The following is a 1,153,433-nucleotide window of genomic DNA, read 5'->3' as shown; positions in this document are numbered from 1 at the left end:
TTGGACCTATGGTCGATTGACAAATCATATCGAGATGACATCTTGGGCTCTCTTACTGTATGTAAAGCACAGGTTTGCAAGTGCCGGTCCTAGTATGCCGATTTCATTTTATATTATGCTTAATTTGTAGTCTTGCTTTTATCAAGATTAATTCCCTGTTCAGATATTTTGCCTTTAATGGTTAATTTGCAGCTGAACTTTGTATTTTTGTGATTGGTCACATGTATAGTCAATGTTTTGTATGATTCCTCTGGTTATCTGTGCAGGGAATCAAAAATGTATACCAGTTAATTTATTAAAGAATTTTATTATTACATAATAATTTTAACTTTTTTATTTGGTTATTTTATGTTTTTTCGCTAGTTCTTGTTGAATGTTGTAAGTTTTAAGGCACAACAGAAACGTTTAACTTAGTAATACCACAATGCACCATATGTAGTACATCTGCAAACTGCTTGTTCTGTGGTGATTGGCTGTTTGTTTGTTAGACAAAAAACAAGTTTTTCGTATAGCAAACCAATGCGAATAATGCCCATAATTCCTGCGTCACTGACGGGATTCGAACTCTGGTCTTTTCCATCTGGTGTGGGGGAGGACGGTATTTATGCCAACTATGTTACCCACAAGGACTTGGCTAGTGCAGCAAAAGCCTGTAGCTTCCTTGCACTATATGGCTGACACGTGTGGGCTGGCTTCGGTCCTGGAAATCTCAGGACCACAGCCACACTTGAGGTCAATTTTCCTATTATGCCAATACCACCTCAATTTGGTTGTGATCGTTGGTATCCTGTAAGTACGCAAGCTGCGAGTTCAAGTCTGTTTGCTGCCATAAGAAAACGTACGCTCATTGAAGTGTCGCCCCGGTATATCGACTGCCGCAAAATGGTTATAATGAAGTTAATTCCTCTGGCCACCACGGACTCTACTGAAGTATTAAAGGAAACTAATTTGCAAAAATGCATCTGATATCCTTAGTATAGACAAGTCAGGAACCTTACACTGTTCCTCCTTGACTCTGCCACCAAGGACTTTATGAAGTTCAATCCACCGAACAGAATCAGCAAATGATTCTCTCATTGACTTCTTTGACAACTCCCAATCACTGATGAACTCCATCCACAAGTTTGCCTCTTCTCTTACACTGCAAAGTGACTAGCTCTCATCTCATCTAATTATTGTAGTTTATTATTTGTTTTATTATTTTTCTATTCTCTAACTGATTAATTATTACTTGTTTTAGCGGTAACTTAACTTAATTTTGTGCCTCTTTTGTACATCCGATTTTAATGTTTGAATCAAATGTTTATCTTCCTGTTGGATGTGTTGTTCACTGTTCTGATCTCAGATATACTCTTACTCTTCATGGTTACCTATTGTGTATCTTGTTATTAATAAAAATAAATAAAAAAAAAAAGGCTGTTGCAAAGTGCGCAGTCAATTTTCGTTTTGTTGGATTTCATATTGAACAGGCCGTGGTTCGACACCATCCAATGTCGCATGCCGGAATGCTTTCTTTTTCGGAAGAGCACCAGTGTGATGACGTAGCCGCAAATTCCAATAAATACGATGACAGCTGGATATTCCCGAAGGTTTGGGGTGACCCCATGTTCACAGTTAGCTGGGATTAGAAACTATTTCTATAATTATTTAGCCAATAGTTTTATACTGAAACGCTTTAAGGGCCTTTGCCTGAAGACTGAGAAAATTAGAGAACGTACAAGTTAGTGCAAACGTAGCAAACTCTGAATTAGCAAAAGCATCGTTTTAGTTAAATCTCATATTGTGAATATCTTCACAACGAGTTGCCACGATATTGCACTACTTCAAATAAGTAACGCTTTACCAAAGGAGAAGACTATTGTTACTTGTTCTCGGTGGATATCACCACCCAGACGTTGGGGCTATTTGGCAGTTCTTCGGTGGGTGGGTAGGTACTCTGGCGATGCAATGATGACAAAGCAGTTATCCTCGTATCACCGAAGTACTAAAACGATGCCGCTTTTGCTAATTCAGAGTTTGCTGCGTTTGCACTAACTTGTACATTGTCCGTAGTTTTATTATTTATGGTCTTATTGAGGATGCGCATTCCACTCCGTCCACACAGATTTTCTGAAAGAAAGAAAGAAGAGACAAAGACTTTCTTGCAGAATAATTTATTTAGGAAAATATTCAGCCACTGTTGACACATAGCAGTCTGCACCACTTCCGTAGAGGGGGGAAATAATAAAACAACGCACCAGCAGGCAGTTGTGGACAATGAGCCAATAACACAAAAAACGTACACGCGGCATTGGCCACTTTTTGCCGAAAACAAGACAAAACTTCCCGTACAATGACAAACAAAATCTCTACTTAAAGAAATTTTCCCTCCATATTTTTGTCGAATGTTATCGAGATAAACACTTAAACTCTTTGTGGCTTCCAAGAGATTAAAACAATCTGCAGCATCACTTTTTGTTGATTTGGCTTAAATGAAGCGCAGCCTCCGTTCCTAATAATCCGAAAAGCGTAATGATTTTATTTCAAAATTCTCTTTTGGAAACCACAACATTGAATAGAAATATATAATATAATAATAATAATCAACATTACGAAAGCAAATTAACAATAACAGAGTGATTTCGTTTTTAATTCACACTGAATATACAAGCGTAAGCAGAGCTGCCAAGATTTAAACATGCAGTAACCCTTTGTTTCGATTTTCAACGAATTTTTAATTTTACCTTTTCAAGTTTGCAAACTGAATCGTATTTTAAGGAAGTTAACTGTCGCCAGATCCTTTTGGGTGACTGTCTTAAATTATTGCACGTGTGGAACAAGTGACATAATATTTACAGCTGAGATGAGTGACCGAGTTTCGTTATGAGATTTTCGAAAAAAAAAAAAAAAAAACTACTGCTCACTCGCCCGCTCCTCTTGACTTCGTACCTCGCAGCTTTTCTTTCTATTGCGTCCATGTCTAAGTGATTGAACAGATATTGCTTGCGGCGAGATTAACTAAAGAACTCTTCAGAGATAAATAAGCGTACGAAAGCGATCTCTTCTCAAGAATTTCTCGAAATGGGCACATCAAACTCGTCCGATGTCAGCACGTTATAATAATAAGCGAAAGATGGTAAAATAATAGCGTTTTCTGTAAGGCTGAGCGGCCTACAAAAGAAATAAAAGAATGTAATCACGGCAGGATGAATGAAGTTTCTCTAGACTAATACGCAAGTTTCTGTGGACTGTGAGCTCCAAGTTTTCCAAAGATGTCAATATAATATTAACACAGCCAACTTTTTATAATAAGGAGGTGATTTTTGCAAAGCATGTTGCTGTACGATTTAGATTAATGCCGCCGCAAAATCTGAAGCTCAAGGCTAAGAAAAAAAAAAAAAAAAAGAAACGTTATCGCTCGTTCCAGTGATGTACTTAACGTTTTAAAATAGCATCTCCTCCTCCGTAGGAAATGTAAGAAATGAAACAAATTTCTTGAAGGGTACACGACGCTCCTGGTGAAGAAATAAAGTACAAATTAACCAGTTTATTGAAACTGAAAAGCTCGAGCACCCACTACCTGCAATACATCGAGTAATCGGTTCCCCAATAACGTTTCAGACAGATCAATTTTGGTATCCGTAATCAGGTCTAATAAGGGAGGGAAGCGACCGTCTACCACTAAATTTAAAGAACAAATAGATTACAACCTTCCTTCGCATGTATTTCGATTCAAGTCTAATACACCAAGTACCTTCTTTCGTCTTCTCAATGTTCGGCACACGCGCAGTACAAAGTCCTGATACTTTTCACTTTTTCATAAAAAAATTATAATAAAATACGTATCATTTATTTTAATTAATTTTTTGTGAACGAACAAAACAATAGAAATTATGTACCTCGAAATATACTTTCTGTATGTTATTTATGAGATTATTTGGATATATGTAGTTCCTGTTATTGGGTATATCACGGTAACTGGCCTACCTCGCAACTTGCTGCAAAGACACTTGGTAGTATTACTTATACGCATGCGTATATACTCATTTTGTGTACACGTGTTTGTGGTCATAGGCAAGCAATGGTACAGCAGTTTAGTTAAGGGGAGGCGAAATTAGGTAAGGACTTAGGATAGAAATATGCACTCCTGCCCTCGTATAAGCTAACAGCCCAGAGTGGGAAAAGAATTAGTTGGAATAAAGTGAACTGTATACGAATGAAGAATACAAAGTTACTGCTCGAGTCATCTGCGCTAGTAACGGCCCTGGACATTGTACACTGTGGATCAGTAAACAGGTGCACGTATACAAATATAAAATACACACAATGGCCAAAAACAGTACGAACATTTGTATTATGACAGTCACTGACAGAAGAAATATAAATAAATGTGAACAGATACTAATAGGGGCAAAGAGAAAAACCGTGATGTGGAGTGATGACGTGTTCAGTATAAAGACTGCACTGTTCGACTGCGGTAAACTGAAGCCAGAATGGGGGAGGAAGCGTGATCTTTCAGACTTTGAAACGGGTGTTATCGTGGGTGCACGTTTGGCAGAAGCCACGATCCAAGAAACGGAAGATAGAACTGGTTTCTCAAAAGCATCCATCTCAAAGATTTCTAATGACTGCAAAGCAAGCGATTGTTTTTACATCTCAAAGTCGTAAACGTCACACAAAACCAATACCTCCAGATTGAAGCCCTTGTACTTACTCTAAAGAGGACTATACTTAAAAATTGGGCACGCAGGAATTAACATTTGAATTCAATCAGATCCAGAACCGCCCTTCTTCAACCCGTACCTTGCGGGGGGCAATTGAAGAAATTGGCTATTGGCAGTCGCCTGTCTATTCGAAAGCCTCTTGATTCAGAAAAAAAACAGAAAAATCCGCTTGCAATGGTGCCGAGAACATCGTGATTGGACAGCCGAACAGTGAAAGAAAGTAACGCGGTCAGACAAATCACGATACTTTGTTTCGGCACTGATGGCAGCAGAGTGTGGCGAGAACCTCAAGAAGTGATAGACCCTGCTTGACTTAAGACAAAACAAGTATCTGGAGATGGTATAGGGAATGCTTTGTTGGCTCGAACTGGGTCCGTTAATACTAGTGGAAGGTCAAATGTCATCATCCAGGGTGTACCTGAATTTTGTATCAGCCCCACTGCACCCTGCAATGTTACCTTATCCCGAAGCTAGTGGCCACTCTAATGGATGACAGTGCAAGAGCGCATCGTACAAGAATGGTTCGGAGGACATGACACGGATTTCCACCATTTTCCTTAACTCCCCCCCCCCTCCACATTCACCTGATCTCAATCCTATTGGAACGCGTGGGATGTGCTGGAGAGAGCTATTCTGCAAAGAAGTCCTTTTTCTTCTACTTCGTCCATAATTTGCTGGAAGAATGGTTATAATTTGTACAAAACAACAACACTATAGAATCCATAATCCGTACACCGCGGAATTCATTCTGTGCCGCGTACTTGCTGTTATCGGAAACAAAGGCGGCCCTGTTCGATACTGAACGAAGGTTCGTATTTTTTTGGCCAGTGTGTATAATCTTATTCTTTAATATATATAATCTTGCGCTTATAATTTACACTTATGGGTAGCTTTATGTACGCACACTTTAAATTATAGTTTATTTTCTGTTTGCTCGGTAATTATTTTCTTTGTACAACCAAATACTGAAGGTTGCGGAGCATTTCTTCGTTTTGTTTCATTAATCTGGATAAACTTGTGTTTAGCACGGAGTGCGGCGTTATTATATTTTATTTATTTATTATTTTTTTTGTGGTCACTCAACGTATCGCACATTGCGCCTTTTGGTTCGAAGAAGACATCGTGTATCGTATTTTTTTTAAAGCGAGCTCGTTCGTCATATTTCTTCGTGTACGGTCGTAACACGAAGGATGAAGAGCAATCATCTGTTCCTTAAAAACGAGTCTAAAATCTAAATCGTTTACTCAGAAAAAGATCAAAGTACAATAAGGGTAAGCGAAAGTGGTGAACCCGAGAATAGGCCAATATAGCGACGAAACTGTTCAATTAATTTAAAATAAGCGCCGTAAAGAAAATATGAGCGGAAGTGAAAGGCGAAGGTGCGCAACCAGTTCTGCTGCTTCGATAAACTGAAGGCTGCTTCACCGAACACTAACTTTACTTAGCGGTTCACTCCAAGAAGTGAATTTGAGGCCGTACCAGGGGCGAACCAAGGTATTTTCGAGCCTAAGACTAATTTTTCAGCGCCCTTTACTAGAGATATTGATATTTTTGCCTCATTGTTCTTGTTTTTGGCGCCCCGGGCAAGGGCCCTGCTAGCCCATACCTTAATCCAGCACTGCGACGTACCTTACTACGTCAATCTCTTCGTTCGGCGCATTTTATGCTGCCGAAGTCAATGTCAACCGTCTGACACTTAAATTAGCTAATTACTAGTAACAAACACGCTAAACTAGAACTGGTAAGTTTGCTTACATTTGTAAAACGACTTCACAAATATTAAATGGCGCGCGCAAAGTGGTGAAAGCCACTCGCATTATTTGGTTCGTACGCTTACTTGATTCTCTGAACTGAACTTTACATCCCGTGAAAGGAATTTGTCACTTCACCATCGTAACACTTTATTTAGTGTGGGAGGACAAATAAAGATTATTTATTTCATTTCTTCGAGCTGTTTCTCGCCTTCCGCAAGGTGGCCGCAAAGCATCGTTGTGCGCACACCTCCTTCCGACAATTTTGGCTTCAAATGACTACGCAGACTTGCCAGTAATATTGTCTCTTTTCACTCGTTTCTTCTGTCGCTTTGAGCAACGTTAAGAGAGAGTGAGTGAAAATACGTTGCCCCGCCAATGCGGCGCAGCGGGATGTTCGGTACCAAAAATTTAAAGATCGCGCGCACGAAACCGAAGGGAGTGTACGATAACACTAACATAACGTATACCTCTCCCTCTACTTAGCCATGGCAGTCGGTGAAAAAAGCGCAACACTTAGCCTGCAAACAAAATACTAATTAACCATATATATAAGATTTATTATTTACAATTTATCTTTACCATTATCCGAGTCCGTTGCTTGGGTCGTGTGCCATATTAAGTCTACAACAGTCGCAGGCTCAGAATCCTTACCTTCTTACTAAATACTCCTTCAATTCTTAGAAACCTCATTTAAATAATCCAACTTCGAAAACTACGTCCGCAGACCGACTCTCGTGCGTGTCGAGACGATAAATAACATCGGCGGTCATTAAAATGGCGTATTTTCAAGCGCTTTGAGCGACATCTGAATTTTCTGCTTCTCTTTTCGGAAACTCCAGTAAAAATAGTTAAAAATGCGCTCTAAAAATATATAAAAAAAAAGGAAGCTCATTTTAGCGCAAAGTTTACGTAATTAACATCCCAAATCCCGAAGAAATTACCCACTACTTTTATCGTATATTCATTAAATTATTTAATCAATATATGATAAAAATATTTAAATTATTAAATCGCATTTTGTTGGCATTTTTGGCACAGTCGTTGTACGGATAATCTCGATAATGTCAAATAATAAAAATAACGAAAGTTATTCTTTAGAGGTACTCTGCGCTGTTGAGACTCAGAGGCGTACTAAATTATTAAAGATATTTTCTTATCAAATATTAAACTATTACGGGCAATCTATCTTCACCATTCGAATCTACATTTATGCGTACAATAAAAATGGGAGTAAAATGGATTCTGAGCCCGGAGTATGTTTTTTGTTTTGTTTTCTAAATAAGATAAACATTTCAAAATTTTGATAATTAATTCTGAAGCGATTTGTTTAGAAAAATCAGCTGCTCCCTCTATCTGTATAAGAATTTGATTCGGCTGGGAACAGAGTTCCTATCACAGTCAAAGCACAGCAGCACGCTCAAAGTTAAAACACTCGAGATGAAGAAGAGAACGAAATCATTTACACGCGCAAATAAATGAGCTACAATTTCTATCACAACAAAACTGGCTCGGGGGAAATGCCCCGAACGAAACAAAATGAAGTAACTCCCATATGAGAACATTCACACAACGGCAATGACGGTGGAAAGATGTTCATTTAATTTGAATTAACCGCGTCATCCCTTAAAGTGACACTTACAGTTCACACACACGCACGAGGTAAATTAGACGAAACGAAATAGCACAAATATCCGAATAACTCGGGAGACCTGAATTCGTGTAGATGTCGCGTGCGAACCGATTGGTAACATGTTCGAATACATTATGAAAGTAGCGCACCAATTCTTCTCTCGGAAAGTACAAGGATACCTTCTGCACCTGTTCAAATCTCGGTTTAGACCGCTTGCAAAATCTCCCATCTGCGCAAACACTTCCGCATCACAGGACACTTCGTTCGTGACTCGGAAGGCAGGATTATCTTAATATAATCTTTAAAATCGCCCCACTCAGAACCTGATGTTTTGGAAAATAAGCACCCAGGCAGAGAAGTAGAAATCGGCAGCTTTTTTTTTGCTTTCTCCTTTTACAAATCATCCGAACGATAGGTTAGGCAAATACTTCTCAGTGTGGATTCTTCGTTTCTGGAAGAAAGGCCACTGTGATTAGAGATGGACTAACCATGCCATAAACGGTATGAAATTAAAAAAGAATGCTGCACGATAAGTACTGCGTGTTCGGTCTGAGGTTAAAAAGTTTCCTATAATACGGATTTAATGATAGTCATTCGTCCATCGTTCGTAAACTCAAGAAGTCTTGAAATCAAAAAGTCAAGAAATCGGTCTGACAACTTCATTGCAATTGCGAGTAAAACTGGAGTGTTCCAAAGAGTTCTGATATGTGAGACGAAATACTCTGAGTTCCACTGAGAAAAGTCGCCTTTACATGCATCAAATCTCTCAAAAATGTACCATACATTGTACAGAAGGGTACTCGATTCCAGTACGTTGCAATATCACACGACATCTGTGCTACTTAAAACAAACGCACGCGCGTGCGCGCGCGCACACACACACACACACACACACACACACACACACTTTAATGGCGAGAAACAAAGTGATGAAAGTCCCCAAAAAAAGGAAATTATTTCGGTTTTTTAACGCAGATAAATGAACAAGAAATGGAAATTCAGAAGACATGACCAGATGAAATGCGGCGATTTTGACGAGTGTTGTTCGTTTCTGAGGCAAGCATTACTTTAAGGGGAAAAAAAAAAGTGTTCGGTTAGGAAGAGGTCGAATCTAAAACTGCAGATACCTGTGCAGAACGCTACAGCCGCGCGAACTGTAATATTCTGCACACGAGACGTCCCTCCAAATAACTTTCAGCGTGCTGTGCGGAAAAAGGAGACATTCACAAAACATAAAAAGAGGTGCGGGTGAACACCACGCACCGATAATGGCTTCGGCATGACCCAGATAGAAACCTGCCGGGATGTAGACCACACTACGCGGCTGGACAGTTTCTGGGCCACTTTTTATGACTCTAGAGACGCCAATAAACTGTGATAGACGACCGAGTCTAGTATGGAAACTCCTTGGCCCCCGTCTCCGTACTCTTGGCTCGTCATCCTGTACTGCGTGGCACACTGGTTGCTGGCGGACTGCTCCAAGTAGCGCATGCTGCACGGATCGATCCGCCTGATGTGCGTGTGGACCGTGTCGTCGATCGAAGGCTGCTGACTGAAGTTAGCACCGCGATTCTCGCTGACACTGTCGCCGGCAGTCATATCACTAGTGCGGCGTGATCCTCTGACCTTTTCGGGCAGTTGGATTCGAAGGATGTCCTCGTGGATTCCGAAAATGTCATCGCAGGAAGTCACTGGCTCGGCACGCGAGCTCGGATTGGTCACACTGACACGATCCACCGCGCACTCGTGAGAAGCAGACCGTTCTGTTCCCCACGGACTTCGGGTGCACTCCCCGGCGTCTTCGTACGAGTACGCCTCGTGATAACACACAGCGTCTTCGTCATCGTCCTCTTCGTCCTCCTCATCGTCGTCCTCGTCCTCCTCTTCCTCCTGGATTTCCATCTCCAGCTTCTTGATGGTGTTCTCGATGAGCAGCACTCGCCAGAATTCGTCTCCGCTCTGCCGGGATCCCACGATGTCCCGTCTCCTCTCGATCTCCTTTATCTTCTCCTTGGATATCGCTAACACTTTCTCTCTCTCCGTCCTCCTCTCCGTGCTCTGCTTCCACAACTCCTTCTGCTGAAAAGTAATCAGAAAAGGATGCTCGACCCTGTCGTTGTGTCCATTTTCGGAACTGTCCGAACTGCTCGCTCTTCCCACGTGGTCATCATCGAGACGCTCGGCAGCCAGCAGATCGAGTTTCGTCCTCTTCCTCTCGCTTTCGTCGTCTTCTTCGCTCTCTTTCCGTCGTTTGTTCTTCGCCGTCGAACTTTCCACCACGCCTTGGTGACCTGACCCTAGAAAACAAAGAAAAAAAAGACGTCGAGTTAGTTTTGGAATGCACTCGCGAGCTCGCTAGCCTAACGACTGGGCGCGTACATTGACCTTGACGTTCGCGCCACGGAGACAGCTGTCTCCGGTCCCGACGGCTCGTGCCAGCAAGCGAGCGGTAGGAAACGTAAACAAGTCAGTGACAGATAAGGGTTAAAGGGCAGCGACGCAATATTTTCAGTTGGGTCTGAGACGGACAAAAATCGCGGTGACGTCAAGAACGACATCTAGTGGCGGGCAGCGGCGAAGAGTGAATGCCGAAAACAGATTTCACCTTTAACACGATTCAATTCCGCCGTACAATAATTAGTGTACCGCGCGGAGTTGAACTAACTCTCAGGAGCCGCCCTACATAAGATACAACACGCGTCCGCACGCCCTCATTTTATAACGATTTTAATTCTCGAGCTCAACTCGAGAACAAAATGAAAGCGAGTTTTAAATCGAAAAAAAAAAAAATGTTTTAAGTCTATTATGTGCCACTGATGCCCGTAGGGGCGTGTGTGTACAAAGGCATGTTCCGATGTATTGTGAATAGGAGAGAAAAAATACGAAACCGGTATGTGATTGGATTGTGCATCGCAAACAGGTACCAACAACGAACTGCTCCGATTTACGAATGAGAGAGAGAGAGAGAGAGTGAAATTTAAAAAAAATGTATCCACAATTTAGGCGGCTTAATATACATATAAAATTATACTTAAATATTATATATAAACATTTTTTAAATAATAGTGACTGTTTTATTAATGCGCTGTGAGCTAAGGAAAAATTAACGTAATATCGAAAGAACGCTTAAATACATAACCTAAACGTAAACGAAGGCGCAAATGATCTTATCGAGAAGCCAGAACAGTTCGTGGAAGCGCAAAGTATTTCGATGAGCCACGCGGTTCGGTGAAAAAGTTTTATTAAATTGTTTTATTTTAAAGTTGGTTACTTTCCCATTTTAAATTTCCTACGTCTATTTTCTTAATTTATTTCCCACGCGTATTAACATTTTCAGCGATTTTCTACGTTAACAGTCGTTATTTAACAAATCGACTTCACTCTCTGTGAACATATTCAAAGATGTGACCAACCAGAAATACACGCCCTCCGTTCAATTTTCGCTGTAGAGACAGGCCCTTTAGTTCGAATTTGAAACATCTGCAACAGTTTTTTTTTTTTTTTTTTTCAGAAACCAATTTGACAAGAACGGGTGCACAAGAACATCATTCGCCGAAGTGCAAGTCAGATCGTGGAAGCAGTAGACGCTCCACACCGGTGGATGAGGACATTTCTCGCATGCGGGCGAATAGTGGATTATACATTCGTCGAAGTTAAATAAATGAGATATTAAAAATGGATCTTAACCAGAATAAATAAATATCGATTAACTGGTCAATAGAAAATAGTAACAGTGTCGCTGTGACTGTTTTTTCTACTTTCTATTGGCCAATAACGTAACCCACACAAGGAGTTAAGAGCGGCAGAACAGCAGCAGCAGCGGTCTATCTTCTCTTTGTTTGGCATCGCTCTACAACAAACACAGGGCCTGTTGATTAAGTGAAGGGGCGGAGAGAGGGAAACACAAGATCAAGTGAAGAGATTCTGTCAACTAACGCGAACAGAAGGAGTCTCTTTTTTTCGTTTAGTGTTTCTCCGGTCAACTTTGTCCCAAACAGGAGGAGAGTGCCAGTTTGCGAATGACGCTAAAATCTGTAATAATTTACTTACTTACTTACTTACTATCAGTTTATTAACACAGGGTTCACCCTCTGTACAGCAAGTGGGCTAGGAGGGTGTACAGAAATTTAAAAATATACATTATACACTTTTGTACAAACTTTCTAATCTTTACAATATAATTATTGTATAATAATAACTATTAAATAGATATATACATTTGCTTAATGTATACTTAATGTATACTATATATACTTTGAAATAACATAGATCTTGATAATTGAAGAGTTAAATACATAGGTTGACTTCTTAATCAGCAACCAACATAACAGATTTATTTAAATTCATTACATTATTGCATTTAATTGTTCATATCATCAAATTTCTAATAAAAACTACTCGATTTTCACAGCAATCCTGGTGATTTAGTCCAGATCTGGTCTATAATTTGGCTTCTGTAGGTTTTGTTGACTTCAAACTTGATCGGATCAATGGAGAAGGTGTTGAAGTGTTCAATGTTGTTACATGGGAACATTCCTTTTAGGGAGTCCAAGTTTGATAGCTTCATCCTAAGTGGGGGATGGCTTCTATTTCTTCCTCTTTTCAGTGCAACGATATCTCCTATTGATGGAGCATCAATATGGCGAGTTAGCAGCTTGGTAAGCGTTGACAGATTTTTTTTAGAACAATGAGCTTCCAGGAGGTCATGCCTAGGTTGACTAGGAGAATGGATTTCGACATTGTGAAGGGGTTCCCTCCCAGACGGTTCAGCCACCGCAGAATCCAATACTCCATTGATAGAAATTTATTACATCGAGAGGTAGATGCAGAGGACCAGATTTCTGAGGCATATAGTGGTATAGGTATGAGACATCTATTAATGTATTGTCCAATCAGTCTGGTGTTCTGACAGCCTGAGAGCTCCTGGCGGATAGCCCAGAAAGCAGCATAGGTCTTCTTCTTTGCCTTTAGGAAGTGTTCCTTAAAATTTAAGTCTTCATCCCACGTTAGTCCCAGGTCAGTATGAGATGAGACTTTGGGGACTGACTCACAAATAACCGTATCTCGAATGTCATTCTTGACCTTCCTCTTTGTGATTGTCATGTGGGCTGACTTGGCATTGTTGAGTTGGAGTCCAGCGCGCTGTAAAAAGTCATTTAACTGTTGGATTTGCTTGGAGGTTTCATTATTAATTTTCTGTATCTGTTTGGGGTCTTTTGAATTGATAAAGAATTTTAGATCAGCGAAGAAACTAAAATTTGGATTGTTTGCGAGGAATGGTTCAAGTAGGATTGCAAAGAGGGTTGTCGACATCACCCCACCTTGAGGTACACCTCTCGTTGCATAGGTTGTTTTCTGGTGAGTTTCGTTGGTTATAATTAAGTATCTCCGCTGTAGTAAGGACTTCAGAATGCTGACAATTTGGTTAGATACTTTGAAATATTCTATTAAGATGCCTATAAGAGTAGGATTTAACCAAAGGAACTGAAATTCTCATAAGGCTGAGTCCGATTGAAATTAGCATAAGGCTAAGTGGAGATCTGGCGAAATGATGCCCACATTTCGGGTTTGCCCATCTAAGAATCAAATACTCAACCAATAGCAAATCCTTCGTGGAAGGTGGAACAGCTGCCCAACTGCCACCAGTCGGTCCGTTTTTGTAAGGTTGGTTTTAGGCGCATCGCCGACTTACTCCAAATTGTGCCGAATATAACATATCTGTAAATAGACATCGGAGCTGAAATGGCTCAATGCGTTCTACATCAATTAGTTAAGAAAAGGAAGAATTACCTCTATGATGTCTTGTAGAACACTTCTGTGCTGATACACCCCGTTGTTGAATCAACTATACAAATAGTTTACGTTTATTCAACACCCTCGCAGAGAAAATCAATGATCCAATGCACCACGGAATCGGAGGGCCGCGGACCCCAAATACATCCAATCACCAACCCTAATCTTTGAGTGAGAGAATACAATAAGTCCGTGCCTTGAAACCAAACATAATGAATCCATTATTTTACACTTTAAAAACAAATATTAAAACATAAAAACAGTACGAATCCTCTGAAACATAGGAAACAAAGAATTTTGTTACTTTCCTTGGGAAGTAACAAAATTTTCTTTCAAGCTCGTAAGCTACTCTATCATCGGGAATATAAATGGAACAGTTGTTTTTAATGTTGGTATCAAAGGTCTCAAATGTGCAGCACCAAGCACTCCTCCACACCACAACATCGCCGTGGCCAGTTTGCATCGGTGTCACTCAGTAGGATGAAATTTAATGAAAACGAGTCCGTGGACTCGCTTTCATCAAATTTTGGTCTTACGATTACCGAACACAGCGACTTCAGACATGGAAACATTTTCCCAAACCCTCCAGTGTACAGTTTTGGTGTTCCTGAGCCCGCTGTTACTGGTTGAATACTGTATGGTTTTTTTTTTTTTTTTTCCTCTCTTTTTTGATGTGAAAACATCTATGTATCTATGGAGGCACTGGAGTAAAACCAATTGGTAACGAAATTTTCTTACGCAAATGACGCCACTTCCTATTAGGTGGTTCTTAGATTTTAAAGGACATCACTTCCTAAATGGCGTTAACGATGCTAACTCAGTCACTAACAACGTTGATTCGGTAGAGTAAGCAGCGGGAAGTAATATTATGCAAGAATAAAAGCTTCGAAGTCACCAAAAAGCCTCTCGTGTCGAAAAGGAATGAGTTCGAAAACAGAGAAAAAAAAAAAAAAAAAATGCAGAGTTTAATAAAAAGAATCTCTATGGAGCACAAGTTAAGAAAGTCAGCTCATGCCGATCTAGGAGTGACGTGGGACGAGGGCCTTACCTTCCAAAGGCACTTTCAGAGCACTACATCAAAAACTCTTGCTGCCATTTGGGCTGTAAGACAGGAAATAACTGGGATTCGAAACCAGCAGCTACTGACCCAATATATCCAAAGATGTATCGTTCCTGTATCCTTATATGCTTCGACAATTTGGTCCTCTGCTCCAAATACTTATATCAGGAAATTTCTCAGCCTGGAATATTGGTTGCTCAGGTGGTTAAATAGGATTGCCGGGAAGCCCTTCTCAATTTCGAAATCCATACTGTACGCAAACTTGAACAGAGCTCCGTGGATTCAGATGATCACAATACGTAACATCTGCACTCTAGCATTTTCTGACTGGGAGTTTAGATGCCCCTCAAACTGAAAATCTTGTAGTTAGGCCCCGCCCTGGATCCCGCTTCCACAACCCTCATAGTCTCCGAAGCGCTCTCAATAAAACGGACGGATTAAGGCAAATGTTTCCTGCCAATACTCTGGAGCTCTTTAGGGACTTCAAAATAGACCCGGACAGGTACTGCCATGAGAAAACTTAGAGGAAGCACATTGCAGCGGATCTGTATACGAAACTAGAAATATGATGAAGAATGTAATTCAAGAAAAAGACTTCAAGTACCCTCAAACTCATAAAAATTTGAAATGAACGATTGAGAATGTGTTCAAAAGACTCTTATAGGACTGAGGGTATTCCTTTTTGTTCAACAGAATGACAATCAGGATCAGTTGATAGTGTAAATGACGATGTCATTTTTCTATGTACGTATAATATTTTGTAATTTTGTAATTCTTCTATGAATGTATGATTTCTGTATCTGTGTAATTTTTCCTGTATGCAATAAAGAGTTCTTCTTATTATTATTTCTGATATTTTATTCTATGTTACACTCTAATAAGTTTAGTTGGATGTATGTATGTATGAGCCATCCTCCTAGATAATTTCTGTACAGGGGTGTTTGGTAAATAAACTGATGGTAATAATAATAGTCGTTACGACTATGAAGGCTTGTCGAGTATCTCAAAAATTATTCCATTCCATTATTTTCGAAGAGCAACGGTTTCGTTTATCCTGCTATTTCATCTCATCTGCCTCGATTGTATTTAGTGACAGAGGGGCTCATATCACTTCTTTAAAGAAAATCGCATTCATTCGGAATCATATTATATCGATTTACTTCGAGCTGGTATTACTCGGCCAAAAGTCTTTCTGAAACGAGAACCTCCTCAAAAATTGCATTTAATCCCTTCAATCCTTTTGTGTTTAGCGTTTTAGTGAAACGTGGACATTCAATTCATCACGGAAGAAGATTCGTGCGCTGTCGTCGAATACGTAAATAAGACCAATCGCGGGATTAGCAAAATCTACAACCTAAAATTTTTGAATTTATGAACGAGTATCCTGAGTTCGGCATCGTTGAAATTACAAGAAAATTAAGCATTCACACGCTCAAGTCTGTCCAGTTTACTAGTCACGAGGCTGCTTCGTCAACCGATGTCCGAGATTTCAGTTGTTGTAACTTATATACACGCCGGCCCGAGCTACGGACGATCGCTTGGGGCGCGTGACATTGGGGGTGTCGAAGTTTTGAGATGACGCATATGCTTCGCGAAAGGGGGAAAACGATTTAATATGACAATTAAAACATTATAAAAATTCTGGTTGTCTTTTTTGTGTTTACTTTTTCTGTTTAACTTTTCTATAGCAAAAATAAAAATATTTACTCAATAAAAACAACTTTTTTCTATTACTCCTACGCCCCCCTTCCCCTGGAAGGGGCGTAGGAATGCCTCCCCGCCCGGGGCGCAAACATACCTCGGGGCGATCCTGCTTATATGTGGTCTATCGAGCGATAGTGCAATAGAAATTCGATCAAAGAACTCGAACAAGAAAACACGGATGAAATTCTACCGACATTTGGAAAGAGAACTGGTTTGATAAGTACGAGAAAAGGGTGACGAGGTACAAGTTCAAATGGGCCGGAATTGGTAACGACATCTTTCATCTTCCACCGGTAAGTAGCGCGCTCATGCCCTCTACTTACTCTACAGAATCAAATTACTGACCGTATTTACGTCATTTAGGAAGTGACTTGAAATACGTCATTTCCATTTCGCGTTTTTATCAAAGATGTTTTCACATAAAATATCTTTCTTGCGTACAGGGTGCACATGGGCCTTTTTCTTTTCTTTTTTTTTTGATACCTCATTAAAAAAATATTATGTTACTTCCATACAAACATTTGCAGCACTGTTCAGAAAACTTCATATCTGACTACACAATTACCCTCAGATCCTTTTCATTCTCCACTACCCTGAGTGTACTACCACCCAGTTGATACGGTATTCTGGGGTTACTCATATGCAGTACTTCACATTTGTCAACTTCAGTTGCCACCTCTCAACCCATCTGCTCAGAGGTGGCACCTCTCAGCCCATCTGCTCAACTTTTCCAGTTCCTGTTGCAGTAGCGCACCATCATTAGTGTAATTAGCAACCCTGCCAACCTTCGTATCGTCTGCAAACTTAGACATTAATCCTGATATACCTCAATATATTAAAGTAACAACGCTTAATTTTCAGCACTCGCCTCTTGACAAATCCGGTTGGATTTGATGAGATGATAGAAGACACATAGTTAATAAGAATGAGATTCTTATTAACTATGTGTTAATAAGAATCGTCAAGAAGTGAATGCTGAAAATTAAGCGGTGTTACTATAATATATTTAGTCATTATAACACAGCACATAAGGAGTCCTTAAACGTACAGTCACCCTGTTATACCTTTATCAATATCATTGATAAATACCGAAAACAACAATTGGCCCAACACCGAACCTGGAGGACTCAACTAATAACATTAGTCCATGAAGAGCAGTGTCTATTGATAACCACTCCCTGTCTTCTCCCAATCAACCATCCCTTAATGCCATGCTCCAGTTTGTACAGTAGTCTTCCACGTGCCACGGTATCAAAAGCTTTCCTAAATCCAAGTAAATGATATCAAAAATATTCTTTGCATCCGGTTACTTTGTCACCACATCATAGTATCCAATGAAATTTGTCAGGCAAGACTTCCCCTTACCAAACCCATGCTGTGTCTGAACTATAACTGCAGTCTTGTCTAGATGATCCTGCATCGCTTCCTTAACCAGTGAATCCATTATTTTCCCTGGAACAGAAGTCAAACTAACAGGTCTGTAATTACTCGTGTTACCCTCTGATCCCTCTTTGTGAATTGGGGACACATTTGCACATCTCCAGTCCATGGGTATCTCCCTAGAAAGCAAGGAAGCTTTCATAATTATGGCCAAGTGTTTGCTTACTTCCTTTAATATAACTGGACAGATCCCGTCCACCCGATGCGCCTTCTTTATTAGCATTAGTAGAGGCATACAATGCAAGAAAGTAAACTTATGCAACATCAACCAAAAAAAAAAAACCTCCCATTTCATCCCTCCATTCGTTCCAAATGCCTGTACAGCTCAGCCTTGAATTTATTGTGACTATTAGTTTCCACAACAAAAGCCTGTTCCACCAATCAACTACCCGCGAGCTAAGGGAAAATTCGTGCACATCTATTCTACAACTATCTTTCCTCAATTTTAAACTATGTTCCCTCAGGTCCTTAGTCTGAGCAAGACAAATAATCCCATCAGCATTCAGCTTGCTCAACCCATTCAAGGCCTTATACACCTCAATCAGATCACCTCGCAGGTGCCTACTCTCCAAGCGCTGCAATTTGCAGAACTTAAGCCTTTCTTGGTAAGAGCACCCCTTGTTCCCCTCACCAATCTTGTTGCGCTTCTTTGTACTCGTTCTAGCAACTCTACATCCTTCCTAAAATGAGGCCTCCAAACCTGTACGCAGTACTCTAGGTGTGGCCTGATCATTGCCTTGTATAACAGAATTATCATCTCCCTGTCCCTGCTAGCAAAATTCCTATATATCATTGACAAGAATCCGTGACCTGCCCTGGCAGCCCGTCTGCATTGTTCAGCGAACTTCATATAAGGCTGCACAATTACCCCAAGGTCTTTTTCACTTTCCATTTCCCTGAGTGTAGTATCCTACCTAGTTGGTACGTTTCTCTTCGGTTATTGCTACCCATATGCAGTACTTTGCATTTGTCAATGTTAAACTCCAGTTGCCACTTCTCAACCCATTTTCCCAACTTATCTAGATCCCATTGGAGTAGCATACTGTCATTACTACAGTTAACAACCCTGCCAACCTTTGTATCATCTGCAAACTTCGACACTAAGCCTGATATACCTTCATCAATATCATTTATAAATATACAAAACAACAGTGGACCCAACACCGAACCCTGTAAGACTCCACTAATAACATTAGTCCACGAAGAGCAGCACCCATTGATTACCACTCTCTATCTTCTCCCACTTAACCACCCCTTTATCCATTGTAGCAGCTTACCCTTGATGCTATACCTCTCCAATTTGTACAGCAGTCTTCCATGTGCAACAGTATCAAAAGCTTTCCTGAAATCCAAATATATGATATCAAAATTATTTTTGGAATTCACTTCCTTTGTGACCATGTCATAGTATCCAATCAAATTGGTCAGACAAGACCTCCCTTTAACAAACCTATGCTGTGTCTTAACTATTACTGCAGTCTTGTCTAGATGATCCTGTAATGCTTCTTTAACCAGTGATTCCATTATTTTCCCTGGAATACAAGTTAAACTAACAGGTCAGTAGTTATTTGTCACCTTTTGAAGCTCCTTTTTGAATTGGTGATACATTTGCACACCTCCAGTCCATGGGGACCTCCGCTGAGTCCAACGAAGCTCTCATAATTATGCCTAAGAGTTTGCTTACTTCCTTTGCTGCCTCCTTTAATATAACTGGATAGATCCCGTCCACCCCAGGTGCCTTCCTTATATTGAACTTCAGTAATTTCTCCTCCACTTTGATCTCAGTTAATACAAAATCACTTAGCTCCCTGTTAGCGTTTGATAAACGATAACAGGCACTCCTGGCACTCCCCTCATTGAATAACTCCTCATGTGTGAATGTAGATGCAGAATACTCATTCAGTTTATCAGCTACCTGAGCAGGATCATCAATAGTCAACATGACCATCTATGTTAAGTGGTCCAATCTGATTCATCCCTTTCCTTCTAGAGTTTACATAAGCAAAGAACTCCCTGCGGTTTTCCTTTGCATCCTTTGCCAAAGATTTCTCATAAACTGCGTTCGCCTGCTTAACCTCCTTTCTGACTTGATTACAGACTAGTTTATACCTGCCATAGGCTTCTGTATCGCCTGATACTTTATATGCATCCCATACATTCTTCTTCTCTGCCATATACATCTGACATCCATTTAGGCCTACACCTTGAACAGTATTTCTTAGTTGGAATGAAAAGCCTAGTAGCCTCCAAAATTAAGTCCCTGAAGGCTCCCCATTTAGAATTCAGTGTTGGTAACATCATCAGATGATCCCACTGTACAGAATTAAAAAACTGTCTGAGACCTCTGTAGTCACATTTATGAAAGCAAAAGCGCTTCCCTTTAGCCTTGATGGTAGTTACATCTTTAAGTAATTCTCACATCAATAAATTGTGATCACTGTCGCCCAGTGGTTCCTTTATCTGCAGATTCTTAATGCATGAAGACTCACTACTGATAATCAGATCAAGAGTATTACTCCCTCAATTTGCCTCTCGAACATCCTTCTGTAGAAAACAGTCATCCAATAAATCTACAAAAGTCTTGCTAGTGTGCGAGTGACCAACCCACAAGTTCCAGTCAACATTGGAAAGTTAAAATCTCCCATTATAAGACATTTACTGATTTACTGACTGATTTACTGGCCCACTCAATTTCTCTGCACAATTGCTCATTATACTCATCAGATTCATTAGGCCTATAACACACACCTATTATCACTTTTCCTTTCCCAGTGCTTATTTCACGCCAAACAGACTCAACAATGCATTGTCCACCAACATCAACTGGAAGCACTTCCTTAGATTTTGTGTTTCTTAACTAACAAGCATAACCCCTCCACCCTTCCTATCCTATCCTTCCTATACACATAGTACTCCCCAAATTCCAACTCAGCACTGCCTATATCTGTGTGACACCACGTCTCTGACGTCCCAACAATATGTGCCTTTGATGTTTTGACCAACACCTCAAATTCATCAATTTTATTTACTATACTTCTAGCATTGGTGTACATGCAAGTATACATGCACCTGTTCTTTCCCTTGGTTACACTAACACAGCCCATTTATTTATTTGTTCCACTATGACTCCCAGCAGTCCTGGAAATCTCCATTGCCTTGCTTTCCAGGCTGCTGCTCATTCTAACAGAAGCAGTGCAAGAATCACTTTTACCTCTGCCAGCGGCTGCAGTTAATCTATTAGTCCGTGTATCCCCTCCCCAGGCTAGCAGTTTTCCGACCCACCTAACTCTGCCTCGATAGCATCAGCAAATATTCTTGCACCCTTTCTATTTAAGTGTATCCCATTCCTGTAGAAGCAGTCTCTCCTGTTAACAAGTACAGACCAGGCTGAAAAAAAAATTCTACCCCTTGAGCCTTGCACAATCTTTCCAGGGCAGAATTGATGAGACAAGGCTCTCATAATAAACAGTACTCCCTCCTCTCCTCTCTGGGCAGAATTTCAAACACTTTCACATTGAACCCTAGCTCGCGACATATTTTGAACATTGACTTGTACCTGTTAATCCGTCCCAGAGACACCATCGTTACCAATAAAACATTTTAGTTATTCGTTCCAAGACCTCGGAAGGTGAAATTTTCACTATATAACTAAACTATTTATCTCTCTAATAGGTCAATTTTATAATGGAAATTATATTAGTTACCAATTCAAATGATTAAAACGCAGTAACCTTTCTTCGATATCAAATGTTTCCGTTATAAGAATCAATTTTGACGCCTTTGTGATATTTTTCTAAAGCGCATTTCTGGAAGCCACTAACCCTAAAACAGAAACAATTTGCACTTTCCGGTTTATTCGGCTTTTCCGTTACTGCAAGAAATTATAAAAGAGTATTGAATTTGTGAAAATATTGATAGCTGAAATTGTAGGGTTTTTACGATATTATGGTGAAATGTGTTTCCCCTTTACTGAAATCTTCAATCTTATAAAAAACATAAATAAATTTTCAGAATCTTCTCTTCATTTATTTTAAGCTTCGTAAACTTGTTACTCCACGCGAACGTGTTAGTCGCAATTTGTGTGCCGTTAAAAAATGCTTATGCATGATATCGTGAAATTTATAAAAAAAAAAAAAAAAAAAAAAGAGATTATCTTGGAAACAAACGCCTCTTGAAGCATTTCTGAAGAAGACGACTCCTTGTGCAACAAACCAACAACGAGTGATCAACGAGTATGCATTTAGTCGATGATGATGAAGAATAAACATCCTTTAACATTTGTAAGTCATAAATAATTTCTTTAAATTATAATTTGCTTGATTTTACAGGCTGTTTTCATTTCTTTGGATAAACAATCATTATTTAAACAAACCAATAAGTTAACTAATTTCTTTGTTGAGAACGTAACCCCTGTTTTTAGCATTATGACTATGCAAAAATAATTCCCGCTTTACGATCAACTCGTAAAGTCGGGAATTACCTGTACTGCTTTCTAGAATCTCCCACTTATTCGATTGTGGTCTGTACATTTCCAGTAACTATCTTCATAAACTTCAAATATTAATGAAATACCTCTTACACTTCACGTTCTGTTTGTATCCTCCGGTATGTAAGCTTACAGGAGCTAAGTGTGAGAAGTAATAAAAAGTGAATAATAACAACCATAAACTGATGAAGCTGCTGGAAAAGAAGAAAAATGGTGGGGATATATCATAGAAATTATCAGATGTTGTTATATGGTTTTAGGAGCATCGGCGACTCAGGCCATAATGCCCCGTGTATACTGTTTTTAAATTGGCTGTGTTCTGTGGGCGATTTTCTGTTTTTGTTGGACGAAAAAAACTTCTTTTTTTTTTAGGAGAAAAACCCCAATACCCTCGCCTGAGACCGACTAACTCGGCCGCGTTGTGAAAAAGCCCGATAAAAATTCCTCGCGTCATCGACAGGTCTTTTCCACCCGATGTGGGGAGAACGACGATCCTAACAACTGTGCACGAGGACATAGCAGGTGATACAGATGCCTCCAGTAGATACAGTATGCTTTCAAGTTACAAAGGAGGTTAGGCAAGCTGAGCTAGGTTGTGACAGGTCTCTGGCAAAGAAAAGCAGCAAACACTTCTTTGGTTGTATTAGTCGTAGAAGGAAGGGTGAAATCACATTGGCTCACTTAAATATAAAATAAATATTCAGTTTATATTCTGGGACAACCACATAATTATTATTATCCAACAGCGTGGATGTAATTTGTCTATCAGAAATATGGCTCGAACCTGACCAGGAGTCAACAGCCTGTGCTCTGCACAGGCTGTTGACTGTGCTCTGCACGCTGGATATTCATCGTTTTTCACATCAAGATCTCAATCCAGAGGCGGCGGCGTTGCCATCTTCGTCAAAGGTTCCAACATGAAATTTGTGCACGTCTCATCTAGCAACTCGTCATTTTATGAAGCAATACTAGTGACTGTGAAGTTTAATGCCTGTTTAATCGATTTAGCGGCAATCTACATCCCTCCCCTTGTTCCAGATATTGCAACGATTGACGATGCTACCGGCTGGATAATGAGTTAGTTACACCCCCTTTGCTACTGACATTCTCTGTGGCGATTTTAACCTTCCACCGCATCTGAGCCCTTCTTCTTCGACGGCTAATGAACAATCTCTGTCCATTAAAGTTTACGATTATCAAAGAGAAGCCAACGAAAGGCACTAATCGTGTCGACCTCATTCTATGTTCTGGCGGAGTCGACATTCCGCCAGAAACGTCCTTCAAATCGGATCACGACCCAAGTGCATTACTTCTTGTACTGTCTATGCCCAGCTTCAATTGCAATAATACTGTGGAAAAGAAAACAAAAAAAAAAAAAAAAAAAAAGAGTACACATTTTTTCTCCAAATTTTCTTGGTCCCAAAAAGTGCGTCGAGGCAGCACAGTGTATTCCATGGCATGTGCTTGATAGAGGTGACCCAATCCCCGCAGTTGACCCAATCACAAGATGGATAAATACAGTCACTCTATGCGTCAGCCAAAACCGTACGCATTTCTCTAAGGACTAGAGCTTGGTGGACCAAAGATTTAGCGCGCAGTTTCCACAATAAGCAGTACCTTCACGGGCAATGGAAAATCCCTGACACAACCCAAGATCGGATCCTATGTTCCAGAGCAAGAGCTATTTTCAACAGACCCAAGGCATCGGCCATAAAGAGATACACCGATGCTACCAGACACCGTGTCATTAATCCTATTGATCTTGATCTAAATAACTGGATGGGCTGCATTTCCAGATTCAAAGCCAATTCCGCTTCTGCAGAAATTCCTCTCCAAAACTCTCAATTTGCTCCTACTGATGAACTCTCCATCACAAGACAGCAACTGATAAATGCTATAAACTCCCTATGTCCATCTACTACAGTAGGCGGAGATAAAATACCTCATTTCATAATTAAGTGCCTTAGCCCCTACATCCTAGATGCATTGCTCTCAATCTATCGGTTCTTTCCACAAAAAAAAAAAAAAAAAAAAAAAACAGACACAGAACACGCGTGGAGAGGACTCAAGGAGAACCTCGCCCAGGAACCTGCTTACTACTAATCATCTAAAACCTGCGATCGCAAGAATAACCCCATGGAGCTGCGGATCTTCCCATGATGAAGAGAACCACAGCCATAGCTAACAGACCAACAATGGACTTGACCAGTGTTCATAGCTGAGGAAAAATATGGCTATCAATGACAGAGAAGACCAACGAAGATAGAGAAACTCCAAGTTGCTGCCTCAACGGAGCCATATTGGCTCTATGCTCTGCACTCTCTTGTGGAGTGCAATTCTTTTACTCCCACTCCCGGCAGGGGAGAGAGGTGACGGCTTGCTGTCGCCTCTCTTCCCTGCCACACCATTTCTTCCGTCTGGTGGGGCATGGGCATGCCTCACTGAAAAATTGGGGGTCACCTACCCTATCGACCCTCTTCTTCCTATTTCACCCCCCAGCCTTCACTCTTCCCTCCCAGCACTTTTTCTTGCACAGCGTATAGCCCTACACGTCCAAATTTAAAACACACCAAAAAATTTCGCCCAACCTTTTAGGCACTTTAGAAACAGGCTTTCAGCGTCAAACCCCATATTAGTGCTTTAATGTAAGTGATTTAAAATCAACCGCGGTCGTTCCAATTTTATTTTAGGTCCTAGCCACTAAAATCCCAGGAAAGTAAGTGGCAGGACCTGCCAGAGTACAATTGACTCAATTGTAACACCCGGCTAGTCTCCACGTGGCGAGGTATGGGCAACGTCTGGTCCCATTAGGGGCCTGGCGGCCAATAAGCCGGATAAACAATGGGCACAACATATAACACTACTCATGACCCACACACTTCTAAATCTCTGGCTTTGACAGGGTACTGTCACCGATACATAGAACATTCGCAGAGATGGGAGAAATCCCAGGAGCCGCTAGACCCACAATACCTCATACCTCATACTCGAGACTGATAGTACAGTAACATAAATCGCATAAGACAGAGAGAATTCCTGGAAAAGAAAACTGTGAAAGAAAAGAAAATGAATGGAAAAGAAAGGAATAAAGAAAAGAAGGAAAAAAGAAGAAAAGAGAATCAACGGAGAAAAGAAAAAAATAAAAAAAAAAGGGGGGGGGGGGACAGGGATTGCCTCATGAGTGTCCCAATCTGAATCAAGTGGACAAGAATAGAGACAACAAACAACAAACTGCAGCCTAGCTCCCAAAGCCTCACGGCAGCCCGAAGAGGGCACCCTAGCCCCTTCACCTTTAAACCCTACTCCCCCGGGGAGACGATTCTCTCGTCCCCCCCTCATTTCCACTCTGGTGGGGCATGGCATGCCACACTGAAACTTGGGGCTGTCTTCACTATTGGCTCCATATTTCTGTCTTCCTCCCCCCAGTCTTCAGCCTTCCCACCCTCTCTATCTTCACGCTAGCGAAGTCCCACGCACCTAAATTTAAATACATCCAAAATATCTTCACCCACGTTCTGGCCCAACTCAAGCGACGTCAACCCCACGATTGACGTTTGTATGTGTATGCACGTTGTGTGTACATATATGCATGTGTGTATATATGTACTTGTATGCACACATATATGCACCCAACTCAAGTGACGTCAACCCCACGATTAACGTTGGCACATGTATGCACGTTGTGTGTGCATATATGTGCTTGTATACATGCATATATGCATGCAATGTAAATACATTTTTTTTTTCTTATTATCATTTTATTTATTTATCTTTTTATTATTATTTTATTTCTTTATTTATTTTATTTTATTTTATTTATTTATTTTTTTTAGGTCCTAGCCACTGAAATCTCAGGAAATTAGGTGGCAGGACCTGCCAGAGTAACTTAAGTCTACTGGGTTCCTGGTCTGCCTCCACGGGGCTAAGGTGGGGCAACGTTGGGCCTCAGCAGGGGTCCAGCGGCTAAACGACCAGATGAACAACGGTACACAGCACTACACATATACAATATCCATACACTTTTAAATCTCTGGCATTTCCAGTGAACTGGTACACCCACAATGAAAACTACACGGAGATGGAGCAAACCCCTGGTGCCGTCTGACACTAAATACACATTACACCTTACTAGTTTTCCCTGCTCAATGGAATGAATACTCTGTGAGTCTACTGCCTAAGGTTCAAGCGGCAACAAGGCCAAAAGATTTCAGAGACCAATCTTAACTTCTTTCACCCTCCTCAAACTCCTTCCAGCATTAAACAAACAACTGATGCCACAGGAAACCGAAACAGTTCCACTTCGCAGTCGCATTTAGATCCACCATAACAAACCTCATGGCGGCAAAGAAATCTTCAAGCCTTCGAAACTAAATCCGGATTAGCTATTGTGTACGCCGATATTGAAGCTGCTTTTGACAGCTCAGACATCACAGCCCTTCTCAGCCTTCTGCAATTCTTCTTCAGGATAAATGGAGATCTACTAGCTTTCTTCACCGCTTTATTCAGGAATAGAAGTGTCCACCTCATAATGAAGAAGACCCACATTTCAAGGAAAATCAATGCAGGAGTCTCACAAGGTGGCGTCCTGTCTGGCCTCCTTTTTTCAGCCATTCTAATTCTATTCATGTGTCCCCGTGACGATATTCTAATCGCTGATAATATAAAGTTCCTTACCTTAATCCCACCGTCTGAAACCTAACGGCAATTACACCTTCAATCATAGAGAACTTGATCGCTCTTTCAACTTACTTGAAGATGTTTGGATTAAATCTTAACCCTTCAAAATGTGCAATAATGATTTACTCATTCAAACAGCAACCAACGGTAATTCAACCATCAGTTTCTGGTACTCTCATCGCAGTGGTTACCTACCATAAGGACCTCGGTGTCAATTTTGATCCGAAGCAACACTTACTTCATTCCAACGATGCCGCAACCAATACCGTACCAGATATCTTCAAACCACTGTTTATCCGGTTATTTTACATGTTGCTGAAATTTGGGCATCTGCGTCGCCCTCACTTCAAAAACCGGTGTTCGCGTGTGAATACTGGACCCTCAAATGGGCCACAAATAAGCGTCGCCAACCCTCTCAATCGAGAACCACGGATATGGCTGAGTAGCTAAAAGGTAATTGACAGCGGGCGTTTAATGACTACAGTAATTGCGGCAATAAAGAAGTAATTTTAATGGTTTTTTTTTTTTTTTTTTCTTTTAAATAACCCTCTGAACAGCGTGCGGGCTAAACGGGTGGAAAAATAGCAATAGTATTCGCGGCTTCCTTGCAATAGTATTTGCAAGGAAGCCACAGGCTTTTGCTGCAGTGGCAAAAGAAAAAACCAAAGCAGATAAGAAAAGGCAAATTATACGCTTCCCTCCTCACGCAGGTAAGAATCCAGTTGACCTCTGAATTTATTGAAACTGTCAGCCTCAACTACCTGCGAGGGCAACTTTATTCAGCTATCGACGACTCGCTAACTAAAAGAAACCTCCCACAATCTAATCTAAGCCTCAACCCCCTATAGTTTGAATTACGACCCCTAGTCAAAGGGGTTCTTAGAAAATATAATATATACCGTGACATAATTGATTTACTGATTAATTGATGACATAATTGATATAATATATACCGTGGCATAATCGTTAAGGAATTGGATAAATTGGACTTTTGACAGGAGAGTTCCAGAAATGGAAAGTGAACGTCGCTGGATCCTCGGATTAAGCGAGAATACGCGGCGGCTTCGTTCTCGCTAACATCCCCCACGCGCGTTTACAGTGGCTCACTTGAGGCGCCGATTAAGGTTTTCCCGGATTGCTTTTTTCTTATTTTCGGATCCTTTGAACGATTTCGAGCAAAAGTTGATGACGAGCGGATGTCCTCTTTTAAGGACACAAACGGGGATGTTGCTGTACACGTCGGCACTAATCGCACGGAGATCTGCGGACTTACTTAATGTCGTAAAGCGGGGTGCGCTGTATTGTACAGCTACGCGCGTGGTTTGAAATGCGGTATTTTTGAACGTTTAACATTCATTTTGTTGCGGTTCATATTTTCAATTTTGTTGATACTTGAAAAAAGAAAAAAACTTGTAAAGCGGGAACTGCCTGTAATTGTATTCGCCATGCCCTTCCCCAGGCTAATAACTGGACTGTCAAAGAATTGTTACCCGCTTATATTAATTACAGCGGAAAGGATAAATCGGTGCCCCAACTGTTACTCACACGTGCCTGCACTGCACTGCGATGGCACCCGAATACGAGTGGCGCTTCGAGGCTGATTACAAAACAGGGAGCGAACACCACGTTGCGAGGGGCTGCGGCGAAGTGAAAACAATTACGTTTATAAATTATTACTTAATCAAATATTAACTAACTGATAACGAGATTATTTATTTTTCGCTTTTGTTAATCGCCGAAAATGAAAAAAAATTAAGTTAATTTGAGAAATAAAATTCGAACTCGTCTGAAGTGTAACGCATTGCGTGTAATTGCTCGATCTCGCGACGTTTTCAATTGGTTTGTGAGGGTCTATCGAAGTGCGCCGAGTGTTTTAATCATTTGCGGGAGGCACGCAACATCGTTGAATTTCATTCGTAAGTGGAGGATGGCTAGTGCAAGTTCCTTTACAAACATCCCGGAATCTCCTCCTTTCTTTTTCATCCTTCGAAGCTAAGATCGTTCCACGCCCGGAATCGAACCTACGCAAAAACGACAGGAAATTTTATGACTGTTTTCAAACTGTGGCCAAGTAATCTCTCTAAGGCAAGGATTGCATCGTTTCATTTTCCCCTAAAACTGGGATTTTTCTCCAGAAAACACTCGAACTGACCGTGAAATAAAAGAAATTCGTGAACACAGCTGTCTTCTCGACAATTCAAATCAACTCCATTTTGATCTTCTTTGGCTTAAAATCTTTACCTTTTTCTAATAAATTTAAGTGCTCGCAATGTCCACTGGCTTCACCTTTCTAAAAACAGTTTCACAGATCCATCTGGTGAAGATCATGAAGCTTTTTCTGTTAGCAAAGATCAACACTACTGTCCAACCAAAATCTCGATCTTTTCATCAAAAGCAACCTTACTAAGTACACAGCTAATGCTCGCTCGCTCGCTCTCACTCTCATGTTCAGCCTCCTTACAAGAATGCGACATGAGATCACCTGAGACATTTCTATTATTGTTTTCCTTGAGTGGTTTATAGTATTAAATCTTTCAGTCTTAATACTCAGGTTGTGTCGATGAAATTATCCTTATAGAGACGAAATCCTTTATTACGCATTGTACCCTAAAATTCTCATTCTTTATCGAAATCTTGGTTTCCAATAGATATGCTAGTTGTCTTCAAGATAAAAATGTTGCATATCGCACCTGGCTCGTATCGAAATCTCCAGGTTCATTTTCTGCCACCAAAGATAGTAACGATTGAAATGCAATTATTAATCAGTCCAAACCAGATTTTGAACAGGCAAAAGTTTAAAAATTTGCTTCTTATCCAAAGAATAATCGAGCATTCTGGTCTCTTGCCAAAGCTATTGGCTGGAAGTGGGAGTATAGAAGTTTCGCACTTCTCTACTCCCACTTCTGTAAAAACCTGATGGTTTCATTGCACCTCAGCTAAATATAAAGCCGATTTACTAGCATCTACTTTTCTTCTAACGGTTCTATTTATGATTTTGATAAACCACCTCCTACCATTCCCAATACAACAACTCAGTGCCTCCTGCAGTCTTTCGTTAAAAGGATGTCACAAGAATTTTGAAGAGTTTTAGAACTAGCAATAGCAAATGATGCAAGAAAGCTAACTTACACAACATCGGCCAAAAGAAAAACACTTCCAATTTCTTTCCTCCAATAGTTTTGTCTAGGTCTTCCTTGAATTTATTTAAGCTATCAACTTCCACAACGACAAAAGTTTGTTCCAGCATTCAACCACTCGCAGGCTAAAGACAAATTTACGCATATCTATTCTACAACCGTCTTTCATCAATTTGAATTTATATCCCCCCCCCCCCCAGTACGTAATTTGAGCAAGAAGCAGAATCCCAACAGCATTGTGCCTCAACAAACCATTTAAAGCCCTAAACACCACAATCATATCATCTCGTAGGAATCTAGTCTCCAAACGCTGCAATATGCACAAGTGAAGCCTTTCTTAGTAAGAGCAACGTTTTGTTCCCCCTCACCAATCTCGTTGCCTTTCTCTTTACTTGTTCAAGCAGCTGGACATCCTTCCTAATATGAGGCCTGCAGACCTGAATGCAGTACCCAAAGTTACCATTGCTTCAAAGGCAGATACTGAAAACATCAAAGGCAGATATTGTGGGGATTTCAGAGACGTGGTTTCACACAGATATAAGGAATGCAGAACTGGAATTTGGGGAGTACAACGTCTACAGAAAGGATAGACAGGATAGGAAGGGAGGAGGGGTTATGCTATTAGTTAAGAAACACATAAAATCCAAGGAAGTGAAGCCAGTCGACATCGCTGGACAGTGCAGTGTCGAGTCAGTTTGGTGTGACATAACCATTGGGAGATCAAAATTGAGAGTAGGAGTGTGCTATAGTCCTAATGACTCTGATGAGTATAATAAGAAACTGTACAGGGAAATAGAGTGGGCCACTCTATTTCCCTGTATCACAGAGTGTTATAATGGGGGATTTTAATTTCCCAGATATTGACTGGAATTTGGGGGCTGGTCACTCACACACTAGCAAGGCCTTTGTAGATTTATTGGATGATTGTTTTCTACATCAGCATGTTCGGGAGGCAACTAGAGGGAGTAATACTCTTGATTTGATTATCAGTAGTGATACTTCATGCATTAAGAATCTGCAGATAAATGAACCACTAAGTGGCAGTGATCACTGTGTGCTGAAGTGGGATTTACTCAAAGAGGTAACTACAATTAGGGGTAAAGGGAAGGGGTATTCCTTTCGTAAAGGCGACTACGATGGTCTGAGACAGTATTTAAATTCTATACCGTGGAATCAAATGATGATGGTACTAAAGTTCAATTCTAAATGGGAAGCATTCAAAGAACTTATCTTGGAAGCTACTAGGCTTTACATACCAACTAAGAAATATTGTTCAAGGTTTAGGCCAAAATGGATGTCAGATGAACTAATGAGGCATATGGCAGAGAAGAAAAATGCATGGGATACTTACAAATTAACACGTGACACAGAAACCTATGGCAGATACAAGTTGATCTGTAACCAAGTTACAAAGGAGGTCAGGCAGGCGAAGGCAGATTACGACAAATCTTTGGCGAGGGATGCAAAGAAAAACAGCAAAGAGTTCTTTACTTATGTAAACTCTAGAAGGAAGGGGATGAATTAGATTGGTCCACTTGATATTGATGGGTCAACTGTTGATGATCCTGCTCAGGTAGCTAACAAACTAAATGAATATTTTGCATCGACATTCACACATGAGGAGTTATTCAGCGAGGTGAATGCCAGAGGTGTATTCAACTCTGGCAGTAAGCTATAGAATCTTGTAATAACTGAGAGTAAAGTGCAGGAGAAATTGTTGAAGATAAATACGCTCAACTGCCAATTGTCACTGAAACCAAGGTACTTGGAGTGATTATTGACCACAAACTCAGCTTTCTCCCACATCTTGTTAATCTACGAAACAAAGTTAAGAGATTCTCAGGAACCATCATACGCATCTCTAAGAATGATTGGGGACTCTCCAAAAGGTCCCTACGGTTGTATTACAATGCAGTATTTTTACCAATTGTGACCTATGCAGCCGGAGCCTGGTTCCATCGGGTAACTCTTGTAAAGATGCGAGACAAGCTTGGAACCATCCAGAGGTCAATGTTAATGGCAATCTGCCGAGTGTGTAGAACGGTCTCCACTCCTGCCATTCAGGTCATTGCGGGAGCACTTCCGCTCGATCTACATGTCATTTTCCGAGGGTTGTGCTTCCGAATTACGAGAAATATCCCAACAAGGATCCTCGACATTGAGGTTAATCTGGATGCTGGCCCCAAGGCTGAGATGACGCGGTGCTACAACAAGCTCTTCAACATTTGGCAAACTCGATGGCATAATTCAACACGGGGCATTGTCACAAAAAGATTCCTACCTGATGTAACCTACACTGCTACTAAATCTGTATAGTCTTGGTTCACCCCTTCACTAGAAACATCATACCTAATTACCGGACACGGATCCATGAATGAAAAATTACACCATCTGGGTCTCCACCCAACAGATCTCTGCCATTGTGGAGCCAAAGAGAACTGGTGGCATGTACTGTTCGAGTGCATTACGTATGCTGATCTGAGACACAACCTTGTCAGCTGTACACAGATCTCTGGCGAGCATCTTGAGCTCTTCCTACAGAACCCTAACAACCTCCCTGCACTGCAAACCTACTCAGCTAAAGTCTTTAAGCGCAGACGAAGGATTAACAGGCCCCCAGTGGCAAACATCGAGGACCCAGCAGTGAACTGAAACCAACCATGTATTTCCCCCCCCATCCTGCTACATGGGCTGTGGAGCTTGTTTCTGCGGCCTGTGTTCAGGAAGGAAAACACCATCTCTCTCTCTCTCTCTCTCTCTTCCCCCCCCTTTATTTTTTATTTATTTTATTTTATTTTTATTTTTTTATTTTATTTTATTTATTTTATTTTTTTATTTATTAATTATTATTATTTTTTATTTATTTATTATTTTATTATTATTATTATCATTTTTTTTTATTATTTTTTTTTTATTTATTTATTTTATTTTTTTTTTTCGCGTTCTACAATCAGTCACATGGTTTTTTTTTTTTTTTTTCCCTTTTGCACCACGGGAAAATCTAAATATATATATATATTATTTTTTATTTATTTATTTTTATTTATTTATTTTTTTTCTCTCTCTCTCCTCTGGAGTGGGCCCCTAGAGGAATCTGGCCCACCTTTTGGCAACATCAGGTGGATCAGAGTGTCGTATTGAGACAGTACGTGTTTAGCTGGGACTGGCCCACCTTCCCGTGGTGTGGACGAGTACCCAGAATCATCTGTCCAGGTGACTGATGCTTCTGGGTAGCCAAGCGGCCAGAACAGAACAACAGAACACACAAACCGACGTCACACACATATCTGGCCCATTTGTAGAGATACTGATCTTCACAGAGATACGAGGCGGAGTTGAACTAACGTTCTAGGAGCCGCCCCTTACAAAAACACATGTCCACACATGAAGATAAATACAAGAAAGGCACCTGGGGTGGATGGGATCCATCCAGTTATATTAAAGGAGGCAAAGGAAGTAAACAAACCCTTAGCCATAATTATGAGAGCTTCCTTGGACTCAGGGGAGGTACCCACAGACTGGAGATGTGCAAATGTGACCCCAATTCACAAAGGACGATCAAAGGGCGACGCAAGTAATTATAGACCTGTTAGTTTAACTTCTGTTCCCGGAAAATTAATGGAGGCACTGGTTAAAGAAGCACTGCAGGATCATCTAGACAAGACTTCAGTTATAGCTCAGACACAGCATGGTTTTGTTAAGGGGAAGTCTTGCCTGACCAATTTGATTGAATACTATGATGCAGTCACAAAAGAACTGGATGCAGGGAATAACTTTGATATTATATACTTGGATCTTAGAAAGGCTTTTGATACTGTTGCACATGGAAGACTGCTACACAAATTGGAGCAGTGTGACATTGGAGGCAAATTGCTGCTATGGATAAAGGGATAGTTGAGGGAGAGAAGACAGTGGTAATCAATGGACACTACTCATCGTGGATTAATGTTATTAATGGAGTCCCTCAGGGTTTAGTATTGGGTCCATTACTGTTTTCTGTATTTATAAATGATATTGATGATGGTATATCAAGCTTAATGTCCAAGTTTGCAGACGATACGAAGGTTGGCAGGGTTGTCAAGGACACTACTGACACAATGCTACTGCAACAGGATCTGGAAAGGTTGAGCAGATTGGCTGAGAGGTGGCAAATGAAGTTTAACATTGACAAATGTAAAGTACTACATATGGGAAACAGCAACCCCAGAGCAACGTATCAACTCTGTGGTACTACACTGACAGTGGTAGAGAATGAAAGGGACCTGGGGGTGGTTGTGCAGACAGATATGAAGTTTTCTGAGAGTGCAGATGGGCTGCAAGAGTAGCTCATGGTGTATTGTCGTGATATATAGGAATTTTTCTAGCAGAGATAAGGAGGTGATTATTCCCTTGTATAAGTCAATGGTAAGGCCACACCTAGAGTACTGTATACAGGTCTGGAGGCCTCATTTCAAGAAGGATGTAGAGCTGCTGGAACGAGTACAGAGAAGGGCAACAAGATTAGTGAATGGGACAAAGGGGTGTTCTTAGGAAGAAAGGCTTAAATTTTGTAAATTACAGTGTCTGGAGACTAGGCACCAGCGAGGTGATCTGATAGAGGTGTATAAAGCCTTGAATGGTTTGAGCATGCTCAATGCTGATGGGATTCTTCCTCTTGCTCAGAATAATCTATTTAGATATTGTTGGATTATTTTGTTATAGGTTTTCCTGTAACTGTTTGATTTTAATAATATTATAGATATAATTTTTTAAAGTTACTTTCATTGATATTTATTTAATTTTATAATGGTAGTTACGAGATCTGCCTTAAACACGTCACAGGGTATCGTGACTCACACGGAAATAGCAGATGGCGATTTACGGGTGAGTCATGATTTAATCCGTTGTGGAACCTGTGGAATGTTTTCCAAGGTCGACCTGGTGACTAATCCTAGCTCACCTGGGGATTCTTTTCTTTGTGATCGATGTAAGGAGTGCACCGATCTTAAATTACAATTTGGTGCACTGAGGGAACAATTTGAGTCCCTGAAAAAACGAGTGCTTGCCCTCGAAAATAATGCATCTGGGAGCTCGTCAGGGACTCAAAACTCCAGCAGTCTACCAAGTGATGCACACCCGATTCGAGCCTCAAAACAGAAAAACCAAGTGCAAACTACTCTGGTTAAAAAGGACATTGTATTATTAGGAGACTCCATTGTCAGGGAAACGGGGAATATTTTTTGTAATAAAGATAGGTGGAGGAGAACCAGGGTATGTCTGCCGGGAGCAACTATTGATGATGTCACCAACAGACTGTCAGATTTTAAAGGGGGTAAAGAAAATATTATTATTCATGTGGGGACAAACGATATTAAACGTACACGATCTGACGATTTGTTGGAAAAATACAGAACCATGCTGAGGAAATGTCGCGAGCTTGGCCATAATGTCTATGTGTCTGCAATTCTGCCCAGACACGATAGGAGGGATTATATGTTAAGAGCCTTGTGGATTAACTCAAGACTTGAAGGAATCTGCAAGGCTTTAGGGGGTAAATTTCTATCAGCATGGCCCACACTTGTAGGTAGAAGGAATTTGTTTTGTAGAGACGGGATACACTTAAACAAAGGTGGTGCAAAAGTTTTTGCCAGTATTATTGAGGATACCTTAAAGGTTCAGGGAAACTGCTAGTTAGGGGGGATGTGGGTAATACTGACACGCGTTTATCTGATAATATTGGTCAAAGTAACTCTTGCACATACCTCAAGAGTTCTTATCTGTTACCCCAACTGGACGTATTATCTAGATGTTCTGGGGGCACAAACGTTTCACGTGGGCGGGTAGCTAATGCCAGGGAAGAGAGCCTAAAAAACTTCAAGGGTTGTGTTAGGGTTGTTAAATATACAAGAACAGTAAATCTTAATTGTTTATACAGTAACGTTAGAAGTGTCGTCAATAAAATGAGCGAATTCGAACTGCTGGTTACAACAAGTAACGCGGACATAATAGGGCTTACAGAGACGTGGTGCCACCCGGAAATTGGGGATGATGAGTTTCAGTACGGCTTGTATAATGTATTTAGGAAGGATAGGTTAGATAGAAGGGGTGGTGGGGTAATGCTTCTTATCAGAAGCAGCCTGAGTGCGACGATAGCTTTCCCGGATTCAGACGTTTCACATGCTAGTATAGAGTCTGTATGGTGTGAGATAGTTGGAAACAAAGGTATAATGCGAGTAGGAGTAATCTACAGACCAGGTGATTGTGAAGATTATGACAAAAGCCTCTACATGCAAATGGAATGGGCAAGTAAGCGTCAATGCGTTATTATGGGTGATTTCAATCTGCCTCTAATTGATTGGAGTAAATGGGAAGGAAACTCGACATGGGGAACAAAATTTTTAAATCAACTAGATGACTGTTATTTGTATCAACATGTCAGGGAAAATACTAGAGAAAAGAATATCCTAGACCTCATCATCACACATGAATCAGATGACATAACAGGGCTGACAGTAGAGGAACCAGTAGCAGGAAGTGATCACGGAGTTCTACGGTGGATGATGACGAGAGAGGTAGCAGAAGTAAAAGGCAAAGGAATGGGTTTTAATTTCAGAAAAGGAAATTACGATGCCTTAAGGTACTACATGGCCTCTATTAACTGGGTAGATATCGCGCAGAGAATGAATACGATTGAACTGTGGTACGCTTTTAAAATATTAATCACAGATGCCTTGAATGCGTATATACCATTAAAAAAATACTCCACGAGGAGGGTTCCAAGTTGGATGACTAGTGAAGTTGCCGCATTACTTGAGCAGAAAAAGGTGGCATGGAAAGGTTACAGAACAATAAAAAGTACTGAAGCCTATAACAGCTACAAGGTGATGTGTAATAGAGCCACAGAAAAGGTTCGACAGGCAAAGGCAGTTTATGAGAAATCACTAGCAAACAGAGCAAAGAGGGGGGATAAAGAATTCTTCACATATATAAATGCCAAGAAGAGCAGGACAAACCAGATCGGACCTTTATGTAAGGGAAAGGGGATAGTAATAAATACACCAGCTGCCGTTGCAGATGAACTCAACAGTTATTTTGCATCGATATTTACAAATGAAAAGCCTTTTGTGGCAAAGGGAAATTGTGGGAGCGAAGTTAAAAAATATGTAATTAATGATATTGAAATTTCGCAAGATTATTTAATGAAAAAACTTTCGAGCCTACAGACCAGTAAGGCTCCTGGAGTTGATGGAATATACCCTATAATCTTAAGAGAGGCGGCAAGCGAGTGCATTGAACCATTGAGGCTAATTATGCGAGCATCATTAGACTCTGGGGAGATTCCCTTGGATTGGAAAAGTGCAAATGTATCTCCCATACATAAGGGTGGCTCTAAAAGTGAAGTTGGAAATTATCGACCTGTCAGTCTGACTTCAGTAGTAGGGAAAATCATGGAGGCAATGATCAAGGGTGGAATTCAGGATCATTTGGATCGAAGTGAAATTCTCAAGGATACTCAGCATGGTTTCGTAAAGGGAAAATCATGTTTAACAAATCTGGTTCGCTATTTCGAAAGGGTCACTCACGAGCTGGATTTAGGGAATAATTTCGACATTGTTTATTTAGATTTCAGCAAAGCTTTTGACTCAGTCCCACATGAGCGGTTGCTTTATAAGCTGGAACAGGTTGGAATCACTGGGAAAATCCTTAGATGGATAGAAGGATGGCTTCAGGGCAGGAGGCAGAGGGTTGTGATAAATGGCTATTCCTCAGATTGGGTTGATGTAAGAAGTGGGGTTCCCCAAGGATCAGTATTAGGACCACTGTTGTTTTTAATTTTCATAAACGACATTGATGAAGGGATAGAGGGCGTGATGTCTAAATTTGCAGATGATGTTAAAATTGGGAGAGTAGTTAATGATCACTGTCAAGCTGAGCTTCTTCAGAGAGACCTAGATAGACTTCAGGAATGGTCAGAAAAATGGCAGCTGTGCTTTAATCCAACAAAGTGTAAGGTATTACACCTGGGAAACAGTAATCCCAAAAAAACTTATTCACTTGGTGGAGTTCAACTAAAGCCAGTACTGGAGGAAAGGGACTTGGGTGTTACGATACGGTCAGACATGAAATTCTCTGAGCATTGTAAACAGGTTGCAAGGAAGGCCCATGGTGTCCTATCAATGATCTATCGAACTTTTGCAAGTAGAGATAGGGACGTGATAATCCCATTATATAAGGCTTATGTTAGACCACACTTGGAATACTGTGTTCAAGTATGGAGACCGCACCTGAAGAAAGACATCGAGCTTCTTGAAAGGGTGCAAAGAAGGGTAACTCGCCTGGTGAGATCGGCAAAAGGGCGTCCTTATGAAGAAAGACTTCGAATATGTGGGTTGCAGAGTTTGGAAACTAGACACCTTAGAGGAGATTTGATTGAGGTGTTTAAGGCTCTGAGAGGCATCAGTAAAATGAATGAGGACAAAATTTTCAAGATTATAAATGATGCTAGAACTAGGGGACATAAATTCAAGTTACTGGGGGAAATGTTTAGATTGGATTGCAGGAAGTTCTATTTTAGCCAGCGAGTTATAAATTACTGGAATAAGTTGCCTTCATGGGTGGTAGAGGCCGAGAGTTTGGGGAAATTCAAAGGTCATCTGGATAGTACTTTCGGGTAAGGGAAGCACATAGGATGATAGGTTTAATTTCCTTTTTATTTATTTTTTATTTTATTAATTATTATTATTTAGTTATTTATTTTTATTTTTTTGTTTTTATCATTGTTTTGGTCGGATTTATTTTTTTTTATTTATTTTTTATTTTTTTTTTTGGCTGGTGCAGCATAAGCCATAGGCTTTCTTGCACCATGCGGCCGTTACTAATACTAATACTAATAATCACCTGAGAGGGTATAAATTCAAATTGAGGAAGGACAGATGTAGGATAGACGTGAGGAAATTTGCCTTTAGTCAGCGGGTGGTTGGTTGGTGGAACAGACTTCCATCCCTTGTGGTGGAGGTTGATAGCCTAAATAAGTTTAAGGCTCAGCTGGACAGGTATTTCGAACGAACAGAGGGGTGAAGTGGAAGTGGTTATTTTTTATTTATTTATTTATTTTTTTTTTTTTTTGGCTGATGCTGCATAAGCTTGCTTTCTTGCATCAAATGCATCTACTAATGCTAATGCCAAGTAAAATTTAGGCATTTTTAACCACATTATGGAACCACTGTTCCCTGGTACTGCTGTTCGTACCATTCACACTTTTAAGGAACCTATTAAAGACAGATATCGAGAACCCCTCCAGGGTAATCTTCAGCATGAGGAATGGAACACTTTTGGTTTTTCGATCTGTATGTCGGATACAAATTATCACCTTTCCATCCTCTCTTTCAATCGTCCAGTTTGTTAAATTTTAAGGTGTTGAACCGGGTTAATGGCTACCCTTCCACCATCTCGAGATCAATCATGTATGCTAACCTTGGAATCAGTTGTTCATTTCCGTCTAACACTCTCCAAACGTACAACACCCTGAAGATTGATCCCCACAAGTTCTGTGATGAGAAAGCGTATAGATCTGAGAAGATACAGGACATGTACCACCGCATAGAACTGTAGAAGTTTCCTGATTATCTCCTTCAGGATGGAATCTTCCATGAACTCTACTTTGCTGAAGAATTAATTTGTTGTAAATTATTTGTTTGTATGTAAAATAAATAAATAAATTTTCTGTTTATACTCCGGGACGACTAAACGGTCAGAGGAGTTCACAAGATAGACAGAATACAAGAAGCAGCACCGTATTCAGTAGTCAACGGCTTGAAACCCGGTCACTCAAGGCACGTGTACTTATGCACCCGCGCGCCTGACCACTAGGCTACGGCGGCCTTTAGTTGTTCATATTACGCGATATGTATGCATTTATGTCTGTACCTTTTGCTGTGTCACTGTATATATGTGTACGTGCTTGATTTGCTCGCATTACATGTTTTTTGTTGTATTATTTTATGTTATGCGTAATTTATGTACGACTTCTATGTCTGCTCTCTAAGTTATAATGTAAAATGTATAGAGGCACACTCCTAGCTGAAGGCTGTTCAGGGGTGAAGCACACACCTGAACAGCCTTCAGGTGTTCAGGTGTGTGCTTAAATTGAAATAAATTGAATAAATTGAAAATAATAATAATAAATACAGATCTCGAAAAGTGCTGCAGTGTCCGTAAGAAAATAAAAATTGCAACAAGGAATGCACCGAAGGCAGAGCAATTTTTCATTAAGAAAAGCATTTAAGAATAAAAAATTATTACGGAATACGCCTCCCAATAAAATAAAATAAGCGTGACTCGATTATTAAGGGTTGTTCGACGGCTTTTTGGATAAGACGCCTCCAGTTTTATTTTTGGGAAGATCAAAATCAAACCTTGTCCGACTGCTTAAACTTCCTGCCTTTCTTTTCTGTTTGCTGGACGAAAACCCCGAGTTTCCAGAAGAAAACCCATGGTACCTTTTCCTGAGGCCGACTAAGTCGGTCACGTTGTGAAAATGGCCCATAAAAATTCCTCCCGTCATCGACGAGACTGGAACTCGTGGGGAGGACGGCGATTCTACCAACTGTACTACCCAGGAGAGCTCAGAGTTTGGAGCCTCAGTCGTCTATTTTCTCGTTGGCTCTAATGATTCATTTTTATTGTTCATTTTCAAAATGAACTCTCTGCTTGATAGCACGCACGCACAATATATTTCTCTCCTCTGAATCCAGTCACTCTTTTGAAGAGTAGCTTGATTAGAGTTCCTCAGCTCGAAGAAGTTGGAGTTACTGGTAAGATCCTACGTTGGATCGCAGACCAGTAAAAGATCGGAGACAGAAGGTTAAATGGTCAGTCTTCGGGATCTTCGATCGATTGCATATATGGTCGGAAATATCAAAAAGTCAGTTTAGTGCGCTTCTGAAAGCAAGGTTATGCATATCGGGAAAAGAAATCCTAGAGTCAGGTATAAGCTAGGGGAGAGTAGCTAAAGTAAGCCAAGGAGAGAAAAAAGGGTTAGGTATTACGATTCAGTCGCATTACTTCTATACGTCCCGGTAGCAATACAGATATATACATAAAAGATTGCTGTGCAGGTTGGAGCAATGTGGCATTAAGGTCAAGTTACGCGATTCATAAAGGAATACAGTAGTTGAGTAGGAGAAGGAGAGTGGTTATTAATGAACACTGCTATTAAGCAGATGGAATAAGAAGTGGCAATTGAAGTTTAATATCGACAAAGGCATGGTACTTCATACGGGGGAATCAGTAATCCGAGGTTAACGTACCAACTGTGTATTTGGTACTACACTCAGTGATGGAACATGAAAAATACCAGTGGGATAATTGTGCAGTCCAACGTGAAGTCGACTGAGCAGCGAAGACAGGCTGCTACGGCAGATTAACATTAGTAGAGGCATACGATGCATGAAAGCAAGCTTGTGCAGCATCAGCCAGAAAAAAAAAAGGGGGGGGGGGAAATAAAAGGAAAAAAAGAAACCTCCCATTTCACCCCTCCATTTGTTCCAAATGCCTGTCCAGCTCAACCTTAAATTTATTTAGGCTATCAACTTCTGCCATCAAGCATTTATTTAGGCTATCAAATCTGTTCCACCAATCAACTATCCACCGCTGGATAAAGGCAAATTTCCATATATCTATTCTACAACTGTCTTTCCTCAATTTGAATTTATGCCCCCTCAGGTTCTTAATCTGAGCAAGCGAAATTATCCCGTCAGCACTGAGCCTCCTCAAACCATTAAAGGCCGTATACACCTCGATCAGATCACCTCTCAGGTGCCTACTCTCCAGGCACTGCAATTTGCAGACCTTAAGCCTTTCTTGGTAAGAGCACTTCATTGTTCCCCTCACCAATCTTGTTGCCCTTCTCTGTACTCGTTCCAGCATCTCTACATCCTTCTTGAAATGAGGCCTCCAGACCTGTACACAGTACTCAAGGTGTGTCCTGACCATTGCCTTGTATAACGGGATAATCACCTCCCTGTTCTTGCTAGCAAAATTCCTATATATCATTGAAAAGACTGCGTGACCTGCCCTGGCAGCCCGTCTCCACTGCTCAGCGAACTTCATATTTGACTGCACAAGGTCTTTTTCACTTTCTTTATCAGGTCTTTTTCTCTTTCTACTTCCCTGAATGTAGTTCCACACAGTTGGTAGTGAACGCCCCACACAATCTAAATTCCACAACTGAAAATCAATTTCGCCCACCATTTATTTTGACCTCCTAGCGCTTCCTCCTCAACGTGTTCACATTTTTTTTTTTTTTTTTTAGGTCCTAGCCACGGAAATCTCAGGAAATCAGGTGGCAGGACCTGCCAGAGTGAACTATATTCTAGTGGATACCTGGTCTGCCTCCACGGGGCGAAAGTGGGGCAACGTCGGGCCTCAGTAGAGGTCTGGCGGCTAAATGACCAGATGAACAACGGTACAAGGCATCACACATATACAAAGTCTATACACTTTTAAATCTCTGGCTTTTCCAGTAAACTGGTTCACCTACAATGTAAACTACGCGGAGATGGGGGAAACCCCTGGTGCCGTTTGACCCTAAACACACTTTACACTTTACAGTTGGTACGTTTCTCTTCGGTTAGAGAGAGAGAAAATCTTTATTGCAACCAAATGAATACAGTGTACATATAGATTTCAGTGAAGTTGCAATTGTCCCGTCACGGCCAACGGCCAGGGACTCTTGCTACCCATATGCAGTATTTTGCGTCTGTCAATGTTACACTTCAGTTGCCACGTCTCAGCCCATTTGCCCAACTTTTCTATATCGAGTTGGAGTAGCATACTGTCTTTACTGGCGTTAACAACCCTGCCAACCTTTGTATCACCTGCAAACTTCGACACTAAGCCTGATATACCTTCATCAATATCATTTATAAATATACAAAACAACAATGGGTCCAACACCGAACACTGGGGAACTCCACTGATAACATTAGTCCACGAAGAGCAGTGCCCACTGATTACCACTCTCTGTCGTCTCCCGCTCAACCATCCCTTTATCCATTGCAGCAACTTACCCTTAATGCCATATCTCTCCAATTTGTACAGTAGCCTTCCATGTGCAAAAGTATCAAAGGCTTTCCTGAATCCAAGTACTCTATATGATATCAAACTTATTTTTCGAATTCACTTCCTTTGTGACCACATCATAGTATCCAATCGAATTGGTCAGATAAGACCTCCCTTTAACAAACCCATGCTGTCTTAACTACACTGGTGTGCAAAACTTAGGGAACCAGTCAGGTTTTCACCTATAGCTTCTCACAATAATGGCCTGGATATGGGGAAAAGCATACCAAAGGAACCCCTTGAGGTACAGAAATGATGAAGGAAGCGACACCGACTCAACAACAACGGAAACGAAATGGCGCAGAGGGACTTTATTCAAAAATGGCAACACAGCTGTTTGTTTGTTTGTTATTTGGAGCATTAGCAACAAAGGCCATATTGCTCCGAGATATGCGGTGGTCATCCCTGACCTTTCCGCATCCTCCGTATTTAGTGGTGACGGGCTCGAACCCCGGTCTAATCAAGAAGCGTGTGCTACGCACTGCTGCTCCTTCCCACCTGGCTACGGAGGCGCCTTGGCAACACAGCATTGGCTGCCATGATACAGATGAATCACTGCCAAAGATGGAACAAAGGGAAGATGTGGTCCTCAGTAGGAGATATGGCCACCTCTAATGTCGATGCAGGCTTTGCACCGTCTGTCCATACTAAGAACAATGTTCTTGATAAGTTCTTAAGGTAACATGGTCCATTCCTCTGTGAGCGCCATCTTCAGCTGGTGAAGATTTTCTGGTGGGTGTAGCCAGGCTTCTCCCCAAGAGCGTCCCGTATGTGTTTGATGGGATTTAGATCGTCGTAACGGGCAGGCCTATCCATATGAACGATGTCCTCATTTTCCAAAAGCATATCACAGCTGCAGTGCGATGGGGTGTGGCGTTATCATCCATAAACACGAACCCGGGGTCAATGGCATCTCGGAACAGAGGGGGAAGGATTACCTCAGTACAGTAGTGTGCACCGGTTACAGAACCGCCTTCCAGTAACTGGGGTTGTGTATGTTCATCCAAGATAACGCCTCGACCGCCATATCGATCGCTTTCAGTGATGTTTGCGGGGTGATACCGCGTGCCAGCCTCTCGACAGATTAGCTGACTTCCAGAATCGCTGCTGACACTGAATCTACTCTCATCAGTAATGAGTACCTTACCCCATTGCCCTGTTGTTCAGTCCTTGTGTTTGATGCACCACTGTAAACGGTGTCTCCGATGGGCAGGTATTAAAGGGACACAGCCCACTGGCCGTTGGGCAAACAGTTCACTTTGTGAAGTCGCCTGGCAACAGTAAACCGCAATATCCTGCTTCCTGTGCAGCTGGTTTGCAATGGATCCCGCTGTCTGGTGTCGGTCCCTCCTGGGCTGTGGGAGTATATAGCGGCGGTCATCATTGGGCGTTGTTTTTCGTGGACGAACACCACTGGTCCTTCGAACAGCTGTACCTGTCGTTCTGAAGGCCGACTACGCACGTGAGATGATGCTATGGGCGATACCGAAATCTGCAGCCACACTCTTCGCACTTCGAGCTTCCCAAATTATTCGACCCACCCCGGGTAAAGTGATCCAGATATTGTCTAGAGGCCATTTCGTTGTCTGTAGCACTGTATGAAACCAATGGAACGTCTGTAACAATCGTGCTCACCATTCGGTAATTTGCACCTAACTGCTGAACTGCTGCTTTTATCTGTTTATGTGAGCCCTCTCATAACGATTCAAATTTTTGCACGTGCACCAGCTTTCTACTGAACGGCCACAGTTATGCAAATCGCCACAGGCTGTTTCGTTTAATTTTGCGGTTGTAACCTTTAGAAATAGTGTTGGTCCTTAAGTTTTGCACACCAGCGTATTACTGCAGTCTTGTCTAGATGATCCTGCAATGCTTCTTTAACCAGTGATTCCATTATTTTTCCAGGAACACAAGTTAAACTAACAGATCTGTAGTTATTTGTGTCGCCTTTCGAGCCCCTTTTGTGAATTGGTGATACATTTGCACACCTCCAGCCAATGGGGACCTCCCCTGAGTCCAAGGAAGCTCTCATAATTATGGCTAAGGGTTGGCATCCTTCCTTTGCTACCTCCTTTAACTGGATAGATCCTGCCTACCGCAAATGCCTTTCTTATGTTTAACTTCAGCAATTTCTCCTCCACTTTTCTCTCAGTTATTACAAAATCACTTAGCTCCCTGTTAGAGTTTGATAAACTTCTAACACTCCCCTCATTGAATAACTCCTCATGTGTGAGTGTAGATGCGAAATACTCATTCAGTTTATCAGCTACCTGACCTGATAAACATCAATAGTCAACCCATCTATGTTAAGTGGTCGAATGTGATTCATCCCTTTCCTTCTAGAGTTTACATAAGTAAAGAAAACTTGCTGTTTTTCTTTGCATCCTTTGAATAAGATTTCTCGTAAGATTTCGCCTGCCTAACCTCCTATGTGACTTGATTATAGACTAGCTTATATCTGCCATAGGCTTCTGTGTCAACTGACACTTTATATGTATCCCACACATTTTTCTTCTCTGCCACGAGCATCAATTCATCTCACATCTATTTAGGCCTAAACATTGAACAGTATTTCTTAGTTGGAATGAAAAACCTAGTAGCTTCCAAAATTAAGTCCCAGAAGGCTTCCCATTTAGAAATCAACGTTGGCAACATCATCAGTTGGTCCCACTGTACAGAATTTAAAAACAGTTTGAGACCCCTGTAGTCACCTTTACAAAAGGAAAAGCCCTTCCCTTTAGCCTTCATGGTTATTATATATCTTTAAGTAATTCCCATATCAATACATTGTGATCACTGTGGTTCCTTTATCGGCAGATTCTTAATGCATGAATAATCACTACTGATAATCAGATCAAGAGTATTACTTTCTCTGGTTGCCTCTCGAACATGCTGCTGCAGAAAACAATCATCCAATAAATCGAAAAAAAGTCTTGATAGTGTGCGAGTGACCAACCCACAAATTCCAGTCAATATCTGGAAAGTTAAAATTCCCCATTATAAGACATTCTGATTTAATGGCCCACTATTTCTCAGCACAATTACTCATTATACTCATCAGGCCTATAACACACACCTACTTTCATTTTACCTCTCCCAGTGCTGATGTCACACCAAACGGACTCAACACTGCATTGTCCACCAACATCAATTGGATGCACTTCTCTAAAGTTTATGTTTCTTAACTAATAGCATAACCCCTCCTCCCTTCCTGTCTATTCTTTCTGTACACATTGTACTCCCCAAATTCCAATTCTGCATTCTTTATATCTGAGTGACACACCACGACTCTGATATCCCAACAATATCTGCCTTTGATGTCTTGACCAGCACTTCAAGCTCATCAAATTTATTAACTACACTCCTAGCTTTGGTGTACATGCACCTGTTCTTACTCTTAGTTACCCTAACACAGCCCATTTATTTATTTGTTCCACTATGACTCCCAGCAGTCCTGGAAATCCCCATTGCCTTGCTTTCCAGGCTGCTGCTCATTCTAACAGAAGCAGTGCAAGAATCACTTTCACCTCTGCCTGCAGCCACTGTTAATCTATTAGTCCGTGTATCCCCCCAAGCTAGCAGTTTTCCGACACCCCAAACTCTGTCTCGATAGCATCAGCAAATATTCTTTCTCCCTTCCTATTTAAGTGTATCCCATCCCTGTAGAAGCAGTCTCTCCTGTTAACAAGCACAAACCAGAGTGAGAAAAATTCTACCCCTTGAGCCTTGCTCAATCTCTCCAGGGCCAAATTGATCGACAAGGCTCTCATCATATACTCACTCCTATTGTGTCTGGGCAGAATTGCAGACAATTTCACATTCAACCCTAACTCGCGACTTTTTTTCAACATTGACCTGTACTTCTTGAGTAAATCTGCAGATCTCTTACTCTTAATGTCATAAGATAATATCTTCTCTACAACGTGATCAACTTTTGCCCCTGGCAGACATGCCCTGGTCCTGTTCCACCTATCCTTCTTGCATAGTATATTCCCCGTCTTCCTGACAATAGAGTCACCAAGCCTGATGTAGCCGAGTGGTCAGGAGCAAGAGTGCATAGCACGCGTTCCTTGAGGGGACCGGGCTTCAAGCCCGTGACTACTAAATACGATAAATATTTGTATTGATGATTTACTGTAAACTCTACTGATTTGGTTGTCGTGCCGGAGTATAATCATAAAATTAATAATAACTAGTTCGTGTGGGACCAGCGCATTCTGCCTTAGAGGTTGCCTCTGTGTTGCCTGATGCACAGGAGTGAGCTCTGCAGTTGAGCTGGGCAGATGAGAGCTTGATGGGCCCCTCATATTAATTTCTTCGAGGCATTTACCGTACACCTCAAGCTCTCATAGACGTCCATCAGAACGCTCAGTTGGCGCCTAATTTCTTGACACTTAGTGCACACACAAAGGCATCCTCCTTGGCTAGATCATGTCCTGTTTTAGAAAGTCGGCAAACATTTCACATTTCGCACATTTTTTGAGTATGTGATGCGTTGGAGAATCGGCCCCTTTCGTTTCTCCCCCGAGTCAAAGCACTCTCGCTAGTCTGTGATCTTTGCTTTGCAGCTCTAGTCTGGGTCAAGATTTCCGTTTAAATACAATTTAATTAACGATGAAATTTAATAAGATTAGTAATATTTTTGATTAACTGATAATAAGCTTGATTAACTGATAATTTGGTTTTTTGCTGATGCTACATAAACTTGCTTTCTTGCATCACATGCCTCTACTACTATATACAAGAATTGGGCAACAAGGACAAGGTGGTTATCCAGTTATATAAGGCAGTGGTCAGGCCTCATCTTGAGTACTGAATACACGTCTGGAAGCCTCTTTTTAGGAAAGAAGGCAAGTCTACAAAAGCCCTTTCTAAGGTCGAGAATAAGATACGTATAATATTCTAGCAGTCACCGACCGAACGGAGAATTTGAAAAAAATTTAAAGAAATTTGAAGGAGATAAATGAAGTCCGTCCTTATATAAAGAGAACGATGGTTGGAGAAAGAAATGTAACAAGATTTCTGTTCCAAGTTTTGGAACACCAACTTGGAAAACCAACCTGTGAGTTGATCTGATCGAGGTGGATTGAGGTAGTGCAATGGATTGAGCGTAGTGCAATGTTGACGGGATCCTATCTCTTTCTCGATCTACACGCATGAGAAAATCATAAATTCCAACTGAGAAAAGATGATTGCAGGATGGAAGAAACTCTGCATTTTCAGCAAGCTAGCTAATTGTTGCAAATCTGGTATTGAAGTGGATAATTGAAATCAGTTTAAGAAACAATTGGCAAAAATTATTAGAAGGATGGATAAATGATTTTGGTTTGGCAGGTTTTTTTTTTTTTTTTTTGCTAATTCTGCATAAGCTTGCTTTGTTGCATCAATTACTGCAACCATTACAAAATATTCAGTTCGTTCTCAAACTCTTTTCCCTTTTAGGTTAACTTCTTCCACTCACTGGGAATCCTATCCATCATTCCAGTTGATGACAGCACACGATTTTCCATGTTCCAATTTGCAAATCGTTAGTCCCATGCAAACAGCCTTAACTTCTCGAATAAGATGGAGATCTAGAATTACCATTTAACTTCTTAAACGCCATCCTCAGATAATTCTCGAATCAGGCGAAGAAAGTACAGCACCTTCCACAACTCAAGCCTTTCTTATTACTCGCAAAAAGAAAGTATATTACTTCTATGGTTATTTTCGATTAGGATTATGACTTTATTAGGATTACCCCGGCTTCTAATAAATAATCACACATTACAGAAACACTGCGTTTGCCTCAAGGTCCCTGTAGGTGGTGGAGTGGTAATATTCACCGTCCAATCCCCTGTGAAAATGCCAGAGTTCGAATCCCGTCAATGATGTGACGAAAATTTATGGTGAGAGTGAACGGGTTTTTTTTTTCCCACCCTGAATTCTGAATTTTTCGTCCAACAAACAGAAACCTCGACGGCAGAATAGACGCAATTTACAGACAATACAAGACGATTCATAATTTTAGATGCTTTGGACCTTAATGCACAAACAAAATTTGCCAAAAAAAAAGATTTTCTCTTCCGTTTTCGCGTTTAATTTCTTCTAAACAACTAATGCACGCTATACAAATCGCAAATCGGCCCTACCATGGAATATTGTTCCCACACCTGGGGGAGTACCCCCAAACCCTCTCTGACTTCTAGATTCCATTCAAAAGAGGGCAGTTAGGTTAATTAATGACTCCTCTTAAACAAAGCCTTTCCACCACTTTTTATCTCTCAGATGTTCAGTTTCTGCCGCATGCTTTTTCCAAACCATTCCGAATATGCGCCGCAATCAGTCAGCATCCATTTACAGTTCAACTTCACAGTAGCCACTTTTCTTCTTCCTCATTTATTCCTTCAACTTCCGTTTTCTGGAACAACCTTCCTTCACACGTATTTCCTGAAAATTACAGTGTACAGAAGTTCAAGTCCAATGTCAACAAATATCTTCTTTCGTCTTCTCGACCTTCAACAAACGCACCGTTCATAAAGAACACTAAAAATGCCTCACAGTTACTTAGAAGAGATTGTATTGGTTGGAGAGCACGATTTAAAGAGAATGATTATTGCTATCTAAATATTGTCACGATTTGACAAAGTTATGGGCACTGAATTTTGAATTTAATGTATAGTATTATACATTAGTCCACGGAAGGTGGATTGGTAGGCATTAAGAGATTCCAACCGTAGTTACACGTAATTGATTAAGAAGTATTTTTCTTTCATTCATTCATTTTAATTGGAGGAAAAAAAATATTTATTTTTTGGTAAAGTAAATGAAGAAAGAAAGTATCATTTATTAGTAATCAGTGACCTTCGTGTAAATATCCTGGCTGTATTTTGACAGTCTCAATTTCTCGTGAGATTAGTATCAGCAATATAGTGCAAGGAAGCCACAGGTTGTGTTGCACTACCAGCAAAGAAAAAAAAAAAAAAGCAGATAAGAAAACACAAATTATGCGCCTCCCTCCTCACGTGGGTAATTATCCAGATGGCGTTTCGATTTCTTCAAACTATTAGCCCTCAACCACCTGCGAAGGCAACCTGTTCCGGCAATCAACGACTGGCTGGCTAAAAGAAAACTTTGTACAATCTAATCGAGTCTAAACGTCTTTCCCGAAATTTGAATTTACGGTCCCAATTTCTGGGATTCTCTGTAAGAGTGAAAATTCCGCCTTCATTCATTTTACTTACCCCTTGATCGCTTTAGAAACCTCAATCAGATCCCCTCGAAAGTTTCCAATCTCCGTGGAGCGCATAATCGAAGTCTTTCCTCGCGCAATCACCCTTTTGCCAATCTCATCGTGCGAGTTGCCTCTCTTTGTGTCCACCGTTTTTCCAAAATGTACACATTTCTGAAGGAAATAACCGTCAACTTTTGAATCTTTTAAACGTACCGAGGATTAAAGTCCCAGTCAGGTTTCATTGTGGGCCTTGACGGGAGTTGTCTCAAAAATAAACTATCACGGAAGGAGTCCTACCCGTAATGAGTGCATAAAGAGATAATAAAAGAGTGACAGAATGAGAAAAGTATAAGAAAATAATAATAATTGGTTACGGGCGTGAAGTCATCCATACATAACTTAACCAGAGAGACTTCAGTTTGTGAGGGGCAGTGTTTGGAAAGCCAGGAATCTGCAGGTAACGTGATCGAGGTGTTCAAATCCTTCAAAGGGTTCAGTAAAGTAGATGCTGCTGCACCTTTCCACGGGGAACAAAAATGTAAATTGAGGGGGGATAATTGTGGAAGAAATGTTCGAAGTTTTCCTTTACTCAAAGAACGACCGACCGTCGGAAGAAACACCCGCCTCCTCTTGTAGAGGTCACAGTTTTATCTAAGTTTTAAGATGGGATGGGGGATTAATTGAATGGGTAAATTAAGGGAGGACAGGTAACGCTCTTTTTTTTTTTTTTTTTTTTTTTTGAGACAGGAGCTTCCTTCCTTGTGTCACTTTGCCAATATTACTCAACCGCCTCCGCCCAATTCTTTGCAGATCAACAAACTTGACAACGTCCTTACGGCTGCACCGCTTGAACATACCCCCCCCCCAAAAAAAAGTGATTCGATTTGAATGTTGTTCATTGAATTTAATAAATATATAAATTATCTTTATTGCTTCTAAGTACGGTACAAGCAGTAGGAACGATAAAATGTTCTTGTTTATACTCCGGCACGACCACCAGGTCAGTGGAACTTACAATAAATCATCGATACAAATGTTAATCGTATTTAGCAGTCACGGGTTTGAACCCCGGTCCATTCAAAGAGCGCGTGCTACTGCACTCACGCTCCTGACCACTCGGCTACGTCAAGCCTAAATAATCATCACGGCAACAAGGCCACGAGTTTGACATTAAGGAGGGAAAATGATTGAAAATAAAAGGAGAAGTAACATAAGAAATTTAAGTTACACAAAAGCAACATTAAAAAAGGAAACTATAAAGAGGCAAAAAATATGAATATCGTAGCACAAAACAAGACTGCGAAGTGGAACTGTTTCGGTTTCTGTAGCATGAGCCGTTGGCTTAATGATGGAAGAGCACCTTTTCTAGGAGTTTGAGGCCAGTGGAAGATAGAGATTGGTCTGAAATCTTTTGGGCTTGTTGGCACTTGAACTTTAGGCAGTGGAATCACAGAGTATTCATTCCATTGGGTAGAGAATAAAAAAAAAAGGTAAAGTGTAGCCATTATCAACCCACTGCAGGATGGAAGCCTCCTCAACAATTCATGCTGAGGGAAATGGACCATAATCTGCCACGCTGGTCCAGTGTGGGTTGGCAGATCGACCGTATTCAGCAGTCAGGGACTTGAACCCCGGTCTACTCAAAGAGCGTGTACTACTGCACTCCCGCTCCTGACCACTCGGCTAGGGAGGCCGCCTATTTGGGCAGGGAATACTCATGTGGAAAGAACTCAGTAGATTTTTTTTTGTTCCAGCAAGCTTTCTCGGCAACTCCGTAACCAGTTTACATTGCTGTACCACTGAACAACGTTACTCAACCATCACTGCCCAATTCTTTGCAGATAACAAAATTTACAACATCCTCTACGAGGGAATCTCAGATAAATGTATATTACCTCAGATTCCCACGTAGAGGACGTTGTCAACTTTGTTCTCAACAGAGTTGTAGATTGAGAACATCCAGGATGTAGGGGCTAAGGCACTTAATGATGAAATGAGTTATCCTATCTCGTCCTGCCGTACTGGATGGAAGCAAGGGGTTTATAGCATTTATAAGTTGCTGAACGTGTACATACCTTGGTGTACTGTCTGCCTCACAACTATGTACATACTCATATCTATTGAATGGTTAATGCTACGTTTTTGTTATCTTTTATACTGTACAAATTTTTATACTGTACAAATTTTTATATTACCCCATATCATTGTCAAGCCCCTGGCCTCCTGTCTGACGCGGGCACATTATTGTATCTGTATCTTTACTGTACAATAAAGATTTTCTTCTTCTTCTGTCTGGTCATAGAAACGATGGAGCGTCATCAGTAGATGCAAGCTCAGAGGGGAATTGGTTTTGGATCTTGGAATGCGGTCCATCCAGTTACCTGGATACAGATTTCAATTAATGACGCTGTGTCTGGAAAAGTACGCCGGTATTCCTTTAGACAAGGTAGCATTGGTGGAACCCTTTATGGCTGATTAGGGCATACAATAACGAGATTCCGGGATCCCGGTCTCTTTTTTTTTTTTTTATTCAAATCCCGATATTGATACAAAAATACCGGTTTTTCAGTACTAATTAAAAAAAATAATTATGCATGAATTATTCACATAAAGGTTATAAAATCAACAACAATAAATGATTAATACTGTTGAATTTGCATATGAGGGACTGTTATCCAAATGCAACGGAAACCTGAAAACGTCATGAAACTGTAAGACATAAAATCTTACAAATATATTTCTCTTAGTGCATAGAGTGCGTGTGTGGAATTAAAGCACTTAAGGATAAAGAAAACATCATTACGGAAATATTTCCATTAGTGGCAGTAGGCCTGCTAGTGCAATTAGGGATTGTGGTGAACAATGGCATGGTGGGTGCGGAAGGGTTAAAATTAAAAGCTTCTGAACAATAGTTTAATCCCTCTATTACACCGCTACTTGAGAATGCCACACTTAGGGCATTTTGGGAAAGGGTGAAGGTATAGAGCAGTTCAAAGGTATTGTGAATAGGTGATCTTGAGGTAGAAGATGAAAGCGTTTCGTTCCGTTGTCTGGGAAAAATATTCTGTGTTTTTCACCAAAGGAAGAAAAGTGAGTTTAAAGAATAACACATGTTTGGGTCAGGTTTAAATTAGACAGGGAGGGATACGTAAATGCGTACAAACTCCGGAGGGGTTTGCACGTAAAAGCTTGCGTATAAAAAAGTAGTACAATGGGCGATTGTGACTTGAAATCAACTGAATAAATAAATAAATGAGAAGGAAATAAATAAGGTGCTCGCACCAAAAGAGGGGTTTGTGGTTGTTGTTCGGAGGGGTTGCAGACTTCCAGTGGTAGTTCTGGGTTCAGTTCGGGTCCAGTCCTGGGAGTGTCCAGCTATACAGCGAAGGGCTGTACTGGCTTCTACTACTGCTGTGGTCAGTTCCTTCAGTATTAACAGAGAACTGTTCTCGAAATCCCGAAATAATACAGTACTGGAAGAGCAGCAGAGATGCCGAGTTGAACAAGAAGAGAAACATCACCACACTCCATGGAAGGAACCCGCACAAAGAAATCCCACAGCGAAAAAGAAGGAAGGCAAGTCCTCTGAACTGTTGTGTTGGAAATGGTACTTAGATAAAGTGGGAGATTATTTTAGTGTAAGGTTGAAGTTGAAGAAACACGGAAATGTTTAGTATTGAGTTGGTTTATTGTTTGAGGTTGTAAAGAAAATTGATATTGCTAAATTAAGATAGATTACATGGAATTGTTAGCATTAAGTTAGCAACTTATGGATTGCCGTTGTGAAGAGAATTGGTATTAATGATTAAGAGAAATATGAGGAAGTGATTAAGATTGAATTAGTTTAGTGTTTGAAGCTTTAGAGAGAATTGGGATTGATAATTGAGAGAAATTTTATGGAAATGATAGCAGGTAATAACAGATTAAATGAGAAAAATGAATAGATTAGATGTAAATGAACACCAGTTATGTATTGTAAGTAGATTTGTATGATAAATGGCTTTTGTTTTGTATTTGTGTCATCGTTCTTGAGAAACTGAAGCTCACATACAATATATATACTCGTGTGTCTGTGTTATATGGGACTATTCCTCAGCTCCTGGAAATTCTCATTTTTTAACTCAGTCAGGTAGCTTGTGGGCCTTAGCGCTTGAGGGGAGCTGCTGTAAGAAAATCATAGCAGTGACCATTGACGGCAATACTAAGTAAAGTACAGGGAAATAATCCCCAACAACTTAGATTTGGTTCCCTCACCAAGCTTAACCGTCAGTCCCTTTCTTTCGTTAATATGGATATAGCGCCATAAAAAGTCAAAAAGGAAATATTTTTAAATTTGATAAAAAGGAAATAAGATTTTCTGAAGATGAGGGAATAAGGTAAACTGCAACTCGTCTACGACTATCTCAGTACAATAGCACCAACCAGCACAGAATCCAAAAGGACGTTTTCTGCCGCTAATTAAATATGTACCAAAATTAGATCCAGTTTAAACCATAACACTATTGAGTTACTTAAAAGCTCACTTCATTCGGACAGGTAGGGTGGATGCTGATTTTTTGGTTTTAAGAATAACTATGTTTAATAATTTTTGCTAGAATATTTATTATTGTAATAAAAGTTTGATTTAAAACGTGAATTCAAGTAATTCCTTGTTTTTTTCTTATTTTATTGCACCTAATTGTCATCAAAATTTATTGCGAAAAATGTTTTTTTTTTTTTTGGAATACCGGTATCCCGGTTTCGTAAATTAAAAATACCGAAATACCGGTATTAAGATTTTTATCGGTATTGTGAGCCCCATTGGCCGATGGGGCTCACAATATTAGTCGATTAAAAATAGGTCTTTCTCTTGAATACAGGATCCGATCTTTGATTATGCCAGAGATTTTCCACTGCTTGTGAAGGTACTGCTTATTGTGAAAACTGCAAACCGAATCTTTGGTCCACCGTGACATGGAATACACTGTACTGCCTAGAAGCACTTATTGGGATCAAGAAAAGTCGGAGAAAATATGACATTCTTCACAGTATTATAGCAATCGAAACTAAGCATAGGCAGTAAAAGAAGTGATGCAATTGGGTCGTGATCTGATTTAAAGGCCGTTTCTGGTGGAATTTCGACTCTGAAAATGCCCGAACGCAGATTCTTGTCGAGACAATTAGCATCTACTAAGTTGGCTCCTTACTGACAACTGTAAAATTTAATGGAAAGAAAATGAACATTAGTCGCTGGAGGAGAGGGTTCAGATGCCGCGGAAGGTTAAAATTGCCGCAGAGAAGATGAGTAGCAGAGAGAGAGGACTGGCCATTTGGATGCAACGGATATGAATGCCCGACTATCGCAAACCACTTTAAAGGAGGAGTAATTCGACGTTTCCTTGAGTAAATTTTCGATACTTCGGTATTCAGTTCTTGACTCATGGCCGCCTCAATTTGCTCAGCTCTTACCAGTGTCTACAGTAGGTAAATAAAAAGTTCTGTGACGGGGGGCGGGAAGCTTGTCCATTGGTTTCAGAATAGTGGAAGTGCCAATCCTAATCTTAAATTTTCCCTTGATATAGCAGAGTGACTCTTAATTTGAGATGGAGACCTGCAAGTATGAAGGTTCTGATTAGCTATCGACTGAAGAGATGAGACAGGGCGGGTAGCGGCGATTTTAGCTCAAGTAGTTTGTTCATGACAAGTGAGCGATGGCTGCATGGATTTTTCAGAATCACGTTGTTGCATAGAATTTTGTCTAAGAAGTAAAGATGTTGCTTGACAGAGTACTTTTAGACGGCAGCACAGAGGGTAAAACCGATGTCAATTTTAGAGGTAGGTTGCTAATTTGTGGATCGCCCGTCTGTTCAGCTACATAACAGATTCATGACTGGGACTTCGCTGACTGCTAAATGAGGGAAATGAAGTTCATCTGAAAGGTGATTGACTCCCTGAGTATTTTGACGACATTCAAATTCAATGATTGTGACAGGTCAAAATATCTAGCTCTGTTGATTGGGCGGTGAATTAAATGTTGGTTCTGTTAACTGATTCATTTTGTTTGGGAGACATGAGTTTTGAAACAACCGGCTTTGATTTGCATATTGATCAGTAAGAACTGACATCAGTTTATCAATTAACACAGGTAAGAAATTGCTTCATAAGTCATCTGAAACAGACTGGGTTTTCTTGCGAATGGACCCCGTATCACTTGACCCTTCAAGTTTTCGAACCCAAAAGGAGCACAAGCTGGGGGTGCTTTCAAACACCGGTTTCAGCAAAGGAATGCTTCTCTTCGAAATTGACTCATTCAGGATTTATGGCTTTGTGTTATACTGCGTGGATGGCGAGGCAGTTGACAATATTTCTAGCAACGAGATACCAGATTGGATTGCATTTGTAGTGATCCGGGCTCGGGATATAACCAATTTGTCATTGGCACACGACGGTTCCAACAAGCGTTGAGAAGAAAAAAATTCTCACCCTGGAAAGCACCGGTGTTTTGGAACTCATTAATATGGGTGCTCGTCATGACAGTTGCTGAGAGTATCTGCAAAGAGGTCAAGTCGGCATTATAATTATTATTCTGGCGACAGAAGTTTATTGAACACGTTAGTGTTCAATAAACTTCTGTTATTGAACAGAAGCTTCAATGACCGTAGCCTAGTGGTCAGGCGCGCGGGTGCATAAGTACACGTTCCTTGAGTGACCGGGGTTCAAGCCCGTGACTACTGAATACGGTGCTGTTTCTTGTATTCTGTCTATCTTGTGAACTCCTCTGACCGTTTGGTCGTCCCGGAGTATAAACAGAAAATTTATTTTATTTAATGGTGCTGCGTTCAGATAGACTGCTATTAAATGTGTCCACCTCTTGTGGTTTAATTCCCATTCCGTGCACAAAATTTTAAAGCACGTTTCTTCTTAGAACCGCTAATCAAATTATACATTGTGGTAACTTGTTCGCTGAGTTTTTCTTTCCGTTCTTTTCTGCGATCATTGAGTTTGCCGAGGAGTTAATATCTTCGGAACTTGCTGTTTTAAAAGGTCCTGGTTTGTAATTACCCGATCAAGTTTATTTTTTAACTCACTTTTTTTCGGATTTTGAGTCTATGATTTGTGTTACTTCGCTTATTGTTCTTATTAACTAACAGCAGGATGTCTGTATAACTCGCGTCCTGTACGTTGATTTTGGGGGAAAGGATTTCTATCTCTGATTCCTCAAAACGCAATAGAATGAGTCTGCTACGAATAATCCGAAATATCATTCCACGCAGCAAATCCCGTTTAATCGTAGAATGTGAATTATGAATCAAACGGCCGGTATAGTTGAGTGTAATTTAACGAAGGTATAATTTAAAATCATCGAAAAAATCATTCAGAGGAATGTAGAGAAAGATTACTGGTGTTGATGGCCTCCAACCTCCAAGATGGAGATGGTTCATAAAGAAGATAATTTAAAAGAAAATATCATGTATAACTTGAAATTTGAAAGAAAAAAAAAATCTGAAATAATCGATCCTCAGATTTCACAATACTGGGGAGTTCACCTTTGAAATTTCTCGATTCTTTTGAATTTCGAGAAAATAAATCTGCTTTTGCCCGCAGCTTGCGAGTCCCACCAAGATCATCTTGGTGCGGCCAGCCGGGGGAAATTGTGCTCACCACTTCTGTTCGCGCGGATGAACTTTAATTTGCACGCAGCGGATACCAGCGAATGATTGAAAGAACTCCTTCTCTGGACAGCGGACAACTGCCACAGTCAATTCGGCAAAATAAGTGTCCTTCGTGAAATAGTCTGAGATTCAACGAATTAAATTTTAACCTCCACACAATCGCTTATTGCAATAGTCTCCCTCTCACCTCCTATCTTTCCTCTGTCCGCCCACTCTTTTTCTTTCTTTTGCTCACTTCCTTCAATTGTTTGCCGGGTCTTTTGATACGATTAACGCCGTTGCGACTTAAGCGGAAAGGAAGCCCCACTTCATTTATAACAACCTCGTTACTTAAACTCTTCCTCTACCCTTCCGTGCGCAGAGGCAGTTGTGACTTCCAGTCGGCTACGCGGTCCCATTTCCTGTAAAATGTAAGGTGCCTAGAGTTTTGTTCTTTTACTCACTCTCTCACTCTCCTGGTCTTTTCTTCGTTGCATTCAGCTTCAACAAACGCATTTCGCAATCAGTCGAACAACGTGTTCGACACAAAAAGAGATGAGTGATGGTTTGGATCTTTTTGGAATGGCCCCCGTATCACCTGACCTTTAAGTTCTCGACCCCAAAAGGCACACATGCTGCGCCTGCATTCAAACACTGGTTTCAGAAACGGGATTAAATGTTCCACGGATTTAACCAATTTGTTCGGTGATGAGGGGTTCAACGTAAGAACTAATTGGTAGTAACCTTCTTCCCCCATCTTTTCTTTGTCCCATTCAAATGACCATTAAGCTCAATTAACTCCAGTCACAGTGAAATTGGAACAGGCAACTCACCTATATTATTTATCTGAGAAGACTAGATGGGTGTGCTCAAGCAAGGAAGAAACGGATTTTAAAAAAAATAACTTTTCTCCTTAGTTTACTGGAAGTATTGCAGATAGCAGCTGAGAGGTAGAGAAAGCTGGCACATCGCCCAAGACCGGTTTCCTTTATTATGTGTTGATAAAAGTGTGCTACGAAGGTCCTTGAGGAAATGGTCAGTGGCGGGTATTCCCACACGAGTGGAAAATCGAACTTGCGGCCAGGAATCGCCCACTTTGTTTGCATCATCGAACATGACGCTGCTGAGGTAATCAACTCATTCGCGGCGAGTGAAAACTGCTCCTTTCTCCGTATGAAATTCAGAAAGAGAAGACAGGATTGTCCCATTTAAGTGACCATTAAGCTCTACCTTCAACAAGCCACGATTTATTTCCGACAAAATAACATAAGCGACAGGTACCTATGAAACGGACTGAAGTGCGCTTCAGCATCATGAATTTATGAGGAACAGTTCGGGCTGATTCTGGAGCGGATTCGTTACTTATTTTTTTAAGTTATTGTCGGTGGCATTATAAAGTGCGATTAAATCTACATGAAAATCAAATAGAAATATTGTACGATTATTTCTCCATTGGACTCTACGAATCAGTGTGTGACGTCTCCTTGTACGCAACTTTTCCCATTGCGATAAGGAACACTGAGCAATCAACATTTTTTCATCGGCAGCCGCACTCCTCAAATAAAAGGATTAATTTGGGTATTTACACTTTAAAGTTCAAGAAGTCAGTTATTAGCAAAAAAAAAATTGAAAGTACAGAGTTCAAGCAGCACTCAACTCACTACGATTGGAGTTTCGTAGTAACGTCGATAATGACTATTTCTCGCCATTTAAGTCCACTTTTCCTCGCTTTGATAAAAAAAAAAAAAAAACCCGAAATAATAAATGAATATAAACTATATTTATGTGATAAATGACCGTGTACCAATTATTCAAAAATTAACTACTACCATATTGTCCTCCACCTATCCATGCTCAAGCATGCTCTTCTGTTTGGTTGCCGCAAGGAAACGTGATCAAAAGAGAGACTACGTTAGTAGACGCGCGTTAACCGCGGCTGAAGCCGCATGACTGATAAATCCGGTGATGTTCTTGTAATATCTATCTATCTCTCTCGCGCTCTCTCTTTCTCCCTCTCTCGTGAACCAATCTTACCTAACGCGGTCATCGTGGAGTATAAACAGAAAAAATATGCTTTAGAAATGTGTCAGGGGAAAGAGCCCCCTCTTTGTGGACTCAGAAAAACATACAAATCACGTCATCATTCCTTGGTCGTGTTCCTCACTCGTATCCCAGTTGGTTATGTAGGACACGTTCGTGCATTGCTCTTCCATAATTTTGTTTACTTCTGACAATTTCCAGAATAAACTAAGCAACGATGAATCGTAAAATTTGAGAATATCTCCTTTGTCTTCCACACACGTGACTGTCATGTTTATTCCAGAAATCCTACTTGCGTCCGCCATTAATTTTGGTTGCTATTTCTGAGATATGGCAGTCAAGCCAAAGTGGACCACATTTTCAGTTATCTCCACCTCTAAAGGTATAAGTACCCAGTACTTCAGTAAAAATATTTTGTGTGTGTGTGGCTGAGACTAAATGAACAAATATATATTTTAAAAAATGACATATTTCGCGTGTGAATTATGCTGTCAGCTACAATTTTTCAAATCGCCTATTCAACAAGTACTGTACGGGTCACGCACAGACAATACAATCTTTTAAAATTGTATTGTCTGTGCGTGACATTTTAAAATTGTGACTTCAAAATCTGTTTGTGACAATAACCTCACAATTGGTCGCATTTTAAATTAACCGGTTTCTGAATTTTCTTTCGCTCAATACAGTATTCTAGAGAGAATCCACAAACACTTCTTGTAATTTCCAGTTCACTACATTAATTATGGTTAAGTATTGGGGATTAACTGAAGGATGCGCTGCCAGTTTGTTAACGAGTGGTCCACTCGCGAAGGGTCAACTCCGGTTAAACGAATTCGTTAAATTTTATTATTCTATTTTTTTAAAAAACAAGGGCCGTGATAATCCCCAAAAAATGAACGAGGGGCTTACGTATGTCCCCTCCAGCACCTCTTCAGTTAACCTGCCCACATATCTTCCTCAATAAGTTAATTTACCACGGGTTCAAAAGCAGCTCTCATTTTAATTCTTGAGCAAGTGTCCGTGTCAATATAAAATAATATCTTTCTCCCAATTATCGCTTTTGGGGCGTTAAATTCGCCTTTTGGAACATTCTAACGCAAAACCCATTGAAACGATGATTTTGAGGTAGACAACACATTTTATTACTTTCATATCAACTGCATACTTGTCTATCTAATGAGTACAACCCAAGTTAAAATGGACTTTATTCTCACAAATGTCTTCTTTACTAGGTTAGTTTTGTCAGCCAAGCTAAAATGTTTTTTTTTTTTAATATTTAAATGAGTTTTAGTAATTTTAAATAATTTTAAAAATAAAATAAAAACTTTGTAAGGTTTTATTTTATTTCATTTATGACATGAACTGAAAGAAAAAAATCGAGGCGAATTTTATGAAAATTTAAACGAAATACTGTTTTTTGAAATGCTTCAAGCTTTCATTTTCCTTTTAATTAAAACGTAACAAATTTTCATAACCTGAGTTTTCACCCCGTTCTTTATTAAGAAATAAAAGTTAAAGAAATATCTTAGAAATAGTTTCTTTCTGCAGTTTTATTTTGATTGCAATAAAGATATTACATATTCGTAATTTCGCTGAAGGGGGCGCGTGATTTTTGAAAACCATACTCGAAGACATTACGATTTATAACGCAGGATATTATGAATTTATTAAAGTTTACGCTTAAACGTGAAATAATGAACTTAATGTTTGTTCGGCAAAAACAGTCGAATTATTTCTGAGCCCAACAGGGTAGCAAAACATGCTCAAACGCGACGGGGAAATCGGGCCCTAACAGCAAAGAGGTTGGCTGAAGGACACCTCGACCTTGGAACTCTATGGTTGGCACGACCGGACAAGCACTTCATCGTCCGAATTTCAATAGTGGAGGAAAGTCCCGTTTTAAAGAACCCAAGTTTTGATGTACAACGAACGTTTAGAAATTTGGTGGGGGTATAGCAACCTTGTCTCTCACGCTATACATGTATTTGGATAATTTTACAAATGAACTAAAAATTCAAGGGAGAACCTCGTGTCTATTCGAAGTAACACTTAATGTATGTAAACAGAATTTTTTTTTTTTTTTTTTTTTCTTATTAACAAACCACGATTGCTTTTGCCAAAATATAAATTATTATATTTTCCCCTTCAATTAAACTTCATCCAAACGTGACTGCTTTTATTTTTTGTGCTTTTTATTCGTTCAATATGGAGTTGTTCAAATACTGACGATGTTTTGAAATGTGGTTACATTTTCCAGGACATGAAAGCACTTTTCTCATTTGATAAGTAAAGTAAATACTTTGTGTTATAGCATCGAAAACAAATTCAACGAAATAATCACTTATTCCACCTTTTTCTGTTTGTGCATTCGTTAATTAATTCCGTTGTTGTTAATATTGGGGCTAAAGCTAATAAATCAAACGGCAGTCCCTAAAGAAGCCATTAATTGAATCTTGTCTTAATATTGCAATTAGGAAGGATGCTGACACCATAAGATCCTTTAACGAAACCAAAGAATAAAACTATAATCGTTTATGGGGAAAAAATATTAATAAAATTAAAGTTTCGTTAAATTATTTGAAATCTTGTCTTTACCTGACATAATCGCCTCGCGATTTGTAAAACACAATAAATATGAATTTGTAAAAGTTTATACGCAGGAGCTGAAATCTTAACGATAATATACCATCTAATGTTATTAACAGATATGGGGGGAAAAGAAATTGTGGAGACGGACTGATCAGACATCGAGATCATTCGTTGGCTAATATTAACTTTTCAATTAGAAACATTCTCGGGTAAAATTTTACATAAGACATTTTGTAATCGAGGAATTTGTTAATTTTGTTTTATTTTTAAGTTTTAATTCGCCTCTTTTATTTGCAGTTATTTTATTTTTTTTTTTCTATTTTTTTTTGAATGGGAAATTTGTGGTTGAGTAATTAATTTGATATTTTCTAATTAATTAGATAACTCGTTGACAAGGATTTCTATTCCTTAACAAGTTTAAAATGTAATACATTTTGGATAACAGCCAATAAATTGTTATACGCTGTTATTATTTCCTTCGGCGAATTATGTTTAGAATTAAAAATATATATACATATTAAAAATTTCTTATAATTTTGTAAAATTAACTTACTGATAAGGATATTATTTCCTTAACACTTTGGATTTTTATAACTCTTTTTTTGTAAGCCATCCACAAATATTGCGCTGTATTATATTTCTATATTCTGTTTGTTTTGATATGTTATAATACGTTATGAAAGCCGTTCTTGAATATTGACGACGCTGGTCGACCTACAGTTTTAATCTAATAAAGTCATTAAATTGTGGTTAATTAACCACAATTTAATGAATTCATTTTGAAATACGAAATTCAATACATAATTCACGCCATTTGCGCAAATGACATTGTAAATAAGGATATTATAAAGTTAAATGAATAACGTAATGAATTGAAAAAAAATTTTATGAGGTTACGATTTTTATATCCTCACTTTTATAACCTCATCGGCAATCTGCGATTCACAAGCAAGTGATTGATGTGAATCGATCAAGAATCCAACCCAGTAAAGTAAAATAACTGCTTTGCATATTTGTTAAGAATTACACGTGTGTGTGTGTGTGTGTGTGTGTGTCAGATTTCTTAAACTGCAGTTTAGGAGAATCTAAACAGTCGACTTCACAATTTTTTTTTGGAATATACTGTTAAGTTCTCTTTAGGCTTAACTAAAGTAGCTGATTATGATACGAATGAACACAATCGCAGCAATCTGTGCTATTAAATCTTTTATTTTCATTTTTCCTGCATTTAATAGTAATGAAAGTGTGGAAAGTAATATTTATTAACAAATAACTGATTTACTTAAAATTGTAATAATCATATAAATAACAACTGGAGTTTATACGCGGATTGTTCTTCTAAATGTTCTGTAAAATAATGAAAATTCATTAAATGAAATAGAAACAAAAAAAAAAACCACTGATATAAACGGTACGGAAGTTTACCATTTTTTTCCCCAGTAATTAGCGAAGGCATGAATAGCCGGAAGTCACGTCACGACGAAGTGAGCTGTTTTGTGTCCCAGGAAACGACGATAATGGAACTGTGACACACTTTACACGAAACATTTCGTCACTTTGGTTGGTTACGAGCGCGCTCTTCTCACCTTCTGCGACAATTAATTAAAGAAATAGTAAACATTTTAAAGCACTTTACTGAATTAGAAAACATTTTGGAACACGGTGGCACCACTGCATTCGATAACTTCGTAAATCTTAACTTCTGTAAATGTGCCCCCTAGTGTGCACTGCGCTAACTAGCGTATTTCGGGTTAAATAATTGGAAATATTTTATTATGGATTTGGTTATTTTGTACATTCAGGAAATCTCGTCGAAGATTATTGTCGAAACTGCTTCCAACTCGGTGGGGTGAAGACTAGGGCTCTTCAAATTCGGCATTTTTTCCGAATGAAATGTTTCGAAAGCATTTAAAGGTCACCCGATTACGAAGATCAAAAGTTAAAAGGAAAACTAATAATTAATTAATTACGATTTAATGTATTAAACAATTTGGCACTCGTGAACTCCATTCTGGCTGCACTAACGATCACCGAACTAGGGTTGTCTACGTGGGTTAGAAGACTCGAGGCGAAGATGGAAGGGCATTTTAAGGCCGAAAAATAGTCGCCAAGTCGCCATCTAAATCCAGCACGGATGACATTGACACTGCCAAAAACAAACAAAAATGCGTGACCTAACGAGCCAACCCCTGCCATTTCAGTAAATCGAGTGACACACACACGCAGAACGACAGCACGCTTGAAAAGGAAGAAAAAGCAAACGACACTAACTTACCTGCAATCGTCCCGTAGCTGGACAGGTAATCAAAGGAAGGCCAGCAATTGGAATCAAAGGATGCAGACACCATCTCGAAGTCCACTGACTCCCCCTCGAAACCACACGGCATCGTACTGTTGGAGTTTGCCGTAGCGGCGAACGCAGAGGTGGCGTTGTTGGAGATCCGACCGAGGTTGTTAGCGTGGTAGGTCGGGATCACCAGGGTCATATCTTTTCACACACTTTCTGGATCGGTGGGCAGAGAGATATCTCGTATCCATAAGTCGGGCGAAACTCTCACATCCGCACGAGCACACGCGCAATAACCAACGCACGCGCCACGGACATCGTCCCGACGCGCTACTCCACCAGTGCGACTAACGCTCGACGCCGCAGCTGCACAACAATGCCAGGTGGAGAACGCGCTCTGAAGCCGCCACGAGCGATCGACTGCAGCGCCCTCACCAGGAATTAGCCTCAAGTATAAGCTCGTCCTTATTTCACCTCTCTACACGTACATATCTGAGCCCATGGCCTGGAACGTCATTCCTGCAAACCGGACACCAGGAAAAAAAAAAAAAGGTACCGGTTTCCAGGGCTGCGAAATTTTCTCTTCCTTACGAAACAGATCCTGACCCACATGACTGCTTTTGTTTCTCGCTTGGAAACTGCGTATGACAAAGTAAAACCAAGCTTGCCACTTTTACTGGACTTTGGGGGTTTAAGGAGACATCGAAAACAGAACCGCGTTCGCCCGTTCACACCCGCTGTGGATCTCCCAAGCAGTAAGGAAAAGAAAGCCCCCGTTTTCTTTTCCTCCTTGTAAGCTTTTTCATAAGACGAAGTTTATTTTTCTTTCTCTCTGTCTTCGTGTTTTACACTGCGTTTTGCAGTAATTCCTCTTTCTTCACACTGCCCTGGCGATTGCTGCCCAGGATTCGAACCCAGAACTGGAGGCCTGGGTTCGAATCCCATCTAGACCCAGGAGCAACTTTAATATGCGCGTTTTGCAATGTCATTCGGTTTATTTATATAGAGAGAGAGTTCTGGGGCTTTTTCATTTTTCAGAAAGCAGATTTTTCATCCACAAAACGACCTTGCTGTTTCGCATAGAATACTTCTTGGAGTTGCTTCCGTCCTTAATTTGAACCACTCAACCCTTTCACCACGCGTTCTTTATCTGCATGCGTTTGCTTCGTGGGTCGCGTGTATAAGGCGTTATCTAGTGCCTCGTAAGTTTCAAATCAGCTCGCACTTTTCACAGTAAACGCGCAATTTACTCGCACCAAGCAGCGGCAATTCTGGCGAGGTACGCACAATGGTGTCAGAGACTTGGTGGTCATTTGAACCGAGTAAACGCCGTACAAGCTCAGCTGGAACGTGCATTTGACGCCAAAGAAAAATATGCAGTAAGATTTTAGGGCACAGATGCGTACAAAATATTGTTTGTAAGCGGGAAATTCTCTCAGAGGCCCGGGTTCGAATCCCATTTCGAGGAGAAACTTTCTTTTATAGAGATATTTCACACCGTGGCCAACTTATTCATTCTCGGGCTGGATGTCACGTGACATTTTTTTAGAAAATCGATATTTGGAGTTTTTATCCAGCAAATCGACCACGCGCCTTCACCATTTGATATTACCTTGGGGAACTGTTTGTAAAAAATATTTTTGAGTTAACTTCGGTGGGTTAGGGGGTGGGGGAGATAGTGCTGTCCTTCTAATATTCCTGACGTGCGTACACAAAAGAAAAACTGAGATTACGAAAGCCTTTCTGAAATGTTGCGTTTCCAACGTTTTGGAGTAATAAGACTTTACAAGTCTACAAGTCTGCAAGTCCCTTACGGACTGGCAGACTCGCTGCACCTACAAGAAATAGCAAAGTATTAGACGTCTCTATTGAAAGCTGCGAGGAGAGGAGAGGAGGGATGCAGCTTTCAATAGAGATTGTTATTCTTATCCTATTTTGGTTGAAGCAGCAAAAGCCTCCCTCGCAATATCTGGACGAGCACGTCATATCGGATGTGTGGCCAACTAAAAACAGCCCGCCAATAAGGTCGACCCTGGTCATCGGTTAAATTTAACTTCGCTTTTCAACCAGTCGGCGCAGAAATTTAACCTTGTGACGAAGTGGCGATTTTATTGTCTGTCCCGGTGCCGATCAGAGATGTGAGAGTCAATCGCTCTCTCTAATTCCGTAAGTCGTCCTCCCGCCCCACCTCTGCGTGCATTTAAACAAGCGTCGCTGTAGACAAATTGTTGTGCTGCCTCGTGAGAGATTGCAAACGCCGATTTGCGTTTGACACTGTGTCTTCTTCCTCGCAGCTCCGACTGCTGACCTACTTAAGACGGAGAAACCGAAGTGAGAAAGCCCCTCGTCAGATAACTCCGCGTTGGCTCCGTCACTGCAGGCCAAACAATCCTGTTTAAGGGTCGGGGTCAGCTGGTAACGGCGACGTGTTCCCTTGACCCTATTCCGCCGAAGTACCTGTAAGGAAGGGGATGACAGAAAGAGGGTAATGTCGTGAGCCCCGCCCGGCGACGAACGGTTTTCGCAGCATCCGCAGAGTGCTTCGGTTTCCGTAGCCAACCCATCACTTCCGGGGTAGGTTTGACGATTTTAAATGTCAGCAGCCACCCGCGACGTCTTCGGCAGAAAACGCAGCGTTTGGTGGTCCTTTTTCACGCGGCGTCGCATCTCCGAACTCGTTGTCACGGCAACAGTGACGATTAGCACGTGGGCGCAGGCCATCCCCCGCGGAACGTACGAATTCGCGGTCAGATTAATTCGCGAGGATCTTACGTAACGCGTCCCGATATACCTACGGGAAGCCCGCTAAATACAGTATCGAACGTCCGGCGGATTGTACGAACAGCGCCGGATTTGCATATGAGCTAAACGAGCTACAGCCGAGGGCCTCACATTACAAGGGGCCTCGCTCCATCTTAAAAAACCTTTTTTAATATTGTCACGGGTGAACTGTCAGAGAGAAGGGCCTGGTACGTTATAGCTTACAACACGTTTAAATCCGGCCCTGCCAACGAATTAGGAAGGTTCCCCCGAAGCGGTTGGTAGCAACCCGCGAGTACTTGACTGAATAAGCGCGTGACCTGTTGGAGTGAGTAGTTTGCCTTTTCCCCCAATGTAAGCGGGAAAATATTTGAAAGCTGGCCGAGAAGGTTTGAAGGGCGAAAAGTAATAAATAGAAGTAGGCGAACACGTACCTAAATTGTTCGTTCATTTTACTACGCACGTGTGGAATGCTACAGCGTGTCTACTGAACCCACGTCTCCCCTCCGCCATGTTTTTGACTTATTGAAAGTTAAACAGTTTTTATCAAACGCCCCATTAAAATATTACAACGAATGTTGTTTGTGAATAATGAGCAGTGAACGTCGAAAGGCTTCTGCTGACCTCTTCTCTCATTCCTTCCAAGTTCCGGCGAACTTCAATTTTAATTTTCAAGTCGCTTCAATTTCTGCGCAGTCGTAAACGCCTCGTTCCTCTCGTTGTCTCTCCCCCCTCCCCCTGTTTAGCGCGAGCTTCGTTCTTTTGGAGCCGTTTCGGATTCTTTCGTTTTCCTTCGAATGCAACTTCGAGAAGGCCGCGGCATCCCTCCCGAAAGTCATCCTTCGGAGACGTGATGATGCCGAGTGCGGGGGAAGCGTTCACGGTGGGATTCAAATGGCACTGCGTGGGAGTTCGTTGGACGTGGGAGAGCGACACGGTGCACACTTCGCCCTGACGGTGGTGCCATTTCGGTGACGTCATCGTTCATTTAGTGCGAAGGAAAAGGACGCCGCTCATAACGCTGTTACAGAGAGGGGGGGGTGAACTACGTTTCGGAGATTTTGTTTTCGTCTTCGGGTTCACAGGGCCTGCGTAAGAAGCGAGAGGAGGAATGGGTTCCTCGCTGTAAATCAGACTTCTGCGTACGTGGGCCTGACGTCACGAAGACGCCTTCGCACTCTGCTCCATCGACAAATAAATAATCGCCTTCCCCTTAGTGCGCATACAATAGTAGTATAGCATAACCCCCCAATGGGAGGGGTGAGTCACACCACATCGGAAGCGTCTCTCGTGTCCTTTGCCTCGACGATACAAAAGTTCATTCGGAAGTTTCTGCATTTTGGAATGTTTTCGGGCGACCTCGTGCGATCACAGAAATGACGTGGAATGAATTCGCGTCAGGCATTTCGGGAAACCCGGATTTCACAAGCAGCGGGCACGAGTGGGCAGTAATTGGGGAGGCTTTTCCCTTTCGGTTGAAGCGTTGCTTGTATCACGCCGGGATCCGAAAGTGGCTGCAAATGAAAGAACGACTGTGGAAGGATTTGGCTCTCGTTGATCGCGAGCTGAGCGTCGTGTACTGTTGCACGAACGGAACCTTTTATTTTCCCTCCATTTTTATTCCCCACCTTTGCCTCGTTGGGGTGTTTTCAGGCGACGGCGGCCATGTTTGGGAGTTTCATTTACGAGTCGAAGCTGTTCGTGATGCTGCAACGAATCTCATCTAAAAGCAACTCTCCGCATATTTCTTCAATCCTTCCTCAGTTTACGCGAGCTCTCCCCTTCTGTCGAATAAACGCAAATTGGAGAAGAAGCGCTTAAACGTAGCCAAAATAAACAAATAATCCGCGGATAAAACGTTAAACATAAAACGCAAATAAAATCAATATTTAAAAACTTTAGTCTCCATTTATAAATATTATTAAAGTTGTCAAATGAATCCAATTTTAGTTCCCCGCGTAATCTCAGTCCTCTCGATCAACATTAACCCAAGTAGTTGCATTTGGCGTTTTGTGGTTCCGTTTTCTATCGGGGAAAGGAGGGGTGGCTTCGTTTCCTGTAATTTGCGGGATTGCAGTTTACGAGGTTAAAAATATTAAAACGGTTAATAACTAAACCTGTGGATAAAAGAGAATTTGTTGCACCCACTCTCCAGCCACCCTTCTTCAATTTAAGTGATTTCGACCCAATTCTAAAAATTAAGCCGATGTCGCAAACGAACGAAATTTCGAATAAAACCTCGTCCTTCGAATATCGGCGAAGTGTACGGACCAGCTGGGGTGGACGGGATTTTCTCATCTGGTCTCGAGGAAGTCCTAATTAGTTCCGAGAGGGAAGGCGAAGCGCATTAGCGGCAACTCGCCGAGAACTGGAGGGTGAACGGCCAAAATGCTGCGTTTTAAACTGCTCCGTTATTACCCGCTTTGCACGAGGGGTTTCCCAACCCCAGCGCCGATTTGCGTTATTTATCGACGCCGTTTGCCGTCCTATTCTCCGCCGAAGCGGAGGGGAGGGAGGAAAAGAGCGCGTTCTTTCCGCCGCTTGTTTGTTGCCGATACACCCTCCGTCGCCGGCATGAGTTCAGCAGCTATCGATCAGCTACGAACGTTGTAACGAGCCGCTGGCGCGTGTCTATGAGCCGCCTTTCTTTGCTGCTTTTAGTTTTCGACGCGAAAAATTCCTGCAGACATTCGAATTCGCGGGAGGGGGAAAACGAGCGAGCTCCTCAAGGAGGGTGAACAGTAGGGGGTGGAGGTGGCGCCCCGGTTGGATTCGTTCAGTTTTCTCGTTCTTACAAAGCCATAAAAATAGATGGCTGCTGAAAACATGTTCTCTCTCTCTCTCTCTCTCTTCTTTTCCTCACGAGCTCCAAAATAGGCGAAACAGGGCAGAGAAGAACGCTTCCGTGAGAGAAAGCGGCAAAGAGGAGTTGTCTGCATCCTCAAGCGATAGGAGGTCTCCTTCGTGCTCTTTGTTGCCCACCTTGTTTCTTCCAATAAGACCTGAATCGGGGTGGAAGGCTTTTTCCCCGCTGGACGACCAAGAGGCACACAACTGCGCCCCATTCCAAGAATCTCTCGCATGAACGGTTCATTGAGGATCGTACTTCTTTATCGGACGACAGGTTAAAAAAATAAATTATCTCAGCCCCACCAACATCTCTCGAACGCGCTCTACATGACTCCCACTTCAAACCGTTGCGCGGTTTTGTCAAAATCGAAACGTCCCCTCTCTTCGACGAGCACCAATCTCGCTTTCATTTTGCTACCGAATCTCTGCAAGTCGCACGAGTCCAGTCGTCAGCTTTTTTGCCGAATTGTGAGGCAGGGCCTGGGCACAACATTCTCAGTCCATAGTTGACATTCGGGACTGTCAGAGTTCATTTGAACTTTGGATGTTAAATTGCGAACGTTTGCTGAAGCGTTAGCCGAAGTACACAAAGGTTATCGATTCAACCTCCGTTGCTCAAATTTTTCATTCTTCTCTCGAAGTCATAAATAAATAAATAAAGCACGTTTATTGTAGAAGTACATAGTGCCCGTCACGGTAGCAATGCCCGAGGTTACAAAGGCTGGATTAGTAGGACATTATTGGGGACTAGCAATGTCAAGGGAAGAGGACATAACTATGAGAGTGATCGGTTACAATCATTAATTTATTACAATCACCAGGAATTTATTGTATCAACCAAGAAGCTGGCTGATGCGGCTTCGTGATTGCATCAGCCAGCGTAGCCGCATCTCATTGATCCACTAAGAAGGATGTTAGTCTTCTTATCTTTAGCATTGCCAGTAAGAATGCGCAGCTTAAAGGAAACCCATCTAAATGACCAATATTCTGCTGCATAGATTCGCGTTACATTGGTTGGAGCAGCCCATGCCTGGGTTTCAACAGCATTAAGGAATACCGAATACGAGACAGAATGTACGATGTTACCAGTTCGGGATCGTGGACATTAGTCAGTTGGTCGTTTATTAACCACCGGACCCGATCCACTTTGACCCGAAGCGGGTTCAATATAATAAATAAATATGATCTTTATTGTAAGGTTCCTAGGTACACGCAGGCATCCAACCTTTACAAACCCTCACGGCACTAAGCCAGGGGTGAACAAGCGGCAGAGATATCATCTCGCTGGAAATTTAATAAACAAATAACATACAGAGATTGAATTTAGTTAAAAATAAAATAGAACAATAATATATCAAATTAAAATAAACTAAAATAACAGTTTTCTTGCATTCAAGTTTCCTGAAATTCTTGTCGAGCCAGAGCGATCTCACGTCAGTTGATATGATGCCTAAAGGTCAGTTGTGGTCAAACGTTAACCCTAGTTCGCAGTGCTTCTTTAGAAGAAGAAGAAGAACTCTTTATTGCATACAAAACGCACATGCCGTACGCAATACCCTTCACGGCTACAAGCCAGGGGTTTACAGTAAAGGCTAATACAAGGCTACAAAGTCTAACACAATATTACAGTAAAGGCTAATAAACTGTAATAAACAAGGATGAGATAGGAGAAAAAACAATATTATTACTAATTATACAAGTGTAGGAAAGCAAATGAAAAATTTACATATGAACAGATATCCACAACAGTATGTAATCATGTTAAATTATTCTCCAGGGAGCAGTCCTGTTAAAACAGTGCTGGAGTCATCTGGGCAGGCGCAGAAAGTTGGAACAATCTAGTGAGGGATCCATGGGAGTGATGGACAGGTCCTTGGGAGCAGGTTATAATGTCCTGTGACGCGGTCCTGAGAAGGAAATGGATGGAGTAAGGTTAGGAATGGGGATGGTGCCGATTGAAATTTGCAGTTGAGACGTATTGTGCTCGAGGGGAAAAAATCATCTGCGCTGATTGGGAAGGGTTCATACTTTGAATCGCTTTAAATACTTTTCTATTTCCGAATGGTGAAGGTGCTGATTTGGTTGAGATCGGCCCGTGGCTCTGTCTGTCGTCGTGGCCATTTCGATTTCATCGGCGTAGCGACTGACATCTTGCCTATTGAGAGTGAAGGGGACACTGCGAACAGGATTTCGATAGCGCGCCACCTCAATGATTTTACGGAATCAGAAAACAAAACACGTGTTTGGACAGAAGTAAGTGCAAGCCATGTCGCTTTTAAGACGTTCGCTTAAACTTTTAATAGTATTTGAATTTCGATCGGAAAGAGGGCTCCGTGTTCCCACGCGACATGACTTTCATCCATCGGCTCGTGAAAACGGCGTTGTTCCCAAAAGTTTGCGCCTTCTTGGTCTCATTAAAGGCGCTACCTCCGCTTTCAATTCTGAGGCTGCTGCTACTGCGGGGGGGCCCTCTTCAGGCGACTCATTTTGCCTGTCGTTTACTGTCGCGTCATCATTTGGTGTCCGCCCCTGAAATATCATTCTACCTGCTCGAACGTATTGGATCAAATTTATTGGTTTCCTTTGTTTCAAGAAACGCATCGAGTTCCACCAAAGAGATTACAACGCTCTGCGCATCGGGTTTCCTTTAATTCCTCTCAATTAACGACGTGATGTTCAGTCTTGGCGTTTCATTTGTAATTCCGTTCGCAGTTTTATGGCGCCCTCCTAACCCTTAATCCTTGGTACGTTCCTCGAGCACATTCCCGCCATCGATGCACGTTCTGGTTGCCCCTTCTTGGAACGAACTATTCACGTGCGAGTCCGGTGTGTTCGTGGAACTACTATATTTATATTTGGTACGACAAATAAAGACTTTCTTTCTAGTTAATCTGCGCAGGGTCGGTTATTTTTCTCCCTCTTGTGTTCCGTTAAGACTAACGAAAGGTATTTCGCGCGTCAATTTTACCTCATTATCCATACGTCATTATATGGATTATCCATACGTCGTTTTATATTGAAACTATACATATTTGCATATTGTACGTTCACGTGAATTCTTATTTCTGAATTCGGACAAACTCTCTTTAATCACGCATTGTTCCAAACAACTGCAACCAATCAGAGAAAGGACAAACTGCGCACATCTTCACGGTGGCTCCCCACGCAGTGAGGGCCATCCATATCACGCTCGCCAAACTGTGTAAATCATTATTTATCCTACCAAATATAAAATATACGACAGAAGGCAAAATACAGAAGAAAAGCTGGAATATAAACTGCATTACTCATCACTACATTTCTATGCAGAGTCCTGGCAACAGTAAAACAAAAGTTCATCTTAACATCGCACCCACTGAAACGACTTGTTCGAGACGACTTGTACACTTGTTCAATTGCGTACACGCAGTTCTTGACAGAAATGCACAAGTAGGCACAACTTGGCATTTACTTGCCAAGTGGTTGTGACCCTTTGCTCAACCGTGACTCTTTGCTCTCGTGGCTACGCAGCTATATTACGCATCGTTCCTCGAGCGTTATCATCAATCAAGTGAACTCAGACTGTTTAACACCAATAAGTGGAGTACCTCAAGGCTCTCCCCCTTAGGTCCTCTTCTTTTCATTGTTTTCGTAAATGATTTTCCTTCGTTCATCTACACCTCCAATATTCAAGTTGTTCTCTATGCAGATGATCTTAAGATCTACTCAGCAGTGAAGGAGATTACCGATTCTCAACAGCTTCAATGTGCTCTCAATAAATTCTCTCTGTGGCTATCTCTGAATGGCTTGTCTGCTAACCCCTCGAAGTGCCAATCTCTTTCTCATCCGGCAGATCTCCACAACTAATAAATACGGAGTCATCATCATCAGCCATTTTCAATCCACTGCAGGATGAAGGCCTCTCCAGCAACTTTCCAGTTCCCTCTGTTTTGAACACTGGCCATCCATTTGCTACCCACAAACTTATGAATTTCGTCTATCCATCTCCGCCTTTGTCTTCCAGGTTTTCTTCTAGCTCCTCTTGGATACCATTCTGTTATTTTCTTTGTCTATCTGTCATCATGTCTTCGAGCTATGTGTCCTGCCCAAGACCATTTTAGTTCTTTAGTTTTGATAAGAATGTCTTTTACTTGAGTTTGCTGCTTAATCCGTGTGTTTCTCTTCTTATCTAACATTCTGATTCCCAATATAATTTGTTCCATTCTTCGCTGTGTAGTTCTCAGCGAATGGAAGACACAGTTCGCTGTGTCTTCCATTCTTTTGGTGAGTGCCCAAGTTTCACTTCCATAACTCATGGTGGGGAATATACATTGGTTCATTATCTTATGTTTCAGAGAAATTGGGATATTGTTCCTCAGTATGTGACTATATTTCCTGAATGCTATCCATCCAAAATTTATTCTTCCCTTGACTTCCAGCCATTTATCATTATTACAGCCAGTGACTTGTCCCAAATAAGTATATGACTCCACCTTTTCAATTACTGCTCCTTCAATCATTATTTCCCTTTCTGTGGCATACTTGTTCATCATTACTTTTTTTTTTTATTATTATTATTATTATCTGTTTATTTCCATAAGGAAATAAACAGATAATAATAATTATTGTTTTAGCCATATTCATCTTCAGTCCGAAATCCTTACTAACTCTGCATAACTCATTAAGATTTTCCTCTAATTCTTTGGGATCATGGTTTATGACCACAATGCCATCTGCAAATCGTAAATGGTTTAGGTACTCTCCGTTCACATTGACTCCTTTCTGCGACCAGTCTAATCTTCTGAAAGCTTCCTCAAGGGCAGCAGTAAACAGCTTCGGAGATATTGTGTCTCCTTGTCGAACTCCTTTCTCGATTTTAAATTTGCTACTGTCTTTGTCTAGTCTAATAAAGGATGTAGCACTCTCATATATTTTCTTCAAAATCATAATATATGGGGTATCAATGCCTTGTCTTTCCAGTGCCCGAAACATTGCCTGATGCTGTATGGAGTCAAATGCCTTTTCATAATCCACAAATGCCACGCATAATGGTGTTTTATATTCATTTGCTTTCTCCATTAGCTGTGATATTACGTGAAGGTGATCCATAGTTGAGAATCCTGTCCTAAAGCCAGCTTGCTCTTTCGGTTGATTCTCATCAACTTTTCTTTCTAATCTGTTAGTAATGACCCTTGTGAACAACTTGTAGATGTGGGATAGCATGCTCATTGGTGTATAATTTCCAATTTCTGATTTATCTCCTTTCTTATGCAGCAAAACTATGATTGCATTATCCCACTGCTTAGGCGTCACACCTTTTCTAATGCACTTTGTGAAGAGCCTTGCCAGTTTCTGTGTTATGTCTCTTCCTCCCAATTTTAACAACTCTACAGTAACTTCAGCTTCTCCCCTGGGCTTTCCGATTCTTCATTTTCTTCAATGCATGTTCTACCTTATCAGGAAGAATATCGGGTATGTCGCATGTGTTGCTACTTTGCAATCCATCTTCCCCACTGCTGGTTGGTATCATTCCCTCGCTCCTTGTATAATTGTCTATATTAGTCTTCTGCTATTTGAATTATGCCTTCCCTGCTGTTTATAAGTACACCATCGCTATTCTTCAGTTTCAGTGTCATTTGTCTTTCTGTATTACTGCTCATGGCTGCTGATTTAAATCCTTTGTTTTCCCTTAATGCTTGTTCTACTTTTCTTGTGTTAAATCTTCTTATGTCCTCTCTGAGTCTCTTTCTAATGGCTTTCCATAACTCAGTATACTCAATTTTCTCCGTGTCAGTGTTTTTCTTGCTTTTCATTTGTCGTCTTCGGTTCATCATGACAAGTGTTTCTTGACTAATTTGTTCTTCTAAATACGGAGTACACTACACTAACTCTGTAATCATCGAAAGGTGTGACCAAGTTAACGACTTGGGATTCTCTTCTCCAGCAGTGCTAAATTCGATGCTCATGTCCTTAAAATCACCAGCAAAGCATTCAAAACACTGGGATTCATCAAACGGAACACATACAAGTTCAAAAGCTACAGATATGCGGTTATCCTCTATAAAACTATTGTTCTGCCAATCCTTGAATTCAGTTCACCCATCTGTAATCCTCACACAAAGACTTTAACTAACAAAATTGAAGCAGTCCAAAAAAATTTTGACCGTTACCTTACGTACCGCAATCCTCTATTCTATCAGCTGTGTGATTACTTTCATCTGAAGCCTCTGTGCACTAGAAGAGGTACTGCTGACATCACCCTTCTAGCCAAAGTACTCATTGGGACTTATGAAGCATCTGATATCCTCAGTAAATTCAACTTCGCTGCTCCTTGTAGACAAGTCAGGAACCTTACACCGTTTCGCCTTGACTCTGTCACCCGGACTTTAGAAGTTCAGTCCACTGACCAGAATCAGCAAATGACTCTCTCATTGACTTCTTTGAAAACTCCCAATCATTGATGAACTCCATCCAGAACTTTTTGCCTCTTCTCTTAAACTGCAAACTGACTAGCTCTCATTAATTTATTATTTATTTTACCGGTAACTTAACTCAATGCAATCCTCTTTTGTACATATGATTTTAATGTTTGAATCTATATCGATGTTTATCTTCCTGTTGGATCTCTTATTATTGTTATTGTGTTCATTGTTCTGATCTCAGATACACTCTTCATGGTTACCTGTTGTGTATCTTGTTATTAATACAAATAAAAAATTTAAAAATAAATAAAAAAAACAGTAGCGAACCACACTTCTGTTTGTTTCCTATATTTCGGATCTTCTATGAACCTTAATAGGTCAATTCCGATGTGTGCTAGGCACTGAATTGATTCTAACACACTGGCGTTGGTCTTCATTCACAAGGATTTGGTGCCTCTTAATGTAGATGGTGGGATGTGCCACTCACAAAGCTGCCAGAAGCATGGTGATGATATCGTGCCAGTCATCATTTTGATTGTGGTTATTAATCGTTTCCATGCAATGATGTCTAGTAAACGCTGCTGTTTAAACTGTCCAGAAAGCTAAGTGGTCCTTAAATGTTCAGGGAGATGGTGTTTATGGTTTGCCCACTTCAGCAGCCAGAATTCACTCGTATATATTCTCCTAATGTGGGTAGGGGTGTCTGAAGCCCACAATTCGACTCAATCCGAATACACTGTGGTTCTTAAATATCGTGCCGTTGTTTTAGTCTGTTTCACGTGCAAGAAGTGCTGTTTGGTTGCCCAACGTAAGTAGTTCATTTACTTTACAATCAGGTCAATATGAGACTTGAACGTAAGTTTAGTATCGAATGTTACTCCCAGATCTGCGTCTCAGCAACTGGGATAGGTTTGCCATTAAGTTTCGGGGGTACAAGCGTAGGCGATTTTTTGAGCGAGTACACCATGATTACAGTCTTCTGTGAATTTAGGGCCAAGCCAAATTTATCCAAGTACACAGATAAGTTCAGAAGCTTATGATTAATCTGGTCACACAATGAGCTATTTGTCATGGATGGGTGTTAGGATCTTAATATCGTCTGCATAAGTGCATACATCATCCCTACCCTTGCAGAACGGAATCATCATGGCGGTAAAGAGGAGTACAGATAAGCCTCCGCCTTGTGGAACTCCTGCATGGAGTTGGCATTGGAGGATCTGATTGTCTGTTTGGTAATAAATGGACCGACAAGTAAGTAGGGCCTGTAGGAACTTCAGCAAATTTCCTTTTATTTAGAAGGCGTGTTCGAGCAGATGAAGTAAGGCATGTCAACCAGACTATGGAAGGCTGCTTTTATATCGGCATATATTATTGCAACTTCATTTCCGGCTTGGAAAGCATTTAGTATCGTGGTTTGAACTGTGAAGAGGTTAGTAATTGTTGATCTTGTAGTTATTGAATAATGAATTTGTTGAGGCTGCCCCGGCCAGTATCTGATTCGACAACTTTGGTAATAGAGCTTTCTCCAGTACTTTTAACAGGGTAAATGCAGTAGATATAGGCCTATAGTGCACCAGGAGGTTAGGCTTTGTAATTTTCGGCATTGGAATTACAGCGTACTTATTCCAGTTCTCAGGGAAAACTCGGCACGCAAGGACAGAGCTATAAATTGCATGGAGTGGTTCAATTAGGTAAGGGCTGAGACACTTTACAATGAAGTGGGGGACTCCATCAACTCCAGCTATCTTAATTGCCCTGAGGCAGTTAATACTCTGTATTAGTGCTTCTTTAGTGATAAGAACAGACTCCACCTCACTGTCAACTAATTGATCCCACTCAAACTCCCTGACTTGAGACTCATGATATATGCTGGAGAAGCTGCTGATGTGGTCCACCCACGCTTCTTTATCAAGGCCCTGATTTGTGTCACTTTTATGTGGACACACTTTCGAAATGTGTCCGTCATGTAGCAGCTCATTGCTCTAGATATTTCTCTATTAAGTATTGCTCTGGCCCTCGAGTAGTTAATTCTATTTTGTGTGTCATTAGACAGTTTCCATTCTCTGTGCAGAGTTTGCTTTAGTTTAAACAATGCAGTTAGGCTAGAGTTCCACCAGGTTTTCGATTTTGATGATATCCTTACTATTTCGAAAGCCGCAAATTCTGTAATAGAGTTGATCCAACTGGTTAAGAGAGTTGTTGCAAATAAGGCATCACATTTGGGTAGACATTCCTAGGGTACAGCTGGCAGCAAATAAGCATTTATTTGGGTCCAAAAAGGCTGGCGAAATGACAAGCTTGCTCTTAATTTTTTCCTTGAAGTCCATATGCAGTATCATTATGAGCATTCCAATTGGACTATGATCAGATGGAAAGGACATTTCGGGGAGTACATCAATTACACATTTATGAGAAGACATAATTAGGTAAAGTCTATTTTCACCTCTTGTAGGTTGGTCGTTGATAAAAGAGATGGAGCATGGCTGTAGTATATTTAACACAGTGTCCAGCAGGTTATTGAGTTGCGGTGGAAGGTTGAAATCTTCACATACTATATGGGTGGCTGACACGTGTAATTTGTTGAGAAGCCAGTCTACTACATTATTTATCATTTCAAGACTAGGGACAGGTGGAATGTAAACGATTGCTATATCTAAGAGTACTGTGTGGACTTTTAAAGTGACAAGTAATGCCTCATAAAGTTCTGAATCCCAGTAGGCGACTGAGATGATTTGAATTGCTATGTCACGCACAAACAGGGCTACTCCTCCCCCCCTCGTTATAAATCCGGATTTGAAGTAGGTCTTGTATCCAGAAGTGTCAACAGCGACTAGAGAATCTTTATGTGGCTGGAGCCAGGTCTCGGTAAGACAGATAACATCAGCAGACCGTGACAAGAGCATTTGTTCTAGTGTGTCCAACTTGTTCGTTATGCTCCGAACATTCTGATAAAAAATCTTCCCCATGGATAATGGTTTTATCTATATCCTAGTAGGTATTCTACATGGTATAGTCTTGCTTTGTATCATGTGTCGGGTAGTGACTATTGCAGGAATTTGATTGACATCTGACTGGCGATCTGGTGGAGGTTCATTATCCTGTGTAACTGACGGGACGCATATGTTCTGTGATGGCCTAGTTTCCTTCCTTTAGCGTCATACTTGTGAGTTTGTGCTCTGCTGTTCTGCAGGTCCTTGCTGGAGTCTTACCACTAGACATGCACGTCATCTTCAAAGGACTATGCTATCGTCTAAAGCACCGAGTTCCTGGCGAGATTCTCGGCATCTCATGCAACCTAACTGTTAACATCAAAGACGAGAAACGGAGAATTTGGAATGAACTTAACAGTGGGTGGCAATCACGATGGGATTCCAGTACTACTGTTCACGTCACCCGCTCTTTTGTTCCTGCAGTTACCTTTCCTCTCAACAAGAACGTCCGCCAATAGTTTTCTCCCAGTCTACAACATCAGCACGGCTCAATCAACTCCAAACTATTTCAATTTGGCTTGTCTGACACCAATCTCTGCTTGTGTGGTGCTGAGGAAACCTGGATGCACATTCTGTATCGCTGCAGCCACGACAAATCTACACAAAAAGCTGCTGTCAGCAAGTTCTCTGAAGGAAATGAAGTGGCGCTGACTGAAAATTCTCAATCGTTCTGAGCGCTACAGAATTCTGCTCAGCTGTTTTCACCAAAAGAAAGCAACTCTTCTTAAGTCTTTCAACATATCAACAACAAGGAACCAACCCAACACCTGCAATGTCTATCGATATGTCTTAAAACTGATATCGCCTGCCATCTACCTTTTTTTTTTTTTTTTTTTTTTTAGCTGGTACCCCAATTTGGGCAGCTGTGGATACAGCTAGCACCCACTGGTATAGCTCTACCACAAGTGGGTGCGGTTTTCGTTCTTCCTAGGACAGAAAATGACTGCTGTCTTGTGGTTGCTGTGCCACAATTTATACTTCTGATTAGTTGCGTGATGTGATTTTCTGTGTGAACACGTTACATGTTCATTACACTTATGACATTGTAATTAACACGATTCTATGTATATCATTGTATATGTATGTATGAAAATAGCGGATTTGCCAGTTTCTGGCTAGGGGCCGCTTGTTGTTGTTTTTTTTTTTTTTTTTTTTTTGTTAATAAAGAAGAAGTTGTGAATTTGTGGTTGACTTACCGGAAAATACATAGCGAGGTGGTTTTAATCTCGGATGGCCGTTGTGATAAAATGACCTGATGAAAGCTCCCACTGGCCAGGAGGTGGCGGCAACGTCATTAATATCTTTTTCATCACACTCAATTTTGAAGGACGCATATGTGGCTGCCCTCTTCTGTAGGGTTATATTCATGAGTCGTAGGCATTCAGACACAATTCCGTCTGGAGTAGTCTGAGGGTTAACTCGAGAAACGAAGATGGCTTTAGGTTTTTGGATGGGTCTTGTGATCGTGAGATTTATTCGAGAGGAAACTGATGCACCTGACAATCTATAGCAGTTGTTATTGGTAGGGTATTGTGTACCAGCTGCCGAGACGGAATTGTATCGGCTGTACCCTCTACGACCATATGAGTAGGAAGGGACGGGAGGTCTTTGAGCAAATTTTCTTTTGGAGGCATCATTTCTGTTCCCATATGATTTGCTATTCAGTCTATTTGGCATAAGGCTGTTGAGACAGTGTATAGCATTCTGAATTGGCGAGCAATCCGGCAGACTGGTATATGAAGTATTAGCTCCTTGATATGGCAACGTCTTCATTAAGGCAATTTGCCACTGGATTATTTGTTGTGGATCTGTCGATGCATTTTCCCATATGTGTTAAGTGGTCTCTCTGAAACTCGGTTGGTCGGTTTATGTTGAGATATCTGGCCTCAGGACCTACCGTATTAGGGTTATTTAATGTTGGAAAAAAGTAGGCCGTCCACTTTGCGGTCGATTATTTGTGTGCTCCCCTTTAATCCACAATTTTAAGTAGTTGTAGTTCACCTAGGAACGTCATCAAAAGACTGTGTGGATTAGGAAAGACTCGCTCGTCAGCTACTAATTTTTCCACAGAAGACTTTCCAACAGATAAACTTTTATTATTTTTTTTTTATATTAGTCACTCGCCCACTGCTTTGTCTTTGCCCTCCTTATGAACATACCACAATAACCAGACACCAAGCCTATGGATATAATGAAGGTCAGAACCAGGTCGTCACCCCTCAGGAAGCTTATCCCAACAATAGCAGTTGTCCCCCACCCTCGCCTGCCTCCGGCAAGACAGGGAGTAAACAAATACAATCCTTCCGCTGAACAGTATCTGCTGCATAACACAATCGGATTCTAAGTACTGTACTCAAAATTCATCACTTACAATGTTGAAGTTGCTCTCTATGCAGATGATCTTAAGACCTACTCAGCAGTGAAGGAGATAACCGATTCTCAACAGCTTCAATGCACTCTCAATAAATCCTCCCTCTGTGGCTATCTCTGAATTGTTTGTCTGCTAACCCCTCGAAGTGCAAAGTACTGTAATCTCTTTCTCATCCGGCAGATCTGCACAACAAATAAACACGGAGTACACTATTAACTCTTGGATTCTCTTCTCCAGCAGTGCTAAATTCGATGCCCATTGTCTTAAAATCACCAGCAAAGCATTCAAAACACTGGGATTCATCAAACGGAACACATACAAGTTCAAAAACTACAGAGATGCGGTTATCCTTTATAAAACTATTGTTCTGCCAAACCTGTAATTCAGCTCACCCATCTGGAATCCTCACACAAAGACTTTAACTAACAAAATTGAAGAAGTCCAAAAAAAAATTTGTCCGTTACCTTACGTTCCATAATCCTCTATTTTATCACTCACTCAGTGTACTATGAATCGCTCTGTGATTACGATTACTTTCATCTCAGGCCTCTGTGCACTAGAAGAGTTATTGCCGACATCACCCATCTAGCCAAAGTATATGACGCATCTGATATCCTCACTAAAATCAACTTCAATGCTCCTTGTAGACAAGTCAGGAACCTTACACTGTTCCTCCTTGACTCTGCCACCACGGACTTTATGAAGTTCAGTCCACCGAACAGAATCATCAAATGACTCTCTCATTGACTTCTTTGACAACTCCCAATCCCTGATGAACTCCATGCACAAGTTTGCCTCATCTCTTCAAATGCAAAATGACTAGCTGTCATCTAATAATAAAACACATAATAATAATTTATTATTATTATGTGATTTATTATTTTTCTATTCTCTAACTGATTAATTATTACTTGTTTTACCGGTAACTTAACTTAATGCAATCCTCTTTTGTACATATGATTTTAATATTTGAATCTATATTTGAATCTATGTCTGAATCTATATCAATGTTTATCTTCCTGTTGGATCTCTTATTATTGGTGTTCATTGTTCTGATCTCAGATATACTGTTAATGGTTACTTGTTGTGTATCTTGTTATTAATAGAAAAAAATATAAAATTCAATAGGATAATAAAATAAGAAAATGCAGGACGAACGACACACTCAGCATCCAACCACGCGTGCCATCTGTCAATTAAATAAGGAAGCTGATTTAACTTGTTGTCGATGCAACCTGAAAATTTGTAGCTCTTGTCGAACCCGCTCACAAAAGAAATTAAATAAGCAAAGAAGACGCGCATGAATCTTTGAAGCATGTAGAAGCCATACCTCTACTATTCACAACGCAGATATTCCTACAGAGGATACAAAGATTGAAGAAAATCTTTGTATCATAACTCCAACACAACACAGGTATATCTTGAAGAAACACAACAGGAAACTTTGTCTAACATTGATGTTAGCGAAGCGATAACTGCAACTGAAGAGGAACTAGTAGCAGACCCAGAATCAGCCACATCAAGCCTTGAACATCTCACTCAAGAAGAAAACTTAACACCTCAAGTAACCATCTCACAGGTCCACGCGGTCCAAAAATTTCGCAACCTTATCACTGAAATTTTAGAAACATATAACCTACAGTTGACTAGACAGAACAACGTGGATCGGGCTGTAGATAATAATACTGCATCCAATCTAATCATGATATCCTAATAGAAGAGATGCACTCGCTTGGGAGCAGAACCAACGGATACTGATAGAAATCTACCAACTAAAATCACAGTTAGTAAACATTGAGACCCACTTAGTTTTGGAATCTCAGTACCTTCGAAACTTTCTTAAATCTGCTGAACGCCTCAGGAGTCAACATAACGAAACCATACCGACATAACGTCTCAAGTTGTGTTTGAGATAACAGAACTGAACCAGGATCTTAATGCGTACATCCCCAAGTGGGACCCTTTTCAACCAACAGGACGCTGCAACTCACCTGACGCCATTAGAACAGAAATGCCAGTCCCCTCATACCATTTTTCTGAGGATATCCAACACTGAGTACTAGAGAATCAATCCAAACACACACCCCAGTGAATCACATCTCATTATTATTATCTTTATTTTCTCCTAAGAGACACCCGCTTACAGCTATTAACCAGGGGGTGTACATTCATATATATACAAATATAAGTTATATACATAATTATCTACTTATAATTTATACATATCATTGTCTTAAAAAAATATACAAATTATACATTGCCTAATTAATGATATTCTACATATCATTGCCTTATTTTACATGACAGGCAGATAGAAAGAGAGCACAAGCATAATTTACAATTTTACAAAGAATTAGAGAATGTCCACATCTACAGCACTATTTACAGAGAGATAACAGAAATAAGACAACAGAGATAAGACGTATAATGTAAACATAACAGGAGCAAAAACAGTCCCGACCAGTTCGTTCTTCGTTTCCTGCATTCTCTTTTGTTTCCCTCAGTCGGCATCACTCAACATTTATAGGTGGAGTAATGCATTCTGAAACATTTCAGTCCTGGACCTCTTCTCTGAGCAAAGCCTTTCTGGGTCTGCTTGAAGATCGTTGTACATCTTAATGGTGTTAGAAGAAAAAAAATCGCCGAAGGCTTCCCAGATGCGTGAGCGCGCTACTGAGTGGAGGGGATGGTGTCCTATTCGCCCTTCGCCCACCTTTGCGTCATGCGGGGCCGAGTCAGCAGGTGGTCAGTTTTCGGCGAGTCGACTCTCCCGGTCAGTAGTTTTGCAAGAGTGAGGATGTTCTTGGTGATAATTATGTGAGACCAAGGCGTGACATCCAAGTTGGCATATAAAATCGCTCTTGAGATTGTAAATGGCTGCGTAGTGATCCTGTTTAACCATCTCGGCATCCAGTACTCTAAACCCAGGAAAGCCTCGATGGTAGCATCTGGGGCAGAAGACCAAATCTGAGATGCGTAGAGAGGGATGGGGATGACGCATCATTGTCAATCGCACTCCCAAGCGAGCAGCATTTCCCGGTGGAAGCATCCGGTGAACCGGCACAAGAGTAAAACCTAGCAGTTATCATCAGTCAAAGTACAAAATCACGAGGCTTTCAGAGCCAGTCTCCAGATAACCCCCAGAATAACAACCGGTCGCCCTCCCACCAAACAGACATATGCTAAGGTGCACCCGGAAAAGTACGACCGGTTAACCTCAGGGTTGGTAGTTAAACCTCCCTCTTCTCTTTGTCAAGCGGTCAGACCCGCAATCAGCTGATATGGTTCAATCAATTAACCCAGGCATCAACGTTCCTCATGGAAATGAATATTCACCAGATCATCGAAACGTCGTAGAGATCGACACTCACAACGCTTTTCTTCAATTTATAATATCACTGCTGTCCCAACGCGTGGGAAAATTTTCGTCTCAAGATTGAGCCCAGCTACAACGGGCAAAAACATCAAGATGATGTTGGCTAACGAGTTCGCAGCACAGGTAGAAGTGAAACCCAACTAAACAAGACGCCCCCGTTATACCTCATTTGCCGTCTTCTGTCCTCCAGATAAACAAAGTATAATTCTAGATCCCAAAATCTGAGATCTAGAACTGCCAGGAACCCTAGTACAACAATTCTTGAGAGAGTTCAAAGAGAAAATTTCTTCACCAACGAAATCAAACATTCGACATAGCAACTAACAGACCAGGAACACATGAACCCGAAATGCCTTCAGCTCAGTTGCTTCATCCAAAACGTCAGAAGTCTCACCAACAAACTAAATACATTTCAATCCCTGCTCCTCATGGAAGACTAGGAAATCATATTTTTTTTTTTATAAAAACCCCAAACACGAAAGGTATCAAAACCTATAGTACTTACTACCGTGCATGGGTTGAAGGAGAAGTATTAGTATTAGTAACGGCCGCATGGTGCAAGAAAGCCTATGGCTTATGCTGCACCAGCCAAAAAAAAAAAAAAAAATCCGAACAAAACAATGATAAAAACAAAAAAAAAATAAATAAATAAAATAAATAACTAAATAATAATAATTAATAAATAAAAAAAAAAAAAAAATATATATATATATATATATATAAATAAAATAAAATATAAATAAAAAGGAAATTAAACCTATCATCCTATGTGCTTCCCTTACCCGAAAGTACTATCCAGATGACCTTTGAATTTCCCCAAACTGTCGGCCTCTACCACCCATGAAGGCAACTTATTCCAATAATTTATAACTCGCTGGCTAAAATAGAACTTCCTGCAGTCCAATCTAAACATTTCCCCCCATAACTTGAATTTATGTCCCCTAGTTCTAGCATCATTTATAATCTTGAAAATTTTGTCCTCATTCATTTTACTGATGCCTCTCAGAGCCTTAAACACCTCAATCAAATCTCCTCTAAGGTGTCTAGTTTCCAAACTCTGCAACCCACATATTCGAAGTCTTTCTTCATAAGGACGCCCTTTTGCCGATCTCACCAGGCGAGTTACCCTTCTTTGCACCCTTTCAAGAAGCTCGATGTCTTTCTTTAGGTGCGGTCTCCATACTTGAACACAGTATTCCAAGTGTGGTCTAACATAGGCCTTATATAATGGGATTATCACGTCCCTATCTCTACTTGCAAAAGTTCGATATATCATCGATAGGACACCATGGGCCTTCCTTGCAACCTGTTTACAATGCTCAGAGAATTTCATATCTGCCGTATCGTAACACCCAAGTCCCTTTCCTCCAGTACTGGGTTTAGTTGAACTCCACCAAGTGAATAAGTTAGTTTTGGGATTACTGTTTCCCAGGTGTAATACCTTACACTTTGTTGGATTAAAGCACAGCTGCCATTTTTCTGACCATTCCTGAAGTGTATCTAGGTCTCTCTGAAGAAGCTCAGCTTAACAGTGATCATTAACTACTCTACCAATTTTAACATCATCTGCAAATTTAGACATCACGCCCTCTATCCCTTCATCAATGTCGTTTATAAAAATTAAAAACAACAGTAGTCCTAATACTGAACCTTGGGGAACCCCACTTCTTAAACAACCCAATCTGAGGAATAGCCATTTATCACAACCCTCTGCCTCCTGCCCTGAAGCCATCCTGCTGTCCATCTAAGGATTTTCCCAGTGATTCCAACCTGTTCCAGTTTATGAAGCAACCGCTCATGTGGGACTGAGTCAAAAGCTTTGCTGAAATCTAAATAAACAATGTCGAAATTATTCCCTAAATCCAGCTCGTGAGTGACCCTTTCGAAATAGCGAACCAGATTTGTTAAACATGATTTTCCCTTTACAAAACCATGCTGAGTATCCTTGAGAATTTCAATTCGATCCAAATTATCCTGAATTCCACCCTTGATCATTGCCTCCATGATTTTCCCTACTACTGAAGTCAGACTGACAGGCCGATAATTTCCAACTTCACTTTTAGAGCCATCCTTATGTATGGGAGATACATTTGCACTCATCCAATCCAAGGGAATCTATCCAGAGTCTAGTGATGCTCGCATAATTAGCCTCAATGGTTTAATGCACTTGCTTGCCGCCTCCCTTAAGATTATAGGGTATATTCCATCAACTCCAGGAGCCTTACTGGCCGGTAGGCTCGAAAGTTTTTTCATTAAATAATCTTGCGAAATTTCAATATCATTAATTACATATTTTTCTCACCTTTGCTCCCACAATTTCCCATTGCCACAAAAGGCTTTTCATTTGTAAATATCGATGCAAAGTAACTGTTGAGTTCATCTGCAACGGCAGCTGGTGTATTTATTACTATCCCCTTTCCCTTACATAAAGGTCCGATCTGGTTTGTCCTGCTCTTCTTGGCATTTATATATGTGAAGAAATCTTTATCCCCCCTCTTTGCTCTGTTTGCTAGTGATTTCTCATAACCTGCCTTTGCCTGTCGAACCTTTTCTGTGGCTCTATTACAGATCACCTTGTAGCTGTTATAGGCTTCAGTACTTTTTATTGCTCTGTAACCTTTCCATGCCACCTTTTTCTGCTCAAGTAATGTGGCAACTTCACTATTCATCCAACTTGGAACCCTCCTCGTGGAGTATTTTTTTAATGGTATATACGCATTCAAGGCATCTGTGATTAGTTTTAAAAGCGTACCACAGTTCAATCGTATTCATTCTCTGCGCGATATCTACCCAGTTAATAGAGGCCATGTAGTACCTTAAGGCATCGTAATTTCCTTTCCTGAAATTAAAACCCATTCCTTTGCCTTTTACTTCTGCGACCTCGCTCGTCATCATCATCCACCGTAGAACTCCATGATCACTTCCTGCTACTGGTTCCTCTACTGTCAGCCCTGTTATGTCATCTGATTCATGTATGATGATGAGGTCTAGGATATTCTTTTCTCTAGTACTTTCCCTGACATGTTGATACAAATAACAGTCATCTAGTTGATTTAAAAATTTTGTTCCCCATGTCGAGTTTCCTTCCCATTTACTCCAATCAATTAGAGGCAAATTGAAATCACCCATAATAAGGCATCGACGCTTACTTGCCCATTCATTTGCATGTAGAGGCTTTTGTCATAATCTTCACAATCACCTGGTCTGTAGATTACACCTACTCGCATTATACCTTTGTTTCCAACTATCTCACACCATACAGACTCTATACTAGCATGTGAAATGTCTGAATCCGGGAAAGCTATCGTCGCACTCAGGCTGCTTCTGATAAGAAGCATTACCCCACCACCCCTTCTATCTACTCCATGGGGGGGGGATGCCGGAAACTTTGCTCTAGAGACTAAACATGGGTTTCACCACTTCAAGCCTCCAATAAGCAAAGTGGTGGTATTTCACCGGTTGATGAAAGTCATCTACCACCTGAAATGAATTACAAACCCATGGTTACCCAAGAGCAATCACCTAGATACACTCACATAGCCCAGAATTCCAGAGACGTCAGAAGAAGAGGAGGTGGAGTCGCCCTGGTCTTCAGAGAACATTTTCAACCCACTAAAACTAAAACCAGCCAAACATCTAACTTTGAATCTCTTTCCACAGTGTTATCGTTCAAGGATACCCAGATTCAAGTCTGTGTAATATATTTTCCCCCAGATCATACTGAAGATTCAAGAGTGGAGTTACACAACTGGATAGCCACAAACTTGGAAACAAGCCTCAAAACCATAGTGACCGGTGACTTCAACATGCCTACACCACGCCATGAAGAAACCAGGAAAGAAGTGGACGCCATATTTGTTTCCCTGGGCCTCGTGCAAATTATTACGAGCCCAACCAGAGGGAATAGCACACTCGACCTCGTATTCCATAATCTTGACAGCATCTCTATGATCTCCTCTTCTTTTAAATTCTACTCCGAGCACAATCCTATCACGTGTGAAATCGCCTTACAAAAAAATCACAATCATCACTTGCCCAGAAAAGAAAACCAACCGGAGAGAGAACTAACCTTTTCTACAAAATTCCTGAAACCAGAAATCATCCTGAGACGTCTCAGAGAATTCAACTGGACACAACTGTTTACTGGCCCTCCTGACGTAGCCCTAATCCACCTAGCCGAAGAGCTTTATGGAATAGCCAAAGAGGGAGCTTCAAAAGAAATACGCATCACCTCCAGAACCTCTGTATGGTTTAACCAAACAATCAAGCAAACTTTCCTCCAGAAGCAGAAGGCTTACAGACGAGGGAGAAAATCAGCTGACGCCGAAAATTTCAGCGCCTATAAAAAGGCAAGGGCTCTCTTCTTAAGGCAAAAACGGCATGTCTACAACCAATTTGCCCTGGATAAACTGAAAAGACCTAAAAGACTCCAGCAACAAAGCCACTAGCAAATCACTATGAAGGAAGAAATATTTAAAGAATAGACAGAGCTCACTTTTCAACAGACCGACCAGTCACATACTCCACTCCCTGTTACACTTTTTGACCCTCCCTGCAAACCTCCAATATCACTCCTAACCATAACCCGAAGCCGTGTGATGGAGATCTTCAAAAAACTTCCACTGAAAGCTGTAGTGGGTCCCGACCGGTTTCCTCTGTTTATAATCAAAATCTGTAGTTCATATAAACTGAATGATCACTGAATTATGACCACCTACCTAATACTTCGTACGTCCTCCTTTTGCCCTCAGTACAGCAGCTATCCGACGAGGCATTGATTCAACATGATATCTGAAGCGTTCGAGAGGTATGGGCAGCCAAGCTGTGCGCAATGCGGTCAGCAATGCAGGTATGGAGGTCATTGGTATATCCAAACGCCTGATATGCCTTCCCATAGTGTTCCAGAAGTGCTCATGGGATTGATATCGGGGGAGTTCGGAGGCCAATCGATATGCTGCAAGTCAGAACTGTGTTCCTCAAACCATTCCTGCACATCAACTGCCCGATGGCTCGGCACATTGTCATCTTGGAAGACACCAATGCCATTCGGGAAAAAGTGTAACATACTGAGTTGTACACAGTCAGCAAGCAGTTGACAATAGCGGAAACCACTGATACGTTGTTCCACATGCACCAGGGGTCCAAGTTCCTGCCAGTAAAATATGCCCCACAGGCCACACCATAAAACCGCCTCCACCTGCCTGCACTTTTGATACCATGCATGATGGATCAAGAGCCTCATGTTGTTGATGCCAAATCCGTACACGACCATCCACGGTGTGTAGTAAATAACGTGACTCATCCGACCAGCACACCTTCTTCCAGTCTTCTAACGTCCAACTTGCATGTTCTTTGCACCAGGCGAGTCTTTTACGCCGATGAACCTTGGTTAGGAGAGGATGCCGTAGGGGTCGTCTGCTGGTGTAGCCCATACGTGCGACGCATGGTCATGCCAGATATTGTTCCGGGTTGGACCATGTTGTATTTGGGTAGTGAACTCTTCAACAGGTCTGCGCCTGGTCGCTTGTACGAGTCGTAGTACCCGGCGCTCACCTCTAACATCAACCTTTCGCTGACCGTTGGAGTTTTGCCGTCGGTTCGTTTTTTGACCATTTTGATGCCAGTCGTGGTACATTTTAACTACGGCGGCTCTCGAACACCCCACCAGTTCAGCCGTTTGGGAAATCGAGGCACCAGCTCTCTGAGCATCCACAATCTGTCCTTTATCAAAGTCCGATGAATCCTTCCTTTTACCCATCACGTTCCGAATTTTACTACCTACTGAACCACTGACACCTTATCTATGCTACGTAGGTCGACTAACTGCACACTCACCTACCTCACTTGGTGAACGTATCGCATTCAGTTTTCATAGGGATGGTGTTTATAATTCAGTGATCACTAAATCCTAGAAAGTGGAGAGATTTCAAATATCTGAAACACATACTTTGTTCGTCCAGTCCCTAAATGCAAGGAACCCAAGCGGCCTCAAGATTTCAGGCCTATTGCCATCGGCTGTGGGTTCCTCAAGATATTTGAAAAAGCAATCCAGCCCACCATTGCAGACCACTGTTTCAATCACAGGCCTCCGTACCTCCACACTGTGATTAAGGGGAGATCTACTAACAGCAACCTCCTAGACACCCTTACCAGAATCCAGAAAGCCCTCAAAAACAGGATGCAGCTTGATGTTATTTTCTTTGACATAAAAGCGGCCTATGACAAAATAGGCATAACAGCTCTAATCACCATTCTCCAGCAGTACTTTAACATCACTGGAAGGACTCTCAGTATCATTAAATCAATCCTGGAGCATAGACATCTCATCATCTCACATCCCAGATTTCGGACAACTTGCATTACTAATACGGGTGTCCCAAAAGGGGGAGTCCTATAATCAACCCTATTTGCCGCAGCTCTAGAGCCTTTCCTGGCATCCCAAACTGACTTCCAATCATACGCTGATGACCTCAAACTTTACATCGCATCTTCTGACCAAACTCAGGTTCTTAGCACTACCTTGTAGTCAAGTAAAACTATCCATAACCTCCAACAATATCTGGCTTCCATCGGACTACAGATTAATCAAGCAAAGACAGCTCAAATGTCTTTCACTTGGAAGAATTCACGCAATGATATCAATCTTACTATCAATGGATCACCCATTCAAAACGTTAAAGCACACAAGGATCTCGGATTAGTGTGGGATGAGGGGCTGACGTTGCCGGTTCACCTCCCGAACACAAAAACCAAAATGTTCTCCGCTATGTGGGCGATCCGCCAGGAACTAACGGGAATACACAATGCTGACGGTAAAAAATTACGTCGTCTGATGCCTCCGTCCCATTCCTCTTTATGCAGCAACTATTTGGTCCTCTCCCTTACAACAACTTCAGCAAGTTCCTCGGCCTGGAATACTGGCTGAACTGGCGGACGGACAACCAATACACCATTTCTAGGGCCCAGCCCTACATAAATGTGGAAGTCACCCCCATGGAAACAACAGATTGTGGCAGCAAACCTTCTTACACTTGCCAGACTAAACACAGGACGAATCGACAGCCCCGACATCACTGCTCTAATAAAAACTCCCCACATTGCCGGAATAAATCAAATGGACCCAAGGCTGAGGTTGTTGAAACTGATTCCCACTCAGAATCAGTTTGAACAACCTGAAAGGTTTGAGACGCATGTTCCCAGGAAACACGGTAGATTTGATGAACAATCTAGCCATCGACCTCGATAGATTCTGCGAGCAGCATACATACAGACGTCAGAAGCTAAAGGACACATATGCAAACGTACACTTATGAGACGCCACCAGAAGACAATTGACACGACAATGCTTCCCATGACAAAGTTGAATGAAAATAAAGCGAAGTCGTCCCCTCTGCTGGCATCTATTAGTCCAAAGACGCCTGGCCGTGAGCCCTAAGACAGTCAATATTGAAGAGATACCACGGGAACAACCTGTGAAGGACTGCCTCAATCTTTTATATTTTTGTACATAATCGGGACACTTCGGTAAGGTGTATTGATGTCATGCGGCACCAGGGGTTTCCCCCATCTCCGCGTTGCTTTCATTGTGGGTGTACCAGCTTGCTGGGAATGCCAGAGATTTAAAAGTGTGTGGGTATTGTTCATGTGTAATGTCCTGTACCGTTGTTCATCTGGTCATTTAGCCGCTGGGCCCCTGTTGGAGCCCAACGTTGCCCCACTTTCGCCCCGTGGAGGCAGACCAGGAACCCAGTAGACTTAGTTACTCTGGCAGGTCCTGCCGCTTAGTTTCCTGAGATTTCGGCGGCTAGGACCTTAAAAAAAAAATCATAATATGTATGTACAGTATATGCACATGTATATACTCATTTCACTTGTCTGCATACACCATATGTTGTATGCCTATACACCCCGCTGAGGGTTTGATATTACATAGATGGATAGCCGAGACTGGGCGAAGATTATTTTGAGTGTTGTTAAATTTAGTGTGTGGGGCGTTCGCATTGTATATAGATAGAGTAGGAGGGGGGACAGAAGACTGGGGGGGTAAAGATAGAAATATGGGAGAGATAGAGAAGATGCCCCCAGTTGGTCAGTGTGGCATGCCCATGCCTCACCAGAGAGGAAAGGGGGAAGGGGGTTCGGCGAGGGGAGACAAGGAGTCTCTACCCCGCCGTGGTAGGGTTGGAAAGGAATCGAGTCAGGTGCTCGATTCTGGTCCCCAACGAGTCTTGATGGCAGTGAAGCTTGTTTGTTTGTTTGGTTGGTTTTATTGGCGCATTAGCTACTAAGGCTATAATGTGCCGCAGTGAAGCTGCATGGTTCAGGTCCATGTGGTCCTTTCGCAGATTCAGGGTTCAGTCAGTCGCGGAATTGTAGGCCATGTCCTTTTATTCTCATTGGAGGTATGGAATTTGTTGTGGGAATAGTAGATTGTCCCATTTAGTTTCCAGTTGTGTTGTTATTTGCTTGTTGGGCTAGTGTGGCTCGGCGTCTGTTAAACAGTTTCCGTGCAAATTCGGTGAATGCCATGTATGGTCCTTTATCGTCCAGAATGAATTGCTCCTGGTCCTTGGGTGAATGTTGTAGTCTTGTCACCAGCTGGCAGCGGATGTCGTCGTATTGGTGGCAGTCATACATTAGATGCGACCAAGTTTCTGGAATGCCACAAGTGCAATTTGGATTTTCAATTATTCCCAGAGTTGTTAGTTTGGCGTTTAAGGCACCATGTCCTGTGAGTAGGTACGTCACAAACAGACCAGGTGCGTACCAGGTTGGTAATTTAGGTTGGAATCTATGTATATTTGGAAAGAATTTATTTGTTATCCGACCTTTAATGGAGACATCCCATCGTGCCTGCCACGCCTGCAGCAAGTGGGTCTGGAGTCTTCTTTTTTCCGCAATGCGGTTATTTCCTGGATCTCCGTTGAAGTCAAGGTGGGTACAAGCATTGCCTTTAGCGAGCTCATGGAGGATGCCTCTCCTCACCACCTCTAGGTCTAAGGGGAGGGTTCCTGCGATGACTTGCAGAGCGTGTGTGCTCACTGTGCTGCAGGCACGAGTAGCAGTGAGTAGCATGATTCTATGTATGGAATCAAGTATTCTTAGGTTTGCAGCTGTGCTGGCCTTTTTGTACCAGGCACCAGCTGCGTACGTTGCGATTGGTAAGAAGGCTGCTTTATAATAAAACATCATCGTTCTCTGTTTCAATCCCCAGTCTCTTCGGGCAATTCTGTTTATTAAGGCAGTGCAGTTTCTTATTTTTCTTCTTACGTAGTTTAGGTGCGGTTTGAAGGATAAGCGGGTATCTAAGATGACGCCCAAATATTTGAGCTCTGTGCTGAGCCTTATTGTTCTAGTGCCAATTTTAATTTGGGGTGGTCTGTGGATGTTCAGTGTTCCCTTTAAGAGTATGGAGTTGGTCTTCGTCGGTGAGATTTGTAGTAAATGGTGTGTAGCCCAGCCTTGGAGAATTTGCACAGCGCGGTTTGCCAGTATTTCCAGTTGTGCCCTGGAATTAGGTTCTATTGTTAAGATGAGGTCGTCCGCGAAGGCTTGTGAGCGGACTCCTTCCAGATCCTTGTTTAGAAACTGGTCCATCAGAAGATTCCACATTGTTGGTCCAAGTACTGACCGCTGTGGGCACCCTCTATATATTTTTCTTTCTATTTCTTTGTAGGGAGCTTTTATCTTGATTGCTCTGTCGGTGAGATAGCTTTTAAGCACATTGAAGAGGTTGCCAGGAACCCCTGCCTCCCGGAGCCGACCCAGGACGCTCGGCCACTATAGGGTGTCGAACGCCCCGGAAAAATCAATTGAGATAGCTAGCACGTATTTTTTCTCAGATTCTTGTGCTTGGGCAATTAGGTTTTGGAGTGCATCTACTGTGGATCGACCTGGTTTGAATCCGTACTGGTTTGGTGAAGATAGGTTTGCCTGTTGGTAGTGGTGATTTATTCTGGATAACAGTAGCCTTTCAAAAAGTTTACTGTGAGTAGTGTGATCGGTCTGTAGGAGGATGGCTGTTCTGGTGGTTTGTTTGGATTCTTAATTATTAGTTTAACATTGGCCATTTTCCAATCTTGCGGGTATGCTCCCACTGTGAGGCATAGGTTAAAGAGCTGCAGCAAGAGTTCCGGTTCTATTTCTACGACTTTTTTGATTATTTGCGGCTCCAGGAGGTCTGGACCTGGGCATTTTTTCGCTGCTATACGTGAAGCCGCCAGGATGAGCTCATCCGTAGTGAATCGCGGTTCTGCATTATCTGTTCTGTACTTATCATTTTCCCTACAGGTCTGGATCTGCTCCTCCGTTTGTGGGTCTTTGTGGGGATGAAAGGTGACATCTAATATATTGTTTATTGATGCCTCCCAGGAACAGGTTTCTTCTCCTTGGGGCGTGGTGGTTGTAAGCATTTCACCTCTGGGGAGCTTTTTTGTGACAACCTTGTACACAACACCCCAGGGGTCAGTGTTCCCTGAGTTTGCTACTAGTCTCTCCCAGGTTTCCTTTTTATTTTTTCTTATGAGGGCGGTATAAGCATTTCGTGCTTCTCTATACAGAATTCTGAGCGCGTCCACCTCCTGCTCAGGCCAAGTTCTTCTTGCCTTTTGGAAGTTTGTCCTTTTGGTCTGGACGTCCTTGCGAAGCTTTTAAAGTTCTTGGTTCTACCAAGGTACAGCACCAGGTTTGGGCCGTCTCCGTTTGATTGAGGTGTTTGCAGCCACTTTTATAATTTCGGTGATGGTCTTCTGGAGTTCATCAGGGTTCTCAGCTGTGTTGATTTCTTGCATCTTTCTGTTTTTGTTGTCTGTGAGGGTTTTTCTGGAACAGGTCCCAGTTTGCAGTTTGCAATGCATAGCGTTGGGGCATTCTTTCTGCTGGCGGTTGTCGATTTAGGTTCCTGTTGAGTTGGAATGTCAGGGCCCTATGGTCTGAAGTGGTCCAGGCATCCTGGACCATCCAGTCTGTGATGTTTCCTGCTATGTTTCGAGTGGCAAGAGAGACATCTATTGTAGCCTCCCAACGGAGGTTGCAAAAAGTTGGCAGCTGGTTTGGTTTATTGAGGACTACGATAGATAAACTCGTAATAAATTCCTCCAGTCTCTGGCCATTCCTAGTACCTTGCCTGTCGGGGGTATGGCTGTGCCAGGCTGGTGATCTACAATTTGCATCCATTCCGATGATAATTCTTTCCACACTTCGGTATTGCACAACTTTCAGGTATGTAAATTAATAAACAATCTTAAGTTCTGTACCTTTGGGGTTAAGCATACGTGTGGTCTATGTAACCGCGGGACACGTGTCCCTGTATTAACCTATGAATGTAAATTCCCCCCCCCCCCCCTCCCAGCTTACTGCTGTCCAGGGGGTGGCTCTTGAGCAAAGAAATCAACAGATTTAATAAATGAATGTTATTCACACATCAGTCACTCGATGCAGAGGTGTTAGACTCTCTGTTCCATGACATGAATTGCTCTCGCTAAATTTATCCTCATGACGTATTGATAGATTAGAATGCTACCAATTCTGAGTTTCAATTTCTAGCGAAGGAATTATACGGTTGATAACACTGGTTGGATCTGGATCTGGTTGAACAGAACTCGTCATGCGTTGATGGTCTCGGGTGCCTTTAGTATCGTGACCATTACGTGACTTCGCGCTTGGTGGATACGATACGCGTCAATTGACCCTGGGGGTGTTCGCCATCGCACCGTGATTGTCGTAATCTTCACACAGAGTTTTAATAATTTGGCTTTGACCAGAGTCATTAGTTGACTGTCTACAGTGTCCATTAAGAGATACCTTATTTCGTTCGAGATGAGTTCTAGTTTTTGGTCGTCTAGGCGGAGGAACGTGGTGTAATCTGCTCGTTGGTACTCAGCTTTTTCTTTGGTCCCTGGGCAAGGTTCCGCAGCCGAGTTTGATATTTCATTCGGGGCGTGTAGACTCGCGCTGTTATTTATTTGGTTGTATTCATTTAAATTTCCACTTCCAATAGTATTTCCACTGTTAGAAGCAGTATCAGTTGTTCAATTTTCCCGGAAGTTTGGGAAACTGTAAGCCCCTGGCTTTATGGCCGTGAAGGGTAATAAAGATTATCTCTCTCTCTCTCTCTCTCTCTCTCTCTCTCTCTCTCTCTCTCTCTCTCTCTCTCTCTCTTTCTCTCTCTCTCTCTGTCAGTCCGGGTTTCATTATAATGTTGGCTGACATACACAATACTATCACTGGATTAAATTAAATACAAAGATTAAATACTGTACACAAGGTAACCTCAACAGATTGATGTAAACACAGATGATACTTTGAAATGTCATAGTACAACTCAGAGAGAGTTGTTCAGTTGTACGGCTGTGTGTCTTTGTTGCTCCGGTTAATCAGTTAAATTAACAGAATTATGCTCAGGTTTATATGATGATTTTATGTTGGTGTATTCCTAATTTGATGCTGAACAAGAGGATATCCATTGTGTGGCGACCTGGACATCCAGGTATTTATTATTTATAGTTTTCTTATACTGCAAAATTTGCTGTTTTGCTACTCACGGCTGACCAGAGATACCTATCGCTTCCGGCTACAGGTCAAGGTCAGGCAAATGCGCTGTGGGTTTGTACTTGCGGTCAAGTGACCATGGCAACACACGTCGTTTACTGCCTCCTAGCAATTATCCACGCCTCGGACAAGCGGATTTCTACATCCAACAGTAACAAGTCTAGCCAACTAAAATAAGCCGTAATTTTTGACTTATTTTGTATCTGATCGGTAAACGTATCACTTGGAATACGATACGTAGTTAAGGCAACTACTAAACACAATTGTAAACTCTTTTCCAGCCCACTACTCGTAATCCTTTTATATGCGCCTAAAATCTGAAAATGCCTTTAAAGCAAGATCACCCAAATAATGAACTGTGTAATTTGTGGAATTGTTCCGGACGTAGCTATAAAATGTACTTCCTGTCTCAAGACATACGGAAGCGAATGTCTCGCGTTGGACCTAAAGAGGCTCGGAAAGCAGCGACGGAAAGTTTGGCAGTGTCCCCCCTGTAAGGGAGAAAATTATATGCATTCACTCGGAACAACTGGTGAAACTTTTAACGACGTTAACCAAATTTCGGAATCACCTGAGCACAGGACCCAACCCGAACCTGAGGTAGACACGGAAAAATTGACATCGCCAGATGCACATGTGGAATTGACACCCGACTCATTACAGGAAGAACAAAATGACCATTCAGATCTCATCATGCAAAAATCTAGTAGCTCCCAACAGGATAACACCCTATCAACAGAGATCTCCGCAATAATTAATCAAACATCACTCGAACACAGTCCACTCCTGGTCTCGCTCCTCACAAATATTGAGACAACTCTATGTATAAAGCTGTCGCCAATTCATAATATCCTCGCAGACCTACTGCTAGAAAACAAGCGACTACGAGAACACAATGAATGCATACACAGAACATTGGAGGTGTTGCGGAAAAATTTTGAGGACCTGAAGCAATCGGTTTGTGATCTTGCTGTTCAAACTAACCATCATGAGCAGCAGCCTCCGGACGAACACTTTCACGCGAAACCGAGAGCTCCTACCCAAACCACCCCATCTTTATTACCACTTGACCCCTCTCCAGCCCCCATTCTTACAACATGTGAGTCTGAAGTTGTGTGCCCTGAACGTAGCACTAGACCAGTATATATTGAAATCACAGCAGATGCCAACGGATACTCAGGAAATACTGCCTCACAGAAGACCCAAAGAATTCATCAGGAGCAGAATCGGCCAAATCGCACCTATTCGCGATCACAAAACTCACATATGGGGTCCTCGCGCTCAAAACCGGATAATGCTTTGGCTGCTGAAGTACATCGCAATTGTAGTTCCGCTTCAAACAACGTGAGAGGTAACCATTATGCAGGGACTACGATTGCATCTAATGTAAAGACCCATAGAGACACTACAACGTATGCAATGATTGCAAGCCAACGAACAAAAGAACAAACACTGACCCGTAATCCAACTGTTAAGGAACTGAGCCCCAATCTTAAAGTTATTGGAACCAATTTGCACTTCAGCAAGATGCAAATTGCGAACACTGGAATGATGAGCAAGCGGATCCGTAATGTCTTCATTAGTAGGCTCTCCCCTGCTACCACAGCTGATGATGTGGAACACCTTCTTGCTGCTTTCAAAATGAATGGTAGAGTCACCAAGCTATCCACAAAATATCCCACCTACGCCTCCTTTAAGATCGATGTGGCTGATGCAGATTTTGAAGCACTCTTCAATCCTGAAATCTGGCCTGCTGGAGCTCTTGTTATGCCATATCTCGGGCATAAAGGGCAGCGATATAGAAGTAATGGAAAGGACTCCCACCAATGGTACCCTGATTCATAGCAATCCCAGATCTCGTTACCGCAACTAGAACCACAGACACGGAACACCAATATGCCGATCCCTGTGCTCATCAGTCCTAGACACACCCCGCTGAATCGAGTCGTGCGATGTCAGAGACCACCTGTCCATATCAAAGTACCTACAGTACCTGCCTGCACCATATTTTATCAGAATGTGCGTAGTCTTAGGAACAAGCTTGACACTATGGAGCAAATTCTGCTCCCCGGATATTTTGACCTGCTCGCCATCACCGAAACCTGGCTCAATGACGATGAAGAATTCCTAGCAGCAGCTGCCCCAGCTGATTATGGGGTCGTATTCACATCTCGGATTGCACGCAAGGGTGGAGGCGTCGCAATATTTTACAAGAAATCCACTTTCAAGCTATTGGATAATAAATCCAGTAACTCCCCTAACTATGAAGCAATCCTCGTTACGTTAAGATACAACTTCGTGACGTTTGACCTCTGTGTGGTGTACATACCTCCAACGCCTTCCCCGCAAATCATCCTTGAAGTTTCCAACTGGATAATCAATCAGCTGCATCCCACAGCCTCTCACGTAGTTTGTGGTGATTTCAATTTACCTCCTCAGCTATCTAATATGAAAAAGGATCTTCTGGCACACTTGAGATGTGCTGATCTACAACTTATTAATGAAGCTCCAACCAGGGGGAATAACCTCTTAGATCTAGTTCTAGCCTCTATCCCTTGCACCCTTGATTACATTGCAGAAACGTCATTCGACTCTGATCATGTCCCAATACATGTGACTGCATATCTGCCAGCCCCCAAATTAGAAACCAGAAGGACAACAAAAAAGGTTGACATCACTAGCCCCAACTTACTTGACGTAGATAAGTGCATCAGAGCCGCCTCTCTCATTCCCTGGGTGGCCTTAGAGACTTGTGACCCAGAAATAGCTGTGAACATTCTCACAAACTGGATCAACACGGTTGCCAAATATGCCGCCTCTAAAAAAATCACAATCAGTCCATATACAAGACTTTGGTGGAATTCAGAACTCAAAATGAGTTTCCAGCTGAAGCAACAGCTCCATCGCACATGGAAACAGTCGCAAAATGTCAATGATCGCATCGTTTATTCTAGGGCACGGGCTCAATTTAATCGCATGAAATCTGAGGCAATCAAATTATACGTTAACCGAGATCTGGCTAAAGGAAAAATTCCATACAAGAAAGTGAACCTTCATTTTCCTCTGCAATTTGATCCTGAATTGTGGCTCGATTTCGTCACAAGATTTAATCGTAATCCTATCAAAAACTCAGATCTGGCTCTACTAACAGAGCCCACCCAGCAAGAAGTGTTGAGCACCATTCAGATCACAAAACAACAGCTGATCGTCGCCATCAATTCTCTACCTGCCTCGTCAACCGCTGGTGATGATGGAGTTCCCCAATTCATGCTCAAATGCCTAAGTCCGTACATTATTCAGCCACTTTTAATTATTTTCAACCAGTTACTCTCGAACCAGATTTTCCCACAGCAATGGGAAAACTATCTTATCAAACCTTTAGCCAAAGTTCAGTCGCCATCGAAACCTAAACATTTCCGACCCATCTCCAACTCCTCCAGCCTGCTGAAGCTCCTGGAGAAGACCTTACTCCCGATCCTCACCAAGCAGATCATGCCCAGTAATCCAGCCCAAATTCACTACTCCCTTCCAAACAGATCAACGATCACAAATCTGCTAGCCACAACGAATACTATCTTGTCAGCATTCGAGAAAAGGCACGAACTAGCTGTGACTTACTTAGACATTGAGGCTGCATTTGATGCCGTCCAAGTAAACCAACTACTCACTCTCCTGGAATGCCACTTCCAGATCACAGGGAACATATTATGCTTTCTCTCCTCTCTTCTGAATAACAGAGTTATAAAGCTTCATACAGGAGATCGCACCCTTACTAGATCCGTCACCGCAGGAGTCCCACAAGGAGGGGTCCTTTCCGGCCTTCTGTTCTCATCTATTATCTTCCCACTGGTTGCACATTCTCGATGTCTACTGAGCTATGCAGATGATATCAAGATACTGACTCCCATCATCCCTGGTCAAGACCTTGATCTGGTAAAAACGGAAATTAACAACACTCTCACTGCAGTCACATCTTACCTCTGCCAGTTCGGGCTCAAGATCAATCGTGCTAAGTCCGAATTCATGGTGTATTCATTGAAGCAAACTCCTTCTTCTCTCCAGCCTTCGGTCGGCAACATCCTCATCCCAATTGCATCCAGCCATCGTGATCTGGGCGTTGTATTCGACTCCAAACTTCGATTCAACGCCCACATAGACATGCTCCTCACACGTGCTTCAAGACTCCGGTGGATAGCAAAACAGCATCTCCTTCATATCAGAGATAAAAAGACAACCGTGAGGTACATAAGAGCAATCATCTTTCCACCTTTACTCTATGCTGCTGAAATTTGGGCGTCAGCGGCACCATCAATAAAGAAACCACTCTTTGCCACAGAATTCTGGCTCCTAAAGTGGGCCAACAGGAAGCACAACCTTCCAGCTCTGATTCACACCACGCAGCTTGCCAACTCTCTCGGGATTCCACGGCTTCCCACCTTAGTCGAAGACCAACGCCTCCTAGCAACAGTCAAGATGATAACAGGCATAATCGCAACACCTTCATTCTGGGATACCTGTGGCTGGAGGATCCCCCCTGCTGCCCTTAGGGCCAATCCCGAGCTCTACTCGCATTCAGCGCGACTCCATCTCTCGGACAGGTTCCTTCCTCAGCAGATGTTCAAGCAAACCCAGGCACTTGACGCCGACCTGAACAAATTCGCTATTGACCGGACTTACAGGAAAAAAATTATGTCTAGTAGGACTAATCTGCATTGACATGTGTACCTTGCATCTGTTCCTGTCTGATTGAGCTGGTGCTCTTATCTCGATGTTAAGTCAGCTCAATCAGACCTAACTCTCGTAAGGAGTTCTCTCCTTTGTATAAAATATGTTTTCTTTTGTAAAATTACCTGTTTTTGTAAATTAATTGTTCTATTTTCCAGGAAGTTTCGGGAAGTTGTACAAATGTAAACCCCTGGCTTTTTGGCCGTGAAGGGCATTAAAGATTATCTCTCTCTCTCTAAACAATGAAAGTAATCTTATGCATATTAACATAAAAAAAAAAACATAAAAAAAAAACAAGTTCAAAGAAAATAATTAAGGATAACTGTACCATTCAACCTACAAAACTTTGCACAAGCATTTTAGCCCAGAAGCAGGCACAAACCTTATAAACAGTTGAGGTTAAATCCAGTAAGTCCTGCATTCATTAAGGTGTAAGTATATTGTTGTCATGCGGCACCAGGGGTTTCCCCCATCTCCGCGTTGCTTTCTTTGTGGGTGTACCAGTTTCCTGGGAATGCCAGAGGTTTAAAAGTGTGTGGGTACTGTACCTGTGTAATGTCGTGTACAGTTGTTCATTTGGTCATTTGGCCGCTGGAGCTCAGCGTGCCCCACCTTCGCCCCGTGGAGGCAGACCAGGAAACACCAGTAGACAAAGATTCACTCTGGCAGGTCCTGCCGCTTAATTTCCTGAGATTTCGGCGGCTAGGACCTTAAAAAAATAAATAAAAAAAACTTATGTACACATACACATATACACAACAGTGATACATAATACAAATACGCATCCATGCAGTCGTAATTACTTTCGATGTTTTTGCATACAGCACGTGTGCATGCATTCATATGGCAGGAGCAGTGCGTAGGATAATTAGGCCCAGACTGGGCGAAGATTATTTTTGGGCTAGATTAAATTTAGTGTGTAGGGCGCTCGCGGCGTGTATAGGTAGAGTGGGGGAGGGGAGGAAGAAGGTTGGGGGAAAAGGCAGAAGTATGGGGGACACAGAAGAGAATCCCCCAGGTGGTCAGTGAGGCATGCCCATGCCTCACCACTCACCAGAAGGAAAGGTGGGGTAGCAGGGGGGCGAGGCACTGCTCGTCTCGTCCTCCTGCCAGGAAGGGGTATTAAAGGAGAGCCAGGCTAGTGCTTGGCTCTAGTAGTCATTAGTCCTGCAGTCATTAGTAGCAAAGTCACAGTCAATCACCAATAACAAAGTCACAGTCAGTTAACAGCCATCCGAGCAAAGGAGCACAGGAATTTTCATCGCCAAATTGAGTTGTAGTTGTAGGACACTTGTAGAGTTTCAAAAAAAAAAAAAAAAAAAAACAACAGAAAGTCCAGAATTGTAGATCTTGTTAAGAAAATGGACGTCATTGCAGTGAAGATGAAGAGTCTTGAGCTGAATTTGAAATATTCGCATGTGCAGTCATTGCAGAAAGGATTGCGAGCCTTTTATTGAAGGTTGCCTTGGCAAAATTCTGAAGAGCGCGGTAACTCGTGGCATGTGATACAAAATTAGGTTCCAATATTGATGAAAAGTTGGGAATTGCATTCTGCAAAATTACTCGAAATTCATTTTTTTAAGGGACAAGAGTACAACACGTGCTGCCAATCTTTGCCATTGACATTAGCATCGTAATTCCCATTCACGGGAATCCCGATATCAAAGTTCATTTCAGACATTTAAGGGTAGAAACGGCAGGCTGTGTTCGCCGGCTCTTTTGTCATTCTCATTTATGTCCGTGTGTTTTCTCCGGCATCAGGTCGTCTATTTTACGAGCTAATAGTACGTCGCCATACGTAGAATTTTCGACCCTGGGTGGCACCTCACGTGCAGGTTCAATTTCGTTGACAGCTACCGAGTTCGATGAGTTGTTGCGAGGCTGCGGGACTGACAAAACTGTTGCCAGCGTTGGGTACCGAAAGAGGCTTCGCTTTATCTCTGTCAGTGGGGTTATTAGGTTGCGTTTCCTTTCCTTACGCTTCCGTCCTTTTATTTGGTGGTACCTTCTTTAGAACAGGTGTTTTGCAAGCTTGGCACAGGTACGATCATCGCTTAGAAGTTGACAATTGGCATTCTTCCGGGTAGAACTTCGCATATTTGAACTCCGACAGATTTTACTGCACTGAACTTTGAATTTGCAGCTTTCAACTGACTTTTCCGTTAAGCTCAGAAGAGGAGTTACTTTCAAGACGATTCGCTACGGGGACTTTCAGCAGATTTAATTGCAGACTTCAGACCGCTGGCCCTAGGGAGGAGGCCATTAGGGAATTTAACGCGCTTAATGACGAAGGGATTTAATCGGGCCTATTGTGTGGCAACTTTGACCCGGTGGGGTTTCTACTTACGCAGTTCGGCCCTACTCGGGAATTCCGTAGTTACGAATGCGACCAAAAAATGACAATAAAAATTTACCTGTCGTGGACAGTTGTACGACAGCTCCATCGTAAATGGGTCGCAAACACTAAACGGAGTGGCCGCACGGTGGACCTACGTGAGGCTAGTGAGTCTTCGACGCTCCCAGAAACACAGCGAGCTTAGTCGATCATATCTCGAGCAGTTTGGTCTCACCAACAAAGAATTCACTATGGACACCTGGTCCAGTTCAGGCATGTACAACCCGCAGGCAGAAACAACTAAACAGCACACACGTGCTGCACAAACACAGCACTACCCTCGTTCCTTGTACTTGACGCAGTTCTGTATCGTCACATTGAATCGCGGAGGAGTTGAACTAACGTTCGGGAGCCCCCCCCCACACACAGAAGCTAATCCACGTCCAACTCTCTTAATTCCTTCCAAGTTAATTGTTCTTTGGAGATCTTCCGTGCAATGTGTTCCTCAACTTCCATCTGCCTGATGGAAGTTGAGGAACCGAAACTGGTGTCAAAGTCCCTCAGAAAAATACTCGGATGTTCTCCACATCCATTATATTGTATTTTGGTTATCCATAAATATTAGTTTAAGTTTTGTATTTAAATTTAAATTAATATTTATCCATTAGCGTGTCAGATATAAGCAAACTTACAACTGCCCACTGGTCAGGTACAGAAGTCTTCGAATTGTCGTAATCCAGTTGTTCGTTGAGTTGTTCGTCTTTCTAGACTTGGACCCTCCACTAAATCTGAAGATCTTATTAACCTAATTAAAGAAGAATATGGTTTCGGAGTAGATGTCCGTTCTCTGAAGACACGATGTCCCGCCTACTCATCTTTTATAATAACATGCCTTCCATCACAAACAGAAAAAGTGTTGAATCTAAGATCCCTTTTATCAGGGGCTCTAGTAAAACGCTTCACGGACAGACCATCAAGGGAGTCCAAAATCTCCTCTCCACCGGCATAGCAATCAGATACCCTGCTATCTACACATACTACGTTCTCCTCTCGTCATAGAATCCCCAGATCCCAACTGTTCAGTGTTTACCTTCAGAATTGCAGGAGTATAATTAGCAACCTAAACCACTTCAGAGCAATCCAAGGCTCACATATTTACGACATTTACCTGCTCACTGAAACCTGGCTCTCCATTGATATTGATGATCAGGAGATTATAGATGGACAATATACAATCCATAGAAAGGACAGAGGATCTCGTGGAGGCGGAGTAGCTATTATACATTCTAACCATATACTCTGTGAAACTGCATCAAATTTCACAAATATTGAATCAGTATACTGCCTTCTTCATCTTGGCAAGTTAAAGGTTTTAATAGTATTGCTTTATTTTCCACCTCCCTTAACTAATATAGACCTCCAGTACTTAGAAAGCTCGCTGGAATCAATCTTCCCACTAATTCAATCTGCCGACATAGCAATGGTTTTGGGTGACTTTAACTGTCAAATGGCCAATTTAGAATCTTCTTCTCCATCACTGCAGACTAGGGCTCTCTTTAATATGCTTCACAGCTATGGTCTGGAACAAATTTGCAACTTTCCAACCAGAGAAAATGCCTACCTCGACCTAATATTTTCCTCTACTCATATAGATGTTCACACCGACAACCCCATATTTCACTCGGATCATTCACCAATTACTTTTGACATCACAGTGACTTCTCATAACTTCAAATGCAGCTCCCGTACTCCTCGATTCAATTTCAGAAAGGCTGACTGGCCTCTGCTCAACCTAGCTCTAAGAAACGTAGACAAGCAGCTCGCTGACGCTATGGATGACATCGATGTGCTCACCAACAACCTGATTAACTGTGTCCATTCAGTTATATCTGACATTGTTCCTCAATCCCATCTTACCGCACGCTCTACCTACCCGCACTGGTATAATAGTGAACTAATACGTAAAATTAAATCCAAAGAATTCTACAGAAACAAATATAAGCAAACAGGTGACAGTCAATACTATGAAATATTCAGCCAACTCCGCAAAGAAGTGAAAACTCTCATATTAAACTCCTACAACATGTATACAGAGTCAGTTCAGGATAGTCTGCTTACTCACAGAGATATCAAACCATTCTGGAATTTCATGAAGCATAAGAACATAACCAGTAGAAAGTTACAACTCCGAAACGCAGATGGAATTCTCTTATCTGACGAATTCAGTATTGCTCAAGAGTTTGCCAAACACTTTTCTAGAATTCAAACAAATGATACATTGAGACCTGCCTCATTTCCTGACTTCACACCTGTTAAAGATGATATCCTCATTAATCTCTTTATCACTGATGAAGATTTAAACTCGGCATTAAAAAGCATGAAAAATGAATATACTAGAGGCCCAGATGACATTCCAGGCCTATTTTGGAAAAGGACTGTCACTACATTGAAACCCCTCATACTGCGGATCTTCAACCTGTCTCTCAGGCTGGGGAAGTATCCTAATCACTTTAAGCAGGTCAATATAGTTCCTATTTTCAAAAAAGGTGATAAAAATGACGTATGCGATTACAGACCCATAACCTTGCAAAACAGCCTGGCTAAACTCTTCGACACAGCAGTGCACAAACATCTCTTCGAATTCTTCAAGCCTTTTATCGATCAGAATCAACATGGTTTCTGCAGTGGCAAGTCAGTAGTCACAAATTTACTTCCTTTCTGGCAATACACCTCTGAAGCTCTTGATAACCACCTACAAGTTGATGCAGTCTACACAGACATATCTAAGGCATTTGATAAAGTCCCGCACGAACAACTTCTGGAAAAACTTAAACTATATGATATCCGTGACCCTTTGCTCTCATGGGTACGCAGCTATATTACGCATCGTTCCTTGAGCGTTATCATCGATCAAGTGAACTCAGACTGTTTTATACCACTAAGCGGAGTACCACAAGGCTCTCCCTTAGGTCCTCTTCTCTTCATTGTTTTCGTAAATGATCTTCCTTCTTTCATCTACACCTCCAATGTTCAAGTTGCTCTCTATGCAGATGATCTTAAGATCTACTCAGCAGTGAAGGAGACTACCGATTCTCAACAGCTTCAATGTGCTCTCAATAAATTCTCTCTGTGGCTATCTCTGAATGGCTTGTCTGCTAACCCCTCGAAGTGCAAAGTAATCTCTTTCTCATCTTGCAGATCTCCACAACTAATGAATACGGAGTATAGTATTAACTCTGTGATCATCTAAAGGTGTGACCAAGTTAACGACTTAGGGATTCTCTTTTCCAGCAGTGCTAAATTCGATGCCCATGTCCTTAAAATCACCAGCAAAGCATTCAAAACACTGGGATTCATCAAACGGAACACATACAAGTTCAAAAACTACAGATATGCGGTTATCCTTTATAAAACTATTGTACTGCCAATCCTTGAATTCAGTTCACCCATCTGGAATCCTCACACAAAGACTTTAACTAACAAAATTGAAGCAGTCCAAAAAAACTTTGTCCGTTACCTTACGTACCGCAATCCTCTATTCTATCACTCACTCAGTGTATTATGAATCGCTGTGTGATTACTTTCATCTAAGGCCTCTGTGCACTAGAAGAGTCACTGCTGACATCGCCCTCGTAGCCAAAGTAATCACTGGAATTTACGAAGCATCTGATATTCTGAGTAAAATAAACTTCAATGCTCCTTGTAGACAAGTCAGGAACCTTACACCGTTTCGCCTTGACTCTGCCAACACGGACTTTATGAAGTTCAGTCCACTGAACAGAATCAGCAAATGACTCTCTCATTGAGGTCTTTGACAACTCCCAATCACTGATGAACTCCATCCACAAGTTTGCCTCTTCTCTTAAACTGCAAAGTGACTAGCTCACATCTAATTATTGTAGTTTATTATTATTTGTTATATTATTTTTCTATTCTCCAACGGATTAATTATTACTTGTTTTACCGGTAACTTAACTTAATACAATCCTCTTTTGTAAATATGCTTTTATTGTTTGAATCTATATCAATGTTTATCGTCCTGTAGGATTTCACATTATTGTTATTATGTTTATTGATCTGATTTCAGATACTCTTTCAATGGTTACCTGTTGTGTATCTTGCTATTAATAAAATAAAATAAAATAAAATAAATAAAAAATTAATTTCGATGCGACCCCGTACCCCCCCCCCAACTCTGGCCAAGTAGTTGGTCATTCTTCCGGGTCGGTGTAATTTCTTTGACGAGTAACTAACAAACCGATATTTATTCTCTCCTTTGTGGTATCGGCAGTTTTTCGAGGAACGCTCTGATGGGGGCCAGTCAAACTCGTCTCGCCCCTGCAGCACTTTCAGAAGGTTTCCGATTACATTGCTGGACATATTTGTAAATGTTGTTGCGCGTAGTGCAGAACCCAAGTCGGTGATAGAAATTCAGACTTTCCAGAACAGGCGATGCAAAAGGACTCGAATCCGAGGCAACGGGGGAAAATGAACTCTACAGCTCGGACACTTCTGTACCTGACCAGTGAGCAGTTAGAAGTTTGCTTATACCCGACACACTAAGGGATAAATATCAATTTAAATTTAAATACAAAACTTAAACTAATATTTATGGATAACCAAAATACAATATAATGGAACCGAACACGAACAGACACGAATATCACTTAACAGAACTCTTCTGTCTGCGATGTACAAGGCCCCCCCCCCCCCGCGGGAGATCCAGGAGGAGAACGACCAACTAAGGAAGCGAAATATTAAAATTATTACGAGTCAAAAAAGTATTGGAGGAAAAATTAAATACAGTACTGGCGCAATTACAATTAATAGATAGAAGAAATGACAAACACATGCAGTATTCACTATAAAGAAACAGCAAAAAATTGGGCAATAACCAATGATGCGGACGTGGTGAAGACAGAACAACATAAACGTATACAGAGTGATATAGAAGGAAAAATAAGGAATGATAGGAGTGATATCTTACATAACGAGGGTGGCGAGACACTTAAGTGACGAAAACAGTATCAGTAGCCGAAATATCCACCGAGAAAAACATCATGTCTAAGCCAGGAACAAGAACAGACCCTGTCAAAATCCCCCCCCCTACCAAACCAGAATCCAAAGACGGCGGAAATAGATATTGGGGCCCTTCCCCCGAAGTCACTGCAGGAAAACGCGTCAAGTGAATCTGCCGCGTGGATGCCTTCCCACACACACACACACAGCAAACCACTTTACACAGCAATCCTGTAGGCTAAAAGCATCAAAAACATCAAAAAACATCACAAAGCAATGATGAGCACAACAGAGCTGACACCGCAACGAAACGTTCGTTAGGACGCAGTCAGAGACTATCGGGCAGAATCAACATAACCTCTGTACAACTCAGAAGAAAAATATTTATCAATCAGCTTAACTGACGAAAAAGAATCTAACCGGATAGTTTTTTCCTGCAGAATGTAAGAAGTATTTTGAATAAGCTGCACACGCTACAAAGCTTATTGCTTAATTCGGAGAATGATTGCATGTGTTTAGCGCCAAAACAACAGGTACCTCGATGCCCTTGCGCACTCCTCCGGTTACTATTGCCTAGCAAATGGAAGAGAAAATAAAAGAGGAGGCGGGGTAATGATTCTGTTTACAAATGGATTCTCGATAGTCAGGAATACGGATCGCAACCGGAAAATTTCGAGGCTATCATTACCACTTTTGGTTCAGAAATGAAGAGATTTCAATTATGTTTAATATATCTACCCCCCCAGAGCATACTAAAGAAAACAGAGCGGAGCTTTTTACGTGGCTTGTCTCAAACCTGAGCGCGAATACAGATACAATCTTATTGGGGAACCTCAATGTACCACTACCAAAACATCGGGAGGCGAAAAGTGAATTGGGTGGTACAATGCCAGCCTTAAATATGAACCAATTGAAAACACCAACAACGAGAGGAACTCAGTGCCTGGACTCGATTTACTACAACACTCCAGATATAAGGTTGAAGGAGAACATTATGAAATTCGCGTCAGATCACCGACCACTCACATTTGAAGCCACATTAAGAAGACAACGAGACATCCGACAATCTGGTCCGCATTTGAAAAGTATAACAAAGATAATCTTCTCAACAAAATATATCAAAAATAACGTAATTCTAAAACACCTGATCGAATATAACTGGCAAAACCTATACTTTTTGAGTAGTGAGGACGCCTTAACAGCACTCTCGCAATCACTTTTACATATAGCGCAAGAAGGAGCATCTAAGGTAGCAAAAGTGTCAGATGGAGCAAACCCCTGGTTCAGCCCTCAACTAAAAGTAATTTTTAAAAATAAACAAAAACTGTACAGGAAATGGAAAAGAACAGCAATCCAGAGGATCACATCCGATACAAGCGTGAAAGAGCACTTTGAAGTGATTATTAAAAAAAGGCAAAAGATTTGCCAACAAAAAAAGCTACATGTATAAAATGACTGAGAAGACCTTTAAGGATTGAGCTGAAGCCAAGTTCGAAATACCCCTGAAGGAAATTCAAGTTAATCGTGAAGAAAACAATAACAAGATGCACGCTGTAATCAACAAGATTAATCAAATTGTGAGTAACAACGAAGAATTGAAGGAAATCAGTATCAGCAGAGACAACTTAAAAAGAGCAATCAACAGTCTCCCAAATAAAGCAACAGTTGGGCCAGATAAATTCCCACTATTTATGATTCAAATCTGTAGTTCTTTCATCGTCGATATATTATTACATCTATTCCAGATGAATGAATGAAGAGGATTTCCCGAAGCACCGGAAAAGCTACTACGTAAAACCTATCCCCAAAATAAAAATCCCTAAATCTGTAAAAGACTTCAGACCATCGCTGTTGGATGCTCTTTGCAAAAAATCTTCTAAAAAACAATCGTGGACATCATCATCCAACATTGCTTCAAACACAGACCTGAATACCTGCACTCAGTACTTCCTATGAGATCGACCATCACCAACCTCATGGGGACACTACTAAGGACCCAGCAAACGCTAAATAACAAGCAGCAACTGGATGTTGTTTTTCTAGATGTGGCAGCCGTATTCGACAACATATCCATCCCAGCTCTAACAGTTATTCCGAGGGACTACTTCCTCATTACGGGAAACGCCCTCCATTTTTTAACGAACACTTCTGCGCAGACAAATCACAATAACAAACGGGAATGTGTAAGCTACGTACCAAGTCGATAAAGGAATCCCACAAGGCGGCGTATTGTCCGCCACACTCTTTGCCATAGCCCTCGAACCCTTCTTAGCTCAAAACAGGAAGCAATTCATCACATATGAGGACGATATGAAATTTTTTATTACCTCAGAAGACCAGAAATCTGCCAACTACTGCAACCAAGTGGCCAACGCCAAAATAAAAGAACTACAAAAATACCTCGACTCTATCCGGATACACCTATGTAGAAATGACTTTCACAAATAAAATAAATCGAAACAAAATAAGAATATTCGTGAACGACATCTTCGTCCAAAAGGTTCAGTCACACGTTGATCTTGGACTCAAGTGGGACGAAGGACTGAACTTCCTTCCGCACTATGCTTACATCCGTAGGAAAACATACGCGGCGCTTTGGACAACCAGGCAGGAGCTGACCGGTATTAGAAACCCCAATTTAATGATTCAGCATATCAATAGATGTGTTATCCCTATTCCTCTATAGGCGTCAGAAATCTGGTCTTCAGCTCCCGAAAGCACTATCAAGATTTTCTAGGAATAGAATACTGGCTCTTGAGATGGTTGAACAGAATTTCAGCTAAGTCTTTTACCACCTGGAGATATGGATAAGCTAGAGATGGCAATCTGGAGCTTGAAATTGATCTTCAAGTATGCAGGGCTAAAGATATTCAAGAAACTCCGAAGGAATATGCAACTGTGGTAAAGGAAAAAGGTGCTAACAAGCCATCATCACTACAAAAAATGGGAAACATAAGAGTAGTGAAGACATGAAGAAAGACCTAATTAAAAAATTAAGACCAGTATTGCAGGAAGTTATTATTATTATTATCATCAATTTATTTCTCTTATGAGAACACCCGGTTACAGCCACAGGCTAGAGGGTGAACATACATATACAACTATGTTACAAAACATACATCTATGTTACAGTTATGAAATACATAATATCTGATTTATAATTATCTGGAATATAGAATATTTCAGTTATTAATTACTTACTACCGTAAACTGGTAAGAACTTAATACCATGACAATTGAAGCATACCTTTTGCTTAAACAGACACAAGTGATAGTTTCACCGTATTTACACAAACACAAATATTTACAGCCAAACAACGTACAGCATTTGTAACCACAGGAATGACTGCGATACAGTAGAAAAAAAAAAAAAAAAAAAAAAAATTGAAAGTTCAAATTTCCAGCAGTCGTCTTCTTCTGTGGGATTAGAGTTGTGTAGGTAGGACAATCCTGACATCTATTTCTTGATGAGGTCGGGTTTCCTAAATCCCAGTGGCTTGTGTCTGGCCGAACAAGGTGCTGGAACTGTATCCTTAATTACATCTGTATTTGCAAGTAAGAGTTTCTGAGAACTTCCTTTCTGTAGGATTTGCAATTGCAGAGCTTTTCAGGATTGATATTTAGGTTGTTGAATAGCTGGATGGTGTTTGCTGGAAAGAATCTTCCGAGGCTATCTAACTGCGTAAATGCCGATTTCAGTTGTGGTTTCTTTTCTGCAACTCTTCTTGGTTTTTCGCCGGGTATTTTTATCCACTCTCGGGCTTTCGGTGCGTCCAGTCGTCCCGTTAAAAGCTGAGCGAGGGTCATTATGTTCCTTGACGTTATTGTTTGTCTCCAGGGTGTGACCTCTAAATTGGAGTATAGTATAGCTCTTGAGATGGTAAAAGGTTTAGCTGAAATTCTGTTCAGCCATCTCAAGAGCCAGTATTCGAGTCCTAGAAAGGCTTTGATACTGCATTCGGGAGCTGAAGACCAGATTTGTGCCGCGTATAGGGGAATAGGAGTAACACATCTGTTGATGTATTGCTTCATCAGACCGGGGTCTCTAATACCGGTGAGCTCCTGCCTGGTTGCCCAAAGCGCCGCGTATGTTTTGTTACGGATGTATGCGAAGTGCGGGCGGAAGGTCAGGCCTTCGTCCCACTTGAGACCAAGATCAATGTGTGACTGTGCCTTTTGGACGAGGATGCCGTTCACAAATATTGCCATTTTGTTTGGCTTTATTTTATTTGTGAAAGTCATTTGTGCCGTCTTTTTTTCGTTCAACTGCAGCCCGATACAATCTAGATACTCTTGAAGTTCTTTTATTCTAGTATTAGCCACTTGGTTGTGGTAGTCAGCTGATTTCTGATCTCCTGAGGTAATAAAAAATTTTATATCATCGGCGTATGTGATGAAGTGCTTCTTGTTCTGGGCTAAGAAGGGTTCGAGGGCTATGGCAAAAAGTGTGGCAGACAATACTCCGCCTTGCGGGACACCTTTATCAACCTCATACGTTGCGCACATGTTTTCGTTTGTCACCGCAATTTGTCTGCGCCAAAGAGTGCTCTTTAATAAATGGAGGGCATTTCCTGTAATGTGGAAGTAGTCCCGCAGAATGACTATGAGAGCTGGGATGGATATGTTAGAGTGAGGAATCTTAAGGCTGTGCGGGACAAGAAGGTTGTGATTGAAGTACAGTCGGAAAAAGATATTGAGGCGATTACAAAATGCTCGAAGTTTAAAGAATTAAAGTTGTGTGTCGATAAGATCAAGAAGCAGAATCCAAAGGTTTTGATTTAAGACGTGGAACAGGAAGTGGACAAGAAAGAGTTACTGGAACAATTGTGGCTAAAGAATTTAAAAGATTATGGGATAGACCATGGTCTATTTCGAGAAAGTTCAATAGTGATTTCAGTTAATAAAGCTAAGAACAAGAATTTAAATAACTGGATACTTCAGGTTGTTGGTCCTGTACATAAGCAGTTGATAAATGCAGAAAGAGTTTTTGTACATTGGTCTGCCTCTCGGGTTCGTGATGTTACTGATATTATGATACAATGTTACAGATGTATGGCTTTTGGTCATATCGCAAAATTTTGTAAAAATGAGTACAAGAAAGCGATGGATTTAAATCAGAAGTGTACTGATTATGATTGAAACTGATGGTATTGGTCAAACTGTCGATGATGTACACGAATGTATCATTTTGAGGGTGCTGTGACTAGTGTCATGGGCTTGACAGGGTATGGCTTTAATGTGTTGATGTGTTGGGGAGAGATCCAGTATGAGACTTGGATCTTTTATAGTCAGACAGTTAAGAAATTGTATAATAAAGTTTTTAGTATTTTAGCCTTCTGAACGAGTAGAGGTCTTCCTCCTCGAGGAAGGGACGGGAACTGAAGCCACATCAGATACTAGCCTATCTTCATGTGAGACAGGATAAAGACCGATTAAAACTGTAAAGTCATTTAAACAACAGAAAAGTTTTAAAAGATGTTCTGGCTTGAATTACTATTGCAGTGATGATATATCACTAGATTTTTAATGAATGTTAAGATACAAAAATTAATTAGACTTTTGTGCATATTGGCATTTTTGCCTAGGTGGCACACCTAGGCAAAACCTATGATGATTCCTCTATACGCGTCACAAATCTGGTCTTCAGCTCCCGAAAGCACTATCGAGGCTTTTCTAGGAATAGAATACTGGCTCTTGAGATGGCTGAACAGAATTTCATCTACGACTTTTACCATCTCAAGAGGAATACCATACTCCAATTTAGAAGTCACTCCCTGGAAACAAACGATCACACAAAGAATATAATGGAACTTGCTCAGATCTTAACGGGACGGCTGGATTCACCGAAAGCCCGACAGTGGATAATCAACCCACGAGAAAAACAAAGACGAGTTGCAGGTGAGGAACAGCAACTCAAGCCCGCATTTACACAGTCTGGGAAGATTCTTTGCAGCAAACAGTCTAAAGCTGTTTAATACCCTAAAAATCAACCCTGAAAAACTCTTCACAAGCAAAACATGCAGAAAAGAAGTTCTCGAAAACTGCTACCTGCAGATACAGATGTAAGAAAAAATAAACAGCACTAAGAACCTCCATACAGTAGCTGAGAGGAATCCCGAACTCATCTGGAAACACTCTCCTGGATATGTCTTACCTACTTCCACAGAAAAAACAGTAAAAATGAACTTTTTACGCTTTTACTCTGTATTATATTGTTTTCTGTTCTGCTGCGAATATCCGTGCTAATGTAAATATGGTGATGTTGCGCTTTAAATGCGGTAGTATAAAATTTTAATCGTTTATTTATTAAGTAAGTCTTAAGCAGATTACAAGTTATTAATGTATCGAATAATTCTGATAATAATCAGTATTGTATAATTTAGTAACGAGTGTTACATATAATGTAAAATTGTGTATAATATTATTCTCTGTTGCATAACAGAACACCCCCTAATCAGTGGCTGCAACCGGGTGTCGCTTGGGAGAAATAAAGATGATAATAATAAATTAAGTAGAAATTCCGCGTAACTTTAATAGGACTGTAACCTCGATGGCGAAAGGGACCGCCGCTGACTGGAATCACAGCTCCGACACGAGTGGCAAGGAAACGAGAAGTGGCAAAGAATCGAGAGGGTGATCAAATGTGATGCGAGGAAGAGGACCCCCGTTAGAGTGAAAAACAACTGTCCTGGACTCGTGGAGTGACGAAAATTTGCTGAAGAACTCGCTGCTCCAGTTCTGACCACAAATGCTGAATGGGATTCAGATCTCGGATTGGGATTGGTAACACAGGCGCTTGCAATCAAGTCGGAACTGTTGCGAAATCTTTCTCGAGTTACTCACGTTTTGGGGGAGGCGCGTGGTTGCATTTTCACCTTCAAAATTTTATTATTATTAAATCCGTTTCTTATTATAGCAATCGATTTGACCCCTTTTACACAGCCGACCGACCGACCGACCGGCTAGAAGGGTGACAAAAATGCAAGAATTTTTCCAATACAATATTTACAAAACATGTTTACAGTATTTACAAAAATGCGAATCATTTACAGTATTATTTCCAGAATGTAATTATCGACAAAATTAGAAGAGGAAATTATTCACACTATTGTATAAAAGTGATTCCCTTCTATTTATAAAGTTCAAGTTCCTACCTTCTTTCTAGTTCAAGCTTCTTCTTCTTCTATAGTTGAAGTATTCAGAGGCTCTTCACTGTCCACTGCTTGCTTTCGGAGTATTTCACAGGATGGTCAATCAATTGGTTGTTTGGGGAAAATTCTTCACTTTTGCATATAATTTAGATATGTTTGTAATTGTACTACGGATCGCCCTCCGTGTAAGGTAGGAGTGTGTGTGTGAGTGTGTGTGTGTGTACTACGTCGAGGTGGTCCCTAGGCATTCACCCATCTCCACCTAGATCGCATTCATTTAACAGATCAACTGTAAAATGGCCTGACATCATCGTGTAAGGGTGCACCCCATATTTATTGGCTCAATAAAGATTTTTTATTTTTTATTAAAAATAAAGGCGAAACCCAGAACATAAGTTCAAATCCGCCTAACAACTCTCAACTGAGTATCATAAAATAAATAAAAGAATATAAAAATATAAAAAATTAAATTAATTAAAAAAAAACGCATAAAATTTCCAGCAGCAACTCATCCATGTCTAAAACAATTGTGTCAATCAAGAACTTTAACATCAAAAACAGACTTTTAAACTCTTAAGTATTGTCCGGAACTTCTTGGTGAAACGAACCTTTTTGTCCAATTTTATCTTCGGACTTGATTGATTTGGGGCAGAACCGGGTTCGCCCCCAGAATAAACCTCTTCCTTCGAGAAAACACTTCTTTTGCAAAGGCCTGGAGTTCCGCAAGATTACTTGCTGTTTCAATTAGTTGTTCCGCTGCAGTTGGGGAGAATCCCTGGACGTTATTCCTCAGCTTTTCTCTGGATTCATTATATATTGTGCGGTCGAAGAGTATGTGGGACCAGTTCTCCTTCGCTCCACGGAAACCAAGGTCAGACTCTGAAACAATTTGTCATTGAGGGCCCATGTCCTGTGACTGGATAGGAGGTTCCCATCGTGAGAATAAACCATTTCGTAACAGATTTTGCCATGGCAAAAGTAACATCCGGTATGAAGTTTTTCGTGACTAGTCCCTTGTTGGTTGTGTCTCATCGCGTCTGCCATATATGAAGCAGCTCATTATAGCAGCGCAGCTTCTCTCTTTTCACGTCCGTGTCTAAGTTAAGTTGGATGTCTAGGATTGCTGCAGGAATCCTCTCCGTATTCTGTAGCATAGTCCCCTATAAACTACAAAGAGATCCAGTGGAAGAACCCCTGCAATAAATTGTGTTGCTGCTGTGGAGACTGTTCTGCAGATCCGATGGGTGGCCAGGAGAAGTCCCCGTTGGACAGAGTTCAGCTTCTCTTTAATTTTACACTTAATTGCCCGGTAAAACCACGCCCCTTCAGCGAACGTGACTATAGGGAGGAACACCGCCTTGTAGTAAAGGAGTATTGTGCGCTTGGAGAGCCCCCAGTCACTCCTGGACATCATGACTATTGAGGATGTCCAGGAGTGACTGGACATCCTGACTATTGAGGCTGAGAAATTTCTTACTTTTATGTTCACATTCTGAAGGTGAGGGAGGAAAGTAAGTCTATGGTCAATGATGACCCCTAGGACTCGGGTTTGGGTCACAAGAGGTAACTGCATGCCTTGGATTTTAACTTGGGGAGGCCTTCGAAGGTCGAGTTCGGCTCCAAAGATCATCATATTGGTTTTTGTTCGATTGATTCGGAGCTTATTGGTTTGAGTCAGTCGGCAAGGTCGTCAAGAACGTGGTTTGCAGTGGTCTCAAAGGTTCGCCGAGAGCGGCCCGAGAAGATGATGGTGAGATCGTCTGCGAATGCAATGATCTTGGTACTGTCGAAGCTGCTGCGAAGCCAGTCCTGAAGAATCAGGTTCCAGATTAGGGGGTCCAATACGGAGCCCTGTGGGCATCCTCTGTAAATTGGTGGCGTTAGTTGTCTATGTCTTCCCTGTACCGTAACGGTTCTGTCGGTGAAGTAGTTCCTGATTAACCAGTAGAGCTGGTGCTCTTATCTCGATGTTAAGCCAGCTCAATCAGATTAACTCTCGTAAGGAGTTCTCTCCTTTGTATTATAATGTTTTCTTTGTAAAATTACCTTTTGTAAATAATTGTTCAATTTTCCCGGAAGTTTGGGAAACTGTAAGCCCCTGGCTTTATGGCCGTGAAGGGTAATAAAGATTATCTCTCTCTCTCTCTCTCTCTCTCTCTAGAGCTGTGGTGAGCAATCAGCAGAGCGCAGCCTCTCAAGAGCGCTCTCCCACCATACCCGGTCAAAGGCCCCTCAAAGTTTATAAAGACGGCCAGTTCGTACTTGGCCCTGGAAGTTTCCAGATGGAGTATTATTTCTGACAGTGCATCCTCACAGGAGCGACCTTGTGTGAATCCATATTGCGAAGGAGAGATAAGTCCTTTGTATTGAAATATGCTTGCAATTTTTATCGCTATGAGTCGTTCCAGAATTTTACCAAGGTTGGGTAAGAGAACAATGGGGCGGTGTGCCCGAGGTTCTGTTGGTGGTTTGTTAGGCTTCGGAATGAGTCGGAGAAGAGCAACTTTCCAGGGCTCAGGGAAGAGAGATTCTCTAAGGCAGCGGTTAAAAAGGAGAAGTAGGTGCTCTGGTTTCAGTTTGAACACCCTTTGTATGAATACTCAACAAGATCAATGCCACGGCATTTATTCAGGTATTCTGTTCATTGCTGTCTCCAGTTCTATGTATTAGACAGTGAAGCACGTGCACGAGTTTGGTTAACGTTATGGCGGCAATTGTCTTTCGGGAAAGACAGCGATGTAATTATTTACCCGCGCATTTGTAGTGACGTAATTGTCCACCCTCTTCTCCCATTGGCTCAAATAAATGTCACTAGGAGGAAACTTTTTTTGTATAGAGAGATAATTAATGGCGCTTTGCTCCAATTTATATAATAGCCTTTCGTGGCGAACCGCATGGCACCAGCGCGCGTTCTCAAATATCTAAAAATAAATTTCTAAAAATGTTTTCTTCTTTTTCAATATTGTACATCGCTTTTCGCCATTTTTAAAAATTTCTAACTGGAAAAAGTTTTTTTTCTGGATTTCTAATAAGCACGTGCAGGATTTTTCTAAGCGATAAAACATTGCTCGAAACGTTAGAATTACCGAAAGTAAAAAGAGGAGTAGCGTGTCGAGGTAAAATAAAGGGTTAAATTTTTTTTGTCAAAAGACCCGAGCAGGGGTTAGTTTAGGGTTCAGGGGTTAGTTTAGGTATCACTTCGTTCAATTTCTTTTGTCCAAAGACCCGAGCGAAATATAGAGGGAAAAACTGCGTCAATGTGCATTTGATCACTGGGACCCACAGTAATGGAAACACCTGAAACCCTTTCCTCCACCACCCTCCTCGGACGACTCTTCATTCTTCACAACGTCAGTTAGGTTAGCCTTTTGCTTGCCCAAATGGCTAATTGCGAATTAATTAACGAATTACTTTTAATTTCTTTTTTTTTTTTTTCTTAATAAGAAGAGGTAACCATTGGGAGTGTACGTGAGGGCAGAACAATGGACACAGTTCATAACAATAACAAGAGATCCAAGAGGAAGATAAAAACATTGATTCAAACATTAAAATCAAAGGTACAAAGTTACCGGTAAAACAATTAATTAATTAATATTGTAAATAATTGCAATTCTTCCATTTTTGTACACCCTTCTAGCGGGTTGGTCGGCTGTGCAAAAGGGGTGAACGCAAACACTTGCTGCAATAATAAACGCATTTAATAAATAAATAATTCGTTAACGTTGCTCACATCGGTAGGGTTTATGAAATTTCAGTTCATTCGTTGCTCGCACACCCTGAGGGTCTTCAGTCAACACTTTTGCAACCAAGAAAGACTCCCTCATTTCTACGGTTCTTCCTCTCCAGCGATTCAATGTGGGTGGGCTTCTGTTCCGGGTGTATTTCTGTTTACGTTTCCAACCCTGATTAGCACGTGGGGATAACTACCCCCTCCCTTAAAAACATTGAATTTTCCATTTGTGGCACGCGAACTGCGAGTAACCGCATTCAGCGCGGTTCTCAAGCTTAACACCTACTTGATAGACATAGCAACAGTATATATTCCACCGGGCCCAAACAGTGATATCATTGAAGATGTGATCCACTGGCTGGAGCATGGTTTCACAGAGCGACCAATTGCAAAATCAAACAGAAGCTTAACTCCATCCAGAGAAGCATTATTCTTGCTACCCATCGTGCTTGTAGAACTGTGTCAACTGCAGCATTGCAAGTAATATCTGGAAACATCCCCCTGGATCTATTCCTTATCTATAGAGGACTTGCCTACCGTCTGAAGAAAAGAATCCCAACTGAAATACTGGAATTTGAACTCAACCTGGACAGTGATACCAAACAGGAAAGAGCTCGTTGCTATAACGAGCTAATCAATTACTGGCAGACAAGATGGGACACGACCACAAAAGGCATTGTTACGAAAAAATTTATACCGGATGTCACATTCGCAACCAGCAAAGCGGTCAACAAGTGGTTCTCAATCAGCATGGAAACATCCTTTCTGGTCACTGGACATGGATCTCTCAACCAGAAACTCCACCAACTAGGTCTGCTAAATACTGACCTCTGTTTCTGTGGGTCTGTCGAGAGTTGGGAACATCTACTATTTGAATGCGCTATCTACGAGGACCATAGACAACAACTCCAGGCAGCAATTTTGGGATTTTCTCCTGACCAAGTAGAACTCCTTGTCCATTCCAAAAGGAACTTAGGTGCACTACAGCACTTTGCGGCAGACGTATTCAAGCGTAGGAGGAGGATCATCCTAGAAGCTTCTGCAATTCAATAACTAGTTATTTATTTTTATTATTTTTTTTTTTTACTCTCTCTCTCTTCTTCTCATAATCAGCTAGCACTAGTAGCCCTAGCACTCTCCTGATAGCCTTTTCCTATCCACCCCGTGTGGGATAATTTGAAAAAAAAAAAAAAAAAAAACCCTCTTTCTTTTCTTTCTTATTTATTTGTTATTTTTTTCCCCTTTAACATCATTCTGCTTGCTGACATCCTGGCTCTATTCCTTTCCTTGACCAGGTTGTGGGATTTAAATCTTTTTTTTTTTTTTTTCGCGTTCTGACTTGGGCTGGGGCTCCCCAGACCAGGAAAGCTCCTCTCTCACACTAATTTTTTATTTTTTTTTTATTTTTTTTATTATTATTATTATTTATTTATTTATTTGTTTGCGTTGTTGTTCTAGCTATCCATCCTGGACTGGGACTTTCCTGGGCCGGAACAGTCCTTCTCCTCTTTACTCCTTCCCTCTCTTCATCTTATACAAGTTTTTCTTTCTTCTTTTAACATCATTCTGCTTGCTGACATCCTGGCTCTATTCCTTTCCTTGACCAGGTTGTGGGGTTTAAATCTTTTTTTTTTTTTTTTTTTTTTTTTTTTCGCGTTCTGACCTGGGCTGGGGCTCCCCAGACCAGGAAAGCTCCTCTCTCACACTAATTTTTTTTTTTTTTTTTTTATTATTATTATTATTTATTTATTTATTTATTTATTTGTTTGCGTTGTTGTTCTAGCTATCCATCCTGGACTGGGACTTTCCTGGGCCGGAACAGTCCTTCTCCTCTTTACTCCTTCCCTCTCTTCATCTTATACAAGTTTTTCTTTCTTCCCTGGGAACTCTTCCCCAGGGAGGAGGGCGTGCAGATAGTAGGGGAGGCCTTGCCCTTCTTCTGCTAGGGACGAGTACCTGGAGGAATCGTCCAGGTGCTCACTCCTTCCAGGTAGCCAATAGGCCAAAACACAACATCACGCTACAGAACACACACACATAAGCTCACAAACACAGTTTTTCTTTCCTATCACTTTCTCCCGTGCGGGATGAAAAGCTTTTTTTTTTTTTTTTTTTTTTTTTCTTTTTCCCTCTCTCCCCTTCCTTTTCATCTATCTTCATCCAATCTGGGATATTCCTGTGTGGATTCGGTTTGGAAAAAAAAAAAAAAAAAAAAAAAATATTATTTATTTTTATAAGACACACACCGGCCTTACCCTTACAGAGTCTATAAAAACTGAACAGAGCAACGAGGCGGAGATGAACTTCTGTTCTAGGAGCCGCCCATACAAAAGCACAAAAATAATAAATAAAATAAAAAAATCCACTGGCTGGTAAATCACCTCCCAGCCTCCGCTAAGCACATTGTTTGTGGCGATTTCAATCTTCCACCTACTCTCGCACATCTTAGTAGGACACTCGTTAGCAGTATGGATTCACTGGGTATCAGCCTTCTCAACTGACACCCCACGAGAGAACCCAATCTCTTAGATTTGGTATTCTCCTCAGCACCATGCGACCTCGAAGACAACCCTCACAACCTCTTTCAATTCGATCCCGAACCCATTGGCATACTCCTGCACTTAGCCGCACTTAACTTCAATATTCAAGACCCAAAAAAGAAAAAAGATATAATATCCCCCAAATTCATTGATCCACCACGATGTCTCGAAGCCGCATTCTCCATCCCTTGGGGAAGTTCTCAACAATTGCGATCTCCAGCTGGCTGTGGACCTCGTAACCAGGTGGATCCAAACCATTGCCAGTTACGGAGCGACAAAGACCGTCTGCATCACTCCCCGTTCAAGAGCTTGGTGGACGCCTCCACTGAACAAAACCTTCCAAGAAAAATAAAATCTGCATAAGAGATGAAAGAAAGAATCAGGTGCTGTACAAGATCGGATTGCCTTCTCCGGAGCAAGGGCAGTGTTCAACAACCAGAAATCATCTGCAATCAAAAAACATCTAAAAGCAACCCTTCGAAAAGGCAAACCATTTTTATAACTCTCGGCACACAGGAATTCCTAAAACACTGGATCTTGAACTGTGGATGGACATGTGTGGACATGTGTATATATGTAAGGGCGGCTTCTAGAACGTTTGTTCAACTCCGCCTCGTATCTCTGTGAAGAACAGAATCACTACAAATGGGCCAGAATGTGAGTGACGTACGTTTGTCTGTATTCTATGTGTGTTCTCTTGTTGTGTCTGGCCGCTTGGCTACCCAGAAGCATCAGTCACCTGGACAGATGATTCTGGGTACTCGTCCACACCATGGGAAGGTGGGCCAGTTCCAATAAAACACGTACCATCTTGAAAGAAACTCTGACCCACCTGGTGTTGTCAGAAGGTGGGCCAGGAACCTCTGGGGGTCCATTCCAGAGGGAAGAGAGGAGGAAAAAAAAAAAAAAAAAACAGTGGTTTAGGTTGTAAAATAAAAAAATCATAATAATAAAAAATAAATAAATAAATAAAAATAGAATAAAAAAAATAATAAAAAAAGCTAGTGGTGCATGCAGGTAATATATTATAATAAAGGTAATACACTGTAATATATTATAATAATAAAGTGATATATTTATGTATGAGAAATAAGAAATCAAAATAAATAAAATAAAATAAAAATTGATAGTATGGCAAATTTAACAAAAAAAAACCGAACTAAAAAAAAAATGATAAAATGATATATAATAATAAAATAAAATAAAATAAAATAATAATAATAAAATAAAATTAAATAAAAATAATAAAAATTAAAATAAAAATAAATAAAATAAACAATACAAAAATATATAGAAAAAAAAATTTGAATTTAGCCTTCCCCTTCACAAGTGTGAAATGTAGAATTGTTTGTCTGGTTTTGGTTGGTATTGGCATACATGGTCTTTCGCCGGGTAAAAATGCCAGATGCAAAGGCCTGCAGGGAGGAAAGATTGTCTGGAGTGTGGATTAGTTGATCCACATTGGTTGGGGAGAAGTTCAGAATGTCTCTCCGAAGTTGAGCTCTCAGATCCTCGTACAAGTCACAGTCAAAAAGAAGGTAATATAATACCAGTTTTCCTTGGCTCCACAAAAGAGAAGCCCCAGTTGGTACAGCTTTTCATTCAGGGAGCCGTGGCCGGTCACCAAGAAGGACGTTTCAAGGCTGAGATAGAACCAGGATCTTGCAGTTTTGGTCATCGCAAATTTTACCTCGGGGAGGAATCTTTTGGTTACTGTGCCTTGTGGCGACGTATTCCACCTGGTTTTCCAGATGTTCACCAGTTCGCTGTAACATCTTGTTTTTTCCCACTTCTCATCTGCAGTGAGATTAAGCTCAATACCCAGAATACAGGTTGGTATTTTCTTTCTGATTCTGAAGCAGAGCCCTCGGAAGATCGTAAACAAATCAAGCGGGAGAGTTCCCGCAATTACCTGAATAGCTGCCGTCGAGACAGTCCTGCATATACGGTGGGTGGGTGGCCAGGATCATTCCTCTTTGAATGGAGTTCAGTTTGTTTCTCATTTTTATAATAACTGCATGGTGGAACCACCCACCGGCAGCATAAGTTACAATGGGTAGGAATACTGCTTTGTAGTATAGCGATAACGTTCTCTTAGACAAACCCCAATCACTTCGAGAGACTCCGAGAATGGTGGCAGAAAAACCTTTAACTTTGGTGCTGAGGTGTTGGAGGTGTGGGAAGAAGCAGAGTTTGTGGTCAATAGTGACCCCTAAGACCCTTGCTTGCGTAACTAAAGGCAGTTGCACACCAGAGATCTTTATTTGCGGGGGTGTCCACAGGTCAAGTTTGTTCTTGGATTTAGGATTTAGCTGGATTTATGTGGAGCTTGTTTAACCTGGTCCAGATGGAGAGATTGGACAAAACATGCTGAGCATTAGCTTCCAGAGCAGAGCGTGAGTTTCCAGACACGATGATGGTGAGATCGTCCCCAAATGCTACAATTTTTGGGTTGTCAAAGGAGTTACCAAGCCAATTTTGGAGAACCATGTTCCAGGGGCCCAAGGACAGAGCCCTGAGGACAACCCCGGTAGACAGACCTTGTGATCTGAAGAAGTTTTGATTTTACTACTACAGAGCGCTCTAGAAAGTAGTTCTGGAACAGATTGTACAAATTGGAAGGGCATCTGGCGGCACGGAGACGTTCAAGGGCACTTTCCCACCATACAGTGTCAAAGGCTCCTTCGAAGTCGACAAAAATAGCCAATTCATATTTGGAGGTTGAGTTCTCCAGGTGCAGGACCAGATCAAATAGGGCCTCTTCGCAGGAATGACCTGGTGTGAAGTCATAAAGTAAAGTGAAGTGTAAGTGTTTTCAGTGTCTAACGGCACCAGGGGTTTCCCCCATCTCCGCGTTGCTTTTATTGTGGGTGTACCAGTTCACTGGGAAGGCCAGAGATTTAAAAGTGTATGGATTATGGAAGTGTGGTGTTTTGTACCGTTGTTCCTCTGGCCATTTAGCCGCTGGACCTCTTCTGAGGCCCAACGTTGCCCCACTTACGCCCCGTGGAGGCAGACCAGGTACCCGATAGTCTTTAGTTCACTCTGGCAGGTCCTGCCACCTAATTTCCTGAGATTTCAGTGGCTAGGACCTTAAAAAAAAAAAAAAAAAAAAAAATTTTTTTTTTTTTTTTTTTAACACATATATGTGTGATATCTCTCGATTGCATAGGGTGATGTCGCTTGAATAAGGATAGACCGAAATATGGGCGTAAGTTAATTTGGTTTCATTGAATTTGTGTGTGGGGGGAATTCGCTTGTGTAAAGATAGAGGAGGGGGGCAGAATGAAGACTGGGGGGTTAAAGGAGGAAGGATAAGGCCAATAGAGTAGGAGGCCTCAATTTGGTGTCAGCAGGGCATGCCCATGCCCTGCCAGAAGGAAGAATGGGGGTGGCGTGGAGGGGAGGAAACAGTATGACCGTCTCCTCCCCCCTTGCCGGGGTGGGATAGAAAGGGCCGGACAAGGGAGCCGCCACAGGTCGCCAATATGGCGTGTGTGCAGCCTGGCTGCAGAGTGGTGGCTAAGCCAGCAGGTTCAGGACAGCATCACAACACTGGCCCCACCAGGAGGTACATCCAGGGACAAGGTCTCTACCGACTTGTTCACAGATCGGTTGAATGCCGGCGTTGGTCATGGGATCAAGGTCTCATCCAGTTTGGTCGTGGTCATGGTCCTTCTATTTCCATTTTGGGTGGTCATTGTTGGTATGTGGTCACTTTCACTGTTTGTTCTGTTATCTGGGAGTCGATGCAGTGTTGTCACTCCTGCATATGGTGATTCTCACATTCTAGGATAGTTCGTTGGGTAAATTACATGCGCTGTCGGTCCAGCTGACAGGGTGTTCGTGTTTGATTGCAATGTTCGTGGAAGCAAAGTCCCGTCCGATATCGTGGTACTTTGATCTTTCTGGCACAGTCGACAAAGTAATGGCACTCATGAGAGCAGAGTCTCGTCCGATGAGTTGTAGTTGTAGTCAGGTCCTGCATCAAGCCTGGAGAGGTTGGGTCATTGCCCTTAGCCGGGTAAACAGCTCATGTGCAAAGCACGAGAGGGCCTTGTAGTGCTCCTCCTCATGTAATATAAGGTGCTCCCGTTCCTTCGGATTAAAGCGTATCTTTGTGATGAAATGACATCTGATGTCCTCAAAGAGGGTACAATCGTGCATTAGGTGTGACCATGTTTGGTTTTCTCCGCAATGGCATAATGGGGAATCCCTGATGCCGAAAGTTGACAGCTTGGCATTAAAAGAGCCGTGCCCTGTTAGAAGAAAGGTGGTGTAGAGCCCCGGTGAGAACCAGTTTGGCTGTTCGGGATACACTTGGGTAATGTCCGGGATGAACTTCCGGGTTATCTCACCTTTAGTTGAGTCCGCCCATCGGGACTGCCAGGTTTGTTGAAGATATTTGGTACCAGTTCATACTGGGATGGGGAGATTAAATCCTGTGAAAGGAACAAGGTGGTAACTCTGTGGACCATTGGCTGCTATAATATTTTTCCAAGATTAGCCAGTAGTGCAATAGTCCTGAAGAACCGTGGTTCAGTTGAAGGCTTATTTGGTTTTTTAATGAGCCGGAGCAATGCCTCTTTCCAACACTTAGGGAACTGGCTGTCTCGTAGACACTTGTTAAACAGAAGAAAAAGGTGTGATGGTCTTAATTTGTAGAACCTGAGGATGAAGACATTCAATAAGGTCCATGCCCGGACATTTCCTGGGATTGATTTTTTTCAGTATTGCATCCATCTTTAGCATGGTAAAGGGGTCAGCTAAGGACTGAGAATAGTAATCAGCATTTTGTGCTCGAAGATCAGCATGTTCGGGAAGGTCTTCCAAGGGGTCATCAGTTGGAAAAAGATTGTCCAGAATGAGATTGACCGAGTCGTGCCAATTAGTTGATTCATTCCTTCCTACGACCACAGACCCTAAGATGTCTGAGGTAAAAGTTTTACCCCTTGTAATTTTGTAGAAGAGTCCCTTGTAATTTTGTAGAAGAGCCTCCAAGAGCAGGTCCTGGGAGTGAATGTCTTCTTCTTGGCTGATTTGTATGAGGCTTTAGTTAAGGATTGCTGAATTCGGTGGCCAATGCAGTGTTAGGGTGGTTCATCATGGAAAGTGGGAAGTCATGCTCAATTGATCCATCCAAGGCTGCCCAGTTGATTTTGTGGAGAAACGGACAAAGTCAGGCATTCTGGAATGAGAGGGACAGATGGAACTGGCAGGAGCAACAAGAAATAGGATGACCTATGATCACCAGTCATTGAAAGTGGTCCAGTCAGTGATCTGGGACCTCAGGTCATTGGTGGTGATAGTAATATCTATGTTAGATTGTCCAGTAGAACTGCAGTATGTGGAGAGTTGGTTAAGTTGATTGTGGACTGCCAGATTGCGGGTAAGAATAAGGTCCTCCAGGAGAAGCCCATGAGGATCTGAGGAAGAGCTGTACCAGAATTGGGATTTTTCATTGACATCCGAGGTTATAAATATTGATTTAGAACCCAAAAGGTCCAAAGCAAACTCAAGGTAGTTGAGAGATTCTTCTATGTCCTTGGAAGGTGGACAGTAGAGTGAAATTAGATAAAACATAGATGAGGCATGGGTGATTTGAACACAGGTTGCAAACTTATTGCAAAGGCCGTGGATGACTAAGACTGGCTGTTGAGGATCACAATACAGGTCTTTGGGTCATCGAGGGTAGGCTGAATTACCCGAGTGTGTATGGAGAATCCCGTGACTTCAAATCAGTTACCAAGTTTCATCCTGGAGGCATAGGGTTCCTGGATTGATATTATATCTATAGAGTGCTCCTCCGCTGCAGGTTGGATCTCATCAGCGACAGTCCGGCGTCTGTGACCATTGATCTGCATGACTTTAAGTTTGACACTATGGCTATTGCTGGTGAGACTGTGGATTTGTGGATTGGAAGGAGAGGAACTGCTCTGTACAGGTAGGGGCTATGGTTGAAAGGTTTGGGGGTTATTCATTGGCAGTCCTTAGTCTTACTTGTTCTAATGCTTGCTGGTATTCAGGACAGGCTACATCCCGCACCGAGTGCATATGTTCGCGGGTTCTTCTCTTGCAGTTCACGCAGCTAGGATTCTCATCCCTGTTTGGACATTCTGCATGAACGTGGCCACTACGGGTGCAGTATCCACACGTAGGGGATGAGTGCGTACAGTGCTGGGATGTATGTCCATATCCAAGACACAAAAAGCATTTAGTCACCACGGTGAACGGGCGGAACTTGTGAGAACTACACCCAAGAAAGATCCTGTCAAGTGACATGATTATTCTGAAGATTCTAGGTGATAGTGTAATGACGTGGTGAGCTGCACAACTGGAATTAGCTTTGATTGTGAACCTGAGGTTGGTATCCTGTTTTATTTCCTGAAGGGTGACTCCATGGTCAGCAAGTTTTTGTAGAACAAGTCCTCAAGGATCTCATCTTTGGTAGCACTTGTGGGAAGATCATACACCAGTATAGATGGAATGGTGCGCTTGGGGGATTCACAGTGACTTCAGCAGAGTGAAATGGGCTGGCAGCTGCGATGTTCCTTGGTGGTGGTTTCAAGAAGAACTCTCCGGTTCCTAATTGCTCTCAATGACTTGATCGTAACTGTCTTGAAGTTGTACTTTAGCTTATTCTGTACTATTTCTTTCACCTCTCCACTAATCTTCAGTTCTGACTGTTCAGATGCATGGACCAGACGAAGATGCTGAGGTTTTTGAGTGTCAGCTCTGGCTAGTTGTGAGAGGTGGGACAGTCCTTGAGGTGATGTAGCAGATGCGGTCTTGGCTGCCGAGGCATAGAATCTGAGTGGTAGTTCTTTATTCTGTGAGGGGGCTTCCAGTGCAGGATGAGTTGTGGTTGGAGGGATCTTGGATACGGTATCACGCACCCTTTCAAGGATGCTTGTCTGGGACCTGAGCTCTTCATTAACTGTCCGGAGCTTTTCATTATCAATCAGGAGAGCTGCGGAGATAGTCTCCAGTCTAGCCCACAGTTCCTGCACAGTATTTGCTGCCCACCTAGTTAATCTGTTATTGTCGTGCTTTAGGAATGCCACTAAATTTTTATGCAGCGTAGAGATTACTTGATGAAGGGATGAGGATTCAGCAGAAGCAGGGACAACCGGGGCAGAGGAGCCAGGAACAGCAAGCCTGTTCGAGGATGGGAGCCCTGATGCAATAGTCCGCTCAAGGGCAGAGAATGACAGAGTAGCTTTTGGAACTGATGTGGGTGATGGAGCTGAGGTAGCCAGATTCGACGAAGCAGAGGAAGAGACTGCAGGATGAGCTGGAGTAAGAGAAACAGGGGTAGCTGGTTGGATGGATGAAGGTAAAGCAGGTTGTGCAGAAGGGGGAGCAGGAGAAGCGTGGGCAAGCGATTCCAAGATGGCTGAAGTCAAGTTTAGCTGCAATTGATTACGAAAATTTTTATTTTTATTTCTCAGAGCAAACTAAACTAAAATTACAATTAATTAGCTTTCGGCTGAGTGGACAGCCTTCTTCAGATAGAAAAAAAAAAAAAAAAAAAAAGGCTGAAGAAGGCTGTCCACTCAGCCGAAGCTAATTGATTGTAATTTTAGTTTAGTTTGCTCTGAGAAATAAAAATAAAAATTTTCGTAGTATGAATCCAGAGCACGTAGGCCTCTTTCATTATACTGCAATTGATTGTTCAGGATCAACAGAGGGTGATCTGCCATTATCATCAACTGGGGGAGGATTGTTAGTGGAGCAAAGTGGACGGACCCTGGATCTCTTTTTACTCTTCTTTTTCCGAGATCGGTGTTTGCCTTAAGAGGGAGGAGGTTAGTTGGATCCGAGTCCTCACCAGCGGAGGAGCTAGATTCGTCGCGGGAACTCATGTCGGATATGCGTTATCTGTCGTTATGTGCTGAGAGCAGTCTACTGATATAACAGGCAATCTCCTGAAACGGATCTACTGAAGAAAATCACACTCTACCGAAAATTGTAATTCCAACTATTGCCACCAGGGAGCAAGACAGGCAGTGGAGGAATTTGCATAGGATGTTCCACAGTGGCACGTGACACATGGTGACGTCATAGTCAATTAAGAGGATACGAAAATCACACTATCAAGTTCAGCGGAATATATAACTATAAGGACCACGTGATCAAGAATTAAATTCGCATATCGATAAAATCATTAATAAATACTGTGACGTCATACGCAATGATTAATAACGAGATTAATAAAGAACGTCGAATTAGAAATGGAATTAATCCAAATGTGAGCAGCTGTGTCCAACTTTCGGAGGCAAAGGCCAATAGCGGAGTGGCAACGTGTACCACGTGACCTGACGCAGAAAACGAAGACTTTTATTCGGCAGGTCGGAGAGCAGCAAAGACTGCCACAACGGAAAATATTTGAACGATGCAAAAATAAAAACAATTCATTATAATGCTGCAGCAAAACTTTCAGAATTTAACTTCTTCTAAAATAAAATAATGCGGGCCATTATTTTATGCGGGCCTGACTCTCGTTCATTGAGCCGTGATCGGGAACGATGCGGACATGTAAAGAAGAAAACTTAGGCATCGCTATGGACCGCCAGACAGGAACTGGTAGGTATCAGGAACCCTGATACCTACCAGTAAAACAACCCTGATACCTACCTGACCTTGTAAAACAATATATTTTAAGATGCGTCATCCCCATCCCTCTCTACTCAGATAGGATCCTATCTCCATCAATTTGGACTACTTATTAATCCTGCAAAATCAGCCCAAATTGTCTTTTCGTTGAAGCACCAACCCACTGAAGTCCAAACTTCTCTAAATGGCATTCTCCTTCCAGTGGTAAATATACGTAAGGAATTGGGAGTAGTTTTCGATTGCAAACTGACCTTCAACCCCCACATTGACAAGCTCCTAAGAAAATTCTGCAAAATGCGGTGGATTACCAAACAACAACTACTGTACGTTAGGGATCTGGATGTGACTCGGCGGTACGTATACACCTCTATATACTGGATGGTGTTATACGCCTCAGAAATATGGGCATCTGCAGCCCCCACGAATATCAAGCGTGTGTACTCCTCCGAATACTGGCTCCTTCGTTGGATCACACATAAACATCATCGTCCACCCCAGCAAAGAACAACGGCACTGATCTTTGCCCGACTGCCAAATCTTTTAATGGAAAGACGCCTCACCCTAACTGCCAAAATGACCACTGGAATAATCTCGGAGCCAAACATGTTGGAACTGTGCAGCTGGAGAATCCCTCAACCCGGACTGAGGTCAGCTCCAACACTAATAGCCAACCATAATAGACTAGCCCTTAGCGACCGCTTTGTCCCCAAGCAGATGCTTATCACAGTCCAAGCAATCGAAGGCGACCTCTAAAGATTTGTCAAGGATCGCAAATACCGGAGAGAGACCTAAACTCAACCAGGTAAAGTGGGCAGTATAATGAATTTAAAAAGGATGTCTGTATAATATTGTATATAATGTCAAGAATCCTGTATAATATCTTTATGAATATATTGTGAATAATTTAACTGAAACTTATTATATTGTTGGCCCTGAAGAATGAACCCGAACTTCGATGTGGGTCACGACCTCAAGGCCTTTGTCCACCAGCCAATGTGAAACTCCTGGCATTCCTGCCGTGAAGAATACATTGTATGCATCCTTTTGTACACAATAAAGATTATATTTATTTATTCTCTTGAGCAGACGAGCGATTCCCAGTCACGTGGGATGGACCTCTGTTCCCCGCTCAACGAGTTACCTTTCCTCTGCCCACACCGCGGACGAGTGTCGCAATGTTCGCACTTTCCTCACGAAAACACTTCCGCCGCGGGATTTTTTTTTCCCGCTCGGTGGTGCCAACTGAAGCGGAGAAAACGCGGGGGCGACCAATTTCCATCAATCCGCCCGCACACGGTAGCGGATAATTCATTCGCTGACGCTGCCACGCTTTCTTCGCACCAGTGAGCGCGTGCTGCCGAATGTCTCTGCTCGAAAAGCAATTACGACTTCGGAAGACCGGCTAACTCCGCTCTATGCGCAAAATACCCGAAAAATAATCCGAGGAGAAAATCTTGACAACTGCCGCATCGCCCGGAGAGCTCTTTCCAAAGTCGACTGGTGCGCAACCTGGCGCAATTAATTAATTACAACATTTCGATTTATTTTGTAATACTGTTGGTCGGCGTTTCGAATGTGGACATGCTTTGTCGTAACGTCAGTTCAACTCTGCCTCGTATCTCTGTGAAAAGCAGAATCAACTGAAAAAGGGCCATTACGTGAGTAGTGAGGTTTGTGTGTCCTGCCCACTTGGCTACCCAGAAGTACCAGTCACCTGGACAGATGATTCTGGGTACCCGTCCACGCCACGGGAAGGTGGGCCAGTCCCAATTATGCTCGTAGTGTGTCAATTCGAGACTCTGACCCACATGATGTTGCCAAAAGATGGGCCAGATTCCTGTAGGGGCCCGCTCCAGAGAAGAAAAAAAAAATCCCGTGGTTTCAAAAAACAATAAATAAAAAAAATAAATAAAATAAAATAAAGTAAAAAGAAAATAAATATGATTTTATCGTAAGGTGCAAAGGTATACGCAGTACCCTGACTTTTGAAAACCCTTCACGGCAGTAAGCCAGGGGCAGAGATATCATCCCCCTCGAAATATAATAAATAAATAATGGAGCAGATTATATTTCCATAAAAATTAATAAAATAAAATAAAATAAAATACATCAAATTAAAATATCCCTCGATCGTTGTGGAACACGTGCAAGTCAAAAATATACGTTGCGTTGGGGGCTACTCAAATCATAGCCAGGGTGGCCGAGCGGTTAAGGCGCCAGACCCTGCCAAAATCTAAAAAAAAAAATGGGAACAGGCAGATTAGAAGTGTAAACCCTTGATAATATTCCGCGTGCCACAGCTAGACCTTGCGGAATGGTAAAGCTACCACTTTGTCCAATCCACAACGATCTTAGTAGCCTACGAAGATTCTTCTCGTGAAATACAGTAAAAACAGTTAACTGTGTGCAGATAGATGCAGAAAATAAAGATAATAATAATAATGTCCCGAGGGAGAAAGAGAGCTTTGTACTGACTTGAAGCAGGGAAGGTGACTTCAAGTAGAATTTCTTTGTTGTGATTGTGCCAAGGGAGGACGTGTCCCGCCGAGTCTGCCAAATGTTCAATAGTTCATTATACACGCGAGTGTTCTCTACGTTTGGACTCGCCTCAAGATTGAGCTCAATTCGAGTAACGTAGATGGGATTTTCTATCTACTCCGAAAAATCAGTCCGCTGAAGGTCACAAACAGGTCTAAAGGGAAAATACTCCAGCTATGATCTGCAGAGCTGGGGTGGAAACTGTTCTTCAGACTCTATTCATAGCTAAAATAAATCGTTGTATTGAGCCCAGTTTTTCCCTCATCTTCACCAGCCCGACACGATGGAACAAGGCGCCGGCCGCGCAGCTTAAATTGAGAGAAAGCTTTATAGAAAAGAAGAAGGGAGCTCCTGGATAATCCCAATTCATTTCTTGTGACTCTAATAATATGTATATCCAGAGATATTTTGGATTTTGTTGCAGAGGTGGACTAGGTGGTGCAGGAAGTTTAGTTTCGACTCGATGATCACTCCTGGTACTTTGGCTTCTGTTACTATTGAGAGCCGGATATCGGAGATTTGACTCGTGGTGGTCTTCGAAGGTCTAGTTTATTTTTACACAGCATCACCTGTGTGTTAGCTGGGTTGATACGTAGTTTGCTTAAGGCTGCCCAGGAGGAGAAGTCGGTCAAGACACGGTTTGCATTGTCTTTTATTTCTTTGCGGGAACATCTGGACACCACAATTGTATGGTCGTCCGCAAAAGCTATAATTTTGGTCTTTATGAAGGATCGGGAGAGCCAGTCACGGAGGACCATGTTCCACACCAGGAAGTCAAGAACTGACCGCCGTGGCACCCCCGATTTGTGGGCCTGGTGACTCGCTGAAACTTGATTTCAACGTTATTGTTCTCTCCGAGAAGTAGCTGTGGAAGAGTTGGTAGAGTTGAAGTAAAAGTGTAAAGTGTATTCGTGTCAAACGGCACCACGGGTTTTCCCCCATCTCCGCGTTGTATACATTGTCATGTGAAACAGAACACTGTTGAAGCCAGAGATTTAAAAGTGTATGGATTTTGTACATGTGTACTGTCGTGTACCGTTGTTCATCTGGTCATTTAGCCGCTGGACCCCTACTGAGGCCCAACGTTGCCCACACTCGGCCCCGTGGAGACAGACCAGGTACACCAGTATTACAATTATTTACTCTGGCAGGCCCTGCCACCTAATTTCCTGAGATTTCAGTGGCAAGGGCCTATGAAAAAAAAAAAAAAAAAAAAAAATGGGATAGACACTAGAGGGGTTTAGGTAAGGCCGAGATAGGTTTTAAATGAAGGTTAGGTTGAATTTTCCACATTGAAGTTTAGCAGCTTGCAGTGGGACATTCACGATCGGTTGATAAAGGTATAGTGGGGGAAGACTGAAGATTGGGGGGAACAGGTATGGGAACGAAAGAGAAGGCGGTCCCAGGAGTGTCAGTGGAGCAAGCCCCACCAGGGAGAAAGGGGGGGGGGGGGGGGCAGGGGAGGGGATGAGACAGAGGCCTATCTCTTCCCCTTCCCTGCCTAGGGATGGGGTTTTAAAAGTGAATTGAGAAAAGGTGCCCAGTTCAGAACACCAGGCGACGTGCTGCAGCAGAGTTGCTGTGGTCATGTGGTCCAGTCGTTGCGTCGCACATGGGAGAAAGAGTCCCGTCCAGAGAGAGATCATTGTCTAGTAGGAGTCCGCATATATGGTGTCGGATCGTCTATCATTTGCGATGGATGTTCAATCCTAGGAGAGAGGGAGAGTGAGGTCCCACCAAAACGGCCATAGTCTGGTTCAGTTTGGATGCTCATGTGCAGGGAGCCCTGGGCTAACGGCGTGCATTATTGATTGCAATTTGTGTTCTCCTTCTTGCAAATAAGTCTTGTGCAAATTTGGCGAGCGCACTATATTCATCGAAGCTGTCCAGGAGATGGTGTTGCCGGTCCTGAGGTAAGTAAGTTATTCTGGTGATTAGGATTCCATGTAGGTCGTCGTACAGTGGACATTGGTGCATCAAATGCTGCCAGCTCTCGCGTTCCCCACATGGACAATGTGGGTCCTCCACAAGCCGAAAGGCTGCAAGTTTTTCATTGAAAGGTCCGTGACCCGTCAGGAGGTAAGTGGAGTGCAGTTCTGGGTGGAGCCAAGGCGGTGATTTAGGGTACTTCAAAAAGTGTTTCCGGGCCACGTGAACGTACAGTGAACGAGGCAAATCACGAAGACGGTTTTCAAGAGCGCGAACAGACCGCAGGAATCCTAATGGAGTTTGTAATCGCCGAATCCGATTTTTATTATCTGAAATAGCGACGTTTGACTCGCGCCGATCACGATTACGATGACGTCGAGTTCTTTATTGAATGTCCTCTTTCGGTAGACTTTTTTTAATGCAAAGTTTCTTTTCTAATGCGAAGATACTTCTTATCTCCCGGACAGCTGCTTCCACCTGCGAAGCAACTTAGGCTGAGGTGAATTCCACGCGCGTGAATTCACCTCAGCCTAAGTTGCTTCGGCGCTTAACACCTAACGTCGGACAGCGTTACTCAGACGTCAGTTCCTTTTAACCTTTCAAACTGCTTCAAGAGTAAAGCGAACTCAACTCACGGCTAAAAAGAAGTTCGATTTCCTTAAGAAAATTGTCTGAGTGGGTAGCACAGTGGTATCGTCGCCGTCCTCCCCACACCGGGTGGAAAAGGCCCGGGTTCGAATCCCGCCGATGACGCCAGGAACTTTAGTGGGCTTTTTTCACTCCGTCGCTGAGTTAGCTGGTCTCAGGCATAAATAGCAAGGTTTTTTCCCTCAGAAACTGAGGTTTTTTCGTCCAGCAAAACAGGCAAATCGACCAGAAAACACACGCAATTTACAGACACGGATACGGGTCAATGTAATCATTTACGGGTAATCGTAATATAGTAATTTTTTTTTTTTCCTTTAGAAAATTGCCTGAAAATTTAGTTTTCAGTTTTCTCTGTCGCTTTGTAGTCTCTTTATGGATTAGAAAATATTTGTTGATGTTGGTAATTCTGTTTGGGTGAAACTTTTGGCGAGTAAGAAATCTGTCTTATGGGAACTCGGCTTACCAGAATGGTTGACCCCTTCCAGCTGGTCCTGTTCCGGCCCACTCTATAAAATGCGCTGTATAAGGTCAAGAAATCAATGGATAAGTACGCAGCTGGAATATTTTTGTACTGCAAAGACGTCTTTGACTCGTTATGGTGGAAGAGCATAATGAGAAGAATACGTCAGCTTGAGGGCCCTTAATTTTCATAAACTGCGCGTAATTACTTTGCCAATAGGAAAGTTACCGTTAAAAACATAACTAGGGGAGCTCCGCAAGGTTGTTGCGTGTGGGATTTTGCATTGTACGAATTACTAGAACAGGATCAGGATCAGGATGACAATGGTGACGTATCTGTTGGAAATGAAGTAGAAAGAAAGCAGCGGCGGATTTAAATACTTTATGAGAATGGGTTTCAACTCATACGTTATACATTTCTCCCACAACGTCACAGTGATTCTGCCGAAGGGTTCTTCGAGTTCAAGGAGACTTCCCACCATAAGATCGAAAGGGCTGGTTATCGGCTTTGTCTCTGAAGTTAAGTATCTTGGCATCGTCCTGTACGAGATGAAAGGAAACTAACACGTGGCAACTTAAAAAAAACTGATTGGGGTATAAAACGAAAGGCTCTGAACCGTTTATAGAAGTGTGTTTTTATACAATTGTCCTTATGCATGTGGGTTTGGCCTTCCACCATTTAATGGTGGACGGACAATTAATAGCTGCACGGAGATCTGCCCTCTGAGGTATGACCAGAAAACTTTTCTTACAAGCGATTCCAGGGCCGGAGCCGACAGATTTAGTTGTAATGAAAAAGTGCTTAATAAATTGTCTAATCTGAGATTGTCCAATCTGAAACGAGACGTATAATCGAGGAGATGTTAAAAAAGAGAGAGGAGGCCACGATTTGAGAAGGGCAGTTGGCAAGCATGGTGGAATGAGTCCGACAAGAGTCGACTTACTTATGCCACGATAAGTGATGTGACAACGATGGAAAGAATTAGGAATTGGCCCGGTTTGGATGTGTATCAGATAATGGTCTCGGGGTCCTAAAGGACTTAAAGTTAGGCAGCAATTAAATAAAGATCTTGTTGAGGATTTGAACTGCATTTGTGACACCCTGTAACTAGTGAGACGCTATGAACTGTACGAGGATCTCAGGGCGAATCTATTCTGAAAGGGGTAATTTCTCTTTCTCTCTCTCTCTCTAGTTGACCTGCCGAGGCTTTTTGAAACTTCAGAATTGTTGAATTTTTGAGCTTTTATAAAACAGAAGTTTTTTTTTTTTAATATCCATTTACGAGATTTTATTTATACGCGGATTTATTGCGTGCAATTTTCAAATATTGATCGGAAGTTGTAAAAGCTGATTTGGGAGAGAAATTGAAATGTGGCTTAACGTGAGATATATTGAAAATTTTAGACGCGTTAGATGGCAGGGGGGGTTACCTTCACCGGATCAGGAAGCAATGAGGACTAAGTGGCCAATTTTAAATAGGGTTTTTATTATTGCGTCCTCGAGCTTTAAAATTTTAATACAATGGCGATGTTCTGGCCCACTAACCGTTAGCACAAATTTTGTTGATTGGAACAGCCCGGACTCAGTTCGGTTTATCTAATCGCAAACCAAATGCCGATCCAAGAGATTCAGATCAATCCCGTTGGCGCCTTTCCAAATAAAAACACTCCCTTCCTTCACAAACGTCTCTTTTTCCATTGTCCCTGGTTTTCCACAAAAACCACCGAAGTCGTTTCTGCTGTTGTTGTTCTGATTTTGGTCCAAAGCACTTAAGGCCGCGAGGTGTCAGCGTGTTATAGCTGTAAATTGCATATATTGTTTGAGCAATCTGCCCCTTTGCCGGATGAAAAACCTCAGTTTCTAGATGGGACTCGTGTCCAGACCTCTTCCATGGATGTGGAAAGAACTCCTCTGAGCTGCGAATACCGCGAATCAATATCTTCATCTTCGCGCCTCAGAAAATTCCCTTAAAAACGAATCCTTTTAACTCCCCACCCCCATCTCCGCCATCCTCGCTTCTTCGGTGGAGACGCCAAATTCTCCACCGAGGAACCGCCATAACTGCGGAACGTGGCTCGAATGTGGTTCGAGCCACATTCCGCAGTTATGGCGGTTCCAATAGTTCCGTCAGATAACGTCATTAATCTGTCGCGGCTCTAGTAGCAACGAAATTGGCACGTGCTGCGAAACAATCAACAGGAAACCCCCGGTCGTTGTAAAGGAAAAATTGCGCGCTTTCCCCGCCGCATAAAAACAAAGAGAATCGAACCCCGCATCTTCCCCCCCCCGGCGTATTTTGCAATAAATCCCCGTGATGAAGTTTGCAGAAGGTAAACACGAAGCTCGCGGCATCCAACAGGCTAACGAGCGTGTTTTGTGCGTGTGTTTGTGTGTATGCGCCCGTGCGGAGCGAGGATATCGTCTTCCATCGACCGAGTGCTGCGCTGCACGACGCTTTGTGTAGGTGTGGGTGGGTGTGCGCCGAGATGTTCTAATTTGTAACTCGTGGGTGGGCGTTCGATTTCTTTCATCCGACGATGACGCCCCAGTGGCTCAGCCTCTCCACGCCGGGCGTTAATCTTTGGGGCGCGTGTGGGATCAATCAGAACGGCCGAAGCACATTTCTGAAGAATTGGTGGACGGTCTGGCGGAAGAGATCGAACGGAGATTCCCGGAGTCCTCTTCAACCGGTGCAAATTGGACCGGCATCCGTCTAATATTGAGAACACTAGGAGTTTCTTTCTTCAGGTAACCATAGTTCCCCCACCCCCCAGTAAGCCCCTGGTCTTTACTCTTATCTGCTTACCTGCAGGGTGTGGTTCCCTAAATGCGAAATCGTGTCAACTTGGACTCACACGAGGAATCCAAATGTGGTACTGACGAGGATTCCGCGCACGTTCTTCATGGCTGCCCCAATTGCAACCCAACCCCTACAGAAGTGCATTAATAACCAAAACAGAACCACTGTTACGTGCTGCAGATGAGCAACTCCTAATCACAGAAAAGACTCACCACAAGGCCTAGTCAGGCTTTGCCCAGAAGCTTTTTGAGATAACGAAATTATTACTATCCAGACAGTGGCCGTTCCCGAACTCAGACTATCAAGACGCTGACCGTGACAACCCCCAACCAAATTTTACAAGCTAGTTAGGATGACCGATGACCCTGGCCTGTCAGAATAAATTCCCTGGCCTAGGTTAGAATATGAGAAGTGTTGATGGAGAGAATGTGCGTGCGTTGGAATGAGGGTGTTTGATAATGAATGTGCGTTGTGTGGGGAGGTAGGAGTGGATGAGTGCATAACTGACAATGTTTATACACTGGCGTGCAAAATTTAAGGACTAGTCAGGTTTTCACCTGTAGCTTCTCATAGGAGTGGCCTGGATATGGGAAAAGCATACCAAAGGAACCTCGTGAGGTACAGAAATGATGAAAGAAACAACAACGGGAACAAAACAGTACAGAGGGACTTTATTCAAAAATGGCAACATAGCACTGGCTGACATGATACAGATGCATCACTGTCAAAGATGGAACAAAGGGAAGAGGTGGTCCTCAGTAGGAGGAGATATGGCCACCCCTAATGTCGACGCACCGCCTGTCCATACGTAGAACAATGTTGTTGATAAATTCTTGCGGTAAAATCGTCAACCATTCCTCTGTCAGCGCCATCTTCAACATTTTCTGGTTAGTGTGGACGTGCCGCTAGGCGTCTCCCCTTACGTTTTGCACACCAGTGTACAAATGTGAATATTCTAACAGGAGATGTCTTCGATGTAGTGTCACCGTTAGCGCGAATACAGTTTGTGTGGGTGCACGCCCACAATCCAAAGTGCGATGTCCACATAACACTTTGGAGTGTGGATGTGCGAATGCGAGTAAAGACAAAGTTGAATCGTCTAATTGGAGCTCGCTATCACGGCGGCGTGGGATCAACGATGTGAGCAAACGAAAGGTTAATCCACTTGGAGCTCTCTGTTATAGCCGCATAGTGGACGTTCGCTTTTGATCAAATGAACGGTGTGCCTGGGGGAGGGTCTCTGTCCAACTGAAGCTACACGTGTTAATGAACATTTATTGGTGTTAAACTGTGATAATCTAAGCGCTGAACAGTTTGCCGGGGCTGTAACTTCTGGGTTATTCAGGACATCCGAAAATATCTACGACTAGCAAGAAAAGTTATTATTATTATTGCTCTTATATTATTTCTCTCTGATTGGGGAATCCACTCCGTGATGGATACTGCTACCAAGTACTCCTACCAAGTACTTGGGAGCAGTGCCGGTTGTAATTCTGGTGTTGCTGTTGGTCGAGAAACTCTCTGACTATCCTACAGGTGTTCAGGATTGCAACTTTCTGGAGTTCCTTGTAGGTGTTCGCTGGGACACCTATTGCTGCTAGGCTGTTATGTAGGGTCTTTGGTACCATACCGGTGGTTGACACGATGATCGGGATGGTCGATACTTCTTGCATACGCCACATCTCTTTGATCTACTGTCTTAGGTTTGTGTACGTCCTAATTTTTTCCCCATGGGTTTTCTGGACATTGCTAGTGTTGGGCACCGCTATGTCAATCAGGTAGGTATCCTTTTCCACCTTGGTCACAAGGGTTATGTCCGGTCTGCTGTGCGGGATTGTCCTAGCCGTTATTATGGCGCGGTAGGTTGGAGTCTCTAGTACTGCCTGGGGTTCGTACTTGTAGTATGGTACACTTTCTTCAGTTAACTGGTATTTCCTCGCTAACTTCTAATGTATTATCCTGGCTACCTGGTCGTGCCCATGAGTGTACTCAGTCTGGGTGATCCCCTTGCATCCCGCGGTGATGTGTTGTTATATAGTTGCTGAGGCCAGGTGGCATCGTGGACATGTGTTATCTAACACTCCGGGCTCCTTTGCGATGTATAGATTCTGGTGTTGATTACCTGGTTTTTGATGGTCAGCATGAATCCTTCTGTCTCGGGGAAGAGTGTCCCGCTTGTGAGCCATGCATTGGAAGCAGTGTTATCGATGTGATCTTGATGGAGATCACATCGATAACAGCATACGAGCTCCTGGCGGATAGCTCAGAATGCAGCATAGGTCTTCTTCTTTGTCTTCAGGAAGCGATCTTTGAAATTTAAATCTTCATCCCACGTTAACCCTAGGTCAGTATGCGATGATTCTTTTGGAATCGTCTCGCCATTAACTACAACTCGGATGTCATTCCTGAACTTCCTCTTCGTAATTGTCATGTTGGCTGACTTCGCATCGTTTAGTTGGAGCCCAGTCCAGCTAGATGTAAATAATCTATTAATTGTTGAATTTGATTGGAGGTTTGATTATTAATTTCTTGAAGGTTTGATTATTAATTTCTTGAATCTGTTTGGGGTCTTTTGTAATAATAATGAGGTGGTAGATGACTTTCATCAACCGGTGAAATACCATCACTTTGCTTATTGGAGGCTTGAAGTGGTGAAACCCATGTTTAGTCTCTAGAGCAAAGTTTCTGGCATCCCCCCCCCATACTTCTCCTTCAACCCATGCACGGAAGTACTATAGGTTTTGATACCTTTCGTGTTTGGGGTTTTCATAAAAAAAGAAATTTAAATCATCGGCGAAGGAGCAGAAATTTGGATGTGCAGCAAGGAATGGTTCAAGAAGAATTGCAAAGAGGGTGTAAAGTGTGTTCAGGGTCTAACGGCACCAGGGGTTTCCCCCATCTCCGCTTAGTATACCTTCTCGTGTGTTACAGTACGCTGTAAAGGCCAGAGACAGCGTGTGGATTTTGTATATGTGTAGTGTTCATCTGACCATTTAGCCGTAGGGCCTAGGGTTGAAAAAAAAAAAAAAAGAGCAGCGCGCGATTTTCGAGGGTAAGACATTAATGAGGTTAGAAGCCAAACAGATTTTTTTTTTTTTTTTATGTAAACCCCAAACACGAGAGGTATTAGAACCTATAGTACTTGGTACCGTGCTTGGGTTGGAGATTGAGAAGACGAAAGAAGATATTTGTTGACATTGGACTTGAACTTCTGTAGATTGTAATTTTCAGGAAATACGTATGAAGGAAGGTTGTTCCAGAAAACGGCAGTTGAATGAATAAATGAGGAAGATGAAAAGTTGGTTCTGTGTGTTTGAAGTTGGACAGTAAATGGATGTTGGCGGCATGTTCGGACTGTTTTGAAAGAGGGAGCGAAATTATAGAAGCCAATTCAGAAGAACAGTGTCCATGGAAGTATCTGTAGAAGAGGCATGCAGCAGAAACAGTACGTCTATGAGACAGCGAGTGGAGAGACTCTATTAGAGATGAGTCATTAATTAACTTAATAGTCCTCTTCTGAATGGAATCTAGTAGTGTGAGAAAGGTTTTCGGGGTACTAACCCAGACGTGGGAACAATATTCCACGGCAGGGCGGATTTGCGATTTATACAGAGTGAGCAGCTGTGTGGAAGAAAATTAACGAAGAGAATGGAAGAGAAAACCAAGTTTTTTAGATGCAGAGGAAGCAATATTTGTAATGTGCTTGTGCCAAGAGAGATTAGAAGTCAGGGTAATCCCCAAAAGAGATTTTTTTTTTCTTGAGATACGGAAGAAGGCTGTCCTGAGGATAATCCTGCAAGGACCGGAGAAGCTGACGGATAGACCGACTTCATATCGTCCTATTCTTACCCATCCTTTGTAAGATGCATGAACGTCTAATAATAGCGAGGTTCAGGAAAAGATATGATGAACGAAATTTAGCATCAGACCATCAGTATGTCTACAAAAAAGGACGATTTACCGAGCATATTATAAGTATACTTATGAGTTTAGTAGAAAATTATGAGGGGCGGTATGTTCTTGGTCTATTTGTGGACTTTAAAGGTGCATTCGATTTCCTGGCTAGAGCTGCCCTTTGTCCCAGAAACCTTCATAAGGTCTTGCGAGGTTACTTCTCTAGAAGGAGTGTTCTGATGAGGTCCAGCTTGATGAAGGGGACTGAGATAGCGGAGCGTGGCTGCCCACAGGTTTCGATACTCGGACCTTATGTGTGATCTGAGTATCGATAACAGTGATAATTTTTGATCGCTGGTCACGGATCTCTAAATTCAAAATGAATTCAATTCGGCCTTGTGAATTCACATCTTTGTTTTGCGGGTCCGAGGAAACTTAGCTGGCGTGATTTATCGTGTCTCTAAATACAATGACCAAAGATCAACGATAAAATCTTATTATTATAATTTTGCTGAGGGAAGTGAAACCATTCTCGTGGAAAATTAAGAAATTTTTTAGACATTCCAAAGATTTGCACGTTAGAAGTATTTACAAAAAGAAAACAGATGTTGGTAAGTTCACCCCCTGCTTCTCCTCCGATTGTCGGACCTCTGGCAAACACACCTGCGTCTTGTGCAGCTATCTTTATTTTATTAAATCTGTTTATTGCTCTGCCGAAGAGCCACCCCCCTGGACAGCTTCCTGCTGTCCAGGGGGAGGTGATATTTACATACAAAGGTTAAGACAGGGACATGTGTCCGGCGGTTACATGGGGCACATGTATGTTTAACCCGAAAGGTACAGAACTGACAGTGTTTATTATTTTACATAATTGGAAGAATTAAAGGATATTATTTTCTCAAAATTGCTATAAATTACAAAAGCATGAGAGAAATGTAGAAATAGAGAAATGAGGCAGTCCTTCACCTGTTGTTGCACGTGGTATCTCTTCAATCTTGACTGTATAGTGCTCACAGTCAGGCGTCTTTTGAATTTTTGTAGATTCTAAGAGAGAGATGACCAGTGATGCCTTCACTTTATTTTCCTTTTCACCTATCTTTAACGGAATGCATTGTGCTGGCATTTTCCTTCTGGTGGCGTCTCATAAGTGTACGTTTGCATAAGTGTCCTTTAGCTTCTGACGTCTGTATGAATGCTGCTCGCAGAATCTATCCAGGTCGATGGCTAGATTGTTCATCAAATCTACCGTGTTTCCTGGGAACATGCGTCTCAATCCTTTGAGGTTGTTCAAGCTGATTGTGAGTGGGAGCCTTGGGTCCATTTGATTCCTTCCGGAGGAGTTTTTATTGAATCAGTAATTTCAGGGGCGTCGAGTCGTCTTGTGATTAGTCTGGCAAGTGTTAGAAGGTTTGCTGCCACAATCTGTTGTTTCCATGGGGTGACTTCCAGATTTATGTAGAACTGAGCCCTAGAAATGGTGTATTGGTTGCCAGTCCGCCAGTTGAGCCATTTCAGGAGCCAGTATTCCAGGCTGAGGAACTTGTTGAAGTTTGTTGTGTGAGCAGAGGGCCAAATTGTTGCGGCATAGAGAGGAATGGGATGGACACATCGGACAACATATTTCTTTACCAGGTCGGCGTCATGAATTCCCGTTAGTTCCTGGCGGATCGCCCACATAGCGGATTACATTTTGATTTTTGTGTCCAGGAGGTGCGCCTGAATGTCTACCCCTCATCCCATACCAATCTGAGATCCTTGTGTGTTTTAACTTTATGAATTGGTGATCCATTGATGGTAAGATTAATGTCATTGCGTGACTTCTTCCAGGTGAAGGACATTTCAGCTGTCTTTGCTTGATTAATCTGTAGTCCGATGGAAGCCAAATATTGTTGGAGGTTATGTATGGTTTTACTTGCCTGCAAGGTAGTGCTAAGAACCTGATTTTGGTCAGAAGATGCGATGTAAAGTTTCAGGTCATCAGCGTATGATTGGAAGTCAATTTGGGATGCCAGGAAGGACTCCAGCGCTGCGGCAAATAGGGTTGGTGATGATAGGACTCCCCCTTGTGGGACACCCCTATTAGTAATGCAAGTTGTCCGAAATCTGCGATGTGAGATGATGAGATGTCTATGCTCGAGGATTGCTTTAATAGACTGAGAGTCCTTCCAGTGATGTTAAAGTACTGCTGGAGAATGGTGATTAGAGCTGTTATGTCTATTTTGTCATAGGCCGCTGTTATGTCAAGGAAAATAATATCAAACTGTGTCCTGTTGTTGAGGGCTTTCTGGATTCTAGTAAGGATGTCTAGGAGGTTGCTGTTAGTAGATCTTCCCTTAATCACAGTGTGGAGGTACGGAGGCCTGTGATTGAAACAGTGGTCTGCAATGGTGGGCTGGATTGTTTTTTCAAATATCTTTAGGAACACACAGCCGATGGCAATAGGCCTGAAATCTTGAGGCCGCTTGGGTTCCTTGCATTTAGGGACTGGCCGAACAAAGTACGTGTTCCAGATATTTGGAATCTGTCCACTTTCTAAGATTTTATTGAAAATATGGACTAGTAGGTCTATAACATATGTACTGCAGATTTTGATTAGAAACAAGAGGAAACCGGTCGGGACCCACAACAGCTTTCAGTGGAAATTTTTTGACGATCTCCTTCAGATGGTTTCGGGTTATGGTTATGAGTGATATTGGAGGTTTGCAGGGAGGGCCAAAAAATGTAAAAGGGAGTGGAGTATGCGACTGGTCGGTCTGTTGAAAAGTGAGCTCAGTCCAATCTTTAAATATTTCTTCCTTCATAGTGATTTGCTAGTGGCTTTGTTGCTGGAGTCTTTTAGATCTTCTCAGCTTATCCAGGGCAAATTATTTGCAGACATTTCGTTTTTGTCTTAAGAAGAGAGCCCTTGCCTTTTTATAGGCGCTGAAATTTTCGGCGTCAGCTGATTTTCTCCATCGTCTGTAAGCCTTCTGCTTCTGGAGGAAAGTTTGCTTGATTGTTTGGTTAAACCATACAGAGGTTCTGGAGGTGATGCGTATTTCTTTTGAAGCTCCCTCTTTGGCTATTCCATAAAGCTCTTCGGCTAGGTGGATTAGGGCTACGTCAGGAGGGCCAGTAAACAGTTGTGTCCAGTTGAATTCTCTGAGACGTCTGAGGATGATTTATGGTTTCAGGAATTTAGTAGAAAAGGTTAGTTCTCTCTCAGGTTGGTTTTCTTTTCTGGGCAAGTGATGATTGTGATTTTTTTGTAAGGCGATTTCACACGTGATAGGATTGTGGTCGGAGTAGAATTTAAAAGAGGAGGTGATCATAGAGATGCTGTGAAGATTATTGAATAGGGGTTCGAGTGTGCTATTACCTCTGTTTGGGCTCGTAATAATTTGCACGAGGCCCAGGGAAACAAATATGGCGTACAATTCTTTCCTGGTTTCTTCATGGCGTGGTGTAGGCATGTTTAAATCACCGGTCACTATGGTTTTGAGGTTTGTTTCTAAGTTTGTAGCTATCCAGTTGTGTAGCTCCACTCTTGAATCTTCAGTATGATCTGGAGGAAAATATATTACACAGACTTGAATCTGGGTGTCATTGAACGATAACACTGTGGAAAGAGATTCAAAGTTAGATGTTTGGCTGGTTTTAGTTTTAGTGGGTTGAAAATGTTCCCTGAACACCACTGCGACTCCACCTCCTCTTCTGGTGTCTCTGGAATTCTCTAGAGATCTATACTTTGTTGGCTGCGTGAGGGTATCTAGGTGATTGCTCTTGGGTAACCATGTTTCTGTGATACATATAATTTCATATTCTTCCATGAGGAGCAGGGATTGAAGTGTGTTTAGTTTGTTGGTGAGACTTCTGACGTTTTGGATGAAACAACTGAGCTGAAGGCATTTCGGGTTCTCATTTTATCTCTTAAACTTCCGACCACTACTTTATTTCAACTGTTCCACAGACTTCTTGCAAATGTTGAAACACATCCATCTTGCGTATACTGAAATGTAGGATTCGCACTGATTTGGAAATGTACGTTGAACTTGAAACCGTGGAAGAAATCTGACACTTGATTTAGGCTCTTGAATTCCAGTGAGACTGGTACTTACGAATTCTCCATCCCTATCATAAAAATTACGAATAGAGCTGACAGGACGCACCCGGATAGAACTTGCTGGGGGGGGGGGTTATCTTTTCTCGGAACAATTGATTTGAAAGTATCCCCGTGGTCGATCAACGAGAGGACGCACCTGAAAATAGGAGTACCCGATTGAGCTCGCGTAAAACTTGAGGTAACCAAATTTGTATTTTTTTATAAGGACGTTTCCAGAATTACTGAAAAGAAGGATCGCTGATAGCGCACTATCCTGTGGGATTCCTCTCGTGACGGCGAAGGTTCCATCGAGGTTGTTGTGGAGAAGTAACGGATGTCTTGAAAGAACAATTGACCCCAAAATTTGTAATATGGCATCTAACCAATTGAAGTAGTGCGTGACTATGTTGAAAAGAACTGGCAGATATGCCGTCCACGTGTCGATTTTATGTCCAGGAAGATGGGGTCAGTCTCTGATCTGTTGTTGAGAGTCTAGTAGCCTAGTGTCAGGCGCGCCGATGCATAAGTACACGTGAGTTGAGTGACCGGGGTTCAAGCCCGTGACTGCTGAATTCGGTGCTGTTTCTTGTATTCTGTCTATCTTGTTAACTCCTCTGACTGTTTGGTCGTCCCGGAGTATAAACAGAAAATTTAATTTTTTTTTTTTTTTTTTATTTGGTAGTTGTTGGCGCATCGGCTTCTGTGGCCATATTGCACCTCCCAAGGTTTTTGCAGTACTTTGATCCAAGCCCGAGGCGGGAATCGAACCCGCGACCTTTGGGTTGCCGGGCAGGTACTTTACCCACTCGGCTAGCCCGGTCGGCTTGAGAAAATTTAATGTTCTCTCTGAAGAGGGCTATTAGAAGGTTGATAGTCGTTGATCTTTTGTGGATGTCGGTATGTGGATATGATCGTTGTATGTTGTTGTTGTTGTTGTAGTAGGGATTACGAACATATTAACATTAGCATTAGCAGAGGCATATGATGCAAGAAAGCAAGCTTATTCAGCATCAGCCAAAAAAAAAAAAAAAAAAAAAAAACACAACCACTACTCCCATTTCACCCCTCCGTTCGTTCGAAATACCTGTCCAGTTGAGCCTTAAATTTGTTTAGGCTATCAACTTCAACAACAAGTGATAGAAGTCTATTCCACAAACCAACTGCCCGCTGGCCAAAGGCAAATTTCCGCACATCTATCCGACATCCGTCCTTCCTCAATTTTAATTTATGCCCTCTCAGGCGATTATTCTGAGCAAGAGGAAGAATTCCATCGGCATTGAGCATGCTCAAGCCATTCAAAGCCTTATACACCTCTATCAGATCACCTCGGCGATGCCTAGTCTCCAGACTCCGTAATTTGCAAAACGTAAGCCTTTCTTCGTAAGAGCAACCCTTTGTTCCATTCACTAATCTTGTTGCCCTTCTCTGTACCCGTTCCAGCAGCTCTACATCCTTCTTGAAATGAGGCCTCCAGACCTGTATACAGTACTCAAGATGTGGCCTAACCATTGCCTTATACAAGGGAATAATCACCTCCTTATCCCTGCTGGAAAAATTCCTGTATATCATTGACAATACTCCATGAGCTACTCTTGCAGCCCGTCTGCACTGCTCAGAGAACTTCATATCTGCCTGCACAACCACCCCCAAGTCCCTTTCATTCTCTACCACTGTCAGTGTAGTACCACAGAGTTGATACGTTGCTCTGGGGTTGCTGTTTCCCATGTGTAGTACTTTACATTTGTCAATGTTAAACTTCATTTGCCACCTCTCAGCCCATCTGCTCAACCTATCCAGATCCTGTTGCAGCAGGATAGCATCACTAGTGTCCTTAACAACCCTGCCAACCTTTGTATCGTCTGCAAACTTGGACATTAAGCTGAATATACCATTATCAATATCATTTATAAATACAGAAAACAACAATGAACCCAACACTGAATCCTGAGGAACTCCACTAATAACATTAGTCCAGGTTGAGCAGTGTCCATTGATTACCACTCTCTGTCTTCTCCCCCTCAACCACCCCTTTATCCATAACAGCAATTTGCCTCCAATGTCACACTGCTCCAATTTGTGCAGCAGTCTTCCATGTGCAACAGTATCAAAAGCCTTTCTAAGATCCAAATATATAATATCAAAGTTCTTCGCTGCATCCAGTTCTTTTGTGACTACATCATAGTATCCAATCAAATTGGTCAGACAAGACCTGCCCTTAACAAAACCATGCTGTGTCTGAGCTATAACTGAATTCTTCTCTAGATGATCCTGCAGTGCTTCTTTAACCAGTGCCTCCATTTATTTTCCTGGAATCGAAGTTAAACTAACAGGTCTATAATTACTTGTGTCAGCCTTTGATCCTCCTTTGTGAATTGGGGTTACATTTGCACATCTCCAGTCTATAGGTACCTCCCCTGAGTCCAAAGAAGCTCTCATAATTATGGCTAGGGGTTTGCTTACTTCCTTTGCTGCCTCCTTTAATATAACTGGATAGATCCCATCCACCCCAGGTGCCTTTTTTATGTTTATCCTCAACAATTTCTCCTCCACTCACCTCTCAGTTATTAGAAAATCACCTAGCTCACTGCCAATGTTTACTTCACCTACGACATTCCCCTTCCTGAATAACTCCTCATGTGTGAATGTAGATGCAAAATACTCGTTTAGATTGTTAGCCACCTGAGCAGGATCCTCAACTGTTGAACCATCAACATCCAGTGGACCAATCTGATTCATCCCTTTCCTTCTTGAGTTTAAATAGGTAAAGAACTCTTTTCTGTTTTTCTTTGCATCCTTTGCCAAGGATTTCTCATAATCTGCCTTTGCCTGCCTAATCTCCTTTGTGACTTGGTTACAGACCAACTTATATCTATCATAGGCTTCCACGTCACCCATTAATTTGTATGTATCCCATGCATTTTTCTTCTCTGCCATATGTCTCATTAGTTCATCTGACAACCATTTAGGCCTGAACCTTGAACAATATTTCTTGGTTGGTATGTAAAGCCTGGTAGCTTCCAAGATTAGTTCCTTGAATGCTTCCCATTTTGAATTTGCTGTTGGTAACATCATCAGTTGGTCCCACTGTATAGAATTTAAATACTGTCTCAGACCAGCATAGTCTCCTTTACGAAAGCAAAAACCCTTCCCTTTACCTCTGATGGTAGTTACCTCCTTGAGTAAATCCCACTTCAGCACACTGTGATCACTGCCACCTAGTGGTTCATTTATTTGCAGATTCTTAATGCATGAAGAATCACTACTGATAATCAAATCAAGAGTATTCCTCCCTCTAGTTGCCTCCCGAACATGCTGATGTAGAAAACAATCATCCAATAAATCCACAAAAGCCCTGCTAGTGTGTGAGTGACCAGCCCCCAAATTCCAGTCAATATCTGGGAAATTAAAATCCCCCATTATAAGACTCTCTGATTTACTGGCCCAGTCTATTTCTCCGAACAGTTTCTTATTATACTCATCAGAGTCATTAGGCCTATAGCACACTCCTACCTCAATTTTGATCTCCCAATGCTTATGTCACACCAAACTGACTCGACACTGCACTGTCCAGCGATGTCAACTGGCTTCACTTCCTTGGATTTTATGTGTTTCTTAACGATTAGCATAACCCCTCCTCCCTTCGTATCCTGTCTATCCTTTCTGTAGACGTTGTACTCCCCAAATTGCATTTCTGCATCCCTTATATCTGTGTGACACCACGTCTCTGATATCCCAACAATATCTGCCTTTGATGTTTCGAGCAATACCTCAAATTCATCAAATTTATTTACTAAACTCCTAGCATTGGTGTACACGCAAGTATACCTGCACCTGTTTCTATTCTTAGCTACCCTAACACAACCCATGTGTTTACTTGTACCGCAATGGCTCCCAGCAGTCTCTGAAATACCATGCATCTTGTTTTTCAGGCTGCTGCTCATTCTAATAGAAGCAGTGCAAGAATCACTTCCACCTCTGCCAGCGGCTACTGTTAATCTATTAGTCTTTGTCTCCCCCCAAGCTAGCAGTTTTCCGACCCACCTAACACTGCCTCGATAGCATCAGCAAATATTCTTGCACCCTTTCTATTTAAGTGTATCCCATCCCTGTAGAAGCAATCTCTCCTGTTAACAAGTACAGTCCAGGCTGAAAAAAATTCTACCCCTTGAGCCTTGCACAATCTTTCCAGGGCCGAATTGATCGACAAGGCTGTCATCATATACTGCCTTTTATCGTGTCTGGGCAGAATTGCAGACACTTTCAAATTCAACCGTAATTCTCGGCTTTTGTTCAACAGTGACCTGTACTTGTTATGTAATTCTGCCGGTCTGCTACTCTTAATATCTTATCAACTAAGGCCATATTATATAACCGACTAAGGCCATATTGCTCTTTGTAAATCATTGGGTCTGTAAATTGCGTCTGTTCTGTGGTCGATTTTCTGTTTGCGGGGCGGAAAACCGCAGTTTCCAGCAGCAGTGGTAGCACACGTTTCTTGATTAGAGTGAGGTTCGAGCCCGTGCGTAACAAATACGGAGGATGCGGAAAGGTCAGGGATGACCACCGCATATCCCCGGAGCAATATGGCCTTCGTTGCTAATGCTCCTAAAAACCAAATAACAAACAGCAGTTTCCAGAACACAAATCGGGCTGCCCTCGCCTGACATTCGAATCTGAATACTCGGGTCTGTGGCCGAAGTAGTTCTGGACTCTTTCTTTCTGGCTGAATCACTTTTGCCAATATTTCAAGTAGAGAACAGCTGATGGAGATTGGTCGCGGGTCACTTTGCTTCTCAATCTCCGCAAGAGGCTTCGTGTGAGAGGATCCCCCACTTCTGGGGACGACGCATTCTCCGAGTGTTGCAGGTTTGCTCGCGAATGACAATTCGGTCGAGTGGGTGGGAGAAGGGGTATCTGCGAACGTGTCAGTATCTATCGATGACGTGAACACGCCATTTTCTAAAGCGCCATCGCAATGCGCTGTACCCGATGTTGCGACTCAACCCTCGAAATTATCTCGGCTTCGTTCACGTCACAATCTGTATTCGTTCGTCTTCGTTTTTTCTTTCTTTCTCTCGCCGAGCGTTCTTGCTGGACGAAATCTGTCCAGTGGATGGCCTACAAGCGAAGCGTGCTGCGGGGTTTCCACACAACGCAGAATGACCTACTTTAGATACGTGCTTTGGGGCTAAATTGCGGTCCCACAGCGGCTTTGCGAAATACTTGCCCGCATGTGCGCGAGCTCCGGAGTAGGTTAAGAAACCGGTTGGAGTGTTGGCCGCGATAGAGAGAGAGAGAGAGAGAGAGAGAATGCACTTTCAGTTTTAAGAAAACGGGGCCGGCGAAGCCTACCCGTTTCGCTTCACTCCTCACCACAACAGCGAAAACTTTTTTTTTCTTTTTTTTTTGCGTGCAGTTTATGAAAATCTTTTTATCACGTGACGCTGGAACAAGTTTCTCGATCAACAGCAACTCCCCCCCCCTCCCAACCGCCCGTTTTCCAGAAGGCTTCGAATTTCCTTTCGCAATTTAAAGCCGCCAGGGAAGCGTTCAACAGGTTTTCGTCCTCAAAAAAACGTAAAATTTCGGCGGTCGAAACTCCAAAACCCTCCGCCCCTGCTTACGGTGGAAATGCATTTTGCTCACGTGGACGGTGCGGAATCCAACGTGAGACGTCCTTGGGACAACTCGCACGGGCGGTCGTGCAAGTGGGACACAACCTTGTCGGAAAATGTCTTCGCACGTCACGAGTCCCGCGGGGTTCCCAGCGATCGCTCCGAAAATACCCGATCCGCTCACAAGCGGCACTTTTCGTTTCGTAATATGTTTGCGCAGTCATCCGTCTGCACACTTTCGTATCCCCAGTGGTGACAACAACAACAACTGCGACAGACGAATGAGTTTCCCCTCTTAACAAAATGGCTGAATTCAAATAACAATCTCGTCCCAACTTCGGGTTCGCGATTATCTTTTATTTATTTATTTATTTAATTTTTTTTTTTTTTTGTCAAATAACTAATAACGGGACTGGAGATACATTGGTTGAAACCCCCTGGGCGGTTCCTTAGGTAAAACGAATGTCTCACGCTGTCATAATATAAAAATAAATGAAAACGATTTATTTAATATTTTTGCGTTTGATCCTTCGCCTTTGAACAGAGGTGTATTCAAGTACTGCGCGTTAACATTGCACAAGTAGAGGCATTGATGCAAGAAAGCAAGCGTATACAGCGTACAAAAATCAGTACCAGAAGTTTGTCCACTTCTTCCTTGAATTTATTTGAGCAACGACAGATGGAAGTTTGTTCCAGCAATCAACCACCCGCTGGTTAAAGGCAAATTTCCGCACATCTATCCTACAACTGTCTTTCCTCAATTTGAATTTAAGTCCCCTCAGGCGATTAATATCTGCAAAACGAATGCCATTAGCATTGAGCCAAGTCCGTTCAAGGCCTTCTACACCTCGATCAGATCGCATCGCAGGTGCCTAGTCTCCAGACGCTGCAATTTGAAGAAATTAAGTCTTTCTTGGAGAGAGCACCCCTTCGTTCCCCTCACCAATCTCGTTGCCCGTCTCTGTACACACTCAAACAATTCTACATCCTTCCTAAAATGAGGCCTCCAGACCTGTACGCAGTACTCAACTCGTGGTCTGACCATTGCCTTATACAAGGACTAGTGCAGCATAACCCATAGGCTCCCTAGCATCATGTGGCCATTGCTAAAACTGTACTAATACCAATAATCACCTCCTTTTTCAATACTAGCAAAATTCCTATTTACCATTAACAAAACTCCAAGACCTGCTCTGGCAGCCTATCTGCACTGCTCAGAGAACTTCGTATGTGACTGCACAATTATCCCCAGATCTTTTTCATTCTCCACTACCCTACGTGTAGTACTGCACAGTTGCTACAGTCCTCTGGGGTTAGTGCTACCTATATGCAGTATTTTGCATTTGTCAATGATATACTTCACTTGCCACTTCTCAGCCCATCTGCCCAACTTTTGTACATCCTGTTACAGTAGCATACTGTCATTAACCACCACTCCAACCTTTGTATCATTTGAAAACTTGAACATTAGGCCTGATATACCTTCAGTAATGTCACTGATAAATATAGAAAACAATGTACCCCACATCCAACCCTAGGGGACTCCACTAATAACATTAGTCCATGAAGAGTAATGTCCACTGATTACCACTCTGTGTCTTCTCACACTCAGCCACCCCTTTATGGTGGTTGAATGCGACAGTCTTTTGGACTACTACGTACGAGGCACGCATCTTATGTCACTTTCACTGTCTCAAACCCAACTGATCCCAACCAACGCTAATTTAGCTTGGATTCATGGCCATGAAATACCCTAATAAGCCTTTCGAAGACAAAATAGTTCGAGCGCTCCACAGAGGTCATAATAATAATCGTACATAGCAACTACAGAGTGCCTCATCCACAGTCGCATCAGTAACTACATTCATAATATAAGAGACATTGCAAACTACGTACACTTCAGTCTATCATGATGTGGTTACAAAGGAACTGGATGCAAAAAATAATTTTGATATCATATACTTGGATTTCAGGAAAGCTTTTGACACTGTTGTGCATGGAAGACTATTGTACAAATTGGAGCAGAATGGTACTAAGGGTAAGTTGCTGCAATGGAAAAAGGGATGGTTGAATGGAAGACGGCAGACAGTGGTAATAAATGGACTAATGTTATTAGTGGAGTCCCACAGGGTTCGGTGTTGGGTCCACTGTTGTTTTGTATATTTATCAATGATATTGATGAAGGTATATCAGGCTTAATATCGAAATTTGCAGATGATACAAAGGTTGGCAGGGTTGTTAATGACAGTAATGTCAGTGTGCTACTGCAACAGGATCTAGATAATTTGGGCAGATGGGCTAAGAAGTGGCAACTGAAGTTTAACCTTGACAAATGCAAAGTACTGCATATGGGTAGAAATAACCCCAGAGAAACGTACCAACTGTGTGGTACTACACTTAAGGTGGTAGAAAATGAAAAAGACCTGGGAGTAATTGTGCAGTCAGATATGAAGTTCTCTGAGCAATGCAGACAGGCTGCCAGGGCAGGTCATGGGTTTTGTCAATGATATATAGGAATTTTGCTAGCAGGGAAAAGGAGGTGATTATCCCTCTGTATAAGGCAATGGTCAGGCCACGCCTTGAGTACTGCGTACAGGTCTGGAGGCCTCATTTTAGGAAGGATGTAGATTTGCTTGAGCGTGTAAGAGAAGGGCAACAAGATTGGTGAGGGGAATGAAGGGATCCTTTTAACAAGAGAGGCTTAAATTCTGCAAATTGCAGTGGCTGGAGGCTAGGCACCTGCGCGGTGATTTCATTGATCTTACCAGCAATATTCTTCATTGAGGAAAAGCTATTGCCTCTCGAAATCGTGAACCGTGGATGAATTTCGTTCACACCTCTGGAAATGCTAACCTTGAGGACTTCTTTACAAGACTGTAAGAGGAAAAACCTCTGGTTCTAACATAATTGGCTCAATTGTGGCGGACTCCGTGGAAACACTGAACTGGCATGATTCTGCAAATGCAATCTTAGATGCTCTTTTTCCGTTGGATGAACCTACCTCAGACTTAGCTGTTCATTCTAAAATCCGATCAGACAATGAATTTTATGTGTCCTCAACAAGCACCGAACCTTTTACATTGGATGAACTGCAGGCTGCCTCGCATAAAGTTAATGTTCAGAAGGGCCCAGGACTAGATCTTGTAGAAAACATTTTTATTATCAGTCTTGAAATTAAAACCTTATGTTCTTCTGAACTTATTCAATAGATGCCTTCAGGAAGAAACTTTTCCGAAAATTTGGAAGGTCGCTCTAGTTAAGTTGATCAGAAACCGGATAAGCCTTCTGGAGCGGCTAGATCGTACAGGCCGATCGCTCTGCTGGCTAATTTGGGTAAATTGCTAGAGCGACTAATGGGCATTAGATTGAATACCCTACTGGTAGAACAGGATCTGCTTTCAACGAGTCAATATGGGTTCTGTCCCGGACGTTGCTGCGAGGATGCTCTTGTGGACTTTGTCTCTTCAGTTCAAAACTCGGTACATAAATATACCCTGGCCGTTTTCATCGACTTCGAGGGTGCCTTCGACTCCCTTTGGTGGGAGAGCGTCCTGGAGCGTCTGCGATCGGTTAGGTGCTCCAACCACCTTTACCTTTTAATCCGTAATTACTTTGCCAATAGAACCATAATAGTCAAGGCTAAACATAGCCAAGTATCAAGATCAGTATCTAGAGGGTGCCCACGGGGCTCTATATTGGGTCCTTTTACATGGAACATGGTGCTGCAGCAGTGGCTCTCCCGATCTTTCGATAACGTCAAAATAATAGCGTATGCAGATGATCTCACCATCTTGGTAAATGGTAACTCTAGGGCCGATCTTGAAACTACCGCAAATTTTGTTCTCCGGGATCTCTATGATTGGACTGTGGCCAATAAGCTTAAAATCAGCTTGTCAAAAACAGAGATGATGATTTTTGGATCAAAGTTAGATATCTCTCGTCCTCCGTTGGTCAAGATCAACAACATTCGTCTCCCCATAGTTAAGGAGTACAAGGTTCTAGGAGTGGTAATTGATTCCAGTCTCAATTTTATTCCTCACTTGACAAACTTATCATTTAAAATACGTAGATTTACTGGTGCAATTGTTAGGGTGTCCAGTGTTGAATGGGGGCTCTCCAGAAAAATCCGTAAATAAGCAGAGGATTGGAAGGAGTCGCTGAGAATAGGCGTGGCGAAATCGGGAGTAAGATGAAGGGAAAAGGGAGTGAAAGGGTGGCAGACACAGACAGAGTTGAGGTTTTTTGTCGATGTTTCTGAAGATAAATTAGTCAAACACACTTAGTTGAAGTTTTTGTCGTGTTTAAGAAATATGAGTTAGTAAGAGAGAAAATGGAGATTTTAGTTAGTGTTAGTGAAATGAGTAATTCTGTCAGAGTTGAGCAAGTTTTTTGACAAAGTTTAAGATGGTATAGTCAGTCAGTGTCAGTAAGTTGAGTAGTTGTAGTATAAGTTAGTGTTGGAGAGAAGAAAGGGGATCAAGTTAAGATGCAGCAGTTAGTCAGTCCGTCAGCCAGTAGCAGACAGAGTTTTTTTCAGTAAAGAGTTTTCAGAGTTCATTAAAGAGCAGAAGGCACCTAAAATAGTTGAGAAAGCAGAATACGGTGAAATTAGCTCATTGTAGGAGCCTGCACAATAATTGAGAAGGAATCAACTCCCGTGTTAATAAACAAGATGTCTGATGCCCAGGAGAAAATCGAAATGAATCGTTTTTAAGGAGTAAAGGTACTCGAAACCCAAGAAGCAAACCCGAAAACTCCTTTCGAACTCTCCAAAGTTTGTGAGATGCGTTCCAGATGGAATTGACCTGCTGTTCACTGCGAGAAAGACGAAGGACATACCGCAGAGCCCTCAAGATAACTAAGTAAGTGGCTAGTTACATAAGTATTCTCATACACTCCAAGAACTGTAGGAACCTCGAAATTTGATTAGCTGGACTTTTAAAAGATATACGATTTACTCAGTTGTAAGGGTAGGTTATTTTAGGATATGTGCTGAAGGACATTAGCCAGGGCAAGTTAATAGACATATAAATAATTTTGGAAGGGAATACATATGTATGAAATATTTGAAGTAATTGATGCCTTGTTTATAATTGCTTGATAGGCTACAATTAAATATGTTTTGGATGGGAATTAGAAGTGAGTGATACCTGTTAATAATCATTGTGATAAGTAAATGAATAAGTATTGAATTATGTAAGAAATAATAGGAAGAGAATTGAAATTTTGTTATTAATGGTTTTAATTGATGCATGATCAATATATGTAGGAAATAATAGAGAGGGATCAAGTTTTTGTTATTGATGGTTTTAAATGATGCAGGATTGAATGTATGCAGAAGGGAATTGAACGGGATTGGTATTTGTTATTAATGGTTTTAACTGATGCATGATTAAGATATACATATATAAGAAGATGAGACTAGATCATGTTTCAGTTCAATCATTTTGGTTTTGATGTATTTATGTAAATATGTACAATAAACTGAATTTTATGTATAACCTTTGTGTTCTTTTGTTGTTCCGAGTGCCAGCCTATCCGAAGGGAATTAAATACATCTAATTCCCTTCGGATAGGGAATTAAATACACCTAAGAGCTTTTCCCCTTGAACCTAAAATTTTCTGTGAAGTTAATAGTCAGCAGCGCAAGTGGGGAGTTATTCTAAAAGGGAACTAATAACAGGGATAGATAAAAATATATAAGAAAAAGGATATAATATAATATAAATAAAGAAAATAAAATAAATAAAAATCCCCACCCCCACAACTTCAAAGCAAAACTCGCCTCATTGCAGAGAACCATTTTGCGGTGTTTAGTTAAGGCATGCAGGACAGTCTCGACGCAAGCTCTGCAAGTACTAGCCGGAACATTACCTTTAGACTTGCAAGTTACTTATAGAGGCTTTTTATACAGACTGAAAAGGCAGATTGAGACCGAATTTCTTGGAATAACCATCGACCTCAAGAAGATGCTAAAAGAGAAAGAAGGAGACTGCGGAACGAGTTAGTTAACATCTGGCAGTCTCGATGGGATACAGCTCCCGTTGGTGCAACAACGAGAAAATTTATACCACAAGTTTCATTTCTCCTTGATAAGCGTGTTCGATTGTGGTTCTGCATGGACATATTCACGTCCTACCTGTTGACAGGACATGGATCGATGAACCAGAATCTTTAGGTTCAATTTATCACAAACAGACCTCTGTTCGTGTGGATCGCCAGAGAGTTGGGATCACATCTTGTTTCACTGCTGCCTGTATGACGATCTCAGACTTCCTCTTCATACACTTACCAATTTTCAACCAGGACAGGAGTTGTCTCTGCTTCAAAGCTCGGAGTCATATCTCATTCTTCAGGCTTTCGCTCAAGGCGTATTCCTTCGAAGGAGTTCTTCAGTGTCGACAGATCTCAACAGGATGGAGCATAATGGTCCTGCTGATGCATAGCTGGTTAGATCTCCTTTAATAATATATGAACTGAAATCCTCAAGAAGTGAAATTTTTCCTCGGCCTGCAGACAAAATGAAGTGCTTTCTTTCTCTTTTTAGTAGCATCACTTTCCTTCTTTTATGTATTTATTTATTATTTCTTTCTTTCTTTCTTTAGGAGCACCACTACTTGGTTATAATACACGTTAAATACACGTAGTGGTGCCACTACGTAGCACCACTACGTGTATTAAACGTACACGATCTGACGATTTGTTGGAAAAATACAGGATCATGCTGAGGAAATGTCGCGAGCTAGGCCATAATGTCTATGTGTTTGCAATTCTGCCCAGACACGATAGGAGGGATTATATGTTAAGAGCCTTGTGGATTAACTCAAGACTTGAAGGAATCTGCAAGGCTTTAGGGGGTAAATTTCTATCACCATGGCCCACAATTATAGGTAGAAGGAATTTGTTTTGTAGAGATGGGATACACTTAAACAAAGGTGGTGCAAAAGTTTTTGCCAGTATTATTGAGGATACCTTAAAGGTTCAGGGAAACTGCTAGTTAGGGGGATGTGGGTAATACTGACACGCGTTTATCTGATAATATTGGTCAATGTAACTCTTGCACATACCTTAAGAGTTCTTATCTGTTATCCCAACTGGACGTATTATCTAGATGTTCTGGGGGCAGAAACGTTTCACGTGAGCGGGTAGCTAATTGCCAGGGAAGAGAGCCTGAAAAACTTCAAGGGTTGTGTTAGGGTTGTTAAATATACAAGAACAGTAAATCTTAATTGTTTATACAGTAACGTTAGAAGAGTCGTCAATAAAATGAGCGAATTCGAACTGCTGGTTAAAACAAGTAACGCGGACATAATAGGGCTTACAGAGACGTGGTGCCACCCGGAAATTGGGGATGATGAGTTTCAGTACGGCTTGTATAATGTATTTAGGAAGGATAGAGTAGATAGAAGGGGTGGTGGGGTAATGCTTCTTATCAGAAGCAGCCTGAGTGCGACGATAGCTTTCCCGGATTCAGACATTTCACATGCTAGTATAGAGTCTGTATGGTGTGAGATAGTTGGAAACAAAGGTATAATGCGAGTAGGAGTAATCTACAGACCAGGTGATTGTGAAGACTATGACAAAAGCCTCTACATGCAAATGAATGGGCAAGTAAGCGTCAATGCCTTATTATGGGTGATTTCAATTTGCGTCTAATTGATTGGAGTAAATGGGAAGGAAACTCGACATGGGGAACAAAATTTTTAAATCAACTAGATGACTGTTATTTGTATCAACATGTCAGGGAAAAGAATACTAGAGAAAAGAATATCCTAGACATCATCATCACCACCCATGAACCAGATGACATAACAGGGCTGGCAGTAGAGGAACCAGTAGCAGGAAGCAGGATGATGATGAGAGAGATAATAGTAATTAAAGGCAAAGGAATGGGTTTTAATTTCAGAAAAGGAAATTACGATGCCTTAAGGTACTACATGGCCTCTATTAACTGGGTAGATATCCCGCAGAGAATGAATACAATTGAACTGTGGTACGCTTTTAAAACATTAATCACAGATGCCTTGAATGCGTATATACCATTAAAAAAATACTCCACGAGGAGGGTTCCAAGTTGGATGAATAGTGAAGTTGCCACATTACTTGAGCAGAAAAAGGTGGCATGGAAAGGTTACAGAGCAATAAAAAGTACTGAAGCCTATAACAGCTACAAGGTGATCTGTAATAGAGCCACAGAAAAGGTTCGACAGGCAAAGGCAGTTTATGAGAAATCATTAGCAAACAGAGCAAAGAGGGGGGATAAAGAATTCTTCACATATATAAATGCCAAGAAGAGCAGGACAAACCAGATCGGACCTTTACGTAAGGGAAAGGGGCTATTATTAAATACACCAGCTGCCGTTGCAGATGAACTCAACAGTTATTTTGCATCGATATTTACAAATGAAAAGCCTTTTGTGGCAATGGGAAATTGTGGGAGCGAAGTTAAAAAATATGTAATTAAAGATATTGAAATTTCGGAAGATTATTTAATGAAAAAACTTTCGAGCCTACAGAGCAGTAAGGCTCCTGGAGTTGATGGAATATACCCTATAATCTTAAGGGAGGCGGCAAGCAAGTGCATTAAACCATTGAGGCTAATTATGCGAGCATCACTAGACTCTGGGGAGATTCCCTTGGATTGGAAAAGTGCAAATGTATCTCCCATACATAAGGGTGGCTCTAAAAGTGAAGTTGGAAATTATCGACCTGTCAGTCTGAGTTCAGTAGTAGGGAAAATGATGGAGGCAACGATCAAGGGTGGAATTCAGGATCATTTGGATCGAATTGAAATTCTCAAGGATACTCAGCATGGTTTTGTAAAGGGAAAATCATGTTTAACAAATCTGGTTCGCTATTTCGAAAGGGTCACTCTCGAGCTAGATTTAGGGAATAATGTCGACATTGTTTATTTAGATTTCAGCAAAGCTTTTGACTCAGTCCCACATGAGCGGTTGCTTTATAAGATGGAACAGGTTGGAATCATGGGAAAATCCTTAGATGGATAGAAGGATGGCTTCAGGGCAGGAGGCAGAGGGTTGTGATAAATGGCTATTCCTCAGATTGGGTTGATGTAAGAAGTGGGGTTCCCCAAGGATCAGTATTAGGACCACTGTTGTTTTTAATTTTCATAAACGACATTGATGAAGGGATAGAGGGCGTGATGTCTAAATTTGCAGATGATGTTAAAATTGGGAGAGTAGTTAATGATCACTGTCAAGCTGAGCTTCTTCAGAGAGACCTAGATAGACTTCAGGAATGGTCAGAAAAAGTGGAGTTCAACTAAACCCAGTACTGGAGGAAAGAGACTTGGGTGTTACGATACGGTCAGACATGAAATTCTCTGAGCATTGTAAACAGGTTGCAAGGAAGGCCCATGGTGTCCTATCGATGATCTATCGAACTTTTGCAAGTAGAGATAGGGACGTGATAATCCCATTTTATAAGGCTTTTGTTGGACCACACTTGGAATACTGTGTTCAAGTATGGAGACCGCACCTAAAGAAAGACATCGAGCTTCTTGAAAGGGTGCAAAGACTCGCCTGGTGAGATCGGCAAAAGGGCGTCCTTATGAAGAAAGGCTTCGAATATGTGGGTTGCAGAGTTTGGAAACTAGACACCTTAGAGGAGATTTGATTGAGGTGTTTAAGGCTCTGAGAGGCATCAGCAAAATGAATAAGGACGAAATTTTCAAGATTATAAATGATGCTAGAACTAGGGGACATAAATCCAAGCTACGTGCCGGGGGGAGTTGTTTAGATTGGACTGCAGGAAGTTTTATTTTAGCCAGCGAGTTATAAATTACTGGAATAAGTTGCCTTCATGGGTGGTAGAGGCCGACAGTTTGGGGAAATTCAAAGGTCATCTGGATAGTACTTTCGGGTAAGGGAAGCGCATAGGATGATAGGTTTAATTTCTTTTTTTTTTTTAATTATTAATATTTAGTTATTTATTTTATTTTATTTTATTATTTTTTTTTTTATCATTGTTTTTTTCGGATTTTTTTTTTTTTTTTTTTTTTTTTTTTTTGGTATAAGTCATAGGCTTATGCCAAAAAAATGTGCAGCATAAGCCATAGGCTTTCTTGCACCATGCGGCCGTTACTAATACTTTCTTTTGTTTATTTATTAAATTACATTTTTTGAATTTAATATATTAAAAAAAGCACCACTTTTTTTTTTTTACTATTATTTGGCTTCTTCTTTTTCTTTTTTTTTAGCAGCATCACTACCTTTACTTATTTTTATTTATTATTTTTTTATACATGTTTAATTTTATTTTCTTCTGCTTCATTTTTATTCATTTCAGTTCCATATCCAGCACCATGGGTGATGTTTTTTTTTTTACCTCTGGAATGGGCCCTCAAGAGGATCCTGGCCTACCTTCTGACAACATCAGGTGGGTCAGAGTCTCTGTTGAGACAGTACAGTACGTGTTTAGCTGGGACTGGCCCACCTTCCTGTTGTGTGGACGAGTACCCAGAATCATCTGTCCAGGTGACTGATGCTTCTGGGTAGCCAAGTGGCCAGAACAGAACAACAGAACACACACAAACCGACGTCTCATACATATTGGGCGTCAGCGGCACCGTCAATAAAGAAACCACTCTTTACCACAAATTCTGGCTCCTAAAGTGGGCCAACAGGAAGCACAACCTTTCAGCTCTGATTCGTACCACGCAGCTTGCCAACTCTCTCGGGATTCCACGGCTTCCCACCTTAGTCGACGACCAACGCCTCCTAGCAACAGTCAAGATGATAACACGATAATGGCAACACCTTCATTCTGGGATACCTGTGGCTGGAGGATCCCCCCTGCTGCCCTTAGGGCCAATCCCGAGCTCTACTCGCATTCAGCGCGACTCCATCTCTCGGACAGGTTCCTCCCTCAGCAGATGTTCAAGCAAACCCGGGCACTTGACGCCGACCTGAACAAATTTGCTGTTGACCGGACTTATGACGAGTAGGACTAATCGGCAATGACTGATGTGTACCTTGCATCTGTTCCTGTCTGATTGAGCTGGTGCTCTTATCTCGATGTTAAGTCAGCTCAATCAGACTTAACTCTCGTAAGGAGTTCTCTCCTTTGTATTATAATATGTTTTCTGTGTAAAATTACCTTTTTGTAAATAATTGTTCAATTTTCCCGGAAGTTTGGGAAACTGTAAGCCCCTGGCTTTATGGCCGTGAAGGGTAATAAAGATTATCTCTCTCTCTCTCTCTCTCTCTCTCTCTCTCTCTCTCTCTCTCTCTCTCTCTCTCTCTCTCTCCATCTGGCCCATTTGTAGTGATACTGTTCTTCACAGAGATACGAGCCGGAGATAAACTCACTTTCTAGGAGCCGCCCTTTACAAAAACACATGTCCACATGTCCACCTGTTCCGCAGGACACGCTCAATTCGCCCACACAGGTGTGCGACGGCGTAATACCTTCCGCCGGCAGGTCCGCAATTCGCCCTATCGATCGAACTGTATCAGCTGATCGCTCAGTCACGCTGGAAACAGCTGGCCGCTTCTCACCGAGGCAACCTTCGCCATCGAGAACTGGAAAGTTCGGGGAACAGGGGGAGGGAGGGAATATCCGAACCTCCGATGTGGAGAGGTCGCACACTGTCGGACTTCGAGCGGAGAGACAGATCGCCATCGTAAACAATGCTCGTGCAGATTTTCGTCCCCCCCCCACTTCTCAGGACGCTTCGTTTCCGTTCGATACGAGCCGCCTTTGGTATTTCAGAAATGCCGTGGTAACGGTCTCCTTGGCAACGAAGTGGCACGCGACCAAGTTGCCGCGTTTTCATTCGGCAGTGTCGAACCCGAAAGAGGCGATTTGGGTGAACGATTCCGCCTCGTTGATGCGGCCGTAAATGCCAAGTGCCGCTTCGGAGTGGGGGTGTTCTGTTTGCGGGGGAAGTCGGGCCAAAATGGATCGCCGGGCAATGCAATAATTTTTGCAAAATTACGCGTCAGACGGCGGATGTGCGTTTCGTGTGCAGTTCTAGCGACAATCAATCGATTGCGGATCAGTCGTATTCTTTGTTCGTTGTTCCCACTCCGGAATGTTTGGCATCCCCGCTGAAATAATAAGAAGCATTCGAAGAAGAAGAAGAATCGAGTGAGGCAGTAATGGCGTCTGCAGTGTCAATGCTCGCGTAATTTGCCGATGAATTAAATTTTGAGACTTTGGGGAGACTGCGTGTCGCGTTTCGAATATTCACTCGCGATTTTGATTTTAAAAATCGGTTCTCTCACGGAGGTACATTTTAAGAGAACGCAAAGTTACATCACTTTTTTTTTAACTCACGAAGATTTTCCTTAACGTAGCTTTATTCCTGATTACACCTCGATTCCTGTTGTATTCATCCGCAGCTGTTTCCTGTTCGGGATTCATTTGGTCTTTAAGCAACCTTCGCCAAAAAAAGGGGGCCTTTTGAGTTATGTCCTGCAGTGAGGTGGGTAAGCGATGAAAACAGCGGTTTCACTAGTTGTCACTCGACCGGGTTCAATTTTTCTAAAACTCAGTCCTGTCATATCTCGCAGAAAGGATTCATCAGTTCCTATGCGGATCTTCGATAACACTATGATTTCTAGATGAGAGACATAATATATCTCTTTTGGGGATTACCCCTACTCCTAACCTCCCTTGGCACAAGCTCATTACAAACATTGCTCCTCTGCATCTAAAAATCGCCAATCCGCCCTATCATGTGAGACGGTGGTCCCAAAACCTCTTTCTGTCTCATAGACGTTCTGTTTCTGCTGCATGCCTCTTCTACAGATACTTCCATGGGCACTGTTCTTCTCAATTGGTTTCAATAATTCCCGCTCTCTCTTTCAAAACAGTCCGAAGCCAACATCCATTTACTGTCCAACTTCAAACCCACAGAACCAACTTTTCTTCTTCCTCATTCAACTGCTGTTTTCAGGAACAACCTTCCTTCATACGTATTTCCTGAAAATTACAGTCTGCAGAAGTTCAAGTGGAATGTCAACAAATATCTTCTTTCGTCTTCTCAACATCCAACCCAAGCACGGTACCAAGTACTATGGGTTCTAATACCTATCCCGTTTCGGGTTTTCATAAAAATAAAACAATAATAAAATAAATAAACACATAGATCTATTCAATTTGCCCCTGAAAAGCGAATATAATCTGCATTTTAGTGTACAAGGATTCCCATTTTCTGTATTTACGTGTATGTTTAATAAAATGCATCTCTTACTTTCATTCAGAAAGGTTTCCTCTCTCAATGTCCACCACAGTAACGTCTCCTCAGGCTCACTTTAGGATTGCGGAGACGTTAGCATACCTCCAATCTAGGAGGGGTAGGTGGATTCATCCCCACTCTCACGGTGATCTCATTAGCATTCCAAAGTGACGATGCACTCACGTGGGTCATCCGTAACACTGTATTGGTCTTACCACTTGTCGCTCGACTGGAGAGGCCTGGATTCAACTCCCATCTATGACTTGAAGAATTTATAAAGTCCTCTTCAATGGAGGCTGCACATAGCGAAAACGCACCTCTACAGACATAATACAACGGCGCAATGGCCTAAGTCGCTGATGCCTAAAATCCAACAATTGATAACTCATAACTGCCATCAATATGTTTTTTTTTTTTTTTTCTCGCATTCTACAATCAGTCCATGGCTGTTTTTTTTTTTTAAATTTATTTTATTTCTTTAATTATTATTATTATTATTTTATTTATTTAATTTATTTTATTTCTTTTATTCTTATTATTTTTTATTTATTTATTTATTTTTTATTTTTTTTTTTTTCTCTCTTCGCATTCTAAATCAGTCACATGGTTGGTTTTTTTTTTTGCGTTCTTCAGGGTTGCTGTCACTTTTTTTTTTTTTTTTTGCGTTTTACAGTGATATTATTATTTTATTATTATTATTATTTTTTATTTTTTTTTTTTTTCTTTTGCACCACGGGAAAATCTAAATAAATATATATGTTTTTTTTTTTTTTTTCTCTCCTCTGGAGTGGGCCCCTAGAGGAATCTGGCCCACCTTTTGGCAACATCAGGTGGATCAGAGTCTCATATTGAGACAGTACGTGATTAGCTGAGACTGGCCCACCTTCCCGTGGTGTGGACGAGTACCCAGAATCATCTGTCCAGGTGACTGATGCTTCTGGGTAGCCAAGTGGCCAGAACAAAACAACAGAACACACACATAATACACACAAACCGACGTCACACACATATCTGGCCCATTTGTAGTGATACTGTTCTTCACAGAGATACGAGGCGGAGTTGAACTAACGTTCTAGGAGCCGCCCATTACAAAAACACATGTCCACATGTCCACACATGCCATCAACACTTTGCCAATGTCTGGTAAAGCAACTTCTGGAGAAGGTAAAGTTCCCCAGTTTCTTCTTAAATGCCTCAGCTCTTTTATCAAAGATGTCCTTCTTAACGTGTATAATTGCATTCCGCTCAGTGGAGTGTACACACACCAGTTCCGAAGGTCAATGAACCAAATGCCATAAACCATTTTAGGCCAATTGCCAAATCCTGAGCACTACTGAAGCTCATAGAGAGAGAGAGAGAGAGAGAGAGAGAGAGAGAGAGAGAGAGAGAGAGAGAGAGAGAGAGAGAGAGAGAGAGTTTTACCCCCAATGTTAACCATCCACAGATGACAGATGCTACCACAAAGCCCTCCTCGGGTACATTATGCCCTGAAACGACGATCAACTGGTGTGTTCCAAGAAAATTCCGAGCTCGCAGTTGAAGCAGCTTTTGACACACTAAATATCTCTTAGCCTCCTCCACCTCTCTCAGAAATACTATCTAATCAAAGGCAACGTACTTCTTTCCTTCACATCTCTTCTGTCCAATAGAATCCTTAAAGTCGGGAAGTCCACGTTAATTCGAAAAGTAACCCTGCAGTCCCACAAAAATGTTGGGTATTTTCCAGCTTCCTCTCCACAACCATCCTCATCCCATTCATCACCAACAGATCAGACTACGCAGATGACATAAAAATTGTAACGGAAGTTCGCCAAACAGATAACCACCAACGAATCACTAAAGGCATCAATTTATAACTGCCACATCTCTCTCTCTCTCTCTCAATATTTGCTAAACTTTGAAATGCAAATAAATCCATCAAAATCGGCAGTTATGACCTTCTCACTGAAGCCAAAGAAGCCACATCTTCTAGCGATGCTAAACGGTTCTGTAATCCGGAGGGGAGTGATATTTGAAACAAAGCTGCAGTTGCACAGATATCTTGAATCCCTTCGTATCAAAATGTGTATATTGAGATGAACAGCCAAGTAGCATTTGCTTCACGTTCGAGACTGCGCAACTTCCATCAAATGCGTTTATAGGACGATTTGTCCCTCAGTCCTGTGTGTGCTTCAGAGATCTGGGCTTCCGCATCCACACTCCGACGAATATTGGATGATCAAGCGGCTGGCACGCAAACATAACCTCACAAATGACTTCCCACATTACAGCAGCTCTCAGTTACACCCCTATGAAATGCAAGGTTAAAGAAAGAAGACTGACCACCACCAACACCACTACTATACAATTTATTACAGGCTACATCGGCTCTCCTGATTTCTGGGACAACTGCTATTGGATGATCGACTTCAAATCTTCAGCGCCTCTCCCTTACTATTCGCAGCAACTGCAATGGTTCCACCAAGCTGACCGCTTCATTCCCACCGGCATGCTTCACACTGTCCAGAACCTGGATGCAGATCTCTGTCAATTTATATGTAACAAAAAGTACAGAAAAGATGTACTTATCTGTTTATTTCCTTATGGAAATAAACAGATAATAATAATAAAATAATGTGATTGCATTGTAGGGAAGAAGGTTGACGCCACTGATGAAACTGGAAAGTCCAGTTGTAAATTGTCATCGCGGTTACCTTTTATTAAATTTCCTATAAGTTTATGCCGCTTTTTTCCTTTGTAGTAATCTGTTTCGTCTCTGTAATTCATGTAATATTTTGACAAATTTCAGCAGAAGCCTGGATGGAGACTTAGGATCCTGGAGACTCTGGAATGGCCAGCTTTAACTATTCTGCCATTGTAGACAACTAGTAACAAATTTTTTCGTTTTAAAAATATTCCTTTATTTTTTGAATTATATTTAGATGTTCGTGAGGGTAGTGCAGTGATTACAACACTATTCTTCCTACTCCGTGGGGAGGACGCCTGAAAAGAATTGGATTCGAACCCTGTCAAAGACGCCAGGGATTTTTAAGAGCTTTTTCGCGGCGTCCTACGCTGGCGTGTCTTTCCAACGCTGGCGAGTAAAGGCTGAAACCTCCCAAATGTTCTGCACATATGGTGTAGTGGTAGTGGGACAATCCGAGGACAATCCTGCAACAGGTCGATGCAGTTCCTCGATGAAACGTCCCATCACCACTAAGGAGCAGCTCTTCAAATGAAACGAATCAAATGGATCAGACATCCTGTTTCATTTGATCCACTTTCCGCTTTACACCGCGCTGTTTGCGAAGGTTGGCGGTCTTGTCCTTATTATGAGTTTCCGAAAGATTTTCCAAATAATTTGAGGCTTAACGAGTCAAAATGGAGTCAACGTAGACTAGAAGCAAAGAAAGAAAATAAATACAACTGTCGATTTTAAGGGACTGCATTTTTATACGAAGTTAACAAATTATTGGGAAAGCTCCGTCAATACGGAGTGTCAGGGTCTGCAATTACTCATCGACGCAGCTTTCTGAAGAACGAAGGCAATCATCATTACAAATAATAGCGAGCCCTCTTCTTTGATTCGCTCTTATCCAGGAGTTCCTCGGGTCTAGGCCCGGGTCTAGTAAGCGCTGTCACCCATCCCACGTAGGACTATCAGCTTACGCCGATGACGTGCAGATCTGTACTTCCATTTCCCCTCTAAACCACAGTTAATTTTTGAAAGTCGGCAATGGTCGGCCCTTTTCCTCTACAAAATGTACGCATAAAAACATATCCTTCTTTGACTCGAGCAGATAATACATTATAAGACAGGATCTGCTTCCATTCTGTTCGAGGAAAGAGTCGGTAAGGAACCTCGAAGGCGAACTTCACTTCTCTGTTGATTTCGAATCTCATATAAAAATGCTACATAAGCGTTCTATTAATAGAAATGAAATTTCAAAGGGCCCGCACTTCACACACCTCGATTTCTTTCTCGCAGTATTTAAATTCAGTTTTTCGTTCCTGCTCAAATGACGATTACTTCCGAAATGACCAAACTTCTAAACTACAGAAAAGTCTGAGAACGGATCTTCACCCTCCGCTTACTCGTCACTATTAAAATGACAGCGGGTGAAATCAATACGCCAAGTTTTTGGCAGATTTGTAATTGGAAGAAGGGCCCTCCCTTCTTTATAGTCCGTGGGGTGGAGGCTCAGGAAGGGCCAAAGATTCCTGCCAATGGAGATGCTCCAAAACGTCCAAGAGATGGATGCTGACTGCAAGAAATTCATTGAGGACAAAGCCTACAGAAGACGGATCATCAGGGAGCAGCTCTCGTCTTCAATCGAGTGACTCTCACTGTTTTTCCTTCATTGGTTTGTTGATATTGTAAAAAAAAAAAAAAAAAAAAAAAAAATCTGTTTTCATGTGTTTACAACTTAATTTTTTGTTGTTATAGTTTTAGTTCGTTTCTCTGTTAAACCCCTAGCATTTTTGGTGTTATGGGGTTGCATCTCAAATACAGGCAAAATTTACTTATTTTCGCCGATTGCAATTAAAGATATAAATTTTTCGTCGTATTTCGATTCCACGTGACCAGTTGTGCATCTTCCGGATTGAGCAAGTTGGCTTCTGACGGAGTCTTCTGCTGCAGGTCGGCCGTAATCTGCTAGCGAAGAGCGCTTTCTCGAAGGGGAGGGATGGCGTGCGATCGCCCTCACTCGAAAGTGTTTTGCTATCGCCGCAAGTGCATTACCGACTTCCGCCGCGTCCTGTTGCGTCTCCAAGGTCAGTGTCGCCGCTGGCATATGTCCAACATTTCCATAAATCGCGCCGTATCGATTCTTCCAGCTGACAAGGCCGCCTTATCAATAGGCGAGCAGCGAGATGCGTGACCTTGACACTAACGCATTTCACGGACACGTGCAGTTTCTCGTTATCCCAGCTGTCACTATAGAAACCGCAAGTTTTCTCGGTGCTGCTCTCGAATCCACCTCGTTCCGTTCCTCTTTTCATACCGATTCGAGTGCAGCCAGAGAAGTTCGAGCGTGGCAGATCCGTCAGTCTGTTTCTCCGAAAACGAGCAAACGTCGCTTTAAAATTAAACATTAAATCACCCACTCGTATTTTATTTTATGCAGAAGACCCAGGGTCGGGGGAAGAATACTTTTCTACCGCACATATTTCGTGTATTTAGTGTTGGCAATAATAGCGTCATAAGATGCAAGAAAGCAAAGTTATTCAGCATCAACAAAAAAAAAAAAAAAAAAAAAAATTTCCATATCACCCATCCATTCAGTCCAACGGTTTGTCCAGTTCTTTCTTCAATCTGTTTAAACTGTCAACTTCCACATAACAGATGAAAGTTTGTTCCACCAATCAACCACCCGCTGGCTAAAGGCGAATTTCCGCAAATCGAACCTATAATTGTCTTTCCTCAATTTGAATTTATGTCCCCTCACGTTTGCAATCTGACCAAGAGGAAGAATCCCATCAACATTCAGCTTGCTCAACCCATTCAAGACCTTACGCACCTCAATCAGATCGCCTTGCAGGTGCCTAGTCTCCCGAGGCGGCAACTTTGCAGAACTTAAGCCTTTCTTCGTAAGAGCACCCCTTTGTTCCATTCACTAATCTTGTTGCCCTTCTCTGTACTCATTCTAGCAACTCTACATCCTTCCTAAAATGAGGCCTCCAGATCTGTATACAGTACTGAACATGTGCCTGTCCATTGCCTTATAAAAGGGAATAATCACCTCCTTTTCCTTGCTAGTGAAGTTCCTGTATATCATTGATAAAACTCTACAAGCTGTCTTGGCAGCCTGTCAGTACTGCTCAGAGAACTTCATATCCGACTGCACAATTACCCCCAGGTCTTTTTCATTACCCACCTCCCCGAGTGTTATACCACACAGTTGGCACATTACTCGGGACTACTGTCGATCTTATGCAGTACTTTACATTTGCCAATGTTAAACATTAGGTGCAACCTCTCAGCCCATCTGCTCAACTTTTCTTAGATCCTGTTGCAGCAGCGTAATACCATTAACAAGCCTGTCAACCTTTGTATCATCTAAACTAAATGACTACGTCATTTAGTTTAGATGAATGACAAACTAAATGACAAACTAAATGACGTAGAAACACAACTGCATGACTTCAAACAATTTGTTAGTGAAATGGGATTTCCAACAAGTCAACATTCACTAATAGAACCAACATTAAACCATCCTTACCCCAACAAACCTAAAGAGGATAGTATGCCCACTCTGGATAGTATGCCTGCTACCACTGAATTTCCACTCCATATGAATGTAGGAGAGAATGCAAACGAATGTAACGAACTTCAGAAAAAAACAAAAACATGCCAACAACAACTCGCTAAACAAAGTTCCTACTCCACTAGCCTGCCATGTCAGCGAAGACGTGAAACACCAGGTTCCCTAACTGAAGCATCATGTGCAAGAGGAATCATAGTCCGCACCCAGACCTCTGAAAGCCCTAAAACAAGCATAACGGATTCGACTTTAATTGAGTATCCCACATATGCGGAGACAGTCCAAATTCCCGTAGTCGAAAACCAAAGTAAAAAATTTAAGCATGTCCCATCTAAAGCTAATCTCTCTCTGCGAACTACTGATGTATCAGTTGATACGAACCTCCCATTGATTACTCAGGAAAGAAGACTGGCGGACATATACCATATATCAGCTGTTCGCACCAGAGAAAGGATCTTCGTATCCAGACTGGGCCCCGAGACAAGAACAGAGAGTATCAAAAGTCTCTTTTTAATGGAATATGGGTTTGAAGTGGACGTAAAGAAATTAAGAACGAAACACCCATGCTATGCCTCCTTCCTAGTGACATGCACATCTAACGCGACTAATACTGTCATGGACCAGAAGAATTGGCCTCCAGGAACACTGGTAAAGCCTTTTAAAGAAAGACGCCCCGTGAGGGCGCACAGACAAAACTCACAATCTAATCCAACGTAGCAACTAATGACTAGTTTGGAGACTGAATCGAAAACTATGCAATTGCGATATTTCCTACAAGATGTCAGGAGTTTATCTAATAAGCTCCACTCCCTCCAAACGCTTTTAACTCTAAGAGAAACTGATCTCATCTGTTTAACGGAGACCTGGCTGACAAATGAGCGACAAATTGATATACTTCTTAAAACTACCCCTTACAAAGGTATCGGAAACAGTAGAGGTATGGGAAGAGGAGGGGGCGTCCAAATATTCTTTCCAATCCAGTGGCAGGCGACTAGAGTTAAAATAAGCCAGTCTAACAACTTTGAAGCTTTGTGTGTAACGCTGATGAACCGACAAATGAAAATACAACTCTGTTTGGTTTACCTCCCTCCTGACCATTCCGAAGTTACACAGATTGAACTTCAGACCTGGTTAGTAACAAACTTAGCCCCTACTCAACAAACTGTTGTAGGTGGAGACTTCAATATGCCAGTCCCAAGACATGTAAAAGCTCTACAAGACTTAACGTTAACCTTGAATTCGTTATACCTTAGGAGACATATCACACCGCCAACGAGAAAAGGTCAAGCTTTAGACCTAGTATTCCACAACTTCCCCAACTGTAATAACATACCCAACCCCTTCACATTCTCATCAGATCACTCACCTATCCCCTGTACCTTCTCCATACCAACGTTATCGGAAAAGAAAATTAGAAATTACTATTCGGATACTCACTCTGATCTGATTTTTTCTCCAAAATTCCTGAAACCCGAAATAGTTATCAACCATCTCTCAACCATTAATTGGGATAATTTATCGTCGCTATCTGTTGAAGAAGCAATCCAGACCCTAGTTGAGTCACTGAGAGAACCCAGCGGTGGTTCCATTCGGATATGAAAATTGCCTTTAGAAGTAAGCAGAGGGCATATAGAAAATGGTTAAAATCGAGAAGCAGTACAGACCACGAAACCTTTAAAAGAGAGAGAGCTCGTTTCCTTCGCTTCAAGAGAGGAGCACATCAACAGTATATATTATCCCAAATTACAAAAACCAGGAGAATTTTCCCAAAGCGCAACAACCATCTCAACCTGGATGAAAAGGTATTTGAGGAGTGGACTCGCATTTCTTTCGATCATCAAGATCCGACCACTGAATTTTCGCCCCTACCTAGTGTAAACCAGAACAATCTTTCTGCCATGGATGATGTTATTATCACTAAGCAGCAGCTCATTGACGCCATAAATGGCCTGCCCAACAAAGCTATTAAGGGCCCTGACGGTATACCGCTGTTTATAGTTAAGGTGTGCTCTGTGTACATAGTGGATCTTCTCTTAAACATCTTCCAGAAGATTCTAAAGACAGGCACCATACCGGAAATCTGGAAATCTTATTATGTCAAACCTGTCCCTAAAATTGGAAATCCCAAGATACCTAAGGACTTCCGTCCAATCTCCATAGGATGCACATTATTAAAGATATTTGAAAAACTCATACACCCAGTGATTATTCAACACTGTTTTGCTCACCGACCATCCTACCTCCACACAGTCCTGCACTATAGGTCCACGACCTCTAATCTCCTCGATACTCTCTTCAGAGCACAAAAAGCCTTGAATGACAGAGCCCAACTAGACATAATCTTCTTCGATATCAAATCTGCCTTCGATACTGTCTCCATTCCTACACTTATACGCATCTTAATAGAATATTTCAAAGTATCTAACCAAATTGTCAGCATTCTGAAGTCCTTACTACAGCGGAGACACTTAATTATAACCAACGGAACTCACCAGAAAACAACTTATGCAACGAGCGGTGTACCTCAAGGTGGGGTGATGTCGACAACCCTCTTTGCAATCCTACTTGAACCATTCCTCGCAAAAAATCCAAATTTTAGTTCCTTCGCTGATGATCTAAAATTCTTTATCAATTCAAAAGACCCCAATCAGATACATGAAATTAACAATGAAACCTCCAAGCAAATCCAACAGTTAATTGACTTTTTACAGCGAGCTGGACTCCAACTCAACAATGCCAAGTCAGCGCACATTACAATCACAAAGAGGAAGGTCAAGAATGACATTCGAGTTATGGTTAATGGTGAGTCAGTCCCCAAAGTTTCATTTCATACTGACCTAGGACTAACGTGGGATGAAGACTTAAATTTCGAGAAACACTTCCTAAAGGCAAAGAAGAAGACCTATGCTGCTTTCTGGGCTATCCGCCAAGAGCTCGCAGGCTGTTACAACACCAGACTGATTGGACAATATATTAATAGATGTCTCACACCCATACCACTATATGCCTCAGAAATCTGGTCCTCTGCATCTACCTCTCGATGTAATAAATTTCTATCAATGGAATATTGGATTCTGCGGTGGCTGAACCGTCTGGGAGGGAACCCCTTCACAATCTCGAAATACATTCTCCTAGTCAACCTAGGCATGACCTCCTGGAAGCTAATTGTCCTCAAAAAAAATCTGTCAACGCTTACCAAGCTGCTAACTCGCCATATTGATGCCCCATCAATAAAAGATATCATCGCACCAACAAGAGGAAGAAATAGAAGCCATCCCCCACTTAGGATGAAGCTATCAAACTTGGGCTCCCTAAAAGGAATGTTCCCATGTAACACCATTGAACACTTCAACACCTTCTCCATTGATCCGATAAAGTTTGAAGTCAACAAAACGTACAGAAGCCAAATTATAGACCAAATCTGGACTAAATCACCAGGATTGCTGTGAAAATTGAGCAGTTTTTATTAGAAATTTGATGATATGACCAAATAAAATGCAATAATGTAATGAATAAATAAATCTGTTATGTTAGTTACTGATAAAGAAGTCAACCTATGTATTTAACTCTTCAATTATCAAGATCTATGTTAATTCAAAGGGAATGCATTTAGTAAATGTATATATCCATTTAATAGTTATTTATTATACAATAATTATATTGTAAAGAGCTGAAAATTTGTACAAAAGTGTATAACGTATATTTTATAATTTCTGTATACCCTTCTAGCCCACTTGCTGTACAGGGGGTGAACCTTGTGTTAATAAACTGATAGTAAATAAAAAATAAATAAAAATCTTTTTCATTACCCACCAGCTGTGCAAAACCTATTTGGAAAACCTATCCCCAAAATAAAAAACCCAAAATCTGAAAAAGACTTCAGACCAATCGCTGTCGGATGCTCTTTGCAAAAAATCTTTGAAAAAACAATCCTGCACACCATTAACGAGCATTGCTTTAAGCACAGGCCACAATACCTGCACTCAGTACTTCCACAGAGATCGACCATCACCAACCTCATGGGGACACTGCTAAGGATTCAGCAAGCACTAAACAGCAAGCAGCAGTTGGACGTAGTGTTTTTAGATGTGGCAGCCGCATACAATAACATATCCATCCCAGCTCTCATGGTCATTCTGCGGGACTACTTTCTCATTACGGGAAATGCCCTCCATTTTTTAAAGAACACCCTTCAGCGCAGACAAATTACGGTGACAAACGAAAAGATGTGTGCAACATATGAGGTTGATAAAGGTGTCCCGCAAGGTGGAGTCTTGTCTGCCACACTTTTTGCCATAGCCCTCGAACCCTTCTTAGCCCAGAACAAGAAGCACTTCATCACATACGCCGATGATATAAAATTTTTTATTACCTCAGGAGATCAGAAATCAGCTGACTACCACCCCCAAGTGGCTAATACTAAAATAAAAGAACTTCAAGATTGTATCGAGCTGCAGTTGAATGAAAAAAAGACTTTCACAAATAAAATAAAGCCAAACAAAATGGAAATATTTGTGAACGGCATCCTCGTCCAAAAGGCACAGACACACGTTGATCTTGGACTCAAGTGCGACGAAGGCCTGACCTTCCGCCCGCACTTCACATACATCCGTAACAAAACATACGCGGCGCTTTGGGCAACCATGCAGGAGCTCACCGGTATTAGAGACCCCGGTCTGATGAAGCAATACATCAACAGATGTGTTACTCCTATTCCCCTATACCTCAACCACTGCAGTAAACAACCATGCTGTGCAGACCAGCAGAATGTCTACACAACCACAGAAACCTTCCCAGGTGATGAACTGACACCAGGGTGAAACAACCAAGGAATTAAACCTCACAACTGAGCCTACCTGAAGTCACAATCTCTATGACTACCGACATATGTATCCACCTGACGTGACAATCTCATTCAATACATGAACATGACATGAATAAGGTAACTGGACCTGACCTGACCTGGAAGTGACCAACTAAAAAAAATAATAATAAAATAAACAAATAAATAAATGAAAATAATAAAAAAGAAATCACAGTGACAACCCGATTAGACAACCTCATGCCCATGCCCCACCAGAGGGAAAGGGGGACGGGAGGAGGAGGAAAAGACAGCGAGCCATCCTCCCCCCGCCAAGGAATAGGAGTGAAAAGGAGTGAAAGCAGGCTGGTCAAGGTTACCAGCCCAGATCGCCATATGGCTAGGTGGCAGCAATGTGCTCCAGTCATTTTTCTGAGCCCTTGCTTTGTAGTCTTGTTGTCTTGATCAGGTTGTCAAGTGCCTGTGCTGGATGAGTGCAAATTTAAATTAGCACTAAAATTATTGCCCACCCCATTAGGCCTCTAGAACTTGTCATTTTAGCGTACAACCCCATGGTAATTTCGGGGAACAAACCCCACAGACTATCTCGTAATAGCGATTTTGCAATTATGCCACCGCGATTATCTTTTTGTTTTTGTTTTATAGGACCCAGCCGCTGAAATCCCAGGAAATTAGGCGGCGGGACCTGCCAGAGTATAATAAATTTCAAGGTACACCTGGCCAGCCTCCTCGTTGGCATAGTACGGACAACGTCGGGTTCCATCAGGGGCTCGACGGCCAATAGGCCAGAAGAAAAATGGGGAGAACATACTACACAACACATGATCCACACACTTTTAAATCTCTGGTCTTGACAGAGTACTGTCCCTCGATGCAGCGAACACTCGCGAAGATGGGAGAAATTCCTGGTGCCGTTTGACCCTCAACATACTTTGTACTTTGTATTCCCCTATACGCGGCACAAATCTGGTCTTCAGCTCCCGAATGCAGTATCAAAGCGTTTCTAGGACTCTAATAGTGGCTCTTGAGATGGCTAAACAGAATTTCAGCTAATCCCCACTACCATCTCAAGAGCTATACTATACTCCAATTTAGAGGCCACTCCCTGGAGACAAATAATCACGTCAAGGAACATAATGACACTCGCTCAGCTTTTAACGGGACGACTGGATGCACCGAAAGCCCGAGAGTGGATAATCACCTCCACGAGAAAAACCAAGACGAGTTGCAGATAGGGAACCGCAACTGAAAGCGGCATTTACGCAGTTGGATAGCCTCGGAAGATTCTTTCCAGCAAACACCATCCAGCTATTCAACAACCTCAACATCAATCCTGAAAAGCTCTGCACTTGCAAATCCTACAGAAAGGAAGTTCTCAGAAACTCTTACTTGCAAATACAGATGTAAGGAAACAGTTTCGGCACCTTGTTCTGCCAAGCACGAACCACTTTCTTGATGAGGGCGAGCTTTAGGAAGCCCGACCTCATCAAGAAATAGATGTAAAGATATGTCCTACCCACTCCACTCTAATCCCCACAGAAGAACCCGACTGCAGGAAACAGTAAATTGAACTTTCAAATTTTTATTTTGCATTGCATTATATTGTATCGCGGTCCTCCCGGTTGTCACGTGGTTTCATATGCTGTACGCTGTTTGGCTGTAAATATTTGTGTTTATGTAAATATGGTGAAACTCCCACATGTGCCACATGTGTTTAAGCAGAAGGTATGCTTCAATTGTCACGGTATTAAGTTCTTACCAGTTTAAACTAGTTAAGCGGTAAAAGCCTTAGTGGGTAATTAATAACTGAAGTATTTTATATTCCAGATAAGATGTACTTATAAATCAGATAACATGTATTTTATAATTGTATTACATTTTGTAACATAGTTGTATATGTATCATCACCCCCTGGCCAGTGGCTGTAACCGGGTGTCTCCTAAGAGAAATAATCTGATGATAATAATAAATAATAATAATCTGCAAACTTGGACATTACACCTGATATACCTTCATCGATATCATTGATAAATACAGAAAACAACAGTGGACCCAACACCGAACCCTGTTAAGACTCCACTAATAACATTAGTCCACGAAGAGCAGCACCCATTGATTACCACCCTCTGTCTTCTCCCACTTAACCATCCTTTTATCCATTGTAGCAACTTACCCTTAATACCATTCTGCTCCAATTTGTACAATAGTCTTCCATGCGCAACAGTGTCAAAAGCTTTCCTGAAATCCAAATATATGATATCAAAATTATTTTTTGCATCCAGTTCGTTCGTGATCACATCGTAGTATCCTATCAAATTGGTCAGACAAGACTTCCCCTTAAGAGACCCATTAACTTAATCTTGTCTAAATGATCCTGCAGTGCTTCTGTAACCGGTGACCCCCATTATTTTCCTCTGAACAGAAGTGAAAGTAACAGATCTGTAATTATTCGTGTCACCCTTTGATCCCGCTTTGTGAATTGGGGATACATTCGAACTTTGCCGTCCATGGGGACCTCCCTTGAATCCAAGGATGCTCTTATAATTAAAGCGAAAGGTTTGCTTACTTCCTTTGCTGTTTCTTCTTCTTAGGATTTATTCCGTTTTCGCAACGGTTAACCTCAACTTAACATCAAAAAGTCATTCCTTTATTTTTTTACACTTTCTCGTATCTTCCCAATCTCCGTCTACCAGTTCTCTTCAATTCATAGCTGCTCTCACACCCTTTATCCACATTCTTCTTGATCTTCCTCTCTTTTTTTTTTTTTTTTTCACCCTGAAATTGAAACTTTTAAGACACTTCAATTAAAGATACCACAATTCAGATTATTCGTGCTCTAAAACATTTTCTTTCGTGTTTGGGAAAGATAATCAAAGACCGTTCTATTACTTATTCCTGTAATTTAAAAGAAATTTAGCACTTTCAACTTTTGTACTTTTCATTTTTCCAACAAGACATCTTGTAGGAAATGGAATTTACCATTGGGGGAAGGGGGGTTGCAAGTACTTTCCTAACTATTTGCGTCATAGGCAAGTAGTTAGCCTTGTCTATGGCGCAAAATGCGCGGCACCGACACTGTCTCTGTATCCCAACAATATCTGCCTTTGAAGTCATGACCAGCATACTAAATTTATCAAATTTATTAACTATATTAATAGCATTGGTGTACATGCAAGTATACATGCACCTGTTTTTACTGTTAGTTACCCTAACACAGCCCATGTACCGGTATTTACTTGTTGCACTATGACTCCCAGCAGTCCTGGAAATTCCCATTGCCTTGCTTTCAAGGTTGCTGCTCATTCTAACAGAAGCAGTGCAAGAATCACTTTCACCTCTGCCTGCAGCCACTGTTAATCTATTAGTCCGTGTATCCCCCCAATCTAGCAGTTTTCCAACCCATCTAACTCTGCCTGGATAGCATTAGCGAACATTCTTGCACCCTTTCTATTTAAGTGTATCCCATCCCTGTAGAAGCAGGGGTGGAATTTTTCTCCCAGACCAGGGTGAGAAAAATTCTACCCCTTGAGCCTTGCTCAATCTCTCCAGGGCCGAATTGATCGACAAGGCTCTCATCATATGTTCCCTCCTATCGTGTCTTGGCAGAATTGCAGACACTTTCACATTCAACCCTAACTGGCGACTTTTTTTTCAACATTGACCTGTTCTTGTTGAGTAAATCTGTAGATCTCTTATTCTTAATGTCATTAGTTCCAACGTGTACAATAACATCACCTTTTGTGCCCTTAAAAGATGATATATGCTTTACAACGTCATCAACTTTTGCCCTTGGCAGACATACCCTGGTCCTGTTCCACCTATTCTTTTTGCACAATATGTTCCCCCTTTCCCTGACAACAGAGTCACTTTTATAGGGTCACAATCGCGCTTGTGAACATTCAGAAAAACAGCGGACCTCCCCCCTCCCTCTGTCGTATTCCCCGGATCCTCCAAACGCCTTTGACTCCTTCGTTGCGGGTAAGTTCACTCGTGAGTAATTTTAATTGCGAGATTCTTGGTTTCTGTTAATAAATCTTTCGAGTTTTACGCTGCGTATTCAAATTAATGTTTGTTAACATTTTTTCGTATTGAACTCAGAAAGCTAAACAGGGTGTTGTTCGGTATTTAGCGGTACTACTCAGTTCCCTCGGCTTTTCATCACATATGACAGCCTTTCGACTGTTTATCTCTATTTTGGAAATGTCGACGCAGGCTGTGGACACGTGCGCATCGTGCACCGGTACGACGTACGTACGTGTAGATGGTTTCGATCACGCTTCTTATTATCGGTATGTTTTTGCCAACGAGCAGTGCATGTAGGGTTAACAGCCTTCTTAAGCCTGAAATAAAACTCAACGTGAAACTTTTACCAGTAGAGGGCGCATAGATAAATAAATAAATAAATAAATTTTCTGTTTATACTCCGGGACGACCAAACGGTCAGAGGAGTTTACAAGGTACACAGAATACAAGAAACAGCACCGTATTCAGCAGTCACGGGCTTGAACCCCGGTCACTCAAGGCACGTGTACTTATGCACCCGCGCGCCTGGCGACTTTGTTTCTAAATATATTTTTTATTCGACCGAACGGTAATTTGTGACGAAGCCGCTAGGTTTTCATCCGAAGGTCCCTTAAAGTACTGAAAAAATTATTCCCCTCCCTCGCCCCCTAACACAAAAATCGGTTCATTTTCTACTGTGCCGCGAATGACCCGATTTCAGATCAACTGCGTCCAATTCTTCCGACGGAAATTACGACATCGCTCCACCGATACCGCCAGTCAAGGACGTCCGTTACGTCATCAGATGAGTACAGCGGCTCCTTGGTGTGGGGTATGTGAGGATCCGAGGGGGTGAGCGCCGAGCATTTTGGACTAATCGGGTTTGCCTCGATATTTTTTCGGCACGAAGTCCACTTTCGTTCGTTTTAGATTCGTAACCTTTTTATTATTTGACGTAAAATACGGCGTTGCTTCATTTACATAAACGCACTCATTTCTTACAAATTTCCTAAATTTTAAATCAAAATTCGGGGACGGCCCCTAGGTGTCCAAGCCACAGGGGTTAGAGGTGTTCACAAAACAGAAACCACGGGAAATAATTTTATTTTGCGGGGCACCTGGATTGAATCACGTGACGAGTGTAACTCTTAAGTGATCGGCTACGTTGTTGCGGTATTAGTGTGTACACCGAGTGGACAGAAATCGTGGGATACCTACCTAGTAGCGGGTAGGCCCACCTTTCGGCCGGTTAAGGGCAGCACACGGAGGAGCATTGAGTCCACTAGTTCACGAAAGCGTTCCACAGGTATTTCCATCCACGCTTGTTGCATCGCAGTCCATATTTCGGTGGCATTCCCGGTGGAAGATCCAAAGCTCGAACGGACCTTTCCACAGCATCCAAAAGATGCTTCACAGGGTTCATGTCCTGTGAACGGGGAGAACATTCCATGGTGCTGAAATCTGCAAATATTCGAACCATGTTTTAGTCACCTCAGCTCTGTGGGGAGGCGTATAGTCCTGCTGGAAGAGTCCATTGTCCTTTGGGTGCAAGATGACCACGAGGGGATGCAGGTGGTCTTCAAGGATGGACACGTACCCTGGACTATTCAGAGATGCGTCTACCCGTACCAGAAGTCCCAGCGTGGGACAGTTGAACACGCTCCTGCAAATAAAAAACATGCCCAAATTGAAACCGCGCACGCAAACCCTTTCGGCTTAACCTTTTCACCCCCAAGAATATTCTTTTTTTTTTGTTTTTCTTACTTTTTTTTTTTTTGTTTTTCTTACTTTTTCTTTTTTTTTTTTTATAGGCCCTAGCCACTGAAATCTCCCGAAACTAGGTGGCAGGGCCTGCCAGAGTAAAAATTCGAACTACTGGGTACCCTGGCCTACTCCACGAGGCAAAGTGTGGACAACGTTGGGTCCAGCTTTCGGCGATTGATCATTTTGTCCCGTTAATTTTGTGGAGCACGTAGTGTGACGATTGATTCTCCTACTGACAGCTCAGAAGAACAACAACGACCGAGCCATCGGACAATGAACTGTTGACCTCGTCTCAACAATCGGAAATAGTACTAGCGCCGCTCGCGCACAAAAATATTTCAGTTCGGTGCCAGTTGCAAATATTCGGGGATGCGTTGGACTCGGTTTATTTTGTCCAGGAGTGTATTTGAAAGGGAAAGAGAGAGAGGGGGGGATGCGCACTTTGGTCCTCCCAAGAAGATTCCACAGCAGCTTATAAAAAAATAAAAAGGATCGCGTTCACCATTCAATGGTCGCATTTTAAAATAAATGAAAGAATTCTCAGTCCTTGTCTTTATTTGCATATTTCGCCAGAAAGCTTGCTTTTGGACGATTACACGCTAAACTGCAGGCGAATCCAGTGGATTCAACTCTCTTCTGGGAAAATGCGTACAACAGGATTAAAATCGTGCCACACGGCTTTTGTTTGAGGGAGAAATGTTTCCGTTGACCCCAAGAAGGAGTGAAAAACAAGCATCCGTTGAAAAGACTTGAATGAAACAATTCGGGAAGCTTCTCTTTGAAGCTCAGGCAATGCCATCGCCATCTGGTGGCAATTATTTCTTCGTAATAATTTTAGGGTTCTTTAAAGATAAGCTGGGGAACGTAGTAGCGGAACACCTGCAAATTCTACCCCCCCCGTGCGAATTTCGCGAACAGGTCCCCTGCGCACCTTAACAACCAATCCAACCAAGCTCCCGGGTGTCCTCCCTGACCTCCGATACCTCCGGTGACGACCGCTAGTTTCCCACTGATGACGGGAAAAGCGATTCTGTGAAATGAAATCGTAGCGGTCTTCAAACCGACCACGAAATCGCGTTTTCTTTTTGATGGCAGTCACCGTCCGTCCGTCCACCACCACATTAACAGTTCCGTAACTGCTTGGCGAGCAGTCGATGCCAAGACGGCACGGCATCCGATCACCGCGTGTGAAGTAGATCACACTTCTTGCGAGTCCTCCGCCGCGCTTTCGGTTATGTAGGCCACAACCACCGCCATCCCCCCCCGTGCCATTGACAGTGTGGATTCGGGAGGCCGACTGACTGCCGCCGACGACGACCAGGAGAAATTAAGCTCGCCGGGGATACAAGATGTAAATACCAGCGAGGTGGGGGGAGGGAGGAACAGAATGCACTCGTCGAAATGCGGCTGCGCGGCGATATGAGCTTGGCAGGGTTTATTAACCGATTCGGGCTGAACGAACCGCCAAAACACAGTGCAGCGCCACCTGGAGGCGTGTGTTTGTTGAATTCGGTGAATGCGGATCGAAGACGTGGCGCTCTCCGTGCGAGAGGTCGTCTGTCCAAAAAGAAACCGTCGGCAACGCGTTAAGTAGGTTACACGCTGGGACGTCAGGGTCCGGAGCGGATTTCTTTTCCGCACTACAGTTCGAATTCGGTCACCGACGGCTGGAGGTCAAACACCGGCAGAATCGAAGCGCCATTGACTTGTGGGAACTGCCGATCCCACTACTGCGTTTGTTTGTTTCCTTCTGCGCGCAGAGTTCACTGACACCGGGACGCTGCGTATAAAGAGAGTGCGCGCCTTCAAGGCGGCGTCGGCGGTAGCGTCGTCTTTGATCTCGGTCCGGCATCCCTCTTTGCTCTTCTCCTCCCTCCCTTCCAAGCGGGAATAGGCGGCTCCGAGCAGAAAGTTCACCGGAAATGAAATTGACATATTGGTCGCGGTTTCCGGGCGTAAATAAGCGGAGGGGGGGGGGAAAGAAGAAAGGGTGGAATGGTCTTCGTCGGCGGAGAAAGTTGGACACAGCACGAGCGCCAATTCACCGACACGAAGCTCGGAATGAAACAAACATACGACCGAATAAACAGCGCCATCGAACGGCGTGGGAGGGCGTTTGGAGTGCTGTTGTGGTGTCGCCTCTCCTTCTTCGGAAATCCGAGCGCAGCGGAAAGAGTTACGCTTGCAGTCAGCGAGGGGAGCACAAACGCACGTTGGAATCATCGCTTTGACAACGAAATATTGAACTAAAAAGAAGCATCCATAGACGAACTCTGCCACCAAACACATCATTATGTGGATGGCTAACAGATGGCGCTTTTATACGCTGAAATAAATGATTTTTTAAACGAATTCCTTGATTGGGTTCAGCGAAGGGACTTCTCAGTAGTAGAGGTATTTCTTGCACCCGTAAGAGAGAGAGAGAGAGAGAGAGAGAGAGAGAAACTGTGTTTCCCAGTTAGCTGACCTTCAAAGGTCCAGTGATTGTACGACTCAATGGCCAAAGAAAAATGTTAGCCACCCAGGCACTTCCTCCAATCCAATTTTAACCCCTGGCATGGTGCCGTGAAGGGTATTGTAGGGTCCTGGTACCTGCGTGTACCGGTGAACTGTACAATAAAGATCTTATTTATTTAATTCTTAGTTGGAGTTTACGCCCCCTGGTTCAACAGTCACCCTGAAAATTCCTCCGAGAATCATCTCGGAGCCTTACAACCCTCAATGAGACCATTCTTTTCTCTTTCACCAGCGACGTCTGAATTTTGCAGTTTCATCGTTGCTTAAAGGTCAACTCAAAACAATCTTCGGAGCTTTTCCTGGCGATGTGGCAACACACGACTGGAAGCTTCAAACAGAAGAACGCGGATTTTCTAGCGAGTTCTCTATTGGACCAGCCTTCATTTCTTCATTCATCCTCTCCGTGGCTTTTGTTTTATCTCTCCATCCCCGAGAGTCGCCTAGCTTAACCGTACAGTGCCCATCGCCCCGGGAACACTGACGACCTCAATTTTTCAAAAATATCCCTCACGACTCGGTCCAGTGTGAACTCGACAATTTGGTTTGAGATGTTCAAATGATTTTTGTACGAAAATTTTAAGGGGGACCGTCATCGGAGACCTCTTTCAAGGAAGAGAAAATCGGGTTTTCAACTTGTTTCGAATGCAATGGAGAGAATTTGCAGCGATGCAAATTTATGCGTCCGCCACTGTATCTCATACAAGTCAACGTTGCCGCTCGAACTCACTTCTACCGCTTCATCAGTTCAGTCGAGCACGGATGTTTAAAATTGCGTAATTTTTAACCAACAGAAATATGCACCCAGCAGACATTGCTGTCTCTAGGCGACGCTGTATTTCTCTATGAAATTGAAGAATTTTATTAATAGGGACACGATGGCCCAGTGGTTATGACACGGGACTAACGGACCCGGGGTCCAGTCCTCCCTTGGCGGAAGCGAAAATTTATCCATCGCGCCTGAAAACTGGCGTGAGAAAATAATAAATAAAATTCGTAATGATAATAATGAGAAAAATTTGCGAAAGTCGCTTCATCGGACCTACTTTACCAAGGCGAAAGTGACAACTGAGGTAGCTCTAGTGTAGCTCCGCATAACTAACACCGACCACTGGATGCAGGACAAAGCTAAACACGTTCATCCCCATAAGTTGATCACTGCGGTAGTTAGCATTAGCATTAGTAGAGGCATATGATGCAAGAAAGCAAGGTTATGCATCATCAACCAAAAAAAAAACACTTCCACTTCACCCCTCCGTTCGTTCGAAATACCTGTCCAGCTGAGCCTTAAACTTATTTAGGCTTTCAACTTCCACGACAAGGGATGGAAGTCTGTTCCACCAACCAACCACCCGCTGGCTAAAGGCAAATTTCCGCACGTCTATCCTACATCTGTCTTTCCTCAATTTAAATTTATGCCCTATCAGGTGATTATTCTGAGCAAGAGAAAGAATCCCATCAGCATTGAGCATGCTCAAACCATTCAAGGCTTTATACACCTATATCAGATCACCTCGCTGGTGCCTAGTCTCCAGACACTGTAATTTGCAAAACTTAAGCCTTTCTTCGTAAGAGCACCCCTTTGTTCCATTCACTAATCTTGTTGCCCTTCTCTGTACTCGTTCCAGCATCTCTACATCCTTCTTGAAATGAGGCCTCCAGACCTGTATACAATACTCAAGGTGTGGTCTGACCATTGCCTTGTACAAGGGAATAATCACCTCCTTATCCCTGCTAGAAAAATTCCGATATATCATTGACAATACACCATGAGCTACTCTTGCAGCCCGTCTGCACTGATCAGAAAACTTCATATCTGCCTGCACAACCAACCCCAGGTCCCTTTCATTCTCTACCACTGTCAGTGTAGTACCACAAAGTTGACACGTTACTCTGGAGTTACTGCTTCCCATATGTAGTATTTTACATTTGTCAATGTTAAACTTCATTTGCCACCTCTCAGCCCATCTGCTCAACCTTTCCAAATCCTGTTGCAGCAGCATAGTGTCAGTAGTGTCCTTAACAACCTGGCAACCTTCGTATTATCTGCAAACTTGGACATTAAGCTTGATATACCATCAATACCATTTATAAATACAGAAAACAATAATGGACCCAACACTGAACCCTGAGGGACTACACTAATAACATTAGTCCACGATGAGCAGTGTCCATTGATTACCACTCTCTGTCTTCTCCCCCTCAACCACCCCTTTATCCATAGCAGCAATTTGCCTCCAATGCCACACTGCTCCAATTTGTGCAGCAGTCTTACATGCGCAACAGTATCAAAAGCCTTTCTAAGATCCAAGTATATAATATCAAAGTTATTCCCTGCATCCAGTTCTTTTGTGACTGCATCATAGTATCCAATCAAATTGGTCAGGCAAGACTTCTCCTTAACAAAACCATGCTGTGTCTGAGCTATAACTGAAGTCTTGTCTAGATGATCCTGCAGTGCTTCTTTAACCAGTGCCTCCATTAATTTTCCTGGAACAGAAGTTAAACTCATAGGTCTATAATTACTTGTGTTGCCACAAGTAATCAAATCAAGTGCCTCCCGAACATGCTGATGTAGAAAACAATCATCGAATAAATCCACAAAAGCCTTGCTAGTGTGTGAGTGACCAGCTCCCAAATTTCAGTCAATATCTGAGAAATTAAAATCCCCCATTATAAGACTCTCTGATTTACTGGCCCACTCTATTTCCCTGTACAGTTTTTTATTAGGCCTATAGCACACTCCTACTCTCAATTTTGATTTCCCAATGCTTGTCACACGAAACTGGCTCGACACTGCACTGTCCAGCGATGTTGATTGGCTTCACTGCCTTGAATTTTATGTGTTTCTTAACTAATAGCATAACCCCTCCCCCTTCCTATCCTGTCTATCCTTTCTGTAGAAGTTGTACTCCCCAAATTCCAGTTCTGCATCCCTTATATTTGTGTGACACCACGTCTCTGATATCCCAACAATATCCGCCTTTGTTGCTTTGAGCAATACCTCAAATTCATCAAATTTATTTACCAAACCGCTAGCATTGGTGTACACGCAAGTATACATACAGCTGTTTCTATTCTTAGCTACCCTAACACAACCCATGTGTTTACTTGTACCGCAAATGAATCCCAGCAGTCTCTGAAATACCATGCATCTTGTTTTTCAGGCTTCTGCTCATTTCAATAGAAGCAGTGCAAGAATCACTTCCACCTCTGCCAGTGGCTACTGTCAATCTATTGGTCTTTGTCTCCCCCCAAGCTAGCAGTTTTCCGACGCACCTAACACTGCCTCGACAACATCAGCAAATATTCTTGCACCCTTTCTATTTAAGTGTATCCCATCCCTGTAGAAGCAGTCTCTCCTGCTAACAAGTACAGTCCAGGCTGAAAAAAATTTACCCCTTGAGCCTTGCACAATCTTTCCAGGGCCGAATTGTTCGACAAGGCTCTCATCATATACTCCCTCCTATCGTGTCTGGGCAGTATTGCAGACACTTTCAAATTCAACCCTAATTCACGGCTTTTTTTCAACAGTGACCTGTACTTGTTAAGTAATTATGCCGGTCTCCTACTCTTGATATCATTAGTTCCAACGTGTACAACTATATCACCTTTTGTGCCCTTAAAAGATGATATCCGCTCTACAACGTCATCAACCTTTGCCCCTGGCAGACATACCCTTGTCCTGTTCCACCTATCCTTTTTACAAAGCATGTTCCCCGTTTCCCTGACAATAGAGTCACCAACAATTACTAGTTCCTTTGGGACCAGTGCATTCTGCCTTGGGGGTTGCCGCTGTGTTGCGCGACGACCAAGTGCAAGCTCTGGCGTTGATGTGGGCAGCTGAGAGCTTGATGGGCCCCTAAATTTAGTTCCTTTGAGGGCATCCACCTTGTTCTTCAAGCTCTCATATAGGGCCATAACAACGCTGAGTTGTTGCCTGATTTCGATACACTCCTTGCATCGCGCACACACAAAGACATCTCCCATGGCAATATCATGTCCCGTATCTGAACGCTCCACAAACATCATGCAAGCAGTGCATTTTAAAAGGCTGTGATTCAGAAGGAACTCCCCCCCCCTCAGTTCTCCTCTGAGCCACATTACTGCTATTAGCTTGAGCCTTTTGCTTTGCTGCTCAGGTCTGAGTCACGATTTCTATTAATTTCAATAAAATTTCAATTTCAGTTCAAAATTATAACCATAAACTTGTATCCGAACATAGTTATAACGATGTATATATTTTTGAGTGTCGAGTATTAATTATCTACGAGTTCCCTTTATATAACTTCCGTATCAGTTATGTATTAATTAATTATGTTACGTTTGTAATCTAAGTCGTTATATGTATATACTTAAAAGTACAATTTAATTGACAACGAAGTTCAACAAGTTTAATAGATTCTACCGATCACCTGACAATAACCTATACTAACGCTATCTATGACAAGGGCAACAAGTTACGAACGGTAAATCTACGGACACTTAAGTGTTAAATTAACTTTCAAATCTCGCTGTCTCAATTCAGAATAAACTAACGATCCTTACTAGGTCTATAAGCTACTTACAGAAAATAATTTGATGTAAAAAAATATTCAATAAAGCGGCTAAAAAACTTCTCGTTCAGCGGAGTTGCAACTTGTAACACGTGGATTTGATACCCTTTCCGATTTAAAATAATGCCAATTATAATATGATTTAGCGGTACCCCCCTTGAAGGTACCAGTTCCGAAAAACGTGAAATATCACCAAAAAAAGGATTAAAAGAACTACTAAAAGCAAAACAAAATATCAAAATAATAGACTAACCATTATGCCCCATATCGACAGAGGATTACAATTACAAGGCCGAGTAAAGAATAAATACACCCGATTAATCAGAAAATCACAAAATTATGCTATACTACTAAATTTAAATCAAAAGTTTTAGAGAAACAATAATTTCAAATCAATAAATAAGAAAAATCCACTTAGCGGCTTTGAAGTTGTGGGAAACCACCGGTGGGGCCTCACCCTAAATACTATGCGGTACTTCTTCTATCCTTTCTGGCCAGGACTCAATTAATCCGAACATTTCAACCTTTGTCTTTGCGGGCCCACGAGGACGTTCCCCATACATTATTTTTCTGTGCACAGTGGCGGATTTAGCACTTCATAGGCCCCAGGCGCAATTCAATTTTGAGGCTCCCCCTCTAAATATTTTCGGTACCACTACAGTGTGCATTCTGCGCGCACATTTTTACTATAGCACGCGCTCTAGATTTGGTGTTGGGGTTTTAATCATTTTGGTTGCGCAGTTCTTTCATACATATTTTAACTAATGTTTAAATGAAAAAATGACACAACTACCATCCCTCCAAAATCTAACATTAATATATAAAATTAATACATAAAATCTAGCATTAATGATAATATGTATTCTACTTCAGATTCACTTAGTTCGTATACATATTTCATATAATATGTGGGGATATTCGCATAAGAGTTTACTAACTTCTCATCTTAAATTATAGTTTTATTCAGTAACGGTAATAAAGATGAGCGTAAAAATTTAAAATGAAACAATTTTATTATTATTATTATTTTTATTTATTTTTTTTTTTTTGAGATCTGAGAACCCCTCGATTTAAGAAACCCCAGGCGCGCGCCTCGTGCGCCTGTGCGGAAATCCGTCACTGTCTGTGCACCTTATGGATCTGCGAGACGAAGGTTATTTACAAGGGCTGGTTTTGTCTTCCTGCTCAAGAAAATACATTTGTGTCTTCTAAAAATAACTGTGAAGCACTGAGAGACTTTGCCCGTGAAGACCTCTCACGACTTCTTCAACCAATGAGGTGTCTTCACAAACAATCTGCATAACTGCGAGTGCAGTTGCAGCTTTGACTGAAAGTACTTTTGCACGTTTCGGACAATTATTGCAAAGAATTTCTTGTCAGCTAAACTTTTAAGATTTCTCTTTCATTCTATTATTGCAGCTTACCGATTTTCTTGATCACATGACTAGCACGGACTTCCTCTCTGTTCTCTGCATGCAACTTGTGATCACCTGCCTAATCCCTACTCGATTCAATTTATTTGCACTTTGTTAGGTCCACTCTGCTGCGTGGTTAATTTTAATTAATCAGTTGCGCCCAAGAGTCGCGTGGCTTTTCTATTTTACAATGTTGTCTAACTTCTCTTTCCTCTCCCCTTCTTTCGTCTATTTATTTATCTTTTTTTTTTTTTTTAATTATTTTTTTCTTTTGCTGATAATCGAGACGTGGTTTGTCATAACTACGGGATGGCTGGCGTTGTGGGAAGTTTTTTTTTAAATCTCTTTTATTATTTTTTAAATTATATTTATTTTATTTAATTCCCCCTGTTCCTCAGCACAGAGTTTTCCGTGTTTAGCACTCCAAAATCTATAAAGTAAACTAAATTTCATGCTCGTAACAAGATATGACCCAAAATTTGTTGTTCAGTGCTATCTCTGGCTTGAAGCACTTTTCTGTGTTCCTATTGTCGTCATTGGCAACTGTTGTTATTATTTTGGAACAACAGTTCCCCTCAAGGACTAATTTATGTCCGCAAGCTCCCTGACTTCCTTAAAAGATCAAATTTCCAGGAGATTAGAGATTTCCCCCTATAATATATTTATTTTACAGGGGGGAAATTGTGAGCTGTCAGTTTCTCGTGAGCAACAGCACAAGTATAAAAAAGTCATTTATTATGCAAAACTCCTTACAGGTATTCGTTTAGCTTTAATCTATTCCTTTTCCCCGTTTAATCCGTTAATACCCGTTGTCACTCCCATAAAATGTCTCTCAATGCCAATTCTGTCTGCGCAGCTGCAAACACTAAACTAATTGAATCTTAATCACTTCTTCATCTTTTAATCAGCAATATCAAATCTCTTCACAACAGCAATTCATAAGCTAAGTTAATACGTACTAACAGTTCCATCTCTCTCTTAATTTGACAATATCAATTTTCTTTACAACTTCAACCAATAAACCAACTCAGTACTAAACATTTCTCGTAACTTCAAGCTTACCCAAAAACAGGGGACGTGGGTAATCCGGCCCGCGGTCGTTTCCGCAATACACTATATATAATGAATGGCCCTGCAAAGAATACAGGATATATATCATGGAATTCCGTTTTGTAATTTTTATTATATTTACCATTATTAAATTGTTTTTAACATTTTGATCGCGCGGTTTGTGCCACATATCACGACACGAGTATGCAGCAGTGTTGCCAAACGGTAAGCAAGCATAGCTTCTGCTAGCACCACTGCTAAGCAGGCATAGACTTGTCCCAGTCAGTAATGCATCCCGGACTCTCGGCTCTGCACAATGCGATTGCGTTGCGTTTCGACGGAAAATATCCGCGAAGAATAATCGACTGATAAAAGTAAATAATTGTAGAGGATTTACCACGACATTTTTATGAAGGTATTTATTGAAACGACCACCACCAACCTCGGGGGAACACTACTAAGGATCCGGCAAGCACTAAATAACAGGCAACAAGTTAACCCCAGGGGCTCACATCTGGTGAGTATGGGCTTGGCAAACCCAGGGTCCTGAGCTGGATATCATCACTCTTCTCTTTCTTGGTGATTCCTCTCTCTCTCTCTCTCTCTCAGGGTAACTCAGGAATTTTTTTTTTTTTTTTGGCTGGTGCTGCATAAGCCTCAGGCTTCCTTGCACCATATGGCTAATAATAATAATAATAACTTAGATGTGGCAGCCGCATATGACAACATTTCTGTCCAAGCTCTCACAGTTACCTTGAGGGACTACTTCCTCATTACGGAAATACCCTCCATATTTTAAAGGAGTCCAACAGGGTGGTGTGCTGTCGGCCACATTTTTTCCCATAGCGCTAGAGCCCTTCTTAGCCCTAATCAGGAAACAATTCCTCACATATGCAGATGATATAATTTTTTTTTTTTTTTTTTGTTGCAGAAGATCAGGAATCAGCTTGTAACTAGACAGTTCCAGAATAGATGTGCGAAAATTTGCCTTCGGGTGGTTGATTGCTGGAACAAAATTCCATCGGTCATTGTGGAAGTTGATAGCTTAAATTCAAGGAGGAATTGGACAAAGTTTTGGAGTGAATGGATAGTTGAAATGTTTTTTTTTTTTTTTTTTTTTTGGCTGATTCCATATATGTTTGCTTTCTTCATTATTATATATTTCTACTAATGCTAATGCTATAATGGACTGACCAATGATTCATCCCCTTCTGTTGAGAGTTTGCCTAAGTAAAGCAGTCTTTTCTGGCTTTCTTTTTGCATCCTTTGCCAAGGATTTCTTGTAATCAGCAAATCTTGTAATGCATCAACAATCACTACTGATAATCAGATCAAGGGTATTACAGTATAACACAGTAATGAAGGATGCAAATTATAATTCTGACATCATATATTTAGATTTCAGGAAACTTTTGATGGTGCTGCACATAAAAGACTTGTACAAATTGGAGTGATGTGGCATTAAGGACAAGCTGCTGCTATGCATCAAGAGATGACTGGGTGGGAAAAGACAGTGAGTGGTTATTAATGGACACTGTCCTCCTTTGATTAATGTTATTATTGGAGTTTCTCAGAGTTCAGTGTTGCTCTGCCTCTCACTGTTTATGTTTATTAATGGCATTGATTAGTATCGAAGGCATATCAAGCCTACTGCCTAAGTTTGCACATAATCAAGATTTAGCAGGGTGTTTAATGATTGGAATCAACTTAGACTGGAATAAAACCTAGCAAAATTAGGCAGATGGGCTGAGAAATGACAATTGAGGATCAACATTACTAAATGCAAGGTACCTGCATATGGGCAGCAGTAATCCCAGAATAACATGCCAATTAGGTGGTAAAGTGTAAATTGTGTTGATGCCAAGGGTTTCCCCCACTCCACATTGCTTACATTGTGGGGTGTGCCAGTTCACTGGGAATGCCAGAGATTTAGAAGTGTGTAGGTATTGTATAAGTGTTGTGTCGTGTACCGTCTGGTCATTTAGCCGATGGACCCCTGCCGACACCCAACGTTGCCCCACTTTCGCCCCATGGAGGCAGACCAGGAACACCCAGTAGACTTGATTTACTCTGGCAGCTCCTGCCACACCTAGTTTCCTGAGTTTTCAGTGGCTAGGACCTTTAAAGAAAAAAGAAGAAGAGTAGTGTTTTTTATATACATATATATTTATGTATATATATAAATTGGTTTTCAATGTAACTCTTTAAAAGAAAAGTTTAAAGAGGTAAACAGTAGATGGTAAACAGTATATATATATGTGTGTGTGCAGATATTGTCAATTGAGTTGGGGATGGTCGCTTGAATTTAGAAAGGCTGAGCTGATGGGCGAAAGATAATTTTGACATATTTTGATTTATGTGTGTGGGGCTTACGCTTGCATCAAGGTAGAGAGGGAGGGGAGACTAAAGGCTGGTGGGAGTAAGGCAGAAGTATGGGGATGATAGAGTAGGCCAGTTGATCAGTGAGGCAAGCCCATGCCTCACCAGAGGGAAGAAGTGGGGGGAGAGGTAAAATGTGAAATCCCCTCTCACCCAAATAGAAAACAAAAGTCAGGCTAGAATGGCCGACTCAAATTTCCGTATGGTGCTGTCAGCAGGGTTTCCGGCTACAGGCAGCTGCTATCAATGGTTTGTCCATCCGGTGGATCTGGGTATTCTTCTTGTTGTATGCTTCCAGTGCAATGTGCATCCAATGGGATGATAGTTTTTTATTTTTTTATTTTTTTTTATGAAAACCCCAAACACGAAAGGTATCAAAACCTATAGTACTTAGTACCGTGCATGGGCTGAAGGAGAAGTATGGGGGGGATGCCGGAAACTTTGCTCTAGAGACTAAACATGGGTTTCACCACTTCAAGCCTCCAATAAGCAAAGTGGTGATATTTGCAGGTAATAACTCACAGTATCATCCAGGAGGTTCCGGTCATTCTTTACTGTCGTGGGTTCATTTAGAATTGTATGCCTGGAGAGGATCCCAGTCCTATCCAATGGCACAAACCAAATTCAGGTTTGTGCCATTGATTTAGGAGTACTTGTAGGGTGTATTATCCATTGTTGGCAGCTGCATTGTAGACTCCTTCTCATGAACAGTTTTTGCACAAATTCCATGAAGGACAAGTAGTCCTCCCTGGTGTGCAGCAGGTGCTGCTCCATTCTGCTATGCAAGTAAGTAATCCGAGTGATTAGGATGCTGCATAGGTCATCATAGAGCTGGCAGTCGTACATGAGGTGCTGCCAGCTCTCAAGCCCTCCACAGGTGTAAGTGAGGTCCTCTTGGATTCCAAGGAGAGATAGCTTTGCATTGATGACCCCATGGCCTGTTAGGAGATATGTTGTTTGTAGGCCAGGGGAGAACCAAGTGGCTGCTCCAGTTGATGAAAATCCTATGCTGTCCGGCCAGGGCTAAATCCAATTCAGTTTGACCGTGTCTCTTGATGGTATCAAGTATTTGGGAACAGGCAGTGTTCTAGGGGTCTCAGCTGGGTAAGGTGTGGCTCAAATTTCGCTGGTAGATTTCCTGTACTATCTGGTCCGGAGTCAAATCTTTTTGTATGTCATAGATTACGATCGCCGGTCCTTTCCTTATCAGTGCAGTAGCAATCAAGCCCATGTCAGGTATCTTAGTGTTGTGTATTATCTTTTCAGCTTCTTCTTTAGTTGCTGTTTCTATCAGGACTCCAGCATTCCTAGTCTTCCTGACCACTTTTATTTGCATTGTTTTAAGCTCGCCTTTGAGTTTAGCGATGACCTGCCCCTTTAATTCCTTGCCTGTCTCATTTTCAACTGGGGTTATTGTACGCAATACTATCAGGTTTGGCTGTTTCAGGAGAGTTTTCCTCTTGGGAGGGGGGTGCAGTGGTGCTACTGATCTGTTGTGCAGTTTCAGTGGCATTCTTCAGCGCTTGAACATATGTGGGCGTGCGCTGTGGCATTTGATTTGCCCCACATTCCTTGTACGCTTGTAGCTTAGCCATCACTCTTTCGCTGTAAAGGTAGGTTTCATTGAGGAGTGCTTCCATTTTGTTGAAGATGGTCACTATCTGGGAATGAATTCCAGTGGATACTCTGCACGGGTTGTCTTTAAATATGGATTCCAGTGCCATTTTAAGATACAGGGTTTTCATCTGGAGTGTACCCTCAAGCATAGTGGAATCCAGTGGTTGTTCCTCACTGGGGTTCTTTTGGGATATAGTGATATCCTGTGACTTCCGAACTTCAGTCTGGGAATGAGTTTCCCTCTCTGACTTGGGTACTGTTTGTTTGTGGCTTTTCCGCTCTGTTTGGGAGGCCGCTGGTCAGGTGTCCTCTATTTGGTCCATGATGATGGCGTTGTCATTCTGGGTCGGGGGATCCTTATTTTTGTTGGATTTCCCCTCCATTTCAATATGATCCAGATAACTGAGACAGTTTGGTTTATCGGGTAAGAAATGCTGTCTGCAGAAAAGCTGATTAAAATGAAGACAAATGATGCCTAACACAAGCCCGTGGCTGTATTAGAAAGCACACAGTATGCACTAGATGTTTTGGTACCCACTGATACCATATATACTTAATTTAAGACAATCTTTACCAAATGAAACTAGACAGCAGAGCATAAAAATCAACTGTTTACCAACTTCTGCCACCTAGCAGTACTTCCCAGTTTTATCTAAAACTTGGTATGACAACAAAATTTTGTTACAATGTAAGCCTAACACCATATATTTAACATTATGGCAACACAAGCCTATGCCATAAGTCAATTGAAACATATACAGAGTAATATCTCAGTTATCGCTGAACACACTAACACCAAATTTTCACAGTAGACTCACCATTACTTCACAATTAGCCATGATCTCTAATATCTGATGAAAACTTGGTATGTCGACAGAAATAAGGTCAAAGTACCACACAAAATTAAAAATCAGCATAAGGCAAAGCGCCACCTAGGTGGTAAAGTGTAAAGTGTATTTAGGGTCAGACGGCACCAGGGGTTTCCCCCATCTCCATGCCAATTAGGTGGTAAAGTGCAAAGTGTGTTAAGTGTCTAACGGCACCAGGTGTTTCCCCCATCTCCACGTTGCTTTCATTGTGAGTGTACCAGTTCACTGGGAAGGCCAGAGATTTAAAAGTGTGTGGATCATGTGAGTGTGTTATGTTATGTACCGTTGTTCTTCTGGCCATTTAGCTGCTGGACCCCAGCTGAGGCCCAATGTTGCTTGCACTTCGCCCCGTGGAGGCAGACCAGGTAACCACTAGTTTAAATTTACACTCTGGCACCAGGGGTTTCCCCCATCTCCATGCCAATTAGGTGGTACTGCACTCAAGGTCATGGAGAAAGAAAGCAATCTAGAAATAATTGTACAATTCAATGAAGTTTTCTGAGCAATGCAGACAGGTAGCCAAAAACACCTCATGGACTTCTGTGAATGATATACAGTAACTTTGCCACTATGGAGGTGATTACCACATTGAAGAATGCAGTTGTTAGGTTACTGAAGTGGTTAGGTTACAGAATTCCTCATGTGTGAATATAGATGCAAAATATTATTCAATTTGTCCACAACCTGAGCAGGGTCATCAAGTGGCCCAATGTGATTCAACCCCTGTCTTCTACTGTTAATATAAGTATAGATGTCTATGCTGTTTTCCTTGCAAGGTCTTCCACTTGGGGAATTGCAACCCCAAAATTACCAAAAAACAGTAGAGGAAGAAATATTTGAGAGTTACGATATAGTCAAACATGAAGTTCTCTGAGAGCGTGCACATGTGGCAAGGAAGGGTCCATGGTGGTCCATTGATAATTTATTGAACATTTGCTTGTAGAGGTAGGAAGGTCATAGTACCTCTGTATAAGGCAATTGTGAGATCACACTTGAAATATTGTGTCCGGGTGTGGGGGCTACATCTGAAAAAAGGCATCCAACTTTTCCAAAGATGGGCAACACACACAGATGGTGAGATCTGCAAAAATGTTAATTAAAAATGTTATAATAAACAAAAGGTAGCCAAAAACACCTCATGGACTTCTGTGTAAGATCAGTTAAAGCAATGTTAAACAAAGCAGAGGTGCATTAAGGGTTTCAGTAGCTGGGCATCAGCTCCTCCCAAAGAAACTTGATTACAACAGGGGAAAAAATTTTAGTAATTTTCTCTTGGTTGAGGCAGCGGCTATGGTCCTCCAACTCCCTCAAAGGAAATTTCTATGATGGTAGCATGGAACCTAAGCTGTGAGTAGTGAATTCCAGTGATGTTAATCCGGAGGACAAACAGCATCACTGAAAGATTCTCTCACTACACAGTGCTAGTCAAGGAGTCTTGTTTGGCAAAGCAACAAAATGCTTGAAGGATGATAATGTTTCTAAAATGTATGTACTAAGACCAGTTTGTCTGTTTGCAGAAACATGAAAAAATTATGGGAAATGCTTGGAGCTGTGGTTGGGGACAGTCTGTATATCCCTTCCTGACATTTAACTCAGTACTGTTATGGTAGAGTACTGAGTTAAATCCCCAAAAGCTTTAATAAGTTTCTTGCATCATTGAGACTCACTCAGACTTTTTGAAATTTGGCCAAATGACACAGCCACTGTCTGTACTATGAATGATAACAGAGGACTGTGTTTGTAAAAAAAATATTGCTTGGATAGGAGGAAATTGCAATGAGTATTTGAGTAGTGTATATGATCAGTGAAAGATTATTGAATCTGCACATTAAATAAATGCACAGCCTATTGTTAACTGTGGTTATTGCATATTGGCTGCCTTAAACAGTTGCAATGAAGATGAAAACTCCTGTGCCTGAGGAGGATATTTCAAATTATAAAAAGAAACTTTATTGAGGAATGGATTTTCATCAGCTCTCAAAAGAACTAAAATTCTGTACAAGAAATGTGCATCAATTAGAATTTTGCACAGCCTGCTATTGTGAGGTTCCTCTCTCCCTTCCTCCCAATCCACCACACCAGTGCCAAACAAGATTGCTGGGTGGCAGTGTGGTGTTATGATAAGTGAAAATTTGGAATTTTTTTTGGATCATTTGTAACTGATCCACAGAAACTGTCTCAAAAAAAAAAAAAAATCTCTATTCTTTTCTTTGAATATTCAAAATTGTGTAAAACTTGGGTATTAGTTATATAAAGTAAGACAACAAGAAATAAAAAATCACATTTTTCTTTTATTACAAAACTCACTCCAGAAACAGGTCACATATTACATTCATATTATTCATATTCATATTACAGCCTTACCCTTTCTCCTTTCCACAATAAACTAGTTTTTACAACTTACTATTGTTCTTTCTTATTTATTAAACTCAATTATAAGAAAGTAACTATTAAAAAATTGAATTATTTCCCACAAAGAACCAGTTTGCATCTGCCAACTGGAATTACTTCTATTATGATAAGATAATAATCCAAAATTTTAATTTTAAGCTCTACATGCTTATACATCTTTATATTATTACTCTTGGTTTGTGCTTTAGGGATTATCAGAAATATAAATAATTCTGAAATAATAAATATCAAAATATTTTACAACAGATAATATACACAAGACAATTGTGTTTTTTTGGTCTCTTTCAGATTTGTAACTTTCTGTATATAAGGAGCTGGAGGAAGAAAAATATTTTCTGATATTGGGACATAACATATACTAGCTTTATGTCAATATTCACATTGACAAACTTATCTAGGAGTGAACGTGTATATGTGCGTGGATATATACATAGGTGTAACCATATTCACTTGACTCAGAGATATAAATAAAACAATAAATGTGGTCTCCGAATATCTTGGGGCATATCAAAATATCTATTATTAAGCAGTAATTTTGATTACAGTTAATTCTGACACAATGCATTATCACTATTGAGTTGCAATTTGTTTTACACAATGAAATATAATCTGTTTTTAAATTAAAATTTTTTAATAATTAGAAATAACATGGCAAAACAAGCAGAAAATAAATTAAATATGCATTTTTTGTTATAAAAATCCCTTTTTATCCCTTCTCTGAGGTCACTCAGAATAAATATCTTTCTCTCATTGAGATGTTTATACACACTAATCAATATTCTTCTACAAGCATTTTTTGTAGTAAATTTTTAAGATAACACTTAAAGAACAGCGCATCTTTAAGTAATTTTGAAGAGGTAAATGCAGATAATTGCACATTGGTATTGATTCTTTTGATGTTGTCCTTTGTACCTACTGTAAAAATTTTTATCCCTTCTCTGAGGTCACTCAGAATAAATATCTTTCTCTCATTGAGATGTGAACTGCAATGCTGAAATTTTACTTCAAGAAATTATATGACTGACTGATAATTATAATTACAGCAATGCTGTATACTTCTTAATTTTTTTTTATAATTAATACCCTGCTGAAAGCTTCCTTGTCAAAAGAAAAGCTTGACAAGAAGCAAATTTAAATGAGCTATCAAATTTAAATGATGCATTAGGCAGATTCTGCTTCAGAATGATAACTGAGGAATTTCTGAACATACATGTGAACACTGCACTTAATTTATTCAAGCTGAGCTGAGTTACAACAAGGAACACATATCAAGCATTCAACAGGGTATTAGTGTATGCCCTATTTGTCATAAACTGTTTATATTCAATTGCACCAAGCTAATATTAAATTAAATATTATCACTGGTGTGAAATTTCTAAGATGAGTACTTAGAGTTCATATTCTATTCCCGTAATATTAAACAAAACTAACTCAAAAAATATCACAAAAAACTTATTAAAAACAGGATGCTCAGGACCTTTAAAAGCTGTATCTGCTGAATAAAAGTTTGGCAATAGGCTTATTGATAAACTCAAAAACCTCTCTTGTACAACTAATATAAAACCTAAAAGATATATAATTAGTAAAATTAAAAAAAAAAACAAAACAAAAAAAAAAACTATATCAATTATACTATTTCTGACATTTTATTCATCCCCAGAGAAACTGAGATTGAAGGTGACCTATGACATTGTATTTTTTTTTTGACCAGTATTGATTTATAATTCCAGTATGAATTTCTTTGACGATGGTGATCAGGACTTGGAGCAATGAAATGTCAGAACAATAATGCAAATTCAGATGTACCTTAACACAGTCTGTTATGCTCATTCCTTTCTGTATGTCTTGCCCAAGGAGCAATGGTTAACTGATTTCAATATAACTTTGAACCACTTTACTAGCCCTTAAACTATCCAGGGAAGTTTCAATAGCAGTAAAACAGTGATTTACAAGAAATTTTCTATTCAATGAAAGCAAAGTTGTGCATTAAATCTAAGTTATCAATATTAATGGATAATAAAGGAGAATTTTTAATATAGAGAAAAATCTTAGAAATAGGCCGTAGAAACTCAGTTCCTGAAATTTAGGGAATTTTACCTTTTTGCAAAATTTTTATAGCTGACCACTATAGAATATCACATATGAAGGTGCATTGCAAACTTACCCAAAATTTCTTTTTAAATCTTTTGTTTCTGTACAAAAAAAAATTAACTAGACTACACACATTGTGCACTTACAGATTAATTGGTACAGTCAAACTTCATATGCAAAATTTCTGTTATCCAAAATGATTACAAATAACAGAAGATTTCGTACAGAATATGTTGCATTTGTGCTATTATTGATTATTAATCACTCTTTTGTGACAAAAAGTAAATATGAAATAAAATATATGATCTCAAATAACTGAAATAAAAAAATAAATAAATATATAATAAAACTATCATTTGTACTTAGCAAACAGTGTTCAAAGTAATTTGAATTTGAACATCTCTCTTTATGAGTTGGTGATAAGTGATAAACCTGCATGCAAAGGAAACCAAATGATGGGATCCCTTCCCAGCCTTATGGCAGTAAGGGCCTTTGCAATACTGTTCAATGCATGCAATAAAAATATTCTTCCTCTCTCTCTCACATTTGAAAGATTTGAGGAATCATAACTTTTTTTTTTCAAATTATTATATGATAATAACTGTAAACATGAAGAAAATGCAGTCAACACAAGGATATCCAAGAAAAGAAAGGCACAATAAAACAATGATATACCAAAGACAAAATTCAATGCAATATCATTACAAGTAGGATTTATATGCAAATGGTTGTTTTTTTATTCATATGCTTTCCATGCCAAAATTTTACACATCTAAATCTCATCAGAAATTCAGAGGGCAACAGAGGCAAATATATCTTCCATATTTTATGTTATGTTGAAATTTATGAATTCTGAATAAACTAGAGGCAATATGATAAATGATATGAGTGGTCAATTTAGAGTGTGATAGACCACCATCATTCAGTTCTTTTCATAGGAAGAATGTTTCACAGGCACCAGTCCACCTTACATCAGTACAAAGAATACTTCAAATAACTAAGACTAAACCAGGCATGCATCTCATGAAAAGCTTATTTTATTCTTTGCAGAAACAAGCATGCATCTTGTGTAAAGCTTCTCAAAGAGTAGATTGCAAAAATGAATCACCAGAAAGCACAAGAAAAGGAGAGATTGTTTAGAAAATGTAAATAAATGGGTTCTATATAATGCGACTAAAATAAATTAGTATGTATTTCATCTGTTAATTTGAACCAGCAATGTCTAATTTCATATTTTATTCTATTCTGTGTCCAAGGTGCTTGAAACAGCAATTTAGATGAGATTATATCATATGAACTTACACCATGAAATCCCTTAACTGTTGTGCCACTTCCAACCTTCCATAAAGTGGGTGCCTCAATTGCTATACCCTCATCCCAGCACTTTATTGAAATCTATTAGGTGGACCCCAGCTAAAATTAGGGAACAGTATAATAAAGCAATTACAATTTAGACATCTCTTGGGGACATATCTGAATGTACAGCAGAGGAGAATGCACCTGGCTAATGAGTACAAAGAGATCTTTATTTTTTGCACCTGGACAAAATAAATTTTTTCATGAAACCAGTGCATACTGGCAAAGAGTTTCAGAAATTCTATTCTAGTGCATATCACAATTTTCTATTTTAGCATAAGAAAAATATTATTCATTCAAATGACAGTCAGCCCTGGTTTTACACAAAGATTAGTTCTCATTTCGTTTTTTTTTTTTTTTTTTTTTTTCAAAATTAATAAAGCTAGTATCAAATAAAAATGATGATTGTCACATTTTAAAAATCCACTTAAATACTATCACCTTTAAACAAGCAGCTAATTGAACTTGGAGAATGAATAATTTGTTATCAATTGCAACTAGTTTCCCAAAAGACAAACAACATATGGTCATACCCAAAGTGCCTTACAGAAATCCAGCTTTGCCATATAACTGGATGAGAATTAGTTTAACAATCTAACATTTATTTAATGAATATTTTAGTGATTAATTATTTGACTTAACAAATTGTTTAATCTGATTTACATGATCTTCCCATAACTAAATGTTCAAAGCCTAAAAGCATAGCCAAAAAGTCTTCCCATAACTAAAAGTTCAAAGCCTTTGAATGAAATTCAAAAGGACATAATTGAGTGACAGGCTATTGACATCATAAATTTTAGTAGGACAAGAAGCTTTGCATGACTGGACCACAGCAAGAAAGAACAGAACCTCTGTTTAGTTATAAATGGGTTTACATTCATTTTTACATAAAAGGCAAGAAAAGGGGTAAAGTACTTACACAAAGGCATTTTTCAGATGGTGATACCACTGTCTCAAGTTTTGATAATGTTACAGATAATGTTATATATTCATAATTTAATGCCTATACTCTGACAGCTACTCTGATGGCTTCTGCTGTCTCTTCAGATTCAGGCTCAGATTTATATATAGACAAATGCTTACAGCACTAAATAGATTATGTGCTTTTCCAAAACCTTGCCTAGACAAACCAAGAAGAAAGCAGTTGTTGTTGTTATGGTAATTTCTGGTGCAAGGGCTACCTCAATTACTTTGCCTCCCAAAGTAATTGAGGTTACATATGAAAACTGCCCATGGAGCAGTTAGAAACAGGCATACATCTGAATTTGTTTTGATGCAGTTGAGTAACGAAGGTTCTTGCAAATCTGAAAGGAAACTGAAAGAAGTGCAGTGGGCATTGTTGAACAAGCTACATTCAATGAGTATATGCTTTATTGTGAGCAATGTGAGCAATAAAGGATAATTACACTGAGGAGGATAATTACCTGTAAGCAGAAAGAGATGAAGGGAAAGCAGAAGTAACCTATGCTTAGGATTGGAATGTGCACCTATCATAATTTTGCCATCTGTGATTGTGTGTATTGACTTATTAATAATAAATCACCATATATGTAATTTTTAAAAAAAATATGCTCTATTATGTTTGTGCAGGAACAGTGAACACTGTCCGCAGGTGTCAAAATCTAGCCATGCTCAGGTGACCAGCAATCCCAATGGTGCCACCCTTAGGAATGCTGTGACAATTTAAATCACAAGGCGAGAGATGCTAAATGTAAATTACAATTCTCAGTTCAATCAAAAAAAAAGTTTTAGAAAGTTTTTTCCCTACCCTAAAGCATAATGCACAGTAATCAAAACAGATTTAGATTAACATTAGACAAACATGGTTGTCTACAAAGCTATTATAAAAAGAGAAACACGATTTACTACAAAACAAATAAATTCTATGATTAGGGTAAATTCTTAAGAAGATGTAATATATTTCTAGCTGTATCATAGGTCACCCCAATATTCAAATCTCATTATTTTACTTATTTTATAGTTTTATTTTATTTGAATATTGGGGTGTCTTGTGATACAGATATTGCACCTTCCTAAGAATTTACCCGGGGCCAGATTTAAACTTGTTGTGGCCCCAGGCTATAACATGTATGAGGCCCTTCCCCCTCCACCAAATAATAATAAATTTAAAAAAATTTAAATTGTAAATAAATAAAATGGGCTGTACAATTACAGAGGCTTGATAAGCATGTAATATGTATTATAAAGAGGCTACATTTTCACATATTCTTTATTACCTTATGTTAAATAAATAACAAAATTAAATAATATAATTAAAAATTATAATCTATAAATTACTTTTATGTATATCACAAAAATTATTCTTTACACATTCTTTGGTTTTGTAGAAAGAAAAATAGATAAAAATAGTAACAGATAAAAATTGGGTTAGAACGTTCTTGTTCTACCGTTTACTGTTGTCACTGTCGGAAAGCGAGCTGCTTGAAGTAGCAACTGATTAGCAGTGATAATCAAAAAGCATAAAAATTATTATAATTTTGTATAATGTTTATGGTTCACCCATGACAATATTAAAAGAGGGTTTTTTTAAGATGGGGTGATGCCCTTGTAATGTGAGGCTGTAACTTGTTTAGTTTATATATAAATGCCTAAGCTATAACCTGTTTAGCTTATATGTAACTCTGGCCCTGAATTTACCCTAATTGGAGCATTTAGTTGTATTGTAGTAAAGTGTTGATAATAGATTTACATTGTATATTTTTTTTTAGATATTGCAAGGAAATGACAAAGTCTTTACACTACAGAATATTTCATATTGTAATGCTATTGTTCCAAGTTGTATTCTGAGTAAAGAACACTTCGCCTTCAAAAAATACACAAGGAAGAGAAGAGAGGCCATCTCTCGTTTTGCCATTTAAATCATCACTGGGTTGTTAAGTGTGGTGATGTTATTTGTTGGCTACAGGGATAAATTTACACTGGTGGCTACTCCCAAGCAAAGATCAGATCCAGCCTTCATATTTTGTTGTTGTTGTTGGGGAGGTAACAGCATAAATAAACAAGGGAGATTCAATCTTGGAGGGGGGGAAATGGGCAACACATGAAATGGTTCTCTATAAATTATGAAAAAACATAATATACAAGGACATGCTTCAGGAATAATTTTGGGAGAGGGATCATTACCCTAACTATCTCCTTGCACCCAGATCCCTTAGGCACATAGATAGCCACCTTCCCTCCCTCCTTAACTTTCATGTGTCAATAAAATAATCAAAATGATGTGCAGCTATAGATACTAATAGATCACCTATAGATACTTGCCATGCAAACGCCAATTTGGATTTTAAAACATATTACTTCTCCCTTCTCTCTCTCTCTCTGTCAACAGGGCACAATTATCTGCCTAAATGGAATTTATTTTGTAATAACTGCATTACTTAGGAACCAACTGTAAAGTGTCTTTATTACTTTAAAATCAATTGTCTATCCACTCCATGTTTTTCACACAAGATCTGGGAAATATATTTCCCTAAAAAAGCAGTGCTGTTTTATTTGCAATGATGCACAGCAGCAGCATGAGGCAATATTATAATGTCAAGGACTGATCCTTTCTCTACCCTTTCTATAAAGAATTGTTATAAACCCTTTTAATGACTATGTATCATGCTTTAGGATAAGGCTGAAGCTTCATAAAATTATTTTCATTGGCTTTGATAATTCTATGTGGGAAGAGAATATTAATTACCTGATTAATGCATTAAGTACCAGACTAGTAAAATAAGAAACAAAATTAAATTTTAAAAAAATGTCAAAAGGTTTAGAGTTTTCTTTAAAAAAATTAACTTGTTTTCTAATTTCTTGTTGTTTTTTTAACTTAAGAGTACAATTTATAAACATATATATCAGAAATGAACATTTAGAGACATGAAAAATAAGATACCACCATAGAAAAACAAATCTTGTACATAGATATTTCCATACAATCAGCACCTTTATTAGCAGATAAACAAAATATAGTAATAATAATAAAATTTTCTTATAAATTTGTATAAAAATATTGAATTTGCACATGAGAATTATTTTGGAGTTTTATTCATTCAATGTTAATATTATGCAGGGATGTGGTGATTTCTGTGCAACATCCTTTTTGTGTACGATCCTGAACACCTTCTTAGAAACAAATTATATGACAAAAAAAAAAAAAAAAAAAATGCAAGAGACAAATGAGAAACTTTAACACACTAAAAGGAATGAAAACCTTTTAGTGTGTTAATCTATTATGTGTGTATGCTTTAAATGCACATATATTTTTTTCACCCACAGTTTCTATAAAGTGTAGCTATCAAAGTTATGTACATGGAGTGCATGCAGTAAATCTGGAAGAAAGAAAACTTTAGCTACCATTTAATAACTGCACTTAACACATATCCTGAAAAATTGTGAAAACTGCTAAAAAAACCCGTAAAACTGCTAAATTTAGGTTTTAGGTATTACTAGGACAAGCAGACTGGGAGTGTGAGCACACTAAACTGTACTGAGATTTTCTGTATAGTATTGACTAGATGTGTTACATTGCTTAAAATACAGTGGTCCACCGGGAAGTATTCTAGTGGGCTGTACCCTTTCCTGGATATGACGTCTACCCACTGATATGTTTTCATCTTTTTACACGTATATGGCATTTATTTTGAAAATAGCATTAACATTTAAAATTAGATATTTGAAATTAATTTTTGATGTTTTTTTTTTGGTTCACATACTACTTTGACAGGTTTTCCTGATTATACTAGGCACCATCAGTAAAATGCATTACAATAGATGTGAAATTTTTTATTTGACTATGCTTTTTTTTTGTTTATGATGGAACTGATTCATACATCTTGCAGAATGCATAAGTTGTTTCCTATGGATATATTATTCATTTCTCACACTGTACAGCACAATATGGAATTCATCTACCATTAGAACACTTTCTAATGGTAGATGTGCATGCACACATTTAAAAATATGGAGCTTTACACCATAGAATATATTAAAAATTAATTGATCAAGTGATTATTATATATTTAAATGTCCATTTGTTTGTAGTTTAATTATCCAGTATACAGAGAAAAAATTAGAAATAGTCTTGCATGCACATAGTATTTTATTATGGACAAGGGTAACAATCATTCTCAAAAACTCAAAAAATTCCCTAGAAATTTCGCAAACTTTCAAGTGCCTGTGACTATATTATGTCTCATGACCTACCCATATAAATGTGCTTATTACGGTAGAAATTACTCATAACAGTGTGGTCGTGGTAAAAAATAGTTTGATATAAAATAGTATTCAAACTATTTGGTCAATAGTTTCTTCAATCCAAGTTGAAATAGTTCATCACGCTGGTGCGTTGAGACAGTTGATACAAAAAAAAAAAAAGCCAGAAGGAGTGAATTTTTAGGAACTTGAGCAGGCCAGGGTTAGCATTGGAAAATATCTCTCTCACTCTCTCTCTCTCTCTCTCTCTCTCTCTCTCTCTCTCTCTCTCTCTCTCTCTCTCTCATTGATGATCGCTATCATATACATCTAATCAGAAGACTACAAACAGAAAACTAGTAGATAACTGTATCAAGAATGGTCATAGGCAATCCGCAAAAGCATTATACTATCAACAGTTTATCATTGTCTTATGGTTCATCATTGCAGAAGATGAGAATATATACCACCCCAACCCCCCCTCTAAAAAAAGAGGGGAAAAAATCAAATAACACCAAGCATGTTACAAAAAGAATAGGATATCAAATGGCAGGCACAAGTAAAATGGGGCAATGAGTCACATAATGAATTAATTAATGGAAAAACAGAACATTTCTGTAGTGCAAATCACACAAGGACAACTGTTCATTGAATTTCAAAGCTTATCTTTGAGGCAGTGGAGGCTAAATCAGTGCATTTAGTAGTTTATTGAGAATGGTTTGAGTCCATAGTTATGTTATACAAAGAGGACCAAAACTACTATACTGACAACAGTTATACTGACATTATTAAGAACATTCCATCATCCTTCAATACCACAAAACAAAAAGAGAAGCCTGGAAATTGGATGTGTTCAAACAAAACATGTCGACCAAGAAACCAGAAGAGGTTGTTGAACATGCTGCTATTAGCAAAAGTAATTATCACACTTAACTTAAGTGTATTAATTAATAGTTAATCATAAATGGAGCCAACCCACAAAGTAAACAACTCATTTAAATTCATGATTAGGGACAACATGCCATGTCACAAAGCAAAGAAAGTTATTAACTGCCATAAAATGATGAAATTATGTATTTGGAATGGTTGGCTACATCACCAGACTCAACCCAACAGAAAATATTTGGTAAAATTTCGATCATAAGCAGTCAAAACCATCATTGCATTTGGTCCAAATATTACAAGAGAAGAACAAAGTTTTGTAAGAAAACAAAGATAAATCTTTCTACAAAAATTTAATTAATTCTTTGATAAACAGAAAAGAAGTTGTCATCTCTGATTTATTTTAAACTTTTTTTTTTTGAGATAAGGTATTCCTTAAATGAAGCAAAGAAGAAAGAGCTTCCCGTTGACATGGTCTGAAGCTCTTTCTTCTTTGTGCAAAGATGACACTATTGTAATCTTCTAATCTTCTTGCCTGCAGATAAGGGGGTGCACTGTTGTCCTGGACAAGTCAGAGTATATTCGTAAAGCCCTCGCTCTATTACAGGATCGGGAGGTTTACGAAACTGTGAAAGCGTTGGAGAAGTCGGAATCTAAAGTTAATAAACTTGTACATTCTTGATTTTTAGCTAATAAGATTACCAAGAACATCCACTGGAAACTTCATGTGACAGGTTGTCGACTCACGCAGTTTTCTGGACTTCCAAAGATCCGTAAACCTGATATTCCTTTACAGCCCACTGTTTCTTGTTATCATACACCTATGTATGAACTTTCTAAATATGTTGCCAAGTTATTAGCACCCCTTGTTGGGAAAACTGTTTACACTGTTTCAGTACTACGCATTTTCTGCGTATTATTAAAGATTTTACTATTTCTGAGAGTGAGGTTATGGTCTCCTTTGATGTGGTTTCTTGTTCACTTCTGTTCCTGTACAACAGGCTACTGCCAGTGCGAGACGCTTTTTGAGCAGGGATGCCACATTGGGAGACAGAACCTCGCTCTCTACAGATGATATTTGTACCGCTCTCAATCTGTGTTTAATGGAGGGGGGTCATGATCATGTTCAATGACTCTCTGTTTTGCCAAATACAGGGCACAGATATGGGTGTTATGGGTAGCCCTATCTTGGCCAATATCGCCATGGAGGAACTTGAGAGTCAGATTTTCTTGAATTTACCTGTTCCTATCACTCTCTGCTGTGGCTATGTTTACAATATCTTCACCATTATCCCTCGGGGATCGGAATCTCGACTGCTACAATATCTCAATGTCACCTGTCATTAAGTTTACTATTGAACTAGACGTTGATAATACTCTTCCTTTTCTGGATGTATAAATCAATGCATGGATTTGCATTTAGTAACTTCTGTTTTTAGGAAGCCAATGTGCACAGGCCAATTTACCAATTATGGGTCTGTGCATGCCCCTGGTCATTTGCGTAGCACTGCTCACACTTTATTCTCCCACGCTTGGATGCACTCTAGTTCGAATGGTGACAGACAATTGGAGATTTCCAAAATTAGCGCGGAACTTTCAAATTGCAGTTATACACCTCATGTTCTAGACAGATGTGAGCTTCAGGCTCACGAATTTGTTATGCAATCTAACCCTCCTTGAGTTGCATTAATGAATTTATTTCTACTGCCTACATCCCCTATTATCCGGGCATATCGGAACATCTTGTTAGGATTTTGCATCTCCATCATATATGATGTGTGCAACTTCCAGGGAGGAAGTTACAGGCTATTATTTCTAAGGTGGAAACACCTGTTCCTCTTTTCCCACGGAGTAGTTCTGTATACCGCATTACGTGTCCGGATTGTGGGGGATGTTATGTAGGTGAGTCTGGCAGATGATTGAAAGACTGGATTTCTGAACATGACGTGGCTCTGCGAACTGCAAATTTTGAACGCTCTGCAGTTGCCGAGCATTATTGGGTTGAGCAGCACAATATTGATTCCCAACAGGATATTCAAATCGTCAACTATTCATGTGATTACTGCCAGCACTCATGGCTTGAGGCACTGCACATAGCTACCAATAATAATACTATGAATCGCACGAGGGGGGGGATGCACTTGCACCCTATTATGGAATGTACTGTATTGCAGTGCGATGAGCGCTGGCGATCATCACGTGTACGTAATTCTGTGCTACCGACACCAGACTCGTGATACATGATTATGCTCAGCTGACTTTTGCTGTTATAGCCAACAATATATATACTGGAGTGCACCATTCACCGACTAGCTGATGAAAAGGCGCTTTGTCTCGAAAGCTTCTGTGTATTTTAACACTTTTATAATATTGTATTTTAGTGTTTTTATCTTACTGTATTTTAATGCTTTTATTTTATTTTATAATTTATCTCTGTTTTAGTATTTTTTGTATATATTATTTATTTTAATAAATTTATTTTAACTATTAGTCCGTCGTCGCTAGAAACTTGCATGATATGCAACCCGAACTGAGAGGCTTGTTTTCCGATTGACCTTCTGTTAAAGTAAAATTATGCTATTCTGAAAAGCCAAATAAAAACTAGTGGCAGAAGCTATAAAGGCATCTTTCTAACCTTTGATCCAAGCAAGATGGATGTGCACATCCATCACATGGTTTTATCACTTTTAAATGAAACTTCCTCTTATAAGAAGTATCAATAGTGGAATCAGTGTTCAGAGACTAAGTGTTTCTGCAGGAAAGATTTAAAAATAATGAAATAATGTTTTTTCCCATCTACTTTGTGAGAGGTTCATGGATATAAACAGGAATGGCCAGCTTGTTGGTAAGTCCACCAGGTAGAATTGCATTTTATGCCTCATTTTTAAAATACATGCTAAATATATATGTACATGTATTGTGTTTGTACATACATATGTGTGTGTGTGTGCAGAGACTTAAAATTAGAAAAGTAATTTTAAGTCTCTGCACATCAGTCTTCTTTTCTTCTGTAACACAATCTAAATGCATTACCTCCTCCTGTAAAATGCAATCACAGTTGAATTTAAAACTAACACTATCTGGAATCACTTATTCTACTAGAAGCAGAGTGAAATATAATAAACAATAAAAGATAAAAGCTAATAGTTGGTATGGCCACTATAGTCCAAGGAGTTTGGACCATGGTGGCCATACCATAATAACCCTCTAGTTATTAATATCGTGTTTTCACAATTTAAGACTATTCTGAAAAACAATTCATGCATTCAGTTTTTTTGCTGTGATAAAAGTTCTGTATGCTGTTGATGCATATGCAGCATGTCACAGTTCCATCATAAATGAATGGTGACCTTGAACCATCATAGTCAAATTAATCTGCCTATTCATTTCCACACTTCCATGCCCAATACATTTCAGTGACTGAGCAATCTTTTCAGTTGTGGCACCGAAAATATACTGTTTTCACTTCCTAAAGCCTAAGAAAACTCATTTTATCTTATGCATTCAAAAATTTATTCATATATCTAAAAGAAAAAAAAGTTAACTAAATATTCTATATAATTATGCCTTTTCAATTAAACTATGAAAATTTCTTCACAATGTATCTAACATTACTGAAAATAATGCACTGTTATTCAATGCAGTTGGCATCCTAAACTTTATCTGCCATTCGTATGCCATATTTATGAATCTACAGATAGTAGATAAGTGCTGGACTGTACTTTAGAAAAAAATTTAGGCTTTTCTTGTCAGGGGTGATGCAGTGTATGCATGATGGAGGTAACAAATAATAAAAATTATAGGCTATTTATTAACAAGTTTAAATATCCCCTTTCTCAAAATATATAAAGTAAAACCCAAAAAATGTTTGTTAACTGCACATTTATTGGAAGAGCCCCAATTGTGTTCTGTCACGAGGTTACACAGAAGTCATAACATCCCTGCTGCTACAGCAGATTCAATTTACGATATGAAATCATCTTATCATAAACATTTATGCAAAACTGTGCTTCTATGGAAAATTACTATCATACATAGACACTCAGTCAGATTTCAGTATGTATGTGTGGCTTGTGGAAAATTTTTCAGCAAAAGCTTTACTCTCTAAACATAACATGCTCACATCAGATTTATACAGAATAATTTTTTGTGAGCATAACAAAGGAAACTCTTTGACAATGACAGCTAATCCCAAACTAGAGTACTTACACATTCTTAATTGATATGTACAAATTTATTCTGTGTAAGAAAATAGGCCGCTCTAATCAGCCAAGTGTTTCTGCTGTCTGGGTTACAGAATAGGCTCTATGAACTTTTTAGATGAGATTGTACAGAATGTGGAATGACTAGTCTGAATATTGGCATGATATAAAAGATGGGTTCAGTAAAGATTCAGAAATGGATGACATGATATATCCTGAGATATCTTATGCACTTAAACTAAATGTCAGTGCTTGGCCAACTACAAAATTATCCCTAAAAGAAGGGTACATAATTAATATATTTGTGTGTAAAAAAGAGCTAAGAAATTACTACTTTCAAGGGATTACATGCTAAATATACAGTTTTGTTTCTTCTCTCAGTAAAAAAACAAGTATACCCTTAAAATAAATAGGGCCTGTCTTAGTGCTTTTTGAGTTTTAGTTCCTCTGACATTATTAACAACAGCACAGCAAAACATCATACTAGCACAAGACAGTGTTGATTTGTTACAATGTTCCAATATGATTGTCACACAGTGACAACAGAGAGTCGACCTGAATTTAAAATGAAGGAAAGGTCGACAAGAGATTGCATTATTACATGGAACACACACACACACACACACATGCACCAGTCCAAATTTGAGCTATTTGTTGAAACTGGCGTGGAAAATTGACTCGAAGTACATTTTCTCACACCTCAAAAGTAGTTTTAAGTCCCTGCACATTACTCCACTTTCCTTCTGTAATACAAATTAAAAACTGCTTTAACTCCTCTTCCTCCTTTTGATATATCATTGCAATGGGGCATGGCACTGTAAGAAAGTTTTCACCGCCATAATTATGGAAGCACATCTCCATCTCTAGCATAATTACAAAGACAACAAATGGATGATAGTCACGTTGAATCACTTCCAGCTCTTTTTTTTGAATCTCCTCTCTGCAATCGTCCATCGGCTTCAGCAGCCATTTTAACAATGTCTGGTGAGTCAACACAACTGCTGAGCACAGGAACAAGGTTACTGCCAGCTGCACTACCAGTTATGCTAGCACTTGTTGCTGCTCTAATTTTGGCCCGAATCTTTTCCAGCCGACTGAGAGTGCTGTTTTGTGGAGAAGGTGGTACTGCAGGCAGTCGACCTAATGCATTCATGTAGTCAGCGATGAGCAAGGTAATTTCAAGAATCTACAAAGATAAACAAAAATAAAAGTCTGATTAAGTTAACAAGATTAATAATGTTATGTGAACTTACATGTATAAAATCTTATTTCTGAATTTTAATATTTCAATACAATAGTACACAGGTCAACCTTTAAGTGACAATAACAATGGCAATCCTGCATAGATTCATAATAATCTTAAATAATATGGATTCAACTAGGTGTGCATATGTGTTTCTGGTGATGTTATTCCATTCCTGTTTGAGAATGACTTTAAATCCATCAGATCCATGCTGAGGCCTATCTTGAATGTGTCCAGATGATCCTACACATTCCTAATGGGATTTATATCCAGTAATGAATGTTGGCTGATCTTGCTTGTTTTTTGTTTGTCTGGGGGTTTTATGGTTGCCCTTGCACCATAAAACCCCCAAACAAACAAAACAAGCAAGATCACATGGCCATAATGCACATAACTATGGTGAGGTTCAGTGTTCTGTTTTTTATCAATATGGATTGCGGTTGAAGTCTAGAGTGCGTTATAAAGTTGTATCTGTTTAAGAAAGGTAAGCATTTTATCCACGTGTGGCACATCTGCTAGGAGATGAGCTATACTCAAAGTGTTCATTGCTGAAAATAAGGCAAAGAGAGTTTGTCGCTCACTATTTTAAATGGGGCAATTGATGAGTATATGCTGGACTGTAAGATGGGTGTTGCAGTTTGTGCATGGTTGTGGGTCAGTGGCTGCAAGCAGATAAATATGTGTTAGGTGTGTGTGTGGCATATCCATAATCAGGCTAATACGACTTCTTCATGTTGGTTCTCACGTATACTAGATCTCTATGGTTTGAGATCTTTTTTTAAACCAAGTAGCTTGTTGTTGCCTTGACTCTACCAGATGTGTTGCTATTGTTCAAGACATATTTTCTTTATAATGTACTTGTAGTCAGATGCAGGTATTGTAAAGGACTGGTCTACAGAATCAGTAGCAGTTTAGCAGCTAGGTCAGCCCTGCTCATTTCCAGAAATTCCAGAGTAACCAAGGATCCAGCAAAAGAAAACTTGTTGCTTCTTCTGGTTTCACTTAGTCAGAGTATTCCAGATCTGTCTAAATAAGGGATTATCATTCTTCATATTCTGTTGTATAGCTTGGATAGCACTTATAGATTCTGTATATATACCACTGCAATATGGTTGTTGAGAGTGTGTAATTTAAGGCTATGTGGATAGCACAGAGTAGGGAGCGTCTAGGATATGATAAAGCTAGGAAATAGTGCTGCTGCTGAACCAACATGGTTGTCAGTTTTAAATCCATCTCTGTAGATTGGTGTGTACTGGCCGTGCTGGGATCTCAGTGTTGCATGTATTTGCAGTAGGTTCTGGTGGGACAAAGTGTTTCCCCCCCAGGCTGTGAATGAAAGGTCACACAGCAAAATATGACATGTCCAAGATGGGATTGTAGGAGAAGCAACAGGCTGTATCTTACTAAGGTCAATTTGACAGTCAGCCTGCAGTGAGCAAAGACATATCCCAGTTGGTGGATTTATAGATGGATAAGCCTGTAAAGGTTTTCCCATTTAGGGAAGAAAAGTCCATTTCAGGAGGTTTCATGTGTTTCAGCATATCAAGGAGGTTTCATGTGCTTTGGCATATAGGCCCTGAACCAGTGATGTACAGTATGCTCCCAGTGCAAGACGAAGAGCACCGTAAAGCATTAGGTCTAGCAAAGCTATATACAATGAAACTATTAGCATTAGCATTAGAAGAGGCATATGATGCAAAAAAGCAAGCTTATGCAGCATCAGCCAAAAAAAAAAAAAAGCTCCATTTCACCCCTCCTTTCGTTCCAAATACCTGTCCAGCTCAGCCTTAAATTTATGTAGGCTATCAACTTCCACAACAAAGGATTGAAGTCTGTTCCATCAACCAACTATCCACTGGCTAAAGGCAAACTTACGCACATCTATCCTACAACTGTCTTTCCTCAAATTGAATTTATGCTCTCTCAGGTGATTATTCTGAGCAAGAGGAAGAATCCCATCGGCATTCAGCATGCTCAAACTATTCAAGGCTTTATACACCTCAATCAGATCACCTCACAGGTGCCTAGTTTCTAGACACTGCAATTTGCAAAACTTAAACCTTTTTTCGTAAGAGCGACCCTTTGTTCCATTCACTAACCTTGTTGCTCTTCTCTGTACTCGTTCCAACAGCTCTACATCCTTCTTAAAACGAGGCCTCCAGACCATTGCCTTATACAAGGGGATAATCACCTCCTTATCCCTGCTAGAAAAATTCCTGTATATCATTGACAAGACACGATGAGCTACTCTTGCAGACCGTCTGCACTGCTCAGAAAACTTCATATCTGCCTGCACAATTACCCCCAGGTCCTTTTCATTCTCTACCACTGTAAGTGTAGTACCAGAGGGTTATACGTTACTCTGGGGTTACTGCTTCCCATATGTAGTACTTTACATTTGTCAATGTTAAACTTCATTTGCCAACTCTCAGCCCATCTGCTCAACCTTTCCAGATCCTGTTGCAGCAGCATACTGTCATTAGTGTCCTTAACAACCCTGCCAACCTTCATATCGTCTGCAGACTTGGACATTAAGCTTGGTATACCATCATCAATATCATTTATAAATACAGAAAACAATAATGGACCCAACACTGAACCCTGAGGGACTTCACTAATAACATTAGTCCACGATGAGCAGTGTCCATTGATTACACTCTCTGTCTTCTCCCACTGAACCATCCCTTTATCCACAGCAGCAATTTGCCTCCAATGCCACACTGCTCCAATTTGTTCAGCAGTCTTCCATGTGCAACAGTATCAAAAGCCTTTCTAAGATCCAAATATATGATATCAAAGTTATTCCCTACATCCAGTTCCTTTGTAACCACATCATAGTATCCAATCAAATTGGTTAGGCAAGACTTTCCCTTAATAAAACCATGCTGTGTCTGAGCTATAACTGAAGTCTTGTCTAGATGATCCTGCAGTGCTTCTTTAACCATTGCCTCCATTAATTTTCCTGGAACAGAAGTTAAACTCACAGGTCTATAATTACTTGTGTCACCCTTTGATCCTCCTTTGTGAATTGGTGTCACATTTGCACATCTCCAGTCCATAGGTATCTCCCCTGAATCCAAAGAAGCTCTCATAATTATGGCTAAGGGTTTGCTTACTTCCTCTGCTGTCTCCTTTAATATAACTGTATAGATCCCATTCACCACAGGTGTCTTTTTTACGTTTATCTTCAACAATTTCTCCTGCACTTTCCTCTGAGTTATTATAAAATCATCTAGCTCATTGCCATAGTTGAATTCACCTCTGGCAGTAGATACAAAATACTCATTTAGTTTGTTAGCCACTTGAGCAGGATCATTAACAGTTGAACCATCAATATCCAGTGGACCAATCTGATTCAACACTTTCCTTCTAGAGTTTACATAGCTAAACAATTCTTTGCTGTTTTCCTTTGCATCCTTTGCCAAAGATTTCTCATAATCTGCCTTTGCCTGCCTAATCTTCTTTGTGACTTAGTTACAGACCAGTTTATATCTATCATATGCTTCCATGTCGCCCATTAATTTTTATATATCACATGCATTTTTCTTCTATGCCATATTTGGCATTGGAGGCAAATTTGGCATTGGAGGCAAATTGCTGCTGTGGATAAAGGGGTGGCTGAGGGGGAGAACACAGAGAGTGGTAATCAATGGACACTGCTCGTCGTGGACTAATTTTATTAGTGGAGTCCCTCAACTTCCACGACAAGGGATGGAAGTCTATTCCACCAACCAACCACACGCTGGCTAAAGGCAAATTTCCTCACGTCTATCCTACATCTGTCTTTTCTCAATTTGAATTTATGCCCTCTCGGGTGATTATTCTGAGCAAGAGGAAGATTCCCATCAGCATTGAACATGCTCAAACCATTCAAGGCTTTATACACCTCTATCAGATCACCTCGCCAGTGCCTAGTCTCCAGACACTGTAATTTGCAAAACTTAAGCCTTTCTTCGTAAGGGCACCCCTTTGTTCCATTCACTAATCTTGTTGCCCTTCTCTGTACTCGTTCCAGCATCTCTACATCCTGCACAACCACCCCTAGGTCCTTTTCATTCTCTACCACTGTCAGTGTAGTACCACAGAGTTGATACGTTGCTCTGGGGTTGCTGTTTCCCATATGTAGTACTTTACATTTGTCAATGTTAAACTTCATTTGCCACCTCTCAGCCCATCTGCTCAACCTTTCCAGATCCTGTTGCAGTAGCGTAGTGTCAGTAGTGTCCTTGACAACCCTACCAACCTTCATATCGTCTGCAAACTTGCACATTAAGCTTGATATACCATCATCAATATCATTTATAAATACAGAAAACAATAATGGACCCAATACTGAACCCTGAGGGACTCCACTAATAACATTAGTCCACGATGAGCAGTGTCCATTGATTACACTCTCTGTCTTCTCCCCCTCAACCACCCCTTTATCATAGCAGCAATTTGCCTCCAATGCTACACTGCTCCAATTTGTGCAGCAGTCTTCCATGTGCAACAGTATCAAAAGCCTTTCTAAGAGCCAAGTATATAATATCAAAGTTATTCCCTACATCCAGTTCTTTTTGACTGCATCATAGTATCCAATCAAATTGGTCAGGCAAGACTTCCCCTTAACAAAACCATGCTGTGTCCAAGCTATAACTGAAGTCTTGTCTAGATGATCCTGCAGTGCTTCTTTAACCAGTGCCTCCATTAATTTTCCTGGAGCAGAAGTTAAACTCACAGGTCTATAATTACTTGTGTCGGCCTTTGATCCTCCTTTGTGAATTGGGGTCACATTTGCACATCTCCAGTCTGTGGGTACCTCCACTGAGTCCAAGGAAGCTCTCCTAATTATGGCTAAGGGTTTGCTTACTTCCTTTGCTGCCTCCTTCAATATAACTGGATAGATCCCATCCACCCCAGGTGCCTTTCTTGTGTTTATCTTCAACAATTTCTCCTCCACTTTGCTCTTAGTTATTACAAGATTCTCTAGCATACTGCCAGAGTTGAATACACCTCTGGCATTCCCCATGCTAAATAACTCCTCATGTGTGAATGTCGATGCAAAATATTCATTTAGTTTGTTAGCTACCTGAGCAGGATCATCAACAGTTGACACATCGATATCAAGTGGACCAATCTGATTCATCCCCTTCCTTCTAGAGTTTACATAAGTAAAGAACTCTTTGCTGTTTTAATTTGCATCCCTTGCCAAAGATTTCTCGTAATCTGCCTTTGCCTGCCTAACCTCCTTTGTAACTTGGTTATAGATCAACTTGTATCCATCATAGGCTTCTGTGTCACGTATTAATTTATATGTATCCCATGCATTTTTCTTCTCTGTCATATGTCTCATTAGTTCATCTGACATCCATTTAGGCCTAAACCTTGAACAGAATTTCTTGATTAGTATGTAAGGCCTAGTAGCTTCCAAGATAAGTTTGAATGCTTCCCATTTTGAATTTGAAGTTGGTAACATCTTCAGTTGGTCCCACTGTATAGAATTTAAATACTGTCTCAGACCATCATAGTCGCCTTTACAAAAGCAAAAACTCTTCCCTTTACCCCTGATGGTAGTTACTTCTTTGAGTAAATCCCACTTCAGCACACAGTGATCACTGCCACCTAGTGGTTCCTTTATCTGCAGATTCTTAATGCATGAAGAATCACTACTGATAATCAAATCAAGAGTATTACTCACTCTAGTTGCCTCCCGAACATGCTGATGTAGAAAACAATCATCCAAAAAATCCACAAAAGCCTTGCTAGTGTGTGAGTGACCAGCCCCCAAATTCCAGTCAATATCTGGGAAATTAAAATCCCCCATTATAAGACTCTCTGATTTACTGGCCCACTCTATTTCCCTGTACAGTTTCTTATGATACTCATCAGAGTCATTGTTGATGTTGTTGTTATTTGGTTTTTAGGAGCATTAGCAACTAAGGCCATATTGCTCCGGTGTGGTGGTCATTCCCTGACCTTTCTGCATGCTCTGTATTTGGTGGCGACGGGCTCGAACCCCGGTCTAATCAAGAAGCGTGTGCTACGCACTGCTGCTCCTTCCCACCTGGCTACGGAGGCGCCTATCAGAGTCATTAGGCCTATAGCACACTCCTACTCTCAATTTTGATCTCCCAATGCTTATGTCACACAAAACTGACTCGACACTGCACTGTCCAGCAATGTCGACTGGCTTCAGTTCCTTGGATTTTATGTATTTCTTAACTAATAGCATAACCCCTCCTCCCTTTCTACCCTGTCTATCCTTTCTGTAGACATTGTACTCCCCAAATTATAGTTCTGCATTCCTTATATCTGTGTGACACCACTTCTCTGAAATCGCCACAATATCTGCCTTTGATGTTTTGAGCAATACCTCAAATTCATCAAATTTATTTACTAAACTCCTAGCATTGGTGTACACGCAAGTATACTGCACCTGTTCTTTTTCTTAGCTACCCTATTACTGCACCTGTTCTTTTTCTTAGCTACCCTAACACAACCTATGTGTTTATTTGTATCCCAATGATTTCCAGCAGTCTCTGAAATATCCTGCATCTTATTTTCCAGGCTGCGGCTCATTCCAATAGAAGCAGTGCAAGAATCACTTTCACCTCTGCCAGTGGCTACTGTTAATCTATTAGTCCTTGTATCCCCCCAATCTAGCAGTTTTCCGACCCACCTAACACTGCCTCGATAGCATCAGCAAACATTCTTGCACCCTTTCTATTTAAGTGTATCCCATCCCTGTAGAAGCAGTCTCTCCTGTTAACAAGTACAGACCAGGCTGAAAAAAATTCTACCCCTTGAGCCTTGCACAATCCTTCCAGGGCCGAATTGATCGACAGGGCTCTCATCATATACTCCCTCCTATCATGTCTGGGCAGAATTGCAGACACTTTCAAATTGAACCCTAATTCACGGCTTTTTTTCAACAGTGACCTGTACTTGTTAAGTAATTCCGCCGGTCTCCTACTCTTAATATCATTAGTGCCAACGTGTACAACTATATCACCTTTTGTGCCCATAAAAGATGATATCCGCTCTACAACGTCATCAACCTTTGCCCCTGGCAGACATACCCTGGTCCTGTTCCACCTATCCTTTTTACAAAGCATGTTTCCCGTTTCCCTGACAATAGAGTCACCAACAACTACTATTTCCTTTGGGACTAGCACATTCTGCCTTGGGGACTGCCGCTGTGTTGTGTGATGACCAAGTGCAACTTGTGAAGTATGTGGAAATTCATTTTCAGAGTCAAGTCGTTTGAAAGTACACTTGTTAGTTCACACACAGGAGAAACCATTCTCTTGTGAAATATGTGGTAAGGCATTTTCACAATCAGGTCATTTGAAGAAACATCTGTTAGTTCACACTCAGGAAAAACCCTTCACTTGTGAAGTATGTGGGAAGGCATTTTCACAGTCATATTGTTTGAAACGGCATCTGTTAGTTCACACACAGGAAAAGCCATTCTGTTGTGAAACATGCGGTAAAGCTTTTTCATGTTCAAGTAATCTTAAAAAACATTTTCTAGTTCGCACTCAGGAAAAACCATTCTCTTGTGAAATATGTGGTAAGACATTTTCACAGTCAGGTAATTTGAAAAAGCATCTGTTAGTTCACACACAGGAAAAACCCTTCTTGTGCGGTAAGGCATTTTCACAGTCACATATATTGAAAATGCATCTGTTAGTTCACACACAGAAAAGAACATTCTCTTGTGAAATATATGGCAAAGCTTTTTCATTTTTAAGTAGTCTTGAAAGACATTTTCTAGTTCACACTCAGGGAAAACCCTTCACTTGTTAAGTATGTTGGAAGGCATTTTCACAGTCAGGTCATTTGAAAGAACATCTGTTAGTTCACACAAGAAAAACCATTGTGATGTGACATATGCTGTAAGGCATTTTCACGGTCAGATATATTGAAAAGCATCTGTTCACACAAAGGAAAGACCATTGTCTTGTGAAATATGCTGTAAGGTATTTTCACAGCCAGATATATTGAAAAAGCATTTGTTGGTTCACGCACAGGAAAGATCACTTCAAGTAATCTTAAAAGACATTTTCTAGTTGACACTCAGTTGTGAGTGTGAACTAGAAAATGAACTAGAACACCCTTCACTTGTGAAGTACGTGGGATGGCATTTTCACAGTCAGGTTATTTGAAAAAACTTCTATTAGTTCATTCCAAGGAGAAACCATTCATTTGTGACGTATGTGACAAGTGTGGAAATACAGTATATGACAAGACATTTTTAAGAATTTAATCTAAAATCAGATTTATTGGTTTATATACATGAGAAAATAATTTGTGAAATATGTAAAAGGTACCCAAAAAGTTGTCTATTACTCTACTTGTTATTAACCACATCTTAAAAAAAAATGTGACAATAAGGCAAAGTAAATTTGAAAATGGGCAAATCTGGTAATGCATGTGTTAGCAATAATGTTCAGTAATATTGCATCCATCCCAAGTGAAACTTGTCATAAGGCACCTTGAATGAATATTCATCTAAATAAATAAATATCTTTGTATTAGCCCCTCATTTTAGCATTATATGAGGTAATGCAGTTTGACACATACATTCACTCAAATGTTGCAGAAATATCTATGTATATTAATAGTTTTTAAAGGATACTTTTGTAATGAGAAATATACGCAAAAACTATTTTGGCATCAAAATATTTGAATTGAGATTTTCGTAATTGGGATACAGTGAAAGAAGTAATTAATTTCTTTCAAAAACATATTCTGAATATGTTTTCGAGAGAAATTCAAAAATATAGTCTCTGGTGAAATTTAGCAGTAAAAGATGATATTTTATTCTCCATTGGTTTTCCCAATCGTTGCAATGTTTAACTGGCATTTATCATATATTTTGTGTATGAGTCTTAAATGATTCACTTAGATCAACCAAGCTTACTCTTCTCTCCACCCTTTCCAACATATCTTCCTGAAATTTGGTTTCCAAATGTGCATGCAGTCAGATGTAGCCTAACCATTCCATTATACAATGAGGTATTCACCTTCTGTATAGTACAATTCCTACAAACGAGAAATTGTCCACACCTTCAGATCATCAGCATAGTACTAACGTTAGATATATGATGAAAGGCGGGATAACTTATTCACCACCAGCCAAATAAACAAATAAAAAAAAAAAAAAAAAAAACACTGTTTTCACATCCCTTCCAATAATTCGTACAAACATTTCTTTAATCTATTCAAACTGCCCACTTTCACAACACTAGGAAGAAGTTTATTCCACAAATTGATTACTCTTTGATCAAACATGAATTTCTGCAAAGTTGTTCAGCAACCATCCTTTTCCAGTTTATATTTATGCTTTCTTTAGTGTTTCATCCATGATAGGTAAAGATGCCATCACCATTTAATAGGCTTAACCCTTTTCAGGTCTTATATATTTAAATTTTAGGCAGCGAGTTATATATAACTGGAATGAGTTACCTACATGGGGTGTGTGTGTGCGTGCGTGCGTGTTATGGAGGTTTAATGGCACATAAGCTGCTGAGGCTATAGTGCGCCTTACCTACATGGGTGGTAGACACTAACAGTCTGGGGAAATTCAAAGGTCAGCTGGATAATTACCTAAGAGGAGGGAAATGCATAGGTTGTTGATTTCCTTATCTCTTAATTATTATTATTATTATTTTTTTTAATTTTCTTATTATTATTAATTTGTTTTTATTCTTATTATTTTATTTTATTTAATTTTTGTTATTTTATTTTACTATTATTTATTTATTTAATTTTTTTTTTGGCTGGTGCAGCATAAGCCATAGGCTTCCTTGCACCATGTGGCCATTTCTAATACTAATTGTTTTTCAAGATAAACTAATGTCTTGTATCATTGTTCATTTCTCCGGACAAATTTCTTCCACAACTTTTAACAAACAATGTTTAAAATTCACCATCACTGAACGGTTTACTTTCAAAAGCGATCGAATGTAAAAATTGATAACAGGCACGTACAGCAGATAAATTTCTTGACTGATATGTTTTCAGTATGTTTTGTTGTTTTCTTAATTATTTTTGAACACTTTTCTTTTCGAAGCACTCCTCTATGTTGATCATAAGATTTATGAATTTTTCTAGCAGGGATAAGGAGGTGATTATTCCCCTGTATAAGGCAATGGTCAGGCCACACCTTGAGTACTATATACAGGTCTGGAGGCCTCATTTTAAGAAGGATGTAGAGTTGCTGGAACGAGTACAGAGAAGGGCAACAAGATTAGTGAATGGAACAAAGGGTTGCTCTTACGAAGAAAGGCTTAAGTTTTGCAAATAACAGTGTCTGGAGACTAGGCACCGGCGAGGTGATCTAATGGTTTGAGCATGCTCAGTGCTGATGGGACTCTTCCTCTTGCTCAGAATAATCACCCGAGAGGGCATAAATTCAAATTGAGGAAAGACAGATGTAAGATAGATGTGCAGAAATTTGCCTTTAGCCAGCGGGTAGTTGGTTGGTGGAACAGACTTCCATCCCTTGTTGTGGAAGTTGATAGCCTAAATAAATTTAAGGCTCAGCTGGACAGGTATTTCGAACGAACAGAGGGGTGAAGTGGAAGTTTTTTTTTTTTTTTTTGGCTGATGCTGCATAAGCTTGCTTTCTTGCATCATATGCCTCTACTAATGCTAATGATTGGAATCAGTGTCGTTTTAAATTATATTCTTTAAAAATTCAACAGTCTCCTGACACACCAAATGTGGTAATCAATGAAGAAATAGTCTTCAGTCCACCTTGGATCAAAAACACGACACTCCAAATCAATTTTCCCCTTTTGGAACATTTTTAAGACTGATTTTTTTAATTCAATACAAATTAATAATTAATTCAATGCAAAGAACAAGCTCTATCAAAATACATAACTGTATTTAGCGTACTGCACTGAAACCACAACATGTTTGATACAGTTGAGCTGGATTCTTGCATGCCTGTGCAGTGGAGATCGGTACTGTTTTAGTACATGCAGTGGAGATCGGTACTGTTTTAGTACATGCAGTGGAGATCGATACTGTTTTAGTACATGCAGAGGAGAGCGATACTGTTTTAGTACATGCAGAGGAGAGCGATACTGTTTTAGTACATGCAGTGGAGATCAATACTGTTTTAGTTCACTTTTCGTGCAGGCCTTATAAAAAGTATTCGCAGGCCGGATCCGGCCCGCGGACTGGACACCGCTGTATTGTAGGATTCAATACTTTTCATTGCGCATTCATTCATAACTCATAACTCATTCATAATTTTATCTTTTTTCAGCTCTATAAAACTGACTAGCTGTGTATTCATCTATCTACAGCTGTGGACACTGTAAAACTGAAGTACAAAATTTCACTTTGACATCCATTTGCTTTATAACTATTGGTTACTTGCCAAAATTTTAATGAAGATATTAGAGATCACTGTCCATGCAACAATCTGATAATAAATGAGATGATCGGAAAAAGTTTTATATCATTGCCATGACTCATTTTTTCCAAGTAAGATCATTTATAGTCATTTAATGTACCATATAAAACATATTATTAGTAGAATTTTGCAAGGAAATATTTGTGCAACCAAAATTGATTTTCAAATTAAACAATATTTTAATGTTATCCATTTCATGCTCGAAGAATAATTATACAATAAAACTACTGGTGCCTGAGCAAACTGAATATATATTTAGTATTAAACAATATACATTTTCACATTATTCAGTTTATATTGCATAAATTACTATTTTACATCTTTCTATAATACCATAAATCTTTCAATAATATTAATTATTTCAATATTAATTTTGCATAATAATAATCAGAAATACCAATTAATGAAAGAAAGTATATTGTATGACAATTACAAACCTGACTGTACTAGAGACTCCAATCCACAAGTTGTACTGTGACAACACCATAGGGACGGAAAGATGATCCCTGCACAACAGACCAAACATTATCCTAACTGACAAGAAGGAAAAAACTACTTACCTGATAGACATAGGAATACCAATACTAGCAACCTCCAGAAAATGTATAAGAAAAAGATCAGAAGGTACACAGACTTTAGACAGGAAGTGTGTGTGTGTGTGTGTGTGTGTGTGTGTGTGTGTGTGTGTGTGTGTGTGTGTGTGTGTGTGTGTGTGTGTGTGTGTGTGTGTGTGTGTGTGTGTGTGTGTGTGTGAGAGAGAGAGAGAGAGAGATACGTGGCTGTGGAACAAGTAACAATCATTGTGTCCACCATTGGCATGGTGTCAAGATCCTACATAAGAACCAAGCAGCAATAGGCCTCCCACAGAACAGCTATAAGGAACTCCAAAAAGCTGCAATCCTGAATGTAGAATAGTCAGAGAGTTCCTCAACCAATAATAATAGCCGGACATAACCACCCCATGCACTTGGTACCAGTACCAATCATGGGATGAGAAGAAAAAAAAATAATACAGCATTTTTTTTATATTATTCTATTATTTTACTTACTTTAGGCTTTGGCATTGCAAATAATAATCTTTCAGTAATCTGACTGCCTGATCTAACACCCTCCATTTCTAATGGACACACAACCAACATAAAGTCATCTCGGCAGCCACCAAAGGTCATGACAGCAGAATATGGATAGCGGACCAAGCATTGCTATAAGAAAACAAAAATTAAGTTATATGATAAACATTGCTAAAACAAAAAAAGTTTAACAAAGTAAGATTTAAAACAAGAAACTTTTCCCCCATGAAGTATTTTAATTAGATTATTAGATAATTGGTATGGTTAGACCACAAACAATCCCAAACTAAATAAAATTAGTTACATTTCAGATTTCAGTGTTGAAATCCATCTTCAGGTATTGGCTCTAGGTTCTATAAAATTATGTGCTGATCGTTCCAAAAAGATATCCAACTGTCCTTTGTATAGGAGGCTAGGCAGATGAAGGCAGATTATGAGAAATCTTTGGCAAAGGATGCAAAGAAAAACAGCAAAGACTTCTTTACTTATATAAACTCTAGAAGGAAGGGGATGAATGAGATTGGCCCAGTTGATATTGATGGTTTGACTGTTGAGGATCCTGCTCAGGTAGTTGACAAACTGAATGAGTATTTTGCATCTACATTCACACATGAGAAGTTATTCAGGGAGGGGAATGCCAGAATTTTATCAAATTCCAGCAGGGAGCTAAATGATTTTGTAATAACTGAGAGCAAAGTGAAGGAGAAATTGTTGAAAAACATAAGAAAGGCACATGGGGTGGATGGAATGTATCTAGTTATATTAAAGGAGTCGGCAAAGGAAGTAAGCAAACCTAGGTACGAAGTTTGTGGTGATCCCTCCAAATCTGCCAATAGTGGAAGTGGCTATGGGCATCGAAAGAGCTGTGAGCAAATTACCAGTGGTCGTGGTTAATGAGATCCGTACAAGAACATCAGCAATTTTGAGTCAGGCTCAGGCAGCTTCCTCCAAGCTTAGCATTAGTCAGAGGAAGGTGCTTAAGGAGCTTAGACAAGACAATAGCATTGTGGTTTTGCATGTGGATAAAGGAAGGCCAACGGTGATCCTTGACAAAGAAGAGTATTGTAACAAAATCTTGGAACTTTTGAATGGTAGGGCGACATACAGCATTACTCGTAGGAATCCATTGATTGGATTGGAACAGCAGGTAAACAAGACTTTACAAGGTTGGTTGAAGGCTGAAAAGATTTCCAAAGATGTTTATTGGACACTGCATGCAATGAGATGCCAACCACCAAGGATCTACAGCCTACCAAAGATTCATAAGGCAGGGTTCCGCTTAGGCCGATTGTGTCGATATTGGTATTGGTATAGTTATTTCTGGCACAAAGGCTGCTTAGGCCATATTGTACCTATAAACGAGATGAAGATAACACAGTGTCTGTATGTGGGCCTATATGAGAGCTTGAAGGGCAGGGTGGATGCCCTCGAAGAAACTAAATTGAGGGGCCCATCAAGCTCTCAGCTGCCCACATCAACGCCAGAGCTTGCACTTGGGCATCGCGTGACACAGAGGCAACCCCCAAGGCAGAATGCGCTGGTCCCGAAGGAACTAGTAGTTGTTGGTGACTCTATTGTCAGGGAAACGGGGAACATGCTTTGTAAAAAAGATAGGTGGAACAGGACCAGGGTATGTCTGCCAGGGGCAAAGGTTGATGACGTTGTAGAGCGAATATCATCTTTTAAGGGCACAAAAGGTGATATAGTTGTACACGTTGGCACTAATAATATTAAGAGTAGGAGACCGGCAGAATTACTTAACAAGTACAGGTCACTGCTGAACAAAAGCCGTGAATTAGGGTTGAATTTGAAAGTGTCTGCAATTCTGCCCAGACACGATAGGAGGGAGTATATGATGAGAGCCTTGTCGATCAATTCGGCCCTGGAAAGATTGTGCAAGGCTCAAGGGGTAGAATTTTTTTCACCCTGGACTGTACTTGTTAACAGGAGAGATTGCTTCTACAGGGATGGGATACACTTAAATAGAAAGGGTGCAAGAATATTTGCTGATGCTATCCAGGCAGTGTTAGGTGGGTCGGAAAACTGCTAGCTTGGGGGGAGACAAAGACCAATAGATTGACAGTAGCCACTGGCAGAGGTGAAAGAGATTCTTGCACTGCTTCTATTAGAATGAGCAGAAGCCTGAAAAACAAGATGCATGGTATTTCAGAGACTGCTGGGAGCCACTGCGGTACAAGTAAACACATGGGTTGTGTTAGGGTAGCTAAGAATAGAAACAGGTGCAGGTATACTTGCGTGTACACCAATGCTAGGAGTTTAGTAAATAAATTTGATGAATTTGAGGTATTGCTCAAAACATCAAAGGCAGATATTGTTGGGATATCAGAGACGTGGTGTCACACAGATATAAGGGATGCAGAACTGCAATTTGGGGAGTACAACGTCTACAGAAAGGATAGACAGGATAGGAAGGGGAGAGGAGTTATGCTATTAGTTAAGAAACACATAAAAACCAAGGAAGTGAAGCCAGTCGACATCGCTGGACAGTGCAGTGTTGAGTCAGTTTGGTGTGACATAAGCATTGGGAGATCAAAATTGAGAGTAGGAGTGTGCTATAGGCCTAATGACTCTGATGAGTATAATAAGGAACTGTACAGGGAAATAGAGTGGGCCAGTAAATCAGAGAGTCTTATAATGGGAGATTTTAATTTCCCAGATATTGACTGGAATTTGGGGGCTGGTTACTCACGCACTAGCAGGGGCTTTTGTGGATTTATTGGATGATTGTTTTCTACATCATCATGTTCGGGAGGCAACTAGAGGGAGTAATACTCTTGATTTGATTATCAGCAGTGATTCTTCATGCATTAAGAATCTGCAGATAAATGAACCACTAGGTGGCAGTGATCACAGTGTGCTGAAGTGGGATTTACTCAAAGAGGTAACTACCATTAGGAGTGAAGGGAAGGGTTATTGCTTCCGTAAAGGCGACTACGATGGACTGAGACAGTATTTAAATTCTATACAGTGGGATGATGTTACCAACTGATGATGTTACCAACAGCAAATTCAAAATGGGAAGCATTCAAAGAACTTATCTTGGAAGCTACTAGGCTTTACATACCAACTAAGAAATATTGTTCAAGGTTTAGGCCAAAATGGATGTCAGATGAACTAATGAGGCATATGGCAGAGAAGAAAGATGCATGGGATACTTACAAATTAACACATGACACAGAAGCCTATGATAGATACAAGTTGATATGCAACCAAGTTACAAAGGAGGTTAGGCAGGCGAAGGCAGATTACGAGAAATCCTTGGCAAGGGATGCAAAGAAAAACAGCAAAGAGTTCTTTACTTATGTAAACTCTAGAAGGAAGGGGATGAATCAGATTGGTCCACTTGATATTGATGGGTCAACTGTTGATGATCCTGCTCAGGTAGCTAACAAACTAAATGAATATTTTGCATCGACATTCACACATGAAGAGTTATTCAGCAAGGGGAATGCCAGAGGTGTATTCAACTCTAGCAGTAAGCTTCAGAATCTTGAAATAACTGGGAGTAAGGAAGAAATTGTTATTTTCAAAAACCAGACAAAAGGAAGCAGACAATCCAAATGAATATATATATATATATTCATTTGTCTCACCCATCTCACCCATCCATCCCACTAAAAATTTTCTAGTTTATCCTTGAATTTATTTAAACTATTTTTTCCCCTTTTTCTGTTTTAATATTTCAAATTTTTTAATGGGATAACGTATATTAAGATCTTAAATCTTGTAAATTTTTAAATGGAATAGATTGGAATTGTTCAATGTAAAAACACAATTCTTTTTAAATATTCAACACCACTTCCACAACAGATGGAAGCCTGTTCCAACAATCAGCCACCTGCTGCTGAAGGCAAACTGAAGGCTAACATTCAGCTCATCCAATCAAATCAAGGCTTTAAACACCTCAATCAGATCAACACGCAGGTGCCTAGTCTCGAGACACTGCCATTTGCAGAACTGAAGCCTTTCTAGGTAAGAGCACTTTTTTGTTCCTTTCACCAGTCTGGTTGCCCTACTCTGCACCCATTCCAACAGATCTACATCCTTCCTAAAGTGAGGCCCCCATACAGTACTCAAGATGTGGCCTTACCGTGGCTTTCTACAATCACCTCCTTATCCCTGCTAGCAATGTTTCTGTACATGATGGACAAAACAGCATGAGCTGTCCTGGCAAAACGTCTGCACTGCTCAGAGAATTTCCTGTCTGACTGCACAATTACTCCCAGCTCTTTTTCATTCTTCACTATCTGAGTGTAGTACCACACAGTTAATAAGTTACTGTGGGGTTACTGCTACCCATGTGCAGTACCTTGCATTTGTCAATGTTAAACTTCAATTGCTATTTCTCAGCCCATCAACCCAATTTTCTCAGATCTTGTTGCAGTAGCTCACCCTAGTGACTGTCGTTAACCACCCTATCAACCTTTATATTCTCTGCAAACGTTTAAGCCTGATGCACCTTCATCAATATCATTGATAAATGATATCTTTTTGATTCATTTTGTTTTTGGTACTTTTCTTCTTAACTTCTCTCTCTCTCTCTCTCTCTCTCTCTCTCTCTCTCTCTCTCTCTCTCTCTCTCTCTCTCTCTCTCTCTCTCTCTCCCAACATCTTTTCATTCTTTCTTGTCATTACTTTCAATGTTGGTTGAATGATGCATCCCAGACAACTATATTTTCTTCCAAAATTAGTTCTAAAGGTCATTTCTACATCTTCCTTGTACTGTATCTTATTTCCATGATAAATTAATTTATAATTATTGTTTAGTAAATATAATGCAAGGCAGTCACAGGATTTTTCTGCACTGACCAAGAAAAAAAAACAAACAAGTAGATAAGAAAATACAAATTATTTGCTTCTCTCCTCACATAGGTAACTATCCAGTTGACCTTTGAAATTCTTCAAACTGCCAGCCTCAACTATCTTGATTGTTGGAACAAGGCAACCTGTTCCAACAATCACCGACTCGCTGGCTAAAAGAAAACTTCCTACAATCTAGCCTAAACCTCTTCCCATGTAATTTTAATTTATGCCCCTGAGTTCTGGAATTCTTTATAACAGTGAAAATTCCACCTTCATTCGTTTTACTAATCCCTCTAAGAGCCTTATAAACCTCAATCAGGTCACCTCTGAGGTGACTGGTTGCCAAGCTCTGTAGCTCACACAATCAGAGTCTTTCCTTGTATGGTCACCCTTTTGCTGATCTTACCATGCAAGTTGTCTGTCTTTGGACCCTTTGGACCTCGAGTTGCTCAATGCCTTTTTTCAGATGAGGTCTCCATACTTGAACACAGCATTGTAAATGTGGCCTTACAATTGCCTTATACAGTGGGGCTATGACCTCCATATCTCTTAAGTATAATTGTTTGATAAATCAATAGGATACTATGGGATTTTCTACATAGCAACCCCACCAAGTGTATATTTTATTCTGGGGTTGCTATTCCTAAAGAGCCTTGATGAATAGCAACCTTACATTTTACTTCATTAAAACATAGCTACCACTTTTTTGACAATTCTTGTGCCCTGTTCAAGTCATTCTGAAGGAATGCTGCTCGGTACTGATCATTAACTATGCTACTGATCTTTACATCATCTGAAAATTGTGACATTAAGCCTTCTATCCCATCATCAATGTTGTTTATGAAAATAAGAAATAACAGTGGTCCAAGAATTGATCCTTGGGGGCCCTACTTCTGACTTTACACCAATCTGAAGAATATCCATTAATCACAACTCTCTGCCTTCTGCCCTGCAGCTACCCAGCAATCCACCTTAGAATTTTTCCAGTAATCCTGACATGTTCCAGCTTATACACTAACCTCTAATAGGGGATTGAGTCAAATGCCTTGCTAAAATCCAAATTAGCATTAGCATTAGTAGAGGCATTTGATGCAAGAAAGCAAGCTTATGCAGCATCAGCCAAAAAAAAAAAAAAAAAAAAAAAACCACTTCCACTTCACCCCTCTGTTTGTTCAAAATACCTGTCCAGCTGAGCCTTAAACTTATTTAGGTTATCAACTTCCACGACAAGGGATGGAAGTCTGTTCCAAATATGTCAAAATGGTTTCTTACATTGAGCTCAGGAGTAACTGTGTAAAAATAGTTTACTAAGTTAGATGAACATGATGTTCCCTTACCAAAACCATGTTGTGTGTTATTCATAATGCCATATCTATCTAAATATCCTTTAATTGCACTCTTCATCTTCTTAGCTGAAGCTGCTTTGGGTTCTACATCCATCCTCTTGTTTTTCTGTGACACCTGTTATTCTGATATTAAATGATTAATGAACATTATTCATATGCATTTAGAGAAACAAATACCCATCATGGTATAGATGCCAGGTGTGGAAATAATTCTTATGTTAATTTAGTATATTCAGCACTGAGTATTCTGGTTGGGTGACAAACAGTGAAAACTTGGTTGACTGGGCAAATGTCCCAGCTGGTATGCATCCCAGTTGTTTTTTTTTCCTAACATGGTGATAATTTTTCACTCTATAAGTTATCTGATATGGTCAACCAGGTTCCATACTGGCACCAAAGATTCTGAAACCATAATGCCTTTTATTTGTTAACTAATTAAGTGATAATGATAAAAGGCTGTGAATGTCACGAATCATAATGATATTTGAATAGTACTTGAAAAGTAAAGTTGTGCGCATGCAATTTACTGTAGCACAAAAATGAGAAATTTATTTCTGGCATGAAGAGTTGGAACAACAGCCCACCATATGTTATGATATAAGCTGAAATGCCTGGCTTGTACTTGCCCAGTGCATACTTCTTTGAGAGTTCCATTAACCAAACAGCTTATATTGATAGAAAGTTGAGGTGTGATTTCAGTAAGAAGGGACATTGGCTAATTTTGCCATTAATATATGGGGAATTCTCAGCAAACAAGTAAACCGGCCTTGGTTTACAAATTTTACTAGTCCCTTTTCATTGGCCACCCCTCAAAGCCCATATAATAAATCTCCATGAAACATGACAAATTCACAGAAAGTGAATAAGTGGTATTATTTATAACAGTGCATTAGCATCTAAGGCCATATTGTGCTGTTTGTGTTATGTCTATGCAGGTGTATAGACATAACACAAACAGCACATGTGTTATGTCTATGCAGGTGTATGCATGTTCATGGGCTGATCTGCATGTTGTGTGGGCTGAAAATTCATGGGGGAAAAATTCTCCCTCCCATCTGAGATTCAGCTAACTGAAGAACATGACCTTGTTTCAGTTTCTCACTTGTGTTACCATTCAAGTGAGAAACTGAAACAGGCTGTTTGTGATACATTTTGCTATTACTCTAGAAATGTCACATAAAATCTTGCACTCTGTGTATGGAGTGGAGGTACATATTTTATGGGACTTTCTAAACACCCTTTACAATGGCAATGACTGGTCCCACAGGAACTAGTAGTTGTTGGTGACTCTATTGTCAAGGAAACAGGTAACATGCTTTGTAAAAAGGATAGGTGGAACAGGACCAGGGTATGTCTGCCAGGGGCAAAGTTTGATGACGTTGTAGAGCGGATATCATCTTTTAAGGGCACAAACGGTGATATAGTTGTACACGTTGGCACTAATGATATCAAGAGTAGTAGGAGACCGGCAGAATTACTTAACAAGTACAGGTCACTGTTGAAAAAAAGCTGTGAATTAGGGTTGAATTTGAAAATGTCTGCAATTCTGCCCAGACATGATAGGAGGGAGTATATAATGAGAGCCTTGTCGATCAATTCTGCCCTGGAAAGATTGTGCAAGGCTTGAGGGGTAGAATTTTTTTCAGCCTGGACTGTACTTGTTAACAAGAGAGACTGCTTCTACAGGGATGGGATACACTTAAATAGAAAGGGTGCAAGAATATTTGCTGATGCTATCCACGCAGTAGATTACCAGTAACCACTGGCAGAGGTGAAAGTGATTCTTGCACTGCTTCTATTGGAATGAGCAGAAGCCTGAAAAACAAGATGCAGGATATTTCAGAGACTGCTGGGAGTCATTGCGGTACAAGTAAACACATGGGTTGTGTTAGGGTAGCTAAGAATAGAAACAGGTGCATGTATATTTGCGTGTACACCAATTCTAGGAGTTTGGTAAATAAATTTGATGAATTTGAGGTATTGCTGAAAGCATCAAAGGCGGATATTGTTGGGATATCAGAGACGTGGTGTCACACAGATATAAGGAATGCAGAACTGGAATTTGGGGAGTACAACACCTACAGAAAGGATAGACAGGATAGGAAGGGAGGAGGGGTTATGCTATTAGTTAAGAAACACATAAAATCCAAGGAAGTCAAGCCAGTCGACTTCGCTGGACAGTGCAGTGTCAAGTCAGTTTGGTGTGACATAAGCATTGGGAGATCAAAATTGAGAGTAGGAGTGTGCTATAGGCCTAATGACCATGAAGAATATAATAAGAAACTGTACAGGGAAATAGAGTGGGCTAGTACATCAGAGAGTCTTATACTGGGGGATTTTCATTTCCAAGATACTGACTGGAATTTGTGGGTTGGTCACTCACACACTAGCAAGGCTTTTGTGGATTTATTGGATGATTGTTTTCTACATCAGCATGTTCGGGAGGCACTCTTGATTTGATTATCAGTAGTGATTCTTCATGCATTAAGAATCTGCAGATAAAGGAACCACTAGGTGGCAGTGATCACTGTGTGCTGAAGTGGGATTTACTCAAAGAGGTAACTACCATCAGGGGTAAAGGGAAGAGTTTTTGTTTTTGTAAAGGTGACTATGATGGTCTGAGACAGTATTTAAATTCTATACAGTGGGACCAACTGAAGATGTTACCAACTTCAAATTCAAAATGGGAAGCATTCAAACTTATCTTGGAAGCTACTAGGCCTTACATACTAACCAAGAAATTCTGTTCAAGGTTTAGGCCTAAATGGATGTCAGATGAACTAATGAGACATATGACAGAGAAGAAAAATGCATGGGATACATAAAAATTAATACGTGACACAGAAGCCTATGATAGATACAAGTTGATCTATAACCAAGTTACAAAGGAGGTTAGGCAGGCAAAGGCAGATTATGAGAAATCTTTGGCAAGGGATGCAAATTAAAACAGCAAAGAGTTCTTTACTTATGTAAACTCTAGAAGGAAGGGGATGAATCAGATTGGTCCACTTGATATCGATGTGTCAACTGTTGATGATCCTGCTTAGGTAGCTAACAAACTAAATGAATATTTTGCATCGACATTCACACATGAGAAGTTATTCAGCATGGGGAATGCCAGAGGTGTATTCAACTCTGGCAGTATGCTAGAGAATCTTGTAATAACTAAGAGCAAAGTGGAGGAGAAATTGTTGAAGATAAACACAAGAAAGGCACCTGGGGTGGATGGGATCTATCCAGTTATATTGAAGGAGGCAGCAAAGGAAGTAAGCAAACCCTTAGCCATAATTAGGAGAGCTTCCTTGGACTCAGGGGAGGTACCCACAGACTGGAGATGTGCAAATGTGACCCCAATTCACAAAGGAGGATCAAAGGCCGACACAAGTAATTATAGACCTGTGAGTTTAACTTCTTTTCCAGGAAAAGTAATGGAGGCACTGGTTAAAGAAGCACTGCAGGATCATCTAGACAAGACTTCAGTTATAGCTCGGACACAGCATGGTTTTGTTAAGGGGAAGTCTTGCCTGACCAATTTGATTGGATACTATGATGCAGTCACAAAAGAACTGGATGCAGGGAATAACTTTGATATTATATACTTGGATCTTAGAAAGGCTTTTGATACTGTTGCACATGGAAGACTGCTGCACAAATTGGAGCAGTGTAGCATTGGAGGCAAATTGCTGATATGGATAAAGGGGTGGTTGAGGGGGAGAAGACAGAGAGTGTAATCAATGGACACTGCTCATCGTGGACTAATGTTATTAGTGAAGTCTCTCAGGGTTCAGTGTTGGGTCCATTATTGTTTTCTGTATTTATAAATGATATTGATGATGGTATATCAAGCTTAATGTTCAAGTTTGCAGATGATACAAAGGTTGTTAGGGTTGTCAAGGACACTACCGACACTATGTTGCTGCAACAGGATCTGGAAAGGTTGAGCAGATGGGCTGAGAGGTGGCAAATCAATTTTAACATTGACAAATGTAAAGTACTACATATGGGAAACAGCAACCCCAGAGCAACATATCAACTCTGTGGTACCACACTGACAGTGGTAGAGAATGAAAAGGACCTGGGGGTAATTGTGCAGGCAGATATGAAGTTCTCTGAGCAGTGCAGACGGGCTGCAAGTGTAGCTCATGGTGTCTTGTCAATGATATACAGGAATTTTTCTAGTAGGGATAAGGAGGTGATTATTCCCTTGTATAAGGCAATGGTCAGGCCACACCTTGAGTACTGTATACAGGTCTGGAGGCCTCATTTCAAGAAGGATGTAGAGCTACAGAGAAGGGCAACAAGATTAGTGAATGGAACAAAGGGGTAGTCTTACGAAGAAAGGCTTAAGTTTTGCAAATTACAGTGTCTGGAGACAAGACACCAGCGAAGTGATCTGATATGTATAAAGCCTTGAATGGTTTGAGAATGCTCAATGCTGATGGGATTCTTCCTCTTGCACAGAATAATCACCTGAGAGGGCATAAATTCAAATTGAGGAAAGACAGATGTAGGATAGACGTGCAGAAATTTGCCTTTAGCCAGCGTGTGGTTGGTTGGTGGAACAGACTTCCATCCCTTGTCATGGAAGTTGATAGCCTAAATAAATCTAAGGCTCAGCTGGACAGGTATTTTGAACGAACGAAGGGATGAAGTGGAAGTGTGTTTTTTTTTTTTTTTTTTTTGGCTGATGCTGCATAAGCTTGCTTTCTTGCATCATATGCCTCTACTAATGCTAATGCTAATGACCACAAAATACTAAACAAAGAATATCAAGTATATCATTGTTTATAAAACTTACTTACCATAGTCACAAAGTCCAAGAGAGCTATGCTGTCTTCTGTCACTATTAACCACACAGTGGACTGGTCTCCTGTTTTCAGCTATTAACCACGACGGGAAGAGAAAAGGGAAAAGAAAAAAACAAAATTATAAAGTTCAAGAGCTCTCATAGCTTAAAACATCATGTTGATTAGTATTAGTATTAGTATTAGTATTAGTAACGGCCGTATGGTGCAAGAAAGCCTATGGCTTATGCTGCACCAGCCAAAAAAAAAAAAAAAAAAAAAAAAAAAATCCGAACAAAACAATGATAAAAAAAAAAATTAAATAAATAAATAATAATAATTAATAAATAAACAAAAATAATAAAATGAAATTAAAAATTAAATAAAAAGGAAATTAATCCTATCATCCTCTATGCGCTTCCCTTACCAGAAAGTACTATCCAGATGACCTTTGAATTTCCCCATACTGTCGGCCTCTACCACCCATGAAGGCAACTTATTCCAGTAATTTATAACTCGCTGGCTAAAATAAAACTTCCTGCAGTCCAATCTAAACATTTCCCCGCGTAACTTGAATTTATGTCCCCTAGTTCTAGCATCATTTATAATCTTGAAAATTTTGTCCTCATTCATTTTACTGATGCCTCTCAGAGCCTTAAACACCTCAATCAAATCTCCTCTAAGGTGTCTAGTTTCCAAACTCTGCAACCCACATATTCGAAGTCTTTCTTCATAAGGACGCCCTTTTGCCGATCTCACCAGGCGAGTTACCCTTCTTTGCACCCTTTCAAGAAGCTCGATGTCTTTCTTTAGGTGCGGTCTCCATACTTGAACACAGTATTCCAAGTGTGGTCTAACATAGGCCTTATATAATGGGATTATCACGTCCCTATCTCTACTTGCAAAAGTTCGATAGATCATCGATAGGACACCATGGGCCTTCCTTGCAACCTGTTTACAATGCTCAGAGAATTTCATGTCTGACCGTATCGTAACACCCAAGTCCCTTTCCTCCAGTACTGGGTTTAGTTGAACTCCACCAAGTGAATAAGTTATTTTGGGATTACTGTTTCCCAGGTGTAATACCTTACACTTTGTTGGATTAAAGCACAGCTGCCATTTTTCTGACCATTCTTGAAGTCTATCTAGGTCTCTCTGAAGAAGCTCAGCTTGACAGTGATCATTAACTACTCTACCAATTTTAACATCATCTGCAAATTTAGACATCACGCCCTCTATCCCTTCATCAATGTCGTTTATGAAAATTAAAAACAACAGTGGTCCTAATACTGATCCTTGGGGAACCCCACTTCTTACATCAACCCAATCTGAGGAATAGCCATTTATCACAACCCTCTGCCTCCTGCCCTGAAGCCATCCTTCTATCCATCTAAGGATTTTCCCAGTGATTCCAACCTGTTCCAGCTTATAAAGCAACCGCTCATGTGGGACTGAGTCAAAAGCTTTGCTGAAATCTAAATAAACAATGTCGAAATTATTCCCTAAATCCAGCTCGTGAGTGACCCTTTCGAAATAGCGAACCAGATTTGTTAAACATGATTTTCCCTTTACAAAACCATGCTGAGTATCCTTGAGAATTTCAATTCTATCCAAATGATCCTGAATTCCACCCTTGATCAATGCCTCCATGATTTTCCCTACTACTGAAGTCAGACTGACAGGTCGATAATTTCCCACTTCACTTTTAGAGCCACCCTTATGTATGGGAGATACATTTGCACTTTTCCAATCCAAGGGAATCTCCCCAGAGTCTAGTGATGCTCGCATAACCAGCCTCAGTGGTTCAATGCACTCGCTTGCCGCCTCTCTCAAGATTATAGGGTATATTCCATCAACTCCAGGAGCCTTACTAGTCTGTAGGCTTGAAAGTTTTTTCATTAAATAATCTTGCGAAATTTCAATATCATTAATTACATATTTTTTAACTTCGCTCCCACAATTTCCCATTACCACAAAAGGCTTTTCATTTGTAAATATCGATGCAAAATAACTGTTGAGTTCATCTGCAACGGCAGCTGGTGTATTTATTACTATCCCCTTTCCCTTACGTAAAGGTCCGATCTGGTTTGTCCTGCTCTTCTTGGCATTTATATATGTGAAGAATTCTTTATCCCCCCTCTTTGCTCTGTTTGCTAGTGATTTCTCATAAACTGCCTTTGCCTGTCGAACCTTTTCTGTGGCTCTATTACACACCACCTTGTAGCTGTTATAGGCTTCAGTACTTTTTATTGCTCTGTAACGTTTCCATGCCACCTTTTTCTGCTCAAGTAATGTGGCAACTTCACTATTCATCCAACTTGGAACCCTTCTCATGGAGTATTTTTTTAATGGTATATACGCATTCAAGGCATCTGTGATTAATGTTTTAAAAGCGTACCACAGTTCAATTGTATTCATTCTCTGCGCGATATCTACCCAGTTAATAAAGGCCATGTAGTACCTTAAGGCATCGTAATTTCCTTTTCTGAAATTAAAACCCATTCCTTTGCCTTTTACTTCTGCTACCTCTCTCGTCATCATCCACCGTAGAACTCCGTGATCACTTCCTGCTACTGGTTCCTCTACTGTCAGCCCTGTTATGTCATCTGATTCATGTGTGATGATGATGTCTAGGATATTCTTTTCTCTAGTACTTTCCCTGACATGTTGATACAAATAACAGTCATCTAGTTGATTTAAAAATTTTGTTCCCATGTCGAGTTTCCTTCCCATTTACTCCAATCAATTAGAGGCAAATTGAAATCACCCATAATAAGGCATTGACACTTACTTGCCCATTCCATTTGCATGTAGAGGCTTTTGTCATAGTCTTCACAATCACCTGGTCTGTAGATTACGCCTACTCGCATTGTACCTTTGTTTCCAACTATCTCACACCATACAGACTCTATACTAGCATGTGAAATGTCTGAATCTGGGAAAGCTATCGTCGCACTCAGGCTGCTTCTGATAAGAAGCATTACCCCACCACCCCTTCTATCTACTCTATCCTTCCTAAATACATTATACAAGCCGTACTGAAACTCATCATCCCCAATTTCCAGGTGGCACCACGTCTCCGTAAGCCCTATTATGTCCGCGATATTATTACATACAGTAGAACCCTGTTAATCCTGACCCCGATGATCCGGACTTTCTGTTAATCCAGACTGGATATTCAGTCAGGGGGAAAATTCTATCGAAAAAAAAAAAAATTTCTGTTCACTGAAATTTGGGAGGGGGTTTAAAATTTAAAACAATAAGAAAAATAAGCAATCGATAACAAAGAAAGCCACACGCACAAATTACAACTAACACGATACATGCAAGTGAGAACGGAGTAACACATTACGAAACTTAAAAAATAGAAATGAAGAGAACATTCTGAAAATTTATTTATGTTTTTGATATGATTGATGATTTCACGGAAGGGGAGTTGGCGCCTCCATAGCCAGGTGGGCAGGAGCAGTAGTGCGTAGCACATGCTTCTTGTTTAGACCGGGGTTCGAGCTCGTGAGCCACCAAATACGGAGGAGCGGAAAGGTCAGGGAATGACCACTGCATATCCCCGGAGCAATATGGCCTTAGTTGCTAATGCTCCTTAAAACCAAATAACAACAACAACGGAAGGGGAACCACATTTCACCATAATAACGTAAACACCCACAGAATTCCAGCTGACGGTATTATCAACAATTGAATAAGATCGTGTTTACTATTAGTTTATAATAAACTAACAGAAAAGCCTAATAAACAGGGGACTGCTAATTGTTTTATGGTTGTGACCTCCAGAAATCTGACCAGACCATTTAGTATTGTCGGAGACAATTGTAGGGTAATCTCGAGTGCTGGCCTATTCAGTTGACAGCTACCGTTGACCACACATACATGCGTTAATTTTGAAAGTGAGTTTCAAAATTAAAGCAAAAAAAACACTGAGGACTATTTCAAGCAAACTTCTCGAAAATGTTAGGTTAAACCCCTAACATTTTCGAGAAGTTTACATTATTGTTGTTATGTGCATTGCATCAGGCATCCACGTTACTAGTCATAGAATGCAATAAAGATAGATAAAATAGTTATCTGTTTTGTGTTGTAATATATATATATATATATTTTTGTGTTTAATTTTGTGTAATATAATGTTCTAGATCAAAACTTTATTGCTTTGTACAGTATTTTGTTTACTTACCATGTTGTTTTACTTTTTATAATTTTTACTTTAAAATATTGTTTTAATTTTAATATTTTAATATAAAAACCAATTTTTTCGTTAAAATTTTGTCATTTAGTAACTTTAAATAAAAACTGGTATGTTAAAGATAGCTTGTGGTTATTTCAGACTTTCACTAATCCGGACCGAGTGTGGTCCCGTATAATCTGGATTAACGGGGTTTTACTATAAGAAATTTAATTCTTGGAATTTAAAGCTTTTTTTTGTAGTAAGCATTAAGAAGCTTGAAAAGACATTAATTAAAATGGACTGATTAATTTCCTTTGTGTTTCTAAAACTCTGAATAAAAATGAAGCAAAAAAAAAAAAAAAAAATGTAGCTCAGTGGTTAGGAATGGTAGTACACATTTCAGCTGACCATGGTTTAATCCCATGTGACCATGCTGTATTCTTCTATTCTCTTAACTTAAATTCCTCTCTCCCTATGTGTCCATCCTGGAGTACAAACAGGGAATTTATTTTGAGGCTTCAGTATGGGGATAATACAGTCATGTTAAGTTGATAGTTGCTCAGGCTCACGTGATTGCTAAATATGGTAATGTTCTTATATTTTTTATCTTGTAAACTTCTCAGATCTTAGGTGGCCATCCTGGAGCATAATCAGAAATTTTATAGTAATAGCCTTTTTATGTAGGCCTGATATAGCCAAGTGAGTAGCACACACATTTCAGCCTTTTTTTTAATATTGCAGCAAAAGCCTCTGGCATCACATAACAATTACTAATGAAACTTAGTGAGGATATGCTTTTGTAAATGTTAGTATTAGTATGGCCAAATAATGCAAGGAAGCAGACTTTCTCTGCATTTAACCACACACACTATCCTAGTCATTAACTTTTCGCTCATTGTGAAAAAATGACTATCCAATTCTGTCTTGAATTTTACCACACTGAGAAGAAAGCAATTTATTCCAATGGTCAACAGCATACTACACAAGGGAAGTTTTATGAGATTCAGTATTCCAGTACTTACTATGCTTTTATATTTGTGTCTTCCCCCTCAGTTCTTGTCGCACCAGCTACCTCCCTTCTTTCATTTTGCTTAGTCTCAGAGATTTTCTAGCCTCAATCAGGTCTACCTCCCCTCCTCTTCCCAACATACCTAATTTCAAAATTTAGCAGTTCACATCTTCTAAGCTGTTCTCGATGTGGCGATGAATTAATGCTCAACACCCATATGGTCATCCTTCTTTGGACTTTCTAAAGAAGTTCAATGTCTTTTTTTTTTAAGGATAGACTCCAGACCTGCATATAAAATATTGTAAATGCAAGTAAATAAAGTCAAAGTTATTTCCTGCTTTGAACTGTTTTATGACTTTATCATAGTAACCTGATCGGTTACGCAAGACCATCCCCTTCACGACCAATGCTATTGAGGATGTGTATCACATTCTTAACCAGTCTCCCAGATCTTACTCATCATACAATTCAAATTTACTAGTCTAGTCGAGCCAACACTTCTTTACCTCCTTTATATTTCAGTGTTATCAACACAGATCTGGAGGCTGTCTGATTCATACCATTTTACATTTTCCTTCAACCCTCCCCTCCCCTCCCCTCCCCTTTCTGTTACTTCAGAGAGAAACCTGCTCTTCACAAGCATTCCAAAACTGCAAATCTAGTATGTTATGGAAAATTTTTAAAGTAAATTTATTCTTTTTTCCAACTGTACTCACAGGACCACAGTACTATAGTCAAAAAAATGATGAAACAAAAAAGATTTAACCTGACTGTTAATTGATACTATAGCAAAGTACTTACTTTAGCAGTAAATAATTTTCCACCACAATACGACCATTTGCGAGCACAATTGAGGTAGATACGGACACAGTCCACTACACTACGGCCTTTCAATCCCATCCATTTTTCATGAATTCCATCCAGTAACTGTCTGTAAAAGAAATTGTAATAAATATGATAATCAACATATATTAGTATTATTATCTGTGTTAGTTGCGGAAAATTACGCAGATTGATACAGCATCAGTCAACATAAAAAAAACCCTATCCACCTCATCTGTTCATTCCTTTTAATAACTTGAATAATTCTTCCTTAAATTTATTCAAGCTACCTACCACCACAACATTAGATATCCATCACCTTCTGGCTGAAAGCAAACTTTTGCACATCTATCCTGCAACCATCCTTCCTCAGTTTGAAATTATGTTCTCTTATGTGTAATGAGCAAAGAGGATGGATTCCACTGGCATTGAGCTTGCTCAATCCATTCAAAGCTTTAAATGCCTCACTTAGATCTCCTCAAAGGTGCCTAGTCTCCAGATCAGAACTAAAGCCTTTCCTAGTAAGGGTGCCCTTTTGTTCCCCTCATTAATCTTGTTGCTGTTCTCTGCACGAATTCCAGCAGATCCACATCCTTCCTAAAATGAGGCTTCCAGACCTGTATGCAGTGCTCAAGATGCAGCCTAACCATTGCCTTATAAAATGGGATTGGCTGGTTGGTTTGGGTAATTTACTGGAACTATGTGATAGTCAGAGCACTGAGGTGGAGATTTAGCTCGGAGCAGATAGGAGTGGGTAACATTAGTATGTCCTAATCTTAGCCTGCTAAGTGTAACTTCTTGTCTGTTGGGCCTTGTGCTGGTTTTCTGCTGTTGTAACAACGATTTTATCTGTAATAATTTATTACTGGCTTGCTCCTGCTATTTTTTTTTTTTTGCCACTGTCTTTTGGTGCTATTTTAGATTGTAAAATTATATTCTAGGTAATGTATTTTTATAGTTTTGTTGATCAGGCTTGCTTGGCCTGCCTGTTTATTACCATCTGTTCCTACATGTCTGGGAATAATAACAGAAACTTATGTTTTGATTTCGTTATGCTAGTTTTGTTAGCATGTTTTGAATTTTCCATACAGTCTGATGCATATTTCTGGTGATATTAGCATTACCAAAGCAACATGATGCAAGAAAGCAAGCTTATATAGTTTCAGCCAAAAAAAAAAAAAAAAAACCACACACCCTTCTCATTTCACCCATCCACTCGCTCCAAATGTTTGGCTAGTTCTGCATTGAATCTAGTTAAGCTATTAACTTCTGCAATGACATATGGACATTCGTTCCAGCAATCAACCACCCACTGGCTAAAGGCAAACTTCTGCACATCTATCCTACAACTGCCTTTCCTCAATTTCAATTTATGCCCTCTCAGGCAATTACTCTAAGCAAGAGGAAGAATCCCATCACCATTGAGCACACTCAAACCATTCAAGGCTTTGGCTTTATACACCTCAATCAGATCACCTTGCAGGTGCCGAGTCTCCAGACACTGTAATTTGCAAAATTTAAGCCTTTCTTCGTAAGAGCAACCCTTTGTTCCATTCACTAATCTTGTTGCCCTTCTTTGTACTTGTTCCAAAAGCTCTACATCCTTTTTAAAATAAGGCCTCCAAACCTGTAAACAGTACTCAAGGTGTGGCCTGACCATTGTCTTATACAAGGGGATAATAACCTCCTTATCCCTGCTAGAAAAATTCATTCCTGTATATCACTGACAAGACACCATGAGCTACTCTTGCAGACTATCTGCACTGCTCAGAAAACTTCATATCTGCCTGAACAATTACCCCCAGGTCCTTTTCACCCTCTACCACTGTCAGTTTAGTTCCACACAGTTGATATGTTACTCTGGGGTTACTGCTTCCCATATGCAGTACTTTACATTTGTCAATGTTAAACTTCAGTTTCCACCTCTCAGTCCACTTGCTCAACTTTTCTAGATACTGTTGCAGCAACGTACTGTCATTAGTGTCATTAACAACCCTCCCCACCTTCGTATTGTCTGCACACTTGGACATTAATTCTGATATACCATCATCAATATCATTAATAAATACAGAAAACAACAATGGATCCAGCATTGAACCCTGGGGAACACCACTAAAAACATTATTCCACGAAGAGCAGTGTCCATTGATTACCACTCTCTGTCTGCCCCAACTCAACCATCCCTTTATCCATAGCAGCAATTTGCCTCCAATGCCACACTGCTCCAATATATGCAGCAGTCTTCCATGTGCAACAGTATCAAAGGGGGCGTCTCCGTAGCCAGGTGGGAAGGAGCAGTAGTGCGTAGCACACACTTCCTTGATTAGACCAGGGTTCGAGCCTGTCACCACCAAATATGGAGGATGTGGAAAGGTCAGGGAATAACCACCGCATATTCCTGGAGCAATATGGCCTTAGTTGGTAATGCTCCTAAAAACCAAATAACAACAACAGTATCAAAGGCTTTTTTAAGATCCAAATATATGATATCAAAATTATTTTTTGCATCCAGTTCCTTTGTAACCACATCATGATATCCTATCAAATTTGTCAGACAAGACTTTCCCTTAACAAACTCATGCTGTGTTTGAATTATTGCTGCAGTCTTGTCTAGATGATCCTGCAATGCATCTTTAACCAGTGACTCCATTATTTTACCCGGAACAGAAGTTAAACTAACTGGTCTGTAATTACTCTTGTCACCCTTCGATCCCCCTTTGTGAATTGGGGATACATTTGCACATCTCCAGTCCGTGGGAACCTCCCCTGAGTCCAAGGATGCTCTCATAATTATGGCTAAGGGTTTGCTTAGTTGCTTTGCCACCTCCTTTAATATAACTGGATAGATCCCATCCACCCCAGGCCTTTCTTATGTTTAACTTCAACAATTTCTCCTCCACTTTGCTCTCAGTTATTACAAAATCATTAAGCACCCTGCTACAATTCAGATCTGGTTACTTGTTTCACAAAGATGCCCAGTAGTTGATGAAATCCCCAGCACCTTGCTTTCCAGGCTGCTGCCAATCTGTACTGCTTCCAATAATAGAAGCTGTGTAAGAATCACTTTCTTTCAAGAATCAGTTTCTGGTTTAGCATTAGCATTAGTAGAGGCATTGATGCAAGAAAGCAAGCTTATGCAGCATCAGCCAAAAAAAAAAAAAAAAACCACTTCCACTTCACCCCTCTGTTCGTTCGAAATACCTGTCCAGCTGAGCCTTAAACTTATTTAGGCTATCAACTTCCACGACAAGGAATGGAGGTCTGTTCCATCAACCAACCACCCGCTAGCTAAAGGCAAATTTGCAAACGTCTATCCTACATCTGTCTTTCCCCAATTTCAATTTATGCCCTCTCAGGTGATTATTCTGAGCAAGAGGAAGAATCCCATCAGCACTGAGCATGCTCAAACCATTCAAGGCTTTATACACCTCTATCAGATCACCTCGCTGGTGCCTAGTCTCCAGACTGCTAGCTTGGGGGGGATACAAAGACTAATAGATTAACAGTAGCCACTGGCAGAGGTGAAAGTGATTCTTGCACTGCTTCTATTGGAATGAGCAGAATCCTGGAAAACAAGATGCAGGATATTTCAGCGACTGCTGGGAGTCATTGCAGTACAAGTAAACACATGGGTTGTGTTGGGTAGCTAAGAATAGAAACAGGTGCATGTATATTTGCGTGTACACCAATGCTAGCAGTTTAGTAAATAAATTTGATGAATTTGAGGTATTGCTCAAAACATCAACGGCAGATATTGTTGGGATATCAGAGACGTGGTGTCACAAAGATATAAGGAATGCAGAACTGGAATTTGGGGAGTACAACATCTACAGAAAGGATAGACAAGATAGGAAGGGAGGAGGGGTTAGGCTATTAGTTAAGAAACACATAAAATCCAAGGAAGAGAAGCCAGTCGACATCGCTGGACAGTGCATTGTCGAGTCAGTTTGCTGTGACATAAGCATTGGGAGATCAAAATTGAGAGTAGGAGTGTGCTATAGGCCTAATGACTCTGATGAATATAATAAGAAACTGTACAGGAAAAGTAGAGTGGGCCAGTACATCAGAGAGTCTTATAATGGGGGATTTTAATTTCCCAGATATTGACTGGAATTTGTGGGTTGGTCACTCACACACTAGTAAGGCTTTTGTGGATTTATTGGATGATTGTTTTCTACATCAGCATGTTCGGGAGGCAACTAGAGGGAGTAATACTCTTGATTTGATTATCAGTAGTGATTCTTCATGCATTAAGAATCTGCAGATAAAGGAACCACTAGGTGGCAGTGATCACAGTGTGCTGAAGTGGGATTTACTCAAAGAGGTAACTACCATTAGGGGTAAAGGGAAGGGTTATTTCTTTCGTAAAGGCAACTACGATGGTCTGAGACAGTATTTAAATTCTATACAGTGGGACCAACTGATGATGTTACCAACAGCAAATTCAAAGTGGTAAGCTTTCAAAGAACTTATCTTGGAAGATACTAGGCTTTACATACCAACTAAGAAATATTGTTCAAGGTTTAGGACTAAATGGATGTCAGATGAACTAATGAGACATATGGCAGAGAAGAAAAATGCTTGGGATACATACAAATTGACATGTGGCACAGATGCCTATGATAGATACAAGTTGATATGTAACCAAGTTACAAAGGAGGTTAGGCAGGCGAAGGCAGATTACGAGAAATCTTTGGCAAGGGGTGCAAAGAAAAACAGCAAAGAGTTCTTTACTTATGTAAACTCTAGAAGGAAGGGGATGAATCAGATTGGTCCACTTGATATTGATGGGTCAACTGTTGATGATCCTGCTCAGGTAGCTAACAAACTAAATGAATATTTTGCATCGACATTCACACATGAGGAGTTATTCAGCGAGGGGAATGCCAGAGGTGTATTCAACTCTGGCAGTAATCTAGAGAATCTTGTAATAACTGAGAGTAAAGTGGAGGAGAAATTGTTAAAGATAAACACAGGCTGGAGATGTGCAAATGTGACCCAAATTCACAAAGGAGGATCAAAGGCTGACACAAGTAATTATAGACCTGTGAGTTTAACTTCTGTTCCAGGAAAATTAATGGAGGCACTGGTTAAAGAAGCACTGCAGGATCATCTAGACAAGACTTCAGTTATAGCTCGGACACAGCATGGTTTTGTTAAGGGAAAGTCTTGCCTAACCAATTTGATTGGATACTATGATGCAGTCACAAAAGAACTGGATGCAGGAAATAACTTTGATATTATATACTTGGATCTTAGAAAGGCTTTTGATACTGTTGCACATGGAAGACAGCTGCACAAATTGGAGCAGTGTGGCATTGTTTGTTGTTTGTTTGTTATTTGGTTTTTAGGAGCATTAGCAACTAAGGCCATATTGCTCCGGGATATGCGGTGGTTATTCTCCGTATTTGGTGATGACGGGCTCGAACTCCGGTCTAATCAAGAAGCGTGTGCTACGCACTGCTGCTCCTTCCCACCTGGCTACGGAGGAGCCAGTGTGGCATTGGATGGAAATTGCTGCTATGGATAAAGGGGTGGTTGAGGGGGAGAAGACAGAGTGGTAATCAATGGACACTGCTCATTGTGGACTAATGTTATTAGTGGAGTTCCTCAGGGTTCAGAGTTGGGTCCATTATTGTTTTCTGTATTTATAAATGATATTGATGATGGTATATCAAGCTTAATGTCCAAGTTTGCAGATGATACAAAGGTTGGCAGGGTTGTCAAGGACACTACTGACATTATGCTGCTGCTTCAGGATCTGGAAAGGTTGAGCAGATGGGCTGAGAGGTGGCAAATGAAGTTTAACATTGACAAATGTAAAGTACTACATATGGGAAACAGCAACCCCAGAGCAACATATCAACTCTGTGGTACTACACTGACAGTGGTAGAGAATGAAAAGGACCTGGGGTTAATTGTGCAGGCAGATATGAAGTTCTCTGAACAGTGCAGACGGGCTACAAGAGTAGCTCATGGTGTATTGTCAATGATATACAGGAATTTTTTTAGCAGGGATAAGGAGGTGATTATTCCCTTGTATAAGGCAATGGTCAGGCCACACCTAGAGTACTGTATACAGGTCTGGAGGCCTCATTTCAAGAAGTATGTAGAGCTGCTGGAACGAGTACAGAGAAGGGCAACAAGATTAGTGAATGGAACATAGGGGTGCTCTTACGAAGAAAGGCTTAAGTTTGGCACAAATTACAGTGTCTGTTTAGAAGGGCTGCAGACTTACTTAACAAGTACAGGACAATATTGGAATAAGTTGAGAGTTAAGATTAATTTTAAAAGTGTCTACAATTCTGCTAAAACATAATAGGCAGGAGTACATGATGAGAGCCCTCACAATCAATTCTGCCCTGGTGAGATTGTGCAAGACTCATGGGGTAGAATTTTTCTCTGTATGGCCTGTGCTTGTTAACAGTAGAGACTGATTCTACAAGGATAGGATATACTTAATTAACAATAGCCACTGGCAGAGGTGAAAGTGATTACTGCACAGCTTCTATTGGAAGTAGTGCAGATTGGCAGCAGTCTTGAAAGCAAGGTGCTGGGGATTTCATGGACTACTGGGCATCATTGTGAAACAAATACATGGGCTGTATCAGAGTAACTAAGAGTAAGAACAGGTGCGTGTATACTTGCATGCACACCTCAATGCTAGAAGCACAGTAAATAAATTTGATGAATTTGAAGAGCTAGTCAAGACATTAAGTGCAGACATTGTTGGGATATCAGAGATGTGATGACACTCAGATATTAGGAATGCAAAATTTTAGTATCAGGAATAAAATGTATATAGAAGGAACAGACAGGATGGGAAGGGAGAAGGGTTTATGCTCTTAGTTAAGAAGCACATAAAAACTAAGGCAGTGTATACAGTTGACAGGGTAGCCAGTGTCTTTGTCTTTGTTGTTTGGTTTTTAGGAGCATTAGCAACTAAGGCCATGTTGCTCAGGGAATATGCGGTGGTCATTTCCTGACCTTCCCGCATCCTCTGTATTTGGTGGTCACGGGCTCGAACCCCAGTCTGATCAAGAAGCATGTGCTATGCACTGCTGTTCCTGCCAACCTGACTACGGTGGCACCAAGGGTAGCCAGTGCAATGTTGAGGCAGTTTGGTGCGACATAAGCACCGCAAAAGCAAAAATGAGAGTAGGAGTGTGTTATACGCCTAATGATTAGTGAGTACAACAAACAACTGTAAAGAGAAACAGAGTGGGCCAGCAAATCAGAATGTCTTATAATGGGGATTTTAATTTTCCAGATAGTGACTGGAACTTGTGGGTTGGTCAGTCACAGATTAGCAAGACTTCTGTCGATTTACTGGATGACTGTTTTCTAAAACCGCATGTTAGAAAGGCAACAAGAGGAAGTAATACTCTTGACCTAATTATCAGCAGCGATTATTCATGCATTAAGAATCTGCAGATAAAAGAAACACCAGGTTCTTTTATCTGCAGATAAAAACATCTGATTATATCCAGTATTGATACATCCTACCCACACTTCATATTCACTGTCATAAAACCATTTGTAGGAAAAACATTTATAATCAACTCATATCAGAGTTTATAGTGTTTGAAAAATCACATCATCAGAAACAAGATTTCATCTCCTACAATATCACTTCCTTATGTATTTGCATCCCCATAACATATGCAATGGGAGTATTGTTTATTAAAAATAAAAAATAAAGTTAGATTTAAATTATATATCAAAATAGCCACTTAACTGATTTGCATCACTTACTTTTCTTCTTTTATATCTCTATACCTCTGTGGGTAGAACTTCTCTGCAGCCTGTTGAACATGATGCTGAGGATTAGCTGGCGGTACACCACTTCCTCTCACTTTCTCTCCATTATAATCACCAAACTCAATCTAAATTGAATTTAGAGTAATAACAGACAATAAATACAATATATTAAAATAGCAACTTTTTAAGTGTTACTAAATCTTTACATATAATTTAATCTTGTAGATAAAAATTATATGTACAGTACAGTACAACGCACTGAGAGTATAACCCTCAACAAACTGCATCATGTACAGCATTTTGCGATTTGTAACTGAGTTAATGAGGCTGAAAAAACATACAATGAATAATAATGTATAGTACAGTATTTATTCAAAACTAATTTAATCTAAATACGATACATAATTTAATTTATTCTATGATCAAATTAAATGGACTCTCCAAAATAAAATACCATTCACCATAGAGTAATAAAATCTGTGCCGTTCACTATACGATATGTAGTAAATTTGATAATTGAGAGCTATTAAATACTCGAAAATTCCTATATTCTATTATATTATAAATCAACAGGGATTACCTTTATTTTAGATATAGGAAGCTTCTTTTCCAACTCTCCTAGTCCAACTCGCTAATAATTCTTGAGGATGGCGATATCTATTTTGTAAACCAGGTGGGACATCTTCTCCACTGTCAGAACCGTAGTGTTCAGACCATGCAGTCTCAACAATGAGCGCTCATGACTGCTGTCTACAAACACCATACTTCTGGCAGCATGGAAACCATTACTTGGATTGGCATAAAATTAGATTTTTGAGGTCTAAATTGTTTAATAAATATGGACTGATTATTTCTTTTGGTCCTATAGCTGGACTTTAGAGTTAAATTTAGGGGTCTAATAAAATTGGATATGGGGGGGGGGATTATTCTCTACATTCCTTAAGTCGGACTAGAACTTTTCGGGCGTCATGTTCACAGGAACAGAGCAACTCACAATTGAAGCTTCCTATATCTAAAATAAAGGAAATCCCTGTTGATTTATGATATGTAGTAAGCGTGGGTAATTGTGATCAACGTTTGTGAAATGAATTTTAATTGTATTAAACGGCTATTCTAATAAGCAAAAATAGGAGAAATATTATCCACAGGCTATAAAAGTAAAGATAAAGAACACAAATTTGCACTTTACTTCCTCCATTTAACAAAATTAAATGATGTGTGAAAATCAGAAGAATATTTCCCACAGGTTAGTAAAATAAAATAAAAAATTATGCTTTAGTACATACAACCCCAGGGGCTCACATCTGGTGAGTATGGGCTTGGCACACCCAGAGTCCTCAGCTGGATATCATCATTCTTCTCTTTCTTCGTGATTCCCTTTTACTTCTGACTCTTGTTCTCTCTCTCTCTCTCTCTCTCTCTCTCTCTCTCTCTCTCTCTCTCTCTCTCTCTCTCAGGGTAATTCAGAATTTTTTTTTTTTTTTTTTTGTCTGGTGCAGCATAAGCCTCAAGCTTCCTTCCAACATATGGCTAATAATAATAATAATAACTTAATTAATAGTGTAACTAACTGATATTTCTGTTTACTGACTTTTTTTTTTTTTTTGGTCATAAAATTTAAAACAGTACGAAAATAAGCAATCAATCACAAAGAACACACAAATTGCAACTAACACGATATGTTTTTTTTTTTTTTTTTTATGTGAACCCCAAACACGAGAGGTATTAGAACCTATAGTACTTGGTGCCATGCTTGGGTTGGAGATTGAGAAGACGAAAGAAGATATTTGTTGACATTGGACTTGAACTTCTGTAGATTGTAATTTTCGGGAAATACATATGAAGGAAGGTTGTTCCAGAAAACGGCACTTGAATGAATAGCATTAGCATTAGTAGAGGCATTTGATGCAAGAAAGCAAGCTTATGCAGCATCAGCCAAAAAAAAAAAAAAAAAGAAACCACTTCCACTTCACCCCTCTGTTCGTTCAAAATACCTGTCCAGCTGACCCTTAAACTTATTTAGGCTATCAACTTCCATGACAAGGGATGGAAGTCTGTTCCACCAACCAACCACCCGCTGACTAAAGGCAAATTTCCGCACATCTATCCTACATCTGTCTTTCCTCAATTTGAATTTATGCCCTCTCAGGTGATTATTCTGAGCGAGAGGAAGAATCCCATCAGCATTGAGCATGCTCAAACCATTCAAGGCTTTATACACCTCTATCAGATCACCTCGCTGGTGCCTAGTCTCCAGACACTGTAATTTGCAAAACTTAAGCCTTTCTTCGTAAGAGCACCACTTTGTTCCATTCACTAATCTTGTTGCCCTTCTCTGTACTCGTTCCAGCAGCTCTACATCCTTCTTGAAATGAGGCCTCCAGACCTGTATACAGTACTCTAGGTGTGGCCTGACCATTGCCTTATACAAGAGAATAATCACCTCCTTATCCCTGCTAGAAAAATTCCTATATATCATTGACAATACACCATGAGCTACTCTTGCAGCCTGTCTGCACTGCTCAGAGAACTTCATATCTGCCTGCACAACCACCCCCAGGTCCCTTTCATTCTCTACCACTGTCAGTGTAGTACCACAGAGTTGATACGTTGCTCTGGGTAGTACTTTACATTTGTCAATGTTAAACTTCATTTGCCACCTCTCAGCCCATCTGCTCAACCTTTCCAGATCCTGTTGCAGCAGCATAGTGTCAGTAGTGTCCTTGACAACCCTGCCTACGTTTGTATCGTCTGCAAACTTCGACATTAAGCTTGATATACCATCATCAATATCATTTATGAATACAGAAAACAATAATGGACCCAACACTGAGCCCTGAGGGACTCCACTAATAACATTAGTCCACGACGAGCAGTGTCCATTGATTACCACTCTCTGTCTTCTCCCCCTCAGCCACCCCTTTATCCACAGCAGCAATTTGCCTCCAATGTCACACTGCTCCAATTTGTGCAGCAGTCTTCCATGTGCAACAGTATCAAAAGCCTTTCTAAGATCCAAGTATATAATATCAAAGTTATTCCATGCATCCAGTTCCTTTGTGACTGCATCATAATATCCAATCAAATTGGTCAGGCAAGACTTCCCCTTAACAAAACCATGCTGTGTCCGAGCTATAACTGAAGTCTTGTCTAAATGATCCTGCAGTGCTTCTTTAACTAGTGCCTCCATTAATTTTCCTGGAACAGAAGTTAAACTCACAGGTCTATAATAAATGAGGAAGATGAAAAGTTGGTTCTGTGGGTTTGAAGTTGGACAGTAAATGGATGTTGGCTGGTGGCAGCACGTGTTCGGACTGTTTTGAAAGAGAGAGCGCGAATTATAGAAGCCAATTCAGAAGAACAGTGCCCATGGAAGTATCTGTAGAAGAGGAATGCAGCAGAAACAGTACGTCTATGAGAAAGCGAGTGGAGAGACTCTGTTAGAGATGAATCATTAATTAACCTAACTGCCCTCTTCTGAATGGAATCAAGAAGCCTGAGTGTGCCAGTGAGATATGGAGTAACAACTTTATGAAACTCAAAAAATAGGAATGAAGAGAAGATTCTGAAAATTTATGTATGTTTTTTATATGATTGAAGATTTCAGTGAAGGAGAAGCACATTTCACCATAATAACATAAAATCCCAGAGAATTCCAGCTCTATCAGTATCATCGCAAATGCAATAAGATCAAGTTTACTACCTGTTATTAATAGATTGCACTAACAGAAAAGCCAAATAAACTGGAACCTGCTAGTTGTTTTTATTGTTTTATGGTAGTGAGCTCCAGAAATCTGCTTTACAAAAATATCATGAAGGCATTCAAAATTCATTCTTATAACCAATATAGAAACAGCTTTGTGCTTTGTATGTATCTGTGAGTTGTACGTAAGTAGGTGCCTGTATATGATATTAGAGTTATTTTTTGCATCTATCTAGTACCTTTGAAACTGCATCATAGTATCCAATAAAATTAGTCAGACAAGATTTCCCCTTAACAAACCCATGCTGACTGAGGTATAACTGCACTCCTGTCCAGATAGTCCTGTATTACTTCTTTAACTAGTGACTCCATTATTTTCCATGAACAGAAGTTAAGCTAACAAGTCTGTAATTATTCGTGTCATCCTATGATCCCCTTTTTGAATTGGGGATACATTAGCATTAGTAGAGGCATTAGCATTAGTCCAGTCGATAAGGACTTCCCCCAAATCAAAGGATGCCTCATAATTATGGATAAGGGTTTGCTTACCTCCTTTGCTCCATCCCTTTATATAACTGGGTAGAACCATTCCACCCCAGATGCTTTTCTTATATTTAACTTCAATTTCAATTCCATTTCCCTCTTAGTTATTGCAAAATCATTTAGTTTCCTGTTAAAATTTGATAAACTTCTGGCATCCATGTCTCTAAAGAATTTCTCATCCATGAATGCAGATGCAAAATACTTATTCAGTTTTCTGCAACCTGAGCAGGATCATCCACAGTTGAGCTATCAATATTAAGTGGACCAATATGATTATCACCTTCTTTACTTAATACACAGGTAAAGAATTTAATCTTTACTTTATATATAAGTAAATAAGTCTGCTGTTTTTCTTTTCATCTTTGCCAAATTTTTTCATAATCTGCTTAGCTTATCTAACCTTCTTTCTGACTTGATTATTCACTAGTTTATACATACCATAGGCTTGTATATGAGACGACAATTTATATGTATTCCATGTATTTTTCTTCTCTACCATTAGTCTCATTAGTTAATCTGACATCCATTTAGATCTAAGTCTTGCATGGTATTTCTCAGATGGTATGAATAGTCTAGTAGCTTCTATGATTACTTTTTCTTTATTATTATTTTTTATTAATAACAAGATACATAACAAGCAACCATTAACAGTGTATCTGAGACCAGAACAGTGAACAGAGTTGATAATAATAATAATAATGAATCCAACAATAAGATAAACATTGATATAGATTCAAAAAATTAAAATCATATGTACAAGTGGTATATAATATCGGTGTTTAGATACACCATAGACACTCTTAAAAAACTACAAAGTAGTTGTTGTGGGCATCATTTGCTCTTTCTCATATTGTGCTCTGCCTTCACGACGAGTTGCCATGATACTGCACTACCTCAAATAAATAACGCTTCACTAATAGAGAAGACTATTGTTACTTATTCTCAGTGAGTACCACCACCCAGACATGTTTCAAGGCTATTGGCCTATCATCAGTGGGTGGGCAGGTACCCTAGTATTGCAGACATGACTACCCAGTTGTGAAGTTAATCGCACAATATGAGAGATGCCAAAAGGTATACCTTTTGGCATCTCTGAAGGCAGAGCACAATATGAAGGCAGAAGGCATCGTGAAGGCAGAGCACAATATGAGAAATTGATAATTGATAATTGATAATTTATTTATCCCTATTTTGTGTTACAATTGTTGGGAGATAACAGCAAGAAGGGGGGGGAGAACACATAAGCCAGAGGCTTTTTAGGGGGTGTTCCCTTTGAAAAAGATAACAATAAAAACAGATACATCATGAATCGGACATGTTTCTACATTCCATTACAGAGACTACGTAAACCAACCACACATGTCGCGTGGTTAACAACAGTACATACTTATAATTACATTGTGAGTACTTTTACAATAACAAGTATGAAAGAAAAATGATGAAATAATTGCATAGAATGTTACAATTTATGACAGCTATTCCTTCAACTTGTTTACACAATTTCCAAACTGGTATGCATTGTGGAAAGTTCAGGAGTTGAGTGGAAGGTGATTTAGATCAGACATCCCTGGTGATGTGTTCAGTCAGGAGCTTCTTGAACTTGTTTAGTGAAATGGCATTTTTGATGTTTTCTGGAAGATTATTCCAGGTTTTTGCGCCTCTGTATTTTATATTTTTCTGGCCTATGGCTTTTCTAAAAAGCGGAACCTTCAGGTTCGCTTCATTTCTTAAATTATATCTTATTCCTTCTTCTTCTATTGTTATAAAAAAGGATCTGAAGAGAGGAGGAAAGTTCGGTGTTTTCAAAGCATTGTAGACAAAGACCGCTTCAGCTTTTTGTATCAGTTGGTAGATGCTTAAGAGTCTCGCTTCCTTATATCTCGAAGTCACCGATGCATTCCAGGGAAGGCCCAAAATTGAACGAACACATCGATTGACAATTGAATTGATTCTCGTAAGGTTATGTTGACTGGTCGTACCCCATGAGATGATTCCATATGTGAAGTGAGACTGTATTAAGGAAAGGAATACTAGTCTGAGAAGGGAAGGAGGTACCCAGGCAGAGGCTCGGGTGAGTATTCCTGCTAGTGACGAAGTTTTCTTTCGTAAGGTGATCATTTGTTTATCCCAACTCAGCTTGTCATCTAGCCAGATTCCTAGAAACTTGGTATCATTCACCCTTTCCAGTTGTTTTCCTTTGTATGTTATTTCGAAATCAATATTCAATGGTTTATTTTTTGTCCTAAACACCATATATTTGGATTTTTCTGGGTTTAGTATCAGCTGATTCTTTTGAAGCCAACTATGCATTTCAGAGAGCAGGGCAGAGATCTTGCTTTGAAGTTGGTGAGGGTCTTTATCAGTGATTAGAATGGAAATGTCATCAGCATACGCTACTAGGTGGGAAGATGGAAGATGAGAGAGAAATTCATTAATGTAAAGAACAAATAGGATCGGTCCGAGAAGTGAGCCTTGAGGTACTCCCCTAGAGAAATAAGAAATGTCTAAAAAAGACTGGTTTGTTTTAACGACAAATGGCCTATCACTAAGGTAGTCTTCAAGGAGAAGGTTAATTTTTCCTCTCAAGCCAAGATTGTTGAGCTTGTTGAGTAGGATATTATGATTTATGCAGTCAACAGCTTTTGATAGGTCTAGAAACAGTGCTATTGCATAGTGACCCTTTTCAAGACAGTCCGTGATCCTGGAGCAGAAGTCAACAATTGCCAGGTCAGTGGATCTTTTTGAACGATAAGCATACTGTTGTTGATGGATAAGCTGATTGACTTCCAGGAAGCCCATGAGTCTGCCGTGAAGAATTTTTTCGAATAATTTTGCAAAAACTGAGAGTAGAGCTATTGGACGAAAATTGTTGATAGAGTTACAATTTTTCCCCTTAGGAACAGGAACAATGACTGCTTTTTTGAATTGAGACGGGAATTTACCAGATTGAACGGAAAGATTGTAAATATACTTCAGTGGTGTTAGAATTGAGTTAAGGACCTTTTTCAGCAGAGCAGGAGATATTTCATCAAAGCCAGGGGCTCCCTTTTCTTTTAATTGATGTCCTGCTTCTAAAATCTCTTGATCTGAGAGCGGAGCGAGGAAAAAAGAGCTCCTCATTGAGTGCTTGACAGATTCTTTCGTTGCATTATCTCTAGAGTCAACTTCGTCTTTAAAAAGGTTATTCACGCTTGAGATAAAGTGATTACGGAATGCTGCGGCTTTTTCCTGGTCATCCGAAATGAGTACCTCGTTCTCAACTACATCTCCAACGTAGCTCTGTGGTTTCGTTTTTCTTCCAGGTAGTAGCTTGTCCAAGACTGCCCACTTTTCCTTGCTTGTAATGACGCCTTTAAGTTGGGAACTATAATATTTCCTTTTCTCCGACCTAATACTGTCGGTGACTTTGTTTCTGTACGTTGTGTATTTGTTTTTATCCTCCTCCTTTCCTGTTTCTCTAGCAATTCTTGCAAGTTTGTCCCTTTTCTTTAGTATGTTACAAATTTTGTTTGACATAAATGGGCATAATTTCCATCTTGGCCTAGTGGTCTTTTTATTCCCTGGGATCCTGATGTATGATGCGCATTTTTCGTAACTATTTAGGATATGCTCAAAGAAGAAGTTCAAATGAAGAAAGAGCAAATGATGCCCACAACAACTACTTTGTAGTTTTTTAAGAGTGTCTATGGTGTATCTAAACACCGATATTATATAGATATTAAACTTTTAAAGTATTATGCCAAGTGCATTTAATTATTTTAAGTACAAGTGGTATGCATTAAGTTAAGTTACTGGTAAAACAAATATGAAATAAATTAATTAAATGAATCCTTGAATGCTTTCTATTTAGAATTTACTGTTAGTCTGTTGGTAACACCATTAGTTGGTCCCACTGTATAGAATTTAAAAACTGTCTGAAGCCATCTTAGTCACCTTTACAAAAGCAAAAACCCTTCCCTTTACCCCTGATGGTAGTTACATCTCTGAGTAAATCCCACATCAGTACACTGTGATCACTGCCACCAGCAGAATTACTTAACAAGTACAGGTCACTGTTGAAAAAAAGCCGTGAAGTAGAGTTGAATTTGAAAGTGTCTGCAATTCTGCCCAGACACAATAGGAGGGAGTATATGATGAGAGCCTTGTCAATCAATTCGGTCCTGGAAAGATTGTGCAAGGCTCAAGGGGTAGAATTTTTTTCAGCCTGGACTGTACTTGTTAACAGGAGAGATTGCTTCTACAGGGATGGGATACACTTAAATAGAAAGGGTGCAAGAATATTTGCTGATGCTATCGAGGCAGTGTTAGGTGGGTCGGAAAACTGCTAGCTTGGGGGGAGACAAAGACTAATAGATTAACAGTAGCCACTGGCAGAGGTGAAAGAGATTCTTGCACTGCTTCTATTGGAATGAGCAGAAGCCTGAAAAACAAGATGCAGGATATTTCAGAGACTGCTGGAAGCCATTGAGGTACAAGTAAACACATGGGTTGTGTTAGGGTAGCTAAGAATAGAAACAGATGCATGTATACTTGCGTATACACCAATGCTAGGAGTTTAGTAAATAAATTTGATGAATTTGAGGTATTGCTCAAAACATCAAAGGCAGATATTGTGGGGATTTCAGAGACGTGGTGTCACACAGATATAAGGAATGCAGAACTGGAATTTGGGGAGTACAACGTCTACAGAAAGGATAGACAGGATAGGAAGGGAGGAGGGGTTATGCTATTAGTTAAGAAACACATAAAATCCAAGGAAGTGAAGCCAGTCGACATCGATGGACAGTGCAGTGTCCAGTCAGTTTGGTGTGACATAAGCATAGGTAAATCAAAATTGAGAGTAGGAGTGTGCTATAGGCCTAATGACTCTGATGAGTATAATAAGATACTGTATAGGGAAATAGAATGGGCCAGTAAATCAGAGAGTCTTGTAATGGGAGATTTTAATTTCCCAGATATTGACTGGAATTTGTGGGTTGGTCACTCACACACTAGCAAGGCTTTTGTGGATTTATTGGATGATTGTTTTCTACACCAGCATGTTCGGGAGGCAACTAGAGGGAGTAATACTCTTGATCTGATTATCAGTAGTGATTCTTCATGCATTAAGAATCTGCAGATAAAGGAACCACTAGGTGGCAGTGATCACACTGTGCTGAAGTGGGATCTACTCAAGGAGGTAACTACCATTAGAGGTAAAGGGAAGGGTTTTTGCTTTCGTAAAGGCGACTATGATGGTCTGAGACAGTATTTAAATTCTATACAGTGGGACCAACTGATGATGTTACCAACAGCAAATTCAAAATGGGAAACATTCAAGGAACTAATTTTGGAAGCTACCAGGCTTTATATACCAACCAAGAAATATTGTTCAAGATTCAGGCCTAAATGGTTGTCAGATGAACTAATGAGACATATGGCAGAGAAGAAAAATGCATGTGATACATACAAATTAATGGGTGACATGGAAGCCTATGATAGATATAAGTTGGTCTGTAACCAAGTCACAAAGGAGATTAGGCAGGCAAAGGCAGATTATGAGAAATCCTTGGCAAAGGATGCAAAGAAAAACAGAAAAGAGTTCTTTACCTATTTAAACTCAAGAAGGAAAGGGATGAATCAGATTGGTCCACTGGATGTTGATGGTTCAACAGTTGAGGATCCTGCTCAGGTGGCTAACAATTTAAACAAGTATTTTGCATCTACATTCACACATGAGGAGTTATTCAGGAAGGGGAATGTCGTAGGTGAAGTAAACATTGGCAGTGAGCTAGATGATTTTCTAATAACTGAGAGGAAAGTGGAGGAGAAATTGTTGAGGATAAACATAAAAAAGACACCCGGGGTGCATGTGATCTATCCAGTTATATTAAAGGAGGCAGCAAAGGAAGTAAGCAAATCCCTAGCCATAATTATGAGAGCTTCTTTGGACTCAGGGGAGGTACCGATAGACTGGAGATGTGCAAATGTAACCCCAATTCACAAAGGAGGATCAAAGGCTGACACAAGTAATTATAGACCTGTTAGTTTAACTTCGGTTCCAGGAAAATTAATGGAGGCACTGGTTAAAGAAGCACTGCAGGATCATCTAGACAAGAATTCAGTTATAGCTCAGACACAGCATGGTTTTGTTAAGGGCAGGTCTTGTATTCTTGTAGTCCTTCTCTGTACTTGTTCCAGCAGCTATACATCCTTCTTAAAATGAGGCCTCCAGACCTGTACACAGTACTCAAGGTGTCACCTGACCATTGCCTTATACAAGGGGATAATCACCTCCTTATCCCTACTAGAAAAATTCCTATATATCATTGACAAGACAATGTGAGCTACTCTTGCAGATCGTCTGCACTGCTCAGAAAATTTCATATCTGCCTGCAAAATTACCCCCAGGTCCTTTTCATTCTCTACCACTGTCAGTGTAGTACCACACAGTTGATATGTTACTCTGGGGTTACTGCTTCCCACATTGTCATTTGACAATGACTACATTTGTCATTGTTAAACTTCAGTTGCCACCTCTCAGCCCACCTGCTCAACGTTTTTAGATCCTGTTGCAGCAGCATCCTGTCATTAGTTTTGGTGGTACAATCATCTAAGTTGTGTCATCACTTTCTGCGAAGTGATGGTGCACTTTGCAGAAACCTTCTGGGCACATGAAGGTTTCCCGCTATTTATTGGTTGAATGCGTTTTCTGGCCTCCTGATAGGATATGTTCCGCTCTGTTTTTAGTTTTTGAATTTCTTTTTCGTCCTTCCACCTCTGGCATACTCTTGAGTAGGCGGGATGATCTCCTTAGCAATTTACACAGTTTGGTTTGGAAACTGAACATTCCTTGTTCTCGTGGTCCTTCGCACCACATCGAGCACAGGCAGGATTACCATGACAAGCTGTTTGTGAGTGGCTATATTTTTGACATCTAAAACACCTCAGTGGGTTTGGGATGTAAATCCTCACTGGGCAATTTAAGTAGCCTGCCTTGATGGAACTTGGAGGCTGTGCAGTATTGACAGCCATCACTCCTTGGTCTTTTCTCTTCAGAGACATGAAGAAGATCCCACTCTGAAATGGCACCTCGTGAAGAGTTCAGAGTTTTGTGGGGTGTTACACTCATCGGTATTCCCCCTATGGATGTCGCTTTCAAAATTCTTTCCGCTTGCTTTATGCTTGAAGCTTCAACTAAAAGATCGCCAGAACCCAGCTGTTTTATGGATTTTGGTGATCCTGCCAACCTTTCTAATCCTTTCTGGATTAAGAAGGGTGACATCTTCCTGATTGACTGCTCTCTGGTGGAATGGAGAATGAGGAAAAGCGATGTTACAGATGGTTACAAAATAGCCATTGGAATTCGGCTACACACGCCGGATTCCAGTGGCTCTTTTGACAGAATTAGTATCATTCTCATCTGATCGATTAGGTAGAGGCGTTGTTGGGCCCCAGAAGAAATAGGATTTAAAATACTCATAGGAGTAAAATAAAAATTTCAGATGCCCTAAGTACCTCACACACCACGGAGCCCTAAGAGGGGACGCCCACTCGTGAACTAGCAAGTACTGCGTACACGAATGGGATGCCAAGTTCCCTTAAGAGCACCATACCCATGTTTCCAATAAGCCTTGATCCAGTCCCAGGACCAAAAAGAGGGATTCTTATTGAAACGCAGTTGACCCTAGCAGTAAGAACCACCTGCCGATTGATCCCAGTCGGGCTGGTCTGGGACCACCTGTCTTGTCGAAGCAGGGGCTGAAGTGGTGTATCAAGGCTGGGCCCCTCAACTACCAGGATCTCCCTTTCCGAGTTTCCATAGGTCGAGGCATGCGGCTGCACACACTGGATTCCAATGATGTAACCCTGGAACCAAGGTATGGGGCGTTATATCCCAATGATGCTAATCTGGATGACCTGCAGCATCACTGGGAGGTCCCCTCACCATGTACAGGTGTCCACGTCAAGGGGCACAGAGAGCCATCTACTATCACTCACTGTGAGTGGTCTGAGAGAAAACTGGATACTCAAATTACAAAATATAGTTGGCAGTCAATAAGATGGAAGCTTATTTAGAAGGCCTTTATGCCAAACATAATTGAAAGCCTTTGAAATGTCAACAGCAAATGCTTAAATTTCACCAAACATTTCCACTGAATTTGCCCATATGTAACATAAGCCAGTATATCACCAATGGATTGACACTGACTGAATCCATATTGGCCATCATTGATTGGATGGAACGTTTCTAGATAGTTTAGGAGTTATCAATTAATGGATTTCTCCATTACTTTGGTAAGAGTAGAAGTAAGTGAAATGGGATGATAATTGGATGAGGGTAATTTGTCACCCTTTTTTAGAAACTGGTTCAATAAAACATTTTTTGTCCTTAATAGTGATTTCAACATGTTTTTCATAAATTGATTTTCCCACAATTAATTTTGTCTACAATAAGCGTTATACAAATAACCCATATAAACAAATAAAATGATTTAATGGTGGAAATTATACAGAAATTCTGCCCAACAGTTTATACTATTCTAAATTATATAAATGGACAATTACCTGAGCCATTAGTGTGGCTAATTCCAATGCCAATTCCCTGCTAAGAGGAAATCTTCCCTGCACTATCTCCTCATTAATTTGATAAGCTGTGAACAAGCGTTCTTTATCTGTTTCAGCTTTCAGAAGCTGTCTGAAGCATAACCTATAATGCAATTAAAAGAGGACATAATCTAAAATATGTATACACAGAGAAAAAAATATATCAAATAAAGTACAGTTTTAAGCTGATAAGCCTAGCTCAGCTAGCTGGTTTTATTTTTACTTTATTAAGAAAGGGTAAAGATTTTAAATGTTTGTTTAAATGGAATTAGAGACAGGCACACACATGCTACACATATTTCCTGGTCTAATTATATGGAAAAGAGCCACAACAGTTACATGTTTCTTGTGTAATACATGAGGAACATGTAACTGTTATGGTTACATATATTATATGTTCCTCCCTGTCCTCCTCAATAATTACATAGAACAGAAGCAGTGGAAGCAATAATATTTTCATAATTAAAAAAACTTTTAATTATGAAAAGTCATAATTAGTAGAGTTCTATGATGCAAGAAAGCAAGTTATATAGCATCAGCCAAAAAAAGAAAAAAAATGGGGGGAGGGGAAATGCCCTTCCTTTCACCCATCCATTCACTCCAAATGTTTGTCTAGTTCTGCCTTGAACTTATTTAGGTTGTTGACCTCCACTACAACAGATGAGAGTTTGTTCCAACTATCAATGACCTGCTGGCTAAAGGCAATTTTCTGCACATCTATTCTACAATTGTTCTTCCTCAATTTGAATTTATGTCCCCTCAGGTTGAGTAATCTAAGCAGCAGGAAGAATCCACTAGCATTGAGCTTGCTCAAACCATCCAAGGTCTTATACACCTCAATTAGATCGCCTCACAGGTGCTTAGTCTCCAGATGCTGAAATTTGCAGAACTTAAGCCTTTCTTGGTAACAGCAACCCTTTGTTCCACTCACCAATCTTGTTGCTCTTCTCTGTACTCATTCCAGGAGGTCTACATCCTTCCTAAAATGAGGCCTCCAGACCTGTATGCAGTACTCAAGGCATGGCCTGACAATGGGACAATCACTTCCTTATCTCTGCTAGCAAAATTCCTGTATATAATTGACAAGACACCATGATCTACTCTTGCGGCCTGTCTGCACTACTCAGAAAACTTCATATCTGACTACACAATTACCCCCAGGTCCTTTTCATTCTCCACTACCCTGAGTGTAGTACTGTATAGTTAGTACTTTACTTTGGGGTTACTGCACCCATATGCAGTACTTTACATTTGTAAATGTTAAACTTCAGTTGCCACCTCTCAGCCCATCTGCTCAACTTTTGCAGCAGGGTACTATCATTACTGTCTTTAACAATCCTGCCAACCTTCATATTGTCTGCAAAGTTAGACATACAGAAAACAACGATGGGCCCAACACCGAACCCTGGGGGACTCCACTAATAACATTAGTCCACAAAGAGCAATGTCCATTGATTACCACTCTCTGTCTTCTCCCACTCAACCATCCTTTTTTTCCATTGTAGCAACTTGCCCTTAATGCCATACATTATTATGTTATGACTAATAAACAAGAGTAATATAATTAATGAAGATAATAATTTAATCTAACTTGTAAAAATTGAAAAAAGAGATTGAGTTCACACACCTGTTCTTATACATAAGTTTAATCACCCTTGTATTCTCAAATTTCCCTAAATGCTTTTCCCTAAGTGCTTGTTCCCATCTTGAGATAACATCACATAGCTGAAAGTAACAAAAAACACATATCAGTACTCTAAAGGATATTTATAGATTAAACTTGCAATTATGATAAAATGCAAGTTATGCCTACTGAAACAAAAATATATCACTCCTTAATTATTTACCTTAGAAGAGCTCTGTAAACAATGTTCAATATCTTTTTCTATAGGATCATCACTGAACAAAGAAAAGCCTGACTGGTTGGTGTCTCTGATGCCTACTTCAGTATTTAAAGTCTGAATAAATTCTTCAACAGTCGTAGAACCATCAAAACCTACAACCTGAATATAAAAATAAAGGACTAAATATTATATTATATCAATACTAAAATTTGAAATTCATATGTGCATAAAGCAATTCAAGGATGGAATTTTATGATTTATGTAGCTCTTTAGTTGATGTCTAAGTTAATGCAAGTGCATCATTTCTATATGCAGCCAGCTACTAAGTAACTAGAAATTGGCATCATTAAGTACATCTCATATTGTAATACCTTCACAATGAGTTATCATGATATTGCACTACCTCGAATAGGTAATGCCTCACCAATGGAGAAGATTACTGTTACTTATTCTTGGTAGATACCACCATTCAGACAGCCCTATTTCAGAGCTTTTTGGCTCCTCTTCGGTAGGTGGTGCAATGTCATCATTGCATCACCAGGGTACCTGCCCACCCACTGATGAGGAGCCAACAAGCTCCGAAATAGTGCCATCTGGGTGGTGGTATCTGCTGAGAATAAGTAACAGTAGTCTTCTCCATTGGTGAAGCGTTATTTATTCGAGGTAGTGCAATATCATGGTAACTCGTTGTGAAGTATTCACAATATTAGATGTACTTAATGATGCCAATTCCTAGTTACTTAATAGTTAGCTGCATATAGAAATAATGTGCTTACACTAACTTACACGTCAATTAACTATTTTGCAACCTGAGACTTATTTTGCAACCTGACACTTTAGCCCTAAAGTGCTCTATGTAGCTCTTTAGTTATTAATTTGGTTTATATGAAATACATGGTTTATATGAAACTTGCAATATAATTTTTTAATGTTGGAATTAATGTAATCAGTTTATTAATTTCTATACATGTGCATAATTACAAAGCTATTTGTGGTTCCTTTTAACACTATTTCTATATAGTATAGTAAACTTTTGTTAATTCAAAGCTCAAGGGACCGAAAAATGCCCACTTTGATTTTAATGGATTCAAAATATCCATACATTTGCTGGTATTAATAATTATAACAAATTTTTAATAAAATACTCTTATCAATGCTGTGCAGAATTTTTCTAATTTTAATTTAAAAGGTAGTGCAATATCATGTATTAATCATTAATTCTTCTGTAGTAGACATTCATGAATAAATGGTTAATGCATTAATTCAGTTTATATGAAGTAATGCATTAATTCATATAAACTGTGCTGTGGAGAAATTTGAAAAATATCTTGCATGTGATAACAACATTTTTAAGTTCCATTTTTGCTACTATTACTAATCATACAGTTTGAGATAACAAGCTGTATTTTAAAATAATTTATGTTGTTTATTATGTACAATTGTACATACCTATTAAAAGAGTATCCATGTCATGTTTAAAATTGTAATCTGCAAAAAAAAAACAAAAAAAAAACTAGTGACATTTTTCCCTTTTTTTGTGTTATCATTCTCAGTAAACTTCATGACTAAGTGCAACCTGATCTAGCTAATTGATGACTATGACATCACTTTAGAACAGTCGAGAGTGATAAACAAAAAAAAAGTGTTTGAGTACAGCTGAAAACATGAATCTGGGGGGGGGGGGGAGAAACTAACTATTTAAAAAATGTTCCACCAGCATTTTTTCCCTTGTTACCAAATCATACCAAATCAAAGGCCGCCATAGCCGTGGTCAGGTGCGCGGGTGCATAAGTACACGTGCTTTGAGTGACCAAGGTTCAAGTCAGTGACTGCTGAATACGGTGCTGTTTCTTGTATTCTGTGTATCTTGTAAACTCCTGACCATTTGGTCATCCCAGAGTATAAACAGAAAATTTATTTTATTTATATGTTTGATTATAGTTGCAAATTTTTTTACCTTTGTTGCGTAGAATTAAATCTTTTTTTCTCCCCTTCCCCTTGTAAATAAGTTGCAACTTATGAAAAAGGGTAATCAAGGAAAATATCACATGCAACTATACACTAAAATAAATAAAGCATAAAAACGAAAGCCAATTTTCAGGACAGTAAACTATTTTGATTTGGCTTGCCAAAGTAGTAGTACATATTGCATATTGAATTCTAAACCCATTCTATGGTTCTCTTTCATAAATAGTGATCTAATTTATGCACACAAAAATAGATTTAATTCCACATAACTGAGGTAAATTTTCATAAATGTAATCAAACATATTTTTCAAGTTTTTCGCACATACCGGGCACTCTTTCTTTTCACTCTTAATTGCTGTAAGTGCCAAAAAAATGCCAAAGTGGTCAACAGTTCACTTAAGCACTCTATGACCAACTTACATAGTTTTTTCATGGATTACAAACAGTTAGTAGCAAATAACATCATAAAATATATGAAACTCCTTATTTTAAGAAGGTATGTACAATTATTCATAATAAACAACATAGTGGTTGTTTTAATATACAGCTCATACACATCATGCCGCATAATGACTATGAAAAAAAAAAAAAAAAAAAACCTCTGTGATCTTTATTATATGTGAAATTGAAAAAGATTTCACATACTTCATTGTAAATTCCTAACTTTCTAAATCCTCCAATGCAAAAGTATATTTTTCTGTGAGGTACATTCACTGTTTTTCCAGAACTTTTTCAGGTTTATAGGTTAGTTGGTCGATATAAGGGATTTCTAGCACAAAGGCCAAATTGTGCCTGTTACTATACATGATGGGTTTTAAAGGTGATCATACACTTGAATATTTTTTGGATATTTAAACAAATTAACTAAATCAGCTGTGTCTCCTAAAGAAGTCTCCAAGTTTCAAAGCTTGCACTTAGTGAAAGAGATTTAAAAGACGCAATCTTGGTAATGAGGATAGTCAGAAGAATGTTTAACAGTAAGTAGGGATTGACAGAAAGAACAAGTAGGAGGAACCTCACCTATTAATAAATGGAAGGAAATGGGTAAGATGTGTGTGATCCATATATATATATATTCTTGCAAGGACAGCGCCGACCGGGCTAGCCGGGTGAGTAGTAGTAGTAGTGGCATGTGATGCAAGAAAGCAAATGTATGAGCTTATGCAGCATCAGCCAAAAAAAAAATCACACCATTCCCTCCAAATGCCTGTCCAGTTCCTCCTTAAATTTATTCAACCTATCAACTTCCACAACAACAGATGGAAGTTTGCAATTAACCACCCGCTGGCTAAAGGCAAATTTCCGCACATCTATTCTACATCTGTCTTTTCTTAATTTGAATTTATGCCCCCTTTGGTTCGTAATCTGAACAAGTGGAAGGATCCCATCAGAATTCAGCGTGCTCAACCCATTCAAGGCCTTATATACCTCAATCAGATCACCGCACAGGTGCCTAGTCTCCAGCCACTGCAATTTGCAGAACTTAAGCCTCTCTTGGTAAGAGGATCCCTTCATTCCCCTCACCAATCTTGTTGCCCTTCTCTGTACACGCTCAAGTAAATCTACATCCTTCCTAAAATGAGGCCTCCAGACCTGTACGCAGTACTCAAGGTGTGGCCTGACCATTGCCTTATACAGAGGGATAATCACCTCCTTTTCCCTGCTAGCAAAATTCCTATATATCATTGACAAAACCCCATGACCTGCCCTGGCAGCCTGTCTACATTGCTCAGAGAACTTCATATCTGACTGCACAATTACTCCCAGGTCTTTTTCATTTTCTACCACCTTAAGTGTAGTACCACACAGTTGGTACGTTTCTCTGGGGTTACTTCTACCCATATGCAGTACTTTGCATTTGTCAAGGTTAAACTTCAGTTGCCACTTCTTAGCCCATCTGCCCAAATTATCTAAAGTGCCTACCTAGCAACCCAAAGGTCGCGGGTTCGATTCCCACCTTGGGCTTGGATCAAAGTACTGCAAAAACCCTGGGAGGTGCATTATGGCCACAGAAGCCTATGCGCCAACAACTACCAAAAAAAAAAAAAAAAAAAAGCAAGGACAGCCTCTTCTCTTCTCTTCTCTTCTCTTCTCTTCTCTTCTCTTCTCTTCTCTTCTCTCCTGTTCTTATAGAAACTGGACTGACAAAGTTATGGAGTTTGCTTGATTTGAAGAGGCTTACTATGGGTTTGTTCTTGTCATATTAATGTCCATTGTTCAAATTATTGGTCCTGCCAAATTATTGGTTTGTAGTCCTATGGTCCCAATGCAGATGATAAAATAGTGTCGAGGGAATTGCTCACAGCTTGATTGGGTCTTTCATTTCCCAGAATTCCAGCACATTCTGTAATCCAGCAAAATGTACCTGTTTTTCCATTTTCAGTAAGTTGTATTAGACGTGACTTGTTTCAAAATTGGGCACACAGAGGAAGTTTTATGTTTTAGAGAATTTATTGCACTCTGAGATTCAGTGTATTGATTATCTGCTTATTGCTAGGCATGTTCTTGAGCCATCTTGATCACAAAGCTCAGTGATGTAGATGCTGCAGTAGGTAGAGCCACTGCAGAACCTACAGATGTATCTGTTTTTCAACCATCAGTACATAAATGAATTGATGCATAGGGCTACATGGGCTGTAGCTGCTGGATATTTTGATATTTGTTAGCGAATCCCCTCCCAACTCCATTAGCAAAAATAATAGTCACAGAATGGTTTATACACAGACCATGGTGGCTGCACTGCTTCCATTTCCAGGTACTTATTTTGGAGGCAGACATTCCATTTTTTCATAAGCTCTTTCAGACTGATTCCTTTTGGCTTATTTTCATTAGGTTTATTCACATAGTTGTTTAGTTTGGCTCCACAGTTAAGGGTAAGCATCTTTCTCCTAAGTGCTAATGGAGGTTCATGTGTCTCTATACATAATCTATGGACAGTCGATGTTCATTATGCATCTAACATTATTCTAAGGGTATTACATTGAACTGGATTTCTACACCGAAATATAAATTCCTTGGATTTAGATACTGAAATATAAATTCCTTATTAGCATTAGCATTAGCTGAGGCATATGATGCAAGAAAGCAAACTTATACAGCATCAGCCAAATAAAAAAAAAAACACCTTCCCATTTCACCCATCCGGTCACTCCAAATGTTTGTCTAGTTCAGCCTTAAATTTATTTAAGCTATCAACTTCTACAATAACAGATGGAAATCTGTTCCAGCAATCAACTACCCGCTGGCTAAAGGCCAACTTCCACATATCTATTCTACAACTGTCTTTCCTCAATTTGAATCTATGTCCCCTCAGGTTCTTAATCTGAGCAAACGGAAATATCCCATCAGCATTGAGCCTGCTCAAACCATTCAAGGCCTTATACACCTCAATCAGATCACCTTGCAGGTGCCTAGTCTCCAGCTGCTGCAACTTGCAGAACTTAAGCCTTTCTCTGTAAGTGCACCCCCTTTGTTCCTCTCACCAATCTTGTTGCCCTTCTCTGTGCTCGTTCTAGCAACTCTACATCCTTTCTAAAACGGGGCCTCCAGACCTGTACACAGTACTCAAGGTGTGGCCCGACCATTGCCTTATACACAGGGATAATCACCTCCTTTTCTCTGCTAGCAAAATTCCTATATATCATTGACAAAACTCCATTGCCTGTTCTGGCAGCCCATCTGTGCTGCTCAGAGAACTTCATGACAGAGTCAGAGATGAAGTTCTGACTCAGTACAGACAGGCTGCCAGAGCAGTATGTTCAGTATGCATCTAATGTTATTCTAAGGGCATTACGTTGAACTGGATTTCTGCACTGAAATATAAATCCCTTGGATTTAGCCACTGAAATATAAATTCCTTATGAAGTCATATACTGCAGCACCATAGTCCAATCGGAATTAGATTATGGTTCGATACAGAAGAAGCAAGGTATAGAGATCAGCACCCTATGACATAGAAGAGAGTACTTTGAGGATACTCCTTTTTTTTTTTTTTTTAAATAAATAATTCATATATGCTATAGAATGACTTCCTAACCTCAGTTCTGGTTCCAGGTGCATTTTTTGCTTTTTTTGCAAAAATGTATAGCCATGGTCTTCTGTGGCAATAATCAGTAGCCATTATATAACATCCACAATTCCGTTTTATTAACTAATACCTGGAGTTGCCTTTCTGTGAAGATTTACTCCGGGGCTCACATCTGGTGAGTATTGGGCTTGGCACACCCAGGGTCATGAGTTGGATATCATCATTCTTCTCTTTCTTGGTGATTCCCCTCTCTCTCTCTCTCTCTCAGAGTAACTCAATTTTTTTTTCCTGGTTTGAGAACAGACACTCTGAAAACAGACTTGAAAGGTTAAAGGTCAATCTTGGAGAAAGCTCTGAAGTAATGATGGTAGATTGTCCAAAAGTCCAAGAGCATGATGGTTGGTTGGGTTTTATTGGCGCATTAGCAACTAAGGCTATAATACACCCAAGAGCATGAAGGTCTCAAAGGATACTAAATGAGATAAAAGACTTTCCCTATGTCGAGAGACAGACACTATGATTAAATGTTCGTTCTTGATGATTGAATTTTGTAGGTTTGCTTTAGATTTTTTCCAAATGCCAAATCGATAACTGTTCATCAAGTTTTGACTTGTAAAATGACCATTTATCATTTTCTCCAATATCTTACCTAAGCAGTTAGTAAGTGAGACTGGCATGTAGTTAAATGAATTTGGCTAATCCTTCCCAGGTTTGAGAATTAGCAGAATGGCTCAATGATGCCAGGAGCTAGAGTAATAGTGTTAAAAAAAAAAAATTGGCTTTAACATGTAGCAAACACCATGAGGAGCTGCAGTGTTGCCTGATTTATTTAATGATGCCTGAAGTTCCAACATTGTTAGAGGTTGGTGGTACAACAGAGTTCATTTTGTTCTGAAACTGATTTTATATTTCCAACTACTTTTTATCTTTTCAAAAAGATGGATCATATGCATGCACACACTGCAGACAGTTAAGAGAAGTAGTCTGAAAATATATTTGCTAGTCTTCTGGCAGGTTTATTTCCTGTGTTTCACATTATGAATAATGAGACGACTGATGGAAATTTTCCATTAAGCTGTCTAATTTTCTTGAAAATTATTCTGGTGTCCGTATCTTTGATGATGAAGGAAGCAAAAAGAATCCATGACTCTTTTTTGGCTAACTCTCTGATGAAGCAGGAATACACTTTCAGTTTCTTATACGTTATGAGATTAGCAGTGGTTGGGTATATACAAAACTGATTCCATGCTCTATTCTTCTTTTCTTTGTAGCATTACATGCATGATTTCACCAATTAGATAGTATTTGTGCATATTTTGTTTGAGATCTGTCGCATAGTTGTAGTAGTGGCTGCTAATATTTGTTTTGTAATGTGTTCAGTGGCATTTATATTATATACACTTGTGTTCAAAGAAAGTGCATCACCTAGGAATTTTACATGTCTGAAGATCCAAAATGTGCATACTGTAAGGCACAAAACATCCAGCACTTGCATTCCATCAGGGCCAGCAATTGTCCAATTTATCTAAAAGCAAAGAGTCTACACCAGCAAAAGATCAATTATGGAACCACACCATAAACAGCAAATTTCAAACAGAGTACAAAATAATGCACGAAGGGCAATTTCAGTTGCTGGCCAACTCTGCCACAAAGCAGAAGAAAATATAGACCTACTACTGATACAAGAACCCTCACCCATGCCAAAGAAGTTAAGGGATGCCCCACCACTTATAAGATTGTACAGTGCCAAGGCAACACCCCCCCCCCCCCCGGGCAGCTATATTGGTTCGCAATCCAGACTTCACTACAACCAAAATCACTCATTTCTGCCATTCCTGGGCCGCATGCGCCCACATTATTTGTCCCGTTGGTGAATTCTACTGGAGTATATGTATCCATATACTCCAGACCTGGGAATGACATCCTTCTGGTTATAAATTATCTCCAGAATCTAACTGCTGAACTACCGAATGCCAGGATACTTGTCAGCGCGAACATGAACCGTCACTCTCCCAGCTGGTATAGCCAAAGCCAGGAGCGAAGCGGATCCAGAAATGGACAACAACTTGAGGAATATCTCGCCAACAGCCCTTTCACAATATTAAATTGCCTAAACAACCTTGCCACCTACTCAAGCACACTCTGGGAGTCTACTATAGACATAATTCTGTCAACTAGATCACTCACTGGGCATATCTCAAACTGGACAGTGCAGGATGGCTGATCTACTTCCGACCACCGCACCATAACCTTCCAGATGACCAGAGCACTTGATTGTGGTACCCTTCCAAGAATACAACTCCAGGGATTCGCCATCACTAAAGCAGATTGGCCACTATTCCAAACTAGTATCACTGCCGCGGCCCAAGATTTCCATGCCCAACATCAACAGATCAGAGACCCCAACTAACATCAAAGGGCCGTAACAAGAATCATTACAAACGCAGCCTCCACAGCCATTCCAAGGAAAAAACCTCAGTCAAGAACTGTCCTGTGGTGGAACCAAGACCTGCAGAACCTTCAACAAGAGGTGAACGTGCCAATGTGTCCATAGGACACAACCAGAACCAGAGGTTGATGCCCTTAAGCAAAGCTACAGGGAAAAGAGGAACCAATACACAACATTGATACGGCAAAGGAAAAAACTAGCGTGGGAAAACCTAGTTTCAACAGTGGGAAATGATAAACCCTGGGTTTATCATTTCAAAATCACCACAAATAGATTCCCCAGGGGTGAAGTTATTCACTCCACCAAAACCCAACTAAATCAAACAACCACCAACTGGAGAGAATCCATAAACAACATCCTGAATACTGTTTTTCACCCAGCAGTAAATCTTTCAACACTGCAGCAGATCAAACTATGCAAAAGCAATGAAAACTACTTAACACTTCAGACTGAAAACCCTTCTCAGAACAGGACTTACACCTCGCCACCCATCTAACAAAAAATAGAAAGACTCGACCAATTAGAACCTGAAATCATAAAGAAAGCCATCGAATACATTCCACAGCTCTTCTTAAACCTGTTCAACCACTGTCTATGAGAAGGCTGCTTCCCGCTTGACTGGCGTACAGCGAGTGTCCAGCTAATCCTAAAAAAATCCGTCCAAAAGATAAGACATACCAAAATCTTATCATCCAATTGCCTTACTATCAGTCATAAGTAAAGTATTCAAAAATACATGTTGAAACAAAGAATTAAGAAGTATTACTCTGCAGAAAACCTATTTTCTGACAACCAATATGGCTTCAGGAAAGGCAGATCTACTATTCATGCCCTGGATCAAATTATAAATGCTGCCAACACCTGTGAACAAAAATATTTCCTTGTCATCTCTGTCGACTTTGCCGGGGTGTTCAACACCCTTTGATGGCCGAGCGTCCTGGCAAGGCTCAGAAGGGCAAATCTCCCTACAAATATCTTTAAATGCATTGCACAGTATCTCTCGCACAGGAAAATCACTGTGAGAGCCCCATATGCTCAAGTCACATGGCAGATGCACAGAGGCTGTCCACAAGGCTCAGCTCCGTATTATGGAACTTGACAAGTTTCTGCAAAAAGACCTAGGAAACGTTACATCTTTGGCTTATGATGATGACTTGGCCTTCATGCTTGCTGCAGGCAGCAGGACACAACTGGAAGCTTCTGGAAATAGAGTTCTCAAACCCTACAGGAATGGGCAACTGAACACAACCTGCAAATCTCTGCCGCTAAAACCTGCTCAGTCTTATTAAAGGGACATCTGCACCCAAACAGACCTCAGAAAAACTCATCCAGAAATGCCGGTCTGGTTTTCCCCAGGCCTACTGTCCTCATATCTACTCACTGGGCATGAAGCCATCAGAGGAAAGTTAATAACAATGGGATTAACAGACAACCCCCTATGCTTCTGCAGGCTCCCAGAGACCTGGGAGCACCTAATGTATACTTGCCCAATCTACGAAGACCTAAGATGTGTATTAATTACCAAAATATACTTTAATCCAAAGGACCAAGAGCATTACCTCTTGGAATCCAGCGAGACCTATAATGCTTTTATCAACTTCACACAGGAACTCTTCTACAGATGAAGGATCCTTCCACTGCCATAATCTTGGCTTATATTACCACTGTACATCAGAACTGAGGACAGAGCACAATCCCAACAGCGAATACCAACACAAAGGACTCTCCATATACGAGGACCCTAAAATGGGACCCCTGATCCATGAACGTCATATCGGAACAGACAAATGTCTACTGGTGTCTGATGTCAAGCAAGCAGGGATGGGCTCCCTCTGGTCCCTCCTCCAAAGACAAAAGAATAAACCATTTTAAAAATCAATATGAAACCAAAGATGGGACTTTGTCCCAAAGGAAGGCACAGACAGGACATCTCTGTTCCTGAAGGAACAAATGGCCCACTCCACCAACAAAAACTCCAGCAAAGGACTCAAGTACAGAATATTGTTTTTCCCACGGAATACAAGACTATCTCCGAACCTAACCTCACTACTATTGACTCTCTGACAAGACTCCCCAGTCTCCCCCCCCAATGGACAAGACCTTGGACATGGATTACTATGGTGGCCTTGATATATAGATGGCCTATTAGTGACTCTTAATCCGCTCTCCCTTGCATGGATCTTTCCTTCGAACTCCCCCAGGCAGGAGGAGAGATTTCTCTCTTCTCGCCTCCCCAAATTTTCACTCTGGTGGGGCTGGGCACATCCCACTGAGAAAAAAAAAAAAAAAAAAAACAATGGGGTCACCTTCACTATCGACCCCTTCTTCCTGCTTCATCCCCCTAGTCTTTAGTCTCCCCCCCCAATACTTTCTCTTACACAGCGTTCATCCCACATGAACGCTGTGTAAGAGAAAGTATTGGGACGAACGCTGTGTAAGAGAAAGTATTGGGAGGGTTCGTCCCACGCGTCCAAACTTAAATTACAATAAAATTTTGCCTGACCTTTTAGGCTCCTAGAACTTGTCCTTTCAGCGTACAACCCCACACAGCACTCTTTAATGGGGTATGGGCAATGTCGGCTCCCAATAGGGGCCCGGCAGCCAATAAACCAGAGGAATGATGGGCACAACATCTTACACAACCCACGACCCGCACACCCCGGGGGCTCACATCTGTGTGAGTATGGGCTTGGCACACCCAGGGTCCTGAGCTGGATATCACCATTCTTCTCTTTCTTGGTGATTTCCTTCTTATCTCTCTCTCTCTCTCTCTCTCTCTCTCTCTCTCTCTCTCTCTCTCTCTCTCTCAGGGTAACTCGGGAATTTTTTATTTTGCTGGTGCAGCATAAGCCACAGGCTTCCTTGCATCATATAGCTAATAATAATAATAATAATAATAATAATAATAATAATAATCTCTGGCTTGACAGTGTTCTGTTTCCGATACAATGTGCACACGCGGAGATGGGTGCCATTTGACCCGAATATACCTTATACCTAACCCCTTTTCACCATGGTATGTTACATTAATGACTAGCATCACAAATAGAAATATAAACAAAAGATATTTGTTAATAGTTAAGGCAAAGCTAAGTAATATTAGACAGGTGCTCTCAAGATATTCCAAAATGAGCATTTGCAACCTTTATATACAACAGTTTTGGTAAACATGACAATTATGACTGAAATGTTATCAGAAACCTTCAATTTGCTTCAGTTTATCATTTTATATGGAAAACAAAATGAAAAGTTCACCAGGTGCAAACTAATATTTAGTTGAACCGCCTCTGGCCCTGATGAAGATCAATTTCTGAATATAATCAACTGATAGTTTGTGGTTCCAAACATGAATTATGGCTTCCTGAAGTTCACAAAGGGTTTCTTTCTGGCAACTGCAGATTACACAAGACGCCAACAGTTCTCTATAGGATTCAGGTCCGGGCTGTTTCCTGGCCAGCTAACAGTTGTAATAGACCGTTTTTCCAACCATTTTTTCACCTGTAACAAATGTAAACACATTACTGTCAAATTAATGCAGAAATGAAACTAAAGTAACTACAGAAGTGCCTACTTACACTTTTCGCCCGATGACAAGTCATCCTGAAAGATGCAGTTACTTGGCAGGTTGAAATGGTCTCTAATGATTGGCAGCGATTTGCCTTCCAGTATAGCCAGGTATCCATTGGCATTTATGGAACCTTTTATAAACTGCAGGTGACCTACTCCAAGATACAAAATGCACCCCCATATCATTTGGCTGGTGAAGAATTGCATCGTAGACACCATACAGTCTGGATGGTATTCTTCACCATGTCTACGGTGAATTGTTTGTCTCCCATCAGAGCCACGCAGGTTGAATTTCTCCTCATCTGAGAAAATAACTGACTTCCACTGCTCAGGAATCCATTTGACATGCTCCTTACACCAAATTAATCAGGCCTTTTTCATTTTTTTTGTGCGAGGAGGGGCTACTTCTTAGGATGACAAGTCCATTTTTGAAGAGGAGTCTTCTTACTAAACTTGCTACCACTCCTCTTCCCATTTTCTTTCAGCTCAGATGAAGAAGCTTTACGGTTTTTAAGGCATAAGCACTTCAAAATGTGGTCCTGTTTTGGCATAGAGACTCGATTGCGGCATCCGGTTCTTTTTTTCCTATCAGCAGAACCAGTATTCTTGAGTTTGGAAAGAAATTTACTCACTGTCAGCTGATTACAAGACACTCTATAAGCAATATGAAGGGAAGAAGATCCTTCCTCAAGTAAAGTAACTCTTTCTTCGTGGCATCAACTGCAGATAACTCTCCATCCTGCAACTCCTGCAGAGCTTGCTTATATAGCTGAAATTAACAGTGATGCAATATTACGTCATCACCTATGCATGTCAATCTTATCTGATGCAATCTGTAAGAAATATTGCCATATACTTACGATATTCGGATGACAATTACAATTTTAAGGGGTGATGCACTTTCTTTGAACACCAGCATAGTTTGATGCTGAATAACTTGATCATCCACTGCAATATTAGAGCTGAATTTGATTGTCTCCATTAAACAATTTCCATTTAGTTCAGCTGTTTACTGGCAAAGATCTCACAATAGAAAGTTTACATATTATAGGGTAATGATTGCTGTTTAGTGGATTCAATATCTGGAAACAATATAGGGGAGCATATCAACAGATCAGTGGCTGAGGTTGGGCCAGTAGATTGAGTGCAATCCAGGGACATTTAGACAGATATTGCATTCTGAAGGATACACAAAATGGCTTTGTTAGGGGTAAATCATGCTTAATTAACTTAGTAGGCTATTTTGATACAGTTATTAATGAGCTGGATTTATGGAACAATTTCGATATAGGTTATTTGAATTTTAGCAAAGCATTTAACTTGATCCCTCAAGAGAGGTTACTGTATAAGCTTGGATAGGTTGGGATTACTGGTAAGATTCTAAGATGGTTAGATTTGAGGTTAGTTTCAGGTATTGGAGGCTTGAAGTGGTGGAACCCATGTTTAGTCTCCAGAGCTAAGTTCCAGTCAATACCTTCCCCATCTCTTCCATTATGCAGTATGATTGATGACTTTTGAGGTTATGATGAACATCGTGGCGAGAACATCTTCCTTACATTTTGAGGGTACAGCTCTAAAACAGTGTTCGCAGGCTGGTCGGAACCTATTGGTAACTCTGAAGGAGGTTTCCGGATCAGCTAGTGTATAATCTTGCTACCTCTACTCTGCCAGATAGTGACTGGAGGGAGTCCGAATAGTGTATGGGGGGGGGGGGCATTGTTGAAGCCACGTTAAATCAAGGATCTCGGTATATTCTTACCATGTGTAAGCCATATCCAAAAATTTCATTACTTCATACAGCATGTCAGACCCACTTTTTCTTACTATGAATACACCATGAATTGTCAAACTAATAGAGTAAGCTTATCTGCGAAAAGATCTAAACCTCCCAAACACTTCCTAATTCATTTCACAAATATACGTGGTCTCAATTCTAATCTCAACAATGTCCATTTCCACTTGCAGTCAGCCACACCCCATGTACTTTTTCTGACAGAATCTCAGTTATCGGTTGATTCAACTACTGCTCATCTCAGTTGCCCAAATTATTCGCTGTATGATTACTTTCAGCTCAAAGGTTGTACTTGTGTATATGTTCGTTCCAATATTCCCTGTCAGAGACTTGGTAATTTGGAATCTCCTCTCTTTGATCTTCTCTGGCTTAAAATCTCTCTACCTCATTGTGTCAAATTCATCTGTTGTCTCTACCGTTCTCCCAACTCCACTAATCACTTGGAGCTCTTTGACTTCCTCTCTTCGCAACTTCACCTAATCCAGTCCAACTTTCCTAACAGTGAGGTAATTTTCCTTGGTGATTTTAATGTACACAACTCCAGTTGGCTTCCGTTTTCAAGTCACACCAACCCTGCTGGTCGAGATGCTGAGGCTTACTAATGACCTTGCACAGATTGTTCATTTACCTACAAGAATACTGGACGATCGTAACTATACACCCAACACGCTTGACCTTTTTCTCACAAACAACCCTTGTAAGTACACGTTCGAAGTGAGAGGTCCTTTAGGCACCTCAGATCACAACTTGGTGATTGTCCCTTCTCCAATGGAGCCTTTATCTCATGGCTATTCCCAACCTCATATTGTTTGGCATTACGAGAATGCAAAATGGGATGACCTATGAGATTTCTCTTCTTCTTTTCCTTGGTCGGATTACAGTTTCAAAACTTCTGGTGTCACCGTTTGCTCAGATCATGTCAGTGAAATTATTCTTACAGAAATGGAATCCTTTATCCCACACTCCACTTTAAAATCTTGTCCTTTATCTAAACCTTGGTTTTTCAATAAATGTGCTAAGGCTGTTCAAGAGAAGAACGTTGCATATCGTAATTGGCTTGTTTCTAATTCTTCAGTTTCATTTTCTACCTACACCAAAGCTCGCGACAATTGTAAAGCAGTCATTAATCAGTCCAAACTAGAGTTTGAACAGACTAAGAGCAGAAAACTTGCTTCTTGCCCTAATGGTAGCCGAGCATTCTGGTCTCTTGCCAAAGCTATTGGCTGCATCTTTTGCCCATCTCTGCTCCCACCTCCGTCAAAACCAGATGGTTCGGTTGTCACTTCAGCCAAGGATAAAGCTGACCTGCTAGCATCCCACTTTTCTTCCAACTCATATATTAATGATCTTCGTAAAACACCTCCCACCATTCCCAACACGCTCCATTCAATGCCTCCTGTGGTCTTCTGTCAAAAGGACGTCAGAAGGATTTTGACGAATCTTGATGCTAAGAAAGCTCCAGGTCCTGATGGTATTTCTCCACTTGTTCTCAAAACCTGTGCTCCTGAACTTACTCCTGTACTTTGCCGCCTTTTTTCACTTTCTTATTCCATAGGTGTTTTTCCTTCTGCTTGGAAATTTGCTCATATCAGCCAGTTCCTAAAAAGGGTGACAAGTCCCTCCCATCCAATTATCGTCCCATTGCAATTTCTTCTACTCTTCCTAAAGTAATGTAGAAATCAATTAACAGTCAACTCTTAAACTACCTAGAAACCTTCAATCTGATCAACGATCGACAGTATGGATTCCATCAGTATCAATCCACTGGTGATATTCTGGCTTATATTACCCATTTATGGACTAATTCAATGGAAAAGTTTGGTGAAACACAAGCAGTTGCTCTTGACATCTCAAAGGCTTTTGATCGTGTTTGATCGTCTTCTAAACAAGCTTCCATCTTATGGTTTGCCAACTGTTTTTGCAATCGGTTATCCAGTTTTCTCTCTGATTGCTCACTGAGGGTGATGGTAGATAGCTCTCTGTCTTCTAACTTCTCCACTAATGCCGGTGTCCCCCAAGGTTCAGTTCTTTCCCCCACTCTTTTCCTCCTGTATATTAATTACCTTCTTTCATTGACTGGAAATCCTATCCATAGTTTTGCCGATGATAGCACATTGCATTCCACTTTCCATTTTGAGAAACCTTGCCCTGCTCAATCAGCTTCAACTTCTCGAAAATCTTCTACCAATTCCTTAAATGCCAATCTGTGGGTAATTCTCCAGTGGGGCAAAGACAACTTAGCTGTTTTCAATCCTTCTAAAACTCAGTCTTGTCTTATATCTCGCAAAAATGATTCTTCTGCTCCTATGCTTATCTTTGGTGGCACTCTGATTTCTAGGCAAAATGATATATCCCTTTTGGGGATTACCCTGACTTCCAAACTCTCTTGGCACAAGCTCATTACAAATATTTCTTCCTCTGCATCTAAAAACTTGGTTTTCTCTTTTGCTCTCAGCGTTACTTTTCTTCCAAACAGCTGTTCACTCTGTACAAATCGCAAATCCACCCTACCATGGAATATTGTTCCCGCATCTGGGGTGGTGCCCCAAAAACCTCTCTCAGGCTTCTTGATTCCATTCAGAAGAGGGCAGTTAGGTTAATTAATGATTCATCTCTAACAGAGTCTCTATACTCGCTGTCTCATAGATGTACTGTTTCTGCTGCATGCCTCTTCTACAGATATTTCCATGGGCACTGTTCTTCTGAATTGGCTTCTATAATTCCCACTCTCTCTCTCTCTCTCTCTCTCTCTTTCAAAACAGTACGATCATGTGCTGCCACCAGCCAACATCCATTTACTGTCCAACTTCAAACTCACAGAACCAACTTTTCATCTTCCTCATTTATTCATTCAACTGCCATTTTCTGGAACAACCTTCCTTCATACATATTTCCTGAAAATTACAGTTAACAGAAGTTCAAGTCCAATGTCAACAAATATCTTCTTTCGTCTTCTCAACCTCCAACCCAAGCACGGTACTAAGTACTATAGGTTCTAATACCTCTCGTGTTTGGGGTTTACATAAAAAAAAAAAAAAAAAAAAAAAGGTTGCTGGGTGGCTGCTGGGCAAAAGGTAGAAATTTGTGATTAATGGATATTCTTCAGGTTGGAGTAATGTCAGAGTGGATACCTCAAGGATTGATTCTTGGACCACTGTTTCTCATTTTCATAAATAACATCATTTCTCATTTTCATAAATAACATCACATTTTCAATCAAAGGGATTGAAAATGTGATGTCAAAATATGCAGGTGGCCTAAATTTGGGCAGAGTCGTTAATGATCAGTGCCAAACAGAGCTCCTTCAGGATAACTTGAATAGACTTCAAAGATGGTCTGAAAAGTAGCAGCTATGTTTTAATGCTGCTAAATGCAAGGTCTTACACTTGGAATAGCAACTCATAAATAAATTATACACTTAGTGGGGTTGAATTAAAAATGGTGGAGGAGGAGGGAAGCGATCTGGGAGTTATGATTTGGGCAGATATGAAGTTTTCTGAACAATGTAAACAGGCAGCCAGTTAAGCCTATGGTGTTCTATTGTTGATTTTTCAAACATTATCCTGTAGAGACAGGGAGGTCATAATCCCATCGCATAAGGCAATTGTGAGATTACATCTAGAATACTGTATTCAAGTATAGAGACTTCATCTCTAAGAATCATTGAGCTTCTTGAAATGGTTTTTAGGAGCATTAGTAACTAAGGCCATATTGCTCCGGGAATATGCGGTGGTCATTCCCTTGACCTTTCCGCATCCTCCGTATTTGGTGGTGATGGGCTCGAACCCCGGTCTAATCAAGAAGCGTGTGCTACGCACTGCTGCTCCTTCCCACCTGGCTACGGAGGCGCCTATGAGACTTTGTCTACAACTGTATAAATTATCAGATGACAGAGACGTCTACGATAGATATAAACTAGGATACAATCAAGTCGCAAAAGAGCTTAGGAAAGGAAAGACAGATTAAGAGATTTACCCCCAGGGGCTCACATCTGGTGAGTATGGGCTTGGAATACCCAGGGTCCTGAGGCTGGATATCATCATTCTTCTCTTTCTTGGTGATTCCTTTCTACTTCTCTCTCTCTCTCTCTCTCTCATGGTAATAGGGAATTTTTTTTTTTTTTTGGCCAGTGCAGCATAAGCCTCAGGCTTCCTTGCACCATATGGCTAATAATAATAATAATAATAATAATAATAATAAATGGTCCAAAGACAGGCAACTCGAATGGCGAGATCAGCAGAAGGATGATCATAGGACTTCGATTATGTGGGCTACAGAGGCTGGTAACCAGGCACCTCAGAGATGACCTGATTGAGGGTTATAAGGCTCCAAGAGGGATTAGTAAAATGAATGAAGGTGGAATTCTCACTGTTATAAAGAATTCCAGAACTAGAGGTCATAAATTCAAATTACAGGGCTTGAAGTTTAGATTAGATTGTAGGAAGTTTTCTTTTAGCCAGCAAGTCATTGATTGCTATAACAAGTTGCCCTCTCAGGTAGTTGAGGCTGACAGTTTGAACAAATTCAAAGGTCAACTGGATAGTTACCTGTGGGAGGAGGGAAGCAGTAGGGAAATAAACACAAGTATTGGGAGCCTATTTTTATCAGCACACGATTGTGTTTGTCAAAAAATTACTATTATATAGTCACAGTCTGCTATTTGTCTGGTGAGGTCCCCATAATGGATGATGTCCATTAAAGTCACCTAGCAGACAGAAAGACATTGTAAGTTGTAAGACAATATTATCAGTTCAGCGAGTGAGCACATTTGATTCAGTAGGATATGAGGGGTATCAAAAGGTTCATACCCTTACCTTGAAATAATATCCCTAGGAATGTGAAACTTCACAGGAACTTTAATCCTTTTCTATGCACTCTCCATGTATAGTAACACATTTTTCCCATCTATGGATCAGTTGTTTAATGCCTTGATCACAGAAAATAACCCCAGGGGCTCACATCTGGTGAGTATCACCAGATGTGAGTTCTGAGCTGGATATCATCATTCTTCTATTTCTTGGTGATTCCCTTCTACTTTTGACTTTCTTTCTCTCTCTCTCTCTCTCTCTCTCTCTCTCAGGATAACTTGGGAATTTTTTTTTTTTTTTTTTTTGGCTGGTGCAGCATAAGCCTAAGGCTTCCTTGCACTGATATTAGCTGATGATGATAATAATAAGTCCACACTTTTTGCCTGAAACCACGGTTCCACTCCATTGATGACTTCGTGAGATGAATCAAAGTGGCATCCATGCAATGGTTTTTTTCATTTCTCAAAACAAGGAGTTTGACAGTGCTAGGTCAGAGAATAGAGTGGGTGCTACAGTAGTTTGAAGCTGCACCAGGCAACAAAGTTGGTGGTGGCAATGGCCATGTGGGTAGGTGCATTGTTTGACAAAAGATGGACACTTTTGATTAACATTCCACGCCTTTTCACCTTCAAAACATCGTGTAACTTTTTTAAAAGATTTCTGTAGTATTCTCCAGTAAGTGTGGAATCACGAGGTAGGTAATCTGTCAGGATAACCCCTTTTCTGTCCCAAAACATGGACAACATCACCTTATTTGAGATGGAGTGGTCTTTGCCTTTTTGGGAGGTGGGGAGGAGGTGTGCTTCCACTGCTTTGACATGTCTTTAGTCTCTGATCATACTGGTATACCCAGCATTTGTCACCTACCAATCAAAAAAGTTCTCAACATCCACATTACACAAACCCAACAGTTGGCGAGAACACTGCATTTGACATTGTTTCTGCAAAGGCATCAGAAATCTTGGAACTCACTGTGCGGAGACCTTAGACATGTACAGATGGTCATGTAAAAATGCTGTTGGCAGACACATAACAAACATCCACTGCATTTGCAATGAAATGAATTGTCACACATCTGTCACTCAGCACCAGCTGCTCAACCTTTGCAACCGTCTCACTGTCTGTGGATGTTGATGGCCTTCCTTTTCTTGGATGATCAAAGGCTCTTGTACAACCACACTGGAACTCCTGTTTCCACTTTTTTACAGTGTCATAGGATGGACAATTCTGCCCATACACAGCTTTCATTTCTTTGTCAATTTCTTGCCCTGCAAATACAGGAATAAAATTTCACATGTTAGTTATTGAATATACACACATCATCATCATCATCAGCCATTTTCAATCCACTGCAGGATGAAGGCCTCTCCAGCAACTTTCCAGTTCCTTCTGTTTTGAGCACTGGCCATCCATTTACTACCCAAAAACTCATGAATTTCATCTCTCCATCTCCGCCTTTGTCTTCCAGGTTTTCTCCTAGCTCCTCTTGGGTACCATTCTATTATTTTCTTAGTCCATCTGTCATCATGTCTCCGAGCTATATGTCCTGCCCAAGACCAATTTAGTTCTTTAGTTTTGATAAGAATGTCCTTTACTTGAGTTTGCTGCCTAATCCATGTGTTTCTCTTCTTATCTAACAGTCTGGTTCCCAATATAATTCGTTCCATTCTTCACTGTGTAGTTCTCAGCTTCTCTTCCATTCTTTTGGGGAATGCCCAAGTTTCACTTCCATAAGTCATGGTGGGGAGTATACACTGGTTCATTATTTTACGTTTCAGACAAACTGGAATATTGCTCTTCAGTATGTGACTATATTTCCTGAATGCTATCCATCCAAAATTTATTCTTCTCTTGACTTCCAGCCATTTATCATTATTACAGCTAATAACTTGTCCCAGATAAGTATATGACTCCACCTTTTCAATTACTGCTACTTCAATCATTATATCCCTTTCTGTGGCACACTTATTCATCATTACTTTTGTTTTAGCCATATTCATCTTTAGTCCAAAATCCTTACTAACTGTGCATAACTGATTAAGATTTTCCTCTAATTCTTTGGGATTGTGGCTTATGACCACAATGTCATCTGCAAATTGTAAATGGTTTAGGTACTCTCCGTTCACATTGACTCCTTTCTGCAACCAGGGGACTCAACCTTGGACTCAGGGGAGGTACCCGCAGACTGGAGATGTGCAAATGTGACCCCAATTCACAAAGGAGGATCAAAGGCTGACACAAGCAATTATAGACTTGTGAGTTTAACTTCTGTTCCAGGAAAATTAATGGAGGCACTAGTTAAAGAAGCACTGCAGGATCATTTAGACAAGACTTCAGTTATATCTCGGACACAGCATGGTTTTGTTAAGGGGAAGTCTTGCCTGACCAATTTGATTGGATACTATGATGCAGTCACAAAGGAACTGGATGCAGGGAATAACTTTGATATTATATACTTGGATCTTAGAAAGGCTTTTGATACTGTTGCACATGGAAGACTGCTGCACAAATTGGAGCAGTGTGACATTGGAGGCAAATTGCTGCTGTGGATAAAGGGGAGAAGACAGAGTGGTAATCAATGGACACTGCTCGTCGTGGACTAATGTTATTAGTGGAGTCCCTCAGGGCTCAGTGTTGGGTCCATTATTGTTTTCTGTATTCATAAATAATATTGATGATGGTATATCAAGTTTAATGTCAAAGTTTGCAGACGATACAAAGGTAGGCAGGGTTGTCAAGGACACTACTGACACTATGCTGCTGCAACAGGATCTGGAAAGGTTGAGCAGATGGGCTGAGAGGTGGCAAATAAAGTTTAACATTGACAAATGTAAAGTACTACACATGGGAAACAGCAACCCCAGAGCAACGTATCAACTCTGTGGTACTACACTGACAGTGGTAGAGAATGAAAGGGACCTGGGGGTTGTTGTGCAGGCAGATATGAAGTTCTCTGAGCAGTGCAGATGGGCTGCAAGAGTAGCTCATGGTGTATTGTCAATGATATATAGGAATTTTTCTAGCAGGGATAAGGAGGTGATTATTCCCTTGTATAAGGCAATGGTCAGGCCACACCTAGAGTACTGTATACAGGTCTGGAGGCCTCATTTCAAGAAGGATGTAGAGCTGCTGGAACGAGTACAGAGAAGGGCAACAAGATTAGTGAATGGAACAAAGGGGTGCTCTTACGAAGAAAGGCTTAAGTTTTGCAAGTTACAGTGTCTGGAGACTAGGCGCCAGCGAGGTGATCTGATAGAGGTGTATAAAGCATTGAATGGTTTGAGCATGCTCAATGCTGATGGGATTCTTCCTCTCGCTCAGAATAATCACCTGAGAGGGCATAAATTCAAATTGAGGAAAGACAGATGTAGGATAGACGTGCAGAAATTTGCCTTTAGCCAGCGAGTGGTTGGTTGGTGGAACAGACTTCCATCCCTTGTCGTAGAAGTTGATAGCCTAAATAAGTTTAAGGCTCAGCTGGACAGGTATTTTGAACGAATAGAGGGGTGAAGTGGAAGTGGTTTTTTTTTTTTTTTTTTTTTTTGGCTGATGCTGCATAAGCTTGCTTTCTTGCATCAAATGCCTCTACTAATGCTAATGCTAATGCTTTCTGTATTTTCTTGGCAGTTTTCCAAAACTCTCAATCTTTGGAATAAGCTGGATGACTGCCTTTACAGTTTGGACACATTGGAGGTTGTTCTGTAGTTCACAGTGCAAGAAAGAAAGCTTATACAGCATCAGCAAAAAAAAAAAAAAAAAAAATCCATTTCACCTATCCATCCCCTTGATTAGTTTGTCTAGTTCTTCCTTGAATTTTTTTTAACTATCCACTTCCACAATCAACCTTGTTCCATAATCGCTTGTTCCAACAATCAACCACCCATTGGCTGAAGGCAAACTTCTGCATATCATTCTACAGCCATCCACATGGCTTTAGATCCACATTTGGAACACACTGACTCCCTCTCCTCTCTACAAATTATTTGAGCATGACCATATTTTTGGTACTTGAAGCACCTAATAGAGTTTGGAATGTTTGGTCATATGTGACAGTTGAGGTAATAAACTTACAAACTCACAAGTCTAAGTTTGTAAGTCCCAGTAAAGATTCAGTGTGTCTGTAATTTGTGGTTTCTATAAGATCTACAGAATGGAGTCTTTTTGCCATTTCAGATGATCCCACAACATTTTTAAAACATCAAGGCATCTCTGTATAAGAAATGGAGAGAGAGAGAGAGCTTATAAATTGGTTAGTTCAAAATTGGAGATTGAGAAAAGGTGAAGATTCCTCTTGGAATACTGCAATTCTTTTGAATTTTGGAAATTCATGTCATGGTCATTTTCAGAGTTAGAGCCTGAAAGCTCAAATGATTAAGGTTCATAATATTATTTCATAATATTAGTTCATGATTATATTTCTACTTCTTTTATCATACCCATATATTTTTGCTGTCTTAATTCTTATTTTTACCATTTTCCAGACTATTGGATTTCTCAAGAAGAAGAAAGCTTTTTATATTTCATTTATTTCACTGTTTTTAGCTATAATAGCATTTACATCTCCCTCCCTCCCTCCAATGTCTTCTGCCAATGCATATACTGTACACACACACACACACACACACACACACACACACACACACACACACACACACACACACACACACACACACACAAAGCTGAAGAAAGGAATATATTATTTTAGCTAAAAATGCCAACAGCTACACATATATAACTCAAGTCAGAAACAAGCACATCTGCCCTAATGAGAAAATTATTAAAATTAATAAGGAATTTATTTACAAATATAGACAAAAAACAAAATTCTAATTATAAACAGAATACACTGCATCGCATGTTGTCAAGGACTAACATAGTATTCATTTCAATATATCTAAACTATGATTGACAAAGCCAACTGTTTATGATTGTGATTTACCAGTTTAGTGAGACAAAGAAATAGGGTACTAGTTAGCGGTCTTTCAAAATTAACAGTTTACTGATAAAAAACACAGCTAGCTCTAAATAATTTACAGATAATAGTTTCCTTCTTTTAAAATTATCATATATGCACGCACGCACACGCACACGCACACACACACACACAATTTGGGAATTATACCCATTTCTTGGTAAAAATATTTCATAATATGAATTCAAAAAAAGAAGAGTCAACATGAAACTAAATTGATACAATCAAAGGAAGCTAATTGCTTTATTGCATGCATTTTATAGTAACTTTTTTCCAGAAAATTTAATTCTAATTCATTATTTTAGTTATATCTACCTGGTACGTTCCATTAAGAAAGTGAACAGGTATACTGTGTGGAAGAGAGTGATGGTATGGATTTTTGAGCAGAATACTTAGTACTTCCATGCGTGATGGGTGGCACTCCCTTCCTCCATTTGCCAGTGCTCTCTTAAGAGCTCGCTGACAGAAGATGAAGTATTTTCCTGCTTCTAACCTTGATTACATACAAATAGAATGCTGTCATGTTAAAATTCTATATAACCTTTATGCTTTGCTGTTGAAAAATTATTAATAGGTCAAATTAAAAAAAAAAAAAAAAACTCTTCAAACGATATGAGAATCTTCATGTGAAAAACAAAATTCATAAGTTTTGATAACATTGTATATATACAATCTTGTTGCCTGGACAATTTATTATGAACACTTACCTAATATTTGGCAGTACCTCCATGAGCAGCAATGCTAAAATACAATGTGCATATCTTCTGATTACATATGGGTCAAGTTTAGCTCATTTTACCATTAAGTTGGCTTGAAATTTAAGATGTGTGTGTCCTCAAATTGAAAGTTCCAAAATGTCCCAAACACTTTGAATAGAATTGAGATTAAGGGATTGCAGAGGCCATTGAAAATGATGAAAATCTACTTCATGTTCCACAAAACAATTCACATGCCTCCACCTCTATGAATGGTGGCATTATGATCCTGGAATATATCAAACCTGCTATGAAACAACTAAAGCATTAGCAAATACATCTGGTCATTCAGGATTTCCAAGTGAACTGATGCAGCCACACACAAGAATTAAAGTTCTCAGTTCATGTGTATGGCCAAGAGAAGGGTGACTGTAGGTTCTACACACTCCATATTCTTCAGATCATCAAATTTTCCTCAGATAATAATGCCACCATCACATATGATACACAAAAGCAAGCTTATACAGCATCAACCAAACCTCTTCTCATTTCAACCATCCATTTGCTCCAAACGTTTGTCCACTTCTTCATTGAATTTATTTAAGCTGTCAACTTCCACAAAAACTAATGGAAGTTTGTTCCAGCAATCAACCGGTGGCTAAAGGCAAATTTCTGCACATCTATTCTACAACTGTCTTTCCTAAACTTGAATCTATGTCCCCTCAGGTGTGCAAGCTGAGCAAGAGGAAGAATCACATCAGCATTGAGCTTGTTCAAATCATTCAAGGCCTCATACACCTCATCAGATCACCTTGCAGGTTCCTAGTCTCCAGATGCTGCAATTTGAGACTTTCTAAGTCTCATCAGTTCATCACTGTTTAAGCTGATAATTTCTTAGTAAGTATGAAAAACCTAGTAGCTTCTATGATTGCTTCAGTAAAGGCATTCCATTTTGAATTTGCTGTTTGTAACATCATGAGTTGATAACACTGCATAGAATTTCAAAACTGTCTCAGACCACTCTAGTTGCCTTTATAAAAGCATAGGTCCTTCCCTTTACCCTTGTCAGCAGTTACGTCTTTAAGTAATTTCCACATTTGTAAACTGTGATCACTGTCATTCAGTGGGTCTTTTACCTGCAGATTCTTAATGCATGAAGAATCACTGCTGATAACCAGGTCAAGAGTATTGCTTCCTCTTGTTGACCCTCTAATGTGCCACTATAGAAAACAGTCATGCAATATTTCCATAAAAGTCTTGCTAATGTGGGATTGATCTACCACAGGATCCAATGAATATCTAGAAAGTTAAAGTCTCCATTATAAGACATTAGCATTAGTAGAGGCATATGATGCAAGAAAGCAAGCTTATGCAGCATCAGCCAAAAAAAAAAAAAAAGCACTTCCATTTCACCCCTCCGTTCATTCGAAATACCTGTCCGGCTGAGCCTTAAATTTATTTAGGCTATCAACTTCCACAACAAGGGATTGAAGTCTGTTCCACCAACCAACTACCTGCTGGATAAAGGCAAATTTACGCACATGTATCCTACATCTGTCTTTTATCTGAATTTATGCCCTCTCAAGTGATTATTCTGAGCAAGAGGAAGAATCCCATCGGCATTGAGCATGCTCAAACCATTCAAGGCTTTATACACCTCTATCAGATCACCTCGCCGGTGCCGAGTCTCCAGAAACTGTAATTTGCAAAACTTAAGCCTTTCTTCGTAAGAGCAACCCTTTGTTCCATTCACTAATCTTGTTGCCCTTCTCTGTACTCGTTCCAGCAGCTCTACATACTTCTTGAAATAAGGCCTCCAGACCTGTATACAATACTCAAGGTGTGGCTTGACCATTGCCTTATACAAGAGAATAATCACCTCCTTATCCCTGCTAGAAAAATTCCTGTATATCATTGACAAGGCACCATGAGCTACTCTTGCAGCCCATCTGCACTGTTCAGAGAATTTCATATCTGCCTGCACAATTACCCCCAGGTCCTTTTCATTCTCTACCACTGTCAGTGTAGTACCACAGAGTTGATACGTTGCTCTGGGGTTGCTGTTACCCATACGTAGTACTTTACATTTGTCAATGTTAAACTTCATTTTCCACCTCTCAGCCCATCTGCTCAAACTTTCCAGATCCTGTTGCAGCAGCATAGCATCAGTAGTGTCCTTAACAACCCTGCCAACCTTTGTATCGTCTGCAAACTTGGACATTAAGCTTGATATATACCATCATCAATATTATTTATAAATACAGAAAACAATAATGGACCCAACACTGAACTCTGAGGGACTCCACTAATAACATTAGTCCATGATGAGCAGTGTCCATTGATTACCACTCTCTGTCTTCTCCCTCTCAACCACCCCTTTATCCATAGCAGCAATTTGCCTCCAATGCCACACTGCTCCAATTTGTGCAGCAGTCTTCCATGTGCAACAGTATCAAAAGCCTTTCTAAGATCCAAATATATAATATCAAAGATATTCCCTGAATCCAGTTGTTTTGTGACTGCATCATAGTATCCAGTCTAATTGGCCAGGCAAGACTTTCCCTTAACAAAACCATGCTGTGTCCGAGCTATAACTGAAGTCTTGTCTAGATGATCCTGCAGTGCTTCTTTAACCAGTAGGCGCCTCCGTAGCCAGGTGGGAAGGAGCAGCAGTGTGTAGCACACGCTTCTTGATTAGACCGGGGTTCGAGCCCATCACCACCAAATACGGAGGATGTGGAAAGGTCAGGGAATGACCACCGCATATCCCGGAGCAATATGGCCTTAGTTGCTAATGCTCCTATAAACCAAATAACAAATAACAATCTTTAACCAGTGCCTCCATTAATTTTGCTAGAACAGAAGTTAAACTCACAGGTCTATAATTACTTGTGTCAGCCTTTGATCCTCCTTTGTGAATTGGGGTCACATTTGCACATCTCCAGTCTATGGGTACCTCCCCTGAGTCCAAAGAAGCTCCCATAATTATGGCTAAGGGTTTGCTTACTTCCTTTGCTGCCTCCTTTAATATAACTGGATAGATCCCATCCACCCCAGGTGCCTTTCTTGTGTTTATCTTCAACAATTTCTCCTCCACTTTACTCTCAGTTATTATAAGATTCTTAGCTTACTGCCAGAGTTGAATACACCACTGGCATTCACCTCACTGAATAACTCCTCATGTGTGAATGTCGATGCAAAATATTCATTTAGTTTTTTAGCTACCTGAGCAGGATCATCAACAGTTGAACCATCGATATCAAGTGGACCAATCCGATTCATCCTCTTTCTTCTAGAGTTTACATAAGTAAAGAACTCTTTGCTGTTTTTCTTTGCATCCTTTGCCAAAGATTTCTCGTAATCTGCCTTCGCCTGCCTAACCTCCTTTGTGCTAAAGACATTATTCTTTAATAGCTTACTCTATATATGTGTGTCCCGTCGTTTGTTATATTTATCATTATCATTAAGTCTATGACATTTCTCTCATTTTGGTTTTCTCAATGCTTACATCACACCAAACTAACTAAAATTACTCTGGTCACTGGATGCCTTAGATTTGAGTCAGTTTTGTGTGACTAGCAGACTAGCTTTGGACCATATAAGCTAGTCTTTAATCAAGTCACAAAGAAGGTAAGACAAGTGAAGGCAGATTATGAGAAATCTTTGGCAAAGATGCAAAGACTTCGTTACTTATATAAACTCTAGATGGAAGGGGATAAATCAGATTGGTCCAATTCATATCTATTGTAGTAGTAGTAGTAGTAGTAGTGGCATGTGATGCAAGAAAGCAAATGTATGAGCTTATGCAGCATCAGCCAAAAAAAAAAAAAAAAAAATCACACCATTCCCTCCAAATGCCTGTCCAGTTCCTCCTTAAATTTATTCAACCTATCAACTTCCACAACGACAGATGGAAGTTTGTTCCAGCAATTAACCACCCGCTGGCTAAAGGCAAATTTCCGCATATCTATTCTACATCTGTCTTTTCTTAATTTGAATTTATGCCCCCTTAGGTTCGTAATCTGAACAAGTGGAAGGATCCCATCAGAATTCAGCGTGCTCAACCCATTCAAGGCCTTATATACCTCAATCAGATCACCGCACAGGTGCCTAGTCTCCAGCCACTGCAATTTGCAGAACTTAAGCCTCTCTTGGTAAGAGGATCCCTTCATTCCCCTCACCAATCTTGTTGCCCTTCTCTGTACACGCTCAAGTAAATATACATCCTTCCTAAAATGAGGCCTCCAGACCTGTAAGCAGTACTCAAGGCGTGGCCTGACCATTGCTTTATACAGAGGGATAATCACCTCCTTTTCCCTGCTAGCAAAATTCCTATATATCATTGACAAAACCCCATGACCTGCCCTGGCAGCCTGTCTACATTGCTCAGAGAACTTCATATCTGACTGCACAATTACTCCCAGGTCTTTTTCATTTTCTACCACCTTAAGTGTAGTACCACACAGTTGGTACGTTTCTCTGGGGTTACTTCTACCCATATGCAGTACTTTGCATTTGTCAAGGTTAAACTTCAGTTGCCACTTCTTAGCCCATCTGCCCAAATTATCTAGATCCTGTTGCAGTAGCACACTGCCATTACTGTCATTAACAACCCTGCCAACCTTTGTATCATCTGCAAACTTCGACATTAAGCCTGATATACCTTCATCAATATCATTGATAAATATACAAAACAACAGTGGACCTAACACCGAACCCTGTGGGACTCCACTAATAACATTAGTCCAAGAAGAGAAGCACCCATTGATTACCACCCTCTGTCTTCTCCCACTTAACCATCCTTTTATCCATTGTAGCAACTTACCCTTAATACCATTCTGCTTTGCAGTATGCAGTACTTTGCAGTACTTTGCATTTGTCAAGGTTAAACTTCAGTTGCCACTTCTTAGCCCATCTGCCCAAATTATCTAGATCCTGTTGCAGTAGCACACTGCCATTACTGTCATTAACAACCCTGCCAACCTTTGTATCATCTGCAAACTTCGACATTAAGCCTGATATACCTTCATCAATATCATTGATAAATATACAAAACAACAGTGGACCTAACACCGAACCCTGTGGGACTCCACTAATAACATTAGTCCAAGAAGAGAAGCACCCATTGATTACCACCCTCTGTCTTCTCCCACTTAACCATCCTTTTATCCATTGTAGCAACTTACCCTTAATACCATTCTGCTCCAATTTGTACAATAGTCTTCCATGCGCAACAGTGTCAAAAGCTTTCCTGAAATCCAAATATATGATATCAAAATTATTTTTTGCATCCAGTTCCTTTGTAACCACATCATAATATCCTATACACGCAGGTATACTTGCGTGTACACCAATGCTAGGAGTTTAGTAAATAAATTTGATGAATTTGAGGTATTGCTCAAAACATCAAAGGCAGATATTGTTGGGATATCAGAGACGTGGTGTCACACAGATATAAGGGATGCAGAAATGCAATTTGGGGAGTACAACGTCTACAGAAAGGATAGACAGGATAGGAAGGGGGGAGGGGTTATGCTATTAGTTAAGAAACACATAAAAACCAAGGAAGTGAAGCCAGTCGACATCGCTGGACAGTGCAGTGTTGAGTCAGTTTGGTGTGACATAAGCATTGGGGAGATCAAAATTGAGAGTAGGAGTGTGCTATAGGCCTAATGACTCTGATGAGTATAATAAGGAACTGTACAGGGAAATAGAGTGGGCCAGTAAATCAGAGAGTCTTATAATGGGAGATTTTAATTTCCCAGATATTGACTGGAATTTGGGGGCTGGTTACTCACACACTAGCAGGGCTTTTGTGGATTTATTGGATGATTGTTTTCTACATCAGCATGTTCGGGAGGCAACTAGAGGGAGTAATACTCTTGATTTGATTATCAGAAGTGATTCTTCATGCATTAAGAATCTGCAGATAAATGAACCACTAGATGGCAGTGATCACAGTGTGCTGAAGTGGGAGTTACTGAAAGAGGTAACTACCATTAGGGGTAAAGGGAAGGGTTATTGCTTCTGTAAAGGCGACTACGATGGACTGAGACAGTATTTAAATTCTATACAGTGGGACCAACTGATGATGTTACCAACAGCAAATTCATAATGGGAAGCATTCAAAGAACTTATCTTGGAAGCTACTAGGCTTTACATACCAACTAAGAAATATTGTTCAAGGTTTAGGCCAAAATGGATGTCAGATGAACTAATGAGGCATATGGCAGAGAAGAAAAATGCATGGGATACTTACAAATTAACACATGACACAGAAGCCTATGATAGATACAAGTTGATATGCAACCAAGTTACAAAGGAGGTTAGGCAGGCGAAGGCAGATTACGAGAAATCCTTGGCAAGGGATGCAAAGAAAAACAGCAAAGAGTTCTTTACTTATGTAAACTCTAGAAGGAAGGGGATGAATCAGATTGGTCCACTTGGTATTGATGGGTCAACTGTTGATGATCCTGCTCAGGTAGCTAACAAACTAAATGAATATTTTGCATCGACATTCACACATGAGGAGTTATTCAGCAAGGGGAATGCCAGAGGTATATTCAACTCTATCAGTAAGCTACAGAATCTTGAAATAACTGGGAGTAAAGTGGAGGAGAAACTGTTGAAGATAAACACAAGAAAGGCACCCGGGGTGGATGGGATCTATCCAGTTATATTAAAGGAGGCAGCAAAGGAAGTAAGCGAACCCTTAGCCATAATTATGAGAGCTTCCTTGGACTCAGGGGAGGTACCCATAGACTGGAAATGTGCAAATGTGACCCCAATTCACAAAGGAGGATCAAAGGCTGACACAAGTAATTATAGACCTGTGAGCTTAACTTCTGTTCCAGGAAAATTAATGGAGGCACTGGTTAAAGAAGCACTGCAGGATCATTTAGACAAGACTTCAGTTATAGCTCAGACACAGCATGGTTTTGTTAAGGGGAAGTCTTGCCTGACCAACTTGATTGGATACTATGATGCAGTCACAAAAGAACTGGATGCAGGGAATAACTTTGATATTATATACTTGGATCTTAGAAAGGCTTTTGATACTGTTGCACATGGAAGACTGCTACACAAATTGGAGCAGTGTGACATTGGAGGCAAATTGCTGCTATGGATAAAGGGGTGGTTGAGGGGGAGAAGACAGAGAGTGGTAATCAATGGACACTGCTCATCGTGGACTAATGTTATTAGTGGAGTCCCTCAGGGCTCAGTGTTGGGTCCATTATTGTTTTCTGTATTTATAAATGATATTGATGATGGTATATCAAGCTTAATGTCCAAGTTTGCAGATGATCAAAGGTTGGCAGGGTTGTCAAGGACACTACTGACACTATGCTGCTGCAACAGGATCTGGAAAGGTTGAGCAGATGGGCTGAGAGGTGGCAAATGAAGTTTAACATTGACAAATGTAAAGTACTACACATGGGAAAAAGCAACCCCAGAGCAACGTATCAACTCTGTGGTACTACACTGACAGTGGTAGGGAATGAAAGGGACTTGGGGGTGAGTGTGCAGGCAGATATGAAGTTCTCTGAGCAGTGCAGACGGGCTGCAAGAGTAGCTCATGGAGTATTGTCAATGATATACAGGAATTTTTCCAGCAGGGATAAGGAGGTGATTATTCCATTGTATAAGGCAATGGTCAGGCCACACCTAGAGTACTGTATACAGGTCTGGAGGCCTCATTTCAAGAAGGATGTAGAGCTGCTGGAACGAGTACAGAGAAGGGCAACAAGATTAGTGAATGGAACAAAGGGGTGCTCTTACGAAGAAAGGCTTAAGTTTTGCAAATTACAGTGTCTGGAGACTAGGCACCAGCGAGGTGATCTGATAGAGGTGTATAAAGCCTTGAATGGTTTAAGCATGCTCAATGCTGATGGGATTCTTCCTCTAGCTCAGAAAAATCACCTGAGAGGGCATAAATTCAAATTGAGGAAAGACAGATGTAGGATAGACGTGCGGAAATTTGCCTTTAGCCAGCGGGTGGTTGGTTGGTGGAACAGACTGCCATCCCGCCATCCCTTGTGGTGGAGGTTGACAGCCTAAATAAGTTTAAGGCTCAGCTGGACAGGTATTTTGAACGAACAGAGGGGTGAAGTGGAAGTGGGTTTTTTTTTTTTTTTTTTGGCTGATGCTGCATAAGCTTGCTTTCTTGCATCAAATGCCTCTACTAATGCTAATGCTAATGCTATCGAATTTGTCAGACAAGACTTTCCCTTAACAAACCCATGCTGTGTCTGAATTATTGCTGCAGTCTTGTCTAGATGATCCTGCAATGCATCTTTAACCAGCGACTCCATTATTTTACCCGGAACAGAAGTTAAACTAACTGGTCTGTAATTACTCGTGCCACCCTTCGATCCCCCTTTGTGAATTGGGGATACATTTGCACATCTCCAGTCCGTGGGAACCTCCCCTGAGTCCAAGGATGCTCTCATAATTATGGCTAAGGGTTTGCTTAGTTGCTTTGCCGCCTCCTTTAATATAACTGGATAGATCCCATCCACCCCAGGTGCTTTTCTTACGTTTAACTTCAACAATTTCTCTTCCACTTTGCTCTCAGTTATTACATGATCATTAAGCACCCTGCTACAATTTGATAACCTTCTGCCATTTTCAAACCTTAATAACTCCTCATGTGTGAATGTAGATGCAAAATACTCATTCAGTTTGTTTGCTATCTGAGCAGGATCATCAACAGTCAAACCATCGATGTCAAGTGGACCAATCAGATTCATCCCCTTCCTTTTAGAGTTTATATAAGTAAAGAAATCCTTGCTGTTTTTCTTAGCAACTTTTGCCAAGGATTTCTCGTAATCTGCCTTCGCCTGCCGAACCTCCTTTGTGACCTGATTACAGATTAACTTATATCTGCCATAGGCTTCTGAGTCGCTCGATAATTTATATGCATCCCATGCATTTTTCTTCTCTGTTACGAGTCTCATTAGTTCATTTGACAACCATTTAGGCCTAAACCTTGAACAATATTTCTTAATAGGTATGAAACTTTTAGTAGCTTCCACGATTAATTCCTTGAATGCTTCCCACTTAGAATTTACTGTTGGTAACATCGTCAGTTGATCCCACTGTACAGAATTTAAAAACTGTCGGAGACCACTGTACTCGCCTTTACAGAAGCAAAAACCCTTTCCTTTACCCCTGATGGTAATTAAATCTTTAAGTAAATCCCACATCAGTACACTGTGATCACTGCCATTGTTCGACTGTTGATGATCCTGCTCAGATAGCTGACAAACTGAATGAGTATTTTGCCTCTACAGTCACACATGAGGAATTCTGCAGGTAAGTGGAGGTCAGAAGTCTATCAAATTTTAACAGGGAGCTAAATAATTTTGTAATAACTGAGAACATAAGAAAGGCACATGGGGTGGTTAAACATAAGAAAGGCACATGGGGTGGACGGGTTCTATCCAATTATATTAAAGGAGGCAGCAAAGGAAGTAAGCAAACCCTTAGCCATAATTAAGAGAGCATCCTTGGATTCAGGGGTGATCCCCACATACTAGAGATGTGGAAATGTATACCCAGTTCACAGAGATTTTCAAAGGGTGACATGTATAATTACAGACCTGATAGTTTAACTTTTATTCAGGGAAAAATAACAGAGTTACTGGTTAAAGAAGTATTGCAGGATCATCTTAACAAGACTGCAGTTATAGTTCAGACAGCATGGGTTTGTTTATGTGGTCACGAAAGAACTGAATGGAAAAAAATAATTTTGATATCATATACTTGGATTTCCGGAAAGATTTTGATACTATAGCACATGGAAGACTGCTGAACAAATTGGAGCAGAATGGCATTATGCAGTATGGCATTTCCTGCATTAGTTTGCATGCAAATATGCATGGATCTGTTCTTATTCTTTCCCAAAATCTTCTTTTCCAGGCTGCTGCATGTTCCAATAGAAGCAGTGCAAGAATCGCTTTCACTGCTGCCTGTGGCTCTAGTTTATCTGTCTGTGTATTCCTCTCAAGATAGCAGTTTACCAACTTCCTCAACACTGCCTTGATAGGATCAGCAAATATTCTTGCACTCCTATTTAAGTGTATTCCATCACCATAAAAACCATCTTTCCTGTTAATTAGTATAGATTATAATGAGAGAAATTCCACCCCATGAGCCATGCACAGTCTTTACAGGGCCAGATTGTCCAACAAGGCTCTCAATACTGTCCGAGGGCAGATTGCCCAACAAGGCTCTCAATACTGTCCGAGGGCAGATTGCCCAACAAGGCTCTCGATATGTACTGTCTACTATTGCATCTGGGCAGAATTGCAGACATTTTCAAATTTAATCCTAACTCTTAACTGTTTCCCAACATTGACCTGTACTTGTTAAGTCCACTCATACTCTTAATATCATTAGTGCGAATGTGTACAACAATATCACTTTTTGTGCTCTGAAAAGACTATGTTTGTTCTAAAAATCATCTACTTTTATGTGAAAAAAGGCTTACACCATGGCACGTGCATGATATTCTGTATTTTTCCAATAACGGTCACAGTCACAACTGAAGAAGGGCATCCTCCGTCCAAAAGCTTTTGTGTTTATTACTTTTGTTTTTTGTTACTAACCTGTTTATTATACAAATTTTAACTCAACCCATTTATTTATCTGTTTTTCCCAGTGGTACAACATTGTTTCTCCAATCAACTACTTTTGTCCCAGCATACATACTCTTGTTCTATTCCACCTATCCTTTTTGCACTATATTTCCCATTTCCCTGACAACAGAATCACCAATAAGAACTACCTCCTGTGGCACCAGTACCTTCTGCCTTGGGAATTGCTGCTGTTGCCTGATACACAAGTATAAGCTCTGGCATTCACTTGGGCAGCTGAGAGCTTGAGCCTATTTTAATTCCTTTGAGGGCATCCTCCCTAATCTTCAAGCTCTCTTCACAAATGCCCATCAGAATCCCGAGTTTGTGTGTAATTTCTTTATTGTCTTTGCACCAAGCATACACAAAGACATCCCATTTGGCTGCATTGTGTCCTGTTCTATTCATCTGAAAACATTGCACAAGTAGCACATTTTGTAAGGCTCCTTCAGTTTGCTCCTGAGCCACAGAACTCTTGTACATGCATGCATGCATGCAACTACCTTTGCTGTTATTGTCTGAGGCATGATTTCTATTTAAAATCAACTTAATTACTACATTAACTGCAGTAATATGTATTACGCTATATCTTACATTCATATAATTTTAACTTAGTTACAGCCTTAGTAGAATAAAATTTCTTAGCTATAAACAAAAAAATATATACATATCAACATATGTGATTAGAACCTTCAAGCTACTTATTTACCACCATTAAAACCCTACACTTCTAACTTTCATGCACTATGCTACTAGTTACATAATTCAATATTCACACAAATTTGCTGAAGTCATTGAAATCACTGATACAAAAGCCCTATAAATATTAAGTGATAATTTAAAAAATTTCTACCTAAATTAAAAATAAGCTAATGAACATGACTAGGCCAATTAAATTATTTATTTGGCCTAGCCAATTAAATTATTTATTGAACACAATTTAATATGTTAATTAAGTCAAAAAAAATGGCAAAATTTTCTGAATAAACATCCATTTCCATGAGCTCAACTCTTCATCTGCACAGTTCATAACCTTGAACCAAAGGAAAGGCTTTCATTTTCCTTCAGATATGTATTAACTTCTATTAGAATAAGTAGCGACCTGGAGCAAGGGGCGTTGGGGGTTTCAGGTACGGATGGCAGTCATCGTGAAATAGGTGGGTATATGGGATGTGTTAGGGTAACTAGGAATAGGAATAGGAATAGGAGCATGTATGCTTCCATGTATACCAATGCTAGAAGTATAGTTAATAAATTTGATGAATTTGAAGTGTTGGTCAAGACATCAAAGGTGGATATTGTTGGGCTAGCAGAGACATGGTGTCACACATATATAAGGAATGCAGAACTGGAATTTGGGGAGTACAATGTGTACAGAAAGGATAGACAGGATATAAAGGGAGGAGGTGTTATGCAGTTAATTAAGAAAAACATAAAATCAAAAGAAGTGCATCCAGTTGATATAGATGAACAGTGCACTGTTGAGTCAGGTTGGTGTGACATAAGCACTGTGAAAGCAAAAATAAGAGTAGGAGTGTGTTATAGGCTTAATGACTCGAATGAGTACAATGAACAATTGTACAGAGAATTAGAGTGGGCTAGTAAATCAGAATGTCTTATAATGGGGGAATTTAACTTCCCAGATATTGACTGGAACTTGTGGGTTGGTCACTCACACACTGGTCAGACTTTTCTGGATTTATTGGATGATTGTTTTCTGCAGCAGCATGTTCGAGATGCAAAGAAAAACAGCAAGGATTTCTTTACTTATATAAACTCTAAAAGGAAGGGGATAAATCTGATTGGTCCACTTGACATCGATGGTTCGACTGTTGATGATCCTGCTCAGATAGCAAACAAACTGAATGAGTATTTTGCATCTACATTCACACATGAGGAATTATTAAGGTTTGAAAATGGCAGAAGGTTATCAAATTGTAGCAGGATACTTAATGATTTTGTAATAACTGAGAGCAAAGTGGAGGAGAAATTGTTAAAGTTAAACATAAGAAAAGCACCTGGGGTGGATGGGATCTATCCAGTTATATTAAAGGAGGCAGCAAAGCAACTAAGCAAACCCTTAGCCATAATTATGAGAGCATCTTTGGACTCAGGGAAGGTTCCCACGGACTGGAGATGTGCAAATGTATCCCCAATTCACAAAGGGGGATCGAAGGGTGACAAGAGTAATTACAGACCAATTAGTTGAACTTCTGTTCCTGGTAAAATAATGGAGTCACTGGTTAAAGATGCATTGCAGGATCATCTAGACAAGACTGCAGCAATAATTCAGACACAGCATGGGTTTGTTAAGGGAAAGTCTTGTCTGACAAATTTGATAGGATATTATGATGTGGTTACAAAGGAACTGGATGCAAAAAATAATTTTGATATCATATATTTGGATTTCAGGAAAGCTTTTGACACTGTTGCTCATGAAAGACTATTGTACAAATTGGAGCATAATGGTATTAAGGGTAAGTTGCTACAATGGATAAAAGGATGGTTAGTGGGAGAAGACAGAGGGTGGTAATCAATGGGTGCTGCTCTTCGTGGACTAATGTTATTAGTGGAGTCCCACAGGGTTCAGTGTTGGGTCCAGTATTGTTTTCTGTATTTATAAATGATATTGATAATGGTATATCAAGCTTAATGTCCAAGTTTGCAGACGATACTGCAACAGGATCTGGAAAGGTTGAGCAGATGGGCTGAGAGGTGGCAATTGCAGTTTAACATTGACAAATGTAAAGTGCTGAATATGGGAGCAGTAACCCCAGAGAAACGTACCAACAGTGTGGTACTACACTTAAGGTGGTAGAAAATGAAAAAGACCTGGGAGTAATTGTGCAGTCAGATATGAAGTTTTCTGAGCAATGCAGACAGGCTGCCAGGGTAGGTCATGGGGTTTTGTCAATGATATATAGGAATTTTGCTAGCAGGGGAAAGGAGGTGATTGTCCCTCTGTATAAGGCAATGGTCAGGCCACGCCTTGAGTACTGAGTATAGGTCTGGAGGCCTCATTTTAGGAAGGATGTATATTTACTTGAGCGTGTACAGAGAAGGGCAACAAGATTGGTGAGGGGAATGAAGGGATCCTCTTACCAAGAGAGGCTTAAGTTCTGCAAATTGCAGTGGCTGGAGACTAGGCACCTGCGTGGTGATCTGAGTGAGGTGTATAAGGCCTTGAATGGGTTGAGCATGCTGAATTCTGATGGGATCCTTCCACTTGTTCAGATTACGAACCTAAGGGGGCATAAATTCAAATTAAGAAAGGACAGATGTAGAACAGATGTGCAGAAAATTTCCTTTAGCCAGCTGGTGGTTAATTGCTAGAACAAACTTCCATCTGTCGTTGTAAGTTGATAGGTGGAATAAACTTAAGGAGGAACTGGACAGGCATTTGGAGGGAATGGTGTGATTTTTTTTTTTTTTGGCTGATGATGCATAAGTTCATACACTTGCTTTCTTGCATCACATGCCACTACTACTATGTCTCCCATAAGCAAAATCAAACTGGTCGATGCTTTTGCAGGGCCTTAATGTTGTCAGCACTTTGTCAGATTCCATGACAATTCCAATACAGAAATTTAGCCATTATTTGGGTTCAGTGAATCTGTCAGTGAGCATCTGAATTGCTGATGGTTTTTCTTTATCAGCCCTGGATTTATCTTTTTTTGGGACAGTATGGTTGCTATCCTGTGTCCATTTCTTTTTCACCAAGGTAACGTGTGTGGTCTAAGCACATACACCATACATGCACTGCTGCCAGCCTGAATCCTATCCATCAAACCATAAGAGTAGGAGCATGACATTGATATTGGTTGATTCTTACAGGTGAACTCACTAGTCAACTGATCCTGAGTGAGTCATCCCAGGACTAACTGTCTTTTCAAAGCAGGGACCAAAGTGGTGTGTTGAAGCTGGGTCCCTCAGCCACAAGGATTCCCCCTTTCCAAGTTTCCAATCGGTTGCAGTGCATGTCAAACACATTGGATTCCTACAGTGGTAGCCTGTGGATCCTAGTAATAGTAATTTGGAGAACCAGCAGCATCATTGGGAAATCCCCTCATCACATACTTGCCAATGTCAAGGGGAAAAAAATTGATAAAAAAACATTTAAAAACATTTATTATAAACTATTAACCATAGCAACAATTTGCGAAAGGTCAGGGAGAAGCTTTGAAAATGCTCTTGGCAGATCAAATAAGCAATTTGGAGAAGCAACCTTGGTGGGGAAAGAGGTTAAAGATTTGTTAAAGGTTATAAATTTGGTTAAAGTCTTTTTATAGTAATATTAAGTAAAAATTAATTAATTTACCATTGGTATCAGCCATATCTGCACCAGTCAATTTATAATAAGCAAAACAAAACTCAAGTAACAAAATTGGCAACCCCAAACCAGACTTGATTTTTGAAACTTTATATCTCTTGGATATAGGAAAAAATGCAATATCCTACCAGTTTCAAGTAGTATCAACTTGCAGCATGATGGACTACTGATATTTCTACTATAATAATAAATAATAAAATAATTCTGATTTATTCAATTTTATTCCCCTAGGATTATACTTACTTTGGATCAGCATTCCTTTGAATGAGTGTTCTGAGATACCACAGTGTTCTGTTCTTTGGCAAAAAAAGAGAAATTGCCAAAGCTAAAAGTTGGCATCCCTGAACAAAAGCAAATGGTGGAGGATTCAATTTATTCTCTATAGGTGGTGGCCTGTCGGGAGGACAGGTAGATGTAGGAGAAACTTTCTCTGAAGAAGATGTATCGCAAAGGAAAAGAGATTGTGTAGCACACAACAGAAGTTGCTACAGAGTGAAAAAAAAAAAAAAAAAATTAATGTTAACAATTACTAAATTTTTTAAAAATTCCACAAAAAAATTAAATTCACCATTAAATACAAATGAATTCTGCATTTCATAATCTATAAAAACAACCTTACTTAATTCAGTATACTTTTAGGTAAGATTTGAAGTACCTTGTGATGATTAAATTGGTAATGACTGTTTCTGAAAAGTGGATGCATCTAAGGCTGTTTGAGAAGGTGTGTTATGGACGTTAAGAGTTAGTATTAGGATTATACATTTAGTATAGTTAAATACATATGCAAAGTAGTCATTTTAATATACCCCCAGGTAAAGTAAAATTAGTACTTTGCATGTGATCAGAGAATGCCATGGAGGGTGGTTATAAATGCCAAAAATAAGATCCCGGTTTAATGTTCAGTATATTTATTCAGTAAATTTCCTTTCCGGTGATTAATTTTCAGTAAATTTCCTTTCCATGGTGTTTTTATTTATATCATTTCATTTGATTTTTCTGTCAAAAGAATCAAAGGATAATTAAAAAACCCCAGGGGATCACATCTGGTGAGTATGGGCTTGGCACATCCAGGGTCCTGAGCTGGATATCATCATTCTTTGTTCTTGGTGATTCCCTTCTGATGCTTGTTCTCTCTCTCTCTCTCTCTCTCTCTCTCTCTCTCTCTCTCTCTCTCTCTCTCTCTCTCAGGGTAATTCAGAATTTTTTTTTTTCAGCTATTGCAGCATAAGCCTCAGGCTTCCTTACACAATATGCTTATAATAATAATAAAAAGGAGAAAGAGGAGAGAAAAAAACACCTACATCTGGATTTGATCACATACATTTGTAGTAAAAACACACATGATTATCACCAATTTTAAACACACACACCAACCATTTATGACTGATTGAATAATGAAATAAAATAAAATAAAATGATAGAAAAGACTGTAAAATAATATTTGCAAAAAACTTTTAATTATTTACAAAAAACTAAACTATAACAAAAGTAAAAAAGTTAAAATGCATTAAAATATAAATATAAAAGCGATAAAAAGACGATAAAAAACACTACTAGAGCTTTCGGAGGTGTCTTCCTCCTTCCTCAGTAATAGTAAGACTTAAACGACATATCCTTAAATACCAGGTTCACGGCACACGTGGATGACCAGGCACATACTCAGCATTCCTTTCACTTGTACCAGAACCGGAAGTGGTCTGGACACGTGGAAAATTAAAACGTTTATCTCTTGTCAAAACCACCGCCTCAAAAAGGGGGTGAAGCCTAACTCCCCTGTCTCTGTTTATACTATTGTTACCAGAGGATCCAATCCACAGACTTTCCAGCCACTTGCGGTCCCAGAATCTATGCGCCCGGTCAAGGATGACAGCGTTGTCGGGGGGGAGATCTGGTGTTGTTTTTCTCAATAGTGCTCGGCAATGGCGGATTTATTGAGCTCTGCGGTCTGTATCGCTCGTGAATGTTCCCCCAGACGGTCCTTGAGACGCCGTCCTGTCTCCCCCACGTAACATTCTCCACAATCCGGGCATGTGATCTCATATACGATCCCACTACTAGAATCCCTAGTAATGGGGTCTTTGACCTGTGACACTACTGTGTGCAACCTCCGGCCCGGAAGCTGCACACAGCGTGTCTGAAAGTCGCGAAGCATCCTCGCAATGCGATCTGACAGGCCCGGATAGTAGGGAACATACACTGTGGTAAGCGGTACAGGCGGAACTACCCGATTGGGCTCTTCCTCTCTGTTGTATTCATCAATGACCCTCTGGGGGTAACCGCACCTCATAAGATCCGTCGTGATTTGCCTAATTTCCTTTAGGCAAATCAGCTTCCGGGCCGGAGGTTGCACACAGTAGTGTCACAGGTCAAAGACCCCATTACTAGGGATTCTAGTAGTGGGGTCGTATATGAGATCACATGCCCGGATTGTGGGGAATGTTACGTGGGGGAGACAGGACGGCGTCTCAAGGACCGTCTGGGGGAACATTCACGAGCGATACAGACCGCAGAGCTCAATAAATCCGCCATTGCCGAGCACTATTGAGAAAAACAACACCAGATCTCCCCCCCGACAATGCTGTCATCCTTGACCGGGCGCATAGATTCTGGGACCGCAAGTGGCTGGAAAGTCTGTGGATTGGATCCTCTGGTAACAATAGTATAAACAGAGACAGGGGAGTTAGGCTTCACCCCCTTTTTGAGGTGGTGGTTTTGACAAGAGATAAACGTTTTAATTTTCCACGTGTCCAGACCACTTCCGGTTCTGGTACAAGTGAAAGGAATGCTGAGTATGTGCCTGGTCATCCACGTGTGCCGTGAACCTGGTATTTAAGGATGTGTCGTTTAAGTCTTACTATTACTGAGGAAGGAGGAAGACACCTCCGAAAGCTCTAGTAGTGTTTTTATCGTCTTTTTATCACTTTTATATTTATATTTTAATGCATTTTAACTTTTTTACTTTTGTTATAGTTTAGTTTTTTGTAAATAATTAAAAGTTTTTTGCAAATATTATTTTACAGTCTTTTCTATCATTTTATTTTATTTTATTTCATTATTCAATCAGTCATAAATGGTTGGTGTGTGTGTTTAAAATTGGTGGTATGAATAATCCCAACCTCAGAGGCCTTATTGCAGACACATGATTATAATTATATAATTATTTATAAAATAATAAGAGAAGTTTACCTCAATATAAACACGTAGAACACTCTCGTATGATATTCTTTAGCAATTAAAATGAAAAAAAAAAATTCGGAAATCTTACATAATAGTAAAAAAAAATTAAAAATCAATTGAACACAATTAAAAATCAATCTAACACAATTGAAAATTAAATTAATTAAAAGAAATTTAACAAAAAAATGTAAAACAATTTTTCTTTCTGAAGCTTTTTGACCGTATGTTGTGATCACAGGAGCGAAAATTACCGAATAGGGGTGAGCATGAAACTTAAATAGGGATTATTTGTCTTTGTGCATGTGCTTTGAATCAGAGATTAGAAATGGCTGGCGAACATTAACAGAATTCTCATGTAATTTAATTTCAACAGTTTCTGCAATTAATAGTCTTGTATAATTACATTGGACACTAAGTATTTTGGCCTCATTAAATAAAAAAGTGTTTTTCATTAACGGCATGAAAGGCTAATTCTGATGCTGTTGAACGAGAAACACGAACTGAGGCTCCGTGTTGATTAAAATGAAAATTCAGAGGAAAACGGGTAGAACCTTGGTACAACGAGTTGCAATCACAGCAAGAAATGTTGTATACCAGATCATTTATTTGTTTGCAAACGAGGAAAGGACAGCGATTTCCCAGTATAGCATGTAGTTTCCGTATTGGCCTGGCACAGTTTTAAGTTTGGTATCTTTAAAGAATCTGTTAAGCTAACTATTTTTTAATATTATGATTGTTAGTTGAAGTCAACCAACTTCAACCAACAATTGTAATATTAAAAAATACTTTATTTCTGTCCCATATGTTGAACAGTGGCACAAACAGCTTAACAGATTCTTTAAAGATACCAAATTTAAAATTGTGGCCAGGCCAATATGGAAACTACACACTATACTGGGAAATCACTCAGTCCTTTCCTCATTCACAAACAAATGACCTGGTATACAACATTTCTTGCGGTGATTGTAACTTGTCGTACCAAGGTGCTACGCATTTTCCTCTGAATTTCTCGTTAATCAACATGAGGCCTCAGTTCGTGCTTTTCGTTCAACAGTGTCAGAATTAGCCTTTCATGCCGTTAACGAAAAACATACTTTTTTTTATTTAACGAGGCCAAAATACTTAATTATACCAGACTATTAATTGCAGAAACTGTCGAAATTAAATTACACGAGAATTCTGTTAATGTTCGCCAGCCATTTTCTAATTTCCGATTCATGGGCTTTTTATGCGCATGTGCAAAGACAAATAATCCCTATTTTAGTTTCATGCTTACCCCTATTTGGTAATTTTCATTCCTGTGATCACGACATACGGTCGAAAAGCATTGTCAGCTTCAGGAAGGAAAATCGTTTTGCATTTTTTCGTTAAATTTCTTTTAATTAATCTGTTTAATTAATTGCATTAGATTGATTTTTAATTGTGTTCAATTGATTTTTAATTATTTTTTACTGTTATGTAAGATTTTCAATTTTTTCATTATACAGAAGTGTTCTACATATTACATTGAGGTAAACTTCTCTATTATTTTACAAATATTGATATCAATGTAGAACATATTGAGCATTACAGCTCTGGTTCATATTATCAAATTATATAATACTTCTGTTATTGCCAAATGTTTATTAAATTGAAAGCAGATTTCCCCCCTCTGGGACTATTCTTATCACACATAGCTGAAAATTTTAATACAGTAGTTGTTCTGTATACGTATGTATGCTAAACAACAAAAAGCAAGTTTTATTTACCCTGACTTTATTGTTTCATACATTGTATATAGTTAGTAAAAGAAAATTTACTGACTATATAGCAGTACCTGGAAAAGTTTATGCAGGGTCAGAACTAAGAAGCTGAGGTTGAGATGCTAGTGAATCTTATCAACTCCTTAAAACCTCTTTAGTTTAGCCTTGCTTTTTTACAAGGTTATTGGTTTTTTTTTTTTTTTTTTTAGGAGCATTAGCAACTAAGGCCATATTGCTCCGGGGATATGCAGTGGTCATTCCCTGACCTTTCTGCATCCTCCGTATTTGATGGTCACGGGCTCGAACCCCGGTCTAATCAAGAAGCGTATGCTATGCACTGCCGCTCCTGCCCACCTGGCTACGGAGGCACCTTTTTTTTTTTTTTTTTTTTTTTCCAAGGTCTGACAAGTTTGTTTTCTGCACGCCATATTGCTCATGGGTGTGGGAAATAGACATACCAGAGTCTAACTTCTCTAAAGTTTTAGTTTCTACACAACAATCATGAACCCTTTTCTCTTTTCTTAGTGCCATGAGTACTTAATGGATGACAGCAAGCATATCCATAAACTGACTAGAATGCTTGCTGGTAGCTGTTGTGACACATGAGTTCTCAGTTTTCCCTATCTTGCAAGAACATTCAGAATACACTTTGGTGACCATAAAATTTGTTTTGACCATTAAATCAAGGGTTTACTGCATTCCCAAATTACATATCATACTCTGAGCTACACACTGTTGCTCTGTAGTCAAGTTTTGATCTTATTAAGGCTCTGTATAATTGTAACAAGGTACGTAACTCAATCAGCTCCTCACTTAGTTGCTGAGAGAACCCGAATAATGTTTAGCTTTTGCTGACAGGATGTTCTGTTTTTTTAATATGCTCTAAAAAGGTAAGTTTATGATCTAATGCGATTCCTAAGAACCCTATGCTGGGATGAACTGCTATTGGTTGGCCATTCAGTTGTAGTTCTGGATGTGGGTTAAGTTTACGTTGGTGGCAAAAATGGATGCACAACGTTTTATGCCCACGGAGTTGAAATCCATTAGTTTGTGTCCATGAACTGATCTTATTTATTGCCCCTTGTAACTGTCTTTCAACAGTATTCATGTTTTTTGCTGTTGTTATTTGGTTTTTAGGAGCATTAGCAACTAAGGCCATATTGCTCCCTGGATATGCTGTGGTCATTTTCTGACCTATCCGCATCCTCCGTATTTGCATGTTTTTTGCATGACACGAAATGCTAAGGTCATCTACAAATAGTGCTGTATCAATAGTGTTTGGAATTTGTTCGGCAATGGTATTTATTGCAATTATAAAAAGTGTAGTACTGAGAACAGAGCCTTGGAGGATTCCTTGTAAGAAAACTTGGGATAATGAAGTTTTAAAATGAACCAGAAATGTGCGTTTATACAGGCAGTTCTGAATGAAAATTGGGAGATGACCCTGAAGTCCATGGTGATATAATTCGCGGAGTATGCCTTACTTTCACATGGAATCGTAAGCTTTACTGATATAAAAACACACCATGACATGATATTCCGATCTAAGGAATGCATTTCGGATGGAGTTCTCTAGTGTTGATTGTTTTTTCGGATACCATATTGTGCAGAATGTAGGATATTAAAGTTTTCTAAGTACCATATCAGTCGACGTTTATCATCTTTACAATAATTTTGCAGAGGCAACTGGTCAAAACAATGGGTCTACAGCAAGTAGGGTTTGTTAGGTCTCTTCCTGGTTTAAGGAAGGTGAGGACTGTAGCAAGGTGCCATTGTTTAGGGAATGTATCTTCCGGGTAAAGTCTATTGAACAGATCAAGAAGTGACAGCAATGATTCAGTACTTAGTTCCTGTATCATCGAGTAGTGAATATTATCTGGTCCTACAACACTGCTTCTATATGTTGATAGAGCTCTACGCAGTTCGTGGAGAGTAAATGGTAGGTTGTATTCTTCATTCCCTTTAGACAAAAAGTTTAATTTTTGTTTTTCTGTATTTGTTTTAAATCTTCTGAAGGCTGGTGTGTAACTTTTTGTTGCTGATGCACAAAACTGGTTCCAAACATGGTTTTTTTCTCATTTCACTTTGGAACAATCTTCATTCCACCACTGGTTTTGGTGTAACTGCTTGCACTGGTCAGATTTTGGAATGGAAATTTTCCCCTAAGATGTTGGCAATTTGGGCAGGATCAGAAACATTCTGTTCCCCCATTCCATGATAGACACAGGAGTGATCTAGTGTTTACCACTCATTTTTTTGATTATTTTCCAGATTTTATTTGTAGGGGTGGCTTGATTGATGGTTGAAGTAAAGCAGATCCAAGTCACCTATTTATTACAGCATCTAATGTACCTTGCTCTTGCTCTGGCACATTTATACCGGATAAGATTAGCTGTAGTTGGACTGCGGTGAAAGGAATTCCAGGCTTTACTTTGCTCTTTTTTACCTGCATGGCATTCATTACTCCACCAGATTTTTGGGTGTATCAGCAATTTTGAAGAGGATTTTGGTATGTTTTTTTCTGCTGCATGTAATATTGTTTTTGTGACATATTCAACTGCTTCATCAGTTGTTGATTCTAGAATTATTTCTGTGTCAAATTTAGTTAGTTTTTTTATACCTCTGCCAATTTGCTTTATCAGTGAGCCACTGCGGAATTTTAGTAGGATTATAAGAGGGCTTATTCTCAGCTAGAGTTAAGGCCTGGTTATATGGAAATGAAAGATTAGTTGAAAAATTCAATTTTTCATGTTCTTGATTAGTTTTAATGTGTTGAAACGAGGTCACATAAGAGGAAGAGGCAAAAATATTATAGAAAGATTCTTTTAAAGCATTTGCAATGTTAGTAGAAGAGGATATATCTTGCCCATTCCATTGTATTATTGGAGACTGTAACAGTAGAAATTTTCCATTGAGAGCTTGTATTTTTTTCCAGATAATACGAGTGTCAGTATCTTTGTTAATAGTTGAGGTGAAGTTAATCCAAGAGTCACGTTTTGCTTTTTCTTAATTTGTCTTGCTATGGCTCTCAGTTTTTTGAAAACAAAAAGGTTGGCGGTAGTGTGGAATTTGCAAAACTGATTCCAAGCACAGAGGTTTTTTTCTTGTTTCATTTTGGAGAAATCTTCATTCCACCACTGCTTTTGGTGTACCCACTTGTGCTGGTTGGATTTTGGAATGGAAATTTTGGCTGCCAATAATATATGACTGGTAATGTGATTGGTTGTGTCATCAATATTTTGTTTCTCTACATACTGGTTGTCGAGTAGGACAGAAGTGGAGTAGATTTTCCAGTCTGCTTTATGAAAATTCCAAGAAATACGGCCTTTAGGACAGGACATGACCTGTGTTTGAATTGAACTGATGATAGGAAAATGATCACTGTGGAATGGATCATTCAGCACTGACCATTCCATGCTTGAAAAAAGAAATGTTGAACACATGGATAAGTCTATAGCTGATGTATTACCTGTAGCTAAATGAACATGAGTTGGAGAGCCAGAATTTAGGAGAGTCAGGTTGTGATTATCCAGGAATGTTTCAATTAATTGGCTTCTCATATCAATGGAAGATCCCCACAATGGGCAGTGACTGTTGAAATCACCTGGTAAACAGACAGGAGGTGGTAGTTGCGTGATAAGATTGTCAAGTTGTCAAGTTCAGTCTGAGAGCAAGGATAATTCGGGGAGATATAAATGGATGCAAGGGTTAGCAATATTTCCATTCCCATCTGAACTGTTACAACTTCTAAGGAGGTGTGTAGTTGGAGACAGAGGTGTATTGCTAAAAAAAATAGTACCAGAACGCTTGCCGATTAACTATTTATTACAGCATCTAATTACAGCAACAAATAGTTACCTTTTTTCTTCATTTGCAAAAATAAATAAGTCAAAGATTAGAATATTTGTTCAGTATTTATTTATAACTATTAAATAAAAATTTCAAAAGTAAAAAACAAAGACAAAAAATTTAAATCACAAAAGAAAAAAAACAAAAATAAAAACTCCAAAATAATATAAAAAATACTGTTCAGAAGAATCATTGAAATTCTCATACAGGATCGATTATGTATTCTTGTGTAACTGCCCTTTTTGTTTGTTGGTCAACAGCAGAATGATGAGACCACAACCAAGTTTGGGCATAAAAATTTGGATTTCATATTTCTAATGGTGGGCCGTGTAGTTGAATAAACAACAAACATTTAGAAAAAAGTACCGGAACGTTGTTTCGGCCTGAATACACCACTGGTTGGAGATGTCTTGACAGTATGGTACTTTTGACAATAATAGCTACCCCTCCATGAGCAGGGGTAGCTATTATCCCTGTCTCACCTAAATATAATTTTTGAATTTCGGAGAAGTTTATGGTGATAAAAATGTTTCCAGTAAACATACACCTACTGCGTTAGTGTGTATGAGTAAATCATTCAAGTCATCTATATTATTACGTAATCCTCTATAGTTCCATTGTAGAAATTTATACATTGATTGGGTTTATTTGAGGAAGATTGAACTGACTGTGTTTTTCTGAGAAGGTTTCTGTCTGCCTAGATTTGATTTTTCTTTTCTGTGAAAGGTTAGGCATCCTGTGTCCATTGTATCATTGGCATGTAATTCTAGTACTGTGTCATCATTCTCTGATTGAACATCAATTTCCATGTTGTTATTGCGTGTTTTCATTTTCTTCTGATTTTCAACAACAGTTGATTTTATGGTTCCGGGCAAGGTTGAGATAGCATCAGCTGGGATACTGATTGGCACATTGCTTGTTTCATTGACTGTAGGTTTCTGATTATATGTTAACATAGTTTTCACCCAGGTGGCAAAGGAAATGGTCGGTCGGTTCTATAGTGACATCTGTTTGGGTTTTGCAGTTGATCAGCTGTTTCTGGTAACCAATGCATATGGCTAGGCATGGTTAGCATCACTTGCTTTCTTGCTTCGGGGTATGTGACTTTATGCTCCACTTTATATTTTTGGATTTTTTTGCCTGTTTTCCAAAGGTCACATGCTTTAGAAAATGTAAGATGGGTTCCTTTACAGTTTGGGCAGTGTAGGAGTGGAAGCTGTATAGTCTCCTTGGGAATGCTCCTTTGAACCACAAATAGGCCACACAGCATCACCTCGGCATGCTGTCTGAGAATGGCTGGCATTAAAGCAGCAAATGGGATTCAGGATGCAAGGCTGAATCTTGCAGTTTAAGTAACCTGCTTTAACAGAAGATGGATGAGTTGAAGTACTGAACGTCAAAATGATGGACCTAGTTGGTAGTAGGCTGCCATCTTTTTTGGTCATTATTCTCCATGCATGAGTCACTTTTTTATTCACAGAGCTCTTGTACTATTTCTTCTTCTGAGACAATTAGTAAGTCCCATTAGCTGATAATGCCTTTAGAGGTGTTTAGAGTATTATGGGGTGTAACCGACACCGGAATATTGTGAAATATTGTTAATTTTAACAATTTTTCTGAATGACTTGGAAACTTCAATTAGAAGGTCTCCAGATTGGTGACGTTTGACCATTTTAGCGGACCAACAACTGATTCTAAACATTTCCGTATTAGAAAAGGTGATAGCTTGCCGACAGGTTGCGCGGATAGTGAATGAATTATGAGAAATGGTAGCATATCTGTCATTGGTTTTTCCATCCGCAGTCTCTTTGAATGATTTGAGTCATGCTCTGAAACATTGTTATCAAGTCTGGAGCCTGTGGGCTCTAGCAGTGGATATGCATTGCAATCCACTGCTGCTCCTTTTAGCCCTAGAAGAGGGAATTCCTTCACCTAGGTTACCAGCCCTGCCACGTGGAGGCAGGAACAGCACCAACCAGTGACCAAGTGATCAGCAGAAGAGGAGAGCAGTATGTTGCTAGTGATAGCAGTAATGCTGCTAGCAGTGAAGCAGTGACAATGTTCTTATATGCAGTATGTTATATATATGTATATAAATTAGTAAGTTGTAAGAAGTTAAAAACAGCTGAAACTTTGTTGTCAGATAAAATGAATATGAATCTGTACGGTCAAATGCCTCAGAGATAAATCGGTATCACAAGCCTCACACATAGGAGAGCTTTGGCTCTCTCAAAAGAAATATGTCAGATGAATGAAGTATGCAGAGCCGAGCAGGAACAACTTCCTCTTTATGAATCCTGTGCAGACTAAATTAGACTGCTATGGTCCAGTTACAAGCTTGATCTGATGGTAATTTATTTGTATTCTGTCTATTCCATGGATCCTGCCATTGGCAGTGTATCTTGTTGAACTATTTGTCTGTAGTCTGTATTTATGTCTGTCATCATCATCATCATCAGCCATTTTCAATCCACTGCAGGATGAAGGCCTCTCCAGCAACTTTCCAGTTCCTTCTGTTTTGAGCACTGGCCATCCATTTACTACCTAAAAACTCACGAATTTCATCTATCCATCTCCGCCTTTGTCTTCCAGGTTTTCTTCTAGCTCCTCTTGGGTACCATTCTGTTATTTTCTTAGTCCATCTGTCATCATGTCTTCGAGCTATGTGTCCTGCCCAAGACCATTTTAGTTCTTTAGTTTTGATAAGAATGTTCTTTACTTGAGTTTGCTGCCTAATCCATGTGTTTCTCTTCTTATCTAACAGTCTGATTCCCAATATAATTCGTTCCATTCTTCGCTGTGTAGTTCTCAGCTTCTCTTCCATTCTTTTGGTGAGTGCCCAAGTTTCACTTCCATAAGTCATGGTGGGGAGTATACACTTGTTCATTATTTTACGTTTCAGACAAACTGGGATATTGCTCTTCAGTATGTGACTATATTTCCTGAATGCTATCCATCCAAAATTTATTCTTCTCTTGACTTCCAGCCATTTATCATTATTACAGCTAATAACTTGTCCCAGATAAGTATATGACTCCACCTTTTCAATTACTGCTCCTTCAATCATTATTTCCCTTTCCGTGGCATACTTGTTCATCATTACTTTTGTTTTAGCCATATTCATCTTTAGTCCAAAATCCTTACTAACTGTGAATAACTGATTAAGATTTTCCTCTAATTCTTTGGGATCGTGGCTTATAACCACAATGCCATCTGCAAATCGTAAATGGTTTAGGTACTCTCCGTTCACATTGACTCCTTTCTGCGACCAGTCTAATCTTCTGAAAGCTTCCTCAAGGGCAGCAGTAAACAGCTTCGGAGATATTGTGTCTCCTTGTTGAACTCCTTTCTCGATTTTAAATTTGCTACTGTCTTTGTCTAGTCTAATAAAGGAGGTAGCACTCTCATATATTTTCTTCAAAATCATAATATATGGGGTATCTATGCCTTGTCTTTCCAGTGCCCGAAACATTGCCTTATGCTGTATGAGTAAATCATTCAAGTCATCTATATTATTACGTAATCCTCTATAGTTCCATTGTAGAAATTTATACATTGATTGGGAGTCAAATGCCTTTTCATAATCCACAAATGCAAGGCATAATGGTGTTTTATATTCATTTGCTTTCTCCATTAGCTGTGATATTACGTGAAGGTGATCCATAGTTGAGAATCCTGTCCTAAAGCCAGCTTGCTCTTTCGGTTGATTCTCATCAAGTATTCTTTCTAATCTGTTAGTAATGACCCTTGTGAACAACTTGTAGTTGTGAGATAACAAGCTAATTGGTCTATAATTTCCAATTTCTGATTTATTTCCTTTCTTATGCAGCAAAACTATGACTGCATTATTCCACTGCTTAGGCGTCACGCCTTTTCTAATGCACTTTGTGAAGAGCCTTGCCAGTTTTTGTGTTATGTCTCTTCCTCCCAATTTTAACAACTCTACAGTAACTTCATCTTCCCCCGGGGCTTTCTGATTCTTCATTTTCTTCAATGCATGTTCTACCTCATCAAGAAGAATATCGGGTATGTCATATGTGTTGCTACTTTGCAATCCATCTTCCCCACTGCTGGTATCATTCCCTCGCTCCTTGTATAATTCTCTATAGTAGTCTTCTGCTATTTGAATTATGCCTTCTCTGCTGTTTATAAGTACACCATCGCTATTCTTCAGTTTCAGTTTCATTTGTCTTTCTGTATTACTGCTCATGGCTGCTGATTTAAATCCTTTGTTTTCCCTTAATGCTTGTTCTACTTTTCTTGTGTTAAATCTTCTTATGTCCTCTCTGAGTCTCTTTCTAATGGCTTTGCATAACTCAGTATATTCAATTTTCTCCCTGTCAGTGTTTTTCTTGCTCTTCATTTGTCGTCTTCGGTTCATCATGACAAGTGTTTCTTGACTAATTTTTTCTTCTTTGGATTTCTGTTTCCCTATAGGTTTCTTGGGCTTTATCACTTTCAGAAAGTTGTAATATTCCTCGTCAATATCTTAGTCCTGAGCAGTCTGCAGAAGCTCAAACTTGTTTTTAAGTTCCAGTACATACTGCTTTTTCTCCTCCTCTGTTATCTCAAAGACCTTTGTATTATTTACTCAAGTCAGTTTTTTCCTTTCCTTTCCTACATCTATATCAAGTGTACATCTTACCATTCTGTGATCACTTCCAACATTTACCTTATTCAGGACGGTAACATCATTCACAATATATCTTCTGTTAGTGAGGATGATGTCGATTTCATTAGTTGTTAATCCATTTGGACTCTTCCATGTCCACTTTCTGTTCACCCTTTTCTTGAAAAAAGTATTCATTACTGACAGTCCTTGAGATTCTGCAAATTCCACAAGTCTTTCACCTCTTTTATTTCTTTCACCAATTCCAAAGTTTCCTATAGTTCCTCTTTCTGTGCTTTTTGCCTTTTTCCAACCTTAGCATTGAAGTCCCCCATAATAATAGTGTAGTGGGTTTTCTGCTCATCTAGAAGACTCTCAATTTCGGTGTACATTTCTTCAACCTCTTCATCATCATGGCTCGATGTTGGTGCATAAATCATTATAATCTTTAGCTTCTACCTCTTAGAAATCTTGAGTATTAGCCTTGACACCCTTGGTGATGTACTTTTGAATTCCAAAATGTTGTTTTTAAAATCTTTATGGACCAGAAAGCCAACTCCACCTTCACTCCTTTCGCTGTTTCCATTGGTGTACAGCAGATTTCCACTTGATAAACTTATATGTGATTCATTTCTTCTTCTTGTTTCAGCCAAACCGATGATATTCCAATTCACATTTTCTAATTCCTTTTCCAGTTCTAATATCCTGTCTTCACCGATGAGTGATCGTACGTTATAACAGGCCAAGTTCAGTTTCCGTGCATGGCAGCCTGGTCGTACCCAGAGATTCTTGGCACCCTCTGCTTCCACTCTGATCCTCTCGCTGCCGTAAGAGGGAGAGTGAAAGCTGCTGGGGACTGAGGGCCATTTGTATTGTTGTGCCCTCATGCTGGAGGGTTTGGTCTTTTCCTCTTCACGCTGACCAAGCGTCTTGAAGAGAACCACTCTACACGTTCGTTGCCATCTAAGTGACATAACAGGGCTTACAATCGAGAAGGTGTGCATGAGTGGATTTTAGGGAGGCAGGCCAACCGGACTTATCCTAAATCTTCTGTAATAGAGAGATATTGGATCCATCAGTGTTTTAGGCTGAGTGTCTGACAACACACAGGACACCTGTTCTCCTTTATGTCTGTATAGGGGACTAACAGGCCATGATTATTAGTGGGAATTGCGATTTGGCTACAGTATCAGCCAAATCATTTCCCCTAATCCTAATGTGATAAGATATCCAAATAAAAAAATTCAGAGAGTTATAAATGGTACATATAAATTTGTCTGTAATCAAGTCACAAAGGAGGTTATGCAAGCTAAGGCAGATTATGAGAAGTCTCTGGCAAAGAATGCAAAGAAAAACAGCAAGGACTTCTATGCTTATATTAACAGTAGAAGGAAGAGATTGAATCACATTGGACCACTTGATGTCTATAGGTTAACTGTTGATGACACTGCTTAGGTTGCAGACAAATTGAATTGGCATTTTGCATTCTTCCTCTTGCTCAGAATAATCGCCTGAGAGGACATAAATTCAAATTGAGGAAAGACAGTTGTAGAACAGATGTGTGGAAGTTGCCTTTAGCCAGAGGGTGATTGATTGCTGGAACAAACTTCCATCTGTCATTGTAGAATCTGATAGCTTAAATAGATTCAAGGCAGAACTAGACAAACATTTGGAGTGAGTGGATGGGTGAAATGAGAAGGATGTGTGATTTTTTTTTTTTTTTTGGCAGATGCTATATAAGTTTGCTTTCTTGAATCATGTGCCTTTACTAATGCTAATGCTAAAGTTGTCATCAAACCATTGACATCACAGCAGGCAACAAGGTTGTTTTCACTTTTAAAATATGGAGTCAAAGCATTCTGCCTGCTCCTGTACATGGACACCTTGACATTTGGTTGCAGAAGATTCCACTGTTGGAGCCTTGATCCTAGAAGCTCTGCTTTATCTTTCGATAGATCTAGGTCTCAAATTAGATTACTTAGTTCACCTTAGTGATTCTGTGTGACTAACCTGGCGACTCAGGTTCTGGCACAAAATTAGGACCCAGTGATGTTGAAGGCCCAGGTTGACCATCATTCCTCACACTCTCCCCATTTCCATCAGACTCCAAAGTGTACTCTTCTGGAGGTTGTGGTGCAGGTAGACCATCCCCATGTGCCACTGGTCGGATAGCTGATGGAATGTTGGAGTTTTTCACAGTCCACTTCCTTTTTCTTGACATGCCATGCTGAAGAGGAGGAGGCACCATGCAGAAATAACAGTCACTTACATGAGTTGAAGGCCCCCTCCAAATCATTGGGAGGGCAAAAGGCATTGAACATCCTTTGTTATTCAACCATCCACGGAGATTTTCTGCTGGAACGAGTACAGAGATGGGCAACAAGATTAGTGAATGGAACAAAGGGGTGCTCTTATGAAGAAAGGCTTAAGTTTTGCAAGTTACAGTGTCTGGAGACTAGGCACCAGCGAGGTGATCTGATAGAGGTGTATAAAGCCTTGAATGGTTTGAACATGCTCAATGCTGATAGGATTCTTCCTCTCGCTCAGAATAATCACCTGAGAGGGCATAAATTCAAATTGAGGAAAGACAGATGTAGGATAGCGTGCGGAAATTTGCCTTTAGCCAGCAGGTGGTTAGTTGGTGGAACTGACTTCCATCCCGTGTTGTGGAAGTTGATAGCCTAAATAAGTTTTAGGCTCAGCTGGACAGGTATTTTGAACGAACAGAGGGGTGAAGTGGAAGTGGTTATTTTTTATTTATTTTTTTATTGTTTTTTTTGGCTGATGCTGCATAAGCTTGCTTTCTTGCATCAAATGCCTCTACTAATGCTAATGCTAATGCTAATTTACAGCACATGTGTTGCAGCAAATATGAGGTGCCCAGGGTTTTTCTTCATCCCCTACCTTACAGCCAAAATAATGATAGTAGGCTGTCTTCACAAGTGGAATCAATTGGCTTTTCTGAGTGCAAAATGTCACATCACGACACACATAAAAATTGTCAACACTGTTAACACATTTATATAGCATCCTGGCTTTTTACATAATTTTTGTTCATAAAACTGAAAAAAAAAAAAAAAAAAAGAAATGAACATCACTTGCAAGGTAAATGATACAGAAATAAAAAAAAAAAAAAAAAACCATGGTGTATTGGTTCCTGTTTTAGTGTTACCAACCTGTCTATTCTCTTAGACTCCAAAATTCCCTAGTATTCATCAATATTGCGCTAAATCATAAGAGGGGCTATATCATGGAACTGAGAACTAACTAAGAGTTTTAAATGTTATATTCATTTTTTCTCATGCTGAAATTAAGAAGAATTGACTATTTTCAAGCCAGAAACATTTTTGGTGTTGACCAGTGAATTATTGGAACAAACTACAACCATCTGCTGTTGTAAAAGTGGGTATTTTTAAAAATTTAAAGAAGAAATAGTTTTTTATTAGAGGGGATGGACAGAAGAGGGTAGTAGTTGTGGGTTTTTTTTTTGTTTTTTTTTTTTTATTTGCTGATGCTGTATAAGTTTGCTTCCTTTCATCACTTGCCATTTCTACTACTACTACTGCTACTACTACTACTACTAATAATAATAATAATAATATTCCCTATCTGTTCCTAATTCATTTCACAAATATACGTGGTCTCAATTCTAATCTCAACAATGTCCATTTCCACTTGCAGTCTGCCAAACCCCATGTACTTTTTCTGACAGAATTTCAGTTATCGGTTGATTCAACTACTGCTCATCTCAGATGTCCAAATTATTCGCTGTATGATTCCTTTCACCTCAAAGGTGGTACTTGTGCATATGTCCATTCTGATATTCCCTGTCAGAGACTTGGCAATTTGGAATCTCCTCTCTTTGATCTTCTCTGGCTTAAAATCTCTCTACCTCATTGTGTCAAATTCATCTGTTGTCTCTACCGTTCTCCCAACTCCACTAATCACTTGGAGCTCTTTGACTTACTCTCTTCGCAACTTCACCTAATCCAGTCCAACTTTGATAACAGTGAGGTAATTTTCCTTGGTGATTTTAATGTTCACAACTCCAGCTGGCTTCCGTTTTCTAGTCACACCGACCCAGGTCGTGATGCTGAGGCTTTTGCAATTACTAATGACCTAGCACAGATTGTTCATTTACCTACAAGAATACCAGACAATCCTAATCATACAGCCAATACGCTTGATCTTTTTCTCCCAAACAACCCTTCTAAGTACACGGTCGAAGTGAAAGCTCCTTTAGGCACTTCAGATCACAACTTGGTGATTGTCTCTTCTCCAATGGAACCTTTATCTCATGGCTATTCCTAACCTCGTGTTGTTTGGCATTACAAGAATGCAAAATGGGATGACCTGCGAGACTTCTTTTCTTCTTTTCCATGGTCGGATTACTGTTTCAAAACTTCTGATGTTAACGTTTGCTCAGATCATGTCAGTGAAATTATTCTTGCAGGAATGGAATCCTTTATCCCACACTCCACTTTAAAATCTCGTCCTTTATCTAAACCTTGGTTTTCCAATAAATGTGCTGAGGCTGTTCAAGAGAAGAATGTTGCATATCGTAATTGGCTTGTTTCTAATTCTTCAGTTTCATTTTCTGCCTACACCAAAGCTCACAACAGTTGTAAAGCAGTTATTAATCAGTCCAAACTAGAGTTTGAACAGGCTAAGAGTAGAAAACTTGCTTCTTGCCCTAATGGTAGCCGAGCATTCTGGTCTCTTGCCAAAGCTATTGGCCGCAACTTTTGCAAATCTCTGCTCCGACCTCTGTCCAAACCAGATGGTTCTGTTGTCACTTCAGCCAAGGATAAAGCTGACCTGCTAGCATCCCATTTTTCTTCCAGCTCATGTATTAATGATCTTGGTAAAACACCTCCCACCATTCCCAACACGCTCTATTCAATGCTATTCAATTCACTATTCAATTCAATTCACTCTATCCATCAAAAGGATATCAAAGGTGATGAATCTTGATGCTAAGAAAGCTCCAGGTCCCGATGGTATTTCTCCACTTGTTCTCAAAACCTGTGCTCCTGAACTTACTCCTATTCTTTGTCGCCTTTTTTCACTTTCTTATTCCAAACGTGTTTTTCCTTCTGCTTGGAAATTTGCTCATATCCAGCCAGTTCCTAAAAAGGGTGACAAATCCCTCCCATCCAATTATCATCCCATTGCAATTACTTCTACTCTTTCTAAAGTAATGGAGAAATCAATTAACTGCCAACTCTTAAACTTCCTAGAAACCTTCCGTCTGATCAACGATCGCCAGTATGGATTCCGTCAGTGTCGATCCACTGGTGATATTCTGGCTTATGTTACTCATTTATGGACTAATTCAATGGAAAGGTTCGGTGAAACCCAAGTAGTTGCTCTTGACATCTCAAAGGCTTTTGATCGTGTTTGATCGTCTTCTAAACAAGCTTCCATCTTATGGTTTGCCAACTGTTTTTAGTAATTGGTTATCCAGTTTTCTCTCTGATCGCTCACTGATGGTAATGGTAGATGGCTCTCTGTCTTCTAACTTCTCCACTAATGCCGGTGTCCCACAAGGTTCAGTTCTTTCCTCTTGTATATTAATGACCTTCTTCCATTGACTGGAAATCCTATCCATAGTTTTGCCGAATGATAGCACATTGCATTCCACTTTCCATTTTGAGAATCCTTGTCCTGCTCAATCAGCTTCAACTTCTCGAAAATCTGCTACCAATTTCTTAAATGCCGATCTTCAGGTAATTCTCCACTGGGGCAAAGACAACTTAGTTGATTTCAACCCTTCTAAAACTTAGTCTTGTCTTATATCTCGCAAAAAGGATTCTTCTGCCCCTATGCTTATCTTTAGTGATACTCCGATTTCTAGGCAAAATGATATATCTCTTTTGGGGATTACCCTGACTTCTAATCTCTCTTGGCACAAGCACATTACAAATATTGCTTCCTCTGCTTCTACAAAACTTGGTTTTCTCTTTCGCTCTCGGCGTTACTTTTCTTCCAAACAGCTGCTCACTCTGTATAAATTGCAAATCCGCCTTGCCATGGAATATTGTTCCCACATCTGGAGTGGTGCCCCCAAAACCTCTCTCAGGCTTCTTGGTTCCATTCAGAAGAGGGCAGTTAGGTTAATTAATGATTCATCTCTAACAGAGTCTCTCCACTCGCTTTCTCATAGACGTACTGTTTCTGCTGCATGCCTCTTCTACAGATACTTCCATGGGCACTGTTCTTCTGAATTGGCTTCTATAATTTCCGCTCTCTCTTTCAAAACAGTCCTAACACGTGCCGCCACCAGCCAACATCCATTTACTGTCCAACTTCAAACCCACAGAACCAACTTTTCATCTTCCTCATTTATTCATTCAACCGTGGTTTTCTGGAACAACCTTCCTTCATATGTATTTCCTGAAAATTACAATCTACAGAAGTTCAAGTCCAATGTCAACAATATCTTCTTTCGTCTTCTCAACCTCCAACCCAAGCACGGTACTAAGTACTGTAGGTTCTAATACCTGTCGTGTTTGGGGTTCACATAAAAAAAAAAAAAAAAATTGACTACTGTATGCATGCTATCTTATGCCACAAATTTCAAGTGATCAGCTTTTGCTATGTAAAGGATTGATGATGTTTATTCCCTTAGAATAAATGCCTGTAAATTCTATTCTTACACAAAAATAAATAAGAAATTAAACAGCAAAAGTGATTATTCCTCAAACTAGCTCTGTGTACAAGAAGAATAAGAAGAATTAGAAGCATTAGAAGCTGATTCCTAATATTAACAACAATAGAATTAAATTTACTCGTACCTGAACTCCTACCTTCTGGTGGGAGTGTCTGCAAGTTAGTTTCATAAGCTGGCAAAAAAGTTCATTCTGGAGTTCAGGAAGAATCAGGCACTGCTGCAAGGCATTCTGAGCCAGGGCTACATGGTAGTCAATCCCTGACGTGTCAAGTGGCACTGAGATAAACAGCTGGATGGACTAACAAAGAGAAAACAAGGAATTTTATTAATTTCTGTGATGAATTTTAAAAAATAATTATTTTATTATTTCATGTTTCAGGCATGAAGCAATATTGTACCAGAGGATCTGTTGTGATAATGGTTCTGCCACTTGTCACTTGTTTGGAGAGGTGCAGTTTGAATCCTGTCAGAGAATGGAAGAATTTTCAAAAGCCTCTTTGATTGTGCCTGTAGTTAGCTAATATCAAGTAAAGGGACTAGAGTTCTTCCTCATAAGTTATTCCAGATTTTTCAGGCTGCACTACATGCATACTGGCCTAGGATTATACAATTGTACTGACATAAAACTGCTAGCTTGGAGAGTTACACAGACTATAGATTAACAGTAACAACAGGCAGAGGGGAAAGTAATCCTTCAACTGCTTCTATTAGAAAGTGCAGCAGTCTGTGAAACAAGATGCTGGGAAATTCAGGACTTGCCTAGGGGCCCTTATGGAACAAACAAATACATGGGCTGTACTAGGGATAATAAGAGTAAAAACAATTGCAGATATACTTGTATGTACACTAATGACAGGAGCATAGTAAATAAGATTAGTGAATGGAACAAAGGGTTGCTCTTACGAAGAAAGGCTTAAGCTTTGCAAATTACAGTGTCTGGAGACTAGGCACCGGCGAGGTGATCTGATAGAGGTGTATAAAGCCTTGAATGGTTTGAGCATGCTCAATGCTGATGGGATTCTTCCTCTTGCTCAGAATAATCACCTGAGAGGGCATAAATTGAGGAAAGACAGATGTAGGATAGATGTCCGGAAATTTGTCTTTAGCCAGTGGGTAGTTGGTTGGTGGAACAGACTTCCATCCCTTGTTGTGGAAGTTGATAGCCTAAATAAATTTAAGGCTCAGCTGGACAGGTATTTCGAATGAATGGAGGGTTGAAATGGAAGTGTTTTTTTTTTTTTTTTTTCTGGCTGATGCTGCATAAGCTTGCTTTCTTGCATCATATGCCTCTACTAATGCTAATAAAATTTGAAGTACTCATTGTATCATCAAATAGGATGGCCAGTGCAACATTGAGTTTGGTGTGACATAAACAATCGTAAAATTAAAATGAGGGTAGGAATATTATAGGCTTAATGACTGTGATGAGCATAACAAACGATTGTACAGATATATAAAGTGGGCCAGTAAATCAGAATGTCTTATAATAGGGGAATTTAACATTCCAGATAATTACTGGACTTATGGGTTGGTCACTCACACACTAGCAAGACTTTTGTGGATTTATTGGATGATTGCTTGTAACAACAGCATCATGCCAGAGAGGCAATGAGAGAGAGCAAAACTCTTGATCTGATTATCAGCATTAACCTTTCATGCATTAAACTTCTCCAGATAAAAGACCTATTAGGTGGCAGTGATCACAATGTACTGATGTGAGATTTACTTAAAGGTGTAACTACTGTCAAAGGCAAGGGGAAAGGCTTTTGTTTTCATAAAGGTGACTATAGTGGCATCAGACAGTTTTTATATTCTATAAAGTAGGATCAACTGATGAATTTACCAAGAAGCAAGTTCTAAATTGGAAGTATTCTGGGATATTATTGTAGATGATACTAGGCTTTTTATAGCAACTAAGAGATACAGTTCAAGGCACAGACCTAAATGGATGTTGGATGAACTGATGATGGATGTTGGATGAGCTACTAGGCTTTACATACCAACTAAGAAATACTGTTCAAGGTTTAGGCCTAAATGGATGTCAGATGAACTAATGAGACATATGGCAGAGAAGAAATATGCATGGGATACATATAAATTAATTGGTGACATGGAAGCCTATGATAGATATAAGCTGGTCCGTAACCAAGTCACAAAAGGAGATTAGGCAGGCAAAGGCAGATTATGAGAAATCCTTGGCAAAGGATGCAAAGAAAAACAGAAAAGAGTTCTTTACCTATGTAAACTCTAGAAGGAAAGGGATGAATCAGATTGGTCCACTGGATATTGATGGTTCAACAGTTGATGATCCTGCTCAGATGGCTAACAAACTAAACGAGTATTTTGCACCTACATTCGCACATGAGGAGTTATCCAGCAAGGGGAATTCCAGAGGTGAAGTAAACTCTGGCAGTGAGCTAGATGATATTGTAATAACTGATAGGAAAGTGGAGGAGAAATTGTTGAGGATAAACATAAAAAAAAGGCACCTGGGGTGGATGGGATCTATCCAGTTATATTAAAGGAGGCAGCAAAGGAAGCAAGCAAACCCTTAGCCATAATTATGAGAGCTTCCTTGGACTCAGTGGAGGTCCCCATGGACTGGAGGTGTGCAAATGTATCACCAATTCACAAAGTGGGTTCAAAAGGTGACACAAGTAACTCTTTGTGTTAAAAGAGTTACAATTTAGAGCTTCTTTGGACTAAGGGGAGGTACCCATAGATTGGAAATGTGCAAATGTGACCCCAATTCACAAAGGAGGATCAAAGGCTGACACAAGTAATTATAGACCTGTGACTTGAACTTCTGTTCCAGGAAAATTAATGGAGGCACTGGTTAAAGAAGCACTGCAGGATCATCTAGACAAGACTTCAGTTATAGCTTGGACACAGCATGGTTTTCTTAAGAGAAAGTCTTGCCTGACCAATTTGATTGGATACTATGATCCAGTCACAAAAGAACTGGATTCAGGAAATAACTTTGATATTATATATTTGGATCTTAGAAAGGCTTTTGATACTGCTGCACATGGAAAACTGCTGCACAAATGGGAGCAGTGTGGCATTGGAGGCAAATTGCTGCTATGTTGTTTTCTGTATTTATAAATGATATTGATAATGGTTCATCAATATCATTTATATCAAGCTTCATGTCTAAGTTTGCAGCCGATACAAAGGTTGGTAGGTAGTTAAGGACACTTCTGACACTATGCTGCTGCAACAGGATCTGGAAAGGTTGAGCAGATGGGCTGAGAGGTGACAAATGTAAGTACTACATATGGGAAACAGTAACCCCAGAGCAACGTATCAACTCTGTGGTACTACACTGACAGTGGTAGAGAATGAAAAGGACCTGGGGGTAATTGTGCAGGCAGATATGAAGTTCTCTGAGTAGTGCAGACAGGTTGCAAGAGTAGTCCATGGTGTCTTGTCAATGATATACAGGAATTTTTCTAGCAGGGATAAGGAGGTGATTATTCCCTTGTATAAGGCAATGGTCAGGCCACACCTTGAGTACTGTATACAGGTCTAGAGGCTTCATTTCAAGAAGGATGTAGAGCTGCTGGAACGAGTAAAGAGAAGGGCAACAAGATTAGTAAATGGAACAAAGGGTTGCTCTTAAGAAGAAAGGCTTAAGTTTTACAAATTACAGTGTCTGGAGACTAGGCACCGGCGAGGTGATCTGATAGAGGTGTATAAAGCCTTGAATGGTTTGAGCATGATCAATGCCAATGGGATTCTTCCTCTCACTCAGAATAATCATCTGAGAGGGCATAAATTCAGATAAAAGACAGATGTAGGATAGATGTGCAGAAATTTGCCTTTATCCAGTGGGTAGTTGGTTGGCGGAACAGACTTCCATCCCTTGTTGTGGAAGTTGATAGCCTAAATAAATTTAAGGCTCAGCTGGACACGTATTTTGAACGAATGGAGGGGGTGAAATGGAAGTGTTTTTTTCTTTTTTTTTTTTTTTGGCTGATCTTGCATAAGCTTGTTTTCTTGCATCATATGCCTCTACTAATGCCCCCTCCTCCCTTCCTGTCCTGTCTATTCTTTCTTTACACATTGTAGTCCTCAAATTCCAGTTCTGCACTGCTTATGTCTGTGTGACACCATGTCTCTGATATCCCAACAATATCTGCCTTTGATGTCTTGCCTAGCACTTCAAGCTTATCGAATTTATTAAGTATACTCCTAGCATTGGTGTACATGCAAGTATACATGCACCTGTTTCTACTCTTAGTTATCCTAACACAGCCCATGTATTTATTTGTTCCAACTCATAGCAGTTCTGGAAATTCCCATTGCCTTGCTTTCCAGACTGCTGCTCAATTGCATTTCAACAGAAGTAGTGCAATAACCACTTTTAGCTCTGCCAGCGGCTACTGTTAATCTATGTCCGTGTATCCCCCAAGCTAGCAGTTTTCCGACCCACCTAACTCTGCCTCGATAGCATCAGCAAATATTCTTGCACCCTTTCTATTTAAGTGTATCCGATCCCTTTAGAAAAAGTCTGTTCTGTTAACAAGCACAGACCAGGCTGAGAAAAATCAACTCCTTCAGCATTGCAAAATCTCTCCAGGGCCAAATTGATTGAAAAGGCTCTCATCATATACTCCCTCCTATGATGCTAAGCAGAATTGCAGACACTTTCAAATTCAATCCTAACTCGCGGCTTTTTTTCAGCATTGTCTTGTACTTGTTAAGTAATTCTGCCGGTCTCCTACTCTTAATATTACTAGTGCCAATGTGTACAACAATATCACCCTTTGTGCCCTTAAAGGATTCTATCTACTCTACAACATCAACCTTTGCCCCTGGCTGAGACATACCCTGGTCCTGTTCCATCTATCCTTTTTGAACAATATGTTCCCTGTTTCCCTGACAATAGAGTCACCTACCACAACTAGTTCCTTTGGGACTAGCGCATTCTGCCTTGGGGGGTTGCCTCTGTGTTACGTGATGTTCAAGTGCGAGCTCTGGCATTGATGTGGGCAGCTGAGAGCTTGATGGGCCCCTCAATTTAAATCCTTCGAGGGCATCCACTCTGTCCTTCAAGCTCTCATATAAGCCCATAGCAATGCCGAGTTTGCGCCTGATTTCCTCGCACTCCTTACATCGCACACACACACACAAAGACATTCCCCTTGGCAATATCATGTCCCATTCCTGATTGCTCCACAAACATCAAACAAGCAGTGCATTTTGATAGACTGTGATTCAGAGGACAACCACCCCCCTCAGTTCACCCCTGAGCCACAGTACTTTCACTAGTTTGAGCCTTTTGCTTTGCTACTCTGGTCTGAGTCATGATTTCTATTAAAGTTCAATAAAATTCCAATACAAAATATAACCCTAAACCTATACCCCTATGCAGTTATAACACTATATATATATGTATTCCGGTATCGAATTTTATCTCAGAGTTACATTATATGACCTTTTATCCCCTGTCAACTTATATGTATTAATTTATGATGTTACATTTGTAATAACTAGGTCGCTATATTTATTTAGTTAAAATAGTACAATTCAATTGACAATGAAATTTAATATTGACAAATGCATGGTACTTCATATGGGGAGCAATAATCCCAGATTAATTTACCAGCTGTATGGTACCACTCTCAGGGTAGTGAAAATGAAAAAACTGGCGGTAATTGTGTAGTCTGATAAAAATGCTCTGAGCAGTGTAGATAGGTTGCCTGGACAGCTCTTGATGTTTTGTCAATAATATAGAAGAATTTTGCCAGCATGGATAAGGAGATAATTATCCCTTTGTATAATGCAATGGTTAGACCACATCTTGAGTCATGGATAGAGGTGTGGAAGCCTTATTTGCAGAATGATGTGGATCTGCTGGAACAAAAGGGTGCTCTTATTAGGAAAGGTTTCAGTTTTGCAAATTTTAGCATCTGGAGACTAGGCAACTGTGAGGAGATCTGATTGTGGTGTTTGTATCATTGATTGGATTGATAAGCTCAATTCTGATGAAATCATTCATAGTGGAGATAAATTATAAAATTTATCTCTAATATGAGTTAAAACAAATGCTCTCTCTCTCTCTCTCTCTCTCTCTCTCTCTCTCTCAGTTTTGGTAGTAATCACAATTGAAGTGAAGGACTTTTTTCTTCATAGACATATGACATTTAGAAAATTTCAGATTATTTAAAAAATTCCCTTACCTTAAAGAGCTTGACGGCTTCTGTTTGTAGCTGTTCGGACGGTAATGTAGTAAGTGGCTGGGTTATATTGTCTTTGGAATATAAGAGAAGTGGATGTCTCCATATCACGCTATCTGGAAAACAGTAACTTAAAGTATTCAGTATAGCCTAAAACAATTACAATAAAAACTGAATTTAAAAAGAGTATACAGTATACAGTTATTTTAATTTATCATGATTTTTTTTGAATCATTAAATTATGAGACACCAGAGCTCAATTTTCATTGAGCATAGATTTTACTAGAGATGTATGAGAAACATTTTTTTTTTCTTTTTTAGTTCCTTAGATTTTGTTCTGTGTCTAAACTAATACTGTATTGGTTATGGTGTGAGATTACATTTGTTTTATAGATAACAATGCTAATGACCATTGCCTTATATAAGGGGATAATCACCTCCTCATCCCTGCTAGAGCCGACCAGGCTAGCCAGGTGGGTAAAGTGCCTGCCTGGCAACCCAAAGGTCGCGGGTTCGAATCCCGCCTCGGGCTTGGATCAAAGTACTGCAAAAAACTTGGGATGTGCATTATGGCCACAGAAGCCGATGCGCCAACAACTACCAAAATAAAAAATCCCTGCTAGAAAAATTCCTTTATATCATTGACAAGACACCATGAGGTACTCTTGCAGACCATCTGCACTGCTCAGAAAACTTCATATTTACCTGCACAATTACCCCCAGATCCTTTTCACTCTCTACCACTGTCAGTGTAGTACCACACAGTTGATACATTACTCTGGGGTTTGTGCTTCCCATATGCAGTACAGTCAGTCCTCGTATAACACGTGTTTACATTACACGAATTCGATCATACATGATTTATAAATAGGGGAACGATGTCTCATATAACACGAACCGAATTTGCTTATGCACGATTCGAACGCGGAATCACCCCAACCGAACGCAACACGATAAGAATGAAGAGAAGATTCTGAAAATGTATTTATGTTTTTTATATCAGTGAAGGGGAAACACATTTCACCATAATAACGTAAAAACCCACACAATTCCAGCTATCGGTATTATCGCAAATGCAATTAGATGGAGTTTACTACCAGTTTATAACAGATTCCACTAGCAGGAACGCAACTGGAAATTGTTTTTATTGTTTTATGGTAGTAACCCCCAGAAATGTGCTTTAGTAAAATGTGAGGTGTTAATAGTGTATCTCTGCCCTTACGGTGTTGTTTATTCAGTTGCTACACGCGCGCAGCTTTGTTTATGTGAATCAAGCGTGCATCCTCGTTTTGCAATTGTGCTTTATTCCCTAAAAATGAGTAAAATACTTAAAAGGCGTGAAAAGGAAACGTCCTGGTGTGAAAAGGAAGACTGCAGATTCAGAGAGAAAAAGAAAAGCAATATCGATAAACAGGCGGACTGGGTCAAAAAATTCTTACCCGGGAAAATTTGTAGTGGGCTCATACTATGGTTTATGGACAAAATCACACCGACCTCCGGCCCACCGGGATTTCCCCGGTAAGTAAGGCTTATGGCCAGTCCGCCTCTGTCGATGGAGAAAAAATATGAAATTGTGAAACGCTTTGAGCGAAATGAAAGATATTGCACGTGCTACAGACCTAAATGAGGCAACTCCGAGAATTAGAAAGAATGCAGAGAAAATAAAAACAACTTTGATAGCAGGAACAACTCAAAGTGTAATTAAAATCCATTAGATTAAGACACAAGGAATTGGAAGAGATGGAACAGCTGTCATCTGTTTGGATAGAAAATCAAACAAAAAACAAGTTTCCTTATGATAGAAGCAAAAGCATTAGCAACATTTTATTGCGTAATAGTCGTAATAAAATACGTAAGTATTTTATTACGATAATTAATTGTGTTTGGTAATGGTTAGGTTAAAAATGTGTGTTCAATCTTGGGTGGTCGGCACCTAACCCTATTTTTCCCATAGAGCCTGTTGTTTATATTGCATGATTTTGCATTGCACGAGGGTTTCTAGGAACACAACTATCGTGCTATACGAAGACTGACTGTACTTTACATTTATCAATGTTAAACTTCAGTTGACACCTCTCAGCCCACGCAGATGGTAGATGACTCATCAACCAGTGCAATACCACCACTTTGCTTATTGGAGGCTTGAAGTGGTGAAACCCGTTTAGTCTCTAGAGCAAAGTTTCCGGCAAACCCCCCCATACTTCTCTTTCAACCTATGCACGGTACTAAGTACTATAGGTTTTGATACCTTTCGTGTTTGGGGTTTTCATAAAAAAAAAAAAAACCTGCTCAACTTTTCTAGATTTTACTAAAGATATTTTTTTTTTTTTTTTTTTTTTTAGTTCCTTAAATTTTGTTCTGTGTCTAAACTAATACTGTATTGGTTATGGTGTGAGATTACATCTGTTTTATAGATATAAAAAAGTTTGTAAAATAATAAGAGAAGTTTACTTCAATATAATATGTAGAACAGTTCCATATGATACTCTCCAGCAATTAAAATGAAAAAAATCGCAAATCTTACATTACAGTAAAAAGTAATTAAAAAACAATTGAACACAATTAGAAATCAAATGAACACAATTAGAAATCAATCTAATGCAATTAAAAATTAAATTAATTAAAAGAAATTTAACAAAAAAATTGCAAAAAATGATTTTTCTTCCTGAAGCTGCAACGCTTTTCAACCGTATGTCGTGATCACAGGAACAAAAATTACCAAATAGGGGTGAGCGGGACACTTAAATAGGGATTATTTGTCTTCGCGCATGCACGTAAAAGCCCACGAATCGGAGATTATAAATGGCCAGCGAACATTAACAGAATTCTCATGTAATTTAATTTCTGTCGAATGTTTGCCAGCCATTTCTAATCTATGATTCGTGGGCTTTTACGCACATGCATGAAGACAAATAATCCCTATTTAAGTGTCATGCTCACCCCTATTTGGTAATTTTCATTCCTGTGATCATGACATATGGTTGAAAACCGTTGTCAGCTTCAGGAAGGAAAATCATTTTTTGCAATTCGTTAAATTTCTTTTAATTAATTTAATTTTTAATTGTGTTCATTTGATTTCTAATTGTGTTCAATTGTTTTTGAATTATTTTTTAATTGTGTTCAATTGAGTTTTAATTATTTTTTATTTTTTACTGTAATGTAAGATTTGTGATTTTTTCGTTTTAATTTCTGGATTTTTGGTTTGTTTTTTTTTTTTTTTTTTTTAGGAGCATTAGCAACTAAGGCCATATTGCTCCGGGATATGCGGTTGTCATTCCCTGACCTTTCCACATCGTCCGTATTTTGTGGTGACGGGTTCGAACCCCGGTCTAATCAAGAAGTGTGTGCTACGCACTGCTGCTCCTTCCCACCTGGCTATGGAGGCACCTTTAATTTCTGGAGAGTATCATATGGAAGTGTTCGGTGTATTATATCAAGGTAAACTTCTCTTATTATTTTACAAATATTGATATCAACATAGATCATATTGAGCATTACAGCTCTGATTCATACTATCAAAGACATGAAAAAGATAAAAATCTTTGAATAGGGATCTCTAAAATTGTAAGATCAACCACAATAAGTTGCTTGGCATTAAACCACCAATAAGTAACACTCTTCCAATAAAGAAGTATAATGTTAATAATTGTTGTACCACTGATGTGCACTGTATCACTAATAAGTAAAACTTCTCCAATAAAGAAATATAATGCTTCATATAAGTGTGTGTAAATCCACTAGACAACTCATTTTGGTTGACCTTACAATTTTATAGATCACTGTTCAAAGCCTACATCTTTTTCATACCCAGATTATAAAACAGGGTTACAATCTCACTATAGCCAATAAGGTATTAATTACAGCCAAGTTTCAAGCATTTTATTCTTACTGATGCTTCACAACCTAACATTATCAATTTAAGTTACAAAAGACAGGACTATGACATAATTTTTTTATTTTATTGGAATCCAGTCATTATGAATGACTGGATTCCAATTATTCAATTTGCAGAACCAGAATAATTAGAATCTAAAGCAACAAAATTTATTAAACAATGCTATTAAAAAGCTTTTGTTAATTTACATGAAGATGGATTTTGTATTAATTTTATAAAAAGGTAAACTCAGTTTCACAAAATATCCTACTATCTACAACATTTTGATTTTGGTACTAGCATATTAGAGAAGCAACAAAAGGAAGAAATTTTGCTAGCAGGGAGAAGGAGGTGATTGTCCCTCTGTATAAGGCAATGATCAGGCCGCACTTTGAGTACTGTGTACAGGTCTAGAGGCCTCATTTTAGGAAGGGTGTCGATTTGCTTGAGCGTGTACAGAGAAGGGCAACAAGATTGGTGAGGGGGATGAAGGGATCCTCTTACCAAGAGAGGCTTAAGTTCTGCAAATTGCAGTGGCTGGAGACTAGGCACCTGCGTGGTGATCTGAGTGAGGTGTATAAGGCCTTGAATGGGTTGAGCATGCTGAATTCTGATGGGATCCTTCCACTTGTTCAGATTACAAACTTAAGGGGGCATAAATTCAAATTAAAAAAAGACAGATGTAGAATAGATGTGTGGAAATTTGTCTTTAGCCAGCAGGTGGTTAATTGCTGGAACAAACTTCCATCTGTCGTTGTGGAAGTTGATAGGTTAAATAAATTTAAGGAGGAACTGGACAGGCATTTGGAGGGAATGGTGTGATTTTTTTTTTTTTTTGGCTGATGCTGCATAAGCTCATACACTTGCTTTCTTGCATCACATGCCACTACAACTACTACTACTCTTGATCTGATTATCAGGCATTTCTTCATGCATTCAGAAACTGCAGATAAAAGACCCTCTGGGTGGCAGTGATCATATTGTGTTGATGTGGGATTTACTTAAGAGACATAACTACTGTCGAGAGTAATGGGCAAGGCTTTTGTTTTTGTAAAGGATACTATAGTGGTCTCAGATAATTTTGACATTCTATACATTGAGGCCATCTGATGATGTCACCAATAGTAAGTTCTAAATGGAAATCATTTAGAGAAGTAATTGTAGAAGTTGGTAGACTTTTCACATCAACTAAGAAAGTTGATGTGAAAGTAGATCTCAGATGAACTGGTGGGATTTGTGGCAGAGAAGAAACATGCATGGGATGCATATAAATTATCAGATGATACAAACTAGTCTGTAATCAAGCCACTAATCAGGTTAGGCAAGCTAAGGCAGATTATGAGACGTCTCCGGCAAAGAATACCACGAAAAGCAGAAAATACTTCTTTACTTATATTAACAGTAAAAGGAAGAGGTTGAATCACATTGGCCCACTTGATGTTGAGTGATTTAACTGTGGTCCTGCTCAGGTTGCTGACAAACTGAACAGGTATTTTACATATACATTCGAGCATGAAGAGTTCTTTAGGGAGGGGAATGCCAGAAGTTCATCAAAATCTAACAGGAAACTAAATGATTTTGTGATAACTGAGAGGAAAGTGGAAAAGAAACTGTTGAAGCTTAATATAAAAAAAAAGGTAACTGGGGTGGATGGGATCTTTTTTTCATTTTAGGAAGGATGTAGATCTGCTTGAACATGTGCTTGATCATTCGAGGTGATCCAATTGAGGTGTTTAAGGCTTGGCTTGGATTAATGGATTGAGAAAGCTCAATGCTGATGGGATTCTTCCATGTGAAATTGGGCAGTTTGAGTAAATTCAAGGAAGGACTAGATAAATTATTGGTGGGAAATAATAGGTGATATGGGAGATTTTTTAATTTCTTGCTGATGCTCTGTAAGCTAGCTTTCTTGCATCATGTGCCACTACTACTACTACTACTACTACTAATAATAATAATATTGGTATTTCTTAGTCTATCCCTGACATCCCCATATAGTTGTACGTCTTTTTCGTGGGGCTTTCCACTCATTGACAGTAAATGCCCACATGATTTCATTGATATGAAGAATATTTGTGATTTTTTAACTGTGTCATATAGTTTTATTTCTTGTACATTCTCAATTATGTCTCTCAAAATATATTTCTATCTTTTTATTTTTCAATTTCAATTTATCATATTTCTCTACTAATTGTATCAAAGGGCACCATTTGTTTCTTGAAGGATATAAATTTTTTACCTTCCAAGCCACCTTGTCATACTTTCATTGTTTAGCCACCATTGCTGTTCCTATAATGTTTGGATATGGCCAGATTAATACCACAGGATATAAATTTTATTTATATGATCGACTATTAATTACTGAACATATGTCTTCATTTCTGTTAAAATAAAGAATTCACATGAAGTATTCATGGATTTTCCATTTTTCAGTGGTGTTTTATTTATATCTACACTATAACTTTGTTTCTCTCTAATGCAATATCTATTTATATAGACTAATATTATTCATTATAACTAATCACTTATTATTTGAAAGATTTAGTTACATTGTTTAATTCAGTCATTTAAAAATAATTCCTGTTATGGCCTATCATTTCTTTCTCACAATGAGGTACTCAGTAGTCTATTTTATGCTTTGTTTGCAATGATTAATTTAGCATTATTAGTATAATGGGTCACAGCTTAAGATTGGAATCATTAAAGATGATATACGCTTAGCATAACTTTTCTTTTGTCTTATTCTGTTTGATTGGTAAATCATTCTTACTCTTTTTATAGCTTCATTTGACAATATTTGTAGCCTATCTAAATTAATTGCTGTTTGTAACTGTTCTTTTATGATTAGTATCTGTAAAGATGATGTACTCTTCATAACCATATCTCTTCCTTTGTGAATATTCAGTTTGATTAACCAATCATTTCATTTTTTATAGCTTCATTTCACGTTACTTGTATAGACTATCTGCAATTAATGCTATCCATTATGTATGTCTTGAATTTAAAATACACTGATGTTCAAAGATAGTGCATCGCCTAGGAATTTCACATTTCTAACTCTTTTTCGTGATGGTATGATACATTAATGACTAGCATCACAAATAGAAATATAAACAAAAGATATTTATTAATAGTTAAGGCAAAGCTAAGTAATATTTGACAGATGCTCTCAAAATATTCCAAAATGAGCTTTTGCAACCTTTATATACAAGTTTTGGTAAACACAACAATTATGGCTGAAATGTTATCAGAAGCCCTCAATTTGCTTCAGTTTATCATTTTAAATGGAAAAAAAAATGAAAAATTCACCAGGTGCAAACTAATATTTAGTTGAACTGCCTCTGGCCCTGATGACAGCAGCACACCGTCGAGGCATTAACAAGATCAATTTCTGAAGATAATCAACTGATAGTTCATGGTTCCAAATGTGAATTATAAAGTTCATGAAGGGACTTTGGTTTTTTTCTGGCAACTACAGATTCCACATGATGCCAACAGTTCTCTATATGATTCAGGTCCAGCCGGGCTGTTTCCTGGCCAGCTAAGAGTTGTAATGGACCGTTCTTTCAACCATTTTTTTCACTTGTAACAAACATAAACACATTACTGTCGAACCTCTAATGCAGAACCTCTAACTTACACTTTTCGCCCCCCGATGCCAATGAGCAGAGTTGTCTTGAAAGTTGCAGTTACTGGGCAGGTTGAAATGGTCTCTAATGGTTTGCAGCAATTTGCCTTCCAATATAGCTAGGTATCCTACGGCATTTACGGAACCTTTTATAAACTGCAGGCGACATACTCCACGATAAGAAATGCACCCCCAAATAATTTGCCTGGTAGGGAATTTCACTGTAGACACCATATAGTCTGGATGGTGTTCTTCACCACATCTACGGCAAATTGTTTGTCTCCCAACAGAGCCATGCAGGTTGAATTTCTTCTCATATGAGAAAATAACTGACTTCCACTGCTCAGGGATCCATTTGACATGCTCCTTACACCAAATTAATTGGGCCTTTTTCATTTTTTGTGTGAGGAGGGGCTTCTTAGGATGAAGAGTCCATTTTGGAAGCAGTCTTCTGACTGTTACTGCACTTACTACCACTCCTGTATGTTCTTTCCATTCTCTTTTCAGCTCAGACGAAGAAGCTTTATGGTTTTTAAGGCATAAGCACTTCAAAACGCGGTCCTGTTTTGGCACAGAGACTCGTTTGCATCCCATTCCTATCAGCAGAACCAATATTTTTGAGTTTGGAAAGAAATCTACTCACTGTCGACTGATTACACGACACTCTATAAGCAATATTAGCATTAGGAAAGGCATATGATGCAAGAAAGTAAGCTTATATAGCATCAGCCAAAAAAAAAAAACTTCTAATTTCACCCATCCATTCACTCCAAATGTTTTTCTAGGTTTGCCTTGAATATGATGGGAAGAACATCCTTCCTCATGCAAAGCAACACTAGCACTCTTTCTTTGTGATGTCAAAGGTACGTAACTCGCCATCCTGACATAAGCAAGGAATGACTGCAACTCTTGCAGAGCATGCTTATATAGCTAAAAGTAACAGCTGATGCAATACTACATCATCATCTATGCATGTCAATCTTATCTGATGCAATCTGTAAGAAATATTGCCATATACTTACGTTATTCGGATGACAATTACAATTTTATGGGGTGATGCACTTTCTTTGAACACCAGTATAATTTTATTACATTTCTCTTTACTACTTTTCATGTCTTAGCACTTTAGTTTCTTTTTTATATTTCTGTATAGAATTTCCTTGCTATTGCTGTATAGAATCACCTGCTATTATTCTTTATGGTTATTATTTTGTTTCTATGTGAATACTGCTTCATTGATATTATTGCAGTATCTTGTATTGCATTAACTTGTATTATCTTGTTTTCTTCTAACATTATTTTGAATTTTCTGAATTCTGAAGTATTCATTTATTTATATAATGTATAGCCAGTTTACTTTTTAAATACATGTTTGTTTTTCTATTTTACTTATAAAATAACCAAAACTTTCTAACCACACAAGAGTAATTAACTTTATTTTCAATAAATTTGTTTCTACCATGTAGAGCAGTATTTATATTCAGGTACTAAATTCTTTGGAAGTGTTTACTTTTGTCGAAGAGAACTGATGATGAATTTTAATTAATATATCACAACAAGTTCATATCATCTAATTTAAATTTAATGAAGTTTTACACTTTTGTTAAATGATGAATCCTGGGAGCCCCCCCTCCCCCACAACCTTATCTCCACCATATATATCAAGAATATAATACTTACTTTCATCTCCATCAACCTCCATTAACCTTGCAATGAGCTGTTCGTATTGAGTGCCAACTAAATTATCACCTGACGAAACTACTGTTAAGTGATACATCCATGCATCCTAAATAACCAGATACCAAAAAAAAAAAAAATAAGAAACTTATGTATGGTTTATGGATAATGAGGCATACCATTTAAATCTTGACACTTGAAACACACATATTTAATACTAACACTCTATTAATCATAAATATACATAAATCACGTGTGAAAGGTATAGTGTTGGAGATAATTAGCAAATAAATGTGAATAAAAGATTCTCTCTCTCTCTCTCTCTCTCTCTCTCTCTCTCTCTCTCTCTCTCGGTATTAGTACCTCTCATCTTCAGAACGCAAGAGCCGTTACATTAAATAATTAATTAATGATTGCTCACTTACAAACTCACTGCACTTCCTGTCACTCATATTCAGTTTGTGCTGTATGCCTTTTTCTATACATATTTTCACAGGCAATTTTCTACTGAATTAGCATCTCATCTAATTCCACCATATAAATATATAAGTATATAAATTACTGGCTAAAGAAGTCTATGGTAGATGATATAAACTAGTGTGTAATCAAGTCATAAAGGAGACCAAGCAAGCATAGGCAGATTATGAAAAATCTTTGGCAAAGGATGCAAAGAAAAACAGCAATGCCTTCTTTACTTATGCAAACTCTGGAAGGAAGGGGATAAATCAAATTAGACCAATTGATATTGATGGTTCAACTGATTTTCCTGCTCAGGTTTCTGGTAAACCAAGCAGGAAAATCAGTTTATCAGGGAGCTAAATGATTTTGAAATAACTGAGAGGAAAGTGGAAGAGAATTGTTGAAATTGAACATAAGAAAGGCACCTGGGGGATGGGATCTATCCAGTTATATTAAGGGAGACAGGGAAGGAAGTAAGAAAATTCTTTAGCCATAATTATGAGACCATCCCTGAATTTAGGGGAGCTCCCTGTGGACTGGAGATGTGCAAATGTATCCCCAATTCACAAAGGATGATCAAATGGTAACACAAGTAATTACAGACCAGTTAAGTTTAACTTCTGTCCCACGGAAAAATAATAGAGTCACTGGTAAAATAAGTAATGCAGGAGCATCTAGACAAGGCTGCAATTATACTTCATGGGTTTGCTAAGGGGGAAATCTAGTTTGACCAATTTTATTGTTTAGTATGATGTAGTCACAAAGGAACTGAATGCAGAACATAATTTTGATATCATATACTTGGATTTTAGGAAAGCTTTTGATACTGTTGCACAAATTGGAGTAGTGTGATATTAAGGGCAAGTTGCTGCTATGGATAAATGGATGGTTGAGTGTGAGAAGACAGAGTGGTAATCAATGGACATTGCTCTGTGTACTAATGTTATTAGTGAAGTCCTCCAGGGTTCAATTTTGGATGCAAAGTAGTAGTAGTGGCATGTGATGCAAGAAAGCAAGTGTATGAGCTTATGCAGCATCAGCCAAAAAAAAAAAAAAAAATTAAAAGTCAGGCAGATGGGCTGAGAAATGGCAATTGAAGTTTAAAATTGACAAATGCAAAGTACTCTGGGGTTACTGCATATGAGTTACAGTATCTCCAGAGTAACACACCAATTGTGTGGTACTACACTCAGGGTAATAAAAAATGAAAAACACCGGTTATTGTGCAGTAAGATTTTCTCTGAGCAATGCACACATTCTGCCAGAACAGTTTATTGGTTTGTTAGTGATTTTGCTAGCAGGGAGAAGGAGGTGATTATCCCATTGTAAAAGGCCACATCTTGAATACTGCATACAGGTCTGGATGCTTCATTTTAGGAAGGATGTGGAGATGCTGGAACAAGTACAGAGAAGGGCAACAAGATTTGCAGAACTGAAGCCAAGAAAGGCTTCAGTTCTGCAAATTGTATCATCTGAACAATATGCACCTGCAAGATGATCTGATTCAGGTGTTTAAGGCTTTGAATGGATTGAGCAAGCTCAATGCTGATAGGATTCTTCCTCTTGCTCAGACCTCACAAGTGGGGTGGCACAAATTCAAATTGAGGAAGAACAGTTGCAAAATAGATGTGAAGAAGATTGCCTTTAGCAGAGGGTGGTTGATTGCTGGGACAAACTTCTATCTATTGTTGTGTAAGTTGATAGTTTAAATAATGAATTCAAGGAAGAACTAGACAAACTATTGGAGGGAATAAATAGGTGAAATGGGAAGTGTCACATTTTTTTTTTTTTTTCGTCTGTAAAAATGTTTGGTGGCACCTACTAAATTTCAGACAGTAGTAATAAAATCAATTTGTCATGATTTTGCGACATGAAATGACATCATTTGACATCATTTCCATTTCATAATAAACAAAAGTGGAGTCAGGAGAAGAGATCAAGCAAAGGATCATGTTAGCATTACCATTAGTATGATGCAAGAAAGCAAGCTTATGCAGCATCAGCCAAAAAAACCCCTCCATTCATTCCAAATGCCTGTCCACCTCAGCCTTAAATTTATTTAGGCTACCAACTTCCACAACAAAAGATGGAAGTCTGTTCCACCAATCAACTACCCTCTGGCTAAAGGTAAGTTTTCGCATATCTATTCTACAACTGTCTTTCCTCAATTTGAAACTGTGCCCCCCCCTCAGATTCTAATCTGAGCAAGAGGAAGAATCCCATCAGCATTCAGCTAGCTCAACCCATTCAAGGCTTTATACACTGCAATCAGATCACCTTGCAGGTGCCTACTCTCCAGGTGCTACAATTTGCAGAACTTAAGCCTTTCTTGGTAAGAGCACCCCTTTATTCCCCTCACCAATCTTGTTGTCCTTCTTTGTACTCGTTCTAGCAACTCTATATCCTTCCTAAAATGAGGCCTCCAGACCTTTACACAGTACTCTAGGTGTGGCCTGACCATTGCCTTGTATAATGGGATAATCACCTGCTTGTCCCTGTTAGCAAAATTCCTATATATCATTGACAAGACTCCATGACCTGCCCTGGCAGTCCATCTGCACTGCTCAGCGAACTTCATATTTTACTGCACAATTACCCCAGGCATTTTTCACTTTCCACTTCCCTGAGTGTAGAAAACCATAGTTGGTACGTTTCTCTTTGGTTATTGCTACCCATATGCAGTACTTTGCATTTGTCAATGTTAAACTTCAGTTGCCACTTTTTAGCCCATTTGCCCAACTTATCTAGATCCAGTTGGAGTAGCATACTGTCTTTATTGTTGTTAATAACCCTGCTAACCTTTGTATCATCTTATTACTTGTTAACAGGAGAGACTGCTTCTACAGGGATGGGATACACTTAAATAGAAAGGGTGCAAGAATGTTTGCTGATGCTATCGAGGCAGTGTTAGGTGGGTCGGAAAACTGCTAGATTGGGGGGATACAAGGACTAATAGATTAACAGTAGCCACTGGCAGAGGAGAAAGTGATTCTTGCACTGCTTCTATTGGAATGAGCAGCAGCCTGGAAAACGAGATGCAGGATATTTCAGAGACTGCTGGGAGTCATTGCAGTACAAGTAAACACATGGGTTGTGTTAGGGTGTCTAAGAGGAAGAGCAGGTGCATGTATACTTGTGTGTACACCAATGCTAGGAGTTTAGTAAATAAATTTGATGAATTTGAGGTATTGCTCAAAACATCAAAGGCAGATATTGTTGGGATTTCAGAGACGTGGTGTCACACAGATATAAGGAATGCAGAACTGGAATTTGGGGAGTACAATGTCTACAGAAAGGACAGACAGGATAGGAAGGGAGGAGGGGTTATGCTATTAGTTAAGAAACACATAAAATCCAAGGAAGTGAAGCCAGTCGACATCGCTGGACAGTGCAGTGTCGAGTCAGTTTGGTGTGACATAAGCATTGGGAGATCAAAATTGAGAGTAGGAGTGTGCTATAGGCCTAATGACTCTGATGAGTATAATAAGAAACTGTACAGAGAAATAGAGTGGGCCAGTAAATCAGAGAGTCTTATAATGGGGGATTTTAATTTCCCAGATATTGACTGGAATTTGGGGGCTGGTCACTCACACACTAGCAAGGCTTTTGTGGATTTATTGGATGATTGTTTTCAACATCAGCATGTTCGAGAGGCAACTAGAGGGAGTAATACTCTTGATTTCATTATCAGTAGTGATTCTTCATGCATTAAGAATCTGCAGATAAATGAACCACTAGGTGGCAGTGATCACAGTGTTATGAAGTGGGAGTTACTCAAAGAGGTAACTACCATTAGGGGTAAAGGGAAGGGGTATTGCTTTCGTAAAGGCAACTACGATGGACTGAGACAGTATTTAAATTCTATACAATGCGATCAACTGATGATGTTACGAACAGCAAATTCAAAATGGGAAGCATTCAAAGAACTTATCTTGCAAGCTACTAGGCTTTACATACCAACTAAGTAATATTGTTCAAGGTTTAGGCCTAAATGGATGTCAGATGAACTAATGAGGCATATGGCAGAGAAGAAAAATGCATGGGATACATACAAATTAACACGTGACACAGAAGCCTATGATAGATACAAGTTGATCTGTAACCAAGTTACAAAGGAGGTTAGGCAGGCGAAGGCAGATTACGAGAGATCCTTGGCAAGGGATGCGAAGAAAAACAGCAAAGAGTTCTTTACTTATGTAAACTCTAGAAGGAAGGAGATGAATCAGATTGGTCCACTTGATATCGATGGCTCAACTGTTGATGACCCTGCTCAGGTAGCTAACAAACTAAATGAATATTTTGCATCGACATTCACACATGAGGAGTTATTCAGCAAGGGGAATGCCAGAGGTGTATTCAACTCTAGCAGTAAGCTAGAGAATCTTGTAATAACTGAGAGTAAAGTGGAGGAGAAATTGTTGAAGATAAACACAAGAAAGGCACCTGGGGTGGATGGGATCTATCCAGTTATATTAAAGGAGGCAGCAAAGGAAGTAAGCAAACCCTTAGCCATAATTATGAGAGCTTCCTTGGACTCAGGAGAAGTACCCATGGACTGGAGATGTGCAAATGTGACCCCCATTCACAAGGGAGGATCAAAGGCTGACACAAGTAATTATAGACCTGTGAGTTTAACTTCTGTTCCCGGAAAATTAATGGAGGCACTTGTAAAAGAAGCACTGCAGGATCATCTAGACAAGACTTCAGTTATAGCTCGGACACAGCATGGTTTTGTTAAGGGGAAGTCTTGCCTGACCAATTTGATTGGATACTATGATGCAGTCACAATAGAACTGGATGCAGGGAATAACTTTGATATTATATACTTTGATCTTAGAAAGGCTTTTGATACTGTTGCACATGGAAGACTGCTGCACAAATTAGAGCAGTGTGGCATTGGAGGCAAATTGCTGCTATGGATAAAGGGGTGGTTGAGGAGGAGAAAACAGAGAGTGGTAATCAATGGACACTGCTCATCGTGGACTAATGTTATTAGTGGAGTCCCTCAGGGTTCAGTATTGGGTCCATTATTGTTTTCTGTATTTATAAATGATATTGATGATGGGATATCAAGCTTAGTGTCCAAGTTTGCAGACGATACAAAGGTAGGCAGGGTTGTCAAGGACACTATGCTGCTGCAACAGGATCTGGAAAGGTTGAGCAGATGGGCTGAGAGGTGGCAAATGAAGTTTAACATTGACAAATGTAAAGTACTACATATGGGAAACAGCAACCCCAGAGCAACGTATCAACTCTGTGGTACTACACTGACAGTGGTAGAGAATGAAAGGAACCTGGGGGTGGTTTTGCAGGCAGATATGAAGTTCTCTGAGCAGTGCAGACGGGCTGCAAGAGTAGCTCATGGTGTATTGTCAATGATATATAGGAATTTTTCTAGTAGGGATAAGGAGGTGATTATTCCCTTGTATAAGGCAATGGTCAGGCCACACCTAGAGTACTGTATACAGGCCTGGAGGCCTCATTTCAAGAAGGATGTAGAGCTGCTGGAACGTGTATAGAGAAGGGCAACAAGGTTAGTGAATGGAACAAAGGGGTGCTCTTACGAAGAAAGGATTAAGTTTTGCGAATTACTGTGTCTGGAGACTAGGCACCAGCGAGGTGATCTGATAGAGGTGTAGAAAGCCTTGAATGGTTTGAGCATGCTCAATGCTGATGGGATTCTTCCTCTTTAGGTGATTATTCTCAGGTGATTATTCTGAGCATGCTCAGTATAATCACCTGAGAGGGCATAAATTGAAATTGAAGAAAGACAGATGTAGGACAGATGTGCGGAAATTTGCCTTTAGCCAGCGGGTGGTTGGTAGGTGGAACAGACTTCCATCCCTTGTCGTGGAAGTTGATAGCCTAAATAAGTTTAAGGCTCAGCTGGACAGGTATTTCGAACGAACAGAGGGGTGAAGTGGAAGTGGTTATTTTTTATTTATTTATTTTGCTTTATTTTTTTTTTTTGGCTGATGCTGCATAAGCTTGCTTTCTTGCATCAAATGCCTCTACTAATGCTAATGCTAATGCTAATCTGCAAACTTGGACATTAAACCTGATATACCTTCATCAATATCACTGATAAATACACAAAACAACAATGGGCCCAACACCAAACCCTGGGGGACCCCACTAATAACATTTGTCCACAAAGAGCAGTGTCCATTGATTACCACTGTCTGTCATCTCCCACTCAACCATCCCTTTATCTATTGTAGCAACTTACCCTTAATGCCATACCTCTTCAATTTGACTGTAGTGCAAATTGTACAAAGTCTTACATGTGCAACCGTATCAAAAGCTTTCCTGAAATCCAAGTATATGATATCAAAATTATTTTTCAGTTCCTTTGTGTCCACATCATAGTATTCAATCAAATTGGTCACACAAGACTTCCCTTTAACAAACCCATGCTGTCTTAACTATTACTGCAGTCTTGTCTAGATGATCCTGCAATGCTTCTTTAAGGAAGTTCTAGGAACATTTCGATTACAGTGATTCCATTATTTTCGCCGGAAAACAATTTAAACTAACAGGTAAAGAGTTACCTGTTAGTTTAAATTGTAACTCTTTTAATACAAAGAGTTATTTGTATCACCTTTTGAACCCACTTTGTGAATTGGTGATACATTTGCACACCTCCAGTCCATGGGGACCTCCACTGAGTCCAAGGAAGCTCTCATAATTATGGCTAAGGGTTTGCTTACTTCCTTTGCTGCCTCCTTTAATATAACTGGATAGATCCCATCCACCCCACGTGCCGTTTTTATGTTTAACTTCAACAATTTCTCCTCCACTTTGCTCTCAGTTATTACAAAATCAATTACAAAATGTTAGGTGATCTTAGATGTGATGACACAAAGGATCATGGGAGGTGATCTTACAGATTACCTACTAAATTTCGGACAGTAGTAAAATCAATTTGTCATGATTTTGTGACACGGAAATGACAAAATTTGACATCTTTTCCATTTCATAACAAAGAAAAACAGAGTAGGCAGAGGAGATCATGCAAAGGATCATTGGAGGTGATCTTGGATATGCTTAGAGCTGGCATAACACAGCTGGTGGCAGAAAAATGTTTATGATTAGGGATATACCACTTAGGTGGCTTTGAGCTAACCATTCACTGTATGCAGTGAATTACATTTCTGGCATTTTATTTTATTTATTTATTTATTATTGTTATTTTTTCTGTGATTAATAGCAGTGAAAAATAAATACAGTTATCTCCTTATCAATTAATTACTAATATAAGAATTATAGAACTATCACTGTATTGAACACTTTATAGAGCTAAGGTTTTACAGACTTTATAGAACACTTAATAAAACTCTATAGTTTTACATTCTCTAAACTTAGCCGTTGGGTATTATTGCAACTATATAATATTTATTACTCTTCTTCCATATACTTTTGTCTTTTAAAAAGAGACAAATTCATAATGAAGAATGACCTGTGTGTTAAAAATATGATAAGCATGATTGTCACATTCTAACAGGATTGGTTTATGATGTGAACACATCTTTGGCAGCACCTACTAAATTTTGGACTGTAGTAGAACCAATCTGTCACGATTTTGAGACAAGGAAATGATGTCATTCCGCATCGTCATTTATGGAAATGGAATGAAATGACTTCCTTCCAGATATTACTACCAAATCAAAGTTAGTGTGTTAGTGTCATTAGTCGATACGTGTACAGCGGAAATGACGTTATTTGACGTTATTTTAGGAAATGATCTACCAAATCAAGTTTGTGAGTTAGCATGATTGCAACAATACAAATACTTGTATTGTTGCAATCAGGATTGTAACATCATACGTATTCAACAAATGGGTAATTATGCTATCAACTTGGATTTCGTTAACCTCTTCCAAACATTGATTCGGCAGAGTAAGTAGCGAGCATGAGCATAAAACGTTACATTGTCCATAACTTCGGTTCCAGCTGTTCGATTTTAATATGGTTCTGATTTTCATAAAAGATGTTTTCACATAAAACATCTTTCATGCGTACACATGCGATTTATTATTATTTTTTTTTGCCGATGCTGTATAAACTTGCTTTCTTGCATCTTTTGGCACTGGTAATGCTAATTTCTTCCAAACCATTTAAACTTTCAATTGATTGACTGGTTGATTATATCAAATAGTCAAAATCAATTCAGAGTTGAAATTCAAATACAAACTAACTGAACTAACTTTCACTTCCACTCTTTTCTTGGCAACAACCTTCATTTCTCTGTATTTCCTGAAAATGACAATCTACAATATCTATAAAAATTCATAAGTTAATCCTTCAACTTATGGTACTAATAAATTAATATTTAGGTATTTTAGGTAATAATATCTTTCATGTTGGGATCTATTTAATTATATTTAGGACAAATCTAACTTGAGTTTGGAGAATTTATGGCAGGACATATACCATAAATATTAAGGTTCTTATATAACTTAGCTTCATTTTTAATATGCTGTAAATACTGAATCTGAATGCAGTTAACACTGCTTTTATTTATAGTAACCTTCACAATTGATTAACTATCAATTTGGTAATTGATAGTTAATTGATAAGCCACACTTCCGCTTATAAATATATTTTAACCAGAAGTGTTTTATATAAAAATAATGAGTGTCCATTTTCTACTTATATGTGCTGTGATAACCACAAAGTGCCAGAAGTGTTTGAAATGTACATTAATTGCGGGGATACAAGGACTAATAGATTAACAGTAGCCACTGGCAGAGGTGAAAGTGATTCTTCCTCTGCTTCTATTGGAATGAGCAGAAGCCTGGAAAACGAGATGCAGGATATTTCAGAGACTGCTGGGAGTCATTGCAGTACAAGTAAACACATGGGTTGTGTTAGGATAGCTAAGAAAAAGAACAGGTGCATGTATACTTGCATGTACACCAATGCTAGCAGTTTGGTACATAAATTTGATGAATTTGAGGTACTGCTCAAAGCATCAAAGGCAGATATTGTTGGGATATCAGAGACGTGGTGTCACACAGATATAAGGAATGCAGAACTGGAATTTGGGGAGTGCAATGTGTACAGAAAGGATAGACAGGATAGGAAAGGAGGAGGGGTTATGCTATTAGTTAAGAAACACATAAAATCCAAGGAAGTGAAGCCAGTCGACATCGCTGGACAGTGCAGTGTCGAGTCAGTTTGGTGTGACATAAGCATTGGGAGATCAAAATTGAGAGTTGGAGTGTGCTATAGGCCTCATGACTCTGATGAGTATAATAAGAAACTGTACAGGGAAATAGAGTGGGCCAGTAAATCAGAGGGTCTTATAATGGGAGATTTTAATTTCCCAGATATTGACTGGAATTTGTGGGTTGGTCATTCATACACTATCAAGGCTTTTGTGGATTTATTGGATGATTGTTTTCTACATCAGCATGTTCAGAAGGCAACTAGAGGGAGTAATACTCTTGATTTGATTTAGTGATTCTTCATGCATTAAGAATCTGCAGATAAAGGAACCACTAGGTAGCAGTGAACACAGTGTGCTGAAGTGGGATTTACTCAAAGAGGTAACTACTATCAAGGGTAAAGGGAAGGGTTTTTGCTTTCTAAAGGTGACTACAATGGTCTGAGACAGTATTTAAATTCTATACAGTGGGACCAAATGATGATGTTACCAACAGCAAATTCAAAATGGGAAGCATTCAAAGAATTTATCTTGGAAGCTACTAGGCTTTACATACCAACTAAGTAATATTGTTCAAGGTTTAGGCCTAAATGGATGTCAGATGAACTAATGAGACATATGGCAGAGAAGAAAAATGCTTGGGATACATGTAAATTAACACGTGACAGAGAAGCCTCTGATAGATATAAGTTGATCTGTAACCAAGTTACAAAGGAGGTTAGGCAGGCGAAGGCAGATTACGAGAAACCTTTGGCAAGGGATGAAAAGAAAAACAGCAAAGAGTTCTTTACTTATGTAAACTCTAGAAGGAAGGGGATGAATCAGATTGGTCCACTTGATATCGATGGGTCAACTGTTGATGATCCTGCTCAGGTAGCTAACAAACTGAATGAATATTTTGCATCGACATTCACACATGAGGAGTTATTCAGCGAGGGGAATGCCAGAGGTGTATTCAACTCTGGCAGTAAGCTAGATAATCTTGTAATAACTGAGAGTAAAGTGGAGGTGAAATTGTTGAAGATAAATACGAGAAAGGCACCTGGGGTGGATGGGATCTATCCAGTTATAATAAAGGAGGCAGCAAAGGAAGTAAGCAAACTTTAGCCATAATTATGAGAGCTTTCTTGGATTCAGGGGAGATACCCATAGACTGGAGATGTGCAAATGTGACCCCAATTCACAAAGGAGGATCAAAGGCTGACACAAGTAATTATAGACCTGTGAGTATAACTTCTGTTCCAGGAAAATTAGTGGAGGCACTGGTTAAAGAAGCACTGCAGGATCATCTAAACAAGACTTCAGTTATAGCTCGGACACAGCACGGTTTTGTTAAGGGGAAGTCTTGCCTGACCAATTTGATTGGATACTATGATGCAGTCACAAAAGAACTGGATGCAGGAAATAACTTTGATATTATATATTTGGATCTTAGAAAGGCTTTTGATACTGTTACACATGGGAGACTGCTGCACAAATTGGAGCAGTGTGGCATTGGGGGCAAATTGCTGCTATGGATAAAGGGGTGGTTGAGGGGGAGAAGACAGAGAGTGGAATCAATGGATACTGCTCATCGTGGACTAATGTTATCAGTGGGGGTCCCTCAGGGTTCAGTGTTGGGCCTATTATTGTTTTCTGTATTTATAAATAATACTGATGATGGTATATCAAGCTTAATGTCCAAGTTTGCAGACGATACAAAAGTTGGCAGGGTTGTTAAGGACACCATTGACGCTATGCTGCTGCAACAGGATCTGGAAAGGTTGAGCAGATGGGCTGAGAGGTGGGAAATGAAGTTTAACATTGACAAATGTAAAGTACAGTCTGTCCTCGTATAGCACGATAGTTGTGTTCCTAGAAACCCTCGTGCAATGCAAAATCGTGCAATATAAACAACAGGCCCTATGGGAAAAGTGGGGTTAGGTGCCGACCACCCAAGATTGAACACACATTTGGAACCAAAACATTACCAAACACAATAAATAATCGGGTAATTTTAATCGTTATAAAATACTTACGTATTTTATAACGATTAAAATACGTAATAAAAAATAATATTACGATATTTTTTTATTTTTATTATAATATAATAAATAAAAAATATTTATTTTTTTTTATTATTAATTTAAATAATAAAATTTATTAATAAAATAGTAAAAAAATTATTATATTAAATAAAATAGTCGTAATAAAATACTTACGTATTTTATTACGACTATCACGTAATAAAATATTGCTAATGCTTTTGCTTCTATCGTAAGCAAACTTGTTTTTTGTTTGATTTTCTATCCAAACAGATGACAGCCGTTCATCTCTTCCAATTCTTTGTGTCTTAATCTAATGGATTTTAATTACACTTTGTGTTGTTCCTGCTATGAAAGTTGTTTTTATTTTCTCTGCATTCTTTCTAATTCTCGGCGTTGCCTCATTTCGGTCTGTAGCACGTGCAATATCACATGGTGTTTCATTTTGCTCAAAGCGTTTCACAATTTCATATTTTTTTCTCTATCGACAGAGGCGGACTGGCCATAAGCCTTACCCGGGAAATCCCGGTGGGCCGGAGGCCGGTGTGATTTTGGCCATAAACCGTAGTATGAGGCCACTATAAATTTTCCCGGGTAAGAATTTTTGACCCAGTCCGCCTCTGTTTATCGATATTGCTTCTTTTTTTTTTTTCTCTCTGAATCTGCAGTGTCTTCGCCAGGACGCTTCCTTTTCACACCTTTTAAGTATTTTACTAATTTTTAGGGAATAAAGCACAATTACAAAACGAGGAGGCACGCTTGATACACATAAAAAACAAAGCTGCGCCTGTGTAGCAACTGAATAAACAACACCGTAAAGGCCGAGATACACTATTAACACCTCACATTTTACTAAAGCACATTTCTGGGGGTTACTACCATAAAACAATTTCCAGTTGCGTTTCTGCTAGTGGAATCTATTATAAACTGGTAGTAAACTCCATCTAATTGCATTTGCGATTATATCGATAGCTGGAATTGTGTTGGTTTTTACGTTATTATGGTGAAATGTGTTTCCCTTTCACTGATATAAAAAACAAATACATTTTCAGAATCTTCTCTTCATTCCTATCGTGTTGCGTTCGGTTGGAGTGATTCTGCGTTCGACTGCCATTTCTTGTAAACACAAAGGCGAATCGTGCATAAGCGAATTCGGTTCATGTTATATAAGATATCGTTCCCCTATTTATAAATCGTGTATGATCGAATTCGTGTAATGTAAACACGTGTTATACGAGGACCGACTGTACTACATATGGGAAACAGCAACCCCAGAGCAACATATCAACTCTATGGTACTACAATGACAGTGGTAGAGAATGAAAAGGACCTGGGGGTAATTGTGCAGGCAGATATGAAGTGCTCTGAGCAGTGCAGACGGGCTGCAAGAGTAGCTCATGGTGTCTTATCAATGATATACAGGAATTTTTCTAGCAGGGATAAGGAGGTGATTATTCCCTTGTATAAGGCAATGGTCAGGCCACACCACTGCCTTATACTCTGGAGGCCTCATTTCAAGAAGGATGTAGAGCTGCTGTAACGAGTACAGAGAAGGGCAACAAGGTTAGTGAATGGAACAAAGGGGGTTGCTCTTACGAAGAAAGTCTTAAGTTTTGCAAATTACAGTGTCTGGAGACTAGGCACTGGCGAGGTGATCTGATAGAGGTGTATAAAGCCTTGAATGGTTTGAGCATGCTCAATGCTGATGGGATTCTGCCTCTTGCTCTGAATAATCACCTGAGAGGGCATAAATTCAAATTGAGGAAAGACAGATGTACGATAGATGTACGGAAATTTGCCTTTAGCCAGCGGGTAGTTGGTTGGTGGAACAGACTTCCATACCTTATTGTGGAAGTTGATAGCCTAAATAAATTTAAGGCTCAGCTGGACAGGTATTTCGAACGAACGGAGGGGTGAAGTGGAAGGTTTTTTTTTTTTTTTTTTTCTGGCTGATGCTGCATAAGCTTGCTTTCTTGCATCATATGCTTCAACTAATGCTAATTTAGAAGCATTTTGCCATATTAGTGGCATTAAACATGTGGTGCACACGACTTGTACAGTTCTTGTACACTTGACTACTCAGAATGGTTAATGTGTCCTGAATACATTCTAGCTAAGGTTATCACTCTCAGAATGTATTCCGGTAAATGAAATCATGGGGAAATTAGCACAATGAAACTGTTTCCCTACTTGTAGATTTAACAGCTGTCTAGACTTCCACTACTGAAAGAATAAAGATCTGTCTGTTTGCTTATATACAGCAGATGGGATCTAAGAAATAGCAGCTGTCAAGATGGGCTGATATGACTCCCACTGCTGAGAACCAATGAATTCACACTTATCACTAATGACAACTTTCTGCATTCCAAATGCAGAAATTTGTCATTATTCAAATGCTGTAATGTGAATGAGTGCCACCATGCCCTTTTCAGATTCAGATTAGAATTATCTCAAGTATGGAAATTCTCCAACCTATTGTGGCCTAATGATTTACATGATCATTGGACAGTCTTCCTGGTAACTGGAATTTAGTATGGCAGAGTATTTTCATGCTATTAGGCTGTTGAACCTGGCCTGAGGTGAAATGGCCCATCACTGTATCTGAGAAAGAGACATTGACATTACTCCAGCACACCCAGAGGGCTACTGGAATAATGTCATCCTGGGAGAGAAATCCAGGACTAGAGAGGTGCTCTCCCACAATGGATGGGTTTCTGCATGCTCCACCTCAAGGTGTAGCATTTACTCAATCTCCCCCATGGGCATTGGCCCTCCACCTAGCATTTCCAGCACCCAGAGGGAGCTCCCAACCCAATGATAATTCATCTCAGGATCAAACAGGACCCTGCTAATAAAATTAGCTTTATTGGTTGGCCAAGTTTGCTAGGAGGAAGGAAATAGCATTTGCAGGTTCTGCACTATACTGTATGTGTCATGGGTCACAGAAGGGAAGGTCTTCAGTATAACCACTGGCAAGTAATCAATGGAATTGAACATAATTTCAATAGCCTTTATGTGAGCCATCTTTGGATGCTCACTCATTGCAGTACACATCGCAGCTTTCTATGTATGAAGACAGAGATAAATATTTATAGAGACTTAGCCTTCCCTCCAAGGTAAAATTTGTTTATTTATGAAAACATTTCCCAGCTACAGAAAATCAGGTTAAAATGCTAGCTTTATGTTAAAATACCTGCATTGTTGCTAATGTCACAGAATGATTGACAAAGTCCAATCATTCTGTGACAACCAAATCCTCTGTTTGCACCTTCACAATGGGGAAAAATCTGCAACCCAGTTCTAGCAAATTCAGTTATAGGTTATTGAATCTAGATTTTAGATTAATTCTTGTATTATGTCAAAATTATTTTAAAATATCCCCTGTGATGTTATGCTTAAAGAAATGGAAGAAAGCCCCCACATGTAAATTCAGCTGTTGATTCTAGTGTGTTTAGATAAATAATTTCTTTGTATTATATCAAAATCTTAAGATTTTCAATACAGTCTTCTGTGTTCTTTTAGCCCTTGTCTCATTTCCTAAATTGAAACACATCTACCTCCATAGCATTTAACAAATATTAATTAATTTGTTTTTTTAAAAAGTTCAATTTCTAGTTTATGTTGAAGAGATTTATTGATTATGTTTTTTAATAGCATTTAGGATTTGCATAAATTAACCTAGTTATGTGAAGTTTTTTTTTTTTTGAGAATTTTTTCAGCTGTATGCATGTTTTTAGTTATCTTCTATTACATCCTAATTACTCAATTTTAAGCTTTTCATCCAGAAATCCTCTTGGGGGAAAAAAATTACACCACAGGTAAAAAGAACAAAATTATAACATCCCATTGCTGCAGACAAAATACCTATAATTCATACCCCATTCATCTCCTACCCTCCCCCAAAGGTAGATGAGGGTGTAGGGTTGAGCAGTAATTGAACATTACCACTAATTCCAAAAAAAAAAAAAAAAAAATACATTTGCTCATCTGTAAGATACAAACAAAAAATAGTTAACTTCTCATAACTAGAGTAAATCAAAACAAAATGAAAGAATACTGTAATAACATTTAGAGAATATTGGTGGGGGAAAGGCATATCGGATTCCTAAAAGCTGTGTTTGGGAATCAGATACACCTTTTGGAATATTCTGATTTTATTCCCAAAAAAATTTTAAAAAGTTGCATTAACAGATATCATGTGAGCATTAAATTATTATTAACAAACAATAGTTTGAATAATATTTTTGTTTATATCAGTGAATGATTTAAAAAATGCTCTCAGCCAAAATCACATGTTCAATAAGCATGCAAAGAATGCATGTGCAAAATAAAAATGCATTCTTACCATTTCTTGCTTGCTTGCCATTAACAAGTAAGTTGGTCCCTGATGATTGGGGAAAATGCCAATTGTATACTCAGATTTTGACATGTCATTTTGATCCTCCTCATCACTGTCAGATACATGAACAACTTCCTCTACTCTGGCATCCCTCATATTAATTTGGCCTATCGGAGTCTAAACATGAAAATGATCACAGATTTTATTTTAAAGGAAAACAAATTTTACTAAAATTAATTTTGTAATTATTATAAATTAAAATATTTTAAAATCTTATAAATTAAAATATTTTAAAATCTTATAAATTAAAATATTTTAAAATCTTATAAAAAATATTTATTAAATAGTACTGAACATCTTGCAATAAACAATTATGGTCCTTGAGGCTGTCACAGACGTTCAGCTACGTCCAGCTGGGCTTGCTACCTGGGAGTCTAAAATGCTGATGGAACTGATATTCAGGTGACACTCCACTCATGCATACCTAATTTTGACAAAGTCCAATCATTCTGTGACAACCAAATCCTCTGTTTGCACCTTCACAATGGTTTGACTGTTAGTAACTGCAGGAATAAACTCCCATGTGCAAGTAAAGAAATATGGCATCTAGCATACTAGAGGTGACCACCCAGGTGCAAACCAACGTAAGCAGGGGTTGAGACACGGTGTGCACACCACATGGAGAATTTCCGCCCCTCTGTGTTACCAGGCAACGTTAGGTGGTAGATGACTCAAATCAACTCGTGCAATACCACCACTTTGATTATTCAAGACTTGAAGTGGTGAGCCCAAGTGACAAACAAGTGACAGTTATAATAAATGCTGGAAAGATCTGAATTATGCTTCTATGCTAGTGCTCAAAAGCAAATTTATAAAATGAAAATACATTTTTAAATATAAATAAAAACAGAATTAAATATACATCGCTTATGAAAAAAGACAATCTCTGCTTGACAATGTAAAATTGCATACAACCTGCAAATCAAGAAAACTAGATAAAAACATGCCTAAATCTTGAACAATATTTCTTAGTTGGAATGAAAAGCCTAGTAGCTTCCATGATTAATTTTTTGAATGCTTTGCATTTTGAATTAGGCTGTTGGTAACATCATCAGTTGGTCCCACTGTATAGAATTTAAATACTTTCTCAGACCACAGTAGTCACCTTTACGAAAGCAAACACACTTCCTTTTACCCTTGATAGCAGTTACCTTTTTGAGTAAATTTCACTTCAGCACATTGTGATCACTGACACCTAGTGATTCCTTTATCTGCAGATTTTTAAGGCATGAATAATCACTACTTATAATTAGATCAAGAATATTACTCCATCTTCTACTGCCTTCCAAACATGCTGCTGTAGAAAACAATCATCCAATTAATCCACAAAAACCTTGCTAGGGTGTATGTGACCAACCCACAAATTTCAGTCAATATCTGGGAAATTAAAATCCCCATTATAAGAATCTCTGATTTACTGGCCCACTCTATTTCTCTGTACAGTTGTTTATTATACTCATCAGAGTTATTAGGCCTATAGCACACTCCTACTCTCAATTTTGCTTTTCCAGTGCTTAGGTCAACACCAAACTGACTCGACACAGCACTGTCCAGCCATGTTAACTCGCTCTACTTCCTTGGATTTTATGTTTTTCTTAACTAATAGCATAACCCCTCCTCCCTTCTTATCCTGTCTATGCTTTCTGTACACATTGTACTCCCCAAATTCCAGTTCTGCATTCCTTATTTCTGTGTGACACCACGGGAAGAGGGAGTGGTGTACTCCCTCTTCCCGGGGATATGAATTAAATTAAATTAATTAATGTGACACCACGTCTCTGATGTCCCAACAATATCTGCCTTTGATGTTTGACCAAAACCTGAAATGCATCAAATTTATTTGCATTAGCATTAGTAGAGGCATATGATGCAAGAAAGCAAGCTTATGCAGCATCAGCCAAAAAAAAAAAAAAAAAAACACTTCCACTTCACCCCTCCGTTCGTTCGAAATACCTGTCCAGCTGAGCCTTAAATTTATTTAGACTATCAACTTCCACAACAAGGCATGGATATCTGTTCCACCAACCAACTACCCGCTGGTTAAAGGCAAATTTCGCACATCTATCCTACATCTGTATATCCTCAATCTGAATTTATGCTCTCTCAGATTATTCTGAGCAAGAGGAAGAATCCCATCGGCATTGAGTATGCATTGGTGTGACATAAGCAAGGGGAGATCAAAATTGAGAGTAGGAATGTGCTATAGGCCTGATGACTCTGATGAGTATAATAAGAAACTGTACAGGGAAATAGAGTGGGCCAGTAAATCAGAGAGTCTTATAATAAGGGATTTTAATTTCCCAGATATTGACTGGAATATGTGGGTTGGTCACTCACACACTAGCAAAGCTAGTGTGTGAGTGACCAACCAGCATGTTCGGGAGGCAGCTAGAGGGAGTAATACTCTTGATTTGATTATCAGTAGTGATTCTTCATGGATTAAGAATCTGCAGATAGAGGAATCACTAGTTGGCAGTGATCACAGTGTGCTGAAGTGGGATTTACTCAAAGGGGTAACTACCATCAGTGGTAAAGGGAAGGGTTATTGCTTTCATAAAGGCGACTACAGAGGTCTGGGACAGTATTTAAATTCTATACAGTGGGACCAACTGTATATGTTACCAACGGCAAATTCAAAATCGGAAGCATTCAAAGAACTTATCTTGGAAGCTACTAGGCTTTACATATCAAATAAGAAATATTGTTCAAGGATTAGGCCTAAATGGATGTGAGATGAACAAATGAGACATATGGCAGAGAAGAAAAAATGCATGGGAACATGTAAATTAACACGTGTTCTATGATAGATATAAGTTGATATCTATCAGAAGCCTATGATATATATAAGTTGATCTGTAACCAAGTTACAAAGGAGGCTAGGCAGGCGAAGGCAGATTACGAGAAATCTTTGGCATGGGATGCAAAGAAAAACAGCAAAGAGTTCTTTACATATGTAAACTCCAGAAGGAAGGGGATGAATCAGATTGTTCCACTTGATATCGATGGTTCAACTGTTGATGATCCTGCTCAGGTAGCTAACAAACTAAATGAATATTTTGCATCGACATTCACACATGAGGAGTTATTCAGTGAGGGGAATGCCAGAGGCGTACGCTCCTGAGTGCGTGCGATGCAAGGAGTGTAAGGAAATCAGGCGACAACTCAGCATTGTTATGGGCCTATATGAGAGCTTCAAGGACGGGGTGGATGCCCTCGAAGGATTAAGAGTGAGGGGCCCATCAAGCTCTCAGCTGCCCACACCAATTCCAGAGCTTGCACTTGCTCATCACGCAACTCAGCGGCAGCCCCCAAGGCAGAATGCGCTGGTCCCAAAGGAACTAGTAGTTGTTGGTGACTCTATTGTCAGGGAAACGGGAAACATGCTTTGTAAAAAGGATAGGTGGAACAGGACCAGGGTATGTCTGCCAGGGGCAAAGGTTGATGACGTTGTAGAGCGGATATCATCTTTTAAGGGCACAAAAGGTGATATAGTTGTACACGTTGGCACTAATGATATTAAGAGTAGGAGACCGGAGGAATTACTTAACAAGTACAGGTCACTGTTGAAAAAAAGCCGTGAATTAGGGTTGAATTTGAAAGTGTCTGCAATTCTGCCCAGACACGATAGGAGGGAGTATATGATGAGAGCTCTGTCGATCAATTCGGCCCTGGAAAGATTGTGCAAGGCTCAAGGGGTAGAATTTTTTTCAGCCTGGTCTGTACTTGTTAACAGGAGAGACTGCTTCTACAGGGATGGGATACACTTAAATAGAAAGAGTGCAAGAATGTTTGCTGATGCTATCGAGGCAGTGTTAGGTGGGTCGAAAACTGCTAGATTGGGGGGATACAAGGACTAATAGATTAACAGTAGCCACTGGCAGAGGTGAAAGTGATTCTTGCACTGCTTCTATTGGAATGAGCCGCAGCCTGGAACATAATATTTCAGAGGATATTTCAGAGACTGCTGGGAATCATTGGGGTACAAATAAACACATAGGTTGTGTTAGGGTAGCTAAGAAAAAGAACAGGTGCATGTATACTTGCGTGTACACCAATGCTAGGAGTTTAGTAAATAAATTTGATGAATTTGAGGTATTGCTCAAAACATCAAAGGCAGATATTGTGGCGATTTCAGAGACGTGGTGTCACACAGATATAAGGAATGCAGAACTGGAATTTGGGGAGTACAATGTCTACAGAAAGGATAGACAGGGTAGGAAGGGAGGAGGGGTTATGCTATTAGTTAAGAAATACATAAAATCCAAGGAAGTAAGCCAGTCGACATTGCTGGACAGTGCAGTGTCGAGTCAGTTTGTTGTGACATAAGCATTGGGAGATCAAAATTGAGAGTAGGAGTGTGCTATAGACCTAATGACTCTGATGAGTATAATAAGAAATTACAGGGAAATAGAGTGGGCCAGTAAATCAGAGAGTCTTATAATGGGGCATTTTAATTTCCCAGATAGTGACTGGAATTTGGGGGCTAGTCACTCACACACTAGCAAGGCTTTTGTGGATTTATTGGATGATTGTTTTCTACATCAGCATGTTCAGGAGGCAAATAGAGGGAGAAATACTCTTGATTTGATTATCAGTAGTGATTCTTCATGCATTAAGAATCTGCAGATAAATGAACCACTAGGTGGCAGTGATCACAGTGTGCTGAAGTGGGATTTACTCAAAGAGGTAACTACCATTAGGGGTAAAGGGAAGGGTTATTGCTTTCGTAAAGGCGACTACGATGGACTGAGACAGTATTTAAATTCTATACAGTGGGACCAACTGATGATGTTACCAACAGCAAATTCAAAATGGGAAGCATTCAAAGAACTTATCTTGGAAGCTACTAGGCTTTACATACCAACTAAGAAATATTGTTCAAGGTTTAGGCCTAAATGGATGTCAGATGAACTAATGAGACATATGGCAGAGAAGAAAAATGCATGGGATACATACAAATTAACTATATAATATCGTTGTAAATACACCGTAGTTAACCCATAGATTTGAGCTACGATTGTAGCGTAGAAGGCATCGTTTTATTTATATCTCATAATGTGGTTGCCTTCACAACAAGATAGCTACTATTGAATTATTTCAAATAAATAATGCTTCTCTAGTAGAGAAAACTACTGTTATTTATTTTCAGCGTACCACCACCCAGACGATCGTTTCGAAGCTTTTTGGCTTCGTGATCAGTGGGCGGGTAGGTAATACAACAAGCCATCTCAGTTACGAAGTTATATCCACATTATGAGAGATGCCAGAAGGGTGTGGTGGTAATGTATTTGGAAAATTAAATGCACTAGGCATAATCCTTATGGGTTTTGATAATTAACTATATAATATCGGTGTAAATACACCATAGAACCCGTAGATTTGAGCTACGATTGTAGCGTAGAAGGCATCGTTTTAATTGTATCTCATAATGTGGTTGCCTTCACAACAAGATAAGCTACTATTGAATTACTTCAAATATCATCAGTGGGCGGGTAGGTAATACAACAAGCCATCTCAGTTGAGGTCATCCCACTGATGACGAAGCCAAAAAGCTTCGAAACGATCGTCTGGGTGGTGGTACGCTGAAAATAAATAACAGTAGTCTTCTCTACTAGAGAAGCGTTATTTATTTGAAGTAATTCAATAGTAGCTATCTTGTTGTGAAGGCAACCACATTATGAGATACAATTAAAACTATGCCTTCTACGCTACAATCGTAGCTCAAATCTATGGGTTAACTATGGTGTATTTACACCGATATTATATAGTTAATTATCAAAACCCATAAGGATTATGCCTAGTGCATTTAATTTTCCAAATACAAATTAACACGTGACACTGAAGCCTATGATAGATACAAGTTGATCTGTAACCAAGTTACAAAGGAGGTTAGGCAGGCGAAGGCAGATTACGAGAAATCCTTGGCAAGGGATGCAAAGAAAAACAGCAAAGAGTTCCTTACTTATGTAAACTCTAGAAGGAAGGGGATGAATCAGATTGGTCCACTTGATATCGATGGGTCAACTGTTGATGATCCTGCTCAGGTAGCTAACAAACTGAATGAATATTCTGCATCGACATTCACACATGAGGAGTTATTCAGCGAGGGGAATGCCAGAGGTGTATTCAACTCTGGCAGTAAGCTAGAGAATCTTGTAATAACTGAGAGTAAAGTGGAGGAGAAATTGCTGAAGATAAACATAAAAAAGGCACCCGGGATGGATGGGATCTATCCAGTTATATTAAAGGAGGCAGCAAAGGAAGTAAGCAAACCGTTAGCCATAATTATGAGAGCTTCCTTGGACTCAGGAGAAGTACCCATGGACTGGAGATGTGCAAATGTGACCCTCATTCACAAAAGAGGATCAAAGGGCAACACAAGTAATTATAGACCTGTTAGTTTAACTTCTGTTCCTGGAAAATTAATGGAGGCACTGGTTAAAGAAGCACTGCAGGATCATCTAGACAAGACTTCAGTTATAGCTCAGACACAGCATGGTTTTGTTAAGGGGAAGTCTTGCCTGACCAATTTGATTGGATACTATGATGCAGTCACAAAAGAACTGGATGCAGGGAATAACTTTGATATTATATACTTGGATCTTAGAAAGGCTTTTGATACTGTTGCACATGGAAGACTGCTGCACAAATTGGAGCAGTGTGGCATTGGAGGCAAATTGCTGCTATGGATAAAGGGGGTGGTTGAGGGGGAGAAGACAGAGAGCGGTAATCAATGGACACTGCTCATCGTGGACTAATGTTATTAGTGGAGTCCCTCAGGGTTCAGTATTGGGTCCATTATTGTTTTCTGTATTTATAAATGATATTGATGATGGTATATGTCCAAGTTTGCAGATGATACAGGTTGGCAGGGTTGTCAAGGACACTACTGACACTATGCTACTGCAACAGGATCTGGAAAAGTTGAGCAGATGGGCTGAGAGGTGGCAAATGAAGTTTAACATTGACAAATGTAAAGTACTACATATGGGAAACAGCAACCCCAGAGCAACGTATCAACTCTGTGGTACTACACTGACAGTGGTAAAGAATGAAAGGGACCTGGGGGTGGTTGTGCAGGCAGATATGAAGTTTTCTGAGCAGTGCAGATGGGCTGCAAGAGTAGCTCATGGTGTATTGTCGATGATATATAGGAATTTTTCTAGCAGGGATAAGGAGGTGATTATTCCCTTGTATAAGGCAATGGTCTGACCCCACCTAGAGTACTGTATACAGGTCTGGAGGCCTCATTTCAAGAAGGATGTAGAGATGCTGGAACGAGTACAGAGAAGGGCAGCAAGATTAGTGAATGGAACAAAGGGGTGCTCTTACGAAGAAAGGCTTAAGTTTTGCAAATTACAGTGTCTGGAGACTAGGCACCGGCGAGGTGATCTGATAGAGGTGTATAAAGCCTTGAATGGTTTGAGCATGCTCAATGCTGATGGGATTCTTCCTCTTGCTCAGAATAATCACCTGAGAGGGCATAAATTCAAATTGAGAAAAGACAGATATAGGATAGACGTGAGGAAATTTGCCTTTAGCCAGCGGGTGTTTGGTTGGTGGAATAGACTTCCATCCCTTGTCGTGGAAGTTGATAGCCTAAATAAGTTTAAGGCTCAGCTGGACAGGTATTTCGAACAAACAGAGGGGTGAAGTGGAAGTGGTTATTTTTTTTTATTTATTAATTAATTAATTTTTTTTTTTTTTGGGCTGATGCTGCATAAGCTTGCTTTCTTGCATCAAATGCCTCTACTAATGCTAATGCTAGTTTCTCTTCCACTTTTGTCTCAGTTGTCGCAGAATCATTTAGTTCCTGTTAGAATTTGATAAACGTTTGGCATGTCCATCCATAAAAAATTGATGATATGTGAATGCAGATGTAAAAATACCAATTCATTATGTCAGTATCCTAAGCTGGACCATCAAGAGATAAGCCATTCATATCTAGCAGAACAATGACTCATTCCCTTCCTTGTCATATTTAAGTAAACAAAGAAAACATGCGTTTATATTAGCATTAGCAGAAGCATACGATGCAAGAAAGTAAGCTTATAGAACATTAGCAAAAAAAACAAATTCCCATTTCACCGTCCAGTCACTCCAAATGTTTGTCTAGTTCAGCCTTAAATTTATTTCAGCTATAAACTTCCACAATAACAGATGGAAGTTTGTTCCGGCAATCAACTGCCCGCTGGCTAAAGGCAAACCTCTGCACATCTATTCTACAACAGCCTTTCTTCAATTTCAGTTTATGCCCTCTCGGGTTTGTAATCTGAGCAAGAGGAATAATCTCATCAGCATTGAGCATGCTCAATCCATTCAAGGCCATGTACACCTCAATCAGATGCCTAGTCTCCAGAAGCTGCAATTTGCAGAACTTCAGCCTTTCTTCGTAAGGGCACCCCTTTGTTCCCATCACCAATCTTGTTGCCCATCTCTGCACTCATTCTAGCAATTCTACATCCTTCCTAAAATGAAGCCTCCAGACTTGTATGCAGTATTCAAAGTGTGGCCTCACCATTGCCTTATACAAACGTATAATCACCTCCCTGTCATTGACATAACTCCATGACTTGTTCTGGCAGTCCGTCTGCACTGCTCAGAGAACTTCATACCTGACTGTACAATTACCCCCAGGCTTTTTTCATTCTCCACCTCCCGGAGTGTAGTACCACACAGTTGGTACGTTTTTCTTGGATTGCTGCTACCCATATGCAGTACTTAAGTGCCTCCATAGCCTAGTGGGCAGGAGCAGCAGTGCATAGCACACGCTTCTTGATTAGACGTGGGTCCGAGCCCGTGACCACCAAATACGGAGGATGCAGAAAGGTCAGGGAATGACCACTGCATATCCCTGGAGCAATATGGCCTTAGTTGTTAATGCTCCTAAAAACCAAATAACAACAACAACAACAAGCAGTACTTTGCGTTTGTCAATATTAAACTTCAGTTGCCACCTCTCAGACCATCTACCTAACTTTTCTAGATCCTGTTGCAGTAGCATACTGTCTTTACTATCATTAACAACCCTGCCAATCTTTGTATCATCTGCAAACTTAGACAATAAGCCTGATATACATTCATCGATATCATTAATAAATACACAAACAAAAGTGGGCCCAGCACTGAACCCTGGGCAAATCCACTAATCACATTAGTCCACGTAGAGCAGTGTCCATTTATTACCCCTCTCTGCCATCTCTTACTCAACCATCCCTTTATCCATAGCAGCAACTTGCCCTTATTGCTACACTGCTCCAATCTGTGCAGTCTCCTATATGCAACAGTATGAAAAGCCTTCCTAATATCCAAGTATATGGTACTTGTGGTTGTCGCAGACATTTTCTCAAATATGCCAGACAAGCCGTACTTGCTACCTGGGAGTCTAAAATGCTGATGGAACTGATGGAAAGTCCGGTCGGTCTGTGATAGCCATATCTCCTGTTTACACCTTCGATGGTGGAACTGTTAGTAATCCTGGATATCAGTCCCATGTGCAAGCACACTGTGGGTAGCCACCCAGGTGTGAACCAATGTAAGCAGGGGTTGAGGTGTGGTGCCCACACCACATGGAGGAATGCCACCCCTCTGTGTTACCAGGCAATACTAGGTGGTAGATGACTCTCATTAACTGGTGCAATACCACCACATTGCTTAGTGGAGGCTTGAAGTGGTGGAACCCATGTTTAGTCTCCAGAGACCAGTTCTGGTCAAACCTTCCCCAGCTCTACTATCATGCTGAATGACTGATGTCTTTTGAGGTTATGATGGACATCATGGCGAGGTCCAAACTTCCTTACATTTCAAGGGTACAGCTCTAAAATGGTGTTCGCAGGCCAGCCGCTGGTTAGTACATTGGACTGAACCTATTGGTAACTCTCAAGGAGGCTTCAGCTAGTGTATAATCTTGCTACCTCTATTCTGCCAGATAATGACTGGAGGGAGTCATAGTAGTGTGTGGGGGGGGGCATTGTCAAGGCCACGTTATGTCAAGGATTTGGGTATATTCTTCCCATGTGTATGGGAAGAATATACCCAAATATGGCCAAAAATTTCATTACTTCATACAGCGTATCCCTCCCACTTGTCTTACTATTGAATACACCATGAATTGTCAAACTAATAGAGTAAGCTTATCTGCAAAAAGATCTAAACCTCCCAAACACTTCCTAGTCCATTTCACAAATATACATGGTCTCAATTCTAATCTCAACAATGTCCATTTCCACTTGAGTCTGCCAAACCCCATGTACTTTTTCTGACAGAATATCAGTTATCGGTTGATCCAACCACTGCTCATCTCAGTTGCCCAAATTATTCGCTATATGATTCCTTTAGTCTCAAAGGTGATACTTGTGCATATGTCCATTCTGACATTCCCTGTTAGAGACTTGGTAATTTGGAACTCCTCTTTTTGACCTTTTAAGGCTTAAAATCTCTCTACCTTATTCTGTCAAATTCATCTGTTATCTCTACCGTTCTCCCAACTCCACTAATCACTTGGAGCTCTTTGACTCTCTCCCTTTACAAATTTCCTAACAGTGAGGTAATTTTCCTTGGTGATTTTAATGTTCACAACTCCAGCTGGTTTCCATTCTCTACTCACACAAACCCATCTGGTCGGGATGCTGAGTATGTTGCATTTAATGACTAGCATCACAATTAGAAATATAAACAAAAGATATTTATTAATTTATTAAAGTTAAGGCAAAGCTAAGTAATATTTGACAAGTGCTCTCAAAATATTCTAAAATGAGCATTTGCAACCTTAAACAACAGTTTTGGTAAATACGACAATTTGGTGCTCTGGAAGAAATATGATCAGAAGTCCTCAATTTGCTTTAGTTTATCATTTTAAATTGAAAACAAAATGAAAAGTTCATCAGGTGCAAACTAATATTTGGTTGAGCCGCCTCTGGCCCTGATGACAACGGCATACCGTCGAGGCATTGACAAGATCAATTTCTGAAGAACTATCAACTGATAGTTCGTGGTTCCAAACACGAATTATGGCTTCCTGAAGTAGACGAAGGGGCCTTGGTTTCTTTCTGACAATTGCAGATTCCACACGATTCCAACAGTTCTTTATAGGATTCAGATCCGGGCTGTTTCCTGTCCAGCTAAGAGTTGTAATGGACTGTTCTTACAACTATTTTATCACCTGTATCAAATGCAAACACATTACCGTTGAACCTCTAATGCAGAAATGAAGCTAAAGTAAATACAGAAGTGCCTACTTTCACATTTTGCCTCCCCCCCATGACAAGGAGCAGAGTTGTCCTGAAAGATGCAGTTACTTGGCAGGTTGAAATGGTCTCTAATGGTTGGCAGCAATTTGCCTTCCAATATAGCCAGGTATCCATTGGCATTTACGGAACCTTTTATAAAGGGCAGGTGATCTACTCTGCAATACGAAATGCACCCCCATATCATTTGGCTAGTAGGGAATTTCACTGTAAACACCATACAGTCTGGATGGTATTCTTCACCATGTCTACGGCAAATTGTTTGTCTCCCAATAGAGCCATGCAGGTTGAATTAGCATTAGCATTAGTAGAGGCATTTGGTGCAAGAAAGCAAGCTTATGCAGCATCAGCCAAAAAAAAAAAAAAAAACCCACTTCACCCCTCTGTTCGTTCAAAATACCTGTCCAGCTGAGCCTTAAACTTATTTAGGCTATCAACCTCCACTACAAGGGATGGAAGTCTGTTCCACCAACCAACCACCCGCTGGCTAAAGGCAAATTTCCGCACGTCTATCCTACATCTGTCTTTCCTTAATTTGAATTTATGCCCTCTCAGGTGATTATTCTGAGCTAGAGGAAGAATCCCATCAGCATTGAGCATGCTCAAACCATTCAAGGCTTTATACACCTCTATCAGATCACCTCGCTGGTGCCTAGTCTCCAGCGAGGTGAATTTATTCTCATCCAAGAAAATAACTGACTTCCACTGCTCTGGGATCCATTTGGCATGCTCCTTGCACCAAATTAATCGGGCTTTTTTCATTTTTTGTGTGAGGAGGGGCTTCTTGGGACGAAGAGTCCATTTTAGAAGTGGTGTCTTCTGACTGTTACTGCACTTGCTACCACTCCTGTATGTTCTTTCCATTCTCTTTTCAGCTAAGACGAAGAAGCTTTACGGTTTTTAAGGCATAAGCACATAAAAACACGGTCCTGTTTTGGCGTACAGACTCGTTTGCGTTCAGTTCCTTTTTTCCCTATCAGCAGGACTAGTATTCTTGAGTTTGGAAAGAAATATACTCTCTGTCGACTGATTACAAGACATTCTATAAGCAATATGATGGGAAAAACATCCTTCCTCACGTAAAGCAACTGCATGTAATTTGGCATCCTGACACAATTCGGCGGGGTGAACAGAGGGGTGAAATGGGAGCATTTTATTATCTTTTGTTTTTTTGGCTGATGTTGCATAAGCTTGCTTTCATGCATCATATGCCTCTACTAATGTTAATGCTAACAAGCAAGGAATTACTGCAAACCTTGCAGAGCGTGCTTTTATAGCTGAAAGTAACAGCTGAAGCAATATTAAATCATTTCCTACACATGTCAATCTTATCTGATGCAATCTGTAAGAAATATTGCCATATACTTACATTATTCAGATGACAATTACAATTTTAAAGGATGAGGCACTTTTTTGAACACCAGTTTAAGTACAAGGTCGAAGTGAGTGGTCCTTTAGGCACCTCCGATCAGAACTTGGTGATTGTCTCTTCTCCAATGGAGCCTTTATCTCATGGCTATTTCTAACCTCGTGTTGTTTGGCATTACAAGAATGCAAAATGGGATGACCTGCGAGATTTCTTTTCTTCTTTTCCTTGGTCGATCACTGTTTCAAAACTTCTGAGCAAACTTTGACAAAATGTCAAAGTTTGCTCAAATTGTGTAAGTGAAATTATTTTTGTAGGAATGGAATCCTTTATCCCACAAGTGTAAGTGAAATTATTTTTGTAGGAATGGAATCCTTTATCCCACACCCCACTTTAAAATCTCTTCCTTTATCTAAACCTTGGTTTTCCAATAAATGTGCTAAGGCTGTTCAAGAGAAGAATGTTGCATATCGTAATTGGCTTGTTTCCCATTCTTCAGTTTCATTTTCTGCCTAGATCAAAGCTTGAAACAATTGTAAAGTAGTTATTAATCAGTCCAAACTAGATTTTGAACACATTAAGAGTAGAAAACTTGCTTCTTGCCCTAATGGTAGACGAGCATTCTGGTCTCTTGCCAAAGAAGGAACTGAATGGAGAGTACTGAGAATGGCAGGGGATGGTTTTCCAAGACTGTCAATACAAGAGTTAGAAGAAAAGTAGAATGCTAGTAAGTCAGCTTTATCTTTAGATGAGAGGGTAATGAGAACCGACAGACTTTACAAGTGGAAGTATAGATGGGCAAAACTTGTGGCCAATAGCTTTGGCAACATACCAGAATGCTTGACTATTGTTTAGATAAATAAGCAAGTTTTATATTCATAGGCTGTTCCAAATATAGTTTGGATTGATTTACTACTGCTTCACAATGCGAGCTGCAGTATACACAGGAAATGAAAGTGGAGATTTGAATGCAGGCCAATTGTAATACACATCATACTTATCTTGAACTGCTTTCACACATTTATTGAAAAGACAAGGTTTATACAAAGGAAAGGATTAAAGTAGAATGTAGAATAAAGGATTTCATCCTTAAAAGAATAATTTCACTCACATTTCTTTTAATGCCAAACTAGACAAGATTAAGAATAGCTGTGTGTGTGTGTGTGTGTGTGTGTGTGTGTGTGTGTGTGTGTGTGTGTGTGTGTGTGTGTGTGTGTGTGTGTGTGTGTGTGTGTGTGTGTGTGTGTGTGAATGAGAGAGAAGAGAGCTCAGAGGAATCAAAATTCCTGTATATCATTGACTTTACCATGTAGTGGGGGGGGGACTTCATCAACTCCAGCTGTCTTAGTTGCCCTGAGGGAGTTAATACTCTGTATTAGTGCTTCTTTAGTGATAAGAACAGACTCCATCTCATTGTCAACTAATTGATCCCACTCAAACTCCCTGACTTGAGACTCATGATATATGCTGGAGAATCCGCTGATGTGGTCCATCCACGCTTCTTTGTCAAGCCCCTGATTTGTGTCACTTATGTGTGCAACGAGGTAGCTTTCCCCTGTCAAGTGTGTCTTTCATGTAGCGGTTGATTGCTCTAGATTTTTCCCTATTAAATATTGCTCTGGCCCTCGAGTAGTTAATTCTATTTTGTGTGTCATTAGACAGTTTCCATTTTCTGTGCAGAGTTTGCTTTAGTTTAAACAATGCAGTTAGGCGAGTGTTCCACCAGGTTTTAGATTTTGATGACATCCTTACTACTTTGGAAGCCGCAAATTCTGTAATAGAGTTGATCCAACTGGTTAAGAGAGTTGTTGCAAATAAGGCATCACATTTGAGTAGACATTCCCACGGGATACAGCTGGCAGCAAATAAGCATTTATTTGGGTCCAGAAAGGCTGGCGAAGTGACAAGCTGACTCTTAATTTTTTCCTTGACATTGAAGTCCACATACGGTAGCATTAGGAGCATTGCAATTGGGCTATGATCGGATGGAAAGAACATTTCGGGGGGGTACATCAATTATACATTTACCAGAAGACAGAATTAGGTCAAGTCTATTTTCACCTCTTGTAGCTTGGTCATTGATGCAAGAAAGCAAGCTTATGCAGCATCAGCCAAAAAAAAAAAAAAAAAAAAAAAAAAAAAACCCACTTCCATTTCACCCCTCTGTTCGTTCAAAATACCTGTCCAGCTGAGCCTTAAACTTATTTAGGCTATCAACCTCCACGACAAGGGATGGAAGTCTGTTCCACCAACCAACCACCCGCTGGCTAAAGGCAAATTTCTGCACGTCTATCCTATATCTGTCTTTCCTCAATTTGAATTTATGCCCTCTCAGGTGATTATTCTGAGCTAGAGGAAGAATCCCATCAGCATTGAGCATGCTCAAACCATTCAAGGCTTTATACACCTCTATCAAGCTAATGGGAATGCTGTGGCCCAGGGGAGAACTGAGGGGGGCAGTTGTCCTCTGAATCACAGCCTTGTAAGATGCACTATTTGCTTGATGTTTGCGGAGCAGTCAAGTATGGGACATGATACTGCCATGGGGGATGTCTTTGTGTGTGTGCGATGCAAGGAGTGTAAGGAGATAAGGCGACAACTCAGCGTTGTTATGGGCCTATATGAGAGCTTGAAGGATAGGGTGGATGCCCTCGAAGGATTACAAGTGAGGGGCCCATCAAGCTCTCAGCTGCCCACACCAATGCCAGAGCTTGCACTTGGTCATCGCGGAACACAGCGGCAACCCCCAAGGCAGAATGCGCTGGTCCCAAAGGAACTAGTAGTTGTTGGTGACTCTATTGTCAGGGAAACGGGAAACATGCTTTGTAAAAAGGATAGGTGGAATAGGACCAGGGTATGTCTGCCAGGGGCAAAAGTTGATGACGTTGTAGAGCGGATATCATCTTTTAAGGGCACAAAAGGTGATATAGTTGTACACGTTGGCACTAATGACATTAAGAGTAGGAGACCGGCGGAATTACTTGACAAGTACAGGTCACTGATGAAAAAAAGCCGTGAATTAGGGTTGAAATTGAAAGTGTCTGCAATTCTGCCCAGACACGATAGGAGGGAGTATATGATGAGAGCCCTGTCAATCAATTCGGCCCTGGAAAGATTGTGCAGGGCTCAAGGGGTAGAATTTTTTTCAGCCTGGTCTGTACTTGTTAACAGGAGAGACTGCTTCTACAGGGATGGGACACACTTAAATAGAAAGGGTGCAAGAATGTTTGCTGATGCTATCGAGGCAATGTTAGGTGGGTCGGAAAACTGCTAGATTGGGGGGATACAAGGACTAATAGATTAACAGTAGCCACTGGCAGAGGTGAAAGTGATTCTTGCACTGCTTCTATTGGAATGAGCCGCAGCCTGGAAAATAAGATGCAGGATATTTCAGAGACTGCTGGGAATCATTGGGGTACAAGTAAACACATGGGTTGTGTTAGGGTAGCTAAGAAAAAGAACAGGTGCATATATACTTGTGTGTACACCAATGCTAGGAGTTTAGTAAATAAATTTGATGAATTTGAGGTATTGCTCAAAACATCAAAGGCAGATATTGTGGGGATTTCAGAGACGTGGTGTCACACAGATATAAGAAATGCAGAACTGGAATTTGGGGAGTAAAATGTCTACAGAAAGGATAGACAGGATAGGAAGGGAGGAGGGGTTATGCTATTAGTTAAAAAACACATAAAATCCAAGGAAGTGAAGCCAGTCGACATCGCTGGACAGTGCAGTGTCGAGTCAGTTTGGTGTGACATAAGCATTGGGAGATCAAAATTGAGAGTAGGAGTGTGCTATAGGCCTAATGACTCTGATGAGTATAATAAGAAACTGTTCGGAGAAATAGAGTGGGCCAGTAAATCAGAGAGTCTTATAATGGGGGATTTTAATTTCCCAGATATTGACTGGAATTTGGAGGCTGGTCACTCACACAGTAGCAAGGCTTTTGTGGATTTATTGGATGATTGTTTTCTACATCAGCATGTTCGGGAGGCAACTAGAGGGAGTAATACTCTTGATTTGATTATCAGTAGTGATTCTTCATGCATTAAGAATCTGCAGATAAATGAACCACTTGGTGGCAGTGATCACAGTGTGCTGAAGTGGGAGTTACTCAAAGAGGTAACTACCATTAGGGGTAAAGGGAAGGGGTATTGCTTTCGTAAAGGCGACTACAATGGACTGAGACAGTATTTAAATTCCTATACAGTGGGATCAACTGATGATATTGCCAACAGCAAATTCAAAATGGGAAGCATTCAAAGAACTTATTGTGGAAGCTACTAGGCTTTACATACCAACTAAGAAATATTGTTCAAGGTTTAGGCCTAAATGGTTGTCAGATGAACTAATGAGGCATATGGCAGAGAAGAAAAATGCATGGGATACATACAAATTAACACGTGACACGGATGCCTATGATAGATACAAGTTGATCTGTAACCAAGTTACAAAGGAGGTTAGGCAGGCGAAGGCAGATTACGAGAGATCCTTGGCAAGGGATGCGAAGAAAAACAGCAAAGAGTTCTTTACTTATGTAAACTCTAGAAGGAAGGGGATGAATCAGATTGGTCCACTTGAGATCGATGGGTCAACTGTTGATGACCCCTGCTCGGGTAGCTAACAAACTAAATGAATATTTTGCATCGACATTCACACATGAGGAGTTATTCAGCGAGGGGAATGCCAGAGGTGTATTCAACTCTAGCAGTAAGCTAGAGAATCTTGTAATAACTGAGAGCAAAGTGGAGGAGAAATTGTTGAAGATAAACACAAGAAAGGCACCTGGGGTGGATGGGATCTATCCAGTTATATTAAAGGAGGCAGCAAAGGAGGGTAAGCAAACCCTTAGCCATAATTATGAGAGCTTCCTTGGACTCAGGGGAGGTACCCATTGACTGGAGATGTGCAAATGTGACCCCAATTCACAAAGGGGGATCAAAGGCTGACACAAGTAATTATAGACCTGTGAGTTTAACTTCTGTTCCCGGAAAATTAATGGAGGCACTGGTGAAAGAAGCACTGCAGGATCATCTAGACAAGACTTCAGTTATAGCTAGGACACAGCATGGTTTTGTTAAGGGAAGTCTTGCCTGACCAATTTGATTGGATACTATGATGCAGTCACAAAAGAACTGGATGCAGGAATAACTTTGATATTATATACTTGGATCTTAGAAAGGCTTTTGATACTGTTGCACATGGAAGACTGCTGCACAAATTGGAGCAGTGTGGCATTGGAGGCAAGTTGCTGCTATGGATAAAGGGGTGGTTGAGGGGGAGAAGACAGAGAGTGGTAATCAATGGACACTGCTCATCGTGGACTAATGTTATTAGTGGAGTCCCTCAGGGTTCAGTATTGGGGCCTTTATTGTTTTCTGTATTTATAAATGATATTGATGAGTGGTATATCAGGCTTAATGTCCAAGTTTGCAGACGATACGAAGGTTGGCAGGGTTGTCAAGGACACTACTGACACTATGCTGCTGCAACAGGATTTGGAAAGGTTGGAGCAGATGGGCTTCGAGGTGGCAAATGAAGTTTAACATTGACAAATGTAAAGTACTACATATGGGAAACAGCAACCCCAGAGCAACGTATCAACTCTGTGGTACTACACTGACAGTGGTAGAGAATGAAAGGGACCTGGGGGTGGTGGTGCAGGCAGATATGAAGTTCTCTGAGCAGTGCAGACGAGCTGCAAGAGTAGGCTCATGGTGTATTGTCAATGATATATAGGAATTTTTCTAGCAGGGATAAGGAGGTGATTATTCCCTTGTATAAGGCAATGGTCAGGCCACACCTAGGAGTACTGTATACAGGCCTGGAGGCCTCATTTCAGGAAGGATGTAGAGCTGCTGGAACGAGTACAGAGAAGGGCAACTAGATTGGTGAATGGGACAAAGGGGTTCTCTTACGAAGAAAGGCTTAAGTTTTGCAAATTACAGTGTCTGGAAACTAGGCACCAGCGGGGTGATCTGATAGAGGTGTACAAAGCTGCTGAATGGTTTTGAGCATGCTCAATGCTGATGGGATTCTTCCTCTAGCTCAGAAAAATCACCTGAGAGGGCATAAATTCAAATTGAGGAAAGACAGATGTAGGAGATAGTTGCGGAAATTTGCCTTTAGCCAGCGGGTGGTTGGTGGGTGTGAACAGACTTCCATCCCTTGTCGTGGAAGTTGATAGCCTAAATAAGTTTAAGGCTCAGCTGGACAGGTATTTACGAACGAACAGAGGGGTGAAGTGGAAGTGGTTATTTTTATTTATTTATGTTACTTTTTTTTTTTTTTTTTTTTGGCTGATGCTGCATAAGCTTGCTTTCTTGCATCAAATGCCTCTACTAATTGCTAATGCTAATGCTATCAGATCACCTCGCTGGTGCCTAGTTTCCAGACACTGTAATTTGCAAAACTTAAGCCTTTCTTCATAAGAGCACCCCTTTGTTCCATTCACTAATCTTGTTGCCCTTCTCTGTACTCGTTCCAGCAGCTCTACATCCTTCTTGAAATGAGGCCTCCAGACCTGTATACAGTACTCTAGGTGTGGCCTGACCATTGCCTTATACAAGGAATAATCACCTCCTTATCCCTGCTGGAAAAATTCTGTATATCATTGACAATACTCCATGAGCTACTCTTGCAGCCCATCTGCACTGCTCAGAGAACTTCATATCTGCCTGCACAACCACACCCCAAGTCCCTTTCATTCTCTACCACTGTCAGTGTAGTACCACAGAGTTGATACGTTGCTCTGGGGTTGCTGTTTCCCATGTGTAGTACTTTACATTTGTCAATGTTTAAACTTCATTTGCACCTCTCAGCCCATCTGCTCAACCTTTCCAGATCCTGTTGCAGCAGCATAGTGTCAGTAGTGTCCTTGACAACCCTGCCAACCTTTGTATCGTCTGCAAACGTGGACATTAAGCTTGATATACCATCATCAATATCATTTATAAATACAGAAAACAATAATGGACCCTGAGGGACTCCACTAATAACATTAGTCCACGATGAGCAGTGTCCATTGATTACCTCTCTCTGTCTTCTCCCCCTCAACCACCCCTTTATCCATAGCAGCAATTTGACAATACACCATGAGCTGCTCTGGCAGACTGTCTGCACTGCTCAGAAAACTTCATATCTGACTACACAATTACCCCCGGTCCTTTTCATTCTCTACCACCCTGAGTATAGTACCACACAGTTAATATGTTACTCTGGAGTTACTGCTACCCATATGCAGTACTTTGCATTTGTCAATATTAAACTTCAGTCGCCACTTTGCAGCTAATCTACCTAACTTTTCTAGATCCTGTTACAGCACCATACTGTCTTTACTATCATTAACAACCCTGCCAACCTTTTATCATCTGCAAACTTGGACGGATGTTAAATCTGATATACCTTCATCGATATCATTGATAAATACACAAAACACCAATGGGGCCAGCAATGAACCCTGGGGGACTCCACTAATCACACTCATCCACATAGAGCAGTGTCCATTGATTGCCACTATCTGCCATCTCCCACTCAACTATCCCTTTATCCATAGCAGCACCTTTCCCTCAATGCCATACTGCTCCAATTTGTACAGAAGTCTTCCATGTGCAACAGTTTCAAAAGCCTTCCTAATATCCAAGTATATGACATCAAAATTATTCTTTGCATCCAGTTCCTATGAGACCACATCATAATATCCAATCAAATTGGTCAGACAAAACTTCCTCTTAACAAACCCATGCTGTGTCCGAACTATAACTGAAGTCTTGTCGAGATGATCCTGCATCACTTTTTTAACCAGTGACTCAATTATTTTCCCCGGAACAGAAGTTAAACTAACAGGTCTATAATTATTTGCATCACCCTTTGAACCCCCTTTGTGAATTGGGGATAGATTTGCACAACTCAAGTCCATGGGGACCTCCTCTGAATCTAAAGATGCTCTCATAATTAAGGCTAAAGGTTTGCTTATTTCCCCCGCTGCCTCCTTCAATATAACTCGATAGATTCCATCTACCCCAGGTGCCTTCCATATGTTTAACTTCAACAATTTCTCCTCCATTTTGCTCTCTGTTATTACAAAATCATTTAGCTCCCTGTTAAAGTTTCGTAAACTTTTGTCCTCTGCTTCCTTACAGAATTCCTCATGTGCGAATGTAGATGCAAAATATTCATTCAGTTTGTCAGATATTTGAGTAGGATCGTCAACATGGAAACCATCAACATCAAATGGACCAACTGATTCATCCCTTCCTTCTAGAGTTTACATAAGTAAAGAAGTCTTTGTTGTTTTCCTTTGCACACTTTGCCAAGGATTTCTCGTAATCAGCCTTCGCTTGGCTAACCTCCTTTGTGACTTGATTACAGACTAGCTTATATCTGCAAAGGGTTTCTGCATCACCTGGTAATTTATATGTATCCCATGCATATTTCTTCTCTGCTGCGAGCCTTATTAGTTCATTTCACATCCATTTAGACCTAAATCTTGAACAGTATTTCTTAGTTGGTATTAAAAGCCTAATGGCTTCCAAGATTAATTCCCTGAAGGCCACCCATTTAGAATTCACTATTTTTAACATCATCAGTTGATCCCATTGTATAGAATTTTATAGAATTTAAGAACTGCCTGAGACCACTGTAGTCACCTTTAAGAAAACAAAAACCCTTCCTTTACCCTTGATGGTAGTTACATCTTTAAGTAAATCCCACATCAATAGACTGTGATCACTGTCACCTAGTGGTTCCTTTATATGCAAATTCCTAATGTATGAGTCATCACTGCTGATAATCAGATCAAGAGTATTACCCCCTCTGGTTGTCCCTTGAACACGTTGCTGTAGAAAACAATCCTCCAACGCATTTCAACACATATATTAATATGTGTTGAATGAGCAAAAGCATATTCATACCTCCATTCTCTTCATTCATTCATTCCAGTTTAAAGAACACTCCTTCAAATGGTTATTGTAAATCACTTTCAAGTGTAATAAATTCAAAATGAAGCATTTTCAAATACATGTTTATAACTTTTTTCTTTTCCTTATTTTGATTCCTAAAATATGCCTGGATTTTTTTTACATACTTTAGCATTAGCATTAGCATTAGTAGAGGCATTTGATGCAAGAAAGCAAGCTTATGCAGCATCAGCCAAAAAAAAAAAAAAAAAAAAACCCACTTCCACTTCACCCCTCTGTTCGTTCAAAATACCTGTCCAGCTGAGCCTTAAACTTATTTAGGCTATCAACCTCCACCACATTTTGATAGTTCTTTACTTTTTGATAGTTCTTTAGCACATAAAGCCATACTGCATTATGTATTATATCTGAATGTAGCATATTTCATGGGATGATTAGCATATTGTACAGGCTGAATAACCTAAAATAACACATGGAAGAAAACCCCTACTCCCTCTACCCCAAATTGACTAATTAAACCTCAAATGAAGGATTCAAACTAAGACCTCTTGAAACAAGTGACAACTGGAAAATCACTGAACTTTCATAGAGGACATATATTTTTAAAATGCTTTGTATATGTATTGTGTAGAGATGTTTAAAAACTTAAGGTATCATGATATTATTTAGAGATGCTTAAAAACTTACGGTATCATTTGGTGTTTTAAAATAGAGGAACATTCGGCCTATTAACACACACCAGCATCTTCTTGAGTGACCATGTTTTACCTAAAAGACAAACAGAAAAAAAATCTTATTTTATACACAAGACAAATTTTGTCTCAAAACATATTAAGCAATCTCTGTTTAAGACTGGTAATAAAATGTTTAATAAAACTGAATAGCATTTTTTAGCATACAATTTAATTTAAATATTAATGCAACTCTAGTTTGTACTAATATATCAAACAATTCATCAAACAGAAAAAAAAATAATTATTTTAAATGATTACCTATCAACCTCAATCAAGAACTGTATTTTCAAATGGTTAACCCAAATGACTAACCTATCATGTCATTTGTAACATGGGAGATGTAATTCTGTGTGCTTGATGTAAAGAATGCAGCAATTTCAGGTCAAAATTTGGCATACTGGATGAGAATGATTTTCAGAAAAAGCAAGTAGGTGCTCTGGAAGATAAGAAACATGGGACTTGTCAGTTATTTAAGTATCCAGCACTATTCCATGTGATGCCCTCCTGAAATATAAGCCCCCAAGAATGAATGATCAGGAAGCAAAACTAAGTACGCTTCTTTAAAGTGAGGCACTCTTAATAGGGGGATTCAATTGTCAAGGAAATCAAGAACATTTTCTGCAATAAAGACAGATGGAATCAAACCAGAGTATGCCTCCCAGGGACAAAAAGTGATGATGCTACTAATCAGCTATCACTTCTTAAGGGAACTAAAGGGGACTATCATTATTCATGTGAGACCTGATGGCAAAAAAGCAAAAAAAAACTGATGTCTCAGTTGCAAAATATGAAGCCCTGCTAAGAATATGACACAACAGGAGGAATTTTACGTTTTATGATGACAACTTTGTCAATTAACTGGAGGTGTTAATTGGAAACATCTCTCTCGTTCCCTCTCCCTTCTTGCTACAAGTTTGGTTGACCTGCAGAGGGAAGAATGTTCTAAGGATGCAGTGTCTGCTTCTGAGATTGCAAATACGATTTACCAGGACACTTCAAGATTAAAAAAAAAAACAACCAGAAATCATAAAATTCATGTAATAAATAGAATAGGTATAAACAGATGTCTTGCAAGTCGTAAGTAAATAAGTGACAAGAAGCGGCATTATAAGTCATCATTGGGAGATTAGTGTACCTATTATCTTGCAACCCCAGCTGTCTTCACACCTCCCCACTCAAAAAAAAAAAAAAAAAAGAGACCAAATGCTTAGTTTGTTTTAGTGCATCGCATCAATTGTTGTGTTCCGTCGCACCGCAAAAGGACAAATTTTGTTTTATTATGTATGTCAGGAATGTCGGAATTTTTTTTTTTTTTTTATAGCAACTATTTTATTTTATTTTTTTTGTTTAGAAATCGCTAAAATGATGGGCAAACGCAAGAGTTGTGCTTTCAATTAAACAAAAACTTGAAACTATTCAAAAGTTTGAAAACAGTGCATCCATTAAATCTCTAAAGAACCATTATAATGTTGATGACCAAACCATATGCAACATTGTAAAAAATAAAGTGAAGCTATTAGATTTAAAATAGACCGTAAAAAATAAACGGGAAGCATCGTATTGGACATGCGAGTAGTGCGCAGTAAGTTTTTTCTGTTTTTATCTATCACCATACTTTTTACATATGTTGCTGAACATTTTTCGATACAATAAGTCCCCGACTTACATAACCTTGGACTTACGTTATGTTATTTATATTTTTTTATATGACTGAAGATTTCAGTGAAGGGGACACACATTTCACCATAATAAAGAAAAAACCACAGAATTCCAGCTATCGTTATTATCGCAAATGCAATAAGACTGAGTTTACTACCCGTTTTTAATTAGATGCACTAACAGATAAGCCCAATAACCTGGAAAGTGCAAATTGTTTTTACTGTTTTATAGTAGTGACCTCCAGAAATGTGTTTAGTAAAATGCGAGCTCGCATGGGGCGATAATAGTGAGTTTTTGCCTTAACCCTGTGAAGTTCTTTACAGAAAATTTAATTTTGACCGTTAACACAGTGCCAACTAGCAGTACTAGTAAATCTGTCTAGAAAAGAAAGCGATCGAGTTGGATCAGAAAATTAAAATAATAAGGATGTATGAAAATGGCCACACATTAACAAGTATCGTGTGGAATTCAGATTTGTCAGTGGCAATGGTGAACACAACAAAGGAGAAAGACAGAAAGCGGTGAAGTCATCGGCACCAATGAAGGCCAACTATAATAATAACCAAGACTACGAAATACATATCAGTTTTTGCAGTTCAATAACATGCGTTTTTTCTTCCTTTTATGTTTTCTTTTCTTATGTGCCACTCTGGCTACTTCACCGCTGTTCCCAAAAAAAGTTTTTAATTGAACAAATTAAAAATATATAACTATTTTTCTTCATTCTTCTGAAGATATTGTGTGTTTTTTTATTATTCTGGCATATCAGGGATATAGTATCAATATTTTATTAATCATTCCCGAGTTACTTAAACCTGGATAATCCTATTCCAAGATGCATAGAGCCTGCTCAGAATGAGATTTGAACTATCATCACAGAACCATCCTAGCAGCCTAATACCAGGTTACGATAACCAAGATGAACTTTATCATCTGACAATGGCAACAGAAAGACATCACCTCTAAACCAATAATAAACAGCTGGAGCAAGCACCACTACCCACAGCTCCCACATATATGGTTAGCATTTAGCATTAGCATTAGTAGAGGCATATGATGCAAGAAAGCAAGCTTATTCAGCATCAGCCAAAAAAAAAAGAAAAAAAAAAAAAAAAAAAAAAACAACCACTACTCCCATTTCACCCCTCAATTCGTTCGAAATACCTGTCCAGCTGAGCCTTAAATTTGTTTAGGCTATCAACTTCAACAACAAGCGATGGAAGTCTATTCCACAAACCAACTGCCCGCTGGCTAAAGGCGAATTTCCGCACATCTATCCGACATCCGTCCTTCCTCAATTTGAATTTATGCCCTCTCAGGTGATTATTCTGAGCAAGAGGAAGAATTCCATCGGCATTGAGCATGCTCAAGCCATTCAAAGCCTTGTACACCTCTATCAGATCACCTCGGCGATGCCTAGTCTCCAGGCTCTGTAATTTGCAAAACTTAAGCCTTTCTTCGTAAGAGCAACCCTTTGTTCCATTCACTAATCTTGTTGCCCTTCTCTGTACTCGTTCCAGCAGCTCTACATCCTTCTTGAAATGAGGCCTCCAGACCTGTATACAGTACTCAAGGTGTGGCCTGACCAATGCCTTATACAAGGGAATAATCACATCCCTGTCCCTGCTAGAAAAATTCCTGTATATCATTGACAAGACACCATGAGCTACTCTTGCAGCTCGTCTGCACTGCTCAGAGAACTTCATATCTGCCTGCACAATTACCCCCAGGTCCTTTTCATTCTCTACCACTGTCAGCGTAGTACCACAGAGTTGATACGTTGATCTGGGGTTACTGTTTCCCATATGTAGTACTTTACATTTGTCAATGTTAAACTTCATTTGCCACCTCTCAGCCCATCTGCTCAACCTTTCCAGATCCTGTTGCAGCAGCATAGTATCAGTAGTGTCCTTAACAACCCTGCCAACCTTTGTATCGTCTGCAAACTTGGACATTAAGCCTGATACACCATCATCAATATCATTTATAAATACAGAAAACAACAATGGACCCAACACTGAACCCTGAGGAACTCCACTAATAACATTAGTCCACGTTGAGCAGTGTCCATTGATTACCACTCTCTGTCTTCTGCCACTCAACCATCCCTTTATCCATAGCAGCAATTTGCCTCGAATGCCACACTTCTCCAATTTGTGCAGCAGTCTTCCATGCGCAACAGTATCAAAAGCCTTTCTAAGATCCAAATATATAATATCAAAGTTATTCCCTGCATCCAGTTCTTTTGTGACTACATCATAGTATCCAATCAAATTGGTCAGACAAGACCTGCCCTTAACAAACCCATGCTGTGTCTGAGCTATAACTGAATTCTTGTCCAGATGATCCTGCAGTGCTTCTTTAACCAGTGCCTCCATTAATTTTCCTGGAACCGAAGTTAAACTAACAGGTCTATAATTACTTGTGTCAGCCTTTGATCCTCCTTTGTGAATTGGGGTTACATTTGCACATCTCCAGTCCATGGGTACCTCCCCTGAGTCCAAAGAAGCTCTCATAATTATGGCTAGGGGTTTGCTTACTTCCTTTGCTGCCTCCTTTAATATAACTGGATAGATCCCATCCACCCCGGGTGCCTGTGCACGTGGTTGGCAGTGAAAAGACTCCTTTCACCGGACAACCTGTATTCAGGCTAATCCATCCAAGCAACCTTGCAGATCAACACTTCTGGAAAGTTCCTGAATATAGTAATCCCCATTATTGTTGTGATTAGAGATTAATGACACATGGGCCGATAAGGCCTAAATGGCTCTCTCTCTCTGTGATTCACTTGAAAATCAGATTATCTGCACCATGTCAATGTGAATTAAACGAAAAGTGTGTGGTTGAATATAAGGGACAATCAAACAGAAAATGCCTAATTGTAAGTTGACTGTCACAGGATGAACACTGGGGTGGATCTTCTCCCAGTAGGAGGAACAGATGGGCATGATGAGTGTGTCCAATTCTGAGTCTTACCAGTACCACTTCCTCTTGTGTGTTTTGTTGCACGCCTGAGAGCCACAGCTTTGGTTTTTGCTTTATCTGGTAAAATTTATTGTTGTTGTTACTTTTCCAGATTTGTGACCAGTTGTCTTAATTTGCTTTGCGAATAACAGGCTTATAATCAGTGTAAGGAATCTGAGGATGTTCTGGGACAGCTGGTTGAGGATGTTTAAGCTGCGAGGTCTGCACTCACTTTCATTTCCCGGAATGCCAGAATGGCCTGGGATCCAGCAAAAACTGATTGACTGATTGGACATGCTGCAGGAAAATAGCTGAGAATGAATGTGTTTCAAGGTAGGATGAGAAGTTCTTCCTTATGGCAGAAACAGCACTGAGGGAGTCAATGTAAATTATGGTAGTTGAGATAGAAAGTTCAATAACTAAGTGCTATTAAATCCTTAGCAAAGCTTATTATCTTAGTACTCACCTTGGAGATCCATATTGGTTAAGGTTAAAATTACATGAAAGGAAGGTAAAAAGAGAGTAAAACTGAAAGTTCCATTACATTAATAGATTAATTAATTTAAAACATATCCCTAGGAAGAGGGAGTGCACCACCTTTTCCTGGTTGTCATTTATAAAATTGTATGAAAATTCGAGTGTTGAAAAGCCACGAGCTAGACGTGAAGCTTTCAATGTCGTCATCATCAGTTGGTAAATGACATAAGTTGAGCGAAAATTTATAGTATCAAAGTACCCAGGGTGCATCGCATTAAACACGTGGGAATTTGATTCATTTGAGCTGCCATATTGGTGACAGATTCATAGGTAATCTGGTGTTTAGAATTTCGTATGATCTATTTTGGGGAAACCATTCTATGGCAAGGGCATCATACTGAAATATCTTATAATTCAATTTAAGTTTATTTAGTGTAATTGCATTATCTATTAATGGGTCATGATTAAAAGAGTATACATGTTGACTTAATTCAGTTCCTGGTTGGTCTGATTTGAAACTATTACAATGATAGTATGCTCTCGTATTGGCTGTTTTGGATGTTGCATATTTTGTGGTGGTACTACCTATGTAGCACGTGTTACATCCTTGTTGACAACTTACAAGGTATATTATATTGTTTATATCATGGATATTTATACATTTCCTTATATTTGCTATATACTCAGTTTATTACATGATGAAAAAATTAGTGTGATGTTTGTGCCTAAGAAGGTATTACAAAGTTGAGGTGCTAGTTATTATTATTATTATTATTTCTGCTCTTATATTATTTCTCCCTGATTGGGGGTTCCATCTCGTGATGGGTATTACTACCAAGTACACAGGGTGGTTGTTGTTATGTCTGATGTCACTGTTGGTCGAGGAACTCTCTGACAATCCTACAGGTGTTTAGGATTGCGACTTTCTGGAGTTCCTTGTAGGTGTTCACTGGGAGACCTATTGCTGCTAGGCTGTTATATAGGGTCTTTGGCACCATACCTGTGGTTGACACGATGATCGGGATGGTCGTTACTTGTTGCATATGCCACATCTCTTTGATCTCCTGTCTTAGGTTCGTGTACTTCCTGATTTTTTCCCCATGGGTTTTCTGCTGTTGTTGTTGTTGTTATTTGGTTTTCAGGAGCATAAGCAACAAAGGCCATATTGCTCCATGGATATGCGGTGGTCATTCCCTGACCTTGCTGCCTCCTCCGTATTTGGTGAATTACAGGCTCGAACCCTGGTCTAATCAAGAAGCGTGTGCTACACACTGCTGCTCCTGCCCACCTGGCTACGGAGGTGCCCTGGGGGGTTTTCTGCAGGTTGCCAGTGTTGGGTACTGCTATGTCAATCAGATAGGTAGCCTTTTCCTTCTTGTCCACAAGGGTTATGTCCGGTCTGTTGTGCGGGATTGTCCTATCCTTATTATGGCACGGTCCCAGTACAGCTTGTGGGTTGGGGTCTCTAGTACTGCCTGGGTTTGTACTTTTAGTACGGTACACTTTCTTCGATCAACTGGTATTTCCTTGCTAGCTTCAGATGTATTATCCTGTCTACCTGGTCGTGTCTATGAGTGTACTCAGTCTGGGTAATCCCACCTTGCATCCCACGGTGATGTGTTGGATCATTTCTGAGGCCAGGTGGCATCGTCAACATGTGTCATCTAACACTCCGGGCTCCTTGGCGATGTATTTTCTATAGTTCCTGGTGTTGATTATCTGGTCTTGGATGGTGAGCATGAATCCTTCAGTCTCGGGGAAGGATGTCCCGCTCATGAGCCATACATTGGAAGCAATTTTATCTATGTGACCTTGATAGAGATCATTGTAGTGTCTGCCATGGAGTGTCTTCTCTGCCCATCTTTCTAGCATCGTTTGTACCTCCTGGTTGGGGGGCTCTTTGCTTAGGTTGGGTGGGGTATACCGCTCGTCTGTCTTCCTTATGGCCTGGTGGAGTGCTGCTGTGTGTTTCTGGAAGTAATCCTTCAGGTTAACTATCACTGTCTTCTGTTGCTCAATGAGGTCTATCAGGCTCCTTCCTCCTCCTCCTTCTTCCCGGGCAATTGTCAGTCTCTCCACAGCAGCTCTCGGATGGTGTTGGCGGCTCTTGGTCATCATTGTCCTTGTCTTTCTCATGATATCCTCCAGCTCGGTGTTAATCCAATCTATGACCCCGAAGGATTGGGACTGCATAGGTGTTTATGGCTTTAACTGTGTTCCCTCCGTTCAGCTTTGCTTTCAGCAGGCTTCTGAGTCTCTGATGGTATTTTTCGGTCAGGCAGGTCTTAATTTCCTTGTGCTGTAACTGCTGAGCCTGCATTATCCCCAAGTATTTGTAGGCCTCTCCCTCTGCCATGGCTTCAATCTCTTTACCACTCTGCAGCTGGTAGTTTCGGTTGACTAATTTTCCCTGATGCAATCCATGGGTCTTGCATTTGTCTCGACCAAATTCCATCCTAATATCCTTGCTGAATTCTTCGGCGATCTGGAGTAGTTGCTGAAGGTGCTTCTCAGTTCCTGCGTAGAGCTTGATGTCAACCATATACATCAGGTGGGTGAGGGTGTACAGGTTCTTCTTTCCTTCTTTGAGGTTATATCCGTATTTGCTACTGTTCGCATGGTAGATAGCGGGTTAAGTGCTAGGCAGAACCACAATGGGCTCAGGGTATCTCTGAAAGATTCCTCTCTTTATGGGGATTGGCCTGGTTGTGATGTTTTTGACCTTAATCATGGTACTCCATTTCGCCATCGTTTCTCCTAGGATGTTTGTCACTATCAGATTGACTTTGTAGATTTTCAGAGCCTCTATTAGCCAGCTATGAGGCATGGAGTCGAAGACCTTGTGGTAATTGATGTAGGCTGTGTATATGTTGCGGCACTTCTTGTATGCTTGCTCCATAACTGCAGTATCTATGGTTAATTGCTCCTTGCATCCTTTGCTCAGTCGCTTGCATCCTTTCTGCAGTTCGACCATTATGCTCTGCCTCTCCAAGTGGTCTGTTATCTTCCTGGTTATGCAGCTGGTCAGGATCTTGTACATTGTTGGGAGGCAGGTGATTGGCCTATATTTCACCGGATTTCTTGTATCTTTATCTTTAGGCTTCAGTATTATTATTATTATTATTCCGCCGCCAGAGGGCTAAGAGTAAGGATGTTTGCAAATCTTTGGAGCAGAGTTAGTTTTAACACAAGACGTTTCGGATAATGCACTTGCACAAAATAAACAACAAAAGAAAGAATTTAACAACTTACAAATGGCAAAGATTTTCAATTTACTCTAAGAGCACTAATACAGTAGACATCCTTACTCTTAGCCCTCTAGCGGCGGAATAATAGAGGTGGTATGTCATGGCTGAAACAATGGGCATCATTATCAATGCTCATTGAAAGAAGCAACCTGTAAAGGGACGGCAGTAGAGGTGTATATCATGCAGGAAAGAAGAGAAGGAAGAAAAATGTGATATTTCCTACTCCACAGAAGAATATCATGATTTGCTGCATTCATCAACTGTTTTAAATAAAGACTTAGAGGTTACATAAAAGCAGGCGAACACCCTAAATATAGAGGACATACTAAGGAAGCTATCCAGTAAAATCCATTTGCTGGATTTACTAATATAAAAATTGTACCAATAAAGAAGCAAATGGAAGACCTGAAGACAGATGCAGAAGATATCAAGAAATCAATTTCATTTGTCTCAGATTCCTTTGACAAAATTGAAAAAAACCATAAGTAAACTGCAGGACTCAAATGCTGCAATCAGCAAAACAATTGTGGATCTGGAAGCTTCATTCAAGCAAAATGATATTAAGAGTAGGAGACCGGCAGAATTACTTAGCAAGTACAGGTCACTGTTGAAAAAAAGCCGTGAATTAGGGTTGAATTTGAAAGTGTCTACAATTCTGCCCAGACACCATAGGAGGGAGTATATGATGAGAGCCTAGTCAATCAATTCGGCCCTGGAAAGATTGTGAAAGGCTCAAGGGGTAGAATTTTTTTCAGCCTGGTCTGTACTTGTTAACTGGAGAGACTGCTTCTAAAGGGATGGGATACACTTAAATAGAAAGGATACAAGAATATTTGCTGATGCTATCGAAGCAGTGTTAGGTGGGTTGGAACACTGCTAGCGTGGAGGGATACAAGGACTAATAGATTAACAGTAGCAACTGGCAGAGGTGAAAGTGATTCTTGTGCTGCTTCTATTGGAATGAGCAGCAGCCAGGAAAACAAGATGCAGGATATTTCAGAGACCGCTGGGAGTCACTGTGGTACAAGTAAACACATTGGTTGTGTTAGGGTAGCTAAGAAAAAGAACAGATGCATGTATACTTGCGTGTACAGCAATGCTAGGAGATTGGTAAATAAATTTGATGAATTTGAGGTATTGTTCAAAGCATCAAAGGTGGATATTGTTGGGATTTCAGAGACGTTGTGTCACACAGATATAAGGAATGCAGAACTGGAATTTGGGAACTACAACGTCTACAGAAAGGACAGACAGGATAGGAAGGGAGGAGGGGTTAGGCTATTAGTTAAGAAACACATAAAATCCAAGGAAATGAAGCCAGTCGACATCACTGGACAGTGCAGTGTCGAGTCAGTTTGGTGTGACATAAGCATTGGGAGATCAAAATTGAGAGTAGGAGTGTGCTATAGGCCTAAAGACTCTGATGAGTATAATAAGAAACTGTACAGGGAAATAGAGTGGGCCAGTAAATCAGAGAGTCTTATAATGGGGGATTTTAATTTCCCAGATATTGACTGGAATTTGTGGGTTGGTCACTAACACACTAGCAAGGCTTTTGTGGATTTATTGGATGATTGTTTTCTACATCAGAATGTTCAGGAGGCAACTAGAGGGAGTAGTACTCTTGATTTGATTATCAGTAATGATTCTTCATGCATTAAGAATCTGCAGATAAAGGAACCACTAGGTGGTAGTGGTCACAGTGTGCTGAAGTGGGATTTACTCAAAGAGGTAACTACCATCAGGGGTAAAGGGAAGGGTTTTTGCTTTCGTAAAGGTTAGGATGTTGTGACTTAAAAACTGAGAGATTGAGTTTATTTTTTACAGAAATAAGGAAGTAATGACTGCTGTGTTGATCACGTGGCACTAACCATTCCACACTCAAATAGTTAGGATAACATACTGATAAATCTAATAGGATAATATACTGATAAATCTAAAGCAGAGGGAGCACCTGTGGGGTAATATATATATATAGGAAGACATGTAGCATCAGGTAAGAAGAACCTCTTAATGGGTTGTGGCCATTCATATCTCCCAAAAAAAGTAAAGGTGAAAGCTGAGATATTACACTGTCAAGATCAGGACAAGCAAGCAAAAAATTTGCAGAATATATATTGAGAGCAGGGTTAAAGTGATTCCAATGATGCATACCACCACTATTTCTAAGTTAGTTTGAAGAGGAATATGTCTGAATGGGAAATTGCATTTAAGAATTGTAACTCCCCCACAGCAGACGATTCTGTGCTTCTGTCAGGTTCTATACACAGTATAGTTTCTTACCTTAGGAAATATCCTGGTGTGTTTCCTGTTAGTTAAGTTTCCTGTAGAAAAATACTTACAGGATTATATATTTCAACTAAATCTGCTTAGCTCATCAATATTGCTGCGCAAGCTTCAGTCCACTGCATATATTCTGCATTACTTAGTTTAGACTTAGATGATTGATCTGACTGCTCCTTCCAGGAGGTAGAAGCAGTCAGATTATGTTGATCCTGTTTTGGCTTATCTTTCTTTGGGAATTATAGGTTGACCATCATTTGTCATCTTCTGTATGTATCACCAGTATTGCATCAGTTTCTCCTGCATGCATGCATGCATGCATGCTTGATCATCTATTTCCATTAGTGTAATTCAATTGTTTTGTTCTTGTAAAAACAGTGTGCTTTGGTTTTGTTAGTTTCTGTGGGCTGACTCTTTGTTGGGTGCTATAGTGATTGGGGTCACGGTTCCCTCTAAGCTGCGTGTGTGCACGGCCATGCACTGATTTCAATGAAGTTGCACAGGTGCTTTTACTTCCTGTGCATACCACCGACATAATAGATGGTGACAGGAGTATTAGTGGAAGAATGGATATAGGAAGGGGGGAATAGCTCATGCCATAAGATTCGCTATTGCATAACATGTTCCCACATCTTTTATTTACAAATACATAGTGCATAGTGAAAAATTATGTGTGTTGATTTTTATTTATACGAAAAAAATTATTACATTACGAATATATAAAGGACTGTAGTGGTTGTAGCTTATATTGGATGTTTTTAAGGTAAATGTATTGTTATAAAAATAATATAAATACCATATAATAGGGAAAGTCAGCATTTTTACATTCCATCCACTCAACCACACACATACACAGTATGTGTGTGGTTGTGGGGGTAGAGTATATAAGGAATGTATTGTAATCGTGAAAATTTTCAAAGTCGAGTTTTTTACATATTAATTTTTACTAATTAATACATAAAAATATGTGGGTGGAATGGCAGCGGATCTACTGATCCGGATTTTTTTTTTTATGTATAACCAAAAACGTTTAGTATTACTTAATATTTTATTAAAGACGGTAAAATATAAAAAATTAAACTTTTTTTAAAAATTTTTATAAACTATTTTAATAATGCACTAAAAATTTGTGATTTTTCCTAATATTTTATAACTTCATTTACAAAATACATAGAATTAATAAAGTTCTTTAATTTTCAGATAAAAAATATCCAAAAGAAAAACAGAAGACATAAATACTGTAAATTAAAAACTTGCAAAACATTTAAAAAGGATTGGCTTTTAAAACAAATTGATGCTGAAATTCCATCATCAAACAAAAAGCAAAGCCTTTTGTTTGAGATATTTTTCAATACAATGAAGAAAATGGTGTTGTCTTGTGTACTTTTTGTGCAGAAGCAAAAGTTACAGGAGAATTTAATACATAAAGAAAATAGGAAGAATGGAAACTAGATTATTTAAAACAGTATCTAAGTCAGAAGGTTACAGACACAGTTACCAAGTTATGTAATCTGAAAAAAGGTGGAATTTTAGTATTTTGACAGAAACTGTAGAAGTACGTAACATAAAAAAGGAAAGAAGTGAATGATTGAAATCAAATTGTGATACGGTTAAGGTTTTAATTAATGATGTGATATTAGCCGTAAAAGTTAATGCATCAGTGAACTCTGTACAAGACATTCATGAACACATGGAAAAGTTTATAGATATACCTAAAAATTGGAGAAGCAAAAATTATTCATTTGAATTTGTTGAATGTATAAATTCTGTTCTCATAAAAAATATCCTGAATGAAATAAGAGAATCTACTTTCCATATGTTAATTGTAGACAAAAACACTGATATTTCAGTACAAAAAGTATTAATTTTGTATTTTAAATTTCAAGTGAAAAATTAAACATATTACAAAACAGTATTTGGAGGTATTTTGAAGCTTACAAATTGAAAGCTTCAAAACATTTTAGAAAAAATAATTTTTTTACAACAAATATAATCTTGATATTCAAAAGATGGTAATTTTCACGTCAGATGGAGCAAGTGTTATGCTCGGAAGGAAAAATGGAGTAGCAGCAATTCTCAAAAAGGAAATATTACATCTATCTGAACAACATTGTGTTGCACACCGAGAAGGTTTAGGATTGGACGACGCATGGAAAAATGTATCTATTATGAAAGATATAGAGGTGTTGCTTAGAACTGTATACACAATGTTTAGCAGGTCTAGCATAAAAAAGGGAAAATTAGAAGAACTAGTCCAGGTTACAGAACACGATGTTGTGTTACGAGTGGTATAGATGCCACCTTTCTCTTTTGAATAAATTAAAACCTTTATTAATTGATAAAACCAATATTAGCCTGGTTTCCATTATTTCTGATATATATATTATTAATCGAGCACCTGTATTTTAATCAATAAACTGTTAATTCCATCAACAAGGACGGAAACCAGTAGAATCAAGCAAATATTATTCAAAATTAGAGTTTAAATATTAAGAACCTTAAGAAAAAGCCCACCCACTCGTAACTAGCATAGAAGAAGCCATGTAGATGTACATGCCACATAAACCTGGATTTGCATTCACAGTACACCAGTGGATTTCCGTTATAAGGTCAGGAAAGGGTCAAGAAAGACTATCTTCCCTTATAAACACGCAAGAGCTTCACAAGAATGGGATGACACCAGAGTGGGGTATAGAATGGGGAAAAGTTGTTTTCCCACATGTACAGCAAATACCGTGAGCTTTCTCTAAGTGTTTTTGGTGTTGAGTAACATTCTTGCTTGCCCAAAATGGTCAAGATTGTGCATGTGATGCACAGAGCCACAGTGGTAACTATACCAAAAGAGTCTTGATGTACCCCTGGTTTGATGGTCATGGAAATCTCTGGAGGATGGGGGGGGGGTGATGATTCCTTATCCATCACATGCTGTTCAGACACTTGGGATCTGACCCCGGACTTAGAACATCCAATGAGAGGGAGTAGTTGTCTAAACATAGAGAGCTACTCCTGGTTTAAAAAGAGGGCCTTAGTGGGACACCGGGGGGGGGGGGGGGGGGTTAGAGAGAAGGTTGTGTTAGGGAGCATTGTAAAGAAAGAGTTGTTGTTGGTAGTTGTGCGAGTGGTTGACAAGAGTTGGTCGGTCAGTCTTTTGGTAGTGTGTTAAATGTCGAAGTGAAAAGTGTGGTAAAGAATTAGCTAAGTGCCAGTGCCATTCCAGAGAATCAAGAAAGCAAGGAGGAAATGCCCGAGTGGAGAAGCCAGCCCAGAGAGTCAAGGAAGAAGATAAAAGAGGTAAGCAGAAAAGCTTTATTTTGTGTAAGATGTGTGTGTGAAAGGCAAACCTTTAAATGGACTAATAATGGAATAACTAAGTTTTAAAAGAAGATGATTCCTTCCTATGATTTACTATGTTAAGCATGATATGTATTATATGTTGCGGAACATAATTTTGAAGAATAGCATGGATATTAAATGGTTAATACAACAGTTTAATTATCCCATTTACTTAAATATTATATTGAGGGATAGGTTAAATGTAGAATGTTGATACTTAAGCAATGGCGATGGCCATATATATATATATATATATATATATGAGAGTTTTATATACTGTAAATTACTATGCTAATGGTATGACCCTTTGTAAAGGGATATAAAATAACCAAATGAATCATTGTAATACTTTGTATTGGTGGAATTCTTGTTTTGATAATGAAGTTTTAATCAGGAAGAGTTTAAGAGAATGTGAGTGATGTGTACATGTTTATTTTATATATTCAATAAATGTTTGTTATGTTGAAATTTTGCTTCATTGCTAAGCTCCTGATCACACCAGTAATCGCCAGACTTGAATAAGATCAAAATGATAAGGGTTATTGCATATTGATGAACTTAATTTCATTAAGTTCCTCAATATTTACACAATGCTAACAGGTTCAAACTGCGGCATTAGGAGAGGTGAGTTTCTCTCCTTTCTCCAATGTTGAGGGTATACGAGACCTGGTCCTAATCAAAACCACGAGATGAACACATTACGCTGAATCTACACCAAAGGTGCAAATTGGGAGTATCCCACTTTTCTTAAGTGTGAAGGCGTAATGCAAGTGCCACATCAGAAGGTCCAGGTAACACGTGTGGAGGACGGATCAGTTACCTAGAATATACACGATGAAAGGTGCCATAATTAGCCATGACTATAATTAATTTCCTTTTATTTAGCTTCAGCCTCTCCTCCCCTCAACATTTGGCACCGTGACTATTCTCTCTTCCCCCCCCCCCCCCACCAACAGTTGTATCTTTTGGACCATTAAATGAAGTCAGATGGTTATCCAGACATTTTGTAGTCGTTACTTTAGTAAAAAATTATGAAATATTAATCGAATATTGCAATGAGAAGGTTAACGAATGTAATGATCCTATTAGCAAATACTGTTTACAAATTTTGACAAATTCACAATATCATGTGGCATTAATACATATATACTCTCCTAATACATCATTGCACTCAATGATGTACAAATTAGGAGAGCTTGCATCACTTTGCAAATATCTACAAAAAAGTTGTTTAAACATTATTGATGCACATCAATATGTTAAAGCTAAAATAAACAAATTAAGAAGCCAATATCTTGGAAAAAATATTTTCTGGAGGGAAAATGTGAAAGAAGTATTATCAAAAATTCAAAGTGATGTTGACACTGCAGCTATAATTTGCTTTATCAAGTGTGTATGATCATTTAGATAACAGATTTCCTGATGATGAATTAAACAATTGGAAAGTATTTGATATTAATGCTATCACAAATGAGAGCAATGATTCTGACTTTGGGAAACTTAATGTGATATGCCTTTCAAAAAAAATATTCACGATTTATTACAAATAATGAAAGTGATATTATTTCTAAAATATCAGAAGAATATTCGGAATTAAAATTTATAATTGTCAAAAAAACTAAAACTGGAACATTTAAAACTTTCGGTGACACTTTAAATTTTGTACTTACAAATTTAGAGTTTTGTAACATATCCATTCTCTGTGATATTATGGGAATATTTCAAGTATCAAGTGCAGACTGCGAGCGAGGATTTAGCACTATGAATTCAATTCTCTGTATGGAAGCGTTTTTTTTTTTTTTTTTTTTTTTTGGCTGATGCTGCATAAGCTTGCTTTCTTGCATCATATATGCCTCTACTAATGCTAATTAAAACAAAAATTCAAAATAGAATATATGAAGATCATTTAAGTGACCATATGGGAATCAAATTACATTTAGCTAATGTAATGGTGAAAAATTAAATGTAGATGATGTCTACAGAGTATGGTCTTCTACAAAGAAGAGAAGAGAAAAATTCCAAGAAAAATAAATAACTAACTGTAAAGTGTAAATTTATTGTTAACATTTTTTTATTATTATGTATGTCCCTACTTATGATTAAAACAATTTGTAAAAATATTGCACATATTTAATCTTGTCTGAAAATTTTTTACTCAGGTGCATTTCTGCACCACACAGCTATAACAAAAATTAGAGGGAACATTGATTGGAGTATTAGTTTTCTTATTGGCATGTCTCAGCGTGTGTTTGTTTTTATGGGTGAAAACAGTGATGGAACCCAGGTGGTCAGAGATATGTTTGGGGCAAACAAGATATCTGTTTGAAAGGCAATTGGTTTGGAGCCTTTGACAATGGCTGCATACAAGCATTTTTTGGATTTTTTGAGAGAAGGTCGGATGATTTACTTTGTAGTTTGTGCACACAGCAGAGAAACAGTACACTCTGACTGGCTGTATTCTTTTGACCCACAAAGAGGAGAATTCGCATTGCCTTCACATTTAAGGTGGTAGATGACTTTCTTCAACCGGTGAAATACCACCACTTTGCTTATTGGAGGCTTGAAGTGGTGAAACCCATGTTTAGTCTCTAGAGCAAAGTTTCTGGCATCCCCCTCCCCCAATACTTCTCCTTCAACCCATGCACGGTACTAAGTACTATAGGTTTTGATACCTTTCGTGTTTGGGGTTTTCATAAAAAAAAAAAAAAAAAAAATGTCACTTCAGAATGGCCATATTTTTGTCATTACTAGTATCTGGTGGAGTTTGGTACATGAGGACAAATTCTACACAACAGATTATTATTATTATTATTAGCCACATGGTGCAAGGAAGGCTGAGGCTTATGCTGCACCAGCCAAAAAAAAAAATTTCTGAATTACCCTGAGAGAGAGAGAGAGAGAGAGAGAGAGAGAGAGAGCAAAACTCGAGTATACGAGTTTTGCTCTTGTATACTCTATGCTCTGTGTGGGTATTAAATTTCCATCCTTTTTGATTATAATTCATCTTGCATGTGTAACTTTCTGATCTTTAAACTGCTCAATTATTTTATCCTCTGAGAGATAATGGGACAGTCCACAAGTCCCACTCCATTACAATTCCTCTAGAGCTATTCAGGGTAGCATGAGGAGTAACTGAAAATGAGAGTCCACCAAAAGTTTTTTGCTTTAATAAATGCTCTGAATGCCTTGATTGAGATGTTTCTATTAGGAGAACCCTAGACTGAAGTTTTTTAACCATTTTTGAAAGGTACTGAGGTAGTAGCAGAGCCAACTACTGCCTCAATACTTTTCTGCACAAGAAAAAGAGAAATTTTTCTTAGTGGTAAACCCTGTGAACAAAGCCTGTGAAGACTCATGGTCCTTTTTGTTTATGATATCTTGGTGGAGTTACAAACAGATTGAACCTGCATTTTGAGAGGTGGCAATTTTGTCTCAAGATGTGATCAAAATGCTCTGGTGGAGAGAAGAGGCATGCCAACAAGGTGCATCCCTAATCTCCCCCCCCCAAAAAAAAACAAAACAAAAAAAATAATAATAAATAAATAGTATTGTCAATTTGGTTTGGATCAGACTATAAATGTAAATAATAAATGAGGCTTAAATGAAATGGTGGACATATTGTTTCAAAACGATGGATAAAATTACCACCCCGATGGTCCCTGAGCAACCCAATGAGGAGGCGTGCGTGCGTGCGTGCGTGTGTGTGTGTGTGTGTGTGTGTGTGTGTGTGTGTGTGTGTGTGTGTGTGTGTGTGTGTGTGTGGGTGGGTGGGTGTATGACAGTTTTTGGAATGTTTTCTGGTAAAAACCCAACTGTTAAGTTGTTACACAATCAGTTGAGGTCATGTAATCAAATTCTTCTACAAAGTAGTTTCAATATATTCTTATACAAAAATTGTAATATTTCATAATATATTCTTTAACAATACACTATAGTTAAAACAAAAATTTTTACAGCTGCTACTACCTTAGTAAGCCAACCTTCTATTGTGGGTTTGTTATCTTCTTTGCTAAGTAGTAGACGTGTAGCATTTCTCCTCAAAACATTTTGCAAAACTGGGGGGAAAAAAATAAAAATATATATATTTAAAAGAAAAAGGGCAAATAGAAGATGTATATTTTTACTGAAGCATTAAGAAATTCTGAAACACTAAAATTTAAAATGAAATAACTTATAACTGACACAAATTTGGAGGATAAGCTGGGGCTGTCATTTGGAAGACACCCATCCAGCTTTATATTTTCCCATTTGAATTCACAAATCCTACTTAAGAACCCTCAGAGGTGAAGTATAAAATCTATACTTAGATTCTTGGTTAACACTGTTTTAACTTGGTTAACTATGTTTGTATTAAAAATAAGGCATAACATGTAGGTTAGCGCAAAAGCATCATTTTAACGTAGCCATCTACTAAAGTAGTTAAATTAATTAATTAAATTGGCATCGTTTTGGTTATATCTCATATTGTGAATGCCTTCACAATGAGTTGCCATGGTATTGTACTACCTCAAATAAATAACACTTCACCAGTGGAGAAGACTACTGTTATTTATTCTCAGTGGATACCACCACCCAGATGGCACTGTTTCAAAGCATGTTGGCTTCTCTTCGGTGGGTGGGCAGGTACCCTGGCATTGCAATAGTGACAAGTTATGAAGTATAACTTCACAATAACCCCAGGGCCTTACATCTGGTGAGTATGGGCTTGGCACACCCAGGGTCCTGAGCTGGATATCATCATTCTTCTCTTTCTTGGTGATTCCTTTCTACTTCTCTCTCAGGGTAACTCGGAATTTTTTTTGGTCGGTGCAGCATAAGCCTCAGGCTTCCTTGCACCATATGGCTAATAATAATAATAATAATAATAATATGAGAGATGCCTGATGGTGTGCAGTGATATACACTATAAAATATTTAAGGGCAAAGGCCTCATGTTACAATGTAGAATGACTAACATGTAGGTTAGTGCAAAAGCATAATTTTAATGTAGCCATCTAACAAAGTAGTTAAATTAATTAATTAAATTGGCATCATTTTGGTTATATCTCATACTGTGAATGCCTTCACAGTATTGTACTAACTTGAATAAATAACACTTCACCAGTGGAGAATACTACTGTTTATTATTCTCAGTGGATACCACCACCCAGATGGCACCATTTCAAAGCTTGTTGGCTTCTCTTCAGTAGGTGGGCAGGTACCCTGGCATTGCAATAGCGACAACCCAGTTATGAAGTATAACTTAATGATATGTGAGATGCTCGACAGTGTGCAGTGATGGGGGTGGTCATATCCGCTGAGAATAAATAACAGTAGCCTTCTCCACTGGTGAAGTGTTATTTATTTGAGGTAGTACAATACCATGGCAACTCGTTGTGCAGGCATTCACAATATGAGATATAACCAAAACGATGATAATTTAATTAATTAATTTAACTACTTTGGTAGATTGCTACGTTAAAATTATGCTTTTGCACTAACCTACATGTTAGTCATTTTACCTCGTAGCATGAGGCCTTTGCCCTTAAATATTTTATAGTCTATATTACTGCACACCATCAGGCATCTCTCATATTGTGAAGTTATACTTCATAACTGGGTTGTCACTATTGCAACACCAGGGTACTTGCCCACCAACCGAAGAGAAGCCAACAAGCTTTGAAACGGTGCTGTTTGGGGTAGTGGTATCTGCTCAGATTAAATAACAGTAGTCTTTTTTTAGCATTAGTAGAGGCATATGATGCAAGAAAGCAAGCTTATGCAGCATCAACCAAAAAAAAAAAAAACTTCCACTTCACCCCTCCGTTCATTCGAAATACCTGTCCAGCTGAACCTTAAATTTATTTAGGCTATCAACCTCCACAACAAGGGATGGAAGTCTGTTCCACCAACCAACTACCCGCTGGCTAAAGGCAAATTTCCGCACATCTATCCTACATCTGTCTTTCCTTAATTTGAATTTATGCCCTCTCAGGTGATTGTTACAATTATTACAAACACCTCGTTATTTGTAAAATATGGGATATTGACTCCATATGATAAGAATACATGTGAATATGTGAGAATACATTCTTCACAAAGATGCTATGGAGATAGCTTTACTTCAGATTTAATACATTTGAAGAACTTGTCAAGTACTCAAATGCAAACAATGTATGTCTGTGCTTGTTAACAGGAGAGACTGCTTCTAAAGGGATGGGATACACTTAAATATATATATAATCTTTATTGTATAAAAAAGCAGTATATACAATACACCACTTGATGTCGATGGTTTAACTGTTGATTCTGCTCAGCTTGCACCTACATTCACACATCAGGAATTTAGGAATGGAAATGCCAGAAATATGTCAAATTCTGTGAGGGAACTCACAAATCTTGAATAATTTTGTGATAACTGAGAGAAAGTGGTAGAAAAATTGAACCCAGATGTAAAAAGGTACATGGGGCAAATGGGATTTTAAAGGAAAGGATGAGATCTTAAACATATTAAAGTAAGCAGCAAAGGAGGTAAGAAAACTCTTAGCCATAATTATGATAGCACTGTTGGATTCAGGGAAGGTCCCTATGGATCTTCCCTGAATCAATAGGTGACATGAGTAATTACTGACCTGTTAGCTTAACTTCCGTTCCATTGAAAATAATGGAGTTGCTACTTAAAAAGTAATGCAGGACCATCTAGAAAGGAATGCAGTCATACTGCAGTCACAGCATGGATTTGTTAAGTGACGATCTTGTCTGGCAAATCTGATTGGATACATGATACAGTAACAAAAGCAACTGGATGCAAAAAATAATTCTGATATCATATACACGTACTTGGATTTCAAGAAAACTAACAATACCATTGCACATAATGGCTGCTATACAAATTGGAGCAGCATGGCATTAAGGGCAAGTTACTCTCTGGAAAAAGAGATTGGAAAGAGAGAGAGAGATTATTAATGGATGCTGCTCTTCATGGACTAATGTTATTAGTGCTATCCCCCAGGGTTTGATTCTAGGTCCATTTTTGTTTTCTATATTTATTAATGATATTGATGAAGATAATATTAGACAATGTCTAAGTCTGCAGATGATACAAAGGTTGGCAGTGCAATTAATGACAGTGACAAGGTGATAGGGTGAGTAACAAGATCTATTGGATTTATAGTCAAGGTGGGGTACTTTCCGTTGACAGGATTGGTTGGTTGGTTTGGATTTTATTGGCACATTAGCAATTAAGGCGCCAAAACCATGTCATATATAAAAAATTTAAGCTTTCAGTGACCTAATTAATTTGGCCATCATGTCAAGATAAACAATAAAATAGGTATAAAAGAATAAAAGATATATATATATATCAATAAAAAAATAACAATAAAAATAACAAAAGGTAAATTTTAATTGTGAGTAAAAAGATTTACTGATTTTAGATTGCTAAAAACTGCAGACATGTGGTCATTGTCAGACAACATCTGACTGAGTATAAAAGGATAACTAAAAGTGGTAAAATATAAAACATGTTTGTGTCTATAACATGGACCCTATTAAAATATTCTGAATGCTTAAAACAGTGGCACAATTCTCACACACAGGAGAGTCATCTGCCCTCAGCAGAAATACACGCATAAGATGACTATGTCCTATGTGGAGGTGAGCTGGAAAAACTTCTTTCTGCTGTTCCTGTGCAGACTAGACTGCCACTAATGGATTACAGGCTTTATCTGACAGAGCTTGTTTATGACCTGCTCATGCCAAGATTGTTCTCATTGAGAGAGTAATGTAAGTTGTATTACCTGCCTGTAGCCTGTATAGGGAACTAACAGGCAATGAGCGTTGTGGGGTTCTGGTGATTAGTCCACAGCATCTCCCAGTTGATTTCCCTTGATCCCAATATGGCTTGGAATCCAGCAGAAATGAATGTCTAATGAACATTCAGACAAAGAGTGTAGCATCTGCTGGATCTGGGTCAGGAATGAATGAGGATTATACCTCATCCCTGATAAAGCCTGCAGTATATTTAGAGAGTCAGTGTATACCATATACCTTTGGTATGTGTGGTTTTTAATGTAGTCCAATGCTAACTCTATAGCATACAACTCAGCTGTATATATGCTGCATTCTTGTGGAATCTTCACAAATATAGTGTGATCTGGGAAGATGGCAGTAGATCTGACAGATGACTCTGACTTCAAGCCATCAGTAAAGACAGGCAAGAAGTCAGAGTAGTGGGCAGCATGGAGTTGTCGGTAGACAGAAGGTGGGGTGGTGGCCTTTCCCCAATTTTTGATGGAGAAGTTGCATGATGGTAAGCAACCATGCCAGGGTGGAAGTACAGCCACTCTCCGATTAACGTAAGGGTTGCGTTCTGCAGAACGCTACATAAGTCAAATTTTGCACTAGTCAGAATTTCCCTAAATAAGCATTTAGGAAAATTCTTCACTCGCAACTATGCAAACTGAATTTTATAGAAGAAAAAAAGAAATGTTCGATGAACATGTAGATAGAATTATTCATTTTTTTTATCTCATGCACAGGAAAATTTACAAAAGTTTAGAAAATTACAAAAATTTCCAAATTATAAAATTACAAAAAGAGAGAGGAGACAGGCATAACTTCAGCAAGTTTTACCTTTCTGGCATCATTACCAGAATTAAATTTCCAGAATTAAAAAAAAAACAAAACAAACAATGTATTATTGGGTTCACATTGTGACATTTTCACGATACCTCCATTTAAGGGTATCAAATACACGAGTTTACCGTTCATAGACAGCCGCCATAGTTACGTGAAAATTAATCAGTAAATCTATTAATCTTGTCGAACTTCATTGGCAATTAAATTGTTCTTTTAACTATATATATATATAACGACTTAGAGTACAAACGTAACAAATAATTAATACATACCTGATACTCGTTCGTGAATTCCCGCCATTTTTACACGATAGCATAAGCTTAGTGTAGTATAGTGCATAATATAATATTGTCAATTATTCAGTAAATCTATTAATCTTGATAAACTTTATTGTCAATTAAATTGTATTTTTAACTCTATAAATATATATAACGACTTAATCGTAACAAATAATTAATACATAGCTATAGTGGTACACGTGATACGGAAGTTGTATAAAGGGAACACTAGATACCGAAAAAAAAAAAAAAAAAAACAATATATATATCCATATATATATATATATATATATATATAATATAACTTAAGGATTTAATTTTTGTTTTAAATTTTATTGAATTACTTTGGAATCATGACTCTAACCAGAGCAGAAAAGCAAAAGGCTCAAGCTAATGGGAGTGCTGTGGTTCAGGGGAGAACTGAGGGGGCCAGTTGCCCTCTGAATCACAGTCTATTAAAATGCACTGTTTGCTTGATGTTTGCGGAGCAGTTGGGTACGGGACATGATACTGCCAAGGGGGATGTCTTTGTGTGTGCACGATGTAAGGAGTGCAAGGAAATCAGGCGACAACTCAGCGTTGTTATGGGCCTTTATGAGAGCTTGAAGGACAGGGTGGATGCCCTCGAAGGAAATAAATTGAGGGGCCCATCAAGCTCTCAGCTGCCCACATCAACGCCAGAGCTTGCACTTGGTCATCAGGCAACACAGAAGCAGCCCCCTAGGCAGAATGCGCTGGTCCCACAGGAACTAGTAGTTGTTGGTGACTCTATTGTCAGGGAAACGGGGAACATGCTTTGTAAAAAGGATAGGTGGAATAGGACCAGGGTATGTCTGCCAGGGGCAAAGGTTGATGACATTGTAGAGCGGATATCATCTTTTAAGGGCACAAAAGGTGATATAGTTGTACACGTTGGCACGAATGATATTAAGAGTAGGAGACCGGCGGAATTACTTAGCAAGTACAGGTCACTGCTGAAAAAAAGCCGTGAATTAGGGTTGAACTTGAAAGTGTCTGCAATTCTGCCCAGACACAATAGGAGGGAGTATATGATGAGAGCCTTGTCGATCAATTCGGCCCTGGAGGGATTGTGCAAGGCTCAAGGGGTAGAATTTTTTTCAGCCTGGACTGTACTTGTTAACAGGAGAGATTGCTTCTACAGGGATGGGATACACTTAAATAGAAAGGGTGCAAGAATTTTTGCTGATGCTGTCGAGGCAGTGTTAGGTGGGTCGGAAAACTGCTAGTTGGGGGGGATACAAGGACTAATAGATTAACAGTAGCCACTGGCAGAGGTGGAAGTGATTCTTGCACTGCTTCTATTGAAATGAGCAGAAGTCTGAAAAACAAGATGCAGGATATTTCAGAGACTGCTGGTAGTCATTGCGTTACAAGTAAACACATGGGTTGTGTTAGGGTAGCTAAGAATAGAAACAGGTGCATGTATACCTGCGTGTACACCAATGCTAGGAGTTTGGTAAATAAATTTGATGAATTTGAGGTATTGCTCAAAACATCAAAGGCAGATATTGTTGGGATATCAGAGACGTGGTGTCACACAGATATAAGTAATGCGGAACTGGAATTTGGGGAATACAATGTGTATAGAAAGGATAGACAGGACAGGAGGGGAGGAGGGGTTATGCTATTAATTAAGAAACACATAAAGTCCAAGGAAGTGAAGCCAGTCGACATCGATGGACAGGGCAGTGCCGAATCAGTTTGGTGTGACATAAGCATAGGGAAATCAAAATTGAGAGTAGGAGTGTGCTATAGGCCTAATGACTCTGATGAGTATAATAAGATATTGTACAGGGAAATAGAGTGGGCCAGTAAATCAGAGAGTCTTATAATGGGGGATTTTAATTTCCCAGATATTGACTGGAATTTGTGGGTTGGTCACTCGCACACTAGCAAGGCTTTTGTGGATTTATTGGATGATTGTTTTCTACACCAGCATGTTCGTGAGGCAACAAGAGGGAGCAATACTCTTGATCTGATTATCAGTAGTGACTCTTCATGCATTAAGAACCTGCAGATAAATGAACCACTAGGTGGCAGTGATCACAGTGTGTTGAAGTGGGATTTACTCAAGGAGGTAACTACCATCAGAGGTAAAGGGAAGGGTTTTTGTTTTCGTAAAGGCGACTATGATGGTCTGAGACAGTATTTAAATTCTATACAGTGGGACCAACTGATGATGTTACCAACAGCAAACTCAAAATGGGAAGCATTCAAGGAACTAATCTTGGAGGCTACCAGGCTTTACATACCAACTAAGAAATATTGTTCAAGGTTTAGGCCTAAATGGTTGTCAGATGAACTAATGAGACATGTGGCAGAGAAGAAAAATGCATGGGATACATATAAATTAATGGGTGACATGGAAGCCTATGATAGATATAAGTTGGTCTGTAACCAAGTCACAAAGGAGATTAGGCAGGCAAAGGCAGACTACGAAAAATCCTTGGCAAAGGATGCAAAGAAAAACAGAAAAGAGTTCTTTACATACTTGAACTCGAGAAGGAAAGGGATGAATCAGATTGGTCCACTGGATATTGATGGTTCAACAGTTGAGGATCCTGCTCAGGTGGCTAACAATCTAAACGAGTATTTTGCATCTACATTCACGCATGAGGAATTATTCAGGAAGGAGAATGATGTAGGTAAAGTAAACATTGGCAGTGAGCTGGATGATTTTGTAATAACTGAGAGGAAAGTGGAGGAGAGATTGTTGAGGATAAACATAAAAAAGGCACCTGGGGTGGATGGGATCTATCCAGTTATATTAAAGGAGGCAGCAAAGGAAGTATGCAAACCCCTAGCCATAATTATGAGAGCTTCTTTGGACTCAGGGGAGGTACCCATAGACTGGAGATGTGCAAATGTAACCCCAATTCACAAAGGAGGATCAAAGGCTGACACAAGTAATTATAGACCTGTTAGTTTAACTTCTGTTCCAGGTAAATTAATGGAGGCACTGGTTAAAGAAGCACTGCAGGATCATCTAGACAAGAATTCAGTTATAGCTCAGACGCAGCATGGTTTTGTTAAGGGCAGGTCTTGCCTGACCAATTTGATTGGATACTATGATGTAGTCACAAAAGAACTGGATGCAGGGAATAACTTTGATATTATATATTTGGATCTTAGAAAGGCTTTTGATACTGTTGCACATGGAAGACTGCTGCACAAATTGGAGCAGTGTGGCATTGGAGGCAAATTGCTGCTATGGATAAGGGGATGGTTGAGTGGCAGAAGACAGAGAGTGGTAATCAATGGACACTGCTCAACGTGGACTAATGTTATTAGTGGAGTTCCTCAAGGTTCAGTGTTGGGTCCGTTGTTGTTTTCGGTGTTTATGAATGATATTGATGATGGGATATCAAGTTTAATGTCCAAGTTTGCAGATGATACAAAGGTTGGCAGGGTCGTCAAGGACACTACTGACGCTATGCTGCTGCAACAGGATCTGGAAAGGTTGAACAGATGGGCTGAGAGGTGGCAAATGAAGTTTAACATTGACAAATGTAAAGTACTGCATATGGGAAACAGTAACCCCAGAGCAACGTATCAACTCTGCGGTACCACACTGACAGTGGTGGAGAATGAAAAGGACCTGGGGGTAATTGTGCAGGGAGATATGAAGTTCTCTGAGCAGTGCAGACGAGCTGCAAGAGTAGCTCATGGTGTCTTGTCAATGATATACAGGAATTTTTCTAGCAGGGATAAGGAGGTGATTATTCCCTTGTATAAGGCAATGGTTAGGCCACATCTTGAGTACTGTATACAGGTCTGGAGGCCTCATTTCAAGAAGGATGTAGAGCTGCTGGAACGGGTACAGAGAAGGGCAACAAGATTAGTAAATGGAACAAAGGGTTGCTCTTACGAAGAAAGGCTTAAGTTTTGCCAATTACAGAGTCTGGAGACTAGGCACCGGCGAGGTGATCTGATAGAGGTGTATAAGGCCTTGAATGGTTTGAGCATGCTCAATGCCAATGGGATTCTTCATCTTTCTCAGAATAATCACCTCAGAGGGCATAAATTCAAATTGAGGAAGGACGGATGTCGGATAGATGTGCGGAAATTTGCCTTTGGCCAGCGGGTGGTTGGTTGGTGGAACCGACTTCCATCACTTGTTGTTGAAGTTGATAGCCTAAACAAATTTAAAGCTCAACTGGACAGGTATTTCGAACGAACGGAGGGGTGAAATGGGAGAGGGTTTTTTTTTTTTTTTTTTTTTTTGGGCTGATGCTGAATAAGCTTGCTTTCTTGCATCGTATGCCTCTACTAATGCTAATGCTAATGCTAATGCTAATTTATTCCTATGGGATGCAAAATACATTTCCATGATTTTTGCACCGGCTGGCAATAACTTACATAAAGTCGAATTTCTGTAAGTCGGGGAGTTTCCATATTTGAGTTGGTGACTCAGCAACATTGTCTACTGCATGTCGAGCTCTCTGAGCAGCTCTTTGACATGGATACCAAAGGGAAGGTTGGCAGTCTGACAGGTATTATAAGGCGTTTCCTATTGTATCTCGAAAATGGATGTCCATGTAGGGTTGTCTGGCAGGGATTTCAATTTAAAGGTATATTTTAGAGACAACTGCTTTCGTCACAGGGACAGTGGCAATTCACCTGCTTCGACGTATAAACTCTGGACAGTGGAAGTTCTAAATGCCCCAGTAGCAATACGGATGGCTTGGTGGTGAACTGGCTCTAGCCACCATAGTACACTGTTTCTAGCTGATGTGTACACTTGGGACCCATAGTCTAATTTAGAGTGGGCAAATGCATGATTATTATTATTATTATTATTAGCCATATGGTGCAAGGAAGCCTGAGGCATATGCTGCACCAGCCAAAAAAAAAAATTCCCGAGTTACCCTGAGAGAGAGAGAGAGAGAGAGAGAGAGAGAGAGAGAGAGAGAGAGAAAATCAGAAGTAGAAAGGAATCACCAAGAAAGAGAAGAATGATGATATACAGCTCAGGACCCTGGGTGTGCCAAGCCCATACTCACCAGATGTGAGCCCCTGGGGTTAAAAAAAGGTGGAGTAAAGTGCAGTGGTCTGCACCCCATTTATTGGAAGAGAGAGCATGTAGGAGGTTCAATCTTCCTTGTGCACTTTGTCGCCAGTTGACGGATATGTGGTAAAAATGTCAACTTCTTATCGAATATGGGCCCCAAGAAATTTGTCTCGGGTGCTACTGAAATGATGTTTTGTCTGAGCTTGAGTTTTGGTTCAGGTGAAGATTCCGCTTGTGACAAAAATGGTCAGTGGCATGCTGTAATTGCCTTTCAATTACAATTTCAATTACTGCTACCCATATGCGTGCTGCATGTTGTTATTTGGTTTTTAGGAGCATTAGCAACTAAGGCCATATTGCTCCGGGATATGCGGTGGTCATTCCCTGACCTTTCCGCATCCTCCATATTTGGTGGTGACGTGCTCGAACCCCGGTCTAATCAAGAAGCACGTGCTACGCGCTGCTGCTCCTTCCCACCTGGCTACGGAGGCGCCTGCGTGCTGCATATGGGTAGCAGTAATCCCAGATTAACTTAGCAACTGTGTGGTACTACACTCAGGGTAATGGAAAATGAAAAAGACCTGGGGGTAATTGTGTAGTCAGATATGACGTTCTCTGAACAATGCAGACCAGCTTACAGGAGAGCTCCTGGGTGTTTTGTCAATGATATACAGGTACTTTGCTAGCAGGGATAAGGGAGTGATTATCTCCTTGTATAAGGTAATGGTTATGCCACATCTTGAGTACTGCATACAGGTCTGGAGGCCTCATTTTAGGAAGGATATTGATCTGCTAGAAAGGGTGCAGTAAGGGCAATGAGATTGATGAGATGAATAAAAGGGCTGTCTTACCAAGAAAGACTTCAGTTCTGCAAATTGCAACATTTGGAGGCTAGGCTCCTGCAAGGTTTATCGAATTAAGGTGTTTAAGGCTGGATCATAGGTATAGCGTAGCTTAATTTTCAGCACTCACCTCACAGTAAACCGCTTAGTTTGATGAAACTTATAATAGATACATAGTAGTTATAAAACTTTTAAATTCTGATTAGTAGCTATTCGTAACTTAAAGTAATTATGAATTTTAAAATTTTTTTAAAATTTTCTAAATTATGAGCTTTAAAAAATGTTAAAATTTGCCTAAGAAAGGAAAGTGCACATTCCATTCTATAGTAAAATCTTATTAAAATCATGTATTAAAATAAATTGAGATAAAAGCTAATAGTCGTGCATGAACGGCTTTCGAAACCGTGTTCAGTTGTTCAGTATGCTATATACTGGTTAAGTTCCCGAAATGCATTTCAGTGCATGTGGAAACTTTATATGTGCTAAATTCCAAATAGGGGAGAAGTTGATTGGAACCTTCATGTTTAATATGTTGAATGATGTGTGGTGCTTAAACCACTCAATGACAAGAGCCTCATTTTGAAGAATTTTATAATTGGAATTCAGTTTAACTACTGTAATAGCCGAATTGATGAGTGGGTTATGATTATGAGATTGAACATGTTGTGTTAATTCTGTACTCGATAAATTAGATTTGAAGCTATTAAAGTGGTAGTAGGCAGGTGTGTTAGAAATTTTTGAAGTCCCAAATTTAGCTGTTGTACTGCCAAAGTAACATGCTTGACAATCTGATTGACATCTAATCAAATATATAATGTTATTATAATCCTGTGTTGCATACTCATATGTTGTCCTGTATGAATTAAATTTAGAACCTAATTTATTATAAGATGTAAATATTAACTTGATATCTGTATTCTTAAAAATCTGTCCAAGTTGTCTAGCATATTGTTGATGGTATGGAAGGATGATAAGGGGTTTGTGTATCTTTTTCAAATGGTTATTAATGTTGTCAGCGTTATTAATACTATTTTTATTAGTTGTAATGGGTATTTCCTGTCAATAAATTTTTAGTGAGGTATTGCAATTCTGTGGATAGATCTGCTTGTGTGTGACTATATTTAATAGCATTATATATCTGATTATAAAGAACTGCTTTTTAGATGTATATAGCGTGGTGTGAGTAGTAATGTAAGAACGTACCTGTATGCATGTTATTTCTGTATATTTTGGTGCCTAAAATGTACCAATTTTATATAGTGAGATTCAGAAAATTAATTTTATTATTGATTTCTACTTCGAGGGTAAATTTGAGTCTCTCATGCATTGTATTAAATGTATTAAATAAAGTGTCAATAGTTATTTTATTACCTATTAAAAGGACGTCGGTCGTGTATCTCATCATACAATTTGATACCTAGAGGGAAAGGTTGAAGTATTTTTCTTCGATAGAAGTGAGGTAAATTTAAAACCTAATAAATTAGGTTCTAAATTTAATTCATACAGGACAACATATGAATATGCAACACAGGATTATAATAACATCATATATTTGATTAGATGTCAATCAGATTGTCATATTGGTAGGACAACAGCTAAATTTCGGCTTCAAAAATTTCTAACACACGTGCCTACTACCACTTTAATAGCTTCAAACCTAATTTATTGGGTACAGAATTAACACATGTTCAATATCATAATCATAACCCATTGCACATGTAATTATGTCTATAAAAATAAAAATAAATGTCTAAAAAAGTATCTGAAAAGACTTTTTATAGAAGGAAAGCCTCATTTTTTTTCTGATTGGAAAGCTGGCATCAGTACTCTTCCTTCACCCAAGACTACTTGAGTTGTACCTGAAGATATGGAGAATAGCAATCAGTCACCAGATAAATGCAATCAGTTGCTACCACTGCAAGTTTTGAATAAAACAAGTTCAAAATGCAGCAGCACAGTAAAATATCATTAATACAAACTTAGTTTAAACAAAGTATTCATTTATAAGAAGCACATACCATTCCTCTGTGAAAGGATAGGCTTTTCTATGTTTATTACAAAATTCAGTTAATATGTATTACAAAGTTTGTTTTCACCCTGTGAGAAATAAATATTGTTATTTTGTATGTTTAATACAAATCTTGTCCAATTATTTCCTCTATTATTGCCTCTGGCTACCTGGTTTCCTGCTTCCCAAAGGATGGCACTGACTTGTTAGAATTTACTTTTGTGTAAGCAAAATCAGTTTATGGTAGTACAAATAAGTGCACTCTGAAAAACATCATTGCAAAAGATGAGCTGTTAAATTAACAAAAGCATAAAAACAGTTTTTCTAAGTTGTTTACATACACTCCTTCACTCTCCATGGGATTAAGGTCAGTTCCACTTGTTAAGCCAGTTCAAAGAGTCTTTTGCTACGGTATAATTTATTTTTTGTGCCATTTTATCTGTGCTGATGTCTATTTTGGAACTTGTGTCTTTAAACTAATTTAAAGTTTGTGTATATTAAATCTCATCTAGCAGTGTTATGGTGAAAAATGTAAATAGATGGAAATAAGCCTGGAAATTAAACAAAAAATTATACAAGAGGATTAGTTGGCAAAGAAAAGGCTACAGACTGCTCATGTTCTGTACAGTTCATTCTTGAAAAATATGTGGGGAAGGATATTTTTAATCTTAGCATTAGCATTAGCATTAGTAGAGGCATTTGATGCAAGAAAGCAAGCTTATGCAGCATCAGCCAAAAAAAAAAAAAAACCCACTTCCACTTCACCCCTCTCTTCGTTCAAAATACCTGTCCAGCTGAGCCTTAAACTTATTTAGGCTATCAACCTCCACCACAAGGGATGGAAGTCTGTTCCACCAACCAACCACTCGCTGGCTAAAGGCAAATTTCCGCACGTCTATCCTACATCTGTCTTTCCTCAATTTGAATTTATGCCCTCTCAGGTGATTTTTCTGAGCTAGAGGAAGAATCCCATCAGCATTGAGCATGCTTAAACCATTCAAGGCTTTATACACCTCTATCAGATCACCTCGCTGGTGCCTAGTCTCCAGACACTGTAATTTGCAAAACTTAAGCCTTTTTTCGTAAGAGCACCCCTTTGTTCCATTCACTAATCTTGTTGCCCTTCTCTGTACTCGTTCCAGCAGCTCTACATCCTTCTTGAAATGAGGCCTCTAGACCTGTATACAGTACTCTAGGTGTGGCCTGACCATCGCCTTATACAATGGAATAATCACCTCCTTATCCCTGCTGGAAAAATTCCTGTATATCATTGACAATACTCCATGGGCTACTCTTGCAGCCCGTCTGCACTGCTCAGAGAACTTCATATCTGCCTGCACAACCACCCCCAAGTCCCTTTCATTCTCTACCACTGTCAGTGTAGTACCACAGAGTTGATACGTTGCTCTGGGGTTGCTGTTTCCCATGTGTAGTACATTACATCTGTCAATGTTAAACTTCATTTGCCACCTCTCAGCCCATCTGCTCAACCTTTCCAGATCCTGTTGCAGCAGCATAGTGTCAGTAGTGTCCTTGACAACCCTGCCAACCTTTGTATCGTCTGCAAACTTGGACATTAAGCCCGATATACCATCATCAATATCATTTATAAATACAGAAAACAATAATGGACCCAACACTGAGCCCTGAGGGACTCCACTAATAACATCAGTCCACGATGAGCAGTGTCCATTGATTACCACTCTCTGTCTTCTCCCCCTCAACCACCCCTTTATCCATAGCAGCAATTTGCCTCCAATGTCACACTGCTTCAATTTGTGTAGCAGTCTTCCATGTGCAACAGTATCAAAAGCCTTTCTAAGATCCAAGTATATAATATCAAAGTTATTCCCTGCATCCAGTTCTTTTGTGACTGCATCATAGTATCCAATCAAGTTGGTCAGGCAAGACTTCCCCTTAACAAAACCATGCTGTGTCTGAGCTATAACTGAAGTCTTGTCTAAATGATCCTGCAGTGCTTCTTTAACCAGTGCCTCCATTAATTTTCCTGGAACAGAAGTTAAGCTCACAGGTCTATAATTACTTGTGTCAGCCTTTGATCCTCCTTTGTGAATTGGGGTCACATTTGCACATTTCCAGTCTATGGGTACCTCCCCTGAGTCCAAGGAAGCTCTCATAATTATGGCTAAGGGTTTGCTTACTTCCTTTGCTGCCTCCTTTAATATCCACCCGGGGTGGATATTAAAGGAGGCACCCGGGGTGGATAGATCCCATCCACCCCGGGTGCCTTTCTTGTGTTTATCTTCAACAGTTTCTCCTCCACTTTACTCCCAGTTATTTCAAGATTCTGTAGCTTACTGCTAGAGTTGAATACACCTCTGGCATTCCACTCGCTGAATAACTCTTCATGTGTGAATGTCGATGCAAAATATTCATTTAGTTTGTTAGCTACCTGAGCAGGATCATCAACACTTGACCCATCAATATCAAGTGGACCAATCTGATTCATCCCCTTCCTTCTAGAGTTTACATAAGTAAAGAACTCTTTGCTGTTTTTCTTTGCATCCCTTGCCAAGGATTTCTCGTAATCTGCCTTCGCCTGCCTAACCTCCTTTGTAACTTGGTTGCATATCAACTTGTATCTATCATAGGCTTCTGTGTCATGTGTTAATTTGTATGTATCCCATGCATTTTTCTTCTCTGCCATATGCCTCATTGGTTCAACTGACATCCATTTTGGCCTAAACGTTGAACAATATTTCTTAGTTGGTATGTAAAGCCTAGTAGCTTCCAAGATAAGTTCTTTGAATGCTTCCCATTTTGAATTTGCTGTTGGTAACATCATCAGTTGGTCCCACTGTATAGAATTTAAATACTGTCTCAGTCCATCGTAGTCGCCTTTACGGAAGCAATATCCCTTCCCTTTACCCCTAATGGTAGTTACCTCTTTGAGTAAATCCCACTTCAGCACACTGTGATCACTGCCACCTAGTGGTTCATTTATCTGCAGATTCTTAATGCATGAAGAATCACTGTTGATAATCAAATCAAGAGTATTACTCCCTCTAGTTGCCTCCCGAACATGCTGATGTAGAAAACAATCATCCAATAAATCCACAAAAGCCCTGCTAGTGTGTGAGTAACCAGCCCCCAAATTCCAGTCAATATCTGGGAAATTAAAATCTCCCATTATAAGACACTCTGATTTACTGGCCCACTCTATTTCCCTGTACAGTTCCTTATTATACTCATCAGAGTCATTAGGCCTATAGCACACTCCTACTCTCAATTTTGATCTCCCAATGTTTATGTCACACCAAACTGACTCAACACTGCACTGTCCAGCGATGTTGACTGGCTTCACTTCCTTGGTTTTTATGTGTTTCTTAACTAATAGCATAACCCCTCCCCCCTTCCTATCCTCTCTATCCTTTCTGTAGACATTGTACCCCCCAAATTGCAGTTCTGCATCCGTTATATCTGTGTGACACCACGTCTCTGATATCCCAACAATATCTGCCTTCGATGTTTTGAGCAATACCTCAAATTCATCAAATTTATTTACTAAACTCCTAGCATTGGTGTACACGCAAGTATACCTGCACCTGTTTCTATTCTTAGCTACCCTAACACAACCCATGTGTTTACTTGTACCGCAATGGCTCCCAGCAGTCTCTGAAATACCATGCATCTTGTTTTTCAGGCTTCTGCTCATTCTAATAGAAGCAGTGCAAGAATCTCTTTCACCTCTGCCAGTGGCTACTGTCAATCTATTGGTCTTTGTCTCCCCCCAAGCTAGCAGTTTTCCGACCCACCTAACACTGCCTCGATAGCATCAGCAAATATTCTTGCACCCTTTCTATTTAAGTGTATCCCATCCCTGTAGAAGCAATCTCTCCTGTTAACAAGTACAGTCCAGGCTGAAAAAAATTCTACCCCTTGAGCCTTGCACAATCTTTCCAGGGCCGAATTGATCGACAAGGCTCTCATCATATACTCCCTCCTATCGTGTCTGGGCAGAATTGCAGACACTTTCAAATTCAATAAAATAAAATAAAATAAAATAAACTTATCTTGATGAGATAAGTTTATTTTATAATTTACTGCCAAACAAAATGATTTAACAAAAGCATAAAAACAGTTTTTCTAAGTTGTTTACATACACTCCTTCACTCTCCATGGGATTAAGGTCAGTTGCACTTGTTAAGCCACTTGTTAATATAATTTACTGCTAACACTAATGATATTAAGAGTAGGAGACCAGCGGAATTACTTAACAAGTACAGGTCACTGTTGAAAAAAAGCCGTGAAGTAGGGTTGAATTTGAAAGTGTCTGCAATTCTGCCCAGACACGATAGGAGGGAGTATATGATGAGAGCCTTGTCGATCAATTCGGCCCTGGAAAGATTGTGCAAGGCTCAAGGGGTAGAATTTTTTTCAGCCTGGACTGTACTTGTTAACAGGAGAGATTGCTTCTACAGGGATGGGATACACTTAAATAGAAAGGGTGCAAGAATATTTGCTGATGCTATCGAGGCAGTGTTAGGTGGGTCGGAAAACTGCTAGCTTGGGGGGAGACAAAGACCAATAGATTGACAGTAGCCACTGGCAGAGGTGAAAGAGATTCTTGCACTGCTTCTATTAGATTGAGCAGAAGCCTGAAAAACAAGATGCATGGTATTTCAGAGACTGCTGGGAGCCATTGCGGTACAAGTAAACACATGGGTTGTGTTAGGGTAGCTAAGAATAGAAACAGGTGCAGGTATACTTGCGTGTACACCAATGCTAGGAGTTTAGTAAAAAAATTTGATGAATTTGAGGTATTGCTCAAAACATCGAAGGCAGATATTGTTGGGATATCAGAGACGTGGTGTCACACAGATATAACGGATGCAGAACTGCAATTTGGGGGGTACAACGTCTACAGAAAGGATAGACAAGATAGGAAGGGAGGAGGGGTTATGCTATTAGTTAAGAAACACATAAAAACCAAGGAAGTGAAGCCAGTCGACATCGATGGACAGGGCAGTGTCGAGTCAGTTTGGTGTGACATAAGCATAGGTAAATCAAAATTGAGAGTAGGAGTGTGCTATAGGCCTAATGACTCTGATGAGTATAATAAGATACTGTACAGGGAAATAGAATGGGCCAGTAAATCAGAGAGCCTTATAATGGGGGATTTTAATTTCCCAGATATTGACAGGAATTTGTGGGTTGGTCACTCACACACTAGCAAGGCTTTTGTGGATTTATTGGATAATTGTTTTCTACACCAGCATGTTCGGGAGGCAACTAGAGGGAGTAATACTCTTGATTTGATTATCAGCAGTGATTCTTCATGCATTAAGAATCTGCAGATAAACGAACCACTAGCTGGCAGTGATCACAGTGTGCTGAAGTGGGATTTACTCAAAGAGGTAACTACCATTAGGGGTAAAGGGAAGGGTTTTTGCTTTCGTAAAGGCGACTATGATGGTCTGTTATGTTGTTTGTTATTTTGGTTTTTAGGAGCATTAGCAACTAAGGCCATATTGCTCCGGGATATGCGGTGGTCATTCCCTGACCTTTCTGCATCTTCCATATTTGGTGGTGACGGGCTCGAACCCCGGTCTAATCAAGAAGCGGGTGCTACGCACTGCTCTCCTTCCCACCTGGCTGCAGAGGCGCCAATGATGGTCTGAGACAGTATTTAAATTCTATACAGTGGGACCAACTGATGATGTTACCAACAGCAAATTCAAAATGGGAAGCATTCAAGGAACTAATCTTGGAAGCTACCAGGCTTTACATACCAACCAAGAAATATTGTTCAAGGTTCAGGCCTAAATGGTTGTCAGATGAACTAATGAGACATATGGCAGAGAAGAAAAATGCATGGGATACATACAAATTAATGGGTGACATGGAAGCCTATGATAGATATAAGTTGGTCTGTAACCAAGTCACAAAGGAGATTAGGCAGGGAAAGGCAGATTATGAGAAATCCTCGGCAAAGGATGCAAAGAAAAACAGAAAAGAGTTCTTTACCTATTTAAACTCAAGAAGAAAAGGGATGAATCAGATTGGTCCAGTGGATGTTGATGGTTCAACAGTTGAGGATCCTGCTCAGGTGGCTAACAATCAAACAAGTATTTTGCATCTACATTCACAATGAGGAGTTATTCAGGAAGGGGAATGTCGTAGGTGAAGTAAACATTGGCAGTGAGCTAGATGATTTTATAATATCTGAGAGGAAAGTGGAGGAGAAATTGTTGAGGGTAAACATAAAAAAGGCACCAGGGGTGGATGGGATCTATCCAGTTATATTAAAGGAGGCAGCAAGGGAAGTAAGCAAACCCCTAGCCATAATTATGAGTGCTTCTTTGGACTCAGGGGAGGTACCCATAGACTGGAGATGTGCAAACGTAACCCCAATTCACAAAGGAGGATCAAAGGCTGACACAAGTAATTATAGACCTGTTAGTTTAACTTCGGTTCCAGGAAAATTAATGGAGGCACTGGTTAAAGAAGCACTGCAGGATCAGCTAGACAAGAATTCAGTTATAGTTATAGTCTGTCTGAGTTATGTTATAGCTCAGACACAGCATGGTGTTGTTAAGGGCAGGTCTTGTCTGACCAATTTGATTGGATACTATGATGTAGTCACAAAAGAGCTGGATGCAGGGAATAACTTTGATATTATATATTTGGATCTTAGAAAGGCTTTTGATACTGTTGCGCATGGAAGACTGCTGCACAAATTGGAGCAGTGTGGCATTGGAGGCAAATTGCTGCTATGGATAAAGGGATGGTTGAGTGGCAGAAGACAGAGAGTGGTAATCAATGGACACTGCTCAACGTGGACTAATGTTATTAGTGGAGTTCTTCAGGGTTCAGTGTTGGGTCCATTGTTGTTTTCTGTATTTATAAATGATATTGATGATGGTATATCAAGCTTAATGTCCAAGTTTGCAGATGATACAAAGGTTGGCAGGGTTGTTAAGGACACTACTGATGCTATGCTACTGCAACAGGATCTGGAAGGGTTGAGCAGATGTGCTGAGAGGTGGCAAATGAAGTTTAACATTGACAAATGTAAAGTACTACATATGGGAAACAGTAACCCCAGATCAACGTATCAACTCTGTGGTACTACGCTGACAGTGGTAGAGAATGAAAAGGACCTGGGGGTAATTGTGCAGGCAGATATGAAGTTCTCTGAGCAGTGCAGACGAGCTGTAAAAGTAGATCATGGTGTCTTGTCAATGATATACAGGAATTTTTCTAGCAGGGATAGGGATGTTATTATTCCCTTGTATAAAGCATTGGTCAGGCCACACCTTGAGTACTGTATACAGGTCTGGAGGCCTCATTTCAAGAAGGATGTAGAGCTGCTGGAACGAGTACAGAGAAGGGCAACAAGATTAGTGAATGGAACAAAGGGTTGCTCTTACAAAGAAAAGCTTAAGTTTTGCAAATTACAGAGTCTGGAGACTAGGCATCGGCGAGGTGATCTGATAGAGGTGTATAAGGCTTTGAATGGCTTGAGCATGCTCAATGCCGGTGGGATTCTTCGTCTTGCTCAGAATAATCGCCTGAGAGGGCATAAATTCAAATTGAGGAAGGACAGATGTCGGATAGAGATGTGCGGAAATTTGCCTTTATCCAGCGGGCAGTGTGTTTGTGGAATAGACTTCCATCACTTGTTCTTGAAGTTGATAGCCTAAACAAATTTAAGGCTCAGCTGGACAGGTATTTCGAACGAACGGAGGGGTGAAATGGGAGTAGTGATTGTGTTTTTTTTTTTTTTTTTTTGGCTGATGCTGAATAAGCTTGCTTTCTTGCATCATATGCCTCTACTAATGCTAATGCTAATGCTAAAACATTTGCTGTTCGAAGAGAGTCTTGTCATGATGTAAAATTAAGTAAATGAATACTCACTGTTCTGCTACGTTGCACTTCAGATGGCAGTACAAAACTATGCCCACTTGTGATTGGTAAATTTTCCAACTAAGATATTTTAAAGAAGTTAACCAACTTCTCTACTTCTCTGTGATTGTGAGGCCAACAAAAGTGCTTGGCTTATGGTCAAAATTTTTCATTCTTGGTTATCAAAAGTGGACAGAAGAATGACTTCAGAAAAAAGGAACATTTTGATGATTCTAGATTGTTGTACAGCACATTCTGCCGACACCCTTAAGTTGACAAATATATGGCTGTTGTGTTTACCTCCCAATACTACCAGTTTTATGCAGCTACTGAATCAAGGCATTATTTATAACCTGAAGAGAGTACATAGAGCCTGCCTGATAAGGTACTTGATCCACAACATAGGAGAGAACAATTTGCAGCCAAATTGGAATGTCTTGGATGCTATCCATAATGTTGTTATTGCTTGGGACAATATTGCATCAAGTGTAATAATAAACTGCTTAAGAAAGAGTGGCTTTGGAGAGAGAATATCATTGAAAACATGGTCCAGCCGATGAATGTGATAGCAAAATTAAAGAATGGAGGAATTTGAAGGAGCATATGGATTTTGTTGGTGAATATGAAGAGTTTGTGAAGGTGGATGATGAAGTTGCTACTACAGCAATGCCCACACTAGAAGAGCTGCTGAGGGCCAAGCAAAAATGATGATATTTTTGTTATCAGCGACAGCAAAAGTGAAGAAACACACACTGCCATCTAAAAAAAAATGCCCAAAATGCATTGAGCATAACAGAGAATGTATTGGCCTGTAGTAATGTTAATAAAGAAACAATTATTGCATTTGATAATGTCTGTGCTAAAGTTAAAAATGCATATAGGACAAAAACTGTGAAACATTGGATTCTTTCTTTAAATTAATTAATTTATTAAAAAGTTTATGGTTTGTATGTCTCTTTTATATTAAGATTGTAATTCTTTTTACTGTGATACTAAAATATTGTATATATCAAAATATATACTGTACAATATTTTCATTTCCATTAATTGCTTTTCTTAGTTTATCTTACAAATAAAATGAAATCTTTAAAAAATGTGTTATTCCTATTACTGTTTTATTAAACAAGGCTTTTGTTTTTATTATTTTTTATTTTTATTATTTTATTTTAAATTTATTTTTGATATTATTATTAATTATTATTATTCTTTGATATATAGTTTGCACCAAAAAAAACCAAAACTGGTAAAATTTTGACACTTTTGGGGGACCTCACTACTACAAACCTTGTTATTACAAAATGTGAAAATTTAGGTCCCTTGAATTTTGTATTAACAAGATCCGATTGTATATCTTAATTGGAGACAAAAATTGAAGACATAATTGACAGACTTTTTTTTTTTTTTTTTTGCAATACATCAATCCATGCATAGTGATAGTAATGTCAATTTGAGCCCTCTACTTTGACACTTGTGTCTGCTGTCATACAAATAAATGCAACAAATTTTGGAATTCTGTAGTGCAAAAGTGATGCATCTCATTGTTTGTTTGTATGTTATTTGGTTTTTAGGAGCATTGGCAACTAAGGCCATATTGCTCCGGGATATGCGGTGGTCATTCCCTGACCTTTCCGCATCCTCCGTATTTGGTGGTGACAGGCTCGAACCCCGGTCTAATCAAGAAGCATGTGCTACGCACTGCTGCTCCTTCCCACCTGGCTACGGAGGCGCCGATGCATCTGATGATGATTCAATTTTGGTGGCCATTTAAGCCAGATTTCCTCCTCTGAAATTACCTCTTAAAGGAATGTCATTTATTACCCAAGTTAAGGAGTTAATAAAAATATGCTTTCAAAAATTGCAAAATGACAAGAATTCATATATCAATCTATATTACAGAGAAAATATTCATTTTTTTCTGAAAGAAAAGTTTTTTAATAAAATTTGTAGATTAAACAAATATTTTCTACCTTTGATCCATTCTTCCATTGCATTAATAGAGTCGGCTGTCAAATAATAAGTGCGTTTGCCAGTCGAAATCTAAAAAGTATAAAAAATAAACATATACCAATTTAACTAATATACTGCAGAAACTGAAAGTTAATTTTTAATGCATTAACTGTTATTGTTTTAACTATTTCCTAGAGGTCAGACTTTTTTAGCTGGAAAAATTTCATTAAATAGCAGTTTAATATGGTGAATAAAAATGTGGTTATATTATTAAATTAAACTTAGGAAATACTTGAACCACAAATTAAATAAAGGAAATTAATTAGTTCTGTGAATAGGGTTATAGGTAAGGCAGTTTCTATTCTGCTTCTACAGACCACACCATATGAAAACAAAAATGGCTGGGGTGCATTGAAACATCCACTGATTTCTTTTATGAAACCCAACACACAAAAGATATTAGACTCTACAGTACTTAGTATGCATGGGTTGCAAGTTGAGAAGACAGAAGAATATACTTGTTGACATTAGCCTTATTTCTGTAGATTGTAATTTTCAGGAAATTGGAAGGTTTTTCCAGAAGACAGATGTTGATGGGATAAATGGAGAAGAAGAAAAGCTGGTTCTGTGAGTTGGTTTAAAGTTCGACAATATATGGATGACAACTGGTTGTGGAATGTTTCCGGATTGATTTGGAACAGTGGAGGAATTACAGATGCCAATCCAGAAGAACAGTGTTCATGGAAGTATCTATAGAAAAGGCATGCAGCAGAAAAGAAACATCGATGAGACAGAGAATGGAGTGGAAGATTTTGTAACAGATGGTTCATTAAGTAACAACTGCCCTCTTCTGAATGGAGTCCAGAAGCCTGAGAGAGGTTATATGGACACTGCCCCAGATGTGGAAACAATATTCCATGGTAATGCAATTTGAAATTTGCACAAGGGGAATAGTTGTTTAGAAGAAAAGTAACATTGAGATCAAAAGAGAAAACCCATTTTTTAAAAGGGTAATAGAGATAGAGATATTCAATCTTGTCTAGAAATCTGAGCATCATCAAAGATAAGCATAGGAACAGAAGGATCCTTTTTGTGAGATATAAGACAGAACTGAGTTTTAGAAGCATTAAAATCAAGTAAGTATGAGAGCTTCCTTGGACTCAGGGGAGATACCCACAGACTGGAGATGTGCAAATGTGACCCCAATTCAAAAAGGAGGATCAAAGGCTGACACAAGTAATTATAGACCTGTGAGTTTTAACTTCTGTTTCAGGAAAATTAATGGAGGCACTGGTTAAAGAAGCACTGCAGGATTATCTAGACAAGACTTCAGTTATAGCTCGGACACAGCATAGTTTTGTTAAGGGGAAGTCTTGGCTGACCAATTTGATTGGATGCTATGAGGCAGTCACAAAAGAACTGGATGCAGGGAATAACTTTGATATTATATACTTGGATCTTAGAAAGGCTTTTGATACTGTTGCACATGGAAGACTGCTGCACAAATTGGAGCAGTGTGGCATTGGAGGCAAATTGCTGCTATGGATTAAGGGGAGAAGACAGAGAGTGGTAATCAATGGACACTGCTCATCATGGACTAATGTTATTAGTGAAGTCCCTCAGGGTTCAGTGTTGGGTCCATTATTGTTTTCTGTATTTATAAATAATATTGATGATGATATATCAAGCTTAATGTCCAAGTTTGCAGGTGATACAAAGGTTGGCAGGGTTGTTAAGGACACCACTGATGCTATGCTGCTGCAACAGGATCTGGAAAGGTTAGCAGATGGGCTGAGAGGTGGCAAATGAAGTTTAACATTGACAAATGTAAAGTACTACATATGGGAAACAGCAACCCCAGAGCAACATATCAACTCTGTGGTACTACACTGACAGTGATAGAGAATGAAAAGGAACTGGGAGTAATTGTGCAGGCAGATATGAAGTTCTCTGAGCAGTGCAGATGGGCTGCAAGAGTAGCTCGTGGTGTCTTATCAATGATATAAGGCGGAATTACTTAACAAGTACAGGTCACTGTTGAAAAAAAGCCGTGAATTATGGTTGAATTTGAAAGTGTCTGCAATTCTGCCCAGACATGATAGGAGGGAGTATATGATGAGAGCCCTGTCGATCAATTCGGCCCTGGAAAGATTGTGCAAAGCTCAAGGGGTAGAATTTTTTTCAGCCTGGTCTGTACTTGTTAACAGGAGAGACTGCTTCTACAGGGATGGGATACACTTAAATAGAAAGGGTGCAAGAATGTTTGCTCATGCTATCGAGGTAGTGTTAGGTGGGTCGGAAAACTGCTAGATTGGGGGGATACAAGGACTAATAGATTAACAGTAGCCACTGGCAGAGGTGAAAGTGATTCTTGCACTGCTTCTATTGGAATGAGCAGCAGCCTGGAAAATAAGATGCAGGATATTTCAGAGACTGCTGGGAATCATTGGGGTACAAGTAAACACATCTAGAATTTAAAACAAATACACCAACCGTTTAACTATAATGGTTTAATACTGAAAACTATAAAATGTACCAAACGATACTACACTGTAAAATAATATATGCGAAAAACTGATTTACAAAATAAAATATACGATAAAAATTTTAAAATATACAATAAAATATAAATAAAATATTTAAAATACAATAAAACACAATAAAATTAAAAGGGGAAAAACATTGACTGAAGCTTTCGGGGGCTTCTGCCTCCTTTCTCAACAACAATGATATTTAAGCAACACATCCTTAAGTAACAGGCTCACAGCACACGTGGCTGACATGCTGTCATCCTTGACCGGGCGCATAGGTTCTGGGACCGTACATGGCAGGAGAGTTTGTGGATAGAGGCTCGTCTGAGAACAATAGTATGAATAGGGACAGGGGTGTTCGATTTCACCCCCTGCTGGAAGCCGTGGTCCTGGCAAAAGACGAGCATTTTTTTTTTTCCACGCTCCCAAGCCGCTTCCGGTTCTGGATCATATAAAGAAATATTGAGCATGCGCCTGGTCAGCCACGTGTGCTGTGAGCCTGTTACTTAAGGATGTGTTGCTTAAACATCATTGTTGTTGAGAAAGGAGGTGGAAGCCCCCGAAAGCTTCAGTCAATGTTTTATCGCTTTTAATTTTATTGTATTTTAAATATTTTATTTAAATTTTATTGTATTTTAAATATTTTATTTATATTTTATTGTATATTTTAAAATTTTTGTCATATATTTTATTTTGTAAATCAGTTTTTTGCATATATTATTTTACAGTGTAGTATCGTTTGGTACATTTTACAGTTTTCAGTATTAAACCATTATAGTTAAACGGTTGGTGTATTTGTTTTAAATTCTAGATATGTATTACTCTCCCAACCTTAGAGGCTTTTTGAAGATACAAGTAAACACATGGGTTGTGTTAGGATAGCTAAGAAAAAGAACAGGTGCATGTATACTTGCGTGTACACCAATGCTAGGAGTTTAGTAAATAAATTTGATGAATTTGAGGTATTGCTCAAAACATCAAAGGCAGATATTGTTGGGATTTCAGAGATGTGGTGTCACACAGATATAAGGAATGCAGAACTGGAATTTGGGGAGTACAATGTCTACAGAAAGGATAGACAGGATAGGAAGGGAGGAGGGCAGTGGTAGGATTCAAATAATTTAACAACCGGTTCGCTGCCCTAATGACCGTTCTAAGTATAAAAAAACTATATACCAAAAGGTAGTTTATTATTTCATGCAGTTAATACTTAAATAAGAACAATAAAAGAGGTCCACAAAACTAGATTATGTTTTGTGGACCTCTATAAGAAAGAGTTTTAAAATATTAATGAAAAAATATTAAATAATACCTGACAAAAAACTAAAACTGTTATTTAAGATATTTCCATATTGCTTCTTGATTGGCGCCATCGCTTGCAATTTTCTTCGCTTTTATCCAAGCCTCATCGACTGAGTGATCTATCCTTAACCACTGTAGGAGTAGGATCCCATTCCTTTAGAGGTAGGCCAATTAGACTAATAGTCATTGTGTTTGATATATTAGAAACAGTTAGGCGACTTCTCTTCTCTGAACATATTATGTTTATCTTTGAAAAACCCCTTTCCACTTCTGCTGAACTTACAGCAATTGTTCTGACAATATTTTTAGCTCTTTGAACTTTCAGGAATTACATAATTCAGAATTTTTTAAAACGTTTTCTAAGAAATCTCGATAATCATTAATATCAATTTGGTAATTAAAAATGTCATTAAATACGAGCAATTGTTCTTCAGCTGCTTTCCATGAAACTAGTACTTCTTCAATATTCCAGTAATCTGGCTCCAAAAAATTGAAATTGTAATTTATTCCTCTCTTGAATTGGCTACAACTTGCTTTTAAATGTTCACAATCCATTAGTCTTTTTTTTTTTTTCAAATTCGTTACGATGTTTTCTAAAAGTCTTTCTCGAGGAAGCCCGAGACAAATCGATGATTTTCTACAAATTTTATATTTTTGAAGGTTTCTGAAGTAATTAATTCATCAAATTTTTTTCGTATGGAACCTTTTCCTTTCCAAGCATTTGAAATGCTTTAATAGATCTTATCATGAGTTTTTTAGCCTTTATTATGTCTATGTTTCTTGCTTGCAGTGCATTTGAAAGAAGAGAAATTTCGTTTAAAATATCAATCATCAATGCCAAATCAGTTATAAAATATATATTTTCAAGACGGGCAGCCATACCTAAGTACTTTTTATTTGAATAAAAATAGTGATGTAGCGCTGGATAAGCGCGCCACACAGCTAGGGTTGACCTTAAACTACAGGCAGCCCATCTTGGTCCCAAAACTCTACCAATCTTTATAATTTCAATTCCAAGTTGTTCGGATATTTTGGAAAGTTCAGTTTGGTTCTTATTGGATTGATGAAAAATAGTATATATCTTATCAATAAATATTTTAAAATGATTTACTTGCTTTGTTTCCTTTATCGAATCATCTAAAACAAGATGGAGGCGATGATTTAAACAGTGCCATATTATTATGTTTGGAAACTCTTTTGCAATCCTAGTGCTCACTCCAGATTTTCTCCCAAGCATAACGCTGGCACCATCGGAGCAAAATCCTATTAATTTTTTTTCTAGGTAGTTCTTAGTAAGCCCAACATTATTTAAACTTTCCATAACTGAAAAACATATTGTCTCTGAATATTGTTTTTCCAATTCAACTAGTTCAACGAAAATTGTTGGTGATGTAACTGAATCCAAGGCCAATTCTAATACAACAAATTCTGATTTTGGTTTCTTATTGAAAAAAGTATGTCAAACTCTGTTGCCTTTTCTTCCTTTTAAGGGCTACTGCAAAAAATTTTAAAAATGTTTTATTTTAATATATTATAGAGCAGGAGCGGATATGTGCCAATATATTTGAATATTTTTACTGGTTCTGTCCACGTGTGGTCATATCATAAACTTTTATAAACAAAGCACTATGCTTATACCATTGATAAACATCAGTCAGAACATACATTTTCTTCATTTTATTGATACTAAACGAAAATTTCTTGCTGAATTAATAAATGGCATAGAATACCAGGCACCCACTTTAGAGAGAACCCTGATCACAAGTGCCATTTTAACAACCGGTTCACCGAACTCAACAAAAAATTAGGTATCGGTTCTGCCGAACCGGGGCGAACCGGCTGAATCCCACCACTGGAGGAGGGGTTATGCTATTAGTTAAGAAATACATAAAATCCAAGAAAGTGAAGCCAGTTGACATCGCTGGACAGTGCAGTGTCGAATCAGTTTGGTGTGACATAAGCATTGGGAGATCAAAATTGAGAGTAGGAGTGTGCTATAGGCCTAATGACTCTGATGACTATAATAAGAAACTGTACAGGGAAATAGAGTGAGCCAGGAAATCAGAGAGTCTTATAATGGGGGATTTTAATTTCGAAGATATTGACTGGAATTTGGAGGCTGGTCACTCACACACTAGCAAGGCTTTTGTGAATTTATTGGATGATTGTTTTCTACATCAGCATGTTCGAGAGGCAACTAGAGGGAGTAATACTCTTGATTTGATTATCAGTAGTGATTCTTCATGCATTAAGAATCTGCAGATAAATGAACCACTAGGTGGCAGTGATCACAGTGTGCTGAAGTGGGATTTACTCAAAGAGGTAACTACCATTAGGGGTAAAGGGAAGGGTTATTGGTTTCGTAAATGCGACTACGATGGACTGAGACAGTATTTAAATTCTATACAGTGGGACCAACTGATGATATTACCAACAGCAAATTCAAAATGGGAAGCATTCAAAGAACTTATCTTGGAAGCTACTAGGCTTTACATACCAACTAAGAAATATTGTTCAAGGTTTAGGCCTAAATGGAGGCCAGATGAACTAATGAGACATATGGCAGAGAAGAAAAATGCATGGGATACATACAAATTAACACGTGACACAGAAGCCTATGATAGATACAAGTTGATCTGTAACCAAGTTACAAAGGAGGTTAGGCAGGCGAAGGCAGATTACGAGATATCTTTGGCAAGGGATGCAAAGAAAAACAGCAAAGAGTTCTTTACTTATGCAAACTCTAAAAGGAAGAGGATCAATCAGATTGGTCCACTTGATATCGATGGGTCAACTGTTGATGATCCTGCTCAGGTAGCTAACAAACTAAATGAATATTTTGCATTGACATTCACACATGAGGAGTTATTCAGCGAGGGGAATGCCAGAGGTGTATTCAACTCTGGCAGTAAGCTAGATAATCTTGTAATAACTGAGAGTAAAGTGGAGGCGAAATTGTTGAAGATAAACACAAGAAAGGCATCTGGGGTGGATGGGATCTATCCAGTTATATTAAAGGAGGCAGCAAAGGAAGTAAGCAAACCTTAGCCATAATTATGAGAGCTTCCTTGGACTCAGGGGAGGTACCCACAGACTGGAGATGTGCAAATGGGACCCAAATTCACAAAGGAGGATCAAAGTCTGACACAAGTAATTATAGACCTGTGAGTTTAACTTCTGTTCCGGGAAAATTAATGGAGGCACTGGTTAAAGAAGCACTGCAGGATCATCTAGACAAGACTTCAGTTATAGCTCGGACACAGCATGGTTTTGTCAAGGGGAAGTCTTGCCTGACCAATTTGATTGGATACTATGATGCAGTCACAAAAGAACTGGATGCAGGGAATAACTTTGATATTATATACTTGGATCTTAGAAAGGCTTTTGATACTGTTGCACATGGAAGACTGCTGCACAAATTGGAGCAGTGTGGCATTGGAGGCAAATTGCTGCTATGGATGAAGGGGTGGTTGAGGGGGAGAAGACAGAGAGTGGTAATCAATGGACACGGCTCATCGGGGACTAATGTTATTAGTGGAGTCCCTCAGGGTTCAGTATTGGGTCCGCTTTTCTTTTCTGTATTTATAAATGATATTGATGATGGTATATCAAACTTAATGTCCAAGTTTGCAGACGATACGAAGGTTGGCAGGGTTGTCAAGGACACTACTAACACTATGCTACTGCAACAGGATCTGGAAAGGTTGAGCAGATGGGCTGAGAGGTGGCAAATGAAGTTTAACATTGACAAATGTAAAGTACTACATATGGGAAACAGCAACCCCAGAGCAACGTATCAACTCTGTGGTACTACACTGACAGTGGTAGAGAATGAAAAGGACCTAGGGGTAGTTGTGCAGGCAGATATGAAGTTCTCTGAGCAGTGCAGACGGGCTGCAAGGGTAGCTCATGGTGTATTGTCAATGATATATAGGAATTTTTCTAGCAGGGATAAGGAGGTGATTATTCCCTTGTATAAAGCAATGGTCAGACCACACCTAGAGTACTGTATACAGGTCTGGAGGCCTCATTTCAAAAAGGATGTAGAGCTGCTGGAACGAGTACAGAGAAGGGCAACAAGGTTAGTGAATGGAACAAAGGGTTGCTCTTACAAAGAAAGGCTTAAGTTTTGCAAATTACAGTGTCTAGAGACTAGGCACCGGCGAGGTAATCTGATAGAGGTGTATAAAACTTTGAATGGTTTGAGCATGCTCAATGCTGATGGAATTCTGCCTCTTTCTCAGAATAATCACCTGAGAGGGCATTAATTCAAATTGAGGAAAGACAGATGTAGGATAGATGTCCGGATATTTGCCTTTAGCCAGCGGGTAGTTGGTTGGTGGAACAGACTTCCATCCCTTGTTGTGGAAGTTGATAGCCTAAATAAATTTAAGGCTCAGTTGGACAGGTATTTCGAACGAATGGAGGAGTGAAGTGGAAGTTTCTTTTTTTTTTTTTCTGGCTGATGCTGCTTAAGCTTGCTTTCTTGCATCATATGCCTCTACTAATGCTAATGCTATCATGAGAAATATTTTTGGATAGGATTTCAGTCAGTGGAAGGTCATTAATAAACAAGAGGAAAAGACATGAACTTTGGGGAACATTAGCAACAGTGGAGAAGTTGAAGTCAGAGCAGTAGGCACGAAAACTGGATACCCAATTGCAAAAAAATATTCGGCAATCCGTAAGACGAAGACCTTTATGCCAAACACAATCAAAAGCCTTAGAAAGGTCAAGAGCAACTTCAGTTTTGCCAAACCTTTCCACTGAATCCATTCACAGATAGATAACACAAGCCAATAGAGTGGATTAAACACTGAGAGAATCCATTTTGGTTCAGATAGCAGGTTTTGAGATAGTTTAGGAGTTGGCAATTAATGGATTCTCCATTACTTTGAAAAGATTAGAGGTAGTGCAATGGGATGATAATTGTATGGGGGGAAATTTTCATGATATGAGCAAATTTCCAAACAGAAGGAAGAACATCAGAGGAATAAGAAAGTGAAAAAAAGGTAACATAGAACAGAAGCAAGCTCAGGATTACAGGTTTTTAAAAAAAATGGAGAAATAACAACAGGACTGGAGCTTATTTGGTATCAAGATTATTCAAAATTATTGTGACATCATTTAGCTTGTTTGTTTGTTTGGTTTTGAGGAGCATTAGCAGCTAAGGCCATATTGCTCCGGGGATGTGCGGTGGTCAATCCCTGACCTTTCCGCATATTCTGTATTTAGTGATCACGGGCTCGAACCACTGTCTAATCAAGAAGTGTGTGCTACGAAATGCTGCTCCTGCCCACCTGGCTACGGAGGCGGCCAACGTCATTTAGCATTAGCATTACCATTAGTAGAGGCATATGATGCAAGAAAGCAAGCTTATACAACATCAGCCAAAAAAATATTCCATTTCACCCATTAATTCACTCCAAATGTTGGTATAATTCTGCCTTGAACTCATTTAAGCTGTCAACTTCTACAATGACAGATGGAAGTTTATTCCAGCACTCAACCACCCACTGGCTAAAGGCAAATTTCTGCACATCTATTCTACAATTGTTTTCCCTCAATTTGAATTTATGTCCCCTCAGACGATGAATCTCAGCAAGAGGCAGAATCCCATCAGCATTGAGCTTCTACACACCATTCTAGGTATTATACACCTCAATTAGATTCCCTTGGAGGTACCTAGTTTCCAGAAACTGCAATTTGCAGAGCTGAAGCCTTTCTTCATTAAGAGCAACCCTTTGTTCCATTCACCAATCTCGTTGCCCTTCTCTGTACTCGTTCCAGCAGCTCTACATCATTTCTAAAATGAGGCCTCCAGACCAGTATACAGTACTCAAGGTGTGGCCTGACCATTGTCTTATTAGCATTAGCATTAGTAGAGGTATTTGATGCAAGAAAGCAAGCTTATACAACATCAGCCAAAAGAAAAAAAAAAAAAAAACCACTTCCACTTCACTCCTCTGTTCGTTCGAAATACCTGTCCAGCTGAGCCTTAAACTTATTTAGGCTATCAACTTCCATGACAAGGGATGGAAGTCTGTTCCACCAACCAACCACCCGCTGGCTAAAGGCAAATTTCCACACGTCTATCCTAAATCTGTCTTTCTTCAATTTGAATTTATGCCCTCTCAGGTGATTATTCTGAGCAAGACGAAGAGTCCCATCAGCATTGAGCATGCTCAAACCATTCAAGACTTTATACACCCCTATCAGATCACTTCGCTGGTGCCTTGTCTCCAGACACTGTAATTTGCAAAACTTAAGCCTTTCTTCGTAAGAGCACCCTTTGTTCCATTCACTAATCTTGTTGCCCTTCTCGGTACTCGTTTCAGCAGCTCTACATTCTTCTTGAAATGAGGCCTCCAGACCTGTATACAGTACTGTAGGTGTGGTCTGACCATTGCCTTATACAAGGGAATAATCACCTCCTTATCCCTGCTAGAAAAATTCCTATATATCATTGACAATGCACCATGAGCTACTCTTGCAGCCCATCTGCACTGCTCAGAGAACTTCATATCTGCCTGCACAACCACCCCCAGGTCCCTTTCATTCTCTACCACTTTCAGTGTAGTACCACAGAGTTGATATGTTGCTCTGGGGTTGCTGTTTCCCATATGTAGTACTTTACATTTGTCAATGTTAAACTTCATTTGCCACCTCTCAGCCCATCTGCTCAACCTTTCCAGATCCTGTTGCAGTAGCATAGTGTCAGTAGTGTCCTTGACAACCCTGGCAACCTTCATATCGTCTGCAAACTTGGACATTAAGCTTGATATACCATCATCAATATCATTTATAAATACAGAAAACAATAATGGACCCAATACTGAACCCTGAGGGACTCCACTAATAACATTAGTCCACAATGAGCAGTGTCCATTGATTACCACTCTCTTGTCTTCTCCCCCTCAACCACCTCTTTATCCATAGCAGCAACTTGCCTCCAATGCCACACTGCTCCAATTTGTGCAGCAGTCTTCCATGTGCAACAGTATCAAAAGCCTTTCTAAGATTCAAGTATATAATATCAACGTTATTCCCTGCATCCAGTTCTTTTGTGACTGCATCATAGTATCCAATCAAATTGGTCAGGCAAGACTTCCCCTTAACAAAACTATGCTGTGTCCGAGCTATAACTGAAGTCTTGTCTAGATGATCCCGCAATGCTTCTTTAACCAGTGCCTCCATTAATTTTCCTGGAACAGAAGTTAAACTCACAGGTCTATAATTACTTGTGTCAGTCTTTGATCCTACTTTGTGAATTGGGGTCACATTTGCACATCTCCAGTCTGTGGGTACCTCCCCTGAGTCCAAGGAAGCTCTCATAATTATGGCTAGGGGTTTGCTTACTTCCCTTGCTGCCTCCTTTAATATAACTGGATAGATCCCATCCACCCGGGGTGCCTTTTTTATGTTAATCCTCAACAATTTCTCCTCCACTTTCCTCTCAGTTATTAGAAAATCATCTAGCTCACTGCCAATGTTTACTTCACCTACGACATTCCCCTTCCTGTGTGAATGTCGATGCAAAATATTCATTTAGTTTGTTAGCTACCTGAGCAGGATCATCAACAGTTGACCCATATATATCAAGTGGACCAATCTGATTCATTCCCTTCCTTCTAGAGTGTACATAAGTAAAGAACTCTTTGCTGTTTTGCTTTGCATCCCTTGCCAAAGATTTATCGTAATCTGCCTAACCTCCTTTGTAACTTGGTTACTGATCAACTTGTATCTATCGTAGGCTTCTGTGCCACATGTTAATTTATATGTATCCCATGCATTTTTATTCTCTGCCATATGTCTCATTAGTTCATTTGACATACATTTTGGCCTAAACCTTGAACAATATTTCTTAGTTGGTATGTAAAGCCTAGTAGCTTCCAAGATAAGTTCTTTGAATGCTTCCCATTTTGAATTTGCTGTTGGTAACATCATCAGTTGGTCCCACTGTATAGAATTTAAATACTGTCTCAGTCCATCATAGTCGGCTTTACGAAAGCAATAACCCTTCCCTTTATCCCTAATGGTAGTTACCTCTTTGAGTAAATCCCACTTCAGCACACTGTGATCGCTGTCACCTAGTGGTTCATTTATCTCTAGATTCTTAATGCACGAAGAATCACTACTTATACAAGGGGATAATCACCTCCTTATCAATGCTAGAAAAATTCCTGAATATCATTGACAAGACACCATGAGCTACTCTTGCAGACTGTCTGCACTACTCAGAAAACTTCATATTTGCCTTGTCTTGTATTTGCACAATTATTCCCAGGTCCTTTTCATTCTCTGCCACTATCAGTGTAGTACCACACAGTTGATACGTTATTCTGGGGTTACTGCTCCCATATTCAGCACTTTACATTTGTCAATGTTAAACTGCAATTGCCACCTCTCAGCCCATCTGCTCAATTTTCTAGCTCCTGTTTCAGCAGCGTATTGTCATTAACAACCCTACCAACCTTTGTATCATCTGCAAACTTGAACATTAAACCTGATATACCATCATCAATATCGTTAATAAATACAGAAAACAACAATGGACCCAACGCTGAACCCTGAGGAACTCCACTAATAACATTAGTCCATGAAGAGCTGTGTCCATTGATTACCACTCTCTGTTCTTCTCCCAGTTTATCTGTTTATCCATAGCAGAAATTTCCCTCCAATGTCACACTGCTCCAATTTGCAAAGCAGTCTTCCATGTGCAACATTATTAAAAGCCTTTCTAAGATCCAAATATATGATATCAAATTTATTCTTTGCATCCAATTTCTTACTGACCACATCATAGTATCCAATCAAATTTGTCAGACAAGACTTTCCTCCTTAACAAACCCATGCTGTGTCTGGATTACTGCTGCAGTCTTGTCTAGACATTCCTGCAATGTTTCTTTAACCAGTGACTCCATTAATTTCCCTGGAACAGAAGTTAAACTAACAGGTCTATAATTGCTTCTGTAACCCTTTGATCCTCCTTTGTGAATTGGGGTCACATTTGGACATCTTCAATGAATGGGTACCTCCCCTTAGTCCAAGGAAGTTCTGATAATTATGGCTAAGGGTTTGCTTACTTCCTTTGCTGCCACCTTTAATATAACTGGATAGATCCCATCCACCCAAAGGTGCCTTTCTTATGTTTATCTTCAACAATTTCTCCTCAACTTTGCTCTCAGTTATTACAAAATCACCTAGCTCACTGTCAGAGTTTAATTCACATCTGGCATTCCCCTCCCTCCCTGAATAATTCCTCATGTACATGCAAAATACTCATTTAGTTTGTTAGCTACATGAGCAGGATCATCAACAGTTGAACCATCAATATCAATTGGACCAATTTGATTCATCCCCTTCCTTCTAGAGTTTACAAAAGTAAAGAACTCTTTGCATCCTTTGCCAATGATTTCCCATAATCTGCCTTTGCCTGCCTAACCTCCTCTATGACTTGGTTACAGAGCAGCTTCTATCTATCATAGGCTTCTGTGTTACCTGTTTATTTATATGGTTCCCATGCATTTTTCTTCTCTGTAACATGTCTCTTTAGTTCATCTGACATCTATTTAGGCCTAAACCAGCTTGAACAATATTTCTTAATTGGTATAAAAAGCCTAATAGCTTTTACAAGGGGATAATCACCTCGTTATCCCTGCTAGAATAATTCCTGTATATCATTCACAAGACACCATGAGCTACTCTTGCAGACTGTCTGCACTTCATAACTGACTACACAATTACCCCCAGGTCCTTTTCATTCTCTACCACCCTGAGTGTAGTACTACGCAGTTGATATGTTGCTCTGGGGTTAATGCTACCCATATGCAGTACTTTACATTTGTCAATGTTAAACTTAAGTTGTCACCTCTCAGCCCATCTGCACAACTTTTCTATATCCTTTTGCAGTAGCATACTGTCATTACTGACATTAACAACCCTACCAACCTTTGTATCATCTGCAAACTTAAACATTAAGCCTGATATACCTTTATCAATATCATTAATAAATACAGAAAACAACAATGGATCCAACAGCGAACCCTGTGGGACACCACTAATAACATTAGTCCACATAGAGCAGTATCCATTGATTACCACTCTCTGTCTTCCCGCACTCAACCATCCCTTTATCCATAGAAGCAATTTGCCTCCATTGCCACACTGCTCCAATTTGTACAGCAGTCTTCCATTTCAAGAGCAATAAAAGCCTTCCTAATATCCAAATATATCAAAATTATTCTTTGCATCCAATTCCTTTGTGACCACATCATAGTATCCAATCAAATTGGTCAGGCAAGGCTTCCTCTTAACAAACCCCATGCTGTGTCCTAACTATAACTGAAGTCTTGTCTAGATGATCCTGCAGTGCTTCTTTAACCAGTGCCTCCATTAATTTCCCTGGAATAGAAGTTAAACTAACAGGTCTGTAATTACTTGTGTTGCCCTTTGATCCTCCTTTGTGAATTGGGCTCAAATTTGCACTTCTCCAGTCCATAGGTACCTCTCCTGAGTCCAATGAAGTTACAGCAGGCACTGAATGGAGAGTACTGGGAATGTCAGGAGATGATTTACCAAAAAATTGTCAATACAAGAGTCAGAAGAAAAGTAGGATGCTAGTAAGTCAGCTTTATCTTTAGATGAGAGGGGAATAAGAACCAACAGGCTTTACAGGAGGAAGTATAGATGGGAAAAAGTTGTGGCCAATAGCTTTGGCGACAGACCAGAATGCTTGACTATTGTTTAGACAAATAAGCAAGTTTTATATTCTCAGGCTGTTCAAAATATAGTTTGGATTGATTTACTACTGCTTCACAATTGTTGCGAGCTTCAGTATAGGCAGAAAATGAACATGGAGATTTGAATGCAGACCAATTGCAACACACAATATTCTTATCTTGAACAGCCTTAACACATTTATTGAAAAGACAAGGTTTATATAAAGGAAATGATTTTAATGTAGATTGTGGAATAAAGGATTTCATCCCTAAAAGAATAATTTCACTGACATGATAAGACTGAAATCAGATGATTTAAACAGTATACTGCATTCTAAGGAGAAGAAATTATCACCAATTTGTGAACCAAAGTACCTAAAGAACAAACAGCATTAAACAGCATTTTGATGTGTAATTTTGATGGTTGCTCATGACTAAAGGATCATTCTAGTGGGTAAAGTGAGTTTAACACTTAGAAGATCATCTTAATCATGTCTCTATATCTAAGAGTGCAGAAGGGATATTTTATGCACACTTACAGTTCAAATTCTTGGTTCAAATTTACAAGTTTTTCTTGACCTTTTTTTTTATTTTGAAATAGAGAGCAACTGAAGTAATCAGGGTAGTGATTTAGGTGCAGTCTGGTTTCTAAATCCACACACAAAGTAATAAACAGAAATCTCACATATAAAATAACAAGGTGAAGAATGGAATATACAGAAATTATAACTGTACATATTTTATACTATATATTTAGTAATAGATTAATATGCTGCAATGAATTTGAAGAAAATTATTGTAAAGCATTGTTTGGATCAGCAAAATACATAGCTCTGTACCTGCATGCTGGGTGATCAGCATGCAGGTATAGATTGTTTTGGATTATATCATGGGTAAGTTCATTTTGAGCCTTAGCTTTGATTTGTAATAAATTTTGCATGCTTCAACAGCTTGTAAAAGGCAAAAATTGACTGGCCTATGATAATTCCTAACCTATGAATTACTGGTATCTATTCAACAATAACAATGATAATAATTACCTCAAAGGTTGCAGCCCCCTCAACTCTATTAACTCGACACACATCATCAAGGACAATTTGGCCTTGGGGCTTCCTCCCAGTATCATTCTGAAATTAAATATATTTTTACAAAAAAATAAAAATATTTAGCTAATCTCTTTAAATGAATTCAATAAATTAAAAATAAAACAATTAAACTTAAATGGGCAGATAATATCAGCATTATATTTTAATTTAAAAATAGATTAATAGCTGGAAAATCAATTTCAGTTACCTGTGATTTATAATAACAGAGGGTTCCATTTTTTAAAACAAACCACCTTCTTCTCCATGTCTTAAATTTTCCACCTAATTTTGTCAAATAACCACTTTTCTCAAGTGATTCCTGCAAAAATAATTAAACAATAACAGTTTTAAATAGAATGTTTAAAAATGTGTTATAGTTAATAGTTATTTTTTAGTGCAAATTGTAATAGAAATGATATTTTTATAATAGCTGAAAAAAACTGCCTAACCTGAAAGCAATTTCTGTTTTTCCATTATGGATTTATCTGTTCAGGCTTAGCTTTCTATAGACAGTACATTGCAATTTAATGCATATAATATACAGTGTTATTTTTCCAGGGAAAATAATGGAGTCACTGGTTAAGGAAGTGATGCAAGATCATCTAGACAAGATTGCAGTTATAGTTCAGACACAGCATGGGTTTGTTAAGGGAAAGTCTTGTCTGACAAATTTATTGGTATCTAACAGATACCAATAAATTGGTAAGACAAGACTTGAATACATTGGATACATCATAGTATCCTTAACATTGGATACTATGATGTATCCAATGTTAAGGGGCAGTTGTTAAAGAAAACTGGATGCAAAAAATAATTTTGATATCATATACTTGGATTTTAGGAAAGCTTTTGTGGCACATGGAAGACTACTGTACAAATTGGAGCAATATGGCATTAAGGGTAAGTTGCTACAGTGGATAAAGGGATGGTTGAGTGGAAGAAGACAGAGATTGGTTATTAATGGACACTGCTCTTTGTGGACATGTTATTAGTGGAGTTCCTCAGAGTTCGGTGTTGGACCCATTGTTGTTTTCGGTATTTATCAATGATACTGATGAAGGTATATCAGGGTGAATATCTAAGTTTGCAGACAATATGAAGGTTGGCAGGGTTGTTAATGACAGTATGCTACTGCAACAGAATCTGGAAAAGTTGAGCAGATGGGTTGAGAGGTGGCAACTGAAGTTTAACATTGACAAATGTAAAGTACTGCATATAGGTAGCAGTAACCCCAGAGTAACATATCAAATGGGTGATACTACCCTCAAGGTAGTGGAAATGAAAAGGACCTGGGGGTAATTTTGCAGTCAGATATGAAGTTTTCTGAGCAGTGCAGACAGTCTACAAGAGAAGCTCGTGGTGTCTTGTCAATGATATACAGGAATTTTGCTAGCAGGCAAAAGGGAGTGATTGTCCCATTGTATAAGGCAATGGTCAGGCCACACCTTGAGTGCAGTATATAGGTCTGGAGGCCTCATTTTAGGAAGAATGTGGAGCTGTTGGAACAAGTACAGAGAAGGGCAATGAGATTGGTAAGTGGAACAAGGGGTTGCTGTTACCAAGAAAGGCTTAAAAGGCTTAAGAAAGGCAGCTTCTGGAGACTAGGAACCTGTGGTGTGATCTAATTATGGGTTATAAGGCCTTGAATGGTTTGAGCAAGCTCAGTGCTGATGGAATTCTTCCTCTTGTGCAGATTACTCACCCTAAGGGGGCATAAATTCGAATTGAGGAAAGACAGTTGTAGAATAGATATGTGGAAATTTGCCTTTAACTAGCAGGTGGTTGATAGTTGGAACAAACTTCCATCTGTTGTAGTGAAGGTCAATAACTTAAATAAGTTAAAGTCAGAACTAGATAAACTTTTGGAGTGAATGGATGGTGGTTTTTTTTTTTTTTTTTTGGCTGATGCTATATAAGCTTGCTTTCTTCCATCATATGCCCTGCTAATGCTAATGTACTCTTGATTAGGCTGAAGATCAACAATCTGCAAAGTTTCAAGTTAGGTTATAAATATTCTACTATCATATCCATGTTGCATTTCACTACACTATAGTTGCAATTGGGCTGTACTAGGGTTTGTGGGCGCCTCCATAGCCAGGTGGGAAGGAGCAGCAGTGCGTAGCACACGCTTCTTGATTAGACCGGGGTTCGAGCCCGTCACCACCAAATACGGAGGATGCGGAAAGGTTAGGGAATGACCACCGCATATCCCCAATCAATATGGCCTTAGTTGCTAATGCTCCTAAAAAACAAACAACAAAAACAGACAGTACTAGGGTTTACATCCTCTAGCAGAGAAACATAACTCTTTAAATATTGTGATTTCATGAAAATTATTGTTTGACTGCAGAGTTTGTATATAATTCTTGTACCCACTGGAAATGTATGGCTCTATTGCCTTAACCAAATATCCACCTCTAACCTTTTCTCCAGGTGTAATTAGAAACAATTCTGTTCTCTTGAATCTTTCCTCATTGATATTAGGACTATATCAATGGGGAAAGATTCAAAAAAAGCTCATAATTTCACTTATCTTAAACAATTTCACACTAAACACACCTCTTTTGAAATAATCAAATTACAGAGTACTTCTCTACTGGCCAACCTCCTGGAAATCAAATAAACATAATAAGCAACTTCATTTATAGATCAGAACTTGTTTATGGACAACTTAAAAAATAGTTGTCCATAAACAAGTTCATTCACCATGCTCTTTTTAGCAGGATAACTCTTGGCATTGTCTTCGGTCCACCTTCACTATTGGTGTACTTGTAGTACTGAAGTACCAATGTGTAGCTCTTTTCAAAAATGCTACAGCTGCCTAAATGCCTGAACTTTACTCCTGATGAATATCATTGCAAAATCAACTGATGCTTTCATCTAACTAGCATGCTGCCACCCCTCACAGATGACTCTCATCATACCTCATACTGCTGAAATGGTATTTCATCAGACCTTTGTCATATCCACTCTAAAATCATGAACACCACAATATCTTTGAATGAAGCAGCTAAAGTTTAGTCCTGGAACTTTCTAACTTCTCTTGTATGGATTAAACTCCTAATTTCTATAAAAGTTTCCTTGTTCTTATATATATAGGGTTGTTAAAATTAAAGTATCCCCATGTATAGGGCTCTAGAGGGAGTTATAAGGCTCATACTGAAGAGAAATTTGGACAACAGGTACAATAAACAATGTGATTGCCATTTATTTGAAAAAAAAAAAAAAATGTTACAAATTTGTCACAATATGGCACTGTGGCAATACAAATTACTTGCACAGTGCTACAATTGTTCAATGTGTCCTCCATTTTGGTCAACAACAGTTTCCATTTGGAGAACAGCATTTTCTACGAACATAACATGTCAACTGGAATAGCCAGCACATGATGTCTAATGCTGTCCTTCAGATCTGCCAGAGTTTGACATCCTTCCCAATACACCTGGTTCATCAAAAAACCCACAACCAGAAGTCGCATGGGGTGAGATCCGGTGATCGGGGTGGCCAAGATGTCTGGAAAGATGGCTGATGACTCGTTTGTCTATAAAGTGTTGCCTTAGCAATCTTTGGACACAACAGTGGATGTGGGATGGCGCATGAATATGGTATCCTGAAGGCACCCACGTTGTTGCAGCTCTGGTATTGTGAAATTTGCCAACATTTCATAATATCACTGTCCAGTGATGGAACAGGTGCGGGGTTCAGTCAGTGTTTCCTGTTCAAAAAAATATGACCCAATCATAAATGGGGCCTTAAATCCACACCACACTGTCACTTTTGGAGAATGCAACGGGACCTCTTTGATAACTCAAGGGTGCCCAAATGTGACAGTTGTGCATATTCACTTGTCCATTTAAGCAGAAGAAGGCTTCATCACTCCAAAGGATGTTCCATGGCCAAGTGATATCCACTGTCATTTGCGCCAGAAACTGAAGTGCATATGTGAAACCAATATCTGCATCACCATGCTTTAGCTGCTATAGCATGTGCATCTTGTAAGTATAGTACAACACCTGATGCATTACTAGCCTTACAGTGAAATATGGTATGTCTACTTCACGAGAAACAGCTAGCACACTTGCTGTTTGTTTGTTATTTGCTTTTTAGGAGCATTAGCAACTAAGGCCATATTGCTCCGGGATATGCGGGGGTCATTCCCTGACCTTTCCGCATCCTCCGTATTTGGTGGTGACGGGCTCGAACCCCGGTCTAATCAAGAAGCGTGTGCTACGCACTGCTGCTCCTTCCCACCTGGCTACGGAGGCGCCTAGCACACTTGCACTACCACATGGAGATTGACTTGATAAATCCACGACAGCCATAGCCCCATCTTCAACATGAGAGGAGTCCACTCATTTTCAACTTCTACCTGGTTGAACACCAAGATGTCCTGTCACTTCAAATTTTGCAATCATTTTGCAGACAGCACAAACAGTCATAGGTCCATGCCTTATGCACTTCTGATGCCAGAATTCTCTGATAGCTGCAGCTGCATTGTTGCTGTTCTGATAGTACAGCTTCACTAATAGTGCCTTTTCCTGCAACGTTGTTGGCATTGCTGCTGTAGTACAGGCAAACATCTACTGATGTTTGCCTGTAGATTTTGATTTTGAAGATATGTTTGCCTGTAGATATGATTTTGAAGACTGCTTTGCTTTTATACAGTACAGTAGAGTTTAGTAATCGTGCTGTGGCAATAACTTAAAAATTATGCAAATAATGTAAGTTATTTGCATAATCATAACTAAGATAGTTACGTGCCATACAGTGACAAATTTTGTAACTAATTTTTTTTTCCAATAAATGGCGAGCACATTCTTTATTGTACTTGTTGTCCAAATTTCACTTCAGTATGAGCCTTAGAACTCGCTCCAGAGCCCTCTACATAGGGATAATTTAATTTTAACAACCCTGTACTTCCTTATTATTCTTCCTTCTCCCTATGTATTTTTCTTTTCCCCCAACATCATGAAATGTGTACTCATACCAAGTGCATGAGGTGGTTATTATGTCTACAGGTAATTTTGACATTATCCTTAAATTTCTGTTCCACGAATATACTTCAATTAAAGAAGAAAAAAAAAAGGTTATACATATTAAGAGGATCCTTCTAAGGCAATCACTCTAAGGCTTTTGTAAAGGGTCTTAAAAAAAAAAAAAAAAAAAAGCTCCTTCCAATAGGTTGCTAGAGCCAACTAGTGAGGCCAAAACGGAGTATCAACATATATCATACATATATATATAATATATCACAATGCTGGTGAATGATATAATTAAAGTTGGAAGAACAACTCAAGACTGCATGAATAACAGGAAACCATTTGAACATTTTAATCAATAGCAACTATGAGGTACTACCCAGAAGTATAAGTATTATCCATATAGTGCAAGGAAGGATGGCCAGGGCTTCCTTGCACTATATAGCTGCAGAGGCAAAAAAAAAAAAAAAATAATAATAAACCACCTACTTGTCTCCCTCCTTGTGAAGGTATCTATCCAGCTGAATTTCACCAAGTTGTCAGCCTCAATCACATATACAACTTATTCCAATATTAACCCCAGGGGCTCACATCTGGTGAGTATAAAGTGAGTATCTGGTGAGTATGGGCTTGGCACACCCAGGGTCCTGAGCTGGATATTATCATTCTTCTTTCTTGGTGATCCCCCCCCCCCCACCTCTCTCTCTCTCTCTCTCAGGGTAAATTGGGAATTTTTTATTTTTTTTTGGCTGGTGCAGCATAAGCCTCAGACTTCCTTGCACCATATAGCTAATAATAATAATAATTAACACTCACCTGCTAAAAGAAATCTTCTGAAATCAAATCTAATTTGCATTTATGGCCCCAGAATTTCAATTTATGGCACCTAGTTCTGGAATCATTTATAAGAATAAAAATTTCACCCTTGATTTTATTTTCCCCTCTCAGATCCTCAATCAAATCTCCTCTAAGGCATCTAGTTTCCAAGCTCTTCAGCTCACATATTCAGTCTTTCCTCATATGGAAAGCAGGAACAAGATCCTCATGTTGTGCATCAACAGTCGCTTGATAGCTGTCACACCTTGAAATCTCATTCAAAGCAGATCACTTCTTCAGAGACATGAAAAAGTTTCCTCTCTGATATGAGACCACACAAAGAGTTCACAGTCTTTTTATGGGGGAAGTTATAATATTAGGTATTCCCCCTATCAATTGTGGCTTTCAGAATTGGCTGAACATGAGGCTTCAACTGAAAAATCTCCAGAATGCAGGCTTTTCACAGATTTTGGAGATACTGCCAACCCTTCTAATCCTTTCTGGATGAAGAAGAGCAACATATTCCTGATTGCATGCTCTCCAGTGGAATGGAGAATGAGGAAAAGGTGTCATCAGTGGCATATCCTCAGTTCTGGGTCTTTTTGTAGAGGTATTGTCAGTATCTTCTGATTGATTAGGTAGGGGCCTTGTTGGGGTCCCAGAAGAAGAGGGATTTATATTACTCATTAGAGTAAAATTGTTTCAGATTCCCTAAGTATCTTGTCTGCCACACAGGGGACTCCCATTTGTGAACTAGCAAATATTAAGTAGTGAATGGGATGGAGAATGAGGAGAAACATTTCCAATAATTTTTGACCTTGTCTTAGGACCAAAGGGAAGGAGACCTATTGGAATACAATTGACCCGAGCAGTAAGGACAATCAGTTAATTGATCTTAGTCAGACCAATCTAGGATATCTCAACTAGTCAAAGCAGTGGCCAAAGTGGTGGATGTAGAGCTGTTGGAACGAGTACAGAAGGGCAACAAGATTAGTGAATGGAACACAAAGGGCTGCTCTTATGAAGAAAGGCTTAAGTTTTGCAAATTACAGTGTCTGGAGACTAGGCACCTGCAAGGTGATCTGATTGAGGTGTATAAAGCTTTGAATGGTTTGAGCATGCTCAATGCTGATGGGATTCTTCCTCTTGCTCAGAATGATCACCTGAGAGGGCATAAATTCAAATTGAGGAAAGACGGTTGTAGGATAGATGTGCAGAAGTTTGCCTTTAGCCAGCAGGTAGTTGATTGCTGGAACAAACTTCCATCTGTCATTGTAGAAGTTGACAGCTTAAATAGATTCAAGGCAGAACTTGACAAACATTTCGAGCGAGTGGATGGGTGAAATAAGTTTTTTTGGCTGATGCTATATAAACTTGCTTTCTTGCATCACGTGCCTTTGCTAATGCTAATGCTATTAGGGCTTGCCCCCCCTCACCCACCAAGATCCCCCCTTTCCAAGTTTCCACAGATCGCAGTGCATAGCGGCACACAAAGGATTCCAACAATGTAATCCCAGAACCAAGGCACAGGCAAAATCTAATCTGGAAGGCCAACATCATTATTAGGAGGAGGGGGCTGTTGCAGAGGTAGCCTTATAATGGTTATGGTCATTAATGAGCAAAACAGGGTGTTGCATAAGTGTCTTCTGAAAAGCTCACTTACCCTATTCTTTCAATTTTTATATTCCTTAAGTGTGTATGGAGTGTCTCTTTGCAGAACTTTTTAAATAAGTTTTTGAAATTGTACTATATGCTTGTCAAGTCTATTATTATAGAATAGTGGTTTAATGCAAAAATTCCTCGGGCATAACTCTGTGGATGAACATGTAATTTTGTCAATTTCTGGCAGTGGTAATACATAATTTCTGTATGTTGCTCACCATTGGCCATATTTTTTGATTGCAGATAGATCATGGATGATTGAAGAACAACCTTCTTAAGAATGGGAATTGGATATGTCTGATGTCCTGCATTGATTGACATTTCAGAATAAAAAATACAGTGGATTCCAGTTATTTGGGCCACTGGTTAATCGGGGCAGCCATTTATTTGGGGCAAATCTTAAAAAACAGAACCCAATCGAGAAAATAGCCAGGGATTACTTTGCTTAATTGGGACAACATGCTGTTTAATCGGGGCAAGAGACCACAGCACTGGACATTACACTACAATTGTCTCCGACCATACCACGTGGTTCGGTTGGATTTCTGGAGGTCTCAACCATAAAACAAAAACAATTAGCAGTCATCTGTTTATTGGGCTTTTCTGTTAGTGCAATCTATCATAAATGGATAGGAAACTCGATCTCATTGAATTTGCGATAATACTGACAACTGGAATTCTGTGGGTTATTATGATGAAATGTGTTTACACTTCCATGGAATCTTCAATCATATAAAAAAAAAAGAATTTTCAGAATCTTCTCTTCATTGCTATTTTTAAAGCTTTGTAACTTGTTACTCCGTTCTCACTTGTGTGTATCATGTTACTTGCAATTTGTGTGTGCCATGTTCTTTGTTATTGATTGCTTCTCTTTTTACTGTTTTACATTTTAACCCCCAACCACAAATGTTAACTAGTTAGTATGTACATATTACAGTACATATTAATTCTTCCGATTATCACGTATATTCTTCCGATTATCACGTATTGTGTTTAATCTTTTAATTGGTAAGGTTTAATTTGTGCTTAATATATCTTTACTTTTATGGCCTATGGATAATATTCCTCCTATTTTTGCTAATTAGAATCGCTGTTTAATAGAATTAAAATTCAATCCACAAACGTGATCACAATGACCGGCACTTACTACACATCGTATAGTGAACGGTACTTTACTGTGGTGAGTCCATCGTAACGTGATTTGATTGTATAGTGAATCAATTGTAAAGTGGGGTCCATTGTATTTTTAACTACTGCAGTGGTCGCCAAAGTGGTCGACATAACATTGTTAGGGGTCGATTTGGGCTCAGGGGTCGATTGGGGGGTCGATAGAAAAATATAAGACATCATTTTACGGGCAATATTTAATTCGGATAACTTGGATTACCTCCATCCTAAATGACAATGCAATTAAGAGTGAATCGTGGGAACAGTGACATGGACAGGACCAGTAAGGTGGAGCAAGGTTATGAAAATAGTTAGAGGCCAAAATGATGTATTTACCAATAAACGGATGTCAGTGGTTCCCGCCCGGCCGGCACGGTAGGAGTGAGATTGCAACATGTGTGTGGTTGCTTATTTACTTATACTTACACATATTCGATCCAAGTCTCATTTTTGCACATCGACATACAAGTGAGCATTAATGTTCTAAAATTCATCAACATACATATTATAATTCAATCGTTATTCATTCACAAACTAAACTTCTCTATGTTGAAGAGTTGAGCAGGGCTGGTAGTTTTGTACATCCTATAGAAATATGTGAGTAGGTATATTATTTAGACTTATTACTTTCGCTTACTGACTTCAATTTGAATTATTTTGTTACAATCCAGTAACTCCACCTTGTTGCGGTGGGGGGGCTTGCGTGTCCCAATGACCCGGAGAGCTAAGTCGGCGGTAGCTTAGCTACTGGTAGGGCCTCCCAAGCTGGACAGGTCAAAGGGTAAGGGCCAGACTAAGAGAGATACCCCGGCTCTCCAGGTTGGGGGTTGCTGCAACGGGCTAGCTCCTCGTTCAGTGTATACACAAATGCTAAAAGACCTACAAGTGAAAATGGACTGCACTTTTGGAAACGACTCGGCAAACGGAAAAGGACTATGATTTTGGGATGCTGGAATATTCAAGGCCTTTCAACTAAAAGAAACTTTCTTTCGGATGAACTGCACAAATTCAAGTTAGACATCGTCGTGTTATCAGAGACAAAGAAAAAGGGATGTGGAGAGGAAATAATGGGAGAATACTACCATTTTTGGAGTGGAGTTGATAAGAGTGAAAGAGCAAGAGCAGGAGTTTCTATTGCTGTTAAAAAGAAATTGAGACACAACATCAAAAACTGGCAATTTATTAATGAAAGAATGATCTCATTGGAATTGAAAATATACAGGAGAGAAATATGTATTTTGGGAATATATGCCCCGACTAATGACACTGCCGATACCTTGAAGAATGAATTTTTTTTTTGGGAGGATCTGAGAGAACTAATAGAAAAAATTCCTAAGAACAAAGAGATATTTCTAATGGGAGATTTCAATGCAAGAGTAGGAACTGAACAAAATAGCAAAGTTATTGGAAGATTTGGAGAGAAAGAGAGGAATGACAATGGAGATAGACTATGCAATCTTTGTGAACAGTTCGACTTGAGAATAAACAACACATTTTTCCAACACAAGGATATCCATAAATATACTTGGTCACAGGAGGCAAGACAAATTAGATCAGTTATAGATTACATTATTTCAAAACATTCAGGGACATATGTATTGAAAGATGTCAGAGTTTATAGAGGAGCTGAATGTGGATCTGACCATTTTCTTGTTAAAACAACACTGAGGTGGAACTGGATTAAGAAAATATGTGTGGACAACCAACAATGCAGGGAAGGAGAAATGCTACAAGTGGATCAATTTAACATTGACCTACTCCAGGACGACAGCATTAGAAACAACTTCACCCAGACTGGATGCTGCAATTAACATAGAGATAAAAGGTAATACGGAAGAAATCTATGAATATTTAAAAAATACTGTTAAAAAAATAGCTCATGAAATCCTAGGCAAAAAGAAGAGCCAAGGACCAAAAAAGACCTGGATTACAGAGAAAGTAAGAGCTGCTGTAGAGGAAAAGAAACTTGCATATCAGAAATGGCTGGGTGATAGGAATGATGCATATAGGAACATTTATGTTGAAAAAAAGAAAATAGCCAATCAGTTGGTAGTAGAAGCGAAAAATGAAGAATGGGAAAGGAAATGCGCAACTATTAATAGCAAATTGGGCTTCAAGCAATCAGCGGAATCGTGGAAGGTCCTTAAAGACTTGAGAAAACAGAATAAACACAATGCTGGTTTGCAAAATTAATACCTTTGAAAGACTGGACGGAGTACTATGAAGGACTTTTAAAAGAAGACCGGGAAGAGTTCAAGACGATGGAGGATTTTGGTGTAGAAGACTCGGGCTTAAAAGTTTCTGTTAGGGAAGTGGAACTCCTGCTAAAGGAAGGAAAGAATGGCAAATCACCTGGACCTGGAGGAGTTTACATGGAACTTCTGAAATATGGAGGAAGAGGAGTGGCTGTTCTGATACAAAAACTGTTAAATAGTATACTGAGAGGAGAAGAAATACCGAAACAAATGATAACAGGATATATTACATCAATTTATAAGAAGGGCGATCGGAAAAGCTGTTCAAATTACAGAGGAATATGCGTCCTGAACCCGCTGTTAAAGATCCTTGGAAAATGGATCAGGAACCATTTAGAAGCCCAAATCGAGGTATCAGAAGAACAAAGTGGTTTTTCAGCTGGGAGGTCATGTATAGATCATATCTCAACAGTACGACAGATCCTTGAAAAATGCCAATCAAAAGGAAAAAAAATCTTTATGATTTTCATTGACCTTGAAAAGGCATATGACAGTGTTCCAAGAAAACTTATGGGAAGCACTGAAAGAGGCAAATATTGATGGACAACTGATTAACATTATTAAGGCAATTTACAGGAATAATAGATGCAGAATTAAAGTGGGATCAGCTTTGTCACCTGAATTCCATTACAAGGTTGTTGCAAGGTTGTTGCATGTCGCCAACACTTAAAAATTTATATTGACATCTGCCTAAGATCCTGGTCAAAAAAATGTAATAAAATGGGATTGCCGATTAATAAGAACACCTATATTCACAATTTACTTTTTGCAGATGATCAGGTGGTGATAGCACAAGACTTAGAAGATGCAAAGTATGCATGTCGTCAATTGTTTGAGGAATATAAACAATGGGGTCTAAAAATCAATTTTAGCAAGACTGAAATGTTGTCTTCAGGGCCAGGACACGTTCTAAATATTGCAGGTTTTAAAATCAAACAAGTCGATAAATTCAAATATCTGGGATCAATCTTACAAAGTGATGGATCATCCCAAGCAGAGAATCAATAAGAGAATTGCAGACGGCAGAAAGGCTATTGGCATGTTAAACTCCGTTCTGTGGAGCAAAAATATCCTAAATAAAACAAAGAAACTTATATTCCAAACGATTGTACAAAGTCTTCTATTGTATGGAGCGGAAACCTGGACATTGAATAGGTGAGCGGAAAACAAATTGCTCTCCACAGAAATGGATTTTTGGAGATGCTCAGCAGGAACTTCTAGAAGAGACAGAAAACGGAATGAAGACATAAGGGAAAAAATGGAAGTGAGAAAGACTATTATTGACACCATCAAAGAAAAGCATCTAACATGGTATGGACATGTAAAACGGATGCAAGAAAACAGATATCCAAAGGCTATCCTGGAATGGATATCTCCTGGAAGAAGGAGAAGAGGAAGACCTAGGAGGACATGGATGGATGGAGTATGGGAGTGCATGACAGCCCGAGGTTTAACCGACCAAGACACCTTGAACCGCACTTTATGGCGGAAAAAAATTCCTAACAAGAAATAACTTGTAGGCTGAGGAAACCCATTGTAAATGGAAACACTCCTCTTGAAGAAGAAGAAGACAACCCAGTAACCACAATGGCAGCTTCAGATTCTAAAAAGAAATGCAGACAATATTCGTTAGAATATTTTAAACGTGGGTTTATTGCTTCATTAATAAACGAAACGAGGCCTATGTGTCTTCTTTGTGAAAAAAAACTTTTAGTAACGATACAATGAAACTAGCAAAAATGAAAGATCATCTTCAAAGACTCCATCCCGATAAGAAAGATAAAGATCTTGACTTTTTTAAAGAACTGAAAGAGAAATACACACATCGACCAACCATAAAATCATTTATGAAAGCACCTGCAGAAGCTGACAATAAACAAGGATTAACAGCCTCCTACAACATTTCTTTTAATATAGCAAAAAAGAGAAAACCATACACAATTGCAAAGGACATTGTTATACCCGCAATCAAAGAAGTATTTGAAACCATAATGAAAAAAGATTCTGGCCCTGTGTAAAAATGCTTACCATTGAGTGCGAATACCGTGAAAAAGCGTATTGGCGAAATGGCTAAAGATGTAGAAAAAACTGTAGTATCAGAACTCAAAAATAGTAAGTTCTCCATCCAACTTGATGAATCTACATTCGATAGGTCTTCTATTTTTATGACTTATGTAAGATATTATAGTAAAACCAAACATCAAATTATTGATGAATTTTTATTTGCAAAATATCTTGAAAGTGGTGGAATGGGGTTGACAATTTTTCAGCGATTAGAGGAATATTTAAATAAGTATGATATTCCATTTAATAGAATTAAATGGAACTTAATATAACAGCAGTAGCCACAGATGGCGCACCTGCAATGGTGGGCCATTATCGAGGTTTTACTGCCTTTCTGAAAGAAAAAGTTCAAAGTGTACGTACTATTCATTGTGTGTTGCACTGAAACAATTTGGTGGCAAAAACTCTCAGTGACGAACTGCATGATACTCTAAGAGTGTATATTAAATCTATTAATCAAATTAGAGCTCATCCTCTTAAATCACTACTGTTTGCCAAAAAAATGAAGTATGAAACCAATTACTCTTGCACATAAGAGTAATTGGTATGAAACCAATTACTCTTGCATCTGAAGTAAGATGGTTGTCTAGACGTGCAAGTCTACAAAGATTTGTTGAGTTGTTCAACTCAACCCTAGAGTTTCTTACAGATGTTAATTTGTTTTTGAGTGATGAACTGAAGAGAAATAAGAATCATATTTTCTACTTGGCAGATTTATTTTCATCATTGTTATCATCATTGTTATCATCATTAGTTTCATCAATCATCGCTCAAAATTTGAGCGATGATTTTAAATTGCACTTAGCAGATTTTGAAAACATGCACATTCCAGATTGGATTATCACACCATTTTCTGCAGATATAAAAAATATCGAATGTAACTTACAAAATGAACTTATTGAATTGTCAGTTGATCTTGAAGCTAAGACGTTTTTTTTTTAAAAATAAGACTTTAAGTTACTTTTGGATGAATATAAATGTTGTAGAAAAATATCCAAAACTTTGTGAAGTGGTACTCCCCTTCTTGCTTGCATTTCCAAGCTCGTACATGGTTGAAGCTGAGTTCAGCCATGTTAATTCCATTTTAACAAAACAAAGAAATAAGCTAGATATAGAATTCTGTAGCGATTTAAGGCTGAAACTTACTAATTTTGAACCCAACATTTCTAATCTTGTCAAGAGTCATGAAGCACACCCTTCAACATTGACAACGTTAGTAAATTGTATACTAAGTTAAAAAAGTCTTATTTTCATATATATAAGGAAGATTGTATTATTGTTATTTTGTTATCTAAATTAAATTTTATATATTATTTATCCCTCCTATCAAATATGTAATGTTAAGAAGGACGTCAAAAACAAAAACGTATCCTTTTGATGTTAAGCCAATATAATAATATATTATACATACAGTAAACACTGTAACTATAAAATAAACAATCTAAAAACTCACATAAGCATCTTTTTTGCTTGTCCTATTATAATTAAGTAATAGTAAAATAGAGGGGGTCGATAAAAAGTCAAGAAACTCTTGAAGGGGGTCAACGGTCAAAGAAGTTTGGTGACCCCTGAACTACTGTATTTACATGAAACTTTGGATAATTGGGGCAGCTGCTTAATCGGGCCAAAATGCACTAGTCCCGATGTGTCCCAAATAACCAGAATCGACTGTATTATAAAACAAAACTTAACAAAGTAACTGTAATTTAAGAGATTATAAAATCAATAAAAATATACTGAATGATATTCTTCATGGGTTCATTCGTCAAATGCTATACATAGTTAATTTAAACAATACACTATGCTATTACATATAATTTTATTCTGTAAAGAATTTGCAACATTTGCAAGAAGTATTATATTATGAGATAAATTTAATGGAAAACATTCTTTACATGAATATGTAAATTATTTACATATTAATGTAAACAATGCAATTAAAAATAAATTTAATTTATTTTTAATTGCAGCAAATAATCATTTTCCCTTTTGTATCAACTGTGAGTGAAGTTTTGTAAGGGACTGGTCAATGCCAATCCCTTAATTTTATTCAAGGGGTTGACATAGATTCCAGAAATTAAAGGTTATTCCAAATTGCTACAGGATAAAGTTTAGTATTTTGCAATACCATATACTAAATTTGTTTGTTTGTTTGTTATTTGGTTTTTAGGAGCATTAGCAACTAAGGCCATATTGCTCCAGGGATATGCGGTGGTCATTCCCTGACCTTTCCACATCCTCCGTATTTGGTGGTCACGGGCTCGAATCCTGGTCTAATCGAGAAGCATGTGCTACACATTGCTGCTCCTGCCCACCTGGCTACGGAGGCGCCCATATACTAAGTAAATTAAATTTTATACATGGGTGCCTCCGTAGCCAGGTGGGCAGGAGCAGCAGTGTGTGTGTGTGTAGCACACGCTTCTCGATTAGACCAGGATTCGAGCCCATGACCACCAAATACGGAGGATGTGGAAAGGTCAGGGAATGACCACCGCATATCCCCGGAGCAATATGGCCTTAGTTGCTAATGTTCCTAAAAACCAAATAACAAACAAACTTAGTATATGGAGCCTAGAGTGCATTCTATGGTTCAATTTTAAATGCAAGTATATTATTACATTTTCAGTGCAATACATATAAAACAAAAATTAATTTAATAAGAATTTACATGAATCTATAATTATTTTATTTTCATTCCATATAACACACTGAGAAATGCTTGACATACCTTTTTTGAACTTTCTCTAGTAGGAAGGCTCCTAAGAGTGTGTGGATCCATTGAATCTATGCTAAGAGTATCTGTAGAAACTGCATCCGGAGGAATTGCATAATCATCAGAAAGAACAGATTCAACAGAAGTATCTAGAATGGAGAAAATTTATTTAAAGAGCTATAGTTATATGAATGAAAGATGTATTAACTTATTACAAAAACTGAAACATTTTTGTATTTCAGCATTTACAAGTTAGCCACACACAAAATTCAGAAATCTCCACTGTTTTAAGCAGTCATTAAATATTGTGTTATATTTATTTGTTTTAAAAAAATATATATATAATATCTAGACATTCCTAACTTACGATACATATATAATAATATTGCACAAGACTGCATAGCAGTAAGTGGGAAAATACAAGCAGCAATTACAGGCCTAATACAAGGTCTGTAGTTACATACAAGAGAATTTTTAAAATAGTAATAATCAAGTTAAAAAAAAAAAGGCAGAAGCACTGCTTTTGATCTCTCTACCCATTCTAAAGAAATATAGAATTAATCACAAGTAATAATAATAATCAGCAATATGTATAAAAAAATTAAATAATGAGAAATTAATATAACTACTTTATTTTTTAAATAAAGAAGTGTACTTGTAATGTTCAAAAGAATTACTTTGTATATTATGCAAATGCAGGTGTAGCACTTATAAATTAAGTACCTGTGAGGAGATTTGATTGATTTGTTTAAGGCTCTAAATGAAATGAGTAAACTAAATGCTGTGGGCATCCTTGTTCTTTTACACACACACACACACACACACACACACACACACACACACACACACACACACACACACACACACACACACACACACACACACACACACACACACACACAAGGGGGCATTCCTCCAAAGAACCTCACAACCATGTACTGAGATCATTATTGCTAGATGTATTGACAAACTAGAAAGATAATTCTTACTTCAACATAGCCATTTCTAATACCAAAGTTGCAGAGTCAAAAAACAAGTGGAGAAAATTAAGTTCTTTTGTTCAGCAAAGAAGTACTTTATTGCTGCATGTGACTATACGTAGTGGTAAAATACTACATGATGCACAAGTTCCGACTGAAAAATGATGTTCTTATAAATGCTGAGGCAGCACAAATTTCATGAATTGGCAGTGCACCATTTTTAAATTTCATTTTTTCCCCAGTTGAATCAAAACTTATTTCCAGTGGAATTTTTTTTCTCAATGTTTTGTTGGTATTGGGTTTAATGACACAAGGGCTACTAAGGCCAAATTGTGTCTGTTCATCGTTTATACACAAGAAGCATATCGTTATAGATGTTAAATTATATGCTTCTGTACAAGTCAATACGTTTTAGATACAATAAAAGTTCTTCAATATTTGCTTCATTTCCTAAGAAAAGAGATAAATCAGGTGATATATTCAATATGGAGAGTGACTGAAAAGTGTTTGACCGGATGGGTGAATATAAGGGACAATCAACTAGAAAATGACAGACCGTAAGTTGCATCTGAGAGGATGAGCACTGAGGTGGGTTTTCTCCCAGTAATAGGAAGAGATGAGTAAGATGAGTGTGTCCAATTCTGAGCCTTGTCAGTACCACTTCCTCTCATCTGTTTTGTTGGAAGCCAGAGAGCCACAGCTTTGGATCTTCTTTTATCTGGCAAAGTTTATTGTTGGTGTTATTTTTCCAGATCTGTACCCATTTATCTTAGCATGCCTTACATATGACAGACTTATAGTCAGTGTAAGGAACCTGAGGATGTTGTGAGAGAGCGGGTTGAAGATGTTTAGCGGCAAAGTCAGCACTTTCATTTCCCAGAATGCCAGAATGGACAGGAATCCAGCAAAGACTGATTGACTGATTGGACACACTGCAGGAGAATAGCTGGGAATGAATCTGTTTGAATGTAGGATGAGAAGAGGAGGAATTCTTCCTTATGGCAGAGACAGCACTGAGGGAGTCTGTGTAAATTATGGCAGATGAGATGGAAAGCTCAATAATCTTACTAAGCTCTAACTTAATGGCATCAATTCAGCTGTGAAGACGCTGCAAGCTAGGCTAGTATGGCTGAAACTGCACATAAAGGAAAAACTTCCGCAACACCTACCATACTGTCAGTTTTGAAACCATCTGTATAAATTTTACACGAATAGTAGTTTGTAGTAGTATGAGCTGAATGTAACTGTCTGATATTAGAGGGAGGTATAATATTTTCCCCTCACTGGAGAAAGTGTATATTTTGAGAGACAGACACATACGTCCAAGGTGGAACAGGTGCAGTTGAGTTTTGAAAAATTTCGTTTAAATTGACATTCCAACTCCGAACAATCTCTTTGATCCTGAGCGAGGCAGGTCTATTTTCATTTGGCTTGCTCCCATAGAATGATTCCCTCCGAGTATTATAAAGATACTTACAACTTGGGTGCAATGGTAGACTCTGGATCTTAGCAGCGTAGTGGTTGGTTGGTTGGTTTGTTTGTTGTTTAATGGCACAAGGGCTGCTGAAGCCATATTGTGCCCGATTCTATACCGTAGTGCAATTATCAGTTAAAATCTGTTAAACAATCCTGTCTGCTTTAAAAAAACAAAGAACTCAGCTAGATTTGCATTGTCTCCAATCAGATGAGATAATGTTAAAGGTTCTTGCAGATGAGAAAGCGATATGAAAATTGTGTTTCGATAATTATTATAATGTTACTATTGTGGATTATTGTGGACACAGAGCGAAATGGAAGCACAATAAATAAATGACAAGTTTAATATTAATTGAAAAACACATATATATTAAATTAGATACATATAAAAGCTTTCGGTTAGTTTGTTAAACTTCATCAGTCAAACTGACAGTTAAGAGTGTGGAACACAGGGCGTATACTGCCAGTCATGTATATGAACTGTGTGATGTGATGGTTAATTGTTGGATGTTGAAGCCTGTGGCTTTGACGCATGTGAACGTTGCCACCATTTGTCATTCATCAAATGGTTGCTTTGATGATTTGATGAATGACAAACGTTGGCAATGTTCGCATGCGTCACAGCCACAGGCTTCAACATCCAACAATTAACCATCACATCATGCAGTTCATATACATGACTGGCAGTACACGCCCTCATGTTCCACACTCTTAACTGTCAGTTTGACTGATGAAGTTTAACAAACTAACCGAAAGCTTTTGTATGTATCTAATTTAATATATGTGTTTTCCAATTAATATTAAACTTGTCATTATTTATTGTCTCCATTTCGCTCTCTGTCCGCAATAATCCACAATAGTAATAATGAATCCAGAGTGCACAGGCCTCTTTAATCATAATCACAATTATTATAATAGTTGCAATCTATTAGAATATGCTTTACCATAAGTGTAGACTGACAATATGCACAAATAGGTGGATCTACCCCACAAGTAGATAAATATGAGTTAGATAGTATGCCCAATATGTGTCCTAGCCAGGATCACCTAGCCAATTTGATCACATGCTTGATGGCCACAACTTAGGTTCCTGGGCGCCTCCGTAGCCAGGTGGGCAGGAGCAGTAGTGCGTAGCACCGATTCTTGATTAGACTGGGGTTCGAGCCTGTGACCACCAAATACGAAGGATGTGGAAAGGTCAGGGAATGACCACCGCATATCCCCGGAGCAATATGGCCTTAGTTGCTAATGCTCCTAAAAACCAAATAACAACAACAACAACTTAGGTTCCTGTTTAAATTGAAGCAGCTTATTGCCGCCCTGAACCTGCCAGATTTGCAACTATTGCTCTTCAAACAGGTTTTTTTTATGACTGATTTGTAGTCTGTATATGGCATTTGGTAGTTAGGAGAGCTTGCAGTGATTGGATGTTTAGCAGCTTGATCTGCACATTCATTTCCTTTGAGGCCTACATGACCTAGTATCCAACAGAAAGTGACTGATTGGTTAACAGCTTGTAATGCAATTATCTGTGATCTGATTTGCTTTAAGACTGGGTGGATTGGCTTGGATGGATTTTTCAATGATATTATTGCACTCAGAGAATCAGAGTAGGTCATAGTTTGCTTACTGGACAGATTAACCACGTAATCCAAAGCTATTTTAATTGCCCACAGTTCAGCAGAATAGATGCTGCATTCCTTTGGAAGGGACACAGAAAAAGAAAAGATAGAAGAAACTGCTGCTGCACCCACTGTCGTACCTGTTTTTGAGTCAGTCATCGGTATATATTTAAAAACACTGAGAATTTTTAGCTACCTGTGCAGCATGAAGTTTCCTGATGGTGAGATCTGCTGCTTGCTTTTTCCCCCATTGTTGGAATGAGAAATCACAGACCGGTGTATAATCAGACCACGGAGGGTCATGTGTGCTTGTTTCCTGAAAGATATTACCCATGTCTAAATTCCAGCATTGTGTTAACTGCAGCAACCTTATCCCAATTGGCTTGTTTTCATTAGGTTTGTTCTGATAAAAGGTGGTCCATTGGGGCTCAAATAAGTATGGCGAGATAGGATGAAAGGGAAGGCTCCATATTTTTGCTGCACAGTTGAGGAGCAACATTTTCCTCCGAAGATAAGAGTGGAGGTTCGTGTGCCTCTGTATATGTACTCTGTACAGGAGATTTTCTGAATGCTCCTAAAGCAGTTCTTAGAGCACTGTGATGAATAGTGTCTAGCCGAATTAGTGCACTTTTCCTGGCAGAGTCATAAATTGAAGCTCCATAATCCAAGTGAGATTGGATTAATACCCGATATAGCCTAAGCAGAGTGTATCGGTCAGCACCCCACATCAATGAAGATAGTACTATGAGGATATTTAATTTTTTCAAACATATGGTTCTCAGGTATGTGATGTGTTGAATGAAGTTTAATTTATTGTCCAGTATTAGGCCAAGAAATCTGATACTGTTGGATATTTTTAAGTTGTAATTCAGGTTCAGGGTGGATCTTACATTTTTTACAGAAATGAATACATTTGGATTTTTGTGCTGATAAGCGGTAGCCATTGCGAGGTAGATTTTTCTCTTCTGTTTTCTGGAACAACCTTTCCTTCACACATATTTCCTGAAAATTATATATCTACAGAAGTTCAAGTCTAATTCCAACAAATATCTTCTTTCCTCTACCCATCCTCCAACCCATGCATGGTACTAAGTACTATAGGTTCTAACACCTCTCATGTTTGGGGTTTTCATAAAAAAAAAAACATAAGTCACTTCACAAAATTACTGAATTTATATTTATAAAATTGCAAGAAAAGAAAATTACAAGGTATTTAAACCAATTACAGAAAATTAAAAATTTTACTACTAATCCGACTTCCTTCAATCTTAAATATAATTCAATGAAGCTAACTACCTTACTGATTATCAGTAGTGATTCTTCATGCATTAAGAATCTGCAGATAAAGGAACCACTAGGTGGCAGTGATCACAGTGTGCTGAAGTGGGATTTACTCAAAGCGGTAATTACCATCAGGGGTAAAGGGAAGAGTTTTTGCTTTTGCAAAGGTGACTACGGTGGTGTGAGACAGTATTTAAATTCTATATGGGGTGACCAACTGATGATGTTACCAACAGCAAATTCAAAATGGGAAGCATTCAAAGAATTGATCTTGGAAGCTACTAGGCTTTACATACCAACTAAGAAGTATTGTTCGAGGGTTAGGCCTAATTGGATGTCAGATGAACTAATGAGACATATGGCAGAGAAGAAAAATGCATGGGATACATATAAATTAATGGGTGACATGGAAGCCTTTGATAGATATAAGCTGATCTGTAACCAAATCACAAAGGAGATCAGGCAGGCAAAGGCAGATTATGAGACATCTTTGGCAAAGGATGCAGAGAAAAACAACAAAGAGTTCTTTACTTATGTAAACTATAGAAGGAAAGGGATGAATCAGACTGGTCCACTGGATTTTGATGGTTCAACTGTTAGTGATCCTGCTCAGATGGCTAAAAGGGGGCTGATATGGATTGGAATAAATGAATTCATCCTACACACAAAAAATAAAACTGAGTACAGGATGGGTAAAATAAATAAAATAAATGGGTAATACTCCCGCAAGCCAAACCAAGAAGGCTAAAAACTATGTGAATAGATTATATACATTAACATATAAAGTTAATGTATATAATCTAGAAATAAATAATTAACAAACAGCATGATTTGTCATTCAAGCCTCATAATTTTAAAATAAATAGCATGAAGTCCAATGATGCAATAAGAATTATTTTTATTTCTCCTAATTTTATAATTATATACGTTAATTAAAAAGTCTGTGCATAAATTATATACAGGTTTTAAATATTTCAAATTTCATCAAAAAGTAAATTATCTGTATGTTTGTTTATTATGTTTCTGTTGCAAAATACACGGCAATATGTGCAAGTTTTTTTTATTTTAAAAATCATAATCAAAATATACAGTATTGAACACAAGCATTAGAAATTGTAATTACTGCACTTACCTCTTTTTACAGATTTAGTTGGTGAAGAGCACCCCTGTTTTGCTGGTGATGGAGAGAGACTGTTGGTTTTCTTTCCTGGACTTCCAGTGGATAGGCTAGATTCTGTTTCTCCACTGGTTGTATGTGAAGAAGTTGTTGTTACTGTTACCCGAGTGTCTTCATTATCAGATGAATCTGATGATTCACCAGTAAATGGTACAGACCTTATTTGTGATGCTCTCTAAACATTAACAGTTTTTGTAATGAAATGAAATATCATGAAACAAACACAGTAACGCATATGCTCTGAACATTTTTTATAGCTATAAAATGAGATTGAATTAAATTTATATAAGAATTACTAATATAAGATGCACATTTTTTTTTCTTATAAAATTACCTAAAGTTTCTCTGAGCCTTATGGTCCTAAAGTATAATAGGAGCATGTTGCAATACAAATATATCACTGCTCGTACCTATTATATGTTAGTCCACAAGAAACATTGTCATATTTCATATAGATGTAATATACATTGCTCTACCATTAATGTCTGGATACCTGCACATACAAATTACCCTTATTTATAAGAAAATCAATAATGTGTGCTGAAACCTTTAGCTTTTATGCCTCTAGTCTCTAGTCTCCATGGAACATCCTCCACCAGTTTTTTTTTTTTTTTTTTTTTATAAATGTCTTCTGATATTTTCTGCCATTCAGCCTTCAAAGCAATGAACATTTCAGCTCTGCTTCTTGGGTAGTCTCTCATACGAATACACCCAATGATACAGTTCATCCCAGAGGTTCTCTTCTTGGGATAGAGGGCAGGGCGCTGAGCTGATCAGTCCAACTTTTTGATGCTTATGTCCTCAAACCAGTCTGGCAGGTAGCGTTCTGCAGGCATCCACCACACCCAGACAGAACCATTACATTGGTAGACCATGTACAATGATTCTTGGTCCAAGGCACAGCTTTCTATAGCGCAAGAATGGTGGGCCTTACACCAAGCTAGATGGCATTCGGCATTAGTCAAGGTTACCACTGTTGGCTGCCCAACAATGGCAACCCATATCATGCAGCATCCTGCACACTGTATTGATGACTATATGTCCCAATCATTTAACTCTTGCCTGCATGTGCAGTGACACCTGCAACCTGCATTCCAAGCAGATGATTCTTTGCAGGGCTCACCTGTCATATTCCGTAACCTTTAGAAGTTTTTTGGGTCATTTCATGACATTTTCAGCACCAATCCAGTTCCATTTGCAGTTTAAATCACCAAACATCAATTTTGCAGTCAGTAACATATGGTACACTATTATCATTCTGCGCTCAATGTCTATTAATGCTGTCATTCATGGACGCCTCCATAGCCAGGTGGGCAGGAGCAGCAGTGCGTGGCACACACTTCTTGATTAGACTGGGGTTCGAGCCCATGACCACCAAATACGGAGGATGCGGAAAGGTCAAGGAATGATCACCGCATATCCCCGGAGTAACATGGCCTTAGTTGCTAATGCTTCTAATAACAGTGAAAGTGCTGTCAATAATGGCATCTTGCATGCACAATTGTAATACTGTTTCGTTATTCCTTCAAGAATACTTATAGTAGTGCCTGATATGTGGGGGCTTGAGTAAGACGTTACCAACTATCAACAGAGTTGTGTCCGGATAGTGTAAATGGAAAATAAAAGTGGTACCAAGGAAGATCATTTAAGAAAATCTCATTCACATTGAATAAATGAAGAGTGCTGGATGTTTAATTTTATACTTCAGAAATACTAATCAGTGTGGTGTTGGAGGAAAATTGCTGCTATGGATAAAGGGATGGTTGAGTGGGAGAAGACAGAGGGTGGTAATCAACGGACACTGCTCTTTGTGGAATAATGTTATTAGTGGGACCCAACACTGAACCCTGAGTCCCTCAGGGTTCAGTGTTGTTTTCTGTATTTATAAATGATATTTATGATGGTATAGCAGGCTTAATGTCCAAGTTTGCAGACGATACGAAGATTGGCAGGGTTGTTAAGGACACTAATGACAGTATGCTGCTGCAACAGGATCTAAGAAAGTTGAGCAGATGAGCTGAGAATTGGCAAATGAAGTTTAATATTGACAAATGTAAAGTACTACATATGGAAAGCAGTAAACCCCCAGAGTAACATATCAACTCTGTGATACTACATTGACAGTGGTAGAGAGTGAAAAGGATCTAGGGTTGTTATTGTGCTGGCAAATATGAAGTTTTCTGAGCAGTGCAGACGGTCTGCAAGAGTAGCTCATGGTGTCTTGTCAATGATTTATAGGAATTTTTCTAGCAAGGATAAGGAGGTGATTATCCCCTTGTATAAGGCAATGGTCAGGCCACACCTTGAGTACTCTATACAGGTCTGGAGGCCTCATTTTAAAAAGGATGTAGAGGTGTTGGAACAAGTACAGAGAAGAGCAACAAGATTAGTGAATGGAATGAAAGGTTGCTCTTATGAGGAGAGGCTTATGTTTTGCAGATTACAGTGTCTGGAGACTAAGCACCTGCAAGGTGATCTGATTGAGGTGTATAAAGCCTTGAATGGTTTGAGCATGCTCAATGCTGATGGGATTCTTCCTCTTGCTCAGAATGATCACCTGAGAGGGCATAAATCAAATTGAGGAAAGAGAGTTGTAGGATAGATGTGCAGAAGTTTGCCTTTAGCCAGCAGAGAGTTGATTGGTTGAACAGACTTCCATCTTTTGTTGCTGAAGTTGATAGCCTAAATAAATTTAAGGCTGAGCCGAGGTATTTGGAACCAACCAGAGGGGTGAATTGGGAGTAGGGTTTTTTTTTTTTTTTTTTGGCCAATGCTGCATAAGTTTGGTTTATCGCATCGCATGCCTCTACTAATGCTAATAATAGATCCCATCTGGTCCGGCGGCACCATTATGAGCTGTTTTAATGGCATGCAAAAGTTTGGAATATTGTAGAGGTTTGTTATATGCTAGAATGTGGGCAGTTTGGAATTTAATAGAATGCTGTTCTCTACTGTTTTAATTCGCTGGAAAGATGTAGTATAAGCTGATGTTACTTTTGCTGATTTCAGCAAAAGTATTGCCCAAAACATTAGCTATATCTGAAGGACTAGATAAATCTCGCCCATTCCAGGAGAGGACTGGAGAAGGTATGGTTGGAAACTTACCAGAAAGCTGTCTAATTTTTTTCCAAATTATTTTGCTGTCAGTGTTTCTGTTAATTGTTGATGCAAAATGGATCCAGGATTCTTTTTGGCTTGCCTTTGTATGAAACATGCTTTTGCCCTTAATTTCTTATAATTTATCAGATTGGCTGTGATTGGATATTGCCAAAACAAATTCCAGGCTTTATTTTTTGCTTTTGTGCATTCCTCATTTAACCAATATTTTCAGTTATTGCAATATTTTGCAATAACCGAAACATTGCAATATTTTGCAATGTTTTCGGCCCGTGGGGGATTTGATAATGGTATTGTATCTTTGACCATATTTAGGAGATGTGACATCATGTAATCTGTCACATCATCAATAGGCTGGAGACGGATTTTTTTCTCATCAAAAGAGATTGACAACTGAAATTTTGCCCAGTTTGTTCAGGCAAATTTCCATTTCCTGCAGGGTTTAGTTAAAGAAGCCTATGTTATCAATGATAACATAGGGGCTCAAAGGGGCTTAGAGGGGAACAGGTATCCTCTGTGTTATCAGACACTCAGCCTAAAACACTGATGGATCCAATATCTCTCTATTACAGAAGATTTAGGAGAAGTCCAGTTGGCCTGCCTCCCTAAAATCCACTCATGCAGACCTTCTCGATGGTAAGCCCAGTTACGTCACTTAGGTGGCAACGAACGTGTAGAGTGGTTATCTTCAAGACGCCTGGTCAGCGTGAAGAGGAAAAGACCAAACCCTCCAGCACATGACAGCACGACAAAAGAAATGGCCCTCAGTCCCAAGCAGCTTTCACTCTCCCTCTTATGGCAGCGAGAGGATCAGAGTGGAAGCAGAGAGTGCTAAGAATCTCTGGGTACAACCAGGCTGCCATGCACGGAAACTGAAGTTGCCTGTTATAACGTAAGATCACTCATCGGTGAAGACAGGTTTAGCATTAGCATTAGTAGAGGCATTTGATGCAAGAAAGCAAGCTTATGCAGCATCAGCCAAAAAAAAAAAAAAAAAAAACCCACTTCCACTTCACCCCTCTGTTCATTCAAAATACCTGTCCAGCTGAGCCTTAAACTTATTTAGGCTATCAACCTCCACCGCAAGGGATGGAAGTCTGTTCCACCAACCAACCACCCGCTGGCTAAAGGCAAATTTCCGCACGTCTATCCTACATCTGTCTTTCCTCAATTTGAATTTATGCCCTCTCAGGTGATTTTTCTGAGCTAGAGGAAGAATCCCATCAGCATTGAGCATGCTTAAACCATTCAAGGCTTTATACACCTCTATCAGATCACCTCGCTGGTGCCTAGTCTCCAGACACTGTAATTTGCAAAACTTAAGCCTTTCTTCGTAAGAGCACCCCTTTGTTCCATTCACTAATCTTGTTGCCCTTCTCTGTACTCGTTCCAGCAGCTCTACATCCTTCTTGAAATGAGGCCTCCAGACCTGTATACAATACTCTAGGTGTGGCCTGACCAATGCTTTATACAAGGGAATAATAACATCCCTATCCCTGCTAGAAAAATTCCTGTATATCATTGACCATTGACAATACTCCATGAGCTACTCTTGCAGCCCGTCTGCACTGCTCAGAGAACTTCATATCTGCCTGCACAACCACCCCCAAGTCCCTTTCATTCTCTACCACTGTCAGTGTAGTACCACAGAATTGATACGTTGCTCTGGGGTTGCTCTGTTTCCCATGTGTAGTACTTTACATTTGTCAATGTTAAACTTAATTTGCCACCTCTCAGCCCATCTGCTCAACCTTTCCAGATCCTGTTGCAGCAGCATAGTGTCAGTAGTGTCCTTGACAACCCTGCCAACCTTTGTATCATCTGCAAACTTGGACATTAAGCTTGATATACCATCATCAATATCATTTATAAATACAGAAAACAATAATGGACCCAACACTGAGCCCTGAGGGACTCCACTAATAACATTAGTCCACAATGAGCAGTGTCCATTGATTACCACTCTCTGTCTTCTCCCCCTCAACCACCCCTTTATCCATAGCAGCAATTTGCCTCCAATGTCACACTGCTCCAATTTGTGTAGCAGTCTTCCATGTGCAACAGTATCAAAAGCCTTTCTAAGATTCAAGTATATAATATCAAAGTTATTCCCTGCATCCAGTTCTTTTGTGACTGCATCATAGTATCCAATCAAGTTGGTCAGGCAAGACTTCCCCTTAACAAAACCATGCTGTGTCTGAGCTATAACTGAAGTCTTGTCTAAATGATCCTGCAGTGCTTCTTTAACCAGTGCCTCCATTAATTTTCCTGGAACAGAAGTTAAGCTCACAGGTCTATAATTACTTGTGTCAGCCTTTGATCCTCCTTTGTGAATTGGGGTCACATTTACACATTTCCAGTTTATGGGTACCTCCCCTGTGTCCAAGGAAGCTCTCATAATTATGGCTAAGGGTTTGCTTACTTCCTTTGCTGCCTCCTTTAATATAACTGGATAGATCCCATCCACCCCGGGTGCCTTTCTTGTGTTTATCTTCAACAGTTTCTCCTCCACTTTACTCCCAGTTATTTCAAGATTCTGTACCTTACTGCTAGAGTTGAATACACCTCTGGCATTCCCCTTGCTGAATAACTCCTCATGTGTGAATGTCGATGCAAAATATTCATTTAGTTTGTTAGCTACCTGAGCAGGATCATCAACAGTTGACCCATCAATATCAAGTGGACCAATCTGATTCATCCCCTTCCTTCTAGAGTTTACATAAGTAAAGAACTCTTTGCTGTTTTTCTTTGCATCCCTTGCCAAGGATTTCTCGTAATCTGCCTTCGCCTGCCTAACCTCCTTTGTAACTTGGTTGCATATCAACTTGTATCTATCATAGGCTTCTGTGTCATGTGTTAATTTGTAAGTATCCCATGCATTTTTCTTCTCTGCCATATGCCTCATTAGTTCATCTGACATCCATTTTGGCCTAAACCTTGAACAATATTTCTTAGTTGGTATGTAAAGCCTAGTAGCTTCCAAGATAAGTTCTTTGAATGCTTCCCATTTTGAATTTGCTGTTGGTAACATCATCAGTTGGTCCCACTGTATAGAATTTAAATACGGTCTCAGTCCATCGTAGTCGCCTTTATGGAAGCAATAGCCCTTCCCTTTACCCCTAATGGTAGTTACCTCTTTGAGTAAATCCCACTTCAGCACACTGTGATCACTGCCACCTAGTGGTTCATTTATCTGCAGATTCTTAATGCATGAAGAATCACTGCTGATAATCAAATCAAGAGTATTACTCCCTCTAGTTGCCTCCCGAACAAGCTGATGTAGAAAACAATCATCCAATAAATCCACAAAAGCCCTGCTAGTGTGTGAGTAACCAGCCCCCAAATTCCAGTCAATGTCTGGGAAATTAAAATCTCCCATTATAAGACTCTCTGATTTACTGGCCCACTCTATTTCCCTGTACAGTTCCTTATTATACTCATCAGAGTCATTAGGCCTATAGCACACTCCTACTCTCAATTTTGATCTCCCAATGCTTATGTCACACCAAACTGACTCAACACTGCACTGTCCAGCGATGTCGACTGGCTTCACTTCCTTGGTTTTTATGTGTTTCTTAACTAATAGCATAACCCCTCCCCCCTTCCTATCGTGTCTATCCTTTCTGTAGACGTTGTACTCCCCAAATTGCAGTTCTCCATCCCTTATATCTGTGTGACACCACGTCTCTGATATCCCAACAATATCTGCCTTTGATGTTTTGAGCAATACCTCAAATTCATCAAATTTATTTACTAAACTCCTAGCATTGGTGTACACGCAAGTATACCTGCACCTGTTTCTATTCTTAGCTACCCTAACACAACCCATGTGTTTACTTGTACCGCAATGGCTCCCAGCAGTCTCTGAAATACCATGCATCTTGTTTTTCAGGCTTCTGCTCATTCTAATAGAAGCAGTGCAAGAATCTCTTTCACCTCTGCCAGTGGCTACTGTCAAACTATTGGTCTTTGTCTCCCCCCAAGCTAGCAGTTTTCCGACCCACCTAACACTGCCTCGATAGCATCAGCAAATATTCTTGCACCCTTTCTATTTAAGTGTATCCCATCCCTGTAGAAGCAATCTCTCCTGTTAACAAGTACAGTCCAGGTTGAAAAAAATTCTACCCCTTGAGCCTTGCACAATCTTTCCAGGGCCGAATTGATCGACAAGGCTCTCATCATATACTCCCTCCTATCATGTCTGGGCAGAATTGCAGATACTTTCAAATTCAACCCTAATTCTCGGGCTTTTGTTCAACAGTGACCTGTACTTGTTAAGTAATTCTGCCGGTCTCCTACTCTTAATATTATTAGTGCCAACGTGTACAACATATCACCTTTTGTGCCCTTAAAAGATGATATTCGCTCTACAACGTCATCAACCTTTGCCCCTGGCAGACATACCCTGGTCCTGTTCCACCTATCTTTTTTACAAAGCATGTTCCCCGTTTCCCTGACAATAGAGTCACTATTGTCAGGGAGACAATAGAGTCAGGATGTTAGAACTGGAAAAGGAATTAGAAAATGTGAATTGGAATATCATCGGTTTGGCTGAAACAAGAAGAAGAAATGAATCACATATAAGTTTATCAAGTGGAAATCTGCTGTACACCAATGGAAACAGCGAAAGGAGTGAAGGTGGAGTTGGCTTTCTGGTCCATAAAGATTTTAAAAACAACATTTTGGAATTCAAAAGTACATCACCAAGGGTGTCAAGACTAATACTCAAGATTTCTAAGAGGTACAAGCTAAAGATTATAATGATTTATGCACCAACATCGAGCCATGATGATGAAGAGGTTGAAGAAATGTACACCGAAATTGAGAGTCTTCTAGATGAGCAGAAAACCCACTACACTATTATTATGGGGGAATTCAATGCTAAAGTTGGAAAAAGGCAAAACAGCGCAGAAAGAGGAACTATAGGAAATTTTGGAATTGGTGAAAGAAATAAAAGAGGTGAAAGACTTGTGGAATTTGCAGAATCTCAAGGACTGTCAGTAATGAACACTTTTTTCAAGAAAAGGGTGAACAGAAAGTTGACATGGAAGAGTCCAAATGGATTAACTACTAATGAAATCAACTTCTTCCTCACTAACAGAAGATATATTGTGAATGACATTACTGTCCTGAATAGGGTAAATGTTGGAAGTGATCATAGAATGGTAAGATGTACACTTGATATAGATGTAGGAAAGGAAAGGAAAAAAACTGACTCGAGTAAATAATACAAAGGTCTTGGAGATAATAGAAGAGGAGAAAAAGCAGTATGTACTGCAACTTAAGAACAAGTTTGAGCTTCTGCAGACTGTTCAGGACCAAGATATTGATGAGGAATATTACAACTTTCTGAAAGTGATAAAGCCCAAGAAACCTATAGGGAAAAAGAAATCCAAAGAAGAAAAAATTAGTCAAGAAACACTTGTCATGATGAACCGAAGACGACAAATGAAAAGCAAGAAAAACACTGACAGGGAGAAAATTGAGTATACTGAGTTATGCAAAGCCATTAGAAAGAGACTCAGAGAGGACATAAAAAGATTTAACACAAGAAAAGTAGAACAAACATTAAGGGAAAACAAAGGATTTAAATCAGCAGCCATGAGCAGTAATACAGAAAGACAAATGATACTGAAACTGAAGAATAGCGATGGTGTACTTATAAACAGCAGAAGACTACTATAGAGAATTATACAAGGAGCAAGGGAATGATGCCAGCAGTGGGGAAGACGGATTGCAAAGTAGCAACACATACAACATACCCGATACTCTTCCTGATGAGGTAGAACTTGCATTGAAGAAAATGAAGAATCAGAAAGCCCCGGGGGAAGATGAAATTACTGTAGAGTTGTTAAAATTGGGAGGAAGAGACATAACATGGCAAGGCTCTTCACAAAGTGCATTAGAAAAGTTGTGACGCCTAAGCAGTGGAATAATGCAGTCATAGTTTTGCTGCATAAGAAAGGAGATAAATCAGAAATTGGAAATTATAGACCAATTAGCTTGTTATCCCACAACTACAAGTTGTTCACAAGGGTCATTACTAACAGATTAGAAAGAATACTTGATGAGAATCAACCGAAAGAGCAAGCTGGCTTTAGGACAGGATTCTCAACTATGGATCACCTTCACGTAATATCACAGCAAATGGAGAAAGAAAATGAATATAAAACACCATTATGCGTGGCATTTGTGGATTATGAAAAGGCATTTGACTCCATACAGCATAAGGCAATGTTTCGGGCACTGCAAAGACAAGGCATAAATACCCCATATATTATGATTTTGAAGAAAATATATGAGAGTAGCACTCTCATATATTTTCGACCGAAACATTGCCTTATGCTGTATGGAGTCAAATGCCTTTTCATAATCCACAAATGCCACGCATAATGGTGTTTTATATTCATTTTCTTTCTCCATTTGCTGTGATATTACGTGAAGGTGATCCATTATTAGACTAGACAAAGCCAGTAGGAAATTTAAAATGGAGAAAGGAGTTCGACAAGGAGACACAATATTTCCGAAGCTGTTTAGTGCTGCCCTTGCAGAAGCTTTCAGAAGATTAGACTGGTCGCAGAAAGGAGTCAATGTGAATGGAGAGTATCTAAACCATTTATGATTTGCAGATGACATTGTGGTCATAAGCCACAATCCCAAAGAATTAGAGGAAAATCTTAATCAGTTATGCACAGTTAGTAAGGATTTTGGACTAAAGATGAATATGGCTAAAACAAAAGTAATGATGAATAAGTATGCCACAGAAAGGGAAATAATGATTGAAGGAGCAGTAATTGAAAAGGTGGAGTCATATACTTATCTGGGACAAGTTATTAGCTGTAATAATGATAAATGGCTGGAAGTCAAGAGAAGAATAAATTTTGGATGGATAGCATTCAGGAAATATAGTCACATACTGAAGAGCAATATCCCAGTTTGTCTGAAACGTAAAATAATGAACCAATGTATACTCCGCACCATGACTTATGGAAGTGAAACCTGGGCACTCACCAAAAGAATGGAAGAGAAACTGAGAACTACACAGCGAAGAATGGAATGAATTATATTGGGAATCAGACTGTTAGATAAGAAGAGAAACACATGGATTAGGCAGCAAACTCAAGTATAGGACATTCTTATCAAAACTAAAGAACTAAAATGGTCTTGGGCAGGACACATAGCTCGAAGACATGATGACAGATGGACTAAGAAAATAACAGAATAGTATCCAAGAGGAGCTAGAAGAAAACCTGGAAGACAAAGGCGGAGATGGATAGATGAAATTCATGAGTTTGTGGGTAGTAAATGGATGGCTATTGCACAAAACAGAAGGAAATGGAAAGTTGCTGGAGAGGCCTTCATCCTGCAGTGGATTGAAAATGGCTGATGATGATGATGAAGATGATGTTATCAATACCTTGCATATGATCGGGAAGTGATCACTGCCCATAGGGTCATTTATAACATACCACTCTATGGTCAGGACCAGTACTGGAGAACAAATGGAGAGATCTATTGCTGAAGTATGTCCAGTTGGGAGCTGAATGTGAGTGTGTGCGCCAGTATTCAGTATGGCGAGGTTTAGTGCCTCTAAAATGCTTTCAATGAATCGACCCCATCTATCTAATTTAGTAGCGCCCCATAAAGGATGGTGCCTGTTAAAGTCCCCTAATATACAGAGAGGCGGAGGTATCTGTATGAAGAGGTCTTCAAGTTCTTTTAAACAATAAGTATAGTTTGGCTGTAAGTAGATTGAGACTAGCATTATTGCAATATGGAGAGTTATAAGAACAGCAACAGCTTCTATTTCAGTTTGAAGTGGGATATGCTTAGTTGGGATCTTTGAATTTATTACGATTGCAACACCACCGTGGGCAGCATTTGCTGTATTGTGATCTCTTCGATAAAAGCAATAGTTCTTTATCGAAGGAGAAATTTGAGACAAAAGCAACTGGAGAATACCGGTTAATTAGATCATGGATATCATCTATGTTGCAATTAAAGCCTCTGCAGTTCCATTGTACAATGTAGGCCATTATTTGTATTTAATTGATGGAGCTGTATCTGACTGCTTTTTGAAGGTGACTGGCTTATGACGTTCCAATTTTTGTTTGTCTTTTTTTAGGAAAACTGGCTGACCAGTGTCCATCTCTTCTTCTGCATGAATTTATAAAATTGGATCTTCCTGTATAGATGCTATCTGTGTCCATGGTTGTGTCCTGAATATTTTTCATCATATTTGAGTTTGTAATACATGGTGTGGTAGCACTCATTCGAGGAGGAGATGCCACTGGTATTGTCAGAGGAGTATTATTTGCTTGGTCTGAGAGTTTGGGTTGTTGTTTCCATACATTTGGTTGTTCCACAGAAAGGACAGTTCTAGCCCAATCAGAAATTGATTTATTAGTAGGAACTGTGACATCAGTTTGAGTAGAGACTGTTTGGTATTTTTTTACTGCATTAGCACAGGAAATATTTTTGTTCACAGTAGGTGTAACTAGTCTTCTCACTTCTTGGTAACTGACTTTGTTCTCAACTTTGTATTTTACTATTTTTTTCTCAGTTTTCCATTTTTCACACATTCTGGAATATGCAGGATGATCACCTTTGCAATTTGAACAGGTCATTTTTGTAGTTGTACAGTCACTTTGTATGTGATCTGAGGAACCACAGCTGGGGCAGACAGCAACTGCTCTGCATACAGTTTGTGAGTGGTTATTTGTTTTTTTTTTTTTTTTTTTTAGGAGCATTAGCAACTGAGGTCATATTGCTCCGGGGATATGCAGTGGTCATTCCCTGACCTTTCCGCATCCTCCGTATTTGGTGGTCGCGGGCTCGAACCCCGGTCTAATCAAGAAGCGTGTGCTATGCACTGCTGCTCCTGCCCACCTGGCTACAGAGGCACCTTGTGAGTGGCCATACTTTTGTCATTTCTAACATCTTAAAGGATTGGGAATGTATGGGCAGATGCGGCAAAGTAAACAACCTGCTTTTACAGAGGAGGGTAAGTTGGGCTTTGAATGTGAGAATAACATTTTTGGTAGGCATAAGTTGATTATCTTTTTTAGTCATTATACGATTTGCTTGAATTACATTTTGTCCCTGCAACCCTTGGGTTATTTCTTCCTCTGTGACATTTAAAAGGTCCCAACTGGATATGACACCCTAATATGAATTTAGGGCTTGCATGAGGAGATATTTTTACTGGAATGCCAGCAAAGTTTGTTAGCTATAAAAGTTTCTCCAAATACCTGTGGTTCATAGTTTTCACTAGCAGGTCTCCTGATTGCAATCTCTTGACAGTCTTAGGAGATCCTGCAATACCTTTCAGATGTTTTTGTATTACAAAGGGAGACAGTTTGCTCATTGGCTGACTAGTGAGGGAGTGGAAAATTAAAAATGGTGGGCAGGGTTTCTCCATCTGATTAGTCTTCTGTCTCTTTGGATGATCATTTCCTAAGTCGTGATTGGAGTCATGGTTAACGCAGGTGTCTGATCTGGAGCTCGGAGGCTCTAACGGTAGATAATAATTTTTATCCATAATGGCTTCTTTTGGCCCTGGGGGTTTCTCTTTACCACCGATGTTACTGGCTCCACCACGGGGAGGCAGGATCAGTGCCACTTTGTGGCCAAGCATAGGGTTAGTACGGTTAGTAAGGCTATCTAAATTAAAGAAAAAGGTGCTTTCCTTCTTCTAGGCTCTCTTCTTATTTCCTTTAAGAATTTAGAGCTACTTACCAGAAAATTTTAATAAGTGCAAGAGAAAACAAAGGAAAACTCAGTCAGTGGGAAGAAAAAAGCTCGATATATGCACAATAATCACTTGGTCACGGAAACGCTTGGCACCTGGGGCCAAATTAGTCTGTAATCAATTCAAAAAGGAGGTTAGGCAAACTAAGGCAGATTATGAGAAGTCTCTGGCAAAGAATGCACAGAAAAACAGCAAGGTCTTCTATGCTTATATTAACAGTAGATGGAAGAGGTTGTATTACATTGGTGGCAAGAGCCTTCATCAGGGGTGAAGTGGAAGAGGGTGACTGTGATAAATTTTAACACTATATTTTTAATGGTGTTAGTTCTTGTAAACTTGGCTTGCAACCCATTTTTATGGATATATTTTTAATTTGTTCGCTAATTTGGGGAACATAGGGAATGATAATGTACTTTTTTTTTCTTTTCCAGTTCTTTTTTAGATGCCTCATATGATTGATATAGATTGAGATATTTCTCTTTTGTTATTTTAATTATTTTCATTATCCGTAGGTACATTATTTTGCAGGTACCCATTTAATTCTAAATACCCTCATGAGCACAAAAGTAGGCAAAAGTACAAAAGTAGTTCTTAAAAGTTGAGAATGCTTAGAGCTTATAGACTATGTAAAGATCGAGTATTCAATAGAAAAATCAATAGAATTTACGAAATATTTAGCACAATGGGTACCCACAAAAACTCATAATAAAAAAAGAATTAAAACAACAAACGAGAAAGATCTCAACATACAGGCATCTAAACAAAGAACTGGAAAAAGAAACAGAGTAGAGTACATTACCATCCTCTATGACCCTACTTGAATTATTAGCACCATCCAGACACTGAAAACCATGACTAGCATAAGTCATCATAGCATTATTTGTTTCGGATGAATTTCAAACAAGTAACTTTTTTTTTTTTTTTTTCAGAGAAAAACTACAAGTAAGAAGTATCATAATACTTCTCATTCTTAATAATAATGCATTTTTCCACTGAACTAGAAACATGTGCAGATATCATTTTATTTGATATTTACATGGGCTGCTATGGCAATTAAAGAATTTCTCCATACTATTTTCATATGGAGTGATATTAAATTGCAATGATTAGATTACATTTTTTTTAAAGACCAAGTTAAACTCTCATGTTAAAAACCAGCTCTTGCTATTTTAAATATTAGGTTAGTGAAACACAGTAACTAGAAGACATTGGGATAAAATTAATGTAAGCACATTGAAATAGTTATCTAAAAAGAAAAATTAATATCATCCCTCTCCATTTTTCTGTATTGCTTTTTTGAAAATGGCTTCTGACAATTTTCTGCATGATTAGCTTCCAAATACCTGTGGAAATTATGAAATAATGATATTTTTCATAACTGTTTAGACTAGCCAGAAACAATGTTATTGTAACAGCAGACAGCATACGAAAAAATTGCTAACAAAACAAATGTCATTGATTAACTTGAAAGTACCCAAGACTCTTGCAGGCTTGAAATATCATTTCTATGTAAAAAATAGCTGTAAAACACATGAGCATGAACATCTGTGCTGCTAAAGGTTGAATATAATTAGCCTTTTGGGATGTGCATAGGACTATGCAAGTACTTGATCTCAGTTAATGTTTTACATCCTGACAGGCATCCAGCAGCTTTGTTTTGGTCAGTCTCAAACCATTGACATAGTTATATTTAATTATTTAAAACGTTTCACTGGAATAAAAAAAAAAAAAAAAAAAAAGACATTTAAAAGATATCCATATATATATATATATATGTTCTAGATATGATCGAATATGGTAGAGTAAAAATTTCCTAGATATGATAGAATATGGCAGAGTAAAAATTTATCGGATTGGCAATGAGGTAGCAGGTTGAGTGAGATTAGGTGCAGTCTGTGGAACTCTTTTTTACTCTACCATATTCTATCATATCTAGGAAATTTTTACTCTACCATATCAGTGCTGATCTGTATGTTAAAATTTACAAATAATTCTTCGCTTAATACATATATATATATATATATATATATACAGTGAAACTTCTCCTAACGGACACCTCTCGTTAACGGACATCTCTCTACAATGGACATTTTCAAATTCCCCAACTCACCTCCGTTGGTTTTAACGTGTTTGCAGCTTCTGTCTAGCGGACATTCTCTGTAACGGACGCGGACAGGCAATTTACACTGTTTCGTTTAGATTAGCACTTAATTTGATCTCCCCATAACGGACAGCGGGCGAGCTTACGGCTCTTTTTCTAGGAACTTTTCTTCCTCGTATTGCCTCAATCGTGTGTTTATTTTCTATTTCCGATTCTCTGAATTTTATCAAGGTTTACGTCGCGGTTCTAAACCCTTTTTCAAGAATTTTAAGGCACGTGTAAAACTTCTGACGAATTCTGTGTGTGCAGGGAGGTGGGGAATATGGTCGGCCTTTCGTCTTTTCAGTTTCAGTTTTCAGTTTTGTTCAGTGTCGTGTGAAGTGCACAGTGTCTTCTCGTAAACATTTAACTTACTCATTAATGCGTATAATCGGCAAAAAAATAGTGTTCGCAATCTCGCTGTAAAATTCAAAATCGGGAAGACGCAGGTAAACGGCATCCTAAAGAAAAAAATGAACTGCTCAAACAATTTTGGCAACACGTAAATGGTCAGGTTCAAAAATCATTCCCAGAAACTGTTGGACTTCAAATTTGTTGCGCACGTGCTAAAAAAAAAAAAATTCCCATTAATGGGCCTATTATTAGGGAAAAGGCTTTGGAGGTTGCGAAATCTATGGGAGTAAATGAGTTCAAAGCTTCTGTGGGATGGCTAGACAAGTTCAAAATTCGGCATAAAATTTCTTGGAACACTGTAAGTGGTGAAGGTGGATCTGTTGATACTGGGGTTGTAACAGAGTGGACCGTCAAATTGGAAGATTTATGTCGTGATTTTGAAGCTAAGGATATTTACAACTGTGACGAAACAGGGTTGTTTTTTTAAAGCTCTTCCTGAAAACACGAGTCTAAAAAACGAAAAGTGCCAGGGCGGAAAAATTTCTAAGGAATGCTTGACTGTACTATTGTGTACAAATATGCTGGGAGACTTTGAACAACCTCTTGTTATAGGAAACCCACAAAATCCTCGTTGTTTCAAGGGCATAAAGTTGAATCTTTTGGATGTTGACTGGAAGTCTAATAAAAAAATGTGGATGATACGAGATATCATGAGCGAATGGATAAGTCACTTTAACCAAAACATGATTCGTCAAAACATAAAAATTATTCTTTTCATTGATAATGCTGCATCTCACCCGCACATTGAATTGTGCAACATTCAAATCGTTTTTCTGCCACCAAACACATCTGCAGAGTGTCAGCCCTTGGATCAAGGGATAATAAAAAAATTTAAACTTCACTACAGAAAACGTGTTTTAAGACATCTCATTGCAAACATGAACGATGTAACATGTGCGAGTGACCTTGCAAAGAAAATCAGCATGCTAGATACGATTCAATGGATTTCCTTTTCAGTAAACACAATTAGAAAACAAACTGTTGTGAATTGTTTTGTAAAGTCTGGCTTCTCAAACGCAAAAATTGAAGTTGTGAACAGCAATGTGGAGCACCAAGAAGAACAAGAACTTCAACATCTATTGATAACGTACGATACTTCAGCTACAAGTGACCCTGGCTACAAAGATATAGACTCGAACCTCACTACAGAAGATGGTGCTCTAGATATCAACGACATTATCATCGATATTTTTCAAGAAGTTCCTCATGAGGATGAAGAAATGGAAGGAGGTCATTCTGTCGAAGAACATATTAATGACGAACCACCGATGAAAATAGAAGAAGCGCTCATACAAATCAATCGTTTAAAAATGTTTTTCGCCGCTGAAGAAGATACTGAAGGACTTTCGATGGTTTCTTCACTCCAAACAAATGTTGAAAACAAAATTATCAGCCGGAAGAAGGTGCAGAAGAAAATAAGTGATTACTGTATGTATTTTTCTTAAGATAAAGTCATAATATGCATAGCACAATTGTATGTATATTATTTACAAAAATATTGTGCAAAATATGTGTATAATTTAATTTAATTTTACATTAAACGTTTAACAATTTTTCTTTATCTCTTGTGTATGTAATTGTATATTATTTACAAAAATATTGTTCAAAATCTGTATATATTTTAATTTAATTTTACATTAAACGTTTAACAATTTTTCTTTCTTTCTTTTTTTTTTTATCCCTCAGACTTCTTGTTAGCGGACACTTCTCTCTAACGGACACATTTTCGTTCCCCATGGCTGTCCGTTAAAGGGAAGTTTCACTTGTATATATATATATTAAATCAATAACTGGTTTATCTCACTTGTACAAAAAGCCAACACATATGGAATAAATCAGTATGAGTTCAAATTAAGGAATAATTTCTGTTTACTACTTACCCCTTTCACAGTAGCATAAACAGGAATGCTGAGATCAGTGAAGGTACCATTTGCATATGTTTCATTTGATGGTTTGCTGTTATTGTTTGGAGAACCTGATATATAATGTTTTTAATTAAGCAATTGTACACAAGCAAAATAAATAAAAAAAAACAGGAACTAATTTGAACTATATGAAGTGTTAATATAAAGTAACAAGACTGAATAGAGATTATCTTGTGTTGTGCTGTGCACTGTTTTATGCTAATGTTAATAATGCCAACCATTAACATCAAGTTCTGCATGCAACTTGAACACAATTTGTTGAATAAAATTTATTGGGATGAAATAATGATTCAGACTAGCACAAAAGGTTTAAAGAAGATAAGGAAGATGTCCATAATTACGCACAAGACTGTTGCCCAATCACACACATGCACACAGACAACACCAATAAAAATGATGAAAAGTTTGAAGACCTGGTTTGTTCAGGTAGACAATTAATTATGAAAATAATGGATAAAGAATTAAATTAAAAACGAGAAACAGACTATCAAAATTTGAGTGCAAGGAAAGTAAAGAGCATGCCATATTGAGTGATAAACAGGAACAGTAAAGACCTGTTAGCTTAACTTCTGTTCCAGGGAAAATAATGAAGTCACTGGTTAAAGAAGTAATGCAGTTATACTGCAGTCACAACATCAATTTATTAAGGGCCAACCTTATCTGGCCAATCTGATTTCAGGAAAGCTTCTGATACTGTTGCACATAACAGACTTCTATACAAATTTGAGCAGTGTGGCATTAAGGTCAAGTTACTGCTCTGTATAAAGGTATGGTTGAATGGGAGAAAACGAGAGTGGTAATTAATGGACACTGTTCTTCATGGATTAATGTTATTAGTGGATTCCCCCAGGGTTCAGTGCTGGCCCATTGTTGTTATCTTTATTTATTAATGACATTGATGAAGGTATATCGGGCTTTTGTCTAAGTTTGCAAATGATAAAAAGGTTGGCAGAGTCAATAATGACAGTAATCAGGTTAAGCTGCTGAAAAGATCGAAATAAATTAGACTGATAAATTGAGAAATGGCAGTTCAAGTTTAACATTGACTAATGCAGGTACTGTGTATAGGTAGCAGTAATCTCAGATTAACATACAAACTGTGTGAAATTAGCATAAGCATAGGCACATGATGCAAGAAAGCAAGCTTATATAGCATCAGCCAAAAAAAAAAAAAAAAAACACTTCTAATTTCACCCATCCACTCGCTCCAAATATTTGTCTAGTTATGCCTTGAATCTATTTAAGCTATCAACTTCTACGACAGTTAGAAGTCTGTTCCAGCAATCAACCACCTGCTGGCTAAAGGCAAACTTTGTACGTTTATCCTATAACTGTCTTTCCTCAATTTGAATTTATGCCCCCTCAGGTTATTATTCTGAGCAACAGGAAGAATCCCATCAGCATTGAGCATGCTTAAACCATTCAAGGCTTTATACATCTCAATCAGATCACCTCGCATGTGCCTAGTCTCCAGACACTGTAATTTGCAAAACTTAAGCCTTTCTTCATAAGAGCAACCTTTGTTCCATTCACTGTACTCGTTCCAACAGCTCTACATCCTTCTTAAATTGAGGCCTCCAGACTTGTATACAGTACTCAAGGTGTGGCCTGACCATTGCCTTATACAAGGGAATAATCACCTCCTTATCCCTGCTAGAAAAATTCCTATATATCATCGACAATACACCATGAGCTACTCTTGCAGCCCGTCTGCACTGCTCAGAAAACTTCATATCTGCCTGCACAATTACCCCAAGGTCCTTTTCATTCTCTACCACTGTTAGTATGGGCGCCTCCATAGCCAGGTGGGCAGGAGCAGCAGTGCGTAGCACACGCTTCTTGATTAGACTGGGGTTCGAGCCTGTGCCCACCAAATACCGAGGATGCGCAAAGGTCAGGGAATGACCACCACATATCCCCAGAGCAATATGGCCTTAGTTGCTAATGCAAATAACAACTGTCAGTATGGTACCACAGAGTTGATACGTTACTCTGGGGTTACTGCTTCCCTTATGTAGTAGTTTACATTTGTCAAAGTTAAACTTCATTTGCCACCTCTCAGCCCATCTGCTCAACTTTTCTAGATCCTGTTGCAGCAGCGTACTGTCATTAGTGTCATTAACAACCCTGCAAACCTCTGTATCATCTGCAAAATTGGACATTAAGCCTGATATACCATCATCAATATCATTTATAAATACAGAAAACAATAATGGACACAACACTGAACCCTGAGGGATTCCACTAATAACATTAATCCACGAAGAGCAGTGTCCATTGATTACCACTCTCTGTCTTCTCCCACTCAACCATCCATTTATCCATAGGAGATAAAGCAATTTGCCTCCATTGCCACACTGCTTGAATTTGTGCACCAGTCTTCCGTGCATAACAGTATCAAAAGCCTTTCTAAGATCCAAGTATATGATATCAAAGTTATTCCCTGCATCCAGTTCCTTTGTGACCACATCATAGTATCCAGTCAAATTGGTCAGACAAGACTTCCCCTTAACAAAGACATGCTGTGTCCGAACTATAAATGAAGTCTTGTCTATATGATCCTGCAGTGCTTCCTTAACCAGGACAGTTGCAACTTTACTTATTTATCTATATTGTATTCATCTAGTTGCAATAATATATGCTCTCTCTCTCTCTCTCTCTCTCTCTCTCTCTCTCTCTCTCTCTCTCTCTCTCTCTCTCTCTCTCTCTATTTTTATATTTAATAGCCATTTTCATTGCTTGGCAGCATAAACACTGTTTGTTATTTGGTTTTTAGGAGCATTAGCAACTAAGGCCATATTGCTCGGGGGATATGCGGTGGTCATTCCCTGACCTTTCCACATCCTCCGTATTTGGTGGTCACGGGCTCGAACCCCGGTCTAATCAAGAAGCGTGTGCTAAGCACTGCTGCTCCTGCCCACCTGGCTATGGAGGCGTGCATAAACACTGTAAGCAGACGAGAGAGAGAGAGAGAGATTCTGAGATAATGCAGGTTGGAGGAACTTTTGCATCACTAACACATGTACCAGATTTTGATCCGATATATTTGAACTATATATTTGAACACAGTGTGAATTTGTTGATGCATGAGCTGAATTTATCTATTATATATTTTGGTTGTCCAGCTAATGTTTTTTCCATTGCCAAAAAGAGTCACAACGTAATGGATATTGTCTAGTTGGAAACACCAGGCCCGTATTTGATTTTCAATCTGATTCCAGTGGGCTTGTTTTCATTTGGTTTATTCCTGTAGTACTTTGCCAAAGAAAGGTTAAAGGGGTAAGGCCGACAGGATGAAAGGGAAGGCTCTGAGGTTTGCTGCTTAAGAAAGCACTACCTCTGATGGGATAATGGAGGTTTGTGTGTATCTATATATAAACTACAGACTGGCGATGTTCAGAAAGCATCTAAAGCTTTTCTAAGGGCACTGTGTTGAATGGGATTGAGCCACTGCTGTGCTGATTTTCTAGCTGAGTCATATACAAGGGCACCATAGCCTAGTTGGTACTGGACTATAGTCCGGTATGAAGAAGGGAGTATTAGTCAGCTCCCCATAACACGGCGAAGAGTATTCTAATGTTCTTTTTCTTCAGACAAATAGTTCATACATGCTGTATGTGTTTTAGGAAGTTCAATTTCTTATTTAATATTAAGCCTAGGAATCTGATGGTGTCGCTTAGGGGTATAACATGATTTCCCAATTCTGGGTCAGAGTGCATTCTGTGATTCCTACAGAAGTGTACAACAATGGTTTTTTGTAGAGATAGTCAGTAAATAATGGGTTGTGCCTATTCAGATCTCCTAAAATACAAAGTGGAGATGGAAGCGAGGTATCACATCAACAAGATCAGTATGAGCAAGAGAAAAATTTAGCAGGATATAAACTGAGACCAGAATTAAAATGATTCCAATGAAGATGCATATCACCACTCTTTCTAAGTTAGTTTGGAGGGAATATGTCTGGATGGGATATTGGATTTAATAAGCATTGCAACCCTCTCCACCCCCCCATGAGCAAGTGATTCTGGGTTTCTGTCGAGTCTGTACATAATATAGTTTCTTATATTAGGAGACACCCAGGGTTTAGGTAAGTTTCTTTAGGAACACACTAACAGGATCATATTGTCCAACTAGATCTACTAACTTTCATTTGCATGTACGATCATCTATTTTCATGTTAATGGAATTCAATTGTGTTGTTCCTGTAGAAAAAGTGTGCTCTGATTTGATAGGTTCTGGTGCGGCTGGCTCTTTGTCAGATACTATAGTGATTAGAGTGTTAGTTATTAGCATTAGCATATGATGCAAGAAAGCAAGCTTATAGAGCATCAGCCAAAAAAAAAAAAAAACCCTTCCCATTTTACCCATCCATTTATTCTAAATGTTTGTCTAGTTCTGCCTTGAATTTATATAAGCTGTGAACTCCACAACAATAGATGTTATTTCATTGACTTTGCTAAAGCTTGTGTTTGTTTTGATGGGGGAAAGTACTGATTGGCTCAGGTGGCCACAGATGTGTTTCTCTAAACACATCTGTGGCCACCTGAATGGCATTGTAGCTTTGAGCTTTGTAGCCTTTGACAGTTGCTACATATGAAAGTTCAGCCATGCTTGCTAAGATTTGTTTTCATGCTTCTGGGTAAGTTACTTTACTTTCTACCTTGTATTTTTGGATATTTTTCCCAAGTTTCTACACTTCACAAGTCTTAAGAAATCCAGATGATTTCCTTTGCAGTTTGGGCATTGAGGAGGACAGTCAGTACTCTGACTGACTGTGTGCTTTTGATCCACAGACAGATTGCATCAGCTCAACATGGCAGTATTTTTGGCACTAACAGCATCTGATGGGGTTTGGTATATTAGCATTAGCATTGGCATTTGATGCAAGAAAGCAAGCTTATGCAGCATCAGCCAAAAAATAAAAAATAAAAAATAATAATAATAAATAAATAAATAAATAAAAAATAACCACGTCCACTTCACCCCTCTGTTCGTTCGAAATACCTGTCCAGCTGAGCCTTAAACTTATTTAGGCTATCAACTTCCACGACAAGGGATGGAAGTCTATTCCACCAACCAACTACCCGCTGGCTAAAGGCAAATTTCCGCACGTCTATCCTACATCTGTCTTTTCTCAATTTGAATTTATGCCCTCTCAGGTGATTATTCTGAGCAAGAGGAAGAATCCCATCAGCATTGAGCATGCTCAAACCATTCAAGGCTTTATACACCTCTATCAGATCACCGCGCTGGTGCCTAGTCCCCAGACACTGTAATTTGCAAAACTTAAGCCTTTCTTCGTAAGAGCACCCCTTTGTTCTATTCACTAATCTTGTTGCCCTTCTCTGTACTCGTTCCAGCATCTCTACATCTTTCTTGAAAAGAGGCCTCCAGACCTGTATACAGTACTCTAGGTGTGGCATACCATTGCCTTATACAAGGGAATAATCACCTCCTTATCCCTGCTAGAAAAATTCCTATATATCATCGACAATACACCATGAGCTACTCTTGCAGCCCATCTGCACTGCTCAGAAAACTTCATATCTGCCTGCACAACCACCCCCAGGTCCCTTTCATTCTCTACCACTGTCAGTGTAGTACCACAGAGTTGATACGTTGCTCTGGGGTTGCTGTTTCCCATATGTAGTACTTTACATTTGTCAATGTTAAACTTCATTTGCCACCTCTCAGCCCATCTGCTCAACCTTTCCAGATCCTGTTGCAGTAGCATAGTGTCAGTAGTGTCCTTGACAACCCTGCCAACCTTCGTATCGTCTGCAAACTTGGACTTTAAGCTTGATATACCATCATCAATATCATTTATAAATACAGAAAACAATAATGGACCCAATACTGAACCCTGAGGGACTCCACTAATAACATTAGTCCACGATGAGCAGTGTGCATTGATTACTACTCTCTGTCTTCTCCCCCTCAACCACCCCTTTATCCATAGCAGCAATTTGCCTCCAATGCCACACTGCTCCAATTTGTGCAGCAGTCTTCCATGTGCAACAGTATCAAAAGCCTTTCTAAGATCCAAGTATATAATATCAAAGTTATTCCCTGCATCCAGTTCTTTTGTGACTGCATCACAGTATCCAATCAAATTGGTCAGGCAAGACTTCCCCTTAACAAAACCATGCTGGGTCTGAGCTATAACTGAAGTCTTGTCTAGATGATCCTGCAGTGCTTCTTTAACCAGTGCCTCCATTAATTTTCCAGGAACAGAAGTTAAACTAACAGGTCTATAATTACTTGTGTCGCCCTTTGATCCTTCTTTGTGAATTGGGGTCACATTTGCACATCTCCAGAACATGGGTACTTCCCCTGAGTCCAAGGAAGCTCTCATAATTATGGCTAAGGGTTTGCTTACTTCCTTTGCTGCCTCCTTTAATATAACTGGATAGATCCCATCCACCCCAGGTGCCTTTCTTGTATTTATCTTCAACAATTTCTACTCCACTTTACTCTGTTATTACAAGATTCTCTAGCTTACTGCCAGAGTTGAATACACCTCTGGCATTCCCCTTGATGAATAACTCCTCATGTGTGAATGTCGATGCAAAATATTCATTCAGTTTGTTAGCTACGTGAGCAAGATCATCAACAGTTGACCCATCGATATCAAGTGGACCAATCTGATTCATCCCCTTCCTTCTAGAGTTTATATAAGTAAAGAACTGTTTGCTGTTTTTTCTTTGCATCCCTTGCCAAAGCTTTCTCGTAATCTGCCTTCGCCTGCCTAACCTCCTTTGTAACTTGGTTACAGATCAACTTGTATCTATCATAGGCTTCTGTGTCACATGTTAATTTGTATGTATCCCATGCACATTTCTTCTCTGCCATATGTCTCATTAGTTCATCTGACATCCACTTAGGCCTAAACCTTGAACAATATTTCTTAGTTGGTATGTAAAGCCTAGTAGCTTCGAAGAAAAGTTCTTTGAATGCTTCCCATTTTGAATTTGCTGTTGGTAACATCATCAGTTGGTCCCATCGTATAGAATTTAAATACTGTCTGAGTCCATCGTAGTCGCCTTTACGAAAGCAATAACCCTTCCCTTTACCCCTAATGGTAGTTACCTCTTTGAGTAAATCCCACTTCAGCACACTGTGATCACTGCCACCTAGTGGTTCATTTACCTGCAGATTCTTAATGCATGAAAAATCACTACTGATAATCAAATCAAGAGTATTACTCCCTCTAGTTGCCTCCCGAACCTGCTGATGTAGAAAACAATCATCCAATAAATCCACAAAGGCCTTGCTAGTGTGTGAGTGACCAGCCCCCAAATTCCAGTCAATATCTGGGAAATTAAAATTACCCATTATAAGACTGTGATTTACTGGCCCACTGTATTTCCCCGTACAGTTTCTTATTATACTCATCAGAGTGATTAGGCCTATAGCACACTCCTACTCTCAATTCCGATCTCCCAATGCTTATGTCACACCAAACTGACTCGACACTGCACTGTCCAGCAATGTCGACTGGCTTCACCTGCTTGGATTTTATGTATTTCTTAACTAATAGCATAACCGCTCCTCCCTTCCTATCCTGTCTATCCTTTCTGTAGACATTGTACTCCCCAAATTCCAGTTCTGCATTCCTTATATCTGTGTGACACCACGTCTCTGAAATCCGCACAATGTCTGCCTTTGATGTTTTGAACAATACCTCAAATTCTTCAAATTTATTTACTAAACTCCTAGCATTGGTATCCACGCAAGTATACATGCACCTGTTCTTTTTCTTAGCTACCCTAACACAACCTATGTGTTTATTTGTACCCCAATGATTCCCAGCAGTCTCTGAATTATCCTGCATCTTATTTTCCAGGACGCGGCTCATTCCAATAGAAGCAGTGCAAGAATCACTTTCACCTCTGCCAGTGGCTACTGTTAATCTATTAGTCCTTGTTCCCCCCAATCTAGCAGTTTTTCGATCCACCTAACACTGCTTCGATAGCATCAGCAAACATTCTTGCATCCTTTCTATTTAAGTGTATCCCATCCCTGTAGAAGCAGTCTCTCCTGTTAACAAGTACAGACCAGGCTGAAAAAAATTCTACCCCTTGAGCCTTGCACAATCTTTCCAGGGCCAAATTGATCGACAAGGCTCTCATCATATACTCCCTCCTATCGTGTCTGGGCAGAATTGCAGACACTTTCAAATTCAACCCTAATTCACGGCTTTTTTTCAACAGTGACCTGTACTCGTTAAGTAATTCCGCCGGTCTCCTACTCTTAATATCATTAGTGCCAACGTGTACAACTATATCACCTTTTGTGCCCTTAAAAGATGATATCCGCTCTACAACGTCATCAACCTTTGCCCCTGGCAGACATACCCTGGTCCTATTCCACCTATCCTTTTTACAAAGCATGTTCCCCGTTTCCCTGACAATAGAGTCACCAACAACTACTAGTTCCTGTGGGACCAGCGCATTCTGCCTTGGGGGGGCTGCCGCTGTGTTGCGTGATGACCAAGTGCAAGCTCTGGCATTGCTGTGGGCAGCTGAGAGCTTGATGGGCCCCTCACTTATAATCCTTCGAGGGCATCCACCCTGTCCTTCAAGCTCTCATATAGGCCCATAACAATGCTGAGTTGTCGCCTGATTTCCTTACACTCCTTGCATCGCGCACACACAAAGACATCCCCCATGGCAGTATCATGTCCCGTACCTGACTGTCCACAAACATCAAGCAAGTAGTGCATTTTAATAGGCTGTGATTCAGAGGGCAACTGCCCCCCCCCTCAGTTCTCCCCTGAGCCACAGCACTCCCATTAGCTTGAGCCTTTTGCTTTGCTGCTCTGGTCTGAGTCATGATTTCGATTTAATTTCAATAAAATTTCAATTTCAGTACAAAATTATATAAGGATAAATTCTTCATAACAGATAACCAGCTTTAACTGTTTGTAGCAAAAAGGGAGTACCAAAGGTAAATATGATGCTCCATGTGCCAACTCTGTTTTAACATCCCTGGAGCTATTCGGGGTAGTATGAGGAGTGACTGAAACTGGGAGCCCATTAAAAGGTTTTTCATTAATAACTGTTCTGAATGCATTGGTTGAAATATTTCTATTAAGATTTGGTTTAGTTTTGGTTTTTTTTTTTAGGAGCATTAGCAACTAAGGCCATATTGCTCCGTGAATATGCAGTGGTCATTCCCTGACCTTTCCGCATCCTCCGTATTTGGTGGTGACAGGCTCGAACCCTGATCAAGTCAAGAAGTGTGTGCTACGCACTGCTGCTCCTTCCCACCTTTTTCTATTAAGAGACCCCCAGACTGAAGTCAGCTACTACTTCAATACTTTTTTTTTTGTACAAGAAAAGGAGAACATTTTCTTAGTGGCTGTGCACTCAGTGAATGCATAATAAGGAAAGATGGTATTTCATGCGAAGTTGAATCTTTTTTCAATCCTTCTGGCCTATGAAGAAATTCATGGTCCTTTTCATTCATGATATCTTGGTTAAAGCACATTGGCTCTACTGGAGGACAAATCATTAAATCCATGTTGTGCTCCTTTTAGCTGCGGATGTTGTCTTTATACACACGTTTCCAGCCATGCTATGTAGAGGCAGGAGTGGTACCACCAGTGACAAAGCAGCTGATAAAGTTAGTTTAGTTAGTAAGAAAGTTAATGAATATAATAAGAAAAGAAAGGTGGATTTCCTTCATGGGTTCTTAGTCAAAACCTTTTAAGTACATAAATTTACAATAAGCAGAGGAGAGAAAGGCACTAGAAACAAAATGAACAGAATCAATTTGAAAGAGCACTCTATATGTTGCACTAGAAAATTGTATAAACACTATTGCTTGGCACTTGGTGTCTATTAATACCTGATATTGGCAACCATATCAATTACCGTCGAAACAAGAGGTCTTTAATAATCCTTCAGTCTCATTTGTTTTGTTTATTGAATAATGCCCTCCTGGGCTTGTTCAATAGCTGCAAATTACCTTAACACTCAATGAGGTTTGAATTATAATCTTTCCAAATGAGATAGGTGGTAGTAGTAGTAGTAGTAGTAGTAGTAGTAGTAGTGGCATGTGATGCAAGAAAGCAAATGTATGAGCTTATGCAGCATCAGCCAAAAAAAAAAAAAAAAAAAATCACACCATTCCCTCCAAATGCCTGTCCAGTTCCTCCTTAAATTTATTCAAGCTATCAACTTCCACAACGACAGATGGAAGTTTGTTCCAGCAATTAACCACCCGCTGGCTAAAGGCAAATTTCCGCACATCTATTCTACATCTGTCTTTTCTTAATTTGAATTTATGCCCCCTTAGGTTCGTAATCTCAACAAGTGGAAGGATCCCATCAGAATTCAACGTGCTCAATCCATTCAAGGCCTTATATACCTCAATCAGATCACCGCGCAGGTGCCTAGTCTCCAGCCACTGCAATTTGCAGAACTTAAGCCTCTCTTGGTAAGAGGATCCCTTCATTCCCCTCACCAATCTTGTTGCCCTTCTCTGTACCCGCTCAAGTAAATCTACATCCTTCCTAAAATTAGGTCTCCAGACCTGTACGCAGTACTCAAGGCGTGGCTTGACCATTGCCTTATACAGAGGGATAATCACCTCCTTTTCCCTGCTAGCAAAATTCCTATATATCATTGACAAAACCCCATGACCTGCCCTGGCAGCCTGTCTGCATTGCTCAGAGAACTTCATATCTGACTGCACAATTAATCCCAGGTCTTTTTCATTTTCTACCACCTTAAGTGTAGTACCACACAGTTGGTACGTTTCTCTGGGGTTATTTCTACCCATATGCAGTACTTTGCATTTGTCAAGGTTAAACTTCAGTTGCCACTTCTTAGCCCATCTGCCCAAATTATCTAGATCCTGTTGCAGTAACAGACTGCCATTACTGTCACTAACAACCCTGCCAACCTTTGTATCATCTGCAAACTTCGACATTAAGCCTGATATACCTTCATCAATATCATTGATAAATATACAAAACAATAGTGGACCTAACACCGAACCCTGTGGGACTCCACTAATAACATTAGTCCAAGAAGAGCAGCACCCATTGATTACCACCCTCTGTCTTCTCGCACTTAACCATCCTTTTATCCATTGTAGCAACTTACCCTTAATACCATTCTGCTCCAATTTGTACAATAGTCTTCCATGCACAACAGTGTCAAAAGCTTTCCTGAAATCCAAATATATGATATCAAAATTGTTTTTTGCATCCAGTTCTTTTGTAACCACATCATAATATCCTATCAAATTTGTCAGACAAGACTTTCCCTTAACAAACCCATGCTGTGTCTGAATTATTGCTGCAGTCTTGTCTAGATGATCCTGCAATGCATCCTTAACCAGCGACTCCATTATTTTACCCGGAACAGAAGTTAAACTAACTGGTCTGTAATTACTCGTGTCACCCTTCGATCCCCCTTTGTGAATTGGGGATACATTTGCACATCTCCAGTCCGTGGGAACCTCTCCTGAGTCCAAGGATGCTCTCATAATTATGGCTAAGGGTTTGCTTAGTTGCCTTGCCGCCTCCTTTAATATAACTGGATAGATCCCATCCACCCCAGGTGCTTTTCTTACGTTTAACTTCAACAATTTCTCTTCCACTTTGATCTCAGTTATTACAAGATCATTAAGCACCCCGCTACAATTTGATAACCTTCTGCCATTTTCAAACCTTAATAATTCCTCACGTGTGAATGTAGATGCAAAATACTCATTCAGTTTGTTTGCTATCTGAGCAGGATCATCAACAGTCGAACCATCGATGTCAAGTGGACCAATCAGATTCATCCCCTTCCTTTTAGAGTTTATATAAGTAAAGAAATCCTTGCTGTTTTTCTTAGCATCTTTTGCCAAGGATTTCTCGTAATCTGCCTTCGCCTGCCGAACCTCCTTTGTGACCTGATTACAGATTAACTTATATCTGCCATAGGCTTCTGAGTCACTTGATAATTTATATGCATCCCATGCATTTTTCTTCTCTGTTACGAGTCTCATTAGTTCATTTGACAACCATTTAGGCCTAAACCTTGAACAATATTTCTTAATAGGTATGAAACTTTTAGTAGCTTCCACGATTAATTCCTTGAATGCTTCCCACTTAGAATTTACTGTTGGTAACATCGTCAGTTGATCCCAGTGTACAGAATTTAAAAACTGTCGGAGACCACTGTACTCGCCTATACGGAAGCAAAAACCCTTTCCTTTACCCCTGATGGTAATTAAATCTTTAAGTAAATCCCACGTCAGTACACTGTGATCACTGCCACCTAGTGGTTCTTTAATCTGCAAATTCCTAATACATGAATGATCACTGCTGATAACCAGATCAAGAGTATTACTTTCTCTGGTTGCCTCTCGAACATGCTTCTGCAGAAAACAATCATCCAATAAATCCACAAAAGTCTGACTAGTGTGTGAGTGCCCAACCCACAAGTTCCAGTCAATATCTGGGAAGTTAAAATCCCCCATTATAAGACATTCCGATTTACTAGCCCACTCTATTTCCCTGTACAATTGTTCATTGTACTCATTCGAGTCATTAGGCCTATAACACACTCCTACTCTAATTTTTGCTTTCGCAGTGCTTATGTCACACCAAACTGACTCAACAGTGCACTGTTCATCTATATCAACTGGATGCACTTCTTTTGATTTTATATTTTTCTTTATTAACAGCATAACACCTCCTCCCTTCCTATCCTGTCTATCCTTTCTGTACACATTGTACTCCCCAAATTCCAGTTCGGCATTCCTTATATCTGGGTGACACCACGTCTCTGATATCCCAACAATATCCGCCTTTGATGTCTTGACCAACACTTCAAATTCATCAAATTTATTTACTATACTTCTAGCATTGGTATACATGCAAGTATACATGCACCTATTCCTATTCCCAGCCACTCTAACACATCCCATATACCCACCTGTTTCACGATGACTGACATCCGTCCCTGAAACCCCCAACACCCCTCGCTCCAGGTCGCTACTTATTCTAATAGAAGTTGTGCAAGAATCACCTTCACCTCTGCCTACGGCTACTGTTAAACTATTAGTCCTTGTATCCCCCCAAGCTATCAGTTTTCCGACCCACCTAACACTGCCTCGATAGCATCAGCAAATATTCTTGCACCCTTTCTATTTAAGTGTATCCCGTCCCTGTAGAAGCAATCTCTCCTGTTAACAAGTACAGTCCAGGCTGAAAAAAATTCTACCCCTTGAGCCTTGCACAATCTTTCCAGGGCCGAATTGATCGACAAGGCTCTCATCATATACTCCCTCCTATCGTGTCTGGGCAGAATTGATAGAGGTGATAAAGGACTATAATTACAGAACATCTGAAATGGTACCTATTTGGGCGATTAAATTCAGATGTATTTATTATAAAAAAAATGAGTCTCATTACTTGATCATTACAACTTAATATAACTAAGTTACTTTAAAATAATTTGCTGAAAAACATTTAGCAGTTAGAATCAATATTACTTTTTATGACTTTTTTATGACTCTGTTTCTCTTAGCTATTACTATGTGTAATAGGGCTAAGAGAAACAGAAACATAAAAAAGTTAAGCAGTAAAGAAGAAATAAAAATACACTAATTTTATAATAATAACAAAGTAAAAATGATTTCTCCTAGTTAACTAATAGAAACATACAAATATCATTAAAAAAAAAAAAAAAACACTGAAATGATTTCAGAACAAAATACAGTAACGAGTACATATTTAAAATGCAATTATTATGCCAGTAACTAAAAAATTAAAACTGTTTTTAGTCTGTAGAGTCACGGGTTGAATTTTAAACAGGTTTAGAACATAAAGTAGCCCTATAGGCAAAGTCGAAACTATATGGTCCTGAAGGGGAGAAAAATGAATTTGCATTAAAAATACCTTGCAATAAAAAAAATTTAATGCAAATTATGAATTTTCATTAAAAAATTATCTGTCAACTATTATTTATAATGTAACAGAATCCCTTTCATTTTTTTTTTTTTATCATCGACTTTTAAAAAGAGGATATATAGCCAAGAAAATTATATGGAAGAGGAATAACAGCAAAGCTACAAGCACACTTAGGTGAAAGTTACATGAAAAGAATGCATGAAATCACAAATCCACAATCTTAACAAGAAAAGCCAGGTATGTGGAATGGGACCAGAGTACGTATGTCAGGGGCTAAAATTCACAATGTTGTAGAGCAAATATCATCCTTTAAGGGCACAAAAGGTGATGTTGCATACGTTGGAACTAATAACATTAAGAGTAGAAGATATGCAGACTTACTTAACAAGTACAGGGTAATGTTGAAAAAAAGTCGCAAATTAGGGTTAAATTTGAAAGTCTGCAGTTCTGTCCAGATACAATAGGAAGGAGTATATGATGAGGGCCTTGTCAGTCAGTTCAGCCCAGGAGAGAATGTGAAAGGCTCATGAGGTAAAATATTTATGAACATGGTCTGTGCTGATTAACAGGAGAGACTACTTCTACAGGGATGGGATAACTTAAAAAGGAAGGGTGCAAGAATATTTGCTGATCTATCGAGACAGTGTTAGGTGGGTCAGAAAACAGCAAGCTTTTGAGGATACATAGACAAATAGATTAACAACAGCAGTATACAGAAGTGAAAGTGATTTTTGCACTATGTCTATTGGAATGAGCAGCAGCAGCATTGAAAGCAAAGTGCTGGGGATTTCAAGAACTGCTAGAAGTCATCATGAAACAAGTAAATATGTGGGCTGTGTTAGGGTAACTAAGAGTAAGACAATTGCATGTATATATGAATTGCAGATACTTGCATAAATTTGATTAATTTGATGTGCTCGTCAAGATATCATTGTTGGGATTTCAGAAATGTAGTGAGGGTCCTCCTATCCTATCCTGTCCAAAATTACAGGATAGGATAGGAGGGTGGAAGGGTTATGCTCTTAGTTAAGAAGCACATAAAATCTAAGGCAGTGCATTCAGTTTGGTATGACATAAGTATTGGGGAAGCAAATATGAGAATAGGAGTGTGTTATAGGCCTAATGACTCTCATGAGTAAAACAAACAGCCATACAGAGAAATAGAGAGGGCAAGTAAATTAAGATGTCTTATAATGGGGGAATTTTAATTTTCCAGATATTGACTGGAACTTTGGGTTAGTCACTCACAGACTAGCAAGATTTTTGTGGATTTATTGGATGACTGTTTTCTACAGCAGCAGCACGTTAGAAAGGCAACAAGGAGTAATACTCCTTGTTGATCTGATTACATGATCTGATTATTAGCAGTGATTATTCGTGCATTAAGAATCTGCAGATAAAAGAACTACTAGGTGGCAGTGATCAGAGTGTATTTATTTGGGATTTATTTAAAGATGTAACTACCATCAAAGGTAAAGGGAGGGGATTTTGTTTTTTTAAAGATGACAACAGTGGTCTCAGACAGTTTTAAAATTCTATACAGTGCGACCAACTGATGATGTTACCATCAGTAAATGCTAAATGGGAAGCATTCAAGGAATTAATCATTGAAGCTACTAGGCTTTTCTTACCAAATAACAAATATTGTTTATGGTCTAAATCCATGTGGGATAAACTGATGAACTCATGGCAGAGAATAAAAGTGCATGGGATGCATATAAATTATCAAGTGATGCAGAAGACTATGGTAGATATATACTAGTTTGCAGTCAAGTCACAAAGGAGGTAAACCAAATGAAAGTGGGTTGCAGGACATCTTTGGTGAAGGATGCAAAGAATTCTTTGCTTATATAAACACTAAAGGGAAGAGATGAATCAAATCAGTCCACTTTATACCAATGATTTGATTGTTATTGATCCTGCTCAAGTTGTTGCTGACAAACTGAATGAGTATTTTGCATCTACATTCACACACGAGGAGTTAAGGGAGGAGAATGGCAGAAGTTTGTCAAACTGTAACAGGAAACTAAAGGATTTTGTAATAATTGAGAACAAAGTGAAGAATAAATTGCTGAATTTAAACATAAGAAAGACACCTGGGGTGGATGGGATCTATCCAGTTATATTAACGGAGGCAGCAAGGAAGTAAGCAAACCCTTGGCCATGATTATGAGTGCATGCTTGGACTCAGGGGAGGTCCCCATGGACTAGAGATGTCTTAATGTATCCCCAAATCACAAAGGGGAATCAAAGGGTGATACAAGTAATTACAGACCCGTTAGTTTAACTTCTGTTCCAGGGAAAATAACGGAGTCACTCATTAAATAAGTAGTGAATTTGCTTTCTATTTACTTTCATGCATCTATTTGCTTTCATAAAAACTGAGCATAATTTAGCACTCTTATCAGTTTATGAAGATTTTCAATTACATATTTTATTTACATGAAGTTCATTGGGTACGTGAATAATAATTTCCAAGAAGCCATTCTTTACTGCTTTTATTATGCTCTGCTAATTTTTAAAAAGTTTTTGAAGTTAATTTTTTAAATAAAAAGTATTAGTATTATTATAGGCAAATTAATACAAGTTGTCCAGGATTAATAAAATGTCACCTGGTTTATATAAGTATTGGTCCAAACCTTCCTAAAATTTACATAAGCCTTCAAGTTCTACAAGATTAGGTATTAATTTGGTCTCGCTCTCTCTCTCTCTCTCTTCCCCCCCCCGGCTTGTAACATATATCGTTTGTATAATTTTAGGTGCAACTATTTTCTCAAAATTCGATGCATAGTAAGCTAGGATGCTTGTACATTAGTGAGAGTTACTGAATAGCTCAATATGTTGAGTTTATAAGATTCCAAACAAAAGCTGTCATTTATTGAAGAAACACACCTCATATTACTGAAAAAGCATAATTTTTAATTTAATTATGCAATAAAAATATAAATATTTTAATTTAATTATGAATTAGAGACATTTTAAAGTAAAATAAATTTAAATAAAATTCTCTAATTACATTCTGAAAAAATTATAAATACAATGTTCATCCATTCATACTTGCTGCACAAAAAAGCATTGTATATATAATTTTATCAGAATGAATGTGGTTGCTCTATTACAAAGTTGTAAGGCACTAACTTTTAATTACTCTGTATATCACTATCTAATGATGGAAAACTTCAATTAAAAACAGCAGTTGAGTAGTTGAAGAGATGCACAACTCATGCAAAGCAAAGGCTACCTGCAATGGCTTGACAACCAAATTATATGTAAAATACACACTTTATGAAAGTGACACAATACTTGCCTGTAGGACCTTCTTGTATTGATTCACAAGAAACACTAATTCCATTTACTGCAACATCATAAATTCTGGATTCCTAGAATGTTAAAGGTAATGAAATATAATTTGCAATCCAAAAAAACAGTCTCATAAGGAAATGCCAAAATAAAAATATAAACTAAAAAAAAAAAAAAACATGAAAATCACTGAAGTAAAAATTGTAATTCAGATTTCATAGCTAGAGAAAATGCTACACCGACTTATGTTTTTCTATCTTTACTGTCTGGTGAAACTTTTGTCTCTCCACTAATAGTGATAAAGCTTGGGCGTATGCTCTTCAGGAATGACATATTTTTTTTTTACGAAAACCCCAAACACGAGAGGTATTAGAACCTATAGTACTTAGTACCGTGCTTGGGTTGGAGGTTGAGAAGACGAAAGAAGATATTTGTTGACATTGGACTTGAACTTCTGTAGACTGTAATTTTCAGAAAATACAAAAGAAAGAAAGTTGTTCCAGAAAATGACAGTTGAATGAATAAACAAAGATGATGAAAAGTTGGTTCTGTGAGTTTGAAGTCGGACAGTAAATGGATGTTGGCTGATGGCGGCACGTGTTCGGACTGTTTTGAAAGATAGTGCGGGAATTATAGAAGCCAATTCAGAAGAACAGTGCCCATGGAAATATCTGTAGAAGAGGCATGCAGTAGAAACAGTACATCTATGAGATTTTTGATTTGATTTGATTTTGATTTTATTGGCGCAAAAACAACTGCGGTTATACTGCACCAAGAAAATGCATCTATGAGACCAGCGAGTGTAGAGATTCTGTTAGAGATGAATCATTAATTAATCTAACTGCTCTTTTCTGAATGGAATCTAGAAGCCTGAGAGAGAGGTTTTGGCGGCACCACGCCAGATGTGGGAACAATATTCCATGGTAGGGCGGATTTACAAATTGTACAGAGTGAACAGCTGTATGGAAGAAAAGTAACACTGAGAGCGAAAGAGAAAACCAAGTTTTTTAGGTGCAGAGGAAGCAATATTTGTAATGTGCTCATGCCAAGAGAGATTAGAAGTCAGGGTAATTCCCAAAAGAGATATATCAACTTGACTAGAAATTGGAGTGTCACCAAAGATCAGAATAGGAGCAGAAGAATCCTTTTTGCGAGATATAAAACAAGACTGAATTTTAGAAGGATTGAAATCAACAAAGTTGTCTTTGCCCTACTGGAGAATTACCTGGAGATCGGCATTTAAGAAATTGGTAGGGAATATTCGAGAAGTTGAAGCTGATTGAGGAGTGCAAAGTTTCTCAAAATGGAAAGTGGAATGCAATGTGCTATCATCAACATAACTGTGGATAGCATTTCCAGTCAATGGAAGAAGGTTATTAATATACAAGAGGAAAAGAGTGGGGGAAACAACTGAACCTTGAGGGACAGCAGCATTAGTGGAGAAGTTAGAAGACAGAGAGTCATCTACCATCAACCTCAGTGAGCGATCAGAGAGAAAACTGGATAACCAATTACAAAAAACAGTTGGCAAACCATAAGATGAAAGTTGGTTTAGAAGACCTTTATGCCAAACACGATCTAAAGCCTTTGAGTTGTCTAGAGCAATTGCTTGTTTCACCGAACTTTTCCATTGAATTTGTCCATAAATGGGTAACATAAGCCAGAATATCACCAGTGGATCAACACTGGCAATCATTGATCAGACGGAAGGTTTCTAGGTAGTTTAAGAGTTGGCAGTTAATTGATTTCTCCAATACTTTAGAAAGAGTAGAAGTAGTTGCAATGGAACGATAATTGGATGGGAGGGATTTGTCACCCTTTTTTTAGGAACTGGCTGGATAATGGCAAATTTCCAAGCAGAAGGAAAAACACCCTTGGAATAAGAAAGTGAAAAAAGCAGCAAAGAACAGGAGTAAGTTCAGGAGCACAGATTTTGAGAAGTGGTGAAATACCATCGGGACTTGGAGCTTTCTTGGCATCAAGATTTGTCAAAATCCTTCTGACATCCTTTTGACGGAAGACCACAGGAGGCACTGAATGGAGCGTGTTGGAAATGGTGGGAGATGTTTTACAAGATCATTAATACATGATCTAGAAGAAAAAATTTAATGCTAGCAGGTCAGCTTTATCCTTGTCTGAAATTACAACAGAACCATCTGGTTTTGACAGAGGCGGGAGCAGAGATGGGCAAAAGTTGCGGCCAATAGCTTTGGCAAGAGACCAGAATGCTCGGCTACCATTAGGGCAAGAAGCAAGTTTTCTACTCTTAGATTGTTCAAAATCTTGTTTGGACTGATTAATAACTGCTTTACAATTGTCGAGAGCTTTGGTGGAGGCGGAAAATGAAACTGAAGAATTATTAACAAGCCAATTACGATACAACATTCTTCTCCTGAATGGCCTTTGCATGTTTATTGGAAAACCAAGGTTTAGGTAAAGGACGAGATTTTAAAGTGGAGTGTGGGATAAAGGATTCCGTTCCTACAAGAATAATTTAACTGACACAATCTGAGCAAATGTTGACATTAGAAATTTTGAAACAGTAGTCTGACAATGGAAAAGAAGAAAAGGAATCTAGCAGGTCATCCCATTTTGCATTCTTGTAATGCCAAAGAACAAGAGGTTGGGATTAGCCATGAGATAAAGGCTCCATTGGAGAAGAGAATCACCAAGTTGTGATCTGAGGTGCCTAAAGGACTGCTCACTTCGACCGTGTACTTAGAAGGGTTGTTTTTGAGAAAAAGATCAAGCATGTTGACAGTATGATTAGGATTGTCAGGTATTTTTGTATATAAATGAACAATCTGTGCAAGGTCATTAGTAATGGCAAAAGCCTCAACATCTCGACCAGCTGGGTCAGTGTAACTAGAAAACGGAAGCCAGCTGAAGTTCTGAACATTAAAATCACCAAGGAAAATTACCTCACTGTTAGGAAAGTTTGACTGGAAAAAGTCAAGTTGCAAAGAGAGGAAGTCAAAGAGCTCCAAGTGATTAGTGGAGTTGGGAGAATGGTAGAGACAACAGATGAATTGACACAATGAGGAAGAGAGATTTTAAGCCAGAAAAGATTGAAAAGAGGAGATTCCAAATAACTAAGTCTCTGACAGGGAATATCAGAATGGACATTTGCACAAGTACCACCGTTAAGGCAAAAGGAATCATACAGGGAATAATTTGGGCAACAGAGATGAGCAGTAGTTGAATCAACCGATAACTGAGATTCTGTCAGAAAAAGTACATGGGGTTTGGCAGACTGCAAGTGAAAAAGGACATCACTGAGATTAGAATTGAGACCACATATATTTGTGAAATGAACTAGGAAGAATTTGGGAGGTTTAGATCTTTTCACAGATAAGCTTTCTCTATTAGTTTTACAATTCATGATGATTCAATAGTAAGAAAAAGTGGGAGGGGCATTCTGTAGGAAGAAATGAAATTTTCGATAAGGCATACACATGGTAAGAATATACCCAGATCCTTGACATAATGTGGCCTCGACAATGCCCCCTGCATACATACTACTAGCACACGCTCCAGTTACTATCTGACAGAATAGAGATAGCAAGATTATACACAAGCTGATCTAGAAGCCTCCTAAAGAGTTACCAATAGGTTTGGTCTGGTGTACTAAGTAGCAGCCGGCCTGCGAACACCGTTTTAGAGCTGTACCCTCGAAATGTAAGGAAGATTGGATCTCCCCATGATGTTCATCATAACCTCAAAAGCAATCAGTCAGAGTGCATGATGGAAGAGATAGAGAAGAGTTGACTGGAACTTAGCTCTGGAGACTAAACATTTGTTCCACCACTTCAAGCCTCCAATAAGCAAAGTGGTCTTATTGCACTGGTTGATGAGAGTCATCTACCACCTTAGTATTGCCTGGTAACACAGAGGGGCGGCATTCCTCCATGTGATGTGGGTGCCACACCTCGACCCCTGCTTACGTTGGTTCACACCTGGGTGGTCACCCACAGTGTGCTTGTGCATAGAGTTATACACAGGATTACTAACTGTCCCACCATCGTGAAGGTGCAATCATAACAACACATGACCACAAATAAAGTAATAATTTTTAATTGGATACCATCACCAAGTATGTTAAATTTGAAAGAGTCTGCAATTCTGACCAGACATGAAAGGAGGGAGTATATGATGAGTTCCTTGTAAATCAGTTCAGACCTGGAGAGATTGTGCAAGGCTCATGGGGTAGAATTTTTCTCAGCCTGGTCTGCGCTTGCTAACAGAAGAGACTGCTTCTACAAGGATGTGATACACGTAGAAAGGGTGCAAGAATATTTACTGATGCTATCGAGGCAGAGTTAGGTGGGTCGGAAAACTTTTAGTTTTGGGGATTCACAGACTAAAAGATTAACAGTAGCCGCACGGAGAAGTGAAAGTGATTCTTGCACTGCTTCTATTGTAATGAGCAGCAGTCTAGAGAGCAAGTTGCTGGGGACTTCAAGAGCTGCTGGGAGCCATCATGGAACAAGTAAATATATGGGCTGTGTTAGGGTAACTAAGAGTAAGAACAGGTGCATGTACACCAATGCTAGAAGTATAGAAAATAAATTTGATAAATTGGAAGTGCTGATAAAGATATCGAAGGCAGATATCAGAGACAGTGTCACACAGATATAAGCAGTGCAGAATTCGAACAGCAGTTCGAATCAGAATTTTGTTCCATTAGCAACAGTATCAAAAGCTTTCTGAAATCCAAGTATATGATATCAAAATTATTTTTAGCATCCAGTTCCTTTGTGACCACATTGTAGTATCCAATCAAATTGGTCAGACAAGACATCCCCTTAACAAACCCATGCGGAGTCTGAACTATTGCTGCTATCTTGTCTAGGGAATCCTACATCACCTCTTTAACCAGTGACTCCATTAATTTCCCCGGAACAGAAGTAACTAACGGGTCTATAATTAATTGACACACTTTGAACCCCCTTTGTGATTGGGAATACAATTGCACATCTCCAGTCCATTTTGAGACCTCCTCTGTCTCTAAGGATGCTCTCATAATTATGGCTAAGGGTTTGCTTATTTCCCTTGCTGCCTCCGTTTACACTTTCTCCTCCACTTTTCTCTCAGTTATCACAAATCATTTAGCTCCATGTTAGTTGATAAACTTCTGGCATTCTCCTCCTTGAATAACTCTACAATTTGTGAATGTAGATGCAAAATACTCATTCAGTTTATCAGCTACTTGAGCACAATCATCAATAGTTGAACCATCTATGTTAAGTGGACGAATCTGATTCATCCCCTTATTTCTAGCGTTAACATAAGTAAAGAACTCTTTGCTGTTTTTCTTTGCATCCTTTGCCAAAGATTTCTCGTAATCTGCCTTTGCCTACCTAACCTCCTTTATGACTTGATTACAGACTAGTTTATATCTGTCGTAGGCTTCTGTATTGTCTGATAATTTATATGCATCCCATGCATTTTTCTTCTCTGCCATGAGTCTCAATAATTCATTCGACATCCATTTAGGCCTCAAACTTGAACAGTATTTCTTAGTTGGTATGAAAAGTCTAGTAGCATCCAAGATTAAATCCCTGAAGGCTTCTAATTTAGAATTCACTGTTGGTAACATCATCCGTTGATCCCACTCTACAAAATATAAAAACTGTCTGAGACTTCTGTAGTCATCTTTATGAAAACAAAATCCCTGCTTTTCACCCTTGATCGTAGTTACATCTTTAATTAAATCCCACATCAGTACACTGTGATCACTGTCACCTAGTGGTTCTTTTATCTGCAAATTTCTAATGCATGCGTCATCATTGCTGATAATCAGATCAGGGGTATTACTCCCTCTGGTTGCCCCTCGTACATGCTGCTGTAGAAAACAATCTCCAATAAATCCACAAAAGTCTTGCTAGCGTGCGAGTGACCAATCCACAAGTTCCAGTCAATACCTGGAAAATTACAATCCCCATTACAAGGCATTCTGATTTACTGGCCCATTCTATTTCTCTGCACAACTGTTCATTGTACTCATCAGCATCATTAGCCCTATAACATATTCCTACTCTCATTTTTCCTTTCCCAGTGTTTATGTCACATCAAAAAGATTCAACATTGCACTGTCCACCTGTGTCATTTGGATGCACTTCCTTAGATTTTGTGTTTCTTAACTGACAACATAACCCCTCCTCCCTTCCTATCCTGTCTGTACTTTCTGTACACATTGGAATCCCCAAATTTCAATTCTGCACTGCTTATATCTCTGTGACACCGTGTCTCTGATATCACATCAATATCTGCCTTTGATGTCTTGATCAGCACTTCAAATTCATCAATTTTATTTACTACACTTCTAGGCATTAGTGTACAACCAAGTATACATGCACTTGTTCTTACTCTTAGTTATCCTAACACAGTCCATGTATTACTTGTTCCATGATGGCTCCCAGCAGCTCTTGAAGTCCCCAGCAACTTGCTCTCTAGGCTTCTGCTCATTACAATAGAAGCAGTGCAAGAATCACTTCATTTCTACCCGCAGCTACTGTTAATCTTTTATTCTGTGAATTCCCAAAACTAGCAGTTTTCCAGCCCACCTAAAATGGCTCAATAGCATCAGCAAATATTCTTGCACCCTTTCTATTTAAGTGTATCCCATTCTTGTAGAAGCAGTCTCTCCTGTTAGCAAGCACAGACCAAGCTGAAAAAAATTCTACCCTGTGAGCCTTGCACAATCTCTCCAGGGCCGAATTGATTGACAAGGCTCTCATCGTATACTCCCTCCTATCGTGTCTTGGCAGAATTGTAGACACTTTCAATTTAACCCTAAATCTCAACTTTTTTCAGCACTGACTTGTACTTGTTAAGTAATCTGTAGATCTCTTATTCTTAGGGTCATTAGTGCCAACGTGTACAACAATATCACCTTTTGTGCCCTTAAAAGATGATATCTGCTCTACAACATCATCAACTTTTGTCTCTGGCAGATATCCCTGGCCCTGTTCCACCTATCATGGAAAGTGTATAGAAAGGATAGATAGGTAGGAAGGGAGGAGGAGGAGGGTTTATGATGTTAGTTAAGAAACAGAGAAAATCTATGGAAATGCATCCAGTTGACATTCATGGACAGTGCAATGTTGAGTCAGTTTGGTGTGACGTAAGTACAGTCAGTCCTCGTATAACACGTGTTTGCACTACACGAATTTGTTCATACATGATTTATAAATAGGGGAACAATGTCGCATATAAACACAAAGTAATTTGCTTATGCACGATCGCCTTTGTGTTTACAAGAAATGGTAGTCGAACGCGGCGGAATCACCCCAAATGAACACAACACAGTAGGAATGAAGAGAAGATTCTGAAAATTTATTTGTTTTTATGATTTCATGGAAGGGGAAACACATTTAACATAATAACATAAAAATCCACAGAATTCCAGCTATCAGTATTATCGCAAATGTAATTAGATTGACTTTTACTACCCGTTTATAATAGACTCCACTAGCAGGAACCACCATAAACCGGAAACTGCAAATTGTTTTTATTGTTTTATGGTAGTGACCTCCAGAAAATGTGCTTTAGTAAAATGTAAGAATGTAATAGTGTGTTTCTGCCTTTACTGCATTGTTTATTCAGTTTCTACATGGGCGCTGCGTCGTTTATTCAGTTGTTACTTGTTTGCTGTGCGTTTATGTATATCAAGCTTGCCTCCTCATTTTTGTTCATTTTATAATTGTGCTCTATTCTCGAAAAAATGAGTAAAATACTTGAAAAAATGTGAAAAGGAAGCGTTCTGGTGAAAATACTTTAGAGAGAAAATGGAAAGCAATATCGATAGAAGAAAAATATGAAATTGTGAAACGCTTTGACCAGAATGAAAGAACATGCAATATTGTGCATGCTACAGGCCTAAATGAGGGAACGCTGAGAACAATTAGAAAGAATGCAGAAAAAATAAAAGCAACTTTCATAGCAAGAACAACACAAAGTGTAACAAAATCAGTTAGATCAAGACACAGAGAACTGGAAGAGATGGAACTTCTTTTATCTGTTTGGAAAGAAGAGATCAGGAACAAGTTTGCTTACGATAAAAGCACAGGCATTGGCAATATTTGAAGACCTCAGAAATAAAGCTGAAAACCCTCAAGAAGTGCCTCCCTTTACTGCCAGTAGTGGCTGGTTCAATAATTTCCGGAAACATCATGCTTTCCATAATGTGAAATTATCAGGTGAAGCTGCCAGTGCAGATGAATCAGCAGCAAAGGCATATCTGCCAATACTGAAAAAACTAATTGAGGAAGAGGGCTATACACTGGACCAAATTTTCAACTTTGATGAAACCGGACTGTATTGGAAAAAAAATGTCATCATGAACATATATCTCAAGAGAGAAAGCACGAGCTCCAGGCTTCAAGGCTGCTAAGGATAGGTTGACCGTTACATTAGGAGCAAATGCAAGTAGCGACTTGAAACTGAAGCCTGTTGTTGTTTATCATGCAGCCAATCCACAAGCCTTAAAAGGGATCACAAGGACTACCCTGGGTGTTTACTTTAGGAACAGCAGAAAAGGATGGATGACAGCACATATCTTCACTGACCTTCTACTACATGTGTTTGAGGATGTGTTTCAAAGCTACTGCAAATAGAAAAATTTGGATTTTAAGCTGAACACCTTGCTGAACTGTCACTAAACATCAAAATCCTGTTTTTACCACCTAACACAACATCTCTTATCCAGCCACTTGACCAAGAAGTAATTGCTGCTTTTAAGCACTATTACACAAGATGCACATTTAAGATGCTGATAGCAAAAACAGAGGGCGAAAATGCACCAACAGTTAAAGACTTCTGGAAGCAATTCAACATAAAGAATGCAATTTACATAATTGTGGAGGCTTGAAACGAAGTTACAAAAGAATGCTTACATGGTGTTTACATAAAAGAATGCTTACATCTGCTAAACCAAAATCCATACTGGTTTTGGTTTAGCAGATTGTTTGTTTCCAGAAGCCATGTTAGCCACCTGTGGACCATTTTTTCTAAGACTTTGCCTAAACAGCTAGTCAGCAATATCGATCTGTAATTATTCGGTATGGTATGATCCTTACCTGGCTTCAGAAAAGCCAGTACAATTGAGTGACACCATGAGTGCGGATAAGTATTTTCTAAATATATTCAGTTGTAGAATTTTAATAGGGAACTTATTGCTTTGTTATTTAACTTTTTTAACCCTATATAGCATACTCCATCCGGGCCGGCAGCAGTACTTGATGTTTTATTGAGAGACTCCAAAAGTTCCTTTAGCGTGAATGGCTGGATTGTACGGGTGACATGCCTTAGTGTAAAAGTTTATTTTATGTTGTTCTGCAGATGCCTTAATTTTTTGGAAGGTTTTGCTGTATGTGGACACTGCTGATATACTAGCGAATGACTCAGCTAATGTATTTGCTATTTCTGTTGGAACAGACAATTCCTGCCCTTTCCAGTTCAGGATTAAGGCTGGAGACTGCACGAATTTACCGTTTAGTGCTTGAATTTTCTTCCAGATGAGTCTGTTGTCCATGTCCTTGTTTATGGTGGAAGCAAAACTTATCCAGGTGTCTTTCTTTGCTTTTCTTCTTATTTGGTGGAATCTGAGTCTTTTAAAGTTAATAAAATTAGCAGTTGTAGGGAATTTGCGAAACAAATTCCAAGCTCCATTTTTTGTCCGTTTAGCGTGGGAAACACAAACAGAGCAAACTGCTCTGTTTGTGTTTCCCAGGCAAAGATTTAGGTATTGCAGAATTTGCAGCTTGTAATATCTTATTCGTTATATGATCGGTGACACTATCTATGAGCTGGGACTGGACTATCTCATCATCAAACTGGATTAGGGAGGAATATTCATGCCAGTTTGCCTTACAGAATTTCCAAGTGGATCACTGCAATGGAGACAAGTTTACTTGTGTTTGAATATGGCAAAGAATCAGTAGATGATCACTGTTTAGCGGGTTATCAAGAATTGACCACTCCATATTAGCATATATGGAGGGAGAACGAATTGAAAGGTCTATTGCAGTCATGGATCCTTTAGAAAAATGGACATAAATGGGTTCACCAGTGTTTAACAGAATAAGGTTATGAGCATCAAGCAGTGATTTATTATTTTACCCCTTTTGTCAATTTTTGGAGATCCCCATAGCGGATGATGAGCATTGAAGTCACCCAGTAGGCAGAACAGAGATGGCAGCTGATCTACTAGGTTTTCTAAGTCATCTGAGGAGAAAGCAAAATTAGGATGTTTGTTTGTTATTTGGTTTTTAGGAGCATTAGCAACTAAGGCCATATTGCTCCAGGGATATGCGGTGGTCATTCCCTGACCTTTCCGCATCCTCCGTATTTGGTGGTCACAGGCTCGAACCCCGGTCTAATCAAGAAGCGTGTGCTACGCACTGCTGCTCCTGCCCACCTGGCTACGGAAGCACCACAAAATTAGGACGGAGATATATGGAAGCTATTGTAATGGTGATACCAATTACAATGTGCACTGCCATCACTTCAAAAGGAGTCTGAAGAGAAACATGTTTGGATGGAATGTTATTTCTGATAATAATAGCCACCCCTCCATGAACTGGCGTATCAATACTCCTATCTCATCTAAAACTTTTCAAACTAAAGATGGTATAATTTTTGATGGAAGGACACACTCGTGAATTTAGAAGAGTTTCCTTTAAGGCTATGCCAGCTGGTTCATACCGATCAATTAGATCCTGCAAATCATCTTTTGTATTTCGAAAGCCTCTACAATTCCATTGAAGGATATTTTTCCATTATATGGTTTTATGTGTTGTTTTTGGTTCTGACTGTTTTTTAGTTGTAGCTTGCTGGTATTGATCAATTTTTGTTTTGTCTTTCTTAGGAAAGACGGCGCGGGTCACATCCATCTCATCGGTTGCATGTAATTCTAAAATGGTATCTTCCCGAATCATGATGTTCGTCGATGTCCATTCCGGTGGTGGATGATTGCAGTTTTGTGGTTTCTGTTACTTTTGGTTTTATTGTTGAGGAAATATCTTACAGATATTTCCTCAATAATAAATTAATATAAAATAAAATTAACTAAGTAGGTAATTCGGGTATTACTGGACTGCTCACTTGTTTTTTGTGTAGGACACTGTTTTGAAATAGAAAGCAACGAACATGCCCAGTTCGCAATTGATACATTCGATGGAACCAATACATCAGTTTGAATCCCCACTGATTGGAAATGTTTAGTGGCTGAGGCATACGTACGCTTTGTTTCTGTTTTCATTATTTCTCTTCTCACCTCTGAGTATGTCACTTTGTTCGCTACTTTATATTTTTGAATTTTTTTTTGTTGCTTCCATAATTCACATGTTTTTGAGAAAGCCGGGTGGTTACTCTTACAATTTGGGCAATGCGGAGTGGTAGTGGCACAATCATATTGGTTATGATCTTTTGACCCGCAGTTAGGACATATTGCCTCACCTCGACATGCAGTCTGGGAGTGTCCGTATTTTTGGCATTTGTAGCACCTGATGGGATTTGGAATGTATGGTCAGACATGGCAATGCAGGTAGCCTGCTTTCACAGATGTTGGTAAGTTAGAAATGCTAAAAGTAAGAATTATGCTCCTTGTTGGAATGAGAGTATTGTCTTTTCGGATCATGATTCTCCTTGCTTGGATGACTTTTTGATCATGTAATTCTTGGACAAGTTCCTCCTCTGATACAAGTAATAAGTCCCATTCTGTTATTACTCCCTTAGAGGAGTTTAAGATGGCAAGGGGAGTAACTTTTATTTGGTGCCCTCCAAAGGTTGGAGGACACCAGCTTTAATAGCTTCACAGAATGTGAGGTTGAGTAGTCTCTATTAGAAGATCACCTGATTGAAGTCGCCTTACTGATTTAGGTGAACCAGCAGCAAACTCAATGCATTTCTGCACTAGAAAGGGTGATAATTTGCTCAGAGGTTGATCTGATAGAGAGTGCAAGATGAGGAAGGCTGGTAACTCCTCTTTTGGTATTGTTTTCAACCTCTTGGGTTGAGAATTGTCATTTTCATTGTCATTTGCTAGTCTTGAGCTCGGTGGCTCTAAAGGTGGAAATGAATTGTTTTCCATCTTTGCTCCTTTCAGCCCTGGGAGAGTGGATTTCTTCTCCCACGTTACCAGCCCTGCCATGGGGAGGCAGGAGCAGTGCTGCTAGAGTAAACAAGGGGTATAAAGGTTAGCGTTAGTCTAAAGGAAAAAGAAAGGAAAGTGGTTTTCCTTTCTTAAACTTGCTTACAATTCGTAAGACTAAGTTTGTTAATGATTAACGAGAACATAAAAAAACTTTTCAAACTGAAGAAGAACTGTGGCTTTGATTAAACGTTCTATGAATCACTTGGAAATCGCTTGATCACTATAATGCTTGGCACCCGGGGCCATCTATTGTTGTGGAAGCTGATAGCTTAAATAAATTTAATGCTGAACTAGACAAACATTTGGAGTGACCAGATGGGTAAAATGAGAAGTGTTTTTTTTTTTTTTTTGGCATATGATGCTTTCTTGCATCATATGTCTCAACTAATGCTAAGTAGGTAAAACTGTGTTTTATTAAACTCAAAGGCACTGACAGGATTTCAAACAATTTAGTTCAATCATTCAGATCACAGGTTATCTCAATTACAAACTATAATGAGCAGTAAATAAATGTATTGAAGCTACACATGCAACCAAGTAATGTGCAGAAGAAAAACTTCCAACAGAAAATGCAACTTTCATCATGCACATAATATATTATGTATATATAACACACAATATATAAGCCTCTAGGCTGTGTTGGCACAATGCAGTAATTTAGTAAAGGGTGGTAATATTTCAGTACAAGTATTAAAACAGATTTTTATATTGATTATTAAACTTTAAAGCCAACAGCATCTTCAATGAGTAATGGCTAGTTCTCTGAAGCAAAGTTTGGTGGGGAGGGGGAATGTAAGTCACTGAAAATGCATCATATGATAGTAGTATGCTTTTCACTTTAACTGCTGCATTAAAAAAAATCAGTACATCTGATTATTAATTTGGTTTATGGTCATCAAAATGACTTGTAATTCAGCAGTAAAAATACTGCATTCTTTTGGGAGTTGCTGGATGAGGGTACTATCTGATTAGGGCTGCCAATGCTCACATGCAATTTACTAATGACACATGGCAGAGTTGTTGTTGTTGTTGTAGATGTTTGTCGGCACAAGGGCAACTTAGGCCAAAATGTGCCTATTCTGGTATTTGGATAGATGCTGGAAATTTGCTTTATTTGATTTAAGAAATATTCGTATAGTCTGTTTTGTTTAAGATAAGCAAAGAGCTCATCCAGATTAGCATTGTTCCCAACAGATGGGTTAGTGATAAGGGTTCTTGCATTTGCATCAGAGAGCGGAAAGTATGATTTCTGATGTGAGAATGAATTGAATAGTCTAAGAGAATATGCCAGACTGTAAGTTATGATGAACAATGTGTGCATATAAGAGGATCATCACCCATGAGCAGGAACAAGTGGGACAGGTGTGTGTGTGTGCCCTATCTGTAGTCTTGCCGGTATTACCTCTTCATGCCTGTTTCACCTGTAGCTGGAGTTCCATAGTTGTGGTTCATGTTTAATTTCAAACAATTTATTGTTCATATGGGTCTTCCAAATGTTTAACCACTGGTCTCTACAGATATGTCGGATATGTGTTAGTAAATCTATATAGGATACTTGGTAAGATGGAGGTGTGGTATTGTTTGGATGTTTGGTTGCCTGGTCTGCTGTTTCATTACCTACGATGCCAGCATGCCCCGGAATACAACAGAAGCTTAGAGTATGATTCCTATTCTGTAAACAATTTAGAACAGATCATATTTCTTTTACTATGGGATGTGGAGTTGAGAATATATTACTTATTGTGGATAGCACACTCATGGAGTCTGTATATATTAAACTACTGAGCTGGATATCACCATTCTTCTGTTTCTTGGTGATTCCCTTCTACTTCTCTCTCTCTGGGTAACTCGGAAATTTTCTTTTTGGCTGGTGCAGCATAAGCCTCAGGCTTCCTTGCACTATATGGCTAATAATAATAATAATACTGGTGTTGAGATGAATATTGATATTCTCAATGTTGCATTCAGTCGGGAGAGATACAATCACTCTGAACGAGGGCAAAACTGCTGCAACACGCACAGCACTGTCTGATTTTGAGCCATCAGTATATATTATGCAGCTCTGTGTATTGCTATAAGCATGCCCTTAGTGCAGTTGTTTGATGTTACAGTTTTCCAGGGACTTTTTCCCCATTGTTGGAAATATGGGTCACAGTAAGGTAGGTTTGTGGACCAGGGTGGATCAGATATTTTAGTTTCTTTGAGCGTGTTTTCAAAAATTTATGTTCCATCAGTGAATCAACTCTTGTAATCTAACATCAGTGGGTCTGTTTTCAGTGGGCTTATATTATAAAATGTTATCCATTTAGGATTGAAGAGCAGCGGTTGATTGGAATGATCTGGAAGGCTTTTAAGTCTGGCTGCGTAGGTGAGTAGTAACAGTTTCCTCCTGAGATGGAGTGGAGGTTCGTTTGGAGGTTCGATACCGAAAAAATAAATATAGCGTTATAACTGTTTTGGGATATAACTTAAGGATTTAATTTTGTTCTGAAATTGAAATTTTATTGAATTAAATCGGAATCATGACTCAGACCAGAGCAGCAAAGCAAAAGGCTCAAGCTAATGGGAGTGCTGTGGCTCAGGGGAGAACTGAGGGGGGCAGTTGCCCTCTGAATCACAGTCTTTTAAAATGCACTGTTTGCTTGATGTTTGCGGAGCAGTCGGGTACGGGACATGATACTGCAAAGGGGGGGAAGTCTTTGTGTGTGTGCACGATGTAAGGAGTGCAAGGAAATCAGGCGACAACTCAGCGTTGTTATGGGCCTTTATGAGAGCTTGAAGGACAGGGTGGATGCCCTCGAAGGGGCCCATCAAGGTCTCAGCTGCCCACATCAACGCCAGAGCTTGCACTTGGTCATCAGGCAACACAGAGGCAGCCCCCTAGGCAGAATGCGCTGGTCCCACAGGAACTAGTAGTTGTTGGTGACTCTATTGTCAGGGAAACGGGGAACATGCTTTGTAAAAAGGATAGGTGGAATAGGACCAGGGTATGTCTGCCAGGGGCAAAGGTTGATGACGTTGTAGAGCGGATATCATCTTTTAAGGGCACAAAAGGTGATATAGTTGTACACGTTGGCACTAATGATATTAAGAGTAGGATACTGGCGGAATTACTTAGCAAGTACAGATCACTGTTGAAAAAAAGCCGTGAATTAGGGTTGAATTTGAAAGTGTCTGCAATTCTGCATAGACACGATAGGAGGGAGTATATGACGAGAGCCTTGTCGATCAATTCGGCCCTGGAGGGATTGTGCAAGGCTCAAGGGGTAGAATTTTTTTCAGCCTGGAATGTACTTGTTAACAGGAGAGATTGCTTCTACAGGGATGGGATACACTTAAATAGAAAGGGTGCAAGAATTTTTGCTGATGCCGTCGAGGCAATGTTAGGAGGGTCGGAAAACTGCTAGTTGGGGGGGATACAAGGACTAATAAATTAACAGTAGCCACTGGCAGAGGTGGAAGTGATTCTTGCACTGCTTCTATTGAAATGAGCAGAAGCCTGAAAAACAAGATGCAGGATATTTCAGAGACTGCTGAGAGTCATTGCAGTACAAGTAAACACATGGGTTGTGTTAGGGTAGCTAGGAATAGAAACAGGTGCATGTATACCTGCGTGTACACCAATGCTAGGAGTTTGGTAAATAAATTTGATGAATTTGAGGTATTGCTCAAAAAATCAAAGGCAGATATTGTTGGGATATCAGAGACGTGGTGTCACACAGATATAAGGAATGCGGAATTGGAATTTGGGGAATACAATGTGTATAGAAAGGATAGGCAGGACAGGAGGGGAGGAGGGGTTATGCTATTAGTTAAGAAACACATAAAATCCAAGGAAGTGAAGCCAGTCGACATCGATGGACAGGGCAGTGTCGAGTCAGTTTGGTGTGACATAAGCATAGGGAAATCAAAATTGAGAGTAGAAGTGTGCTATAGGCCTAATGAATCTGATGAGTATAACAAGATATTGTACAGGGAAATAGAGTGGGCCAGTAAATCAGAGAGTCTTATAATGGGGGATTTTAATTTCCCAGATATTGACTGGAATTTGTGGGTTGGTCACTCATACACTAGCAAGGCTTTTGTGGATTTATTGGATGATTGTTTTCTACATCAGCATGTTCGTGCGGCAACAAGAGGGAGCAATACTCTTGATCTGATTATCAATAGTGATTCTTCATGCATTAAGAATCTGCAGATAAATGAACTACTAGGTGGCAGTGATCACAGTGTGTTGAAGTGGGATTTACTCAAGGAGGTAACTACCATCAGAGGTAAAGGGAAGGGTTTTTGTTTTCGTAAAGGCGACTATGATGGTCTGAGACAGTATTTAAATTCTATACAGTGGGACCAAACTGATGATGTTACCAACAGCAAACTCAAAATGGGAAGCATTCAAGGAACTAATCTTGGAAGCTACCAGGCTTTACATACCAACTAAGAAATATTGTTCAAGGTTTAGGCCTAAATGGTTGTCAGATGAACTAATGAGACATGTGGCAGAGAAGAAAAATGCATGGAATACATACAAATTAATGGGTGACATGGAAGCCTATGATAGATATAAGTTGGTCTGTAACCAAGTCACAAAGGAGATTAGGTAGGCAAAGGCAGACTACGAAAAATCCTTGGCAAAGGATGCAAAGAAAAACAGAAAAGAGTTCTTTACCTATTTAAACTCAAGAAGGAAAGGGATGAATCAGATTGGTCCACTGGATATTGATGGTTCAACAGTTGAGGATCCTGCTCAGGTGGCTAACAATCTAAATGAGTATTTTGCATCGACATTCACACATGAGGAGTTGTTCAACGAGGGGAATGCCAGAGGTGAAGTAAACTCTGGCAGTGAGCTGGATGATTTTGTAATAACTGAGATGAAAGTAGAGGAGAAACTGTTGAAGATAAACATAAGAAAGGCACCCAGGGTGGATGGGATCTATCCAGTTATATTAAAGGAGGCAGCAAAGGAAGTAAGCAAACCCCTAGTCATAATTATGAGAGCTTCTTTGGACTCTGGAGAGGTACCCATAGACTGGAGATGTGCAAATGTAACCCCAATTCACAAAGGAGGATCAAAGGCTGACACAAGTAATTATAGACCTGTTAGTTTAACTTCTGTTCCAGGTAAATTAATGGAGGCACTGGTTAAAGAAGCACTGCAGGATCATCTAGACAAGAATTCAGTTATAGCTCAGACGCAGCATGGTTTTGTTAAGGGTAGGTCTTGCCTGACCAATTTGATTGGATACTATGATGTAGTCACAAAAGAACTGGATGCAGGGAATAACTTTGATATTATATATTTGGATCTTAGAAAGGCTTTTGATACTGTTGCACATGGAAGACTGCTGCACAAATTGGAGCAGTGTGGCATTGGAGGCAAATTGCTGCTATGGATAAGGGGATGGTTGAGAGGCAGAAGACAGAGAGTGGTAATCAATGGACACTGCTCAACGTGGACTAATGTTATTAGTGGAGTTCCTCAGGGTTCAGTGTTGGGTTCGTTGTTGTTTTCAGTGTTTATGAATGATATTGATGATGGTATATCAAGTTTAATGTCCAAGTTTGCAGATGATACAAAGGTTGGCAGGGTTTTTAAGGACACTACTGACGCTATGCTGCTGCAACAGGATCTGGAAAGGTTGAACAGATGGGCTGAGAGGTGGCAAATGAAGTTTAACATTGACAAATGTGAAGTACTACATATGGGAAACAGTAACCACAGAGCAACGTATCAACTCTGCGGTACTACACTGACAGTGGTGGAGAATGAAAAGGACCTGGGGGTAATTGTGCAGGCAGATATGAAGTTCTCTGAGCAGTGCAGATGAGCTGCAAGAGTAGCTCATGGTGTCTTGTCAATGATATACAGGAATTTTTCTAGCAGGGATAAGGAGGTGATTATTCCCTTGTATAAGGCAATGGTTAGGCCACATCTTGAGTACTGTATACAGGTCTGGAGGCCTCATTTCAAGAAGGATGTAGAGCTGCTGGAACGGGTACAGAGAAGGGCAACAAGATTAGTGAATGGAGCAAAGGGATGCTCTTACGAAGAAAGGCTTAAGTTTTGCAAATTACAGTGTCTGGAGACTAAGCACCAGCGAGGTGATCTGATAGAGGTATCTAAAGCTTTGAATGGTTTGAGCATGCTCAATGCCAATGGGATTAGCATTAGCATTAGCATTAGTAGAGGCATATGATGCAAGAAAGCAAGCTTATTCAGCATCAGCCAAAAAAAAAGAAAAAAAAAAAACAACCACTACTCCCATTTCACCCCTCAATTCGTTCGAAATACCTGTCCAGCTGAGCCTTAAATTTGTTTAGGCTATCAACTTCAACAACAAGCGATGGAAGTCTATTCCACAAACCAACTACCCGCTGGCTAAAGGCGAATTTCCGCACATCTATCCGACATCCGTCCTTCCTCAATTTGAATTTATGCCCTCTCAGGTGATTATTCTGAGCAAGAGGAAGAATTCCATCGGCATTGAGCATGCTCAAGCCATTCAAAGCCTTGTACACCTCTATCAGATCACCTCGGCGATGCCTAGTCTCCAGGCTCTGTAATTTGCAAAACTTAAGCCTTTCTTCGTAAGAGCAACCCTTTGTTCCATTCACTAATCTTGTTGCCCTTCTCTGTACTCGTTCCAGCAGCTCTACATCCTTCTTGAAATGAGGCCTCCAGACCTGTATACAGTACTCAAGGTGTGGCCTGACCAATGCCTTATACAAGGGAATAATCACATCCCTGTCCCTGCTAGAAAAATTCCTGTATATCATTGACAAGACACCATGAGCTACTCTTGCAGCTCGTCTGCACTGCTCAGAGAACTTCATATCTGCCTGCACAATTACCCCCAGGTCCTTTTCATTCTCTACCACTGTCAGCGTAGTACCACAGAGTTGATACGTTGATCTGGGGTTACTGTTTCCCATATGTAGTACTTTACATTTGTCCATGTTAAACTTCATTTGCCACCTCTCAGCCCATCTGCTCAACCTTTCCAGATCCTGTTGCAGCAGCATAGTATCAGTAGTGTCCTTAACAACCCTGCCAACCTTTGTATCGTCTGCAAACTTGGACATTAAGCCTGATACACCATCATCAATATCATTTATAAATACAGAAAACAACAATGGACCCAACACTGAACCCTGAGGAACTCCACTAATAACATTAGTCCACGTTGAGCAGTGTCCATTGATTACCACTCTCTGTCTTCTGCCACTCAACCATCCCTTTATCCATAGCAGCAATTTGCCTCGAATGCCACACTTCTCCAATTTGTGCAGCAGTCTTCCATGCGCAACAGTATCAAAAGCCTTTCTAAGATCCAAATATATAATATCAAAGTTATTCCCTGCATCCAGTTCTTTTGTGACTACATCATAGTATCCAATCAAATTGGTCAGACAAGACCTGCCCTTAACAAACCCATGCTGTGTCTGAGCTATAACTGAATTCTTGTCCAGATGATCCTGCAGTGCTTCTTTAACCAGTGCCTCCATTAATTTTCCTGGAACCGAAGTTAAACTAACAGGTCTATAATTACTTGTGTCAGCCTTTGATCCTCCTTTGTGAATTGGGGTCACATTTGCACATCTCCAGTCCATGGGTACCTCCCCTGAGTCCAAAGAAGCTCTCATAATTATGGCTAGGGGTTTGCTTACTTCCTTTGCTGCCTCCTTTAATATAACTGGATAGATCCCATCCACCCCGGGTGCCTTTTTTATGTTTATCCTCAACAATTTCTCCTCCACTTTCCTCTCAGTTATTAGAAAATCATCTAGCTCACTGCCAATGTTTACTTCACCTACGACATTCCCCTTCCTGAATAACTCCTCATGTGTGAATGTCGATGCAAAATACTCGTTTAGATTGTTAGCCACCTGAGCTGGATCCTCAACTGTTGAACCATCAACATCCAGTGGACCAATCTGATTCATCCCTTTCCTTCTTGAGTTTAAATAGGTAAAGAACTCTTTTCTGTTTTTCTTTGCATCCTTTGCCAAGGATTTCTCATAATCTGCCTTTGCCTGCCTAATCTCCTTTGTGACTTGGTTACAGACCAACTTATATCTATCATAGGCTTCCACGTCACCCATTAATTTGTATGTATCCCATGCATTTTTCTTCCCTGCCATATGTCTCATTAGTTCATCTGACAACCATTTAGGCCTGAACCTTGAACAATATTTCTTGGTTGGTATGTAAAGCCTGGTAGCTTCCAAGATTAGTTCCTTGAATGCTTCCCATTTTGAATTTGCTGTTGGTAACATCATCAGTTGGTCCCACTGTATAGAATTTAAATACTGTCTCAGACCAGCATAGTCTCCTTTACGAAAGCAAAAACCCTTCCCTTTACCTCTGATGGTAGTTACCTCCTTGAGTAAATCCCACTTCAGCACACTGTGATCACTGCCACCCAGTGGTTCATTTATCTGCAGATTCCTAATGCATGAAGAATCACTACTGATAATCAGATCAAGAGTATTACTCCCTCTAGTTGCCTCCCGAACATGCTGGTGTAGAAAACAATCATCCAATAAATCCACAAAAGCCTTGCTAGTGTGTGAGTGACCAACCCACAAATTCCAGTCAATATCTGGGAAATTAAAATCCCCCATTATAAGACTCTCTGATTTACTGGCCCACTCTATTTCCCTGTACAGTATCTTATTATACTCATCAGAGTCATTAGGCCTATAGCACACTCCTACTCTCAATTTTGATTTACCTATGCTTATGTCACAAGTTATATGCTTATGATTCTTCATCTTGCTCAGAATAATCACCTCAGAGGGCATAAATTCAAATTGAGGAAGGACGGATGTCGGATAGATGTGCGGAAATTTGCCTTTGGCCAGCGGGTGGTTGGTTGGTGGAACCGACTTCCATCACTTGTTGTTGTTGAAGTTGATAGCCTAAACAAATTTAAGGCTCAACTGGACAGGTATTTCGAACGAACGGAGGGGTGAAATGGGAGTGGTGTGTTTTTTTTTTTTTTTTTGGCTGATGCTGAATAAGCTTGCTTTCTTGCATCATATGCCTCTACTAATGCTAAAATGCTAATGCCCCTATATGGAGACTTTGGATCTGGGAAATTCGGAAGGCCCGAAGAGCAGTGCGAAGAGCACTGTGTTGTATGGTATTTAGTCTTGTAAGCACACTTTTCCTGGCTGAGTCATAGATGATTGCACCATAGTCTAGACGTGACCTGATGAGAGAATGATACATGTGCAGAAGAGTATGTATCTGCACCCCATGCTATGGTACAGACAGCTCTAGGTATATATTGAGTTTTTTCAAACAGATGGTTCTAAGATAACTTATATGGAAAAATTTAGTTTCACATCTAGTGTTAAACTTAAAAAGCAGATATTTGCTGGCGAGAGGGATCGGATGATTTCTTAATTAAAGTTCAGGTTCTGGATGTAATTTGTGTTTTTTACAGAAATGGATCGCAATCGTCTTTTGTTCTGATCAACGGTAACCATTTTGTCGCCTCCATAGCCAGGTGGGCAGGAGCAGCAGTGCGTAGCACACGCTTCTTGATTAGACCGGGATTTGAGCCCGTAACCACCAAATACGGAGGATGCAGGAGGGTCAGGGAATGACCACCGCATATCCCCGGAGCAATATGGCCTTAGTTGCTAATGCTCCTAAAAACCAAATAACAAACAAACAAACAAACCATTTTGTTAAGCCTATGTCTCCTGCTTATTTATAGAAAGTTGTAGCTGTCTCTCAATGGTATTAATGTTTGATGAATGGCATGATATGGCAAGATCGTCAGCATACATATATATCTCTACAGTTCTAGGAATATTCTGTGTCATGGTATTTAGTCTAATTGCAAGGAGGGTAGCACTAAGTATGGACCCTTGGGGCACCCCTTCCTCCTGGATAAAACATTGTGACAGTACATTCTGGTGATGAACTTGAAAGGTTCTGTGCTTAATAAAATTCTGAATGAATTGTGGTAAGTGTCCTCTCAACCCCATGGCATAGAGCTCTCAAAGAATGCCATACCTCCATGTGGTATCAAAAACTTTTTCGATGTCTAGACTGACCATCACTAGATGTTGATTTTTAACATAAGAGTTGCAAATATTGGTTTCAGCTCTTATCATAAGATCCAAGCAGGATCTGTTTTGGCGGAAACCGTACTGGTTCCAATTTAACAGCATTTTACTTTCAAGGATCCATTTTAGTCTGCTGTATATCATTTTTTCGAGTGTTTTACCAAGGCAGCTGGTGAGAGAAATAGGTCGGTACTTTGCAGAACTGATTGATCCTTCCCCGGTTTAGGAAAAGAAAGAATTACTGCGTGATGCCATGAGGAAGGATAAACACATTCAACGAAAATCTGATTATAGAATACTAGTAATAATTTTAAAGATGTGTTATTGAGTTGTTTGAGCATTATGTAATAGATTCCATCCAGTCCTGCTGCACTGTTTGCTGATCTGTTTAGGGTTTCTTGGAGTTCAGTTAAGTTGAAGGGCTGATTATAAGAAAGAGATCAAGTGGTATTAAAATTTATTATATATTTTTCTGCTGAGGTTTTAATTTTCAGGAATGAATTGTCATATGTAGATGCTGCTGATATTTCCCTAAAAGTTTCTCCAAGGAAATTGCCTATTTCTTTAGGGGAGGACAGTTCTCGTCCATTTCTAATCGGAATTGGAGCAGTAAATGGAATGTATTTATTATTTAATTGTTGGATTTTTTTCCATTTTATTCGACTGCTGGTGTCCTTCATGATGGTACTGGCAAATTTTATCCAAGAGTTTTTTTTGCTTTTCTTCTTATTTGTCTTGCCCTTGCCTTTTGTTTTTTATATAATATGAGGTTGGCTGTTGGGGGACCTACAAAACTGATTCCTGGCTTTATTTTTCTCTCTTTTGGCACTATTACAAGTCTCATTCCACCAGTGTTTTGCATATCTGTGTTGGTCTGCAGAGAACTGAGGAATTGTTTCAGAAGCTCCTGCCAGAATATTTGTGGTAAAGTGCTCAGCGACTTTGTCTATAGATTGTGTTTTTATAAATTGATCATCAAATGACACACAGATTAAGTATTTTGCCCAATTTGCTTTTGAGAACTTCCATTTTATTCTGTGATCGGGTCATGGGGATTGTTTTGTTTGAATTTTGCATATAATTGGAAGATTATCGCTATTGTGTGGATCTTCTAAGATTGACCACTCCATACTGGGGAACAGTATGGGAGAGCAGATGGACAGGTCAATTGCTGAGGTGGATCCTGTGGGCAGATGAATATAGGTGTGATGGCCAGTATTTAATAAAGTCAACTGCTGTTGGTTCAGTAAGGTTTCAATCAGATGTCCTCTTTGATCAATGTGGGAAGATCCCCACAATGGGTGATGCTCATTGAAGTCACTGAAGAGATAGAAGGGTGTTGGCACTTGAACTATAAGATCTTCTAGTTATTTTAGTGTGACGGGATGGTTTGGCAGAAGGTATATTGAAACTAATGTTAGCATTATTCCAAGAGCCACACGCACAGCAACAGCTTCCAAGTTGGTCTGTAGAGAGAGAGAGAGAGAGAGAGAGAGAGAGAATTCGAGAGGGAATTTTAGAGTAAACTAAGATCACCACCCCCTTCATGTGCGGATCTTGCAGTATTCCTGTCTTTTCTATAGGTTGTGAAGTTTTTGATTGAGAGAGTTATTTGCGGCATTAAATTGGTTTCTTGTAAACAAACTATCATTGGAATATATCTATTAATCAGGTCATAAGTCATCTGTATTGGCACGCATGCCTCTACAATTCCACTGAAGTATGTGCTGCAGTACACGGTTTTTGGAGTCATGTTTTGATCTGTCTGTTTTTTTTGAGCAGTCTGTTTGTATTGTTCAGTTTTATGTCTATCTTTTTTTGGGAATGCCGCTTGCTATGTATCCGTGTCTTCATCTGCATAAAGATGTAATATAGCTTCATCTGTTTCAATGTATACAATCTGATTGTATCCTGTCTGGATATGATCCGTTGGTGCCGATTTGTCTGCTTATTTAGTAGTTGCAGGTAAATTGGGTGGAACGGAAATTGGAATGTTACTTTCTTATTCTCATAGATTTTGTTTGGCAGGTTTCGGCTTAGCACGGACCTGGCCCAATCGGCAATTGAAGTGTTTGGAGGGACTGAGATATCAGTCTGAACAGCAATAGAAACATTCTGTTGAGCTTCTTGTGCATATGTGCGTTTCTGCATAAACTGCATGTGTTTTTGGCTTCCTGGTATGTTACCTTGTTTTCTGTTTTGTATATTTTTTCCCACTTTCCACAATTTTTTGAATATGCTGGATGATTACCTTTGCAGCTGGGGCAGGTGAAGTTGGTTACAGTACAGTCAGCTTGGGTGTGTTCTGTTGAACCACAATTTGGTCATATCATAGTGCCATGACATGCTACCTGGGAGTGTCCATATTTCTGGCAATTATAACACCTGATGGGATTCGGTATATATGGACGTATACAACAATTTAGATACCCTACTTTCTTTGGTGTTGGTAAATTTGGGGTACTGAAAGTCAGTGTTAGGTTCCGTGTAGGAATTAATTCCACATCTTTCCTGATTAATATTCCCTTTGCTTGTATGACTCTTTGATCAGCCAATTCTTGCACAATTTCTTCCTCTGAGATGTTAATGAGGTCCCACTCTGCTATAATTCCTTTGGAGGTATTCAGAGTGGCCTTTTATTTTGTTAATGGTCACCATCAGGTTGGTCCATATCGGTAGATGAACTCAGTGGATCAAGTGGAGGAAAGGTTTCTTTCTCCATTTTATACTCCTTTTGGCTCTGAGGGTTGGTTTTACCACCCAGGTTACATGCCCTGCCACGGGGAGGCAGGAGTAATGCCACGAGTGGCCAAGTGGTTGTTAGGTTAGTTGGGTTAATAACTCTATTAAGAATAAAAGGAAAGTTGTCTTTTCTTTCCTGACTTAACTTACTACTTGTAAGATGAAGTCTACAGCACTTAAGTGAAACTAACTGAAAACTTAAACAGAAGAGTGATTCCTTTAAAGGAGAACACTTTAGATCTCTTTATAGAGCTCAGAAATCGCTTAGTCATGGAAATGCTTGGTACCCTGGGCCAATGGCAAAGTAATCCTTGCACACATCTCATAGTTCTTCAGTATGTATAATATATATGAAGACAACATAAGGATGAAATTACAGACTTGTAGGCTTGACTTATGTTCCTAGGAAAATAATGGCATTACTGATTAGCATTAGGATTAGTAGATGCATATGATGCAAGAAAGCAAGCTTATTTAGCATCAGCCAAAAAAAAAAAAATCCTTTCTCATTTCACCCATCCATTCATTCCAAAAGTTTGTCTAGTTCAGACTTGAATTTATTTAAGCTATCAACTTCCACAATGAGAGATGGAAGTTTTTTCCAGCAATCAACTACCCGCTGGCTAAAGGCAAATTTCCACACATCTGTTCTACAACTGTCTTTGTCAATTTGAATATATGCCCTCTAAGGTGCAGAATCTGAGCAAGAGGAAGAATCCCACTAGCACTCAGCTTGCTCAAACCATTCAAGGCCTTATACACCTCAATCAGATCACCTCGCAGGTGCCTAGTCCCAAGACACTGCAATTTGCAGAACTGAAGCCTTTCTTTGTAAGAGCACCCCTTTATTCCATTCACTAATCTCCTTGCATTTCCCTGTACTCATTCTAGCAGATCAACATCCTTCTTAAAATGAGGTCTCCACAACTGTATACAGTACTCAAGGTGTGGTCTGACCATTGCCTTATACAAGGGGATAATCACCCCCTTATCCCTGTTAGAAAAATTCCTGTATATCATTGACAAGACATCATGAGCTAATTTTTCAGGCTGTCTGTACTGCTCAAAAAACTACATATCTGACTGCACAATTATGCCCAGATCTTTTTCATTCTCCACTACCCTAAGTGTAGTACTGCACATTTGTTGTGTTATTCTAGGGTTACTGCTACCCATATGGAGTACTTTCCATTTGTCAATATTAAAATTTAGTTGCCCCCTTTCAGCCCATCAGTTGTTGTTGTTATTTGGTTTTTAGGAGCATTAGCAACTAAGACCATATTGCTCCGGGGATATGCGGTGGTCATTCCCTAACCTTTCCGCATCCTCCGTATTTGGTGGTGACAGGCTCGAATCCTGGTCTAATCAAGAAGCGTGTGCTACGCACTGCTGCTCCTTCCCACCTGGCTACGGAGGCGCCACTCAGCCCATCAGCTCAACTTTTTTAGATCCTGTTGCATTAACATTCCATCTTTACTGTCATTAACAACCCTACCAACCTTCATATTATCTGAAAACTTGGACATTACGCCTGATATACCTTCATCAATATCACTGACAATTACAGAAAAAAAACATTGGGACCAAAATGGCCTCCTGGGGAACTCCACTAATAACATTAATCCATGAACAGCAGTGTCCATTGATTTTCACCCTCTGTCTTCTCCCACTCAACCACCCTTTTATCCTTTGTAGAAACTTGTCCTTAATGCCATACTGTTCCAACAGTAGTCTTCCATTTGCAACAGTATCAGAAGCTTTCCTAAAATCCAAGCATATAACATCAAAATAATATTTTACATCCAGTTCCTTTGTGACCACATCATAATATCCATCAAACTGGTCAGACAAGACTTCCCCTTAACAAACCCATGCTGAATCTGAACTCTAACTGCAGTCTTGTCTAAATGATCCTGCAGTGCTTCTCTAATGGCCTACTTATTTCCTTTGCTACCTCCTTTAATATAACTGGATAGCTCCCATTCATCCCAAGTACCTTCCTTATATTTAAATTCAACAATTTCTCCTCCACTTTGCTCTTGGTTATTACAAAATCATTTAGCACCCTACCAGAGTTTGATAAACGTATGACATTTCAGCAACATGAAGTAGACCAATTTGATTCATCCCCTTCCTTCTAGAGTTCACATAAGTAAACAATTCTATACTGTTTTTCTTTGCTTCCTTTACTGTCAGATGAACTAATGAGACATATGGCAGAGAAGAAAAATGCATGGGATACATATAAATCAATGCGAGATGGAAACGGAAACTTATGATAGATATAAGCTGGTCTGTAACCAAGTCACAAAGGAGATTAGGCAGGCAAAGGCAGATTATGAGAAATCCTTGGCAAAGGATGCAAAGAAAAACAGAAAAGATTTTTTACCTACGTAAACTCTAGAAGGAGGTGGATGAATCAAATTGGTCCACTGGATATTGATGGTTCAACTGTTGATGATCCTGTTCAGGTGGCTAACAAACTAAATGAATATTTTGCATCTACATTCACACATGAAGAGTTAGATATTCAGGAATGGGAATGCCAGACGTGAAGTAAACTATGGCAGTGAGTTAGATGATTTTGTAATAACTGAGAGGAAAGTGGAGGAGAATTTGTTGAGGATAAACATAAAAAAGGGCAGCCTTGCACCATATGGCTAATAATAATAATAATAATAAAAAGGCACTTGGGATGGATGAGATATATCCAGTTATATTAAAGGAAGCAGGAAAGAAAGTAAACAAACCCTTATCCATAATTATGAGAGCTTCTTTGGACTTGAGCGAGGTACCCATAGACTGGAGATGTGCAAATGTGACCCCAATTCGCAAAAGACGAACAAAGGCTGAAAAAAGTAATTATAGATCTGTTAGTTTAACTTCTGTTCTAGGAAAATTAATAGAGGCACTGGTTAAAGAAGCACTGCAGGAAATATCTAGACAAGACTTTAGTTATAGCTCAGACACAGCATGGTTTTGGTAAGAGAAAGCCTTGCCTGACCAATTTCATTGTATACTATGATGCAGTCACAAAATAACTGGATGCAGGGAATAACTTTGATATTACATATTTGGATCTTAGAAAGGCTTTTGATACTGTTGCACATGGAAGACTACTGCACAAATTGGAGCAGTGTGGCATTGGAGAGAAATTGCTGCTATGGATAAAGGGATGGTTGAGTGAGAGAAGACAGATTGGTGATCAATGGACACTGCTCATCGTGGATTAATGTTATTAGTGGAGTCCCTCAGGGTTCAGTGTTGGGTCCATTGTTGTTTTCTGTATTTATAAATGATACTGATGATGGTATATCAAGCTTAATGTTCAAGTTTGCAGACAATGCAAAGGTTAGCAGGGTGTTAAGGACACCAGGATCTGGAAAGGTTGAGCAGATGGGCTGAGAGGTGGCAAATGAAGTTTAACATTGATAAATGTAAAGTTCTACATATGGGAAACAGTATTCCAGAGTAACGTATCAACTCTGTGGTACTACACTGACAGTGGTAGAGAATGAAAAGGACCTTCATATCTACCTGCACAATTACCTGTGGGTAATTGTGCAGGCAGATATGAAGTTTTCTGAGCAGTGCTGAAGGGCTACAAGAGTAGCCATTGGTGTCTTGTCAATGATATACAGGAATTTTTCTAGCAGGGATAAGGAGGTGATTATTCCCTTATATAAGGCAATGGTCAGGCCAAACCTTGAGTACTATATACAGGTCTGTCTGGAGGCCTCATTTCTAGAAGGATGGAGAACTGCCGGAACGAGTACAGAGAAGGGCAACAAGATTAGTGAATGGAACAAAGGGTTGCTCTTACGAAGAAAGGCTTAAGTTTTGCAAATTACAGTGTCTGGAGACTAGGCACTGGCGATGTCTGGAGACTAGGCACTAAAGCCTTGAATAGTTTGAGCATGCTCAATGCTGATGGGAAACTTCCTCTTGCTCAGAATAATCACCTGAGAGGGCATAAATTCAAATTGAGGAAAGACAGATGTAGGATAGATGTGCGGAAATTTGCCTCTAACCAGCGGGTAGTTGGTTGGTGAAACAGACTTCCATCCCTACAACACATTAAAGGTTGATGACGTTGTAGAGCGGATATCATCTTTTAAGGGCACAAAAGGTGATATAGTTGTACACGTTGGCACTAATGATATCAAGAGTAGGAGAGCGGCAGAATTACTTAACAAGTACAGGTCACTGTTGAAAAAAAGCCGAGAATTAGGGTTGAATTTGAAAGTGTCTTCAATTCTGCCCAGACACGATAGGAGGAAGTATATGATGAGAGCCTTGTCGATCAATTCGGCCCTGGAAAGATTGTGCAAGGCTCAAGGGGTAGAATTTTTTTCAGCCTGGACTGTACTTGTTAACAGGAGAGACTACTTCTACAGGGATGGGATACACTTAAATAGAAAGGGTGCAAGAATATTTGCTGATGCTATCGAGGCAGTGTTAGGTGGGTCGGAAAACTGCTAGCTTGGGGGGAGACAAAGACTAATAGATTAACAGTAGCCACTGGCAAAGGTTAAAGAGATTCTTGCACTGCTTCTATTGGAATGAGCAGAAGCCTGAAAAACAAGACGCAGGATATTTCAGAGACTGCTGGGAGTCATTGCAGTACAAGTAAACTCATGGGTTGTGTTAGGGTAGCTAAGAATAGAAACAGGTGCATGTATACATGCATGTACACCAATCCAATGCAAGGAGTTTGGTAAATAAATTTGATGAATTTGAGGTATTGCTCAAACATCAAAGGCAGATATTGTTGGGATATCAGAGACGTGGTGTCACACAGATATAAGGAATGCAGAACTGGAATTTGGGGAGTAAAACGTCTACAGAAAGGATAGACAGGATAGGAAGGGAGGAGGAGTTATGCTATTAGTTAAGAAACACATAAAATCCAAGGAAGTGAACCCAGTCGACATCACTGGACAGTGCAGTGTTGAGTCAGTTAGGTGTAACATAAGCATTGGGAGATCAAAATTGAGAATAGGAGTGTGCTATGGGCCAAATGACTCTGATTAATATAATAAGAAACTGTACAGGGAAATAGAGTGGGCCAGTAAATCAGAGAGTCTTATATTGGGGGATTTTAATTTCCCAGATATTGACTGGAATTTGGGGGCTGGTCACTCACACACTAGCAAGGCTTTTGTGGATTTATTGGATGATTGTTTTCTACATCAGCACGCTCAGGAGGCAACTAGAGGGAGTAATATTCTTGATTTGATTATCAGTAATGATTCTTCATGCATTAAGAATCTGCAGATAAATGAACCACTAGGTAGCAGTGATCACAGTGTGCTGAAGTGGGATTTACTCAAAGAGTAAGAGTTCCAGGAAAATTAATGGAGGCACTGGTTAAAGAAGCACTGCAGGATCATCTAGACAAGACTTCAGTTATAGCTCGGACACAGGATTGCTTTGTTAAGGGGAAGTCTTGCTTGACCAATTTGATTGGATACTATGATGCAGTCACAAAAGAACTAAATGCAGAGAATAACTTTGATATTATATACTTGGATTTTAGAAAGGCTTTTGATACTGTTGCACATGGAAGACTGCTGCACAAATTGGAGCAGTGTGGCATTGGAGGCAAATTGCTGTTAAGGATAAAGGAATGGTTGAGGGGGAGAAGACAGAGAGTGGTAATCAATGGACATTGCTTATCGTGGACTAATGCTATTAGTGCAGTCCCTCAGGGTTCAGTGTTGGGTCCATTATTGTTTTCTGTATTTATAAATGATATTGATGATGGCATATCAAGCTTAATGTCCAAGTTTGCAGATGATACGAAGGTTGGCAGGGTTGTCAAGGACACTACTTACACTATGCTGCTGCAACAGGATCTGGAAAGGTTGAGCAGATGGGCTGAGAGGTGGCAAATGAAGTTTAAAATTGACAAATGTAAAGTACTACATATGGGAAACAGCAACCCCAGAGCAACATATCAACTCTGTGGTACTAAACTGACAGTGATAGAGAATGAAAGGGACCTGTGGGTGGTTGTGCAGGCAGATATGAAGTGCTCTGAGCAGTGCAGATGGGCTGCAAGAGTAGCTCATTGTGTATTGTCAATGATATACAGGAATATTTCTAGCAGGGATAAGGAGGTGATTATTTCCTTGTATAAGGCCGTTGTCAGGCCACACGTTGAGTACTCTATACAGGTCTGGAGGCCTCATTTGAAAAAGGATGTAGAGCTGCTGGAACAAGTACAGAGAAGGGTAACAAGATTAGTGAATGGAACAAAGGGATGCTCTTATGAAGAAAGGCTTAAGTTTTGCAAATTACAGTGTCTGGAGACTAGACACCAGCGAGGTGATCTGATAGAGGTGCATTGAACGGTTTGAGCATGCTCAATGCTGATGGGATTCTTCCTCTTACTCAGAATAATCACCTGAGAGGGCATAAATTCAAATTGAGGAAAGACAAATGTAGGATAGACGTGCGGAAATTTGCCTTTAGCCAGCGGGTGGTTGGTTGGCGGAACAGACTTCCATTCCTTGTCGTGGAAGTTGATAGCCTAAATAAATTTAAGGCTCAGCTGGACAGGTATTTCGAACGAACAGAGGGGTGAAGTGGAAGTTTTTTTTTTTTTTTGGCTGATGCTGCATAAGCTTGCTTTCTTGTATCATATGCCTCTACTAATGCTAATGCTAAAGATTTCTCATAATCTGCCTTTGATTGCCTAAACCCCTTTGTCAATTGATTACAGACTATCTTATATCTACCATAGGCATATAATCAGGAGGTACAATGTCTCCAGATTATATATGTATCCCATGCATTTTTTTTCTCTGCCACGAGTCTCATCAGTTCATCTGACATCCATTTAGGCCTAAACCTTGAACATTATTACTTAGTTGGTATTAAAAGCTGTTTTTGTTGTTTGGTTTTTAGACACAATAGCAACTAAAGCAATATTGCTCCGGGGATATGCGGTGGTCATTCCCTGACCTTTCTGCATCCTCCGTATTTGGTGGGCATGGGCTCAAACCCCAGTCTAATCCAGAAAAATGTGCTACGCACTGCAGCTCCTGCCCACCTGGCTACGGAGGTGCCTGGTATGAAAAGCCTTGTAGTGTCCAAGATTAATTCCTCCAAGGCCTCCCATTTAGAATTTGCTGTTGGTAACATCATCAGTTGGTCGCACTCTACAGAATTTAAAAACTGTCTGAAACCACTGTGGTTTTGAAAGGTATAGTCATCTTTCAGAAGCAAAAAGCATTCCCTTTACCCATGATGGTAGTTACATCTTTGAGTAAATCTCACATCAGTACACTGTGATCACTGCCATCTGGTGGTTCGTTTCTCTGCAAATTCCTATTGCATAAATCATCACTGCTGATATATTTATATATCTGCAGTGCATTTATATATCTTTGCATTTATATATCTTCACATATATAAATGCAAAGAAGAGAAGGACAAACCAGATTGGACCCTTGTGTAATTGACGTGGGATAGTAGTAGATACTCCAGCTGAAGTTGCAGATGAACTTAACAGTTACTTTGCATCAATATTTACAGCAGAAAAACTCTTCACGTCAATGAGAAATTATGGGAGTGAAGTTGAAAAAAATGTAATTAATGATGTTGAAATTTCACACATTTATTTAATGAAAAAACTTTCAAGCCTACAGGCCAGTAAGGTTCCTGGACTTGATGGCATTTACCCTATAATCTTAACAGAGGCGACAAGTGAATGCACTGAACCATTGAGACTAACTATGAGATCATCACTGGACTCAGGAGTGATTCTGTTGGATTGGAAAAGTGCCAATGTATCTCCAATACATAAGGGCAGTTTTAAGAGTGAAGTGGGAAATTAATGGCCAGTTAGACTAACTTCTGTAGTAGGGAAAATCATGGAGACTATGATCAAGGGTGGAATTCAGGTTCACTTAGATAGAAAAGAATTCTGAAGGATACTCACTATGGTTTTGTAAAGGGAAAATCATGTTTAACTAATCGGTTAGCTATTTTGACATGGTCACTCAAGAGCTGGACATATGGAATATTTTTAACATTGTTGATTTGGATTTCCGCAAAGCATTTGACTCAGTCCCACATGAGCAGTTACTTTATAAGCTGGAATCACAGGGAAAATCCTTAGATGGATAGCAGGGTGGCTACAGGGCAGCAGTTGGAGGGTTGTGATAAATGGTCATTCTTCCGATTGGATTGATGTAAGAAGTGGGGTTTCCCAAGGATCAGTATTAGGACCACTGTTTTTGATTTTCATAAATGACGTCGATGAAGCGATAGAGGGCTTGATATCTAAATTTGCAGATGATGTAAAGATTGGTAGCGTAGTTAATCATCACTGCCAAGCAGAGCTTCTTCAGAGTGACCTTCTTCAGAGTAGAATGGTATTAAGGGTAAGTTGCGACAATGGATAAAAGGATGGTTAAGTGGGAGAAGACAGAGGGTGGTAATCAATGGGTGCTGCTCTTCGTGGACTAATGTAGTAGTAGTAGTAGTGGCATGTGATGCAAGAAAGCAAGTGTATGAGCTTATGCAGCATCAGCCAAAAAAAAAAAAAAAATCACACCATTCCCTCCAAATGCCTGTCCAGTTCCTCCTTAAATTTATTCAACCTATCAACTTCCACAACGACAGATGGAAGTTTGTTCCAGCAATTAACCGCCCACTGGCTAAAGGCAAATTTCCACACATCTATTCTACATCTGTCCTTTCTTAATTTGAATTTATGCCCCCTTAGGTTCGTAATCTGAACAAGTGGAAGGATCCCATCAGAATTCAGCATGATCAACCCATTCAAGGCCTTATACACCTCAATCAGATCACCGCGCAGGTGCCTAGTCTCCAGCCACTGCAATTTGCAGAACTTAAGCCTCTCTTGGTAATCCACTAATGTTATTAGTGGAGTCCCACAGGGTTCGGTGTTGGGTCCACTGTTGTTTTGTATATTTATCAATGATATTGATGAAGGTATATCAGGCTTAATGTCGAAGTTTGCAGATGATACAAAGGTCGGCAGGGTTGTTAATGACAGTAATGGCAGTGTGCTACTGCAACAGGATCTAGATAATTTGGGCAGATGGGCTAAGAAGTGTCAACCTTGACAAATGTAAATTACTGCATATGGGTAGAAGTAACCCCAGAGAAACGTACCAACTGTGTGGTACTACACTTAAGGTGGTAGAAAATGAAAAAGACCTGGGAGTAATTGGGCAGGCAGATATGAAGTTTTCTGAGCAATGCAGACAGGTTGCCAGGGCAGGTCATGGGGTTTTGTCAATGATATATAGGAATTCTGCTAGCAGGGAAAAGGAGGTGATTATTCCTCTGTATAAGGCAATGGTCAGGCCACGCCTTGAGTACTGTGTACAGGTCTGGAGGCCTCATTTTAGGAAGGATGTAGATTTACTTGAGCGTGTACAGAGAAGGGCAACAAGATTGGTGAGGGGAATGAAGGGATCCTCTTACCAAGAGAGGGGCTTAAGTTCTGCAAATTGCAGTGGCTGGAGACTAGGTACCTGCGCGGTGATCTGATTGAGGTGTATAAGGCCTTGAATGGGTTGAGCACGTTGAATTCTGATGGGATCCTTCCACTTGTTCAGATTACGAAGCTAAGGGGGCATAACTTCAAATTAAGAAAAGACAGATGTAGAATAGATGTGCGGAAATTTGCCTTTAGCCAGCACGTGGTTAATTGCTGAAACAAACTTCCATCTGTCGTTGTGGAAGTCGATAGGTTGAATAAATTTAAGGAGGAACTTGACAGGCATTTGGAGGGAATGGTGTGATTTTTTTTTTTTTTTTTTGGTTGATGCTGCATAAGCTCATACACATGCTTTCTTGCATCACATGCCACTACTACTACTACTACTACCTAGATAGACTTCAGGGTTTGTCAGAAAAATGGCAGCCATGCTTTAATCCAGAAAAATGTAAGGTATTGCACCTGGGGAAAAATAACCCCAAAATAACTTATACACTTGGCGAAGTTGAACTACAGCCGGTAGTGGAGGAAAGAGATTGTTAGACATGAAGTTCTCCAAGCATTGTAGACTGGTTGCAAGGAGGGCCCATGGTGTTGTATCGATTTTTTGAACAATTGCTAGTAGAGATAAGGACATCATAATTCCATTACATAAGGCTATTGATAGACCACACTTGGAATAATGTGTTCAAGTATGGAGACCGCATTTAAGAAAGACATTATTCTTCTTGAAAGGGTGCAAAGACAGGTAACTTGCCTGGTGAGATCAGCAAAAGGGTGTCCACATGAAGAAAGACTTCAAATATGTGGGTTGCAGAGCTTGGAAACTAAGCACCTTAGAGGGGACATGATTGAGGTGTTTAAGGCTCTGAGAGGAATAAGCAAACTGAATAAGGACAAAATTTTCACAGTTATAATTGATTCTAGACCTAGGGGCCATATTTTAAATTTACGGGGGAGAGAAGTTGTTTAGACTGGATTGCAGGAAGTTTTATTTCAGCAAGCGAGTTATAAATTACTGGAATAAGTTACCTACATGGGTGGTAGAGGCTGACAGTCTGGGGAAATTCAAAGGTCAGCTGGATAATTACCTAAGGGTGGAGGGAAATACATAGGTTGTCTATTTCCTTTTCTCTTATTAATTTTTATTATTTTTTTAATTTTCTTCTTATTATTATTAATTTGTTTTTATTCTTATTATTTTATTTTATTTATTTTTTGTTATTCTATTTTATTATTATTTATTTATTATTATTATTTATTTATTTTTTGACTGGTGAAGCATAAGCCATAGGCTTCCTTGCACCATGTGGCCATTACTAATACTAGTACTAAATACTAATACTAATATACAGTAAACCCCTGCTATTCGCGGTATCTGTATTTGCGGTTTCGCGTATTCGTGGTCACTGATTTAATATAAAATGAAACCTAAAAAAATTTGAATTTTAAAGCGCCGTGAACATTTTCCGCCATAAAAAAACGTGGGCGTGGCTAAAATTATCTTTCCCGGTCAAAACAGCGCTCTGTGGGTGGGGGGAGAGGGGGGTGACAAAATCGAGAGCATGGATGTTTCTCGCTAATCCTTGTTCAGTATGTGTTATGCGCTTGTCATGAAGGTTTCGTCGTTTGCTTTTAATTTGTATGCTTATAAATTGAATAAATTTATCAATTTATAAATTGATATGCTTACAAAAGTGATAAATCTACCATTTTGCAGTGTAAAACAGACTTTTACAAGAGTGTTAACGGAAGAAAGTGACTTTATTGTGGACAAGTTCTTTCTAACCCGCACAAAAATATGGCTACGAATAACAAGGGAAATGTGAAAAGATCAAAGAAGGTGATGACATTAGCGAATAAAATTGAGTTATTAGAGAATTTCTAATGGTGAAAGTGTCTATTTAGTGGCAAAACATTATAAAATCGATGAGTCAACGGTACGATCAATTAAAAAATCGGAAGAAAAAATCCACCGTAGTGTCCGTGAAAACGCGCTAATTTCTTCAAAAATTTGCTCTGTAACTCATGATGTTAAATTAGAAAAAATGGAAAAGGCTTTAAATCTGTGGATAGAAGACCGAACTCAAAATAAAATTCCGTTAAGTTCACTCATCATTCGTGAAAAGGCAAAACACCTTTATCAACACTTTAGCGAAACTGGTGATAGGACTGGTGGGATAAGTTTTTTAGCTAGCAAAGGCGCTGGTTTGAAAGATTTATTTGAAATTTCTAATAAATATTACATTTAATATTAAATTGTTTCTTATTTTCATTTCGATGCCATATGCTTGCATTTCACTATGTACATAGTCATATTATGAAGGTACATATAATACATACATAGACAAAATTTTAGACTAGTTTTTCTTATATATTTCATACTTTGGAACGGAACCCCTTTATTACTATGGGAGCCATAACTCAGTATTCGCGTTTTCGGTATTTCTCAGGAACGTAACCCCCACGAATAGCGGGGGTTTACTGTACTGATAATCAGATCAAGAGATTACTCCCTCTGGTTGCCTCTTGAACATGGTGCTGTAGAAAACAATCATGCAATAAATCCACAAAAGTCTTGCTAGTGTGTGATGACCAACCCACAAACTCCAGTCTATCTGGGAAGTTAAAATCCCCCATTATAAGACAATCTGATTTACAGAGCCACTATTTCTCTGTAGAGTTATTCATTGTACTCATCAGAGTCATTAGACCTAAAACACACTCCTACTCTCAACTTTGCTTTCCCAGTGCTTATGGCACGCCAAGCTGACTCAACACTTCACTGCCGATCGGGCTAGCCAGGTGGGTAAAGTGCCTGCCTGGCAACCCAAAGGTCGCGGGTTCGAATAACGCCTCGGGCTTGGATCAAAGTACTGCAAAAACCTTGGGAGGTGCGCTATGGCCACAGAAGCCGATGCACCAACAACTACCAAAAAAAAAAAAAAAACACTTTACTGTCCACCCATGTCAACTGAATGCACATCCTTAGATTTTATTTGTTTCTTAACATGATTTTACGTGTTTCTTAACCTGCAGCATCTTCGCTGCTGCAGGCTAATGGTAGTGAGGCTGTAGCAGTAAATGAAGGAAAAACTGCAGCAGCGCCAACCGTACTAGCAGTTTCCAATCCGTCAGTATAGATTTTACAGGCATGCGAGTTCAGAGTAGCATGGGCCGAGTGCAACTGCCTGATATGCATTGTACTCCCTAAATTCTATCGAGGCAGAGTTAGGCAGGTTGGAAAACTGCTAGCTTGGGGGGATACACGGACTAATAGATTAACAGTAGCCACTGGCAGAGGTGAAAGTGATTCTTGCACTGCTTATATTGGAATGAGCAGCACCCTGGAAAACAAGGTGCAGGGGATTTAAGAGACTGCTGGAAGTCATTGTGGAACAAGTAAATACATGGGCTGTGTTAGGGTAGCTAAGAATAGGAACAGATGCATATATACTTGTATGTACACCAATGCTAGGAGTTTGGTAAATAAATTTAATGAATTTTAGGTGCTGGTCAAACTTCAAAAGGCAGATATTGTTGGGATAACAGAGATGAGGTATCACACAGATATAAGGAATGCAGAAATTCATTCCTTATATCTGTGTGACACCACTTTGGACATGCTGTAGGAGATTAACTGGAAATGAATGCATTTCAAGATAGGATGGGAAGATGAGAAATTCTTCCTTATGGCAGACACAGCACTGAAGGAGTCTGTGTAAATTATAGCAGGTGAGATGGATAGCTCAATAATTTTACTAAGTGCTAACTTGATAGCATGTAATTCAGCAGCGAAGATGCTGCAGGCTAATGGTAGTGAGGCTGTAGCAGTAAATGAAGGAAAAACTGCAGCAGCGCCAACCGTACTAGCAGTTTCCAATCCGTCAGTATAGATTTTACAGGCATGCGAGTTCAGAGTAGCATGGGCCGAGTGCAACTGCCTGATATGCATTGTACTCCCTAAATTCTATCGAGGCAGAGTTAGGCAGGTTGGAAAACTGCTAGCTTGGGGGGATACACGGACTAATAGATTAACAGTAGCCACTGGCAGAGGTGAAAGTGATTCTTGCACTGCTTATATTGGAATGAGCAGCACCCTGGAAAACAAGGTGCAGGGGATTTAAGAGACTGCTGGAAGTCATTGTGGAACAAGTAAATACATGGGCTGTGTTAGGGTAGCTAAGAATAGGAACAGATGCATATATACTTGTATGTACACCAATGCTAGGAGTTTGGTAAATAAATTTAATGAATTTTAGGTGCTGGTCAAACTTCAAAAGGCAGATATTGTTGGGATAACAGAGATGAGGTATCACACAGATATAAGGAATGCAGAAATTCATTCCTTATATCTGTGTGACACCACTTTGGACATGCTGTAGGAGATTAACTGGAAATGAATGCATTTCAAGATAGGATGGGAAGATGAGAAATTCTTCCTTATGGCAGACACAGCACTGAAGGAGTCTGTGTAAATTATAGCAGGTGAGATGGATAGCTCAATAATTTTACTAAGTGCTAACTTGATAGCATGTAATTCAGCAGCGAAGATGCTGCAGGCTAATGGTAGTGAGGCTGTAGCAGTAAATGAAGGAAAAACTGCAGCAGCGCCAACCGTACTGGCAGTTTCCAATCCGTCAGTATAGATTTTACAGGCATGTGAGTTCAGAGTAGAATGGGCCGAGTGCAACTGCCTGATATTGCAAGGAGGTATGACATTTTCCCCCCCACTGAAGAAAATGTACATCGTAAGATGCAGAAACGTATGTCCAAGGTGGAACAGGAGCAGTTGTCTCCTGAAAAATATCACTTAAATCAATATTCCAATTCTGAGCAAGCTCTTTAATCCTGAGTGAAGCAGATCTATTTTCATTTGGTTTGCTGTCATATAAAAAACCATAAACATACTCCCAACTGTGGTGCGATGGATGACTGGATTTTAGCAGCGTATTGGAGGAGTAATGTTTTCCTATGAAGATGTAATGGAGGATCGTGCTCTTCAGTATAAAGACTTTGGATTAGAGAAATCCTGAAAGTGCCCAACGCAGTCCTTAGAGCACTGTGCTGGACGATATTTAGACGTTGTAAGGTAGTTCTGGCAGAGTCATATACTAGACAACCATAATCTAAGCATGAACGGATTAAAGTTCTGTAAAGGTGAAGTAAAGTATATCGATCCACTCCTCAAGACATGGACGAGACTGATCGAAGTATGTTCAAAAGCTTCAGACAAACATTTCTTAATTGAGTGATGTGAGCTTGAAAATTAAGCTTGCTGTCTAATATAAGACCAAGAAATCTGAAGTTAGTAACAAGTGGGATTGGAGTATTGTTGATTTGTAATTCTGGATCAGGATGGAGAGCCCAATGCTTGCAAAAGTGGGTCGCAGTGCATTTCTTTTCTGATAGTTAGAGAGAGAGAGAGAGAGAGATAATCTTTAATGCCCTTCACGGCCAAAAAGCCAGGGGTTAGTTGGTAACCATACCTTACAGTCCAGAATTCTATTTTGGTTATGGCAAGTTGGAGTTGGCATTCAATGGTATTGATACTTTGAGACTGACAAGAGATAGTAAGATAATCTGCATACATATAAGTTTCAACAATTTTTGGAATATCTTCTGTCATGCTGCTAACTCTAACTGCAAAAAGTGTTGAACTAAATATCGATCCCTGTGGGACTCCTTCCTGAATGAGAAGCAGAGGAGACAAATTGCTGCTATGGATAAAGGGATGGTTGAGTGGGAGAAGACAAAGGGTGGTAAATAATGGACACTGCTCATCGTGGACTAATGTTATTAGTGCAGTCCCTCAGGGTTCAGTGTTGGGTCCATTGTTGTTTTCTATATTTATAAATGATATTGATGATGGTATATCAGGCTTAATGTCCAAGTTTGCAGATGATATGTTGGTTGGCAGGGTTGTTAATGACACTAATGACAGTACACTGCTGCAACAGGACCTAGAAAAGTTGAGCAGATGAGCTCATAGGTGGCAACTACAGTTTAACATTGACAAATGTAAAGTACTGCATATGGGAAGCACTAACCCCAGAGTAATGTATCAACTGTGTGGTAATACACTGACAGTGGTAGAGAGTGTAAAGGACCTGGGGGTAATTGTGCAGGCAGAGATGAAGTTTTCTGAGAAGTGAAAGAGTAGCTCACTGTGTCTTGTCAATGATATACAGGAATTTTTCTAGCAGGGATAAGGCAAAGGTCAGGCCACACCTTGAGTACTGTATACAGATCTGGAGGCCTATTTTAAGAAGGATGTAGAGCTGTTGGAACGAGTACAGAAAAGGGCAACAGGATTAGTGAATAGAACAAAGGGTTGCTCTTATGAAGACAGGCTTAAGTTTTGCAAATTACAGTGTCTGGAGGCTAGGCATCTGTGAGGTGATCTGATTGAGGTGTATAAAGCCTTGAATGGTTTGAGCATGCTCTTGATTCTTCCTCTTGCTCAGAATAATTGCCTGAGAGGACATAAATTCAAAATTAAAATTGAGGAAAGACAGTTGTAGGATAGACGTGTGGAAGTTTGCCTTTAGCCAGCCGGTGGTTGATTATTGGAACAAACTTCCATCTGTTGTTGTAGAAGTTGATAGCTTAAACAGATTCTAGGAAGAACCAAACAAACAAACATTTGGAGCGAGTGGATGGGTGAAATGAGAAGAGTGTGTGCATTTTTTTTTTTTTTTTGACTGATGCTATATAAGCTTGCTTTCTTGCATCATGTGCCTTTGCTAATGCATTACCATTAGCATTAGTAGAGGCATTTGATGCAAGAAAGCAAGCTTATGCACCATCAGCCAAAAAAAAAAAAAAATAAATAAATAAATAAAAAATAACCACTTCCACTTCACCCCTCTGTTCGTTCGAAATACCTGTCCAGCTGAGCCTTAAACTTATTTAGGCTATCAACTTCCACGACAAGGGATGGAAGTCTCTTCCACCAACCAACCACCTGCTGGCTAAAGGCAAATTTCCTCACATCTATCCTACATCTGTCTTTCCTCAATTTGAATTTATGCCCTCTCAGGTGATTATTCTGAGTAAGAGGAACTCCCTTTCTATCCTGTCTATTCTTCTTGTACACATTGTAGTCCCTAAATTCTAATTCTACATTCCTTATCTCTGTGTGACACCATGTGTCTGATATCCCAACAATATCTGCCTTTGATGCCTTTACCAGCACCTCAAATTCATCAAATTTATTTTCTATACTCCTAACATTGGTGTACATGCAAATATACATGCACCTATTCATACTCTTAGTTATCCTACCACAACCCATGTATTTGCTCGTTCCATGATGACTCCCAACAGTCCTTGAAATCCCCAACACCTCACTTTGCGGTCTGGTGCTCATTCCAATAGAAGCAGTGTAAGAATCACTTTCACCTCTCCCTGCGACTACCGTTAATCTATTAGTCTGTGAAACCCCTTCAAGCTAGCAGTTTTCCAACTCACCTAACACTGCATCAGCAAATATTCTTGCACTCTTTCTATATAAGTGCAACCCATCCCTGTAGAAACAATCTCTCTTGTTAACAAGCACAGACCATGCTGAGAAAAATTCTACCCCATGAGCCTTGCACAATCTCTCCAGGGCCGAATTGATTGACAAGGCTCTCATCATATACTCCCTCCTATCATGTCACTAGTGCCAACATGTACAAACATATCACTATTTGTGCCCTTAAAAGATAATATCTGCTCTAAAACGTCATCATCTTTTGTCCCTGCAGACTACCCTGGTCCCATTCCACCTATCCTTTCTGCACAATATATTTTCCATGTCACTGACAACAGAGTCACCGACAATTTTACTCCAGGGGCTCACATCTTGTGAGTATGTGCTTGGCACATGCAGGGTCCTGAGCTGGATATCATCATCATTCTTCTCTTCCTTCAGCCAAAAAAAAAAAATAAATAAATAATCCTTGGTGATTCCTATCCTTGGTGATTGGTCTATCCTTGGTGATTCCTTACTACTTCTGACTCTCGCTCTCTCTCCCTGGGCAACTCGGAAAATTTTTTTTTGCTGGTGCAGCATAAGCCTCAGGCTTCCTTGCACCACATGGCTAATAACAATAAAATATTAATAATAATAATTAGCTCTTGTGTGACCAACACATTCTGCCCTGAAGGTTACCACTGTATTGCCTGATGCACAAGAGTGAGCTCTGGCATTGAGTTGGCCATGTTTGGTAAGAGCTCCTTGAATTGCATAACTGAGCAACTGATAGACAGGCATGTGTAGTACAGAACTTCCTACCAAGACAAAAATAATATTGACCAGTTAGGCTGTTCAGGCAATGAATGATCACTGTAGGCATATGGTAACATCAGCTGTTTCTCCTAATGGAGAGTGGTGGTTTGTGTGCTTCAGCATATAAACTATAAATTCCAGAAGTACGAAAGGGGTCCTAATGTGATACATATAGCACTATGATGAATATGGTCTATCCATCACAGAATGCTGGGCTATGTAGAATCATAGAATGATGCTCTATAGTCAAGTCTGGATCTAATCAGAGTTTGTATAATAATGTGAAACAATCATTCCTTGCCTGGTTGCTGAGAGAATTCATAGGATATTTAACTTTTTTAGGTAACTAGTTCTCGATTATTTGACATTTTCAAAGAAATTTAGCTTATGGTCAAAAACAATTCCAAAGAAACAGATGCTGGTTTGAATGGGTATTAGTTGTCTATGTAATATTAATTCTGGATCTGGATGAAGTCTGCATTGTTAACAGAAATGGAATACATGTTTTTTGTGTATAAAGTATGAAGACATTGATTTGCACCCATGTACTTACTTTTAATCTTATTCACCTGCAGTTTGAATATGGACAAAGTTTTATCAATGACTGTTATCAAAATTACATGTTTATCAAAATGATGTGTTATCAAAATTACATGTTTATTCAATATAAAACCTACCCTCCTTGAATTTAATGAGGATTTGTTTATAATCTATGAGATAAAGTATTGACAATTTATCTCTACTTTGACTATTACAAATTTTTACATTTATTTAAATATATTTAGTAGACAATCCATAAATAATCTCTCTTTTTTTTTTTAGCCTTTTCTTTTTATTTAATTATTATTATTTTTTTTTTATATTAGTTTCATGTAGCCAAATAATTTCTATTCTGGTGAGCAAAAAATAGAAAATTCATGAAAAATATAACTTACCCATGAAGGAAATCTATGTAGAGGTGGGGTAGGAGGTTTGCCATCAAGCTCATCATCAGTTGTTTCCCTACTTGTGAAATCTGGAAGCTCTTTACTTGGGGTATAGATTTCTGCATAGTCATGAATCTCATTATCAGCTCGAACATTTTGCTTTCTCCCTCCAGAACTATGAATTTCGTCCAAATTTAAATGTTTCTGAGTAGAAACTTTAAGGTCAAAGCCACTATAAATATCACTATTAGATGTCACATTGCTGCCATGCTTACTTCCTGATATACTTACAGAACTTGGTTTCACTTGACGTGAGCGAATATGAGGACTGGCAGGAGAAACTGAATGAGATGAGGAAGAAAATGGTGTTGATTTACCTTCCGTCCTTTGTTTGGCAGGCATCCTTGAGCGTGGAGGAGGAACTGGTTTTTTCTTAGTGTCACTACATCCACCTGTCCTTCCTGATAAGGCTATATAGTCACCATCACCACCAGATGAGGGGCGCCCACAAGATCCTGGTACACTGGGAATTAAAGGGCTTTTAGGAGTAATCAAAGCAGGTGTATCAACATCTACTGAGCCAGAGTCTGCTCTAGAATCATGCCGTATGTCTACTTCTGAATCACAGGGTTCTGATGTAGTAGAACTAAGGACTGAAACATTGCTTTCATTATATTTTTTCCTTTCAATTTTAACCCTAGGTGGGGCTGACCTTGTATGACTTTTCTTTTTAGAAAAATCAACAGCTGCATAAAGAGGATCTGAGTCAGAGTTTGTGATGGCACTACGTTCCCTCAAAGTAACTTCAGTTAGCATAGTATTTTCTTCTCCTAGAGAATGTTTTCGCCTGACTCGACACACAGTAGTGGGTGAGAGTCTGTCTGGTATTTCTGGAGGTAAGCTGTCATCTGATTCTCCTCTATCTTCAAAACTTCCACGAGAAGAATCCTGAAAATGTGCAATATTAATTCAAAATCTTAACTGCTCTGTTCCCACTTTTAAAAACAATTTTTTAAAATATTGTTAAAATTGGGTATTTAGCATTAGCAAAGGCACATGATGCAAGAAAGCAAGCTTATATAGCATATATATAAGCAAAAGGCTAAAGGCTAGCTATTATATCAAAAATACAATAACTTTTACTTTTTTTAATCTAGAAATAAAGAATTAGTTTATTATTAATTTTCATAACAGAAAGAGAAAATAGTTATGTGTATTTAGGCAACTTTTTTTTTATCCTGCTGTTTCTGAAGAAAGATGGAATGTCTGTAGACAATTATAGACATTCCATATGTGGTGCAAATATGTGTTGCAAAATAAATATGCTTCAAGTGAAATTTTACAGAAGAGAAGATTCGTCTATAATTAAGGAGGTGGGGCTTGGTTTAGTTTAGTCTAGGGTTTTTTGGTGCATCAACAACTAAGGCTATAATGTGACAAAAGCAGGTTATATAAAATATAAAAGTTAAGAATTTAGTGACCTAATGAATTATATCCAAATATATAACAATAAAGTTATGTATTAGCATAGGCACATGATGCAAGAAAGCAGGCTTATACAGGGTGTCTCAAAAATATTGGTACAAACGTTTGGGGGGGGGGGAGGTAATATCTAAAGGAATGTGAATCGCATAGGAACCCATAACCGGAAACGTCACGGGAAAGTATTAGCAGAGGCACAAGAAGCAGAAATGACACAAGACAGTAATTAGTGGCAAACATTTATTTTAAATAATATTAACAATGGAGTATGAGATGGATGCATTTCATGTAACAACAGATGCTCGAAGGTTCCACCATGAGACATGATGCATGTGTGACACCGACGCAGCATGGATTGGAGGACACGGTCGAACACACTTGGAGTTTCTTTGACAGTAGCAGCAGCGCAGACGAGTCTCACCACGAGATCCATTTCCATCTCCACAGGCGATTCATACACGATAGATTTGAGGGCCCCCACAGAAAGAAATCAAGTCTCGATAAATCAGGTGAGCATGGGGGCCAGGCAATGGGTCCACCACGGCCAATCCATCACCGCCCAAAACGCCTGTTCAAATGTTCACAAACACACCTTCAATAATGGGCAGGTGCCCCGTCATGCTGAAACCAAATGTTGTGTCTCACATTTGCTGGAACATCGTCAAGTAACCCTGGTAGAACTTGTTCAAGAAAGATCCGATATTTAGCAGAGTTCATGCGGGATGGTAACAGGTATGGGCGGGCCGACTAAGCAGTCACTGACCATACCTACCCACACATTTATTGTGAAGTGATGTTGTGCCGCATGGGGGTGCACACTGTGTGGGTTGTCGTGAGCCCACACATGAGCATTGTGCTGATTGAATAAGCCTTCCCGAGTGAAATAAGCCTCATCCGTGACCAAAACATAGGCTGGAAAATTCAAATCTTGAACACTTTCTTTGAGAAACCACTGTACAAAAGCACACATGCAGGATTATCTTGGGGGAGCAGTAACTGAACCCTTTGGAGGTGAAAGGGGTATAAGGAATCGTCATGCCAGACACGCTGTACGCTGCAACGAGACACTCCTAAGGCAGAGGCAACGGCACGTGTGCTAGTAGTAGGATTATTTTGGATGGCATTCAACACACTTTCTTCTATGGCGGGAGTTCACGTCAAACATGGTCTGCCCACACTACTCCTGTTACCTCTAAATGACCCATAATTGCACAAATTTTGATGCACACGTGCAAAGAAACGTTGGTCTGGTACATGTCTGTCTGGGAAGTGTACAAACATAAATTTGTTGAGCGGCTCGTCCATTGCCCTCTGCTAATCCATACACTAGGTGCATGTCTGCCAGCTCACAGTTGGTATATCGATGCATGCTCTTTGTGTGGCGACTACTGCTTGAATGAGTAAACAAGAAATTTTTCCTCTCGCGAACGAACAGCACCATCTACCGACTTACGGTGATGTTTACGGTTATGGGTTCCTATGCAATTCACATTCCTTTAGATATTACCTACCTCCCCTAAACGTTTGTACCAATATTTTTGAGACACACTGTATGGCATCAGCTGGGAAAAAAAAAAAAAAAAAATCAAATTTTACCCATAAACTCACTTCAAATGTTTGTTTAGTTCTGCCTTGAATCTATTTAAGCTATCAACTTTTGCAACGACAGATGGAAGTTTCTTCCAGCAATCAACTACATGCTGGGCTAAAGGCAAACTTCCACACATCTATCCTACAACTGTCTTTTTTATGCCCCTCAGGCGATTATTCTGAGGAAGAGGAAAAGTCCCATCAGCATTGAGCATGCTCAAACCATTCAAGGCTTTATACACCTCAACCTCGCAGGTGCCTAGTCTCCAGACACTGTAATTTGCAAAACTTAAGCCTTTTTTCCCAAGAACAACCCTTTGTTCCATTTACTAATATTGTCGCCCTTCTCTGCACTCCCTCCAAGGAAGCTCTACATCCTTCCTAAAATGAGGCCTCCCGACAAGTATACAGTATGCAAGGTGTGGCCTGACCATTGCCTTATACAAGGGGATAATCACCTCTTTATCCATGCTAGAAAAATTCTTGTATATCATTGATAAGACACCACGAGCTACTCTTGCAGACCGTCTGCACTGCTCATAAAACTTCATATCTGCCCACACAATTACCCCCAGGTCCTTTTCATTCTCTACCACTGTCAGTGTAGTACCACACTGTTGATATGTTACTCTGGGGTTAAAAAAGTTAACTGCAGCCATTATCAACCCACTGCAGGATGGAAGCCTCCTCAACAATTCATGCTGAGGGAAATGGACCATAATCTGCCACGCTGGTCCAGTGCGGGTTGGCAGATCGACCGTATTTGACAGTCAGGGGCTTGAACCCTGGACTACTCAAAGAGCGTGTGCTACTGCACTCCAGCTCCGACCACTTGGCTATGGGGTTACTGCTTCCCATATGCAGTACTTTACATTTGCCAATGTTAAACTCCAGTTGACACCTATGAGCCCATCTGCTCAACTTTTCTAGATCCTGTTGCAGCAGTGTACTGTCATTAGTGTCATTAACAACCCTGCCAACCTTCATATCATGTGCAAACTTGGATATTAAGCCTGATATACCATCGTCAATATCATTAATAAATACAGAAAACAACAATAGACCTAACACTGAACTCTGAAGGACTCCACTAATAACATTAGTCCACAAACAGCAGTGTCAATTGATTACCACTCTCTGTCTTCTCCCACTCAACCATCCCTTTATCTATAGCAGCAATTTGCCTCCAATGCCACATTGCTTCAATTTGTGCAGCAGTCTTCCAGGTGGAACAGTATCAAAAACCTTTCTAAGATCCAAATATATGATATCAAGGAAAGGCTTTTGATACTGTTGCACATGGAAGACTGCTGCGCAAATTCGAGCAGTGTGGCATTGGAGGCAAATTGCTGCTATGGATAAAGGGATGGTTGAGTGGCAGAAGACAGAGAATGGTAATTAATGGACACTGTTATTTGTGGACTAATTCAGTGTAGGGTCTATTGTTATTTGTCACACTGCTGTGTCACATGACCACAGTTGTGGATATAAATGCAGCAGAACAACCTTTCTAGTATCAGTTACACATACGAACAGTAGCAAGAATGACCTAACGGATTTCGAACGTGGCATGGTAGTAGATGCAACATGTTGGACAAAGACATCTTGAACTTTTCATGCACCACAGTTTCAATGGTGTATCGAGAATGGTGCAACGAACAGAAAACATCCTCTCAACGGCACTCCTTTGGAAGAAAATCACTTGTTAATGAGAGAATTCAGAGGAGGATGGCTACGATTGTGCAAGGAAACAGGCAGGCCACAATGTCGCACATCACATCGGAATACAACCTTGGTGCGCAGAACAAAATATTGCAACAGACCACTAGTTGCACTTTGTCGGAAATGGGCTACAACACTCGACGGCCACATCGTGTACCTTTGTTATCAATGGAGAACAAGAGAGCACGCCTCCTGTGGGCATAGCAACACCAGCACTGGACTATTGAGGATTGGAAAACAGTTGATTAGTCTGACGAGTTGAAGTTCTTGGTGCATCATGTTGATGGGAGGCTCAGAATTTGGCTAAAACAACATGAATCCATGAACCTATCATGTCTGACGACTACAGTGCAAGGTGGTGGGGAATGTTTTCTTGGCACACGTTGGTTCTATTGATACCCATAGATTCACATCTGAATGCCACATCATACCTAAACATCGTTGCTGATCAAATGCATCCATTCATGATGACAGTTAATCTTTAATCGGATGGTTACTTCCAGCAGGATAATGCAACGGTGCACAAAGTCCAAATCACTATGGAATGGTTCCAGGAATATAACAATGACTTTTCTTTGCTGCAGTGGCCTGCTCAGTCCTTGTATCTCAATCCTATTTAACATCTTTGGGATCAGCTGGAAAGGGCTGTTCACTTCAAGCTACACCTCGTTGAATCTCAAGGAACTCTGTGACACACTCGTGTCTGCATGGTACTCCATTCCTGCACAATGTTTTCAGCATCTTGTTCAATCCATGCCTAGATGAATTCAGGCTGTTTTGAAGGCTAAAGGAGGCTCAACACGCTACTAGATAGATGTACCTAATAAAGTGGCAGCACAGTGTATATTCAACACTTTCGTGATCAATGGCTCAAAGATGCTATCTATAAGAACTGGCTCTGCAAATTAGATGATGATTAGCATTAGCATTAGCATTAGTAGAGGCATTTGATGCAAGAAAGCAAGCTTATGCAGCATCAGCCAAAAAAAAAAAAAAAAACCACTTCCACTTCACCCCTCTGTTCGTTCAAAATACCTGTCCAACTGAGCCTTAAACTTATTTAGGCTATCAACTTCCACGAAAGGGATGGAAGTCTGTTCCACCAACCAACCACCCGCTGGCTAAAGGCAAATTTCCACACGTCTATCCTACATCTGTCTTTCCTCAATTTGAATTTATGCCCTCTCAGGTGATTATTTTGAGTAAGAGGAAGAATCCCATCAGCATTGAGCATGCTCAAACCGTTCAATGCACCTCTATCAGATCACCTCGCTGGTGCCTGGTCTCCAGACACTATAATTTGCAAAACTTAAGCCTTTCTTCGTAAGAGCACCCCTTTGTTCCATTCACAAATCTTGTTGCCCTTCTCTGTACTCGTTCCAGCAGCTCTACATCCTTCTTGAAGTGAGGCCTCCAGACCTGTATACAGTACTCTAGGTGTGGCCTGACCATTGCCTTATACAAGGGAATAATCACCTCCTTATCCCTTCTAGAAAAATTCCTATATATCATTGACAATACACCATGAGCTACTCTTGCAGCCCGTCTGCACTGCTCAGAGAACTTCATATCTGCCTGCACAACCACCCCCCAGGTCCCTTTCATTCTCTACCACTGTCAGTGTAGTACCACAGAGTTGATACGTTGCTCTGGGGTTGCTGTTTCCCATGAGTAGTACTTTACATTTGTCAATGTTAAACTTCATTTGCCACCTCTCAGCCCATCTGCACAACCTTTCCAAATCCTGTTGCAGCAGCATAGTGTCAGTACTGTCCTTGACAACCCTGCCTACCTTTGTATCGTCTGCAAACTTCGACATTAAGCTTGATATACCCTCATGAATATCATTTATGAATACAGAAAACAATAATGGACCCAACACTGAGCCCTGAGGGGCTCCACTAATAACATTAGTCCACGACGAGCAGTGTCCATTGATTACCACTCTCTGTCTTCTCCCCCTCAACCACCCCTTTATCCACAGCAGCAATTTGCCTCCAATGCCACACTGCTCCAATTTGTGCAGCAGTCTTCCATGTGCAACAGTATCAAAAGCCTTTCTAAGATCCAAGTATATAATATCAAAGTTATTCCCTGCATCCAGTTCCTTTGTGACTGCATCATAGTATCCAATCAAATTGGTCAGGCATGACTTCCCCTTAACAAAACCATGCTGTGTCCGAGCTATAGCTGAAGTCTTGTCTAAATGATCCTGCAGTGCTTCTTTAACTAGTGCCTCCATTAATTTTCCTGGAACAGAAGTTAAACTCACAGGTCTATGATTACTCGTGTCAGCCTTTCATCCTCCTTTGTGAATTGGGGTGACATTTGCACATCTCCAGTCTGTGGGTACCTCCCCTGAGTCCAAGGAAGCTCTCATAATTATGGCTAAGGGTTTGCTTACTTCCTTTGCTGCCTCCTTTAATATAACTGGATAGATCCCATCCACTCCGGGTGCCTTTCTTGTGTTTATCTTCAACAATTTCTCCTCCACTTTACTCTCAGTTATTACAAGATTCTCTAGCTTACTGCTAGAGTTGAATACACCTCTGGCTTTCCCCTCGCTAAATAACTCCTCATGTGTGAATATCGATGCAAAATATTCATTTAGTTTGTTAGCTACCTGAGCAGGATCATCAACAGTTGACCCATCGATATCAAGTGGACCAATCTGATTAATCATCTTCCTTCTAGAGTTTTCATAAGTAAAGAACTCTTTGCTGTTTTTCTTTGCATCCCTTGCCAAAGATTTCTCGTAATCTGCCTTCACCTGCCTAACCTCCTTTGTAACTTGGTTACAGATCAACTTGTATCTATCATAGGCTTCTGTGTCATGTGTTAATTTGTATGCATCCCATGCATGTTTCTTCTCTGCCACATGCCTCATCAGTTCATCTGACATCCATTTAGGCCTAAACCTTAAACAATATTTCTTAGTTGGTATGTAAAGCCTAGTAGCTTCCCATTTTGAATTTGCTGTTGAATGCTTTGAATGCTTCCCATTTTGCATTTGCTGTTGGTAACATCATCAGTTGGTCCCACTGTATAGAATTTAAATACTGTCTCAGTCCATCATAGTCGCCTTTACGAAAGCAATAACCCTTCCCTTTACCCCTAATGGTAGTTATCTCTTTGAGTAAATCCCACTTCAGCACACTGTGATCACTGCCACCTAGTGGTTCATTTATCTGCAGATTCCTAATGCATGAAGAATCACTGCTGATGATCAAATCAAGAGTATTCCTCCCTCTAGTTGCCTCCCGAACATGCTGATGTAGAAAACAATCATCCAATAAATCCACAAAAGCCTTGCTAGTGTGTCAGTGACCAGCCCCCAAATTCCAGTCAATATCTGGGAAATTAAAATCTCCCATTATAAGACTCTCTGATTTACTGGCCCACTCTATTTCCCTGTACAGTTTCTTATTATACTCATCAGAGTCATTAGGCCTATAGCACACTCCTACTCTCAATTTTGATCTCCCAATGCTTATGTCACACCAAACTGACTCAACACTGCACTGTCCAGTGATGTCCACTGGCTTCACTTCCTTGGATTTTATGTATTTCTTAACTAATAGCATGACCCCCTCCTCCCTTCCTATCCTGTCTATCCTTTCTGTAGATGTTGTACTCCCCAAATTCCAGTTCTGCATTCCTTATATCTGTGTGACACCACGTCTCTGATATCCCAACAATATCAGCCTTTGATGTTTTGAGCAATACCTCAAATTCATCAAATTTATTTACTAAACTCCTAGCATTGGTGTACACGCAAGTATACATGCACCTATTTCTATTCTTAGCTACCCTAACACAACCCATGTGTTTACTTGTACCGCAATGACTCCCGGCAGTCTCTGAAATATCCTGCATCTTGTTTTTCAGGCTTCTGCTCATTCCAATAGGAGCAGTGCAAGAATCTCTTTCACCTCTGCCAGTGGCTACTGTTAATCTATTCGTCTTTGTCTTCCCCCAAGCTAGCAGTTTTCCGACCCACCTAACACTGCCTCGATAGCATCAGCAAATATTCTTGCACCCTTTCTATTTAAGTGTATCCCATCCCTGTAGAAGCAATCTCTCCTGTTAACAAGTACAGTCCAGGCTGAAAAAAAATACTACCCCTTGAGCCTTGCACAATCTTTCCAGGGCCGAATTGATCGACAAAGCTCTCATCATATACTCCCTCCTATCGTGTCTGGGCACGATTTATTTAAAATGTTTTTCGTAAATGCATGCAAGAGCCAAATTAAATAATATTGAAAGGCATTGTAATACAAATGAAGCACAAAAAAGCCAAAGAGCTCATTAGTTTTCCGCATTAGAGAGAATTGCCAATACAGAAATTGCAAAGGAAGAAAGCAGCATAGCATTTTTCATAGCTGATGTTCTACTATTCTTTCCTTTTATAATTTTCTTATATATTTCATAACCTTGTTTACTCCGTGTGTTGTATTGCCAAATGTTTGGAAATAATATATTATTACATGTTTTACTGAGTATTATTAATACATAGTAAATATGTATTATTATTATTCACATGCTTTCCTAATATTCAAATAAAGATAATCAATCAAACATTATTTATGTGTGTATAAGTGTTCCTAAGTCTATCTAGAAAAAAAAAAAAAACTCAAAAATCTGCTTGCCATGCCCTCCCCCTTACAATTATGCTTGGATACACTAAGTATCATCATAAGTGCCACAAGTACCAATTTCTATTAAAAACAAATCGAAACAAGTGGATTTAGATGGGTCAGATACATGCTTATATGGACAAATAGACACTGTTTCACACTTACTGTAAATATGGGATTTTTTCAGACATCTAGCCAGAGTATGAATTGATGTTGGAGGTCTGGATTAAACAAAGCTATAGTTGTTGATTAATTCTCCTGAAATATTTAGGCTCTCTTCAGTGTTTTTGCTTGTAACTGTTTAAAAGGATTCTAGAGAATTGGACTTATCTTGGGGTAACTACCAATTTGAATTATATAATGCATGAATCTCTCTCAGATTAACTTAATTATAGTATGATTTTTTTGTATAAATTTTGTTATTAATAATCTTACTTCCTGTTAATACACTAACATTAATAACCTAATAAAATATAAATACTCATAGAAATGTTGGTGTTGCTAATAACAGCAGTCTGTAACAAAGATTTCTGGAATTATCAGTCTGTTCACAAGGATGATAAATTTATTACTATTATAAGCCATATGGTGGAAGGAAGCCTGAGGTTTATGCTGCACCAGCCAAAAAAAAAAAGAAAAAAATTTCTGAATTACCCAGAGAGAGAGAGAGAGAGAGAGAGAGAGAGAGAGAGAGAGAGAGACAGAAAACAAGGGTCAGAAATAGAAGGGAATCACCAAGAAAGAGAAGAATGATGATATCCAGCTCAGGATCCTGGGTGTGCCAAGCCCATACTCACCAAATGTGAGCCCGCAAGGTTATTTTTCATGTAGAGTATAAATGGGCAATCAAACTGCTTATACTTTATTATGAATTTGTATTAACATATACTAATTTAATATGTATGAATGATATTATCATATTTGCACTTTATTGTTGTTGTTGTTATTAAGTTTAATGATACAAGGGCTAATAAGTTCAAATCGTGTCAGTTTGTAGTTTATTTCTTATATACATATATCATTTAACAATTCAATTATATACTTGCATATAGGCCAGTACGATTTAAATATGTTAACAGTTTTATGTTTGCATGATTACCAAGAAAATGGGATAAAATCTGGGGATTCATTTAATTTGCTGAATTACCAAAAGGTGCTAGAACGGATTGATAAGTAAAGTATAAGTATTTTTTTGGCTGATGCTATATAAGCTTGCTTATATAGCATCAGCCAAAAAAAAACCCTTATTTTACACATCCACTCGCTCCAAATGTTTGTCAAGTTCTGCCTTGAATCTATTTAAGCTATCAACTTCTACAACAAAGTTTGTTCCAGCAATCAACCACCCGCTGGCTAAAGGCAAACTTCCGCACATCTATCCTACAACCGTCTTTCTTCAATTTGAATTTATGCCCTCTCAGGTGATTATTCTTTGCTAATGCTAATGCTACAAGAAAGTGGCAAAATGTAAGTTGGGTGTGACAGGATGTGCACTGGAGTAGATCTTCTCCCAGTAATATAAACAGGTGTGTAATATGAGTATACCCAATTCCCAGTCTTGCCAATACCACTTCTTCTCGTCTGAGTCCAGACAGCCACAACTCTGGTTCTTGTTTGATCTGGTAAAGTTTGTTGTTGGTATTACTTCTCCAGATTTGTGACCAGTTTTCATAACATGCCTTGCAAATTACAGGCTTGTAATCCATATATGGAATCTGAAGGTGCTGTGGGAATGTGATAAGAAGTTGTTTAGTGGCAAGACCCAGGGTCCTGAGCTGGATATCATCATTCTTCTTTTTCTTGGTGATTCCTTTCTAATTCTCTCTCTCAGGGTAACTCGGGAATTTTTTTTTTGGCTATTGCAGCATAAGCCTCAGGTTTCCTTGCTTGCACCATATAGCTAATAATAATAAGATCAGCATTTCCCGGAATTCCATAATGTCCCAGCACCCAATAAAACATTACCGGATTGGACTCTTTGCAGGAGAGTAACTGATAGTGAATAGTTGTCAATGTAGGATGACAGGAAGAGAAATTCTCCCTTATGGCAAAGACTGCACTGAGAGAGTCAGTACAGATTAGGGCTGGTGAAATGGAGTGTTAAACAATTTATTCAAGTGCAAGCTTTATGGCTGGTAATAAGGCTGTAATGATATTTGACGGGAAATCTGCTACAGTACCCACTGATTGTCAGTTTTTGATCTGTCAGTGTATATTGCACAGGAATAGCAGTTAAGATTGGAATGGACTGCATGCAACTGTCGGATATTGTAAGAAGCTAAAATATCCTTCCCCCATCAGAGAAAGTAGTCATCACGAGAGGCATGAAAATGTAACCAAGAGGGGTCCTTAGAAATGTCACTTAGATCAACATTCCCAGTAAGAAGTTCTTTTAAGTCTGAGCAATGTAGGTCAGTTTTCATGTGGTTTACTCTCATAAAAGGAATTCCACTGGGTATTATATAGGTACTTCCAACTAGAATGGGACGAGAGACTTCTGATCTTAGCAGCATATTGAGACAGCAATATTTTTCTGCAAAGATGTAATGGAGATCATGTGCTTCAATGTAAAGGCCTTGGATGGAGAAGTTCTGAAAGCTCCTAGGGCTGTCCTCAGAGCACCATGCTGTATAACGCTCAGCCGTTACAATGTGCTTATCTTAGCAGAATTATATACTGGAGAAACATGCATGAGCGGATTAGGGACTTGTACAGGTGTAGTCAGGTATAATGATCAGCTCCCCGTGACATGGATGAGACTGATTGAAGTATATTCAAATGCTTTAGACAAGCAGTTTTTAAATGAGGGTTGAATTTGAAAGTGTCTGCAATTCTGCCCAGACACGATAGGAGGGAGTATATGATGAGAGCCCTGTCGATCAATTTGGCCCTGGAAAGATTGTGAAAGGCTCAAGGGGTAGAATATTTTTCAGCCTGGTCTGTACTTGTTAACAGGAGAGACTGCTTCTACAGGGATGGGATACACTTGAATCGAAAGGGTGCAAGAATGTTTGCTGATGCTATCGAGGCAGTGTTAGGTGGGTCGGAAAACTGCTAGATTGGGGGGGATACAAGGACTAATAGATTAACAGTAGCCACTGGCAGAGGTGAAAGAGATTCTTGCACTGCTTCTATTGGAATGAGCCGCAGCCTGGAAAATAAGATACAGGATATTTCAGAGACTGCTGGGAATCATTGGGGTACAAGTAAACACATGGGTTGTGTTAGGGTAGCTAAGAAAAAGAACAGGTGCATGTATACTTGCGTGTACACCAATGCTAGGAGTTTAGTAAATAAATTTGATGAATTTGAGGTATTGCTCAAAACATCCAAGGCAGATATTGTGGGGATTTCAGAGACGTGGTGTCACACAGATATAAGGAATGCAGAACTGGAATTTGGGGAGTACAATGTCTACAGAAGGGATAGACAGGATAGGAAGGGAGGAGAGGTTATGCTATTAGTTAAGAAATACATAAAATCCAAGGAAGTGAAGCCAGTTGACATCGTTGGACAGTGCAGTGTCGAGTCAGTTTGGTGTGACATAAGCATTGGGAGATCAAAATTGAGAGTAGGAGTGTGCTATAGGCCTAATGACTCTGATGAGTATAATAAGAAACTGTACAGGGAAATAGAGTGGGCCAGTAAATCAGAGAGTCTTATAATGGGGGATTTTAATTTCCCAGATATTGACTGGAATTTGGGGGCTGGTCACTCACACACTAGCAAGGCTTTTGGGGATTTATTGTATGATTGTTTTCTACATCAGCATGTTTGGAAGGCAACTAGAGGGAGGAATACTCTTCATTTGATTATCAGTAGTGATTCTTCATGCATTAATAATGTGCAGGTAAATGAACCACTAGGAGGCAGTGATCACAGTGTGTTAAGTGGGATTTACTCAAAGAGGTAACTACCATTAGGGGTAAAGGGAAGTGTTATTGCTTTCGTAAAGGCGACTACGATGGACTGAGACAGTATTTAAATTCTATACAGTGGGACCAACTGATGATGTTGCCAACAGCAAATTCAAAATGGGAAGCATTCAAAGAACTTATCTTGGAAGCTACTAGGCTTTACATACCAACTAAGAAATATTGTTCAAGGTTTAGGCCTAAGTGGATGTCAGATGAACTAATGAGACATATGGCAGAGAAGAAAAATGCATGGGATACATACAAATTAACACGTGACACAGAAGCCTATGATAGATACAAGTTGATCTATAACCAAGTTACAAAGGAGGTTAGGCAGGCGAAGGCAGATTACGAGAGATCCTTGGCAAGGGTTGCGAAGAAAAACAGCAAAGAGTTCTTTACTTATGTAAACTCTAAAAGGAAGGGGATGAATCAGATTGCTCCACTTGATATCGATGGGTCAACTGTTGATGATCCTGCTCAGGTAGCTAACAAACTAAATGAATATTTTGCATCGACATTCACACATGAGGAGTTATTCAGCGAGGGGAATGCCAGAGCAGCGCCTCCATAGCCAGGTGGGAAGGAGCAGCAGTGCGTGGCACACGCTTCTTGATTAGACCGGGGTTCGAGCCCGTCACCACCAAATACTGAGGATGCGGAAAGGTCAGGGAATGACCACCGTATATCTCAGAGCAATATGGCCTTACTTGATAATGCTCCTAAAAACTAAAATAACAACAATAACAGAATGCCAGAGGTGTATTCAACTCTGGCAGTAAGCTAGATAATCTTGTAATAACTGAGAGTAAAGTGGAGGCAAAATTGTTGAAGATAAACACAAGAAAGGCACCTGGGGTGGATGGGATCTATCCAGTTATATTAAAGGAGGCAGCAAAGGAAGTAAGCAAACCTTAGCCATAATTATGAGAGCTTTCTTGGACTCAGGGGAGATACCCATAGACTGGAGATGTGCAAATGCGACTCCAATTCACAAAGGAGGATCAAAGGCTGACACAAGTAATTATAGACCTGTGAGTTTAACTTCTGTTCCAGGAAAATTAATGGAGGCACTGGTTAAAGAAGCACTGCAGGATCATCTAGACAAGACTTCAGTTATAGCTCGGACACAGCATGGTTTTGTCAAGGGGAAGTCTTGCCTGACCAATTTGATTGGATACTATGATGCAGACACAAAAGAACTGGATGCAGGGAATAACTTTGATATTATATACTTGGATCTTAGAAAGGCTTTTGATACTGTTGCACATGAAGACTGCTGCACAAATTGGAGCAGTGTGGCATTGGAGGCAAATTGTTGCTATGGATAAAGGGGTGGTTGAGGGGGAGAAGACAGAGAGTGGTAATCAATGGACACTGTTCGTCGTGGACTAATGTTATTAGTGGAGTCCCTCAGGGTTCAGTATTGGGTCCATTATTGTTTTCTGTATTTATAAATGATATTGATGATGGTATATCAAGCTTAATGTCCAAGTTTGTAGACGATACGAAGGTTGGCAGGGTTGTCAAGGACACTACTGACACTATGCTACTGCAACAGGATCTGGAAAGGTTGAGCAGATGGGCTGAGAGGTGGCAAGTGAAGTTTAACATTGACAAATGTAAAGTACTACATATGGGAAACAGCAACCCCAGAGCAAATATCAACTCTGTGGTACTACACTGACAGTGGTAGAGAATGAAAGGGACCTGGAGGTGGTTGTGCAAGCAGATATGAAGTTTTCTGAGCAGTGCAGACGGGCTGCAAGAGTAGCTCATGGTGTATTGTCGATGATATATAGGAATTTTTCTAGCAGGGATAAGGAGGTGATTATTCCCTTGTATAAGGCAATGGTATGCCACACCTAGAGTACTGTATACAGGTCTGGAGGCCTCATTTCAAGAAGGATGTAGGGATGCTGGAACGAGTACAGAGAAGGGCAACAAGATTGGTGAATGGAACAAAGGGGTGCTCTTACGAAGAAAGGCTTAAGTTTTGCAAATTACAGTGTCTGGAGACTAGGCACCAGTGAGGTGATCTGATTGAGGTGTATAAAGCCTTGAATGGTTTGAGCATGCTCAATGCTGATGGGATTCTTCCTCTTGCTCAGAATAATCACCTGAGAGGGCATAAATTCAAATTGAGGAAAGACAGATGTAGGATAGACGTGAGGAAATTTGCCTTTAGCCAGCGGGTGGTTGGTTGGTGGAACAGACTTCCATCCCTTGTCGTGGAAGTTGATAGCCTAAATAAGTTTAAGGCTCAGCTGGGCAGGTATTTCGAACGAACAGAGGGGTGAAGTGGAAGTGGTTATTTTTTATTTATTTATTTATTTTTATTTTATTTTATTTATTTTATTTTTTTTTTGGCTGATGCTGCATAAGCTGGCTTTCTTGCATCAAATGCCTCTACTAATGCTAATGCTAATGAGTGATGTGAGCTTGGAAGTTTAGCTTTCTGTCCAATATCAGTCTAAGAAACCTAACTATATTAACAAGTGGGATTGGAATTTTGTTTATTTGTAGTTCGGGATCAGGATAGAGAGCCCATAGCTTGCAGTAATGAGTGGCAGTGCATTTCTTTTATCACAGTCGATAACCATTCCATGAAGTCCAGGAATCTATTTTGGTTATTGGCTACTTGGAGCTGTCATTTGATGGTGTTCATACTTTTAGACTGACAGGAAATGATAAGGTCATCTGCATACATGTAAGTTTCAATGGTTTTTGGGATATCCTGTGTCATATTGCTAACTCAAATTGCAAATAATATTGCACTAAGTATCGAACCCTGTGGTACGTCTTCCTCCTGAATGTGATATATACAGAGTATGTGTTGATATCGGATCTGAAAATAACGAAGCCACAAGAAATTTTGAATTACTTCAGGCAACTGTCCCCTTACACCTAGATGGTAAATATCCATTATAATACCATGGTGCCAAGTAGTGACAAATGCTTTTTCAAGATCTAAGTTGACCATGATTCGATGCATGACAAAGGCATTGCAAATATGAGATTTGGCCTTGATAACCACATCTAGAGTTGATCTGTTCCTCCAAAAGCCATGAAGGGATAGATGGCATGATGTCTAAATTTGCAGATGATGAAAAGATTAGTAGAGTAGTTAATGATCACCGCCAAGCAGAGTTTCTTGGCCTAAATAGACTTCAGGGATGGTAAGAAAAGTGGCAGCCATGCTTTAATCCAGAAAAGTGTAAAGTGTTACACCTGGGGAACAGTAACCCCAAAATAACTTATACACACTTGGTGGAGTTGAACTGAAGCCAGTAGTGGAGGAAAGGGACTTGGGCAGGGCCGCATTTACACATAAGCTAAACAAGTTACAGCTTAGGGCCTCATATTACAAGGGGCCTCACTCCACCTTAAAAATTCTTTTTTAATATTGTCACAATGAACTGGTGAAGGACCTCATACATGTTATGAGGTCCTTCTTAGGGTCACAACAAGTTTAAATCTGGCCAGACATGAAGTTATCCGAGCATTGTAGACTGGTTGCAAGGAAGGCCCATAGTGTCCTATCGAACAATTGCTAGTAGAGGTAAGGACGTTGTAATCCCATTATATAAGGCTATTGTTAAACCACACTTGGAATACTGTGTTCAAGTATGGTGACCACACCTAAAGAAAGGCATTGTTCTTCTTGAAAGGGTCCAAAGATGGGTAACTTGCCTGGCAAGATCGGCAAAAGGGCGTCCATATAAGGAAAGACTTCGAATATGTGGGTTGCAGAGTTTGAAAACTAGACACCTTAGAGGAGACTTGACTGAGGTGTTTAAGGCTCTGAGAGTCATAAGTAAAATGAATGAGGATGAAATTTTCACGCTTGTAAATGATTCTAGAACTAGGGGCCATAATTTCAGGTTACAGGAGGAGATGTTTAGACTGGATTGCAGGAAGTTTTACTTTAGCCAGAGAGTTATAAATTACTGGAATAAGTTACCTATATGGGTGGTAGAGGCTGACAGCTTAGGTAAGGTCACCTGGAAAATTACCTATGGGAGGAGGGAAACGCATAGGTTGTCTCTTTCCTTTACTCTTAATAATTATTTATTTTTTAAAAATTTTCTTCTTATTATTATTATTTTATTTTTCTTATTATTTTTTTTATTTATTTCTTATTATTTTTTATTTTATTTATTATTATTATTTATTTATCTGTTATCTATCTGTTATTTTATCTGGCTGGTGCAGCATAAGCCATAGGCTTCCTTGCATCATGTGGCCATTGCTATTACTAATAAACACCATCTGCAGCACTGTTGGGAGATCTATTTAATGATTCTTTATTTCTACTAATGTAAAGGGTTGGTTGTGGGAAGGAGCGTCATGTGAAGAAGTTAATTTTATACTGTTTTGCACCATCTTTAATGCTCTGAAAGGAGGATACATAGGAAGCAGAGATGGTGGCCAGGGTGGCCAACCATCCCAATATAGCCGGGATTGTCCCGATTTAAACCTTCAAGTCCTGCTTCCCGATAATACCATCATTTGTCCTGATAAGAGAGGAAAAAACTGTTAATTTATTGATTTTACATATTTTTAATTAATTTTTATTAGAATCTAATGGATGTGTTAAAAATTAATTCTAAAAACAAGAGAAAAATGAGAATCGAGAAATCTTTTTTCTCTTTGTTGTTTTAAATTATATGTATAATGTATTAATTTATCTATGCCATACATTATTTTAGTAATAATTCTAAAATGAATTTTACTTTTTTTTGAATTGTTACAGTGAAATAATTTGAAAATTAAATAAAAAAACAGTAATATCATTTAAGATATCATAAAGTACAGTAAATAACCTCTGATTTTATTCATTATTTTTTATAAAATTTTATACAATTTGGTTTATAATTTAAAGTAAGTACTTTTGATTTCAATTTTATAATTTTTAAAAGCATTTCAAAGTCTTTGCAATTTAGTTTTTTTGGATTACTATTTACTATTATTTTTTATTATTTTTAGACAATTGAATTCATATTATCTTTCAATTAATATGGATAAAGAAGAATCTCCAAAAAAAAAAAAAAAGAATGGACAAAAATATATAGCTGGTCATGTGAAGGATGAGGTGAATATTCAGCAAAGTAAGCAATTGATAATAATATGATTTTCATTATTAGTCATGGTGGAGAAAATGATATTAAATGACATATCATGACAAAAACTCATATCTCAAATTTAAATGCATTGGCTCAATCTTCAAAAATATCCAACTTCTTTGTGGCACCAAATAGAACTACTATTTCAAAATCAAAGAGTAGTTCTGAAAGTCAACTTATAATAGCCGAAACAATATTTTGCTACCATTCCTGTTTACATTCACAAAGCTATCTATCGTTCAACAGGATGTGCTGGAACTTTGTTTAGTGGAATGTTTCCAAACTCCAAGATTGCTAATCTTGGAGTATGGTGTTTTAGGCCCATTCTCAAGAAAAATGATTTTAAAAATAATGGAAGGTGAAAAACCATTTTCTATAATGACTGATGCTTCAAATAAAGGACATGAAATGGTAAGATTATCTGCATACATATAAGTTTGAACAGTTTTTGGGATATCTCGTGTCATGCTGCTAACTCGGATTGAAAGCAATGTTGGACTAAGTATTGATTCCTGCGGGACTCCCTCTTCCTGAATGTGAGATGTAGAGAATACGTTTTTATATTGGACCTAAAAAGAACGCAATTGCAGGAAATTTTGAATTATTTCCAGCAAATGGCACCGAAGCCCCAGATGGTAAAGTTCCTAATATTCTAATGATGCCATGTAGTATCAAATGCCTTTTCAAAATCTAAATTGACCATGACTAGATGTTTCATGACAAAGGCATTGCAGATATGAGATTCGGCTTTGATAAGCACTATATCAAGCTTAATGTCCAAGTTTGCAGACGATACAAAGGTTGGCAGGGTTGTTAAGGATGCTACTGACACTATGCTGCTGCAACAGGATCTGGAAAGGTTGAGCAGATGGGCTGAGAGGTGGAAAATGAAGTTTAACATTGACAAATGTAAAGTACTACATATGGGAAACAGCAACCCCAGAGCAACGTATCAACTCTGTGGTACTACACTGACAGTGGTAGAGAATGAAAGGGACCTGGGGGTAATTGTGCAGGCAGATATGAAGTTCTCTGAGCAGTGCAGACGGGCTGCAAGAGTAGCTCATGGTGTCTTATCAATGATATACAGGAATTTTTCTAGCAGGGATAGGGAGGTGATTATTCCCTTGTATAAGGCAATGGTCAGGCCGCACCTTGAGTACTGTATACAGGTCTGGAGGCCTCATTTCAAGAAGGATGTAGAGCTGCTGGAACAAGTACAGAGAAGGGCAACATGGTTAGTGAACGGAACGAAGGGTTGCTCTTATGAAGAAAGGCTTAAGTTTTGCAAATTACAGTGTCTGGAGACTAGGCACTGGCGAGGTGATCTGATAGAGGTGTACAAAGCCTTGAATGGTTTGAGCATGCTCAATGCTGATGGGATACTGCCTCTTACTCAGAATAATCACCTGAGAGGGCATAAATTCAAATTGAGGAAAGACAGATGTAGGATAGATGTGCAGAAATTTGCCTTTAGCCAGTGAGTAGTTGGTTGGTGGAACAGACTTCCATCGCTTGTTGTGGAAGTTGATAGCCTAAATAAATTTAAGGCTCAGCTGGATAGGTATTTCGAACGAACGGAGGGGTGAAGTGGAAGGGTTTTTTTTTTTTTTTTGGCTGATGCTGAATAAGCTTGCTTTCTTGCATCATATGGCTCTACTAATGCTAATGCTAACATCCAACATTGATCTATTCTTCCGAAAACCATACTGTTGTTCTGGAAGGAAATTGTCTGACTCCAGGATTTAAGTGAGTTTAGTATGAGCCATCCTTTTGAAAATTTTCCCATGCAGCTCATAAGAGATATTGGCCTGTAATTTTCAACACAGGAAGGATCTTTTCCTGGTTTTGGTAAGGCAATAGTGAACGAATGGTGCCAGGAAGAAGGAAAGGCATTTTCAGAGAAGATCCGATTATAAAAAATTAATAGGAATCTCAAGTCTTCTTCAAGTAAATGCTTTAGCATAACACAATGAACACCATCTGGACCTTCTGCACAGTTGGAAGATCTGTTTAAATTCTTGAAATTCTATTAATGTAAAGGGTTGGTTGTATGGGAATGAGCAGTGCACGAAGAAGTTGATTTTATACCCTTCTGCACTTGCTTTGATGTTCTGGAAGGTGGAGGGATAGGAGACAGAAGCAGAGATTTTAGCAAATGATTCTGCTAGTGCATTGGCAACTTCTTCAGCTGTAGATAGGTCTTTCCCTTTCCAATGAAGTATTGGAGAAGGCACTCAAAAGAATTTTCCATTTAGCACCTGTATTCTTTTCCAGATGACCCATGTATCCATGTCTTTGGTGATGGTTGAGGCAAAAGCAATCCATGAATCCCGTTTCGCTTTCTGCCTAACTTGTCTTGCTTTTGCTTTGAGTCTTTTATAAGCCATTAGGTTATTAGTGATGGAATACTTGCGGAAATTATTCCAAGCATGGTTTTTTTCCTGTTTGGCAATTAAACAATCTGTATTCCACCAGTGATTTCTGTGTTTGCAATATGGCTTCAATTTTGGAATGGAGGCATTCGCTGCTGTCTGATTGGATCTGATTGGCTATGTAAGTGTTTACATCATCGATATGTTGTCTTTGAACATACAAACTGTCTAAGAGTATTTGGGCAGAATAGCCTTCCCAGTTTGCCTTTTTAAACTGCCAAGTGGATCACTGATCAGGATTTGGAGTTACTTCTGTTTGTAGAGAGAAAATAATTGGAAAGTGATCAACTGTTAAAGTGATAACTGTTAAAGAGGTCAGTTAATACTGACCATGTCATGATTGGAAAGATGGATGGTGAACAAATTGACAAGTCTACTGCTAAAGCAGAACCGGTTGGTATGTGGATGTAGGGAGGAGATCCAGAATTTAATAAATTAAGATCATTATTATTCATGAATTCCTCCATCAATTTTCTCTTTTTATCCATTGTAGCTGACCCCCACAATGGATGATGTCCATTAAAGTCACCAAAAAGACAAATTGGAGTTAGGAGTTGTGAAATTAGGGTGTCAAGTTCTGAAAGCAGAAGTGGAGCAGATGGCAGAATATAAATGGAAACAATGGTAAATGATGTACCAATAGCAATGAAAGCAGCCACAGCTTCTAGGGTAGTTCCCGATTGGATCGACCTGGAAGGTATGTTAGTGTTAACAAGAATAGCTACTCCTCCATGTGCAGGTGATTCTGAGTTCCTATCTCGTCTATACATGGTAAAATTTGAAAATTTTGGTGAAACTTGAGGTGACAAGAATTTCTCCTGTTATTTGTTATTTTGTTATTTGGTTTTTAGGAGCATAAGCAACTAAAGCCATATTGCTCCGGGATATGCGGTGGTCATTCCCTGACCTTTCCACATCCTCCATATTTGGTGGTGATGGGCTCGAACCCCAGTCTAATCAAGAAGTGTGTGCTACGCACTGCTGCTCCTTCCCACCTGGCTGGAGGCGCCTAATTTCTCCTGTAAGCATATGCTTATGGGATTCAATTGAGCGATTAAATCTCTTAAATTATCAGAATGACAGCTTAGTCCTCTGTAATTCCACTGTATGTTATGCATTATTTAGGTTTACCTGAGGATGATTCATCTGACTGTTTGTTGTATGTGGGGAATTTTTTCCGGTCTTTTTTTGGGAATGTGGGGCGTCTAATATCCATGGTGTCATCTGCATGGAGTTCTAGAATGGGCTCCTCATTATCTAGCAGCTCATCTACATCCATACTGTTTGTGAGAGATTCCATATTTTTTGAGACTGAATCAGATTTTGATTGTTCTTTTTCAACTGGGACTGATGGGATATGAGTAGGGATGCTGATTGGAGTATTTGTGGCTTCGCTAGTTTTTTTTTGGAGGATTATCTTTTTTTTAGAGGTTGAAAGTGTAGATTTGAGCCAGTTCGCTAGAGAGGTGTTAGGTGGAACTGATACATCTGTTTGAGCTGCAGTAGAAACAAAGTTTCGAATGAGAGTTGCATAGGAATGATTACTAGGCATGGTCGACATAACTAGTCTAGGTGCCTCAGGAAATATCATTTTATTTTCCATTTTGTATTTTTGAATTTTCTTTCCTGTAATCCATAGCGCACAAGTTTTGGAAAAGGCTGGGTGGCTTCCTTTTCAGTTTGGACAAACAGGGGTTTTGACAGAGCAATCTGCTTGAGTGTGATTTTTAGAGCCGCAGATGGGACATATGGCCTCACCTCTACATGCCTGCTGCAGATGTCCGTACTTCTGGCATTTGAAGCAGAAAACGGGATTCAGAATATATGGTCTAATACGACGATTCAAATAGCCAGCTTTAATTGAGGATGGTAAGTCTGGCGTACTGAATGTTAAAATGATGGATCTCTTTGGAGTGAGATTTCCATCTTTTTTAGTCATAATCTGTTTCACATTTGTAACTTTTTGACTAATGAGTTCTTGAAGTAGCTCTTCTTTAGAGACTGTAATTAGGTCCCACTCACTGATCACATCCTTTGATGAATTTAAGGTTCTGTGGGGAGTAACTGATACTGCTAGCCCACAAAATGATGATGTGTTTAAGAGCCGCTCAGAATGTTTTGCAGTGGTTGTTTCAATTAGGAGATCTCCGGATTGTAGTCTTTTTTGGAATCAATTACTGGTGATCCAGTAATTGATTCCAAATATTTTTGAATCAAGAATGGTGATAATTTGCCCATAGGATGGGAGGATAGAGAATGAATCACCATATGGCAGAGAAGAAAAATGCATGGGATACATACAAATTAACACATGACACAGAAGCCTATGATAGATACAAGTTGATCTGTAACCAAGTTACAAAGGAGGTTAGGCAGGCAAAGGCAGATTAGGAGAAATCTTTGGCAAGGGATGCAAAGAAAAACAGCAAAGAGTTCTTTACTTATGTAAACTCTAGAAGGAAGGGGATGAATCAGATTGGTCCACTTGATATTGATGGGTCAACTGTTGATGTTCCTGCTCAGGTAGCTAACAAACTGAATGAATATTTTGCATCGACATTCACACATGAGGAGTTATTCGGCGAGGGGAATGCCAGAGGTGTACTCAACTCTGGCAGTAATCTAGAGAATCTTGTAATAACTGAGAGTAAAGTGGAGGAGAAATTGTTGAAGATAAATACAAGAAAGGCACCTGAGGTGGATGGGATCTATCCAGTTATATTAAAGGAGGCAGCAAAGGAGGTAAGCAAACCCTTAGCCATAATTATGAGAGCTTCCTTGGACTCAGGGGAAGTACCCATGGACTGGAAATGTGCAAATGTGACCCCAATTCACAAAGGAGGATCAAAGGGCAACACAAGTAATTATAGACTTGTTAGTTTAAGTTCTGTTCCTGGAAAATTAATGGAGGCACTGGTTAAAGAAGCACTGCAGGATCATCTAGACAAGACTTCAATTATAGCTCAGACACAGCATGGTTTTGTTAAGGGGAAGTCTTGCCTGACCAATTTGATTGGATACTATGATGCAGTCACAAAAGAACTGGATGCAGGGAATAACTTTGATATTATATACTTGGATCTTAGAAAGGCTTTTGATACTGTTGCACATGGAAGACTGCTGCACAAATTGGAGCAGTGTGGCATTGGAGGCAAATTGCTGCTATGGATAAAGGGGTGGTTGAGGGGGAGAAGACAGAGAGAGTGGTAATCAATGGACACTGCTCATCGTGGACTAATGTTATTAGTGGAGTCCCTCAGGGTTCAGTATTGGGTCCATTATTGTTTTCTGTATTTATAACTGATATTGATGATGGTATATCAAGCTTAATGTCCAAGTTTGCAGACAATACGAAGGTTGGCAGGGTTGTCAAGGACACTACTGACACTATGCTACTGCAACAGGATCTGGAAAGGTTGAGCAGATGGGCTGAGAGGTGGCAAATAAAGTTTAACATTGCCAAATGTAAAGTACTACATATGGGAAACAGCAACCCCAGAGCAACGTATCAACTCTTTGGTACTACACTGACAGTGGTAGAGAATGAAAGGGACCTGGGGGTGGTTGTGCAGGCAGATATGAAGTTTTCTGAGCAGTGCAGATGGGCTGCAAGAGTAGCTCATGGTGTATTGTCGATGATATATAGGAATTTTTCTAGCAGGGATAAGGAGGTGATTATTCCCTTGTATAAAGCAATGGTCAGGCCACACCTAGAGTACTGTATACAGGTCTGGAGGTCTCATTTCAAGAAGGATGTAGAGCTGCTGGAATGAGTACAGAGAAGGGCAACAAGATTAGTGAATGGAACAAAGGGGTGCTCCTACGAAGAAAGGCTTAAGTTTTGCAAATTACAGTGTCTGGGGGACTAGGCACCAGCGAGGTGATCTGATAGAGGTGTATAAAGCCTTGAATGATTTGAGCATGCTCAATGCTGATGGGATTCCTCTTGCTCAGAATAATCACCTGAGAGGGCATAAATTCAAATTGAGAAAAGACAGATGTAGGATAGAAATGAGGAAATTTGCCTTTAGCCAGCGGGTGGTTGGTGGAATAGACTTCCATCCCTTGTTGTGGAAGTTGATAGCCTAAATAAGTTTAAGGCTCAGCTGGACAGGTATTTCGAACGAACAGAGGGGTGAAGTGGAAGTGGTTATTTTTTATTTATTTTTATTTTTTATTTTTTGGCTGATGCTGCATAAGCTTGCTTTCTTGCATCAAATGGCTGGAAGTCAAGAGAAGAATAAATTTTGGATGGATAGCATTCAGGAAATATAGTCACATACTGAAGAGCAATATCCCAGTTTGTCTGAAATGTAAAATAATGAACCAATGTATACTCCGCACCGTGACATGGAAATGAAACCTGGGCACTCACCAAAAGAATGGAAGAGAAACCGAGAACTACACAGCGAAGAATGGAATGAATTATATTGGGAATCAGACTGTTAGATAAGAAGAGAAACACATGGATTAGGCAGCAAACTCAAGTATAGGACATTCTTATCAAAACTAAAGAACTAAAATGGTCTTGGGCAGGACACATAGCTCGAAGACATGATGACAGATGGACTAAGAAAATAACAGAATGGTACCCAAGAGGAGCTAGAAGAAATCCTGGAAGACAACGGTGGAGATGGATAGATGAAAGTCATGAGTTTGTGGGTAGTAAATGGATGGCCATTGCACAAACCAGAAGGAACTGGAAAGTTGCTGGAGAGGCTTTCATCCTGCAGTGGATTGAAAATGGCTGATGATGATGATGATGATGAACTATCTGGAAACTGGTTTTCTATGAAGCTTTTGTTATGCAATTATATAACAGGCATTTGAGATTGGTTGTTAAATTGTTTTAACATCATATAGTGAATTTGGTTTGCTCCTACACTCTTTGCTTTGTCTTCATGTATCAATTCATAGAATGTTAAAGAAAGGTTGTACTGTTCATCGTTTCTTGTGGAAAAATTCAATGTGTCTTTCTATTCTTGCCTTGAATATTTGAAAACTGGGAGTATATGAGGTGGTTGCCTGATGTTTTGGCAGAGGTTTCACCTAATGCATTGGCTATTTCTGGCTCTGCAGTGACTTGTGATATAGTGTTTATATTCAATAGAGAATTGATTTAAACTCTAGTAATATAAAGTACTCTATCACTATAGAAATTGCCTGATCACTAGAAATGCTTGGCACTCAGGGCTCTCTATACAATTATCCTAGTTTTTTTTTTTTTTTGTTTAACAACTACTTTGAATTTGGTGTTAACTAAATGGTATGCTATTCCAAATTGAGTACTTTGCATTCATCAATGGTAAACTTGAATTCGCAGTATGAATTCGTGAATAGTATTAGCATTATTAGTGGCAAACAATGCAAGAAAGTTGCTGTGGTTGACTGGATTCTAAAGCAAGCCCACTGCAGAGTTAATACCAGTGCCTTAATATTCCTTAGCCAAAGAATTACTATGGACATTTTTTTCTCCCATTTTCATCACCAATGTAAATTCAAATTCACAGGCAAATTGTAATTGCATATGAATTTCTTCTTATGTAACTGCAATTTATACATTACTATAATTAAAAAAGTATAAATTCCAAACAGCATTAAATTCAACAGGTATATAAAAGTTACACTATATCTTACCTCAGTACTAGCTCGTTCTTTTTGTTTAGGACGGGGATTAAGTTGTGAGAGTTGTGTAAGGCGATTTTTGAGCAATTCTAGTTGTTCATTGCACTTTTGGTTTTGCTCCCTTAAATGCTGATTTTGGTCTTCTAGCTGAAAATAAATGATGATTTTAAATGTTTAAATGCTTTTTAAAAATGTTTACCATTAAAATCCACAATTTATTGCATAAATGTGATGAAACAAAATGCAGACAGACTTGCAAACATTATAATTAAAAACATTACATTTTTTAAATTCAGACTTTGGCCCTGGCCCTAAATAGCAGTGACATGTTCAATCTATTTCATATTAACCTGATTACAAATGCACTAGCAAACCCCCAACAGCTGTTGTTGTTTGTTATTTGGTTTTTAGTAGCATTAGCAACTAAGGCCATATTGCTCCGGGGATATGCGGTGGTCATTCCCTGACCTTTCCACATCCTCCGTATTTGGTGGGCACGGGCTGGAACCCCGGTCTAACCAAGAAGCGTGTGCTACATACTGCTGCTCCTGCCCACCTGGCTATGGAGATGCCCCCCAACATCAAGTGAAATATTTTATTATTATTTTTTTAACTTTTAGTGTATTAATATAAAAGTTGTAAAACTTAAAAATTATTCTTTTATTCAAATTTATTCATTACATTGAAAAATTTCATTCCTGTACCATTAAGTTACATTTATAAGACTGCTTACCAGTACATGTTAAATTGCCTTCATCTCATGATTCATGATTACAGAAATTCACTGTTTCAAAGAAAACACTATTAGCTTGTTGAGAAATATAGGTTGGAAATTTCTTGTGATATAATGAAGCACCTTGAAACTCTACAGTTACAAGGCATCTCCACTAATAAAATAAGTTTTTTTTTTGTTTTTTTTTCGATTATCAACTTTGTTTTGTTATTCACAAAAGAAAGAGCCACAGAATTCCAAAACATGAAAAATTAAAAAAAAAATTAAAATAATAAGTAATAAAATAAGTAAAAAGAGCAATGATCTCCCTTAACTTTCACACACGTGCACAGGATTAGCACCATGATTTACAGGGTCAATCTCGGCATACATAACTGTGCAAGATTAGGTGTCATTTTCACAATGACCAGCAATTAGTAAATTAGTATCTGAAGTTAATAAGATATTCTGTTATTCTTATAACAGAATATCTGATATCATTGGAAGAACAATAACATTAGTTAAAATTATAAACCTAAAAAATCGTATTAAAAACAAAATACAATTTGTTTAATATACAGGTGTCTCAAAAATATTGGTACAAACATTTAGGGGAGGTAGGTAACATCTAAAGGAATGTGAATCGCATAGGAACCCATAACCAGAAACGTCACCGTAAGTTGGTACATGGTGCTGTTCCTCAGTTCGCGAGAGGGAAAATTTCTGGTTTACTCATTCAAGCAGTAGTCGCCGCATGAAGAGCATGCATCGATATACGAACTGTGAGCTGGCAGACATGCACCTAGTGTATGGATTAGCAGAGGGCAATGGACGAGCCGCTCAACGAATTTATGGAGAATGCTTCCCAGATAGACATGTACCAGACCACCGTTTGTTTGCACGTGTGAATCAAAATTTGTGCGATTATGGGTCATTTAGAGGTAACAGGAGTAGTGTGGGCAGACCACGTTCGACGCTAACTCCCGCCATGGAAGAAAGTGTGTTGAATGCCGTCCAGAATAATCCTACTACCAGCACACGTGCCGTTGCCTCTGCCTTAGGACTGTCTCGTTGCAGTGTACAGTGTGTCTGGCACCACAATTCCTTACATCCCCTTTCATCCCCAAAGGGTTCAGTTACTGGTCCCCCAAAATCATCCTGCACGTGTGGCTTTTGCGCAGTGGTTTCTCCAAGAAAGTGTTCAAGACTTGAATTTTCCAGCCTATGTGTTGTTCACGGATGAGGCTTATTTCACTCGGGAAGGCTTATTCAATCAACACAATGCTCATGTGTGGGCTCACGACAACCCACACGGTGTGCGCCCCATGCGGCACAATATCGCTTCGCAATAAATTTGTGAGCAGGTATAGTTGGTGACTGCTTAGTCAGCCCATACCTGTTACCATCCCACATGAACTCCACTAAATATCGGATCTTTCTTGAACAAGTTCTACCAGGGTTACTTGACGATGTTCCAGCAAATGTGAGATGCAACATTTGGTTTCAACATGACGAGGCACCTGCCCATTATGGAAGGTGTGTTTGTGACCATTTGAATAGGCATTTTGGGTGTCGACAGATTGGCCGTGGTGAACCCGTTGCCTGGCCCCCACGCTCACCTGATTTATCGAGCCTTGATTTCTTTCTGTGGGGGCCCTCAAATCTATCGTGTATGAATCGCCTGTGGAGACGGAAATGGATCTCGTGGCGAGACTCGTCTGCGCTGCTGCTACTGTCAAAGAAACTCCAGGTGTGTTCGACCGTGTCCGCCAATCCATGCTGCAGAATCTGTTGAGAATTTGAGAATCTGTTGTAACATCATGAAATGCATCCATCTCGTACCCCATTGTTAATATTATGTCAAATAAATGTTTGCCACTAATTACTGTCTTGTGTCATTTCTGCTTCTTGTGCCTCTGCTGCTACTTTCCCATGATGTTTCCGGTTATGGGTTCCTATGCGATTCACATTCCTTTAGATGTTACCTACCTCCCCTAAACGTTTGTACCAATATTTTTGAGATACCCTGTATAAATAAATAAATATATATATATATATATATATATATATATATATATATATATATAAAATAAAGGCGTGTGTGTTAATCTAGAAATAAGAACTATCAGGTATAATACATATACAAGACTGTAGTGTATCCAAAAACTAATGCTTCTAATACGGGCAAAAAATGCAGATCAGTTAACATGCAAAGACAAATAACCCCCCCCCCCCAACATACAACCAATTAGCAGCAATAAAATCTAGTACTCACATGCACTAGATTTTATTGGTGCATTAGAAACAAGGACTATATTAACCAAAACAAGGTTATAGCAATTAAAAATAGGTTCTGATAACCTCTAAAAGAGGTTACCAGAACTATTGTTATATTGTTTTGACCAGGTAACCTCTAAAAAGAGGTTACCTGGTCAAAACAATATAAGCATAGGTCTAAAAATATAAAAAAAAAATTAAAAACAACTGACATCTTGCCAATGTCAGATAAAATCTGACTGCATGTATAAGACTGTCAAATGGTTAAAAGTGGTAAAACGAGTGTCATTAAAATCTGGGCACTCGATTTAAATATGTCTGAGTGTCACAGGACTCACAAATAGAAGGGTCATCAGCCCTTAGCAAATATTAATGTGTCAGACAACTGTGTCCTATATGGGTCTGAGCAAGAACAACTTCCTCTTTATGATTCCTGTGCAGACTAGACTGCCATGGTTCGACTATAGGCTTTATTTGTGTAATTTATTTGTAGTTTGTCTATTCCATGATTTCTGCCACTAGGAGTGTACCTTTTTCTATATTATTTGCTTCACCCTGTATAGGGAACTAACAAGCAGCAATTATTAGTGGGAATTGCTGATTTCCACTAATCCCAATGAGCTGGAAATCCAGCAGATGCAGATATCATATTCATATATATTTTTTTTTTTATGTGAACCCAAACACGAGAGGTATTAGAACCTATAGTACTTAGTACTGTGCTTGGGTTGGAGGTTGAGAAGATGAAAGAAGATATTTGTTGACATTGGACTTGAACTTCTGTAGATTGTAATTTTCAGGAAATACGTATGAAGGAAGGTTGTTCCAGAAAACGGCAGTTGAATGAATAAATGAGGAAGATGAAAAGTTGGTTCTGTGGGTTTGAAGTTGGCCAGTAAATGCATGTTGGCTGGTGACGGCACGTGTTCGGACTGTTTTGAAAGAGAGAGCGGGAATTATAGAAGCCAATTCAGAAGAACAGTGCCCATGGAAGTATCTGTAGAAGAGGCATGCAGCAGAAACAGTGCGTCTTTGAGACAGCGAGTGGAGAGACTCTGTTAGAGATGAATCATTAATTAACCTAACTGCCCTCTTCTGAATGGAATCAAGAAGCCTGAGAGAGGTTTTGGGGGCACCATCCCAGATGTGGGAACAATATTCCATGGCAGGGCGGATTTGCGATTTATACAGAGTGAGCAGCTGTTTGGAAGAAAAGTAACGCCGAGAGCATAAGCATAAGCATAAGCATCCTTCATGCATCCTTTAGCATAAGAATCCTTCATGCTTATGCTAAAGGATGTTTATCCTTTAGCATAAGCATAGGAGCAGAGTTTCTTCTGCTCCTATGCTTATGCTAAAGATAAGCATAGGAGCAGAAGAAACTTTTTTGCAAGATATAAGACAAGACTGAGTTTTAGAAGGGTTGAAATCAACTAAGTTGTCTTTGCCCCACTGGAGAATTATCTGAAGATCGGCATTTAAGGAATTGGTAGCAGATTTTCGAGAAGTTGAAGCTGATTGAGCAGGACAAGGTTTCTCAAAATGGAAAGTTGAATGCAATGTGCTATCATCGGCAAAACTATGGAGAGGATTTCCAGTCAATGGAAGAAGGTCATTGATATACAAGAGGAAAAGAGTGGGGGAAAAAACTGAACCCTGGGGGACACCGGCATTAGTGGAGAAGTTAGAAGACAGAGAGCCATCTAACATCACCATCAGTGAGCGATCAGAGAGAAAACTGGATAACCAATTACTAAAAACAGTTGGCAAACCATAAGATGGAAGCTTGTTTAGAAGACCTTTATGCCAAACACGATCAAAAGCCTTTGAGATGTCAAGAGCAACTACTTGTGTTTCACCGAACCTTTCCATTGAATTAGTCCATAAATGGGTAACATAAGCCAGAATATCACCAGTGGATCGACACTGACGGGATCCATACTGGTGATCGTTGATCAGACGGAAGGTTTCTAGGTAGTTTAAGAGTTGGTGGTTAATTGATTTCTCCTTTACTTTAGAAAGAGTAGAAGTAATTGCAATGGGATGAATATTCATGGAGAGAGTGGATCTTCTGCTGAATTCAAGATAGAACTGGATAAGGATTATATCATCTCAGCAATAATAAAGCCTGAAAGATGCTCAAAGAATAGGAATATAAAATGAACTGTTGGTACTGGCAAGTAGTAATGTGTTCCAAGGCTAACTCTATAGCCTGCAGCTCTGCAGTAAATATAATGCATTCAGGGAGAATCTTCTCAGATATAGTGGTGTCTGGAAAGACAGTGGCAGATGCTACATATGATATCAACTTCGAGCCATCTGTGTAAACTGGCGCAAAGTCAGAAAGTTCAGCTCTGTGTACTGAACAGAGCTACATATAGACAGACGATGATTACGCATTCCTCGTGCTCAAAAGCTCGAGGAATGCATAATCAACACTCAGGCGGCAAATACTGCAGAACAACTCCTAGCAAACGTACGTGACCTTACATTAGTGGAGTGGTCATTTTCGAATTATATATAATGATGTGTGTGTGTGTTGTGTTAGCATTAGCATTAGTAGAGGCATATGATGCAAGAAAGCAAGCTTATGCAGCATCAGCCAGAAAAAAAAAAAAAAAAACTTCCACTTCACCCCTCCGTTCATTCGAAATACCTGTCCAGCTGAGCCTTAAATTTATTTAGGCTATCAACTTCCACAACAAGGGATGGAAGTCTGTTCCACCAACCAACTACCCACTGGCTAAAGACAAATTTCCGGACATCTATCCTACATCTGTCTTTCCTCAATTTATGCCCTCTCAGGTGATTATTCTGAGCAAGAGGCAGAATCCCATCAGCATTGAGCATGCTCAAACCATTCAAGGCTTTATACACCTCTTATCAGATCACCTCACCGGTGCCTAGTCTCCAGACACTGTAATTTGCAAAACTTAAGCCTTTCTTCGTAAGAGCAACCCTTTGTTCCATTCACTAACCTTGTTGCCCTCTCTGTACTCTTTCCAGCAGCTCTACATCCTTCTTGAAATGAGGCCTCCACACCTGTATACAGTACTCAAGGTGTGGCCTGACCATTGCCTTATACAAGGGAATAATCACCTCCTTATCCCTGCTAGAAAAATTCCTGTATATCATTTATAAGACACCATGGCTACTCTTGCAGACCATCTGCACTGTTCAGAGAACTTCATATCTGCCTGAACAATTACCCCCAGTACCTTTTCATTCTCTACCACTGTCTGGGGGTTAAACCAACGCACCCTGTCATTGTTTTATAAAACAACCTTCCTACCGATCATCACTTACGCCTCAGCAATATGGTTTTCCAAAACAGGAACTGTAGTAAACCGACGCATCCTTGATGCAACGCAGAGAACAATCCTACTGACAGTTACACGTGCTTGTAGGACAACCAGTACCCACGCGCTGCAGATCTTGGCCGGGGCTCTTCCCCTTGACTTAGAGATCATGCGTAGGGGAATGAACTACCACATAGAGAAAGGAATACCTTGTACATACCATGGCTATACTGTGGACGTTAATGCACCACAAAAAAATGAAAAGACAAGGCTGCAAAAACACCTGATGCAAGTTTGGCAGGAGCGCTGGGCCAACTCAAATAAGGGAAATATCACCAGGAAATTCATTCCGAACATCGACAGGATGTACCCCAGTCCCCCAACTTGGTTTCAACCTGGCTTATACACCACCTATTTATTGACTGGTCACGGGGCCTTTACAGCCAAGCTGGCAGCGCTGGGGATTGAGGTGGATCCGAGATGTGCCTGTGGGGAGCTTGAGTGCTGGGAGCACATTATGTATGATTGCACCCATTATGAGGACCTCAGGTGCAGACTGATCACTGCAATACACTACCTCCCCAAGAACTTGGAATCACATCTATTGGACTCACTTGAGGAATACAGGGAGCTAAAGGAATATGCCCAAAAACTATTTGGTAGGCGTAAAACATTGATAGCCATCTACAGAAGATAAAAAAAAAAAAAAAACACAGAACATGCGTGGAGAGGACTCAAGGAGAACCTCGCCCAGGAACCTGCTTACTACTAATCATTTAAAACCAGCGATCGCAAGAATAACCCCATGGAGCTGCGGATCTTCCCATGATGAAGAGAACCACAGCCATAGCTAACAGACCAACAATGGACCTGACCAGTGTTCATAGCTGAGGAAAAATATGGCTACCAATGACAGAGAAGACCAACGAAGATAGAGAAACTCCAAGTTGCTGCCTCAACGGAGCCATATTGGCTCTATGCTCTGCACTCTCTTGTGCAGTGCAATTCTTTTACTCCCACACCCGGCAGGGGAGGGAGGTGACGGCTTGCTGTCGCCTCTCTTCCCTGCCACACCATTTCTTCCCTCTGGTGGGGCATGGGCATGCCTCACTGAAAAAATTGGGGGTCACCTACCCTATCGACCCTCTTCTTCCTATTTCACCCACCAGCCTTCATTCTCCCCTCCCAGCACTTTTTCTTGCACAGCGTATAGCCCTACACGTCCAAATTTAAATACACCAAAAAATTTCGCCCAACCTTTTAGGCACTTCAGAAACAGGCTTTCAGCGCAAACCCCATATTAGTGCTTTAATGTAAGTGATTTAAAATCAACCGCGGTCGTTCCAATTTTATTTTAGGTCCTAGCCACTAAAATCCCAGGAAAGTAAGTGGCAGGACCTGCCAGAGTACAATTGACTCAATGGTAACACCCGGCTAGCCTCCACGTGGCGAGGTATGGACAACGTCTGGTCCCATTAGGGGCCTGGCGGCCAATAAGCCGGATAAACAATGGGCACAACATATAATACTACTCATGACCCACACACTTCTAAATCTCTGGCTTTGACAGGGTACTGTCACCGATACATAGAACATTCGCGGAGATGGGAGAAATCCCAGGAGCCGCTAGACCCTCAATATACCTCATACCTCATACCTCATGTCAGTGTAGTACCACAGAGTTGATACGTTGCTCTGGGTTTGCTGTTTCCCATATGTAGTACTTTACATTTGTCAATGTTAAACTTCATTTGCCACCTCTCAGCCCATCTGCTCAACCTTTCCAGATCCTATTGCAGCAGCATAGCATCAGTAGTGTCCTTAACAACCCTGCCAACTTTTGTATTGTCTACAAACTTGGACATTAAGCTTGATATACCATCATCAATATTATTTATAAATACAGAAAACAATAATGGACCCAACACTGAACCCTGAGAGACTCAACTAATAACATTAGTCCACGATGAGCAGTGTCCATTGATTACCACTCTCTGTCTTTTCCCCTTCAACCACCCCTTTATCCACAGCAGCAGTGCCACACTGCTCCAATTTGTGCAGCAGTCTTTCATGTGCAACAGTATCAAAAGCCTTTCTAAGATCCAAGTATATAATATAAAAGTTATTCCATGCATCCAGTTCGTTTGTGACTGCATCATAGTATCCAATCAAATTGGTCAAGCAAGACTTCCCCTTAACAAAACCATGCTGTGTCCGAGCTATAACTGAAGTCTTGTCTAGATGATCCTGCAGTGTGTGTGCGTGTACAAAATTCTGCATATATAATGAACGGCCAGACAAAGAATATATATTCACGAAATTATGTTTATTGTCATTTTTATTATTATTCCAGCAACTGGCCGCCTGAGTATTGTTTAGCCTCTGAAGCTATGCTTATAGAAATATTAGTAAATAAAAGATAATCAATAATCAAGACATATTCAGCAATACTAGTGTCGAATATAAATATACACAGTGTTTATTGGATTTGGCCATTTTATTTTTTTTTGTTTATCTGAAACAGAAAACTAAAAGAACAAGGAATCAGTTATTACTATGCTAACCAGAGACACTTCTAAAGTGTGGATCCTTTGATCCTCTCACTTGACATTCTGAAACTGAAACTGAACAGTGCGTTGGGAGGAACCCTTCCTGTAATTACCGTTTATCTCATGGTGTTCAGAGAGTGGGATAAACAATGTCCAGGCAGAGTAAAGCATCTACTTCGGTCACACCAAAGCATGAAGTTTCATTAAATTTATGGTTTTGAGGTTCATTTGTCATTTTCACAACAACATTCTACCCTTGTCTATTGCTTTGTTTCTGTACGGTCAACAGGACTAAGACTTTGTCCCTGGTCATGAATAATATATTTTATAACCTTTTTATGTGTATCTGTTCTGTTTTCATTTGTGGTGGGAAAATTTGTTTCAAAATTACTTGAAAGAGTAACTTGGGAAACGAAACAAAAGAATTTAGCCAATCACAGAAATTTTCATTTGCTTTATGGGCAAAGAAAGAAAGTTCTGCAGCTGTTATCAAGCATTGTATACTATTATTCTTCATTCAAGTTTCTCAGAGCAAGAAACACACTGTGTCAATCAGAAAGATTGCATTTTTTTCTAACTTGTGGTAGAAAAGGTAAAGATTTAAATAAATAAATTTATTATTCCAGTTTTTATTAGTTTACATGATGGACCATTCACAAATTATGAATGATCTGTGATGTTAGGAATCATCAAAAGTAGAGAAGAACAAGGGCGCTTTGGCATATTTGAAAAACGATATGGGCAAAAGTTTATATGCTGAAAAATTTATTTTTCATTGCATAATTCACCAAGAAAGTTTGTTCCAAGATAGTGAATGTTGAAAATGTGATGAACACTGTTGTAAAATACATCAATGAAATTAAATCTAAATTCTCACCTGGCCATCGTAAATTTATGGAACTACTGAAAGACGTAGAATCTTAGTATTAGAATCTGAGTGTTTCTTTGTGTGGAATTTGTAATAAATGATTGTGATGCCAAGTTGCAGACAATGTACTCATTTATTTGTTTAAGAGGAGGATTCAATCAGAAATAAAGGAAGTAAGAAACCCATAGACAGCACATGAGAAGACAGAATATTATCGTTTAAAAAACCATTTTTATCGCTAAACTTTATCAGTTTAATAGTAGTAAAATTTTATGATTAGTGCAAATAAGAGATGTTTCCAAGGAAAAAATTAAAAGGAGCAGAATATAAAAAAAAAAAAAAGAAAAACAAGAAGAAAAAAAGAAAAACAAGAAGAAAGAAAAAAAAACAAGAAAAAAGTATTTTAAAAGTATTGCAAAAGTCCTACAACTATTGCACATGCAGAAAAAGGTGAGAATTGGAGAAAGTTTTTGATGATTATAATGTAATGGGACAACCTATAGCCGAGCAAAAAAATTATGCTTCTATTGGAGGTGAAAAATCAGAAGCAGTGAATGAAAACATTCCCATAGAAGCCATCGAGGATCCTGGTCGTTGGGCCAAAATTTTATCAAGGAAGTGGATAGACATGTTGGAAATTGGGTTTTCAAGCATATGTTACACAAGAACATTAGCAAACAACCAAAAAGTAAATCATCTCTGGATAATATACTCACTTTCAACGTATAGTATATATTGTTTTTGTTGTAAAATAATTGGAACTGCAAATATTCAACTGGCTTTTCCAATTTGAAGCATGCTAATATTAATTTTCAATGACATGAAATATCATCTACTCATATTTACAATTACAATAAGCACTTTACAATGAAGTCCATGTTAACAAAAACAACTGTAGATAAAGAACAATGTTGCTTGTATTGTATGAACCAAAGAAAAATCGGTGGACTGAAACTTTGAAATTAATTTTTGCTGTTGTTCACTATTTAGCTGGCCAGTCTCTTGTATTTCACGGTTCCTCAAGTGGAATTGTACATTCTCAATAATGGTAATTTTTTAAAAGCAATTGAAATGTTAGCTAAATTTGATCCATACATAATGGATCACCTTTCCAATATTAAAAAAAAATATTAGCCATATGCCACATTATCTGAGAAGTAATTTCAGAATGCAATTATTTCTTTAATTGCTGACAAAATAAGGAAAGAAATATTAGATAAAGTCGAAAATAGCAAGTATTTCTCAATTATTCTAAATTGCACCCCTGACAGTAGCTATGTTGAACAATTAACATTTATTAGCATAGGCACATGATGCAAGAAAGCAAGCTTATATAGCATCGGCCAATAAAAAAAAAAAAAAACAACCACCCCTTATTTCACCCATCCACTCGCTTCAAATGTTTGTCAAGTTCTGCCTTGAATCTATTTAAGCTATCAACTTCTACAATGAAAGATGGAAGTTTGTTCCAGGAATCAACCACCTGCTGACTAAAGGCAAACTTCTCCACATCTATCCTACAACTGTCTTTCCTCAATTTGAATTTATGCCCTCACAGGTGATTATTCTGAGCAAGAGTAAGAATCCCATCATCATTGAGCATGCTCAAATCATTCAAGGATTTATACACCTCAATCAGATCACCTCGCAGGTGCCTAGTCTCCAAACACTGTAATTTGCAAAACTTAAGCCTTTCTTCGTAAGAGCAACCCTTTGTTCCATTCACTAATCTTGTTGCCCTTTTCTGTACTTGTTCCAACAGCTCTACATCCTTCTTAAATTGAGACCTCCAGACCTGTATACAGGTCTGGAGGTCTTTAAGGTGCGGTCTCTCATCAAGGTGAAGCCTAACCATTGCCTTATATAAGGGGATAATCACCTCCTTATCCCTGCTAGAAAAATTCCTGTATATCATTGACAAGACACCATAAGCTACTCTTGCAGACCATCTGCACTGCTCAGAAAACTTCATATCTGCCTGCACAATTACCCCCAGGTCCTTTTCATTATCTACCAGTGTCAGCGTAGTACCACAGAGTTGATATGTTACTCTGGGGTTACTGCTTCCTATATGTAATACTTTACATTTGTCAATGTTAAGCTTTATTTGCCACCTCTCAGTCCATCTGCTCAACTTTTCTAAATCCTGTTGCAGCAGCGTACTGTCAGTGTCATTAACAACCCTGCCAACCTTCATATCATCTGCAAACTTGAACTTTAAGCCTGATATGCCATCATCAATATCATTTATAAATACAGAAAACAACAATGGACCCAACACTGAAGCCTGAGGGACTCCACTAATAACATAAGTCGATGAAGAGCAGTGTCCATTGATTACCACTCTCTGTCTTCTCCCACTCAACCATCCCTTTATCATATGTTTTGTTGTATATTAGCATTCACAGAGGCATATGATGCAAGAAAGCAAACTTTATCATTAGCATTAGCATTATTTGAGGCATATGAGGCAAGAAAGCAAGCTTATACAGCATCAGCCAAAACAAATACTTCCCATTTCACCCATCTGGTCACACCAAATATTTGTCTAATTCAGCCATAAATTTATGTAGCTATCAACTTCCACAAAAACAGATGGAAGTCTGTTCCCGTAATCAACCACCCGCTGGCTAAAGGGAAACTTCTACACATCTATTCTACAACTCTCTTTCCTCAATTTGAATCTATGCCCCCTCAAGTTCTTAATCTGAGCAAGCAAAAGTATCCCATCAGCATTGAGCCTGCTCAAACCATTCAAGGCCTTATACACCTCGATCAGATAACCTCGCAGGTGGGTAGTCTCCAGATGCTGCAACTTGCAGAACTTAAGCCTTTCTTCATAAGTGCACTCCTTTGTTCCTCTCACCAATCTTATTGTCCTTCTCTGTAGCAACTTTACATCCTTCTAGCAACTAGCAACTCCACATCCTTCCTAAAATGAGGCCTCCAGACTTGTACACAGTACTCAAGGTGTTGCCTGACCATTGCCTTATACAAATGGATAATCACCTTGTCTCTGCTAGCAAAGTTCCTACATATCATTGACAAAACTCCATGACCTTCTTTGGCAGTCTGTTTGCACTGCTCAGAGAACTTCATATCTGACTGCACAATTGTCCCAGGTTTTTTGTCATTCTCCACCTCCCTGAGTATAGTACCACACAGTTGGTACGTTTCTCTTGAGTTACTGCTACCTATATGGACTACTTTGCATTTGTCAATGTTAAACTTCAGTTGCCACTTCTCAGACCATCTGCCTAACTTTTTTAGATCCTGTTGCAGTAGCATACTGTCTTTGCTGTCATTAACAACCCTGCCAACCTTTGTATCATCTGCAAACTTGGATATTAAGTCTGATATACCTTCATTGATATCATTGATAAATACACAAAACAACTATGAGCCCAGAACCGAATCCTGGGGGACTCTGCTAATAACTTTAGTCCATCTAGAGCAGTGTCCATTTATTACCACTCAATGCCATCTCCCACTCAACCGTCCTTTTATCCATTGCAGTAACATGCCCTTAATGCCATACCTCTCCAATTTTTACAGCAGTCTTCCATGTGCAACAGTATCAAAAGCTTTCCTAAAATCCAAGTATATGATATCAAAATTATTTTTTGCTTCCAGTTCCTTTATGACCACATTGTAGTATTCAATCAAACTGGTCAGACAAGTCTTCCCTTAACAATCCCATGCTGTGTGTGAAAAAAGTAACTGAGAATTTTTGGCACAAGGGCCTCCTGGTCCATATTGTGCCTGTTCATGAATTTCTTATGACCGAAAATTGTATATTATGTCTTTCAGAGATGATTATATATGATTATGCATTTCAAGTATTGAAATAGTTCTTCAAAATTTGCATTTTTGCCAAGTATGTGTAATAAAGTTAAAGGTTCCTGCAAATTAGATAGAGAATAGAAACTGGATTTTCGGATAGATGCGTACTGAGGGCATTCTATTAGAATATGTTTAATTGTTAGCTGGGTCTGACAGATGAGACATTGAGAAGGATTCTCTCCCATAAGCAAGAACAGATGCATTGTATAAGAATGACCAATTCGAAGTCTTGCCAAAATAACTTCTTCTCGCCTGCTTCTCCTGAAACTAGAAGTCCACAGCTGAGGTTCTTTTTTAATCTTAAATAGTTTATTATTGACTTGTGTTTGCCACAGTTCTGACCATTGAGCCCTACATGCTGTTTTAATAGTGGATTTATAATCAGTGTACGGGACTTTCAGATGGCAGAATGATGTACTGTCAGGATGTTGAGCAGCATGATCTGCACGTTCATTATCTGGGATGCCAACATGACCAGGGATCCAGCAGAAGGTGACCATTTGGTTTGACGTTTGATACTGATATAATCTGTATCGGATCTGTTTCAGAATGGGATGGTGAGAAGTAACAGACTGAATGGCGGTTTTTTTGAAATTTCAGACATTTCTTTAAATTTATATTCTATTTTAAAAACACAACTTACAATTTGAGAAACAATAAAAATGCACAGTTAGTGATAAAACTTGTGGGAGGGGTGTTTTTTTCTACATGAAAACCCTACTTATTTCCCTCTTATTTGCATATCTCTGCCTAACTAATTTGTACAACCCAATCACTATGTTATTTCTTAAACTTATTCTTTTCATATGTTACTAACACTAATTTTGTTTCCCTTACCATGGAACCTTTTCATCTCCTATTGTTAGACCCCTACTGATTATGCTACTTTTGAACTACGCCGAGCCACCTTTCCCAAAAATTACTAAATGGCACATCTTAAGTGGTAGTATGATAGAGGGATTAAATTGATGTTGACTACTCCCTAAGCACCTTTTAAATCTGCAGTCTTTCTACTTTACTTTGTCTAATGTTCCAACAGGTCCACTCCCACTAACTGAAATATTTTTAAAATGTTGTTTTCTTTGTTCGTAAAATTGTTTTATTTTCGCATACTATTCTTGTCCAGAGAAATAGGTATTTGCAAGACTTTGTGTCGTAAAAACTTTTTAAAATATACTGTATGTTCAAATACTTTGCAGTAAAGTTACAAGTCATTTATTATTGATTATTGTTCTTACAAAAATCAAAGGATAATGCATATCGTGGACTAACATTAAACTGAAAATATTGTGACATAAGGAATCCAAAATGTTGATCTTCAGTTACTAAACTATTGAAAAATGGGAGCCATGCTTGCATCTTGTTATACTTATAATGCGATGCAAGCATAATAGTGTAATAATAGTTATAATAGTGTTCTAATGACTCATGTTTTAATGGGTTTCATGTACCAAGTGCTCACACTTTATAAATGCATTGCGAATCGCTGTTTCCAATCAGGTTAAATGGTCCAGAGTGGACCGATTTCTTCGAAAGCTGCACTGAATCTTGTTCAAATGGTCATTTGGCTCAAGGTTCATATAAGGCAAACATTCACCATTTTTTCCAAAACCTTACATAAGCAACTGGTCAGAGCAGTAGGACGATAGCACTATCCAACACTATTTTTACCTCCAAGAACTTAGATGATGTTTTTAACCAATTTTTATGTGCAGATTTCAAAAATCACCATGAAAGTTTCACATTACGTCACAGTTATTGAATATAGAGGGAGTTACGTTTTACCAAAAGATGCCAGTTTTGCATAATCTAGCCAGTAATGTATGACACAATGATTTATTTTAAGAGATATAAGTTAATTCTCTTAATTTTAGCAATTGATTCTGGCCTCGGTTTTATTATGATAAACATAATCAGACTTCTACCTATGCTTCTTAGGTTCAAATTCTGATGCAACAATTTACAATTTAAAGAGAGCACACTTAGCTTTTTTGGTGAGGATTTTTGTAGGCTGTGCAAAGTTTTTCCAAATATTAACTGATCGTGACATATTCTCAGGGCTGTAAATCTATCCCCCAAATATAAACAGCCCCTTGAGAGTAGGATGGTGCAGCCTGCAACCCTTTCGGTAGCAGTAAAATAATTTCCAGCTCTACCTGCCAATTCACAAATTTTTCCTTTCAGTGTTTTTACACAAGTAGAACTAGTAAGTTTCCACATCTGTGTATTCTGTAGTGATAAAAATTGAATTTGTGTTGTTTTTATATTGTAGTGTTCAGAACTGAATTTATATTTTCAGAAATTCATTTAGTGCTACAATGAATAAGCAAACACATAGGAAGTTTATCAATCACCCAGACAATTTTTGTTATGTTTGTGAATGGTTTGAGTTATCACAAAATCAGTTAACTCCATGTAATTTGATAACCTTTTTGGCACCCCAATCACTAAAAAATTCCACATGCGTAAAGCATAGATGCAAAACGTTAATTCAGTTTGTCAGCAACTTGAGCAGGACCATCAACTGTTACACCATTCACATCTAGTGGACCAGGTGATTCATTCGTTTTCTTCCAGTACTTAGATAAGCACCGAAGCCTTTGCTACTTTTCTTTGAATTCTATATATCTCCTAGTAATTTAGAAGCATCCCATGCATTTTTCTTATCTGCCACTATGCTTATTTCTTCTGGCATCCATTTTGTTTTTTAGAAACAAAAATTGAAATATAGGTGTTAACAGAAATTATATAGATATAAATTCTTATATTAATATTAAAAATCGCTTTTGTAAATGACTACAATGGTTTCAGATCTTGAACAGCATCTCTTAGCTGGTATGATAAGCTTAGTAGCTTCTTCCATTACTTCTCTAAATGTTTGCCATAGAGAATTTGCAACAGAAAAATGGTTGTTGACATCATCAGCTGGCCCTATTCAATATATTTTAAAAACTGTCTGAAACCATTGTAGTCATTTAAAAAAGCAATTTTTAATGTATAACACTTATATTTCAATTTTTGTTTCTAAAAAAAAAAAAAAAAACCGAAGGAAGATCACATTCCTGTTACCATACATGACAAATGGGATTTACAGGAACATGTTTATCACGTGCATTGATGACTGCTGCCTTCAATTATTTATTGCTACATTCTACTCAATAAATATTATAAATAAAATATAGTGCATTCTACATCATTAAGTTACATGACATGCTCCATTCCTATATTTCCCCTTGCATCAACACTAAATGTATGATAAAACTAGCATCAATGCTGCATTCTATATCTTCATCATCTTCAAATGGAGGCGATCTGCTGCTATATCTACATATGCAGTTATAGCAAAATTGCAAAGAGCAAGGGGAATTCTCCTAATTGAACACAAGCAAATAACACATATTTAATTTTCCTCAGGAGTAAAAGCCCATATTTTCCTGCAGCAAAACTAATTAAAGTAAGTTAATTCATTTTCTCATGTTTCCACAGTATTAATCTCAGTGGTAATAAGGATAATGATGATGTGACACACTCATTAACAGTACAGAAGGAACAAATTTAAGAAATGACAAACTAGTCCCAGTGTGAGACCAAGAGAGCTTAATCTCATTTTTAAAACTGTCCAATAATAAATTCTCGATGGATGAATAAAATTACAACTAACTAGTCCCTATGGAAAAGTTAAAGATTTCTATCGATGATTTCAATAAAGAATGAAGAATGAAGACATCCCTTTTGTATGATACCAGTTTCAAAGAATGGATGTCACTTATTATTTCAATAGCCTTTGAAATAATCCATATAATCTTAGGTACTGGCATTAAACAAGTCATATGTACTCCTTTCTTTAAACATATGAAAAAGAATACAATGTTTAAAGCATCATCTATAGACGGAGATTAGATTACTCTGAATGCAAATAGTTTTTTTTTTTTTTCAATATATAAAAAAAAAAAAAATGAAAATTTAGATATGATATAAGACAAGAATAAAGTGAAATTTCTTGGCTAAGTATTGTATCTTATATCATGTAACTTACATGTTTATTTAAAGAGAGAGAAATTTAAATAATAAAAATATTTTAAGATCTAAGAATTATTTCAGATATTTAAAAATGATTATTAATGAAACATCAAAAACTAATATTTGGGAACCTTGCCTTAGTTTAAGATTTAATTAAAATAATTTAAAAGTTGATAATTTTATTTTAATTTCTTTTAAATTAAAGAGCCCTCAGGGAATTTATCTAATAATAAATATTATAATTAATATTTATTAACAATAGTGATGGATGCATGCATGCACTAGTTTAACATGCAAGTTTTCTGATGATAAAAAGTATGTTACTCCAAAAAAGATTTGAGCTCCTTAAATTGTAACATCTGCACATGCAGATTTTTGTATATACACAGATGAGTAAACTAAAAGCTTATGGCATCTGCACTCTTTCTTGGATAACACATACATACACACACACTCTTAAATTAAAAAAGAGTGATTGCAAGGTAGGTGTACAGAAATTTTTATTCCAAACATCCCTTACTTTCATTCAAAGTAAGGGATGTTTGGAATAAACTTCAGCTCAGAAATAATTCTACTCTGAATAAATTTAAAGGAGCATTGGACAAATTATCAGAAGGAATGAACAAATGATGGTATAACTTTACTATGGCTGAGTTGTATCATTTTTCAAATACTGATCTCTCTCTCTCTCTCTCTCTCTCTCAACAAATTATCATAACTCAAGTAAAAGTAACATACAGAAGAATAGCTTTATATCATTAATTAATAAAAATAAATATATTAATCCACAGCACCATTTTACCACAACCACAACACCAAATTAGGTCATGAATACTATGACTATTATAATTATAGTATCACAATTAAGGGTGTATATGGAGGGGGAAAAAAAAGAAAAGAATAATAAAGATATCTATTGCAAATGTAGTTATAGATTCTGCCTAGCAATCAATGATACATTGAAATAACTTTACTCACTTGCCTATAGCTTATCTTCTCTACTTCTATACCATCTCACTGCTATCTAAACTTTTAACCATTAGTAATGAATGAGTCAGTTTTTTTAACTACATGTGACTTGTCAATTGAAGCTGAACTGAAAAGAAAAGTCTCTCACATGGTTCTGTCGACATAAAATATGGCTTGCCTCCACATTGTATTACTTTAAAATAAACAGTATTTTCCAAAAACAGCAGTAACTGCTATTTATTTAAAACTAGGTGTCACCTAACTGATAGTTGTCATAAGAGTACTGTCTCTCCCTCTACTAACACTATTCAACAAACAAGTATTTTCTGAATATTATATACATTCTATAGTTGCTCATCAATTTGAAGATCAGTCATGGTTTTTCCCCAAACATTCCTAGTGAGGAAGGGAAATCAATAATTACAGCTCACACTGACACTTTAATATAAAGAGGAATGTCCCAAAGCATCATGTGAATTAAAATCCAGTTGCCTGGTTCAGAAAAACAGATAACAATATGATAAAATGAAATCAGGTTTACAATTACAATACTGAAAAAATAAAAAAATACCTCTTTCAGCTTGTTAGTCACCCACTCCTTTATTTTTGCAGCCTTTGCTTCAACCTGCTTAGCATCACTGATTCGCAGTTTTTTCTGCAAAGAAAAAACAGAAATTTTTTGATTATTTTCTTAAAATCAGAGTTAAAATGACTCAATACAGTTAATGTATAAAAACCACATAAAAATATTTGAAACTGGACCTATATATGACCTTCAAGAAATGCCTACAGCAGTACATTCCCATTTTTATATATATATTAGGTTGTTGTTGTAGGCAAACTTCCAACTGATGTTGTGAAGGCGGGTAGCTTCAATAAATTTAAAGAAGAATTAGACAAATAATTGGGAGAAGGAATGGATAGATGAGGTAGGTAGTGGAATTATTTATTTTTGGCTGATGCTATAAATTTACTTCCTGCATTATTTACCACTACTTCTGATGATAAACCTGTATCTTCCATCACTGTTATTGAGATTTCTGCATAACACATAAAAACAGCTGTTTTATCATCTAGTCCTGTGAACCAGGTCAGGAAACTTGGTCTACAGCATTCAGTTCATTCTAATATGCTTATAATAAACATAAAGCAGAATTATTATCTCAGGAGTTCAGGCTCACTCCCTAGATTCATTCAATAATTATTGTAGTTTTCAGAAAAGAAAAGGCACCAACATGGCAGTGTCGAATGTAGCTTTCATTGTATAGCAGCAATTATAGTTACCCATACTTGTCATTACTGATGTTAATCAGTAATGACAAATATGGGTAATTATTGATTTAGAAAAAAATATGGCAACTGTCTCATGTTTCACTCCTGACTAATTTTTCCCACATTTCCACACAAGGGAAATGGTTGGATGCTTCATTCATCCTGTTGGTTTCAAATTGGAATTTGGTGCCTCCATCCACTTTGATCACTTCTCACATATGAATACTTTAAAGGGTTTGTTAATTGAGATGTCCAATGTGTTGAATAAGGCCTAGTGAATTATGGCTGACACCATATTTAATTCAGTAAGTGCCTTTTTGTTGCCTCTGTTACATATGATCTGAAATAGTCAAACAATAAAAGGGTTACCTTTTTAAGGCCACATAGATATTTTGACCATGTTGTCTCTAACCACAGCTAAAGATAAAGACATCACAAAGACATGCACTTATAAGAATATCTGTGACCTATGTAGGATGCAAGTTTCTCTTAGAAAATATTTCACAGTAAAAAAATGTGCATGTTATGGCCTGGAAAAAGGTACCACTTAAATTACATACAGCATGTGCATGCACTGTAATTAATAGCATTAACATTAAGCACTAGTAAGAAAAGGTGCATGTATAATTACATGTACACCAATGCTAGGAGTACAGTAAATAAATTTGATGAATTTGAAGTGCTGGTCAAGACCATCAGAGGCAGATATTGTTGGAATATCAGAGATGGGGTGTCACACAGATATAAGGCAGCGGTGTAGCTACCATGTAGGCAGGCAAGGCAATTGCCTCCAGGCCCAGGCCCTTTAGGGGCCTGATGTCTTTGGCTGTCTCCTCTTTTTGAAATTTTCATTAATTAAGTAGGGGCCCGAACACGTTCTTTGATTCTGGGCCCAAAAAAGGATAGTTACCTACTGATATAAGGAATGCAGAATTGGAATTTGGGGAGTACAATGTGTACAGAGAGGATAGACAGGACAGTAAGGGAGGAGGGGTTATGCTGTTAGTTAAGAAACACATAAAATATAAGGAAGTGCATCCAATTGATGTTGATGGACAATACAATGTTGAGTCTGTTTGGTGTGACATAAGCACTGGGAGATCAAAATTGAGAATAGGAGTGTGTTAGAATTAGCATACGCACATGATGCAAGAAAGCAAGTTATATAGCATCAGCCAAAAAAAAAAAAAAAAACTTATTTTACCCATCCACTCGCTCCAAATGTTTGTCAAGTTCTGAATTGAATCTATTTAAGCTATCAACTTCTACAACAACCGATGGAAGTTTGTTCCAGCAATCAACCACCCACTGGCTAAAGGCAAACTTCTGCATATCTTTGCTACAACCATCTTTCCTCAATTTCAATTTATGCCCTCTCAGGCAATTATTGTGAGCAAGATGAAGGATCCCATCTGCATTGAGCATGCTCAAACCATTCAAGCCTTTATACACCTCAATCAGATCAACTTGCAGGTGCCTAGTCTCCAGACACTGTAATTTGCAAATCTTAAGCCTTTCTTTGTAAGAGCAACCCTTTGTTCCGTTCACTAATCTTGTTGCCCTTCTCTGTACTTGTTCCAACAGCTCTACATCCTTCTTAAAATGAGGCCATCAGACTTGTATACAGTACTCAAGGTGTGGCCTGACCATTGCCTTATACAAGAGGATAATCACCTCCTTATCCCTGCTAGAAAAATTCCTGTATATCATTGACAAGGCACAATGACACATTTGACAAGACACTACTCTTGCAGACCATCTGTACTGCTCAGAAAACTTCATATCTGCCTCCACAATTATCCCCCAGGTCTTTTTCATTCTCTACCACTGTCAGTGTGGTACCACAGAGTTGATACGTTACTCTGGGATTACTGCTTCCCATATGTAGTACTTTACATTTGACAAGGTTAAACTTCATTTACCACCTCTCAGCCAATCTGCTGAACTTTTCTAGATCCTGTTGCAGCAGTGTACTGTCATTAGTGTCATTAACAACCCTGCCAACCTTCGTATCGTCTGCAAACTTGGACATTAAGCCTGATATATCATCATCAATATCATTTATAAATACAGAAAACAACAATAGACCCAACACTGAACCCTGAGGGACTCCACTAATAACATTAGTCAACAAAGAGCAGTGTCCATTGATTACCACGCTCTGTCTTCTCCCCCTCAACCACCCCTTTATCCATAGCAGCAATTTGCCTCCAATGCCACACTGCTCCAATTTGTGCAGCACTCTTCCATGTGCAACAGTATCAAAGGCTTTTCTAAGATCCAAATATATGATATCAAAGTTATTCTTTGCATCCAGTTCCTTTGTGACTACATCATAGTATCCAATCAAATTAGTCAGACAAGACTTCCCCATAACAAACCCATGCTGTGTCCCAGCTATACCTGAAGTCTTGTCTAGATGATCCCGCAATGCTTCTTTCACAAGTGCCTCCATTAATTTCCCTAGAACAGAAGTTAAACTAACAGGTCTGTAATTACATGTGTCACCGTTTGATCCTCCTTTGTGGATTGGGGTGAAATCTCCATTCCATGGGTACTTTCCCTGAGTCCAAAAAAGCTCTCATAATTATGGCTAAGGGTTTGCTTACTTCCTTTGCTGCCTCATTTAATATTTTTTTTTGTTAGTTGTTGGTGCATTGGCTTCTGTGGCCATAATGCTCCTAACGTTTTTGCATTTTCTACTCTGATCCAAGTCTGAGGTGGGATTCAAACCAGCGACCTTCGGGTTGCCAGGCAGGCACTTTACCCACCCGGCTAGCCCGGTCGGCTCCTTTAATATAACTGGATAGATTCCATCCACCCCAGGTGCCTTTCTTATGCTTATCTTCAACGATTTCTCTTCCACTTCACTCTCAATTATTACAAGATTATCTAGCTTACTACTACCAGAGTCTAATACACCTCTGGCATTTCCCCTCCCTGAATAACTCCTCATGTGTGAATGCCGATGCAAAATATTCATTTAGTTTGTTAGCAACCTGAGCAGGATCATCAACCAGTTGAACCATTGATATCAAGTGGACCAATCTGATTCATCCCCTTCCTTCTAGAGTTTACATAAGTAAAAGAACTCTTTGCTGTTGCTTTTTTTCTTTGCACCCTTTGCCAAAGATTTCTCGTAATCTGCTTTCGCCTGCCTAACCTCCTTTGTAACTTCATTAACTCAGCATTGTTATGGGCTTTGACAACTCAGCATTGTTATGGGCCTTTATGAGAGCTTGAAGGACAGGGTGGATGCCCTCGAAGGAAATAAATTCAGGGGCCCATCAAGCTCTCAGCTGCCCACAACAACGCCAGAGCTTGCGTTTGGTCATCATGCAACACAGAGGCAGCCCCCTAGGCAGAATGTGCTGGTCCCACAGGAACTAGTAGTTGTTGGTGACTCGATTGTCAGGGAAACGGGGAACATGCTTTGTAAAAAGGATAGGTGGAATAGGACCAGGGTATGTCTGCCAGGGGCAAAGGTTGATGATGTTGTAGAGCGGATATCATCTTTTAAGGGCACAAAAGGTGATATAGTTGTACACGTTGGCACTAATGATATTAAGAGTAGGAGACCGGCGGAATTACTTAGCAAGTACAGGTCACTGTTGAAAAAAAGCCGTGAATTAGGGTTGAATTTGAAAGTGTCTGCAATACTGCCCAGACACGATAGGAGGGAGTATATGATGAGAGCCTTGTCGATCAATTCGGCCCTGGAGGGATTGTGCAAGGCTCAAGGGGTAGAATTTTTTTCAGCCTGGTCTATACTTGTTAACAGGAGAGACTGCTTCTACAGGGATGGGATACACTTAAATAGAAAGGGTGCAAGAATTTTTGCTGATGCTGTCGAGGCAGTGTTAGGTGGGTCGGAAAACTGCTAGTTGGGGGGGATACAAGGACTAATAGATTAACAGTAGCCACTGGCAGAGGTGGAAGTGATTCTTGCACTGCTTCTATTGAAATGAGCAGAAGCCTGAAAAACAAGATGCAGGATATTTCAGAGACTGCTGGGATTCATTTGCGGTACAAGTAAACACATGGGTTGTGTTAGGGTAGCTAAGAATAGAAACAGGTGCAGGCATACTTGTGTGTACACCAATGCTAGGAGTTTGGTAAATAAATTTGATGAATTTGAGATATTGCTCAAAACATCAAAGGCAGATATTGTTGGAATATCAGAGACGTGGTGTCACACAGATATAAGGAATGCGGAACTGGAATTTGGGGAATACAATGTGTATAGAAAGGATAGACAGGACAGGAGGGGGAGGAGGGGTTATGCTATTAGTTAAGAAACACATAAAATCCAAGGAAGTGAAGCCAGTCGACATCGATGGACAGGGCAGTGTCGAGTCAGTTTGGTGTGACATAAGCATAGGGAAATCAAAATTGAGAGTAGGAGTGTGCTATAGGCCTAATGACTCTGATGAGTATAATAAGATATTGTACAGGGAAATGGAGTGGGCAAGTAAATCAGAGAGTCTTATAATGGGGGATTTTAATTTCCCAGATATTGACTGGAATTTGTGGGTTGGTCACTCACACAGTAGCCAGGCTTTTGTGGATTTATTGGATGATTGTTTTCTACATCAGCATGTTCGTGAGGCAACAAGAGGGAGCAATACTCTTGATCTGATTATCAGTAGTGATTCTTCATGCATTAAGAATCTGCAGATAAATGAACCACTAGGTGGCAGTGATCACAGTGTGTTGAAGCGGGATTTACTCAAGGAGGTAACTACCTTCAGAGGTAAAGGGAAGGGTTTTTGTTTTCGTAAAGGCGACTATGATGGTCTGAGACAGTATTTAAATTCTACACAGTGGGACCAACTGATGATGTTACCAACAGCAAACTCAAAATGGGAAGCATTCAAGGAACTAATCTTGGAAGCTACCAGGCTTTACATACCAACTAAGAAATATTGTTCAAGGTTTAGGCCTAAATGGTTGTCAGATGAACTAATGAGACATGTGGCAGAGAAGAAAAATGCATGGAATACATACAAATTAATGGGCGACATGGAAGCCTATGATAGATATAAGTTGGTCTGTAACCAAGTCACAAAGGAGATTAGGCAGGCAAAGGCAGACTACGAAAAATCTTTGGCAAAGGATGCAAAGAAAAACAGAAAAGAGTTCTTTACCTATTTAAACTCAAGAAGGAAGGGGATGAATCAGATTGGTCCACTGGAAATTGATGGTTCAGCAGTTGAGGATCCTGCTCAGGTGGCTAACAATCTAAACGAGTATTTTGCATCTACATTCAGGCATGAGGAGTTATTCAGGAAGGAGAATGACGTAGGTAAAGTAGACATTGGCAGCGAGCTAGATGATTTTGTAATAACTGAGAGGAAAGTGGAGGAGAGACTGTTGAGGATAAACATAAAAAAGGCACCTGGAGTGGATGGGATCTATCCAGTTATATTAAAGGAGGCAGCAAAGGAAGTAAGCAAACCCCTAGCCATAATTATGAGAGCTTCTTTGGACTCAGGGGAGGTACCCATAGACTGGAGATGTGCAAACGTAACCCCAATTCACAAAGGAGGATCAAAGGCTGACACAAGTAATTATAGACCTGTTAGTTTAACTTCTGTTCCAGGAAAATTAATGGAGGCACTGGTTAAAGAAGCACTGCAGGTTCATCTAGACAAGAATTCAGTTATAGCTCAGATGCAGCATGGTTTTGTTAAGGGCAGGTCTTGCCTGACCAATTTGATTGGATACTATGATGTAGTCACAAAAGAACTGGATGTAGGGAATAACTTTGATATTATATATTTGGATCTTAGAAAGGCTTTTGATACTGTTGCACATGGAAGACTGTTGCACAAATTGGAGCAGTGTGGCATTGGAGGCAAATTGCTGCTATGTATAAGGGGATGGTTGAGTGGCAGAAGACAGAGAGTGGTAATCAATGGACACTGCTCAATGTGGACAAATGTTATTAGTGGAGTTCCTCAGGGTTCAGTGTTGGGTCAGTTGTTGTTTTCGGTGTTTATGAATGATATTGATGATGGTATATCAAGTTTAATGTCCAAGTTTGCAGATGATACAAAGGTTGGCAGGGTTGTTAAGGACACTACTGACGCTATGCTGCTGCAACAGGATCTGGAAAGGTTGAACAGATGGGCTGAGAGGTGGCAAATGAAGTTTAACATTGACAAATGTAAAGTACTACATATGGGAAACAGTAACCCCAGAGCAATGTATCAACTCTGCGGTACTACACTGACAGTGGTGGAGAATGAAAAGGACCTGGGGGTAATTGTGCAGGCAGATATGAAGTTCTCTGAGCAGTGCAGACGAGCTGCAAGAGTAGCTCATGGTGTCTTGTCAATGATATACAGGAATTTTTCTAGCAGGGATAAGGAGGTGATTATTCCCTTGTATAAGGCAATGGTTATGCCACATCTTGAGTACTGTATACAGGTCTGGAAGCCTCATTTCAAGAAGGATGTAGAGCTGCTGGAACGGGTACAGAGAAGGGCAACAAGATTAGTGAATGGAACAAAGGGTTGCTCTTATGAAGAAAGGCTTAAGTTTTGCAAATTACAGAGTCTGGAGACTAGGCACCGGCGAGGTGATCTGATAGAGGTGTATAAGGCTTTGAATGGTTTGAGCATGCTCAATGCCAATGGGATTCTTCCTCTTGCTCAGAATAATCACCTCAGAGGGCATAAATTCAAATTGAGGAAGGACAGATGTCGGATAGATGTGCGGAAATTTGCCTTTGGCCAGCGGGTGTTTGGTTGGTGGAACCGACTTCCATCATTTGTTGTTGAAGTTGATAGCCTAAACAAATTTAAGGCTCAACTGGACAGGTATTTCGAATGAACGGAGGGGTGAAATGGGAGTGGTGTGTTTTTTTTTTTTTTTTTTGGCTGATGCTGAATAAGCTTGCTTTCTTGCATCATATGCCTCTACTAATGCTAATGCTAATGCTAATTACAGACAAGCTTATATCTATCATAGGCTTCTGTGTCACATGTTATTTTATATGTATCCCACGCCTTTTTCTTCTCTGCCACATGTCTCATTAGTTCATCTGACATCCATTTAAACCTTGAACAATATTTCTTAGTTGGTATGTAAAGCTTAGTAGCTTCCAAGATTAATTCTTTGAATGGGTCCCTTTTTGAATTTGCTGTTGATAACATCATCATTTGGTGACCCCTATACGGTGGGACCAACTGATGATGGTGGGACCATCATCAGTTGGTCCCACCATATAGAATTTAAATACTGTCTCAGACCTCCATAGTTACCTTTACGAAAGCAAAAACCCTTCCCTTTACTCCTGATGGTAGTTACCTCTTTGAGTAAATCCCACTTCAGCACACTGTGATCACTACCACCTAGTGGTTCCTTTATCTGCAGATGCTTAATGCATGAAGAATCACTACTGATAATCAGATCAAGAGTATTACTCCCTCTAATTGTCTCCTGAACATGCTGATGTAGAAAACAATCATCCAATAATCCACAAAAACCTTGCTAGTGTGCGAGTGACCAACCCACAAATTCCAGTCAATATCCGGGAAATTAAAATCCCCCATTATAAGACACTCTAATTTATTGGTCCACTCTATTTCTCTGCACAATTGCTCATTATACTCATCAGATTCATTAGGCCTAGAACACACACCTACTCTCATTTTTCCTTTCCCAGTGCTTATGTCACACCAAACAGACTCAACATTGCATTGTCCACCCACATCAACTGGATGCACTTCCTTAGATTTTATGTGTTCTTTAACTAACAGCATAACTCCCCTCCTTCCTGTCTATACTATTTGTACACATTGTACTCCCCAAATTCGAGTTCTGCACTGCTTATGTCTGTGTGACACCATGTCTCTGATATACCAACAATATCTGCCTTTGATGTCTTGATTAGCACTTCAAGCTCATTGAATTTATTAACTATACTCCTAGCATTGGTATATATGCAAGTATACATGCACCTGTTTCTACTGTTAGTTACCCTAACACAGCCTATGTATTTACTTGTTCCACTATGACTCCCAGCAGACCTGGAAATTCCCTTTGCCTTGCTTTCCAGGCTGCTGCTCAATTGCATTTCGCTAGAAGTATGCAAGAATCGCTTTTAACTCTGCCAGCGGGAACTTTTATAGGCCTAATGACTCTGATGAGTATAATAATAAACTGTACAAGGAAATAGAGTAGGCCAGTAAATCAGAGTCTTATAATGGGGGATTTTAATTTCTACAGCAGCATGCTGCCTCCCAAACATGCTGCTGCTATTGTTTTCTACAGCAGCATGTTTGGGAGGCAACTAGAGGGAGTAATACTCTTGATCTCATTATCAGTAGTGATTCTTTATGCATTAAGATTCTGCAAATAAAGGAACCACTAGGTGGCAGTGATCACAGTGTGATGAAGTAGGATTTACCCAAAGAGGTAACTACTATCAGGGGGTAAAGGGAAGGGTTTTTCTTTCATAAAGGTGACTACAGTGGTCTGAGACAGTATTTATATTCTATACAGTGGGACCAACTGATGATGTTACCAACAGCAAAATCAAAATGGGAAGCATTCAAAGAAATAATCTTGGAAGCTACTAGGCTTTTCATACCAACTAATAAATAATGTTCAAGATTTAGGCCTAAATTTTAAAGTGGTAGATGACTTTCATCAACCGGTGAAATATCACCACTTTGCTTATTGGAGGCTTGAAGTGGTGAAACCCATGTTTAGCCTCTAGAGCAAAGTTTCCGGCATCCCACTCCTCCCATTCTTCTCCATCAACCCATGCTCAGTACTAAGTACTATAGGTTTTGATACCTTTCGTGTTTGGGGTTTTCATAAGAGAAAAAAAAAAAAAAAATGGATGTCAGAATAACTAATTAGACATGTGGCAGAGAAGAAAAATGCATAGGATACATATAAATTAACAGGCGACACAGAAGCCTATAATAGATATAAGCTGGTCTGTAACCAAGTCACAATGGAGGTTAGGCAGGCAAAGGCAAATTACAAGAAATCTTTGGCAAAGGACGCAAAGAAAAACAGCAAAGAGTTCTTTACTTATGTAAACTCTAGAAGGAAGGGAATGAATCAGATTGGTCCACTTGATATCGATGGTTCAACTGTTGATGATTCTGCTCTCAGGTAGCTAACAAACTAAATGAATATTTTGCATTGATATTCACACATGAGGAGTTATTAAAGGGAGGGGAATGCCAGAGGGGTATTCAACTCTGGCAGTAAGCTAGATAATCTTGTATTACCTGAAAGTAAAGTGGAGGAGAAATTGTTGAAGATAAACACAAGAAAGGTAATCAATGGACACTGCTCATCGTGGACTAATCTTATTAGTGGAGTCCCTCAGGGCTCAGTGTTGGGTCCATTATTGTTTTCTGTATTTATAAATGATATTGATGATGGTATATCAAGCTTAATGTCCAAGTTTGTAGACGATACAAAGGTTGGCAGGGTTGTCAAGGACACTACTGACACTATGCTGCTGCTGCTGCAACAGGATCTGGAAAGGTTGAGCAGATGGGCTGAGAGGTGGCAAACGAAGTTTAACATTGACAAATGTAAAGTACTACACATGGGAAACAGCAACCCCAGAGCAACGTATCAACTCTGTGGTACTACACTGACAGTGGTAGAGAATGAAAGGGACTTGGGGGTGGTTGTGCAGGCAGATATGAAGTTCTCTGAGCAGTGCAGATGGGCTGCAAGAGTACCTCATGGAGTATTGTCAATGATATACAGGAATTTTTCCAGCAGGGATAAGGAGGTGATTATTCCCTTGTATAAGGCAATGGTCAGGCCACACCTAGAGTACTGTATACAGGTCTGGAGGCCTCATTTCAAGAAGGATGTAGAGCTGCTGGAACGAGTACAGAGAAGGGCAACAAGATTAGTGAATGGAACAAAGGGGTGCTCTTACGAAGAAAGGCTTAAGTTTTGCAAATTACAGTGTCTGGAGACTAAGCACCAGAGAGGTGATCTGATAGAGGTGTCTAAAGCCTTGAATGGTTTGAGCATGCTCAATGTTGATGGGATTCTTCCTCTAGCTCAGAATAATCACCTGAGAGGGCATAAATTCAAATTGAGGAAAGACAGATGTAGGATAGACGTGCGGAAATTTGCCTTTAGCCAGCGGGTGGTTGGTTGGTGGAACAGACTTCCATCCCTTGTAGTGGAGATTGATAGCCTAAATAAGTTTAAGGCTCAGCTGGACAGGTATTTTGAACGAACAGAGGGGTGAAGTGGAAGTGGGTTTTTTTTTTTTTTTTTTTTTGGGTGATGCATAAGCTTGCTTTCTTGCATCAAATGCCTCTACTAATGCTAATGCTAATGGCACCGGGGGTGGATGGAATTTATTCAGATAAAATTAAAGGAGGCAGCAAAGGAAGTAAGTAAACCCTTAGCCATAATTATGACAGCTTCCTTGGACTCAGGGGAGGTACTCATGGACTGGAAATGTGCAAATGTGACCCCAATCCACAAAGGATGATCAAAGGGAGACACAGGCAATTACAGAACTGTTAGTTTAACTTCTGTTCCAGGGAAATTAATGGAGGCACTGGTTAAAGAAGCATTGCAGGATCATCTAGATAAGACTTCAGTTATAGCCTGGACACAGCATGGATTGTTAAGGGGAAGTGTTGTCTGACTAATTTGATTGGATACTATGATGTAGTCACAAAGGAACTGGATGCAAAGAATAACTTTGATATCATATATTTGGATCTTAGAAAAGCCTTTGATACTGTTGCACAATGAAGACTGCTGCACAAATTGGAGCAGTGTGGCATTAGAGGCAAATTGCTGCTTTGGATAAAGGAATGGTTGAGTGGGAGAAGACAGAGAGTGTTAATCAATGGACACTGCTCTTCGTGGGCTAATGTTATTAGTGGAGTCCCTCAGGGTTTAGTGTTGGGTCTATTGTTGTTCTCTGTATTCATTAATGATATTAATGATGATATATCAGGCTTAATGTTCAAGTTTGCAGACGATATGAAGGTGGCAGGGTTGTTAACGACGCTAATGACAGTACCCTGCTGCAACAGGATCTAGAAAAGTTGAGTAGATGAGCTGAGAGGTGGCAACTCAAGTTTAACACTTACAAATGTAAAGTACTGCATGTATGGGAAGCAGTAACCCCAGAGTAAGGGGTTACTGCTTCAGTAATCCCTTATAGCTGTGGTACTACTCACTGACAGAGGTAGAGAGTGAAAAGGACCTGGGGGTAATTGTGCAGGCAGACATGAAGTTTTCTGAGCAGTGCAGATGGTCTGCAAGAGTAGCCCATGGTATCCTGTCAATGATATACAGGAATATTTCTAGCAGGGATAAGGAGGTGGTCAGGCCACACCTCGAGTACTGTATACAGCTCTGGAGGCCTCATTTTAAAAAGGAGGTGGAGCTGCTGGAACGAGTACAGAGAAGGGCAACAAGATTAGTGAATGGAACAAAGGATTACTCTTATGAAGAAAAGCTTAAGTTTTGCAAATTACAGTGTCTGGAGACTAGGCACCTGCAAGGTGATCTGATTGAGGTGTATAGCCTTGAATGGTTTGAGCATGCTCAATGCTGATGGGATTCTTCCTCTTGCTGAGAAATTGCCTGAGAGGGCATAAATTCAAATTGAGGAAAAACAGTTATAGGATAAGGTGTGCAGAAGTTTGCCTTTAGCCAACAGATGGTTGATTGCTGGAACAAATTTTCATCTGTCGTTGTAGATAGTTAATAGCTTAAATAGATTCAAGGCAGAACTACACAAACATTTGGAGCAAGTGGATGGATAAAATGAGAATGGTTTTTTTTTTTTTTTTTTTGGCTGATGCTATATAAGCTTGTTTCTTGCATCATATGCCTTTATTAATGCTAATAGCAGTAACGTAGCAAATGGAATTAGAAATAACGTTGCTAGCGGTGAAGTAACGTTGCTCAGCAAGGGAAGCAGTAACATTGTAAGTGGTGGAGGGTTTATAAAAGCACTAGTACTTGCCCTAGGAAAAATCCTAGATAATCGCACCAGAAAGATTGCTTGGCACTCGGGGTTCTCTGCAATATAGCTGTTGAGAGTATGCAATTGAAGACTATGCAGATATTGTGCAGTATATCTGCTACATTTAGTATGGAGCTTCTAGGATATGGCAATGTTGGGAAATAATGCTGCTGCACCAGCATGATTATCAGTTTTAGACCCTTCTGTGTAGACTGGTGTGTTCTGGGTGTGCTGAGTTCTCAGTGTGGCATGTATTATGTTCTGTTGGGACATGGTGTGTTTTTCCCAGGCTGTGAATGAAATGTCACATAGCGGTATATGATACATCCAAGGTGGGATTGTATGTGAGGCAGTAGGCTCTATCTTACTAAGATCAATTTGCCAGTCAGTCTGTAGGGAGCAAAGATGTATACAGGTTGGTGGGTTTATAGATGGGAAGCTCTATAAAGGTTTTACCATTTAGGAAAGAAAAGTCCAATCCAAGTGGGGTGATTTGGAAAACTTGAGTTTGCTGCATAATTTAATAAAAGCATTTGTCTGCCCAGCTGTAAGGAAGTTTCATGCACTTGAGTGTATACGCTCTGGTCCAGTGATGTGTGGTATGCTCCCAGTGCAAGACGAAGAACACTGTAGTATACAGGAACAAGCCAATGTAAGGTGCTTGGTCTAACAGACTACAGAACCGTAGTCTGTTAGACCAGACGTAGCCCAGACATGACCGTATTAATGCATGGTATAGATGTATTAGTGTGTAACATTTAGCTCCCCATGTTGTGCCAGATAGAACTCTTAAGATGTTAAGATTTTTAAGACATTAAATCTGGTGCGATTTTATATATTCAAAGAAGATGAGTTTTTGGTCAAATATCACACCAAGAAATCAGACACTGGGGCCAACTGGTACGACTTGATTTGCTAGTCGAAGTTCTGGATGTGGATGTAGGTTACTCTTCCTACAGAAGTGTATCCCAATCATTTTTTTGGTGCAAGAGATGAAAGCCATTATTTTGGAACCATTTAGTTATTTTTTGTTGATGGCAAATTGCAACTGTCTTTCTATCATTCACATAGTAGGCAAATAGCAGGTGACATTGAAGTCATCAGCATACAGGGGAACTAGATATTGTTGGTGGTAGTCATGTGTTATTGAATTCATTATTATATTAAAGAGAGTGGCATTTAGCACTGACCATTGTGATACTCCTTATTGGATAAATTTTAAAGAAAATTAGCATTAGCAGAGGCATATGATGCAAGAAAGCAAGCTCATGCAGCATCAGCCAAAAAAAATAAAAAAACAATCCCATTTCACCCCTCCATTCATTCCAAATACCTGTCAAGCTCAACCTTAAATTTATTTAGGCTTACAACTTCCACAGCAAAGGATGGAAGTCTGTTCCACCAACCGACTACCTGCTGGCTAAAGGCAATCTATCCTACATCTGTCTTTCCTCAATTTGAATTTATGCCCTCTCAGGTGATTATTCTGAGCAAGAGGAAGAATCCCATCAGCATTGAGCATGGTCAAATGAAGGCTTTACATTGAAGGCTTTACACACCTCAATCAGATAATCTCTCAGGTGCCTAGTCTCCAGACACTATAATTTGCAAAACTTAAGCCTTTCTTCGTAAGAGCAACCCTTTGTTACATTCACTAATCTTGTTGCCCTTCTCATACTCATTCCAACAGATCTACATCCTTCTTAAAATGAGGCCCCCAGACCTGTATACAGTACTCAAGGTGTGGCCTGACCATTGCCTTATACAAGGGGATAATCACCTCCTTATTCCTGCTAGAAAATTCCTGTATATCATTGACAAGACACTATGAGCTACTCTTGCAGACCGTCTGCACTGCTCAGAAAACTTCATATCTGCCTGCACTAGCCCCAGTAATGGGGCTAGTGCAGGCAGTGCTGGGGGTAATGCACTAGCCTGCATTACCCCCAGGTCCTTTTCGTTCTCAACCACTGTCAGTACAGTACCAAGAATTCATAGGTTACACTGTGGTTACTGCTTCCCATATGTAGTACTTTACATTTGTCAATGGAAAACTTCATTTGCCACTTCTCAGCTCACCTGTTCAACATTTCTAGATCCTATTGTAGCAGCATACTATCATTAGTGTCCTTAACAACCCTGCCAACCTTCATATCATCTGCAAACTTGGACATTAAGCTTAATATACCATCATCAACATCATTTATAAATACAGGAAACAACAATAGACCCAACACTGAACCCTGAGGGACTCCACTAATAACATTTCCACGAAGAGCAGTTTATATTGATTACCACTCTGTCTTCTCCCACTCAACCATCCCTTTGTCCATAGCAGCAATTTGCCTCCAATGCCACACTGCTCCAATTTGTTCAGCAGTCTTCCATGTGCAACAGTATCAAAAGCCTTTCTAAGCTCGAAATATATGATATCAAAATTATTCCCTGCATCCAGTTCCTTTGTAACCACATCATAGTATCCAATCAAATTGGTCAGGCAAGATTTCCCTTAACAAAACCATGCTGTGTCCTAGCTATAACTGAAGTATTGTCTAGATGATCCTGCATTGCTTCTTTAACCATTGGCTCCATTAATTTTCCTGGAACAGAAGTAAAACTAACAGGTCTATAATTACTTGTGTTGCCCTTTGATCCTCCTTTTGTGAATTGGGGGCACATTTCCACATTTCCAGTCCATGGGCACCTCCCCTGAGTCCAAAGAAGCTGTGATAATTATGGCTAAGGGATTGTTTACTTCCTTTGCTACCTCCTTTAATATAACTGGATAGATTCCATCGACCGTGGGTGCTTTTTTATGTTTATCTTCAGCAGTTCTACTCCACATTCCTCTCAGTTATTACAAAATCATCTAGCTCACTGCCAGAGTTAAATTCACCTCTGGCATTCCCCTCCCTGAATAACTCCTCATGTGTGAATGTAGATTCCAAATATTCATTTAGTTTGTGAGCCACCTGAGCTGGATCATCAACAGTTGAACCATCAATATCCAGTGGACCAATCTGATTCATCGCTTTCCTTCTAGAGTTTACATATCTAAATAACGCTTTGCTGTTTTTCTTTGCATCAGATTTCAGATTTCTCATAATCTGATTTTGCCTGCCTAATCTCCTTTGTGACTTGGTCAGACCAGCTTATATCTATCATAGACTTCCATGTTTATATCTATCATAGGCTTCCATATCACCCATTAATTTATATGTATCCCATGCATTTTTCTTCTCTGCCATATGTCTCATTAATTCATCTGACATCCATTTAAACCTTCAACAATATTTCTTAGTTGGTATGTAAAGCAGTAGTAGTAGAGCATCAGCCAAAAAAAAAAAAAAAAAGCCTAGTAGCTTCCAAGATAAATTCTTGGAATGCTTCCCATTTTTAATTTCCTGTTGGTAACAGCAAATTAATGTCTCAGAATTTGCTGTCTCAGACCACCGCATTCGCCTTTATGAAAGCAAAAACCCTTCACTTTACCTCTGATGGTAGTTACCTCTTTGAGCAAATCCCACTTCATCACACTGTGATCACTGCCATCTAGTGGTTCCTTTAGCTGCAGATTCTTAATGCATGAAGAATCACTACTGATAATCAGATCAAGAATATTGCTCCCTCTAATTGCCTTCCAAACATGCTGATGTAGAAAACAATCCAATAAATCCACAAAAGCCTTGCTAGTGTGTGAGCGAACAACCCCCAAATTGCAGTCAATATCTGGGAAATTAAAATCCTCCCTTATAAGACTCTCTGATTTAATGGCCCACTCTATTTCCCTATACAGTTTATTATTATTAAACTCATCAGAGTCATTAGGCCTATAACACACTTCTACTCTCAATTTTGATCTTCCAATGCTTATGTCACACCAAACTGACTCAACACTGCACTGGCCAGCGATGCCGACTGGCTTCATTTCCTTGGATTTTATGTGTTTCTTAACTAATAGCATAACCCCTCCTCCCTTCCTATGCTTTCTGTACACACTGTACAGAAAGCATAGAAATTCCAAATTCCAATTCTGCATTCCTTATATCTGTGTGACACCACATCTGTGATATCCCAACAATATCTGCCTTTGATGTTTTTAGCAATACCTCAAATTCATCAAATTTATTTACCAAACTCCTAGCATTGGTGTATACGCAAGTATACATGCACCTGTTCCTATTCTTAGCTACCCTAACACAACCCATGTGTTTATTCGTACCACAATGACTCCCTGCAGTCTCTGAAATACCGTGCATCTTGTTTTCCAGGCTGCTGCTCATTTCACTAGAAGCAGTGCGAAAATCACTTATACTAGGGGGTAGATGACTCTCATCAACCGCTGCAATACCACCACTTTGGTTGTAGGTGGAACCAATGTTTAGTCTCCAGAGCTAAGTTCCGATCAATCCTTCCCAATCTCTTCCATCATGCATTATGATTGATGACTTTTGAGGTTATGATGAACATCGTGGCGAGATCCAATCTTCCTTACATTTCGGGAGTATAACTCTAAAACGGTGTTCGCAGACCGGCCGCTAGTTAATACACCAGACTGAACATATTTGTAACTCTCTAGGAGGCTTCCGGATCAGCTAGTGTATAATATTGCTACCTCTACTCTGCCAGATAGTGACTGGAGGTAGTCCGAGTAGTGTGTATGCGGGGAGCATTGTCGAGGCCACGTTATGTCAAGGATCTGAGTATATTCTTATCACATGTACGCCATATCCAAAAATTTCATTACTTCATACAGCATGTATGACCCACTTTTTCTTACTATTGAATACATCATGAATTGTCAAACTAACAGAGTAAGCTTATCTGTGAAAAGATCTAAACCTTCCAAACACTTCCAAATTCATTTCACAAATACACATGGACTGAATTCTAATCTCAACAATGTCCATTTCCACTTACAGTCTGCCACACCCCATGTACTTTTTCTGACAGAATTCTCAGTTATCTGTTGATTCAACTACTGCTCATCTCTGTTGGCCAAATTATTCACTCTATGATTCCTTTTGCCTCAAAGGTGTTACTTGTGCATATGTCTGTTCCGATATTCTCTGTCAGAGACTTGGTAATTTGGAATCTCCTCTTTTCAATCTTCCCTGGCTTAAAATGTCTCTATCTCATTGTGTCAAATTCATCTGTTGTCTCTACTGTTCTCCCAACTCCACTAATCACTTGCAGCTCTTTGGCTTCCTCTCTTTGCAACTTGACTTTTTCCAGTCCAACTTTCCTAACAGTGAGGTAATTCTTCTTGGTGATTTTAATGTTCGCAAGTCCAGTTGGCTTCTGTTTTCTAGTCACACCAACCCAGCTGGCGCCTCCATAGCCATGTGGGAAGGAGCAGCAGTGTGTAGCACATGCTTCTTGATTAGACCGGGGTTCGAGCCCGTCACCACCAAATATGGAGGATGCGGAAAGGTCAGGGAATGACCACCGCAGATCCCGGAGCAATATGGCCCTAGTTGCTAATGCTCCTAAAAACCAAATAACAAACAACAAATAACAAACCAATCCAGCTGGTCGAGATGCTGAGGCTTTTGCAATTACTAATGACCTTGCACAGATTGTTCATTTACCTACAAGAATACTGGACAACACGTTTGATCTTTTTCTCAAAAACAACCCTTCTAAGCACACAGTCAAAGTGAGAGGTACTTTAGGCACTTCAGTTCACAACTTGGTGATTGTCTCTTCTCAAATGGAACTTTTATCTCATGGCTATTCCCAACCTCGTGTTGTTTGGCATTACAAGAATGCAAAATGTGATTACCTGCAAGATTTCTTTTCTTCTTTTCCTTGGTCGGATTACTGTTTCAAAACTTCTGATGCCAACGTTTGCTCAGATCATGTTAGTGAAATTATTCTTGCAGGAATGGAATCCTTTATCCCACACTCCACTTTAAAATCTCGTCCTTTATCTAAACCTTGGTTTTCCAATAAATGTGCTAAGGCTGTTCAGAGAACAATGTTGCATATCGTAATTGGCTTGTTTCTAATTCTTCAGTTTCATTTTCTGCCTACACCAAAGCTCGCAACAATTGTAAAGCAGTTATTAATCAGTCCAAACTAGAGTTTGAACAGGCTAAGAGTAGAAAACTTGCTTCTTGCCTTAATGGTAGCCGAGCATTCTGGTCTCTTGCCAAAGCTATTGGCCGTAACTTTTGCCCATCTCTGCTCCCACCTCTGTCCAAACCAGATGGTTCTGTTGTCACTTCAGCCAAGGATAAAGCTGACCTGCTGGCATCCCATTTTTCTTCCAATTCACGTATTAATGAGCTTAGTAAAACACCTGCCAGCATTCCCAACACACTCCATTCAATGCCTCCTGTGGTCTTCCGACAAAAGGATATCAGAAGGATTTTGACGAATCTTGATGCTATGAAAGCTCCAGGTCCCGATGGTATTTCTCCACTTTTTCTCAAAACCTGTGCTCCTAAACTTACTCGTATTCTTTGCCACCTTTTTTCACTTTCTTATTCCAAAGGTGTTTTTCCTTCTGCTTGGAAATTTGCTCATATCCAGCGAGTTCCTAAAAAGGGTGACAAATCCCTACCATCCAATTATCATCCATTTCAATTACTCCTACTCTTTCTAAAGTAATAGAGAAATCAATTAACCGCCAACTCTTAAACTACCTAGAAACCTTCTGTCTGATCAATGATCGGCAGTATGGATTCCATCAGTGTCGATCCACTGGTGATCTTCTGGCTCATGTTACCCATTTATGGACTAATTCAATGGAAAAGTTCGGTGAAACACAAGCAGTTGCTCTTGACATCTCAAAGGCTTTCAATCGTGTTTGACATAAAGGTCTTCTAAACAAGCTTCCATCTTATGGTTTGCCAACTGTTTTTTGTAATTGGTTATCCAGTTTTCTCTCTGATCGCTCACTGAGGGTGATGGTAGATGGCTCTCTGTCTTCTAACTTCTCCACTAATGCCGGTGTCCCCCAAGGTTCAGTTCTTTCCCCCACTCTTTTCCTCTTGTATATTAATGACTTTGTTCCTATGACTGGAAATCCTATCCATAGTTTTGCCGACAATAGCACATTTCATTCCACTTTACATTTTAAGAAACCTTGTTCTGCTCAATCAGCTTCAACTTCTCAAAAATCTGCTACCAATTAATTAAATGCCGATCTCCAGGTAATTCTCCAGTGGGGCAAACACAACTTAGTCAATTTCAATCCTTCTAAAACTCAGTCTTGTCTTATATCTTGCAAAAAGGATTGTTCTGCTCCTATTCTTATCTTTAGTGACACTCCGATTTCTAGACAAAATGATATATCTCTTTTGGGGATTACCCTGACTTCTAATCTATCTTGGCACAAGCACATTACAAATATTGCTTCCTCTGCATCTAAAAAACTTGGTTTTCTCTTTTGCTCTCAGTGTTACTTTTCTTCCAAACAGCTGTTCACTCTATACAAACCGCAAATCCGCCCTACCATGGAATATTGTTCTCATATCTGAGGTGGTGCCCCCAAAACCTCTCTCTCAGGCTTCTTGGTTCTGTTCAGAAGAGGGCAGTTAGGTTAATTAAAGATTCATCTCTAACAATCTCTCTCTCTCCACTTGATGTCTCATAGATGTACTGTTTCTGCTGCATGCCTCTTCTACAGATATATCCATGGGCACTGTTCTTCTGAATTGACTTCTATAATTCCCACTCTCTCTCTCTTTCAAAACAGTCCGAACACGTGCCGCCACCAGCCAACATCCATTTACTGTCCAACTTCAAACTCACAGAGCCAACTTTTCATCTTCCTTGTTTATTCATTCAACTGCCATTTTCTGGAACAACCTTCCTTCATACGTATTTTCTGAAAATTACAGTCTACAGAAGTTCAAGTCCAATGTCAACAAATATCTTCTTTCGTCTTCTCAACCTCCAACCCACGCACAGTACTAAGTACTATAGGTTCTAATACCTCTTGTGTTTTGGGGTTTACATATATAAAAAAAAAAAAAAAAAAACTTTCACCTCTGCCAATGGCTACTGTTAATCTATTAGTCCTTGTATTCCCCCAAGCTAGCAATTTTCTGACCCACCTAACACTGCCTCGATAGCATCAGCAAATATTCTTGCACCCTTTCTATTTAAGTGTATCCCATCCCTGTAGAAGCAGTCTGTTCGGTTAACAATTATAATTGGTTGTGAACTCTGACTTGAAATGAATGGCGGTGTAGAAATTTTCTGATAAACTGTGGTAGGTATCCGTATAATCCCCGATCATATAGATTTCACATTATACCTATGGTGACCATACATCCTTTGTTATAAAGGACAGTCCTTTTTTTCAGGAAGCTATCCTTTAGATTGATTTATTTTTCAAAAACCCATTTTTGTCCTTTATTTTTGTTTGGTCATTTAACTTTGAACTTTTATTGTACGAATGGAACCACTCAATGCATGGTCTAATTGCACGAAATCCTTTTCTAATAATTTCTTCTTATAACGTGATGGCTCACTTAAAATGCGTTACTGTTTTTTCATATTATGCGAGTGTTTCGGTGACGACCCGATGTAGCAAGTATGCTTCGCACGGAAAAGGCTGATGAAGAGTTGATATTGAAGTTGTATTAGTGAATTTGTATTTTTATTTGTATTAGTGCCTGATCTTTAGAATAGGGTCCCCCTCCAGAGTGCCTCAGTCTTAGGTGTTTATTCCCCCTTCCCGCTATTTTAAAATAGGAAAACGAATTGCCGATTTTAAAACAGCGGCAAGGGGAGATAAACACTAATTAATACTAACCATAGTGGGTTAGGCATGTCAATTACTGCCTTCTTCCTCTTCTTCCCACCGCCATTTTGGAAGGAATCCTGTTCTAAAGTTTTACACAAATTTATTGATACTTTTACATCTACACAATTAGAATTGAAAAATTGAAGGAAATATGTGATGATATGCATGTTCAATATAAAAATCTACTGGTGAGCTTACAGCAAAACTAGATGATTGACTCTTCTACCAGCTTTAAAAAGGATTTTGAAACTTTTTAAGCTGCTAAAATTGTATTTTTTGGAACAAGAAAGATGTCCCACAGGTCTCAAAAACTTTTTTAACAATCTATTAACTGAATCATGGTTATCTTTCTTTCACAGTGAAGCTTCAACTTTTCATAAACATATTCTAAAAATTGAATTTCAAGATATTTCTATGTGTGAAACTTTTGTCAATTTAAATGAATTGAAATTAAAGTTGAGTGAACGAAATCATTAAGAATTTTTACCAATGAATATTAAGAACACCATTTCAAAATTAGAAGAAAAACAAAACAACACTGATGCAAAATTATTTAAGGGATCAGTTCAATAATTTTACCAAATCTGCATTGACTATTTGAATCAATGGGACAGTGCCTTCCTAGAAATGGAAGTGAAATGCCTTTTTAGAAATGCCCTTTATTTTTTCAGGTTTGTCCTTTATTGTCTCGGGTTTGTCCTTTATTTTCTCCAAGAAAATATGGTCACCAAAATTATACCATATCTCCAAGCAGTGTCAAAGGCTTTTTCAATGTCATGGAGGACCACAGCAAGGTGTTCTTTCCATACAAGAGCATCATGGATGTTTATTTCTGACTTAATCAAAAGGTCAAGAATGGATCTACCTTCACAGAAGCCAGACTGCACTAAATTTATAAGGTCATTTCGAGCTAGAGAACAGGATAGCTGGGCATTGACCATTTTTTCTATGACCTTGCACATACAGCTGGTGAGTGTGATCGGTCGATAATGTTGCAGATTTGCAGGATCTTTTCCTGGTTGTGGAAATGCCAATACATAAGCATGTCGCCATTTGTCAGGGAAAGTGTTTTCTTTGAATATTCTTTTGAAGAGCAGTAACAGAGTCTTGAGGGCTGGTTCAGTGAGTTTTGCTATCGTGATGTAATGTATTCTATCTAGCCCTGCTGCACTGAGTTTAGTGAAAGCTAGAGCATGGTACAACTCTGACATTGTAAAGGGGAGACTGTATGCAGCATTGGATGCTGATTCAAAATTGATTGAGTGTTTTTCAGCTTGTGCTTTGTGTTCCTGGAAATGTGGAGAGTATGATGTCACAGCTGAGATTTCCATGAATGATCTACCTAGAGTGTTTGCAATCTCTTTTGGTTTTGTAATATCAGAGCCATTGACAGCAAGCATAGGACAGTTTACACTTGGATGCATAAATATACTGTATTTTGGCCCATATTGTTCGGGTTTTTGTCGTTTTTGAACAGAAACCTAGAGAACTCCATTACTAACATTAATCCACGATGAGAAGTGTCCACTGATTACCACTCTGTCTTCTCCCACTCAAACCATCCCTTTATCCATAGCAGAAACTTGCCCTTAATGCCATTCTGCTCCAATTTGTACAGCAGTCTTTTATGTGCAACAGTAGCAAAAGCTTTTCTGAAATCCAAGAATATGATATCAAAATATTTTTTGTATCCAGTTCCTTTGTGACCACATTGGTATCCAATCAAATTGGTCAGACAAGACTTCCCCCTTAAACCAGTGGTGTGTCTGAACTGTAACTGCAGTCTTGTCTAGATGAGCCTGCAATGCGTCTTTAACCAGTGACTCCATTATTTTTCCTGGATACTTTCCCAGATAGTGTCTGGATACTTTTCATTCTAGTCATTTACACTACACAGTGGTTTAATTGAAACAAAATAAGCAAAGTATGCATTGTCCTGGTAATGCATAAAAGGGTTAGTTAGGGCTAAACTAAATGCCAGTGGCAACTCTGCTCTTCTCAATGCACAGAAGAGGGCAAATTTAAATTCAGAAAGTATGATTGAAAAATATATGTATATTCTTCAATCAATCTGGGAGCTATCAGTCCACCTGACACAAAGACAGTGGCAGTCCCACATATAGAAGAAAAGACTGCAGAAGAGGTGATTTAATGAATTTATTTCTGAGGCTAGGTGGGGGGAGGAGGAAACCAGGTGATCACATGGTGCTGACACATCAGAATACCATTAAGGGAGACATTTTGGCACAAGCATCACTAAAGGAAACTTAACCAGGTAGGCCATTTAAGTTAGTATTATATCACATAGCTTCAACTACATATATGAAATACTTGATATACTCAGCAGCATCATCATCATCATCATCAGCCATTTTCAATCCACTGCAGGATGAAGGCCTCTCCAGCAACTTTCCAGTTCCTTCTGTTTTGAGCACTGCCCATCCATTTACTACCCAAAAACTCATGAATTTCATCTATCCATCTCCCCTTTGTCTTTCAGGTTTTCTTCTAGCTTCTCTTGGGTACCATTCTGTTATTTTCTTAGTCCATCTGTCATCATGTCTTCGAGCTATGTGTCCTGCCCAAGACCATTTTAGTTCTTTAGTTTTGATAAGAATGTCCTTTACTTGAGTTTGCTGCCTAATCCTGTGTTTCTCTTCTTATCTAACAGTCTGATTCCCAATATAATTTGTTCCATTCTTCGCTGTGTAGTTCTCAGCTTCTCTTCCATTCTTTTGGTGAGTGCCCAAGTTTCACTTCCATAAGTCATGGTGGGGAGTATACATTGGTTCATTATTTTACGTTTCAGACAAACTGGGATATTGCTCTTCAGTATGTGACTATATTTCTTGAATGCTATCCATCCAAAATTTATTCTTCTCTTGACTTCCAGCCATTTATCATTATGTCTTTCTGTATTACTGCTCATGGCTGCTGATTTAAATCCTTTGTTTTCCCTTAATGTTTGTTCTACTTTTCTTGTGTTACATCTTCTTATGTCCTCTCTGAGTCTCTTTCTAATGGCTTTGCATAACTCGGTATACTCAATTTTCTCCCTGTCAGTGTTTTTCTTGCTCTTCATTTGTCGTCTTCGGTTCATCATGACAAGTGTCTCTTGACTGATTTTTTCTTCTTTGGATTTCTTTTTCCCTATAGGTTTCTTGGGCTTTATCACTTTCAGAAAGTTGTAGTATTCCTCGTCGACATCTTGGTCCTGAACAGACTGCAGAAGCTCAAACTTGTTCTTAAGTTCCAGTACATACTGCTTTTTCTCCTCCTCTGTTATCTCAAAAACCTTTGTATTATTTACTCGAGTCAGTTTTTTTCTTTCCTTTCCTACATCTATATCAAGTGTACATCTTACCATTCTGTGATCACTTCCAACATTTACCTTATTCAGGATGGTAACATCATTCACAATATATCTTCTGTTAGTGAGGATGAAGTCAATTTCATTAGTTGTTAATCCATTTGGACTCTTCCATGTCCACTTTCTGTTCACCCTTTTCTTGAAAAAAGTGTTCATTACTGACAGTCCTTGAGATTCTGCAAATTCCACAAGTCTTTCACCTCTTTTATTTCTTTCACTAATTCCAAAATTTCCTATAGTTCCTCTTTCTGTGCTGTTTTGCCTTTTTCCAACTTTAGCATTGAAGTCCCCCATAATAATAGTGTAGTGGGTTTTCTGCTCATCCAGAAGACTCTCAATTTCGGTGTAAATTTCTTCAACCTCTTCATCATCATGGCTCGATGTTGGTGCGTAAATCATTACAATCTTTAGCTTGTACCTCTTAGAAATCTTGAGTATTAGTCTTGACACCCTTGGTGATGTACTTTTGAATTCCAAAATGTTGTTTTTAAAATCTTTATGGACCAGAAACCCAACTCCACCTTCACTCCTTTCACTGTTTCCATTGGTGTACAGCAGATTTCCACTTGATGAACTTATAAGTGATTCATTTCTTCTTCTTGTTTCAGCCAAACCGATGATATTCCAATTCACATTTTCTAATTCCTTTTCCAGTTCTAATATCCTGTCTTCACCGATGTGTGATCTTATGTTATTACAGGCCAAGTTCAGTTTCCATGCATGGCAGCCTGGTCGTACCCAGAGATTCTTAGCACCCTCTGCTTCCACTCTGATCCTCTTGCTGCTGTAAGAGGGAGAGTGAAAGCTGCTGGGACTGAGGGCCATTTCTTTTGTCGTGTTGTCATATGCTGGAGGGTTTGGTCTTTTCCTCTTCACGCTGACCAGGCGTCTTGAAGAGAATCACTCTACACGTTCGTTGCCACCTAAGTGACGTAACAGGGCTTACCATCGAGAAGGTGTGCATGAGTGGATTTTAGGGAGGCAGGCCAACCGGACTTCTCCTAAATCTTCTGTAATAGAGAGATATTGGATCCATTAGTGTTTTAGGCTGAGTGTCTGATAACACACAGGATACCTGTTCTCCTCTAAGCTCAGCATAGTGGTTTATAACTTTGTTTGAAAAGGTTCATATCAGTGACTGGAGGAATTTCTTAAGAATAAATTTCATTTAGTTAGCTGATCTCAGATAGAGATGTAGGGTTATCCTGCTTCTCCAAATCCTAAAATATTCATCTCACAAAGCAAGTAAATTGGCCAGTATTATACATACGTACAAAAAAAAAAAGTCCATGTATGCACACACACAGTAACAAAACAACAAGCAAGACTTCCTTAGATTACAGGTGTAAACCATAACCAGAAAAGAATATGAGCAGAGAAGATTCTTATGAATAAGATTTTTTATTTAACAAAAGTCTTTTTATAGTCTGAGCCAGCCACACAGCAAGAAACACACTTATTTCACCACATGAAACAGAAGTTGAATAACCTACCAGGGGTCAGAAACCTTTTCCATCATACAAGCTACTTTAAAAATGACTGATCTCAAGACATTTTTATTTTTAAAAATGCCTTGAGGCCAGTCTATCACAATTCTTTTATAAGTGCATCTTAACTTAAAGAAAAATGCTGGTCACAAAATTGTTTAATTTTTTTTATTATAAAAAACACATTACGGCTACATAAATTTTAAGAAAATTAATTTAAGTAATTAATGAGATTTCTAGTATTGGGGTTCCCCATAAAATTATATTTTTATTTCTATACACACTACAGCAATAAACCAAAACATGCTTTACATTCAACCATTTTCCAGCCCTTCATCTAAAGGATGTTACAGTTTAGACAAGCGGTTCCCAACAAGTGTGCCGCAACCCTTTTCAAGTGTGCAGCGAGATTAGGAAAAATTCTATTGAGTTCGATGGCAATCATTATTTCGGTGTGCCATTAATATTCACCTTTTAATTTAAAGTGTGACTTGAGTGACAAAAAATTGGGGGCCATTGGTTTAGACCATACAAGAAAAAAGTGATACATATCACTGATTATTCCATTATGTTTTTCAATAACCACAGCATGGTGGTGCACTGCAACACTGGAATATACAAACTAACAAAAATAAATAAATTAATAAAAAATAGTAGCCACATAGAATGAAAAAGCTTTTTTTGTTCTATATATCTGTGGTAAAATCTGTTTATACTCTGAGCCAGCCACATTGCAAGACAAGACACTTATTTCACCACATCAAACAGATTTGAATAACCTAACAGGGGCAAATATTGATTCTTCAACATAAACATCCTCTACAAGTATATTAAGCAAGTTCAAAATTTTTCCCAGTTTTACTTAACCACATAAGATGCTCTATATGTTATTTATTATGATAACTAGCAACAGTTTTATTGTTATGGCAACTATGTAATAGAAATCATTAATAATGAACAACAGATAATCATGCTATCTAAGAACCAGGACTCCCCCCATCTCATCTTTTTCATATTAATCAAAGAAGATTATTTTGTTTAAGATATTTATCAAGTAAAGGTCATCATATAAGAAAAGGAAAAATATATGATGACTTTCCAGCAAAGAGAATTTCATTTAAATGGTGCTACAAATGAATGCTTTCAACATTCGGGTTAGCAAATGTTTAAATTTTTCATTGCTCCTCATCTCAAATTCATGAGAATGTGCCGTTTACCTAATATGAATGCCAAATGCTACAATTCCGCTTTAGCATTCCCCTGTCAGTGGATGACAGCACAATCTAGCTAAACCTTCAGGGTAATAAAATTTTCAGAATGTAAGCATGCATGAAAAGTTAATTAAAACTTTACATAATTTATGAACAAACAAACAATATTTAGCCTTCTTTTGAAAAGACAATAGGAATTGAGACAAACAGTGAAGTGCAGTGGATTATCTCTTTTGAAAGGCACTTTCTTAGTATATATATTAATACTCTTCTACTGATCTTTAAAAAGAAAAAAAGTTAAAACACATAAAAAGAAAATGCATAAAAAAAATAAAGCATTCTAACATAAATAAAATCTTAATTTCCACACTTTAATACTTCCTAATTAATGATTCACCAAGATGAAATGACTTTTAAACTATCCAACAAGGAGGGAAAGTGCAAAGTTCATTTATAATGCAGATGCACTACAAGGCTTTTAGAGAAAAGGCTAACTTCCTTGCATAATAATTAATGTACAAGAACCAAAAATTAGTACCAAGTATTTAAGGAATAAGCTTTTATAAGTTGTAAACAATGTAGTGAAGCTATGAAATTAGTTATTTTTCCTTTTATTAGAGTAAACGTTGTGTTAGCAAAATAATCAACCACCATCTGAAATAATTCTGAAGTAATTAAATTAAAATTAAATTAAGCCTATTAGCTTCCCATTTAGAATTTGCTGTTGGTAACATTATCAGTTGGTCCCACTGTATAGAATTTAAAAAATGTCTGAGACCACTGTAGTCACCTTTACAAAAGCAAACACCTTTCCCTCTACCAATGATAGTAGTGAAAACTTTGAGTAAATCCCACATCACTACATTGTGATCACTGCGACTTAGTGGTTCCTTTACCTGCAAATTATTAATGCATGAATAATCACTGCTGATAATCAGATCAAGAGTATTATTCCCTCTGGTTGCCTCTTGAACATACTGCTGTAGAAAACAATCATCCAATAAATCCACAATTCCTTCCAGTCAATATCTCGGAATTAAAATCCCCCATTATAAGATGTTCTGATTTACTGACCCACTCTGTTTCTCTGTATAGTTGTTCATTGTACTCATCAGAGTCATTAGGCCTATAACACACTCCTACTCTCATTTTTGCTTTCCCAGTGCTTACGTCACACCAAACTGACTCAACATTGCATTGTCCATTATGTCAACTGGAAGAACTTCCTCAGATTTTATGTGTTTCTTAACTAACAGCATAACCCCTTCTTCTCCCTTCCTATCCTTTCTGTACACATTGTACTCCCCATATTCCTATTGTTTCAGTGGTACTAAAATCATTGATTATTCTGATTGTCTTACCATCTTAATTCATGGTAATTCTTACCATGAATTAAGATGGTATGACATTAATTCAGCTAGATCTGCTATCAAAAACAATGTTAATGATGTTTTACAAAATTTATTTCAATGAAAATCGGATAATAATTGACAATAAGTTTGTATAATAGTAAAATGAATGCTTAATACTAAAATAAAATGTTTGTCTAATACTAATACTAAAAATGATGATCTTTGGATCACATTTAAGCACTCAAAGACCCCCCCCCCACCTTTAGTGAAGATTAATTATAACAGGATTCCACTTGTCTCTGAAGCTTAATTACTTGGGATTGCAATAGCCTCCAGGCTTTATTTTGTCTCTCATTTAAATAATGTGAGCAGAAGATTCACTGGTGTTATTGTAAAAATATTTTGGTTAGACTGGGGTCTTTCTAAACGTACCATGAGAATCTATAATAACACTGTATTCCTTCCTATGGACACTTATGCTGCAGGTGCATGGTTTCACAGGGTTGAAACTGTTAAATTTTGTTCAAAGTTGACTACTATGCAATGTACAATACTATTATTGTGTATGTTAAGAGTCTGTCATAATGTTTCAACTTCTGTGCTACAAGTTCTTACAGGTGTATTACCATTGGATCTTCATGTAGCTTATACAGTTCTTTGTTATAGGTTTTAAAACGAAACATCAACTGAATTTTTGGGTTTGGTTCTGAATATTCATCGTGATGTTAAGCAAGAATGCAATCATTTGTGGAATGAAATGATAAATCTGAGGAAGACCTGCTGGGATATGTCATCTGTTGGATTTGTTATTAGCACTTTCTTCTCTGAGATGATCTTTTGCATAAAGCAGAAACCTGTTTGGTTCTCTTTGGACTTATATACATCTTTCCTTTTAGTGGGACATGGATCTCTTAAAGTGAAACTATATAGTTTTGGTATTTCTAGAAGCATTAGCATTAGCATTAGTAGAGGCATTTGATGCAAGAAAGCAAGCTTATCACCAGCCAAAAAAAAAAAAAAAAAAACCCACTTCCACTTCACCCCTCTGTTCGTTCAAAATACCTGTCCAGCTGAGCCTTAAACTTATTTAGGCTATCAACCTCCACGACAAGGGATGTAAGTCTGTTCCACCAACCAACCACCCGCTGGCTAAAGGCAAATTTCCGCACGTCTATCCTACATCTGTCTTTCCTCAATTTGAATTTATGCCCTCTCAGGTGATTATTCTGAGCTAGAGGAAGAATCCCATCAGCATTGAGCATGCTCAAACCATTCAAGGCTTTATACACCTCTATCAGATCACCTCGCTGGTGCCTAGTCTCCAGACACTGTAATTTGCAAAACTTAAGCCTTTCTTCGTAAGAGCATCCCTTTGTTCCATTCACTAATCTTGTTGCCCTTCTCTGTACTCGTTCCAGCAGCTCTACATCCTTCTTGAAATGAGGCCTCCAGACCTGTATACAGTACTCTAGGTGTGGCCTAACCATTCCCTTATACAAGGGAATAATCACCTCCTTATCCCTGCTGGAAAAATTCCTGTATATCATTGACAATACTCCATGAGGTACTCTTGCAGCCCGTCTGCACTGCTCAGAGAACTTCATATCTGCCTGCACAACCACCCCCAAGTCCCTTTCATTCTCTACCACTGTCAGTGTAGTACCACAGGGTTGATACGTTGCTCTGGGGTTGCTGTTTCCCATGTGTAGTACTTTACATTTGTCAATGTTAAACTTCATTTGCCACCTCTCAGCCCATCTGCACAACCTTTCCAGATCCTGTTGCAGCAGCATAGTGTCAGTAGTGTCCTTGACAACCCTGCCAACCTTTGTATCGTCTGCAAACTTGGACATTAAGCTTGATATACCATCATCAATATCATTTATAAATACAGAAAACAATAATGGACCCAACACTGAGCCCTGAGGGACTCCACTAATAAGATTAGTCCACGATGAGCAGTGTCCATTGATTACCACTCTCTGTCTTCTCCCCCTCAACCACCCCTTTATCCATAGCAGCAATTTGCCTCCAATGTCACACTGCTCCAATTTGTGTAGCAGTCTTCCATGTGCAACAGTATCAAAAGCCTTTCTAAGATCCAAGTATATAATATCAAAGCTATTCCCTGCATCCAGTTCTTTTGTGACTGCATCATAGCATCCAATCAAATTGGTCAGGCAAGACTTCCCCTTAACAAAACCATGCTGTGTCCGAGCTATAACTGAAGTCTTGTCTAAATGATCCTGCAGTGCTTCTTTAACCAGTGCCTCCATTAATTTTCCTGGAACAGAAGTTAAGCTCACAGGGCTATAATTACTTGTGTCAGCCTTTGATCCTCATTTGTGAATTGGGGTCACATTTGCACATTTCCAGTCTATGGGTACCTCCCCTGAGTCCAAGGAAGCTCTCATAATTATGGCTAAGGGTTTGCTTACTTCCTTTGCTGCCACCTTTAATATAACTGGATAGATCCCATCCACCCCAGGTGCCTTTCTTGTGTTTATCTTCAACAATTTCTCCTCCACTTTACTCCCAGTTATTTCAAGATTCTGTAGCTTACTGCTAGAGTTGAATACACCTCTGGCATTCCACTCGCTGAATAACTCTTCATGTGTGAATGTCGATGCAAAATATTCATTTAGTTTGTTAGCTACCTGAGCAGGATCATCAACACTCGACCCATCAATATCAAGTGGACCAATCTGATTCATCCCCTTCCTTCTAGAGTTTACATAAGTAAAGAACTCTTTGCTGTTTTTCTTTGCATCCCTTTCCAAGGATTTCTCGTAATCTGCCTTCGCCTGCCTAACCTCCTTTGTAACTTGGTTGCATATCAACTTGTATCTATCATAGGCTTCTGTGTCATGTGTTAATTTGTAAGTATCCCATGCATTTTTCTTCTCTGCCATATGCCTCATTAGTTCATCTGACATCCATTTTGGCCTAAACCTTGAACAATATTTCTTAGTTGGTATGTAAAGCCTAGTAGCTTCCAAGATAAGTTCTTTGAATGCTTCCCATTTTGAATTTGCTGTTGGTAATATCATCAGTTGGTCCCACTGTATAGAATTTAAATACTGTCTCAGTCCGTCGTAGTCACCTTTACGGAAGCAATAACCTTTCCCTTTACCCCTAATGGTAGTTACCTTTTTGAGTAAATCCCACTTCAGCACACTGTGATCACTGCCACCTAGTGGTTCATTTATCTGCAGATTCTTAATGCATGAAGAATCATTGCTGATAATCAAATCAAGAGTATTACTCCCTCTAGTTGTCTCCCGAACATGCTGATGTAGAAAACAATCATCCAATAATTCCACAAAAGCCCTGCTAGTGTGTGAGTGACCAGCCCCCAAATTCCAGTCAATATCTGGGAAATTAAAATCTCCCATTATAAGACACTCTGATTTACTGGCCCACTCTATTTCCCTGTACAGTTCCTTATTATACTCATCAGAGTCATTAGGCCTATAGCACACTCCTACTCTCAATTTTGATCTCCCAATGTTTATGTCACACCAAACTGACTCCACACTGCACTGTCCAGCAATGTCGACTGGCTTCACTTCCTTGGTTTTTATGTGTTTCTTAACTAATAGCATAACACCTCCCCCCTTCCTATCCTGTCTATCCTTTCTGTAGACGTTGTACTCCCCAAATTGCAGTTCCGCATCCCTTATATCTGTGTGACACCACGTCTCTGATATCCCAACAATATCTGCCTTCGATGTTTTGAGCAATACCTCAAATTCATCAAATTTATTTACTAAACTCCTAGCATTGGTGTACACGCAAGTATACCTGCACCTGTTTCTATTCTTAGCTACCCTAACACAACCCATGTGTTTACTTGTACCGCAATGGCTCCCAGCAGTCTCTGAAATACCATGCATCTTGTTTTTCAGGCTTCTGCTCATTCTAATAGAAGCAGTGCAAGAATCTCTTTCACCTCTGCCAGTGGCTACTGTCAATCTATTGGTCTTTGTCTCCCCCCAAGCTAGCAGTTTTCCGACCCACCTAACACTGCCTCGATAGCATCAGCAAATATTCTTGCACCCAATTATTATACTCATCAGAGTCATTAGGCCTATAGCACACTCCTACTCTCAATTTTGATCTCCCAATGCTTATGTCACACCAAACTGACTCAACACTGCCCTGTCCAGCGATGTCGACTGGCTTCACTTCCTTGGTTTTTATGTGTTTCTTAACTAATAGCATAACCCCTCCCCCCTTCCTATCCTGTCTATCCTTTCTGTAGACTCCCCAAATTCCAGTTCTGCATCCCTTATATCTGTGTGACACCACGTCTCTAATATCCCAACAATATCTGCCTTTTTGTTTTGAGCAATACCTCAAATTCATCAAATTTGTTTACTAAACTCCTAGCATTGGTGTACACGCAAGTATACCTGCACCTGTTTCTATTCTTAGCTACCCTAACACAACCCATGTGTTTACTTGTACCACAATGGCTCCCAGCAGTCTCTGAAATATCATGCATCTTGTTTTCCAGGCTTCTGCTCATTCTAATAGAAGCAGTGCAAGAATCTCTTTCACCTCTGCCAGTGGCTACTGTCAATCTATTGGTCTTTGTCTCCCCCCAAGCTAGCAGTTTTCCGACCCACCTAACACTGCCTCGATAGCATCAGCAAATATTCTTGCACCCTTTCTATTTAAGTGTATCCCATCCCTGTAGAAGCAATCTCTCCTGTTAACAAGTACAGTCCAGGCTGAAAAAAATTCTACCCCTTGAGCCTTGCACAATCTTTCCAGGGCCGAACTGATCGACAAGGCTCTCATCATATACTCCCTCCTATCGTGTCTGGGCAGAATTGCAGACACTTTCAAATTCAACCCTAATTCTCGGCTTTTGTTCAACACTGACCTGTACTTGTTAAGTAATTCTGCCGGTCTCCTACTCTTAATATCATTAGTATGGCCATGAATAATGCTTCTCCTTTGGCTAGCGGGGTTAGTTATTAGGGAGTAATATTCCTCAGTTGGAATTTGTGCACATTGTGTTTTAGGGGCCAGTGGTTATCTTGTGATGCCATTTACATCAATCTTTTGACTCTGAGCTTGTACTGATCTGTATACATTTGAATTGATTTTGATCTGGCTTGTGATATAGAACATTATATTTTACAAGCTTAGGATACCTATGTAATGCAGTATAACTTAAGCCATCTGTTTATTTGTACTAAGTCTATTTTGCTTGATAAGGCATTGTCTATCACAAAGGATGTTAATTGTCACAGGATCCAGGAATACAATGAAGTATAATGTTTTATTTTATTTTTATTTGTTATTATTTTTTCAATTAATTTATTTATTCACCAAAGGAAAGTTTTTCCACCTCCTCTGGAGTGAGCCCACAGAGGAATCTGGCCCACCTTTTGGCAACATCAAGTGGGTCTGAGTCTCGAACTAAGAGGGTATGAGCTCCATTGGAACTGGCCCGCCGTCCCGTTGTGTGGATGAATACCCAGAATCATCTCTCTCTAGGTGATTGATGCTTCCAGATAGCCAAGTGGCCAGAACAACACAACGACAGAACCCACAAACCTACATTATTCATATATCTGGCTGTTTTTCAGTGGTACCATTCTTCACAGAGATAAAAAGTGGAGTGGAACTGAAGTTCCTGGAGCATATGTGGACAAAAACACGTCCACATATGTCCACTCTGTCTCATAGACATTGTGTTTTTGCTGCATGCTTTTTCTATAGATATTTCCATGGGCACTGTTCTTCTGAATTGGCTTCTATAATTCCCCCCTCACTTTCTTCCAAACCAATTTGAACATGTGCAACTAGTCAGCATCCTTTTACTGGCCAACTTCAAACTCACACAAGCAACTTTTCTTCTTCATTTATTCTTCCAACTTCCATTTTGCGAAAAAGCCTCTCTTCACACACATTTTCTAAAACTTAGAATCTAAAGAAATTCAAGTCTAAATATCAATAAGTATCTTCTTTCATCTTCTCAACCTTCAACCTATATACAGTAATAGGCACTGCTGCTTCCAATAGCATCTGTGTTTGGAATTTTCATTAAAAAGTAGGTTTTGTTTTTTTTTTTTTTTCTGTTTTTCTTAATCTCCTGAAACTGACCAAATAGCCGTTTTGTCAGTTTTAGCATAGGGTAAGGAAATCTTCCAGATTCACTAAAAATTTACAAGTTATTTATAATATCAGGTTATATTAACATATTCCCAAGCAGTCCTTGGAGTAACTTCAACGAAATTCTGGTGAAACCAGACAAAGAGCTAAAAAAGCAGTTTGCTCTTAAAGAGCTGTAGAACAATCAAGTAACATATATACAAACTGTCTACTAGGCAGGCTCAGTTTTTAGTAAGTTTTAAAATACCAAGAAAAAAATAAATGGAATACTCCTTACCTGTTCTTCTACTTGTTGTTCAAGAGTGGTGATAACAGGATCTTTTGAAATGCGTGTATGCTGTAGTGAATCAAATTCGGTGGCTGGTGTGACATTAGTGTCTCCACACTGGTCTGTATTTCTTGTAGCCCCGACCAGCTTCTGCTCCATCAGCCGGGCCTAAAGAAAATTGAACTTAACATTAATTACAATGCAGCCATTTACTAGGTCAAGTGGGTCTCTTAAAAAGAGATGCAAGCATCTCTTTTTAAGGATCACAATAGCCGCTAAGAATAGGCCTTTCAATAGCCTAATTGAAACTGTTCTCTCTCTCTCTCTCTCTCTCTCTCTCTCTCTCTAGAGAGAAAGAACAGTTGGTTACTCTATCAGAAAAACAGTTGGTCACTCTATCAGAAATCATATCCTTGCTCAGAAATCGTTATATAAATTGCACAAGAAGAGAAGGAACCCAAAAATCTTCACCAAAATACAGATTTGTGCCTGACATAATGGCTTAACCATATTCTTTGACATGCTTCCCATACCTGTTTTGTATCGCTGTTTCGGCACAAATATCTTTACATATAACTAGTGGTTCACTGGAATAGTAAGGTTTAATTGTGATAAATAAGTAGCTTAAAGGTTCTAATCACGTGTTAATTTATTTTTTTTTGTTTTTAGCTAAGAAATTTTACATTTTCATTAGGATATAGCTAATGCCTTATAGCTAATTTAAAAACTGTGATTGTAAGAATAGGGTAACATATATCACATTGAGTCAGTTTGGTGGTACATAGGCACTAGGAAAGCAAAAATGAGAGTAGTAGTAGCAATAGTATAGTAATGGAGGTGATCAAGAAAGCAAGCATATGAGCTTATGTAACATCAGCCAAAAAAAAAAAAAAAAAAAAATTTCACACATCCATTCCCTCTAAACGTTTGTACAGTTCCTCCTTGAATTTATTTAAGCTATCAACTTCCACAACGACAGATGGAAGTTTTTTCCATCAATTAACCACCTGCTGGCTAAAGGCAAATTTCTGCACATCTATTCTACAACTGTCTTTACTCAATTTGAATTTATATCCCCTCAGGCTCGTAATCTGAGCAAGCGGAAGAATCTCATCAGAATTAATCGTGTCCAACCCATTCAAGGCCTTATACACTTCAATCAGATCACCTCACAGGTGCCTAGTCTCCAGCTGCTGTAATTTCAGAATTTAAGCCTTTCTTGGTAAGAGGACCCCTTCGTTCCCCTCACCAATCTTGATGCCCTTCACTGTACATGCTCCAGCAACTCACGATCCTTCCTAAAATTAGGCCTTCAGACCTGTGTGCAGTACTCAAGGCATGGCCTGACCATTGCCTTTTTGACTCTGATGAGTACAACGAACAACTATACAGAGAAATAGAGGGGCCAGTGAAGCAGAATGTCTTATAATGGGGGATTTCAATTTTACATATATTGACTGGAACTTGAAGGTTGGTCACAGACTAGCAAGATTTTTGTGGATTTATGGATGACTTATCTACATCAGCATGTTATAGAGGCAACAAGAGGGAGTAATACTCTTAATCTGATTACGAACAGTGATTCAACATGTATTAAGAATTTGCAGATAACAGACCCCTATCTGGCAGTGATCATTGTATATTGATTTGGGATTTACTCAAAGATGTAACTATTATCAAGTGTACACGGAAAGGTATTTACTTTTGTAAAGGTGAAGGCAGTAGTCTCAGACTTCTTAAATTCTATGCAGTGTGACTAACTGATGAAGTTACCATCAGCAAATTCTAAATGGGAAGCATTCAAGAATTAATCACATATCTGAGCAAGAATGGATGTCAGATGAATTATTGAGACATGTGGCAAAGAAGAAAAATGTATGGGATGCATATAATTATCAGGTGACACAGAACCCTAAGGCAGATATAAACTAGTCTCTGATCAAGTCACAAAGGAGGTTATGCTAGCGAAGCAGATCATGAGAAAAAAAAACAGCAAAGAAATTCTTTACCTATGTAAACACTAGAAGAAAGGGGATGAATCAAACTGATCCACCTGATATCGATGGTTCAGCTCTTGATGATCCTGCTCAAGTTGCTGACAAACTGAATGATTATTTTGCATCTACATTCACGTGAGGAATTTGTCAGGGAAGGAGATGCCAGAAGTTTATCAAACTCTAACAGAGAAATAAATGTTCAGACGGAAGGTTTCTACGTAGTTTAGGAGTTGGTTGTCAATAGATTTTTCCATTACTTTTGAAGAGAAGAAGTAAGTGCAATGGGATGTTAATTGTATAAAAGAGGTTTGTCACCCTTTTTAGGAACTGGCAGGATAGAAGCAAATTTAGCAGAAGGGAAAACACCAGTTGAATAAGAAAGTATAAAAAAGCAACACAGAACAATAGTAGTCAGCTGAGGAGCACAGGTTTTGAGAATGGAGAAATATCATCAGGATCTGGCCCTTTCCCAGATCCTGATGCCGTGAATTAGGGTTCAATTTGAAAGTGTCTGCAATTCTGCCCAGACACAATAGGAGGGAGTATATGATGAGAGCATTATCTATCAATTCGGCCCTGGAAAGATTGTGCAAGGCTTAAGGAGTAGAATTTTTTTCAGCCTGGTCTGTGCTTGTAAACAGGAGAGACTGCTTCTACGGGGATGGGATACCCTTAAATAGAAAGGGTGCAAGAATATTTGCTAATGCTGTCGAGGCAGTGTTAGGTGGGTCGGAAAGCTGCTAGCTTGGGGGGAAGACAAAGACTAATAGATTAACAGTAGCCACTAGCAAAGGTTAAAGAGATTCTTGCACTGCTTCTATTGGAATGAGCAGAAGCCTGAAAAACAAGATGCAGGATATTTCAGAGACTGCTTGGAGTCATTGCAGTACAAGTAAACACATGGGTTGTGTTAGGGTAGCTAAGAATAGAAACAGGTGCATGTATACTTGCATGTACACCAATCCAATGCTAGGAGTTTGGTAAATAAATTTGATGAATTTGAGGTATTGCTCAAAACATCAAAGGCAGATATTGTTGGGATATCAGAGACGTGGTGTCACACAGATATAAGGAATGCAGAACTGGAATTTGGGGAATAAAACGTCTACAGAAAGGATAGACAGGATAGGAAGGGGGGAGGAGCTATGCTATTAGTTAAGAAAAACATAAAATCCAAGGAAGTGAAGCCAGTCGACATCGCTGGACAGTGCAGTGTCATTAACATTAGCATTATGTCAGTTTGGTGTGAAATAAGCATTGGGAGATCAAAATTGAGAGTAGGAGTGTGCTATAGGCCTAATGACTCTGATGAGTATAATAAGAAACTGTACAGGGAAATAGAGTGGGCCAGTAAATCAGAGAGTCTTATAATGGGGGATTTTAATTTTCCAGCTATTGACTGGAATTTGTGGGTTGGTCACTCATACACTAGCAAGGCTTTTGTGGATTTATTGGATGATTGTTTTCTACATCAGCATGTTCGGGAGGCAACTAGAGGAAGTAATACTCTTGATCTGATTATCAGTAGTGATTCTTCATGCATTAAGAATCTGCAGATAAATGAACCACTAGGTGGCAGTGATCACAGTGTGCTGAAGTAAGATTTACTCAGAGAGGTAACTACCATTAGGGGTAAAGGGAAGGGTTTTTGCTTTCTAAAGGTGACTATGATGGTCTGAGACAGTATTTAAATTCTATACAGTGGGACCAACTGATGATGTCACCAACGGCAAATTCAAAACGAGGAGCATTCAAAGAACTTATCTTGGAAGCTACTAGGCTTTACATACCAACTAAGAAATATTGTTCAAGGTTTAGGCCTAAATGGATGTCAGATGAACTAGTGTGACATATGGCAGAGAAGAAAAATGCATGAGATACATATAAATTAACATGTGACGCAGAAGCCTACGATAGATATAAGCTGGTCTGTAACAAGTCACTAAGGAGATTAGGCAGGCAAAGGCAGATTATGAGAAATCGTTGGCAAAGGATGCAAAGAAAAACAGAAAAAGAGTTCTTTACCTATGTAAACTCTAGAAGGAAAGGGATGAATCAGATTGGTCCACCGGATATTGATGTTTCAACAGTTGAAGATCCTGCTCAGGTGGCTAACAAACTAAACGAGTATTTTGCATCTGGATTCACACATGAGGAATTATTCAGGAAGGGGAATGCCAGAGAGGAAGTAAACTCTGGCAGTGAGCTAGATGATTTTGTAGAGGAAAGTGGAGGAGAAATTGTTGAAGATAAACACAAGAAAGGCACCTGGGGTGGATGGGATCTATCCAGTTATATTAAAGGTGGCAGCAAAGGAAGTAAGCAAACCCTTAGCCATAATTATGAGAACTTCCTTGGACTCAGGGGAGGTACCCATAGACTGGAAATGTGCAAATGTGACCCCAATTCACAAATGAGGATCAAAGGCTGACACAAGTAATTATAGACCTGTGAGCTTAACTTCTGTTCCAGGAAAATTAATGGAGTCACTGGTTAAAGAAGCACTGGAGGATCATCTAGACAAGTCTTCAGTTATAGCTCGGACAGAGCATGGTTTTGTTAAGGGAAAGTCTTGCCTGACCAATTTGATTGGATACTATGATGCAGTCACAAAAGAACTGGATGCAGGGAATAACTTTGATATTATATATTTGGATCTTAGAAAGGCTTTTGATACTGTTGCACATGGAAGACTGCTACACAAATTAGAGCAGTGTGGCATTGGAGGCAAGTTGCTGCTATGGATAAAGGGGTGGTTGAGGGGGAGGAGACAAGAGAGTGGTAATCAATGGACACTGCTCATTGTGGACTAATGTTATTAGTGGAGTCCCTCAGGGTTCAGTGTTGGGTCCATTGTTGTTTTCTGTACTTATAAATGATATTAATGATGGTATATCAAGCTTAATGTCCAAGTATGCAGACGATACAAAGGTTGGCAGGGTTGGTAAGGACACTACTTACAGTATGCTGTTGCAGGAGTATCTGGAAGGATTGAACAGATGGGCTGAGAGGTGGCAAATGAAGTTTAACATTGACAAATGTAAAGTACTACATATGGGAAATAGGAATCCCAGAGCAACGTATCAACTCTGTGGTACTGCACTGACAGTGGTAGAGAATGAAAAGGACCTGGGGGTGATTGTGCAGGCAGATATGAAGTTTTCTGAGTAGTGCAGATGGGCTGCAAGAGTTGCTCATAGTGTCTTGTCAATGATATACAGGAATTTTTCTAGCAAGGATAAGGAGGTGATTATTCCTTTGTATAAGGCGATGGTCAGGCCACACCTTGAGTACTGTATACAGGTCTGCAGGCCTCATTTCAAGAAGGATGTAGAGCTGCTGGAATGAGTACAGAGAAGGGCAACAAGATTAGTGAATGGAACAAAGGGTTGCTCTTATGAAGAAAGGCTTAAGTTTTGCAAATTACAGTGTCTGGAGACTAGACACCTTTGAGGTGATCTGATAGAGGTGTATAAAGCTTTGAAATGTTTGAGCATGCTCAATGCTGATGGAATTCTTCCTCTTGCTCAGAATAATCATCTGAGAGGGCATAAATTCAAATAGGTAGGATAGATGTGTGGAAATTTTCCTTTAGTCAGTGGGTAGTTGGTTGGTGGAACAGGCTATCCCTTGTTGTGGAAGTTGATAACCTAAATAAATTTAAGACTCAGCTGGACTGCTATTTCGAACGAACGGAAGGGTAAAATGGGAGCATTTTTTTTTTTGTTTTTTTGGCTGATGCTGCATAAGCTTGCTTTCTTGCATCATATGCCTCTACTAATGCTAACGCTTTCTTCATATGAAAAAAAAAAAGAAGAAGAAGAAGAAGAAGAAGAAGACTGTTCAAAATTCTTCTGACAGAAGACTATAGGAGGCATTGAATGGCATTTACTGGGAATGGTAGGAGGTTGTTTACCATGATCATCAGTGCATGAGTTAGAAGTAAAGTAGGATGCTAGCAGGTCACTTTATCTTTAGCTGAGGTGGCAATAGAGCCATTTGGTTTTGATAAGAGATGGGCAAAAGTTGGGGCCAATAGCATTGGCAAGAGACTAGAATGCTCAGCTACCATTTGGACAAGAAGCAAGTTTTCTACTCTTAGTCTGTTCGAAATCTAGTTTGAACTGATAACTGCTTTACAAGTTTGCTGCAGGCAGAAATGGACCTGGAGATTTGGTTGTTGTTGTTGTTGTGGTGTTTTCTGGTGCAAGGGCAACTTATGCCATATTGCACCTCCTAAATCAATGGACTTTACATACAAGAACTGCTTGTACAGCAGTTAGAAACAGTCGAATTTGTTTCAAATAGAGAAAGAATTTGTTTGAATTTGTTTCAAATAGAGAAAGAATTCAGAGAGAGATTTGCTTCTTTACCTATGATGCTATTGAGAGACAGAGGTTGTTGCAGATCTGGGATGAAACTTAAAGCCATCAGGCATTGTTAAACAAGCTACATTCCAGCAGTATATGTTTTACTGTAAGTGGTTGTGAGCAGTGCACACACTGAGGAAGATCATTCCCTGTAAGCAGATATAGATAAGTGAGGTGAGTGCGACCTATTCAGATTCTGGCTAAGATTACTTCTTTTATATTTTTACAAAGGCTAGAAGTTCATAATTGTGGTTCGGATTTTATTTGAAATAGATCGTTATTTGTTTGCATTTTCCACAGAAGTGTCCATTGTTCCATGCATGTTCTCCGTATTTTGTGTCTTTAATCAGGATATGGGACTAGATCATTTGTTGAGGCTATATTGGAAGGATGCTTTGCAGCATCATCTGCACATTCATTTCCTGGAATACCACTGTGGCCAGGGATCCAAGAAAAGATAACAGTTTGTTGATGCTCATGAAGCTGCATCAGCATATGTGTTTTAATAAAGGATTGTTAGGTGAGGAAGCGTCTTTCAAAGCTAAAATAGCACTTTGTGAATCAGTATATATTATACTTTTATTTATTGACAGCAGTGTTTCAGAGCAAGCTTAATGGCATGAAGCTCAGCGGTATAACTGCTACATTCAGCTGGAAGTGAAAACAAGACAGTTGAATTAGGGAAGACAGCAGCTTCACCCACTTGATTGTCAGAGTTTGAACCATCAGTATAGATCTTGGTGAATTCGGGGTACTTTTTTGTATGCGCATAATGTAGTTGTTGGATGTTAATCTTTGCTATGGAACTTTTACTCCATTGCTCAAGGTATTCATTGGAAGAAAGTGTGAAGATAGTCCACAGGGGATCTGGATCTTTTGATTCTCTGAGGATATTATCAAATTGGATGTTCCAGCTTTCTGCTAGAATCTGCAGTCTGATACTAGCAGGCCGAATTGTTCTGGGTTTATTTGTACAGTGGGTTTTCCACTGAGGACATTCAGGAGTGGCCAAACAGGATGAGTAGGCAGGCTTTTAATTTTAGCTGAGTAATTCATCAGCAACATCTTTCTTCTGATGCTAAGTGAAGGTTCGTGAGCCTCAACATAAAGACTTTGAACTGGTGATGTTCTGTATGCACCTAGGGCTATCCCAAGAGAGGAATGTTGGATGGGCGTAAGACGGGCTAAGGTGCATTCCCTAGCTGAGTCATAAGCAGGTGCTCCGTAGTCTAGCCGAGATCTAATTAGGGACTTATATAAGTGGAGCAGGGTATAACGATCTGCATCCCAAGATGTACTGGAGATTACCTGGTGTATATTCATTTTCTTTGTGCATGTGGTTCTTAGATATTTTATGTGCTCCTGGAAGTTTAATTTCTTATCAAAAATTGGCCCTAGGAGACGAATACTGTTCACAATTGGTAGAGGGTGATTGGCCAAGTGTAACTCTGGTTCAGGATGCATTCTGTGCTTTGTGCAGAAATGTATGGCTGTAGATTTGTGGCTTGACAGTCTGTATCCATTTTGTGCCATCCATAATTCAGTGTTGTTTATGAATATTTGTAGATGCCTCTCAATATAGTTCATATTCTGGGAATGGCAGGATATGGTAAGGTCATCCACATAGAGATATGAGTCAACGGTGTTTGGAATGCAGTTTGTGATATTGTTTATCCATAGTGAGAACAGAGTGGCACTAAGAACAGCCCTATGGGACTCCTTCTTGTATATATGTTTGAGATAAAACCTGCCGGTACTTAACTTGGAAAGATCTGTCAAAGAAAGCTTTGAATAAAATATGGTAAGTGCCCTCTCATATGAATAGAATGGAGATTTCTTAGGATACCGTATCGCCAAGTGGTATCAAAAGCCTTCTCTATATCAAGACATATCATGATGAGATGTTGATTTCTGATGAATGCATTCCTTATGATTGATTCAGCTTTTGTCATGAGGTCTAGGGAAGATCTATTCTTTCGAAAACCAACAAAAGATGGAAGCCTGTTCCGCCAATCAACTACCTGCTGGCTAAAGGCAAATTTCCGCACATTTATTCTACAACTATCTTTCCTCAATTTGAAACTGTGCCCCCTCAGGTTCTTAGTCTGAGCTAGAGGAAGAATCCAATCAGCATTCAGCTTGTTAAATCCATTTAAGGCCTTATAAATCTCAATCAGATCACCTCACAGGTGTCTACTCTCCAGGTTCTGCAATTTGCAGAACTTAATGACCTTTCTTTCTTGGTAAGCCTTTCTTGGTAAGAGCACCACTTTGTTCCCCTCACCAATCTTGTTGCCCTTCTTTGTACTCGTTCTAGTAACTCTACATCCTTCCTAAAATGAGTACACAGTACTCTAGGTGTGGCCTGATCATTGCCTTGTATAATGGGATTATCACTTCCCTGTTCCTGCTAGCAAAATTCCTATTATATCATTGGCAAGACTCCATGACCTGCCTGGCAGCCCATCTGCACTGCTCAGCAAACTTCATATTTGACTGCACAATCACCCCTTGCACTCGTAGGACAGCCTGCCCCTTCAAAGGGGGTCCTCTTACCAAGAAAGGCTTAAGTTTCTGGAGACTAGGCACCAGCGAGGTGATCTGATAGAGGTGTATAAAGCCTTGAATGGTTTAAGCATGCTCAATGCTGATGGGATTCTTCCTCTAGCTCAGAAAAATCACCTGAGAGGGCATAAATTCAAATTGAGGAAAGACAGATGTAGGATAGACGTGCGGAAATTTGCCTTTAGCCAGCGGGTGGTTGGTTGGTGGAACAGACTGCCATCCCTTGTGGTGGAGGTTGATAGCCTAAATAAGTTTAAGGCTCAGCTGGACAGGTATTTTGAACGAACAGAGGGGTGAAGTGGAAGTGGGTTTTTTTTTTTTTTTTTTTGGCTGATGCTGCATAAGCTTGCTTTCTTGCATCAAATGCCTCTACTAATGCTAATGCTAAAAAAAAGTTCTGCAAATTGCAGCAGCTGGAGACAGGCGCCTGCAAGGTGATCTGATTGAGGTGTCTAAGGCATTGAATGGGTTGAGCAGGCTCAATTCTGATGAGATTCTTCCTCTTGGTCATTATGAACCTGAGGGGACATAAATTCAAATTGAGGAAAGACAGTTGTAGAATAGATGTGTGGCAATTTGGCTTTAGCCAGCGGGTCGTTGATTGCTGGAATAAAGTTCCATGTGTCGTTGTCGAAGTTGATAGCTTAAATAATTTCAAGAGCAATTGGACAAACTTTTAGAGGGAATGGATGTGTGAAATTTTTTTTTTCTGGCTGACTGATGCTACAAAAGCTTGCTTTCTTGCACCACGTGCCTCTACACTACTACTATTGCCTAAAGGCCAGAGGTGCGAACAATACGTACTCAGGTTTCTCGAAATCTGTTCGTTATATATCGAAATTTTATTCGTTCTACCAAAACTATTTTAATTTGACTACCCACAGATTTCAGAATCTATATAAGCTGAGATCCGAAAACTGTGAAATTTAGTTTAATTTCACAGTTAATAATGCAGCAAAATATGAATCTGGAGTATCTAAATGAGAAAAAAGATCAAATTCTTTTTGATCTTTTTTTTTGACGCAACGAGAAAAAAGATCAAATTCAAAAACAAAACAGATCGGTAAAAGTAATTGTTTATTTTTGATTATGTTTATATGTGCAAGTACAATAGCAGAAACTGCCTTTCAATCTGATCAAATGCCAATTTTCATTAACTTGTCTTTTCCGACTCCAAACTACAAAGTCTTGACAAGAGTCCACACAAAGGTAATAACCAGTCCAAAATTAATCAACACTAGTAAATGCCTTGAAGCAGCCACTGCAATTCCTTAGAATGCACTTCAGTAGGGTGATAGTCAACTTGCCTTGGATCTGTTAACTAGCTGGCTTGTCACAATTTCTAAATTTGTAGCTTCAAAGAAAATAAGGATCTCGGAACGCACAAGAGGATGGTGGACCCCTGAACTCAGCAACAGCTTTAAGATTAAACAGCAACTCCACAAACAATGGAAAAGAACAGGACAAATCCCAGACTGAACTGCGTACTCTAAAGTATGAGCAAGCTTTCACTGACTCAAGTCGCAAGCCATAAAACACCATGCTGAAGTCACACTATGTAAGGGTGCCCCATCATACCCACAGAAACATTGTGATCTCTGCTCACAGCTTGATCCTGATGTCTGGATGGACTTTATTACACAATTTCAGCGAGGTAACCATGAGTCCAGTGATATATTCTGCTGCTTGATAATGATGTGCCCAGAGATGTACTTGCAACCATCTTAATCACAAGACATGACCTTATATCTGCAATTAATCAATTTCCTGTAACTGGTACTGCAGGGATTGACAAAGTTCCACAGTTTATCATAAAATGTTTGAGTCCATATCTAATTGATCCCCTCTTAACAATTTTTAATAACATATTAAAAGGAGAATTTTTCCCTCCAACATGGAACGTGTATTCTGTTAAGCCACTCCCAAAAATCTCCCAACCAACTGAAGCCAAGCACTTTAGACCCATCTCTCGTTCCTCGTGTTTACTGAAGCTGAGAAAATGGTACTGAAAATGCTTACCATGCATATCCTCCCACACAGGCCACATCAAATTCATTATGCTTTGCACGACAGATCAACAATTAGTAATCTGCTTATGACCACCAATGCCATCCTTGGATCATTTGAGGAGAAAGAAGAAATTTTATCACATACCTGGACAGTGGCATAGCTACCATGTAGGCAAGCAAGGCAATTGCCTCCAAGCTCAGCCCTTTAGGGGCCTGGTGTCCTTGGCTGTCTCTGCTTTTTGCAATATTCATTAATTAAGTAGGGGCCTGAACATGTTCTTTACCTCCTGGCCTGATAAAGGGTAGCTACGCTACTGTACCTGGACCTACAAGCAGCATTTGATAGTGTCAACATCCCTGCCTTGCTTAAGCTCCTTCAAAATTACTATCTTATCACAGGCCAAGTACTGAAGTTTCTGAAATCCCTTCTTCAGAATAGAACCATCAAAATGTCCATAGGAAAGCAGACATATAGTAGGCAAATACAAGCAGGCATGCCACAAGGGGGAGTCCTGTCTGGAATTCTTTTCACAGCTAACCCACTAGTACACAACAAACCAGATATCTTATTATATGCGAATGACTTGAGGCTCTTAACAAAATTAAATCAATCAATGAAGCAATAGACACAACAGCAACCATCAACAAGACTTTGTCAGAAATAAAGCAGTACCTCATGAGATTTGACCTGCAAATTAATCCTGCAAAATCCTAATGGTCTTCTCACTTCTCACCGAAATCCACACCAACCATAATTACGACGCAGGGGATCAAGACTCCATCCGACAATAGATGGAGTCTTGATCCCCTGCGTCGAAAAGCAGAAAGACCTGGATGTGATCTTTGATCAAAAATTAAGATTCCATCATCAACTCTGTGCTAAATTCAACAGAAAATGGTGGATTGCCAAGCAGCACTTGCTACATATTCATAACACAAATCTGATAAGAACGTATTTCAGGGTGATGATCTTCAGAGGTGTACTGTATGAGGTATAGTTGTGGGGCTTGGCCGCAGACACAACAATCAAATCATTGAATGCCATGGAATATCGGCTCCTGAAATGGGCTACCTGGAAGTGTCATCTCCTACCACAACTTCACACAACCCCGATGGCCAAAGCACTGAATTTAACCAGATTTGCAGCCTTAATGAATGAAAGAAGACTAATCTTCACCATCAAAATGATTACTGGAAGAATCTCAGCACCCAACATTTGGGACACTGTGTGCTGGAGAATCCCCCAACCAGCACTCCGCCCCACTCCCAAGCTTCTTGCTCTTCTGTCCAGGTTACATTTTAAAGATCGGTTATTATTAGCTATATGAAGCCACCAGCCAAAAAAAAAAAAAATCCTGAGTTACCCTGAGAGAGGGAAAGAGAGAAAAGTATAGAAGGGAATCACCAAGAAAAAGAAGAATGATGATATCCAGCTCAGGACCCTGGGTGTGCCAAGCCCATACTCACAAGATGTGAGCCCCCAGGGTTCCTCCCTTATCAGAAGTGCCATCTAGCTCAGTCCTTGGACGCTGACCTGTGAAAAATTGTTCATGACAAAAAGTACATAGGGTGCATCCTAGATTTGCACGTGTGTTCTACAACCATCAACTGATGTGAGATTGCACGGGTTTGGCAAAAATTTCAGGGAAATTTGAATTCTAGAAAACTGTCCTGTGTTATTTTAATTTATTTTATTATTTTAATTTGATGTATTATTATTATTGTATTTTATTCAATCTGCTGTATGTTATTTATTTATCCTATTATTTATTTATTACATTTCCGGCGAGATGATATCTCTGCCGCTTTTTAACCCCTAGCTTCGTTCCGTGAAAGGTTTATAAAGATGGGGTACCTGCGTGTACCTAGAAAATAAAGATCATAAAGATTTTATTTTTTATTATTTATTTTAACTCTGGTAATTTTAAAGGGGGTTCCGCAAGAGCTTAGCGCATCGGATCCCGAGTGGTGCAAGTACGGTCCCGAAAGTATGTCGTAACTTCCATAGAGATGGCAAGTGAGCGATGTTCCGTCAGATTAACAAATTGGAATCACAGGTTCAGTCACAAGTCGGAGCAGTTCAGTGATAATCCTATAGCAGTGTGGCGTAACTGTGCCGCCACCACGCTAAAGTAATGGATTACCGCCACTGCTCATATATCTGTCTGTCATCTTTCCATAAAATTGCAAGAATAACTTAACACTGCAATGGCCCAGTCCACAACATTCTAAGACACTGCTCTGGAAAAGCGCTTCTGATTACTAATACCAGTTGTCGCCTACGTTTGATTTTTTAGCAATTTCGGATATCCAGAGGAACACCAAAGATGGAAACAAAATACAGTATATATCCATCTTGCGGTTATGCTATTAGTTCAGAAATATAAAATCCAAGGAAGTGCAGCCAGTCGACATCGCTGAACAGTGCAATGTCGAGTCAGTTTGGTGTGACATAAGCATTGGAAGATCAAAATTGAGAGTGGGAGTGTGTTATAGGCCTAATGACTGATGAATACAGTATAATAAAAAACTGTACAGGGAAATAGAGTGGGCCAGTAAATCAGAGTCTTATAATAGGGGATTTTAATTTCCCAGAGATTGACTGGAATTTTGGGTTCGTCACTCACACACTAGCAATGCTTTTGTGGATTTATTGGATGACTGTTTGCTACATCAGCATGTTCGTGAGGCAACTAGAGGAAGTAATACTCTTGATCTGATTATCAGTACTGATTCTTCATCCATTAAAAACCTGCAGATAAAGGAACCACTAGGTGGCAGTGATCACAGTGTGCTGAAGTCGGATTTACTCAAAGAGGTAACTACCATCAGGGGTAAAGGGAAGGGTTTTTGCTTTCGTAGAGGCAACTACGGAGAACTGAGACAGTATTTAAATTCTATACAGTGGGACCAACTGATGATGTTACCAACGGCAAATTCTAAATGGGAAGCATTCAAAGACCTTATCTTGGAAGCTACTAGGCTTTACATACCAACTAAGAAATATTGTTCAAAGTGTAGGCCTAAATGGACGTCAGATGAACTAATGAGACATATGGCAGAAAAGAAAAAGGCATGGGATACATATAAATTAATGGGCGACATCAGTGGCGTAGCTACCATGTAGGAAGGCAAGCCAATTGCCTCCGGGCCGGGCCCGGGCCCTTTATGGGCCCAGCTTCATTGGCTGTCTCTCCTTTTTGCAATTTTCATTAATTAAGGGCCCGAACATGTTCTTTGCCTCCGGGCCAGAAAAAGGGTAGCTACGCTACTTGGTGACATGGAAGCCTATGACAGATATAAGCTGGTCTGTAATCAAGTCACAAAGAAGATTAGGTAGGCAAAGGCAGATAATGAGTAATCTTTGGCAAAGGATGCAAAGAAAAACAGCAAAGAGTTCTTTACCTATGTAAACTCTAGAAGAAAAGGGACGAATCAGATTGGCCCACTGGATATTGATGGTACAACTGTTGATGATCCTGCTCAGGTGGCTAACAAACTAAATGAGTATTTTGCATCTATGTTCACACATGCAGAGTTGTTCAGGGAAGGGGAATGCCAGAGGTGAATTAAACTCTAGCTGTGAGCTAGATGATTTTGTAATAACTGAGAGCAAAGTGGAGGAGAAGTCGTTGAAGATAAACATAAAAAAGGCACCCAGGGTGGATGGGATCTATTCAGTTATATTAAAGAAGGCAGCAAAGGAAGTATGCAAACCCTTAGCCATAATTATGAGAGCTTCCTTGGAAACTTTCATAATATATTTGGATCTTAGAAAGGATTCAGGAGAGGTACCCATGGACTGGAAATGTGAAAATGTGATGTCCCAATTCATAAAGGATCAAAGGGCGACACAAGTAATTATAGACCTGTTAGTTTAACTTCTGTTCCAGGGAAATTAATGGAGGCACTGGTTAAAGAAGTACTGCAGGATCATCTAGACAAGACTTCAGTTTTAGCTCGGACACAGCGTGGGTTTGTTAAGGGGAAGGCTTGTCTGACCAATTTTATTGGATATTATGATGTGGTCACAAAGGAACTGGATGCAGGGAATAACTTTGATATCATATATTTGGATCTTAGAAATGATTTTGATACTGTTGCACATGGAAGACTGCTGCACAAATTGGAGAAGTGTGGCATTGGAGGCAAATTGCTGCTATGGATAAAGGGATGGTTGAGTGGCAGAAGACAGAGAGTGGTAATCAATGGACACTGCTCAACGTGGACTAATGTTATTAGTGGAGTCCCTCAGGGTACAGTGTTGTTTTCTGTATTTATTGATATTGATGATGGTATATCACACTTAATGTCCAAATTTGCAGGCGATACGAAGGTTGGCAGGGATGTTAAGGACACTACTGATGCTATGCTGCTGCAACAGGATCTGGAAAGGTTCAGCAGATGGGCTGAGAGGTGGCAAATGAAGTTTAACATTTACAAATGTAAAGTACTACATATGGAATGCAGTAACCCCAGAGTAACGTATCAATACTGTGGTATTACGCTGACAGTGGTAGAAAATGAAAAGGACCTGGGGGTATTTGTGCAGGCAGATATGAAGTTTTCTGAGCAGTGCAGACGGTCTGCAATAGTAGCTCATGGTGTCTTGTCAATGATATACAGGAATTTTTCTAGCAGGGATAAGGAGATGATTATCCCCTTGTATAAAGCAATGGTCAGGCCACACTTTGAGTACTGTAACAGGTCTCGCGCCTCAGTAGCCAGGTGGGAAGGAGCAGCAGTGCATAGCACACGCTTCTTGATTAGACCGGGGTTCGAGCCCGTCACCACCAAATACGGAGAATGCGGAAAGGTCAGGGAATGACCACTGCATATCCCGGAGCAATATGGCCTTAGTTGCTAAATGCTCCTAAAAACCAAATAACAAACAAACATAACAAACGTAACAGGTCTGGAGGCCTCGTTTTAAGAAGGTTGTAGAGCTGTTGGAACGAGTAGAGAGGAGGACAGCAAGATTAGTGAATGGAACGAAGAAAGGTTTTAGTTTTGCAAATTACTGCGTCTGGAGACTAGCTATCTGCGAGGTGATCAGGTTGAGGTGTTTAAGGATTTGATGGATTGATCAAGCTCTAGTGCTGATGGGACTCCTCCTCTTGCTCAGATTAAGAACTTGAGGGGGCATAAACTGAAATCGAGGAAAGACAGTTGTAGAATAGGTGTGCGGAAGTTTGCCTTTAGCCAGCGGGTAGTTGGTTGGTGAAACAGACTTCCATCTTTTGTTGTGGAAGTTGATAGCCTAAATAAATTTAAGGCTAAGCTGGTCAGGTATTTGGAACGAACGGAGGGGTGAAATGGGAGCGGTTTTTTTTTTTTTTTGGCTGATGCTGCATAAGCTTGGTTTTTATGTATCGTATGCCTCTACTAATTCTTATACACTGTGTGTAGAACCGGCAATTTCACACTGCAAACATCTACTAGCAATTCCACTCCATCCTCTTCGGTACATGTAGAGCAGCAGTGCAGCCATTGGTGATTTCTACTAGTACAGTAGTGCCAAAAAAACAGTCTTTTTTTTTTTTTCCGTTAGAACATTCCTTTACTACTATATTAAATCCAAAAAGATCTGCTTAATCGTTTATTTTTAGATTTATCATCGTATGAGAGCGACGAAAGATTTTTCTTTCGTTTATTTTATTTTTGCATTTATTTCTTCTTTTTTTTTTAGTTCGATACTTATTTTTTTCATGGCGAATAAACGGCAAGATTGTGGTAGACTTTTGCCCAATTTATTAACTATCCTTCGTAAGCCATGTTTGGAACGCCACAGCATCAGTAGCGAAGCCACAGAGTAGTAATCTGTGAGCGAAGCCATGCATGCACGTTAAGCGCATGCGTGGATGGCTGTTTGCTTCATGCTGTTGGGAGCATTCTGAAATGTATTTGAATTAAATTTTCAAAAATATCTTATTATCAAATTATGAGTAACATAAAGGTCAAAAATTAGAAGGGAAAATACAGAATGTGAGAGTATCGGAAAATGGAAGAATTTATTGCGCATGAGTTCAAGGAAGCGTCTTCCTGGAGCCTCATATTCTCGTAGGACTGATAAGGTTCCAGGAAAAAAGACGAGCTGGAAGTTGACATGATAAAAAAAAAAAAAGTTTTCAGAAAGTAAAATGGAAATTTGCATGAACTGTACAATACTTGTCTTAGGGAATGTGTCCTTTCGAAAGAACGGGACGATAATAAGATAAAAAAAAAAAAAAAAATGCTAAAGAGAAGCTGACAGATTCGGAGTCATATAGATCGAGCTTTGGGAAAGATTATAGCCAGGTTTCTGATTAAGGGAATTATCAGCGGGAATTATCATCTTTCGGGTTTCAGTTTGGCTTCAAAAGGAACAGATGTTCTCAATCTGATCAGATGACGTTGCTGGTGTGGAGCACTTGAAGAAAGGCTTTTGTACAGACCTAATAGAATACCTCATACTTTCTGGAAAAGAACTTTTTTTTTTTTTTTTTTTTTTTTATGAAAACCCCAACCACGAAAGGTATCAAAACCTATAGTACTTAGTACCGTGCATGGGTCGAAGGAGAAGTATGGGGGGAGGGGGGGGGGATGCCGGAAACTTTGCTCTAGAGAGTAAACATGGGTTTCACCACTTCAATACTCCAATAAGCAAAGTGGTGGTATTTCACCGGTTGATGAAAGTCATCTACCACCTTAAAAACTATTAAATAAATAAATAAGATCTTTATTGTACAGTTCACCGGTACACGCAGGTACCACGACCATACAATACCCTTCACGGCACCATGCCAGGGGTTAACAAACGGCAGAGATAATAAAGGAATTGTAAAGATTAATTATAAGCAAATTATATAATAAAAAAAAAAAAAAAAAAGTACTCATAGCAGATAACATTGACTTGAAAGGAAAACCAATACAAAATAACAAAAATAACAAATTATGATAACAAAAGATTTTCCTCAAGTCCAGTTTTCTGAGAGTCTCTTGCCCCGCCATAACGATCTGAGATCAGTTGGTAGTTGTGGAGACCACGTGCAGATCTAGGATGATCCGTCTATACTTTTTATCATCTATGATTTTAAATAAGTCAGCATCCAGGGATTGAACCAGATGGAGCTTCTGATAAGGGAGGAACCGATCTTTCTAATGTAGTCTCGAAGGAAGAGCAAGAAGCTTGGGAGTGGAGCGGAGACCTGGTTGGGGAATCCGCCAGCACACGGTGTCCCAAACGTTGGGTGCTGAGACTCTCCCGGCAATCATTTTTACGGTGAAGATGAGTCTTCTCTCGTGCATTAATGCTGAAAACCTGGTTAAATTCAGTGCGTTGGCCATCGGTGTTGTGCGCTGCTGTGGTGGGAGATGACACTTCCAGGTTGCCCACTTCAGGAGCCAGTATTCAGCGGCTTTTAATGGTTTAATTGTGGTGTCTGCAGCTGAGCCCCACAACTCTACTCCATACAGTACACTTCCAAAAATCATCATCCTGATATACATTTTTATCAGGTTTCTGTTGTGAATGTGTAGCAAGGGCTGCTTGGCAACCCACCGTTTCTTGTTGAATTTAGCACAGAGTTCTTCTATATGGTGATGGAATCGTAATTTTCTGTCGAAGATCACACCCAGATCTCTGCTTTTCAACGCAGGGGATCGGGACTCCGTCAATCGCAGGCTGAATTATGGTTGGTATGGGTTTAAGAGAGAATACCATGATGGCAGATTTCTCAGGGTTCACTTGCAGGTCAAAATTCTTGAGGTACTGCTGTACTTCTGATAAGGTCTTGTTGATGGTTACTGTGGCGTTTTTGGCTTCATCGGTCAAATTTATTTTTGTGAAGATCTTTAAATCATCTGCATATGATATCATATCTGTTCTATTGTGTATTAGTGGGTAGATGATAGCAGTGAAAAGAATTCCGGACAGGACTCCTTGTGGAACGCCTGCTTGTATTTGTCTAGTATACCTTTGCTTTCCTATGTACATTTGGATGATTCTATTCTGAAGAAGGGATGTCAGAAACTTCAATACTGGGCCTGTGATGTGATAGTAATTTCGAAGGAGTTTGAGCAAGGCTGGGATGTGAACACTATCGAACGCAGCTTGTAAATCAAGATATGTGATTGCCATTTCTTCTTTCTCCTCAAATGATCCAAGGATTGCATTAGTAGTCATAATCAGGTTACTAACTGTTGATCTGTTTTGTAACGAATAATGAATTTGCTGGGGCCTGTGCGGGAGAATGTGCGTGGTAAGTGTTTTCAGGTAATTTCAATAGACATGAGGAACGAGAGATGGGTCTAAAGTGCCTGGTTTCAGTTGGCTGGGAAACTTTTGGGAGTGGCCTAACAGAATATAAATTCCATGTTGGAGGGAAAAATTCTCCTTTTAATATGCTATTGAAAATTATTAGGAGGGGATCACTTAGAAATAGGCTCAAACATTTAATGATAAATTGTGGTACTTTGTCGATTCCCGCTATACCAGTTGCAGGCAACTTATTAATCGCAGATAAAAGGTCTTGTCTTGTTAATTGAATGGTTTCAAGTGCATCTCTGGGCACATCATCATCAGACATGGGAATATCACTGGGCCCATGTTGGTTTTGCTGAACTCGTGCAATAAAGTCCATCCACCTTTCAGGATCAAACTGTGGAGGGAGTTCACAGTATTTCTGTCGGTATGATGGACAGCCCTTATGAAGTGTGGTTTCAATGTGATGTTTTATGGCTTGAGACTTGAGGCGGTTGAAGCTTGCTCGTCCTTTGGAGTACGCAATTCGGTCCGGAGCTAGTCCTGTCATTTTCCACTGTTTGTACAGTTCCTGTTTAAGCTTAAAACTGTTGCTCAGCTCAGGAGTCCACCATCCTCTCGTACGTTCAGAGATCCTTATTTTCTTTGAGGCTGCATAATTAGAAATTGTGATGAGCCAGCGAGTTAAAAGGTCTAAGGCAAGTTGATTATCACATTGCTCATTAGTGTTATCTGTCCTTATATTCTCCACTTAATCTTTAGCCAATGGAATTAGTGTTATCTGTCCTTATATTCTCCACTTAATCAATCTTTAGCCAATGGAATTACTCCTTTACACAAAAGTTTCAGTTTATTCTTCTCTCCTTCATAAAACAGATTCCACCAAAAATTATTGCCCATCGCAATATTAAATTCGCTTCAGGATATGGAATGATGGATAACATTAGGAAATGGTCGGCACTGGGGCTGTTTCTTACTACAATTTAACCTACAATTAAACATCCAAACAAAAGAAAGAAATGAAGACGGGTAAAGGTACATTGTGTCCACTGGGAATGATTCAGGATTGGAATTTTATCTGTGAAAGCACAAAGGACACAGGCAGGACCGCGTTAACGCTACGGCCAAACCGACCATCGCCGGGGGCCTCACCCGAAGAGGGCCTCATTTTCAATGTAAATATTTTTTAAAGTAGTGATAAAAATTTCTGATGATAATAATAAACCAAGAAAACGTGTAATATGAAAGCATACTTAAACTTAATTTGTTAAGTGTTTAAATTTTACTCTAATACCTTTTTATTGTACAATAAAAAAGTTAAAAGTTTGTATTAAAATTGTTCTTATTGTTACTTTATTTTTCAAGTCATAAAACATTTTTAACCTATATATATATTTAGAATGTGCTAATTTCATTTTCGTTGCTTTTTGGCCTATCACTTTTCTTCTACTATATGGCCAAGTATAGAAACGCAGTTCCTGATACGTGGTCAGGCGTCGTCCCCTGATGATATACCTGATCATGTATCAATATTTATTTATTTTAGTTGACATCAGATCAAGCATATTTGCCTTACCTATATTCGACCATAAACCTGACATTTCCCAGACCAAGAGGACAAAACGAAAGCCAGAATCGCACATCGTTTTGATTAAACCGGTAGAGGATGCGCAGCTTGACACTAGTGAAGCCGTCAAAGAGACCCTGACAGCTAATCTAAAGGAACAAATGAAGACTGTCAAGATTAGGAGTATCCGGAAGACCAGGCACCCAGGTGTGGTGATAGAAACAGACACCAGGGAGAAGGCACAAACTATCCTTAACAATGCCAATATGACCAAGTTTGGACTAAAGGCAGAAGTTCCCCAGAAAAAAGGGCCTTCAATCGTAGTGTTTGACGTAGATCAGGACGTCACTCCTGAAGAACTTGCAGAAGATATTTACAGTAAAAACCTCAGCCTGCACTTACATGAAAACGCAGAAGAAGATGACGTCACTCACTCCAAAATACAAGACTAAATCAAAAACTCACTCTAACGTAAACTGGGTAATCCATCTCTCTACTAGAGCATGGCAAATCCTAGGAACGCAGAGCCGTATTTTCATTGGCTGGGGAAGCCACAGATTTAAAGAACATATTCCTGTCCCCAAATGCTATAAATGTCTTCGCTTTGGCCACACTTCGCACACATGCAACCAGCGAGAGTCGACGTGTGGCCACTGTGCCCAAAAAGGGCATGGATACAGGGACTGCCCAGCCACCACCTGATCAACCACCAACCTGTGCCAACTGTAAGGTGGCCAAGGCGCCCCACCAGCACTCAATCAGGGATGGAAACTGTCCAGTATACCTAAAAGCTAAAAGTCTGTACCAAATGAGAATCAACTATGGATAGAGCCCCTTTAACCAATAACTACAAAGAAAAAAGAATTGTCCAACAAAATGCACAGAGAGCTAGGGGGGTAGCCGACCAGCTAAAAGTAAAAATAGAGGAAAATCAAATAGATGTGGTCCTACTTCAAGAACCCTATGTCCGGTCGGGAGTGGTTACAGGGTATCCTGCAACATACAAAACAGTTTATTGCACAACAGAGAACCCTTGGGCTGCAATAATAGTCAGAAATCCAGATATCACTACCACCAAGATAACGCCACTCTGTACTGCAAACAGTGCCTGCGCACAAATTATAACTCCGCTGGGCCCGCTCTTCTTGTTGTCCTTATATACCCATCCTGGAGAAGATATTGCCCCAGCAATCTCAATTATCCAGACAGCTCTCCAACTTCTTTCAGGGGGCGGTTGCTAATAGCCATGGATGCAAACTGCCGATCTGTGTTTTGGCACAGTCACACACCTGACAGGTCTGCTCATAGGAATGGTGCACGACTTGAAGATTTCTTCCTCACAACAGGACTTCAAGTTATAAACCGCCCTGGTCATCTCCACACCTACAGCGGCCCCCTCTGGGAATGCAACATTGACGTTACAGCGGCGACTCCAGATATTGCTGGCAAGCCCGCCAGATGGACTGTTCAAGAATCCTGGACTACGTCGGACCACAGAGCGATTTCATTCTCCCTGGTTGGCTCTCTGGAACGTACCCCTCCAGTCCCCAGAGATGTGATACGTTAAAACGTCAAGAAGGCTGACTGGGAGCGCTTTCGAACTGAACTGTCAACGAGACTCCCTGAAGATATTCCACTCTTTGACACACAAACTTCGGATGACTGTGTAAAAAGCATTACCGCTACTATCAGAAGCGTCTGCGACCTTTCCATCCCACGCAGAAGGCCCTACAGGTATGCTGTCCCTTGGTGGAACCACCAGCTAGACGATCTAAGAAGAAGGGTCCACCATGCTAGGAAAATGTTCCAGCGGGCAAGGGCGACGATGTCCTCCCAAGAGATTACGTCAGCCAGGGAAGCTTACCGCACAGTCAGAAATGAATATACTAAAGAAATTCGCAAAAACAAAAAGCAATCGTGGCAAACTCTGGTGTCTATCTCCGGAAATGAGAACCCCTGGGGAATAGTTTTCAAAATTGTAACTAATAAATTACCACGTGGTGAGGTGATTGATACAACACTGAAAATAGACGGTACTTCCACCTATACCTGGGAGGACACTATAAATAAAATTCTTGATACCATTTACCCTGTTGAAGAGGCACCCTTGACGCAACAGCAACAAGAAATTATCAACCAGAATTTAAAATACCATACAGCAACGGTGGAGCCCCCGTTCATCGGCTTTGAGATGGACCTGGCAATTAACAAGATGAAAGATGGAAAAACACCAGGTGCAGACCTGCTGGAAGTAGAAGTTCTCAAAAAATTCGCTGAGGCCTGCCCAGCTATACTTCTAAGCCTACAGAATAAGTGCCTGGCAGAGGGCACCTTCCCAGCTTCATGGAAGACTGCAACCTTAAAACTAATTCTGAAAAACTCGGACAAGTCACCACAGAACCCAGCCTCATATCGCCCGATTGCCTTACTCTCCGTGACGGCCAAACTACTGGAGAGTCCACTCTTGTTTCGACTTTCTGCCTGCTACGAGGAACACCAACTCTCCTCAGAAAAACAATATGGCTTTAAAAAAGGCTGCAGCACTGAAGACGCTATCAACAATCTAATCACCCAAGCAACGCACTCAGCTTTCAAGTACTCTTGCTATATTGGTGGACTTTGCTGGAGCTTTCGACCGCCTGTGGTGGCCCAGCGTTCTTCAGAGACTTCGGCACTCAAATGTTTCTAAAAATCTATATAACAGTTTAAAGTCTTATCTAACCAACAGAAAAGTACGAGTTACTAACAAATATCAGACAGTTACCAGATTCATCCACCGGGGATGTCCGCAGGGCTCTGTGCTTGGCCCGTTCCTCTGGTCTATTGTCTTGGACGAGTTTCTGGGCTTGGACCTTGGGGGGGGGGCTGCGCCCTTGGCCTTTGCGGACGACCTTGTCCTGTTGGTGCGTGCGGACACTAGGTCGTCCTTGGAAATTATTGCAAATGCGGCGCTTGTGAAGCTCCAGAACTGGGCAGCCTTGCACAACCTTACCATCTCGGCAGAAAAAACAAAATCCATTCCCCTCAAGGGCAGACTACAAATTAGAAGACCACCTACGATGAAATTAAACTTCACTCCCATCCGACTGTACACAGAGGTTAAATACTTAGGTATTTACATTGACTCGAGTCTTACTTTCCATAACCACCTGAAATATCTAGCCACCAAAATCCGGAAGTATGCCGCCATGATCAGGAGGGTGAGCAGAGCCGACTGGGGCCTGAAGCACAAAGCTCTGACCCTCATATACAAAGCAGTATATGTCCCGATTGTTTGCTACGGTGCCTCCACCTGGTATAGGCAAGCTAGACTAACAAAAAACAAACAGAAGCTGGATACAATTCAAAGATTCATGCTACTATCAATTAGTAGGGCGTGCCGCACTGTTAGCACCCCTGCCTTGCAAGTTCTAACAGGTTGTCAGCCACTCTACCTAGAAGTAGTCAGGCGAGGCCTATATTACCACCTTAGGAAAGGAACACCAGCTGAAATAGTAAATCTCCAGCTGGATCTTGCAAATGACCCCAAGATAGAGAAGAGGAGAATCACCCAACACCTACAAGCGATATGGCAAAAGAGCTGGAAACCACCCAGAAAGGAGACATCACGAGGTGATTCCTCCCAACTATAAAACCATACTCACCCAGAGCCCCCTCCCTGGTTCTCACCTGGTCTGCACATGACGTTTATTATCAATGGACACGGCCCCTTCCGTCAGAAACTCACGGCTATGGGGATTGAAAGAGACCCGCGGTGCCATTGTGGAGAAGAAGAGTCCTGGGGACATCTCATGTATGAGTGCCCTGCCTATGACAACAGTAGAATCAAGTTTGCTACCGCAATTCAAAGGAATCCACGTAACCAAGAGTCCTCGCTGCTGCTCGATGAAAACACATACAGGGCACTAACTGTGTATGCGCAGGAAATTTTCGCACTGAGGCTAGCCAAGATTGCTGAAATGAGAACAACATTGGATCATGCTGCCCAAGGCCTGAATCAGACTGGCGTGGGTTAGCTCCTTCTCCGCTAGAGGACACTGCCTTGACAACTTGCTAATCCTTTATGGGTAGGAACACTGCTGGTACCATTCTGGTGCGGGACTGCTGGCACTCATCGAGTGCGGGATACTGCTGCAAACCCCTTATAGGGTAGGATCAGCCGGCACCGTTCTGGTGCGGGATTGGTGGCACTCTGGAGAACTTCTGAGTGCGGGATACAGAGTCCATTGCCTCTGGTGATCATGCAGGGGCACCTGTCCCCTGCTACTTTAACTCCCGCTCCCAGACCCCTATTTTCACCTCACAAAGAGCGGACTGCTCCTTAACTTCAGTCCGTCCTCCTTTCACTCTTTCTGTTCCTTCTAACTCGTACTCCTGCTCTGTTTTCTCCCCCCCCACTTTTTTTAATATACTTTATTTATTTATTTATTTATTTTATTATATTTATTTATTATTTATTTATTTATTTACTATTATTTTTTTTTTCACTTGACCTTTGTCAGGAAGCTTAGGCAACCCTGGCAAAGGCCAGCCAGAGTATAATGGGCAGCCTGGCTCACCTCCCAGTGGTGGTGGCGGGCAACGTGGGGTCCCACTAGGGGCTCTGCGGCCAAGCAGCCAGTGACACAACAACAAAACATAACACTACTCTGACAGAAACCAGACATTACACTTTTTCTGGCTTTTACAGAGATTCTGTACTTCTTCACAAAGTACCATGGTGCAGATGTGGGAAACCACAGGTGGCGCCTTTCACAAAACACTATGCCACTATTCGACCATATATATTAAGGGGCCTCAAATTTAAATATGGTCGGAGGCCTCTTTCATCCTTAATTCGTCCCTGGACAGTTTGCGACACTAATTCGAGACGGATTTAAGCAAAAGAAGTGTGGGGTTTTTAATAGGCTTTCATTTTAGTAAAAGAAGTTTGTTAGTTTACGTCACAAATTCGAGATGGCCGTTGCATAAGTATACAAGCCGGCAGGCGAGGACAGTGATTGAGGGCATCCCACTAATGAGGCAAGTGGTTTTTTTTTTGTGTGTGTTTATGTGGTTTGACGATTTGAATTGTTCAGCAGCAGTGATTGTACGACTTGTTAGTTCGGAATATTAGCAGAAGCCCACAGAAAGGTATTTTGTTTTTAATGGCAGTGGCATCATAATCTCAAGTTTTATCAAGCTTTTATTCTTTATATACTGTACACGGAGTTTTATTTAAAGTGCGTAAAAAAGCACAGTGTGGTGCTATGCATGAACGGATGGTGTATTATTCTCTATCTTGTGAACTCCTCTTAGCTCGTAGTATAAACAAGTAAATTTATTTATTTAAATACAAGCGTGAAGTTAGACAACATTGACCAACCTCCTCGGAACAAGAGGGTAACAGTCCACACCTGACCATCATGTCTGGCTATGGTAGTGAGGTGTGGATAAGTAGTATTGAAAAGTTAATCAGATGAAGTAAAAGATATTAAGTGCGTTTGCTCCGGGAGCGCAATAATTCTAGAAGTGATGATGATGAATAAGATGACCCAATCCAGCGGTACTCAGTGTGCTATTTAAAATATGAATTTTGTTTTATAAAAAAAAAAAAAAAAAATACTAAACTAGTACTGACTCCTAGCGTTGTCCTTTTTATTTTATTTTATTATTATTATTTTTTTTTTTTTTTTACTTGGCCTCTGCCTAGGAAGCTCAGACAACCCTGGCGGAGACCAGCCAGAAAACGACTATGGGCAGCCTGGCCACCTCCCAGTGGTGTAAGGTAAGGTAGGGTCCCACCAGGGGCCAAATGCCAGGACACACAACAGAATCTAACGCAATATGTCATATACAACCCACAACACTTTTCTGGCATTTACAGTAGTACTGTATTTCTTCACAGCGTACATGCGGCGCACGTGTGGGAAACCACAGGTGGCGCCTGACCCTAACACTATGTCCTGTGGGTCGCAAGGTGGTTATAATCAGCGACCTCGCCACACTGGATGGAAAATATTTAAAAATGAACACATTAAATTCTAGTTAATATCATTAACTTTACGAGTGATATTTGATTTAACTTTGTAGATGCGAAACCCGAGGCCAACAAAAAAAAAAAAAACATTTTAATCATAAGAGGGATGGGAAACTATAGCTTTTATTAAATTCATTTATTGCTAGTATTGCTTGACTCCTGTACGGCCTTTGGCTAAAAGGTGCACTGCATTTGTGTGTGTATATATAATACATATACTAGAAGTGCAGATCTTCCAGATGATCAATTATCTATAAAAGAAAATTACTCGAAGATAAATGACAGGACAACACATTCAAACAGCGTAGAATTATCGCTGTAAAAAGACTGTGGACTACTGATTGCAGTGACTAATGATGGCAAAATGTTTCATATTTTCGGTAGCACAATTTCAATATTATTACGAAACCCAATATTCGCTGGACACGCTCCACAAGTGACAGCTCCATAAATCTAACGGATATTCAAAGATAAAGATGTGCGCGCCCACTTACAAAATACAGCAACCACCTCACCATCGGGCTGCCATTACATTTTAACGACGTCGGCAGATAAATCATTTCCCCGCTGCTCTGTACATGCCAGAGTCCTCCGATGAAAACATCTGAAGAAAAGAAACGAATCTTAACACTCCGAGCATTTACCCTCTTCTATCTCGAACACAGTTTTGGAAGTCTGCTCGCAAAATCTCGAATATATCCCTTTTTCTCATCAAGATTTCGCTGTTGTCAGTTTTTCATTTCCAATTTAATTCACTATTAATGAAACTAATTCGACCATTTATTCATTATTATAAATAACAACTCGAGTTCAGTGCATGACAACAACAGAGACCCAAGGCAGAGATTGAGGAAAGGCAACAAATCGAGGTTAAAATGAAAAATTTAAACGATTAATTATTAATTTTACATAAAGCTCAAGTCATATTTACACGAACCTTCGCCTCCAATTCTGTAGGGAGGCGTAGCCCGAAGTTCAGAAGCGAAAGGTCCTTTACACTTTTGAAGCTCGTTGATGATGAATTTGTTCACCGAAAGATCGCACGAAAGTAGAAATAAGAAAACAGCGAGAATATAATGAAGACCAAAACTGTGCAAGAACAGAGTTAAAAAAAAAAATCGATTGTTTATAAATAAGTACTTCTTGTACAATAACCACCCCGATAGAAAGAAACATCTCCAGTCCCACATGGCAAGTTTCGTTTATCGTGCCGCAATGTCGTCAAAGCCAATTTTGTTCTGTTTGGGATTCGCTTCAAAAGACGTTCGAAATGTTCGCGAAACTAATGACCTTCCAAAAGGTTGAACTGTTTTGTAAGGCCTCGAATTGTCGGATCGATGGACAATTACTTGAATCTCGTGTCCATTTTGCATTTGCCGAAGAAACCGACGAATACGAGTTAAACGTAATGGTTCGTCATTCTCATACATGTTATATGATTTCTGTTTGCCATTTTAAAGCTGCACAGAATGGTTATACCTATTACTCTATTATTTCATTTGAAAAACTCGCCGATGTTATTCATGGAGCCAATCTCAATATAAACTGACTCCGTCCACAGCACTATTAGTTAAAATCTGAAAGAAAGGAGCGCACAAGCGAAGGGATGGATGCGCATGAAATATAAAAGGGAAAATTACAAACACACAACTTGGCTAAAGACCAGTCCAGCACGTACAAGGACAGAGACAGAAAACCACATTAAGTTCCTTTGCAGTCGAAGTGTAAAAAGGGGAGAATACCGACGGATGATACGCATTTGGTATTACATGATACTACCTTGGCCCTAAACCAATGTGATCCACAGCTCGGGCTGCACTTTCTTACCTGCTGGCTGCAGTCTATTGCTCGAACTGCAGCGTCAAAAACAGTTTCAATCTCCTGTCGAAGCAAAGCATGGTGGACTGAAGATGTCAGCCTTAAATTTCGGAATAAACAAAGACTACATGCAAAATGGAAAGCAAAATCAGACCCACTAGACAGAATTGCATACTCAAGAGCCCGCGCCCAGTTCAATAGAAGCAAATCTGAAGCCATTAAAGCCTATATCGACAAAACAATCAAGATCGGGAAAGCACCGTTTAAGGCAAGGCATGATGAATTCCCTCAACAACTTAATCCAATTGAATGGCTAGACTACATCACAAGATTTAAGCCAAAGTCAGCATCAGACTTTAAAATTCACAACAGTTGTCAGCGAGATGTCCTCGCTTCCATCATCATCACAAAAAGAGAGCTTATCCAGGCCATCAATGATATCCCACCAACGTCTTGCACTGGATATGATGGGGTCCCACAATTCATTCTTAAGAGCGTTAGTGTATTCATCATCGATGCACTCCTAGGTATCTTCAATGGAATCCTCACAACGCAAAGTTTCCCAACAACCTGGAATCAATATATTGTCCGACCAATCCCCAAAACACAAGGAGCGACATCAATTTCACAATTCAGGCCAATAATGAAAGCCTCATGTCTCCTCAAAGTCATGGAGAAGTGCCTTCTTCCTATCCTAACCAACCAGGTTCTGCCATGTGAATCACCATACATTCACTATGCCTTGAAACGCAGGTCCACCATTACAAACCTATTGCAAACCACCAACACCATTCTGGGGGCTCTACAAGATAGGGCTGAGATGGCAACTGTTTATCTGGATTTAGTCTGCATTCGACAGTATAGACATCCAGCCCCTCCTGCAACTTTGTGAGGATGGATACCAGATAAAAGGCAATATACTGGAATTCTTGAAGTCGCTACTTACGACCAGGGTCCTTCACTTGACTGTGAATAAAAAATCTTTCACAAGGAAAGTTTGTGTAGGTGTACCCCAGGGCGGAGTTCTCTCAGGGCTCCTCTTTACGGCTGCCATCCACCCATTCCTGTGTCAGCAAACAGAATTTATCAGTTATGCAGACGACTTGAAGCTCCTCTATCGGATCAACGGGACCGCCCGACCTGATTCTGTTTCTGGAAACATTATCAACAGCCTCAAGAATCTGATTACATACTTGGCACAGTTCTCTCTTAAGATAAATCCAAAAAAATCTGCACAAATGGTATTTTCCCTCAAATCAAACCCAACGCAACTAAACCTGGAAATCCACGGAACCCCCATCACCCCAGTCATCAAGCACAAAGACCTCGGCGTTATATTCGACCCTAAACTCAGTTTCAAACACCATGTTGCAGACATTCACAACAAGGTCTGCAGAGCAAGATGGCTTGCCAAACAACACCTCCTTCATGTCACAGAGCCTGAGTACACGCTCCAATACGTATACCGGTTTCTGCAGCCAGTCATCATCTACGGGTCAGAAATCTGGGCGTCGGCAACGAAAACCACGCTAAAAACCATTGCATCTGATGAGTACTGGCTTCTTCGGTGGGTCCTCTTCAAGCATAAACTGCCACCACTCATACATACTTCAGATATCACCCAACTTCTAAATTACAGAAAAGTCTCCAAACGGATATTTGCCCTCCGCTTGCTTGTGACAATTAAAATGATAGCGGGTGAAGTCAATACGCCAAATTTTTGGCAGATGTGCAATTGGAGGATCCCACCAAAACCCTTAAGAGCCCTCCCCTCTCTGCAGTCTGTGGCGTGGAGGCTCAGAATAGGGGATAGATTCCTGCCCATGGAGATGCTCCACAATGTCCAGGAGATGGATGTGGACTACAAAAAGTTCATAGAGGACAAATCGTACAGAAGACGCATCATCAGGGACCAGCTTTCGTCTTCAACCGAGTGACTGCCATCCTCTTTTCATCGCTTTTCATGTGTTTTCATTTCACATGTTAATATTAAATGTAAAATATGTAATTATACGTTTTATGTCCTAATATATGTTTTAAGTAATTTTTCCTGTATAAGTTATTTAATGTTAAACCCCTAGCATTGTCGCTGTTGTGGGTATTATTGCATCAGGCAATCATGTAACCAATCACTGCCTGCAATAAAGATATATATACATAAATGGTATCAGAGTGCAAAAGGTTTCTCATCACACTGATCTAGGGGTCACCTGGGATGAAGGCCTGACCTTCCAACAGCACTTTGCCAACACTAAAGCAAAAACTCTGTCAGCAATGTGGGTGATAAGACAGGAACTTACTGGAGTAAACAACCAAAAACTTGCCACTCACTACATACAAACATGTCTTGTTCCGATTCCCATGTATGCCAAACACCATGCCTCGACGATCTGGTCCTCTGCTTCCCTCACTAACATCAAAAAATTCATGGGTATCGAGTACTGGATTTTAAGGTGGTTGAACCGTGTTAATGGCCTCCCTTTCACCATCTCGAGATCAATCATGTATGCTAACCTTGGTTGCACCCCTTGGAATCAGTTGCTCATTACAGGAAATCTGCGTAATCTCTGTCAACTCCTCACCGATCGCTTTGACGCTCCAATTGTCCATAATCTCGTTGCAGATCCTAGGCTTTCCCGCGTCCTTTGAAATAGTTCATGGATTCCCCTAAGAAGCTTATTACAGAATTTAACTATGCTTAGAAGATGTTTTCCGTCTAACATCCTCCAAACGTACAACACTCTGAAGATTGATCCCCACAAGTTCTGTGATGAGAAAGCGCACAGATCTGAGAAGATACAGGACATGGACCACCACATAAAACTGTAGAAGTTTTCTGATTATCTCCTTCAGGATGGAATCTCCCATCAACTCTACTTTGCTGAAGAATTAATTTGTTTTGTATGTATATGTATTGGCTGTATATGCACACATTAGGACGCGTATGTGTTTATATGTCTCTACCTTTTGCTCGTGTCACTGTATATATTTTTATCTGCTATATTTGCTCACTTTAGATGTTATTTTGTTGGAATATAGAAACTAATGTTTATAATATTATATAGAAACTAATGTTTCTATAAAATAGAAATAATAATAATATGCGTAATTTATGTACGACTTCTATGTTTGTTGTCTAAGTTATAATGTACAAATGTATATAGGCACCCTCCTAGCTGAAGGCTATCCAGGGGTGAAGCATATGTAATAAATTGAATAATAAATAAATAAATAAATAAATAAATAAATTTGTAAAGATTGATTTCTTATTCCACACAGAACCGTCCAATAGCATCATGAGGCACGGGTGGTTCGTTTGGATATTATTAATTATCATTCTAACTGAAGACTTAAATACGATTTTATACTTCTGTAATTAAATCCAGGTAATAGGTGGAAATTCGTCAGCGTGTTTCCACATTATACTTTTTGGAAACTTAGCGAAAGGCAAGAAACAGATTCTTTGGGATTGGAAGGTTAAAGCTGGATCAGCAGGAACTCTCGAGTGAAAAATAGTTGCAGCATTGTGGACATTTCTCTAAAGACAATTTTCTCTGGTCGTTCTAAAATTTGTAAGGTTTTAAAAATTGGAGGAGTTTGTTGTTTTTCGAAGTCCCTCCCATTTTTTGATATTAAAATGGCCGCAATTTCGTGAGACGTGTTCTATAAATATCTCGACTGCAGCCATAACATATAACGCATAAATGGTAAAAAGTGGCTTATATAAGAAATATAAAGGGACATCATTTTCAGTCAGTTTACCCTACACAGACATAACTCGCCTTTTTAATTGAGAAGTTCGCTGATATTTTAGGCGTTTCAGAAATTCAATTCTGATGGCGTTGGATAATTGAAAGCGTCTTTGTCTCGCGATTTCGATAACCCCACTACATTAAGTCTCGACTCGACGCTTTCCACTTTTATTACAAGTTGCGAAACAAATTTGCTTACCTTACTTTTATTAGCGGGTTAATGGGGGCAAGGGAAAAGAAAGTTGGTTCTTTGCAGCAAAATTACCCGACACATTGATGGGCTCACATTCGTCGATGTTTGGCTTCTCCGCTACAAAATCAATAAACACGGGGCGACTACTTAATGCAGAATGTCACGGGCCTGCGTTGCCCTCTCTACGTTATACTGCCCTTGTAACTAAAGATAGATACGCCTTACGCCATTTATCAGTCGATTCATCACCCATTCAAGAAAAAAGTTTCCTTTCAACGTATTTCACGAAGATAATCACTCGATTCTGTGCACTTACTCGTTTATTAATAGCGCCTGCGTTCAGGCGTTTTGCAATTTTCAGGTGTGCGTTTCCTGCCTCATTTTCGAAAACGTCATAAACCAGAAACCTTTTCGTTTTTTTATTATGATGCCGCCATACTAACAGAAGCCTCAGAATAATACCAAAACTATAAATTATGCCGAACAAACTCTCGCACAAACATGGGCAGCACAAAATTACTGCTAAATTGATTCGTAACAGCTAGTGGATTCGCTGCTTGTTTGCCGAGGTCTGAGTTCAAATCCGGTTTGAGATGAAGGAATTTAAAAGGTCTCATCGACAGAAGCCGCAGACGGCTGATGTCTGCGAGTTATTCCGGGTTTTCCAACAAGTAACAACACGCACATCAACCCACCGTTATCGCATTTTATTCAGGATACCTAATTTTCTCTTTTCTCTCTTATTCACCATCTTTGTCAATGATCTACAGCGATTTGTGAAGATTTTAATGTTTGCAGATGACGTGAAACTTTACAACAGTCAAGTTGATGCAGATAATCTTCAAGCTGCTCTCGACTCTTTTGCTAATTAGGCTGCTTTAAACTGTCTGGAGGTAAATCCTAGTAAATGCAGCTCAATTTCCTTTGCAGGTTCGAGAAAATCTATGATTTTAATAAACTAATACAACATCAAGAATATTCCGATTACCAGAGTTGTCGAAGTTAAAGATCTGGGTGTTACTTTTACCGCTGCATATGGGTTGATAAACATATTAGAAATATATTACTCCAAGCGAAAAACAAATTGGCTTCATCAAAAGGCAGACATATAGATTCAAAGATTCTCAGTGCTTTTATTCAAAGCAACTGTACTCCCTATACTAGAGTTTGCTGCTCCAGTATGGAATCCGCACTATACATATTTGATACAGCAAATGGAATCTACACTACAAACGAAATCAATCCACTATCTTTCCAGACGTAATCCCATGTTTTACCACCGAATTTTCTACCAGAATCTCTGCTCTTACTTCAAACTTCAGAAACTCGGCGAACTGTTCTCGATCTAAAACTGTTGTACCATATCTTCACTGGTTCTACCTACCTGCCTGATCTTTTGTGCCATATTGATCTTCACGTTCCAACGGTGGCTACTAGACAGAAGACGACATTCCACATCAGTAACTCCACTCCACTCCAGGTTAGAGATATCCAAGAACTCGTCTTTAAAAGAACTCTTATGAACAACTATGATCTGGATATGGCTGTGGACAGGAAACAGTTTCACAGAACTATCTGGAGCAAGTTGGCTGGTTGACAGTTCGGTTCAAGGTGAAATTTATAATTAAATTGTATGTATTTTTTATTTGTTTACGTGTTAATGTACAATCTTTGTATCTTCGTGAATTTTCTGTTCTGTCATACACTGTAACTGAGCTTACGCCTGTTGTGTATGTTATATAACAGATGGAAGTTGATAGCTTAAACAAATTTAAGGCTGAACTAGACAAATACATGTATTTGGAGTGACCGGATGGGTGAGATGTGAAGATGTTTTTTTTTTTTTCTTTTTGACTCATGCTGTATAAGCTTGTTTCTTGCATCATATGCCTCAACTAATGCTAATATGTTAATAATAAATAAAATTACAACTCCATTATACACTGCTCGACAAAATTAATAGAACTAAATGTTTTTCATGAATATTTTACTGTGAACCGTGTCGCGGAAGGCGAATATATTTCATATGATAAGCATTCTGGCATGTAAAATCCAATAGAAATCGATCTATCATCTTACAGAGCTGCACATTATGCAAATTATTCATACCTATAAAAACATGGGTTGCGACCACATCGCTTCATTTCTTTTTTTTTTTTTTTTGCTTGCTCAGTGGGATAACGACATTTCCAGTAATCGTGGTGGCAAGTCATCGTCGTATAGATGATTCTTTGAGATTGCAGGCAGTTGGAGGACTTGAAGAGGGACAGTAGCAGGAGGCGGCACATTGGCTTAATGTGTCACGCAATGTCATATTGGAACTATGGAAGCAGTTTCAGGAGACAGGAACCATTACAAGAAGAGCTGGCCAAAGTTGCCTGAGGGCTATCGTTGGAACTGAGCGCTTCTTATAATTTTATCTTATTTATATAATTTTATTTCTTTCTAATACCCCAGCTTACCTTGGAACCACAATTGGATAGTTGTTGATAAGTTTGGATTCAACACTGGGGTCCTCACTCCCTCCAAGGCCCACAAGCTACTATCCTTTTACAGAAAACCCCGGTTCATGAGGTCCCTCCCCCACGATACTAAAGGTGGTTTGCTGTAGAGCTGTATGTATTTCTCTGTATTGATCAGACATTTTCATTTACATTAACAAGGTTATTATTCAGTATTAATCATACGGAATTTACAAACACATAATTATCATAATCATGAAATGACACACTTCTTCCTGCCAACTATAAGGGCAATACAAATACAAGGATGGCTGGTATATACCCTCCTCTACAGTTATACAGAATTCTACAGATAGTTCGCTACTCTTTTAGCCAATTCCATGAAAAGGTTTCTTAGTCTAATCTTATAAATATACCAATTCATATATGTCTCCCTATATAAATGTGTACATACAATTTCATTATACTCTCACTTTCCCCGGATACAGTAGGGCATCACAGTCGGGTTCATTATCTTCTTTAGTTCACAGACACTTTAGACACTTCTTTAGTTCACAGATCAATGTAGTTCACATATACAGAGTGAACTCTCAAACTTTAAACTCTTGTTTTCCCTTATACCAGACAATACTTTCAGATTTATTTATTCTACACATGCCTCTTTGTCACAGAAAGGTAATATTCTCTCTCCCTCCCTCACTCACTCACTCTTTCTCACTGCTTAAGTAAATCTATTCCCATCCGTTATTAAGTTACTCAGGCCCAACCTAATGCAGGGCTTGAGTAACTTAATAATGGATGGGAATAGATTTACTCAGGCCCAACCTATCTGCCTTGCCTATTGTCTGCGTGATTAACTATCAATTTTTCAGAGGACTTACTTGTACCAGTTCTTCTTGCCTTCTCTCCCTTTTCTTTATCTTTCTTCTAGATAGAGTTCTTTCTTACAGGATTCCTATGATCTGCCATATGCCTTGAATGACTTCTGCACAGTCCTTGCTTGACATTCCTCTCTTTGATGCGGCTATCACAAAGGTTCTTCTTACTATCGAACGCCTCTTCTCCTTGCATAGGAAAGATTTCTGGTGCTCCTCGTCTCGCACTCTATTTCTTTAACCACTCCTTTACCTGCGGACTCTTCCCACTATTACTTACCAGATACGCTGCACTTCCCCACACTCCCTTCGAAAAAACACAGCACTTTTTCATTACTACTTCTATCTTCTTCCGACTTTCATCCTTTGACCTTTCACCATCTCACCTCCACCACACCAAAAGAAGAAAGCCCCTTTCTCTCGCCTCGACCAACCTTTCTCTCCAACCACCAAAAGGGGAAAAAACCTTTTTTTTCTCTCTTTTCGCGCCCTTTTCCATCTCATTCTCTCTCTCTCTCTGGCCAATCACCTTCCATTTTCCTAAAGCATCCTTATTCTAATTCGATGGCCTTCTACTTTTGTCTAGACCCCGTTCTGATTGGTCGGCACCTATGTTCATAGCAGAGGACAGTTTTATGTTCAGATACTTCGAGAATATTCCTGCTCGCAATCTATTTCCACTTACTCCCTTTAGTCACGCTTTTTAGATGTGACCGCCCTTTAAATGTATAGGGGTACACTTTAATATCTATATTCTTCAATTTTAAAACTCTAACCCTCGCTGCTTCCACTCTACATTTCTGAAATGGTCCCTCTCATATCGATCACTTTATTTTCTGCCTCCACTTTTACTGTGTTCATTTCCCTCAATGCAGTGCTCGCTCTACTCCGCGTAAGCCGTCCAGACCCCCCCCTGCGGTTGGTCATCCATTGTTTACATTTTCCCTCTGTAGCCTCTCTTACAAAGATGAATGCGTCCCTACATCAAACAAGCTCCCTAAGCGCCTTTCGACGTGATCACTCTCTTTGCCCAAAGTTAGTTTTATTTCCAGAATTTATTCACATCAAACAATAATGAATTCTCATCATAGAATTAATAAAAAAATACCATTTAAGATATGTACCTTACTATGTCAACCAGAACAGACCCGTATCTGGCTCTAACAGCAAAAGAGAACTCTAAGATGTCCTGCCATCAACTGTCTCTTGAGGTTGCTGCAGCCACAGGTAAAAACGTTTCCAACCGGACTGTGTTAAGTTATCGTGGAGCCCTGGCAAATGGAGTACAGTTCTGTTCTCTAATGAGTCCCATTTTAGCCTGCAAACAGATTACAGACATTTCGTCTTTTGGTCATGACATCAATACGGCGTATGATACCCTCCAACTGCTAAACAGGCCTGACGTGAACCATGCTCGATATAAGGGTGTCTATAAGAGTCTGTGCCAACAAATCCCATTCTTCCACCAGGGCAGACCTTAGCTCACCCAGTGACCGGAATTAAGTCTGGTGATGGCGCTGGCCACGGCAGTCTTTGGATATCTTCAGTTTCAAGATATTCCTCCACCACTGTGTAGCAGCGTTGTCGTGCATGAAAACAAAATCTGGGCCAACCGCACCCCTAAAAAGTCGCACATAGGGTTCGAGTTTCTGTTCCTTCATTATTGCGCCCCACACGAGAACACCGCCTCCACCGTAAATGTTCCTTTCTCTGACGTTGGAGGGTATCGCACGCCTTATTGATGTCATGCGACCATATTATCGAGCACGTTCTTTCGACTTCTGTAATGTGACCTTTTTGGTAATTCTTATACAACCCCCATATTGTCCAACTGAAGCTTCTCGCTGTCTCCTCATTTCGTGGTTATTTAAGGGACACCGCGTACCACATTTTGTCCCGCTTCATCGCAAGCTGCACGAGTATCACGATGTTCCGCTAATTTTGTTGAGAAGTGTAGTTACCGTAAACGTTATCCAGCAATTTTCGTTGAAATGGCATTTGACACGAGATTATTTTCAGTTCGAAGTTTATGTGGATACGATTGCGGTATTAATTTCCTTCCAAAGCTCGAGCTCCTCAATTTTATTCTATTAGCGGAGATTTATTTCGAAGGTTGCTTCCAGTTCCATTACGGTTTTAAAAAAAAGGTGTAACCGCTCCGCACGCAAATGATCCCTGCCGGGCATTATTTATTCCGGGGAGAGGCAGAGAATCGGAATTAGATACAATTAAAGAAGCTGTTCTCGAAATTTGAGAATACTTTTCTTTTATAGCGCTGTTCCTTTTATTGTTCCGCTGTTTTTAAAAGAGGATAAAGTTCGTCTCGTTCTGATCGTTTTCTTTTTCTCCACCATTCTGGGGTCACGCACGAGCATTTTTTCCTTGATACTTGTACAAAGTTAAAGGGAATGTTTTTTACGATCTCTGCTGCAAAAAAAAAAAAAAAAAAAAAAAAAAGAGAGAACGAGGCTCTCTTATGTAATAATACAAATAACATATGCTTATGCAGGAGAAGCTAACAAAAGTTAGTGCCCAAAGAGGAGTCATAATCTCTGAACTCCACAACATCTTAATACACTAGCGTGCAAAACTTAAGGCAGTTAGGTTTTCCCCTATAGCTCCTCAAAGGAGTGGCCTGGATATGGGAAAAGCATACCAAAGGAACCTCGTGAGGTACAGAAATGATGAAGGAGACAACAAAGGAAACAAAACGGTACAGAGGGACTTTATTCAAAAATCGGCTATTTCCGTGACTCACACGGAAATAGCCGATGGCTGCCATGATACGGATGCATCACTGCCAAAGATGGAACAAAGGGAAGAGGTGGTCCTCAGTAGGAGATATGGCCACCCCTAATGTCGATGCAGGCTTTGCACCGCCTGTCCATACTAAGAACAATGTTGTTGATAAGTTCTTACGGTAACATCGTCCATTCCTCTGTCAGCGCCATCTTCAGCTGGTGAACATTTTCTGGTGGATGTGCCGCTAGGAGTCTTCCCAGAGCGTCCCATATGTGTTCGATGGGATTTAGATCGATGGAACAGGCAGGCCAATCCAAACAATGTCTTCACTTTCCAAAAGCATATCAACAGCTACAGTGCGATGAGGTGTGGCGTTATCATCCATAAACACGACCTCGGGGCCAATGCACCTCGTGTGCCAACCTCTCGCCAGATTAGGTGACGTACAGAATCGCTGCTGAGACTGAATCTATTCTCATCAGTAAAGAGTACCTTACCCCATTGCGCTGCTGTCCAGTCCTTGTGTTCGATGCACCACTGTAAACGGTGTCTCCGATGGGCAGGTGTTAAAGGAACACACGTACTGGCCGTCGGGCAAAAAGTCCACCTTTGTGGAGTCGCCTGGCCACGCGATATCCTGCATTCTGTGCAACTGGTTTGCAATGGAACCCGTTGTCTGGTATCGGTCCCTCTTGGCCTGTAGGAGTACATAGCGGTCATAATTGGTTCAGTGTTGGCATTCGAGGTGAGCGGACGCGCTTAGTCAGGGCTCCTCAGTTAAGTGGTTTACTTTTGGATAGTGCTTTTAAATATTTGATTTATTTAGCTATTGTTGGATTATTTTGTTATACGTTTTCCTGTGACAGTTTAATTTTAATAATATTATGGATATAATTTTTTAAAGTTAACTTTCATTGATATTTATTTAATTTTATAATGGTAGTTACGAGATCTGCCTTAAAAACGTCACAGGGTATCGTGACTCACACGGAAATAGCCGATGGCGATTTACAGGTGAGTCATGATTTAATCGGTTTTGGAACCTGTGGAATGTTTTCCAAGGTCGACCCGTGTAAGGAGTGCACCGATCTTAAATTACAATTTGGTGCACTGATGGAACAATTTGAGTCCCTGAAAAAACGAGTGCTTGCCCTCGAGAATAATGCATCTGGGAGCTCGTCAGGGACTCAAGACTCCAGCAATCTACCAAGTGATGCACACCCGATTCGAGCCTCAAAACAGAAAAACCAAGTGCAACCTACTCTGGTTAAAAAGGACTTTGTTTTATTAGGAGACTCCATTGTCAGGGAAACGGGGAATATTTTTTGAAACTGTAATTTAGCTCCGAAGACCACCAAGCATTAGTTCTAGCGGAGATACTGACCTGTTTAGCTGCTGAGACAGAGACCTAGATAGACTTCAGGGATGGTCAGAAAAATGGCAGCTATGCTTTAATCCAACAAAGTGTAAGGTATTACACCTGGGAAACAGTAATCCCAAAATAACTTATTCACTTCGTGGAGTTCAACTAAACCCAGTACTGGAGGAAAGGGACTTGGGTGTTGCGATACGGTCAGACATGAAATTCTCTGAGCATTGTAAACAGGTTGCAAGGAAGGCCCATGGTGTCCTATCGATGATCTATCGAACTTTTGCAAGTATAGATAGGGACGTGATAATCCCATTATATAAGGCTTTTGTTGGACCACACTTGGAATACTGTGTTCAAGTATGGAGACCGCACCTAAAGAAAGACATCGATCTTCTTGAAAGGGTGCAAAGAAGGGTAACTCGCCTGGTGAGATCGGCAAAAGGGCGTTCTTATGAAGAAAGACTTCGAATATGTGGGTTGCAGAGTTTGGAAACTAGACACCTTAGAGGAGATTTGATTGAGGTGTTTAAGGCTCTGAGAGGCATCAGTAAAATGAATGAGGACAAAATTTTCAAGATTATAAATGATGCTAGAACTAGGGGAGATAAGTTCAAGTTACGGGGGGGGGATTTAGATTGGACTGCAGGAAGTTTTATTTTAGCCAGCGAGTTATAAATTACTGGAATAAGTTGCCTTCATGGGTGGTAGAGGCCGACAGTTTGGCGAAATTCAAGGGTCATCTGAATGGTGCCTTCGGGTACGGGAGGCGCGTGGGATGATAGGTTTAATTTCCTTTTTTTTATTAATTATTATTATTTTTGTTTTTGTTTTGTTTTTATCATTGTTTTGTTCGGATATTTTATTTTATTTTATTTTTTATTTTTGGCTGGTGCAGCATAAGCCATAGGCTTTCTTGCACCATGCGGCCATTACTAATAGGGCGTTGTTTTTCGTGGTCGACCAATCGAAGAGCTGTACCTGTCGTTCTGAAGGACAACCACTCACGTGAGACGATGCTATGGTCGATACCGAACTCTGCAGCCACGTTCCTCGCACTTCGAGCTTCCCAATTATTGGACCCCAGGTAAAGTGATACAGATTTTGTCTAGTGGCCATTTCGTTGTCTGTAGCACTGTATGAAACCAATGGAACGTCTGTAACAATCGTGCTCACCATTCGGTAATTTGCACTTAACTGCTGAACTGCTGCTTTTATCTGTTTATGTGAGCCCTCTCTTCACGATTCAAAATTTTGCATGTGCACCAGCTTTCTACTGAACAGACAGTTATGCAAATCGCCACAGGCTGTTTCGTTTGATTTTGAGGTTGGCCCTTAGGTTTTGCCACCAGTGTAGATAAGACGGCTTCTAACGCATGACTCACGAACAGGAAGCTCTTTCCCAAGACAGAAGGATTCACGCTCGCCATCCAAGAACAGGTAAACACCAACAACTATTGTCACTCCGGATCATCGTTAATGATCCGGAGTGACATATGACCTATTATTATTATTATTATTATTATTATTATTAATATCCATATGATGCAAGGAAGCCTGAGGCTTATGCTGCACCAGGAAAAAAAAAAAAAAAATGTTCCCGAGTAACCCTGAGAGAGAGAGAGAGAGAGAGAGAGAGAGAGAGAGAGAGAGAGTCAAAAGTAGAAGGGAATCACCAAGAAAGAGAAGAATGATGATATCCAGCTCAGGACCCTGGGTGTCCTGAGCTGTAGACGTTGCCACCTGGCACTAGAAACAATCCAGCACATCACCACGAGACGCAGGGTGATTACCCAAAAGGAGTACGCTCACAGACACGACCAGGTGGTGAGGTTAATATATCAGAAGCTAGTGCAAAATACCATCTGATCAATGAAAGTTTGCCGTATTACAGGTAGGAGCCGTACTAGAGACCTCTACTCACACACTATACTGGGGCCATGCCACAATAACGGACAAGACGATCCCGCACAACACACCAGACATAACCCTCATAGACAAGAAGGAAATGGCTACCCTACCTGATAGATCAGGAAGTACTCGGACCAAAGACAGGAAGTCAAAGATATGTGGCATATGGAATAAATAATGCTCCCGATCGTGTTAACCACCTGCATAGTGCCAAAGAGCTTCCATAACAACCTAGCAACAATAGGCATGCCTGAGAACACTTAAATGGAACTCCAGAAAGCTGCAATCCTAAAGGATTGTACGAGAGTTCCTCGACCATCAGTAGCGACAATAATAGTAATCGGTGAAAACCAATGAACCCCCATGCACTTGGTACCGGTATCCGTCACGGGGCGGAAAAAATCCCATAAAGAAGAAAGTTTTTTTATAATAATAAATAAATAAAATATTTATTTATAAACCATGTATTTGAAATCCTCCATACATATCCATCCTGCTGACCTCTGACTATTCCCAATTATTGGGATTTTTTTCCTCCCTTTGATTGGTACCATGTGCGTGGGATGGTTGTTCTGTCAGCCTCAAACACCGACAGAGGCAGGTTATTCCAATTATCAACAAATAGTTGGCTGAAAGAAAACTTCGTACAATCTAACCTAAACCTCTCCCCCTGTAACTTCAGTTTATGGCCCCTAGTTCTGGAGTTCTTTATAACAGTGAAAATTCTGCCTTCATTCATTTTACTAACCACTCTCAGAGCCTTATAAACCTCAATCAGCTCCCCAATAAGACGCCTGGTTGCCAAGCTCTGTAGCCCCACGATGGAAGTCGTACAATCACCATTTTTTCGATTTCATTACGAGGGTTGTCCGCTTTTGAACCGTTGCAAGGGCAATGTCTTTTTTTTTTAGATGCGATCTCCATACTTGGTTGTTGTTGTTAGTTTAGGGATTAATTAGACGCATCGGCAACTATGGCCATAGTGCGCCATCCAAACTCGGACATAGCATTCCAAATGCATACAATTGTCTTATACAGTGGGATTATGACCTCCCTATCTCTACAGGCTATTGTTCGATAAATTATCGATAGGTCACCATGGGTCCTCCTTGCCGCCTGTCTGCAACCCACCAAGTGTATAAGTTATTTTGGGGTTGCTATTTCCCAAGCGTAAGACCTTTCATTTTGCTGCATTAAAAGATAGCTGCCACTTTCCTGATCGTCTTCGAAACCATCCAAGTATCCTGACGGAACGCTATTTACATTAGCCGCTCTCCCAATCTTTACATTATCTGCTACTTTTTAATAAAGCCCTCTATCCTTTCGCCAATATTATTTATGAAAATCAGAAACAACATTGAACCAAGGAACGATCCGTAGGAGACGGACTCCATTTTTGAAGTTTAACCAATCTGAAGAATATCCATTAATAAAGCACAAACCCTTCTTATTTTTGGATTTCTGCCAGATTCTAAGATCGCAGGATGGCTGCGATCTATCTAAGAATCTGGCGTAAACCCCCCCCCCCCAAAAAAAAAAGAAAGGCTGGAAAGGTGGCTACTAGACATAAAAGATATTCAGTATTTCTGCCAAATTACACGTGGAAATGAATTGAAGTTCCCTTCGAAGATTTTATGATGAAGCCTGAAATGCTTAAAAGTGTATCGACGGGAATTAAAAGGAATTGCATAATTGAAATTTCAGTAGCAATAGAAGAAAGAAAAAGGGTTTAGCCTTAACGTTATTACCCTTCCCCCACCTAGCAGGAGAGGAGCATCGCGTGCAAGATAATCCCTCGCTCCCTAATGCCCTTCGAACATTATGACTGCCAGCAGAAATGAGTGAACAGTTTGCCGACGGAACCCCGAACTTAGCAAATGAGATGTTGTCTCGTTTTAGCAGAGACGCGCTAAGTCGTTCCAAGGAGCTTCTCTTCACTGCGAAGGCCATCAGGGAACAGTTAGGATTTCGCGAGGAACAATGAAGTTTCCCCGAGCTGTATATCACGAGACTGCAAAGGCCGTCCCCGGCTTTTGCTACGACTTCAAACACGCCGATTTGCCCTCGTGCGAGGAAGGCTGCGGAAAGGAACCTCTTCCTCCACACGTCTTCTGGAATGCGCCAATTGAAAATGATGAACGATTGGCCACCATCGTGCTAATTACCATCAAGCTCTTTTTACACAACAAAATTCTTCCGAAATGACTTTGCCCAAAATGAAAAACAAAATAATTTTTATTTTAGAGCTACGTCGCTCTCAGATGGAAACACTCCACGTGCATGACGATACTCTTTAAAAACAGCCAAAATAAATAAATAAATAAATCAGGGCTATCCACTGTTACTATTATTATTATTAATACTTTTTCTCCTTCGTGGGGTTTTTTTTCCACCCCGTGACCTGTACTTGTACCAGGTTATGTCTGTAACTAGACATAAAAGCCACCTCGTAACGTTACTATTAATATTACAATTAATATATACAAACTAATAAATATTAATATTTATTAGTCTTAATTATTAATACTACCCATGATAATAATTATTACTATATATATATATATATATATATATACACAAACACACACTGGTGTTCAAAGAAAGTACATCACCCCTTAAAATTGTAATTGTCATCCAAATAACGTAAGTATATGGCAATATGTCTTACAAGTGAGTTCAAAGACGGTCAATTGAAATGCGTGTACTGCTTCAACACTCAGCTGTGTCACATCTATAAACAAATCAGTCTCAGTCTCCACCTTGTGTTGTTCAGTTCCCTTAGACACGGCTGCAGCTGATGCATCAGTGGAACACTAACAAACGTCGCGAACATCCTGTAATTCAGTCCTCATTTCAGCTGCTCGTGAAACAAAGCTTCAGCGAAAAAGAAAAAATCTCTTCATTTGTCCATTCCTTCTAATAATTCATCTTTTCCAAACTACAGACTTCCTCAACAACAGACTTCCACAAACACCAGATGGCAGTTTCTCCCAACGATCAAATACTCACTGGCTGAGATAAATACCCAGCGGTCATCATTTTCCAATTTAAATTTATTTCCCCTTGTGTGTGCCGTCCGAAAAACAATAAAGATGCTTTCAGAATTCACTTTACTTTTTATTATTAGTTCTGCACATAACGGGAACTGAAATTTGCGAAGCCCTTGAGGATAAATAGAGGACAACGCGACACAAATTATTTAAAACATCGTAACGTAAACAAATGAACGAAGGGTGCAGAGAAGTGTACGCTTGGGTCTCCTAAAAAGCGACCCAAAACGATATTTGTATTACTTTAAGAGTAATCGTGGGTCAACCATTGATTCCGAAGATCTGCGAAAGTCATCTTGAAGTATGACAAGAGCGCAGCACGCCATAAATAAAGTTTGTCACGATGAATTCTGAGCACGAGACACTACGATTGAGAACGAAATAAAAGAAACTTCTCTTATCCAGGGCCGGGTTAAGGCATGGGCTCTAGGGGCTACAGCTCAGGGCCTCCAGAGCTTAAGTGAAAAGTTATTTCACTGTACTGTATACATATTATTGTATGACGGTTTGTGACGTCATGTGAATAACGGTTTTATTGGCTGGTACTTTGCAGTGTTCTCTCCAACGGCATTTTGTATTGTTTTGAAATCTGAAGGCTAACATACGTTATGAAGCTATCAAAGTTGGACACAGTTCTCTTGGCAGACTTCTGGGCTGTCATACTAAAGAGGTTCAATCGAGTCAGCAAATCACTTCAAGTTGAAACACTGGAGCTTCAATCAGCTATTAAACTTCTTAAATCTCTCCCGAATTTTTTGATGTCGCAGCGGGATCAGTTTGAAGTGTTTGAAAATAAAGCAAAAGACAAAGTAGAAAATACGGAATACTGTGACGAACAAAAACGAGAGCATTGGAAAAGAAAACGAATCAATGATGGTAATGCTGAAGGTGTTGCTTTGCGAGGAAGAGAGAAGTTTAAGGTGGAAACATATCTACCCATCAGAGACAAGTTATGCTCAGCTCTTTCTCATCGCATTGAAGCATAAAAAATGTTCATTCATTTTTTTGGTTTCCTGGTCGAATTTCCAACAATGAATGATGAAGACATTTCAACAGCAGCAGCAGTAGCCAAGTTTCAGAAGATTTACTCAGATGACATCGAGCCTGGATTTGTGCCAGAAATTCTTCACTTGGGTAATTTGATGAATTCAGGCACAAGCACCAAACACTACAAGCTTCTGATATCTACACCCTCTTGTAGTAAACAATGGATTAACTTCTTCATTCCCTAATGTTGAAATAGCACTACGGATTTACTTGATAACTAATGCGACTGGAGAGAGGAGTTTCTCCAAGATGAAACATCTAAAGAACGTACGCAGATCGACAATGGCACAAGAACGACTAAACAGACTTGCTCTCGTGGCAATTGAAAATGATGTTCTCAAGAACTTACAATTTACTTGGAGAAATTTGTTTCCAAGAAGTTACGCGGAAATGTTTGAATTTGAATTGTTGTTGCCTTTGTAAAAATAAACTAAATTTTTCTTTGTAACTTTTTTTTTCCATTTTGAAAATATTACTGGGGGCCTACAGTACCTGTAGCCCAGGGCCTACAAAATCTTAATCCGGCTCCGCTCTTATCATTTCATTCGTATGTTTTATGCTCAGAATTCAGTGCAGACCATGTGCAAGATGTCCAGCGGCGTCTAGTTGTGAGGAGGTGTAGTGACGGAAAGAAAGCAAAGTGGAGGAGACAGAACGACCGGAAGTAGTGTATGTGCGTGTCGTTGAGGGATGGGAATATTTGCGAACGGGGAGTGAGCTTATAATAGACTGCAGTGTCGAATATTTTAGCCAAAGAGTTGTTTATGAAAGTGGCTTGTCTGTAATGGATCTGTAAGATGTAAAAATCTTACATGTTTAATATTTTAGAAAAAAGTGAGAATTATTTAAATAAAGCTTAGGAAATAGCAAAATAGGACAGTAAACATTGCCAGTCACTAATATTATTCTAGGTCACACACAAGGAATTAAAATTAGACAAGGTTGAATTAGAGAAGGGAGCGGTAAGCTATTAGCAATTAGGGGTACATTTCAGTTCCCACCATAGCAAAGAACAAACAATAACAACGGGAATGGTGGCAGCGACTACTGGCGAGCATGTGTGAATATCTATGGCTCTGAAAAACAAGGGCTGTAGACTGAACATTGTCGGACATCCCTTTAAATTTTCTGTTTATACTCCGGCATGACAACCAAGTCAGTAGAGTTTACAATAAATCGTCAATACAAATATTTATCGTATTTAGTAGTCACGGGCTTGAACCCCGGTCCACTCAAGGAACGCGTGTTATGCACTCTCGCTCCTGACCACTGGGCTACGTCAGGCCTAATTTTGTCCGGTGACACCTGATAATCGGTCAGGTAGTAAATACGGGTCAAATTGCTCGGTTAGCAATCACATTGGCGTCTGACTGTCGGCGATGGCAAGGTTGTTAGACCATGTAAAATAAATCTGCTTAAGTTTAACGAGGGGTGGCGAAGATGACGGCGAACTTCAAAGCAGCGGACTGCCTGGGAAAATTTGCAAATTTATTAAAATGAGCTCTGAATATACAGCTTGAGAAATTTTAAAGGACGAATAGGAAATGATGAAAGTTGACAAAATGAGAAGATTGGGTAAACTCAGAAAAAAGGCGATCAGGAATTATGAGGGGCGTTGTTGAATTCAGAGTAACAAAAAGTAAGTGAGCAGGGGGAAAAAAAGACAGATCCCTCAGTTGAGCTTTATGTGGGTGGTTATAGAAATGAGTTAGACACAGATCCCTCAGTTGAGCTTTATGTGGATGGTTATGGAAATGAGTTAGAGACAGATCCGTAGTTGAGCTTTATGTGGGTGGTTATGAAGATGAGTTAGAAACAGTGAGAACCCCGAGTTGAGTATGTGGGGGTGTGTGGAAATGTGTTAGGAAAAGACAAAGTTTAGATTCTCGTCGGCGTTTGGGAAAATGAGTTAGGAGAGGCAGTTCAGTTTTTGTGTCGTGTTATAAAATGTGACAGACACAGAGTTGAGAATTTGGGAGTGTTTTGCGAAGATGAGTTAGTAACATGGACAGTTGAGGGTTCGTCGTTGCAGGAAATATGTGTCAGTTAACAGTTGAGTGTTTGGTCGTGGTGGGAAAAGAGCAGGGTAGCGCCCTGAGAAATTTTCTTAAGGAAAGAGTTCTTAATAGGTGGAGCGGGAAAACGAGGGTAGCACCCTATGAGTTTTTCCTTGTGAACGGTTTTAATAAGGTGGAGAGAAAGGGAGCGAAATCCGCAGAATCAGTAGCTCGAGAGAAAGGAGCGAAAACTCGGAATTAATAGCTCGATAAAGTGGCGAATGGAAGTAGCCCGTGTAAGATGGAAAAAGTGCTGTGCTGTGAGCTTCGAAGGAGTTTTTTTTTTGTAAAAAGGATGGAGCAATGTCGTAGGTGGATGAGTAACTCTACGAGAAGGAACAGAAACCTGAGAATAAATAGCTAGAGTGGCAGGAGCGAAACCTGAGAATAAGTAGCCCATTGAGAAGAAGCTATAGCGTTTTTTTGTGAAGATATTCAGTTTGCTATACAGAAAAGGAAAGATAGCAATCCCAAAACGACGGAGAATGATCGTACCGCTAAGTGCCAGCCCAGTCCAGATAGGACAGTGAGTTCAGCTGAGTACCAGAATTTTGACCCGCACGAAAATACCTCTAGATGTCCTGAGATGAATGCCCGTGACATATGATGATGCCAGTCCCTACAAGGAGCTGAAACCCCAAAACAGAGGAGCTCGATTAGAAAAATTAAGTAAGTGACTAGCCTATAGTATTCTCACTTACCTATGAAAGACTGTAGGAACCCTAATAGCAGATTAGTGGAAGTTTAGAAATACTGTATACTGTGAGATATACAAATATGTACAAATTATACACATAATGTAAAGATAAGTTGGATACTAATTGTAATTTAACTGGTATAACTAAGTAAATTGAGAAAGGAACTAAAAGAAGGATACGAATGTTTAATGATAGTAATGACTTGGATTATTGTATAATTAGACATATGTAGGAAGGCAAGGGAGAGAAATTAGATAATTATTATTAGTAATTTTCAGACATATATGTAGGATATATTTTGGAAGGGAAGGGTAAAGAAGTACAGAGTAAGAGATAGCCTTCTAAATGATTAGTCCAGAAATTTATATCAAATGTATGATTTATCCTAATTAGAGAAGTTTGTGAATATATAATCCCCAAGACAAAAAAAAAGACATTAAATAAATCAAAAGAGCGAAATTCCTAAATAAGTTTACAGAGTAGGAATTTAATTTAAAAAAGGATGTTAACCAAACCTCCTATGAGTTTATGAAACATGTATAAAGAAATAGAAACTATAGCAGTTTTCTGTAATGATATTGATTGAGTTGTATTGAAGTGGATAACCTTGTTTAGAGTAAAACCACTGTATTTAATTGCCATATTTGAGTAATAATAATATGTGCTTGAGAGTTGATAATTTTTATATTGTGTATATAAGTGTAAATAAAATGTTATGTTATATATTAATGTGTGTGTTGTTTGTCATTCTTGAACACCCAGCCTGTCCGAAGGGAATTATAAATAATTGAGAATTTCCCATGAATCTGGAATTCTCCTGTAAAGTAAAGTCAGATGTGTAAGTGGGGAAATTAAAATAAGGTGGACAACAACTCTTATAAGGGAACAAATAAAAACAAAATAATAATTAAAATAAATATATCATCTTTTTTTCTAATTCCACCCCCCACAGATCCATAGGGCCTTTTTTGTGTGCCACGGTAGATAAAGCCCCATTCAAGCAGGATGAATAAATAAAAAATTACAGGCGCTTCTTCTCCACAAACTGTGAATAGAGTTTGTGGAGAAGAAGCGCAACTTTCCAAAGTGGCTGTCGCTAAATTTTGCCATCGTATTCGCATTTCTCCTCACTTTGACCTGCAGATATTGGCGTAAATGTTTGATTAAAATACAATTATTTATTAATATCGAAATTTTTCTTCTCGAATTTTCTGCAGAGTACAAAATGGCAGAGTACAAAATGGCAGATGGCGAGTTCTGGACACGTTCTTTCTTCACGAAGGCCAATGGTATGAGACTGTTGCGATTCTCGGGTGACGTGCGCAGGAAGTGGGACGCGCACTGTCAGATCGAACGATAAAGTTATAAACAGCCCATTCTTAACTCTTCACCGGTTTCTCTACTAAAATAAAACCGTTAGGATGGACCACAAACGGAAACTTTCCCATTGATGAACTTTGACAAAAAAAAAAAAGTTCAGACGAGCGGGCAGACGAAGACAAACTTCGAGAAAAAGCAGCAGACGACACTCCGATCGGAACAGAGGCCAAAAGGTCGTTAATAGGAAGATTCAATAAAAACTCGTGAAAGAAGAAGAGGAAATGGAAAGAGAGTGGTTTACGTTTGCCACTAAAAATGCGGAACGGAATAAACGAAGAGAGAAATTAAGAATAATAAATTAAAGACAGCAGTTCGTAATGCTCGCGGATTCTTCGCCGCTGCGTGTAAAGTCGCCTCCAGCCTCCGTCTTACGCGCCTGAAAGTGTCAGGCGAATTGGCCCGTTTCTTCGAGCAAAGTCAATCGAGTGGGAGTGTCGCCATTTGTGCACCTGTTGTCGGGGGGCTTTAATTCTCTGTTGCGGACATCGCACTCGGTCCTTAAATTAATATCTCGACAAACGTAGCGTTTTATTCCGCATCGGCGACACGTGCCTAACGAAGGAGGGGCCGGCCCTTCGCGGTGTCACGAAGACAAAGTGGCGACAAACGGAGTTACGAGACTCATAATTGTCATTTCTACGAAGGCGGAGTTGTTTTAATTAAACTTTTAGCTGGCGGCATATATAAAACCGAAGATACAAGAACGCGTTCGTTGGCGGATGCAAATGACACATTTTAAGGCCGACGCTACAGAAGCTTTACGGGCTCGCATCGTCCTTCCAATAAGACTCCTCAACGGTCTTCGGTATTGCACTTACCAATAAAGATCGGTTGAGAGAAATAGAAGGAAAATGTGAAATCCTTCGTTTTATACTTGCGCAATGAGTGGCAAGTGCATTTTATATTTGTTTTATGGAAGCCAATACAACAGCTCCACTTAAAAAATATAAGAAATATATGTACGTATATATATATTTTTCCCTCACGCAAAAAAAAGAAAAGAAATAAATTTACGTGTTCAATTAAGAGAGAGGTGCAAGGCTCTTTACCAATACCATTCATAAGACATTGAGGGCTCCGAGAACCGCTAGTTCAGAGATTCGGCAAAAAAATCAGTGGCGTTGGAAAAATTTACACGTCTCAGAGCGCTTGGGCAACCATTAATTACGATAAACACTGAAAGGAAACTGAAAGAAAACCAAAAGTCACTAGCGATGTAAGACCACGAGGAAGACACCTTTAAGTAACATCGAGGGTGTATCGAGGTTATAAAAAGCAATAAAAAACTAAAGTTGATGTAGTTGTTGCGAAAGTGCCACTCAGGAATGAGAAGGAGAATTTCATTTTCCGGTGAAGATTGTGTTCAAGAGAGGCGGAAGGGTGAGGCTGATCAAAAACTGCCCGAAGGTAACAAGAATGTCAGATTAAGGTAAGTAACGACGATGTTGAGCCACTGCGGTGTGAAAAGACTCGCAGTAAATGGAAGATGATAGTACGAGTATGCTAGAGGCCAAATGACTGAGAAGTACGACAAAAATCTCAGCAGAGTGAGTTGGGCTAACAAGTGCGATTGTCTCATTAAGGGTGATATCAACTTCTTACACATCCGAATATTCATTTATTCATTCAGATTTAATCCCTGTAGAGCATGCGCACTGGGAGGAATACTTTGAGCGGAAATATATTATATAGCGACAGTTTGTTGAACAGAGCTTCGTGTGGGAACCCCTCCTATTTTTAATTTTTATATCGACGAGGGTATCCAATGGAAGTTGGCAAATTTTGCTGTAGGGATGGGTGGTTAACAAGTAGAACCAGGCCAATTGCTTAAAAAAGACTTGTATCCTTACTTGTTAATATTCAATCCTATCCTCGTTAATATTCAATCCGACACGAATTTTTCCAGAAACTCGCCACTTAGTGTTCTGTCTATAATATATAGCACTTTTGGTGGTTGGGAGAAGGATTCCTATATACAAGACGATGGTTAAGCAACAATTGGAATACATGTATTGTATTGAGGTCTACCGACTGCGCCTAAAAAAAGCGTTCAACTTTGTAGAATGTTCAGAGAAGAGTGACCAGATTGGTGACGGGTGCAAAGTGATGCACACGTGAAGAACGGCGTAGTTATATGTATTGCAGTTTCACAACCAGAAATCTAAGCTGTGATCTAAGTGAGGTGTATAAGGCGCTGAAGGGATTGGGTAAAAATGAATGAGGAAGGTCTGTGCTCCTCCCTGAACCACGGGACACAAATATAGAAAATCTCGGGGAATAAGAGAAGATCGGATCTCAGAAGTTCATAGATGGGTAGCAGGTTATCGACCATTGGAATAAGTTGCCTCCCCACGCAGTAGAGACAGTGATTGCAACTAAACTGAAAGTGGAATTGGACGGTTAGTGGGAGTGGGAATGGGCACGGTAACAATCTGTGTTTATGTTATTATTATTATTATTTTGTTTTATTTTTATCGCGCAAAATAAAAAGTAATGAAAACTGTTTAATATTCACAAAAGTCCTTTTCGTTGCATCATTTGGGCCTTAATGCGACCTGAAGCGGCGGGTGACCAGGTTGTAGGCAATTATCTTTAGTAGTACGATTATGAAGATGATGCGAGGCAAGGGAAGTAGTTTATGAAAATCCCATTCCTTCATTTGCCTATTCCTTATAATAATCTGTCAAATTCTATATCCTAAATGCCCAATCCAATATTAATAATTTGTTCCACCAATCGCACCCACGATCTAACTGATATCAACGTACAACTAGGAATGATTACCTGAATCTGAGGTCGACAGCTTCAGTGTATCGTAGGAGTGGAAGTTTCATTCCATCTCCTGATTATGAAAACTGCTTCCCTGAATGGACGACAAATGCTATTCATTTATCTTTGCTTCTCCCTCTTCATTTTGAGAAAGCTTAAGTAAGCTTTTGCATTTCATCCCGTATAGTTTTCTAACCGAACGCTCCTTACTAAATTAAGTTTCTCAATATGTTTCGTTCCAGTTTTCTTTCCCACCACCCCTTCTATTTCGGAAGCAGCTCTCAATAGCTCCCCAGTCACCTTCGGGCTCCAGAGGTGTTGCTGTTTAGCGTGCAGATAGTTTCTACTCATTTCTTTCGGGAATGGATGCCTAGTTATTAATCTATCTTTATCGCATAATGGCCGCACTTTCAGGCTAATTCATCGTTGTTTAACTTTCAGGATTCCACGAGGACTTCTCCACCTTCCCACATTTTAAAATTACTTCCGTAATTTACTCAATTCTGCATAAACTAATTTTCCTCATATATAAAAAAAAAAAAAAAACCACTACTGCAACGACCCCTCGTTTGCTTCGTCCTGTCTGTTCCTTCAGCAAATTTTAAAATTTCGATGGAACTCATTCGAGAAATAAACTTAAGCGAAGGCAGAAATGAATTAGGTGAGCTAGGGTTGTTTACAATCATAGCGAGGCAACTCCATCGTCGTGAGGAGAACGTTGGCAAATTGTGTGTGAAATTGGGTTTGTCGACATTTTCTTTTCCCCTTAAGCCACAATGCAACGTAGACTGACAACTAACTGCAAGAACTGTCTGGAACAAGATGAGTGTCCGATGCACGTACCACATTGTTCAGAGGCGTTTCCTGATGAATAACCGGGCGGTTATTCATCGTGAGTCAGTGTGGTGCCGACGCTATAACATTCTTTTAATCGATGAACGGCCACGTGATGTACTTTGTTTGCGATTGCATTCGGCCGAATATCTCGGCGAAAAGAAAATACCGAAATCCCTAATGAATCGGAAATAATTGTCATTTGAACTTTATTCTTTCTTTAAAGGCTTTTAATTTTAATCGCGATTTCATGAAAAAGATAAATCCACGCACGAATATTTTGCCTCTTTTCGCTTTGATAAAAACAGAACATTTAGAACTTAGGAAAATGTTTACGAATATTCGTTCTTGCACGAGTTGTGGCATCGCGAAAATTAATTTAATTTGCAGGTTGTTGTTCGGTTTTAGGAGCATTAGCCACTAGCGGACGGGTTAGTGCCATTGCATCATGTTTGTACGTAGTGAACTTACCAAATGAGATAAACTGGCATTGTTATTACATCTCATATTGTGAAAACTTTCACAATGAGTTGCCATGATATTGCACTACCTCGAATAAGTAACCCTTCATCAATGGAGAAGACTAATGTTACTTATTCTCGTCGGATACCACCACCAGCCGTCAATATTGCAACACCAGGGTACCTACCCGCCCACCGAAGAGGGGCCAAAGAGTCTTGAAACGGTGCCGAGAATAAGTAATATTAGTCTTCTTCTTCATTTGTGAATCGTTACTTATTTGAGGTAGTGCAATATTGGCAACTCGTTGTGAAGGTTTTTATAATATGAGATATAATTAAAACGATGCCAAGTTATCTACTTTGGTAGTTCACTACCCACAAACATTATGGCAGTAATCTGTTCGCTAGTGAAACTTCCACGTAATTTGAGGCTCTAGCTCAAAAATTTCCTCAGAGCATTAACAACGTCATATTTCTCTGTGTATACTGTCTGTAAATTGTGTGTTCTGAGGTCGATTTTTTGTTCGCTAGACGAAAAACCAGAGTTTCTGGAAGAAAAAACTATGCTACCCTCGCCTGAGACCGACTAACTCAGCCACTTTCAGAAAAAGTACCATAAAAATTCGCCGCGTCATCGACGGGACTCGAATTTGGGTCTTTTCCACCCGGTGGGGGAAGGACTGCGATTCTACCAACCGTGGGCGTTTAATCTGCAGGAAGATTACGATTAAAACACAAACACTAACTTGATCTCTTACCTAAATGAAACGCGTACAATTCAAAGCAAAGTCGAAGATTCTATTTTTTGATTTCATGTATTCATTTTGAAGGTCGTTAACATGGATAATTATTAGAGGGAGGAGTCGTCGATTACAATTAGGGTTCAGGTAGCAGGAACGCTTCATTTTCCTTTTTTTTTTTTTTTTTTTCATTTCTATTTACACACTCAATTGTATGTACATTCTCAAAATATATTAATTTATATACAAAATTTATATACAGCAAAAATAAAGCAGCAAAATAAACACAGCTCCTCGAAGACATTCCTTTCTTCATTAAGGAAAAGTCCAAGAACGTAAATGGTGTGTGTGTGTGTGTGTGTGTGTTTTACCTGTATCGAGAGTGGCTCCGAGGCCTAAGGCCATCTCCACTTTGTACGTCTATGTTGATGCAGAAACTCTGCAGATCTTTATGTGTTAGTATTAGTGTATGGTGTGTCGCTTCTGTCAGGCCACGTAGCCACCGAGGAGCAGCCAAAACCCAAGCAGCCGGGCCTAGATCTACTATCACCTTTAGTGCTTCGTGCACAAATCCTACACTCACCGGAGATAGTGCAATATCAAAGGATGAATCAGCAACACGAAAATGTTGCTGATAATCTTTAATTGCATTCTCTTTCGGGATACTAGACATTCGTCCAGCTCTTTGGGCTGGCAGTTCTGTCCCAGGCTTTCCTCAGCGGAGTACCTCATTCCTACAGACTCTAGGATGTAGTTCCTTGAAGAATTCCTTGGCGTCGTGAGGATTTTTTCATTCACCGTGTCGTTTGATATGGTTTGCCGTTGCCATTTTAATTGATGACGCTGTGGACCTTGAAATTGTTTATAACTTGCACTTGAACACTTTATCGTGGGTTTTGAACTGTCGTCTGTATGCGTCTATTTTTGTGTCGTTTAAAAGGGTCTTCCTGCCCTGCAAATCGGCTAAAAAAAGTGGGATGGAGTACATTATAGTTAACTAAATTATCTCTATATTAAACAGCAGTGTTGCCACACTTTGACAGGGACCGCCTAAATAATAAATAACTAATGGTCATTCACCATCTAGTTAAGCGTAATTAATTATACTGCAGTAAACAAAAAATAATTAATTGAAATGAATTATTAATTATACTGAAAATTAATTATACTGCAGTTTTATTTATTTACATAACACAAGTTTTGTTACCGCAACTGTTTCATCTTCGCGACTTCTTCAGTCATTGTTTTAAACTTTTTCCTTTGCGTTCTGTGAGAAGATACCGTGGTGCCATTTTTTAATGTTGTCATCAATTCCAACAAAAATTTAATCATTCTCAAGCTATTAATTAGGTAACATTCCTCCTATTTCTCATGACGCAGCCAGCCCCTTGTTTCGTTTTTGTGTTAACCATCACCACACCAAGACCGGGCTGGCCGGGTGGGTAAAGTACCTGCCTGGCAACCCAAAGGTCGCGGGTTCGAATCCCGCCTAGGGCTTGGATCAAAGTACTGCAAAAACCTTGGGAGGTGCATTATGGCCACAGAAGCCGATACGCCACTGAGCATCTCAGTTTCAAAAATTACTAGGGTGTACGCACTGCGTGTGTGGAGATTGGACATAAAATAAATAAGCAGAAAAACATGTCCATTGCTTTTCATTATGTAGGCCCCCCACCCCAGCTTCTCTTATAGGTTAAATACTACAAGTGTGTGTTAAGCGCCATAACAACTAAGGCCATGAAGCAACAATATATTGATTGGGTGTATTCTGTGGTAAATTTACATGTTTGCTGAACAAAAATCTCAGTTACTGGAGAAAAAACCACGCAGCCCTCGCCTAAGGTGTACTAACTCAGCTACGTTGTGGAAAAAACCCGTAAAAGGATCCTCTCGTGATTGACGGGATACGCTCCCGGACATTTGCGATCCGGTGTGGAAAAGACGGGGATTATATCCACGGTGCTACAGCGAGGGCGCTGATTAAGTACAAAACCGGATGTTTAATCTGTAAGAAGGAAGACACCGAATCATACTCGTACATCTACTCTGAATCTCGTTTTCATTTTGCGCCAATGTAAAGTAACTAAGGTATTGGTATGCCTGTCTTTTGGATGAATCACACAAGTTTTCGAGAGAAAGCCATGCGATCCTCACCGAGGCCGACTAGCTCGCCCAAGACGTGAATAGCGTTCACGAAGGTTCTCCCAAAACTCGAACACACGCCTTTTCTACACTGCGTGGTTGAAAACCATCATTTTTGAAATAGGATGAGTAGTCTCTAATATTCCAATGGACAAGCGCAATTAGCTGAGTTATCTGTGGCGTGACTAGCAGAGAACGAGTTGTGTGGACATACTCGGTAACAGCATGGTATTCTTCTTAGAAAAACCACATTTTACGCACTCTCTTGCATTCAGTTCGCGATTCGTCCTGCAAATGTGGCAGTTCGTCTTCTCAGGGGAAATCCGTTTGACAAATTTTAACGACTTCTAAATGAAAGCATTTACTCGCTCGTGAATTTCGTTAATTAACTACTGTACTCTGCCATCTCTCCGAGAGCTGTACAGAAGTGCAGTTACGCGCACTTGTTCGCAGTGTTATTACAACTCGGACGGATACTTTCGAAGTAAACAGCTAACGGGTGAAGGAGCGCGACAAGCGTACCAGGAAGTCCACTCAACAATTTCGCTGATGAGCCCTTTTATTGAAAAGTTCTGGACTCGAAGCTTCCTTTTAACAATCTCCAGTGAGAATATAAAGAACGACAAGTAGCTACAGGCTGCGACTGCTTGTCTTCCACCTGCTAATGACCCGTTCAGAAATAACCTAAAGATTCGAAGCGCACGTGTTGCTCGTATGAAGAACAGGTGGACGTGGCAACAGGCACACGGAGCGTTTCGTTCAATGCCCAATCGATAGCGACCTCGTTATAAAGTGAGACAAGCCGAACTCTTATCGACCGAGGATATATAATTCATTACAGATTTTATTTCGTCGTTAATTACGCGAAGGATGAGAGGGCGACATATTGAGGTCACGTTTGTAATGAGATTCATAATTTGAATTCAAGCTTTACAACAATCTGGATATCTCCAGCCTGGTTCAGTAGGTTGGGGTTTACGATTGATGTCAAAAGAGCCCACAAATGTCTACTTAACGAAGTCTAGTCCTTAGTTATACGGAATTATTATTATTATCTGTTTATTTCCATAAGGAAACCACCCCGGGACGGCAAAGTGCCAGGAGGGTGCTAAGTACATATCAGGGTACGAGATACTACGTGCAGTGGGTTACATATACTGAACACGTAGTCTCGTGTTCAGTATATGTAACCCATATACTGAACAGGTAAAGAATACTTCTTTACCTGTTTTGTCTGCGTGTTGCCACTAGAGACCACCTGCTATCTGATGAGAGCCGGTTAGTTCCGTCGTAGAAGTCCCATCTTTTAAACAAATGGCCAGTTAATCTTTCGTAGAGACCAGTTGTGTGCAAATAGTGCAATACCAGGACAACTCGTTGCAAACGCAAATTTGTTTTGCCGTGAAAATTAAGACCCGTTGCATGATGTGTGCAGTTTAAATCCTGCTGCCGCAAAAACACAGATTAAATGACAAGATGGTCCTGCAAGCATCTTATAAAGAAGGAAATGTCACTCCTTTCTGCGTGGATTCTTAAAGACAAATGCGACCGTTGACACGAATATTTGCGGATTATTATCACTTTATTCAACAACCGAAAATGCTGGTTTTCTGTGCCGATTTTGGCTGTTTATTGAAATAATAATAATCTGATAAGCAAGTTTGAGGACATAACACCCCCAAACATCACTAGTATTGAGAAGAAGCAAGTTACGCTAATCGATGTGGCGACCCCAGAATTGAAGAAAAATAAAATAAAAAAATTTACAAAATATCGGGATCTGGAAACTGAAGTCCAACGTCTCTGAGCGAAAAATGCAACTGTTATCATAGCAACGATTGGAGTTCTGGAGCCATTCCAAGGGGTTTGGGGGAACATCTAGACGAAATTGGCATAGGCGGGACGACAAGTTACAAACAAGTTACGACAAGTTACAAAACAAGTTAGAACCCGAATCAGCGATTCGGGTTCTAACCGAGCGAAGATTCCAGACGGGGGGACTGCAATGAGCGTACGTAAGAATAAACTACTTGTTCGCCAACTCGCCAACTTAAAAGCCGCACTTTTAAGTTGTGAATAAATTCGGCAAAAACAGAAAATAAAATAGAAATTGGCTATTTCTATTCTTTTTTAAAAGTTTCCAATTTCACCCCGTTTTTAAGCGAAAAACATAAGCCGAATTCCTTTCTCGAACATCTTAACGATTTCGTTCAATCCTTACAAACTTAATCGAGGGCAATTAAAGAAGCAATGCCAATAAGTAGCGGAATATTAACACTGATAACGTGTAAGAAGCTTAATTGCACGTTTGTTCACCTGGAGAGCCACAAATGATAAGGCCACTTCGGTCTCCAGTACCTTTACTACGTCTCATGTTCTGCTTCTGATTAATGATAATGGTGGAACAAAACCCAAAAAAAAAAAAAAAAATTGATCGCGTCGTTCGTGGGATTCGAACGGCATTTTCCACTCGCTGTGGAAGGACGGTGATTGTAACCACTGCGGTACTTGCGCAGCCCCTTTGGTGACTTCTGAGTTGGGCAAGTTGGAACGTAGTGACCTCATTGCAGTTCGGTGTAAAATCCATTGGCTGTGAGAAAAGTGATAATTCATTCAGTGCATCTATCCACTGAATTTTCGCTGGGTAATGATGGTTCTAATTTGGATTAATTCCCAAGATACAATTAAGGTTTTGTCGGTATTTAATATGCAAATTGACTTTACTTTTCAATTACCCTTCGTACACTGACCACGAACTTCAGTAGATGGAACACTTTTCCCTTCATGGGTCCCCAAACATTTATCTTCAGGATTGTTTATATATTCACAAATGGACGCTCAGTTTTTTCAGCCTTCTTCTAGAGTAGACGTTAACTTAAAATTATAGAAATATGATGTACCAGAAATACGATTCACTGTAACACTCCACACAAATCATTATCATTAAGAAACTTAATATACATGTATGGTACCAACCAGTAAACAAAGAATGGATAAATGTAGGGACATTGCTTTTCATAAGATCCACTTGTATTAGGTTTTCATACAAATTCGAATAGTTCTGTGCACTTTTCAGTGGTCACTTATTGCGCATTGCCTAGGTGTGACTGAGTGAGTACTGGTGATAAGTTGTATATAATCAAAACATCTTTAAGTAAAAAGCCCTAGCCAAAGACTACGACTGGATAGTTCTGCTTCTTTTTACCGTGGACCATTAAATAAAGATTTCTATAATTCTTCCGGTGCCACAATACCAATTGTGCGCATCACTTTGTGCAAGAAGGCAGCGCCATACTGAGATTCTTATGAACAAACTTTTGTAAATTTTGAAAAGGACGCTGTCGTTGATCAATTTTATTTGCCGAAGACTACTAGGAGATAAAAACGATCCCCGTCCACTGGAATACTGTGAGTTCAAATCTTTGCATTTGTACGTACGATCGCGCACGGACCAATATCGAGTTCGTTTTTCTGAGTTTTGTGATCGATCATAAACATCTGTTCCACATTAAACGGTTTCATTAACTGCACTTAATACGGAACTTTCGTATTACTAGCGTTTGTTTCAGAAAGCCGCACTTTCAACTGCCCCGCTCGTTTATACGCCGTGTATGTACGAGAGGGTGTCTGAAATTTTCTGAGGCTAGCCACATTCGGCGCTGGAACTTACCGCAACGAGCAGAAACATAAAGTGGGAGTGGTGGGGAGGAAAGCGAGTCAGTAGCGTAGACGCCATTACATCAAATTGCGCAAAAAAAGCCAGAGATGGTTTCTGCTGCAAAGAAGGTTGGCCAGCCCCAAATTGGCTGTGTACGATGTAACCCTGAAGGAGTCCTTTCTTAAAAGGACGGTAATTTGAAAACTGTGGCAACACAAGGGAGAGAGAGAAAGAAAAAAAAATAATAATTGATTTAGGGGTTCTCGAAGACGGAGCTCATACAATAAGAGGCTCCCTTTATTAGGTTATCTACCCTTTTCATGAAATGGAGCGCTCCTTCACCATCATACGTTCGTACCATGCGAAACGAAACTGGTGTGCAGATGAGCAGGGATGCAATACGCGTGCCATTCAGCGCGAGAATGGTTAAAACGAAAAATTCGTTTTTTTTTTTTATTTGTCTGCAGAAGTGAGAGTTTACGGGCTCGGTAGCATGTTATGCTGGCTGTAAAACGAGGAATAACTCAGGAGAGGGGAGTTCTACTTCCTCCACCTAAGATCGGTGGACTACAGCCTCGATTGAAGTGCACCTTAGCAATTCCTCCAGTCATCGAATCGAGACCTCTCCAAACGAATGGCAGACAACGACGTATCGTGGTGACTGAGCTGTCACGAAGGACTGATATCAAATGGGAGGAATGTGCCACTGAAAGACGGCACCCGAGGGTACCTTGAAATCTGTCCCCGTGATTTTTAGCAACTCTGTTTAGTCAGACGTGTGCCTTTTGCTGCTTTGTTCGCGTTGCATGTTTCGTTCCTGGCAACCGGGAATGAACGACCCATGGGGGAGAACTGTTCTTTTGAAGGAGGCGGGATATAGAAGAGTAGTGGGTTGCGATTGCGTAAAAGAAACGAGACTGACGGGGGCATTCCTTATGATTATTGGAAAGTCAGCGTGGTAAATGGTACAAGTTGTATAGAATATAGATTAGATGGCGGAAGAGAATAGGAGGCGTCTCCTAAAAATAAGAAGGAAAAAAAAAAAAACGATTTCAATTACTTAAGTTTAACTCATAGAACAGAATTTAATAATAATGCAAAATAAAACAAACCCATTTAAAATGATTCATCTCTAAATAATGGATAATTTATACTAAGTAATTAAAATTAAATAAAATGTAATCCCGCTGGATATTGCTGTTTAGTCTCATACTTTTTATTTAATTGTGTGGTCCCAGCCAACGTTCGTAACTTCACCAACTACTGTATAAGTACAGGTTACAATTGCATACCCGGACATTATGATACAATTCAGAATATCATACACTGGACGTCACTCCGTTCTGTGAACCACGAATTCCTGTAATCTAGATGTATGGAAGAGTGGTTCACATGATATCTGTTCCTGGATTGGCCTTGATACAATTTTTATATTTTGTTATAATTAGCACTGTTATTATTTTGCTTGTATCTTATTACATTTATATCCGTGTGAAACCCCTGTCACCAAGCCGTGATGGGTACATTGTATTGTGCCTTTATACAATAAAGATTAATTAATACAGAACGCAAAGAGTGAGTTAAATGAGATCCTGCATTGCAGGCTTATTTTGGTCAATCAATAAGTCGAGATCGTCGGTCATTAATAGTCCTTCCTCAGTCATCTGTATTCCATCCTTTAATATCAGTGCGCATTCGTCACATTAATTACAGTGGACGATTCTCAATTCTTTCCCGAACTCAAATCCATCTTGCATTAATAGAACAATAAATTTCTATCCCTTTGGTATATCACAGTCTATCTTTCAACTTAAACTCCCACATTGCAGAGTCTCATCAGATTCCTCTGAGCTCATTCTCTCAAGATCCGCCTTAATGAAGCATATAGTATTTTATTCAAGGAACACAGGGGCATGAGGAAACCCTGTTAACTTAGTAAATTTTTAACCTTACCGCTATCTGGTATGGAGGTGCTAAGAACAGTGGCACAAGGAACCACTGTTAACATACACTATCAGCGGAATTACTAACTGTTCCGAAAGTATGACCCCTCCACCACGCTGCATATACTGTACTGAAGAGCGCAGGCAGTTTTATTTCCTCTTCCTCTCCCAGCCATACGGCAACAGCACTTCCTGTTCAGGTAACAGTTTGTTGCATTGTATCTTTGCCTGTTTATCATGCAATGCTCGATCTTGTGTGAGAAAGTCCACAAGATTCTACTCCCCCATCCCCATCAGTTCGATGAAAAGTATATCTCTCTTTCGGTCATAGAGAAATGAACCATGCCATCAGAGTACGTGTTCGGATCACTATTTTGGTGGAATGAGCAATGTCTCGTTTGTAATGTTCTCGTCATATTCTGGTTTGGCGAGCGCAGTTACCAGTTTTAAAGAATCGCATTAGCATATTAATGAGTTCCACACGAATGCTTCTCTCCTAACTGAAGGAGAGGAGAATCGCCACCAACAAACCACTCGTACACTTTCACGACCCGCTCCGTGTCAGGAAAGGCAATGCCGATGCAGGAATCGACCAAATGGTTTAGCAAAAGCAATTCTCGGTTGCAATTGTTAACGTAACGCTCGGGGGAGGGGGGGGGACATTAATCGGAGAAAATTCGCTGGCAGCGTGCACGATGGAAACCAAATGATGCTGTAGGCGCATAATTACTGTTTCGAACAATCCCTGTAGCGTCGCGTGATTTTGAAGAATCGGTAAAAACAACGCGGGGTAGTTTTCTTCCGTAATTTTTCCCAAATGCGCAGACGTGACTGTGCAAAGAAATCAGCAGCCCAATTGACCACGAGTAACCGAGATGGAGTCTCCTGGAGGAGAAAGGGAGGAAATATTGATGAGTTTAATTTCGGACACGCCAAAAGCAGCACAAAGTTCGAGAAGTATCTTCCTCCCAACACCACGCGTGGCATCACCAAGTAAACAGAAAATTAAGTGGCGCAGCGCAAGCTCAAACGACGCTAATTCCCTCCTTGATATTGGACACCGAAGTTTCGTGATACAGCGACACCAGCAAACTGAGTCTCAACTTCATGTGCTTATTGACAATATCACCTTTGTTTGATGCTGTTCTACTGAAATATCGACTTTTCTACCTCAACGTTGTTACGCGATTTTCTCGTCTTATTTAATCAGAATTGAACCAAACATGGCCCCACCCCTGTATGTTATAATGAAATCCTTCTAGCCAATCAGATAGCCAATCAGACAGGAAATACGCTGCTGGACAAAATTAACAGGACAATGTGTTTTGTGAATATTTTATTGAGAACAGTGTCGCCAAAGGCGAGTATTCGATATAATAGGCATCCTGGCATGCAAATTCCGACAGAAATCGATCTACCATCGAGCCGCACATTGTGCAAATTATTCATGCTTATAAAAACACGGGTTGCGACGGGTTGGTCACTTCATTCCCGTTTTTTGGCTTACTCACTGGGGCAGCCACATCTCCAGTAGTCACGTTGGCACCTCATTGTCGTTTAGATGATTCTTTGCGATGGCGACTTGAAGCCGGTCAGTAGCAGATGGAACATTGGCTTAAATGTGTCACGCAGTGTCTTCTCGGCAATATTGAAGCAGCTTCAAGAGACAGAAACCATTACGATAAAAGCTGGCCAAAGGCGCCCGAGGGCTGCGTCAGCCAGAACAAACCGCTATCTGGATCTAACAGCAAGACGGAACAGTACGATGTCCTGTCATCAACTGTCTCTTGAGGTTGCTGCGGCCATACGTGAAAACATTTCCAACCGGAAATATTTTCAGGTGTGGAAACGTTTGTTTCACGTTTAAGAAGGCTCAATTCAAGTGTACTCCACGCAAGGAAGTCAGTGATTTGTATCTCATTAACCTCAAACCACCGTACATCTCGTCAAAACTGGTGCCATGAACATGTGACTTGGAGCCCTGACAAATGGGGTACAGTTCTGTTCTCTGATTACTCCTGTTTTAGCTTATAAACAGATTCTAGACGTTATTTCATCTAGAGACGAGGAATGCGGTACCATCCCTCCAACATCAGAGAAGGGGACATTTACGGTGGAGGTCGCGTTCTCCTATTGGGTAGAATAATGATCAACGGATGCACCGTTGGGTTTTTGATAGGGATACCGTAACTGCGCGGATGTACCGATAACAGATCCTCGAAACATATGCGCTACTTTTTAGGGGTGCGGTGACTCATTTTCTTTTCATGCACGACAACGTACATGAAAACAAAATCTGTACTTAGAGCTCAAGCGGTGGGAATATCTTTAAACTGAAGATATCCAACGACTCCCTTGGCCAGCACGATCAACAGATTTAAATCTGATCTACATGCCTGGGACGCGCTTGGGCGTCGCACTGCACGCTGACAGCCAACTCCTCAGTTACTGGGCAAGATAAGGTCTGTCCTAGTGGAAGAATAGGAGTTTTTTTCCACAGAATCTTATAGGCACCTTTATTTTGAACATGGTTTACCGCTGTAGGGCCTGTTTAGCCGTTGGAGGGGTTTCAAACGCTGTACTGACATCATGCGGCCATATTATCGAGCATCTTGTATCGACTTCTGTAATTGTTACCTTTTATGTAATTGTTATACAACCCCTATAAATGTTCCGTATACCTGTCCGAAGTTCCTCGATGTCTCCTCATTTCATCGTTATTCTATGGTACACCATCTTTCCAAATTTTGGAATTCCGCTTCATTACAAGCTGCACGAGTTACACCACGTTTTCTATATGTTCTGTTAATTTTTTGGAGCAGCGTAGTAGTACACAGGATATACTGGTAGTTTACAGACTGATTACACAATAAAGACACCTAGAAATAATTTCTTTCAGGTAAATTTAGGCGGATTTCACAATTCAAAAATTGTCCATAAGTTAGGTTTCATAAATTAAAGGGCGGTGCAATGGCAGGTTAACGTAAGTCCTTTACGACAGTTACCCAATGAAGAACTCGGGTTGAACTAGAAAGGCTCACAGCCACAGATCAAGCCAGTTTTGTCAGTATCTCAACTGTCAGGAATGGTCGGACAACAAGTGAAGATCAGGAATAGTGATAAGACAGCAAGGATAGCTACACACACCTCTATACAATGCAGAAGGGGAAGACAAGTTTAATTGCTACATGTCGGGTCCAGGATCTCCAGAAAACCCCTTCGACAAGATCTACCGGTATTCGGTTACTACAAAGCATTTTAGCATCGATATAAGGCGTTAAATATTTCCAAGGAGTTGGACGGAACCATTCTTTCCAGGAAATGTTATTCCTGTTATGCCTACCTCCATGGCGTAGAAAAGAAACGAGCTCAAAGACATTGTCGTGAAAAGTTTTGGGCTGCTAAATGAAAAGAAGTTCAGTAATTATTTGCTGTTTGTTTCTGTGGCACTATTCAAATTGACACGAAAAACATGTTCACTGCTTGTTGACGTACTTAGGATCAAGGCGAAAGGTTTCAATCCACCTGCATGAAAAGTCACTTGACTTGACGCACCATTTTCTTTCGATTGGCAACACCGGATACTTTTGTCAATCAATCTTCACCAGAATGAGAACAAAGCCCAAAAATGTTTCTGCCTTCCCCAAACTAGATTGACTGAATTCCGTGATTTTTGAATTCAGTGCGCTAAGATTGGAGATCAAGTTCTTAGAGAATATAAAAATGACACGTGAAGTAGTTGGATGATAGGGCTGCTGGCAACCCTACGCAACCATCGGTAAATCCTATATGCAATCCGAAGCTGAAGTTTTATGCACGTGTCGAGGACCAGATGACTGACGCATAAACTGGAATGGGCATAAGACATCTGTGGATGTACTAGACATCACAAATGTTAACGATGATACAGTCGTTGCAGGTTTATCTGTCCCGGTTTGCCTGTGTGACAAGCAGTACAGGAGAAGGACCTTAACAAAAGCAAATGATCTACTCCCCACCCAGCAGGTTGAAGAATCTGAACTGTCAAAAAAAATCTCTATGAACTGAATAAACTCGATCTGTGTCACTGTGTTCTGTGAACTACGAATCCTGTTATCTAGATGTATGGAGAAGTGGTCTACATGATATCTGTTCTTTGATTTGATTTATTAATTTTGTTATTTTTTATTATCATTATTTATTTTATTTTATTTTATTACTATCCACGTGAAACCCTTGGCAGCATGCCGTGATGGTGCATTGTATCGTGTCCTTACGTATTTTGACAATGACAGAATCATGACATCAGACATGCTCCTGGTTTATGGCCCACAATGCACCACGTCTTGGCGCCACTGCATTTAAAATTACGGCTTCTCGATTCCATTCAAAAGAGGGCAGTTAATTGATGACCCATCTCTAACACAGTCTGTAGACACTGCAATGGGCACTGCTCTTCTGAATAGACACTCTCTCTATAATTCTCGCTCTCTTTTCCAAACCAGTCAACCTCCTTTTACAGTCCAACCTGAAACTCACAAAACCAACTTTTCTTCTTCCTCATTCAACTTCCGTTTTCAGGGATAACCTTCCTTAAAATATATATAATTTTCACCACCAGGTGGAATTCCTTCATTTCTTTTCATCTCTGGACGTGATTTTTTCACGTCTATTGTTAAAGATAAAATCTTTAACCTTTATCTTTGTCCCATAAAGATAAAATGGGTATTTGGTAAAATTGCTCCGAAATCAATCAGTTATATTATCATATATCTGATTTCGAAATCAGTTGCTCCGAAATCAGTTATATCCTGACGTATCCGATTTCGAGTTAAATTTGAAACTTGAAAATCCTCGCGGTAGCGCAGCCTTTCCAACTGCTGTTCTCCCCCACTTGTGAAAGGTTTGGGTTCGATTTCTGTCACCGGAGAAAGGAGAGCGATAGTATTAGGGATAATAAAAGCAAATCAGTGCGAAGAAACCAGCTTATTTAGCATCGGCGGTAAAAAAAGTCACGTGGTCCATCTAGGTATTTATTCAACCTCCTCACACAAGGAAACAAGACTGTACAGGATTAGGCAGTAATTTGTTCCGGCAGTTAATGACACTTTGGGCTGTTACGTAATGGCGGATCAACCTTCTTGCAGCACGGCCCAAATGAGCGACGATTTGAAGAGCGGATCATCCTATTTCAGAAAGCCCAATTCCTCCCAGATTCGCTCACGTGTGCGTAACATTTCCATTTTCTCTTTCTGCCACTCCCCTCATCTTTTTTTGCACGCGCCACCGCTCACTCACGCGGCTGTCACAATCGCTAAGACGCAAAAAGATAACCAGTCGGATGACTCGTGTTTCTGCCGCGATTGCGAATCCAATCGCTTACGTCCATGCGGACGGAAACGATTAACTTGTGTCGTACAAAGGTTTGACAGCACGAACTGTCAGACTTGAGAAAATTAACGGGGCTGCCAATTTTGTTTTGTTGTTTTGCTCGTACGCTTAGAGCAGAAGGGCGGAGACGAGTGACTCGGAACACGCAACCCACGACACATCCGCTGTCAGTGACGCATCTCAGTTGCTTCTCAACTCACCTCACGTCTCATAAACAACTCGAATTACGAGCGAGCCCAATAATGATTTCAGAATGCGTATTCATTTTCTCTACTCTTAAGTGGTGGCCTATCAATTTGTTAATAAGATAGCTTCGCCCCCTCTTTCCCCACTTTGCAGTCACGTGCAAAATACAAACAAGCTACACTTGTGTCCAAAAGTTAAGTTACGACTCTGTTTATAACTACGTGCGTAACTATGTTTTTATTTTTTAAAAACAACCGGAAATTTGTTAAATGAAATTTTACGCCCTGAAACTTGAAGCAGAAACACTGCAAGGTGTCAAACTCTCACTTAACGCCTCCCTCAAAACCATGAGGGATGAACCAATGGAAGAAGGGGAAAGTTATGTAACTAGCTGAAAGAGAGAATCTGACATATTCTGGGCAAGATCACCGAGTCTATGGTTAATACCACAATACAGAATCACCCCAATAAGAATGGAATTCTCAGATATTCCTGCATTTCGCAGAGGTCTTGGCTGACTAATCTGATTAATTCCCATAAAGATTATGCACGAAACATTTTTTTACATTATACATACAGATTTCAATATTTTTTTTTTAATTCGGTCCAGGTGTTATCGTATAAAATACAATAAGTTGGGATTAGCATTAGTAGAGGCATATGATGCAAGAAAAAAAAGCTTATACAGCATAAGCCAAAAAAAAAACAAAAAAAACTTCTCATTTCACCCATCCATTCGCTCCAAAAGTTTGCCCAGTTCTTCCTTGAATTTATTTAAGCTATCAACTTCCAAAGACAGATGGACGTTTGTTCCACCAATCAACTACTCGGTGGATGTAGGCAAATTTCCGCACATCTATCCTACATCTGTCTTTTCTCAATTCGAGTTTATACCCCGTCAGGTTCGTAATCTGAGCAGAGGAAAAATCCCATCAGCATTGAGCCTGCTCAACCAATTCAAGGCCTTATACACCTCAATCAGATCACCTAGCAGGCGCCTAGTCACCAGACACTGTAATTTGCAAATCTTAATCCTTTCTTCATAAGAGCAACCCTTTGTTCCATTCACTGATCTTGTTACCCTTCTCTGTACTCTTTCAGCATCTCTATATCCTTCCTGAAATGAGGCCTCCAGACCTGTAAGCAGTATTCAAGGTGTGGCCTGACCATTGCCTTTATAAAAGGGGATAATCACCTCTTTATCACTGCTCTCAAAATTCCTGTATATCATTGACCAGACTCCATGAGCACCTCTGGAGTGCAGCTTTCGCACTGTTCAGAAAACTTCATATCTGACTGTCCAATTACCATCCAGGCCTTTTCATTCTCCACTACCCTGAGTGTAGTGTACCCCACAGTTGGTAATTTTTCTGGGGCTACTGCTACCCATATGCCATACTTTCCATTTCGCTGTGTTAAACACCAATTTCCGTTTAACCAATCTACCCAACTTGGTGGGAGGGGAATCAGGGGCCCCAGAAGGACTGCAAACAGAGCGTAGTCATAAATAAGCATTTAGAGTGGACCAGAAAACAGCTAGCTTCTGTCCCGTCTAAATAGTTCGATCGTCTTTTTTTTTTTTAGGTGCACCTGAAACATGTCAGTAGAACTAATATAGAGGGTTGAAAGAAGACGACCAGATTAGCGAGGAGAACATGCAGCCTAGAGCCTATGCCTCGAAAGGGATCCTACATTGTATTAATGAACTCTCATAAAATTAAGGCATCTCAAATTATCCTATAAATTTTCCGAAAATATTTAGAAAACGTGCTTACCCGGATTCGCGCTGAAAATCCAGCGATACGATTGTCAACCTAGATTGTAGTTAGGTACTACTACACAAATCCCACGTTCACCGCGTGATGGGTGGTGGCGAGGTGAGATTTGTGTAGTCGTACTCGTGGAGACGCAGGTGTACGGAAAAATGGGTTAATCTACGGACAGGAAATTTGGAACGAAGGCTCGAAAGAATGAAGGAAGAAATCAACAGGCAACTACAACATAAAAGAAACGATATTTAATAACAGCAGATCTGAATGCCCAAATAGGTAGAAGCAAACACAATTGCATATGGGCATGTGGAGAAGACGTAATCAATAATAATGGTGTTTCATTATTAGATTTTATAACTTCAATGAACTAAACGTAATGAATTTATTCTTCACACAAGGACTGTCACAAACATACGTGGTTGAACCTTGGTTACAAATCCATTAAAGATTATATAATAGTAAGGAAGAAATTAATCTTATCAATTAACCATAATAGCAAAGGAGAAATTGGTTATCCGATTATATTATCGAGTCATATATTTACCTCAATATCTCTAAAGATATATACATAATGCCTTAACATCTCGACAGATATCGTGTCCTGCAGGCGTCCTACAAGAATCCTCCTTGGGACCATTATTGTAAATGACCTAAACAAAATTCCCAGACCAGATCGTTTACTGCTATATGCAGATGTAAAGTTCTTTTCCATTTGTTATGATCGCACACTAACATACAGCGAACTTTCAGACTACTTCTGTGCGAGTTATTGAAAACACCCTTTCCATAAATACAGAAAAATATAAAATAATATCTTTTCGTGACCCGCAAAAATCATGCATACATAATTATGACCATATCAAAAATACTAAATTTCTGCCTAGAACCAATGTAGCAAAAGATCTAGGAGTGTAATTTTCCTCTGATTTCTCATTGACCATTCATTTGGATGAAGCATTTATTTATGTGTACCCCGTCTATGGTGGCTCCCAGATAAAAATCCATCTCCACCAAATGTTGCTGAGAAGATATACAGAGATTCTGCAAAACGTGACGTGTAGTGTTTATTTATGTTTGAGTATTGCTAATGTATGTGCCGTTGTGTATGTTGTTTATCTTAGGCTTCTTCGCCACCAGGGAGCAGCCATCACCTGGACAATTGCTGTCCCGTGCCCGTTTCCCAACATCCACTGGAAATCCCTGTACACAGGTTTTCCGGGCCTTTGTAGAGCGGGAAGAAAAAAAAAATCTACCCGTGCAAACCTGCAAGAGAAAATCATCCACATTGTGGATGTGTGTGTGTGAGAGAGAGAGAGAGAGAGAGAGAGAGAGAGAGAGAGAGAGAGAGAGAGAGAGAGAGAGAGAGAGAGAGAGAGTTTAGTGACCAGTGGACAGATCAGGAGAATTTGCCATTGAAATACACCAATTATGTATTTGTATAGCCAGTTATAAAAGGATATCGAAGTTAATTATAAACAAGACAATATAAGAATGTAGGTTGTAAAAATGTAGCCTAGAAAATATATACAGTAAAAGATTTCATGGAGTCCGGGAATAAGCACATGAATTGGTTAACGGCCGAGTTATCCAACTTGGAGACCGAGAGAAAATACTGTAATTTGCAAAAATGAAAAACTTTCATATTTTGCAACAAGTAAATTTAACACCAGATGTCATTTAAAATTATAAAAAAATGAGAAATTACGTCACGTTTCCACAGGATATGAGAATATGGCTGGATATGAGCAAATTTCCAGGCAGAAAGAAAAACACCTTTGAAATAAGAAAGTGAAAAAAGGCGGCAAAGAACAGGAGTAAGTTCAGGAGCACAGGTTTTAAGAACAAGTTGAGAAATACCATCTGGACCTGGAGCTTTCTTACCATCGAGATTCGTCAAAATTCCTTCTGACATCCTTTTGACGGAAGACCACAGGACGCATTGAATGGAGCATGTTGGGAATGGTGGGAGGTGTTTTACCAACATCATTAATCTTGGTAAAACACCTTTTACCAAAATTTTACCAAGATCATCCTTGGCTGAAGTGACAATAGAACCATCTAGTTTTGACAGAGGTGTGAGCAGAGATGGGCAAAAGTTGCGGTCAATAGCTTTGGCAAGAGACCAGAATGCTCGGCTACCATTAGGGCAAGGAGCAAGTTTTCTACTCTTAGCCTGTTCAAACTCTAGTTTGGACTGATTAATAACTGCTTTACAGTTGTTGCGAGCTTTGGTGTAGGCAGAAAATAAAACTGAAGAATTAGAAACAAGCCAATTGCGATATGCAACATTCTTCTTTTGAAAAGCCGTAGCACATTTATTGGAAAACAAAGGTTTAGATAAAGGACGAGATTTTAAAGTGGAGTGTGGAATAAAGGATTCCATTCCTACAACAATAATTTCACTGACACGATCTGAGAAAACGTTGACATCAGAAGTTTGGAACAGTAATCAGACCAATGAAAAGAAGAAAAGAAATCTCGCAGCTCATCCCACGTTGCATTCTTGTAATGCAAAACAATACAAGGTTGGAAATAGCCATGAGATAAAGGCTCCATTGGAGAAGAGACAATTACCAAATTGTGATCTGAGGTACCTAAAGGACCACCCACTTCGACCGTGTACTTAGAAGGGTTGTTTTTGAGAAAAAGATTAAGCGTATTGGCTGCGTGGTTAGGATTGTTCGGTATTCTTGTAGGTAAATGAACAATCTGTGCAAGGTCATTAGAAATTGCAAAAGCCTCACGCATCTCGACCAGCTGGATCGATGTGACTAGAAAACGGAAGCCAGCTGGAGTTGTGAACATTAAAATCACCAAGGAAAATTACCTCACTGTTAGGAAAGTTGGACTGGAGAAAGTCAAGTTGCAAAGAGAGGAAGTCAAAGAGCTCCAAGTGATTAGTGGAGTTGGGAGAACGGTAGAGACAACGGATGAATTTGGCACAATGAGGTAGAGAGATTTTAAGCCAGAGAAGATTGAAGAAAGGAGGTTCCAAATTACCAATTCTCTGACAGGGAATATCGGAACGGACATATGCACAAGTACCACCTGTTAGGCGAAAGAATCATACAGCGAATAATTTGGACAACTGAGACGAGCAGTAGTTGAATTAACCGATAACTGAGATTCTGTCAGAAAAAGTACATGGGGTTTGGCAGACTGCAAGTGGAAATGGACATCGTTGAGATTAGAATTGAGACCGCGTATATTTAAATAAATAATAATAAATTTTCTGTTTATATTCCGGGACGACCAAACGGTCAGAGGAGTTCACAAGATAGACAGAATACATGAAACAGCACCGTATTCAGTCAGTCACGGGCTTGAACCCCGGTCACTCAAGGCACGTGTACTTATGCACCCGCGCGCCTGACCACTAGGCTACGGCGGCCTTATATTTGTGAAATGAATTAGGAAGTGTTTGGGAGGTTTAGACCTTTTCGCAGATAAGCTTACTCTATTAGTTTGACAATTCATGGTGTATTCAATAGTAAGGAAAAGTGGGGTGAACATGCTGTTTGAATTAATGAAATTGTTGGATATGGCGTACACATGGTAAGAATATGCTCAGATACTTGACATAACGTGGCGTCGACAAAGCCCCCCGCGTACACACTACTCGGACTTCTGCCAGTCGCTAATGACGGGTAACTAAATGACGGGTCACCATTGGTCAAGAAGAGAGTTGCAAAATAGGAGTCCAAGAACAGAGCCCTGAGGGTAGCCAGGTGAAATAAGTTTAGTGTACGACAGATGCTGAGCAATTACAGTTACTGCTTTATTACTGAAATAAGAACGAATTACACTGTACATATTACTGTTACAATTTGTCAAGCGAAAGAACCTAAGGGCGCTTTCCCACCAAAGGGAATACAAAACACCCTCAAAGTCTACGAATATGGCTAGCCGATAAACGGCACTGGAATTAGATAAGTGATTAACTAGATGGACAATGGCATCCTCAGCAGACTTGCCTTTTCTAAACTCGTACTGGAACTCAGAACAAATTGTTTTGCAGCAAACATGTAAAGTAACTGAGGTGCCGGAAGTCACTCATAAAGCTTTCCAGTGTAGATGAAGTAGCCAATAAGAGATTCGGTTTGATTACCCGTTTTTCGTGTTCACTGAAAAAGTCCGAAGTTACAAAAAATTCTCTTCACCTCAATAGAAATAACAGCCAATCGTACACGAGTTAAAATAAAAAACATTCAAAGCAAAATATAAAATTTTTGTTAAAGTTTGAACTATGGCAACAATATTTTAGTTGTAACTGTAGTAAATTAAAATTAAATCGTGAGGTTCTTCAGAACAGTAAATGCTCAAACGGCATCTTACTTCCCTTGCTTTCACTAAATTCTCCAACATCTAACATAAGAAGAAACTTACGTTTTCGATCAAACATAGAAATACTTAAAAGAAACCCCCTAAGCGATCCTAGTATTAGATGGCTTTTCGAAACGAGAGTAAATAATAAATGGAGATAAATGGGAACTGATGAAAGTATTGAAGAACAAAGGCAAAATTTGTCTAAAATATTCATTGATACCTTAAACGAGGTAAGAAAAGAAAAGAAAATGGCAAAGAAAGAAAGGCCTTCGAAAATGGGATGATGAATCTGCAAGAATCATCAAAGAGAAAAGAGAAGCTTGTAAGAAATATTCAACTAAATCTTTAACAGATCGCAAGAAAAGTGTATTCTAAATAAGAAAGACAATTTATTCAGGAATTCGAATGAATTTATTTAGAATATTCGAAAGGACACACTAAATAATTCTGAAATTTTGAAAGGGGATACAGAACAATGTTTGAAGGAACTGGTGCGGACGGAGGGGAAAACAGAATTGCAGGCGAGTCTAAAACCTTAAAATGTACTCTCTGAACTCCGTGAAAGAGGTTAGCTGCTTACCAAGCTGCTTGCAGCCAACTTTAATGGACAGCCTATCCATGCTACATTGCAGCTCAGTCTCCTACCAAAGAACACTATTAATTATGAAATTCTTAGAGCAAGTAATTTCATACCGTTTTTTGATGTGAAAACATCTATAGAGGCATCTAACAATAGAATGTAACGAAAATGCGAAACTAAAAAAAGAAATTATTGACAAATATTTGTATTGTTGCAATTAACTGCAGGAAGTATGATTGTAACATCATACTATTCAACAAATGGCTACAATCATACTTCCTAATTAGGCTACTGGCTTGGATTACGCTAACCTCTTCCAAGCCAAGGATATTTTCACATAAAACATCTTTCGTACGTATAGGGTACACACAGATTTTTTTTTTTATCATATTCGTTGTCGATTAACCGTTTGTTTAATATTAACTAATAAGTATTACCTTAACATTTAAAATTTGGTGTCCACCCGACCTTTATTTCTCAAGTGATTCCTGAACATATGAATAACATCTTTCTAAAACCAGTCAGGTGTAAATCCATTCAGCGAAGTCAAGTTGTTACATATGAACGGATGGATAAGCCGAAGTGTGACGTTTCCCATGTTTTCGAAGGCTGCTAAAAGGTTTCGAAACTTTTGAAAAAGCTGCCAAAGAACGCAGTGGCTGCGCACATGGGGGAAGATGTATAAACAGTGAGAAACTATGTGCGATTCGTTGGACTGGGGCATTCAAACGTCATTTGGACAATGAGCAATCGTGAAATTAGCATTAGCATTAGTAGAGACATATGATGCAAGAAAGCAAGCTTATGCAGCATCAGCCAAAAAAAAAAAAAACACTCCCATTTCACCCTTCCGTTCGTTCGAAATACCTGTCCAGCTGAGCCTTAAATTTATTTAGGCTATCAATTTTTTACAACAAGGGATGGAAGTCTGTTTCACCAACCAACTACCGGCTGGCTAAAGGCAAATTTCCGCACATCTATCCTACATCTGTCTTTCCTCAATTCTGAGGAGACTTGCCCACGAGACTCCTTGATTTGCCAAAATCCTGATGATTGGCTCGTTGTTCGAATATATATCCCGAATTCACGTATATCCTGAATGCAGTGCCAAGATGTCGCTAATTCTGTCGCAACGGAGAAGTGGTCACGTTCACACTGGTTCGAATCTGCGTTACAGGAAAACCCTACTTTCGGGACATTTAATGTGGAAGAAAATAATTACTTCACGCGCTCATACACTGTGCAAAGTTCTATTTTAATAAGAGCTCTGTCGTTTTATGTGACGGCTTTCATAAATTTGATAATGTTTATTAAAAATCAACAAAGGTTTACATAAACTGTTAGAAAGCAGCAATTTATCATATCTTTTTCTTTTTATCATGACACTTCCCTTAAGCTGATTTTTTTTCTTGTAAAGGATATTTTTTAACTTGCTTAAGGTCTGACAGGTGTCTCCTAGTGTTTGTATTTATACGTGTTGTACGAAGTGAAGAAAACTGAGCAAAGGTATCCATCGATAAAAAGTTCATCCACGTATATCCACCGATAAATGTCATATATTTCAGTCCACACCAACTGCTTCTTACACGATACAGCTCCAATGTCAAGAAAAATTTCATCGATACTGAGTCTCAACGAAATGTGCGCCAGCATAACTGAAAGAGAAAAAAATCGGAATATCACGCGAGAAAATCAATGGGATAACTGAAAGGTTTGAGAAAATTGGGCAATAACAAAAATAAAAAAAAATGACAACCCATCTTTAAGAATTCAGATGCAGCGAACGGGAATAAGGCGAATTGAGCACAGCAGGTTCTAAAGTGAACACCGCCGCTCTTCACTTTTGGACTCACTTTGGACGAAGGTCTTGCCCTCCTCCACCATTTTAAAAACGCTGAAACAAAAATGTATCCAGCGATGTGGCCGATATTGCAGGAATGGAGACCAGAATATACAGTACTACTATATTCCTTGCCTCTACACAGCCATCTGGTTGTGTAGTGGCCATTCACTATCTTAATGCCATCTTATGGAAACACCAAATTTTCACCCAAAATCTTAACACAATCTCTCTCTCTCTCTCTCTCTCTCTCTCTCTCTCTCTCTCTCTCTCTCTCGTTAATCACCAAACAACTGTACCAACTCGCCTGATATATTCCAGATAATTTATCCAGCAGAATGATTCTCTTTCATCGAATCCGATGAAAGAGAAGCATTCTGGATATACAACCAGCCCGGATTCGATTCTGAGACGCTCTGCCCAGATAAGACGTGTCGGAAGCAACCTCCAGCTGAACCCTATACACTAATGGAAATTTGGAACTGGTGCTTTTTCTCTAGGCCTTTCACCTACATATTTGTTTGAAGATAAAGTACTGTACTCAAAACCTACGTTGGTATTATTATATTTTTCCGAATTGGAAATATGTGCATAATGGGGCAAACGTTTCGGGGTTTTAGCATTATCATATCGCGTTAGGTTAAGCAAATTCGCACAAGACATCCGGCATACGCTTCTTTCATAATCATCTGCCCAGTAAACAGTGAAGACCGTCTCTTGGACAGAAACATCTGGCCAGTAGGATCGCTAGTGAAAACCATAAAGAGAAAGGGCTGGGAAGCCCACAAGTAGGAACAACGCGGCGAACTTTCGAATTGCCCAATAGCAATCAGCTTAACTGACGAAAAAGAATCTAACCGGATAGTTTTTTTCTGCAGAATGTAAGAAGTATTTTGAATAAGCTGCACACGCTACAAAGCTTATTACTTAATTCGGAGAATGATTGCATGTATTTAGTATAAATTGGCTCCAAAACAACAGGTACCTCGATGCCCTTGCGCATTCCTCCGGTAACTATTGCCTAGCAAATGGAAGAGAAAATAAAAGAGGCGGGGTTATGATTCTGTTTAAAAATGGATTCTCGATAGTCAGGAATACGGATCGCAATCGGAAAATTTCGAGGCTATCATTACCACTTTTGGTACAGAAATGAAGATATTTCAATTATGCTTAATATATCTACCCCCAGAGCATACTAAAGAAAACAGAGCGAAGCTTTTTACGTGGCTTGTCTCAAACCTGAGCGTGAATACAGATACAATCTTATTGGGGGACCTCAATGTACCAATACCAAAACATCGGGAGGCAAAAAGTGAATTGGGTGGTACAATGCCAGCCTTAAATATGAACCAATTGAAAACACCAACAACGAGAGGAACTCAGTGCCTGGACTCGATTTACTACAACACTCCAGATATAAGGTTGAAGGAGAACATTATGAAATTCGCGTCAGATCACCGACCACTCACATTTGAAGCCACATTAAGAAGACAACGAGACATCCGACAATCTGGTCCGCATTCGAAAAGTATAACAAAGTTAATCTTCTCAACAAAATATATCAAAAATAACGTAATTCTAAAACACCTGATCGAATATAACTGGCAAAACCTATACTTTTTGAGTAGTGAGGACGCCTTAACAGCACTCTCGCAATCACTTTTACATATAGCGCAAGAAGGAGCAGTACAAGCCCTGCTAATGATCGGAGTTGACCTGCAGAAATTCGCTTCTGATCGCAATTACAGGCGCTCGTTGGCCGAACTTGTTCCCCTTTTGTTTGGCCCCTGATGTCGACTCATACTGATATCTCCATCTGCTATCTCCTATGAGGTGCATAACGGCACGTCGCAGGCAAATCGACGAACTGTCTTCACAAGAAAATGCAATACCGAACAATAATTTGGCACTGTGAAATTTTCTGACTTGTGTGAATATGCTTAAATATGTGCTTTGTACATATGAACGTGCACATACCTTGGTGCACTGTCTGCCTCACAACTATGTACATACTCATATCTATTGAATGGCTAATGCTACGTTTTTAATTGTTATGTAATATTTTATACTGCACAAATTTTTATACTGTACATATTTTTATATTTCTATATCATTGTGAAGCCCCTGGCCTCCTGGCTGTGGCGGGCACATTATTGTATCTTTACTGTACAATAAAGATTTTCTTCTTCATCTAAGGTAGCAAAAGTGTCAGACGGAGCAAACCCCTGGTTCAGCCCTCAACTAAAAGTAATTTTTAAAAATAAACTAAAACTGTACAGGAAATGGAAAAGAACAGCGCATCCAGAGGATCACATCCGATACAAGCGTGAAAGAGCACGTTTCAAGAAGGCTAAAACAGGCACACTTTGAAGTGATTATAAAAAAGGGAAAAGATTTGCCAACAAAAAAAGCTACATGTATAAAATGACTGAGAAGACCTTTAAGGATTGAGCTGAAGCCAAGTTCGCAATACCCTTCAAGGAAATTCAAGTTAATAGTGAAGAAAACAATAACAAGATGCACGCTGTAATCAACAAGATTAATCAAATTGTGAGTAACAACGAAGAATTGAAGGAAATCAGTATCAGCAGAGACAACTTAAAAAGAGCAATCAACAGTCTACCAAATAAAGCAACAGTTGGGCCAGATAAATTCCCACTATTTATGATTCAAATCTGTAGCTCTTTCATCGTCGATATATTATTACATCTAATCCAGATTAATGAATGAGAGGATTTCCCGAACCTGCGGAAAAGCTACTACGTAAAACCTATCTCCAAAATAAAAACCCCTAAATCTGTAAAAGACTTCAGACCGATCGCTGTCGGATGCTCTTTGCAAAAAATCTTCTGAAAAACAATCGTGGACATCATCATCCAACATCGCTTCAAACACAGACCTGAATACCTGCACTCAGAGATCGACCATCACCAACCTCATGAGAACACTTCTCAGGATCCAGCAAGTGCTAAATAACAGGCAGCAACTTGATGTCGTATTTTTAGATGTGGCAGCCGCATGCGACATTTCCATCCCGGCTCTCACAGTTATCCTTCGGGACTACTTTCTCATTACGGGAAACGCCCTCTATTTTTTAAAGAGCACTCTACGGCGCAGACAAACGGGAATGTGTGCGCTACGTACCAGGCCGATAATGGAATCCCACAATGCGGCGTATTGTCCGCCACACTCTTTGCCGTAGCCCTCGAACCTTTCTTAGCTGAAAACAGGAAGCAATTCATCACATATGCGGACGATATGAAATTTTTTTATTACCTCAGAAGACCAGAAATCTGCCAAATACTGCAACCAAGTGGCCAACGCCAAAATAAAAGAACTACAAAAATACCTCGACTCTATCAGGCTACACTTAAATGAAGACAAGACTGCACAAATGATTTTCACAAATAAAATAAATCCAAACAAAATAACAATATACGTGAACGACATCCTAGTGCCAGAAGTTCAGTCACATGTTGATCTTGGACTCAATGGGACGAAGGACTGGATTTCCTTCCGCACTTTGCTTACATCCGTAGGAAAACATACGCGGCGCTCTGGGCACCCAGGCAAGAGCTCACCGGTATTTATAAACCCCAATTTAATGAAGCAGTACATTAACAGATGTGTTATTCCTATTCCTCTATACCTTGGAATTTGGTGCTACAGAACTGGCTGGTTCGACCACAAGTAAATTGTCACGTGATAGCTTTTGCTGATGATGTCACATTAATTGTGGCAGGTCGATCACGACACGATTTGGAGCAAAATGCAAACCGTGTAATAAATGATATTAATACCTGGGCACAAGGATTTAAGCTTACCATTAGCCCCCAAAAGACCAAAATGATGCTTTTTAAAACAAAACTTGATTTGGGACGACCGCCGCAAATAAAATTAAATGGGAGACAGTTGACTATGGTTTCTGAAACTAAATACTTGGGGCTCATTATTGATCACAAGTTGTTTTATTATGCGCATATAACACATCTACATAGCAAGATCAGGAAATTTGCCGGTTATATTATAAGAGTATCAAGAGGAGATTGGGGTGTGTCCAATAAAACTTTATTTTTATATTATAAGGTGGTGTTTCTGCCTATGGTTACGTATGCAGCGGGAGTTTGGTCTCACAGAGTGGCTCTTGTTAGATTTCAAGCTAAATTAAACTCACTACAAAGAACGATGCTTCTCAGTATATTAAGGGTATGTAGAACTGTAGCTACGACTGCACTTCAAGTGATGGCTGGGGCAGTCCCCTTGGATTTGTTCGTGGCTTATCGAGGGCTGTGCTATGGCATTAAGAAGAAAATATCTACTAGACTTGTTGGTATAGAAGTTGACATAAATTCTGACATTAAGAGGGAGAAGAGAAGATGTTTAAACGAGATTGTTAACTTGTGGCAAACAAGATGGGACACTGTATCTTCTGGTCGAGTGACAAAGAAATTTATTCCTGATGTTACCTTTTTAAGTGACAGAACAGTTCGAAGCTGGTTTACACCAAGTTTACAAACAGGTCACGGCTCGATGAAAGCGAAATTATTTCAGTTGGGACTTTCAGATACAGATCTCTGTTTTTGTGGTGAGGTTGAAAGTTGGCACCATATATTATATGTGTGTACAATTTATGATAATGTCAGGGAAATAATCAGGGAAATCATTGCTGAAAATGAGTTAGGTCGGGAAGAGGTGTTCTTATCTAATAGGAGTGTATTTCAATTATTCCAGGAGTTTGCAAAGGGAGCCTTTGAACTGAGGAAACGCCTGTTAAACACTTGAACCAAAATAGTGTGCTGAAAACATTACCGAAGTGTGTCCAGAATGCCCAAGAGACTAATGGTGGTAATGATGAGGAGGATTTTTTTCTTTTATTATTATTATTTATTTATTTAATTTATTATTATTATTATTTTATTTTATTTATTATTTATTTTTTATTTATTTATTTTTTTTATTATTATTATTTTTTTAAATTTATTTATTTATTTATTTTATTTTATTATATATATATATTTTTTTTATTTATTTATATATATATATATATATATATATATATATATAAATTTTTTTTTTTTTTTTTTTTTTTAGCTCTGGATTGGGCCCCCAGAGGACTTTTTTTTTTTTTTTTTTTTTTAAGTGTTGTTGTCTCATAACCTGAGACCTTATGCGTCCCATCTACTGGAACTGGCCCACCTTCCCGTGGTGTGGACGAGTATCTAGAAGCAGCCTTCCTGGTGATAGCTGCTTCTGGGTAGCCAAGAGGTTAGCATAACACAACAACATAACATGCATTAAACTACACGAACATTGCACTATTACACGCTGGCATGTTTTGCAGTCTGTTTAACGTACAAAGAAACGAGGTGGATTTGAACGGACGTTCTAGGAGCCACCCTACCTATACACACACATGTCCACATATTCCTCTATACCAGGGGTGGCCAACTTAATTTGTAATGCGATCTACTTTTTTTCCTTCAAAATGTGCCGCGATCTACCATCTCAAGAATTTCATTGCACAAGGTTAAAAAAGTTAATCAACACATATTGAAAAATGTTGTTTATAAATTTTAAAATTAAATACAATTCAGAATTCTTATGTTAAATTCATACGTATTTAAATTTTTAATTTACGTGAAGTTTGTGTCTTCGTGTCATCTGCCAAGCTTTCAAAAACGGGGATGTACTGTGATGAGGCCAACCGTAAGGAATCTTCTGTCTGTACTGTCCGTAAGAGTAGAGAGATTCTTCGTCTTTTTTTTTTTTTTTTTTCAAATACGAAAAGGCCGATTCACATAAATACGTGGAACCAAAACAGGAATTTAAAAGTTCACCGCATTTTTTTACATTTGGGTACTTTTCTCGGCAAACATATTTCCAAAAGTCCTTTTTTGATGATCTGGCTTTTAGAAATATATAATTTCGCAATGTAATAATTTCATTTTCAAGTAATATTTTTTTGTCCATGTGAAAAATCTCAGCGATTTTTGCTGCAATTTGTTTCGTATCTAAGTGGACATTAAATGGATAAGAAATATATTGAACAATGTTTTCAACTGTTTTAAAATAACCGAATCTGGTTTCAAAATCATCCGCAACTTTCTCAATTTTAGAAACATATTTCTCAATATTAAATTGAAAAACAGGATATTTTTGCAAATGATCTTGCATATTTGCAAAATGATCGAATTTTTTTTCTTTGAGATCCTTAGCCATTGCCAAAAATTTATATTTATACGCAGAAATACTACTAATCGTGTCACCCCCATTTTTATTTTTTCCTTGTAATTCCAAATTCAGATCACTTAATTTACTGGTAAAATATGCCAAAAAAAGCCAGATCATACAATCACTCCGTATCTTGTAGCTGCTGATAATCATTTCCCCAAATAAGTTTGATCAACAAAATGTTTTAATTTCATTCACAAATTTCGAAAATTCTGAAGAGACTTATTCCGACTCAGCCACGTCACATCTATGTGTAATATCAGATCTGGTTCATATCGAGTTGAATTTTGAAGTCTCCTTTGAAGAGATTGTCCTCTGATGGAATTCACGATTTAGAAAGCGATGTCCATAATACTTTTAGTATTTAATCTTTTGCTGGCTAACACTTGTTAGTGAATGATACAGTGGTAACTCAAAAAATCTGGGAATCCATCATCCTTTTGGCACAATGCGATGAATCCGTTAAGAAGCCCCGTCATTGCTTTCGCTCCATCTGTTGTTATTGATAATTGGCAATTTAATTTTTTTAATAAAATATTTGAATACGTTAAATATATCAAGACCCGTAGCTCTTTCTTTTAACGAAACCATATCCAGCAGTTCTTCTCTAGTGGCAGAACCATCGAAAAACATACGAATAAAAACGAGTAACTGAGCTGTATCACTGATTTCTGTTGATTCATCCAGTTGTAAAGAAAAGGACACACAATTAGCAACATGAGCACGAAATTGTTCACTCACACTTTTACTAATTTTTTCTATGCGTCGCATCACAGTATTTCGAGATAATTGCAGATCTTGAAGAGCACTTTTAATTTCATTTTTTCTTAAAATTTTCAAAAAGAGAATCTGTTATTTCTAAATATGCGTCTTTGATGAATTGATCATCAGAAAATGGTTTGTATTGTTTTTTGCAAGGTGACTCACTTTAAATGATGCTTCAGTTACTGCTCTAGATTGTAAATTAGGTGTCACGAAGAAATTTTGTTGCGCGAATTTAAGTTCTTTCAATTTATTTTTTATAAGATAACCAATAAGCGGAAAATCCGATTGGTATTTACCACGGACTGCGTTGAAGTGCCTTTCTAAATTCTTTTTTTGGGTATAGCCACGGAAACATTGCAAATCAAACAACAATATTTTTCTTTTATCATTACAACTGTAGTTCCCACTCTTGATGAAAATGATACGTTTTACTCTTTTCGTAGTGTTCATTTTAAACCCAATCAAATTAACGTATAAGATTGTTCAGTTATTAATATGAAGTAAGCTAAATAAGAATTTGACACATACACATGCTCTCCACAACATAACTGCGTGAATTTTCACTAGTCAGGCCAAGCGGCTGCGCGGCGACAAGAGTAGTCACGTGATTCAACAGATTTTAATAAGCGATTTTAACAGATTTTGCAGTGGGGCGCATAATAATAATAAAATTTAGATTTTTACTAATCTGTTTATTATTATTATTATTATTAGCCATATGGTGCAAGGAAGCATGAGACCTGGGGATGTTTTCTATATATATTTAAAATTTGTCGTGATCGACCGAAATTAAAACTGCGATCGACTTGTTGGCTACCCCTGCTCTAGTCAATGGCTGAAACCGGGTGTCTCCTAGGAGAAATAAAGATGATGATAATAATAATAATAATAATATGATACAAGAAAGAAAGCTTATAAAGCATTAGCAGAAAAAAAAAAAAAAACACCTCACATTTCACTTATCCATTCCTTAGAATATTCTGTTTCCTTAATTTATTTAAGCTATCAACTTCCAATACAACAGATGGAAGTTTGTTCCAGCAATCAACCACTCGCTGGTTAATAAGTATAACATGTATAAGGCAAATTTCTGCACATCTGTTCTACAACTGTCTTTCCTCAATTTGAATTTATGTCTCCTCAAGTGCATAATCTGAGCAGGAGGAAGAATCCCATCAGCACTAGAGCTTAATCAATCCATCAAATCCTTAAACACCGCAATCAGATCACCTCGCAGGTGCTCAGTCTCCGGATGGTGCAATTTGCAGAACTAAAGACTTTCTTGGTAAGAGTACTCCATTGTTCCCCTCATCAATCTCGTTGCCCTTCTCTGTACTTGTTCAAGAAACTGTACATCCTAAAAGAAGGCCTCCAGACCTGAATACCCAAGATGTGGCCTCACCATTACCTTACACAAAGGGATAATCACCTCCTTATCCCTGCTAGCAAAGTTCCTGTATATCACTGACAACACCCGATTTTCTGGTTTGGCAGCCTGTCTGCACTTCTCTGAAAACGTCATATCTGAGTGCACAATTACCTCCAGGTCTTTTTCATTTTCCGCTACTCTGAGAGTAGTAGCATCGAGTTGCGGTTCCGGTTTAAATGCAGCAGTATTAAATTTTAATTCAGTGCTGTATGTTCGAATCAAAAATTTATGTATATTTTTGTCAAAGTATGGAGATATTACATACATCCGTATTCAGAATTCTGTGAACCTTCTGATGAACAAATCCTTTCTTCAAAGAAGTTAAAAAGTAACTTTTTAATTTTAATTTAAATGCCAGCTACACCAAGTTTTAGCGTGGTAAATACTTGCTTTCAGCAATGAATTGTTCCGTTCAAAGATTGATAGCGATCAATCTTTGAACGGAAGTTCCGACTACTTCAATGTCGTTGATAAGCACCCACAACAAACGACTAGAACCACAAACATTACAAGCAGACCATCGTTTCATTGGCCCAACATATCAGATTGTCACAAACAACACCGTAAAGAAACTGGGAGACCAGGCTTACTGTTACGCAGATATCGTCTTTGAAAGAACAACGAAAACTGAAACCTATTGTGTTAGAATTTCTTTAAAATATATATATATATATATTAGTAAGACTTAGTCTAGGCCTGACGTAGCCGAGTGGTCAGGAGCGGGAGTGCATAACACGCGTTTCTTGAGTGGACCGGGGTTCAAACCCGTGACTACTAAATACGATAAATATTTGTATCGACGATTTATTGTAAACTCTACTGACTTGGTTGTGGTGCCGGAGTATAAACAGAATCTTTGGTTTTTTCAAAACCAAAGATGAGGATGCCAGAGCTACAAAATACAAGTAAAAATACGTTATTCTGTATTAAACGCAAAATGGAATATTGTCTCAAATTGGCCACGATATCACATCAAATATTTAAGAAAATGAAGCAAGTTAAAAATGAATGGTTTTGAGCTGAATGTACAGTAACAGGGATAAACGAAACCAGGAAAAAATCGGAGAAAAGAAAAGAAAAAAAAAACCGAAAAGAGGCGCTCTCAAAGATTATTGTTGATTTCTCAGATAAGGAAGTTTATTTTGAGGAATCAGAGTTAGAAATCAGTGCAGCCAAAATCAACGTACAAGAAGCCAGTTTTACAAACACTGCAGTTAGTTAACATATTTTCACAGCAGAAATTGTTTCAAATCAGCACTCGAAATCCAATATAAATGGCTTACAAAACAAACAAGATACGGTCATTACCAACCAGGACCTTTTAAAACAGCAAGTTCGGAACAGATTAACAACTCAGCAAGAACTTTAATGATCGCTGAAAAAGGAAAACAGACGAACGAAAAACTCAGCGAACAAGTTACCACAATGTATAATATGATGATCAGTTCTAAGAACAACCACGCTTAATTGCAGTGTGCACGGAATGGGAATTAAACCATGAGGTGGGCACATTTAATAGTAGTCCATCTGAACGCAACATCCATGAAAATACTAAATAAATAACGTGGTCACTGAACAACTGTCGTCAGATGGTTTTCCACCGGATGCAATTTGAAATAATAATTATAACGCTAAATCAACCCTCACTGCAGTTACTTTCAGCAACTGTCATGACGAAGCACCCGTGTTAATCAGCAGCAAAACGCCGGAGATTTTTCCGGATGAGATAATTTTTTCTTCTCAACGCTTGTTGGAACCGTCGTGTACCAATGACAAATTGGTTGTATCCCGGGCCTGGATAACTAACAATGCTGTAATCCAAACGTATCTCGTTGACAGAAATATTGTCAATGGCCACACTGTCCATGCAGTGCAACACAAAGCCAGAAATCTGAATGAGTCAATAATTAAGCCTGCTCCAGATGAGTTACAAAGCGATTTCTTACCTGTGTTAACTGATAAACTGACATCTGCTCTTAATGATCTGTATGCTAATATGAAAATCAAAGCCGACTGTTTCAAGACTCGCAAGTCTCCAAAACAAAAAAAAAAAAAAAAAAAAAAAAAATGAATTTAACAGAATTCAATTCACCGCCCAATCAACAGAGCTAGATATTTTGACCTTTCACAGTTCCATTGAATTTGAACGTCGTTCAAATACTAAGAGAATCAATCACTTTACAGATGAACCACATTTCCCTAATTAGCAATCAGCGAAGTCCCAGTCATAAATTCATGTCATGTCACTGAACAGACGCGCCATCCACAAGTGGCGGCCCACCAAATAATCAACCTACTTCCAAAACTGAGCTGTTTTACCATCTGTGCTGCCGTCTGAAAGTATTTTATTAAGCAACACCTTTACCTTCATGGACAAAAGTCCACACAACCACACCTGATTTTAAAAAATACAGACAGCCATCGCTCATCTGTCATAAACAAACCATCTTGGACTGAAATCGCTGCTGTCCGCCCTGTCTCATCTCCTCAATCGACAGCTAATCAGAACCCTCATTCTTGCAGGTCTCCTTCTCAAATTAAGAATCACTCTGCTAAAATATCAATGAAATTTTTCAGATTAGGATTGGTACCTCCACGTCTTCCATTCTGAGACCAATGAACAAGCTTCCCATCTCTCATCACGGAACTATTTATTTCCCGACTGGGGGCCACTGGCAACAGCTGAGGATATTGAGGCGGCAATGAGTCGAAAACTGCATACTTACTCAAGAAAACGCCAAATTACTCCTTTAAAGTGTTTCTAGATGGTCGGGCGATTAGATCTGTTGCAACCAAACCAATGTGGCCAGTCGGAACCCTGATCCGACTACTGCTTATGCTGATGTGATACCCCATAACAATGCTTTGGAATCATTAACAACTCAGTGTATAATTTTCACCAGGTCTAATCTGTCGAGGTATCCAAATCATTAGCAGATAGATCAGAACTTATAAAAATCCCCTTTCAACTCACCCTCAGAGTTTTCTAACAAAATGTCCGGAGCCTCCGAAATAAGCTTGAGACGCCTCGAACGGTTCTTTTTGTCCAACAGTGCAGATGTAATTTACCTCTCAGAAACATGGTTCGAAACTGACCAAGAGTGAATAGCCTGTGCTTCTACTATTGGAATTTCATTGTTTTTCACATCAAGATCTCATTCCAGAAACGGCGATGTTGCCATCTTCATCAAAGATCCCAACCTGAAATTTTTTTCATGCCACAATCTAGCAACTCCTTATTGAATGAAGCAATACTCGTGACTACTGTGAAATTTAATGCCTGTTTAATCGATTTAGTGGAAATTTACATTCCCTTAAATTCCAGATATTCAACAAATGATAATGCTACTGGCTGGATAATGAGTAAATTATGCCCTTATGTTACTCATCTCCTGTTCGGCGATTTCAACCTTCCACCGCATCTGAGTCTTCTCCTACAGCGACTATTAAACAATCGCTTCCCAACCAATTTTACAATTATCAATGAGGAGCCAACTAGAGGCACTGATCATCTCGATCTGTTTCTGTGTTCGGGAACTTGCAGGGTCGACATTCCACCAGAAACGTTCTCAAAAGCAGATCACTACCCAATTGCACTACTTTTTTTACTGCCTATGCCTAGCTTCAATTGCCATAATACTGTGGAGGAGGACATATTTTCAACGGCTTTTCTTGTTTCCAATAAATGCCTGAACGCAGCATAGTGTATTCCATAACACGTGCTTGAAGGATGTGACCCAGTCATCGCAGTTGATCTAATCACAAGATGGATAAATACAATCAACCTCTGTGTCGGTCAAAACCGTATACACTTCTTAAAGGAGATTGGTGATTTAGCGTGCAGTTTTCACCATAAGCAGTACATTCACAGGCAGTGGAAAATCTCTGGCACAATCCAAGATCCTGTATTCCAGAGCAAGAGCTATTTTTAACCGACTCAAGGCGTCAGCCATAGAGTTACACCAATGCTATGTTGTCTAAAGGAAAAGCAACATAACGATGCTGTCTGCAAAAGTAATCTAAATCTTAATCCAGATAACTGTATAGATCACATTGCCAGATTCAAATCGAATTCCGCTTCTGCAGAACTCTCTCTCTCTCTTGAGCTTGCTCCTACTGATGACCTCTCCATCACTTCTATCACTAAACAGCAACTTATAAATGCTATAAACTCCCTGTCCATCTAGTACGGCAGGACGAGATATTTCATTTCTTCCTCAAACTCTTAGAAAAGGTACCCCTTCCAGCATTAAGCAATCAGCTCATGCAACAGAAACCAAAACAGTTCCACTACGCAGTGAGCACTTGACTCTGGGGTTTCTGCTACCCATATGCGTTTGTCAGTGTTAAACTTCAGTACTAAATGCGGTTGAATTCTTACTACGCCTGAATACTAAATAGTTGAGTACTAAATACGGTTGAATGTTCTTGTATTCTCTCTATCTTGTAGATTCCTCCGAGTTTGTGTGGTCGTGCTCGAGTGCAAACGGAAAATTTACAAGATAGAGATAGGTATAACTGCACTGTGTAAATAACACGGTTGTTCTCCAAAAATTAATTAATTAAAATCTCTTTCATCTATATTAATAAATAAAACTATTCCAATAGCATGCATGATCTGAATCTTTCCAAATTGCATCAAAGATATCTTGAAAAAAAAAAAAAAAAAAAAAAGGAATTATTTTATTCTAGCGATTGGCTTCTATGGAAAAGAACACTGCGCCTTCCACTGCAATAAGGGTTATAAAAGAGTACAATTACGTAAGGCAAAGATAAAAATAAAAGAAAGGTCGATATGAAATAATAAATGAAAAAGGAAATTGGTACAATACTCAACTGAAAAATTATGAGTATTCGTAATTTCATATTCCTATTACATAAACTTAATGCCCAGCTTTTCCAAATTTTTTTCCATGCAGTTTTTTTTAAATATTATTACAGTCGCTTAATATAAATCTGATCAAAAGACTGAAGGAAACTTCATTGATTAATCATTTAAATTGCATAAAAACGAAGCAACTGCAAAATTTAAGTTAGGCTTAAGCGCTGATAAAAATACCAGGGTGACAGCGCCAGAGTGGAGCCTTCTACTTAATACAATCCAATCGCAGCTTCCTCCGGGGCCTTACTTTTGTAATTTCGTCAAAAAACTCGCTCCATGATAACGAGAAGGCAATTATCTTCGTACCATAGTAAAATTTCGCGGCACACTTAATTAACTCCAGTCGCGATTATTTGTACGTACACAGAGTAGGCTTGGCAGTTGAAAGGAGGCGCTAAAAAAAACAGTTCCCGTTATCTGTCCAGCCCAATACAGCCTGTTAGTTCCCCTGGAATTTAAAAGAAAATTAGCGAAATCCCCAAAGTGACAGAGTGAGTCTGCAAATGACAAATTAGGCGACGTTGCAGCTTGAAAATTTAATGCAGTGCGAGTTCCGGGAGAGAAGACAAACACTACACTGTCGAATAAACTAGAATGTGCACTTCGACTCTGGAATTCGACGTGCTTAGCATTCTTCGTGTTACAACAGAAAAAAAAAAAAAAAAAAAGGGACACCGCTCAGAATTTTAGCCAATAATTGGAAGCTGGTGTAACGGATATCTGCATCTCATCTGCGTGTGGCAAATACCCAAACTAGCTTACTTCCCAAGAATTCGATAACTTCACGAAATATAACCATTTGTGCAGCCTTTTTCCTGACGCACATAATTCTCAGCTACTGCAATTGGACAGTGAAAAAAAAATATATATTCTGCAACACCGACTTCTTATTCTGCCTTCGTTTGATGCGGCCGGAAAACTATCCTTCCATGTAATCTTTTATTTTTGACTTGGGTACATTTAAATAACTGCCTATTTAAAAGAAGTAATCGTACTCGGGGACTCGAGAAGATTTTATACGTTTGCCAAAACATTAAAAGAGAATCTTCTCGTGTTCAAATTGTAAATCCGTGGACTTATTTCAGAGACCAGTGGACATGTCAGAGTTCTATCCGAAGAATTCCTTTACGAGACTGGGATGAGAGCTTAAATTTCTGTTCAGTACCAAGTACAAAAGTAAGACACTGGAACTATCTCAGATAGATCGAAGGCAGTAAAATCAAGCGTTCTATATTCTTGTTGGAGCCGTCTTGCTTCGGAATAGCGGCACAGTTTCTCCCAAACCGCAATTGAAGTAGCAATATATGAAATGTAAGAGCGGACCCAGTGCCACCGTTCATCTGAGCTAAATGAAGGAGAGTCCCCAAATATCCGTCACAAATCTTGTGGTTCTGCGAGACATATCGAAATCAGTCAAGTACGTAACGCTCGGAGATTGAGACAGAGAAAATAACGCTCCGTTTCTTCATTTCTTAATAGACCTTTAATAACACCGCGCCACCCTCGAGTCAGACACATTTTCTTTCTCTAGCACTCTTTTCTTTCGTTCAAATCCAAACTGCCTTAGCAAGGCGGGATAATATACGACCAGCTATTACTACTCATGCCCGACAGCCGCATACCTCCGCAACATTGCTAACGAGGAAAACGGTGAAGATTTATGTTCCGGTTTATTTTGCAGAGTCACACGCGCATAATCGCCAGAGTAGAAAAGGAAGTTAAAAGTAATTTTGAAAGTTGAATTATTAGATGTATTCGTCCCATGAGAGAGTGCATTTTGTATTAGCCCCATGGAACGCAGGAATATATATATATATATATAGATAGATAGATAGATTGTCCCTTCCTAATGTACAAATTACATCAGGTTCCCATTAATCAGCGATCTATTTGCAGTAGGGGTTCTATCAGTTTTTTATCAAACCAAGAATGGTTGGAAACATTGGACAGCAATTTGGAACACTAGTAACAATTATCAAGATAAATATTAATCCAATTAACCTTCCGTTTACTGTCCCTTTTTATTTTATCAGTACCCATTTCAAAAGTTCAATTTGACTACTCTTTTTAAATATTTAATCAAAAATCTGTGTTTTTAACGGTTTTTTTTCAGCGAAGCATGTTTGATTCACTAAGGTAATGTAGTCGTATATTCAATGACCACATTTAATATTACTCAGATTCAGCTGCATATTTCCCTCTTTTTTTTGTATATATATATATTCTGTAGTGTGAGAGGTGAGGGTGGAGAATGAAGGAAAGCAATAAAGAATTGAATAGGTGGAAGTGAAAACAAAACTTGTTTCCCACATTTTATGACAAAATAACTGAAAAAAAAAAAAAAAAATATATATATATATATATATATGTATCTGTATATATGAAACTGAAGTCGTCTTTCTCACAAAGAACTTTCCTCCTGACTATTAAGGTCATTATATGAAAGTTCTAAACCCACGCGAATATCAGTAATATTAATTGATATGTAACAAAGGAGAAATTACACGTAAATGAATTAAACTAATAAATTAGTTAAGTCAATGTCCTGTGTGAACAAAATTCAATTTGCGGGCGGATGGGGGGAAGAGAAAGAAAGACAGAGCAAAGATCCCACACCGTGCCGGTACGATGGTCTCTTTTGCATCACCATCTCTGATGCAAAAATACCTAGTCCCAGCTGAGTCCACAGAAGATTTTCTAGCCCATTATTTTAAAAATATTTTTGGTTCCATCACTTATTACAAATTTAAATCTTCCGAGGAAGAAAAACTTCTGGGATATTTTTGGGGACCTTTTGATCTAGAGACTAGATTCAAAGCTTCAGACAGTTCGAAATCTTGGATAAAAAACCTGGGTCTTTTGCTCTCGGCGTTACTTTTCTTCCAAACAGCTGTTCACTCTTTACAAATCGCGAATCCACCCTACCATAGAATATTGTTCCCACATCTGGGGCGGTGCTCCCAAAACCTCTCTCAGGCTTTTTTATTCTATTCAAAAGAGGGTGGTTAGGTTAATTAATGGCTCATCTCTAACAGAGTCTCTCCACTCTCTGTCTCATAGATGTACTGTTTCTGCTGCATGCCTTTTCTATAGATACTTCCACGGGCACTATTCTACTGAATTGGCTTCTATAATTCCCTTTCTGTCTTCCAGACTTTTTCATTTTTGTATTTCAAATAGATGTATTTTCAAATATATTTTCTGTAAATGCTGTTTTAGCAAAAATTATCTCCTTAAATATATATTTCGATTGAATTAACTTATCATTAAATGCATCAGTTAATGAGCAGAGTCGCTACGTTAAGTTTACATAATAGAATTCTCATATAATGAATAACGGGCATTGTCAATTTTATGGCATTAATACGCTGTAATATCCAAAATCTTCAAAGTTGCCTTTTCTTTGATTTCTACTCCATTAATCTTTCTTATTGCCATAGAAAATAGATTTGCGCGTTTAAATTTCCTGCACATTGTGCAGTTCCTACTTTGAAAAGCTTGGAACGAAGCAGTCATTACAATCGGAGGAGGAAAAGGTCGTGTTTATTTTCCGTGTTTAATATGTAGACAGGAGGAAGGCTGGCCGAAACCAGTGATTAGTATAAAAACAAAGGAAAGAGGCGCAGATATTACTTTCTTGTTGGTGTAATATCGAAAAAACAACGGAGCGTAACGGAATAAACCCAGATAAGAAGTGGGAAAGAAACCCCGAAGATATTGCGAGACACAACAGCAGCAGAAAAGTTTTTATGAAGTCTGGTGACTTGAACTAATAGGACACGCTCGCACGGTGGAAGAGGCAATCTCGCAGTTGCAGGCCAGCTACGGCTGAGAAATGCGAATGTCAGAGAGCATTACGCGAGAATGAAGGGATAAATAATAGAACGAGAAGCTAACAGAGAGCGCATTATGGTCGGTTATTACGTGGTCTTGAATGAGGAAAAGCTGTGATGCTTTCCAGCCATTCTAGTCCGCGGCCAGAACCCGCATTTGAAACCAGACGCCTGAAATTGTTAGCAAAACATTTGCGCTTTAATCGGCAAGTTTCCAAGCGAGACGGTACCAGGGAGCATTCGCCCAACGTATTATTTTGACTAAGCCCCCGCATCAAAGTGATGCGATTCATGGCCTCTCGTTAATTAAAAATATCTGCCAGTTTTCAATTTCATGTTCGCTTTAACTCTTTGTTAACCTCCACCTCCTGCTCCTCCCTTCAAGAGCCACTTTAGAGAATATTCATCGCGCGAATTAATTAATTCTTGGACGGCAAGCAAATTATCGATAAACATTCATTATCTCCTGTTAAGAGGCCCTTAATCTAAAGACCCGACACATATTGGAAATTATAATAACGCGCCGCTATTAACTGAAGTAATGTTTAACGTTAAACCTTTTCCGATGGATCCTTTGGCAACCGAATCATCTTCACCATTTTCTTCTCGAGAAATTCGTTCTGGAAACGGATAACTAAACAAAACTACCACTGCTTATCCCAGCTCCCACCAAATGGCAATTTCCGTTACCGGCCCCTTGTTTTATTCGATAATTCTGCAGAAAAATGTTTTAAAGAACACTCGCTCGGAGATTTCCTACCAAACTTTTCCATTATTCGCTCAATAAAAATATTCTTCGAGCGCAACCAAGACAGAGGGGATTAATACGTTGGGAAACCGTGGCAGGGATCAGCGGCGTGGGTCTATTGCGCAGATTTCTTAACCTACTTGGAACGACTAAAGCAACCAACCATCGACCGCGCACAAAGCAAGGAAGGATCGGCGAGAAAAATTGGCCGGTATCGCAACATTCGTTTACAACCGCGGTCAACTATAGAATTATCCGGCGGAGTGTAGTGTTTAGAGATGTCTTTCCGAGGTACAGGGACCTGGAAATGCGCTCTATTGGCAACGCTAAATGGTGGAACAAGAGACATTACGTTAATGCGTTTGGTGGCGCTGCGAAGAGTGAGAGGCGAGAAAGGAAGCAGGTGTGAGGAGGCCCTGATATCGAGGATATTTCCACTCCACCGGCGAAACATCATTCACAGACGCACGACTTAATGATCTCGCGCAGTTCCGAAATGCGTCGCTGGAAATGAGGCGCCAGTCGAGAATCTGTATGTTCGGATCCTCGGCGTGGTAAATGACATCTCTGACGCCACAGATCGTTACATTCGGCAGCTTACCGGGTGAGGGATGGATATAATGCGCCGCAACAGTGACACGGTGCAAAAGCGACACAGTGCAGTGCAGAGAGCGCCAAACATTTCTTGTTCGACTTCTGCCTTTATGATTTCGCCGCACACTTAATTAGATGGTTACGTAATATTTATTTATTGATCGAATGTGGATTGCGAGGAACCATAATTATGGAAGAAACACCACGGAAGCCTTATGGGATTCAAAAATTCTTAGAAATAAACGGCGTCACGACCGATGGTGATCGACTTGAACGTGACATTAAAGCAAGGTGCGTAATCTCAAAAACAATGGCTTTAATTTTCGAGAATTTAGGCAACCCGGGGAAACAGCAACCTAAAACACGTCAAAATCATCCGCACGCTACTTTTTGCAGTCTCCATTTTGCTCCATACACTTGCTTCGATGATGGAGCAAACGTAGTTATGATATCACAAAAAATGTTTCATCTCATTTGTGGAGTCAGATTCGTGTCAGAAGGGAATTCAAACTTACTCTAGTTCAATTCTTCACTGATCCGAACAAAGTCACAAGCGATGTCTTGTGACTTTTGTTCCTTCAAAAGTCACGGCTACACTTTTAAAAAAATTATTTCGAGATACAAAATCTCAACTGGAAAATAAATTAGAGTGCCCGGGAGATTCGTGAGACCCGGTACTTGCTTTAATTAGACCAATAAAATAAAACAATAATTATCATTAAAAAAACTTCCAGTCTGCGTAACCTTCAGAAAATAAAAATGTTTTTTTTTTTTTTAACAACCATCTGTTCCCTTGAGGTGCCACCCCATATATTTTTGGGTGTACTCTTCGGTCGGTTTCCCTTTTGTCAGACGAAAACTCGAGTTACCGGAGTAAAACCATGCACACTGACTTACTCGGCTACAGTTAACTCCCGTCTCGAGGGGATTCAAACCAAAATTAATCTTCGATCGCAGGCATAACTTGCGTGCACAGCTGCGGTACAGTCGTTTATGATTTAACCACAGAAAGCGCAGCAATGCAAAAGCTGCTAAATGTCAAAGATCTTTGAGATCTCCCAGAAATATATTTAGCGGATTATCCACTATTGTATGCATGAAACAATGCGGGTAGAATAATCCTTTCTCTCGCTGCTCTAAGACCCCATTTTGAGTTAAAAATTACATAAAACTTCACGCACGTGATTGTCAGCGTATTATACCCCCCCCCCCCCCACACACACACTTTATTTGAAGCTACTACGCGCCGCAGTGAAATGATCATAGGCACCGAACATTTCGAAGCCCTGGAGGATTCCTCTGTCCCATTATTATTATTATTATTATTATTATTATTATTATTATTATTATTATTATTATCCGTTTATTTCCATAAGGAAACCACCCCGGGACGGCAAAGTGCCAGGAGGGTGCTAAGTACATATCAGGGTACGAGATACTACGTGCAGTGGGTTACATATACTGAACACGTAGTCTCGTCCCGAAATATTATATACACATTTTATGTTTAATATATATACACATTGATGATTCTGTACATACATTATACAACTGATATATTTACAATTCACTAATAATTCCATCTATAAATTACATATTAACATAACTGTTACAGAAGGTATATTTTTACAGTCAACAAATTATTATTGTTCTGAAAGCAGAAAGTTTCTCTTTTACTCTAAATTCTTTGGTACTTTGCAGCCGATTCATATTTTGGTAAGTCTATACGAATCCTGGAAGATCTCTTTCCGGTATGTTGCATCCTCACACAGTTTTTCGGCATCATTACCATATTCCCTTCGTACATTTCGATATCCCAGACAGATTGCCGACTGCTCGAATGCTTCGTCAATCAAAGGGCCTGGATGCTGATTTGAAACGATTCTCGGAGACTGGAAATCCTTGAACAGGTCATCCATAGCTGGTTACCATAGAAACATGAGGTTTCACCAAGCCAACCACTGCTTCATCCCCCATTTTCAGGGTTTCTTCGAAGAGAGAAGCCTGGAGAAAGACCAAAGTTGTATACTGGTCCAAAGGCTAGAGCACATCGTTGAGGCTTTTACCGGTATGGCTGACTTAGACCTGATGCCTAAGTTGCTGATGCACCGAAAACAACCAGATTAACTAGAGCAACTTGTAATTAGACCAGTGCAAGCTTTTAGCATTAGCATTAGCATTAGCAGAGGCATATGATGCAGGAAAGCAAGCTTATTCAGCATCAGCCAAAAAAAAAAAAAAAAAAAACACACACCACTCCCATTTCACCCCTCCGTTCGCTCGAAATACCTGTCCAGTTGAGCCTTAAATTTGTTTACGCTATCAACTTCAACAACAAGTGATGGAAGTCGGTTCCACCAACCAACCACCCTCTGGGAAAAGGCAAATTTCCGCACATCTATCCAACATCCGTCCTTCCTCAATTTGAATTTATGCCCTCTGAGCTGATTATTCTGAGCAAGATGAAGAATCCCATTGGCATTGAGCATGCTCAAACCATTCAAAGCCTTATACACCTCTATCAGATCACCTCGCCGGTGCCTAGTCTCCAGACTCTGTAATTTGCAAAACTTAAGCCTTTCTTCGTAAGAGCAACCCTTTGTTCCATTCACTAATCTTGTTGCCCTTCTCTGTACCCGTTCCAGCAGCTCTACATCCTTCTTGAAATCAGGCCTCCAGACCTGTATACAGTACTCAAGATGTGGCCTAACCATTGCCTTATACAAGGGAATAATCACCTCCTTATCCCTGCTAGAAACGTTCCTGTATATCATTGACAAGACACCATGAGCTACTCTTGCAGCTCGTCTGCACTGCTCAGAGAACTTCATATCTGCCTGCACAATTACCCCCAGGTCCTTTTCATTCTCCACCACTGTCAGTGTAGTACAGCAGAGTTGATACGTTGCTCTGGGGTTACTGTTTCCCATATGTAGTACTTTACATTTGTCAATGTTAAACTTCATTTGCCACCTCTCAGCCCATCTGTTCAACCTTTCCAGATCCTGTTGCAGCAACATAGCGTCAGTGGTCTCCTTAACAACCCTGCCAACCTTTGTATCATCTGCAAACTTGGACATTAAACTTGATATCCCATCATCAATATCATTCATACACACCGAAAACAACAACGGACCCAACACTGAACCCTGAGGAACTCAACTAATAACATTAGTCCAAGTTGAGCAGTGTCCATTGATTACCACTCTCTGTCTTCTCCCCCTCAACCACCCCTTTATCCATAGCAGCAATTTGCCTCCAATGCCACACTGCTCCAATTTGTGCAGCAGTCTTCCATGTGCAACAGTATCAAAAGCCTTTCTAAGATCCAAGTATATAATATCAAAGTTATTCCCTGCATCCAGTTCTTTTGTGACTGCATCATAGTATCCAATCAAATTGGTCAGGCAAGACTTCCCTTTAACAAAACCATGCTGTGTCCTAGCTATAACTGAAGTCTTGTCTAGATGATCCTGCAGTGCTTCTTTCACCAGTGCCTCTTAATTTTCCGGGAACAGAAGTTAAACTAACAGGTCTATAATTACTTGTGTCAGCCTTTGATCCTCCTTTGTGAATTGGGGTCAGATTTGCACATTTCCAGTCTATGGGTACCTCCCCTGAGTCCAAAGAAGCTCTCATAATTATGGCTAGGGGTTTGCTTACTTCCTTTGGTGCCTCCTTTAATATAACTGGATAGACCCCATCCACCCCAGGTGCCTTTTTTATGTTTATCCTCAACAATCTCTCCTCCACTTTCCTCTCAGTTATTACAAAATCATCCAGCTCACTGCCAATGTTTACTTTACCTACATCATTTTCCTTCCTGAATAACTCCTCATGCGTGAATGTAGATGCAAAATACTCATTTAGAATTGTTAGCCACCTGAGCAGGATCCTCAACTGTTGAGCCATCAATATTCAGTGGACCAATCTGATTCATCCCTTTCCTTCTTGAGTTTAAATAGGTAAAGAACTCTTTTCTGTTTTTCTTTGCATCCGTTGCCAAGGATTTTTAGTAGTCTGCGTTTGGCTGCCTAATTTCCTTTTTTGGACTTGGTTGCATATCAACTTGTATCTATCATAGGCTTCCATGTCACCCATTAATTTGTATGTATCCCATGCATTTTCTTCTCTGCCATATGTCTCATTAGTTCATCTGACAACCATTTAGGCCTAAACCTTGAACAATATTTCTTAGTTGGTATGTAAAGCCTGGTAGCCTTCAAGATTAGTTCTTTGAATGCTTCCCATTTTGAGTGTGCCGTTGGTAACATCATCAGTTGGTCCCACTGTATAGAATTTAAATACTGTCTCAGTCCATCGTAGTCGCCTTTACGAAAACAAAAACCCTTCCCTTTACCTCTGATGGTAGTTACCTCCTTGAGTAAATTCCACTTCAGCACACTGTGATCACTGCCACCTAGTGGTTCCTGTATCTGCAGATTCTTAATGCATGAAGAATCACTACTGATAATCAGATCAAGAGTATTGCTCTCTCTTGTTGCCTCACGAACATGCTGATGTAGAAAACAATCATCCAATAAATCCACAAAAGACCTGCTAGTGTGTGAGTAACCAGCCCCCAAATTACAGTCAATATCTGGGAAATTAAAATCCCCATTATAAGACTCTCTGATTTACTGGCCCACTCTATTTCCCTGTACAATATCTTATTATACTCCATCAGAGTCATTAGGCCTATAGCACACTCCTACTCTCAATTTTGATTTCCCTATGCTTATGTCACACCCAAACTGACTCGACACTGCCCTGTCCCATCGATGTCGACTGGCTTCACTTCCTTGGATTTTATGTATTTCTTAACTAATAGCATAACCCCTCCTCCCCTCCTGTCCTGCCTATCCTTTCTATACACATTGTATTCCCCAAATTCCAGTTCCGCATCCCTTATATCCCCCAGGGGCTCACATCTGGTGAGTATGGGTTTGGCACACCCAGGGTCCTGAGCTGGATATCATCATTCTTCTCTTTCTTGGTGATTCCCTTCTTTTACTTTTCTCTTTCTCTCTCTCTCTTTCTCTTAGGGTAACTGGGGAATTTTTTTTTTTTTTTTTTTTTTGGCGGTGCAGCATAAGCCTCAGGCTTCCTTGCACCATATAGCTAATAATAATAATAATATCTGTAGACACCACGTCTCTGAAATTCCAACAATATCTGCTTTTGATGTTTTGAGCAATACCTCAAATTCTTCGAATTTATTAACTAAACTCCTAGCATTGGTGTACACGCAGGGTCTTTGCATCGGTCTAATTACAAGGTCTTTTGAACGCCGTCTTCATGGCATGTTGAGATTAGAAAACGAGCTTCAATCAAGTGAAGAAAAATTTCCTAAATTTTTTCTCTTTCTGTAGTGGATACGCTTGCAGTTCTTTTGTTAAGGGGCAGTGCGTGACTGTTTTTTCTAAGACCCACCAAATTTCTAAATGCGCTTCGTCCTTTGTTCAGCTGATTTAAATGTATTCCTTCAATTGTAATGCGTTTTATTTAAATCTTTCTAAATGTTGGCGTCCATTTTCTATAATACAGCTTTGTTGTAAACGTATTGCGCAGTATATAACAATTCTGTAAATTGCGTGGTCTGTGGTCGATTTTTTGTTTTCTGCACGAAAAAACCCAACTTTTCGCGGTAAAAAATCATTGCAGTTCCCCTCGAGTGAGACCGACTCACTCAGCCACGTTGGGAAAAAGACTCAGAAAAATTCCTCCTTACGTCATTGGCAACATTTGAATTCGGGTCTTTTCCAACGCGGTGTGGGACCGGTGCTATCAATTGTCCTACCGCGAGGGATATCATTTTATGCGTGTGTTGTTAAAACGTTGTCAATTGGATGGGACATGGTCCAGCGAAATGCTAATCAAACATCAGCGTGTTTTAATTAATTCATTTTCTATCCACTTCCCAAGTGTTTCACAGCTGTGAGCGTTTAAAGGTGCACCACACTTGTTCTGCAAAGTGACTAGGAAATCGCAGGATTCGTGAGCAATTTTCAGTTCGTTTAATAATTTCTGAGGGGTAATAACTGTACGTAACAGTAACTTTTTTGTACACAACGTAGCTCTAGTATTTTTTTTTGATAAATACCACAAAATCAAATTTTAATTATGTAGATGTTGTTCAAATTGTCTGACGCCATTCTCTCTGCACGCTACCACACGGAAATGGCTGCCTTTCGAATAAGTCTTTGCAGTTCCTTGCACGCAAGTAGCAGTATCCACGACGCAAAAAGTTCTTCTCTTGTATTCGAATATTTTTGGTACACCGAGCTCGTCATATGACCACACGAAGAAATCAAAGGGCGTGAATTCGGGTGTTGTGTTGCTTGTCAATCGTCATGGAGCACTGTGTGTGGCGAAGGGGGAGGGGGAAATTCTGAAACTGGAATTGGTCATAGGTTGGCTGGTTCGTTCGTTGTTGTAGGGTTTTAGGGGCATCAGCAACTTAAGCCATATTGCGCATTGTCTCTGTAAATTGCGTGCGTTCTGTGGTCGATTTTTCGTTTGCTGGATGAAAAACCCGATTTTCCGGGAAGAAAACACCTTGCAACCCTCCCTTGAGACCGACTGCCACGTTGTGAAAAAGGCCCTTAAAAATTCTTCACATCTCCAATGGGATTCGAATTGAGGACTTTTCCACGCGGTGTGGGGAGGACAGTGATTATGCCAACTGTACTACCGAAGAGAGCTCAACTGCGCATAGCTCTGTTACTTTGCAGGATGCAATAAGTGTTCATGTAACGTTTTAGACTGAAATCAGTTAATCAGCAATCACCTGAAACTGTTTAAATTATCGTAGGCCTGTACGATTAATCCAACAGAGTCCATTGTAATATAATTGTACAATGAAGATTATTTTAAACATTGTTCTTACTTTTCTCGAGGAAATCAAAAAGTAAGGTACTGCATCAAGAAATGAAAACAGAAGTCATTTCTGCGCAAGGATTCGTGAAACTTGTTCTTTCTGCACGTCTCGTGTTTCGATTGACCAACTTCGAGTGACGTCGAAGAAGTACCGCGTGAAGAAGGAGCCGTTCCCGAAGTGCAAACAGGAAATCTCGTGCCGCAGTTCATTAGGAGGTGTTTTGAATTTTGAAGAACGAGCAAACGTTGAGTTACGAGGCCTGCCATCCACGCACGTCGCAGATCATCGAACAGCCGTAATGCATCTTCGGAAAGAGCAGAAATGGCCGCTTGGATGGTAATCGCGTTTACGAATTCGCGCGGAATAAAATGGAAACCGACGAGGTTGTTTGTGTCCGAGGGTGCTGCAAAATGTAATCGGGAAAGTCGTTATGTGCCCATTCGAAAGACGGAGATCTCCTGTTAGAATATTCGGCGTGTTAAGACGCAGCTCAACTAACATCTCCAAGGGCAGGTGCAACTACGGGAACAGCAACGCTGTCGTAAAACCTTCATAAACATCTGGTGGGGATGGTCTGCCGATGCCGGAGGATCATTAATTGACCCGAGCGACTTCATCTATCCATTTAGAGTACTTATCTCCTGCCTGGTCTCGTTCTTCGCGAGCCGAACGTCACCTGGTTAAATATCCCCGTTAATGTATACATGCATCATTTAAGAACAGCTCGGCGATTTATTCTTCGATTCTGTCTCACTTATCTTCGTCCACTTATCTGGAACGCTGCCTCACAGTAGCGTGTAAAAGACACGCGAGCAATTGGTTAAAGTAGCTACGTAGGCGGAATCCTCATGAGGAGGCGACTGTCTGGTTAATATATAAACCCGATTACGATGTCAATCACCTTTCTGTTGGGATTTTCATTCTTTTTGTTTCGCCTAATGGCCTTTGCCGATAAGGGGTCATCTCCGATGACGCACGAACACCCACGTCTCTTGTTTTACACGCATTGGGTATTTGTCGCTAATGGACTCCTGGGCCAGTATCACCAGGTGGCACTTAATGCATCGAGAGGCGTATGCGAGTAAAATGCGAACACAGTATGCGGGTTGTGGTCATTGGGGTCTTTCATTATGAAATGGCCTTTCATAATGAAAGTGAGCAAACCTCGTTATTCCAGCCGCGCCATCTGCTGAAACAAATTCACGGAGTGACCGGCTTCATCAGCTGGTCGAGTCAGAAGAGGGGAAAAACTTGGCTTGAAAAACGAAGGCCCGCGGATCCCCTTCTGCAGGATTCTACTCGAAAATGTTCTAGTTTCGTTGGTCCTTGAGCTCAACCCCTCAAGTCATGATTCTCTCTCACAACAAAAATCATATTCAGTCGATTTTAAAAAGAAATATCTGAAATATGTGGCTGAAAGTTTAAATTTAAGGAAGACGTTGCGTGATAAAATTACGAAATTAGTTCGAGAAAACACTTTCAACGCGATCAGATTTAAATTAGATTTATTGATAAAGGTGGGTTGAATCTTAAGAATTTTCAATTGATCCCAATATTTAAATTAAAACTGCGGGGAATTCTTTATTGAAGTCAGTTATAGAACAAACAGGGTTCTGAAAATTGACTGTTTCTGCTTTGGGCGTATGTGCTTTGCAACTTTTTTTATCAACTAAGAAACGTCCTCCGGTACGCTGCTCCAGAACACCAAAATGGATCCGTACCCGAGTGATCAACGCCAGATGTGGAGTGGGGGAAACCCCTGGTGCCATCAGACAACTAACACTTTACACGTGATCAACGCCAGATGCATATTACACGCGCTTTGAGTGACCGTGGTTCAGGCCCTCATAACCGCTGAATAAAGCTCTGTTTTTTCTTGTATTATTGTGAACTTCTGACCGTGTAGTCGTCCCACAGTACAAACAGAAAATTCATTCGTTTATTTATATCAAGGCAAAGTTAGCCGAGAGAACAACTTTTTTCACTCGTGTCTGTTTTTCTGGTCGGTTTCCTGCTTTGCTGGGCAAAAAAGACAAATCTTGAGGAGTAAAAAGCGGCAACCCTCACACAGACCGACTAACTCGGCTACGTTTGAAAAAGCCCATAAAATTCCTAGCTTCATCGATAAGAATCTAATTGCGACCTTTTCCACCCAATGTGGGGAGGAAAATTATGCAAAGCGTCGAGGTATCCGTTATTCACCATTATGTACTGTACTGTACCCTCTGAGGGTTTTGGGACCACTGCTTTTTGTGGAATTTGGTTAACTTCTTTATCAGCAGCACCTTCGTGAAAGATGATATCCGATGTTGGGCAATTCACCGGGGCTGTTCCAGTGTATTAATATTCTTATAAATTTGTAATCCCCTTTGATCCAAAGCGGGAGTGTACAGAAGTGAAAAAGAAAAAAAAGAAATGCAAAAACAATGGGTGTTAATTAAAAGCGTGTTCATCAAAGATTTTCTGTTGCGAAGTAAATTTTATTTAGGCCAGTTCGAATGGAAACGCGTCATCTTTTCAGAGGACCGAATCTCCTTCTGGTGAATAATTGAGCGTGCTACGCATGTGTCGTGCCACAAGTGTGCGTCCACCGTTTTCATGCGTCCTTTTCACGGAGCGAACAACAGCGCGGAATCAAATTTCCTGCCGGTCCTAATGCCGACTAACGACAACACTTATTTGTGTGTAGACGAAGCATTCCCTGCGGTGACGGGTCCCCGTGGGTCTATCCGCGCCTTTATTGTCTCATAAAAGGGGAGGGGTGGAATTACGGCTGGAGTGCTCATGATTTCCGTGTCAGTCTGCCTGATTTACAGGCCGCTCCCCCGCACGAGCGTGCAGGTACACCACCCTTCCAATTTACGTCCTTCGCGTTTCCAATGGGCAATAAAAGCCACGGGAGGCCGTACGGGTCGCCAGTTGTCCCACACAGCTCTAATCACACGGATTGTACTCCGCAGCTTCGTCTTCCGACTCCGAAACACAAAGGAGGAACGGAAGAAACCCTTAAAATCGATCTTCGATGGAAAAATCTGCTCCCAGTGAGGGTTTCGTGGCTTTCATTATCCCACCTTTCCCCCCACTGGAGTTTTATCTTTGTGATACCTCTAAGATAGCAATAATGAATTCAGCTCTTGGTTACTCGGGCGAAGATACGAACCCGGTTAATAAAGAGAGCCGAAATACTTAATTTAAATGGAGAAAAAGATTCACATCGTTTGATTCACTTACGAAGTATTCTACCATGTATAGAATAGAATCTCTTTAATTGCGGTATAAGATGTATACAATTAAAACTAGTGGCATCGAAGCATGGTGGTGCCAGGGGTTTACAAATATAGATAAATAATTACAATAAAGTCGAACCTTTCCTTTCAAGGTACAGCGATTTCTCATCCTTGCCGGATGACCTCAAATTAAATATCTAACTTCGAATAACCCTGCACAGACTCGCTTCGTAGTTCAGCGAGTCGCTACTCTAATTGACAACAAATAGGTCTGGAGCTCAATACACCCAAATCGCCTTTACCACATCAGAGCCCACCATATTCTGCTCAGTTAATTGTGAGATTCCTCTGGTTGCCTGTAGCGGAAATCGTGTCCTCCATTTCTATCAACAAACAATTTTATTATATTATTGTAACGTTTCGCAGACATAGAAGGTGAAGTCTCACACAGACTTTGGCCCCTATCAGAGTCATTTCTGCACATTGAAAAAGAAAACGTACTCTGCAATGTGGGCAATCTGACAGGAGCTGACGGGCCTTCTCAACGTGGAAGTAATCGCGCGATACGTCCAACAGGTCGCAGACGCGTACAGTTGCACTGTGTGCATCTGCAATATGTTGGACGTATCTAACCATCTCCAATTTGGTCTTCTGCCCTACCATTTTACATAAGCAGATTTCTCGCAATCGAGCACTGGATAATAAGATGGATGAGAGATAGTAATAAGCAAGCTTTCACAATCTCCAAGGCAGTATTGTTACAAAGAAGTTACAAACTTAAGCATCATTCCCTGGCGAGTTCGCGCAGCATTGAATATCATCCTCTTAATTTCTCAAATGCTTTCCTGAATGATTGACGCCCCAAGTCTTCAAGGCCTCATCTCTACCACTGTGTTTGGCGCGGTCATGGCAACCCCCACCTATCATTACGGTCTGTGATAAACAAACTCTCCGCCTGAAGAATTTTTTTCCCAAGGAGTACAATTTCAATTCACTGGAAAACAGATCCAGCCGGAGAAATAGTGTCAGAGCAAGCAATACAGAGTGAAGAGACTACTTTGGCTCACGGTTTATTACAATTATATAGAATGGAAGCATCACGGAGGAAACACATGATTTGTTTTTTTCAATCCCAACTCCCAGGATTAGGAGACAGAAGAAGTGCTGTGTAGCAAGAATTATACCAACGTATAATAGCAGTTTATTGTACATTGCCAGAGGGTGAAGTTCCTGATCGTGGAAAAGAGGCTGGTCTTCACAGCTAAACTTCTCGCAGGCCAGATATAATGTCCCAATATTTGCAACGCTTGCTCTTGGAGGATCCCACATGCCCGTGTATTCATGCTGTTGGGTGGCTCCCAGACTTTCGTCTATCTCTACCTGTATATTCAGTGGCCAAAATGAACTCGTGTCCTGTAAAGAGTATGTAGTGCAGTATGGTGTTCTGTCAGGCCATTTCGCCACCAGGACAAACGCTACCTGGTACCTGTTCCTGTGTGACGTGGAGCCGGCCCTGGGTCTGCTAATTCTGTCTGTACTACAGTTTGGAGGATCCCACAAGCCAAATTATGATACAGTATTAGGGTTACCCACAAATGATTATATCTACCCGTCTAATTATTTTGTCTGTAAATTGAGTGTGTTCTCTGGTCGATTTACCTATTTTACTGGACAAAAAAAACCCACACTTTCTAGTGGGAAAAACCCTTGCTGCCTATGCCTGAGACTGACTAACTCAGCCACTGAGTGAAAAAGCCCATTAAAATTCCTCGCCAGGGATTCGAACCTGGGCCTTTTCCACGCGATGTGGGGAGGACGGTGACGATACCACTGTACTACAGCGCAGACGGAGGATCCCACAGCCAAGCCTAAGATCGTCAGTTGCACTTGTGGCTCACCATTCATCTCTAAGATTCCTCCCCACCCTGAGCTGTGTGGACGCCGACTTTGACGGGCTAATATGTAACAAGAACAGATAGAACTTTATCAAAGCCCTTGATCCATGATCTACTGAAAGAGGATCAAGATACTCCCATCCTCAGGTTCAAATCAAATCTTCACCACTGGAGCCCTACTGAATCGTTGCTAAGCTGTATTCTGCGTTTCTGTATTTGTGTGCTTTCTGTATTTTGTAACCTGTCTTGTATTTGTAAGCCGTGTTTTATTCTGTTTTTCTCGAACAGCCCCATGTGAACTCCTGGTGCTCGTCGCCATGATGGGACATTGTGTTGTAAGTCTGTATTTCACGATGAACATTTATTTATTCAAATGTTATCGAAATAAAGTAACTTAAAGTTAATGTCTAACCACGATTTTTGTGAAATATTTGAATTCTTCTCCTTTGTCTTCGCCTTTTCCCACGTTATATGGGGTCGGCATTCAATGTTCTGAATTCACACTTTACATTCCTCCTCTAGTTGGATTAACTTCTTAACCGGAACACATCTATTGGTTTTGGCATAGTTTTTACGACCGGATGCCCTTCCTGACGTCATCCCTCACCATTTATCCGAGCTTGGGATTTAAGCTGCCGATCTACTAAACCTGCCGCAGCCATATCAATGGAGTAACTTTTATTCAGTGATGAAGCTTCCTCGTGATGTCACAATTTAATAATTTTACGCAATTTATGCGGAATTTCTAGTCACCACTGAACAAGCAGGTGGCACTGCTGTAGTTCTTTTATCTTCTGGAAACATCCAAATGGCTGACTCGGTAGAATTACTGTGACCTTGAAAATACCAATAATGTATAACTCAGCAACACGTGAGTATTTTTAAATACAATTTGGTATCCTGAAAACTTCTACATCAAAGCTATCAGGTAGAACAACTATTCTACTAAGAATTCCCAGTGACTGATTATAGTTCGTTAAAAATTTAATGACCTTGAAATTTCCTATGTTTTCCTATATCCGAAAATAATAAGGATAGCCATTTTAAAAAAGTTCACAGTCCGAAAAATAAAACCACCTTTAGGCCCCAAATCTTAACCTATCACTCATCCACACTTATTTTATCTAGAATATAACTTCTTTTGGAGCAACACTCCCGCAAATCTTCTTTATTAATTAATTTTAATAGCGCACTAATTTAGCTAGCATACAGCCAGTGCCACCAGGTAGAGATAGACGAAAGTCTGGGAGCCACCCAAAAACATGAATACACGGGCATGTGGGATCCTCCAAGAGCAAGCGTTGCAAATATTGGGACATTATATCTGGTCTGCGAGAAGTTTAGACGTGAAGACCAGCCTCTTTTCCAAGATCAGGAACTTCACCCTTTGGCAATGTACAATAAACTGCTATTATACGTTGGTATAGTTCCTGCTGCACAGCACTGCTTCTTCTGTCTCCTAATTCAAATATTTCACAATAATTGTGAAATATTTGAATATCGTTGTGAATTAAGGACAGTTTTGTGTACCCCTTTAGCCGTTCGGTTGTGTAATAGGGGTGGAAGAAACCTTTGCTGAAAAAAAACAGATGAAATGAAAAATAAAGACAAATTGGTATTGAGATATTACACAGAGACGTCTCTAAGTTCTTTTCGAGAGGTTCTTATTGGAATCTCGGGACACGTCAGTGGTGGTCACAGGAGTCACTGTTTGCAGGTGAAGGCACAGTTGGCTGGGATTCTGGAATTTAGTGTAGCGAGGATTTCCTCTCTGCATTTCATGTACCACGTCTTGAAGGTCACCGTCGGTCTCTTATTTGCTTAGGCAGGAATCTATGGGGGAGTGGTTATCGTCTCTCTCATGCACTTTCTCTTTTCCGCCGTATGCCTTTTCTATAGATACTTCCATGGACACTGTTCTTCGAACTGGTATCTGGAATTCCCTCACTCTCCTCCTAACCGGTTCGAACACGAGTCCATGGAACCCTCCCTCACGAGTACATTTCCTTTCTGTCTTTCGAGCATTTCGATAATCGTTCGTTTTGAATTATGCAAAAAGTGGAGTTTGCAATCGATAACGTTTACTCAGTTTCAACTTACATTTGCACAGCGCACTTGAGGGATGGTTTGCGCAATCTTTTAGATGGAGGTTTGTCGGCGCTTCTTCGTCGCACTTGATTCCAGTTGGCTGCTGAAAGCGAGCGCAGTTACGTGGTGAAGGTGGTGAATGGGTGGGGTGGGGTGGCATCGTGTTCTGGGGCTCGCTACTCCGAGGATCATTTACTGCGTGTACACAACCAAAGAAAAACCTCGCCGCTGTCGATGCCGTATTTCTCGTCGAATATCTAATTACGGCCCTAATTAATCTGCCGCTCGCATCGCGTTACGGGTGCCCTAAGTGGATGCCGCATCCGGAAGTGCAGCCGCGTCTTGGGCTCCGTTAAAATCGCATCTTGACGTATTACTTTAATCAATGCCGTATTAAAAGTTCCTCACGAGCAAACGATTCGCACCGGCCGAGGATGAGAGCTGCGGATAAACGCGTTCGCTTCCATCAATCTTCCGAAGCGGTTCCTGGCGGAAATTGGTTGCAACGCGCCGGAGGAACTTTCGCCCGTCCGCTGGAAGGATCGAATCGGGAAAATCTTAATTTTAACCCACTCGGCTGAGCGGGTTAATTAAAAGGGCCCGTATCGGACACGTGATATCGATATTGAACAGTCGGGAATAATGATCCGGGGGGGTTGAGGGAAATAAATGGACGAGAGCGAGATTGTGTTTAATAGTAAAAATTAAGTGCCAGAGCTAACGTGATTTCTTACAGAGAATTGGCACGTGCAAGGGGCAACATGCCCATGACGGGATGTACCTCCCTGTTTTTCTTTCAAGAACTTACCGTGCTCGCGTTCATTACAATTTCCCGGCCACTTTGCAGAAATTGCGTCTGCTTTGGCAGCGTTTTAAGCTTAATGGCCGAAATATGCTAAAGCGGCGAGAAATCGTGCGGACCCGGGGTCGCGCACGCCAACTTTTCCTTTCGGCTAGGAAATCCCGATCAAGTCACGTGACTCGCCGCTACTTTTAATGACTTGGCACGCTCGACGTAGCTTTCTTGCCGTAAATGGAGCGCCCAAAGACAATTTCGCTTTTTTCCTTCGCCAATTTGCGCCGTAATCGGAGTGAGGGGGGTGTCGTGGACTCGTTTGACCCCCTGGACTGAATGGCGATGCACAATTATTCAACAAACGGCGCAAAAGACGAAACGAAGGTGTTTACAATCCACGTCGTTAACTCGCGACATGAATACGAAGGCCACCGAAAGATGGAATTTCCCCCCAAGAAAAATACAAACACGGCGTTCATTTGGTTTTTCTTTTCTTTTGTTTCCTCGTGTGCAGCACGAAAGACACGGCCCTAAAAGGAACCGTTGACGTGCGTGCGAATTTCAGAGGTAACTTTCTCGGCGGAAATGCTTATTCCAATGTTTGTTCACCCCGGAACCGCACGCGCCAGTAAAAAGTCCTCTTCAGTCGTCCCGGATTAGGAAATCCACGCCGGGCTCTGCACGAGGGAATATTCCGCGTACCAAATAAACGCTTGTATTGTTTCCGCAAGAACCAATCCTCTCGTGAAAGCGGATATGTTTGCCCGTGCCCGATGACGACACTTTTGTCTTCTGCAGATAGACCCGCGGATAACGCGAAGTGCACGTGGAAATTGTGTTCCCAATTTGCGGAGCAGTTCTATTTCCGAATTAGTGAAGAAAGGCAAAGATTAACCCCCCCCACCCGTTTACTCAATCTTTCGCTAGAAGTCTCATCCATCAACTTGAATCTTTCCTCAGACTGAAGGGTGGCTGTTGAGGACAGCACTGCCCGCAAGAGCCACCCCTGGACAGCGCCTTTAGCATGAAAGCCGGAAGTTTTCAAAGGCAAAAAATGTTATACCGAAATAAAATTATTTTTCGCACAGGGACGCAATTTAGAAAAGAGCATCTGCAATGGGGAATGTGTTCAGCCACGCACACACACACGAATTTGGAATTAGGCGCTTCCTTATTTCAAAGTCGATGAACACACACGTTGTGCCCTGCACAGTAACCTTCAGCTGCCCTTCGCAGGAACCACCGCACGAAATTATGATAATGTGGACGTCACCACACTGATACAATTCGCCGTCTCACACGGCGCAAAGGGGTCAGTGCTATTTTAATTACGGCGATGTTTTCAGGTTCTGTTTATTATTATTATTATCTGTTTATTGCTGTTCACTTGACCCGAAACATCTTTTGTTCTGTTAATTTTGTGTATTTGGCGTAGAGTAGCGCGCGCGTTTTTGCAACATTCATTTCTTAATTCGCATTTGGGTTTTACAATATAATGGAAACATTATATTGTAAAACCCGTGCCTAAAGTCAAACATCCGAAAGACGAGAAGGATTTTCGTCCCATCTCTATAAGCTGCAATTTACTGAAATTGTTCGAGAAGACTCTGCTGCCAATTCTTGTTATGCATTTTTTCCATAAAAGACCACCATATTTACACACTGTAATTCCAAAGAGATCAACTGTGACTAATCTAATGGACACCCTATTTCGGATCCAAACGACTCTGAACGCCAAAGAACAGATTGATGTAGTATTTTTAGACATTAAATCTGCTTTCGATAATGTCTCAATCAATTCCTTGATGACAATACTTGAAAGGCATTTCAGAATACAGGGAGGCTTATTAAAAGTCATCGTTTCCATTCTCAAACAAAGGCATTTGAGAGTAGAACATAGAACCTTCCAATCGAACCACGTCGTCTACAGAGGAGTCCCCCAAGGTGGCGTCCTTTCCGCACTATTTTTGCTGCCGCTTTTGGACCCCTTCCTCTCTACGCATCCTGACTGCAGCTCTTACGCAGATGATATGAAACTCTTCATCTCGTCAAAACACGGTGACAAATCTGAAGCAATCACCGCCCATGCCACTGCCCTAATAGAAGAACTTGACCATTATCTTGAGAATATTGGCCTATCCATAAATCCGACCAAGTCAGCACAAATGTCTTTCACCAACCTGAAGAAGAAGATGAACATAAACATCTACATAAATGGTATTAGAGTGCAAAAGGTTTCTCATCACACTGATCTAGGGCTCACCTGGGATGAAGGCCTGACCTTCCAACAGCACTTTGCCAACACTAAAGCAAAAACTCTGTCAGCAATGTGGGCGATAAGACAGGAACTTACTGGAGTAAACAACCAAAACCTTGCCACTCACTACATACAAACATGTCTTGTTCCGATTCCCATGTATGCCTCGACGATCTGGTCCTCTGCTTCCCTCACTAACATCAAAAAATTCATGGGTATCGAGTACTGGATTTTAAGGTGGTTGAACCGTGTTAATGGCCTCCCTTTCACCATCTCGAGATCAATCATGTATGCTAACCTTGGTTGCACCCCTTGGAATCAGTTGCTCATTACAGGAAATCTGCGTAATCTCTGTCAATTCCTCACCGATCGCTTTGACGCTCCAAATGTCCATAATCTCGTTGCAGATCCTACGCTTTCCCGCGTCCTTTGAAATAGTTCATGGATTCCCCTAAGAAGCTTATTACAGAATTTAACTATGCTTAGAAGATGTTTTCCGTCTAACATTCTCGAAACGTACAACACCCTGAAGATTGATCCCCACAAGTTCTGTGATGAGAAAGCGTACAGATCTGAGAAGATACAGGACATGTACCACCACATACAACTGTAGAAGTTTCCTTATTATCTCCTTCAGGATGGAATCTCCCATGAACTCTACTTTACTGATGAATTAATTTGTTTTAAATCGATGTGTGTTTTGTATGTACAGATGTATTAGTGGTAAATGCATATATTAGGACGCGTATGTGTTTATATGTCTCTGCCTTTTGCTTGTGTCACTGTATATATTTGTATCTGCTTTATTTGCTCACTTTAGATGTACGATTTCTATGTTTGCTCTCTAACTTATAATGTATAAATGTATATAGGCACCCTCCTAGCTGAAGGCTGTTCAGGGGTGAATCATATGTAATAAAATGAATAAATAATAATAATAATAATTTAAAGCTTAAAATGATCCCTTTTTGTCCTCAGTTGTTTCATTTCTTTTTTGATCCCGTTTATATTTTGGTAGGATCGTGTTTAAGATGAATTTGTGTCTCGCGAAACCTCAAGATCGCACACATTTTGGTTTCGATCGACATTCATTGTTAGTTTTAATGAAGGGAAGTGTGACGATGGATAAATTGGAAAACAGATGAGTCATTCGGTCCCTCTTTGTACAATGGAGGATACCCAAAATAATCCTCGAAGAAATGGTCGCTGTTTATGGAGAAGACTGCCCGGGTAACTGTGTCGTTGCCCAACGCGAAGGGGGGTGTAAACAGGGGGCGAACATTGGTATAAACAATTGAAATGTGGAAGGACCTCGGTGAAGCGTGCGAAGAAATCCCAGGACGCGCGGCAATTGCTGTAACAGAAGAGTGTTGCAAAAATTGAAGCTTTGATCGTGGACGATCACCGTCAGAGGAAGCCAATACGGGTCTGTGGAGAACATCGTCCATCCACAGTTGCGTATGAGTAAAGTATCTGCTAGATGGGTTCCCAGACTTCTGACCCCTTACCAGAAGAAGGAAAGGGCACAACGTGCGCATCAAATGCTGTCGATGTGCCAGGAAAAGCAAGAGGAGTTCTTTTATTCAAGGCTAGTCAAACACCATTGATGGATCCATCACTGTGATCCAGAAACTACATAAATGCGAAAGCAATGCAAGCACGCGCAATCAGAACTGCCCAAAAAGGCAAAGATGCAACTGTCAAGATGATGCCGCCAGTGTTTTCGGATCAGATGGCGTAATGGATGACCTTGAAAAGTATTGTTCCAACCTCCTCACAAAGCTACGTGCTGTTCTATCTTCCTCGCTGTTCCAACGTACGGTTGGGTCAGGTGAGTCAAACCCTTCCATCGTTTTCTATCTTCTATCATTTTCTCCCATCCCTATTCCCACATCTTCCCTAATCTGATGTTTCCGTCTTTTCCGGGGTCTTCCTCTCGGCCTCAAAAAAAAAGTTTTTTTTGTTTCAACCTTAAGTTCCGAGGAACAGCACTGTTATTAGCGGAAGCTTAATGAGCTGTGGAATCGGCGCTTCAATTTAATCTTTCTGGCGCGTGATGTAGCTGACCTACAAGTTACAACGAACCCCCCCACCCCCAGCGGATTCATTTCGGGTTTTCCCTCGACCACTCGCACGCGCCGGCGAACACTCCTCAGTGACGCAAAACAATTCTCGGAATGACGAAGCAGATGTTCCAACCCCGCTCGTGTCTGCTGGCGTTCTGCACGGCGGCAATGCGTCATCCGTGACTCACCGATCTCGCAGATAACGATTACCCCGCGCGGCCCCCTCCGTTGTACGAGAGGGCAACTTTTCGCGTCGCGCTTCTACACGGAATCGCGTTGTCCGCTAAACGAAGAGGGTCTGAAGAATGCAGCGACGACCCCCTCTCTTGTTTTTACACTCCCCACCGCTTTCTTCCCCCAATACTTTTGTTCCAAACCGGCCGACCCACGTTGTCTCCAACGGCTGCGAGTGGGGAAGCCACAAACAGGGACTCGTACGTCGAAAGAGTGGTTAATGTGTCACTTGGGGTTATTAATTTTGTTGTTCCCCCCCCCGCCCACCTGGAATGAAACTGGGTGTCCAGTACTGTTATCGGCGAGTTCACCCTTCTTGCAGCGAGCCATAACGAAAGCCGGACACGTTGCCCTTACAAAGCCGTGCCCGCAGTACACGTGTACTGCAGGGGCGCCCTTCTACGGGGACACAAACAAAGAAGGTCAAGCCACGATCTCTTTCGGCCGCGATTCTGCCTCCTCTCGCGTGCGAGAAAACCCCAACTAAGCGAAAGCTCCGCTGCTACGATGCGCTTTCGCTTAATTCGGGTCCGACCCACTCGCGAGTCCTAAGAAAAACCCGCTTACGGCTATTAAATATGCATTCGTCGAAGGCAAAAACACGACTGAACTGTGACGGGGTTCGCCGAATAATAAATTTCTGTTTATACTGCGGGACGACCCAACGGTCAGGAGTTCACGAGATACACAAAATACAAGGAACAGCGCCGTATTTTAGCGGTCACGGGCTTCAACCCCGGTCACTGAACGCACGTGTATTCGTACGCTTGACCACTCAGCTACGGTGGCCGTATGTTTGACAAAGAGGCGGGTGACCCACCAAGACAAGACGATGCATTCCCGTTAGCGCTAATTGCTTCCGAAGGAAAAATCCACCCGGCCCTTATATTCAAGCGAAACGATCGAACTGTCTTCGTAGGGAAAATAACTTGGGGGGGGGGGGAAGGCGGTCGCAACAGCTTCAAAAATACGATTAGAAAATGAAGAGTTAATACGGTGCTGATCGCCACGAGTTACTTCGGTGTTCCACTACAAACAAACAGCACTGCTCAGAGGTTACTTCCCGAGCCAAAAGTTAGGAAATGTTACAGGAGGGGCAATTTGAAGTTAAACAGCGCGCATATTTGTATCAGTAGTGGGCCACGTGGTGCAATGAAGCTTATGCTGCACCACCCAAAAAATAACGATAAAATTAAATAAAAATAAATAATTAATACGCAATACTACGTATGCGTTTCTTTCCTCCTGTATTCTTTTGAATTCCCCCAAACATTTCGGCTACCCATCGCTACAAACACAATTTTCTACTTTCATACAGCGGGGAAATTAAACGGGGCATTGAATGCCACAGTCCAGTGCATTCTTACTGGCGCCACCCTCTAAAACAGAGGAATTAAACTCGTTTACTCGGTCACCCATGCGAATCTGGGGACGACTCACCCTTTTGCTCTCACTTTCAAATAAAAACTCACTGATTTTCCGCAAACACTCGACATCCGAATGTATCAAACGGAAGTTATGACCTTCACCCTCCTTCCTTTTGCTTTTCGTATCAATTTTGTACGCGCTACATCGTAATAATATTTCCTCGAAACGTTTACATTTCAGCTTTTATTTGGTCCTTCGGTATAAAATTCAAAAGGCCAACGTGTTGCTTGGGGGGAGGGGGGTGAGACCCAGATTGTGTAGTCCCGTTTGAACAGGAAGCCCGAGTAGCGTCCTGCTGATATCGTCCATTCTGGGGTCATCAATCCCTCCGTTATAAGTTTACTTCCTGTTAGGATATTTCGGGCAGCAATCTGCTGTTTTCGGGGCATCGAGTCCAAACGCCAGTACAGCAATCCAAGCTAGATTGAGTCTCCTTCCTTCCTTCCTTCCTGGTATTCTGTTGAGCCATTTAAGGATCCAATAGTCCAAACCCGAGAAATTGAATGAAGTGGGCGCCGAGGACCAGATGGAGGAATATAATGGCATGGGATAAAGCAGCGTTGCACATGTAGGATAATGAGCTGAGGGTTGATCATGTATTCCTGAGCTCTTGAAGTAGCAGCCACATTCTTACCTAGGTTTGGTGACGTTGAGATACTGATGAAATGCGAGCCCCTCGTCGCACGCCAAGCCTCAGTCCTTCTGCGTAATGACTCTTCCTACAGATTCTCCCGCGAAATAGATTTCCAACTTGTTCCTGGGAAAAGGTCGCCTCCATGGTGGCACTCCACATGGAGGCGACCTACACATCTGTCTTTTGATTGTAAAGGTCATTTGACTCGATTTAGCGTGATTAATTTCTACACTGATTGAACTCAGGTATCTTTCGAGTTGTTTTCTGATTGGCCAGTTGATTAACGGTAGCTGCTCGATTAATATCACAAGATCTTATGTACGCTTTTATGTCATCCACAAAGCCCTGTTGTGGATGACATAAAATGCAAAGAATGATTCAAGAGGGGCAGCGAACAATAAAGGGAAAGGTCGCCACCATGCGGTACTCCACCGGTGACCAGGCATCTACATTAATAGTTGTCATGAGTAACCAGAAGACGTCTACAATTGCTTCTAAAAGTCATAGGGCCTTTCCTCTGTAATGTTCAAATAATTCTCCAACGTCTATGTATTAATGCACGAACACTGACACGGTCATCTGCAGCCTTCACGTCGAAGAAGACGACTTCAAGTTGAGTTCGGCCGCTCAGGGTTCTTTGCATTCGTGTAAGTGTGAAAAGCAGATCGGTACTAGTAGACCCGCATTTCATTATCGTGGAGGTAGAGGGAGGCCTGTGGTTGAAGCAGTGGTCTGTTAGCGCAGAGTGAATGGCCTTCTCAAAGAGTTTAAAGAATCCACAGCTGCGAATATAGTCCTTCGGGTGCTCACATTTTGGTATCGGGCGCCCCCAAAGTATGTTTCAAATTTTTGGGGATTTGATTAAAAATATGCGCCACAACATCAACGTGGTAGACGCTGCATAGTTGCAAAACGAAGAGCAGAAACCGGTCTGGACTTTCTACTGACTTCTTTATTTTATTTTTATTTTTATTTTATTAATAAAAAGATACACAACAGGTAACCATTAACAGTGTATCTGAGATCAGATCAATAAACATAATAACAATAATATGAAATCTAACAGGAGGATAAACATTGATATAGATTCAAACAATAAAAGCATATGTACAAAAGGGGATTGTATTAAGTTAAGTTACCTGTAAAACAAGTAATAATTAATCCGTTAGAGAATAGAAAAATAATATAACAAATAATAAGCTACAATAATTAGATGTGAGCTAGTCACTTTGCAGTTTACGAGAAGAGGCAAACTTGTGGATGGAGTTCATCAGTGATTGGGAGTCGTCAGAGAAGTCAATGAGAGAGTCATTTGCTGATTTGCTGATTCTGTTCAGTGGACTGAACTTCATAAAGTCCGTGTTGGCAGAGTCAAGGCGAAACCGTGTAAGGTTTCTGACTTGTCTACAAGGAGCATTGAAGTTTATTTTACTCAGGATATCAGATGCTTCATAAATTCCAGTGATTACTTTGGCTAGGAGGGCGATGTCAGCAGTAACTCTTCTAGTGCACAGAGGCCTTAGATGAAAGTAATCACACAGCGATTCATAATACACTGAGTGATAGAATAGAGGATTGCGGTACGTAAGGTAACGGACAAAGTTTTTTTGGACTGCTTCAATTTTGTTAATTAGCGTTTTCGTGTGAGGATTCCAGATGGGTGAACTGAATTCAAGGATTGGCAGAACAATAGTTTTATAAAGGATAACCGCATATCTGTAGTTTTTGAACTTGTATGTGTTCCGTTTGATGAATCCCAGTGTTTTGAATGCTTTGCTGGTGATTTTAAGGACATGGGCATCGAATTTAGCACTGCTGGAAAAGAGAATCCCTAAGTCGTTAACTTGGTCACACCTTTCGATGATCACAGAGTTAATACTATACTCCGTATTCATTAGTTGTGGAGATCTGCAAGATGAGAAAGAGATAACTTTGCACTTCGAGGGGTTAGCAGACAAGCCATTCAGAGATAGCCACAGAGAGAATTTATTGAGAGCACGTTGAAGTTGTTGAGAATCGGTAGTCTCCTTCACTGCTGAGTAGATCTTAAGATCATCTGCATAGAGAGCAACTTGAACATTGGAGGTGTAGATGAAAGAAGGAAGATCATTTACGAAAACAATGAAGAGAAGAGGACCTAAGGGAGAGCCTTGTGGTACTCCGCTTAGTGGTATAAAACAGTCTGAGTTCACTTGATCTATGATAACGCTCAAGGAACAATGCGTAATATAGCTGCGTAGCCATGAGAGCAAAGGGTCACGGATACCATATAGCTTAAGTTTTTCCAGAAGTTGTTCATGCGGGACTTTATCAAATGCCTTGGATATGTCTGTGTAGACTGCATCAACTTGTAGGTGGTTATCAAGAGCTTCCGAGGTGTATTGCCAGAAAGGAAGTAAATTTGTGACTACTGACTTGCCACTGCAGAAACCATGTTGATTCTGATCGATGAAAGGCTTGAAGAATTCGAAGAGATGTTTGTGCACTGCTGTGTCGAAGAGTTTAGCCAGGCTGTTTTGCAAGGTTATGGGTCTGTAATCGCATACGTCATTTTTATCACCTTTTTTGAAAATAGGAACTATATTGACCTGCTTAAAGTGATTAGGATACTTCCCCAGCCTGAGAGACAGGTTGAAGATCCGCAGTATGAGAGGTTTCAATGTAGTGATAGTCCTTTTCCAAAATAAGCCTGGAATGTCATCTGGGCCTCTAGTATATTCATTTTTCATGCTTTTTAATGCCGAATTTAAATCTTCATCAGTGATAAAGAGATTAATGAGGATATCATCTTTAACAGGTGTGAAGTCAGGAAATGAGGCAGGTCTCAATGTATCATTTGTTTGAATTCTAGAAAAGTGTTTGGCAAACTCTTGAGCAATACTGAATTCGTCAGATAAGAGAATTCCATCTGCGTTTCGGAGTTGTAACTTTCTACTGGTTATATTCTTATGCTTCATGAAATTCCAGAATGGTTTGATATCTCTGTGAGTAAGCAGACTATCCTGAACTGACTCTGTATACATGTTGTAGGAGTTTAATATGAGAGTTTTCACTTCTTTGCGGAGTTGGCTGAATATTTCATAGTATTGACTGTCACCTGTTTGCTTATATTTGTTTCTGTAGAATTCTTTGGATTTAATTTTACGTATTAGTTCACTATTATACCAGTGCGGGTAGGTAGAGCGTGCGGTAAGATGGGATTGAGGAACAATGTCAGATATAACTGAATGGACACAGTTAATCATGTTGTTGGTGAGCACATCGATGTCATCCATAGCGTCAGCGAGCTGCTTGTCTACGTTTCTTAGAGCTAGGTTGAGCAGAGGCCAGTCAGCCTTTCTGAAATTGAATCGAGGAGTACGGGAGCTGCATTTGAAGTTATGAGAAGTCACTGTGATGTCAAAAGTAATTGGTGAATGATCCGAGTGAAATATGGGGTTGTCGGTGTGAACATCTATATGAGTAGAGGAAAATATTAGGTCGAGGTAGGCATTTTCTCTGGTTGGAAAGTTGCAAATTTGTTCCAGACCATAGCTGTGAAGCATATTAAAGAGAGCCCTAGTCTGCAGTGATGGAGAAGAAGATTCTAAATTGGCCATTTGACAGTTAAAGTCACCCAAAACCATTGCTATGTCGGCAGATTGAATTAGTGGGAAGATTGATTCCAGCGAGCTTTCTAAGTACTGGAGGTCTATATTAGTTAAGGGAGGTGGAAAATAAAGCAATACTATTAAAACCTTTAACTTGCCAAGATGAAGAAGGCAGTATACTGATTCAATATTTGTGAAATTTGATGCAGTTTCACAGAGTATATGGTTAGAGTGTATAATAGCTACTCCATCTCCACGAGATCCTCTGTCCTTTCTATGGATTGTATATTGTCCATCTATAATCTCCTGATCATCAATATCAATGGAGAGCCAGGTTTCAGTGAGCAGGTAAATGTCGTAAATATGTGAGCCTTGGATTGCTCTGAAGTGGTTTAGGTTGCTAATTATACTCCTGCAATTCTGAAGGTAAACACTGAACAGTTGGGATCTGGGGATTCTATGACGAGAGGAGAACGTAGTATGTGTAGATAGCAGGGTATCTGATTGCTATGCCGGTGGAGAGGAGATTTTGGACTCCCTTGATGGTCTGTCCGTGAAGCGTTTTACTAGAGCCCCTGATAAAAGGGATCTTAGATTCAACACTTTTTCTGTTTGTGATGGAAGGCATGTTATTATAAAAGATGAGTAGGCGGGACATCGTGTCTTCAGAGAACGGACATCTACTCCGAAACCATATTCTTCTTTAATTAGGTTGATAAGATCTTTAGATTTAGTGGAGGGTCCAAGTCTAGAAAGAAAAATTCGGTCTTTTGTGGGAATAATTGTGATATTATACTTGTGTTTGAGTAACTGAGATTTTTCTGCAGTAGTTACATTCTGTGTTTGATGAGTTATGGCTGGAAGCTTGGAGAAAGTACCTTGAGATATAGATGCTTTAATATTTTCTGACGGTTTGTTCTGTTTTGATCTTTGGTGCGATATTTGAGACTGGCAATCAGAAACAGGTTTACTCACTGTGGCGGCAGATCTACAGACAGGTTTGCAGACCTCATTAGATGTGGCAGCAGTTATTTTTGCATATATTGCCTTAACTGATGTTGAAGAGGATTCCGCTTGGTGACTCTGAGCTTGTGAGATAGAAGTACAGACAGAACTGTTCCGCAGAGGAGAGTAGGTGGGAGGAGTGGTTCTGTTTACATCAGAAGAATCATCTAACAGAGTCTGTTTGGCAATAAATTGCTCAGTTGAATGACTTGAATCATGAATGTTAGCAGGCTTGGGCAAATTAATATTTGCAGCAGTAGAAGTATTGAGGCCGGTGGAAGGTGAAGATCTGGTCTCAGTACTGAGGGCATCGTCAGTTAATGAAGAATTCGTATTCACTTTGAGCCCATTGGTGTCGAGAGTAGGTTCAGAATTCTTCCTAGCTTCCCTTAAGTGGCAAGACATAACTGATGTGAGATTTTTAATTTGGGCGTTAATGTCAGAAATTTCAGCCTGTTGATTAGCTAATATTGTTTTTATACCACAAATCTCCGTGTATAGCTCGCTGTTTTCTTCATTGAGTGTATTAGAATCCAGGAGAATTTCAGAGTTTGCAGTATGAGGTGCGCTGATTAGATGAGTTTGAATGAGGATTTTCTGCATAGTGTTAAAGAGTAGTTCCTGGAATTCAGTTGATTGCAGAATACCAAAGGTTGGATTCAGAGTTTCCGTAGGGAAGGAGTTAGCGCTGAGATCTTCTGACAGCACAGATGTTTGAGTTGATGCATCTGAGATTTGATGCGACAACAAAGAAGGATTAGAGGCTTCATCCATGTACGATTCAGAGTCGGTATTTCTAGTTATTGGCATGATATTTGTCTCAAATGTACTAGAGTACGGCATTTCAACTTTGTTAGCCGAAGAGGAGGAAAGTGACTCAGGTTCCGTGCTGTTTGGCGTTGCAACAGTTATAGGGCTTTTCTGAGAATTTCTGAGTCGACATCTATCACAACAGAATGATTTCCGCCGACTTTTATTTAATTTTTTCAGGTCAGAATGTGTACAGTCATTGCATATTAATTGTTTGCACTCAATACATTGGACAATGGGGTCAGAGCTGGTCCCACAGATGGTGCAGACGTTAGAATTTTGACAGGAGGTAGTATTTGTCATATTGAATTCAGTTACTGTAGTTTTACTAGATAATTTAATATCACCACAGTTGTGGTTTAGCAAGCAATAGGCACTGTGACCAGCCGGTCGCCTTAGTTGCCCTGCAGTGAAATCCACAGGGAGCAGGGGACTAAGTAGGGAGGGAAGAACAGAGCGGCTAGGCAAAACTCTAATGCCTGGTCAAGGTCAAGTGTCTGTTGGACACATGTATAAGTTGAACTACAAGATAATGGCTGAAAGCGCTTGTATGGAGTAGCGGAATGAACATGCAGAAATTCATTTAATACTTATCTGTTGTCCGTTCAAATAATACAGTACTTGCACCTGGCAATCCAAGGGCCTATCCTTATGTGGTGGCACTAATAGGAACTTAATACTCTAAATAAAAAACACACAAAACAAGAAAAGTTTACGGAGCATATCATACAGACAGCCGGACACAATCATCCCCCTAGCGACATGCGATCTCGATAGGCACTGTGACCAGCTCCTTATGATCTCGATCAGTTGGTTTCTCGAGATGGTGAAATTAGTGAGTACTGGTTTACTCGTAGGCCCTACTACTCGAAAGACGGGCCGACTATGCCGCTCATTGGGCTGCTCGAAGGCCAATTTTGTCCATTCCACGAAGGTCTTCTCATACATTGCAGACTGTTATGGATGCCACAAAAAAATGATCCTTTTCCATCGTCGGTAGGCTTAGCGCTTGCGAGGAAAAGCAAGTTTGTCAGTGTTGAACCAAGAAGACGTTTTCGATGCGATCTGAACTTCCCGAGTTCATCTCAGGAAGTTCAGATGTCTGAGTCCGTCACGAGTTCGTCAGCCAAGCAGAATAACGCTGCTTCTGGAGGGAGAGTACATAGATCCTGGCAGTCAAACTCTGTTAGGCGTTTAAGAATTATTTCTGGTTCAAGATACTTATCCGAAGAAAATATTGTTTTTGACATTATTTGCATCAGCAAGAATTCGCAGGCGATTGGGAAATGATTGACTGGAACCTAAAGAAGGGTGACATGATACGCATGGTGTCCAAATTGTGACAGACTAGATCTAAGACATTATCGTCCCTAAGATTTTCATCGCTAAAAATAGAGAACATTTATTTCTTTTTATGACGCGGTCTCAAATGAGTACAACGAAATACGTTGTGATTGGACCTTTCGATTTTTAAACTGAGACCAATGGAACGTATTACAGTCGTTAAGGAAGAAGAATTCGGGACGTTCGATCGGGGTCGTGTCAAAAATACATCGTAAATGTAACTACTACATCCACGGTTATTACATTTAATAGACCACCAAATCATTTTAAACTTTAAACTTTTAAACAAAATGTTTCCTTTTGATAAGCGGAATAAACACAAAAATAAACATCAAACTACGTTAGTTGTGTGCAAACTACGTTAGTTTGGTTTGCCTCCTAAATCATCACGTAAACAGCAAACTGTTTACGTGATGATTTAGGAGGCAAACCAAACGTTTTCCAATATTAGTGCATTCTGTGAAGGAACGTTGGTCTTACGATTTATTACTTAAGCTGACGATTCCCATCGCTAGCTTATTACCGGCCTTCGACAACCCTAACGTGGAAGGGAGAAACGAGCCACGGAAAAACCTCGTGGTTGCCCCGAGGCTGGAAAGTCAGAAGGAATCGGATCGCATTTAGCGAGAGGGACGAATCGATAGCGCGTCCAATTAGTCATCCGAAATCGATCTTTGCGTGCCAATTCGCAACAGAAAGGAAAATAAACAAAGTGGAGGAAGCCGAAGACATTTCTACAGCGCAGATTTGATCGGATAACATCGGGGCCGAACTCGGTCGAGAAACGAAGTGCGTTTTCCTAATATTCAGAATTTGTGAGCGACTCCAAAACCGTGGACTCGGAACTCACCGAGCGTTAAATGACGTCATTTTAATTAAAAACGCGCGCATTACAAGGCGGACCAGACTGCAAACGCGCGCGTGAAATAAACGAAGTTATTACGCACGCGCAATAATTAGATTAAAGGAATGTTTCCGGAAAATATTGAAAATCTTAGCGGAACGAAAATTCACAAACTAAAAGTAACGAAGAATTTCGTAAAAAGCTGCGGAATGGAAGGGGCCCTTTTCACTATTTGAAACTGAAGTTTGCACCCATTGGAAGGTGCAGTCAGTCGCAGGTGCAGTGCGCGAATCAGAGAGTTACAGAAAGATGAACGCTTAAATTCTTTGCAACTGGAAGATTCGAAATACCACAAGAAAATTTGTAAACACTTTGGGTTCAAACTCTTTTTTGCAACGACAGAGCAAAGTCTGACGAAATTTCGATCGCAATATGTGTCCAGACGATGCACTTCCTCGATTTGGACTTTTTGCGAATACCCTGGTGATGAACCTTTCTTCAAAGATGGCGCAACCACGGAGAAATTGTCGTTGTTGAAGGTTTTGGTTCGTGGGCTACAGCGGTCATGTTGCGCCTTTCAAATTATTAATATAATAGTTTCTTGTTGGCAGGTTTCTTAGAAAGGAGAAACTTAACTTCTTTAGAAAGGAGAAAAATGCGCGTAGGCTCGCTTCATTTCCCAAAATGTGCAACATTGATATAGGTTCCTGCAAACTGCTGTGAGATAGGAATGGTTGTAGCTTTTCTTGCTGGTAATATATATATATATCTTTATTGCAGGCAGTGATTGGTTACATGATTGCCTGATGCAATAATACCCACAACAGCGACAATGCTAGGGGTTTAACATTAAATAACTTATACAGGAAAAATTACTTAAAACATGTATTAGGACATAAAACTTATAATTACATATTTTACATTTAAAATTAATATTAACATGTGAAATGAAGACACATGAAAGGACGATGACAGTCACTCGGTTGAAGACGAAAGCTGGTCCCTGATGATGCGTCTTCTGTACGGTTTGTCCTCTATGAACTTTTTGTAGTCCACATCCATCTCCTGGACATTGTGGAGCATCTCCATGGGCACGAATCTATCCCCTATTCTGAGCCTCCACGCCACAGCCTGCAGAGAGGGGAGAGCTCTTAAGGGTTTTGGTGGGATCCTCCAATTGCACATCTGCCAGAAATTTGGCGTATTGACTTCACCCGCTATCATTTTAATTGTCGCAAGCAAGCGGAAATATGTTTTTCTGACAGAACATTATATAAGATCTTTATTGTACAGTTCACCGGTACACGCAGGTACCACGACCATACAATACCCTTCACGGCACCATGCCAGGGGTTTAGGGGTGGAGAAAAATAATCGTGTGGACAAAACGTTTTCTGCCACCTACATTCATTCTGGAATGTTGTAGATTATGAGATTCAAATTCAGGCATATGGCAGCGAGTACACCGTGGAGGGCCTCCGCTTCTGAAAAGGTAAAGATGAGTTATATGAGAGTGTCCGATGCATGTTCTTGCAAGAACCATTTCATCTTTCTTAGATTCCTGCTGCTGGAAGTCCCGAAGGATGGGTTGGATCTTAATCTCCATACGTTTATTGTTGCTGTGTCCTTGCCATATATTTTTCTACTGGGAGCAGGCTTTTCGTATAATGTTTTTTGCAGTCTTGGACAGGAATCTTTACATCAATTACATTTGAATTTATTGGTTGTTCTGCTGCCTGATCTGCGTTTTCCTTCTATGATAATAATAATAATTCTCGAATATTCCACAATGGGCTGGGATCCAACAGAATGCCGTTGTATGTTGTTTGTATTGAAGCTGGATCAGTTTTGATCTGATTTATTTCAGCAGGGAGCGATAATTTTGTGTTTCATTCTGCATTGAGTTGAAAGAGCTTAAAGAATTGGTAAAGATGATATGCTATGCGCTGCTTTGAAAATGTAGGTGATTAAGAGCGAGGTAGATGGCAAAAAGTTCTCCAGAGATATTGCTGACACGGAGAAATCTGACTAAGGAAAGCGGAGATTCAGTATGCCGTAAAGTCGCTAGTGGAGATTGATCAGAGATGCTCCCAATCTTTATAAAAGAGAAAGTAAGCGGAAAAACAAACAAGAACTGATTCCATTGTCAAGGATTTATCGTAATTCTTCAAAATTCCGAATATTCGATTATATTTCGGTTATTGCTGATACCCAATTACAAAACACCGTTGGCAAACCATAAGACAGAAGCTTATTTAGAAGACCTTGATGCCAAACATGATTGGATTTCTCACCGTTTTTAGAACTGGATGAATGTGAGCAAATTCCTAGAAGGAAAAAATACAGCGCGTATGATCTCAGTTTATGACTTTATCTCTAGCTGAGGTGGGAATAGAACTATCAAGTTCTATTATAACAAACGTAGGAGTAACAAACGTAAAATTTGAACCAATAAGCTTTAGTAAGACACCAGAATGGGCAGAAAATGAACCTGAAGATATGGATGCGAGCCAGCTACAATATGCAACATTCTTATCGAACAGACAATTTTAACACATTTATTGGAAAACCAAGGTTTAGATAAAGGACAAGATTTTAAAGTGGAGTGTGGAAGAAAGGATTTCATCCCTACAGCGATAATTTCACTGACACGATCGATTTGACACACTGACAACGGACGATTTAAACAATAATCTAACCATGAAAAAGAAAATAGAAATCGCGCAGATCATCCCATTTTTCATTCGTGTAATGCCAAACAAAACGAGGTTGAGAATGTCTGGAGAGAAAGACTCCATTGCAGAACATACCTTCACCAAGTTGTGATATGTGATACCCACATATCAGAGAATATGACCGAATATCAGAAAATAGCACAGAGAATATGACCGAATGCATTTTCAAGGAATGGGCTAATAACACTTTTGGTAACCTGCACGGACTGAATCAAATTAAAAACACTGATAATTGTAACAAAATTTTGGAATTCCTGAAAGATTTAAACAAGCGAAACTATTCGGCAAGAGAGGAACCAACAAGACCTCCTTTGAGTGAAATACAAATCACCAAAGAGAGCGTAATGAAAGCAATCAACGATCTGCCCAATAAGGCCACTGTTGGACCAGACAAATTTCCAATGTTCATCCTTAAGATAAGTAGCCCATTTATAATAGATGTATTACTGCACATCTATCAGGAGATCATTAGGTCAGGAGCTTTCCCGCAAGCCTGGAAAAATTACATTGTAACCCCAATACCAAAGATTAAACACCCAAAATCGGCTAAGGATTACAGACCAATTTCTGTCAGCTGCACCCTACAGAAGGTATTCGAAAAAGCACTGCTTCCCATCATCAATCAACACTGCTTCAGCCATAGACCACCATATTTGCACTCAGTTATTTCGGGTAGATCAACAATAACAAACTTACTGGAAACCCTTTTTCGCGTGCAGAGAGCACTAAATGAGAAAAAACAAATCGATATTGTTTTTTTGAATATCTCCGCAGCCTACGACAACGTCTCAACTCCAGCGCTCATTGCGATTTTAAGGAATTATTTTAATGTAAGAGGAAACTTGTTAGCTATAATAACCAGCCTGCTAGAACATAGAAAACTTACTGTTAAGCACCAAAAGCTACAATCTCGCTTTACCATCTCGCAAGGAGTGCCACAAGGGGGAGTTCTTTCGGCTACTCTCTTCGCGGCCGCCCTGGAGCCGTTTCTTGCACAGTACCATGACTTTATAACATATGCTGACGATGTAAAATTCTTCATCACTTCCAAAGACCACGAATCAGCAAAAAGTATTTGCCAGATGGCAAATAGCACAATCCGAGAATTTGAGAGCTACCTGGATTGCATCGGGCTCCGTATTAATGCGCAGAAGTCTGCCCAAATGACAGCAACTAACAAGCGGAAGACAAATCACATCTCGATCTTTGTAGACGGGTCTAGTGTGGAAAAGGTGCACTCTCACCTGGACCTGGGTCTTAAGTGGGATGACAGACTCACCTTTGCTCAACACTTCGCCCATATGAAGACAAAAATATTCGCCGCTTTATGGGCTACTAGACAGGAACTGGTAGGAATTAGTGATCATCATCATCTAGCGACCAAGTACATTTTAATGTGTGTCCTGCCAATTGCAATGTATGCCTCGCAAATCTGGTCTTCAGCTCCAGATTCACATTATAAGTCCGTCCTTGGGATCGAGTACTGGTTCTTGCGATGGCTTAACAGAGTTGCTGGCCACCCTTTTACTATCTCAAGGGCCATTCTCTACTCAAACCTTAACATCACACCCTGGATGCAGCGGACAATTAACAGGAACATACACACTCTCGCACAAATGCTCACAGGCAGAGTGGATGCTCCAGTCCTGGATAATATTCTAGTTAAACCGCGTGCCACTGCTAGACGTTGCGGAGAACTAAATAATCCACTGCGTTCAGTCCTGAACAATCTTAGTAGCCTGCAAAGATTCTTCCCATCAAATGCAGCGAGAATATTTAACTCACTACAGATAGATGCCGAAAAACTGTGTGAGGATGCAACACACCGGAAAGAGATCTTCCAGAATTCTTACCGGAAAGAGATCTTCCAGAATTCGTACAGATTTACCGAAATATGAATCGGCTGCAAAGTACCAAAGAATTGAGAGTAAAAGAGAAACTTTCTACTTTAAGAGTAATAATAATTGTTGACCGGAAAAATACACCTTCTGTAACAGTTATGTAAATAGGTAAAGTTATATGTGGAATTATTAATGAATTGTAAATATATGAGCTGTATAATGTTTGTACACAATCATAAATGTGTAAATACTGTATGTATTAAACATAAAATGTGTACAAAATATTTTGGGACGAGACTACGTGTTCAGTATATGTAACCAATTGCACGTAGTATCTCGTACCCTGATATGTACTTAAGCACTTTGCCGTCCCGGGGTGGTTCCTTATGTTGTCCCGGGGTGGTTGAAATCAACCCCCTAAAATCAACACAAATAATTTACTCTCTAAAGGGCAGCCCAACAACGTTGGAGCCTGTGCTTAACGGCTCCTCAGTTCCAAGTGTTCAAACGCACAAAGATCTGGGAGGGTCGTTTTCGACTCCAAACTATCTTTGAACGATCACATAAACCTCATACAGTCGAGGCTGAACTCACTACGCTGGGTCGCCAAACAACAGCTGCTCCACACCACCGACCCACAACTGGTAAAAAGATACATCGTATCAATCCTTTACCCGACAATACTGTATGCTTCAGAGATATGGGCCTCGGCCGCCGAATCCAACATCAAAAGAATATTCTCTGCCGAATTCTGGCTTCTGAAATGGGCCAACAGCAAACTCCACCTTCCCCCAGCTCTCAGATCAACGCAGTTAGCAGAAGCTCTTCAACTACGCAGGCTCCGGTCCTACATCGCAGAAAGAAGGTTCCTGTTCACCATCAAGATGGCCACCGGTAAAATTATAGAGCCGAACTTGTGGGATCACTGCTCTTGGCGCATTCCTCCCCCTTATCTCCGGTCTTCAGCACAGCTGCTAGCAAACGGTAACCGGCTAGTACTAACCGACAGATTCCTGCCAAAGCAAATGCTGCCCTCACTGCAAGCCATCAACGGGGACCTCCAAGAAGTGGTCAATATTAAAAAATACAGGAAGGGTATCCTCGTCGAACTGAAAATGTAAAACTGTGCTTTGTTAATAATCTGATGTAACTTATGTTTTTCTCTTTTGTAAATATGTTTTGTTAACCCCTGGCACCACCATGCCGTGACGGGACTAATTGTATGTCTATCATTGCTGCAATTAAAGATTCTCTTCTTCTTCTTCTTATGGAAATAAACAGATAATAATAAAAAGATAAATGAATGTTCGACGCGCATTCCCCACGTTTAAGTTTCCATCGAAATGCGTCATCAGAGCGGCAGTTCCGTCGCGAATTAGAATTAAAAAACCCGTCCTCAGTGTCTATTCGGGAACTGCGTGTGCCTCTTCACAAACAACACTCTCGCCTACTCGTAAATAACCACCAATAAACAACTCCTCTCGCAATGCGTGATGGGAACTTGCTTTAATCGTGCCAAACTTAGCCCTCATCGACGGGAAATCGTTCTTGGAGATGGGGGGGGGAGAGGAATGGGCAAGCCGGGGCCAGTCAAAGGGAAATCGTGGCGACGTGGATACGTGTTGTGGATCACCACGAGCCCGAATAAATCGTTCGACAGACCGTTTCCCCCGGGGCTGAAGCGCACTTTTCTTCTTCATTTCTAATGGAGCGTCAAACGGCGGATCTTTCTTGCCGGGGGGTATTCACTTGTGCGTCCCAAATAAGGCAACATCCCCCTCGCCACTAAATTTTCTCATCAGGCGCCCACCGACTTCTCTTCCCGAGTGAAGCAATCGCCGTTATCTACCCTTCACCCTCGAGACGCGTGCTCTTTTTCTCGCCCCATTCGGCGTCCCGATTTTCCGTCGGTCGCGGACAATTCCAAGAGACACGGGGGCCCCGCGGGACGGGTGAAAGCGCCGGCGAATTTACTCGTGCACTAACACACGTAACATGACGGCATCGCGATCAAACTTCGGGCGTGGACATCGCGGGCGCCACTGTCGCCCAACGCTCTTTTCAGTACAAACAAAAACAAAACAAAAAAAACGTTTCGTGTTAATATGCAAATTATCCGCCACAAAACCTTCATTATCCGTTCGAGTAGACAGAGGGCCCTCTTCCTCCTTCTTTCGTCCGTGTTTTTAACCGCCATTTTTCCGCGCCTAAACCCTTTCGACCGATTAGCGGAGGCGGAGAGTGCACACGGCGTCGGCAGCACACCGTCGTGCGAGAATTATGGCGGCGCTATAAAAACAATTAATTAATCCCTTCGGCAACTTCTTGCGAGACGTGTTGCGGGGCCCCGCAACGTTACTTCCCTCGACGGATGTCCGGGATGCTAGTCCCTAGCGGCGAATTATATAGTTATGTTGTGTTTGTGAAGCTCCTCAAAAGTTCGTTCAAATTTTGGATTACTTTTGGAATTAGCGATTTTAAAGTAGTGTCGTCGACTCCATATTAGTTGGTGAGTTGGTGCATGTATTTTTGTGGCTAAATTTTAAGTGAGTGAGAAGATATTAACGTTTTTCTAATTTGCATTGTACAGACATGCTACCTCGTTGTTGCTTGTATGTAATGGCCGCTCCCACTGTAGTTCTGCCTATGTCTTGTATGTCTTGTAATAATTTCTATAGTGTCAGTTAATACTGTTCCTGCTGCTTGTTAGTTTGATTAACTGTACTTTTGGAACACTGGGGAAATTGTTATTATTTCTATATCAGTTATACTCACTACCAAGAAGACTATGGGGTTCTTAGTATTGTTGCCACATTTAGCGATAAATTAATTAGCAAATAGTCGGCCATTGCTTCTTCCGGAAGCAAGTCACGTGAACAGTGCTTTCTTCTGTGATTGGTTGCTGGAATTCCTGCATTTGAAAACTGCCATGAACCTATATTTTAATTATGCTGCTGCTTATTTTCTTAAATTTATAATCCCCTTATATTTCATAATGTGTTATACAGTATAATGAGTGGAATTAATTCAATTGTCTCCACAATCAGTATAGTTAATTAGTGCTTGGAAACTTGATCAAAACCTTCAGATTGTAACAGCGCGCTATTCGCAGTGCCCCCTAGCAAGTTCGCAGCAAGTGCAAATTAAAAATTATCTCCTCAGACAGCCCAACCTCCAGCCCAACAAGCTGCTGGTTTTTGTCAATGCTACATCGCTACACTTGTGCTTTGCTTTTCATCCTGCACTCCCTTCACCTGACATGAGCGGGAGGGAAAGTTCCAGTTCTGCTAGTGAGGAGGAGCCTGAAACAGTTCCAGAGAATCCCCCTCCAACTAGTACCCTGCCAAAGATCCAGCTCAAAAGTGGCTATCTCGCGAGGAAAAAAGAAAAGAAAAAGAAGGCCAACAAGAAAACTAAGGAGACCATGGAGACATGGGCTGCTCTCCTCTGCTCGGAATTTGTGACCCAAGATGAGGGGCAACCACTGGCATTGGCCCCTGACCAAAGCCCTGTTGCTGAACCCACTGATGCTGCTCCACCTTCTGGGGAAATAGCCTCCACCCATACAGAGATTAAAAGTGTCTCCCAAACTATCACACCGACAGCCCTTGCCAACGCTATCGCAGTTGGGTTAAAACCCTCTCCTAGACTGGGGATACCTCCTCCATCTAGTGTCCCAGAAGGTGAACCCACTCCAGAGCCAGCTACCCTTCAACAAACAATCTCTCGACTTCGTAGGCAGTTGATCGCATTCCTAAACCACGACTCCAGTCGCTTCACCAGAAGTGCAGGTAACCGTGTGCAGGAGTTGTGGTCCACCCTTGAGTCAATTACAACTGAGCTCCTCATTGACAATGAGAGGCTCAAAGCTGTGAATGAAGAACTTCGATCCAAAACTGATGTCCTGGAAAAGGTCATTGATGCTATTGGCAGGCCCCAAAATTGTACTAATGCTGACCCTGACTATATTGAGACTCCGTGCCCCCCTGAGCCTGCTGCGGATGTCACTTCCTATGCTGATGCAGTGAAGTCGGGACAGGAGCCCCTTGCCCGTGGCATGATACAAACTCTCCATGTGCACCGCCCAGAGAAGAAGCCACAGCATCTACTACTGTTGAGAGCAAGTGATACCTCAGAGCTCAAGACTAGCAATGACGTCAAAGATCTGGTGCAAAGCACTATAAGGGCTGATTATAAGAATCTAAAAGTGAAATCCCTGAGACCCATTAGGAACAAAGGAGTCCTACTGGAGACCGCAACAAAAGAAGACCTAACAAGTATTGCCACATGTGGTATTCTCACAAATGCAGGAGTGGTCATAGCTCCTCCTAAAAAGTCAAATCCGTCAATCATAGTGTACGATGTTCCAAAGCACAGTTCCAACGACGAATTACTTGAAGATCTGTTCCACAGAAACCTACAGGACCGGGGATTCGCCTGGGAGGAAGTTAAGGATGAGACCACTTTTAGGTTTGCAACAAAATCAAAATCCAACTCTACAGAACACAAAGTAATCAGCTTCTCTCCACGGATTTATAGAACTGTCCTCTCTACAGATAGATTATTCCTTGGTTGCAGTGCACACCGATTTCGCCCGTTTACAATTGTCACTAGGTGTTTCCTATGTCTGGGATATGGGCATACCTCCCAACGCTGCTCCCACAAATCTCCATCCTGCGGGCATTGTGCCAGGAGTGGGCATGTCCAAGCAGAATGTCCCTACATTGACGAAGAGCCCTCTTGTGTGAATTGTAAAAGGAACAGGCGAGCACATAACCATTCCCTCCGGGATATTTTATGCCCAGAATACCAAAGGGCTCTGGAACTCGTAAGACTAAGGACCGCTGATGCCTAAATCAACAAGAAATCCCAGTTGTGTCCCCGCTCCAGTCCTGCCCACTCTTTCTGGGAGCCTAAGAGGAGCCCCTGTATCTCAAACTAAATACTTGCGAATGATGCAAATAAATGGGCAAAGGTCCCGCACAGTTGCGGATGAAATACGCCAGGCCACTGAGGAGCAATCAATTGATGTTGTTCTGATTCAAGAGCCGTATGCTGCAAGAATACAACCCCATCCAACCTCTAAAATTACTGGCTTTTCCATACACACGCGAGTCATTCAACCTGTCCCAGTGGACCCAAAAACATGTATAGCAGTCATAAATAGGGATCTCGATGTCCTGGTTGTCCAGGGCCTCTGCAATCAGTTCTCCACCTGTATCCAGATTACATGTACAGATCAATCATTCTACCTGATGTCACTCTACAGCCCTCCCTCAAGTAACATCAATGAAGCACTAAACTTTTTGGAATTTGCCCTGAATTTTATTGGCTCCAAACAACTCCTGGTTGCATCTGACTTGAACGCAAAATCCCCCTTCTGGCACAGTGCAGTTGCCAATGGCCGTGGCCAGCTTCTTGAGGACTTCATCCTCAGCCAAAATCTTATTATCCATAACCAGCCTAGCCAGTTCACTACTTACTCTAGCTCCACCGGTGAATCTAATATTGATTTAACCCTGTCTACAAAAGACCTACGTCAGTCAGTTAGTTGCTGGAAGGTAACTCCGGATCTGACTGTTAGCGACCATAGAGCCATACTGTTCCATCTTGACTTGGTTCCACCGAGAAACAACAACAGAACAAGGCCAACTGACTTCATTAGATTCTCTTCGAGAAACGTCAATTGGGAAGCATATGACAGCTCCATAGAACTGGACTTTCCAAATCCAGACCCATCACAGATGGACTCGCTAAATGCACAGGACTTGACCACCTTTATCCAGCACTCCATACTCAGAGCCTCATACAGGTCCTCAAGGAAGAAGGTGTTCCGCCCAGCAATCTGCCCATGGTGGACCCGGGAACTTACCATCCTTCGTAAGGCAGTCCACTCTGCGCGCAGGAACTACCAGCGACACCGTGATTGGCCAGCTCCTGATGTCGAACGCCTTCATAGGGATTATATCGCCAAAAAGAATGAGTATACCAAGGCAATTGCAGCCAGAAAGAGAGAAACTTGGGCAAATTTCGTAAAAGAAACCAACCGTACAAATCCATGGGGCCTGGCATATAAGATTTTGAGAGAGAAAACCTTCTCCCCAGAAATATTCAACACTGTTTCAGTAGACGCTCAGGAAACTAAGTGTTGGCAAGATTCTGCCAACCTTATTCTAGACAAACTGTTTCCACCTGATGACATCTCTGAGGATCATCCAGAACACTCAGCAATTAGAGCTGCCAACAGCAATTACATAGCAAAAGAGCAAGCCAACCCATTCACACTAGAAGAACTGGGAGCAGTCCTTAAAAACATTAATGCCAAAAAGTGTCCAGGCCTTGACCTAATAGAATACATCTTCATCAACCGCTTTCACACACTGCGGCCGCACCATCTACTCCTTCTCTTCAATAAATGCTTGGAAGAAGGATGCTTCCCAAAAGAATGGAAATTTGCCCTCATTCGCCTCATCAAGAAGCCTCACAAACCACCAACAGACCCCCGCAGCTTCCGGCCTATTGCCCTGCTGGCTAACCTTGGTAAGGTCCTTGAGCGACTCATGGCTCTCAGGGTTGTCTCCATGCTACAAATGCACGATTTGGTCTCACCATGCCAGTATGGCTTCACCCGTGGAAGGTCGTGTGAAGAAGCTCTGTTCGATTTGGTTTTACATATTGAAAGTTCTGAAGAAAAATTCGAATTGGCCATCTTCATAGACTTCGAGGGAGCCTTCGATACCGTCTGGTGGGATAGTGCCTTGGCACGCCTTCGAACTGCCGCTTGCCCCCAGCAATTATACAGCCTCTTCCAGAACTATTTTTCCGACCGAGCAGTTATTCTCAAGTCAAAATTCCAGCAAGTCACAAGATCAGTAAATCGAGGTTGTCCCCAAGGGTCAGTCCTGGGACCCCTCATTTGGAACATAGTCCTCCAAGACTGGCTCTCCCGCACCTTCAGGAATACAAAAATTGTGGCCTTTGCCGATGATCTCACAGTTGTGGTGTCAGGGCATTCGCGGAAGGCCATTGAAGAAAATGCAAACCAGGTCCTCGACGATCTCTCAACTTGGGCCGCACTTAATAAGTTGCATATCAACCCAACAAAAACTAAAATGATGCTATTCAAGAATAGACTGGATCTCAGGCGCCCACCGCAGGTAAAGATATGTAATGCTCAACTGCCAATCGTCACCGAAACCAAAGTACTTGGAGTGATTATTGACCACAAACTCAGCTTTCTTCCACATCTTGTTAATTTAAGAAACAAAGTTAAGAGATTCTCAGGAACCATCATACGCATCTCTAAGAATGATTGGGGACTCTCCAAAAGGTCCCTGCGGTTGTATTACAACGCAGTATTTTTACCAATTGTGACCTATGCAGCTGGAGCCTGGTTCCATCGGGTAACTCTTGTAAAGATGCGAGACAAGCTTGGAACCATCCAGAGGTCAATGTTAATGGCAATCTGCCGAGTGTGTAGAACGGTCTCCACTCCTGCCATTCAGGTCATTGCGGGAGCACTTCCGCTCGATCTACATGTCACCTTCCGAGGGCTGTGCTTCCGCATTACGAAAAATATCCCAACAAGGATCCTTGACATTGAGGTTAATCTGGATGCTGACCCCAAGGCTGAGATGACACGTTGCTACAACGAGCTCTTCAACATTTGGCAAACTCGATGGCATAATTCAACAAAGGGCATTGTCACAAAAAGATTCCTACCTGATGTAACCTACACTGCTACTAAATCTGTACAGTCTTGGTTCACCCCTTCACTAGAAACATCATACCTAATTACCGGACACGGATCCATGAATGAAAAATTACACCATCTGGGTCTCCACCCAACAGATCTCTGCCATTGTGGAGCCAAAGAGAACTGGTGGCATGTACTATTCGAGTGCATTGCGTATGCTGATCTGAGACACAACCTTGTCAGCTGTACACAGATCTCTGGCGAGTATCTAGAGCTCTTCCTACAGAACCCTAACAACCTCCCTGCACTGCAAACCTACTCAGCTGAAGTCTTTAGGCGCAGAAGAAGGATTAACAGACCACCAGTGGCAAACATCGATGACCCAGCAGTGGACTGAAACCGACCATGTATTTCCCCCCTCCCCCCAGCCTGCTGCATGGGCTGTGGAGCTTGTTTCTGCGGCCTGTGTTCAGGAAGGAAAACATCTCTCTCTCTCTCTTTCTCTTCCCCCCCCCCTTTTTTTTTTTTTTTTTTTTTTTTTAATAAATATATATGTATATATGTTTTTTTTTTTTCTCGCATTCTACAATCAATCCATGGCTGTTTTTTTTTTTTTTTTTTTTTTAATTTATTTTATTTTTTAATTATTATTATTATTATTTTATTTATTTAATTTATTTTATTTCTTTTATTCTTACTATTTTTTATTTATTTATTATTTATTTATTTTTTCTCTCTTCGCGTTCTAAATCAGTCACATGGTTGTTTTTTTTTTTTTTTTTTTTTTTTTTTTGCGTTCTTCAGGGTTGCTGTCACTTTTTTTTTTTTTTTTTTGCGTTTTACAGTGATATTATTATTTTATTATTATTATTTTTTTTTTTTTTTTCTTTTGCACCACGGGAAAATCTAAATAAATATATATGTTTTTTTTTTTTTTTTTTTTTTTTTTTTTTTTCTCTCCTCTGGAGTGGGCCCCTAGAGGAATCTGGCCCACCTTTTGGCAACATCAGGTGGATCAGAGTCTCATATTGAGACAGTACGTGATTAGCTGAGACTGGCCCACCTTCCCGTGGTGTGGACGAGTACCCAGAATCATCTGTCCAGGTGACTGATGCTTCTGGGTAGCCAAGTGGCCAGAACAGAACAACAGAACACACACATAATACACACAAACCGACGTCACACACATATCTGGCCCATTTGTAGTGATACTGTTCTTCACAGAGATACGAGGCGGAGTTGAACTAACGTTCTAGGAGCCGCCCATTACAAAAACACATGTCCACATGTCCACATGTCCGGGATGCTAGCGTTTCCTCCGAGACCACTGACACAAGAATTTCCTCGCGCTCTTTAATGACCCGCATTAATTAAATCGGAACTATCGCTCGGCCTTTTTTCGCTCGTCCGTAAATATCGCCCCCCACTCCCCCGCGTTTAGCGGCGGTTGCGTTTTGTAGAATGGTTGTCTTGGGAACGCCGCCCCGTTCTGCGCGTGGATGTCAGACGACCCGTTTGAATAGTGGGTTACGACGAATTCCTGCGAGAAACACGTGTTCTTCCGAACAGGATTCGCACGAGAGAAAATTTGGCGACTGTCAACATAATGAACTTAGTCCGCGCCATTACGGCTTCCCCCCCCCCCCCGAAATTAGAATTCTTTAATCCCCCGCAAATAATCTCCGACAGATACAAAATCACTTCCCTCGCTTGCTGCTCCCTCAATCGAAAGACATTTTTTTGTTTCGGACTCCCCGCGGAATTCCCGTCGGGAATGATCTGGTTCAACTCCCCCCTACCCCACCCCACCCAACCCCCGACTTTATAAGTCGTCCGAATTTTAAGAATTTCATTTTCGAAGAAATGATTTATTCACGACGCACACGAATACCCCACTATCTTCGAGGGTTGCACAGAGGACAATGAACGTGCTCCTCTCCTGTGAGGAGAGGAGCACGTTCTTTCTCCTCTCCTGTGAGGAGAGGAGAAAGATGCTCGTGAACAGAAGAAAAGAGAAGAAGAGCCCAATCCCGCACATCTCGAACGTTGTCCAATGTTCCGTACTCGCGCCTTATTGAATGAAAATGGCGGATCCACCTCCCACTAGCGGAAATCATGGCGAAGTTCGGATGTCGACCCAGTTTTGCACACTGCGCGGTCAGAACTGTTTCGAGGAAGTGGCATTTCTTAACTGCAGATAGGCTTTCGTCGTCTTGTGATGGGAATGCATTAAGAAGAGACTGTGGTAGATGTGCGGCCCCCAACGAATCTTTCGAAGCTGATGCGCACCCACTTTGAAGGCGGAAGAGAAGGGTGAGAAATAATTTTATGCGCGGGCGACGAAATGTCACAAGGGGAGTTCCACGGGGATCCACCATAGGACGTTTCATGTGGAACTGCGCGCTAGATGATTTATTCAATGAGCAATGGGACCACGTGGACACACTGGCTTATGCAGATGACGTTGCCATCTCTCGATAAAAGGAAATCGGAGAATTGCAATCGAGCAAAACGAGAAAGAAGCGTTCGAGTTCGGAATTGGGTACAAAGAGAAAAATCGGTACTAAAGTTAAGTGCTTAATGGTTCCTTAGATGAGAATAGATTTGCCACCACGAAATGTGGAGAGCTTGTTCTGCGCTTTGCCTCTGAAGGCAAGTATTTTGGACACGAAGTTGAGCTTCCTTCGCATGCTAAGAGAGAAGATAAAATTGGAATCTGAAAATTGAAACGAATAATAGGAGTACAGTGGGGCGCCAAGGGCAAGTCCCTTAAACTGCTTTTTTAAGTGTATTTTTGTCCCAATTATTACTATTGCTTGTGGAGCTGTTGTTCAAAACTCACTAATCAGAAGGCCACTCAAAGGTCTGCTCTTCTAAGTACGACCAGAGCTTGGGGGACTGTTCCCAATGGCGCCCTTCAAATCACTGCAGAGCAAAAGCCCCGATTATTTTAGAGAGATTAGCATTAACAAAGGCATGATGCAAGAAAGCAAGTTTATACGGTATCAGCCAAAAAAAAAATAAAAAAAAAAGGAAAACTTTCCCATTTCACCCATTCGGTCACTCCAAATGTTTGTCTAGTTCACCCTTAAATTTATTTAAGCTATCACAACTTCCACAATAATAGATGGAAGTCTGTTCCAGCCATCAACTACGACTGGTTAAGGCAAACTTCCGCACATCTATCCTACAACTATCTTTCGTCCATTTGAGTTTATTTCCCCTCAGGTTCTTAATCAAAATTTAATATTAAAAAATATATTATTTTTTTTATATTAAATCTGCTTTCATAATACTGTTTTAATCGCTACCCTTCCATACATCCTAAAAGAATGTTTCAAGGCATCGAACCAAATAGTCAGCATTCTGGCGTCTTTACTACACCGGAGAGAGCTAATTATAGAAAATGGATCTTACCGAAAAACTATTTATACAACGAGAGGGGGTGCCTCAGGGTGGGGTGATGTCAATCACCCTCTTTGCAATTCTACTTGAACCTTTCCTTGCAGTACATCCAAATTTCTGCTCCTTCGCCGATGATTTAAATTTTTTTATTATTTCAAAAGACCCCAAACAGATTCAAGAAATTAATAATCAAACCTCCAATCAAATTCAACAATTAAGATTATTTACAGCTAGCTGGACTGGACTCCAACTAAACAATGCGAAGTCAGCCCATATGACAATTACGAAGAGGAAGTTCAGGAATGACATCCCAGTTGAAGTTAATGGCGAAAAGTATCATCGCATACTGACCTAGGGTTAACGTGGGATGAAGATTTAAATTTCAAAGATCACTTCCTCAAGACAAAGAAGAAGACGTATGCTGCATTTTGGGCTATCCGCCAGGAGCTCTTAGGCTGCCACAACATCAATCTGATTTGTCAATACATTGATCGGTGTCTCACTCCTATACTATATCAATACCACTATATCAATACAGTTCATTGATAGGTGTCTCATTCCTATCACTCTACGATATGCATCTGAAATCTGGTCCTCGGCACCTCCCTCTCTACTTAACAGATTCTTGGCAACGGAATACTGGATTCTGCGATGGCTGAACCGTTTGGGAGGGAATCCGTTCACCATCTCCAAATCTATCCTTGTAGTCAATGTAAGCATGACCCCCCTGAAAGATCACTGTTTTCAAAAGAAATCATTCTCTAAGCTGCTAACCCGTCAGATTGATGTTCCCATCGATAGAGGATATTATCTCACTTCAATAGAATCCACCAGAGCGGGCAACGTCCACTTAGGATGAAGCTCACTGATGATCCTGGACTCCCTGAAAGGAATGTTCCCGTGTAACATTGATTCAACACCTTCTCCATAGATCCAAATAAGTTTGGAGAAAATAGAAGATACCGAAGCGAAATTATGGATGAAATCTCGACCAAATCTGGATGAAAACTGGACCAAATCATGGATGAAATCTGGACCAAATTACCAGAATTATTATAAAATGCGAGCTTTATTTCTATCTGAGAAATGTAAATAATTAAATTCAAAAATATATTGTAAAAGCAAAGCAAACTGAAATGAGAGAAGAAATGAAATGTAGGACAACCTGTATTTGTAATTGCAAATATTAATTTAATATAAATTTTATTTTACTCTATTTTACTCAATGAACAAAGCAAATATAGAGATATTTGACACCCCGGACACTTCAAGAGGCAACTTAAATTCCTAACCTCATTCGTTACCTGCCCTTAAAACGGACTCTTCTTGCAAGTTTTAAGACTCTGATAGTGTACTGTGTGTGAAGAAATATCAGTGCTCTGCCTTACTTAAATAGGACAGATGAGTCCTACTTTTATTTATTTTCTCTCTACATTTCAATTCGCTAGTCTTCTTATGTACATTTACTTTTCTCTTTACTTTGGGAAATATATACTCCAAGCCAAGCTTCTGCTTTGAAGCTTGTGTAAATATCAAAAATTTGTATAAAATTAAACGTTGTATTTAAAAAATATATATTTCTACACCCACCTAGCCCACTGCTGTTCAGGGAATGAACCTAAGGTTAATAAACAGATGATAAATAATGAGTATTTGGCATCTACATTCACACAGGACGAGTTATTCGGGAAGGGAAATACTAGAGGTGAAGTAAACTCTGGCAGTGAGCAATAGATGATTTTGTAATAACTGGGAGTAAAGTGGAGGAGAAACTGTTGAAGATAAACACAAGAAAGGCACCCGGGGTGGATGGGATCTATCCAGTTATATTAAAGGAGGCAGCAAAGGAAGTAAGCAAGCCCCTAGCCATAATTATGAGAGCTTCCTTGGACTCAGGGGAGGTACCCACAGACTGGAGATATGCAAATGTAACCCCAATTCACAAAGGAGGATCAAAGGCTGACACAAGTAATTATAGACCTGTGAGTTTATCTTCTGTTCCAGGAAAATTAATGGAGGCATGGTTAAAGAAGCACTGCAGGATCATTTAGACAAGACTTCAGTTATAGCTCAGACAAAGCATGGTTTTGTTAAGGGGAAGTCTTGCCTGACCGATTCGATTGGATACTATGATGCAGTCACAAAAAAACTGGATGCAGGGAATAACTTTGATATTATATACTTGGATCTTAGAAAGGCTTTTGATACTGTTGCACATGGAAGACTGCTGCACAAATTGGAGCAGTGTGGCATTGGAGGCAAATTGCTCCTATGGATAAAGGGGTGGTTGAGGGAGAGAAGACAGAGAGTGGTAATCAATGGACACTGCTCATCATGGACTGATGTTATTAGTGGAGTCCAACAGGGTTCGGTGTTGGGTCCATTATTGTTTTCTGTATTTATAAATGATATTGATGAAGGTGTATCAGGCTTAGTGTCGAAGTTTGCAGATGATACGAAGGTTGGCAGCGTTGTTAATGGCAGTAATGGCAGTGTGTTACTGCAACAGAGTCTACAAAAGTTAGGCAGATGGGCTGAGAGGTAGCAACTGAAGTTTAACATTGACAAATGTAAAATTTTTCTAGCAGGGATAAGGAGGTGATTATTCCCTTGTATAAGGCAATGGTCAGGCCACATCTTGAGTACTGTATACAGGTCTGGGGGCCTCATTTCAAGAAGCATGTAGAGCTGTTGGAACGAGCGTCACAATAATTATTATTTCTTTATTATCTATAGAGAAGGGCAACAAGTTTAGTGAATGGAACAAAGTGTTGTCCTTATGAAGAAAGACTTAAGTTTTGCAGATTACAGTGTCTGGAGACTTGGCACCTGCAAGGCGATGTGTTCGAGGTGTATAAGGCCTTCAGTAGTTTCAGTACGATCAATTCTGACGGGATACTTCTGCTTGCTCAGATTATTATTATTATCATCTGTTTATTAACCTTAGGTTGACCCCCCTGAACAGCCAGTGGGCTAGGAGGGTATACAAATATATATATTTTAAATAGAGTGTACAATTTTTTACAAATATTTGATATTTAAAATAACGACATTGTTTAGAAAATTATATTCACTTAATAGCGGTAACTTTAAAATAAAATTGATATTAAATTAATATTGTAATTACAAAGACATTTCATTTCTTCTCTCATTACAATTTGCTGCCCTTTTATTTTTGCATTAAATTATTTACATTTCTGATAGAAATAAAGCGCGCATTTTATAATAATTCTGGTGATTTGGTCAAGATTGCATTGATAATTTGGCTTCTGTATCTTCTATTTTTTCCAAACTTATTTGGATCTAAATGTTCGATCGTATTACGCGGGACCATTCCTTTCAGGGAGTCCAGGATAGTGAGCTTCGTCCTAAGGGGACGTTGCCCGCTCTGGTGGTTTCTATTAAAGTGAGATAATATACTCTATCGATGGGGCATCAATCTGACGGGTTAGCAGCTTAGAGAATGATTTCTTTTGAAAACAGTGATCTTTCAGGGGAGTCATGCTTACATTGACTACAAGGATAGATTTGGAGATGGTGAACGGGTTCCCACCCAAACAGTTCAGCCATCGCAGAATCCAGTATTCCGTTGCCAAGAATCTGTTAAGCAGAGAGGCAGGTGCCGAGGACCTGATTTCAGATGCATATCGTAGAGTGATAGGAATGAGACACCTATCAATGAACTGTATTGATATAGTGGTATTGATATAGTATAGGAGTGAGACACCGATCAATGTATTGACAAATCAGATTGATGTTGTGGCAGCCTATGAGCTCCTGGCGGATAGCCCAGAATGCAGCATACGTCTTCTTCTTTGTCTTGAGGAAGTTATCTTTGAAATTTAAATCTTCATCCCACATTAACCCTAGGTTAGTATGCGATGATTCTTTTGGAATCGTCTCGCCGTTAACTTCAACTCGGATGTCATTCCTGAACTTCCTCTTCGTAATTGTCATGTTGGCTGACTTCGCATTGTTTAGTTGGAGTCCAGTCCAGCTAGTTGTAAATAATCTTAATTGTTGAATTTGATTGGAGGTTTGATTATTAATTTCTTGAATCTGTTTGGGGTCTTTTGAAATAATAAAAAAATTTAAGTCATCGGCGAAGGAGCAGAAATTTGGATGTGCAGCGAGGAATGGTTCAAGAAGAATTGCAAAGAGGGTGGTCGACATCATCCCACCCTGAGGCACCCCCCCCCTCGTTGCATAAATAGATTTTTTTGGTGAGATCCATTTTCTATAATTAGCTCTCTCCGGTGTAGTAAAGACTCCAGAATGCTGGCTATTTGATTAGATGCCTTGAAATAATCTTTTAGGATGAATAAAAGGGTAGGGATTGACACAGTATCATAAGCAGATTTAATATAAAAAAAATAAATAATATCCAGTTGAGGTCAGGGCCTTTTGTGCTCTGAAGAGAGTATCGAGGAGATTTGAGGTCGTGGACCTGTCGTGTAGGACTGTGTGGAGATAAGGTGGTTGGTGAGAAAAGCAGTGTTGGATAATTACTGGATGTATTAGTTTTTCAAAAAAACTTTTAATAAAGTACATCCTATGGCAATTGGATGTACTTTGTTTGTTAGCCAATTGGATCTATTTAGTTTGTTAGCTACCTGAGCAGGATCATCAACAGTTGAACCATCGATATCAAATGGACCAATCTGATTCATCCCCTTCCTTCTAGAGTTTACATAAGTAAAGAACTCTTTGCTGTTTTTCTTTGCATCCCTTGCCAAGGATCTCTCGTAATCTGCCTTCGCCTGCCTAACCTCCTTTGTAACTTGGTTACAGATCAACTTGTATCTATCATAGGCTTCCATGTCACCCATTAATTTGTTTGTATCCCATGCATTTTTCTTCTCTGCCATGTGCCTCATTAGTTCATCTGACATCCATTTTGGCCTAAACCTTGAACAATATTTCTTAGTTGGTATGTAAAGCCTAGTAGCTTCCAAGATAAGTTCTTTGAATGCTTCCCATTTTGAATTTGCTGTTGGTAACATCATCAGTTGGTCCCACTGTATAGAATTTAAATACTGTCTCAGTCCATCGTAGTCGCCTTTACGGAAGCAATAACCCTTCCCTTTACCCCTAATGGTAGTTACCTCTTTGAGTGCGCCTCCGTAGCCAGGTGGGAAGGAGCAGCAGTGCATAGCACACGCTTCTTGATTAGACCGGGGTTCGAGCCCGTCACTACCAAATACGGAGGATGCGGAAAGGTCAGGGAATGACCACCGCATATCCCGGAGCAATATGGCCTTAGTTGCTAATGCTCCTAAAAACCAAATAACAAACACAAACCTCTTTGAGTAAATCCCACTTCAGCACACTGTGATCACTGCCACCTAGTGGTTCATTTATCTGCAGATTCTTAATGCATGAAGAATCACTACTGATAATCAAATCAAGAGTATTATCCCTCTAGTTGCCTCTCGAACATGCTGATGTAGAAAACAATCATCCAAAAAATCCACAAAAGCCTTGCTAGTGTGTGAGTGTCCAACCCACAAATTCCAGTCAATATCTGGGAAATTAAAATCCCCCATTATAAGACTCTCTGATTTACTGGCCCACTCTATTTCCCTGTACAGTTCCTTATTATACTCATCAGAGTCATTAGGCCTATAGCACACTCCCACTCTCAATTTTGATCTCCCAATGCTTATGTCACACCAAACTGACTCAACACTGCACTGTCCGGCGATGTCGACTGGCTTCACTTCCTTGATTTTATGTATTTCTTAACTAATAGCATAACCCCTCACCCTTTCCTATCCTGTCTATCCTTTCTGTAGACGTTGTACTCCCCAAATTGCAGTTCTGCATTCCTTATATCTGTGTGACAAACGCCACTCGAAAGATATTTGTTATTGAATGAAATGGAAATAAACAGATAATAATAATAATAATAATAATAATAATAATAATAATAATAATAATAATAATAAAAAGAACTTCTGAGGTTCTGGGAATCAAGTCGTGTCCTCAGGTAGGAAAAGTTTACGATAAGAAGGATGCCACAAAAGAGAAGAAAAGATTTGAGATGGAAACGATGGAAATTTGGTAAAGTCGATGGAGATCGTCCGAGAATGGAAGGGACACTCATCAGTTGATTCCGAAAGTAAAAAAAATTGTGGAGAAAATTAAGAAGTGGCCTAGTTTAGGTCTAAATCAGACAATGCTCGCAACTCGTCATGGACTGAGGGCGACATTATGGCAGCCTGGTATAGAGGATAATGGTAAGGTTGTGTGTGTACATTATTATTATTATTATTATTATTATCTGTTTATTTCTCTTTCGAGACACCGATAGACAGCACGTGGCTAGAGGGTGTGGTTACATTATATCAATATTTACAAGCATATTTACGTGAACTTATTTACAAAATTTGGAGATGAAAAAACACAGAGTATGTGGTTAATGAATTAATTGTTAAGTTGGTTTAATTAATTGCGAATGGTTGTTAAATGCTAAATATTATTATATAAATTATTAAATTAGTCTTCTTATTATATTTGTACCTGCCGGTACACATTACCAAAGATTTCTGTCCTATACATTTTGTCTGTACATAGTTTCTCTGCATCTATATTTAAATTATTAAAATAATTCACAGTATTTGCCGGGAAAAATCTCCCCAGAGAGTCCAATTGACTCAATTGGCACTTGAGACTTGGTTCTTCCCTCTTTATTCTAGGTCGTATCATCCGAGGGCGAGTGATCACGTTTCCCACTTTCGGCGCATCTATTCTCTCTCTCCGTTAGTAGCTTTGCCAGAGTTAAGATGTTTCTGGTTGCGATGATATACTTCCAGGGTGTGATGTCCAGATTGGCAGACAAGACCGCTCTTCAGATGGTAAACGGTTTCCCGGCGATCTTGTTTAGCCATCTCAAGAGCCAGTATTCTACTCCTAAGAAGGCCTTGATGTTGCTCTCAAGGGCTGATGACCAGATAGTCGATGCGTACAACGGAATCGGTGTGACGCATTTAAGGATGTATTGAATTATAAGATGAGGGCTTCGGAGACCGGTGAGTTCTTGTCTAGTGCTCCACAGTGCTGCGTATGTCTTTTTCCTAATGTGTTCGAAGTGAGGTATGAAGTTTAATCCTTCATCCCACTTAAGGCCAAGGTCAACATGTGCGGGGGAATTTTGGATTCTGGTATTGTTCACAAAAATCGTAATTTCATTTTTCTTCTTTTTGTTGGTGAAGGTCATTTGGGCAGTTTTCTTTTCATTAAGTTTCAGGCCAATGTAGTGCAGATATTCTTCTAGCTTCTTGATTGCCTTGTTTGCTTCCTCTGATAGATGGGGTGCAGTTTCTTGTTCTTTAGATGTTACAAAAAATTTCAAATCGTCATAAATTGTTCACAGTTTTGAGCTAAAAATGGGGCTAGTGCTATTGCAAAGAAGGTGGCGGACAATACGCCCCCTTGAGGTACTCCCTTGGAGATACAGTAAGATGCTGTTTGTTTCCCGTTTATTGCGATAATTTGTCTTTCTTGAAGGGTGTTAGTGAGAATGCTTAAAGTGCTTCCTGAAATGAGGAAATACTCCTTGAGGATTACTGTTATAGCTGGGATTGAGACGTTGTCGAAGGCTGCTGCAACATCCAGAAAAACGATGTCCAACTGTTGTTTATTGTTTAAAGCTAGCTGTATTCGGAGTAGAGTCTCCATTAAATTAGTAATAGTCGACCTTCGAGGAAGCACAGAATGTAAGTATTCTGGCCTGTCCCCAAAGCAGTGCTGATTGATGGTGCTCAGGATTGCTTTTTCAAATATTTTTTGCAGAGAGCATCCGATTGCGATGGGCCTGAAATCTTTACTGGTTTTAGGATTGCTTATTTTTGGAACTGGTTTTACGTAATATGTCTTCCATTTTTCCGGGATAACCCCCTCACTTAGTATTCGCTGGAAGAGGTGGTGGAGCGGGTCGATTATGTAAGCACTACATATTTTTGTCATGAATAGCGGGAACTGGTCCGGCCCGATCGTTGCTTTACTGGGGAGGGAGCGAGTTAATAGCTTCCTTTAAGTTTTCCCTGCTGATATTAATTTCACGTAATACGTTTCTATCTCTACTTTGGTTAGTGCCAGTGGAATCCATCAGTTTTTCAATCATTTTCTGCATCTCGCAGATGTTTTCCTCACAATTTTTCTGCTTTTCATTCAAAGGTTTTCCGAATGTGACTTCTGTCCACTCTCTAAACAGCTGGTCCGTCATTTCTTTTTTGTTGTTTTTCTCGCTAACTATTCTCTTTCCCTTTTTTAATTTTTCCTTCATAACCTCAAAGTATGCTCGTCTTTTCAGTCGAATGAACTGTGCCCTTTCGCGTTTGTACATAGTCCGATCAGTCGGGTGCCCAGTTCTTTTCCACTTTCGGTAGAGCTTTTGCTTCGTTTTAAACATAACTTTTACTTGTGGAGTGAACCAAGAGTTCGCTCTGTCGGAGATCTTTAATACTTTTGCTGCTCCTAGACGGGCGATCTGCAAGAGTAACCTCGAAATCTCCTCTATGGCTTCTTCAGTGGACATCTTATGTAGACTTTGAAAGTTGTATCGCGCTAAGCATTGCAATATGACTTCGCATTTGATATATTTTGTGGAAAATATCAAATTTGATTCATTACCCTGATGTGTGTCGCAGTTCTGACCGGCAATCTGTCTTCGAAGAGCAACTTCCATTGAAAGCGCAGAGTGGTCGGAGGAAAACTGTAAGGAGTTGTCTATTAAGTTAACATCTTGCGCGTTGTAATAAATTAAATCCAAGCACTGTAATCCACTTGTTGCAGGTGTTGTTAATTGTTTCATTCCGAGTGCTTCTACTGTGGCGTCTAGCTCTGCTTTTGCATCTTTATTCCTCGGTAACGGCATATTCAGATCTCCTAAGATGATTGTCTCAATATTTACGTCTAAGTTTGATACCAGCCAGGTAAAGAACTCATTTCTGATCTCCCTCGTATGTTCTGGTGGCAAGTAGATGAGGCAAAGCTGTACCTTGCTGTTCTCACCAGAGAATGTGGCGATAACAGCTTCAAAGTTATCTGAATTAGAGCTTTGTTCTTTCACAATCTGGAAGTCGGTTTTATATATCATCATTACTCCTCCGCCCCTTTTGATCTCTCTCCCTCTACCGATGCACTTGTAGCCTAAATTGTCTACCAGGGCGTCCAGCTGTTTATTATTTTGAAGCCACGTTTCTGTCAGACAGATAAATGAGTGTTCTGCATTTATTAGAAGACTCTGCAAGGTGTGGAGTTTATTGGATATGCTGCGAACATTTTGTAGAAAAAGGGAGACTTTTGTATCCCCTTTGAAGACTGGCGAGGTGTTCGTTAATTGCTATTGTTTTGCCAGGGTGTTCACTGCACTAGTTGTGGGCCTTGTCGATTGCTCTCTGTATCTTTTAACGAAGGTGCCACTGGGCCATATGTTTCTGTTCAGTAGTTGGGCTTCACAATTAATGGGGCAAGAGATGGTGAAGGAGGAGTAGGCAGGGTGTCTGGTTCGTACTTGACGTACCTCAACATCGATACCAATTCCCTCAACACACATTTCTCTGATGACACCAGGAGTAATATTGGGGTTGATTCGCGACACAAATATTTTCCCTCTCGTTTGAACCGAAGTGATGTTGTACTTTTCGGCAAGACAAGGACGATATCCTGTGGGTAACCTCGGCGAGGAAACAGGGATTTTATGCATAGGATCTCCGTTTGGTCGGGTTGCATCATGTTGCTGATTGGTAAGTAGCGGGTGGCGTTCTCTTTTAGTAGAACTTTGGTCAGCCGATTTTGATGGGAGAGTAACCCTCTGTGCGTAGGTACGTTGTTTCGGTGCATATGGCTCTAAGTTGGAACAGCGATTCATATCTATGCAGGGTTGGCTTGCGGGTAACGCAGTGCTAGCGACTGTTGTCACTGCTCTGTTTTCCGTTCTGCGGTCTGGATTTCTTCTGTTCAGGAAGTAGTTTTTAGTACTTTCCACCATTTCGGGGCGTATCTGTTCTCTGCGGGGATCAGCTTCGTGCAATACTGTTTTTATTTCGCCTGGGAGGGTACTCCTGAGACGAGTATCATGCTCTTTCTTTGCTTCTTTAGGATGGGTAGCAGGGTCAGCTCGTAAGTTTTCAACTGTCTGATTATGTCGTCTGTTAATATGTTGTAGCTGTGTTAGGACGGTGTCTAGTTTCTTATCCATTACTTTTTGACTGGCAATTAGTTTAATGTTTTGCTCTCTTAGTTCGTGATTTTCCTTTTGGATGTCCTGGAGAGTTTTGAAAATGGGGAGAAGGAGTTCTTCTAGTAGGTCTCCCTGCCTCCGTATGTCGTTGGCTAATTGGTTGTTCTTCGCTTCGTTTTTATCTTCTGTCTGAAATGCAATACAGCTCGCTTCTATAGTGTGGTCTAAAATGTTACAAATATCCTGGGGTCGTCACTTGTTTTCTTGTGTTCACATTCTTCTGGGCATGTGTCACAGCCTAAGATTTGAGCTAAGGAGTGATTTAGTTTCCTGTTCCGCTCCGTTACCGTATGGTTGCTAGCGGACGGTGAGGAGGGGTCTTCATTTTCTGAGTCACTAGTGTCTATGATACATGATGGCGCTTCAGTTGTTTTATTCAGTTGTTCCGTTCTATCATTTTCATTTGTGGACTTACAACTTGTGCACAGAAACTTCTTGCGTCGTTTCTGATTTAAACGCACTATATCCACTTGAGAACAGCAACTTCCAATTATGATGCTGCACCGTGAACATTTGATCGTGTATTTATTTGCTGTCATACAAACGCTGCACGTCAGTTCCGTTGAATCCGTTGGTTGTTTTTCCATGCTGAAGGGTAAATTGTAATAGCGAACTGAATTCTTTAATCCTCCAGGGAGGGTTGGCTGTTGTAGGAAAGCTCTTTCTGACTTTAGCTCTAGGCGGTAGTGCCTAATTCTTTAGCGCAGCAGGGTGTGTGACCTTGAGGGACACTTGCAGGTGAACGAGGATGAAATAGCAAGTGATAAACATGCATAAAATCATTAATAAAACTTTACCTGAGCATTAATTTCTTCTTCTGTTGGAATATTCAGATGGAGGGAGTCATACGCTTTCTATCGGTATTAATCATATCTAGTAAATGACTAATTGTTAAGTAAAAATAGACAAATAGACGGAGCACAAATATTACACTGCTGTCATCTCCGCCACCTAGCGGTATTCGCCATGTGCAAACATTAGACCCTGATATATTGAAGTGGGAAAGATATAATCTTACTAGAAATAAAATGAGTCACCGAGTTTATTTTCTCTTCCCTGCACTTGTGGAGTCTCTTTGAAAGTACTGCATTTATTGAGTTTGTGAAGGAGTTTAGTTTAGGGAGGTTTTGAAAAATTTTATTACTTTTATATACAATTTTAGACACAGTTTTATTATATTCAATCCTTTATTTGTAAATAGTGAGTGGACATTTGAAGTTTTATATATATATATTAGAGACACTTAGACAAGGAGAGTGCAAAAAAAAAACAGAAAAAAGTTAGATAGGGACCCGCCTCGACGTGGCTGGGACGGAATCTTTGTCATCAACAGCCTAAACTTAGTTTGGATGACGAAGGCGAAGTTTAAAAATTGTTTATATTGCGCGGATGAACCTAGTGTTCAGGAAACACTTTGTGTCTTTTATAAGATGTTCAGGAAGTGGTGCGTTCAGTGGCAGGTTTCATTGTTTTGTCGGCGAAAACCATTGACATTGGAGATGAGGGGGTGGGGAAGCAGATACACAGAGGCTTAGTACTACGCTCACGCTTCATTTGCGGTTGTGCGCCCCAGACTGCGCATCTCTCCAAGATGGTGGCGAGTGTTCGTTGGAAAGGCGCAGTTCATTCGGGAACTGAGTCGGTCGCACTCTCCGCTATTAATTAACCGAGGTTATCGCTTGATTGCGACTCGCCTCCCTGACCGCACACGTAATTAGCCTCGAGCACTGCGAACAGCCCCGTTTGCATATGTAATGAAGCGAGGCGCTCCTTTTAATCACCCCTGTTCCCTTACCTGCGACGCAACTGAATCCCTCCCTCCCTCCCACCCCATCGACCCACAGCTACGGACGATTAATTGTTCGCAGAAGATCATCGGCGAAGCATCATCCTCCGTCCACTTCTTTCTTTCCGATCGAAGATGTCGTCTTAGACTGACAACCCGCACAAGCTGAAAGTTGCGGAAGGGGAGGCTCGAGCTAACTGGAACTCGTAGCGGGGCTGTCGCAGGCCCGCCATACAAGCGAGCGCAGCGCAACGCAACGAATTTCGTACTCACAAACTTCGCAGTTCAGCGCGCAGGGACCGCCCGTAGTTGGTCATGGAATGATGGGGAAGTTGTGCTCACGTGCGCGCATCAATCCCCGAACAACAGCTTTAAGTGGATGATGGAAGGCTGCCTGAGAGAGAGAGAGAGAGAGAGAGAGGTTTAACAGGCAGGCCCGATAACAGCAGTAATTCTCAATGACACGTCACCTAATTCCTTCAAGGGCCTCTCGGAGAGGTCCCTCGACACACACTTGTTTCTAAACCCGTAGCCTGTTCTTGAGGAGGTTGAACAGGCTACGGTTGATTTGCAACCGATGTGGAAGGTGATTTTACAAACAGTGCACTCACGTGCGAAATCGCTTCTCAGGCACGTAAATGAAATCAAAATTGGATCCTTCCCCTCCCTCCTTCCTTCCCTCCCTCTCTCTCTTCGAGAATGCGATGTCGTCCACAGCACTTAGAAAGGAAACAAAATTGAAGCCGCCGTTACAACTACTATTCTCTTATAACGTACAAAATTAAGCAATTCTAACGATTACCGTATTTTCCAGAATATAAGACGCATCGGAAAAGAAGGATTTTTAATTTGAAAAATAATTGCCGTGAAATTCGCGGTGAGTTTATACGACTGGAAGTCTCACAAAACACGTCGGTTACTGCGTAAAAATATTGCAATTTTTAGTAAACTTTGCAATCATACGAGTATGTTCGGTTAAATGTTGCTATCTCCTGGACTGTCCTCTGCAAGTGGCCGGTACCATTCTGAATTGCAGATGACGAATATCGCTGCAAAACTTATTTTCTAATTCTCAGATGTACGCCGATTAAGAAATACCAAAATGACTCCATTGAGTCTACTCTCTGTGCAAAGACGCCATCAATACTTCGTACCTTCCGCAACCCCAGCTAAGATCGCCCCTGGAAGAAATCGCAATCATCAGCTGACAAAATTCTGTCACACTTCGAGGAACAATTACAAATGAGCTTGCACTCGCTGGAACTGTTTCTCCTGTCTCCAGAAGTCAATAAGCACCCTTTACCTAAGAAGCGTGGACAGACGTGAACGTGATTCCTCAAGCATTGCAACCGGAGTATTCTACGATATGCCTTTCATGTCGAGAAAGGATTGAGGGGAAGAGTAGTACTGCACTCAGGGTAGTAGAAAATGAAAAAGACCTGGAGGTAATTATGCTGTCAGATATGAAGGTCATTGAGCAATGCAGACAGGCTGCAACGACAGCTCATGGGGTTTTGTCAATGATATACAGGAATTTTGCTAGTAGAGATAGATAAGGAGATGATTATCCCCTTGTACAAGGCAAGTGTCAGACCACGCCTTGAGTACTGCGTACAGGTCTGGAGGCCTCATTTTAGGAAGGATGTTGAGTTGCTCGAGCGGGTACAGAGAACGCAACGAGATTAGTGAGAGGGGTTCTCTTATCAAGAAAGGCTTAAGTTCTGCAAATTGCAGCGCCCTGAGACTAGGCACATTCGAGGTGATCTCGTTGAGGCTTTCAATGGATTGATCAAGCTCAACGGTGATAGAATTCTTCCTCTTGCTCAGACCACTAACATGTAGGGACACAAATTCAAATTGAGGAACAATGGTTGGAGAATAGATGAGGAGCATTGCCTTTAGCCAACATGTGGATGAACGCTCGAAGAAACTTCCAACTGTTGTTGTTGTTGTGGAAGTTGAAAGCTTAAATAAATTCTAGGAGGAACTGGACAAACTTTTGCAGAGAATGGAGGGGTGAATGGGAAATGTGTTTTTTTTTTTTTTGGCTGATGGTATGTAAGCTTGCAGTCTTGAACCATTTGCCACTATCAATGCTAATAACGTGACCTCGACAATGCTATTCGGACTCCCTCCAGTCACAATCCGGAAGAGTAGAGGGACCGAGATTATACACTACCTGATCCAGAAGCCTCCTAGTTTATAACCAATAGGTTCGGTCCGGTGATCTATTCGACGAATATTCCAAGGGAGATTAGAAGTTGAGTAATCCCCAATAGAGATATGTGATCTTGTCTAGAAATCAGGGGGTCGCACAAACATAGGGTAAGAAATACACAATTTCCACGACTATGTCCATGTACATACATAAGACTAGGTGCAGAAGAATCCTTTTTCGCGATATATGACAAGACTGAGTTTTAGAAGGATTGAAATCAACTAAGTTGTCTTTGCCCCACTGGAGAGTTACCTGAAGATCGGCATTTAAGGAATTAGTAGCGCATATTCGAGAAGTTGAAGCTGATTGAGCAGGGCAAGGTTTCTCAAAATGGAAAGTTGAATGCAATGTGCTATCATCTGCAAAACTATGGATAGGATTTCCAGTCAATGGAAGAAGGTCGTTAATATACGAGAGGAAAAGAGTGGAGGAAAGAACTGAGCCTTGGGGGACACCGGCATTAGTGGAGAAGTTAGAAGACAGAGAGCCATCTACCATCGCCTTCAATGAGCGACCAGAGAGAAAACAGTTGATAAACCATAAGATGGAAGCTTGTTTAGAAGAATTCTTTTGCACCAAACATGATCAAAAGCCTCTGAAATGTGAAGAGCAGCTTAGAATTTCACCACACTTTATTTCCCGTAGTTGTGTAACTTATGCCAATATATCAAGCGGAGATCCCCACTGGCAATTAATTATCAGATGGCCGGTTTCAAGCTAGTTTAGGAGTTGGCGATTAACGGATTTCTCCATTACTTTAGAAAGAGTAGAAGTCAAATGGGACGACATTATTTGAATGGAAGGAATCTGTCATCCTTTTCAGGAACTGGCGGATCTCTTCGCTAAACTAGAAATTTAGTGAAGAAGAACGTAATTCAAAAAAGAAGAGTTCTCGTAGCAAAAGACTTCAAATGCCCATGAAATTATAAAAATCTGTACTGGATGCTTTAATTTGTCTTCAAAAGACTTAACTAGCAAGAAGGATGTAGTTGTCAGCATAATGCTAGCTTAGCTGTGTGAAGCCAGAACGAGCCACTCGTCCAGAACAATGTTTCAGACAAATGGTCGAACATCAGAACCTTTTTTGGGCAGCGCCTGCAAATAGACTGAAACATTAATGGAATTCAAGATAAGCAACCGATTCGGTTTCTCACTGCACTATTAATTTAAATTCGCAACTCCAACCTTTTTCTCCAGGAAACTCAAATTTTTCTTCCAGCGAACAGAAAATTGACCTCGGAACACGCGCAGTTTACGTACAATATCCGCGGTGAACAAAGGCCTTAGTCGCCGATGATCCTAAAACCCAATGACAACAGCAAATGGAGCCGGCTTCCGTTTTCTGCACAGACTCAAGATCCCGAGGCATTTGAAATTATTGAAGATCCCGCACAGGTTGATCATTTATCTACCAGAATTCCAGACATCACCAAACAATCTTGATCTTTTTTTGACGAACAACCATTCAAAGTAGGCTGGAAAGATATGTTGTCCTCTAAGCACCTCAAATCACAACTTGGTGATTGTCTCTTCTCCAATGGAACCTTTATCTCATGACTGTTCCCAACCTCGTGTTGTTTGGCATTACAAGAATAAAAAAAAAAAAAATTTTCTGTTTATACTCCGGGACGACCAAACAGTCAGAGGAGTTTACAAGATAGACAGAATACAAGAAACAGCACCGTATTCAGCAGTCACGGGCTTGAACCCCGGTCACTCAAGGCACGTGTACTTATGCACCCGCGCGCCTGACCACTAGGCTACGGCGGCTGCCAAATGGGATGACCTGCGAGACTTCTTTTCGCTGTTTCAAAACTTCTGATGTCAACGTTTGTTCAGATCGTGTCAGTGAAATTATTCTTGCAGGAATGAAATCCTTTATCCCACACTCCACTTTAAAATCTCGTCCTTTATCTAAACCTTGGTTTTCCAATAAATGTGCTGAGGCTGTCCAAGAGAAGAATGTTGCATATCGTAATTGGCTTCTTGCTAATTCTTCAGTTTCATTTTCTGCCTACACCAAAGCTCGCAACAATTGTAAAGCAGTTATTAATCAGTCCAAACTGGATTTTGAACAGGCTAAGAGTAGAAAACTTGCTTCTTGCCCTAATGGTAGCCGAGCATTCTGGTCTCTTGCCAAAGCTATTGGCCGCAACTTTTGCCCATCTCTGCTCCCACATCTATTAAAAACAGATGAGTACGTTGTTCGTAGGCTATCCGACCAGTATTGTACTTTGTTATGTTTTGATTGCGGTCATTCTTCAAGGGATGTCAGAAGAATTTTGAGCAACGTTGATGTCACGAAAGCTCCATATCCGAATAGTATTTCTCCAATTGTTTTCGAACTTGCGCTTTTGAGCTTACTCCTGTTCCGTACTGCCAGGAAATTGATGACTTATATCCAATCATTTCCTAGAAGGGGTGACGCATCCCTCCCATACAATTACCGACCCAATTCACTGATCTCCCCTGCTCCCACAGTATTGGATTTCCTCAGCCAAATCCATCTGATAAATAATCGCCAATATGGATTCCGTCAGTTTGATCCATTGATGATATATGTTGGCTTAGGTTACCCATCTATGGAAAAATTGCGTGACCTCCAGCAGTTTCTCTTCACATTTCAAGACTTTTGATCGTGTTTCGAGGCAAATATCTTTCCAACCTTATGAATTGCCAACTGGATTTTTGTATTGTGGGTATCCAGTGGTCTCTAACTTCTCCGCTAATCCTTTTTCCTCAGGTTCAGTTCTTTCTTCCACCCTTTTCCTCTCGTATATTAATGACCTTCCATTGACCAGGAATATCCATAGATTTTTCCTATCCATAGTTTTTCCGATGGTAGCATATTGCATTCCACCTTCCAGTTTGAGAAACCCTTCCTTGGTCAAGCAGCTTCAACTTCTCTTCAATGCCGATCTCCAGGTAATTCTCGAGTGGGGCACAGACAGCTTTGTCGATTTCAGTCCTTCTGAAACGCAGTCTTGCCTTATATCTTCCAAAAAGGTTATGTTGGTGCTACGCTCATCTTCGATGATACTGATTTCTAGTTGAGATCATTTATTGGAGAACTGCGAATCATGTTACGTCATCGTTTGGTACGCGTGCTGGGTACGTTGTGAGGTGCCGATTCTGGTCAACAGAAGAGGACAGTTCAGCCGGATTCAACCGCGATTTCCGGGTATTATTAGGCGTCGACGAGTTCATCATCATCTGAAAACGCTATCGGTGGTCGAAGCAGCGTTGGGGAAGGATTCGGCCGGGCAAAGAAAAGTGCGGACGTTACCGTCGACCGTTCACTGCGCGATTGACTTCAGAAGTGGGCAACTCCGAGAACAAGGAGCAGATGGGGAAGCTCGAGGCTTCCCCATCTGCGCGCGGCTTGCGGCATATTCTTAATCCCCCCCCCCCCGATTGAAGGAATTTTAATTCGTCTAATGACCGCCGTCATAAATGCGCGATCTGCTGTGCCACATCCGTAACGACGCGCGATGATTTATCTTTTTCTTAATGGCCGTCTCGTCTTCGCCGTCATCGCGCGTCTAATGATACAAAGTGGTTAAACATCCCCCCCCCGTCTGATGGAGTGAGTGCGGCGACGGATGTTCGACTTCTCCGATGCCGGCAGCGAGTATCGATTCCCTCAGTCACGTGATCCCGCATTTTGCGGATGTAAACATCACCGACAGGATCGGGGTAAACAAGAAAGTGTCCTTCGACAACACGGGTCCGCTTCCTTCCTTCCTTCCGATTTCAACCTCTTTTTGGATGTTACAAACTCTTCTCTCATCTCTCGATTAATCCACATTTGCGTGTTTTTGTGCGATTCCGCGTGCGTGAGAAAAGTTTGTAAATAAAAAAAAAAAATAAACTTTTCGTTTTCATTCCTTTAGATTTCACCCACCTCACGCCTCGTCTCGACGTCCCCTGCTTGTGTCAACGCTAGCGTTTCTAAACTTAAAAATGGCCGGACCTCGCACATTAGCCACCGAGCTTATTTTCCTCGCGATGCAAAACCCTCTTTCCCACTGTCTCCAGGGGGCGCCACCAACGAGCTGCATTTCCCCTCCCAGTTTTTGCTGGCAGATGTCCGCGCGAGGCCGTGCAGTGATTAACAAAGGCTTCGTGCCACACGATTTATATACTGACGAACGGAGGAGTGTCAAACAGCACGTGCGGTCTTTTAAGTTTCCTTTCGCACGGAGGGGGGTGGGGAGGGGATGGGAGGGCAAGACCGCTGTAACTATTGATTGGCCACTACGCTCGCACAATGAAAGGTGTTCGGCATGTAAGAGCAGCTCGCAGACTGGTACGACAACACGCGGATCACGTTGGGGGAGGCGTAACCATACCATCCCTCCCCCTCAGGGATTAACCGTTTAATGCGACCCGGCAGTTGAGGGGATTTCAACGTGCCCATTCGCTGTGAAGGGGACGTGAAGAAACAAGGCCTGGGGGATGACGGTAGCAGACCCTCCCCTCCCCCCCCTCCCTCTCTCTGTCTAGCTCGTACGCTTCGTCCCTGAAAGTGGGAGTGAAGAGAAAATGAGCGGGAGTTCGGCGTGATCTGATATTTCAGGTGAGGAATCCGCAACGGATTTCAGGAAAACCAATTATGCTCTGGCTGTGTCTGAATTCGCAACAAGGCAACTGCGGTTATAAGGCGTCCATATTTATCCCGTCTTCCGACGGGATAAATATGGACGCCTGGGGAGGACGGGAAAGAAAAAGAAATAAAAATAGTATTCCGGTTTCAAAGGGCGGACTTCGCCTTCTAAATTGAGTCCTCAATTTATTGCGCATTGAGTCTGCCGTGCTTTGAACGTAAAGATTCTGTGGAGGAAGACTTCAGAAAAAAACTGAGGGAGATTGGCTTCTCATCTACGCTCACTGCGCAAGAAATTATAAACCTTTATTCAATGGCTATTCTTCTCCGAAATTACAGCTCGTACACGAAATGGCATGGATTCCAGTAGGTGTCTCCTGGAGTCAGATTTGACCCTTGTTCCAGCAGGAGATTTGTCAAGTGCGGTGTTGTGGTTGGCGAAGAAACCGAACTACCCCTTCCAACGTATCCCAGACATTATCCTCTCGTGGGTTGCTATAATAGCCGTCCTCCCTCAGCACACCCGGTGGAAAAGATCACTTCCAAACCCACCAGTGAGCCGATTTTTAAGTTGGTCACAGCGTGGCAAATCGATCGCAGAAAGCGCGCGATGTACGAACAAAGGGGCGATGCGATTCAAGTTGCCGATGCGCCTAAAGCCCTACAACAGCAGCAGCAATCACTTCCAGCTTAGAGGAATGGTCTTTCTTTGCCAAAATTGAATTTTCCTGTCATTTGGCACCATCTATTCTGACGCACAAATTCGCTTCAAATTCCGCATTTCATCCTTTCAGAGCTGCGTTCTCCTTTCGTCTTGTAGTCGTCGTATCCTTGTCCAATTCGCCTTTCTCAAAGTGGGAGAGATCCCGTCTCCTCCCTTCAGAAGAACGACTGAGAACACCGCAAAAGCGAACACCGTTTATCCGATTCTAAGGACCTCGCGATCACCACGTGACCACTTACATTTCGCGTACTGCACGTTCAATTATCGCCGGACGCCACTGCAAAAGGTTCGTGTACATTTGGCCAGTAAGTGCACGTTCGTTAGACGCTGATTGCAGGGTTGGTTGGAGAGAGAGAGAGAGAGAGAGAGAGAGAGAGAGAGAGTGGGCGAATGACGAGGGCATCACGCTAAGCTTTAAGCATGTAATTTGGTACTTTTAAATTGAAACTATTTCTCCGGGGGTGGTAAATTCCTCTTTCGCCTTTCCCTCACTTTTAATATTGAGCTAAACGTGCTCACGGCCAGAAGTGCAACCATCACAACAAGTTGGACATTGGGCCAGAGGTTAATTGGACACGAATTCCATGAGTGGTGTAAGAGGCACGGACCGTTGTTTGTTCCTTTGGAATATAACGGGCCTTGGGGGTGCATTCGCAGTATTGTGGGGTTAACGACACGAGGGGAAGCGGATGAAATTATTAAAATGAGAACAGATCACATATCGGATGGGATGATTCTGTGGGGTGCCCGTACCAGGCATCCGTTGGCACGGGTGTCCTTTCAGTACTCCTCTTCACGATGGTCCCCTTTCACGGTGACAAATCGAACCTGTCCTACGCTGATCACAAGGACCTTAACTGCTGTAAAACCTGGTGTCAACATCCAGCTTGCCGATCTCAATCTTGGAGATATTACTCAGAGAGTTCCGTACCTTCCGATGTTGTTCAACTACCGCGCTTTCATAATGCGCCCTCTCCCTCGCCCAAGAAATTCCTTCCTCTCTTAAGCACCTCCACAAGGTCCCAATACCTGTAATTTACCATCACAAAAAAAGATCTTTGAGATCAAATTCCAGTTGAAAGAGCATACTGCTTGTGTGCGTCCATGTTTCATGGTACTCCCCAATTGAGCCCACACTGTTCTGTGCGGCTGAAGTGTGGGCGTCAGCAGCATCTACTTTTGTTTCACGAGCATCGGCAACTAAGGCCACGTTGCTCCGTGTAGGTTGTCTGTAAATTGCGCGTGTTGTGTCGTCCATTTTCTGTTTACTGGACGAAAAATCAGAGTTTCTGGGAGAAAAAGCCACATGCTACCAGCGCCTGAGACAGACTAACTCAGCCACGTTGTGAAAAATAGTTCTTCTAACTGTAATTCATCCTTTTGAATTTGTGACAATTTTCCGAAACATTCACTTCGTCTTATTAGTTCCGCCTTGTTAACCCTACGTCAGTGACCCGCATTCGCTATTATTTTTAGGTCGAGCTTGACAGCTCCTCTACCGTAATAAACGTTTATTTTCATAACCTCTCGCCCAGGTTCACACCTGTTATGAAGGAGTTGGGAAGCAGAGAAAGTCTATTAACGTTACCCGAGTGGTCGGTATGCGTTTGTTCCCACATCTATTGCAGGGTTGAGCCCCCCTGTGGGATAAGAGGTCAAAGGAGTGCAGGGAAAGAAAAGGCCTCGTAGCAGTAAGAAGATGCAGATGTTGCGAATTCGAATTCCCTCGAGCAACAGCACGCTGCACCCGCCTGGCACCGATTAACTCATCCACGTTGAGAGAAGCCCGTTAAAATTCGTCGTGTAATTAATGGGATTCGAACCCGGGTCCTTTCCATCCGATGTGGAAAGGACGCTAATTATATCCACTGTGATACCCGTGAGGGCGCTGTTCGTCGGTAGAGGCGAAGGTGGGTGGGGTGGCATCTTCCCGCCCGGCCTGGGTTCCACCTCGAAGGGATTCGTTTTTCTCCTTTGTGGCAACTGTCGGAAGGGGGCGTGATTGTCCCAAACCACCAGAACATTTAAATACACGAAGTACTGGTTCCCTCAGAGTTTGTCCTAAACAATCGCTGTCGCTTCGAATACGCACCACTGTGGGTCTCGGCACCATCAGCCACAGTGATTGGAGTGTGTGTGTGTGGGGGGGGGGTTATTGGGGAAATTTCTGCACGAAATGGGTGCGATGAAAAGGGATTTTCCAATAGTGAGAAGTTCCCCTGAAAAGTGAAGAGTACAACGGGAAAATTCCTTCCAATCGCAAGAGCCCTAGTCAAAGGAACTCCGCACCGGCCACAAGCGACGACAACCTTGAAAAGTGTCTGTCACTTTATGTGACATCACGCATTAAAAGCGACCCTGACTGTGCCGCGTCGGCGCTACTGAATTTAAATTGCGCGGAAATGGTGGGGGGGGAGGTCTCGCCGAGAAGCGCGGTATCTGAGTGCTTTCCGACTCTCGTCTACCTGGATGACCTTCTAATGACCTCTAATAGCTTGGCGACATTCATTACCGCTCCCGGTAGCCGGTGGCCACTCGCGTCACGCGCCGCTTAGCCCCGCCCTCCGTAAGTAATATCCCCTGTCCGACATCCGCTCCGCCGTCTGACACGAAAAAGAGTTGAGTGCACCTGGGGAGGAACTGCCTTTTATTTGCAGCGCGCGCTAAACTGCAGCACTCCCCGTGTGGCGAACTGACGTTTCCACTGAACGGCACCTTCGGCCACCAGGGGGCTCGCTCGGAGTTTACCCCGCTCACCCAGACGACGATCTTTGCCAATTACGCGATTATGCGTAAGAAGTACAATATGGGAAATGTTGTTTGAAGGTCACCGTTAGAGGACTCGTGAATCCAATCACGTGGACCTTTCAGGGTGCGCCCGTAAAACACGTTAATTTCATAATAAACACGCGTTCCTCAGTAAGGTATCGTGTGCCCTTCGTGAGAAGACAAACTATCAACTATTGATGGGTGTGTGTGTGTATATATTTTTATATACACACACACACTCATGCCCCCACAGGTCTAAATCTAAAAACATCAAAATTACTGCCCGACCTATTTGGCCCTAGAACAAGTTATCAGCGAACAACCCTACGCTCTGTTAAAATTACAACCGTTGCTCAAGAAACAGCGATCATCTCATTCTTAAATCTGGTCCTAGCCACTGAAATCCCAGGAAAGTAGGTGGCAGGACCCGCCAGAGTACTCTAGCTACAGTGGTACACCCGGTCAGCCTCCCCGTGGCATGGTGTGGTAACGTCGGGTCCCACTAGGGGCTCGGCGGCTAATAGACCGGAGGAACAAAGGGCACAACACAATACACAGCACATGACCCCCACACACTTCAAATCTCTGGCCCCGATACAATGTATACCCGCGGAGATGGGAGAAATCCCAGGAGCCGTTAGACACTAACATACCTTATACCTTATACCTTATATTAATGGACGGGGAAAACTGCCTGCAGATAAGTGATGATGATCATGTGATGCTCATAAACACGCAGCTGAATATGCATTAATGAGATTCATCAAATCAAAGCCCAAAACTGAAACCTACTTGAAGAAATACCTTCTTGCCACAATAGGGCTACATCTGAGCCCTTCCAAATCAGCACAACTGACAATAACCAAGAAGAGAGCCAAAAATGATATCCAAATCTTTGTAAGTGGGGAACCGGTGCAAAAGGTGACCTCTCATACTGATCTTGGCCTCACCTGGGACGTTGGGCTCACATTTCAGCCTCACTTTGCCAGGATGAGGCAGAAGACGTACGCTGCTCTTTGGGCAGTGCGTCAAGAGCTCGTTGGTGTGCATCAGCCAGCGCTGCTTGTTCGGCACATCCTGAGGTGTATTACGCCGATTCCTCTCTATGCTTCAGAAATTTGGTCATCTGCCCCTGCCTCATACCTTCAGAAGTATCTCAGTTTAGAGTACTGGTTGCTTTGATGGATGAACAGGGTGGTAGGCCACCTCCTAACTATCTCCATATCTGTCTCACAAGCAAATCTGGACACCACTCCCTGAAGACATATCATCATGACAAAAAATGTCCTCACGCTTGCACGGGTTATAACGAGGCGAATTGATGCTCCATCAGTATCCGCATTAATCTCTGGCCCGAGGAGGGCAAGAGGGAAGCACCCCGACTCCTGTCTCCCTCTACGTCTTACTCTGTCAAACATTGATTCCCTGAGGAACATGTTTCCAGCCAATTGTCTTCGGATCTTCAATAAATTTAGGATCCACCCTGACAGGTTCTGTGAAGACAAGCCCTACAGGAAGGAAATTCTCAAGAACTGCTACCAGATAATGAACTTATAATACTCCCCTTCTCCTGGACAGACTTTTTTTTTTTTTTTTTTTTTAACTTGCCTATTTGTATATGGCAAAGACTTTCTGTTTTCATGTAATCATGTATATTACTGTATATTTTGTACATTATTGTTTATTTAACCCTGTAAAAGTCTCGGGTCGAGCACGAATGTACCCTTGTTTATTGTACATTGTGTTCCTCGCACCTTAGTCTGTATTCACACCCTTCTGGCACAGAGCCGTCCCGGGGTGACCCAAGGTTTCTTGGGAAATAAACTGATTTTAATAATAATAATAAAAAAATACAACTCAAGTAGTTGCAAATAAATTCACTGTAGTGAACCAGCCTTCTACCACAGAACCCAACCTTCAAAATAGCAAAAGAGAACAATCCACTAATCAGCTCAACAGCAAAGATGCAGATTTCAGTGAAGATAACTGTACCAAACCTGCATCTAACATCACCGGAGATAGCCGCTCAAAGACCTCTCAGGTGGCTCCCCTCTACAGTATCGACCCTAAATAATACCAAACCTAAATTGTTAGAGTAGACAATTCAAACTGGAAAGAGTCCATTAATACCCACATTTGCAGAAGTAGTCAACAGCCAAAAAGACGATCATAAAATCCAAAAGATCCCACCAGCAAGGCTTACAAACTGCATGCACTCCCTGCCCAAGTCTCTTCTCTCCGATCAACACGTTCACTCAAAAGAAACCCGGATCATATATTCAACCCATCAGAAGATGGAACGTGGCAGACAAACGGGAAAAAACAGGTGGCGCACAACACTCCACTAAGGGAAATCACTCATATTCGTACAATATCACAGCGGTCCAGACTCGTGGGCAAATCTTTGTTTCTCGACTGGAACCAACTACTAAACCAGACAGCATTAAAGCCATGTTTGCAGAACTTCACAGAATAAATATTGATGTGAGACAGAGAAGAACTAGGTACCCAACTTACGCATCTTTCATCCTTACCTGCCACCCAGAAGTGATGAGCTTCGTGTTGGATCCAAGCCTATGGCCCCCTGGAACTCTCGTCAAACCCTTCCTAGACTAGACGCCAAGAACCGCGATAAACCACCAAAATCATCAACAAATGCAATAGCAATTAAAACTATCAAGCTGCCAAGCCAACGTAACGCAGAAGAATTCAAATGAATCTAATGAGAACAAATCTAGTATAGGAAACAAAATGTCCACATATCAATCAATCCAAATAGCAGCCGTTTATGATGTAAATTTCCAAGGCTGCAAACCTATCTCTAATATCCCTGTACATATCACAACGCACAGTAGACCAATGCGACCCCCAAAAAGAGACCTGCCACCTGTACGAACTCCGATTGCTAAGGCTACCACCATTCGAATTCTCTTTCAAAATGCAAGAAGTATCTGTAACAAGCTAGACACTGTCGAACAGCTTCTACTCTCGTAAACCCTGAATGTCCTCTGTATCGCTGAAACGTGGCTTCGGAATAGGCAGGACTCCATTGCCTGTGCACCTCAGGCTGGTTACCAGATGCTCTGCTCCTGTAGAGTGGATCGTAGAGGAGGGGGGGAGTCGCAATACTCTACAATACCACCCTCTTTTCATTGGTACATTCTGTGGTAAGACAATCCCTTGCATTTGAAGGTGCCATGGTGTCCCTCAAGCTGAACACCTACTTGATATAGCAAAAGATAGACATAGCAACAGTATATATTCCACCAGGCCAAAACAGTGACATCATTGAAGATGTAATCCATTGGTTAGTGAATCACCTCTACTAAGCACATTGTTTGTGGAGATTTCAATCTTCCACCTACTCTCCCACATCTTAGTAGGACGCTCGTTAGCAGTATTGATTCACTGAGTATCAGCCTTCTCAACTGCCACCCCACGAGAGGACCCAATCTCTTAGGTTTCGTATTCTCCTCAGCACCATGCGACCTCTTAGACAACCCTCACGATCTCTTTCAATCCGATCACGAGCCCATTGCCATACTCCTGCACTTAGCCTCACCTAACTTCAATATTCAATGCCCAAAAAAGTAAAAAGGAATAACATCCCCCAAATTCATTGATTCACCACGATGTCTCGAAGCCGCATCCTCCATCCCTTGGGAAGCTCTCAACAATTGCGATCTCCAGCTGGCTGTGGACCTCGTGCCCAGGTAGATCCGGACCATTGCCAACTACGGAGCGACAAGGACTGTCTGCATCACTCCCCATTCAAGAGCTTGGTGCACGCCTCCACTGAACCAAACCTTCCAAGAAAAACAAAATCTGCATAAGAGATGGAAAGAGTCAGGCGCTGTACAAGATCGGATTGCCTTCTCCAGAGCAAGTGTTCAACCGCCAGAAATAATCTGCAATCAAAAACCATCCAAAAGCAACCCTACAAAAAGGCAAACCATTTTATGACTCTCGGCACACAGAAATCCCTAAAACACTGGATCTTCAACTGTGGATTTATTATTTATTATTTTAGGGTTGCCCGTAATTAAATACATTAACCCGTATTTGTGTCTGTAAATTGCGTATGTTCTATGGTCGATTTGCCTGTTTTGCTGGACGAAAAAACCCCAGTTACTGGGGAGAAAAACCTTGCTATCTACGCCTGAGACCGACTAACTCAGCCACGGAGTGAAAAAAGCCCATTAAAGTTCATCGCGTCATCGAAGGGATTCGAACTCAGGCCTTTTCCACCCGGTGTGTGGAGGACGGTGACGATACCACTGTGCTACCCGCGCAGACCTTGAACTGTGGATGCACCACATTGCACAGTTCTCGAACAATGTGGCCCCGACATATCCAGGCAACTTACCTGTCAACAACATTCCAACGGATATGCTCGCCACCGTTCGCATCACCAGGAAGCAGCTTATAACTGCGATAAATGGATTGCCACCCACAGCAACCGCAGGCCCTGACCTTGTGCCACAATTCATGATTAAATATCTCAGCACGTTTATCATCGATCCACTACTCAATTTTTAACCGTGTCTTAACGCAGCACTGCTTTCCACCCCTCTGGAACAGATATGCTGTGAGGCCACATCCTAAATCCCAATCTGCATCCCTCATTAAACAGTTCAGGCCAATCTCTCGCTCTTCCAGCCTCTTGAAACTTATGGAGAAGGCATTACTTTCGACCATCACCAATCAAATCATGCCTCACAAATCCCCACAAATTCACTATGCCATTCCCGGAAGATCCACAGTCACCAATTTAACATCCATAACCAGCACCATTCTCAGAGCATTAGAAGCTAAAGCAGAACTTGCCGTTACGTATGTCGACCTGGAAGCTGCCTTCGACTCAATCAGCATTCCCTCGCTCGTTCACCTCCTAGAAAATTACTTCCATATAAAAGGTGACTTGTGGTTTATCGTAACCCTACTATCAGACAGAATCATTGTTCTTACAGCGGATCAAGATATAATCTCAAGAAAAATCACGGCAGGTGTTCCCCAAGGCGGAGTCCTCTCCGGCGCATTATTTACTGCAGTCATTATTCCATTTGTTCAAGAGAAAGAAGACATAATCTGTTATGCTGACGATATTAAGCTACACACCCAGATTAACTCGGGCGAACATATCTCAAAAATTAATGAAAACATCAATAGAAAGCCACACGACTTAGAATCTTATCTCCATCAATTTGGACTACTTATTAATCCTGCAAAATCAATCCAAATTGTCTTTTCGTTGAAGCACCAACCCACTGAAGTCCAAGCTTCTCTAGATGGGATTCTTCTTCCAGTGGTGAATACACATACGGACTTGGGAGTAGTTTTCGATTGCAAACTGACCTTCAAGCCCCACATTGACAAGTTCATAACAGAATTCTGCAAAATGCGGTGGATTACCAAACAACAACTACCCCACGTTAAGGATATGAATCGGCGGTACGTATACACACATCTGTATACTCCTTCGTGTTAAACCCTCAGAAATATGGGCATCTGCAGCCCCCACGAATATCAAGCGCGTGTACTCCTCCGAATAGTGGCTCCTTCGTTGGATCACATATAGACATCATCGTCCACCCCAGCAAAGAACAACTGCGATGGCAACCGCACTGAACTTTGCCCGACTGTCAAACCTTATAATGGAAAGACGCCTCACACTAACTGCCAAAATGACCACTGGAATAATCTCGGAGCCAAACATATGGGAACTGTGCAGCTGGAGGATCCCTCAACCCGGACTGAGGTCAGCTCCAACCCTTATAGCCAACCCTAATAGACTAGCCCATTGCGACCGCTTTCTCCCTAAGCAGATGCTTATCACAGTCCAAGCAATCGAGGGCGACCTCTACAAATTTGCCAAGGATCGCAAATACCGGAGAGAGATCCTTGATGACTTAAACTTAACCAGGCAAACTGCATATTAATGTGGCAGGATAATAAATTTAGAAAGGATGATCTCTGTATTATATAATGTCAAAGATACTGTATAATATCTTTATGAATATATTGTGAATAATTTAAGTGAAACATTATATTGTTGGTCCTGGGGGATGAACCCGAACTTCGATGTGGGCCCCGTTCTCAAGGCCTTTGTTCACCAGCCAATGTGAAGCCTCTGGCATTCCTGCCGTGAAGAGCAAATTGTATACATCCTTTTGTACACAATAAAGATTATATTTATATTTATTTATTATTATTATTATTATTTTAGATTTAGGCAGAAGTGCGTCTTCTTCATAACTGAACCGCCTCCACTCCTACTGCACTCGTCCTCCCTCTTTTGCCACGTGAAATTAAAGGACGCGCATCTAAATGACAGTTCCCATTTAACTGACAGTTTTTCGTAATCTTTCAGGACGTTGAAAAAGGGTCTGGGTGCACCAATGTGCCGGGAGAGGGGAGGGCACATCGTTTGAGAACCACTGTCCGCATTGATACAAAAGGACAAAATGACGTAATTGGGCTCGAGAGAGTGTCCAAAAGCAAAAACATACGCGACGCTCTGGGCTGCCAAACAGGAGTTAACTGGCATTAGAAATGCAGACCTTGTTAGAAAAGTATGTCTTTGAAATGTATACTTCCCATCCCATTGTATGCTTCTGGAGTGGTCGCTGTCACAGGTCTTCCTGGACGTGGTCACCTTCGATGGACTCTCCACCCCACTTGAATTGTTTCGACCAGAATTTTATGTGGTACTCTGAAAGGTGCACTCTTGCCATACACAGCCAGCATCTTTTCATGAATGGCCTTTGGCCGATTCGGTCCTCTGTCCCACCGAGCAACCTGAATGCTTTTGTGAGCATCGAATACTATTGGCTCTTGAGATGGTTGAACAGGATCTCGAATCACCCATTTAGAAAAAAAAAAAGTTCTTGTTTATACTTCGGCACGACCACAGGGTCAGTGGAATTTACAATAAATCAATCAATACGAATGTTAATCGTATTTAGTAGTCACGGGCATGAATCCCGATCCACTCTTGACCACTCGGCTACATCAGGCTCTCCAGAGGCATCTTGCTTTCCAACCTCAGTATTTCTCCTTGCAAACAGAAGGCTGACAGTACTCCAATAGCTAAGAGGAAGATTAGACGCTTCCAGCATCGATGCTCTCTCTCTCTCTCTCTCTCCCCCCTCTTCAAGAAGCCCCGAGGAATGTTGACACAAGACGTCCTCTTGAAAGAAACTTCACCAGCCCCTGTCGCTTTTTGCCAGCAAACACGATAGAACCGTTCAATCAACTGAGGTTTGAGTGAGGAAAGCTCTGTAACGACAACAACGTGTACATCTTTGCCACCTCGTAGGTCTCTCGGCTCAAAAGTGTATTTAATTTTGAACTCTTCTCGATGTCAATCCTCGGTGTCAAATTTGAAAATCATTTCTTCAAAATTGTGCGTCGAACCTTCAGGGTGAACGCCCCGTGTACTTTGTCGCGCTCACGGGGTCCGCTTCGCACCTTTGAATGTAACGCACGCCCTTGTAGCCAATGGCTGTCCTAGGGGTGTCTCCTCAACGGAGAAATAAATTGACGATAAAAAGGTCGAATTTAGAAAATCAGTTCGAGAAAAATTTTTAAAAAATTGAATTTTCTCGCGGTAAAAAAAACGTTTCAATTTTAATTTCATTTCATTTCACACGATCTTCACACTTTCAACATTCATTTGAGGACAATCCATTCTTTCTTCTTTAGAATCTTCCCGCTCACTCAATCTTCTCTCAATTCTTTCTTCTCCTTTTCGCCATTCAAAGCGAACTTTGACTTTCCTCCAAAACAACCCCTACCTACCGTTGCATTCTATTCTGTGCAACCTGTGCTGTCTGAAGAATTTCTTCCCAATCAACTTTTCAATTCATTGACAGTAGACCACCCTGTGAAATACCCCGAAAGCAAGCAGTAGAGAGTGAAGAGTCTCTCACAAGCACACAGCTTACTTCAATTATAATTTTGTCAATACGTGAATATTGTAATTATACGCACTTGTGTAAATATTGTAAATAATTGTATTCGTGCATTTTTGTACACTCTTCTTATATTGTAAATACTGTAAATAATTGTAATTTTTGCTTTTTGTACACCCTTCTTATATTGTATATAATTGCAATTCCTGCATTTTGTACACCCTTCTAGCCGGTCGGCTGTGTATAAGGGGTGAAAGCAAACGCTTTTGCTGCTTTAATAAACGGATTTAATAAATAAATAAGTGAGCAAAAACAGAAAAGGAGGTGAAATTAAAATTCGTCGACCCCACAAATATTCGTCCGTGTTTCCTTAGGGAAGGGGAAATCGGTGGGGATAGCTACACTTTTACCACCTCGCTTTTTATTGGAGGCCAAACGGGCGATCGAAATCATAGGCCTTCTACGAACAGGGGCCCCGCCATCGTTTCCTCAAAAATTCCGCTCATTATCTCTTTGAATCCGCGATAAACTTATCGGCAACGAGGCACGTGACCGTTTATGGCCGGATGTTTGCGAAGGGGTGGGTGGGGGTGGTGCGAGAGACCGTAAGAGCGGTTTAAAAGCGTGTAATGCGAAAAAGAGGTGGCGCAGTGGTTCGTCTCATCGGCGCTTTAAGACCGAGTGTGCGGCCCGAGAATGCGGCTTTTAATGCACGCGCACATCTCGACAGACACGACGAGCGGATGTCAACCGGAGAATTTGTTGCTTTTTTTTTTTTCGGTTTTTCGCAGTTCGCCTCGCCTTCGACGGAGTATGCGTAAATGCGGTTTATTTGACCCTTAACGGCACTCGAAGTGGGCCGTACACGTTTCCGGCGCCGACAGAGTGGGGGGAACGAACCGCTGTAAAGTGGGTTTTCTGAGCGCGAGACTGCTTTCTGGGACGCCTCCTCTTCCTTCGGTATCCGGGCTGGCTCCTATAAACACGTTCCGACGCGCACCTAACGACACGCCAGGAACTAACGGCAGATGCCACGGGCGTTTTTAACGCCCGAAGGCAGCAAAAGGAGAAGCAAAACCGTTGAGAGCCCCATCGCGAAGGTTAAACATTCTTAAAGCCCTTAAAATTCGGGTTTCGTGACAATTAAGGAAATGCTGTTGGAGATGGGGGGGGGGATAAGAACCGAAACGACGCGTTTTCTGAAAAATGTAGCGCCATCCCCTCCATTTGCGCAGGCTCTTTTTGCTCTCACTGCCCCACTGGATGGGGGGGGGAGAAGAAGCTCCTCCCTCCGCCCAATAACAGCCGAAGCCGGATTGTTTTCTGCATTCCGTTGTTTTCTGAAACAGAGCGAAACGGCGACTTTTAAACTGAGGGTGTCCTCGTGCACTCGGAGCATTTCGTACGACCCCTGCCATCCGCTGATATCGCTCTTAATAGCGGGGAAAGTCGACGGAGATCTCCAGCTCTTTTTGCCATTTCCGGAGAACACTGGCGAATGCCTCTTTGGGGTCGTTGAAGAGCGTGTGAAAGAAAAGAGAAGTGGATGCTGGAGAAGATCAACCACGATGAAGTGGATCGGATGAGGATGGAATCACGTGATGAACGGTAAGATAACGGCGAAGAGAAAGTACGAAAGAAATAGACAGATGGGTGAACTCGACATGGAAACGAAGGCAGCGGGGGGAGGGAGTTCCCACGTAGATCCTCACAATGACCCACCGGTCATTAAACGAAGAGCTCTGCGCCGATAAATTCGAGGAAGGACCCAAATACTGGATCCAATGAAACGCGGCACGTGTCGGGAACAGGGCAGTCTTGTTTCGGGCATGGCTTCTGCGTGGAAGCGATACAAAGTGCGATGTCCACACAAACACGTGTTCGCGGCCAATGCGGTGTGCACTTCTCGGACGAATCCTATAAATGAGGATTCTTTCAGATATCGCGGTTTATTTCCGCTAATGCGCACACGTCAACGAACCTACTGCAAAGGGCCCTCGTACATTAACGAGGAGAGCTGCCGCGAAACGATCGACACATTGTGCACGAGCCTCCCCCCAGCGCACAGTTTAAACAGAGATCCGGCCGAAAATGGACCGGTGACCTCCACCGAATGATTTTATTACTCGGTGATGCACGAGGTGGCAATGAGAGCTGGATGCAGTTGGAGATGCCACACGTTCTGATCAAGAAGCGGTTCGCGAAGTACGCGCACCTCTTGTACTCGTTGAACGCATTTCTGCAATTGGTTCAAGGAGAAGAAGCAAACCCCGAACACTCCTTTTCTTTGGGATATGCACGTAATTTGCCGTACGCAAGTTCATGGATGACCCTTTTCAATAATCTCTCGAGTTCTAAATTTGTCTCAACGCGTGTGGCCCTTTGATCTTCTCGTGCTGTTCCCTCGCGTGTCGGTTTCCGATTGCCACCGCGCTTACGAGGACATCCCTCCCCGATGTTCCGAAGCTGGCGAATCAATTATTAATCGGCACGAGCACCTTTCTTTCGCATTTCGCGCTCGTGTCCCCGCCCGAAGGAACTTGTTCCGGTTCTGGAGCAGACTGGCAGCGAATCAGTTGCTCAGCATTCGCTTTGGTCAAACTAATCGGATTCGTCTCGGACAACTCTCTTCAGTTACACCATCTTTTCTTTAAAGTCAATAAGAACGTAAGCGTTTGCTCATATTTAAATAAACCCACGTGCAACTGACATCGAGTAAGCGCAGAAGCGAAGCAACAGTGTCCCCCACGTATATCTGGAGAGGGAGCCCTCGAGGTTCAGTTCTGGGCTCCCTCTTTTGGAACATTGTCTTAGACAGGTGGTTATCACATAAACCGGAAAGTGTGGCGGCCTATGGAGATGACCTCGAGTACCGATTCCTCAAAGATCCCTCCGTCCACCAGAACAACCAACGGAATACATTCCAACCGAACCAGTTGGGTCGAATTCACACGAATTACGTACTTGTGCCTTGACAACGAAAATGGCGACTGTCAACGGCAAGCTCGATCGATCGAGGGAGGCCTCCAAGTGTACGGAGGGATGGCAAAGAAGTCCCTCCGTATCTCAATCGGCTTGGCTTAATTTTGGACGACCGATTGACCTTCTTCCTTCATGTAAATAATCCTACCACGAAGATCAAGAAGTTTTCATCCGTGTCACGATGGGGAATTAGGCGAAAAGCACTCGTTTTATTAGGGGGTCACTATTCATTCCTGAGAAATAATCCCCCCCCCCCCGATATCTGCTTTCTCGGAGTTACACTTCGGTCCAAACTTATTTCCTCGCAACGCCTAATGTTTCTCGCTTTGCCGCGAGCCTTTCAAACTGCAGGTTGTTGCCACCTCCCATGCTGCGTGTATTTTCTTAAATTTTAAAATAACGCGCACGCTCCAAGTGAATAACGAAGCAGTGAAGAGAAAAGAGAATAAAGATTGCGCAAAACACAGAAGAAATAAATAGCAGAAAAACACACACATCGCACAATTGAATCGGGAACAGTCCAGTGCCAAGAAGAAAATCGCGGAGAGCTGCTGTTAATTAACGAGGACATCTTTGACCCAGAACTCATCCATCAGCCAGTCAACGTACTCCAAACAGTTGTGTAGAACTCTTTTTCTGTTCACAGCCATATAAAGATTGCCAAACTCGTTCACGAGTGCAAATGTTCTTTGGAAGAAGGAGAGTCTGTACCAACGTGGAAGGTCGTCTTGTCTGGTAGCCAGTGGTGGAGCGTGAAGATCAGTATGGCGTAGAAGATGCGGCAGTTAGATTGAGCCAATGAAGACAGTTCTTCCGTCTTCAAAAGGTCTTCGTTGCTGGTTTAAAATGTGGTGGTAAGCCGAGGTTCTTATGGTCGGGAAAAGTTATTAAAAAAGGAAAGACATCGAATGAGGAATGAGCGTGCGGCAACCAGGACGGACAGCGGACCTAAAAGCCACATTACTCGGTCGGTTGCTGAAACGTGCGAAGTCTCTCTCGCCAACGGGAAGGACGCTGGCAAGTGGTTTTCTTCTAGTTTAACGACGACTGGAGGCCAAGTCATGCGGACTTTTCAAAGCGGACTCCTCCATTTCAAATCTCTGATTTCGGTGATTTTGTGGTGCTGAACCAGCGCAGAACCAGTACCTGAGTCCAGAAGTAAATTACGAGTGATTCAGCGAGGAACGTGTGAGAAGGTGAAAGGTTTTCTTCATTTCTTCCCTTTGAACAATTGACGTAAAAAAGTTTTTATGAAAAAGGAAAGAAAGCACTTTCACTATTATTTCGGCCACCATAACTAACGTGGATTCTCCGTTTAATTTACAAATGTTTTGATATTTGTGCGAAAACAGCTGGAAAGGTGTGTTGGGTGCATCTTTCCGGTGGTGTTATCAACCCTGGAATTTCACCGCTGGTCCCAAACGGAACGGATCAGGTTTTCCTCTCCTCTATTCGCCCGAGGCGCGATTTTTATCGTTTACTTCTTTTTTTTTTTTTACTCGATTGGGCATTCGGTGGTATTGCGTCCACCGGTGTTGCACCGCCTCCAGTGGACAAGAGATTCCTGGGGTTTTTACCACCGTAGGAGTGGGCATAATTGGCCACGATTCGTACTTAGTTGTGGCCTACCTCCTCGTTATGTGATGCAGGCAAGCGCTGTGTAGGCTTTGCCTCTTTGCCCCTTCCTCGTAGCAAATTGCCAGCAACGACACTCCACATTTGTTTTGCAGAGTTCTTTTGCGATCAGAGTGAGCCGAGGCGGGGTTCGATTGTCGTTGCGGAGCTGCCCTACACAAGGTGCTATTCGTGCCATCGGGGAAGGCTTTTATGCTTCCCCCCATCGCAACAGTTGCCCAGATGTTTATTGGGACGTGTGCGGATTGTCCTCCTGAAATGCACGCACGAAGGAAACGTCTTAATCCTCCGCTGCTCAATGGACAAAGATGATTTTCTTCTTCTTTCGCTTTTAACTGTAAAAAAAGACAAACGAAAAAAGATTTCCCACCTTTGCACATCATCCGCCATTTCTCACCAACCTTGGCACAATTAGTCACGCGCTCTAAATTGCTCTCTCTCTCGGCGACAGGATCTCAGTCTGACGGGGACGCACGTGAACGAGGGTCAGGAGACGTAATGGGATTTTCCCTGTCGTGACTCCAGCGTTATCTGGGACTGTCGTCCTACTCCGGTCACGTCTCCTGGTAGGCAGGAGGGGGACGGGGGGGAAGAGAGAGACAGAAGCATGTACAGACGCACGAGAGTACGCTGCTTGGCGCTCGAAGAGCCCCGTAAATTTTGCAGGATCGCATTTCTCTCGAGCACGTGCTCAGGCTTTTCTGAGAACGCTAAAGAGGGCTGTCAGACGTGAGTTACCGAGAGCGTCGGACGCTGGGGAGAACAAAAGGCGTGATGCGTGCGAGGATTGGAGGGGGGGACACCTTCTTTTAACTAAGACGAAAGATTGGTTCGTTTTATCGCGTTTGTGTCATCCGTATCCCGACGGGTTCTTCCGTCGAAAATTCGCTGCGCCGTCCGTCGTTCGAAGGTTGTTTTCGATGCAAATAAAAAGGGAGGATTTTGTTATGGCACAGGTTGGCCCGCCTTCCCCCCTTTGAAAACAGCTCCCCTGCACGACGCCCCAGTTATCCTCACTTTCCAACTTCGTTTCTTCATGTGATGTTTCCAATTTTGTTAAATCCTCGATGAAATAGGCAATTCTCCAACACACTGCGACGCATACACACAACTCAAGTTTAATCCACCCCCAGCCAATTTTCAGTTTTTTCTTTCCCCAACTTTTATTGCAGCAAAGAAGCTGTCGATTATCTCCCCCTCGACAAACGGGTTCGCTAACAGGGTGTGAGTGGGTCGTGTCATTTACGCAACCTCATTCTCAATCCCAATTATCGCAAAAGCAAAAATTTTTCCTCTCAACTACATGGATACCCTAACAGTATTTGAAATAAACCAAGCAGAATTATTGAGCACAATCCACAGTATGAAAAAGGATCTCACACGAGGCCCGGACGGTATCCCTACTGTCTTATGGAAAAAATGTGGAACTACAATTGTAAAGCCATTACTTCACTTAATAAAATTGGTATTTGAGAGTGGAATCTATCCAGTTCAACTGAAAAAGGCCATTGTTACCCTTCTTTACAAAAAAAGGAGACCCATCCTTACCCAACAATTACAGACTAGTTTGTCAATTGAATACATTCTCAAAGATAATTGAATCCATTGTAATGAAGCAGTTATTTAACTTTATGAAACTTAATTTGTCAGATTACTCTCACGGATTTATCAAGGGTCGTTTCATCTGCACAGATATGATTTCGTTTGCTTCGAATATATCCCAGGCGCTTGACGAAGGAAAACAAGTCGACTCCATCTTCCTCGATTTAAGCAAAGCCTTCGACAAGGTAGTCCATCAGAGACTAATCAACAAACTGCATCACTATGGTCTCAGAGGACAAGCACTAAACTGGATCGAAAACTACTTGGAAGGTAGAGAAATGTCCGTGACATTTAAAGGTAAAACCTCATATCCTTTCAGTCCTGAAATTGGTGTCCCACAGGGTTCATCCTTAGGCCCGCTATTATTTCTTATCTACATCAATGACCTGCCAAGCACCCTTGGAGACTACCAAATCAAAATCAACATATTTGAAGACGGCATAAAAATCTATAAAGCAATTGCAGTACCAATCACTGCAACATCCTAAACGAAGCTCTTCAACGAGTTATTCAGTGGCTGAAGGAGGACAAAATGGTATTCAATGAAAACAAGTGTGAGTTGATGAGCTTTGCTAATGCACACAAGAAAAACAAACTTCTTTTTTCTTATTGTGTCAACAACAAGGCAATCAAAAAAGTTTTATTAACGAATCATTCTCCTTTGATATCCATGTCTCTAACATTGTGAAGGCAGCTTGCAAAAAACTAGGCTTCCTGAAAAGAATTAACCATCCACTGCTGAAATCATCCTATGCGTGAACAAATTATGGATACTACAACTTCTACAACAGGACTGCAAGATCAATGAACAAAGCAAATGTGGAGATACTTGACAAACCCGACACTTCAAGAGGCAACTTAAATTGCTAACCTCATCCGTTACCTAAATTAAAATGGAATCTTCTTGCAAGTTCTAAGACTCTGATTGTGTGAAGAAATAGCAGTGCTCTGCCTTACTTAAATAGGACGGATGAGTCCTACTTTTATTTATTTTCTCTCTACATTTCAATTCGCTAGTCTTCTTATGTACATTTACTTTTCTCTTTCAAAAAAAGCAGTCATTGTTCCTGTTCCTAAGGGGAAAAATTGTAACTCTATCAACAATTTTCGTCCATAGCTCTACTCTCAGTTTTTGCAAAATGATTCGAAAAATTCTTCACGGCAGACTAATGGGCTTCCTGGAAGTCAGTCAGCTTATCCATCAACAACAGTACGCTTATCGTTCAAAAAGATCCACTGACCTGGCAATTGTTGACTTCTGCTCCAGGATCACGGACTGTCTTGAAAAGGGTCACTATGCAATAGCACTGTTTCTAGACCTATCAAAAGCTTTTGACTACATAAATCATAATATCCTACTCAACAAGCTCAACAATCTTGGCTTGAGAGGAAAAATTAACCTTCTCCTTGAAGACTACCTTACTGATAGGCCATTTGTCCTTAAAATAAACGAGTCTTCTTCAGACATTTCTTATTTCTCCAGGGGAGTAGCTCAAGGCCCACTTCTCGGACCTATCCTATTTGTTCTTTACATTAATGAATTTCTCTCTCATCTTTAATCTTCCCACCTAGTAGCGTATGCCGATGACATTTCCATTCTAATCACTGATAAAGACCCTAACCAACTTCAATGCAAGATCTCTGGCCTGCTCTCTGAAATGCATAGTTGGCTTCAAAAGAATCAGCTGATACTAAACCCAGAAAAATCCAAATATATGGTGTTTAAGACGAAAAATAAACCATTAAATATTGATTTCGAAATAACATACAAAGGGAAAACAACTGGAAAGGGTGAATGATACCAAGTTTCTAGGAATCTGGCTAGATGACAAGCTGAGTTGGGGATAAACAAATGATCACCTTACGAAAGAAAACTTCGTCACTAGCAGGAATACTCGCCCGAGCCTCTGCCTGAGTGCCTCCTTCCCTTCTCAGACTAGTATTCCTTTCCTTAACACTTCACGTATGGAATCATCTCATGTGGTAAGACCAGTCAAGATAACCTTAAGAGAATCAACTCCATTCTAAATCGATGTGTTCGTTCAATTTTGGGCCTTCCCTGGAATGCATCGGTGACTTGGAGATTATAAGGAAGCGAGACTCTTAAGCATCTACCAACTGATACAAAAAGCTGAGGCGGTCTTTGTCTACAATGCTTGAAAACACCAAACTTTCCTCCTCTCTTCAGATCCTGTTTCATAACAATAGAAGAAGAAGGAATAAGATATGATTTAAGAAATGAAGGAACCTGAAGGTTCCGCTTTTTCGAAAAGCCATAGGTGAGAAAAATATAAAATACAGAGGCGCAAAAACCTGGAATAATCTTCTTGGAAATATCAAAAATGCCATTTCACTAAACAAGTCAAGAAGCTCCTGACTGAACACATCACCAGGGATGTCTGATCTAAATCGCCTTCCACTCAACTCCTGAACTTTCCACAATGCATACCACTTTGGAAATTATGCAAACAAGTTGAAGCAAATGCTGTCAAAAAGCTTGTAACACTCTACGCAATTATTTCATATTTTTTTCTTTCATACTCGTTATTGTAAAAGTACTCGCAATGTAATTATAAGTATGTACTGTTGTTAACCACGCGACATGTGTGGTTGGTTTTCGAAGGTCTCTGTAATGGAATGTAGAAACATGTCCGATTCATGGTGTATCTGGTTTATTGTTATCTTTTTCAAAGGGAACACCCCCTAAAAAGCCTCTGGCTTATGTGTTCTCCCTCCTTCCCTTCTTGCTGTTATCTCCCAACAATTGTAACACAAAATAGGGATAAATAAATTATCAAATTATCTTTACTTTGAGAAACGTGTACTCCAAGCTTCTGCTTTGAAGCTGTGTAATAATGCTTTGTAGCTGCACCCTCAGGCACGTCTGTTTGCTGTTTTGTAGCTGTTAACAATAATAATTTACGAACTCACTTTACTGAAGGAGGCTTCGTTGCCAAGCACCCCCATTTTTACTCGTTCGATGAGTTTGCCGCGTGGTCTTCACCTTAAAAGGGACGCGGAATTACGAGCGGATCTCGAGACTGAAAATGCCACTGATTTCAGTTCGCACGTGCCCACGAGATCAGTTTTGACGAGGGAATGCTGCGGAATACCGGACGGGTGGACCGCGCCCCGCAGAACAAGTCCCGTAAACACCGCGCGTGCGAGGAGGGAACGTTCGGATTTCTTATCCGCCTTTGGCTTACTCCTGCTGCGAACAGACGTCGTCATTAGCGCGTGAATTAAGGAGACGGACAAATCAGCCGCATAACGCACTCGCGTCTTCGAAGGAACCCCCCGTCGTTCTATTCCCAAAAGAAGTCCCTCGCATGCCATAATGGGGTCGCTCCCTCTCATCCTTCACCCCCTTCCAAACTAAGAGGACGCGGGCTGCTTAAGAATGAGACTTCCCGTCTCGATGTCACTCGCCAAACAAGGTGGCGTCTCGAACATCCCGCTCAACAAATCGCCTCCCGACCTCGCTTACTTTGGGGTTTACGACCTCATGCATCTACTGACGGCCCTTCATTTCAGCCTCCATGAATTCGACCCCGACATCACCGTGTAATCGTCCAATAAGGCCAGATGAAGCAAGACATGTCAATGTTGGGAGCATTATCCCCCCCCCCAGGCACCTCCGTAGCCAGGTGAGAAGGAGCAGCAGCAGTGCGTGGCACACGCTTCTTGATTAGACCGGGGTTCGAGCCCGTCACCACCAAATACGGAGGATGCGGGAAGGTCAGGGAATGACCACCGCATATCCCCGGAGCAATATGGCCTTAGTTGCTAATGCTCCTAAAAAAAAAAAAAAAAAAAAACTAATCCAGCCCCCCCCCCCCCCAAAGTAGGTGCACTCGGAGCTGAACGGGAATGGGTTAATACACCGAGTAACGGATTATCCGGCAAGCATCTCCATCCTATGTTTTGTTAAACCTCATCGGGTTGATATGTCGGGGGGGGGGACTCAAAAAAGGTGGTTCCTCCGCACAGATCGCAACCGGCAGTTTGATTGTTGTTTACGGAAGGTAACTCGTTGACCCGCAGGTCAATTTCAGGGAATGCAAATAACCACACGGGGAGCTCCCATTCCTTTATTTATTTATTATAAACAAAGATCTTTTATTGTAAGGTTCACCGGTGCACGCAGGTTCCCGCCCTCTCTGAGTACCCTTCGCTGCGCCTGCAGGGGGATTAAAAATAGGAATTAATAAAATGTTCTTTTGTTGGACCACCAAGTCGGCACACTTTACAATGATTCATCAATGCAAATGTTAATCGTATTTAGCAATCACCGATTGAATCCTGGTCCACTCAAAGAACGCGTGCTACTGCACTCTCCCTGCTGACCATCGGCTACGTCAAGCCTGACGTTTTCAGCATTAGCATACGATGCAAAAAACCAAGCTTATGCAGCATCAGCCACAAAAAACCCCTCCCATTTCATTCCTCTGTTCGTTCAAAATACCTCTCCAGCTGAGCCTTAAACTTATTTAGGCTATCAACTTCCACGACAAGGGATGGAAGTCTGTTCTACCAACCAACTACCCACTGGCTAAAGGCAAATTTCCGCACGTCTATCCTACATCTGTCTTTCCTCAATCTGAATTTATGCCCTCTCGGGTGATTATTCTGAGCAAGAGGAAGAATCCCATCAGCCTTCAGCTTGCTCAATGTTGAAGGGATTCTTCCTCTCGCCTGACGTAACCGAGTTGTGTATACACAACAGGCGCACGCCCAGTTAAAGTGCATGACAGAACAGAAAATACACGAAGATACAAAGACTGCGCAATAACGTGTAAAGAAATAAAAGAACGTGTAATCATAACTTTCACCTTGAACCCAACTGTCAACCAGCCAACTTGCTTCAGACAGTTCTTTGAAACTTTCCTGTGCACAGCTATATCCATATCATACTTATTCATAAGAGTTCTCCTAAAGAACGAGTTCTTCGATATCTGTAACCTATACAGTTAGTGATGTGCAATGTCGTCTTCTGTGTTGTAGTCACCGCTGGAACGTGAAGATCGATATGGCACAAAAGATCAGGAAGGTAGGTTGAACCCGTGAAGACAATATTATGATACAATAGTTTTAGATCGAGAACAGTTCGCCGAGTTTCCAAACATTGAAGTAAAAGCAGAGATTCGGTGATAAAACATAGGATTACATCTGGAAAGATAGTGGATGCATTTCATTTGAAGTGGTCCAATTTGCTGTATCAAATATGTGAAATGTGGATTCCATATAGGAGGAGTAAACTCCAGTATAGAGAGTACAGTTGCTTTGAATAGGAGCTCAGAGAACTGAAGATCTTTGAATATACGTGTCTGCCGTTTGACGAAACCAATTTGTTTTTTCACTCAGAGTAAAATATATTCGTAATGTTTATCAAACCCACATCCAGCAGTAAAAGTAACACCAAGATCTTTGACATCGGCAATTCTGGTAAGTTAGTTAGTTAGTTAGTTATTTGATTTTTAGGAGCATTAGCAACTAAGGCCATATTGCTCCGGGATATGCGGTGGTCATTCCCTGACCTTTCCGCATCCTTCGTATTTAGTGGTGACGGGCTCGAACCCCGGTCTAATCAAGAAGCGGGTGCTACGCACTGCTGCTCCTTCCCACCTGGCTAAATTCTGGTAATCGCAATATCCTTGATGTAGTACTGGTTTACTAAAACCATAAGATCTCCTCGAACCTGCAAAAGGAATTGAGCTGCATTTACTAGGATTTACCTGTAGACCGTTTAAAATCAGCAAACATTAAAATCTTAATACCACCTCCCTCTACAAATTGCGGTAAATCATTGACAAAGATGGCGAATAAGAGAGGCACAACAGATGATCCTTGGGGAACTCATTTTGATGAAATAAATTCCATTCAAATTTACTGTCCGATGATAACCCTGTGTTTCCGACACGATGTATAACTCACCAACCACGGATGTAGCGGGTCAAGTGTTCCATAATGGCTTACTTTTTTTTTTTTTTTTTTTTTTTTGCAAGATGATAGCGTGGGGCACTGTCAAAAGCTTTAGTTAGGTCTGTGTAGATCACACGAACCTGTCTACCCAGATGGACGGCATGTAGCACCTGCTGCCAGATAGTGAGATTAGTGGTAGTTGATCGGCCCCTGGTGAAGCCAAGGTGACTGTCGCAGATGAAGTGCTGTAAACTGTTCCATTAATCGGTTGTGAATGGTGGTGTCCACAACTTTGGCCAGCGAGTTCAGAAGGCAGATGGCACGGATCCCATCGGCGGAAGATGAGCGACGTTATTTATTGGTAATGTAACGCGTAATTGCCACTGATTGGCCTCTCTGGAAGGTTCGCATTGCACGCCTGCGTTAACAGTCAGTAACTCCACTTCCACAGTTTCTGTGATTTCAAACTTTTTACCGGCTGTATATAAGGGAAACATTTAATTTTCTGCCTCCCTCTGGCAATTAGTTCCAGAGTTATGGATTTTCAAATATTAACATTTTTCAGAGTAATTGTCTTGGGAAAATTTGTTTTTCCTAGAATAACTTGACCAAGTTGTGATTGTTATCTGGCAGAAAATTTTAACAGATTATGTACAGTACAGTTCCTCTTTCCATTGTGGATGAATATGTCAAGGCCTTGCGTGGCAAGTGTGCCCTGGAGTATCATGGATCAGGAAAATGGATATAATATTTAACTGCCACTGAGGATGAAAATTTCAATTCTGAATTTTATGTGGCATTTTGTGCTCCAGAAGATCTATTGGCTTTGAAAATGTGGTTAGTCTATGACAAATCGGATCTTAAGTGTGTTCTGCACAAAGTGTGACATTGACCATTGGAAAACTTCCACGGTCAAGTTCCAGTTGTTAACAACTGGAAGAAACCAGCGATCAGACAGAACGAGTATAGCTTGAGTGAGCACTTATTTGAGGATAGTGAAGATTGTGAAGACTTCCAGATAATGACTGTCTGACTATTGTGGCTGCTGCTCTCAGGCAGCAGCCACAATAGTCAGACAGTCAGACAGCAGCCACAATAGCCAGACATTCGAAGGGCAAGACAAATTGTCAACAGTTAAACTGACAAACTGTCAAAGTGAGTTTAGTGCAAGAGCACCTTTTGTTTTGTTGTTAGTTCTTATGTACTTATTAATTTTTTTGTCTCAGATATGCTGAGAATATTTTGGTTTTTAACTATAATTAATTTAACGGTCTTAACTTGCTACTGTTTCCTCAGAAGTAATGAGCTTTTGTACAGCGATTTTGCCACTAGTTAGTTTTTTATTTTATTTATTTATTTATTATTATATATTTTTTAATTTATTATTTGTTTATTTTATTTTGTTTTTGGTTATTATTATTTTTTTTCTGGTTCCCAGGTGTGGGCAACGTGTGAGAGGGATTGTTGGCACCCGCCCGTATTGCACTACATCCGGCGGGTTCGGGATTTTAGTGCGCCGAGCACTGACAGTTAATAATGGACCCGGATCTGGCCCCTCGAGTATGGGACGGGCATTAGGCGGCAGCTGCCCAGGTGTTGGCTGCTCCCTAGTTCGAAGAGGCCCGACACTTTTTTCAGCCCATTTCACAGCAGTTTTACGCTGTCGCAGGTGTTCAACGTGCAGATGGGCATTTGCCACCCTCGCTCAAGAACATAAAATAAAAAATAATAATGCACGTCTTGTGTGACACGCGGGATGAAGAACCGAAGGTAACGATAAAGACAGAATATATGTTCGCCACAGCCAGGGGTTGACGAGGTTATGGGGGTCGTACAAAAAACAAGCGTTTCAAATAGATGAGAATTGAACCGTGACGTTCAAATAAATCGAAACGCGGTATTTCAAAACACGCTGTGGATCAATTAATACGCAAATATATAGCTATGAGAATACACATAGTTGTGAGGCAGACAGTACACCGAGGTATGTACGCGTTCATATGCACAAAGCACATATTTAAGCACATTCACACAAGTCAGAATATTTCACAGTGCCACTTGATGTTCGGTATTGCATTTTCTTGTGACACAGTTCGTCGATTTGCCTGCGACGTGCCGTTCTGCGCCTCATAGCAGATAGCTGTTTGTTTGTTTGTTTATTGGTTTTTAGGAGCACTAGCAAGTAAGGCCATATTGCTCCGGAATATGCGATGGTCATTCCTTGACCTTTCCGCATCCTCCGTATTTGTTGGTGACGGGCTCGAACCCCGGTCTAATGTTACGCACTGCTGCTCCTTCCCACCTGGATACGAAGGCGCCTTAGCAGATAGCAGGTGGAGGCATCGGATTGAGTGGACATCAGGGGCCAAACAAAAGGGGAACAAGTTCGGCCAACGAGCGCCTGTAATTGCGATCAGAAGCGAATTTCTGCAGGTCAACTCCGATCATTAGCAGGGCTTGTACTGTAGGAAGTACTTGTCCAGGTAGGAATCTGTCACTGATCTTCAGCCTGTTCCGTTGTAGCTGAAGAGGGGTGGCTCTTAGGGAAGGAAGTGGAACATGTCACTGATATATATCCCAGAAGTCAGGGGAGTTGATTTTGCCAACCAGCATTTTGACTGTGGTCACAGTTCTCCTCATGCCGATTATTTGAGGCAGCCGCGAGATTTGAAGTTGGTCGGCCACGCTGGTGGTCCTCTGTTGGGGTGGGGAGTCGATGTATGCGGGTTGCCCACTTCAGTATCCAGTATTCGCTGGTGAGGATGGGCTTCGTGAAAGAAGGTACCGCGGAGGCCCATATTTCAGAGGCATACAGAAAGGTAGGATACACAATGGTTTCCAGAGATCTGATTGTGGTTCTTGCGTCTGTGTTATGAAGAAGATGTTGACGGGCAATTCAGCGCATTCGGCTGATCTTGCGTAGAACACATTCGATGTGACATTTAAATCTAAGGTTTGGGTCGAAGGTTACACCGAGATCTTTGTGTTTAGTTACACTTGGAATAGCTGCACCCTGCAGTGAGGGTTGTATGGATGTGGGACACTTCTTCAGAGAAAAAACTCTAGTAATGGATTTTTGGGGATTCAGTTTAAGACCGAAATGGTTGAGATGACTAGAGAAAGCTGTGATCTTATTACAGATTTCCGATGTGATCACTCCCCTGTCGGCTGATGGTGGTATTTCCGTTAGGAACTTTATATCGTCAGGGTAGGGAATTACATCACACACAAACGGAATGGAGGGCGGTAAATAGTAGCCTCGGTAAAAGGCTGCCACGTGGCAAACTTGCATCGAGTACAGGAGGAGTTGAGAAGTCCAGAAACTGTGGAAAACTGACTATCAGCAATGTCTAAAAACTCGACAACTTCTAAGTTGAGTAAAAAAGTTTGAAAAAATCGTCGTGGGCTGTAATAATTGCGAGTAGACAAAAAATCTCATTTGGGATTCGTTGTCGTCGTGGAAAAGGGTGCGTGAGTGGAGCAGTTTCAACAGGATAAGAAAAGTAATCAGTGGGGGGAGGGGAGAAGGAGACGGGAAAATTACAAAAGTCATTACCGAACGTAAGCGTGGTATTATTATTATTATTATTATTATTAAATCTGTTTATTGCTCTGGCAAAGAGCCACCCCCTGGACAGCAAAAAGCTAGGGGGTGGGTGATATTTACACACAGAGGTTAAGACAGGGACATGTGCCTGGCGGTTACATAGGGCCCATGTATGCTTAACCCGACAGGTACAGAACTGACAGTGTTTATTATTTTACATCATTAAAAGAATTAAAGGGTATTATTTTCTCTAAATTGCATTAAATTACATAAGCATGAGGGAAATATACAAAATATAAAGAAAGGAGGCAGTCCTTCACCGGTTGTTACACGTGGTATCTCTTCAATTCTTCAATCTTGAACGTAATAGTGCAGCCAGGCGTCTTTGGAGTAGTAGATTCTAAGAGAGAGAGAGAGAGAGAGAGAGAGAGAGAGAGAGAGAGAGAGAGGACTAGTGATGGCTTCACTTTATTTTCCTTTTCACCTGTCTTTAACGGGATGCACTGTGGTGGCATTTTCCTTCTGGTGGCGTCTCATAAGTGTACGTTTGCATAAGTGTCCTTTAGCTTCTGACGTCTGTATGAATGCTGTTCGCAGAATCTATCCAGGTCGATGGCTAGATTGTTCATCAAATCTACCGTGTTTCCTGGGAACATGCGTCTCAATCCTTTCAGGTTGTTCAAGCTGATTGTGAGTGGGAGCCTTGGGTCCATTTGATTCCTTCCGGCAATGCGTGGAGTTTTTATTAAATCAGTGATGTCAGGGGTGTCGAGTCGTCTTGTGATTAGTCTGGCAAGTGTAAGAAGATTTGCTGCCACAATCTGTTGTTTCCATGGGGTGACTTCCAGATTTATGTAGAACTGAGCCCTAGAAATGGTGTATTGGTTGCCAGTCCGCCAGTTGAGCCATTTCAGGAGCCAGTATTCCAGGCTGAGGAACTTGTTGAAGTTTGTTGTGTGAGCGGAGGACCAAATGGTTGCGGCATAGAGAGGTATAGGATATTTTATTTTATTTTATTTTATTTTATTAATAAAAAGATACACAACAGGTAACCATTAACAGTGTATCTGAGATCAGATCAATAAACATAATAACAATAATGTGAAATCCTACAGGACGATAAACATTGATACAAATTCAAACAATAAAGCATATGTACAAAAGAGGATTGTATTAAGTTAAGTTACCGGTAAAACAAGTAATAATTAATCCGTTAGAGAATAGAAAAATAATATAACAAATAATAAGCTACAATAATTAGATGTGAGCTAGTCACTTTGCAGTTTAAGTGAAGAGGCAAACTTGTGGATGGAGTTCATCAGTGATTGGGAGTTGTCAAAGAAGTCAATGCGAGAGTCATTTGCTGATTTGCTGATTCTGTTCAGTGGACTGAACTTCATTAAGTCCGTGTTGGCAGAGTCAAGGCGAAACGGTGTAAGGTTCCTGACTTGTCTACAGGGAGCATTGAAGTTTATTTTACTCAGGATATCAGATGCTTCATAAATTCCAGTGATTACTTTGGCTAGGAGGGCGATGTCAGCAGTAACTCTTCTAGTGCACAGAGGCCTTAGATGAAAGTAATCACACAGCGATTCATAATACACTGAGTGATAGAATAGAGGATTGCGGTACGTAAGGTAACGGATAAAGTTTTTTTGGACTGCTTCAATTTTGTTAGTTAAAGTCTTTGTGTGAGGATTCCAGATGGGGGAACTGAATTCAAGGATTGGCAGTACAATAGTTTTATAAAGGATAACCGCATATCTGTAGTTTTTGAACTTGTATGTGTTCCGTTTGATGAATCCCAGTGTTTTGAATGCTTTGCTGGTGATTTTAAGGACATGGGCATCGAATTTAGCACTGCTGGAAAAGAGAATCCCTAAGTCGTTAACTTGGTCACACCTTTCGATGATCACAGAGTTAATACTATACTCCGTATTCATTAGTTGTGGAGATCTGCAAGATGAGAAAGAGATAACTTTGCACTTCGGATAGACACATCGGACAACATATTTCTTTACCAGGTCGGCGTCATGAATTCCCGTTAGTTCCTGGCGTATCGCCCACATAGCGGAGTACATTTCGGTTTTTGTGTTCAGGAGGTGAGCCTGGAATGTCAGCCCATCATCCCACACTAATCCGAGATCTTTGTGCGTTTTAACTTTCTGAATGGGTGATCCATTGATGGTAAGATTAATGTCATTGCGTGACTTCTTCCAGGTGAAGGACATTTGAGCTGTCTTTGTTTGGTTAATCTGTAGTCTGATGGAAGCCAAATATTGTTGGAGGTTATGTATGGTTTTACTTGCCTGCAAGGTAGTGCTAAGAACCTGAGTTTGGTCAGAGGATGTAATATAAAGTTTCAGGTCATCAGCATATGATTGGAAGTCCGTTTGGGATGCCAGGAAGGGCTCCAGCGCTGTGGCAAATAGGGTTGGTGATAAGACTCCCCCTTGTGGGACACCCCTATTAGTAATGCAAGTTGTCTGAAATCTGCAATGTGATATGATGAGATGTCTATGTTCCAGGATTCATTTAATGATATTATCTTTAATCTTTAATCTTTAATCTTTATTGTATACAAACATGGTATATATACAATAGACCCTTCACAGCAACAATGCCAGGGGTTCATTATTATTATTATTATTATTATTATTATCTGTTTATTTCCATAAGGATACTGAGAGTCCTTCCAATGATGTTAAAGTACTGCTGGAGAATGGTGATTACAGTTGTTATATCTATTTCGTCATAGGCCGCTTTTATGTCAAAGAAAATAACATCAAGCTGTGTCCTGTTGTTGAGGGCTTTCTGGATTGTGGTAAGGGTGTCTAGGAGGTTGCTGTTAGTAGATCTTTCCCTTAATCACAGTGTGGAGGTACGGAGGCCTGTGATTGAAATAGTGGTCTGCAATGGTGGGCTGGATTGCTTTTTCAAATATCTTTAGGAATCCACAGCCGATGGCAATAGGCCTGAAATCTTGAGACCGCTTGGGGTCCCTGCATTTAGGGACTGGCCGCACAAAGTATATGTTCCAGATATTTGGAATCTCTCCATTTTCTAAGATTTTATTATAAATATGGACTAGTGGGTCTATAATATATGTACTGCAGATTTTGATTAGAAAAAGAGGAAACCGGTCGGGACCCACAACAGCTTTCAGTGGAAGTTTTTTGATGAACCCCATCAGATGGTTTCGGGTTATGGTTATGAGTGATATTGGAGGTTTGAAGAGAGGGCCAAAAAGTGTAACAGGGGGTGGAGTATGTGACTCGTCGGTCTGTTGAAAAGTAAGCTCAGTCCATTCTTTAAATATTTCTTCCTTCATATTGATTTGCTTATGGCTCTGTTTCTGGAGTCTTTTAGATCTTTTCAGCTTATCCAGGGCAAACTGGTTGCAGACAAGTGGTTTTTGTCTTAAGAAGAGAGCCCTTGCCTTTTTATAAGCGCTGAAGTTTTCGGCGTCAGCTGATTTTCTGCATCGTCTGTAAGCCTTCTGTTTCTGGAGAAATGCATATTATAGCATATTATATAATATAGCATATTATAATATAGCATATTATTTCATAGCGATCCGATGTTTCTACAAATCGAGCTCGATTTTCAAAGCCCCGATTTTCGCCCCACAACAAAGTTGACCGCCAAAAATAAAAACGCAATCGACGATTTAAAAGACCTTCCGCACGAAGAAAAAACAATGGACCCTCTCGGAGTAGAACGCACGTCTTAAGTTTAAAGAGAAGACGTTGAATTCTTACTCGGTTTTTCCATGTCGGTCGCTTGTTCTTCGACTTCATTTACGCAGGCGCAGTGTCAACACAACGAATTGTTCATTTTCGGATTCATTTCTTCGGGCAAATCAAAGTTTAAAAAGGGTTTCTTCTTCACCATATTAAGGGTTTTTTAAGAAACTGGTTGCGGCCGTTCTGAGGCGCAGCGATAAATATCATTAATCGGGGATGGTAGTGGTGGGGGGATTCATTTTCGCGGTTTTCCAACGAGCGCTTTCTTCTTTCTGCGATTGCCGTATTCGTGACAAACAAGCGGACCGAAATACACAAACCACCCCGCCGCAATCATCTTCGGTTCGATGGCCGTTATCGCTGTGCCGGACCGTGCGGACAACACCTCCATCCTTCCGCAACGGCTATAATCCTGCAGGATATCGCCGGAGCAATAACGGCGTTATGAGAGGGTGGTCAGTTATCAGCCTGGAACGGTGCCAGCTGCCACAAATCACGCATCAAATCCTCCGCGGGCGGCGGTCATACGGAGATATTTACGAAGGGCTGCGTGGTTTCCTGCCGTTGGCGGGCCACTAATTCCGTTTCCCGCTTATTCATTCGTTCCTTCTATCTCAGTATTCATTTGTGTCCGGATCCAGCTGATTTGGCGGAAAACGATCGAAAATCAAATCGGTTTCGGCCCTTCCCAACAGTCCCTCCCTCCCTCCCTCGAAGTCACCTGTTTTGTTCTCGCACAAAAAATAAAAATAAAATAAAATAAAATAAATTTTGTTTGGGCAAATGTCTCGTGCAGATAAACGTGCCCCACAACTCGCGAATTCTAACCTTTCCTGCATGACTCGGGCAAGAAGCACAGTCAAATACTGCACGGTCACACTAAGGGTCCATTAAGAGGTAAGCTGACTCAGCACGGACATCGGGAACGAAAGACAATGTACAATTTCTGCGAGGATATGAGAGACATCTCGAGAACAGACGGAACGGTGGAGTGGGAGACTCTTCTATAAAACACCACATGTGCTTGTAGCTAAATATTACAAAAACCATTCCACTAAGTTTGAAGGACTGAGTGCGTCGTGCCAATCAAAATCAGCTCCCATTGATATGCAGCAATGTACACACTCCCAGAACCCGATGCTGAAACCATCGATCAGATAACTAATTGGCTTTCATAGACTTCGTCCTTCGGCGAGCTATGTAATCTGTGGAAATTTCAATTTATCCTCTCAACTTGTGCATCTTCAGTCCAGAATGCTAATTAATCTTCACCCATTAGGAATCCATCTAATTAATGATCTCCCGACCAGAGGTGGCAACCACCTTGATTTTGTTTTATCATCATGCGACTGTGAACTTCTTCAGAAACGGCTTTTTAGTATTAGTATTAGTAACGGCCGTATGGTGCAAGAAAGCCTATGGCTTATGCTGCACCAGCCAAAAAAAAAAAAAAAAAAAATCCGAACAAAACAATGATAAAAACAAAAATTAAATAAATAAATAATAATAATTAATAAAGAAATAAAAATAATAAAATGAAATTAAAAATTAAGTAAAAAGGAAATTAATCCTATCATCCTATGCGCTTCCCTTACCCGAAAGTACTATCCAGATGACCTTTGAATTTCCCCAAACTGTCGGCCTCTACCACCCATGAAGGCAACTTATTCCAGTAATTTATAACTCGCTGGCTAAAATAAAACTTCCTGCAGTCCAATCTAAACATTCCCCCCCCCCGTAACTTGAATTTATGTCCCCTAGTTCTAGCATCATTTATAATCTTGAAAATTTTGTCCTCATTCATTTTACTGATGCCTCTCAGAGCCTTAAACACCTCAATCAAATCTCCCCTAAGGTGTCTAGTTTCCAAACTCTGCAACCCACATATTCGAAGTCTTTCTTCATAAGGACGCCCTTTTGCCGATCTCACCAGGCGAGTTACCCTTCTTCGCACCCTTTCAAGAAGCTCGATGTCTTTCTTTAGGTGCGGTCTCCATACTTGAACACAGTATTCCAAGTGTGGTCTAACATAGGCCTTATATAATGGGATTATCACGTCCCTATCTCTACTTCCAAAAGTTCGATAGATCATCGATAGGACACCATGGGCCTTCCTTGCAACCTGTTTACAATGCTCAGAGAATTTCATGTCTGACCGTATCGTAACACCCAAGTCCCTTTCCTCCAGTACTGGGTTTAGTTGAACTCCACCAAGTGAATAAGTTATTTTGGGATTACTGTTTCCCAGGTGTAATACCTTACACTTTGTTGGATTAAAGCACAGCTGCCATTTTTCTGACCATTCTTGAAGTCTATCTAGGTCTCTCTGAAGAAGCTCAGCTTGACAGTGATCATTAACTACTCTACCAATTTTAACATCATCTGCAAATTTAGACATCACGCCCTCTATCCCTTCATCAATGTCGTTTATGAAAATTAAAAACAACAGTGGTCCTAATACTGATCCTTGGGGAACCCCACTTCTTACATCAACCCAATCTGAGGAATAGCCATTTATCACAACCCTCTGCCTCCTGCCCTGAAGCCATCCTTCTATCCATCTAAGGATTTTTCCAGTGATTCCAACCTGTTCCAGCTTATAAAGCAACCGCTCATGTGGGACTGAGTCAAAAGCTTTGCTGAAATCTAAATAAACAATGTCGAAATTATTCCCTAAATCCAGCTCGTGAGTGACCCTTTCGAAATAGCGAACCAGATTTGTTAAACATGATTTTCCCTTTACAAAACCATGCTGAGTATCCTTGAGAATTTCAATTCGATCCAAATGATCCTGAATTCCACCCTTGATCAATGCCTCCATGATTTTCCCTACTACTGAAGTCAGACTGACAGGTCGATAATTTCCCACTTCACTTTTAGAGCCACCCTTATGTATGGGAGATACATTTGCACTTTTCCAATCCAAGGGAATCTCCCCAGAGTCTAGTGATGCTCGCATAACCAGCCTCAGTGGTTCAATGCACTCGCTTGCCGCCTCTCTCAAGATTATAGGGTATATTCCATCAACTCCAGGAGCCTTACTAGTCTGTAGGCTTGAAAGTTTTTTCATTAAATAATCTTGCGAAATTTCAACATCATTAATTACATATTTTTCTCACCTTTGCTCCCACAATTTCCCATTGCCACAAAAGGCTTTTCATTTGTAAATATCGATGCAAAATAACTGTTGAGTTCATCTGCAACGGCAGCTGGTGTATTTATTACTATCCCCTTTCCCTTACGTAGAGGTCCGATCTGGTTTGTCCTGCTCTTCTTGGCATTTATATATGTGAAGAATTCTTTATCCCCCCCCTCTTTGCTCTGTTTGCTAGTGATTTCTCATAAACTGCCTTTGCCTGTCGAACCTTTTCTGTGGCTCTATTACACATCACCTTGTAGCTGTTATAGGCTTCAGTACTTTTTATTGCTCTGTAACGTTTCCATACCACCTTTTTCTGCTCAAGTAATGTGGCAACTTCACTATTCATCCAACTTGGAACCCTTCTCGTGGAGTATTTTTTTAATGGTATATACGCATTCAAGGCATCGGTGATTAATGTTTTAAAAGCGTACCACAGTTCAAATGTATTCATTCTCTGCGCGATATCTACCCAGTTAATGGAGGCCATGTAGTACCTTAAGGCATCGTAATTTCCTTTTCTGAAATTAAAACCCATTCCTTTGCCTTTTACTTCTGCTACCCCTATTCTCTCTCTCTCTCTCTCTCTCTCTCTCTCTCTCTCTCTCTCTCTCTCTCTTATCATCATCCATCGTAGAACTCCGTGATCACTTCCTGCTACTGGTTCCTCTACTGTCAGCCCTGTTATGTCATCTGATTCATGTGTGATGATGAGGTCTAGGATATTCTTTTCTCTAGTACTTTCCCTGACATGTTGATACAAATAACAGTCGTCTAGTTGATTTAAAAATTTTGTTCCCCATGTCGAGTTTCCTTCCCATTTACTCCAATCAATTACAGGCAAATTGAAATCACCCATAATAAGGCATTGACGCTTACTTGCCCATTCCATTTGCATGTAGAGGCTTTTGTCATAGTCTTCACAATCACCTGGTCTGTAGATTACTCCTACTCGCATTGTACCTTTGTTTCCAACTATCTCACACCATACAGACTCTATACTAGCATGTGAAATGTCTGAATCTGGGAAAGCTATCGTCGCACTCAGGCTGCTTCTGATAAGAAGCATTACCCCACCACCCCTTCTATCTACTCTATCCTTCCTAAATACATTATACAAGCCGTACTGAAACTCATCATCCCCAATTTCCGGGTGGCACCACGTCTCCGTAAGCCCTATTATGTCCGCGTTACTTGTTTTAACCAGCAGTTCGAATTCGCTCATTCGCTCATTTTCAATCTGACCATATGCCAAAATTCATTAACGTGTCTTTTCCGACTGCAAACTACAACGTTTCGAGTCGGATCCACACTAAGGTTATAACGAGCCCGAAATTAATTAACATCAGTAAATGCCTTGAAGCAACAAATGCAATCCTTCACAATGCACTACAATGGAAAAGAATTGCAGTTGCCGCTTCGAGGCATTTACTTAAGGACAGGACAAATTCCAGACTGAATTGCATATTCAAAAGTACGAGCAGGCTTCAATCGCCTTAAGTCTCCAGCCATAAAGCATCACGTTGAAGCCAAATTTGTAAGGGCGCCCCATCATATCCCCAGAAACACTGTGAACTCTTCTTAAAGCTCGATCCCAGTCTGGATGGACTTTACTGGACGATTTCGGCAAGGTGATATTCCCACGTTTGATGATGATGTGCCCAGAGATGCTCTTGCAGCAATCTTAATCAAAAGGCATGATTAACAACGGAGAGTCCTGTCTGGCATTCTTTTTACAGCTACAATTAACCGGTTAATACACAACAGATATATTATCATATGCGGATGACTTGAAGCTCTTAACGAAAATAAAATCGGTCGAGGAAGCAATAGACACTACAGCAACCATCAACAAGATCTTATCAGAAATACAGCGGTACCTCACGAGATTTGACTTGAAAGTTAACCCAGAAAAATCCGCCATCACAGTCTTCTAAGAAGACTGCGATGGCGATTTTTCAGGGTTAACTGAAAAACCCACACCAACCATAATTGAGTAGGCGATTGACGGAATCTTGGTCCCCCGCGTCGAAAAGGAAAAAGATCTGGGTGTAATCTTTGACAGAAAACTAAAATTCCATCTTCATATAGAAGAGATCCGTGCCAAATTCAATTGGAAACGGTGGATTGCCCATCAGCACTTGCTACATATTCAGAACACGAATGTGATAAAAATGTATCTCAGAATGACCATTTCCGAGTATGGAGTACAGTTGAGTTGTGGGGCTTCGGCTGCAAACACAACAATTAAACCATTAACAGCGGCAAAATACTGGCTCTTGAAGTGGGCAACATGGAAGTGTCATCTCTGAATTAAAGCGCCGAATTTAACGAGATTCGCAGCCTTGATGAACGAAAGAAGATTAATCTTCACCATCAAAATGATCTCTGGAAGAATCTCAGCGCCGAACATTTGGGACACCGTGTGCTGGCCGATCCCCCAACCAGCGCTCCGCTCCACTCCGAAGTTTTTCGCTCTCTCTTCGAGGATACGTCTTAAAGATCGGGTCCTCCCTTATCCCATTCGTATTAAAAAGACCCGCGCAAAATCATCGATGACAAAAAGTATAGACCACTGATCCTAGATGTGCAGGTGTATTCCACAACCCAAAGAGCGAATTGGATGATACTATGGAAACCGTCTCGATGAATCAACTGGAAACGCCACTTACAAGAGACACACAGCGCCTTGACCTGGTATATTTATTTTATTTATTTATTATCAGTTAATGTGATGTCCATAATGCTCTGAACATCACATTAACTGATAATATGACTCACTTTGCTTCGGATCACATCCCTCTCTCAATCCAAGCCAACCTGAGAAGTCAAGCTTGTAGACAAAAAGAGAACTGGAGGTGGAAAAACAACGCTGATGTTATCTTCTCAACTAAGTATATAAAATCAGACGTAATTTTGAAACGGCTCGTGAGTTTCAACTGGCAAAATCTCTTCCAACTCCCCGTAGACGATGCCTTAGATGCACTCTCGGATACACTTCAGTTTATTGGGGTATCATTGAGGATGCATCAAAACGCATTAAAATTTCCGATCGGACAAATTCGCGGTTTAGTCCACAAGTAAAATATGCATTCAAGAACAAGCAAAAACTGTTCAGAAAATGGAAAAAAACTGAACACTCACCTGATTATAATCGATATAAAGAAGCTAGAGCGCGATTCATTCGATTGAAACGTCAAGCTCGTTATGATATGGTGCGATCACATTTAAAGAAAGGAAGCAGGATATATAATAAGAAATGGGACATAATGTCCGAGCACATCTTCTCAGAATGGACCCAAGCCACCTTTGGAATTCCTCTGGCAGAAAATCAGGTTGAAAGTGAAGTCAACACAGAGAAAATACGTGAAGCAATCAGCAAACTGAAGACAGATGTCTATCTTGAACTGTCTCAATTCAATATCGTTAGAGATGACATTAAAGCCGCTGTGAATAGCCTCAGGAATAAAGCCACAATTGGGCCTGATAAATTCCCATTAAGATCAGATTAAGATCAGCAGTGTATACATCATAGATCTCCTCCTCCTCCCCATTTTCCACAACATTTTAAGTGAAAACCACTTTTCGAAGATATGGAATACGTACTTCGTTAAACCCGTTCCCAAAAATAACAATCTTAAATCCGCCATAAACTACAGGCCTATTGCAATTGGATGTTCGTTTCAAAAAATATTTGCGCAATCCATTTTAAATACCATCAACCACCACTGCTTCGGGCATAGACCGGAGTACCTTCATTCAGTGATCTCACAAAGATCTACTACCACCAATCTCATCGACTTCTGTGGCTATAATACACCTCCCAAGGTTTTTGCAGTACTCTGATCCAAGCCCGAGGAGGGATTTGAGCCGCGACCTTTGGGTTGCCAGGCAGGCACTTTACTCACCTAGCCCAGTCGGCTATTTAAATTAGGGCGCTGATACTGGATGTGAACGGCTGATTTTGGCAATTTCGGCAGAAATTATAATTGTGCCACTTGATATAAATAATATTGCAAGCACTGGTGTAACTTAATACCATTATAATGACCATATGGATGTCATCCCAGGGCAAATAGCACGTGACTTAACAGCACGTAAATCCTATTGGTGGTAACTGTTCTTGTGTAGCACTTCTTAAGTTGATTCACCTACTAACTTGCAGTGGGGTATCATCTGCACTCATTTTCTGAGCTCCTTCTGTGAGACTGTCTCGCCACTCGCTCATCCGGAGTGAACTCGCCAATTCGTATCTGCTCAAAATGGAGGGTAAATCGAGGAAATCGGCTGTAAACACAACCCTGCCAGTGACCGACAACCCTAAAATAGCAGAGCAACACGAAGAACATGAGGGATCTCAAACTGAACCCCCCATTAAGAACAAAAAATCAATCGGTACCAAATTTGATCGAAAAACCAGGTCAAAATCTCAAAACAGAGGGACCATGGAACCCCCCCTCTCCCAAACCGAGTACACAGATATGAGACAACCTGACCTCCCCCTTGACCCCAGCATGCCTGAGGGGACAGTTATCCAACAATCGCTACAACTCAAAGTAGCACTGGAGAACGTGCTCAAAGAGCCAACTAACAGAATTACAACACTTCTTAGGGCAGAAATCGTCACCCTATGGAATAAGCTAGAATCGCTGCTTATCCAGACTCACCTGGAAAGCGAAAAGGCAACTGCAAAATTGGAAGCCTACACTGACTGTGGAGTAAAACAAATGCGACAGCGCGACTCCACATATGCCCAGACGCTGAGGAAGTCACCACCGGACTTTATTCCCGAATCTCAGGAACTGAGCTACGAGACAAACAATTCAGGTACCAACCTACGGACTACACTGAAGAAAACGCTATCACCCAGACCTAACTTTGTGGTACTTAAACCCCTTACCAATGAAGGTCGTATGTCCAGTGAGGAGGTCAAGAAGACCATCATGGATTCCTTGACAGATGACTTAAAGAACACTAAAATCAAGTCAATTCGCAAAACGCGAAATACAGGAGTAATTATAGAAACAGCCACAAAAGAGGATGCTGAACTGATTGTTAAGAATCCTAAATTACCATCTCTGGGACTCCTGGCCGAGCCCCCTAGACAAAAGGGCCCTTGCATACTGGTACTAGATGTGGACAAGGATCTCCTTCCAGAGGAATTGCAAAGCGAAATTTTCCACAGAAACTTGAAACAGGAACTCCCAGATGAAGAACCAACTTCTCACATAATCCCTAAATTCCAAACAAAACCCAGAGCTGGGCACACCATTAACTGGGTCTTTGAGCTATCACCCAAGGCCTGGAAGATCCTCTCCCAACAAACAAGAATTTACATCAACTGGGGCAGCCACCGCTTTAGGGAGCATGTAGCCGTCCCCAAATGTTTCAGGTGCTGCCGTTTCGGCCACACCACGCACACGTGCAGGCAAAATCTTCCCACCTGTGGCCACTGTGCCGAAATGGGGCATGAATACGCTACATGTCCCAAAAAGTCTCAACCTCCCACATGTGCCAATTGCAAGGCCCTAAAAGTGCCAGCCAACCATTCGCTCCGTGACAGCAGTTGCCCAGTTTATCTCAAAGCCAGAAGTGCTCAACAATCAAGAATAGAATATGGGGAGTAACAGACCAAATACCCACACTGTGAAAATAGCACAACATAACGCTCAGAGGGCCAAGGCTGTTGCTGCACAACTGGTCAAAAAGGCAGATGAAGAGAACTTAGATGTGCTGCTGCTTCAGGAGCCATACACTCATAACAAGGAGGTAAAAGGCTACCCCTTAAGATTTAAAGTGGTCCAGGTTGATGGTGACACACCCTGGGCCGCGATCGTCGTTCGCAATCCCGAACTGACTGTCACCAAAATCACTGATCTGTGTACTAGCTGGGCTGTGTGCGCCCATGTAATTTCACCACTGGGGCAATTCTACTTAGTTTCGATATACTGTCGACCGGGGGAAGATATTCTTCCTGCCACCCGATATCTACAGACCATCCAGCTACAAATGCCAAATGCTAAACTCATTATAGGGGCTGATGTTAACTGCAGGTCCCCAGCCTGGCACAGCCGAACTCAAAATCACAGAGGAAATAGAAATGGCCAACGTCTTGAGGACTACTTGTCTAACAGCAACCTGGTCATTCTAAACAAACCTAACTGCCTGCCAACTTTCTCCAGTACCCTGTGGGAAGCTACAATAGATATCACCTTAGCCTCAAGCTCCATTGCTCAGCACCTTGCTTCCTGGACAGTCCGTGAGGACTGGACCACCTCTGACCACAGGGTACTAACCTTCCAACTACACCGTTCACTAGTCACACAACCAACCAACCGAACTCAACAAAGAAGATATGCCCTGAATAAGGCTGACTGGAACCTTTTTAAGGAGGAATTGACCAGTGCAGCCAGCCGCTTCAATCCTAGCGGCCTCAGCCCAGACCAGCATCAATGTGCAATTACACAGCTCGTCAGTAATGCTGCAAACAAGGCTATCAAAAAGAAGAGATTCACACCTGGTGCTGTCCCCTGGTGGTCACCTGAACTCCAGGCTCTTAGACGCGAAGTCATTTACCGACGAAAACGCTATCAACGTGCAAGAAGAACATGGCCTCCAGAAGAAACAGAGGCTTTACTGCAGCAATATCGAGTGACCAGGAACCAGTATACCACAACAATAAAACAGCGCAAAAGGGGCTCATGGGAAGCCCTGGTAAGCACTGAAGGGAACGCCGATCCCTGGGGGATTGTGTACAAAGTGACCACTAACAAGCTTCCCAGAGGCGAGGTCGTATCAACCACAAAATTACCGAACGGACTGTATACCAGATCGTGGCAAGATACTATCAATAATATTTTAGACGCTGCATTTCAGCAGCCTGCTGACCCACACACACCGGAACAGCTACAGCTCTGCATGGAAAATGAAACATATCACACAACTGCAATTGAAGAACCCTTCACCACAACCGAGCTCAACTTAGCTGCATCTAGAATCAGAAACAAGAAGGCTCCGGGCAGAGACATGCTCGATCCAGAAATCGTCCAGAAGGCCATTGAACTTATTCCCACTACAATACTCAACCTGTTAAACCACTGTCTCCACCAAGGATTCTTCCCCACACAATGGAGGACTGCAATCCTTAGACTTATATTGAAGAATGCAACCAAACCACATGATCTGCCACAATCTTACCGGCCCATTGCACTGCTGCCAGTCTTCAGCAAACTTCTCGAAAGGATGATCTCCCATAGAATAGAAGCCCACTACAATGACGCTGGTCTCTCCTCACCTAAGCAGTACGGTTTCCGGAAAGGACGCTCCACGATTGATGCACTGGAAACAATCATTGAAGCTGCTACCAACTGCAACTCCAAATACTTTCTACTAATCTCCTTTGACTTTGCTGGTGCCTTCGATTCCCTCTGGTGGCCCAGTGTCCTGGGCAGACTCCGAAGAGCGCATGTCCCAGAAAACTTATATAGATGCATCAAGACCTATCTCCTGGACCGGCGAGTTGTCGTGTCTGCTCCCCACTGCAGTGTCTCCAGACCAGTCTTCAAGGGATGCCCTCAGGGATCTGTCCTGGGGCCTCTCCTCTGGAATCTGGTGCGGGATGATTTCCTGAACACCAAACTCAACAATGTACAAACCCAGGCCTATGCAGATGACCTGGTCATGCTCTTTTCTGCCAATAACAGAACCCAACTAGAAGCAACTGCCAACCAGGCCATCTCCACCCTTCAAGCTTGGACAGAGCATAACAACCTAAAGATCTCCCCAGAGAAAACCAATTCGATCCTACTAAAAGGCACCCTTGATTTGAGAAGACCACCCCAAATCAAGGTCAATGGTGTTACAGTAAAACTAAAAACAGAGCTTAAATATCTAGGTTTGATCTTAGACAAAAACCTTTCCTTCACTCCTCATCTAGACCAACTCAGGATTAAGATCAGGAAGTATGCTGCCCAAGTCTCAAGAGTTGCCCGGAAGGACTGGGGCTTAAAGAAGAGAACGCTGTCACTCTTCTATAAGGCAGTTTTCATCCCGGTTATCACCTATGCTTCTGGAGTCTGGTACAAGAAGGCCAATACCGTAGTAAACAGATCGCGCCTAGGAACTATCCAGCGCTCTCTTCTCCTTCTGTCCTCGCGTGCTTGTCGCACTGTTAGCACCCATGCGCTACAGGTCCTCACTGGATCTCTTCCACTGGACCTGGAGATTGTTCGTCATGGGTTGCTCTACCAAATAGCCAAAGGAAGAGCAGTTACTTGTGCAGGTTTCACCACTGACCCAGCAAATAATAGAAACGCTGAAAAGATGAGACTTAATGAACATCTAACAGACACCTGGCAAGAAAGATGGCAGACATCAACTAAAGGCGCTGTCACCAAAAGATTCCTCCCTGATGTCAGGGCCTTCTACCCCCTCACACCTGTCTGGTTTTCACCAGGACTCTATGCTACCTACCTCCTCACTGGACATGGCTCCTTCCAGAAAAAACTACATGACTTCAGAATTTCAGACTCACCCCGCTGCCACTGTGGAGAGGATCAGACGTGGGAGCACCTTGCCCACAGCTGTGAAATCTACGAGGACTTCAGGAGGATCCTAATAACAAAACTACACTTCAACTACCAAAATCAAGAACACCTCACCCTACAGAATGAAGAAACTTACCGAGCTCTGACTCAATTTGCAATGGACTTATTTACCAGGCAGAAAGCACTACCACCACCTTAGTATCCGAATCAATAGGTCATAACAACCATGACTGCCAATTGTTGCTATTCATCATTGAGCCATGAATGCTAATGCCTTGGACCAACTTGCACAAGACTTGACCAGCAGTGCAATCAAAGACAGGGTCCACACATACTTTGACAAATTCCTCATCATTGATTCCTGGACAAACTTTTCTCGACCAGACGTGACACATCTCATCAAGAAGAGGCCTAGCATCGATCCCTGGACTTGACCATTAATCTTGGACTCCCGGTTTTGACCACCCCCACTGATGGACTACTGGACCAGCCTTCAGTCTGGATGCGACAAAGACTCACCAAATGGAGTCCCAATGACGACACCTGAACTAGACCTTACTGAACATGACCCATCCACCATAGCAGCACTCACACTGCTGGATTTCCAGCAAGTTGTCGGCTGCAACTGACTGGCCGTGCTAGCTGTACCTACCCTGAACTTGCGGGGTATATCTCTCTCTCATTTTTTTTTTTTTTTTTTTTCCGGCTTTCTTCTGTTTCCTGCCATTCTTTACTCCCCCCCCCCCTATTTTTCTCTTACAGAATGATTTTTTTTTTTTTTTTATTATTATTATTTTTTATTTTTATTTATTTTTTTTTTTTGTGGGGAGGTGGTTTTCGTCCACCCGCCACCCCACTCTTCTCTCTGGTGAGGCGTTGGGCATGCCACACTGTCATCAGGGGCCATCTTCTCTATTGGCCCCTTTCTTCTGTTTCCTACCCTCCAGTCTTTTTGCCTTCCTCCCTTACTTTTCTCTTGCACAACGTTTTTTTTTTTTTTTTTTAGTTTATATATATATATATATATTTGTGTGTGGGTGTGTGTGTATATATATATTTATATACACACACACTCATGCCCCCACAGGTCTAAATCTAAAAACATCAAAATTACTGCCCGACCTATTTGGCCCTAGAACAAGTTATCAGCGAACAACCCTACGCTCTGTTAAAATTACAACCGTTGCTCAAGAAACAGCGATCATCTCATTCTTAAATCTGGTCCTAGCCACTGAAATCCCAGGAAAGTAGGTGGCAGGACCCGCCAGAGTACTCTAGCTACAGTGGTACACCCGGTCAGCCTCCCCGTGGCATGGTGTGGTAACGTCGGGTCCCACTAGGGGCTCGGCGGCTAATAGACCGGAGGAACAAAGGGCACAACACAATACACAGCACATGACCCCCACACACTTCAAATCTCTGGCCCCGATACAATGTATACCCGCGGAGATGGGAGAAATCCCAGGAGCCGTTAGACACTAACATACCTTATACCTTATACCACCAATCTCATGGAGACTCTATTTCGAATACAACACGCCCTTAACTTCAGACAGCAATTAGACATTGTCTTCTTAGACGTTGCATCCGCTTTCGACAGAATATCCGTCTCGGCTATTACTATCATCTTGGAGGAATATTTCCATGTAAGTGGGCACGTATTAGCTATAATAACGAGTTCTTTGAGGGAGAGACACATTAGTGCCATAAATGGAACTTCCAAAGAGACCTTCCAAGTCAACAGGGGAGTCCCACAAGGTGGTGTCCTCTCTGCTACTCTCTTCGCAACAGCACTGCATCCCTTCCTGACCCAAAATCAAAAGCAATTTGTCGTATATGCAGACGACTTGAAATATTTCGTCATCTCGAATGACCAAAACACATCTTTGCAACGCAACAACGAAGCAAACTCCAAAATCGCCGAGTTGCAAGAATACCTTAATTGCATGGGGCTCCGACTAAATGAACACAAGACAGCACAAATGGTTTTCACCAACAAGGTATTAAAAAACCACATATCAATACGCGTAAATGGCAGTGTGGTCAAAAAAGTCAGGACACATATTGATCTTGGTCTGAAACCGAATTCAAGAAAACTAATTTCCGTGTTTTTTTTTAAGTTTTAACTAAAATTCGTTTTTGTTATTTTTATTTATTACCGGCGAGATGATATCTGCCGCTTGTTGACCCCTGGCTTAGTGCCGTCAAGGGTTTGTAAAGGTAAGGTACCTGCGTGTACCTTTGCACTTACGATAAAATATTATTTATAGCTCCACGAGTTGTGATCCCCAATAATTGCGCCGCAATCAGCCGAGGTCAGCGAACCGTGCGCACTCCCCCAACTTCCCGCCGACCATCTTTTGTCCAGATCGTCGAAGAGGCAGTTGATACGTGTCGCCACAGCTCGTTCCTTTCCCCCCCCCCCGACCTCTGACCTCGAGTAGGCCCGTCATAAAACTTTCTGCTGCCCGGAAACCTCTCCCGATTAGTCCTCGCTTCTAGGGCACGACCTCTCTGCCGCTCTCTTCGGAACCTTCGCGGTTGCGTCTCAGCCCTCAAAATCGATTTCTCTCTTTTTCCTTAAAAATCCGCCGACGCGATTCTTATCCGCCTTTGTGGGACGCTCCAGATGTCCATTGATTAGCGAATGCCGATTAACTGCCGCTCATTGTTTCGTGGTCGACCCCCCCTTTTTTGTTTCTCCGCTTTTAATCATTTCCCGCTCGTGTCGCAGTTCGAGAGTGCGTTCATTCGCGGGTCGAGTAAACAACAGCGGCCGTCTGCCGTTCCCAACAAACGATTCAACAGCAGCCGGAAGAAGAGAAAAAAAAAAGGAAAGAAAGAAAGAGAAAAAGTGGCGAACAAGTTGTGGAGTACGAAGCGTGCGCCGTCCGGCCTGCACTGGCGGTCGCAGACATCCGCTAATGGTGTTCTCCGAATGTCCCAATCGATGCTCCGCCACTTAACTGCGCATTAGTTTAACCCAACTGCGGAAAATCGAACTGCAGCGCTCAGTTTGTGCACGCTGAAAAATCAAGTTAACACGGGCGCCATTTTTATGGGGAAACTAACTGTGTTCCCCCTCTCATCTCGTCTCGTCTGCCTACTTCAAGTAACGAATCCGCCATTACTTCCCTCTTTCTCTCTCCGAAATGTTTTCACTTAATGCGCGACTAACAGAGAGGGCACGCGACTGGGTTCCCTGTTGCAATTTCAGCGGTTGAATTCCCAATCGAAATCCACCTCCTCCTCCTCCTAGGACTACCAACAACCGTTTTGAACAGCCACGCTCTCAGTTTCTGTTACAACTGTATTGTACTGTATTATTTTACAACTGTCCACTGCTTCCTACTTTATTCTTGCTTTACTTCTTCTCACTTCTAACTATTGGAGAGTCCCTCTGTTGATTCTCCTCGATTCTATCCATTTACCTCCACAGATCCCAAACTTCTCTCTCTGTATTCCTCCTTTTCCACTTCATTCTTTTTCGGGCACTCTCGGGTTAATTTGCCCTGGGTTGCCCAACAGCTGATCCTGGCCGCCTCTACGTGGCAGGGGTGGGACGTAGTAACCAGGTGTTACTGCTTCTTACCTGCTAAGAGCCAGGCACCAGCTGATAACATAACAACAGAACACATCATAACACCTACACGTCCAACACACTACATACAAATGGCCGGTTTTGGAATTTTTTCCCTGGGGATTTCTCAAGACATCTAATAAATATAGTGCAGAGGGCATCTTTCCCATTTTGTGCAAAAGAGCTTTATCAAAATAAGGCATCAAACCGGTACTCCTTTAACTTACCACAAGGCACATCGATTAGATCCTTTCCTCTGGAATGCCGTCTTAGATCAGTACCTTTCCAGGCAGTTTGAGCACTTCTTCAATATTGCATACGCAGACGACTTCGTTATCTGCATTTCTGGAAAATCTCGCAACGTCTTGGAAGAAATGATTCTCAATGACTTAACTACTCGGCCCTCAACTAACAAGCGAAAAATGTCTTCGAGCAACACTAAAACGGGGATTTCTAACAGCAAATAGAACATTAGAGACCTCCTAAGGTAATAAAATACTCCTAAACTCCCAGTCAGAAGTTGTGCAAGAGTGCTGATGTTACGCAAGGTGTGACCATTGGTATCCACAGAGTTACGTTCAAGTTGTATACAGTATGGATTTTGAAATTGAAAACGGCTTGCTATTCAACCACCAGGGCACCCAGCATTCCAGGCTGAGAAACTTCCTAATGTAAGTATTTGGGGCAGAACACCAAATAATTAAGGCATTGAGGGAAACAGGAATGATACATCTTTGGATGTATTGGGTCAATAGTTGTTGATTCCGAATCCCAGTTATCTCCTGTCTTACAGCCCAAATGGCAGCGAGAGGTTTTGTTCTGAAAGTGCCTTTTAAACGTAGGGCTCTCATCCCTCGCCATCCTAAGGTCAGTGTAGGTGTAGACTTTCTTAATGTGTGCTCTATTTATAGATAACTCAATTTTATTCTTCATCTTCTTATTAGTTATTGTCAGTTGTGCTGACTTGTCAGAGTTTAGCCTTAAACGTATCTTGCCTAAATATATGTACAGTTCATGAAGCTGAGCGTTGGCGTGGGAATTGACCACAAGGGCGAGTTCGCTACGGACAACAAAATACTTAATAAAACTCCTTCCTGGGGGATGGCCCAGTGAGGAGGTATTCTTCACGAAATTCTTGATGTACAATTAGGTGCCTTGGCTTCAAAATGATCTCTAATAGTTTGGTGACAAAATATTTTCGAGGGCGGATAAGGAAACATTATCAAAAGCTGCCTTATCATTGTCAAGGAATGTGATATGACATCATTTGTATCACAGAGACATGGCTATCCCCCAATGAAGAAGACTTCACATTCTCACAACCCGCTTGCTTCTCAGGCATTTCCGCCTCCAGGGAACGAATGACTGGTAATGGTGTAGGCATTCTCTTCAATACAAATTTTCACTGACTAGCTCAGCCACTCTAAAAACAGAACTGTTTGAAGCTGCAAGAGTCTCAATCAGCATTCAAAACCACAGACTTGATGTGTGCACAGTCGACACCCCCCCCCAACAGTAAAGAACATTTTACAGGAGGTCCCCAACTGGATCATTAATCAATGCCACTTCAAGGCAACATCATTTGTGTGTGTGGACACTAGTATTGGCTCAAGGCCAACACAGACTTCGCAGATTATCTTCTAATCTGGCTGTAGTAGGTAGAGTGTAGAGTGTGTTTAGTGTCAAACGGCACCAGGGGTTCCCCCATCTCCGCGGGCTATACATTGTGGGTGTGAAACAGAACACTGTCAATGCCAGAGGTTTAAAAGTGTATGGATTTTGTACATGTGTAGTGTCATGTACCGTTGTTCCTCTGGTCATTTAGCCGCTGGGCCCCTAATGGGACCCAACGTTGTCCACACTCTGCCTCGTGGAGGCAGACCAGGTACACAAGTATTATAGTTATTTACTCTGGCAGGTCCTGCCACCTAATTTCTTGAGATTTCGGTGGCAAGGACCTTAAAAAAAAATAAATAAATAAAATAAAAAATAAATAAATAAAAAAAAACACGTTATAGTTATGGGTCAGCCAAAATGAAGTACTATTTATGCAAATAAATGTTAAGTTTTTGGTGTAGGGCTCAAGCAATTTAACAATGGTTCAGACACTAGTAATTATAATTAAAAGAGAGAGAGAGGGGTGGGGAGACTGAAGGCTGAGGGGAAAAGACAGAAATAAGGGGTCCATAGAGAAGATGACCCCCAAATCAGTGGAGTAGGCCCATGCACCACCAGAGGGTAGGTACCAATTTTTTTTTACCATTTTAACCTCCATTCGCCGAATCCGCTACCGAGGCCGTAACCTATCCGCGGTAATGTCAGAGAATGGGATTTTTCCTAACTTTTAGAATTCAATTTTGTTAATAAATAAATAAATAATAACCGAACAATAAACAATTCCTATCTGGCCACTTAGCCTCATGCAAGGAGAAACAACTTTGATTTTCTATCCATTGATCCTAATTGGATGAGTTGACATCTCTGCCACTTGGAGGCGTGCCACTACTACCCAGCAATCTAAATCTTCTTTTAAAGACTTCCGAAACGTACTTATTAAAATAAGTAAATAACCTTTTATCAGTGAACATAACATGGAGTCTCTCTTTCTCCAGATAGCCAATTGATAGTTCCAATTCCATTCTCAAGTCAACATAATAATTGCAGTCAAGCATAACATGCTCAGATGTTTCAAGCTCTCCACATTTACACAACCCATTTTCTTTAAGTCCAAGCTGAAAGAGTCTCAATGCCAATCGATGTCCAGTTAACAAAAACGTAGAACAAAGACCAAACTGTTGCCACAACTTTCTTTTAACATCAATTATATTAATTCTCGGCAAAAACATAAAGGTCTGTCGTCCTTTTTCAGATGTTTCCCATTCCATTTGCCATCTAATTTTAACTTCTTCTAAAACTCTGTTCTTTTCATTTTTAACATCTGCTCTTGTATAAATTTTTCCTGGTTCTGGACAAGTTCTTATTCTTACTATTGTCTTCCTGATGTTTCGCTTAATAAGATATCCAACTCCAGCTATTAAAACTACATACTGGAGTGGCAACCTACCTGATATTACCTGCAAGGCTTCTGTGGACACAGTCCGACATGCCCGAGTAATCCCTAGTAATGCAAATCTTTGTGCTTGTACTAGGTGTTTTTGAATAACCTTATTCCCAATCCTATGAACCCAAGCCCCGGCAGCATAACACATTATAGGTGAAAATAAACAATCATATAACAGATTGAGGCCTCTACCTTTTATACCCCAATCTCTTCTAATCACCCTCCGGAGCTTGGCATATAACGTTTTAATTTTAACTTTTAAATACTTAACGTGTTCTGTAAAGAACAAACGTTCTTCAATCATCAAGCCTAAATATTTTGTTACTTGTGCATATCGAACGGCACTCCCCATCAGCCGTACAGTAGGAGCTCTATTCATGCTTAGTCTTCCTTGAGCAACATCTGAACCGTCTTTTCCTTTGGGACCTGCAATTTATGTTTCCTTCTCCATATTTCTAATGTTCTCAAAGCTTCTTCTGGTTTGCTTTCTATGGAAGATCTGGAATTTCCCTGAACCATCATTACCAGATCGTTAGCATAAGCTATCTTTGTGAATTTTTCCCCTACCAGAGGCACTAACATGTTAGACCTAATCTATGCAACAGACACCCTCACCGTAGACAGCCAGCCTGAAACAGCCTTCATGTCAGACCATCTACCAGTAGCCCTCATTCTTCCAATCACTTCCAGGACATCCTGGCAACATCAGGCACCAGTTAAGAAGACAGTGATTAGCCCTTCTCTCTTCAATCCAAAGAAATGCTGCTTTGCAGCATCCATTTTCCACTGGGAAGCCCTAAACCAATGTGATCCATAGATCACATTGGTTTAGGGTCACAGCAGGTAAGAAAGTGCAGCTCGCGCTGCACTTTCTTACCTGCTGATTGCAGTCTATTGCTCGAACTGCAGCGTCAAAAACAGTTTCAATCTCCTGTCGAAGCAAAGCATGGTGGACCCAAGATCTCAGCCGTAAATTTCATTTTGCATGTAGCCTTTGTTTAAGGCTACATGCAAAATGGAAAGCAACATCAGACCCACTAGACAGGATTTATCAGATATGACCCAACTTCTAAATTACAGAAAAGTCTCCACACGGATCTTCACCCTCCGCTTGCTTGTGTCAATTAAAATGGTAGAGGGTGAAGTCAATACGCCAAGATTTCGGCAGATGTGCCATTGGAGGATCCCCCTCGAAACCCTTAAGATCCCTCCCCTCTCTGCAGTCTGTGGCTTGGAGGCTCAGGATAGGAGATACATTCCTGCCTATGGAGATGCTCCACAACGTCCAGGAGATAGATGTGGACTACAAAAGGTTCATAGTGGACAAATCGTACAGAAGACGCATCATCAGGAAACAACTTTCGTCTTCAAACGAGTGATTGCCATCGTCTTTTCATGTGCTTTCATTGTCGCTGTTATGGGTCTTATTGCATCAGAGAATCATCTAACCAATCAATGCCTGCAATAAAGATATTAATAATATCAATTTGAGCCTTTTCATTTAAAGCTTGTACTCTGAAGGTCGCCAACAAATTAATTATAGTGGATCTTCTTTGTACTACGGTATGGAGGTGGGGTGGCCTGTGCGCAAAACACTGTTGGGTTAAAGCAGGGAGAATGGCGTTTTCAAAGAGTTTTAAAAGCAAACAACTGATCGATATGTGTCGAAAGTCTGAAGGGTCTTTGGGGTTCTTTTTTTGGCACCGGCCTCGCATAGTAGTGGTTCCACCTCCGAGGGAGGGGAGAACTCCATCTTTCAGGATATTTTGGAATATGTGCCACAACACATCAACAATATAGGCGCTACAAATATTTAAAATAAAAATTGGGAACCTGTCGGGGGCGATTGTAGATTTATTTGTTACGGAAGGAATTAATAGCATTGATGAGATCTTCTCTAGAAACAGTGACATCGCATAATGCATTTACACAAACCATTTACCCTTTGCCAAAAAAATTTGTGCCATGTCCTCCGGCTGATATTCTCGATCATTTGTAGCTTTCCTTCCCTTCAACTGGTAGCCTTTCAAAGCATTCTTTAGCCCAGTGTCTCAATGTAGTTTCATCCATTTCAAATTTAGTAGCTTTTTTTTTTTTTATGACAATTCGTTTTGAATGTCGTAGTTTTCTTAGAATCTCTTCGTAGCCAGCAAGTCGTTTCTTTTTCAAGAAGATGGCTCTTTTTTTCTTATAGGCCATGAGGTCTTCGTTAAATCCGGAATTTCTCCATTTCCGATAAGCCTTTTGCTTGGCCACGAACACCTTTTTAAAAACCTCGTTGAAACGCGGTTTGGATTTGTCGGTGATTCTTACCTCCTTCGAGGGTCAGAAATCAATAAGAGCTGCTCCTCAATCAAATTGGCAGCATCTTCCACCGGTTTATTGTAGAGAGCATCCCGGTTGTAGATCCTAAGATGTTCTAAAATAATTTCAGGTCTTAGCAACTTCAGCGAGTATATTTTCTTGGTTTGACTTGTTTGCTCATCGATTTGTTGCACACCTGCTCTACTGGATGAGGAAATCTCTCAGCATATTGGGCAGTGATCTGCCTGGAATTTAGTTTGAGGGGTGACATTTTTTATATTGTTCAGATTATGATACAAGAGGTCCAAATGTTGCTAAAACCAGATTCCTTGCTGTTGTTCTTAACGACGAACTTCGCTTTTGGGTACTCGAAAGGCTTTCTTCGCAGTATTTCTTACACTTGTGCATTGTCGTTTCACACAGTCACCGAAGTTTGAAATCCTGGCAGACTTCATCACTGCAAACGTGTGTTGCTTGTTGCAACGCGGAGATTTGTCGTACTCTCCTCAAACGCACTCCACGTGATTGCAAGTGCTTTGCCATTGGATTTGCGTATAGCCTTCAGAGGCATTGCGCGCAAATTGAAGATTAAAGATTTGAAACAGATCGTTACCAGAACCAATTTGGAACAGAGCTTCGAGCCAGCGGGAGTCAGGTGTTCTGTACAATTTGGATTTTACTACTAAGCCTAAATGGATGGCAGACCGAGTCAAAGTTAGTTAGTTATTTCGATTTTAGGAACATTAGCAATTAAGGTCATATTGCTTCGGGGATATGCGGTGGTCATTCACTGACCTTTCCGCATCCTCCGTATTTAGTGGTTACGGGCTCGAACCCCAGTCTAATCAAGAAGCGTGTGCTACGCACTGCTGCTCCTGCCCACCTGACTACGGAGGCACCTCCGAGTCAAAGGCACCACTGAGATCAGCGTCCATGATATGAACGTGGAAACCGTCTTCCAACGTAGGCCAGGTGTATACAATCAAAAAAAAGAACAAATCAGAGAAAGAGGTCGTTTTGACACAATCAACTTTTGATTTTTCTTTCTTAATTCTACAGAAAATCTTTGCCGCCCGCTGAAGGGAGTCTTGATTCACGACACGGGCAGTTCAAACCAGGTCGCACATGTCCAGTTCGAAAGGCAAAGGGTAAACAAGGGCCGAGGTGAATAGCGCACAATGTGCATCTCCTTTGTGTCCGAGTTCAACGCCAAAATGTTAAATCAGACTGTTTCATACCACTAAGTGGGGTACCACAAGGGTTCCCCTTAATTCCTCTTCTCTTCATTGTTTTCGTAAATGATCTTCCTTCTTTCATCTACACCTTCAATGTTCAAGTTGCTCTCTATGCAGATGATCTAAAGATTACTCAGCAGTGAAGGAGATTACCGATTAACAGCTCAACAGCTTCAACTCTCAATAAATTCTCTCTGTGGCTATCTCTGAATGGCTTGTCTGCTAACCCCTCGAAGTGCAAAGTTATCTCTTTCTCCTCCTACGGATCTCCACAACTAATAAATAAGGAGTACACTATTTTTAACTCTATGATCATCGAAAGGTGTGACCAAGTTAACGACTTGGGGATTCTCTTCTCCAGCAGTGCTAAATTCAATGCCAACCTTGTCCTTAAAGTCACCAGCAAAGCCTTCAAAACACTGGGATTCATCAAACGGAACACATACAAGTTCAAAAACTACAGATATGCGGTTATCCTCTATAAAACTATTGTTCTGCCAATCCTTGAATTCAGTTCACCCATCTGGAATCCTCACACAAAGACTTTAACTAACAAAATTGAAGCAGTCCAAAAAACCTTTATCCGTTACCTTACGTACCGCAATCCTCTATTCTATCACTCAGTGTATTATGAATCTCTGTGTGATTACTTTCATCTGAGGCCTCTGTGCACTAGAAGAGTTACTGCTGACATCGCCCTTCTAGCCAAAGTAATCACTGGAACTTATGAAGCATCTGATATCCTTAGCAAAATCAACTTCAATGCTTCTTGTAGACAAGTTGGGAATCTTACACCGTTTCGCCTTGACTCTGCCACCAAGGACTTTGATTTGCTGATTCTGTCCACTGAACAGAATCAGCAAATGACTCTCTCATTGACAACTCCCAATCGCTGATGAAGTCCATCCACAAGTCTGCCTCTTCTCTTAAACTGCAAAGTGACTAGCTCTCATTAATTTATTATTCATTTTACCGGTAACTTAACTCAATGCAATCCTCTTTTGTACATATGATTTTAAATCTATATCAATGTTTATCTTCGTGTTGGATTTCATATTATTGTTATTATGTTTATTGATCTGATCTCAGATACACTCTTCGTGGTTACCTGTTGTGTATCTTGCTATTAATACAAATAAAAAATAAAAATAAAATAAAATAAAAATGCTCGAAGGTCGTGGTGCGCTCTTTAACTTGTTTCCACGCAGTCCTCGTGGATTTTAAGTTTTATTTTTTACTCAAAGTTGATTTTTTTTGCTTCTTTGCAAACAGTACGACGCTGACTTTCCAGCGACCGCGGTTACTGCGGGGTTGGGGGTGTTCGAACTCCAGATGGGATTTCCTCGCTCTACATTCCGAAATCAGCGCGAGCAATACGTCGCAAGCATCAACAGCGAGATCTGCGGCAGATCATGTTATCAGAATAATGGTCAGCTCAACCCGAAGACTCCGCAACCCTTCTCGGCTGGATTCCCCCCCCCCCTCCACTTTGATTCCGACATCTATCTGCGGGTGGGGGGCGGCACAATGCTGAGAGTTAATGAAAAAATGCAGCGAGCGGAAAACGATCCCCCCATCGCTGCTCGATTCCCTCCTCGGGGCTTCCACGCGTGAAATGGGAACCGAGCTGAGGAATGGGGGAAGCAAGGCGCGGGGGTGAGAGGGTTCGGGCAGGCAACCGTTAGTGCGAACCAAATGGGCTGCGGTGTCACTGCGTGGAATTTTCGTCGGATGCGAGGAGTGGGGGGGGTGCGCCGGAATTTGGTTTGCCGATCGCTTAAAGTGTCGGATTCGCGAAGCAATTAACAAAATTTCTATATTTTTAAACACGTCCTCGCGCTGCTAAAGAAGACTCGATGATAATCGCATTTCCGCGCAGATGTAATCCGTTCAGGGCGAGTTGCAGCGTTTGTCGAAGCAAAAGATGTCGGGGCGGCGAAGTCGATATTATTGACGAAGGGTCGTTACGATAAACACTCCGTCCGAATCCCGGCACAGATTAGGACCGTAACATTTTAACAATTAAATCGAGCCGCGCATGCTCATTACTTTATTCATCGGATCTGTTTATTGCTCCGCTCAAGAGCCACCCCCTGGACAGCGGTAAGCTGGTTTAGAGATATTTACATTCAAAGGTCAAGGCTGCGGCGTGTGCCAGGGGTTAATTTAATTTGTTTAAGAACGATGTTGGGTTTACGCAGGAAATTTCAATTTGGAAATAAAGAGTTCACGAACTGTTCGTTCAAAAGAGTTCATGAAAACAGTTACACGACATCCATCTGCTTTTAACCTCAAAGGTACAGAATTTACTGGTTTTTTGTTTGTTTGTTTGTCTTGGAAATTGTGGAATAGCGAAGTGTCTCAAATTAAGAAACAATTATTTTATCAAAAATTGAGAAAAATGTCCAAAACACCAAGGTTTTTTGAGAGAATCCATCACTGGTTGTCGCCCGTGGTGTCTCTTCAATCTTCACTGTGTTACCCTCACTGCCAGGCGCCTTTGGTGTAATACCAAAAGGGAGAACATCAGAAACGACTTCGATACGAAACATTTGTCGTGGCAAAAGTTGTTTTCCTTTTCTGGTGGTGTGCGAGTCATAACGGTAGATTTGTGCGTGTCCATTAGTTTCAAGAATCATCGAGTATGCATTCTGTTGACAGAATCTATCGAGATCGATGGCACATTGCTGATAAAATCCACCGTGTTTCCTGGAAACATTCGTCTCGGGCTTTTGAGAAATTTTGTTGAAACTGATTCTGAGTGAGAGCCTTCGGTTCATCTTCCGGCAACTCGTGGAGTTTCAAGTCAGCGATATCAGGGGCGTCCTGTGATTACTCTGGACATTGCAAGAAGGTTAGCTACCACGATCTGTTCTTACCACGGGGCGATCTCGACATTAATTAGAGCTGGGCCCTAGAAATAGAGTACTGGTTATTATTATCAGTTTATTTGTGTAACACTTCCCCTCTGTACCAACTGTCTATCAGGGTGGCAATACAGACATCCCACAACAAATTAGTTGCCACAGTCCACTATTTCTAAATTATTAGGGGAGTGGGACATCGGAGCACGCATTTCTTTACCAATTCAGCATCGTTGTATCCAATTAGTTCCTCGCGGATCGCCCACACAGAATTCATTTTTATTTTCGTGTTCAGGAGGTGCGCTGGAAGGTCAGCCCCTCATCCTAAACTAATTGAGTGAGATCCCTACGTGCTTTAACTCTCAGAATGGGCAATCCGTTGATGGTAAAATTGATACCATTGCGTGACTTTTTCTAGACATCCAAGCTGTCCTTGCTTGGTTAATCTGTAATCCGATTTGAGTCCAGGAATTGTTAGAGTTGTTAGAATTGTTAGATGGATCTTTTTATTAGTGGCTAAGAAACTGGTTTTGGTTAGAAGATTGGTCAAATGAAAAAATGCTTCGCTTTAATTCCGGAGTCCGAACAGCTAAAGTTATTTGGGATCAGAATTCTCAATAAAAAATAAATAAATAAATAATAATAATAATAAATAAATAAAAAAATTTGGAAGACAATCTTCAAAATCAGCTCTTGAAAGAAGATCAACTAACGTTATTTTATGGGTTTTAAATCTGCATAACGAGGCTCACTGACAAACATTTTCTAACACGAATAGTTCAAGTTGTGCAAGAAAGGTTATTTTATTATTATTATTATTATTATCATTAATATTATTATTATTATTAAAACTGTTTATTGCTCTGCCTGGCAAACAAGGTGAGACAATTGAACTGATGGCACTGTAACCAGAAATTTCCTACCAGATGTCTCCTTTGTGATGTCGAAGAAGGTTTACAATTAAATTAAATTTTCTGTTTATACTCCGGGACGACCAAACGGTCAGAGGAGTTCACAAGATAGATAGAATACAATAAACAGCACCGTATTCAGTAGTCACGGGCTTGAACCCCGGTCACTCAAGGCACGTGTACTTACGCACCCGCGCGCCTGACCACTAGGCTACGGCAGCCCTATTAGTCTGGAGACATCGTATCCTATTACTGGGCATGGATCCCTTAACGAAAAACTCCACCAGCTAGGCCTGTTAAACGCTGACCTCTGTTTCTGTGGAGCAAAAGAAAATTGGCAACATCTTCTCCACGAACTATGAAGACATTAGGAATGAGCTGCGAAATGAAGTCCCATCCTTCGGCATAAATCAAGTTGACCAACTTGTTCTGACCCCACATCACTTGGCTGCACTCCAGGCTTTTGCAGCTGCTGTCTTTGCCACAAGGAAAGATGTGCTTGCAACTAATGCTGTGGCAACATAACCTCAAGCACCAATCAAAGATCAACCTATTGACCTTTTCAGGCATCTATTTTATTTTTATTTTTTATTTATAATTTTTCCTTTCCTCACCTCTCTTTTTTTTTTCCATCTTCCCTCTTTTTTGTTTCTTTTTTTCCCCTTTTTTCTTTTTTTTTTTTGTTCTCTCAAAACCTGCACCATGGGTGAATGTTTTTTTTTTTTTTTTTTTGCTGAAGTTTTTTTTTTTGCTGAGTGGCTGAAGTGGGCCAGGATCCTTAGGCTCCCAAAGGATCCTGGCCCACCTGCTGGCAACACCAGGTGGTTCAGAGTCTCGTATCGAGACAGTACGTGCTCCATTGGGACTGGCCCATCTTCCCGTGGTGTGGACGAGTACCCAGAATCATCTGTCCAGCTGACTGATGCTTCTGGGTAGCGAAGAGGCCAGAACATAACAACAGAACACACACAGACCTACGTCACTCACTCACTCACTCACTCACACACACACACACACACACACACACACACACACGTGGCCCATCTGTAGTGATTCTGTTCTTCATTGAGATACGAGGCGGAGTTCAACGAATGTTCCAGGTGTCGCCCTTTACAAAAACATATGTCCACATGTTTACTTTTAATCTTTCAGCGTTCAGTTCCTCCCTTGCAGTTGGAGGTTTTGTTGTTCCCCCGAATGTCCCTCCCAGTATTCGAGATGTTTCACTTCCGCTCCATCTGCCAATGCTCATCCACCGAACATCTCTTTTTACGTTCCACTTTTATCTTTCTTTCCGTTTGCCTTTCTCGGTCCACGCAACTTCCAGCTCCAACCCGATCAATATCGATGCGAAACCACAATAAAAGAGAAAAAAAAGAAAGAAAAAAAGTGGGGAACTTAAAAGAACGCTGGCGGGTTGGGTGTTGCGAAACATTTCGTGTCATTAGAAATTTAGCGGACGTTCCGAATTCCAAAATTAGATTTTATGCGAAGAGTTTTTTATCCGCTTTGCGAGAGGGCGTGCAATTATGACCGGGACATGGAATGGCGGGGGAAATGGATTGCCCCTTGATTTTCATCCATCATTCACAGGTGCTGTGGCCCCGATATTCCCACTGAACACCGCAAAGTTTTCTTTTTCCTTCTGAGAGCTTCCGGGAAGTGAGTGACACGTCTTAGCCGGCGTGCGGCGAGGCGAGTCCCCTTTTAAACGCTAAAACCCGCTTTATGTCCCCGTTACGGAGGTCTTAACTAAGTCTTTACCCCGGGGTGCCGTTTGAAGTTGGTGCAAGAATTCGATTCGCTGCAACGCTAACAACGGCTGCACATTTAGCGGGATCCGAGAAACTCGTAACAAACAGGGGTCCTCCTCCTGGCCATTATCACAATGATGAAAGCGCCTTTTAAGGTGTCCTCCTCGATTTCCATTTGACGCCGGTTGAAGGAAGTTGCAACTTTTGATCGGAAACACCTTCGAGAAACTTTCGGTTCGTTCACTTCGAATCTTCTGCTCAAATATTCTTTGAGTTTGGTTCTACGCCCGAAACATCCGGGCATGGTTCCCTTATCAGAAGACACATCACGAACGCTTCCTGGCAGACCCGAGCGCAGCCTACCTTAGCTGTTTCGGTGCCGGCGATAATGAAGTCGCTGCCCCGAAGTGTCACCTCTTCCTGAGGACCCTCCACTTGTTTTTAATTTTCTTCTCCTTCCGCGGCAAAGTCGCTTGTTTCGCATCATCGCCACATCCCCAAATTGTTTTTTTTTTTTTTTATCTCCCCCGAAATCTGTCACTGAAAAAACACTCCGCCCGAAGCTTAATTAGCCGAAAATAAAAAGAAACAAAATTTATGGGAAAAGTTGGAGAGAAAAAAAGAAAACTTTCGGGGAAAGTCGTGATAATGGAGGGGGAGCGGAACATCAATTACGGGGGGAGGCGAAACGCACACGTTATCGCGACCCAATCCCGAATGCTGCCACCCCCTGCGTGTGCGACAAACGGAAGGGTGGCTGCCACTAATTAAATCTGCGACACGTCTCGAGTACCGTCGACGACGCACCTAATAACGGAACCTGACACCGAGAGGATGCGCGCCTGGCAGGCGCATCGCGCCTCGAGGGGACTCAAGACGCTCCCCCGTTATTAAAAGTTGCCCTTCATTCGAAACCCGATGTCCGCCGATCTGTGCTCGGGCATCCTGTCGCGACGTCCCCTTTCGGAGGTCACAAGAGCACGCGACTCAGGCGCCTACGCAGCCAGGTGGGCAGGAGCAGCAGTGCGTAGCACACGCGGGTTCGAGCCCGTCACCACCAAATACGCAGGATGCGGAAAGGTCAGGGAAAGACCACCGCATATCCCGGAGCAATATGGCCTTAGTTGCCAATGCTCCTAAAAACCAAATAACAACAACAATAACAGCACTCGACTCGGGTCGTTCGCAACCCCTGCCCGCAGAGATCGCGCTCGGTAACATTGCAATAAGCGAAATTAAGTAAATTTTCCACGGGTGCCTGATGCAATACCCACGACAACAAAAATGGCAGGGGTTTAACACAGAAACCAACTAAAACTCTAACAACAAAAAAATAAGTTATAAACACATGAAAACATTTTTTTTTTTTTCTCACAATAGCAACAAACCGATCAAGAGAAACAGTGACAGTCACTTGGTTGGAGACTAAAGTTGCTCCCTGATGATACGTCTTCTGTAGGCTTTGTCCTCAATGAATTTCTTGTAGTCAGCATCCATTTCTTGGACGTTCTGGAGCATCTCCATTGGCAGGAATTTTCGGCCCTTCCTGAGTCTTCACGCAACGGACTGTAAAGAAGGGAGGGCCCTTAAGGGTCTCGGTTGGATTCTCCAACTACAAATCTGTCAAAAACTTGGCGTATTCATTTTAATGGTGACGAGGAAGCGAAGGGTGAAGATCCGTTCTGAGACTTTTCTGTGGTTTAGAAGTTTGGTCATTTCTGAAATATGTGCGAAGGGTGGAAGCTTGAGCTTGAAGAGACCCACCGAAGAAGCCAGTACTCATCAGATGAAATGGTTTTTAGCCTGGTTTTTGCTGCCGACTCCAAGAATTCAGATCCATAGTTGATGACTGGCTGAAGAAACCGGTAAATATATTGAAGGGTGTACTGAGAGACTCTGTGACACGAAGAAGGTGTGGTTTGTACCATCTGAATCTGCAGAACTTGTTGTAAATGTCTGTGACATGGTATTTAAAGCTGAGCTTTGGGTCAAAGTTGACCCCGAGATTTCTGTGCTTGGTTACTGGAGGAATGGAGGTTGCATTGATTTTCAGGTTTAGTTCAGTTGGGTGCGATATGAGTGAGAATACCATTTGTGCAGATTTATTTGAATTAATCTGAAGACAGAACTGCGCTAAGTAAGTAACAAGACTTTTTAGGCTGTTGATGATGGAAGCAGTCTCAGGTTGGTCGGTCCCATCGATCCGATAGAGAAGCTTCAAATCACCTGCATAGCTGAGAAAATCCGTTTCTTGGCACCAGAATGGGTGGATGGCAGCAGTAAAGAGGAGCCCAGACAGAGCTCCGCCCTGGGGAACACCTACACTGACTTTCCTAGTGAAGGATTTTTTATTCATCTTCAGGTGAAGAATCCTGGTTGTAAGAAGCGACTTTAAGAATTCAAGGATATTTCCTTTAATCTGGTATCCCTCCTCACAAAGCTGAAGGAGGGTCTGGACGTCAATGCAGTCGAAGGCAGACTGGATGTCTACATACACAATTGCCATCTCCTCCCTGTCTTGTAGAGCCTCCAGAATGCTGTTAGTGGTTTCCAGCAGGTTGGTGATGATGGACCTTCGTTTCAGTGCATAATGGATAAATTGTGAATTACATGGGAGAACCTGGTTGGTAAGGACGGGAAGAAGGCACTTTTCCATAACTTTGAGGACTCATGACGCTTTCATAATTGTCCTGAACTGTGATACTGTGATACGGGCAATTCGAAAAGCATAACTCCATATGCTTTTCGAATTGCCCGAACTATATATTGGTTCCAGGCTGTTTGGAAACTTTGAGTTATGAGAATGCCATTTAGGATTCCTAGAAGCGCATCTATGATGAAAACACTTACGCTCTTAAGGATAAATTGTGGGATCCCATCAAATCCAGCACATGAAATTGGTGGGATACTATTGATGGCTTGGATGAGCTCTCATTTTGTAATGATGATGGATGCGAGGGTATCTCGCTGACAACTGTCCCTTCGTCAGATAAAGTTCGCTCAACCCTCTAAGGGTCGGATTTTGACATCGCCATCCCTAAATCCGATACCCAAACCACCCTCGGCGTTCATTGACAATATAAAAAATTAGTCGAACGAATTTCTAACTCGTGCGCGTTCTGTCTTGTCCTACTGCACGCACGACGCGGCATCGTCATCTTTCGTTTATTAAGATCTCCGAGTAGCATTCGCTCTCTCTCTCTCTCTCTCTCTCTCTCTCTCTCTCTCTCTCTCTAAGAAACGCCGCTTCGCTGCCGACCCCCCGTGCTTAAATTAAAAAAGGGTCGCCGGTTGATAAACTTTGATTGCTTCACCCAAAACACTTACCGAGTTTCGCGGGGTGCTCTCGCCGGATGCAGACAGGAAGGTCCCGTAATTAAAGTGTACTCGATCAACTCTCCTCCAGAAAGACTCCCTTCAGAGATTTTTTTTTTTTTTTTTTGAGGTCGGGATCTCGGGGCAAAGTTGATGTCATTAAGATCCGCACAATCCTCCCCGGGCATCGCTCGATACTCCAATAAAAAGCATCCAAAAGCTGTTCGGGGAACTGAATTAGCGTTCCCCTGACCCCGGAAGGAAATTTCCGATCCGATCAAAGAGAAAAAGAAAAAAAAAGAAACATCGAGGCAACTGAGGGTTGCTGGATTTTTCTCTTTTATTTTCCCACTTGACGAAAGGGAGGTGGGCACCCCACAAAGTGCATTCCCCCACACCTGGGTCATCACTGCCGATCTGTTTTCTTTTCGAGTTCCAAAAGCGATTTCCTCTGAATTTTCAAAGTTTCTAAAAATATGCTGTTTCGCCTTGTAAGGATTTGTCAGCGAGCTGTTTTCGTACACAGTGGTGTTTTGCAAGCGCTTCGTAAAGCGTGCGTTTGTCTCATCACCATAGCAAAGTGCGTCAAAATAACCCTTTATGATGCGAAGGGTCATTTCCTGTAACGTCTTAATTATCGTAAGTGTTTCCCGATTGCTGGTCATTTGACGGGAAACCCCCCCAGGCACCCACCCCTTTGCCATTTTCCAGTATCGGATCGAAATGTGTGCTCAGCGATGAGAGAGAGAGAGAGAGAGAAAATGGCGAAGACTTCGCAGAAAACGGATTCACGAGGAAGAGGCCGCGCTATTTAAGGGTGGCTACGAAGAGTGATGAAGTAGAAGTGACGTTCGGCGCACCTCTATCGAGTGAGCAGTGGTAAAAAGAAAAAAGAAAAAATTAAGTGCTCAAAAGTAGCACGCGCCACCTAACCAACCGCCTCCATTGTCCGTTTACATTAAGCAGATGCATCCGTCGATGAACGCCTTGCTTTCTTGTGGGAAAGGCTTGGGGGGGGGGGGAGAACGGGGAGAATACAGATAGGAGACAATGAAATGAGCGCCGAAGTAGATGCACTATACAGACACGTTCATTCCGGGGCAGGGTGGAAGGAGGATCTTGGCGACAGGGGAGGGCAAAGAGCTCCAATTAGATTTAATTTCTCCCGTCCTGTCCGATGCGACCTCGAAGACAACCCTCACAATCTCTTTCAATCCGATCACGAACCCATTGCCGTATTTCTGCACTTACCGGCACCTAACTTCGATATCCACGGCCCCAAAAAGATATATAAAAAAAAAATAAAAATAAAAATCACAGCAACCAAATTCATTGACCCAACAGGATTTCTCAAACCTGCATCCTCGATTCCTTGGGAAGCTCTCAATAATTGCGATCTCGAGCTAGCTGTGGACGTCATGACCAGATAGATTCGGACCATCGCAAATTATGGTGCAACAAAGACAGTCAACATCGCTCCCCGTTCGAGAGCTTGGTGGACACCTACATTGAACGACAGCTTTAAAGAAAAACAAAATTTGCAAAAGAGATAGAAAGAGTCAGGTGTACAAGATCGGATTGTCTTCTCCGGAGCAAGGGCAGTGTTCAACAGCCAGAAATCATCTGCAATCAAAAAACATCTAAAAGCAACCCTACGAAAGGGCAAACCATTTTATGACTTTCGGCACATAGGAATTCCTAAAACACTGGACCTTAAATTGTGCATTGACCGCATTGCACGGTTCTCCAACACTGCGGCCCCGATGCACCTATTCAACTTACCCATCAACAAGGTCCCTACTGATATGCTCGCCACCGTTCGCATCACCAGGAAGCAGCTTATAACTGCTATATATGGACGGCAATTCATTTCAACTGCAGGGCCCGATCTTGTACCACAATTCATGATAAAATGTCTTAGCTCGTTTATCATCGATCCACTACTCTCAATTTTTAACCGTGTCTTAACCCAGCACTACTTTCCCCCTCTCTGGAGCAGAGTGCTGTGAGGTCACATCCTAAATGTCAATCTACAACCCTCATTAAACACTTCAGGCCAATCTCTCGCTCTTCCAGCCTCTTAACTTATGGAGAAGACATTGCTTTCAATCATCACCAATCAAATCTTGTCTCACAAACCCCCACAGATTCACTAGGCCATTCCAGGAAGATCCACAGTCACTAATTTAACATCGATAACCAACACCATTCTCAGTGCACAAGAAGCTAAGGCACAGCTTGCTGTCACATACATCGACCTGGAAGCTGCCTTCGACTCCATCAGTATCCCCTCACTTGTTCACCTCTTAGAAAACTACTTCTAAATAAAAAGTCACATGTGGTTTATCACAGCCCTGCTCTCTGACAGAACCATTCTTCTTAAAGCGGATCAACACACGATCCGGAGAAAGATCACTGCGGGAGTTCCCCAAGGCGGAGTTCTCTCCGCAGTTATTCTTCCGTTTGTGCAACAGAGAGAAGACATACTCTGCTGTGCCGATGATATTAAGATATTTACTCAGATTAACCCCGGCGAACATCTCTCAAACATCAATAAAAAGATCTGTGAAAAGTTACATAACCTAGGATCCTATCTCCATCAATTTGGCCTCCTCATTAACCCCGCCAAATCAGCACAAATTGTCTTTTCTCTGAAGCGCCAACCCACTGAAATCCAAGCCTCTCTAGACGGCATTCCCTTCCTAGTGGTCAAGATGCTTACAGACTTGGGAGTCGTCTTCGACTATAAACTGAGCTTCAACCCCCACATTGACAAGCTCACAGCAAAATTCTGTCAAATGCGGTGGACTACAAAACAACATCAATGCTACCCTTCTAAGCTGCCATTTCCTCGAATACGTGATTCACATGTTTCCCCTGCAGTTGCCGAGGCACCTTGTGTAACCAGATCCACCTTAACCTCTGTAGGCCCAGAAAAATGTCCAACTACTTCGACTTTTATTGTGGGTGGCACATTTATGGAGTCAACTGCAACTCCTCTGGATGAAAACCAGAACACCCAACCGACACAAGATGCTTCTAAGGATCGGAGGTACCACCGAGAGAGAGAGAGAGAGAGAGAGAGAGAGAGAGAGAGAGAGAGAGAGAGAGAGAGAGAGAGAGATCCTTAAGAGCCCCTGACCTGGGCCAGGCAAAGTGCACATTAATAAGGGAAGCGTAATAATGCCCAACAATATGTTTTCGTGAATATCTTTATGAATTTGTAAAGAACTCCTGAACTTATTCCATTGTTGGCTGTGTGGATGCACCCGAATCCCGATGTGGGCCCCGTTCCCCAAAAGGCCTTTGTCCACCATCCAATGTAAAGCCCCCGCCATTGCTGCTGCATAAACATCCTTTTGCACGCGATAAAAATTGTTTATTTGCGCCTTGGACTCGTTTATGGATGACACACGCTTGGCAGAAGGGGGAAATCGCTCAAATGGAACTAATTGATGCGGGGGGATGTGATTGGGGGTTGGACGCCTCTCAAAGGCATCGCGGCAGATAAATATTTCTTGGGAGCGGAGTGTTCCGCTATTTCCCGATATCGCTTGGCGTCCAGAGGATCACGTGTCAAAAGATGGCGACCAATCATTGCCGACCCTCGGAACCCGACCGACACATCGCCGGGAATGTGAATGCCGTAATGAGGAATCCACGCCGATCGATATTCGTAATTAAACGGTACGTGCACGAGCCAGGTGCTATCCTCGCGCCGTCCATCCTTCTCCTCCTCTCCCCCCCCCTTTATCGCCGCAAGTAATAAATGACCGCTCCCCGTTACGGTGGGACCGGATGGCCACTGGATCCGATGATTGATGGAGGATGCAACGCGGCGAAGGGGAGCCCTCTGGCGGCAACACCACGAATTAGGCCAAACTTGAAACAAAAAAAGCCGACGAACCGGCAGCTAATCGGCGTCAAGAATTTCCCTTTCGCCTCCGCTGGAGCTCTCGTTAATTAACGCGCACTTCGACATCCCACGAGAGTGTAATCCCAAGCGGGATTAGAATCTCGGAGACAAACAAAGAAGCAGTCCCAGTCCCTAACAAAAGGTTTCGCAGTAACTTAATGAAGCCACTCGCGTGCGCAGGTTCTCAGATCTGTTACCCACACAAGCGAAACTACCCGACGCTTAGAGGATGGTTGGTCTCTCCAGACCATGGATTCCGCTGAAAGTTGTGAAAGATGGAAAAAGAAGGACACTACTTGCAGAGAGAAGGGAAATAACAAGCCACAAAGAATGTGTGTATGTGTGTGTGTGTGTGTGTGTGTGTGTGGAGGGAGTCTTTCTTCTGTCAACACGAAAAACTCTGCTTTGAAATCTCCATGAAAATCGACTCAAAAGAGCATTTCCTTCTCTGATTCACAAACGAAGTTTCCCTTTCAATTCCACTAAGGAGTCCAGCATTACGAGGCCATTCCACTCCACTCCCGAAGAAGTCCACTTAACATTTGATTGATATGGCAATCGTGAGACTGTTGGCAGCATTTACAGACCCCTCTTCCCCCGAGTTTCGTATGTCCCGCGATTTCCCTGCTCGAAAACTATCACCTGCAAATGTTCGCCTTCCAGAGGATCCAAGATTGCTTCTATTTGAAAGGTGGACATTTTCATACAATCGAGAGACGCACCGCGTATTTCTCGCAAAAGTCCTTCGCATGTTTTCGACGACACTAAAATGTACTTCAAAAGAAAATCTCTCTCTCTCTCTCTCTCTCTCTCTCTCTCTCTCTCTCTCCCCACCGAGGTTAATCCTATAATTCTGAGTGAATTGTAGAGGAAGGAGAGTCGCAATATTCTACAATACCATCCTCTTTTCATTGGTACATTCAATACTAACCATATCTCCCTGCATTTGATGCTATGGTGTCCCTCAAGCTCAATGCCGTCCTGATAGATATGGTGTCCCACCAGCCCCAAACAGTGACATCATTGAAGATGTGATCCACTGACTGGTAAATCACCTCAACGCCTCTGCTAAGCACATTATTTGTGGAGATTTCAATCTTCCACCTACTCTCGCACATCTTAGTAGGACACTCGTTAACCGTATGGATTCACTGGGTATCAGCATTCTCAACTACCACCGCGCGAGAGGATCCAATCTCTTAGATTTCGTATTCTCCTCAGCACTACGCAACCTCGAAAACAATCTTCACAATCTCTTTCAATCCGATCACGAACCCATTGCCATACACCTGCGCTTAGTCGCACCGAACTTCGATATCCAAGGCTCTAAAAAGAAAGAGATAACAGTCCCCAAATTCACTGATCCACCACGATGTCTCGAAGCCGCATCCTCTATCCCATTGGAAGCTCTTAATAACTCCGATCTCCAGTTGGCTGTGGACCTCGTGACCAGGTGGCTCCAAACCATTGCCAGTTACGGAGCGATAAAGACCAACTGCATCACTCCCCGTTCAAGAGCTTGGTGGACACCTGCATTGAACAAAACCTTCCAAGAAAAACAAAATCTGCATAACAGATGGAAAGAATCAGGCGCTGTACAAGATCGGATTGCTTTCTCCGGAGCAAGGGCAGTGTTCAACAGCCAGAAATAATCCGCAATTAAAAAAACATCTAAAAGCAACCCTTTTTATGACTCTCGGCACACAGGAATTCCTAAAACACTGGATCTTGAACTGTGGATGGACCACATTGCACAGTGCTCGAACAATGTGGCCCCGACGTATCCAGGCAACTTACCTGTCAACAAAGTTCCAACGGATATGCTCGCCACCGTTTGCATTACGAGGAAGCAGATTATAACTGCTATAAATGGATTGCCACCTACCGCAACCTCAGGCCCCGGCCCTTATGCTACAATTCATGATCAAGTGTCTCAGCACGTTTATCATCGATCCACTACTCTCAATTTTTAACCGTATCTTAACGCAGCACTACTTTCCCCCTCTCTGGAACAGATATGCTGTGAGGCCACATCTTAAATGACAATCTTCATCCCTCATTAAACAGTTCAGGCCAATCTCTCGCTCTTCCAATGAAATCATGCCTTACAAACCTCCACAGATTCACTATGCCATTCCAGGAAGGTCCACAGTCATTAATTTAACATCCATTACCAGCACCATTCTCAGAGCACTAGGAGCTAAAGCAGAACTAGCCTTCACGTGCGTCGACCTGGAAGCTGCCTTCGACTCCGTCAGTACCCCGTCGCTTGTTAACTACTTCTACATGAAAGGTGATATGTTGTAGTTCATCACAAGCTGCTTTCTGACAGAACCATTCTTCTTACAGTGGATCAAGACCACAGCGGGAGTTCCCCAAGGAGGAGTCCTCTCCGGAGCATTATTCACTGCAGTCATTATTCGGTTGTGCAACAAACAGAAGACAATCTGCTATGCCGACGATAGCCTAAGATCGTCACATGGCTTACCACGAGAGGGTTGCACTCACTGACAGGTTTCTTCCCAAGCAGATGCTTGTCACCTTGAACTGTGTGGACCCCAACTTTGACAGGCTAATAAATAACAAGGACAGAACTTTATCAAAGCTCTTGAACCTTGACCCTCTAAAAGAGGACTGTGATGCCTTATCCTCATGTTCAAATTTGTCATCACTGGAACCCTGCTGAATCATTGCAAATTTTTTTGTTTTTTTTTTTAACATTTGTACGCTGTATTTTGTAACTTTTTTTTTTTTTGTAACCTGTCGTGTACTTGTGTTCCGTATATTATTCTGTTTTTCTCAATCCACTACATGTGAACCCCTGGCGCTGGTTGCCGTGATGGGACATTGTGCTCTTACTCTGTACTTCACAATAAACAGTTATTTATTTATATTTATTTATTTATATTAAGCTACACGCCCAGATTACCCCGGGCGAACAAATCCTAAAAATTAATGAAAAGATCAATCGAAAGCTACACGACTTAGAATCCTATCTCCATCAATTTGGACTACTTATTAATCCTGCAAAATCAGCCCAAATTGTCTTTTCGTTGAAGCACCAACGCACTGAAGTCCAAACTTCTGTAGATGGGATTCTTCTTCCAGTGGTGAATACACATACGGACTTGGGAGTAGTTTTCGATTGCAAACTGACCTTCAAGCCCCACATTGACAAGCTCATAACAGAATCCTGCAAAATGCGGTGGATTACCAAACAACAACTACTCCACGTTAAGGATATGGATATGAATGGGCGGTACGTATACACACATCTGTATACTCCGTCGTGTTATACCCTTCAGAAATATGGGCATCTGGAGCCCCCACGAAATCAAGCGTGTGTACATACTTTTCCTCATAAACTTAACCCCACTGAAAAAAGACAACCAGATAAGACTGCCTGCATTTGTGAGGTTCTCCACCAGAAATGTCGACTGGCAATCCTTTGAACGTTGTATTAAAGGAGACTTCCCTGAAAGTGAGCCAAATCCCAATGAATCCATGCAAGCCAATGAACTGGTAGTTGCTCTCCAGCAAGCAATCCTCAAAGCATCCTATAAATCCGCCAAAAAGAAAATATTCCGACCTACTGTCTCCACTTGGTGGACCAATGATCTCACTAGACTTCGGAGACTGGCAATGCGAGCACGACGTTACTACCAGCGGCACCAGGACTGGGCACCCCCAGAAGTCGAATGTTGTCTCTACAGTGACTACATCCAAAAGAAAAACGACTATATTAAAGCCATAGCAGCCAGGAAAAAAGCAACCTGGGTGAGCTTTGTTAAGGAAACTGGAAATTCCAACCCCTGGGGTTTAGTGTATAAAATAACAAGAGATAAATCCTTCACCCCTGAAAATTTTAACACTGTACAGGCTAACTCCCAGGAAACCTCCAACTGGTTTGATTCAGCCAACCTAATCCGTGACAGGTTGTTTCCTCCAGACGATGTTGCTGAGGATCTCCCAGAGCATACAGCAATTAGAAGAGCAAATCGAAACTACGCCACAAAAAGCACAACGGATCCTTTCACACTGGAAGAGCTGAATTCAGTATTACAGAAAACAAACCCAAACAAATGCCCTGGCCTAGACCAGATAGAGTATACCTTCATCTTTCGTCTGTTTAAACTAATGCCTCTATACTTCCTCCTGTTGTACAATAAATGCCTCCAGAGAGGTATCTTTCCCAAGGACTGGAAAACTGCTCTTCTGCGCCTGATAAAGAAACCACACAAGCCACCTTCAGATCCTCGCTCCTTCCGTCCCATTGCACTCTTGGCAAATCTCGGGAAAATTCTCGAGCGTCTTATGGCCCTACGAGTCTCGGCGCTTTTCCAGGCGAAAAATCTAATCTCTCCACATCAATATGGCTTCACACCAGGACGCTCCTCTGAAGAGCCCCTTTTTGACCTGGTATTACATATCGAAAACTCCGAAGCTAAGTTTGAATTGGCAATCTTTGTCGATTTTGAGGGAGCGTTCGACACTGTCTGGTGGGACAGCGCTTTGGAGCGCCTCCGGTCTGCCTCCTGTTCCCATCAATTATATAAACTTTTCCTTAGCTGCTTCTCCGAAAGAACTGTGATCCTAAAATCTAAGTATCAACATGTCCTCAGGCCTGTCTCTCGGGGATGCCCCAGGGGTCGGTTTTGGGGCCTGTGGTGTGGAATATGGTTCTACAGAATTGGCTCTCCCGTTCTTTTGAGAACACCAAAGTTGTTGCCTTTGCCGATGACCTTACCATCATTGTGTCTGGAAAATCTAGGAGTGCCATTGAACATAATGCCAATCTGGTCCTGTCTGATCTCTCCTCCTGGGCAGCATTGAACAAACTCCGCATTAACCCAAGTAAAACCAAAATGATGCTCTTTAAGCACAAGCTAGATCTCAGGCGTCCACCACAGGTTAAAATCTCTGGAATCCGGCTACCCATAGTTACTGAAGCTACCATTCTTGGAGTGGTAATTGATCACAAACTGAGCTTCCTGCCACACCTCACCCATCTCAGATCAAAAGTCAAGAAGCTCTCTGGCTCCATTATTCGTATCTCCAGGAATGACTGGGGCCTTTCCAAGAGGACACTTCGTCTGTACTATAAAGCAGTCTTCCTTCCAATTGTCACATATGCAGCCGGTGCCTGGTTTCACCGAGTTGGCTTGGTCAAGATGAGAAACAGATTGAGTTCCATCCAACGTACAATGCTACTGGCTACCCTGAGAGTTTGCAGAACAGTTTCTACAGCAGCCATCCAAGTCATAGCTGGAACTCTTCCTCTGGATTTGTATGCTGCTTACAGAGGACTAGTATTTAGAATCAAAAACAACATCCCCACTAAGTTCCTTGACATCGAGCTTGATCTTGACACTGACCCAAAAGCTGAGAAAGCCAGATGCTACAACGAGTTAGTGAACATCTGGCTGACCCCATGGGATACATCCCAAGTTGGAGTGCTTACTAGAAGATTCCTTCCTGATGTAACCTTTACATCCTCTAATTTGGTCCAATCCTGGCTTTCCCTCACCATGGAGACTTCCTTCCTAGTTACTGGACATGGCTCTCTTAATGAAAAACTACACCAACTATGCCTCTGCACGACTGACCTGTGCTACTGTGGAGCCAAGGAAAACTGGAGGCACCTCCTTTTTGACTGTATTCTGTAAGAAGACTTGAGACAAGATTTAGTGACCACCATCCCAATATCAGAAAACCAATTAGACCAGTTACTCCAAACCTCTGAACGTTTATCTGCTCTTCACAACTTTGCTATGGAAGTCTTTTCTCGAAGGAGGAGATCATATAGAGTGGTCAACACCCCTGGCATTGGGCCTGAAGTGGATTAGACAATGGTGTTTTTTTTTTTTTTTTTTCCTCTCCTGCTCCTCCTTGCATTCTCTTTGGAGTCAGCCACTCCACACTTACTTTTATTATATAAATAAGATGTTTATTGTACAGTTCACCGGTACACGCAGGTACCACGACCATACAATACGGCATGGTCGTGGTACCTTCACGGCACCATGCTAGGGGGTTAAAATATATATATTTTTACTTATTTATTTATTTTAAATTTTTATTTTATTTTATTTATTTTTTTATTTATTTATTATATATATATTTTTTTTTTCTTTTCTTTATTTTGTTTTATTTATTATTTTTTTTATTACTATTATTTTTTATTTATTTATTATTATTATTTTATTTTCTCTCGCTCCTTCCTTTTCTTCTGGAATGGGCCCCCAGAGGATCCTGACCTACCTGCTGGCAACATCATGTGGGTCAGAGTCTCCTTTGAGACAGTACGTGCTTTACATGGACTGGCCCACCTTCCCGTGGTGTGGACGAGTACCCAGAATCATCTGTCCACGTGACTGATGTTTCTGGGTAGCCAAGAGGCCAGAACAGAACAACAGAACACACACACACACAAACCGACGTCACACACATCTGGCCCAATTGTAGTGATACTGTTCTTCACAGAGATACGAGGCGAAGTTGAACTGACGTTCTCGGTGCCGCCCTTTACAAAAACACATGTCCACATGTACTCCTCCGAATACTGGCTCCTTCGTTGGATCACACATAAGCATCATCGTCCACCCCAGCAAAGAACAACCGCACTGATCTTTGCCCGACTGCCAAATCTTTTAATGGAAAGACGCCTCACCCTAACTGCCAAAATGACCACTGGAATAATCTCGGAGCCAAACATGTTGGAACTGTGCAGCTGGAGAATCCCTCAACCCGGACTGAGGTCAGCTCCAACACTAATAGCCAACCATAATAGACTAGCCCTTAGCGACCGCTTTGTCCCCAAGCAGATGCTTATCACAGTCCAAGCAATCGAAGGCGACCTCTACAAATTTGTCAAGGATCGCAAATACCGGAGAGAGATCCTTGATGACCTAAACTCAACCAGGTAAAGTGGGCAGTTTAATGAATTTAAAAAGGATGTCTGTTTAATATTGTATGTAGTGTCAAGAATATCTATTTTGTGAATAATTTAGGTGTACCATTATTTTGTTATGAAAATGCCAAAGAGAGAAAGGCATGAAAACCGTGTACACAATAAAGATTACAAATCTCGCTTTATGTGTCCATCATTCCGTAATATTTACCTTTTTTGAAATGTGCGCCTCCCTCAGGTCGTTGTGCGGATGCCCCTCAAAATTGGGGACTGACGAGCGAGCGGGATACCTTCGTCGGGAGAAACCCGCGATGGAAAAGAAGGTCGCCTGGATGCTTCCGTGATGGGACAAGATGGGTTCCTTAAAAAAGGGAAGGCAGAATGGACTGCAAGAAACAGTGCGGTAGAAAAAGGATTTCGTTTCAAATTTGAGAGATTTCGCTTTAATTTTCAAAGGGATGAGTGCTGCAACCCTTTGCTCCCCAGGGAAAGATGAGGGTTTTTTTTTTTTTTTTTTTGTGTTATCGAGGGCGGAATGAACGAAGCAACCCGATGATGCCGAGATTTTAAAATTTGCGTCAGACGAAGAAAGTTTTAAAAAATGATAACTGCAGGCAGGGTCGGATTAACATATAAGGTAAAGGGAGCTGAGGGCCTCACGTTACAAGGGACCTCGCTCCATCTTAAAAAATCCTTTTTTAATATTGCCACAGGCGACCCGAGAGAGAGAGAAAAGGGCCGCAACAACTTGAATTCGGTCCTGACTGGAACTCGCTTTCTTAAACCGTTCTCATCGCTCTTTTAGCTTCTTTCTGCCATCGTTCTATCGACGGCGCGTGCCGTGTGAAGAACGCACATTTCAGAGCGCACGTTCCCGACACAAATGGCGCAACAGAAAATCCCGGGCCATGCAGGAACCGGTTCGAGTACCACAGTCGCATCCACCAAACGGAAGGTCTTCGGGCATACACAAAGGAGGGAAGTCCCCCCCCCGAACAAAAAAAAAAAAAAGAAGAAGAAGAAAGAAAAGAAACAGTTGTAGAGAGGGGTGGGGGGTGTTTTGGCTGATTGAGCACGACGAGACGAAGGAAAAGAAATATTTAAAACATCGCTCTTTCGTAAGATTAGTCCGGCTTCTTGCTCTTCGACCCATCTCTAATCCTGCCGAAAACGTGCTACTTAAAGCCGCTTAATGTGTGCGAGCTTCCCTCCTCCCCTCCCCTCCCCACCCGGTTAACGCCGAATGTCTTGTGCGAGGGAGAGTCTTTTTTTGCTTTCACAGTAGCACACGAGGAAGAGTCGCTGCTTCGAAACAGCAACTGTCACCGAGCTGTTGTCATCCCGCAGATCCGTTACACCCTACCCTACCCTCCCTCCCTCCCCTCCCTCCCCCTGTGCATGTCTGTGCGAGCGTCACTCGGAACAAGAAAAAGTGTTCGTCGCATCTGCGAGCAACGGAAAGGACAACCGTCGACACGGGCGTAGGGGGAAGTGAGGGAGGGAGGGAATGCGGGGAGTACAACCGTGTAACGGCTGACGGAATAATGAGAGGAGGGAGGTCTGCGAACGGTAAGCTGCTCTGGTAGCGATGCCGTTGAAAGGCGCTTTGACCCGATGTACTTAAAATGGCGGAGGAGGACACGGGGGTCTCATTCCTCCCCCACAGAGCGAGGGGATGTTACGGAGTCAGTGGTCTTTAAGGGGGGGGGGGACTGCTTTTTATCCCAATTGCACGATTGTTCCAATCGCAAATGCGCTGTTTCGAGCCGGCTTTGCGAGTGCTGGTCACGTGCACGAGGACAGTTGGGCGTCCGTTGCTGTTTCGCCCGTGGAATCGGAGAAGGACGCAACAAATAATCCTCCGCCGAATTAAAATCTTCGAGTCCGATTGATTTCGCCGCGGGAGGTGGTGGGGAAACTGTTGCCTAGCAACGGGACAGACACGCGGCAGCGTGGCATGACGTAAGATCGCGTTCAGAAAAGCGGCCCCCCCATTTTTCGATGGAAATTTCTGTTTGTGCCCGAAATCCGGAAAACTGTGCCGCCCCTCTCTAAAACCACATCCGTAGACGCCGATACTCTACTGCGCATGTCCGCCGAAGATAATTTTTTTTGGGAAAAATTGCACCGACGACTAACAAACTGCATTTCGATACGGCTCAGAAAGCGTTGGGGGGGAAGACTTTCCCCCCACCGAAGACAGCTTTAGTTTGCGAAAGGAGGGGCAGCGTGCGCTGCGACAATTAATTTTTGAAAAAGGCCGTTTAAGGGTGGACGATACATCTCCCTCGTAAGGGTGGACGATACATCTCCCTCGTTTCTACTACCATCCACGCGCATCGTTTATGACGCCTCATATTCACAACGAGATGCCTACGTATTGCACTACTTCGAATAAGTCACGCTTCTCTGGTAGAGGAGACTGCCGTTACTTATCCTCAGATGACCACCACCTCACACCCACCAACCCACCCACTGCGTGCAGATTCACAAAATATGAAATGTACTAAAACGAGGCATCGAATACCACGTGGGTGGTACAAATGATGGAGACGGACCACCCCTGCTTAAACAGCCTCTTCATTCTCTTTCACATTTCTTCAAGAAATATATTGAGATTAATATGATCTTTAATGCAAAGGGACACGCACGCACACTACGCTACAAACCCCCTCACGGGCTCTAAGCCGAGGGTTAATGAGACAACGAGCGAGAGAAACGCAAACCCGATGAAAAACCACGAAAAAAGCGCCTCACGCGAGAGTCCACGGGGTTCGTCTGAAATGATGACAGGACCCTTCTGGTGTCCCGATCCCCTTGGTTCTCCGTACCATGTTTACAAGGGATGGATCTGTCAGCTGCGGAGTGTTCTTTCCACCGATCGGTAAAAAATCATTGAGCCGAAGGGGAGGGGGGGGATCGTCGCCATTATACCTAAGTGGGAATTTGCGGGCGATCGGACACCATTTGCGCTATTATTCCTCGCGAGGAGTTGGCTTTCGCAAATGCCAAACAAACGCTTCAAACCGCGAGTTCAACTTTGATCTTTAGCGCGTCATAGACGCAGTGCTCCAGTGAAACGCAGTTAGCCTTCGTCATTTGCATATCGAGTCAAAATTACCATTGGCCGCATCTGAGAAACGCGAAATTTGTTTCTACTTCGGGTCAGCGCGCGGTAAAGAAAGATTAGGGTGAGGCAAGAAAGATTATTGCTGACATCACGGGTTTCTTCGAAGACCATTCGGAGGCAAGGCTACGAACGTTTTAATTCTTTTTACGATGGAATTTTTTGATGTCGCGATCTCTGAATTGTTTGCAATGTTCCGGCAACTCTTGTCAAATGTAAATGGCGCTTGTCACAAACACGCCGGTCCTCAATAACTATTCCGAAAAACTATTTTTTTCTTTTAAATGGTAATTCAAAGAAGCAACGAAAGAACTCAAGGTTCCCCCTAAGTCCTCTTCTTTTCATCGCTTTCATCAATGACCTTCCTTCTTTCATCTGCACCTGCAACGTTCAAGTTGCTCTATACGCAGATCATCAAGATCTACTCAGCAGTCAAGAACATAACAGATTTTCAACAGCTTCGACGCGCTCTGAATAAATTATTTTCGTGGATATCTCTGAATGGAGTGCAGTATTAACTCTGGGATCATTGAAAGGTGTGATAACGACTTGGATTCTCTTCTCCAGCATTGCTAATTTGATGACCACGTCCTCAAAATCACCAGCAAAGCAATCAGAACACCGGGATTCATTAGACGGAACGCTTATAAGTTCAAAAACTACAGATATGCGGTTATCCTTTATAAAACTGTTGTTCTGCCAATCCTTGAATTCAGTTCACCCATTTGGAATTCTCACACAAAGTCTTTAACTAACAAAATTGAAGCAGTCCAAAAAAACTTTGTCCGTTACCTTACGGACCACAAGGCTCTCCCTTGGGTCCTCTTCTCTTCATTATTTTCGTAAATGATCTTCCTTCTTTCATCTACACCTCCAATGTTCAAGTTGCTCTCTATGCTGATGATCCTAAGATCTACTCAGCAGTGAAGGAGATTACCGATTCTCAACAGCTTCAATGTGCTCTCAATAAATTCTCTCTGTGGCTATCTCTGAATGGCTTGTCTGCTAACCCCTCGAAGTGCAAAGTAATCTCTTTCTCATCTTGCAGATCTCCACAACTAATGAATACGGAGTATAGTATTAACTCTGTGATCATCGAAAGGTGTGACCAAGTTAACGACTTAGGGATTCTCTTTTCCAGCAGTGCTAAATTCGATGCCCATGTCCTTAAAATCACCAGCAAAGCATTCAAAACACTGGGATTCATCAAACGGAACACATACAAGTTCAAAAAGTACAGATATGCGGTTATCCTTTATAAAACTATTGTTCTGCCAATCCTTGAATTCAGTTCACCCATCTGGAATCCTCACACAAAGACTTTAACTAACAAAATTGAAGCAGTCCAAAAAAACTTTGTCCGTTACCTTACGTACCGCAATCCTCTATTCTATCACTCAGTGTATTATGAATCGCTGTGTGATTACTTTCATCTGAGGCCTCTGTGCACTAGAAGAGTTACTGCTGACATCGCCCTTCTAGCCAAAGTAATCACTGGAATTTATGAAGCATCTGATATCCTGAGTAAAATAAACTTCAATGCTCCCTGTAGACAAGTCAGGAACCTTACACCGTTTCGCCTTGACTCTGCCAACACGGACTTAATGAAGTTCAGTCCACTGAACAGAATCAGCAAATGACTCTCTCATTGACTTTTGACAACTCCCAACCACTGATTAAGAGAAATGGGCTCATTCCTCTATAGGTCTGAGGGCGGTCAGTCAGCAGCACGGCCTGATGATGGGTATCGAGAAGATACCCGAAACGTCACCCTATTGTATATATTAATTTAGTCTACGCTTAATAAAATATATATTAAAAACTCCACGTGGGAAAAGTGTGGTTAATTATACAATAACAACCGCATAACGTTCTTCCCCAACTATATTTTTTTCTTTAATTATTTAATTCATTATTTGTTTTGCCGGTAACTTAATTTTGTACCACTTTTGTACATTTGATTTTAATGTTTGAATTTACATTTTATTTTATTTATTTATTATTATTATTTTTTTTTTCTTAATAACAAGAGATAACAAGAGAGCATATGAGAGCAGAACAATGAGCACAACTGAAAAAAAATAATAACAGATCCAACAAGAAGATAAACATTGATTCAAAAATTAAACTTATTATGTACAAAAAAGGTCAAAAATTAAGTTAAATTACCGCTAAAACAAATAATAAATTAATTAATTAGAGAATGGGAAAAAATGATTAAAAATATAAAAAAGTGAAAATAATCTACATAAGTAAATGACAGAGCTAGTCACTTTGCATTTTGAAGAGAAGAGGCAAACTTGTGGATGGAGTTCAGCGGTTGGGAGTTGTGAAAGAAGTCAATGAGAAAGAGTCATTTGCTGATTGAGTTCAATGGACTGAACTTCATAAAGCCGTGGTGGCAGAGTCAAGGCGAAACAGCGCAAGATTACTGAGTTGTACATTTGAAGAGTAAAGCGTGCACAACTGCTTTTAAATGTTGTCCCCCAAAGGGAAAGCACAGCGTTGTAAATATGTAGGTGATGCACAATGAAAGTTAAATAAGAAGCCGTTTCCACTCGTCAAAAGAATTCGTAAAGACAATTTTGAAACGCACGTCAAAAAAATGGCTTCCACCGTGTTTTTGAAAAGACGTTTCAGTAAAGTGCATTTCATCAAATGGGGCCGGCCTGCTTTGAAAAGGACAACCAAATATGGATGATTAATAAGACTGTTGTGGGAGAAAAATATGATCATTCTTTATTAAACAGCCTTCGTATATACAACTATAGCGATAATATCAATGGGAAGAAGAAGAAGCGAGAAATAGAAGAGTGAAGAGAAATGGAAGATAATAGGGATGAAGTGAATACATCGGAATAATAATAGTGATGAGCAACGTTCGTGACACTTCTGCACAATCAATATCGAGTAAAGATGAAACGTTTGTCTCTGTTTCGGACATAAAATACATGCCACAAAGGTTTAGGTTAAAACTAAGAGGCACAAATTATTTGGAATTCATTAAAGACAATTAAAAAGCGTGGCGGAAATTTACGTCAAATGAAAGTACGAATTAGGGGGGCTGGGGATTATGCATTAGGCATGTCGATTATATATTATTAGAGGACGTGCCGAACATTACAGGTGTGAAGTGAAAGGGTGGATAGCGCAGATCCAACAGCTGGGGCGGACTCTGCCATAAAGTGGAACGAGTTTAGGCAATGCGGGACTAAAGGTTCGATATCAAACGGAGAATTTGGAATTCCGTTTTAACAGAGTGTAACGGGAGCGAACCGAAGTTCGGCAGGTGGTAAACCCGATGGAGGGAGGGAGATTAAAGCAAATGAAAATGCCAATAACCGAAAAACTTGTTGCGTGAAGTGAAAATGTGATACGGTTCCTCAAACGTGAGATGATCGCTTGATTCTTTTCCACCCAAACTGCCAAAAGTATTTCAATTTCGCCAATCTCAAATGAACCGAATGCCTAAACATTCGGTTCATTTTAAAATGTTTCTAGCGCGCAAAAGTGCCCTCCTCCCCTCCCTTCGCATCAGCCGTGCCACGGGTTTTTACATCGGTGTATGGAAAATACCCTTGGAGGACGAGGCCCACATTGCGAATTCGGGTTCGTCCCCCACAGCTAAATTTTAGAAGTGTTTCCGGTACATTCGTGTTTACTCAAATAAATCGTTCAATTAACCGTTCGTTTGTTTACGTAACCATTGGCAACAGTAATGGAGTCAATTTATCGCCTTCTTTGATATTCGTATCATTTTCTTCATTAATTTTTGCCGTTTCAGTCACCCCCCACACGTATCTAGACTACTGCCGGTTCTGGTTCCTGATTACTCACTCGGAGTGAGCACCCAAAATAGTATCAGAGAGGGAATGCGCGACAATTCCTGTTCCTTTGTGGTCTTCACCGACGAGAACCGAATACCGTCCGAAACGTCCGTATGATGAGGAGGGACAATGGGTTTCCGTCATGGGATCAACGGTGAGCGAATCGGTTATTTGGTGATCGGATCTCGGCCTTGTTCAAAGTCCACTTCGAATTAAGATCGAGTTTCTTTCTCTTTTTCTCTCTATCCACGAAAAACATAGCCCCTGAGCTGAAAGGGAGAGTAGTGATTGTGCGACAAACTTGCGAATACCAACTGCCCACAATGCAACTGGGGAAGCGACGGGGGGGGGGGGGGAGTTTCCAGCAACGACGAGCAGGGAAGGGGACTGCTCGTCGATGCTGAGAACACAGTGGAAGACATCGCTGCTTTAAACATTTGGAGCAGTGGCTCGATGTCGCCCTATAAAAGGGGGACTGCTGGCATCCCTCCCTCCCTCGTTCGGGCCACCCCCCGAACGTGGGCAGGTGTATTCGTGCACTTCACCTTACGCATCGTTACGACCAGTGATAAAACGGACTTCATCGATCGGCTTAAAATGCGCCTGTCCTTGGAGCACAGCAGACGACACGGCTGTGTTTACAAAGAGCAGGCCGACACCGAGTCGATAGTTCATACGGATCCACACCACGCACGTGATACCTAGAAATCGTTTTCTCGCTACAAACGCCAATACTTTATGATCGGGGCTTTTCCATTCGTCCATTGTGCGCCTTTCTGCCTTCGACACGTCGAAAAGGATCCCTAAACCTTTCACCTCGGTCCTCGTCCCCTTCCCAAACACAAGGTGGCGCTGTGCAGAGCTGTGCCGAGGCGTCTGCCTCGGGTTAAAAGCTGAAAGGGGCGCCAAAAGAAAGATTGAAATGATTGGCAACGTTTTCGCTTTGATGTTTTTAATTGTTTTGTTTGTAATTAAAATTACCGCAATTTTTTGTGATATTTTTGAAGAAACATCTTTGGTTTCCACGATTTTCATAATAAAAAGATTTTCTGGTTATTTTAGACGCATAAACCATCTCGAAATCCATTCTCCTAGTCAACCAAGGCATGACCTCCTGGAAGCTCACTGTCCTCAAAAAAAAAAAAAAAAAAAAAAGAAATCTGTCAGCGCTTACCAAGCTGCTAACTCGCCATATTGATGCCCCATCAATAGGAGATATCGTTGCACTGAAAAGAGGAAGAAATAGAAGCCATCACCCACTTAGGATGAAGCGATCAAACTTGGACTCCCTAAAAGGAATGTTCCCATGTAACACCATTGAACACTTCAACACCTTCTCCATTGATCCGGTAAAGTTTGAAGTCAATAAAACATACAGTATAGACGAAATCTGGACTAAATCACCAGGATTGCTGCGAAAATCGGGCAGTTTTTATTAGAAATTTGTATGATATGAACAATTAAATGCAATAATGTAATGAATAAATAAATCTGTTATGTTAGTTACTGATAAAGAAGTCAACCTATGTGTTTAACTCTTCAATTATCAAGATCTGTGTTATTTCAAAGTGAATACAATTAAGCAAGTGTATATATCTATTTAATAGTTTTTATTATACAATAATTTATTTCTCTTTCGAGACACCGATAGACAGCACGTGGCTAAAAGGTGTGGTTACATTATTTCAGTATTTACAAGCATATTTACACGAACTTATTTACAATATTTGGAGATGACAAAACACAGAATATGTGTTAATGGATTAATTGCGAATGGTTGTTAAATGCTAAATATTATTATATAAATTATTAAATTAGTCTTCTTATTATATTTGTTCACTTCAGCCGGTACACATTACCAAATTGGTACATTTTGTCTGTACATAGTTTCTCTGGATCTATATTTAAATTATTGAAATAATTCGCAGTATTTGCTGGGAAGGAAGAATCTCCCCAGAGAGTCCAATTGAGTCAGTTGGCACTTGACACTTGGTTCTTCCCTCTTTATTCTCGGTCTTATCATCCGGGGGCGAGTGATCACGTTTCCCACTTTCGGCGAATCTATTCTCTCCGTTAGTAGCTTTGCCAGAGTTAAGATGTTTCTGGTTGTGATGATATATTTCCAGGGTGTGATGTCCGGATTGGCAGACAAGACCGCTCTTGAGATGGTAAACGGTTTCCCGGCAATCTTGTTTAGCCATCTCAGGAGCCAGTATTCTACTTCTAAGAAGGCCTTGATGTTGCTCTCAGGGGCTGATGACCAGATAGACGATGCGTACAACGGAATCGGTGTAACGCATTTAAGGATGTATTGGATCATGAGATGAGGGCTTCGGAGACCGGTGAGTTCTTGTCTAGTGCTCCACAGTGCTGCGTATGTCTTTTTCCTGATGTGTTCGAAGCGTGGTATGAAGTTTAGTCCTTCATCCCACTTAAGGCCAAGTGTGCGGGGGATTTTTGGACTCCGGTATTGTTGACGAAAATTGTAATTTCATTTTTCTTCTTTTTGTTTGGTGAAGGTCATTTGGGCAGTTTTCTTTTCATTAAGTTTCTTTACAGTTATATTGTAAAGATCAGAAAGTTTGTACAAAAGTGTATAATGTATATTTTAAAATTTCAGTACACCCTCCTAGCCCACTTGCTGTACAGGGGGGAGAACCTTGTGTTAATAAACTGATAGTAAGTAAATAAATAAATGTTATAATAAATGCCGTGTGTGACATTCACAGTTTCTATTAAAGCGTGTACCAGAAATCTATTTTAAATCTTTTTTTTTTAATTAAATTCAATTTTTTTAGGGGAGGGCGCAATTTCCATTCTGTACTAGAATGGCTGTGGCTCGCTCAAAGGTCCCCCAAAGATTCCGAGCGCGCTATTTATTTAGGAGAAACAAAGCAACGCACGGCCATTTAAGGCAAACAGCGACGCCAGTCCACTACGGGAGGGGAGGGTGCGGGAAGGGGGTTCTCCCCCCCCACCCGATGACTCAGCCTCGCCACGATTCATCGACAGGCCCCAGAATGACGGACGGTCTCCCGTAAAGAGGAATGAATGACTCACTCACTTCCCTCCGCCGATCCCCCACGTGCAGAAACAAAAGCCAGATGGTCGGGGCCTCTCCCTCGAGTGCCCTTCGTACGCAGGAGCCTCGGGAAACACGGCTCTGCTCTGCCACCGATGATTTCATCCGCTAATTCTAGACCTCGCTCGTGGCGGCGCTGCCCGTCCGTTAATGAAGCGCGTGACGCGAACGCGAAATAAAAAGCGAGTGCGGGAACGGAGAGGGTAAGAAACCCCCTCTTCGGTGATGTTCCCGCATTCCGATCCGTTGGTTTAAGAATTTAGATGTCGACTGAACGCTTCGGATATATTGCAGAGGTTAAAAGGTCGGCCTTCGTCCAATCCGTATGGCACCGTGACCTCCTTTTGTTCTTTCTTCCCCCGACACTCCCCGAATAATCACGGACACAAATGACGCCATCTGGCCGACTTTCAATGGGCAGTTAATGACGGGGCACGCGTGGGGAGGGGGGGTTGTAGCTCACAAAAACGGTCGTTCACAGCTGGTCCTTCGCCACGTCCGTTGGGGGACATCTGGACAACCGAACCTTGACCAGAAACATCTGGCCGTCACGTGACAGTAACGGTCGAGCTGAGCGAAAAACGACTGAAGTTGTTTCTCGGGTACAAAGTGATGGAGGGGACTGTTCCCTTACAACCAGAGGCAGCTGTCCTAAACGCGTCACAACGAGCCCATTTCGTTTTCGTGACGTCATCTCAGGGATATTTGTTGGCAAAGCTTTCTCACAAAGACACCCTTATCTCATTCAGACCCCCGCCACCCTCCAATTAATTGAGCGTCGCACTGATCCCGCCAGGAGAGCTCGGCGCTTCCCACCCCCGAGTGTTTGCAGACTAAACCGCAGCTGGTTAAGTGGGGGGAGTCTTAAGAAGACCAACTTAAGAATATCTCTTTTTCTCTCTCTCTCTCTCTCTTTCTCCGTACTTGAGAAGACAGCCACGAGGGTTCTCGGGGGGAAGGACGAGCCAGATAAGAAGCCTTATTTTGAGGCGCGCGCTCTCGCTTTCAAACCCAGCGAAGGCGTTTTAGTCTGTAACCAGAAAGGTCGACCCACAGATTTCTGTTCAAAGTTAGGTGCCCGCGTGAATGGAAAGCCCGTTTCGAAAGAGGTGATGTGCGCATGAGCGTGTACTAATTGCCGTAGCTGACGAAGATTGCGACACCTGGTGACAATCGTAGTGAGGTCCATCGTGCTCGATGCCGTGCACGGCTGAGAAGCGGGAAAACACTGGTGACGTCACACCTAAATTTCTGTTCGGAGGAAATGCGCGTGAAGGAAGAAGAACCCCTTTGTGTATAAGTAAGGCGATCTTCTTCTATCTCTAGAAGAAGGAGGGTCCAGAAAAGAGAAGTTGAAGGGAGGAATCGGGAAGATGAGGACCCATTCAGGGCTCCGTATCAAATGCTCCACGCAGTTCAAGGGGCGGTGGCACCGACTGCTTTTTGGTGCCACCAAACTTTTCCATCGAACCAGTGCACACATCAGCCGCAACATCACCAGACACCTGCTGGATCCACACCGGCGATTGCGCTTCGGATGGAAGGATTTTGGAGTTGGCGTTTCGTGGACTCGTCCCTTAACCGCCAACTGCAAATTCGTCCACAGAAAAAGAAGCGCAACGGGATGGACGAGGGTTGCACGCGGGGATTTGCGACTCTTTTCAGGAACTGGCTGGATGGGAGCAAATTTCAACGGACACACCGGCGAAGTAAGAGCGCACGTGACCACACACACAGATCTGGCCCATTTGTACGCTGTTCTTCACAGAGACACGAGGCGAAGTTGAACAAACGTTCTAGGAGCCGCCCTTACACACGCACATGTCACGTGGCAACAGAACCATCGGGTTTCGACAGAGGTGTCAGTAGAGACGGGCCAAACCTATACTGGCAGCAGTTGCGTCGACAGAGGGAGGCCGCGGTTGTTTCTGCAACTTCAAAACCTCGTTTGCAACTGATTGACAACCGAAGCACACTTTGCTCGTTGATTATTATTGGATGAGGCTGAAGGAGGAGCTTTCAGGGGAGATGTCGCGACGATTCTGTTTTTGCGCGTTCACCAGCACGAACCTTAAAGTAAACTGAAGCACACTCCACTAAAGTAAAACCGGTTTCTCAGAAATTTTGCACGAGCTTCAGAGCCCATTGCACGCACGACCGAGTCCTCTGCAGGAACCCGTTCATTTTTACGCAATCGATAAGCGGTATCCACTAGTGACTAGCAATCACGTGGCAAGGTACACGCCCCCCCCTCGCATTGTGGGCCGCAGATGACTCCCTCTTATCAAAAGACTCCAATTTTCCCTCCCAGATTGAACATTCTATCCTCGCGATTCTTTGCCTACAAAGACCTGGCCTTTCCTGTGGGGGCAGCAGTGGGGGAGGGGGAGGAACAAATTTTGAATGCGTTTTGTGGGAGACGAGGGATGCCTCTCCATGAGACAGTCCACGGATGGATGAGGTCTTCATCTCTCGCTGTCAGCTCTGCGCATGCTCATAAAATAGGATTTCGGGGGGACTTTTGAAGACGTGTTCGAGTGACCAAAACTCTTTGTCCGTCGATGTCGCCCTTAATGCTGGCACGCGGGCGAAGCTACTGCTGAAACGTTACGTCATTCCCCGTGTGACGTCACTCGAAAAAGGTAAATCGGGCTTCTTCAGTTGAAACATCTTAAGGACACTGACATTAACCCCCTCCCCACACACACACAGACAGACACACACACACACGGTCCAAGATTTGAAAAAGAAGAACCGGGATAGTCTTCCGCTACTGGGTGGGGAGGGGTGGGTGGGTGGCACATGCAGAGACAAGAAAGAGACGCACTCACCTTCGCTGGCACCTTTATCCCAGTATATGAACGGAGAGGCCCCGCACCATCCGGCCTTCTGGCTTCGGGGAAGCCGCACTCGGCACTACGTTCAGGTTCGCCATCGCTTCGTCTTGAGGGGGGTTGTTTTTTCTCGGCGGCACAAACAAAGTATTCCGTATCGCGGACGCACTCCTGTCCATCACTCCGCTGTGTCTTCCCTCACGTGCACAAACCGCTGGCGAAGTAACAAAGGGCAACTCGAGGAGCACGAGGATGTCCGGTTTGTTCCCGGCACCGCTCTTCACCCCTACTGGCCGTCGCAACCCGACGAACGGCACTCGGAGACATCGTGGCGCTGCTAAAAATCGATGTTCCCCCCCCCCGTTGCTTGGCAACCACCCTCGTGCATTCTCGTCGGCCCTCACGCGAGAATGCACGAGGCTTTCACAGTGCACCCGAGTTGGGGGGGAGGCAGAGAGAATAGGGGTGTAGGAACAGCGGCGAAAAAACACGGAACGCCTCCTTTTTTTCCCTTCTCCCCTTCCCTCCCTCCCTCCCTCCCTCCCTGTTGTTCCCACTTTTCTGCCGTTCGAACTCGCCAACCCCCCCACCCACAAATCGGAACGCGGCTGTGGTACGCACTCACAGAACGGTTGGTAACGAAGGAAGAGAAACCGGCGCGAAGTGGGGGAGGCGGGGAGAGAAGGGATCGCCTAATAAAGCTCATTACTACCTCGTGCGGCAACAAAGACAGCCGACACGTCTACGGGATGCGAGCGAGAGCAAAATAGCCCGCCCACCCTCTCCCGCCGGAGTTAGCTCCGCTCGGAAAAAAGCGATTCCGACCACGTTCGCTCCTTTGAGGTGCGCGCGTCGGGCAAGTGGAGTAGCGAAGTGGCGGGCTCGGTTCGGTTGCAGAAAGCGGCATCCAATTAGTCCCACCTCGCGCAGCAGGAACAACACCGTCCACGGAAGCAGCAGCACGAGCACAAGCCGTAAATACAGCGGCGGCCAAAAGTAAATCGAGTTCGATCGATAACTGCGTTAAGAACGGAAACGAAATACACGTTTTGGTCCTTTTTTTTTTTTTAGTTTTCTGCAACCACCCCGCAAACTGCGAAATGAAAGGGGGATGACGAAAAAGAGGTACGGATGATCCATGTCGTTTCGGTTGCGGTTCTAATTGAACGCGCGCCAAACTGTGTTGCTCCGAACACAATACTAACCGCCTGGACTGGACATCGTGTTAAATAGACTAGAGAATAAAGAGATAAAGAGGAAAAGTGACAGAGCAACACTGATGACATGCTCCATCTCTGTTATCAATGACCAACCTACAAGAGGTGAAAATAGACTCGACCTAATTCAGTCTTCTGGTAAATGATGTACCCCCTCAAATGTTCTTTCCATCCGATCATAGCCCAATTGCACTGGAAAAAATTAAGAGCCACCCTTTCTGGACCCAAATAAATGCTTATTTGCTGCCAGCTGCCAGCTGTACCGTAGGAATGTCTACCCAAATGTGATGCCTTATTTGCAACAACTCTCTTAACCAGTTGGATCAACTCTATTACAGAATTTGCGGCTTTCGAAATAGTAAGGATATCATCAAAATCGAAAACCTGGTGGAACTCTAGCCTAACTGCATTGTTTAAACTAAAGCAAACTCTGCACAGAAAATGGAAACTGTCTAATGACACACAAAATAGAATTAACTACTCGAGGGCCAGAACAGTATTTAATAAGGAAAAATCTAGAGCAATCAACCGCTACATGAAAGACACACTTGACAGAGGAAAGCTACCTCGTTGCACACATAAAAGTGACACAAATCAGGGGCTTGACATAGAAGCATGGATGGACCACATCAGCAGATTATCCAGCATATAACACGACTCTCAAGTCAGGGAGTTTGAGTGGGATCAATTAGTTAACAATGAGGAGTCTGTTCTTATCACTAAAGAAGCACTAATACAGAGTATTAACTGCCTCAGGGCAATTAAGATAGCTGGAGTTGATGGAGTCCCCCACTTCATTGTAAAGTGTCTCAGCCCTTACCTAATTGAAACACTCCAAGCAATTTATTGCTCTATCCTTGCTTGCCTAGTTTTCCCTGAGAACTGGAATAAGTACGTTGTAATTCCAATGCCGAAAATTACAAAGCCTAACCTTGTGGAGCATTATAGGCCAATATATCTACCGCATCCACACTCTTAAGAATACTGGAGGAAGCTCTACTGCCCAGGTTGATCAATCGGATACTGGCCAGTCAGGCTCAACAAATTCATTATTCAATAACTACGAGATCAACAATTACTAACCTCCTCACAGTTCAAGCCGCGATACTAAATGCTTTTCAAGCCAGAAAGGAAATTGCAATAATTTATGCTGATATACAATGTACGTGCCCTACTTCGTCTAGTCCAGCACGCCTTCCAAATAAAAGGAAATTTGCTGAAGCTCCTACAGGTCCGCCTTACTTGTCGGTCCATTTATTACCATGCAAACGATATTAAGATCCTAACACCCATCCAACCGTCCATGAACAACAGGGCATTGTGTGAGCAGATTAATTATAAGCTTCTGAACTTATTCGTGTACTTGGACAAATTTGGCCTGGCCCTAAATCCGCAGAAGACTGTAATCATGGTGTACTCCCTCAAAAAACCGCCTACGCTCGTACCCCCGAAACTTAATGGCAAACCTATCCCAGTTGTTGAGACGCATAGAAATCTGCCAGTAACATTCGGTACTAAACTTACGTTCAAGTCGCATATTGAACCTGATTGTAAAGAAAATGAACTACTTACGTTGGGCAACCAAACAGCACTTCTTGCACGTGAAACAGACTACAACAACCGCACGATATTTGAGAACCACAGTGTATTCGGCCATTTTGTATTGAGTCGAATTGTGGGCTTCAGACACCCCTACCCACATTAGAAGAATATATGCGAGTGAATTCTGGCTGCTGAAGTGGGCAAACCATAAGCACCATCTCCCTCAACAGTTAAGGACCACGCAGCTCTCTGAACAACTTAAAGTGCAGCGTTTACCAGACATCATTGCCTGGAAACGATTAATAACCACAATCAAAATGATGACTGGCACGATATCATTTCGAACTTTTGTATTACAATTGCCAGGACTCTGGACAGAAATGCAGTTTGTATTTCATCTTTTCGTGTATATTTAACCTTTCTTGTATATTTTAGACATTCTTTTATTCATATTTTATGGTAATCCCTTGGCATTTTCTGCAGTGAAGGGAATTTGTCCCTTACCAATGTACACCTAGATTTTAATTTTGGTGGGAGAAATAAAGATTTATTTATTTATACTCATTCACTCTGCGCTTAGGTCACCGACACTCTTCAAAAATATACAAATAATGTTTTCAGATGAATTGAGTTCTGAAAAAGATTCTCAAGAGCTTCAATGTGCTCTCAATAAATTCTCTCTGTGGCTATCTCTGAATGGCTTGTCTACTAACAACTCGAAGTTCAAAGTAATCTCTTTCTCATCCGGCAGATCTCCTCAACTAATAAATAATGATTACAGTATTAATTCTGTGATCATTGAAAGGTGTGACCAAGTTAACGACTTGGGGATTCTCTTCTTCAGCTGTGCTAAATTTGAGGGCCCATGTCCTTAAAGTCACCAGCAAAGCCTTCAAAACACTGGAATTCATCAAACGGGACATATAGAAGTTCAAAAACTACAGATATGCGGTTATCCTTTATTAAACTATTGTTCTCCCAAACCTTGAATTCAGTTCACCCATCTGGAATCCTCACACGAAAACTTTAATTAACAAAACTGAAGCAGTCCAAAAAAATTGTCCGTAACCTTACTAACATTCTATTTGATCACTCAGTGTATTATGAATCGCTATGCGATTACTTTCATCTGAGGCCTCTGTGCACCACCAGAGGAGTTATTGCTGACATCAAACTTCTAGCCAAAACACTCACTAGAACTTATGAAGCATCTGATATCCTCAGTAAATTCAACTTCGCTGCTCCTTGTAGACAAGTCAGGAACCTTACACCGTTTCGCCTTGACTCTGCCATCACGGTCTTTATGAAGTTCAGTCCACTGAACAGAATCAGCAAATGACTTTCTCATTGCCTTCTTTTCTCATTGCCTTCCCAATCACGGGTGAACTCCATTCACAACTTTGCCTCTTCTCTTCAAATGCAAAGTGACTAGCTCTGATCTAATTATTGTAGTTTATGTGTTTTATTAGTTTTCCATTCTCTAACTGATTAATTATTACTTGTTTTAGCGGTAACTTAACTTTATCTTCACAAAAATAAATTTGACCGATGAAGCCAAAAACGCCGCAGTAACCATCAACAAGACCTTATCAGAAGTACAGCAGTACCCGAAGAATTTTGACCTGCAAGTGAACCCTGAGAAATCTGCCATCATGGTATTCTCTCTTAAACCCATACCAACCATAATTCAGCCTGCTATTGACGGAGTCCCGATCCCCTGCGTTGAAAAGCAAAGAGATCTGGGTGTAATCTTCGACAGAAAATTACGATTCCATCACCATATAGAAGAACTCTGTGCTAAATTCAACAAGAAACGGTGGGTTGCTAAGCAGCACTTGCTACACATTCACAACAGAAACCTGATGAAAATGTACATCAGGATGATGATTTTTGGAAGTGTACTGTATGGAGTAGAGTTGTGGGGCTCAGCTGCAGACACCACAATTAAACCATTAAAAGCCGCTGAATACTGGCTCCTGAAGTGGGCAACCTGGAAGTGTCATCTCCCACCACAGCAGCGCACAACACCGATGGCCAACGCGCTGAATTTAACCAGGTTTTCAGCATTAATGCACGAGAGAAGACTCATCTTCACCGTAAAAATGATTGCCGGGAGAGTCTCAGCACCCAACGTTTGGGACACCGTGTGCTGGCGGATTCCCCAACCAGGTCTCCGCTCCACTCCCAAGCTTCTTGCTCTTCCTTCGAGACTACATTTGAAAGATCGGTTCCTGCCTTATCAGAAGCTCCACCTGGTTCAATCCCTGGATGCTGACTTGTCTAAAATCATAGATGATAAAAAGTATAGACGGATCATCCTAGATCTGCACGTGGTCTCCAGAACTACCAACTGATCTCAGATCGTTATGGCGGGGCAAGAGGCACTCAGAAAACTGGACTCGAGGAAAATCTTTTGTTATCACAATTTGTGATTTTTGTTATTTTGTATTGGTTTTCCTTTCAAGTCAATGTTATCTGCTATGAGTACTTTTTTATTTTTTTTTATTATATAATTTGCTTATAATTAATCTTTACAATTCCTTTATTATCTCTGCTGTTTGTTAACCCCTGGCATGGTGCCGTGAAGGGTATTGTATGGTCGTGGTACCTGCGTGTACCGGTGAACTGTACAATAAAGATCTTATTTATTTATTTATTAATGCAATCCTCTTTTTTTTGTTTGTTGTTTGGAGCATTAGCAACTAAGGCCATGTTGTTCGGGGGATATGCGGTGGTCATTCCCTGACCTTTCGGCATCCTCCGTATTTGGTGGTCACGGGCTCGAACCCCGGTCTAATCGAGAAGCGCTGCTGCCCACGGAGGCACCACTTTAATACGAAAGAGAAGCAATTTTAGGATATTCTTCCTCCAATCATTGAAACATTTCCAGCACAAAATATTGCGATGATTCATATTAGCAAACTTGCTTGGATTTTTCGTCAAAATGTCCTCCACGAGATTTCATCACTGCGTCGCACAATTCGCATTCTGGAGATTTATTTTACGACTGTCTTCATTAAATGTTTCTCCAAGCGATCTGCAAGGTTCCCATAAACTTGGTGAACATGAGCAAACTTCTCGGACCTCGCCAGCTAAACGATCTCACGAAAGAGATGTCATCTCATTCTTTACGAATGGCGAGGTCAACAATATTCCTCCCCCTACACTTTCTCAAACAGCCTGGTACAAATAATAATGGTCAGTTCATCAACGCGAGTTTCTCTCCCACTTATTCCAACCAATCTGAGGCTGATCGAAACCCCTCTTCCCTTCATAAAAAGACATTTGTTTGCCCATTCCATCTGCATGTAGACATTCTCTTCATACTCTTCGCAATCTTCTGATCTGTAGATCACTCCCACTCTCATTACGCTTTTGCTTCCAAATTACTCGCACTACACGCACATTCTATTGCTAGCAGACTGAGCAAAAGCTGTGCTTCCGCGCTGAGGCTGCTTTTCATAAGAAACACGACGCCTCCACCCCTTCTATCCTCCCTATATTTCCCAAATACACTCCTTAGAGGAAGTGGTCATCAGCAATGGTCGGGTGGCGCCTCGTTTTGTTAAGTCAGCATTAGTTGTCTTAACCAGCAATTCAAAATGCAGCCATTTTATCAACGATGTACAGATGCATCCCATCTACTCAAAACAGATTCTCTTTGCCTATGAGGTTGAGCCACGCTGAGAACAAATTCCCCTAAAACCAAAGCCTCGCAGAGTCCAATTAATCCTCGAGTGTCAACACGATTCAAAACCGTAACTACCTCATACGAGTACTTCAGCAACCCCTGCTGTTGCTCTCACTGCTTTCTAATGTCGCTGCGGGCAACGGTGAAGCTAACTATTAAGGGAGAACTGACCCCTTTTGATTCGCTACCCTCCCCTAACGTTGTCGTCGTGGTAGTGCAGTGCGGATGTACTGTGTGTGTATGTATGCGGATGTACTTGATTTGGGTGGCACCTACACGTTTAGTCGAACTCCACCTTGGAAAATCTGTGTTGAGAGAGAGTAACTCTGATGTCTACATTCCTGTCAATCACTGCCCATTTCTAAGCATGAGTAGTTGAGCCTCGTTCTATCATTCCAGTGCTGCTCCACCAATTTGTTGTCCAGTGGTAGGAGTGCAATACCAAAGGACAGGAGCCCTCAGGTTGCCCAACCCGAGGGGAAAAAATAATAATAACAAATAAATAAAAAAAATGTATGTTTGGTTAGTAGCATTTTATAGATTCTATATTATTACTACACCCTCCCCACACTGGTTCGAATCCCGTCAATCTTGGATGTTTCCGTTTAGCTTGAGACGGAGCAACAGTCCACCCCGGAGCCAACAATAGTCGGACACGGCAACAGATGTCGGTCACGTGCGCTTCATGCGCCAATCACGGTTTGCCAGACGGTTGGAGGTTTATAGGGGTCGCTCGCACCCGTATCACAATCCGGATGCACGGCGAAAGGGATAAATAAATAACAAACCCCATTCGTACGATCAGTCATTCATTTGAAACTCCAGCACGAGACGCGCACCTGCGATCGGGTAAAGTTGTCTTTTAAATGGCCTCCGGCGAATTCATGCATATTAATTACCCCCCCCCTTCGACAGCGAGATTTTTGCGCGCGCACACACACACAGGCCGAATTAGCAACCGGTGATTCGAAGGTGCGTCGGCGCAACGAAGGAGGGGATGGGAGAGGGGACGCGAAATCCATTTATTTATTAATTGACAACTGAAAAGCGCACCTTCAAATGCCTTTCGAAAACGAAGAGCCTCACGAGATCTCTGTGCAATGAGCAATCTAATTAAACAAACGCTAAATTCCCTCTCCCTTCCTCAACCTTCCTGAGTTCAGACATCATTTGGACTGTTCTAGGGTATCCATCAACAATGTGCCCAATAAGGCCACTGTTGGACCAGACAAATTTCCAATGTTCATCCTTAAGATAAGTAGCCCATTTATAATAGATCTATTACTGCACATCTATCAGGAAATCATTAGGTCAGGAGCTTTCCCGCAAGCCTGGAAAAATTACATTGTAACCCCAATACCAAAGATTAAACACCCAAAATTGGCTAAGGATTACAGACCAATTTCTGCACCCTACAGAAGGTATTCGAAAAAGCACTGCTTCAGCCATAGACCACCACATTTGCACTCAGTCATTTCGGGGAGATCAACAATAACAAACTTACTGGAAACCCTTTTTCGCGTGCAGAGAGCACTAAATGAGAAAAAACAAATTGATGTTATTTTTTTGGATATCTCCGGAGCCTACGACAACGTCTCAACTCTAGCGCTCATTGCGATTTTAAGGAATTATTTTAATGTAAGAGGAAATTTGTTAACTATAATAACCAGCCTGCTAGAACATAGAAAACTTATTGTTAAGCACCAAAAGCTACAATCTTGCTTTACCATCTCGCAAGGAGTGCCACAAGGGGGAGTTCTTTCGGCTACTCTCTTCGCGGCCGTCCTGGAGCCGTTTCTTGCACGGTACTACAATTTTATAACATATGCTGACGATGTAAAATTCTTCATCACTTCCAAAGACCATGAATCAGCAGAAAGTATTTGCCAGATGGCAAATAGCACAATCCGAGAATTTGAGAGCTACCTGGATTGCATCGGGCTCCGTATTAATGCACAGAAGTCTGCCCAAATGACCATAAGTTACAAGCAGAATAAAAATGACATCTCAATCTCTGTGAACGGGTCTAGTGTTGAAAAAGTGCACTCTCACCTGGACTTGGGTCTTAAGTGGGATGACAGACTGACCTTTGCTCAACACTTCGCCCATATGAAGACAAAAATATTCGCCGCTTTATGGGCTACTAGACAGGAACTGATAGGAATTAGGGATCCTCAACTAGCGACCAAGTACATTGTAATATGTGTCCTGCCAATTGCAATGTATGCCTCGCAAATCTGGTCCTCAGCTCCAGATTCACATTATAAATCCGTCTTTGGGATTGAGTACTGATTCTTGAGATGGCTTAACAGAGTTGCTGGCCACCCTTTTACTATCTCAAGGGCAAGTCTAGGGGATGTCCACAAGGCTCTGTGATTGGCCCCTTTGCCTGGAACATCGTCTTTGATGAATTTTTAAATGTGAATGTTCCTGGAGTTATAAAAATTGCATACGCAGATGACCTGGTCCTATTGATAGAAGGTAATGCGAGATCACAGATTGAAGATTGAGCAAGTGAAGTGCTTAATGATCTTGCATGCTGGACCAAGAAGTATAAGTTGGAAATTTCAAAAGAAAAAACGGTCCAGATGTTATTGAAAGGCCGGTTAAGCCAAAATCGTCACCCTGTTGTGAGGCTTCTGGGCGATGCCGTTCGATACGTAAAAGCAACTAAATATTTAGGCTTGAAAATTGAAGAACGTTTATTTTTTACTGAACACGTTCGTTATTTAAAAGAAAAAATAAGTACTCTCTATGCTAAGCTCCGGAGGGTAATAAGAGTTGACTGGGGAATTAAAGGAAGAGCAGTAAATTTATTATACGAATGTCTTTTTATCCCTATAGTCACATATGCCTCTGGAGCTTGGGTACATAGGGTACCAATTAAGATAATTCAAAAATATCTATTGCAAGCTCAAAGATTTGCTTTGCTTGCGATTACTAGAGCGTGTCGAACGGTCTCGACAGAGGCTTTGCAGGTTATCTCTGGGAGAGTCCCTGCCCAGTATAATGTCCTTTTATCTGGATTATTATATTTCACAAAAAGAAATATAAGGAAAACATACTTTGGAATATCTTCATGTCCTGATGTAAATAAAATCTATACTAAATTTGATATTAAATTAGAAAAGATCAGGATAACTCAAGAAATAATGCAGATGTGGCAAATACAATGGGATAGTTCTGACAAGGGTCGTCAGACGTATCAGTTTCTACCTAAAGTAGATATAGTAAATAAAAGTAAAGTGTGGCTGCAATTTGGATTGCATGCCACCTTTTTATTGACTGGTCATGGGCTCTCTCTGAGATTATTTCAGCTTGGGTTGAGAGAGGATGGCTTATGTAGCTGCGGGCAAAATGAGACTTCAGAACATATAATGTTGCACTGTGTAAATTATACCCAGTATAGAATGGAACTTAGTTTGTCTTTGGGAACTTTAGAGAAGGAGACCTTTCATATCATGTTCGCAGATAAAAGAATGTTTGCATATTTCAATAAATATGTGGAAAAGGTTTTCATTAAAAGAAGTATGCTAGATAGTAGAAGCCTGCCTCCCCAAGGAAGGGATGGTAACTCTCCTCATTAAGATCTATAGATACGTCAAAATAGATTTTTCTTACGAGAGGCTAAGTGGCACAACGATTTGGATTAATTGGATGTTTATATTATGTTTTGTTGCGTTATCGTATTTTAGTTCATAAATTGAATTCTATAAGACTCTGAAACATTATTCCCTTTAAGACATTAACCATGGATGGGCTTAGGCCCAGGGAATGGAATGCTTAAAGGAGGTTTAAATGAATGAATATCTCAAGGGCCATTCTCTACTCAAACCTTAACATCGCACCCTGGATGCAGCGGACAATTAACAAGAACATACACACTCTCGCACAAATGCTCACAGGCAGAGTGGATGCTCCAGTCCTGGATAATATTCTAGTCAAACCGCGTGCCACTGCTAGACGTTGCGGGGAAGTAAATAATCCACTGCGTCCAGTCCTGAACAATCTTAGTAGCCTGCAAAGATTGTTCCCATCAAATGCAGCAAAAATATTTAACTCCCTTGATGCACAAAGATGCCGAAAAACTGTGTGAGGATGCAACATACCGGAAAGAGATCTTCCAGAATTCGTACAGACTTACCGAAATATGAATCGGCTGCAAAGTACCAAAGAATTGAGAGTAAAAGTGAAACTTTCTGCTTTCAGAACAATAATAATTTGTTGACTGTAAAAATATACCTTCTGTAACAGTTATGTAAGTTATAGATGGAATTATTAGTGAATTGTAAATATATCAGTTGTATAATGTGTGTACAGAATCATCAATGTGTAAATACTGTATATATTAAGCATAAAATGTGTATAAAATGTATTTCGGGACGAGACTACGTGTTCAGTATATGGAACCCACTGCCCGGAAGAGTATCTCGTACCCTGATATGTACTTAGCACCCTCCTGGCACTTTGCCGTCCCGGGGTGGTTTCCTTATGGAAATAAACAGATAATAATAATTCTTCTTTGCAACCAACCGAAGCCATGTGGCCTAATGAAGAGCACGAGACTAGTTCCGAATTGCTCTGCCAAGCGTTGTTCAGAACTTATATAAACGTCCGGTGATTTTAAAGTGTGAGCAGAAGAAAGCTCGTTTTTACCACCCACCAATTATCCGCACGAAAAACTATTAAAAGCATTAATCGAGTGGTGTCGGAAACTACGGACCCCCTTTCGTTGAAGAATAAAATTACACCCACCTAGACCCAGAGCCGGAAGTAATGAGGATAAAGGGGTGGGGAAGGGAGCTGTTTCGACCAACAGCTTTTGCCAGAGAACAGAAATCTTGAACACCGCAAAGAGAACCGACGAGATCTCTACTCGTGGACTTCGAAACCACTTTTTGTCATTTTTATTTAAAAAGCCGTTGGCGACTTTCGCGAAATTCATTTTAAACAAAAGCGAGCGCCACATCTGGGAAGAGTCAGGCTTTATGCTCGTCCCCAACGGCGGTAATTATTGGTAAAAATCAAGGTCCACGTGAAGGACGACAGTTTAGGATGGAATGAGGATATAATTTCTACAAAACTGAGGTGGAACCAAGGAAAGTTTTAACATCCCATTTCGCACTCCGATAACGGTACAAATAGGTCGAGTGGTTAGGCGAACATTCGTCACCTCATCATCGGAGATGGACCCCGTAGGAGATGACATCGTTAATTTTACCACAAATATGTAATTGGTGATGACATCATGAGTAATTGGTGATGACATAATCACCAATTTTGGCACATTATCACCACAAATGAGATGACATCACCAATTTTTGATCCGAGTTACCGAGGGAACATCGAGCATTAACCGTGCATTCGGGGATCAAAATGCAGAAAGTCATTATGTATTCTTCGAAGACAGTTTTCTAAGATCACAGATAATGTCAAAATCCTTGATATCCCTTCAAAATGGGTGTCAGTGTAGAACAAGAAGATGGAAGCCAGCGTGTGCAGACTTCAAGGCGGTGCCAAGACCCAAATTGCAACGTAAGGGAGGTGGAGGGGGGAAACTTCAATCCAGATAAGGAGAAGCCCTCTATGGTCGGTCTTGCTGCTAGGATAAAGGTTTTATCGGCACTGAATGTAGAAAAGTCAGCCGTTGAGATAGAATTCAGTAAAGAGGTTTGTGCCAAAGGGAGAGGGGGGAAAAAGGAGACATTTTATGGACATATTGGTAAACACGGCATTCAAAGCAAATGCCCCACCGGTAACAGAGATGAATGCTGATGAGTAATCCGAGTATTCGGCATCCGTTCAGGTTCATAATGAAGGAGGTTCGTTGCAACCGGATCCACAGTTGAATTTCTAAATCAGTAGCTTCCAGGGGCATTCTTCCCATCTCCCTATGATGCGCTCTTTGACAATTTCATCGCATCAAAACGGCACTCTCGCTAGACGCCCTCACTGAGGGTCAAAGTCCCAAGCACGACAGAGATGCCATCACGCCCACGTGCTATTTTAGATCACTCTGAGCTAATAACGCACCTGCGCATGCTCAAAAAACTGACTCAAGTGCCTTCAAAGGATGCGGGATTCTTTGACAAGCTGGACGTCGACAAGAACTGATTTGCTCCCAAGTAGTCTTGCTAGGTAACATGATGGCAGCGAAGATCGGACCTGACTCATGCGTCCCTTTGTCTGAAGCACCTCCTTATCCCTAATCCCCAATAGGCTGTGATCAGATTACAAATTCACCGAACGTGTAATTTCCTGGTGTGAATAAGATACCCTATGTTACTTCAGTCCCTGGTATAAACTGCCGCTTCCAAAAGAGTGTTTGCATCAGGGTGATTTAAATATGAAATCCATCCACTATCTTTGCAGATGTTTTACCAACGAATCTTCTATCTGAATCTCTGCTCTTACTTCAAGCTTCAACTGTTGTGGATCGAAAGCAGTTTTATCACATCTTCAGTGGTTCTTCAACGTACGTGCCTCGTTTTCTGTGCCACATTGATGTTCACGTTCCAGCGGTGGCTACCCGACAGAGGACTACTTTCCACAACTGTAGGACAGAGATTTCCAAGAACTCCTTCAAAAGAACTATGACACTCACGAACAAATATGATCTAGATGTGGCTATGAACAAGAAAGTTTCATAGAAACTATCTGGATCAGGTTGGCTGTTGACGAATGGTCAACAAGGTGAGTACAAGGGGGGTACAAGGTGGAAGTCGTTCTTTTAATTTTGCGCGTGTCCCGGTTTCTGAGATTCTGTTCAGGACAGTGGACCAACGATGTCGTCAATTCCTTTGATCTCCTCGAATTGGACTTTTCCCGTCTGAATCGAACTATCATTGTATCGCGTGTTTTTTATTAATTTGTTTGCGCAATCTCTTTATGTTCGTGGACTTGACTCCCCCTGCTATGCACTTCAACTGGGCACTTGCCCGTTCTGTTTGTAATAAATAAATAAAACGAAAATAAAACGCTCGCTCGCTCACTCGATGTATTATTTTTTCACCATATACAGAGGATTCTTCTGACGTTGGGCTTGCTGTAGTTGCAATAAATGAATATTTATTTATGTTTATTCCGTTCACTTTTCAAATTGAACTACGCCAAAGTGCATTGACAGACTGGATCCGGTCTCACCGCGACCGGGTGATGCGCTGTATTAGAGTTCCTTATAACTGAAGGGTCGCTTCTTATTTATGTTTTAGACCGAAGGGTGCGTAACAAAATCTGATATTCTGGGGAAGAGGGCTGGCGACATTCGCGAGGAAAGACAGCTGCGAGAGGAGATGATCTTAATTTCACGAACCCATCCGAAGAGTGACAGCGATCTGTCACCCCTCGCATGTCGAAGATAATATCCGAACCGTCTGTCACTTTTCGCTATGCAAATATCTTCTGCTCGGAATGCGCTCCATGAAAACGGATCATCCTAAAGCCGGCAGATGGCGCCCCCATTTTAGCAAATACGATGGCGGGGGCCCATTTTCTTTATAATCTTTGGAAAACGTTCCCCGCCTGCCCTCCGAATTCAACTGGAATAAATGCAGCGTTTCGCCTTTTCTTAAAGAATTGCGCTACTTAATGTATAAATTTCGTTTTAAATTTTTTATTTTTAATAATATTTTGCTGAAATTTAAGTTTTAATAAATGATTAAATTTTGAGTTCTGCGTTTATAATGTATATGAATAAATTACAAGGGGGTTCGCCCCCTGCTCGCTTCTTTTGATGAAGTAAAATGAAATACTTACAGATGCTTTCGACACTGTTTGTGTCTCTTCCTCTGCCGGGAATACATAAATACGTTACGTATGGAAATCGAGAATGGTACCGCGTGGTCGTGTTAGATAAACACAGCGCGCGAGCACGCTTGAACAAAGTTTGTTTTACCGCTGCAAAACAAGCTTCTGTTACGTATTAGCACGCCACTTCTCCCATTGGCTCAATAAATATCACTATTAGAAGAAAAATTATTTTAATGCGTAGAAAGATAAATAAAGAAAAAGATCGGTGCGTAAAATTCTTTTCCATTTTCTCCGTAAAATTCGAAGTTTGAAACATGCGCATGTTTCAGCTGATGTACTTTATACGAATATTAAAAATTAAGTTTTTCATATTAGTATAATGAATCATTTGATCTGAATATTGAAATTCCACACGCTCGCGCAACGTGTTATCCATCTTTGAATCAATCTCTTTCAGAAACTATTGGAGTAAAAGTTTTACTCTTGTTGGAATCGAGTAGCATTTATAATCACCTTCCTACTCGTGCGGTGGGAAAACCCTCTCGGTTCAATGCTCGCAAAAAACCCGAGGAACTTTTATGGCTTTTTTTTTCGCTACCGGGGTGGGGTGGGGTGGGGTTGGATTGATGGAAAAAAGCCCGTACTCGGTCTTAGGCGAGAGTAGCGAGGTTTTTCGCAACCGGAAACTCAAGTTTTCCGTTCAGCAGAACAGACAAACCGACCAGACACACGTGGACATGTATTCGTGTTGGGCGGCACCTGGAACGTTAGTTCATCTCCGCTTCGTTTCACTTTTAAAATACAGGACTCTGCACAAATGGCCACAAATGAAACGCACTGGATGGTTTGGCGGAAAGGAGCCACCACCACGGAAGGCAGACCAGGGGTTACCAGCCCAGCAGCGGCGGCAGAAGAGAGGAACGCCAAGAGCCCAACAAAGTGCGAGCTAAAGACTGTAGCCAAAAATTGTTTAAAAAAAAAGAAAGAAAGGATTTTATACAATACACAAAGGTGTACACACAAGATTAACCTCAACAGATTGGGGTAAACGGAGCAAAGCATTTTAAAAATTAACATAAATATCAGAAATTGAAGGTCACACATAAGACACTATTCGGTCGGACAAAAGGAAATATTAGAGTTCCCAACTTAAAGGCGTCATTACAAGCAAGGAAAAGTTGAGTCTTGGACAAGCTACTACCTGGAAGGAAAACGAAATCACAGAGCTACGTTGGAGATAATTAAATAGATATGATCTTTATTGTAAGGTTCCTAAGATGTAGTTGGGAACGAGGTACTCATTTCGGATGACCAGGAAAAAGCCGCAGCCTTCCGTAATCACTTTATCTCAAGCGTGAATAACCTTTTTAAAGACGAAGTTGACTCTAGAGATAATGCAACGAGAGAATCTGTCAAGCACTCAATGAGGAGCTCTTTTTTCCTCGCTCCGCTCTCAGATCAAAAGATTTTAGAAGTAGGACATCAATTAAAAGAAAAGGGAGCCCCTGGCTTTGATGAAATATCTCCTGCTCTGCTGAAAATGGTCCTTAACTCAATTCTAACACCACTGAAGTATATCTACAATCTTTCCTTTCAATCTGGTAAATTCCCGTCTCAATTCAAAAAAGCAGTCATTGTTCCTGTTCCTAGGGGGAAACACTGCAACTCTAGCAACAATTTTCGTCCAATAGCTCTACTCTCAGTTTTTGCAAAATTATTCGAAAAAATTCTTCACGGCAGACTCATGGGCTTCCTGGAAGTCAATCAGCTTATCCATCAACAACAGTACGCTTATCGTTCAAAAAGATCCACTGAACTGGCAATTGTTGACTTCTGCTCCAGGATCACGGACTGTCTTGAAAAGGGTCACTATGCAATAGCACTGTTTCTAGACCTATCAAAAGCTTTTGACTGCATAAATCATAATATCCTACTCAACAAGCTCAACAATCTTGGCTTGAGAGGAAAAATTAACCTTCTCCTTGAAGACTGACTACCTTACTGATAGGCCATTTGTCCTTAAAATAAACGAGAGAGGAAAAATTAACCATCTCCTTGAAGACTGACTACCTTACTGATAGGCCATTTGTCCTTAAAATAAACGAGTCTTCTTCAGACATTTCTTATTTCTCCAGGGGAGTAGCTCAAGGCCCACTTCTCGGACCTATCCTATTTGTTCTTTACATTAATGAATTTCTCTCTCATCTTCATCTTCCCACCTAGTAGCGTATGCCAATGACATTTCCATTCTAATCACTGATAAAGACCCTAACCAACTTCAATGCAAGATCTCTGGCCTGCTCTCTGAAATGCATAGTTGGCTTCAAAAGAATCAGCTGATACTAAACCCAGAAAAATCCAAATATATGGTGTTTAGGACGAAAAATAAACCATTAAATATTGATTTCGAAATAACATCCAAAGGAAAACAACTCGAAAGGGTGAATGATACCAAGTTTCTAGGAATCTGGCTAGATGACAAGCTGAGTTGGGATAAACAAATGATCACCTTACGAAAGAAGACTTCGTCACTAGCAGGAATACTCGCCCGAGCCTCTGCCTGGGTACCTCCTTCCCTTCTCAGACTAGTATTCCTTTCCTTAATACAGCCTCACTTCACCTCACCTATGGAATCATCTCATGGGGTACGACCAGTCAAGATAACCTTGCGAGAATCCATTCAATTGTCAATCGATGTGTTCGTTCAATGTTAGGCCTTCCTTGGGATGCATCGGTGACTTTGAGATACAAGGAAGCGAGACTCTTAAGCATCAACCAAGCTGAGGCGGTCTTTGTCTACAATGCTTTGAAAACTCGAAACTTTCCTCCTCTCTTCAGATCCTTTTTTATAACAATAGAAGAAGAAGGAATAAGATATAATTTAAGAAATGAAGCGAACCTGAAGGTTCCGCTTTTCAGAAAAGCCATAGGCCAGAAAAATATAAAATACAGAGGCGCAAAAACCTGGAATAATCTTCCTGAAAACATCAAAAATGCCATTTCACTAAACAAGTTCAAGAAGCTCCTGACTGAACACATCACCAGGGATGTCTGATCTAAATCGCCTTCCACTCAACTCCTGAACTTTCCACAATGCATACCACTTTGGAAATTATGCAAACAAGTTGAAGCAAATGCTGTCAAAAAGCTTGTAACACTCTACGCAATTATTTCATATTTTTTTCTTTCATACTCGTTATTGTAAAAGTACTCGCAATGTAATTATAAGTATGTACTGTTGTTAACCACGCGACATGTGTGGTTGGTTTTCGAAGTCTCTGTAATGGAATGTAGAAATATGTCCGATTCATGATGTATCTGTTAAATAACTCCTGTGGAATTTCAGGTCTGGTTTTATTGTTATCTTTAAAAGGGAACACCCCCTAAAAAGCCTCTGGCTTATGTGTTCTCCCTCCCTTCTTTCTCTTATCTCCCAACAATTGTAACACGACATAGAGATAAATAAATTATCAATTATCAATATTCAATGTCAAAGATTAAGGATCCAACAAAAAAAAAAAAAAGAAAAGCCTTTTACCGACAAAACTTTACACAAGCATTTCAGCCCAGAAGCAGCACAAACCTTGAACAGCTTAGGTTAAATCCAGTAAGTCCCGCAGCATCAGTAACAAAGTGACAGTCGGTTTACAGCCAGCCTAGCAATTTCAGGGGACCACGAATTTCATGGTTAAACTGAGTTCTAGTTCACTTGTACAGTTGCCAAACAACACAGCACAAGTCCAGAATTGTAGATCTTGTTGAGAAAATGGGCGTCATTTCATTGAAGATGAAGAGTCTTGACCTGAATTTGAAACATTCGCAGGTGCAGTCATTGCAGAAAGGATTGCGAGTCTGTTATTGAAGGTTGCTTAGCAAAATCCTGGAGGGCGCGGTAACTCGTGCCATTTGATACAAAATTAGGTTTCAATCCTGAAGAAGAGTTGGGAATTGCATTTCCCGTAGCCCTATAACATCGCACCTTTTTCATTTAGGAAAAAATTCCGATTTGCAATCGCTGCTTAAACGTCGCCATTTTTGGTGACGTAACGATCGGGATACGTCCACGTGCTCTGTCAACATTTAAATAATTCGATCATCTGATCGAACCCAAGTTCCGTGCCTGCTCCAGACAAACCAAAACACCAGCGTCTTGGAAAAACCACCCAACTTCATCAGGACTAGAAGTAAACCGAAGATGGATGGCGCAAGTGCCCTTCACCGTGGAATGGAGGTCCGACCTTTACTCAACAACTCATACAGAGATATTACCAAAGTACTTCATTACAGAAAAGCCACGGATCGGACCTTCACCCTCCACTCGCTCGTCTCAATTAAAATGACAGCGGGTGAAATCAATACGCCAAGTTTTTGGCAGATGTGTTTAATAATAATAATAATAATAGAAACTGTTTATAATGATGCGTCCCTTCAACATTTTGCTCTATTTTGGTCTGCGCTGCTTAAACGGGATCGAGAATCCCTAAAGATGACCCCTGCTCGGCAACCCCCTTAAGAGCCTTCCTTTCTTTACAATTCGTGGCGTGGAGGCTCAGGATAGGCGACAGGTTCCTGCCCGTGGAGATGCTCGGCAACGTCCAGGAGATGGATGTGGACTACGAGAAGTGGATAGAGGACAAAAAAAAAAAAAAGATGTCCTTTCATTTTCAGGGTTAATCATTTGTTTTCTGTAATTTTTCCTGTAGAATTTTTTGTTAAACTCATAGCATCGTTGGTGTTATGGGTATTTTTGCAACAGGCATTCATGGAACTACTCACTGATTGGATTAATGATATAAAAAGGGAGTTAAATAACATTGGGACGCACCACTAATCGTAAAGTCGCTTCAGACAGTAAGATGCTTTTAGACTAACTGTCTGAAGATAGTTCGTATTATTGTCTGACCAGTAATACCACTTCACGCATCTACCACACCGTGGGATGGAGGTCTGACCGCCATCAACACCAGAAGCGTATTTTAAGAACTTCCTGGACTTCCCTGGAACATTGGGTCCTGAAATGGCCCAACTCTCACGTTGTCAATATCAAGGGCTGATCTTCGCACAGACGGGTTAACACAACTCCGCGGAAACAGCTGACATCTTAACGCTGGCCACACTGACCAATGGAAGATTTCACCGCATCCAACGTACTGGAAATCGTTAAAAAGACTCGACAAGAAGTCCATCCGATAGGCTACTGCGCAGCAAACAATGGGCAAAAAGTGTAAACTATTTGGGTTCCACCTGGAGTTTCCCCCATCTCCGCGTTGTGTACTCTGCGAAGACCAGAGATTTATACAAAAGCATAAAAATACAAAAATTATCACACGTGAGAACAATGCCCCCTACGATGGACAACTGTCCACTTTTGGACATTTCAGATCGGGTTCGAGGAAGTGGTTCTGTTTGAATGCTTTGTGAAGTAGATTCGCCACGTCCAGTTTGTTTTCCCTCTATTAGTTATTTCAGGTTAAACGCATTGTCGCTGTGGTGGGTGTTATTACGTCAGGCAATCGTGGAACCAATCACTGCCTGCAATTAAGATATTATTCTAACGAAACGATAAGTTCGCCGCGTACAATTAAAGGTCACAAACGGTACTGGTCAACGTCCGAAAGCAGATCTACGAGAGCACAAAGCGCCGTGTGGGTCTGGCGAAGCACGTCTCCGACGATTCGGGCACGTACCTTGGAGCAGCTTGCTCGAGCACATCATCTACGGAATTGTCCCCTCATTACACCTAATTGCCTTCGTGCCCACCACCGCCATCTGTGCGGGGTCAGCGAAAAAAGGGGCCATTAACGGTAATTACCGCGCGGACATCGAGAAGTGCATGCGGAAATTGCGGCGAAGATTCCGCGCGGCCGCCACCAAACTCCGCTAATTCGCTTCCGCCCACCTCTTAAGGGAAAGGCAAAAGACCGCATTTTTAGATCGGGTGGTCCTCCCGCTGACGCCACAACTTAGTGACGCAACAACAAAGAGACAACCGACTCAAACCGGAGGAATTTCAATGTCCCGCGCTCAAAATGGCCGACAGAGTTCAGGTTTCCCGATCACGCATTTCGGGGGAAAGACCCCAAACGTGCGTGGACTTGCCTCCCGCACAAATGAGAAAATTATTGACCGAGCGGGGCGAAGTGCTCGCTGCTGGCTCGAGGAATTAACGAAGATGTTGATATCAAGCCCGTGACTGCTAAATACGACTAACATTTGTATCGACGGTGTGTTGTAAACTGCACTGACCTGGAGGTCGCGTGGCGGTAAAACATCGAAGAAAATTTCAAATGCGAAATGTTTTTTTTTAATGCGGTTTTGCGAGACGAATTAAATTGCGAAGGGGTTGTCGCGGTTCTCGTGCCCCTTGTTTTTTGGGGGAGTGCTGCGACCAAACGGGAGAAAAACAGCGTGAAGTAGCGACGAACTCTAACTCCAGAAAAGGCGAAGGGACGGGGGGGGGGTTGTTTCTCTCCAAAATAGTATGATTTTTATTGTAAGGTTCGTAGGTACACGCAGGTACCCTACCTTTACAAACCCTTCACGGCACTAAGCCAGGGGTTAACAAGCGCCTGAGATATCATCTCGCCGGAAATGTAATAAATACATAAAGGGATAAATTAACAGCAGATTGAATTTATTTAAAAATAAAATATAATAACAATAATACATCGGATTAAAATAATAAAATAAATTAAAATAACACGTGACAGTTTTCTCGAATTCAAGTTTCCCTGAAATTCTTGCCGAGCCGGAGCGATCTCACATCAGTTGATGGTAGTGGAACACACGTGCAGATCCAGGATGCGCCGTCTGTACTTTTTGTCATCTATTATTTTAAACAAGTCAGCATCCAGGGATTGGACTAGATGGAGCTTCTGATAAGGGAGGAACCGATCTTTAAAATGTAACCTCGACGGAAGAGCAAGAAGCTTGGGAGTGGAGCGGAGTGCTGGTTGAGGGACACTCCAGCACACGGTGTCCCAAATGTTGGGCGCTGAGATTCTTCCAGCGATCATTTTGATGGCGAAGATTAGTCTTCTTTCGTTCATTAAAGCTGCGAATCTGGTTAAATTCAGTGCTTTGGCCATCGGTGTTGTGTGAACTTGTGGTGGGAGATGACACTTCCAAGTAGTCCACTTCAGGAGCCAGTATTTTACAGGATTAACTTTCAAGTCAAATCTCATGAGGTACTGCTTTATTTCTGATAAAGTCTTGTTGATGGTTGCTGTTGTGTCTTTTGCTTCATCGGTTGATTTCGTTTTTGTTAAGAGCTTCGAGTCATCCGCATATGATGACATATCTGGTCTGTTGTGTACTAGTGCGTTAATTATAGCTGTGAGAAGAATTCTAGACAGGACTTCCCCTTGTAGCACGCCTGCTTTCCTATGGACATTTTAATGGTTCTATTCTGAAGAGATGGCAGAAACTTCAATACTTGGCCTGTGATATGATAGAAATTTTGAAGGAGCTTAAGCAAGGCAGGATGTTGACACTATCGAACGCCGCTTGCAGATCCAGGTATGTGATAGCAATTTCTTCTTTCTCCTCAAACGATCCAAGGACGGCATTGGTGGTCATAAGCAGATTGCTAATTGTTGATCTGTTCTGCAACGCATAATAAATGTGATGGGGCCTGTGAGGGAGGATGTGTGTGGTAGGCGTTTTCAGTACTGTTTTCTCATGCAGCTTCAGTAAACATGAGGAGCGAGAGATGGGTCTAAAGTGCTCGGCTTCAGTTGGCTGGGAGATCTTTGCGAGTTGCCTGACGGAATATACATTCCATGCTGGAGAGAAAAATTCTTCTTTTAATATATTATTAAAGATTTTTAAGAGGGGATCAATTAGATATGGACTCAAACATTTTATTTTAAAAGGCGGAACTTCGTCGATCCCTGCAGTACCAGTTGCAGGCAATTGATTAATTGCACATATGAGGTCGTGTCTTGTGATTAAGATGGTTGAAAGTGCATCTCTGGGCACATCATTATCAAGCAGAGAAATATCACTGAACTCATGGTTACCTCGCTGAAATCGTGGAATAAAATCCATCCAGACATCGGGACCGAGCTGTGAGCAGAGATCACAATGTTTCTGTGGGTATGATGGGGCACCCTTACTTAGTGTGATTTCAACTATTAAATACAGTTAAAGATTGTACTTATTATGGACATAATAAATTGAGAAAATTTTGTTTAATTTAATAAATGGAAGCGGCCAAAGAGATTTCAGTGGTGAAAGAAAAGAAGTGAATCTAAGATGGCACAAATTAAGTATTTTTGAACTCTCAATTGGAGGGACAACTATATATGGGGTGGTCCCAAGATAGTCGTCCAACTGCACCTCATTTCTTTGCGGCGAGTCAGAAACTCTGTACGTAAGGCCAGAGTGTGATGTTTCTGTAGTCAGTGTAGTGTGTTCTTTCAGGCCGTTTTGCCACTAGGAGCAGCCAGCACTTGGCCAACCTCAGGTTGGTGCTCGGTTCTTACAATGACAAAGCGGACCTAGTCCTAGTATTTCCACTACAATACTGGACAAAATTAACTGTACTCCATTTCTCAGTGCTCCAAGTCACATGTCCATGGCACCAGTTTAGACGAGCTCTGCGGTGCTTAAATTGAGCCTTCTTAACAGTCCAGTTGTAAATTTTTCACCTGTGACCGCAGCAACCTGAAGAGACAGTCGGTGACAGGCTATCGTACAGTTCCGTCTTGCTGTTAGAGCAAAAGGTAGCAGTCTGTTGACGTAGCTCTCGGGCGACCTTGGCCAGCTCTTCTTATAATGGTTCCTGTCTCCTGAGACTGCTTCCATGGTGCCGAGACAACACATTAAGCCAAAGTGCCACTTCCGACTGCGACTGCCTGGCTTCAAGCCGTCCAACGGTCCGACAACTCAAAGAATCATCTAAAGGAAGAAAACTATAGTTCTGCCAATCCTTGAATTCAGATCACCCATCTGGAATCCTCACACAAAGACTTTAACTAACAAAACTGAAGCAGTCCAAAAAAATTGTCCGTAACCTTACTAACATTCTATTTGATCACTCAGTGTATTATGAATCGCTCTGCGATTACTTTCATCTGAGGTCTCTGTGCACCACCAGAGGAGTTATTGCTGACATCAAACTTCTAGCCAAAACACTCACTAGAACTTATGAAGCATCTGATATCCTCAGTAAATTCAACTTCGCTGTTCCTTGTAGACAAGTCGGGAACCTTACACCGTTTCGCCTTGACTCTGCGACCCGGACAGTCTGTTCTGTTCAGTCCACTGAACAGAATCAGCAAATGACTCTCTCATTGACTTATTTGAAAACTCCCAATCATTGATGAACTCCATCCAGAACTTTTTGCCTCTTCTCTTAAACTGCAAAGTGACTAGCTCACATCTAATTATTGTAGTTTATTATTTTTATTATGTGTTTTATTATTTTTCTATTCTATAACTGATTAATTTATTATTCATTTTACCGGTAACTTAACTCAATGCAATCCGTTTTTGTACATTTGATTTTAATGTTTGAATCTATATCGATGTTTATCTTCCTGTTGGATCTCTTATTATTGTTATTGTTCTTCCCACCTGGCTACGCCTCCGTAGCCAGGTGGGAAGGAGCAGCAGTGCGTAGCACACGCTTCTTCATTAGACCGGAGTTCGAGCCCGTCACCACCAAGTATGGAGGACGCGGAAAGGTCAGGGAATGACCACCGCATTTCCCGGAGCAATATGGGCTTAGTTGCTAATGCTTCAAATAAGAAAGAAACAAAATCTTATTGTTTTCACTTGTGTTCTTCTCTCAGATACACTCTTAATGGTTACCTGTTGCGTATCTTGTTATTAATGAAAACAAATAATAATAAAATAAAAGAAACAAAATTTGCCACCGTGAGTACTGGAGATGTGGTTCCCCCTCCCACTGAGCGAGCCAAAAATGGGAATGAAGTGACCAACCCGTCGCGAGCCGTGTTTTTATAGGCACGAATAATTTGCACGTGCAGCTGTGAGGTGGTAGATCGATTTCTATTGGATACTCGGAATTTGCATGCCGGGATCCTATTGTATGGAACATCAGCGACACTGTGCGCAATGAAAGATTCGTGGAAAACATCCTGTTCTGTTAATTTTGTCGAGCAGCGTATCTAAGGTTCCTGCTAAAAACCAATCGGAAGTAGAGCAATACCAGTGGATGCCACCAAAACATCCCTTACCGAGGTTGCCCAGACCTCGGTACCACAAAAAATAAAACGTAAGGCGATAATGACTCAGAGATCAAGAGCTTAAAGACAAATATTCAAGGATTATGGACAGTAACAATTTTTAACAATTATTTAAAATTCAGCGCTGTAAAATTATACGATTCCGATACCTTTGTGCAGCTTTCAGGTTGTCCAGAATGCTATTCAATAGAACACAAACATTAATCTTCGGTGAAAGAAGCAATAGTGTCCAGAAGAGATCTACACCGAGTCTCATACACTGGACACGATAATAAAACGTGTGACCACGTTTCGTCAGCACCACGTATTCATCAAGAACTAGTTCCAATCCAGATTGGTAAAGTTCTAGTTCCAGTGAACCATGGCCGGTTATAAGATATGTTTTCTTTGAAGTTGCCATTTTAAATTTCGTTTGTTGCAAAATTAACTTAAACTGGATAAAAACTGGCGTGTAGCACTGCCCGTCTCCCTCCTGGATCCCCTGGTTTCATAGATTCAATTGAGGTCCTGTGGGATTCGCTGTTTTTTCACGTTTAATATAACAGCCGGATTGCTTTCAATTCCAAGAATTGTATTCAGAAATCCTTTCTTAAGACGATAAAAAATTCCACCAAGTAAAGATCTAGCAGTGGTGTACCCGCAATACCCTAATATTGCCAAAAGTATTGTTCTTTGTGAAGGAAGTAGTTTCGCTTTCATTTTTCGTTAACAATTTTGGGACAAACACCCGAAGCACAGGAAACGTTGCCTTGTAGTGAGCTACGGCGTTTTCTTATTCAGAGGCCAGTCTGCTTTAGAGAGGCAACTGGAGAACACAAATAGAACGAGGAATCCGTCCTTTAGTAGGTTAGACGTTCCAGAATCCACAAAGAGTATCCAGTGCTGTGTTGTTGTTGTTATTTGGTTTTTAGGAGCATTAGCAACTAAGGCCATATTGCTCCAGGGATATGCGGTGGTCATTCCCTGACCTTTCCGCATCCTCCGTATTTGGTGGTCACGGGCTCGAACCCCGGTCTAATCAAGAAGCGTGCACGCACTGCTGCTCCTGCCCACCTGGCTATGGAGGAGCCGTATTCAGCGCAGAAGAAGCATACACACCTAAAAGGAATGCCAAAGGTTTAACCGAGGAAATGAAAAAATATGGGGGCAGTTACAGACGGTCGCGATACATCTTTTCTTTTACAATTATAAGGGTATCGTTTCCAGCTAACTCCAAGGACAGGAACCCTAAATCCCACAGCAATAAGCTGCACCTTGCAAAAGGTTCATGAAAATTGCCGCGTACCCCTGATTTCCAACCACCGGCTTGCACACATCCACCAAAAGATCGTCAACCGTCAATCTTTTGCACACGCTAGACAATTCAGGAACGTCTTTAACGAAAAATTTTAACTTGACATCTCACCCCTCCAGCTGTTCCGCTTCAGCATCAGTGGAAAGATTCTTCTAATCTTGGCAGCCATCCTTTAAGAGAGGCATCTTTCAGTCGCCCACTAACAATTTCCGCGTGAATACACCACTTCAAGAGGAGTCCTTCGACGAGAAGTTCTGTCTAGCCCAACTCTCACTTGAAATTAAAGTCCACTGAAACAGCCACATGGAGCAGTCCACGCATTTCTTCAAAGAAACAAATAATAATATTAACTGCAGCACCGTGGAACACCAAGTGTTCCTCGTCTTCGGGCGAATTTCTTCAACGAAACTTCCAGAATCTTCCAAAGGATCTCCTTCCTCGCGATCAGCTGAGCCGACACTGAAACGAAAACTTCATCTCCTTACACTGTGATAAGCCACTGTTAAGCGTTTGCAGCTGACAGGTGCAACGGGAGGGCGGATCTCGCTCACCTGACAGCTAAATGGGAGCTTCGCCATTTCGAAGAAAGCCCGGACGGAGCAGCACGGGGAGTGATGGCGACATGTTTTAAATTGTCGCCGTTCGATGTCACGGTGACGCCAGCTGACCCTGACACCGAATTGCGATGATCGCTACTATCGGCAAGAAGTATCCTCCACTTCGCACTCTTCGAGGGAAGGGGGGTGCGGGGAGGGAAAACCGATGTCGGCAGTGAGCTTAAAACCGCGGATCTTCATGCGCGAGAAAGTTGAGTAAAGTGAAGGAATTAATTACGGCCAATCGATTTGTGCGTCTTAAAATAACCCCAACACGACAATCGATCAGTTTCTGTGACGGCTCAGGGACGTGGCGCGCTCCTCCTCTTTCAGCTCGACCAGCCGAAGGAACGACGTTATCGCGACACACTCCTCCAAATACACGCCGCCGATCCCCGCTTGGCAACTGTCAGAAGTGGGCTCCGCAGCGCTAAAAATACGACCTCTCGGGAATCGCCGTAAACTATTCTCGGTTCAAAGGAAGCCGTCAAAGGAAGATTCCTCCTCCCATCCGGTGACACAATCGCGTGGACCTAAAAATCACTCCGAAAGAGAAACGCGAGTGCAGCAGCCGAAACCACAACAAAGAGCCGAATGAATGTCCTTCGAAAACCCTTCAAAATGGACGAATCCCTTGGACAGCCTCAACGGTGGATTTCTCGGTTAAAGCGAATGCAGCGCGGCATCTCTACATTTCCTCAGCCAACATCGAGTGCCATCTTCCACGCTAACTATCAGATATGAAACTCGGCAGATTTAATTCCCTGTAACGCTCGTGCCCCAGACCACGCTGTTCGCACACATCTTAGAATCATTTCTAGCGAAGTTAACAAACTTCAGCTCTTACGGGGACGACTTGAAGTTGTTGGTAATCTCTGATGACATTAAACGCGTTCAGGAAATAAATCAAAACACTGCCGAACAAATTAATCAACTGGTTGACTACTTAGATATGGCAGATCTCCAACTACATCAAAAAAAAAAAAAAAGAAGTCCTCCCAAATATCTATCGTCAAGAAGCGGAGAAAAAATGATATTCAAGTTGTAATAAATGGCAATAAAGACATCGAGGTATCGATCCCACACGGACCTTTGTCTCACCTGAGATGAAAACCTCTTTCCACGACGATTCCATATACCCAAAGAAAAACACATACGCAGCCTTCTGGGCGATCTGCCAGAAGCTTGTTGGTTTTCAGAATACATCCCTCATTTTCAAATACATTGAAAGGTGCCTCACGCCCATCGCTTTATACGCGTCTGAGTTATGGTCTCCAGCCCCATCAAGTACTGTAAAGAAATACCTGGCAATTGAATATTGGGTTCTCAGGTGGTTGAACGTGATCCATGGGAACCCGTTCACCATCTCTAGATCTACTCTACATGCGAACGTGACACCTTGGAAGATCAAAAGTTGGAAAAGAACCTCATCACTCTTGCACAGGATTGATTCTCTCAACGTGCAAGAAATCATCTTAGCCTCAAGTACCAACCCGAGAGAGCGACATAAACAACGGCATAAGTCGACTCTCACCAACTTTGTCCGCCTTAGGGACTTGTTCCCCCAGCAAATATTATTGAACATTTCACCCAGCTGCAAATTGACTCACTCCAACAAACTATTGGACGACAAGATATAGAGAAGAATATCCTGAAAGACTCGCATTGAAGCCTTTGCCTACACTGAATCCTGACACGATCGTTTCAATGTACATAACCAGTCCATCACATGCCATCTATGGACGCATCCATTCAGGAACTCCTATACTTGAAGATTTCTTTTTTTTTAATAGAGTAACTGAATTCATATTGCAAACTTAATTTTCCTGTGTATTGATGTTCAAACCCAAGTAATCTCCCTCGTGCTAATATCATATCTTTAAACTACGTTAATACTGAAACTATACCAACTGAAGCAGCCAAGCGCATTACCAAACACTGTCAATCGTCCTTTTGTATTATTATTCTTAAGCTTTAATGCTTTTCTAATTACGTTTTTATAAATCGAAATATGTTTTTAAAATTCTACGCACACCCTTCTAGCTAAGGGAGGGTGTACATAGAACGTAGCTGTATGGGGGGGGGAAGGAAATCAAACCGAATAAATGATAGCTTTAAAGCGAAATATTAGTAATAAACTAATATCTGCTTCTTCCTGCACAACCTATTTGGTTGTGCCAGAGTATAACCAGAACTTTTTTTGTTACTTTTGGTGGAGTCCCCGTAGGATCTTGCTTTGGCCCTTCCTTTATTATCCATATTTTCACAACCGATCAGATGACATTAACTTTATTTCGAAATAGGCCGCGTATTTCGAAGAATTATTGATAATTATCGTGGAAGGTGGGAAAATTCGAGCAAATGGAGGGGGGATATGCACCATCACAAAATGTCTCAACTTTAATCTGTACGAACCATGGATCCCAGCATGGATTCGTTAAGGGAAGGTCATGCCTGAACAGTCTAGCAGATTACTGTGATGCGTCTAACAGTTCTGATATTTCGCACGTAAACTTTTGATTCTGCACCGAAGGCTGATGCATCAACTGGAAGACGTTAGAGTTACTGGTAGGATCTTACAGTGGATCATCGGAGGCTTGCTGAAAGATAATAAACAGGGGCTTTCGCGACTGTTCAATTGTGAAGGTGGAAGAAATGGGGATCCTCGGGGATCACTGCTTGGATCATCCCATTTCTAATTTTCATAAATGACACTGCGTAGGCGTTGCCTAAATCGAGGAAGACTGTCAATTCATCCTCCTTCGAGGAAGTCTGTCAATTGAATCTCCTCCGTGATATATCTGATAAAAAAAAAAAATCCGTATTAGGGCCGGTGGACCGTCCCTTGATAAATCCGTGAGTGTTGGGTGAACTGCACCTAAAACAAGGCTTACAACAATTGGAGGGAGTTCGCAGCCAGATTGGTGCAGACCGATAACACACCAGAACGGCTTAGAAGGTGTGGACTTAAAGATTTAGCAATCATACGTTTAATGAGGAGATGCGACTGAGGTTTTTTAAGCGACTGAAGGGGTTAATTTGAATGAGGAAGGTCTGCCAGGGGCGAGACACGAAGTGGGGCAAAACTCGCGAAATAACAGAAGATCATTTTATTTATCCCCATTTTATGTTACACTTGTTGGAGATAACAGCAAAAACGGAGGGAGCGAGGGAGAACACGTAAAAGCCAATGGCTTTTTAGGGGTGTTCCCTTTGAAAAGGATTTCAGTAACAATAAAAACAGTTCTGAAATTGTACAAATTCAAATTATTATTTTATAGGACCACCCTTTGTTTCTAATTTATACCCATACATGCATTAAGACTGTAAAATAATAAGAGGAGTTTACTACTTCAATGTATCTAACTATCTGATGCATACGACTGTAAATTGCGTGTGTTCTCTCGTCGATTTACCTGTTTTGCTAGACGAAAAAGTTTCTGGGGGGGGAACCTTACTTCCTACGCCTGACACCGACTAACTTAGCCACAGAGTGAAAAAAGCCCATTAAAGTTCCTCGTGTCATCGAGGGGATTCGAACTCGGGTCTTTTCCACCCGGTGTGGGGAGGACGGTGACGATACCACTGTGCTACGCGCGCAGACTCTGAAATTGTACGGGCGTCGTTCAACAGATAAAATCGGACATTTCGTTGTGGAGACCTTCGAATACTGCGCTTGCGCGAATTAGTGTAGCCGCCTGAATTTAGTGCTCTTTGTTTTCGGGTATTTCTACTAATTTTTCTTATAATTTAGTAAGGCTGGATTGATCTTTGTGAGCTGAACAAGAGGATACATCAATCAAGTACTGGATTTACGCACGAATAATATTATTCGTATTTTAAGATGAAAATTGGTCGTTCTGTGCGCTGGCCACATTAACTGGCAACAACGAGAACTTTTTCGAGACACAGTACATCTCTGTCGGGATAAACCCCTCGGGATTCACCACGTGTAAATGCTGTCTACGTGAGTAGACGAGTAAGAAGGAAGACTAGCTGTCCCAAATATTCTTAAGACCACGCCGCAAGCAATAAGGGTTAAACAAGGTACCACTCCACAGGTAGTCCTTTAATCACTGAGAACGCAAGAAAGTTTAAAAGTACGTTGAACGCAGCGGAGGAATTTATTCGGAATCACATTCAACTTCATATTACGGACCAACAAGAAATCATCTGATCAATTAAAATGTGAAATTTGTGGAGATAATAAAGAAACGGGTATCGGTCTGATCTGTAATTCTTGTACCAAAATAAACCTTTACTAAATTACCCAAAGAAAAAAGACGGCTTTTTATTTGTGATCAGTTCAAAGAAAGTAGGAAACTATAACAACTTCCTGTACAGTGCCAGATGAAGCTCGCATTCGAGAACCACAAAATAAACGTCGATGCTGATACTCCGGAGAGGGACCACAATGCAAATAGAAACGGATGATGATGATGATGAAAATGGATTTATGCAATTTCCTCTGAGCACTCAAGATTACTTAGACCTACAGTCCTATCACGCTTCTGATCATCAGAACACAGTTTCTGAATAAAAGCGTGCAAACCGAAAGTAGTCATGCATTACTAATAGCAAGTATGGAATTCCCGAACACAGAAAAAACCCCTGAACAACTCTCAGCAGCAATAGAAAGTATTGCTTTGAATCTGAAGAACGTGGAAGAAAATCTGGCGGTTTTGATCGACGAAAACAAAAACCACAAAATACAGAAATCTCTCAACAGTTATTCACAGTCGAGCAATTCATCATGAAACGCATTTATCAGGACATGTACTAAGAGAACAACATATGGCAAGTACAAACAACTGGATAAATATCACGATTCCAACGCGATCTCAACAGAAACCCAACAGTTGTCAGAGAAGGTCTCATCGACAAATGAATGCATACCACAAGCTCAAGGACGTTTTTCACCCTCGAACAAGAAAAAATTGCTAAGCATTCGCAAAACAGTAAAACTCTTTCTTCTAACAGCTGTGCTGCTAAGCATAATAACCACTCATCTGAAATTCATACAGTAAAAAAGACGACAGAGGATACACCGAAAAAGGATATTCAGAAGAAAAAATGCGTTACACCCGCCGATGCTAATTCTGGGGATCCATTCGATGAGGTTGTTGAATGCAGCCTAAACGCTCCACAACAAAAACGATCGTTTTGACGGTCTTATGCCTACGTTACCGCTGTCAGTCCCATTGGCGTCCGACCCAAGGGCAGAAACAACCAAAACAGCACTCGTGAAGAAAACCAACCTCTTAATCCCAGTGCTGCATCTTATTTCCCTCCATCAATGAAATGGCGAACGTAACACATTATCCAAAATCCAACCAACAAATGGCATGCCCAGCATATAACTGTTGTATAGACTCGGGACCAAATCTTTGTCTCCAGATTAAATCCAAAAAGCACTGTTCAGGCAATCACAGAAATGTATTGGAAGGAATACTCCATCAAAGTAGATGCAAGGCAAGTACGTACGAGGCACGCATCTTATGTCTCTTTCATTGTCTCAAAGCCAGCCGATCCCAATCAACCGCTAATCAGCTTGGACCCTCGAAATAGCCTAATCAAACCTTTCGAAGACAGAAAAGCTTGCGTGCTCCAGAGGAGACATAATAATACTCAAGCATAGCAATTACACAGTGCCCCACCTACACCGCATCTGTAACTATCAGATGCTACATTCATAACATAAGGGGCATAAGTTGCAAACTCCATACACTGCAGTCTATTCTACTTGCTGCAGAATATGACATTGTTTGTTTAATGGAGACCTGGCTGAACCACAGTACATCTATTGACACCCCATTGCCTCCCATTAAACTATGCTGCTCAATGTAATGGACGAACCATTCTCCGCGTTGGTGGAGTGGCAATCATCTATAAAAATTCTTTACTCTACACAGAACCAACTCAAGTAGTTCTGAGAACTTTGAAGCCATCTCTGTAATCCTTGACCTCGATGAAATTAAAATACAGGCCTGCACTGTCTACTTCCCTCCAGAACATACCCTACAAGTTAGAACGGAACTAGGAGCCTGGATTACTACTAACCTCCAGCCCAACGTCCCTACTATTCTTGTAGGGGACTTCAACATGCCTCTGCCAAGGTATTTAACGGCTCAGTCTTCTCCGGTAAGCATGCTATATATGCTCGATCTTCACCGCCTTCAAACTCCCCAAACTCGGGGAAATCAGCAACGCTACCTCATTTTCATAACAGACCTTGTGCATAAATTATCATGCCAACCATCTCCTTCAATTCAGACCATCAACCATTGCACCGTGAATTTGTGTCCACTGTAACATCTCTAGTCCCTCGGTTGAAGGATGTGGCCCGCAGTTTACGAGAAGGCTTTTCAGCCAAGTTCATAAAGCAAGAAACCTTCAATGCCTCACCAGGTATAAATGGAACTGTCTGTTAGAAAGATCGGCGCCCGAAGCCACTTCCATCCTGGCTGAAGAATTGTTTCAAATAGTTTGTGTTGGTCCGTCTAAGGAGATTCGGATCACACATCTGTCTGACTCTAACTGGTGCTTTAACAAAAACATCAAGGTAGTGTTTATAAGAAAACAAAAGGCATACAGAAAGTGGCAGAAAACCAGAACCACTGAAGCCTACATCGTTTACAAAAAAAAGAACGGGTCTGTTTCTTAAAGCATAAACGCCAAGAGTACAACTTCGCTATTTCTAAAAAGCTTAATCAATCTAAAAGAATCAATAACAACAAAAAATCCAACTTGAAAATGAATGAAACCTTATTAGGGGAATGGACGAGCAGTACCTTCGGAACTTCTACAGATCCAAAACTAAAGTTTAACTCTCCTGGAGAAGACATTACCAGTTGGCTGGTAAATTACAACAGCATAGCTCCATCCGTTTCCAACTTTGATAATAGACCCCTCCTTACAGAAATCACAATAACCAACGAAAATGTAGTTCAGGCATTAAATAGCCTCCCAAATAAATCCATTTCTGGCCCCGATATGTTCCCCTCTTCATCATGAAAGTAAGCAGTCCATTCATCATTGAAGTCTTGCTACACATATTTAGAGAAACCCTACACACTGGAATTATCCCTGAAACATGGAAACATTATATTGTAAAAGGTGGAGCAGAACCAGGGTATGTCTGCCGGGAGCAACTATTGATGATGTCACCAACAGATTGTCAGATTTTAAAGGGGGTAAAGAAAATATTATTATTCATGTGGGGACAAACGATATTAAACGTACACGATCTGACGATTTGTTGGAAAAATACAGAACCATGCTGAGGAAATGTCGCGAGCTAGGCCATAATGTCTATGTGTCTGCAATTCTGCCCAGACACGATAAGAGGGATTATATGTTAAGAGCCTTGTGGATTAACTCAAGACTTGAAGGAATCTGCAAGGCTTTAGGGGGTAAATTTCTATCAGCATGGCCCACACTTGTAGGTAGAAGGAATTTGTTTTGTAGAGACGGGATACACTTAAACAAAGGTGGTGCAAAAGTTTTTCCCAGTATTATTGAGAATACCTTAAAGGGTCAGGGAAACTGCTAGTTAGGGGGGGGGGATGTGGGTAATACTGACACGCGTTTATCTGATAATATTGATCAATGTAACTCTTGCAAATACCTCAAGAGTTCTTATCTGTTACCCCAACTGGACGTATTATCTAGATGTTCTGGGGGCAAAGACGTTTCACGTGAGCAGGTAGCTAATATCAGGGAACAGAGCCTAAAAACCTTCAAGGGTTGTGTTAGGGTTGCTAAATATACAAGAACAGTAAACCTTAATTGTTTATACAGTAACGTTAGAAGTGTCGTCAATAAAATGAGCGAATTCGAACTGCTGGTTAAAACAAGTAACGCGGACATAATAGGGCTTACAGAGACGTGGTGCCACCCGGAAATTGGGGATGATGAGTTTCAGTACGGCTTGTATAATGTATTTAGGAAGGATAGAGTAGATAGAAGGGGTGGTGGGGTAATGCTTCTTATTAGAAGCAGCCTGAGTGCGACGATAGCTTTCCTGGATTCAGACATTTCACATGCTAGTATAGAGTCTGTATGGTGTGAGATAGTTGGAAACAAAGATATAATGCGAGTACGAGTAATCTACAGACCAGGTGATTGTGAAGATTATGACAAAAGCCTACATGCAAATGGAATGGGCAAGTAAGCGTCAATGCCTTATTTGTATCAACATGTCAGGGAAAGTACGAGAGAAAAGAATATCCTAGACCTCATCATCACACATGAATCAGATGACATAACAGGGCTGACAGTAGAGGAACCAGTAGCAGGAAGTGATCACGGAGTTCTACGGTGGATGATGACGAGAGAGGTAGCAGAAGTAAAGGGCAAAGGAATGGGTTTTAATTTCAGAAAAGGAAATTACGATGCCTTAAGGTACTACATGGCCTCTATTAACTGGGTAGATATCGCGCAGAGAATGAATACAATTGAACTGTGGTACGCTTTTAAAACATTAATCACAGATGCCTTGAATGCGTATATACCATTAAAAAAATATTCCACGAGAAGGGTTCCAAGTTGGATGAATAGTGAAGTTGCCACATTACTTGAGCAGAAAAAGGTGGCATGGAAAGGTTACAGAGCAATAAAAAGTACTGAAGCCTATAACAGCTACAAGGTGATGTGTAATAGAGCCACAGAAAAGGTTCGACAGGCAAAGGCAGTTTATCAGAAATCACTAGCAAGCAGAGCAAAGAGGGGGGATAAAGAATTCTTCACATATATAAATGCCAAGAAGAGCAGGACAAACCAGATCGGACCTTTATGTAAGGGAAAGGGGATAGTAATAAATACACCAGCTGCCGTTGCAGACGAACTCAACAGTTATTTTGCATCGATATTTACAAATGAAAAGCCTTTTGTGGCAATGGGAAATTATGGGAGCAAAGGTGAGAAAAATATGTAATTAATGATATTGAAATTTCGCAAGATTATTTAATGAAAAAACTTTCGAGCCTACAGACCAGTAAGGCTCCTGGAGTTGATGGAATATACCCTATAATCTTAGGGGAGGCGGCAAGCGAGTGCATTGAACCATTGAGGCTAATTATGTGAGCATCACTAGACTCTGGGGAGATTCTCTTGGATTGGAAAAGTGCAAATGTATCTCCCATACATAAGGGTGGCTCTAAAAGTGAAGTTGGAAATTATCGACCTGTCAGTCTGACTTCAGTAGTAGGGAAAATCATGGAGGCAATGATGAAAGGTGGAATTCAGGATCATTTGGATCGAATTGAAATTCTCAAGGATACTCAGCATGGTTTTGTAAAGGGAAAATCATGTTTAACAAATCTGGTTCGCTATTTCGAAAGGGTCACTCACGAGCTGGATTTAGGGAATAATTTCGACATTGTTTATTTAGATTTCAGCAAAGCTTTTGACTCAGTCCCACATGAGCGGTTGCTTTATAAGCTGGAACAGGTTGGAATCACTGGGAAAATCCTTAGATGGATAGAAGGATGGCTTCAGGGCAGGAGGCAGAGGGTTGTGATAAATGGCTATTCCTCAGATTGGGTTGATGTAAGAAGTGGGGTTCCCCAAGGATCAGTATTAGGACCACTGTTGTTTTTAATTTTCATAAACGACATTGATGAAGGGATAAAGGGCGTGATGTCTAAATTTGCAGATGATGTTAAAATTGGTAGAGTAGTTAATGATCACTGTCAAGCTGAGCTTCTTCAGAGAGACCTAGATAGACTTCAAGAATGGTCAGAAAAATGGCAGCTGTGCTTTAATCCAACAAAGTGTAAGGTATTACACCTGGGAAACAGTAATCCCAAAATAACTTATTCACTTGGTGGAGTTCAACTAAACCCAGTACTGGAGGAAAGGGACTTGGGTGTTACGATACGGTCAGACATGAAATTCTCTGAGCATTGTAAACAGGTTGCAAGGAAGGCCCATGGTGTCCTATCGATGATCTATCGAACTTTTGCAAGTAGAGATAGGGACGTGATAATCCCATTATATAAGGCCTATGTTAGACCACACTTGGAATACTGTGTTCAAGTATGGAGACCGCACCTGAAGAAAGACATCGAGCTTCTTGAAAGGGTGCAAAGAAGGGTAACTCGCCTGGTGAGATCGGCAAAAGGGCGTCCTTATGAAGAAAGACTTCGAATATGTGGGTTGCAGAGTTTGGAAACTAGACACCTTAGAGGAGATTTGATTGAGGTGTTTAAGGCTCTGAGAGGAAGGCATCAGTAAAATGAATGAGGACAAAATTTTCAAGATTATAAATGATGCTAGAACTAGGGGACATAAATTCAAGTTACGCGGGGAAATGTTTAGATTGGACTGCAGGAAGTTTTATTTTAGCCAGCGAGTTATAAATTACTGGAATAAGTTGCCTTCATGGGTGGTAGAGGCCGACAGTTTGGGGAAATTCAAAGGTCATCTGGATAGTACTTTCGGGTAAGGGAAGCGCATAGGTTGATAGGTTTAATTTCCTTTTTATTTTATTTTTTTTTATTTATTAATTATTATTATTTAGTTATTTATTTATTTATTTATTATTTTTTTTTTTTTGTTTTTATCATTGTTTTGTTCGGATTTTTTTTTTTTTTTTTTTTTGTTTTTTGGCTGGTGCAGCATAGGCCATAGGCTTTCTTGCACCATGCGGCCGTTACTAATACTAATACTAATACTAGTATTATCAATGGTATTATTGTCCAAAAGGTCTCTCATCACACTGATCTAGGGCTCACCTGAGATAAAGACCTGACCTTCCAACAGCACTTCGCCAACAGTAAAGAAAAAACTCTGTCAGCAATGTGGGTGTTAAGACAGGAACTTACTGGAGTAAACAAACAAACACTTGCCACTCACTACATACAAACATGTCTTGTTCCGATTCCCATGTATGCCTCGACGATCTGGTCCTCTGCTTCCCTCACTAACATCAAAAAATTCATGGGTATCGATTACTGGAATTCAAGGTGGTCGAACCGTGTTAATGGCCACTGTTTCACCATCTCGACATCAATCATGAATGCTAATCTTGTTTTACCCTAAGGGGTGCAACGAAAGTCAGTTTCTCATTGCAGTAAATCCGCCTGGCCTCTGCCAGCTCATCACCGATCGCCTTGACACCCCAAGTGTCTATAATCTTGTTATAAGCCCTAGGTTTTCCCGCGTCCTTTGCAATAGTGCATGAATTCCCCTAAGAAGCTTATTACAGAATTTAACGATGCTTAGAAGATGGTCTCCGTCTAACGTCCTCGAAACTTACAACACCCTGAAGATTGACCTCTACAAGTTCTGTGATGAGAAAACGTACAGATCTGAGAAGACACAGGACATATACCACTGCATACAACTCTAGAAGTTTCCTGATTATCTCCTTCAGGATGGAATCTCCGTTTGTATTTCTCTACCTTTTGTTCGTGTCACTGTATGTGTATGTGCTTTATTTGCGGAATCTTCAGGTTTGCTTCATTTCTTAGATTGTACGATATTTCTTTTTCTTCTTCTATTGTTATGAAAAAGGATCTGAAGAGAGGAGCAAAGTTTGGAGTTTTCAAAGCATCGTACACAAAGACCGCCTCAGCTTTCTGTAGCAGTTGGTAGATGCTTAAGAGTCTCGCTTCCTTGTATCTCGAACTCAACGATGCATTCCAGGGAAGGCCTGAAATTGAATGAACATATCGATTGAGAATGGAGTTGATTCTCGCAAGGTTTTCTTGACAAGTAAATACCCCATGAGATGATTCCATAGGTGAGTTGAGGCTGAATTAAGGAAATGAATACTAGTCTGAGAAGGGAAAGGAACACCCAGGCAGAGGCTTGGGCAAATATTCCTGCTTGTGACGAAGTCTTCTTTCGTACGGTGATCATTTGTTTATCCGAACTCAGCTTATCATCAAGCCAGATTCCTAGAAACTTTGTATCATTCACTCTTTCTAGTTCTTTGTATATTATTTCGAAATCTTCAGTGCTTTATTTTTCGTCCTAAATACCATATATTTGGATTTGTCTGGATTCATTATAAGCTGATTCTTCTGAAGCCAACTATGCAGTACAGAGAGCAAGGCAGAGATTTTGAATTGAAGCTGGTTAGGGTGTTTATCTGAATGGAAATGTCATCGGAATACGCTACTAAGTGGGAAGATGGAAGAAGAGAAAGAAATTCATTGATGTAAAGAACAAATAGGATAGGTCCGAGAAGTGAGCCTTCAGGTACTCCCCTGGAAAAATAACAAATATCTGCAAAAGACTGATTTGTTTTGACGACAAATGGCCGATCGGTAAGGTAGTCTTCAAGGAGAAGGTTAATTTTCCTCTCAGGCCAAGATTGTTCAGTAGGATTTTATGATTTATGCAGTCAAAAACTTTAGAAAAGTCCAAGAACAGTGCTATTGCATAGTGACCCTTTTCAAGACTATCAATGATCCTTGAGCAAGAGTCAAGAATTGCCAAATCAGTGGATATTTTTGAACGAGAGGCATACTGTTGTTGATGGCTGATATGATTTACTTCAAGGAAATCTAGGAGCCTGCAATGAAGATTTTTCTTCGAATAATTTTTCAAAAACAGAGAAGAGCTATTGGGCGAAAGTTAGTGATAGAGTTGCTGTCAGTTGATGGGGTTTTCCCTTACGAACAGGAACAATGACTGCTTTTTTGAATTGAGACGGGAGGGAAGTTACCAGACTGAAAGGAAAGATTGTAAATATACTTCAGTGGTGTGGAATTGAGTTAAGGACCTTCTTCAGCGGATATATTCGTCAAAGCCAGGGACTCCTTTTCCTTTTAATTGATATCTCGCTTCCAAAAACTCCTGATCTAAGAGCGGCAGATTGTGATTGAGTTCTTGGCAGATTATCTTTGGATTGAAATTCATCTCGAAAGAGGTTGTTCACACTTGAGATGAAGTGGTTACAGAAGGCCGAGACTGTTCTTGGTCCTCTGAAATGAGTACTTTGTTCTCAACCACATGTCGAACGTAGCTGTGTGATTTCGGTTTCCTTTCTGCTCCAACGATGTCCTTCAGTTGGCAGCTACAGATTTGCTTTTGTCCCATCGAAAGCTGTGGGTGACTTTGCTTCTCTACTTCGTGCGCTTATTTTCATCTGACTCGATCCGTGTCGCTAAGGAACTGTGGGAGTTTGTCCCTTTTCTTTAACACGTTACGAATCTTGTTTCAGATGAAGGGGGTTATTTTCCCTCTTGGTCTTTTTATTCCTCGCGCTCCTGATACAAGACACGCGTTGTTCGTAAGTACGCTTAAAGAAGGTTCGTCGCAATTTCAAGCTCGTCGGGGGTGTTCATCGAGAGAGTACCGAACCGAGAAATGGGAAGAATATTCTGTTTATAAAAAAAAAAGATTATACTCCAGCAGCAGTCATGCGACTTTACAATAAAAGGTGAATACAATCGCTATCCGTATTTAGCAGTCACGGGTTTCAACCGCGGTGAACTAAAAGTGGGGGGGAACTTCATTTCTCTTCCCTCGTCCCACTTTAAGGGACAAAGACTCTCGGGCAGGAATCGTTTCGCGCCAAAGGTGATAAAGTAAGCGTTGGGCAAGGCAAAAAAAAAAAAAAATTATTTGCTTCGAGGTTTGTTCCTACTGCCGCTAGGTGGCCAGCTAAACATTTCTTCCAAAATTGCTCGTGCGTGCAGTGTTACACATCGGTAGCCTTCGGCCGGGTGATTTACGTCGTCCTGTGCGCCGGACTGCTACGAGGCGGGTGCAAAAATGCGTCTGATACGCGAGTGGTGACGAAACCGCTATTCTGGTGTGTGTGTGGGGGTGACGGGGAAATTTAGCGAAACGCCGTACACTCTGATGTTTTCGGGCGCTGAGAAACATGGCGAAGGTCAACACGAAATCCCCGAACATCTCCCTGATGACGTCACGAACACGTGAACGAAAGAAAGCCACTTCTGCTGTAGGAAAAAAAGAAAGAAAGAAAAGGCGCATTCTTGAGAACGGGGATCAATATTAAAAGACGCCAATTAGGGACGCTGAACCTGCGAATAAGATTTAATTCCGAGACGATCGAAGCAGCAGCCCTCGGAGGTTAAAAGTCACGCGAGCGAGCGGAGGGTTTTATCTCGAAACACGGCCGCAGTTGTGACTTTTGAAGGCCGAGGGTTCTTCCGTATTAAGCGGGGCTTTCGCTTTTTATTTCGATCACGTTCGACGTCTTTCATTTGTCTAACCCGCGGGATGCGGCCCGGCCCTGAGGGAAATCACAGTTTGTATCGAGATGAAATCAAATCAACCTAAAAATATTAAGTCCATACGTCATGTCGGCGTTGCAGTTCATCGGCGTCCTCCTCCCTCCCTCCTGTGCTGGCCCCCATCTCGGCTGTGCAGAGAGAGAGAGAGAGAGAGAGAGGGAGGGAGGGAAAGACAAAGGAAGCGAGGCTCAACCGCATTAGACGGAGTGTCTTTACAAGTTTAGCGCCGTTGACGAGGTTACGGTTGTTCGCAATTCCACCGGCGGGTGAACTGAAGTAAATAAGACGGCTGCGAGAAACACAGAGGGGAGCGGGAGGGGTTAGTGGTATTAAACCGCAGTTGCAGCGATAAACTGGACAAATTTTAAGCGGAGCGAGCGCCAACTGCCCGCAAAAACGCGCATTCCTTTCGAAGGCGCCACCTGGTGTTTGTGTTTTGAATCCGTTGAACTTTATCCGCCGACTCGTCAGCGGACGCATAAAAAAGAGCGATTCTTTTCTCTCTCCGAGACATCACCTTTCACTTTAGGCGTCATATTTCAGTTGACCGCTCTCTTTCTCTTCATTCCCCACCTTCGTGCGAGGGAGGGGGGGAGTAGAGGGGGAGTACAGAGGTGAAGCTACCGTTTTGTTCCGAAGATTTTTCACCGTGACTGCAGAGGGACAGCGCGAGAGGCGGTTCGGGTGATCCATCTTGAAATGGAGCGGAAGGATCGCTTTCAATTTTTATAAACCACCCCCCCGTGATAGGTTTATTACGAAGAGGGAGTGCGCGTCTCAGACACTGTTGTGCGAGGAGCAGCTCGGTCTCGGGGGGTGCCACTAAGATGTACGACTTCTTCTGGCCAGGCATCCCCGACCTCCGCGGATGGGTTATAAATTGCGGCAGTCAGAAGGTGCGCCCGTAAAGGTGAAATTTCAGCCGCTTTTATGGGGAAACTGTGGCTGCTGGGGGTGCTCCATTCCTCCCACCCCACCCTTTTATTTATCGACGTAATAGCGTCAGATTAATCAACCCCCTCGCCTTGCCGAGTCACTCGCTGGTACGAAAACTGTAAAATATCACGAGATGCCAAACGCGAATCTGGGGGGGGGGGAGAGAGACGCCATCTTGTGTGCGCATTTGCGCGATTCGCAACTGCACTTACTCAGCGAGTCTCCCCCACTTTCGCACACACATTCTCTCGCTCAGCAGCAGGAGTGGGTCCGAAAACAGAAGTGGGGTGGAGTGGGATGGGTTTCAAGTTATCTAGAACCGATAAATAAATTCTCTTTTGTGTATACTCCGAGGACGAACATGACGTTTCAGAATGGTAAAAAGAGCTGGGAGGTATTAACAGGCAGCACAGATTCCTTCCCAACCAAATAGTTGACATGGCGGTATACAGAAATTGGTGAAAGAGAAGAGTACAGACATTGCTGTACAGACCTCTCTGCCATAATCAAAATAACAGCCGTCATGTACATACACTCCTGCCCGAAAGTGTGGCACCACAGCGTATGACAAACAGTTTTCTTTAATTTTTTCGAAGTTAGCTATGACAATGTAAGGTTTAACCGTAATTCAGCTTGCGATTGACGGAGTCCCGATCCCCTGCGTTGAAAAGCAAAGAGATCTGGGTGTAATCTTCGACAGAAAATTACGATTCCATCACCATATAGAAGAACTCTGTGCTAAATTCAACAAGAAACGGTGGGTTGCTAAGCAGCACTTGCTACACATTCACAACAGAAACCTGATGAAAATGTACATCAGGATGATGATTTTTGGAAGTGTACTGTATGGAGTAGAGTTGTGGGGCTCAGCTGCAGACACCACAATTAAACCATTAAAAGCCGCTGAATACTGGCTCCTGAAGTGGGCAACCTGGAAGTGTCATCTCCCACCACAGCAGCGCACAACACCGATGGCCAACGCGCTGAATTTAACCAGGTTTTCAGCATTAATGCACGAGAGAAGACTCATCTTCACCGTAAAAATGATTGCCGGGAGAGTCTCAGCACCCAACGTTTGGGACACCGTGTGCTGGCGGATTCCCCAACCAGGTCTCCGCTCCACTCCCAAGCTTCTTGCTCTTCCTTCGACACTACATTTGAAAGATCGGTTCCTCCCTTATCATCTGGTTCAATCCCTGGATGCTGACTTATTTAAAATCATAGATGATAAAAAGTATAGACGGATCATCCTGGATCTGGACGTGGTCTCCACAACTACCAACTGATCTCAGATCGTTATGGCGGGGCAAGAGACTCTCAGAAAACTGGACTTGAGGAAAATCTTTTGTTATGACAATTTGTTATTTTGTATTGGTTTTTCTTTCAAGTCAATGTTATCTGCTATGAGTACCTTTTTTTTTTTTTTTTTTATTAATTAATCTTTTAATTTTTTAATTTAATTAATTTTTTTAAAAATTAATCTTTATAATTCCGGCGAGGTTATCTCTGCCGTTTGTTAACCCCTGGCATGATGCCGTGAAGGGTATTGTATGGTCGTGGTACCTGCGTGTACCGGTGTACTGTACAATAAAGATCTTATTTATTTAACTTAAAAAATAAAAAGCATTTTAAGATTTTTTCATTAAGAATTGAAAAATTAACGGCAAAAAGCAGTTCCACTCTAATTCATTGATTTCAGAGTTACTAACGCCGAGGAAGTTCCCCACTTAGAGTCGATGCACCCTTTAGAAGACGGACGCTCACTTTTCAATAAGGTTTAAAAAACAAAGGAAACTTCACAATCACTGCAAGGACAGCCCTCGTATAATGCCCTCCTTTTCCTCCTGCACAAAGTGTTTCAGATCTGCATCCAGGGCAGAAGCATTTGAGCAGGCAGGAATCTGTCTGCAATATGGAGGCGGTCCAGATTTGACCTAAGGGGTGCAGAGGCCCTTACGGTGTGAAGAGCGATCCTCCAGTGGCAAATATCCCACTTGTCGTCTTCCGGGTGGCGTTATGGTGTAGCCTCGTGTCCTGTACTTTCTGTGCCATCTCTGAGTTGAGATGGTAGCCGGTGCTTGAAGTTGAGCCATTTCAGAAGCCAATGCTCATCCGCAAAAAAGGAGTTATAGGTTTGTAGGGGCAGCAGAAGTCAACATACAACAGTACCGGGTGAATCAAACCGCAAATATCGTTGAGCGATGTTTCCCGATCATCGATGTTTCCAAAAATCTTCGATGCACGGACTGCAATCTCTCTCTCTCTCTCTCTCAATTTGGCAGGAAGGTTCAGTTCGGGATCAAATATTACTGCTCGGGTTGAGTCACTCGTGGAATGGCAACGCCGTTCAGAGATAGCTGTTTTTTCTTCCTATTTAAGAAATAAAATTGGGAGGAAGGCACAAACTAGATGGGGCGAGGGAATTCTAACGCCAGAAGAATTAAAGTTTCTCCCCCAGCTCATCGAAGGCCTAAAATTGAAATAACAGACGCTGCTTGCATTCCTTGTAGACGACTCGCAAACAGATGCGAAATTTCCGTGTACCGCGTGAGGAACAAAATTTGTTTAATGAACGCCCTCCGCAGAGAGGCGCACCACAAATCCTTCCCTGCCAGGGTAAAATGATTAAGTGTTCTTTGCGCGAGCACCCTCTTTTCTTATAAGAAGGAGGGGGCAAAAAGGAGCCCCATTCGTTATTTCGCCGGGGGATGAGCAGCGGAGGGTCACTAATCGAGAGGAGAAGCCCTCTAGTAGGACCTTCATTCGTCTCGAGAATTTTTCTGCGGACAGCCGAAAACGTGTGCGGGCGACTGAACGTGGACGACGTCTTAAATGCGGGTTCGGTCGACATGAACTCGGAACGAAACGCGTTCCGAAAACGAGCCGAGTGTGCAGCTGCCCTGAAAACAAACCGAGACGCGAAATTAATTTTCTTAATTAGGGCCGGGATGGGCTGGTACTTCGCAGCAACGCCCCCTTCCGACAGCCGAATGAAACGCGTCGTGATGCGTTGATTAGATTGTCAAAAAGCGCCCCGAATTACTGCCTCTGTCTAACGGGCCTCATCTGCGCGCGATGTAATGCACCCTTCCCCTCGCGTTGAGCTTATTAAAATGACTGCCGCCTGCGCGAAGCCATTTATTCGCATTCCCGCGCAATTACCTTCCCCCACCCAACACGCGCGAAACATTCTCCCGCTCGCACTTATTGCCCAGATACGAAGACCGTGACTTCATCCGCCGTTTCTTGAGGGGCATTTCTCACACGGATGAGGGCAAATCCATTCTGTCATTAGCGCGCCTTCGAGCAGATGGAGTGGAGTCCCCGACAAAATTGCGCCGCTACAGATATATCTAGGGGGTGGAGTGGGGTGGGGTGGGGCTGGAGGGAGGGTTAGTTTTTGGTTTTTATTGGTGCATTAACAAGTCGGGCTGCAATGGGCCAAAAGCAGCTCATGGAAGAGATTAAAAGATTTCTGAGACCTCACAAATTAGGTCATTATGTCGAGGGATACATCGATAAAGGGTGGCGTAAAAGCCATCTTCAAATAACGCTAAACACTAGCACGCGCTCTTGAGTGGACCGAGGTTCAAGCCCGTGACGGCTAATACGATTAATGATCGATGATTTATTGTGAACTCCAGTGGCCTCTGGTGGTGGTGGTGGTGGTGCCGGAGTATAAACAAGAAACTTTAAAGAATTAAAAATGGCTGCCAGTGTTCGTTGTCAGATGAAATTTGACCGAATGTATAGTCACGTGACTAAACCCGGTAAAAATACGTACGAACGTATATGCAACATATGAAAAACATTTTCCCAATCCTCGCACAGAGGAGAGTCATCTGCCCTCAGTAGGAATGCGTGCGTCAGATGACTGTGTCCCATGCGGAGGCGAGCAAGAACAATTTTCTCTCTACGGTTCCTGCGCAGACTCTACTGGCAGGGTTATTATTATTATTATTATTATCCGTTTATTTCCATAAGGAAACCACCCCGGGACGGCAAAGTGCCAGGAGGGTGTTAGAAGTACATATCAGGGTACGAGATACTACGTGCAGTGGGTTACATATACTGAACACGTAGTCTCGTCCCGAAATATTATATACACATTTTATGTTTAATATATACAGTATTTACACATTGATGATTCTGTACATACATTATACAGCACATATAACTTACATATTAACATAACTGTTACAGAAGGTATATTTTTACAGTCAACAAATTATTATTGTTCTGAAAGCAGAAAGTTTCTCTTTTACTCTAAATTCTTTGGTACTTTGCAGCCGATTCATATTTCAGTAAGCCTGTACGAATCCTGGAAGATCTCTTTCCGGTATGTTGCATCCTCACACAGTTTTTCGGCATCTATCTGTAGTGAGTTAAATATTTTCGCTGCATTTGATGGGAAGAATCTTTGCAGGCTACTAAGATTGTTCAGGACTGGACGCAGTGGATTATTTACTTCCCCGCAACGTCTTGCATTATAGGAAGTTGGATCGCGGCATTGTTAAATGATAGCGTTTGGTCATGGTCCCTTCACGCGAAGATCGTCGCCACCGGGAGAGTAATCTGTTGCGTACTACGGGCCAGGACTGTTCTGAGATTGCGCTGATCATCTGCCAGATCATTACCCAATGCGGCTCGGGATCTAGAAGAACCTGATGTCGAATTTGATGATGTCGTAATGTAATTGATAAACCTGCGCACACCACGCACCTTTGATAATTATTAGTATTCATCTGCTCCAAGACCAGTTCATAGCGTGGAACTCTGCGGTATATATACTGCATTCGTGGGGTATCTTTTCAGATAACGCACTCTGGGTGGACTGCAGCAGATCCGACTGTTGACTCTCTCTTCGAGCCATCAGTGAGGACAGACATCAAATCACAGAAAGCAGTATGAAGTTGTAAGTAGACAGATGGTGAAGGGCTGGCTTTTCTTCGTTATTAATGGGGAAGTCGCACGGTGGACTTGAGCATGCTAGGGCGGAAGGGATTGCCTCGGTGACTGGCGGAAGGGTTTAGCCGACACTTTTCCACATCAAAGAAAACCGACACCAGCGTTTGAGGCAAGCAACTCGAATAGATGTTTCCAGTCATTAAAACTGTCGATTGTTGACCTGTTCTTTCATTTGTTTCAAAATTCCACATGATGGACATTGACCATCCTTTCCAAGATCTTGCGCAAGCAGCTTGTCAGAGCAATTGGCGGAATAATTATTAGGAAATTTTGGACCCTCTCCTGGCTTCGGGAAGGCCAGCACGATGGCCTTATGCCAGGAGGCCAGAAACTCGTCTTCAAAATAGAGAATGTTTAAAAACAGAGCAGTCGACCCGTAGATTCCAATGAAAGATGTTTAATCATCTCACATAATCGACGTCACCTGACTCAACAGCAGTCGCCTAGGATACAGATAGTGCCACTTTCAATTCCCATTCTGTGAGACGCTGATTGTATACATCACAGTTATTTTAAAATGACTTCAAATGTTGCATTTCAGCTTCTTGTTTCAGGGCCCGAAACTCATGGGGTTAAGATATTTCGGCAGACACTAAAGTATCTGCCGAAAAATTAAGAACACTCCCATAGTGTTCGAAATTGCAGTTGAGTCTGCAATTGCGCATCCATTATGTTCCGGGCTTCGTGTTTGCAACATATATCTGCCCTTCATCTTACTTTCTTTGTCTGTGGGTGCTGGATGTGAAGCGGATTCAAATATTCCTTCTGACTGTGACATCTAACGTAACGTACTTTTGCATGGGTCCGTTCGAAGGCTATTAGATTATCCGTCGTGGGACAACGACGAAATTCCCCCCCCCCCGCCTTGTTTTGAGCTTTTCTTGTTACTGCGCAATCTGCATTCCATCACGGTTTTGGAAACCCAGAAACCTTCGGAATTGCAAAATTTCCGCAGCTTGGACAATACTTTCTGCGATGTAATTCACTGCGTCATTAATTGAACCCCTGGCGCTCGTCGCCGTGATGGGATATTGCGCCGTTACTCTGTACTTCGCAATAAAGATTTATTTATTTATCCTCGATGGTTGGCATAGTCTCCCTTTACAAAGGGTGAATATCATACGGAAGTAATTACTACTATAAAGGCAGTCTTTGACCTCCCATATTCACACAAGGATAAGACAAAGGGAGCATAGAGAGGCCGACCGCAATAAATTATGCGTAAGTATGTGGAAGAAGGTATTAGAACCCATAATTAGAACTGCCAGGCCATCGTTTTGAGCATACTCTCAATAGGTTGGCCCCCTCCACTGATTTCAGCACTGCCCTACAGAGTATTGTGTTCACTGAAAGCCCGTAGTAACTGAAAAGGGCAAGGCAATTTCTTAATGAGATCCTCAAGGTCTGCCTGGAGGATGTTGTTCCGTGACAAATAGTTAAAAATAAACTCTACTGTAAGACGAACCGTTGCCTTCTCTAAGTTGGTGGTGACGTGGCTTAAAAAGGGACAGGCAAACCCACAATGTGGTTACTCTTCCTTGGGCAGGTCCATCCGCAAATCTGTCTTTGCGGATAATTGGGCAGTTACGCTGGGTTCTCATTTGCCTTTAGATATGCCTCCTGTAAGTTGTTGTTATTGGGTTTCAGGAGCATCAGCGAGAAGGCCACGTTGCTCTGCGTATATTTTCTGTAAATTACACGTATTCTGCGGTCGAACTTGTGTTTACTAAACGAAAAACGCACTCAGACCGACTAACTCGGCCACGTTTTGAAAAAGGCAGATAAAAATTCCTCCCTTCATCGACGGGATTCGGAGAGACGGGATTGTCTCATCTACTTCTATGGGTATTTGCATTCTGTGTGCAAATACCCATAGAAGTAGATTAACATTGATTTCTCCCTTTTTATATTTATTTTACGTTACTTTCCCAATGCCTTTAATTAATTTCAAATCATTTGAATCTCTTCGTTTTAAACTAAAGCTTAATGGCATGTATTTTACATCGGAAACAGAGACTGAGTTCGATATTGTCATCATCCTTACTTGCAGTCTTGACCACTGACATCGAAGTCGCTCGTTATGTGCCAATATCTGTTTGCTTTATGTTATCTCATTTTACATTATACAATCTTTTTTTGTTTTCTCTCGCTATCTTTCAATTAATTTTACTCACTCTTCACGACCTTTCTATTTCCCTTCTTTCCCCTCATCTTACAGTAAACTAATATTCATCGTGACCGTTCGGTTTCTGTTTATCAGTAGCCCTGGTCCCTGTAAATTCGTTCTTTCTTTTCCTCGTTTTTTATACGTCTATATTTTAGGCTACCTTTAATTAAAGGTCGTGAATTAAAACAAACCTTCGCACTGTTTCAGAAGAAAATTTTCAATCCCTTTTAGGGACACATCTCTGTAACTTATATAACTTGAACAAAATAATAAAAAAACATAGAGAACAGCCGAGTTGCTCAGTAGTGGTAGTAATTTATATGCAAATGTCCCCGACATCTTCTCCAAACGCGTCTAATAAAAATATCTTAAAGGGATGCTTTCATTTTGTTTCGAGTCCAACGAAGCAGAGAATTCTCAGCCCCTGGGTTTGTCTTCCCGATGATGGCAGGAGCAACAGATGCGCAATGTTCAACAGCGCGCAAACTGTAGAAGACCGAGTTGCGTTCCACCACTTCAGACACGGCCACGAATCTTTGCCTCGTCCGAGAATTTAAGCAAAGAAAAGGATCGATGTAAGACACCCGTTAATTTTTTTTTTCTGTCTTGTACAGTACTTGAACAGAAAACCAACGCGAGGAGGATTGTCCCTTTTGGTGTATTAGAAGTGATCTTCGTAAATTACTTCAAAGAAACACCAAAAGATCTGTTTCATTGTCGCTTTCGCAGTGCACGCTGAAGAGTCGGATCTGACCTTTTAAGATCACTCTTTTCGACAGGTCATTGCACGAATTTGTCGAGAAAACGGAGCAGATCCATAGGTAAGGGGAGTTAGCCGAAGGACAGGAAACAGGCGGTCATAAATGGGGTATTCTTCCGAGTGGGGTGGAGTAGCAAAATTGGTCCCTCGTCGATCAGTGCTCGGGTGTAACAACAGCAGAATCTTACGAACTTTATCTTCAACTAGATCTTCGAGGCGTAGTAGAGACGCTAGTTTTTCGAGGATCAACTTTTTAAGAGATCTTGGGAGAAACTGCACCTTCCAATTCCTACTTGAATTTCTGCAAAGTCGCAGAGTTGGGCAAAAATTGAAGGATGAAGTGGAGAGGGACTTTTCGAAGAACGGACTAATAAGAGTTTTTATTCTTTTAATATTAACGTAGACGTTTGCCACAGGGAAAAGCATCACTGGAGGTATTGTAGTACGTCTACTGGGGATGGAGCAAATAGCAGAGAATGGGGAGAGGATAAAAATAAACGTACGTCAGCGAGTGGGCCAATCTGGCCCGATGCCAAACATTCATTACCTCCGTGATGGCCGCGAGTTATCAATTACCTTTCCCGATAACGCGGGACGAGTTTAAATCAGTGGGGGTTACGACAGCCTTCACCCCCTCCCCCTCAACTTCGCGTGGACCAGAGGCAGCGAAGCACGCAATAACACGAGCGTCTTTTAATGCGACACAATTATCGCAGCGAGCGACTCCATCGTGTAATTAAGTCTTACAAACTGCGCCGCATTAAAAAAAAATAAAATAAAAAAACATAAACAAGAGGCCGAGGAGTAATTACGAGTAGAGGTTAAAAAAAAAAGCGCGAGAAAGTCTCCCCATTATCAATATTTCCATTGATTCTTCCTCCCTGTCGGCAAATTTCTAATTCTGCAGTAATTACTTCTCGAAACATTTTCCCCCTCCCCCTTTTCGTGATTAAGCTGTTTACCGATAGATGGCGATAAAAAATGACATCCTTTCAAACAAAAAAAAAAAAAAAATTGCAACAAATCATTACTGGAATGGAAATAAAACTCCGATTTTAAAAATTTTTCATCGGCAAAATTATATAAGTTTGAATTCTCACTGTCATCAACCTCCTTCCCCCCCCCCACCCCCACCAAAACATAAAACAGAAAAAAGTGACTTACCCTCTCTTCGGCAATTTCCGCCCTCCTCTCCGCGTTCGAGGCCCTTCGATCGAGGTCAGACAGCTGAAAGGGAAGGCGAACATTTCAGGGAAAAAAACAGAAATCTCCGAAATTAATTAACTCAAAATTAATGGAAAACTCGCATTTAAAAGCAAAATATTAAAACGTATCCGCGACTTCACGTTGCCACGAATCTAAGCAGCGTTTGTTCAAACTGAAGAGAGTTTCTTTGTGCGCCCCCTGGTGCCTTGAATCCGATCTCGTTTATTATTTTTGATTTTGAGTTTCGCAATAATTATTCGACGAAGTTTTAAGACTTCTTTCAAAGGAATTTAATATTCACGTATTAAAAACAAGGACTGTTTTGAGTCAATAATAATAAAAGCGCGCTTCTTTTTTATTTATTTATTTATTAGATACTTCATGCGGATAAAATCGTTATTTTGGATAATTGTCCGGCACTCTTCTGGCAAATCCAACTCATTTCAAGTCTTCGACGCTTTAAATATCAAAAGTGTAAGTGCGCGGTTTATTTTTTAACAGGTTCACGTATCTTAGCAGGGATGGGATACACTTGAATAGAAAGGGTGCAAGAATATTTCTGATGCTATCGAGGCAGTGTTAGGTGGGTCAGGAACCTGCTAGCTTGGGGGGGGGGATACACGGATTAAAAGTTAACATTGACAGAGGCAAAAGTGATTCTTGTACAGCTTCCATTGAAATGCAATTGAGCAGCAGCCTGGAAAGCAAAGCAATGGGGATTTCCAGAACTGCTAGCAGTCTTGGGGAACAAGTAAATACATGGGCTGTGTTGGGGTAACAAAGAGTAAGAACAGGTGCAAGTATACTTGCATGTACACCAATGCTACGAGTATAGTTAATCAATTTGATGAGCTGGAAGTTCCAGTCAAGACATCACAGGCAGATATTGTTGGGACATCACAGACACGGAGTCACGCAGATATAGGCAGTGCACAATTGGAATTTGGGGAAAGGACAGACAGGGTAGGAAGGGAGGAGGGGTTATGCTGTTAGTTAAGAAACACAATCTAAGGAACTGCATCCAGTTGATGTTAGTAGGTAATGCACAGTGGAGTCTGTTCGGTGTAACATAAGCACTGGGAAAGGACAAGTAAGAGTAGGAGTGTGTTGTAGGCCTAATGAATGTAATGAGTACAATGAACAATTGTACAGAGAAATAGAGTGGGCCAGTAAATCAGAGTGTCTTATAATGGGGGATTTTAATTCCCCAGATATTGACTGGAATTTGTGGGTTGGTCACTCGCACACTAGCAAGGCCTTTGTGGATTTATTGGATGACTGTTTTCTACAACAGCATGTTCGAGAGGCAACCAGAGAGAGTAATACTCTTGATCTGATTATCAGCAGTGATTATTCTTGCATTAAGAATTTACAGATAAAGGAACCATTAGGTGGCAGTGATCACAGTATACTGATGTCGGATTTACTTAAAGATGTAACTACAACTTAAAGATGTAACTTAAAGGAACCACTGGAGTCAGTGAGCAGAATATACTGATGTGAGAATTAAAGATATAACTACCATCAAGATTAAAAGGGAGGGCTTTTGCTTTCGTAAAGGTGACTACAGAGGTCTCAGACAGTTTTTGAATTCTGTACAGTGGGACCAACTGATGATGTTACCAACAGTGAATCCTAAATGGGAAGCCTTCAGGAAATTAATCTTTAAGGCTACTGGGATTTTCATTCCAACTAAGAAATACTGTTCAAGGTTTAGGCCTAAGTGGATGTCAGATGAATTAATGAGGCTCGTGGCAGAGAAGAATGTGTGGAATGCATATAAAGTGTCAGGTGACACAGAAGCCTACGGCAGCTATAAAATAGTCTGTAATGAAGTCACAAAAGAGGTTAGGCAGGCAAAGGCAGATACGAGAAATCTGCGGCAAAGGATGCAAAGAGAAACAGTTCTTTACTCATGTAAAAATATGTAGAAGGAAAGGGATGAATCAGATTGTCCACTTAACATAGGTGGGTTGACTATTGATGATCATGATCAGGTAGCTGATAAATTGAAAGAGTATTTAGTATCTACATTCGCACATGAGGAGTTATTCAAGGAGGGGAATGCTAGAAGTTTATCAAACTGTAACAGGAAGCTAAGTGATTTTGTAATAACTGAGAGTAAAGTGGAGGAGAAACTGTTAAAGTTAAACATAAGATTAAGAACTTAAGGGGAGCATAAATTCAGATTGAGGATAGACAGATGCAGGATAGATGTGCAGAAATTTGCCTTTACCAACGGGTGGTTGATTGATGGAACAGACTTCCATCTGTTTTTGTGGAACTTGATAGCCTAAATAAATTTAAGGCTGAGCTGGACAGGCATTTGGAACGAATGGAGGGGTGAAATGGGAGGTTTTTTTTTTATTATTTGGCTGATGCTGCATATGCTTGTTTGTTTCCTATATTTCGAATCTTCTAGGAGCCTTAGTAGTTCAATTCCGATATGTGTTATGAACTGAATTGATTCTAACGCACTGGCGGGTCTAAACCCATCTTCAGTCTGTTGGTCTTCATTCTTAATGCAGATTTGGTGCCTCTTAATGGTGGGATTTGCTAATCACAAAGCTGCCAGAAGCATGGCTATGATATCGTGCCAGTCATCATTTTGATTGTGGTTATTAATCGTTTCCAGGCAATGATGTCTGGTAAACGCTGCAGTTTAAGCTGCTCAGAGAGCTGCGTGGTTCTTAACTGTTGAGGGAGATGGTGCTTATGGTTTGCCCACTTCAGCAGCCAGAATTCTTCAGCAGCCAGAATTAGTTGCCATACAAAATGGCCGAATACACTGTGGTTCTTAAATATCATGCGGTTGTTTTAGTCTGTTTCACGTGCAAGAGGTGCTGTTTTGTTGCCCAACGTAAGTAGTTCATTTTCTTTAGAATCGGGTCAATATGCGACTTGAACGTAAGTTTAGTATCCAAAGTTACTCCCAGATCTCTATGCGTCTCAACAACTGGGATAGGTTTGCCATTAAGTTTCGGGTGTACGAGCGTAGGCGATTTTTTGAGTGAGTACACCATTACAGTCTTCTGCGGATTTAGGGCCAAGCCAAATTTGTCTAAGTACTCGAATAAGTTCAGAAGCTTATAATTAATCTGCTCACACAATGCCCTATTGTTCATGGACGGTTGGATGGGTGTTAGGATCTTAATATCATCTGCATAAGTGCATACATCATCCCTACTGTTGCAGAACGGGATCATAATGGCGGTAAAGAGGAGTCCAGATAAAACTCCACCCTGTGGAACTGCTGCATGGAGTTGGCCTTGGAGGATCTGACTGTCTGTGCGGTAATAAATGGACCGACAAGTAAGTAGGGCCTGTAGGAACTTCAGCAAATTTCCTTTTATTTGGAAGGCGTGTTGGAGTAGATGAAGTAAGGGGTCTACATCCAGACTATCGAATGCTGCTTTTATATCGGCATAAATTATTGCAATTTCCTTTCTGGCTTGGAAAGCATTTAGTATCGTGGTTTGAACTGTGAGGAGGTTAGTAATTGTTGATCTTGTAATTATTGAATAATGAATTTGTTGAAGCTGCCCAGCCAGTATCTGATTCGACAACTTTGGCAACAGAGCTTTCTCCAGTACTTTTAACAGGGTAGATGCTGTAGATATTGGCTTATAGTGCACCAGGAGGTTAGGCTTTGTAATTTTCGGTACGCTGTAATTCCAATTCTCAGGGAAAACTCGGCAACCAAGGATAGAGCTATAAATTGTTTGGAGTGGTTCAATTAGGTAAGGGCTGAGACACTTTTCCATGAAGTGGGGGACTCCGTCTTGTGGGTGACTACTGTATATGGTGCGATCAATGTTTACAGGCTGGACAGTAAGTTGGGTGTTTGCAGGGCAAGGTTTCTGAAACTGGAAGGTAGAATGCAATGTGCTATCATCAATAAAAAAATATGGATAGGATTTCTGGTCAAAGGAAGAAGGTCATTAATATACAAATGGAAAAGAGTGGGAGAGAACGGATTGGCCGTACCGGTTTGGATGCAAAGTGTCGTCCGTGTTTGATATATGGATGTTAAAGTTAGCTGGCCCACTTGACCCACAAGACAACACCAGACGTTTTTCAAAACTGAGAAAAGCGGGTGGAATTTATATTTTCATTACACAAACAACGTAAGGCGTAATTTGAATACGAATAATTACGATGCTTGATCTATTTTTCTCAAAGATATTTAAGAAATGGTTAAAAATACTTTAACAGTCTGCCGTAATGAGGCTAAGTTGACCTCAAAGTTTGCTAATGGACTACTGCAGCAGTTGTTAGTAGTAAATGAACTCGCAGCAGTCCCGAAGGAGTTTTATTTATTATTATTATCATCAGTTTATCTATTTAACACCCCTCTACAGACATTATCTAGGAGGGTGGCTAATACAGAGATCCTACAACAAATTAGACGGAAACATTGAAAATCAGAAAATACATAAAAATAAATCAATAAATACATCGGAATAAATCAATCAACAGTTTTGCTGGATTAATAAGACGTCCAATGGAATGGAAAGAAATTCGGAAAGTAACTCGAGGGTAAAATAATAAAGTTGGAGAGGGGAAAACAGAGCTGTAAGTCAGACGAGTTATTTGTGCAGTGAAAGGGGCTTTCTACATTTGTCTCGAATCACTTCCTGGAAAAAGGCCTCAAGTGGAAGTGCCGCGGTGGAAAAAAATTGCTTCCTTTAACAAGCTTTTATAGCCTCCCCGACGTCGGCTGGATTTAGATGCAGCCGGGCGAGAAAGACAAGACGGCAAAGCGACTTCTTTAAGAAATGAACCCTTAAGATCGATCGGAAGCATTAAAACTGTCGCAAAGGGGAACTTAGGATGGGAAGTCGTGTTTGTCATCGGATGTACCGTCGTCGGCAAATATAAGTCTGCCTCTGAACACTTGTTGATGGTTCCGCTTTATTTCACTGCAGGGAAAGGGGAGGAAGAAAACACCCACAGGACGGCGACCACCAAAGCGGCTTTTTGGTCGGACCTTCCCGATGCAGTAAGGTCAAATAATATTTTAATATTTGACCGTACTTAATTACTGCGTTTCTGGGTCGAATGAATCATCGAAAATATTCATCCAATAATATCCAATACGTGGGCAGCATTGAGGAAAGCGGGTGGTGATTGCACTTCCTGTTCGCATTTTACTCGTAATGCAGCGCACATGTCAGTTTCCTAGAATGGTGCCCAGTAAGAGGGTCATAACGACGCACTAGCTGCCCTGACCCTAGTTCGTGGTCCCGGAGGGTAAACAGAAAATTTACCGTTTTAATGCAAAGAGCGGCACTTTTGGATTTCTCAAAAAAAAGTTAAAATTCGTTTCAAAATCGCTGTCAGAATCATGATGAATTGGATACGTCAATTGTGGGATTCCCGCATTGAGCATTAACGAGAGGTGAAGCAACATCAGCGGCCAGTCCATAACAGCGCGTCCGTGGAGTGGAAGGATAGTTGAAAAGAATGGGAAAAGGAGTGAGCGCAGGAAGTCCTGGCATGGGATAAAACATAGGTAATTCAAACATAGGGCAAGCAACAAAACTAAAGGTCGATTGAGGCGATTTTCAAAGGACATTGGCTTCGAGGACGCACAACGGAAGGAACAAGTGAGCCGAGGTCTAGGGAAGGTACTCCAAAAAAGTGATGGCAACACTGATAGAGAAATTATGTTGCATTAGATCGTCCAGTCGGTAGAGAAACGAACAGTTGATTGGCTAACGAGCCAAACCTCATATCTTCGTTGTCGTAGTCTCCCTATCTATCCATTTTCGCTCACTGTCCTTCTGCGTTGATATCCACTTATTTCTGTTTTATTTTTCTGTCTCCGAGGACATTCCCACCAGAGTGGTTGCAATCACCGTCATCCCAACACCGGGGGAAAGATGCAATAAAGAGTTCTGCTTCTTCTATAGTTCTGCCTCTGGGCCTTGGTTGCTTGGACATGTGTTGTGTCTTATGTAGGGCGGCCCCTAAACGTTAGTTCAACTCCGCCGTGATGCTCTGCGATGATTCAAAATTCTGTAAAATGGCCACAAATGAGTGTCGTGCTATGTTTGTGCAGTGTGTGTGTGTGTGTGCGTGCGCGCATGTGTTAGGCACCAAAGCTTTCCAGTAGCAAAGTGGAAAGCTTTGGTGCTTAACGCACGCTTTTCTTAGCTTTCAAAACCCTTCGACAGCCTTCCACACTCCAAGATTAACGTTTCGACGAAGACGTTTCACTCCGCCAGATGTCAGTGCCATCGGATAATCGATGCAACGAGGAGAGACAGAGGGAGAAAGTAAATCATGCATCGCCGAGCGAGCTACTTTCTATTAAAGCAACGCGCATTACCTGATTAGCGAGACGCCATGTCAAGATTTAATTAGGGACTGCTCGCTGACCCGCGATCCGTGGCCCGAACCTCGGGCTGCAATCAGTTGTCAAGTGGGAGTGCGCAACCCTTAGAATTATCATCACCTTCGTGTGGCAGCCGATTAGCCACCCTCTTCGTCCGCACATACGCACGATGCGAAATCATTAAAGATTTGAGGAAACCGAAAAGAAGGCTACCTTCCTCCCCCCCCCTCACGTGAGCTTGGTGATTCCAAACTGAGCAATGCTCGAGGCACAGCCGCTTGAGAGCAACACCAGATCACCCGATTACAGTAAACTTGCGCAGCCTCCCCTCCCCACCCCATAAGAAATTAAGCGGGTTGCGTTGCATCACTTATGGCACGCAAGTGAGTCTGACCCCACTAGTACAAAACCCTGTTTTGATTCTTCGGAACAAATTTCCCGTTTTGATCCAAGAAAGTCAGTTTAGAAGAAAACAAAGTCGCTTTGGGAAAGCTCTAGCGAAGGGAGGGGGAGGAAAAAGAGGAATTTCAGGATCCTTTACGATAAAACAATGTCCTTAAATAGCGGACCACATCTGAAATTCTCAAAGAAGAGTTGCTTGAAAGAGTTTAACATTACTCCTCAGATGGCGCCCCAATTCAAGGTCTGAAAGTCTTTCAGATCGCTAGCAAATGCTGCTTTCTCCCATCTGAGAAGGAAAATGCTTCGTATTCAAAAAGGTATTATTATTATTATTATTATGTGTTTATTTCTCTTACGAGACACCCATAGACAGCACGTGGCTAGAGGGTGTGGTTACATTATTTCAGTATTTACAAGCATATTTACACGAACTTATTTACAATATTTGGAGATGACAAAACACAGAATATGTGTTAATGGATTAATTGCGAATGGTTGTTAAATGCTAAATATTATTATTATATAAATTATTAAATTAGTCTTCTTATTATATTTGTACCTGCCGGTACACATTACCAACGATTTCTGTCCTATACATTTTGTCTGTACATAGTTTCTCTGCATCTATATTTAAACCATTAAAATAATTCACAGTATTTGCTGGGAAGGAAGAATCTCCCCAGAGAGTCCAATTGAGTCAGTTGGCACTTGAGACTTGTTTCTTCCCTCTTTATTCTCGGTCGTATCATCCGAGGGCGAGTGATCACGTTTCCCACTTTCGGCACATCTGTTCTCTCTCTCTCTCTCTCTCTCTCTCTCTCTCTCTCTCTCTCTCTCTCTCTCTCTCTCTCTCTCTCTCTCTCTCTCTCTTTCCGTTAGTAGCTTTGCCAGAGTTAAGATGTTTCTGGTTGTGATGATATACTTCCAGGGTGTGATGTCCAGACTGGCAGACAAGACCGCTCTTCAGATGGTAAACGGTTTCCCGGCGATCTTGTTTAGCCATCTCAGGAGCCAGTATTCTACTCCTAAGAAGGCCTTGATGTTGCTCTCAGGGGCTGATGACCAGATAGTCGATGCGTACAACGGAATCGGTGTAACGCATTTAAGGATGTATTGGATCATGAGATGAGGGCTTCGGAGACCGGTGAGTTCTTGTCTAGTGCTCCACAGTGCTGCGTATGTCTTTTTCCTGATGTGTTCGAAGTGAGGTATGAAGTTTAATCCTTCATCCCAATTAAGGCCAAGGTCAACATGTGCGGGGGAATTTAGGATTCTGGTATTGTTCACGAAAATCGTAATTTCATTTTTCTTCTTTTTTTTGGTGAAGGTCATTTGGGCAGTTTTCTTTTCATTAACTTTCAGGCCAATGTAGTGCAGATATTCTTCTCGTTTCCTGATTGCCTTGTTTGCTTCCTCTGATAGGTGGGGTGCAGTTTCTTGTTCTTTGGAGATTACAAAAAATTTCAAATCGTCAGCATATGTAATAAATTGCTCACAGTTTTGAGCTAAAAATGGGGCTAGTGCTATTGCGAAGAAGGTGACGGACAGTACGCCCCCTTGAGGTACTCCCCTGGAGATACAGTAAGTTGCTATTTGTTTCCCATTTATTGCGATAATTTGTCTTTCTTGAAGGGTGTTAGTGAGAATGCTTAAAGTGCTTCCTGAAATGAGGAAATACTCCTTGAGGATTACTGTTATAGCTGGGATTGAGACGTTGTCGAAGGCTGCTGCAACATCCAGGAAAACGATGTCCAACTGTTGTTTATTGTTTAAAGCTAGCTGTATTCGTAGAAGAGTCTCCATTAAATTTGTAAGACCTTCGACCTTCGAGGAAGCACAGAATGTAAGTATTCTGGCCTGTCCCCAAAGCAGTGCTGATTGATGGTGCTCAGGATTGCTTTTTCAAATATTTTTTGCAGACAGCATCCGATTGCGATGGGCCTGAAATCTTTACTGGTTTTAGGATTGCTTATTTTTGGAACTGGTTTTACGTAATATGTCTTCCATTTTTCCGGGATAACCCCCTCACTTAGTATTCGCTGGAAGAGGTGGTGGAGCGGGTCGATTATGTAAGCACTACATATTTTTGTCATGAATAGCGGGAACTGGTCCGGCCCGATCGTTGCTTTACTGGGGAGCGAGTTAATAGCTTCCTTTAAGTTTTCCCTGCTGATATTAATTTCACGTAATACGTTTCTATCTCTAGTTCGGTTAGTGCCAGTGGGATCCATCAGTTTTTCAATCATTTTCTGCATCTCGCGGATGTTTTCCTCACAATTTTTCTGCTTTTCATTCAAAGGTTTTCCGAATGTGACTTCTGTCCACTCTCTAAACAGCTGGTCCGTCATTTCTTTTTTGTTGTTTTTCTCGCTAACTATTCTCTTTTCTTTTTCTTAATTTTTCCTTCATAACCTCAAAGTATGCTTGTCTTTTCAGTCGAATGAACTTTGCCCTTTCGCATTTATACGTTGTCCGATCAGTCGGGTGTCCAGTTCTTTTCCACTTTCGGTAGAGCTTTTGCTTCGTTTTAAACATAACTTGAACTTGTAGAGTGAACCAAGAGTTCGCTCTGTCCGAGATCTTTAATACTTTCGCTGCTCCTAGACGGGCGATATGCAAGAGTAACCGCGAAATCTCGTCTATGGTTTCTTCAGTGGACATCTTATGTACACTTTGAAAGTTGTATCGCGCTAAGCATTGCAAGATGACCTCGGATTTAATATGTTTTGTGGAAAATATCAACTTCGATTCATTACCCTGATGTGTGCCGCAGTTCTGATCGGCAGTCTGTCTTCGAAGAGCAACCTCCATTGAAAGCGCAGAGTGGTCGGACATTGCAATGGCGTATGCCATTGCAATGTCCAGTCGCAGCGTTGCCAAAAATAGGCAATGCTGATGGCTCAGATATTGTCAGTTTCAGAGGTCACGGATCCCGGAGTTTTGCTGCCGAACGTTGATCACCACACTAGAAAAATAATTTACCACTTCCCTTATCACCTTGAATTTATTTAAGCTGTCCAATTTCACAACAACAACAGATGGAAGTTTGTTCAATAATCAACATTCCGCAGGGTGAAGGCAAATTTCCACACATCCATCCTGCGACCAACTTTTCTCAGTTTCAAGTTATACCTCCTGATATGAGTGGTGTGAACAAAGAGGAAAAATTATGTGAGCAATGAGCTCGCTCAATCCGCTCAAAACCTTGACCATCTCAATCGGATCGCAGGTGCCCAGGTGTCTAGGTGTCCCAGTTCGTAAAAACGAAGTCTTTCTGGGTAAGAGTATTGTTTGAAATCCACGCTTGGTCACTTAAGACAGTAATTGGAACAAGGTCAATGGCACTTCATTAATCAGCTCACCAAAAGAGGACCGACGCTCTACCACAACGATTTTCGATTTGGATGCGTCCACAAACTTCATCGAATCTCTTCGAACTGTCCACAGACTTCGGGTCACGAATTCGCAGATTAAGTGTGAACCACGTGGACTAATTTTAAATATTGCGGTTGTTTAAGTTTCAAATTTCCCGGCATCGCACGATGCGCGCATCACAAATCAAAGATTGTGAATTTAAAGAGAATTACATCGGAACGATTGCAGGGCCAGCACAGAGATTGTGGGTAATACCGACAAAACTACCAACTGGGTCCCTTTCGGACCAATACTAAGACCAAAGAGAAATAAAATTCGCTTTGAAACTTTATCTTTAACATCTCCAATTTTTTTTTTTAATTATGGGGTTGTTCGGCACTGTGGTTTAAGGCTAGTTTGAGGTTCCATTCGAGACCCAACATAAGCGTCAAATGGGTGCAGCCATTTGATAATACCCCTCTCTCTCTCTCTCTCTCTCTCCCCCAGAAGAACGTGGGTGGAAAGTCGACTCTTGGAAGTCTTAATGACGCTCAGAAATGAAAACTTTTAATCAAAGTTTAATAAGCGCGCGCGCGTGTTGGCGAGACATCAGCGGCGGGGTCGATTGCATTTTCATTATTGGCAAATTAGAGTCACTTTCCGCACGCGCTGACCAACTACACCACGAGGGAGGCGCGCCAACCACCTCCGCACATTAACGGTCACCTTTCCCCGCTGCCATTAGTCTCAGGTAACGACCTCTTCCTCGGAAATCGCCATTTTCTCGGTTTAATCTTTAAAAGGGCTTCCCGTAAACAGGTTACTTTGACGTCACCCTTCATTACCGCAGAAGATAAAGTGGCGGCTCGCGAGCTGTTACTTAGCGCGGGTCGAAATGCGCTAATTGGCTCGGCTGAACAGCGGCAAACCAGAAGAGGAAATATTGGACAACCCAAAAGGAGATTAAGTGGGATTAAACTCGGATAATCTGCCCGTTTACTGAGGGGCGGGTGCACGGAGGAACAGTAGGCCAAGATCGATCCTCTCCCATTCAGAGTAGCGACCAGTTTGAGGTCAGAAGGAAAGTGGAAACAGGAAAGATTGGGCCTTCAAGAGAGGAACGATTCCAAAATCATGGGTTGAATGCCCCGCAAAGGAGATTTCACGCAGGGATTTTCGGCGTTGGGATTTCTGAAAGTTGAGTGTATTAAAAACTCGAGAATAATTTCTGGGAAAAAAATCTTCCGGGACCTTCCAAATGTGTCATATTGCATTTCAGCTTCGGTTGGTAACCATTTAAGTTCCGCTTTGAACTTGAAACTTCTTGCACACAATTCCCTGCATTGTATCTCCAACACGCTGCCCGAAGTTGAACTTCTCGAGATGCGGCCTTCTGTTATTCCCCAAAATTTCGCATTTGCGCTACTGGTGAAAATATATGTCCCTTTTTCATTTTACCGATTCCCTTAAGGGCCTTATACTCCCCGTATCGGGACCCCACCCCCTTAAGTAGACATCTTCATTCGTGGGGGGACCCGACAGGAGGACCAAATAGACACGCAGGGTTGCTAAGCTATGCATCTTCTGAGTTATTCTTCGTATGGGCGTCGATGAGCACCCCTCACCAGTCTGGTTGCCCTTTTCTGAACCCTTTCTAGAAGTTCTGTGACGTTCTATCGTGGCCTTAGATCTGAATCCATATTCTGAATGCGGTCCTGAATTTGTTTCTGGTTCTTACTTTCGTCACTCTTTCAACGTAACTTGAACTTGAATGCCTGTTTCGGGTGCGTTGTACTGATCGTGTTGATGTTGGAACACACCCGAATCCTTAATTTTAGAAAATTATGTTTAATTTTGGCCCAGTGTGGTTGGAATTACCCGTAATTTCCTTCTCTGATTTCTCTTTTGAACTTCTTGAAATCTCTGATATTACTGTTCCAATATATATATTTTTTTATTTTCTGTTATTTTATTTTTTTTATTTTCTCTTATTTTATTTTTGTTTTATTTTGTGGAGCTAATTCGATTTTATTTTATTTATTTTTATCAAGGATTGGGCAGTTTTCATCTTGGTCCCCACTGGTATTGAACTGTCTCCAGTGGATACGGCTTTATTTTTTTCATCGATTTTTGACCGTTAAATCAGTAATTTGGCCCACCTCCACGTGGTGGGTGTATATGCATCCTGTCTGTGGCGGCTCCCAGAATAAAGTCACCTCCACTTAGTGTTAGTACGACGAAATAGAGAAACTCTGAAACGGGCCTGACGTGTGGTCAATGCATGCCGAGTTGGTGAGCGTTCTGTGATGTGCGTGTGTCAGCCTCTTTGCCACCAGAGAACAGACATCACCTGGACAAATGCTGTCCAGTGCCCGTCTCCGGTATGTGGAGCCGGACTTGTTTCCAGTCTCTAAATTGTATCCACTGGAGGTGGTGCAAAACCAGTGGATACATGTCCACGTATTCAGGGTGACCATTTCTACCAGCAGAAAAACAACAACTGTGAAGTACACAAAACCAGTACATAATTACAATTCATGAAACACTATTAACGTATACTACAACACAACAAGATAGCCCTGCCCACTTCCAGTGCTTAATCCCCAGATTCAGGTACTCCTCAACAATGTAAGGAATTGGCGTGCAAAATCTATCGCAAGTCGCACAGCTGTTCAAATTTTCAAAACGCAAACTAATATTAAAATGTAAATACAAATAAGAAGTATTTTCAATATTACCACAGCATTCATCCTTAGGAACATTCAGGTAAAACCAATAGATTAATGTGCAAAAGGTAATCATCAAACGTGCCCAGTGCCTAACAAAATCCCCTCATTCAAACGCATATCATTTTGCCACCGAATAGAGATTAAGATCCTCCAAACTACAAGCACTTTCCTCCCGCCAAACCACCACTAAGCTGATCAAAGTTCCAACTACATTTGAAAATCCAAATGATCTCAAAATATCTTGCAAAGATCGCACGGTCCCTCAAAGATGTTTAAACTCATTTAAGGAAAAGATCCCGTCAGTTAGCGGCAACTTTACACCGCGTGACATCTGCCAACTGTGACCCACTTATCAGAGTTGGGACTTAGTTGAATACCAGTCAGAAAATATTCACTTAATTGTAGTTTCCAGGACAGCACCCCCTCGTATTATGCTGCAAAAATTGGGAAAAGTAAGTATTCTGTATCCATGGGTACAAAATGAGATTTATAAACCCTTTAACTGTCTACATCTAGCAAGAAGAATTTTGAACAAAAGTAACATAAGATGTTGATAAATACTTGGAGAAAAAATTTGAAGAAGACAGTAAAGGACGGACTCGTACTGAAGATGAAAGAGTGAAAAGGGTGAGAAGAGTGTAGCCGTAGAAAAGACTAGCGCAGCTCGTGAAAAGAAGAGCGATAGGAAAGAAGAGGAGGGGAAAGTGAGATGGTTTTGGATGAAAGTGAGAAGACGGGTGTTGCGAAAAAGATTCGGACGAATTCTTAGAAATAAGAAAGGTTAGGACCAATCCCCAGAAGTTTCTATTTACTGACGTAAACGAAGTAATAAGAGCAGCTATGAACAGCATTTTAGCGATGGGGGATGTCTTAGATTAGACATCCCACAGATTGGAGGATAAAGCGGTTAGCATGTTCGTTGAAAAACATGTTATGGAATCAAGATTAAGAGATTGTCAAGGATTGGCAAAAAAACAAGAGGTGGAATTTGAAACGTACGCTTCAATATTAAAGAAAGATGTCCCAAAAAGAAGCCAGTGAAGAAAAGGACGCGCGTATGGTATTTATTAAAGCAGAGTGTGATGAAGTTAGGACTAGTGATGAGGTAGAAAAGAAGTACGACCTAGTATAAAAAGAGTTAAAAGATCAAGAAAGATAAGGGATAGAGGAGTGCTGTTGGAATTAGGGTCTTTAGAAGGTAGTAAGGAATTACAAAGGAATAAGAGACCGAAGGATTTTGGTCTACGAGTGGAGGTACCCAGGAAACCAGGACTTAAAATTATAAGGTTAAAGATATTGAAAACGAAGAATTCATGTCAGATTTGTGGAAGATAAATCTACAAGAATCTGAAATGACATTTGAAGATGTTAAGAAAAGTTCAAAATAGATAAGTCTCAAAAGCGAGAGTTAAAAATGCAAATAATTGGATTTTGGAAGTGGCAAAAACAGTTAGAGAAATATTAATTGGGTCATATAGGGCGAAGGGTATTATCCTTGTCCCTAAATGCTTCAAATGTTTAGTACACGGTCATGTGGGGGCCCCGATGTAGAGGTAAGACCACGCGTGGTCGCGAGGGCCACTTATATAAGGATTCTACTAAGAAGCAAGACGATCCACCGCGCATTAATTGCACGGGGAAGGGGTTTGACTTTGAGGAGTTAGGAATTGTAAAGAGTGTACGAATAAATCGAAATACAAGGAATAATAGAAGAAAGCTTAAGGTTGTGCAAGTGAAAGGTCAAACAATGTGGCCGCCCAATTAAATAACGAGATGGAAGAAATGACAGCGGGTGGATGTTGTCCACCTGCAGGAGAACGCGATGGTGTTGTAAGAGGCTAAAATGTAACAGATAGAATTGCCCAATATGGTAACGGTTGTCAGGCTGCTGTGGTAGTGTGTAATAGAGAGCTAGTCACGACGCAATCGATGATTTCGGTTTTTCACGTGGGTTGTGTGGAAATCGTGTTTGAGAGAGGGAGCATCTCCTACCAGTTTAGGGATGAATTGATGCCCCATCTGGTTTTATTTAGAAACGGTTTCGAGATATCAAGAGGAAAAAGGATAATTATTGCGATGGACACGAACGGAAATTCAAGAACTTGGGGAAGGATGTAAGGCATGAATTGATGGAGGAAGTACTGAAGATTAGTAACAGGAGACTTAATGTGGTCAACAAGTTAGGCCCGCCCCCCACCCCCCACATTTTCATCGACGCTCCGAGAATCAAAGAACTGAATCAGTTTTGAGTAAAATTAGAAAGTGGAGTAGTGTCAAGGAGAGGAGTGACGGGGGGGGGGGGCAGAAATCTGCTTCAAATAGCGAAAATTTCTTATATATATACGTTTGTTGAATTTGTGTTTAAGAACTAACCAACTAAAGGCTTAAACTTCATGTTTGATGAAAGAATGAGAGAATGTAAAGTTTCTGGATAGCGGAGATCCGCCTCTCCGGGGCCGGGGCGGAAACATGTCCCTTATATGTGACTTGTCAGATGGGAGAGCCCAGCCAAGGATCAAACGAGAGAGGGAAACTTAAAATTAAAAGAGAAAATAAGCGGGGACGAGCTTTGGCTGTTGCAGCACTCTTAACGCGTGCGTGCGTGTGTGTTGAAGATGCAGTCTCTAATTGACCGGGCGTTGAGAGTCGGCTATACCGTGAACTTCCTCGTGCTGAAGCCGTTCGACCACTCTTTTGTAGATTACGGGCAGTTCGCCGTGACTTCAAAACCGCCTGCAATCACCACAAAAAAAAAAAAAAAAAAAAAGAAAGAAAAGAAGAAAGCCCCTTTGCATTGTGGAGAGCCGGACGGTGCCGTCCCTCCCCAGACATTCGCCAACTACCTGAAGCAACCCTATTCGTCGCATTGTGATGAGTAGAAGGTGGGATCGATAATGGCGATTCGCACTTCGGGAGGCATCGGCAACGAAAGGGTGGAAATGAAATTAGGGGTTTCTTAAGAGGGGACGTTAGCTCGAGGAGAAGCGCATTCGGCCCCGCGTGGAAATGAATATTTGATGAGATTTAATGGAAGACGCCGACTGCACCAAGTTCGGATTGCTGCGGTAAAGGGTCGTCCCCCACCGAAGTTTAGCTTCTCGGGGGTGGCTTGCTTGAGCCGCTAACCATGGCGAAGGTTGCTTCAGGCAGCCGAGGGCACTTCTGCTCGCACGTGTTCATCTTTCCGCGTTTCCCCTTCTCAGCGTTGTTTTTACTCGCGATGCGAGCGACTCCCTTCCGTTGTGGGCCCCTCCTCATCCTCCCTTCACCTTCCTCCGTAATGGTCGCAGTCTATGCATGACTCATCGCCGGCACGTGCACTCCCGTAACAAGAGCGACGAGCTGTTCCGGAAGAAATTTGCACTCAGCGAGGTACGGAGCTTGGGATAAATGGTGTCGTCATGACACCACGCGCCCAGAGAGAGAGAGAGAGAGTGAGAGAGAGAGTGAGGGGGGGGGGCTTTTTTCCCTCGTGAGTGAGTAGGGGGGAATCGCTTCTGTAAGGGGAGGGAGTTGCATCGGTGGGTGCTAATTAAGTGCGCGGAAATGGTGCGCCGACTGAAGAGGAAATTTGTCAGCACGGACCAGAAGGCGAAAAGGAGGACCCGCCTTTTGTTCCTCTGCCCAGGTGAAAAGATTGACCTCCGCTAAGGGACCTGCTCATAAGCCTACGAATCTCCTTTCATTGTGGCTGCTCTTTCAAAAGAGGACAGCCTCCCTTTTAAAATTGTGGACCCTGCAAAGACCGCCGTTGTGTTTTGCGCTTCTAGAACATCTTAACCTCCCCCCCCCCTCCCCGAACGGTTTTCTTTCTGAGTTTTGAAACGTGTGAGAACAATTCCGGAAAATCTGATTTGCTTCTTTACATAGAAAAAAAACTGAAACACTCACGCAGGGGAAAGTGGTCACATGGATTGAGTGAGAAGGTTGAAGATCTTGTAAGAAAGGTGACAAGAGTAAAATGGTGCTTCTACAGACCAGTGAGGCTCACTCGCTGAAATTGCGCAATAGAAACCAAAATGAAAGCTTTCTTATTCATAATAAGATTCGTGTGGTGCTTTAGAGAAAGTGGGTGGACAGGGAGAAGGTTGTTGGCGATCAGCGCGATATTGGAGGAAGGCGCTTTTGATAACAACAGACAGATCCATGTAATCCATCTCGATCTTGAAAAAGCTTTCGATTCGGTTCCTCATAATGTATCGCCTGTTAAGCTTACTGATATGGATGTAACGGGACTAGCTTCAACCTGGTTTCGAGCTTATTTTCATAATTTAATGGCTTTTATTCGGATCACTTTAATTTAGAGAAGGGTGTTCCACGGGGTTCCTCCTTGGGTCCTTTATTATTCAGTATATTGTTCAATCTTGACATATTTGTGTTTACAGAAATCCAGTTCAGTATTCTCACTTATGCTGATGACACGAAATTGTACTGAGAGAGAGAGAGAGAGAGATTAACAGACTGTGCAGTGTGAGGACTTACAAAAGGGACATTCGCTTTCTTAATAATTGGATTAAAAGGCATGCCACGCCATTATCATCACTGATTCTTACTTATCTGCTATAATCCGTCCACATTAAAAGAATAGACGACATTGGGGATTTCGGGGTATTGAGAGGACCACTTATGGTTCTGTTATTCCTCTCGTATGATTCAAATAACTGCCACAGCATCTGCGACGCTTGGATTAATAAAAAGAGCCCGCTTGGATTTTGTTGCCCCAAACTTGGCTCGTATCTCGTTCGTTAGACTAACTGTGCAGTACGCAACACAGGGGTGGACCCCCGTTGGAAAAACATAACTTAAAAATGTGTGAGAGGGGTGCAAAAATGCCTCATGTGGAATTGAGCTCAGAAGTGAGATTTTAGTGGTACAATTGTAAGGATCGGTGAAACATTTCCAACGTCCCCACCTGGAAAGAGAATCGCGTGAATCTGCTACACTCGATAGTCCGAGGCAAAATTGATGCTCCTCCCTTATGGTAACTCGAACCGCCCACGTAGGTCTTCGAGGGAACACGATTCGTTTCACCTCACCCAATTTATAAAAAGAATCCTCTGAAGCTCGAATATTTCTTAATGAAAAGAGATCTTTCTTAGTGAAACGGATGAAAAAGGCATTTGATAACAATTCGCTTCATTTTTCATGTAATTTAAAACAATAAAAAGAATGAATTAATCCGATTGATGGAATGTTTTTCCCTCTATCATTCTTCTTCTTTAATTAACGCCCCCCAACTGTTTTTTCTCTTTCAATTCCTTTTAATGTTCCGTTTACTTCGCGTTCACCCTTTCTGTGTTAACCGACAAACTGGAAAAAGGTCACAAAAATCTATCGATGGAATCAACAAACATAAAATTGTTCGGCAAATTTGTTGAGGTGCGAAGTTCGTGCTTTCATTCGACGATGTCAAAGGCAAAGTTTGTCAAAAGGTAACGTGACGAACAATTCGATAGGTAGCGTTCGTCGTTACATAAACACGCCAAAAATGCCCCCCCCCCCCCACCCCGAATCGACAGCTTTGCGAAAGAATATCGTAAAGGAACCACCGAAAGAAGACATTCCTCTCTTCGAACAGGAAGATCTTTTCACATTTCGAACCACACAATTGGCGGAACTCTCTGACCCCCCCCCCCTGCACCGCAGAAAACTTTCGCCGGATATTCCTCGCAGCTGAAATCCGCGGATGAAAATTTCTAACGACGTCGCTGGCCTGTGACCTTGCACCGCGCAATGTCTTCACTTCCACGAGCGCATTCGCATCGATCTGTCTCTCGGCAAGGTCAAAGGATGCGCCAAATTACGGCTTCGCGAAGAGCCGCTTTCTATTTTGGGGTCGAACGAAGCGCCCTCTGTAGGCCATTCGCTTAATGACAATTAAACTGTAGCCGCCAGCCCTTCCGAGGAAACACTTTGACCCCCGGCACTGACCTTAATTTCGAAATAGATTTTTTTTTGGGGGGGGAGGAGGGGGAGACGACTGTAGTCGAGAAATGCACTTTTCATAAGCGACCCTTATCTGCCTCGAACCAGCAGCCACAAATACCCCCCACCCACTCCGAAAAGCACACGAGGTCGGTGACAATCTACTGACGCTCACAGGCGAATCACGAAAGCCGTCTAAAGGACGAAAAGGGGTGAAATCAGGGGTCAGCCTCCCCTTCCCTCGATTTCAAAAATAAATTCTCGACCGCAAAGTTGAGGGGAAGTTTACGTCGTGAGGGTTTCAGACAGAGAGCGAGGGACACGTGTTTCGATGGGGGATGAGACAACCAGGCTATAGGGTTTTCACAACGAAATAACGGAACGCCAGAAAGAAAGAAATGTTTGATTTCAGCGCCCTCTTTTTTTTTCTCCACGCGAAGTTCATTGTAGGCGATACTCGTAGTTTGAATTGTCACCAGTAGATGGAGACACCATACAGCACTAGAAAGATGAGGAGCGGGTTGAGCAGACGCAGTTCACTCTGACAACTCAACATCCGACGAATTCAAACGCCTGCTTCGTCACACAGCGGGGGAGGGGGGACAGCGGGGCATAACCTCCCTAAATCTTCGCGCTTACTTTCGAAGTACGTTAAATGTGCGCGTGCTCGATATTCCCGGAGCAGCAGCAGCAGCAGGTCGTCGCAGGAAGCCGTAAACATCCCTACGACCGCTGCAACACGGGTTCGTACGGCAGCAAACCCACGTATTGCGGAGCTTCGGCAACGGGTCAACAGTCGTTGTTTAGAGGCACTCTTCGTTTAGGCGCTGAAGAACACCCCCCATTGCGAACCCGAGCTGTGTTTAATATCCGATGCGGGGCGAATCCATCTGTGGGGTGCGCGGTGCCGACGGCAATCGATGAATGGCGGCCGTGGTTGGTCAAAAAGAAACTTTTATCGGCCGCTGTATTGTGCCGCCATCTAGTGGATCAAACGGGAATTACTCCAACCCCAAAAGAAGGTCGTTCTTTTTCAGTTCTGCCGCGCAATTTTTGAAAATTTCCGGAACGGATGCGATGTTCAGCAGAGCGTCATTTCAACGAAAACAAACATCCGGGTTTCACGCGATGACATTTTATAAAAATCGTTCCCCCAAAAAGGAAGGAAGGCGTTCATTTCACTTTTACTTTTTTCTAAAATACGGCGGCGCAAAGTTTTACAACGGCGGCGTTCCATTTCGTATTCTGCTGAATGACCTTTCGGGTCGCCTTTCCGCTGACGAGCCAAAGAATAACGAAGAAAGAGCCGGCCCTCACGTTAAAAGAGCTAAAACAACTTCAGACTCGCTGACGAAATGAACTTTCGGATGACTTCGGGGCAGTCTTTCAACTTCCCCGAAGAAGCGGACACAACCTTCTCGTCTCCCCCCCCCTCCCCGGCTCCGTAATAGCGCAGGAAATGAGCCGCTCCCTGAAGGTGGACGAAGGCGGCCCCAAACTCTTCAACGGCGCAGTTTCGCTGCACGCGCTATTTGTTTGGATTCGTTTCCGCTTGGTTTGCCGATCTGCGGAAGTGCACGTACGCAGTGACCACCGGAGCGGAAGTTCGCCGTCGAATGAACTTTAGCGAGTAATTTCGTTCTGGAACTTCCCCAACAGAAGTGGAGAAGGGGTGTATGGGGGGGGATAAGACCGCGCCGCAATCGCTAATTGGAAATAATTTTGAAGTTTACGAAGGAGGGGTGAGGTCAGGGGTCGCACGAGTTCGATCCTGAAACAATGCGGTCCGAGTAATGAGAGGTTCGTGTAACCGTACAAAGATCGTTTCAGCGAGATGATTGTGAAACCAAATCGAAGAATTATCACATAGGTGCGTCTCCAACAGCACGAGGGCCAGGATACGAGTGACGCGTTTTTTTTTTTTTTTTACAGCATCCCCCACTGGTACTGGGGATAGCAAACCAATGGATGCTAATCCCCTGTGCACAGATCGCCCAAACCTGACATTTAAAGAGGGAGAAAAAAAAAAAGACGCCGTACATCAGCACATATTCCCCCAGTACTCCTCTAGAAGTTCAAAGCTTCAGTGGGCCCCTGATGAAGCCCCAAATTCCAACACACCCCCAGTCACAAAACACGACACCCTTTTGAAAAGTTTAAACTGAATTTCAGCTTTAACAGCGTAATTATTCATTTACACTTCTCACCCACAGGGCACACAGCCCCTCAATAATGGTGAGAACACCGAGATCCACCAAACGGTATGACAAATCATTAATGTAAAGAAGAGCAGACCTATGGGTGAGCCTTGCGAAACAATAAGGGGCTGAATCGTCGTGTAACGGGTACAAACCATATTTATTGGGGCAATAAACTGACCGGGTGTGTGTGTGTGTGTGTGTGTGTGTGTGTGTGTGTGTGTGTGTGTGTGTGTGTGTGTGTGTGTATCAAGCTGCTATGGCTATGTACTGTGCATTCAATAAACTGATGTAATAATAATAAACGGAGTTGAATCACATCATGAATGTGATTCAACTCCGTTGAATCAATCTTTTCATAGAATCGGTGAATTAAATACGCTTTTCCACCAAAAAAGATACCAAAGGATCCCTTGAAGTCAATGAATGCTAGTAGTACATACTTTCTAATTGCCCCATTATAAATCCTTTCTTACTTTGAAATCATCAATTACTTTTAATTCGCAATTTTAATGTCCACAACTCCAGCTACCTTCGGTTTTCTAGTCACACCGAACCAGCTGGGCCAGATGCTGAGGCTTTCTCAATTACAGATTGTTCATTTACCGACAAGAATACCAAACAATCCTAATCATACAGCCAATACGCTTCATCTTTTTCTCACAAACAACCCTTCTAAGTACACGGTTGAAGTGAGAGGTCCTTTAGGCACTTCACATCACAATTTGATGATTGTCTCTTCTCCAATGGAACCTTTATCTCATGGCTATTCCCAACCTCGTGTTGTTTGCCATTACAAGAATGCAAAATGGGATGACCTGCGAGACTTCTTTTCTTCTTTTCCTTAGTCGGATTATTGTTTCAAAAGTTCTGATGTCAACGTTTGCTCAGATCGTGTCAGTGAAATTATTCTTGCAGGAATGGAATCCTTTATCCCACACTCCACTTTAAAATCTTGTCCTTTATCTAAACCTTGGCTTTCCAATAAATGTGCAAGAGAAGAATATTGCATATCGTAATTGGCTTGTTTCTAATTCTTCAGTTTCATTTTCTGCCTACACCAAAGCTCGCAACAATTGTAAAGCAGTTATTAATCAGTCCAAACTAGAGTTTGAACAGGTTAAGAGTAGAAAATTTGCTTCTTGCCCTATTGGTAGCCGAGCATTCCGGTCTCTTGCCAAAGCTATTGGCCGCAACTTTTGCCCATCTCTGCTCCCACCTCTGTCCAAACCAGATGGTTCTGTTGTCACTTCAGTCAAGGATAAAGCGGACCTGCTAGCATCCCATTTTTCTTCCAGCTCATGTATTAATGATCTTAGTAAAACACCTCCCACCATTCCCAACATGCTTCATTCACTGCCTCCTGTGGTCTTCCGTCAAAAGGATATCAGAAGGATTTTGATGAATCTCGATGCTAAGAAAGCTCCAGGTCCTGATGGTATTTCTCCACTTGTTCTCAAAACCTGTGCTCCTGAACTTACTCTTATTCTTTGCCGCCTTTTTTCACTTTCTTATTCCAAAGGTGTTTTTCCTTCTGCTTGGAAATTTGCTCATATCCAGCCAGTTCCTAAAAAGGGTGACAAATCCCTCCCATCCAATTATCGCCCCATTGCAATTACTTCTACTCTTTCTAAAGTAATGGAGAAATCAATTAACCGCCAACTCTTAAACTGTCTAGAAACCTTCCTTCTGATCAACGATCGCCAGTATGGATTCCGTCAGTGTCGATCCACTGGAGATATTCTGGCTTATGTTACCCATTTATGGACTAATTCAATGGAAAGGTTCGGTGAAACACAAGTAGTTGCTCTTGACATCTCAAAGGCTTTTGATCGTGTTTGGCATAAAGGTCTTCTAAACAAGCTTCCATCTTATGGTTTGCCAACTGTTTTTAGTAATTGGTTATCCAGTTTTCTCTCTGATCGCTCACTGAGGGTGATGGTAGATGGCTCTCTGTCTTCTAACTTCTCCACTAATGCCGGTGTCCCCCAAGGTTCAGTTCTTTCCCCACTCTTTTCCTCTTGTATATTAATGACCTTCTTCCATTGACTGGAAATCCTATCCATAGTTTTGCCGATGATAGCACATTTTGAGAAACGTTGTTCTGCTCAATCAGCTTCAACTTTTCGAAAATCTGCTACCAATTTCTTAAATGCCGATCTTTAGGTAATTCTCCAGTGGGGCAAAGACAACTTAGTTGATTTCAACCCTTCTAAAACTCAGTCTTGTCTTATATCTCGCAAAAAGGATTCTTCTGCTCCTATGTTTATCTTTAGTGACACTCCGATTTTCTAGGCTGGACGATATCTCTCTTTCGGGGATTACCCTGACTTCTAATCTCTCTTGGCAAAAGCACATTACAAATATTGCTTCCTCTGCTTCTACAAAACTTGGTTTTCTCTTTCGCTCTCGGCGTTACTTTTCTTCCAGACAGCTGCTCACTCTGTATTTTTCCCACATCTGGGGTGGTGCCCCCAAAACCTCTTCTTGATTCCATTCAGAAGAGGGCAGTTAGGTTAATTAATGACTCATTTCTAACAGTCTTTCCTCTCGATCTGTCTAATAAAAGTACTGTTTTTGCTGCATGCCTCTGCTACAGATACTTCCATGGGCACTGTTCTTCTGAATTGGCTTGTATAATTCCAACTCTCTCTCTCTCTTTCAAAACAGTCCGAACACCAGCCAACATCCATTTACTGTCCAACTTCAAACCCACAGAACCAACTTTTCATCTTCTTAATTTATTCATTCAACTGCCGTTTTCTGGAACAACCTTCCTTCATACACATTCCTTGAAAATTACAGTGTACAGAAGTTGAAGTCCAATGTCAACAAATGTCTTCTTTCGTCTTCTCAAACTCCAACCCAAGCAATGTACTAACTACTGTAGTTTTTAATTCCTCTCGTGTTCGGAGTGTACATGAAAAGAAAAAAATAAATAAACACAAAAGACAAAGATAGTGTGAACAGATGGCAAAGTTATTGGAGTACATCTTTGCATAGTAAGCGTGGATTTCGCCTCTTGAAGGCTTAAATAAGCAAAGTGGAGATATTGCATCTGTTGATGAAGGTTATGTTTGAGCAGAACAAGAAATTTCAGAAGAGTAACTAATTTCATAAAAATTGAGAGCTTCAGGGCTGAATAACTGCGACGATTTCTTAGTATATTAAAATGTAAGAGATTACCCCAATCTTTTTCGTGGAATGCTTCCAGTGAATTGTCTCCCAAATGTGACGAATAAAATAAGGTGAAAGAAACGAATTAATGAATTCCCGCACCCATAGAGATACGACCAAATCCGATGCGCAACGGAATGTAAAGCCGTGAGCCCCAACTGGATCCCGAAACACATGAAACCACAGTAGCAAAAGGGGGAGGAGTGCGAGAAGACATTGAGTCGGAATAAATTAGTTAAAACTGGTTCCGATAATTAAAATCAGAATTACTTAAAATTAAAAGTTAGGATTTGTACGAATTAAAGGAAATGCGCAACAGCAGCTTGCCTTCCTTCAGAAGACCCCGCTTTTCGGTTGATGGCTTTGTTCACAGGATGGGGATATCGCGAAGTGTTTGCGCTCACAGTAGTATCTGTGGGTGTATTTGAATCTGAAATACAGAGATTATTTATATTGGCGCATGCGCGAAAAAGACCAGAAATCCGAAATTAGATGGCACATTGATAGGATTTTCGTTTCAGTCCATTTCAGGAGATCAATAATTTTGTGCGATTGCGTTGCATGTTTAAAATTTAAAAACCGTTGCATGTTTAAAAGGTTAGTTTAGTGGAACAATTTCTGAGCGTAAGGGGGGTTGGGTTCAGACGTGGAATATTTGTAAGCGTTGACAAAGTGGGTGAATTTAATTTAATTTAATCTGTTGTGGATGAAAACTTCGTTAATGCGGGTCCATCCCTCCCTCCCCGAATTCGTGGGTTTTCGGTAAACGCTAACTTGGATTTTTTGCACGTCGCGTGTGAGGGTGAAATTTAAGAAATTTAGGGCTTTTGTTTGTACCCGTTCCTCCTCCAGTGTACAATGTAGTCTCGTGTGAATATTATGGAGTACCCGTAGAATGTCCCGAGTGCGGTTGCCATCTGTGATGACATCGTCAACGTATCTCGCGCAGTAAGTAATGCGGGAAGAAACGGCGTTAAAGGAATGTCCTCGATATTGGAAGATAGATTTCCGCTCAGGTTCACACCCATCGGTAAACCTGTTTTTTGTAGGTGGGGATATCTCTTTAAACGCGAAATAGTTCGCTTCAAGAAGAAGAAGAAGATTAATTTAAAAATTTCTTTTCTGGGTAATTGAGCGCGATTTATCGCGATAGAATCTTTGTTTCCAAAGTACATCGAACTACAGAGTAGTCCACGTTCACGTTGCTCTACAAAAAGAGGTCACATCTACTAACGACAATAATTTACCACGAATGCCGAGCTTAAATTCTATTAAATAAAGCGTCGTAACTTTTTATGCCAAACCCAATCGAGTGCCAAAAGGGTTCAATGAGGTTGTACAAGTGGGCGGCCAAAAGTGTGAAATTTCTGTACGACACAATTGGGCGTACGGGAAATCCGGGGTTGCGAAGTTTGACCCGTCCGAAAAGTACACGAATGTCCTCACTTTCGGCTCTTTTAATTGGACCACGGAAGTTAAATCACTTTCGCGATACGCCGTTAGGGTTTTGTCGAATTCGCTTACTAAAATAGTGAAATGAGACCACCTGTGAGTCCAATGATAGTCCAATTTTCTAAAATAGTCCGTTTTATCCATAATAACTGCAATGTCCCTCTCAGACTACGCAATGCTGTAATTTCATTCTTATTAAGTCCGAGTACCCGAAGAGTTTTTTCTTTCTTTTCTTAGTTGTTGGCGCATCGGCTTCTGTGGCCATAATTCACCTCCCGAGATTTTTGCATTTTCTACTCTGATTCAAGCCCGAGACGGATTCGAACCCGCGACCTTTGGGTTGATAGGCAGGCACTTTACCCGCCCGTATATCCCGATCGGCCGAAGAGTTTTGTGGTTATTGATCACCCGATTAACCCGCTGAACCAATATTAAGTCTTTTTGCGGAAACCATATTCAAAGTCTATCTCAAATTGTTTCTTGGGGACTTTATGAGGGGGTAAATTAGAGTTCGTACCCTTCGAAAGGAGAGAAATCTGATCCTCAGATAAGGCATTTGAAGACAAATTAGTAACTTTTTATTGCGCTTTTAATTAATTATTATCGGATCCAGTTTTAACTATTTATTATGATACAATGTCTTCTCGCACTCGTGGTCTTGCTGCGGTGGCTTGATGGGTTTCGGGATCCGGTTGGGGCTCTCTGCTTTAGATTCCCTTGCGCATCTGATTTGGTGCTATCTCTAATGGGTGAGGGAATTCATTAATTCGTTTTTTCACCTTATTTCATTCGTCACAATTGGGAGAGAATTGCCTGGAACCATTCCACGAAATAGATTGAGGTAATCTCTTACTTTTTAATATACTTATTTCAGTATATGATTCTTTACGTACTGGCATTTGAACGTTGGACTGCGTACTACCACAAGCTCCTGTCCTATGGTCCACAATGCTGCGTAAATCTTCTTTCACATCCTGTCGACGGGAGGTCGGAAATTGAGCCCTTCCACCCACATGACGTTGGTTCAGTGTGAGTTACTCTCAACGATTCCTTTCAACCGTCTTTTTGGTTATTGTGATGTCAACTGATTTTGATGGACTCAGTTGAGGCACAATTGTTTCTAGACATTCCAGTAGTCTCTCTCTCTGACAAGAAGCTTGGACTTTTCAATAACATTCTTTATTCTGTGACGTCCCCTAAATTTGCCACAGAAAATGATGGGCTTCGTGATTGCAGAAACTGAACAGGCCGAAGTCGATTTTAAATCTGGCTGTAGTATGCTAAACGAATGTTGGATGAGTCTCTTCTCAGTTAAGCAGAGGAGTATCGTGAGTATTGCCTTCCACGTAACCTCAAAAAGTCTTATGGTGACAAATCTGGGAACTCTGTGGCCTTCGAAATTACGCGATCCTCCAACAGCTCGGCTACTCGTGAAGCAGCACTTGATACACTTTCTCACTCAAACTCTATTTCAGCAATGTCCGCTTTCTCCTCCTTAGTGCGATATCCGGGGTATTACGTCCAGGTACCACTAACACCAGTTCACAGGCAGTCAATGGATGGCCCTTTCACAAAACAGAAGGAACTGGAAAGTTGCTGGAGGGGCCTTTTCATCCTGCACTGTGATTTGAAAATGGCCGATGATGACCGCTAACAGACTGTAGTTTTTGTGACGAAGAGGGCGCAAAAATGACGCCAAGGGTCAGTGCACGCTACGCCCGCATGTCATAGGGTGTAGTGGCGTTTCGTATTCGGCATGGGGATTTTTCAAACGCACCATGCGAATATTCCGAGAAGATGTCATCGGAAAAGATGACTGCATTCCCCACTTTTTCCACCCACTTCGTGGTCCAAGATCCGGCGGCGAAAGTTGCTGTACGATGTGAACTTTGTGCGGAAACAGAATTCATTTCCGCAAAAGGGCCGTCCGGTATTGTCCCTGGGTTTCTAGACCAATCTTCAAATTACTTGCAAGCTATTTTTACCAGCGCTCTATCATAGTTAAGAGTGGTACTAAACGGGTCTGTAGACATTTACAAGGAGCTGCACACAGCGATCAATTCTTGGCCAACTGTGTTGGAACGTTGTTTGATTCATGGATCGTCAAGAAATTTGAAGAACAAAAGACCATCTTACCATTCTTGTCCGTGGCAATTCAAGGAAGCATCTGGAATATCAGTCTTACAAGAACTTTCAACTTGGTCTGCAATTCACAAACTGCAAGTTTCGACAACTAAAACATTGCAAATGCTTTTAAAAGGGAAATTAGACAGAGAAGAAACAATTAAATATACCGCCATAACAAAATATTTAGGTATTCAACTTGATGATGCCTTAAGTTTTCTGCCACATACAAGGTATGTGGAAGAGAAGTGTAAGTCTTTCTTATCCAGACTGAGACAGGTAACCAGGCAGGAATTGGGCCCGAGAGGTCATTCACTCAGGTTATACTATAATTGTTTTTTTTTTTTTTTTTTACCTATCATTGCTTATGCGGCTGGAGCGTGGAGACATAGGGCCAACAAGTCCGCAATTAGGAAACAGCTCCTGCAGGCCCAGCGTGCTGCCCTCCTGATGATGCCACGGGCTTGTAGAACCACTTGTACTATGGCTTTGCAGGTGTTATTGGGATAATTACTTCTACGCTATGAAATACAATACGGATATATGATGTATCACCCGAAGAATTCAATACCTGTCACTTTGGATGATGTGCAACTCGACCTAGATGTTCCTTTAACTTCTGAGAAAAGAAGGCTTCTTTCCCTTTATGTAGATAAATGGCAAAGAGACTGGTCGGCTTCGGAACTTGGCGCCTTGACCAGAGAGTTTTTACCATCGGTGAAGGAGTTCAGGAAGAGAGAATGTTTGTGGTTTGCACCTGGCTTACCTGGTACATTTTTACTCACCGGCCACGGGAGTATTAATAGCAAATTATTCAAATTAGGATTGTCTCGTACCTCGCTTTGTCTCTGTGGACAGCAATGGAGTATTGACCACATTATTTTCGATTGTCAGTATTATCTGTAAAGACTACAGGCGTGAACTACAGCTTGTTTCGGATACGTTCACAATGCGAAATAAACCTGCGCTTGTCCGATCTCAAGCGGCATTTATAGCGCTGAACACCTTTGCGTCACGTGCTTTTAAAAGAAGAGAGGAGCTTAGACTCGCTAATTTGGGATAATTTTATCAGAAGTTGATGATGATTCGACACTCATTGTAATCAAATATATCCTGCTGGACATTGAACGTGTTTCTGCATCCAGTGTGTGTGTGTGTGTGTGTGTGTCTGTAAATTCTTGGTGTTCTACTGAAGACGTGCAACCTGTTTATAGCGTGATTGGAACAAAAAAAATTATAAAAGTGCTTGGAGCAATGTCCACAAGAGATTAGACATAATTATATCTCAAGAAATCTTTCTGAATGGGATCTAACTTCTAGGATGGGATCTTCCATGGGATTATTTCCCATAGCAGGAGAAGTCAGTACACGGCTCCACCTCTATCTCCTTTAGTCTTCCTTTATTTCTTCTAACTATTGGAGGGTTCCTCTGTTTGATCCTCCTCTTCTATTCTTTCCTACCTCTCCAGCTCCCAAACTTCTCCTTCTTTCATTTCATCCTAATTTGGGCTCGCTCGGGTTTTTGCCCTGGGTTAGTCCAGCAGGTGATAGCAGATCCTGGCCGCCTCCACGTGGCGAGGATGGGGAGGGGGGCCGTTGTGACCAGGTGTTGCTACTTCCCAATTGCTTAGAGCCAGGTACCGGCCGAAAACACAGCAACACACCATACTTCTGTCTTTTCCCCCCCAGACTTCAGTCTCCCCACCCACTCTACCTGCACATACGCAAGCGAATGCCCTACACATCGGAATTGATTTAATCATCTCCAAATTACGTTTTTCGCCCATACACTCGGCGTGTCAAAAATTTAGCGTTATTCCCCATAGAATTTACCAAAATAAAAAAAAATAAAAAAAATAAAAAATATATATATATCTTAGTTTATTTTTTAACTTTCATTTCCTCTTTTTATTTTATTATTTTTTTATTTTTTATTTTTATATATATATATATTTTTTTTTTAGGTCCTACCGAAATCTCAGGAAATTAAGCGGCAGGACTTGCCTGAGTAAATCTTAGTCTTCTGGTGTTTCCTGGTCTGCCTCCACGGGGCGAAAGTGGGGCAACGTTGGGCCTCAGTAGGGGTCCAGCGGCTAAACAACCAGATAAACAACAGTACATGACACATATACAATATCCACACACTTTTAAATCTCTGGCATTTCCCAGCGAACTGGTTCACTCACAATGAAAGTAACGCGGAGATGGGGGAAACCCCCTGGTTCCGTTTGACACACTTTACACTTTACACTTTACACCGTATCACTACACTTACACATCCAACACCCTTCATAAAGATGGCCGGTTTGGGCGTAAGCTTCTACACAAGATGTACAACGGAGGCTGATAGGAAATCCCTTTTGGATCAGCCTCTCAACAACTCACGAATATCCTCGGCTGAAAATTGTCATCTGCAGAAAGGAAAGGTAAAATCACCCGCGGCCAGGGTCAAGTGCGCATCACAGGCCGAGAAGTATTTTTAAGTAGAGTGCTGCCATCTATTGGCATATTGCCATCTATTTCCATCAAATGGAAAACAGTTAGATCGGCTAACTGCGGCAGCAAACTGCAAATGTGTGGGAACCGGAAGAACAGATAGGCGAGGAGGGGGAGTTATAATTTGCTATCAAAATAAATACCAGCCTATAAGAGAACGAAAAACCAATTCAAATAATTTTGAAGGGATTTGCGTTACCTTTTCAATGGAGCACGTGAAAATACAGTTATGCATCATATACCTCCCACCTGAGCACACAAAGGAGACAAGAAACGAACTCTATGCTTGGCTTGCTGCAAATCTAAAGCCATCAGTCGACACAATAATAGCGGGAGATTTTAATTTGCCTCTTCCGAAACACAGGGAGGCCAAGAAAGAGCTGGATGCGACATTGGGTGCATTGCACTTGACGCAGCTTCAGACACCAGCGCCAAGGGGAATGCACCAACTTGACCTGTTGTACCATAGTTCCTTAGACATAAGGCTAACGCAAAACTGCATAAAATTTAAGTCGGACCACAATCCCATTGAAATAGAAGCAGCACTGAAGATACACAAATACATGCAGGGTAACCACACGAACTGGATAAAACAAAGTAAGTATCTTTTCTCCGTGAAGTATATTAATGCAGAGGTCATTCTCAGTCACCTGACTAGTTACAACTGGAACGACCTGCAAGAAAAGCCAGTAGACGAAGCTTTAGAAATGATCACTAAAAAGCTATACCAAACAGCATTGGAAGGAGCAGCAAAAGAAATCAAAATATCTGAGAGAACAAAAGAATGGTTTAACCCACAACTGAAAGCAAGTTTCCTCAGGAAGCAAAAACTGTATAGAAAATGGCAAAGAACGGGTCATCCTGCCGATCACATTCGTTATAAGAAAGAAAGAGCACATTTCATCAAAGCAAAACGACAGGCACACTCCAATGTTGTTCATAATAAACTAAAAAGAGCAAAAAGAATTACTAGCAATAGAAATAGCACAGAGAATATGACCGAATGCATTTTCAAGGAATGGGCTAATAACACTTTTAGTAACCTGCATGGACTGAATCAAATTGAGAACACTGATAATGGTAACAAAATTTTTGAATTCCTGAAAGATTTAAACAAGCGAAACTATTCGGCAATAGAGGAACCAACAAGACCTCCTTTGAGTGAAATACAAATCACCAAAGAGAGCGTAATGAAAGCAATCAACGATCTGCCCAATAAGGCCACTGTTGGACCAGACAAATTTCCAATGTTCATCCTTAAAATAAGTAGCGCATTTATAATAGATGTATTACTGCACATCTATCAGGAAATCATTAGGTCTTTCCCGCAAGCTTGGAAAAATTACATTGTAACCCCAATACCAAAGATTAAACACCCAAAATTGGCTAAGGATTACAGACCAATTTCTGTCAGTTGCACCCTACAGAAGGTATTCGAAAAAGCACTGCTTCCCACCATCAATCAACACTGCTTCCAAACTTACTGGAAACCCTTTTTCGTGTGCAGAAAGCACTAAATGAGAAAAAGCAAATTGATATTATTTTTTTGGATATCTCCGCAGCCTACGACAACGTCTCAATTCCAGCGCTCATTGCGATTTTGAAGAATTATTTTAATGTAAGAGGAAATCTGTTAACTATAATAACCAGCCTGCTAGAACATAGGAAACTTATTGTTAAGCACCAAAAGCTACAATCTTGCTTTACCATCTCGCAAGGAGTGCCTCAAGGGGGAGTTCTTTCGGCTACTCTTTTCGCGGCCGCCCTGGAGCCGTTTCTTGCACGGTACTACAATTTTATAACATATGCTGACGATGTAAAATTCTTCATCACTTCCAAAGACCATGAATCAGCAGAAGGTATTTGTCAGATGGCAAATAGCACAATCAGAGAATTTGAGAGCTACCTGGATTGCATCGGGCTCCGTATTAATGCACAGAAGTCTGCCCAAATGACCATAAGTTACAAGCAGAATAAAAATGACATCTCAATCTCTGTGAACGGGTCTAGTGTGGAAAAAGTGCACTCTCACCTGGACCTGGGTCTTAAGTGGGATGACAGACTCACCTTTGCTCAACACTTCGCCCATATGAAGACAAAAATATTCGTCGCTTCATGGGCTAAGGAACTGGTAAGAATTAGGGATCCTCAGCTAGCGACCAAGTACATTTTAATGTGTGTCCTGCCAATTGCAATGTATGCCTCGCAAATCTGGTCATCAGCTCCAGATTCACATTATAAGTCCGTCCTTGGGATCGAGTACTGGTTCTTGCGATGGCTTAACAGAGTTGCTGGCCACCCTTTTACTATCTCAAGGGCCATTCTCTACTCAAACCTTACATCACACCCTGGATGCAGCGGACAATTAACAGGAACATACACACTCTCGCACAAATGCTCACAGGCAGAGTGGATGCTCCAGTCCTGGATAATATTCTAGTCAAACCGCGTGCCACTGGTAGACGTTGCGGAGAAGTAAATAATCCACTGCGTCCAGTCCTGAACAATCTTAGTAGCCTGCAAAGATTCTTCCCATCAAATGCAGCGAAAATATTTAACTCACTACACATAGATGCCGAAAAACTGTGTGAGGATGCGACATACCGGAAAGAGATCTTCCAGGATTCGTACAGACTTACTGAAATATGAATCGGCTGCAAAGTACCAAAGAATTGTGAATAAAAGTGAAGCTTTCTGCTTTAAGAACAATAATAATCTGTTGACTGTAAAAATATACCTTCTGTAACAGTTATGTTAATATGTAATTTATAGATGGAATTATTAGTGAATTGTAAATATATCAGTTGTATAATGTATGTACAGAATCATCAATGTGTAAATACTGTATATATTAAACATAAAATGTGTATAAAATGTATTTCGGGACGAGACTACGTGTTCAGTATATGTAACCCACTGCCCGGAAGAGTATCTCGTACCCTGATATGTACCTAGCACCCTCCTGGCACTTTGCCATCCCGGGGTGGTTTCCTTATGGAAATAAACAGATAATAATAATAATAATAATAATATTGGCCACCTTCGAAAACACCGGACAAAGGAGAATACCGTCCGAAATTAGTTTTTTTGTTTTCATAAAAATGAGAATCGGGAGCGAACGGGAAACGCCCCCCACAACGCCCAGCACCCCAGCTACGACAGCCCGAGGGGTCGAAGAGAAAGGAAACCTGCTGTCGAGACAGTGCCAGATTAAGGCACGAGCTGGCAGGGCCCTCGCCCGGGGGCGAAAAATAGAGCCTTAGTAAGGGGGGAGGGGGACCGAAAAATCTTTCTGCCCGAGGCGCGTAAATATCTTTGGTCTCGAGAATTCACTGAAACTAACTTTGGTCGCCATTTTGGGAGGCCGCGTGGTTGTAGTGATCACGGAGCCGCTGCTAACGTAGGAGCAGAATTTATGGGGAGTGAAAGGGGTGTCCCCCTCTGCTGTAAATAAATCGGGTTCATTAGGTGGTAAAATGCTCTTCGCGGTAAATTCATTCGAATAATTTTCTGATAATTTTACTAACTGACTCATAGATGGCGCCAGTGTATCAAACCCCAGTGGCCTTCCCCCCCTTTCGGAAAATTGACTTTAAATTCGACGAAGGTTCTCGGATTACGAGGAGTGGGAACAGACCGCCCTTAGCAGCGGTGTGCGCGCGCTAATCGATATGAGGAGTAACGAGATTTGATTGGCTCGAACACAGCCAATAACTTTCCCGATAACTTCCCTTCGTTTTATTTCCTCTAAAAGCGCGCTAAACCCGAAATACTCGTGTGCACGTGCTTCTACACCTCGAAGTGCCCATCTTTCAGCGTTGATAGTTGCGGGCCCCCACTTCTTGTGGGTCACCTCGAACGTGTTTCATCATCACAAAAAAAAAAAAAAAAAAACTTTTTCATCCGTTTCTCTTTTGCAGATCTGACGTTGGTTCGTTCGTTGTTCCCTCTTTCGAAGCGGGGAGGGGACGTTAACGCTACTCACGAGACTGGCTGTTACTCGCAACCCGTGAGCCTGCTGGACAATCTGTGTGCCGCCACCTGTTGGAAGCGCTTTGAACTACAAACTTTGAGCTCACCGAGCCTAACAGCACCCACACACCCACCCACGGTGACCTACCGAAGAACAATATACGCAATTATCGGCGTGGTCCGCGCACACACACTCGTGTTCCGACGGAGTTCAGTTAAGCGTCGCCAAAGTGGAAATGAAAGCGATCCGCTTCGATGAACCTTTAAAAGTGTCACGTGGTTTAGCGAAGTGAAACGGGTAAGTCAATATTAAGCGATCGTTTAAATGGGCGTTTTTCTACAACAGAACCCCCCCGCGAACTCACCCTTTTCCCCCAACCTCGAAATATAAATCACGATAAACACCGAACACAATTCAATCTCTTCGCTTCACTGCCAAATAATTTCATGCCTTTTTGGGATGCCACCTTCCAGTTTTGTTTTGTTTTTTAATCCCGAGAGGTCCTAGAAACAGTGACGCAGTAAAGAGAACTGGCGTGGGAGGGCCACATTCATTCACGTTACAATTTCACCGTTTCCCGTCAACAAATTGTCTGTTCACGAAACGCGCTGCTTCCGAAGCAGCACCACGAATTGTGGGCGAAAAGTATACGGAAAAACAAAGAGAGAAGAGTAAACCGCCTATGGAATTTCTCTCTGTCTCCCCAACTATAATTACTTGCAGTTTTCCCCAAATTGAACTTCCATTCCAGTAACTTCCCTTTCTGCCCTCATTCACACTCGCCGTTAAATGACCCCAATTGAGTTTGCCACAGGGGGTGCTTTCGGCTGTTGCAGTTGTGAATGAAAAGGAACAAAGGGTTGCTCCCCTCTTTCGCTTAAATGTTCTTCTCATTTAAGCCAAGTTCCACAGTCCTCCGAAGTTTAATATGCCCGCCGTCGTTCAATATGAGGGCCGGGCACGTTAAAATTGCCAGCAACTACTATTAGTTGAGGTTCTAATCGACAGGAATCTAAATTGCAGAAACTTCCACTTTGGATCCACCAACTGGGTCTTAAGAAAACCCTTCGCTGTTGCGTGGCTCGCTCTTCTTATTAATTTGGCACAACCCCCGTGGAAACAGGTCATGACCACGAACCACAGTATCGTCGCGCACCTCCGTTACGGAAAGATGCCTTCCCCAAAAAATGTTGGACGTTGCAACCACGCCCCGTCGTGAGGGAACAAATAACGGAACAGATCGTTGACACATCGTGGAAATGCTCCGAAAGGTCTTCTCGGAATGAACTAAATTTCTCGGGGTTTACGATCCCGTTGTACGCAACCGAATTTTCACGCGAGATGGGATGGTACGCGTCGTGTCAGAAACATACGGTTGTCATCGAACAGGGAATTTCGAGGGAATTTATTCCAACAAGAGGATTTCCAGGAGGATGGATCATCTCCTGGGCCTTTCTTATTCGCCATCTTTGTCAACAATCTACCGCAATTTGTAGAGGGAGGTGGTGTTAATGTTTGCCGATGACGTGAAACTTTACTCGCGGATGAACAGTGAAACCGATGTACTGTGGGGGGGGGGGATAATTTAGTTATTTTTATTTCTATTATTTATATTTATTATATTTATTATTTCCCCTTTTATTTCTATCCCCTTTTAGTAATTTCACCCCACTTACGCATCTGACTATTTCTTCCCAGAAAATTGTAAGTTCAAGGAGAAAGCTCCTTAAAGTTTTTAATTCCCTTTTGATAGGCTTTTACTCAGAACAACAAAAAACTCACAAATGTTGTATATAAAAAATAAGTTTATTAGGCATATTTACATGATCATAATTAAAAAGTCAAATAATAATTGAATTTATACCTAAGACAACGTGATTTAGTCTCATCTTATTCTATACATCTATCTTAATCTTGCATTGGTTGAAACCATCAATTACAATACCAATCCAGTTTCATTCCCTCCTGTATACATTCAATCCTGCATCCTTTAAAACATCAATAACAAAATCGATCCCTTTCTATAATTTTCTTCAGATATTGATCATGCATCAATTAAAACCGTTAATAACAAATTAACAATCCTCTTTCTATTAATTCTTACATAATTCAATACTTATTCATTTATCTATCATAAAGATTATTAAAAGGTATCACTGACTTCTTATATTTATCTATTAGCTTGTCCTGGCTAATGTTCCTTCAGCACATTTCCTAAATTTAACTTATCCTTGCTACTGAGTAATTCTCATGTACAGTATCTTTCTGAAGTCCTACTATTTAATTTCGGGGTCCCTACAGTTCGTAGTGAGTATGAGAACAATTATGTGACTAACCACTTACTTTGTTATCTCGGGGCTCTTCGGCATGTCCTTTGTCTTTTTCGCAGATGAACAGCAGATCATCTCCATCTAGAACTCATCTTGCAATCTTTGGACAGTTCGACAGGGGTTTTCGGGTTTGCTTCTTGGGTTTCGAGTACCTTTGCTCCTAAAAGAATGATTCACTCATCTGGTCAGCACGTTTGTTCTCCTTTCGGTCCGGCTCCGGATTCTATCTGCTTCAGCTCCATTACCTCCGGGCATCAGGCATCTTGTTTATCCTACAATAAGCTAACTTAATGGCGTTTAGCTTTCTCCATTATTATAGTTGCCTACTGCGCTTTAGTGAACTCAAAAAACTCTGAAAACTCTGAAGTCTCCTTACTGAAACAAAACTGTGTCGGCTACTGGCTGACGGATTGACTAACTGCTACATCTTAACTTGATCCCCTCTCTCTTTCCCCAACACTCATTTTTACTCTAACTGCCCAACTTACTGACACTGACTCACTCTTCCCTCTTCAACTCCTCCGCACTTCTTCCAAAACTCTCTCCGACCAAAAACAATCTTTTTTCTTTTCCCCTTTTTTCCGTCCCCATCCACAGTTTTCTTCGGAGTTTGTCACGCCTCCCCACAGTGTTTTCTACCAATCCGCTCTTTCTTTATTCATTATTTTTCCTTTAATTCGTTGAAAAGCCTCGGTCAGCCTGCCCCGTAGCACGTGAACAATACTCCCTATTTTCAACCTGTTGGATCTGTGGCCATCCGGTGTGTTCTTTGAAGTAGCCGGATACTTCCAAAACAACACATTACCCTACACACATAACGCCTCGTCTCTAAGGCATTTTAAAACCACAAAGGAGCGACATTCGTGACTACAGCATCTATTTTTGGGAACTCGTGTGTGTGTTTACGAACTGATTACCTGTCTGCGGTAATTTGGCTGTACTAAAGTGTCTCGGAATGACCCTCACTTGTTTGTCGCACTAAGCCACCCGCTGTGCTTTCCGTAGTGTTCCTTGTTTTAGCGAAAGTAAGGCAAATTGTTCTGTTTTCGTTTCACTACCCTTTCCCAGGACAACTAATTTGGTTCTGCCAGTGCTATGTAGGAATTTTTTTACAATAGGAATAATTTTAATATTTTCAACCCCTTCCAGAATAAATTTTATTTCGAAACTGCAGATTTTATTCCTATATCTCATTAATGGCAAGAATCTAAACAAAAAGAACTAATTTTCCAAATAAAAAAAATATCAGATTTTTGTAAGATTTTCAATCTTCTTACAGTACACAACCTTCAAACTGATTTCGACTCTTTTGCTGAAATTGGGCCGCTTTAAACGATCTGGAGATAAATCCTAGTAAATGCGGCTCAATTCCCTTTGCAGGTTCGAGGACATCTCTCGGTTTTAGTAAACCAGTACTACATCAAGGATATTGCGATTACCAGAATTGCCGATGTCAAAGATCTTGGTGTTACTTTCACTGCTGGATGTGGGTTTGATAAACATTACGAATATATTTTACTCCGAGTTAAAAAAACAAATTCGTTTCGTCAAACGGCAGACACATTGATTCAAAGATCTTCAGTTCTCTGAGCTCCTATTCAAAGCAACAAACAAACTACCAAAATGCAAATCACTGATCGTGTTTGGCGACCAGTGTTGCGTCAAGTAACGGTTTTGGAGAAGACAAGAAGGGGCGCAGTTAGCCAAGGATCAGATCAGTCGATTTTTGAGCGAACACTGCGAAGAGAATTGCGTCACACTCACGCCTATAACTCTTCAAGAGGTCTATCATAAAGATTAGTGCAAAAGCATCGTTTTAACGTAGCCATCTCCCAAAGTAGTTAAATTAATTAATTAAACTGGCATCGTTTTATTGCCACGGTTTTGCACTACCTCGAATAAGTAACAGTTCACCAGTGGAGAAGGGTGCTGCTACTTATTCTCAGCGAATATATATACCTTCCCACCCACCGAGGAGAAGCCAACAAGCTCTGAAACGGCGCCGTCTGGGTGGTGGTATCCGCCGAGAATAAGTAACCTTCTCCACTGGTGAAGAGTTACTTATTCGAGGTAGTACAATACCATGTCAACTCGTTGTGAAGGCATTCGCAATACGAGATATAACCAAAACGATGCCTATTTAATTAATTAATTTAAATACTTTAGTAGATTGCCACGTTAAAACGATGCTTTTGCACCAACCTACATGTTAGTCACTCTACCCCGTAGCATGCCCTTAAATATTTTAGGGTCTAGATGAATCCAGCTTAGTTCCCGTGGTCGATATGTGAACTTTACACATTTTAGCATCTTAAAGTGGGGGGAGGGATTATTTTCATTGCTTCAGTTTCAATTGGACACGAGACAAGTGGGATGGATTCACGTACATATTAACAAACCTTTAAGCAATGCAGTACTTCTTGAATAATTCATAATAACTACAAGAATACTACACGAACCGTAAATCTGATTCTTTATTAAAATAAAAATGGAAGCTGGATTAAAATTAAACCGCTAATAAAATAAAATACAATAAAACAAAATATATGAAATACAAAAAAGAAAATCACGAAATAAAAGCGATAAAAACGTACTTCTTCAACATTTTAACAGTATATCGATCAGCTGTTCGTAAAACAAGCTTCAAATGAAAAGGCCCAAATTGACATCACATTCCTTGACAATAATACGGCAGCTTTTGATAATGTTTCCTTATCTGCCCTTGACAATATTTTGTCAGTTTACTTCTGCATTGAAGGAAAACTATTACAGATTATCGAGGCCATTTTGAAGCCAAGAAACCTGATTATACAACATCAAGAATTTCGTGAAGAATACACCCTCACTTGAGCAGTCCCTCAAGGAGGTGTTTTGTTGTCTCTAGCAAACTCGCCCTTGTGCCCTTGTGGTCAGTTCCCACACCAACGTTCAGCTTCATGAACTGCATTTATACTTAGGTAAAATAGATTTAGGGTTAACCTCACAATAACTAATAAGAAGATAAAGAATAGATTTGAGTTATCAATAAAGGCAGCACGGGTTAAGAAAGTCGACATTTCACTGACCTTGGAATGCCTTTGTTTGAAAGTCTTACCTTTCAAAGACACTTTCAAAACACTAGAACAAAAACTGTCGCTGCCATTTGGGCTGTAAGACAGGAGATAACTGGGATTCCGAATCAACAACTGTTGACCCAATACATCCAAAGATGTATCGTTCCTGTTTCCCTCCATGCCTCAATTATTTGGTCTTCTGCCCCAAATACCAATATTAGGAAGTTTCTCAGCGTGGAATACTGGGTGCTCTGGTGGTTGAATATGATTGTTGAATACAATTTCAAAATCCATTCTGTATGCAAACTTAAACGTAGCTCCGTGGATACAGATGGCCTAACAACAATCTTGCACAACTTCTGACTGGGTGTTTAGAGGCCCCACAAATTGATAATCTTGGGTCAGGCCACGCTTTAGGACCCGGATCTACTACCCTCAGTCTCCGAAGCGCTCTACATCACACGGTGGGATTAAGGCGGGAGGCTGATTCCTGCCAATACTCTGGAGCTTTTTAGAGACTTCAAAATAGACCCAGACAGGTACTGCCATGCCAAAACCTACAAGAAGCTGATAGCAGCGCACTTGTGCTACGCTACAAATTGAATGAAGAGGAGAGTGTACATTTGTGTGCAATTTGAACTGTTGATCATCTGTAATGAATGAGTCTTCAAAAGACTGTGAGCACTGCAGAATTTCTATGAGGATTCGATCATGGACTGTTGATGTATTTCTTGTTATATATTTTCTGATTTTCAATGTTGCCGTCTAATTTGTTGTAAGATTAGCCACCCTTCTAGATAACGTCTGTACAGGGGATTACATAAATAAAATGATAATAGTAATAATAATAATTTAAAGCTGACTGCCTATTAAAATTAAATTTTTATTTAAAATGTTTCGCCTAAATCTACAATTGGTCCTGACGGCTTCCCTCTCTTCATGGTTAAAGTGTGCAGTGCGTTTATTGTGGAGCCCTTTCTTGTAATCTTTAATCGCATATTGAAGTCCGGATCAATCCCGACAATGTGGAATCACTACAGGGTACAACCCATACCCAAAAGAAGAAATCCAAAGGAACCTAAGGACTTCAGACCGATCTCAGTGGGTTGCTCTCTATTAAAAGTGTTTGAGAAAGCTATCTTATCAGCACTGATCGACCAATGCTTCTCTCATAGACCGAAACATCTGCATACCGTGATCCCCAAAAGATCTATATATACAAACCTACTGGATACCCTACTTAAAATTCAAACAGCTCTCAACAGTAAATCTCAGTTTGACGTCATCTTCCTGGATATTTCATCTGCTTATGATAAGCTGTCAATTGCCGCTCTCATCTACATTGTAGAAAAGTACTTTGGCATTACTGGAAGCCTGCTAAAAACCATCAACCGCATCCTTACACCAAGACAACTCATCATCAGCTATAAATCCTTCCAACAGGAGTGCAGTATAACGAGAGGAGTACCACAGGGAGGTGTCCTATCCTGTGTACTGTTCGCCGCTGCCCTTGAACCCTTTCTCGCAAGGTATACTGATTTCTCATCGTATGCAGACGACCTCAAATTATACTTAACGTCTAAAGAAGCTGAACAAACCCACCTGATAAATCAGCGAGTCGCCGTCCTGATCAACAGCCTCGTAACCTATCTACTGCAGATAGTTCTGGAGTTAAACATATCTAAATCAGCCCAAATGACATTTACAAAAAAGCGAATCAAAAATGACATCACAACGGAGTGCAGATAAGGAAAGTGAAGTCTCACACCGACTTCGGCTTCACTTGGGACGAGGGCCGGCCTCAGTTTTCAAAACCACATCTCGACCATGAAAACTAAGACTTTTTCGGCCAATTCGACAAGAGCTGACGGGGTTACTTCACGTGGATATAGTCGGAGGCACAGGCGGATTTAACGGCGGGCGCGTGTCCTGGGCCCCGAGTTCTAAAGGGCCCCCGCAAAACCCAATATTTTCTTCTGCGCCCGGGGCCTCAACCGACCGTAATCCACTACTGGTCGGAGGATACGTCCAGCGGTGCCCACAACCTATTGCGATCACGTGTGTGCATCACCAATCTGGTCTTCTGGCCAGACGTCTTACATAAACAGATTCCTCGCAGTCGAGTAGTGGGTAATGCGATGTATTGGATGAACAGGGTCACGGGCAACGCATTCACCATCCGACCCCAGGGCTGTTTTATATACCAACTTAAATTAAAGAGTTCCCATTGCATCCAGGAATATTTTTCTTCTTTCTCAGATGTTAACTGGTGTGACTGACGCCCCCCGTCTTCGAGGACTTATCTCTACTTCACGTGCTGGACGCAGTAATGGCATTTCCTACCTACCGTTGCATACTATACTGTGCAACCTGTGCTGTCTGAAGAATTTCTTCCCAAACAACCTTTTCAATTCATTGGCAATAGCTCACCTTGTGAAATACTGTGAAGGCTAGCAGTAGAGAGTGAAGAGCATCTCACAAGCACACAGCTTACTTCAACTATAATTTTGTCAATAATTGGATTTTGTTAACAATATCGTAAATATACGCACTTGTGTAAATACTGTAAATAATTGTAATGCTTGCTTTTTTGTACACCCTTCTTATATCGTACATAATTGCAATTCTTGTATTTTGTACACCCTTCTAGCCGGTCGGCTGTGTATGAGGGGTGAAAGCAAACACTTTGATATTTTTAATAAACGGATTTAATAATAATAATAATAATAGCGAATTCGGAGGTCGCGCCATCTATGAATAGAAAAATAAATTATTTGAAACGTTTCTCGGGAATTGGATTACTATACACAGTGTACTCTGTATCTTAGGTGAGTTAACGTAATAAATCAGTTAAATCAATCTTAAATCCTTATAACCGCCTAATCAATTTAAAAGTTCAATAAATGTGTGAAAATGCTCGAAGAAAGGCATTGTGGGGTGTGAAAAAGATCCGTTGTTTTGTATCGCTCAGGAGACTCCACTAACGCTAATACCCAGCGGTGATTTTGGCTCGAATTTTGGGCTGCATAGTGGCGCCATCTATGAACAGTAAAGTAAAACATCGCAGAAATTGGTAAATTCGGGTCGATCTGCACACAACCTTCAGTGGCGGCTGCCGCGAATTAAAGTTACATTAAATTGCCTCGATTATAAGACACGTAGACAGAGCAATACTAATAAGCGAGTTAAAAATACTAGAAAGCATTAACTAGATTGACATTTAGCAGACTCGAACAGACTCGAACTTTTATTAACAGACTCGAACTTTTATTTAAAAACAAAATGCATTCTTTGCTTTTTATTTGTTGAAATTAGATTAACTTTTTCATTCAAGTTTGGCGCACCGTTGACCAAGGGATTTTCTGTTGAAAGCGTTGTTTAAGCATTTAGCTCTTCCCGATTCGTAGTTTTAAAATGTTTTTATTCTTTTTTTATATGAAATGGCAGCGTTCGGGCTCTGAAGTGGTCGTCGGAATGGGCAAAAGAACTTTTATGAGTTTTGTAAGTTCACACACCGACAACTTCAGTCTTCTGAGATAAATTATTGCAAATTAATAAACAAATTTTTTTATTAATTTGCAATAATTGTGTAGATCGTGTCTGCTACAGACAACTTGTAATTCCGTAAGAAGTTTTTCTCTTTAAATCGTGGGGTATTGCTCAATAGTCTCCCGTCCCTCTTCCATGGGCATTTTCGTACGAAAACTTTCAAAGTTCTGCTCGCTAAACAATTTAGCCGCAATTAACGCTTTGTAAAAGAATATTCTCTCACCTATGCCAACACTTTTATATTCGCGTACTTCCTTCGCTTCAATCGTGAGTGCTTTAGAAGGATTTTCACAGCACATCGAATTCCTGATTTTTAGAATGGCATTCTTAAAGTGTTCTATTTATTCATGTATTTCACTGCCTTAATTTCTTGAGATTGCATTTGATTATAAACAACTTCCACGTGGGGCATTATCTGCTGGAAAAGTTCTAATCAGAACTCGAATTTTTCATTACTGAAGATGCGCAAAATTCCAGTTGCTTCTGAAATTGTCTTATCTGCGTTTGCTGCCGCTTGTAGTTCCTCCGTGCACTTTTTTTAAGGATTCAGAATTTTCATAAACGCTGTTCACGGTGCGAATATTGAAGTGCCATCTTGTAGGGGAAGGTCGGACAACACGGCTGTACATATACTTTCTGAGAACGGAGAGACGCTGTGGTGATCTCGAGAAAAATGTTGCTATCGACACGAGATTCGAAAAGAATATTCTTGAATCTCGGGTACTACTTGCTGCATTTCTCATCATCAGATTCAGTTGGAGCGCAAAGCAGCGAATAAAATGCCCATTTTTGTACACTTCTTTTATTTAAGCCCGAACTCCCCCTTTCTTGCCTTTCATCACACTCGCCCAATCAAATGTCTGAGCAACCAGTTTTTGAGTATTTCCTTCGAGAATTATGTCTAACTGATCTCGAATGAACTTCGATATCCCCTCTACCGTTTGATTTTTTCCGGAGTTAAAAAACCCCAAAAATGCTCGAAAATGTCCCGTTCAGTTCAGTTCATATCTCGGAACAATTGCCATTTGTGTATGTTCTGAAAGATCAGTTGTGTCATCAAACATGACAACTAAGAATAAAGCTTCTTTAATTTCTCTTTTATTTCATCCCAGCATATTTTCAGAAAACAGTTAAGAATATCATCGTGAATAGTTTTTGAAATGCCTTTAAATGCCGCATTGCTTTCTAAATGGTTCTTTAAATTGGAATCCAATGTACAGGCGAAATTTATTAATCCTCCGAATACTCCTGGATTTTCAGAATCGTCTTTTTCGTCATCTCCACGTAAAGGAATTTCAAACTGTCCACAAAATTTAATGCACTCTTTTATTTTAGATAATACCGCACGATTCGTGGTAACTTTTCTGTTATGTTTGCAGATCGAAAGTCTGTAGGCCTCACTAAGTCTCCGTTCTTTAATATTTACATTCCTAGAAGCGATAGTGAAATCACATTTTCAATATCTTTCTTCCAACTCTCGTGTTTTTTCTTTCATTCTGTTTATGTTTTAAAGCCACTTTTTGTCCACCTCTGAACAGTAAACATGGAAAACAAAACGATGCATTTTTAACTTCACAACCACAAAGCCAACTTTTCCTTTGCCACCATTCAGTTTTAAAACTGCGAATATATTTCTTATTATTATTACTTTTTCCCCTCTGAGAAATTTGAATCTTTGGTGTGGGGCGGCCTTCTTTTTTAATCGAATTTCTTTTTTTCTTGGAGTGAGAATTGTGAAAAACTAAGTGGCTGAAGTTTATTCACTGTCTCGGGATTTACTACATGGGGAAGCGTGGAGGACACGATCGAATCAAATTTCACAAAATCGTGTGTAGTAGAAATAATATTTTACTTACACATCACCTCCTAATATAACCTCAACTTCGAGCTCAATTAATCTGTAATCACATAATTACGCCGTTGAATGTTCAGTATTGACTTAACGCTGACATTATTTATTCGCTTAATGGGAATTCGGGCAAATAACAAAAAGACAGACATTGTGGCTACACACACATCATGGTCAACGATCTGCACTGCGTACTTTTCAGTTACTTTGATTCGTTTCACCTAAAAAAAAATATATATTGCCAATGGCAACCAACTACCAGATATTCACTGGAATGCCAAATATATCACTATCTGGCGCACTTTTGTGGCAATGGGAAATTGTGGGAGTGAAGTTAAAAAATATGTAATTAATGATATTGAAATTTCGCAAGATTATTTAATGAAAAAACTTTCGATCCTACAGACCAGCAAGGCTCCTGGAGTTGATGGAATATACCCTATAATCTTAAGAGAGGCGGCAAGCGAGTGCATTGAACCATTGAGGCTAATTATGCGAGCATCACTAGACTCTGGGGAGATTCCCTTGGATTGGAAAAGTGCAAATGTATCTCCCATACATAAGGGTGGCTCTAAAAGTGAAGTTGGAAATTATCGACCTGTCAGTCTGACTTCAGTAGTAGGGAAAATCATGGAAGCAATGATCAAGGGTGGAATTCAGGATCATTTGGATCGAATTGAAATTCTCAAGGATACTCAGCATGGTTTTGTAAAGGGAAAATCATGTTTAACAAATCTGGTTCGCTATTTCGAAAGGATCGCTCATGAGCTGGATTTAGGGAGTAATTTCGACATTATTTAGATTTCAGCAAAGCTTTTGACCCAGTCCCACATGAGCGGTTGCTTTATAAGCTGGAACAGGTTGGAATCACTGGGAAAATCCTTAGATGGATAGAAGGATGGCTTCAGGGCAGGAGGCAGAGGGTTGTGATAAATGGCTATTCCTTAGATTGGGTTGATGCAAGAAGTGGGGTTCCCCAAGGATCAGTATTAGGACCACTATTGTTTTTAATTTTCATAAACGACATCGATGAAGGGATAGAGGGCGTGATGTCTAAATTTGCAGATGATGTTAAAATTGGTAGAATAGTTAATGATCACTGTCAAGCTGAGCTTCTTCAGAGAGACCTAGATAGACGTCAAGAATGGTCAGAAAAGTGGCAGCATGTCAAACTCTCTGAGCATTGTAAACAGGTTGCAAGGAAGGCCCATGGTGTCCTATCGATGATCTATCGAACTTTTGCTAGTAGAGATAGGGACGTGATAATCCCATTATATAAGGCTTTTGTTAGACCACACTTGGCATACTGTGTTCAAGTATGGAGACTGCACCTAAAGAAAGACATTGAGCTCCTTGAAAAGGTGCAAAGAAGGGTAACTCGCCTTGTGAGATCGGCAAAAGGGCGTCCTTATGAAGAAAGACTTCGAATATGTGGGTTGCAGAGTTTGGAAACTAGACACCTTAGAGAAGATTTGATTGAGGTGTTTAAGGCTCTGAGAGGCATCAGTAAAATGAATGAGGACAAAATTTTCAAGATTATAAATGATGCTAGAACTAGGGGACATAAATTCAAGTTATGGGGGGAAATGTTTAGATTGGACTGCAGGAAGTTTTATTTTAGCCAGCGAGTTATAAATTACTGGAATAAGTTGCCTTCATGGGTGGTAGAGGCCGACAGTTTGGGGAAATTCAAAGGTTATTTGGATAGTACCTTCGGGTCAGTGAAGCGGATAGGAAGATATAGGTTTAATTTACTTTTCTTTTATTAATTATTATTATTTATTTTTTTATTTTTTTATCATTGTTTTATTTTATTATTTTTTTTTTGGCTAGTGCAGCATAAGCCATAGGCTTTCTTTCACCATGCGGCCATTATCAGGTTGCTGTGGTGAGCACATCGTTTTCATCAACAACATCAAAGAGCTGCTCGTCCACATTGCTGAGAGCTAGGTTGAGCAGAGGCCAGTCAGCCATTCTGAAATTGAATCGTGGAGAATGAGAGCTGCATTTGAGGTTGTGAGAAGTCACAGTAATATCAAAAGCGATTGGCAAATGATCCGAGTGGAATATGGGATTGTCTTTGCGAACCTCAATATCAGTAGAGGAGAACATTAGGTCAAGATAGGCATTTTCTCTTGTTGGAAAATTGCAAATTTGTTCAAGACCATAGCTATGAATCATATTAAAGAGAGCCCTAGTCTGCAGTGATGGAGAAGAAGATTCTAAATTGGCCATTTGACAGTTAAAGTCACCCAAAACCATTGCTACGTCGGCAGATTGAATTAGTGGGAAGATTGATTCCAGCGAGCTTTCTAAGTACTGGAGGTCGATATTAGTTAAGAGAGGTGGAAAATAAAGTAATACTAATGAAACTTTTCAATTGCCAAGGTGGAGCAGGCAGTATAGTGATTCAGTATTTGTGAAATTTGATGCCATTTCACAGAGTGTGTGGTTAGAATGGATAATAGCTACTCCGCCTCCACGAGATTCTCTGTCTTTTTTCTGGATTGTCCATCTATAATCTCCTGATCATCATTATCTATGGAGAGCCAGGTTTCAATGGTGGAAAGTGTTTCGAGTTAAAATGAGCTCCAATCTGTACTGATTTATGTTGCGCTTTCAAATTTTAATTGAACTTTTAATTCAGATGAGCAGTTCTTAATGCAGTCTTTGTGTTAATTCGATTCAATCGCATAAGTGTTTTCACATAACCGACACTAGATGGTGCTGCCACTTCACAGATTCCTTTCTGAAGAGAACCACAAGAATTGGATAATGATCCATCCGGGTGTCCCCATTATGTCACAAACGGGAACCGCGCTCGAGAGGATAAAAAAAAATATCCGCAATTTCCTAAATTGTTTGCGCTGAGCGGTGAGGTGTTTCCTTCGTGAAGGGGGGGGGGGGGTGATGATGGGCAAATACGATTAACACCTTAACGCTTTTTTAATCCCCCTCTGGCGCTTCCCTCGCTGCGAACAAATGTCGCCAATTACGCAAAATGTCGAACGCAAATAGCGCGCTTTGGGCGACAAATATTCGCTCGACAGTGTGGTCCCGCTCGCTGTGTACAGTCGGGCTAATTGCGGAGGGTAATAAGGCGGGAAATGGGGGGAGGGTGTCGTTGCTGGAGGTTTTCTGAAGGACGGACAGCGGAGGTGAGTAAATGTCGTGGGATTTATGGGGGCTTATCGTCGGCATTGAAGGCTCGAAAGTGGGTTGCAATAGCGCGTGGAGGGAACGCATTCAGTTCTTTAACGATGAAAAATAATATAATTAGGGGTGCTCCGACCTCCCGTCGAGGTTATCTGCGCAAAACAACGTGGGATCGGCGAACTGGTGGCTTCCGCAGGTCGTTTCCATGAAGTTTGAGAAGGTCAACAGATGGCGCAACTCCCCCTCCCCTCTGTCAGCGACATCAAAGAATTCGACTGCCGATTAAATCTTTTGAACCGTGGGGTGGACGAGCGGGGTTCTTCTGCGATGCAAAGAGCGAGGGGAGGGGAGGAGTGGGCAGCATCATTAATCTTCCTCGCAGTGTTCTGTGCTGTCTTGTGGTTGCGGGAAGAGAAGAACAACACGAACTCCATCGTATTTCACTGGCAAGGTGATGTGGGGGGGGGACCACCATCACGAGTCGATGTCGTCATCCGCCCTTCTTCCGCTAGCGGGTTTCTTTTTCCCGTGGCCGAATGCTTACAATCCGTATCGCGAGATTTCGGTCAAGAGGCAAGAATGTCGACTCGCCTGAGCTACTACCGATCGCTTTCCTGAGTTCCAGCCTTCCCTGTACGACTCTCTCTCTCTCTCTCTCCCCCCCACCCCCTGGCGTACATGACGGTAAATAAACGCGGAATTAATTCTTAATTTTCGTAATGAAAGCCGCGAAGGAGGAATTTATGGGGTAAGAGAGAAGACGCGTAAGAGGAAGCACCCCCGAGTGGCGCTAAACGACGAAAGAGGAAACTCCATCAACAGAGAATGGTAATGTAAACAAGAGCACGGAGTGTCACTAATCACTCTCGCCACTGCTCCTCCGGCTTCTGTGTCACTCTCAGACACCCCCTTCCCCCAGCCCTTTCGATTTAAGTTTGAAAATGTTTCTGAACCGCCGACGAGAAACGTTCGGTTTCTTCCACACGGTTTTTCGAGGAATGAGGAGTTTGTCAATTGCAGACTTCGATCTCGCGGAACATTAAATTAGGATCGTCCACCCCTACTCGCTACATTCCCACTGAGGGCCAAATCAATTGTTCAAGGATCTTACGAAACATTGAGAGAATGCGTCCTTCGGAATCTCGTGCACCATTAAACGATGCTCAGGATTCACGATCCCGTTAAACATTGTCCCGGATTCACCACACGCACCTTCGTACGATGTTCGGGATTCACTGTCTTGTGCTCCTCCCTCGAAATGAAGCGCCATTGAATAATGCTCGGGACGCGACTCATCAAACATCGTTGTGGACGTACCAATAGGAGAACCCCGAGACACACGAGAAGTAAAAGTCGTCGAGAAGAAGACATTCCACTCGGAACGGTTCGTTCTCTGGCAAAAATGGCTCGCAAGTACCACGTGTCTATAATTGTAATGTCGGCGAGTTGAAGTTACAGAATCAAAAGCCCGGGGGGGGGGTTGGCACAAACGGTATCGACAGGATTGCTACAAACTGCGGCAATGGTGTTCATAAGAAAGAGTGAATCGCGTTCGATCTTTCTCATGTTACGAACAGCCCGAAATAACTTTTGAGAAGCTGCTGAGTTGAGTCTCCTGCAATTTTCGACTTTGGTTTACAGTCCGTTTCAAGGATTGGTGGAGACAAAGAGGATGCACTCCATGGATTATTGGTTTATTAAGAAAGAACGTCTTTTTCGCATGGTCCGACCATCTCGACCAAAATATCGGTGGTACACGATCAGGACGTCGCATAACCGTTCGTTAAATATTTAACCTTTGGAAATCGGGTATTTGAGGTCATTCGAAAGATGAATCGTAATTAAAAGTAAACCGAAACGAGAATCGAATGGGGCGTGGTTACGATTTTAATGCGCTTCCAGAAGGGTCCAAAGTCGTTTGCTTTTGAAGTAAACGTGATCGCGGATGATAAAAACTTTTAACGCGGGTTACTGTTACTTGAATTCGGCTCTAATCATATTAACCCTTTCTAAATTGCAAGTTTATGACGTAACCACCACATTTTGCAAAAGTGAGGCCAAATTTCACTGGATGACCTTCGCAAGATGTTTCCAGAACATGTTTCCAGCCAATTGTCTTCGGATCTTCAATAAATAAATTTAGGATCCACCCTGATAGGTTCTGTGAAGACAAGCCCTACAGGAAGGAAATCCTCAAGAACTGTTACCAGATTATGAACCTATAATACTCCCCTGCTCCTGGACAGACTTTTTTTTTTTTTTTAACTTGCCTATTTGTATATGGCAAAGACTTTCTGTTTTCATGTAATCATGTATATTACTGTATATTTTGTACATTATTGTTTATTTAACCCTGCAAAAGTCTCGGGTCGAGCACGAATATACTCTTGTTTATTGTACATTGTGTTCCTCGCACCTTAGTCTGTATTCACACCCTTCTGGCACAGAGCCGTCCCGGGGTGACCCAAGGTTTCTTGGGAAATAAACTGATTTTAATAATAATAATAAGATGACCCCGCTTTCTCTCTCTTCAACGAAGTCCAGACTACGAGGTCATTCAGCGAAGTGCGCAAGAAATTTCTGGGTGGCTCCTTCCATCTATTTGCTAATTGATTTAATTCACGTTCTCCCTTAGCTTAAAACTGACCATAGCGCCATCTGCCTTTTTTCATATTCCGCGGGCAAAAGGCAATTAAACGGGTAGTCGATGCACTTCTCCGGTCCTTCTTCTTCTTCTTCCTCGAATTGAGGCGATTTCCACTGGAGGAGGTCATTTCTGAGGCATTCCACTGAAGGTACCACCGATCGAGTGAGGGCCACCGAAACACACACGGATCCATCGACGAGTCGAAGACACCTCCACTCACTCCCGCCGTGCACTTCGCAGCGATGCGACCAACTTCGATTACGGATGTCACGCAGTTTGCTTAATTAACTCCGTCGTCGAAGCAGCGCGATGCCAATTTGCGGGGGCGGTTGTACCCCGATCAGATATTACGGGGGGGGGGGTTCAAAGGAAGAACGAGTCGTTGGACCCAAAGGTGACCGATGTTCTGTTGGGGGGGACAAAGTATTCTATTATTTTCTGCGAGCTCCAGGGTTTCCCCTATCCGCCGGCTGTGGGGGGGAAACAGCGCAGCGCAGCGCTTGATAAACAAACACGAGGCAATTAAGGGCAATTAATTAGGGGAAGTCAGGTGGAAAATGCATCGTTTTCGCCGACAAAGGGATCTTAATTAGTCGGCAATATATTCATCAGCGGGGCCACCCTCGGCGCCCCGACAAAAGGAAACGCTGTTGCCTGGCAACGGTGATATTAAATTCGTTGTCGCATTCCTCACATTCTCGCCGGGGTGTTCCGTTTCGCACTTCCTTCCGTTTCTCCGACGTATCGTTAAACCCCCCACCACCTACATACCCCCCTTCCCTCAGTGAAACTTCAGGAATGCGTGCCTCGAAAGGGATGCGTTTTAATGTCTGCGTTCAGTTTATTTACAGCGCCACCTGATGGGCAACGAGGTGAACTGCGCTGTCAGAGCAGACGAAACATTTCTGCGTTTGCTTGGTGACGTCTGCGCAAGCTTCTTACGTCAGTGTCTCTTAAGTAATCCTCCACTTCCCTCGGGGATGATCTGTGCTGGGGGAGCAGTACAAGAAAAAGTAGACGCGTGTGTGGCGCCATCTATTGACGAATAAGTGCGCGAGCAAACCGAAGTTTATCGGAAATTTATTTCGATTAAAATTTTATTTATTATTTTTTTTGTCATTTTATTTTTAATTCAAAACGAACATTTTTACGAAAAGGGTGGACTCGTGCGCAGTAGAAATCAAAATTGATCGGTGTCGGCACCTCTGAACCTCAAAAGATGGAGTTCCCCCCGGAGATGGAACCACCGCTGTGTGTAGTAGAACCGCTGTCCAAAAAGGAGAACCCCAAAGACCCTTCACACTTTGTGCCCATATCGATCAGTTGTCCGCTATTAAGGCTCTGTGAAAAAGCCATCCTCCCTGCTTTAACTCAACAGTGTTTTCCACACAGGCCACCCCATCTTCATACCCAAGTAATATAGTGCTAGTGCAGTAAGGTGTGAGGTGTAAAGTATATTGATGTCATGCGGCACCAGGGGTTCCCCCCATCTCCGCGTTGCTTTCATTGTGTGTGTACCAGCTTGCTGGGAATGCCAGAGATTTAAAAGTGTGTGGGTATTGTTCATGTGTAATGTCCTGTACCGTTGTTCATCTGGTCATTTAGCCGCTGAGCCCCCATTGGAGCCCAACGTTGCCCCACCTTCGCCCCGTGGAGGCAGACCAGGAACCCAGTAGACTTAGTTACTCTGGCAGGTCCTGCCGCTTAGTTTCCTGAGATTTCGGCGGCTAGGACCTTAAAAAAAAAATCATAATATGTATGTATATGCACATGTATACTGTATACTCATTTCACTTGTCTGCATACACCATATGTTGTATGCCTATACACCCCGCTGAGGGTTTGATATTACATAGATGGATAGGCCGAGACTGGGCGAAGATTATTTTGAGTTTAGTGTGTGGGGCGTTCGCGTTGTATATAGATAGAGTAGGAGGGGAGACTGAAGACTGCGAGTAAAGATAGAAATATGGGAACGATAGAGAAGATGCCCCCAGTTGGTCAGTGAGGCATGCCCATGCCTCACCAAAGAGGAAATGGGGGGGGGGAGGGGTTCGGCGAGGGGACACAAGGAGTCTCCGCCCCGCCGTGGTAGGTTCGGAAAGGAATCGAGTCAGGTGCTCGATTCTGGTCCCCAACGAGTCTTGATGGCAGTGAAGCTGCATGGTTCAGGTCCATGTGGCCCTTTCGCAGATTCAGGGTTCGGTCAGTCGCAGAGTTGTAGGCCATGTCCTTTTATTCTCGTTGGAGGTATGGAATTTGTTGTGGGAATAGTAGCTTGTCCCATTTCATTTCCAGTTGTGCTAGTGCAGTGGTTACCAAACTCCTGTACGGACCCCTTCAAAAATGAAAAAATTCCAAACTGGGGTCCGCGAACCCCAGTTTGGAAACCGCTGCCGTAGTACAAAGAAGGTATTACTAATTTGAAGAGAATCTTTATTGTACAGTAAAGATACAATAACGTGCCCGCCTCAGCCAGGAGTCCAGGGGCTTGACCTGGCCTCCTGGGGTAATATATGGGGTAATATAAAAATATGTACAGTATAAAAATTTGTACAGTATAAAAGATAACATAACAATTAAAAACGTAGCATTAGCCATTCAATAGATATGAGTATGTACATAGTTGTGAGGCAGACAGTACACCAAGGTACGTACACGTTCATATGTACAAAGCACATATTTAAGCATATTCACACAAGTCAGAAAATTTCACAAATTGATGTTCGGTATTGCATTTTCTTGTGAAGACAGTTCGTCGATTTGCCTGCGACGTGCCGTTATGCACCTCATAGGAGATAGCAGATGGAGATATCAGTATGAGTCGACATCAGGGGCCAAACAAAAGGGGAACAAGTTCGGCCAACGAGCGCCTGTAATTGCGATCAGAAGCGAATTTCTGCAGGTCAACTCCGATCATTAGCAGGGCTTGTACTGTAGGAAGTACTTGTCCAGGTAGGAATCTGTCACTGATCTTCAGCCTGTTCCGTTGTAGCTGAAGAAGAGGGGTGGCTCGTAAGGACGGAAGTGGAACATGCCACTGGCATATATCCCAGAAGTCAGGGGAGTTGATTTTGCCAACCAGCATTTTGACTGTGGTCGCAGTTCTCCTCATGCTGATTATTTGAGGCAGCCGTGGGATTTGGAGTTGGTCGGCCATGCTGGTGGTCCTCTGCTGAGGGGGGAGTCGATGTTTGTGGGTTGCCCACTTCAATATCCAGTATTCACTGGCGAAGATGGGCTTCACGAGAGAAGGTACTGCGGATGCCCATATTTCAGAGGCATACAGAAAGGTAGGATACACAACGGTTTCCAGATATCTGATTGTGGTTCTTGCGTCTGTGTTATGAAGAAGATGTTGACGGGCAATCCAGCGCATTCGGCTGATTTTGCGTAGAACACATTCGATGTGACAGTTGAACCTAAGGTTTGGGTCGAAGGTTACACCGAGATCTTTGTGTTTACTAACGCTTGGAATAACTGCACCCTGCAGTGAGGGTTGTATGGATGTGGGACACTCACACCATTCCCTCAAATGCCTGTCCAGTTCCTCCTTAAATTTATTCAAGCTATCAACTTCCACAACGACAGATGGAAGTTTGTTCCAGCAATAATTGCTGGAACAAACTTCTTGTTAATTATTAACCACCCGCTGTAATAACATCATCTCTGTTACACACAAACGGAATAAGGAGGGCGGTAAAAAGTAACCCCAATAAAACGCCACCTTGCGGCACACCAGCATTGATGGATCGGGTATAGCAGAGGTTACGATGAGTGAGGTACACTGTTCTATTCCAGAGGAGGGAATGCAGAAAAGCGAAAACGTCACCTTTGATCAGAAAGAAATTGGTTAGGAGATTCAGAAGGGCTGAGATGTTGAGGCTATCAAAAGCAGCTTCGATATCGGCATAAACAACCGCCATTTCTGATCTGGCCTCAAATGCATTTAAAATTTCCGTTTGGACTGCCAGAAGGTTGGAGACAGTTGATCTATTAGGGAGAACATAATGGAGTTGTTTTGATGATTGTGGAAGAAGATGGCGTGTTATATGCGGAAGAAGGACTTTTTCCAGTAGCTTTAGGAGCATGGATGCAGTGGATATCGGTCTATAGTGCTTCGGCTGGCTTGGTAGTTGAACTTTAGATAGTGGGGCGAGAGCGTATTTGTTCCAGGATGCAGGAAACACTCTATGAGAGAGGATGGAGTTGAACAAGTAGAGCAGAGGATCAAGGATATATGAACTGAGGCACTTGACGATGAAATGCGGGACTTTATCGACGCCAGCAGTGCATGACGGACGCAACGAGTTGATGGCTTGACGGAGCTGCTGTCGATCGATTTGAATCAAAAACATAATTTGGCGCTATTACTCAAGGGCAAAACTGGAAGAATCTGCAAACCTGACCTTGGAGCTACTATATAGGTTATACTAACCTACTTGGTTCAGAGTTCTTACTACATCAGTTAGTACTTGCGATCGGTTGCCCTGGCGATACGCGTCAATTACTAATTCCTGGAAATTCACGCCCTCCCCCGGAAACAGATTAATTGCATTCCTAAAGTCGGCGACAAGCTTTCTGAACTAAATACTGTCCCACTAATTTAGCCGGTTAAACCTTCAAACACGAGCATTTCCGATCAGACATCCAAATATGGCCGAGTTAAATGAAGTCTTCACCATAGCCGAATGTAAATTATGCAAATTATACACTGATTGATGCATTACCTGTGTTACGTGCTACGCTTCGTTTTGTGGATTGTGGCTCAAAATTGATTTAAAAAGATGAACAAGCAACGGAGGCGCACTTTTTCATGTTTTTCATGCAAGGAAATACCTGACAGGGAGTCCCTCAACAGTGCATCAAGGGCACCTCCCCAATGTAGTGAGTACCCCGCACATTAACTGAAACTGCATCATGTTGCAACACACAGCCGTTCCACTCCGCCCTGGAGGAATCACATATGATGTAGCTACCTCGGTCACAAAGGGCTACCAAACGATAACAATTTTGATGGACGGGGAAAACTGCCTGCAGATAAGTGATGATGATCATGTGATGCTCATAAACACGCAGCTGAATATGCTTATTAATGAGATTAAGCAAATCAAAGCCCAAAACTCAAGCCTACTTGAAGAAATACAACAACTCAAGTAGTTGCAAATAAATTCACTGTACTGAACCAGCCTTCTACCACAGAACCCAACCTTCAAAATAGCAAAAGAGAACAATCACTAATCAGCTCAACAGGAAAGATGCAGATTTCAGTGAAGATAACTGTACCAAACCTGCATCTAACATCACCGGAGATAGCCGCTCAAAGACCTCTCAGGTGGCTCCCCTCTACAGTATCGACCCTAAATAATACCAAACCTAAATTGTTAGAGTAGACAATTCAAACTGGAAAGAGTCCATTAATACCCACATTTGCAGAAGTAGTCAACAGCCAAAAAGACGATCATAAAATCCAAAAGATCCCACCAGCAAGGCTTACAAACTGCATGCACTCCCTGCCCAAGTCTCTTCTCTCCGATCAACACGTTCACTCAAAAGAAACCCGGATCATATATTCAACCCATCAGAAGATGGAACGTGGAAGACAAACGGGAAAAAACAGGTGGCACACAACACTCAGGTGAGGGAAATCATTCATATTCGTACAATATCACAGCGGACTCGGACCCACTGAGGACCACCAACTGTACGTGCGGGGAGACAGAAAGCTGGAATAACATAGTGTACGAGTGCCCACAATATGAAGACCTCAGAGGGGAACTTATAACCAAAATAAGATACCTACCAAAAGGATTGGAATCCCATTTCATAGATACTGAGGATGAATATAAAGCATTATTCCAGTTCGCACAAGACCTCTTCGTCAGGAGAAGGACATTAATCACCATCTACAATGACTGACATCAAGTACCACTATTGAGACACCAGCCAGGACAATGTAAGAGCTGAAAGTAAAGATGAGGGACACAAGCACAAGGATGGAGCTTGCCCCATGAGTGAAGAAACTTGAAAACAGAAATGCAGCAGTAGCTGCCAATAGCCAATATGGCGATCTGAAGAGGGCACTATGGCCCCCTTCACCTTTATACCGACATCCGTGGGGAGAGGGGAGGAGTACGTTTTCGTCTTCTCCCGTCCTCACCACTCCATATCTTCTACTCTGGTGGGAGGGCATGCCCCACTGAAAACTGGGGCTACCTACTCTATTGTTTCTGTCTTTCTCCCACCAGCCTTCTGCCTCCCCCCCTCTACCTATACGCTAGCGAAAGCCCTACACACCAAACTCTTAACATGTCTAAATTACCTTTTACGCCCATAACTTGCCCTGGCAAAACTAAGCGATTCTTCCTCTACGTCGACGCTAACTGTAGCTCACATCTCTACAAGCTCTTCCAGAACTATTTCACAGAGTGCACTATCGTGGTTAAATCCAATCTTCTGCAGATTAACTAGACCAACCTCTCGGGGGTGCCCACAGGGTTCTGTCTTGGGACCCTTTGTGTGGAACATGGTCCTGCACAGCCGGCTTTCTAAAACTTTTGAAGGATGCAAAATTGTGGTCGTTTGCAGACGACCTGACTATGGTTGTTTCTGGGAAATCAAGCTCCGACCTTGGAAACAAAGCAAATCTTGTCCTAGCAGATCTCTACTCCTGGACAGTTCTCAACAAGCTTCAAATCAGTACCAGCAAAACAAAAATGATGCTTTTTAAATCAAAGCTTGACCTACGTCGCCCACCACAAATCAAGATCTCCGGAAAACAGCTTCCTGTTGTGACACAGGCTAAAGTCCTAGGGGTGGTCATTGACCACAAGCTGAGCTTCCTTCCACGTCTACAATACCTAGGGGTCAAGAAAAGATTTTCAGCTGCAATCATGAGGATCTCCAAGAGCAACTGGGGACTCTCCAATAAAACACTCTCTCTGTATTATAAAGCTGTTTTCATCCCCATTGTAACCTAAGCAGCAGGAGCGTGGTTTCACCGGGTTCAACGAGTACATATGAAAGTCAAAGTCAACTCCATTCAACGTGCTATGCTCCTGGCCATGCACAGATTATGCCGAACAATGTCTACAGCTGCCATCCAGGTGATAGCTGGAACTCTGCCGCTTGATCTATTTGTAATCTTCAGAGGGCTTAACTTCAGAATTAAAAAGAAAATACCAACGAAGATACAGGGCCTAGAACTGACCCCAAAGCAGAAAGAGCTCGCTGTTATAACGAACTCGTCAACATTTCGCAGTCTAGATGGAACACCTCACACACAGGCCCCGTTACCAGAAGATTCCTCCCTGATGTCACTTTCACAACCCTGAAAACGGTAAAGACCTGGCTTTCCCTCACCTTGGAATCCTCCTACTTGGTTACCGGACACGGGACCCTCAACGAAAAGTCATATCTACTGGGTTTGCTACCAACATAGATGGCTGTTTCTGCGGCAGGTCAGAGAATTGGAAACATCTTCTTTTCGAATGCAGGTTGTACGATGACTTAAGAAGGACCCTGCTGCAGGCTGTGCCAGGTATCTCAGAACTGCAACCAGAGCCTCTACTCCAAACACCTGACAATCTAAAGGCATTCCAATCCTATGCATCCGAAGTCTTTAAGTGCAGGAAGCAGAGCTACGTCGTTGTTACTGCACCTAACAATACCTCTTCGGTGACTTAAAGTGTTCTATATTCGCATACCACCATCTTCTTCATTTTTTTTTTTTTTTTTTTTCTTCTCCACGTGCTGTCTGGAGTTCCCACTCTAGTGCAGCCAGTTTATTTTTTCATTCATTTTCATTTCATTTCATTCATTTATTTATTTATTTTTCTCTTCTTTATTTTCTAAATCAAATTATTCTTTTTTTTCTTATTTATTTAATTTGTTCTTCACGCGCTCTGCCTTGAAATCCCACTCTAGTGCAGCCAATTTATTTATTTATTTTATTTTATTATTTTTATTCCTATTGTTTTTATTATTATATATATTTTTTTTAATTAATTTTTTTTTTCACGCGCTCTGCCTTGAGTTCCCACTCTAGTGCAGTCAATTTATTTAAATTGTTTTTTTCTTCTTCTTCTTCTTATTTCTTTATTTTTTATTATTATTTTTTATCTTTATTATTTAATATATTTTTTATTAATTAATTTATTATTATTATTTTACTTTTTTTTTCCCCCTAACTGCACCACGGGTGGTTTTTTTTTTTTTTTTTTTTTTTTTGGTCTCTTCTGTCTTTATCTTCTCCCTCTGGAATGGACCACCCAGAGGAATTTGTTCCACCTTCTGGCAACATTAGGTGGGTCAGAGTCTCTCTTGAGACAGTACGTGTTTTTCTGGGACTGGCCCACCTTCCCGTGGTGTGGTCGAGTACCCAGAATCATCTGTCCAGGCGACTGATGCTTCTGGGTAGGCAGAAGCATCAGAAGAACAGAACAACAGAACACACACACAATACACACAAACCTCCGTCTCACACACATCTGGCCCATTTGTCGTGATACTGTTCTTCACACAGATACGAGGCGGAGTTGAACTGACGTTCTAGGAGCCGCCCTTACATATACACATGTCCACATGTCCATGTCCATGTCTACGTCGACGCGTTTCTTTCTTCTGTCTTTTTTTTTTTTTTTAAAGCCGCCGAAATCTCAGGAAATTAAGTGGCAGAACCTACCAGAGTGAAAAGAGTGAAACTGGGTTCCTAGTCTGCCCCCACGAGGCGCAAGTGGGCCAACATTGGGCCTCAGTAGAGGCCCAGCGGCTAAATGATCAGATGAACAACGGTACACGACAGTACACATGTACAAAATCCATACACTTTGAAATCTCTGGCTTTTCTAGTCAACTGGTTCACCCACAATGTAAACTACGCGGAGATGGGGGAAATCCAAGAGTAGCTCATGGTGTCTTGTCAATGATATATAGGAATTTTTCTAGCAGGGATAAGGAGGTGATTATTCCCTTGTATAAGGCAATGGTCAGGCCACACCTAGAGTACTGTATACAGGCCTGGAGGCCTCATTTCAGGAAGGATGTAGAGCTGTTAGAACAAGTACAGAGAAGGGCAACAAGATTAGTGAATGGAACAAAGGGGTGCTCTTACGAAGAAAGGCTTAAGTTTTGCAAATTACAGTGTCTGGAGATTAGGCACCAGCGAGGTGATCTGATAGAGGTGTATAAAGCCTTGAATGGTTTGAGCATGCTGAATGCTGATGGGATTCTTCCTGTTGCTCAGAATAATCACCTGAGAGGGCATAAATTCAAATTGAGGAAAGACAGATGTAGGATAGATGTCCAGAAATTTGCCTTTAGCCAGCGGGTAATTGGTTGGTGGAACAGACTTCCATCTCTTGTGGTGGAGGTTGATAGCCTAAATAAGTTTAAGGCTCAGCTGGACATGTATTTTGAACGAACAGGGGGGTGAAGTGGAAGTGGTTTTTTTTTTTTTTTTTTTTTGGTTGATGCTGCATAAGCTTGCTTTCTTGCATCAAATGCCTCTACTAATGCTAATGCTAACCCCTCCTGCCGTTTGACCCTAAACACACTTTACACTTTATACACTATTACTAATTTGTTGGAGACAAGCTTTAAATGAAAAGACCAAAATTGAAATCATATCCTTGTGTCTTTGAGGTCAATGCCCACGCAAACGCTAAGCTTCATGAACTGCATTAGGTTATTGGCTAAACTCAACTGACAATAACAAATAAGAAGAAAAAGAATAGAATTGAGTTATCTATAAATGGAGCACACATTAAGAAAGTCTGCACCAACACTCACTGACCTTGGATTGACGTGGGATGAGGCCCTTACCTTTAAAAGACACTTTCAGAACGAAAACTGTCGCTGCCATTTGGGCTGTAAGACAGGAGATAACTGGGATTCGGAATCAACAACTGTTGACCCAATACATCCAAAGATGTATCGTTCCTGTTTCCCTGAATGCCTCAATTATTTGGTCTTCTGCCCCAAACACCTATATCAGGAAGTTTCTCGGCGTGGAATACTGGGTGCTCCGGTGGATGGATATGATTGTTGAATACAATTTCCAAATCCATAGTGTATGCAAACTTAAACGTAGCTCCGTGGATACAGATGGTCACCATGCTTAACATCTGCACAACTTCTGACTGGGAGTTCAGATGCCCAACAAATTGATAATCATGTGGTCAGGTGAAGCCCTGGGACTCGGCTTTGCTACCCTCATAGTCTCCGAAGCGTTCTACATCACACGGAGGGATGAAAGCGGGAGGCTGTTCCTGCCAATACTCTGGAGCTCTTTAGAGACCTCAAAATAGACCCGGACAGGTACTGCCATGACAAAACCTACAGGAAGCTGATATCAAGCAGGAGACTTGTATACTGCGCTATAAAGTGAATGTAGAGGAGAGTGTACATTTGTGTGCAATTTGAACTGTTGATCACCTGTAATGAATGAGTCTTCAAAAGACTGTGTGAGGACTGCAGAATTTCTATGAGATTCATTCGTAGTGACTGTTGCTTGTATTTATGTTGCTTGCATCGAGTGAGTGACTGACTGACTGTTGATATTTTTCTTGATGTGTTTATTCTTTGTGTATTTTCTGATTTTCAACGTTGCCTTCTAATTTGTTGTAGTTTTGATGTCTGTGTATTCCCCCCCTCCCAGAGATAATGTCTGTACAGGGGTGTTTCATAAATAAACTGATAAAATAATGAATAAATGGACGCAACGCTCACAAGTGGAACGACCTCTTATCTCCCAATCCCAGGAAGCACATGTGCGTCCGCTGGAAGATGCACGGGCAGATATCACGCCAAGGATTAGCCCGTATGACCCTTGGTGTGTGGGGGGGGGGAAGTCGGCTGCTTTTCGTGGGGACACTTCCCTTTGAGGTGATTTTGGTTGAACCGTGGGACGTCAGCAGCTGTCAGGGCGGAATACTGGACACGGTGGGGAACGCTGAGGGAGGAACAGATTAACGGAGCACGTGTTGACTCTGACATCCGACTTTCAAATCGAACTGGCCCGAATTCTATGATCGTCTGCCCGGAATATGAATTCGTTTGCACAACACCGCACGTGAACTTCTGGACGGGAGGGGGAGAGGAAGTAGAATTGCGCTTATTGAGGACTGGAAAAACCCTCGTAGCATGAATCAGGCCTCGTCGTGGGCCACACCCTCCTGCGCAGTCAGCAGGCCGAAGACAGCGAGTAATCAATTAACGGGAGTCAAGCGAGGTCGACACGTGCATTCTGATGGTGGGGAGGTTGTGAGAAAGCTCGTAATGATTTCAGTGAACGCCATTGGAAACGAAATTCGCGCATCGATTCTCCAATTTTTGCTGCGTCGCCCCTGGCAACCGCACGGATCGGAGACAGTGAAAAATGAGTAGGGTCACGTGATTATTTTTCTGTCAACCGAGTACGGCTCTGTTAGGATTGCCCGCAATCACGCGTCAGGTGCTCACGAGATCTCGATGCACTGACCACGAGACCCAACTCAAAACGTACGGGGGTGGGATGAAAGGAAGATAGAGCGATGGGAGAATTGATGGACAGCGGCACCCTGGGACTGTTGGAAACAGTGTAAAGACCGCGTGCACAACACGAAAGCGTGGGACTTTTAGGATTTTTTTCTCCCCCCCCCCCATCTGGCATGACTTCCGTCAGAGGGCAGCTTCCGGTGCCGGAGATCGATTTGCATCTTTCTCTCCTTCCACCGACGCTTTCCGTCCATAAATATGTCGCATCTCATTAAGTAGAGTGCTCCTTAGCACCACGTGCTAATCTGGTTACGTTATCAAATAAGGACTTCCTCTCTGGCGCGCGAGGCAAAATGAAAGCGATGCGTCCTCCGGAGTCCGCATTTTACCTCGAAATTTTCGGAGGGCCTCTCTTGCGGAGTCTGATTGACGGAGAACACACACACGAATTAGCCTCGAATTATTCATGCGACACTCCCGACACAAAGGAAACGTCAGCCACCTCTTTTCTCCCTCCCCCTCCCCTTAATAAGCCATTCCTTTCTTTCCTTCGCTTCCGCCTAGCAGTCGTTCTATCCCGTCAATCGGTCCGTTCAACGTCAGCCCTCCTCCATGTTTACGTCTGCCATTTCTCTGTGGACACATTGAAGCGCGTGTTTCTAACGGGTCTCCTCACCTCGCGACTTCATTCTTTAGTGCCGCCGCCAAAATGGACCGAGGACGAACTCAAAATAAAAACTCGAGGTTTGCCAACAAAGTTCCGCCACCAAATCCATTGCACACGTGTCAAAGCACGTGAGACCATGATGCAACGCGACTTGACAGGTGGTCATAGCCACCCTTCCCTCTACGAGATCATTTGCGTATTGCTTAATGTTGCGCTCCCTGACATAAAATTTCGTCTCCAGAACCCCCCGTTTCAACTCAAAAATTTCCCAAGTCTCCCAACGGAAATGGGGTGAAAATCATTTGGGTGTCATGACAACAGGTCTCAGACGTCAGCACAACAGATGACATCCAGTAACTCTCCTAACTATGAAGCAATCCTCGTTACGTTAGGATACAACTTCGTGACGTTTGACCTCTGTGTGGTGTACATACCTCCAACGCCTTCCCCGCAAATCATCCTTGAAGTTTCCAACTGGATAATCAATCAGCTGCATCCCACAGCCTCTCACGTAGTTTGTGGTGATTTCAATTTACCTCCTCAGCTATCTAATATGAAAAAGGATCTTCTGGCACACTTGAGATGTGCTGACCTACAACTTATTAATGAAGCTCCAACCAGGAGGAATAACCTCTTAGATCTAGTTCTAGCCTCTTTCCCCTGCACCCTTGATTACATTACAGAAACGTCATTTGACTCTGATCACGTCCCGATACATATGACCGCATATCTGCCAGCCCCCAAATTAGAAGCCAGAAGGACAACAACAAAGGTTGACATCACTAGCCCCAACTTACTTGATGTAGATAAGTGCATCAGAGCCGCCTCTCTCATTCCCTGGGTGGCCTTAGAGACTTGTGACCCAGAACTAGCTGTAAACATTCTCACAAACTGGATCAACACGGTTGCCAAATATGCTGCCTCTAAAAAGATCACAATCAGTCCATATACAAGACTTTGGTGGAATTCTGAACTCAAAATGAGTTTCCAGCTGAAGCAACAGCTCCATCGCACATGGAAACAGTCGCAAAACGTCAATGATCGTATCGTTTATTCAAGGGCACGGGCTCAATTTAATCGCCTGAAATCTGAGGCAATCAAATTATACGTTAACTGTGAGCTGGCTAAAGGAAAAATTCCATACAAAAAAGTGAACCCTCATTTTCCTTTACAACTTGATCCTGAATTGTGGCTCGATTTCGTCACAAGATTTAACCGTAATCCTATGCCAAACTCAGATCTAGCTCTACTAACAGAGCCCATCCAGCAAGAAGTGTTGAACAACATTCAGATTACAAAACAACAACTGATCGTAGCCATCAATTCTCTACCTGCCTCGTCAACCACCGGTGATGATGGAGTTCCCCAATTCATGCTCAAATGCCTAAGTCCGTACATTATTCAGCCACTTTTAATTATCTTCAACCAGTTACTCTCGAACAAAATTTTCCCACAGCAGTGGAAAAACTATCTCATCAAACCTTTAGCCAAAATTCAGTCGCCATCGAAACCTAAACACTTCCGACCCATCTCCAACTCCTCCAGCCTGCTGAAGCTCCTGGAGAAGGCCTTACTCCCCATCCTCACTAAGCAGATCTTGCCCAGTAATCCAGCCCAAATTCACTACTCCCTTCCAAACAGATCAACGATCACCAATCTGCTAGCCACCACAAATACTATCTTGTCAGCATTGGAGAATAGGCAGGAACTAGCTGTGACTTACTTAGACATTGAAGCTGCATTTGATGCCGTCCAAGTAAACCAACTTCTCACTCTCCTGGAATGCCACTTCCAGATCACAGGGAACATATTATGCTTTCTCTCCTCTCTTCTGAATAACAGAGTTATAAAGCTTCATACAGGAGATCGCACCCTTACTAGATCCCTCACCGCAGGAGTCCCACAAGGAGGGGTCCTTTCGGGCCTTCTGTTTTCATCCATTATCTTCCCACTGGTTGCACATTCTCGATGTCTACTGAGCTATGCGGACGATATCAAGATACTCACTCCCATCACCCCCGGTCAAGACCTAGATCTGGTAAAAGTGGAAATTAACAACACTCTCACCACAGTCACATCTTACCTCTGCCAGTTTGGGCTCAAGATCAATCCTGCTAAGTCCGAATTCATGGTGTATTCATTGAAGCAAACTCCTTCTTCTCTCCAGCCTTCGGTCGGCAACACCCTCATCCCAATTGTGTCCAACCATCGTGATCTGGGCGTTGTATTCGACCCAAAACTTCGATTCAACGCCCACATGGATATGCTCCTCACACGTGCTTCAAGACTCCGGTGGATAGCAAAACAACATCTCCTTCATATCACAGATAAAAAGATAACCGTGAGGTACATAAGAACAGTTATCTTTCCACCTTTACTCTATGCTGCTGAAATTTGGGCGTCAGCGGCACCATCAATAAAGAAACCACTCTTTGCCACAGAATTCTGGCTCCTAAAGTGGGCCAACAGGAAGCACAACCTTCCAGCTCTGATTCGGACCACACAGCTTGCCAACTCTCTCGGAATTCCACGGCTTCCCACCTTAGTCGACGACCAACGCCTCCTAGCAACAGTCAGGATGATAACAGGCATAATGGCAACACCTTCATTCTGGGATACCTGTGGCTGGAGGATCCCCCCTGCTGCCCTTAGGGCCAATCCCGAGCTCCACTCGCATTCAGCACGACTCCATCTCTCGGACAGGTTCCTTCCTCAGCAGATGCTCAAGCAAACCCAGGCACTGGACGCCGACCTGAACAAATTCGCTGCTGACCGGACTTACCGGAAAAAAATTATGACGAGTAGGACTAATCGGCAATGACTGATGTATACCTTGCATCTGTTCCTGTCTAATTGAGCTGGTGCTCTTATCTCGATGTTAAGCCAGCTCAATCAGATTTAACTCTCGTAAGGAGTTCTCTCCTTTGTATTATAATGTTTTCTTTGTAAAATTACCTTTTGTAAATAATTGTTCAATTTTCCCGGAAGTTTGGGAAACTGTAAGCCCCTGGCTTTATGGCCGTGAAGGGTAATAAAGATTATCTCTCTCTCTCTCTCTCTATGTTCGGGTTCATCACAACCTGCTTTCTGACAGAACCATTCTTCTTACAGCGGATCAAGACGTAATCTTCAGAAAGATATCACAGCGGGATCCTTCAAGGCGGAGTCCTCTCCGGAGCATTATTCACCGCAGTTATTGTTCCGTTTGTGCAACAGAGAGAAGACATACTCTGCTATGCAGATGATATTAAGATATTTACTCAGATTAACCCCGGCGAACATCTCTCAAACATCAATAAAAAGATCTGTGAAAAATTACACAACTTAGGATCCTATCTCCATCAATTTGGCCTCCTCATTAACCCTGAAAAATCAACACAAATTGTCTTTTCTCTGAAGCGCCAACCCACTGAAGTCCAGGCCTCTCTAGACGGCATTCCCTTCCCAGTGGTCATACGGACTTGGGAGTTGTCTTCGACTATAAACTGAGCTTCAACCCCCCCCCCCCCCACACACACACATCGACAAGCTCATAATGAAGGACTCCCAATTTGCTGGACTACCAAAGAACAACCGCTCCACAAGAGGGAGCAATTGTTGTCTGGTAGCCCCGCCAACATGAAGTGCGTGTACTCCTCCGAATATTGGCTCTTTGGTGGATTACGCTTGAACATCGTCGTCTATCCCAGCAAAGAAGAACTGCAATAGCGACCTCACTGAACTTCGCCCGACTGCCAAATCTTGTATTGGAAAGACGCCTCGTCCTCACTGCCAAAATGACTATCGGAATAATCTCGGAACCAAACATCTGGTAACTGTACAACTGAAGAATCCGTCAACCCAGACCGAGGTCAGCTCCCAATTTTAAAGCTCGCCCTAACAGACTTGCCCTTTGCGATCGTTTTCTCCCTGAAGAAGATGCTCCCCACAGTTCCAGCAATGGACGGGGACCTCTACAAATTTGCCAAGGATCGGGAGTACCGGAGACTGATCCTGGATTGCCCAACCCTCATTGTCCTTGATGGGCAAAGTAACCAAGTCAAAAGTGCAAAATGTATTGGAAATAATATCAAAAGTATTTTTATGAATACAAAATCGGTTTTTGAAACTTGTTCTGTTGTTGGCTGTAGACGAGGAGACCAAATCTCGATATGGGCCCCGTCCTCCAAGGCCTTTTTCCAAGTACAATCCCTGTCCTTTCTGCTGTGGGGGGCACGTTGTAAACATCACTCAATTATTTATTATCAAATACGTTTCGCATTTCCTTGTTTGTTTCCTTCGTGTCAAAAAGCATGGCGTTCGTATAGGAGAGTGCCCCACTCTGCGTTCCCCCCCAAGCCTCTTGCCCCACCGAACGGAAATCAGACGCCAAAAGGCGAACAACGGCAGCTTCGACTGCACGAGGACACGTTCTACGGGGATATCCTTTCGCGTGAGTCACACGTCAGTTCTGTTGCACGCGCTAATAATAACGGAGAGTGCGCACCGGAACCGCATAACGCGAAGGGAGGGGGGGGATGTTCGTGCTTTCCAGAGCCACCAAACTGACGGATGTGTCAATTAATGCGGGTCGGGCGAGAAATGAAGATGCAAAACTCGCCGGGGAAGATGCTTAAGGGGAAGACCGAGAAGGGGACCCGCAAGGAGAGAGAGAGGGGGGGGGCCCATTGAGAGTCGAGATCTTCCTTCGTCGTACAGCCGGGATTACAAAGGCTTTTCACTTAAGTAACGGGTAATGGAGAAGGATAAACGGCACGCGCCAATGAAACATGCAGCGCCATCTATCATCCCAGAGAAAAATTACCGGGGCTGCGGAGAATGACAGAAGTTTGAATGCCGTTAATATCGCAGTAATTCCTCGGTGCGGAGGTATTTGCGTTTCTAATTCCACGCCCCTCCCCGCACTCGAGGGGGCCCAATTCCAAAAGGGATCCGCTACACCGCGATATGAACTGTTTTGTCTTGAAGCCAACAGATCGCGGAAGAAATAATAAAGAAAATACCCGGAAGAAGCTCGAAGGTCACTATTTATCACCGCCCGCCCACAAACAGCGCCCTACTTCGAGGGGGGGGCACCCAACGGCGTGCGTTTTCCCCACCAATATCTCGGGGACTCCAGCTGGAAACTCCGAAGTGCCGCTCATTAAATTTCAATCAGCAACGTCGCCATGACGGCCCGTTATTGGAGTTATTCCCCCCTCTCCCTCCCTCCCATGAGAAGGGCTAACATCCGCAGCGCGGGTCAACACGTGGAAGGCAGTTCGCCAGATTTTCCTTCACCGCGCCCATCTCCCGCACTATTTTGCTGCAACGCACCAAAGAAGAAAAAATGTGCAACGGCAGTGAGTCGGATGTTGAGCGAAGAGCGCGCACGTGCACTCTCACCTACGTCGGATACGTCGCTGATGCGCAATTCATTGCGGACAGAGTCCACTGGTTGCTGTGGAAAAGGTCAAACTAAGAGGGTTTGGGTTTTTCTGAAGCATTCCCCCATTTGGCACCTTCTTGGCCAAAAGTCTTCCTGCCATAATTCACCAATGTCAGAAGACTCGTCTTTGCCATCAAAATGATGGTCGGCATTATTTCAGTGCCACATTTGTGGGATAACTGTGGATGGTCCCAAGCCTTAGGGCTAATCCAATCCTACAGGCCATTCCAAACCGATTGAAGCTAACTGATCGGTTCTACCCGTGCAAATGCTGCAAGACATTAGAACCTGCTCCCGGAGACCTATCCATCAGTGCCTTCAATCCATCATCCCAGTGTTCAAACCTTTCAGGAGTCATAATGGTTTTTCTTTTGTTTTTTTATGTTGTGTGATTTCTTTCATGTAAACCCCTGGATTGTAGCCATGAAGACAGTTGTGTACAGCAATGTGCCTTCTCTTTTTAATAAAGAGTTCTGCTAGGGTGCTTCTGTAGCCAGGTGGGAAGGAGCAGCAGTGCGTAGCACACACTTCTTGATTAGACCGGGGTTCGAGCCCGTCACCACCAAATGCGAAGGATACGAAAAGGTCAAGGGAATGACCACCGCATATCCAGGAGCAATATGGCCTTAGTTGCTAATGCTCCTTAAGACCCTGAAGCACCCACGAGGGAAGTTCATCACACCCGACGTGATTTATTTATTTTTATTATTTCTTTTTTCGCCCTCTACAATCAGTCACATGGTTGGTTTTTTCTTATTTATTTATTTATTTATTTTTATTTATTTATTTATATTTTTTTTTGCGTTCTTCAGGATTGCTGTCACTTTTTTTTTTTTTTTTGTTTCGCGTTTTACAGTGACATCTTTTTTTTTTTTTTTTTTTATTTTGCACCACGGGAAAATCTTAATATATATATATATATATATATATTTTTTTTTTTATCTTTATTTATTTTATTTTATTATTATTTTTTTTTAGAAATAGGAATCTGGACCTAGGAACCTAGGAATCTGGCCCACATTTTGGCAACATCAGGTGGATCAGAGTCTCGTATTGAGACAGTACGTGTTTAGCTGGAACTGGCTCACCTTCCCGTGGTGTGGACGAGTACCCAGAATCACCTGTCCACGTGACTGATGCTTCTGGGTAGCCAAGCGGCCAGAACAGAACAACAGAACAGACACACAAAACACACAAACCGACGTCACACACATCTGGCCCATTTGTCGTGATACTGTTCTTCACAGATATACGAGGCAGAGTTGAACTGACGTTCTAGGAGCCGCTCATTACAAAAACACATGTCCACACCGACGTGAAGAAGAACACAAATTGCAATCAATAATGCACGCCGTTAGCCCAGGGCTCCCTGCAGATGAGCATCCAAACTGAACCAGACTATGGCCGTTTTGGTGGGACCTCACTCTCCCTCTCTCCTAGGATTGAACATCCATCACAAATGATAGGCGATCCGACACCATACATGCGGACTCCTACTAGACAATGATCTCTCTCTCTGGACGGGACTCTTCCTCCATGTGCGACGCAACGACTGGACCACATGACCACAGCAACTCTGCTGCAGCACGTTGCCTGACGTTCTGAACTGGGCACCTTTTCTCAGTTCACTTTTAAAACCCCATCCCTAAGCTGGGAAGGAAAGAGATGGGCCTCTGTCTCATCCCCTCCCCTGCCCCCCATTTCTCCATGGTGGGGCTTGCTCCACTGACACTCCTGGGATCGCCTTCTCTTTCGTTCCCATACTTCTCCCTGTTCCCCCCAATCTTCAGTGTTCCCCCACTCTACCTTTACCGACTGTGAATGTCCCACTGCAAGCTACTAAACTTCAATGTCAAAAATTAACCTAACCTTCATTTAAAACCTATCTCGGCCTTACCTAAACCTCTAGTGTCAATCAAATTTTTTTTTTTTTTTTTACATAGGCCCTTGCCACTGAAATCTCAGGAAATTCCGTGGCAGGGCCTGCCAGAGTGAACTAAAGGCTACCGGGTAACTGGTCTGCCTCCACGGGGCGTAAGTGGGGCAACGTTGGGCCTCAGCTGGGGTCCAGCGGCTAAATGGCCAGAGGAACAACGGTACAAAACACCACACTTCCATAATCCATACACTTTTAAATCTGTGGCCTTCCCAGTGAACTGGTACACCCACAATAAAAGCAACGCGGAGATGGGGGAAACCCCTGGTGCTGTTAGACTCTGAAAACACTTAAACACCCGACGTAAACTGCCGTGTTTCTCCCGATGGTTTTCGTTACCTATTTCAATGCAAAAGTGCCGCTTCGGTTCAATTTTCCTCACCCCTCTCAATGCCCTCAATCATTTCCGCCCTGAGATGTCTCGTTCTCAAGCTCAGAAACGCCCCATATGCATAATCTCTTCACTCCCCCCCTGCCAATGTCTATATCCGTTACCAGACGAGTCGCTCGCCTTTGGATCCTTTCAAAGAGCTCAAATGTCTCTCCTTGAATACGGCCTTCATCACTGACCAAAGTCACGCGCAAAGTCTTATAAACGGGGGCTCCGAGACTTATTTGAACAACGACCAGGTTCATTGTGATGAACTTTAGAGCAATCCAAGGGTCACATATTTATGACATTTACCCGCTCACTGAAACCTGGCTCTCCACTCATATCGATGACCAGGATATTATAGATGGGCAATATACAATGAGTGATCACTGGATTATGACCACCTACCTAATACTGCTTAGGTCCTCCTTTTCCCCTCAGTACAGCAGCTATCAGACGTGGCATTGATTCAACAAGATGTCGGAAGCGTTTTTAAGGTATGGCCAACCAAGCTGTGCATAATGCGGTCAGCAATGCAGTTATGCAGGTGATCGGTGTATCCAGACGCCTGATATGCTGTCCCACAAGTGTTCATGGGATTGATATCGGCGGAGTTCGGAGGCCACTCGATAGGCTGGAAGTCAGAACTGTGTTCCTCTAACCGTTCCTGCACAACAATTGCCCAATAGCTCGGCGCATTGTCATCTTGGAAGACATCTTAACCATTCGGGTTGGTTGGTTGGTTATTGGAAGTTTAATGGCGCATCAGCACCATTCGGGAAAAGTGTAAAATAGCGAGGTGTACACAGTCAGCAAGCAGTTGACGATAGCGGAGACCAGTGATAAGTTGTTCCACATGCACCAGGGGTTCAAGTTCATGCCATTGAAACATGCCACCATACAATCGCCTCCACTGGCCTGCACTTTTGATACCATGCATGATGGATGAAGAGCCTCGTGTTGTTGACGCCAAATCCGCACACGACCATCCATAGTGTGGAGTAAATATTGTGACTCAGCCTACCAGCACGCCTTCTTCCAGTCTTCTAGCGTCCAACTTGCATGCTCTTTGCACTAGGCGAGTCTACGCCGATGAACCTTGGTTAGGAGAGGATGCCGTAGGGGTCGTCTGCTGGTATAGCCCACGCGTGCGACGCATGGTCATGCCAGATAGTGTTCCGGGTTGGCCCATTTGTATTGGGTAGACAACTCTCCAACAGTGCTGCGCCTGTAGACCTGCACGAGTTGTCGGACCCAGCTCTCCCCTCTAACATCAACCTTTCACTGACCTTTGCAGTTTTATCATTGGGTCGTCGTTTGACTATTTTGACGCCAGTCCTGGTACACTTTAACTCCGACGGCTCTCGAACACCCCACCAGTTCAGCCGTTTGGGAAATCGAGGCACCAGCTCGTCGATCTCCCACTATCTTACTATCTTTCCAGACGTAACCCCATGTTTAACCACAGAATCTTCTACCGGAATCTCTGTTCCTACTTCAAGCTTCAATCTCTGGAAACTCGGAGAACTGTTCTTGATTTAAAACTGTTGTACCACATCTTCGCTGGTTCAACCTACCTGCCGGATCTTCTGTGTTGTATTTACCTTCACGCTCCAGTGGTGGCTACTAAACAGAAGAGTACATTCCACATCGGTAGCTCCAGATTAGAGATATCCAGGAACTCCTTCTTCAAAAGAACATTGGCACTCATGAACAAGTTTGACTTGGATATGGCTGTGAACAAGAAACAATTTCACAGAACTATTTGGAGTAGGTTGACCGATTGACCGATGAGTTCTGGGCTAAAGATGTCCTCATTAATTCGTGTGTGTGTGATGATGTCTCCTGCAGCAAACTGCTTTCTGCGAGTTCACATAGCGCTGGACTTGACGTCATGAATATCTCTTTTATTTTTGTGAACTGGACTTTTCCCGTTTGAATTAACTTTCATTATACCCCCACCTGAGGTGGAGTTTCTCAGGCAGCAGTACAGGGATGCCAGGAATACATATACCGCGATGATCAGGCAGCGAAAGAAGCTGTCCTGGGAGCACCTGGTGTCTACTGTAGGCAACTCGAGCCCATGGAGCATAATATATCGCATAACCATGAACAAACTGCCCAGAGGGGAGGTGACATCCTCCACGATTACCCCGCAAGGCACTATGACAAAAAATTGGCAAGATTCAATCAACAACATCCTAAATACCACCTTCAAACCACTAAACGGAAATGATACTCCTGAACAACAACTACTTTGTCTAGCCAACGAAGCTTACCAAACCACCCGAATAGAAGAGCCTTTCACTCACCATGAATTACAAACAGCCATAAGCAAATTAAAAAGCAAAAGAACTCCAGGTCCGGACATGCTGGAGCCGGAAATAGTAAAGAAAGTTGCCGAATATACCCCTGACCTCCTCCTAGACTTGTACAACCACTGCCTTAGCTCTGGCTGGTTCCCCTCAGACTGGAAGGTGGCCAGCGTGAAACTTATACTTAAAAACCCATCCAAACAGCCACAGATGCCAGAATCATATCGACCAATAGCCCTACTTTCGGTGTTAAGCAAAGTATTTGAACAACTGCTCAAACAGAGGATAGTAGAACACTACAACACAACAAATTTAACTGCAAACAACCAATTCGGCTTTAAACCTGGAAGATCTACCGTTGACGCTCTGGAATGTATCCTGGACTTAGCAGAGAGTTGCGACCGAAAATATTTCCTCCTCATCTCGATTGATTTTGCCGGGGCGTTCGATGCTCTATGGTGGCCGAGCATCCTTGCAAGACTCAGAGCAGCCCAATTACCAATGAATCTCTATGGCTGTATGCGGAGCTACTTAAGTAACAGAAGAATCTTAGTAGATGCTCCCTATTGTAGGGTGGAGCGCCGGATCTGTCGGGGATGCCCCCAGGGCTCGGTACTGGGTCCCCTCCTATGGAACTGTGTACTTGATGAGTTCCTCTGCAAGGATCTAGGGAACGTCAAATCATTGGCGTTTGCTGATGATCTCTCCTTGGTACTGGCCGCTAACTCTAGGGCTCAGATGGAGATCATCGCAAACGAAGCACTAACCACCCTCCGAGACTGGGCGGAGGGACATCACCTGACCATTTCGTCAACCAAGACGAAATCTATACTCCTAAAAGGCTTCCTGACCCCAACCAGACCGCCCCAAATTAGAATCAATGATAGAACCGTTAAGCTTGTCACTGAACTTAAATACCTTGGAATTATACTAGACAGAAACCGATCGTTTACCCCCCACCTCAACTATATACAGACAAAGATCAAAAATTACGTAGCCATGCTTGCCAGGGTCACCCGCCGAGACTGGGGGCTGAAGAGGCGCACCCTTGCGCTCCTCTACAAGGCAGCCATCATCCCAGCAGTTACATATGCCTCCGGCGTCTGGTATAAAAAGGCCTCAACAGTGGTTAATCGTCGACGATTGGAAATAATACACAGACCGATCCTCCTAACCATCACCCGAGCATGCAATACAGTATCAACACATGCACTGCAAGTTATCACGGGAACCTTGCCTCTCGACTTGGAAGTAATCCGCACAGGAATGCAGCAGCAACTCAGGCGTGGAAAAGCCACAACGTATCAAGACCTTACCACAGATCCGATAAATAACATACAGGCAGAGAAGAAAAGACTGGAAACATACCTACAAACAATCTGGCAGCAACGTTGGACTCACTCAACCAAAGGTGAAATAACTCGAAAGTTTCTACCTAATCTCCAACAGGTCTACCCACAATATCCGCAATGGTTCAACCCCGGACGCTACACCACTTACCTCCTCACAGGACACGGAGCGATTCGCAACAAACTGAACCTCCTTGGCATCACAGATAATCCCATGTGCGCGTGTGGCTCTCTGGAGACATGGGACCACATAATGTATGAATGTGAGCACTATGAAGATCTACGTGGACACCTGATCACACAGATGCAATTCAACCCCAAAAACCAGGAGCATTATCTACTGGAGAATGAAGCAAATTACAAGCAATTCTCTAAATTTGCCCAGAGCCTCTACGCCAGACGGCAAACCCTCCCGCCACCAGCAAACCCTGAGCAACCAGAACCAACATAGCTCACTGCTTGAACGACCACACCAAGCCGCACTGACCTGCGGAATAACCAGCACAACAAAAACAGGAGTCTCCAATCCCTATTTTCCCATTGTGACTGAATCCAAACAACCCAACCTGGATGGTAGGCCACTGATGATAGACGACCACTTCGCAGCCACAAGCCTTCACGCCCTATTGGCGATCTGGGTCAGCTCCCTTGTCTGGCCCACTATTACTCCCCTTCCCCGGTGGGGGAGGGAGACGGCTTGCCATCTCCTTAACCTCCACCACCCTTCTCTTCTTTCTGGTGGGGCATGGGCATGCCCCACTGCAAGCTGGAGCTACCTTCCCTATCGGCTCCTTCTCTGACTATATCCCCCCCAATCTTCAACTTCCCTTCCCCCTCTCTAACTATACGCAAGCGACAGTCCCACACAATCCAAATTTAACCATCCAAATAAATTTCGCCCAAAACTCTCGGCTTCTCATTCTAGCGCCTTCACCACGCGAACTAACTTATACCAATTGATGTGTATGCATATGCATTTTTGTATGTCGTATATGTGCATTTTTTTTTTTTTTTTTTTTTTAGGTCCTAGCCACTGAAATCTAAGGAAATTAGGTGGCAGGACCTGCCAGAGTAAATAATTATAATACTGGTGTACCTGGTCTGCCTCCACGGGGCTAAAGTGGGGCAACGTTGGGCCTCAGTAGGGGTCCAGCGGCTAAATGACCAGATGAACAACGGTACACGACACTACACATGTACAATATCCATACACTTTTAAATCTCTGGCATTTCCAGCAAACTGGTACACCCATCACAATGTAAACAACGCGGAGATGGGGGAAACCCCTGGTGCCGTATGACCCTAAATACACTTTACACTTTACACTTTATACCAAGTATATTAGTCTACTATTTATTTTTGTTTTATTATTATTATTATTATCATCCATATGATGCAAGGAAGCCTGAGGCTTATGCTGTACCAGGAAAAAAAAAAGTTCCTGAGTAACCCTGAGAGAGAGAGAGAGAGAGAGAGAGAGAGAGAGAGAGAGAGAGAGAGAGAGAGAGAGAGAGAAAGTCAAAAGTAGAAGGGAATCACCAAGAAAGAGAAGAATGATGAAAAATTATTCTTTGCATCCAGTTCCTTCGTGAAGAAGACCTTATAGTAGATAAATTGGACTTGTCATGCATTATCTCCCTTCAACAAACCCATGCTTTTTACTGACTTATGGTTCCACTCTAATCAAATCGATCTTGCATTACTTTAGCATTAGTAGAGGCATTTGATGCAAGAAAGCAAGCTTATGCAGCATCAGCCAAAAAAAAAAAAAAAAAAACCCTTCCTCTTCACCCCTCCGTTCGTTCGAAATACCTGTCCAGCTGAGCCTTAAACTTATTTAAGCAATCAAGGGATGGAAGTCAGTTCCACCAACCAACCACCCGCTGGCTAAAGGCAAATTTCCTCACGTCTATTCTACATCTGCCTTTAATCAATTTGAATTTATGCCCTCTCAGGTGATTTTTCTGAGCAAGACGAAGAATCCCATCAGCATTGAGCATGCTTAAACCATTCAAGGCTTTATACACCTCTATCAGATCACCTCGCTGGTGCCTAGTCTCCAGACACTGTAATTTGCAAATCTTAAGCCTTTCTTCGTAAGAGCACCCCTTTGTTCCATTCACTAATCTTGTTGCCCTTCTCTGTACTCGTTCCAGCAGCTCTACATCATTCTTGAAATGAGGTCTCCAGACCTGTATACAGTACTCTAGGTGTGGTCTGACCATTGCCTTATACAAGGGAATAATCAACTCCTTATCTCTGCTAGAAAAATTCCTATATATCATTGACTTTACATACAACTTTACATTTGTCAATATTAAACTTCATTTGCCACCTCTTAGCCCAAGTGCTCAACATTTCCAGATCCTGTTGCAGCAGCATAGTGTCAGTAGTGTCCTTGACAACCCTGCCAACCTTCGTATCGTCTGCAAACTTGGACATTAAGCCTGATATACCATCATCAATATCATTTATAAATACAGAAAACAATAATGGACCCAACACTGAACGTTGAGGGACTCCACTAATAACATTAGTCCACGATGAGCAGTGTTCATTGATTACCACTCTCTGTCTTCTCCCCCTCAACCACCCCTTTATCCATAGCAGCAATTTGCCTCCAATGCCACACTGCTCCAATTTGTGTAGCAGTCTTCCATGTGCAACAGTATCAAAAGCCTTTCTAAGATCCAAGTATATAATATCAAAGTTATTCCCTGCATCCAGCTCTTTTTTGACTGCATCATAGTATCCAATCAAGTTGGTCAGGCAAGACTTCCCCTTAACAAAACCATGCTGTGTCTGAGCTATAACTGAAGTCTTGTCTAGATGATCCTGCAGTGCTTCTTTAACCAGTGCCTCCATTAATTTTCCTGGAACAGAAGTTAAACTCACAGGTGTATAATTACTTGTGTCGCCCTTTGATCCTCCTTTGTGAATTGGGGTCACATTTGCACATCTCCAGTCCATGGGTACTTCCCCGGAGTCCAAGGAAGCTCTTATAATTATGGCTAAGGGTTTGCTTACTTCCTTTGCTGCCTCCTTTAATATAATTGGATAGATCCCATCCACCCCGGGTGCCTTTCTGGTATTTCAACAATTTCTACTCCACTTTACTCTCAATTATTACAAGATCATCTAGCTCACTGCCAGTGTTTACTTCATCCCCTACCTGAATAACTCCTCATGTGTGAATATCGATGCAAAATAATCATTTAGTTTGTTAGCTACCTGAGCAGGATTATCAACAGTTGAGCCATCGATATCAAGTGGACCAATCTGATTCATCCCCTTCCTTCTAGAGTTCACATAAGTAAAGAACTCTTTGCTGTTTTTCTTTGTATCCTTTGCCAAAGATTTCTCGTAATCTGCCATAGGCAACTGTGTCACGTGTTAGTTTATATGTAGTCCATGCATTTTTCTTCTCTGCCATATGCCTCATTGCTTCATCTGACATCCATTTTGGCCTAAACCTTGAACAATATTTCTTAGTTGGTATGTAAAGCCTAGTAGCTTCCAAGATAAGTTCTTTGAATGCTTCCCATTTTGAATTTGCTGTTGGTAACATCATCAGTTGGTCCCACTGTATAGAATTTAAATACTGTCTCAGTCCATCGTAGTCGCCTTTACGGAAGCAATAACCCTTCCCTTTACCCCTGATGGTAGTTACCTCTTTGAGTAAATCCCACTTCAGCACACTGTGATCACTGCCACCTAGTGGTTCATTTATCTGCAGATTCTTAATGCATGAAGAATCACTGCTGATAATCAAATCAAGAGTATTCCTCCCTCTAGTTGCCTCCCGAACATGCTGATTTAGAAAACAATCATCCAATAAATCCTCAGTGTGTGAGTGACCAACCCACAAATTCCAGTCAATATCTGGGAAATTAAAATCTCCCATTATAAGACTCTCTTATTTACTGGCCCACTCTATTTCCCTGTACAGTTCCTTATTATACTCATCAGAGTCATTAGGCCTATAGCACACTCCTACTCTCAATTTTGATCTCCCAATGTTTATGTCACACCAAACTGACTCAACACTGCACTGTCCAGCAATGTCGACTGGCTTCACTTCCTTGGATGTTATGTGTTTCTTAACTAATAGCATAACCCCTCCCCCCTTCCTATCCTGTCTATCCTTTCTGTAGACGTTGTACTCCCCAAATTGCAGTTCTGCATCCCTTATATCTGTGTGACACCACGTCTCTGATATCCCAACAATATCTGCCTTTGATGTTTTGAGCAATACCTCAAATTCATCAAATTTATTTACTAAACTCCTAGCATTGGTGTACACGCAAGTATACATGCACCTGTACGTGTACCGCAATGACTCCCAGCAGTCTCTGAAATACCATGCATCTTGTTTTCCAGGCTGCTCCTGATTCCAATAGAAGCAGTGCAAAAATCTCTTTTACCTCTTCCAGTGGCTACTGTTAATCTATTAGTCCTTGAATCCTCCCAATCTAGCAGTTTTCCGACCCACCTAACACTGCCTCGATAGAAACAGCAAATATTCTTGCACCCTTTCTATTTAAGTTTTGTACAACCTTTGCTCTGTTAATCAGTTCAACTGGGCGAATGCCTGTTGTGTATAAAAATAAATGTTAAAAATAAAGTCCGATAAATCCTTCCTTTTACCCATCACGTTCGGAATTTTACTACCTACTGAACCACTGACACCTTATCTATGCTACGTAGGTCAACTAACTGCACACTCTCGTATCTGATGTGGTCAACGAGTCGCATTCACTTTTCATAAGAGTGGTCATAATTCAGTGGTTACTCAGTGTATAATCCATAGAAAGGACAGAGGATCTCGTGGAGGCGGAGTAGCTATTATACATTCTAACCACATACTCTGTTAAATTGCATCAAATTTCACAAATACTGAATCACTATACTGCCTTCTTCCTCTTGGCAAGTTAAAAGTTTTAATCGTATTACTTTATTTTCCACCTTCTTTAACTTATAGTGATCTTCAGTACTTAGAAAATTCGCTGCAATCTACTTTCCTGCTAATTCAATCTGCGATGGTTTTGGGTGACTTTAATTGTCAACTGGCCAATTTAGGATCTTCTTCTCCATCACAGCTATGGTCTTGAGCAAGTTTGCAATTTTCCAACCAGAGAATTTGCCTACCTTGACCTAATATTTTCCTCTACTCATATAGATGTTCACACCGACAACCCCATATTTCACTCGGATCATTCACCAATTACTTTTGACATCACAGTGACTTCTCATAACTTCAAATGCAGCTCCCGTACTCCTCGATTCAATTTCAGAAAGGCTGACTGGCCTCTGCTCAACCTAGCTCTAAGAAACGTAGACAAGCAGCTCGCTGACGCTATGGATGACATCGATGTGCTCACCAACAACCTGATTAACTGTGTCCATTCAGTTATATCTGACATTGTTCCTCAATCCCATCTTACCGCACGCTCTACCTACCCGCACTGGTATAATAGTGAACTAATACGTAAAATTAAATCCAAAGAATTCTACAGAAACAAATATAAGCAAACAGGTGACAGTCAATACTATGAAATATTCAGCCAACTCCGCAAAGAAGTGAAAACTCTCATATTAAACTCCTACAACATGTATACAGAGTCAGTTCAGGATAGTCTGCTTACTCACAGAGATATCAAACCATTCTGGAATTTCATGAAGCATAAGAACATAACCAGTAGAAAGTTACAACTCCGAAACGCAGATGGAATTCTCTTATCTGACGAATTCAGTATTGCTCAAGAGTTTGCCAAACACTTTTCTAGAATTCAAACAAATGATACATTGAGACCTGCCTCATTTCCTGACTTCACACCTGTTAAAGATGATATCCTCATTAACCTCTTTAGCACTGATGAAGATTTAAATTCGGCATTAAAAAGCATGAGAAATGACTATACTAGAGGCCCGGATGACATTCCAGGATTATTTTGGAAAAAAGACTGTCACTACCTTAAACTTGTCTCTGAGCCTGCGGAAGTATCGTAAGCGCTTTAAGCGGGTCAATATAGTTCCAGTTTCCAAAAAAAGATGATGAAAACGATGCAAACTCATGTCATTGCAAAAGAGCCTGGCTAAACTCTTTGACTGAACAGTACACCAATATTTTCGTAGACAAATGTTATTAATGGAGTTCCCCGGAGTTCGGTATTGGGCCCATTGTTGTTTTGTGTAACCATGAAATAAAAATAGTTCAACTAAACGCACAAAGAGCAAGGCTGGTAGCTGACCAACTAAAAGTGAAAATAGAAGAAAACCAAATTGATATGGCCTTATTACAGGAATCGTTTGTTCGCTCAGGTGTGGTCACAGGTTACCCTGCATCCTATAAAATGGTCTACTGTAAAACCGAAACCCCATGGGCAGCAATAATCATCAGAAACCCAGAAATCAGCACAACAAAGATAACACCACTCTGCACTGCAAACAGTGCCTGTGCACAAATCATAACTCAGTTAGGGTCTTTGTTCCTGTTAACAATATATACTCACCCTGGTGAAGACATCACCCCTGCGATCTCAACCATTCAGACGGCTCTTGAGACTCTCCCGGGGGGACGACTACTAATAGCCATGGATGCAAACTGCAGATCTCTGCTCTGGCACAGTCGCACCCCTGACACATCTGCACAAAGAAATGGTGCAAAACTAGAAGAATTCTTCCTAGCCACAGGCCTCCAAGTAATAAACCGACCAGATGAACTTCCAACTTACAGCGGCCCCCTCTGGGAGAGCACCATAGATGTTACAGCAGCCACCCCAGACATTGCCAACAAACTAGCCAAATGTACAAGAAGCCTGGACCACGTCGGACCACAGAGCGATATCATTTTCTCTGGTTCGCTCTGTGGAACGGACCCCTCCGATCCCACGAGATGTGATACGGTACAATTCAAAAAAGGCAGACTGGCAACGTTTTCGGACTGAGCTAACAAGAAGACTCCCTGAAGAAACTCCACTCCCTGAAGCACTCCCTTCAGACGATTGCGTACAGATTATTACCACTGCCATAAGATCTGCATGTGATCTCTCCATCCCACGCAGAGGGCCCAACCGGTATGCAGTTCCCTGGTGGAATCCCCAACTACAGGATCTCAGAAGAAGAGTCCACCATGCAAAAAAAATGTTCCAGCAGGCTCGATCAAGGCTACCTCCCCATGAGGTAGATGCCGCCAGGGAGGCTTACCGCATTGTCAGAAATGAATACACAAAGCTAATTCGTAAAAGTAAAAAGCAAACGTGGCAAACCCTGGTATCCACTTCTGGGAACAAGGACCCCTGGGGCATCGTTTTCAAGATCGTAACAAACAAGCTGCCGCGAGGAGAGGTACTCGATACGACACTAAAGATGGATGGCTCCTCTACTTACATCTGGAAGGATAGCATTAACAATATTCTAGACACCATCTATCCCATTGAAGCTGCAGCTATGACTCAACAACAACAAGAAATAGTAGATGAAAATCACAACTATCATCCTGCCTCTGTGGAATCCCCCTTCACTAACATTGAGATGGACTTGGCAATAAACAAAATGAAAGTAAGAAAAACACCTGGTGCTGATCTGCTAGAAGTGGATGTGGTTAAAAAATTTGCAGAATACTATCCTGTTACTCTCCTAAGCCTTCTAAATAGGTGCCTGACAGAAGGCATCTTTCCAACATCCTGGAAAACGGTAACCCTGAAATTTATATTGAAAAATCCCGACAAGCCACCACAAATTCCAACCTCCTACCGCCCGATTGCCTTGCTCTCTGTAATGGCCAAGCTACAAGAACGCCTACTAATATTTCGCTTAACCGCCAGATATGAAGAACAAAAGCTTCCAAGTGACAAGCAATTTGGATTCAAAGCCGGTAGCAGCACAGAATATGCCATTAACAGATTAATCACTCAAGCAACTCACACGGCCTTTAAGTACTCTCTTGCAATCATGGTAGACTTCGCTGGGGCCTTTGATCGACTATGGTGGCCCAGTGTTCTTCGGAGGCTTCGGCAATCAAATAAGAAGAAGAAGAAGAATTCTTTATTATATACAGAAAGCACATTGCTGTATACAACTCCCTTCACGGCTACAAGCCAGGGGTTTACATAAAAGAAATCATATAATACAATAAACACAAAAAAAAAAAAAAAAAAGAGCATTATGACTCCTGAAAAGTTTGTACACTGTGATGATGGATTCAGGGCAGTGATGAATAGGTCTCCGGGAGCAGGGTCTACTGTCCTCTAACGTGGTCCTGGGAAGGAAGTCGACCGAGTACTTTCTGCCTATATTCCTTGTCGACTGCGAATTTGTAGAGGTCGCCGTCCAAGGACTGTATGTCTTGCAGCATTTGCACGGGTAGGAACCGCTCAGTTAGCTTTAACCGGTTTGGAATGGCCTGTAGGATTGGATTAGCCCTAAGGCTTGGGACCGGGATCCTCCATCCACAGTTAGCCCAGAAATCTGGCACTGAAATAATGCCGACCATCATTTTGATGGCAAAGACGAGTCTTCTCTCGTGAATGATGGCAGGAAGACGTCTCATGTTGAGAGCTGCCGCCATCTGGTGGTCCTTGGTGTAGAGGGAAGCCGAAATTTCCATATGGCCCACTTCAGTAGCCAGAATTCCCCCGCGAAAATCCGTCTAAGATGGGTCGTAGCAGTTGAGGTCCAGACTTCGGCGCCATACAATATTACCGGATAAACACATGTCGTAATATATCTGCACCCCACAGCCTGGTCATGGACGTGCATTAGTTGTTGTTTAATCATCCACCGGAGTCGACAGAACTTTATTTGCAAGTTGTCTATGTGCGGTAGAAAGGAGAGCTTTTGATCAAAAATAACGCCCAGATCTGTATGTTGTTGGACGGCAGAAATCGCGCATCCTCTTAAAATGGGTTGTACTATTGTTGGGCTCGGTTTGAGAGAGAAAGTCAACTGTTTTGACTTCTCAGGATTGATTTGAAGTCCGAAACCGGAGAGGAAGGCCTCAAGGTTCTGGATTTTCTGAAGGATTAAGGTATTGATGTATTCAGCAGTGTCTCCAGGGTTGATAGGAGTAAACAGTTTTATGTCATCGGCAAAGGTGAGGATGTCAGTTCGGCCTATCACAAATGGCACGAGAATAGCTGAGAACAAGATTCCGGACAGGACCCCGCCTTGTGGAACTCCAGCTGTAATAGTCCTGGTATAGCGCAGATTGCCATCGCGAACAATAATGGTCCTGTTCTCGAGCATTTTCTGAATAAACCAGAGCACGTCTCCACCAATGAGGTAATACTCACGTAGTAACCTTGCCAATGCGTGAACGGATACGGAATCAAATGCTGCCTGGACGTCGATATACGTAACGGTGATTTCCGAACGGTGCTCAAATGCCTCGAGGATCTTGGTAGTGGTGGTGACTAGATTTGTAGCGGTGGATCTTGACCGGGTAGCATAGTGGATCTGCGGTAGCTGTTGTGGAATAATTTGGATGGTTAATGTTCTTAGAAGAGCTTTTTTTCCAACAACCTATACAACAGTTTAAGGTCATATTTAACTGGTAGAAAAGTCCAAGTTACCAATAGATTCCAGACAGTGACTAGGTACATCGATCGAGGCTGTCCGCAGGGCTCTGTGCTTGGCCCTTTCCTCTGGTCTATTGTCCTGGATGAGTTCCTGGGCATGGACCTGGGAGGTGTTGAGTCCTTGGCCTTCGCGGATGATCTTGTCCTTTTGGTATGTGCTAACACCAGGATGAACCTGGAGAAAATGGCAAATGGAGCACTGGTAAAACTTCAGAACTGGGCAGCCCTGCACAACCTTACCATTTCAGGAGCGAAAACAAAGTCCATACTCCTTAAACGCAGGCTACAAATCACAAGACCACCTACAATAAAATTAAACTTTATGCCCATACGGCTGCACACTGAAGTCAAGCTCCTAGGTATCTTCTTAGACTCGGGGCTTACCTTCCACCACCACCTAAAGTATCTAGCCAACAAAATTCAAAGGTACAGTGCTATGATAAGGCGAGTCAGCAGGGCAGACTGGGGGCTGAAGCACAAAGCTCTTACTCTGATATACCAAGCGGCATACGTGCCAATTGTGTGTTATGGTGCCTCTATCTGGTACCGAAAAGCCATCCTAGCAAGAAATAAACGTAAGCTGGATTCAATCCAGAGATTCATGCTCCTTTCAATTTGCAGGGCGTGCCGCACCGTCAGCACCCCTGCTCTGCAGGTATTAACTGGATGTCAGCCACTATACTTAGAAGTGGTTAAAAGAGGGCTTTTTTATCACTTAAGGAAGGGAGTTCCAACCCAACTGCTAAATTTTCAACTTGACACCACAAACGGCACCAGGCAGGAAAGACAACGGATAACCCAACATCTACAAGAGATATGGCAACATGACTGGGACACTACAACAAAAGGGGCCATCACAAAACGATTCCCTCTATCCATAAGTTCAACTCACCCAGAACCTCCACCCTGGTTTTCGTCTGGCCTCCATGTGACCTTCATCATCACCGGCCATGGATCCTTCCAACAAAAACTGACCGCCATGGGAATCGAGAATGATCCACGTTGCCACCGCGGCGAAGAGGAGTCCTGGGGGCACCTCATGTATGAGTGCCCCAGCTACGACAACATTAGGCTTAAATTCTTGACCACAATACAGAGAAACCCTCGCAATCAAGAATCCACTCTGCTACTCGAGGAACATACCTATAAGGCATTAACCACCTAAGCGCAGGAAACATTTGCACTTAGGCGAGCTAAGATTGCAGAACTCAGAGCCCAAGAACTAAACCGGACCGGCGTGGGATAACTCTCTATTCCCTCGGAAAAATGCAGACATAATCATGCAAACCCAAATAGGGTAGGATCTATTGCAGGCACCATCCAAGGTGCGGGATGCTGGCACTCCTCGGAGTGCGGGATATAAAAATTTAGAAGCAAACCCGAAATGGGTAGGATATACTGCTGGCACCGATCTAGGTGCGGGATTGCTGGCACTGCCCTCAGTGCGGGATCTACAGGCACTATGCCATTGGCAATTACACAGGGACACCTGTCCCCTGTGACCTTTAAACCCACACTCTTTCCTATACTTCGCCTAAATTAGGGCGGATTTATTCTCCCCTGTCAACCCATTCAAATTCGTTCCCCCTCAAATCCTCTCTCTCTCTCTCTCTCTCTCTCTCTCTCTCTCTCTCTCTCTTCTCTCTCTCTCTCTCTCTCTCTCTCTCTCTCTCTCTCTCTCTCTCTCTCGCTCTCTTTCTCTTTTTTTTTTTTTTAATCAATTTACTTTTAGTTATTTTATTTATTTTTTTATTATCTTTTCATTTATTTATTTATTTATTTTTTATTACTAGTTTTTTTTAATCTGTTACTTTATCTTATTTTTTTATTTTATTTATTTTATTTTATTTTATTTTATTTATTTTTATTTTATTTTATTTAATTTTTTATTTATTTATTTTTATTTTTTTTGGTCTCCGTCAAGAAGCTCAGGCAACCCTGGCGGAGGCCAGCCAGAGTAAAATGGGCAGCCTGGCTCACCTCCCAAGGCCCCTAAGGGAACCCCACGTTGCCCGCCACCACTGGTGGTGGCGGGCAACGTGGGGTTCCCTTAGGGCCTTGCGGCTAAGCAGAGACAGAACAACAGACCACAGCACAACTCTGTCACAAACCAGACACCACACTTTTTCTGGCTTTTACAGAGATTCTGTAAATTCTTCACAAAGTACCATGGCGCAGATGTGGGAAACCTGGCGCCTTCCACAAAACACTATGTTGTTTTGTGTACCCAAGTCTGACTTGCTACAAAACACTTGTTTTGTGGAAGGATTTGATTTTTCTGAACCTCTCGACCGTGGGATTTGTGCCCATGGCACTAAAGGTAATAGTAGACCCAGGCTTGGCTGCTTATGCCTGGGGGCAGGCAGCGGCTGCCTGGGTGTTGGCTGCTCCCTGGTGGCAAGGTGGACATATACAAGCGATAAAAAGCTTGCTGAGTTTCTGCACCACCACAGACGTGCAAGGTGGAGATGGGCTAAGGCCTAGGAGCCACCCTTGATACAGGTAATACACACACACACACGTGTTCATATATAATATAGTATATATATATAGGTATAATGAGAATGATAATGCTAATGTATATAAAATTGTATATATATCTTCTCTGTAAGTTCTTGTATATAAAATGTAAAGAATTGTGTGTACAAATAAATGGAAAAAAATGAACCTCTCGACCCTACAAGGATCGAGAGGTTCAGAAATACAATATTCTATAATAGAATTACAAAAATTAAAAGATCTCTAGGGGAACACTTAGCAGCCGAATCGAGTAAGGTAACAAAGGTTGCCTCTAATTTTATCCAGGGTTTAGGGTAAGATTTTGAGGCTGTAACTACTGCATTAATAATTGAGAACGAGCGTTTAAAAGTCAAGACAGAGGAATTGCAAGTAAGGGCAAACCTTTTTGAAAACCTTTTTAAAGAAGATCCTAAAGTTACGTCTTTTGCGGACGTTGTTAGAGAACACACTTGAATTTTGGCACAACGTCCAGCTGATCGGACTATCCCCTCAGGAGTTGTTACTAAAGAACACAAAGGTGTGTCTGAATCTGAATCCAGAACTGCAGAATATGTTAAACCCAGGAACCAAAGTGTAGTTAGTAGTGATCCTAACAATATAATAATATTAAAGCCTTCGCCTGACAGTTCAATAACTAGTGGTCAGAACACCAAAAACAAGGTCACTGACACAATAAGGAAAGAGCACAGAAATATCAAGATTAAAAACATTAGATTGTTAAGAAACAATGGTGTTCTAATTGAAACGATTAACTCTACAGATGCAAAAACCATTTGCAATTCCACAACGCTGACTGGTGTTGGTCTGGCTATGGATGAACCCCGTTTGCAACGCCCCACAGTTATGATATACAATATCCCCAAGGATTATTCCAAAGAGGACATTGTAGAGGATCTCTACATTAAAAACTTGAAAGACTTTGGCTTTGGCTTTGAAGAGGTGAGACAAGGAATCACGTTCAGTTTCAGTTCTGGGGCAGGAAATCCTGTTACTAACTGGGTCATTGGATTAGCTCCAAAAATAATGCAGAATGACCGTATTTTTCTGGCGTTCTCCTCACACTGGTTTCGTCAATTTACAGTTGTTTCTAAATGTTTTCGGTGTCTGGGGTATGGACATTCAGCGCAAAACTGTTCGCACAAAACAGTCTCGTGCGGCCATTGTTCCAATGCACGCACAAAGAGGAGCCACCAAAATGTGTCAACTGTAAGAGGAGAAATCGAGATTTTCAACATTCTGTTCGTGATAGCTGCTGTCCCGAATACATAAGAGCGGTGGAATTGACAGAAAAGAGAACACAATATGAATAACACGGCTAATCCAAATCCTCTTTTGAGTGTAAATTATTCTTAGCAGGGCATAAAAATCCTACAAATTAACGGCCAAAGAGCTAGGGCAACTATGGACGAGATAAGGGTGGCGGCGTTTGAGAATAAAATGGATATTATTTGTATTCAGGAACCTTATTGCTCTGCACAAATTGGTGGTAGAGCATTTAAGCTAATGGGCTTCCCAACTTCTGCAAGAATTGTGCATTCGCTTGACAGTTCGCCCAAGACAGCTATCGTCATTTTGAATAACGATTTGGTGGTCACCTCTATTTCTGGTGAATGTTGTCAGAACGCAGTCTGTGTGCTTGTCTCCTCGAAATTTATAAATTTCGACATCGTTTCTCTCTATTGCCCGCCGTCAGAAGATTTCCAATTGGCTCTGCACAGTATAGATAGATTATGTACACAGTTTGCCTCGAAAAACTTGATAATTTCAGGTGATGTAAATGCAAAATCCAATATGTGGCATAGTGGGTTTATTGACCCTCGTGGTTCGGCCCTGGAAGATGTTATTCTTGCTCATGGACTTACTGTTCAAAATTTGCCTAATAAACCCTACACTTTTTCGACCGTCAACGGTGAAAGCAACATTGATATTACTCTGACCTCTGTCAAAATTGATTGTTGTATCTCTCATTGGGATGTTGTCCCAGAGTTAATCAACAGTGACCACCGTGCCATAGTTTATGATCTTCTTCCTGGGCAGCGAGTCGATGACCTTCAACTTACTGATCTTAGGAGATTTTCCATTAAGACTATTAAATGGAACAAATTTAAAGATTTTCTCTCTGCTGTCTTTACGACAGAAATGATCGAATCCCTTAATATATTAATGGCTGAGGAGATTGTTGATTTTGTGCAAACCCAGTTGTATCTGGCCACGGATTATGCAGCGAAGAAAAAACACAACAAGGCAACTCCTGTCCCTTGGTGGAACTCAGATCTTGCAAATTTAAGATCGCAAGTTCAGAACGCAAGGAAAGAATATCAAAAACACAGACATCTGTCTCAACCGGATGTTCAAGCATACAAGAATTCTTATAGAGATCTTCGGAGGAGATACTACAATGAAATAGCTAATGGTAAAATAGATTGTTGGCAAGGATTTGTCAAACAGGTTGGGAATTCGGAACCGTGGGGATTAGTTTACAAAATCTCCAGAAACAAACTAATCTGTGGAGAAGTGTACAATACAGTAAGAATAAACGGAGCAGAATCTGAGGACTGGAGCTCTGCTGTACATGCTATAGTGTCAAGTCTGTTCCATAAAAATATTCCAGGGTTGGATACATTGGAGCAAGGTCAGATACGTCTTGAAAACAGTATGTATACGGGTTCAACTGATATTGAGTGTTTTAGTCTGTTGGAGTTGGGTTCTGCCATAGCTAGACTAAACAGCAAGAAATGCCCCGGAATTGATCTTGTGGAGAATCTTGTTATCGTTACGTTTTTTTAATTTGCTAATTTCTTACTTGCTAATCTGGGAAAGTTATTCGAACATCTTCTGGCTCCCAGAATACTAAAGAAATTTGAGGAAAACCAATTATGCTCATGCTGTCAGTTTGGCTTCAAAAAAGGGAGGTCCACTGACGATGCTATTCTTACATTGACTAACTTTATCCAGAATTGATCTTCTAAATATGTTTTGGCAATTTTTGTGGACTTTGAGGGAGCTTTTGACTCCCTCTGGTGGGAGAGTGCCTTAGGTCTTTAAGGCTGGCTAAATGTGATAATTATGTGTACAGGGTACTGAGATCATACTTTAATGAGAGATACATCATGGTCAAGGCAAAGCATCTGTCTTATAAGGCCCAGGTTTCGAGAGGATGCCCCCAGGGGTCGGTGTTGGGGCCTTTCCTCTGGAATGCCGTATTAGATCAGTGGCTCACGAGAACACACGAGGATTCTCTAAAGGTGGTCTCGGCCGATGATCTCGTGATTGCCATAGAAGGAAGGTCACGTAAGGTATTAGAGGACAAAATCCAACCCATCTTAGATGATTTGGTGGCATGGGCTGACATCAACAAGCTCAAGATATCTCCGAGTAAAACAAATTTCATGACATTTAAAAACCACTTTAATTATGGAAGACTACCAAGAATTCAACTGAATGGTTCACAGATACCTCAAATGTTCTTATGTTCCTCAAAACAAATATGTTGGCATAATCCTCGATGATAAATTAACCTTTCTCCCTCATGTCACCAAACTGAAGGAAAAAATTAGAAAGTTTACTGCTTCGGTCATAAAAATTTCCAAAAGAGACTGGGGTTTGAATAAAAAAACCATGAAACTAAAGAGGAGGTGGCGGTGGATTTAGAGGAGGAAGAGGCGGTGATCGTGGTGGAAGAGGAAACTTTGGAGACCGAGGAGGAAGAGGAAATAGACTCGGCGACCGTGGAGGACGAGGGGGTTGATCTTTTAGAAGTCCCAGAGGAGGAGGAGGAGGAGGCGGCAGAGGTGGAATGAGAGGAGGTAAAAAGGTTACCATAGAACCACATAGACACGAGGGTGTGTTTATTGCACGTGGCAGAGAAGATGCCCTTGTTACAAAAAACCTTGTTCTTGGAGATTCAGTATATGGTGAGAAACGAATTTCTGTTGAGGATGAAAATGGAAAAGTTGAATACAGAGTTTGGAACCCATTTCGTTCCAAGTTAGCTGCAGCAATTTTGGGAGGTGTTGATAAAATTCATATGCCACCAGGAGCCAAAGTTCTTTATCTAGGAGCAGCTTCGGGAACAACAGTGTCACATGTAGCAGACATAGTGGGGTCTGAAGGTTTGGTTTATGCTGTAGAATTTTCTCATCGTTCTGGACGAGATTTGATTGGTGTTGCACAGAAGCGTACTAACATAATTCCTATTATTGAAGATGCCAGGCATCCGCATAAATATCGGATGCTTGTTAATATGGTAGATGCAATCTTTGCAGACGTTGCACAACAAGATCAAGCACGAATCTTGGCTATTAATGCCCACACTTTCTTGAAAAGTAGTGGTCACTTTGTTATTTCAATCAAAGCAAACTGTATTGATTCCACTGCAGAGCCAGAGTCGGTATTTGCTGGTGAGGTGAAGAAACTCCAGGCTGAAAAGCTAAAGCCACAAGAACAGATCACATTAGAGCCATATGAAAGAGATCATGCAGTTGTTGTTGCACCACCGAAACAGCCAGGACAGTGAAATTTGTTTATAATTTCTCTTACTATGTAAAATGAATTTTCATTTGTTAACAATTAATAACGATGCTTATTCACTTAAAAAAATAAATAAATGAGGTGGTAAACTATAAAAATAAACCCCCCCCACAATTGGCGAGCGTAGCCAGGATAATTCTTCATGACGGAAGGCTGAGTTCAGAACGACAAAAAAAAATATATATGTAATCCAGTTGCTGAAACTGAAAGAAAAAATTCAGCTGGCGAGCCAGAAAGTGAAAAGTGAAACAGTAACTATTTAAAGTGGGTACTGAGTATTTGGCATCAGAACGTCGTTAAGGTGAAAATTAAAAACAAGCTACTATCAATTCAAAGAACAGTGCTTCTGGCACTAAACAATGCCCCTCGTACAGTATCAAACAATGCCCTCCAAATTCTTGGAGGAGAACTGCCTTTAGATTTATTTATCTTATACCGTGGCATGATTTATAAACATAAGAAAGGACTGCAGGTATCTATTATGGGAATTACAACCGACCCAGTTAGTAACTTGAAGACAGAACGGAAAAGATTATGGAGTGAAATGGTTAGTATTTGGCAAAGTAGATGGAATGAGTCTGTGCACGGTGAAGTCACAAAGAAGTATATTGAAAATGTTGAGTTTGCTTCTACTTAATCTTCTGTTTCATGGTTTGCACCAAGCATGTTTACGACGTATTAATTAGCAGGCCATGGATCTCTGAGGGCCAAACTTTTCGACAGAGGTTTGGAGCCGGATCCTTTTTGCACTTGTGGTCAAATGGAGGACTGGATCCATGTTTTACTGTTTTGTCCGCAGTATACAGACCATCGAGTATTGCTATTAATCAGGTTCCAGGTCTAGCTGAGGACAATGTGAAAATACTAGTTGAGAACAAAACAAACTTTGAGACTTTCCAGACCTTTGCAGAATCGGTCTTTAAGAAAAGACTTCAGGCTAAGGCGCATTTAGGGCTAGAGCCTCAAGCTGCGAACAAATTTAGACTATGTATATAAAGTGCTTAGCATCATAATACACAGCCATTTCTGAATAAACAGAAAATTTTTAAGGTGGCATCGTTTTAGGTTATATCTCATATTGTGAATACCTTCACAACGAGTTGGCATGATATTGCACTACTTCGAATAAGTAACGCTTCACCTAAGGAGAAGACTAGTGTTACTTATTCTCAGATAGGTACCACCACCCAGACAGCACTGTTTCAGGGCTATTTGGCCCTTCGTCAGTGAGTGGGTAGGTACCCAAGTGATGCAATGATGGCAAAAACAGTTATGAAGTATAACTCCACAATATGAGAGATGCCTGATGGTGTATGATGTATTTAGACTAAGGCGCATTTAGGGCTAAAGCCTCAAGCTGCGAACAAATTTAGACTATGTATATTAAAGTATTCACAATATGAGATATAACCTAAAACGATGCCACCTTAAAAATTTTCAGTTTATTCAGAAATGGCTGTGTATTATGATGCTAAGCACTTTATATACATAGTCGAAAAGACTTCAACTAAGAACTCAAATCCAAAATCGAATATAAATCTGACAGCTGAGAAGTTAATATAAATGTTCGTATCCCATTAAACATAAATAGGATGATTTGTAAGACATGTAAATTGAATTGTATTGCTAGGATTTAGAGTTAAAATTCTATTATCTTTTGTACAAATGTAAATAAGTTTATTCGCTAAGTTTATTGGAATTTTTGAAATTGGCTTTTTGTATCTACTGCGGCTTCGATATTTTTCCACTTTTTTTTTTTTTTTTTTGCTGGCACCCACCGGTATTGCACTATCTTTGGTGGGTGCGGGATTTGTGCACAAGGCACTAAAGGTGACAGTAGACCCAGGTTCGGCTGCTTGTGCCTGGGTGTGGGCACCGGCTGCCTAGGTGTTAGCTGCTCCCTGGTGGCAAGGTGGACGTACACAAGCGATAAAAAGCTTTGCAGAGTTTCTGCACCAACACAGACGTGCAAGGTGGAGATGGACTAAGGCCTAGGAGCCACCCTTGATACAGGTAAAACACACACACACACACACACACACACACACACACACACACACACACACACACACACACACACACACACACACACACACACACACACACACACACACACACACACACACACACACACACACACACACACACACACGTGTTCGTATATAATATAGTATTTTATATATGTGTAATGAGAATGCTAATGAATATAAAACTGTATAATATCTTCTTTGTAAGTTTTGTATATAATTTGTAAATAACCGTGTGTACAAATAAATGAAAAAAAAATGGAATGTTATTTTGTGTTTGGTGTAGAGTTGTTTAGCGGTTACAGAAGATAACGTAAGTCCCTCGGTCGAATGCAGTAGGAATTTTAATGCTTTACAGACATTTTCGGTGACTGTTTTTAAAAGAAGACTAGAAATTCACCCTCGAGGAAATGAGCTGTAAGATGTGCAGATGAATTATTAAAGAAACGTGTACTAAGAACATGTTTCTCAGCTGATTGGAAGTCGCAGATTGGATGCTTGGATAGAACTGTAATGGGAGGATATACAGGTCCCCTGGGGGGTGTTAAGAGGATTCTCTAAAGAACGTTTGGTTCTGGGGCGTGATACTTGAAATTAAAAACTAAGGAACTGGATGTAAACATAGTTTACAAGCATAACTTCTTCTGAAACTTATGCAGTTCTACCTTGTGCGGTCTCAAGTGACATCTAGATTTGTGATCAAATACATATGAACTACAACATACACTCGTAAACTTCAAGAACTTAATGAAACGTGTTTTTCACAAAGTGAAAATACTCCATTTTGCTTACCTCTGGACTTTCATTAGAATTCCAAATTATAGAGAAGATCTAGCTGAGGATTCTCGGGAAAAAGAGAATAATTAGAAGTCTTCGACAACTGGAAGAGAACCAACGGAAGAAGTGTTTTTAAGACTTATGCTGGCACAGAATGGAGAAGACTTCTGGGCTGCCTTCTTTCTTGAACGAAATCAAACTGGACAGTTGAACTTGTGACTTCAATTAAAAATAAGAAAATCTACAGAGAATATTTGGATTGTGGTGCAATGGACTAAGGAAATCATGTACTAAAACAATGGACTAAGACCTTAGGAAATCATGTTATAATACAAGTGTTACAGTTGTTTTGCCAGAACATCCTCCTAGCCTTGGAGTGGTTGGTTCTGGTGACTCCGGACCAAAATTACATATCTCCTAAGACCAGGAGTGTTTGGTCCAGATACTCAGACCATAAATGCATATAACTACTAGTCGTTTTGATTTTTTTTTTTTTTTTTTTTTTAGCTGGCTCTCAGGTATGGGCAACCTGAGAGCGAAATTGCAGGAACCCACCAATATTGCACTACCTCTGGCGGGTGCGAGATTTTCGGTGGAAATTACACCGATATACAGGATGACAGTTGACCCAGGCCCGGTGCTAAGGATAAGCACCAGGCAGCAGTTGCCCATGCGTTGGCGCAGCCAGGAAGCAGAGTGGCTAGAGACAAACAAATCAACGACACACATTAATATTTGCACGCATCCATCTGCACCATAACAGAGTACAGAGTAGAGAGTGGAGATGTACTAACGCCTAGGAGCCATCCCGATATAAGAACACACACAGTACCTTGATTACCAATTATATAGAATGGATATATCTATAAAACCGTATATAAATTGTTTATAACATGAGAATGTACATAAAATTGTAAATAAATGAAATAAATGTAAATAAATTTTCCATTTATTTACACACCTCGTGTGTAAATAAATGGAAAAAATGGAATGGAATGTTTTCTGTATTTATCAATGATATTCATGAAGGTATATCAGGCTTAATGTCGAAGTTTGCAGACGATACGAAGGTTGGCAGGGTTGTCAAGGATACTACTAACACTATGCTGCTGCAACAGGATCTGGAAAAGTTGAGCAGATGGGCTGAGAGGTGGCAATTGCAGTTTAACCTTGACAAATGCAAAGTACTGCATATGGGTAGAAGTAACCCCAGAGTAACGTACCAACTGTGTGGTACTACACTTAGGGTGGTAGAAAATGAAAAAGACCTGGGAGTAATTGTGCAGGCAGATATGAAGTTTTCTGAGCAACTCAGACAGGCTGCTAGAGCAGGTCATGGGATCTTGTCAATGATACATAGGAATTTTGGTGGTAAGGAAAAGAAGGTGATTGTCCCTCTGTATAAGGCAATGGTCATGAGTACTGCGTCTGTACGCAGTACTCATGACCATTTTAGGAAGGATGTACATTTGCTTGAGCGTGTACAGAGAAGGGCAACAAGATTGGTGAGGGGAATGAAGGGATCCTCTTACCAAGAGAGGCTTAAGTTCTGCAAATTGCATGGCTGGAGACACGCGGTGATCAGATTGAGGTGTATAAGGCCTTGAATGGATTGAGTGCTGAATTCTGATGGGATCCTTCCACTTGTTTAGATTACGAACATAAGGGGGCATAAATTCAAATTGAGGAAAGAAAGATGTAGGATAGACGTGCGGAAATTTGCCTTTAGCCAGCGGGTGGTTAATTGCTGGAACCAACTTCCATCTCTCGTTGTGGAAGTTGATAGGTTGAATTAATTTAAGGCTGAGCTGGACAGGCATTTGGAGGGAATGGAATGGCGAAATGCGAGCATTTTTTTTTTTTTTTTTGTTTTTGGCTGATGCTGCCTATGCTCGCTTTCTTGCATCGTGTGCCTCTACTATTTCTGTCTTTTCCCCCCCAGCCTTCAGTCTCTCCACTCCCCTCTCTCCCTTTTAATTATAATTACAAGTGTCTGAACCATTGTTAAATTGCTTGAGCCCTACACCCAAAAACTTAACTACATTTATTTGCATAAATAGTACTTTTTGGCTGACCCATAACTATAACGTGTTTTTTTTTTTTTTAATATTTATTTCTTTTTATTTTATTTATTTATTTTTTTAAGGTCCTAGCCACTGAAATCTCAGGAAATTAGTTGGCAGGACCTGCCAGAGTAAATAACTATAATAGCGGTGTACCTGGTCTGCCTCCACGAGGCAGAGTGTGGACAACGTTGGGTCCCATTAGGGGCCCAGCGGCTAAATGACCAGAGGAACAACGGTACACGACACTACACATGTACCAAATCCATACACTTTTAAACCTCTGGCATTGACAGTGTTCTGTTTCACACCCACAATGTATACAACGTGGAGATGGGGGAAAACCCCTGGTGCCGTTTGACAGTAAACACACTCTACACTCTAGTGCTAACTTCTGTCGTTGGACTCGTATTGACACTCACAAGAGAATACGCAACGAGGATTTGAAGAAGGGACGATAAAAGGAGCCTTTACTCGCTCACTGCGTAGCTTCTCCTTCGCTCAATTAACTTCTCCGCTACCTCCACTGAGTATCTTCCTTTTGGGACAGTTCCCTCATTGATTTCGTATGCAGCAGTTAACAGCTGTCTATCCACTTAACAGGGTTCAAGAAATGCCTCAGTAAACAAACCCCCTCCCCTCTTAAAACTGAAGCGTTTCCCTTAACCGCAGAAAGCTCTTTGGACATTCCTCCTTTCGAGGACACCACCGCCGATGGCTTGCAATGTCACATTTTGAATGCAGTTTGGATCCTTGCTGAGAACCAAGTCGAGGATATTACAATCCCCCCCCACCTCACCCCTTGTACTTTCTCTGATACGTTTGAATAAAATTCCGCTTTCAGCAGTTTTCTGATGGCACACAGGACCCGGTTCTGGGCCTTAAAGGACACCGTAAATTAATTGCACTTTCACCGACTAAATTAAACCGATATTTGTGGCGCAGCAGCGCGAGTTCCCCTTCGCATCTGTCGCTGCTCATCTGAACGGTGCCGAAACGGAAACGTCCACACCGGCGACCTCCCTCCGATGAAACTGATATTTAATGGCACGTGCAGCTAAACACCCTCCCTACTAATAAGCGATTCCCGGTGCGCGCTCGTCTTTGACGCGAAGGAAGACAAAACTCCTTCTCGATGGGAAGCGTACGATGCGCGAGACATTGGCAATAATGTTCATTTGGCAAAGAGAGAGAGAGAGAGAGAGAGAGAGAAAGAGAATGAGAGAGATCTCGCAGTAAAATTAACGAGCCACGCTCGTCTGGAGTGTATCTTACTCATTTCGCTATCAAGTGGCGGCAGCGGCAAATTTATTGCTCCGAGAGGACGGTTGCGGGAAGGCATCGGAGAGATAAGAACGCGGGTAAAAAGCGACGACGCTGTTCCGGCAATGTGCCGTGCAAAATGCAATCACAGAAATGCGCTCTCAACCGGGAGAGCGATGCTCGGCACGAAGCGCCCCCCACCCCATTCCACCCCACCCGGCCGAGAACAGGTGATCCACCCACGCGTCCGCATCTCTGCTAAGCCGATCTTCCACTCGTAATTTGCGCAAATAAACGTCGCCATTTGTACGAAGAGCCTCGTCGATAAGCAATTCACGTGCCCGTCTCCCACCCTGCAACGGGTGTCGCGTTTCCTCGTATTTGGTAGAAATTTTTTTTTAGGAAATCCGCAATTGCCGAAACCCATGGCAACCATCGAGCGTCATTAGAAAAGACAGCAACAACCCTGGGCAAAGTCCGACCTGCTTTAAAATTTCAACCCCTCCCCACCCTTGCTGGTGAACGGCTAATTAGAGGGAACTTCTCATCAATCGGTTTCATCGCAAGGACTAGGGTTTACCCGCTGCACTTCGGAAGCGAACCAGATGGAGCGTCTTCTGCATCTGTCGCCAAGGAAACCCGAGTGGAACCGAAAGAAAATAATCTCCCCGCGCTCTGTGTGTGTCGCAGCAAATCCTCGTCGGGGTGTAACGGCGCCATTCTCGCCACAGATCATCGACCTCTGCAGTGCATCCATCATCCGCCGTATCGGCACGTCCGTAGTCCTCCCGCTCACGCCGAAGATCAACGAGAGACGTTTTTCAGGAAAAACTTGTGTATTCCGGAGTTGCGTCTTACAGCGCGCGTGTGTTTTAGCTTGCATAAAAGGTCATCTATCCGCAGAAAGCGTGGCAGGTGTGGTACCGCGTCGTCAAAATCCCTGGCTCTTGATGGCGGTGCGACTTCTCCCACCATAGCGTCGACTTCATTAAAAAGGATTGGTGTCGAGAGTTCCCGCGTCGGGGCATTCTGTCACCGTCCCTGGATTATGGGGGAATCGAAGCATCCGGAGGAAAGTAGTCAACCGATCTTAAGCTTCTCATTAATTCCAGCAACTCCCCGCTCCAGACAAATCTCACCCTTCTACCGAGTCATCACCCCCTAAACACAAGCATCTCTAAGAACCTTCGACAAAAGGTGGATTGCGAACAAAAATCTGTTCACGGAGACAAAGATTACGACAGACGCTAATGCATGGATCAGCGATCCTCTACGGGTCTCGTGTTACGCCCAACAGCGCTTTCCCGCGGACAGGAAACTCTTCAAGAAAGAAGACGTTTCGAATTCCGAGATGATAAGTGAAATTACCAATATGCCTGACATCGGTCCCCAAGGTTCGTTCAGCTACTTGGTCTTCGGTCCTGCCACACACCCAAATAATTTCCACGGGTGTTGGATCTTTCTTGTCATCATCCTCATCAGCCATTTTCAATCCACTGCAGGATGAAGGCCTCTCCAGCAACTTTCCAGTTCCTTCTGTTTTGAGCACTGGCCATCCATTTACTACCCACAAACTCATGCATTTCATCTATCCACCTTTGTCTTCCAGGTTTTCTTCTAGCTCCTCTTGGGTACCATTCTGTTATTTTCTTAGTCCATCTGTCATCATGTCTTCGAGCTATGTGTCCTGCCCAATACCATTTTAGTTCTTCAATTTTGATAAGAATGTCCTTTACTTGAGTTTGCTGCCTAATCCATGTGTTTCTCTTCTTATCTAACAGTCTAATTCCCAATATAATTCGTTCCATTCTTCGCTGTGTAGTTCTTAGCTTCTCTTCCATTCTTTTGGTGAGTGCCCAAGTTTCACTTCCATAAGTCATGGTGGGGAGTATACATTGGTCCATTATTTTACGTTTCAGACAAACTGGGATATTGCTCTTCAGTATGTGACTATACAGGGTGTTTCAGTTAAACGTTTCAGAACTTCTAAGAGGGGTAGGGTACATCCTGACAACTCGAAATCATATAGCAATGTGGGGTCGGAAATGCTTTCCTGAAGCGGTATTGTACACAGAAGTCGTCGTGCGACGTCGTGCAGCACAGATTCGATTTTCGGTCAATGTATGGGCCGGTATTATGGGAGATCACCTCATCGGACCTTACCTGTTACCGTGTCGTCTAACCGGACCTATCTACTTGATCTTTCTGCAGCAAGTATTGCCACAACTTTTGAGAGATTTCTGCATCGACGCAACAGACAATGTGGTTCCAACACGATGGAGCCCCTGCCCATTATAGCGGAGATGTTCGTAACTACCTGGATGTCACATTTGGTCAACAGTGCATCGGACGTGGTGGTCCCGTGCGTTGGCCTGCTCGGTCAGCCGACCTATCATGTCTTGATTTTTATTTCTGGGGTCATATGAAATCGCTAGTTTATGACACCCCTGTTGACAATGCTGAGGAGCTGGTTGCAAGAATCGCAGTAGCTGCCGAAGAAATTCGAAATTCGCCTGGAGTATTCCAGAATGTTCGGATGTCCATGCGTCGGAGATGTGAGGCGTGCATTGTAGCCCGTGGAAGAAACTTCGAACACTTACTTTAATCCATGTACCTTTTGCTTCTTTTCATGTATTATTAAAACGATTTCTCACTTACGGTCTCTTTTCTTTATGGTGCTTCTGTGTACAACACCGCTTCAGGAAAGCATTTCCGACCCCACATTGCTATATGATTTCGAGTTGTCAGGGTGTACCCTACCCCTCTTAGAAGTTCTGAAACGTTTAACTGAAACACCCTGTATTGCTTGAATGCTATCTATCCAAAATTTATTCTTCTCTTGACTTCCAGCCATTTATCATTATGTCTTTCTGTATTACTGCTTATGGCTGCTGATTTAAATCCTTTGTTTTCCCTTAATGCTTGTTCTACTTTTCTTGTGTTAAATCTTCTTATGTCCTCTCCGAGTCTCTTTCTAATGGCTTTGCATAACTCAGTATACTCAATTTTCTCCCTGTCAGTGTTTTTCTTCCTCTTCATTTGTCGTCTTCGGTTCATCATGACAAGTGTTTCTTGACTAATTTTTTCTTCTTTGGATTTCTGTTTCCCTATAGGTTTCTTGGGCTTTATCACTTTCAGAAAGTTGTAATATTCCTCGTCGATATCTTGGTCCTGAGCAGTCTGCAGAAGCTCAAACTTGTTCTTAAGTTCCAGTACATACTGTTTTTTCTCCTCTTCTGTTATTTCAAAGACCTTTGTATTATTTACTCGAATCAGTTTTTTCCTTTCCTTTCCTACAACTATATCAAGTGTGCATCTTACCATTCTGTGATCACTTCCAACATTTACCTTATTCAGGACGGTAACATCATTCACAATATATCTTCTGTTAGTGAGAATGAAGTCGATTTCATTAGTTGTTAATCCATTTGGACTCTTCCATGTCCACTTTCTGTTCACCCTTTTCTTGAAAAAAAAGTGTTCATTACTGACAGTCCTTAAGATTCTGCAAATTCCACAAGTCTTTCACCTCTTTCATTTTTTTCACCAATTCCAAAATTTCCAATAGTTCCCCTTTCCGCGCTGTTTTGTCTTTTTCCAACCTTGGCCTTGAAGTCCCCCATAATAATCGTGTAGTAGGTTTTCTGCTCATCTAGAAGACTCAATTTCGGTGTACATTTCTTCAACCTCTTCATCATCATGGCTCGATGTTGGTGCATAAATCATTATAATCTTTAGCTTGTACCTCTTAGAAATCTTGAGTATTAGTCTTTGACGCCCTTGGTGATGTACTTTCGAATTTCAAAATGTTGTTTTTTATATCTTTGTGGACCAGAATTTGGATCCTTCGTTCCTTTCACTGTTCCATTGGTGTACAGCAGATTTCCACTTGATAAACGTATAAATGATTCATTTCAATTCTTCTTCTTCTTGTTTCAGCCCAACCGATGATATTCCAATTCACGTCTTCTGTAAAGAAATGTACAAAAAACTCCAATTTATTTGTCTTTCCTGTTGAACATTACTTGTACAATTTCAGAACTGTACATTTTTCAATTGTATATTTATCATTTTTTAAGGGAACACCCCCTAAAAGGCCATTGGCTTATGTGTTTTCCCTCCCTTTTTGCTGTTATCTCCTAAAAAAGTGTAACATCAAATAGGGATAAATAAATTATTATTATTAATAAGGACTTAGGCTTAACGTCGAATGAGGGCCTCACATTTGAGCAGCATCTAAGCGTCACCAAAACGAAGACGTACCCAGCAATGTGGCTGCTACGCCAAGAGCTCGCAGGAATACATGATCTCTGGCCTCCTAGCTGTGGCGGGCAGATTATTGTATCTTTGGTGTACAATAAAGATTTTCTCTGTCCTCAGCTAATCATCCAATATATTCAACGCTGCCTTCATCCATGTCCATAATATTCGTCCATCATCTGTTCCTCAGCGCCCAAATCCCACTTCATCAAATTTCTTGGGCTAGATTTTGGATCTTTCAATGGCTTAATAAGATAACAGGGAAACAGTAAACCATATCTAGATCGGTACTGTACTCGAAATTAGACGTGATGTCTTGGAAACATCAGATTGCTGCCCAAAATGTTCTAACACTCTCACTAAACTCATAACCGGACGCATAGATGCCCCTAGAATGGACGACATCGTTAGGGCTCCAAGGAGAACAAGACGCTATCAGATGAACCCTCGGCTTCCTCTTCAAACAGGGCTAGACAATCTACGTCGCCTAAGTGCTATGTCCCCCGGAAACACTGTCCAGCTGATCAACAGACTAGCGATTGACGTGGAGAAGTTGTGTGACTCAAAAGATCGAAAAAAGTAGAGGAAACTTTCGCGTAGATGGAGCTCTGGCTTCTACTCCCACTGGAAAAGCTGTACCTAAATTTGTTTACTGTTAAATCGGCGACTGAAATTTGTAAATATTTTTATTTATGTAAGTTGACATCCACTGATTGTAAAACTGATTTATATTTTTCATTAAATAAAATGTAAACTTGTTTGTTTATAAATGATTAATTGTATTTAAGGATCGCCCTCCTGGCTGAATGGCAGTGTAAGGGCTTCACACCATATTTATTGGCTCAATAAACTGATTTTAAAATAAAGTTCTTTTGAAGAAGGAGTTCCTGAATATCTCTAATCTACAGTTACCGTTGTGGAATGCACTACGGAATATGAACCTTCGCACCCAAAGGGGGAATCATACCAACGAGCCATATAACCACCTTCAGGCTGCTGCTGCAGTCACAGTTGAAACATTTCCAACCAGACTGTGGGTACCGTAACTACGCAGAGGTATCGAGAACAAATCCTCGAACCGTATGTGCGACATTTTAGGGGTGCGGTTGGCCCATATTTTCTTTTCATGTACGACATGTCACCGCACAAAAAGCTCAAGTGGTGGGGGAACACCTTGAAACTGAAGATATCCAACGAGTGCCGTGGCCAGCACGATCATCAGAGTTAAATCCTATCGAATATGTGTGGAACGCGTCGCAGTGCATATCGATAGTCAATTCTCGGTCACGTGGTGAAATAAGGTGTTTAGCCTGTTTAGCCATTGGAGGGTATCGTACGCCACACCAATGTCACGTGACCATGTTTTCGAGCATCTTGTGTGGACTTCTGTAATGCGACTTTTTTTGTTAATTCTTATACAACCCCTATAAATGTCCCTTATACCTGTCCAAAATTTTCTCGCTGTCTCCTCATTTCATCGTTATTCTATGGCACACCACCATTTCAAATTTTGTCCCTCTCCATGGCAAGCCGCACGAGTATCACCACGTTTGCACGTGTTCTGTTAATTTTGTTGAGCAGTGTATATATTAGAATACCGTTCTATACATTAAGTACGTATACTGTATGTGCCATATCGTATTTTAGATTGAACGTTAACACCAAATGCAAATGGCATTACAACACCCAACACTTGGGAGTGGTTGAAGGCTGAGAAGTGAGAATAATTAGGGTGATAATGATAATTGGAGAATTTTTTAATTGATTTGGACGTGTTATGTATTTTGTAAAATGTTATTTGTATTTTTAATCTGAGCTTTCTTAGAGACATTGATTTGGGCAGGCAAAAGTTTTTAGGACCTTCTAGCATTCATTTTAAAAGTAGATTTGGTGTGGAATCCAAGCGGGTTTCACACTGCTCAACAATTGCTCAAGTGATGGAACTTCATAAAACCAAATTCCTAGAATTTACCAAACTTCATTTAAACTATAATTTTTTGTAATTTCAGTGCAACGTGTTATTAAAGGAGTCAGATTGTTGTGAAATCGGTGACCTGAAACGTTCGTTAAAAAGGGAAGATGATAGACACTCAGTTGTAATTTAAAAAGGCTGCAAACGAATGAATTAAACCATTGCGAAGCTTCATGAAAGCGTCACTGAACTCCACGAAGATTTGTTTGCACTGGAAAAGTGTAACGGGACCCCAATCGCTAAAGAGGAATGGAATAACCAGAGGCCCGTGAGTTTGACTTTACGGTGGGGGGGGGGGGGATCGTGGAGCCTTAGTTCAAGATGACATTGAGGACCACTTCGAGAAGAATAGTATCGCAAAAAGATCCCTGCATGGATTCATTAAGGGAGGGTCACGCAAAACCAATTGGGTAAATTAGGACGCACGTTGCATGTGGTAACAATTTTGACATTCCATATCTAGACTTTAATGAAGCTTTTGATACGGTCCTTCGTGGATGTCTACTATAGAAACTGGACTAAGCAGGAGTTACTAGCAAGAGCATACGATGGATTGCAGGTTGGCTTCGCAGTGCACAAAAAATAGTGTCCCTTAGGGATCGGTGTTGGGCCCTTCCTATTTCTAATTTTTATGAAGGATACTGATGAGGGTATCCGAAAGAAGTTATCAAAGTTGCCGATGATTTTAAAGATGGGATGAGTGGTTTGCAATTTGAGTCAGGTAGTGTTGCTTCAGAAAGATGACTTGGATCGGAGTGCACACATGGTCCGAAAAAAGGCAACTTGCGTTTAATGCTTCTGAATGTGAGGAGGTTATGCATTTGGAAAATAGAAATCGCGGAGTCACCTGTAAGCGAGGGGTAGAGGAATTAAAAGTGGTTCAACACGACAAAAACCATTGATGGCTAAGACTCAATCTGACACGAAGTTCTACAAGAAGAGTAAACAGGCGGCTGCGGACATGTTTTCAATTTAAATAAATGTCTTGTAAATGAAGAGCTTCGCTAGTAGGGAGAAGGATGTGTTTATCTACTGGGAATATTCTGTTTTACTTATTTTCGAGCTCCATCATTTGGCTTTACTGGTTCGACTGAATGCAGTCCGGCCCAGATAATCCAGTGACCCTCTTCAATTAAGATAAGTTGCTTCCCATGTAATTCAAATAATCATTTGCTGGAGGTATTCAACACTTAAAGTCTGATGCTGAATTGACTTAAATCTTGTGATATAGTGAAGCCATTCGATCGGATTAAGTTGTTGAGGGAATTCATCGTGCCTTGCCTCAAACGGTACTTCCCCATCTTAATTGTTTTGTCGATGTAGGCTTTTATGGCTTTAGATTTGCTTCTGTTGAACTGGGCACGGGCTTTTTAATATGCAATCCTGTCTAATTGGTCTGATGTTGCTTTCCATTTTGCATGTAGCCTTTGTTTATTCCAACATTCAAGCGTGAGTTGTTGGTTCCACCATGCCTTGCTCCGACAAGAGATTGATACTGTAATTGAAACAGTACTCTGATTATAATCAGAGTACTTCCACCACTCACTTCCTTGGGCGAATACGAGGGACATGCATGTAAAAATAGAAACAGACGAACCAGAACACTTTTCTATCAAAACTCTAGAAATCTGAGAAATAAACTTCATACAAATGGAAATTCTTCTCCTGTCAAGGTTGTATGACATCATTTGTATCACTGAGACTTGGCTGTCCCCCAATGAAGAGGATCTCGCATTCTTTCAACCCGCTTGCTTCTCAGGTATTTTTGCCTCAAGGGAACGGAGGAATGCTGGTGGGGTGGGTACACATACAAAAATTCTCACTGACTAGTTCAGCCACTCTGAAAACAGAACTGTTTGAAGCTGCCAGAGTCTCAGTCAGCATCCAAGGCAACAGACTTGATATGCGCAGTCTACACCCCCCTCCTACAGTTAAGAACACTTTACAAGTGGTCTCCAACTGGATCATTAATCAATGCCAACCTAAAGCAACATTATCTGTGTGTGGAGACTAATATAAGCTCAGGCCAACACAGTCTTCGTAGACTGTTATCCTCCACTTTGGCTGTAGTAGGTCTGACCCTCCAGAATTTTTTCCCTACCAGAGGCACCAACCTGTTAGACCTAATCTACGCAACAGTCACCACCACCTTTGAAAGCCAGCCTGAAATAGCCTTCATGTCAGACCGTTTACCAGTAGTACTCATTCTTCCAATTACATCCAGGACATCTTTGCAACGTCAGGTGCCCGTTAAACAGACAGTGATTAGCCTGCCACTCTTCAATCCACAGAAATGCTGCTTCGCAGCATCCATTTTTCCTTGGAAAGCCCTGAACCAATGTCACCCACAGTTCGGACTGCATTTTCTTACCTGTTGCATGAAGTCTATTGCTCGAACTGCAGCATCAAAGACAGTTTCAATCTCCTGTCGGAGCAAGGCATGGTGGAACCAACAGCTCACACTTGAATTTCGTAATAAACAAAAGCTTCATGCAAAATGGAAAGCAACATCAGACCCACTAGACGGGATTGCGTATTAAAAAGCCCGTGCTCAGTTCAACAGAAGGTTGCGTATGTGTTTATATGTCTCTACCTTTTGCTTGTGTCACTGTATGTATTTGTATGTGCTTTACTTGCTCACTTTAGATGTTATTTGTTTTATTATTCTATAGAAAGTAATGTTTGTGTATGCATAATTTATGTACAACTCGTGTGTTTACAGTCTAAGTTATAATGTAAAAATGTATAGGGGCACCCTACTAGCTGAAGGCTGTTCGGGGATGAAGCATATGCAATAAATTTAATAATTGTCAACGAGATACCCCCGGTTCCATCATCATTACAAAAAGAGAGCTCATCCCTGCCATTAATGGCATCCCATCAACGTCTTGAACTGCATATGATGGGCGTTGCACAATTTATTCTTAAGAGCGTTAGTGTTCATCATTGATGCACTCCTAGGAATCCTTAATGGAATCGCCGCCACTCAAAGTTTCCCAACAGCCTGAAACCAATATATTGTGTGACCAATCCCCAAAACACAAGGAGCGACCTCAGTTTCACAATTCAGGCCAATAATGAAAGCCTCGTGTCTCCTCAAATTCATGGACAAGTGCCTTCTTCCCATCCTAACCAATCAGGTTCTGCCATGCGAGTCACCATTTATTCACTATGCTTTGAAACGTAGGTCAACCATTGCCAACCTACTGCAAACCACCAACACCATTCTGGGGGCTGTGCAAGATACGACGAAGATGGAAATTGTTTATTTGGATATTCAGTCTGCATTCGACAGCAGATATGTCCGGCTCCTCATGCAACTTTGCGAGGAGGGATACCAGATCAAAGGCAACATACTAGAATTCTCGAAGTCGCTACTAACGACCAGAGTCCTTCACGTGACTCTGAATAAAAAACATCCACAAGGAAATTTCTTGGCTGGTGTTTATCATTAATTATTATAGTATCCACAAGGAAAGTTTGTGTAGGTGTTCCCCAGGGTGGAGTTCTTTCTGGGCTCCTCTTTAAGGCTGCCATCCATTCATTCCTGTGCCAGCAAACAGAATTTATCAGTTATGCAGACGACTTGAAGCTCCTCTATCGGATCAACAGGACCGCCCGACCTGATTCTGTTTCTAAAACCATTATCAACAGCTGATTACATACTTGGCACAGTTTTCTCTTATGATAAATCCAAACAAATCTGCACAAATGGTATTTTCCCTCAAATCAAATCCAACGCAACTAAACCTGTAAACCCACGGAACCCCCATCATCCCAGTCATCAAGCACAAAAATCTCGGCGTTATATTCGACCCTAAACTCAGTTTCAAACACCATGTTGCAGACATTCACAACAAGGTCTGCAGAGCAAGATGGCTTGCCAAACAACACCTCCTTCATGTCAGAGAGCCTGAGTACACGCTCCAATACATATACCGGTTTCTGCAGCAAGCCATCACCTACGGGTCAGAAATCTGGGCGTCGGCCACGAAAACCACGCTAAAAACCGTTGCATCTGATGAGTACTGGCTTCTTCGGTGGGTGCTCTTCAAGCACAAGCTTCCAACCCTTACACATTTCAGAAATGACGAAACTTCTGAACTACAGAAAAGCCTCCAAACGGATACTCACCTTGCGCTTGCTTGTGTCAATTAAAATGATAGCGGGTGAAATCAATAGGCCAAGTTTTTGGCAGATGTTCAATTGGAGGATCCGCACAAAACCCTTAAGAGCTCTTCCCTGTCTGCAGTCGGTGGTGAAAGATTCTTGCCATGGAGATGCTGAAAAAAGTCCAGGAGATGGATGTGGACTACAGAGAGTTCATAGAGGACAAATCGTACAGAAGACGGATCATTATCATCAGGGAACAGCTTTCGTCTTCAGTTCAGTGAGTTTCATCGTTTTTTTTTCATCGTGGTGTGTGTACGAGGGAAAAAAAAGGGGATTTTAATTTCCCGTGTCGATTATTTGTTTTTTTCATGTTTTAGTTCCGTTTATGCTAAACCCGCAGCACTGTCGCTGTTATGGGCTTGAATCAATCGGGGATCCATCTAGAACTAGCCACAGATTGCAATAAAGATATATTTAACACTTACTGAGTTTTTCGACCCTTTAAAAAGAGGTCCGAATCCAGTTCCTTGCACGGGTTGGGGTTTAACTTATTCCGATCACCAGTTCTATAGCCATATGGACGATAAGGGATCGTCCTGTAGCACTCAGGGTTCTCCCGACAGCCCGATACTGTCGTGTAAATCATCGACAGATTGAATGAACCCCAAACATTTTGGTGTTCATCAATTTCATTCAGTTCAGCGGACAACTGAAAGTGGTACACGCGCTCGTAACCTCACCTCACCTGAAGGACGGTCCCTCAACTTGCTGGCGGAACCACTTCCGAATGGAGGGGGGGGAGGTGTTTCTTCGAAAGCGCCTCATCCGGTATACTTCGACTCCAAACGAGTGGCCGATCGATTAGCGCGTGTGGTTTCTCGTCAAATGCACTGTTATCGACGTCTGCATCTATCAAATTTCGTCCCGACACCCTCTCGCATCCGACTAAGGTTGCGCTCTCATCCCCGCACAAAGTCCATTTTGTCGGCCCAAGAAAGGCAGTCGATATTCGCTCGCGCAGTGATTATCCGCCAATCGGAATCCCCCGGTCTTTGTGTCCTTGCCGAGGGATCTCTGTAAAAAAGGCCCTCGAAAAAAACCGTAAAATGAACTATTTATAGAGGGAGGGAGGAATGGGGAGGAGCCGATGAGAGTGAAGTAAGAAGGGTGAACATCTAAAACGTAGAAATCCTTCATTCTTGGGGAAGGGGGACGATCAGTAAGAAAGCCGGTGATGGATCGAATTATCCTTCTTGGAGCGCGCTGTTTCCGCTCCCATAATTCATCACCCGAAATCGCCGTCATGATCGAAGATGGCGGGAAAGCGAGCTGATGAACGCTTGGAAAAGGCGCTCTTTAACGATTCGCTCGGCGGAGTCAAATGTGTCCAACCCCCTCTTCACCCCCCCCCCTCATACAGCCGTTCGATGCACCTTGACTTCGACGGATGAACTGCTTTCGCTGTTAAAACGGAAGTAATGGGCTCGAGCGAGGCAACAGGACGAACGGGGGTGGAAGATGTCGAACACACCGACATTCGTATGAAAGAGCATTTGCTCTCGCGGTGCGCGTATATTTCATTCCATTTTCAACACTACACGAGAACCCATTCATTAAAATACACACGCAGTTTACGTACAAAACTTACTTCAAGATTTTATAATTTTACAATTCCATTCACATCATCCAGGGGGTGTGTGTGTGTGTACGTGTATCATGGTGGCTCCAAGGCAGCAGCCCATCTCCACCTTTGTTCTCTGTGATGGAGTGGAAACTCTAGGCCACTTGGCCCCCAGGGAGCAGCGAACACCTGGGCAGCTGCTGTATGGCGCCCGTCCCCAAATACGATGAAACCGACCTGGGTTCTCCTCTTCTATATATGTTTATGACCGGTGGGTGCCAGCAATCCCGATCCCACTTTGCCCAGACCTGGAAGCCAGAAAAATAAAAAAATTATAAAAAAAAAAAAAAAGTGCTAGTGGCAGAGTTACCCATACAGTAAGACCACTACCTATTTTTAGGCACTCACTGCTTAAATTATAGCAATTTAACATTTAATTAATTAAGTTTAATGATAACAGTACCGAGTCCAAACAAGGCCAGGAGTAGCACCAAAACCAGAACCCCCGTAGCTTACAAAAAAGAACGAGCCTGTTTATTAAAGCACAAACGCCAGGAGTACAACTTTGCAATTTCTAAAAAGCTTAAACAGTCTAAAAGAATCAACAACAACAAGAATACCATCTTCATCACGGACGAAATCTTATTTAGGGAATGGGCGAACAGAATCGCTCCAGATCCTAATTTAAAGTTTAACTCTCTCGCACCAGACAATACCAGTTGGCTGATAAATTACACGAATAACACGACTCCATCCGGATCCTCTACTAACAGAAATCGCCATAACCAAAGAAAATGTAATTCAGGCATTAAATAGTGTCCCAAATAAATCCACTTCTGGCCACGCTATATTAAAAGTGGTATATATACAATACACCCTCCACAGCAGCATGCAAGGGTTTTACATTGGCTGGTGGACAATATCCTTGGGGAGACGTTCCCCCTCTTCACCATGAAAGTAAGCGGTCCATTTATCATTCACTTCTTCCTACACATATTTAGAGAAACCCTACACACTGGAATTATCCCTGAAACATGGAAACATTATATTGCCAAACCCGTTCCTAAAGGGAAACATCCAAAACACTTTCGTCCCATCTCTTTAGTCTGCAATTTATTAAAACTGCTCGAGAAGACTCTTCTTGTCACGCATTTTTTCCAAAAAAGACCTCCCTATTTAAACACTGTGATTCCAAACAGATCGACTGTGACGAATCTAATAGACACGCTATTTCGGATCCAAACGACTCTGAATGCCAAAGCAGCTTATAGCCGAAGCAGCTTTTGCGCCACAAAACTACAAACAACAATGGATTTAATCATTTTAGACATTAAAGCTGCCTTCGGCAATGTCTCGTCTGCGCTGGTAGTAGAGTGGTATCGTCACCATTCTTCCCACACCGGGTGGAAAAGGCCCGAGTTCGAATCCCATCGATGACGCGAGGAACTCTAATGGGCTTTTTTCACTCCGTGGCTGAGTTAGTCGGTCTCAGGCGTAGATAGCAAGGTTTTCACCCCCAGAATCTGGGTTTTTCGTCCAGCAAAACATACAAATCGACCATAGAACACACACAGTTAACAGACATAAGACACACAGCACGGCAGATGAATTTCATTATTCGGGTAGCCTAAAAGTAATATTCATCAATGCTTTGATGACAATTCTTGAAAGGTATTTTAGAATTCAAGGAGGCTTATTAAAAGTCCTCGTCTCCATTCTCGAACAGAAGCATTTGAGGATTGAACACAGGAACGTCCAAGCGCACCTCATCGTCTAAAGTGGTGTCCCCCATGGTGGCGTCCTTTGTGCCCTATTTTTGCCGCCGCTCTGGATTCTTTCATGCATCCTGGATTCTTCATGTCGTCCAAACAAGGAGACATTACAAGAACTTGACCTCTATCTTCAGAATATTGGCCTATCCATAAATCCGACCAAGTCAGCACAAATGTCTTTCACCAAATTGAAGAGGAAGATTAATATAGATATCACATCAATGATATTATGGTCCAAAAGGTTTCTCATCACACTGATCTAGGACTCACTTGGGATGAAGGCCTGAACTTCCAACAGCACTTCGCCAACATTAAGGCAAAAACTCTGTCAGCAATGTGGGCGATAAGACAGGAACTTACTGGAGTAAACAACCAAAAACTTGCCACTCACTACATACAAACGTGTCTTGTTCCGATTCCCATGTGTGCCTCGACGATCTGGTCCTTTGCTTCCCTCACCAACATTAAAATTTTCATGGGTATCGAGTACTAGATTTTAAGGTGGTTGCACCGTCTTAATCGCCATCCTTTGACCGTCTCGCGTTCTATAATATATGCATACCTTAATTGTACCCCTTACAATCAGTTCCCTTGGCAATAAAGCTACGTACCGCTGTCAGCTGCTCACCGATCGGCTTGACGCCCAAAATGTCCACAATCTTGTTGTGGGCCCAAGGCTATCCCGCGTGGATTCCCCTAAAGAGCCCGCTATAGAATTTAACCATGATTCGAAGATTTTTTCCGGCTAACATCCTCCAAACGTACAACACCCTGAAGGTTGATCCCCACAAGTTGTGTGATGAGAAAGCGTACAGGTCTCAGAAGATACAGGACATGTACCATCACATACAGCTGTAACAGTTTTCTTACATCTGTATCTGCAGGTAGCAGTTTTCGGGCACTTCTTTTCTATATGATTTGCTTTTACACTGGTTTTCAGAATTGATCCTTATTGTCTTAGCTTATTAAATCGCTTTATTGTGTTTGCTGGAAAGAATCTTCCTAAGACTATCCAACTGTGTTAATGCAGCCCCTAGTTGCGGTTCCTTATCTGCAACTCGTCTTTGATTTACTTCTGATGTTATTATCCACAGTTGGGCTTTCAGTGAATCCAGCTGACCCGTTAAGAGCTGAGCAAGCGTCATTATATTTCTTGCTGCGATGATTTGTCTCCAGGGTTTGCCCTCTAAATTGGGCTTACCTGAAATTCTGTTTAACCACTTCAAGAGTCAGTATTGAAGCCCCAGCAAAGTCTTGATAGTACTTTTAGGAGCTGAAGACCAGATCTTTGACGCGTATAGGGTAATTGAGATAACACATCTATTAATATATTGGCTCATTGAACTGGGGTCTCTAATGCCTATGAGCTCCTGCCTGGTTGTCTAGAGGGCCGCATAAATTTTCTTACGAATGTATGCGAAGTGCGGAAGGAAGTTCAGTCCTTCGTCCCATTTGAATCCGTGGTCGAGATGTGACTGAACCTTTGGACAAGGATGTCGTTCACGTATATTCTTATTTTCTTCGGATTTATTTTATTTGTGAAGGTCATTTGTGCTTTCATTTAAGTGTAGTCCGATAGAGTCCAGGTATTTGTGAAGATCTTTAATTTTGGCGTTGACCACTTGGTCCCAGAAATCAGCTGATTTCTGATCCGAGGCAATAAAAAATTTAATTTCATCTGCATATGTGAGGAATTGGTTCCTGTTTAGAGCTAAGAAGGGCTGTAGCACTATGGCTAAAAATGCGGCCGACAGGATGCCACCTTGTGGGTACGTAGCGGAGCGCATGTTAATGTAATTTTCGTGCGCCGAAAAGCGTTAATTAAGAAATGGAGGACATTTCTTAATTAACGCTAATGAGGAAGTAGTCCCGTAATGAGGAAGTAGTCCCTCAGAATTATTGCGAGAGCTGGGATGGATATATTGTCATATGCGACTGCCGCATCTTAAAAAACGAGATCTTGTTATTTAGCGCTTGTTGGATCCTTAGCAGTGTCCTCATGAGGTTGGTGATGGTCGATCTCTGAGGAAGTAGTGCGTGCAGGTATTCAGGTCTGTGTTTGAAGCAATGTTGGATGATGATGATGTCCACGATTGTTTTTCGAACATTTTTTGAAAAGCGCAGCCGACAACGATCGGTCTGAAATCTTTTACAGATTTTTATTTTGGGGATAGGTTTTACGCAGTAGCTTTTCCACAGCTTGTTCCAATTGGGACCTGGAGTTACGATGTACTAAGATGGAGAGATCATCGGCAAAGGCAACCATTTGCGCATCGGCCGTGTCGGAGGGAGAAGACAGTGAATCGTCAAGGATGAGGTTCCACACAAGAGAGCCAAGAATGGAACCCTGGGAACACCCTCGAGAAACAGTATTGGATACCGACTGATGTTTGGTTTGGATGTAGACAACACGTTCAACAAAGTAACTTTTGAACAAAAGGAAGAGACTTACGAGAGGATGGTGAACTCCTGAGCTGAGCAACAGTTTTAAGCTTAAACAGGAACTGTACAAACAGTGGAAAATGACAGGACTAGCTCCGGACCGAATTGCGTACTCCAAAGGACGAGCAAGCTTCAACCGCCTCAAGTCTCAAGCCATAAAACATCACATTGAAACCACACTTCATAAGGGCTGTCCATCATACCGACAGAAATACTGTGAACTCCCTCCACAGTTTGATCCTGAAAGGTGGATGGACTTTATTGCACGAGTTCAGCAAAACCAACATGAGCCCAGTGATATTCCCATGTCTGATGATGATGTGCCCAGAGATGCACTTGAAACCATTCAATTAAAAAGACAAGACCCTTTATCTGCGATTAATAAGTTGCCTGCAACTGGTACAGCGGGAATCGACAAAGTACCAGAATTTATCATTAAATGTTTGAGCCCATTTCTAAGTGATCCCCTCCTAATAATTTTCAATAGCATATTAAAAGGAGAATTTTTCCCTCCAATATGGAATTTATATTCTGTTAGGCCACTCCCAAAAGTTTCCCAGCCAACTGAAACCAGGCACTTTAGACCCATCTCTCGTTCCTCATGTCTATTGAAATTACCTGAAAACACTTACCACGCACATTCTCCCGCACAGGCCCCAGCAAATTCATTATTCGTTGCAAAACAGATCAACAGTTAGTAACCTGATTATGACTACTAATGCAATCCTTGGATCATTTGAGGAGAAAGAAGAAATGGCAATCACATATCTTGATTTACAAGCTGCGTTCGATAGTGTTCACATCCCAGCCTTGCTCAAACTCCTTCGAAATTACTATCACATCACAGGCCCAGTATTGAAGTTTCTGACATCCCTTCTTCAGAATAGAATCATCCAAATGTACATAGGAAAGCAAAGGTATACTAGATAAATTCAAGCAGGCGTTCCACAAGGAGGAGTCCTGTTCGGAATTCTATTCACTGCTATCATCTACCCACTAATACACAATAGAACAGATATGATATCATATGCAGATGATTTAAGGATCTTCACAAAATAAATTCGACCGATGAAGCAAAAAAACGCCGCAGTAACCATTAACAAGACCTTAATTCTTGAGGTACAGCAGTACCTCAAGAATTTTCAGCACTTGCTACACATTCACAACAGAAACCTGATAAAAATGTATACCACGATGATGCTGAGTCCGCAACTGTACTGTATGGAGTAAAGTTGTGAGGCTCAGCTGCAGACACCACAATTAAACCACTAAAAGTCGCTGAATACTGGCTCCTGAAGTGGGCAACCCGGAAATGTCATCTCCCACCACAGCAGCGCACAACACCGATGGCCAACGCGCTGAATTTAACCAGGTTTTCAGCATTAATGCACGAGAGAAGACTCATCTTCACCGTAAAAATGATTGCCGGGAGAGTCTCAGCACCCAACGTTTGGGACACCGTGTGCTGGCGGATTCCCCAACCAGGTCTCCGCTCCACTCCCAAGCTTCTTGCTCTTCCTTCGAGACTACATTAGAAAGATCGGTTCCTCCCTTATCAGAAGCTCCACCTGGTTCAATCCCTGGATGCTGACTTATTTAAAATCATAGATGATAAAAAGTATAGACGGATCATCCTAGATCTGCACGTGGTCTCCACAACTACCAACTGATCTCAGATCGTTATGGCGGGGCAAGAGACTCTCAGAAAACTGGACTTGAGGAAAAGCTTTTGTTATCATAATTTGTTATTTTTGTTATTTTGTATTGGTTTTCCTTCGAACTCTGCCACCAAACGCTGTCGAAGGCGCCTTCAAAATCATTAAAAACTGGCAGAGCATATTTGTAAGTAGAGCGCTATCAGTTAACTTTTCCAATTGAGAAAGCGCATCTTCACGTACACAACCAGGCTTAAATTCATACTGAAGATAGGAAGATAAATCAGTCCACAATAAGTTGGCCTCACCTGGGACGTTGGGCTCACATTTCAGCCTCACTTTGCCAGGATGAGGCAAAAGGCGTTCGCTGCTCTTTGGGCAGTGCGTCAAGAGCTCGTTGGTGTGCATCAGCCAGTGCTGCTTATTCGGCACATCCTGAGGTGTATTTCGCCGATTCCTCTCTATGCTTCAGAAATTTGGTCATCTGCCCCTGCCTCATACCTTCAGAAGTATCTCAGTTTAGAGTACTGGTTGCTTTGATGGATGAACAGGGTGGTAGGCCACCTCCTAACTATCTCCATATCTGTCTCACAAGCAAATCTGGGCACCACTCCCTGGAGACATATCATCATGACAAAAAATGTCCTCACGCTTGCACGGGTTATAACGAGGCGAATTGATGCTCCATCAGTATCCGCATTAATCTCTGGCCCGAGGAGGGCAAGGGGGGGGAGCACCCCGACTCCTGTCTCCCTCTACGTCTTACTCTGTCAAACATTGATTCCCTGAGGAACATGTTTCCAGCCAATTGTCTTCGGATCTTGAATAAATTTAGGATCCACCCTGATAGGTTCTGTGAAGACAAGCCCTACAGGAAGGAAATCCTCAAGAACTGCTACCAGATTATGAACTTATAATACTCCCCTTCTCCTGGACAGACTTTTTTTTTTTTTTTTTTTTTTTTTTGACTTGCCTATTTGTATCTGGCAAAGACTTTCTGTTTTCATGTAATCATGTATATTACTGTATATTTTGTACATTATTGTTTATTTAACCCTGTAAAAGTCTCGGGTCGAGCACGAATGTACCCTTGTTTATTGTACATTGTGTTCCTCGCACCTTAGTCTGTATTCACACCCTTCTGGCACAGAGCCGTCCCGGGGTGACCCAAAGTTTCTTGGGAAATAAACTGATTTTAATAATTAATAATAAAAATTATTTAATTATAATTATATTTAATTATATTTAATTATTTAATTATTTAATTATAATAATTAAAAAGTTGATTACATGTGTATGCCACGAGCTTTTCTAGTAACTTGCCTAAGTGGGATAATAAAGCGATTTAGGATCACTTCGGGGAAACTTACCCGCTTTTGGGGTTATTCTAATGAGAGCTCACTTCCAAATAAGGGGGAATTCCCAGCTACAAAAAAGACAGTTTCAAGTTGAACAGTTTCAAGGGATGGGAGCGATATCAGTGGGCTTTCCAAACGCCCGCAACCTGCAGGAAATGTATGTGTGTGTGTGTGTGTGGGATGTGCGAGGATGAAGGAGGCGCATTTTGTACGATCAAACTGTAAGCGCCCACGCCCGGAAGTCGAGAGATAAGACAAAGAAAAAAAGAAAAAAAAAACAGATGAAAGGCTACAGCCCCACTCTGTGTCGTCGAGCGAAACAAGAATCCGACAACAAAAAGCGACACCTTCCGGCAAGAAACAAACAAAACCGACCCACAGCGCCACATGAAGGGTGTGTGCACGCTCGTGGATTACATTGGAAATCGGAAGAAGGCAACGCAACACGCCTCGTGATATCTCTTCTTCTTCTTCTTCTTCTTCTCCTCGAGGGCGGGAACGATACGGGTGTTGCTAACCGGATAAGAACCGAAGCTGTCCTCATCCACCCACTCCTCGTCACTAGAACCCAGAGCCCGAAAAAGCTGTTTTTATTCGCATAAACGAGCCATCCGGGTGTGTTCGTAACGAGATGAAACTCGCGCGATAAAATTCATTGGAGCCCTTTCAAAAAAGGGCCCCCTTTTTCCAGTTAATCGCATTCCACGGAAATTTCATTTCCTGTTTTATTTTCGGCCATGCCAGCTTGTTCGTTACAGAGAGAGAGAGCGAGAGAGAGACGGGAGGGGGAGGGAAATAGGGGAAGAGCAGGGGGTACGACGTTGCCAGCACGAAAAGTTTCGTGGAAGACGAACCGCCATTTTCCATCGATCGCTCCGCGAGGTCTTTAAGAGTGTGTTCGGCAGCGTACGCTGGTTTGGGCGCACCCGTTTTAGCAACGTCGTCGGGGCCCTTCCCCCCCCTTCTCTGTCTGCAGCATCCCGACCGCGCTGTTCCGAAACAGTGGCTCCGACGCCGCCGTGTCGGAGGAGAATTAGCGGGCCGTGAAATGACCCGAGAGGAGAACAGCGCTCTTCGCACGCTGTTCCTGTCTCGCGCATCGTAACCTCGCCAGTACCACGTGCTCCGAATGCTCCGAGCCTGTCCTGTGGGGCCCCGAGTCTGCTCCTCCGCATCGCCGCTGGCGTGACCTTTCGTCAGGTGGACGCCGCGGTCCACCGACTATTTCAATTCCGCAACCGTGTGGTGGTGGTGTTGTCGACTGGGGAGGGTTGCGAGCAGACACGTGCTGAGTCTACGATGTAACACGTTAGCAGCGATTCCCCCATCCCAGAAAGCGGAACTTCTCACGAGGAAAAGTGCACGTGCACGTGCTTGATCTCTGTAGATTTATAAAATAAATAACCTCCGTGTATATCGAGTGTGCATATTATTGGCTGCAATGCATAATCAGTACGTGCTCATCACGGCAGCAGGGCCACATGAGAAATTATTAATTTGCGTCCCTTTATAGCTCATTATTATCCGTCGTCATGGCATCAGGATCGTGATGTTGATGATAAACGGAAGTTACGTAAAAGTGCTCGAGCCGGTAAGAGTCGATCACACACGAGCAGCCAGTTCCGCCGCAGTATGATTTGGGGACTCGATCTCAGACACTGCGGGGCCCTCGGATATTTCCCAAATATTTGGGAAATTATTATCACCATCGAAGTACGCCTCATGATGATGAGGATTGGCAACCGCAGTTCAACTGCTTGTCCTAGTCTCAGGAGGACGAGATGCTCGTGACACTCGTCCATTTCAAGGTCTGCTGTTCGAATATATGTGCTCGATGTGGGCGGCGAATCTCAGCTTCCGATCAAAATTAACCCCGAGGTGAATGGCTGCTAGGGGTGTCGGCGACCCTCCACTTGAAGGTCGAATAGAACTGAGTTGGTTTTTCAGAGATAACGATTGATGTGGCTCAGTTGAGTTGGTGTAGGCCAAAGTTGTGCAGAAAACTTGCAAATGCCAGGAGGCGCAAATTTGTGCCCAAGATGAGTCATAATCAGTTGAAGGGCGCACGAAGGGGATAGGAATTGCAGCGAATAGGAGACCAGACAGGACGGCTCCTTGTGGAACACCGGTAGTTATCTTCCTGGCGAAGGTCCTGTTTTGAATGGTGAGATGGACACTCCTCAGACACTCCAATCCACTGCATCAGCAGTGCAGTAAGGAAAGCCAGAACGTCCCATTTTATTCCGAAGTACGATTGTCTCGGGATGTAACAGGGCTCAGGTGTTCAGGTTACAGAAGGCGTCTGCGTATATATTGCCATTTCAGATTTAGTTTCAAAGATATCTAACACGGTTTGAGCTACAAGAATGTTTCTTGCTCTGGACCTATTGGGCTTCGCAAAGTGATGGTGCTCCGGGGTTGTGGAGATGAGATTGGTAGTAATACCTTTCCAGAATGTTAAGGGGAGAGAGAGAGAGAGAGAGAGAGAGAGAGAGAGAGAGAGAGAGAGAGAGAGAGAGAGAGAGAGAGAGAGAGAGATAATCTTTAATGCCCTTCACGGCCAAAAAGCCAAGGGTTTACATTTTTACAACCTCCCGAAACTTCCGGGAAAATAGAACAATTAATTTACAAAAACAGGTAATTTTACAAAAGAAAACATATTTTATACAAAGGAGAGAACTCCTTACGAGAGTTAGGTCTGATTGAGCTGACTTAACATCGAGATAAGAGCACCAGCTCAATCAGACAGGAACAGATGCAAGGTACACATGTCAATGCAGATTAGCCCTACTCGTCATAATTTTTTTCCTGTAAGTCCGGTCAATAGCGAATTTGTTCAGGTCGGCGTCAAGTGCCTGGGTTTGCTTGAACGTCTGCTGAGGGAGGAACCTGTCCGAGAGATGGAGTCGCGCTGAATGCGAGTAGAGCTCGGGATTGGCCCTAAGGGCAGCAGGGGGGATCCTCCAGCCACAGGTATCCCAGAATGAAGGTGTTGCGATTATGCCTGTTATCATCTTGACTGTTGCTAGGAGGCGTTGGTCGTCGACTAAGGTGGGAAGCCGTGGAATCCCGAGAGAGTTGGCAAGCTGCGTGGTGTGAATCAGAGCTGGAAGGTTGTGCTTCCTGTTGGCCCACTTTAGGAGCCAGAATTCTGTGGCAAAGAGTGGTTTCTTTATTGATGGTGCCGCTGACGCCCAAATTTCAGCAGCATAGAGTAAAGGTGGAAAGATGATTGCTCTTATGTACCTCACGGTTGTCTTTTTATCTCTGATATGAAGGAGATGCTGTTTTGCTATCCACCGGAGTCTTGAAGCACGTGTGAGGAGCATGTCTATGTGGGCGTTGAATCGAAGTTTGGAGTCGAATACAACGCCCAGATCACGTGGATGCAATTGGGATGAGGATGTTGCCGACCGAAGGCTGGAGAGAAGAAGGAGTTTGCTTCAATGAATACACCATGAATTCGGACTTAGCAGGATTGATCTTGAGCCCGAACTGGCAGAGGTAAGATGTGACTGCAGTGAGAGTGTTGTTAATTTCCGTTTTTACCAGATCAAGGTCTTGACCAGGGATGATGGGAGTCAGTATCTTGATATCATCTGCGTAGCTCAGTAGACATCGAGAATGTGCAACCAGTGGGAAGATAATAGATGAGAACAGAAGGCCGGAAAGGACCCCTCCTTGTGGGACTCCTGCGGTGACGGATCTAGTAAGGGTGCGATCTCCTGTATGAACCTTTATAACTCTGTTATTCAGAAGAGAGGAGAGAAAGCATAGTATGTTCCCTGTGATCTGGAAGTGGCATTCCAGGAGAGTGAGTAGTTGGTTTACTTGGACGGCATCAAATGCAGCCTCAATGTCTAAGTAAGTCACAGCTAGTTCGTGCCTTTTCTCGAATGCTGACAAGATAGTATTCGTTGTGGCTAGCAGATTTGTGATCGTTGATCTGTTTGGAAGGGAGTAGTGAATTTGGGCTGGATTACTGGGCATGATCTGCTTGGTGAGGATCGGGAGTAAGGTCTTCTCCAGGAGCTTCAGCAGGCTGGAGGAGTTGGAGATGGGTCGGAAATGTTTAGGTTTCGATGGCGACTGAACTTTGGCTAAAGGTTTGATAAGATAGTTTTCCCATTGCTCTGGGAAAATCTGGTTCGAGAGTAACTGGTTGAAGATAATTAAAAGTGGCTGAATAATGTACGGACTTAGGCATTTGAGCATGAATGGGGAACTCCATCATCACCAGTGGTTGACGAGGCAGGCAGTGAATTGATGGCGACGATCAGCTGTTGTTTTGTGATCTGAATGGTGCTCAACACTTCTTGCTGGGTGGGCTCTGTTAGTAGAGCCAGATCTGAGTTTGGCATAGGATTACGATTAAATCTTGTGACGAAATCGAGCCACAATTCAGGATCAAATTGCAGCGGAAAATGAAGGTTCACTTTCTTGTATGGAATTGTTCCTTTAGCCAGATCTCGGTTAACATATAATTTGATTGCCTCAGATTTCATGCGATTAAATTGAGCCCGTGCCCTAGAATAAACGATGCGATCATTGACATTTTGCGACTGTTTCCATGTGCGATGGAGCTGTTGCTTCAGCTGGAAACTCATTTTGAGTTCTGAATTCCACCAAAGTCTTGTATATGGACTGATTGTGATTTTTTTAGAGGCAGCATATTTGGCAACCGTGTTGATCCAGTTTGTGAGAATGTTCACAGCTATTTCTGGGTCACAAGTCTCTAAGGCCACCCAGGGGATGAGAGAGGCGGCTCTGATGCACTTATCTACGTCAAGTAAGTTGGGGCTAGTGATGTCAACCTTTTTTGTTGTCCTTCTGGTTTCTAATTTGGGGGCTGGCAGATATGCAGTCACATGTATTGGGACATGATCAGAGTCGAATGACGTTTCTGCAATGTAATCAAGGGTGCAAGGGATAGAGGCTAGAACTAGATCTAAGAGGTTATTCCCCCTGGTTGGAGCTTCATTAATAAGTTGTAGATCAGCACATCTCAAGTGTGCCAGAAGATCCTTTTTCATATTAGATAGCTGAGGAGGTAAATTGAAATCACCACAAACTACGTGAGAGGCTGTGGGATGCAGCTGATTGATTATCCAGTTGGAAACTTCAAGGATGATTTGCGGGGAAGGCGTTGGAGGTATGTACACCACACAGAGGTCAAACGTCACGAAGTTGTATCTTAACGTAACGAGGATTGCTTCATAGTTAGGGGAGTTACTGGATTTATTATCCAATAGCTTGAAAGTGGATTTCTTGTAAAATATTGCGACGCCTCCACCCTTGCGTGCAATCCGAGATGTGAATACGACCCCATAATCAGCTGGGGCAGCTGCTGCTAGGAATTCTTCATCGTCATTGAGCCAGGTTTCGGTGATGGCGAGCAGGTCAAAATATCCGGGGAGCAGAATTTGCTCCATAGTGTCAAGCTTGTTCCTAAGACTACGCACATTCTGATAAAATATGGTGCAGGCAGGTACTGTAGGTACTTTGATATGGACAGGTGGTCTCTGACATCGCACGACTCGATTCAGCGGGGTGTGTCTAGGACTGATGAGCACAGGGATCGGCATATTGGTGTTCCGTGTCTGTGGTTCTAGTTGCGGTAACGAGATCTGGGATTGCTATGAATCAGGGTACCATTGGTGGGAGTCCTTTCCATTACTTCTATATCGCTGCCCTTTATGCCCGAGATATGGCATAACAAGAGCTCCAGCAGGCCAGATTTCAGGATTGAAGAGTGCTTCAAAATCTGCATCAGCCACATCGATCTTAAAGGAGGCGTAGGTGGGATATTTTGTGGATAGCTTGGTGACTCTACCATTCATTTTGAAAGCAGCAAGAAGGTGTTCCACATCATCAGCTGTGGTAGCAGGGGAGAGCCTACTAATGAAGACATTACGGATCCGCTTGCTCATCATTCCAGTGTTCGCAATTTGCATCTTGCTGAAGTGCAAATTGGTTCCAATAACTTTAAGATTGGAGCTCAGTTCCTTAACAGTTGGATTACGGGTCAGTGTTTGTTCTTTTGTTCGTTGGCTTGCAATCATTGCATACGTTGTAGTGTCTCTATGGGTCTTTACATTAGATGCAATCGTAGTCCCTGCATAATGGTTACCTCTCACGTTGTTTGAAGCGGAACTACAATTGCGATGTACTTCAGCAGCCAAAGCATTATCCGGTTTTGAGCGCGAGGACCCCATATGTGAGTTTTGTGATCGCGAATAGGTGCGATTTGGCAGATTCTGCTCCTGATGATTCTGCTCCTGAGGGTGTCGATGAAGTTGCAATCGGTCCGATATCCTCTCTTTCAGATGGTGCTTTCTTCGTTGGTGTTGGCCTTACCAGATATATGTTCCATTGCTCAGGAAAGAGCTCTGTTTGGATAGGATTTCATTGTGTGTACTCAGCGGTTGATTTTTTTGATGGGGATGAGGGCTGTGATGATAAAGTGTGGCACTGAGTCATGGCCTGCAGTAGCGGTAGGACGTAGAGAGGTTGTGGCAATCTATTAGCTACTTCCCCTTCATTTCGATGGATAAGAGCTCTTGGACTGGGACGTACTCCATCGACAGATTCGAAAGATCTCTGGAAGTTAACTCACAGAACTCCAATTTGGCAAAGTGATCCATCCAGTCGGTTGGCTGCACGTGACTGGGAAAAACCCAGAATTATCTGTCTGGGGTGGTGATTTGCTCTTTCTGACGTTAACATCGTTGTTTGTATTGGCTCACTATGTTTTGTGCATGACTCATGTCTGGGCCTTTTTTTTTTTCTCTGTTGGCAGAGGAAAAAAAAGGCGAAACATTTTTTTAAAGTTGCTGAAGTAACTTTTTTTGCACCTCAGGAGGGAAGACAGCTGAAATTCAGAGTTTAGGGATTCTTCACGGTAACCACGACAAGTTGACCTATGAACTCAAGAAATTATCCCCTCTTTGTCCAAAACAAATTTTGACAAAGAGGAGCGAAATACAACTTTGAAGAAAAACACCACATTCGTATGTAAATCTGATGATACGCACCCTTGCGACAAGTTCTTGTGTAAACTCTGGATTCAGAGGAAGGTCCTTAAGCAGATCCCAATAAGACACGGGGTTAATTAGACATCACGATATCAAGTGGAGTCTCTCCGGATTGGGGCTGGATCCCTCCTGTTCCTAAATTTGTCTAATGACGTGTGGGCGCAGGAATGCTGTCGAAGTCTTCTCATCATTCGTAGGTAAGAAGGGTGGTTCACTAGTGGGAACAGGTCGTTGACATGCGCAACAAGCAGACAGTAAATTGAACGACAGATGCAGCAGTGTGGCACTGAGGGCAGGTTGCTGCTGCTGTGGATAAAGGGATGATTGAGCGAGGGCAGACAGGGCGGTTATCAATGAACACCGCTCTTCAATGAACCTAGCACTGAACAGTAGAGTCCACCACAGTCCAGCGCTAATCCCATTGCTGTTTTCTATATTTCTTACTTATTTTGATGAAGGTATTACATCAGGCTTTTAATATTTAAGTTTACAGGTGATACAAAAGGTGGGCAGGGTGGTTAACGACAGGAATGATGGCATGCTCTTGCAACAGGATCTAGAAAAGTTAGCCAGATGGGCTGAGAAATGACAATTTAAGTTTACCATTGATAAATGGAACAAAGTAACAAACTGCATATGGGTAGAAGTAACCCAGAGAAACGCAGCAATTATGCGTTATTGCACTCGGGGTAGTGGAAAATGCAAAAGACTTCATATGTGCAGTCAAATATGAAGTTCTCTGAGCAGTATAGACAGGCTGCCAGAACAGACGATGGGGCTTTGTCAATGATACACAGGAATTTTTCTAGCAGGGATAAGGCTTCAATTATCTGTTTCTAAAAGGGTTTTTTTTTTTTAGTGTACTCTTTCTGGCCATCTGTACTCCTGGCCATGTTGCCGTGATGAGTATTATTGTCTCTAGTACATGTTCTGTACTTATCAGCAATAAAGAATTTATTTATTCTGTTTTTTAATGTACTCGAATCTCTGTACTCGTTTCAGCACATCCTTCGTAAAAGGAGGCTTCCAGGTCTGTACACAGTACTCAAGATGTGGTCTGACCATTGCTTTATACAAGGGGATAATCACCTCCAGAAAAATTCCTGTATATCATTGACAAGACACCATGAGCTACTCTTGCAGCCCGTCTGCACTGCTCAGAAAACTTCATATCTGCCTGCACAATTACCCCCAGGTCCTTTTCATTCTCCACCACTGTCAGTGTAGTACCGCAGAGTTGATACGTTGCTCTGGGGTTGCTGTTTCCCATGTACTGGGAAATAATTGCACAATTGTATCGCAGTATAATTGCACGGTTGTCCAGATGGTCCGCAATTACTTCTTTAACCAGTGACTCCATTATTTTCGTCGGAACAGAAGTTAAACTAACAGGCCTGGAATTACTCGTGTCACCCATTGGCCCCCCTTTGGAAATTGGGAATACATCTCCAGTCCGTGGGGACCTCCCATGAATCCAAGGAAGATCTCATAATTATGGCTAAGGGTTTGCTTACCTCCTTTCTTGCTTCCCTTAATATAACTGGGTGGATCCCACCTCCCCAGGTGGATGGGATCTAGTCAGTTTTTTAGGTTTAACTTCAACAATTCTTCACTTATATTTAGTTATCACAAAGTCATTTAGCTCCTCGTTAGACTTTGGTAAACTTCTGGCATCCCTACCCTGAAGAATTCCTCAAGTGTGAATGTAGATGCAAATTATTTCTTCAGTTTTCCAGCAATCTGAGCAGGCCCATCGACAGTTAATCCACAGACATCAAGGGGCCCAATGTGATTCAACCCCTTCCTTCTGTTGTTAATACAAGTATTTGCTGTTTTTATTTGTATTCTTTTCTAAAAAGGTTTCTGAGACTTCTCATAATCTGCCTTCGCCTTCCTACCCTTCTTTGTGACGATTACAGACCAGCTTCTATCAACGTACCATAGGATTCATTGTCACTTGTTAATTTATATGCATCCCATGCATTCTTCTTCTCTGCCACAAGCCTCATTAGTTCATCTGACATCCATTTAGGCCTAAACCTTGAACAGTTTTTCTTAGTTGGAATAAAAAGCCTAGTAACCTCCAAGATTAAGTCCCTGAAGGCTCTCCATTTAGAATTCACTGTTGGTAACATCATCAGTTGGTCCCACTGTACAGAATTAAAAAACTGTCTGAGACCACCATAGTCGCCTTTATGAAAGCAAAAGCCCCTCCTTTCGGCATTGATGGTAGTTACATCTTTAAGTAAATCGCACATCAGTACTCTGTGATCACTCTGCCACCTAATGGTTCCTTTATCTGCAAATTCTTAATACACGAATGATCACTGCTGATAACCAGATCAAGAGTGTTACTTTCTCTGGTTGCCTCTCGAACATGCTGCTGCAGAAAACAATCATCCAATAAATCCACAAAAGTCTTGCTAGTGTGCGAGTAGTAGTCTGGGAAGTTAAACTCCCCCATTACAAGACACTCTGATTTACTGACCCACCCTATTTCTCTGCTGAGTTGTTTTTTTGTACTCATCAGAGTCCCATAATACATTGCGATTTTCCCTGTCCTGGTGCTTATGTCACACCAAACCGACTCAACATTGCACTGTCCACTCATGTCTGGTGGATGCACTTCCTTAGACCTTATGACTTTCTTGTATTCCCCCCCCACTCCTGTTCCGTCTGTCCTTTCCGTACACACTGTACTCCCCCCCCCCCCAAGGGGCACTTTGAGAGTTTGGTAAAGTTCAAGGCGAAGTAGTTGGTCACTTTTGGGGTTTGGGTGAGCGGAAGTGAAATTCGTTTGGCAACTTTGAGGTTAATCCGCGGTTGAAAGAAGTTGCGAAGAAGCGAACGAATGAATAATTGCGTGATCGCAGAAAAGGACATCGTGGAAAGAACGAGTTGCACGAAGCAATGAAAGAACCGCCGACTGCAGTGAAATGAAGAGAAAGTACGATTAGTATGACCGGGACTGTGTAATCACACGTGCTAAGATGAACCTGCAGTCGGATTCAGCTTAGAGGATTAGCGAGGAATGTCCGGTAAACCCTTGAGGGAAAAATAGAGAGAGAGGGGATGAAGGTAGGTGTTTGTTTGATGCGAGGCGAGGGTGCGAAATAGTTTGAGATCGCCACTCCCCCATCTACCCAACCCCTTCTCCTTCGCGAAACAGACCACGGTACTTCAACGACCGCTCTTCTTAGCACTGCCCACGGACCATTGAACACCACTCCGAAGACTGCAGTCTTCCTACCAGGGGGCCCTCTGAATGTCGCGAAACCCCAAAGGGTGCTCGAAGGGCCTCTGATGAAGCGATGTATTTTGCGTGAAAAGAAGTTGCTCCGTAGATTTAGTCCATTAGCTGTCCATTCACGGGGGAACCTGACGCACGAAGCGCGCTGGTCAGGTCGTCATGGACACAATGCACCACTTCGAGATGCGCGCCCACTTCGTTCCCCCCCCCGTCCCTCCGTATGCTGTCATAACGGCGCTTTCATCGACAAACACGCCACTGTACTCCGATCTCGTTTGTCGATGCTCCCCGGAGAGGTCTCAGCGAATGGAAAGAGGACACGGCTGCGTTCCCTCTCTCTAAACGAGTTGAGGTGAAAGTGCGGAAGAGATTGAACTTCGCCAATTTCCTTCGAAGAACGTGAAACCGGCGAAGGGAGCCACAGAGCGTGTTCTCGCACAAAATGATTTGAAAAGGGGAGGATTGCACCCGACCTGGCAAAGTAGGACACCCGAAGGCGAGGTCAGTAGGAAGTTTGTCCCACAGGTTATCCTAGTGCCTCCAAACCACCATCCTCGTTTGCACGGCGCTCTGGGCATGGCTCTCTTTCTGTCTGTCTCTCTCTCTCTCTCTCTCTGAATGCCAAACTTTATCAACTGGACCCTATAAAATTTTATTTTATTTTTATTTTATTTGTATTAATAACAAGATACGCAACAGGTAACCATGAAGATCAGAACAATAAACATAATAACAATAATATGAAATCCAAGAGGACGATAAACATTGATATAGATTCAAACAATAAAAGCATATGTACAAAAGAGGATTGTATTAAGTTAAGTTACCGGTAAAACAAGTAATAATTAATCAGTTAGAGAATAGAAATATAATAAAACACATAATAATAATAAACTACAATAATTAGATGTGAGCTAGTCACTTTGCAGTTTAAGTGAAGAGGCAAACTTGTGGATGGAGTTCATCAGTGATTGGGAGTTGTCAAAGAAGTCAATGCGAGAGTCATTTGCTGATTTGCTGATTCTGTTCAGTGGACTGAACTTCATTAAGTCCGTGTTGGCAGAGTCAAGGCGAAACGGTGTAAGGTTCCTCACTTGTCTACAGGGAGCATTGAAGTTTATTTTACTCAGGATATCAGATGCTTCATAAATTCCAGTGATTACTTTGGCTAGAAGGGCGATGTCAGCAGTAACTCTTCTAGTGCACAGAGGCCTCAGATGAAAGTAATCACACAGCGATTCATAATACACTGAGTGATAGAATAGAGGATTGCGGTACGTAAGGTAACGGACAAAGTTTTTTTGGACTGCTTCAATTTTGCATTTGAAGAGATGAGGCAAACTTGTGGATGAAGTTCATCAGTGATTGGGAGTTGTCAAAGAAGTCAATGCGAGAGTCATTTGCAAAGAGTCAAATGCCAGAGGAAGAATAGACTAACACACACCCCACCCACCCCATTCCATCCCATTCCACACCGCATCCTCTGCCACCAACCTCCGGCAATTTGTATTGCGTCACCGATTCTACCTCGCGGTTTGTGGGGGAACTCCCGGTGCCGCAGGGAAATAAACAGAGCCACTGCTTGGTCATCGTCCCTGGGTGTGGAATGGGGCCACGGACCTACGATATTTAGCGAACAAATGCGATGGGGTGGCGCACGAATCGATTGGACTCCGTTTCTCCGCCCGAACAACCACAGGTCGGGGGGGGGCGTTAAAGTAAGATCGACGTCGCATTTTTTTTCTAAGAAAGAAAACCTGAAAGAAGAAGGGGGCATCAAAGTGAGGGAAAGCTTAATGCATTCTCCTCCCTCCCCCAAGGAAAGAATGTCCGATGAGGGGCTTTCCCGAAGGAGTAATTAGGGAGCGTGAGTTTCCTTCATTGCGGCAACGGGGATTAATTTTGTGAGAAACTGTAAAGTGCTCCGAGCTGATACGCGCAGGTGCAGAGTCCTCCAGGAGAGACTACGGAGGGGGGACGACGGGGGTTGTACTCGGAATTCTGTCGTTTAAGACAGCTCAGTTCTGGCGATCATCTTTTGGATTTTCTGAAGTCGCCTTCCTGCGAGAAGTGCGGATGGACTTGTCGCTCACCTCCTCCGCACGAGAAGTGAGGAGGGGTGAGCATCTTCTGAGAACCGCGTCTGTGTCACAGGTGCACGTGAGTGGGTCGCTCCAAGTCGAAGAGAAGTTTCCGAACGCCGTTGCAGTGATGCCGAAAAATCAAACATGACCACTAAACGCACGTGCCGAGACCGGTGAGCGCCCAGACAAAAATGCGCGTGTCCATAGAACAAACAAACAGACGCTCGCAACAAATGACCCTGCAAAGGTCACTCGTCTCGGCGGGGATGTTGCCGTCGATGACGACTTAGGCATTACGGCTCGTCCACTCCTCACAACAAGGCGGCACATCCTCTTCTTCTCTCTCAGATTCTCGTCCGTGTTCCCCAATTTGCTGACCCTCGCTCATGTCGGCAGCATCGCGGAGGTGCTCGTCGTTGACGCGAGGAACTTTAACGGGCTTTTTTCACTTCGTGGCTGAGTTAGTCGGTCACAGGCCGAGATAGTCTCAGGTTTTTCCCCCTCAGAAACTGGGGTTGGTTTTTTGTCCAGCAAACAGACAAATCGACCGTGGAACACACGCAATTAACAGACACACAGAACGGCAGATGAATTTATTATTCGGGTGTGGCATAAGATTAATAGTTCGGTTACTTTGGAGGTGATCATCCATTATAAATAAATAATAAATAAATATTGATTTATTGCAAATACAGCACGCCCATCACAGCACATGGCTAGGGACAGGTAAAAATACAACGGGAATGACATAAAATAATCGAGTAGATGTACAGGGCAGATTTTATATACATATTAACAATGGCTACGAATTTTAGTTTTGAATTTAAAAAAATCACTCATGCACGAAACAGGGGGGGGGGAGTACAGCGAGTGCTATTTTCTCTCTTTCGGCACGACCAACGGCGATGCGTTGTTTTCGAGGAGAAATCATCGCAGAGTGCCTCGCCAATTGAACTCGACACCTACAAATAGAGTGCGTGTCGAACGCCCATTGACTTCCTGCGGGCTCACAGATTTCCCATCGGACAAAATGGCTACCCCCAATTTACTATTTTCGGTTGAATTCGTGCAGATGATGAACAGAGTTTCTGCCATCTACACCTAAACATAACTGCAGCGAAAAATAAATAAATCATTTTTCATTTAACTTCAATTCCCATATTAGTATTAGTAATGGCCACATGGTGCAAGGGAGGCTATGGCTTATGCTGCAGCAGCGGGAAAAAAAATCATAATAATGATAATAATAAATACAAAAATAAAATGATAACAATAAAAACAAATTAATAATAAGAAGAAAATTTAAAAAATAATAAGAACAATAAAGATTAATAAGAGATATGCATTTCCCTCCTCCCTTAGGTAATTTGCAACTGACCTTTAAATTACCCCAAACTGTCAGCCTCTACCACCCATGTGGGCAACTTATTCCAATAATTTATAACTCTCTGGCTAAAATAAAACTTCCTGCAGTCCAATCTAAACATTTCCCCCGGAAACTTGAATTTATGTCCCCTAGTTCTAGCATCATTTATAATCTTGAAAATTTCGTCCTCATTCATTTTACTGATGCCTCTCAGAGCCTTAAACACCTCAATCAAATCTCCTCTAAGGTGTCTAGTTTCCAAACTCTGCAACCCACATATTCGAAGTCTTTCTTCATAAGGACGCCCTTTTGCCGATCTCACCAGGCGAGTTACCCTTCTTTGCACCCTTTCAAGAAGCTCGATGTCTTTCTTTAGGTGCGGTCTCCATACTTGAACACAGTATTCCAAGTGTGGTCTAACATAAGCCTTATATAATGGGATTATCACGTCCCTATCTCTACTTGCAAAAGTTCGATAGATCATCGATAGGACACCATGGGCCTTCCTTGCAACCTGTTTACAATGCTCAGAGAATTTCACGTCTGACCGTATCGTAACACCCAAGTTCCTTTCCTCCAGTACTGGGTTTATTTGAACTCCACCAAGTGAATAAGTTTTTTTGGGATTACTGTTTCCCAGGTGTAATACCTTACACTTTGTTGGATTAAAGCACAGCTGCCATTTTTCTGACCATTCCTGAAGTCTATCTAGGTCTCTCTGAAGAAGCTCAGTTTGACAGTGATCATTAACTACTCTACCAATTTTAACATCATCTGCAAATTTAGACATCACGCCGTCTATCCCTTCATCAATGTCGTTTATGAAAATTAAAAACAACAATGGTCCTAATACTGATCCTTGGGGAACCCCACTTCTTACATCAACCCAATCTGAGGAATAGCCATTTATCACAACCCTCTGCCTCCTGCCCTGAAGCCATCCTTCTATCCATCTAAGGATTTTCCCAGTGATTCCAACCTGTTCCAGCTTATAAAGCAACCGCTCATGTGGGACTGAGTCAAAAGCTTTGCTGAAATCTAAATAAACAATGTCGAAATTATTCCCTAAATCCAGCTCGTGAGTGACCCTTTCGAAATAGCGAACCAGATTTGTTAAACATGATTTTCCCTTTACAAAACCATGCTGAGTATCCTTGAGAATTTCAATTCGATCCAAATGATCCTGAATTCCACCCTTGATCATTGCCTCCATGATTTTCCCTACTACTGAAGTCAGACTGACAGGTCGATAATTTCCCACTTCACTTTTAGAGCCACCCTTATGTATGGGAGATACATTTGCACTTTTCCAATCCAAGGGAATCTCCCCAGAGTCTAGTGATGCTCGCATAACCAGCCTCAGTGGTTCAATGCACTCGCTTGCCGCCTCTCTTAAGATTATAGGGTATATTCCATCAACTCCAGGAGCCTTACTGGTCTGTAGGCTCGAAAGTTTTTTTCATTAAATAATCTTGCGAAATTTCAATTTCATTAATTACATATTTTTTAACTTCTCTCATTTTCATTAAATATTAAATATCAGAAAATTCAAAGGTCAACTTGATATTTCGGATTAGGACGAGGAACATTTAGTTTTTTCTACGCTTTTCTTTCGTTCTTTTGAAAAGCGGCTTCCTTGCACTGTATGGATAATACTAATATTCACGGTGGGTACGAAGCTCCTTCAAAATCGGACTTTTTTTTTCCGGGGGGAGTAAATTTCCCATTAACGGGCAGTAATTTACCACGCACAATTTTATTCGATAAATTTTTTAACGAGCGTCCACTGCGTGTCAAACGTCGCTGTCCTTTCAAAACAAATGCCAGAATTTTAAAAATGGAAAATTAATTACCGCACGTGGATGGCCATCCGAGAAGAATCCCGCTGAAACGTCGATTGAATTATCCACGCGTCTACGTACCTTGACAACGACGGAACTCCTTCGCGAGGCTGCCAGGGACTGTCAAGTGAACTCCCCAACCGCCACTGTCCTCAAATGCAAAGTTCCGACAACGCGCTTTCAGAAATCGAACGAATCCCTGTTCGAGCAGAGCACGAGGCAGTTACAGGAGAAGGCGTGCTTCCCCACTAGTGCGCTCCCCCATGGTGGCAAAATGGGAAATAATTCCGGCGGACATTGTGACATACTTCGAATCTCCCGCCCCCGGAGTAGATTTTCCGCCCGGGTCACCTTCAAAGGTAAAGGGGAAGGTCATTTCCCCTTTACCTTTGAAGTCATTTCCCCTTTACCGCCCAGAGCTAAAGTCAGAAAGAGCTTTCCTACAACAGCCAACCCTCCCTGGAGGATTAAAGAATTCAGTTGACTATTACAGACTCATGCAGTTTACCCTTCAGCCTGGAAAAACGGAACTGACGTGCAGCGTTTGTAAGACCGCAAATAAATACACGATCAAATGTTCACGGTGCAGCATCATAATTGGAAGCTGCTGTTCTCAAGTGGATATAGTGCGTTTAAATCAGAAACCCCGAGGATATTAGTAACATTTTAGACCACACTGTAGAAGCAGGCTGTATTTCAGAGAGAAGATAAAAACGAAGCGAAGCACAACCAATTAGCCAACGACACACGGAGGCAGGAAGACTTACTAGAAGAACTCCTTCTCCCCATTTTCAAAACTCTCCAGGACATGCAAAAGGAAAATCACGAACTAAGAGAACAAAACATGAATCTCATTGCCAGTCAGAAAGTAATGGATAGGAAACTAGACACCATCCTAACACAGCTACAACATATTAACAGACGACATAATCAGACAGCTGAACACTTACGAGCTGACCCTGCTACCCATCCTAAAGAAGCAAAGAAAGAGCATGATACTCGTCTCAGGAGTACCCTCCCAGGCGAAATAAAAACAGTATTGCACGAAGCTGATCCCCGCAGAGAACAGATACGCCCCGAAATGGTGGAAAGTACTAAAAACTACTTCCTGAACAGAAGAAATCCAGACCGCAGAACGGAAAACAGAGCAGTGACAACAGTCGCTAGCACTGCGTTACCCGCAAGCCAACCCTGCATAGATATGAATCGCTGTTCCAACTTAGAGCCATATGCACCGAAACAACGTACCTACGCACAGAGGGTTACTCTCCCATCAAAATCGGCTGACCAAAGTTCTACTAAAAGAGAACGCCACCCGCTACTTACCAATCAGCAACATGATGCAACGCGACCAAACGGCGATCCTATGCATAAAATCCCTGTTTCCTCGCCGAGGTTACCCACAGGATATCGTCCTTGCCTTGCCGAAAAGTACAACATCACTTCGGTTCAAACGAGAGGGAAAATATTTGTGTCGCGAATCAACCCCAATATTACTCCTGGTGTCATCAGAGAAATGTGTGTTGAGGGAATTGGTATCGATGTTGAGGTACGTCAAGTACGAACCAGACACCCTGCCTACTCCTCCTTCACCATCTCTTGCCCCATTAATTGTGAAGCCCAACTACTGAACAGAAACATATGGCCCAGTGGCACCCTCGTTAAAAGATACAGAGAGCATTCGACAAGGCCCACAACTAGTGCAGTGAACACCCTGGCAAAACAATAGCAATCAACGAACACCTCGCCAAACTTCAAAGGGGATACAAAAGTCTCCCTTTTTCTACAAAATGTTCGCAGCATATCCAATAAACTCCACACCTTGCAGAGTCTCCTAATAAATGCAGAACACTCATTTATCTGTCTGACAGAAACGTGGCTTCAAAATAATAAGCAGCTAAACGCCCTGGTAGACAATTTAGGCTACAAGTGCATTGGTAGAGGGAGAGAGAGCAAAAGGGGCGGAGGAGTAATGATGATATATAAAACCGACTTCCAGATTGTGAAAGAACAAAGCTCTAATTCAGATAACTTTGAAGCTGTTATCGCCACATTCTCTGGTGAGAACAGCAAGGTACAGCTTTGCCTCATCTACTTGCCACCAGAACATACGAGGGAGATCAGAAATGAGTTCTTTACCTGGCTGGTATCAAACTTAGACGTAAATATTGAGACAATCATCTTAGGAGATCTGAATATGCCGTTACCGAGGAATAAAGATGCAAAAGCAGAGCTAGACGCCACAGTAGAAGCACTCGGAATGAAACAATTAACAACACCTGCGACAAGAGGATTACAGTGCTTGGATTTAATTTATTACAACGCGCAAGATGTTAACTTAATAGACAACTCCTTACAGTTTTCCTCCGATCACTCTGCGCTTTCAATGGAGGTTGCTCTTCGAAGACAGACTGCCGATCAGAACTGCGGTACACATCAGGGTAATGAATCGAAGTTGATATTTTCCACAAAATATATTAAATCCGAGGTCATATTGCAATGCTTAGCGCAATATATCTTTCAAAGTCTACATAAGATGTCCACTGAAGAAGCCATAGAGGAGACTTCGCGGTTACTCTTGCAGATCGCCCGTCTAGGAGCAGCAAAAGTATTAAAGATCTCCGACAGAGCGAACTCTTGGTTCACTCCACAAGTAAAAGTTATGTTTAAAACGAAGCAAAAGCTCTACCGAAAGTGGAAAAGAACTGGGCACTCGACTGATCGGACTGTGATTAAATGCGAAAGGGCAAAGTTTATTCGACTGAAAAGACAAGCGTACTTTGAGGTTATGAAGGAAAAATTAAGAAAAGAAAAGAGAATAGTTAGCGAGAAAAACAACAAAAAAGAAATGACGGACCAGCTGTTTAGAGAGTGGACAGAAGTCACATTCGGAAAACCTTTGAATGAAAAGCAGAAAAATTGTGAGGAAAACATCCGCGAGATGCAGAAAATGATTGAAAAAGTGATGGATCCCACTGGCACTAACCGAACTAGAGCTAGAAACATATTACGTGAAATTAATATCAGCAGGGAAAACTTAAAGGAAGCTGTTAACTCGCTCCCTCCCCAGTAAAGCAACGATCGGGCTGGACCAGTTCCCGCTATTCATGACAAAAATATGTAGTGCTTACATAATCGACCCGCTCCACCACCTCTTCCAGCGAATACTAAGTGAGGGGGTTATCCCGAAAACATGGAAGAGATATTACGTAAAACCAGTTCCAAAAATAAACAATCCTAAAACCAGTAAAGATTTCGGGCCCATCGCAATCGGATGCTCTCTGCAAAAAGTGTTTGAGAAAGCAATCCTGAACACCGTCAATCAGCTTTAAATAATAAACAACAGTTGGACATCGTTTTCCTGGATGTAGCAGCAGCCTTCGACAACGTCTCAATCCCAGCTATAACAGTAATCCTCAAGGAGTATTTCCTTATTTCAGGAAGCAGTTTAAGCATTCTCACTAACACCCTTCAAGAAAGACAAATTATCGCAATAAACGGGAAACAAACAGCAACTTACTGTATCTCCAGGGGAGTACCTCAAGGGGGCGTATTGTCCGCCACCTTCTTCACAATAGCACTAGCCCCATTTTTAGCTCAAAACTGTGAGCAATTTATTACATATGCTGACGATTTGAAATTTTTTGTAATCTCCAAAGAACAAGAAACTGCACCCCACCTATCAGAGGAAGCAAACAAGGCAATCAAGAAGCTAGAAGAATATCTGCACTACATTGGCCTGAAACTTAATGAAAAGAAAACTGCCCAAATGACCTTCACCAACAAAAAGAAGAAAAATGAAATTACGATTTTTGTGAACAATACCAGAATCCAAAATTCCCCCGCATATGTTGACCTTGGCCTTAAGTGGGATGAAGGATTAAACTTCATACCTCACTTCGAACACATTAGGAAAAAGACATACGCAGCACTCTGGAGCACCAGACAAGAACTCACTCCGAAGCCCTCATCTTATAATTCAATACATCCTTAAATGCGTTACACCGATTCCGTTGTACGCATCGACTATCTGGTCATCAGCCCCTGAGAGCAACATCAAGGCCTTCTTAGGAGTAGAATACTGGCTCCTGAGATGGCTAAACAAGATCGCCGGGAAACCGTTTACCATCTCAAGAGCGGTCTTGTCTGCCAATCTGGACATCACACCCTGGAAGTATATCATCACAACCAGAAACATCTTAACTCTGGCAAAGCTACTAACGGAGAGAATAGATTCGCCGAAAGTGGGAAACGTGATCACTCGCCCCCGGATAATACGACCGAGAATAAAGAGGGAAGAACCAAGTCTCAAGTGCCATTTGACTCAATTGGACTCTCTGGGGAGATTTTACCCAGCAAATACTGTGAATTATTTTAATAATTTAAATATAGATCCAGAGAAACTATGTACAGACAAAATGTATAGGACAGAAATATTTGGTAATGTGTACCGGCTGATGTGTACAAATATAATAAGAAGACTAATTTAATAATTTATATAATAATATTTAGCATTTAACAACCATTCGCAATTAATCCATTAACACATATTCTGTGTTTTGTCATCTCCAAATATTGTAAATAAGTTCACGTAAATATGCTTGTAAATACTGATATAATGTAACCACACCCTCTAGCCACGTGCTGTCCATGGGTGTCTCGTAAGAGAAATAAACAGATAATAATAATAATAATAATAATAATAATAATAATAATAATAATAATAATAATTTATTTCAACGCTGGACTTCTCCAAAGGACTTTGACGAAAATGTAGAAAACAAACGATGCGTTTCGAAACAGACGAAATCAATCTGAATCGTCTTCTGCCAGCAGCAAAACACGTTTAAAAGAAGCGACACGATGACCTGCAAGAGGTGGACATCTCTTCTTTCCACCTGTCTTGGATTCGCTCTGTTTTTATTACACGAAGTTTTGGGTAGAAGAAGAAAGCTCGCGATCGCTATCCAAACCAGTTCTCCGACTCGGCGACTGGCTCGTGAGATGACGCAGTTGTATTTTGGATCACCGTAACTCATTAACACGGAAGTATTTTTCTTTGTCCGCGTGCTACTTCACTCCCTACCGATCGACAAACGCTTTTCCTTCCATAGGCTTCGGGATGGATGCCTCGGACCTAATTGTATCCTGACGGGCCCTAGGACCAAGCAGAAGACCCCACAGCTCCACCAAAGGTATCCCGCAGTTTTTCGCATCTGCATATTTTTGATTCGCACAACACTCTGAATCCACGAGAATCGCTAATCTCTCGATAAGCTGGATTAGGCTTCCCGGAAACATGTTTCAAGCGGGACTAGACAATGCTATAGACCACTTGAAGAGTAAGCAGGGGGTCAATCTGGTTGCGTCCTGCTGACTCGGCTATCCTGACGATGTCGTCGATTCTGCGTCGTGTTATAAGTTTTGTGGCGTTGACATATTTTGGGCAGCATCTGCTGTTTCCAACGCATCACGTCTAAATCCGAACCCGATCTGGGACCGGTATTCTGCCTCTCTGTTATTCTGTTGATAAGTTTCATGGGTTAGAGTGTTGGATCCATTTTAGGATCCAACACTTTAACTCAAGAAACTTTTGATGAACTGGGTTTTGGGCGCTGAGGACCAGATGATGGAGGAATATAATGACACGGGATAATGGCAGCGTTGCACATATCGGATAATGAGCCGAGGGTGGGTCGTGTGTTCTTGCGAAACAAAGGCGTATGCAGCCACATCCCAGCATACGCCTTCGTTTCGGCGACGTTTAGATGCTTTTGAAGTAGAAGGCCCTCATCCCATGTCCAGCCTAAGTCCTTCAGCTTAATGACTTTTCCCACTGGTTCCCCTGCCATGTAGATTTCTTTATTATTCCTTTACCTTTTGTTTGTAGTTCATTTGAGCTGATTTAGCGTGATTGAGTTCTAAACTGGTCGATTGTAGATACTTTTCTAGTTCCGTTTTCTGATTGGCCACTTGATAAGAATCAGATGATGTTATGTGCAGTCTTTTGGCATCCGCGTGAGACAGAGAGCCTTGTTTTGATGCAAGAAAGGATTCGAGACAGATGGCGAGCAATGAAGTAGAAAGGACGCCTCTCAGCGGCACATGGTTCTCTCCTGACCTATACATCACCTTTTTTCGATAACTGACCATGCATGTATCAGAGGAAAGCTCGCTGCACTCGGGATCACCGAAAACCCACAATGCCTCTGTGGTACCTTCGAAATTTGGGACCACCTGATGTACGAGTGCGAAAGATATGAAGATTTGAGATGCCTCCTCCTGACTAGGATACATTGCCTCGTCAACCACTGGTGATGATGGAGTTCCCCAATTCATGCTCAAATGCCTAAATCCGTACATTATTCAGCCACTTTTAATTATCTTCAACCAGTTACTCTCGAACCAGATTTTCCCACAGCAATGGACAAACTATCTCATCAAACCTTTAGCCAAAGTTCAGTCGCCATCGAAACCTAAACACTTCCGACCCATCTCCAACTCCTCCAGCCTGCTGAAGCTACTGGAGAAGACCTTACTCCCCATCCTCACCAAGCAGATCTTGCCCAGTAATCCAGTCCAAATTCACTACTCCCTTCCAAACAGATCAACGATCACCAATCTGCTAACCACCACGAATACTATCTTGCCAGCATTCGAGAAAAGGCACGAACTAGCTGTGACTTACTTAGACATTGAGGCTGCATTTGATGCCGTCCAAGTAAACCAACTACTCACTCTCCTGGAATGCCACTTCCAGATCACAGGGAACATACTATGCTTTCTCTCCTCTCTTCTGAATAACAGAGTTATAAAGCTTCATACAGGAGATCGCACCCTTACTAGATCCGTCACCGCAGGAGTTCCACAAGGAGGGGTCCTTTCCGGCCTTCTGTTCTCATCTATTATCTTCCCACTGGTTGCACATTCTCGATGTCTACTGAGCTATGCAGATGATATCAAGATACTCACTCCCATCATCCCTGGTCAAGACCTTGATCTGGTAAAAACGGAAATTAACAACACTCTCACTGCAGTCACATCTTACCTCTGCCAGTTCGGGCTCAAGATCAATCCTGCTAAGTCCGAATTCATGGTGTATTCATTGAAGCAAACTCTTTCTTCTCTCGGTCGGCAACATCCTCATCCCAATTGTGTCCAGCCATCGTGATTTGGGCGTTATATTCGACTGCAAACTTCGATTCAACGCCCACATAGGCATGTTCCTCACACGTGCTTGAAGACTCCGGTGGATAGCAAAACAGCATCTTCATATCAGAGATAAAAAGACAACCATGAGGTACATAAGATCAGTTACCTTTCCACTTTTACTCTATGCTACTGAAATTTGGGCGTCAGCGGAACCATCAATAAAGAAACCACTCTTTGCCACAGAATTCTGGCTCCTCAAGTGGGCCAACAGGAACCACAACCTTCCAGCTCTGATTCGTACCACGCAGCTTGCCAACTCTCTCGGGATTCCACGGCTTACCACCTTAGTCGACGACCAACGCCTCCTAGCAACAGTCAAGATGATAACAGGCATAATGGCAACACCTTCATTCTGGGATACCTGTGGCTGGAGGATTCCCCCTGATGTCCTTAGAACCAATCCCGAGCTCTACTCGCATTCAGCGCGACTCCATCTCTCGGACAGGTTCCTCCCTCAGCAGCTGTTTAAGCAAACCCAGGCACTGGACGCCGACCTGAATAAATTCGCTGTTGACCGGACTTACCGGAAAAAAATTATGACGAGTAGGACTAATGAGCAATGACTGATGTGTACTTTGCATCTGTTCCTGTCTGATTGAGCTGGTGCTCTTATCTCGATGTTAAGCCAGCTCAATCAGATTTAACTCTCGTAAGGAGTTCTCTCCTTTGTATCAAAATGTTTTCGTTTGTAAAATTAATTTTTTTTTGTAAATAATTGTTTGATTTTCCCGGAAGTTTCGGGAGGCTGTAAAAATGTAAACCCCTGGCTTTTTGGCCGTGAAGGGCATTAAAGATTCTCTCTCTCTCTCTTTACCTTCCTAGAAACCAAGAACAGCACATCCTCGAAAGAGAAGATGTGCTGTTCCTTTACGCGCTATGCACAAGATTTATTCGCACGACGGAAGACCCTACCATGGATACAGTCACTATCTGGATCATCATCTAAACCAAGAGAAGACAACCACCTATATTTTGGGAATCAATGCAGAGGCCTGCCAGCAAATGAGATTACACCACCACCACCAAATGGGTGGTGGTGGTGTAGTCTCACCAAATGGATGGCGCGATGAGGGCCTTACCTTTAAAAGGCAGTTTCAGAACACCAGAACCAAAAGTCTCGCTGCAATTTGGGCTGTGAGACAGGAGATAACTGGGATTCGATACTAACAACTAGTGACATTCCAAAATGTATTGTTCCTGTTTCCCTCAATTATTTGGTCTTCTGCCCAAATACCTATATGAGGAAGTTTCTCAGCGTGGAATACTGGGTGCTCCGGTGGTTGAATAGGATTGCCGGGAAGTCCTTTGCAATTTCAAAATGCATACTGTATGCCGACTTAATCGTAGCTCCATGAATACAGATGGTCACCATGCGTAACATCAGCACTCTTGCACAACTTCTGACTGGGAGTTTAGATGCCCCACAAATTGATAATCTTGTGGTGAGGCCACGTCCTGGGACCCGGTTCTACTACTCTCATAGTCTGCCAAGCGCTCTACATCAGTCGGAGGGATTAGAGCGGATGTTTCCTGCCAATACTCTGGAGCTCTTTAGAGACTTCAAAATGGACCCGGACAGGTACTGCCATGACAAAACCTACAGGAATCTGATAGCAGCGCACTTGTATGCTACGCTACAAATTGAATGAAGAGGAGAGTGTACATTTATGTGAAATTTGAACTCAGTCATCTGTAATGAACGATTTTTGTATCAAGTGACTGTTGATGTATTCATTCTTATGTATTAGAAGACGAAATGCACGAGGCATAATGTCTTATGGGTTTAGGTGATGAAGTATCGGTGTAGAAACACCATAGTTTAGCCATAAATTTCAACTACATTTGTAGCGGAAAAGGGCATCGTTTTAATTGTATCTCATATTGTGGGTGCCTTCACAAAGATAGCTGGTATTGCACTACTTCAAATGAATAACGCTTCTCTCTAGGAGAGAAGACTACTGTTATTTATGCATTTCATCTTCTAATACATTATTACTGATACACCATTTGGCATCTCTCATACTTGGAAATAACTTCGCAACTGCGATGGCATGTTGCATTACCAGGGTACCTGCTCACTCACTCACTGATGATGAAGCCAAATAGCTTCGAAACGATCGTCTGGGTGGTGGTGGTGGTGGTGTCCACTGAGATAAATAACAGTAGTCTTCTCTCCTAGAGAGAAGCGTTATTCGTTTGAAGTAGTGCAATACCAGCGGGTGTCGACAAATTTATTTATTTATTTATTTATTTATTATTCAATTTATTCCATATGCTTCACCCCTGAACAGCCTTCAGCTAGGAGGGTGCCTATATACATTTGTACATTTTGACTTAGACAGCAAACATAGAAGTCGTACATAAATTACACATATTATTATTATTTCTATTTTATAGAAACATTAGTTTCTGTATAATATTATAAACATTAGTTTCTATATTCCAACAAAATAACATCTAAAGTGAGTAAATAAAGCAGATAAAAATATATACAGTGACACGAGCAAAAGGTAGAGACATATAAACACATACGCGTCCTAATGTGTGCATATACAGCCAATACATATACATACAAAACAAATTAATTCTTCAGCAAAGTAGAGTTGATGGGAGATTCCATCCTGAAGGAGATAATCAGAAAACTTCTACAGTTTTATGTGGTGGTCCATGTCCTGTATCTTCTCAGATCTGTGCGCTTTCTCATCACAGAACTTGTGAGGATCAATCTTCAGGGTGTTGTACGTTTGGAGGATGTTAGACGGAAAACATCTTCTAAGCATAGTTAAATTCTGTAATAAGCTTCTTAGGGGAATCCATGAACTATTTCAAAGGACGCGGGAAAGCCTAGGATCTGCAACGAGATTATGGACATTTGGAGCTTCAAAGCGATCGGTGAGGAGTTGACAGAGATTACGCAGATTTCCTGTAATGAGCAACTGATTCCAAGGGGTGCAACCAAGGTTAGCATACATGATTGATCTCGAGATGGTGAAAGGGAGGCCATTAACACGGTTCAACCACCTTAAAATCCAGTACTCGATACCCATGAATTTTTTGATGTTAGTGAGGGAAGCAGAGGACCAGATTGTCGAGGCATACATGGGAATCGGAACAAGACATGTTTGTATGTAGTGAGTGGCAAGGTTTTGGTTGTTTACTCCAGTAAGTTCCTGTCTTATCGCCCACATTGCTGACAGAGTTTTTGCTTTAGTGTTGGCAAAGTGCTGTTGGAAGGTCAGGCCTTCATCCCAGGTGAGCCCTAGATCAGTGTGATGAGAAACCTTTTGCACTCTAATACCATTTATGTAGATGTTTATGTTCATCTTCTTCTTCAGGTTGATGAAAGACATTTGTGCTGACTTGGTCGGATTTATGGATAGGCCAATATTCTCAAGATAATGGTCAAGTTCTTCTATTAGGGCAGTGGCATGGGCGTTGATTGCTTCAGATTTGTCACCGTGTTTTGACGAGATGAAGAGTTTCATATCATCTGCGTAAGAGCTGCAGTCAGGATGCGTAGAGAGGAAGGGGTCCAAAGCGGCAGCAAAAAATAGTGCGGAAAGGACGCCACCTTGGGGGACTCCTCTGTAGACGACGTGGTTCGATTGGAAGGTTCTATGTTCTACTCTCAAATGCCTTTGTTTGAGAATGGAAGCGATGACTTTTAATAGGCCTCCCTATATTCTGAAATGCCTTTCAAGTATTGTCATCAAGGAATTGATTGACACATTATCGAAAGCAGCTTTGATGTCTAAAAATACTACATCAATCTGTTCTTTGGCGTTCAGAGTCATTTGGATCCGAAATAGGGTGTCCATTAGATTAGTCACAGTTGATCTCTTTGGAATCACAGCGTGTAAATATGGTGGTCTTTTATGGAAAAAATGCATAACAAGAATTGGCAGCAGAGTCTTCTCGAACAATTTTAGTAGATTGCAACTTATAGAAATTGGACGAAAATCCTTCTTGTCTTTCGGATGTTTGACTTTAGGCACAGGTTTTACAATATAATGTTTCCATATTTCAGGGATAATTCCAGTGTGTAGGGTTTCTCTAAATATGTGTAGCAAGACCTCGATGATGAATGGACTGCTTACTTTCATGATGAAGAGGGGGAACATATCAGGGCCAGAAGTGGATTTATTTGGGAGGCTATTTAATGCCTGAATTACATTTTCTTTGGTTATGGTGATTTCTGTTAGTAGAGGTCTGATATCAAGATTGGATCCGGACGGAGTCATGTTATTCATGTAATTTACCAGCCAACTGGTATTGTCTGTTGCGACAGAGTTATTCTTTAAATTAGGGTCTGGAGAGATTCCGAAGGTACTGTTCGCCCATTCCCTAAATAAAGTTTCATCCATGGTGAAGTTGGTATTCTTGTTGTTATTGATTCTTTTAGACTGTTTAAGCTTTTTAGAAATTGCAAAGTTGTACTCTTGGCGTTTGTGCTTTAAGAAACAGATGAATTACTAGTGTGGAACTTCCACAAATTATCCTCACTACCACCGAGAAACAGTAATTATTATAATAAACAGACATAGACAATACTTGTTTCAAATATGCTCAGAGTCCCTGAATTCCTGAGAGCCAAGAGAATAATATATAACATACAATGGGCGTATAACAACACTGTCTGTTCTGTCCGCTGGAACTTTCAAATCTGTTTGATAATTTTGATAATTTATTTATCCCTATTTTGTGTTACAATTGTTGGGAGATAACAGCAAGAAGGGAGGGAGAACACATAAGCCAGAGGCTTTTTAGGGGGTGTTCCCTTTGAAAAAGACAACTACAATCTACTAAATGTTGACAACTGTTGACAACTACAATCTACTAAATGATTCTCATAACCTTGTGTTTCACAGAAACCAATCTTTACAATAGCAATTGACATAAATCTTGTCGATCACAATTAGCCAAAATCGATGCAACATTAATTAACATAAATGAACACAATAGCGATCCATATAAGTCAATACAATCACAATTAACTGAAATCTTCTGTTCACACCTTTGTTTAACCTTTTGTCTTTTGGTCATTTGTGAAGTCAATTCCCGGAAGAAGCTGAAATTCTTAGCTGAGTCCTCAATATGAAAACTGATCTTGGTAAGGTTTGCAGAGCAGTAAAGTTATTATGGTCTTCAAATAAGATATTTACATCGTTCTGCAATAAGTTTGGAACCGCAGACATTAAATTCGTTCCAGGTTGAGAGTACAATGGACAATCCAGAAGTACACGAATCCACGTTTCATATTCCCCACATGGATTCGTGTACTTCTGAACTGTGGGAAACCACAGGAGGCGCCTGACCCTAATACAGTACTATGCACTCATCTGGTGACTTTATTGCAACCAGAGAGGGCGTCGAATTTTTGATTTGCTTCCAAAATTCGTTGCGTGTTACGTGTAACGGTGAAAGAAAGCTGACCCATTCCAACCCACAACCGTAATGTACTGGATCTGATGGATCCCACAATGTACTTTGAAGCGCGTAGATATTTACAGCTTAGATGGGCTCCTAGGAATCCTAAATTGTACCTTCACCACTCAAAGCTTGCCAACAGCCTGGAACCAATATTTAGTAGGGCAAATTTCCCCCAAAACACAAGGAGCCACCTCAGTCACATCAGACCACTAATGAAAGCCTCGTGTCTCGTCAAAGTTATGAGAAGCCCCCTTATACCTATTTTGACCAATCAGTTTGTGCCACGATTCTCCATATATGAATTGGAACGTAGGTCCACCATAACGAACCCCAAACACCATTGTGGAGGTTTCAAAGATTGGGTTCAATTGTTTACCAGTCCTCATTCGCCTGCATTGACGGCCGTCCCCTCCCTGAGGAAAAGAACAACACCTGATGTCCAATTCTGCGAGTCGCTTGTAAAGACTTCACGTGACCCGCAATGAAAAATGTTTGGGTAGGAAAGTTAGCGTTGGTGTTCCCACAGGCGGAGTTCCATCCGGGCTCCTCGTTTTTGCACTCCCACTATTACCGCGCCAAACAGATCACGTGCTTTTATTGATTATTCGTTCTTTTGCCTCGTCGGTAGGTCTTCTGCTTGCGATGAAAAGAAATTTGTCCTAAGAACTGAATCCTGGGGGCGTTCTCGATGTGATCCGGACTTCTCGCGATGCCCGTTTTGAATTTGCGCGCTGTTTGTCCAAGTTCATCGGCCGAGGGGGATACTCCGAAAACTATTTATTAATTTATTTATTTATTAAATCTGTTTATTGCTCTGCCAAAGAGCCACCCCCTGGACAGCTAGAAGCTAGGGGGGGGGTGATATTACACACAGAGGTTAAGACAGGGACATGTGCCTGGCGGTTACATGGGGCCCATGTATGCCTAACCCGACAGGTACAGAACTTAGTGTTTATTATTTTACATAATTAAAAGAATTAAAGGGTATTATTTTCTCTAAATTGGTATAAATTACATAAGCATGAGGGAAATATACAAAATATAAAGAAAGGAGGCAGTCCTTCACCGGTTGTTACACGTGGTATCTCTTCAATTCTTCAATCTTGAACGTAATAGTGCAGCCAGGCGTCTTTGGAGTAGTAGATTCTAAGTAAGAGAGGACCAGCGATGGCTTCACCTATCTTTAACGGGATGCATTGTGGTGGCATTTTCCTTCTGGTGGCGTCTCATAAGTGTACGTTTGCATATGTGTCCTTTAGCTTCTGACGTCTGTATGAATGCTGTTCGCAGAATCTATCCAGGTCGATGGCTAGATTGTTCATCAAATCTACCGTGTTTCCTGGGAACATGCGTCTCAATCCTTTCAGGTTGTTCAAGCTGATTGTGAGTGGGAGCCTTGGGTCCATTTGATTCCTTCCGGGGGAGTTTTTATTGAATCAGTAATTTCAGGGGCGTCGAGTCGTCTTGTGATTAGTCTGGCAAGTGTAAGGAGATTTGCTGCCACAATCTGTTGTTTCCATGGGGTGACTTCCAGATTTATGTAGAACTGAGCCCTAGAAATGGTGTATTGGTTGCCAGTCCGCCAGTTGAGCCATTTCAGGAGCCAGTATTCCAGGCTGAGGAACTTGTTGAAGTGTGTTGTGGGAGCAGAGGACCAAATGGTTGCGGCATAGAGAGGTATGGGATAGACACATCGGACAACATATTTCTTTACCAGGTCGGCGTCATGAATTCCCGTTAGTTCCTGGCGGATCGCCCACATAGCGGAGTACATTTTTGTTTTTGTGTTCAGGAGGTGAGCCTGGAATGTCAGCCCATCATCCCACACTAATCCGAGATCTTTGTGCGTTTTAACTTTCTGAATGGGTGATCCATTGATAGTAAGATTAATGTCATTGCGTGACTTCTTCCAGGTGAAGGACATTTGAGCTGTCTTTGTTTGGTTAATCTGTAGTCCGATGGAAGCCAAATATTGTTGAAGGTTATGTATGGTTTTATTTGCCTGCAAGGTAGTGCTACGAACCTGAGTTTGGTCAGAGGATGTAATATAAAGTTTCAGGTCATCGGCGTATGATTGGAAGTCAGTTTGGGATGCAAGGAAGGGCTCTAGCACTGCGGCAAATAGGGTTGGTGATAGGACTCCCCCTTGCGGGACACCCCTATTAGTAATGCAAGTTGTCTGAAATCTGCGATGTAATATGATGAGATGTCTATGCTCCAGGATTGATTTAATGATACGGAGAATCCTTCCAGTGATGTTAAAGTACTGCTGGAGAATGGTGATTAGAGCTGTTATGTCTATTTTGTCATAGGCCGCTTTTATGTCAAAGAAAATAACATCAAGCTGTGTCCTGTTGTTGAGGGCTTTCTGGATTCTGGTAAGGGTGTCTAGGAGGTTGCTGTTAGTAGATCTCCCCTTAATCACAGTGTGGAGGTACGGAGGCCTGTGATTGAAACAGTGGTCTGCAATGGTGGGCTGGATTGCTTTTTCAAATATCTTTAGGAACCCACAGCCGATGGCAATCGGCCTGAAATCTTGAGACCGCTTGGGGTCCCTGCATTTAGGGACTGGCCGCACAAAGTATGTGTTCCAGATATTTGGAATCTCCCCACTTTCTAAGATTTTGTTAAAAATATGGACTAGTGGGTCTATAATATGTGTACTGCAGATTTTGATTAGAAACAGAGGAAACCGGTCGGGACCCACAACAGCTTTCAGTGGAAGTTTTTTTTGATGACCTCCATCAGATGGTTTCGGGTTATGGTTATGAGTGATATTGGAGGTTTGAAGAGAGGGCCAAAAAGTGTAACAGGGGGTGGAACATGTGACTGGTCGGTCTGTTGAAAAGTAAGCTCAGTCCATTCTTTAAATATTTCTTCCTTCATATTGATTTGCTTATGGCTTTCTGGATTCTTTTAGATCTTTTCAGCTTATCCAGGGCAAACTGGTTGCAGACAAGTCGTTTTTGTCTTAAGAAGAGAGCCCTTGCCTTTTTATAGGCGCTGAAGTTTTCGGTGTCAGCTGATTTTCTCCATCGTCTGTAAGCCTTCTGTTTCTGGAGAAAAGTTTGTTTGATTGTTTGATTAAACCATACAGAGGTTCTGGAAGTGATGCGTATTTCTTTTGCAGCTCCCTCTTTGGCTATTCCATAAAGCTCTTCGTCTGGATGGCTTAGGGCTACATCAGGAGGGACAGTGAATAGGTGTGTCCAGTTAAATTCTCTGAGACGTCTGAGAATGATGTCCGGTTTCAGGAATTTAGTAGAAAAGGTGAGTTCTCTCTCAGGTTGGTTTTCTTTTCTTGGCAAGTGATGATTGTGATTTTTTTGTAAGGCGATTTCACATGTGATAGGATTGTGGTCAGAGTAGAATTTAAAAGAAGAGGTGATCATAGATATGCTGTCAAGATTATGGAATACGAGGTCGAGTGTGCTATTACCTCTGGTTGGGCTGGTAATACTTTTTACGAGGCCCAGGGCAACAAATATGGCGTCCAGTTCTTTCTTGGCTTCTTCATGGCGTGGTGTAGGCATGTTGAAGTCACTGGTCACTATGGTTTTGAGGTTTGTTTCTAAGTTTGTAGCTATCCAGTTGTGTAGCTCCACTCTTGAATCTTCAGTCACTACTCCAGTCACTTCATCAACTACTCCGAAGACATTGTTATTTGTCGTTCAGGTTGCCACGAACAGTAATGCACTGACGCGCGTGCGTATTTGTGCGGTTTCGCGAATCAAAGATTGGATGTGTTTTCGTATTATCGTTTGCACGAGGCGCTCCGCTATCGGCGAACGCCTCGTGAAAGGTGACCTTTGAAATACGATTATTAGAGGTCGCATTAAGCAACTACTCGCAATTATCCATCCCCCCAACAAAAGGTGTTGCCTGCCAGGAATGATTAAGCGATAAGCTGACATCTATCTCTGCCATCTCCTCTTTCCCCTGAACAAATGCGGTTTCCCCTCTTCCACGACATCCCACTCACAGCGTAATGGAAAAGCCACGAATGATCCGCTGCCGTTTCACTTAGTGGCCAGCGAGATGCACCTTCGCCGAACGGGCGGGCGGGCAGACGGGTGATGGATGGCTGCGAAGTGCCGCAGCTGCTCGTCACCCACAGGTAGCAACCCCCCGCGTCTCTCGCCTTATCTACGAGCCACGCGCCACTTCGTGGACCCAGATGTCATTTGCCCCACTTCCACGTGGCGGCGGGGAACACCGCCGACTCCATATGCGTCCGTGACAGAAACAAAGTGGGTCCGCTCGAAACACGTGTCTCGGCTGCGCACGTTCTTAACACGAATGAACCCAAAACGGCGCAAAAAGTGTCTCTCGGAAGCTTTCGGTGTACGAACCGGGGAGGGTGGGGGATTGGGGACAGGGTGGGCGATAGGAAACAGCCGCGCGTGCGGATATAAATTTACGCGACAGCTGCGCCGTGAAATGTTTCGAAAAAAAAAGAAAGAAAGAAAAAGGGAAGGAGGTCACCATGGCAACACTTGTAAGGCACGCAAACGGGCGAGTTTTGAGCGTGCAGTTCGAGCCGAGTTTGGCCTTCGAAACAGTCGACGTTAATTGAAAAAGGAAAAATGCGGGAAACTCGCGCAGCAAGGCAGAGCTGCTGTGCGGTGAATCCGTCTGTTAAGGGGTGTCGCGGCCCCGGTTGCTCTCCACATATTCGCACCGTGCACAACGTCGTATATTGGTTAAACCTGCGACTCACAAGTGGGAGGTTGAAGAAGGATCGCCGACAGCACTCGAAACGTTAGTGGCAGCCGAACGAAAATTTCTGTGAAATCACGTGGAAAGAAGAGCGTCTCGTTTATTAAAAGCTCTCTTCGAACCTCCCCTCGCACCAACAAAAAGTAAAAAGCTCGCGCTGTCGGAAAGCGACGATGAACTAAGTTGACGCAGTCTCGAAACGAACGTGCGATAAAAGATGAAAACGAAGAGGAGGGGCTTTTTGGGGGACACCGGATCTAGAAGAAGCTAATCCTTTTACTTCCCCGACTGCAGCGGGGATATTTCTGTGGGCGGATTGAAGACGGGTCTCAAAGAAAAAACATTTTTCTTTGAGACCCGTCCGACTGGCATCCGGAAGCCAACGGGATTTAAAGGACGGCTCAACTTCCACAGCATCTCCGAAGTGGGTGGGTCAAATGTCTTCCTGCAGCAACAGTCCCTTCCGGTGGTGCTCCGTCAATCGCGTTTTTCTGCAGCTCATCCGAAGCGGTCGACGTTACTTTTGCGGAGGTGCTGTACGTGTCGCCTGAAGTGGGATCGAGTCCCTTTTCCATAATAATCCCGCGGATATTTTCCGTAAATAAATCGCTTCTCTGCGCAGCGCGACGGCTCTTCTGTTCGCCGGGAAATTAGCGTTAAGAGGTCGCAATGAGCGGGAAGGTTACAAATAAAGTTTAGCTCGCCGCGCGTGCGACGGAAATATCACAGCCAGAGGACATTCTGTTTCTGCAGTCGCTCAAAACAAAAAAAGCGAAAAAAAGAGAATCGTTTTTTGCCACGCTTAAAACGCCATCTTTCCCCCCCCCCCCCCCCCCAGGGTGTTCGCTGCTGCTCCCATTACGGAGACAGTGGCTGCGTGAAGAATTAATTCCTCCGATGCCGGGGAGGACGAAAATCGTCGCACCTTTCATTGCGCTAATCAACTACAAAATGGCGCCGCTACGGGAGGGCGATACTCGCTCAGGGACGCTCGAAATCCTCGCGGCAGCGATCATCAGAAAGAAATTCCGGCGTTTTTTTAAACGGTGTCGACTGCGTGTAACTCCATCTCTCGTGCAGGTGCAGCTCACGGCGTGTTACACCCCGACACGATTCTCCCCGCCCGTGAGGTGGCGAAAAAGGAAAGACAATGAGCGACAGAAGAGAAGGCTTCCGACGGTGCACAGGATTACTCTCCTTCAGTTCGAGTAATAACCCCCCCCTCCCAGTGTGCACGCGCCGTGATAAAGGCGAATGATCTTTTCGGAAGGCATCCCGGGCTCAGCTCAACCGATTTCTTCCTTCGCATATCCGCAGACCAACAACGTCCCCCTTAAGCACCTCCCCCACCCCAGATGTTATCAACCGACGTTTCAAGAACGTCGTATAGATTTTACCGTCTCTTTATTCTCCATAGGCTTCCCCCCCCGTAAGACCAGTTAGGGGAGGAGATGATGTAGAAATGATGTATAAACGAAGAACTTCGTGCACAGAATGAGGAAATTAGAAAGGAAATGAGCTTTTTGTAAAACCAGATGATAGACCTGAAGAGCAATATCAATCGTCTCTGCGGGGTCCTCACACCTGAAAACCAGCTTGCAGAAATCTGGACACCGTCTCTTCTCAATTTGAAAGAGGTTCTGTTGACCGTGCATCCTTCTCGACGACTAGCCTCGCGTTAAAGCAGATAACACACGCAGTCGCCGCCCATTACCGTCTTTGAACGTAACAGAGAAACAGAAGATTTCATTGAACACCCTTCTGAGAGAAATAAATCATATCCAAACGCGCTCAAGCTAAACCTGCCCCAGGAAACAAACGGTGGTCATGTGCCACCCGACGAAGTCAGCTACGATCAGTACATAAATAAAAATGCCACACCAAACGCTCTTGAACTGCACCCAGAAAGCCACTCGTCAGCTAGTCTTGAACCACTGCCAGGCATGCGACCAACTTGGTGTTGGGTGCCGAACCTGGAAATAACCAGACTACCAAGTGCAAGACGGCCAGTAGAAACACTTTGAACAGGAAGAAAACCACTTGGACGAGCACCGCACTAGTCTCGAAGCTTCGGCCTTTCTTTTTTCTTTTTTTTTTTTTTTTTTTTGGTAGTTGTTGGCGCATCGGCTTCTGTGGCCATAATGCACCTCCCAAGGTTTTTGCAGTACTGTGATCCAAGCCCGAAGCGGGATTCGAACCCGCGACCTTTGGTTGCCAGGCAGGCACTTTACCCACCTGGCTAGCCCGGTCGGCCCGGCCTTTCAAACGGGATGATTCGTCACCCAGACCCCCCCCCCCCAGCAGTTTGTTTGTATCAAGTTTGGCCCCAGACACGTCAGCACAACTCGTCACAGATGTACTGATTGAGGAACTACAATTAGATTTAAAGATTCAGAGATTGAACACTCGAAGCACAGCATACGCTTCTTTTCGCATCTATTGTGACAGAAGTCAGTTTGAAATGATTGGAACATGCACCAAATGCCCCTCGGCACCATCATAAGGCCATTTTATGAAGCACAAAGTAGAAAAGAAGTGATATCCATAAAAGCTCCTGGGATGTGTCCACAACAGTCCAGACTCTGACTATACGATGTATCTCTATTCTCCACTAACAACTCAACTGTTCTACATAGGAATAGCCGTAGGGAAAACAAGGTAAATCCATGCTTCGCCCTTAACATACCCACGAAAAAGGGGCTCCCAACGGCCATCGAAAATGATGAGATTGAAAATTACCCAAAATCTCTGTCATCTCTCTCCCCGAATTTTGTGATCCCTGTCATGGTGTCAACATATCGAAGACCATCGACGCATCACAGACGGATCAGACCGCGTACATCCCTCGCCACCGTAAACAGAATGGCTTCGTTCCAACTCCTGTTCCAAAATGTGCGATCCATGAGGAATAAACTTAATGAAGTTGAGGAGCTCTTGCTGTCCAGTTCAATGGACGTGGTTTGCTTCGAAGAAACACTTTCCTCTACTTGACCTGCAAGGTATCAGATAGTGTGCACGTCTAGAGAAAACCGGAGGGGAGGAGGAGTTGCAATTTTTTTCAATGAGCAGGTATTTTCTATCCTTCACTCAGTATCGAGCCAGTCTAACTCTTTCGAGGCAGTTCTAGTGAAACTAAAACCTAAAAACAATAACAGCCAGAACAATTCTCTCGACATTGTCGCAGTTTATATCCCACCGGTTCCAGACGCACAAGTAGTTGATGAACTCCTCAATTAGCTGATTAACCATCTACATTCATCACTGAAACACGTTGTGTGTGGGGATTTCAATCTCCCGAATACTCAGGGAAACCTCAAGAGGAGATTGAGTCAGAGTCTAGGTATATATCCCACCGGTTCCAGACGCACAAGTAGTTGATGAACTCCTCAATTGGCTGATTAACCATCTACATTCATCACTGAAACACGTCGTGTGTGGGGATTTCAATCTCCCGAATACTCAGGGAAACCTCAAGAGGAGATTGAGTCAGAGTCTAGGTATATTAGGTCTCAAACTGGTCAGCACACCACCCACGAGGGGCGAAAGCACATTAGACCTTGCGTTCGTGTCAGCAAATTGTGTGGCTAATCAAAACCCTACAAGCAACATACATTCTGATAATAACCCCATCATTCTCTCTGTGCAAATAGAAACGCCCATCACTTCTGCAAGAAGAAAAGTCACAACCAAAACAATTACAGCGCTCAAATACCTCAATCCTGAAAGGTGTGTTTATGCGACTCAAGCAATCCCATGGGATATCCTTGAGGAATGTGATCCCAAACTCGGGATTGACCTGATGACAAGATGGATAGCCACAGTTTCTCTCTATGCTGCAACGAAGAAACCAACCATTACAGAGCATTGAAAGGCCTGGTAGAATCCAAAAGTCTCAGAAAGTTTCCACATTAAACAGAATTTGCACAAAAAGTGGAAAAACTCCGGCTCACCCTTGGACAGAACTGCCTATTCCCGAGCAAGGGCGCTTTTTATTCGGAACAAGAGGGAGGCGATAAAACTTCACCTAGAGGATACCATAAATAAGGGGAAGCCCTTCCATAGAATCCAATCAGAGGACGCCATTCACTCACTCAATATGGGCAGTTGGCTCAACCATATAACTAGGTTCGCTGCTCAGCCAGAATCCACTACGCCAATGGAATTCCCAATCAATCCGATTTCGACAGCCCCCTTAAATTCAGTTCACCTCACCAAATACCAGCTGATCGACACAATGAATAGCTTAGCACCACGGCTGCATCAGGTGCCGACGGAATTCCTCAGTTTATGCTGAAATCCGTGAGTACATTTGTTGTTGATATTATCCTGTCGTTGATTAACAAGATCCTTAATCAAATTTTTTTACCTCCTATGTGGCATTTATATCTAGTAAGACCGCTGCCGAAAACACGATCTGCTTCTGAGCCCACTAACTTCCGTCCAATTTCCCCTGCATCATGGGTATTAAAGCTCTTTGAGAAATCTCTGCTAAGAACATTAACTATCCAAATTATGCCACAACAGCTACCGCAGATCCACTATGGTAACCGATCAAGATCCACCGCTACAAATCTACTCACCACCACTACCAAGATCCTCGAGGCATTTGAGCGCCGTTCGGAAATCACCGTTACTTATATCGACGTCCAGGCAGCATTTCATTCCGCATACGTTCAGGCGTTGGCAAGGCTACCACGTGAGTATTACCTCATTGGTGGAGACGTGCTCTGGTTCATGCAGACAATGCTGGAGAACAGGACCGTTATTGTTCGCGATGGCAATCTGCGCTACACCAGGACTATTACAGCTGGAGTCCCACAAGGCGGGGTCCTGTCCGGAATCTTGTTCTCAGCTGTTCTCGTGCCATTTGGACAGGCCGAACTGACATCCTCACCTTTGCCGATGACATAAAACTGTTTACTCCCATCAGCCCTGGAGACTGCTGAATACATCAATACCTTAATCCTTCAGAAAATTGGGAACCTTGAGGCCTTCCTCTCCGGTTTCGGACTTCAAACCAATCCTGAGAAGTCAAAACAGTTGACTTTCTCTCTCAAACTGAGCCCAACAATAGTGAAACCCATTTTAAGAGGATCCGCGATTTCTGCTGTTCAGCAACACACCGATCTGGGCGTTATTTTTGATCAAAAGCTCTCCTTTCTACCGCACATCGACAACTTGCAAATAAAGTTCTGTCGACTCCGGTGGATGATTAAACAACAACTTTTGTATGTCCCTGACCAGGCTGTTGGGTGCAGATATATTAAGACGTCTCTATCGGTCATACTCTATGGCGCCGAAGTCTGGACTTCAACTGCTACGACCCATCCTAGATGGATTTTCGCGGGGGAATTCTGGCTACTGAAGTGGGCCATATGGAAATTTCGCTTCCCCCTACACCAAGGACCACCCAGATAGCGGCAGCTCTCAACATCAGACGTCTTCCTGCCATCATTCACTAGAGAAGACTCGTCTTTGCCATCAAACTGATGGTTGGTATTATTTCAATACCTGATTTCTGGGCTAACTGCGGATGGAGGATCCTGGTACCAAGCCTTAGGGCTAATCCAATCCTACAAGCCATTCCAAACCGGTTAAAGCTATCTGATAGGTCCCTACCCGTGCAAAGGTTGCAAGACATACAGTCCTTGGACCATGACCTCTACAAATTTGCAGTCGACAAGGAATATAGGCAGAAAGTACTCGGTCGACTTCCTTCCCAGGACCACGTCACAGGGCATTAGAACCTGCTCCCGGAGACGTATTCATCACTGCCTTGAATCCATCATCCCAGTGTTCAAACCTTTCAGGAGTCACAAAATGTATTTTTTTTTTTTTTTTTATTGTGTTGTGAGTTCTTTTGTGTAAACCCCTGGCTTGTAGCCATGAAGGGAGTTGTATACAGCAATGTGCTTTCTGTATATATTAAAGAGTCCTAAATATTTCATTTATTTACAGCATATATAACAAAAAGGGTCACTCTGACTGGGAGGTTCTTGGGAGTGAGACGAGTCGGGCGAGTGGGGACACGTGTTTTCTGAGAACAGGAAGCATCCTGAGGGGGGAAAATCATGCCTAAATTGGCTAAAAGAATAGATTCCCGTGCCAGGGCCCACTTTAATCTGAAAAAAGCTGCTGCAATCCAAGAAAATCTGGACCGCATTCTGAGGAAAGGAAAATCATTCTATGTTGCCCAACATGATAGAATCAATCAAATGCTTGATCCACAAGAATGGCTCAAATACATCGCCAGGTTTTCAAAGACAACCACAGTCCCATCTACAGTTGTCCAGCCTTACTATGAAAACCCTTCAGATGTCCTAGGGACTATCCAGCCACGAAACAGGAGCTCGTGCGTGCCATCATTCCCTTCCCACAACAGCCACTGTTGGGGAGGATGGAATTCCGCAATTTATAATCAAATGCTTGAGCACATTCATCATGGACCCTCTTCTCTTTTTTTTTTTTTTTTTTTTGGTAGTTGTTGGTTCATCGGCTTCTGTGGCCATAATGCACCTCCCAAGGTTTTTGCAGTACTTTGATCCAAGCCCGAGGCGGGATTCGAACCCACGACCTTTGGGTTGCCAGGCAGGCACTTTACTCACCTGGCTAGGCCGGTCGGCACCCTCTTCTCTCGATCTACAACAGATGCCTCACTGAGAATTATGTCCCACCCCAGTGGAATAAGTACAGAGTGTACCCCATCCCTAAAAACCAATTTGCCAGAAACGCCAGCCAGTTCAGACCCATATCAGTTGCCTCTTGTCTGTTAAAAACGCTTGAAAAGGCTTTGCTACCCACAATCACTCACCAAATCCTCCAGACGAAACCACCTGAAATCCACTATGCCATCGCAGGAAAATCATCAATCACTAACTTGGCAGCCACCACAGAACGCATCCTCTCAGCGTTCGAACAAAGAGCTGAGCTAGCAACCACATATCTCGACATGAGTGCAGCCTTTGATGCCGTGTCGATCCCGGCCTTGCTCCTCCTACTTAAGGAGAAATGTCATATTCTGATCTGTCACAGAATACTCTTATTCTGCATCGGGAACAACACGCCCTACCCTGTGTCATTACTGCTGTAGTACCGCATGGTGGTGTCCTGTTCACGGCTATCATCGTGCCCATTATTGCCTTAATCGATGGTCTCCTGCGCTATGCTGATGACCTCAAACTGCTGTCTTGTACTTGTGTGCCGTATATTATTCTGTTTTATTAAATCCACTACATTTGAACCCCTGGCGCTCGTTGCCCTGATGGGATATTGTGCTGTTACTCTGTACTTCACAATAAACAGTTATTTATTTATTTGATTTCAGAATGGTGAACGGATTCTCTCACGAGTGGTTTGGCCACCAGAGGATCCAACATTCCTCTCGTTGTAAGGCACGGTGGACACTTGAGCCGACAACACTTTTACTCCCCACAATACCTTAAATTCATCGAAAGGCGTCATCACAGAATTGGACTTAATTGCAGTGTCTGAGGAGGAATTAGTTCTAGAACTTAACCATCAAAAAGTAATCGGTGTTAAAAGAATAATGACAAAAAAAGTTGGAAATCTCATTCCAACTCGTTCCATCATTTTAACTTTTAGCAGTCCTGATTTGCCATCCTCATTAAAAGCTGGATATTTAAACTACCGAATTCGCCCATACATCCCGAATCCTCTTCGCTGTTTTAAATGCCAGAACCATTCACAGCAGGCATGCAGAGCAGACGCCATCTGCCCAATTTGTGGTTCAAAAGACCATACGCAAACAGATTGTTCAGCCTCAACTCCCGACTACAAAGGAAACCACCCTGCTTTTTTTTCAAATCATGCGAAAAATGGAAGACAGGTAGGAAAATCGAAAAATTCAAAGTGGAACATAAAGTCACATATCCTGAGGCGCGCAGACAAATAATGATGACCATGCCTTATCCACCTTATGCCTCTCGCACCCGAAGATTTCATACAACTGCAGTTCAAAGAGATATGTCAATACCGCCCAACGTCTCGCTAGCTCATTGGGTTAAAGCAACTTTTATCAACCACTGGAAAAGATAATTCTAAAACTAAAACCAACACCCCAATTGGTATCCCTCTGATACTCCGATGATCTCGAATGACACAGAATAATTGAAACCTACTAAAGATTGTAAGGAAACTGATCCACCCACCAACACTATGGAAGTGGATATACACCCAAATTATGAAGAACCTATCCTAGAACTCCACGCCAGCGATACTATGGATACCGGATGCCCTTTATTCCCCCACCCCCAAAAGACAGGAAAAATGCCCTGCATAGAAAAAACAGTCAGATGAATCATCCCAACTAAACCAAACACAAACATCGTATAGTGGAACTGCAGAGGACTAAGCAGCCATTCTTAAGGAATTTAATCTCTCAATTCAATCCCATAGGTATTTGCCTACAGGAAACATTCTTGTCACCCCAAGTTTCCCCGAAATTCTCAAATTATATGATATACAGACAAGACGAGATAGGAGCCCAGAGTCTGCTGTCCGTGGAGGAGTAGCCCTTCTTGTAAATTCAAACATACCATCCAGACCGATCCAATTAAGAACCACCCTAGAGGTATTTCAGTTACCATCGTTTCTATTTATATTCCATCGTCTCTACCACTTCCCCATTCAGAACTTGACCACCTCATTACATAACTCCCAACTCCAATTTGTCTTTTCGGTGACTTTAATGGACACCATCCACTGTGGGGATCAGCTACAATGGATAGAAGGGGCGAGTTGATTGAGGAATTTATGAATAACAATGATCCGAATTTATTAAACTCTGGATCTCCTACCTACATCCAACTACCTACAGGATCTACTTCTGAAATTGACTCGTCAATTTGCTCACCATCCATCTCTCCAATCATGACATGCTCTGTATTAACCGATCCTTTTAACAGTGGTCACTTTCCGATCATTTGCTCCTAACAAACAGGGGTAACACCAGATCCTGATCAACGATCCACTTGGAAGTTTAAAAAGGGGAACTGGAATGGCTGTTCTGCTCAAATACTTCTAGACAGACTTTACGTTCAAAAAGAACTTATGGATGATGTAAATACTTACACCACCGATCAGATTCTGACATTGCAAAATCCAAGACATATCTCAATCGCAGAAATCACTGGTGGAATACAGATTGCTTCAATGCTAAACAGGAAAAAAACCGAGCTTGGAATAATTTCCTTAAGAATCTCACCACCGGCAACCTCATTGCTTATAAAAGGCTTAAAGCAAAAGCGAGGGAAAGTAGACGGAAAGCAAAACGAGATTCGTGGATTGCTTTTGCCTGAACCATCACAAAAGACACCGACATACGCCTCATTTGGAAAAGAATACATGCCCTACTACATACCCTCTTCAATACTTCACTGAAAAGCCAAAGCCTTATCCACAGCTGAAGAAGTTGCTAATGCTCATGCAGAATCATTCGCTACATAGTGGCATGGTATTTAGGTTCAGGCGCCACTGGTGGTTTCCCACATCTGCACCATATGTACTCTGTGATGAAATGCACAGCCAGAAAAAAAGCGTAATGTCTGGTTAAAGTCGTATTGTGCTTTGTTCTGTTGTTGTGTCTGGCTGCTTCGCCGCGGGGCCCCTATCGGGACCTTACGTTGCCCGCCAGAACCACTGGGAGGTGAGCTAGGTTGCCCATTATACTCTGGCTGCCTCTGCCAGGATTGCCTAAGCTTCCTGACAGAGGCCATAAAAATAAAAAATAAAAATAAAAATAATAAAAAATTAAAAGAGAAAAAAACATGGAGAGAAGGAAATTTTTCCTTTCTGAAGAGAGCATATGGGGGAGTAAGAGAAGAAGAAGAAGAGGTCAAAATGTGGGGAACAGTAGTTGGAGTGGACCAAAGAGGGAAGGCAGTCCACTCTAAGGAAGAGGATGGAGAAAGGAGTTGAAAATCACAGGAGCAGGTGCTCCTGTGTGAATCCTGCACCCAGGGTGAATTGCATTATTTTACTCCAGTCGGGGATCGCAGGGGGTGGCACGTTATTCTGTTCTGCCCTGAGTTCCGCAAGTCTTGCTCTTCTACAAGTGAAAACAGCCTGGGCATTGCGTGTTAAGGCTAGGTATGTGGCCTCTTCTTGGAGTAAAGTTGACTCCTGATTGCGGGGGTTTCCTTGAATCTCTGTGAGGAATTGAAGTCTGGCGTTGTCGTAAGTGAGACACTCGTACATAACGTGTTCCCAGGACTCCTCTTCACCACAGTGGCAATATGGGTTATTTTCTATTCCCATGGCTGTTTTAATTTTTTGCTGGAACGGTCCATGGCCTGTAAGCAGGAAGGTGACTTGCAATCCAGGCGAGTACCAGGCGAGGAGGCTTTGGGGAAGTCCGACTAATTGAGGGAATAAACCTTTTGGTGATTGCTCCTTTAGGCGTTGTGTCCCATGTTTCTTGCCAGAGGTTTTGTAGGTGGTCTGCAATTTTTTTTTCTTTCCTTCTTAGGGTCATTTGCGTGGTTCAATTGCAGGTTTAACAATAGCGTTGGGATTCCCTTCTTCAGGCGCTGGAAGAGACCCCTCTTGACAACTTCCAGATAGAGAGGTAAGTAACCTGCAATGACTTGTAATGCAGGGGTGCTGACAGTACAGCAGCCCTGGTAACCGATAGTAACATAAATCTTTGAATGGAATCAAGCTTGTGCTTGTTCCTTTCCAGGATTCCCTTTCACACCAGATGGAGGCTCCATAGCACGCAATCGGGACATATACTGGCTTATATATTAGTGATAGGGCTTTATTCTTTAGGCCCCAATCCGCACTAATCTCTGCTTCTGCCTGATATGCATCCACCTTCTAGAACATCAAAGCAGATGCAGAACAATAAAAAATCAACTTTTTCACTCATTGCTCATTCCCGTACAACCAGCCCTTTACATTAATAGAACTTCAAGAATCGTTAAACGGATCTTCAAAGAGTGCTGCAGTCCCAGATGGAGTTCATTACGTTATGCCGAAGCATTTACTTGAAGAGGATTTGAGACCACGTTAATCATCTTTTTATTCTCCGAATATTTTCTTCCAGGCGCCTTTCTTTCATTACTGCCGTAACAAAACCAAGAAAATATCCTTCCTTGGTTCAAAATTATGAGCCCATATATCTCACGAGCTGCTTGGGTAAAATCCTGCTTGCGCAGAATCTCCTGCCAGATCATTAGTATGGCTTTCGGAGAAATAGATCAACCCTAGATGAGTTCATCAAAGCCGAATCTCATATCCACAATGCCTTTGTCAAGAAACAACATCTAGTCACGGTCAACTTAGATCTTGAAAAGGCATTTGATACTACCTAGCGTCATGATATAATTATGAATCTTTACCATCTGGGATTTAGGGGCGATTTGCCTCGATTTTTTTGTAAAAATTTCGTTCAGTTGCGAAATTTTCAGTTCCGGTATAAAAACATACTCTCTGCTTCTCGTTGAGGAAGAAGGAGTCCCGGAGAGATCGATACTTAGTCCAGCACTGTTTTCAATCCGAGTTAGCAGCATGACACGAGATATCCCAAAAACTGTTCAAAACTTACGTGTACGCAGATGACCTTACTATTTCCTGTCAGTCTCAAAGTACGAATACCATAAAACGGCAGGCTCCAACTTGCCATAACCAAAATAGGATCGTGGACTTCGTGGAATGGCTACTCTATCAGGAAAGAGATGCAGTGCCCCCCCCCACCCACTTTTGCAAGAAACGAGCTCTCCGTCCCAATCCTGCACCACAAATTAACAATATTCCAATCCCGCTTGTTAGTCCCGTTCAATTTATTTCTTGGTCCGATATTAGACAGCGAGCTGAATTTCCAAGCTCACATCTGCCATTTAAGATGTACGCGTTGTCTAAAGCAAGCGAATGTATTGCAATCAGTCTCAACAATATTATGTGGCGCTGAGGGTATACTCTACTGCATCTTGAATCCGTTCACGCTTAGATTATATTGTGGTTGTCCAGTATGTGACTCTGCCAGAAGCACTACTTTACAACGTCTAAATGTGATCCAGCACAGTGCTCTGAGGAATGAAGGCGTTGGGCGTTTTCAGGACTTCTGCAATCCAAAGTGTTTATATCGAAGAGGGTCATGATCCTCCATGACATCTTCGTTGGAAGTCGTTTTCACTGCTCTGCTGCGTATTCCCCGTTAGTTCTTGGCGGATCCCCCACACAGCGGACTACATTTTGATTTTTTTTTGTGTCGAGGGGTTCAGTCTCGAATGTCAGCCCTCATCCCCTACTAATCCGCGATCCTCGTGCGCTTTAACTTTCTGATTGGGTGATCCATTTTGATGGAGGATCGATCAATGTCTTCAATCTTACCATCAGTGGATTTGCATTTCTTTCGCTCATCAATAAAAACTCATTTCGTGGTTAACAGAACGACCTCCGTTTCACTCCCTTCACGCGAGAGGGAGAGGTTCCGGATCCCAGCAAACTGTCATGCCCCTTTCACCGGCGGTGACTGACACTCGCTGATCGCCATTGTGTGACACAAGGACGACATCTCTTCCATTTCTGCGATTCGTTCCGATGGCAAAGGGTGGAGTTGTGAGCTTCGATTTCTCTCCCCCCCCCCGGGCTGCTCTCGTCCTCTGTCCCGAATTCATACCCGTGGGACGATGGCCGGCAACTAATGTCGAGTCGTAATTATGAACGTTGTGGGTGGGGAGAGAGGGAGGGAGCAGAGAGGGACAACCAGAAGCACGTGCGGCTTGTTTTCTTCTGTACTCCTAATTGGAGAGCCAGAGAGGGATTAGGGGGGAAATGTTGGACACCCCCAGACGGATGTTGGCGTCGCAGAGTTAAGCCAGACCCGTCTGCGTAAAATTCTTTGCTGATTTTAGGTCACAGTTACGATGCGCGTGTCATTCGGTACAAATAAATTGAGGAAATGCAATTGTGGCGTCCGTGTGACTTTGCTGCAGTCAACAGGTGGCGCTCCCTCTCACTTACATAAAGCGCGTGTCTTCTCCAATTTTTCTCTTCGTACTGCCGTTCGTTCAAATCCGTCCGTTAGGTGGCGCGAATTCCGTCTCGTTATTTTTGTTAATAACGTACGAGGGGTGAGGGGTTCTCGATTTCCCCGCGTAACGAGAAAAGTAATCGCGTGTCCCGAAACGAAACCCGGCAATCAACCAGCAGCGCCCTCTGTCGCCGCAAGCGGGGGAGATCGCATTACGAGTCGTAAATTGTCGCGTCAAATGAAAACGGCGCAAATGGACGGCGAGGTCTTAAATCTGGGGGCCCCTGGCCCTAAATTACCGAGGTCATGTGCGGCGTTTCAAGGCAGACGAACTTCAGAGACACGTTACACCTTTGTCGTAGATGTCGCGGAAGTCGAAGAAGAGACGGGGGGTGCGTCCCCGGGGAGGGATTCGCGGGATAGCGACTCGTAATGAGCAGTTCTGCACGCGTTTTCTCCGCAGTCCCGGCGAGCGTGCAGCGCGATTGAAAGGAAATTGGTCGCCGGGAAATCCCGATAACGTCGAGGAAATTCGAAAGAAGCTCGCGCTACTTAGTAGCCCGCGCAGAGATTGCCAATGTAATGAGGACACGGAGACAAATAAGTTCTTATTGGAGCGGGTGGGGGAGCGCCACAGCTATTCCCTGAAGAGTCCCCGTACGCACCGAGGAACGAAGAGAAAGAGTCGCAAAACTTTAAGCATAAAATCGTGGGGTGTCTATTTTGCATAAATGGCGCTGCAGTCCCATCGCGGTAAGTAGCGAGCGCGTGAGAGAACTGCCACACCTTGCAACGCGCAATGTAAATATGCGAATGAAGTGTACGTCGGAAAATTGAGAAATAACTGCACGAGACGCGTGAACTCATCGCGAAAGAAAAAAGCTCGAGGATATTTGTGAAAGATCCACTTTGAAAAGAAGAAGGGCCTAATGATGATCCTCTGGGAACTCCTGTACGCCAACATAATTCAACGACTTATTTCCACCCCACAACTATAAACGATCTGTAACGGAGTCAACCAATCGAAAAGTGGGCCACAAGTGGCGTTGGGGGAACTGAACACAGATAAACGAGATGTCCTCGTACGGAGACAACGCTTCCAATTTCTTCGAATTTCAGGCTTAAAAAAGGAATACCTACCTCCATCATGGATAGAGACCTATCACTGAATGATGACAACAAAAGGGAAAAAGGGGGCTAAAATGAGTGTGTGGCAAACAAGGTGGGACAATTCAACTGTTGGCACTAACCAGAAATTTTCTACTTTGTGATGTCGAAGAAGGTTAGCTTATGGTTTAAAATTAATCTGGAGACATCGTATCTTATTACTGGGCATGGACTGGCAACATCTTCTCCACGAACTATGAAGACATTAGGAATGATCTGCGAAGTGAAGTCCCATCCTTCAGCATAAATGGAGTTGACCAACTTGTTCTGACCCCACATCACTTGTTTGCACTCCAGGCTTTTGCAGCTGCTGTCTTTGCCAGAAGGAAAGATGTGCTTGCAATTAATGCGGTAGTAACATAACCTCAAGCACCGATCAAAGATCAACCTATTGATCTTTTCACGCATATTATTATTCTATTTTATTTTTATTTTTTATTTATAATTTTTCCTTTCCTCACCTCTCTGTTTTTTTCATCTTCCCTCTTTTTTTTTCTTTTCTTTTCTTTTTTTTTCTCCCATTCTTTTTCTTTTCCTTCTTTTCTTTTTTTTACTTCTTTCTTTCTTTTTAATATATATTTTTTCTCTTTATTTTATTTTATTTATTTATTTATTTTTTTATTTTTATTATTATTTATTTATTATTTATTATTTTTTCATTATTTTTTTCCCTTTCAAAATCTACACCACGGATGAATGTTTTTTTTTTTTTTTTCTTTTGCTGAAGTCCCTCTGGAATGGGCCCCCACAGCATCCTGGCCCACCTGCTGGCAACACCAGGTGGATCAGAGTCTCGTATCGAGACAATACGTGTTCCATTGGGACTGGCCCACCTTCCTGTGGTGTGGACGAGTACCCAGAATCATCTGTCCAGGTGACTGATGCTTCTGGGTAGCCAAGCGGTCAGAACAGAATAACAGAACACACACATAATACACACAAACCGACGTCTCACACATATCTGGCCCATTTGTAGAGATAGTGATCTTCACAGAGATACGAGGCGGAGTTAAATGAATGTTCGAGGTGTCCCCCTTTACACATGTCCTTCCAAAAAAAAAAAAAAAAAATTTCTTCGAAGCAACAAACGAAAAGCTGCGGCGAATTAAAGAGAAAATGGCTTCTTCGATAAAATATTTCCGAGGAAACAAGAAAGGGCCGGCTTCAAACGAAAAACGAAACGGAGGCAGAGTCTGAAGTACTTCACGGCACGGGGTGCAGAAAAAATTAGATAAAACGCGCAGTCCCGAGCGGAAAACAATTGCGCATGCGCGGTGATTGGATCCGGAAGAAGGAATGACGGAATTAAAACGCGCGGATTACTCAAACGTTGCCATGGCAACAGAGAAGCGCCGCTGAACGGCGGTCTTCGAGCTCGTTCCCGGCCGATGTCACACACGGCCGTTACGAGCAGTTTGTTGCGCGGTCGCGGCAGTTAGCGCGAGATCATTAATCACGTAGGGCGCCGGCGCAGGGGTTTCGAAAGACACGAGGAATCGCAAACTTCTGCGAGTGGCAAAAATCCACAGCGGGGAACGAATAAGTGATTTCTGGGGGTGCTTAAATATCGCTTAGTACAGCCGGGATAATAAACCCTCGGCCGCTTTCTCTCTTTCCGACACAATCGCGTTTCATTTCGCCATTCCACTCCGCCCCCCTCTTTGAACGCGCTGACAACACTTAATCGTACCGCATTTGCCGCTGTAGGAAACCTTTCTGAGCATGTCTGGTGGGGAGGGGAGGGGAGAGGAGGGAACAGTTACAATTAAAATCCAGCTGCTCGTTCGGTGTAATGAGAACACAACCAGGGCGGAAAGATTGGGTTCATTTATGTAGGGAGAACGGACGGGGTACGTAGCCTCCTAACCCTTAACTGGGCGCTTTAATTTTTTTATTTTATTTATTTTTTCGTTTTATTAATAATACTAATAATAAAATCCTTTATTCACAGAAATGTAGGACACGGTTCCCCCTACAAGCAACCAGAGGAATCTTACAATTAAGTGGACACATTGCATTCAGTACATAAAAACTACGTGGGTACATACACAGCTTATATTGCAATCATTGCATTTTATAGTTATTATAATTCATTGATTATAATCAATAAAAAATGAGACGGGAGTGGTTATACAAGACCCGGAGAAGGTTAAGGAAAGGTGGAAAGAATATTTTAAGAAACTATATTACATAACTGTAACAGAGAAGGTATATTTTCCCAGTCAACAAATTATTATTGTTCTTAAAGCAGAAAGTTTCACTTTTACTCAATTCTTTGGTACTTTACAGCGATTCATATTTCGGTAAGTCTGTACGAATCCTGGAAGATCTCTTTCCCAGTTCGTGTGGTTACCCTGCTCGTATTTGTGTATCTTCAGTGCTGCTTCTATTTCAATGGGATTGTGGTCCGACTTAAATTTTATGCAGTTTTGCGTTAGCCTTATGTCTAAGGAACTATGGTACAACAGGTCAAGTTGCTGCATTCCCCTTGTTACTGGTGTCGGAAGCTGCGTCAAGTGCAATGCACCCAATGTAGCATCCAGCTCTTTCTTGGCCTCCCTGTGTTTCGGAAGAGGCAAATTAAAATCTCCCGCTATTATTGTGTCGACTGATGGCTTTAGATTTGCAGCAAGCCAAGCATAGAGTTCGTTTCTTGTCTCCTTTGAGTGCTCAGGTGGGAGGTATATGATGCATAACTGTATTTTCACGTGCTCTTTTGAAAAGGTAACGCAAATCCCTTCAAAATTATTTGAATTGGTTTTTCGTTCTCTTATAGACTGGTATTTATTTTGATAGCAAATTATAACTCCCCCTCCTCGCCTATCTGTTCTTCCGGTTCCCACACATTTGCAGTTTGCTGCCGCAGTTAGCCGATCTAACTGTTTTCCATTTCCCAACCAGGTTTCGATTAGGCAAATGAAATCCAGGTCCCCGTACATCATCATCGTTTGTAGGGTGTGGAGCTTATTTGAGATGCTCCTCACGTTTTGTGCAAACAAGTGGATGTGATGTTCTGCATCCCCAGCTGGGGGGAGTTTTCTTGATTGCTATTGAGCCCGATTCCTTGCATCATTTTTAATCGCCATAATCGCCAATCACCAGAGGTCCTTCGGAAAGGTGGAAGCAGCAGAAGTGAATACCCAATGGGAACACCAACTTAGGACAAGGAAAGAGCAAGGTTGAAATAAAGTGAGTGGACTGTTACTTTCACACTGTATAAGCCACAAAGTAAATTCCAAGGCATAAATGTACACATGTGTGTGGGCTTGAAAATGGGTAGTATAGAAAAAAGGAGTGTGGCAGCGAAAATGGAAATTGTAAGACAGCATAAGTGAATGTGCTAGGACTAAAGTACTTGTATGTTTGTATATATGCATATGTTAAGGCTCTTGTATCCCCGAGTAATAGATTGAGTGCCTTAGGTAAATGAAATGTTAAGGTCAGAATTACACAAAAGGAGATGTCAGGCATCTGAGCATAACCCGATGAATTTGTGTTAATTTGAAGGATAAGGTGAAGTGGCGACAAACTTTAGGGAGAGCAGAGTCAGTTAATGCTTTACAGAAGGGAGAATTGTGGTAAGTTAAGAAACCTGACACTTATACGATGTTTTTCGTACCGAAGGTAGAAATTAAAGAAGATCACGGCTTGTTACACACATCCTGCCAATATCTTGAGGGTATTTAGGATTAGGACAAGTGGATTTTGTGTTAAAACTGAATTGGAATGGCCTCGAGAGTAGAAGAAAGATTGCCATACTGTTAGAAGGAATTATATTAGGTAAGGTAGCCCTACCCTCTTATGGGGCAAGAATAAATAGTGGAAGTATTAAATGTTGTTTACCAAGAGAAGGCAAACCCGACGTTATAACCGGATTAGAATCAGTTTTCGAACTGTTTTCAATTTTTAGAAGAAATTATAGATATTTTTATACTTTAGAAAATAATAACACGTTTTATCGTTATTATGACACGAATTAAACTCGTTTCGAAGGTATTTTAATTGTTTGTAATTATTCGTAGACTCAGACACAGGCTTGCCGACATAATTAGGTTCTATCAGGTCCGGGCAAAGTCACAAGGGCCTCTGGACCGACCGGGAAAATTCTCATTTAGATATTGCAGCCATGTACCGTAAGTGGGATGTCACAGGTTTCAGGGCACTTCTCTTTATTACTAATTACTTCATATAATTGAGTAAAAAAAACAATCAATAGTAAAACAAAAAAAAAAAAAAGACCCCCCCCTCCACAGTATGTTAGGCATCAGATCACAGTTTGTTTGTTATTTGGAGCATTAGCAACTAAGGCCATATTGCTCCGGGGATATGCGGTGGTCATTCCCTGACCTTTCTGCATCCTCCATATTTGGTGGTCGTGGGCTCGAACCCCGGTCTAATCAAGAAGCGTTTGCTATGCACTGCTGCTCCTTCCCACCCGGCTATGGAGGCGCCAGATGATCAGTTAAAGATTTCTCTTTTAGTAAAACTATAATGACGGGCTTTGTAAACGCCTCCAGATGTCTACGCTGCTTACAGCGTTTTCTGTCCCATTTTTGAGAAAGGGGGTTGAACTTACTTTTATGGGTATTACTAACAGTTCAAATATAACTAAGTGTAAGGCTAAGAAATTGATGACTGCTTTGATGGATCAGTGGCGGGCCGGATGGTGCAGAGAGACCCCCTAAATTTACACTTCGGGCCGATGCGATTCAAGGATTTCTTTACACGATAATTGGTGGAGACGGACGAGTAGTCGTGGGGCCACTGTGAGAGAGACTGGTGTACGAAGTAAATGAACAGTTTCGCTGCCTTTAATAAACCGAAAAAATAAAAAGATGACGATGTTGTTGCAGTTGTGGAAATATATGGAAGGGAACACGCATCCTAAATACGGCAACACTTTAAAAAAGGACTCTTTATTTTGCTACCTACTGTATGCACTTCAAATAACGGTTTCGTTTTGGCGGGGAAAAACTCCCTCTTAAATTTCTCTCCCCCCTGCCCCCCAAGGAGCACCTGCGTTTCAATGACGGTGGAAACTGTTTCTCTACATTACTTCTTCCTTCCGTGGACTTCAAAGGGGCCTTTGACACCTTGTGGTGGCAGAGCGTCCTGGAGAGGTTCCGAAGGGCCGAGGTTTCCTGTCCTATCTATAGCCTTATTTCCAGCTACTTTCAAGATAGGAACCTTGTGGTCTCATCGGGTTCTGCTCGGTTTCGAGACCGGTTTCTAGGGGTTGTCCTCAGGGATCCGTTCTTGGCCCAGTCTGCTGGAACGTGGTCCTTGATGGATGGCTAAATGCCCCTCATGGCGATATTGTTAATATTGCCTATGCTGATGATCTTGCCCTGCTGATCCCTGGGAATTCTCGCCTTGAGCTTGAAACAAAGGCTAACCACATCTTGGATGATCTACACATATGGTGCTCACTTCATAAACTTTCGATTTCTGTATCTAAGACAAAGCAGCTTCTCTTAAAAGGTCTGTTAAATCGTAATCGTCCTCCTGTGGTGAGGCTTCTCAACCAGACAATCAAGCTTGTACGTGAATTTAAATACTTTGGGGTGGTGATTGATGATCGCCTTTCTTTCATTCCACACTGCAAATTCCTAAAGGAAAAAATTAAATCAACTACTGGCTGGTTAATTCACATTGCCAGATCTCTTTGGAACCTCAAATCTAGAACATTGGGTTTATACTACAAATCTATATTCCTCCCAATTGTTACATATGGCGCGGGTGCGTGGGGTTCCCGTGTTCAAAACTCTCTCATCCTTAAAATTCTTCTACAGACGCAAAGATCCTTCCTTTTGGCCACGAGCAGGGCATGTAGAACTGTTTCTACTGATGCCCTGCTAGTTCTGAATGGGCGCCTTCCCATTCATTTAGAAATTATCCTTGCATTTCTTAAATTTCACAGGAGGCGTCTTACCCCTGCTTCCATTGGTGTTTTTGAAAATAATTATAATAACTCTACCGACCTTGAAGTTTCTCGACTGCTCAGTTTGGCCCTTGATGAGTGGCAGCTCTCTTGGGATGACTCTTCCGTTGGCAGAATTACTTTCTCCTTCCTTCCTAAAGTCTTTGTAAAATCTAAGAATCTTTCCTGGCTTCAACCTGGACTTTTTTCCTCTTTTCTTCTTACGGGTCACGGCCTTAACTCCCGCCTTTTTAGGTTTGGACTGGTCCCCTCTCCTCTTTGTCATTGTGGAGCTGAGGAGACGGTGGAACATTTAGTCCTAAATTGCAACATATATTTAGATTTACATTACCAGCTCATGTTAGACACTAATGTTTACACCCTAGATGATTTCCCAAAATTTCAGAATCCTTCTCCTAACTCCGTGTTTAGAAGACGAAAGATGCTAAACACAGCTCATCCTGTTTAACTCAAAATTTTGGATTAAAAAAAAAAAAAAAAATTATTGTTCAGAATTACAACTTCCTCTTTTTATGTAATTGTGATCTTAATTTTATTATGACTCTCGGAGTTAATAGCCTTGTTAAATCTCAAGTTTTCCTCATTGTGTGTTAAGATACTAGAGTTGCAGTTCTAACAAAATCACTGAAGGTTATTAGATTGCTTGTTATTTAGTGTAACTGTTTAGAACTCTTACCAACTATTGTTCAGACAAGTTCTTCTGGGCTTCTCAGAAGTCTCGTCTTCTCACTGTAAATTTTTGGAAAATTTTGTAATTAGATGCTAAGTTAAGTTATTTTCTTGGTGTCTCAGACACAATTAAATTTGTTTCTTGAGTTTTCCTTTCTCTGGCTGGCTGAGGTTGGGCTCCTCTTCCTGTCGGAGAAAACCTAACTTTCCTCTCTGTTCTTAGTTGTTAATTCATCCTACCGTTTTCTGCTCCTTTCTTAAGAGAATATCTCTCTCTCTTCTTTCTTTGTCCTACTTCTCCTTCCCATAACTTTCACGGGTTTACCACTGGTTGGAAACCCTCTTTGCGGTTACTAACCCCTGGAGCGCCTCCTCGTGGCAAGGTACGGGAGTCTGGACGCAGGTGGCTTCCCCCCCCCTGCCTCCAGGCTGCAAAGTCTCCAGGGCCGGCAAACAACACCCATCAGAACCTACACTAAAACATACACACATACATTTACACACACTTGCCGGCTATAAATAAACTACAGAAGATACAGCGGTATATAGGGGAAACCCTGGAGGCCGCAATCATTACACGAATACCTTGTACCTTGTACATTACTTCTTCCTGAAATTTCAGGAAATTACGCGGCAGTACCTGCCAGAGTAACTTAAGTCTACTGAATTTTCCTGGTCTGCCTCCACGGGGCATAAGTGGAACAACGTTGGGCCTCAATAGGAGTCCATTAGCAGATGAACAACGGTACACGACATTACACAGGTACAACACCCACACACTTTCCAATCAATCTCTGGCATCCCCAGTGAACTGGTACACCCACAAAGAAAGAAACGCGGAGATGGGGGAAACCCCTTGTGCCGCATGACAACAATATACCTTACACCTTACATTGGATCCCACAGATCACGTGAATCGCCATTTGCTTTTTTTTTCTTTTCCCCCCCTCCCCCTGCCAGTTCGCTTTGACGAGTTAATCCGCAATTATTCAAAATTAATTAAATTTTGAAGCGCCACTAATTAAAAGAGTAATCCCCGACTGCCTCGCAGGTATCCACCGAACCAAAGACCCGCTACCCCCTGGGGGGGTCGCTAATTAGCGCGCTCACCGTGAAGTTGCAAGCAGCGATATGTTTGAACTGCGAAGAAATAATGGCGACCTCACTGCAAAAAACGCCAGATAAAGAAACAAAAAGGTAAGAAGAGGGGATTAAGAAGACGGGGGGAAGGGTCGTTGGCGAATCTCAGTTGCCCTCTTCGCGGGCACCTGCATTTCGACCACGAAAACATGCCGGGCATTAGGGGAGCAGTTCACACCCCCTCCGCACGATCCGTTCACCCTTTTAAACAAAGGAATCGATACTCGCACGCGACACTAACTTAATTTCGGCGATGACTCGGCGGGCTGCTGCGAAATGTCGGGGACCATCGAGCGCCTCTCGACGCACCCCCCCCCCTCGTGGGTCTTCATTAGCATCAGCGTATTTGTTGGAAAGCAGTGCGGCGTAGGCTGGCGGAATGCTAATGGAGGTTAAGGGAAAGGGGTGGTGCGCGTGCGAATGCTGGTAGTCTTTCCCCCGGCGCAATTATCATAATTAAAGGTGGGTTCCGCAGCATCCGAAATGGCCGATATGACGGCGTGTGTCACATTACGGGAGAGGGAGAGAAACCCCCGATGATTTACGGATTCTGTGTGGAGGGAAAGGGGGTGGGGATCGACTACGTTAATGCAGGTTCGTTCCGGATTGACCTAATCCAGAGATCAGTTTGACTGTCTAAACATCTCACTCCGTAGCTAACGAGCTCTGCGAAAATCCCCCCGCATCCCCTAATGCAAAGGGAGGAAAGGAGGGGAGGGGAGTTCTCTGGTACGCGGCGAACCACTTTCTGAGTGCAACGCATCGCTGTGCTGCAACTCTGGCCCATTGCAGCCCCACAACACAAAGGAACTTCCACCGCACTTTGTCTTCTGGCAATCATTCGGCTTCATCAGTGAAAAACATTTCAACAAAAGCACGCGAGGGATCTCTTTCCTTTTCAAATAACCTAAACACAAAAGATGACTGGAGGAATGTGTACCACGCACTGTTTGAGAAGATCCTCTTTCAAATTACACTCCACTTTCTGTATTGTGGCTTTAGGGAAATAAACGTGAACGGGGTTTGCTCCAAAAGCTGATGTTGAAGAGACGAATGAGGAGGAACACTTCTTCCTGCCCGATCAGCTCCCTCTTCCGTTAAAACACAAAAGCAAACGGAAAGAAGATCGTCAGTCTTCTGTCTGCCATTAAAAACCGCACGGAACCACTAAAATAGTTTGAAAACCTCTGGTTTGGAAGACCTGTTCAGTATTAATAGTAGCAAATGATGCATTTACATATCATCACCCCCTCCCCCCCAAAAAAAGAAAAAGAAAAAAATCCCATTTCACCTTTCCATTCCCTTCAATACTTTGTTGAATTTATTTACCCACTTCCACAAAATCGGAAAGAAGTTCATTCCTGCAAAGACCACACACTTTTACTGAAGGCAAATTTCTGCACATCTGTTCTACAACTGTCTTTCGTCAATTGGAATCTGGGCCCCCTCAGGTTTTCAATCTGAGCAAGAGGAAAAATTCCATCAGTATTCAGCTTGCTGAACCCATTCAAGGCCTTATATACCTCAGTCAGTTCACCTCGCAGGCACCAGGCGCCTCCGTAGCCAGGTGGGAAGGAGCAGCAGTGCGTAGCACATGCTTCTTGATTAGACCGGGGTTCGAGCCCGTCACCACCAAATACGGAGTATGCGGAAAGGTCAAGGAATGACCACCGCATATCCCGGAGCAATATGGCCTTAGTTGCTAATGCTCCTAAAAACCAAATAACTAACTAACAAACCTCGCAGGTGCCTTCTCTCCAGGCGCTGCAATTTGCAAAACTTAAGCCTTTCTTGGTAAGAGCACCCCTTTGTTCCCCTCACCAATCTTGTTTCCCTCCTCTGCACACGCTCAAGAAACTCTACATCCTTCCTAAAGCGAGGCCTTCACATCTGTATGCAATACTCAAGGTGTGGCCTTGTACAATGAGATAATCATCTGCTTAACAACCACATGAGCTGGCCTGGCAGCCGATTTGCATTGCTCAGAGAACTTCATATATGACTAAAAAATTACTCCCCCCCGAGGGTGTTTTTCATTTCCCACTTCCCTGAGTGTAGTACCACACAGTTGGTACGTTTCTCTTCGGTTATTGCTACCCATATGCAGTACTTTGCATTTGTCAATGTTAAACTCCAGTTGCTACTTCTCAGCCCATTTTCCCAACTTATCTAGATCCCATTGGAGTAGCATATTGTCATTACACAACCTTTGTATTATCTGCAAACTTCGACACTAAGCCTGATATACCTTCATCAATATCATTGATAAATATACAAAACAACAGTGGACCCAACACCGAACCCTGTGGGACTCCACTAATAACATTAGTCCACGAAGAGCAGCACCCATTGATTACCCCCCTCTGTCTTCTCCCACTTAACCATCCTTTTATCCATTGTAGCAACTTACCCTTAATACCATTCTGTGCCAATTTATACAATAGTCTTCCATGCGCAACAGTCAAAGGCTTTCCTAAATCCAAATATATGATATCAGAATTATTTTTTACATCCAGTTCCTTTGTAACCACATCATAATATCCTATCAAATTTGTCAGACAAGACTTTCCCTTAACAAACCCATGCTGTGTCTGAATTATTGCTGCAGTCTTGTCTAGATGATCCTGCAATGCATCTTTAACCAGCGACTCCATTATTTTACCCGGAACAGAAGTTAAACTAACTGTTCTGTAATTACTCGTGTCACCCTTTGTTCCATCCCCCTTTGTGAATTGGGGAAACATTTGCACATCTCCAGTCCAGAAGAACCTCCCTTGAATCCAAATATGCTGCGATAATTATGGCTAAGGGTTTGCTTACCTCCTTTAATATAACTGGATAGATCTCCTCCATTTCTTATGTTTATCTTCAGCAATTTGTCTTCCATTTCCCATCAGTTAATACAAAATCATTTGGCTCCCCGATAGAGTTCATCCACTCCTCTAAAGAATTCCTGGTGTGAATGCAGTAGGTGTGATCATTTAATTTGTGAACTGGTGCAAGATTTTATGTTTTTTATGTTTACCGCGAACTTTCCATAACTGCCGCTAGAGGTGCTCTCCATGATCTCTACTGAGCAGACTCTGTGCGCACGCCAGTACTTGTCGAGCTAGTGTTGCGTGAAGAGTTTTTTTTAGCCGCGTGTCAGTGACTATCGTTTTGAAGCAATATCATGTGGGACATACAGATTGAACAGCGACATGAGATTCGTTATTGTCTCAGAAGGGGCGCTTAAATGAAAGAGTTAAAGAGATGGATGAAGCGTATGGTAATAGGTGTCTTGGTAGAAAGCATATTCCTCTGAAGTGGTTTCTCAATCCAGACAATGCCAGGCTCCATAACGCTAATATTGTGCAGGCAGTGATCACTGCCACAGGTGCCAAGGTTCTGCCACATCCCCCCCTTTCATTGTACTTAGCCCCATCTGAATTCTTCCTGTTTCCACGTCTGAAGAAAGCTCTGCAAGGCAAGCGTTTCGCGTTAGTGCAGAGCCACAAACGGAAGCAGTTCGCAGTCTTTCGAAAAATGGGTTGCAATTAATGCGTGGTACGAAGGTGGCGAAAGTTCAAGAGAGAGTATTTCAAGAAGGAGAAATCCACATAAGATTCAGATGATGAAAATTAAGATAACATCTTGCACCAGTCCGTGAATTAAATGATCATCCCTCCTAGATGCAGAAAAAAAAATACTCATTTATTTTGTTAGCATGCTGTGAACGATCATCGACAGTTAAATCATCGATACGAAGTAGACCAACACGATTCATCCCCCCTTCTAATGTTTACCTAAGTAAAGAAGGCTCCGCTGTTTTTCTTTGCTTCCTTTGCCAAAGATTTGGTTTGTTCAAGATTATTTTGCCAAAGATTCCACATTTTTGCCAGTTACGATGGAAAGCTTCGAAGATGTCAAATTCTCGAGAGGTTCGAAAATTTCCACGATATTTATCCAACGGCGAGTAAACCAAAGATGTCAGTTTCCACATTAACGGATTCCATATTGCCGATTGATCAACCGGAAGATTTCGAGGTAGTTAAAGAGTAGCGACCGTTTGCTTTCTTCGTTGCTGTGGTAATAGCTGAGGCAGAGCAGGTGGACAACAGGCACTTTCAGAACAAAAACTCTTGCAGCCATATGGGCTGTAATAAACTAATAATATTAAAAAGTATTCAATGGCGGACATGAATTTCTCTTCTTCCTTTCTCATTTCGACGAAAAAATACATGCCCGTCGAATGAAAGACCCTATCACCCCTTTAAACAACGTTGGAAGAAATGGAGCACGTGCAGTGATCGTCGTCAATCCCGGCGGCATCTGTAATTACTCGACTCGGCTACTACGCCTAAACTGCGGTCTTCTGCGTGTTTGGGAAACTAAACCGGAGTACCCTGAGAAAAGCGCCATATCTGCGCAGTGAACCCAATAAACTCATCTTGGCGAGCAACCGCTTTAAAAGATGTCTTTTCAATCGTCGTTTTAGGCATTTTCAGATGTTTCTGAGAATCTTTTTTTTCTGTTGTTTTTGGAATGATTTCAATATTGCAATAATTGAATTCGGGGTGGCAAATAGTTCATAAAGCTAACGCTGTCACGTGACTCCTAAGTTCGCGTTGCTCCCTCAGTAGCCCATGCCTACTCGCCCACTTCATTCAGTGTTTAAATCGTACAGTACTTAACATTCGTTAATTGAGGGAACACTCACCAGATGGCTGCACCTGATTAGGGTGAAGTGCATAATAGAAGGCGGAGGGCAAATTTGTGTGGGTTGTCCAAGCGGGCTTTCGTTATTTTCAAATTACTAGGGAGATTTCTTCCCGCTAAATCTTCCCCAGAGTATTTCTACACCTGCAGTGTGTGTGTTTGGCGCGCGCCCTTGGGTGAGTGGGTGTTGTTTTGTAGCTCCAACCACGAAGTTTCAAAAAGTTTCGTCTTCAAAATTTCCAGTTGAGTGAGAGGAATTCGCCGTTTCAAATTACAATCAGGTTATTTAAATTACTGAAGGGGTGGAGTTGCGCTGCCTGTCCGTCATCTGAGGGAGAAAAACGGCTCTTCCCTTTCTCCCGGTTAGCGGAAAATGTGTCACAACCACCTACAAGAACTTGGCAGAAAACTGCGGGAGATAAGTTTTTTTGGTGTTGACAAAATGATGCGATTAAACGAGTTTATGCAGACCCGTTTCCTGACTTGGTTCATTTCTTTCAAATATTTCCTTACAGTTATCCCCTGTCGATTGAAATTCGTTTCCCCTTGTATGTGCGTGTATCATGGACCAAGTGTTCAAATCCCTTGGCATTTAGTTTACGCAAAAACCCGGTCAGATCACTCTGCAGATGTCTGCAATATCCAAAGACTGCAGCTAACAAAACTCGAGTCTCCATGTATAAGAATACCCCTTTGTGCTCGTGATCAATCTCATCTTTCGTAGCCTTCAGAACGTGTCCATATCTTACCTAAAATGAGGTCTCCAAGCTGATAAGCAGTATTCAATATGCGACCAAACCATTGTTTTTTATGATGGAATCACCACCTCTTTATCCCTGCTTGAAAACCTCATTCTCTACTGGCAAAGTTCCTGCAGATCTTTGACAAAACCCCATGAGCTGTCCTCGCAGCCTGTCTGCACTGTCCAGCAACTTCATGTGGGCAGACCTTCAGATAATGAAAAGGACTTGAGAGTAACTATACATCTTGAGTTTGCCGGTATTCGGCAAATTTAAATATGTTGTGGGTGTGTCAAATTTTGGATACGAAAGTTCATTGTTTCCCACATGTACTCTGGGTGATCAACGCTGCTTTCCCGTTGTCGATAGCAAAATGGTTATTGTCCAGCTGTGTGGAGTTTCTTTTGCACAGGTAACAGGCTAAAATTCAGTATCACTTTATTGCTGAGCATATAATTGAAGGTCAACGAGACTTCTAGACAATTCCGTCCTCTAACTTTCAACCAGACTGACCACCCAGTTGTACTCATCATTCAATGCGCCAATAGAGGGAGGAATGCGACATTTGGTCATGCGCAAATTGCGACGGTGTTCAGTCAGTCGTTACCAGAGATGCCAGTTCTGTCTAGGAGTGATTCATTACTAGAGGATGGAGAGTTATCCCTGCAATGAGTCGCATAGTTCTACATGTACCCTCTCCCCCATGTGTCGCCGCACTGCGGTTGACGACTGGCTCAAATGCGGAGGGCAAAGGATTACGGATAAATAAGGGGACGCGTCTGTGTTTAGTCCATTATTACAGTCGTTGTGGGTAATGGGTCGCTGTTCACGGGGGGATTAATCTGCCAATCCCTTTCATATCCCATTAGGCATAGTAACTCCGCCCTGCAGTGAAAAACTGCGGTTCTCCGTAGAAAGATCGATGATCGTGAGACCCCACAACGAAATTTTAGGACGCACATTTGGAAGCTGATTAACCGCTGGAAATGAGCGAGGATTTCTTCTGCCGAACGTAGCTGCCTTTCTTCCCCCCTCCCCTCAATTTCTGTAACACAACCCCGAAACTCTAACCTTCCAGTTAGCTCGCGCCATTTGGATGCTTATGTCCGGTTGTCCACGCGTAAACAAACTGAAAATTAAATTCTCAGTTTAACGTTCGATTGTTTATAAAAAGAAAGGAAGAAATTTTTAAATTTAATTTTCATATTAAAATTTTCTCGATATTCAGTCACATTTCATTGAAATTCGTTCAATACTATTATATGTAATGAAGAAATGAAATGAAGAAAATTATTATTGTAATTAAAAAAGAAAGTCTTAAAACTATTTAGAAATAAACACACGTGACATTTAATAAAAGTTTAATCCATAAGTATACTTGTCCTTTTTTTTCGTGCACGTCGTCATATGTTACCTCATTTTTCATTCCTGACTCTGTAAGCAGCGGCGTAACCCGATTTCCAGACAGCTTTAGAAAGGTTTCAGAAATGTGAGCAAATTACAATAACAAAAAAACTGTATAAATAGCGATAATTAATTAAATAAACGACCGAGTTTAATTATTATTTTAATATTTAATAAATCTTCGAAAATAATCGCCAATTTTAATTATTAAATTTCCCATTAATGAATATTTCGTAGTTGAAATAAAGCAAAAGACGAGCAGACACCATGGCAACAGTGACACGTGAAGTAAATTCAACCGCGCAGTCGCGCGGGAGAATTGCAAATACTGTACTCGTCTCTAATCGACATTACGTCACTGAGAGTTATTTTCGTATTCGGGTGGTTAAAATTTAATTACTTTTTTTTTTTTTTTTTTTTAAACCATTATTTCCCGAGCTTTTTTTTTTTTTATTAAAAATAAATACAAAACGCTTATTTGTTTGGCGTGTGCGTGACCAAAGGTGTTCGTGCACCAAATAACTTCGGAAAACTTTGGGAACTCTTTTCGAGCGGAACAAAAATAAATAATAACAAAAATGCTCGTTATGTACGGGCAACTGAGCGCGCAACAGAAGCCCGGGTGGCTACCGGATATTAGGAGCAGAAGACATTATTTCGGCGTCCACTTGAGGATATCGTTAATTAGTGCGCCGCACGTTTCTCCCCCGGGGAATGCTGCTCGAGAGCACGTGAACCGGCTCGCAGCGACACCGTGTGTGGTCTTTTGTTTATCCCTCGACGATCTCCGAGTTTCATATCGGCGGCGAGTCAGACGAACTTTCTCTTTTTTGGAACGCTCCGCACACGTCGATGGTTCTGCACCGAACTTATCGCTCACCTTCGAAACAGATTTTTCTCGTCCAATCACGTTCCATTCAGTTTGCAAAACCGGAAGTGCTCGGGTTACCACGCCGAAAATTCTTGAATATATATTTTTTTATTAAATCTGTTTATTGCTCTGCCAAAGAGCCATCCCCCGGACAGCAGGAAGATAGGGGGGTGGGTGATATTTACACACAGAGGTTAAGACCGGGACATGTGCCTGGCGGTTACATGGGGCACATCTATGCTTAACTCGAAAGGTACAGAACTGGCAGATTTCATAATTGGAAGAATTAAAAGGATATTATTTTCTCAAAAGTGCTGTAAATTACAAAAGCATGAGAGAAATGTAGAGAAATGAGTCAGTCCTTCACCTGTTGTTGCATGTGGTATCTCTTCAATTCTTCAATCTTGAACGTAATATTGCAGCCAGGCGTCTTTGGAGTAGTAGATTCTAAGTAAGAGAGGACCAGTGATGGCTTCACCTATCTTTAACGGGATGCATTGTGGTGGCATTTTCCTTCTGGTGGCGTCTCATAAGTGTATGTTTGCATATGTGTCCTTTAGCTTCTGACGTCTGTATGTGTGCTCTCGCAGAATCTATCCAAGTCGATGGCTAGATTGTTCATCAAATGTACCATGATGCCTGGGAACATGCGTCTCAATCCTTTCAGGTTGTTCAAGCTGATTGTGAGTGGGAGCTTTGGGTCCATTTGATTCCTTCCGGCAATGCGTGGAGTTTTTATTAAATCAGTGATGTCAGGGGCGTCGAGTCGTCTTGTGATTAGTCTGGCAAGCGTAAGAAGGTTTGCTGCCACAATCTGTTGTTTCCATGGGGTGACTTCCAGATTTATGTAGAACTGAGCCCTAGAAATGGTGTATTGGTTGCCAGTCCGCCAGTTGAGCCATTTCAGGAGCCAGTATTCCAGGCTGAGGAACTTGTTGAAGTGTGTTGTGGGAGCAGAGGACCAAATGGTTGCGGCATAGAGAGGTATGGGGTAGACACATCGGACAACATATTTCTTTACCAGGTCGGCGTCATGAATTCCCGTTAGTTCCTGGCGGATCGCCCACATAGCGGAGTACATTTTGGTTTTTGTGTTCAGGAGGTGAGCCTGGAATGTCAGCCCCTCATCCCATAATAATCCGAGATCTTTGTGCGTTTTTACTTTCTGAATGGGTGATCCATTGATAGTAAGATTAAGGTCATTGCGTGACTTCTTCCAGGTGAAGGACATTTGAGCTGTCTTTGCTTGATTAATCTGTAGTCCGATGGAAGCCAAATACTGGTGGAGGTTATGTATGGTTTTACTTGCCTGCAAGGTAGTGCTAAGAAACTGAGTTTGATCAGAAGATTTGATATAAAATTTCATGTCATCAACGTATGATTGGAAGTCAGTTTGGGATGCCAGAAGGGCTCCAGCGCTGTGGCAAATAGGGTTGATGATAGGACTCCTTGTGGGACACCCCTATTAGTAATGCAAGTTGTCTGAAATCTGCGATGTGACATGATGTCTATGTTCCAGGATTGATTTAATGATACTGAGAGTCCGTCCAGTGATGTTAAAGTACTGCTGGAGAATGCTGATTAGAGCAGATATGTCTATTTTATCATAGGACGCTTTTATGTCAAAGAAAATAACATCAAGCTGTGTCCTGTTGTTGAGGGCTTTCTCGATTCTGGTAAGGGTGTCTAGGAGGTTGCTGTTAGTAGATCTCCCCTTAATCACAGTGTGGAGGTACGGAGGCCTGTGATTGAAACAGTGGTCTGCAATGGTGGGCTGGATTGCTTTTTCAAATATCTTTAGGAACCCACAGCCGATGGCAACAGGTCTGAAATCTTGAGGCCGCTTGGGGGTCCCTGCATTTAGGGACTGGCCGCACAAAGTATATGTTCCAGATATTTGGAATCTCTCCATTTTCTAAGATTTTATTATAAATATGGACTAGAGGGTCTATAATATATGTACTGCAGATTTTGATTAGAAAAAGAGGAAACCGGTCGGGACCCACAACAGCTTTCAGTGGAAGGTTTTTGATGACCTCCATCAGATGGTTTCGGGTTATGGTTATGAGTGATATTGGAGGTTTGAAGAGAGGGCCAAAAAGTGTAACAGGGGGTGGAACATGTGACTGGTCGGTCTGTTGAAAAGTGAGCTGAGTCCATTCTTTAAATATTTCTTCCTTCATAGTGATTTGCTAGTGGCTTTGTTGCTGGAGTCTTTTAGATCTTCTCAGCTTATCCAGGGCAAATTGTTTGCAGACAAGTCGTTTTTGCCTTAAGAAGAGAGCCCTTGCCTTTTTATAGGCGCTGAAATTTTCGGAGTCAGCTGATTTTCTCCATCGTCTGTAAGCCTTCTGCTTCTGGAGGAAAGTTTGCTTGATTGTTTGGTTAAACCATACAGAGGTTCTGGAGGTGATGCGTATTTCTTTTGAAGCTCTCTCTTTGGCTATTCCATAAAGCTCTTCGGCTAGGTGGATTAGGGCTACGTTAGGAGGGCCAGTAAACAGTTGTGTCCAGTTGAATTCTCTGAGACGTCTGAGGATGATTTATGGTTTCAGGAATTTAGTAGAAAAGGTTAATTCTCTCTCAGGTTGGTTTTCTTTTCTGGGCAAGTGATGATTGTGATTTTTTTGTAAGGCGATTTCACACGTGATAGGATTGTGGTCGGAGTAGAATTTAAAAGAGGAGGAGATCATAGAGATGCTGTGAAGATTATTGAATAGGGGTTCGAGTGTGCTGTTCCCTCTGGTTGGGCTCGTAATAATTTGCACGAGGCCCAGGGAAGCAAATATGGCGTCCACTTCTCTCCTGGCTTCTTCATGGCGTGGAGCAGGCATGTTGGAGTCACATATCACTATGGTTTTGAGGCTTGTTTCCAAGTTTGTGGCTATCCAGTTGTGTAACTCCTCTCTTGAATCTTCAGTATGATCTGGGGAGAAATATATTACACGGACTTGAATCTGTGTATCATTGAACGATAACACTGTGGAAAGAGATTCAAAGTTAGATGTTTGGCTGGTTTTAGTTTTAGTGGGTTGAAAATGTTCTCTGAAGACCAGGGCGACTGCACCTCCTCTTCTGGTGTCTCTGGACCTCTCTAGAAGATCTATACCTTGTTGGCTGCGTGAGTATATATCTTGGTGATTGCTCTTGGGTAACCATGTTTCTGTGATACATATAATTTCATATTCTTGCATGGGGAGCAGGGATTGAAGTGTGTTTAGTTTGTTGGTGAGAGTTCTGACATTTTGGATGAAGCAACTGAGCTGAAGGCATTTCGGGTTCATATGTTCTTGATCTGTTGGTTGCTATGTGGAATGGTTGATTTCGTTGGTGGAGAAATTTTCTCTATGAACCCTGTCAATGAATGGTTTAACCAGGGTTCCTGGTGGCCAGATTTTGGGATTTGGTTAGGTAACCTAAACTCGCCATCTGTGGTTAGGCGTACCGTAACAACCAGAGATTGGAAGTATTAGTATTAGTATTAGTAACGGCCGCATGGTGCAAGAAAGCCTATGGCTTATGCTGCACCAGCCAAAAAAAAAAAAAAAAAATCCGAACAAAACAATGATAATAATAAAAAATAAATAAATAACTAAATAATAATAATTAATAAATAAAAAAAAATAAAATAAAAAATAAACTAACAATGAGTTCGTTCCTTTTGGGTGAACTTTAAAGTAAAAATCCATTGTTTTATATAAAATAATGTTTATAAATAAATTAATAAAATAAATTTATTTGAATTTAAAGTTCAGCCTAAAATGTTTCGTTTTTGTAAAATGGGCTGTATGAAAGTTGAAAATGACAATCGCGCATGCGTATTGTAATTGTTAGCGCTCTGATTGCACATTTAATATATTTATGTAATAAATACGCAAAGTATTTACTTTTATAATGTATTCGAAAATAAAGTTCCATTTTAACGTTCAATTGTTAGTTTGTTTAATCGGCCAATTCTCTTTGTGGAGACGATTCTTCATCGATATCTCCCATTCGTTCAGTTTTTCTCTGGAAAAGTCAAAGAAGAGATGGGGGGTGAAAGAAAACTACTTCGTCTAGATTTGATCACTTATACCCGAAGTAATAAAAACGCACCCTTTTGTCCGTTACACTACTGATTTCACTGCTATCGTTGCCGGAATTCAAAATGGCCGTCAGTGATTTGCGCAAGCGCATCAGCTACTTAATTTCGTATTTGCTAGTTGCAGCACAGCCTTCGACAACGTGTCTCTCTCTCTCAATCACACCCTGGAAGCATTTCATCACCACCACCACAAACATCTTTAACTCTTGCGCCGAAAGTCCAAAATTTGATCACTCGCCCTCCCTCGGATGATGCGTCGAAGAATAAATGGAGAAGAACCGAAGTATGTGGTGTGATTCGACTCAGTTAGACTCTCTGGGGAGGGGGGGGGGATTCTTCCCAGTAAATGCGGTTAAGTTTTTTTAATAATTTAAAGAACTTAACTATGTACAGATAAAAATGAAACCTTCGATAATGTGTCCAGGAAGGTACAAACATCATTAGAATACAACTTTAATAATTAATTTACTTTTATCAGTTTTTAACAATCAGTTAATTACCTAATGGTAGAAGGAATTTGTTTTGTAGAGAAGGGATACACTTAAACAAAGGTGGTGCAAAAGTTTTTGCCAGTATTATTGAGGATACCTTAAAGGCTCAGGGAAACTGCTAGTTACGGGGGATGTGGGTAATACTGACACGCATTTATCTGATAATATTGGTCAATGTAACTCTTGCACATACCTTAAGAGTTCTTATCTGTTACTCCAACTGGACGTATTATCTAGATGTTTTGGGGGCAAAGACGTGTCACGTGAGCGGGTAGCTAATATCAGGGAAGAGAGCCTAAAAAACTTCAAGGGTTGTGTTAGGGTTGTTAAATATACAAGAACAGTAAATCTTAATTGTTTATACAGTAACGTTAGAAGAGTCGTCAATAAAATGAGCGAATTCGAACTGCTGGTTAAAACAAGTAACGCGGACATAATAGGGCTTACAGAGACGTGGTGCCACCCGGAAATTGGGGATGATGAGTTTCAGTACGGCTTGTATAATGTATTTAGGAAGGATAGGTTAGATAGAAGGGGTGGTGGGGTAATGCTTCTTATCAGAAGCAGCCTGAGTGCGACGATAGCTTTCCCGGATTCAGACGTTTCACATGCTAGTATAGAGTCTGTATGGTGTGAGATAGTTGGAAACAAAGGTATAATGCGAGTAGGAGTAATCTACAGACCAGGTGATTGTGAAGATTATGACAAAAGCCTCTACATGCAAATGAATGGGCAAGCGATGCCTTATTATGGGTGATTTCAATTTGCCTCTAATTGATTGGAGTAAATGGGAAGGAAACTCGACATGGGGAACAAAATTTTTAAATCAACTAGATGACTGTTATTTGTATCAACATGTCAGGGAAAGTACTAAAGAAAAGAATATCCTAGACCTCATCATCACCCATGAATCAGATGACATAACAGGGCTGACAGTAGAGGAACCAGTAGCAGGAAGTGATCACGGAGTTCTAAGGTGGATTCTGAGGTGAGAGAGGTAGCAGCAGTAAAAGGGAAAGGAATGAGTTTTAATTTCAGAAAAGGAAATTACGATGCCTTAAGGTACTACATGGCCTCTATTAACTGGGTAGATATCGCGCAGAGAATGAATACAATTCAACTGTGGTACGCTTTTAATACATTAATCACAGATGCCTTGAATGCGTATATACCATTAAAAAAATACTCCACGAGGAGGGTTCCAAGTTGGATGAATAGTGAAGTTGCCACATTACTTGAGCAGAAAAAGGTGGCATGGAAAGGTTACAGAGCAATAAAAAGTACTGAAGCCTATAACAGCTACAAGGTGATGTGTAATAGAGCCACAGAAAAGGTTCGACAGGCAAAGGCAGCTTATGAGAAATCACTAGTAAACAGAGCAAAGAGGGGGGATAAAGAATTCTTCACATATATAAATGCCAAGAAGAGCAGGACAAACCAGATCGGACCTTTACGTAAGGGAAAGGGGATAGTAATAAATACGCCAGCTGCCGTTGCAGATGAACTCAACAGTTATTTTGCATCGATATTTACAAATGAAAAGCCTTTTGTGGCAATGGGAAATTGTGGGAGCGAAGTTAAAAAATATGTAATTAATGATATTGAAATTTCGCAAGATTATTTAATGAAAAAACTTTCGAGCCTACAGACCAGTAAAGCTCCTGGAGTTGATGGAATATACCCTATAATCTTAAGAGAGGCGGCAACCGAGTGCATAGAACCATTGAGGCTAATTATGCGAGCATCATTAGACTCTGGGGAGATTCCCTTGGATTGGAAAAGTGCAAATGTATCTCCCATACATAAGGGTGGCTCTAAAAGTGAAGTTGGAAATTATCGACCTGTCAGTGTGACTTCAGTAGTAGGGAAAATCATGGAGACTATGATCAAGGGTGAAATTCGGGATCATTTCGACAGAAAGGGAATTCTGAAGGATACTCAGCATGATTTTGTAAAAGGAAAATCATGTTTAACAAATCTGGTTCGCTATTTCGAAAGGGTCACTCACGAGCTGGATTTAGGGAATAATTTCGACATTGTTTATTTAGATTTCAGCAAAGCTTTTGACTCAGTCAGTCCCACATGAGCGGTTGCTTCATAAACTGGAACAGGTTGGAATCACTGGGAAAATCCTTAGATAGATAGCTAGATGGCTTCAGGGCAGGAGGCAGAGGGTTGTGATAAATGGCTATTCCTCAGATTGGGTTGATGTAAGAAGTGGGGTTCTCCAAGGATCAGTATTAGGACCACTGTTGTTTTTAATTTTCATAAACGACATTGATGAAGGGATAGAGGGCGTGATGTCTAAATTTGCAGATGATGTTAAAATTGGGAGAGTAGTTAATGATCACTGTCAAGCTGAGCTTCTTCAGAGAGACCTAGATAGACTTCAAGAATGGTGAGAAAAATGGCAGCTGTGCTTTAATCCAACAAAGTGTAAGGTATTACACCTGGGAAACAGTAATCCCAAAAAAACGTATTCACTTGGTGGAGTTCAACTAAACCCAGTACTGGAGGAAAGAGACTTGGGTGTTACGATACGGTCAGACATGAAATTCTCTGAGCATTGTAAACAGGTTGCAAGGAAGGCCCATGGTGTCCTATCCATGATCTATCGAACTTTTGCAAGTAGAGATAGGGACGGGATAATTTATTTATTTATTTATTTATTTATTAAATCAGTTTATTTCCCAAGAAACCTTGGGTCACCCTGGGACGGCTCTGTGCCAGAAGGGTGTGAATATTTACACACTAAGGTGCGAGGAACACAATGTACAATAAACAAGAGTACATGCGTGCTCGACCCGAGATATTTACAGGATTAAATATACAATAATATACAAGATATACAGTAATAAAAAAATAAAAAAACAAAAAAAACAAACAGTCTGTCATATCCAGGAGCAGGTGATTATTATAATTTCATAATCTGGTAGCAGTTCATCAGGATTTCCTTCCTGTAGGGCTCGTCTTCACAGAACCTATCAGGGTGGATCCTAAATTTATTGAAGATCCGAAGACAATTCGCTGGAAACATGTTCCTCAGGGAATCAATGTTTGACAGCATAAGACGTAGAGGAACACAGGAGTCGGGGTGCTCCCCCCTTGCTCTCCTCGGGCCAGAGATTAATGTGGATACCGATGGAGCATCAATTCGCCTCGTTAGAAGCCGTGCGAGCGTGAAGACATTTTTTGTCATGATGATATGTCTCCAGGGAGTGGTGCCTAGATTTGCTTGTAGGATAGATCTGGAGATAGTTAGGGGGTGGCCTACCACCCTGTTCATCCATCTAAGCAACCAGTACTCTAAACTGAGATACTTCTGAAGGTATGAGGCAGGGGCGGATGACCAAATTTCTGAAGCATAGAGAGGAATCGGCGTAATACACCTCAGGATGTGCCGAACAAGCAGCGCTGGCTGATGCACACCAACGAGTTCTTGACGCACTGCCCAAAGAGCACCGTACGTCTTCTGCCTCATTCTGGCAAAGTGAGGCTGAAAAGTGAGTCCAACATCCCAGGTGAGGCCAAGATCAGTATGAGAGGTCACCTTTTGCACCGGTTCCCCACTCACAAAGATTTGGATATCATTTTTGACTTTCTTCTTGGTTATCGTCAGTTGCGCTGATTTGGAAGGGCTCAGATGCAGCCCAATTGTGGCAAGATAACTTTCCAAGCTTAATATCTGCCTAGAAGCTTGTTCGTTGATATGTTGAATCTGATGACTATGATCTGAGCTCACGTAGAACTTCAGATCGTCGGCATAAGAGACAAAGTTCGGATTCTGAGCAAGGAAAGGTTCCAAAACTGCTGCAAACAGGATAGCTGACAGTACACTTCCTTGTGGAATGCCTCTTGAGACATCAATAGTTACTTGAAAGTCATTGTGGGTCACAGACAGATGTCTAGGAAGTAAAATAGACTTCAAAATTTGAAGTAAGGTTTCCGCTAGGCCGAAGTAGTGTTTCAGAATGGTAAAAAGAGCTGGGAGGTGTATTCTGTCATAAGCCGATTTTATGTCGAGGAATATGATATCAATCTGTGATTTGTTGTTGAGGGTGCGCTGAATTCTGAAGAGGGTATCAAGAAGATTGGTAGTTGTCGATCTCCTTTGTAGAACGGTATGCAGGTACTCGGGCCTGTGTGCAAAGCAATGCTGGGCAATTGTTGGCTGAATTACTTTTTCAAAAATTTTGAGTAAAGAACAACTGATGGATATTGGTCGCAGATCTTTAGGAGATTTGGGTTTCTTGATCTTTGGAATGGGCTTAACATGGTAGGTTTTCCAAATTGAAGGAACTATTCCAGATTGCAGAATTTGTCGGAAAAGGTGAAGGAGAAGGTCGATTATATATGGGCTGCAAATTTTGATAATAAAGAGTGGGAAACCGTCTGGACCTACAGTGGCTTTGTTGGGTAGCTTATTGATGACATCGATTAGGGTCTCTCTAGTTATTTCTATTTCAGACAGGTGTGCCCTAGGTAACCAGTCCTCCTGAGAGAGAGAGGAATCAGAGTCAGGAAAATCTGCCTGCAGTATGTTGAACTGTGCCCATTCCTCGACAAGCTTTTTGTCAATGGCTAGATGATGATGATGTGAAAGGATCCTTCTACCACTCTTCAACCTATTGAGAACCGCTTCGTTAAGGACCTGCCTTTATATGGGATTATCCCGTCAAGTATGGAGACCGCACCTAAAGAAAGATATCGAGCTTCTTTGAAGGGTGCAAAGAAGGGTAACTCGCCTTGTGAGATCGGCAAAAGGGCGTCCTTATGAAGAAAGACTTCGAATATGTGGGTTGCAGAGTTTGGAAACTAGACACCTTAGAGGAGATTTGATTGAGGTGTTTAAGGCTCTGAGAGGCATCAGTAAAATGAATGAGGACAAAATTTTCAAGATTATAAATGATGCTAGAACTAGGGGACATAAATTCAAGTTACGGGGGGAAATGTTTAGATTGGACTGCAGGAAGTTCTATTTTAGCCAGCGAGTTATAAGAGGCCGACAGTTTGGGGAAATTCAAAAGTCATCTGGATAGTACCATCAGGTGAGGGAAGCGCATAGGATGATAGGTTTAATTTCCTTTTTATTTATTTTTTATTTTATTTTTTTTATTTTATTTTTTTATTAATTATTATTATTTATTAATTATTATTATTTAGTTATTTAGTGACAAATGGGCCTGGAGTACTGGGGTCCATAGTTTAACAGATATTTATTTAAAGTATACCCAGTAAAATAAAATAAAATAAAATATTTCCAGAAGCTTTCGGAACTCGTGTCCCTTTCTCAACTGACAGAATTTTTTAAATACATTACAAGCAAACTGTGGCACGTTACTCATTCGTCATTGTTGTAGCACGGACGTGTGCTGCCTTGCGCCAGTGATCATCCATCAATAAAACGGTTGTCTCCAGGATTGGATGTATACGCATGCCTTTCTGGCGATTTAATGCCTTAGGGTTGTTCATTATGTTTAGTGACTCTAGCCATAGGCGGTGGCGAAAGTGTCGCGCGTGGTCCACTATCTCAAAGTCGCGCTTGGGGTCAAGATCGTGGTTGGTAGCCCAAAAATCCCATGTACTAAACAGATGCTTGTTACAGGCACAAGAACTTACTTCCAACCCAAGACCTCCGAAGCAAGTCGGCATATCATCCGCCTACATTCCGTACTATCCAGGAGTGTCAGGACGTATCTCGAAGATCCTGAGAAGTTACAACATAAAATGTGTACAATTACCAGGTAGGAACCTACGTTCACTTGTCTCCAGTGTGAAGACCCCTGTCACACCTGTCTTACGCAGCAATGTAGTGTACCGTATCACCTGTAGGGCCTGTAACAGTTGCTACGTAGGTGAGACATCGAGACGTCTCCAGGATCGCCTCACGGAACACGACAGAGCAATCCGGCTTGCCGAAACTGACCAGTCCGCGCTTGCAGAACATTTTTGGGCTACCAACCACGATCTTGACCCCAAGCGCGACTTTGAGATAGTGGACCACGCGCGACACTTTCGCCACCGCCTATGGCTAGAGTCACTAAACATAATGAACAACCCTAAGGCATTAAATCGCCAGAAAGGCATGCGTATACATCCAATCCTGGAGACAACCGTTTTATTGATGGATGATCACTGGCGCAAGGCAGCACACGTCCGTGCTACAACAATGACGAATGAGTAACGTGCCACACTTTGCTTGTAGCGTATTTAAAAATTTTATCAGTTGAGAAAGGGACACGAGTTCCGAAAGCTTCTGGAAATATTTTATTTTATTTTATTTTACTGGGTATACTTTAAATAAATATCTATTTAGTTATTTATTTATTTTTTATTTATTTTTTGTTTTTATTATTGTTTCGTTCGGATTTTTTTTTTTTTTTTGGCTCGTGCAGCATAAGCCATAGGCTTTCTTGCACCATGCGGCCGTTACTAATAGTAATAATTAATTTAATAATCGCACGATCAGTGTTTTTTGATCGCAAATTTTGTAAATAACTTCGTGTAAATCTGCTCGTAAATGTTGAAATTAATGTAATCACACTCTCTAGCCACGTGCTAATGGGTGTCTCGAAAGAGAAAGAATAATAATGAGCACGGCCACTGCTCACAACTCCCCCCTCCCGCACACTTTTCTACGTAATATGTACAGCTACGATGGAGTAAATGAAATCTTTTCTACGTAAAAGACATCCCTGTCGAAACGCACTGATCAATATTATTTTTATTAAATCCGTTTATTATTAGAGCAAGTGATTGCGTTCACACAACTCGGCCGAGCGATCCACTGCGCTTTATGACCACGCCCACTGCGCAGAGAGAAGTGGAACCCAAATAACAGATTTTAGCCAAAAAGGCCTTTTGCTTTGGATTTCATAATGGAAGAGGAATATTGCTGCATCCGAAAGAGCTATTTCACTTTACAAAATACTGAACTATTCACAAATATTCGTGGAAATACAAAAAAGCGTTACAATGGGATGGACATGAAATGTGTGACAGTGAAGCACGGACACGAAGTTGGTGAACGCTAAGGAGGTAGTTGTCAATAATTAATCGCAGTTATAGCGACGTAATTGCCCGCCCTCTTCTCCCATTGGTCCAATAAGTATCACGAGGAGGAAAATTTTTAATGTACAGAGTGATAATAATTAAAAGTTAAATTAATAATAATAATTAAATAATTCAGAAATAATTAAAAATAAGTCGTTAAATTGTGGTTAATAAAAGTGAGTTGGTGGTTGAGAATGGCGCGTGTCCCTCATCTCTCGTTGTAGATGCCAAACTGAAAGATCGTGAATAAAGACGTTGGTCGAGCGCACTTCGGCCCAACTGCTCTGTTCAATGAATATCGTGTTCTACGTGTTCTGTGGAGCGCACTTCGTTCCCACAAAACTTATAAATGAAACAACTAATAAAATGATTACTGGATTGGGGGAACACTCACTTCAGTGGACTTTCTCCCGCACCACTCGCGGCATCCCGAAAAAAGAAGGCGGTTATACACTGACGTGGATTAAGTTTCCAGCTTTCCTCTCCAGCATTCAGTTTGGCGCCTTTCAGTGCGTGAATAAGGCCCCCCTCCCCCTCGTACACCTGCATTGCAAACAGCTTCGCTTTAACACTCCGCAGCCCATTGCGAGATGAAAGTGGCGGATCCCAAGTGACCATTAGTCGAGTACACAATCGCTTCATCACTCGCCCCCCCCCAAACCGATCAGGAGACGGCGGTGTTCGTTTTCAGGAGTGCGCGTGCAATTGATTCTGCACCGAAACAGCCATCGCTGATGGAAGACGGCGGGATTCGGGTATCGCACAGTTCGGGATCGACGTGGCCGCCTTTTGCCCGCACCTTCTAACTAGCGAGGTCAGGGCGGAAAAGGCTCGACCAGACGGCGACGCATCCATCACGAGATCGGAGCCACGGATGCGCCTTCGTGTATCGATTATCTCGCCGTTCCCCTCCCCGTCCCCACAGACAACTGTCCAGTGCATCTGGCCGCACAACGACCTCTCGAAACCCCTTTGGGTTCAACCAGAAACTGCGGAGCGCACTTCGTTCTTACAGTAGCGGGTTGTTTGCGGTGTGGAGGTCACACACTGACGGCATACAGTGTTCGTGTCGCCATCCTTCTTTCGGGACGCCTTATTTTTTGAACAGCCAGAAGAGTATTGCGTGTGAGAGATGGATGTGACCCTCCCCCCCACGCTCTGCTCAGTTCATTCTTCGATCGAAGTCGCCTTTCCGTTGAGCCGCAACTAGCCGTTGAATGGCGTCTCAAGTGTCATCCCTGTTTCTATAAACAACGCCAATACAACGTCCCTCTCCTTAGCAACCCCGAAGCGCTTTTTCTGTGTCATCCGGTGGACAAAGCGACGACATTTTCCCGCTCAAATAACATCGCAGCGGCGTTTTCAAAAATCAAAGGGCGTTCCACGGGACCCAACGCTCGCCGACCTCCGAAGACGAAATGAAATTGTCGTCGCTTTTTATAAACCAATCGGATACGATGGCAGCGAACAGGGAAAACTTTGACATCATCCCCAGACAAGAACTGGTAGGTATCAGGAACCCTGACCTTGTCAAACAATATATTTTAAGGTGCGTCATCCCCATCCCTCTCTACGCATCTCAGATTTGGTCTCCTGCCCCAGATGCTACCATCAAGGCTTTCCTGGGTTTAGAGTACTGGATGCCGAGATGGTTAAACAGGATCACTACGCAGCCATTTGCAATCTCAAGAGCCATTTTATATGCCAACTTGGATGTCACGCCTTGGTCTCACATTATTGTCACCAAGAACATCCTCACGCTTGCAAAACTGCTGACCGGGAGAGTCGACTCGCCGAAAACTGACCACCTGCTGACTCGGCCCCACATGACGCAAAGGTGGGCGAATAGGACATCATTCATCCCCTCCACTGAGTAGCGCGCTCACGCAGCTGGGAAGCTTTCAGCGATTTTTTTTCTTCTAACACCATTAAGATGTACAACGATCTTCAAGCAGACCCAGAAAGGCTTTGCGCAGAGAAGAGGTCCAGGACTGAAATGTTTCAGAATGCATTACTCCACCTTTAAATGTTGAGTGAAGCCCACAGATGAAAACAAAACAGAATGCAGGAAATGAAGAAAATGAACTGGTCGGGACTGTTTATGGTCCTGTTATGTTTTTATTGGACGTCTTGTCTTTCTGTTATCTCGCTTAAATAGTGCTGTAGATGTGAACATTCTCCAATTCCTTGTAAAATTGCAAATTATGCTTGTGCTCTCTTTCTATCTGCCTGTCATGTAAAAATAAGGCAATCATATGTATATTATAATTGATTAGACAATTTAAATTTGTATAATTTATAAAGACGATGATTTGTATAAATTATAAATGGATAATTAAGTGTATAACTTATATTTGTACATGTGAATGTGCACCCCCTGTTAATAGTCATAAGCGGGTGTCTCTTAGGAGAAAATAAAGATAATAATAATCTTTGGGACACGCGGGACCCACTCGGAGAAATTCCAACAGGTGGCGCTGTCTGGCTCGGAATGTCGGCCGTGTTTCAAGACGGTTTCGAAATCTAAAGAAATGCGATTGAGGCAGTTCTCTCAAATCGATTTTCTATTAACGGCCACGCGCTACAATTAAAATCGGGTTCGCCCCGGCAAACCCAACGGCACGATGACGCCATTAAAGGGTCCTCTCGACGATTCTGCGGTCTTAACGCCGACGATTAACGCCTTTCGCGGCGGATGAACGGCCTAATGGCGGTATTACGCCACCTGGAGGTCGTTCATTGCACGAGCAACTGGGAGGGGATTTATCGGCGGGGGTGGCTCGTTTGGAAAAGAGGTCGCGGTAACGGCGCTATCTGTCGTCATGGAAACGGCAACATTTGTAAAGTTTTACCGCGTGAAGAAATCGTACAAAACGCTCTGTGCAGGTGCACGCGCACTTTCATTGCCATCGTGGCTTTGCTGTGTGTCTGAGAGAGAGCAGTGCCGACCCGCATTTCGGGATGGTGCGGAGCATTACCAATTTGAGTTGAACAACGCACTGAGCGTAGATGTGAAAAGGATAATACCGAATCCATGGCTTAAACAAATCGCTTGTCCCCCTTATGCGGTCACATTGCGACAAGGGAGCTGACTACCCGCATCCTGTTTTGCGACAGTTCTCTCTCTCGCAAACTAAATGTCCAGTTCACTCTCGATCCTCCTACCTTTTTCTTTTTACGAAAGAGGGCTGTTTGAAAAGTAAGTAATGGAGGCATGCTGCAAGAAAGCCTACGGCTTATGCAACACTAGCCAAAAAAAAAAAAAAAAAAAAAAACAAGAAAAAATAAAAAACCGAATAAAACAATGATAAAAAATAATAATAAATAATAATAATTAATAAAAAAAGGAAATTAAATCTATCATCTCATGCGATTTCCTCACACCACCGTACTATCCACATGACCTTTGAATTTTCCCAAACTGTCGGCCTCTACCACCCATGAAGGCAACTTATTCCAGTAATTTATAACTCGCTGGCTAAAATAAAACTTCCTGCAGTCCAATCTAAACAACTCCCCCCCCCGTAACTTGAATTTATGTCCCCTAGTTCTAGCATCATTTATAATCTTGAAAATTTCGTCCTCATTCATTTTACTGATGCCTCCCTCTCAGAGCCTTAAACACCTCAATCAAATCTCCTCTAAGGTGTCTAGTTTCCAAACTCTGCAACCCACATATTCGAAGTCGTTCTTCATAAGGACGCCCTTTTGCCGATCTCACCAGGCGAGTTACCCTTCTTTGCACCCTTTCAAGAAGCTCGATGTCTTTCTTTAGGTGCGGTCTCCACACTTGAACACAGTATTCCAAGTGTGGTCTAACATAGGCCTTATACAATGGAATTATCACGTCCCTATCTCTAGTTCGATAGATCATCGATAGGACACCATGGGCCTTCCTTGCAACCTGTTTACAATGCTCAGAGAATTTCATGTCTGACCGTATCGTAACACCCAAGTCCCTTTCCTCCAGTACTGGGTTTAGTTGAACTCCACCAAGTGAATAAGTTTTTTTGGGATTACTGTTTCCCAGGTGTAATACCTTACACTTTGTTGGATTAAAGCACAGCTGCCATTTTTCTGACCATTCCTGAAGTCTATCTAGGTCTCTCTGAAGAAGCTCAGCTTGACAGTGATCATTAACTACTCTACCAATTTTAACATCATCTGCAAATTTAGACATCACGCCCTCTATCCCTTCATCAATGTCGTTTATGAAAATTAAAAACAATAGTGGTCCTAATACTGATCCTTGGGGAACCCCACTTCTTACATCAACCCAATCTGAGAAATAGCCATTAATCACAACCCTCTCCTCCTCCTGCCCTGAAGCTATCCATCTAAGGATTTTCCCAGTGATTCCAACCTGTTCCAGGCTATAAAGCAACCGGTGATGTGGGACTGAGTCAAAAGCTTTGCTGAAATCTAAATAAACAATGTCGAAATTATTCCCTAAATCCAGCTCGTGAGTGACCCTTTCGAAATAGCGAACCAGATTTGTTAAACATGATTTTCCCTTTACGAAACCATGCTGAGTATCCTTGAGAATTTCAATTCGATCCAAATGATCCTGAATTCCACCCTGGATCATTGCCTCCATGATTTTCCCTACTACTGAAGTCAGACTGACAGGTCGATAATTTCCAACTTCACTTTTAGAGCCACCCTTATGTATGGGAGATACATTTGCACTTTTCCAATCCAAGGGAATCTCCCCAGAGTCTAATGATGCTCGCATAATTAGCCTCAATGGTTCAATGCACTCGCTTGCCGCCTCCCTTAAGATTATAGGGTATATTCCATCAACTCCAGGAGCCTTACTGGTCTGTAGGCTCTAAAGTTTGTTAATTAAATAATCTTGCGAAATTTCAATATCATTAATTACATATTTTTTAACTTCTCTCCCACAATTTCCCACTGCCACAAAAGGCTTTTCATTTGTAAATATCGATGCAAAATAACTGTTGAGTTCATCTGCAACGGCAGCTGGCGTATTTATTACTATCCCCTTTCCCTTACGTAAAGGTCCGATCTGGTTTGTCCTGCTCTTCTTGGCATTTATATATGTGAAGAATTCCTTATCCCCTTCCCTCTTTGCTCTGTTTGCTAGTGATTTCTCATAAACTGCCTTTGCCTGTCGAACCTTTTATATTACAAACTTTTTAGTTGCAAGTACTCATTCGTTCCAGGATTCAGGTGTCTTATTTCGATTTGACCTTCATCCCTCTTCCCACGTCTGTTATGTAAATTCTCTCACTTGTAAACTCCTTGGATTAATGAAGCGTTCTTCCTCTGTTTTCAAGAGTGACAAAGTTATAATTCTTCTCTACAAGCAGCTTCCACTTCCCATTTCTGATTGTTATTTGGTCCTCACAACAGGAATATCTTTCTCACTCACAGACTTGAGAGAATTCAAATTAAATTCTTACGCTAATGAATCACATCGCCTTTCACCCATCGAAATTATGGTCGCTTCAGAATCATTCCTCTTCACTTTAGACAACTCCTGGGTCTCTTTTTGTCTACAATATCATGGACTCTGTTATCGATTCTCCATCTCTTCTTGAACAAATACCTTTCGCTGTACCCCGTTTGAATTCTCGTTATAAAATTAATTTCTCACTGCCTGTCCGTCCCTCGTCCTTATCCTTTGGTAGTCCTCTGTTTCGTTTCCTTCAGGTATTGAATAATTACAATATTCATTTTGCTCTTAATCCATCTATCTCTAACAATTTGCTCCTTGCTCTCTTTTCTTAATGTAAATTTTGTGAAATATATTTTAATTCTAGTTTTCTATTGATTCCTAAAAAAATAAATTAAAAAAAAAATTGTTTCCGTCCTGAAATGCATAAGTACCAGTTAACACAACATGGAGAGGATCACTGCTGGCATCATCCATGGTGCGGGTTGCGAAGAGAAGTGGAGAATGTCCATTCTCTACTTTTGAAGAGTGGAGAATGGATATTCTCCATTCTCAAAATATCCGTTAATCGCAATCGTCTGCCTTGTGCCCTGCAGCCACCCTTCTTAGAATTTTTCCGGTAATCCCGACGTGTCCCAACTTATACAGCTGATGAGTACACGTGTCAAAATAGCCTACTAAGTTAGCGTGCTAAGCACGATTTACCCTTAACAAAGCCACGTCCTTCAGAATGGCACATCTATCTCAATGTCTCTGGATTGCACTCTTAATCACTGCCTCTAAGATTTTTCCTACCACCGAAATCAGACTAACCGATCTCTAGTTACCCACTTCTCTCTTAGACGCGCCTTTCTGTATTGTTGATACGGTAGCGCTTCTCCAATCCAAAGGATTCTCTCCCGAGCCGAAAGATACCCTCTTAATTAACCTAAATGGTCAATGCACTTTCTGGCGGTCTCCCTCAAAATTACTGGGGGGTGCCCTCAATTGCTGGACCCTTACTTGCCTTTGCGCTGTAAAGATTTTTCAATAAAAGCCATCTTTAATTTCGAAATCACCAATTGCACTAAAATGTACCACAATCACTTTATACATTTTCATAGTTGAACGCTTTTGCCCCGAACTCTAAGCCTCCCCCCCCCTGGTTTCGAGATGAAGGCGTTCTGTAACGAAAATAAAATGTTTCGCGCTTTTTCCCACAAACATCTGCCCCCTTATTTTTCGAGCATTGCCCACAGCGTTCTTTTCACGAAGAAATAACTTCTGATGTCTGTTTTCACTAGATACCACCAGGGGGCGGTAGAGTGCCCACAAAATTCGTAATCAGTTTTTGTTAAGAAAATCCTTCATCTTTGCTTTCTGCTTTCCCCTCCCCACCCTGTCATTTGGTCACCAGCAATCGTGACACAAAAGGGACTGGGAAAGGGGGTCTCCCGATCGATACTTCGACACCACGTGTCATTGGACTGTCGAGTAACGCAACGTGTGGCAACCTCAAGGGGGTGCCTCCACTCATCGGAAAGCCCCTCAATGACATGTTTAATTACAGACAGTCCGGCGACGGATATTTTTTAAGGTCGGAGAAACTCCGTCATTTCCGGTTTATCCCTTAATACCCTTCCGTCACCCCCAAGGGGGAGGGGGTTCGCAGTTATCAGCGTCTTGTGCGGAGAAAATTCTTTGAGAGTTTTCTTCGGAATGCGATCGCACTTCGGGAGACGTCGGGAAAGTAATTATCTCGCAGCGACGTTGGGGCGGCGATCAAACGCCGAACGGAAGAGCCACGGGCGAGCTCGCGTTTCCACGGAAAACGGAACTACAGCGTTCGAGCAAAAACGAGCCAGTCGCAGACATCCCCACCAAGAATCAAAAAATAAATAAATTTTATTTTATTTTTATTTTTTTATTTTATTAATAAAAAGATACACAACAGGTAACCATGAAGAGTGTATCTGAGATCAGATCAATAAACATAATAACAATAATGTGAAATCCTACAGGACGATAAACATTGATATAGATTCAAACAATAAAAGCATATGTACAAAAGAGGATTGTATTAAGTTAAGTTACCGGTAAAACAAGTAATAATTAATCCGTTAGAGAATAGAAAAATAATATAACAAATAATAATAAACTACAATAATTAGATGTGAGCTAGTCACTTTGCAGTTTAAGAGAAGAGGCAAACTTGTGGATGGAGTTCATCAGTGATTGGGAGTTGTCAAAGAAGTCAATGCGAGAGTCATTTGCTGATTTGCTGATTCTGTTCAGTGGACTGAACTTCATTAAGTCCGTGTTGGCAGAGTCAAGGCGAAACGGTGTAAGGTTCCTGACTGGTCTACAGGGAGCATTGAAGTTTATTTTACTCAGAATATCAGATGCTTCGTAAATTCCAGTGATTACTTTGGCTAGAAGGGCGATGTCAGCAGTAACTCTTCTAGTGCACAGAGGCCTCAGATGAAAGTAATCACACAGCGATTCATAATACACTGAGTGATAGAATAGAGGATTGCGGTACGTAAGGTAACGGACAAAGTTTTTTTGGACTGCTTCAATTTTGTTAGTTAAAGTCTTTGTGTGAGGATTCCAGATGGGTGAACTGAATTCAAGGATTGGCAGAACAATAGTTTTATAAAGGATAACCGCATATCTGTAGTTTTTGAACTTGTATGTGTTCCGTTTGATGAATCCCAGTGTTTTGAATGCTTTGCTGGTGATTTTAAGGACATGGGCATCGAATTTAGCACTGCTGGAAAAGAGGATCCCTAAGTCGTTAACTTGTTCACACCTTTCGATGATCACAGAGTTAATACTATACTCCGTATTCATTAGTTGTGGAGATCTGCAAGATGAGAAAGAGATAACTTTGCACTTCGCGGGGTTAGCAGACAAGCCATTCAGAGATAGCCACAGAGAGAATTTATTGAGAGCACATTGAAGTTGTTGAGAATCGGTAGTCTCCTTCACTGCTGAGTAGATCTTAAGATCATCTGCATAGAGAGCAACTTGAACATTGGAGGTGTAGATGAAAGAAGGAAGATCATTTACGAAAACAATGAAGAGAAGAGGACCTAAGGGAGAGCCTTGTGGTACTCCGCTTAGTGGTATAAAACAGTCTGAACTCACTTGATCGATGATAACGCTCAAGGAACGATGCGTAATATAGCTGCGTAGCCATGAGAGCAAAGGGTCACGGATGCCATACAGCTTAAGTTTTTCCAGAAGTTGTTCGTGCGGGACTTTATCAAATGCCTTAGATATGTCTGTGTAGACTGCATCAACTTGTAGGTGGTTATCAAGAGCTTCAGAGGTGTATTGCCAGAAAGGAAGTAAATTTGTGACTACTGACTTGCCACTGCAGAAACCATGTTGATTCTGATCGATAAAAGGCTTGAAGAATTCGAAGAGATGTTTGTGCACTGCTGTGTCGAAGAGTTTAGCCAGGCTGTTTTGCAAGGTTATGGGTCTGTAATCGCATACGTCATTTTTATCACCTTTTTTGAAAATAGGAACTATATTGACCTGCTTAAAGTGCTTAGGATACTTCCCCAGCCTGAGAGACAGGTTGAAGATCCGCAGTATGAGGGGTTTCAATGTAGTGACAGTCCTTTTCCAAAATAAGACTGGAATGTCATCTGGGCCTCTAGTATAGTCATTTCTCATGCTTTTTAATGCCGAATTTAAATCTTCATCAGTGATAAAGAGATTAATGAGGATATCATCTTTAACAGGTGTGAAGTCAGGAAATGAGGCAGGTCTCAATGTATCGTTTGTTTGAATTCTGGAAAAGTGTTTGGCAAACTCTTGAGCAAATAAATATCTCGGATGCAGTAAACGGAGAAGACAGAACTGTCAGAAAATAAAACGAAAGATGGGGGCCCTGGGGCCTGGACACATCCGTTTTGTCTAAGGTAGGGCCCCTGTAAAATGGCCATAAATTAGCGTATGCCGCGAGTGTGCGTTGTTTTGTTTTTTAGTTTCTTCTGGCCACTTTGCTACCAGGAGTAGCAACCACGAGGAAAGCCGCTTTCTGGTACCCGTTAATGCCACGATGAAGTGGGTCGAAACTGTGCGCAAAGTGACCATCCCAAAAGGACGGATCTAAAATATGGAAGGCAAATGTTTCCAATCCTCTTGAGGTCGCAAAAGCAGCGGTCCGAGTAAGCGAGATAAAAACATTGAAGCTTAGCGTTGGGTGATCCAAGTCCAGTGATGACATAATTTGTGAAAAGATTCGAGGGTGAAGCATTTTTCTGCAGACTTATTTAGAAAGCCAACGTTTAATACGAACTGCTTCGTTACCATCCCCTTTGCGCAACGTCTCCATCTGTCTCACCATCTGCAGACCAAAAGCCGTAAACAACGTGGCTTCTCTGATTTTGGCTCGACCGATGTATTTCCGGGGATGCCTTCAGGTTTGGTTGCTTCTGAAACGGAAACAAAGACCTCTGTAAATTAGAGGGAGCCAGAAATCACTCGAAGATCAGCACTGGATACTGTTGAGCAGGCACGGATTGAGGCTAGCAGAAACGTACTTTGTTGCAACGACCTACTTTCGTCTGATCGTTGCAAAGTTGAAAGGTTAACAGTTTGACTCTCGAAGACCAGACCGCTGCCGAGTACCATGGAATTAGAAGGATAAATTGTCTTCATGGTCCGATGATTAACAGCACGCTGTTGCCTACATCTTCATTTACTTAATCTTTTCGGCCAGGTGTGTCTGGATAGAACATTAGACGACTGTCCAAAATATGAAGCCAACGAACAAGTCGTTTACATCGGTTAGGCCTAACGAGGTGCACTTTTGTAGTTTGCAAATGGAATTTCGCGTCCTTTTTTCGTTGCCAACCCCCCCCCTACTAAATTGTAGGGTTGTGTGTGTGTGTGTGCCGAACGTGGTCAACTCCATCAAAGTTTGTTTCGCGTCCCGTAAGAGCAGGACGGCGCTTCGGACATTGCGTTTTATTTTTTTATGTAAAACCCAAGCACGGTACTACAGGTTCTAATACCAGCCAACATCCATTGGACTGATCTGTAGATTGCAATTTTCAGGAAATACGTATGAAGGAAGGTTGCTCCTGAAAACGTCAGTTGAATGAATAAATGAGGAAGATGAAAAGTTGGTTCTGTGGGTTTGGAGTTGGACAGTAAATGGATGTTGGCTGGTGGCGGCACGTGTTCGGACTGTTTTCAAAGAGAGAGCGGGAATTATAGAAGCCAATTCAGAAGAACAGTGCCCATGGAAGTATCTGTAGAAGGGGCATGCAGCAGAAACAGTGCGTCTATGAGAAAGCGAGTGGAGAGACTCTGTCAGAGATGAATCATTAATTAACCTAACTGCCCTCTTCTGAATGGAATCAAGAAGCCTGAGAGAGGTTTTGGGGGCACCACCCCAGTTGTGGGAACAATATTCCATTGCAGAGCCGATTTCCGATTTATACACAGTGAGCAGCTGTTTGGAGAAAAGTAACGTCGAGAGCGAAAGAGAAAACCAAGTGTTTTAGATGCAGAGGAAGCAATGTTTGTGATGTGCTTCTGTGCCATTGCGTTGCCCTCCTCCTCCTCGGTGTTGTCGCTGCTCGCTGTTTAATGCGGGTGGACGAAGAAAGATTAAAACACTTTTGGAAAATTTCTTTTGTTTTCTATTCATTTGGGTGGAAGGTTGTGAGAGGGGGCGTGGGTGAGGGCTTCTGCGAGTGCGTTGAAAATGAGCGAAACCCGATGAGGTGGGAGATGCCCACCCGGCGGCCATTGTGGTTTGCACGCTGACACAAAAAGACACAATCTGTCTATTGTGGCTCGAAGCCGAAAAGCGAGTCTGTTCGATGAAGCGCTCTTTGTGCCAGCGATGAAAGCGTTTCCCTCTCTCTCTCTCTCTCTCTCTCTCTCTCTTGCATCCGGGTCCGTAATCTTAGCCCACATATCGGCGCTGTTAAATGCGCGTGTTTATCTGCGCTCCCATCTATCGACCACGCCGTGTTCCGCACTTCCGGCACTTTTCAAGAAGAAGAAGCAGCGGCGAACTTGTCTTTTTGTTTTTTGAATGCGAAAGGGGGGCTCACGGCAGCCGCGCATTCAGCTGCTGCGGATAAAAATATTAAACGACGCTCGCGCATCTTCGCGTTGCCACTGAATCATTTCGGCAAGAAACGGAAAAGGCAGAAAATGGGGAGCACCCCTTTCATCTTTGAACGGGGCCGTGAATATAGAGAAAACCAAAACATCCAACCCCAACCCCCTCTGACTCAAAGCAGACATCACACTTTTCTGGCTTTTACAGAGATTTCTTTCTTCTTCGCAAAGTACCATGGCGCAGATGTGGGATCTCACCTGTGACGCCCCCTACCATTATGCCCACCTCCAGAAACAACAAAACAAGAGACTTAACATCATACTAATAACTGACCATTCTACAGAGTTCTGTACTCATCACAGTGTACCATGGCGGAATTGAACTAACGTTTAAGTGCCGCCGTAAATAAGACACAACACGTGTCCATATGTGTAGGCGCCTCCGTAGCCATGTGGGAAGGAACAGCAGTGCGTAGTACAGTGTTTCTCAAAGGGTGTGCCGCGTCACATTAGTCTGCCGCAAAATTCTCCATGTGTTTATTCTCCAAATTCTCCAAAAATGGCAGCTGTGCTTTAATCCAACAAAGTGTACGGTATTACACCTGGGAAACAGTAATCCCAAAATAACTTATTCACTTGGTGGAGTTCAACTAAACCCAGTACTGGAGGAAAGGGACTTGGGTGTTACGATACGGTCAGACATGAAATTCTCTGAGCATTGTAAACAGGTTGCAAGGAAGGCCCCATGGTGTCCTATCGATGATCTATCGAAGTTTTGCAAGTAGAGATAGGGACGTGATAATCCCATTATATAAGGCTTATGTTAGACCACACTTGGAATACTGTGTTCAAGTATGGAGACCGCACCTAAAGAAAGACATCGAGCTTCTTGAAAGGGTGCAAAGAAGGGTAACTCGCCTGGTGAGATCGGCAAAAGGGCGTCCTTATGAAGAAAGACTTCGAATATGTGGGTTGCAGAGTTTGGAAACTAGACACCTTAGAGGAGATTTGATTGAGGTGTTTAAGGCTCTGAGAGGGAGGCATCAGTAAAATGAATGAGGACAAAATTTTCAAGATTATAAATGATGCTAGAACTAGGGGACATAAATTCAAGTTACGGGGGGGAAATGTTTAGATTGGACTGCAGGAAGTTTTATTTTAGCCAGCGAGTTATAAATTACTGGAATAAGTTGCCTTCATGGGTGGTGGAGGCCGACAGTTTGGGGAAATTCAAAGGTCATCTGGATAGTACTTTCGGGTAAGGGAAGCGCATAGGATGATAGGATTAATTTCCTTTTTATTTAATTTTTAATTTCATTTTAATATTTTTATTTATTTATTAATTATTATTATTTATTTATTTATTTAATTTTTGTTTTTATCATTGTTTTGTTCGGATTTTGTTTTTTTTTTTTTTTTTTTTGGCTGGTGCAGCATAAGCCATAGGCTTTCTTGCACCATACGGTCGTTACTAATACTAATACTAAGTGCGCAGCGCCCCTGAATTACCTCAGAAAGTCAAAATACGGGATCCCGTCTGTAGTCTCTCTAGTTCTCTGGGAGTGTACGCCTAGGCATGCGGCGTATTACGTGTTTATATATATCGTGTTTTTAATATTGTCATATTAAACTGTGTTTGTGTTGTAAAGTAAATAATTTAGGGTTAGGCAATTTCTTAAGGTAATTTAAATGCATATAAAAATTAAAAATTCTACAAAACCGCTTTTTGTTTATTAGAAAAAAGTGAAAATTTTTAAATACAAACAAAACTATTGATATCGGCGACAGTAGTTCTGTAGCAGATACAAATATATCCGTTTAAAATAGTGATAATATGAAAAATTCCAGCGCCGAAGAATCTCAGCCAAAAAGATCGAAAATTAGTACAAGAAAATATAATGAAGATTACTTAAATTTTGGTTTTACGTGGACAGAGGACATAAATTTCCCCTTACCTTTATGTGTTGTATGTGGACATAAAAAAGCAAACAGTGCAATGGTTCCTAGCAAGCTAAAACGCCATATGGAAAAAGTTCATCGAAATTTGATGTCTAAAGACAAAAGGTATTTTGAACGATTAATGACAAATACTGCCAAACAAATACAAAAATTGGAAAACACAATAAAAGTGTCTGACAAAGCACAAATTGCCTCCTATGAAGTAGCGCAACTTATTGCACAAAAAGGGAAACCTCATTCGATTCGAGAAACGTTGATCGGTCCTGCTTGTCGTATAATGGTGAAATGTATGTTCGGCAGCTGAAATAAATAAAATTTCTCTTTCCAACGATACTATAAGTCGAAGAATAATCGATATGTCGGAAAATATAGTAGAAAATGTTCAACCAAAACTTGATGGTCAAATTTTTGCTCCGCAAATAGATGAGTCAACAGATATCAGCGGGAAAGCACAATTAATGGGATCTGTTCGATTCATTAACGGAGATTTAATTATGAACCAATTTTTATTTTGTCAAGAATTGCCAGCCAGGAAGAACGACAGGAAGGGAAATATTTAATTATGTACATAACTTTTTCGAAAAGACAAAGTTATCATGGAATTTTTGTACATGCATTTGTACAGATGGTGTTGCATCAATGATCGGACCTATTATAGGTTCTAATACCTCTCTTGTTTGGGGTTCACATAACAAAAAAAAAACAAAAAACCTGAAAAAGATTTTTTTGCCGTTTGCAAAACAAAAAAATTAAAATCTTATTTCTACACATTATTCATCGAGAAGCTTGTAGGCAAAACTCTCCCGACAGAATTAAGCATTGTACTAGATGACGTAATAAAAATTGTTAACTATATTAAAAGCAGACCTTTAAAATCACGAATTTTCAAAGAATTATGCGACAGCATGGAATATAACTACAATTGTAATTGTTTATTACTACATATATTTGCTGGCTTTCTAGAGGAAAAGTTTTAGCCCGTGTACTTGAATTGCGAGCAGAACTTTGTACATATTTTTTTTAAAAATGAAATAAGTACCGCAGGAAAACAAAAGAATCGTATGAAAATACAAAAATTTTATGATTGTTTTAAGAATGAATTGTGGTTTGCAAAACTGGCTTACACAGAACATATATTTGCACAACTTAATATTTTAAATACTAGTTTACAAGGGCGAAATGAAAATATCTTAACATCAACAGATAAGTCAATTGCTTTTGATAAAAAATTATGCCTTGTGGATGAATAAACTTGATGAAAATAGTTTAGCTATGTTTCCTAAAATTCCTGAACAGATGAGAAATTTTCTTGCACCAATGGTGAAAACCATTTGGATTTGCTTCAAAAGGCAACGAAAACATATTTTCCATCTATTAAATCGGAAAAATATGACTAGATTCGAAATCCTTTTATTAATGATACATCAAACTGGAATCTTTGTCTTGAAGAAGAGGAAGAACTGATTTCCCTTTCATCCGATCGAACATTAAAAATCAACCATTCGGAATTTCATTTGTATACTTTTTGGATTTCAGTCAGAGATGAATAACCAAAGTTATCTAAAAGAGCAATAAATATTTTACTCCAATTTTCTACGTCGTATTTATGTTAGTTAGGATTTTCAACTCTCACTAACATGAAAAATAAAAAACGATCAAGATTGGAAAATGTCGAAGATGACCTGCGAGTTGCTCTGTCTGAAATAAGACCTCATATAGAAGAAATAACAAAACATCGCCAATCACATATTTCACATTGACTATATTTTTTTAAATAAAAATTCATTTGATTTCTATCAAATATTTGAATAATTTAAAGCTTTGCTCAAGGCATACATATTTTCTTTTTGTAATTATTTATTAATTATTTTTATATTTTATTTTGATTGTAAGAATTGTTTGCATAACACAGATATAATATAACTATAAATAAAAGAATTGTTAATATTATTTTTCGTTCTATTTATTTAATTTAGAAATTTCTTCTTCTATGACTACGTAGGTGTGCCACGAAACTTTTCTTCTTTGGAAAATGTGCCACGAGAGTAAAAAGATTGAGAAACACTGGCGTAGCACACGCTTCTTGATTAGACCGGGGTTCGAGCCCATAACCACCAAATACGGAGAATGCGGAAAGGTCAGGAAATGACCACCGCCATATCCCCGTAGCAATATGGCCTTAGTTGCTGATGCTCCTAAAAACCAAATAACAACAACAACATGTCCATGTCCCCCTCCTTCGCATAGAAGCACTCTTTTTGGGATCCCAAGCGCGAAACAACATTATTCCGCTTCACTGATTTACTTGGCAAAACAACCGCTAAACTTGGCAATTTACTTGGCAAAATCTCGTGTTTAATAAACGGATGATCATAACAATTATAAAAGGGTCGCGAGTGGTTATGACTACAAGCCTGATGGACCTGGTTCGAGTCTTGCCTTTGGGGAAGTGAAAGTGTGTCCATCACCCGTTTGACTACACAAGGGAAAGGAGGACCATCCAGCCGAACCAACTGAAACTGCCTCCAGCTCAACTGCGTGAGTGACCACCCAGGAACGAAGAAAATGCCGACGCATGAAGTGCAGCGTCGAAATAAATACGTCCATCATGCGAACAAACTACGAGTAACCAAGCTACAGACCGATACGACAATGTACAGGCCAAGACCACGTGGCAAGTGGTTGTGACGATATCCGACTGTTGAGGTCACCGAACAGAGAACAGCGAAGCAAAGAACGACAGTCGTCACGAAAAACATCATCGCTCCTGCAAGTCCAGCAGGATGTGAGCTACCAACTACGAAGAACAAAGAATATGGAGAGCATAGAACCAGACGAAGAACAGCAAAAAGAAATACAACCCAGAGCAGTTGAGGTGAAAACAGATGAGGTCAAGAGAATAGGAAACGAGTGAAAGAAGACCCTAACAGAATTCGAGGGAATGGACCCCACAAAGACCCACACAGAAACAAAGGCCTAATAGAATCCGGTGGCGAGTCACCGACCGCTTCAATCGGCAAATATCACATTACCTCGACAACGATGGCGCAACGCTGGAGGCAATCCACACAGCCGTATACTGTGCTGTCGTAGGAGCTTCTTGGATCAGCAACAGAAACGAGAGACAAGAAGAAATGAAAAGACAAGGAACCGCCACAAGAAGAGTCAAGATAGACCAATTGACCCAGTATCAACAGGGTAATAAGAGTAAGAAATTGATTGGAAAAGTCAAGAGCATCCTCAAGAGAGAGCGTCCACAGTAAATACGAGGCTAAAAATGAGAAAATAGAAGAATATTCGAACACATTGAAGCAGAACCTCCTCGCACTCATCAGGAGACTACATCGATACAAACAGAGCTCCCAGAGGAAAATAAACAACAGAATCTTCGATGAGGACCGAAGAGCTTTCTACAGAAAACTGCGGAAGATAAGAAAGCAGGAAACGGACCACCCGAGAAGAAGACAGTCGAGGAGTTCTGGAGCAAGATATGAAGCAGAGAAGTAAGACATATCAGTCAAGCCCCTGGATTGAACTAGAACGAAAGAAAACCAAAGGACGTACAGGATAAGAGATGAGAGATTCGGAGGAAGAAGAGATGAGAGAGTGGAGAGATTCGGAGAAAGAAGTAAAACAGTCGCTCCATAACTCTCACAACTAGCGAAATCGATGAATCGATAACGTCCACAACTAGCGGTACAAGAAGCTCACTTGCACTCATAAGCACTTAGCAGACCAGTTCATCCGGATAATAAGTCATCCAGATACAGTCCCAGAGTTCCTTACTCAAGGAATCGCATACATGAGAGCTAAAGACCAAGATACAAGAAACCCGGCGAAATACAGGCCGCTCACCTGTCTCCTCCCAACTATGTACAAGATCTTGACCAGCTGTATAACCAGGAAGATATCAGTGACCTGGACAGCTGGAACATCATGGCTGAACAGCAGAAATAATGCAAAGAGCAATTAACATTGATGTCCCATTTATATAGCAAGCCTACAAGAATCACCGCAACCTGTACACTCCTAAATCGATAACCGCAAGGCCTTTGGCTCCTTGTCTCATAGCTGGCTGACAGAGACGCTGAAGATCTACGTCAATTCGATAGTGACAAACTCCCTAAGAAGCAGCCATGGAGAAATGGATTACCACCTTTAAGGTCAAAAATATTACAACCAGGCCCATCCCCATCAGGAGAGGAATCCTACGGCCACTATGGTTCTATCTAGCACTCAACCCGCTATGCACCATGCTGAACAACAGCAAGTACGGATATAACCTTAAGAAAGGAAGAAAAAACTCCCTTTCACCTGATGTACATGGATGACATCAAGCTCTATGCGCAACCGAGCAGCTCCAGCAACTATTCCGGATCTACGAAGAATTCAGCAAGGACATCAGGATGGAATTTGGGCTAGACAAATGCGAGACCCACGGATTGCATTACAGAACATTACTTAGCAATAACTACCAGTTGCAGACTGGTAAAGAGATCGAAGCCATGACAGAGAACAGAACTACAAGTACCTGGTTGCGATGCAGGCTCAGCAGTTAGAACACAAGCAGATCAAGGCCTACCTCCCTGACCGAAAAATATTATCAGAGACTCAGAAGCCTGCCGAAAGCAAAGATTTTTTGGGGGAAACACAGTTAAAGCCATAGATTGGATTAATAGCATTAGCATTAGTGGGACTTATAATGCAAGAAAGCAAGCATCAGTCAAAAAAAAAAAAAAAAACCTCCCATTTCATCCATCCATTCACTCCAAATGTTTGCCTAGTTCTGCCTTGAACTTATTTAAGTTGCTGACCAATTAGGACAGATGGAAATTTGTTCCAACTATCAACCACCCGCTGGCTAAAGGCAAATTTCCGCACATCTATCCTACAACGGTCTTTCCACAATTTGAATTGATCTCCTCTCAGGTGTGGAATATGAAGAAGAGGAAGAATCCCGTTAGCATTCAGCTTGACCAAACCATTCCAAACCAGACCAGATCAGACCTTATACACCTCAATCAACCCCTGGCTTTATGGCCGTGAAGGGCAATAAAGACTATCTCTTTCTCTCTCTCAAATCCCCTCGCAGGTACCAAGTCTCCAGACGCTGCCATTTGCAGGACTCATGCTTTTCTTGGTAAGACGACCACTTTTTTCCCCCCACCAATTTGTTGCCCTTCTTGGTATTCGTTCTGGCAACTCTACATCTTTCCTAAAATGAGGTCTCCAGACCTGCACGCAGTACTCTAGGTGTGTCCTCACCATTGCCTTGTATAACGGGATAATCACTTCCCTGTCCCTGCTAGAAAAATTCCTATATATCATTGACAAGACTCCATGACCTGCCCCTGCAGCCCCCTCTGCACTGCTCAGCGAACTTCATATTTGACGGCAAATTTACCCCCAGGTCTTTTTCACTTTCCACTTCCCTGAGTGTAGTACAACACGGTTGGTACGTTTCTCTTGGGTTACTGCTACCCATATGCAGTACTTTGCATTTGGAAAGGTTAAACTTCAGTTGCCACTTCTCAGCCCATTTTCTCACCTTATCTAGATCCAGTTGGTGTAGCATACTGTCTTTACTGTTGTTAACAACCCTGCCAACCTTTTTATCATCTGCAAACTGGAATGTGGTTACAAAGGAACTGGATGCAAAAAATAATTTTGATATCATATATTTGGATTTCAGGAAAGCTTTTGACACTGTTGCGCATGGAAGACTATTGTACAAATTGGAGCAGAATGGTATTAAGGGTAAGTTGCTACAATGGATAAAAGGATGGTTAAGTGCGAGAAGACAGAGGGTGGTAATCAATGGGTGCTGCTCCTCTTGGACTAATGTTATTAGTGGAGTCCCACAGGGTTCGGTGTTGGGTCCACTGTTGTTTTGTATATTTATCAATGATATTGATGAAGGTATATCAGGCTTAATGTCGAAGTTTGCAGATGATACAAAGGTTGGCAGGGTTGTTAATGACAGTAATGGCAGTGTGCTACTGCAACAGGATCTAGATAATTTGGGCAGATGGGCTAGGAAGTGGCAACTGAAGTTTAACCTTGGCAAATGCAAAGTACTGCATATGGGTAGAAGTAACCCCAGAGAAACGTACCAACTGTGTGGTACTATACTCAAGGTGGTAGAAAATGAAAAAGACCTGGGAGTAATTGTGCAGTCAGATATGAAGTTTTCTGAGCAATGCAGACAGGCTGCTAGGGCAGGTCATGGGGTTTTGTCAATGATATATAGGAATTTTGCTAGCAGGGAGAAGGAGGTGCTTGTCCCTCTGTATAAGGCAATGGTCAGGCCGCCCCTTGAGTACTATGTACAGGTCTGGAGGCCTCATTTTAGGAAGGATGTAGATTTGCTTGAGCGTGTACAGAGAAGGCCAACAAGATTGGTGAGGGGAATGAAGGGATCCTCTTACCAAGAGAGAGGCTTAAGTTCTGCAAATTGCAGTGGCTGGAGACTAGGCACCTGCGCGGTGATCTGATTGAGGTGTATAAGGCCTTGAATGGGTTGAGCACGCTGAATTCTGATGGAATCCTTCCACTTGTTCAGATTACGAACCTAAGGGGGCATAAATTCAAATTAAGAAAAGACAGATGTAGAATAGATGTGAGGAAATTGGCCTTTAGCCAGCGGGTGGTTAATTGCTGGAACAAACTTCCATCTGTCGTAGTGGAAGTTGATTGGTTGAGTAAATTTAAGGAGGAACTGGACAGGCATTTGGAGGGAATGGTGTGATTTTTTTTTTTTTTTTTTTTTTTTTTTTGGCTGATGCTGTATAACTTACTTTCTTGCTTTCATACACTTGCTTTCTTGATTCACATGCCACTACTATATATATAATCTTTATTGTATACAAACGTGGTATATACAATAGACCCTTCACAGCAGCAATGCCAGGGGTTTTACATTGGATGGTGGACAATAATAGCGTTGGGGAGACGGGACCCACATCGAAGTTCGGGCTCATCCCCCAGAACCAACAATAAAACAGAATCAGTGTCAGATTATTTACAGGACATTTTATGCTTTTGACAGTATTTACAATGAAATAATAAAGATATTCAGATTTACATTATGTTATGTTATATTAATATTTATATTCATAAAGATATTCTTCACTTTATTTACAACACATTCATAAAGACATCGTGCTTTGAACATTATTTACAATATATTGTGCATTATTATGCTGCCCTTATCAATGTGCACTTTGCCTGGCCAAGGTCAGACTCTTAAGGATTGGGGAGCATCTCCCTGGGGAGAAAGCGGTCACTGAGTGCTAGTCTGTTATAGTGAGCTGTGAGCGTGGGAGCTGACCTCAGTCCGGGTAGAGGGATCCTCCAGCCACACAGTTCCCAGATGCTTGGCTCCGAGACCATTCCGGTTGTCATCTTGACAGTGAGAACGAGGCGTTTTTCAAATACAAGATCTGGAAGTACTACTACTATTAAACCCGATATACCTTCATCAATATCATTGATAAATACCGAAAACAAGAATGAGCAAACACTGAACCCTGAAAGACACCACTAATAACATTAATCCACGAAGAGCAGTGTCCATTGATTACACTCTCTGTCGTCTGCCGCCCAACCATCCGTTAATGCCATACCTCTCCAATTTGTACAGCAGTCTTCCATGTGCACCAGTATCAAAAGCTTTCCTGAAATCCAAATATATGAAATCAAACTTATTTTTGGAATTCACTTCCTTTGTGACCACATCATAGTATCCAATAAAATTGGTCAGAGCGCGTTCAAGCTGTTGAGAATTGATTACCTTCACTGCAGAACAGATCTCCAGATTATCCGAGTAGAGATCAACTGGAAGGTTTGGTAGGCGTTGATAAAAGAAAGAAGATCATTAATGAAACCCACAAAAAGCAGGGGACCAAGGGGCGAGACCTTGAGGTACTCCACTTTGCGAGATAAATGAGCCATAGAGCTTCAGTGGTTCAATTAATTCTTCACGAGGGACTATATCATTAGAGAAGTCTGCGTAAACAGCGCCAACTTGAAGATGATCATCCAGAGTTTCAGATGTAGGGTGCCACGAAGGATGGAACTTGGTGATCGCGGACCTTCCATGGCGGAAATCACGTTGATTCTGATCCATGAAAGGCCTGAAGACTTCGAAGAAATGTTTAAGTCAAAGACTTCAGCGAGGCTCTTTTGCAAGCACAGGGGCCTGTAATCAGATACAGCACATTTGTACCTTTTTTGAATACTAGAATTAAAGTTAACCTACTTGAAGTGCTTCAGACACCTACCACGCCTGAGAGAGAAGCTGAAAATGCGAAGGGTCATTTGTTTAAGAGTGGTGACAGTCTTTTTTTTCCATAAATGTGGCAGGTATGTCATCGGGACCTCTTGTGTAGTAGTAGCAGTAGTAGTGGCATGTTATGCAAGAAAGCAAGTCTATCTAGGTCTCAGAGAGACCTAGATAGACTTCAGGAATGGTCAGAAAAATGGCAGCTGTGCTTTAATCCAACAAAGTGTAAGGTATTACACCTGGGAAACAGTAATCCCAAAATAACTTATTCACTTGTTGGAGTTCAACTAAACCCAGTAGGGACTTGGAGGAAAGGGACTTGGGTGTTACGATACGGTCAGCCATGAAATTCTCTGAGCATTGTAAACAGGTTGCAAGGAAGGCCCATGGTGTCCTATCGATGATCTATCGAACTTTTGCAAGTAGAGATAGGGACGGGATAATCCCATTATATATGGGATTATCCCGGCAAGTATGCAGACCGCACCTAAAGAAAGACATCGAGCTTCTTGAAAGGGTGCAAAGAAGGGTAACTCGCCTGGTGAGATCGACAAAAGGGCGTCCTTATGAAGAAAGACTTCGAATATGTGGGTTGCAGAGTTTGGAAACCTTAGAGGAGATTTGATTGAGGTGTTTAAGGCTCTGAGAGGCATCAGTAAAATGAATGAGGACGAAATTTTCAAGATTATAAATGATGCTAGAACTAGGGGACATAAATTCAAGTTACGGGGGTGGGGAAATGTTATGATTGGACTGCAGGAAGTTTTATTTTAGCCAGCGAGTTATAATTACTGGAATAAGTTGCCTTCATGGGTGGTAGAGGCCGACAGTTTGGGAAAATTCAAAGGTCATCTGGACAGTACCTTCGGGTCAGAGAAGCGCATAGGATGATAGGTTTAATTTCCTTTTTTTTATTTTTTTTATTTTTATTTTTTTGTTTTTATCATTGTTTTGTTCGGATATTTTATTTTATTTTATTTTTATTTTTTGGCTGATGCAGCATACGCCATAGGCTTTCTTGCACCACGCGGCCATTATAATACTAATACTAAGTGTATGAGCTTATGCAGCATCAACCAAAAAAAAAAAAAAAAAATCACACCATTCCCTCCAAATGCCTGTCCAGTTCCTCCTTAAATTTATTCAACCTATCAACTTCGACAACGACAGATGGAAGTTTGTTCCAGCAATTAACCACCCGCTGGCTAAAGGCAAATTTCCGCACATCCAATCTACATCTGTCTTTTCTTAATTTGAATTTGTGCCCCCTTAGGTTCGTAATCTGAACAAGTGGAAGGATCCCATCAGAATTCAGCGTGCTCACCCCATTCAGGTCCTTATAGACCTCAATCAGATCACCGCGCAGGTGCCTAGTCTCCAGCCACTGCAATTTGCAGAACTTAAGCCTCTCTTGATAAGAGGATCCCTTCATTCCCCTCACCAATCTTGTTGCCCTTCTTTGTACACGCTCAAGCAAATCTACATCCTTCCTAAAATGAGGACTCCAGACCTGTAGGCAGTACTCAAGGCGTGGCCTGACCATTGCCTTATACAGAGGGACAATCACCTCCTTCTCTGTGCTAGCAAAATTCCTGTAAATCATTGACAAAACGCCATGACCTGCCCTGGCAGCCTGTCTGCATTGCTCAGAAAACTTCATATCTGCCTGCACAATTACTCCCAGGTCTTTTTCATTCTCCACTACTCTGAATGTAGTACCACACAGTTGGTACGTTTCTCTGGGGTTACTTCTACCCATATGCAGTACTTTGCATTTGTCAAGGTTAAACTTCAGTTGCCACTTCTTAGTCCATCTGCCCAAATTATCTAGATCCTGTTGCAGTAGCACACTGCCATTACTGTCATTAACAACCCTGCCAACCTTTGTATCATCTGCAAACTTCTACACTAAGCCTGATATTCCTTCATCAATATCATTGATAAATAGACAAAAAAGCAAGAGTGGACTCAACACCGAACCCTGTGGGACTCCACTAATAACATTAGTCCAAGAAGAGCAGCACCCATTGATTACCACCCTCTGTCTTCTCCCACTTAACCATCCTTTTATCCATTGTAGCAACTTACCCTTAATACCATTCTGCTCCAATTTGTATACAATAGTCTTTCATGCGCAACAGTGTCAAGAGCTTTCCTGAAATCCAAGTATATGATATCAAAATTATTTTTCGCATCCAGTTCCTTTGTGACCACATCATAATAACCAATCAAATTTGTCAGACAAGACTTTCCCTTAACAAACCCATGCTGTGTCTGAATTATTGCTGCAGTCTTGTCTAGATGATCCTGCAATGCATCTTTAACCAGTGACTCCATTATTTTACCCGGAACAGAAGTCAAAAACTAACTGGTCTGTAATTACTCGTGTCACCCTTCGATCCCCCTGATCGTGGGGTCCTCCCCTGAGTCCAAGGATGCTCTCATAATTATGGCTATGGGTTTGCTTAGTTGATTTGCCGCCTCCTTTAATATAATTGGATAGATCCCATCCACCCCAGGTGCTTTTCTTAAGGTTAACTTCAACAACTTCTCCTCCACTTTGCTTTCAGTTATTACAAAATCATTAAGTATCCTTCTACAATTTGATAACCTTCTGCCATTTTCAAACCTTAATAATTCCTCACGTGTGAATGTAGATGCAAAATACTCATTCAGTTTGTTTTTTTTAATCAAAACCCCAAACACGAAAGGTATCAAGACCTATAGTACTTAGTACCGTGCATGGGTTGAAGGAGAAGTATGGGGGAAGGGGGATGCCGGAAACTTTGCTCTAGAGACTAAACATGGGTTTCACCACTTCAAGCCTCCAATAAGCAAAGTGGTGGTAGATGAAAGTCATCTACCACCTATTGCTATCTGAGCAGGATCATCAACAGTCGAACCATCGATGTCAAGTGGACCAATCAGATTCATTCCCTTCCTTTTAGAGTTTATATAAGTAAAGAAATCCTTGCTGTTTTTCTTAGCATATTTTTCTTAGCATCTTTTGCCAAGGATTTCTCGTAATCTTCAATGCTGAATTTAAATCATTATCTGTGATCAAGAGGTTGTTCAGGCTCTGTAATCGAAACGGCACATTTCTCACGTTTTTGATTGGTTCCCTGCTTTCCAAAACATGTTAATTGTCTTAGACAAACTTCGCCAGACTCCTCTAGGACACCCAGTAACAAAATCCGGTCCTTCTTTGTGTTGCGCAAAAATATCGAACTTTTTGTGTTCCCGCAGGTCAATTCATCGGAAATTTTTCGACGTCCACTCAGCGCGCTTCTGCCGGGCCACTGACAACCCCCAATTTGAAGCGGGAATGCCTTCGCTGTAATTACCGAAACGAACTCTTTTTTGCGAAAATTTTGGGGCCCTTTGTTCGCATCCCCTCGTCCGTACTGCGGAACAACTTTTCACTCCATCCACCACCGTCGCATCTTCTTTCATCCGCCTTTCTGTCCTCATCTGCCACCCCCTCCCCGAACAGCGGCCCTTCTCACAATCGACCGACATCCGCGAGGTGACGGGATTGGCTCTCTTCCTCTCGCTTCTCCCCCCCCCCCGAATATCAAAGTTACCCGTCGTTTACAAAAGCCACCGCGCATTAATGCACGAGTGCGTGTGCGCATGGCTGAATATCGACGCGTGCAAACGAACGTTAAATGTCGGTTCCAAAGGTCGTCTAAGCGGATGAAGTGACCCGGATGCTGCCCTTTTCCACTCGCTTAATCGGATTGAAATTACGGTACAAAGACGATATTCCTCCATTAGGGGTGTACCGCAAATGAGCTTCGCCTCCCCCTAACGCACACACAAAGAGTACGGAGTTCAAACGTGCTCACAATCAGCAACTGGGGACTATTGCGCAGACTCACGCGCCACTCTACATCCATCTAAGCAGTCCCAGGATGTCCTCTGGAAACCAGCGGCGGACCAGTGTTACCCGCTGGGAGCCTAATCGAGGAAGGAATCAGACGTTTCCCTGGAGCAAACGTCTCATTTCTCACTTCAAAGGGTTTTGACATTAAAGGAGGCACCAAACTCAGTCCTTGCTTCGATTCCTTCACTTTTCCTGTTGCAAAGACTTCAAAAACGAGAAGCTTGCACTCAAAGCTCTTTTCCCAACCAAACAGTAGTCCTCGAGGAATGATTTTGATCATCGGACTGCTGCTGAACTCCAGAGTGGTGTGCTTTCTGGATTCCTCTTTCCTGCCATCATCCCATTTTGCTGGGAGAAGGATCGGTGCTCTGTCTCACCAGAAAAATGGTCTTACGAAGGATCGAGAGTGTGGGTGCGAGTTCTAGACGGAAGTACGGTGCCGTTGTGACCGGAAGTTGAATTGCCTAAAAGTACAAAATCCAACAGATTTCGACGGATTCGGAGGAATGAAAGGTCTGAGCTGTTGCTGTTACTTGCAAGGGAGAGGGAGCCCACTTACTCCAAATTTGAGGGCTGCCATAATTACCAATATCTTCATTGAAATCGGCGAATAAAAATAGAAATAAGGTTTTACGTGGAGGGCTGATGCAATATCTAACAGCAATGATATAAAAACATGAACCCGATTGGTCAACAAGTTATTTATAGAGGACGTGTATTTACAGGGGTTTTTGTTTTTTTTTTACAACCCCTATGAGCATGAAATTGTCATGGTCGCTAGGCTCCAGCAGAGTAGCCTAATGTGTGTAGGAACACAGCTCAGAGTCACATTGCCAATCACTCTGTTCGCGACGAGAACTGTTCCCTGATGACGAATCTTCTGCAGGATTTGTCAATGAACTTCTGGAAGTCTGCATTCATCTTTTGAACGTTTTGGAGCATCTGCATGGACACGAGCTGTTGCTGTTGTTTGTTGTTGTTGTTTTTATTCACAGTCAGGTGAAGAACCGTAGTCGGTATAAGCGACTCTAAGAATTCCAGAATATTGCCTTTGATCAACTGGAGGAAGGGACGGGTGTCAATTCTGTCGAATGCGGACTGGATATCTAGGTAAACGATTGCTATCTCAGCCCCATCTTGTAGGGACGCTACAGTTGTGCCGATGGCTGCCAAAAGGTTGGTAAAAATGTACAACGCTCGTCGTAATTTGGTTAAACCAAATTAAGTACAACACGATGTCCCATCATGGGCGACAAGCGCCAGTGGAGCTTCGAGGAACACGGAATAAAATACAAACACAGTTTGATTTAATGTCGAAGGGTCAGATGCACGGATGAGGGCCAGTTCAACTCCCGATTCTTCAAAGGATACGAAACAGCATCGTCGGTTTTTCGCCTCGGACTTTTCGCACGCAATCAAAACCGATTTTTGACGGAGTTGTGTTGTTTTGTAGCACGAGAGCAATGCTAAGAAAACTGGCGCTGACAGAAATGCGCAACGACCTGACCTTGAACCACATTAAGTCGACTTAGAGCTGCCTCGAAGTCCTGCAGGGTGATCGTGCAGAAATGAATTTCGTTGTCCCTCGCCGATCGACCTGAAGACATGAACAGAATTCAAACTGTATTCGGGGAGGATCGCTTTCTTCGGCACTCCATTTCCCGGTTTTATTCCCCCCCCCCAGAACCCCTCTAATGACTCGCGAGGTGTTCGTAAATAATCTCCGCCACAATCAGTCACGGCGCCCTCTCGCGGCAGTGATATCCGCTTTAACTGTCGCTGTAGCGACAAACTGACGCTTCCCACGTCACTGCGCCACTTGGCAGCCGTCCAGGCAGACCTCCGGCGCACGCGCCCGTGGACTTTTATGGTCAACGCGAATTCGTAGATTTGTGTCCGCGTTCGGGCACCCGCTGCCCTTCCCCAGACGCGACGATGAGTTTTGCAATTAATCTCGTCACCGGCAGCCGACAGCCCTGCCCTTCCTACAACGCCAACTCTTTTGTGGGGGTCGTTCATCACTGCCCGTCCCTCCCTTTCCAACTTCAAACCGAGCCGCTCTTCCTGGGTTTTTGTTTGGCAGCTAATTTGCGTTCAAAGAGCACCCCAGCACTTCCCCCAAAGTGATCCCACGTTATTGGGGGGAAGTGGAGAGCGGGGGGATGCCTGCAGCGTTCAGCTGGTGACATTGGTAAACAAAAGCTCGTCTCGCAGTTCATTCTTCGGCGATGTGAAACCGTTTCTTCCAACTTCGGTGAATTTCATTTACTCCGCAATGGGGGTGTCGTATTGGGGGGTGGAAAAGGCGTAATGGGCGTCGAAAACAGATTCAGCACAAAAAGACATTCCCAATAGCAAAATATAAAAAAAAAAAATAAAATAATCGCGCCGGTTAAGGGATTACGGAACTGGATCGAGCCTCACCCCACCTGTCCGACCTCAGTTCTTCTCCGACTGTAGCTTCCGTAAGTAGCGGGCCGAGTGGTCGATGAATACCATTATTGGACCCGTAGTGAACACCCACAAAGCAAGAGAGAGAGAGAGAGAGCCCATTTGACATTTCACAACAGTTTGCCGTATTCTGTCTTTCTTATTGTTACTATCTGTTTCTTTCAGTAGAGGTTCACTTCCGACCCCTTAACAGCCGTCTAGAAGGGGGGGGGGGACAGAGAGAGAGAGAGAGAGAGAGAGAGAGAAAAACAATTGTTTACGTCATCTTAATTACAAAAGTTCATTGGTTGGTTTTATAAAGATTCGGTTCATCTGTCATTCCGTGTGCTGTATTTGTTATTAATTCATTTATCAGGTGGTACACTCGCTGGCCAAAAAATTAGAAACCTTTCTTCAACGTCACGTTTTGCCCGAATTCCAGGTCGTGGCATAAAAAGGACCGGGCTCCAATTCACCATTCTTCCTCAGGAGCTGCTAAGTGTGGTAGGGCCAACCGGGCTAGCCGAGTGAGAAAAGTGCCTACCTAGCAACCCAAAGGTCGCGGGTTCGAATCCCACGGATCAAAGTACTGCAAAACCCTTGGGAGGTGCATTATGGGCACAGAAGCCGATGCGCCAACAACTACAACAAAAAAAAAGAAAAAAAAGGGTGGTAGGTGGCTAAGTGGCCACACACACACACACACACCGTGCCTTCCCCGTGCCATATTAGATTACGCAGCCCCAGGAAGCGCGTGGCATTACTCCGCTACTGAGGAATTTGTGATTATGGCCCGTGACTACTCACCTCTGCATAGCCTACGTCTGCGACACCAAAATGTTTCTAATATTTTGGCCGGTATTTTACATCCTCTTCATCATCGGCGAGGCACGGTAAAGCCGTACAAGCGGGGCCCTTACAAAAGTGCAAATTTTGTATATGCCTTGGCAAGATTTTGGGAACATCTAATCGTTTAAAACGCTTTTTCGACTTAAAACGAGTTTAAACTAATTTTAAAATAATTTCCAAAACGTCTAAACTCTTATCTCACGAGCTGGGTCATCGAGACATTGTTTGCTGAAGCCAGCACCGCTTAACTACACTCCCACCCGAAAGTTTGGAAGCACGTTTCATTTTTCTTCGACGTCAGAGGTTTCGTCAAAATAGGACCAACCCTCGTTTAACATTTTTTATTAAAATATTTTGGATCGAAAAATCAAAAAATCTTAAATAATATTTAAGAAATTGCTAGAATATTCTAGAAAAAAACTGCTCAATGTTGTACAACGTCTTAAATGATTCTAGAATATTCCAGAAAGTGGAAATGTTCTTTCAATATAATCGAACAAAAATAAACGTTCATAATTGGGCTAATAACCCGTTTATGGACGTTTTCCTGCAAATTTGTGTCCATTAAATCCCCGTTCCAGTTATTTATTAAAAAAGCAACGAGAAAGGGTCCAAGGAAGAGCCACGAGGGACTCCTCTCGTGATGTTAAAGGCGGGGAGATCTGCGACCAATGTTAAACGCGTCTGTTCACTAGAAAACTTTGCAGCCAGTTTCGCACTCCAGGGTGGTTTATTTAGGCGTCAATCCCAAGGTCAAAAGCCACAGCTAAATCAAAATAAATTACGGCCATTCGAAAATTACCGTTTATGCCTTTTTTGAGTTCGTTAACTAAGTCTGTTAACGTTAACAGATTTCAAATTGTACATCTGCGTAGTGCAAAGCCATGATGGCATTCCCCAAAGCCAAAAAAAAAAAAAAAACCTACGAGTGTAACGGAATCTGTCCAGTTCAACAATGCATCGTCAGCCCACACTTATCGATTCCAAACCCGTCTCGCCCGAGAAAGGGAAGACCATAAAAAGAATGCAATAAATTCTCGTCTCGCGACAGTAAACGATACATGAAATGTGTACAAAAGGAGGCGCCCCCCCCACTCTTGAAAGATAAACGTCTCGTGTTTCGTCCGCAGGCCACAGCCTTGAAGTGTCAGCTCGAGAGTAGTGGTGGTGGGGGAATTTCCGATGGGGACAGAGATAAGCCGGAAATTTAAAGATATCCCGGGCCGAAATGAATGGGAGATGGAGCCTCTTCTCCCCCTCCCCCCCTTGGACGCACGAGAAACCGCTCGTGGCCGCGTTCATTCACCCTCTGAATCAGCTACGCGGACCTTTCGGTGGCAAGGGGAAGATGTCTCGAGACGACCCACAAAAGAACTCTAATTTAGTTGCAAATCTTTCCCCGGTGGCCGGCCCTTATTTCTGGAGAGAAATCGAGAAGAGGATTGTGGCGAGCGGTGCGTAGATCGATTTTCTATTATGACAAGACAGTCTCACTTATCCGACTTCGTCGTATTAAAAAAAAAAAAAAAAATGGACGCGGATATTTTCTGAAGGTCGATCCTCGTTTGAGATTCGGTTAATAAAAACCGAACTCGATTGTTTGATCCACGAAATAACATTAAAAGAAAACGTTTCTTGTACTTCGCAACAGCTCCCAGCAACGGTAGAAAATTTCGAGTTAAGGTAGCCGATATGACAGCGCAAAAAGACAATTCGAACAGTTAAAACAATTATCAGCTCAATGAACTGTTGCGAAACATTCTGGAAGAATAAATAAATTTTTTTTAGGAATAAATTCGCAAAACAAAGTTGCCAATAATTTCCTCCCTGAGGGGAAGAACTTATTGGGACGTGGGGTCCCCCAACCCTTAAACATTTTTGCACTCACCTTTTCGCGCAGAAGCTCCATGATCTTGGTGGCCTGCTCCCGAAACCGATGCAGCGACATCTCCAGCTCGAAGCATCGCTCTTGCCAGTTGATCTCCGTGTTCCTGTGCCACAGGGCGGTACTAAGGGCCTCGCCGCCCCCTTCCTCCGCATCCCCCAGAAGAGACGGCAGAGAGGACAGGAGGGAGGACGTCGTCGAGATGCGTTCATAAGTCGAAGGAAACGCGGGTGGAGATTCCGGATCGGACATCGGGGAAGGAACGAACGGTTGCTTCACAGTCCTAAAGGAAGAGACAAACAAAACCGATCTGAGCCTCGGAAGAAACGTTCGCAGTCGCTGCTTGTGTCATTCGCGCAGAATCAGTAATATATAACTCAACACCCAACTCGTGTACGCAACCCAGCCCCCACAAAAATGATTCAGAAAATCAGTCGTTGTCCCCTCACTGTACTTTGACATACAGAGCTATCTTCTGGTATGCCTTTGATACGGTCCCTCGTAGAATTTTATAAACTGGAGTTGTTGGGAAGATCTTACTCTGGAACGGAGACTGGCTTGGATGTAGGAGACAGGGGAGGGTCAGAAATGGTCCATCTTCAGGGTGGACCAGAATACGCATGGTCTCCGCCTTCTTCTGGAAAACAATTTGGGAGTTTCTGCAAAGATTGACTCGGGTGTCGGCCACGAGGGCACGGTCCCGAACATGCACAAACCTGGAGAACGCGGGTAATGACGTCCACTACCTCGCAGGCTCACAATCTACAGATGGGCTGGAAGAGGGGTGAGTAGGTGGTGGGGGAACTGCCTTATCGATTACAGTGCCTCTCTCTCTCTCTCTCTCTCTCTCTGCCCTGATTAATAACGGGTGGTGTTCACACAACGGGACTCGTGGAGGACAATGCGAACGACGTGAATGCCGTCCCTGATTAATGACCCACAACGGAATTGCTCGGCATGTTCGCGGGGAACTGGACATTCTCCTCGACATAGCGGAACACCACCAGCTGATTACCCTCCCGTGAAATCCACCCGGCCACGCATATTCACTGCTCAAATTATTGGGTGCACCGACCACACCGAACCAATTAAGGAACTGCTCATTTCTTGATGAGCTGGAATTTTAAACAACAGAAGCGAAAACAGCGCTACCTGGTGTCGAAAGAGCACATTTCATGGTATCGTGCTCACTGCCCGCTGTTGGTTTCCCCAAAGTCAAGTTGGAGTCGCCCATATTGAGACAATGCTATTTACTCCCATTCAATCTGCCTAAAGAGATTTTTGTCGCACTCCTCGGAGTACTTTTGCCTGTAACACACCCCTGTCATCATCATCTTCGCCAATTTATGACAATTTTCCCCAATAAATGACAATTTTCATAAATTGTTATTTATGAAAATTTAAAATTTTTATAAATGGCATTGACGAAGGTATCCAAGGTTAGCTGTCCACGTTTAGACGCAATAAGTGTGTTTCCACATTTATGGTCCAAATATTATTATCCAAAGTTTCCGACATGTTGGAAAAAATTCCACGCTACAGTCGCTTTAAACCGACTAACCCAGCCACGTTGGGAAAAAAGACCTTGAGCTACTCCTTCACACTGTGCCCTATAATGCCCTTAGCAATTGCAGAGCCAACAAAAGGAGTAAAGGAATGGTTATACTCTATATAAACCACTGTAAATCTACAAAACCTACGTCGAGTAAAACTGAGAATTGAGGCTTTATGTACCACCTTAAAGCACCAGGATTGTACCATCCAGATAGGCCTAGTTTACCTCCCATCTGACCACACGGATGCATCTAGGCTTGAGCTTCAATCTTGGCTAGTGACTAATCTGAACCCAGCACTCGCTACTCCTTGGTGGGGATTCAACATGCCACTTCCAAGACATGCCTCGGCACTACATCACTTAACATTACGCTCTGCAGACCTTATCAGACTTGATACGCCACTTACAAGAGATGGACAAGCTCTCTACCTCCCACAGCTTACCAGTTGTAAACACGCAGCCTTCTCAGTTTTCCTTTACGTCAGACCACCCACCCTTCGCATGTGCCATCGCTGTCTCAAGGGAGGGGGGGTAAACACCTCCATAAGCTCTCACGCAGTCGGGTCGCAACATAAACTAACCTACTCCCTAAGATTTCTCAAAGCCGCAGGTTGTTATGTCTCAACTGACTGCTTATGACTGGCTCAGCATGAAAAGTTTAAATACAGAAGAAGCAACTATTGAACTCTCACACCAGCTGAAACTTATTATAACTGGAGCATCAAAAGAACTCACAATATCTGTCCATACCAGAAACTGGTTCAATAAAGACATCAAGGTGGCTTTCACGAGAAAGCAAAAATCATATAGAAGGTGGCTGAAATCAAGAACCTTAGACAACCAGGAAACATACAAAAGGGGCCTTGCTCACTTCCTCAGATTAAAGAAGTCCGCCCACAACAGTCTTATCCTTTTGCGCATAAAACAGTCTGGAAGGATCCTTGCACGACGAGACCACAAGTTTGATAGGGACGAAGACTTCTTTTCAAAGTGGGTTGAACAGGCCTTCAGAGAACAATCCGCAACTACCGGCCTTCTATCTGATGTCTCCCACTGGCCATGAAAGAAATCACCATTATGTTATTAACACCTTATCAAATAAAGCTACTGTTGGGCCAGACGGCTTCCCTCTATTTGCGATTAAAATAGCCTCAATTTATATCGTTGAACCCCTTTTATATATTTTCCAACGCATAGTGGAAACTGCGATTGTCCCGTCTCTTTGGAGGACCTACTATGTCAGACTTGTTCCAAAACAAACATCCAAAGTTACCAACTGATTTCCGTCCTTTATCCATCGGATGTTCCCTCCTGAATATCTTTGAAAAGCTGTTACTTCGTACATTAATTGACCACTGCCTCCGTGGCAGACCATCACATCTACACGCCTCGGTGCACCACACATCTACAATAACAAACCTTGATACGCTGTTTCCGATTCAACATGCCATCAGTAAAGGATCTCAAATAGACATCATCTTCTTTGACATAAAATCAGCTTTCAACAATGTGTCAATTCAAATACTGCTTCATTTATTAAAGAACTACTACAAGACAACCGCCTTACTAATAAATATTCTTCGCAACCTGCTTAACGAAAGGATACTGATGATATTCCATAGTCGCTACTGGACTATGACAACGATAAGAAGAGGAGTACCACAAGGTGGAGTGTTATCTACCACGCTCTTTGCACTAATCTTACAACCATTTCTAGCGAGGTTTACAAACTTCAGCTCTTACGCCGATGACTTGAAGTTGCTCGTCATCTGTGATGATATTAAAAGTGTTCAAAAAATAAATGAAAACACCGCTACACAAATTAATCAACTTTTTGGCTACTTAGATATGGCAGGGATCCAACTAAATCAGAAAAAGTCCTTCCAAATATCTATCACCAAGAAACAGAACAAAAACGATATTCAAGCTCCAATAGATGGCAATAAGGTCACAAAGGATTCAACTCACACAGACATTGGTCTCAATTGGGATGAAAACCTTACTTTCCAGGACCATTTCATATATAAAAAAAGGAAAAGATATGCAGCTTTCTGGGCGATCAGGCATGACTTGTTGGTTGCCAAAATACGTCCCTAATATGCAAATACGTTGAAAGGCGTCTCACGCCCATCGCTTTATACGCGTCTGAGTTATGGTCTTCAGCCCCATCAAGTATTGTAAAGAAATATCTGGCAATTGAACATTGCCAGGTATTTGAGGTGGTTGAACAGGATCCATGGGAACCCCTTCACCATCTCTAGATCTATTCTATATGCGAACATGACACCTTGGAAGATCAAAATTTTGGAAAAGAACCTCATCACTCTTGCCAAACTGTTAGCTAACAGGACTGATTCTCCCAACGTGCAAGGAATCATGTTAGCCTCAAGGAGTCACCGAAAAGAGAGCGACATAAACAACGGCATAGGTCGACTTTTACCAACTTTGTCCGCCTTAGAGATATGTTCCCCGCAAACGTTATGGAACATTTCAACAAGCTGCAAATTAACCCCAACGAACTATTGGATGATAAGAAATAGAGGAAGAACATCGTGGAAGACTCGCATCGATGCACTGACCTCCGGTGAATCTCGATAAACACGATGAAGTCACTTCATCTACCAGTCCATCACATGCCATCGACAGACGCATACAATTCTCTGCAGCTCAAGACTTGGGGCCATTTAATAGATTGAATTCATGTAAACCTAATTAATTCTCTGTATTTATGTTCAAATCCAAGTTTTCTCCCTCTTGTATACATGTGCTGCTCCAACTGCAGGTTGTCAAACATTGTCCTTTTAATGCGTGTATTTTTCACTCGTAATGCTATGTACACCCTTCCAGCCAACCAGCTGTACAGGGGTTGAAATCAAGCTTAATAAACTGAATAATAACAATTCCTCACGTCATCGACGGGATTCGATTCGGGTCTTTTGCACCCAGTGTGGAGGAGGAAGATGGCGATGCTACCAACTGCGCTACTGAAAAGATTTAGTAAAATGAATGGGGAAGGTTTGCTTTCTCTTCTAGATGAGGAATGAACCAGGGTACAAAATGTCAGGGAACAACCGAAGGTTGGATTTCACTGGATCTCATCTGAGTGTTCTGATTCATTTCAATTTTTATTTTATTTTTCGCCATGCAGGAAAGGTTGGCTTCGTTCCACCATCCGACCTCACTGGACGAAAAATGCAGCTGCGGAGTGTGGGGAAGAGTTCCGTGTTTACTTTGCGATCACTCACTCGCACGGGGGAGGGAGGGGGCCGGGGGTCTGCAGCCGGGGATTCCTCGGCATCTCCTTCGGCCAACTCTCCAACGTACTCGCAATGATTGCTGGAGAGGCACTTCATCTCCTTCAATAGTGCGCGGCCGTCAGTGAGGTGGCGAAGATCAATAAGGTAAAAAGATTGAGACAGTTTGACGGCCACGTGTCGCGAAATGCTGGAGAGCGCGAGCCACTCCAACGCACTCGACTGTGTACCACACTCGATACGTTACACACCCTCCCTCCCTCCCTCCCTCCTTCCTTTTATCTTCCCTCCCTTCCTCGCGGGTGCCGCACGGCTCGCGGCGAGTAAATAACGCAACCCCTCCCTTCGCCCTTTATCATTTGGCCGTCCCTAACAACGAGCGGTACACAGAACAGGTTTTGTCCTGGGGGAAGCGCGGGAGGTGCAGCCGAGCCTCCCTTGCAAAAACATCGATAAAGACCCTCGAAGGTGTTCGGAAAATACGCCACCCACGCAAGTTCTGTCCCTGCAAATGCAACTACACGAGCGACCTCTGCTGGACGCTATTTGAATTTTTTTCTGATACTCGAACCTCGAAAAGCGAAGAGGGGTCATTTTAAGATTTTTGTGTCCCAATCGATAACAGTTCTAAATGAACTTCTGAGACCCAAAATGTTTGCCACAAAAATCTTGGACAACAACCAATTTGAATCTTTAACTTACACCTGACGACATTGTGGCCCAAATGCATCTGAATGTAAGCACCAACCTGCCAAAATACAGATGACCTGCCAGGTCACCCTGCATTTTGTTCTGTGAAACCCCTGGCTGCGAAGGGCACACCCAGGATGGATGAAACTGATCGATTGATTTCGGGGAAAATCCCTTTCGCTTGCCTCGAACTGCTGGAGACTGGTCGAAGCGCACGCTACTTAAGACGCCAGTGTCGAGAGGTCACCGGACTTCCCATGCAGTTCATGTAACGGAATCGGTAAAAGCACTTGTGGCCACTGTCTTAATCACCCACCCGTCTGCCAGCCCCTTAATCTCCCAGCAATCCTTCATACGCGACATTCATTTCCTGACTGTCATCCATCACAAGATGTCCTTCGAGTCCCTCTCCGACTCGTCCGTGTACTTTGCCTTAGTCACTCCCCGCCTGCACCGGGGGTACTTAGCAGAGGTCAGATAGCGACAACACGTCCTATCGCTCCGAAACCCTTCGAATCTTATCGTGGCAGACGCGAAAGCCTTTCCTAGCCGATCGCTGACAGTTGGATCCATTAACCATATCGACAATCCTGGAAGGACTGCGGATTACAGGAGCTCCCTTTATGGAAGGAGCGAGTCCGAAACTTCATAAATTCCATCTTTGTACGAAGCTGACAGAGCCGTTGTCAATTGTTGATTGCCTAATTTAAGTTCTCGTAATCCGTGGTTTCTTTAAAGCGAATTTCGTGGGCGATGAGCACCACGTAGTTGTGACGTCAAGTTTGTGGTGCTCACCTTCCGGAAAATGGGGTTTCCACGGCCACAAAAAAGGAAGCAAACCGACCAGAGAATCCACGCAGTTCACAGACAGAATACATTGAGTGCACGATCTCGGATAAAAATTATTCAATGTAAGAACAAATGCGAGCTCGGCTCAGTAAAGTTACGCAACAGCTGCTTGTAATCCAGAGATTAAACGCACAAGTGTATAATCCCTGGACTACAAGCTTCTAATAATAATATGATATCTTTATTGCAATTAGTGGCTATAGTTTTACGTGGATGCTGATGCAACATTAATGTTGTTTCAAATCTCCATCTTCTTTTAAGGGATTGAAGCGAGACAGTCAATGTAGGCGCGAACCCATATTATCATATTTTTGTAAACTAGTCGAGACCAAAGAACAGATTCGTGAATGAAAACAGCATCTTTGACCTCTTTGGAGCTCTTAGTTCGTACTTCCATCGTGCGAGGGAACGTATTAAACTCAATGTCACAGACCACCACGGGATAGATGCCGGAGCCAAACAGTGAAACACGAAATACCCCCGAATAGCGAGTGCAGAGGCCAGAAGAAGTGTGTGGAATTAGAGCCGCTCCAAAGACGCTCATTTCAAGACTCAGAACAACTAGGCCAACAGCGCACAGACTTTCGTTGGAAGGGAAGATGGATCCGGCTGTGTCGGAGCATTTGAAACATCCCTAATTACTGACCTGATCAGAAGTCGGAAGAGGTCCTGAACAGGAAATGTTGACTTCCGGGACCTAGCCAAAACTTTTCACCGAAAGACCCCACAGACACACAACAAGTCAGGATGGCCGAAGAATTGACGCGATGAATAATATTTATGGGTCTTTTGCACAACATGGCTGAGTTAGTCGGTTTTAGGAAACAGTAACGTGGTCTTTTTCTCCCGGAAACTCGGGTTTTTCATTCAGCAAGCAGGCATCGGCCATTGAACACGTGAAAGTTACAGACATATTACGTGGGGTGCAATGTGGCCTGATGTGCCTACCTAAAACACTACAGGAATATTCAAGTGGTGTTGTGGCAGACCCCAGGGTTTACCCATTAGCGCGCTATTGTAGATGTGACGAAGCTTACACCAAAAGCGCCATTTCTATGCAGTGTGTTGGGTGTGTAAATGTTATGTTCTGTTGTTCTGTTGTCGGCCGGTACCTGGCTCTTAGCAGGTGGGAAGTGGCAACTACCGGTTACCACGTCCCGCCTCCCCATCCTCGCCACGTGGAGGCGGCCAAGATCTACCGCATCGTGCTACATCAACCGAGGAAAACCTGGAGCAGATGTACAGAGATGAAAAGAAGGAGACTTGGACAGAAGTAGGGAACTGGAACTAGACGGGGTTGGAAAGAAAATAAAGAGAAGGACCAGCAGAGGAGTTGAGCAGAAATCAGAAAAATAAGATTAAAAGTAAGAATAAAGTAAGAAAGAATACGAGAGAGGAGAAAACATCTGAATTTTAAGTTAACAATCTGAAACATTCCATTTCCAAAAACAATCCAACGGCGTTAAAAACTTTTGAAGTACTATAATAAGTACTAATAAAATTAAGTTATTCACAAACATTCAAGTGACAGAGGCAATACTATTAATAGATGCAAGTGAAATCTTTACACTGCAGTTTCTCTTTCATCAGGTCAAAGACAACTCAATCGCAACAAGTAACAAAAAGCCCATTACAGCGCACAATTTAGCGCAGTAGAAAATAATAAAATGAAGCATCAGAGGTCTAAAAACAGTACAACGATACTCTAACCCTTCCACGGTTTCGGTGGAGACCTCAATATGCCCCTTGCAAAGCGTGCAAATGGAGAACAGGGGCAATCGCCGGACTCATACCTCCATAACCAGCAGAATCTGGCAGTGCTTCTTAATTGATCCTCCTCTACTTGTGGTCCACTAACTTCGGACCAAATGGGAAACCCTGTTCTTTCTCCCCCGGGATCAAATTACTTTCTCCGTTAATTTGCTCAGACCAGGGACTGTCGTACATCTGACTATTATGTCCTCGTGACACATTGAAGCTGCAATATGTAATCTGTCAAAACAGCTGCGATTTGCCGCTACCACTGGCGCTTCCGAGATAGTCCCACCATCAAAAAGAAGAAATCGATTTGAAGAAGTCGCTAAAATTGAACAAAAGTCTTAGAGGAATTGGCTGAAGTCCATGTCGCACTCTGACCATGAGTCATATAAAAGACAAAGCAAAATTCTCCAAGTGAAAAAGATGGCACAGACGACCGACATGTTCTCTGTTGATTCGAATAGTTCTTCAGCAAGGTCACCTTCAGTTTGGTGTGATCGATGAATTATTCGGATAATCTTTCGTTCTGTCAGAACAGATCATCTCTTCTGGACACAGATCTTTCCATCGCAATGAACAACAGCAAGATCCCCGGGAATCTTTCCTCTATCCTATTTATATTTACTGGTGTCTCTCTGCATATTCTACTAAAATTACTCCAAACTGGATCCCCTCCATCTGTATGAGCTCAGGGTAAAACCAGCGAGGTTCTGTTGGGAGTTTTAAAAGACTGTGCAACTAATCCACCCTGCAATGGCCAACTGCTTATTCTTTTATGGATCTCGTCATCTGTATGCAGTCGTGCACCAAAGGATGTACAACGCTCACCCATGTAGATACTCTCGTCGATACACAACAGGTTGCCAGCAACAAATCCCAGGTCGACATATTTTCCGATGTCAGCAAAGCGTTCAGTTTGAGTCGTTGCACTCCCTTCAATGCCGACGACCCGAAACTGGTTGTCACATCAGACAGTTGACATAGGACTCCGGAAATTAACCAAGAACTCTCCGTTGAAGACAAGCATCAGCCCGCAATTGAACCACGTAAACAGATGAATTCTCGAAGAAACCAAAATCGAACTTCCACCCATTCGTCAATGGAAACAGGATTCAAAAATTGTCGCATCGTAAAAATCTTTTGGTAACGTCATTTCCGTCGCGCAAAAACAAAACGCATTTTTGCAATTTTAACAGATCATTACCAGGTCGCCATAACACGTGCAGATCTTCCTCAAATGCTCCGCAGTTAGAGAAAAGTTATTTTGTGCGGAACAGGTTTCAAACCCAATTCGTATCGATACGAGTGGGTAATAAACGGACCTGTCTGGTTGGTGGCAAAGCGCGAATCACCCAATTATTCGTGGTCGGGGCGAAATAGCGCCGTTAAATAAAACGTGCTTTTTGCGTTTGTTAATTTTTAAAATTTATTTTAAAATGAATGGTTGAGCGGCGAATTTCCTTCAGATTTTATTTCAAATTAGAGAAATTCTGGCAAAATTTAACGAGGGCTGCTTGTCCATCGAAAACGATTGGATTGAGAACATTAGAAATAATGCGGGAGGGAGAAGCCACCTTCGGTTTCCCTCGGGTGGAGTCATATCGGCATTGCCGTTTACTGCAGCGATACCTCATTATTGAACGTGTCGAAACATGTCCGACTACACGTTTTCCTTTAACAAACGCTGCCCCTGTGTCCTGCTTTCAACACGCGGCCCCAGAACTTAAGTTCCTCGAATAAGTGGGTGGAGGGGGGAGAACGAACTCGGAGCTCGCTAACGTAAGAAGGTCTTCTTGCGAGTTTGAATCAGATTCACGCCGCTTTCTATTCCGCTGTAAAATCGCTATTAGCTGTGCAGTGCGGCACAGTTCGGGCCCCTAAATTCGGATGACTTCCCCGCCGAATGTAGACGAGGTGGGGGTGTTTCCGAATGTCTGAAATGAAAACCCGCGCTTCAGGTTCCGACTGGTTTTGTCAGCGAACTCGCCGCAGGTGAACACGCTGAAGATGACAACGAAGCAAACACACGTGCTCCAGCGCGCCTCTTCCCTCCCTCGTGAGAGCACCAATTTCTCGGAACCGAGCGGCTACGGAGAAATGGAGAACAGGGCTGCCCCCCCGCACCATTCCCCTTCTGAGTGACTGCGACAGCGCAGAACGGGCTCGTGAACAGTGTCGAGAAAAACGGATGCAAAGTACATCCGCGCCAGCATTTCTTTCGCGTGCATGAACTTCTCCCCAGAAGTGTTTGGGGGAGGGGGGCGGTGCAGAGAGAGAGAGACTTCGGTAGCTGGAGGATGTTATCACTCCACGTGCGGTGAGCTGCCCCCATCCGTTGTGTGTTCTATAAAAGGCCGTGTGGCGTCTATTAATGCGAAAGAAAAACTTTTCCGCACGTGCCAAAGGACGCGCGACAGAGGCGAACAGAGGCGAACAGAGGCGAACAGATTGACGGATGCGGGATCTATTTTCGCCACTCTTCGGGCTCGGGGGCTGCCGGGGGGGGGGTTGTCGCAGATGCTATCGGAAACGCGAATTTGTACACACTTTTTACCGACTGATGTTCGCGCATGCGCTTCTGTTGCCCGCACGGAAAATTGACATAAAAGTTCAGCCCGCATAAATGGTGCGGACGAATAATTGGAGACAAAGCGGACGTGCTCGAGTACTCCTTTTTCTCGCTCCCCCCCCACAAACCAGCAACTGGTCCGTCGTAAATTTGTGCAGGCCACAATGCACGTGCACACTTGTAAACAAATTTCAAAAATAATCGCTTCTTCCCCGGATGATGCACGTAAAACCGTCCGTCGTGATCGTCGAAAGGGAGGAGAATAAAAACGAACTGAACGCGCCGTAGAACGTTGAACGGTTTAACATCTTCACATCCCCAGCTTGAAATTCACAAAAACAATTTATTTACTCCAAAAATGCGACAACTTTTTTTTCCCTTTTGGCAGAAACGGAAATTTACAAAATAATTCAATTTTTTATTTTATTTTGTTTAATTAACAACAAAGATAGAGAGGAGAGGTAACCGTGAAGAATGTCTGTGTGAGCGCCGAACAAGTTCATAACAACAATAAGAGATCCAAGAGGAAGATAAGCATTGAAATGAAATGTACAAAAGAGTGCAAAATTAAGTTAAAAACAAGTAATAATTAATTAGTTAGAGAATAGAAAAATAATGAAACAAGTAATAATAATAATAATAATAAACTACAATAATTAGATCAGAGCTAGTCATTCGGTATTTGAAGAGAAGAGGCAAACTTGTGGGTGGAGTTCATCAGTGATTGGGAGTTGTCAAAGAAGTCAATGAGACAGTCATTTGCTGATCCTGTTCAGTGGACTGAAACTCATCAAGTCAGAGTCAATGCGAAACGGTATAAGATTCCTGATTTGTGCACGAGGAGCATTGAAGTTGAGTTTACTAAGGACATCAGATGCTTTTTAGTGTTCCAGTGTTGGGTTCCATTTAACCGTAAATACTTGAAAGAGGAAGGATCGTGGAGACCTGGAACACGTACTTTCTCTGTCCGGTCCCTAAACGTAGAGAGCCCACGCGACCACGAGATTTCAGTTCTGTTTCCATCGACTGGTTCCTTTTAAGATATTTGAAAAAGCAATTCAGCCCTCCATTGCAGACCACTGTTTCCACCACAAGCCCACCCCCGTACCATCATACGGTGATTAAGGAGAGATCTACTAATAGCAACCTCGTGGACACCCTTATAAGTATCGAGAAAGCCCTCAATGACAGACGGAGCTGATGTTGCTTTCTTTGATGACAAAATAGACAAACAGCTCAATTCACCATTCTCCAGCATTACACGTACTCTCAGCTTAATTTTTAAAAAATCTCGGAGCACAATAATCTCGCATCGCAGCTTTCGGACAAATGAATTACTTATAGTGGTGTTCCATAATCTTCTCAACCGTCGAACCCTTCCTACCATCCCAAACCAACTTCTAGTAATATGCCGATGACCCGAAACTTGACGTATATCATCTAACCAAAATCATGGTCTCATCACTACTGCGCACGAAAATAAAAATCCAGTAACTTGAACAATATTCGGTCTGAATCGGACTGCGTATTAATTAATCTAGCAAAGACAGCTGAAATCTTTTTAACTTGGAAGGAGTTACGCAATGATATCAATCTTACCATCAATGGCTCACCCATTCAAAAAGTTAAACCGCAAAAGGATCTGGGGTTAGTATGAGACGAGGGTCTCACTCTCCAGGCTCACCCGAACACAAAAACGTATTCTGTGGATGAACGGCCAGAACTAATGGGGATTCATGACGCCGAATTGGCAAATAAATGCGTCCTCCAATGATGTCTCTGTCCATTCCTCTTTATTTTCGTTGATCCGTGCAAGAAAAAAAATGGACAGTTTTGAACCGTGAAGGAAATTGAAATCACGGAGCTACGTTGGGGATGTCGTTGAAAACGAGGTACTCATTTCAGATGACGACGTTGCATTTCGTGCAAGTGGCAAAGTTCACGCGAAGGGTGTCGTGAAATTGGAATTTTTGAATAGATGCCAGCGTGAGTTCGTTAAGGGGAGGTAATGTCTAAACAACGTCACCAATGACTACGACACTCATTAAGCAGTTCGATGCAATCTCGACTTTTAGTAAAGTTTTCATCCGGACCACATGGAAGAGGCTGACCTTGCACAAGTCTGTGCGATCGTGCACAGAATGGAAGTAAGCGGACACTAGGATGCCATCAACGGTCAGTCTTCAGGGAGAACCTGCTTATTTCGCGAAGGAGACCTTCAAAGATGGCTCCAGGGTCCCCATCTATTTCTAATTGGCGGGTGATGAGGGTATCCAGGGTTACCTTGCCGATAATTTGAAGGTGGAAGGGCGGTTACGATCCGAGCCGGGCCAGGTTGGTTGTACGGTCCGAAAAATCGCCGTCGAAGGTTAAAAAGCAGAATTGGTTTATTGACCTTCGGTGACGAGGGACGATACGAATTTTGCGCTTTTATTTTTTTAAGTATTTGTGACGGATGAGTTCGCTTCCTTCTGACACCGAATACTTAAATCAGTAAATCTGCGAAGGCTGCAAAATGGCACGCGTCAGATCCGCGGAGAAGATGATGGAACTTTTCGATTGCCGCACGCGCATAAACATTCGTTTCCTGTCCGCTAATGGGTCGTTAGGACCGAAGAAACCAGTTCACCGCCCTGCGGTGACTCAGTGGACCGCGGAAATTTAAACAAGAAATCCCCTCGTAATCGAAAGGGATAAAAACACCCCGTTGGGTCTTAATTTATAGACATTGAACCCCCAAATGGCCGGCACTTCGTGTTAACAAGACGCCTAATGAAGGGACGGGTCTGATGGAGAGCGGCCCTGCGGATGGGCCAACTGCTGGGGCAGAAACGGCTAATGACGCGCAATCATCGCTGCCGAGCGCATTAAAATCGCTCCGGGGCTCTGCCGACGGCGTTCTTATTTATTACGATTCGGTTATTTACGGCCATTTTTATTATGAAAGCGCGCGCATAAAGGGAAGGCAAATGGGGCGACTCCCGGATTAGCGAAGATCAGAACACCGTGCTCCGCGGGACTGATTAGCGCGTCTCGAGTGAATTTTTAATCTCCGGCGGAAAAAACTGGAAATAAACTTCGTACATTCGGCGAACAAAGGCGGCGCCGATTGCATAATTGACCCCGATGACTCGTTGCCACGACAACTGTGAGCGATTACCTTCGCCATTACGGGTGTGGTCAGTTGCCATGGCAACCATCACGTATCGCATCGCGTCGCGGGGACGGGATGGGACTGACCGGGAAATTGCGGTAGCGCGCTTGTTCGGAGGTTTCGTACCGTTTCGATACTCTCTTTGACCTAACCTCATTACAGAAACCGTCGCCTTATAGCGCCTTCCCGTTCGGTTATTTAAATTCGAGCGCAGGAAAACGCTACGGACAATTCTTGTGATCCTTCGTCAAGCATCGTACAACACATTTCGTGTTTATGTGGGACGACACCTCGAACTTCAGCTCATCTGCGCCTCGATTCACCGTTAACATACTGTGGAAATGAAGTGGCCATTTTTGACTACCCCAAATCGCGTCCACCATTGCCACAAGAGGGCACACCAGGGGCTACCAACCAGTAACAGCAGAAGCTACTGCTGGTTGCTAGCCCCTGGTTGGTAGCCCCAAGAGCCCAACAAAGTTCCAGCTAAAGACTCCTGCCAAAAATTGTTAGAGAGAAAGAGAGAGAGAGAGTGTTGACAACTGTAGAAAAACTAAAGAGTGTACACCAGACCAACCTCAACAAATTGAGGTAATCGAACAACACTGAGGTTTCAAAGTAAACAGAGCGAGTAATCTGATTAACATAATGGAGGATCCCCAACCTTAACAAAAGAAAGGCCAATTAACCCACATACAGAACTTTACAAAAGCATTTTAGCCCAGAAGCAGGCTCAAACCTTGTAAACAGATGAGGTTAAACCAGTAAGTCCTGCAGTCATCATCAGTAGCAAAGTGACAGTCACTCAATCACCAAGTCAGAGTCAGTTGTAGCAGACAGCCGAGTAACTTCAGGAGCGCACGAATTTTCATTGAGTTCAACACTTCCAGTTAAAAAAAACGAAGAGATGTTGGCCAGAATCCAGTACAAAGATGCCGAAGATGTTTTTCAAGACAATGAAACCAAAAAGAGGTCAATTAATTCTGTTGGTTAGAAGATAAGTAAATCGTAAAGGGGTGACGTCACTGTAGTGAAGGTGAAGGGTCTTCGGCTCAATTTTAAGCATTTTTTATTATCTCTGTATACATTAAAAACGTTTTCCCCCTAGTGATATTTATTCGGGCCAACGGGAGAAGAGGGCGAGGCAATTATGTCACTACAAATGCAGTTAATTATTGACAACTGCCTCCATAACGTTTACTGTACCTCGTGCACGTTGTGGGGATTTAAAAAATATTAAAATGTTATTAACTGCACTTCAGAGCCAATTGTGAGTGTTTTGGTTTTGTTACCCTTTTTTCCTAGACCTCCACCCTACTGAAGTGACAATCCCACCCCACCCCACCCCACAAACGCAAACCTGCCTGAAATTCACAGGACATTCCCGATTGTAGGGTGTGTAAAGCGGGTGTTAACAGAACATTAATTTATTTACAATAAACAGCTACAAACCTTTAATGAACGTTATATACAGCATTTACATAAAAGAAACAAATACGTAATAGAATCGTACCAATTTCCATATATTTGAACCATACTACAGTACACTACACTATCTCTCTCTCTCTCATCAACTATTCTCAATTTACAAGTTGTCAGTTGTATCAGTAATTACTAACATCAGTTGTATCTCGCTTAATTTGAATCCTCGATGATTACTCGATCATTCTCTTCCATTACCAATTTTTATCACTTTCATCAATGAACTCATTTCAGCATATTTGTTTCTAGCCTTTAACACTCGAAGTGTATTACAAATGTATTACCTCAATAATGTTCACCATAAATCACTCATTATACATCACGTATCATCTTAGTCATCCCCCTTTACTATCCTTACATTATTTCATAATCATTAACAATCATAACAAATTATCTCAACCTTAGTAACTAACTTGCATAATACAACAGGAATGTTCTTTTCCATTTAAAGGACTATCACTCAATTCCATACAGAACTAGGTTATGAGTCCTTGAGTTCAGGATTCGAGAAAAAAATAGGAACAGACTTACGTTCCGGAATGGTCGCTACTTCCAATTTCTTTGCTTTCAGGCTTTCTTCTTGGCAAACAGGTTTTCTTCCATTTCTTGGACACGCTGACTTCCCATGCCGGACCAGGTTTTCTTCCATTTCTTGGGCGCTTCAACTGGCCATTATCGCTGCTTTCCGAGACCAAACTTTCTTTCTTGCACGTTTACCTTACCCTTAAACACTGCCCTCACTGCCCTCTGATGCCGGACAAGGCTTTCTTTCTCTCCCGTTTTTTTTTTTTTTCTTGCTACCACGAGACGTGAACTCCGACAACCAAAATATCTACTACTTCAACCCACAACTCTCTCTCTCCTTTTCCACAGAGAAGTCAGATACAGAATGTACACTTTCTCAAATTACTCCCCCCGAACTTTTCTCTTTCCCCCAAGTTTGGACGCCTCCCCCAAGGACTCCAACCAATCCCCATACTGTTGAATTTTTTTTCATTCCTTCCTATTTGCTAAAACAACTCACCTCAGCTGTCTCCCTAGTGCACAAACCAACCCTTCTCTAGAAATTTCTTATTTTTTTTTCACACACGGCAGTATGACCTTTTCATATTTGCCGGTAACCTCCAAAACACCCATTTTCGTTTTCGCACTTTCTCTGCTAAATATAGCCAACTATCCAAAATATCAGTCATCATGACGCAGTTTCTTTTTGATGAGAACACTGGACGTCCATTAATTTCCTGTTTACTTCCTAACGGTGGCTTAGATCAAAAGAGACACTTTGTAATCCCATTTTACGGTCCTATTGTTCTTGCCCACACAACCCTTTCACGCCTGTTCTCAAACGGCACCCCTTTCTTAGTCATTGCGCTGTCGCTGTATGTTCTCTTGTATTATTTAAATTACTTGTTTAGCTTTAGCCACTATTTTAATTCCCACGCTTAAAACTATCCATCCCTAAACCCAGTATTTTTCCAACTTTAACCTTATTTGCATTAAAACTAAATATCCAATCTTAATACTTACTATCTTTAACTTAATCCTCGGGCATTAAAGCTAATTCTCACTTTCCATCGTTCTTCCTGGATTTATTTTAGTAAAACAAATATTCGTATTTTAATTTGTAACATCTACATCTTACAACGTGCTTCCCTGTCTAACATTTGATGTTTCATTGTAACGTTTTAACAATGAATATCGTATATTTGTAAATATTGTGGTTTAGTATTTTGTAAATATTTTAAATATTTGTATAGTTTGTAAATATAAAACATCCTAGGCATATCAACTTAGGATGGGCGGAGAAAACAGTGGCATCTGCCAATCACTGCCTTGTTCCTGTTCGTTTTTTCGAATTATGGGAGTCACAATTTGTCAATCACTGCTTTCCCACTGTTTTTCTCGCAGCCATGTTGGAGAGCGTACACAGTGTTCTGGAGTTTTTAATTCGACCTTGAGAATGTCGCGCACTACAATTGCACAGGTAAATAATTACATAGCTCATTTCCTGATTAGATATCGACCAGTGCGCTCGACAGGTGTATCTTTTACGTACAAAAGATTTGACTTACTCTACATTTTATGTAGAAAAGCGTGCGTGGAGGTGGGCGAGCAAAGCGAACAGGAGGCAAAATCCCCTAGTTATTATTATTGTCAGTTTATTTATGTAACACCCCCCTGTAGAGACATTATCTAGGAGGGTGACTAATACAGACATCCTACAACAAATTAGCCGGCAACATTGAAAATCAATAAATACATAAGAATAAATAAATCAATAAATACATCAACAGTCACTTGATGCAAGCAATACAAATACAAGCGAGAGTCATTTCGAATCAATCTCAAAGAATTCCTGCAGTCCTCACAAAATCTTCTGAAGACTCGTTCATTGTGTCTGCAAATGTGCCCAGACACGATAGGAGGGAGTATATGATGAGAGCCCTGTCAATCAATTCGGCCCTGGAAAGATTGTGCAAGGCTCAACGGGTAGAATTTTTTTCAGCCTGGACTGTACTTGTTAACAGGAGAGATTGCTTCTACAGGGATGGGATACATTTAAATAGAAAGGGTGCAAGAATGTTTGCTGATGCTATCGAGGCAGTGTTAGGTAGGTCGGAAAACTGCTAGCTTGGGGGGAGACAAAGACTAATGGATTAACAGTAGCCACTGGCAGAGGTGAAAGAGATTCATGCACTGCTTCTATTGCAATGAGCAGCAGCCTGGAAAATAAGATGCAGGATATTTCAGAGACTGCTGGGAATCATGGGGGTACAAGTGAACACATGGGTTGTGTTGGGGTGGCTAAGAGAAAGAGCAGGTGCATGTATACTTGCGTGTACACCAGTGCTAGGAGTTTAGTAAATAAATTTGATGAATTTGAGGTATTGCTCAAAACGTCAAAGGCAGATATTGTTGGGATTTCAGAGACTTGGTGTCACACAGATATAAGGGATGCAGAACTGCAATTTGGGGAGTACAACGTCTACAGAAAGGATAGACAAGATAGGAAGGGGGGAGGGGTTATGCTATTAGTTAAGAAACACATAAAAACCAAGGAAGTGAAGCCAGTCGACATCGCTGGACAGTGCAGTGTTGAGTCAGTTTGGTGTGACATTAGCATTGGAAGATCAAAATTGAGAGTAGGAGTGTGCTATAGGCCTAATGACTCTGATGAGTATAATAAGGAACTGTACAGGGAAATAGAGTGGGCCAGTAAATCAGAGAGTCTTATAATGGGGGATTTTAATTTCCCAGATATTGACTGGAATTCGTGGGTTGGTCACTCACACACTAGTAAGGCTTTTGTGGATTTATTGGATGATTGTTTTCTACATCAGCATGTTCTGGAGGCAACTAGAGGGAGTAATACTCTTGATTTGATTATCAGTAGTGAT

The 1,153,433-nt window shown here is 41.1% G+C and overlaps 3 protein-coding genes across 3 annotated transcripts; 1 reads left to right on the top strand and 2 right to left on the bottom strand.

Annotated features, from left to right (window-relative positions):
* Positions 1 to 7,477: 7,477 nt before the first annotated feature.
* Positions 7,478 to 65,603, bottom strand: LOC150085114 (uncharacterized). Its single transcript, XM_090376790.1, has 2 exons — positions 65,234 to 65,603; positions 7,478 to 10,384 (listed from the first exon to the last, which is right to left on the bottom strand). Exons 1-2 carry the CDS (start codon positions 65,442 to 65,444, stop codon positions 9,435 to 9,437), a joined length of 1,161 nt encoding a protein of 386 aa, XP_090232916.1. The 5' UTR covers positions 65,445 to 65,603; the 3' UTR covers positions 7,478 to 9,434.
* Positions 65,604 to 215,834: 150,231 nt separating this feature from the next.
* Positions 215,835 to 1,134,976, bottom strand: LOC150085112 (pleckstrin homology domain-containing family H member 1-like). The gene is made up of 31 exons (XM_090376468.1): positions 1,134,728 to 1,134,976; positions 913,459 to 913,521; positions 618,852 to 619,010; positions 583,572 to 583,655; positions 564,476 to 564,610; positions 537,939 to 538,877; positions 494,297 to 494,342; positions 493,272 to 493,278; positions 482,073 to 482,111; positions 477,003 to 477,078; positions 459,656 to 459,875; positions 453,180 to 453,313; positions 437,717 to 437,827; positions 437,464 to 437,550; positions 421,890 to 421,959; positions 399,241 to 399,329; positions 381,264 to 381,344; positions 358,990 to 359,160; positions 342,996 to 343,101; positions 333,817 to 333,929; positions 327,756 to 327,929; positions 307,825 to 308,066; positions 292,235 to 292,412; positions 268,340 to 268,495; positions 268,120 to 268,217; positions 266,454 to 266,595; positions 253,655 to 253,785; positions 245,879 to 246,008; positions 239,904 to 239,981; positions 228,911 to 229,063; positions 215,835 to 216,388 (listed from the first exon to the last, which is right to left on the bottom strand). The coding sequence occupies exons 1-31, from the start codon at positions 1,134,974 to 1,134,976 to the stop codon at positions 216,101 to 216,103; spliced, it is 4,749 nt and encodes a 1,582-aa protein (XP_090232594.1). The 3' UTR covers positions 215,835 to 216,100.
* Positions 986,299 to 1,004,412, top strand: LOC150085113 (uncharacterized). The gene is given in 3 exon segments (XM_090375307.1): positions 986,299 to 986,821; positions 1,000,657 to 1,001,005; positions 1,003,527 to 1,004,412. Coding segments are annotated over 3 exon segments (1,758 nt in total).
* Positions 1,134,977 to 1,153,433: the final 18,457 nt, after the last annotated feature.

Source organism: Mastigoproctus giganteus, chromosome 6 (assembly GCF_048544385.1).
Source record: "Mastigoproctus giganteus isolate SK-2022 chromosome 6, ASM4854438v1, whole genome shotgun sequence".
In the NCBI taxonomy this organism is placed as follows: domain Eukaryota; kingdom Metazoa; phylum Arthropoda; class Arachnida; order Uropygi; family Thelyphonidae; genus Mastigoproctus; species Mastigoproctus giganteus.
This window is presented reverse-complemented; position numbering and strand designations above follow the sequence as displayed.

Excerpts from the sequence above, each read along its gene's own strand:
- LOC150085112 (XM_090376468.1), bottom strand. The coding sequence starts at position 1,134,976 with ATGTCCGATCCGGAATCTCCACCCGCGTTTCCTTCGACTTATGAACGC. Across the intron at positions 564,611-583,571 it reads TGACTAACAAGCTGAAAGAG|CTAGAAGACCAAAATCAGCA; the intron begins GTATTTTTTTAT and ends ATTTATTTTCAG. Across the intron at positions 399,330-421,889 it reads AATGGAAGAATGGATCAAAG|TTTTGCAAAATGTTTTGAGG; the intron begins GTAGAAAATATT and ends TTTTCCCCCCAG.
- LOC150085114 (XM_090376790.1), bottom strand. The coding sequence starts at position 65,444 with ATGACCCTGGTGATCCCGACCTACCACGCTAACAACCTCGGTCGGATC. Across the intron at positions 10,385-65,233 it reads CAGCTACGGGACGATTGCAG|GGTCAGGTCACCAAGGCGTG; the intron begins GTAAGTTAGTGT and ends TTTGTTTTCTAG.